This window comes from Cervus elaphus, chromosome 9 (assembly GCF_910594005.1).
Source record: "Cervus elaphus chromosome 9, mCerEla1.1, whole genome shotgun sequence".
Classification (NCBI taxonomy): domain Eukaryota; kingdom Metazoa; phylum Chordata; class Mammalia; order Artiodactyla; family Cervidae; genus Cervus; species Cervus elaphus.
Genome location: NC_057823.1, coordinates 49,743,694 through 50,897,126, shown reverse-complemented (window position 1 = coordinate 50,897,126; position 1,153,433 = coordinate 49,743,694). Strand labels below are relative to the sequence as shown.

General features: G+C 42.2%; 7 protein-coding genes and 1 non-coding gene across 20 annotated transcripts; 4 read left to right on the top strand and 4 right to left on the bottom strand.

Annotated features, from left to right (window-relative positions):
* The first annotated feature begins 12,111 nt into the window (after window positions 1-12,111).
* FAM13B (family with sequence similarity 13 member B) lies at window positions 12,112-94,039 on the top strand. Of its 5 annotated transcripts, XM_043912858.1 has the most exons (25): window positions 12,112-12,439; window positions 23,143-23,309; window positions 24,986-25,177; window positions 25,600-25,812; window positions 31,186-31,363; window positions 31,668-31,809; window positions 36,246-36,341; window positions 38,269-38,429; window positions 61,671-61,712; window positions 62,444-62,599; window positions 64,348-64,480; window positions 72,318-72,382; window positions 74,867-74,915; window positions 75,326-75,473; window positions 78,170-78,235; window positions 79,641-79,851; window positions 80,437-80,566; window positions 81,799-81,880; window positions 83,516-83,745; window positions 86,119-86,202; window positions 86,430-86,525; window positions 88,611-88,694; window positions 88,792-88,955; window positions 89,501-89,602; window positions 91,673-94,039. In XM_043912858.1, exons 3-25 carry the CDS (start codon window positions 25,021-25,023, stop codon window positions 91,794-91,796), a joined length of 2,913 nt encoding a protein of 970 aa, XP_043768793.1. In that variant the 5' UTR covers window positions 12,112-12,439; window positions 23,143-23,309; window positions 24,986-25,020; the 3' UTR covers window positions 91,797-94,039. The 5 variants fall into 5 exon arrangements, with proteins under 5 accessions (XP_043768793.1, XP_043768795.1, XP_043768794.1 ...); XM_043912860.1 differs by lacking the exon at window positions 36,246-36,341; XM_043912859.1 differs by lacking the exon at window positions 78,170-78,235.
* Window positions 74,227-74,363, bottom strand: LOC122701213. The gene has a single exon (XR_006343036.1). It is a non-coding gene; the product is annotated as a U4 spliceosomal RNA (small nuclear RNA).
* On the bottom strand, window positions 91,877-132,615 carry PKD2L2 (polycystin 2 like 2, transient receptor potential cation channel). The gene is made up of 14 exons (XM_043912863.1): window positions 132,585-132,615; window positions 131,790-131,891; window positions 129,964-130,097; window positions 129,157-129,413; window positions 126,076-126,297; window positions 123,146-123,374; window positions 111,925-112,095; window positions 111,239-111,420; window positions 105,011-105,131; window positions 103,879-103,980; window positions 102,480-102,544; window positions 101,795-101,849; window positions 95,883-95,995; window positions 91,877-91,928 (listed from the first exon to the last, which is right to left on the bottom strand). The coding sequence occupies exons 1-14, from the start codon at window positions 132,613-132,615 to the stop codon at window positions 91,877-91,879; spliced, it is 1,836 nt and encodes a 611-aa protein (XP_043768798.1).
* Window positions 132,616-134,305: 1,690 nt separating this feature from the next.
* Window positions 134,306-151,985, bottom strand: MYOT (myotilin). Of its 4 annotated transcripts, none has more exons than XM_043912850.1 (10): window positions 151,802-151,985; window positions 148,665-149,231; window positions 144,486-144,660; window positions 143,087-143,191; window positions 140,154-140,203; window positions 138,934-139,066; window positions 137,464-137,671; window positions 135,767-135,932; window positions 135,148-135,281; window positions 134,306-134,927 (listed from the first exon to the last, which is right to left on the bottom strand). In XM_043912850.1, exons 2-10 carry the CDS (start codon window positions 149,018-149,020, stop codon window positions 134,755-134,757), a joined length of 1,500 nt encoding a protein of 499 aa, XP_043768785.1. In that variant the 5' UTR covers window positions 149,021-149,231; window positions 151,802-151,985; the 3' UTR covers window positions 134,306-134,754. The 4 variants fall into 4 exon arrangements, with proteins under 4 accessions (XP_043768785.1, XP_043768787.1, XP_043768786.1 ...); XM_043912852.1 differs by having other exon boundaries at window positions 140,154-140,200; XM_043912851.1 differs by having other exon boundaries at window positions 148,665-149,109; window positions 151,802-151,925.
* A 1,036-nt stretch (window positions 151,986-153,021) lies between these two features.
* LOC122700172 (palladin-like) lies at window positions 153,022-194,385 on the bottom strand. Of its 3 annotated transcripts, XM_043912854.1 has the most exons (9): window positions 194,166-194,385; window positions 191,270-191,327; window positions 161,871-161,944; window positions 161,359-161,476; window positions 160,649-160,711; window positions 158,546-158,687; window positions 157,262-157,285; window positions 156,328-156,447; window positions 153,022-156,227 (listed from the first exon to the last, which is right to left on the bottom strand). In XM_043912854.1, the coding sequence occupies exons 3-9, from the start codon at window positions 161,876-161,878 to the stop codon at window positions 155,983-155,985; spliced, it is 720 nt and encodes a 239-aa protein (XP_043768789.1). In that variant the 5' UTR covers window positions 161,879-161,944; window positions 191,270-191,327; window positions 194,166-194,385; the 3' UTR covers window positions 153,022-155,982. The 3 variants fall into 3 exon arrangements, with proteins under 3 accessions (XP_043768789.1, XP_043768790.1, XP_043768792.1); XM_043912855.1 differs by lacking the exon at window positions 191,270-191,327; XM_043912857.1 differs by lacking the exons at window positions 161,871-161,944; window positions 191,270-191,327.
* A 69,614-nt stretch (window positions 194,386-263,999) lies between these two features.
* On the top strand, window positions 264,000-267,140 carry HNRNPA0 (heterogeneous nuclear ribonucleoprotein A0). The gene has a single exon (XM_043912849.1). The coding sequence runs from the start codon at window positions 264,638-264,640 to the stop codon at window positions 265,559-265,561; it is 924 nt and encodes a 307-aa protein (XP_043768784.1). The 5' UTR covers window positions 264,000-264,637; the 3' UTR covers window positions 265,562-267,140.
* Window positions 267,141-289,369: 22,229 nt separating this feature from the next.
* KLHL3 (kelch like family member 3) lies at window positions 289,370-415,025 on the top strand. 3 transcript variants are annotated; one of them, XM_043912846.1, is made up of 15 exons: window positions 289,370-289,815; window positions 301,208-301,327; window positions 318,325-318,431; window positions 331,868-331,989; window positions 341,077-341,239; window positions 352,562-352,671; window positions 369,740-369,856; window positions 381,679-381,828; window positions 393,590-393,707; window positions 394,131-394,328; window positions 396,061-396,162; window positions 399,490-399,618; window positions 403,069-403,209; window positions 406,057-406,200; window positions 410,365-415,025. In XM_043912846.1, exons 1-15 carry the CDS (start codon window positions 289,802-289,804, stop codon window positions 410,391-410,393), a joined length of 1,764 nt encoding a protein of 587 aa, XP_043768781.1. In that variant the 5' UTR covers window positions 289,370-289,801; the 3' UTR covers window positions 410,394-415,025. The 3 variants fall into 3 exon arrangements, with proteins under 3 accessions (XP_043768781.1, XP_043768783.1, XP_043768782.1); XM_043912847.1 differs by lacking the exons at window positions 289,370-289,815; window positions 301,208-301,327; window positions 318,325-318,431 and adding an exon at window positions 335,346-335,425 and having other exon boundaries at window positions 331,974-331,989; XM_043912848.1 differs by lacking the exons at window positions 289,370-289,815; window positions 301,208-301,327; window positions 331,868-331,989 and having other exon boundaries at window positions 318,369-318,431.
* A 99,777-nt stretch (window positions 415,026-514,802) lies between these two features.
* Window positions 514,803-1,074,289, top strand: SPOCK1 (SPARC (osteonectin), cwcv and kazal like domains proteoglycan 1). 2 transcript variants are annotated; one of them, XM_043912844.1, is made up of 12 exons: window positions 514,803-514,964; window positions 515,566-515,751; window positions 744,373-744,381; window positions 750,805-750,850; window positions 877,073-877,187; window positions 902,991-903,117; window positions 953,181-953,295; window positions 1,043,092-1,043,208; window positions 1,050,967-1,051,188; window positions 1,058,132-1,058,194; window positions 1,070,256-1,070,393; window positions 1,070,822-1,074,289. In XM_043912844.1, exons 2-12 carry the CDS (start codon window positions 515,566-515,568, stop codon window positions 1,071,010-1,071,012), a joined length of 1,329 nt encoding a protein of 442 aa, XP_043768779.1. In that variant the 5' UTR covers window positions 514,803-514,964; the 3' UTR covers window positions 1,071,013-1,074,289. The 2 variants fall into 2 exon arrangements, with proteins under 2 accessions (XP_043768779.1, XP_043768780.1); XM_043912845.1 differs by lacking the exon at window positions 744,373-744,381.
* The last annotated feature ends 79,144 nt before the right edge of the window (window positions 1,074,290-1,153,433 follow it).

Below are 1,153,433 nucleotides of genomic sequence, written 5' to 3'. Positions count from 1 at the left end.
TCCAAAGGAGCCACTATCATGACTTCTACATTAATCACTTTTTGGCCTGTTTTTTTTTTTTGTGCTGGGTCTTTGGTGCTGTGCATTTGTGACGAGTTGGGGATATTCTCTAGCTGTGGTATGCAGACTTCTCATTGTGGTGGCTTCTCTTGTTGTGGAGCCTGGGCACTAGGGTGCTTGGGTTTCAGTGTTTGCAGCTCTTGGGCTCAGTAGTTGTGGCACATGGGCTTAGTTGCCCTGCAGCATGTGAATCTTCATGGACCAGGGATTGAACCCATGTCCCCTGCATTGGCAGGCAGATTCTTAACTAGTGGACCACTAGGGAAGTCCTGGTCTTCTTTTAAAAAAAAACTTTTTTCCATCTTAATATGTATCCTTAAACATGATGATTGTTTTTTTTCTTTTTGGAAAAAGTTACATCTAGCTTTAATTTTAAAAAATGTAGGGAGCTAATTTTTATTTAAAAATTTTTTTGAAGTATAAACTACATACAGAAAAGCATTAAAATCATGACATCTGAATAAATTGTCTCTAAGCAAATATACTCGTATAATTGCCTCCTAAATTAAGACATAGAGTATTTCCTTATGACACCTCTCCCAATCATTGACTCTTTTCTTCCTCCAAAAGTTTCACTCTTTAAACAAAATTCTAAATTTTAAAACCACAATTTAGTTTTCCCTGCTTTTGGAATTTATTTAAATGAAATCATATACTATATGTTTGTATCTGGCTTTTTTCATTTATTTTTCTGGAATTCGTCATGTTGTTGCTTGTAGCTGTAGTTTGTTCTCATTGTTGTATAGTATTATATGGTATAAAAACCAGAATCTATCATTCATTATTCTATCACTGACAGCTACTTGAGTTTTCATTTTTCTGCCATTATGAAACTTGCATATATGCACATTTTTATATGTCTTTCAATGCCTATGTGCACATATTTTATTGGGTATGAGTGACACTGATGAAGTTTAGAGTACATGTATATTAAACTAGTATGCATATATATATTATACATATTTCTGTGTGCATGTGTACATATTACAGGTATGTGTATATATTGGGTTGGCTAAAAAGTTCATTTGGGTTTTCTGTAAGATTTTATGGAAAAATTCAAATATGCTTTTTGACTAACCCAATATATATATTTATGTATTTTTTTCCTTTTAATTAAAAATTTAATATATTTACATTAATTATAAATACTCAAATATTTGGATTTGTTTCTGTAATTTTTTTACTATTTGTCCTGCTTTTAAAACTTCTTATCTTTTATTTGAATTGTTTCCTCCATTTCATTTTATCCCCTCTAATCTCCTGGAAGTTATACATACTGTTTTATTTATTTTATTGGTTGCATGGAAATTTTGACATGCATATTTAACTCAATAAATTATGAACTTAATACATTTAGCCTCCTCTAGACAACACAAAGCCTTACATACTGTTAACTCCTTTTATCCCCTCCCAATATATGTACAATTATTCAGTAAGAGTTGAATTTAGACATTATCATTATTATTAATATTTTGTACAGCTAGTGTTTGGATTTACAGAATTTTTGCAATTTTCTTTGGTCATCATTGCTTCCTGCATTTTGGAGCTTCCTTCTGGGATTACTTTCCTTGGTATGTCCTTTAATGAACATCTATCTGTTAGTAGTAAATTCTTTTTTTAAATTTGAACTTTATCTATTTTTTCAGTTCTTACATTGTTTATCTGAAAATGTTTTTGTTTTGCGCTCACCCTTGAAATGTTGTTTCACTGAATTTGGAGTTGATGGCAATTTTCTCTTAATATTTTGAAGTACACTCCAATGTCTTCTGACTTCTGCTGTTGCTACTGAAAAATCAGCTGTTAGCCAAAATGTCATTTCTCTGAAGATTAATTTATCTTTTCTTCTGCTTAATTTTAAGATCCCCTCTTTCTCTGATGTCAGGAATTTTCACTATAAAGTGACTTAGTATGGTTTTCATTTAAATTTTTTGGCATCGAAATTTTTCATCTTTCAGAATTTAGAATATTTATCATCAATTCTGGAAAATGTTCAGCCATTTATTTCTTTGAATACTGCCTTCCTCCATTCTCTCTATTATCTCCTTCTTGAATTTTAATTAGACATTTGTTGAATCTCACCCCATCCTTCACTCATCTCAACTTCTTATATTTTCCATTTCTTTCCTTCTCTGTGTTATATCTTGAAATTCTTCAGACAGATTCTTTGGATCCCATGATCTTTCAGAAAATGAATTCTTCCTTCAGCTGTCAAACCTGATAGTCAAGTTGTCCTTTGAGTTTCTGATTCAATTGCCATTTTTAAAAAAAATTTCTGTGGGTTCATTTGGCTCTTTTTCAAATCTGTCTGATCAAGTTTGATAGTTTATTTCCTCATTATCTTTATTTCATTTAATTCCTTTAAAAATATCAATAAAGGAAAAACTTTCTCTACTCTTAGCACTTTTGGCACTAAAAATGTGGGTTTTCTGCACAAAATAATTCTTCAGTTCTCAGCAGACATCAGCTGGGTATCTATTAACACCACCTGGAGTTAACACAGACTTCATGGGTTAAAGACTGCTCACCTCCCTTCAGATACCAGTCACAAGTAGTGGCTCCTCAAGTTACCCACACTTTTGTCTGAATTGGCTACAAATAAGCGGTTCCCATGATCCTCTTCTCAAGTTTAATAATTTTCTGCAATGGCGCACGTAAACCAGGGAAACACTTTATTTTCTATCACTTGTTTCTTATCAACGATATTTTAAAGGATGCAAATGAACAGCCAAATGAGGTACATAGGGTGAGATCCAGAAGGCTCTTGAACTTAAGAGATTTTGTTCCTGGGGAGTTAGTGGTATACCAGTATCCCAGCTCATTAATGCATTCACCAATCCAGAACTTCATCAAATCTTGTTCAAGAGTTTTTATAGAGCTTAATTTCCAGCTCCCCTCCCTCACAGGAGGTCAGCTGTAGGGTTGAAAGTTCCAACACTCTAATCATTTGGTCTTTCTGGCATCAGCCCCATCCTGAGGCTATAGCGGCCCCATGGTAAGTCATCTAATTAGCATAAACTCAGAGATGATGAAAAGGGAGTCGTTATGAATAACACGGAGGCTTCCCTGGTGGCTTAGACAGTAAAGAATCTGCCTGCATACGCAGGAGACCGAGGTTCAATCTCTGGATCAAAAAGACCCCTTGGAGAAGAGAACAGTTACCCACTCCAGTATTCTGGCCTGGAGAATTTCATGGACAGAGGACCCTATTATGAAAAACAAAATATACTTCTCTTACCACATCACTTAGGAAATTACAGGGATTTTAGAAGCTCTGTGCCAGGAACTGTGAACAAAGACAAAATACACATTTCTTCTTATGTCACAATATCACAAATATATGTTCTTTATATATGGTATTTGATAACTAGAATACTTGCAGTCATTGCAGGTATTATTCTTGAGTTCACTTTTCCTTGTGTTTTCAATGATATTTTAGTATGAGGTCATATTTCTATAGGAAACTTACCTGTAGGATTTTTAGAGAAGATTTACTTTTGCCTATACCAGGTGCCTGGGGCACTAAAGTGATCATCTTTATGGCTTTCAGTTACTTTCGCAGCCTCTGTGACCTCGTCCAGGCTGAGAAATACATCCTTATTCTCCAGGCCTCTGTCATCTTGCCCTTATATCACATTGGCAACCTCCCCTAAACTAACACCTCCACAAAACTGAAGAGCTATGTCCTCACAATGAGGTGGTTTTCTGGGTCACACAGGTAGTTTGAAATTCTCACCCCCACCTCCCGCAACAGTATGCTTGCACACTTGTTCAAGAATATCCAGAGGAGAGTTTTCTTTTTTCCTATTCCATCCAGTTAAAGTGGAGACAGTCAGGTATCCTTTCCCTTTCCCTCTGTGAAAGTGAAAGTCGCTCAGTCATGTCCGACTCTTTGTGACCCCTTAGACTATACAGTGTGGAATTCTCCAGGCCAGAATACTGAAGTGGGTAGCCTTTCCCTTCTCCAGGAGATCTTCCCAACCCCGGGATCAAACCCAGGTGTCCCGCATTACGTCAGGTTTTTTCCCCTTAATCTCCCATCGAGGATGTAGCTCTTCAATTTTGTGGAGGTGTTAGTTTAGGGGAGGTTGCCAATGTGATATAAGGGTAAGATGATGTGCCTGGAGAATGGGGATGTTTTACTCAGCCTAGATGAGGTCACAGAGGTTGCCTAAGTAAAGTGACACTTAGGACACTTAAACTGAACTCGGGCTTATTAAACAATAAATGGGCATCTGCCATGCAGCGGGCATAATTACACAGGGTTTACCACAAGGCAAGAATCAATCATGTCCAATGTGTATACTGCTGTATCTCCAGCACTTAGCATAATACTTGGCACATACCAGGTGCTCAATTAATACAGTTAAGTGTATCAATGAGTAAGAAGTATCAAAGTTTTCCAAATGGAGGAAAACAACACATATAAACCAAGTAAGAAGAAACAAACAGTAAAACTTTATTAAAAATAACAAATTTGGTTAAACCAAAGACCATTCCCTTTTTCAACAAATATTTTTACAATAGTTGTTTTTGGTAAGACACTTTTAGGATACAGACAGTGCTACACTCTAATACAGATAATAAGATACATGTATAACAACTATAACACTTCTCCCATGCTTACACAATTTAGTTTCTCTCTCACTAGGAAAGGCTAAAATAAGAGTATAAGGCTTCATGCTTCACAGCCTCTCTGCTGATGAGCTCGGAGATTGGGAAGACACTAAATGCCTCTGCAAATTGTTATACCCTTGTCTTTAATGGAAAAGAGCAGTCAGGTGTAAACTACAAAAATATGGTTGTAGTTTGATTGCAATTTGCAAATATTTGGGCTGTCAGTTTGCCACAGAAGGTGTGGTCCTCATGAAAGGAGTTTGAGAAGCCAGGCTGGTCAGATGGTATGAAGGCTCAAAAACGTAAGGCCTCTAAGGAAAAGGTAGGGTATGCAGTATGGGAAGATCTTCCTACTTGAATTTCTGGCTAAAGGGGCAGCAGAAGGCCCCTGGTATTGTAAAGGCCCCAGTCTTTTTTCTTTCCTTTATGTGGATGTAGGGAGAGGGAAGAGGAGAAAGGAATATTATTTATTTTTTCCTTTTTAAACAATAAAAGTTCCAATTGTGGAAAGAAAATCTAGTTGACTATAGGAATTTAATCAAGAAACCAAAACAATGTAGTCTTATAGATGATGATCTCAATGACTTATACTACTGTCATATACTGAACTCTGAGATATCAGGCCAAAAATGTGGACTTGGCAAAGATGAGAGTTACTGTCAATTGTTCCAGCTCCCCAAACTGGATGGCATCAGTGGCTGTGTGAGTGAATACAGAAGTTCAAATCAACATCATGTTAACTTTGGTTCTATTCTGAAAACATTCTATTTCAGATATATGTAAAAGAAAGCTTTTTCAGGGCAGAGATCATGGTTATATCCTGCAACATGGTGCCTGGTCCTTAATAGTTGCTCAGGAAATATGTGGTGAATAAATAAATGCACAAAGGTTACTCTGGGTTGCTAAGATCAGAACAGTATTTGCCATTATTTTGGATTTGGCGTGGGATTTGTACACCCTGGAACAGTTTCTTCTTTTTTCAGCTAGTAATATTTTTTTTTGTTTATGAAGAACAAGCATTCTTGCACACTGGCACAGTGGTCCTGGGGAAAGTGGCACAGACAGACCTCCACTGTATTCTTTAGACGACCCAGCAATACCACTCTCTAATGGTGAGTGTTTCTTTTCTTTTTTCTTTTGGTGAGTGGTTCTTTATCAGAAGATTTAAATTTTTCTTGGGGAGAGGGGAGAGGTTTAGCCTTTTCTTTTTCCCCCAGAAGAGATGAATACTTCAAGAACAAAAGAATGAATTGGCCAAGTTTGATTGAATTTGATAGCATTTTACTGCTCTGCAGGAGTCAGGGTAGTTACAACCTCATATCCCTGTGCAGTAGTTGTCCCCACACACAAAACTGCAAGTATCTTCTCATTCTTATCTACATGTATGTCTAATTCTATTAGTGGGCACTGTAAATATGCTTTTAATTAGGGAGGAGGTATGCTTGTATTTATTGTAATTCTCAAGGTACAAAAGATGTAAAAACAGTACTAAGAGTTTGGGAGTTTTGGGTGGTGCTTGGTTTTCATTTAAAAATAAACAGACAAGTATTTAGCGACTTCTACTAAGGAAAATTTCCACATAGGGTCTCATCCCTGGCAATAAAAACCTAGATATGGTGGCAAAACATTTCCAGATACTTCTTTAGGTCTCTGAAAGCAGTATAGGAGAGAGGAGTCAAAAAACTGTAGTATACACTTTTATGCATGCTAATTTATTTCAGTATTCTTCTTCCTGTTCTACCAATGGGGCTGTAAGGTACATTTAGGTTAAGTACCTTGACTAGAGTCACGTGACAAGTAAGGACAGGGCGAGAACTCAAATGTAGGTTTTCTTATTACAAGTTCAATGGTGTTATTCCAAGGCCAGCATTCGTAAGTATTCAATGTTTGTTGTGTCCATTTCTAAATAATATCATTGGCAGGGGAGAAGGTGATTGGACATGTCTCTCTGGGTCTTGATGGCTAGTGTGGCTCAGTTTCTTAAGACAATTGTACTAAAAAAGATGACAGCAGCCTTGACTGAACAAAAGTTAATTGTTATGCTAGTACTCAAATAGCCTTGGTCAAAGATGAGATCAGTAAGGGTGAGGAGGGCGCCTGAATAATGAAAGTTTCCTTACTGATAGCACAAGAGATGGGCTCAACATCCTGCTACATCTAAAAGAGCCGAATTGAATCAAACTGATCAAGGTAGGGTTGGAACAGTGGGCAGGAAAGAAGACCATTTGCGTTCGCTTTGAATAATCAGGGTATCTGTTGCAAAGTGACTACAGAGAGCTACTCCCTGACTTCAAGTCTCAGCTCAGTGACACTGGTGACATCAGGGAGGTGACACATGCGGAAGTCCTCCTGAGTATCCAGGACTTGGTCTGGGGCTGCAGGAAATACATTTCTTTCATAGGGATGTGACCCATGACTTGACTTCTGAGAAGCATAAAGCCTCTGATCAGACCAGCTGGGTAAAATGTTTGTTTCCTTGGGCTAGAAAAGTCATTTTGCGAAGAAATAACTAAAAAAAAAAAACAAACCTCAACTCAAGTAATAATTTTCCTGGCAGGCCTCACCTTCAGAAGAAATCTTAGAAATATACCAGTCACTTCTTATCTTGGCCAAACAGCTATCTGAAATGCTGTTTCTAACACTAGTTATATATTAAATTGTGACCTCTACACCTACCAGTAAAGCATTTGTAGGAGAAATGAAGAAAAAGTGCTATAATCTTAAAGTAGTCTCTTAGTGACTGCCAAATGTAGATATTCTATTTGTTACAAGATATTAAATCTGAAGTTATGTTATCAGTCAGATGATTCTTTGTTGTGGAGAAGGCTGTCCTGTGTGTAGTTAGGATGTTCAGCAACATCCTTGACCCCCATGCACTGGATGCCAAAAGCACTTCCCAGGTTTATTTTTCCCAATAATTTATTTATTTAATTTATTTTTGGTTGTGCTGGGTCTTTGTTGCTGCTTCCACACTTTCTCTGGCTGCAGTGAGTGGGGGCTACTCTTTACTGCAGTGCATGGGCTTCTCTCTCTGGCGGCTTTTCTTGTTGGGGAACATGAGCTCTAGAGTTGTGGGCTCAGCAGTTGTGGTGCAAGGACTTAGTTGCTTCACGACTTGTGGAATCTTCCCAGGCCAGGGACCGAACCCATGTCGCCTGCACTGGCAGGAGGATTCTTATCCACTCTAACACCAAGTAAATCCGAGTACCTCCCGAGTTTTGACAACCAAAAACATCTTCAGACATGGCCATAAATTTATCCCCAGTTGAGAACTACTGCTTTAACTAAAGCACTGGAGCTGGTGGTAAAGAATCTGCCTGACATTGCAGGAGACTCAGGAGACATGGGTTGGATCCCTGGGTTGGGATCCTTTGGGAGTAGGAAGTGGCAACCCATTCCAGTATTCTTGCCAGGAAAATCCCATGGACAGAGGAGGCTGGTGGGTTACAGTCCATGGGGTTGCAAGGAGTCAGGCATGACTGAGCATGCTCGCACCAAGGTATTACAGAAAAAAAAAAAAACCTTCCTCCCCCTCCAAAAAAAATCTAAAGTGAATTCTGAAATGGATTATCCCTAGAAATGAGAGGATTCAGACAAAATTACGAGATGAATGTAAAAACTCACAAGTTATAAAAGGTCAGGTGAGAATTACCGAGTGTTGTTTTGGAGACTGTTGCTGGTATGCTATGATTCTTAGCATAGATGCCTGCCTGCCTCTTACCTCAAGAGAAGTGAGAGGGACCTTCAGTGGAACTACTCAAAGTACTTGAGATGTGTCTCTAGCAGTTACAGGAAGCATGGTGGACTTGTGGTTGTCTCTTGCCTGAAAAATAGAGGACACGAAACAGGCTGGGTTGACAGTTGGGCTGGCAACTGTAACGGCAGCAAAGAGGAACACTGAAACTGCACTGGAATTAGCCTATATTTCCAAGTTTGTTTGGGCAAGAAGTGCATGAGAGCATCATGTGGACCAGGTGTGGACCATACAACATACAACATGGCCTAAACAGCGCCATCAGGAAAAAAGCTCCCCCTCCTCCAGACACTTTATTCTATTTGAATGGAAAATACTCCCACTAATTTAGTTTGGACCAAACACTTTACTGCCACCTACTGGAAAATTGTCAAAATAAATATACAAATCCACAAGGATGATGTGAATGGCATTCCCTCGGGGTAAGGAGTGTATAACCTTGCACAGTGTGGGGTGGTCCCAGAGTCACTTACAAATGGGCCAGTATAAGAGCTACCTTAGATCCTATCTGCCAGGGTCCACACTGAGAAAAAACAGTTTCAAGAGACAAGAAGTTGGAAGTGGGCTTCCATGGTGACTCAGAGGGTAAAGAATCTGCCTGCAATGTGGAGACCCAGGTTTGCTTCCTGGGTCGGGAAGATCCCTTGGAGAAGAGAATGGCTACCCACTCCAGTATTCTTGCTTGGAGAAGAACAGACAGAGGAGTCTGGGGGACTACAGTGCATGGGGTCCAAAGAGTCGGACACAACTGAGTGACTAACATTCACTTTTACCAGATTTTTAGGGACGGAAAGAGAGTAAAGAACTGCCAGAATAAAATCTTGATTTTGTTCAGATCAAGGTTACTATGATAACCACCAAAGAATGGAGATGGTAGTGGTTTCTGAAAACTGTCAAGCATCCATTAGAAAAAAGGCAGCTTTAATCACCTGCCAGGCCCAGAGTGTGAAACCACCACACGGAAGTAAAAGTTACAGATTTTCCTGCTCCCCGATCTTTTTCTCTTTCTTCCGTTTTTTGGTTGGTAAGCTGGGAGAGAACAAGACCGACCCGGCATAAGGCCTCTGCAGGGCAAGCAGTGAGCCAGCTGTCCTAAGACGGAAAAGATTCACTCTGTGATTCAATGACCATAGGACTTTCTATTCCTAATAGGAACCACAGAACTCATGAACCTGAGTCAGGTATATGACAGATCGACTCCACCGCACAGGTTTAAAGGGATGATGAAATTTAAAAAGAAAGCTATTTTGTTCTGTTTTTTAAAGTTATACCCCTAAACTCTGTATGTTGAACATATTGATTACTTATTGTAACAAAGTAGGATCTGGAAAAGATATCTTCCAAGGATATGCTCTTGAGTTTTATGGGAAAAATGGTCTTTGAATCAGTTCATTTGTTGAGAGCCCATGCTTTGGGAGTAGAGCACATGAATGCAAGGGACTCTCTGTCATCTGGGAGCGTGTAGTCTTGGGTTTCATACTCAGAGTAATGTAACTATTAATGTCAGTTATGTCAACAAGAGCCTGTGTTGCATAGGCAGAGCAGGTTCAGGAGGGTTTTTACTCTAATGATTTCCTCTCCAATGAATTTTTTACTCACTTATGATTAAGCTTTAGAAGCAATCATGCTGCCCCTTTTCTTCAAGCATGGAATCACAGGTAAAGCTTCCATTTAAGATATTTAAAGAGAGATGCAAGACTGAATGCATATAGGCTGCATCTTGATTGGGCTGCTTTGAAACCTGGTCCTCAGTTTGGCAGATTCAGACACTTACATTTCACTTTACTCAGGCTTAATTAGGCTCTGAGAATTTAATTTGGATAAGACAACTTTATAATTCAACCCAATGGATGGAAGCTGATTTATTAACCATGATGTGAATGTACTGAGAAAACCTGTATTGCTAGTATCACTAGTACCAGTCATATGCTTTGGACAATTGCTTCTTACTGGATTTGTTGATTTAGTTGAGATTTCCTGAGTGATGGGAAGATTACCTGATGAGTGTGGAATCAGAGCATGGGTCTTTGTGTCTTCTTAAAGGCTATCTTTAACTTGTTTAGTAGGATATAAACTCAATGACAGGGCTCTTATTTTCTGATGTATTCTAAGAGACTAGAATATAGTAAGCATTCAGTATTTGTTGAGTGAGAGACTGAATCTGAACTAAGTTTTTTTTAACTGTTCTGTTAATGGATGGGTTATTGGTCCTGGTCATTAGAATCATAGCCTCTCTCCTAGACAGAGAGCCCACAGTACATTCTTATTCAGATTCTGCAGGTTCTAGACTCTTTATGGACCCCACCCCTCTCTTATGACAGCATCAACTGGGCATGTGACATTTTAGGTGATAGATGGTTTATTTTACTCTAATGAAATTTGGGAGCCACCCCGTTCTCTGTAACACATTTACAGATCATCTCATAGGGTGACTTTTCTTTTCCTTCATTCCTTTTTTTTTTGGGTAAATCTTGTTCCAAGTTCTAAGAGGTTTCTTCTTTTACATTTTCTGGGTTTCTGACTTCCAGCTCAGGCAGGTAGGGTAAAACTGAATTGTGGTGGTTTATATTTTCACAGGGGCCTCCCAGATGGCTCAGTGGTAAAGAATCTACCTGACAATGCAGGAGATGCAGGTTTGATCCCTGGATCAGGAAGATCCCCTGGAGAAGGAAATGGCAACCCACTCCAGGATTCTTGCCTGGGAAATCCCATGGACAGAGGAGCCTGGTGGGCTACAGTGCATGGGGTCGCAGAGTAGGACACAATTTAGCGACTAAACATTTTTACTGACACCAAGAGTTCTTTGTGCAGGCGTGGATCTACCTACCCGCTATCCTATCAAGGAATCTAAAGGCAGAAAACTGCGTTTTACTCAAAGTCCTTAACAGACTAAAGCAAAAAAAAAAAAAAAGAGAGAGAGAGACTGGCTGAATATTCGTACCTTTGTGAAGGTGGTATGAAGGAAGGAATTGCACGGTCGGTCTGGGTGGCTATGCAAGCAAGTCCAGATTCCCTAGGCTCCGAGAGCTCCCTCATTCTTTCTGCCTTTCAGCTTTGCCTCTCAAATTCTGGATCAGTATAGGACACTCTATGTAAGCATATGGTCTCTCGACTTTCATATTCCCCGATGCTTTCGGCACCAAAGGCATCTCTGAAGTCTAGGTCGTGTCCTTGGGTGAAGAGAAAGGGTGGAGGCGGACAGAGTCCCTAGTCTAATCTCCATCGCTGAGAAAGAGAACGTGAGTCATCGCTTCAGTTTGCCGGGAGATTCTCTGTTCAAGTCTCTACTCTCCTCACTAGATAAGGGTACCGGGGTTTTTCTGGTTTCCTGCAAAGTGGCATGTTCCCTCCGCAGAGACCAGGAGTGACCTCGGGCTGCGGAATTCGCCCTTCATGACTCCTAGGTCCCCTCCCCATTTTCCTCTTCTTTCCAACCTCTCCAGACTAAGGACCCCCAGACACCTCCCTCGGGTCCGCGCCCTGCTTCTCAACTCTAACTCAGGGGCCCAAATTTGGAGTGACGGAACCCCTCTCGCCCCTCACCCGGGCTCTAAGTGCACAGACTTCAGAACTACACCCAGCGTCTGAGGGGGGTCCCCAGCTCTCACTGCGCACTCGCCCCGCCCCCGCCCGCGGGCCCGCCCCGCCCCGCCCCCTCCCACGCACGTCACGTCCGGCCCGGCCCCAGCCCGCCCTGCGCCCTGCGCCCTCCGCCCTCCGCTCTCCTCCGCTTGCTGTTAGGGAGGCTCTGCGCCTCAGTCGCTGCCTCCGTGGCCGCTCCCGCCCCGTCTTCCGCGTCTCCGCCGCCGCCACGGCCGGGGGCATCCGGGGGTCGCCTACCGGGCTGGCCCCGAGCCACAGTCGTCGCCTCAGCCTCCCGCCAGTGGCCGCCACAGGAAGAGGCTCGCCCGTCGCGGAGTCACTTGGGGCCTCAGTTCTCGCTCTCTTTCAGTCGCCGCGGGTCCTGGAGAAGCGGCCGCGGCCGGGGAACGGGGCGTCGCGGTTCCAAGGGTAGGTGAACGGGCGGGTACCCCTATCTGCGCATGCGCCGGTCCCGTAGCCGCGGCCCTCACCCCTCTGCCGCCCCCCGTCGCCGTGTCCCACTCGCGCTGGGTTCTAGGGCTTTGCCCCTCGGGGTGCGTGGGAGACCGGGCAGAGCCCTGAAGGTGCGGCATTCCGTAGAGAGGGTCCCCTTTCTCCTCAAGCAAAATACGGTGAAGCTGTGCCCCTGGCTTCCAGGGGGTGTGGCAGTCTTCGATGCTCTCAGCCGCTGCAGTGCGCGTGAGCGGGTGTGCGTTCTCACCGCCAAGCTCCCCCTAAGTGGAAGGCACAGCTACCCACGCTTGTTTGCTAGCCTCCCCTGCACACCGGACCTGCGCCGCCTCCCTGCCCTTTTCCTTCATGCTGGGCAGTGAAGTTGATGCCGAAAAAAAAAAAGTGTGGTTTAATCCGGGCTCTATTGCGCCCCTTTTTAAGATCACGTGAGAAGAGTGGTTGCTTACTTCCTTAAATCGTTCAGAGAATATAGCCAAAATTGGGCTGTTGGTGCACTGGGGACTTGTCTAGAATGCACTCTGCATAGACCAGGCTAGAGAGGGTATAGCACTGTCTCAGGGCGCCTGGTTTCCTAGATAAGGTAATGGGAAATTCAATCAGTTGACACACTTGCCCAGTGGGAAGTTGGTATACTTCAATTAAAAGTCAATTAAAAACCGAACTGACTTTTAGAAAGGCATTTCATTCGGCTCCCCATTATGCCGTCTAATCAGTGAAAAAAGTACTTAAGATTGGGCATTCACCTTATTTTCAAGTTGAGGATAATCTAAAAATGGCAACCGGGACCTCAGCAATGCAGATTGCTGCTGCTAAGTCGCTTCAGTCGTGTCCGACTCTGTGCGCACCCATAGACGGCAGCCCACCAAGGCTCCCCCGTCCTTGGGATTTTCCAGGCAAGAATACTGGAGTGGGTTGCCATTTCCTTTTCCAAATGCAGATTATGAACGTTAAATAACTGAGGTGCACTTACCTTAAAAGGCGGACATTAAAGGGTGGTGTTGAATTACTGACTTTCTGGGTTAATGTGGGGCTGTGTCTTCAACTTTCGTTTTTGTAGCCTTGCATGCAATACTGTATTATGGCCTGGGTGTCTCTCAGGTAATGTGCATTTAGTAAGTGCCCGTACTTGAATGGAATTAATGAACTATTTCTCATTTGTGTATCTGTCGGTAGCTTCTTATTTTCTTAATCTCTGCTGCTTTTAAAATTTGGGCCGTATTTTCAATGATTTAATTGTGTTACCGGTTAGGGATCTGGGACACTTTTTAAATCCTGGGAAAGATGTAGAAAGGTTTATCAGTGTCATAAAATTATTCCTTAGGTGAAGTAAATGTTACATTGTATATGTGGTTTTTTTTTTATAATATTTTAAAATACTCTTTTTTATTTCATTTTGCTATGAAATTACATTAACTGAGAATTCCAGAACAAAGTTATATCAATATAAGACTACATGTTTGTCTTCTTTCTTACATTATTTTTCATCTGTTTTCACGTATGTTTTCAGTTTTAAGATATAGTTGACATGACAGTGTATATTTTTTTTTCTTTTTTTCTTTTTATATTGTAGTGGTTTTTGCCATACATTGACATGAATCAGCCATGGATGTATATGTGTTTTAAACTACATATACTGTTTTATTTTTTGGTATCAATATGAGTATAGAATTCTTGTATTTTCTGTCTTTAAAATTTTATTTATTTGAAAAATTGGTAGGCTGTTTTTAGAGAAGTTTTAGGTTCACAAAAAAATTGATCAGAAAGTACAATTTTCCTATATATCTCTTTCCCCCTGAACACAATTTTCCCTATTCTTTATTGTTTTTATTAGAATGTCATTTGTTTTAGGACAGAGATAATGACTGAAATGAATGTATTGTGCCATGTCAGTTTCCCCCACCAATAAAATAGCTATTTTTATTATCATCTATGAATAACCCCAGTCTGTGCATGGCTTCCCTGGCTTAGTTGCTAAGTCATGTCTGACTCTTTTTCGACCCCATGGACTGAAGCCCACCAGGCTCTTCTCTTGGGATTTCCTAGGCAGGAATACTGGAGTGGGTTGCCAAAGCCCCTCCCTGTTTGTTGTACCCTGACTTTAATATTGGAGAACATAATATAAATTGTAGCTATATTTAAAAAAAAATTTTTTTTGTAGCTATATTTTGGAAAATAATTGTGATAAATGTGTATAATGTAAAAATTACCATTTTAACCATTTTTAAGTGTAAAAAATACCATTTTAACCATTTTTAAGTGTACAATTTAGTGGCATTAAGTACAGTCTCAATGTTGTACAACCATTGTCTTCATGGGGGTTCAGTTGTGACCAATTGTTTGTGACCCCATGGACTGTAGCCCTACAGGCTCCTTTGTTCATGGGATTTTCCTGGCAGGAATCCTGGAGTGGGTTGCCGTTTCCTCCTGCAGGGGATCTTCTAAACCCAGGGATCAAACCTGGGTCTTCTGCATTGAAGGCTGATTCTTTACATTCTGGGCTGAGCCACTGGGGAAGCCCTTGTGCACCATTGTTAGTATCCATTTCCAGTACTCTTCATCATTCCAAACAAACCGTGTAGGCAGTCGTTCCCCATTCCCTCTTCCTTCTAGCCCCTGGTAACTGCTGTTGTACTTTCTGTCTCTCTAATTTGCCTGTTCTACGTACTTTATATAGGTGGAGTCAAATAGCATTTGTCCTTTTTGTGTGTTTGGCATATTTCATTTAGTATGTTTTTCAAGGTTCATTCGTATTGTAGTGTGTATCAGAATTTCCTTCCCTTTTAAGATTGGATAATATATTCCATCGTGTGTACATACAACATTTAATTTATTCATTCATCTCTTGATGAGTATTTGGATTGTTTCTACTTTTTGGCTTTTGTGAGTAATGCTGCTATGAACATTGGTGTACAAGTATCTGTTTAAGTCCTTGCATTTGATTCTTTTAGGTATATACCTAGGAATGAAGTTGCTGATAATTCTGTGTTTAACTTTTTTTTTTCCCATTTATTTTTATTAGTTGGAGGCTAATTACTTTACAATATTGTAGTGGTTTTTGTCATACATTGACATGAATCAACCATGGATTTACATGTATTCCCCAGCCCGATCCCCCCTCCCACCTCCCTCTCCACCCGATCCCTCTGGGTCTTCCCAGTGCACCAGGCCCGAGCGCTTGTCTCATGCATCCAACCTGGGCTGGTGATCTGTTTCACCCTAGATAATATACATATTTCGATGCTGTTCTCTTAAAACACTGTGTTTAACTTTTTGAGGAACATCTAAACTGTTTTCCAGGACTGCTGCATCATTTTACATTCCCATTTAGCAATGCGCAAGGGTTCCAGTTTCTCTCCAGCTCTTCAGCAGTTGTTACTTCCCTTTGTTTGTTGGTGTATTTGGTAATAGCCATCCTAATGGGGGTGAACAGGTATCTCATTGTGATTTTGATTTGTATGTCCCTAAGACTGATGCTGACCATCTTTTCATCTGTGTATCTTTGGAGAAAGATGTTTAAGCCCTTTGCTCAATTTTTTAAATTGAGTTTGTTTCTTTGTTGTTGAGTTACTTTCAAAAAGTCATTTTGTAAATGATTTAAATCTTTTATCTGAAAACTTTAATGGTTCTTAAAAATGAATGAAATACTGAAATTAGAAAAAAAAATAGAATTGGGGAATTCCCTGGTGGTCCAGTGATTAGGACTCCATGCTTCCACTGCAGGAGGCATTGGTTCGATTCCTGGTTGGGAAACTAGCAACCTACATGCCACAAGGCACGGCAAAAAAAGAAAAAAAGGAAATTTCTGTTTACAGATGGATAAACAGCAAAGAGATTTTTCATCTGAAAAACATTTCCAATTATTTAGTAAGTCACACTGCATTAAAAAGATGTCAATTAGATATATATCAGGATGGAGACCTTACTTCTATAACCTTAGCATTACAAAGGTGATGCATTAAACGAAGATTCAATCCTCTCCAATGAGTAGGATTAATGCTCTTGAACTTTCCTTTCTTTATATTTTGTTAACATAGCTAGGAGCAGAGAAGGGGATTACTGGATGGAGAAAAAGAAAGTGTAGTATGTACACATGAACTTGACCTGAAACAGTGTTCTCCAAGTGATGCAGTAGGCTCCTATGTGGGGTGGTTCACTTTGGGGCCTTGTAGAAGAGCTGACTTTGATTGGAAATGGGAATAATGAAGGACTTTTAAAATAGAATGTAATAAAGGTGGGTTTAATGCACCAACTCATAATCACATGGTACACTAAATAGATATGAATTGTAATGGTATGAAGGATAATTCATTATCAGATTTATTTATTCACTCATGGGATATTTATTTTTCTTTTTCTAAATGTAAGATACATGGGGCGGGGAGGAGGGAAAAAAAAAAAAAAAGATACATGAAGGAGCAAAACCAGAGCAGTTACTTGATGATAGTTGTATAACTGTACATTTATTAGACACTGAATTATGCACTTGAAAAGAGTGAATTTTATGATATGTAAATAATACCTTAATAAAGCTGTCTTTTAAAAAAGCAACCCACCAGTGGACTCTAAGGAACTTATATATTCTCTTGGGGGAAAGAGACTTTAAACAGACACAGAAGGGGATATGTGATAAAACTTAGGATGAATGTTTTGGAGCTGAGGAATAATGTGCCCTAAGAAAATAACAGGGGATATCATTAGGTTAGATGGGTTGGAGAACCCCCTCCAAGAATGAGACTTGAGTAAGAGTGGAAGATGAGAAAGAGGAAGTAAGTAACAGTGTTTGGGGTAAATGAACCAGCATGTATAAAAGTCTTAGGTTGAGGGATATGCAGTGGGTTGACAAGATAATGAAATTTATTAGGTTTCTACTAGAGAAATAAATACTCTAAATCTTTTTGGTTGGGTTTTTACCTAAGTTCAGTATATTTTTTCTTTTGTATATGATGTGTAATAATTCTATTCTCTTTGGTTTTAAGCATTTTTCAGAGAAATGTATGTCTGGTTTCTGTTATTGCCCTTTTCTGAAATAGAAAAATAGAAAACCTTGAACTGTTTACTTTAAATATGCATTTTTGATTTTGTGTATCAGGCGGCTGTTGCTTGTAATTGAAAAGGAAAAGTGAAAATAAAGCTCAGATCACTTGCTGATTGACATAGTAGGTGCTTAGTATTTTGGGGGAAGACTAGAGGGAGGTCCTTTTTGGATACCAGTCAATCCACCTGCCAATGCAGGAGACTCAGGAGATGCGGTTCAATCTCTTGAGTTGGGAGATTCCCTGGAGGAGGAAATGGCAACCTGCTCCAGTATTCTTGCCTGGAAAATTCCAGGGACAGAGGAGCCTGGTGGGCTATAGTCCATGGGATCACAAAGAGTTGGACAAGACTGAGCACCACACACACACACACACACAGTGGATTAAAAATTTGGAAAAGTGAAAGGAGCTCAAATTTAGGATCAGATAAGAGAATATTTTTAAGTTAAAAGCAGACCATATTGTGGTTCATTGTAGAACCACTTTTGAAACTAATAATTTCAAAAGATATATGTACAAGTGTTGGCATAATGATTTTTGAATGGCAAGTACAGAATATTTGCTTTATGAGTTACCTTTATGAAGTATCATTTCATACGTTTCAGTAAAACTTCAGACAGTATTTTCAGTGTTGTCTGCAGTCATTGTTGTCTAAAAGAGCGTCAACTAAAGGCAGCAGACTAGATTTCTACTCACTGTTTTAGTGACCTGCTCACTAGTCAAGTGACTTTAAACCAGTTTCTTCAGCTCTCTGAAATTTTTTTTTTGTTATTCTTCTGAGAAAGAAAATGATAATCTACTATGCTTATCTCACAGGGGATGGTTGTGAAGATTCAGTTGGATAGTGAACTGGAAAGTATACCAGAAATGATAGCATCATTTCAGATATTAGAGTTCTGCTGTTGTATAATATTCACAACCTGGGAAACAAAGTTGAAATCCTTTTTTTTTTTTCCTCTCAGAGTTCATAATTAAGTTGAAAAGACACATACAAAAAAGTATAATCAGTGCTTTTTTGTTTGTATGTCACTCTTGCCCCATACTCCCCCAGCAATTTTTACACAGGTCTGTGCAAAAAGAGAGAAATATTCTGCTCTCAAAGGATCCATTTGGTTAGAACAAGTTGTGGAATTACTTCCAATGGTTAAAAAAAAGAAGTGTATTGTAGTTTGGTATTAAAGAGCAGCAAGAAATGATATGCTAGTCTTAAGACCATACTCATTAGTAGGCCCAAGGTGAGCATGTTTTCAGTGGAGGAACATGAAAGGTGAAAAGTTGCTGGAATGGAGGAGTCTTGAAGAGTCAACATTTGTCACAGTTGAGATCATACACATGATGTAATTGACTAGAATGTGTTCTCTTTAATGCATATATGCTTTCTCAGATATTTTGTGTCATCTTCTAAATTCTAGAGCTGTTTTTTTGTTTTTTTTTTTTTGAAAGACTCAGTTGTGTTGGTACTTAGTCGAAGAGCTAATTTAACTTTTACTCACTTTGACTTAGTAGAAAATCATGCTAAAGTAGTAACCAGTGACCTTGGAGTGCACGTAAAGGAATGGTTTGGGAGTCAGCTTGCTCTAGCACATTACAGACTTACCCTTTCATGAGGAGACGTCATTTAAAGTGTCACATTTTCTCATACTTTAGGATTAAACATCACTCTAGCCCTCTAACCTGTTTTTCATGTACTGTTATGTGAACTTTATAAAACTCAAGATCTGACTACTGATAAATACTTTGAGGAAGTTTCTTCATCTATCTTGGAGACTAACTTCAGGTACCTTATGGTTTCCTTGACTTTTTGAATTAGATTTGTGGCTTATTTCCAAGTAGATGTGAGAGTAAATCTTTTTGCCCGTATAATACTGCTCATGTTAGTGTTACTAGTTTCTTAAGGCTTAAATTACTTCCATTAGATTTGGAGTTAGATCCAGCAGCACATTCTAGCATCATCATTTACAAATTTTGAAGTTTAGCTCAGTGCCTTGAGGCTTAGTACCTGTAAAAAGGGAATAGTGCCTTTTATATTAAAAATTAGCATTTTTTAGGTATGAGAAATAACTTATGAAGTGCTTGTAGATATAAATCAGAGTTTCTTTTCATTCTTTTAGAAAATTATAACTGATTTACAGTATTATTAGTTTTATTATTATTATCAGTATTAGATATGCAATGTAGTGATTGTTGTATTTTTATATATTATACTCTAAAGTTATTATAAAGTGCTTTTCTTTCTTGATTTGATTATCTTTGATTATTGCTGGAAGGAGATATGGCAGCCACTTTTGATCTTTTATTTAGTTTTTAATCATTTAAGGAGATATTCACTTCTTCTTAACTTTGAATAGCCAGTGTTATTCTTATTTATGCTTCTTATTTATGTCTTTATTCAACATATATTTTATTTTATTTTTTTTCAACATATATTTTAAACTTTAAATTATGTGTTAGGGATTGTATGAGGCTATACAAAGGTGAAATGACAGGGTCGCTACCTACAAGGTCCTCTCTTGAAAAAAAGAGACAGACATATTTTTAGATTCTATGGGATCATTGCTAAAAAGGTAGGAAACACAATAGGAGTAAAAGAGAAGGAGAACTGTTTGCCTTAGGAAGTCATGGAGGCTTTGACAGAGGAAGTAAAGTTGAGACTTGATGGTGAATTGGAAGTTTGATGTACAAGATGGAATTTGTCATGGTGTTGAGTTAGGGCTCCAAGACAGGAAGCAGAATGCACGCACAGCTTGGGAGGTGTGGGTTGTGAATTTCAAGTGGTTAAATATTGTTGGCGAGTAGAGTGAGGTGGAGGAATGTCAGGAAAGGAGATTCTGGGTGAAGTACTTGTAGGCCGTGCAATAGTTTGCAGTCTATGGTGTATGTCCATACACCGTATGGACATATGGTTCATAAAACTTTGTATGTATTACAATCACTCGAAGAGCTGATTAAACATACAGAGTCCCAGGCCAGGTTCTCATGGATGCTAAACTGGGGTTGTGGCTGAATATCTCTATATTGAACAAACCCCACCCCACCCCCAGATGAAGTTAGGAAACCAGTGCTGTAGGTCACTGGTCTCAAAAGTGAGGTGCTGGCACTTTGAGTGGGCAGGATGATCTGTTAAAATGTGTGTGGAGGTGGAGGAATACCGTTTACATTTCTGTTTATTTTTAATGTTAAATTTTTTTTTCTTTTGCTGAGTTGTGCTGCAAGTAGAATTTTAGTTCCCTGATCAGAAATCAAACTAGTGCCTCTTGGGTGGAAGTGCAGAGCCCTGACCACTAAACTGCCAGAGAATTACTTTTAAAAATGTTATTATAGTATGTGTTTATTATGTTCATAATATCTTAGGGTATTCAATATTTTACCTTAGATATACACATACATGTATGAGAGGTATGGTCATAATCTTTTTGCTGATTGAAAAATTTGGAGCGCAGGGCTCTAGGCATTGGAAAACAATTGAGGAATTTTGTGTAGGGAATTCAGGTTAGGTTTGAGTATTGAGGATATCAGTAAGGAGAATAGAGGAGGGGACTTAGGCACAGGGGATTTTATTTCCCTTTGTCTTTATTACTTTTCTTCTGATTTAAAAGTTTGAAATCATGTATGTTATAAAATAATTGACTGTGGCCATGAAAACTTTTTGAGAGTTACTCAGAATTAACCAGGTTATTTACTAATAGATTTTCTCTAGGGTCAACCAGTTTTTACGTGAATACTTTGAATAAAATAGGGGTAAATGAACTGTCTCAAGGTGAAATGTTTTGTTTAGTGGGTTGCAGTTTGTAAAATATATGTGTTGCATCTAGCACCATGATTTGGCGAGTGTGGTTATACAAAATATACTCGATTTCATTGCTCGTTGTAGTTTTATGAAATCACTATGGAGGAGGGTTGGTTATTAAACATCTTGTCCCTGAAGTTAACCTCTCTAAAAGATCTTATATAACTTTGAAATTGTTTTTCATGTAAGAGACTACATGTTTTAGCAGGCATTTCAGGATATTTTGGAAGTAATCATCTACTAAACATTTGTCGTGGGAACGTGGTTTTCCTTCCCCTCCGTTTTTAATGTTTCTCCTGGAGGTATATGTTACTATTAACACTTTTTTTTTTTTTTTTCTTTTTAGTGGGTGTGGTGTTTTTGGAAGGGAATCCTCACAAAGTTCTTTGAGTTGCCTGTAGGACTTCGGTTTAGATCTAGCTAAGCCGTGTGTGTGTGTATGTGTGTGTGTGTGTACATGTATGTGTGTGTATGTGTTAGATCTAGCTAAGCCGTGTGTGTGTGTGTGTGTATACATGTATGTGTGTGTATGTGTGCGTGCATGAGCACTCAGTCATATCTGACTCTTTTCGATCCCATGGACTATAGCCCACCAGGCTCCTCTGTCTGTGAGATTTCCCAGGCAAGAATACTGGAGTGGGTTGCCATTTCCTTCTCCTATTAACATGTTTTTGAAAACCACACTGTATGATAATACTCTTCTGCTTACCTGAACCCTCTTGAGCAGGGACCTGCAGTGTACTGAGCTTATTAGAAGATTTTACATAGATTATCAGAATTTACAGAAGATGATGAGACCAAATATTAAATACATTGCCAAACAGGTTTTCCCTGCCCTTTTCTCTCTCCACAGCCTCTTTTGCTGGCCTTTTAACGGTATGTAAAGAAGAGAAAGAAATTGATTTTCTTTCTTTCTTTTTTTTTTTTGTTTTTTTTTTTGATTTTTTTTTTTTTTTGATTTTCTTTCTAATGCATGTGTGGATTTTCTCAGTAAAATGTAACGTGTGTAGGTATTTTTTATATAAGGAAACCTAGGCTTAGCGACATGGAAGCTGTTCAGGATCACGTCTACAGAGCTGATACTTGAATAAGCACCTTTCTAGTGCTGTGTATACACGTTACATATGCACTTTCTAGTTCTAGGTGGAAAACTCTTTTCCAACATGCACTATTGTCTGTTCAAATTAGAAAGCTCGTATTGCTGTATTCTGGATAACAAAATGTTTCTTGTATATGAAGTATGTAAGTGTGGTACCAAGCTTAAACTCATGTCTTTCACTCTGATCTAAAAGTGCTTCCATGTTTAATTCTGAGTATATGAGTAAGGATGGAATAGAACTGGGTGGGATGTGTGTGTGGGTGTGTGCACAAATGACGGGTCCATTGAGGAAAAATGTATTATGAGAATGGTGTAATCCCTGAAGATGTGTGCCGTCAAAGATTGTCCTGTGCAATACGTTTGTTTATCTTTAGCAGAATCATACCCAGGTTAGCCATCGTAATTTGAAACTTTGTGTAAAAAAAAAAAAAAAGAAACTTTGTGTAAGATTTTTGCCTCTTGTTCTCAGACAGATTAAAAAAAAAAATTTATCTATGTGGCTGCATTGGGTCTTAGTTCTAATTCCCTGACCAGAGACTGAATCCAGGCCCCCTGCATTGGGAGCTTGCAGTCTTAGCCATTGGACCACCAGGGAAATCCCTCTCAGACAGATTTTTTTTTTAGGCAGAAGAATGCTTTTTCTTTTAGTCGCCTTCCTGAATAGATTGACTGATGTTTCTTGTCTCTTCTCACAGTTAAAAATGTTATAGGAAATTAAAAGAATTTTTTTTTCTTCTAGATTAACTGCTGAAGTACTGATCGAGTTCTGCGTTTCTTCAATGAGGAACTATAGGCTGATCTTCTGCCATAATCTCAAACAGCCATAAATGACAAAAGAATGCTTGCTCAGTGAGGGTAGCTGGTGCAGAAACCATTTTTTAAACTTAGGTGTTTAAGTACTCAAAGGTAAGTTTTCACAATGGTAATTATTCCATGCTTATATATCCACAGAGATTTTAGAATTAATTTCCTGTGACTGCTATTGAATTGTTGACTTCAGGTTTTATAGTTATTAACTGACATTAGATGTGTTAAAGAATGGGTTTTGCTTGTCTGAAACTGTTTACATTTATGGCATTTTGCTGTCCCTAAGTTAATTTTTACCATTTATATAAGTTTCATTTGTTCTCCAGTGTGTTTACCTTTTATACGTATGGACATATACAGGTACGTATACATTTATTTGTGTAAACTTTTAGAATATTGAGCTTTTTTTTGTTTTGCTCTTTCTCTTGTAGGGTGAAAGGAATTGTGTCTCTGGGGTGTTGAAAAAATCTCAGTTGGTGTCTTTTTGTTCATTATCAACTTTTGAAAAGTTTTTCTTTCCTTTATCCATATAAAGTAATACATTTTTATTTTGTTTTTATTTTTTATCTCTTTGGCCATGCTACATGGGTTGTGGGATATTAGTTTCCAGACCAGGGATTGAAACCACGCCCTCAGCAATGAAAGCACAGAGTCGTAACTATTGGACCACCAGGGAGTTCCCATAAATGATTATTTTAGAAAATGAATATTTTTTGAGATTATTTGTTCTTTGATGATTCAGAAATTGGAAACATTGTTTTTGCCCACTGATTCTTTATTAATCACAAGTCCTACAGAGTTAAGATGAATAATTTATTTCTTTTGAACTGGACTGTGGAAGTTTTTCTTTTGAATAATTACGAAGCAGCAGGATTGATAAAAGAATATTCTCATTAAAGGTAGATGCCTAGAGCTGAAGCATTTCCTTTGTTTATAAAAACATTATATTCTACATGCTCTGTCATGTAGAAATAAGAACTGGTTAATCTTGTTCTTATTAGCCTATCATTTAAAAAAAAGATTCTCTCCTGTTAGGGTGCTTATGAATTGAGTGGTTAGATACCAGAGTCCAGAAATGATTAGGTTTGACCTTTTACTTGTGTCATTATTAAGCTTGGTCAGTAAGGTCTTATTGGAGCAAAATTTGCCCCTTGGTTTGTCTTTGAGACATTAATATCCTTGGCGAAGTTGAGTGATCAGTTTTGCCATTGTTTGATAAACATGCAGTCTTGGCATGGCATTAGTATTGGCTTCCCTGGTGGCTCAGCTGGTAAAGAATCCGCTTGCAGTGCATGAGACCCCAGTTTGATTCCTAGGCTGGGAGGATCTGCCGGAGAAGGAATAGGCTACCCATGCCAGTTTTCTTGGGCTACCCTGGTGACACAGCTGGTAAAGAATCTGCCTGCAATGTGGGAGACCTGGGTTCGATCCCTGGGTTGGGAGGATCCCCTGGAGAAGGGAAAGGCTACCCACCCTAGTATTCTGGCTTGGAGAATTCCGTGAACTGTATAGTCCATGGAATTGCAAAGAATCGGACATGACTGAGCAACTTTCACTAAAGGAAGCATTCAGAACTGACTTCACATAGTAGAGAAAATGCTTAGATGATTGTTATTGAGCTTTAATTGTAGAACACACTATGGGCCTGGTAACTGGAACATATTTAATAGATAAGAATACATTCAGGTGTAAAGCCTTCTTCTTTAATGTATTTAGTCATATTGCCACCAGTTAATCATTATAGTCTTTTTTTTTTTTTCCCTTTCATTTGGCAGAAAAGACAGCTTTGATTTCTGGCTGCAAAAAAGATATGAGGAAGAGCTCCTCCCCTTCCTTGAGTAACTGCAACTCCGTTCTTGCTAACAAAATATTTGGAATTCCACTTGATGAGCTGCAGCAGGGAGGACATCCAGACAATGAGGTTCCGTTCATAGTCCGCCATGTAGTGGACTATATTGAGGAACATGGTATATATTTCCTTACTTTGAGGGCTAGCCTTTGTTTTAATAGACATAACTTATTCCTTTTTGACCTTGGATTATTTTTTTCCTCAGTACTCAATGTCCAAAATATTGTGAGGAAAACTGATGGAAATTCTTTTTTTTTTAGTGTGTCTTTCACTTAAAGTTATATATTCAGATATGCCTGGTTTAGAGCCTATTTTAGTGGGAGGGATGATAAGAATATTTTTAACGAATATAAGAGGGTGGGATAAAGTAGAATATCCCTCAAGACAGAGACAGTGTGTGTTTTTAGATGTGTGATTTGAAGGTGTTCAGCCCAATCAGACAAGAATGGTTTTCTGAAAGTATGAATACTTTAAGTTCACTGGAGAATGAATATATATGGTAGTTGGAACTTATTTAATTTTTGCCTTGAATTAATGTAGGAGGTCTGGAGCAACAAGGACTTTTTCAAGTCAATGGGAATGCTGAGACAGTGGAGTGGCTTCGGCAGAGATACGACAGTGGAGAAGAGGTGGATTTGGTTAAGGAAGCAGATGTTCCCTCAGCTATTAGTCTTCTTAGGTTTTTCCTTCAAGAACTTCCTGAACCTGTTATCCCTGGCAGTCTGCATATTCACTTGATGCAACTTTCTCAAGGTAACATAATCTGAATCTTACCAATCAGTCACTTAACATTTAATTTTAAAATCTTTATCTTTTGGAGATCTTGACATGTAAGCAGTAATTATAGTAATTCTGAGAATAATTTCTTGAATTCCCATTTGAATACATATGCTCTTTGGGGCTATATTGTCTCGTTAAAGGAATGGCAACCTCTTAGATTCCTATAGTGCTCTTTACTTTTTATGATTGGTCTTAGTGAGCCTAAGATATAGGATGAGAAGGAGGAAAAGCAGGAGACAAGAACAAAGAGAAAGAGAAGAAGGAACAACAACAACAAAAAGATGTATGGCAGAATGTCCCATAATAGCCAGAGGTGTTGGTTAGTGGTGATGTTACTATGTTTATCCTTGGTTTGATTGAATATTCTAGCAAAAACCAGAAGACAGCTTTGATTCTAAGTTTGGACTATACCTAAAACTTGTTCTTGGACACCTGCCTGAAGGAAAGTGAAAGTCGCTGAGTTGTGTCTGATTCTTTGCTGCTGCTGCTGCTACTGCTAAGTTGCTTCAGTCGTGTCAGACTCTGTGCGACCCCATAGACGTAAGCCCACCAGACTCCGCTGTCCCTGGGATTCTCCAGGCAAGAACAGTGGAGTGGGTTGCCATTTCCTTCGCTACCCCATGATAAAATATCAAATTGGACATCAGATTACAAACCAAATAAAGAAATTGATTTGTCTCTGTTGGGTTAGTTTTTTTGGGGCAACTAAAAGTAGGGCTTAGCTGGGATGGACAAGAAAAATAAAAGTAGAGGTATGCAGAAAGGTAAAAGAACCAAGAAGCGAGGAGATGCTTCTGTGTCTTGAGCCAGATGGTATTCATGTGTATATAATAATGTGACATGTTTCATTACATAGGAAAATTTATGAAGTTGACATGTAATACAGTTGACTCTGGAACAGAATGGGTTTGAACTTACATATTTTTTCAATAAATTTGTACTATGGTACTACATGATCTACAGTTGGTTGAATCGACACATGCAGAACCGTGGACTTCGTGGACCTGCTGTAACATCATACACGACTTTTCAATGGTGTGGAGGGTTGGCACCCCAACCACTCTGTTGTTCAGGGATCAAATGTATTATACATTTCTTTGGATTTTTTAACTCTTTTTTCTGGCTTTTCTTTGTATTGTGGAATCGCTTTAATTTTTTGAAATGGAACTTATAGAGAAATTCAGTGATAGTAAGAAATTAGAACTGCTTCCTTAATCCCTATCGCTGTGAGAGCTGGACATTTTGTTCGTGTATGTCCTTAAGTTGTGTATGGTTAGAAGAGGAGGATTTCCTTTTGAGAATATTTTTCCATTTTATTTTTTCTTTCTTTCTTTTTTAAATTTAAAAGCAAGCCTAAGTTAATAGATGCCTCTTATTTATGTGTTAAAAGTCAATACAAAGATACTTTATGATCCTCTTATGTATGTTTTTCTCTATACAGCTAGATGATAGAGCTCATTTTATACTTGATTTATTCAGGAATGATTAGACTGATTCAGTTTTCTTTCTTTCTTTCTTTTTTTTTTTTTTTAGTTTTGTTTCTTTATTGTGCCACCTGGATCAAAGAACAAGTTTCAGAATAAAGTATCAATATCATCGCCTTTTTTCAAAGTGTAACTTTCTTTTCTTGTCCCAAGAAATATTATTTTTGTTTTGAATTTCTGAATCTATTTCAAATTTCTTTTCTTAGAAGTAGGAATATTTTCAGATGTTTATATTGAGTCACCTAATAAGCATTTTTGCACCCGTTAAATATATATAATGAAACTGATGTGTTAAGAGTTTTTGAGCTCTTTTTATGTCTTCAGAGCCACTTATTTTGTTTTTATAATGATAAGATTCCATTTTCCTTGTGTTATAGAATTGTCGACAGGTCTTTTAAAGTTCTAAGAATCTGATAATCTTTCAGTTTTGACTGAAAATTTATAAATGAATAAGTGGAATAAAATTTAGTGATAATAAAGTTACTGCCTCTCGTTGATGCTACCAGTCGAAGCTGTTTTGTCATTGAGGTTGTCATTTTCACTGTTACTCGTTTAAAAGTATGACAGTATCGTACACTGTGTTACTTATCGAGTTACAGTGTATATCTTACTAATTATTCTGTCAGTATTCACTTATGAAGGAATTTAAGACATGCGGAAATGCTGTTGGCCTGTTTTGAGAAAACCACCATTCTTCTCCATTGCCCATGTACATAATCATTAGCACACACCCCCGCATACACACACACATGCATGCACACACACCCATCTCAGACACCCATTTCTTTAATAGCTATGCAGATAGGTGTGGCGGGACTCGAGGTGATACTTGTATTTCTGTTGTAATAAAATCTATTCGTTCATCCTTTAATCATTCATTTGGAAAGGTGTCTGGGTCTCTGGACAGAATTCTTTCCATTTATTGTAAGTAACTCTTACGTTAATATTTTAATTGATGTTCACAAATAGATGAAATTAGTGCTTTTAAGGTCATGGAGGGAGCATTTTTCCAGTTGAATTTGAGTTAGTGGTTTTTTTTTTTGTTTTTTTTTTGAAGAATAGTTTTCATTTTCTGTGGCAGCAGGACATTGCAAAGTGGTGTGGTGTGGTGTGGTGTGATGTGGTTTGATCTTTAATTTATACCAGTATTTCACAACCTTGGTACTCCTGATATTTTGGGCTAGGTAATTCTTTAGTATAGGGGCTATCCTTGAATTTTAAGATATTCAGTAGAATCCCTGGTCTCTGTCTACTAGATCCACTGGTAGCCCTTTCCCCCAGGTTATGACAGTCATTCCATTCATTGTCAGTATTATCAACCATTGGTTTAACTCTTGATAGTTTGTCCAGTTGTTTATACATCATATTTTGGTAGAAAACACAATTCACAGTTCTGTGAATTTGTTGTTACATTAAAAAAAACTGTTACAATGCTTAAAAGATTTCCTAGTCAGGGGAATCTTCTTTGATATGTACATATATTTTTCCTGGTTATGATTTAACTAGGTTGTAGGCTTAAAATGGCACCCCGCTCTGGTACTCTTGCCTGGAAAATCCCATGGACGGAGGAGCCTGGTAGGCTGCAGTCCATGGGGTCGCTAAGAGTCGGACACGACTGAGTGACTTCACTTTCACTTTTCACTTTCATGCATTGGAGAAGGAAATGGCAACCCACTCCAGTGTTCTGGCCTGGAGAATCCCAGGAATGGGGGGGCCTAGTTGGCTGCAGTCTGTGGGGTCTCACAGAGTCGGACACAACTGAAGCGACTTAGCAGCAGCAGCAGCAGGCTTAAAAGGAAAAAAACTGTTTAAGCAGATATGTTTTTGACACACACACACACACACATACACACACACACATTTAACTAGGAAGTAGGCTCAAAAGGAAAAAAAGTTTAAGCAGATATGTTTTTAATACACACACACACACACACACACACACACACACGCTGCTCTGCTTATTTGAAAACTTTAGAAGCAACCTGGTAGAGGTAAATATTTTTGAATACTTTTTTGAATACTAGAAATGTTCACTAATAAAAGTAAAGCAGCATGTTAAACAGTATTTCAGGCAAAACCAGTGTAGCCCACAATCTTAAGACCCCGTCAAGTCAAATGTTTTAGTAGTGCAACATGTTTTTTCAGTTATTGTGTTATTTTCAGTTATTTTGTGTTATTTCTGTTATTTTCAGCTTCTTCAACTAATTTTTATTGAACCCCCCTACTGTGTGCCAGGCACTGTTTTAGATTCTGAGAATGCGGAAGTGAACAAAACTGTCTTAGAGCTAAAATTCTGAAGGGGCTTAAGGAGAGTTAAATGATAAAATAAATAACAAGAGTATGTTACATGGCTAAAGAGAATGTTACGTAGAATTTGTCAATGTTGATGTAATCATATTGATAATATTAATTGAGGCATATAGTTTTGAGTTGATATACATGGTTTTTCTTAAATCCTTTTCTGCTACATTTAGGTTGTTAAAAATTTCGGTGGCTCAGACGGTAAAGAATCTGCCTTCAGTGTGGGAGATGTGGGTTTGATTCCTGGGTCAGGAAGATCCCTTGGAGAAGGGAATGGCTGCCCACTGTGGTATTCTTGCCTGGAGAATTCCATGGACAGAGGAGCCTGGCAGGCTGCAGTCTATGGAGTTGCAGAGTTAGACACAACTGAGCGACTAACAGACTAACACTTTCACACTTTCATAGTCAACAGAAATTCAAAAAAACATTCATTCAGGGACTGTCCCAACCAATTATAAAGACAGAGTACCTGGGCAGTTGATAATATTATGAAATGTAGAAGAATTGTTATTGGTTGCATTTTAAATTTTAAGTAAAACTCATGTGACCATAGCCGTTTCTGTTAACTTCTTAGAGTTGCGTTATTTTGTAGAGATGACCAATATCATGGTCAGAACATTTTACCAATAATTTTTCCCCAATAATTATTTTTAAATTAATTTTAAGAACCTCAAGGAAAATACAGAATGAAAGATAATTGGGTTAATTTTCCCTATTAGAGCAATTAACTACTTCATTTTGAGGTACCTCTGAGAAATTGCTTCTCCTCTTTGGGACCCTCACCAGTCAGTGGGTTGATACAGACCTAATTTCTGTTAATGAAAACTCATTGACCTAAACACAGGACCTGTCTTCTGGTAGTTGAAAAGTCACTTGGTAAACCGAGAAGAGGAATTTGGGTTTTTTTGTTTTTTTTTTTGCTCCATCATGCAGCATGTAGGATCTTAGTTCCCTGACCAGAGATCGAACCCCCTGCATTGGAAGCCTAGAGCCTTAACCACTGGATTGCCAGGGAAGTCCTGGAATGCATATCTTAATGTATTGATAGTTCTGTTGATACTGCTGAATTTAATTGTCCTTTTCAGAATGTTAAAAGAAGAAAGTCTGTTTTTTACTGTTTCTTCCTTGTTTTTTCTTTCATTCTGATACTGTTAGCTGGTTAAATTGCTTCTCATTTTTGCTTACTAGTGGTTGGTATTGACTGGTATTGACGAGTACATTTTGACTTCTTAGAGTTGGCACTAATTTGGAAACACATGTACAGTCATGCAAAAGACAGTATGTTGAGAATTAAAAAAAATAAGCTCTAGGATTGGAGCCAGTGAATAATAGATGAAGAAAACATCCTCCAACAGTTGAGGGGTTGCATTCCTTCTCCAGTTCTTCCACTTAATAAGTGAAATGCAAAGCCCTAAGGCATTTGGCCTCTAGTGGAGGAAGTGAAGAGGTTTTGAATTGTTATAGTAAACTGATGATGTAGGTGGGGTAATGTGAATCTGGCAGAATATCTGAGCTTTGCTTTTACTTCATTAAGAAAAAACCCTGTCATTATGTTTTATAGATTATAATAATGAAGATGAATTTGGAAGAAAGTTGAGGTTCCTCTTGCAACAGCTTCCACCTGTTAATTACAGTTTGTTAAAGTTCCTGTGTAGATTTTTAGCCAATGTAGCATCACATCATGAAGAAATTTGGTCGGCAAACTCTTTGGCTGCTGTCTTTGGTCCAGATGTCTTCCAGTAAGTTTTTTCACAAATTTTTGTTTGATTAAAAAACATTATATTTGTGAAATAGAATCATTATACTGTCTCCCCAGGGTCATAGGTTGCTTGATGAACCATTATTTTTTATAGTAGATCTGATTAATCCTCCCAGCATTTCTGTGAACAAGGTACAAATTAGGTTGACTTTACAGATGGGAAAACTGAGGCACAGAATGGTGGCATAAATCACTCAGGTCTATAAAGTGACTCATTGGTTTTTTCAGACTTTGTCTGTGATGGATATAAGGACTCTGAATTCAATTTGGACTTTCATTCTTAGTGTTTACACAGATGTGGAAGATCTGAAAGAACAAGAAATAGTAAGCAGGATAATGGCTGGACTTCTGGAAAATTACTATGAGTTTTTTGAGAATGAAGAGGAAGATTTTTCATCTAATGATTTGAGTTCAATTACTGAACAGGTGAGAATATTTTAAATATTCTACTTGGGGGGAGGTTTTTTTTCACTTGGTAAAGAATATGCTCTTAAGGGCTTGGCCCAAACGTATGTGGAATTTTGAAGTACTAAACTGGAAGTAATTTTCTTGGTTATTATACATTATCATAGGTGATATTTCCATGTAGTATATGAATGTGATTTTTTTTCTGAACAACTTTCTTGTCATTTGGGTAATATGGAAAAGGAATCGAAACCAGAGATATGCTAGAGCTTTTGTGGATTTTCTTGTGTTTTTCTTTTGTTAAATTAAGCATTGTTTATTTTGTAAGAGTAGTGTGTTTTTGTTTTTGCAAAGAAATTGCTAGCATAGAGGAATGTAGGCAAAGGTTGAGAATTAGAAGGTAGAGGGAGAGGTGGTATGTAAAGTTGACACAGACTTTTAAAAATGTTTTTTTGATTGAAGTAGCAAGTCAGTGCAGCAGTGTAACCATTATCATATTAATTCCCATTAGGGAAGCATCAGGAGAGTAATGGTTTAGGTTGCAGATGTTTTAAATTTTGTGGCTCTTGAATGTTAAAACCCATTTCTCAACAGTATATTTTATTGTTACTGTTATGCCTTAATGGTTGAGACTATAAAAGGGTCCTCATTCATTTCTTCTTTATGAAGTGAGAATATTGATTCTGAGTAATTGTTATTGACTGTAAAGCCACATTAATCCAGACTTCTCAGGTTTAGAATTCATGCTTTAGGTCTGTCTGGAAGTTTTTCTTGTATACTTAAGTGAAATGATTGTCAAGCAAACTTTTATATTAAAACCTATAATGTTATTTATATTTTGAGTGTGGGGTGGGGCTGCTACCTTTTTAAAAATAACTAATAATCTACCTGGTTAAAAATAAGTAAGGTAAAATATATAGTAAAATGTCCCATTCTTACCTGTGCCCATCCTTTCCCTCTCATTGGTTTTTTAATGTGTTTTTCCAGAATTTCTTTATGCAGATGTAAGTAAATATTTCTTCTTAGTATTTTTAATAGGAAAGTAGCATACTTTACATACTATTCTACACATTGTTCTTTTTTAATCATTTGACAATGTATCTTGGAGATCTTTTTTTGGAATGTAAAGAGCGTAGACTTTTTTTAAAAAAAAATCTGTGTAAAAAAAAAAAAATCTGTGTAAGTTCTCTGTTGTATGAATGAAACATATAATTTATCTGAATCATAGTCTCTGTATCCACTTGAAATGATGATAGCACATGCCAGTTTTCTCAGAGGTGTCATAGTTTATATCTGCTTTCTAATGTAATTGTTAGAAAGAAATAATAAAAAATATAATAAAATAAAATAATATAATAAAATAATAAATAAAAATTTATTGTTATTTTACTAGCTCCCCTTTTCACTTTCAAATGTATCCCAAGTTTAGATGATAAATTATTATGGTTATGCTGTTTATTGATGGACAATGGATTACTCCCCTTCTGTTTATCATACAGATTTTCATCCATTCTTATAGGTGTTGGCTTTTATTATGTGAGTTAGGAGTTTTATTTCCTAGGTAGCCAGGCTTTTATTTAAAAGGATTTCTGTACCGTTGTGAACTATTATGGATAAGTCTTTTTAATAATTGGGAATTATACTTTCCTTAGGTTTGTTTGTTTTGTGTTTTTAAATGAAGTTTAGTTAATTTACAACATTGTGTTAGTTTCGGATGTACAATGTAGTGATTCAGTTATACATGTTATACATTCAGTTATGTCGTTATCCTTTTTCAGGTTCTTTTCTTTTCTCTTATAAATCATTACGAAGTATTGAGTATAGTTTCCTGTGCTATATAGTAGTGGTGCACAATTGTCCCAAACTCCTAATGTATCCTGCCCCACCTCCTACCTTTGGTAACCATAAGTTTGTTTTCTGTTTCTGTGGATCTGTTTTATAAATATCTATTTTTTTTAAGATTCCACATATAAGCGATATCACATGATATTTGTCTTTCTCTTTCTGGCTTACTTCACTTAGTGTGATAATCTTTAAGTCCACCCATCTTGCTGCAAATGGTATTATTTCATTCTTTTTAATGGCTGAGTAATATTCATTGTGTGTGTGTATGTATCAGTCACATGTATATATATGTGTCAATCACATCTTCTTTATCCATTCATCTGTCAGTGAACATTTAGATTGCTTCCATATTTTGGCTGTTTTAAATAGTGCTGCTGGGAACACTGGGGTGCGTGTATTTTTTCAAATTAGAGTTTTTGTCTTTTTCAGATACATGCCCAAGAGTGGGACTGCTGGATCATATGCGACTCTATTTTTAGTTTTGTAAGGAACCTCCATTCTGTTTTCCATAGTGGCTGCACCAATTTTACATTCCCACCAAGAGTTTAGGAGGGCTGCTTTTTCTCCACACCCTCTCCAGCATTTATTTTTTGTAGACTTTTTGATACTGACCAGTCTGACTGGCGTGAGGTTAATACCTCATTGTGGTTTTGATTTGCATTTCTCTAATAATTAGTGATGTTGAACAGTTTTTCATGTGCCTTTTGGCCATCCATATGTCCTCTTTGTTTTTTAATTAAAAAATTTTTTTTATTATTTTATTTTATTTTTCCTCTTTGGAGAAATGTCTGTTTAGATCTTCTGCCCATTTTTTTTTTTTTTTGTACTGTATGAGCTATTTGTATAGTTTGGAAATTAATCCCTTGTGAGTTGCACTGGTTGTAAGTATTTTTCCCCCCATTCTGTAGGTTGTCTTTTTGTTTTGTTTATGGTAAGTTTAATTAGGTCTCATTTATTTTTCTTTTTACTCTCAGAAATGAAGCCAAAAAGAGATTGCTACAATATGTGTCAGAGAGTGTTCTGCCTATGCCTTCCTCTAAGAGTTTTATAGTATCCAAGTCTTATATTTAGGTCTTTAATCCATTTTGAGTTTATTTTTGTGTGTGGTGTTAGAGAATGTTCTAATTTCATTCTTTTACATGTAGCTGTCTGGTTTTCTCAACACCACTTATTGGAGAGTTTGCCTTTTCTCCATTGTTCAGTCTTGTCTCATTTGTCATTGATTAGTTAGCCATAGGTTGGTTCCTTAAGTTTTTTATATTTTCTTCATGTAACCATTTTTACCATTATCTGACTTTCCTTCCCTCTTTTTCTTCTTCCTTCCCTCTTTTTCTTCTTCCTTCCTTTCCTTTCTTCCTCTCCTCTCTCTTTTCGAGTATCAGAAACTGTTAGGAAAACAGTAACAGATGTCAAATTATAATTTACCATGTATAAACTGAGGCTGAATACATATATATATATATATGTTATATATGTATTTGTGAGATAAGTCAGTAGAATTTGTAGCCTGAAACGGTGCTCCATGGAACTTTTGGCATATTTTTTTGAAGGTTTCTAACTATACAGTATGTGACTTAAGAAACTTGATTAAAATAAAGAACTGACACAGCTGTTCAAAATTATTTTTGCTGAAAAAAAAATGTCAAGAAGAGAACAAGTAAATATATATGCCTTAAATGTTTAATGCTTTTTGATACCCCTATGAACTCTCATCTTTGGGGGATTCTGTGTGCCACCTTTCTTTTCATTGTAGTTCAGCAGTTAATTTTTTTAAAATAAAGTTAATGGCTGCTGAAAATGAAACAACATACATACATTTGTGTTACTCATTTTCTACTTTTCTGAGATGATTTGACTTATAAGAAACTGATGATGCCAGTTTGATCTCATGTTTATATCTTGACTCTTCTAAAGTCTGCAGGTTGTATCTTGATTATGTTTTACATTGTGTAATTCTCTGATATTTCTGTTATCCTGCAGCTTTCTTATGTAAACTGAAATATATTCATAGCTCACATATATTACATTTATATTTCTATTTTTTAAGCACTATAAAAACTGTCTCAAAATATATTACGCTTTACATTAAATAGTTGTGGTCAATTAACACCTGGAAATAATGTTGAATTCTACAGATTTGACTGTGAATAGAAAAGAGGATATTAGCATATTGAACAGAATATGCTCAATAAACAGGTCCTCAAACTCAGCACCATTTGGTTGCATTTTAAAGTTGTTATAACTTAAATGCTGCTAATTTATTATCCACATACATAAAGAGGTGGGCAGACCTGACCTCTCCTGGCAGTGCATGGATTTTCCCCCTGATTTTGATACTTGAGGAAAGCAAAGCTTATTTAGCACTCTACTTTTAGAGTTTCATCCCATTAATGCAAGTATTTGGCCATTAGGTCCTTTTCAAGGTAGTAGATGTTTTTTTTTTAATAGTATGAGAGGTCTCATCTGATTGGAGATGTTGAATAGGGAGTGTTTGAGTAATGACCCAGAGTCAGAGAACAGATTCTTTGTATGGGATCCTTAAATGATTGCAAATCCAGTAGAGTGGTTTGAAGATGTAGGTGATAATTATGTTTCTTTATACATTTGAGAAGGCAGGTAGCAGCGTTCTCCACAAGCTGGAGTCTGGAGAGCAGGCATTTCACGAGGTCCTAGAGAAGGGAATTACAGCAGTCAAAGAAGGAAGAGATGTAAGTATGGCTGAGGGTTTTCCATAAGTGATAAGTTGAGTCAGTTGCCTGTATAGGGCAGATTCAGAATAACTTGTGAACAGAATAGAGTATTGATAAGCAGAAGGTGATAAGTTAATAAGAAGAGGATCAAGAAGAACTTTTGAAGCTAAGTTGTGGGGTGATGGAACATTTTTATCTAATTTTTACTCTTACCCAAACCAATTTGGTGAATTCTTACTGCAGGAAATTCCACTAGAAGGCCTTGGGTGAGGGGTGGGGGAGTGAGAAGAAAAACCCACAGGCAATAGATTGTGTTCGTGTCCTATCTTAGTTGATGGTTACTGGTGAAAATATTAGGAAATATCTATTAATTATATGAAGCTTATTGAATCAAATATATATTCATTATAATTGAGGGTAAAGTTTTAATGGAAAGAGCTATTGACTGTAGACAAACTGATTTTAAAACCGGTGATGTAACATATTAAAATTGCAGTACTTCTGAACCAAAAATGTGTGTACTGAATAGTTACCTATTCTCAGTTTAAATAGTCACCTTACTTTTTTATTTTCAGTCTTCTACTCTTGTACTCAAACCTGAGAATAGTATTTTCTTGTCAGTTTTTTTCTTCCTTGGATTATCAAGTAGATATTAATTAAATACATTCTTGATTTTAAGTAATTTGTTAAATACATAGATAAAGAAAGAGTGTTAACTTTCCATTTCATCCAGTTTAAAAACTGACCTGTCATTTGAAATTTTCACCTTTGTGTATAAATCTGACTTCTCAGTTAATCACTTCTGTGTGTGTGTGAGTCGCTCAGTCGTGTCTGACTCTTTGCGACCCCATGGACTGTAGCCCACCAGGCTCCTTTGTTCAAGGGATTCTCCAGGCAAGAATACTGGAGTGGGTTGCCATGCCCTCCTCCAATTACCACTTAGGCCAATGATTTTCAGTACTTGTTGATTAGGAGTTGGTAGTGTATCGAAGTATAATTACCTTTCCTCTGATTCAGGTTTTCGTTTCTGAGAGTCTGGTAGCAATTGTTGTATTTGCCTGTCAGGAAAACCACCAGTGTTATATGTAGCAGTAAATGTATTCTAGGTATTGTCAGCCCATTTGGCTAGAATGGACATAACTATTTATGTTTACTGTTTAATGTTTTTAATGACTAGTATTAGTTTATAAAAAATGTTATGACTTTATGGCTAGTTTATTCTATGGGATAGCTTAATAAATGTTTTTCATTTGAAAATATTTTGTTGGTTTTCCTTCTCAGATATTTGTGTCTTTTTAATTAGAATGATTATTTACTTATGTAGCCAATTTGATAATAGAAAATGTTTTATAGTCCCTGCCAGAAAGAGAATTATAACCTTGAGTTGTGCTTCATGGTAAAAATAAGTGAGTTCTTCCTTGTTGTAAGGTCCAGTTTCTGCATGAAGAGTTGAGTCTGAATCATTTAGAAGTTAGCCGTCATTTTCTAAAACATAGTTAAGACCTTAAGGCAAAATTTCTGTGCCTTTTTTTCCCCCACACTTATTCTGTATTAAAATCACTTGTTCAGTGCACTTGGAAATTGGAGAGGTCAATTGAAGTCTTTGTTGTAGCTCTTAGATTTACAAATCTGATTGATTAGGAAATGAAGCTTTTTAAATGTTAATTAACTGTAGTGTGCATGCTTTTTCGTAGTTTGCAGTCTTATTCATATTCCTAGTGATATACTAATATAATCATTACCTTCTGCTTTAAAGTATTATGTTTGGTTTGAAATTTTACTCTAAGGTGGAGAAGTTGGCAGATACTTTGTAAGGGAAATTGGTCTTAGGAAATGGAGTGGAAAATGAGTTGTATTTAAATTTTTCTTAGAATAGTATGTTTTAGATGGTATCAGTTAACAATTTCATTAAATTTTATTTCTTGGTTTCCTCTTATTTATATAGGTTAATGAACTTTCTGAGGAAGAAGAGGAAGATGAAAAGCTGGAACATATAGAAGAACTACCAGAAGAGGGTGCAGGAAAATCAGATGACATGCCAGAGGTGGTACAATTAAGGATGACTGAAAACATCCTGGAACCAAATAGTGTTACAGCATCAACAAGGTAGTATTTCATTTGAAAGGACTAGTTTTTGAGCACTTCATTCTAGATGTAAATTCACTCAAGCACTAAATTACACAGATTATAATGATATATGAAAGATTAGTTTGTATGTGAAAAAGAACAATAAGAAAATTTTAAAGAAGTAAACTGGTTAAGGAGTTTTCAGCTATTAACACCTCCTAAAGAAATAACCTCTTATGTTTATTTTCTCTTAAAGTTTATTGGTTTTTGTATTATTAGTGTATTAGTTGGGTTGGGTAAAATTTCAGCACCTTTGAAAGTAGAATTGCTAGAGAAACATATAGTGGTTGAGTTGACTATATTTCCAGCTCCTAGGCACTAGATTGAATTAGGCTTTAAGGAGAGGACTCTGTGATCCTTTAAGATGGTGCTTTCTAATCCTTTCATGTATAAAGTGCTATTAAAGATGGTAGGCTGGAGGCACTGTCATAGCACACAGGTAGACCATTGAACACACTATTTAGGAAGCATTAGAGAACTCAAGAATGCCCCATACATAGCTCTAGGTTTGCTAAATTCTGAGAAGGAAAACCAACAAAATATTTTCAAATGAAAAACATTTATTAAGCTATCCCATATGGCTAATGGAAAGAAAGATAATTTAATAGACGAATGCTGGCTAGGTACCAGATTTGAAAGGAAAAGCAGAGAGAAGAACATGAGAGCTCAACTCTAGGTTTGCTAAATTCTGTCCTAGTTCTCGGTAAAGCTCCATGGTTTACTAGTTAGGGGGACGGTTACTTGTTTAGGCCACTAGATATTTTTCATTAAATTTGTGTTCAATAAAATAGTGATTAAAAAAGTAGAAAAAATAATAATTTGATTAAATAATTATTAATTAAATAATTATTAATTCAGTTAAATAATAATTTAACAGAAACAGAATATCATTTAAAAAATAACTAGTAATTTAAGGGAAGAACTATTCAGTGTCATCTAGAAAAATTATAAAGTAGTTTAAAGTGTATACTTCTATAGTTTTGTTTAGTTGCTAGGTCATGTTTGACTCTTATGATTCCATAGACTGTAGCCCGTCAGGCTCCTCTGTCTATGATATTTCTCAGGCAAGAATACTGGAGCAGGTTGCCATTTCCTTCTCTAGGGGATCTTTCCAACCCAGGGATAGAGCCCACGTCTCCTTCATTATAGGCGGATTCTTTACCACTGAGCCACCATGGAAGCCCATACTTCTAAATACCACTATTAAATTTCTCTTTGGGACTCTATATTTTTATATTAGTTACAGTTTCTTCAGACATGAAGATAATTTTGGTATATTAACATGTTTATTCACCTTTTTGGTGGTGGTTTAGTTGCTAAGTCGTGTCCAACTCTTAAGACCCCATGGACTGTAGCCCTCCAAGCTCCTCTGTCCTTGGAATTTGGAATTTCTCAGGCAAGAATACTGGAGTAGGTTGCCATTTTCTCCTCCATTTCACCTTTTTGCCCCTGGTATAGTTTTTTGTTTGTACTTTTCTTTTTACATGATATTCTTAATTCTATGTTAGATATATATGAAAATACTTATAAGCTATATGTTAAAAGTATATAGCTATGCCTTAATTATGTGTTTACTTTCTTTTTTCTGATCTTTGAGTTATTCCAGCTTACTCTACAGCTTTTGTTCTTAGGTCTTTTTCTCCTTCTTTTGACTTTTTCTAAATAAATTTGGAAAATTCGTTAGGCTGAAAGAGAAAATTTTTCTGTGACTATTGATAGGTATTTCCAGACTGTTTAAAATACTTGTCTCAGTTTTCATTACTGTTCGCAGTATTTTCCTGAGCACCTGAAAACAATAGATTTAGACTGGTGTTCTTTATTTTCTTAGAGTTATGCTCTCCAATAATGTAACCACTGGCTCCATGTGGCTATTTAAATTTAAACTTAAAACAAATAAAATTGAAAAAAATCTCCACGGTTGTGCTAGTCACATTTCAAGTGCTCAGTAGCCATATGTGATGAGTGGCTACCATAATGGACAGTGCAGATATAGAGCAGCAGTTCTATCACTGTAAAAATTTCTTTCAGATAGTGCTCATTTAGAGAGGTAAATTCATTAGATATATTATTTGTTTACCAGCAAGGTTAAATATTGTTTGAAATGCATGCTGCTAATAGTTTCTTTTTTTTGGATCATCTGTCTAGCTTTGTAGAGGATCCTCCTTCCCTCCAACACAGCCATTTTTAGATGGAGTCATTGGAGATTTGAGGATAGTCAGGATTCCTTAATTGAAAGTCATAGAAACGGATCTTGGCTAATGGAAAGAAAGATAATTTAATAGACGAATGCTGGATAGGTACCAGATTTGAAAGGAAAAGCAGAGAGAAGAACATGAGAGCTCTAGCGAATTTAGTATAAAAGGATCATGGAAGAATCTCTTCAGCATGTGGCTGTTGCTGTGAGATTTCAAACTACTTCCTTCGATCTATCATTCTGCTTAAGATCAGATTCCTGTCAGGTGGCAGGGGAGAGGATCTGACATAAATTGGATCATGTGTCCATTCCCCAACCAGGGTAGAGGTGAGTCAATTGTAATTTATTCATGTATCAAGAGCACTGGATGGAGGGAAGAACTAGTTTGCCACAGAAAAATGGGGCTAATACCAAAAGAAAGGGTTAGGGGTATCAGGCAACACAAATAGATGTGTAGATTTAGTGCTAATCTCTATAAATTTCAGTTAATATTTATACATTAATATTTTAGTTTTGGCTGATTGAGTGCATAAAGGCAAAGAATACATTCACCTTAAAAAATTTTTTTTTTTTAGTTTTGTATTGGAGTATAGTCAGTTTTCATTCCAATCCCAAAGAAAGGCAATCTCAAAGAATGCTCAAACTACCGCACAATTGCACTCATCTCACACACTAGTACAGTAATGCTCAAAATTCTCTAAGCCAGGCTTCAGCAATACGTGAACTGTGAACTTTCAGATGTTCAAGCTGGTTTTAGAAAAGGCAGAAGAACCAGAGATCAAATTGCCAGCATCCACTGGATCATCGAAAAAGCAAGAGAGTTCCAGAAAAACATCTATTTCTGCTTTATTGACTATGCCAAAGCCTTTGACTGTGTGGGTCACAATAAACTGTGGAAAATTCTGAAAGAGATGGGAATACCAGACCACCTGACCTGCCTCTTGAGAAACCTGTATACAGGTCAGGAAGCAACAGTTAGAACTGGACATGGACCAACAGACTGGTTCCAAATAGGAATAGGAGTACATCAAGGCTGTATATTGTCACCCTGCTTATTTAACTTATATGCAGAGTACATCATGAGAAATGCTGAACTGAATGACCACAAGCTGGAATCAAGATTGCTGGGAGAAATATCAATTACCTCAGATATGCAGATGACACCACCCTTATGGCAGAAAGCGAAGAACTAAAGAGCCTCTTGATGAAAGTGAAAGAGGAGAGTGAGAAAGTTGGCTTAAAGCTCAACATTCAGAAAACTAAGATCATGGCATCTGGTCCCATCACTTCATGGGAAATAGATGGGGAAACAGTGGAAGCAGTGTCAGACTTTATTTTGGGGGCCTTCAAAATCACTGCAGATGGTGATTGCAGCCATGAAATTAAAAGACACTTACTCCTTGGAAGGAAAGTTATGACCAACCTAGACAGCATATTAAAAAGCAGAGACGTAAAAAAAAAAAAAAAGCAGAGATGTTACTTTGCCAACAAAGGTCCGTCTAGTCAAGGCTATGGTTTTTCCCGTAGTCATGTATGGATGTGAGAGTTGGACTATAAAGAAAGCTGAGCGCTGAAAAATTGATGCCTTTGAACTGTGGTGTTGGAGAAGACTCTTGAGATTCCCTTGGACTGCAAGGAGATCCAACCAGTCCATCCTAAAGGAGATCAGTCCTGGGTGTTCATTGGAAGGACTGATGCTGAAGCTGAAACTCCAGTACTTTGGCCACCTCATGTGAAAAGTTGACTCATTGGAAAAGACCCTGATGCTGGGAGGGATTGGGGACAGGAGGAGAAGGGGACAACAGAGCTATGAGATAGCTGGATGGCATCATCGACTCGATGGACATGAGTTTGAGTAAACTCCGGGAGTTTGTGATGGACAGGGAGGCCTGGCGTGCTGCGATTCATGGTATTGCAAAGAGTTGGATACGACTGAGCAACTGAACTGAACTGAACTGATAGCCGATTAACAATATTGTAATAGTTACAGGTGAACAGCTAAGGGACACAGCCATACATATACAAAAATACATTCACCTTTGATGAAAGAAAGGTAGGCAAGAAATATCCTAGAATGCACAGAACCTAGAAAATAAGGATCTCTTAATAAATTCATTTTAGGGAATTAATGGATACTGTGTTGCATGAAACTAGTGATTGAACTTTTGCTAACTTAATGTCTTGTGTCTTTTTTTTCCCCTTAAGATTTATGTATTTTGACTTTGCTGGGTCTTTGTTGCTGCACATGGGCTTTCTCTAGTTGTGAGCAGGGGCTACTCTTTATTGCGATGTGTAGTCTTCTCATTGCAATGGCTTCTCTTATGCAGAGCATGGACTCTAGGCATGTGGGCTCAGTAGTTGAGGTCCGTGGGCTCAGTAGTAGTGGTTTGAGGGCTCTAGGGCACTGGTCCAGTAGTTGTGGCCCATGGGCTTAGTTGCTCCATGGCTTGTGGGATCTTCCTGGACCAGGGATCAAACCCGTGTCCCCTGCATTGACAGACGGATTCTTAACCAGTAGACCACCAGTGAAGCCCATTAAAGTTTCTCTGAGTTTTCCTCTGAGGTAGCTTACAAATATTTTATGGAAGTATTAGGTAGCCTACTTTGTATTTCTGTGGGAAGATAGGTTAGAGACCTCAGGGAAATAAACATTAAGTGACAGTTGAGCAATTCTTAAACATTTTGGTTTCAGATGTTATAGTCTTACAAATTATTAAGGATTCTGAAGACTTTTGTTAATGTTGATTTTATCCCTTTGGATATTTACCATATTATAAATTAAAACAGCATAAACTTCTGGATGTGTTTTTTGTTGAGTTGTACTTTGAAAGATGCTTAGTATTTGTAGCTGAAATATAGCTCTTTATGATCTAACAGGTTGTTGTTGCTTGATAGATTTCTCCTCCTTTGTTAGTTTTAAGTCATTGATTCTCAGACTTTTTGGTTTAGTTTGTGGACCACAAAGAATTGTTACTGTGGGTTATAGCTATTGGCATTTACTCTTTTGGGAACCAAAACTGAGAAATTTCTTGAAGTAGTAATGAACTCATTACATGTTAATATAAAACTTTTTAATCAAAAGTAGCTTTTTCAGAATCTTCCAAAAGTCTTTAGTGAGAAATTTTTTACTGGCATTGTTTATATTTTTACAAATTTTTTTCCTGTCTAAGTTGATAGATGGTAGCTAGATTCTCACATTTTCTTTGGCATTTAATTTGTTGCCATCTGAAACTCCAATACTTTGGCCACCTGATGTGGAGAGCTGACTCATTTGAAAAGACCCTGATGCTGGGAAAAATTGAGGGCCAGAGGAGAAGGGGACGACAGAGGATGAGATGGTTGGTTGGCATCACCGACACAATGGACATGGCTTTTGGGTGGACTCCGGGAGTTGGTGATGGACAGGGAGGCCTGGCGTGCTGCGGTTCATGGGGTTGCAAGGAGTTGGACACGACTGAGTGACTGAACTGAACTGAACATCTGCTATTTTGGTTGAAGTGTGTGAAGAAAATCTAGCATTATATAAGTAGGTAGCTGGAAAAAGGTAGAGAATTTTTATAGCCTTTTCAGATAATTGTGGATATTCTTCTTTGACAGTACTCCAAAACTCAGTAAGTTGTAAGTTTTTTAAAGGTTATTTGTAATGTGGAACCCGAAAGCATATCTGAATTTTTCATACTCTGATCCGTTGGTCTCTCCTGTACTTTGAGAGAACCTTTCAGCCATGCTTGATTTTGTAATATGGTATATTGGTCTGAGGAGGCCTTACAAATAGATGTGAAAAGAAGAGAAGCGAAAAGCAAAGGAGAAAAGGAAAGATATTTCCATCTGAATGCAGAGTTCCAAAGAATAGCAAGGAGAGATAAAAAAAAGCCTTCCTCAGCGATCATTGCAAAGAAATAGAGGAGAACCAACAGAATGGGAAAGACTAGAGATCTCTTTAAGAAAATTAGAGATACCAAGGGAACATTTCATGCAAAGATGGGCTTGATAAAGGACAGAAATGGTATGGACCTAACAGAAGCAGAAGATACTAATAAGAGGTGGCAAGAATACACAGAAGAACTGTACAAAAAAGATCTTAATGACCCAGATAATCACGATGGTGTGATCACTGACCTAGAGCCAGACATCCTGGAATGTGAAGTCAAGTGGGCCTTAGAAAGTATCACTACGAACAAAGCTAGCGGAGGTAATGGAATTCCAGTTGAGCTATTTCAAATCCTGAAAGATGATGCTGTGAAACTGCTGCACTCAGTATGCAAGCAAATTGGGAACACTCATCAGTGGCCATAGGACTGGAAAAGGTCAGTTTTCATTCCAATCCCTAAGAAAGGCAATGCCAAAGAATGTTCCTTTTTGTGCAAAGAATGCACAATTGCACTCATCTCACATGCTAGTAAAGTAATGCTCAAAATTCTCCAAGCCAGGCTTCAGCAGAAATTCAGCTGAAATCCCTGTGATGGACAGAGAGGCCTGGCGTGCTGCGATTCATGGGGTTGCAAAGAGTTGGACACGACTGAGCGACTGAACTGTACTAAATTGATATTGGTATTTTGAAAAATACTGCCTTACTGAGTTATTCAGAGCTTCCACATAGTGATATATATACATATGTTTGTTGCATTATGTCAAAATATATATTCTTTAATATCACCACTGATTATATAAAAAGTATCTTTAAGTACTAGTATGCTATTAAGCTTCTGGTGGATGATACAAATTTTCCAGAATTCTAATTTTTGCTGGAAAACCCAAATTTTAATAGTTCTGTTAGTCTTGCTCATTTTTGAGAAAACTTCTACCAGATATTCAAGTTGGAATAACTGTAATCTGTCAGCCTTTCAATAAAAATGAGTGTTTCATGCTAAAAGTTAAACTCTCAACTCAGACAAGACAAGCCTCGTACCGAGCTGTGCAACAGAATTTGCTTTGTGTGTACTTCCTATTTGTCACACCACATATTAAAAAGAAGTATATTCAAGGGCTGAGATATAATTAATAATATGTATTACTTCATCAAGGACTTGCTCCTTTTAAAAAGAGATTGCAACTGAGCAATGATGAGGAATGCACTGGGCATGGTTTGTTTGGTCCCACTTGCCTGAATTTGTGCTAAGACCCAAAGCAGTTTTTTCTGCCATTGATTTTGCATCATCATGCAAGTATCAGCACAGTGAAATGTTATGAAAAAACAGTTTTGATCTTTGGTTTCACAGACCACCCTTACAGAACCAGTTTAAATATTATCTACTACTTGGTTTAAATATTTGTGTATGGATTGTACTGAGTGACTTATTTATGCATCTGTTATTTCTATACATTGTTTGCCACTAGCCATATTTTGTTAAGATTGAGCCAAGTGCAGAGTGGAAAAAATGGTGGGATTTAGGGTATGGGTGATGGACAGGGAGGCCTGGTGTGCTGCGATTTATGGGGTCGCAAAGAGTCGGACACGATTGAGCGACTGAACTGAACTGAACCTAGGTTACACAAAAAGCACAAGTTTTGGTTACTTCTGAGGCTCAGTCTTACCCATGAAGTACAAGGAAATCCCAAGCTTGTTTCTAAAGTGTGTTGTATCTATAGATGAAAAATGATTGCTTTATATTCACACGTTTATCTACTACTTGGCTTTATTTAGATATACAAATGTTAGGGGAATCTTTACCTTTTAAAAATTTAGAGAGAAAATAGAGAGTTGAAAGAGTTCTTTATTTTCACTGTGCTTTTCACAGTCTTATTTCCTAGACTGTATTGTAAAGGTTTATTTTGGCTTGAGGTTAGTTAACTTTTAATTTATATTGCTTCTAGAACTGCAAATCAAAAAACCAGCTAATTGGCATTATTATAAAGTTCATTTAAAATTGTACTTTTAATGCCTTGCTAAAACTTGGAATTTAGAAAGAATAAAAAGTTTGATGCTCTCCTGCATGTGCTGTTGGTGCTAGGGCTTCATTTTTGTGAGCTCATTAGTTTATGATGGTTTGATTTTAGGTGTGATGCAGGAAAGAAGATGTAGTGGTTAAGGAAGAATTCCAGGTTGAGGGGTTTGAGACTGGTTTGCACTTCATTCTGTGGATACCTTATATGTTGAAATCCCATGGACAGAGGAGCCTGGCAAAATACAGTCCATGGGGTCACAAAAGTTGAACACAACTTAGCAACTAACACTTTTCTGTTGTTGAAGAAATGTCCCTTCAGCTGATTATAGGTGCACAAGAAATGTAGTAGTAACTTTTTCCTTTAAGTCCAGTAAATAAGCAGTTTGCAGAATATTTCAATTGGTAATCATTTCACCACATTTTCACTATCTAGGTTCCACTTAAAAGTGAAAAGAGGAAGAAAATGTACTTGGGTGGGAGTGTCAGAAATGTTGGGTGGAACATTTATGCTTTGGGTGAATAAGATAAATTGTTAAAGTAAAACATTTTTTGAACTTTCAGCGCATAATAAGAACCACACAGGTTCTCTTCCTCCTTCCTGTTGCCCTGAAAATGATACCTTTGGCATTTTAAAGACTTGTGGTTGTTATAACTTACTGACTTTCTAATAGTGAGGAATCTTTTTAGTTTACTGTTGTCATAGGTATAGGGTATTCCCAAATTGATGGGGAAAGTGAAGAAGATTTTGCTGTTGATTGGAAAGGAATATGTGGCTTTTGTTTTGTTTTATATGTTTACTTTCCAAAACTACAGTTTTTGAAATAGTCATTTAGTGGGGCTCTGGCATAAATTATCTGGAAATCACCCTAATTTTAAATTGTAAAAATTAACCATTAATGCCTTTCTGATTTGGATAATGAGTAATAATAGTTCTCTATCATTCATCTGTTTTAGCAATGTCATATTTGTCATAATTTATAGCTCTTGATATAGTAGTGATTAATGAAAACAGACTTTTCCCCCTGCTTTATAGTAGGTTATGCTTAAATATTTTTATAGAATAAGCCAGATTCAGAATTTTGTCCCCCTTTCCCTACCTCCCACTGAGTTGCATAGTACTTGGGAAAAAATTTGTGGACTATTGATTGGGTCCTTGTCAGTAGTGACCTCATGTTGCAGCCTGCTTAGTTTAGACTGCAGCTCTGATTGCTCAGCAGTTTTTGTAAGCCCATCACCATCGTTGATGGTATTTGAAGTCGCTTTACTTGATGTTTTTGTTAGGATATGCCACAGTGTTCAGAATGGCTTGCGAGGCTCTGTTACACAGGTAAAGTGATCTTTTATCAGATTTAATTGAAGCAGAGCGTCAATACTTTTATTGAAATATTATTTGTAATATTAAGTATTTGCAGTTGGGAAATTAAAATAATAGTAGTTCCCTATGATAATTGTATTTGATTACAAACAATTAGTAATTGGAATAAATGGCTGCAAGATTGATTTTATATTCTCAAGAAGGTCCTGTGATTCTAGACAGATTTTAAAATAGAGTTCACAGCAGAAGGGAGAAAAAGGTCAGGGAATCACTACAGTCTTCAACATTACACTTAGTTGTAGCCTCAAATATGTGTGACCTTTGTGATTTATTGTTTGTCCTTTTTGTCTGATATTCCTTGTCTGGTGGTTTAATGAAAAGATTTTTAAGTGGTCTTAATGTCATCTGTCTATAGTACCTAAGTAATTTGACCTTGAATTTGTCAGCATTTATTCTTTGTGTATCTTTATTAATCAGAATTCACCATTCTTGAATTCACCTACCTAACATTATTTTGATTCTGCTGCAGATGCATAGCCAAAAAATCGTTTTCTTTTTTAGCCATAGGTTTGTGTTAGCTTTGGTTTGTACATAAGTACTTTATTTCCCACAGAACTTGGCAAAAATTTGAAAATAAAGAATAATTAAATTATTTGAAATATGAAAACTAAATCAGTCCTTTGCCCTTCAGGAATTTTGAAAACAGTTTTACAGTCAACTTTGTAGCCTGTCTGACTCATTCAGTACAAAATCTATGTGTTTGATTTGTTTACTGTAGCTTTTTGTTAGGGAGAAGGTTCCTACTGAAAATAGCTATTTATTTGATTGTCCTAGCCTGTTCTTCAGGGCCAAAGAATGTTTACTTTCATTCTAATATTCTGATTTGCTGATGAATATTTTTACATACATTTTAATTCCAGTAGCATTTAAAAAGGATAGGAAATTGAAAGATCAAATCCTCTGCCTACCCACCAAATTTAAGACCATTAGAACTTTTTTTCTGTTTGACTTCTTTGGATAGGTGGAAAATATGATTAAAGTTTAATCTTTTGAGAGGCTAGATAGCTCTTGGCCAGTGTTTCTTACATTTGTTATTATGGATAAGAATCATCACTGATGCTTCTTAAAAATAAAAACTCTTAGGTCCTACCTCAGGTTTGGAGAGGAACTGAAGAATCTCCTTTCTTTTTTTTTTTTTTTTTTTTTTAGAATCTCCTTTCTTAAAGCTCTTTTTTTGAACTGGGAAAGAAATCATACGTACAGAAATGTATATCAAAACAGGTTAGTAAAAAGCAAGTATTCAAATATTCTAGAGTTGGAAATAAACACTGAAAGCACCCCAGTAGCTGGTGCAATCATGATCTCCTTACTTTTATGGCAATCACTTTTTTATATATTTTGGTGCTTCATGAAAATTATATCTTGCTCTATATGTTTTCTTGATGCAGCTTCTTTCACTGAACATTTTATGAGAGATTTCTCTATGTGGTCACATGTCACTGTGGTTTATTCATTTCATTGCTGTAAAGTATTCCGTTATATGATTACACCACAGTGATCCAATTTACTGTTGCTGGGCAATTAGATCATTTTTATTTTTGACAGTTGTGAGTAACATGCTATGTGCATTGTTGTACACATCTTCTGGTACATGCATGCACATTTACTGTCTTTAAACTTGAGTAACTATTGCTGAATTGTTTTTCATGGTGCTTTTCCAGTTCACATTCTCATTAACAGTGTGTAAGCATTCCCATTGCTTCACATTGAGTATTTCATTGTCATTTTAATAAGATTAATCCCCTTTTCATATTTGTGAGGTGCCTGGCTAAGTATCTTTTCTATTTTTTATTGACTTTTCTTTCTTACTGAAAAAGGAGCCCTTTTCAGGAGCCCTTAAAAAATAAGTGTTGTAAATGTATTTTTCTCATTGTGTTATACCTTTTCCTTCTCATATTGTGCCTTCTGATGAATAATTCCCAATTATAATTGTAGATAAAAAATTCTGGCAAAATTCTGTTCTTTATTTTATGGCTAAGGAGGATTCCATTATACATGTGTGTATGTATGTATACATGTACCACATCTTCTTTATCCATTCTTTTCCTTGTGGTTAATGCTCTTTGTGCCAGTTTAAGAAATCTTTTCCTAGCTATATACGCCTGTCTTGTAAAAGCTGTATCTTTCACCTTCCTTGTTTAGGTCTGAAATCTACCTGGGATTGATTTGTCTGCAATGTGTGACAGTTGCTAAGTTACCCTTTTCATTCTAGGTACCACATTATTGCAGTACTCATTTTTGAAAAGACTATTTTTTCCCCTGCTTTCTATAGTGGCACCTCTGTTCTAAATCAGGCATGGGTCTGTTTCTATTCCATATGTCTGTTCTTGTGCCAGTACTATACTGTCTTATTTACTTTGGTTTTGTGGTTATTTGAAGTCTAGAATAGGGTCCAAATCTCCAATAAAGTAACACTGTCACTTCAGGAGAGTCTGATAGATAAGAGGTCCATGGATCACATCCCTGTTTAAGGGGTATTAAGAAAGCTCCCATATTCTAGTTTAATCTTTTATTAGTGTATGTGTATAATTATAAAAACATTTATTAAATATAAGCCTTTTGAAACATGGTTGCACACATAATTTATGTACTTTCTCATGTTGTGTTTCCTAATCTTTATGAACATTAGTAGTTTAAAAATGATACATTGACTCTGTGTAGCCTAGTCCATTTTATATTTTTTATTTGCTGATATTTCTTAAAAATATGCAAATACAGTAAAATTTTAAAAAGTTTTTTATTGACATATAGTTGATTATAATATGGTGTTTCAAGTGTACAGCAAAGTGGTTCAGTTATATGTATATATATTTTTGTCCAGATTTTTTCCTGGTTATTACAGGATATTGAATACAGTTCTCTGTGCTATACAGTAAATCCTTGTTGTTTGTCTGTTTTATATGTAGGGTTGTGTATCTGTTAATCCCATACTCCTAATTTATCCCTCCGTTCTCCCCCTTTCCCCTTTCATAACCATAAGTTGGTTTTCTATGTCTGTTGAGTCTGTTTTTATTTTATATATGTATTCTTTTGTATTATTTTTTATATTCTACATATAAGCGATATCATAATAGTATTTTTCTTTGTTTATACGACTTATTTCACTTAGCATAATGCCCTCCTAATCTATCCATGTGCTGCAGATGACAAAATCTGTTCTTTTTTTATGACTAAGTAGGATTCCATTATACGTATATGTGTGTATGTATGTATACATGTACCACAGCTTCTTTATCCATTCATCTGTTCATGAACCTTTAGGTTTCTTTCATATCTTGGCAATTGTAGATAATGCTATTATGAATATTGGGGTTTGTGTATCTTTTCAAATTAGTGTGGTTTTTTTTTTTTTTTTTTTGGATATGTACCCAGGAGTGGAATTTCTGGGTCATAAGGTAGTTTTGACTTTTAGGTTTTTTGGAAGCCTCCATACTGTTTTCCATAGTGGCTGCACAAATTTACATTCCCACCAACAGTGTGCTGCTGTTGTTTAGTCACTTAGTTGTGTCCAACTTTTTTGCATTCTCATAGACTGTATCCTGCCAGGCTCCTTTGTCCATGGGATTTCCCAGGCAGGAATACTCGAGTGGGTTGCCATTTCCTTCTTCAGGGGATCTTCCCAACACAGGGATTGAACCCACATCTCCTGCATTGACAGGCAGATTCTTTACCACTGAGCCACCAGGGAAGCCCTAATAGTATACTTGGGTTCCCTTTTCTCCGCATCCTCACCAACATTTGTTAATGTGTATTCTTTTTTTAAAAAATTAATTTTATTTTTTATTGAAGGATAATTAATTTGTATTCTTTTTGATGATAGCCATACTGATAGGTATGAGGTTTCTCTTTGTGGTTTTGATTTGCATTTCCCTGATGATCAGTGATATTGTATTGAGTGATTATTTATCTTTTATTTGATTCTTTGTGAAATGTCTATTGTGCACGTATGCACTAGTATTCTATTGATAACCTAATCTAATAAAAAAGAGGAAGAAAATTTTTCTGGGAGGATGAATAGAGGGCTAACAATGGCGAATTTGGAAAAATACAGCAATGTAAGCCCTATGAAAAAGTAAAACATGGCACAAGGCTTCAGTAACAGATTGATGGAGTGAGTAGTTGAGAATTAGAACTTTTTGAGAATTTGTTGTAAGTTAAAGAAGGAGCTCACCAGAAATCACAAATTAAATGGTGACAAGAATGATGTTAGATTTATAAATTTTCTTCACATCAACAGACATCAACATGTCAGTGGATAACAGGTATTAAAAGTAAACTGAATGTTTCTAAATAGGTCACAAATTTACTAAACTTAGAGAGTGCTCATCTTACTGAGGAAAATATACCAGATTTAACTTTTACAATGAAACAGCAACTCATAATCAAAATGAAAAATCAACACACCATTGTAGTGGAATATCAGAAAAATACCTGATAGCCTAGTTGACATTTAAACACTCTTTGGGGAAAGCTTGATTTGCCATATTTGTATTTTTTTTTTCTGCGAAAGTTACTAACTTTCAGCTCATCTGAAACTGCTAGGAAGAAACTAATGGCTACACTGTTCTTTGTGCACATATATGTGATTCCCGTCCTGCCCCCCCTGCCCCTCCCCCCCCCGCCACCTTTTCCTGATTTCAGAAATGAAAATGATGAAATGATTTCATTTAAATATAAAAAAAATTAGGTACTTTACTTGAGGGTATCAGCATGAAAGCATTTCGCTAAGAATATAATATCATGAATAATAGATTCAAGGGATTAGATCTGATAGACAGAGTGCCTAAAAAACAATGGATGAAGGTTTGTGACACTGTACAGGAGGCAGTGATCAAAACCATCCCCAAGAAAAAGAAATGCCAAAAAGGCAAAAGGTTGTCTGAGGAGGCCTTACAAGTAGCTGAGAAAAGAAAAGGGAAAGGAGAATGCATCTGAATGCAGAGCTCCAAAGAATAGCAAGGAGAGATAAGAAAGTTTTCCTATAAGTGATCAATGCAGAGAAGTAGAGGAAAACAAGAGAATGGGAAAGACTAGCGATCTTGTCAAGAAAATTATAGAGATACCAAGGGAACATTTCATGCAAAGATGGGCACAGTAAAGGACAGAAATGGTGTAGACCTAACAGAAGCAGAACATATTGTGAAGAGGTGGCTAGAATACACAGAAGAACTATACAAAAAAGATCTTAATGACCCAAATAACCATGATGGTGTGATCACTCACCTAGAACCAGACATCCTGGAATGTGAAGTCAAGTGGGCCTTAGGAAGCATCACTGTGAACAAAGCTAGTGGAGGTGAAGGAATTCCAGCTGAGCTACTTCAGAGCCCAAAAGATGATGCTGTGAAAGTGCTGCACTCAATATGGCAGCAAGTTTGGAGCACTCATCAGTGGCCATAGGACTGGAAAAGGTCAGTTTTCATTCCAATGCCAAAGAATGTTCAGACTAAAACACAGTTGCACTCATCTCAAATGCTAGTAAAGTAATGCTCAAAATTCTCCAAGCCAGGCTTCAACAATACATGAACCAAGAACTTCCAGATGTTCAAGCTGGTTTTAGAAAAGGCAGAGGAACCAGTTGCCAACATCCATTGGATCATTGAAAAAGCAAGAGAGTTCCAGAAAAACGTCTACTTCTGCTTTATTGACTATGTGAAAGCCTTTGACTGTGTGGATCACAGCAAACTGTGGAAAATTCTGAAAGAGGTGGGAATACCAGTCTGCCTTACCTGCCTTCTGAGAAATCTGTATGCAGGTCAAGAAGCAACAGTTAGAACTGGACATGGAACAATGGACTGGTTCCAAATTGGAAAAGGAGTACGTCGAGGCTGTGTAATGTCACTGTATTTAACTTATATGCAGCGTACATCATGTGAAATGCCAGCCTGGATGAAGCACAATCTGGAATGAAGATTGCCGGGAGAAATAACAATAACCTCAGATATGCAGGTGACACCACCCTTATGGCAGAAAGTGAAGAGGAACTAAAGAGCCTTTTGATGAAAGTCAAAGAGGAGAGTGAAAAAGCTGGTTTAAAACTCAACATTAAAAAAATGAAGATCATGGCATCTGGTCCCATCACTTCATGGATTGGGAAACAGTGAGTGACTTTAATTTTTTGGGCTCCAAAATCACTGCACATGGTGACTGCAGCCATGAAATTAAAAGACACTTGCTCCTTGGAAGAAGAGCTATGACAAACCTAGGCAGCATATCAAAAAGCAGAGACATTACTTAGCCAACAAAGGTCTGTCTAGTCAAAGCTATGGTTTTTCTAGTAATCATGTATGGATATGAGAGTTGGACCATAAAGAAGGCTGAGCACTGAAGAATTCATGTTTTTGAACTGTGATGTTGGAGAAGACTCTTGAGAGTCCCTTGGACAGTAAGGAGATCCAACCAGTCAATTCTAAAGGAAATCAATCCTGAATATTCATTGGAAGGACTGATGCTGAAGCTCCAGTACTTTGGCCACCTGATGCGAAGACTCATTGGAAAACACCCTGATGCTGGGCAAGATTGAAGGCAGGAGGAGAAGGGGACGACAGAGGATGAGATGGTTGGATGGCATCACTGATTCGATGGACATGAGTTTGAACAGGCTCCGGGAGATGGCGAACGACAGGGAAACCTGGTGTGCTGCAGTCCATGGGGTCACAAAGAGTTGGACATGACTGATCAACTGAACTGAGCTGAATTCATTCATGAAAAGTAGCAAAATATTGGCAGTTAAAAAAAACTTTTTTTTTAACTAGAGAGGTTATGTGTGCCAAACCAGGATGGTTAGTGTTGTCTGATAAAGCAGTTGTGCAGTTTGCTACTGATGTGTTAAGGGAGACCTGAAGATTATTGGATGCATGGTAAATGGTGTTTATTTGGTTTCCTACAGACAGTCCTGATAATAATAACCTGATAGACCTTCTTTCTCCCTCATGTTGGTTAGAGTTTGTGTTCGCACATTTTACAGAGTATTTTCATAAAACTAATTTAAATTTACTTTTAAAAACGATTCTTTTCATTAAGGAATCACATGCATACAGAAAAGTTCACAAATCATAAGGTCATTGAATTACTCAATGAACTGAAATTTGTATAATCATATTTGTATAATCATAGCATAATTAAGCAACAATTCTTGCTCCTGTCCCTTCTCAAGTGCTACCAATCTCTCTCCTCCCATGGTAGCCACTATCTAACTTTGATTATTGTACATTAGTTTTTTCCTCTTACTGATTTTTTTCCTTAGAAGATTGACTTTTCTGAGATGTATTTTTCACACAATAAAATGTATTCATTTTATAAGTGCTGATAGTCGCTCAGTCGTGTCTGACTCTTTGCGATCCCGTGGACTGTAGCCTGCTAGGCTCCTCTGTCCGTGGAATTCTTCAGGCAAGAATACTGGGTTGGGTAGCCATTCCCTTCTCCAGAGGATCTTGGATCTTCTTGACCCAGGGATCAAGCCCGGATCTTTTGCTCTGTAGGCAGATTCTTTACCATGTGCGCCATTGATGTATCTGTTAACAGCCAGAGCAGTCAAGATAGAGACTGTTTCTGTCTCTTCCCTTGCTGCTTTAGAATAGCTCTCTCCCTGCTCCCTGCAATTTCTGGCCCCAAGCAACTGCTGATCTGCATTCTGTCACTACATAGGCATAGAATTTTGCCTGTTTTAGAATTTCATATAAATGGAATCTCATAGAGTAGGTACTCTTGTGTCTTGCTCTTTTTGCTTTGTATAATGTTTTTTGAGATTCATATTATTGCATGTGTCAGTTATTCAAGACTTATTTTAAAAAATTCTAAGTATATTCCATTGTAGGGATATTCCACACTTTGTTTATGCAATTACCTATAGGTTGTTATATGCAGTCAACCTATAATGGAGTTGATGACTATTTTTGGCTGTTTTGAATAAAGCTGCTATGCTTGTAGAAGTTTTGTGTGGACTTAAACTTTCATTTCTTTTGAGCAAATACACAAAAGTAAAATTGCTGGATCACATAGTAGGTTGTGTTTTTTTTTTTTTTTTAATTTTTAATTGGATGCTAATTACTTTACAATATTGTAGTGGTTTTTGCCAAACATCGACACGACTCAGCCAGCCATGGGCACACATGTGTTCCCCATCCAGAAGCCCCCTCCCACCTCCCTCCTCATCCCATCCCCCAGGGTCATCCCAGTGCACCAGCCCTGAGCATCCTGTGTCATGCATCAAACCTAGACCGGCGATTTGCCTCACATATGATAATATACACGTTGTAACGCTACCCTCTCAAATCATCCCACCCTTGCCTTCTCCCACAGAGTCCAAAAGACTGTTCTTTACATCTGTTTCTCTTTTGCCGTCTTGCATATAGGGTTGTCGTTACCATCTTTCTAAATTCCCTATATATGCGTTAATATACTGTATTGGTGTTTTTTCTTTCTGACTTACTTCACTCTGTATAACAGGCTCCAGTTTCATCCACCTCATTAGAACTGATTCAAATGCATTCTTTTTAATGGCTGAGTAATATTCCATTGTGTTTATGTACCACAGCTTTCTTGTCTGCCAATGGACATCTGGGTTGCTTCCATGTCCTGGCTACTGTAAATAGTGCTGCGATGAACATTGGGGTGCACATGTCTCTTTCAGTTCTGGTTTCCTTGGTGTGTATGCCTAGCAGTGGGATTGCTGGGTTGTATGGCAGTTCTATTTTCAGTTTTTTAAGGAATTTCACACTGTTCTCCATAGTGGCTGAACTAGTTTGCATTCCCCCCAACAGTGGAAGAGGGTTCGTTTTTCTCCACACTGTCTCCAGCATTTATTGTTTGTAGACTTTTTGATAGCAGCCATTCTGACTGGCGTGAGATGGTACCTCATTGTGGTTTTGATTTTTATTTCTCTGATAATGAGTGATATTGAGCATCTTTTTATATGTTTGTTAGCCATCTGTATGTCTTTGTTGGAGAAATGTCTCTTTAGTTCTTTGGCCCATTTTTTGATTGGGTCATTTATTTTTCTGGAATTGAGCTGCAGGAGTTGCTTGTATATTTTTGAAATTAGTTCTTTGTCTGTTGCTTCATTTGCTCTTCTCTCATTCTGAAGGCTGCCTTTTCACCTTGCTTATAGTTTTCTTCGTTGTGCAAAACTTTTTAAGTTTCATTAGGTCCCATTTGTTTATTTTTGCTTTTATAGCAAAGGGTCATAGAGGATCCTGCTGTGATTTATGTCAGAGTGTTTTGCCTATGTTTTCCTCTAGGAGTTTTATAGTTTCTGGTCTTACGTTTAGATCTTTAATCCATTTTGAGTTTATTTTTGTGTATGGTGTTAGAAAGTGTTCTAGTTTCATTCTTTTGCAAGTGGTTGGCCAGTTTTCCCAGCACCACTTGTTAAAGAGATGGTCTTTTCTCCATTGTATATTCTTGCCTCATTTGTCAAAGATAAGATGTCAGTAGGTGTGTGGATTTATCTCTGGGCTTTCTATTCTGTTCCATTGATCTATATTTCTGTCTTTGTGCCAGTACCATGCTTTCTTGATGACTGTGGCTTTGTAGTATAGTCTGAAGACAGGCAGGTTGATTCCGCCAGTTCCATTCTTCTTTCTCAAGATTACTTTGGCTATTCGAGGTTTTTTGTATTTCCATACAAATTGTGAAATTATTTGTTATAGTTCTCTGAAAAATACCATTGGTAGCTTGATAGGGATTGCATTGAATCTATAGATTGCGTGGTATACTCATTTTCACTATATTTCTTCTTCTGATCCATGAACATAGTATATTTCTCCATCTATTTGTGTCCTCTTTGATTTCTTTCATCAGTGTTTTATAGTTTTCTATATATAGGTCTTTTGTTTCTTTAGGTAGATATATGCCTAAGTATTTTATTCTTTTCGTTGCAATGGTGAATGGAATTGTTTCCTTAATTTCTCTTTCTGTTTTCTCATTGTTAGTGTATAGGAATGCAAGGGATTTCTGTGTGTTAATTTTATATCCTGCAACTTTACTATATTCATTGATTAGCTCTAATAATTTTCTGGTGGCGTCTTTAGGGTTTTCTATGTAGAGGATCATGTCATTTGCAAACAGTGAGAGTTTTACTTCTTTTCCAATCTAGATTCCTTTTATTTCTTTTTCTGCTCTGATTGCTGTGACCAAAACATCCAAAACTATTTTGAATAGTGGTGAGAGTAGGCATCCTTGTCTTGTTCCTGACGTTAGGGGGAATGCTTTCAATTTTTCACCATTGAGGATAATGTTTGCTATGGGTTTGTCATATATAGCTTTTATTATGTTGAAGTATGTTCCTTCTGTTCCTGCTTTCTGGAGGGTTTTTATCATAAATGGATGTTGAATTTTGTCAAAAGCTTTCTCTGCATCTATTGAGATAATCATATGGTTTTTATCTTTCAGTTTGTTAATGTGGTGTATTACATTGATTGATTTGCAGATATTGAAGAATCCTGGCATCCCTGGGATAAAGCCCACTTGGTCATGATGTATGATCTTTTTAATATGTTGTTAGATTCTGTTTGCTAGAATTTTGTTAAGGATTTTTGCATCTATGTTCATCAGTGATATTGGCCTGTAGTTTTCTTTTTTTTGTGGCACCTTTGTCTGGTTTTGGTATTAGGGTGATGGTGGCCTCATAGAATGAGTTTGGAAGTTTACCTTCCTCTGCAACTTTCTGGAAGAGTTTGAGGATGAGTGTTAGCTGTTCTTTAAATTTTTGGTAGAATTCAGCTGTGAAGCCGTCTGGTCCTGAGCTTTCGTTTGCTGGAAGATTTCTGATTACAGTTTCGATTTCCATGCTTGTGATGGATCTGTTAAGATTTTCTGTTTCTTCCTGGTTCAGTTTTGGAAAGTTATACTTTTCTAAGAATTTGTCCATTTCTTCCAAGTTGTCCATTTTATTGGCATATAGTTGCTGATAGTAGTCTCTTATGATCCTTTGTATTTCTATGTTGTCTGTTGTGATTTCTCCATTTTCATTTCTAATTTTGTTGATTTGATTCTTCTCCCTTTTTTTCTTGATGAGTCTGGCTAATGGTTTGCCTATTTTATTTATCTTCTCAAAGAACCAGCTTTTAGCTTTGTTGATTTTTGCTATGGTCTCCTTTGTTTCTTTTTAATTTATTTCTGCCCTAGTTTTTGTGATTTCTTTCCTTCTACTAACCCTCGGGTTCTTCATTTCTTCCTTTTCTAGTTGCTTTAGGTGTTGAGTTAGGTTATTTTTTTGACTTTTCTCTTGTTTCTTGAGGTAAGCTTGTATTGCTATGACCCTTCGCCTTAGCACTGCTTTTACTGAGTCCCGTAGGTTTTGGGTTGTGTACATAGTAGGTTTTATAAGAAAGCTGCCCAACTGGCGTCCAGGGTGGTTGGAATATTTTACATTCCCACCAGCATTATGTGAATGTTCTACTTGCTTCACATCCTTACCTACACTTTATGTTAATCTTTTATTTTTATTTTTTTTTCATTTATTTTTATTAGCTGGAGGCTAATTACTTTACAATATTGTAGTGGTTTTTGTCATACATTGACATGAATCAGCCATGGATTTACATGTATTCCCCATCCCGATCCCCCCTCCCACCTCCCTCTCCACCCGATCCCTCTGGGTCTTCCCAGTGCACCAGGCCCGAGCACTTGTCTCATGCATCCAACCTGGGCTGGTGATCTGTTTCACCATAGATAATATACATGTTTCGATGTTATTCTCTTGAAACATCCCACCCTCGCCTTCTCCCACAGAGTCCAAAAGTCTGTTCTGTGCATCTATGTCTCTTTTTCTGTTTTGCATATAGGGTTATCACTACCATCTTTCTAAATTCCATATATATGTGTTAGTATGCTGTAATGTTCTTTATCTTTCTGGCTTACTTCACTCTGTATAATGGGCTCCAGTTTCATCCATCTCATTAGAACTGATTCAAATGAGTTCTTTTTAACGGCTGAGTAATATTCCATGGTGTATATGTACCACAGCTTCCTTATCCATTCATCTGCTGATGGGCATCTAGGTTGCTTCCATGTCCTGGCTATTATAAACAGTGCTGCAATGAATATTGGGGTGCACGTGTCTCTTTCAGATCTGGTTTCCTCAGTGTGTATGCCCAGAAGTGGTATTGCTGGGTCATATGGCAGTTCTATTTCCAGTTTTTTAAGAAATCTCCACACTGTTCTTCATAGCGGCTGTACTAGTTTGCATTCCCACCAACAGTGTAAGAGGGTTCGCTTTTCTCCACACCCTCTCCAGCATTTATTGCTTGTAGACTTTTGGATAGCAGCCATCCTGACTGGCGTGTAATGGTACCTCATTGTGGTTTTGATTTGCATTTCTCTGATAATGAGTGATGTTGAGCATCTTTTCATGTGTTTGTTAGCCATCTGTATGTCTTCTGTGGAGAAATGTCTGTTTAGTTCTCTGGCCCATTTTTTGATTGGGTCATTTATTTTTCTGAAATTGAGCTGCAGGAGTTGCTTGTATATTTTTGAGATTAATCCTTTGTTGCTTCGTTTGCTATTATCACAATCCGAGGGCTGTCTTTTCACCTTGCTTATAGTTTCCTTTGTTGTGCAAAAGCTTTTAAGTTTCATTAGGTCCCATTTGTTTGTTTTTGCTTTTATTTCCATTACTCTGGGAGGTGGGTCATAGAGGATCCTGCTGTGATTTATGTCGGAGAGTGTTTTGCCTATGTTTTCCTCTAGGGGTTTTATAGTTTCTGGTCTTACATTTAGATCTTTAATCCATTTTGAGTTTATTTTTGTGTATGGTGTTAGAAAGTGTTCTAGTTTCATTCTTTTACAAGTGGTTGACCAGTTTTCCCAGCACCACTTGTTAAAGAGGTTGTCTTTTTTCCATTGTATATCCTTGCCTCCTTTGTCGAAGATAAGGTGTCCATAGGTTCGTGGAATTATCTCTGGGCTTTCTATTTTGTCCCATTGATCTATATTTCTGTCTTTGTGCCAGTACCATACTGTCTTAATGACTGTGGCTTTGTAGTATAGTCTGAAGTCAGGCAGGTTGATTCCTCCAGTTCCATTCTTCTTTCTCAAGATTACTTTGGCTATTCGAGGTTTTTTGTATTCCATACAATTGTGAAATTATTTGTTCTAGTTCTGTGATTTACCTACACTTTAATTTTCAGTATTTTAACGTTGTGGGTTTCAAGTTGTATGGTTGATAGCTTTGGTAAAAAGGAGTTTATTATCTATGTTTTTTTTTAATTTTTATTTTATTTTTTTTATTATCTATGTTTTTATAGATATCAGTAGATACTGTGGTTTAAAATTTGCTAAGAAAAATCTGTTACCAGCACAGTGAATGATACAGCCTGAATTTTGTTTCTAATTGGCCTTTTCGTTTTGTAGCTTGAGAATATCCTCTCAGTAGTAGCATGTACTATTACTTTTGGCAGGGAGCACAGGGCCAGCATTGAGGCCTTCATAGTGTCCTAGGTGGATACATTTGTTTGGCCCAGTAGTCAGTTTTTTTTCCCTTCAGGCTTAAAATAGGTCAGTGTTCTTCCAGGTAAGCACCAGATGAAGTAGTTGCGCCTCCACCCCAACCCCCCCCAAACACACAAAGGAACTAACACACAAAACAGACAATAAGTATTTTAAGGGTCTTCTGTGAAAAAGAGTTTCTTTGGAAAATTAGAAAAATAAAACTTAGTGCATGCTCTCCTGTGTGTATCAAGGTAGTGTAAATGTGGAGTTTTCACCACATTTTGTAGTCATTTAGTATTGAAAATTTTATATCTAATTTTTTTCTTCGATTACAGTGCCCATACATCACCCATCAGCATCTTACCAGCCTCTGCAGAGTAAGTAGTATACTTATAGAAGACAGCTTAAAAAGCTTTTAAAAATATTAATAAGCTGTAGAAATTAAAAGCATGTATTTATTGTAAATACTTACTTTAGAGGAGAGACTGTACATAAGGTAGTGAAACTGGTTAGTATTTTATATACTTTAGTCAGAACAAATGAAGAAGGAACACATTGCTCTGATATACTTTTTTTCAGATGATTTTTTTTTAATCTTCTGAAATGACTGAACATCAGTAGAGCTTTTTTTTAGTAGAGGTTCCCTGCCCCACCCCCTTCCCCCCAAATGACTGCTTTATTTATGTTGACTACGGTGCACGGCATGTGGAATCTTAGTTCTCCAACCAGGGATTGAACCTGTGCTTCCTGCAGTGGAAATGCAGAGTCCTAATCACTGGACCACTGGGGAATTCCCTGAGAAGTCTTTTTAGATGGCTTTATATGTTGTAGTGAGGACTGAATTACTGGGACAAGTGATCATTCCTGCGTCAGTATTAATATTGACATGATTGATTTGTGTAATGTCTGTTTGGGCAAATTTCATTTTAAAGTTTAAGCAATTATCATGTATTCCTTTTCTGTATTTGTTTTTCCACTGTAGCCTATTAATTTAAATACCATTGTATATATTTTTTTAACTGGTTGTATATTTTAAAGTTTGTGTTTATGTGACCAAATAATCTAGTTAGGGTGACTGCTTCTCACTAAAATGTGTTCTGTTTTATAGCATTTTAGAAAGAACAATTAGAGCAGCTGTGGAACAGCACCTTTTTGATCTGCAGAGCAGCATAGATCATGATCTTAAGAACTTACAGCAGCAAAGTCTGGTGTGTAATAATGAAGCAGGAAGTGTTAATTGTGATGGGGAAGGATCTAATAACCAGTAAGAAACTTTTAAAACATTTGACTATTTTTTGTTGAATTATAAAATTGTTTCACCTTTTAAAAAACAGTTTTTTCTTTAATGATAGTGTCTGATCTTACTTGAGCATTGCTGAAAGTGGAAAAATGACTTTGTATATACTTGCTTATAAATTGTATATACTTCTCATTAAAAATCTCATAAGTCTTTTGTTAAGATAGTAGACATTGAGTCCAACAAAGCCTGTGAACACCAGATGAAGTAGCGGGCATAATTACCTTTAGGATCTGTGTTATGTGAAAAATAACTTTAAAAAGAGTAGACCTATATTCTGTTTTCCAGATGGTCACACCATGGCATATAGTTTTCTGGATAGATAGGTACTGGGACAGCAGATTGACATCACTCCTAGTGCACATGGTCATTGAATGAATTGGTGAATGGAGTCATCCTTTGCTATTTAACTTGTTATCCTGTCTCCAGGCTTTGCCTTCCCTACACACTGTTGTTTTAGGTTAACTGTTAATAATTGGATTTGTGCAAGTTAAAAGTACCCTATGTACTGTGTGGTGTGTGATGTTACTCCATTCTTCATCTGACTTGTATAAGTGATGAAAGCTTCATCTCCTTTCCTGTTACCTCAGCCCTAGAGGTGCTTTCTTCTGAGTCCACAGATGATTTTTATAGTTTGCATTGGTCAGTTTTTCTTTTGGGGACAGATCTATAGAGCAGCATAGGTCATGATCTTAAGAAAGACGTACCCAAATTTGGAGAATTCATAGGAAGGCCCCAAAAAAAAAAAAAAATAGGTAACTAGGTAGAATTTTGTTTTTGTGTTAAGAATTAGATTTTTAAAAGGCCAAATATGTCAAATACACCAGATTAGCTATCACATATGAAATGAAACGTAGAAATTAATGGATATAAATACCAATGCTGGGACTATGTTTATGGAATACCAGATTGTACAACCGCAGGTGTGCCATATAATCTGCATGGATGGCATCACCACCAGCCTGTGCAGTGATATGATGGCCCTGATTTGTGTGCTTTGAAGGCATTATTTGAACTGTACAAGTGGATCTGTAGGAAATAGTTGAGTATGAAGGAAAGAAGCAGTATCTAAATGGTAGAAATAGTAGAAAAATGTTTCGAAGGATATAATATAAGCTGATTTCTTGGAGTTTGCCCTTTTGGCTTAGCTAGAGATCCTGAAAACCTATGTCTATGCTCAGATATTATAGAAATACTCATACTCTCATGGTAGAATTCTCATATTGCCTGCTTGGGGTATCATCTTTATAAACAACCTGCAGTGTTTTACATATTCTAAATTATATAAGATGAAAAAATCTGCAGTAGGACGCTATTCCTGTTGTAGTTGAAAAGGTGTTGAACTCTATGTTGCCCAGTGCTAGACTTGGGTTTTAATCTGCAAACAGGTTGTTATTATGATTTAGAGTATGTGTTTGTAAGGGAGATCACTGTTTTGGTACATAAATTATTTTTAAAGCCATTCATTTGCTTGTGAAAATATTCAAATTGGATAATACATAAGGTAGTTCCTCACAACATTCCATGGAGGGACAGAAATAAACTTTGAACCCTCTATAGTCTAACTTGACATGCTAAATAAACTGAATCTTTATGGAAAAGGTACATTTTCTCCCACAAGGAGAAGTTTCAGATTGTTACTTTTATTTATTTATTTAAAAGGCATTACATATTCAACATGTGGCCTGATCTGACTTTTTAATCTTCATTACTAGGGTTGATATTGCTGATGGTATTATTAATGCCAGTGAACATAACAGAGACTGTTCAGAACCTGTGGCTAGCACTAATTTAGACAATGAAGTTATGCAGCAAGATTTTGTATTTGAGGATGAAGAAAATAACCAGGTAAGAAATGTAGGGTCTTAAAAATGTCTGTTAAGTGTACTAGATCAACAGTCCCCCACCTTTTTGGCATTAGGGACTGGTTTCATGGAAGAGAGTTTTTCCATGGATTTGGTGGTTCGGGTGGTGATGAGAGCAGTGGCGGATGAAGCATTGCTCGCTTGTCCGCCTGCCGCTCACCTCTGCTGTGAGGTGATCCTCACAGGCTAGGATCCTAAGCAGACCGCGGCCCAGGGGGTGGGGACCCATGTATGTACTAGATTACAGTTCTCATTGCTTCATGTATTCCTTTGATACCAGAAACCATAGTTCACTGTCTTTGCTGATACATGTGTTCGCCTTGATTCCAAGTCCCAAGAACATACATTCTTTCAGTGGAGATCAGGAACCATCATTGAATAGAGAAGTAGATACAGAATACCTTATTTTTAAATACTTTTCTGGAAGGAAACAAATTACAGTGTCACCTGAGGTGACTGGTGGTTTTATGGTTGAATTTTGTTCTTTTAAAGCCGTGTATGTCCCAGATATTTTCTGAAGAACATGGAATCTTTACATAATTATGGAAAACCCATGAATGTCATTTAAGAAGTAAATTATTTTCACTGTCAACAATTTTTAGTAATAACATTTTAAAAATAATTTCAGTGAGTGTACAAAGCATTTTTCTAAGACATGTTTCAAAGTTTTGTTAACACTTTTTAAAATAAGATCCTTAATGGATGAGGAAATTTTCTTCAGCATGTTTTCATTCTAAATCATATGCTAACATACATATAGTAAGGAATCAAAGATTTGTGTTTAGGCTTTGCCTGTTAATAGCAGTGTAACTTTGACTAAGTTACCTAGCTTTTCTGAGTTGTTGAACTGGAAAACATTTCACAGAATTTAAGCTGCTCCTGGACTTAGTTTTATTGGACTTGTATGTAACTAGTATTCTTACTTTCTTTCACTGGCATATTAGATTAATCTCTTTTCATCTGTTCATGGTTATTGATTCTGTTCTTGTCTCTTTGCTCCACTGATACACTGTCTTCATTTGGCTTTCAGGATATCTTACTCCTCTTGTTTTTTTTCCTCCTTGACTGGCTGTTGTATCCCTTTGCTGATTGCTTTTTGTGTTCTGAAATTTAGTATAGCCCAGGGCCCAGTTTTCTCAAGTCACTAATTTTCATTTACCCATTGGTAATTTCATTTAGTCTAATGGTTTTAAATACCATCTCTCAGCTAAAGGCTCCCAAGTTTATACCCTAGTCCAGATCTCTCGCAACTTTAGATTCCTATACCTAGAAGTTCTGCTCAATGTTGAATATCTTTGTTGTTGTTCAGTCGCTAAGTTGTGTCCAACTCTTTGCAACCCCATGGACTGTAGCACGCCAGGCTTCCCTGTCCTTCACTGTCTCCCTGAGTTTGCTCAAACTCAGGTCCATTGAGTCAGTGATGCCATTCAGTCATCTCATCCTCTGTCGCCCCCTTCTCCTCTTGCCCTCAATCTTTTCCTACCATCAGGGTCTTTTCCAGTGAGTCGGCTCTTCATATCAGGTGGCTGAAGTATTGGAGCTTTACCTTCAGCATCAGTCCTTCCAATGAATATTCAGGGTTGATTTCCTTTAGGACTGACTGGTTTGATCTTGCAGTCCACAGGACTCTCAAGAGTCTTTTCCAGCACCACAATTTAAAAGCGTCAATTCTAAAAAAAAAAAAAATAAAAGCGTCAATTCTTCAGCACTCAGCCTTCTTTATCGTCCACCTCTTACATATGTATATGACTGCTGGAAAAACCATAGCTTTGACTATGTGGACCTTTACTGACAAAGTGATATCTCTGCTTTTTCATACGCTGTCTAGGTTTGTCATACCTTTCCTTCCAAGGAGCAAGCGTCTTTTAATTTTGTGGCTGCAGTCACCATCTGCAGTGATTTTGAAACTGAAGAAAATGAAAACTCACCATTTCTACTTTCCCCCCATCTATTTGCCATGAAGCAATGGGACTGAATGCTATGATCTTTGCTTTTTCAATATTGAGTTTTAAGCCAGCTTTTTCACTCTCCTCTCACCTTCATCAAGACACTATTTAGTCCTCTTCACATTCTGCCACTAAAGTGGTATCTCTGTATCTGAGGTTGTTGATATTTCTCCTGGCAATCTTGAATGTCTTAACATCTTAATTAAACATCTTAATATCTTAAAACATCTTTTTTTTTTAAAAGACTCATTTATTTGTTTATTTTTGGCTGTACTGGGTCTTTGTTGCTGTGTGGGCTTTTCTCTAGTTATGGCAAGGGAGGATTACTCTCCAGTTGTGGTGTGTAGGCTTCTCATTGCGGTGGCTTCTCTTGCTGCAGAGCATGGATTCTAGGGTGTGCAGGCTCCAGTAGTTTCCATGTGTGGGCTCAGTAATTGTGGTTCTCGGGCTCTAGAGCCTGGGCTCATGGGCTCAGTTGCCCTGAAGCGTGTGGCCTCTTCCTGGAGCAGGGATTGAATCTGGACCACCAGGGACCACTGGACCACCAGGGAAGCCCTGATAAACATTTTATAAGCATCTTAACATGCCTAACAAGCTGCATGGCAAGGTTTAAAAAAAAAATTCTACACCTTTATTATAAGCTAAATGCTTGCATAAATTTGATTATAAACTAAATGCTTGCATAAATTTGGCTGTTTCTCTTTCCTTCATCAACCATGAATGAGAGTTTCCCTTGCTCCACATCCTTGCCAGTGTTTGGGATTTTGGCCATGCTAATAGGTGTCCAGTGTTAATCTCGTTGATACAGTTTACAGTTCCCTCATGACATAGTGTTCAGCATCTTTTCATATGCTTATTTTGCCATCTGAATATCTTTGCTGAATTTAGGTCTCTTGTTCAGTTTTTGATATAGTTGTTTTCTGAGTTTTAAAAGTTCTTTATTACTTTGAGTAAGTCTCTTATCAGATATAAAATATCAGGTCTTTTGCAAATTAGTATTTTTTTAAATGTACTAATGAATTCTGTAGAAAATCTTAAGGGTTTTTGTATTGATATGATGAGATTGATCTTTCAAGTTATAACAAGTTGTATAGTAATTTGTACAGTTTGAGAGTGGAAACCATCAGTAAATGAGTAGCCTGATTTGAGTTCACATCAAAATATCTGATGCTATCAGTAAATTTCTCATAATGTGCTGTGCCAAGATGCTTCAGTCATGTCCAACTCTTTGTGACCTTGTGGACTGTAGCCTACCAGGCTCCTCTGTCCATGGGATTTTCCAGGCAAGAATACTGGAGTGGGTCTCTGTGCAGAGGATGTTCCTGACCCAGGGATTGAATGTCTCCTGTGGCTCCCACAGTATAGGCGAATTCTTTACTGGTGAGCCACTGGGGAAACCCAGATTTCTCATAAAATCAATTCATTTCAGGAGTAGCAGACCTTCATGGCTGGCACCCTGCCAAATTTGTGATTATTTATATCTTCTGAACCCTGAGAAATTGCTGGAATTTAAGTACCTTCTTTCAGAAGTGAAGGCCAGAAGTATTTGGGATGCTCTAGCAGACAACCAAGAGGAAGAAATAGCTATCAATTGGACTTGAATTGTTATGAGACTCCACTTTCTTTTTTTAAACAGAAATACTCAGTACCTCTGGCAGGCAACAACCATTCAATAATGTGTGTTTTTAAATCAGTCTATCTTTTTAAAACAGTCTCTCTTTTAAAATTAAAAAAATTGAGGTATAGTTACCATATTACATTAGTTTCAAGTGCATAACATTCAGTACATATATATATTGTGAAATGATCACAAGTCTAGTTATTAATACCTGTTACCACAGAGTTAACATTTTTTTCTTGTGATGAGTCTTTTAAGATTTACTCTCAGCAGCTTTCAGATATACAATATAGTATTATTAACTATAGTTACAGTGATGTATATTATAGTTCTGTATCTTATTTATTTTATAACTGAAAAGTTTATACCTTTTGACTACCTTCACCCATTTTCCCCACTACCAACCCTCACCTCTGGCAACCACCACATATGTTTTCTATATAGCTGTTTGACTTTATTTTAAAATTCCACATAAAAGTGAGATCATATGGCATTTGTCTTTGTCTAACTTATTTCACTTAATCACAGTGCCTTCAAGGTCCGTCCATGTTATTGGAAGTGGCAGGATACTGTTTTTTTTTAAATGGCTGAATAATATTCCATTGTGTGTGTATATATGTGTGTGTGTGTGTTATCTATGTATACACACCCACACAGTAGAAAATTATTTAGCTATTTATCTATTGAGGGATGCTTAGGTTGTTTCTGTATCTTGACTATTGTAAATAATACTGCAATAAACATGGGGGTGTTTATTGGCGCATAAACATGCACCTATCTTTTTGAAGCAGCATTTTTTTTTCCTTCACGTAAATGTCCAGAAATGGAATTGCTAGTAAACATATGGTAATTCTATTTTTAATTTTTTGAGGAGCCTCCATACCATTTTCCTTAGTGGCTGTATCAATTTACATTTCCATCTCCAAAACACTAGGGTTCCTTTTTATCCACATCCTCGCCAGCACTTACTTTGTGTTGTTTTTTTGATGATAGCCATTCTAATGGGTGTGAGGTAGTACCTCACTTTGGGTTTGATTTGCATTTTCCTGATGGTTAGTGATGTTGAGCACCTTTTCATGTACTTGTTGGCCATCTGTACTTCATTTTTGAGAAAATGTCTATTTAGATGTTCTGTCCATTTTTTAATTGTATTATTTGTTTTTTGCTATTGAATTTTATGAGTTCTTTATATATTTTGGAGATTAACTCCTTATCCAGATACATGATTTTGCAAGTATTTTCTCCCATTCTGTAGGTTATTTTTTCATTTTGTTGATGGTTCATCTGCCGTGAAGACCTCATCACTTTTGACCACATTAATTCAGTGAAAGAAATTGGGCTAGACTGAAGAATATTTAATATATTTTTATATAACCTTTAAAAATTGTGGATCCTTATGATGTATATAATATTGTATATAAACTATACCTCAATTAAAACATTTTTTTTTTAAGTCTCCATAACCTAACCGATGGGGCTTCCCAGGTGGTGCAGTGGTAAAGAATCTGCCTGTCAATGCAGGAGACACAAGAGACACAGGTTTGATCTCTTGAGTTGGGAAGATCCCCTGGAGTAGGAAATGGCAACCCACTCCAGTACTCTTGCCTGGGAAATTCCATGAGCAGAAGAGCCTGGAGGGTTACAGTCCATGGGGTTGCAAAAAATTGGACATGACTGAGCACATACCTTTCACATTTAATCTAACTGACAGAAAAATTTGAGTTGGCAGCTCATTTAAATGGAAAGTTGTTAATCAAAAAATTTTTTCTGCTTAACCCACAGCAGAATTTTGCTCCAATGTGTTTTTATATCTGTTCAACTATAAAATCAAGTTGGAGACTACAGTTTTAAGTTTTTCTGGATAATCTAAATCTTTAGATTCTAAAGTTCTGTAGCTTTATTTCTGCCATCTGGTGGTTGAAAATGCTTTAGTAAGTTTTCTTATAAGCAGATGAAGTGTATAGAATAAAGCGGGGATAGTTAGCTTATCTAAAAGAAGTAGCTGCCATACTTGAGCAAAACTAGGTCAGTGGAGATGGAAAGATGAGCGGCTAAGCTGTGTGGAAGTATCAGTGGTGGATGGCTAAGAAATGGATGGAGACCAAGGAAATTACTGGTCTTTAATTAGCTCCTGTCAGTAAGCCCTACAGCCCCTAATACCTTGGCAATATGATTGTGCTGTAGCTGCTGCTCCCACTGTTGCTGCCATTGCCACCACCTTTTTTCACCAAAGGGCTTTCCTGAATTGAGACCGGCGTGCCTTACATGTCCTTTATGAGGACTCTGATGTTTGTGGAGAAGGGAGGGAAGACAGCACAGGCTGCTTTGTCATCTGATATTTTAGAAAAAGAGCTTTTCTCTTCTTGTGTATAAAGGATTGAATATTTTATCTGGAATAAATTCTGCGAAAGTAAAATTTTTATAAGTGATGAAGTATATTTTACTTTCTAAGGAAAGTATTGCACATTCCCTGTATGTTATGTTAAATGAAGTCTGGCTGTATTCTAACATGACTTTAATAACTTATTTTTCTTTGTCCTGGGATATTGTACAGAGCACAGTTCTGCACTTGACTCTGAATTTCATCTCTCTTCTCCACTGCTGGACTGTCAGCTTTTGCTGCTGTAACTGCATTTTTTTAAAATATTATCCCTAATTGAGATCTTGTTTAATACTTTTCACTATTTAAGAATTATGTTGCCTAAATCTGGGTGGAGGATATGTGGATATTAGTTATATCAGTGGTCATATTTTATTCCAGTTATTTCATAGCAAAAAGAATTATAGGTTAAATTAGGGTTGGTCATGTAATAGTATGCTTTATAATAGAGCTTTATAGCTTTCTTTTTTTTTTGTTTTGTTTTTTTTGTTTTTTTTTTCTTTATAGCTTTCTTATAAGCTCTTTCTTTTGATTCTCTGACAACAACCATAAGATAGGCACATAAGTAATTGTTACTGTCTTATTTTTCATCAGAAGGAAAGAACTGGGATTTGAATTTGGTGGAGTAAAGCAAAAAGGCTCATTTTAAATATTGAGTCTGTGTAATGGTTTTTCATGGTTCCTGAAACCTTCATATTTAAGACGGTAAAGCTATATTCCAGAGCATGAAGGTTGTTGAAGTCTGATTTTTAGATCAGTGGTTCTGTACACTTTGGGTCCCAAGGACCTCTTTATACTCTAGAAAATTATTGAGGGTCCCAAAAAACTTTTATTTACGTAGGTATGTCTATCAGTATTTAGTATATTAGAAATTAAAACTGAGCAATTAAAATGTTTATTAATTCACTTAACATAATAAACTTACCCAAGGTAACATAAATAAGATTGCTTTTTTTTCTTAATAAAAAGCAGCTATTTATTTATTTTTTATTTTTAAAAGAAGATATTTTGAGGCATGGCATTGTTATATATACTTACGGATCTTGCTACTGTCTGACTTAGAAGTCAGCTGGATTCTCATATGTGCTTCTGCATTCTCTCTGTTGCTATAGATTCTTTTGTTTCAAGTGCATGAGGCTAGTTAGCTTCACAGAGATACATAGTTCAAAAAGAGTATTTTAATAACTTTTTACAGATTGTCTTTCACATTAAACAAAACTGCACAAGTAGTAGTTTCTTAAGAATCTAGGAAGATCAAATCTTGTTGATTTCTGAGGTGATCATCAAAAACACTAAAAGGTTTACATAGTTTGAAGTAATGCGCAGGATAGTTGTATTAGACTTCATAGGTATTTATTTTAGGGAGGAGTAGGCATGGAATGGTATCTCTAAGCCCATTGGAAAATTAGGGAGCATTCTCATATGCTTTTGAGTTTCAGAGTTGTTTTTTCAAATATATGTCATAAAGGGATCTGGTGAACTATGTGACTCCTCTGTTACCTGCTAGGAAGTTAACCAATTTGTATGTTCATTGCTGACAAGAAAGAGAAGTAGCAGATCATCATTTTTAGAGGAGAAAATTCTAAGGAAGGAAAAAGAATGTGATAGTAGTAGCAATAGCTATTGCCCAATAGGGTAGCAAGAAGTACCGGGTCTTCATTTTATACACACGCACCCCCATACACACAACTCAAGTTTTGAGGAAGGTAAATTACCCTCTAACAAAGGATGTTAACACCTACAGACTATTATTATAAGTAGTAGTTAAAAGAGGGGCATTTGACTAACTTGTAATCTAATATCCTAATTTAGATTGGAAACTTCTCAACTTTAAGGGGATGGGAACTCCATTAATAAGTGGTGTTCTTTTTGTCAGTGTGTAGGTATATTGTTAGAGCCATGCAGTGACCATGGTGATGGTGAAGATGACTGTCTTGAGAGGTAAGCATTTTTTCTTGTTGCTGCTAATTAACTATTCATTTTGAAAATTGGAGTTCTTAACAGATTCTGGGGTGAATTTTTTAGATGAAGCTTTCTGTTACAGCGTATATTTTAGGTGAGCAAACAAAACCAAACGTCTTATTTTGATGATAAGTGTAAAGCATATTGGAACTTCCCAGATGGCTCAGTGGTAAAAAATCCGCCTGCCAATGCAGGATACTCAGTTTGGACCCCTGGGTTGGGAAGATCCCCTGGAGAAGGAAATGGCAACCCACTCCAGTATTCTTGCCTGGGAGATCCCGTGGACAGAGGAGCCTGGTGGGCTACAGTCCATGGGGTCACAAAGAGTCAGATAGGACTGAGCTACTGAGCTGCAGCAGCAGCATAATGCATATTAAGTGTCCATAAATATTCAGAGTAGATGCAGGTTAAGACAGGTGTTATAAATTGGAAAACATTCAGAAATTAGAGCACTGCCTTCTTGGAAACACTTCAAACTTTTCACTTGATTTGTAGAACAGTTTGGGAGTTTACTAAATACTCTGAATACATGCTTCAGTGAGTTAATTCATAAGTCTTGGAACTGTGGACAACTAACTGAAAGACTGTAACATATTTGCCTCAACAAACATATAGGGATGTTTTTGCTCCTATTCCCGTCCCTCTGTGTGTCCCAGTACAGTCCTGTGCAGTTAGTGCTTGTTTGTGTCCTTGACTAGCGGTAATGGAAGGGGGCATTCCCTAGGCAATAAGTCTTTTGACTATATGTAGTCCCCATAGATACTTGATAGAGTCCCTTTGAACAGAAGCTTTTTAGAATGTTTTAAAATAAGTTTTGGATGTCGTTACTCTTTTCATGATTCGTTAAGACATTGCTAAAATATGTGGATAATTTTCTTAAGAATGACAGTTTGATCTTCTGAAAACACATCAGTAATGAAGTTGCAGACTAGGCTGTAAATACTGAGAAATCCCATACAATGTTACTGATTTGGTGGTAGCCTGTTGGCAAGGGTAAACTTGCATCAATGTTGTTGTCTCTCTTAATTGTGAGTAGAAAATGTGTTCTCTGAGAATTCAAGTAAATTCTTTGGAGCCATGTCTCTGGAGCATCCCCCTACACTGAAGGTACACAGATTTCCTGCTTACAGCAGCTCCTTGTGCTTCCTTTCAGGAGGCAGGAATGATCCTCTTCCAGCCCAGGGAATATTGGAACTATGGGCTGAAGATAAAAGATTAACAGCATTAACAGGCATCCCCAAAATGATGACATCTGGATTTGATAGAACAATAAGGATCCATCTAGTGAGGACTCAAGCTTTTTTGAGAAAGCTCTTTCCTCTTCAGCTTACGTATAGATTAGCAAACTGGTTTTTAGACCAAAACATTTTCTCGGTTAGGTAGATTACATTTTACTTGTTTAACCCTCATGTTTCTCAAATTTAGATGATTAGGTCTTTCAATCTGTTAGGCTAGAATTTAACTCATTCCCCAATTTGTTCCCACTCTTAAGAAAAAGAGGGCCTTTGTTTGCCGGGGAGTTGAGTTTGTTTTCCATGTTCCGCAGACAAGGTAATTATGTATATATGAGGAGCTGACTTGCCACATTTAGCTCAAGGCCTGTCTTCTGAGTGCAGTTTTATGGCGGGGAGGCGCAGCGCCTCTGAGTGTCACTGTAGATTGCATTGGCACAGTGTCTGGGGATGAGAACATTCCTCCAGTCAGCATGTTGATAACTTACTGTGATACTGGATATTCTGTTGAGGTCAAGTAGGTAGAGATGATTTGTGACAGCTTGCTTTATCACTTGTTCTAGATAGGGATTAGTTTTTATAGGGAAATAAATGAATTGAAATTTTATAAAATTTCCTTTTAATGTGTTACCATTATGTTTTGAAGAAAGAGAGGTTTAGTTTTCAATTAGCAATAATCGCACCTCGGATAAACCTCATTGGCTATGATACTGCCACTGCGCAAACCTGAAGGAGAGGTTTAGAAGTAGTAACTTTGTTTTGATTGTAATAGAATACCATCAGATTTAAAATTTAGGACATAGCTATACCTTTAAAAAAAATCTTTAAATGGAAAAAGATGTCCCAGAATATGGAAGAATGAAGTCAATTGGTTAAAACTATTACTTATTTTATAAAATCTTTTCCATTATATATTCATTTCTTTTGTTTTTTTATTTATTGTGGATTATATTTTTCCTTTTAAAGTGCTTTTCATTTTGGGGAGTGAATGTGTAAGGGAGTGGTGAATGTACTTAATTTTTCTGAACATGAACTGATTCTCTGGATATTTTCAGCAGTGTGTGTTTTTCAGATATAGGGCTCCAAAGAATGGGCATATGTGCAGGTGTTATTTGCTTTTCTCACACTATAAATGCTATCTGTATGAGGAAGAGAGGAATCAAGATAAGAAATATGCAGTGATAGTAACCAATTTATTCTTAAAAGACTAATAACTTTACTTGATTTTTAGGAAAGAATATTTGTCATTTGACAGTGATAAATTGTCACACTTGATTCTGGTAAGAACGACTTTTCTTTATGGTTCTTTAAAATTTGACTAGGTTTAATCTACCAGTTATTGTATCTGGCTTTTGACTCTTGGGTTTAATAGGTTTAAAGGAGATTTAAATGCAAATACTCTTACCAGTTGTTTTACAATCAAGCAGCAACTTGATTTGCCACTTTTGGTTTTTGGTTTGTTTTTGCTTTTGTTTTCTAATTTGCCACTTTTGATCGCAAGAAACTTGTTTATGAAAACAGTTTCCTCAGTTTGGGATCCAAACTTTGTCTTGAATGCTGGGAATGGGACAGTTGCCTATGTAGGCACAGTAAACTAATGAGGACCACAGAAGAACATAAGCTGGTTGTTTTTAAATAGGGCGTGAAAAGCTTCTTGTTTGTGAAATGTATTCTTTATTTTAAAATACAGGATTCTAGTAGCAAGATATGTGATTTGAATGCCAACACTGAATCAGAAGTGCCAGGAAGTCAAAGTGTTGGTGTTCAAGGGGAAGCAGCATGTGTCCAAATTCCACATTTAGATCTGAAGAATGTTTCTGATGGTGATAAATGGGAAGGTAATTTTACCCACACACATTATTTTTTCTGATAATGTTATTTGTAACTGAAATTACCCAAGGCAGTAATGAGATTACTGCCCTTTTCTGAGCAACCTTATTCGTTTTTATTTGATTCATATAATTTTACTCAAGTGCGCTAATGAAATTATGGGACAGTTATCTCATTTGAATTAATTCTTATCTGATCCATTAGCTCTGAGGATGGATGTTAAAACATAAAGAAAATAAAATCAAGGCTAGGCTTTTGTTAATTGTTAAACTAGGTGCTATCTCCCAGTTTTTGGAAGTCCAGTATGTTAGGGTTTAGGGATCTCACTACTTTAAATAGAGAGCCTATAATACAGCTACCTTTTCTTTATAATCAAAAGAAATACATTTAAAAAGAAATTATCTTCAGAGGTATTTGTAAGTGAATATTGTACTCTGTCCCTGTATCTCTGTTAGGTTTTGAAGGTATGGGAGCAGGGTCCTAACAAGTTTTACAAAGGAGAAAAATTTTAATTTTAACTTAAAAAGGCAAAACCACATGGGTTAGAACTCAGCAGATGTGTATTTAAGACCTTCATTTCATAGTATGTAAGTTTTTTTTTAATCAAAAGGAGCAAAAGCTATAAATAAATACCAAATGATTCAGTGAATGATCGGCATGCAGAAGGGTTTAATGAGGAGTATATGAATATCTACTGTTCACTTTGAAATCCACGAAGAAAACAAGATGGTTAATGGAATGGGAATGTTATGAAGCAAGTATAGTAAAATGTTAATAGTAGAATCTAGGAGATTGAAATATGGATGTCCTTTGTAAAATTCTCTAAAAACTTTGCTGTGTATTTGTAAACTTTCAAATAAAATGCTGCAGTTGAGGAGTAGAAATAAGACGCATATTTGGGTCCGGGGGGGCCTCTGGATCATACTCTTTCCTTATGTAAAGAGATAAGGAGACCACTCAGAAATCTTAAAGTTACATATTTGTTCACTTGAATGACGATCCGTTCGTAATCTCATCTTTGGCAAGTTAGCCAATGGCATATAGTGGCAGTAACGAGGAATTGCAATGCCAATATCATGTACTCCTTTTGCCACCTCAAGTCTACACACCTGATCACATTTGGAGCATTTTTATTTATTTTTAAGGTATAGCCAATATTTTAAAAGCACCAACCAAGTCATTCTGCCAGTCTTTACTGTTGTCTTTAAACCCCCACTCCTCCCTTTTTGGTCTAAATGTTTGGCATGCCCAGTGGTGTATTATGTGTCATAACTTAGACTAAATCAGGAAGTTATCTTCCATTTACTTTGTTCTGGGTTATTCAGGATGTTTGGGGTTTATGAAGATGCTCCCCAGGGTTAGGGATATATTAGCATTCTGGTGGCAATGAAGATCAAATGTCCCTTTAAGTTACTCATCCTGGCATAGTTACTGAGGAGTGGCGGTCATCAGAGCATCCTTTGAGCTGTAAGTTAGGGAAGGAGTCTCTGAAAGATGAAGCTGGGCTTCTGACAGCATTTAATGCTGCTGCTTTTTGGAGGATGTAGATAAAGAGCCCTTTACAGTCCTTGGTCTGAGGGTCCTGATCTTGTTTAAGCATAGAAGACCATTTGTTTTCCATTGTCTGAGGAGATAGGACATTCTCTGTCCAGCTTCAGCTTTCTGAGGGCTTCCCTAAAGCGAGCCTGATGCTAGGCTCTCTTTTGTTGCCTTGTTGGAATCCACCATTTACAGATTGTGGTGGTAGGGAAGGGAAGGTCACTATGTACTCCTGATCCCTGATTTTCAGTGTCTGAGCTGTCCTGGCTCAACAGCTGTGACAAGTCCACATAGACCTCCTGCTGGCTTTTCCAGGAATACGGATCAGTGACTTTCAGAGAGTCAACAGCAGTCGACACCTGAGTGAACTTCTCAGCCATGAACTCTGCATGTGCTTGGGAGAGTGGCTGTTAGCAGACCATGTTGTTCTTTCCACTTGTGCCCACAATACAGAGACTGATTTTCCATAACTGGGAGTTTAGGATATTCTAAAATAATAGTCTTCCTCAAGAAACCAAATTACTTTAGATCTGCATACCTTGGAATAAGCGATGTACCCCGTTTGAAGTGACCTATCAGAGAAGTAGGGTGTCTTCAAATGGAGAACCATCTCATTCTTCCTAAGTATGTGGGTTTAGGTTTTTTGTATTGTTCCAAGGGTAGTCAGCAAAATGCAGTTAGCGAGTGGGTAGCACATGTCTGCCACCAGTATGCATTTGTAGCCATCCAAAGGTCTTGGTTTTTAATGGAAGTGGACATCTTTACTTCAGATTCTTTCCTGCTGACTCTTGTATGAGATAACAGTAGAATCTTTTCACAGAGCAAAGCCAAGGGAGATATTTTTCTGTCAAATTATTTATACTGAAAAGCTTCCACAGTACCTGATTAAGTTTCCATTTCTTCAGTTTTATGTTTGAGTTTTAATAGAACAGCCCTACTTTAATTTTTTTGCCTTGCTTGCTGAAATGGAAATGTATGTTTGTGTTTGTTTTTAAAGTTTGGTTAGTAGTAATTTCTTTGAATAAAGTTTTTGAGCAGAATGCCTAACTGGTTTTAGGGAAATGTTTTTGGTATCTTTGGCTTTGTGTTAGTTATGTGTATGGTTTGTTCTGACTGTGCTGTGTGTTCACTTTAGTATTTTTTGCCATTTTTTCCATTTTATTAGCGTCATGCCCTATCACTTTTCCCCTCATTGATTTCAAAACAATGCATCTGCAGAGAGATGGGGAGGGTAAGTATGGTTCACCATAGTTTAGCTTTTTTGCCTTTTTATGGTTCACTTTGTTTGCCTTTTTATTAGCCCTTCTCCTGCTGTCCCCAAATATTAGGAAAACTGGGTTAAGCATGATACCCAGAAAATACTGTTTTTTGTTAGTTCCCTCTTTTCTTAAAACAGGAGATTTCTCATAAAATGTTTATTACCAGTTACTTATTTTCTGGGAAGCAGGTACAAGGGTTGCTTTGAAAATCACTTTATTGCTGGGTTTATTACGGGATTGCACGCTATGTACCCAATTTTTAGTTATCAGATTGATCTGGGCTTTAAAAACTAAGTTGATTATGTTCTTATTATACTGAAAAAATGTAGTGCTTTAAATTGCTAATGCATAAAGTTAAACTATTATTAGTAGCAGTTCATAGGTATTGTGTGAAAACAAAGAAAACGTCATTCTTGCTTTTTGACACTGTCAAGCCAATTTTTGCATCCTAAAATACTTAACTCATTTTTGCTATTAAAAGCCAGAGCATCAAAAATTTACACTGTAGTCATATATTAAGTTAATGTGAAGATGGAAAAGTCCCAATCCTCTCCCCAAATCAAGGGATACTTGAAGATAATTTTGTATTTGGAGTATATTTGTGGGTTGTGTGTTTTATCTGTATGTGTTCTGTATGTAATCAAGCCTTATTTGTGCAGAGACATCAGATACCTCAACACAGCTTCATTTGAGAACTTACAGGATAGCTCCAATAAAATAAATGTGCTTAAGGAGTACTGCTATTAAATTTTGTCTTGTTAATACTTTTGGGTTTAATTATTAAAATATGTATTATACACAGGAATCCTGTAGCAGAAAATAACCACCTCTGTTTAATGTTAGAGTCCAGGTACTGTCAGGTGAATTAGCTGCTTGTTTATATATGTAACAGTTCTTTTGTTGGAGTCCAAGAGCTCCATTTGCTGAGTATTCTGAATAGCATGGGGAATAGCTTCCACTTCTTAACATAGTCACTTGACAGTGAGGGACAATTTATTCATCTGGCAGCATTTGGCTCAGTTAAATTCCCAATTAAGAACTGTTAAATGTTTACTGTTTCTAAATGAAGACTTTTCCCTACTTGAAAAATAGCATTTAGTATAATTTTGAAGAGCTTGACAGTGTCCCTTCTTGCTTTGTGACTGGGTTCAGAAATTTAAAGTGTAACTCCTTATGTGAAATTAGAACTGAAGTAAAAAGTAAAGCTCAGACAATTTTAAACTGTAGTAGGCTATATGAAGATCCTAGGATCCCATAAATATTATATGAACCACTACAGAATGATATGGTTTAAAGAACATATAGCTGATACTGTGTGACTTTTTTTCATACAGAACCAAGAGACCCATGGTACTATTCTTTGTGTTTGTTTTCCAGAGCCGTTTCCTGCTTTTAAGTCTTGGCAGGAAGACTCTGAGTCTGGAGAAGCTCAGCTGTCTCCACAAGCTGGAAGAATGAATCATCACCCCCTGGAAGAAGACTGTCCTCCAGTATTATCACATCGGAGTTTAGATTTTGGGCAAAGCCAGCGTTTCCTACATGATCCGGAAATGTTGGATTCCTCATCTAAAGCACTTTCTTTTGCTAGGTAAGTGATTTTTATGTTCATATGGGCAGTGAATCCTATCACATACCCAGGTCCTTTGAGAGATTTTAATCCTCTAGGCCTATAATTAAGAGCTTTTGTCCCAATTTCATGAAGCATGCTTTTGTGGTTTATTATTTTGAGTGGCCCTAAATTCTGAGTTCATTGAGCATCTATTAAGGTCTGCTCTCTAATAGACATCTTTCCGTGATGTATTTATTTTTTCATTCATGACTGAAATTGATCCTGAAAGTTAAAACGTTTCCTTTGTAGTTTGAACAATCAAAAGAGCTCTAAGCTGCTTGGTGTTTTTGTTTCTTTTCTGCATTTGACCAAGGGCCTTTTGAATAATTCCAGATTGTTTTCATTGCTACTGTGTTAGCTTTTTGTGGTCTCTAGCTTGGTTCAAGTTTCTTTTTACCACCTGTCCTTCAGTGTTAGGGGTTTAATTGCACTTAAAAAATTTACTTCTTGATAATAGTATGATGTTTTATCAGGGTGATAGGAGAGATGGTGTTGATAATTTGAAAATTTAACTAACAGTGTTTACCTCTTTTTTTTTTTTTTCAATCTCTTGTTTTAATTCAGGATTCGAAGATCATCCTTTAGTTCAAAAGATGAAAAAAGAGAAGACAGAACACCATATCAATTAGTCAAGAAACTTCAGAAAAAAATCAGACAATTTGAGGAACAATTTGAAAGGGAAAGAAATGGCAAAGTAAGTTTGTAGCACTGTCTGTTGTAAAGTAGATCTGTTGGAACTTAGAGGACATCCTCCCATCTCTTTCCTGGGAGAGAGAACTAATCTAAGATGTCCAGAAAAGTAGCACTCATATAGATCTGAGATCATATAGTTCCTTAGGCTTCTGATTCTGGACCAGTGTTCTTGCCATTGTACCACTGAATTTTTATATTTCTGTTGGAAAGGAGCTTGTTGAATTTTAAGGCAAATACTTTACACTGACAAATTATATTAGTGCTATTTCTGCTCCCTTAAAAACCACAGGTAGCCAGGGGAGGTGGGGGTGAAGGGGTAAGGTATTTGATCGTTAGAACATGTGAAGTAGGAAAAGTCTTATGCTTGAACTCAGAAGATGCTTAGTTAGATCTGCTTTCTGCCAGTTGCTAGACCATCCTCTGAGAGAGCTTTACTTAATATCTTACTTAAAGTAAGATAAATGAAGATTGAGTGAAATCTCTGCTGTGAACACTGTCAAATACTATTTGAGCAGAAATTAAAATAACCTTTGGGAATTCCCGGGCAGTCCAGTGGTCAAGACTCCATACTTCCGTGCAGGGGGTGAGGGTTCAGTTCCTGGTTAGGGGACTAAGATCCTGCATGCCACACTGCGTGCTGCAAAAAAACAAAAAAAAACACCCCAACAATAATAACAACCCCATTTTGCATACCCACAAAGATTTTAATGATTATTTCTTTTTTTTTAGAATCTCATTTATTAATTTTACTGAGGTATTAACAAGTTTCTTAAAAACATTATATTTATGAAGGAATAGTGTCAGTCTGTGAGTAGATTTATAGTCGTAGAGTTGTAGGTTGGATTATCTGGGAAGCATTCTGAGACAGCTTTCAGTGCATGCCATTTCAAGGGAGTGTTAGGGAGAATTGCAGCTGTAAGGAGTAAGGCAGCATGGTTGAGAGGAGAATGTAGACCTGGGATACAGTTGCATTCATGGCCTCAGCCTGATTCCACAGTGTTTCAAGCTAGGATGGCCAAGTTAAGATGATTCAGGATTGACTGAATTAAGATGAAGAAGCCAGGCTTTTTTAATCCTATATAACCAGTCATGGATGTGAGCTGCTCCGGAGGAGGGGGTTTTGACCTTGGGCCAGGCAGCTCATGTAGTCAAAGGCAGTTCCCAGAGAGGGACTTAGCACAGACAGGGGTTGATGAGTGCATAATCTGTGATTTTGTTTTTCTAATTTTTCAGCCCTCCTACAGTGATATAGCAGCCAATCCAAAGGTATTAAAATGGATGACAGAGCTCACCAAACTGCGAAAGCAAATTAAAGGTATAAAATGGGCCATTTTTCAATATAATTGCATTTTAAAATATTATTTATAGTAATATCTGAGCATTATAGTTATAATTTTTGATAACTTTAAATCTTGAACACTGGCAAAATAAAAGTTCTCTTGTTCTTTTATTAGTTATAATCAAAGTTGAAATACTGTATTGTTTTCTTCCAGATATCTTTCCTCTTCTTTTATTAGTAATAGCCTTTTGATGGATGCTCTAGATGATACAGTCATAGGTGGTATTGTATTGTGAAGTTTATTTGAATATTTCAAATATTAAGCAGTTTTGAATTTGGGTAGGTATTAAGAATTTTTGATGGGTATTTCATCTAAGACTAAGAATATCTAATCATCAATCATTTATACTACAAAGACTAAATTGTAAGTTATGTTGAATAAAAAACTGGGTCTTGTGTTACTGGGTGTCAGCCTAGCATAGTAGTTGCTAAGAAACATTTACTTTGTGGGTATTCAGTGAACATGCTTTTTAATAATTGTTAATACTTAAAAAATTATCTGTACCAAGTGTGGGTGTATAAGTTGGAGCATCACATTTGGTTTACTCATTTGAATTTATAAAATAAAAATTTTAATGTCTATAAGTACCAAGTTATTGAAAACATCTCAGGTTGTAGCAGTGAACAAGACAGAGTCCCTGTTGTCACTTGAGTTTATTTACATTCTTGTGGTTAAGTAAGTTCTCCTACTTATTTATAATTTTCCTTTACAAATTCTATAAAAAATTTTCTCATTTAACACCAGTTTCCAACCATCAGTGAAAATCACTACTTTGAATGTATTACTAATGAGTGTCATTAAAATATTAGCCTCCTAATTTCCCAGTTTTCTTTCATTCTTACTGTCCTATGGTAAGTGCATTCTCTGCATCCAGAATTATTTTTTATTAAAAAAACTATGTACTGTCTTTTTTTATAACTCTTCAGTGGGCTTCCTTTTCCACTTAGAACAAAGTTCAAACCCTTTGCTGGCTTTCAAGGCTTTCTATACTCTGCCCTTTTCCCCCATTTTATCACTTTTCCTTATTTGCTGTTTTTTTAAATATGTCATGGTTTAGGAACATTGACTTGACTGTTGCCTCAACTAAGGAGAAATGTTCTTCACCTAAATCTTCTATACTAGGTTAGTCCCTTTTTATTCCATGTTCAGCTAGGGTGTCACCATATCAGAAAGGCCTTCTTTGTCAGTTCCATCCAAAGGAGTTGCTCTTTCAAAAAGCTTGTCACTTTAACATTGTGACATCATTCTATTTTATCTTCTTTATAGCACTTAGCACTAATTGAAATTATTTTATGAATCTGATTACTTACTTTTTGTTTTTTATTTCCTGAATATATGACAACAGAGACCATGTCTGTTTGTTTACTGCTGTTATGCTCATCAGAGGATTTTACTCTAGTAGGCATTCTATGAATATTGGTTGAAAGAAAAATCGTAGAGTTCTCCTGTTGTATATATATAATTTAAATATTTCATGTGACCTTGAAATACCTGAGCCTATGTGTTGTCGATGTATACTTTCTTCTTGTATGTCTTGCGTTTCTTTTAATTTAGTTGCATTTTAGTTAAAATCAGTAGTACTGATTTATCCTCTTGGTTTTAAAATGTAGATGCAAAACACAAAACCTCTGATGGAGAATTTGTACCTCAGACACGTCCACGTAGTAACACTCTTCCAAAAAGCTTTGGCTCTTCTCTAGACCATGATGATGAAGAATATGAAGATGACTCCAAGGTCATTCATAAGGAGAAGAAGCCATCTAAGGAAGCAACACTTGAACTTATTCTGAAAAGACTGAAAGAAAAACGTGTCGAGAGGTGTCTTCCAGAAGATATCAAAGTAATCTTGAACTATGGTTTTTGCCCAGACTAGCCTTTAGAATCACTGAAATAAAATAATTATGATAGAGGCATAATGATGTCTAGGTAATCTGCTGCCCTGAGTCTACAAGTTTGCAGTTAAGAAAAATGTTTTTATCAGCACAACAGAAGTACCTGAGTCACAATAATAAAACTAAGAAAACTTGAATGTGATCTGTTCACTTATATTGGAAGCAGTTAGCAAGATGAGTGTGTTTGATATACCTGAGTTTGAATCTTGGCCTTGTATCTTAGTAGTTGCATGTAATAAACTCTTGGCTTATGCCAGTTCCTGACTGTGCATTCTTCCAGTGAATCCCTTCAGTAGCCATGTGACTGTGATTATGTCCATTAAAATAACACAGTATGGCTATGAGGACTAACAATGCGTTTTCGTGATGAACCATTACTCAGTATAACCTATGCTTAGGGCAGTCCTGGCCAAGGCACTTGGCACCCAAGATCATTTATCAGTTGAAGTTTGCTGAAGGAGTGCAGAGGTCGATTGCTTCAGGTGAACTTTTGTCAGGTAGTGATGAATCCTGATGTGCAGCCCTCTCGACAACAGAGTACACCTCATGGTCTCAATATTAGTCTTTCTCCCTTCAAACAGAGCTGGGCTTAGAAATTCTAGTCATTGCCCTCCCAAGTTTTTCTTGGTTTTGCTTTTATGTTATACCAACCTCCTCTCCTCCCCACCCCCTTTCCTATAAATGATTTTGATTGGATTAGCTTTATTCAGATTCATTCTCCTAGGTTTAAGATTCAAACTTGAAGTTGAAATTAGTGTTTTACAAAGTCTACACTCAGCTATCCTTTACTGAGTGTACTTAATATAAAATACTTGTTATAGAAAGTACATATCCTCTGAATATTTTTTTTTTTACCTTTTATTTTCATTCTGGTGGTAAAGAGGGTCGTTTTAACCACTCCTGGTAGTAACTGGAAGGCTTCCCTGGTGGCTCAGTGATAAAGAATCTGCTTGCAATGCAGGAGATGTGGGTTTGATCCCCAGGTGGGGAGAATCCGTGGAGGAGGACTTGGCAACCCACTCCAATATTCTTGCCTGGAAAATCCCATGGACAGAGGAGCCTGGTGGGCTACAGTCCATGGGGTTGCAAGAGAGTCAGACATGGCTTAGCGACTAAACAACAACAGAGAGTAACTGGAGAGTTTGTTTGGATTAAAGTATAGTCTGTGGAACATTGGTTCATTGGTATGTTAAAGATCATGCTGTGGAACAGAGGGAGAGGGGGTTATGGGCAAATAAATTTGGGGCTCCTGCCTACTACCACTGGAGTACTAAAAGATGTCAGAAGAGTATCTTATGTATCCAGATGAAGGGGAGCAGAAATCAAAGCGTAGAAGTATAGGGTCACAAATCGATATTGTTGAGCTCTTTTCAGGAGCTTTCCACTGTACTAGTACCAAATTTTCTTAATAGTTTAGGAGAAATACCAAGTTATAAGATCTATACTTGTGTGTGCATGCGTTTTGAACATGTGCTCACACAGAACAAAATTATAATGCTAATAAAAGATTATGTGCACTGGGAAGACCCAGAGGGATGGGATGGAGAGGGAGGTGGGAGGGGGGATCGGGATGGGGAATACATGTAAATCCATGGCTGATTCATGTCAATGTATGGCAAAAACCACTACAATATTGTAAAGTAATTAGCCTCCAACTAATAAAAATAAATGGAGAAAAAAAAAGATTATGTGCAAAATTAAATGATAATAGGCCTTTATTTTGTTTATTGTGTGCTGAGAAGGCACTGTGTAAATGCCTTTACAATGTATTAACTTGTTTAGTTCTCATTAGAATTCTATGAGATAGGTGAAAGTGAAAGTCGTTCAGTTGTGTCTGACTCTTGGAGACCCCATGGGCTATGCAGTCCATGGAATTCTCTAGGTCAGAATACTGGAGTGGGTAGCCTTTCCCTTTTCCAGGGTATATTCCCAACCCAGGGATTGAACCCCGGTCTCCACTTTGCAGGCAGTTTCTTTTTCAGCTGAGCCACAAGGGAAGCCCTATGAGATAGGTGACGTTATCCCCGTTTACAGATTAGGATATTGAACAAAATGAAGGTAACTAACCCAAGTTCACTAAGCTCTTGTATTCATAACTTATTCAGATAAAACATTAATCAAACCACCAAAGGGATTGGTACCTAGTTACCAGAAGACCAGATTGTCCAGGAGACTGAAAAACATTGCCTACAAATCCATAAGCAAAAGATGTGTTCTTATTAACCTAAGCTAGAGTAATGGGCTGATCCTTTCAACCAAATTACTTACATTGCTGAAGGGAATGATGTAGCTAATGAGAGGGTTTTTTTTTTAAATTCTAGAAAATGACAAAAGATCATTTGGTAGAAGAGAAAACAACTCTCCAGAAAAGTCTTCTTTATTATGAAAGTCAACATGGAAGGCCGGTAATGTTTCTCTTGATGAAAAGATTTGATTTTCTTTCTTACAGAACATGAATCACTTTTGTGGCCCACATCTTTGAGCTGTTTCTTAGAGCATTGTTTCCTACATTTGGATAATTGCCTGCTTATTTAAAATAACTTTTTAAAAATTGGCGGGAAGTCATATTGCCTAATATTTTAGAAATTATAGATTTCAGATGACTAGGTGATTTCCGTTTTTCTTGCTTCAGGTGACCAGGGAAGAAAGGCATATTGTTAAACCTCTCTATGATAGATACAGACTTGTAAAACAGATGCTGACAAGAGCTAGCATCACTCCTGTCCTTGTAAGTAAAACATGCGAGTATTTATCTAGTTCATTTTACCAAGACCCACTCTTGCCAAAAAAATCCACATGGTAGTATATTGGAGAAATACATAGCCAAGGTAACAAGGATTGTGTATGTAAGGTGAGGTTACTGCTTTTAAAATAATAGGAAATTAATAAGTGCCTACTACTATCTCCCAGGCACTCTTACAAGCGTTTTAATCCATGATTATGTTATTAAGTCCTGACAAGTTAAGTTACAGCAGATAGAGGATGGTAGCCTCATTTCACAGGTGATGAAATTGAGACTCAGGAGTGATGTGCCCAGGGTCATCTACTTATAGAATTAAAAACTCATATTTCAGACCCTTGTCTAATTTCTTTCCATTTAAATTCAAGTCTTTGAAAATACATTACTCTTGTGATGGCTATTAGTTCCCTTAACTGCAGAATAATATAAACCTATTTTTTCATCTTTTTAAATGAAAAAGTCTATTAAAATAATATTATATATTCATATATATGTGCATTTTTTTAAGAAAAAAAAAGAAAACTCTTAATAACTTACATGCATATTGAGTGCTATCTCTAAGTTAACCATTAGGTGGTAGGGCCTGTGTCTCAGGCTCTAATAGAAGACAGCATGTAGCTCATTCTGCATCAGGGAATTCATTCTTTGGTACTTATAGTTTGCTTAAACTTGCTGGCCATTTTTATGTTGATGGCCTCTTGAATAGGGGTTCCCTTTAGGCTTTGACATTTTGCCCTTACAAAAACATTCTTTTATAAACTGACCATTTTTTTAGTTGGCTGTCACTCAACAGAACTTTATTTAGATACTAGCAGTTTTCTTTGAACAGTGAATCATGTATAGTTTATACTCTTTTCACACATAGCTAGTTTATTTAATACTGATTTTATCTTTTGATTACAAAGTGTTTCTGTGTGTCATTGACATTTTCATAATTCCATAATAGTATAATTAGTCTTTGAATTTATTTATGAAAATCACCTTAGAATTCCACAGGTTTGTCTTTAAAAACTGAGTCTAAAAAAAAAAAAAAACTGAGTCTATAGGAAGCATTTCTAGATCTTATGGACTCCTAAATTTGACTATCATAAAGAAAAATTTGGAGTCTAAAAGTTAAGCCAAGACAATAGGAGAGAATCATTTTTCCAACTGCCAACTGGTACTGGCAGTTCCTCACAAATTTAAACATTGGGTTACTATATAACATAGCAATTCTCTTCCTTGGATATACCCAAGAAAATTGAAAACATTTGTCCACATAAACTTGTAGGCACGTCTTAAAAGTAGCATTATGAACCATCCAGATTTGCAGCCAACTGATAGGTAAATATGATGAGGTATATCTGTATGGTGGAGTATTATTTGCCATGCAAAGGGATGAAGTACTGGTACACACTATGACATGGATAAATCTTGAAAAACACTTAGGCTAAGTGAGAAAAGCTGGACACAAAGGCCACTTCTATGAAACATCTAGAATAGACCAGCCCATTGAGACAGAAAAGAGATTGTTGTTTGCCATGGGCTAGGGAGAGAGGGCTAATGAGTACAGTTTCCTTTTAAGGTGATGAATTGTTCTAGAAACAGATAGTGGTGGTGGTTGCACAACTTTGTGAATATACTAAAAACCACTAAATTGTATACTGTAAAAGAGTGAATCTTATGGTATATGAATTACATCTTAGTGAACTGTTATTTTTTTTAAAAAGAAATATAGAGGGGTCCTCAGACCAAGAAAGTTGATAGCTTTGTTAAAAAGAAAAAATGCTCCCAATTAAATTATCAGTAACACTTCATTAGTTAGAATTTTAAAAACATTCATTGAATGAGCTCTTTAGAATTACCTAGACATAAATTACCATTTATCACTCTTATGCATACATAACAAGTAAAAAGCAAAAATATGGTCAGAAATTCCTAAAAACTTTAAAGCATATGGTTAGGAATTTGAAAATAAAGATTAAGATCGTTAAAATAAAGTTTAAGATCTGTTATACTTTATTTTATCTGTAATAACGAAGTGAATCTTCCTTAAATACTAAAAATGTGACATTTGTATGTTTATTGTCACAGGGATCTCCATCCACCAAGCGAAGAGGTCAGATGTTACAGCCAATCATAGAGGGAGAAACTGCACATTTTTTTGAAGAAATCAAGGTAATCCTTAAGAGAAATCATTCTGTGATCTTTTTCCTAAAGGAAAAGTTGAAACCATGGCATGTTTGATTCTCTGTTTGCATATATATATATTTAGGAAGAAGAAGAAGATGGTGTTTGTCTGTCCTCTGAGTTAAGTGATATCTTGAAAACTGCTGTACAGGCACAGTCGTCATTGGATAACTCAGAATCTGATGTTGAAGAAAATCAGGAAAGACTGGCTCTAGATCTCCGATTGTCAAGTACTCGAGCAGCTTCTATGTATGTATGCCGGTTTGTGATTTTAGCCTATTTATGTAAGAAATACTCAAAAAATTTAGTGTTAAATAATTGAATACTTGGAGAGAATGAATACAGTGCTCAAGAAATACAATGATTTTAGAAAATGTGCTTTACAAAATATGTTATTCACATTTTCTGAATTGAAAATTAGTGTGTGATAAAAATTAAAAGAAACTATAAAGTCCTACATTTGCTGTATGACAGAGTGCTGGAACCAGCTGAGAGTTATCTGTTAGTTTATGCTCCATCAGCGTCTTTACTTGATGTGGCCTTGGATTCTAATACTTAGCCCTGGCATCACTTTAGGATCATGTGGAATGTTGTTTTGTTTTTGTTTTAAGTACTTAATGCTGAGCCCTACAAGCAGCTATTCTGATTTAATTGCTCCAAGGTGAATCTTAGACATTGGTTATTCCAGAAGCTCATCAGCTGAGTTGATTTTGCAGCCAGGGTTAGAAACACTGTTAAGAACATGGTGAATTTAAAGTACCCTTTCAAATGTTTTCTTCCCATTTCAATTTTAGGCCCGAATTACTGGAACAACTTTGGAAAGCCAGAGCTGAAAAAAAGAAACTACGTAAAACATTACGGGACTTTGAAGAAGCATTTTATCAACAAAATGGAAGGTTTGTTTGAGCATCACAAAATTTAATTCTCTTTCTTCTTAAGTCACATGTCCTGCCCATATATTGAAATAAATAGATAAGAATAGAAATGTGCATTTAAGGATGCTAGCATTGAAAATAAAAATAAAAAACATTCTTTTATTCCTTGCAGCCCTGCTGTTAATGGAAAGAAAAAGCTAGAGCTGGAGTAAACAACATCTGACAAAATATATCAGTATTGTCCTAGAGAGATGTGGTTGAGTGGCAGTTATTTTAAGTTCCTTAATTCAGTATCTTTACCCTTTTGGAAGTGTTTGTGAATGAGATCTCCTTTTAGAAAGAGTCCCAAATGTGTGTGTTACTCTCAGTTAGTTTGGATTCTTCTACTGAGACCATAGCTGCCTAGACTGTGTGTTGTCTCATTCTAGGGACACATACTTCCAAGGTGTGTATTAGTGTGGCAGTCTTGTGGCTCCTATAATACAGTATGGCCAAGTGCCTTTATCTAACTGGGTAATGCACGGTTGACCCAGTGGGACTTTAAAAGTAAGGAAAATACATTCTAATTCAGACTGTGGCCAGAAGTGACAATTTATCTCAAGCCTCAGAAGAGTTTTTCCATGTTACCAGATGATCTTACCAAGCCATTAACTCTACAGTAGTTCTCCCGCATCAGTTTTGTGTCTGTTTCAGTTACACCATGATTAACTGTGGTCCAGAAATATTAAATGGAATGTTCTAGAAATGAACAGTTCATAACGTATAAATCGTGAACTGTTCTGAATAGTGTGATGAAATCTTATGCTGGCCCACCCAAGACGTGAATCATCCTTTTGTCCAGCATATCCTGCCCCTTAGTCACTCAGTATCCATCTCATTTATCAGATTAGCCATCACAATATCTCAGTTCCTGTATTCAGTTAATCCTTATTTAACTTAATGTGTCTCAAAGCACAGGAGTAGATATGTTAGCAATTCGGATATGCCAAAGAGAAGCCATAGAGTACTTCAGGTGAAAAGAGGGGTGAAAAGAGGGAAAGAAAAAGAAAATTCTAAAATCAATCAGTCACGGAAAAAAAATAATCATATGCTGAGGTTGCTAAGAACTATAGTAAGAACAAATCTATCCATGAAATTGTGAAGAAGGGAAAAGAAATTCGTACTAATTTTGCTGTCACACCTCAGACTGTAAAAGTTATGGTCCAATGCATGATAAATGTTTAGTTATTAATAATATGAAAAAAGGCATTAAATTTGTATAAGATGTTTGAGAGAGACCATGTTCGCATAACTTTTATTAGAGTGAATTGCTATAGTTATTCTGTTTTATTATTATTATTAATCTCTTATGTGTCTTAATTTATAAATTAAAGTTTATTATAGGTATGAATGTGAAGTATATATAGGATTTGGTTTCAGGCATCCACAGGGTTCTTGGAATGTATCCCCATGGATAAGAGAAAACTACTGTATTTGAGTCTTCAGTGTAGGGTGGCATGTATGGCTTAAAAAAAAAATCTCAAGTGCATTTTCCAAGTGCTTTCTAATTCTTTGTCTTATTGGGAAAAAACCTTTGTTTATAATTAGGATAGTTCAATATTTTACCTGATTATTAAACTGAATTGCATTGTATCCCTAACATAAAGTGAGAAAGATGACTTTTTTGCTACCAGTAAGATGTTTTGCATCTTAATTCACTGAAGCCAGAGTTAAGTAATACATGAAATGACTCACTGTAATTCTCTAGAACTTATGATACACTTACAGACCTGACAGAGTCTAGCAATGCATGTCTTATTAAAATATTTGATTATCTCTAATAACCTCCAGTCATCATTGATACTGATAATGTCCATTAATGTGTCAACACATTATATCCAAACACATTAATGGATATTATCAGTATCAATGATGATCAGAATTTGAAGTATTTTAGGAATATTCTGTTCAGTTGAAGGGGAATAGTCCAATAATCTTTTTTTCTTGTGGTTTTTTATTTGAGCTTATATTGGGTAATATTCTGTCTCACATTATGACAACTTCTGGGATTTTATTTTCCAGATGATCTCTAAGTTTTATTTTTTCCCTTAGGAATGCCCAGAAAGAGGATCGTGTTCCAGTGCTTGAGGAGTACAGGGAGTACAAGAAAATTAAAGCCAAGCTTAGGCTTCTTGAAGTTCTTATCAGCAAACAAGATTCTTCAAAATCCATATAAAATATGGTCCTTGACAACATCATAAAATCAGTTGTATTCCCTGAAGCTATCATCATGTGTACTTGGCTGGTAACTTAAGTTCATTCTGTCAGGCACTCAGAGAGTTGCATTTTATACTTGCTGGTGGTGCCACTAGAGAAGTGATGGGAGGGTAAGTAGACCTTACCTAGGGAGTGCGATGTTCCATATTAACCACAGACTGTCCTCTCTACCTTTAGCAAACATCCACTTTTCTTCGTTTTGTACTGCAGATACATCGTGTTATTAAAAGACTAATATTTTATCTTTTCAACTTTAAGAACTTTGAAGATAGAAGCTTTTTGTTATTACCAACTTTATTATTTTGTTTCTCATTACTCAAGAAAATTGAGAGGAAAATCTTCACATTGAATTCTTCTTCGGTTGCCTTTTTCTTACAGAATGACTGAAAATTTGAAAGAAAAGCCTATAAATGTGCACATATGCAACTATGTTCTATGTTTTCTTAAAAAACCAAAATCAACTGAAATTTCAAGTCCTACAATGGAACCTATTTCTGTTAAATGCCCAAAGTGACGCTTTTTCATCCATAGTATGTTAGCAAAAGTTTGCAGTTCAGTGGTCACACAGCTCCTGGATGAAGATAACAATGGCTAGACCAAAAAGTGACCTTGCTTATTAGTGTAGTGAAAATACATACCACACATCACACACAGAACTGAATTATATCACATGCTGCCTTTGGGACTTAAGTTACTCTTTGTTTCCTCAGTTGCAGTTTATCAGTTGGTGATGATGTGATTTGTCTGGATTAGATCCTGCATTTTTTTCCCCCCTACCCACCTCCAGATAATGTGAGAAAATAGCCATGTCAGCATGTAGGAACTGATGGTGCTCAGATTTGTGTGTTCAATCAAATGGGCTTAAATTGGCAAAAGAATCATTATGCCTGAAGTGAATCTATTCTTAACAAGGGCTATACCACTGCATTTTTTCTTGTACCTTTGGTGGGGTATATCATTTTTTTTTTTTTTTTTTAATTAGCAAAATCCATAAAGAAAACATCCTCTAAAGGGATTTGCTCAGTCACATGCTATTTAAAGCACCTGGCTATGTGATTATTGTGGTATGCCCCTTGTCATACATTCTAAGCATATCTTCTTTCCTTTGGGTTTGCATGGCTTTTCTTCAGGTTCTTTCCTGGTATAATTCTGCTAATTAATTTCACAGAATAGTGACTTTATTTGTGCTAACAATGTAATAGTCATTAACAGCATATTCTGATCAGGCTTGATCTAAGTGTTAATTTTTTTCCTGGTGCTTTTTTGGATGGATGTGTGTCTCACTTTGTGCCCATGTTTTGCATGCAGTGACTCATGCATGGTTTTCTTAACTAGCTAATATTCATAATTTGTTTCACACAAAAATGGACTTTTGCAACATCCTTTAATAAGATGAGGGAAGCATGAACCTCAGACTTCTGGCACTATTACATAGCACATGAAGTAGCTTGATAATAAGTAGCATTTCTAGTACTTCACATTTCACCTGTGTGTGCAATGCCTTTTTTGGGGGGAGGGAATGTTCCTTGGTAGTGAACACGTTGGGGAATAAAGCACTAAATCCAGCCCTTTTCATGTGGTTTCCTTTTGATACAGCTTGGTTATTCATAATGTACACCTAGAATCGTGAAATTGAAAACACCAAAAGATGTTATCACTTTGATTTTGAATTCATCATGCAGTGTGCATTTAGTTTATGTCTTTTAGTCTCCAGACAGGAGTATATCCAAACATCTTATTTAATGTGCACTGTGTATTGTTTTATATGAATGTTTTATTTTATATACCACATGCAAAAATGTCCATATGCACTATTTAAATGTTTTAAATAATATATTCCTTCTTTATAATGCTAAATCTATATTAGTACCATATTTTTATAAGTCATTGGCCGACTGGTTTCATTTTAGAATTAACAGCTGCTTCATGATGTTGGTTATTCACTGTTAATGTTTGGCTGTGAGTAGAATAGATAAAAAGTAGCCTAGCAGCATGCACGCTGTGTGACAGTATTGTGTGTCCTAGTTCAGCAGTAAGTGGTAGAATTAGGCAGTTTGTGATAATTTTACTTTGGTACAAGTAAAAGCTGTATATCTATATACAAATAATATATAGATATATATGACTGTAAGTATCATTGCATTGCTGTGTCTGGCACTTCATTGTATAGACTTTTGTAATAAAAGAACTTTAATGTTCTAAGTCTCTGTAAATGTTTTTTGTTTTTTTCACTAGATGTTAAAAAAGAAAAATAGAAACCTCGAGTGTTCCCTTGCCTTAATGTTCTCAGGCTCTGTTTGAATTACCCCAACCAGAGACCATGTGGAGAGACTGCAGGGTTACTAAACCACGTGACTGGCTGTAGCTCTAGGGAGTGGTAAGACAAAGAAGAGCCACGTTGTTGATTCTCTTTGGAAATCTGGGGAGAAGATGCAGAGAGAATAGTCTTCATTTCTTGTTACAGTCAGTTATCTTATTAAGAAAATTTGAAATACAGTGTCTAAGAGAAGAGCTTGGTTTGAGGAAGGTGAGTATATTTAACAATTCCTTTATTTGAGTTTTACAGTCCAGGGACTGTTGAGCACAACGTGGAAGTCTGTGGTCAAATAATGTTGCTTTGGTTAAGAGAACATGTGGCTTTTCTAGGAGGGCTTACGTAACCTCTATTAGAAACGTTTCCTTGCAGTTTCCCAAATGCCAGCCATTCACAACTTCGTAACCATCCAAATAGGGCTTTTGCAGCACCCTCATTTATCCTTTCCAAACATAACTTGTGTTTTTATAACCCTAAAGCTCCTGCTTTGCTCTTTTTTCTTTTTCAAGGATATTTTGCTTTATAAAGTAATTGAGGAAGCACTTTTGTGAAAGTGTTAACTTTAGAAACTGTCTAGATGAATTTATCATTTGAAGATACTAGTGAAATTTCTGTAGGTGGTTGGGAAGTTTGTTCTACACTTTGCCTTTTTCCAGGAGACTTCCAACTAGGAAGAATGGAGGTGAGATTATTTTACCTGGGGTCTTATATATGGTTTTCTAAAATTTTAAACATTTATTGGCCCATGAAGTTAGAAACATGGTGTGTGATGAGAATACCAGCAGTTCTTATACTCTCTGTAACACTGTGAAAAGTATCTTGACTTACTTAATCATTTACTTAGAGACCTGCCCCAAGAACTAAAAGCAGTATTATTTTATACTTTGCATTTTCATTCCTAGAATTTAATAATAAATCTCATTATAAAAGTCTTTACCTGTACCTGTGTGTATGTATTGTGGAGGTATGTTGTAATATGCATGGATTATATATTGTGTCCCATTCCTAGAAATAATTTGATGATTATCATTGACCCTGATGATAGTTTGATGGTAGCTGGTTTTGTGCTTTTAAAATGTACCTGAAATGGGGACAAATTTAGGAACTCACTCAGTTCAGGAATAAATTGTTAGAAATGCTCCATGATTGTATCACAGATTCTCACCTCCACTTTTTTTCAGTATTGTAGAGCGGAAACCTTCCTCATCACTCGGTTTAGTTTTAAACTGACATAGTGTAATTCTTTCTCCAGCTCCACAGCATATAAAAAGAGGCTAGAAGATAATTTAGAAGGAGAGAATAAGTCAGTAACATTTTTGTATGTAAGGGGACAGTAGGTTATTAGCGCCTATTGTGAAATACTTTGAGTGGGAGGATAGTGTTTTAAGCTCCCAAAACATGCCTAGCATGGCCAGTTAACAGATCTAATATTTTAAAGCTGCGTGGAGCACAGTATTTACTATGCATGTCAAGTATAAGTGGCATTTCCTGTTATCTAGAGATGTAAGGACAAAAGCAATTGGTCTTACTCTCACCTTCCATTTAAATAAATGGAGTCTTATGCTTTCTATGTTATTTTAAAATTGGGTAAAAAAACTGGGAAAAAATGTGACATCTTAACAGAATAAGATTCTGGGTTCAGGAAAATTGGGGACATCAGGAAAATTGTGGGATGTCCCCAGTCCTCATATCATGATATTCCATAGTACCCTGGTTAGAACAAATGCTTACTCTCGGAATTCTTGTTGAGTGACAGTCTGGTAGTCATCTTGAATTTCTGTGGAATAATACTTTTTCTCAAGTCTCTCTTTCCATTTTTTCATCTGCTCTGCACTTTGAATCTCCTGTAAAGTTAGAGGAAAAGCATATACTGCAACCTTTATATTTTTCTCTATTTTAGGCCTATGCACATAAGCATCACAGGGTTGAGAATCTTTAACATTACTCTCCAGGGCTGTGATTTTTGAGCCGCTATGGCTTTTTGCCCTGCCTGGTTTTGAGGTTTATGCATAAGCAGAGTCACCAAGAGAACTTGGTGTTAAAACTGTTTAGCAGGTTAGGGGTTTTTAAAATTATGAATATTGGCTTATTCCCATTTCACTTCCTGGTGAAATATGCATCCTTCAAAAAACCCATATCAACCATCACTTTTCTATGAAGCTTTCCTTGACATTCATAGATAAATGATACATTTCCTCATGGAGCAACAATTAGGTGGGGGCATTTGCACAAGTTCCTAGGTTCTAGTCACTCCACCTCTTCCCTATAGGTGGTAGCTGCTTCTTAGAGTTGTTTGTGGATTAATTTGGCGTTCCACAGTGGTTCTTGCAGTCCTCTCATGCTCAGAAATGAATTCTGTGATGTAACCCGCCTTTTTGAACTACCTAACATGTTTCTGTTTTTTGGACTGGACCCTAACTGATGACTGGTTGGTAACTGAGAAGGTCCAAAGAAACAGACCCTTGTAGATAGTGTACCTCCACCAAGGGACACAGTTAACTTGAGTTTGAGATCACCACCTGGTTATTTGGGATTCCTCAGGCAAAGAAGTGACGAGCAGGCAAAAAAGTGACGGAGGTGACTCATCCAAGTTACCAAGGAGAAATTGGTGTTGCTACAAAATGGGCTCAGAGAGGGCTGTGTTTGGAAGCCAGGGAATTCTTTGAGCAGTGCCTCTTAATACTTCCATGTCTAAAAATACTTCCATGTCTAAAAACTCATTTATTTTAAACATTGAGTTCTTAAGGAATTGTCATTCGAGCTGAAAAGATCTTAATGTCGTCCAGAGATGGCCACAGTTATTCTTGGTACTTTGCTTCTCCCCTTCTGGGGAAAAAATAAGAGTGCTTTCATTTGTATATAGGATAGTTCCATCTTATTAGATGGAAACTAGAAATATTGTCATTTTATGGAAGATCAAATGTGTACTAAATTGCCGAAGGGGTGAAATGGGCTGACCATTTATCTAATATCTCTCAACTGAAAATTTGCCTTCTTACACTCTTACGCTCTTTTATACGCTTTGATGCTGAGTCTCAGGCTTTGCAAACCTCATTCCCCAGACTCCCTTGCTACCAGATTTATTAGGTTCTGCCTTACTGGATGATGGCAGGGAGAAGGTTCTTGTTTTCTTTCTACCAGCATTGCTTCTGCAAGTGATGGTTATCTCCAGCAGTGTTTGGCTCCAGGCTGCAAAGGTCCAGCTTCTTTTGGCTTCCCCAGAAGCAGATTCATCACACTCCCTAAGAAGTATCAGGAGCAGCAGAGGTGGGAGGGAGGTGACCCCAGAGGTCTGAGCAATAGCTCCAGGCCCCTTCTTAAGTGTCTTAGGTTCTGATAAATCCATCTTTTGTAACCTTATCCCTGGGAGTGGTACTATCCTCCTAACAGTTATTATTTATGAGTTGCTTCAGTGTTTTTACTGTTTCTATCTTCCAGTACCTGTGTAACCAATTCTCTGTAATTTTCTCTGTTTGAAATACATAGTATCATTTCCATTTTCCTGACTAGGTCCTCACTCATACGTGTAGTATGTCATTTGGTCAAGTGTATTTTTGTTTTTAAGGAATGTTTTCAATTTTTCCTTATCTTGGTTTTATATGTTTTAAAATTAATCCATGGGCATTTTCTATTTTGTTGCTATTATAGATTCTTTTATTATAATATTTAATGAACTGGTTGATGTTTGCATATATGACATGATGACTGTATTTATGTAAATTATTTTTTCCTACTACTTAATCTTTTTGTCATAATTTTTCAGTTCATTGTATACCTGAAAAAGAGAATCATATCTCAAACAGAAGTAGTTTTTACTTTTTCCTTTTCAATTCTTGTACTCCTTGCATATTTCTCCTGCTTAATTCTTTTGACTGATCCTTTTAATATATCTTTGTCTTGTCTTTGACATGTCCAGTTTTTCCCTGTTAGGTAAGGTGCTAGCTTTGGGGTGAGGGTAAGTTTGTTTTTATCATGTCAAGTAAGAGTCCGTTGATTCCTGTTTTGTTTTCTCCCTCAAAATTGATGTTGAATCTTACCAAATATCCAACATCTATGGAAAATAATAATGAAATTTTCCTTTTTTGATTTATAAATAGAATGAATTATGTTAATTAGTTGATTATATAGTTTTAAATCATTTTTACATTCTTAGAATAAACCATATCTGAGTCATATTGTATTCTGTTGGATTCTGTTTTCTAATATTTTATCTAGGATTTTTGCTTTATGATACATGTGGTATTTTCTTTTTCTGTTTTGTTTGTTTTTTGAGGAATAGAGCCTTTACCAGTTCATAGAATCACTATATATTTGCTTTATAAAAATAATTTGGAAGTTTTCAGTTTTCTCTTTGCTCTGGAACAATTCAAATAGCTTGAAATTATTTATTCCTTAAAAATTTGGTAAAATTCCCTTGTGAAACCATCTGGGCCTGAGTTACTTTAGAAGTAGTTCTTTGATGACTTTATTTCTTCTATAGAGTGGATTTAAAAGTCTCTTTTGGGCTCAGTTTTGATAAATATTATTTTCAATTTATTGAGGTTTTCTCTATGGCCCAAAATATCTGTTTTCATGAGTGGATTTTTGAAAAACCAGGTATGTCTTCTGAGAGTATGCAGGTTAGTACATAAGTGTATGATCACTTTATTCATTACATATGTATTTTTAAATCCTTTCCTTTTTTTTCTTGAGCTGTTCTCTACTTTTAGTGCATTCTTAAAGTGTTTTCCGTTTTCTTAAGTTTAGTAGTTTTGATGGACGTTGATGCCATATTATTTGGTGCATAGATAATCATGACTATTAAAGTTGATCTTAGCCTTATAAAGTGCCCTTTGTCTCATTTAGAACTTTTGGTTTAGAATTCTACCTTGACTTACATTAAGTTGTATCTGCTGATAATTTTGCTTGCCTTTTTACCTTGGCTCATACTTTTATACTTAACTTTTCTAAGTCACTTTGTTTTAGGTATATATTTTAGGCTATAACATAGAATTAGGTGTTGCTCTTTGATTCAATCTGAAAACATTTTCTTTTAAAGTAAATTAAGCTTATTTGTCTTTACTGATATATCAGATATATCTGGTCACAGTTATATTGTTTTAAGGTATATTTAAAGTCTTACCATGTGATATATCTTCAGTTTTGGTACTGCTTCCTTTTAGGAATATATGTATTTTTGTTTTTGTGGTCATGTATCTTCATACATCCTAGGTCATCCCTTTCTTGTTTTGGTTTCCTCCACAAGAACCAAAGAAGTTCAACAAAAATTGGGTTGTAATTTCTTCCTCTTCATTTCTTTCCTCTCTACTCCCCAAGTATATTTAATTACCATATTATCTTTTATCTAAGAGATGGAGTCTATTGTAAAACCCATTACACCATTCTGTGTGCTATTTAGGAAAAATATTGCTACCAGCTAAAATATGGCGTGTTATCAATTATAAGGTACATCTTAATTTCAGAGATATTAAAATATGGAAAATGTTTTAAAATTAATAAATCAATATCTTATTTATTACTATAGTCTTAAATATGTAAAGCTTCTTTTTGGTTGTTAACTCTAAATGATAATTCTTTAGCATTTTAGCCATTACATATGAAATAAGTAGCTTTTTTCCTATGCTGTATCTTCTCCCTTCTTTTTCTAAAATATCTCAATCATCTCTTGTTTGGCTGAAGATGATCCTCACATAGAATCCTCAGGCATACAGTGGTATTCCCCAAGTTTTTACATTTCAAAACTGTTGAGCCTTTCTACTTGAAGAACAGCTTTGCTGGATATAAAAAGCCTTGGCTTACATTTTCTTTCCTTGCATATATTGTAGGTGTTTTGTTGATTTATGGTGCTGAATGCTGTGCTAATCTAATTTTCTTAGATTTCTAAGTAAATTTAAGTTTTACTTGGACAAGTCTCATGTTCATTTAGGTAATTTTTCCCAGGTACACAGTAGATGTCTTTTAAAAGTTTATATTGTCTTTTATTTCAGAAATGGCTTATTGAATTACAGCTTAGTTTTTTAAAAGAATCTCAAACTTACAGAAAAGTTGTAAGAACAACACAAATACTTTTTATCCTTTGAAGTATTTAACATTGCCAACATGAATGCCTCATTGTCTCTGAATACTTCAGTGTGTATTTTCCTCAAATAAGGACATTCTCCTTTATATGCAGAGTATAGTCATCAGAATCAGAAAATTAATAGTGATGGATTATTACCATCTAAATCCTCAGTTCCCCATTCAAATTCACCAGTTGTTCCAATGATGCCCGTTATAGTAAAAGGATCCAGTCCATGATTATGCACTGTATTTACCTAGTTTTTAATCTCAGTCTGGTGTAGATCCTCAGCTTTACCTTGACTTTCATGACCTTGACGCTTCTGAAGAATATAGGCCAGTATTTTGTACAAATGTCCCTCAGTTTCTTTTGTGTAGTGTTTTGTCATGTTGTGTATCTCTGATGAAAATTTTGCAGAAGAGATTGTGTGTGCTCTCGGTGTTCTATCAGATGACATGTGATTTTAGTTTAGTTCTGGTGCTGTTAGTGGTGCTGATTCCAGACTTCTCTACCCTAATGTTATTCCTTTTCTTTTGGTAGTAAGTATTTTGTGGAGAGGTATGGAAATGTACTATTCTTCCTCAGACTTTTATTCATGTAAATATTTAGATCAGTGTAGACTCATGGAATCCTCTTTTATTCCATGGGTTTAAATTAAAATTCATTACAGTGCTTAAGTAGTCCCAGACTTGGCCAGTGGGAGCCCCATTAACGCTGACTTTTTGTGTCCTTTTATGAAATCTCCATCATTCTATGTGGAGTATATAGTATAAAGCACCTATACTTTCCAGTCCTGGAATTAACTGTACTTCCAAGGAGCACTGGTTCCTTTTGGAGGAGAATGGTATTTGGAAACCCAGTGTCTGGACACTTGTGTCATTGCTACTAGGATGTCACTCTAGCTTTCTCAATGTACAGAACTAGAAGATACATTCACACACAGACACACACTCCTGCGTTTCTAATCCAATACAACGTTCATTTTAACCTTCGACCTTTCCATTTATGCAATTCCACTGTCTGATAATGAGAACCCTTACTCTAGCAGTGTACATACTTGTTTGCTTACTCTGATCTCTCAATCTTGCTGTTCTCTTTCTCAGTATATTGGAGAGTGGGAAGCTTCCAGAAGTAGAGCAGTATTCTATTTTTTCACTTGGGTGGTAGTGGTGTGTGAAGATTTGCTTAATAATTATTTAGTAAACATATATATGTTTAGTCATTTGTTGAATATATATGTTACAACTTTGAAATATAGGAAAAATCATTAAAGTGATTCATCACATTAATGATTATAAGAGAATGATTACATAATTATCTCAATAGAATATACTCACTAAACTCTGTGTGCTAATCCCACAGTGAAGCGTACAGCTATAGGATGAGGGTATCTGGCAAAGAGCACCAGTAGGAGAGAAGGAATATTTGGAATCCAAACAATTTGTCCTAAATAAAAAAGGATCTAGATCCTGGGAAAAATCTGGAGGTAGCAACTACTGCTCTGAAGAAAGCAAATCATTCAATTCTTAATAAGAACTTTTTCTAATAAAGCTATCACTTCTTTATGAGAAAATTAAAGTCTTACTTTTTCATCAAAACCTTCTCTTCTGGCTTTTTCAGCCAAATCTTTGTTTTCCGTACTGAGAATATGGAATAAAAAACAGAGGCATATGATAGTAAAAAGGAAAATGACAGTATAAAATACTACCAGATCTATATTAAGGATGAGTTACATTTCTGTTCTTTCTGATAACACTAGTTATCTAGACAATGTTGTCATTAATAAGTTCTCTATAGAGTATCATATCTCTAGCTGTAAAAACATGTTTATATTATGTCCCACTTCCAGAGATCTGTATTTGGGAAGCATTTTGACACCAAAATGATGCAATAAATGTAAGTATATTCTTAAATATTTTGTGTAAAAATTTCTTTACTTCAGTAGCTAAAAACATGTATTAGTGTGCATGTACTAAAATAATTTCTTAGGTTTTTAAGAGGAAAATTACTTTCCTATTAAAGCTGTTAAATCCTGTTACTATCTGTTAAAGCTTTCTCTGAGTGGCATGGCATGCCTTTTGTTAATTTTAAATTGTTTAGAGTTTCATGACACTCAGAAATTATGACGTGCTACTGGGTGTCTTGATAACTTATTTAGAATCAGCACATCAAATGGTTGTTGTTTTATAATCAAAACCTTACCCTCATTGTAAGTTTCTAATATAGAGCTTTAAAATGCTAAGTTAAAAATTGAAGAAAAGTGATCTTACCGTTCCTTGTCTTCATCTGTTTCAGGTTTTTTTAGTTTGAGTTTTTCGAGAGCATTGTTGTAACTCTGGGCATAATTTAAAATAGTTTAAAAGTTCATAAGAAATATATTCTGTATTTTTAATTTTTGACTAAGGTAAAGGAAAGAGGGAATGCTTGCCTTTAGGGGCTTGCTGCCCTAAGAAATGTAGAGGCAAATACTATGGTTATCCTTCTTTCACCTTGTCACTACTTACAGTTTCTGCCTCTGGTGAAAAAGTTGGCATCACACTTGAATTTGGGGGGAAATCTTTTAATAATATTATTGTTTATTGCATTGATGATATTAATGCTTTAGTGCACACAACCAACATCATAATCAAGAGATAAAAGATAAAAACCCCACAGTTAAGCTCACTGAAATGAAGTGAAGTGAAGTGAAAGTCGCTCAGTCATGTTTGACTCTTTGCGACCCCTTGGACTATACAGTCCATGGAATTCTCTAGGCCAGAATACTGGAGTGGGTAGCCTTTCCCTTTTCCAGGGGATCTTCCCCACCCAGGGATCAAACCCAGGTCTTCCGCATTGCAGGCGGATTCTTTACCAGCTGAGCCACATGGGAATCTCATTGGGGAACATAATAGATTACTTTCACAGATAAGTTCTTGGACAGAGTTCTTAAGCCCCCCCAACCCCACAGCTAATAGGACTTTTTCTATGTGAAATGCTATGGTTAGAGCTGAGGATATGCAGAGATAGACAGAATGGTATACACATGACTTTGCTACAATTCATAATACATGTTGAGAGGACAAGGAAGATTCCTCTCTGACAGGGAGAATAGAATGTCAGTGAGAGAGCAGAGGGAATATTCCTGCAGAGTCGGGGAATGACATGAGCAGAGGCCCAGAGGACACAATGAGAGCAAGCATGTGCTCAAAATATTAGCTGGCGCATGCAGTGCTGTAAGTGGAAGCATAGAAGGTAAAAATTGTATACTTAAATGATAATGAATAAGGATACATTGACACTTTGAGACTAGAGAAGGCCCTTGAATGTTTGAATAAAGAATTTGGACTTAATTTTGACAAGCCCAGGGAAACTTTGAAGAATTTTGAGTAGAGAAGTGACATGATCCAAGGCAAGGAAAGAGGCTAGAACAGAGAAGAAGATACTACCATACAGAAAATAGTGCTTTGCATTTAGTGCTCAATAACTTTTTTATATACTGAACTCTGAAATACTTTTTGGTCACATTTTTAAAGCCAGAGAACATTTCTCCTGGTAGTGAAACAGTACAAATATGAGTTACACTAGACCAAAGCAAAAACCCAAAACCCCTCCCTGCACTACCACTTGGGGTATAAACCAGACAAGACTGGCCTCAGAATTCTGATTAGGAGAAGAATTTGACATACATACCTTTTTAATCATTTTACCAAGTTGAAAATCTGGCCTTCTGCCTATTGAGTAGTCAGCTTTCACTTCAGAATAGGTATCATTAATTATTGCCAAGAACATGTTCTGGGGAGAAATAGTCAAATGAACTATTTCAGTAAAAATTTAATTTAAAAGTTAATGGCTTTGACAAGTGCTGTGATTTGTAAAATTAGATTTAAATTTTAAAAGTAACTTATGTGCTCAGGAAGAGAGAAATGGCTATGCAGACTATAAAAAAATGTAGTGGAATGGGAAATATTTAGTGTGTGGATATGGGCAAGTATGTGTATGATAAATGGGAAAAGCAGAATGTAAAATAGTGCATATAAACTGGTTAATATATAAAAATTTATTAATGTTAGATATCAGAAGAAAACTTACAATAATATGTGTTCACAGGGTTTTTTTTTAAGTCTGTAGAGTTGTTTAAACGCACAATTTTACTAGGGCTCTTAAAACTACCAGTGTCCAGATTAACACAAACAGAATTGTGGCGAGAGTATTCTTAATCTCAAGCCAACCTCTCCACATTTTACCGTGGCCCAGATCTGTTGCTTTGAGGACTCCTGCCCACCATCAGAGTATAACTGCTGTGCATGACCAAAAAAAAAAATGTTTTCATGGAGGACAGTAGCAGTGCTTTGAGTAGAAAAGCAAGTTCCTTGATTAGGAAGGCCAAATAGGTTTGTCCTGAGCACATGTGAGAGACTCATAAATTCTGGGGACTCATAAAAATGACAAAGGTGTGAGCTTTCAGCCATAAGGGCCAAAAGCTGTTGTGATGGGCAGAATATGAATGACCTGATTCATACTTACTGGTGTGAAATATCCCAGACTGGAGAGACCTGGGATATTCAAGTTATATGTGTAAAAGATTTAGCAACTCTTGGCACACAGTAAACACTCAGATGGTAACTATTATGGTCACATCCTCCATTGGACAACTTAAAATCACTTACACTTGCTGGATTACTAGAAATCTACACCATTCTTAATAAATGTTAAGTGTTCTGACAACTAAGCAGTGATACTGTAATTTCTTCTAAATTAGTAATTATATTTTTTATTTTGAAAAATATAAGCAAAAAAAGGGAGTATATTCGATCTTTCTTACCAGCAGGACAAAGAACACGAAAAAGATGAAAGTGATGAAGTAAATGGGTCCCAAGATACGATTGGCTTGCTGAATGCCAGCAAAATTAAAATCTCCAAGAACAATACGAAATTGCGTGAATCTTTTATGGGGATAAAGAAAAGCATTAGAAAATGTTATATCTCTTCATACATACATGACAACTAATGGTTACTAATGTGTCTAGGAAAAATACCTAACTGCATATGGTATGTGCTTTCTGGTTTTAGTTTTGTTAGCATAAAACCGGATGTAGATAATTCCCCTGAAGGCAAGACTTAATGGCTGAACAGATAGTTTAGGAAATGATGGGCTTCAATTTATTTAACCAATGTGAACCCAGTGTTCATCTCCAAGATTTTAACCTTGAGATTCCTGCTTACCAGCTTGTCTTGACAGTTATCTCCTTAGCCATTCCTGTGCCCTTATAAAACTTAGGATACTTAGACCTTTCCAAAAAGTGACTTTCAACTTGGACATAGACCCGAGAACCCTACAACTTCTTTTATCAATGATATGCTTAATTTCTGCTTCTCTACTGAAGTAATAAGGGTGCCAACAATTTATCACTTGTCAAGTCTCAAGCAAGTACTGGTAATGATCTTCAAACATGAGCCTGAGTTTTGTTTTTATTTTCTCCAATAAATATAAAAACTTGGCTTTGATGTGAAATAGCATTGAAAATATAAAGCTTCATTTTATTAATTTTATAGATGGAAAAATTAAGAAATTAAGGCTTTGAATGAGCATAGTAGTAGGAGAGGTAGAATTAGGATTTCATAACCTGAAGTCTTATTTTCTCATCACTAGCTTGCAGTGGTATTGCCAGACATACCAGAGATACATTAAAAATTATAAAAGTATAATATATGTATTAATATATATATATATATATATATTTAAGGGGAAACCTGGAAAGGAGTTTTTACTACTATGTAGACACTTCACTATCATTTTTCCAGTAGTTATGTACAGATGTCAGAGTTGGACCATAAAGGCCAAAGGATTGATGCTTTCTAATTGTGGTAATGGAGAAGACTCTATACAGTCCCTTGGACTGCAAGGAGATCAAACCAGTCAGTCCTAAAGGAAATCAACCCTGAATATTCATTGGAAGGACTGAAGCTGAAGCTCCAATACTTTGGCCACCTAATGCGAAGAGCCAACTCATTAGAAAAGACCCTGATGTTGGGAAAGATTGAATGCAGGAGGAGAAGGGACGACAGGATGAGATATTTGGATGGCATCACTGACTCAATGGACATGAGTTTGAGTAAACTCTGGGAGTTGTTGAGGGACAGGGAGACCTGGTGTGCTGCAGTCCATGGGGTCGCAAAGAGTTGGACACAACTTAATGACTAAACAACAGACACTTTGCATGATTAGTCAGTCAAAGGACTGAAAAAGAATGTTTCTTATTTTTAAGCCAAAACATGAAGGGAACCATAGGACCATGTATAATAAAGGAAGAAAATGTATTCAAAGAAATCAGCTATTTGGAGTCCTAGGACTCAAGAGTTTTCTGGAATTTCATGCTTGGTACCTGCTGCTGCTGCTGCTAAGTCACTTCAGTCGTGTCCGACTCTGTGCGAACCCATAGACAGCAGCCCACCAGGCTCCCCCGTCCCTGGGACCTGAGACCTGACTAAATCATATGTAAAATACTTATCTAGTTTCTAATACTGGATTCAAATGCTTTTTACATAAGACAGAAATGCTGAATCTCAGCAAATCAAACTTTTTTCTCTCTGGCATAGGAGAATATGAGGTTCTGTTTAAGTGTTTCTAATATGATTTTTTTATGCTTAGGTTGTATTTAAGAAACGATCAGTATTTGATACTTTTTCAAATATGTCACTTTTTACACTATCCTGTTCTCTAAAGATATTTTCTGACTTGTGTTTTATTTCTCTAAATATATCATTATTATTTGAAGTCTTTGAGTCTGTTTCTGTTGTCTGTTGTATCTGTTAGTTCTTACTTAGGATTTTTTCCTCCTTTTATACGAGGTTATCTTTGACCATGAGCAGAAAATTATACTTGAAGGACTTGGGATGAAGATACCGTTCTCCAGAGAGATTTGTATATGTGTCTGCAGGTGTATATGGACATTCTAGCTTGGGGCTATCTTAAACCAAATTCAAGATAATGAGGTTCCCTGGATACCTAGGTGATTAAACCCCTACTTCAAGTCACTGAGGGATTTATTTTTAACTTGAGGCTGTAGCACTTCAGATCCCTGCTTTATGTATGGTGAGGTTATCAGACACTGCTCTTCTCCCCCTACCCCACTTTCCAACACAGACACAAAGGCTCTGGGTTTCTCTTCTGTCTCCTCCTTGAGAAGTAACTAGGAACACAATTTCTTAACTGTTTCCTCTGGATCAGCAAAAATGCCTCCACGATGGAGATTTTGGGGAAGATGGAGTAAGGAGCACTAGGAATCTGTCTTACCACCTTGACAACAGTCTCACTGGTACAATCTGATATAACATTTGAAATGAACTCTAGAGTCTGTTGAAGGCTTGCAACATTTAGGAAAGGACTGTACAATTTGGGTGAATTTAAACTTTTAGTTTGACAGCAGCTACCCACCTCCTGGGCTTCCCAGGTGACTCGGTGGTAGAGAATCCATCTCCCAATGCAGGAGACTCTGGTTTGATCCCTGAGTTGGGGAGATAACCCTGCAGGAGGAATTGGCAACCCACTCCAGCATTCTTGCCAGGAAAATTTCATGGACAGAGGAGTCTGGTGGACTATAGCCCATGGGGTCATAAAGAGTTGGACATGACTGAGTGAGTGAGTGAGCGAGCATGTGTGCATGTGCACACACACTTCCAATCCCTCAGCCCATGGCAGGTGGCCCTGTGTGTATTCCTGGAGCAGCTTGTGCATAGCTTATGGGAGCCAGGGTGGGCAAGAAGGATTGGGTTGTCCAAACATCAGGGGTCTGTGTTCTGATTGCTGCTGCTGATGACAGAGGCAGGTATCTTACTACATTGGTTGCAAGTGCCTCCCTCTCTGGCCGAAGCAATGTCCTTGGGATTGAAAAGCCCAGTGCCCTTTCCTCCTTCATTTTTTCTTTCTTTCCTTTGGGAACCAGACATTAAAGACTAGGACACTAAAAAAACAAACAAAAAAACCCCTGCATATGTGGAGGAAATTAGAAAATCACCATGCCTACCCAAGGAATGGCACAGACTCAGAGCTGAGAAGACCTTTAAGTTTACACCTCAGGCTGATCCTCAGCATGGAAACAGTTAACAATGAAAAACAACAACAGAAAACATAGCAGGCCCTGGGGAAGGGAAATTAGCTGATTTCTAAAATTATCACATTGTTACACTTAAATTTCTAGTTTTCAACAAAAAATGACAAGGCATACAAAGAAACGGGAGTATGGCCTATTCAAAGGGAAAAAGTGAATCAACAGAAACTACCCCTGAGTAAGACCACATGGCAGATCTACTAGACCTAACCATTTTAAAGATGCTCAAAGAACTAAAAGAAGTTGGAGAAAGTCAAGAAAACTTAAGTATGAACAAAATGGAAATATCAGGAAAAAGAAAACCTCAAACCAAAAAGCAATTCTAGAGCTGCAAAGTACAATAACTGAAATGAAAATTCATTAGAGGAATTCAAAGGTTGATTTGCAGGCAGAAAAAAAAAATTAGTGAATTTGAAGATAGAGCCATTGAAATTACTGAGTCTGAGGAACAGAAAGAGAAGAGTTTACAGAAAAAGTGAACAGAGCCTTAAGGGACTTATGAGACATCATCAAGTGGACCAAGATATGCATAAGCATATGAAAAGATGCTCAGTATTGCTAATCAGTAGAGAAATGCAAGTCCAAAATACAATGAGATACCATACCTCACACCCATTAGGATGGCTACTATCAAAATAATTTTTGATAAAGCTGTGGAAAAATTGAAACATATATGCACTGTTAGAAGAAATGTAAAATGCAGTGTCCACTGTGGACAACAGTATAGCAGTTTCTCAGGAAATTCAAAATAGAATTACCATATGATCCAACAATTCTACTTCTGGGTATATACCCAAAAGAATTCAAAGTAGGATCTCAAAGTGATTTGTACACCGTGTTTTCACAGTAGCATTATTCAGGAGATTGAAAACATGGAAGCAGCTCAAGTGTCATTGACAGATTAATGGATAAGCAAAATGTGGTGTGTATGTAAACACACGCACAGTGGAGTATTATTCAGCCTCAAAAAGGAAGGAAATCCTGACATATTCTACAACATTGTTGACGATATGCTAAGTGGAATAAATTAGTCAGAAATGGACACATACTGTATGATTCTATGAGAATTGCCTAAAGTAATCAAAGTCAGAGACAAAAAGTACAATGATGGTTGCAGGGGCTGGAGTGGGGGGAGAAAGGGAGAATTCCTGTTTAATATAAGTTTCAGTTTTGCAAGAAAGAAAGATTTCTGGAGATGAAGGATGGTGATGATTGAACAACACGAATGTACTTCACTCTTAGAAATGGTTTTAAAAGTGGTTAAGATGGTAAATTTTATAACAGCTTAAAATCTTTAAAAAAACCTTCAGGGACAAATAGCTTTGGATGCTGGAGCTACTTCTCTGGGTTCTTGCTTTCTGATTTTGGACACTCATAAATTGTGAAGAGATTGATTTGAATAGCCTTGCACATCATTACCAAAAGCAGAAGTTCCCTCATTAGTCCATTCCGAACTTTTCTGTCTGCTTAATTTATGTCTTATACTTTCTTTCCTCCCATTATCCAAGGTGAGACACATTTCCAAGGTTCTGTAGATTATTACATTCATATTTAATGTCCAATATTAATTAGTTTTATTACTACACTTAAGATCCTAGGAAGGGACCAAGAAGTTGTTGAAACTGCAAACATTGACTCAGGGTAAACTAATTAGACTTCTCATTTGTAGTTGGAAGGGACCTCTGGAAGTTATTTAGTTCAGCCCATTCATTTACAGATTAATTAAGATCTAGAAAAATTAAATAGCTAGTGGCAGAGGTAGAAAGTAGAATTCTATCATCTTGTTTAGTAAAGGATTATTTCAGAAAAAATTTATTTCAAACAGTGGTACTTCAATTATTTACATGTGGATAATGAAATTTTTCCGACTAAGTCAGTTCAGTTGCTCAGTAATGTCTGAATCTTTGTGATCCCATGGACTGCACTAAAATTTACCCCCAATTGAGTAAAAGGACCATGGACATATTTGAGGAATTCTGAACTGAAGAAAGTAGTACAGTTTTTCTCAGAGCCATATGTTACCATGGACTACAAATTTCCAAGAGTGATGCAAAATTTCCTAAACTTTCTTAAATATGAAACTATTTCCCCCAGATAATCTTAGTCTAGATTGTACGGAACACATTTTTGAGACCTGATATTTTAGACCAGCAGACCCCAAAGTATTTGGCACCTGGGACCAGTTTCGTGGAAGACAATTCTTCCATGGGCTGCAGAAGCAGGGATGGCTTCAAGATGATTTAAGCACATTACATTTATTGTGCACTTTGTTTCTATTAATTACATCAGCTCCACCTCAGATCATCAGGCTTTAGATCCAGGAGGTTGAGGACCCCTGTTTTAGACAAGCATATATATGTATATATATATATATATTTTTTTTTTAATAAAACTTGTTTTACCTACTCAAAAGTGGAAGTCTATTTATTAAAATTACTCACTTTTAAAGAAGAGCCTGAATACTTTTCTAGGCACTCTGCCTAATCAGTTCTTTAAGTTAGTTATCTGCTAGTTGCTTTATGTGTATAAAGCTATTTTTAAAATTCAGCTTTGCCAGATGAGCAAAGGACAATCAAGTCAATATCAATGAAAGGATTCTAAAGATACCCTCGAAAGAAAACACTTAGAATTTCTTTTGCCCAGAGAATAGATACTATGGAGACATGGAGCCAATATTTTTTAACTTAGATAAAATTTTCACTTCTAGAAAAGTAAAAAATTATTTTTCTAACTTGACTTAGTAACATGTGAAGAGTGGATAACACCATCAATTTGGATCTTTCAATGCCTAACTGCACTTTGAGTATAACAGATATTTAGCCATCGGTGAAAATATCAAACCATTTTAAAATTTATTAAAGCTTATTTCACTACTTACAGGCATTTTCATGATTTTTTGTTATAAACTGGAAAATATAATTATGTTTATACTAAGAGCTTACATGGCATTTTGAAAAGTGGAAAAGTCGTCAACCTGTGATCCAAAAACAAGAAATCCTAACTGAGCGTAAGCAAAGAATATTATAAAAAACATGATAGCAAATCCTATTATGTCTTTGATACATCGTGACAAGGTTGATGACAGCTGAGACATTGTCTTATTAAAGCTTATGAATTTGAATATCTGAAAAAGAACAAAATTAATTGGAATAGAATACTAAAGATTATACTTACTTAGAGTAAGTTAATTTCAGAAGAAATCTGCTTCAAATTAAAAGAGATGCTTAATGATAGTCAAGGATGTTTCAGGATTTGCCAGCAATCACCACAAAGCAAAACTACTTTAAAAATTACTGTATAGTTAAGAGTATCTTTTTGTTTTTTTTTCATAACTTTGTAGTTTGAGTTCTCATTATCTAGTGTAATAAAGTGAAGTCGCTCAGTCATGTCCAACTCTTTGCAACCCCATGGACTGTAGCTGCCAGGCTCTGCCATCCATGGGATTTTCCAGGCAAGAATACTGGAGTGGGTCGCCATTTCCTTCTCCAGGGGATCTTCCCAACCTAGGGATTGAACCCGGGTCTCCCACCCTGCAGGCAGACTCTTTACCATCTGAGCCACCAGGGAAGGCCTTTATCTAATGTAATAAAACATATCTAATCTGTTACGGCTGATAAAATAGAAATACCTTTATCCATGCAAAGAAGATGGTTATGGCAATTATATTATTGTAATAAATGTGCCAGTATGCAAGAAAATAGAAATCTGAATATTTTTCAGTATCTCTTAGCAGTTGTCCAAGCATGCGATAAATGTGCATATTAGAGTATGAGCTGAAGAAAACAGTCGAAAAACATAACTAAATGGAAAAATAAGAAGAGTTAGTTATCATTTCTACCTCTAAATCTGTAGCCTATATACAAATACATGAAAAACTTCATCAAAGGTCAACCAAAAGGAAGGGATAAGACATAGGCTTTTATATAAATTAAAGTAAGCCTCAATTTATAGAAGTTTAAGGTAGCATAATTATAAAAGTAACAAAATATTGGCTATATGTATTGGCAAATCTATATGCCTTTTTGTTTCTTTGAGGCATAAAACACAAATATATAAAATGATTATATAATTCTGACTAGGTTATAAGAGTTTTTGCTCCATGTAACTACATGATACCTAAGAGTTTAATATTTTTCACTCTTAAGAAAAAATTTTTTTACAGTTCCAAAGAAATAACCCCCTTTAGGACTCTGTAACAACTCTTTTTAAAAATTTTATTAATTTTTTATTGAAGGATAATTGCTTTACAGACTTCTGTTGTTTTCTGTCAAACCTCAAAAAGAATCAGCCACAGGTATACATAACAGTTCAGTTCAGTCCCTGTCATGTCCGACTCTTTGCGACCCCATGGACTATAGCATGCCAGGCCTCCCTGCCCATCACCAGCTCCAAGAGTTTACTCAAACTAATGTACATCGAGTCAGTGATGCCATCCAACCATCTCATCCTCTGTCATCCCCTTCTCCTCCCGCCTTCAATCTTTTTTTTCCTTTAATTTATTTTTATTAGTTGGAGGCTAATTACTTTACAATATTTAGTGGTTTTTGCCATACATTTACATGAATCAGCCATGGATTTACATGTGTTCCCCATCCCGATCCCCCTCCCACCTCTCTCTCCATCCCATCCCTCTGGGTCTTCCCCATGCACCAGCCCTGAGCACTTGTCTCATGTATCCAACCTGGGCTGGTGATCTGTTTCACACTTGATAGTATACTTGTTTCAATGCTGTTCTCTCTGAACATCCCACCCTCGCCATCTCCCACAGAGTCTAAAAGTCTGTTCTGTACATCTGTGTCTCTTTTTCTGTCTTGCATATAGGGTTATCATTACCATCTTTCTAAATTCCATATATATGCATTAGTATACTGTATTGACTTTATCTTTCTGGCTTACTTCACTTTGTATAATGGGCTCCAGTTTCATCCATCTCATTAGAACTGATTCAAATGAATTCTTTTTAATGGCTGAGTAATATTCCATAGTGTATATGTACCACAGCTTCCTTATCCATTCGTCTGCTGATGGGCATCTAGGTTGCTTCTGCTTTCAGTCTTTCCCAGCATCAGGGTCTTTTCCAGTGAGTCATTTCTTCGCTTCAGGTGGTCAAAGTATTGGAGCTTCAGCTTCAGCATCAGTCCTTCCAATGAATATTCAGGACTGATTTCCTTTAGGATGGACTGGTGGATCTCTGCAGTCCAAGGGACTCTCAAGAGTCATCTCCAACACAGTTCAAAAGCATCAATTCTTCGGTGATCAGCTTTCTTTACAGTCCAACTCTCACATCCATACATGACTACTGGAAAAACCATAGCCTTGACTAGATGGACTTTTTGTTGGCAAAGTAATGTCTGCTTTTTAATATGATGTCTAGGTTGGTCATAACTTTTCTTCCAAGGAGGAAGCGTCTTTTAATTTCAAGGCTGCAGTCACCATCTGCAGTGATTTTGGATCCTCCCCAAAAATAAAGTCTCTCACTGTTTCCATTGCTTCCCCATTTATTTGCTATGAAGTGATGGGACCAGATGCCATGATCTTAGTTTTCTGAATGTTGAATTTTAAGCCAACTTTTTCACTCTCCTCTTTCATCAAGAGGCTCTTTAGTTCTTCGTTTTCTGCAATAAGTATGATGTCATCTGCATATCTGAGGTTATTGATATTTCTCCTGGCAATCTTGATTCCAGCTTGTGCTTCATCCAGCCCAGCATTTCTCATGATGTACTCTACATATAAGTTAAATAAACACGGTGACAATATGCAGCCTTGATGTACTGCTTTCCCGATTTGGAACTAGTTTTGTTCCATGTCCAGTTCTAACTGTTGCTACTTGACCTGCATACAGATTTCTCAGGAGGCAGGTCAGGTGGTCTGATATTCCCATCTCTTGAAGAATTTCCCACAGTTTGTTGTGATCCACACAGTAAAAGGCTTTGGCATAGTCAATAAAGCAGAAGTAAATGTTTTTCTGGAACTCTTTTGCTTTTTCAATGATCCAACAGATGTTGGCAATTTGATCTCTGGTTCCTCTGCCTTTTTTAAATCCAGGTTGAACATCTGGAAGTTCACAGTTCATGTATTGCTGAAGCCCGGCTTGGAGAATTTTGAGCATTACTTTACTAGTGTGTGAGATGAGTGAAATTGTGTGGTAGTTTGAGCATTCTTTGGCATTGCCTTTCTTTGAGATTGGAATGAAAACGCACCTTTTCCAGTCCTGTGGCCACTGCTGAGTTTTCCAAATTTGCTGGCATATTGAGTGCAGCACTTTCACAGCATCATCTTTCAGGATTTGAAATAGCTCAACTGGAATTCCATCACCTTCACTAGCTTTGTTCATAGTGATGCTTCCTAAGGCTCACTTGACTTCACATTCCAGGATGTCTGGCTCTAGGTGAGTGACCACACCATCGTGATTATCTGGGTCATGAAAATCTTTTTTTGTATAGTTCTTCTGTGTATTCTTGCTACCTCTTCTTAATATCTTCTGCTTCTGTTAGGTCCATACCATTTCTGTTCTTTATTGTGCCCATCTTTGCATGAAATGTTCCCTTCAAAGCTCTAATTTTCTTGAAGAGATCTCTAGTCTTTCCCATTCTATTGTTTTCCTCTATTTCTTTGCAATGATCACTGAGGAAGGCTTTTTTTTCATCTCTCCTTGCTATTCTTTGGAACTTTGCATTCAAATGGGTATAGATTTCCTTTTCTCTTTTGCCTTTCGCTTCTCTTCTTTTCACAGCTATATGCAAGACCTCCTCAGACAACCATTTTGCTTTTTGCATTTCTTTTTCTTGGGGATGGTCTTGATCCCTGTCTCCTGTATAATGTCACGAACCTCCATCCATAGTTCTTCAGGCACTCTGTCAGATCTAATCCCTTGAATCTATTTCTCAGTTCTGCTGTATACTCATAAGGGATTTGATTTAGGTCATATGTGAATGGTCTAGTGGTTTTCCTTACTTTCTTGAATTGAAGTCTGAATTTGGCAATAAGGAGTTCATGATCTGAGCCACAGTCAGCTCCCAGTCTTGTTTTTGCTGACTGTATTGAGCTTCTCCATCTTTGGCTGCAAAAAATATAATCAATCTGATTTTGATATTGACCATCTTGTGATATCCATGTGCAGAGTCTTCCCTTGTTTTGTTGGAAGCGGGTGTTTGCTGTGACCAGTGCTTTCTCTTGGCAAAGCTCTATTTGCCTTTCCCCTGCTTCATTCTGTACTCCAAGGCCAAATTTGTCTTTTTCTCCAGGTATCTCTTGACCTCCTACTTTTGCATTCCAGTTCCCTTTAAGGAAAAGGACATCTTTTTTGGGTGTTAGTTCTAGAAGGTCTTGTAGGTTTTCATAGAACCGTTCAACTTCAGCTTCTTCAGCACTACTGGTCCGGGCATAGACTTGGATTACTGTGATATTGAATGATTTGCCTTGGAAACGAACAGAGATCATGCTGTCGTTTTTGAGATTGCATCCAAGTACTGCATTTCAGACTCTTTTGTTGACTATGATGGCTACTCCATTTCTTCTAAGGGATTCTTGTCCACAATAGTAGATATAATGGTCATCTGAGTTAAGTTCACCCATTCCAGTCCATTTTAGTTAGCTGATTCCTGCAATGTCGATGTTCACTCTTACCATCTCCTGTTTGACCACTTCCAATTTGCCTTGATTCATGGACCTAACATTCCAGGTTCTTATGCAATATTGCTCTTTACAGCATGGGACTTTACTTCCATCACCAGTTACATCCACAACTGTGTGTTGTTTCTGCTTTGGCTCCATCTCATTCTTTTTGGAGTTAATTCTCCACTGATCTCCAGTAACATATTGGGCACCTACCGACCTGGGGATTTCATCTTTCAGTGTCCTATCTTTTTGCCTTTTCATACTGTTCATGGGGTTCTCATGGCAAGAATACTGAAGTGGTTTGCCATTCCCTTCTCCAGTGGTATACACATATCCCCACCCTTTTGAAACTCCATCCTATGTCCCTCCCCATCTCACCCCTCTAGGTTAATACAGAGCCCCTGTTTGAGTTTCCTTAGCTATACAGCAAATTCTCGTTGGTTATCTATTTACATATGGTAATATGTTTCCATATTACCCTTTCCATATATGTCACCCTCTCCTCCCCTCTCCCTATTTCTATAAGTCTATTCTCTATGTCTATTTCTCCATTGCTGCAGTGTAAATAAATTCTTCAGTACCATTTTCTAGATTCTGTATATATGTGTTAGAATATGATATTTATCTTTCTCTTTCTGACTTACTTCACTCTATATTAATAGGTTCTTGGTTCATTCACCTCATTAGAACTGACTCAAATCCATTCCTTTTTATGGCTAAGTAAGAGTCCACTGTGTATATGTACCACAACTTCTCCATCCATTCATCTGTCGATGGACATCTAGGTTGCTTCCATGTTCTAGCTATTGTAAATAGTGCTGCAGTGAACAATGGGACACATGTTTCTTTTTCAGTTTTGGTTTCCTCAGGGTATATGCCTAGGAGTGGGATTGCTGGGTCATATAGTGGTTTTATTCCTAACTTTTTAAGGAATCTCCAAACCATCTTGCATAGTGGCTGTATCAGTTTACATTCCCACCAACAGTGCAAGAGCATTCCCTTTTCTCCATACCCTCTCCAGCATTTATTGTTTGTAGACTTTTTGATGATGGCCATTCTGACCGGTGTGAGGTGATATCTCATTGTAGTTTTGATTTGCATTTCTCTAATAATGAGCAATACTGAGCCTCTTTTCATGTGTTTGTTAGCCATCTGTATGTATTCTTTGGAGATATGTCTATTTACGTGTTTCTCCCACTGTTTGAGTGGGTTGGTTGTTCTTCTGGCATTGAGTTGTATGAGCTGCTTGTATATTTTGGAAATTAATCCTTTGTCAGTTGTTTCATTTGCTATTATTTTCTCCCATTCTGAGGGTTGTCTTTTCACCTTGCTTATAATTTCCTTTGCTGTGCAAAAGGTTTTAAGTTTAATCAGGTCCCACTTGTTTACTTTTGTTTTTATTTCCATTACTATAGGAGGTGGGTCATAGAGGATCCTGCTTTGATTTATTCATTGACTGTTCTGCCTATGTTTTCCTCTAAGAGTTTTATAGTTTCTGGTCTTACATTTAGGTCTTTATTTATTTATTTATTTTTATTTTTTTCCATTTATTTTTATTAGTTGGAGGCTAATTACTTTACAATATTGTAGTGGTTTTTGCCATACATTGACATGAATCAGCCATGGATTTTCATGTGTTCCCCATCCCGATCCCCTCTCTGCCTCCCTCTCCATCCTATCCCTCTGGGTCTTCCCAGTGCACCAGCCCTGAGCACTTGTCTCATGCATCCCACCTGGGCTGATGATCTGTTTCACCCTTGATAGTATACTTGTTTCAATGCTGTTCTCTCAGAACATCCCACACTCGCCTTCTCCCACAGAGTCTAAAAGTCTGTTCTGTACATCTGTGTCTCTTTTTCTGTCTTGCATATAGGGTTATTATTACCATCTTTCTAAATTCCATATATATGCATTAGTATACTGTATTGGTCTTTATCTTTCTGGCTTACTTCACTCTGTATAATGGGCTCCAGTTTCATCCATCTCATTAGAACTGATTCAAATGAATTCTTTTTAATGGCTGAGTAATATTCCATAGTGTATATGTACCACAGCTTCCTTATCCATTCGTCTGTTGATGGGCATCTAGGTTGCTTCCATGTCCTGGCTATTATAAACAGTGCTGCGATGAACATTGGGGTACACGTGTCTCTTTCAGATCTGGTTTCCTCAGTGTGTATGCCCAGGAGTGGGATTGCTGGGTCATATGGCAGTTCTATTTCCAGTTTTTTAAGGAATCTCCACACTGTTCTCCATAGTGGCCGTACTAGTTTGCAGTCCCACTAACAGTGTAAGAGGGTTCCCTTTTCTCCACACCCTCTCCAGCATTTATTGCTTGTAGACTTTTGGATAGCAGCCATTCTGACTGGCGTGTAATTGTAGTTTTCTTTTTTTGTGTTGTCTTTGTCTGGTTTTGGTATCAGGGTGATGGTGCCTCGTAGAATGAGTTTGGAAGTGTTCCTTCCCCTGCAATTTTTTGAAAGACTTTTAGAAGGATAGGCATTAGCTCTTCTCTAAATATTTGATAGAATTCTCCTGTGAAGCCCTCTGGTCCTAGGCTTTTGTTTTCTGGGAAATTTTTGATCACAGCTTCAATTTCAATGCTTGTAATTGGGTTGTTCATAACTTCTATTTCTTCCTGGTTCATTCTTGGAAGATTGAACTTTTCTAAGAATCTGCTCATTTCTTCTAGATTATCCATTTTTATTGCCATATAGTTGTTCATAATAGTCTCTTATAATCTTTTGTATTTCTTCATTGTCTGTTGTAATTTCTCCTTTTTCATTTCTAAGTTTGTTGATTTGATTCTCTTTTGTTCTTGATGAGTCTGGCTAAAGGTTTGTGAATTTTGTTTATCTTCTCAAAGAACCAGCCTTTAGTTTTATTAATCTTTACTATTGTTTCTTTCGCTTCTTTTTCATTTACTTCTGCTCAGATCTTTATGATTTATTTCCTTTTACTGATTTTTTTTTGGTTCTTGTTTTTCCAGTTGTTGTAAGTGTAGAGTTAGGTTGTCTTTTCAATGTTTTTCTTGTTTTTTTTGAGGTAGGATTGAATTGCTATAAACTTCCCTCTTAAAACTGCTTTTGCTACATCCAAGGAAAGTTATGACCAACCTAGATAGCATATTAAAAAGCAGAGACATTACTTTGCCAACAAAGGTCCGTCTAGTCAAGGCTATGGTTTTTCCAGTGGTCATGTATGGATGTGAGAGTTGGACTGTGAAGAAAGCTGAGTGCCGAAAAATTGATGCTTTTGAACTGTGGTGTTCGAGAAGACTCTTGAGAGTCCCTTGGACCGCAAGGAGATCCAACCAGTCCATCCTAAAGGAGATCAGTCCTGGGTGTTCACTGGAAGGACTGATGCTGAAGCTGGAACTCCAATACTTTGGCCACCTCATGCGAAGAGTTGACTCACTGGAAAGGACCCTGGTGCTGAGAGGGATTGGGGGCAGGAGGAGAAGGGGACAACAGAGGATGAGATGGCTGGATGGCATCACCGACTCGATGGACATGAATTTGAGTAAACTCCGGGAGTTTGTGATGGATTGTGATGGACAGGGAGGCCTGGCGTGCTGTGATTCATGGGGTCGCAGAGTTGGACACGACTGAGCGACTGAACTGAACTGAACTGAATAGGTTTTGAGTTGTCATGTTTTCATTGTCATTTGTTTCTTGAATTTTTTTTAATTTCCCTTTTGATTTCTTCAGTAACCTGTTGGTTATTTAGAAACATGTTTTAATCTCCATGGGTTTGTGTTTCTTACACTTTTTTTTCTTGTAATTGATATCTAGTCTCATAGCATTGTGGTCAGAGAAGATGCTTGATATGATTTTGATTTTCTTAAATTTACTGAGGTTTGATTTGTGACCCAAGATGTGGTCTATCCTGAGAGTGTTCCATGTGCACTTGAGAAGAAGGTGTATTCTTCTGCATTTGGATGGAATATCCTGAAGATATCAATAAGATCCATCTCCTCTGATGTATCATTTAAGACTTGTGTTTCCTTATTAATTTTCTCTTTTGATCATCTGTCCATTGGTGTGAGTGGGGTGTTCAGAGTCTCCTACTATTATTGTGTTACTGTCAGTTTCTCCTTTTATGTCTGTTAGTGATTGCCTTATGTATTGAGGTGCTCCTATGTTGGGTGCATAGACATTTACAGTTGTTATGTCTTTCTCTTGGATTGATCCTTTGATCATTATGTAGTGTCCTTCCTTATCTCTCGTAATCTTCTTTAAGGTCTGTTTTGTCTGATATGAGGATTGCTACTCCAGCTTTCTTTGCTTCCCATTTGCATGGAATATATTTTTCCATCCTCTCACTTTCAGTCTATATGTGTCTTTAGATCTGAAGTGGGTTTCTTGTAGACAGCATATATATGGATATTGTTTTTGTATCCGTTCAGCCAGTCTCTGTCTTTTGGTTAGAGCATTTAATCCATTTACATTTAAAGCAATTATTGATATATACATTCCTACTGCTATTTTCTTAATTGTTTGGGGTTGATTTTGTAGATCTTTTTTCTTCTCTTGTCTTTCTTGACTATATAAGTCCCTTTAACATTTGTTGCAAAGCGGGTTTGGTGATACTGAATTCTCTTAACTTTTGCTTGTCTGAAAAGCTTTTTATTTCTCCATCAATTTTGAATGAGATCCTTGCCAGGTATAGTAATCTTGGTTGTAGATTTTTCCCTTTCAGTGCTTTAAATATATCCTGCCATTCCCTTCAGGCCTGCAGAGTTTCTGCTGAAAGCATATGGGATTTCTGTTAAGTGTATGGGGTTTCCCTTGTATGTTACTTGTTGCTTTTCCCTTGCTGCTTTTAATAGTCTTTGTGTGTTTAGTCTTTGTTAGTTTGATTAGTGTGTGTCTTGGCATGTTTCTCCTTGGGTTTATCCTGTATGGGACTCTTTGTGCCTCCTTGGACTTGATTATTTCCTTTTCCATGTTGGGGAAATTTTCAACTATAATCTCTTCAGAAATTTTCTCACACCCTTTCTTTTTCTCTTCTTCTTCTGGGACCCCTATAATTTGAATGTTGGTGCGTATGGTATTGTCCCAGAGGTCTCTGAGACTATCCTCAGTTCTATTCATTCTTTAAACTTTATTTTGTTCTTCAGAAGTTATTTCCACCATTTTATCTTCAGCTCACTGATTCATTATTCTGCTTCAGATACTCTGCTATTGATTCCTTCTAGAGTATTTTTAATTTCAGTAATTGTGTTGTCTCTGTATGTTTATTCTTTAATTCTCCTAGGTCTTTATTGATTCTTGCATTTCCTTCATTTTGTTTTCAAGGTTTTTGATCATCTTTACTAGCATTATTATTCTGAATTCTTTTTCAGGTAGTTTGCCTATTTCCCCTTCATTTATTTGTACTTCTGTTTTTCTAGTTTGTTCCTTCTTTTGTGTAGTATTTCTCTGCCTTTTCATCATCATTATTATTATTTTTAACTTACTGTGTTTGAGGGCTCCTTTTCCCAGGCTTCAAGGTTGAATTCTTTCTTCCTTTTGGTTTCTGCCCTCCCAAGTTTGGTCCAGTGGTTTGTGTAACTTCATGTAGAGTGAGATTTGTGCTGAGTTTTGTTTTTCCTCTGATGGGCAAGGCTGAGTGAGGTGGTAATCTTGTCTGCTGCTGATTAGGTTTGTATTTTTGTTTGTTGTTTAGATGAGGCGTCCTGCGCTGGTTGCTACTGGTGGTTGGGTGATGCCGGGTCTTGTATTCAAGTGGTTTCCGTTGTGTGAGTTCTCACTATTTGATACTCCCTAGGGTTAGTTCTCTGGTAGTCTAGGATCTTGGATTCAGTGCTCCCACTCCAAAGGCTCAGGGCTTGATTTCTCCAAACTAGTTCTGAAATAATGGAACATGGAAGAATGCTGTCATCATTTGGGATTCAGTGGTTTACGGCAGGTCTGGGCAGGTTGGAAACCACCAGGTGGGACTGGAGGAAGGCGGATTTGGTTGCAGCTCTTTCCAGGTGCGGTCCAGGTAAACAGGTGTGTGTGTTGGGGCTGAATAGTGAAGGGCCATGCTGGGACATCACGATCTAATTCTTTCTGCCTGGCTTTATCCCAGAGTTTACAAATACCCCATGCAGCACACTCCACCTGACTCTGGAGGATTCTGGAGCAGGGGGTGTGCAATTGCACTCTTGTGGTCCAGCTCTGGGCTGGTGGCTGTGTCTAACAATTCTTTTAGGAGAGGATTTTTGAACCAGATTATCTTTTATCTATTATTATTATAAAGCTATATGACTATTAAAACTATTATGAAAAATTTCCTTTGACTTCTCTTCCCTAAAATACTCTGTTAAACATTTAATGGGAAACAAATTTTACACACACACACACACACACACACACACACACACACACACACACACACACACACACCCCCACACACCCACCAGGTAGAAGGCCTGGCAAGTCTGCGAAGTTCTGCCATTGGGAACAGGTGACCTGGACCTGTCTTGTCACTGTCAGGCTAAAATATATAATTATATATAATATAAATATATATACACACAAATATACAGACAAACACACTCAATTGGCTATAACTAAGGACCAATAAGAGTGAAAGATCAGATTGTATAAGCCTGAATATTTGCTCATTGTTTCTAAAACCAAAATCTTACAGTTTGTCTTGCTCTGCCCTCTATGTTTATTTTAGTATTTTCTAGTTTTAAGAACTGGCAGTCTTTGGAGCTTCTTTCAAGGACTATTCCCCCAATCCTGGTGGCACCTCTGTGCCTACAAGCTACCCACTCTGGCTTCTCAAACCTTATCCCCACCTTCAGTATTCTGCCTAGGCTTGTCTTTTACCTATTTAAAAATCCAGGACAGCAGATTTAGGCAATGTAGAATACATTTTAAAGGACCTTGCCCCCAAATAATTTTTATTTTCAACACATTCCTGTAAGAAATACATATTTTTGGGTGGGAATAGGGAGACTTAACTGTGCCAATTAAATCATAATACCTATGGAATCACCTGTTCCTCTAGGTTTATGCTAGTCCTCACAAGGACCAAATCAGAGAAAAAAAGACTTCTTCCTTTTGGAGGCATACCATTAATACCTACTTTGACAGTTCATCTTATGGTTGATACTTATGGCTTTTAGAATAAATCACAGATGAATAGAAAATTCTACTTTTTTTTTTTACAGCTCCCTCATTTGTGGGTTCAGATGTGATTTCTGTCAGCCATATCTGTGAAAATATACTTACCACCAAAAGTAATAATTCTAGCCAGTTCCAAATACTTTTGAAATAGGCAAATTTAAATTCTTTCAGTTTTTTGATTTCTTGTATTGTGAAGACAATAATAAAAATACAAAATATGATTTCACAGGAAGCAATAAAATAATCATAGAAGCTAACGTATCTGAGGAGCTTCACAGAGTAAAACTGCCATGAAGTAAGTATTCCTCCAGTTGCAGGGAATTCTGCCACCAATCTGTAAAATGAGGTTTGTGAAAGTAACTGCATTTCAAGAATTTATATTTCAGTACCTAACTCAATTGAAATTTCCAGTCAGTGATGTTGTATACCTTAATAGTTATTTTGTACAAAATATGTTTTCTCAGGGTAACAGGCTCAAAAAATTCTTTTTAATCCTCCACTTTTTTTGGTGCTCTGAAAATTCACAGTGGTCAAAGACCAGTGTAAATGAGAAAGAAGGAAAGATGTGACTTTACATTCATTTTACTCTATGTTTTGATTGCTCATTCCTAACTGGACTGCTAATTTATCCCCAGAGAATAAGGGGTGATGTTCAAGAACATGCTGTACTGTTAGTTACTGTTATTATTCAGGACTCCCCAAATATTTCAGAGGAGGGAAATACACTCTCCCCCTTTAGCTTATCAGAGATACTTCTTGCTTCTAAATCTCAAGATAACATAGCCAATGTTTTCTGTTTAACTTTAGGCACTAGATTTTGGATACAAAGATCTATATGCAAGTAGAAGTATAAAAATTACTGCAGTACCAAATATAAAAAGATTTTTAGGTAATTCCCTGTATTCCTAGTTTTTTCCATAACTGCAGGTAATTAACAATTGGCAGTAATTTAAGGAACCAGGATCTCTATCACAAATTCATAATGTAATTATTCCTACCTGAAGGTGTTAGCAAATCTTATTGGTACTGGAAAAAGGTGCTGCCCCCCTCAACCCCAAAAATACCTTACCAAAATCCAGAACAAAACCACCAGTTAACAAATAGAAAACAGGATTTTTTTTCACCTTGCATATAGTTGGTGCACAAATTTGAGCAAGTGAGTGAAATGAATGAAACTCAGTATTTTGACCTGAAGTGTAGACTAGTAAACAAAAAGCAAAAAATGATGAGCATTTAGTTTGCCAGATATGTGTACAAAAGGAAAATAAGTGGATAAGGTCATAGCGTAAGCAATATGCTCCCATACAACTGTTGATTATACTACCAGGTAAAAGTTTCAAAATCTGCTGAAATTTCTAAAAAACATTTTAAAAGATAAATAAAATAAGCATGAAACCTAGAGACAGAAAATATGGACTTAATGTAGTATTGCAAGGAGTTCTTCGTATGACTGTAAGCCAATTACCCCATTGTTTCTATTCTTATTTAGGACATTGGAGTGATTTGTATTCTTTACTTTATCCCTACCAGGACTATCGGGAAAGGTGAATACTGTTGGTAAGAAGCTGATTCCCTGAAAGAAACTACTATAACATGCTGCTGACAGTAATTCATTTGCTTTCATTTCTTTTTTTCTTTTTTGCTTTCATTTCTATACATTTTAAAGGCTGTGACTATCTTTCACCATCACTGTTGCACAAGGGCCAAGTTCCCCATTCGGAGTAAAGGCTGATTCCATATTCCATTCAGAAGAAAAATGTAAAACTCAAGAGAAAAAAGTGGCTTACTAAGACGCAGTGGACACTAGTGTTTATCTGTCCAGTATTCACTATCCTATTCCTCCTTTCCAATAGAACCTTAATTGTATCAGGCATTCACCCATTCCCAGATGGCTTAGAAGCCAATTCATTCTCCAAGCAGATTCAATCACAGTAGTGCTGTTTGCTTTGCCAGTCCTCCGGCCTAAGTCAAATAGTATGGTCCAGGTCAGGCAGATTATCTAAGATAATCAGACCTACAGAAATAATTTTTTTCTCTTCGGCTGTTTCCTCCTCCTCCTCATGAGAGGGGATGTCTCTCATCCTTTTCTTGGGTCCAACGGGTTAGCCCGGCATGTTATTCTCATGTAATAGTAGAAGTACAAGACAGCAAGTTTTAATGTACAAACCGCTTTCAAATTTCTGCATGTATCATGCATGTGTGCATGCTAAATCGCTTCAGTTTTGTCAAACTCTTTGTGACCGTATGGACTGTAGCCTGCCAGGTTCCTCTGTCCATGGGATTCTCTAGGCAAGGATACTGGAGTGGGTTGCTATGCCTTCCTCTAGCAGATTTTCCCGACCCAGGGATCAAACCCATGTCTCTTATGTCTCCTGCATTGGCAGGCGGGTTCTTTACCACTTGTGCCACCTGGGAAACTCTTGCTTTTATCATATATACTGACATTCCATTGACCAAAGAAAGTCACATGGTTGAGCCTAGTATCTAGTTCTGGGGTATTGCACCCTGCCCTGGGTGACAGGGTACTACAAGTTTACATGGCAAAGATGTGAAGAATTGGGGCCTTTTGCAAATCATCATCCGCTATAATCATGTCTAGGATGTTGGCTGTTGTTATATATTGTTTGAATCTTAAATTGTTCATTCTTGAGCAAAAATTAATAACTTAATAAAGAAGCTCATTGTGAAGGGAAATCAACAGATTTGAACGATCTGATTTAAAGGAAGAAATCGTTAGGGCTAAATGTTATATTTGTCCAGCTGCAGAATGACAAGAAATAAGGTTATGTATTTTTAAGTAATATAAAACTAACCTACTGTATGTAATTCTTCATGTTCTGCAATAAGTCCTGAAACAGTGAAACAATGAATATGATGTTGCTTTTTCTTCATCATTATTGGAGGAACTACATTATATTTATATTGGAGCTTATGATTTTAATCTCAGTACAAACATGCACAAACTGGAAACTCTAAAGAGGGCTCTGGATGCCTTTTAAATTCAATATACTAATAAGAGGTCTTGAGTCACTCACCTGATAATGCAAAATAGATTTACATTAGCATTGTATACTGAAAAATCAATAAAAATAACTCTAGTGCCTCTTGTGATCCAGCTGTTCATTCGGAGGTTAATGAACTTGTTTAGGGTTTCAGATTTTGATTTTGATAAAGTGAAAATATACCCCCCATTTTGGTAAACACCAACAAATCCCCAGTGCCAAGGGGAGTTCATACCAGGAGAAGAGTACTTCCATCTGTTAGACAAAAAAAGAATAATGGAGACATGAGAAAGCTTGACCGAGAATAAGAGTTAACTTTTGGTTCAAAAGTAGTTTAAAAAAAGTAGTACTAAGTTCATAAGCATTACAGTAATTTTGAAGTAAGGTAGTTAAGGATTAAGCTAAAAGGATTAAGGTTGCATATGTTTTCATTTTTTAGTGCTTATTGTGGACAAGTGCTATGAGAAAAAAAAATTTAATCTGTTGCCTCAGGGAACTTGAAATCTAGAAAACAATGATGAATTTTTTTCATTAACATGTCCCTGTTGTCTTATCTTCAGTCTTTGAGGAGGACAAGAACATCCAGGGTTTTAATTCAGAAATATCTGTCTCAGTGTGGGGAAAAAGATGCTTTACAGTGTGGCTTCTAACAATCACATGCCATTTATAAATGTCCAATAAATAAAAACTTTGTTACAATGTCTATGTTGTTATATAGGTATCTTATTTTAATGAAAGTACACAAAGTAAAATCTATATAAGTAAATTTTGTTTCCATTCTTTCTACTTTTAACTTAGTTGTGTGTGTGTGCCTGTGTGTGTTCAGTTGTGTTCGACTCTGTGACCCTTTGGACTATAGCTGTCAGGCTCCTCTGTCCATGGAATTCTCTGGGCAGGAATACTGGACTGGGTTTGCCATTTCCTCCTCCAGGGCATTTTCCTGTCTCAGGGATTGAACCCGTGTCTCCTGAGTCTCCTGCATTACAGGCGGATGCTTTACCCGCTGAGCAGTTCAGGAAGCCCAGCGAACTTAGTTATGGATATCAAAAAATTAAGCTTTGATTCTTCATTTCAGTTCCTATTTAGTCTCCCCAAACAGATCTGAACAATATCCAAAGATGCTCTGCTTAAACTTGTTTTCCTATCAGTAATACCATGTTTGCTTTCACCAGAGAAGATAAAAATGATAACACTAAGAAAAAATACTCATTTAATGAAAATTCCATAGTTGTATCTTTGCACGTTTTCCACATGATTGTTAAAATGAAACAAAAACGTTTGTTATGCTAACCCTCTCCTACTTCCAATTTTTAATACTGGTTTTAATTAATGAATGTTACATTTTAGAAAGACAAACACAACTTGATTCGTATTTTGGTTGTTAGGAAATGACACATTGAAAGTCTAAATCCATGTTAATTTTGGAATGTAAATTATTTGTAGTTGTAATCATTTGGAATGTTAGAATACCTAACAGATTAGTCTTGAGATCAAATTAAAATGTGTAATTAAATAATTGACTTATCTCATAATTTTTTATTGAAAGGGAAATAGTGTGTGGTACTATTATACTATTATAGAAGTATAATATTTAAGAGAATGTGTCACTATACTTAGAACTTACATACAAAACAAGAGAACTATACAAGCACGTTGTGGCCCTCAAGAACGCCCAAAACTCATACAAAGAGAAAATAAGTTAACAGACCCACAAAGCAATGATCAGTCCTAGGGATACTGTGGAAACTGCTCAAGAAGGGAAATGTAGTTACTGTACTTATATTTATATAAATATAAAATAAACATTGACTAATGATTAACAAAATTGCAGTATAACCTTAGCCTATTCGTCATAGGCTAAGACGAATAGGAAGTTTGTTGGAGGAGGGAGTGGTATAAGAAGGATATATGACACACACTTTCTGTGACAGAGACAATAGATATACAAAACTATAAAATCAAGTAATAGCAGTATATGCATACTATTTAGAAATGTGAAGTATATACAAGAAACAACTGAAAGTGGTTGCTTGTGGAATGGAAATTATGAGCAGGAAAGTGGGGACCTTTGTAAATGTTTGCATCACTTTGATAAATATCAAATTCTAAAAAAGATACTTTGCCTCTATGATTTCATATGACCTTATATGCAATGATACCAGTACCTTCCATGTTAAGGGTAGGTAGTGTTAGTGGCACTGGGCTTTTACATTTTCAATGTAAAGTGTAGACGTGAGTCTATACTAGTATTAACCACAGCCACTTTGGAGAACAATGGCCAAAATATCTTTGGCAGGCATCATCTGATGCAGTGTCTGTAAACCTAACTGCCCCTTTTCAAGATGTTGTGCTGTGCTGAGTTGCTCAGTTCTGTCCGATTCTTTGCGATGTCATGGACTGTAGCCTGTCGGGCTCCTCTATCCATGGGAAAAATACTGGAGTGGGTTGCCATGCCCCACTCCAGGGGATCTGCCCAACCCAGGGATCAAACCAGGTCTCCTGCATTGCAGGTGGATTCTTTACCAGCTGAGCCACTAGGGAAGCCCAAGAAAACTGGAGTGGGTAGCCTATCCCTTCTCCAATAGATCTGCCCAACCTAGGAATTGAACCAGGGTCTGCTGCATTGCAGGTGGATTCTTTACCAGCTGAGCCCTACTGGCAACAATACAGTAGGGAAGCCCTACTGGCAACAATACAGGATATCACTGAAGTAAGCCAGAGTGAGAAAGCAGCAGAGTACTTCAGACACATTCCCTAGGGATCCCAAAAAAGCATTTGGGATGTGTATAAGAGCATCTTGCCAGAGCCAGGGAATTTATTATAAAAGCAAAATGGGCACTTTGCCTTGTGTTCAATATGACTTAACACTTCATCTACCACAGCTGGGGGGAAAAAAAACACTCTGTGTCCTATGGTAAACAAAAAATTAACTGGTTTACTCTTCCTTTTCTCAGCACTGCATCTCCGAGTCTTCCTTTGATACTATTATTGAAAGAGTCTCCTTACCTGCCAGCTCCCTGTTGGTATCATTTGGAAAATAAATATATTTTCACAGTTGTTTGAAGATACAATGCTAAGTGCTACAAAAGTTATGTGTAATTTTACACTACTTACTCAGTATCCTGTTTAAGGCCAAAATCAGTGATATCTTCATTTTTAGAAGTGTATTTGTCATAACATTCATCCATCAAAGACCGAAAGAATGAATAGACCTTGCATGTGCCATTGCGGACTTTTAGTTGACGGACTCTGGGGAGTCCTAGAAGTATGTTCTCATAGTAGATGCGACTGCTGTTCTTTAAATCATATAGCTTCTCATTATTGTACCATGAGTCCCAGTACAGACCATCCAAAAAGGGTCCTTCCATAAACTTCATATAGAAAAATACATATTATGGGAAAAATATTTTCATGTCAACTGTGAACAGAATCTACATTCATAATGTTATCCATAAGAATATAAAAATCAGTGATTTTGAGGACAAGTATGAAAATTATTAGCCAAGCCACCATTAATAATGGTAATGGTAGGTGATGTTGATTATAATGAAGATGGTTAACATTTACTGAGTACTTTATATGTACTGTTCTATAAGCACTTAACAAGTATTAACTCATTTCTATAACCTTTCTTCTCTAAGGGGTATACTGAAAACCCTTCGCCACAACATGGGCAAAGAATTTATTGGCAATTCAAGGCATTTTTAACAGTAATTTTCACCATATACGATTTTAAAGTTATAAGAACTATATCACACTGAGAACACAGGTTCTCAATAAACATTGGTTGATTATAATAGTTTGAAGAAATGACATTTATTTTTATTCATTCCTTCAATAAATAAGTATCAAATTCCTATGATGTGTGCCAAAGGCTTTTTTATGCAATACCTAAAACTATTTCATCCAATCACACCTTACCTTCCAAAAGTCAGTTATGCTGCGAATAGACTTAAAGTTGGTTCTTTCTTCACCAGCCACAGATGTGTCCAAAAACAGAGATGACATAACTTTGTTTAAGTAATACATATGTGGGTTTACCATTCCAAAAGTCACTAAGGAAAATAATTTTTTATTTTAAAACTTACGTTAAAAAAAACTCAAGTTTTTATCAGGATTAAAAATGTAATTTGTTCCTAATTTTGTTTTGAAAATTCAGTTTTATTTTGCTAACTATAAAAGCAATAATAAAAAAACTAAAATATAAAAATACAAAACAGGAAGAACTTTTCTTTAACCCACTATGTAAGAGTTAGGTTTGGCATATATTCTTCAGATTTTTCTAAATGCAAACACAATATAGAGAAGACAACTTTATTTTTACAAAACGGAGACTACATTTTACATACTGTCATGCAAATTGGCTTTTTTCCAACACTGGGAGTATGCAGCACAATTTAGTTAAGTAGTTAAGGATATGAACTTTAAAATCAAACAGATTTTTTTTTATCCCACCATAGGGATATCTTCTAATGTTTTGAGAAGTGAGATAGTTCACGTGGAACACTTAAAACTATGTTTTGGCACATGATAAGATTGAAAAAAATATTAACTAGTATTCTTTCTCATTCTTTCTAGGGGTAGGTGTGTAGGTTTTAGATCAGTGAAAGTGTTAGTTGCTCAGTTGTGTCTGACTCTTTGCCATCCCATGGACTATTAGTTCAGGGTATAGACTAAATATGTCTTTTTTGCTAGAAGATATTTATTTTTAGTAATAATCCATCTTCAACATTATTCCATGGCAAACATGAACCTGTGCCATTCTTTAATGTTGCATATTATGTCATTATATACACCAAAATATTTTAAAAAATCCTCTGTCGGAGATTTCCCATTCTTCCTAGTTATAAAAAGGTGTTTTTTTAAAAAATCCTTGAATAATGTGATTGAGTGATTTTAAATATTTTCCACTCCCCAAATGTTCTGTAATAAGCATTTAAAAACTATAACTTATGAGATGGTTAAAGCTGTTTTTTAATCAATAGCTGACTCAAGCTCACTCCCACATACCAATTAATTAGTTAACTGATAAATATTGGGCTGGCCAAAAAGTTTGTATGGGTTTTTCCATACCATCTTACAGAAAAACCTGAATAAACTTTTTTGCCAGCCCAATAACTGCAATACTGACATATGTCCAGCCAGTGAGTTTACATCTACTGTATACTGGGTGCTATAAAGACAAAATGCTCTTTAATACTGATCATGCTATTAACTCACAGATAGGAGGAATGTAGGTTGAGATGTTTTCCTGGTCCTCCCTAAAGATTTGCACTGATTTGTATCTCCTGTAACTCAGAACTAGCATATTTTACTATTAACTGTGTTAACATGCTAGGGAAAAGATCAAAGTAGACATCAAGACTAACTTCTTAGGCCTTATTTGTTGTCTGACCCATTTGTAGTCTGACTAGGGTGAAGCTGATGTATCTGTATAGCTCTAAAAGAAATCAAGAATTGGCAACTCAAGGGAATATATTCAAGATAGACCTGCCAACAGGAATAATTGATTCAACCAAAGTTGACTATGAAAGCTTTTTATTAAATCCGTGACTTAAAGTTGTGCCCCTTAAGAAATGGACATGGTGTCGATCTAAATGAATTTAAAGTGTTTGAAATGTGTCACTATTTTTTGAGAGGTTTCAGTAGTCTAAAAGCCTAATTTAAAAAAAATAAAACCCATGTTTTATTTTTCATCAACAGATGACTTTAGTTCAAACTGTTTTCATCTACATCTGTGTACTTACATATACATAAGTTTATTAAAAAAATAGAGTAGAGTAACAACTCCTGAAGTGTGGTTCTAATTTCTACATCCTCTCTGTAACGCAGTTTATGTTTCGGAGTTCCTGTGAGACATAAAACAAAATTTTTTCTTTAATTTATAATGTATGTAAATCACAGGGGTGGAAAAACAGAGGCAATTTTAGCTGTTTACACTGTGAAGGAAAGCTCCAACAGCTTCTGGTTATGTTTTTACTCTCACTTTTATGAAGAAGGAATAATTAGTAACATTTTCCCATGGTGATAGTGGGCAATCATTTTATGACTGTTCATGATGAATTTTATAACCCGGATGTTTCCTTACCAGTCTTGTTTTAAACTGAAAATGCAAAATACAAACCAAAGAAAACCTCCTCATCTGTCCTTAATCGTTTTTCACCATCCGTCAACACTGCTTGGGATGGCTGGCTCCTGCCGGAGGAGGAAAAAGGACTCTGCCTGGGATTCTGCTAAGGTCGCTACTCCTTCGATCAACAAAGGCCTTATAAGGCTGGTCCAGCGAAGGCCAGTGTATAGCAAGTGGCTGCACCCAGATCCAGCTTCGGGCAAGGGCAAGAGGCGAGATGTCTCCTCGAGGATTCACTTTTCCTGTCACACACAATGAGCCTCTCCGATTCTCAAGAAGAGGCTGTGAAGGGTAACCGATCTGGAGATTATATCTCTCATCAGAGATCATGCGGGGTTACAAACTTTCTTGCAGGGTATTTCGAATTGCCAGTTCCGCCCTGCCCCACCCACTCCCTAGGAGCGCCCCTCACCGCCTAGGTGCCACCGCGAAGCCTCAGCCATTGCCGACTTGGACTACGACGCCCGTTTCGCCTTCCTATGCCTTCAGAGCCTGCGCAGTACTCTTGTGCACGTGCGCCCCTGGCTTGTGCGCCTGAGCGAGTCCTCTAACAACGCGCGCATGCGGGGCTTGAAGATACGAGTGCGCGTGCGCACTGAGGGCTGCGTGGAATGGTTTGGCGTGAGGCATGAGGCCGGCCTACGCATGGCAGCAGCTGGCTCCTGGGTGTTGTCGATTTCTACGGCAAACTTGGCGTTAGGCCTGAGCATAATCATGAAAATCGTACTAATTATAATGGGCTACTTTTTCTTGACTCTTTAATTAATCTGTTGGCTTGTTTAGTCTTCATACTGCCCCTTCCTGAAAGGTAGGTGTTTTGTCCTCGTATTAGACTTGAAGAAACTGAGGAGAATAAATTACTTAACCAAAGTCGCGTTGGGGCAAAGTTTGCTCAACGCCGACGCCGGAAATTGTAACGGAGACCCCACTCCGCCGCTGCAACTTTCAGAAACCGGTTATTACTAATTGAGAGCTGTTGCTAGAAATAGCTTCCACCCCGCTTTCCACCCAATATGGCTGAAGAGAACATTGAAGTATATATATTGGGGGAAAAAAATCTGTTTAGCAGTGATGCTGTAAAAGGGTAGGCCAAAACAGTAGTTCTTGGGAGCCCAGACTCATATCTGACATAGAAGCTTTGCAAAGATGAGATTTGTAAACTAGCTATAGATAGGAAAAACCATGTTTGACTGTAAATTAAGGCATCCACAAGCCCGCCAGAATGTGTGACGGGAGGGGATTCTCCTGTTGGTGAAAACGAAAATAAAAAGGAATAAACTAAAAAGCCCCAGGTTAGCCAGCTGAGAAACTGGTCATGCTGTTTTGAAAGTAAAAAGTAAAGCCGCTTTTTGTTATTCCTCTGAAAGAGATATAGAATAATGTTGATAAAGGCTGTTTCATGTCAGGTAAAAAGGAAAACTAGGCCATACAACAGCAGGGGTCAAAGACTATCAATGATAAAAGGAATAGGAGAGGTCTAGGAGAAGGAAATGGCAACCCACTCCAGTGTTCTTGCCTGGAGAATCCCAGGGACTGGGAGGCCTGGTGGGCTGCCGTCTATGGGGTCGCACAGAGTCGGACACGACTGAAGCGACGTAGCAGCAGGCCTGCAGCCAGTGGAGTAGAGACCTGAGAAAAAGAGGGCTACTGGCCTAACTTAAAGATACACAGGATTTGCCCTTTCCTGTACTGGGACTCTCAGAGGCTGGCAAAATTATGTTTTCTAGAGTAATAGGTTATCTGAACTAGAAATGGAGGAGGAAGCCCCCCTCCCATGTAAGTTTTCAAATTTACATGAACTATAAGAATTAGGCAGAGGGCTGCAGGCTATTTTTAATCCATTGAGCTCGGTGATCTTGAAAAATTAGAAACCTATTTGGTTAAAACAAAACCACAATTACAGGAGAGATAATATCATGCTTTAAGTTATTGTGGTTGCCTTTGAAGTGCAAACATAAAAAGTCTAGTTTTGTATCAGGAGGAATAAACTGAGCTGTGAGCTTCGCCAAGATAAACTGTTCTAGGATATAGTATTGTTGCCCTTCTGGAGCTTGTTATTCATAGGTTTTGCTGAGTGTCACAAACCAGTAGTTTTATCTTAAAGATCTAGACTTTTATGAAGAGGAGACAGTCTGTTTTAAATATTTGAAATTTTATTCTGTTTTGACATAAAACTAAGGAACACTCAGATAATCTATACCATGTTAGTATTCCCATCAGAAAAAAACAGATAAAACAGTATTTAGAAAGCAGTATCAGTAAATCTTATTAAGCATTAGATGTGTTTAAAATGTTGATATTAATTTATAAACTGTAGGTGTGTGTATGACTTAAATGTTAAAATCGCACATTTGTTAAAGATCTTCTACAATTATAAATCCAGATTTTCTGTAGGCTTCACAAACCAGAGAGGTAAATAGAATGTGCAGGAATCAAAGGATAAATGTATTATAAATATATATTAGTTGTGTTACCTAATTAAAGCCATAATCTGTTAATACAGCTATGGATTTATTTCAAAAATTTAATTGAATATATTATTGATAGTGTAGTTGTTGTGTTTTCCAATGTTGGTAGAGAGGTTAAAGTTCTTCACTTTCATAGAGTCCAGATTGAGCTGCCAGCCGCTGAAACTCTCCTTCAGGGTTAAAAGCTTGTTTCACATTCAGACCTTTCCCGTTAAGTGCTAAATATTTGCTGAAAGTTGGTCGGACACGTAACTGTTTAGGAGCTGGAAGAGTTTGGTTTGGACGGGCTGAAATAGATCAAATAAAAGTTAATTTAGAAAACTTGTTCTAAACACAATGGTTGCACTAGGTAGTCGTTATCAGACAGGAAAAGAAAAAACAGAAAACTGACTATGTATGAGAAGAATCCTTCAGATTTTATACTATGCTGGAATTTGTGTTTCTTACTAAATCTCAGTTAAGTTCTTTTTAACACTTGACATAGCACTTTGTAAGAGCGTGACATACCTGTAACATCTAATCTTGTGTTACATGTGGTCACTCCAGCTTCATTAACTGCAGACACAGTATACCATCCAGCATCTTTCTTGTTTACATCTTTTATCAATAAAGTAACTCTTCCAGAGTTATCATGATATAAACTGGAAAAGATAATTACAAGTTGAAAAGTAAAGGAATTAGTTTTTCTGTGAGAATTTACTTATGATGTCTCTGACCTACAGAGTCAGACTAGTAAGAAGAAAAAAAAGCATTTGGAAATTCTGAGTCTGTAGTTAGTCATTGCATAACTGCTGCTTTTGTTGAATTAAACATCCCCCTAATCTTGTTTGTATCATCTATTTCCTTGAGTCATCTTTTATTGTTAGTAAAAAGGTAAATCCTAGCCTACTTTAACTGCTAAATTTCTGATTAGTGGAATCTAGCTTAGTGAGGCTTATCATATTTCTATATATTTTTTAAAAAGTTGAAGTATAGTTGATTTACAATAGTATGTTAGTTTCATTTACATATGTTTTTAAAATTAGACAAATTGAGGTCACAAATGCATGCCATTTATAATTCATTTCAAAGGATAACTGGATTCACCCAAGTACTCTATAGTTAACTCTCAAAATACTTATCCTACCTTATTCGATCAGTGTTGAATTGTACCATTTCATTATTTCTTTTCCAGAAAAGCTTTGGTGGAGGTATAGCCGAGATTTGGCATTCTAGCTTCACTGATTCTCCCTCAAAAACTTTTTTACTCTGTGGTTTGTAGATGAACATTGGTGCTCTTCTATGTTCTTTTGCTACATATTAATAAAAAATTCATGTATTTGAAATATTATAAAAATATTAAGTCAAACCAAAGTATTATGAAGTCTGTATGCTGATATAAAAGTTTTAGAAAGTACTAACAACAGGAATGGAAGGTTTTATGTTTCAACTTCAGTTAAAATAATATGCAGTACTGTTGTATATTGTATTACTATTTATAATTCTAAAACAGTAATATAATGATGAATTGACTTTATAATCATGTTTCATTTGAAGAATTTAAGTTATGTTGTCATCATCTTACCTATAGGGAGACAGACTGAGTGGTGGAAAGAGAGCCAACAACTTGGGTCCAAATTCTGTTTGCCCCACCAGCCATGCACATTGGGGAAATTTTTGTTTAGCTTCTCTGAGACTAAATTTTATTTATTATAAAGTGATATCCAAGTAATAGTGACTGCTGTGCCCACACCGAACAAAATTATGTGAGGATCAGTTGCGGTTATGAATGAAGAAGCACTTTGTAAACTATAAAATAATATACAAATGCCAGTAATTACTATGTCTTTACTTTTCTTCAAATACCTGAGGGAAAAGAGTAATTGGTACTAAATGCTATAACCCTAGCTTTTCTGAAGGAGAAATGAGGAGATTGGATGAATGCCAGCTGAAGTCTTTTTCAGCTCTAACATTATAGTATTTTTGGAGCTATTGGCATAGAAAGGTTTTGCCCTAAGTGTAATCCCTTGAATTCTGTGTGTGGTTTGTGTGTGTTTAAAATTCCCAGATCACTAGTTTTTCCCTTAGTCTGAGGTCCCTTATTATATCATAGAATAATCTTACAGCATTTTCATTCATCTGGGTAGAATACAAATTCAGGATTGCCCATCCTTTAGCTTGATCAAGCTTTTATATAATAAACAGTGAATTACAGCAAAATATCTCTGATGTAGGATGTCTTAAGTCATTACAAATGTGATATATTTAAAGCAGTTAAATAGTAATATTTTAAAACAGGACACAGAAAACTACTAAAAACAAGTTTGAGACATGAGTTTTATTCTACTTGTTTTCTAAAGCAAGTCAGCATATTTTTGTCATAATTAAAGACTACTTTCTGGTTAAAAATGCATAGCCTAAGGCTAAAAGTTAACATTTACTCTTTAATTTTAAGCTATGTGTGATTATAACAACCTGTGAAAATGTGAATCAGATTATTTTAGACTATACACCAGAAAAATGATTAGCTTAAAATTTTTCATTTTAATGTTTAATCTACAAATACTGTATGTCTAAAAATGTAACTGAAGTATACTACCTTCTTTGGTCTGTCTGAAATGTTACCTTATTTCTCTTCCAGAAAAGCTTTAGTGGTAGATTTGTCATTGTAGTTTCTTTGAGTTTCCCTCAACCTCTGCCCACTGTAACTTTTACATAAAAATTGATATTCTACTAGATTCTGTAGTGTAGACATTAACCTTAAATGTAAAGTCTTTTTCAACAGTTTCTTTTTTGATTTGACATGTTTTTAAGGAGCTCTTTGGTATCTCTTTGAAAGCTTACCTAGGACTTCCAGCTGCACAGTAAAGGTGGCTTCTCCTGCTCTGTTCTTGGCAACACATGCATAAGCCCCTGCATCTGAAGCTCTGACCACTTCAAAGATGAGTGAATGAAAACCCTTCTCAGACACTATCATTTTGTGAAAATCATCCGATTGAACTGGTCGTCCATTCAGATACCATGACACATCAGGAGCTGGTAGTCCACTCACCTGGAGAGGGAAATGCAAGACGACAGAATTTTAAATTACAGACCACTGGAACCCCTTTGTCCACTTATGAATTTTAACAATTTAGTACCTGAGTGGGTTTGTGATTAAAAATGCAAAGTACAATCTTATAAGGTATTTTCTTTCAATAATTTTTAGCAAAATAGTAAAAATGATAACCCTTGAAATTAATATATTATTTTTAGACTATCTCAGACCACATCTAGCTCTTTCATATACAACCTCAGGCTCCTTAAGATCTCTTAATTACTATATTAAGGACATTAATTTATGTTATATTGGTTTCCACAAGGAATATGGAAGTCATATGGCTTTTCTGGCTAATGGCAAGTGCAGATGAAGTCCTAGAGACACATATATATGAATCTTGCTAATCTAATTAATAACCTTTCCAAAACAGAGTGTTCTTGAGCTATAGTTCTGGTGTATGAATGACATTTTGTTAAGTGTTTTCATATAAGCCTTAACAATCAAATGTGTACACTGAATTTCACTCATAAGGAATCTGGAAAAATATTTTATGAAGAAAAAGTTCTCCAAAATGATGTTAATAAAAATGTAGGCCTTTCTAATAAGTTATTTTAGCCTGAAGAATTCTTCTAGGCCAAGAGAGGGCAGGGCAGCTTGAATTTCTTGAAGAGGCATTTTACTTAGGAAATCCTATTGTTATGAAAACTTCACTTATATAGGGTATTAGGTGTTTGGCACTATTGTAAGTACCTTATACCTATTTACTCAGTTTATCTTCAAATAGCTTTATGACATTGGTACAAATTTTATTCCCGTTTTACAGGGAAAACAAAAGGGTAGTGATGTTAAATGATTTGTCTCAGGTTACACAGCTGGAAAATGGCAGGGCCAGGATTCTAACCCAGGTAAACTTCTGTATAGTGTTCTTACCCACTATACACACTACTTGGGCTTCCTTGGTGGCTTAGACGGTAAAAAATCTGCCTGCAATGCTGGAGACTCAGGTTCGATTCCTGCGTCAGGAAGATCCCCTGGAGAAGGAAATGGCTACCCACTCTAGTATTCTTGCCTGGAGAATTCCATGGACAGAGGAACTTGATGGTTATAGTCCATGGGGTGGCAAAGAGTCAGACATGATTGAGTGACTAACACACACACATACACACATGCTACTTGTCAGGCTGTGTAGAAAGTTATGAAGAGGAGGAGACATTTTTCAAAACCTAGTATCCCATTGTTAATTTTTCTTCAATATTTTTGAACTTTTTTCTTACTTTGAAGTCCATTCTGCAGAATCTTCCTTCTTCAACTGTCATGTTCTCTGGCACTTGAATGAAACGAGGTGGGTAAAATTTCTCCTGGATTGCATCCTGATCATTCACATCTCCCCTTGAAGATGATCTGCTTCTACAAAAACATTTTAATAATCACTATGCAGAAGAATTGTCATTGCTCTTTCTTTCATGCAAATATAATTTAGCCATCACATTTGAAACCCCAGAGGCTATGCTGTTTGATCTGATAGTGTAGTAACAATGGAGAGAGGCTGCAGAGCTGTATTTATCTGTGGCATATTTGATGACTATTAGAAATGGTAGCAATTTAGAAACATCTGGTACAAATGATACATCTTTGTTTCTTTTTTTCAGTGCCATGAATTGATGAAGAAGCTAATCTATTAAAATGCATGGACAATTCTAGTCACATGCAATGATTGTATAATTAGGATTGGGTTTTCATTATGATAAAGTTTACTCTGGAAACATGGTCCTGGCTTATTTGACCAAGGCATTTAAAAATTTTCCTCTGAGACAGTTGTGATAATTAACAGGTAAAATTTTTTATCGTCATCTTGGATGTTAGAAAATTCACATTGTTTTTCTCTATTGGTTCCAAAGCAGTATAAACATTATTTTCTTTTTTATAGCCATACTTTTTTATTGTGTGTATTAGTTGCTCAGTTGTGTCTGACTCTATGATCCCATGGACTGTAGCTCGCCTGTCTCCTCTGTCCATGGGATTCTCCAGACAAGAATACTGGAATGGATTGCCATTCCCTTCTCCAGGGGATCTTCCCAACCCAGGGATTGAACTTGGGTCTCTCACACTGTGGGCAGTTTCTTTACCATCTAAGCATAGTTAATTTACAGTGTTGTGTTAGCTTGAGGTGTATAGCAAAGTGATTCAGTTATATACAGATATATATTTTTCAGATTCTTTTCCATTATAGGTTATTACAAGACATTGAATATAGTTCCCTATTGCTGTACAATAGGTCCTTTTTGTTTATCTGTTTTGTACCTAGAAGTGTGTATATGTTATCCTAAACTCCTAATTTATCCACCCACCAACCCGCTATCCCCTCTGGTGACACTGTTTTTTATAAAAGGTTTGTAAGAAACTTGAGGATTTTGTAAATATTACATTTTAAAAATATGAACATGTTTTAGGTAGCAAAATACATACTTCTTTAAAATTAAAAACATTTTTTTACCTTACTTGTGATGTAGGAACTTGCAGTCGTGCATGTTCTATATTGTGCTGCTTGAAATTAAAACAAAGTGATAATGTTAACATGCCACTGGTAGCTTGAAATTAAGCAGAATTTAGTAGCTGTAGTTGAAAGGAACATTTCTGTTGTGGTTGTGTTTGTATTGTCATAGATAGTTCTATATATTTAGCTGTTAAGCATTTAAAATATGGTATATTAACCTTCCAGTATTCTAGCAAGAAATCTCTATAGAATTAAGACTATTCAATAGATATGGTTTATGAAAATTAACTAAACTTTGAATTGATGGTGGTTCATTTTTCAAATGACTATTTTTTATGTCAAAGGATGATGAATCCCCCTGGTGTATTTGAAATGGGAGCACATAGTACAGAGTGTCTTTTGGTAAAACAGTAATAGTCATGAAGTCACTTGTGTTGGCAGTAGATAACAGGGTATTATGCCTACTACTCTTAAGTGGCACGAACAACAATAAACACGTATTAGACTGGAAAATACTTTTCTTTTTAGCTCAGGGCACAAAATCTTGATGGACACTCTGGAAGCTATCTGCAGAGCTATGAATAGCCTTTGGAAAACAATATTACTTCCTGCTTAATAAGGATGTATTTAATTTAAGCAACTATCTTTTAGGATTTATATCTGAGCACCAGAAAGTTATTCATATTTGAGGATGAAATCAGGAATTGATGAATATTATAATTAATTGGTAAGGTATTGTGTGCCTGTTTCTCATATTTCATTGTGCTTGGTATAGTGAGAGACACAAAGAAGTAGAAAATATAGTCCTTACCTGGACATATGAAAAACATCTGTATAGCAACATAGCAAATAAATACAGGTAATTTATTTGGGATGAACTTTAATTTTGTTTGTATTTTGTCATTCTAAAGCAAAATTCTTATAACTCTGCAATAATTGTTGGTGAGGCTTTGAGTTTCTCTAAGCAAAATGTCAAAAGAACAGTCAGTATGGCAGAAACCAACACAATATTGTAAAGCAATTCTCCAATTAAAAATAAATCAAATATAAAAAAGAGCAATCAATGAATTTTTTGGTAAAAAAAAATCTACTTAAAATCATAATATCCAAATTAAGTTTTTTACTTTTTCCTGTAGTGGTTTGAATATGTATATAGATTTGTATTCATAGGTATGATATTTTTGGTTATATGTATTGCATTGGCCAAAAAGTTCATTCAGGTTTTTTCATGACATCTTAGGGAAAACACAAATGAACTTTTTGGCCAACCCCATAGTTTGATGACATTTTGTATAATTTAAGTAGACTGTTTGAAGTGTAAGATTTTTCTTTTCTGATTTCATAATATATTTTGCTGCTATCTCTTTTCTTGGTATTATCATCTTCATTTTAAAGTTTTTGAAGAACTGATGAGAAAAACAATACATCCTTGCCCTTGAAATCATACATTGAATTTGTAATATAATGTTATTTTGAGTAACATCATCAATATAATGTTACTTTGAGTTACTTCTTCTTATAGAGATATATTTAGGTCTTATTCTTGCTTTAATCTCCTATTCCAACTCCAGAGCCCAGCACACAGTAGATGGTTCATATGAATTAGTTGAATAAGTGAACATGTGAAGTGTTCAGTAGCTGGGAGAGCTTTAAGTTCTGTCCTCAGGCCCTGGTTACTTGCTGTGCTGGAAAGACCGCACTCTATCCTGTTTAGTAGTCTAGTCACACGTGGTGAAAAAGGGGAGTGTTAGTTACTCAGTCCTGTCTGACTCTTTGTGACCCCATAGACTGTAACCCACCAGGCTCCTCCGTCCATGGAATTCTCCAGGCAAGAATACTAGAATGGGTAGCCATTCCCTTCTCCAGGAGATCATCCTGATCTAGGGATTGAACCTGGATCTCCTGTGTGAATAGTCTACCTGCAACGTGGGGTTCGATCCCTAAGTTGGGAAGATCCCCTGGAGAAGGGAATGGCTACCCACTCCAGTGTTCTTGCCTGGAGAATTCCATGGACAAAGGAGCCTGGTGGGCTACAGTCCATAGGGTTGCAAAGAGTGGGACACAACTGAGTGATTAACACAGAGTCACATTTAATAGAAACAAGCTTATTTTCCTCTTATACTTTAGAAGGATGCTTTTTAGGAGGTTGGAATTCTTGAATGCCTGGTTTCATCCCTTTTGCTCCCAGTTTCTGTGGACTTTTTAGGAAGGACTAAGAGATAACTACAGAAGGAAGACAGGAAGCAATAGCTGTTCATTTTGCCTCTCCAGTGGTACACTTCTCTTTGAGGTTAACTTGTTAAAATAAAATTGGTCAGGAACATGCCTGTGGAATATTCACTTTATGTTCTCCATAAAGTTAATCCCTTCTTGGAAAGGATGCTTTTGTTAGTCCTGGAGCCATTATTCATAAAGTTTTTGTTGTCTGTTTTGTTTTTAATAAGCATTTCAAAATACATGGAACATGTCAAAGGAATTAGATGTTTCATTAGTTCACGAGTTTATTTTAAAACTTTGAAATGATAAACAGCTTATGAGAAAAGGTTGCAATTACTTTCTTTAGAGTTTTAACTTCCGTCCTGTTAAAGATTTACAACTCATAATTTTTCTGTCCATGTAGACGTTGTAGGGAGAGTCCTAGGTCTAACTGACCCCTAAATGTCCAGATGAAAAGTGACACCATTAGCCTTCTGGTGTTTTGACTTTGTAACATTTCATATGGAGATATTAGAACCACCAGAAAATAGGGTAAAGTTAAAAAATTTTTGTGTATGTATTCAACTAGTTATGGCCTGTCCTTTTTTATATCTAATGCAGCATGGAAATAATTGACTTTTGCTTCAAATGCTATTTATAAATATTTAGAAAAACATAAATCTAAAAATCACATGAAAGAAAAGTGCTCCAGTTAGATAAAGATTAGTTTAATTTACCTGTGCTGAATCTTGTGCCTCACTGTCATTTTGACCTTGAAACACAGCAGCTGCATTCTGTGGTCCTAGCAATCTGCGAGCCATCTTCTCCTCATACGTTAGCCGCTTTAAAGAAAGAATCATAAAGGAGATAGTAATGAGATTTAATAAAAGTTGTTTATATGATTTTGCCTTAAAACCACCAAGAATTATAACAAAGAAACATGATTATGCCTATTGAATGATAGATACTATATTTTTAAGAAAGCATTTTCTTTCATTCAAAGCATTTCCACTTCCTTCATCTGTAAATATTCATCTCTGTTTTCTAGGAAAGACAAGCTTTGTTGTTGTTCAGTTGCTAAGTCATGTCTGATGCTTTGCGATCCCATGAACTACAGCACACCAGGCTTCTCTGTCCTTCACTATCTTCCTGAGTTTACTCAAACTCATGTCTTTTTTTTTCTTTCAAAAAGTCCAACCAGTCCTAATGAGATGGATGAAACTAGAGCCCATTATACAGAGTGAAGTAAGCCAGAAAGATAAAGAACATTACAGCATACTAACCCATATATATGGAATTTAGAAAGATGGTAACGATAACCCTATATGCAAAACAGAAAAAGAGACACAGAAATACAGAACAGACTTTTGAACTCTGTGGGAGAAGGTGAGGGTGGGATGTTTCAAAAGAACAGCATGTATACTATCTATGGTGAAACAGATCACCAGCCCAGGTGGGATGCATGAGACAAGTGCTCCGGCCTGGTGCACTGGGAAGACCCAGAGGAATCGGGTGGAGAGGGAGGTGGGAGGGGGGATCGGGATGGGGAATAAGTGTAAATCTATGGCTGATTCATATCAATGTATGACAAAACCCACTGAAATGTTGTGAAGTGATTAGCCTCCAACTAATAAAAAAATTAAAAAAAAAAAAAAAAAAAAAAAAAAAGTCCGAACAAATTTTTTGGCCAATCCAATAGTGGATTAAAGGCACATAGCAGTACTGTTTCAGATATCAGTGACTAATAATACAATGTGTAAAATAAGAAATGTAGCTGTTTTCCATCAGTAGTATATACCAAAGTACATGAAGAAGTCAGGTTGACAGTATTTCTCATTAGTTATTTGGTCATCAGATGTTTTTATGGAAGGGCAACGCTTAAAACAAAATTTGAATTAAATCATTCAGGTTGTTTCTTTTTTTTTTTCCCATTTGCTTCATTTTTTACTACTGAACTCCTAGAAGGGATTTCATGCAGAGAAATACAGAATAGGATCCAAATATTCCCTCTTCTTAGATAATCCTATCCCTTGCTGATTATATGGGCATAGCTCTGTGAGACAGAAACAACTCTCTTACTGAGATAAGATTTTATAGTTCTACTGTCTTTTTATACAAAATAGACATCTTGCTTACTTGGTTTCCATTGTGAAGAAGGCTGTCCTTGCATTTTAGTTTTCTCTCCAAATCTTGAATAAGAGCTTCTTTTGATCCTTGTATTTCGTGGTCAGGAGTCCTTGGTGTGAGCTTAGCATTTGCATTTTGGTATGACTTAACATTTACAGGTTGGCCTACTGAGGGTTGTTGATAGCTTTAAAAAGAAAAAAAGATTAAAAAAAATCTTTAAGAAGTGGTAAAATAGAATTGGCATCTTTTTGTCAGTCACCTTTAGGTAGGTTGAATTTACCACTTAGTATTGCTGGTGTTATTAAAATACCAATTGCCTTAATAACAGTCAAGAAGAATTTTATAGGAATGGTTACCAGCTGTTTTTTTCTTTTCTTTTTGTCTTTGCAAATGAAAATTAAGTAGCAGGAGGAGCAATTTAGATTAGACATAAGAAGAATGTTTTTCCCTGACGATCTTCCCTAAAGAAGTGAGAGTGAGTCCGGTAAGTGGCAACGTGAGGGCTCTTCCAATATTCCAGTTGAATTTCCTAAGTTTGATTTATGGGTAGATAGTAAGCATTAGTGTACTGGAGCTGACTCATATGGGCTTAAGAAAATGATTTTTAGTGTCTCTTCCCAACTCACTGTGATCTCATGTTGAAAGTCTGAAATTGATTGGTGGGAATATATACACTAGGGAACTTGGTTAGTACCACAATTACCACCTTCCAGAGCTGATCGTTAAACATTTACCAGCATGACTACTGGTGTTCAGTGAATATTCTCTTGCATTGAATTGAATTTACAGTTTATATAATCTCTGGCTTTAATTTCTACTTCCTATTAATTTCATATTCTAGATATCCAAGTATGGCACTATATAACAACTTCTTAAAGTAATAGTTTCTTTAATGTTGCTAAAATGATTTTTAGAGAAAGATGATTAGAGGAGGAAGGAGAAAGAAATGTAAACTGAGAAAAAAGGAAGTCTAGAAAAAAACAAGTTTGAATGGCATTTGAATAGCTTGGTTTAAATCCTTATTTCAAATTCCAGTCCTAAATTATATTCTAAGACGTCCTTGCACCTCTCAGAGTTTCCCTGCTCATTCTGATAGAGGGCAGGGGTGGTGTTTAGGGAGTCCTGTATTTTTAGATCTGTTAGGTAGCTCATGCTTTTAACAGAGTTTGTTCATATTTTACCTAGTTTATTTACTTAGGGTGCTGCAGGTGCTAGCTTATACCCATTTAGTATAATAGATATTATATTATGTGGGAAAATGGGCCACTGCCCTCTGAATATTTTGCCATTATCATAATAAACATTCTCCAGATATCCAGATGAGGAAGCCTTGGTCTGTTCTCCGGTATGTTCCTGTTCAAAAATTCTCAAGGATCATTAAAAGAACTTGTAAGCTAAGGGGAAATATATTTCCTCTGAGTGGAGCCAGAATTTTAATTTTTGCAGACTGGGGACTTGGTTAGTAATCTCTAGATTGTAAATATACTGAGGGGAAGAAAGATGTTTTATTACTCACTGTTGTATTATTTATATCTACTAACCCAAAGCTTTCAAAATAGTGAGGTGATACTATTAGTTCAATGAATGAATATTTTTCATTGTATTCAAGATACTCTATTGAAAGTTGAATATATACGTTTTCCCTTGTTGTATTCCAGATATTCAGGATTGCCTATTATCAATCCTCAACAAAAGTCTGATTTGTTCAGTGAAGTAAATAGCCAAACAAAATGTTTAAGTAAATAGTAAGGTGATTTTGTTTTAAGATTGAATTCCCAGGTCAAAGTGTTAAAATTCCTTTGGTTTTATAGATCTGCTATTTCTTCAAATGTATGAAGTTAGAATAGTCTGCCTGGGTTTTTTTTTTTCCTTTTTTTTCTTTTGAGCTAGCCTGCCATTTTTTAAAAAAGTTACATGTGTTTGGTAAAGTGAATTAACATTAAATAATAATTTTGTCAAACTGTCATATTATAGTGTAATATGTCTGAGAAATCCTAAAGGACTGTTAAAACCAAGGCTGAGAATGACTTATATGTATTTATGTAACTTCAGTCACTTTGTTCACTGAATACCTGAGTTATTACCATCTTAACATGGTTTAAGGGTTAGGACTTGCTATCTGTTCATAATTAGAAACTAACGTTATACTTGCATGGTGCCTTATAGGGTTTTCTCCCCCTAACATTAATCACCCAAATCCTTACTTTCGTTATAGATCAACATACTGAATCACCTAGCAGGTAAGGTAGTCATGCTGAATGTCACACAGCAAGCTTTTTGAAAGGAGTACTTAAAGAATTCCTCTAAATTTCCAGTCTGTTGGTTCAAGCAAATGTATGAAACGTTTGCTTAAGGGTTCCTTACTGATGAAAAGCTAACTAAAGCTTTCAAGCTTCTCTAGGTCAGAATCCAAGGAATTATTTTGGAAGACAGGGCAAACTTAAGCCCATCATAACAATGAGGGAGTTGTGCACAAATGTTCAAAGGGCCAGAGCTTTCCACCCTGTGCAGCTGGACACTGCATGGGTATCAAGTGGCTGTGGGAAGATTAAAAGAGTTATCTATGATTGCTGAAAATGGAACAGCTAAAGCTGGATCTCTGATCTCTAGTTTGGGGTCCTTCTGTGCTTTATTTCTCATCCTCTCCATTTCATCCTTTTTTCCTGTCTTTAGTTCTATGCACGGAACTAAGTGCATGGTCATGGCTCGCTGGTATTTATTTGATGGCCTTCTTTTCTGGACAGGAATTTGGAATAGGATTAAAGACTTTACTAAGAAGAATATAGTAGTCAGAAAAGGTTATTTGAGATTTAAATATGCTTATACAGGAAATTTAGAAATAATTGAAAGCTAGATGGAAAAAGATTATCTGGGTAAAATGTAACTAAGAAAAATCTACAATGTGTGATAATGGGTATAATGGAAATTTGGGATGGAAGAGGAGGAGAGAGCTCTTAATTCCTGAAGGCATCTTTTAAAATTATTAGGCCAAACCTGTGAGAATACCTTTTTGTAGGTCAAAATTTTTATCAGCCATTTCAGATGGTTCTACCTAGTATCTACAGGATTCTAACAAATGTGTTTGGCTTTCTTGGTTTTTATTTTTAAAAATATTGAAAATTTTTCTTTGCAAGTAGATTTGCTGTGGTTAGATCACTAACAATTGGAATCTCTTGAAAAATTAGCCTCTAGAGAAAACTGAGAGAAATTAGCAAGAATTACAGCTTATCTGTTGATAAGCCTGTAACCAACAAAACATATTCCATCAGTTTTTCAGATGCTTCTGATTTAATTCTCTTGATGTTCTAGCCAGCTGAGGAATAGGAAAACTGATAGCCCAAAGTTTGCATAAGCACAAAGTATTTAGTTCATGTTTTAAAAAAAGCACAACCACTATGTCCTTCTTCATATCAGTTTCTCCTTGGACAGTTTTAGGGCTGTGGAAATAGTACATGCTTGCATAAGTCTGCAGGTATTCTTCCCTGTATTTAGATTGGTCCGACCAGTTTGAACAAAGTGTGGTTTTAATGATCTTCGAAACTTTAAGGTCACGAACCTTTATCTATTCAAGCCTTTTTTTTCCGATCATTGGGAAAATTCACATACTTTAGTGTCTGAATCCCATATTTTCTTTTTAGCCAAGTGGATATTCAGGATCAGAGGGGAAGATGGATAGTAAGAAAAGACTAAAACTGAGAAGAAACTTAATAGCCTCTGCTTATGTGAGAGGAAATCCTATCTGAAGAAGAGCAGACAGGTGTTCACCTCAGCTAAGCTTAGAACCAGAGTGATCAAATTTACAGCATGAGGAACTTAAAGCTGGGGAAATAGTTCACTGTTCTTGGGTATGTTAGAACTTTTTTTTTTTGAAGATGGAAAATAATAGGTGAGTAATTGTATAATATGAAGTAATAGGTGATTTGGGTTTAACTCAACCTGGACACTGGAGAATGGGTCAGATGACTTATTACCAGTACCCTGGTTCAAGATGTTCCAGGAGAAATACGGAATGAGACCATGAGGTCACATTGACTTTTTAGATAGTGAGGAATGACGTACATAACCCATGCCTCTTCTCCCCCCAGATACTAGCTCCCAGGATACACAGTTCTATCTAACTCTCTCTCTCTCTTTATATATATATATATATATATATATATATTTTTTTTTTTTTTAAAGCTCACTTACTTGGAGTCCACAGTGGAAGGGATTTTACTGCTGCTGTAATCAGACTGTGATGGTAATATGGAGCTGAGGAAGCTGGCTGGAGACTGGTTATAAGTAGCTGTAACCCTTTGGCCTGGGTTGGAGCCAGTAAGCTGCTGAGGAGAAGCAGGGAAAGCAGAGGAGGACATAGTGATGTGAGAGCTCACAGTTGAGGAGGCAGAATATCTTTGCTCTGTGCACTGGCGGGGTTGGATGGTAATGGAAGACTGTTTGGTCTGGCTAGAGTAGCTGGAGATTTCCGGTCCGGGAGGCTGAAGTCTGGAGCCACATGGATTTTGGGATTGGATGAAGTGTTTTGGACGTTCGTAGTTAAACATGTTTAGCTGGTTTATGGAAGTTGAAGGCAACTTATTATTGTAATGACTTGCTCCTGAAGGGGTGGGGTCCTGAATCTGGGTCTGCAAGCCTGGAATTACAGAAGGTTGCAGTGAATCAGAAGCGACCTTGGTCTGTGCCTCCTTGTTGAGATCCTGGGAATACAGTGCTCCTGGCTTTGATGGAGTGGCCTTCTCTTGAAGAATATTGTTCCTTCAAAAGAAGAAAGTGATTCAGTTACAGTATTTGCATAAAAATGGTACTGTTTAAGATCTTTAGGAGTTTATGTGCTTTTTTTTTTCTCTTAAAGCTTATGTGCTTTCAAAGTCATCTCAAGGTGGAACTTTTCTGGCTCATAGACTTTCCATTCCTTTATGTGTTGTCTTTGCACAAATGACTTCCACTTGAGAATAAGAAAAAATAATTCATTAGTGTTTGCTTACCTCTGGGTGATTCTTCAAGCACACCTGGGGGCTTCAAGATGTAGGAAAAGTTTTGATTTTGAGTTTGCCAGGTGTTTGTTTATGAAAAGAAAATTTGTGATGTTGCTCAGTGTGATAATTTTATTTCATGTTTAGCTTTTGACCAAAGCCTGCAGTTTCATTAGCCACAGAGAGTTACTGATTTTAAATTATTAGCAGTTAAATATATTAGCTTCTATTCAGTTTGAATTCTTCCCATTGCTCATCAGTACCAATGAACAGCTCTTCTGATGCACCATTAATTCACGTCTTGGTGATCTGTGATGAATGACATGGTCAATCAAGGCGAGCAGCGTGCTTCTTTTCTAAAGAACATTACTGTCCATATTTGCTCCTTCATCCTTTTACAGTTTCACAAAGTACAGCAAACATCTGTACTTCACTGTTGTCAACCGTGAGTGGATTTCATTTTACCTTATAATTCACTGCCTCTTTTTCTCCCTTTGATTCCCGATTGACCATAGTACCAAACTAGATGATAATTAAGGAGTGACTGCATTCATGTATCTCTCTGTATGTATATAAGTTACTGTATTCCAGAACCCTTTGTAGTTTTTGTTATTTTTTGATTTTATTATCTAGTCATTGGTCTTGCTGTTCTCTTAATTATTTGGTTTCCCTTTAAATTATTTTTGTGTTTAGTATGTATTTTAGACTAAATTTTGAAATTGCTTTCATTCCTGTATTATTTTTTCTTTTGAAGTGGCAAACGGGATGTACAGAAGGAAGTAAGACAGCTTTGAAGCTAGCCTATACTTTTCCAAGAAAAGATGGCTGCCATTTCTCTTACTTAACTCTGCACTGGCACTCCTGACCTTTGACAGTAGGTCCCCATTTTTCCTTTGATGAATCATTTGCCCCTAAAATCAGCCTCAAAGAAATATTTTCACATGATTTTTTCCATTAGTATGGTAAATCTGGGAAGGACTATATATATACTTTACACAAAAAGACAGCCCCATAAATTGTTTTAACATTGATTCTGTCTTTATTCAAAATATCAAGTAATTTAGTTCAGAATATGTTTAGTTTGTTTCATATAGTATAAACCAACACTGAGGTAATGATAAATCAAACCTTTAGGTAGTAAAATTAACCAAATTGTCATAATTGAATCATAGTCTTATGATTAATTTCCTCTCGTGAATAAAGTATCATTTTTAATGAAAAATTTCTAAACCCATCACCTTGATTCTCAGGTTGTATGTATAGTTTAGAGTTTAAACAGTTTTAGGAAAGAACAAAAATGCAACTAAACAGTCAAGAGAAAGATTCTATTGAAAAAGGCACGTAAAAAGTCATACATTTCTTAATTTTGAGTTTATGAACACAAGCACATTCAACTAGGGTGCATTTTAGTAATTAAGTATATTAAGCCTTGAAATTACTGGAGAAAAACATCCAAAAGGAGGCTTTAATTAGATACTCTTAAAAAAAGAGACTATTTCAAGGCAAGTAGTTTTATAGTTATGGGTTTACTCCATTGCAGAATTGAATCCAGTGTTTGATTTTAAATTCCTTTGTGGGCCAACAGATCATTCAGGTTACTTTCAAATAGCAAGGAATAAACTGTTAAACAAATAGCCAGTAGATATTTTCCAGAAAGTTCCTTGTTTTTCTTTATGTGTATTTTTAGAATGTCAACTGTCTTGTACATTTTGATATCAGCTTACATAGTTAACAATTACTGTTATTTTTTTAAAAAATTCAATTAAAAATATGTTCTTTCAAACATTTCATTTTCATGTCTGAAAAAAATTTTGTACAGATGTTCATGCAGATAACTTTGGAAGGCTTTTCTTCGTGTTTGTAGTTACTGTTCAACAGTCAGTTCTATAATCCTTCTGTTTTATGACAGTATCATTTTATTCCAAACAATGTTAAATAAATTACAGAGATTTTATGAATAAAGTTCTATTAACACTCCTGTTTAGAAAAATCTTAACTTTCCCCCCATCTCTAATATACCACAAACTTAAACAGAAAACTGAGGATATTTTGAAGCTTCAAAATAGGACATTGCACAGTTACAGTTAGGCCAGGTGTCCTTTTTTCAAAGAAAACTGATGACTGAAAAATAATGACACACAATTATCTTTCCTTCTACTTTTTTTAATGCCTTATAGTTTCAGTGGAATGAACAGGCCTCATTCTTTTCAAATCTTTGTATAATGCCATTATGATCTTGTGGCTTTTGAACTTTTTATCTGAAGATCACCTTTTACATACTGTTCTGATTTGGACAAAAAACAAAAACAAAACCCAAAACCTGAAGCAGGAATAAAGAAGGGACTGACTTACCCGAGTTCCAGAGAGAGCCAGCTGGGTTAAAACTACTACTAAAGGGAAGGAAGAGGCATCCCCTTCCCTCGCGGACTAATCTAGTGGCTCTGTGCTTAGTATTATAGCACCACTGACTTTTATCAGCTGCCAAGCAGTGACATCTGATGTGCTTGCCTGTCCATCTACCTATGCTGGCATGTCAAAGTAAGAGTCCATGATCTAAACAATATCTCAGATGTCTTAGTGATATTTAAGGAGTGGGATTACATGAGCTTCTCTTGCAAGCCTCTTTATTTTAGATGTGAACTTAGACTAGGATCTTTAGCAAGCTCATGTAGGGGGGACAGCAAAGAACTGGGAAATGGGAAAAGGCGTAGAGAAAACTCATTTTCTTTTTTTGTGATTGGAGCTTTGATCTTCCTTGTTGAAAAAAGGACTGAAAGGGAAATAGTATTCTAAGACTGACATTCTGACTACTAAGACTTCTCCAGAAATAAGACCACTGATGGATGGGCTTCAAATTGATTTCTGTTAAATAGCTATTCATCTGAAGACCTCTTTTTTCCTCTCTTGCCAAATGGAAGGAAGGGTGGAGTGGTATTCAAGCAGTTTATTTCAAGAGAGGGAGTGTGTCTAGGCAAAGGCAAGAGAGCAGAATGATGGTGTCATGTCACTGGGAAGGTGGGGAAGTGGAAAAACATGATTTGGTCTATATAGCAAGTTCTCTGAATCTGTATGGCATACAGATCCTTGACCTTATACCTTTGTACTTTTATTCTAAAAGAGTTGAAACACTTAAGAAACTATCCATCAAGCAGTGTTTACAATTAGGGCTCTGTCCTGTAGCTTTCTGTATCTCCCTTGCTCCTTATAGTTACACAATTTCCTTTCTCTTTTCACCAAGGAGACCATCTTAGCCTTTTATGTTTCCATTTTTGTGTATGTGTGTGCAGAGAAGTATTAATTAGGAAGAAAGCTTCAGATCAACAAGAGGTGGTAGAGAGGGGTAGGTGATGTGAGGATCAGGCTAATCGAGTGGAATTATCCATATTTAGTGGCTTTAGCTTTGGTATAGTTCTGTTGTTTAAAACATAATTATTTATTCCCCTCCCTCATGGTCTTAGAAAAGGCCCTGATGCTGGGAAAGATTGAGGGCAGGAGGAGAAGGGGACAGCAGAGGATGAGATGGTTGGATGGCGTCACTAATTCAATGGACATGAGTTTGAGCAAGCTCCGGGAGATGGTGATGGACAGGGAAGCCTGGCGTGCTGCAGTCCATGGGGTCGCAAAGAGTTGGACACGACTGAGCGACTGAACAACAGCCCTCATGGATACTCCAGCCTTGATGTAATTGCCATGTACATCAGGGTCCAACAAATAGATAATTGAGCACAAATAAGCCACTTAAAATTCTTCACAGCTGACCATGTAGGTGTATATTCCTTTGGTGTTCAGAGAAAGTTTGATGACAGCCACCTTAGTAGAAAAAGCATTACTTAGTAGAAAAAGCATGCTGGACTTGATGAATAGGCATTTGCTTACTTATTGTAAGGAGTCTTATTGTAAGTATTATTATAAGGAGTCACCCAAAATATTTCTCCATTCCTGCTCATTGATATTTCAGTTTACCTTAATATGGGCAAAGCCTTCAATCCAAATTAGACTTAAAATGTAGTGCAAGTCACAATAAAAATAACAAGAATAGCAGACACATATTAGCCTTTAGTTTGAGCAAGACCCTAATCTAGGCACTTTAAATGTGATATATGTGATTGATACTTGATTCTTCCCAAGAACAGAGCTTCATTGAGATATGCCCTACCAGCCAAGTGTGGTAGATGCCCAGGACAAACTTAAATCCCCAATTTTGCCAAGGGCAGATTCTAAATGTTCCATAGTTGAGGAAGAATTTTAGTTTTTATTTATTCTTTATCATTTACACTTTTCCTCTTCTTTCCCCTTGACCTTTGTAAGATAAACTTTCATTATAGTGTGGTAGCTCCCTGGTACATTGAGGCTAAGGTTCTTGCTACAATTAGGGGATCAAGAGATGGTTTTGGAAAGGTAGATAAGATCTTTTATAACACCATTCTCAAAAGTTAAGGGTCTATATTCAGTAATTTACCATGAATCTGTTTTTCTGCCTTTTAATATTTGGTGTGCTTTTTAAAATGGTGTTTTATGTTTTCTCACAAATATGGCTGTTTGAATGATTTGGTGCTTATTTGAGAAAAATCATCCTAAAGCTGAAAGAATTAAGATATCTGGTGGGTGAACCATATTCCAGCCTACCCAGTAAAGACAACTTTCCCATTTCTGTCTCTAAATTATCAGTAAGGGCCTCTAGTAAATCATTCTAATACCTCCCAAGATGTATGTAACTTCCTACTGTTGCAGGTGTTTCCTACTGAAATATTTCCTGCTACATGTCCAGGAAATTCCTTCTTGCCTCATCATCAGGGGGTAGCTGTTTAACTGTCACTCATTCATCTCTTGTTTTTTAAAATGCGAAGTATATATGTGACTGTAAAAATGGTGCTTTGAACTTCTGACCTTCTTCAGAGGTCAGATGTGTGTATGAGACTAATTTCTATCCTTCTCAGCTATATCGATTGAGAAGGAAAATGTCCTATTGAAGATGAAAGGACAAAAGAATGAAGAATGTTTTATTCATTTTCAGATTATGCATTAATCACTCTGATTTTTGAAGTTCTGCACAGCCATATAGCAAAAGGGAATCGCCTTGGAGCAGTGGACTCAGTCTTATTCTTCTCAAGAAATAATGGTGGATACTTCACTGGATTTGGAGTCAGACAGTACAAATGATAGTATTAATTTGGTTAATGCTCTGCAGCTTTATAGACGCATTAACCTTTTTATTATCTATTTTGGAGACCTGAGTGTAAGTACTCACTCTACTGCATATCTCTGAACTTTAATAAAGTGAAAAACAAAGATAGTATCTGTTTTACTAAATCAGTGTTGCAGAGACTCAAATGAAACAAGAAATCCTACAGTGGACTATTTTGTGGTATAATGTATCTCTTCAACTAGGTTTTTTTCTGAGGAAGGGACTCTTTATTACTTATTTATCTTGTCTAGGAGAATATAGCTCTTGGTAGACATCCAGTAAAAACCTGCTAACATTCATGGAATGTTTTACCTGATAATTGTCCCCACAAATGATTTTATTAATGAAAAAGATAGTCTTATATGAAAGATACTAATAGTAAATTCAAGGCCTTTTTAAGTCCTAAAGGCTCACTGATAAACACAGGTACTTATGGAGAAAAACTGTGGATGTGAGTATTGACCATTTTACCAAGGCACAGAAACTGACAAACATATACAGTGTGCTTAATAAGTGTTTGTTGAATAAATTGCAGTCTTATTTATTTTTCCACACACTCATTCTTCCTTGATCCTGTGAGGAATCTATTTATAGGGGTAGCTACTGCCCAGACGACTGGTGATCCCATTAAGCTAAGGGGATTCCAGGAGACCAACTGAGAATTCACAGTTACAGGCTATTGGTGGAGATAACACTGACCTGCAGCGAAGTAATAGTTCCTATTTATTGAATTCTTACTATGTATTTCACACATTGTTCCAGGTCTGTTAGTCTCCAAAGACTTTTAGGTATCAGTTTTTAGGTTTTTAAAAAATCAGTACTTTGGTTTGAGGTTTGTGTTTGGGGGCTGGGGATGGTGCTGACTGTGTTGTTTTAAATGCACAGCCTACTTGGCACATTCACGTACTGATATATCTTTCTGTTTATACTTTTGTCCTTTATATGCAAGGACAATTGTGTCTGTATTCTAAGACTAACCATGTAGGAATCTGTATCACAAAATGTTTTACCTATTTGTATTGAGATAGGACATTGAATTATAATTTGGGAAAAGACTCCATTCTTCAGAAACTTTTGCTATTTCAGTGTTGTTGTTTTTTTTTTTTCCCCCAATAAGTCTCTGTAGCAAACCCTTAAATATGTATCTAAGACTTATTATTTCTTCCTATTTCTAAAACTTACATGACTTACTGTTTCAGCCTTGGTGAAATGCATGATGGAGATATGACAGAGGTAAAGTGATTCGTCCATGCAAGCTTGCCGAGGGCAGGAGCTTTGTCACATTCACTCTTCTTTATAGAGAGCCAAGAACGTTTGCTGGATGTGTGAATATTAGGTCTGTCTGCCCTTACCATTGTGGTTGTAGCTCAGAGGAATTTTCATTGATGGTGCAGAACTCCTCCTTTGGAACCTGGATTTCACGTTCATTGTGACTGGCTGTTTCAGGAATAGTTGGCATAAGGTTTATTGGAGTATTGTCTAGATTTTTATCCTTTGTGTGGCTGTCACTGCGCCAGGGAGAGGAGACCAGTTTTGGAGGAAATTTTCTTGTGGGTGACTTTCGAGAACCCTCTGATTTCTCCACTTTTCCTTCTGAAAAATAGAATTAGTCACCAGTTCAGATAGAAACAGAGAGAATCTTCCTCTTGGCTCAGGGCTGAATTTGAGCAGGGTGATCCTGAGGAGTAATTACCTGGAGAAACAAAGAGTCTTGCTGTGGAGACTGCAGTCCCAGCCTCATTTTCTGCAATGCACTTGAAGTCTCCAGAATCTTCAGGAAATGCTTCTGTGATAATTAAGGTGCACACTTCCTCTGGAAAGGGGAGAGATTCAACTTGAACAGAGTATAATTAGGTGCCCCAAATTAACAGTGTGGGAGGATATCAGGGAGAGTAGGTATTGGGAATAAATAGTGTATTCCTGAGATTAAAAAAATCCCTCTGATTACATTTTTGTCTTTGAGTGGGCTCATGAAGATAAATCCTAAAAACGCAACCTAAAGTAACCCCACTGTGGTCCCTAACACCTACTTCTTAGACACATCTGTTTTCTCTACCAGACTATCAGCTTCTTAAAAGCAGGATTACACTTTACCTCTTGAATTCTAGATTTCTGTAGCTTTAGTGCTTAGCATAAAGGTCCTATAAGGACGATTTTATTAACTGACCTAAGTGTTGTTATTGCCGTGGTAATTAGACTTGATGGTAGGATAGTGATGGCTACTTTGTGGTGGCCATCACATGTACTTCTTTGACAGCCAATAATTTAGATGTGTGATGTCAGGACACCTTCTTTCTGCCTCTGTGTGTTGCTCACGAGGCACACATGGAATAAGAGGGCGTCAAATGGAATTAGAGGAAGAATTCATGCCCTGTGAGGTCAGGGATTCCTCAGTGCCACAAATGGAACTTGGCCATTGCCTGTTTCTAATAAATGTTGAATGAATGAATAAACGAGCAAATATACTGATAAATCCAGTTTTCTTGCTTCTTCCATTGTATAAGAGTTGGCATAAGGTTGTGTCAAAACTGTTCCTAAAGGCAAAAGTGGTTTAGGAATCAAAGTCTTCTGATGCTTATTTGGTTTATTTATTATTTATTATCAAGATGTTGAAAAATTGTGCTTACCAGGAATGGATGATAAACAAGCTTCTGAAAGATAAAACAAGAGAATAGAGAATTTAAGTGATGGTAGTTTAGTTGAAAGAAGATGCCATGTGTACGCAAGAAATAACTTGAAACAAGTACAAGATTGACTGAAATCTTGTATCACAGACTGTAAATTCTGTAGAAACTCAGGAAAGGTATAGAATGAATACTTGACAGGGTGCTAGAGCTAGAAAAACCGTATTTCAGTCCTGTTCTACAACTAGCTTGCTCTGTGACTTTGTGAAAATTACTTCTCTGGGCCTTAGTTATTCATCTCTAATGTGAAGTAGGAACAGCTATATCTCTTCTCTGAGTGTAAACTGTTGCTGAAACACTAATCCTGAGGTGGCCTTTTTCTCCCAAGAAAATCCTTTTCTTTTACCCTCTCTAATTAAAGTTGAATATTATAAAAATACTGTATTATTACTGCAGAAAAATACACAAAAGATTAATAATAGTTTTCTCTGGGTGGTAAGAATGTAACTTTATGTTTCTTCTAGATTTTATATTTTTAATATTTATTGTAATAAATTTTATTACTTTCAAAAAATGCAATAAATGTGACTTTTAAAAGAAATACCATGTGGCATAAAAGAGGTGTTTCTTCCTAAATGTGATGTGCAAATGCTCAGTTGTTTTGAATTAATATTTAAGTGAGTATATTTTCTTCACTTAGTGTAAGAAATATCTTGGGCTTGAACCTTGACTATAACATTTACTAGCCTTGTGACCTTTGGCAAGGTGTTTAGCATTTCTAATTTCAGTTTTCTTGCTTATAAAATGGAGATGATAACACATACCTCAAAATACTGATGTGAGGATTAAATGAGAAATTGTTTATAAACTCAGTAGTTAGCATGTCAGACATGACTGAAGTGACTTAGCATGCACGCACGGGAAACTTAAACTGTAGTTTTAGAAAGCTATGCATCAGTTTTCATTTGTGTTACTCTTTTAAAAGTATGTTTATTCTCACATTTATTTTCTTGTTTGTATGCCAAGAACTCATTGGGAAGATAATTAAAGATTAATCTGTGAAAACAGACGAGTCTTTTTATAGCTATTAAAACTATTATTTGATCAGAACAAAGCAGCTGTCTTTTCTTTTTTGGTTGTTTATGTTGAGGAATTATTTATATTTAAGTAATTGTTTAGCAGTAGCAATCTCTGAACCTGTAACAAATCAGTTATTAAATGTTAAAACATGAATTAGATTTCAAGGTAAATCAGAATAAAAAGTAAATTATAAACTTATCACTGTACTTTTTCTCAGAATTCGGAAGTCATCTGAGTCTGTTATCTGCTCTTTCTCTCTGTACCAGTGAACTTGAACTGTGGCTGTGGCCTGGACTCGGCATTCAAACACGACAAACTGACCTCTGGTTGTAGAGATATCTTGAAGATGCTAAAGAACAAACACAGAATTCACAGAATGGAAGAAACTGTTTCACCATATACAGTGATTTGGGGTGTCAGTTGCAGTAAGTGTGCATGCTTTTCATCATAATTATTGACAACTGATTATACCTTAATCAAAATAAGGAGCTTGCTGGGCATCTTATGTGCTTTATAGTCAGCTGTAAGTTTTTATCTCAATTTCATGGAGTTGTGTTTAATGAGAAAGCTTTCACTCTTTCTCCCAAGAACCGCTTTTCAAAATAGAAAACTGATTAGTTGAGAAGTCTTCACTTTTTTGTGTTATTTTTTTATTGAGCACCTATGAAGTCGCAGATTTAATATTTATTACTGGTTGAGCAGCATGGGAAGTATTGTAATTTGTTAATGATTCTGAATCATGACTTAGAGGAATTGGGCCAAAATCACAACTTTTCCACTAGGGGGTTGAAGCTCATCATACGAACTTGGAAGACTTAACCTTTGTGGAACTCCTGTTCTTTGTCTGGGAAATGGGGTTAGCAAAATGCTCAGCGTACTTGAGGTTTTGAGGCTCATTTCCGAGACATAATCTTAAAACTTTCTTTAAAGAATGAAGAGTTATATTGATATATAACATTACAGCATACTAACACATATATATGGAATTTAGAAAGATGGTAATGATAACCCTATATGCAAAACAGAAAAAGAGACACAGAAGTACAGAACAGACTTTTGAACTCTGTGGGAGAAGGTGAGGGTGGGATGTTTCGAAAGAACAGCATGTATATTATCTATGGTGAAACAGATCACCAGCCCAGGCGGGATGCATGAGACAAGTGCTCGGGCCTGGTGCACTGGGAAGACCCAGAGGAATCGGGTGGAGAGGGAGGTGGGAGGGGGGATCGGGATGGGGAATACGTGTAAATCTATGGCTGATTCATATCAATGTATGACAAAACCCACTGAAAAAAATAATAAATAAAGGAAAAAAAAATAAAACCACATCCCAGAAAAAAAAAAAAGTATTTATTAACAACAGCTAGTACAGTCTCACGTTTCATACATGAACAAGTGACATTTGTGGTAAATTTACCCATTAAGTTCTAATCTCCCTCCTCTCCTATTCTCAGCTCCAGGGTCCTCTGGAATCTAGAATCACATTTCAGATTATAACTTGGCCCTCAGACCAAAGAGAGAGGACTTGAGGTCCTTCTGCCTGGTGAGACCTAGGTAAGACATAATGATCCCCAGCCCAGCCCTTGAGCCTGATGTCCAGGGTTGCATATTACAAGGAAGGAATGCAGCAGGAGAGAAGACTTGTGCCTGATAGCATCTGCTGAAAGTGGGCTTTCAGAATTGATAGTAGTGCTCCTTACTCATAATGACATTGTTTCCTGTGTCTCCCATCCTGTATCTGGTAAGTTCCAGCTGTACTTCTCATACCTTAGGCCAGCAGTGGCAATAGTTCCCAGTTCTGTTAGGTTTGAAAACTGGGAGACAGAGCCTGCAGAAGATAGCAACCTTAGCTTGGTTTGACTTAGCTGATTGAATCCTGCTGTTTCCAGTGAGTGATAGAGGAGGCATCTAAAACTTGATCTCTAACTGTGACCCAAGCCAGAAATATATATGGTTTTGCTTGTTAACTTCTTCAAAAGGGCATCTTATGGCCAGTTAAGAGAATGTGATGAATTGAACCTTGAGGTCAGGCAAAGCATTGTCTATTTGGAGAGAACCGTCTAAGAATTGCCTTCCAGAGCTGGAGGATTGACACAGAGCAAAAGTCTAAAGAGCATAGGATGAACCATGAATTGCCCTGTGACACTGAACAATAATTTCATGCTTTCTGGGACTCAGTTTTCTCATATATAAAGAATTGTAATCCCTGAGGTCCTTTCTAGTTTTCTCTTTTCTTCTTCTTACACTTTTGATAAACCCTACAATTTGTCTATAAAATCCAAACTCCATTATGCACTGGGCATAGATTACCTTGGTAAACACAGGAGCTACAACACAAGTGGATCCCAACAGGCTGCTGCAGGGACTCTGCATCTGGTTAAGAAACAGAAGAGACACTGTCATCCATATTGTCAAGGCTCTGAAACCTTAGTTGAATGGTGGCCATGAGCTAGCTGTTACCACCCACACTATACATTTACTTTATGAAAGGGATGATATTCCTAAATTAAGTGTCAGTTTGGCTATCTGCTCCAATGCCACCCCCTTTTCCCCTCCCCTCCAGCATTCTGTTAGTTGAGATGGTGAAATACAACACTAGGTGACTACATTTGAGAAATGAGTATTGGTGATTATTTAGAGACTGTACATTAAAGGTTTAAATAACTTCTAAATTTTACTGACTAGATTTTTTTCTTCCTCCTTACAGTTGTTCTTGTATCTTTTAGGTTTTTGAAAAGCATCCCCCTCTCCTTTTTTAATTACAAGGGAATTCATTCCTTGGATAGTTGGAATATTCTGTTATGGGACTGAACTCCTAGAAACCAACTGTCCCTAATGGTCTGGCACACAGACAAATGGACAACCCACAGAACTACCACGGAGTTATTTCTGAGACCCATAGATTTCTTAGGAAGCTTTTCCTGTGTATACTTTTCAAGAAAGTTGCATTGATTCCTTCCTCTCTGGGCCTGTGTCTCCATTACTGAAACCCCTCAGAAAGCTTTTAAAGTTGAACCTACCCTCTGGGGGTCAATATACAGTGGTTGAACTAATGTAGAATAACTTGATCTGATGTTAGAGGTTTCATTAACAGGGGAACTGATGGTCAGAGACACTCTAGTGGTTTTCTTCTTTATCCTGTGGGGGAAACAAAACCAAACACAATCCAGTTAAAGAAAGATTAGAGGTGGCTTTGATACAAATGCCTCACTGAATACATGAGTATATAATGAATATATGACATTTTTACCTTTAATTCTTATTTTTCTTTTGGTTTGCATAATAATTCAAGTGTTTTCTCTTTGAGCAAGTATTAGTAGATTATAGCTCCTAGTCGTTTTGGTTTAGATTTCCTTTGTCTTAGTCCCATAATCAGTGGGCTCTTATACTTAAATTGCATGAGAAAAAACTTCCAAAGCAAATAATCAGATTGCACTTTGGAAAGTTGATAAATTGATTGGTCTATTTTTTTAAAAGTAGAATTCCCCCTATAGTCATACATGACAAGTGCACATTCACATTTTGTACTTACTCTGACATTTCTGTCACATATGCCAAGCATAATCCCAGAGAAAAAAACGTTTTCTTACTTCTCTGGGTACTTACCTATAAGAAAGGGAAAAAAGAAATTCTACCTAAATCTGATGGGAATTTAATGAAATGTAGTTCAAGTATATTATATTCATACTAGGACCAGAAAATTAAGCAAATTAATTACATATGGCATATCAATCCAAAACATATGAATTCTTGACTAAGGATGGAAGTATTTTAATATTTGCAGTGTAAAAATTCCAGATGTTTACCTTTATGAAGTTATGATGCTTGTACCCAGAAGAACTGCTGACTTATTTCCCAAAAATTTCATTTCAGAGGGCATATATTAGTATCTCTGAATTTGCATTTTGGTTTGAAGTCCTTAGCATATTTGTTATGATAAGAAATCCATTGAACCTAATTAAACTTAAAAGCTTTCGCACAGCAAAGAAAATGGTTGATGAAACAAAAAGACAGCCTACTAAATGGGAGAAAAGGTTTGCAAATGATATGACTGATGAGGGGTTAATATTCAAAATATATAAGAAGCTCATACAGCTCATCAATAAAACAACTCAATTAAAAAATTAGCAGAAGACCTGAATAGATATTTTTCCAAAGAGGGAACACAGATGGCCAACAGGCACATGAAAAGATGCTCAATGTTGCTAATCATCAGGGCAGTGCAAATCAAAACCACAATGAGATATCATTTCATACCTGTCAGGATGGCTATCATCAAAAGAACCCAAATAACAAATGTTGGCAAGGATGTGAAGAAAAGGGAATCTTTATACCTTGTTGGCAGGGTATACTATGGAAAATAGTATGGAGATTCCTCAAAAAACTAAAAATAGAACTACCATATGACTCAGGGATATCCACTGCTGGATATGTATTTGGAAAAAACAAAAACACTAATTTGAAAAGATACATGCACCCCAGCAGCATTATTTACAGTTGCCAAGATATGTAAGCAATCAAAGTGTCCATCAATGGATGAATGGATAATGATATATATATGGAATACTCAGCCATAAAAAAGAATGAAATTTTGCCATTTGCAACAACATGGATGGACTTGGAGGGTATTGTGCCAAGTGAAATAAGTTCAGACAGAGAAAGACAAATACTGTGTGGTATCACTTCTATATGGAATTTAAAAGCTACAGAAAACTAGTGAATATAACAAAAAGGAAGCAGACTCACAGATATAGAGACCAAACTAGTGATTGCCAGTGAGGAGAGGGAAGGGGGAGGGGCAATATAATAATAGGGAATTAAGAGATACAAATTATTATGTATAAAATAAACTATAAGGATATATAGTACAACACAAAGGATGTAGTCGATGTTTACAATAACTATTAATGGAGTATAAGCTTTAAAAATTGTGAGTCACTATATTTTACACCTGTAGTAGTTTAGTCGCTAAGTCGTATCCAGCTCTTATGACCCCATAGCCTTCTAGGCTCCTCTGTCCATGGGATTCTGCAGGCAAGAATACTGGAGTGGGTTGCCATGTAACTTATATAATATTCTACATCACTTGTAACTCAATTGAAAATAAAACGCTTTGAAACACGTTGCTGTATTTACTATAAGGAAGGGATGTAAATGATCGTATTATCTCTGTGAAGACTTAGTAGAGAAATACATCTCAGTTCGTAGAATGAGGAATAATTGGGCTTCTCCTGTGCAACTGGTTTAGTTTTTCCTCATAGATACCGTGGATCTTAATATTGGTTTTATTTCCCTCTGTATTAGCTACCTGAAAGTCTAATGCTCACTTCATGAAAGCCAGTAATTCAACAGCGACTAGAATCAGAATCTTCTAAATCTGTAACCTGATGCTTTTCTTTTTTTCATTTTATCTATGCTGAATATTTACCTACACTAGCATAGATCGCATGACCCCACAAATATCTTTATTTCTTGATAGAAGAGGTACATTGGAAGATGTAGACTAGCTTGAATAACAAAATATTGTAATTTCCAGAAAGCCATTGCTTTATGGAAATGGGGTGAAATTGTAACTATTCCAAAAATCCAGGCTGTGTAGTCACTTTACACTACAATTCTTAAAGGACATAAAATAGTTCCCACTTTTAAAAGTCTTTTGCAGAAGTATTTGATACCACCATTAGGACTAGGTTTATCTAATCTCCTTTTAAAAATCATTATTTATTTATTTATTTTTCGCCATGCTGACTCTTTGTTGCTGCGCTGGCTTTTCTCTAGTTGTGGAGAGCAGGTTCTACTCTCTGGTTGAGGTGTGTGGGCTTATCATTGTGGTGGCTTCTCTTGTTGGGCTCTAGAGTGCATGGGCTTCAAAAGTTATGGCTCAGTAATTGTGGCTCCCAGGCTCTAGAACACAAGCTCAATAGTTGAAGCACACAGGCTTAGTTTCTCTCTGACATGCAGGATTTTCCCAGACCAGGGATTGAACCTAGGTCTCCTGCATTGGCAGGCAGATTCTTTACCCCTGAGCCACGGGTGAAGCCCTTAATCTCCTTCTGATCTCACGATATAATACTGTAATAGTTGGTGTCTTTTTTTAGTCTTAAGACCCCCTTTGTCATCCTAAAGTTTTATATTCACTTTAGAGTTAATTTACTTAAAAATTTTGATGATATAAAAGAGTTACTCTTTCGTGTTTGATTTCCTATGGTGGATAATGGCTTCAGAGTGTGCATTTTATTGTTATTTAAAATTTACATATATATTATGTCTATTCCTTTCTATGTATATAGTACTTTATAATAAATTTGTAAAATTAAAATAAATCTGCAAACTGGAACTACTTTTTAACTGAGTTAGTTGTTTTTTAATTTTCAAAGAACAGATAGAATTTTTCTTTGGTTGTTCAGAAGATAGCTTTAATTCTATGAGTGTATAAGGGCTAAAGGGATTGCAAATACACACAGATTACCTTTATGTCCAAAACTGGGCACAAAAAGAGTCTATACTTATAGACTGTCTAAATAGGATAGAATCAAACAATGTTAGCTGTTATTTGATTTGGGTCATTTTTCTAATGAATGAAAGCTTTATAAACACTCAAACTTTTTAATTAGTCAAGACCCCAGGAGCAATACAAAGGAGTTTAGAGTTAGCTGGCACAATAAAAGTGTATCAAAAGCTCAATACTGCAAAAGATGTATGATAATAATAATATAGGTGCTGTCTTAGTAATTTATTTAACTTATATGCAGAGTACATCATATAAAATCTCAGGCTGGATGAATCACAAGCTGGAATCAAGATTGCCAGGAGAAATGTCATCAACCTCAGATATGTAGATGGTACTATGCTAATGGCAGAAGAGGAAGTAAAGAGCCTCTTGATGAGGGTAAAAGAGGAGAGTGAAAAAGCTGGCTTGAAACTCAGCATTCAAAAAACTAAGATCATGACATCCAGTCCCATCACTTCATGGAAAATAAAAGGAGAAAAGTGGAAGCCATGACAGATTTTATTTTCTTGGGCTCTAGAATCACTGTGGACTGTGACTGCAGCCATGAAATTAAAAGATGCTTGCTCCTTAGAAGGAAAGCTATGACAAACCTAGACAGTATATTAAAAAGCAGAGATATCACTTTGCTGACAAAGGTCCATATAGTCAAAGCTGTGGTTTTTCTATCCATAGTCATGTACGAATGTGGGAGGGAGACCACAAAGCAGGCTGAGAGCTGAAGAATTGATGCTTTTGAATTGTGGTGCTGAGGAAGACTTTTGTCTTGGACTGCAAGATAATCAAACCAGTCAATCCTAAGGGAAATTAACCTTGAATATTCACTGGAAGGACTGTTGCTGAAGCACCAATACTTTGGCTGCCTGATGTAAAGAGCCAACTCATTGGAAAACACCCTGATGCTGGGAAAGATTGAAGGCAAAAGAAGGGGGTGGCAGAGGTTGAGATGGTTAGATAGCATCACTAACTTACTGGGCATGAATTTGTGCAAACTCTGGGAGATAGTGGAGGACAGAGGAGCCTGGTGTGCTACAGTCCATGGGGTTGCAAAGAGTTGGGCATGACTTAGCAACTGAACAACAGCAACAACATCTTAGCAATACCACAAGACATCAAAAACACTAATGTCAGAAGACATTTAATAATGCCAGTGACATCACAAGACAGCATGTAATCACCCCACAGGCTGCTGGTAGTAAGTGCTATGACTTCAAAGGAGAGAGGAGCTTGACTGGTATAATCAAGAACTCCTTATTGCAAAATTCAGACTTAAATTGAAGAAAGTAGGGAAAACCACTGGACCATTCAGGTATGACCTAAATCAAATCCCTTATGATTATACTGTGAAAGTGAGAAATAGATTCAAGGGATTAGATCTGATAGACAGAGTGCCTGATGAACTATGGACAGAGGTTTGTGACATTGTACAGGAGGCAGGGATCAACACCATCCCCAAGAAAAAGAAATTCAAAAGAGCAAAATGGTTGTCTGAATAGGCCTTACAAATAGCTGTGAAAAGAAGATAAACTAAAGGCAAAGGGGAAAAGGAAAGATATACCTATTTGAATGCAGAGTTCCAAAGAATAGCAGGAGATAAGAAGCCTTCCTCAGTGATCAATGCAAAGAAATAGAGGAAAGCAATAGAATGGGAAAGACTAGAGATCTCTTCAAGAAAATTACAGATACCAAGAGAACATTTCTTGCAAAGATGCGCATAATAAAGGACAGAAATGGTATGGACGTAACAGAAGCAAAACATATTAAGAAGAGGTGGCAAGAATACACAGAAGAACTATACAAAAAAGCTCTTCATGATCCAGATAACCACGATGGTGTGATCACTCACCTAGAGCCAGACATCCTGGAATGTGAAGTCAAGTGGTCCTTAGGAAGCATCACTACAAGCAAAGCTAGTGGAGGTTAAGCTATTTCAAATCTTAAAAGATGATGCTGTGAAAGTGCTGCACTCAATATGTCAGCAAATTTGGATAACTCAGCAGTGGCCACAGGACTGGAAAAGATCAGTTTTCATTCCAATCCCAAAGAAAGGCAATGCCAAAGAATGCTCAAACTACCGCACAATTGCACTCATCTCACACGCTAGTAAAGTAATGCTCAAAATTCTCCAAGCCAGGCTTCAACAGTACATGAACCATGAACTTCCAGATGTTCAAGCTGAATTTAGAAAAGTCAGAGGAACAAGAGATCAAATTTCCAACATTCGTTGGATCATCGAAAAAGCAAGGAGTTCCAGTAAAACATTTACTTCTGCTTTATTGACAATGGCAAAGCCTTTGACTGTGTGGATCACAACAAACTGGAAAATTCTTCAAGAGATGGAATATCAGACCACCTGACCTGCCTCCTGAGAAGTCTGTATGCAGGTCAGAAAGCAACAGTTAGACCTGGACATGGAACAACAGACTGGTTCCAAATCAGAAAAGGAGTACATCAAGGCTGTATATTGTCACCCTGCTTTTTTAACTTATATGCAGAGTACATCATGAGAAATGCTGGGTTGGAAGAAGCACAAGCTGGAATCAAGATTGCTGGGAGAAATATCAATAACCTCAGATATGCAGGTGACACCACCCTTATGGCAGAAAGTGAAGAGGAACTGAAGAGCCTCTTGAGGAAAGTGAAAGAGGAGATTGAAAAAGTTGGCTTAAAGCTCAACATTCAGAAAACAAAGATCATGGCATCTGGTCTGATCACTTCATGGGAAATAGATGGGGAAACAGTGGAAACAGTGAAAGACTATTTGTTTGCACTCCAAAATCACTGAAGATGGCAACTGCAGCCATGAAATTTAAAAATGCTTTGTCCTTGGAAGAAAAGTTATGACCAACCTAGACAGCATATTAAAAAGCAGAGACATTACTTTGCCAACTAAGGTCCATCTAGTCAAAGCTATGGTTTTTCCAGTAGTCATGTATGGATGTGAGTTGGACTTTAAAGAAAGCTGAGTGCCGAAGAATTGATGCTTTTGAACTATGATGCTGGAGAAGACTCTTGAGAGCCCCTTGGACAGCACGGAGATCCAACCAGTCTGTCCTAAAGGAAAACAGTCCTGAACATTCATTGGAAGGACTGATGTTGAAGCTGAAACTCCAATATTTTGGCCACTTGATGTGAAAAACTGACTCATTTGAAAAGACTCTGATGCTGGGAAAGTTTGAAGGCGGGAGGAGAAGGGGACGACAGAGAATGAGATGGTTGGATGGCATCACTGACTCAATGGACATGAGTTTGAGTAAACTCTGGGAGTTGTTGATGGACAGGGAGACCTGGTGTGCTGCAGTCCATGGGGTCGCAAAGAGTCAGACATGAATAAGTGACTGAACTGAACTGTTGTGCCAATACTGTCCTTTTCTCTTTATCTCTTGTGTGAGGAAATAACCATTCAGTGATATAGAATGCTCTAGGATCAGATTGCCTGAATTTACCATTTATTTGGTATATTAGGTTTACCTCTATTACCTATATAAGCCTCAATTTCCCAATCTGTAAAACAAGCACAATAATAGTGTTTATTTCTAGGGTTGTTTTGAGGAAAAATGAGATAGCCTACAAAAGCACTTAACTCATATTTGTGCCACATTTCAATAACTCAATAAATGTTAGATGCTATTTTTATTGTGATGGTGATTGCTATATGTAGATCTAGGGAGAGTTCCACCTTTCCACAGAAGGTTTGAATCTAGTTGTCTTTGATTTTTCTTCTCTTGTGAACTTACAATCCTTATATTGCACCTCTGGTTTTTTTTGGCCATGCCATGTGACTTGCAGGATCTCAGTTCCCAACAAGGGATTAAACTGGGGCAACAGCAGTGAAAACCTAGAATCCTAGCCAGTAGGCCACAAGGGAACTCCTATAATACACTTTTGTTTCCAATTCTTTACTGTTGTGTACTTTCATCTTACATCAGGTTCCTTAAGATCAGGCATCTTTCTGTGTGTCTCCCATCCCCAAAGTATCTAGTCCAGTGTTGAACACATAATAGGCCTGGCGCTGATTGATTTTATAGATTATTGCATGAGCAGATGCTGTTAACAGTTGTCCTAGGAGATGTGTGTTAGTTTGTGTTATTTCCCTCAATGCCACTCCACAAATAAAAGCAGTTGATATAGAAAGATTCCTCCTCTTCCAGAAAAGGAAAACCTCTGTACTGTTGGTGGGAATATAAATTGGTATAGCCACTATGGAGAGCAGTATGAAGATTCCTTAGAAAACTAAAAATAGAGCTACCATATCCAACAATCCCACTCCTGGGCATATATCCGGAAAAAACCATAATTTGAGAGGATACATGCACCCCTGTGTTCATAGCAGCACCATTCACAACAGCTAGGACATGGAAGCAACCTAAATGTCCATTGATGAAGGAATAGATAAAGAATATGTGGTACATGTACACAATAGAATATTACTCAGTCACAAAATAGAATGAACTAATGCCATTTGTGAGACATAGATGGGACCGTGAGACATAGATGGGCCCTAGAGATTTTCATATTGAATGAAATAAGTCAGAGAAAGATAAATATCATATAATATCACTTATATGTAGAATCTAAAAAAGTGGTACAAATGAACCTATTTACATAACAGAATTAAGTCACAGATTTTGATAAACCTTACGGTTACCAAGGGGAAAGGGGAAGGAAGGAATATACATTTTGAGGCTGGGATTGACATATACATACTATCATATATAAAATAGTTAACTAATAAGAACTTATTGTGTAGCACATGGAATTTTATTAAATACTCTGCAATGACCTATATGGAAATAGAATCTAAAAAGAGTGGATATGTGTTTGTGTATAACTGACTCACTTTGATGTACAGCAGAAACTAGTACAACATTGTAAATCAACTAGATTCCGATTAAAAAAATGGAATATAGCCATCTTAGGTGAAGTTAACCAATCACAGAATTGCAGACTAAGACATGGGAAATGTTGTCTAACATCTTCAGAGAACAAAACTCTAAAGGTCATAGAGGTTATGTATTTGCTGAAGGTCATGCAATCTGTTGGTGGAAGAGTCAGGATTAGACTCCAAATTTCATGTTTTCTAATGCAATCCATATAGGCCTATAGCAAATGAACTCTCTATTACTGGATAAATGTAAAACTGCGGTTATTAGTCTGAGTAGTTGAGATGGTAGTAATTTTTTTTTTTAAATCAGAATAGAGCATTTTTGTGGTTTGGAATTCACTGGGTAATGGAAACCATCTTTTTAATTTGTGTGTCAGCTTCTTGAGGGTCTGTTTTGTTTACTCTTGTATCCCTAGTGCCTACAATAGTGCTGGGCACATAGGAGATACTCGATAAATATTTGTTGAATGAATACATTTGTTAGCAATCTTGGCTGAGATGTCAGTTGAGAATGTTTGTGACTTCTGGAGATTCTAACCTTGAAGTATCAGACCCTGGAAAGAAACCCTAGAAATAGTAGAGAAACTCTGGCTGTGGCAGGAAGATAAAAATGAAATGCTTCCCCTCATGGGAAGAGAAGAATTAAGAGAAAGTGTAAGAAACATTTGGAACTTCTTGGAAGAAACGTACCTTATAAATAAAAGGTCATTTGGTTCAAGAGGCTAGAATTTCGTTTAAGCCTCTTGGTATATTTTGAAGGAGAAGCTAGAAAACATCAGCAAAATAGTTTTGGTGGTGAATGAAATTCAAGTTTTTGCCCACCTTCAAATTGTCCTATGCTCCCTGGCTAATGAGGAAAAAAGAGGAAATCCAATTCTTATAAAGGGAAGGCCTCCTCAACATCTCAGATGCTTCTTGTTCTAAGCATGAACAATGAAACTTGATGCACAAGGCACTAGACAGCCTGTGCTGTCATTTCATCAGTGGCATGAAGAGGCCAGGTAGGATTTCCCATCTTCTGTCCGTGATCTTCCAGCTAATAAAAGGAGACAGTGATAACTAATAGAGCCATGAGATGTCCTGAATCTTACATTGGGATATGCTACCGGTTAGCGTGAATTAAACCATCTTTGTCTGAAGACGATACTGAAATGGATAAAGTTATAGAGACACCAGATAGTGTGGGAAAGAGAGCACTAATTCAGGATTGAGGAAATCTGGATTGTGGTTCTAGATCTGTCATTAACTAGTTATGTGCCTTGGACAAGACTCTCGTGTACGCATGTGCACGTGCACTCAGTTGTGTCCACCTCTTTGTGATCCCATGGATTGTAGCCCACCAGGCTCCTCTATCCATGAAGTTTTCCAGGCAAGGATACTGGAGTGGGTTGCCATTTCCTAAGCCAAGACCCTTTGGAGTCTTGGTTATTGCATATCTAATAAGAAGTGAGAAGGTTTCTTCTAGGTCTGTTTGCATTTTAAAAATATTTTAGAAATTAGATCACAGCAGGATCCTCTATGACCCACCTCCCAGGGTAATGGAAAAAAAGCAAAAATAAATAAATGGGACCTAATTAAACTTAAAAGCTGTTTCACAACAAAGGAAACTATAAGCAAGGTGAAACAAGGCAGCCTTCAGAATGGGAGAAAATAATAGCAAACACAGCAACTGACAAAGAATTAATCTCCAGTATATATAAGCAGGTCATGCAGCTCAATTCCAGAAAAACAAATGACCCAATCAAAAAATGGGCCAAAGAACAGACATTTCTCCAAAGAAGACATACAGATGGCTAACAAACACATGAAAAGATGCTCAACGTCACTCATTATCAGAGAAATGCAAATTAAAACCACAATGAGGTACCATCTCATGCCAGTCAGAATGGCTGCTGTCAAAAAGTCTACAAACAATAAATGCTGGAGAGGGTGTGGAGAAAAGGGAACCCTCTTATACTGTTGGGGGGAATGCAAACTAGTATAGCCATTATGGAGAACACTGTGAAGATTGCTTAAAAAACTGGAAATAGAACTGTCATATGACCCAGCAATCCCACTGCTGGGCATACACACCAAGGAAGCCAGAACTGGAAGAGACACATGTACCCCAATGTTTATCGGAGCATTGTTTACAATAGCTAGGACATGGAAGCAACCTAGATGCCCATCAGCAGATGAATAGATAAAGAAGTTGTGGTACATATACACAATGGAATATTACTCAGCCGTTAAAAAGAATGCATTTGAATCAGTTCTAAAGAGGTGGATGAAACTGGAGCCTATTATACAGAGTGAAGTAAGTCAGAAAGAAAAACACCAATACAGTATATTAACGCATATATATGGAATTTAGATGATAACAATGAGAGACACAGAGGTAAAGAACAGACTTTTGGACTGTGTGGGAGAAGGCGAGGGTGGGATGATTTGAGAGAATAGCATTGAAACATGTATATTACCATGTGCGAAATAGATCGCCAGTCCAGGTTCGATGCATGAGACAGGGTGCTCAGGGCTGGTGCACTGGGACGATCCTGAGGGATGGGATGGGGAGGGAGGTGGGAGGGAGGTTCAGGATGGGGAACACATGTACACCCAGGGCTGATTCATGTCAATGTATGGCAAAACCCACTACAATATTGTAAAGTAATTAGCCACCAATTAAAATCATTTATTAAAAAATTTTTATCTTTTAAAATCTCTGATTTTCATATTTATTGGAATAGACGAAATTCCATCAGAGGATGAGGGAAAGAAAAATGAATATTGGCACTAAAGGCAAAAGCAGTTAGCACTTAGGACTGGGGCTTACACTGCCATTCCAGAATGCAGAAGTTTGAAAGATGAGCTGTGCTTTAGGTAACAGCTTAAAATGTGATTTATTTATGCAAATAAACCTTTCAGAACTCATTTGGGTAAGTTATAAAACCAAACCAAGCATGAGAACCACCCCTCTTCCTTCCAGAAAAGGAATATTTCTAAAAGAAAACTCACTCTTCTCTTGCTAAAGCCACTGTAGTCATTACATTTGATACTCATATATTTTCCTCTAGGAGATAGAAAAGGAGGTTTTCAGGAAGAGAAACCCTTTTGCTCAATTGCTGTGAAATAATACCATACGCTAGAGTTTGCTCAATTGCTGTGAAATAATACCATACGCTAGAGTTATCAAAATGATATGGTAGATTCAGAATATGTGTGGGCCCTATGTGTGACCTGTCCTGAAGTGTTCCTTCTTGATTTTAGGTAGCACTGAGGATGTCCTTGAGAGAAAAAATAGCCAGGGATTTCACTTTGGTGATGAGTTATTCTAGCAGGCTTCACGTCTCACGTAAATGGTAACCTTTGCTGAGTGTAACCCTAGCTCTTTGTAAAGAGAACAGAATTAGACTCCACCAAATGAAGAGTCCAAGACCTTGGCAGTCACCCTGGAAAGATGACAAGATACACAGAGATCAGGAACAATGATGAGGCTCTCATAACACTGCCTGAATAGGATGTCTGCAGAGTTAGACTAGCTTCATGGATGTAATGTAAGTTCAGTGGTCTGAGGAGTAGAACATCAGGTTTGTTTAAAAGTACACAGTGAAAGAATCTGATAGTAGCTACAATTAGGCAAAAATTGGGGAAAGAGAAGGGAGGTCAGGCAGGTTAGCAACATAAAATGTTTCAAATATTTCAAAGTGTCACCTTAGTGGGAATACTTAGTGAAAATTCACACAATAAGCTAAATTTGGTACATTCTTTTTAAGTGTTATTTAAGTTATTTGATGGATGAGTTTGAATTTCCAGTTTTTTTTGTTTGACTATTTTATGATTTAGTATGTATTTTAAATAATAAGTTACCTTTATTTACAGAATGATAATTAATATGAATTGTCCACAAAGGAACAGCTATTGTGGAAGACATGTATTTTTCATTCATGATGAGGGAGGCAAAATAGTTGAGGAAGGAGATACATGAGTTAAGGTGTTGTGAATTGTGTGTGTTTAATGATTTCTGTCATTTCTGAACAAGTCTAGAGCATCTTATACTCTGTGGCCCACTGTAAAAATGAATTTGACATATGAACATATTTAAGCTGTTTGAAGAGAGGATAGTATTTGACATAAACTGAATATTTTGGTGATGGTTTTGAAAAGTTCCTGAGGATATTTTGGTACACAGGAAATTCTTTTTTAAAAACTTTTTATTTTATATGGGTGTATAGATGATTAACAAACAATGCTATGAGAGTTTCAGGTGAACAGTGAAGAGACTCAGCCATATAAATACATGTATCCAATCTCCCCTAAATCCTGCTCCCATCCAGGCTCCCACATAACATTGAGCAGAGTTCTTTGTGCTATACAGTAGGTACTTGTTAGTTATCCATTAGTACACACATTAGTGTGTACATGACTATCCCAAACTCCCTGACTATCAGTTCTCCCCACCCTTCCCCTGGCAACCATAAGCTTGTTCTTGAGGTTTGTGAGTCTGTTTATCTTTTATAAGCAAGTTCATTTGTATTTTTTCTTTTTAGATTCCACATATAAGGGATGTCATATTAGTAATGATATTTCTCCTTCTCTGTCTGACTCACTTCACTCAATGTGACACTGTCTTGGTCCATCCATGTTGCTGCAAATGACATTATTTCATTCTTTTTTATGGCTGAGTAATATTCCATTGTATATATGTACCACATCTTTTTTATTCCTCTGTTGATGGACATTTAGGTTGCTTCCATGTCTTAGCTATTGTAAACAGTGCTACAATGAACACTGGGTTGCATATTTCTTTTTGGATCATGTTTTCCTCTGGATATATACCCAGGATTGGGATTGCAGGGTCATATGGTAGCTCTATTTTTAGTTTTTTAAGGAGCCTCCATACTGTTCTCCATAGTGGCTGTACCAATTTACATTCTCATCAACAGTGTAGGGCCATTCTCTTTTCTCCACATCCTCTCCAGCGTTTATTGTTTGTGGATTTTTTGATGATGGCTATTCTGGCTGCTCTGAGGAGGTACATAGGAAATTCTAACAATGCACCTTATCATTTCTTCCCCAGTTGATCTAGACCATTCCTCAGTAACAGTGGGTTTTTATTTTTCCAGATCTCTTGATCATTTATCATACTGTCTTTGCGTTTGGCTTTTTCTTTGTCTTTTGTTCTCTCTTTCTTGCTTTGTTTGTATGTATGTATGTATGTATTTTTAAATTGTATTTATTAATTTTGGCTGTGCTGGGTCTTCATTGCTGAGTGTGGGCTTTCTCTAGTTGCAGGTGGGCGCTGCTCTTGGTTGTGGTGAGCAGGCTTCTCATTGCGGTGGCTTCTCTTGTTGCAGAGCGGTCTCTAGGTGCTTGGGCTTCAGTGGTTGCAGCTCGCGGGCTCTACAGCACTGGTTCAGTAGTTGTGGTACACAGGTTTAGTTGCTCCTCAGCATGTGGGATCTTCCCAGACTAGGGATCAAATCCATGTCCCTTGCACTGGAGGGCGGATTCTTTTCCACTGTGCCACCGGGGAAGAGTCCTTTGTATTTATTTTTATGTATTTGTTTACTTGTTTATTTTGGCTGCACCACATGGTTTGCAGGAGCTTAGTTCCCCAACCAGGGCAACAGCGTCATGGCAGTGACAGTATTGAGTCCTAACCACTAGATCACTAGGAAATTATCCCTTTCTTGCTTTGCAGAAAAGTAAATCTCTTCTTTTTATTTTCAACACACTAATGTTAAGGGTGGGTTGTTATTTTCTAGATGACTGGAAATTTTACTTAATCACATTCAGTGTTTTACCTCTTCCTAATGTTTTGTCAAATTTCTCTATTTTATGCAGTGCCAAAGAGATGACCAATTACGTTTTTTTCATGTTAAAGTAAAATACTCACTGTCCTGGTTCTTATGGTTTCTCCAGTAGCTAAATGGTATTTGGTATAAAGCTGTTTTAAAGGACAACTGTTACACGCTAGCTATACTTACCAGGTGGCACAGTGGTAAAGAGTCTACTTTCCAGTGCAGGAGATGTAAGAGACGTGGATTTGATTTCTAGGTTGGGAAGATCCCAACTAGCATACATAACTAGCATACAGATTTCTATTTGAATATCTGCACCATATTTGTTTTCCTATTGCCAAGGTCCACGTTGTTCATGACCTTTCTCAGACTGCTTCTCCATCAAAGAATAGGATGCCTGATCATGTGTTAGGAATGCTACTACTTCCTCCCCTTGATGCTGAGAACCTAAATGGGCTTGGAAACAACTGTGACTTATCTTGAAACTCTTGCTCACTGAGATGCTCTTTTAGGGCATATGATCTCTCTACTGTGACTTGATGTTTTAGTTCAGGAATTTAAGAAGCATCAACTGGGCAGTTCATCTCTGATCCATGTGTTTTCAACTCGGGCAGTTGGGCCTTGAGAGTACATTTATCCAAGATGGTTCCTTCACTCACAAGTCTGGCATCTTGGTGATAGTTGTCCTCTCTCTCTCTTTCAAGTGATGTCTTTTCCTGTTGGGCTGGGCCTTTCTGTACGACTTGGGCTTTTCATAGCATAGTGACCTCAGGGTAGTTGGATTTCTCACATGGAGGCTTAGGGCTCTAAGGGCAAGTATTCCAAGAATATCTCTCTTTTAAAGAAAAAATTGGTTTTGTTTTTATTTCTTGGACCCTTATTTATGGTGGTATAGGAACCAGTTTTAAAAGACCCAGTTTATAGAGCTCTTCTATACAAAAAATTCAGACCTTAGGGCTCAAATACTAAGATAAACAGATATTTGGTTTGAATTATATGGCAAACCACTTTTTACTTTGTTGGATAATTTTCAAATTTAGCTAAAGATTGGACTTCACATTTTTTTCTCTTATTTGAGGATAAAATACTGAAACTGAAGTTTTCAGTGGTGACAGAAACCTAGACTCCAGGAGAATAATTTGCAACACTTCTTGTCTCATTCTCCAGCACCTGCAGTGACGGCTGGTCAGAGATTGTTGCTGAGAGTTAAGAGTCTTACTGTGTTGTAAACAGCAACTTTCAATCCAGCTTTGGCAAATTGACAAAATTGGTATTTTGCAAACTCTCCTCACCCCCAGAACCCTTTCTTTTTTTTAAAAAAATTATTTATTTTAATTGGAGGCTAATTGCTTTACAATATTGCGGTGGTTTTTGCCATACATCAACATGAATCAGCCACAGGTGTACATGTGTCTTCCCATCTTGAACCCTGCTCCCACCTCCCTCCCCACTCCATACCTCTGGTTGGAGTGGTCCCAGAGCACTGGCTTTGAGTGCCCTGCCTCATGCATCGAATTTGCACTGGTCATCTATTTTACATATGGTAATATACTTGTTTCAATGCTATTCTCTCAAATCATCCCACCCTTAACCTTCTCCCACATAGTCCAAAAGTCTATTCTTTACATCCGTGTCTCTTTAAATCTAATGTTCTTTACATCTGTGTCTTGAATATAGGGTTGTCGTTACTGTCTTTCTAAATACCATATATTTGCGTTAATATACTGTATTGGTGTATCTCTTTCTGACTTCACTCTGAATAACAGGGTACACTTCCATCCACTTCATTAAAACTGACTCAAATGCGTTATTTTTTTTTATAGCTGAGTAATAGTCCATTGTGTATATGTGCCACAACTTCCTTATCCATTCATCTGCTGATGGATATCTAGGTTGCTTCCATGTCCTAGCTATTGTAAACAGGGCTGTGATGAACATTGGGGTACATGTGTCTCTTTCAATTCTGGTTTCCTCGGTGTGTATGCCCATCAGTGGGATTGCTGGGTCGTATGACAGTTCTATTTCCAGTTTTTTAAGCAATCTCCACACTGTTCTCCATAGTGGCTGTACTAGTTTGCATTCCCACCAACAGTATAAGGGGGTTCCCTTTTCTCCACACCCTATCCAACATTTATTGTTTGTAGACTTTTTGATGGCAGTCATTCTGACCGGCGTGAGATGGTACCTCATTGTGGTTTTGATTTGCATTTCTCTGATAATGTATGATGTTGAGCATCTTTTCATGTGTTTTTTAGCCATCTGTATGTCTTCTTTGGAGACCTGTCTGTTTAGTTCTTTGGCCCACTTTTTGATTGGCTCGTTTATTTTTCTGGAATTGAGCTATATGAGCTGCTTGTATATATTGTAGATTAATTCTTTGTCAGTTGCTGTGTTTGCTATTATTTTCTCCCATTCTGAAGGCTGCCTTGTTCCACCTTGCTTGTAGTTTCCTTCATTGTGCAACAGCTTTTAAGTTTAATTGGGTCCCATTTGTTTATTTTTGCTTTTATTTCCATTACTCTGGGAGGTGGGTCATAGAGTATCTTGCTGTGATTTATGTCAGAGAGTAGAACCCTTTCTTGTACACACTTTGTAATGTTTTCTTCCTTTAGACTTCCAAAGTTATCACACCATCAGGGCACATCAACACTGACTTGTTTTATACCAATCCTTTGATAGACTGGTTCAGACAAAGACACAAATTTCTCTGTGAAGACATTCCAGTCCTCCATTTGTCTTTAAACAGGAAGAGTCATTACTTTAACACAAATGACACCCTCTCCAGTGGTGACACTCTGAGGCAGACAGGCCAGTTGTCGAGTCATCTTAGAGGTGGGGGAGATTAGATTCCTTCTAATGTCTTTCACATCCTGCTAAATTCATAAGAGACTGATATTTAATCCTAAAATTTTTATTTCCTTTGATATTTAGCCTAAAATAGAAAGAGGATGTTTGTCCTTTTTGATACCACTGGCTTAAGTACATAAGTTTTTATGTTATAAGATCATGCTCAGTTTTTAAAAAAGGCTCTTCCATTTCTGTTTGCCCTCATCACACACATGCAGAGTTATTGCCAAAAGGAATGTTGTGTGCACAAGGACAGTTAAGACCACATACTGTCCTCAGCTGGGAGTCAGGTTACCCACCACATGGACAGCGGCATGTGCTAGAGCTATGTGTAACTAAAACTAAAAGAGTCCTAGAGAGGAGAATCTGTAGCATTAAGCAGGCTTTGCAAATTAGAGAGGGGAAAAAAAAAAAAACCAACAAAAACGACCAAACCAGATCATGTACAGTAGTCCTCTCTGAGCTTGATTTTAACAACTTAAAATGAGATTGGTCACTAGCACTGTACTAATCACATTATATACATTATTTCATTCACTCCTACAAAAATCCCAAGATGTAGACATATTATTCCATTTTATATATTAGGAAAAAGCTTAAAGAGGTTATACACATTGCCCAAACCCACATAGCTGATAAACAGTAAAGTCAGGAATAAAATCAACACGGTCCTTTTCTAGAGCAGTGAGCTTTTAACCTCTACTGTATGAAATATACTTTCTTGACCTGTGTACTTCTTGAGCAATAGGAGGAAAGGGGACCTAGGTTCCAATGAAAAGCCTAGCCTTTGTCAAAATTCAGGTTTGTTTTACTTCTTTGAATCTATTTCATGATTTTCTCTTTTGTGTTTCTGTCTCTCTCCTAATACCCCCACTGTCTTGCTTACTGTATCTATATAGCTTTGGGTTTAGGAGGGACCTAATAAGCATATGAACAGAGATGTCCATTTAATAATCTTCTCATATACAGGACACTGGGTCAGAAACTTAACTGACAGTGCTCTTGTTTATTAGAATAAACAAGATATATAAGAAATCTTAGATATATAAGATATATATATATGTATGCTTAGATATATAAGAAATTAGATGTGGTATTGAGATTAATCAAACTGGGTGGTGTATAAAAAGCTGATTCCAAAGTGTGAGAGAGTTGTGTGGTAACTGTACTGATTTCTTTTGGGAGATATGAAATAGCTTTGGGTCAAAACTCCAAAGACCCATATCAGAGAGCTTGGGAGAGGCAGAGCTGAAAGTGTGTTCAATGAATAAAAATATTGAGACCCAAAGGACAAATTCTCACTAGGTCCAGCCCCTGCCCCAGAATATGGTATAATGATACCCCAGGTCAGTTCTCTCAAGAAAGTTATCAAAAATGTTTGCAAACAGTGCAACCGAAAAGGCTTAATTTCCAAAATATACAAACAGATACAACTCAGCAACAAAAAAACAACCCAATCAAAAATTGGGCGGAAGCACTAAAGAGACATTTCTCCAAAGAAGAAATGTAGGTGGCCAATAGGAACATGAAAAGATGCTGAACATTGCTAATTATTAGAGAAATGCAAATTAAAACTACACTGAGGTCCCACCTCATGCTGATGAGAATGGCCATCATTAAATGTGGGTGTGGACAAAAGGGAATCCTCCTACACTGTTGATGGGAATGTAAGTTGATGCAGCCACTGTGGAAAACAGTATGGAGGCTCCTCAGAAAACTAAAAATAGAATTACCATATGAGTCTCACTCCTGTGCATATATCTAGACAAAACTCTAATCTAAAAAGACAGTTTGCATCCCATGTTCATAGCAGGATTTTTCACAATAGCCAAGACATGAAAACAACCTATTATAAATTTTCATTGACAGATGCATGAATAAAGAAGATGTTGTGCAATTAATATGAAATCTTTTGAAGTAAAAAAAGATGTTGTACATATATACAGTGATATACTACTGAGCCATTAAAAGAACAAGATAGTGCCATTTGCAGCAACATCAATGCAACTAGAGATTATTATTCTTAGTGAAGTAAGAAAGAGAAATACCATATGATATCACTTATGTGTGGAATTTAAAATATGACACAAATGAAACTATCTACGAAACAGAAACAGAATCAGGGACATAGAGAATAGACTGGTGGTTGCCGAAGGGGAGAGGAGTGAGAGAAGGTTGGGCTTGGAGTTTGGGATTCGCTGATGCAAACTGGTATATACAGAATGGATTAACAACAAGATCCTATTGTATAGCACGGAAAACTATATTCAGTGTCTGGTAATCAACCATAATGGAAAGAATATGAAAAAGAATGTGTGTGTGTGTGTATATATATATGTGTATATTTGAGTCACTTTGCTGTACAACAGTAATTAACACAATATTGTGATTCAATTATGCTTCAGTAAAAAATAAAAACAAAGTTACCAAAGAATGCACAAGGGGAAGGGGCAAAGGTGATTAGCATAGGTTAATCAGGACATACTTCTTCCCTAACTTTCTTATTGTAGCACAGTTTAATTAGCTTGTTGTCACCTTGGCAATGTTGAACCCTGTGAGAGACCAAGAAGCTGAGTAGAGAGTAGGAGAAAGAAGTGTTGACAGTGACAGGCTTATGGAGGCAAGGGCAGTTAGAAATGTCAGAGATGAAAGTGTCAAGATAGTAGACACACATGTAGAGCAGAAGCTTTTCGAGGAGGTTATAAAGAAGCTGGGGTTTAGAGAGGACCAAGAGAGGAAGTCAGGCTTTGCAGCTTCAGACTTAATCTCAGGGCTGTCCTTGGTCCCTGCAGTGACCTCGGGGACTGCAGAAGTGTTGTCCCCTGGAATCATAGACTATTGACCATGACCTGGGAGTACATCAAGTAAATCTAGCCTCTCAGTTTTACTTTAAAGGGGACTTACAGTGACTATCTAATTGATCTCAAAGCAATTTTGATATTTATGTCAGGCTTTAACATACCTTTCTTTCTTTTTTTAAAAAAATTTTATTTATTTGGCTGCTCCAGTATAGTTGTGGAATGTGGGATCTAGTTCCCTGACCAGGGAACAAACCCAGGCCCCCCACACTGGGAGCCACTGAACCACCAGGGAAGTCCCTAACATCCCTTTGTTTTGCAGTTTCCTCTCCTGCTAAAAATCCTATTGACAGAAGACCCTATGTGTGTATGTTCTTGTGTGTTTGTGTGGGTGTGTTGTTTATGTTGGGTCTGGTTTGTCAGACAATAGAGTAAGGAAGATGATTCTAGTTACCTTTTTAGCTGCAGAACTGAGACCAAAATAGTCAATCCTGTGTAGTCCTTTGTTTCTGAGGGCTGGACAGCATAATTGGATAACATAATTTGGATAACCCTTTGCTTTCTAGGTGCATACATGTTCTGTAGGGAAATAATTGATGATAACAGTTCCTTAAGCACCAGAGAAAAGCACTTTATAATTTCACAGTGGTTCTCAAAGTTTAATGTGTATATGTATCACTTGAAAATCTTGCTAAAATGCAGATTCAAATTGAGTAGGTTTGGGTGGGGACCTGAAATGGTGCTTTTCTCACAAGCTTCCAGATAAAACTGATTCTGTTGATCCATAGACCACATTTCGACAAATAGCACGGCAAAGCGTCTTAACATTGGTTAAATTGTGAGGCATTCATAAGAAATATAAGTAAGTCATTTTGACAGGAGACAGAAAGTTGGAAGGATTGGTTAGTATCAAATCCCTCAGAGCCTTGAATGTCAGGGTAAGGTTTTAGATCATATAATGAGCTAAGGAATCACTGTAGGTCTGTACTGGGTATAGAGTGACCTGATAGGACTTAAGGGAGATTTATCTGTCATCATGTATAGAACAGATGGGGTAAAAGTTTCTGATTGGGTATCAAGTAGCAGAGACTCAACTCCTGGCTCTTTAATGCTAGATGAAGAAGATTGCACGAAGGAAAATGGAGGAGATTGGCAAAAAGGAAGCTACTTGCTTAAAACTGGCCCTGGGAAGTTGTTTGGATCATAGATCTCTTTGTCCAAATTCCAATAGATCCCTGCCAATCCTTTCTTTATTTAAGAATGCAGCCATATTATATGTACTTGGTAAATTTTTTGCTTGATCCAATTCAGTGAAAAATATATTGAGTGCCAGGTACAGTGCTTTGCTGTCTCAGGTGTTTGTATATCTCTCATAATGTCTAATGCAGAGTCCTGCCCTTCATCAAATTCATTGTACTATTAGTGGATGAATGAATTTATTCTGCTTAATTTTCCTATTTTAATTTAAGGTACAGTAATATACCTTGATAAGACTGTTTTAAAAGTAAAGATGTAATACACACAAAAATATGATAGTGGTAACAATTGAGGAACAGTGAGGGGAAGAGAAAGGGGAGGAGCACATAGATATTGTAAGTTATTGGTTTTGTTCCAGTTCTTGGGTTGAGTAAAGGGTTTATAACATTAAGCAAATGAACCAATAAATAAGATAAAGTAGAAGAGTACCATGTATGTTAATTCATAGTTTCAAAATATGAGTTATTATGTGTTATGCACCTGATGTCTGTTGAAAAACCACACACACACACACACACACACACACACACACACATACTGAAAAGAAATATTATGGAGAATCCGTCCTATAGGGTCTTCCAAAAGGAAATTAAAATCACTACATCAGCCTACATCTGTGGTAGGATTTTCTCTGCAGTAAACTTTGAGTAATTATCCTATGTCCAGCCTAAGGCTTGGTGAAATCAGGTTAGACAGCAGACCCAACAAAATAGACATTCTACTGTCTAAATTTCTATTACATTTTATAATCTACAGAGTGCTCTCCCCCATCAGAACATGATTTCCTGCCATTTACTCAGTGTTACCTCATTGGATTCTTGAACCTGAGATCATAGGTCCCTTTATGAATGCCTTTGGTGATTTAATGTGCTCAAAGTATTGTTATACTTAATATTCTCCTGAAATTAGATTGTATGATACTAAATCTTTCCTAATCATTGAAATGACAACAAGGCATAAATATAATCTGGAGGGTCAAATCCATTTTCAAAATATGAGGGCTATATGAACACAATTCCCTCCTTGTTATCTGTTCTAGAAAAATGAATGAAATTCTGGACAATTCTACCAAGCTATAGGAATAACCAATTTTCAGAGAAGTAGGATACACTAAAATGTGTTGTTGTTTTAGTCTCTAAGTCATGTCCAACTCTTTGTGACTCATGGACTGTATCCACCAGGCTCCTCTGTCTATGGGATTTCTCAGGCAAGAATCCTGGAGTGGATTGCCATTTCCTTCTCCAGGGGATCTTCCTGACCCAGGGATACAACATGCATCTGCATTGGCAGGGGGATTCTTTACCACTGAGCTACCTGGGAGCCCAGGTGCTAAAACTACCCTGTTCAGTTCAGTTCAGTTCAGTCGCTCAGTCATGTCCGACTCTTTGTGACCCCATGAACTGCACACCAGGCCTCCCTATCCATCACCAACTGCTGGAGTCTACCCAAACCCATGTCCATTGAGTCGGTGATGCCATCCAACCATCTCATCCTCTGTCGCCCCCTTTTCCTCCTGCCCTCAATCTTTCCCAGCATCAGGGTCTTTTCAATGAGTCAGCTCTTTGTATCAGGTGGCCAAAGTATTGGAGTTTCAGCTTCAACATCAGTCCTTCCAATGAACACCCAGGACTGATCTTCTTTAGGATGGACTGGTTGGATCTCCTTGCAGTCCAAGGGAATCTCAAGAGTCTTCTCCAACACCACAGTTCAAAGGCATCAATTCTTTGGCACTCAGCTTTCTTTATAGTCCAACTCTCACATCCATACATGACTACTGGAAAACCATAGCCTTGACTAGATGGACCTTTGTTGACAAAGTAATGTCTCTGCTTTTTAATATGCTGTCTAAGTTGGTTATAACTTTCCTTCCAAGGAGTAAGCGTCTTTTACTTTGATGGCTGCAATCACCATCTGCAGTGATTTTGGAGCCCCCCAAAATAAAGTCAGCCACTGTTTCCCCATCTATTTGCCATGAAGTGATAGGATCAGATGCCATGATCTTAGTTTTCTGAATGTTGAGCTTTAAGCCAACTTTTTCACTCTCCTCTTTCACTTTCATCAAGAGGCTCTTTAGTTCTTTTTCACTTTCTGCCCTAAGAGTGGTGTCATCTGCATATCTGAGGTTATTGATATTTCTTCCAGCAATCTTGATTCCAGCTTGTGCTTCTTCCAGCCCAGCGTTTCTCATGATGTACTCTGCATATAGTTAAATAAGCAGGGTGACAATATACAGCCTTGACGTACTCCTTTTCCTATTTGGAACCAGTCTGTTGGTCCATGTCCAGTTCTAACTGTTGCTTCCTGACCTGCATACAGATTTCTCAAGAGGCAGGTCAGGTTGTCTGGTATTCCCATCTCCTTCAGAATTTTCCACAATTTATTGTGATCCACACAGTCAAAGGCTTTGGTGTAGTCAATAAAGCAGAAATAGACGTTTTTCTGAAACTCTCTTGCTGTTTCGATGATCCAGCGGATGTTGGCAATTTGATCTCTGTCTCGTCTGCCTTTTCTAAAACCAGCTTGGACATCTGGAAGTTCATGGTTCACGTATTGCTGAAGCCTGGCTTGGAGAATTTTGAGCATTACTTTACTAGCGTGTGAGATGAGTGCAATTATGCGGTAGTTTGAGCATTCTTTGGCATTGCCTTTCTTTGGGATTGGAATGAAAACTGACCTTTTCCAGTCCTGTGGCCACTGCTGAGTTTTCCAAAACTACCCTGAGTATAACTTAATTCTTTTGATTCATAAAGTATTTTTAGGAACTTGTGATGTTCTATGCAACTGAATCTTTCAGAGAATTGAAACAAACCTGTGAGTGCCAAAAATTTTAACATGATAAAAGTAGTAGATGCTTAGGGCAAAAACTCTAAAAATTCAGAGTACAGAAGGTATAAAATGAAAAATAAAAGTTGATCCTTCCCTTCTTAAACCTACTAGAGGAAGAAGAACAAACAAAACCCAAAGTTATTAGAAGGAAAGAACTCAAAAAGATAAGAGCAGAAATAAATGAAATAGAGATTGAAAAAACAATATAAAAGATCAATGAAACTGAAAGCTGATTCTTTGAAAAAATAAACAAAATTGATAAACCTTAATGAGACTTCTTATGAAATAAAAGGAGAGAAGCCAAATCAATAAAAGCAGAAATGAAAAAGGAAAAGTTATAACTGTCACCACAGAAATATAAAGAATCATAAATGACTTCTGTGATCAACTGTATCCCAATAAAATGGACATCCTAGAAGAAATGGACAAATTCTTAGAAAGTTTTAGGCTCCCAAGATTGAATCAGAAAGAAATAGAAAATATGAACAGACCAATCACCAGTACTGAAGTTGAACCAGTAACTTAAAACCTCACAGCAAATAGAAGTCCAGGCCAGATGGTCTCACAGGTGAATTCTAACAAACATTTAGACAAGAGTTAATACCTATCCTTCTGAAAATATTCCAAAAAGTTTCAGAGGAAGGAACACTTTCAAACTCATTCTATGAGGCCACTGTCACTCTGATACCAAAACCAGACAAAGCTGTCACGAAAAAGAAAATTATAGACCAGTATCACTGATGAACATAGATGCCAAAAATCCTCAACAAAATACTGGCAAACCAATTCCAACAATACAGTAAAAGGATTATATACTATGATCAAGTGGGATTTATCCCAGGGATGTGAGGGATTTTCAGTATACAGAAATTAATCAATGTGATATACCACATTAACAAACTGAAGAATAAAGACCATGTGATCATCTCAGTAGATTAAGAAAAAGCTTTGGATAAAATTCAGTATTCATTTATGATTAAAAAAAAAAACTCCAGATAGTGGGCATAGAAGATACCTGACTCAACATAATAAAACCCATCTATGATAATCTCACAGCTAACATCATACTCAGTGATGAAAAGCTGAAAGGATTCCCTCTAAGATCAGGAACAAGAGAAGAATGCCCACTCTTGACACTTCTATTCAACATAGTTTTGGAAGTCTTAGCCACAGCAATCAGGGAAGAAAAGGAAATAAAAGGAATCCAGATTGGAAAGGAAGAAGTAAAACTGTCACTCTTCGCAGATGACATGATACTATACATAGAAAATCCTAAAGCACCACCAGAAAACAAACTATCATCAATTAATTTGGTAAAGTTGCTGAATACAGAATTAATATACAGAAATCTGTTGCATCTCTGTACTCTAACAACAAAATAGCAGAAAGATAAATTAAGGAAACAATCCCATTTACCATTGAATCAAAAAGGATAAAATATCTAGGACTAAACCTACCTAAGGAGGCAAAAGACCTGTACTCTGAAAACTATAAGATGCTGATGAAAGAAAGTGAAGACCACACAAACAGATGGAAAGATATACTGTGTTCTTCGATTGGAAGAATCAGTACTGTTAAAATGACCATTCTACCCATGGCAGTCCACAGATTCAGCACAATCCCTATCAAATTACCAATGGTGTTTTTCACAGAACTGGAACAAAAATTTTTTAAATTTGTATGAAAACACAAAAGACCCTTGATAGCTGAAACAATCTTGAGAAAGAATGGAGCTGGAGGAATCAGGTACCCTATGGTTTTTCCAGTAGTCATGTACAGGATATAAGAGTTAGACCATAAAGAAGGCTGAGCACCAAAGAACTGGTGCTTGAAACTACAATAATTAAAACAGTATGGTACTGGCACAAAAGCAGACATACAGATCAATGGAGCAGGATGGAAAAAGACCCATGCACTTTTGGTCAATAAATCTGTGGCAAAGGAGGCAAGAATATATAGTGAAGAAAAGGTGGTTTCATCACCCTGATACCAAAACCAGACAAAGACAACACACACACACGAAAACTACAGGCCAATATCACTGATGAACATAGATGCAAAAATCCTCAACAAAATTTTAGCAAACAGAATTCAGCAACACATCAAAAAGCTCATACACCATGATCAAGTTGGGTTTATTCCGGGGATGAAAGGTTTCTTCAATATATGCAAATCAATCAATGTGATACACTATATTAACAAATTGAAAGATAAAAACCATTTGATAATCTCAATAGATGCAGAAAAAGCCTTTGACAAAATTCAGCACCCATTTATGATTAAAACTCTTAAAAAAATGGTCATAGAAGGAACCTACCTCAACATAGTAAAGGCCATATGTGATAAGCCTACAGCAAACATTATTCTCAATGGTGAAAAACTGAAAGCATTCCCCCTAAGATCAGGAACAACACAAGGGTGTCCACTTTTACCACTGTTATTCAACATAGTTCTGGAAGTCCTAGCTACAGCAAATTAGAGAAGAAAAAGAAAGAAAAGGAATCCAAATTGGAAAAGAAGAAGTAAAGCTCTCTGTTTGCAGATGACATACTGTACACAGAAAATCCTAAAGATAGTATCAGAAAATTACTAGAGCTAATCAGTGAATTTAGCAAAGTTGCAGGATACAAAATCAATACACAGAAATCACTTGCATTTCTATATACCAACAATGAAAAATCAGAAAGAGAAATTAAGGAATCAATCCCTTTCACCATTGCAACAAAAAGAATTAAATATCTAGGAATAAACTTAACTAAGGAGACAAAAGAACTGTACACAGAAAATTATAAGACACTAATGAAAGAAATCAAAGGTGACATAAAGAGATGGAGAGAGATTCCATGTTCCTGGGTAAGAAGAATCAATATTGTGAAAATTACATCCAGTCCTATCATTTCATGGCAGAGGAGATGGGGAAACAATGGAAACAGTGACAGACTATATTTTTGGGCTCCAAAATCACTGCAGGTGGTGACTGCAGCCATGACGTTAAAAGATGCTTACTCCTTGGAAGAAAAGTTATGACCAACCTAGACAGTATATTAAAAAGCAAAGCCATTACTTTATCAACAAAGGTCCATCTAGTCAAAGCTATGGTTTTTCCAGTAGTCATGTATGGATGTGAGAGTTGGACCATTAAGAAAGCTGAGCGCTGAAGAATTGATGCTTTTGAACTGTGGTGTTTGAGAAGACTCTTGAGACTCCCATAGACTGCAAGGAGATCAAGCCAGCCAGTCCTTAAGGAAATCAGTTCTGAATATTCATTGGAAGGACTAACGCTGAAGCTGAAGCTCCAGTACTTTGGCCACCTGATGAAAAGTGTTGATTCAGTGAAAAAAAACCTGATGCTGGGAAAGATTGAAGGTAGGAAGAGAAGGGGACTACAGAGGATGAGATGGTTGGACGGCATCACTGACTCAGTGGACATGAGTTTGAGCAAACTCCTGGAGATGGAGAAGGACAGGGAAGCCTGTTGTGCTGTAGTCCATGGAGTTGCAAAGAGTTGGATATGACAGAATAGCAACAACAACTAACACCATATACAAAAATAAACTCAAAATGGGTAAAAGACCTAAATGTAAGACTGGATACTGTAAAACTTCTAGAGAAAAACTCGGACAGGACATTCTTTGACATAAATCACAGCGATATATTTTTTTTGGATACATCTCCTAGAGTAATGGAAACAAAACCAAAAATAACCAAATGGGACTTAATTGAACTTACAAGCTTCAGCACAGCAAAGGAAACCATAACAGTATAAAAAGACAACCTAGAGAATGAGACAGCATATTTGCAAATAATGCAACTAACAACGGATTAATTTCCAAAATATACAAACAGCTCGTGCAACTCAATATAAAAAACCAAACAGCTCAATTAAAAAATGAGCAGAAGATCCAGATAGACATTTCTCCAAAGAAGATATACAGACGGCCAAAAGGCACATGAAAAGATGTTCAACATTGCTAATTATTAGAGAACTGCAAATCAAAACCACAATGAGGTATCATCTCACTCCAATCAGAAAGGCCATCATCAAAAAGTCTACAAATCAATGTTGGAAAGGGTGTGGAGAAGAGCGAATGCTCCTGCACTCCTGGTGGGAATGTTGGTTGGTGCATCCACTGTAGAAAACAGTATGGAGGTTCCTCAGAAAATACAGAAGTAGAACTGCCATGTGATCCAGTAATCCCACGCTTGGGCATATATCCAGAAAAGATGGAAACTCTAATTAGGAAGGTATATACACTCCAATGTTCATTGCATCTCTGCTTGCAACAGCCAAGACATGGAAGCAACCAAAGTGTCAACAGAGGAATGGAAAAAGATGTGGTGTGTATAAATATAACTGACTATTACTCAGTCATTAAAGATCAAGATAATGCCATGTGCAGCAACATGAATAGATCTACAGATTATCATACTAAGTGAAGTAAGCCAGAAGGACAAATATCATGTGATATCATTTATATGTGAAATCTAAAATAGTAATCCAAATGAACTTGTTTATAAAAGAGAAATAGACTCACAGACATGGAAAACAAACTTATGGTTGCCAAAGGGGAAAGTGGGGGGAGGGATAAATTTGGAATTTGTGATTAATAGATATATACTATTATACATAAAATAAATAAACAACAAGGACCTATGTATAGCATAGGGAACTATATTCAATATCTTATACTGACCTACAGTGGAAAAGAATCTGAAAAAAAAGCTGAATCATTTTTCTGTACACCTGAAATATTGTAAATCACATATATTTCAATAAAAAATAAAAATTAAAAAAAGCTGACCCCTTCTAGTCTCTAACTTCTATTTTTAACAGTTTTTAATATCCTTTATGTGCTGTGCTGTGCTTAATCATGTCTGACTCTTTGCAACCCCATGGACTGTAGCCTGATAGACTCCTCTGTCCTTGGGGATTCTCCAGGCAAGAACACTGGAGTGGGTTGTCATGCCCTCCTCCAGGGGCTTCCCAGTCCAGGGATCAAACCCAGGTCTCCTGCATTGCAGGTGGATTCTTTACCGTCTGAGCCACCGGGGAGCCCTTATATATGTAATTATACATTCATACAGTTCATTTTATTTTTTCATAAATGCAATCATACTATTTATAGTATTCTACACTTTGCCTTTCCATTTAATATATCTGGGTCATCATTTGATAATAGCACACAAAAGTCTAATTCATTCTTCTGAATTCCTACATAGAATTTTCATATGGTTTATAATAGTTAATATAATCATTTCCCTGTTGAAGAATATTTGTATTGTTAAAAACAACAGTTAGGTGAGCATCTTTATAAATACACCTTTGAATGCTTTTGTAAGTTTATCTATAGCAGTGGAATTACAGGGGGAAAATATGCATTTTGAAGTTTAATAGTTAAGGCCAAATTCCCCTTTTCTAAAATGATACATTCTCAGTAGTTATTTGAGAATCATTCCTTACAATCCTTAGAATTTGACATCTTATCGTTTTGTAAACCTGCATTTCTTTAATCTGGAATGAGGTTGTGTATATTTTGTGTGTCTATTAGTCACTTTTGCTTTCTACTCTTGTAAAATGCCTGTTGAGAAATACGATCTTCCAAATTGCACATGGACTTCCCTGGTGGCTCAATCAGTAAAGAATCCGCCTTCAGTGTGGGAGACCTGGGTTCGATCCCTGGGTTGGGAAGATTCCCTGGAGGAGGGCATGGCAACCTACTCCAGTATTCTTGCCTGGAGAATTCCCATGGACAGAGAAGCCTGGTGGGCTACAGCCCATGGGGTAGCAAAGAGTCGGGCACAACTGAGCGACCTAAGACATACAAATTGCACATGAACATTAATGATGTATTTTTACAACTATACTTTTACAGTTAGACTTCATTCAAAGAGAATATTAAATAATCTTTTAGAATCTTGAGATTATTCTTCATTATTTTGTTAATGCAATATGTTGTCATACTAAATATCTAATGTCAAGATGATGGCATTTGGTCTTTCTGTTTGATTTAATGAACAGTTGTATCTTACCCAGACTTCAATCTAATTTGAGCCTTGTGCAAGTTTGGAAAATTCCTGGAGTGGAAAGCTAAAAAAAAAAGAAAAGAAAAGAAAAAGCAAGGGGGTGGGTATGTGTGATAGGTGACTTCATTCCCTGCTCTGTCAAAACAATACATACCTTCCTCCCACTTTGGTGAGAAATAACCTTGGGAATAAATTTATACCCGTGGGTACAATTCTGAGTTTAGGGCTCATGCCTTGTGTGGTGTATGCTATTTCTGCCACACTGTGGCTTCTAAAGAAATGTCCAAGAAAAACAACAATAATGCTGGTATTTGGTTTGTCATTTGTGGCTCAGGGCATCAGTAGGGCATAGAGCAGAATTCTTGCTGAGGAATATGATCCTTCCTTGATTCTAAATTTATCTTTGTGGAGCAGCTTTTAAATATGAGGACAGCTGGTGTTGGATAAATCTGTCCTCACAAGCTGTATGAGATTGAAATAAAGTTAAATATTTGGGGTTAAATCCAAATGCAAAAATATAGAAAGTACTGATTAATCTTTGATGCTTCACTTTCTGCATCTTGGTAAACAGGCACTAACTATTCATTGTAAACTCCTAGTAACAGTCCAATTTGAAATTTAAGATAGGGAGAATGTGTGCCCTAGTTTAAGTTCTAACATTTCATAAAAGGTAAAACACAATTCTTTCTTTTCACGCCATCCTCCACCCTGTTGATAAAAATGATAGGCTATCCATATCTGTTTTTGTTAGCTACCTTTCTTTCGTGTCTTTCTCCTTTGAGTAAAAGATTGCTACCAGTGAGATAGTGAGGCCCACATTTCCACTTGGGTTAGGATAATAATCCTCTGTGGCCTCTAAAAATCTGTGAGTGATGGGACCCCAAACTCCTAATAGATTCTCCCCAGGTGATTAAATGTCTTGCTAATTGCTAAAGGATAAATAAGGGTGGTGAGCTCAGAGAACAGTCCCGTTGCTAGCTTTTCTTTAGCTGACTGGATTACTAAGGTAGAAAAGCACTAAAAATAAGTCAGGGCACAGATTCTCCTGCCAGGGTTTGAGTATTGAGATAACTTGTCTTCTCGGCTGGTGTTGACATCATCTATTCTAATGTGCACTGGAAATAGGAGCCAGAATGAGAAACATATTTGGCCATGGACTAGTGTCAGTAAAAGTCTGTAGCCCTGTACTCATTGCTGCTTCTTGTCAGACTTAATTAATTAGTTTCTCTAACTCCTGTGGGAGAGAGCTAAATACCTCAGGGTGAGAACTCAAAACAAACTCAGGGCCAGTCTCGGGGGAAATCAGTCAATCTCTTGCAGTTTCAAATATAACTTTGCTAGGTCTCTTCCATGTCAGTTGAGTTTCAGTGTTTCCCCTTAGGGGTCAGAGTCCACCAGGGTTGAAAAGTGGGAAGACCTCTCAGATGTTCAGTCCTAGGACTTGAAGGTTTCACAATCACCAAGTTACCTGACATGGAATAGATTCTTGATGCTGAATTTCTCTTTCTGTTGTTGCTTCAGATGTCTTGAGGAGAGAGCTTTTGCTGGTCAGAATTACTCTGTGGATTTGTTTGAACTCAAATGGAGGGGAAGTTCATGTAAATCACTACCTTCTTTATATTTATCCCTATTCTCTCTTCATTTTATAGAAAGTTGTCTTTTTGGAGTAATGCTGGAATAATACTGTCTCACACTCATTAAGTACTTGATACTCAAGAAACACTTTCACACATTCGTCTTGTGATCTTCAGGACAAGTCTCTAAGGAAGGCAGATGTTATTATCCCCTTATTAACTGCTAGACTTAGAAAAGCCAACAGATTGGGAAATTGGCAGTGATTGGTATTAAGATTCCTGGGAGTTCTGGAATTCTTGGTCTACTCAGCAATGTGCAGTCTGACCCAGGTCCCTTTCTCCAAGCCCGGAGATTTGTTCTGTTTTTATAAAATAATATATTTAAATGTTTCTATAAAAAAAAAACTTGAAAAATATGGCAGAAAAGTGAGAGAAAAAAATCAGCCACACACCCAAGTACACAAAAAAAAAATTCCTTAGGTTTTTGACTAAATCTGTGGGCTGGAAGGAGAGATGAAATAGATATTCAGTAATGCTGATGTCTATCTACCCATTTCCCTGCATTTAGCATAATATATATTATAGACATTTTAGTTAAGCTGCCTCCAAGGATCCTTTGCAGGCAGGTGTTTATGCTAGACATTTTGAACTGAGCTTTAAAAAGTGCCATCCCAGGTAGAGACCAGCTATTCACTGTTGTCCTTTCATTACTTTTTTTTCTTTCCTCCACAAAACTTTCTTCCTTTCCTCTGGCTATGTCAGTACAACCTCTCTTCATCTTTCCCCCTGCTAGTTGTCATTTCCAGTCTTAGAGTCACCAGCAGCATTTTTGCAGACCTTTCTTGAAATTCTGCCTGGCTTCTTCAGAGTAGAGTGAAGGGCCAGGTAACACTGATGCAATAAAAGGGCTGTTCTTTCTCTGGTATGCCATGCTCTTGACCTGGCACTGAAAAGGTACGTCTGACCAAGAGGACTGCTGGAAAGTGCAGGGACTTTAGCAGCTCCAGATGTTTGGAGCCAGGAAATGTTGAGTTCCAGTATATCTTTGAACCCTCTATAGTGTTTTTCTTAGTGCTTTAATAATAGATTTTAGGCAAGTGTTCTTTGACAAGTGTATGAGTGAGTGAGTGAGTGAGTGAATGTATTTGGTCCTGTGAGTTGAGGTGGGAAGTCACTGTACTGACTTCCTATAAATTAAAAGCATGGGGATTATATTCCCCATGTCCTGAGCCCAAGGAATTAGAAATATTTGATTTTCCTCATCTGTAGGATCACTATGATATGAGAAAACCCAGCCAACCAGCAGCCTTGGTTTCAAAGGTACTCACAGCCTCCACGTTGTCTGTCTGCTTTTCTTCTCCTGTTGTCCTCACAGGAAGAGCCCCTCGCGGCTGGGTTTGTTTGAGGTAGATCCCTGCTCTCTGGCAAGGAGGGGCATAAACTGGAATGACAGCTGTCAGAAGAGAGGCTAGGGTATCAGCTGGAAGGACTGTGGAAGGGTCTCCCTATTCCACTGTATTTGGTGCAGCCCCAGCTTTCTATTAATCACACTTGGGGAGTACCCCCCTTGCGACAAAGACTGAAGAATATGTGACCCTGAGTTAACCACTGATAGTTATACATCAAATCTAAATGGAAACCAGGGTATAAAAGACAGGGCAGAAGCCAAAGTCTAATGGTGAGCGAAGCATTTTTAGCTGGAATGTAAAGAATTTTGGTATTGGCATTTCAAGGAAATACAAGCTGCCTTTCCTTTCAACCCAGAAGATAGGAGATAGCTCACAGTTGCTTGGGTCGGGATTACAATTTTACTGATTTCAGGAATGTAATATTAATCTCAGTATTGACTTTGGTGGAGGATCTATGCAGGGGTTGTAGATCTTTTTGAGGTGGTATGTGGAACAGCACATTTTTTCTTTGAAGCTTAAGATTTCTGTTTTACATGACATTTGTAGATACACTTTTGATTGTGCTAGATTGATCAATACATCTAAAATACAATATGAAGAGTTTAGATCCAATATATGGAGAAACTTCTTGTTATCATGAATAAGCTGAAGATCTCTGTGATAAGTATAGACTTTCACTCTGTCATCAATTATGATTAAACAGCAAGCTTTCTTGAGGAGCTGCTGTGTGCCCAGTACTGAGCAGCTAAAGAATGCTATGGAAAGGAGCTAACAAAAGGAAGAAACATAGATGTCATGCTACATTTACAGTAAACTAAGTGAATCCCAAGTTCAGTCCTTAGTGTCCCTAGTAAATAATCCAAAAGTAAATAATGCAACAGTACTATAGTACAGTACAGTAGACTAGTAAGTGCAGTTGATCACAACTCCACATGCAGGGTGTAAAATTTCCAAAGCCATTCAATTCAGCCAGTATTTTTTGAGCATCTCATGTAGGTCAACTATTTTCTTTTTTTTTCATAGCTCTAGACTACTTTTCTGTCTAGTTTTATTAAGTTGTTTAAAAATTAAATGATGCTTTTGGTTGACAGAAGCTGGAGGAATTCAGTATAATCTTATTTCCAGTAGTAGTGCAAAAAGGCAAATTGTTTTGGAATGATTCATTAGAAATATGGTCTCCCTCATCAAGGGATGGCATGTCCCATCAGAAGGGAAGTAATTTATGTGATGTAATCACGAGTGCTGATGGCTTAAAGGGCTCTGTTAGCTGTAGGAATATGTGACTCAGCATCTGGCTCCTGGAGACTGGTTCTTACCAGGCTGTCAAAGATCAAGGCAAGCTTCAGGTCATCCAAGCCAACTCCTCTTTAAAAAACTTTTAAAAAACAGACATGGCTGATTCATATCAATGTATGACAAAACCCACTGGAAAAAATAATAATAATAAAAAAAAATTAAAAAAATTAAAAGCAGAGACATTAGTTTGCCAACAAAGGTAAAAAAAAAACAAAAAAACAGACAGGACCTCAAGTCCAAAGAAGAGAAGCCATTTGCCAAAATAGTGAATTACCTTGAATGCCAGAAGAATGTCAGGAAAAACTGTGAAATTTGTAAAAAAAAATTACTGAGAATCCTTTAGAAAGCTTTGTATTGACTGTACCTTCTTCCAGATTATTTGATCCTGTAGTGATTGGTACTTTTCAATGTCATTGAACTGTTTTAAACTCTATGAAGTTGTAGAAAACTGAGGGTAATGCAAATTATTCTTGTTTATAAAAAAGTAAACCAGTTTTGCTTTGTGGAGGTGCAGTTGACCTCTCCCTCCAAGAGGCTAGTTTTGCTAATTAACAAATTAATTTCAGCATTTCTGGCTATCTCTAGAACCAGTTTTTTACATTTTCTGACTCTTTAATTAATTAGTTAAATAAAATCTGTGACATATATTAATTTAATATTTATCTGAAAGTCATAATTTTACCTTAAATAATTATCCTTTAATAGGAAGGAACTAAGATTTTAGTAAGGACTCTCTGTTCCTTCCTTTCCTGTGAATAGATGTAGGCCCTGTTTACATGGATTTCTGAGATGGCCAAGCTATCACCTATAAACTTTTTTGGGTCACATTTTTATGTTTAAAGGCCACTTGGATAACATCTTTAAAAAACCTTACTGAAATGAATTTCATGTAACATAAAATAACTTTATTTTCTTTTTTAGAATGTTTGTTGTAACACTAACCATTTAAAAATGAACAATTCAGTGACATTTAGTGCATTCACAGTGTTGTACAACCACACCTCTATCTAGTTTCACAACATTTCCATCACTCCAAGTATTGATAGAACACCTTATCTGTTAAACTGTTTCCTCCCAGTTTTCCCTCCCCTTTACCCCTGGAAACTACATATCTGCATTCTGTGTCTATGGATTTATCCATTGTGTATATTTAATATGAGCATAATCATACATTATGTGACCTTTTGTATCTGACTTCTTTCACTTAGCATAATATTCTACACTGTCCGTATAATAAAAGTTATGGTTTTTCCAATAGTCAAGTATGGATGTGAGAGTTGGCTGAGTGCTGAAGAATTGATGATTTCAAATTGTAGTGCTGGAGAAGATTCTTAAGAGTCTGTTGAATAGCAAGGAGATCAAACCAGTTGATTCTAAAGAAAATCAATCCTGAATATTCATTGGAGGGACTGATGCTGAAGCTCCAGTACTTTGGCCACCTGATGTCAACAGCCAGCTCATTGGAAAAGACCCTATGCTGGGAAAGATAGAGGGCAGGAGGAGAAGGGGGCGACAGAGGATGAGATGGTTGGATAGCATCACTGACTCAGTAGACCTGAGTTAGAGCAAATTCTAGGAGATAGTAAAGAAGGTGTAAAAAAAAAAAAAAAAAAGAAGGTGTGCTGCAGGCCATGGGGTCGCAGAATCAGACATGACTTAGCGACTGAGCACCCGCAACAATCCATGTTGTGGCGTATATCTATAATCCATTCCTTTTTATGACTGAATAATATTCTGTTGTATGAATATACCACAATATGTTTGTCCATATGTTTATTGATAAACATCTAGGCTATTTCTATGCTTTTGTCTGTTGTGAATAGAGGTACTGTGAACATGCATGACCATCTACTTGTTTAAGCATCTGTTTTGTTTTTGTTTTTTTTTTAAGCATCTGTTTTTAATTCTTTTGGGTATGTATCATGGAGCAACAGTGTAACATCATATGGTAATTCTGTGTTTAGCTTTTTGAGGAACCTCCAAATTGTTTTCCATGGAGACTGAACTATTTACATTCCTACCAGCATTGTATGAGAGTTCCAATTTCCCCACACCCCCAAAGACCCTTGTTATTTTCCATTTTTAAAATCATTGCCACCCTACTGGGTATGAAGTGGTATCTCATAGTGGTTTTGAGTTTGATTTCCCTAATGACCAAAGATATTGCATATCTTTTCATGTTCTTGTTAATCTTGAACAACAATATCATGTTTTGAATATGCTAGGTAAGCTGGCTATTAAAAAGAAATCTTTGATAACTCCCACTGCAATGTAGGTAATTATCTCTTAATTTATGTTTTTTTAAGATTTTATACAGTAAGTTTATTAAATGATTCTATAGAGAAAGTTATCATTTTTGTACAAAATTAGAGAGGATTTTTTCCGCTCCCCACATGATGCTCTTTATAGGGTGTTTTCAGAGACCATACCTGAACCTTACAGTACCAAGCAAGAGCTCTTCAGGAACTCAGAGAATGTTGCCATGGTGATAATATATGTCCTTGTGAAACATCACCGTGTGAGCTGTTTCATGCATTAAAGTGTTGCTTGGAGCCGTCTCTTTGTAAGATTTATTTGCTAATTTGCTTTTAAAATGTGGGTAAGTAGTATATTTTAAATAATAACCGTAACAGTGACTAGCATTTGTTGACTATTTATTGGGTACTAGACTCTCTACTAGGTATTTTATGTAGATTATATCACTTAATCCTGGTGGACTATTAGCTTCTAAGGGTTGATTCTCATTTTTCTTGTCCATGCTTCTAAGAGCATCTAACAGAGTACCTGTTACAGAGCAGGTTTTCAACAGATGTCATTGAATTAATAACCAGCCCTTTGAGGTAGTTTCTCTGATTACCTTCATTTTACTAATGAGGAAGCTGAGACTAAGAAATGTAAAGCAGTTTCCCCAAGATCATACAGATGGGCAGTGGTGGAGCCTGAATCAGAACTCAGGCAGCCCACTCCAAAATCTGTAGCAAGTTGCCTTTTAAGCCATGGTAATCAGAGCCCCACTTTTACTTCTTCCTTCCAATTTCTATAGGGTGGCCAGGTATTTTTGTCAGAGAAGAATCAATAATTCATTTCAGTTCAAGAAGATATTATTAATAGCCATCTGTGTGCTCAGACATTTGTTGGGTGTAATGTTGAGAACTGGGAATTAAGAAAATGAGATTCTAGTATGGATTTTGACACTCACTTGAATAAATTATATACTCTTTCTAGATTTTGGATTCCTCATGTGAAAAATGGAACTAGATAATCTAAGTGTGCTCCTGCAATTAATTATGATAACTTTAAGAAATGGCACTGATAAGGCAACAGTGAACTCGTTCGATGAGGATAGGGGTAGTGGGGAATGTAATTGGTGTATATATCTTAATCTTTAATCAACAAGGAGTAAAAAAAGGGAAAGGGCAACAAGGTGATAGATATATGATGGCAGTGGCAGAGTGTATCATCTAGAAGAGAAAATAAGGCAACTATCCAAGTTACAAGGAAGCCTCAGCTTACCCTTTAAGATAGGATTTGTTTCTATCTTAACCCTTACCTTTGAGAAACATAATCAGTTCAGTTCAGTTCAGTCATTCAGTCATGTCCGACTCTTTTCTACCCCTTGGACTGCAGCACGCCAGTCTTCCCTGTCCTTCACCAACTCCCGGAGCTTGCTCAAACTCATGTCCATAGAGTTGGTGATGCCATCCAACCATCTTATCCTCTGTCGTCTCCTCCCTTCTTCAATCTTTCCCAACATCAGGGTTTTTTCCAATGAGTCCATTCTTCACATCAGGTGGCCAAAGTATTGGAGCTTCAGCTTTAGCATCAGTCTTTCCAATGAATATTCATGGCTGGTTTCCTTTGGGATTGACTGGTTTGATCTCCTTGCTATTCCAGGGACTCTCAAGAGTCTTCTCCAACACCACAGTTCAAAAACATCAATTCTTCGGTGCTCAGTTTTCTTTATAGTCCAACTCTCACATCAGTACATGACTACTGGAAAAACCATAGCTTTGACTAGATTGACCTTTGTCAGCAAAGTAATGTCTCTGCTTTTTAATATGCTGTCTAGGTTTTTCATGGGTTTTCTTCCAAGGAGCAAGTGTCTTAATTTCATGGCTGCAGTCACCATCTGCAATGATTTTGGAGCCCAATAAAATAAAGTCTCTCACTGTTTCCATTGTTGCCTCATCTATTTGCCATGAAGTGATGGGACTGGATGCCATGGTCTTAGTTTTTTGAATGTTGAGTTTTAAGCCAACTTTTTCACTATCCTCTTTCACTTTCATCAAGAGGCTCTTTAGTTCCTCTTCACTTTCTACATTAGGGTGGGGTCATCTGCATATCTGAGGTTATCAATATATCTCTTGGCAATCTTGATTCCAGCTTGAGCTTCACCCAGCCCAGCATTTCATATGATGTATTCTGCATATAAGTCAAATAAGCAGGGTGGCAATATACAGCCTTGGCATACTCCTTTCCCAATTTGGATCCAATGGATGTTGGCCATTTGATCTCTATTTCCTCTGCCTTTTCTAAATCCAACTTGAACATCTGGAAGTTCTTGGTTCACATAATGTTGAAGCCTAGCTTGGAGAATTTTGAGTATTACTTTGCTAGTGTGTGAGATGAGTGCAATTGTGCAGTAGTTTGAACAATCTTTGGCATTGCCTTTCTTTGGGGTTGGAATGAAAACTGACCTTTTACAGTCCTGTGGTCACTGCTGAGAAGCATAATAGGCCACAGATATTCAGTGTTTTATATAGCTTCTCAGTGTTTTCCTCTCCTTTGTGTCTTATAACTTTGCTGAGACGTAGTTTGGTCCTTGGAATGCAAGGAGATCAAACCAGTCAATTCTGAAGGAATTAATCCTGGACATTCATTGAAAGGACTGATGCTGAAGCTCCAATACTTTGGCCACCTGATGCAGAGAGCCAGCTCACTGGAAAAGACTTGATGCTGGGAAAGATTGAAGGCAAAAGGAGAAGGAGGCGACAGAAGATAAGATGGTTAGATAGCATCACCAACTCAGTGGAGTGAATTTGAGCAAACTCCGGGAGATAGTGGAGGACAGAGGAGCCTGGAGTGCTGTAGTCCGTGAGGTCACAGAGTTGGACATGACTTAGTGACTGAAAAAACAGCAGAAGATTGGGGATGATAGTTGGGAAAACCAAGGGCCTAGCCAGGTTTGTACAGTTGTTTAATGATTCTCAATCTTGAGTTTTTGATACTACCTTATCCTGGGATCTGAAGAAAATGTGAAATTATTATTTTTTAATAATGTGAATTTTTAAAAAATCACTTGATTAATAATATATAAAAATATATGCTACATGACACTTTTCCTTTGGTTTCTAAAAACAGAGGATATTGCCTAATAAAACAGATACTAATAGAGTACCCAAACTTCCAAAACAATGTGTTAACTTTTTAGGAAAAAGATCTTATAGACAAAAGGCTTACCTAAAGGTTTCACTTGTTTTATACTTTAAATTGGGTCAAATGATCATATTACTTATTCTGCAAAGTTTAACCAGTAAATGCACTAAACGCTCATCAGATACCTGCTGTGTACAAAGCACTATGTTAGATGCTGAAGAAATTCCAAGATGACTTTCCCTCAATCTTGTAAATGTTATGAAACCTATCCAGCTAACTATAGCATATGATATAATATCACGAGTGCCTGAAGCTAAATCTGAAGTGTTAAAGGAAGTCAAGAAGATATCCCTTTAAGCTATAGTGATTTAGAAAAGCCTCTTGGAAGGGGAGATATGGAGCCAAGTCTTGAAGGATGTATCTATTATATTAAGATTAGAATGAGAGAAAGAGATGGAAAGAGAGAGATGCTAACAGATGGAGGGAACAGCATGAAAATTGCTCTGGAGGAAGAATATTCAGGGTGTATTTGTAGTTTATGGGAGTGGAGAAAAGTTTAAAAAGATGGATAGTGGGAAGTAGTGGGAAATAGGGAGAAGAAAAGAATTCCAAGTTGTGAACGAGTTTGTACACCCTGACAAAAGTGGATTTTTCCAACAATTATTTCTTTGTGTGCTTATCAATTTTTCTTTCCCATTCCTGCCCCACACTAAATAAAACTAAAGAACAAACAGTTAATCCCTTCATCCAGCAAATGTTTGTTGAGTACTTCCTCTGTCCCAGGTGTTATGCTAGGAGCATAAGCTATAAACTAGACACAGCCCTGCCCTTGAGGAGCTCAGTCTGGTGGGGAAGACCAACTGTTGGTTAGAAAAGGGGTACATTCAAAGTGCTCATTATATTTGAAATGGGGCCACCTTGAAAAAGAATGATGTTGACTGCACTGGGCTAATCGCCTGAACTCTGTTTTTAGCCCTTGGGAGCAACCTCAGGATGAGTGGCATACCAGAAGAACAGCTGCATACTATATTCTGAAAATGATGAAAGTGATGCTTCTGTTTTTCCAGACCCAGAGCAGTGACTCTGAGAAGGAGAGCCAAACTCTTTCTTTCCTGGCTTGTGGTAGTGGACACATTGTTGCAAAGATTTTTGAGGGGAAGTTTCAGATTTTCCTGCCTTTGTCCCAAAGAAAGGAGATAGAGAGAAGGAAAGGATAAGGGAATAGTAAACTATAAAGTCCTTTCATTAAAAAAATAGAACTGGTCTATTGGTATTTCTTAGATGCAACAATAGATGGTAATAATAATGATAGATGATATTTATTCAGTGCTTACTTTGTGCCAAGCACCATGATGAGGGCTTTAACAGAGTAATTTAACTAACACAGTAGTCCCAAACACCAGCTACTTATTTTCATCACTTTTTACAGATAAGGAAATTGAGGTGTAAAAAGATTAAAGAACTTTCTCAGGTCACATAGCTCATAAGTGGATATATGGAAAGTATATTGGAATGAGCTTTACATTTCATATTTTGCAGAGAAAATTAAAGCCCAGAGAGAAGAGATTGGTCTGTAGGTGTAGAGCAGAATGATGTCAGAGCCAGATTTAGAACTTGTATCTCAATGTTATGTCTTAAAAAATTTTGTAATTCTTTTGTAATAGAAAATGTAGACAGATATGTTAATCAGCCTCTTCAGTTACCTATTCATGATCAATATTATTTCATCTGTATTTCTACTCTCCTACCCTCTACTGTATTAATTTGAGGCAAATACTAAAGATTATATTATTTCATCTGTAAATATACCAGAATGTTTCTCTAAAAGATGAGTCATTCAGAGAGCATAATTATAATATCATTATCTATATTTAATAATTTAGGTGAACCAAAATTATTAATATTTTTATAATTATTTAAATATAAAAATATTTAAATTACAAAATTGGTAATATTTTGCAAACCAAAATTTGAAACCATCTTGTCTGAGTTCACATTTCTAGTTGTCTCTAAAGTGTTATGATTTTTTCTTACAGTTTGTTTGCTTGAATCAGTATCCAAATAAGGTTTACACATTACAGTAGATTGATGTACTTTTTAAGTCTCATTTAATCTATAGCTTTCCTTCCTCCTTTTCAGTTTTCTTATAATTCATGTCGTTGAAAAAACTCTCCTATAGTTTCCTGCAATTTTTATTTCTGTAGTTTAAGATGTTCCTTTGTCTTCTGTATGTATTTCCTGTAAATTGGTGGTTGGATCCTCTTCTTGTCATCCTTGAATCTCTTATCCACTCTTAAAGGGGACTCCATTCCCTCCTCCACTTGTTGTTCTGTTGCTCAGTCCAGCACTTTGCGGCCTTTGGACTGCAGCACGCCAGGCTTCCCTGTCCTTTACCATCTCCTGGAGCTTGCTCAAATTCATGTCCATTGAGTCAGTGATGACATCCAATCATTTCATCCTGTGTCATCCCTTTCTCCTTCTGCCTTCAATCTTTCCCAGTATCAGGGTCTTTTCCAATGAGTCAGCTCTTCCCATCAGGTGGCTAAAGTATTGAATTTTCGGCTTCAGCATCAGTCCTTCCAATGGTTATACAGGGTTGATTTCCTTTAGGATTGACTGGTTTAATCTCCTTGTCATCCAAAGGACTCTCAAGGGTCTTCACCACAGTTTGAAGCATCAATTCTTTGGTGCTCAGCCTTCTTTATGGTTCAGCTCTCACACTGGTACATGACTGCTGGGAAAACCGTAGCTTTGACCATAAGGACCTTTGTCAGCTAAGTGATGTCTCTGCCTTTTAATATGCTGTCTAGGTTTGTCATAATTTTTCTTTCAAGGAGCAAGTGTCTTTTAATTTCATGGCTGCAGTCACCATCTGCAGTGATTTTGGAGTCCAAGAAAATAAAGTCTGTCACTGTTTCCATTGTTTTTCCATCTATTTGCCGTGAAGTGATGGGACCAGATGCCATGACCTTAGTTTTTTGATTGTTGAGTTTTAAGTAAGCTTTTTCACTCTCCTCTTTCACCTTCATCAAGAGGCTCTTTAGTTTGTCTTCACTTTCTACATTAGGGTGGTGTCATCTGCGTATCTGAGGTTATTGATATTTCTCCTGGCAATCTTGATTCCAGCTTGAGCTTCATCCAGCCTGGCATTTCGCATGATGTACTCTGCATATAAGTTAAATTAGTCGGGTGACAATATACAGCCTTGATGTACTTTTCCCCCAATGTTTAACCAGTCACAATTAAACCAGAGATATTTAATTGATCTCTTGAAGAATTTTCCACAGTTTATTGTGATCCACACTGTCAAAGGCTTTAGAGTAGTTAATAAAGCAAAAACAGATGTTTTCTGGAATTCCCTTGCTTTTTCTATGATCCAATGGATGATGGCAATTTGATCTCTGGTTCCTCTGCCTTTTCTAATCCAGCTTGTACTGAATTTCTCAGTTCATGTACTGCTGAAGCCTGGCTTGAAGGGTTTTGAGCATCAACTTGCTAGCATGTGAAATGAGCACAATTGTGCAGTAGTTTGAACATTCTTTGGCATTGCCCTTCTTTGGGATTGGAATGAAAACTGACCTTTTCCAGTCCTGTGGCCACTGTTGAGTTTTCTAAATTTGCTGGCACATTGAGTGCAGCACTTTAATCATCTTTTTAGGATTTAAAATAACAGCTGGAGTTCCATTACCTCTATTATCTTTGTTCATAGTAATGCTTCCTGAGGTCCACTTGACTTCACACTGCAGGATGTCTGGCTCTGGGTGAGTGATCACACTATTGTGGTTAATTGAGTCATTAAGACCTTTTTTGTACAGTTCTGTGTATTTTTGCCACCTCTTCTTGATATCTTCCACTGAAGACCCCCAGACTGCCCTAGGCTACCTGGGGAAGTCCCGCACCTGTTTCTTGAGCATCCACCTGGGCTCCAGGCTTCTTCTATTCATCTGTGCAGCCACCTCAGCCTTAACTAATGAAATTTTCACCCACTTTGGTCCTGTCAGCCTATCTTAAGGATAATGCTTGATGCTCAGTTCTAGTTGGCTTCAGTGGTTTAGTGTACAACATTAATAGGTTAATATTCATGTTTAAAAGTCCGTTCAGAAACATGCTTTAATTCTTACTTATTTGTTTAAGGTCCAGTTCAAATATAATCTTATTTATTTAACAATAATTTCTCTAGTGGAACCATGAGACATGTATTATGCTAGGTGCTAGTGTATAATGAATAAAACCTATCTCCTGCCCTCTGGAGTCTCATATATGTGAAAGACAGACTTATAAACAAATACAGGTTGACATCGTATAGTCAAAGCTTTGGTTTTTCCAGTAGTCATGTACCAATGTGAAAGTTGGACCATAAAGAAGGCTAAGCACTGAAGAACTGATGCTTGAGAACTGTGGTGCTGGAGAAGACTCTTGAGAGTCCCTTGGACAGACAGCCAAGAGATCAAATCTGTCAAGCCTAAGGAAATCAGTCCTGAATATTCATTGGAAGGACTGATGCTGAAGCTGAAGCTCCAATATTTTGGCCACCTGACACAAAGAGCCGACTCATTGGAAAAGACCCTAATGCTGGGAAAGATTGAGGGCAGGAAGAGAAGGGGGCGACAGAAGATGAGATGTTTGGATGGCATCACTGACTCAATGTATATGAGTTTGAGCAAACTCCGGGATATAGTGAAGGACAGGGAAGCCTGGTGTGCTATAATTCATGGGGTTGCAAAGATCAGACATGACTGAGCCGCTGAACAACAGTTGACTTCACAAAAATAGTCAGGTGGGTATGAATGAAGGTTCACCTCTGTGAGGGACAGGTAGCAGGCTCTCGGGCACTCAATAAAATAGACTTTTGTGATGGATCTAAAGGAGAAATAGAGGTAAAACAGTTGAGAAGATGAGGAGAATCTCGGGCAAAGAAAACAAGATCAAAGGCACAGAAATAACTAACAATATTGATTGCTGTTTGCTATGTTTTTACTGTTTGTCAGGCACAAAGCCAGGTGCTTTGCATGCATTATATCAGTTGACTGTTACAAAAACTGTTTAAAATGAGGATTATTGGTTTGGTGAAAAAGTTCATTCAGGTTAAGATGCTTGTGAAAGTTGCTCAGTCCTGTTCGACTCTTCTCGACCCCATGGACTGCAGCCTGCCAGGTTCCCCATCCATAGAATTATCCAGGCAAGAATACTGGAGTGGGTTGCCACTTCCTTCTCCAACATGATGTTTTGAAAAACCCAAACAAAGTTTTTGGCTAGCCCAATATTATAATATCTATTTTGCAAATAAGGAAACTGAGGTTGGGAAAGTTCAGCCTTGCCCGAGGTTGTCTAATGTGCCAGAGATGAGATTAGAACCCAGATCTATCTGATTCCAAAGCCTAAACCCTTAATCCTTAAATTACTGAAGATAATTTGTGTTCGGAATATGATAGGGTAAGAACAAAGTCATAAATGGAGAGAGGGCAAGGAAGGTTTATAAAGGCCAGACTGCAAAGGTTTTTGTGTTCTGTATCTGTGAAATTATTCTTTATCCACTTTTTATTGCCCCCAACCCCCTAACAACCAAGCCAAAGGAATTTTATTTTTCCTTCTTAACCCCTGTGTACTTAATATTTATATCTCACATGCATTTATAATTATGTTTTTTTTTACTTATTTTCCTCTGTTCATCACTAGGCAACAAAGTCTTAATTAAAGGATTATCACAGTGCCCTACTCATTTAGTGAATGTGCTCTACTCACTTTGGGAGTGAATGAATGAATGAATGAATGAATGAACCTAAAAGAATGCCTATGGTAGTGTAAGGTTTAGGCACTGGGCTTTATAATTCCATATCAAAGAAGTTATGGTTGCCTTGAAGTAACTGAAAACTCAGATTAATTTTAAGCTATTCCTATATGCCAATTGGTAAGTCATATAACCCAAGCATTGCTCCTCAGCTTTCAGTGAGCATGACATGAGACAAGCCAATTGGGCTTCCCATGAGAATTTACAAAGAGATTTTGTCTGAGTCACAAATTTTATGAGTCTAACCCAGGGACAGAGTGGTGCTTCCAGTAGTTCTTTGTGATTTCTGGATGTTGTGGCTCCCTTGCCTGGGATCTATTTGGTGCTCAGTATTTAGCTATAAATAAGTCTTGAGCCCCAATGTCTAGCCTGGGGTTGGGGAGCAGAAGGAGGGAGGCCAACTGGAGAGGCTAGAAATGTTAACAAGAATGTGAAAACTGGAAAGGAAGACAGGAATCCAGTCTTATTTGCTTGCGTTTTTCTGTAGACATGCAACCTGATTGTAGCCTTTGGTCAGTTGTGTCTGCAGAAGAAATTGAGCTTTCCTTTCCCCAAGCCTCTCTCCCAAAACCTAAAACCTGTTTCATTGCCACTCCCTGGGTGGCGCTAGTGGTTAAAAAAAAAAAAAAATATCTGCCTGCCAATGCAGGAGACAGAAGAGTTCAATCCCTGGGTCGGGAAGATCCCCTCTGGAGAAGGATGACAGCCCACTCCAGTGTTCTTGCCTGGAGAATCCCATGGACAAAGGAGCCTGGCAGATTATAGTCCACAGAGTTACAAAGAGTTGGACACAACTGATGTGACTTAGCACAGAACATATCTAAACCTGTTTCATCCCTGCCCCTACATAGTAGTGAATGAATTGCCTCATTTAGAGTCAGGAGATGTGTATTCAAGTCTTGACTGCCAATTACTGTGACTCCAGGTAAATCACATTGTCTGGTAAAGTGGTGTTATACCTCCTTCCTGTCACTCCACATAGAATAAAATGAATCATAGGGTTGAAAGTATTTTGTAGGTTATCAAGCTCTGTGTAATTGTAAAGGAGAAAGAAGATATGGTTTCTTGAGGGCATTTTAAACTGAGGAATCCAGATTGAGGAAATCTTTCTGAGCTGTCCAGTGTGCCACGAGGTGGCAGCAGGAGCCTGTCTTAGCGCCTGTCCTTAGCAAAGGGGGAAATAAGGAAAGATTGGGATGCTGCTTTGCCCTTTTCTGCAAAGTTGAAGAAGAGGATTTATTCCTTTATCACTGCCTAAATTCCTAACTCCACTAAACCCTTCAAGTCCATATTAAGTAATTTGTCAGAGGGCTTATATCCACCCCCCCCCCCTTATTTTTTAATTCTTGGCCACACCATGTGTGTGACCAGGGATGAAACCCACGCCTCCTGCAGTGGAAGCACAGCATACTAACCACTGGACCACCAGGGAGTTCCCTGACTTGCTTTCTTAAAGCGAAATCCCAGAGCACTTTCCTTCCTCCTTGTTGAAGTTAAACCAGCCCTAATAGGTTTCAGTTAATGGTTGCAAATCTGTTCTGGGTTGCAAATCTCTGCAAAACTGTCTCCCCACCCCCACGCCTGCTAGGGATGGCACTGCTGTAGACTCCAAACTCACTTTCATTTTCATCCTTGAGTCAGCTCTAGTGGACCTGGAAAACCATCTAATCCAGCTGCTCATTTTGCAGAAGAGGAAACTGAGGCACAGAGAGGGAAATAATTTGTCCAAGTTGAAATAAATAATCAGTTTATTGAAGAGTGAAAACTTCAGTCCCAATTTCTTCCTGTGGGTTCAGTCTCTTTATAAATGTGATATTTCCCAGGTGTTTTGGGAGGCTCAAAGCAGCTTTTGTTTCTCCAAGTGGTGAGAATTTTGAGCACTTTCTGAGGTAAAGGGAAATAGGAAATCTCTTGGTAGCAAACATTTGAAAAAAATCTTTGGAAGAAGAGTTGCCATAAGCACCTGTTTTAGGAATCCCCAACTATCTGAAAGGTTGGCCTTAAAAACTCTCAGGTACGCATGCTTGAAGGACTATGACACACAACGCCTCTGGAGAAAGAAAGAAAATCATTTTAAAGGATACATTTCAGTCTATGGGCTTTCATGTTAGGCTTGCCTTCCCAGTTATATTCTTCTCAGAGCCATATGTTAAAAGACAGATCTCAGTGTCCCCTGAGTTATGGAAAAAGGCAAGAATGAGGGAAGCCAGCCTTAACCATTTACTACCTATAAAGGGCATTCTCTGTACACAGAAAATCCACATAAAGTTGGCAGAGAGGTAGAACAAAATAATGTGGATTAAGAGTCTCACAGATACTGATTCAAAGCCTGCGCCAGTTACTTACCTTTATAGGCAATTTTCATTAAGTCTCAATTTTCTTATTTATACAGTAGATATAATAATATCTACCTTATTAGCTATGTAACCTTGGACAAGTTCGTTAATCTCTGTGTACCCACTCCAGTATTCTTGCCAGGATGATTCCATGGACAGAAAAGCCTGGTAAGCTACATTCCATGGGGTCGCAAAAAGTTGGACATGACTGAGCGACTGAGAAACTGAGCATGCACTCACCTCCATTATATCATTTATTAAAATGAGGATAATAGTAAAATGAAAAGCCCTACTTCATAGGTTTTATAATGATTAATGGCTAATAAGTTATTATCTACAACCATGCATGGCACATAATCAACAGTTTGGAAAGTATTAGTTATCACTGTTCTTTTTATTAATGCTACCACCATACAGGGTTGTTGTAGTGATTAAATTAGTGTATGTAAAGGTTTTCTAAAAAGAGACTAGGCTCTCAATAAGATGGTATTTATTTTTATATATATGTGAAAGATCCTCTGGAGAAAGAAATGGCAACCCACCTAGTATTCTTGCCTGGGGAATCCCACGGACAGAGGAGCCTAGTGGGCTACAGTCCATGGGGTCACAAAAAGTTGGACATGGCAGAGCAGCTGAGCTTGCACATGCAGCATATGCAAGCTTGTCTTGACAAATATATTCTTCCTGTACATTTCTCTCTTTATTCTTCTCTTCTTTCTTGGGCCTTAGCAGAAGCTTGGATTCACCCCTAGGGTGTAGAGTGAAAGAGTTGTAGAACTATGTTTCAGATGGCGAGGTGAAGGGGAAGAAGGAAGAAGGGATAAACTAAGAGATCTGTACAGTCTGTTCATCATCTCCGTGGGTGTTAGGCTATCTGCACAGGTTTTCCCACGTCCACCTCTTAGCCTACCTATGGAGACCTTCTCCTGAGAAGGCTGAGTGGTGACTGGGCGGGAGAAAGCTGATCTGGAAGCTTTGACACTTAAATTCATGGTCAGCAGAACTTCCAGCGGCTCTGACCCTGGTGTTCACAGAATTGCTTTGAAGACTCACTATGGAGGAATAAACCAGCTCATCCAGCTCCGTTTCATGTGAAGTTTCTGTGTGAATTTAAGAATCCTCAATTATTAATTGCTAAAGTTAGCTTAGGTAGGGAATAAATATTGTTAAAATGCAATTTACTCCAAAAATATTTCTCAACAGAAGTCAGGGGCCAGTGTGCTCAATTAAGTTCTGCCACTGACAAGCTTTGTGGTAGACAGCAAGTCACTTCCCTCCTTGAGCTTCGTTCCTCCCAGTAGATTGTTTAAGCCCTAGTGTTCCAAAGTTCTGAGATGAAGGAGTGTAGAAGAATGTTTCCAATTTGGGGGTTGAGAATTCTAGAGAGAGAGAGTGAAGAGAGTTAACTCTGATCCATGCTTTACCTTTTGGTTCTTTGCACCATCAGAGGCTGCCCTTGTTTCCTCCCCTCCCGCAGAGGATGGTGACAGTGTAGTATGTTCATGAAATTGCTTTAAAGCTTCCTCTTTGGAGGCTGTAAGTGCTTTGAGGACCTGGTTTCATTTGTCTCTGCCCTGTCCTGTGCCTGGCATGCTTCTTGCCGTAGAGTAGATGCTTAATAAATGTTTGCTGACTTAAACGGAGTGAATACTTTGTGTTCTTAAAATTTTTTTGAGGTATATTAACATAGAATACATACATTTAAAGTGTGCAATTTGATAAGTTTTGACACACAGTGTGTCTGTGAAACCATTAGTGCAGTTAAGATAATTAACATATTCATCACCCCGCAAAGTTTTCTCATGTCTCCATGTGTAAAACCTCGCTTTTCTCCTGTGTATTTTCAAACAACCACTGATGGGCTGTCAGTGTAGTTTAGTTTGCCTTCTCTAGAGTTTTATATAAATGGCATGCAGTATGTACTCTTTGTTTGGGGGGAGGGTGTATCTTTTTTCATTCTGTGTAATTATTTTAAGATCCATCCGTATTGTAGCCTATATTAATTGTTCATTCTTCTTTATTGCCAAGTAGTATCCATTATATAAATATATTGCATTTGTTTGTTTATTCATCTGTTGGACATTGGATTGTTTCTGATTTTTGGCTATTTAATGTAAAGCTACTGTGAACATTCATGTATAAATCTTTGCATGGGGGAATGCTTTTATTTCTTCTAGGTAAACACCTAGGAGTGGAATGGCTGAATCAATGGTAGTTGTCTGTTTAACGTTTCAGATCCACCAACAGTTTATAAGGGTGCGGTTCCTCTACATCCTTGCTGCTCTTTCTGTGTGTCACTCTTTTTAACTTTAGCCCTTCTAACAGATGTGTAGTATTAGTATCATGTGGCTTTTGTTTAAATTTTCTTAATGACTAATGAGCATGGGCATCTTTTCATGTGTTTATTTGTCATCTATATATCTCCTTTGGTGAAATGTCTCTTCAGTTTTTCTGCCCATTTGAAAAACTGGATTGCTTTCCTATTATTGAATTTTGAGAGTTCTTTGTATATTTTCAGCAGAAAGTCCTATATCGGATATGTGCTTTGCAAATATTTTCTCCCAGTTTGGCTTGCCTTTTCATTCTCTTACCGGTGCCTTTCAAGAGCAGAAGTTTTAAATTTTGATGCAGTCTAGTTTATCAGTTTGTTCTTTAAAGGAACATGTTTTTAGTGTTGTATCTAAGAAGTCTTTGTCTAACCTAGGTTCTTAATTTTTTCCCTTGTTTTCTTCTGTAAGTTTTAGAACTTTGTTTTACATTTAGGTCTACAATCAAATTTGACTTTTTATATGGAATAAGGTATTGAATCACTGTTCTTTTTTGCATATGAACATCCAGTTGTCCCAGCCATTTCTTGAAAAGTAACTTTATGTATAATTTTTTCAGATTAAAAAAAAATCTCTGTTAATCCAGATCATTCCATTTTACAGATAAGAAAACAGACTTGGAGAAGTGACTTGCCCAAGGGCACATCGTCAATTAGAGTAGGTGTAGACCCAGAGCCCGAGTCTTCTGATTTCCAGTCCGTTAGTTTATTCATTATACTGTCTTTTTACTTTACCCTTCTAAGGATGCTGTTCTTGAGTATTGCCATTGTGCAATTTTTTAGGAGAACTGAGGCCTAAGAGAGGACTATCACTTAAAGATCACATGTGAAGGTCCTCTCTTCCCAGACCTCATACTCTTATTTTTTTTTCTTTATTTATTTTTTCTTATTAGTTGGAGGCTAATTACTTCACAACATTTCAGTGGGTTTTGTCATACATTGATATGAATCAGCCATAGATTTACATGTATTCCCCATCCCAATCCCCCCTCCCACCTCCCTCTCCACCCGATTCCTCTGGGTCTTCCCAGTGCACCAGGCCCAAGCACTTGTCTCATGCATCCCACCTGGGCTGGTGATCTGTTTCACCATAGATAATATACATGCTGTTCTTTTGCAACATCCCACCCTCACCTTCTCCCACAGAGTTCAAAAGTCTGTTCTGTACTTCTGTGTCTCTTTTTCTGTTTTGCATATAGGGTTGTCGTTACCATCTTTCTAAATTCCATATATATGTGTTAGTATGCTGTAATGTTCTTTATCTTTCTGGCTTACTTCACTCTGTATAATGGGCTCCAGTTTCATCCATCTCATTAGAACTGGTTCAAATGAATTCTTTTTAACGGCTGAGTAATATTCCATGGTGTATATGTACCACAGCTTCCTTATCCATTCATCTGCTGATGGGTATCTAGGTTGCTTCCATGTCCTGGCTATTATAAACAGTGCTGCGATGAACATTGGGGTGCACGTGTCTCTTTCAGATCTGGTTTCCTCAGTGTGTATGCCCAGAAGTGGGATTGCTGGGTCATATGGCAGTTCTATTTCCAGTTTTTTAAGAAATCTCCACAGTGTTTTCCATAGTGGCTGTACTAGTTTGCATTCCCACCAACAGTGTAAGAGGGTTCCCTTTTCTCCACACCCTCTCCAGCATTTATTGCTTGTAGACTTTTGGATAGCAGCCATTCTGACTGGCGTGTAATGGTACCTCATTGTGGTTTTGATTTGCATTTCTCTAATAATGAGTGATGTTGAGCATCTTTTCATGTGTTTGTTAGCCATCTGTATGTCTTCTTTGGAGAAATGTCTGTTTAGTTCTTTGGCCCATTTTTTGATTGGGTCATTTATTTTTCTGGAATTGAGCTTCAGGAGTTGCTTGTATATTTTTGAGATTAATCCTTTGTCTGTTTCTTCATTTGCTATTATTTTCTCCCAATCTGAGGGCTGTCTTTTCACCTTACTTATAGTTTCCTTTGTAGTGTAAAAGCTTTTAAGTTTCATTAGGTCCCATTTGTTTAGTTTTGCTTTTATTTCCAATATTCTGGGAGGTGGGTCATAGAGGATCTTGCTGTGGTTTATGTCAGAGAGTGTTTTGCCTATGTTCTCCTCTAGGAGTTTTATAGTTTCTGGTCTTACATTTAGATCTTTAATCCATTTTGAGTTTATTTTTGTGTATGGTGTTAGAAAGTGTTGTAGTTTCATTCTTTTACAAGTGGTTGACCAGCTTTCCCAGCACCACTTGTTAAAGAGGTTGTCTTTTTTCCATTGTATATCCTTGCCTCCTTTGTCAAAGATAAGGTGTCCATAGGTCCGTGGATTTATCTCTGGGCTTTCTATTCTGTTCCATTGATCTATATTTCTGTCTTTGTGCCAGTACCATACTGTCTTGATGACTGTGGCTTTGTAGTATAGTCTGAAGTCAGGCAGGTTGATTCCTCCAGTTCCATTCTTCTTTCTCAAGATTACTTTGGCTATTCGAGGTTTTTTGTATTTCTATACAAATTGTGAAATTATTTGTTCTAGTTCTGTGAAAAATACCATTGGTAGCTTGATAGGGATTGCATTGAATCTATAGATTGCTTTGGGTAGAATAGCCATTTTGACAATATTGATTCTTCCAATCCATGAACACGGTATGTTTCTCCATCTGTTTGTGTCCTCTTTGATTTCTTTCATCAGTGTTTTATAGTTTTCTATGTATAGGTCTTTTGTTTCTTTAGGTAGATATACTCCTAAGTATTTTATTCTTTTTGTTGCAATGGTGAATGGTATTGTTTCCTTAATTTCTCTTTCTGTTTTTTCATTGTTAGTATATAGGAATGCAAGGGATTTCTGTGTGTTAATTTTATATCCTGCAACTTTACTATATTCATTGATTAGCTCTAGTAATTTTCTGGAAGAGTCTTTAGGGTTTTCTATGTAGAGGATCATGTCATCTGCAAACAGTGAGAGTTTCACTTCTTCGTTTCCTATCTGGATTCCTTTTACTTCTTTTTCTGCTCTGATTGCTGTGGCCAAAACTTCCAACACTATGTTGAATAGTAGTGGTGAGAGTGGGCACCCTTGTCTTGTTCCTGATTTCAGGGGAAATGCTTTCAATTTTTCACCATTGAGGGTGATACTTGCTGTGGGTTTGTCGTATATAGCTTTTATTATGTTGAGGTATGTTCCTTCTATTCCTGCTTTTTGGAGAGTTTTAATCATAAATGAGTGTTGAATTTTGTCAAAGGCTTTCTCTGCATCTATTGAGATAATCATATGGTTTTTATCTTTCAATTTGTTAATGTGGTGTATTACATTGATTGATTTGCGGATATTAAAGAATCCTTGCATTCCTGGGATAAAGCCCACTTGGTCATGGTGTATGATTTTTTTAATATGTTGTTGGATTCTGTTTGCTAGAATTTTGTTAAGGATTTTTGCATCTATGTTCATCAGTGATATTGGCCTGTAGTTTTCTTTTTTTGTGGCATCTTTGTCTGGTTTTGGAATTAGGGTGATGGTGGCCTCATAGAATGAGTTTGGAAGCTTACCTTCATCTGCAATTTTCTGGAAGAGTTTGAGTAAGATAGGTGTTAGCTCTTCTCTAAATTTTTGGTAGAATTCAGCTGTGAAGCCATCTGGTCCTGGGCTTTTGTTTGCTGGAAGATTTTTGATGACAGTTTCGATTTCCTTGCTTGTGATGGGTCTGTTAAGATCTTCTATTTCTTCCTGGTTCAGTTTTGGAAGGTTATACTTTTCTAAGAATTTGTCCATTTCATCCAAGTTGTCCATTTTATTGGCATAGAGCTGCTGGTAGTAGTCTCTTATGATCCTTTGTATTTCAGTGTTGTCTGTTGTGATCTCTCCATTTTCATTTCTAATTTTGTTAATTTGGTTCTTCTCTCTTTGTTTCTTAGTGAGTCTTGCTAATGGTTTGTCAATTTTGTTTATTTTTTCAGAAAACCAGCTTTTAGCTTTGTTGATTTTTGCTATGGTCTCTTTAGTTTCTATTGCATTTATTTCTGCCCTGATTTTTAAGATTTCTTTCCTTCTGCTAGCCCTGGGGCTCTTCATTTCTTCCTTCTCTAATTGCTTTAGGTGTAGAGTTAGGTTATTTATTTGGCTTTTTTCTTGTTTCTTGATGTAAGCCTGTAATGCTATGAACCTTCTCCTTAGCACTGCTTTTACAGTGTCCCATAGGTTTTGGGTTGTTGTGTTTTCATTTTCATTCATTTCTATACATATTTTGATTTCTTTTTTGATTTCTTCTATGATTTGTTGGTTATTCAGAAGCGTGTTATTTAGCCTCCATATGTTTGAATTTTTAACAATTTTTTTCCTGTAATTGAGATCTAATCTTACTGCACTGTGGTCAGAAAAGATGACTGGAATGATTTCAATTTTTTTGAATTTTCCAAGACCAGATTTATGGCCCAGGATGTGATCTATTCTGGAGAAGGTTCCGTGTGCACTTGAGAAAAAGGTGAAGTTGATTGTTTTGGGGTGAAATGTCCTATAGATATCAATTAGGTCTAGCTGGTCCATTGTGTCATTTAAGGTTTATGTTTCCTTGTTAATTTTCTGTTTAGTTGATCTATCCATAGTTGTGAGTGGGGTATTAAAGTCTCCAACTATAATTGTGTTACTATTAATTTCCTCTTTCATACTCATTAGCGTTTGCCGTACATATTGCGGTGTTCCTATGTTGGGTGCATATATATGTATAATTGTTATATCTTCTTCTTGGATTGATCCTTTGATCATTATGTAGTGTCCTTCTTTGTCTCTTTTCACATCCTTTATTTGAAAGTCTATTTTATCTGATATGAGTATTGCGACTCCTGCTTTCTTTTGGTCTCCGTTTGCGTGAAATATTTTTTTCTAGCCCTTCACTTTTAGTCTGTATGTGTCTCTTGCTTTGAGGTGGGTCTCTTGTAGACAGCATATATAGGGGTCTTGTTTTTGTATCCATTCAGCCAATCTTTGTCTTTTGCTTGGGGCATTCAACCCATTTACATTTAAGGTAATTATTGATAGGTGTGGTCGCGTTGCCATTTACTTTGTTGTTTTGGGTTCACGTTTATACAACCTTTCTGTGTTTCCTGTCTAGAGAAGATCCTTTAGCATTTGTTGAAGGCCTGGTTTGGTGGTGCTGAATTCTCTCAGCTTTTGCTTGTCTGTAAAGCTTTTGAATTCTCCTTCATATCTGAATGAGATCCTTGCTGGGTACAGTAATCTAGGTTGTAGGTTATTTGCTTTCATTACTTTCAGTATGTCCTGCCATTCCCTTCTGGCCTGGAGGGTTTCTATTGATAGGTCAGCTGTTATCCTTATGGGAATCCCTTTGTGTGTTATTTGTTGTTTCTCCCTTGCTGCTTTTAATATTTGTTCTTTGTGTTTGATCTTTGTTAATTTGATTAATATGTGTCTTGGGGTGTTTCGCCTTGGGTTTATCCTGTTTGGGACTCTCTGGGTTTCTTGGACTTGGGTGGCTATTTCCTTCCCAATTTTAGAGAAGTTTTCAGCTATTATCTCCTCGAGTATTTTCTCATGGGCTTTCTTTTTGTCTTCTTCTTCTGGGACTCCTATGATTCAAATGTTGGGGTGTTTCACGTTGTCCCAGAGGTCCCTGAGGTTGTCCTCATTTCTTTTGATCCTTTTTTCTTTTTTCCTCTCTGCTTCATTTATTTCCACCATTTTATCTTCTACCTCACTTATCCTATCTTCTGTCTCTGTTATTCGACTCTTGGTTCCCTCCAGAGTGTTTTTGATCTCCTTCATTGCATTATTCATTTTTAATTGACTCTTTTTTATTTCTTCTAGGTCTTTATTAAACATTTCTTGCATCTTTTCAATCTTTGTCTCCAGGCTATTTATCTGTAACTCCATTTTGTTTTCAAGATTTTGGATCATTTTTATTATCATTATTCTAAATTCTTTTTCAGGTAGGTTCCCTATCTCCTCCTCTTTGGTTTGACTTGGTGGGCATTTTTCATGTTCCTTTACCTGTTGGGTATTTCTTTGCCTTTTCATCTTGTTTAGATTGCTGTGTCTGGAGTGGGCTTTCTGTATTCTGGAGGTCTGTGTTTCCTTTTTATTGTGGAGGATTTACCCAGTGGGTGGGGTTAGACGATTGGCTTGTCAAGGTTTCCTGGTTAGGGAAGCTTGCGTCAGTGTTCTGGTGCGTGGAACTTGATTTCTTCTCTCTGGAGAGCAATGGAGTGCTCAGTAATGAGTTTTGAGATGGGTCTATGTGTTAGGTGTGACCTTGGGCAGCCTGTATGTTGACGTTCAGGGCTATGTTCCTGCGTTGCTGGAGAATTTGCATGGTATGTCTTGCTCTAAAACGTATTGGCTCTTGGGTGGTGGTTGGTTTCAGTGTAGGTATGGAGGCTTTGGGACGGTCACTTATTACTTAAAGTTCCATGTAGTCAGGAGTTTTCTGGTGTTCTCTGGTTTTGGGCTTGTCTCCTGCCTCTGGATTTTAGTTTTATTCTTCCTGTAGTCTCAGGACTTCTCCAACTATACAGCACTGATAATAAAACTTCTGGGTTAATGGCGAAAAGATTCTCCCCCGTTAGGGACACCCAGAGAGGTTCACCGAGTTACATGAAGAAGAGGAGAGGGAGGAGGGAGATAGTGATGAGCAGGAGGAGAAAAAGGGGGACTCAGGAGGAGAGAGACAGATCTACGCAGTTGTCTGTTCCCAGAGTGTTCTCCGTAGCCCAGACACCCACCAAGATTCACAGAATTGGATTGGGAAGAGAAGGGGGAAGGAGGAAATAGAGGTGTTCTGAGGTAGAAAACAGAGAGTCAAGATTGGGAGAGAATAATCAACACACTCCTGAATAAAAATGGGAACTGAATATTGGATTCTTAAATGTTCACAATTTATATCATATACTGAAAAACAAAAATTAAAAATCTAGAGTAGAGGTTAGACTCTTAAAAATACTATATTAAAAACAAAAACCAAAACACGCAAAAAAATTTTTTTAAAATATATATGAAGTTCAGTTTAAAAATAGGGCTTCTCTTTTTTTTTTTTTTTGGTAAGGTTATAGTGTATTGCAAATGAAAATTAAGGAGTAGTAGAGGAGTACTAGAGGACTTTAAAAGAAATAAGAGAAAAAGAAAAATAGAAAATAGAAGAGAAAAAGGAGAAAAAAAAAAGAATTTTCCCTAATTAAAAAATCATAAAAATCTATGAAAATGAAAGTTAAGGAGTAATGGGGGAGTAATAGGGTATTTTAAAGGAAAATAAAATAGAAAAAATAAAAGAAAAAATAAAAAAAAATTTTTAATTTTTTTTTTCTTACTTAAAAAAAAAAAAAGTAAAAATATATCTAGGAATTTCTCTGGAGTTGTTGCGGTCAGTGTGGGTTCGGCTCAGTTTCAGATATCTCCTCGTTCCAGCTTACACTTCTCGATATCTACAGGCCCCTTCCAGTGTAATCGGTGTTTTCTACAGGGATTTTAATCTGTTGCACCGGTCCCTTCTGAAGCGGTTCCCTTTGTTTATTTGGCTTCTGTTTGCCGGTCTATTCAGAGCCTCATTTCTGCCCTGACACAGGCGGACGGAGGTGGACTCTTATTCAGGTAGCTAGTTCCGTTGCTCTGTGGGGAGGGGCTGGCGCTGCGGGGAGAGGCTGGCGCTGCTTTCTCCCTCTGCGCTGCTCAGGCTCCCGGCTGCTCCATATGGAGCGCCCCCGCGCTGCGCGCAGCTCCAGCCCTCGGGTGTTCCACAAAAGCGCGGAACAAGAGGCTGCGTCCGCTCTTATGCGTTCCCCGTCAGAGTGGCCCAGGCAGCCAGGGGCTTGACAGGCGCACTCTCCCGGGGTGCGGCACGCCCACTCCCTTCCACAGTCCCAATCTCGGTTTCCGCCGGCGCCATTTGGGTGCGTGTGCCTTCTGCCCTCTGCGTCCCCAGCCCCAGGTCCACCCGTGCCGGTTGGATGCCTGTGCCCTGTGTCTTGCCGCGACCTGCTCCCGCCTCCGGCGGGTCTGGGCCGGTCCGCAGTCTGCGAGCTCTTCTCTGGACTTTCTTGATCCCTTTGTTCTCCTTTCGAAGACAATGGGCTGCTTTTCTGGGCGCCTGATGACCTCAGCTAGCGATCAGAAGTTGTTTTGTGAAGTTTGCTCTGTGTTCAGATATTCTTTTGATGAATTTGTAGGAGAGAAAGTGGTCTCCCGGTCCTACTCCTCTGCCGTCTTGGCTCCTCCCCCTGGTCTTTGTTCTTAAATTGAGAAATTTTGAAGGGAATAAAAAGGTGTAAACTTGAATCTTCAGGAGATGACTGACTGGTGACTGTCTCGGAGTCAGGGACTCCTGTGGCTGTTAAAAAAACAGAGGGCATCTCCTGGGATCCCTGGATGACAAACACTGCCTCCAAATCAGTAATACAATAACTTTTGCTTTTGGTGTTTATGTTCCCTTAGAGAAGAAGACAGAGAAGGACATGGCAACCCACTCCAGTATTCTTGCCTGGAGAATCCCATGGACAGAGGAGACTGGTGGGCTGCTATCCATGGGGTCGCAGAGTTGGACATGACTGAAGCATCTTAGCATGCATGCATGCATTGGAGAAGGAAATGGCAACCCACTCTAGTATTCTTGCCTGGAGAATCCCAGGAATGGAGGAGCCTGGTGGGTTGACGTCTGTGGGGTTGCACAGAGTCGGACACAACTGAAGTGACTTAGTAGCAACAGCAGCAGCAGAGAAGAACAATAATGTGGCTCATTGAAAAAGACAAAGTTCTGCCCTCCCTTGGACCTTTATAGAGAGTATGGTTTTTCTTCTAGTAGAGTCATAAAGAGGCTCACTCTCCTAGAGGCTGGTTGCCCTAGAAGACTGGCCTTTCATTTCTAAGAGCTGTTTGCTCAAAGAACTTTGCCAGCATAATTAATTGGAAGTTAATAGGGCATTTTCTTCCACCTTTAGGACCTTCTCAGCTGATTCTTTTTGGTACAACTTGTATAGACAAGTAACACGTGGGCCATAAAAACCCACCTTGCCCTTGAGGTTTCCCTGGAACCATGATGTTTATGTTTATTCTCCTGTTCATGCAGATTTTCTGCACACTGGATCTTGTATTTCAAATAGAAGCTTGACATTCTGTTTCTTTAAGTACTGAGTTCAAGGAATACAGGCTTCACTTACTATTCAGATGCACACACCACTTCCAAGCAAAGGTTTGTTATACCCTGATTTATTCTGTCAATACATCTGCAGTTTGCAAATACTGATTGAACTCCTACTTTGTGCCAGAGTCTGTGCTTGGTACTACAGCCCCTACTGTGAGTAAGACCCAGTCTTTTCCTTCTGCAAGCTCATGTCTTGGAGATGTAAACAGGCCTTCATCATTCTGCATGGTAGCTCTCTATACATAGAGTACTGCGAGAGCCGTGACTAGGGGCTTGTCACAGGCCTGGGGGGCTAGAGAAGATTTTCGAAAAACATTTAAGCTGAGACCCAAAGCACTTGGGATTTTGCAGTTTATTGATATTACAGTAGTCTGTGTAATGAGGCTTATGTCTTTACACTCTCATTGGATAATTAATAAAACATAGGTTTGAGAACATTCGGGCATTCAATAATTTGTGAGTAATGACTGCCTACCTTGTATTTTAAGAAATAATTTTAAAAATCTATATTAAATGCTTTTCCTTGCCTGTTGTTGTTTGCTAAGTTCTGTCTGACTCTTTGGGACCCCATGGACTACAGCATGCCAGGTTCCTCTGTCCTTCACTATTTCCCAGAGTTTGCTCAAATTCATGTCTATTGAGTTGGTGATGCTGTCTAACCATCTCATCATCTGCCACCTCCTTCTCCTTTTGCCTTCAGTTTTTCCCAGCATCAGGGTCTTTTTGTTGCCTAGTCCTGTCTTAAATACTCTGAGTGTGACACCAGTATAGAAGGAATAAAAAATGTAGATCAAAGTCTCTGAAAGTTCACAGTCTCATTTAGAAGGACAGATTTCTCTCCCTAAAAATAGGGGATCACAGAAAATGGTCAGTGACCAGAAGGAAGATGGACGCATTCCTGTCAGCAGCACCACACATCCTTTTACTTCTCCCACAGGGCAAATACCATCCCAGCATCAACAAGGAGTTTGATTTGGGCACAGAAACGGGGGAAAGTGCCTTCCTTAACCCACTGGAAATTCTCTTCTTCCTATTTCTCCGGTTATTGCATGAGCCCATTTATTGCATAGGTGACTTCAGGGAGGATTTTAGGAATTCCTGGGCTTATTCATCTTGAATACTTCTCCTTGACTCCTCTTCTAGAATACTTCCTCTTTTCTTCCCCAGTATATTCTTACTTAGGGCTTCCCAGATGATGCTAGTGATAAAGAACCCACCTACCAATGAAGAAGATACAAGAGATGCAAATTCGATCCCTGGGTAGGGAAGACCCCCTGGAGAAGGGCATGGCAATCCACTCCAATATTCTTGCCTGGAGAATCCTATGGACAGAAGAGCCTGGCAGGCTACAGTCCATGCGGTTGCAAAGAGTCTGACACAACTGAAGCAACTTAGCATGCACACACACATATTCTCACTTACGGGTATAAAGATAAAGTGAGTCCTTCTTTGATATCAGCTCTGCCTTCATTTACTCTTAAATTTTGTTTTGGCAGTTTTCTACCTGGCCATAAGGAAAGGCTTCAAAACCAAGACATGAAATTACTTCTCTGGTATACTGTAAACTCTTTAAATCCTCAACTAGATTGTAAACTCTTAAAGCTGTGTCTTACACTTATTCTGTACCTAACACACTGCTAAAGACATAGTGAGGACTTAATATATATTTTTTTGGATTTATTATTCTACAAAAACAAAGCTTATAGGAAGAGAGGTTGACTTTTTACTGAACTGATGAGTTATATACTGTTCCTCATAAGTACTGAGTAAGGAGAAGCTTCTTTAAATTGAAGCCTCTATAATCAACTATACTCCAGTATAAAATAAAAATTAAATTAAAAATAGTGACTATAAAAAAAGAAATACTTAAAGCAACAAAATGGAAAGGCAGCCTATAGAATGGGAGAAAATATTCATACATACACAAAAAGGAAGCCTCATGCTTGTTCTGTCAAGTTATTTACACCTTTTTCAGAATATTACATTTCCGTTGTTGAAAAATATACACCATATTTTATACCCACAGTTGGGTATAAAAACCCAAATTTGGGTGCTCTTTATGTTGAATCATTTATGTTGTTGATTCTCTGCTAGAAATTATCTGGGAGATCTTTTAGAAGCAATCAGACAGAAAACCTATGGGACTCTGGCAGGATGTATTAGCATTTTGTCATTCAGCTCTGGTTCAGTAGGCCCATATGTACATCCCACTAATAGTCATGTTTTATGGAAACTTTTAAAGATAGATAAATTACTGTCAATCCAAAATGATTTGAGATCAGGAGACAGGAACAGATACTTGGAGCATTGGCTAGAGGGAACTGTTTTTGCATGTCTATCAGGCAAACACCATCAAGTTTCAGTCTCAGATAGATTCATGGCAAGGAAAATACAGGTACATCTGGCAACGAGGGAGAGGCAAATGAGAAAATGAGGGCTTATTTCATTCACCAAGTGGTTCAGCTGAAGACCAATGGGTATGCACCATCCACAAATACTGCAGAAACAGTATGGTGAACTTCCCTGGAATCTTTGTTTACTCTCAGAAATATGTTCTGTCTCCACTGTGGCCCCACAACACTTGGTTTTATTCTCATTATATCTTCCTAAGTAGCTACTTATAGACCTGTGTTCTCCCACTTGTCAGAAGTGTAAGTCCCTTATAAGTAAAGGCATGCATTAAAGCTAGTTAATTCACTACTTTATGAGATAAAAATAAACCAAAGAAAGACTATTATTGTTTTTAATTAAAATTTATTTTATTTTGGAGTATAATTGATTAACAATGATGTGTTAGTTACAGGTGTACAGCAAAGTGATTCAGTTATACCCATACTGATCCATTCTTTTTCAAATTGTTTTCCCATTTAGGTTATTATAGAATATTGAGCCAAGTTCCTTGTGGTATGTAATAGGTCCTTGTTGGTTATCATTTTAAATATAGTAATGTGTATATGTCAATCCCAAACTGCTAATCTGTCCCCTCCCTTTCCCCCTGGTAACCATAAATTCATTCTCTAAGTCTGTGTTTCTGTTTTGTAAATAAATTCATTTGTATACATGATATCATACAATATTTATCTTTTTCTGTCTGGCTTACTTCACTTAGTATGATAGTCTCCAGGTCCATCCATGTCGCTGCAAATGGCGTTATAAGAAAGACTACTATTGATATCATTAATGACTTTTGTTTCATTAAAGCTCAAGAAAATATCCAAAGTAAAGACAGAATGGACTTTTTAGGAGAAGGAAATTGTTCTTATCATGGAGCCAAAATGGACACTATAATATTTAGTAACAGACTAGAGAACTCTTTTGAGTGCTTGGGATGGGGTGCTAGGGTTAGAGAAGCTGGGGTGTTTGTGTTTGGGTGAAGGGAGAGGGTGATATCAGAGTTTGATGAAAGCGCTTTCCTGCTTTCAGTGGCTTGGTCTAAATCTTTTTAGTAATGGAAACTAGTTTCAACATATCCTTATAAGTAAAATATCACATTGGATCTTAATTATAGTTTTAACCACTGTTTGTCAGAAGAGATAGAATTGGTATCTAGGGAGAGCTGTTTTCTGGGTTAAGGGGCTGCATCTGTACTTTTAGGATTCTAAACTGACAGCCTTTGAAGTTGGTTTTTGGATAAGAGCTTTTATTTGTAGCTAATACTGTGTTGCATGCATGGTTGTGTGGTCAGTTGTGTCTGACTCTTTGCGACCCCATGGACGTAGCCCACCAGGCTCCTCTTCTCCAGGCAAGAATACTGGAGAGGATTGCCATTTCCTCCTCTAGGGGATCTTCCTGACCCAGAGGTTGAACCTGCATCTCCTGCGTTAGCAGGAGGATTCTTTACCACTGAGTTACCTGGAAAGCCCAATACTGTGATACTGTTACATTTTATTTCCTCTGGTTATCCTGCTATGCTTTCGTGTTCATTTTCCCCAAAATGATTTAACAGAATGACCAGAATTTCTAAAGACAAGGAAAAGCTAGATGAGGGGAAGAAACAGAGACACAGGGAAGTAGAGGAGAGAGGGAGAGAAAAAAAATTTTTCAGGAGGGAAAATATGGAGGCTAATGTGGAAACAAAAGGGCTTCCCAGGTGGCGCCAGTGGCAAAGCACCCACCTGCCAATGTAGGAGACGTAAAAGGGTCAGGAAGATCCCCTGGAGGAGGAAATGGCAACCCACTCCAGTATTCTTGCGTGGATAATCCTGTGGATAGAGGAGCCTGGCGGGCTACAGTCCATAGGGTTGCAAAGAGCCGGACATGACTAGCAGTTTAACAAACATTCATGTGGAAACAAAAACTATACACACGGTAGAAAAATCACAGTTATTCAGAGAAACATGACCTTTTATTCAAAAGAAAGAAGACAATATATTGTGTATTATATTTTTAACATACAAATAAGGTGCAGCCCCAAGTTTAATAGTATAAGGAAGTATAAGGAATATGTATCCGAGGAAGAGATAAAACTGGTCATCATTTGTAAAAGTCACTGAGCTAATTTGACCAGTAGCTTAGTATCCTTTCTGAAGACAGTCTAGCGATTCTCCAATATAAATGACTCTGTAGGGATGAGAGATATTTTTTAAATGTTTAAATCATAAGCTATGCAAGCGGTTTTAAAAAATCTGGAGCTAACTGTGTGTTACTGATGAAGTTCATCAGACTCAATGATAGAGTTGTAATAACCCCTACTTAATATATATAGTTAGAGATAAAAAGTCATTTTGTAATGAAAGATCTATCTACATTGGCCATTAATAAGTTAGTTTAAAGCATAATTGGAGTGCTAAAGAGTTTGTGACCAATTCGAGTGGCAATAATAGCATTGTTAGTGAAGAAAATGCACTATTGCCATAAACTAGAGAATCTGACTCAGGCATGTGAATTAATTGTATTTAAAATACTTAGTGTAAATATTAAGTGAAGTCAACCATTCCTTCAACTTCCAATCCAAACTCAGTTATTTAGCTAATTAGTAAATTATAATGAGTCTCTCTGACATTGCTAACTAATTAAATAGTTACATGGTTAAAAGTTACAGTTTCTATTTCTGAAAGTGGAATTGCTTCAACACTAAGGAGATACAGCATTGTTTTTAGTGGACATATCATTAGTAATAACTTTTGTGGATATTCCATTGAACAATAATATCTGGGGATTTTGTTCCCCAGCCATCAGTGTTCCTTGTCTCTCTTGCTTTCTTACTGTCATTTTTGCCACAAATGGTGACAGCTGGGTGTGTGAGTTATTATTCTAAGAGAGTAGGGTGGAGAGAGAGAGAGTGTGTGTGTGTGTGTATGTTTGCATTGGGTGGATATATGAGACATATAGATCTGGCCTAAAGCAAAACTGGTTAGCATAAAGTTACTCTTTTTTTCAAAAAAAATTTTTTTCATTCTGGCGTCCTTGGCATCTTGCCCAGCTCGTCATTACCTCTCCATCTCCCATATAAGAAGGCCTGTGGCATTAAGTGTTACCAGTTCTTATATACTTGTTGATGTATGAGCTAATCTTAATGATCCCTTGTATTCATCTGTGTGCACACTGGAGATGGCCCTATTTTGATATCTTTCCTTAGGTGCAAAGCACCAGCAGTGGTGAATTATCAACACCATGTCCTTCTGGAAATTTTCGTTGAGAAAGCCATAGAAGAGAGGATTTATACATGTAGAAGCCAGAGCAATCAAGTGGCCTACTACAAATACCAGGTCATAGTGGCAGCTCATTGGATCTCATGATACCAGTCAAAGATGACATTGAAAATGTTCAACAGAAGCCAGCAGACCCCAAAGGGTACCACAATAGAAATCAACACCATGTTGATCCTCTTGTTTTCCCTGAGCCAGCTCTCACTTTCTCTCTTCTTGTCTATTTTCCCATTTCTCCTGTGGAGACAGGTAACAATCTTCAGGTAGCAGACAAGGATGAAGCTCAAGGGACAAAATATTACAGCATAAACAGGGAGGTGGTAAAGAGGAGCTGGTTCATTTTGGAGAGCTAGTTCTCTACACAGGCAACCCAGTGTGGGTAAACGTCAGTGGGAAGAAAGAAGTTTTGGAAAGGCTCATTGGTGAGGAGGAAGAATAGGAGGAAGGGAATAGATAATAGAAGGGAAAATAGCCAGATCAATGTGATACCCAAGTAGGCGTGAGCTACCCTGATTTTCCAGCCCCTGGGGTTCATCACTTCAGTTCAGTTCAGTCTCTCAGTCATGTCTGACTCTTTGCGACCCCACGAATGGCACCACACCAGGCCTCCGTGTCCATCACCAACTCCTGGAGTTTGCCCAAACTCATGTCCATTGAGTTGGTGATGCCATCCAACCATCTCATCCACTGTCGTCCCCTTCTCCTCCTGCCCTCAATCTTTCCCAGCATCAGGGTCTTTTCAAATGAGTTGGCTCTTCGTATCAGGTGGCCAAAGTATTGGAGTTTCAGCTTCAACATCAGTCCTTCCAATGAACACCCAGGACTGATCTCCTTTAGGATGGACTGGTTGGATCTCCTTGCAGTCCAAGGGACTCTCAAGAGTCTTTTCCAACGCCACGGTTCAAAAGCATCAATTCTTTGGCCCTCAGATTTCTTTATAGGCCAACTCTCACATCCATACATGACCACTGGAAAAACCATAGCCTTGACTAGATGGACCTTTGTTGACAAAGTAATGTCTCTGCTTCTTAATATGCTGTCTAGGTTGGTCATGACTTTCCTTCCAAGGAGTAAGCGTCTTTTACTTTGATGGCTGCAATCACCATCTGCAGTGATTTTGGAGCCCCCCAAAATAAAGTCTGACACTGTTTCCACTGTTTTCCCCTCTATTTGCCGTGAAGTGATGGGACTAGATGCCATAATCTTAGTTTTCTGAATGTTGAGCTTTAAGCCAACTTTTTCAGTCTCCTCTTTCACTGTCATCAAGAGGCTGTTTAGTTCTTCTTCACTTTCTGCCATAAGGGTGGTGTCATCTGCATATCTGAGGTTATTGATATTTCTCCTGGCAATCTTGATTCCAGCTTGTGCTTCCTCCAGCCCAGCGTTTCTCATGATGTACTCTGCAGATAAGTTAAATAAGCAGGGTGACAATATACAGCCTTGACATACTCCTTTTCCTATTTGGAACCACTCTGTAGTTCCATGTCCAGTTCTAACTGTTGCTTCCTGATCTGCATACAGGTTTCTCAAGAGACAGGTCAGGTGGTCTGGTATTCCCATCTCTCGAAGAATTTTCCACAGTTTATTGTGATTCACACAAAGGCTTTGTCATAGTCAATAAAGCAGAAATAGATGTTTTTCTGGAACTGGGGTTCATAGTCAACTGATATCTTTCAATAGCAATTAACACAGGTGAGAATATGGACACACAGATGGATACACTCTGCACATAGGAGGTGACTTTGCATGTGATGTCCCTAAATATCCAGTGATCCATCAGAGTGTAGATGATAGTAAAAGGGATACACATGACACATACTATGATGTCAGAGAGGGAGAGATTGGTGATCATTATGTTGATGGCATTCTGAACTTCTCTCTGCTTCTTAAAGATGATAGTAATGAGAGAGAGAGGTTTCCAAAAAAGTGCACAATTAAGACTACTGTAGAGACTATGAGTGATAGGAGCAAGGCTAGGAAAGGGAGCCTACAGGACTCAAAGTATAAAAATGCAGAGTTGTTGCTCTTTATTGTTTTATTAAATTGGATAGTTTAGGAAAAGTTTCATCATGTCAGGGTTGTAAGAAGAGCTTTTCTAAGCTTACTTGTATTATGGCTGAATATTTTCACCATCAGTTCTTGGAAAGAACTTTGCTCTGAATCTTCCAATGAGTAGTTATTAGGATTTAGTCTTCCTCTATGCTTGATGGAAATGCATGAATGACTTGAGTAAGCTCTGGAATCTTAAAAAATTAAACAGAACCCGGAAAATTAAACCACATTCTTAGTAATCTAGAAAGTTCTGTAAGTGGAAGAGTGTCCCTGAGAGGAAATAGATATCCTTGCCTTTCTTTCATCTCAGGGTGTTTTATTTGTCCCAACAGTATAGCCTTTAGAGATAATGAGGAAGGGAATGTGACAGCATTCTGTTAACTGTATAAATTAACTCAAAGGTATCTTTCCATCTGTATCAGTTTCTGTCTGTTTTTTGTATATGTGTTCTGTGGAGGCCAGAGTACTATGTTTGGAATTGATTTCTACTTGTAGCATCACTGTTTGGTGTCTGTGTGACTTTGACATAAGCTAATTACCCTTCTGGCTCCATTTTTAAACTCTATAAAATGAGGATAAACAATGTCTTTCTGAGTTGTCGTGAGGTTTGAATGAGATAATGCAACTGAATTTGTTGCTCACGGCAATCATAGAGCATGTAGTATGTGTTTAGTATATGTGTGCAGAATAAAATTTGTCAGTTCCATTCCCTAGAGCTAATCTATATCCCTAAGTCTGGGGGCTAGACTCTGAGACCATGCCTGCTTATGAAATAGCATATGCCTTCCCCTCTTTTTCTTTCTTTTATTTTCTGGGGCTGAAGCCAGACTTGGCACAAGCAGTTCCTGGGTACATCACTCAGATTCTAGAGATCAAGCAGGGTAGGTCCTAGTGAGCTATTACTCAGAATTAACTTTATTTAGAAAGCATTCCTTCAGTTTCTTTTCCTTTGGGTCTCTTCTTTTTCTGACTTCTAGAGGAAAGGGGGTCCCTAATCCTATGGCTCAGCATAGCTTAGGGTGATCATATCAGTGAATTATTCATACCAGGATACACAATAGGCATGGTGAATGCCCTGCCATTCCAAGTGGTGATACTTCTGGCCCAAAGAGGACATGTTGAAAGAGAGCAAATGAAAAAAATACCCCTTATCTTGGTTTATTATTTAGAAATTTGAAGAAAACAGCATAAATGGTATTGATAAAAAGCTAAGCAATAGGAATGAAAGAGAACAAACTTTTGTTTACTGTTTGAAATTACCCTGGCCTGCTCTCACATTCTTTCTGAATTCAAAGGCTTAGAAGATTCTTATAAGGAAAGAAATCACTGCAAGAATATTTGTGTCTGTTGTGGTTTCAACAATAGATACGCACAATGAGAAACTAGAGATGAATAAGAAGCGTTGACAGAGAGAGTATATTTGATAGAGAAGGGCCCAAGGAGCAATATGTGGCTCAGATGTGCTGTGATGATAAGTAGAAATAGCAAAATTTGTAAATAGAGGTATTTGAAATGCAGTTCAGGACTTGGATGATTCAGGGTTCAATAGAATTAGAGTTCACAGATATTGGCTGAAGGGAAATGTCAAGATAGATTTAAGCCCTTTATGACAGTCAGTGGACTAGAACTATAAATGAGAAATAGAATACTTTGACTGTTTACTTGCCACCAAACAAGCTTTGCTTGGAGGAGGAAAGGAATGAAAAAGAAATAGGCAATGTACAGATACATATGGGTATGCTAGAATGAGCACTCTCCTGTCAGGAGACTTGTCCTGCTACTAACTAGCTTTTTTTGAATTAGGCAAGTCACTCCCCATCTCTCAGCCTCAGTTTCTTCATCTGTCAAATGAGATTTTATTTTATTTTAATTTATTTATTTTAATTGGAGGCTAATTACTTTACAATATTGTAGTGGGTTTTGCCATACATTGACATGAATCAGCCCTGGGTTTACATGAGTTCCCCATCCTGAACCCTACTCCCACCTCCCTCCCCATCCCATTCCTCTGGTTCATCCCAGTGCACCAGCCCTGAGCACCCTGTCTCATGCATCGAACCTGGACCGGCGATCTGTTTCATATATGGTAATATACATGTTTCAATGCTGTTCTCTCAGATCATCCCACCCTCACCTTCTCCCACCGAGTCCAAAAGACTGTTCTATACATCTGTGTCTCTTTTGCTGTCTCGCATATAGGGTTATTGTTACCATCTTTCTAAATTCCAAATATATGTGTTAGTATACTATATTGGTGTTTTTCTTTCTGACTTACTTCACTCTGTATAACAGACTCCAGTTTCATCCACTTCATTAGAACTGATTCACATGTATTCTTTTTAATGGCTGAGTAATATTCTATTGTGTATATGTACCACAGCTTTCTTATCCATTCTTCTGCTGATGGGCATCTAGGTTGCTTCCATGTCCTGGCTATTATAAACAGTGCTGCAATGAACATTGGGGTACATATGTCTCTTTGAATTCTGGTTTTCTTGGTGTGTATGCCCAGCAGTGGAATTGCTGGGTCATATGGCAGTTCTATTTCCAGTTTTTTAAGGAATCTGCACACTCTTCTCCATAGTGGCTATACTAGTTTGCATTCCCACCAACAGTGTAAGAGGGTTCCACACCCTCTCCAGCATTTATTGTTTGTAGACTTTTGGATAGCAGCCATTCTGACCAGCGTGAGAATGTACCTCATTGTGGTTTTGATTTGCATTTCTCTGATAATGAATGATGTTGAGCATCTTTTCATGTGTTTGTTAGCCATCTGTATGTCTTCTTTGGAGAACTGTCTGTTTAGTTCTTTGGCCCATTTTTTGATTGGGTCATTTATTTTTCTGGAATTGAGCTTCAGGAGTTGCTTGTATCAAATGAGATTTTAAAAAATGGCTTATTTCACAAAACCAGCAAAGTTTTGTGCTTCCCAGCTGTTACTGTCTATAATAAAGAAAAGCTTTCTATGACTCTTGCGAAGTTGTGTGCATGCTAACTTGATTCAGTCGTGTCCAACTCTGTACAACCCTATGGACTGTAGCCTGCCAGTCTTCTTTGTCGGTGGGATTCTCCAGGCAACAGTACTGGAGTGGGTTGCCATTTCCTCCTCCAGGGCATCTTCCCAACTTAGGGGTTGAAAGTGTCTCTTGTGTCTCCTGCATTGACAGGCAGGTCCTTTACCACTAGTGCTGCCTTGCAGAGTTAGGTCTGAATAATAGTTTTCTCTTAACGGATGTGGAAATTCATACAGTTTGCAAATTTTCTAACAGATTGGTAGTAGAGATGGGAATAAACATCAGAAACCTTTGTGTTGCCCATTCTTATTGATCTGGGTTGTCTGGGCCGAGTGAATGAGTATCACTCACCACCCTGCAACAGCAGGTTTAAAACTTAGTAGACCTCCCTTTACTCTCCTCTATAATGATTAGTTGCGAGGTATAAATTAGTTCTCCAGTTTGTAACTTCCTATAGAGGCTGGAAGCTCAGAAAAGCCAGAAGAAGGTCAGATGATCCTCATCTGGGAGGGAATCGAAGGGAAGTGCTGGAGTTATATTATCCAGTGCCCTCTGCACAATTTAGAGAAGATTAACAAGTAAATCCCCATTGTGGACTTTGAATGGCAATGTGAGGTTTACACTTTACGTAATTGGTAACGACTAAGTTAAAACATTTAAATCTTGCCTATCTGGAAACAACTTAATACTGGCCTTGATTCATAAAAAAGTTCTTGGAATACGTTTCTGTTTTTGGAAAGGTTGTCTTTGGCCTGTTTGCTTGGAAAGACCCAAAGATGTGAGATCTCAAATTACCAAGTGATATTTTGCCCCCAAATACGAGTAACATATGGTAGAGATAGGTAATCTTCAGTCTTTCAGCTTGATTTGTATCCAGATATGCTTATGAGGCACATGCCTTGAACTGGCTCTAGGTATGCCTTTAAATGCAAAATTACAGCATTACATTACACATTTTTTGGTAGTTTTGTGTTTAAAAGTTTTAAGGTGAACAAAATAAGAGCATTACTCTGTGAAAGTCTCCATATGCATATTTGTTTCTATATCTCGGTGTCTTTTTTTAGTTTATGTCTTTGTCTCTATTGGTACAACTCTTTCTTTGACTGAGGAGAGTTGTTAGGGGTAGTTTATGTGTGTCTGCCCCTAGGTCTCTGTGTTTTCTCCTTACCTCTAATTGTCTTCCTTTCTTTCTGCCTATCTGCCTCATTGTGTTCTCTGTTTCCTCCTTTCCCTTAATTATCCTTAACAGAGAAAAACTAAAGCATATTTTAGATTATCTCTTATATTTCGTTTGGTGCTATTGTGCTTTGACCTCGAAGAAACTCTATAGGTATTTTAATACACACCTCCAATTTGACAGATGTTGTGACTTTGTTGTTAATTACTGACAGATCAGGAATCACAGTCTTAGTCCCCTGCTTCTTGGAGAGTTTCATGTTCTTTCTACTGTTTTCTGCCACCTCCTATTTTATACTTCTTGAAGAAATTTCTGTATCTGTTGTTCTTAATTTTAAAAGCAGATGAGTAGAACATTTTCTACTTCTTTTATATTAAAAAATTTCCTTATGTAACTTCAAAGAGTCTGTGTCCCTGGGCAAAGTGAAACTTTACACTCCCTCACCCTCTCAGTAGGTATATGAGGGTCCCAAAATAAGGCAGGATCATCCTACATGAATTCTCTCTCCTTTTCCTTAAGCCTCTAGGAATATAGATTCTATGGCTGTGTTGATGCAAATAATATCTCATATTTTGCTTAGGGCTTAATTATTTTAAAGTACTGCATGCATGCATCCTAAGTTGCTTCAGTCACGTCTGACTCTTTGTGACGCTGTGGACCATACCCATAGCCCACCAGGCTGCTCTGTCCACGGTGATTCTCCAGGCAAGAATACTAGAATGTGTTGCCATGCCCTCCTCTAGGAGATCTTCCTGACCCAGGGACTGAACCAGAGTCTCTTATGTCTCCTGAATTGGCAGGTAGGTTCTTTACCACTAGTGTCACCTGGAAAGCCCCTTTAAAGTACTACCCCATTTATTTATTTGCTCAATAATTTAAGTGCTATGAAAAGATGCTCAACATCACTAATTATAAGAGAAATGAAAATGAAAATCAAAATGAGGTATGACCTCACACTTGTCAGAATGGCTGTCATCAAAAAGGCTGTGCTGTGCTGTGCTGTGCTTAGTCACTCAGTTGTGTCTGAGTCTTTGCAACCCCAAGGACTGTAGCCCGCCAGGCTCCTCTGTCCATAGGGATTCTCCAGGCAAGAATACTAGAGTGGGTTGCCATGCCCTCCTCCAGGGGATCTTCCCAACTCAGGGATCAAAGCTAGATCTCCCACATTGCAGGTGGATTCTTTACCAATTGAGCTACTCTGGAAGCCGCATCATCAAAAAGTCTACAAATGATAAATGCTGGAGAGAGTGTGGAGACACTGTTGGTGGAAATGTAAATTGGCACAGCCACTATGGAAAACAGTATGGAGATTTCTTAAACTAACAATAGTGCCATCATGTTATCCAGCGACCCTATTCCTAGCCATATATCCAGAAAAAATAAAAAACTCTTAATTTGAAAACATACATTCACTCCAGTGTTTATAGCAGCACTATGTATGGCAGCCTAGAAGTGGGAACAACCCAAGTGCCCATCAACGGTTGGATTAAGAAGATGTGGCACAATGGAATATTACTTAGCCTTAAGAAAAAAATGAAACAGTGCCATTTGCAACAACATGGATGAACCTAGAGAATATCATACTCAGTGCAGTAAGTCAGACAGAGAAAGATAAATATCACGTACATGTGGAATCTAAAAAATAATGCAAATGAATCTATATACAAGACAGAAACAGACTCACAGATGTAGGAAACAATCTTACAGTTACCAGAGGGGAAAGGGAGAGGGTGAGGGATAAATGAGGAGTATGGAATTAACAATAAAACGACTATACATAAGTAGGTATAAGCAACAAGGATTTACTGTATAGTACAGGGAACGGTAGTCAATATCTTATAACCTATAATGGAAAAGAATCTGAAAAAAATGTTTATATGACTGAATCCCTTTGATGTATACCTGAAACTGACACAATATTGTAAATAAAGTATATTTAAATTACAATTAAAAAAAAGAATGGCCAACAAGGTGGGCTCTTTTGATCTCAACAGCAGTCTTGTACTCTGGTTCTGATTTTGCAAACATGGCAACCAAGACCCAGTGACTTGCTTATAGTTAATAGCAGGGCCAGGAATGAGACTTATACTTTCTAAACCATACACAAAGTAATATTTCTAGTTTATTTTGTTCATTTCTTAAAAATCAATCAAATTGATTATTTGTGTTTCATGAAAACAAGAAGAACTAGAATCTTCTTCATAAAGATACATCTTGGAGCTTTCCCTAAGAACATGGTAGAGTATTAAGTAACCATAAGAAGCCTAAGAAACAAAAGTTTACCTTTTCACAGCCTTATAAAAGTATAATTGGCTTAGTTATTCTGTATTGTTAGGTCCATACCATTTCTATCCTTTGTTGTGCCCATCTTTGCATGAAATGTTCCCTTGGTATCTCTAATTTTCTTGAAGAGATCTCTAGTTTTTCCCATTCTACTGTTTTCCTCTATTTCTTTGCCTTGATCACTGAGGAAGGCTTTCTTATCTCTCCTTGCTATTCTTTGGAACTCTGCATTCAAATGGGTATATCTTTCCTTTTCTCTTTTGCATTTAGCTTCTCTTCTTTTCACAGCTATTTGTAAGGCCTCATCAGACAACCATTTTGCCTTTTTGCATTTCTTTTTCTTGCGGATGGTCTTGATCACTGCCTCCTGTGCAATGTCACTGACCTCCATCCATAGTTCTTCAGGCACTCTGTCTATCAGATCTAATCCCTTGAATCTAATTCTCACTTCTACTGTATAATTGTAAGGGATTTGATTTAGGTCATATCTGAATGGTCTAGTGGTTTCCCCTGTTTTCTTCAATTTAAGTCTGAATTTGGCAATAAGGAGACCTAGCAGAAGCAGAAGATATTAAGAAGAGGTGCAAGAATACACAGAAGAACTATACAAAAAAAGATTTTCATGACCCAGATAACCATAATGATGTGATCACTCACCTTAGAGCCAGACATCCTGGAATGCGAAGTCAAGTGGGCCTTAGGAAGCATCACTACGAACAAAGCTAGTGAAAGTGATGGAATTCCAGTTGAGCTAGTTCAAATCTTAAAAGATGATGTTGTGAAAGTGCTGCACTCAATATGCCAGCAAATTTGGAAAACTCAGCAGTGGCCACAGGACTGGAAAAGGTCAGTTTTCATTCCAATCCCAAAGAAAGGTTTTGCCAAAAATGTTCAAACTACCATACAATTGCGCTCATTTCACAGGCTAGCAAAGTAATACTCAAAATCCTCCAAGCCAGGCTTCAACAGTTTGTGAACCGGGAACTTCCAGATGTTCAAGCTGGTTTTAGAAAAGGCAGAGGAACCAGAGATCAAATTGCCAACATCCACTGGATCATCGAAAAAGCAAGAGAATTCCAGAAAAACATCTAGTTCTGCTTTATTGACTACACTAAAACCTTTGACTGTGTGGATCACAACAAACGTGGAAAATTCTTCAAGAGTTGGGAATACCAGACTGCCTAACCTGCCTCTTGAGAAATCTGTATGCAGGTCAGGAAGCAACAGTTAGAACTGGACATGAAACTACAGAGTGGTTCCAAATTGGGAAAGGACTATGTCAAGGCTGTATATTGTCACCCTGCTCTTTTAACTTATATGCAGAGTACATCATGTGAAATGCTGGGCTGGATGAAGCACAAGCTGGAATCAAGATTGCCAGGAGAAATATCAGTAACCTCAGATATGCAGATGACACCACTCTTATGGCAGAAAATGAAGAGGAACTAAAGAGTCTCTTGATGAAAGTGAAAGGGGAGTGGGGGAAAAAGTTGGCTTAAAACTCAACATTCAGAAAACTAAGATCATGGCATCTGGTCCCAATACTTCATGGCAAATAAATGGGGAAACAATGGAAACAGTGACAGACTTTATTTTTTGGGCTCCAAAATCACTGCAGATGGTGACTGCAGCCATGAAATTAAAAGACGCTTACTCCTTGGAAGGAAAGTTATGACCAACCTAGATAGCATATTAAAAAGCAGAGACATTACTTTGCCAACAAAGGTCCGTCTAGTCAAGGCTATAGTTTTTCCAGTGGTCATGTATGGATGTGAGAGTTGGACTATAAAGAAAGCTGAGCGCTGAAGAATTGATGCTTTTGAACTGTGGTGTTGGAGAAGACTTTTGAGAGTCCCTTGGGCTGCACGGAGATCCAACCAGTCCATCCTAAAGGAGATCAGTCCTGAATATTCATTGGAAGGACTGATGTTGAAGCTGAAACTTCAATACTCTGGCCACCTGATGGGAAGAGCTGACTCATTGGAAAAGACCCTGATGCTGGGAAAGATTGAGAGCAGGAGGAGAGGGGGACGACAGAGGATGAGATGGTTGGATGGCATCACCAACTCAATGGACATGGGTATGGGTGGACACTGGGAGTTGGTGATGGACAGGGAGGCCTGGCGTGCTGCAGTTCATGGGGTCGCAAAGAGTCGGACATGACTGAGCAACTGAACTGAACTGAACTGAACTGAAATGCCTCTTTCAGAATAAGAAAATTTTTTTCTCAGTTTACTAAGATTTATTTTTAAAAAATCTTGAATAGGTATTAACTTTAATCAAACATATTTTTCGTCATTTTTAAGATAATCATGTTTTTCTCCTTTATTCTGTTTGGGTAATAAGATTGATGTTCTGTTGCCAGATTGATTCTGTATAACTCCTATAAGAACAAATTAATTGTGATACCATATCCTGTTTATATATTTCAGTTTTCTGTGTGATACGTTGTTTAGGTAGAAATGTTCTTCAGTGAGCTTACTATAAGTTCTTTTTCTTACTGTTCTTAGTGGATTTTGGTATCAGAGTTATGTTAGTCTCATAAAATAAATTGAAAAAAATATACTCTATTTTTGTCTCTAAAAGAATTTGGATGTTATTAGGCTTATTTCTCACTTGAATATTTGTAGACACTGATGGTGAAGTCAGCTGGGCTTATAGTTTTCTTTGTGGGAAGATTTTTATGAAAAACAGAATGTTTATAGTGTGTTAGTTACTATTGTTTGCATTTGATAAGATATGACGAGAAAGAGAGGCTTGAAAAAATTGGTTGATTTGCAAGTGAAAAAGAATTTAATTTCTTTGTTTGAGAGGATATGAAGAGAGCACCCAAAGTTCAGAACTTGCAGGTTTGGAAGATATAAGTGCTTCTTGTTTCTGTCTGGTAAACGATAAAACTTAAGACCTTTGAATGATAAAGTTTGATTAAAAAATGCTTAGCCTTTAAAGCAAGGATCATATCAAGGAAGTGAACATATACTCATTGTTAAAAGCCTATGAATGGGTTAAAGTGAGGTTTATTAAGTCCTTTTTATTAATTGTTGGACAAAATAATAATTAAAAAAAAGAGACTGGAGGTGTGTTTGTCCCAATAGAAGCTTGATGGGCTCAGGTATCTGAATGGATTCCAATGAGGGAGGGGTTGTCTTAAAAAAACAACAGCTGTGAATGTGGCTATTAGTATATGGAGCTGATTAAAATAAATTAAAAAATCAAGCTCATTTGTGACAGAACTATACATTCAAAGTGCCACCAGCCTGGATTAAAAGAGTCTCCTACTGTTGGCCCCAACATTCTATGGGAAGGAAACATGCAAACAAAGAAAGCTGCTAAGTCCTCAGTTCAGTTCAGTCACTCAGTTGTGTCCGACTCCTTGCGACCCCATGAACTGCAGCATGCCAGGCCTCCCTGTCCATCACCAACTCCCAGAGTCCACCCATACCCATGTCCATTGAGTTAGTGATGCCATCCAACCATCTTATCCTCTGTCGTCCCCTTCTCCTCCTGCCCTCAATATTTCCCAGCATTAGGGTTTTTTCCAATGAGTCAGCTCTTCGCATCAGGTGGCCAGAGTATTGGAATTTCAGCTTCAATATCAGTCCTTTCAATGAACACCCAGGACTGATCTCCTTTAGGATGGACTGGTTGGATCTCCTTGCAGTCCAAGGGACTCTCAAGAGTATTCTCCAACAGGAGGGCATATTTTCCAATGCTGTCTTTACAGTGATCAAGAATAACTGAAAAGCATGTTCTGTCAAAGGACAGAACCAAGGGCCATGTGAACAATGGATTAGGGAGTGGAACAATCGATAATGGAAATCAGGACCTATTCAAAAAATAGCCACCCTCCCCCAGGGTAGGAACCCCTTGTAATCATCTGCCCAGGGGGATTTTAGAATTGTTTTTTCCATCTTTCTTCTTTCCAAATGGAAGTATTCATTGCAATTATCCTGACCCTGCTCCATTGTTGTGTATATATTGGGATAGGGTGGAACAGATAATGTATATTATTAATTCAAATGAGCCTCATCTATACCTGATGTCAGTTCAGTTTAGTCACTCAGTCATGTCTGATACTGCGACCCCATGGACTGCAACATGTCAGACTTCCCTGTCCTTCGCTATCTCCCGGAGTTTGCTCAATCTCATGTCCATTGAGTTGGTGATGCCATCCAACCATTTCATCCTCTGTCGTCCCCATCTCCTCCTGCCTTCAATCTTTCCCAGCATCGTTCCCATCTCCTCCTGCCTTCAATTTTTTCCACTGATTCAGTTCTTTGCATCAGATGGCCAAAGTATTAGAGTTTCAGCTTCAGCATCAGTCCTTCCAGTGAATATTCAGGGTTGATTTCCTTTAGGATGGACTGGTTGGATCCCCTTGCAGTCCAAGGGACTCTCAAGAGTCTTCTCCAATACCACAGTTCAAAAGCATCAATTCTTTGGTGCTCAGCTTTCTTTATAGTCCAACTCTCACATCCATACATGACTACTGGAAAAACCATAGCTTTGACTACATGGACCTTTGTAGGTAAAGTAATGTCTCTGGTTTTTAATAAGCTGTCTAGGTTGGTCATAGCTTTTCTTCCAAGAAGCAAGTGTCTTTTAATTTCATGGCTGCAGTCACCATCTGCAGTGATTTTGGAGCCCAAAAAATAAAGTCTGTCACTGTTTCCATTATTTCCCCAGCTGTTTTCCATGAAGTGATGGGACCAGATGCCCTGTTCTCTATATCTATATGTTTATTTTTATTTGGTTTGGTTTGTTTATTTATTTTGTGTGTATGTTTTTTTATATTCTGCATGTGAGTGAAATCATACAGTATTTGTCTTTTCTTCATCTGACTTTCAATTAACATAATACCTTTGAGGGCCATCCATGTTGCATGTGTTAAAATTTATCTTTCTTACGACTGAGTAGTATTCTGTTTTGTGTGTGTATCTGCATGTATATGCCTGTGTCTGTCTCTCTGCATGTATCCCATCTTCTTTATCCTTGAAATGGTTGTCTTTAAAGGACTGACATAAAATATCTGCCAGTCTAGAACTTATACTAAACAGAATTATCTTTCAAGAATGAAGGCAAAAGAAAGACATTTTTCCAGACAAACTAAAGGTAAGAAAGTTCATCTACAGTGTACGCTTACTGTAGGAAATTGTAAAAGGTGCCCTTCAGAGAGAAGGAAAGTGATGCTGAGGGAAGATCTGAGATTAAGAAGGGAAGAAGAACAGAGAAGGTGGCAAACATAGAAGTAAATCTAATGAGCACCGATTATACAAAATAGTAAGAATAATGTCCCAGTAAAGTTAAAAAATTTAAATATACAACAGTAACAACAATAATACCATCCAGGAGGGTGATAATGCATTTTAAATGATCTTCATGTCAGCTAAGGATAGGATAAAGATAAGTATTAATTTTGTTTCTGATAAGTTAAATATGCATTCAGTAATTTCTGGGACACCTGCTAAAAAAAATAAAAACAGTGCATTAATTCCAAACCAGTAGATGGAGAAAAATGGATAATAAAATAGTCATTCTTTACAGTGTGAGGATTATGGAAGTAATAATAAACCTGAGGATTTCTGACTTTGGCAACCAGGCAGATGATTGCATTCTTAACTGAAACAGGAGACAGGAGGAAGAGAGAATGTGGAAGGAAGAGGGTGAGTTGAGTGTGGGACAAGTTGAATTTGAGAGCCAGTCAAGTCGGTTTGATCTGGAGGCAACCACTGAGTTTTCTCAAAGAGGTCAAGGCGAAAGCAGTGGGGTTTTGGTTTTTGACCTTTTAATTTTTGTTTTCAGTAGCTTCTTTTTAAACTACTGTGATTCTTAGTTTTCTCTGAACTTATGATCTTATCTAACTATTCTGAAGTCATCCTGGTTATATTGTCTTAAAACACATTTTTAATAGGTTGTCCAAATATCAATTAGAGGAAAATTGTGAAATTCTCATGTCTCTGCAAGCCCTTAAAAATAAGGTGCTTTTCCAGCAAAGGAAACATTAGAGTTTCATAAACAAAACCAAAGAAATGGGAGTTTCATAAACAAAACCAAAACCCACAGAATGGGAGAGGATATTTGCAAATGATGTGACCAGCAAGGGATTAGTCTGCAAAAATTTATGAACAGCTCATAAGACTTAATATCATCCAAACAAACAACCCAATCAAAAAATAGGCAAAAAACCTTAATAGACATTTCTCCAATAAGACATATAGATGGCCAAGAGACACATGAAAATATGTTCAATGTCACTAATTATTAGAGAAATGCAAGTCAAAATTACAATGAGATATCACCTCACAGTAGTTGGAATGGCTGTCATCAAAAAAATCCACAAACAAGAAATACTAGAGAGGGTATGGAGAGCAGGGATCCCTCCTGCACTGTTGGTACGAATGTAAATTGGTATAGCCACTGTGGAGAACAGTATGGAGGTTACTTAGAAAACTAAATGTAGAGCTACCTTATGAGCCTGCAAACCCACTCCTGGGCATATATCTGGAGAAAACATGATCTGAAAGGATATATGTACACCAGTGTTCATTGCAGCACTGTTTACAATAGTCAGGACATGGAGGCAACCTAAGTGTCCATCGACAGAGGAATATATGAAGAAGTTGTGGTACATATATACAATGAATGTTACTCAATCACTAAAAATAATGAAATGATGCCATTTGTAGCACCACAGATGGACTTGGAGATAGTCATAACTTGAGTGAAGTTAAGTCACAAATGATATTGGTTATATGTGGAATCTAAAAAAAAAGAGATACAAATATCTAAAAAGAAGATATAAGGAACTTATTTATGAAACAGAAACACACTCACAGACTTAGAGGATTAACTCATGGTTACCTGGTAGGGAGGGATAACTAGGGAGCTTGGGATTGACATGTATATACTGCTATATTTAAAATAAATAACCAACAAGGACCTGCTGTATACAAAAAGTAGAAGGGGAGAAGGAAAAGATACAGATGAGATGAGATTGGACATGGGTTGATAATTCTTGAAGCTACTTGATGATTCATAGAGATTTATTACACTGCTTCTTGTTTTGTATATGTTTAAAATTTTCCATAATGAACAAGTTAAAAAAATAAGGTGCTTTTCTAGTCTTAAGATGTTAAGAGTTTGCCACTTTTAGCTAAGGGCTTGTCTTCTTCAAGTATATGAAAAAAAAAACAAACCATTTTTTTGGTATGTAGGAATTATTCTTTGCTCTTCTCTGCCATCTGGTGGTATATGAATGGAACATTGCATTTGGAGAGAAAATAAGAAATTTCATCTATTTTGAAATAATATTATATTGAATATATATCATATGATGCTGAAAAATATATAACATATATAGTTATTATACTGAAAACATGTTATATACTGAAGAGAAGCAGTAAATTGTTGAAACCACCAAATCACAACGGTAGTTTGAGGGCACAGAAATTTATGTCTGTGGAATTTTTTGGCTTCTCTACCTACTTTATTTTACCTTGCCCTGCTTCAGCATCTAGCATTTTCAACCTCATATGTAGTGCTAAGTAAACTGAGTAATCAAAGTTAAATTTTTCCTTCAATGCCTCTCTTAATTAAATCAGTGTTGGCTTTATGACCTGTACCAGTGTGTGGCCTCCTTCACTCCTCCCTGTGCTTGTTCTCCTCTTCTGTCTCTGTAGCCCTGTGGTAGGAAGAATAATGACCCTCCAAGGGAATCCACATCCTAATCCCCAGACCTGTGAATGTGTTACCTTACATGGCAAGAAGTACTTTATAGATGTGATAAGGTTAAGGACCTTGAGATAGGGAGACTATTTTGAACTGTCTGGGTGGGAACAGTCTAATCATATAGAGCTCCTTTGCTGGTTGTAGTCAGAAGCCAAAGGGAGAGAGAGAAAGATATAGATAGATAGATAGGTAGATAGAAAGATAGATAGATAGGACAGTGAAAGAAGCAGTAGGAAAAAATGGAAGTGTGAAAGGAAACAGACTCACCAGTGCTGGTTTTGAAAGGTGGAAGAGAGGGGCATGAGCCAAGAAATGTAAAGGGCCTCTAGAAGGAAACAGTTTCTCCTCTAGAGCCTTCAGAAGGGAATGCAGCCCAGCTAACACTTTAATTTTAGTCTAGTTTTGACTTACAGGACAGTAAGATAATAAGTTGTGCTATTTTAAACTACTTGGTTTGAGATAATGTGTTATGGCAATGATAGATGTGAATGAGCTCCCCTGGAAGCAGGTCCTCCAGCCCTGGCTGACATCTTGATGACAACCTCTTGTGAGACCCTGAGCCCAGATCACCCAGCTCAGTGCCTCACAAATTCCTGACTCACAGAAACTATGAGATAATAAATTTTGTCATTTTAAGCTGCAGAGTTTAGGTGATTTGTCATAGGGAACTGATGCAGATCTTGGCACCTGGAAGTACCATTCCTCTACCTAAAAATGTGGAAGTAGTTTAGGAAGCAGTAGGCAGAAGCTGGACAGACTTTGAGGAGAATGTTGGGAAATAGTTGGAGTGTCTTGACTAGTTTGTTAGAAAAAGCATTATGGCCTTTCTGAAGACTGTGGATGAAGTCTTAAAAAGTAAGGAAGATATCAGTGTAAAATGAAGGAAAGAGGGTCATATATATGTAGGCAGAGAGTTTAGCAACACTGTCAGCTGTGTTAATGTGGAAAGTAGCAAATTACATAAATAACTTGTTAATTTAGCTAAGGAAAATTTCCAGGAAGACTGTTGAAGGTGTTTCCTGGTTTCTTCTTGCTGCTTATAGTAAAATGTTGAGAGAGAGAGGCTAAAGAAAAGCTGGTTAAACAGAAAGAAGCCAGGACTTATTGGCCTTAAAAATATTTCTAGCATCTCCAAAAAGAAAAGATTCTAAGAACTGGCTTGTAGGTAAAGATCAAATCTAGGAAACTGTGGGAAGAAAAACTTGATCTCATGAGCTTCTAAGTCTGGAGGAGTAATTTTGTTATACAACAATATAAGTAATATACTTTCACATCCTTACCCTAAGTTGGTCACCTTGCTTCAGGCCTCATGTAGAAAATAGCAGCACACCTCTCATCTTAACAGTATCCGCAGTCTACTGCCATGTATGCCTCAGCTGTCTGCCTTCTTGTTGAAGTCTGAAGGCATGCCAGCCTTTTCATTTGTGCTTTTTAGTCATCCCTTTCTCATGGACTTTGATTCAACAGTACATTTACTCTTTCACTGTCAATTTCTCCTTCCGCATTGATTCATTCTCATCAACAAACATGCTGCATCACCTCCCGTCTTATGAAAACAAACCCTCTGTTTATTTCATGTCCCTCTGGGGCATTAAGCTGTTTCTCTGCAATCCTTAACAACAAAACTTCTCTGACTCTTCTTCCTCACTTCTTATTTCCTCTCAGTCCACCCTGTTTGCCTTCTGTCTCGAACATACCACCAAACATTTGTTTGTCAAAGTTACACATGACTTTGATGCTGATAGAGTGGTCTCTACTTCATTCTAGTCTTGGCTGATTTGTCAGCAGTATTTGCTTTAGGTAAAAGTGAAAGCAAGGTCGCTCAGTCATGTCCGACTCTTTGTGACCCCATGGACTGTAGCCTACCACGCTCCTCCATCCATGGGATTTTCCAGGCAAGAGTACTGGAGTGCTTTAGGTAACCTCTCCCTAATTTATATACCATGCTACTTACCTGTTTAAACTGTACAATTCAATGTTTTTTAGTATACTCACAGGATTGTGCAGCCATCACCCACTCTAATGTTAGAACATTTTTGTCTCCTCTAAAAGAAACCTGGTACTCATTAGCATTCACTCTTTATTTCCCTCTCATTTCCTGTTCCAGCCATAGAGAGCCATTAATCTACTTTCTGTTTCTGTAGATTTGCTTATTCTGAACATGTCATATAAATAGAGTCATATAATATGTGACCTTTTGTATGTGACTTCTTTCAGTTAGCAAAATGTTTTCAAGGTTCATCCATGTTGTACCATGTATTAGTACTGCTTCATTCATTTTTATTGTCAAATAATATTCAGTTGTAAGAATATGCCACAGTTAGATGATCTGTTCATCAGATAATCTATTCAAGATATTTAGATTGCTTTCATTTTGGGGTTCTTAAGAATAACACAGCTCTAAACATTTGTATTCAAACTTTCATGTAGACATATGTTTTCATTTTTCTTGGATTTATACCAAGGAGTGGGGTTTCTGGGTCATATGGTAACTGTATGTTTAACCTTTTAAAGAAACACCACCTCCAACTAATAAAAATAAATGAAAAAAAAATAAAGACATGTACTTAAAATATTAAAAAAAAAAAAAAAAAAAGAAACCCCAGACCTTCCCACAGTGGCTGGACCATTTTACATTTTTATCAGCAATGTATGAGGATTCCAATTTTTCCACATCTTCACCAATACTTAGAGCAATCTGGTATATACTGAATGTTTTGTCCTCAACATTTGTTCTTCCCCAAATTCATATGTGGAAACACTAATTTCCAATGTGATGGTATTTGGATGTAGGGCCTTTGGGAGATAATTATGGTTACATAGATCATGAGGGTGGAAACCCCATGATATGATTGGTACTCTTGTAATGGGATGAAGAGATCAAAGTACACAGTCTCTATCTCTGTGTCTGTCTGTCTCTCTTTCTCTTCCCCTCTTCTGCTCTTTCATCCACCTATGTGAGGAAACAGGAAAGACTTGCACCAGAGTCCTCTCACCAGAAGTCAACCTGCTGGCACTCTGATCTTGGACTTCCAGCCTCCAGAACTGTGAGAGATAAATTTCTGTTGTTTAAGCCACCCAGTCTGTGGTATTCTGTTACAGCAGACTTCATTCTTCAAACATTTTCTCATTTTGGCTTCCAGGACATCACACGATCCGGGGTTTTCTCCTGTCTCACTTGCTCTTTCTCATACGCATTTGTGTGTTTACCTCATATTCTTCCTCTTTATTCTCCATTTCTTCCACTAAACTTCTAAATATTGGAGTACCCTAGGTCTCTATCCTGAGGTATCTTCTCTGTCTACATATTCTTGCTTGTCTCGTGTCATTAAATACGATGTACAAATTGCTTCCAAATTTATATCTTTAGCCCTGACCCTTCCCTTGTCTCCATACACCTATATCCATTTGTTTACTTAACACCTCTTCCTAGATTTCTAATAGGAACTTCAGATAACATGTCCAGAAGAGAACCTGTGATTTCACCCACAGACCTGCATCTTCTCCCAGTCTTCCAAATATCAGTAAGTGGGATTCTGTCTACATGCTTGCTCAAGCCAGAAGGCTATGTACCATTCTTGATGACTCTTACTCTCTTATACCCTGTATCATGTCCATCAGCAAGTTTCTTTTGACTCTGCTACCATAGTGTATTTGAATTCAACTCTTTGTTTTCATGTCTGCTACTACTATTCCTGGCCTAGTCTCAGATATCCTTGTCTCTTTCCTGGATTGCTGTGGAGGACCCCTACTGGTTTCCCTGCTTCTATCCTACAGTTCATAATTCATGTAGCCACCAGTCATCTTTTAACTTTTAAGGCGTCACATCATGTAATTCCCTTGTTTAAAATCTATGAGTGGTTTCTATTGCTCTTAAAATCTAAACTTGTGTGCCTGACTTATGGCCCTGCATGATCTAGCCCTTGCTAGATCTCTGTCCTCATTTCCTACCACTCTTCTGTCAGCAATATGCAGCCCACTGGTCTTCTTTCTTCCTTGGGACCTTTACACTAGCTGTTTCTTCTGTCTGGAATGTTCTTCCCTGGTTCTTCACATGACTGGCTTCCTGTCATTCGTGTTTCTGCACCTGTCGTTTCTAATTTTTTGTGTGTTTATCTGTTGTCTGTGTGCTCTCCCAGTACCTGCTTTAGCAGCTGTAAAATCCTTGTAATCAGGGCTTTGTCTATCTTGTTCAGGGCTGCATTCTCAGAATTTAACAGACAGTTTTAAAATATTTGCTTTTTAAAAAAATGTTATTGAGATGTAATTGACACGAAACATTGTGTTAGTTTTAGGTGTACAATCTGTATGTATATATAATGAAATGATCACCAAAATAAGTTTAGTTAATATCCATCGCCACACATAGATGCATCTTTTTGTTTTTTTCCTTCTCATGAGGACTTTTAAGACCTACCCCACTGGTAACGTTCAAATATACAGTGAGCTTCCCTGGTGGCTCCGATGGTAAAAGCGTCTGCCTACCATGCGGGAGACCCAGGTTTGATCCCTGGGTTGGGCAGATCTCCTGAAGAAGGAAATCGCAACCCACTCCAGTACTCTTGCCTGGAAAATTCCATGGATGGAGGAGCCTCGTAGGCTACGGCCCACAGGGTCACAAAGAGTCAGACATGACTGAGCAACTTCAGTTTCAGTTTCAGTTTTCTTAGGTGTCTCAGCAGTAAAGTATCCGCCTGCCAAGCAGGAGATGTGGGTTTGATCCCTTGGTTGGGGAGATCCCCTGGAGAAGGAAATGGCAACCCACTCCAGTATTCTTGCCTGGGAAATCCCACGGACAGAGCAGCCTGGTGGGCTACAGTCCATGGGGGTCACAAGAGTTGGACACGACTTAGTGAAACAACAGTTGTTAACTATGGTCACCATGCTACATCCCCAGCACCTTTTGACCACTTTTACCTATTCTGCTCTCTCCATATCCCCTACTTCTGGCAACCACTAATATGTTCTCTGTATCTATGTTTGTTTTATCTTTCTTAAACTTCATATATAGATGAGATCATACAGTGTTTGTTTTTCTCTGACTTATTTCACTTAGCACAATTCCCTCAAGGTCCATCTGTGGACACAATTTAATTATTTTTTATGGCTAGAAAATGTTCCACTATGTATATATATACACACCACATTTTCTTTATCCATTCATCTATCAGTTGACATTTAGTTGTTTCCTCATCTTGGCTATTGTAAATAATGCTGCAGTGAATATGGGAGTGCACATATATTTCTGAGATAGTGATTTTGTTTCTCTCATAAGTAAAATTGCTGGATGATATGGTAGTTCTATTTTTCATTTTTCAAGGAACCACCATACTGTTTTCTGAATTGGTTGCATCAATTTACATTTCTACCAACAGTGCACAAGAGTTCCTTTTTCTGTACATATTTGTCAAAACTTATTTCTTTTCTTTGTGATGACAGCTATTCTAACAGGTGTGAGGCGATAGCTCATTGTGGCTTTGGTTTGCATTTCCCTGATGATTAGTGATGTTGAGCATCTTTTAATGTACCTGTTGGCTGTTTGTATGTCTTTTATGGAAAAATGTCTATTCAGATCCTCTGCCCTTTTAAAAATCAAATTGTTTTCTTTATTTCTGTTGAGCTGTATAAGTTCTTTATATATGTCAGATCTTAACCCCTTGTCAGATAAATGATTTTGCAAATATTTTCTTCCATTTTGTAGGTTTCCTCTTCATTTTGTTGATGGCTTTCTTTGCTGTGCAAAAGCTTTTTAGTTTGATGTAGTTCCACTTACTTTTGCTTTGGTGTCAAATCCAAAAAATCATTACGAAGACTGATGTCAGGGAGCTTACTCCATATGCTTTCTTTTTATTATCAGGTCTTATATGCAATTCTTTAATCCATTTTGAGTTGACTTTTGTGAATGTTAGATAGTGGTCCAGGTTCATTCTTTTGCATATGACTAACCCAGTTTTCCCAGTACTGTTTATTGAAGATACTGTACTTTGTTATTGGCTCTTTTATTGTAAATTAATTAACCATATATGCATGGGTTTATTTCTGAACTCTGTTCCATTTCATTGATCTGTGTGTCTGTTTTTATGCCAACACCCTGTTTTTTGGAGTTTAATATAGTTTGAAACCACAAATTATGATGCCTCTAGCTTTGTTCTTCTTTCTCAAAATTACTTTGGTTATTCAGGACCTTTTGTAGTTTCATAGAAATATTAGGATTGTTTGATCTATTCCTGTGAAAAACATCATTGGAATTTTGATAGGGGTTGCATTGAATCTATAGATTGCTTTGGGGAGTGTAGACATTTTAACAATATCAATTCTTCCAATCCATGACCACAGAATATATTTCCATTTATTTGTGTCTTAAGTTTCTTTCATCAGTGGCTTATAATTTTCAGTGTACAGGTCTTTTACCTCCTTGGTTAAATTTATTCCTAGGTATTTTATTCTTTTTGATACAATTGAAAATTGGATTATTTTCCTAATTTCTCTTTTAAAATATTTGTTAATTAAATGCATGCATGAATGAATGACTTTGAACTTCTAAACTGAGTTCTTTTTTTAAAATTTAAATTATTTATTTATTTTACTTTACAACATTGTATTGGTTTTGCCGTACATTGACTTGAATTTGCCATGGGTGTACATGTGTTCCCCATCCTGAATCCCCCTCCCAACTCCCTCCCCATCCCATCCCTCTGGGTCATGCCAGTGAACCAGCCCTGAGCACCCTGTATCATGCATCGAACCTGGACTGGCGATTTGTTTCACATATGATAATTTACATGTTTCAATGCCATTCTGCCATATCATCCCATCCTCGCCCTCTCCCACAGAGTCCAAAAGACTGTTCAATACATCTGTGTCTCTCTTGCTGTCTCACATACAGGGTTATTGTTACCATCTTTCTAAATTCCATATATATGCGTTAGTATACTGTATTGGTGTTTTTCTTTCTGGCTTACTTCACTCTGTATAATAGGCTCCAGTTTTATCCACCTCGTTAGAACTGATTAAAATGTATTCTTTTTAATGGCTGAGTAATATTCCATTGTGTATATGTACCACAGCTTTCTTATCCATTCGTCTGCTGATGGGCATCTAGGTTGCTTCCATGTCCTGGCTATTTTAAACAATGCTGCAATGAACATTGGGGTCCACGTGTCTCTTTCAATTCTGGCTAAACTGAGTTCTGAATAAGAATAAGAGTTGTCTTGGCACGAAAGGGAAGAAAAAGAAGCCAAAAATATCCAGTTAGTTTGTTTCACATGGGTTATAGGCATGCAGTAGATGTTAATCCCCTCAGTCCTTGATACACTCAGGTACAACCTGGCAAAGTGACAAGAGTATTCCTGTGCTGAACTCCTTAAAGGGTATTTATGATGGATAAGTGTTTGACCACAAGATTCTTTATCCTCACAAATAGGAAGTATTTTTAAGGATATCTGGCATTTACTGTTGTTATGCTAGATGCTGAGTGGGGCCCAAGGATGTTCAGGAGTCAGCTGCTGCCTGTTAGGGACAAGAGACAGTGGAGTCAGTGGAACCCATAGTGATCCAAGAGTCCAGTGAGTATAGTGTATAGGGATCTGGAATATGAAACAGAGGATCCTGGTGGGCACAGCTTGGGATGGTGGCCCTGAATTATTATCTTCATATATAAATCAGATACTTTTGTCTCTACATTTGGGATATACTTTCAGCAGGATCTAAGGGTAACTACAGTGTAACTATAGTCTATAGTATAGATGTCAAATAGAGCTTCTTCACTACTTTAAAAGTTTTAATAATGAAAAGTTTGATTGAACTGGAAATCCTTTTGCAGAAGAAATCTTCCCTGTTACTCTCTTGCTCTGTCAGTAATCTCTAGCTCACTGGAATACTACTTTCTCCCTTGGGATTTTTACACTAGTTGTTCCCTCTGTCTGGAATGTTTTCATTTGACAGTAAAAGAAAATGCAGAAGTACTAGATTTTTTAAAGTGTGATTTCAATTGTGGTTCATTTTAGAATGGTTATAAAAACTGTTTTATATTTTCATCTACCTACCCATGAATAAAGTTTCCTGTGGATAGTGATTGTCAAAAATTGAAGAGAACTACCTGGTCATTTCAGTTGTAAAACCAGTTTTCTTCCTTCCCTTTTCCCTCTTCCCCACTTCCCTTCCTCCCTCTGATCTTCCCTATATCCTTCCCTTCTTTTCTTCCTCCCTGTTTTTCTACCTTACAATCTTCCTACCTTCTTTTCATACTTCCTAAATAATTCAATTGAAAAATCACTCAGTAGGGTTTACAGTGTAGGTATGTGCATTGGAGTGTGGAGGACTGTTGGCTGCCTGGCATGGTATATCAGAGTCCAACTGAAGTGAGGGGGAGGATGGTAGCAGCCTTTGATTGTAGGGAGCTTGAGAGAGGTGATGAGGTTGTCCACACAGGATGGTGGTGACAGCAGCAGCCTGGCCCAAGATGTTGGAGATTGAGTGAAGTGAAGGGGACATCTGGGTATCATGGCCACCGGAGTACCATGCTGGTAATTTACTCTCAAGGAGAAAGTAATATATAGTATTATCATTGAAATTCTTTTGCAAATTTGGGATTATTTTAACATGAAAAGAATAAACTTATGTTTAAATGAGCAAGCTAAAGTTTCTCATTAAAATGTTTTGGTATCTTGTTTTTATTTTTTATAATTTATTTATTTATTTATTTTTGGTTGTGCTGGGTCTCTGTTGCTGCACGTGGACTTTCTCTAGTTGCAGTGGTGGGGCTACTCTGTTGCAGTGCATGGTCTTCTCATTGAGGGGGCTTCTCTTGTTGCAGAGCACAGGTTCTAGGCCTGTGAACTTCTGTAATTGCAGCTTGTGGGCTCTAGAGGGGAGGCTCAGTAGTTGTGGTGTAAGGGCTTACTGGCATCTTCCCTGGACCAGGGATCAAACCCATGTCCCCTGCACTGGCAGATGGATTCTTATCCACTGTATCACCAGGGAAGGTGAAAAGTGAAAGTGTTAGTTGCTCAGTCATGTCCAACTCTTTGTGACCCCATGGACTATATATAGCCCTCCCAGGCTCCTCTGTCCATGGGATTTTCCAGGCAAGAATACTGGAGTGGCTTGCCATTCTTCCTGCCCCAGGGATTGAACCCGGGTCTCCTGCATTGCAGATAGGTTAAGGGAAGGGACTACTAGGGAAGTCCTTCATATCTTATTAAATATCTTCTCTGTTGAATTTTCTTCTAACAAGACCCATATAGGTAATTTCAAATTCCTTCCAGTTTGTCCCTGTTATATAAACATTATCTCTTTTTTTTTTGTCTGCAACATGAAAAAAGGCTGTGGAACATTATTTTAGGCAGAGGAAGTCACATATGCAAAAGCCTGGAGCTCAGAGAACCTGACTTTTATGAGAATTGCAAGCAGTTCAGCACATCTGGAAAGTATGAAATTGATGATGGGGCAGCTGTCAAAAGAGAAGACATCTAACACCCTCAGATGAATGATGGTAACATTCACTGACATAGGAGATGTATTCACTTCTATGACCCTAAAACTGACAACCAAGAGCAAGGTGTCAAGGAGGATGCTCCCCAACTGGTACAGATAACCATGTGTCTAAAAACTGCACAAGGATGCTTCTTGTGCTCAGAATTCAGTCACAAATTGCCCTAGACTTATGCCTGCAGGAGTCCCTCCTCAGAAACAAAGATGGATGGAAAATGTAGCCTCTGCATATCATATCTACTTTCAAATGTGTTAATAGGAAAAAGGATACCTTACAATAGACACATGTTATAGGATAATTCATTGAAATATCAGTTTGCTTTTTATTCTGTTTTCCTACCCTATTCCAAAAACATTTTTCTGCTTTCTTTTTCTGAGCTTTTGTTGAGCAGGACCAATGCAGAAGTCAAAATGCCTTTTGTTTTTTAAAGCCTACAGGGACCTACTGTGTAGCACAGGGAACTCTGCAACCTAGATGGGAGGGGAATTTGAGAAAGAATGGATACGTGTATGTGTGTGGCTGAATCACTTTGTTGTATACCTGAGGCTAGCACAGTATTGTTAATTAACCATACTCCAATATAAGATAAAATGTTAAATTTAAATAAAAATCTCATCCTTTAGTTCTGCCTTAAAAGAAAGAAGACAGTCAAGTTTTGATGTTTAGTCTCAGACTTAGTGATACTATGATTCATGCATTTTTATTGTTTATTTGTTGGAATAAAGAGAGAAAATTTTTTTAAAAAAGAAAAAAAGAAAGCCTAAACTTACTGAAGGGTTTATGCCAGGTATTCCCAGAGGAGAAGAGAGAGAGGCAAGAGCCTCAGAGTGAGAGTCTACTATGGAGACCCCAAAGAGAGATTTATTTGGAGAAGGAGGGCTCCATGGAGTGGCAGGGTCCAGCATCCAGTCCCTCTATGCTGCTCTTTTGTAACCCCCTGGGGATGTGACCTATTCTCAGCATGGAGTGGCTTTGTGATACAGTGGGAAGCTGAACCTTTGGTATTGGGATTGCTAGTTTTGGTAAAAAGTCTCGGCTCAAGCTGAGAGGCAAGTTTCAGGAAACAGCAAAGTCACCTTCCTGCAAGGGATCCTGTAGCCCTGGATAAAGAGCCTGTTGGCAGGGACCAATCTGGACCAAAGATCAGAGGACTGTCCCTAAGTAGTGTACTGTGTATAACCTGAAGTCTTTGTCCTAGGAATAGTACTTGACCCTAGTATTGATTGAGGTTGAATTTCTATCAACTTGAGGAGTGGTGGCTTAAAATGAGATTTGATAATAGAAAAGGACTATGATATTTCTATCTCCTAGACTATGAAGTAACTTTAATACTCACTGTACACATTTATAGCTTGCAAGATCTAGGGGAGATTACTTACACATGAAAAGACCTTTTCCCCAGAAATATTCTGCTTAAGTCTTTCATTGTACCTTTTCTGCAAAACAACTATTTCAGTTTGATATGTGCCTCCAGAAATTAATGCTAGATGGACTCAGGATGCCTCAACAAGCTTAGTTTTCTATTATTTTTTTCTACCCCAAAAGCTGAATGGTAGGAAGGAAGGAAACAGCTAGCCCCACATTTGATAGATGCAGATCCCTTTCTGTTCTCTACATTTTCCCAGTACTCCTGAGACTGACTTGGGGCAGAGAGCAGCAGGAATGGGGTGAAGACTGGTTTAATTCCAGTTTTATTATAGCTTTATCTTTCAGGTGCAAATTGTCATTCAAATACACAAACTTCATATTTCTTTTAATTTGAGCCAGGTAAAATTGAGCTCTGAATTGAGCCTACTTCATTAGACTTTGGATAAATGATGACTAAAAGGATAGAATGACAATCCAACTCCTTCATTAATGATGTTTTTATTTTCCAAAGAAGGAAGCCTATCCAGAAACCATACAAGGAAAAGTGTTACAGGCTTAGCCATGTATGAAGAAGTCAGTTGACTGCAGATTAGAATTTGTAACTTTGCCGCTACCCGTCTATGTGGCCCTGTGCATGTCCTTTTAAGTCTCTGGACCACATCTGCACATGGAAGTTTTGGACTGGATCAACTAAAATAAATCCCTTCATGCTCTATGCTTCTTGTGATTCTAGAATGTATAGTAAGATTATTTTAAAGTAGAGATACAGGGTAATAAAGGAACTTTATTGACATTAAATGCTTAGATATAATGGGATTTATTCTTCGTAGAACTTTTGAATGTGCCTGTAAGATCAGTGTTTTTACAAAACCATTATCAAAGCCTTGTGATGAAACTTAGAAATTGTATTACTGTATATTTTGGCTGTATGCAGTAGATAATCATATCAGAGCTTGGTGAAAAATAAATCCTCCCAAAACCAATGACGGGAATTAGCAAATTATTAGAATTTGAACTGAATTATATGCAATTTTAATCCTTGAAAGAAGTTCCTTTATTTGATTCCTATGAATGAAAAGTGCTTTCTGTGTTATTTCAGAAGCTGGAAAGTTGACCATATTTAGAATCCTGGGCAGCAAAGTAAAACAGATTTCAGGTAAATTATGCTGTACAAATAGTCTATCCCAAGAAAATAAATCAATGCTAAATTTACTGAGAGATCTCTTTCAGTGATTATCATATGGAATAGGTTCCTCAGGAAGCATTTGAGTCTTGATTTCATAGATGCTAATCATTTATATAATGTTGCTTGTATAAATCTTGGCTAATTATTTTATTTTTTCACTGTTTTTCTAGTTTTATTTGAAAAAAAAAAGGATGCATGTAATTTCTTTTCTCTAATATTAATGTATTGAGATTATGATAGCAAATACCATTTAACTAAAAATGTTTAGATCCTGAATGATCCAGAAAGGCTTTATACATAATCTGAACTCACTGACCAACTACAACTAAATACCAGTCTTACAGCTTACTGAGTAGACTAAGCTGTCCTTTATTCTCTTCAGTGTATAATTAGAAATTAGGTAGGATCAGATTCCTAAGGACTCAAAATATATATGGTGGTATGAATGTTACTTAATTCACAGGTCTTGAGTATTGAACATTTCACAAATTAAATCTTACTCTGAGTTGCCACTCTAGGTTAATGGAAGTTTGATCTCAATGAACACATTTTACTTTTTGTATAAGTAAGGAAGAGAAGCTTTATTAAGCAGTTACACACATTTTGAACCACACTGTAAGCTAAAACTAGAAGTTGAAATGAACTTAACAGGTAAGATTGAAAAAACTTCATTTTTACATGTCTCATGGGGAGGAAAATATCCAGTATAAATTTTGCTGAAGAAAATGAATATTTAAAAATTGAAGTTCTTATTGCAACTTTATTTTTTTTTTCATTTATTTTTATTAGTTGGAGGCTAATTACTTTACAATATTGTAGTGGTTTTTGCCATACATTGAATGAATCAGCCATGGATTTACATGTGCTCCCCATCCTGAACACCCCTCCTACCTCCCTCCCCATCCCATCCCTCTGGGTCATCCCAGTGCACCAGCCCTGAGCACTTGTCTCATGCATCTAACCTGGACTGGCAATCTGTTTCACACTTGATAATATATATGTTTCAATGCTAGTCTCTCAGATCATCCCACCCTCGCCTTCTCCCATAGAGTCCAAAAGTCTGTTCTATACATCTGTGTCTCTTTTTCTGTCTTGCATATAGGTTATCGTTACCATCTTTCTAAATTCCATATATATGCATTAGTATACTGTATTGGTGTTTTTCTTCCTGACTTACTTCAGTCTGTATAATGGGCTCCAGTTTCATCCACCTCATTAGAAGTGATTAAAATGTATTCTTTTTAATGGCTGAGTAATATTCCATGGTGTATATGTACAACAGCTTTCTTATCCATTCATCTGCTGATGGGCATCTAGGTTGCTTCCCTGTCCTGGCTATTATAAACAGTGCTGCGATGAACATTGGGGTCAACGTATCTCTTTCAGTTCTGGTTTCCTCTGTGTGTATGCCCAGGAGTGGGATTGCTGGGTCATATGGCAGTTCTCTTTCTATTTTTTTAAGGAATCTCCACACTGTTCTCCATAGTGGCCGTACTAGTTTGCATTCCCACCAACAGTGTAAGAGGGTTCCCTTTTCTCCACACCCTCTCCAGCATTTATTGCTTGTAGACTTTTGGATAGCAGCCATCCTGACTGGCGTGTAATGGTACCTCATTGTGGTTTTGATTTGCATTTCTCTGATAATGAGTGATGTTGAGCATCTTTTCATGTGTTTGTTAACCATCTGTATGTCTTCTTTTATTGCAACTTTAAGAGTAATAGAAATAAAAGTCATAAAATTCAAAACCAAAAGATGAATAATTTATGTAATTTTAAAGGAATGCAGTTCTGTGACCTTGTTATGGAATTCGTAGGTTAAACACTAAATCTGGTGTAATCTTACCTAGGCAAGATGTGATCGGAAGCTTTGCAGGAACAGATGAGTTAGGTCTAACTCCCTGAATAATGGACACTGAGAGCACTTCTTTTCTAGGTGGGTATTGCAGTTTGCTAGGACTGCCATCACAAAGTACCACACTGGGTTGCTTCAACAACAGTTTTATTTTCTCACAATTCTGGAGGCTAGAAGTCCAAGATCAAGGTGCTGTCAGAATTAGTTTTTGGTGAAACCTCTCTTTCTGACTTGCAGACTGCTGCCTTCTTTGCTCCTAGTGAGGAAGAAAAGCTTTATTAAACTGTTTTACACATTTCGAACTATACTATAACACTAGAAGTTGAAATGGAACACAGCCCTGCCAGCACATTGATTTTAGCTTAGTGAGACATCTGTCTGATTTCCTTACTGTAAGATAATAAATTTGTGTTTTTTAAGGCAATGAGTTTGTGGTAATTTGTTACAGCAGCAACAAGCCAGTATACTGTACACTGTCATGTGCTGTGCTGTGCTCTGTTCACTCAGTTGTGCCCGACTCTTTGCAACCCCATGTGCTGTAGTCCGCCAGAGTCCACCAGTCTCCTCTGGCCATAGGGATTCTCCAGGCAAGAACACTGGAGTGGGTTGTTATGCCTTCCTCCAGGGGATCTTCCCAACTCAGGGATCAAACCCAGGTCTCCCACATTGCAGGTGGATTCTCTACTGTCTGAGCCACCGGGGAAGACCAAGAATACTGGAGTGGGTAGGTAGCCTATCCCTTCTCCAGGGGATCTTCCTGACCCAGGAATCGAACTGGGGTCTCCTGTATTGCAGGCAGATTCTTCACCAGCTGAGCTACCAGGGAAGCCCACACTGTCAGACCCTTGATCATTTACTTGTGTGACTCCAAATATAGCATGTACACACATTGTTTCTTGTACTTGAAATGCTATTACCTTCTTGTATGCCTAACTAACTCTTAAACCTACTTCTGAAGTTACCTTCTATTAGGAGAATTTGCTGAACTTTGGGTTTCTGTCCATTTCTACCTCAACACACTATGTTTGCAACATCTGTCATACTTCTCTGTTATTGTCACTACTGTCATTGATTTCCCCTCTTGTCCAAGACTGTTGAGCTCCTAGAGGCTTGGGACTTTATTTACAGCATCTAGCCCATGAATGAATTAAGTAGAATGATGAATAAATGAAAATAGAATGTTCTAAATGTTTTTAAGTTAGAAGGCTCATATTCTGTGTGTGAGTCTGTGGGTATGTTTATACTTGGATGTGTGTTCTTTACAAAAAGGGAGTCTGAGAAACATCAATTTGTTAAGTCCTCTATCTTAGTCTATTTGGGCCAATATAACGAAAATACCATAGACTTGGTGACTTATAAACAACCAAAATTTCTCATATTTGTGGAGGCTGAGAAGTCTAAGACCAAGGTGCTGGCAGATCCAGTATCCGGTGAGGGCTCACTTCCCAGTTCATAAATGGCTGTCTTCTTGCTGTGTCCTCACATGATGGAAGGAGAGCTAGAAAGCTCTTTGGGGTCTTTTTATAAGGGCACTAATCCCATTCATGAGGGCTTCACTCTCATGACTTACTTTCCAAAGTCCCTGCCTCCACATACCAGCACACTGGGGATTAGGCCTCAACATATGAATTTTGGGGGACACATTCAGTCCGTAACATCCTTTAATTCTGGTAATCTTTTCCCAACTTCCCACCCAGGTGGTTGGCAATTAAACATGTTATTACTAGAGTTTAGTTTCACATATAAGGATTCCAAGTTTATTTGGGGTTGCTGATGTGGATCTGGTCCCAAGACAAAGGTGATATAGTTGTTTTCAAGATAGTTTTCAGCCTGCACGGTTATCCATGTGTGTATGAGTGTAGGATAAAGTAGACTCATACGGATAAAGTAGGATAAAGTAGACTCATTCGGCTTACACTGGCTGGGTCACTCTTTGCTCTGATGGACAAAAACCCAGAAGCTTTTGGTCATGTATTTTATTTTTAAATTAATTTAAAAAATTAATTGAGATATAATTTAGACACACAACATTTTATTAATTTTAGCTGTACAACATAATATTTGCAATATATATATTGTAAAATGATCACAGTAATTTTAGTTAACATCCATCATCACAGTTCCAATTTTTTTCTTGTGATAAGAACTTTTCAGATCTACTCTTTTAGCAACTTTCAAATATACTATATAGTATTGTTAACTGTAGTCACCACTGTTGTTGTTGTTCAGTTGCTGAGTTGTGTCCGACTCTTTGCAACCCCATGAACTGCAGCACGCCAGGCTTCCCTGTCTTTCACTATCTCCCTAAGTTTGCTCAAACTCATGTCCATTGAGTCAGTGATGCCATCCAAGCTCTGTTGCCCCTTCTGGTCTTGCCCTTAATCTTTCCCAGCATCAGGAAAGATGCTAGGAAATAAGTCAGCTCTTTGCCAAAGTATTGGAGCTTCAGCTTTAGCACCAGTCCTTCCACTGAATATTCAGAGTTGATTTCCTTTAGGATTGACTGGTTTGATCTCCTTACTGTCCAAGGGACTCTCAAGAGTCTTCTGCAGCATCACAGTTCAAAAGCATTAGTTCTTCGGTGCTGAGCTTTCTTCATGGTCCAACTCTCACACCCATAAATGACTGCTGGAAAAACCATAGCTTTGACTATATGGATCTTTGTCGGCAAAGTGATGTCTCTGCTTTTTATTACTGTCTAGGTTTTTCATAGCTTTTCTGCCAAGGAGCAAGCATCTTTTAATTTCGTGGCTGCCATCACCATCCACATTGATTTTGGAGCCCAAGAAAGTGAAATCTGACACTGTTTCCACTTTTTCCCCATCTGTTTGCCACGAAGCGATGACTGGATGCCATGATCTTCGTTTTTTGAATGTTGAGTTTTAAGCCAGCTTTTTCACTCTCCTCTTTCACTTTCATCAAGAGGCTCTTTAGTTCTTCCTCATTTTCTGCCATTAAAGTGGTATCATCTGTATAGCTGAGGTTGTTGATATTTCTCCCAGAAATCTTGATTCCAGCTTGTGAGTCATCCAGCCCAGCATTTCGTTTGATGTACTCTGCATAAGTTAAATAAGCAGGGTGACAATATATAACCTTGATGTACTCCTTTCCCAATTTTGAACCAGTCGATTATTCCATGTCCAGTTCTAACTGTTGCTTCTTGTCCTGCATACAGGTTGCTCAGAAGGCAGGTAAGGTGGTCTAGTATTCCACATAAACTGTGGAATACTCTTTCTAAACAAATAAGGAAATAATAAATAGCTCAGGAAATATTATAAAGCAGTTAAATTGATATTGTATAGGAAAAACAATGACTGATACTTGGGTATGAATCTTATACAATTATGATGATGTGTGAAAGGTCACATTACTTATTTTACCAAATCAAATTAAATTTGACTTTAAACTATATATGCAACAGAATGGCAGTAATGTCAGCATGTCATTATTGGGTCTCCTTTCATTGTTTTCCACTCAAAGGCACTTGCCTCTCTTCCCCTTTCCTTCTTGGGAAGCGTAAGAGCAATACTTGGATAAAATGCTTTTTGTTAAAAAAACAAACAATGAGGACTGAACTTAAAAGAGACTCTCCTAAGGCAAAAGAATACACAGATAAATTCAGTCTGTAGAGATATTAACTATCTTGTTTGGTACCTATGTATTTGCCTCCAGTATAAACTCTAGGCTTTTAGAAGGGATTTATGTTTGTTTGCTCCATATGGAAGGGGATTTCAAAAGTGGAGGGATTGGAAAAAGACAGCTTCCCAAGTCTAAGAGAAGTGACCAGACAAAAGGTACAAACTTCCAGTTGTAAGATAAGTCCCGGGGATATCATGTACAGCACAGTGACTATTTACTTCTGCTTCATTGAATACTGGAGTGGGTTGTCATGCCCTCCTCCAGGGGTTCTTCCCAACCCAGGGATCAAACCCAGGTCTCCTGCATTGCGGGCAGATTCCTTATCGACTGAGCCACTAGGGAAGCCCAAGAATACTGGAGTGGGTAGCCTTTCCCTTCTCCAGCAGATCTTCCTGACCCGGGAATCAAACCGGGGTCTCCTGCATTGCAGGCAGATTCTTTACCAGCTGAGCTACCAGGGAATCCCAATCAGATAGCTATTTGAGGGCAATTAGAAGTTTCCAACTTACACAGATTCTCAGTTATTTCCTTAAGATAAATTTCCAGAAGCATAATTAATGGTAGAAAAGAATGGTCACATTTTAAGGCTGTTAGGTCCACTACAAATATTGTACCTCATCACAAACAGCAAAGTACCATTTTGGAAAGTAATTTGGGTAAATAAAAATGGAGCATGTATTGGTTTGCTAGGGCTTCCATAACAAAATACCAAAGAATAAGTGGTTTGAACCACAGGAATTAATTTGTCTTCCATTTTTGGAGGCTGGAGGTCTAAGATTAAGGTGCTAGCAGAGTTAAGTTCTTCTGAGACCTTTATCCTTTGCTTGCAGGTGGCCATCCTCTCACTGCCTCTTCACATGGTCATTCTTCTGTGCACATATACCCCTGGTGTCTCTTCCCCTTCTTGTAAGGACACTAACCATACTGGATTAGGGCTTCATCTAAGGGCCTGTTTTAAGATAATCACCTCTTTAAATACTTTATCTTTGATTATAGTTACATTCAGAAGTACTGGAGGCTAGTGCTTCACATTATGAATTTAGAGGTAAGAGAGGGTGGGGACACAATTCAGGCCATGACAGAACTCAACTGCAAAAATTAATTCTGAGTCCATGGGGTTGCAAAGAGTCGAACATTACTGAGCAACTGAACAACAACAAATAATAAAAAGTTGACTTAAAAAAGAAGTAGAGTTGCTGCTTTCTGAAAATATAGCTGTTCACAGTTTCCCCTCTCTTTCTCAGCTCATTCTTTTTCCTTTTCTGTAGTTCTCTTTTTCTGTTAGGTGCAGTAAAATATACCCTTTTTACTGTGCAGTTCTTTTGAGTTGTTTAAACATCATATTCAATTAGATCTTGTTATCACACTTGTAGGAGGGATGGAAAGCAAAGGTTGTCTAAATTTCAGTTACATTTTAAAACATTTGTTTTGGAAGGCTGAGATACTTGTAAGCAAGGAAAAGTCAAGAAACATACTCAGGCAATGATCTAAAAGGTAAAGTAGGAAAAAAAAATGTTTTTCCACCTGAATGATCTCAGAGGTAGGAAAATGACAGCATCATTTAAGTATTTATATAATGCGCTTTATTCACTGTCCCTACTTTTAGCAATCTAATCTCTGAAAAGAGTCTTCTATCCCAGTTATCTTGCGCTTCTCCTGACTTTCTAAATGTCTCTCAAACATGCTTGTGTGTTGTTTCCTATCATCCCTACCCTCTTTCTGATGTTGTTTAGTCACTAAGTCATGTCCCACTCTTTGTGACCCCATGGACTGTAGCCTGCCAGGCTTCTCTGATCATGGGAGTTCCCAGGCAAGAATATTGGAATAGGTTGCCATTTCCTTCTCCAGGGTATCTTCCTGACCCAGGGATTGAACCTGAATCTCCTGCATTGGCAGGTGGATTCTTTACTACTCAGCCAACAGGGAAGTCTGCCCTCCTTCTGTAGGTAAGCCTTAGACTAGACATATGCTTCTATGAAGCTTTTCTAGTCAACAGAAATTAAATCAGTAACAGATCCTCAATAAGACTGTGTGGATGATTATTTTAAAACAATATAGGAAAAAATGTTATTTTAGAATTTACAATTTAGATGAGAAAACAAGTTACGGTCTTATTCTGTTTCAGAAATTCATCTTTTACTGTTTAACATTTATTTGGATGACTCTAAAATAAACTTCTTCAGGTCTGATCTTTCATCAGAGCTATAATCTTGGGCATCCCAGAACACAGTGCTCCATGAATACCCCAGTTTCACCTTAAACATTAACAGCTATGTTCACCATCACCCATACTTCCTCTAAAATAGTTTCTTTTCCTAGATTTTTGTAGTTCTATCATGTGGTAATTTTAGGCTTCCAGATATCAAACACTCGAATGCTTTTATTTTCCTCATTATTTATCATCAATCGGTTAGCAAATCCTGACATATCTGAATTGTGTTTTGTAGTAAGGTAATACTTTCCTATTATCCTTCTTTTTTAATTTTTTCAATGGCATTTATTGCTATCTAACATGCTGTATACCATTCTTATTGTTTGCTTCTCCCCACAAGAATGTAAGTTCCATGAGAGCAGACATTTTTGTCTGTTGCTTACTGCCCTGTTTCCAACAATTGGTATAGTAGTTATTGGATAAATTGAGAAATTGAGCACTTACTATGTGCCAGGCACTGTGCTCTGCATTTACATGCAGAATCTCATTTAATTTTTACCACATTGGGAAGGTGTTTTATGTTATGATTTTAGATAATAAAACTTATAATTTTAAAAAGGTTAGGTGACCTGTCCAAAGTCACACAACTCGATGGTCACACAGTTTGTAGGTAATAGAGACATAGTTTCTCCCTAAACCTTGAAGCCTATCTATAGCCTTTGAATTAGTATTTATACTCCTTAATCTAAATTTCAAGACATTCCATAATACCAAGACCCTCAACCTAACTTAGTTTTTTTCTATCAAAAACCTCCTGATTCAATCAAACTGGTCCACTTTCTGTTCCTGGGAGTTTATAAATTTTCTCCAGATTTTGTTCCGGTAAACTCCCTATAGAAATCTTACCTAGCCTTTGACTCTGTGATTCAGTGCAACTTCTACCTCTTTAATCATTTCTGAATACATTCCATTCCAGGGTACAGTGAGGAATTTCTCTTCTAATTTGCTACATGGTTTTGGGGCTCTCCATCACGTGCCTTAAACCATGTGGCACTCCTTGTATCTTGCTTGGAACACAAAAGTTTCAGTAGAAGGAAGCCATTATAACTTTCTTGTATTCCCACCTGGGTTGATATGGCAGTTACCAAGGATGTGCGATACTTACATACAGTACAGTGTTTATGTGCTTAACTTGGCTCCCAGTCCAATTGAAAACGCCTTAAAAAACCTAACATTTTAGTTGGGAAGGAAGCTCATACAGATAACAGGACCTATGAAAAGATGTGTACACCGGGGGAGTATGTAAATATCCGCTGAGCCTCGCAAGAGGGTTCCACTGACAGCACTGGGGTAGCGGGGCTCTCGCGCCAAGCCTCGGTCGCAAAGTCGGAAGCGCTTTCAGCGCGCTGCTGTCCTTCCACATGGCCTCGGGCTCGCTTTTGCGCAGGGCCACGTGCCAATGTTTGTCTAATTGTGCCTCTGGCCCACTATAAACGGTTAATAACTGCCTTCCCTGACCAGGCCCCTACCCTCCATCTTTGTGCGGACGGGAGGGGTGAGGACGCCAGGTGTATTGGCCCAGCCGAAACGCGGCGGGTAAATCCAAGACCCTAACCCCAACAGTCAAGTTTTCAAAAAACCCGCGCGTGACGCCCCAGGCCGCATCCGTTGGGAACGGCCCCCAGCGCGTCCCCGCTCACCGCCACCCCCCGCGCCCCGCCCCCGCGGCAGCCCAGGGCGGGAGGAGGCTACGGGTAGCAAGAAAACTCCGCACACTGGGGGAGCCGAGGCCAGCGCGCACTGGGGAGCGCGCCCGTCCAGCAGCTGCCGAAAACGGAAGTGGATGCAAGCGGATGGCTGTGATTGGCTGAACTGACATGTCTCTCAAGGGGCTGGCGCGAACGCCACTGCGGTGCTGGGTGAGGGGATAGGGCTAGGGGAGGGGGAAAAATCACTGGGAACAGCCGCGGGGGCTGGGGGCAAATGAATCGCAGAGGTTCGCGAAGAGCAGAGAGAGTCCCTAGTGAGGGCGCACTGGGGATCCTGGGAGTGAAAGCAGAGCGGGAAAAGCGGTAGCGGGAGCAGCACAGGCCGAAGGCTTGAATAGACCGCGGAGGGCGGGGAGCCCGTGACCGAGAGCGGCCCTGCAGCGCGGTAGGCGGGACTAATGAGGTCGAGGCGAGGATTGGTGGACTGCCCTGCGCTGCCGTACGTCGGCGGTGACGCACGCTTCGGGGAGGGTGCGCGCGCGTTCAGCGGCCTCTTTGTGTGGTGCACAGATAGGGGAGCGGAGGTGGCGGTGGAGGTAGCGGCGGCTTTGGTTGCCTTCCAGTTTCCTCGGCTCGTCCTCTAGCCGGCAACTCTCCCCTTCCCTCCCCCTTCCTCTCTTCCTTTTTCCCTTCCCTTCCCTTCTTCCCTTTCCCGTCGCTGACCGACGGGGGCGGCTCCAGCGACGGCTGGGCCCAAGTTGTGAAGAAACCTTAGCCAACCATCACGGCGACGGCGAAACCTCGGAGCTCCCAGGGCGGGGGCAAGGCCCGGGCGGTGGAGATGGAGAATTCCCAACTGTGTAAGCTGTTCATCGGCGGCCTCAACGTGCAGACGAGTGAGTCCGGCCTGCGCGGCCACTTTGAGGCCTTTGGGACCCTGACAGACTGCGTAGTGGTGGTGAACCCCCAGACCAAGCGCTCCCGTTGCTTTGGCTTCGTGACCTACTCCAATGTGGAGGAGGCCGATGCCGCCATGGCCGCCTCGCCTCATGCGGTGGACGGCAACACGGTGGAGCTGAAGCGGGCGGTGTCCCGGGAGGATTCGGCACGGCCCGGTGCTCACGCCAAGGTGAAGAAGCTCTTTGTCGGGGGCCTTAAGGGAGACGTGGCTGAGGGCGACCTGATCGAGCACTTCTCGCAGTTTGGCACCGTGGAAAAGGCCGAGATTATTGCCGACAAGCAGTCTGGCAAGAAGCGTGGCTTCGGCTTCGTTTATTTTCAGAATCACGACGCGGCAGACAAGGCCGCGGTGGTCAAGTTCCATCCGATCCAAGGCCATCGCGTGGAGGTGAAGAAGGCTGTCCCCAAGGAGGATATCCACTCCGGTGGGGGCGGAGGCGGTTCCCGGTCCTCCCGTGGCGGCCGCGGCGGCCGAGGTCGGGGCGGTGGTCGTGACCAGAACGGCCTGTCTAAGGGCGGCGGCGGCGGCGGTTATAACAGCTACGGTGGTTACGGCGGCGGCGGCGGCGGCTACAACGCCTACGGAGGCGGCGGCGGCGGCGGTTCGTCCTACGGTGGAAGCGACTACGGTAACGGTTTCGGCGGTTTCGGCAGCTACAGCCAGCACCAGTCGTCCTATGGGCCCATGAAGAGCGGCGGCGGCGGCGGCGGCGGAGGAGGCAGCAGCTGGGGAGGTCGCAGCAACAGTGGACCTTACAGAGGTGGCTATGGCGGTGGGGGTGGCTATGGAGGCAGCTCCTTCTAAAAAAATTTTTTTAATGCTTGGGAGTGGCTATAGGGGTAGCTCTTTTCAACCACCCAACTAGGGTCAACTCCCAAGTCCTTTTCGCTCCCACCGCCTTCCCCGTTTTGCCCTTGGGGCAGCCACTTCTAAGGCTGCTTACCCTTGGGGGTGTTGCCCTATATGCCTGCCACCTCTCTCGTCTCTCCCTCTGAAGATGGACTTGGCCCCACATACACATTTTTGTGTTACAGTCATTGATGGACTCTATTTTTTTATTATTACTTGGACTTTGGTCGTTTTTATACTAGCAAAATGTCTTGTTTTAATTTGTGTTTTTTTGGGGGGGAGGGAGTGAACTTGCTGATTCTGTAGCAAAACCTGGGCGGGGGTTGGGGGGTTTAGTTTACTTTGTTGTAAGGACTTGATATCTGGCTACAGCGTTTTCTATGAAATCTCCTTGGATCCCATGCCCGAAATTTGGAAGCATATGTACAAAAATCATTTTTACGTTTTATTTTTAATAAATCATTGTGTTTGACCGTACATGTCTAACATTTTTTTTCTAGGATCCATTCCGTACCGTTTTAAGGGTAATTTTTCGTGTTAATTCTTAATTCTTGATATGTACTTAGAGAAACTTTTAAAAGGTCCTGTGAGGTTTTTTTTTTTTTCCTTCTTGCTGTTGCCCAGGTAGTGATGTGCTGAATTTTATCCCTTACAGGTAAAACATTTGAAGTGGTGGATGTGGCTTTTTAAAATCTTTAAAGTTTTTCCTACATCCATCTCTTGTACTAAGTGATTTGCTTATCATCTTGACATGGTTGGTCACTTCTATGAGAATTTACTTCAAAATATGTACTGTGTAGTTCTAAAGAAATAGTTTGTGTTAAGCATGTGTTTTCATTCATATAAACTGTTTTAAAAAATTCAGATGGCCTAATTTCATCCCTCTTACTGGTTTGTCTGTAATGAATGGTTACAAATAAGGGTTATATTTTACCCTCAAACTTTAAGTGCATTTTTGTATTTTCAGAGCAGGTTTAAATGTTTTTTTTTTTCCCCTATAGCTGAACTGTTGTCCTCCTGGAAATCCTTCCCCTAACTTTTGTGGCACCATCTACTGGCAGAATGTCAGTATATCTGCAAAATAGTTGGTTGAAAAACTTGTTCAGGACAGTTGCATCAGATTTTAGAAGTTTTGCCATCAAAAATCTGTGCAGACTTTGGTTATACATTTATTTGTAACTAAGATGGGCTTTACAGGAATGTAGTTAATGGTCCATATCACGACTGCCCTTTCTACATGAGGTTTGAAAATGTAAACTGCTATGCATAGCTTGGGCAGTGGCCCCACATTGCTATGATAACTAATGAACCAGCTTCATGTACTGGTATCTTAGGTGCAAGTTGTAAAGCAAAATATCTGTGTATTCTGCTTGGTTAACAAATGTATATTTGTAGCCCTTTCATGCAATAGAATTCAAGTTGTTGTTTATAAAAAGCAAAACAAAACAATGGTATAGGAGAAAATTGCCTTCCTGGATAGACATATAGAATAGCAACGTTTATGGATATCACAAATAAAGAATTCAATTCTTTACATGATTGAGTGAGAGTATGTATAACCTGGTGGGTGGGTTCAGAATACCTTTTAATCTAAGTACCTACATTTGATTTAATGATATGGTAAAATATTTGATTGGAATTTTGCTTAAGGCTTCTTAGTAGTCACTTTGACAAAGGGTAGCTGCTACTTGGTACAGGTACTTTTAGTACCTCTACAACAAATGGGATAGATGTGTTTGCATATTGAGTAAATTAACAAGATAGTCAAGTTTTGCATTACAAATGGTTTTACAAATTTGCTTAAATTTCTGTTTTCACTCTTACTGAAATGCATCATACTGCGTTTCTTCATGTGGTGATTTGGTCTAGCTTTTGCAGGGAGTGGGGCTCTAAGATACAGAAAATGATATGCTTAAATTTTTTATTGTAATTATTGTGCTTGTGTTTTACTCAGTTTTAGGAGGAAGATCTGTTTCTTCTGGTTCAACTGGAATAGTCCACCTTCTGGAGGGTTTTCAGAATTTAATAAGGTTATTGTCGTTTGTATTTCCCACGTAGTGATGTGTGAAAAGTTATGTAAAAGGATTTCCTAATTAGAAAAGTGGCTTAGTGTTCATGGTATATCATCGCTTTGTTGTCATGTATCTACCTTTACAAATTTCTTATCTGGATTGGTATTCAGTGAAGGCAGAAATAGTGGTCTTTAAGTCTTTCCAGATTTGGCATGTGGGACTAACTTGTTTGTTATGGTTTCACTTTTTTCACCTGTAAGATTTACCTGAACATTACTACTACAAATTTAATCAAGACTTGGGGAGGAAGTAGTACAGAACCTAGTCAGCATTGAATATAATTTTTATGCAATGCTTGAATCTAATTTTGAAAGATTAGCAAATAAAAAAAAATTTTTTGTCTTCCTGTTGTGAAGAACTTCTGCCTTTACAGTGTTTTAGTAAAATTCAGTGGTAATCATTAGTTGGAAGAGGTTTGAAAGATTGAAAGTAATTTGGAGTCTTAAAAAGCTTGCAAATGATTGACATTCATAGTGGTTACAAATCAGAATGATGTACTGATAGCTTCATTCTGTAGCTTAGTGATTTAGAACAGAATATTTAAATCTTCATAATGAATTTTTGTTTTCAAGTGAGGTTAAAGCTTTGAGGATATTTAAGAATTTTCTATTTCTGATTAATTACCTCAAGAACAGAAATGGCAGTGTCAGTTATTTGATTTGTAGCTTTGTTTACCTTTAAGTGTGCTTAATACTCTCAAATTTGAGAATTTTCGTTTTAAACTAAATTACCTATGTTTTTGCTGATTAAAAGTGGGCATTTGGATGTTGAGTCAATTTAAGCAAAGCTGCATCTAGGCAATGTAAGGATTATTCCCCAAAAGACAGTATTTGCACTTAGAAGAGGGTAAGTTAAGTCTTTCTTCTGTTTTAACCAACTTACTGCATCAGTGTTAAGATTTTGGTCACTGGGAATATAATTTCTCTTCCCTGTTTTAGAAGGCTTTTTTTTTATTAAGTGGAGCAACAAAGATTGCCTCTAAACCAGGGTAAGACAGTGAATGCCTTCTTTTCCTTGGTGTCTTATTGCAGGTTGCTTTGCTGTACCTTTGTCTAATGTTTTCTATTAAAAGTGAATGTTGTAAAAACTTTTTTCCAATAAAAATTCCCTTTCTACCGTGTTATTTTAAAAATTATAATATTGCATGTTTGGCATATTTTTGTATTTTAAAAATTAAAATATTGCATGTTTGGTCAAATGTTGCCAAGTAACATTTGGCAATGTTACTAGGAAATAGAAAAGAGAAATTGTACTGAATGTTGAGACTGGTGTATTTTTTTTTTTTTTGAGACTGGTGTATTTTTAAAAGTGAGAATTAATGTTTAAATAACTGCTTAAAAACTAAACAAAGAGTGATAAAAAGCCTACCAATATGAGGAAATTGTCTTCTCAAGGATAATCCTTGTTAATAGGTGTGTGTTCAGCAAGGTCTTCTGTATGTATCTACATTTTAAAAGTAGAATAAAATAGTTCAGCAGTTTATATGATTGGCATTCTCATATCAGAACAAATAGACTTTCCTCATCCTCTTTAATGCCTGTATAATGTTCCATAGCATGGCTGTACCATAATGATTGATGGACATTTCTTGCTATTACGAGTAATGCAGTGATTGTTGGAATTGCACATCATGTTCTTGCTTACCACATATACACTTAGTTGTTAAGATGGCTCACTCAAGTTAAATGTGCTGGATAACTAGAACACAGCAGTTCTCTGGTATCATGAGTATTTTTTTGTTCTCAGTATATATTCAGGGAAAGGTACATGCTCATTGGCAGCCTTGTTAAAACCTTAGGGTGTATTCAACTAAAACATTTTACTGAAAAATTTCAAAGCTAGATAATAACATGATAAAACAGTTGATGGCCTATAAAGACCCTTATGTTGCTCCTTCCCTGTTTTCTCCCAGCACTTGGAGATGATGTATGTTAACAGTTTGCCTATTTCTAGGTCTTTTTATTTGCAGGGAAATATATTTATCTTTATTTTAGGAACAAGTGTTGAGTTGTTTTAGATATACATACGTAAGTATTTTAACTTCAAAGACACCCATATGTGTACATAATCGCTCTGTATCATAAAACTGGTATACTATAGTATAGATGCACCATAGTTTATTGTTTAGTATGTTTCCAAACTACTTTTGCAGGCTTTGTGTTGCCATTTGCAACATACCAAAAAAGATCCGTCCCTGCTCACAAGGTACTTGGCAATTTTTGTTTGAGTAGTGGGAATTCCAATAATTGTGATAGATTGTGGGCAGTTTAGTTAGAGATGGGTATAAGCAGTTGTGTCGACTTGGTGGGTCAAGAAAACTTGGGCTAGTCTTGATATTTAGACTATGTAGATGAGTTGGCAGAGGGCATGCTACTATCATGCCAATACACAGCATGATGTAATGGGCTCCTTACGTTTTTTCTTATGTTGCTAGGCCACAGAGAACTTCAGAAGTATATCATCCATTTTTATTGCTTTGCATTATTTTATGGCTTACGGTTTTTTCTAAGTCTTAATAGCAAAATCAGCTTAAGGGATATGGGACAGATTCAACGACAAGTACAAGTCAGTTGAGATCTTGAATGGTAAATGATAATCACTGTATGTTAAAGTTTCTGTGAGAAGTATAATTCATAGTTCGGAGACCCCCTTTATTAAGCCATAGTTAGCAATATTCTCTTCTATTTTTTTCCTTTGATATATGTCCCCTATATTTTGACTTATTAGCTGGTTTTAAAATAGAATTTTGTTAGAAAATGTTTGCAGTAAGTAAATCAGTTTCTGACATTTGCTATAATTGGAAACAATATGTTCTGTAAATTTTGTTTTAAAAATAAAGCTAACAGTTGTATAATTTGGCAGGGGGAGGCAGGGTTAGTTTGAAGAATAAATGGGCATGAATTACTAGCTTCAAATTAAATTTGAGTTTAGCACATCGTGACTGTTCTTGATGCTTAAAATTTAGTCTCTTACTAAGTATAATGTGTGGAAGTATATTGTTGGGAAACAGGATTTATTGCTCATTTTTAAGACAGGCATGCAACTGGTTTGGGAAAATTGGTCTTAGACATTGGAACCTGCTTGTGGGTGAACTTCATATTCTTCCTAAATGAGAAAATAAATGCCATCAGATAAAACATAGAAAAGGAGATACTAGAAAGCTGCTTTTTAAAAAAGATATCTCTCATTAGGGAGGCTAAAAGGGCAGTTGAATCACTTGAACTGACCTATCCCACATACTTTTATTAATAAACAACACTTGTTGACAATTTATTAATAATAAACTTTCAGTTGGAGTGGAATGATTTGCATCTTCAGAGAAGAAAAAGATTCAAAATTTCCTTTTTTAGCTGTGTGCTCCCTTCTCAGGCAGATTTTCTTTGGCTCCTTTAATTCTTTTATCACTGCATATGGTTGGTTTAAAAAAAAAAACAAGCCCAAAAAACATGTCTGAAATGGGTTTTGTTCTAAAATTATCTGATATGAACTTGTACTGTTTTGACAGTATGCTTATATCCCAGCATTTTCTGTCAGTTTCATCAGGGATTGATTACCTTATTTGTGCAAAACATCTAAGATCTGGAGATAACTGCAGTGGGACAAACACGGTTCCTGTTGTCAAGTAACTTGCATTCTGTTGGAGATTCTTTTGAAATGCATCCTTTTCAGCATTTGTGGGATCATCTCAGATTGTTCACACTGTGTAGACAAATTGGAGTTAGTCCCATCATCATTTAAGTATACTCTGGTTAAAATGAAGGCTTCACTCTTTCACTGGTTTTATTTGGATACCATATGAAAGGTACATTTTTCTTTGATGCTTTTGTTGCTAATGTAATTAGCCTCAGAGTAGGCATCTGATTTAGTATTTCATAGTCCTTAATGGCGGAGAAGGCAATGGCACCCCACTCCAGTACTCTTGCCTGGAAAATCCCATGGACGGAGGAGCCTGGTAGGCTGCAGTCCATGGGGTTGCAAAGAGTCGGACACGGCTGAGCGACTTCACTTTCACTTTTCACTTTTATGCATTGGAGAAGGAAATGGCAACCCACTCCAGTGTTCTTGCCTGGAGAATCCCAGGGATGGGGTCGCACAGAGTCGGACACGACTGAAGTGACTTAGCAGCAGCAGTAGCAGTCCTTAATGGTGGAGAAGGACATGGCAAGCCACTCCAGTACTCTTGCCTGGAAAATCCCATGGACGGAGGTGCCGGTAGGATACAGTCCATGGGGTTGCGAAGAGTTGGACACGACTGAGTGACGTCACTTTCACTTTCATGTGTTGGAGAAGGAGATGGCAACCCACTCCAGTATTCTTGCCTGGAGAATCCCAGGGACGGGGGAGCCTGGCGGGCTGCTGTCTGTGGGGTCGCACAGAGTTGGACACGACTTGACGCAGCAGCAGCAGCAGTCCTTAATGACATAAATTTTGGTGTCAAATAGACCAGGTTCTTTTCTTGACCCGGTCACTTTCTTGTTCCATGACCTTGAACACGTGGTCCTGAACCTGTTTCCTTGTGTTTAAAAAGAAGAGACTACTGTTAATATCTGTCTCAGGATTGTGAACAAATTATGCTTTAAACTGAACAAATTATACTTTAACAACAAATTCGGTGAAAGTATACATGTAAAGGGTATACTATCATTGTTGGTACATAGTAAAGTTAATATTACAACTTTGGTTGAGAGAGATGAGTGTACCTTTATTTCATCCCCCCCCCCCCCCAAACCACAAAGTATTTGCACAATTAATGAGGTGAATGAATAGCCATCTTTAAAAAACTACTGACATAAGTGTATGTAGTCCATAAAGCACTCTCAGTATCTGAGATTTGGTTTTTAACCTAGACTTTGCTTTTGATTTGCTGGGTGAGCTTGGATACGGGAGCCCTCTATTCCTCTGCTTCAACTCCAGTAGGAGAGGTATGAACCATGTCTGTGTTTAAGTATTTATTATAAGAAAGTTACAGTAATGTGTTGAGAGTGCCTTCCAGGTAGGAAGAAGGATCAAGAAAACCATTAGGAAACATGTATTTGACTTAAGAAGTTGGCAGTATAGAGAAAGTAAAGGGGAAAAGTTAATTTCAGTAGAGGGACAAATAGGCAGAAACATGGGGCACATACAGAGAAGTATGCCTACTGTGTGCTGAAATGTTGTACAAAGTACATTTGCAAATATTCTCACTGGATCCATTTCAGTAACCCTCTGCTTCACAGTAGGGTAGCTGAAGCTCATCTCGGAAAGGTTAAACTTTCCCAAGGCCACCCAGCTGGTGAAATGATTGAACTGGGAGTTGAATCCAAGTCATTGATTTCAATGGCCATACTCTGCATGAAACTTGGGTACAAGTGGCTAATTTGTATTAAGGGTAAAGGAGAGTTGTGGGAAATTGGGAGAAGTTGGGACCATATTAGTATTTATCTGGCAGCCAGTGGAAATTACTAAAAGTTTTTGAGAAACAATAGTGGTAGCGAGACTGTTAATTTAGAAAGACTAATTAGTAGCACTAAGTGAAAGAGATGGCATTTGATTGATGTTTCAGGTGGTAAGGCTGCTATGACAGCTTATGTTAACCATGAGAGCATGAATAAGGAGCACTGGCGATAGACGGAAATGGAATGTAAGGGAAGTTGTGAAAGTTTAGTTAGCAAATGATTGGATATGGCAGGGAGAAATGAAGAAGAGTGAGTAGTTCAGTCAGAATTACTGTGTAAGTAAGAGGGTGGTGGTGTCACCAGAAGTGGGATGAGAAGATGTAGAAGGAAGGTTTGAACATAGTTGAAGATGTTGGTAAGTGCATTGAACCCTGGTGGCTCAGATGGTAAAGCGTCTGCCTACAATGTGGGAGACCCGGGTTCAATCCCTGGGTCAGGAAGATCCCCTGGAGAAGGAGATGGCAACCCACTCCAGTATTCTTCCCTGGAAAATCCCATTAACAGAGGAGCCTGGCAGGCTACAGTCCATGGGGTCCCAAAGAGTTGGACATGACTGAGCAACTTCATTTTCACTTTTACAAAATGATTAAGGTATATTCTCTTTTTGCCCTTCCTGATCCACTCTGTACCTTTCTGTTCCTTGCTCTGTGTTCTCAGAAATTTGATTGTTAAAGAACTATACTCTTCAATGGCTTCATGTTGGGTTTGACAGTGGGAGAAACCAGCAGGAAATCTAGAAGAGTGAGAGAAAGGTGAGGTTAAGATATTTGTTCCCCTGTCTCCAAAGTATACATTTTCAGCAAATAGTTTATCAAGGCCTCTTATCAAGCTCTGCTCCAGTGGCCAGCTATAGGTCTTCTCTGGTAACCATTCCCTCCTACTGCTACTTCAGGCTCCCTTTTTCTAGCCCTGAGATGGTTTACCAGACCTTGTTGGTTTTCCCTTAACTGCCCACATCCTTGTAAATAGTTCCTTTTATTAAAACTCCAGTAACCCTATTTGAATGTGCCATCTGTTGTCATCTCTTCAGTGGAAAAAAAAAATCTCACATTTTCTAATGATTTGGTCTCCCAGAAACCATCAGACTTGGAGAAGATCTAGCTGTTTATCCTCCCCACCTGTCAATGAGTTTTTCCACACTGATATTTAGTATCTCCCTGTTGCCTACTGTGTCAGGTTAAGTGTTTGACTCTTCTGTTTCGCGATTCAGCTGGAAATGCAGCAAATAACAAGAAAACAAAAATCCTTGCCCTCAGTAGAGCTTTGTTTTAGTAGGGGGAGACAGATAATGAAGCATAATAAGTTGTATGGTATTTAGAAAATGATGTGTGGATAGAGAAGGATAAGGAACCAGGAGTGCTGCAGGGTAGGATATTTGTGAAGATAGTGCAATTTAAAATGGGGTGATGGCCTTCCCTAGTGTTAGAGAATCCACCTGCCAATGCAGGAGACACGGGTTCGATCCCTGATCCAGGAAGATCCTAGATGCCAAGGAGCAACTAAATCCGTGTGCCGCAACTATTGAGCCTGTGCTCTAGAGGCTGAGAGCCACAACTACTGAAGCCCGCGTGCCCTAGAGCCTGTGCTCTGTAACGAGAGAAGCCCGTGCAGCAATGAAGACCTGGCACAGCTGTAAAAGGGTTAATGGGGTAGTGTGGGTAGGTCTCTGAGAAGGTGATGTTTAAGCACAAACTTCAAGGAAATTTGGGACTAAGCAGTGTAGATGTTCAGGGGAAAAGCATTCCAGGTAGAGGCTTAGGAAGAGCAAAAGCCCTGAGGCAGGATTATACCTGGACTTTGAGGAAGTGCAAGTTGGTCAAAGTGGCTGGAGTTGAGTAAAGAACAAAGGAGTAGCTGATGATGTCAGAAAGGGACTAGCTCATAGTTCAGTTCAGTCGCTCAGTCGTGTCTGACTTTTTGCGACCCCATGAATCGCAGCACGCCAGGCCTCCCTGTCCATCACCAACTCCCGGAGTTTACTCAAACTCATGTCCATCGAGTCGGTGATGCCATCCAGCCATCTCATCCTCTGTCGTCCCCTTCTCCACCTGCCCCCAATCCCTCCCAGCATCAGGGTCTTTTCCAATGAGTCAACTCTTCACATGAGGTGGCCAAAGTATTGGAGTTTCACCTTCAGCATCAGTCCTTCCAATGAACACCCAGGACTGATCTCCTTTAGGATGGACCAGTTGGATCTCCTTGCAGTCCAAGGGACTCTCAAGAGTCTTCTCCAACACCACAGTTCAAAAGCATCAATTCTTTGGCGCTCAGCTTTCTTCACAATCCAGCTCTCACATCCATACATGACCACTGGAAAAACTATAGCCTTGACTAGATGGGCCTTTGTTGGCAAAGTAATGTCTCTGCTTTTTAATATGCTATTTAGGTTGGTCATAACTTTCCTTCCAAGGAGTAAGCGTCTTTTAATTTCATGGCTGCAATCACCATCTGCAGTGATTTTGGAGCCCCCAAAAATTAAGTCTGACACTGCTTCCACTGTTTCCCCATCTATTTCCCATGAAGTGATGGGACCAGATGCCATGATCTTAGTTTTCTGAATGTTGAGCTTTAAGCCAACTTTTTCAGTCTCCTCTTTCACTGTCATCAAGAGGCTTTTTAGTTCCACTTCACTTTCTGCCATAAGGGTGGTGTCATCTGCATATCTGAGGTTATTGATATTTCTCCTGGCAATCTTGATTCCAGCTTGTGCTTCTTCCAGCCCAGCATTTCTTATGATGTACTCTGCATATAAGTTAAATAAGCAGGGTACAGCCTTGACGGTATTCCTTTTCCTATTTGGAACCAGTCTGTTGGTCAATGTCCAGTTCTAACTGTTGCTTCCTGACCTGCATATAGTTTTCCTAAGAGGTGGGTCAGGTGGTCTGGTATTCCCATCTCTTTCAAAATTTCCCACAGTTTATTGTGATTCACACAGTCAAAGGCTTTGGCATAGTCAATAAAGCAGAAATAGATGTTTTTCTGGAACTCTCTTGCTTTTTCGATGATCCAATGGATGTTGGCAATTTGATCTCTCGTTCCTCTGCCTTTTCTAAAACCAGCTTGAACATCTGGAAGTTCACAGTTCACATATTGCTGAAGCCTTGCTTGGAGAATTATGAGCATTACTTTACTAGCATGTGAAATGAGTGCAATTGTGTGGTAGTTTGAGCATACTTTGGCATTGCCTTTCTTTGGAATTGGAATGAAAACTGATCTTTTCCAGTCCTGTGGTCATTGCTGAGTTTTCCAAATTTGCTGGCATATTGAGTGCAGCACTTTCACAGCATCATCTTTCAGGATTTGAAATAGCTTAACTGGAATTCCATCACCTCCACTAGCTTTGTTCATAGTGATGCTTTCTAAGGCCCACCGGACTTCACATTCCAGGACGTCTGGCTCTAGGTGAGTGATCACACCATCGTGATTATCTGGGTCGTGAAGATCTTTTTTGTACAGTCCTTGTGTGTATTCTTGCCACCTCTTCTTAATATCTTCTGCTTCTGTTAGGTCCATACCATTTCTGTCCTTTATCGAACCCATCCTTGCATGAAATGTTCCCTTGGTATCTGTAATTTTCTTGAAGAGATCGCTAGTCTTTCCCATTCGGTTGTTTTTCTCTATTTTTTTGCATTGATCGCTGAGGAAGGCTTTCTTATCTCTCCTTGCTATTCTGTGGAACTCTGCATTCAAATGGGAATATCTTCCCTTTTCTCCTTTGCTTTTCGCCTCTCTTCTTTTCACAGCTATTTGTAAGGCCTCCTCAGACAACCATTTTGCCTTTTTGCATTTCTTTTCCATGGGAATGGTCTTGATCCCTATCTCCTGTACAATGTCACGAACCTCTGTCCATAGTTCATCAGGCACTCTGTTTATCAGATCTAGTCCCTTAAATCTATTTCTCACTTCCGCTGTATAGTCATAAGGGATTTGATTTAGGTCATACCTGAATGGTCTAGTGGTTTTCCCTACTTTCTTCAACTTAAGTCTGAATTTGGCAATAAGGAGTTCATGATCTGAGCCACAGTCAGCTCCCAGTCTTGTTTTTGCTAACTGTATAGAGCTTCTCCATCTTTGGCTACAAAGAATATAATCAGTCTGATTTTGGTGTTGACCATCTGGTGATGTCCATGTGTAGAGTCTTCTCTTGTGACGTTGGAAAAGGGTGTTTGCTATGACCAGTGTGTTCTCTTGGCAAAACTCTATTAGCCTTTGCCCTGCTTCGTTCTGTACTCCAAGGCCAAATTTCCCTGTTACTCCAGGTGTTTCTTGACTTCCTACTTTTGCATTCCAGTCCCCTATAATGAAAAGGACGTCTTTTTTGGGTGTTAGTTCTAAAAAGTCTTGTAGGTCTTCATAGAACCGTTCAACTTCAGCTTCTTCCGCATTACTGGTTGGGGCATAGGCTTGGATTACCATGATATTGAATGGTTTGCCTTGGAAATGAACAGAGATCATTCTGTCATTTTTGAGATTGCATCCAAGTACTGCATTTCTGACTCTGTTGACCATGATGGCTACTCCATTTCTTCTAAGGGATTCCTGCCCACAGTAGTAGATATAATGGTCATCTGAGTTAAATTCACCCATTCCAGTCCATTTTGGTTAGTTGATTCCTACAATGTCAATGTTCACTCTTACTGTCTCCTGTTTGACCACTTCCAATTTGCCTTGATTCATGGACCTAACATTCCAGGTTCCTATGCAATATTGCTCTTTACAGCATCGGACCTTGCTTCTATCACCAGTCACATCCACAACTGGGTATTGTTTTTGCTTTGGCACCATCCCTTCCTTCTTTCTGGAGTTATTTCTCCACTGATCTCCAGTAGCATATTGGGCACCTACCGACCTGGGGAGTTTCTCTTTCAGTATCCTATCATTTTTCCTTTTCATACTGTTCATGGGGTTGTCAAGGCAAGAATACTGAAGTGGTTTGCCATTCCCTTCTCCAGTGGACCACATTCTGTCAGACTTCTCCACCATGACCCGTCTGTCTTGGGTGGCCCCACACGGCATGGCTTAGTTTCATTGAGTTAGACAAGACTGTGGTCCATGTGATCAGATTGGCTAGTTTTCTGTGATTATGGTTTCAGTGTGCCTGCCCTTTGATGCCCTCTCGCAACACCTACAGTCTTCCTTGGGTTTCTCTTACCTTGGACGTGGGGTATCTCTTCACAGCTGCTCCAGCAAAGCGCAGCCACTGCTCCTTACCTTGGATGAGGAGTATCTCCTCACGGCTGCCCCTCCTGACCTTGAACGTGGAGTAGCTCCTCTCGGCCCTCCTGCGCAGCCGCTCCTTGGACATGGGGTAGCTTCTCTCGGCCACTACCCCTGATCTCAGATGTGGGGTAGCTTCTCTCGGCCACTACCCCTGATCTCGGACGTGGGGTAGCTCATCTTGGCCGCTCCTGTGCCGTCGCAGCCTGGCGCTCTTGGTCACCGCCCCTGACCTTGGGCAAGGGGTAGCTCCTCATAGCCACGCTTCTGCGTGGTCCATCGCAGTCTGTGCCCTTCTGCGAGGTCCGTCGCAGCCGGCGCGCGGCTTTGTTAAGTATTGTAAGGATTTTGGCTTTTACAGCATGACTGGTCAACTATTTCAGGGTTTTGAGCAGAGGAATATGCTCTACTTGAATTTTTAAAAAAGATTCTCTGATTTTCTCAGGACAAAATTCTTTTAGTTGATGTAGTTGGTTTTGATGAGGCTTTATGAGAAAAGCAATCAGAACAACTTGGATTAAGGTATAAAAAGACCTGCAGTCTCTTAATTCTATTACAGGCATCTGCATTTTTGAGGGAGAGATTATTCTCTGGCTGAAATGAATCTTTGATTATGATGTGCTGTTTTTAGAAGGGACTACTTGCAAGGTTGGCCCTTGTCTGGGCACTTTGATTTAGGTAATGTTCCTACCATTCCCTAACTGATAAAGGTGGTCTGGACTGTGCAAGCAGTCGGATTTAGGCTAAATACCTCCTTTCTTCTGGGACTCTGGAATTTTGATGTGTGCTAAGCAGTGGGTACCTATAAAACGTGGAGTACTTAATCCTTGGGCAGAAACATCACTCACAAGTGTTGTCTTTGTGACCCTTCATGGTAGGGAGAGAGCATAAATAGGCCTGCACTCGGGCTCCTCCAGACTGTCTTTTCTCCAAATGATTCCACTGTGTATCTTCACACTGTGTCTGTAGTAAACTTTATCTGTGAGTACAAGACTTAGCAGTGCTGAGTTCTATGAGTTCTTTTAGCTCATCTCTGAAGCTGGCATTGGTCTTGGGAACCACTGGAAACAGCTAACGTTAAATTTTTTTTCTAAATTTAATATATATATTTTTAGTGTAATTAAGTGGAAAACATCACGTTGTGGATAGAAGGTGCAGTTTTGGAAAACCTGTCCCATAGGTCAGTCAGCTCTGTGTCTAGTGGAGAGCTCTTCTGAGCAATTTCTGCTTTGTTAATTTCACTTTTTTCCAAAAGCTCTAGGTCTTTTCATTATTGCAGCTTCTAGTAGCTCAGTTGGTAAAGAATCCACCTGCAATGCAGGAGACCCTGATTTGATTCCTGGGTTGGGAAGATCCATCCCCTGGAGAAAGGATAGGCTACTCACTCCAGCAGTATTCTTGGGCTTTTCTGGTGACTCATGGTAAAGAATCTACCTGCAGTGTGGGAGACCTGGGTTCAATCCCTGGGTTGGGAAGATCCCCTGGAGTAGGGCATGGCAACCTACTCCAATATTCTTGCCTGGAGAATCCCCATGGACAGAGGAGCCTGGCTGGCTATAGTCCATGGGGTTGCAAAGAGTAGGACACAACTGAGTGACTAAGCACAGTACAGCAATTTTGAACATGTGGAGACTCACTACCATCATGTAAATCTTTTGTAAGCAAGTTTAGAAAAAGGACAGCCTCATAAAGATCTTTAAAGTAATATAAGTGAAGGCAGTTGTTGACATAGGTGCCTGTTGACATAGATGCCATAAATAATTCCTTAGGGAGATAGGCAGCATAGCTACTAGAAGCAACAGCATTTGACAACAGGTGGTAGATATGTCAGTATGTTAGAAGGATCATGCTTTGCTTGTATACACTGCAACGAGATGTGTAGCAAGCTGGTCTGATTTAACTACTCGGTATTACTCCCCTTGGAAGGAAGTTGTTCTGTTCTGATCGTATAATAAAACTTTGGTTCACAGGATATGAAACTTTGGTCACAGAAGGGAGATTGTGGCAAAATTACTTATTTGACATACCTCTTCTGAGTATCTATTGCTGACTTCAGAGTCACAACCAGTTCCTTTGAGTCTCTGGATTGATGTATCCATGAGCTTGAAAGCTTTTATTTTCATTTGGTGGGATTATTTGTTTTCTTCCCTCCAGTTGAGTTTAGTCACAGTTTTGTACTTTTATAACTGAAATTGCAGACAGTAACTTCCCCGTTAGGTTGGAAAAAATTATGAGTGAGGAGGATAAATATGGACTTATTTAGTAGGAACCATTAATGTATCCATCCCTTGGCTCTAGGACTACCATACTAGGAAATTTAACATAAGAGAACAATTCAGTGAAAGAAGAAGTTATTGCACAAAGATGGTGATGAGAACATTTATAGCAAGAGATTGGAAGCTATAAATGTGAAATGTTAGGAAAATGTTTACTAAATTGTGCTCTATGAAAATGTGAAATATTAAAAATACATCATCCATCAACAAGTGAATGGATAAATGTAATGTGGTATATACACACAATGAAATATTTATTCAGTCATAAAAATGAATGAAATTCTGATCCATGCTAACACATGGATGGACTTCATAAACATGCTCAGTGAAATAAGCCAGACACAGAAGGGTATGTATTATTTGTTTGCATGTATATGAGGGATCTAGAATAGGCAAATTCATAGAGATAGAATGTAAGATAGAGGTTACCTGGGGCTTGAGGAAGGCAGGCATGGAAAATACTGTTCACTGGGTACAGAGTGTCTGTGGAGATAATGAAGTTCTGCAGATGGATAGTGGTGACTGTCACATAACACTGTGAATGTACTTAATGCCACTGAATTGTTTCCTTAAAAGTGGTTGATGTGGTAAATTTTATGTGTATTGTCACAATAAAAGTTATAATTGAATATGCAATAATGATATGTATTTAGTGTAATACGAGTATGTAAATATGTTAAAGTAGTTGAGATTAAACAATTGAACCTTTTAAATTTTTGAAAATTTTAAGTGAAATCATGAGAAAATAAAATTATCTAGTTGCAACTATTTACAATTATAAATAGTCTTTTTTTAATACAAATTAAAAAAAAATCATTATTTTTGGCCAGGTCTTGGTTGCTGCATGTTGGCTTTCTCTAGTTGTGACAAACGGGAACTATTCTCTAGTTGTGGTGCGAGAGCTTTTCATTGTGGTGGCTTCTCTTGCGGAGCACACGTGTGTGCTCTTGTTGCCCGGGCTTCATTAGTTGTGGCTTGAGGGCTCGAGGGTGCTGGTTCAGTAGTTGTGGTACACGGGTTTAGTTGCCCAGCAGCATGTGGAATCTATGAAAAAGTCGTCAGTAGGAATTAATCCTCTTTCTTGTGTAGAATGTTCTGTGAAGGAAGCAGATTTTTGGCCCTTTACTAAACCATTGGTACTAGTCATTAGATTTCACTTTTATGAAGAGATGCACATATTTACCAGCAGAGGGCATAAGTTGCAGGTTGATGATTAGAGAGAAGATGGGATTCTTCTTAGGGGGAACCTGGAAAGACAAGTGTTTGCAATGTGCTAGCCTGTTTGAAACACCCTGCTTGCTGCTGTAGTTGGTCTGGCTTTTCTTTGACTCACTGGGGTCCAGTGGTGTGTCTCCAGCTTTCCCCAAGAGCGTTCTTTGGCTTGGCTTGGTAAGCTAAGGGACCAGAGGAATTCAGGGGTAAGGACTTAATAAGAGTGTGTATTGAGAGCTTTGGATGTCAGCTTATATTAGTATCTTTTGGGGTTCAGATGCTGTTGCTCCATATCTTCAGGTGAGGTGGATAGAGCATGAGGCCAGGCATCTGAGGATCCATAGCTTGCTTGGCAGCCAACTCACTGAGTGATCTTGAGCCAGTTGCTTTCTGTCAGTCTCAGCTGGCTTATCTCTAAAATGGAGGTAGTAAGATAGGGATAGTGTCCCCAAGCACAGTAGTTAATAGTGGTCTCTGAAGTCAGGCAGATTGGGTCTCAGATCTCTGGGGTTGTAATCAAGTCATTTAAAGTCTCAGAACCTCAGTTTCCTCATATTTATTTGTTTATTGACATTCCATGTTTCAGTCAAGCTTGTATTTACTGCATTACTTTTTTTAAAATTTATTTTTGGCTGTGCTGGGTCTTCACTGCTGCATGCAGGCTTTCTCTAGTTGTGGTTAGAAGGGCTACTCTCTAGGTGTGGTGCGCAGATTTCTCCTTGCAGTGGCTTCTCTTGTGGCAGAGCACGGGCTCTAGTGTGTGGGCTTCAGTACTTGTGGCGCTCAGGCTCAGCAGTTAATGGCACATGGGCTTAGTTGCCCCATGGCATGTGGACATCTTCCTGCATCCAGAATTCCTGCACCCATGTCCCCTGCATTGGCAGGCGGATTCTTAACCACTGTACCACCAGGGAAGTCCTGCTGCACTACTTCTGAAGAGAAATAGTTTTTTCCTTTTACCTTTTGTCCCCTTTAACCCATTTCTCCTTCCCCTAACCCCCTGCCTCTGGCAACCACTAATATGTTTTCTGTATGAGATTTTTTTAAAACAATTTTTTACAATTTTAAACAATTTCTTAAGAGTCCAGATTATACAGTATTTGTCTTTCTCTAACTTATTACACTTAGCATAATGCCCATGATGTCCATCCCTGTTATTGCAAGTGGAAGCATTTTAATGTTCTTCATGGTTATATAATACTGTTCTCTGTGTGTGTGTATGTGTATCATCTTCTTTATCCATTCATCCATCAATGGACACAGGTTGTTTCCATACCTTGGCTGTTGTAAATAATGCTGCAGTGAACAATGGGGTACATACATCTTTTTGAGTTAGTGTTTTCATTTTCCTCAGATATATGCCCAGAAGTGGAATTACTGGATCACATGGTAGTTGAATTTTTAAGTTTTTGAGAAACCTCAGTACTGTTTTCCATAGTGGCTACACCAGTTTAAATTCCCACCAGCAGTGTACAAGGGTTCCCCTTTTTCTACCTTCTCTCCAACTTTTGTTGTTTCTTGTCTTTTTAATATAGCCTTTCTGACCGGTGTGAGGTGGTATCTCACTGTGGTTTTGACTTGCATTTCCATAATGATCCATGGTTTCCATGATGTTGAACGTCTTTTCATGTGACTGTTGGTACCCGTATGTTTTTATTTGGAAAAATGTCTATTCATATGTCCTGACCATTTTTTAAATCAGATTTTTTTTGCTATTGAGTTATATGAATTCTTTATGTATTTTTCATATTAACCTCTTATCAGATACAGGATTTTGAATCTTTTCTCCCATTTCACAAGCTGCCACTTCATTTTGGGTTGTTTGCTTTGCAGAAGCTTTTTAGTTTGATGGCATCTCACTTGTTTATTTTTGCTTTTGTTACCTTTGCATTTTCCCCAGCATGTATTTTTGGTTCCTTTGTTGTAAATTAATTGACCATTTATGTGTGAGTTTATTTCTGGGCTCTGTGTTCTGTTCCATTAATTTATGTGTCTGTTTTTCTGCCAGCATCATACTGTTTCAGTTCATACATCTGATCACGTGCTGTGCTGTGCTTAGTCGCTCAGTCGTGTCCCACTCTTTGCAACCCCATGGACTGCAGCCCGCCAGGCTCCTCTGTCCATGGGATTCTCCAGGCAGGAATACTGGAGTGGGTTGCCATGCCCTCTTCCAGGGGATCCTCCCAACCCAGGGACTGCACCCAGGTCTCCTGTATTGCAGGTGGGTTTTTCACCCTCTGAGCCACCAGGGATAGCTAATCATGCTGTTTTAATTGATATAGCTCTGTAATAAAGTTTGAAATCAAGGAGTATGATGATGCAGCTTTGTTCTTATTTCGCAAGATGGCTTTGGATTTTTTTTTTAGTTCCATACACATTTTAGGATTATTCTATTTCTATGAAAAATGCCATTGAAATTTTGATAGAGTTTATAAAATTTGTGGGTTGTTTTGGGTAGTATGAACATTTTAACAATATTGATTCTTCCAGTCCATGAGGATGGAATATGTTTCCATTCATTTGTATCTTCTCCAGTTTCTTTCATTAATGTATTTTTCAATATATAGATCTTTCATCTCCTTGATTATATTTATTCCTAGGTAATGGGGATTTTTTTTTTTTCGGATGCAGTTATAAATGTGGTATTTTTCTGTATTTCTCTTTCTGATACTTCATTTTTAGCATATAGAAACACAGTAGACTTTTTTGTATTGATTTTTATATCCTCTAACTTCGCTGAATTTATTAGTTTTAACAGAGGAGAGAACTCTACTAAACTCATTTTATGGAGCCAGCATTAACCTGTTACCAAAACAAGACAAGGATGCCACCAGAAAAAAAGTTATAGACCAGTATCCCCAATGAACATAGATGCAAAAGTTCCCAACAAAATATTAACAGCAATATATTGCTGAATGTGGCAATACATTTAAAGGATCATCGGCATAATCAAGTGGGATTTCAGGTTTCAGTATCTGCAAATCAATCATTGTAGAACACCAAATCAACAAAATGAAGGGTAAAAATCATATGATCATCTTAATAGAAGTGGGAAAAGCATTTGACAGAATTCATCTGTTTATGTTAATAACTCTGAACAGAGTGAGTGTAGAGACATTGTAACTTGGCATAATAAAAGCCATATGTGCCAAGTCCATAGCTAACATACTCAAAGGTGAGATCACGGACAAGACAAGGATGCCCACTCTCACAACTTTTATTTGACATAGTATTGGAAGTCCTAGCCAAAGCAGTTAGGCAAGAAAAAGAAGTAAAAAGCATCCAAATTAGAAAGGAAGAAGTAAAACTATCATTATTTGTAGGTGACATTGTACATATTAATGGAAAACTCTAAGGGTTCAATCAAAAAACTGTCAGAGCTAATAAAATTAAAGTTGCAGGATACAAAGTCAACATACAAAAATCTGTTGCATTTCTGTGTATCTCATATTTAAAACAGGGTTATTGGGAGGATTAAATGAGAGGGGTACATGTAAAGTCTTGAGTACAGAGTCTGCTCCTGCTTCAGTCATGTCCAACCCTTTGCGACCCCATAGACAGCAGCCCACCAGGCTCCTCTGTCCCTGGGATTCTCCAGGCAAGAATACAGAGTCTGGCCCAGAGTAAAAGGTCAAGGGATGGGAGCTGTTATTACTGTTCAGTGGATGTTTTATCTTAAGTCCAAGGAGATGAGGGACATGATGAATTTTGTAAGCTTTAAAGTACAACATAAATGCCACAGGTAATTCTCTTAAATATGTTCAGGGCATGGGTTCTTCTCTCTCACAGGAGGAGTCCTGAGGGAAGCCAGGCATCTCTGGATAAGATGATGTTCTCTTTACCTTTTGACTTTTTCGGACCTTGAGTTCCTTTTCATTTTCTGCCTGACTTGCTGTGCTGGGGGCATGCTAAGCAGCTACAGGAAGAGTCTACTCATAAAGTAGTCAGGAATCGGAGGGGAAGTTTTGCTGATACAGGTGTGGGTGGGCCTTAATTTAACTTTGGTGTTGTCTGGTCCTTGGTAACCTGTTGGTGATAGTGACCACTGAATGACTCCAGGAGAGGCCCAGGGCTGTGCTTCCTGGAACAAGGTACCCTGGCTGACTTCTCGACCTCAAAACTAAGGACTCACAGAGCTATAGTTTGGTAGCATTGGCATAGGCAATGCAAATTATAGCTGCTAATGGTTACTCAGTGATTATTACAGGCCAGGCTCTCTGCTAAGTGCTTGATAGTCTTGAAACCTAACAACCCTGGGGGGCAGGTACTATTATTATCCACTATTACCTTCTTTTTGCAGATGAGGAAATTAAGACTTGTACCTTGCTAAGGGTTATATTTCTGGTAAATATACTCAGATCCTGGTCTGACTGATTCTAATAGTCTGAGTTCTTTTCTTTGTGGTCTTTCCATTTAGCTGTGCATTAGTGTCACCTAAGAAGTTTGCTGAAATTCCTGCTCCTTTGGTCCCAGTTCTATAGGTGTGTGGTGGAGCCTGGTACTGTGGTGTTTTCTTTTTCCCAGGTTTATTGAGGTATAATTGCCAAAATTCACCTCCTTCAGTGTCTAGTTTGATAAAATGTAGTTGTATGCAATTGTGTAGTATCGTCACAGTCAAGATACGCAGCACTACCATAAGCCTAGAAAGTTTCCTTGTGTCTTTTGATCCCTTGATGCCTATACTTTCAACCAGATGGCTTTGATGCACAGCTGGGTGTGGGACCACTGGATGAATTCTGGTGCCTGCAGTGTAAGGAACTGAGGCTTTGAAAGTGAAAGTGAAGTCGCTTAGTCATGCCTGACTCTTTGCCACCCCATGGACTGTAGCCTACCAGGCTCCTCCGTCCATGGGATTTTCTGGGCAAGAGTGAGGCTCTGAAGAAGGAGGATAAAAACAAGAAAAGAAGAAAAGGACACTTAGAAGGAAGATTGATGGGCTATGCTTACTGCCTCTAGGTAAGCTGTGCTATGCAGGCTCCCAGTAGACAGATGGAGTGTGGAGAAGAGAACTCTCTAGACCAAACCTACTTAAAAAGTTTCTTCTCCTCACATGATTTTTTCCTCAGCCACACAGAGCTGGAAGATTCTGAACAAAGTTGGTGTACATGGTTGGGTAAATGGTTCTGGAATGGAGAGGTGGGGACTCTTGGTAAGCTGTGGGAGAAGCTTTGAGTATGGGGAGGAGGCCCAGCAAGGAGGTGAGACCCTACTGCTGGAAATTCCAAACATGGGACCTCTTCCTCCAGGAAGGCACTACTTTGGTTCCTTTGACTTTCCTAATCTGAAATCCAGCGAGCAGTTTCAGCCTGTGGCCCAGAGAACACTTGGATAATAAAGGAGAAAGTGTAAAGTATAGCACTGATTGTAGAGGAGATTCTAATGGCAACTTTGTGCCAGGAGTCTGGAGACTTTGATTCTTGGTTCAGCTCTGGCCCTGGTTTTGCCTTTCTTTTCTTGATGCCCTTCTTTGAGACGTCTCTGTTCAGCTTATCTCTCATGAATAGAGTGGAGGATAAAGTGTAGGTGATAGCGGTATGATTTCAACACATACGTTGTAGTGACATTGGTTAGCACTGCAAAAGTAGGTTGCAAAGGAAATTCTGTAAAAATTTTATACTGGCTCTCAATAGTTGTAATATATTGAAACCTGAAATATGCTTGGTCCTTTAGTATTTACTTTTCTGATCCTCAAAAAATTTCTCTCTGGTTTGTTTTATGTGACACTTCCCCTCTTTCCTATATGGTGAGGTTGTGACTAGGGGTATGAAGTTGTGAGAGACTCATCTTACTCTCGTATCCCTTTTATGAATCATCCACTCGTCTTCCTGGTGGATGTCTGCACTCTGGCATGGATTCTGGGATTCAGTTTCCTTATTTGTGATGTTCAACTTCTGGTCCCTGTGATTCACCTCAAGAGGAAATATCTGGAGCAGAGCAACAAGGCTGATTAGAAGAGGAAGGGGCAGAGGGAGAAAGATAGGAGGGGTATTGTTGTGAAAGGAAGGAGTAGTGATACAGGGCTGTAGGGTGTAAATAAAATCTTCTGAGCCCCTTCTCACTTGAGAAAGAATGAGTTGGGTAGCGGCCTAATGGCCTCATTTAGGAGGACTTTGCGGTGTCACAGGTGGGGAGTCATCTTTGAGAGTATGTGCTAGCCAGTGTGAGTTCAGGAGGCTGTGTAAAGTTTAAGTTACTATAGTTTCTGTTACCTCAGTGTCTGGCTTCCCTAGTTATGGTCTAAAGGCTTTCTGGCAGTGAAGAAATTTAATAGGTAAAAATTACAACTATAATAGGTTTACTAAGCATCCCTCATACTTTCACATACTTCATATTATCTTCCTTAAATCCCCCTCAAAACTTTATAGAGTCCAGTAAAAATTTCTTCTTAAACAATATTACAGGCTAATGAGAAGAAAAATAAAACATTTAAGACATTTTTAGAGTCACGTGATTTTAGAGCTGAAAGGGACTCTAGAGTCTGTCCCTAGGTTATGGATGAGGGGCTGAGGTCGAAAGTAGGGAAAAGACTTACTGAAAGTCACTCAACCAGCTAGTGGTAATATGGGTCCTGAAAAGCAGAGACGTGACACAGAAGATTCCGGGAATAGAGATGCTCATGTGTGGTCTTTCTGAGGCATCAAGGAACTTTCTTAACCCATTATTGTGGCTAAGCTTCCCAGGTTGGCTCAGTGGTAAAGAATCCGCCTGCCAGTGCAGGAGCCACAGGAGATGCAGGTTTGATCCCCAAGTTGGGAAGATCCCCTGGAGGAGGAAATGGCAACCCACTCCATTATTCTTGCTTGGATAATTGCATGGACAGAAGAGCCTGGTGGGCTACAGCCCATAGGGTTGCAAAGAGTCGGATACAACTGAAAGGGACTGAGCACGCAAACACCAGTGGCTGATTGCCCCAATTATGCCCCTTGACTGTGGCTGTGAGGTACAGACCAGCCTCCAGCGTGCCCCCTATATTATGTTTTCTCATAGGTGGGTCAGAATTGAGGCTTGAAAGGCAGTTGGAGATTCCAGGGTGCAAGAGGTCTTTGACTGGAGACGGGGGATTTAGTTGGAGACTGACTGGTTGAAGCTACAGCTTAAGACAGATTTTAACATGAGAGACTTTTGGAAGGTGTTTTAGGGTTGTGCTGTGGAACTTGTGGTCTTTCAGTGTGGCTTGGGGAAATAAATGTATGTGGTCCCATTGTCATGGCTTTACTGCAGTTTAGCCTCTTGCAGTAAAATAGTATCTGTTTCAGTTCCCTTTTTCTTAACTTCTTTCTGCATTCTTCTCGGTTCCATCAGGCTCTTTTACCCTAACTTCTCTTCATCTATCAGACTCTCAGAGCTGCTGTAGATTTTGGGAGGAGGAATTGGAAAATGAGCTGTGACCTACAAGTCAATTTCCCCAGGTGGATAAAGTCCACTGGAAGCCACAGAGGGGCCTCCTCATTCCAGCAATCTGGCTAGGCTGACAGACTCACAGCCTATGGGGGCAGGGGAGGAGGTGGGGACCAGTATTTCTCAGGCTAGTGAGGAACTGCCCAAGTCTTTTCAGTCTAGGCAGAGGAGGCAGGAGGTACTGGGGTCGGCTGGTCGCCTGGGGATGCCTGGGCAGATGTGGAAGCGACTGGAAAGGTGGCCTTGCACTTGGGTTGCTGTTGCTGCGCTGTTCCTAGGAGACGGAGGAGCAGCAAGCCTGCGGGGGAGGGGGAGCAAGTGGGTTGCTGCTTTTAGCAGCTGAAAGGGCTGCAGGGAGCTCTGGGTAAGACGTTTTCTGCTGCTGCTGATTCTGCGGTAGAAGCTGCCGAGAGTAAGTCAGAGGAAGGAGGATCGAGAGGGAGGTGGCTTCATTTGCAGCCATGCTGAATCACTGCTGCTGATCAGATCTCCCGCTGGTTGGCTGGGAGAACCGAGCAGAATAGAGCTAGGATCCTCCGGTGCAGGCACAGCTCAGCGGCTGCCACCCCAGCTGGGCCTCACACAATGGACGGGGAAAGGTATGTATGTGTGTATAAGTGTGTGTGTGTGTGTGTGTTTGTGTATGTGTACACGCACTCACAGTGCAGCCACCAGCTTTTGTATTGGCGTTGGTTAGACAGGGCTGGAAGACCTGGTCACTGATGGATCCCAGCCGGCGGCAGAGTCAGAGCAGGGAAACCCCTTTCCCCAGAGATCTGGCTTCCGCAGAGACAGGTCTGGGTTTGCAGGGCAGCGGAGCACCCTGAAAGAAGTGACTTCCTGACTGGTGTTCGGGAAGAGTCAGCATGGACTGTATCAGGCTGTTTCAAGGAGGCGTTTCCCTTTCCTGGCTACTTTCCCCCGGGGTGTTTTTTCTTTGGTGGGTGTTTTTTGATGTCATAGCAGGGCTGGCCTGGCACAGAGTACTTGCTCAAGTTGTCAACAAGCATGCCAAGCTGATGTCTTTCCTAAAAGTGTGTGTGTGTATGTGTGTGTACCTGTATGCACACAAAAGTTAAAGTAAGAAGGAGAGAAATCCGTTCAGGTGTCACTTGCTCGGAACTTTCTATTTGCATTGAAAGTTTCCTAATGATACTGGAAGTTATATTCTTTAGGGAAACTCTTGCTCCTTTCGTCAGGGGTTTCTTTATGAAATAGAAATTACCAGAAAGGAATTTCAGTACTTCTGTTGAGCTGGATCTAACTAGCGAGAGATTTTTTGCCTGGCAGCCCCATGCATTTTAATACATTTTAAGGCTGTTATCTGAGGCTCTGATTCTTTAATTGTGAAGGTGCTGAGTGTGGTGCAGGGGCGGGTCACTTCTCTGTGTGCCAAAATGTCTCCTCTTCATTCTGTGAGTCTGCGGCTGGTAGAGAACGAGACTTGCCTTTTCCTTGAGGTGAGAAGACTAAGAGCAGTCAGGCCATGGCAATGGACCCCTGAGGGAGGACGGCTGCTGCTCTAAGTCACCAGTTTGATTCAGATGGTAACCAGCTGGTTAAAGGGTAACAGGTTCAACTAAGTCAACAATGCCTAGAGTGTACCTCCAATAAACAATTTCTTTTGCATGGATTGTCCCCAGTCTTGCATCTCATGGGGGCACAGTGATGTCATTAAAGCTCTCTAAACCCCACTAGGACTGGCAGGATTATATAGTGTCTTCTTGTCTGAAGAGGCCCCCAGGGGCTGTGTTTCTTGATGTAACTCCTAGGAAGAGAACTGGGACTCTTTAGACTGAATGTACTGCTGGTTGAGTGTCTCTCCTTGAGTGTCCTTTGCAACAGGAGCTTAGTGTTGGATCCTGTGTAGCCCCCTGGGTGACAGAGCATCTGAAAGCCTGCTTCCTTACGGCAGAAGTGTGCAGTGTCCTCCACCTTCTTGTATTGGTCTAGTAGCTAACAGAGGGCAGGGGTGATATGAATGGAGGTTTAGAGATTCTAGATCAAGCCTGTTTGCTTACATATTAGGACTGAAAGGTCCATTTGAGACTAGCAACAGTAGATCAAAGCACTGCTTCCCAAGCATTTTGGGGTACTTACTATGTTCTCAGTTTTGTGTTCCAAAATGTAACGAGCCCTGGCCTCCTAGGAGCTCTCTTGTTCTTCAGCAGTCTGGTCTTTCAACTGGGATGGCTGAGGTCTTTGGCATTGCAACCCCTAGTTTTTACACGTGTTCTTTTGCATTCCTTCTATCAAAAGCAGAGAAATCCAAACCTTGCAGCTTCCAGTGTTCACCAGGTCCCCGAGCTCACTACCTTTTGTTCCCACTCTAAGACCAGCTTACCCTGCCAGGCATTCAAGTCTTCTGAAATCTGGCTCCAGTTCCCATTCCTACTGCTCACTCATATACCCCTACTGAGAGATCTATGGGTCTCTCTTGTGATCACTCATCCTGTGCACTACTACATCTGGTCTCAGATCCTTAGCCTCCAGAGTTTCTTTTGCGTGGAATGCCTTTTGCTTTCACTTTTCCAAAAGTTATTCATCTATCAAGACGGTTTTAAAATTCCACTCTCTCTTGGAAACTTAAGCTCTTCTGGTTCTGGCAGATGTTCTACCTAATTTCATTACTTCTAGTTTGAATCTCATAGTTGGGTACTGAATAATAGGCCCACCCACAAGATGTTTTTGTGCTTTTGTTTCATGTATCTTGTAAGTTCCCACAGTGGGGGATAGGTCCTCAAGGGCAAGAATGTTGCCTGTACCTCTGAATACTCCACATTATCTACTGTGTGGCTGGACACATAGTAGGTATTAGATAATTATTTGCTGATTAGCTGATGACTTTTGTGAGAAGCTCCAATAACTAAAAATTGCCTCTCCGAGAGGCGATTGAAACCTCTGGCCAATAGGTTCATCCTTGGCTATCAGCCTTATTATCTCAGCATGGGTAATTGACCCCATGGAATGCTTTGAGGTAGGGCAGAAAAGGGGGAAGTAGGGTTCTTTCACAAGTTCCCTGGGAAACTCGGGGCCAGAGAAACTGGGTGACTGGCCTAGGATCATATGTCAGACCTCTAGAGACTGGAGGGATCCTAAGTTTTGTTCTTCCACATTTAACCTGCTGAAGCTTAATTGGGGCTGTTTTTAAGCATTAAGAATTTTCAGCCAAGAGATTTCTAATGAACAATTTTCTTTCTTTGCCATGAGGGTTTGAAAATAACTTCTACCTTAAAAGACTATTAATTAAAACATGGGCTTTGGGGTAACATAGAGCTTGCAGTGAATCTATTTCATAAACTGTATGACCTTGAGTGTGTCACATTTTTTTCAGAATTAATTTTTCTTTTTGATGTAGAGGGACAGTATCCATATCTCGCAGAGTTGTGAATATCAAAGGAGGTAATATAGATAAAGCACCTAGTAAGTTTTTCTGGCACAGAGTAAGTTCTCAGTAAATGGTAGTTGCTATTATTGTTAGTGTTCATCTGTTGCCCTATTGTACTCCATAATTTGTTCTTGGATACTAACCAAGGCTTATTTTAAGGCCTTCCTATATTTATAATCCAAAGCAGATTTTGTGGGACCATTCCCATGAGAAAATTAAGAGGCTATCAGGTCATCTTGCATCCACCTAAACTGTCTCCTCACAGTGAGATACCACACAGGGCTTGGCTGTTCCTCTTGTAGGGTTCATCAACACTTGTGTGTGTGTGTGCACATGTGTGTGCTCAGTCCTGTCAGACTCTGTGATTCCTATGGATTGTAGCCCACAAGACACCTGGAATTTTCCAAGCAAGACTACTGCAGTGGATTGCCATTTCCTGTTCCAGGGCATCTTCCTGACCCAGGAATTGAACTTGAGTCTCTTGCATCTCTTGCATTGGCAGGCAGGTTCTTTACCACTGTGCCACCTAGGAAGCCTTACCTTAGTCCTCCTTTTTATAGACACCCCGAGGCTTCAGATGCCTTAGTGGTTTGGAACCATGACATCACTACAGTGACAAATTTGTGTGTGTGTGTGTGTGTGTGTATGTGTAGAGCACATTGAAAATGACAGTAGCTTGACTACTGGGATTTTATTTAAGTTCTAAAAATCAGCCTTGTGGATAGATTACAGTAAATTCCCAACTTATACGAGGTATCTAGAATGGTCAAATTCATAGAGACAAAAAGTAGACTGGTGGTTGCCAGGGTCTGTCTGGGGAGAGGGAGAAATGCTTGATGGGCATGGAGTTTTAAATTAGGGAAATGAAAAAGTTCTGGAAATAGATGGTTGCACAAGAACATATACACACTTAAAGCCTCTGAGCTATATTCTTAAAAGGGTAAATTTCAAGTTAAATGTATTTTTACCACAGTTAAAAAAATTTCCAGGCAGTCTCTGGGATATTCACAAGAATTGCAGAGAACCACAACTTTTAGAAGAAGCATCACAGAAGCGGGTGTTGGCTGTCCATTTTTCTTAAAATTGTGGTGGTTTTCTTTATCAGAAGCATCAGGATGCCTCTTACTGCAAGGGGCATTGTGTGCCCAATGCTGTGCCTTGAATTTATGAGAACAGTCCTAAGAGAGAGAATGCCTCATTCTTATGGAGGACAGCCTGCTCCTAGAACCCTGAGAGCTTATTTTTCTGTCCTTGATCAGGAACAGATCTTATTTTAAAAAACAAAAACAAAAACATGATGTAGGCAGCTAAATCTCTCAAAAGCTGAGTTTTACAATGCCTGGTGTATCACTGGCAAGACCCAGGGAAGAGCAAGTGTTCAGTGCCCCAGGCTTTCTCTTCCTCTCAGCCCTCTCCCATCCATAGAAGGCATGGGTGGAAACTTCTGTAGAAATTTTTGGGCATCACTGCTGCCTGAAGCATATGTGCATTTCAACCATGATAATTGAAACCAAACTTTCCATTTTGGAAATAATTTTTGGTGAAGCAAGGTTTTCAACTGCAAGAAAACAAAGTCAGTTGGAAGAAACCTCTTGATTTCCCCATGCCCAGATTTGAGCTTTTAGGTTTTTGCTGTTTGCTAGGTTTTATATTGTTAAGACACATCCATACAAGAACATTTTGGGGTAAGTTTTCTAAAGCAAGTGTTTTATTTGATGAAAGTTGCCATCATAGAATTGACCTAATTTTTTTTTTTCCATTTCTGGATAAACCTTGAAACTAGGTTAGACTGAAAAGAGCATTCATGCACTGTGTAAAAAATAATTTGAACATGTTTTGTTCTTAAAATTTTTTCTCTATCAAGTTCAATGGTTGTCAAGTTACAAATCTGTAACTTTTTATAATTTAAAAGGATTTTTGGACTCTCAGCCCTGCTTTCACGGACTTTTCTTTTTAACTTATGAAAGTCTCTTGTAACCTCTATCAAAACCACACACATGGAAGAGTTCAGCTCTTCTATTCAAACCTAATAGAAGTTTGGCTTCCAAAAGGCTACATAATGAGGGCTGTGTTTTCTTTCAGTCTTTCCCTCCCCTTGTCTCATTCTGTCTGTCTGAACTCATGTTTTTCTTATATTTTGCATTTTTATGCAGCCTGCTGAAGTGATTGCCTTCTTGGTTTGGAAGGAAGCTATTTGTGAATTGGACTGTTGGGAATGTGATTAGTAACATACCTGTTCTTGAACTGGTTTATGAAAGAGCACATTACAAGAATGGCAGCAGCTGCTGACCAGCTTTGATGCATCATGACGGGCTTGTATGAAAATTCTGAGTTCTGTCCAATTAATAATATTAACTCCAGTATATACTGTAGTTCCCCACAATCAGTGGAGTGAAATAGTGCCATGGCACAGGTCCTAGGGGATTCAGTCTTCTTCATTGGCTTGGTTTGGCCACACCATGATGATCCTCAGAGAGTGGATCATAAGGATTGAATCTCCCTTGGCCTGTTGGACTGTGGACATTATCCCAAGACAGTGGACATTGTTATGAAGAGCATAAACCCTGGAGTGAATTAGACATGGGTCTGAGTGTCAGTTCTCCACTTAGTAGTTATGTGGGATTTCTGGACAAGTTTTATCTCAGTGCCTGAGGAGGTTATACTTTATAAGGTTGTTCTGAAGATAAAATGAGATAGTAGAGGTAAAGTAAAGTTTCAGTAAACGTTAACTGTTACTACCCAGAAACCATAACTTACTGATGCATTATCTTCCCTGGGTCCGTGTGGCCTGTTGCAGGGAATCAACTAATGCTTGAACTGAGGTGGCACAAGTGAAAAAGTAGGAGAATATGGGGCTCTATAGCAGTCTGTGTGTGTGGGTGTTCCTTGAGGACAGGGAGGCACTATCACACCCTGAATCCCATTACTTGGATGTCTTCAAGTGACAGGTTGTTCATTCATCCAGATGCAGAAATATCAATTGGGTCATTTTGGCCTTGAACTTTAGGATTGAGAAATATGCTAGTTCTCCCAGAGCTAGTTTACCCAGAGCCCCGTAGGTTCCAAAATCTTCTCTTGTCCTTTGCTGCCGAGACCTGAAGAAGTGGAGTCATGCTGATGAACTCATCATGAGAAACTGAGGTACAGCAGTCAGAGTGTCATTTTATTAATTTGTGATGAAAAGTATTACTGGCACAATGTTCCTGAGGGCCTGCTACCACACTTTCTTGCTTCCTAAAGGAGAGCCACAGGGGAAGCCAACTTGATCAGGAGGCTGCATTTGCGAGCTGGGGACTGAGTAAGGGCATTGGAGTGTTTATAGGCTTCAAGTTCCACAGCAGGGATCTGACATGAGGCTGAACCTAATGATTGTCTGATAACTAAATCATTTCTTCCATAGTGTGGGGTGAGCTGGACCAAGAGCTTTCTCAGCCTGATCCTTGTTTTTTAATTTCCCTTTCTAAAGGAAATTTTCTTACCTTTTTTTTTTCCTTTTTTTTAAAAAGGACATTTTCTTTATTGAGGGATTTTAATGCATTCGGCATAGCCTTCCTCCGACTTACAGAGTTGTGTTGACCCCTGTAGGTGACTTTGCCTCTCTTTATTCTGTCTCATTTATAGCTTGACCATCATGTGCTTGGGCTCTATCTGTGTGGCCCATGCTGCCTGAACTTTATTTGCATCTCTTGAAGACTTTCAGCAGGGATGCAGTTCTTAACTCTCAGCAGTGTTTCTTAGACTCCCCTTTCCTCTCCTCTCCATTCTCTCACACCCTGGATGCTCCAGAGTTCCTCATTTGGCAGATTCCCCCAAACACATCTGGACAATTAGATGCTCTGAGGTTTCTGCGTCTCCTGCTTTGCTGACATGCATGCTATTGTCCTTTCTATTCATTGCCTGGATTTTTCTTAGTGATGGAAAGAGCCTAAGAACTAACGCAACAGGCAGTAACTCTTCTTGCTTTCTTCCTTCTTCTCTAGAGGAGTGTGACTTTCTCTTCTACCCCTGCCTCCCCCCGCCCTGCTTCCTGTCAAGAGCCTCCTGCTTCTCAATCACCAGTGCAGGAAGCTAGTTTGGCTAAGAAAGCCCCTCCCCTCCCCCATCACCTCCTTTGGGGAAGGACAGAGGGGGAGGTTGAGAGGGATAAAGCTATAATTGTTTTAGAGGATGTGAGAAAAGATGGGATAGTTGGTAGTTATACCTCATTTACGTATCCAGCCATTCAGTTACTCAATCATTTATTGAGTACCTGCCATGTGCCATAGGCTAATAATATAGAGGGAAATAAGATACCATCCTGGTTTTCATGGAGCTCAAAATCTAGGGTGGGCAGTGGTATGCAAGAACCAGCACTCATCCACTTGCTAGAGCTGCTTGTTAAATTTTTAAGAATTTTGTGAGTCAGTCATTAAATACAACCCTTATTAAAATTATGTGATTTACTAGTTATATTAAAGACATGGTAAAGACTCATCTCTTCCTAATTATTTTACTAATGGGCTTCCTTGGTGGCTCAGACAGTAAAGAATCAGCCTGCAAAGTGGGAGACTGTCAGCAAGAGGTCTGAGGGTTGGTGAAAATGAGCTAGACATAGGGGACAGCGAATGGGGATAGGGCAAAAGAGCTTGGTATATTTAGGCAATTGTGAATATTTTAGTACTTGAGTAACAAAAAGTCTTCAGGACAGCAATGAGATAAGGAAGCACCAGGCTGGATCTCTGAGATTTCTTCTGTATGCAGTGAGGAACCAGTGAGAGGTTTCACATAGGACATGCCATGCACCTAGTGACATTCTGTAAAGATCATTCTGAAGTCTGTGAGGAGGAAGTTACTGTAGTAACTCCCCAGGTAAGAGATCGTGATGGCCTGGACTGAAGTTGTGGTAGCAGTGACTGTGAGAGGGAATGGAATAGAGAGAGATTAAAGGACTTAGGACTGATGGGACTTGTGGTAGTATGTGAAGTGAGAGAGGGAGGGAAGAAGACATCAAAGATGATATCCCAGTTTCTGCCTTGCATAGGTGAGTGGGTAGTTGGGTATGACTCTGAGACAGAGAGTACAGAAAGATGAGTAGGTTTCAGAGAGGGTGGGGAGCATCAGTTGAGTATAAGTTACTATGAAAAATCTAAGTTGGGGACTCAGTTCAGATAATGGATATATGGATCTGGACTTTGGAGGAGAGGGGAGGGTGGGAGAAAAGGCTGTGGGAGGTGGCATGCCATGGAAGAGGGCCTAATGTTTACAGTTTATGTATTTTTGTTTACAATTATTATAGGATTTTATGTGTATTAATTTATAGTTTAATTTTGAAGACCAACTTTACTTTCATTTTTAAGATTGTTAGGGTTGGGGGCAGTGTTTGGGGCAGATCATCCCCACCCTGCTCTACTGTCTACCACCCATAGGGACAAAGTGGAGGGTTTTCAGATCAAATTTCATTGATGATAAATATGTCATGAAGACCTGCTGTGGGCCTGGCCTTCTGCTGGGCAGGCTAAGCTGTTGAGAGTCCTTGGACACATCGTCCTTGCTTACCAGGAATATGGAGTCTAGCATGAAGGGGCTGGGTGTTCAAATATGTTCTATGAAAAAGGTCATCAAACACGGGTTTGTATTCTATGTGCAGCTGAGTTACAGGCCAGAAATACTACAACAGTTTAGGGGAGGCAGAGATCACTTAGGAATGAAGTAGTCAAAGGACTTCATAGAGGAGGCAAAACCTAACCTACTAGGCCATCCTGGAAGACTGCATAATTCAAAGACTTAACATAAGGAAGAGCAAGCTTCCCAGTTACTAGTCACAGGAGATTGTTGTCAGCGCTTCCAGCATGTCTCTCTTTGATCTACATCTGTCCCGTATATGTAAAATAGAACTAATAATGTCTGTCCACTGGGTCGTTATGAGCTCTAATCTCATAAAGTTTCTGTCAGAAACCTTTAGTTGTTCTGTGATCAATATCAGATATTTTCTCTTCCTGTCTTTTAAGTCTCTGCAATTTGAAGACAGTATTTATAATGAATATTTGTGCAGTGTTTTACAGTTTCTAAATTTACTCCAGGATTGCAAATATAGTTTAGTATTAGAAAATATGTGATATACCACATTAACAGATTAAAGGGAAACATCCATATGATCATCTCATTAGATTCACGAAAAGATTTGATAAAATTAATATAATTTATGATTGAAATTAAAATGTGAGTTTCTTAATTTGATAAAGGCCATCTACAAAAATCCTAAAATTAACATACAATGAGGAAACATCACAAACATCTTTTTAAAATTTAAAATAAGGAAGATGACAAGAATATTCATTAGGACATTTTATGTTTATCATTCTGTGATATATGTCTAAAGGTGGCATAAAAAGGTCAGTGGGGGAAAAGAAAAAGTATTCAGTAAGTGGAACTTACAGGAAAAAATTAGATCCATATTTCATATGGTGACATAAAAATCAACATTAGATAAAATAAGGGCTTAAATATCAAAAGTAAAATCATTAAACTTTTAGTATAAAATAGAAATTTACATCTATCTGGCCTGGAGTAGGGAAGGACACTTAAGTTATAAAAGAAATTATACTTGTGGGATTTTTAATAGGAAGTTTTTAATTTTTACTAGGTCCTCCCTCTCCTTGATAACATTCTCTGTTTTGAGATTTTCTTAATGTTTTTAATGACTCTGCCTTGATATTTACCATCCTGTGCTTAGCTAACTTCTTTGCACCCAGAATGCAGACAGTCCCACAGTTCAGATGTCTGTGGCTTACATTTTCCTGCTGAACTAAAAGTGGGAAGGAAGCCAGTAGAGGCGAGTGTCTTGGTTAGACAAGCTGTGGGTCTGGCATGCTGGTTATTTTGGAATGTTCCAACGTTACCAGTCCCAGTGTGAGATCTAGAGAGACTCTCAGGTCTCCGAAACTTTATCTTAATCATAGCAACCCTTTTCTTGAGCCAGTTTGCAAGGCTGGGTGGTAACATCAAAAAGAGGCCCACTAGAGAAAGGCAAAGGAAGTTACTGTCAGTGTCTTAGAGTTGGTGTGAACTGTGGGTCCCCAAATCTACACCAGTGGAGAAGGTTCCGGCTTTCTGTGAGAAGGCAAAGCTTAGCCTGGTCCAAACAGACATAACTCCAAGGTCTCAGACTTGGCTTGGAGCTGAATAGTTTTATCAATTTGGGGAGAAAGTCCTTTTCTTGCTCATTTTTTGGATTCTTCTTTCCAACCCCACCATCAAGTTGAGACATGTTGCTTGAAAGTGATTGAGCATCTCGTTGGCATCCCACAGGAATTTGAGTGTTTTGTCTTTGGTGTAGAAGGCTTTGAGATTATAGGTGCCTCTTGCTAGTCACCACTTGCTCACCTAGCCCACATATAGTCATTTTATAAGAGTTACAATCCCTTGTCTTTCTATGGGATTATGGTTTCTCCAAAGCTTTCACTCTTATGCCACTGTTCTCCATGCTGTGGCCAATGTGATCTTCCTAAAACACACATGTATTCACTTGCTTCCTGCTCCACCTCTTTGCTTAAAACTCTGAGGGCTTCTCATTGTTTTAGAATGAAATCCAAACTCCTTAGGTTTGTTTTTATGTGGCACTTATAAGATTACTCAGTCTTCTAGACCTTTCTCTTGATACTGTCTTTTAGTTTTACTGAACTTCTAGTGCTCTGATCCCACTGGACTCCCTTTCTCTTGGTCTTAGTTCATATTGTTTCCTCTGTTTCCCCATCTTCCTTCTTACCTGGTTAATTTCTGCTATTCCTTAAGATTTCTATTCTTCCTCAGCTTCTAGTAAGTTTTTCCTCAACCTGCCATCACTTAGATAGCTGCCTATCCTTTGTGCTTCTGTGTGGGCGTGCACGCTAAGTTGCCTCAGTTGTGTCTGACTCTTTGCGACCCTCTGGACCATAGCCTTCCAGGCTCCTCTGTCCATGGGATTCTCCAGACTAGAATACTGGAGTGGGTTGCCATTTCCTCCTCTAGGGGATCTTCCTACCCAGGAATCGAACCTGCATCTCTTATGTCTCCTGCATTGGCAGGCAAGTTCTTTACCACTAGCACTACTTGGGAATCTCTTTGTGCTTCTGTAATTCCAATCAGATCATAGTACTCTGATATGTTTAAATGTTGACTTGGCTTTCTCCATCACTGAACGCTAAGCTTTGTGAAAGCATGATCTGTGACTTACCTATTATGTTTCTCTTGAATTTAAACACAGTGCTTGGCACGTAGTAAGCTCCACTAAATGTTTGTTGAATGAACCTACATCCCTGTGAAGTGATTGGTACAGTGCTTAGTCTCCCCTCACCCCATACCCTTTTAGGGATGGAGAGATGGAGAATAAGGACTTCCCACAAAGTCACACCAGTGCTTGATGGAAGAAGCTGAACTAGGGTCTGAGGGGTACATTTTGCACTGGAAGATCCTGAAGAAATTCCTGACCCAGTGATTTCTTTCCCTTCTGGGCCTGTGGTGAAGAGAACAGGCTGACAGAGATGCTCCTGGTGGGTGGGCAAATGGATGGGTTTGTGACAGTTGGATCAATGAGTTTGCCAACATGTGATCCTCTCTCTCCTCTCCCACTCCTTTCCTGTTCACAGCATCAAACCGAGCTCCCAGCCCCCGATACAGACTGGGGATGATGAGAAGAACCAGAGGACCATCACTGTCAACCCTGCCCACATGGGGAAGGCGTTCAAGGTTATGAATGAACTGCGGAGGTACTTTTCCTATTTTGCCCGTGCCCTTTTGGAAGGAACTTGGTGGGTGAGCGTCATCAGGGTTTGAGAACAGAAGTCAGAACACCACCACCTAGTGAAGTCTGGCTCTTCCCCACCCCCTCTCAGTCAGGTGGCTTTCCCTTTCGAATTCTGATAGAGACAGAATGACTCCCTCAAAGCTCTCTCTTTTCTTTGTATTTATTTAACACCTATCATTTTAGTGCTTAATCACTGGGGAAAAATCCTTTATGGTTGCAGCAGTTCTGTTCATAAACTTGATTTCCAACCGAACCAGCTGCTTGAAGGCCAGTAATAGAGTGATTGCAACACCTACACACAATTGCAGATTAAAGATTGCAGATGCCATGCATTTTCTTTTGGCCTCTCTCTCTTTGGTCTCAACTTTGTCTTTGTCAAGGCAACCACACGAAAGGGAGAATACCTAGCTTCTAAAATGCAATTTAACTCTATAAAGAAAGAAATGAAGTGCAAAAACACTCATTCTCACTGAGCTAAACAGTGAGGGGTATGCAGACTATTTGTAAGGCCAAGGTGCATGTTTGCTGAGCTTTGTTGCAAGACAGGTTCAGGACATTGAATGAGTTTTTCTGTATGAAGGCTGTGCATACAACCTCTTCTTTATCAGAGCTTCCTTTGCCCGTGCCATTATTTTTCTTTTTTATTGAAATACAGTTGATTTACAATGTTGTGATATTTTCCAATGTATAGCAAAGTGATTCAGTTATATACACTTTTTCAGATTCTTTTCCATTATAGGTTATTATAAGTTATTGAATATAGAGTTCCCTGTGAAAGTGAAAGTCACTCAGTTGTGTCCAACTCTTTGGGACCCCAAGGACTATACAGTCCATGGAATTCTCCAGGCCAGAATACTGGAGTGGGCAGCCTTTCCCTTCTCCAGGGGATCTTCCCAACCCAGGGATCAAACCCAGGTCTCCCTCATTGCAGGCAGATTCTTTACCGGCTTATCTACAAGGGAAGCCCAAGAATACTGGGGTGGATAGCCTATTCCTTCTCCAGCGGATCTTCCTGACCCAGGAATCAAACTGGGGTCTCCTGCATTGCAGGCAGATTTTTTTTTTACCAACTGAGCTATCAGGGAATTCTGCAGGCCAGAATATTGGAGTGAGTAGCCTTTCCCTTCTCCAGGGGATCTTTCCAACCCAGGGATTGAACCCAGGCCTCCCATATTGCAGGCAGATTCTTTACCAGCTGAGCCACAAGGGAAGCCCCATGGTTCCCTCTGCTATAAAGTAAATCCTTGTTGCTTATCTATTTTAGATATAGTAGTGTGTATCTGTTAATTCCAAACTCCTAATTTGTTTCTCTGCTACCCTTTCCTGTTTGGTGACCATAAGTTTGTTTTCTGTGTCTGTGAGTCTATGTCTCTTTTGTAAATAAGTTCATTTGAATCGTAATGTTAGATTCCACATCTAAGTGATGTCATGTGATATTTATCTTGCTCTCTCTGACTTTCTTCACTTAGTATGACAATCTCAAGGTTCATCTATGTTGCTGCAAATGGCATTTTTTTTTATGGCTGAGTAGTATTCTGTTATATAATATATATACACACACACATATATAATGGTGATATATGTGAAAGTGAAAGTTGCTCAGTTGTGTTCGACTCTGCGATATCATAGGCTATACAGTCCATGGAATTCTCCAGGTCAGAATACTGGAGTGGGTAACCGTTCCCTTCTCCAGGCGATCTTCCCAACCCAGGGATCGGACCCAGGTCTCCTGCATTGCAGGCAGATTCTTTACCAGCTGAGCCACCAGGGAAGCTTATATATATATATATGTATATGTACACACACACACACCCCCACACACCCATATCTTCTTCTTTTTCTTTTTTACTACCACCAGCACCTATTTATTACCTTGAAAAAGTCTTAAAGACATTTATCATTTGTGAAATACATCATTATCAGTGCTTTTCCACTTAAAAGAAAAAGAAAAACACTGTCATTAAGCCATAATATGCCATTAGCTGCTAGATGCCATCTAGTTTTCTATGATGTTAACTCTGCAAAAATGTACATACATACATTTTATGGGTGTTAACATATGAAGTAACAAAATATAGTTAAAAAGGGAAGGAAAAGGAAAATTAACAAATTTCTGTACATATTAATGAATATATATATTCACAGCATGAAAAAAATGTATATACCATATCTTCTTTATCCATTCATCTATCAATGGACATTTAGGTTATTTTTATATCTTGGCTATTGTAAATAGCCAAGATATGGAGTACATGTATCTTTTTGAATTAGAGTTTTTGCCTTTCCTGGATATATGCCCAGGAATGGGATTGTTGGATCATATGGTAAATCTATTTTTATTTTTTTAAGAAATTTTCATGCTGTTCTCCATAGTGGCTGCACCAATTTACATTCCTACTGACAGTGTAGGAGGATTCCCTTTTCTCTACACCCTCTTCAGTATTTATTATTTGTAGATTTTTTGATGATGGCCATTCTGATCAAGGTGAGGTGATGCCTCATTGTAGTTTTGATTTGTGTTTCTCTAATAATTAGTGATGTTGAGCATCTTTTTATGTGTTTGTTGTACTAATTCCGTTATTTATCACATATTTCATCCTATTGTATGTTATAACTGTTTATCTCCTCTTTCTGTGTAGTTCATGAGCTTCCTGAGGGCAGGGACTTCTGAATCATTTTAATCTCTAGCACCTAGTACTTCATAGGAGCTTTGAGTTATTCACTAAAGATCCCCAGACACACTGGCTAGGCTCTGAGATGTGTGGGAGAGGGTGCAAGGTAAAAAAATGATAATAGGTCAATGAAAATGGTCTTCCTACAGTGCAAATAAGTGTTATGAAGGAAAAATGTATCAGGTGCCTGCCAGGTGGTAGGTGTGCAGTAATTATTTGTTTCTTAAAGGGTGTCATGAAAGAAAGCATGTAAAACTGCAACTTTAGAGAACACATCCTAAGGGGAAAGATGCTTGAGCTAAATTCTAAAGGACAAGTAAGAGTTAGAGAAATGAAAAGTGGTAAGGTTAGGGAGAAGTCTTCCAGGCAGAGAAAATGGCATGAGCAAAGCACGTATAGCTGAAGATGTGATTGTTGGGTAGGGGTTTGAACTACTTGTAAAAAAATTTCTATATTCATTCACTTGTTTTTCTTTTCTGCAGGGTCTAGGCTTTGGAATTAAAAACCAAGTTAAATTAGATTTGTCTTACGCTCTATTGCTTAGTTTTTATTAATATTAGGCTTCCTGCCAGATTTCCTAGAAGCTCCATCTATAGTTGTTTTAGGCAGTGGATAGTGCTAACATTCATGCCTAATGTTTCTTTGTCACTAAAGAATTTGTATTGTGTTCCCTAGACACTATTGAAGTTCCTCATTTTGTTCCCTTGAATTTGGCTTGTGTCCTTTGTCTGATTTAAGGCTTTAGGTCTCCAAATAAATAACCTAACTTTACACGTGGAGGAATTAGAAAAGAAGTTTAATCTAGGCTCAAAATTAGCAGAAGGAAAGAATTAGTAAAGGTTAGAGCAGAGATCAAATGAAATAGAGATTAGAACGACAATAGGAAAAAAATGAAGCTAAGAGTTTTTTTTGAAAAAAAAAAAAAAAAAACAAAATTGACAAATCTTTAGCTAAACTAAGACAAAAGAGAGAGGACTGAAAATTATAAATGAAAAAGGAGACATTAAACTTATCATAGAAATACAAATGGTTGTAAGAGGCCACTATGAACAGTTATATGCCAACAGATTGGATAACCTAGAATACATGGATAAATTCCTTGAAACATATAAACTACGAAGACTGAATCAGAAGTAAAGAATCTGAACAAACCAATAACAATTAAGGAGATTGAATCAGTAAGCAAAAATGTCTCAACAAAGAAAAGCCCGTGACTGGATCATTTCACTGGTGAATTCTACCAAATTTCAAAGAAGAATTAACACCAATCCTTCTCAAAATCTTCCCAAAACTTGAGGAGGATGAAACACTCCCAAACTCATTTTAACAAGGCCAGCATTACCCTGATATCAAAGCGAGATAAGGACACTACAAGAAAAGAAAACTATAGGCCAATATCCCTGACAAGTATTAACATAAAATTTTTTAACAAAATACTAGCAAACAGTATGTGTATGATCTGGTAAAATATGATCTGATGAAAGGATCAAATACTATGATCAACTGGAATATATCCCTGGGATGCAAGGATGATTCAAGGTAAATCAATAAAGATGATACACCACGTTCATAGAATGAAGGATAAAAGCCATAACATCTTTTTAATAGAGCAGGAAAAGTGTTTAACAAAATTCAACATCCCATCAAATTGGGTATAGAAGGATTATACCATAACATGTTAAAAGCCCTATGTGACAAACCCATAGCTAACATCATACTGAATGGTAAAAGTTTGAAAGCTTTTCCTTTAGGTCAGGAACAAGACAAGGGTGCCCACTTTCACCACTCTTTTTGATCATAGTACTGGAAGTTCTAGCCAGAGTAATTAGGCAAGAGAAAGAAATAAAAGGCATCCAAATTAGAAAGGAAGAAATAAAATTGTCTGTTTGCAGATAACATGGTTCTGTATATAAAAAACCCTACAAGACTCCACCAAAAAAACTGTTAGAACTTAAAAATAAATTTGGTGAATTTTTAGGATACAAAATCAACATACAAAAATCAGTTGCATTTCTCTACACTGATAGTGAGCTATCTGAAAAAGAAATAAAGATAACAATCTCATTTTAGATAGTGTCAAAACAATAAAACATTTAATAATAAATTTAACCAAGAAGGGGAAAGATCTGTACACTGAAAACTTGATGAGAGAGATTGAAGAAGACACAAATGAAAGATATCCTGTGTTCTTGCATCAAAAGAATAGTGTTAAAATGCTCATTCTCCCCAAAGCTATCTGTAGATTCACTGCAATACCTATCAAAATTCCCATGGCATTTTTTCACAAAAATAGAGAAAACATTCTTAAAATTTGAATGGAATCACAAAAGACCCTGAATAGCCAAAACAATCTTGTAAAAGGAGAACATAGTTGGAAACATCACACTCTGATTTCAAACTACAGTTGGCCCCTGAACAACATGTGTTTGAACTGCGAGGGTCCACTTATCTGATTTTTTTTTTTCACTAACTGCTATAGTACTGTACTATCTGTGATTTATATCTTGGATATAAAATTGTGGATATGGAGAGCTGATATAAAGTTAGATGTGAGTTTTCCACTGCATGTGGCGGGGAGTTGGCACTCCTAATCCCTAAATTGTTAAAGGGTCAAGTGTATGTGAGAAAGCTGTGGTAATCAAAACAGTATGGTATAGACATATAGACCAGTGGAACAGAATTGAGAGCCCAGAAATAAACCCACATGGATATGGTCAACTCATATTTGGCAAGGGAGCCAAGAATATTTAATGGGGAATGGATAGTCTTTCATCAGATGGTATCAGGATAACTAGATGTTCATGTGCAAAAGAATGAAATTGGATGCCTATCTTATGCCACTCACAAAACTTAACTCAAAATGGATTTAAAACTTAAATGTTAAGACCTGAAACCATAAAACTCCTGGAAGAAAACAGGGGAAAAAATAAACAAATAGGACTTCATTAAACTAAAAGTTTCTGCACAGCAAAGGAAATGATCAACAAAATGAAAAGGCAACCTATGAAAGGAAGAAAATACTGGCACACCATAAATTTGAGGAAGGGTTAATATCCAAATATATAAAACATAGAGCTCAATAGGTAAAAATGGGTAAAAATGGGCAAAGGACCTGAATAAACATTTTTTCCAAAGAACATACCAAAATGGCCAACAGGTACATGGGAAGGGGCTTAACATTACTCATCATCAGGGAGACTCAAATCAGAACCACAATGAGGTATCACCTCACACCTGTTAGAGTGGCTATTATCAAACAAACAAAAAACCCTAAGAGATGACAAGTGCTGCTGAGGCTGTGGAGAAAAGGTAACCTTTGTGCACTATTGGTAGGAATGCAAATTAGTACAGCCACTATTGAAAACTATATGGAAATTCCTCAAAAAATTAAAAATTGATCTGCTATACAATCTAGCAATCACAGTCTGGGCATGTAGCTGAAGAAAATGAAATCACCGTCTTGAAGAGATATCTGTACCTCCAGGTTCATTGCAGCAGTATTCACAGTAGCAAAGACATGAACACAACATTAAGTTTTGATCAGTGAATGAATGGATAAGTAAGATATGGTATATTTACACAATGATATATTATTCAACTGTAAAAAAGAAAGAAGTCGTGTCATTTGAACCAACGTGTATAAACCTTGAGGGCATTGTATTTAGAGAAGTAAGTCAGAGAAAACCAAAGACTGTATGATTTCATTTATATGTGGAGTCTAAAAAACCTGAACTCTCAGAGAGATTAGTGGTTGTCAGGGAGTGGAGGTTGTGGGAAATGGGGAGGTGTTGGCCAAAGGGTACAAACTTCCAATTATAAGAAGAGTAAGTTCTGGGGATCTTATGTATAACGTGGTAACTATAGTTATCAATACTGTATTGTGTACTTGAAAGTTGCTAAAAGAGTAGATCTTAAAAGTTCTCACCAGAAGAATAAAATTTGTAACTATGTGTGGTGATGGATGTATTACCTTATTGTGGTAATTATTTCACAGTATGTATCAAATCATCACATTATACTCTTGGAACTTACACAATGTTATATGTCAACAGAACTGGGGAAAGAAGACTTTTGGTCTTTCACCAGACCTTATTTTGCCTGGTTTAGCCCACTCCAGTGACTACTTAAAGGCAGAACTCAGGAAATAGATATGCCCACGGAATTCCCCCCAACTCTCACTTTATATTATTAGTATTTTTTCCTTTTGCTTAAATGACTGAAAATCCTGCTATGTCCTCCCTTTTTTTTTTTTTTTTTGCAAGTTAACCACACTTTTGCATTTTTCCTTAAAAGCATCGACTTGTTTTAACCTCTTCCAACAGTCCTGGTGCTTCTCTTTTGTGTAAATTAGCATTTGCCAGTCTGTTCTGAGAAACATTTTCTCAAGATGCTCTGTGGGAAAATAGATCTGAACCAAAACGAGTTTTAAAAATGCTATACTCCCCTCCAAGATTCATAATATATATAGGTAGATTAAAACCTCTGAGAAGTCATACAGTAAACTTCTCTAACTGAGGGTTTCCCTCATGGATGGTTTTGAACCCTCTTTGATTGTTATGTACAGACTAAGTATTTTGTGAAACTTATTTTGGAAAACACTGGTCATTTGCTGAAACTTAAGTGAATAATCTTTGTATTAGTCAGGGTTTTTCAGAGAAACAAAACCAATAACATCTATTTTTATTATTTATTTATATATATATATTATTGGTTCTGCTTCTCTGAAAAACAAGATATATATAAGAGGAGATTTATTATTGGAATTGGCCCACTTGATTATGGAGGCTGAGAATTCCCACAGTCCGCTGTCTACCTGCTGGAGAACCAGGAAAGCCAGTGGTATAATTCAGTCCATATCTGAAATCCTGAGAAACAAGAGCCAGTGGAGTATGTCTTATGGTCCAAAGGCCTAAGAACCAAGACCTCTGATGTCTGAGGGCAGAAGATGATGTGTAGTTCATCTCAAGGAGAGAGAGAATTCACCCTTCCTCCACCTTTTTGTTCTATGCAAGCTGTCCGTAGATTGGATGTTGCCCACCTACATTGGTGAAAGGGATCTTCTTTTCTCAGTCTACCAGTTCAAAGGCTAATCTCTTTTGGAAAGACCTTTGCAGGCATGCCCACCAATAATATTTCATCAACTATCTGGGCATCCCTTATCCTGGTTGAGTTGGCACAAAACATTAAACCATCACAGTCTTGTTCTTCCTCATTTTGTTTTTTTTCTAATGGACCACAATCTGTTTATGTTTTTGTTGGGAAATTTTAGTTCAGGTTTGGGCATGGATTTCCCTTTAGTTTTTCTTTAAATTAAAATTTTCTCTTTTAATTTTTTTAATAAAAAGAATATATTGTAGAATATTTAGAAAATACAGGTGAGGGAAAAGTCACAGTGAAAACCATTATTAGCATTTAGGAGAAGATCTTTTTTTCTTTAAAATATATGTCTCAACTGGATTTTTTTTTTCTGTGGGTGATTTTTAATTTTAAAAATATTTTAATTTTATTGGGGTATAGTTGATTTACAATTGTGTTAGTTTCAGATGTACAGCAAAGTGATTTAGTTATACATATATGTATTATTTTTAGGATTTTTTTCTCTTATAGGTTATCACAGAATATTGGGTAGAGGTCCCTGTGCTATACAATAGGTCCTTGTTGATTATCTGTGATGTAGTGTGTGTGTTCAACCAGATTTTTATTCTTAACATTTTGATGAACAATTTTTTAAAATGTTACTAACTGTTCTACAACTTCATTTAAAGTGGTTGAATGATACTCTATTTTTGTTTTTTTAAAAGCAGTTTCCTGTTGTTGGACGTCTAGGTTTTCCAATTCCTTGCGTAAATACTCACAGTGGTTTTGTGTAGGGCAGGATAGTGCACTGGTCACAAGCATAGACTCTGGAGGCAGACAGCCTGGTTTTAAACTTTGGCTTCAGTGCTGATTAGCTGCGTGACCCTGAACAAGTTAATTAATATCTCCAACCTCACTTTTGTCAGCCATAAAATGAGGCTAATAATAGTTCCAGTCTTGCTGGCTTGTTAAGAGAATAAGTGCTTAGAACAGTGACAGCATGTTAGTGTTAAGTTGTTGTTAAGTACTTGTGCATATTTACAATTATTTCTATAGAAATAATTCCTAGAAGTAGAATTGCTAACTGAAACAGGAAGCAACATAATAATAATAATAGCTATTCCTTAGATATTTCATGAGTTCCTGCAACAAAGTGAACATTCTGTGTTAGCTTATTATGATGATGATGTGACTTCAGGAGTATGGCAGTAGGTGGGACAATCAAAGCCTTGCCCCCTCAATCTCACTTGCATTCTAGTGGTGTTCAAAGATTATATCAAGTTTTAAGGCATTTAAATGACTGGCTGAAAAAACTAGAGTGGAATGGGTGATGCAGGGAGAGAAAGGGGTCCTGAATAGACACTTTATTGATTTGGGCAATTTCAGTCAGAACTGGGGAGAGGCATACTTTGTTTGGAGGAAGGCCAGGGTGAAGCACCTGGACATCCTGGGGTCAGGCTAATGAAATGTTACCTGATATTCCAGGGACCTGGGATTATTTCCTGCATTATTTTCACATTCCCCTGCTTCAATTTTAAGCTTTTTTTGTTCGGGCACACATGTTCTTTGCAATTTATGAATCACACAATTTACCTGTTTCCTATTCTTTATACTTCCATGGTAGAAAATGAGCTGCTGTCATGGTAACCAAGCAGCCTTCCTCCTCTTTTTGTACTTCATCACTCTACTCTGGTCAGACCAACAGCTGCTTCTGGGCAGCAGAACCCTAATGGCTGTTTGTCTTCTGACTTACCAGTCAGCAAGTGGGCACGTTGTCCTTGTTGGAATAGCACCTCCTGATCAGGCCTAAAAATGAGAGACAATCTTCTATCTCATCTTTACGGTTTTAATTTCTTGTCTATCCACTGCAAACAGTTCTCTGCTTCATCTTTTTTGTTTTTTAGATTATTGTCCAGTATGGTTTTTTTTTCACTATAGTGATAAAATAAAGATAGTAATGAGGTACCTTAGCACACTGCTTTCTGTTTTTCTTTTGAAGTGTATCTTTTTTTTTTAGCCTTTACATTGTTTTTTACTCCTTGCTATTAGTATAACCTTTTAAAATTGAAGTTTACTTGATTTACAATATTGTGTTATTAATAGTTTTAAGTATATAGTATACTGATTTTTTTTCAGATTATATTTCATTATAGGTTACAGGATGATTTCCTGTGCTGTACAGTAAATCTTTGTTGTCTTTTATGTGTAGTAATTTATATCTTTTAATCCTGTATTCCTAATTTGCCACTTTCCCCTCATCTTTGGCCACCATAAATTTGTTTTCTGTGTCTGTGCATCTGTTTCTGTTTTGTACATACATTCATTTGTATTATCTTTTAGATTTCACATGTAGTATCGTATAGTATTTGTCTTTCTCTGTCCAACTTATTTCACTATACATAATATTTTCTAGGTCCATCCATGTTGCTGCAAATGGCGATTTTTCATTCTTTTTTATCACTGGGTAATATTCCAGTTTGTGTGTGTGTGTGTGTGTGTGTGTGTGTGTGTGTGATCTTCTTAAGTCAATCATCTGGGCATTTGGGTTGCTTCCATGTCTTGGCTATTACAAATGGTGCTGTTGTGAACATTGGAGTACATATATCTTATTGATTTAGACTTTTCATTTTTTTGCAGATATTTATGCTGTTTTTTAAATTTTGATAACAGGTTCATCAAGATATACTTCATATAACATGCAGTTCACCCATTTAAAGTATACACTTTAATGGTATTTATTATATTAGCAGAATTGGGCAACCAACAGTCAATTTTTGAATACTTCTATCACTTCTCCCAAATCCCGTATACTTTAGCAGTAATTCCCCCATTATCCCTATCCACTCACCCCGCCCCCCCCCCCCCACCCCAGTACTAGATAATTACTAATCTACTAATCTACTTTCTGTCTTTATAGATTTGCCTATTTTGGAATCATATAATATGTCTTTAGTGACCAACTTTTTTCACTTAGCATTATGTTTTCAAGGTTCATTCATGCTATAGCATGTCTCAGTATTTCATTCATTTGTATTGCTGAATAATATTTCATTGTATGGATATACAAATTTTAGACCATTTGGCTATTATGAATATTGCTGCTGGGAACATTCGGAAACAAGTTTTTGTGTCGTGTGTTTTATTTCTCTTGGGGGTGGGGTTCCTGGGTCAAATAAAACTTATGTTTAACCTTCTGAAGAACTACCAGATTGTTTTCTGCAGCATTTTATACTTCTATCAGCAGTGTATGAAGGTTCCAGTTTCTCCATATCCTCATCAACACTTATTATTTCCTGTGTTTTGATTATAACCATTCTAGTGTGTGTAAGGAGTTATCTTATTGTGGTTTTGATTTGCATTTCTCTGATAACTAATGATGTTGAGCATCTTTTTATGTCATCGTTGGCCATTTCTACATCTTATTGGAGAGTTCTATTAAGATACTTTGCCTATTTTATATTGGGTTATATGTCTACTTATTATTGAGTTGTAAGGTTTCAAGTTCTTAATATATTCCAGATACAAGACTTTTATCAGACATATGATTTACAAAGTTTTTCTTTCATTTTGTATGTTTTCTTTTCATTTTCCTGATGTCCTGAAGCACAAAAGTTGTGAACTTTGATGTCTAATGTATTTTTTGTTTGTTTGTTTGTGCTTTTGGTGTTCTATCTAACAAATCATTGCCTAATCCAAAGTCATTACGATTTACCCTAATGTTTCTTCTAAGAGTTTTCTAGATCCAGCTCTTACATTTAGGTCTTTGATCCATTGTGAGTTGATTTTTGTATATAACGTGAGGTAGAGATCCAACTTCATTCTTTTGCATGTGGATATCCAGCTAATCAGGCTTCCAGGTGGATTTAGTGGTAAAGAACTCACCTGCCAATACAGGAGCTGTGGGTTTGATCCCTGGGTCAGGACGATCTCCTGGAAAAGGAAATGACAGCCCATTCCAGTATTCTTGCCTGGAGAATCCCATGGACAGGGGAGCCTGATGGGCTCAGTCCATGGGGTCGCCAAGAGTCGGACACAACTGAAACGACTTAGCAAACAAAGCACATCCATTTAATCTTAGCACCATTTGTTGAAACAACTATTCTTTCCCAGTTGAATGGTCTTAGCATCCTTTCAGAAATTAGCTGACTATGAATGTGAGTGTTTACTTTTAGACTCCCAGTTCTATTCTGTGATCTGTATGTCTATTTTTGTGCTATTACTATGCTGTTTTTAGCTTTGTAGTAAGTGTCCAGGTGGTTCAGTGGTAAAAGAATCCACCTGCCAATGCAGGAGCCTCAGGAGATGCAGGTTTGATCCCTAGATTGGGAAGATCCACTGGAGGAGGAAATGGCAACCCACTCCAGTGTTATTGCCAGGATAATCTCATGGACAGTAGAACCTGGCAGGCTACAGTCCAGGGGGTTGCAAAGAGTCGGATACAACTGAGTGACTGAGCACGTATGCACATGAGTTTTGAAATTGGGATACCTGAGTTTTTCAACCCCTTTCTTTTACAGGATTGTTTTGGCCATTTTAGATCCCTTGCATTTAGAAATTTTAGGTTCAGCTTGTCCCTTTCTGCAAAGAAGCAGCTGAGAGCTTGATAGAAATTGTGTTGAATCTGTAGAACATTTTGGAGGAGAATTGTCACCTCAACAGTATTAATCTTCTAATTCATGAACACTGGAGGTCTTTCCATTTATTTAGGTCTTCTTTAATTTCCTTCAATTGTGTTTTATAGTTTTTGGGTATAGGCTTTTCACTCTTTTTGTTAAATTTATTCCTAAAATATTTAATTCTTTTTGATGCTATTGTAAATGGAATTTTTAAAATATTTTTTTTGAATTGTTCACTGCAAGTGTACAGAAATGCAATTGCTTTTGTATACTGATCTTATATTCTGCAACCTTCTTATACTCCTTTATTTATTCTTCTAATTTTTTAGTGGATTCCTTGGGATTTTGTGTGTACAAGATCATATCATTTGTGAATAGAGATAGTTTTATTTCTTTCTTTCCAATTTGTATGCCTTTCATTTCATTTCCTTGCATAATTGCCCTGGCTTGCCACATTAATGTTATCTTACTTATTAGTGGTATTTGATACAATTGACCATTCCTTCTTTTTTGCAACCATCTTTTCACTGGGCTTTTTGGGCACCACACCCTTTTGGTTTTCCTCCTGCCTCACTGGCTGTTTTCTCATCTCTTTTGTTGGTTCTTCTTCCCCCAACTTGTTAACCATTTCCTGCCTGTAAATTCCAGGCCCTAGTATCCACTTGCCTACTTGACAACCCCACTTAGATGTCCAAAAGGCAGCTCAAATTTACCATGTCCAAAACTTACTCTAATCATAAATGAAGTATTTTGTGGAAAAAAGGGAGACAAGAAATCAATTAATATTTACTGAATGTTTATTATTAACACTATTCATTATCTTGTTTACAGCACATGTCATTTCTGTGGTTCTCAGGGGTCATGAAGCCTGGTCAGTTTGATTCCAGGATCTGAGCTCCTTCCTAACATCTCTACTGTATTTCCTTTAGACACATTGTGTATAACTCAACTTTCTCTCCTCCAGATTGTCCTTTGGAGTAGTATGTGATCGCTCAGAAAAAAGAATCTCACAGGATCTCTGGTGACTGGCCTCAGAAGTGCTTATGAGCCATGCAGTGCCTCTGGAGCTTCATCTTCCCTTTTCTCTGTGTAGTGGAGACGAAGATGTCTCCAGTGTGAAGAAAGGTGGTGGGAAAGCCTACCTTGGGTGTTTGGCAAGTTTTTATTGGTTACTTTCCCAGGTTAGAGTTTCTCTGGCCTTGAGATGTACCTCCTGCTTCTCAGAACTGCTCTCATTTATTTGCTGACTGGATTCTCCATCTTTATTCCTTGTTCCTTCTTGTCTCTTCTTCATTTGTTCAAGAATTATCAGCCTTTCTGGGTTTGTGTAAGATATCCCACTTTATTTGCTTTCCCAGTACCTGACATTGAAAATTTGTTCAGCATCTCTGACTCATCTGTGTCAATACTTTCCTTATTAAAATATTAATACTAGTTGCCAAAAAATTTACTTGTCTTTTTAAATAGCCCTAATAACTCTATTTTCTCTCCCAAATCTTTAACAGAAGTGAAAATGTTCAAGATGAATCTATTCATGTTGGGAATACATTTTTAAAATGTATTTTATCCAAATTTAAACAAGACTATTCTCAAGTAGTACCTACAATCTCATTTGGCCCCCATGGTATATGTCCCAAGGCAGCTAAGATGAGAAAATTGGTGGGGTCAATTTGTTCATGTTCTTATAGCCTGTTGAGGCAGAGCCAGTTCTGTTCCCCATTGAGCTGGTTTATTCTGATAAAGTTTGTGTTTAGGGTGTGCTGTTTACTGCAGGATGAGGTCCCACCCCCAGGTTTTGCCTCTTGGTGCCCAGAGGTCTGACCCTTCCCAGAAGTCCCCTCACTGGTTCCTTATTCCATGTGCTGAATCTTTCCTGATCCCCTTTCCCTTTTGGAGCTAACCTAGCTTCTGTCTTTTCCCATTCTAAGTATCAACCAACCATGAGGCAGAAATTGTACTGTACCTGGAGTCAGAACTGGATTGAAGACTAAGGCTTTTGTGGTTTTGGGTCACCTCTCTGAGCATCATAGGGTGATATCTAAGGGCATTTGCAATTCTAGCCTTCTCAGGCTTTATGACTCTATTTCTCTGAAAAGTGAACCTGGACTAACATCTGAGTAGTTGGCTTAATATGCTCTACGAGGGAGGGCAAATACGTAGCTTCTCTTCCATCTGCTTAACATGGAAGACTCATTATATTATCTCATCACTTTTATGTGGAACTTAGTCATGACCTCAGACTTCTCAATTCAGTATCAGTTCTGTTCAGTTGAGTTGCTCAGTTGTGTCCGACTCTTTGAGATCCCATGGCCTGCAGCACCCCAGGCCTCTCTGTCCGTTACCAACTCCCAGAGTTTATTCAAACTCATGTCCATCGAGTCGGTGATGCCATCCAACCATCTCATCCTCTGTCATCCCCTTCTCCTCCCACCTTCAATCTTTCCCAGAATCAGGGTCTTTTCCAATGAGTCAGTTCTTCATATCAGGTGGCCAAAGTACTGGAGTTTCAGCTTCAGCATCAGTCCTTCCAATGACTATTCAGGGCTGATTTTCTTTAGGATGGACTGGTTGGATCTCCTTGCAGTCCAAGGGACTCTCAAGAGTCTTCTCCAACACCACTGTTCAAAAGCATCAATTCTTCGGCATTCAGCTTTCTTTATGGTCCAACTCTCACATCCATACATGACCACTGGAAAAACCATAGCTTTGACTAGATAGACCTTTGTGGCAAAGTAATGTCTGTGCTTTTTAATATGCTGTCTAAGTTGATCATAACTTCTTGCAAGGAGCAAGCATCTTTTAACTTCATGGCTGCAGTCACCATCTGCAGTGATTTTGGAGCTCAAACAAATGAAGTCTCTCACTGTTTCCACTGTTTCTCCATCTATTTGCCATGAAGTGATGGGACCAGATGCCATGATCTTAGTTTTCTGAATGTTGAGCTTTAAGACAACTTTTTCTCTTTCCTCTTTCACTTTCATCAAGAGGCGCTTTAGTTCTTCTCTTTCTGCCACAAGGGTGGTGTCATCTGCACATCTGAGGTTATTGATATTTCTCCCGGCAATCTTGATTCTAGCTTGTGCTTCCTCCAGCCCAGTGTTTCCCATGATGTACTCTGCATATTAGTTAAATAAGCAGGGTGACAGTATACAGCCTTGACGTATTCCTTTTCCTATTTGGAACCAGTCTGTTGGTCCATGTCCAGTTCTAACTGTTGCTTCCTGACCTGCATACAGATTTCTCAAGAGGCAGGTCAGGTGGTCTGGTATTCCCATCTCTTTAAGAATTTAAGTTTGTTATGATCCACAATTCAGTGTAGTGTGCAAGTAACCACTGCCAGTGGATCCCAGTTGAAATGGGTTTAATCTCCCTGTCTTCTCTCCCATTTTTAGTGCTTCGAGCTGAAGGAGGGACTAGTGGTGACCAGGATACTATAGAAGTTAAGAACGTGGGTTCTTGGGTTTAGCTCCTTATATTCAAATCCTGTCTCTACTGCTCCCTTTCTGTGTAACCTTGGGAAAGTTACTTAATGTCTCTGGGTCTCAGTTTCCTTTTTTTGAAACATGGGACATAATAATAGCTAAACATCTTAGGGTTGTAGAGAGGATAAAATGAAATAATATATATATTTTAAAGTGCTTGGAACAATGCCTGGCACATGTAATTCAAAAAATGTTAGCTATTGTAATGATAATAGCCATGATAAGAATTTGAAAGGCTGGTAGAGGAAAAATTCTTGAATTGGTAGGGCTTGTGGTATCCTTTCAGTCTTCAAAGTAGTCAAATATTCGTTCCCTCTCTGAGTGTAGGCTGATCCTGTTTAAAATATCATTCCTTCCTTCCTTTATTTATTAGTAAAAATTTGAGCCTGCTGTGTGCTATGCATTCAGCCAGGTGTCTAGGATATAACAGTAAATAAGTCCTTTTCAAAGGTTTGTCACCTTGTTTGGGGTGAAAAACAAGTAAAAATGTGGTTACAGTTTTCTTAATAATTGTAGTGATTGGAGTTTGCACAGGGTCTTTAGGGAGCTCTGTGTATATATGTGGAGTTTCTTTGATGATAGTATTAAACCTGGGTGGGAAGAGAAATATACTTGAGTCCTCCAGACATGGCTGGCCTCTTACCAGTGTTTTATAGGCAGTGAGTGGATCACTTGGGGAATAGCTAATACCTGTTCTCACTGGTGGCACATCTCAGTGGCATGCTCATGCTCCTTGGTGTTCATTCAGCCACTCAACTAACAGCCTGAAACTTTCCCCACTGCTCATTGAGCTGTCCCCCTGCCTCAGTCAGAGCTGGTAGAGTTGGGGAGCAGAGATGTGAAGACAGATGGAGGAGCCCTGAATTTGCAGCTACATTGTAGTTGGATCTCTATAGAGTTGAGTGCCTCAGGAAAGCATGAATGTCAGGCTTATCAGGGACTTGGAAAAGGTGATGAGTCCATCCCTCTGCCTGACTCAAGATATGGCAGATCCATTTGACAGCCATGGCCAGTGATAGTATGGAATGTGGGTGGGAGAAAAAATACTCTTGTGTGGCTGGGGGTGGGTGTTTGTGCTGTGACCCATCCTTTCCCCTCACTGGTGTCTTACAGCAAACAGCTATTGTGTGACGTGATGATTGTGGCAGAAGATGTCGAGATAGAAGCCCACCGTGTGGTCCTGGCAGCCTGCAGCCCCTACTTCTGTGCGATGTTCACAGGTATGAGGGGCAGACAATAAACCCACACGTGTGGGACTGCAGTCCCAATTGGGAGAATGTTGAGGGTGGTGGTGTGAGTGGGGGAGGAAAGAGAAGGCTCCACCCCAAGGAGCTTTTATGTGCCAGATTCTTTGCTCTAAACTATGGAGGTACAAAGAATTGTGATGGACCCACAGCCTCAGCCAGGCCTGTCGAGCATGCAGCCCCTATTGCAGTTCACTCTTTTTTTTTTCCATTTATATTTATTAGTTGGAGGCTAATTACTTTACAGTATTGTAGTGGTTTTTGCCATACAGTGACATGAATCAGCCATGGATTTACATGTATTTCCCATCCTGATCCCCCCTCCCACCTCCCTCTCCACCCTATCCCTCTGGGTCTTCCCAGTGCACCAGGCCCGAGCACTTGTCCCATGCATCCAACCTGGGCTGGTGATCTGTTTCACTCTTGATAATATACATGTTTCGATGCTGTTCTCTCTAAACATCCCACCCTCGCCTTCTCCCACAGAGTCCAAGAGTCTGTTCTGTACATCTGTGTCTCTTTTTCTGTTTTGCATATAGGGTTGTCGTTACCATCTTTCTAAATTCCATATATATGCATTAGTATACTGTATTGGTCTTTATCTTTCTGGCTTACTTCACTCTGTATAATGGGCTCCAGTTTCATCCATCTCATTAGAACTGATTCAAATGAATTCTTTTTAATGGCTGAGTAATATTCCATGGTGTATATGTACCACAGCTTCCTTATCCATTCATCTGCTGATGGGCATCTAGGTTGCTTCCCTGTCCTGGCTATTATAAACAGTGCTGCGATGAACATTGGGGTGCACGTGTCTCTTTCAGATCTGGTTTCCTTGGTGTGTATGCCCAGAAGTGGGATTGCTGGGTCATATGGCAGTTCTATTTCCAGTTTTTTAAGAAATCTCCACACTGTTCTCCATAGTGGCTGTACTAGTTTGCATTCCCACCAACAGTGTAAGAGGGTTCCCTTTTCTCCACACCCTCTCCAGCATTTATTGCTTGTAGACTTTTGGATAGCAGCCATCCTGATTGGCGTGTAGTGGTACCTCATTGTGGTTTTGATTTGCATTTCTCTGATAATGAGTGATGTTGAGCATCTTTTCATGTGTTTGTTAGCCATCTGTATGTCCTCTTTGGAGAAATGTCTGTTTAGTTCTTTAGCCCATTGTTTGATTGGGTCATTTATTTTTCTGGAATTGAGCTGCAGGAGTTGCTTGTATATTTTTGAGATTAATTCTTTGTCAGTTATTTTGTTTGCTATTATTTTCTCCCAATCTGAATGCTGTCCTTTCACCTTGCTTATAGTTTCCTTTGTTGTGCAAAAGCTTTTAAGTTTAATTAGGTCCCATGTGTTTATTTTTGCTTTTATTTCCAATATTCTGGGAGTATATCTACCTAAAGAAACAAAAGACCTATACGTAGAAAACTATAAAACACTGATGAAAGAAATCAAAGAGGACACAAACAGATGGAGAAATATACCATGTTCATGGATTGGAAGAATCAATATTGTCAAAATGACTATACTACCCAAAGCAATCTGTAGATTCAATGCAATCCCTATCAAGCTACCAACGGTATTTTTCATAGAACTAGAACAAATAATTTCACAATTTGTATGGAAATACAAAAAACCTCGAATAGCCAGAGCAACCTTGAGAAAGAAGAATGGAACTGGAGGAATCAACCTGCCTGACTTCAGACTATACTACAAAGCCACAGTCATCGAGACAGTATGGTACTGGCACAAAGACAGAAATATAGATCAATGGAACAGAATAAAAAGCCCAGAGATAAATCCACGAACCTATGGACACCTTATCTTCAACAAAGGAGGCAAGAATGTACAATAGAAAACAGACAACCTCTTTAACAAGTGGTGCTGGGAATACTGGTCAACCACTTGTAAAAGAATGAAACTAGAACACTTTCTAACACCATACACAAAAATAAACTCAAAATGGATTAAAGATCTAAATGTAAGACCAGAAACTATAAAACCTCTAGAGGAGAACATAGGCAAAACACTCTCTGACATAAATCACAGCAGGATCCTCTGTGACCCACCTCGCAGTTCACTCTTTGGAACAAAGGTAGAATTACGGTCCGTGAATTCTCAGACTTTGTTGTGTATCGTAATCATGTGGAGGAGCTTGTTAGAGATGTAGACTCTTGGGCTCACCCTCAGGCTTCTTCCCTCTCATTTTGCAGTTCGGGGACACTGAGACTGAGAGCAAGGAAGGGACTTGCCTGAGTCACATGGTGAATGAGTGGAACTTGGCTTATGGACTCCTGGCCCAGGGCTGGCTGGCCTAGCTGTTTCACATCCTGTTAGCCCTTAGCCATTTCTTCCAGGCAGGGGCCCTGAGCTTCCTCTAGCCTTTTTACAGGAGTGTTGGGAGAGAGAGTGGCTCAGATAGTAAAGAAGCTGCCTGCAGTGTGGGAGACCTGGGTTCAATCCCTGCGTTGGGAAGATCCACTGGAGGAGGAAATGGCAACCCACTCCAATATTCTTGTGTGGGAAATCCTGTGGACAGAGGAGCCTGGCCCGCTACAGTCCATGGGGTCACAAGAGTCAGACATGACTTAGCGACTAAACCTGGGAGAGAGTTGGGAGACATGATGGCGGGGCTTGGGGTGGAAAGAATAAGACAGAAGTATATTCACCATCTGCATTCTGTCCCAGCACCTTTGCCAGGTTTCCAGGGAGTCCCTGTTTCCTGGACATGCCAAACAGCCTTGTCCATCTGTTGCACGTGTGTTACTTCTGAGCCCAAATTCCCTTAAGCCCATGGGCTGAGCTTCCTGTCTGCAGTACCTCGCAGCCCCTCCCCTGAGCCAGGCGCAGGCAGTGCTGTATCTATCATGGCAGACTGAAGGCCAGCTGGCCTGAGCGTGGCCTCTGGATGCAGTCTGGTGTGACTTCCACATGCTCACCTGTGCCCTGTGCTTCCTCTGAGTGTGGTCACTGTCATTCTGCACGCTTTTCTGTTTCCTGGTGTGTGTGCTGCCCATGCTCTGGAGTCTCATGTACTCACCACTTATCACCCTGCAGTTTATCCTTCAGGTGCCGCCTCCTCTCTGACCACCTGAGCCATAGTTCCATACTAGGTCTTCTACTCCATAACTCATCTCTGTTTTTTTTCCATAACTCATCACTATCTGAAAATCATATTGATTAGTTGTTTAAGTATTTTTTTTTAACCTGTGTCTCCTTATTGGAATATCAGTTCCATAAAGATTGGGATCTTGTTAGTTATGTTTGTTTCCATATCTTGAGTACCTGGTACACACTAGCACTAAAATATTTTTTAAATGAAAAAAATGTCTCCCACCCTTGATTGTGAGTTCTTGGGCGCTTGGGGACCATGTCTTCTCACTGTCGAATCCTTAGTGCCCACTCCAGGGCCTGGTGTTTAGGAGACAGTGAACAACTGAAGGTTAAACGAATGAGTGTGCGATTGCTAAGGATGGGTGAGTATAGGCACATTTTTCCTGAATAGGTTCTTGTCCTTTTCCTAATATAATACACAGCCTCTGCTGGGCAGGAATGGTTCTTGATGGGTGGCTGGTGGTTCGGACTTGGAGCTTGTTAATTGAGAGTTCTTCACATAGTTCTTCACATGTGTGTCCTCTCTTGGCTCATCATGTGAAGGACTGATCTCAACCTGGAGCATTGCTTTTGCTAAGTGCACCAAGCCACGCTTACCTCACTTTGAGCCTTGTACTAGGAATTCCATAATGCAGCCTGGAAAACCAGCTACTTTTATTACCTGGAAATTTTGAGGCACTTCTATTTGAAGTAGTCTCAAACTCTAGTAGTAAGGTTTTTATTTCTTTATTTCCTTGTCCTTCATCCATCTTTCTTTCTTTTAAAATAATTTATCTTATCTACAAATTTAGTTGCAACTTTAGTAAATAGTTCTGCCAGTCATTTTTCTCCATGTATGTGATTTTAAAAGTCTAGTATTGAAAGAGGAGTCCACTTGCAATTGTAGTGAATTATAGTTTTGTCTCCTTTTTTTTTTTTTTTGCTAATCAACTTGCCTCTGGGGTCATGGAAGTGCCTAAGCAAAAACAAAGTGATTTTAAAAAGGGAGAGAAAATATGCTTCTGGATCAGATCTTGGATCTAGTAATTGAAAGGAGGAGAGAATCGAGAGAAGAAAGTAGTCTAATGTGTGGCCCAGCCCATGGCGTCCATTGAATCTGGTTAATATTCATCCTCCTATCTTTCTTTCCTTCCATCCATTGTCTGTCTGTCCATCCATCCACTCACCCATCCACCTTCCCACATGTTCATCCAAACACTATTCATATACGTTCATTACAGAAAAAAAATTAGAATAAGAAATACTTGATTAAAGTGTGTGCACATTTTGAATCCTTGTGAGACATGTGTCTCAACTCCACAACACTTGGAACAGTTGTACCAGCATATGCTTCCATCAGCAATGTATCAGATTTGTGTATTTTTTGAGGCCCTTTGATTTTGCTTAAATGTTGGTAAACAGGTACAAGAAAAAAGTAACTGCAAAATTTTGTTCTCATTATCAGGTTCAGCTTCCAAATGCATAAAATTAATAATGAAAAGGTCCAGCTGACTCTTGTTAAGTCTGTTTCTATTGGAATGTTTAAGGCCCCAAAGAAGAGAAAATATATGTGGCTTTCTTCTGACTTGAGTGGTGTGATTAAGATTTTTTACTCAGGCTTAACATGTTTTTATTTGTTTGTCTGCTGAGTTCATATTGCCCAAATGTCTGTTGATGGTTCCAAGCAGCCCCACTCCTTGACAATGTCCTTCCCATAACTTGGAATAAATATGAAACTGAGGTCTGAGTGCCCACTGGAGAGTGTCCGAAGGCAACCAGCCTGTGAGAGGGTCTGGGATGGGCAGTCACCTGAATTGCAGTCTACTCCTTTAAAGTGGTGTGATTGGAGAGGCCAGCAGGGCTGACCCTGTCCTTTTCCCTGTGAGTATGGAATACTTGAGATTCCCCTGAACCCCTTTCTCCCCATCTAGCACCTTCATTCCAGGGGAAGATAATTTCCCCCAAATAGCCCAGTCACTTTCACCCTCCTCTTTTTAGCATGCCCTTTACTATGGGTTCTGTGTACCTATAGTATTGGTACTCCATACAGATCACTACATATCATCCAGAATTTTAAAAGCAGTCCCATTTTATGGTATTTAAAGAACCGAGTTCTAAAGAATATGTGGGCTCAGGAAAAGACATTTGAGCTCTATCCCAAAAGAAGCCCTGGGAGTGAGCTGTCTCATTCTTCTGGTTCTAGTGTATTGATACTACACGCTGAGGCTGATTAGATTGGCTTTTTTTTTTTTTTTTAAAGAAAAGTTGCTTTTAGATGTAGGTTGATATTCAACTGGTATCTTTGAATATATGGTGACTAGAAATAAGGAGGAGAGTCAGGAATGTGCTGGAGGTAAGAGGCAAGGGACTTGGAAGGAGTGGACACCAACCAGCCACAAGCAGAACAGTCAGGGCCAGGCTCTCTTACTCACCTCTAGGCGTGCACTCATCACATAGAACCACTGTTTTGGGCTTTCTTCATGCCTGACTCCGCCAGGTCTTGGACCATGTCTGTGTTCTGAGTGTCTGAATGATGTATTGATGTCTTTGAAGATCTTTGCATATCGTGCAGTTTAGCATGACTTAATCCAAAGCAATGGAGCAGGGAGGGAGGGAATACGAGGGAGTAGAATCTTTCCTTTGTATTAAGAGAGCCTTGAGGGAGTAGTTGGAGTAGACAGGGTCTGGCCTCTGAGGATTTTGCCCCTAAGGAGTTAGAAGTTGGGTAGAATAGTTCAGGGAGTTGGAAAAAAAGGAAGATCAGAGTCTGTGTGGGATTGAGGAGAAGCAGCCCGGTCTTCCATGTATCTTTTAGAGTTGGTTACCTCAGGGCAGAAGCTTACAGTGTCATAGGATTTCTTTTTCCTGTCCCTAACACACCACATCAAAGTCAGATGTCCTTTTGTGGATTAAGTGTCCTAGATTTGAGGTTGTCATGTCTAAAAATATGTTGCTCTTGATATAGAAATGGTGAGTTTTTTTCAAGAATTGATTTGGATGTAGTTCAAGCCTGTGTTGATGTAGTTCAATACAGGCTTGTGTAGTGCCCTGGAAAAGAGACTACTGTTCAGACACCTACCAGCATCCATTAAGGTGCAGCTGATTTGACCAAGATGGTCTGGGGTAGACTTGTCTGGACTTGGCGTAGCTCAGTCTTGAAATTTCAGATATTCACTGGAGAGAGCCACTGGATGGAAATTTTTTATGAGTGTTCATAGAGGAGGTTTGAAGTTGTTTATGCAAAGGCCTCTTTGCTATGGATTAAACATAGGGTGGTAATGCCACCTTCATTAGGGGCTGGTGTGGTATCTTAGAAAGGGCTTTGGAGCCATCATGACCTGACTCCAGCAACTGATAGGTTTGTAAGCAGTTACTTAACCTCTGTGATCCTGTTTTCTTGTTTGTGAGACTGGGATAATAACAATAAAACAATAATAACAATAAGCAGGGAACAGATACAGGTAAGAGAAATAAGACACCCAATACAGAATGAAAGTGTGAAAGTATTGGTCACTCAGTCATGTCCGACTCTTTGTGACCCCGTGGACTGTAGCCCGCTAGGTTCCTCTATCCATGGGGTTCTCCAGGCAAGAATACTGGAGTGGGTTGCCATTGCCTTCTCTAGGGGATCTTCCCGACCCAGGGATCGAACCTGGGTCTCCCACCTTGCAAGCAGACTCTTTGCTATCTGAGCCACCAGGGAAGAGCACCCAACAAAGAATAGATACTTAAAAAAGCTAACTCTTTATTATGTGTAGAGCATGTCATAGTTTACACAGCTCATGTGGATGTGTGGGGTGGCTCTGATACCTGCTTCCCTGGTGGTGGTGAGGGTTGACCTGAAATATCTCTGGCTACATAGGCATTTCCTTCCTGATTTGGTACTCCAGCTGAGGAGAAAGACCTCTCCAGGTGGAGGAAGGCTGAGCTTTCCAGGGAGGCTGGGTGCTGGGGTGATCTCCAGCACTGCAGCTCTGCTGAATCCTGCTGCTGCAGTTCTCACACTCTCGTTATCTCCTTTGAATGTCACACAGCTTTGGCGTAAAGGCAGGGCTGGGAATGTCCTTATTTCACAGGAGACAGAGGTCAACCTTTTGTAGTTATCTGGCATAGATGGCTCACCTGCAAACCTTACCTGCGGGAGGTTTGGCTGGGATTCAGCAAGGTGGCAGGTTATTTCTTTCCCTCATGTGATGCTAACATGTGGCACAGGTCTCAACTCTAGCCAAGAGTTGGCAGCCTAGATATTAGGACTTAGACAGATGAAGGTTAGGGGGTGAGAGAGTGTAATAGCTATCCTAACACCCAGGCAGGATCATTGTGCAGAGGGTAAGGATCTTCTGTTTTCTTTTTACCCAGATCATGAAACTAAATGTCAACAGTAAGGATTCAGTTGAGGAGTGAAGACGAGTTCTGTAACACAAGGACTCCTGAATGCACTTTTTCTTCCCTTTGCTGTGCAGCTTTGAGGGGTGGCTGGTGGTCTGTGTCTGGCTCTTTGGAAAGACCTCACAGCCATTCTACCATTCCTTTCTCGCTCTTGAGGCTCCTTTGGCTGAATAATGGGGTTGGGTTTCTATCAGCGACCTAGGATATGAGCCAGTGATTTTCTAGTCCTCCTGTCTTATGTGGTGGTGAAAGATTCCCCCCGTGGCTCCTCAAGATGCACCTCCTCCCGCTTCCGGCAGTCTTCCACCTGAAAGGAGCTCTGTTGTGCATGTGAGCTTCCCTGGTGGCTTTGACAGTGAAGAATCCGCCAGCCGTGCAGGAGACTTAGGTTTGATTCCTGGTTTGGGAAGATCCCCTGGAGAAGGTAATGGCCACCCACTCCAGTATTCTTGCCTGGAAAATCCCATGGACAGAGGAGCTTGGCAGGCTGCAGTCCACGGGGTCACAAAGAGTCAGAATGACTAACACTTTCACACTTTGGTGCATGTGATGTGCTTGCTAGGTTGAGACTATGCCTTGCTCTCCTGGGCCCTCTATGCTTCTTGGAGACTTCTAGGTGCTGGTCTGAAGGTAGAGTCTGAAGATTTAAAGAGGTTTAAGACGTAGTCCCTTAGTCTAGCTGTCATCATCTTTCACCCAGTTTACTGCAGCAGCCTTCTAATTTGTCCACCTGCCCTCATTTCGTTCCGTCAGTCCCAACCCATTTTCTACGCTGTAACTGTACTCATATTTACTAAATAAAAATCTAATGTATTCCGTACTTGCTTAAAGTCTGTCAAGGGCTCCCCATTGTCCTTAGAATGAAGTCTAAATTTCTCTGCATGGTGCACAAGGCCCTCAAGTTGTCCAGAGCCTGCTTGTATCTTCAGCCATCTCTCCCCCTTCCTCCTTTTATATGCTATGCTTCTGCCAGACTCAAATTCTTATGGCCACAGAATAGGTCAGGTTCATCAGTCTGATGAAAACAATGGATTCTTTCCACAAAAGAGTATATATGTGCTCCTGTATGCTCCTTATTTTGCATACAGTTCAGGGTAGAGGAATCCCTGCTTAAGAACCTTTTAAATTGAGTCTCCTTTTCTAGCATTTAATACACTTTGAAATTGTTGGTTTACTCATCTTTCTACTAGTTTGAGTTCCATGAGGGCTGGGAACATGACTTGTTCACCATTGTCTCCTTGGGCCTTGCCCATAGGGAATGTTTGATACTTGCTTATTGAGTGAATGAACAAAAAAATATCTGCCCTTGCTAGGTAGATCATGATCTATCTGGAAGAATAGGATATGATGTTGACAGAGAACAAAAAATGTACAGCTAATGTTTTCTTTCTTTTTCTTTTTTAAATTCAAGTATAGTTGCTGTTACAACATTACGTAAGTTATAGGTGTACAGTAAAATTCACAATTTTTAAAGCTTATACTCCATTTATGGTTATTATAAAATATTGACTATATTCCCTGTGTTGTACAATATATCCTTGTAGCTTATTTTATTAATTTATTTAAAAAGTATTTATTTATTCTTTTTGACTGTGCTGGGTCTTCATTGCTGCACGGGGGCTTTCTCTAGTTGCAGAGAGTGGGGCCTGCTGTCTAGTTGTGTGTAGGCTTCTCATTGTGTGGCTTCTCTTGTTGTAGAGCACAACTCCAGGTGCATAGGCTTCAGTATCTGTGGCACATGGACTCAGTAGCTGTGGCTCGTGGGCTCTAGCGCACAGGCTCAGTAGTTGGGGCACGCAGTAGTTTTGCTCTGCGGAGTGTGGGATTCTTCTGGGCCAGGAATCAAACTGGTGTTACCTGCACTGCAAGGCAAACTCTCAGCCACTGGACTACCAGGGAAGCCCTGTAGCTTATTTTATACCTAATAGTTTGTACCTCTTCATCCCCTCCCCTCTTCCTTCTCTGCTAGTAACCACTAATTTGTTCTTTACATCTGTGAGTCTGATTCTTTTTTGTGATATTCACTAATTTGTCGTATTTTTTAGATTTCACATATGTGATATGATACAGAATTTGTCTTCCTCTGTCTGACTTTTTTCACTTTAGCATAATACTCTCCAAGTCCATCCATGTTGCTGCAAATAGCAAAATTTCATTCTTTTTAATGGCTAAGTAGTATTCCATCATATATACAGACCACGTTTTCTTTATACTACCTGTTGATTGATGCTTTGGTTGCTTCCATATCTTGGCAGTTATAAATGATGTTTCTGTGAACATTGGTATGCATGTATCTTTTTGTATTATTGTTTTTGGTTTTTTTGGGGGGATGGGATATACAGCCAGGAGTGGAATTCCTAGGTCATATGGTAGTTTTATTTTTAGTTTTTTGAGAAACTTCTGTACTGTTTTCTACAGTGGCTGTACCAATTTACATTCCGACAAATAGTGGTGGGAGGGTTACCTTTTCTCCACATCCTCACCAGCTTTTGTTATTTGTGTTCTTTTTGATGATAACTGTTCTGACAGGTGTGAGATAATATCTCATTGTGGTTTTGATTTGCATGTCACAGATGATTAGTCGTGTTGAACATCTTTTCATGTACCTGTTGGCCATCTGCCTTTCTTCTTTTTTGAAAGTTCAGAGTCTGAGGTGGCTGGGCTGGGCCTCTTGGGAAAAATCAGCAGAAGAGGGCTCTTGGGTTAACCTTGAAAATAGAGGGACTTACAGGGTTTATGTTCTGTACTCTAGAAATATTTTATCAAAGTAGCAGAGGTGAGTGAAAGAGCAAGAATGAAGAAGCCTTTGATGATTTCTCCTTCTTCAGAATTAACTTTAGTCTGTGGACTTATGAATGTCAAGAGAAAACCTCTCTTCTTTCTTTCTTTCTCTGCTCCAACAAGTATTTAAGTGCTTGTTATATGTCAAATGGGCTTCCCTCGTGGCTCAGACAGTGAAGAATCTGCCTGCAATGCAGGAGATCTTGGTTCGATCACTGGGTTAGGAAGATGCCCTGGAGAGGAGAATAGCTACCCGCTCCAGTGTTCTTGCCTGGAGAATCCCATGGACAGAGGAGCCTGGCAGGCTACAGTTCATGGGGTTGCAAAGATTTGGACAGGACTGAGCGACTAACACTTTCACTCTTCACTTTAGGAATGCTTTTGTCAAGGTCATTAGTTAGGGTCAGGTTTAAATTATAGAGGGATTTATTAAAAATGACATGAGGTCTAAAGTTAAGCCAAAGGTTGAAATCCCAGCCCTGCCCTCTTACTAGCTGTGTGAAAATGCCTCTTGATATGCCAATTCTATAATTTATAAATAGGAAGCAATATCTCGTACCTCCTGGAGTTGTTACAAGGACTAAATGAAATAATGTGTGTAAACCCTGAGGGCCTGGCATGTAGTAGCGACTATTATTACTACCACGTTCAGGGTTTGTTTAAGCTGACATCTTTGTTTGATGCAGTAATTTCTACTGGTTCACAAAGATATTACATTGGATTTTACGAGTCCTTATGATTTATATTAATATAAGTCTCCAATTTCCTATAAAGGAAATTTATCAGAAAATACATGGTCTTTGAGGCCCGAGATTTTTTTTTCCTCCAATTTTTCCTTGCTTGTTGTAATTTTAAGTATTTAGTGCAGAAATTTTTGATTTATATAAAGAAGAAAGGAAAAAAAATCCCATCGTCTAGAAAACTGTATCTTAACATTTTCTGGGTATTCAAGACTGATGAAAATGATTATTCATCTCATCAGAAAATCAAACTTTTGCCCATATGTACAAATACTTTCATACAATTTCAGGAGATTCCACTTGTTTACCCCCAAGATACAAAACCCTAACCTGACTCCCAAGCTCTACTTCCATAGAGAGCAAGCAATCAGGCCAGGCTTTCTCTGATTTCATACTCACTAAAGACTCCTGAGTCTCTTGGTTCTTGTAGTAAGGTTGCTTTTTTTTTTTTTCCAGCCTTTTTTCTAAGGTCCAAGTTCTTAAACTGAGAATTGGCAATCTTTGATGATCTTTTGCAGTATAATTACCAACTGGACCTTTGCTAGTGAACATCTTCATAGCTGTTTGGAGAGAGGAATTTAACTTTTGATTTCCTTATGTGTGTGTTCTTATTTGTCATGGAGTATATTCAAGAGAGAGATTGTGAAAGCTTGTTTTCTGGGTAGAGGAGAAACTCACCATCTTTTCCTGTTTCCTCTTTGCCTCTTTGTCCTGTCTCAGGGCTCTTTGTGCTGAGGGCATTTTGCTGGCTTCTACCAGCAGTCAGAGAGAAGAGAATAGACTGGGGATCACTGGGCTGCCTGATCAGTGGGAGCCAGCAGGGTTTGGAATAGGTCTCCACACCCCCATCTTTCCTCCCTCTCTGGCGTCATTCATATCTAGAGCTGTGTCAGGATGGGAACTGTGGATTGGTGGAGGAATCACACATAGTCCATGCAGCTTGGAGGTGGGCGTCTGCAGCCCACGTGCTGTACTGTACTGTATTTTCTTGGCTCCAGTGCACAGATTCCACAGACAGAAAACAACCGCCCAGGCTCTGTTTTCACGCTCATGTAAGGACTTCTGAAGCCCCGTTTCTTGCAGTCACGTTGCCCTGCATCTCAGTCTACAAGGACACATCTTGCCTGTCTTTTCCTCCTGAAACCAGCAACGTTTGTTGAATGAGTCTGGCTCCAGACAGAGCCGTGTGTGCTGTATAGAGAGAGCAGGCTGTGGTCAGGGGACTCAGGACTGTGCACTCGTGATGCCTCTGCCGCCCTAGTTCACAGGCCTGTGTTCTCTCTTTCTTGGATGGTTATCAGGGCCTCCCATCTGTTCTCCCTGCCACTGGTCCAGCCTCCACCAATGCGTCCAAAATTTCATTCAAAGACACCCATCTGTTGATGTCATTCCCTCGTTTAAAACCATTCAGTGGTGCTACTCTTAGGATAAAGTCCCAACTCATTTGCATGGTTTACTGGGCTCTGCAAGTCCTGGCTCCTAGCTGTCTCTCCAGCCTCCTTCCTCTCACTGTCACTCCACATACCAGCCATGCTACCCTCTCACTGTTCCCCACATTTATCCTTTTGGCACTTTTCTGTTATTGCACTGATGGTTCCTGCAACCAGCTCATCTTTCCTCACCTTTGCTGCATGTGGAATAGCCAACTCAAATGTGACCTCCTATTAGGAGGCCTTCCAGGATTCCACAAATAGGGTGTGTTGCTCTATCTTCTGCATTCTTTGGATCTAGCATACCACAGTGATTACTAGTGTGGACTCTAGAGTCAGACTCCCAGCTTTCAAGTCTCGCCTGGCCCCTTCCCACATGTGTGACTGTGGGTAAAATGAATTACATTTGCTCCTGTGCCTCAGTTTCTTCATCTGTAATATGGGGTGTTAAGAATAATGCTCTTAAGTCATTGGTTAAAAGAGGCAATAGTTTAAAGTGCTAAGCTCAGTGCTTGGCCATAGTTAGCACTCAATAATTGGTTTTATAAAAAGTTGTTCTACTGGTACTTTGCATATCTCTCATCATCTCATGTAGTTTAATATATCTGCCCTACTAGACCAAGTGCTCCTTGAGGACAGGTTCATATCTTGTTCACTTTCTCTTGCCCCCTGTGTACAAGTTTGCAGGAACTTGGTTGAATGCTTTCTCGTGTATAGATTTGCCTTCAAAATGAAAAGGGGCAATGGACAGAGTTAGGGAATGCTTGAGATTGGGCTTGTGGATGATCCCAGGCCCAAAGTTGATGTGACCTTGATGTCCGCTAGTGTGTCCTCCTCTGTGGCTGAGTGTTCCTTTTCCTGGCTCCAGGAGCACAGATAGTGCTTTTGTTTTGCCAAGACAGGGTAGGAGACCATGTGAAAGTTAAGCACATCCTAGGCACCAAGTTCATGTCCATTTTGTTTTTGTTTTGAACTGTAGGTGACATGTCTGAGAGTAAAGCCAAGAAGATAGAAATCAAGGATGTGGATGGGCAGACCCTGAGTAAGCTGATTGACTATATCTATACGGCTGAGATTGAGGTGACTGAAGAGAACGTCCAGGTAAACTCAGCTCCAGCTAATAGCTCAGTGTATCATATACTCAGCGCCCCACCCCCTGCCCGCATTTATATCATCATTTTGTTTAACCCTCACAACAATTCAGTTGGTAACTGGAGAGGAAACTGAAGCTTCAAAGAGAGTGGGTGACTTGTCCCGAGATACGTGGCCAGGGCGAATGACCCTCATATCCCGCCTGCCTGAACATGGGACCCATGTTTTTAACCACTAGGCCATAATCCCTCGGAATGAGCTTGAGCCCCAGAGCAGAAAGTCTTTAACTCATGCTGGTTCAAACTCTTGGAGCCTGGGTGACCCCCCTTCTCCCCAGTCATCATCTCATCTCAGGGATTTTGAGTATTGGCTTGTGAGGCTGTTCAAAGTTTTTCTTGTGTCAGTGTTAGTCAGTGAAATGCCTCTGAGCCTGTGGAGGTGCCAAGCACCAGCCTTGAGTGTCAGCAGGGGTGCGTGGCTGTGAGGTGGATTGTCTGTGCCTCTGCCTCCTTTTGCCGCCCCGGTCTCTTCCTCAGCCATCTGGAGCCTAGAAAAGAGGAATCAGCAAAGACACTGCTTCACCCAAAGGTGTGCGTCCTCACTGTGGGGTGTGAGACATCGGTGTCATGGCTCCAAAGGTGGGATGGTTGAGGGTGTGGCCCGCGCTGGAAGCCTGTGAACCACCAGGCCAAATGCAGACACAAGATGTGCTATTTCTTATCGTTAGGGATTTTGCTATTAAAGTAACGGAAATTATATAGGATATGAAAGGTTTTTCTCCCTTTTTTTTGTTTTTTTTTTAAAGCAAAATTCTACCTTATTTATTGTGAGAGAGATATATTAAACTCTATGAGATGATGAGAGATGTGCAAAGTACCACGACATATTTCTCTTATTCAGAACACCATGCCCTTTTTAAGATTGAGGTGTTTGGGAGGCCACATTGGTAATTGTGTGTTCGTTCCATCTGGTCAGAATGTTTGAGCGCTTCTCATATGTCAGACACTTCACTGGGCACTGTGTTTATACCAGTGAGCAGAGGTGATTCCATTGTCTCCTTTCATGGAATTTGTGTTCTAGGGTGAAGACAGACACCCTTCTAATAGGCACACATCTAATGTTTATGTATAAATTGTGGTAAGTCCTTTGAAGGAGAGGAACAATTTGAATGAAGTGGGGAATCTAGGACGGGCTCTTTCAGGAGATAAGATTTGAGCTGAGGACTGAAGGATAGGTAGAAGTTAGTTTTGCGTGGTAAAGGGTACCTTGGTAGGGGTGTTAAGGTACAGGCAAACCGAGGGTCTGAGGCACCCTGCATTCGGGCCTGTAGAGCCTGCCCCAGGGTATAGCCCGTGTTTGTCTCTGGCTCTTAGACAGACTTTTGGGTGGTATAGTTTCTACAGTGATCTAGTCTAATCCTTCCTCGCCCTTTAAAACTGAAATTTCTTTTATGCACAGTAAAATGCATAGCCACTCCATTATTTCTGGTCTTTCCCATCCAGAGTGGAGTGGGTGATGCCATGGTTACATACTAGGTCAAGCAGCAGAATTTAAGCAGCTGAATAACTTTTGAGCAGTAACAGCAAGTGCAAAGTAATTTAGTATAAAGTATGTATAGGGCGTGTGTGGAAAAAAATTTTTTTTAAGTGGGTGATAGTTATATGAAATCACCATGTCTTTTAAATTCATTTAGGTGCTTTTGAGACTGACATAAATATTGAGATTTACAAAATGCAGGAGATTATATCCTTTGCAACTTTAATGAAAAATGCTAGATGTCAACCTAAAAAATGTGCAGGGGGTAAATAATTTTTTTAAAATTTTGCATTAGAGATACTATAAACATGAAAGTGATAGAGGAATGTGCAGAAAAGAGTTAACTAGCAAGCCTGCTTACTATCTTCAGAAAGGCTTGCTTACAAGATCAGTCTTCATCCAGAGTCTGGTAACTTGGATTTTCAGAGAGTTCCCTGAAAACTAGAGAGTATCACTCCTCTAGTGATAATGGTAGTAGCTTGCACTGCTTAAACTGTTTGTACAAGCAATATGGTTTATGCCTATCACCTGCTATCCTTATGAGAGTTTGGAATTTCAGTCCATGCTAGGCAGAAGGTGCCTGTGTAACTGACACCTAACACACGTCTTGGCCTCTGAGAGTCAGGCTAGCTTTCCTAGTTGGTAATGTTTTGCACGTGTTGTCACAGTTCATTGCTGGAGGGATTAAGTGCGTTCTGTGTGACTCCATTTGTAGAGGACTCCTGGAAGCTTGTGGCTAGTGTTCTCCAAAATTTGCCCCATGTACCTTTTCCCTTTGCTGATTTTGCTTTGTATCCTTTCAAGGTAATAAATCTTAGCTGTACTCATAGTGAGGAAAACTAGAGCTTCTCTGACACCCCCACTAACATTCTGCCTCAAGGGTCAGTTTTCTCATTTGTAAAACATGATCATAATAGTGCCCTTTCTATTGGGTGGTCATGAGTTAGACTGTCTGCCTTTAAATCCCTGCTCCACTGTTTTCCAGCTGTGACACCCCAAGCAAGTTACTTAACCTCTCTGTGCCTCAATGTTCTTGTCTGTCTCATGGGCATAATAATAGTGCTTAACCTCCTAGGGTTGCGTGAGCTTTAAATGAATTGCTAAAGGTAAAGCACTTAGAGGAGTGTGCCCCTGTGTCAGCAGACAGGGTGGGCACAGAGAGCACTGTGAACACAGAAGCGTTTTCACCAAGGAGCACATGTCTGAAGGTGGAGACAGGTGGCCAGGCAAATGGGTGCCCTCCATTGTGGTAGGGGCCAGAGTGGAGGTACCCAGGAAGCAGAGAGTATTCACCACCACCTTGATGAGGGTGGTCAGGGCAGACCTCACTGAGGATGCATGGTGTGTGCTGGGTGTTGAAGGAAAGTCTTGGAGGTCAGGCCTGCCTCCTCTTCCACCTGTCTGTGACCCCGCTGGCCTGTGAGCCCCTGGAGGGGCCTGCTGTGTTCAGTATTATCTGGGAGTCAGGAGGGGGCTGCGTGTGCAGAGACTCCCCTGGGAAGCACAATGTGGAATAAAACTCTGCAATTTGGAATCAGTCATATATGTGAACTATTTCCCTTTTTTCCCTTAACTTTATGGTTTGGTCAGGAATGACCTTGGGGGAAAACCAAAACTGGTTAAGAGAAAGTTTTAGATCAAAATGTGGCTGCTTCCTCCTGCTGTGATATATCTATCTGCTGAGAGTTGCTCACAAGCTGTCTATGAAGACTATGTGTGAGGATTCATTGCACTGAGGAGGTGTACGCGGAGGTTCCTGGGAAAACAAGGGTTAGAGACTTGGGGCTTGGTTAAATGGCTGGGAGATTATGCCCTGCTTCTCTTTCCAGCCACACATACCTTGGAGAGACTGAACTGCCCTTCTACAGTGGAGGCAACAATTCGTAACTGATTCTGATTGATACTCACTGTAAGCAAAGCACGTGTGTGATCACTTCACATGCATTATTTTGTTTAATTATTGTAACCACTACTGGAAGGTTCTACTATGATTCTTTTCTTACAGTTGAAGGGACTGATGCTGCAAGGGGTTAAGTGGGCATTACCCAAGATCACACAGGTAGTTAGTGGGGGAGTTGGGGTTTGAATTCAGCTCTCTCTAACTTGCTGTGCCCAGTTGATGTGGTCAACTCGAATTTCTTGTGAAGTGGATGATCAGAATCTTGACTTCAGCTTGTATTAATGAATAATAAAAACCAGTGTAACTAAGGACTCCCTGTGCACCAAACACTGTGTTAGTTGCTTTAAATGTATTATTTCATTTGAGTCCAATGACAAGCCTTTAAGGCGGTACTATTACTATCTTCATTTTACTGTTGAGGAGTCAGAGGCAGAGGGAGGTTACGTAATTTGCCTTTAGTCACATGGCTGGTGAGTGGAGAAGTCAAAATTCTAAGTGACGCTATACTTCCATTAAATTTTCTTTTCTAAATATTCTAAGTGACACATTTAATCACAGGGTAGTCCTGCTAACTCTCCTGTACACCCCTGCCCCCTTCTTCTTTCTCTCAGTAAATGTTTGTTTAGCACCGTTTCTGTGCCAGGACTCAGGCCTGCTGCTGGCAGAGGCAGGACTTGCTGTGTGTTGGGGGCAGGGGCAGCCTTGTCACCTGGGCCTCTGACTGGCACCCTCCCTCCGTGCGTGGCCCTGCTTCTCTGAAATTCCAGGAGTAGGTGCTTTCTGAGGCAGGGCATTTCCTTTTGTTTTTGTTAAAGGAAACAAACTCTGTGACAGGATATCCTCTGCTGGGTTTTCATGTTATCCGAGGGAGAGAAAAAACAACAACAGGGCCTGTGCATGAAAAATGGAGGGGAAGCCATTTGCAAGCTGGAGGGGAACCTGTAAACTCTTTGCCGAGGGTCATGCCAGGGCCTGTTTTCCCAGAACCAAAATGCTGAGACGGCGAGAGGCAAGCTGAAAGCTTTTAACCCAGGGTCATTTTCCCTTCCTGCTGTGGTTCCAGCCAACTGCTCCTTCTCAGTCTCAGCCTCCTTCCAGGGGCCAAGCCACACAGCCCTAGCAGTTCCACCAGGACAGTCTTGCTTCCAAGTTGAGGACCTGCGCTTGGCCTCTTGTTCCTAATCTTATTACTGCTACCGCTTGAGGGAGCCGAGCTGCAGGCAAGATAAGAGGAGAGTACATCGTTTTCCAGCCTTGGCTGTAGGAGAGGGAAGTGAAGGCCACCTCCTGGATGTTTTTCGCTCTTTCGTAGCCTCTGAGGATCTGTGTTGCCTCTCCTTGTGTGCAGTCCCCAGAGCCCCTTTGGACCAGGCCCCTATTTATCCCTGAGACTCAGCAATTGAGCAGTGATACAGCCTCCAAACTTTCCCCCTCAGCATCCTGACTCCCTTGGCTCTTCTTCACGCCTTCCTGTGTGAAGCAAGCAGTGGGAAGAAAAGAGCCTTTGACTCACAGCAGATCACAGCATAAAATCAAAGAGAGGGAAGGGGCAATTAGAGAAAGCACCAGCCCCGCTCATTTTGGGATGTCAGATTGGGAACACTTTAGGGCAGGAGTGGACCCAAGCAGGATGGGGGAAGGTCTGAAAGTTTTTGTCTGCCACGTGGGTTTTGTGAACAGTGAGGAAGCTGAAAGCTGTGTGGGTAGCTGTATCCAAGGAGGTTTTAAAAACTGAAAGTATAATCTAAGGAGTGTGTTCAGGAAATATTTATTATTTCATTACTTTGGGTAGTTGTCATGAGGTTGAAAATTTTAGCACCAAACTGTGCAACTGACTTTGTGGTAAAGAAGAGGGCAAGGGAGAGGGTGTGTGTGTCCCTGGCATGACAGCATTTTGGCTTGGCTGGGATGCAATCTGGGGGGTGGGGATTGGACTCTCAGAAATTCCTTCTCCGTGGCACTAGAGGGCTGCTGTCCATTGCATCCTCTAATCACATCTGACCCTTGGGGGCTCCTACACCCGAGTAGGGTGTGTGCTGGACAGCATTGGCTTACTCCTCCCCACCAGCGCTTCTCAGTCTACCTGGGTACAAGTTCCTTGTTCCCGGGGTGAACAACTGTCCCAGTCTGTCCAGAATTGAGGGCTCTCCTGGGACACAGGACTTTGAGTGCTAGAACTGGCAAGGTCTCAGCAAACCAGGATGGTCAGTCAACTCGTGGCCTGGCTTTAGGGTTTGTAGCTGGTGCTGGTTTAGGGCACGTGTTATGGAGGTCATTTGGGGAGTTTGGAACACAGCTTTCCTTTCCTGGTATGTATTCAGCAAGAATGGTTAATGGTTCTCCACTTTACTAGCAGGCCAAGACTAATCTGGTCCTGGAATCTGTTTGGCTAGGCTGAGCAAGCGCATAGGTTAATTGAGTTCCCCAGTTTATAGCTGCTTTGTGGGAATGGAGCTTAGGTGGTCAGATTTGGAGCCTGACTGTGTTCACTTACCGTCTCAAACTCTCCAGCGGGTGATCTTATCTTTTTCCTTCTCTGGAATGAATCAGTGGTTCAGAAATTACCAAGAATGTGATGGTAATATACAGTTGTCTTGCTGGTAGAAGAGAGAGGGGAGAGGAAGGAGAGAGGGGAGAGGAAGGAGAGAGATGTTTTCTAGAACTCAGCTGTCATGAGGGAGAGGTATAATCTTGCAGGCAGGATGAACTTCCCTTTGAGAGCAGGCACTTAGCTCTGGAGCAGGACCACTGATAGTAGAGGCTCTTGGTGGCGTCTCTGTGTGGGCAGGAATGAGGAAGGGGGCCAACCACCCCAACTTTTGCACTGAAAGTCCTGTGTCCTGGGATGTCTTTCGATCCTGGGCAAACCTGAATGGCTGGTTACTCTAGTGATGAGACAAGGCCCAAGAATGGGGCAGTAGGGCAGAGTTTTTAGCCTTAGCCCATGGTGGTGAAGAGAACTAGAGATGAGGTTCAGAGCTGTTTTGGGGGACAGTTAGTCTCTAAAATTTAAATCACTCAAAAAAAAAAAAAAAGACTTTTATAGTGCTCTTAGTCAAGAAATCAAATGCATCTGCAGCCCGTGTATGTCTTCCTGGGCAAGCCTGGGTGGATGCAAACAGCTGGGGTCTGGCTGGCCCAGACACTCTCCCTGAGAGCCAGGGGAACAGCTGAGAGCAAGGACTCAGAACATGGGGTTGTTTTGGGGTGAAATGGATGCTGGGGGCCCCAAGCAATGCAGTCTGAAGCCAAACTATTCACAGCTATCTGTTTTGTTTTGTTTTTTTCCTTAAGTCACTCTCAGACGGTCTGTGCCAGAGTAGGGGAGAGAAGGGGAAAGCAAAGCTGGGTTGAGGAGGACTTTGCTGACTACCCTGGTTTTTTGATCTGAGGGCCGGCTTCGGGAGCTGTGGCAAAGTCCAAAGGAACTCGACCAGGGTTGACGGTCTGAGCACCCAACTGGCCTATTCAAGCTAGTCTTCCCTGAATTTTAGGAAAAACACATGCACACACACTTGATCAGGAACTTGTTTCTGTCTCCCAGGGTACAGTATAAATACTCATGTGTCTCATGACCTTTTAAAAGGAACCTTAGCTCTCCTTTTGCTGAGAACCTACCTCAAGATGTTCTTTGCTATTTATCTGTTGAGTGGGAGAGTAGAGTGTGTGTGTTTGGGTCCTGATGGATTTGGGGATGATGCCCTCATTCCAGTAGATGCTAGAACAAGATCAGGGGTCTGACTTCTGCTGAATCTTATAGGCTGGCACATATGTGCTCAGTAATTAAATGGTGAATGAGTGTGTTAGCTATTCAGTAAATATCTTTCTGAGTAAAGATATTACCTAAAGGCTATAGGGCAGTGTTCTCAACTTGACTATACATTACAAGCACCTAGGGAACTTTAGCAGTATCTCACTGTCCAGGCTACACCCCATTCCTATTGAGTTGGATCTTTGGGGGTGAGACCCAGGCATCAGTATTTTAAAAATTCCCCAGGGGATTCTAATATATAGCCATGTAGGAAATCAGTCTTTCTTAGCTTGGGCTGTTATAACAAAATACCACAGAGTGGATGGCTTATGCAACAGAAACTAATTTTCTCACAGTGTTGTAAGTGCTAGATCTGGGTTCCAACTGATTGAGTTTCTTGTGAGGGCTAGCTTACCAGTTTGCAGAAGGCCACCTTCTCCTTGTGTCCTTGCATGGTAGAGAGAGAGAACTCTGCTATTTATTTTTCTTCTTATAAGGGCCTTAGCCTAACCGTGAACTTCTAGATGTTCAAGCTGAATTTAGAAAGGGCAGAGGAACCAGAGATCAAATTGCCAACATTCGTTGGATCATCGAAAAGGCAAGAGCGTTCCAGAAAAACATCTACTTCTGCTTTATTGACTATGCCATAGCCTTTGACTGTGTGGATCACAACAAACTGTGGAAAATTCTTCAAGAGATGGGAATACCAGACCACCTGACCTGCCTCTTGAGAAATCTGTATGCAGGTCAGGAAGCAACAGTTAGAACTGGACATTGAACAGCAGAGTGGTTCTATATTGGGAAAGGAGTACGTCAAGGCTGTATACTGTCACCCTGCTTGTTTAACTTATATCCAGAGTACATCATGAGAAATGCTGGACTGGAGGAAGCACAAGCTAGAATCAAGATTGCCGGGAGAAATATCAATACCCTCAGATATGCAGATGACACCACCCTTATGGCAGAAAGCAAAGAACTAAAGAGCCTTTTGATAAAAGTGAAAGAGGAGAGTGAAAAAGTTGGCTTAAAGCTCAACATTCAGAAAACTAAGATCATGGTAGCTGGTCCCATCACTTCATGGCAAATAGATGGGGAAATAGTGAGAGACTTTATTTTTGGGGGCTCCAGAATTACTGCAGATGGTGACTGCAGCCATGAAATTAAAAGACGCATACTCCTTGGAAAAAAAGTTATGGCCAACCTAGACAGCATATTAAAAAGCACAGATATTACTTTGCCAACAAAGGTCCATCTAGTCAAAGCTGTGGTTTTTCCAGTAGTCATGTATGGATGTGAGAGTTGGACTATAAAGAAAGTCAAGCACCCAAGAATTGATGCTTTTGAAAACTGTGGTGTTGGAGAAGACTCTTGAGAGTCCCTTGGACTGCAAGGAGTTCCAATCAGTCCATCCTAAAGGAAATCAGTCCTGAATATTCATTGGAAGGACTGATGCTGAAGCTGAACCTCCAATACCTCGGCCACCTGATGCGAAGAATTGACTCGTCGGAAAAGCCCCTGATGCTGGGAAAGACTGAAGGCAGGAGAACGGGGTGACAAAGGATGAGATGGTTGGATGGCATCACCAGTTCAATGGATATGAGCTTGGGCAAACTCTTGGAGATGGTGAGGGACAGGAAAGCCTGGTGTGCTGAAGTCCATGGCGTCATGAAGAGTTGGACACAACTTGGCAACCGAACAACAACAAAGGGTCTATGAAGTGGAGAGTAGTGGAAACTAAGGCTGGGGTTGCCTCAAAGGCCAGGCTGGGAAGTTTGGACTTACTTGGGCAGGCAGTGGAGAGCCATGCAAAGGTCTTGAGGCTGGTCGTGGTCTGATTAGAGCACTGCTTTGGGGAGATGAGACTTTGGTGGTGGGATCCTGCAACTCAGAATGTCACCTTCTCTTCCAGGTGCTGCTCCCAGCCGCCAGCTTGCTACAGCTCATGGATGTTCGTCAGAACTGCTGTGACTTCCTGCAGTCACAGTTGCATCCCACCAATTGCCTGGGCATCCGTGCCTTTGCAGATGTGCATACCTGCACCGACCTGCTGCAGCAGGCCAATGCTTACGCAGGTAATGGGAAACATGTAGCTGCACCTTTCCAAGCCTGTGAATTTAATAACCTGGTCTGTGGTGGACTCCTCAAAGATTATGAGGCTAGTGTGCTCTACTGAGAAACAGTTACGATTTAGTCAAGGAGATAAGACACAGGTGGAAAGATAATTAACAATAGAGGAGTTCAGCTCAGTGCAAGTGGAATATGACTAATTGCCAGATGAAAAGTTCAGACAGTAATTTTCATGAGAGAAGAGGAAGGGGATCTGAGAAGACTTCATGGGGGAAGAATAATTTGAACTAGGTCTTGAAATAATCTTTGTTTAGGAAAATTTCTATTTTGATCAAAGTGTTCTGTGAACACCATTTGAAAAGTCAAATACTGTTGCAAGTCTCATGATGATAAGAGTCTCTTGCTGTTTTTCCACACCAAGTCTTGCTCTCTAGAGCTACTCACTTGCCTCTCTGAAAGAATTAAAATACAGGTGCTGATTCAGCCAAAAGTTGCTTTGTCTGATATTTACCTCTCTTTTTGTAAATAAAATGTTATGCGACTGGTTTCGGGTTTATTAGTTTTCAATGTTGTCTGTTGACTTCTCACAGAAGAATAACTGCGCTTTCATAGACGTCCCCTCATATACAGTCACTGTTCCCCTTTCTTTATTCTTCTAATATCATTTCTATAGCTGAGCTAAGTTATAATTGGTTTTTTATCAGAAAACTTTTGTTTTAATCAGTAAGGCAGTGAATAGATGCTTTTTATTTTACACAGTATTATGATCACTAACTCTTACAAGGGAGGTACACTGAACAGTCTTCTCAGTACATCAGATAACCTGTTAAGTCCATTTTATTTTTCTTGAAGACATTCTCCTCACTAGAGCTTGTCACCCTGTGATTTTTATAGGGAGTAGTGATTTGAGGATGAAGGTCATGAGTGACCTAGAAAACAGGTCTGGTCATATGAATTGATAGATCTCATGGCCACCTCCTTCCCTTGCAGTAAAACCTCTCATTCTTCCCCTGCCCAAATGCTGGCAAGGCTTCTGTCTGTTCTGTCTCCTATCCAGGAAGCAATGTCTGGGAGTTAACTGAGGGCCTGCTAGCTGCTCACACGTCAGCTCCCTGCACTGTGTTAGCCCCTTGATCCACAAGTCAACAAGCATTTCTTCTGTTTTTCAGCATCCTCTTTTTGCTCTGATCAAGACCCCAGGAGCCTACATAGACTCTCACTTCTTTTTTTTTTTTTTTAATTTTTTTATTAGTTGGAGGCTAATTACTTCACAACATTTCAGTGGGTTTTGTCATACATTGATATGAATCAGCCATAGATTTACACTTATTCCCCATCCCGAGACTCTCACTTCTTAAGGTCTGTTTCTGAGGACACAAATGGGACCAGACATTAGGATGTCAATGATGATGATTTTTGTGAAGGACATTCCCCAGTCTGCCTAATTCTGAATTCCTCTGACTCTTTCTGACCCTAATCCTTGACTCTCCTGTTTCTCTGCTGTCCCTCCTGTGCCTGTATTACCTGGCATAATATCCTACCTCGTTTCTGTTCTCAGGGAGTGGTCACTAGTCCAGCCTTCTCTAGTCTAGCCTCTTTCTTGAGGGATGTGCACAGACTTTGCTTGAGCAGAAGCTGAAGGCTTAACTAAGGCCCAGATCAGTGTGTGGACATCTGCTGGTGCAGGGGTGAAGGGAGAATGCTTAGATGCCAGGAGGTCTCTGTCTCCCCTCCCCAGTCCTCTCTGTAGAGTGTGCATGCTTGCATCCATACGCAGCACGTATCACACCCTTTCGTAGTTGGCTCATGAGGTCATCAGAGGTTTGGGCTGTGTATTGAACTCCCATGTTTAACAAAGGCTCCTAGGTCTTGTGGCCTGGCTTTCCTCCACTTTGAGAATCTCTGTTTTCTCCCTTGCCCTTCTCCCTGTCTGATGGTGAGACTCACCTGTGGGAGAGTGGGGAGGATGCAGTTGGGAGCACCTTGCGGTTTTGGTGCTCCCTGACCCTGATGTGGGCACGGTGATGTGGTTCCGCAGCATTTGGGTGTGTGCGCTACGTGTGTGTGTGCAGTGTCATGGTGGATGGCTCTCAGCTAGTGTTTACTGAGCTCTCACTTTGGGTCACATCCTAGACTAAGCATTTTATGTTCATTTAAAGCATACAGTAGCTGAGGAAAGTAAAGCGCAGAGGGGTGAAGTCATTTGTTGGGGTTAGTTAGAAGAGACAGAGACAGGATTCAAACCCAGACAGTGTTTACTCCAGAGCTATGTTTATAACTACTCCGTTCTGTGGCTTCCAGGCCCAGCTTGGACATAGGGTGGCCCTGTGAATCAGAAACTGTGGAGTGTTGGTGGCTAGAGCTGGCATTTTCCATCAGAAGTGTGAACCTCAAAGTCTGTGCCATGCAGTTACCAGATTCTAACAACCAGACGTTGTAGACAGATGGCCAGCTGTCTCTGCTAGATGCGGGGTGTTCAGTCATCTTGGGGTGGGAAAGTGAGGCGTGGATGTCTTCTCTTCCCTGTTGGGAGGCTGACCCTCATGGCATGCGTGAGCCCTCCTCCTTCTCTGGCTCGGTCAGTGTGACTGCAGGCTGAGAGCCTCCTCCCTGTTGTGCAGGCCTTCTGGGGAACCTGGGACCAGCTTCGGGATAGCTTTCTTTGTAGCCCTCAGCTGTGTGCAACCGAGAAGATAAAAATCATATTTTTAAGGTGGTGTGATAATATAGAGGTTGTTAGACTATGATGAAGAGACGTTAGAAGAAACAGTGTTAAGACTTCACCCTGTGTGGTATATAGAGAAGTAAAAAAATGGTTAATCTGCGCTTACTCTATCGCACTCAGCCACTGCTGTGGGCCTGCTTTGTGTCTTTGGTCTTGCACCCTCCGAATTTAGATGGAACCTGGCGGCTCTGCTATTGCTGCCTCCTGAGACAGAGCTGCTGTCTCGCCCATTTAAGTGTGGACGTGTGGGTACTGATCAGAATCACACACACAGAGGGCAGTGTCGGCCCCGCGTGGTCACAGGCTTCCATGGCCCCACACCTCAAGTTAGGAGGTTTCTGAGCCCACGGACTACAAGGAGACCCTCCAGATCAGAACTGGGGATCACACCAGCCAACACTTTGGAGCTGAGTGACCCTAAGCCTGTTTTCTTCTCTCTCTGACGGGAGGTTGCTCCTCCTGCTTTGTTTTCAGGATGGTTTAGGGGATTGGGGTCAGTGTGGGAGGGACAGGTAGGAGTGCCTCCTGCAGAAGTAGGTGCCATCATAGGGCCGTGCCCTGGATCCTCCCTGTGTTCATGCCGTCTGTGGCAAGAGAGCCTCAGAGCCCCACGGGACCTGGTGGAGAGACGGAACTCCTTGGGTCAACACCACGACCCCTGCTGCAGACTGCATGCAATTTGCAGGAGAAGGGCCGTTTCTGGAGCTTCTGATGGTGGGTCCTCTGTATACATACACACAGCTGGGTATGTGTGCCTTCCCCTCCTTCCCTATCTCTGGCCAGCTGGCCTCTGCCTTCACCTGTCCACAACCCCAAACTGCCTCTGAATTCTGTTCATGCTCCTTCTCTAAGATGAACTTTCTGTTCTTATTATTGTTGCTATCTTAATACACAGCCATCTGTGATTATTGCAGGAAAGGCTCCACAATCCTACCCGGAGGGAGTCACAGGCAGCACGCTAGTATACAGCTTCCCCCTTCTCTCATTCCACATATATATTTTCCAGCCAAAAAAATCTTAGCAGTATATTCTGAACATCTTTCCATGTTAGCAGACATATTTCTATACCATTATTTTTAAAACTTTAGAGAATGTATTCAATAAGAGCAACTTGTATCCATGATAAAAATTTCAAACAAGACCAAAGGTATGAAATACACAGTTGATCTCTCAGGTCCTCTTAAGGAAGCAGGGGACCCTCTTGGATATCCCTACAAGATATGTATATATTACACTTTTTAACTTACACAAATAGAAGACTTTTGTACTCATTATACTTTTTTTTTTTTTAACTTAGTGCAATATCTTGAAGTTCTTTCCAGACTCTTGTGTATGGCTATTCTTACTCTTTTTGTCTGCTGCATCATAGGGATGAACTACAATGAACTATAATTTAGTTAACCAGTCCTCTCTTAATGAACGTTAATGTTACCAGTTTTTTTTTTTTTCCTTTCCTTTTACATCAAATGCTTCAACAGGAATTCTTGTATGTAACATTTTGGAGTATACTTGCTGGTATGTAAGTAACCATGAAATTGTGCTTGTAGGGTGCCATCTTAGTGTATAGCACAAAGTAGCTCGTAGAGAGTATGCATTAAAAGATACTGCCGAATTGCTGTCTAGAAAGAGTAACCTATTTTTAAGGTTGACGACTGCCTTCTGATAAGCCTTCAGCCCCCTGGCGAAGGACACAGCGTGATTCTGGGGGCTGGAGCACCAGCTCTTTCCACCTAGTTGCCTGGTTGATTTCCTGTTTGCAGTGGGCCTGTCTCTTCTTCCTGTGGCAGTCCCTTCCCCAGGGGGAAACAGTCCAGTTTCCCCCTTAGGGTTATGCCCCCACATTTTTGCTGTGATATGTGTTATGCTGGGCTGGGGAAGTGTGAGTCCCATAGTTCAAAGCTGACTGGGCTGGGGAAGACCCTTGTCTCCAGCTGCTGGCGTCATAGTTCTCCTGAGTACCGGGTAATTGGGAAAAGGACCCTCATATTTTGCATAGCCTGTTTCTTATATCTCACTGTTATTGTTTCCAGGGACTGCTTAATCTTTAACTTCAGAGGCATGGGCCCAGGTTTGTGGGGATTTTGTTGTTTGGTAATTGGATGACCATGCCTGGGCCATCAGCAGAGCTAGTTGAGAGGGATGTTAATGGGACCCTATTAATGAAATGGCAATTAAAATTCTTTGAACAATGTGTTTACATCAGCCTGCCAAAGCTGAGCTGAAACCACCCAGCCATGGGATGGAAAAACCATTGAATTTCACATGTTTGTGGAGAGAAATGGCCTTTTTTCGATTGATTGAGTTATTTAAGACCATGGAATGAAGTAATTAAACTAAGGACAGCAAAAAACTTTGACAAAGCATTTGAAAAAACACAACCCTCTGACTTAGTGAGGGTTATCTGGTGAAATTGCTGCCTCCAGCTTGGCATCATAAGATAATAATGATGGTGATAGTCACAGTGGAAGCTTCTGCCATTTCTGAATACTTGTGAGGTACCAGGCAAGGTACTACACACTTCAAAACTGTGAGAGGTAGTTATTACTTTCCTAACTTATAGATGAAGAAACGGAAACCTTGGAGAAGTTTAGTAACTTGCTCCAGATCACATAGTTTGTGAGTGGCAATGCCAAGATTCACGAAGAGGCTGCCTGACTCCAGGGCCTGTGCTCTGAGCCCACTGTTTATTTTCACAACTCCCCAGGCCAGTTCAGTCTCTCTGCCCGTGGCCGCTGCCTCACTTCTGCCTCCTCTTGATTTTCTGCTTCTACCTTGGAGGTGGCAAATGAAGCATTCGTGTGGATGCAGGTAGTTTTTATTGTTAGTTGTTCTCCTTTTGGGGGTTTGAGGAGACTTCCCTGTTCCTTCCATTTTCTGGAGAACAGGGAACTCTGTTGTTGAATCAGCAGCACTGATAACTGGGCAGTTCTGATACAGCCCTTTGCTCTGTGTGTGTGATAGCAAGGGGAGGCACAGTACATACACTTCTGGAACTAAGTCAGCTTGGCAATAGAGCTCTCATCCCACCATCCCAGGGAGAATGGAGGCAGTGAGATTTAGAGTCCAAGGGCTGGTGGTTGTGACCCTTGTGGGAAGTAGTTAGGTTATTCTGTTACTCTCTGTGGGAGCTGAGCCTTCTCCCTGGAGCAAGGAAACTATGGGCCCTGAAAACCAAATACTGATCAAGAAAGCTTACCTCTGCACTCCAAAAATAGAGTAATAGGAAGGAAGGGAAGGGGAGAGAGATTTAAAGTAGCTCTGTTTTTTTTTTAAAACCCTACTAAAATGTTTTGATTCTGTTTGTGTGTCTACCTTTCATTAGCTGGTCCTGGAGCCTGATAAGTGGTTCCATTCAGAGGCACTCACTCATACCTGTTTGCTGGGGCCACTGGCCCTGGAATAACTGCAAGTCAAAGAAGTCATAGATGAGTTATCACTTCCATTTGTTCTGGGCTTGTAGTTTAGATAAACCTGATCAAAGCTTTAGGTTTATTTCACACCATCAGGAGGGAGGAATGGACTTGGGACTTGCTTGAGAGGTTGCCTGAGGCCTAGGAAGTCTTGAAGAAGCATGGGAAGGGAAGCATGGTAATTTCAGAGCTCGATATCTGTAGATGCTGAGGAGTCACATTTAAGCAAAACAGACTCAAATAAGACAGAGCCTCCCCTCATGGGGATCATAGTCCCAGTATGAGAGAAAGATCTCAGGTGATAAGATGGGTTGATGAGCATTGTGATTTTAATTTCTTATTTTGTGTGACTTTGGGAACACAGAAGAATATCACGTCATCTAGCCTGATAGGTGGGTTAGGGAAAGATTTCTATCCAGGGGTCTGAAATTTGAACCCAGGTCTGATGCCAAAATGTTTGAAATACTACCATCCTAAGATTATTTTTTTTAAAGAAAATATATTTAGATTCATATTTTCTTTCTCTCTCTGCAGTATCCCTAAGGGATTCTTAGGATGTTCTGATGTCTATATCGATTTTACCAAAATGGTCTGCTCAGGACAGGCTTTTATTATTTTGGAAACTAAGATTCTTATCAGAACATTTGGTATTATATATAGATAGCATTGGTTTCAAAACCAGGCTCTACCACTTACTGCCATGTGATACTAAGATCATGACTTAGGCTTTCTGGGCCTCCATTTCTTCATCTGTAAAGTGGAGATATTGATATTCGCTTCAGCTGGGATTTTGGAAGATGTGACATAATATATGTAAAATACCTAGTATGTTAGCCATTTTTAGGAAGAACCCTTAACTTTGTCCAGGCTTGCTTCTTTGAAAAAACCCAGCTATTCCCCCTTTTGTGGGAATGTGCCACCCAGTTTCCTTATCCTTTCAACACTGGGAAGATATATTTGTGTCGCTTGGTGGGGAAAGGATTTACAGTTGTCTGGTGCCCCTCGCCTTCTCCATAATTTCTCATCTAAATAGACAGGAACAGTTCCATTATGTTTCATTAATCAAAACTTGGACTTTTTTTTTTTTTTTTTTTTGCTGGAGAAAAATAAATTATTATTACTTGCAGCAAGTAGGGAGAATACTGGGAATCTTTTCCAAAGCCATGTCTCCAAAACTTACATCTTAGACAGTGTTTGCTACTTGTAGTAAAGCCTGGTTAATTGAAACTCCTAACCAGATACTAATTAACTATCTTTTTGTGTGTGTGTGGTTTGTTTACACTCCTCCCTAAAGGGGAAAAAAATGAGAAGATAAGAAAAGTTTAGGTAAGTTTAGATAAGGTGAAAGTTTATTTTGGAGAATCCCCCTTCAGGGGCTTGCCTGTGATTCAAAGATCCTGTGCCCTTGCACATTCCACCTGTCCCCCAAGATGGAGCCTTGCCTGCCTCTTCAACCTCCCCGGGAGCCTGGCACAGTCCCCCATACTTGGTGGAGGCTCTGTACATATTTGTTAGATGAATGAAGACACAGCCTAGGCTCTAGCTATACTGAGCTGTTGCTGTTTTCCAGATATGCTCTGAATTGGCCTTCTTTTATTGAATGTGGAGTGCCTTTCCTGGCCTGGCCCTGTGGACTTTGGGTTGAAGTTACTGGTGTCTTGTGTTACCCTTTTGTAAGCTAGTTGTCTCTTTGTAGACATCAGCTCTACTTTCTTCCTTTTTGAAGAAACACTGCTTTTGGTACATCACGTATGAACAGTTATTGAGTACTTGCAATGGTTTCAGGAAATGTGAATTATTGTACATATATTTATCTAATGCCCATCACACCTTTATGAGTTAAGTGCTATTATTAGCTCCATTTAACGGATGAGAAAACTGCAGCCTTAGGAAATTCAATACTTATATCACTAGAAAGTTTGTCAAACTCAGTGGAGTTAAAGTAGGATTCTGAGACCTTTGAGTCCACAGCCTCACTGGCAGGTCCTGCAGTCTCAAAGGATGACTGATGCTGTGGAAATGCTTCTATTGGAGAGCAGTGCTGCCCGCAGAACTGGGCTTCGTAATGCAGGTACACGTGCACGTGATATTTCTCCTTCATTTCTAAAGAGTTTCTTATAGATCTCAAAGTAGTCTAATATATGTTATCAGTTTTGAACTTCAAAACAACCTGGAGATCCAGGTCAGGCTTTATGGTCCCATTTTATGATCAATGAAGTCAGAACCTGAAAAGAAGGGACTATAAGAGGTGGAGCTAGGTAAACCCAGGTCTTCTGACTGTTAGCCACAATTAGTCACTACATTCTCCCTTAATACATTAACAGCAAAGCAAAAGAAATGAACAAGTGTTAAAGGCAGAAGCTGATTCTCAAGGTGTGTCTTGCAGGAGCAGAGTGGGTTCTTTCCAGGAAGTGCCTGAGAAGAGCGCTGACCTGAGTCCAGAGTCTTCTGGGCAACTCCTGTTTCCCAGGAAACTGAGTTAGCCAGAGGAGCCTGTTCCTATTTTTTCCTACCCTGTTGTGTCTTGAGTGTTGCTAACAGAAGGGGATCTCCTCTGGGGCTCAGCCCTGTGTCCCAGGCTGAAGGGAGAAGGGAAGGGGTTTCTGGGCCCTTCTTTGTGTCTTGCTCATGCCTTGCAAATCTCCTTGGTCTCTGGGTGTGCCAGCCCTGAGTGAGAGAAGCTCCTGTCCAACACCTCCCTTGTTGTCTCCTCCCCACCAGATGCTGCTTCCTGGGAGGATTTCTGAAGGGATTTCAGTGGGAGGTTCCAGATGGGCAAAGAAGCAGCCAACTTCAGAGAGATGGGACCCAGACTCACATGCTGCGATGCCCCAGAGTGTGAGAGATGGGGAAGTGCGGAGGGCTGACTGCTTTTTGCCTTGCTTTATCTTTGAGTACTTCTTGTTTGTCCACCAAGTCTTCTAGGATATGCATCGTTGCACTTCCACCTTCCTTTTCAAAACCCAAGCTCGTCTCTTGGCTTTCTGAGCTCTGAGGAAGAATTTCTTAAAGCTCAGAATTTTACTTCCTCACCTCCTCTTTCACCTCCTTTTATTCTTTTCCCTCTTCTGAATGTTAGTTTTTTTTTTTTTTTCCTATCAACCAAAGATGAAGGTGGAAAGACCAGGTATGGCTCTGGGACACAGAGATGTTGGTGTTGGCTGGCCTGCCTCCCCTGCTGAACTCAGCCATGGCTAGTCCCCAGGAACTCTCTGCCCTATACTTGTTCAGTTTTTCTCTCTGTAGTTTCTTGTGTGTTGTCAATGCATCTGGCGACTGGTCCAAAGACTTCTTGGGCCAGAAGAGTGTATAAGGAGAATCCTGTTACTTTCCAAGCCTCCAGGCCAAGAATGAATTCTCATCATCCAAAGAAATGGGATGTTCACTTTTATTTAAAAATCTTTAAGAATGAATACTTAAAAAAAATAACTATAGTCTTAAATATTCTGAAAGTTAGATAGTTGAATCTCATACTTAAAATCTACGCTTTAACAAAATATTTTTTTTCTATTGCTGTGTAGAGAAGCAAGACCAACTTCTTATGTTATGACAGTTGCTTCCATCTGTAACGGATCTGACTTTTAACTTTGTGTTGTTATGTACAAACAGCCCTGAGCTTCAGGATGGGCAAGCTTTAATTGTGGCTTCAGTTATGTTATTAAGCTGTGGAGAGCAAGTGGGGAGCCTTTTTTGCCCAGTGAGAGATGGAAAAGATTATTTATAACTCAGACTTTGAGAGTAGAATATTGACATTTAGGGACTCTGGATGAAAGGTATATGGAATTGTTTGGATCTGAAATTCTTTCAACATATAAAGTTCAAAATGATTTTTACAAGAAATGATTTAAGCTTTAAGTTCTTTGGTTTTTAAGAAGTTGATGAGTGTGATTAGCATGCTCCGATGTTCATTTTCCTTGTGCAGCTGTGGCAGAGTTGATGTTTCAGCATGGCCTCCCAGGCATGGAGGCACCCGGAATCTCACTCCAGGGGCCAGCCAGACCAAGTTGGTGGGGGTGTGGGGGGGGGCTTCTGGAATTATGCAAGAAGCTCTCAGGCTAGAGGAGGGACACCACAGAAGAAGGGGAAAGGTCTGGAGGGCAAAGAGCACAGGTGCTTCTGGGGTGATGGTGCAGGGTTGTGAGAACTGAGGAAGGAGCAAGGTCTGGGGCAAATGACAAAGGACGCTGTGACCTCCAGGGCCTCTTGCAGCCGGAGTTGTCAGCCCTTGGCCTGGCTCACCTTGAAGCAGCTTGCAAAACATGTTCTCAATTCCCTTCTCATCAGAGCATGGGATGGAGGGAGACTTGGTTTTTATCTCCATTGTACGCATGAGGATAATGGTGCCACAGGACACAGCTCGTAAATGACACAGCTGGGACTTGAATCTAGACTCCTTCTTTCGGAAGTGCCTGCTTTTTCCCTGGCATCTCACTGTGTCTGTAATAGCAGGATGGTGGCCTGGGAGAATGTCAGGGTCAGAATTGTCCTTGACATTTCCCTCATGTGGCCCTTGGGGCTGTGAGATTTATCTTGTTCTTATTGTCCCAAACTCCCCTCTATATTACAGCCTTGGAAGGCCCGGCTGCTGTGGACCATTCCCAGTGGTGGTCTTGGCAGCTGTGTTGCCGCCATACCCAGACAGAAGCTTAGTTGAGCCTTCTTATGAACCAGAGGTAACAGGCTTGACTTGGGCAGGAAGGGATGAACCCTTCGGCCAAGCTTCTAATGCTGACTTCCTACCAGAACCCCCAGAGACTTTGGCCATGCAGCAGTTCTGACCCACTTTTGTTTGGCTGAGCGGCGGGGGGCACCGTCTGCAGCTCTGCCAGCCTGTGCCTTGAAGGGTAGTGAGCCCAATTAAATAGGCAGGCCCCTGAAAGGCTTCTCTGCAGCGCCATTATTAATCTCATGGAGCAGGGAAAAAATATAACCTCACAACTCTGTGCCCAATTTTCCTCTGTGATGATGTTCAGGACAGAGGGTTACACAGGGGGATGCCTTTGCTGCTGAATTAAAAGGCTGGTTTCCCTCCAGCCAGGATGTCTACCTTTCTCTCTCCCTCCCACCTCCCCCAGAGCTTCCCGGACTCTGCTCTGAATCCCATAGATTGTCATGGCCTTGGTTCATGGATGGGCAGTAGCGTGTTATAACTTGGTTTTCTGAACTTACACTTTTTTTTTTTTTTGGAACAGAGCAGCACTTTCCAGAGGTGATGCTGGGGGAAGAATTTCTTAGCCTAAGTCTGGACCAGGTGTGCAGCTTGATATCCAGTGATAAGCTGACTGTTTCTTCAGAAGAGAAGGTATGGCATGGCGCTCTTTGAAACAGAAGCCTCTCTCATGAGGTGGTTGTGGGAAGGACTTGTGATTCAGTGAGACCTTTTCTCTCTTCCAAATTAAAAAAAAAAAGGTTTATATATTTTTTGCCCCTTAAGAAAAGACTTTCTGGCCCATGATCACTATATATGCTTTATGGACACTTTAAAGAAGGCGTAATGGTGATGATGATGATGGCGACAAAGCTGCTTCCATTTCTCAAACCTTTACAGATTGCCAAGCCCTATGCTAAGTGCTTGTTGTTCTTCAGTTCGTTCAGCCATCACCTCAGCCCTGTGAGGCAGGCATCACTATTGTCCTCACATTACAGATAAGGAAACAGACTCAGAGGCGTTAACTATCTTGTTCAATGTCACTCAGTTGGTCTGCATGTCACTTGATCTTAACCACTGTCCCACATGGCCTCTTGTGAATATCCAGTATTTAAGCCAGAGCCAACTTTTAGGGAACATCTAAGCATGTGTCTGCAATGCGGGAGACCCGGGTTCAATCCCTGGGTTGGGAAGATCCCCTGGAGAAAGAAATGGCAGCCCACTCCAGTAATCTTGCCTGAAAATCCCATGGACGGAGGAGCCTGGTAGGCTGCAGCCCATGGGGTCACTAAGAGTTGGACACGACTGAGCGACTTCACAATTCCAGTAGGGAACTGGAATTTTTACTGATGAGGAAACCGAGCCTCACAGAGGGGTTAGGAACTCCTGGAAATCACACAGTTTTTCGGTAGCCAAGCCAGGAGTAGAACCAAGGTCTCCTGACACCCAGTCCTCTAACTCACTGACCACACACCTCTTCATTTGTGCTGGAAGCGTGACTTCTGCCCCTGCTTAGCTGACCTGTGACTGCTGATCTGTCCTGCCTCCCAGCCTTCCTTATCTCTGACCCTGTCGATTCAACAGTGATTGCCCCTTAGTCATGCCCACTCTTCTCGACCCCATGGGCTATAGCCCGCCTGGCTCCTTTGTCCATGGAATTTTTCAGGCAAGAATACTGGAGTGGGTTGCCATTTCCTCTGCCAGGGGATCTTCCCAACCCAGGGATCGAACCTGCATCTCCTGTGTCTTCTACATTGGCAGGTGGATCCTTTACCACTCTGCCACCTGGGAAACCATTATGCTGGGAATATTCTCTACTTTGCTCTTCATCTAGTTGAATTCCCAAACAGTTCAGATTCTTTTTCTACCAGGAAGAATTTCTTTACTCCAGGAGATGTAGTCTGCTATACTGGAAATAACACAAACTTCAGTGTTGGCCACTGGGATCCAAATCTTACCTCTTGTATTTACGAATCAGTGATGTGATGTTGGGCAAGAGACTTTGCTCCTCCACCTCTTTCCTCATTTGTAAAATGTAGGAAGTAATAGAGCATGTTCCACAGGGTGGTTGTGGGGATTGAAAGAAATAAGGTATGTAAAATACCTATTATAGTACCTGTTACCTTGTGGGTACCTAGTCAATGTTAGCTGAGTTGACTGTTGACTGGGCATCTGGAATTCATTATTTTCTCCTCTGTGTTCCAGGAAAACGCTTACCTTATTCTCCTTTTTACTGTAATTAGTTCTCAGCCAGTCTTACCTCCACTCACTATGAGTTCCCAGATGGTAGGGACCACACCTTATTTGGGATTTCAGTGGCTCAGTGGTAAAGAATCTGCCTGCAGTGCAGGAGACACGGGTCTGATCCCTGGTTCTGGAAGATCCCCTGGAGGAGGGAATGACAACCCACTCCAGTATTCTTGCCAGGAAAATCCCATGGACAGAGGAGCCTGGTTGGCTACAGTCCATAGCGTCACGAAGAGTTGGACACTACTGAAGCGACTGAACACACACACACACACTGCTTACTCATCTCAGTCCTCAGAGATGCTCAGTAAATGTTTCTTGAATTGCCCTAGTCCACCCTTAGTGTCCAAGCTTTAGGCCCTTTCCTGAAGGAATATTCAAAGAAAAGCCCTTGGGGAGGATTTTATGTTGGATATGAGACTGCATCCAAAGGTACCTGTCCAGAGAATGGGGTAAAATTCACAAGGTCCTGCCTGTCATCCTGCAAAAGTTTGGTCAAGAAGAAAAACAGTTGTTGGTTGGAACTATGGGCAGTCCTGGACTTCAGAGAGATCCCCAGAAGGTGCTTGCCACAAGCTGGGCTCTCCTGTAGGCTTAGGGACATCTGTGCTTCCACTGGCTGATGTGAACAGCACCTCTGCAGGCTTCTTCCTACCCCAGCCTCAGAAATGGAGAGGCCTTCCTCACTTCTTGCCAAGCCTCTGTACTGTCTTCTCCGGATTGTGCTACCAACTTGGCACAATTTGAAAGAATGAGCCAGTTAATTGGTGTATGAATGTTGGTCTGTTGGCCAGTTTAGGGCCTGCTCAAGCATATATCAAGTGTAGTTTGAGAAAATGGAAGCAGACATATAAGCAGCAGGATTTGAATCAATTTAGGGGTGTTGAATTGAGAGGGAGACCCTCCTATCTTAAATTCATGGTGGCCCATCCTGCTCTGAGGTCATAGTAAATTTTCTTCAGGTGAGGGCTTATCTATGCTGGTTGTGCCAGGACAGACGTGGAGATGGTTGTTGGTAGGGGGAGGCATTATAGTGCCCTGGAAACCACTTGGGTTTTGGACGTGGGCAGAACTGGTTCCACCCTCAGCTTGATGCTTACTGGTTGTATGACCTTGAGAAGTCACTAGTTTCTTTGAACCGTAATTTACTTACATGTAAAACTGAAATACTAAGAGTGCCTCCCTTATAGAATTGTCTTGAGGATTAGAGATAATGGATTAAAAAATGAAAATACAGTTTTGGTAGGTGCTCAATAAATGGCAGCTATCATTGTAATTATCATAGTTCTCTATTTGGAGGTACTATTGACAAATGGCAGTGGTATCGATTTTGCTATTGGTAATGGTAAAATAAACCATGGTGTTAACTGCATCTTTTCAGAAACAGAAACATGGCAATAGATATATACACTTAAAACTTGCCTGTAGTGGCTTTCATTTATTCATATGCTTACATATGAGTTGCCCTTTCTGTAGAATCAGTTTGGAGTGTATGTATTTTTCACATTATTGATGTTGTATATCATATTTGGGTCTCAGAAATTATGTGTAACTTCAGAGTTATATGATGCTTTTCAGAAAATATATTACTCATGGTATGTTTAAGGTTGGGCATGTAATTTTGAGGCTTATTAATGAATAGTGGGTTTTGCCTGTATTTTCTCTTTGCCAAAACCCATAATTTTTTTCCCCCTTAATTGATCGCTTATTTCTGGAAGTTTAATAGCTGGAAGCTTTGACAATTAGGTGTTTGTCATTCGAATGCTAGCCCTTTAGGCTTTGAAGATTCTTTCATCTGTTCCAGGAGATTTGGTGATTTCTACTGCTTTTAATCACATTGTGTGATAGGCATCATTGCTTGCATGCACAATGGCTTTTTCTTGCAATATTGTGTTATAACGAAATTTTTTTTTATAGTGAAATTTTTTGAGTATATTCAAAGTAGTATCAGGGATCGTCATTTAAGTTAAAATCCAGCTGCATTTAATGTTAGCATCTGCAGAAAATTCAATTGCATCGGCAATCAAATAACCTGTATTCAGCAAAATTCACACTTGAACAGCAGTATCAGTTATATTATGGCTGACTTCTCTACTTGCAGCCTGCAAGTTTCTTTCAACATATATTATAAAATGCAGCCAGGTTTCAGATGTGTCTTACAACTATGCATCTTGAAATAGAGGAAATGTGGTATTTTACTATTAATGCTGATTTTCAGTGTCTGTGACTGGGCCCAGACAGCTTGTTTGCTGGAAGTTTAAAAGTATAGATTCTGCAGCCAGAATAACTGAATTCGATCCTGGCTCCAGTACTTTAACAAGCTGAGCGATCTTTAACAAGTTACTTATCTCCTACCAGAATGCATACACCATAATAATCAGGAAGTTTGACTGTCTTACGGTTACTGCTAGAGCGGTATCAGGTCCTTGCGTGCTGTGTGCTTAGTCGCTCATTCGTGTCTGACTCTTTCCAAGCCCACAAACTGTAGCCTGCCAGGCTCCTCTGTCCATGGGGATTCTCCTGGCAAGTATACTGGAGCGGGTTGCCATGCCCTTCTCCAGGGGATCTTCCCAACCCAGGGATTGAACCCAGGTCTCCCATGTTGCTGGTAGATTCCTTACTATCCGAGCCACCAGGGAAGCCCATTAGGCCCTTGGTAGATACAAAAAGTGTTGAGTGAGTGAATAAAAGAGCCCTTCTAAATCTCAGTTTTCTCATCTGTGAAAGAGGGGTTGATGATAATATAGTATCTATCTTATGGAGTTGTTCTAGGGATGAAATGAGATGATACATGTACCCATTGATTGGGGCCTTTCTCAAGGGGAAGCTGTTCCCAGGCCCTGTGTTGGTCTGGGTGGTTGGCATGACCTGTGCCTGGCAGGAGCTAGGCTGGTAGCGGTCTTTTGGTCCATCATCCCCAGCATCGTCTGGGCCTCTCCCAGAACTCAGATGCTGTTTTTCCTCATGAGCACTTGCTTTTGCCCATGCCTCATCTCTTCTACTATGCTCAAGCTCCTTGAGGGCTATGAGGGTACCTTAGCCATCCGTGTGTCACACACAGTCCTGACGCAGAGCCCCGGGAGGCACTAGGAGGTGCTCAGCAGACATTTCCTGAACAAGTGACAAGGCAGACTGCAGTTGGACTCTGTCCTGAGCCAGCTGAGATTATGGGGACAAATTTAATATTTTTCCAGAGAATAAGGACAAATGGGGGAACTAGAGGTCAGACAGGGGCATGGATCTTTGCAATTTTCTCTCCTGGTTTTCCTTCTTATAGTTTTTGTTTTAAAATTCCAGTTATTTGAGAGAGGACAAATGGAAGTGGTAGGGATCACAGAATCACTAGTTCTTTGTGATCACGCCACCACCACCGCTCCCGCCCGCCCCCCCCCCCCCACCCCATCCTTGCTCAGGTAGAGGAATGACGCAGAGAAGCAAGCACCTTCTAGTCACCTGAGTCTTTCCTATGGGAGATGTCTCAGGGGCAGAGCTAATCCTGTGAGCAGATAGCCTGTTTCTTGCATCCCCTTTGAGACACAAAGGTCAGCTCTCACTACGTGCAGCCTTGTTGACCCAGGGGCAGGGTAAGCAAGCTTCTGGGACACACATACTCTGAGGAGAAGGGATGTGACTAAGTTCTATTGCAGCTATGAAATTACAAGACCCTTGCTCCTTGGAAGGAAAGTTATGACCAACCTAGACAGCATATTAAAAAGCAGAGACATTGCTTTGCCAACAAAGGTCTGTCTAGTTAAGGCTGTGGTTTTTCCAGTAGTCGTGTATGGATGTAAGATTTGGACTATAAAGAAAGCTGAGCACCGAAGAATTGATGCTTTTGAACTGTGGTGTTGGAGAAGACTCTTGAGAGTCCCTTGGACTGCAAGAAGATCCAACCAGTCCATCCAAAAGGAGATCAGTCCTGGGTGTTCATTGGAGGGACTGATGTTGAAGCTGAAACTCCAATACTTTGGCCACCTGATGCAGAGAGCTGACTCATTTGAAAAGACCCTGTTGCTGGGAAAGATTGAGGGCAGGTGGAGAAGGGGACGACAGAGGATGAGATGGTTGGATGGACACAATGGACATGGGTTTGGGTGGAGTCTTGGAGTTGGTGATGGACAAGGAGGCCTGGTGTGCTGTGGTTCATGGGGTCGCAAAGAGTTGGACATGACTGAGCGATTGAACTGAACTGAACTGCAGTTTGACCACTGAATTTCTGGGTACTAGACTTTTCTGAATCTTTGCTTTTTCAGCTAGTAAATATATTTCTACTTCTCAAGATTTCCACTCCTTTTGAAACTCTGTTGAGGCTTTTCAGAGTGAGAACTAACAGAGAAATGACTTACATTTCAGGTATAGGTCAGCAAGAAATTGGTTTGATCTCTTCAAAAAATTAGATTACTGTCAAGTATGTGTTAAAAAGAGAAGTACAGATTTGTTTCTTTCTGCATGATCACATTTTATGTACTATTATCTCCTAAAGCTATCATCAGGGGCCAAATTCTGATATTGTATTTCCTGGAAAGAATTGGACCTTGTCTCCTGGGATCTTTAGTGTTGTGGGCCCTTCTGTCTGAATTCCTGGCCTCTCCCACCAGCACCAGGGATGGGTCTGGGGTGCAGGCAGGAGCTCCCTGGCCAGTAGGCTGGGCTTGAGTGCTTGCTGCCAAGGCACCATCCAGGGACCAAGCAAGTACATCCTATGCTTAGGCTGGGCTCTTGGCAGCCCTACCACACTCTGAGGTCAGCATTAGACCTGCCAAATTCTCAGCCTGCAAACAATGATCTGGCCTGGACCCCTGAGTCAGTGATACTCTTTTTTACTGTTCTCCTCTGAGAGCACAGTTCATTAAGCACCTGTGACTGGAATACTGCCACAGTATGACCAAAAACCTACCTTGACTGCTCACAATGATTATTTCACACACTGTTAAAAAAAAGGTGTTTATGTTGCAGTAAGCTCAGAGACATGAGCAAATGCAAAGTTCATGGCTCAACTTTTACAAAGCCAGTATCTGGATCAAGAAACAGAACTCCAGGTCTTCCTTCCAGTCACTACCTCCCACTTCAAGAAGCCAAACCACTATTTGACTTCTTATAGATCAGTTTTATCAGCTTTTAAGCTTTGTATAAATGGAATCTTGCATGCTTTTATGCCTGACTTCTTTTGCCCAGTGTACTGTTTTGCACATCATTCTAATTCTTACAGCAACTTGCAAGACCATTTTGCAGAGGAGGAAACTGAAGTTTATTTATAGTAGATGGTTCTATGATTTGACGCTGACTGGGTCTGCTGCCCTGCTTTTTATTAAGGAACCTCTACCCTGATAGGGAGACCCTTAGTTATTACCATTCAAGAACTTTGGGGGAGTTCCCTGGTTGCCTAGTGGTTAGCATTCTGGGCTTTCACTGCTGTGGCCTGGGTTCAGTCCCTGGTGGGTTCCTGTAAGCTGTGAGGCATGGCCAAAAAAAAAAAAAAAAAAAAGAGGAAAGAGCTTGCAGTCTGGTGGGCAGACTAATAATGTGGCTGAGAAAAGTAGCTGGCTGTAATCAAAGTTCAAGGAAAGTACCCTAGAGTATTTTATTGCAGATTTTGGGGGTAGGCAAGGCCTCACAGGAAAAGGAATATCTGAACTAAAACTTGGAGAATGAAAAGTTGGGTTTTTGGAAATCCATTCAGGTTGAAGGAATTGTAGGAATATAGGCATGGAAGTTTGAAATAACTTACTGGGGGGAGAATAATTTGTGTAATGAGAATCAAGGATTTTTGGTGGAGGAACTGGAAGATAAGGCTGGAAAGGGAGTAGGAGTTGTGGAGAAGGTTAGGAAGTGAGGGCTTTCTTCTTTAGACCAGTATTTACCCAACTGCGTGCTATAAAACCGTAATGGTATGAGATGGTTTTAGGTAAAAAAAAAATGTGTTAAAGTGAGATGCATTTGGGAGACAGTGGCTAAAACAAAGGAAGCAGGTTAAGAAACTGTGGGACTTGTCTGAGTGTTTGTATATTAATGAGGATCGTGAATCTCTAAAAGGGCTTTGTAGTTGTATATGATGTGCTCCCCAGGCTTGTTTGGGTCCTAGAACCTCTTTACTATTGAATGTCTCTGGCTTCTAGTATTTTGAGGAACACATTAAGGAAGTCACCTTTCTTTGGTTGCCCCAAATAATTTTTGATTATTGCATCTGTCGATTTTCCTTTTCATTTCATTAGTGATCTGTATTGTTTGATGGTGAGACCATCTTCAGAGGGTGTTATATCCATGGGAGTCTGGGTTATCCTGGGCTGTGAAGGTGCCTCTTCTAGAACAAGTTTACTGGTTTGGAAATAGTTTTTATATTTTTGTCTTGAGTACCCCTCGTACCACTTGGGTAGTATTAATTCAACCCCCACATCTGTATGTGACATGAGCCTTGGGTTCTGGTTTCTTGAGGATGAAGTTTTCACTCCCCAGGCCATAGGTTATGGTATACTTCCTTCCACCTTCCCATAGCAGATAGTTGGAGTTCATCTATTCCCGGTTTTACAGCTGAGGCTACACTGTCCTCAAGGAGCCTGTGGCCTACACATTCAACCTGATGGGATACTTGTCCTGAACCAATAAAGCCCATATCGGAATTCTACAAGCCTGTGAGCCATTTTGGTCTCAGCTTTCATTCAGCTCCCAGACTTAAAAATCCTTTGTTATTTAAAGCACTCAGCATTTACCTCTTGCTTCTGAGTATGGCTCAAATCTATTTTTTGGTTTTATACCATTTTTTCATGTGTTTAGAGCTATAGGGGAAGATTCCTTCTGAGTCAGCTCAGCATGCCATGTTGGCTGGAAGTTGTTGTCCCTCCTTGGGTCATGTTCCTGTCATCTGTAGGATCAGTACAACTGAAGTAGCCTGTCAGCTTGGAGGCCTTTGTGTCAAACCATTGCGCTTCAGTCCTTCCCCTTATCCTTTGTGTAGTGAATCATAGTGGAAGTCTTTTTGCTGGCTGCAGACAGTAGTAGAAACCTGAAGAACAATTTCCAGGCAAGGTGCTGTTATTTTTATAGTTTTGTCATTGTTTTTGTTTATATGAAGTCAGATTTCTGGCAGTGTGCTGTTGGAGGAAGGGAAAGAACCATGTGCCTAGTCATTCCTGCCTTGGTTAATCTATCCATTCTCTCAAGAAATATTTCTTGAGTGCTTTTTGTGTGACAGATACTATGTTAGCCACAGGAGAGACATTGATGAACAGATAAACACAAGATTCCTAGCCTCATGGAACTTACAATTACATGGAGGGAAACAGATATTGTCAAACACACATGCAAATAAATATGTGGCTATAGATCATGAGCACAGCGTGCTGTGAAAGTGCAGACTGAAAGCAGTAGTTCTGATTGCTGCCCTGACATCATGACTGGGTAGACCACTTTCTCACTCTCTTACCTCAATTTCTCTTTTTGTGTCTCTAGCAGGGCTCTTGTGGGTCTGAAATGAAACAACTACAAGAAAGAGCTTTTTCAGTGTCATTTAAAACCTTAAGATGATGATACTATCTGAGAGATGAGGGCAACTAGATGAGGTTTTCCTAGAGTCTGGGGAGCCTTCAGACCAGTGGTATGCTGGTAAATGTTTAGCAGTTGGCTCTCCAATAAAAAATTCCAAGAGCTTTGATTTGTTTGCTGATCCCTTTGGTAATTTCCATGGTGTAAATATTTCCACCAGGTAATGTCACTAGACACTGAATTGGGACCAGCTCCAATCCATCACTGCTCCCGGCTGTGCCCCATGCTGTGTGTGGCAAGAAGTGGGAATATGGGAATATTAACACACCTCTTGTTAAGTTTTGATTTGAGAAAGAGCACAGAGATATGACAGAATCATTCTTGTGTCTGGATGTGCTGTCCTGTCTTTTTTAAAAAAGTAATCTTATTTAAGTTTACAACGTTTTTATTAAAATATAGTTGACATACAATATTTTGTTAGTTTTAAGTGTACATCATAGCGATTTGACACTGAAATACGTGATGAAATGATCACGTTAAGTCTAGTACCCGTCTGTTCCCACACACTTATTACAATATTACTGACTGTATTGTTTATGCTGTATATTGCATCCCCATGACTTATTTTATAGCTGGAAGTTGTACTTCTTAATACCCCTCCCCTGTTTTACCCATCCCTCCACCCTTCTTCTGTCTGGCAACCATCTGCTTATTCTCTGTCTGTGAGTCTGTTTTCATTTGTCTTGTTTTGTTCATTTGTTTTGTTGTTTTTTAGATTCCATATATAAGTGAGATGATATGGTATTTGTCATTCTCTGACATTTCACTAAGCACAATATCCTCTAGATCCATCCATGTTGCCGCAAATTTCACTCTTTATTATGGCTGAATCATATTTGTGTGTGTGTGTGTGTGTGTGTGTATCACATTGGAAGTGCTGTCTTCTTTATTTAAAATCATGGCAGTGCATTTGGCAAATGCTATTGGCTCAGTCCCTAGGAAAGAAAAATGTACCAGGGGATGTTCTAGAATGACAGGGAGGGTGCAGTTAGGATTTTGGATTTAGAAACATAGTTTCCCAGCTCAGCAGTATGCCCAGGTTTTTCAAATAATTGTGCCTCAGAGATGCTATATTGCATAATGTTAAACATGAATTTTTGGCATTAGAGGTGAGTCCATGTCTCAGATCCACTGCTTCCTGGCAGAATGGTCTTGCACAGGTTGCCAGCCTCTCTAAGGCTGTTTTCTCATCTATAAAATGTGAGCAGTAGTACCTCTTTCACAGAGTCTAAGGTGGTCATACGTGTAAAATCCTCAGCACTGTGTCTGCTGTTATTGCTGAAATTAGTCCTTCTCAATCTTGAGTAGCAAATCTGGTCCATGTAGGAATCTAGGTTTTCCCCTGATGTTCTCAAAGCTAGCTTATTTCCCCATCCCATGTTTGGCTGAGAATCACCCTTAACTGGACCTTTCCCCTTGCCAAGTCACTGCCCTACCCTATTTTAATCTGAGTCCCCCTCTTGATTCTCAGACATGTTCTTTTTCTTTTAATTTTTAATTGGAGGATAATTGCTTTACAACATTGTGTTGGTTTCTGCTGTACGTCAGCATGAATCAAGCGGGGCAAGTGCACCAGGGCTCCCCTCTTTGCTCAGTATGCAGGTCCGTCTGGCTTGGCTCCCTCTATAACTTAGGGGATAGAGTGGAAGGATCGGGTTCATCTCGTATTTTCTGACCAAGGCTTGTGCTTACATTGGAGGTGTGAGCTGAGGACTATGAAATCCGATTTTCTCCATCTCCTTTCCACGTAGCAACCTTGTAGCACTAAAAAAATTGGTTCTGAAACATGAAGCAGTGAGGAAATGATGCTGTGGGCTTCCCTTGTGGCTCAGCTGGTAAAGAATCTGCCTCCAATGCGGGAGACCTGGGTTCAATCCCTGGATAGGGAAGATCCCCTAGAGAAGGGAAAGGCTACCCACTCCAGTATTCTGGCCTGGGGAATTCCATGGACTGTATAGCCCCTGGGGTTGCAAAGAGTCGGACACAACTGAGTGACTTTCACTTTCTTTGTCTAAAAGTGAAACACTAAGTGTGCCTTGGGGGCAACTGGTTATTTCATCATGGGGTCCACGAAAAAAAAATATTTTCATCTGAGTAGACATTACCTTACTAGACATGTAGTAGGGTAGACCCTAGTAGACATGTCCCGTGATTGAAGCCACAGGGTTGCTGCTTAGAGCCAACAGACCAGGGGTTTATGCAGTTTTCCTTTAAAGGGCCAGAGAGTAAATATTTTAGGCTTTGTGGGCCACAGCGTCTCAATTCAGCTCTGCTATTAAAATGTGAAAGCAGCCGTAGATGACTTGTAATGAGTGAGTGTGGCTGTGTTCCAAGAAAATTTTATTTACAAAAACAGGTGCATGTGGCCTGTGGGCTGAGGTTTGCCAACTGGGTAGCTACTGAGAATAACGGGAAAGAGTCTGAGCATTAGAGATGGGAGTGTGTGGACCCAGCTCTGCTGCTTTCTGGCTCTGGACTTGGGTGAGTCACTCAGTACGGGGCTGGAGGGTCTACTCACTGGCCGTCAGGAGAGCCCGTGGTTGTGGTATCTCTGGAGAGTGTGGCACAGGGCACGAGCTGCTGCTGCTTGTACTTGCTGCCTCTTTGCCTTGGCCACTCCTTTGACAGCAGGGGCTGTTGGGAATGATTGTGGGCCCATAGGCTAGTTGGAAGTTCATTTGCTTATTTCCCAATCATGACATCTAAATGAAAAAAACATGCGACCTCCTCTAGCTGTGGAGAAGGTCACCGTTGCTGCCAAGTGCTGTGGCTTTCACAGCTGAGTAGGTAAACAGTGCAACTGAGCGGAACCAGTTAGACAAGTCAAGCCAAAAATAAAGATAAGGTTAAATATCGACTTTATTAGACTCAGCCTGCACTGCAGCTTCTATAACAGACTAAACTGACTGACAGGGAAGGGTGTGATCGGCAAATCCCACCTACTCAAGGCCCTGCTGTTCATTCTTTAGGAAAGCGTTCTCATCCGGCCATGCGCTCTGTGCCTGCACTGTGGCAGGAAGTGCAGGGACAGAGCTGATACCCTTCTCACCCTGCAGGAATCACAGTCCAGTAAAGGGAAGAGGAAGGCAGTGTGGGCAACCAAGGTGCAGAACAGAACAGAACTGTGGCGGTCCATCACCTAACCCAGCAAAGCCAGGCGTCTCCAGCATCCTTTATCCTTTGGTTCTGGGGCCTGGCTCTGCTTCCCTAATCTGGCTGCCTGCTCCAGTCTGTTTACAAGCTCATTCTGAACTCTTTTGTCCATTCATTCTTTAAATACATTTGAATGTGTATTATGTGCCAGTAAGTAAGACAAGGTCCCTGTTCTCATGAATCTTAAGGGCTAATTGAAGAAACGCACAATTATTTACAAAACAATGCAATAAGGTTGAGACACATAGCTCCGTGAGAGTTAATGATTTTTAGAAATGAACTAGACAAGGATTTCCATGACATGTGTGTCTATGTTTGTACACATGTAGGTTATTTTATATAGAAATGGGAGCAAACCACACATGTACACTGCTCCTTCCCTTCTGTTCCATTCCACTCATCTCTCTCCCTTCTCTTCTCTTTCTGATGGATTCCTTTCTGATATCTCATCCAATCCGAGTATGCTCAGCCTGACTTAAGTACATGTTTAGGAAATAGGGCCAAAGCATTAGTAACATATCAATACACACAAATACACAGTTAGAATAAGAAAAATTGGAGATTTTTTACCCACACTGGGAGATATAGCTTTCATTTCAACTTGTGAATTTTGAAATTGTAAATTTTTCTGTAGTATTTACCTTTTCCCTTAGGATTTCTTTTCTTCTCCCTTCCACTTTTTATTTTGAAAAATTTCAAACCTATGGTAAAGTTGGAAAAGAATGAACATTCATATACTCTTTACCTAGATTCACCATTTGTTAACATTGTGCTTCATTTGCTTTTTCTCTTTCTCTCCATAATCCTTTATTTTGCTGAATATTTAATTTTTATTTTTGACAGTAAATTGTAGACATCATGACACTTTACCCTTAAGTATTTTAGCTTGCCCTTCCTAAGAACAAGGAAATTCTCTTTCTGAGCCATAAAACCACTATCATACCAAACAAATGTAACTCTGACACAATAATATTTTCTGGTATACAGTCAGCATTCGAATTTCCCAACAGTCTCAAAAAATGTCTTTCATGATTGTTTCTTTTTAATCCATGACCAAATAAGGATCATGACTTGCATTTAGTTCTATGTCTCTGAAGAAGATTAAGTGTGCATGCTGTCGTGACTGACTCTTTGAGACCCCACCGACTGTAGTCTGTCAGGCTCCTCTGTCCATGGGATTTCCCCGGCAAGAACACTGGAGTGGGTTGCCATTTCCTTCTCCAGGGGATCTTCTGTTTCCCTGCCTTTTTTAGTGTCTTTCATAATGCTAACAACTTTTAAAAATGGCAACTAAAAATTTTTTTTTCATTTATTTTTATTAGTTGGAGGCTAATTACTTTACAATATTGTAGTGGTTTTTGTCATACACTGACATGAATCAGCCATGGATTTACATGTATTCCCCATCCCGATCCCCCCTCCCACCTCCCTCTCTACCGCAGCACTGTTTATAATAGCCAGGACATGGAAGCAACCTAGATGCCCATCAGCAGAAGAATGGATAAGGAAACAGTGATACACATACACCATGGAATATTACTCAGCCATTAAAATTTTTTTTGTTTATTTGTTTTTGACTATGCTAGGTCTCTGTTGCTGTGCTTGGGCTTTCTCTAGTGGTGACAAGTGGGGGTTGCTCTCTAGTTGTGGTTCATGGGCTCCTCATTGTGGTGGCTTCTCTTGTGGTCCACAGGCTCTGGGCACGTGTGCTCTGTAGTTGTGCTACAGAGCACAGGCTTAGTTGCCCCTCAGCATGTGAAGTCTTCCTGCATGAGGGTTTGAACCTGTGTCCCCTGGATGGCCAGGGAAGTCCCCAGTGCTAACAGTTTTGAAGAATCCAGGACACTTATGTTGAAGAGTGCCCCACACATGGAGTCGTCTATTTCTTTGCGATAAGATTCAGGTTTAACGTTTTAGAAAGACTACTGCATAGGGAATGCTGTTTCCCTCTCATTAAGTCACATTCAGGAGTGTAATATAAATTTGGCCTGTTTACTAGTGGTGTTAACTTTGACCACTTGTTAAAGGTGGTATCTGTCAGATCAACCAGTTTGAATCTCCCCCACTCTCCCTATGTAATTAATAAGTATTCTGTCAGATGACACTTGGAAAACTGTGAATATCTTGTTCCCAACAACTTTTCACCCAATGGTTTCAGCATCTATGGTCAATATTGGCTGAATCAGTTATTATATTGGTGGTTGCAAAGTGATGTTTTTTTAATTCTGTGCTTTTACCTTATTAGCTGGCACTTTTCTGTGAAGAGCAGCCTTCGCATACTTTTTAAAGTCCTTATGGATTCATGGATTCTTTTTATTCTTTGGGTTTTGATTCATTGCTATTTTTTTCTTTTAACTAAATATATTTTAAATGAGGTATGATTTACACACAGTGAAATGTATAGATATTAAGTGTAAGATTTGATTAGTTTTGACAAATGCACTTGCCTATATAGCTCCCTCTCTATCAAGATATAGGACGTATCCATTACCACCAAAAGGTTTCTTTGGCCCCTTCTCAGTCAGGGTTTATTTCTTCGTTATCCTGTTAGATGTTTAAATTGTCCCAAATGTTGGCCATGAAAAGGCCCTATCTAGCTCGCTCTGGTCTATCTGTTGTGTCCCCTTGATCTTTGATCACTTTCTTGCTTTCTGGCACAAGAAAGTGTTTTGTCTTATTATTAGTTGTTGTTATTATTGTTTTTCAGTTCAGTTCAGTTCAGTCGCTCAATCGGGTCTGACTCTGCGACCCCATGAATTGCAGCACACCAGGCCTCCTTGTCCATCACCAACTCCAAGACTCCACCCAAACCCATGTCCATTGTGTCCATCCAACCATCTCATCCTCTGTCGTCCCCTTCTCCTCCTGCCCTCAATCTTTCCCAGCAACAGGGTCTTTTCCAATGAGTCCACTCTTCGCATCAGGTGGCCAAAGTATTGGAGTTTCAGCTTCAACATCAGTCCCTCCAATGAACACCCAGGACTGATCTCCTTTAGGATGGACTGGTTGGATCTTCTTGCAGTCCAAGGGACTCTCAAGAGTCTTCTCCAACACCACAGTTCAAAAGCATCAATTCTTTGGCGCTCAGCTTTCTTTATAGTCCAAATCTCACATCCATACACGACCACTGGAAAAACCGTAGCCTTGACTAGACGGACCTTTGTAGGCAAAGTAATGTCTCTGCTTTTTAATATGCTGTCTGGGTTGGTCATAACTATCCTTCCAAGGAGTAAGCGTCTTTTAATTTCATTGCTGCAATCACCATCTGCAGTGATTTTGGAGCCCAGAAAAATAAAGTCAGCCATTGTTTCCACTGTTTCCCCATCTATCTGCCATGAAGTGATGGGACTGGATGCCATGATCTTAGTTTTCTGAATGTTGAGCTTTAAGGTATATATTGTCACCCTGCTTATTTAACTTATATGCAGAGTACATCATGAGAAACGCTGGGCTGGAGGAAACACAAGCTGGAATCAAGATTGCCGGGAGAAATATCAATAACCTCAGATGACAGAAATATCAATATGCAGATGACACCACCCTTATGGCAGAAAGTGAGGAAGAACTAAAGAGCCTCTTGATGAAGGTGAAAGAGGAAGAGTGAAAAAGTTGGCTTAAAGCTCAACATTCAGAAAACTAAGATCATGGCATCCGGTCCCATCTCTTCATGGCAGATAGATGGGGAAACAGTGGAAACAGTGGCTGACTTTATTTTTCTGGGCTTCAAAATCACTGCAGATGGTGACTGCAGCAATGAAATTAACAGCTGAAAATATCCCGTGTCAAAACTAGTTTAATAATTTCTCCACTAGTGGACTTCAGAAAGTTTCTTTATCCTCTTACAAAAATCCTGCAGCAAACATCTTGGAACACATATTCTTGCACCACTTGTGTAAATATTTTTGTTGACTAGAGCTCTAGAAGTTATATTTCTAGGTCAAAGATATGCACATTTGAATTTTTGATGGCTGTTGCCAAATTCTTCCTTCCCCTCTTAAAAAGTCATGTTAATTAAGCTACCATAAACAGTGGTGGTTTCCCCGCTGTCTTACCAATGCTGACATGTATGCATGTCTATGTGTATGGTGATGCAGGGTTTGAATCTGAACTTAACCTTGAGTAAGGTGAACATTCAAACCATAGATTCCCCTTTTTGGTTCTAAGACCTGTTTTGATTTGTATAGAAATGAAATCTCTCCTCAAAGAAAAGGTTCAACCCAAGGAGAAATTTTTGCCATTCTCTATCATTCAGTTTCAAACTCACCATTATTACCAACTTTTGTGGGGGACATCTTTATAGTTTTTGTTCTGCATTAAAGGAACATGGGAAATAGATGAAGAGAGGTGTTTGTGTGATGAAGACATTGCCCCCAGGGCTTCTGGTCCTCTTAGGAATTCTTTGTAAAATTTGATTCAGAGTTATTGCTCTGCATTTCTACCCTGGGGTAACTGTTGGAATTGATTTTTATTTTGCAAAGAACTGGATGATTATATGTTTGGGGCAGCAGGTTTTTCTTAGTGTACATTTGTGTGTGTGTGTGTGTGTGTGTATGTGTGTGTGTGTATGTGTATGAGGGAGGCAGAGAGAGCACTCTCTGACATGACATCAGGTAGTAAATATATTCTGTTTTTACTAATATTTTCAATATTAGACCTTAGGTTAAATGCCTTTGTGGATGACTTGTAACTTTTCTTTCTTTTTTAAGGTTGAAGAAATTGTTTGAAAGCTATTTTAAAGTTATTATCTCTTTGCTAAAGTTCCCTATTTCGGTTTTCCTTACAGGTATTTGAAGCTGTGATTTCATGGATCAATTATGAGAAAGAGACCCGTTTAGAGCACATGGCAAAACTGATGGAACATGTCCGTCTCCCTCTCTTGCCGAGGGATTACCTCGTTCAGGTCAGTGCTGTGGGAAGAATTAAGCGCTTCCCTGGTCACCCAGGCCTCTAGGAGTAGCAATGGACAACCCTGGTTGTATGGAATGGTGAGGAGTTTCATGGGTCTTTGGTGTGGAGTGAGGGCACTTACCCACTGACCCTCAGTGTGAGGATGTGGTAGTGTAAGGTTTAAGAGCACAGGTTTGAGAATGAGACACTTAGGTTTAGTTCCTCCTCTCCCACTTCTTAGCTTTGAGTCTCAGTTTCTTTTTCTCTAGAAGGGAAATTGTACGACAGCCCGGTAGGGTTGTTACGAGGACCAAAGGAATTGTAAGTATGTAGTTCAGGTGTTTAGCATGGAGCCCAGGGATAACACATGTTCAACAAGTTAGCTGCTTTTGTTGTACAGGACTTCAGCGAGGAGGGTCATTTCTATGTTCATGTTTCTGTGTTCTCTTTTTGCTTCATATTAGGCAACTTGGGGCCTAATCCAGGACATAAAAACCAGCTCTTCACAGCTGCCTGGAATACATACTGCATATATGGGCTTCCCAGGTGGCTCAGTGGTAAAGAATCCGCCTGCCAATGTAGGAGACACAGGAGATGTGGGTTCAATCCCTGAGTCAGGTAGACCCCCTGGAGGAGGGCATGGCTACCCACTCCAGTGAATCCCCATGAACAGAGGAGCCTGGTGGGCCCATTCTGTGGGGTCACAAAGAGTCAGACATGACTGAATGAGCACACACTGCTTCCTCTAAAACATGGCGCCACATGTTTTTTCATTTAATCCTACAACAACCCTGTGAGCAGAGGTTATAACCCTCTTTTTACAAATGTGGGCTTTGAGGCTTATAGAGGTTGGGATTTATGTGGAGTCCCCAGCTAATAGGTAGGTGGCAGGGTCAGGATTCAAATCCATGTCTGTCTGGCTCCAGAGCACCCCACCTTCCCTAAGCAGGCGCCACCTTTAATACTGTCTGTTCTGTTTGTGCATTACACAACTGACTTTGTAGCATAAACAGCATTAGATGTTTTCCAAGCAGGCAGAAGATAAAACTTAATAGATAAGCAACAAGTTCCAAGGCAGAAGGCCAGCTCAGCGGTTCTCAGGAGGTCTCTGGAGGAATGGTAGGTGTGAAGCAAGGATAAGAGGAGGTTCAGTATCCAGCAGCAGAGCTCTGTCACTTCTTGACCATAAGACACTGGGTCAATCCTCAACCTTTCTAAGCCTCTGCCTTCTCATCTGGTGAAAAGAGCCCCTGCCCTTATAGGATCATTTGAGGATCAAATGAGATAAATCATGTAAATCCTACAACCCAGTGTTCAGTGATACTACTACTCTCGTCACACCACTGCTGCTGTTGGCACTAGTGGGAGACAGTATCCTTACGAGCACTTGTAAAGTCCTCGGTTTATGACAGTGTTGACCACAGGCCTCAGAGGTCAGTGGAATGTTCTCTGGATGTCTGAACCTCAGCCCTCTTCTCAGGGTGTTGAGCTAATCGCTCAGTCATGTCCAACTCTTTGCAATCCTGTGGACTGTAGCCCTCCAGGTTCCTCTGTCTGTGGAATACTCTAGGCACCAATACTGGAGTGGGTGGCCATTTCCTTCTCCAGGGGTCTTCCCAACACGGGGAGTAAACCTGGGTCTCTTGTCTTGCAGGCAGATTCTTTACCTTCTTGGCCACCAGGGAAGCCCAGTGTATACTCACAAACCTTCAGACGTGGCCTGTGTTTTACCCCGTGGATGGTATCACTGCCACCTGGTGGCCGCACATCCTTCCTGTAGGAGGGGTCCCCTCCGCGGAGGAGCCAAACCGGCCCCAGCTCCCAGTGTCGGAACCACGCCTCCCACGGAGTGGGCCCTGCCACCCGTAGTAGTGAAGGGCTGGCTTCCAGCACAGTCTCACCTGCACAGGGACCAAGGGCGGCCTGCGGACCTGGGTTCTGGAGAAAGCTAAAGGGGCCTTAGAGAACCCGTACTCACCACCTCCATAGAGTGCCCGCAAGGGAAACTTAATGAAGACTTTAGGAAATAGTTCCTGTGTTTTTAGGGCAAGGTCAGGTTTAGGTCTGGAGAAGAAGGAAGACAGAGACAATGGGCGTGATCTCTGTGGTGTGGGACTTTTTTTTTTAAGGTTTTTTTTTTTTTCAGAACACCTTCGGAAGGAGATATTTCATTAACACTCTTTTGACCTTGAAACTTCAAACAGTTGTAACCACTGAGGATGACTGATGGAGGAGGAGAGAAAGGAAAGCTCTGGGCAGACCTGTACCAACATTGATTCCTAGGGGAGGTGTTTTTTGTTGTTGGTGGTGGTGGTTGTTTTTTTTTTAAAGAGCTAACATTTATTAGGTTTTCATTAAATATTCAAAAATATTGTGCCAAGTGTATAACATGGTAGGTCTTATTTAAAAATGTATTCTTGTCATAGAATATGTATAATATAAACTTCATCCTTTTAACCATTTGAAGTGTACAGTATAGTGGCATTAATTGCATTCATTGTGCTCTACAACCATCACCATACCCATTTCTAAAACTTTTTCATCATCCCAGATTGAAACTGTGCACACTTGAGTACTCTGTGAATGAGTGCTTTGGGAGAAGTAGCTACTCATGCATTTTTCCTTCTTCCCAAGCTTTTAAAGAGATCCTCTCCCACACTTTTAATTTTTTTTTTAACTGACCCTAAATGTTTATGATTTGTCCCAACTTGCCTTAGCCCCTCAATGGGACAGAAAAACCTTCCCAGAAAAGGGAGTGTTCCTGAGGATTGTCTGTGGGGAAAGAGGCATCCAGAGGTAACAGAGGTGTTCTCACTGACCCTCTTTTTCCTGGCACTTCTCACACTGCTCTGCAGATGATGGCCCAGGCCACATTCCTGTTCCTAGTTACAGGTGAGGACCCCGGAGAGGCTCAGCCAGGCCTGTGCATGACCACTCCAGGGCTGAGAGAGTTGAGATGGAAAGGCCCTTCTCATTCTCTGACTAAACCTGAGGTCTCATGGTCAGAACCCTTGTTTTGTTCATCATTTTCTCCCCTGAGGTTCAGCACTGAGCTGCTGAACCAGGAGACATTCAATCACTGTTAGCTGCTGAATGGAACTGACCTTTGCTGATAACTCCCAAACATTCCAGCAAAGAAAACATGAAGTAGCCTTCAAGGATCACATTATACCTTACAGACATGCCATGTAGCAATCTGACCTGCACCCCAAGGGCAGAGATTTGAGAGTTGGGGTACCAACATGGTTCACACTTAGCTTTGCTCATGAAATATTTAGGCTTAAGTTCTTGGCTCTAGGAAAAGGCATGAAGAAGTCACAACCCCAGCTTAGATGGGGTCCAAGTGGAGGTCAGTTGGTGGGACTTTAGTGCAAAACATTCTTTCTGCTCTGATATGTTATAGAGTGCCTCACTGGCTGCTTCTCCCTGAGGCTTGTACAGTAAGAAAAGGGATATGAATTCTTCATGAACATCACCTTATTACACCCAGTGCCTACAAGAGTTGGCTGTTGGGTCCCACTGTCTTCCTGTTTCCCTCCCTCTCCTTCTCTCAAATGCCTGACCATTTGCCTTAAACATTATAAAGTTTAGGTTGATACAAACGTAATTGTGGTTTAGGACTGTGAATTTTAAATCACCATAACTAGGCTTAAACACATCTCTTTTTTTCTTTTTAATTTATTGTTTTATTGAAGGATAGTTGCTTTACAGAATTTTGTTGTTTTCTGTCGAACCTCAACATGAATAAGCCATAGGTATACATATATCCCCTTCATTTTGAACCTCCCTCCCATCTCTTGCCCATTCCCACCCCTCTAGATTGATACAGTGCCCCTGTTTGAGTTTCCTGAGCCATACAGCAAATTCCCATTGGCTATCTATTTTACATATAGCAATGTAAGTTTCCATGTTACTCTTTCCATACATCTCAATCTCTCCTCCCCTCTCCTCACGTCCATAGGTCTATTTTCTATGTCTGTTTCTCCATTGCTGCCCTGTAAATAAATTCTTCAGTACCATTTTTCTAGATTCCATATATATACATTAGAATATGATATTTATCTTTCTCTATCTGACTCACTTCACTCTGTATAATAGGTTCTAGGTTCATCCACCTCATGAGAACTGACTCAAATGCATTTCTTTTTATGGCTTAGTAATATTCCATTGTGCATATATACCACAGCTTCTTTATCCATTCATCTGTCGATGGACATCTAGGTTCCTTCCATGTTCTAGCTATTGTAAATAGTGCTGCAATGAACAATGGGACACATGTTTATTTTTCAGTTTTGGTTTCCTCAGGATATATACCTAGGAGTAGGATTGCTGGGTCATATGGTGGTTTTATTCCCAGTTTTTTAAGGAATCTCCATATCGTCTTCCATAGTGGCTGTATCAATTTACATTCCCACTAACAGTGCAAGAGTGTTCCCTTTTCTTCACACACTCTCCAGCATTTATTGTTTGTAGGCTTTTTGATGATGGCCATTCTGACCAGTGTGAGGTGATATCTCATTGTAGTTTTGATTTACATTTCTCTAATAGCAATGCTGAGCCTCTTTTCATATGTTTGTTAGCCATCTGTATGTCTTCTTTGGAGAAATGTCTATTTACATCTTTCTCCCACTTTTTGATTGTGTTGGTTGTTCTTCTGGCATTGAGTTGTATGAGCTGCTTGTATATTTTGGAAATTAATCCTTTGTCAGTTGTTTCATTTGCTATTATTTTCTCCCATTCTGAGGGTTGTCTTTTCACCTTGCTTATAGTTTCCTTTGCTGTGCAAAAGCTTTTAAGTTTAATCATGTCCCACTTGTATACTTTTGTTTTATTTCTATTGCTCAGGAAGTGGGTCATAGATGATCTTGCTTTGGTTTATGTCATCAAGTGTTCTGCCTATGTTTTCCTCTAAGAGTTTTATAGTTTATGGTCTTACATTTAGGTCTTTAATCCATTTTGAGTTTATCGTTGTGTATGGTGTTAGGAAGTGTTCTAATTTCATTCTTTTACATGTAGCTGTCCAGTTTTCCCAGCACCATTTATTGAAGGGGCTATCTTTGCCCCATTTTACATTCTTGCCTCCTTTCTCAAAAATAAGGTACCCATAGATGCATGGGTTTATTTCTGGGCTTTCTGTCTTGTTCCATTGGTCTATATTTCTGTTTTTATGCCAGTACCATACTGTCTTGATGACTGTAGGTTTGTAGTATAATCTGAAGTCAGGAAGATTTATTCCTCCAACTCCATTCTTTTCCAAGACTGCTTTGGCTATTTGGGGTCTTTTGTGTTTCCATATGAATTGTGAAATTTTTTCTTTTAGTTCTGTGAAAAATGCTATTGGTAATTTGATAGGGATCGCATTGAATCTGTAGATTGCATTTGGTAGTATAGTCATTTTCACAATATTGATACTTCCTACCCAAGAACATGGAATCTCTCTCCATCTGTTTATGTCATCTTTGATTTCTTTCATTAGTGTCATAATTTTCTAAGTACAGTTCTTTTGTCTCCTTAGGTAAATTTATTCCTAGATATTTAATTCTTTTTGTTGCAATGGTGAATGGATTGATTCCTTAATTTCTCTTTCTGATTTTTCATTGTTAGTATATAGAAATGCAAGTGATTTCTGTGTATTGATTTTGTATCCCACAACTTTGCTAAATTCACTGATTAGCTCTAGTAATTTTCTGATACTATCTTTAGGGTTTTCTGTGTACAGTATCATGTCATCTGCAAACAGTGAGAGCTTTACTTCTTCTTTTCCAATTTGGATTCCTTTTATTTATTTTTCTTCTCTGATTGCTGTAGCTAGGACTTCCAGAACTATGTTGAATAATAGTGGTGAAAGTGGACACCCTTATGTTGTTCCTGATCTTAGGGGATATGCTTTCAGTTTTTTACCATTGAGAATAATGTTTGCTGTAGGCTTATCATATATGGCCTTTACTATGTTGAGGTAGGTTCCTTCTATGCCCATTTTTTGAAGAGTTTTAATCATAAATGGGTGCTGAATTCTGTCAAAGGCATTTTCTGCATCTATTGAGATTATCAAGTGGTTTTTATCTTTCAGTTTGTTAATATGGTGTATCACATTGATTGATTTGCGTATATTGAAGAATCCTTGCATTCCTGGAATAAACCCAACTTGATCATGTGTATGAGCTTTTTGATGTGTTGCTGAATTCTGTTTGCTAAAATTTTGTTGAGGATTTTTGCATCTATGTTCATCAGTGATATTGGCCTGTAGTTTTTTTGTGTGTGTGTTGTCTTTGTCTGGTTTTGGTATCAGGGTGATGGTGGCCTCATAGGATGAGTTTGGAAGTGTTCCTTCCTCTGCAATTATTTGAAAGAGTTTTAGAAGGATAGGCATTAGCTCTTCTCTAAATGTTTGATAGAATTCTCCTGTGAAGCCATTTGGTCTTGGGCTTTTGTTTTTTGGGGGATTTTTGATCACAGTTTCAATTTCAGTACTTGTAATTGGGTTGTTCATAATTTTTATTTCTTCCTGGTTCAGTCTTGGAAGATTGTACTTTTCTAAGAATCTACCCATTTCTTCCAGATTATCCATTTTATTGCCATATAGTTGTTCATAGTAATCTCTTACAATCCTTTGCATTTCTGCGTTGTCTGTTGTAACGTCTCCTTTTTCATTTCTAATTTTGTTGATTTGATTCTTCTCTCTTTTTTTCTTGATGATTCTGGCTAAAGGTTTGTCAATTTTGTTTATCTTCTCAAAGAACCAGCTTTTAGTTTTATTAATCTTTACTATTGTATCTTTCATTTCTTTTTTATTTATTTCTGCTCAGATCTTTATGATTTCTTTCCTTCTACTGATTTTGGGTTTTTTATTGTTGTTGTTCCTGTTTTTTCCAGTTGTTTTAGGTGTTAAGTTAGGTTGTCTATTTGATGTTTTTCTTGTTTCTTGAGGTAGGATTGTATGCTATAAGCTTCCCTCTTAGAACTGCTTTTGCTGCATCCCATAGGTTTTGAGTTGTTGTGTTTTCATTGTCATTTGTTTCTAGAAGTTTTTTGATTTCCCTTTTGATTTCTTCAGTAACCTGTTGGTTATTTAGAAATGTGTTGCTTAATCTCCATGTGTTTGTGTTTCTTACAGTTTTTTTTTCTTGTAATTGATATCTAGTCTCATAGCATTGTGGTCAGAGAAGATGCCTGATACAATTTCAATTTTCTTAAATTTACTGAGGTTTGATTTGTGACCCAAGATGTGGTTTATCCTGGAGAATGTTCCATGTGCACTTGAGATGAAGGTGTATTCTGCATTTGGATGGAATGTCCTGAAGATATCAATGAGATCCATCTCCTCTAATGTTTCATTTAAGACTTGTGTTTCCTTCTTAGCTTTCTGTTTTGATGATCTGTCCTTTGGTGTGAGTTGGGTGTTCAAAGTCTCCTACTATTATTGTGTTACTGTCAGTTTCTGCTTTTATGTCTGTTAGTGATTGTCTTATGTATTGAGGTGCTCCTATGTTGGGTGCATAGATATTTACAGTTGTTATGTCTTCCTCTTGGATTGATCCCTTGATCATTATGTAGCATCCTTCCTTATCTCTTGTAATCTTCTTTATTTTAAGGTCTATTTTGTCTGATATGAGGATTACTACTCCAGCTTTCTTTTGCTTCCCATTTGCATGGAATATATTTTTCCATCCTCTCACTTTCAGTCTATATGTGTCTTTAGATCTGAAGTGGGTTTCTTGTAGACAGCATATATATGGGTCTTGTTTTTGTATCCATTCAGCCAGTCTCTGTCTTTTGGTTACAGCATTTAATCCATTTACATTTATAGCAATTATTGATATATACATTCCTACTGCCATTTTCTTAATTGTTTGGGGTTGATTTTGTAGATCTTTTTTCTTTTCTTGTATTTCTTGACTATATAAGTTCCTTAAACATTTGTTGTAAAGCTGGTTTGATGGTACTAACTTCTCTTAACTTTTGCTTGTCTGAAAAGCTTTTTATTTCTCCATCAATTTTGAATGAGATCCTTGCCAGGTATAGTAATCTTGGTTGTAGATTTTTCCCTTTCAGTACTTTAAATATATCCTGCCATTCCCTTTGGGCCTGCAGAGTTTCTGCTGAAAGAGTATAGGGTTTCTGTTAAGTGTATGGGGTTTCCCTTGTATGTTACTTGTTGCTTTTCCCTTGCTGCTTTTAATATTCTTTCTTTGTGTTTAGTCTTTGTTAGCTTGATTAGTATGTGTCTTGGTGTGTTTCCCTTGGGTTTATCCTGTATGGGACCCTTTGTGCCTCTTGGACTTGATTGACCATTTCCTTTTCCATGTTGGGGAAATTTTCAACTATAATCTCTTAAAAAATTTTCTCATCCCCTTTCTTTTTCTTTTCTTCTGGAACCCCTATAATTCAAATGTTGGTGCATTTGATATTATCCCAGAGGTCTCTGAGACTATCTTCAGTTCTTTTCATTCTTTTTATTTTATTCTGCTCTTCAGAAGTTATTTCCACCATTTTATCTTCAGCTCACTGATTCGTTCTTCTGCTTCAGATATTCTGCTATTGATTCCTTCTAGAGTATTTTGAATTTCAGTAATTGTGTTGTCTGTCTCTGAATGTTTATTCTTTAATTCTTCTAGGTCTTTGTTAACTGATTCTTGCATTTTTTCCATTTTTGTTTTCAAGGTTTTTGATCATCTTTACATCATTATTCTGAATTCCTTTTCAGGTAGTTTGCCTATTTCCTCTTCATTTATTTGGACTTCTGTGTTTCTAGTTTGTTCCTTCTTTTGTGTAGTATTTCTCTGCCTTTTCATTTTTTTTTTTTTAAACTTATTGTGTTTGAGGTCTCCTTTTCCCAGGCTTAAAGGTTGAATTCTTTGTTACTTTTGGTTTCTTCCCTCCTAAGGTTGGTCCAGTGGTTTGTGTAAGCTTCATATAGGGTGAGATCTGTCCTGAGTTTTTGTTTTTTTGTTTATTTTTCCTCTGTTGGGCAAGGCTGAGTGAGGTAGTAATCCTGTCTGCTGATGATTGGGCTTGTATTTTTGTTTTGCTTGTTGTTTAGATGAGGCGTCCTGCACAGGGTGCTACTGGTGGTTGGGTGATGCTGGGGCTTGTATTCAGTTGGTTTCCTTTGTGTGAGTTCTCACTATTTGATACTCCCTAGGGTTAGTTCGGAGAAGGCAATGGCAACCCACTCCAGTACTCTTACCTGGAAAATCCCATGGACGGAGGAGCCTGGTAGGCTGCAGTCCATGGCGTCATAAAGAGCCAGACACGACTTCACTTTCACTTTCACTTTTCACTTTCATGCATTGGAGAAGGAAATGGCAGCCCACTCCAGTGTTCTTGCCTGGAGAATCCCAGGGACGGCGGAGCCTGGTGGGCTACCGTCTATGGGGTCTCACAGAGTCTGATATGACTGAAGCGACTTAGCAGCAGCAGCAGCAGCATCAGGGTTAGTTCTCTGGTAGTCTAGGGTCTTGGAGTCAGTGCTCCCACTCCAAAGGCTTAGGGCTTGATCTCTTTACAGACTGTTCTCAGTGAATTTCCCTTCTTTGGTGAGCTTCAAAGCTGGTTTTCCTAATAGGCAAAGTCCAAGGTCACAAGCAATAAGTGGTAGAGGCGAGGTGCAAATCCAAGTCTGCCTCCCCCCAGAGCCTGTGCTCTACACAACCCAGTGGCATATGATGATATCCACAAGAGAGACAGTATGAAGGAATTGATTTCTTTTGGCAGTAGTCAAAATATCTTCAAAATACCAGGTATAAAACATTTTCAGTCCACCAGATGCTTATTTAATTTTGAAAAATAAATTTTTATGAAGCTGCTCTGAGAAGTAGTTTTGTGTTTCTTAATGCCTGGTTATATTCTTGAAAAAGTAGAAGCCAACTTCCGGCCACAACAGGTAGAAACTGAGAAGAAAAAGGCTCTCTTCTCTAACATTTGGTCATGAAAATCCTGATTCATTCTTGCAAAAATTGTACTGGATCATCACTCACATATCTTACCAAGAGTTCAGTCTAGAAGTCATATGAAGAGGAAGACTGACCAAATCAGAAAGTTACCTACAGGATGGTAACTGGAATGGTGGAGCTTCTAAACTTCACATAAGGAACAACTGAAGTATCTGGGGAATATTCAGCCTTCCAAGATCTCGGCAGCTGAGAAATAAAAGGCAGAGGGAGGGAGCGCGGGCAGGAACAGCACCTAGGCATGTGCCCATGGGGGTGGCTGCCTGAGTTTCCCAGGAGCAGAGGGCAAAAAGTCCTGTGACTGGAAAAAACATCTTTATTAATCAAAATAGGAACCATTACCATCAACACATTTTTGCTAATGAGAAATAAGTTTGTTTATTCCTGTAGCATAAAAATCCATGCTTCAGGATTCAAAGAACTCTTGGAAAGCATTTTCTGTCTTTTGCTGGTTGTGGAAGTGTTTTCCCTGAAAAAAGTTGTTGCGATGCTTGAAGAAGTGGTAGTTGGTGAATATGGCAGATGAGGCAAAACTTCATAGCCCAATATGGAAGTGTTGGTTGTGTGATGTGTGGTCGTGATTGAGTGTTGTCACGGAGAAGAATTGGGCCCTTTCTGTTGACCAGTGCTGGCTGCAGGCATTGCACTTTTGGGTGCATCTCATTGATTTGCTGAGCATACTTCTCAGATGTATTGGTTTCACCAGAATTCAGAAAGCTGTAGTACATCAGACCAGCAGCAGACCACCAAACAGTGACCATGACCTGTTTTTGGTGCAAGTTTGGCTTTGGGAAGTGCTTTGGAGTTTCTTCGTGGTCTAACCACTGAGTTAGTTGTTGCCAGTTGTTATATAAAAGCCACTTTTCATCACACATCACAATCCAGTTGAGAAATTCATTGGAAGTTCATTGTTATTGTGTAGAATAAGAGAAGATGACACTTCAAAGCAATGATTTTTTTTTTTTTTTTGGTCAGCTCATGAGGCACCCACTTATTGAACTTTGTCACCTTTCCAATTTGCCAAACAACCATAGAATGGCTGGCACTGAGATCTCTGGCAACTTCTTATGTAGATGTAAGAGGATCAGCTTCGATGATGGTTCCCAGTTGGTCACTGTCAACTTCTGATGGCTGGCCACTGCGCTCCTCATCTTCAAGACTCTTGTCTCCTTTGTAAAACTTCTTGAACCATCACTGCACTGTACATTCATTAGCAGTTCCTAGGCCAAATGCATTGTTGATGTGAGTTGTCTCCACTGCTTTACGGCCCATTTTGAACTCAGATCACTCAAATTTGGTTTTTGTCTAACATCATTTCTATAGTCTAAAATAAATATAAATAGCAAGTAATTAGTCATTAGCAAACAAAATATAAAGGGAGAGATGCACATTAAAGTGATGTATAACATAACCACATTTATCTAAGAATGTATTCCAATATCAAACAGCAAAGTTCAGCAATGCAAAACCGCAATTACTTTTGCACCAACCTAATACATTCCAATCAGGGGGCATGTGGAAGGAAGCCTTAGGGACAATAAATTGTCTTTATATTATTTAAGTTTATAAGAAAATACAATGTGTGAGGTTGTGGGGTACTTTAATATGCCTGCCTTGCATCTTCCAGATGAGGAAACTGAGGATCAGAGGAGGTAAGTGGTAGAGCTGGGATTTGATGCCAGAGCTTCATCTCTTACTCCATTGCACTCTTGAGATGCAGGAGGTGGGCACCAGGCTGTAACTCTGGACCTTGGTCTTGGGGTTTGAGACAATGCAATGAGGGAATGATGAGTGTGGGAGCACAGGAATGACTCAGCCCAGGGAGATGGCTTAGGAAGTGGGGCTGAACTCTGCCCCGGGATCACCTGTGGGTTATTACCTTTAGACAGTTGAAGAAGAAGCTTTGATAAAGAATAACAACACCTGTAAGGACTTCCTCATCGAGGCCATGAAATACCATCTGCTCCCTCTGGATCAGAGGCTCTTGATTAAAAACCCAAGGACCAAGCCCAGGACTCCAGTCAGCCTGCCCAAGGTAAGTCCCAGCCCACTACCAAGAGTTGAGACTGTGACCTGGGAAAATGGCCTTGCACTCTTGCCTCCAAGTCTCTCCTCACCTACGGCTGCCCCACATCTCAGTTGTATTTACCACCTAGGAGATGGAGTCTGCTGGCTCCTCTCGAATCTGCTGGTACCTCTCTCTTCCAGGGTCTTCCTTTCCTAAGAGTGTCAAGGTAACTTTCAGTGTCACCAGGGAGGTTTGAGAAGGACTCAGGGCTCTTTTCTTCTTCTCTCTCTCTTGTTTCACACCGGTGTTTAGGCTCTGTTTCATCTGGAAGCAGAGGAATGACTGTGCAAGTTTTGACTTCGCTGTGGCCCCGGCAGTCCTCTCTCTAGGCTATCCTTGGAGTCAGAACAGCCCTAGTCTGGTTTCTCCCCTCACCACAGAGCCAATAGGGACAATTAGGGCTGCCAGAGGGGAGAAGGGCCCTTAAGGAGCCTGACAGGTAATAAGGCAGGGTAAAGGAACGGGGGAAATGAAAGCATGTGAGGGAGCCAGGGGGAGGGAAGGGTGAGCATAGGAGGGGACACCATGATGGAGAGTCTATGCTGGGTGCTGGCTGCTGGCTGCTCTAGTTCCCTGAGTCCCCTTCTCCCCCCAGTCCTCAGGTCCCTTACCTCCAGAATGAATGCTGCAGTATACAGTCTGTAAAGTTCTTTCTGGCTTGGCGTTTGCATCCTCTTTCCAGGATCCTACTTATGAAGTCTATGGGGGAGGTCCCAGCCAACCCAGGAGGAAGGGTGGAGGAGAGGGGTGAGTCATGTTGGCTCACCCACTACAAGCAGGTGAACCCGGGGGTTATGTTGACCCTCGTCTTGCCCTCTTCTTCCCCTTTGCGGTTTGGTTACTCCTCACCTGCTGCTCCCAGGAAGGGTTTCACGACGCTCGAGAAGCATGTTGTCCAAGACCCAATGTTTGAATTTAACAAGGTTTGCCACTCCTTCTCTCCATTCTGCTGTGTGACCCCGGATCATGGAGAACATAGTGGTTGCGATGTGAATGTCCCAGATAATAATAGAAGCAGCTGACATTATTGAGTACTTACTATGCACCAGGCAGTGAACTGAAGGTATCACATAGAAGGTAGAAGTAACTATCCTAGTTCAGCAAGGAGGAAGCTGAAGGGCAGAGATATTAAAGAACTTGCCCAAAGTCAACACAGCTAATGTGGTAGAACCAGGTTTTGAATTGAGTTTTTCTCCCTCTCCAAACCTATTCTTGAACCCATACCATCTTGCACCTCCTCCACCTTTGTAAACCTGAGAGTTTTACCTACCTGTTTGCCTCCTGTTGCCAGTGCTGGCTAGAAGGGCAACTACAGGGCATGGACCGCTCTCTGATGGACCATTTGCCTTACTGCATGTTGATGTGTTTTGTTTTGTTGGAACATTGCATTGAAATGTCTTCATGTTTTTCAAAGTGAAAATAACTTTATTATAGAAATATGTGCTCATTGTAGGTTATTAAAAGGATACTGCAATTTGGAAATAAAGTAAAAACCACCTGAAATCCCTCCACCCAGGGACAATCACTTTGGTGAATTTTCTTCTGGACATATCTCTGCACACTTATTCACAAATAACTCAAAACACACACTTTTAGATAAATGGACTCTTGCTACACAGATTGAAATCTTTTTTGTCTACTTAACCAAGTGTCACAGACTACTTTCAGTGTTATCATATGGGTAAAACCAGCATTTAAATTGTAATGGGGTACAGCATTTAATTATATTTATGTACTGTTATTTATGTAACTATCCTCTATTGCTGGGCCTTGCAATAATTTCCATTTTTATATGTCTAAACATTTATATGTCAGATATACTTTTAAATAGGGCATCTTGTTTTAGTTTGCTTTTCTTTAGTTGTTCAGTTCAGTTCAGTTCAGTCACTCAGTCATGTCCGACTCTTTGCGACCCCATGAATCGCAGCATGCCAGGCCTCCCTGTCCATCACCAACTCCCAGAGTCCACCCAAACCCATGCCCATCGAGTTGGTGATGCCATCCAGCCATCTCATCCTCTGTCGGCCCCTTCTCCTCCTGCCCCCAATCTTTCCCAGCATGAGGGTTTTTCCGATGACTCCACTCTTTGCATCAGGTGGCCAAAGTACTGGAGTTTCAGCTTCAACATCAGTCCTTCCAATGAACACCCAGGACTGATCTCCTTTAGGATGGACTGGTTGGATCTCCTTGCAGTCCAAGGAACTCTCAAGAGTCTTCTCCAACACCACAGTTCAAAAGCATCAATTCTTTGGCGCTCAGCTTTCTTCATCATCTTTAGTCATGAGTAAGGTTAATCTTGGTTTCATGGGGTTATTGGCATTTGTTTTGGGTGGGACATGGAACTTTTCTGTTCATGTCCTTTCCCAATTTTTTTTGTTGGACTGTATGTTTTTTTATTAGTGGTTTTTAGATGTGCTTTTAACAGAGTTTAGGTCTTTGTATGTATTTTAATATTTTTTTCTTAGTTTTCAGTTTGTCTCTAAATTTGTTTATAACATTTTGAAATCCCAAAAAAATAATAGGTAGTCAAACTGATCTGTCTTATGCTCGATGCACTTAGAATTGGTTTTTGTGCAAGGAGTGAGAGTAGGAATTCAGCCTTGTTTGTATGGTAAGTCATGAGCCAGTTGTCTCAAAGTTATTTTATTCAATAGTCTTCCTTCCTCTCTCCTATGGACTTGAATGTCGCCTTCAATTATGGTCTGAATTTCCACCAGCTTTGTTTCTGGAGAATACTGATTCTAAGGTACACTGTTGTGCTGTTTTGTGTGCAGGCCATTTCTTACACCCTGGGTTTTCAGCTGGCCTTGTTGCTTGTCTGTGGCTTTTCTCTTTGGAATCTGAGTTTCTCATCCTATCTGATATCAGGGTAATGACGTGTTTTCCCTGTGAGTGTATTCTGGAGCTAAGGAAGTGGTGTATCACTGGCCCATTTTCTTTGTGTGGTAACCATAGCCAGTGACCTCTCCTTTTCTTAGGCTCCCCATCTGGGTGTTACCACATACACCGACAAAAAAAAGTTTTGAAAATCAAAGTCAAGTTTGTGTCTGGGCCTGAACTAAACAGCCTGACCCCTGGCCTCAGCAACACACCTTGTGCCCCTTCCCAGACACTTTGTCTGTAGTTGAGCAGAGTCCACCCCTTGTTTCAGGAAGCCAAAGATGTCCCCATGTTGCCTCTACTCCTTGAGAACCATTTATTTTCCAGATGAAATGTTTAGATTTCTGGGCACATAGCCTTCTACAGGCGACTGGAACCATGATTCCCTTTAAATCTGTTGAAGGGATTTTTTTTTTTTTTTTAAAAAAAGGCATGGCTACTCTTTGCCTCATTGCTCCCCCAACTTTAATCCTTGAATGACGTAAGATTGTATTGTCCACCCTGCTTCTCAAACTCTTACTCCTGGCACCACTGTGTGGGCACTTAAATTAACAAGATCCCTACTGCAGGGTTGAGGAATGGGGTGTGTGCTAAGGGGAGCTGTCACTGTGAGGATTACAGACTGTGCTCATTAAATTGTGGCAGTAAGAGGTCAGTGTAGTCATATCCCTACTGTACAGAGTTTACTCAGAGAGGTTATGTAACCTGCCCGGTTACACAGCTAGAAATTGTAGAGCTGGGGTTTTAACAAGGTCTGTTCCATTCCAAATTCTTGTGCCAAACTGCCTCTAGGAACAGGTTTTCAGGTTTTGGTGGCAGATGAAAAAAGATTTTCTTTCTCCTCCTTTTATTTTTTTTCTTTTTCCTTCTCTCCCCTCTTCCATTTACCCTTCCCTTCATTTTTCCTCTCTTTTTTTCTTTTTCTTTCTCAGCAAAATATTCTTTCATTAGAGCACTATAATATCTGATTCATCTTATGAAGAGAATGCATTTCTAATACATTGATTTCTTTAAGTCAAGTCTTTATATTTTTAGTGCACTTTTAGATTCATAGCCAAATTGAGGGGAAGGTAGAGATTCCCCGTATACCTTCTGCCCCTACAATGTGTAGCTTCCCTCTTTATCAACATCCCAGATTATTTTCTTTTGGGTTTATTGAGGTATAATAATTTATTCACAGTAAAATTTGCTTTTTTGGGGGGATTCAGTTTGATGAATTTTGACAACAATACACAGTCATATAACCATCATCTTCATAAAAATATGGAATATTTTAATCACTCTAAAAAATTCTCTTGTGTTGCTTTGTAGTCAAGCCCCTTCTCCCACCTCCACCTCCTGATAGCTACTGATATGATTTCTGTCCTTACAGTCTTCTCTTTTCTAGAATGTCATATAAATGTAATTATGCCATATGCAGCTTTTTGATCTTGCCTTATATCTCTTAGCATCATGCTTTTGGGATTCATCCATGTTGTTTCATGTATCAGGAGTTCATTCCTTTTTATTTCTAAGGAATTGTCCATTGTATGAATGTATTATACTTTGTTAATCCATTTATCAGTTGATGAATGTTTGGTGTCCAGTCTTTTGGCTTTTACAGATAAAGCTGCTTTGAACAGTCACTTATAGATCTTTGTGTGGACATATATTTTAATTTCTCTTGGGTAAATACATTCTCCTGGGAGTAGGATTGTTGGGCTGACTGGCAACTATATGTTTAACTTTTTAAGAAATTGTTAAACTATTTGTTTAGATGACAGTGCCATTGTGCTTTCCCAGCAGCAATGTATGTGAGTCTTTGTTACTCCGTTGTCTCACCATACCTGTATTATCTATTTTTTTTTAATAAAAATTGGCCATTCTAGTAGGTATGTGGTCACATCTCACTGTGGCTTTAATGTACATTTCTCTGGTTAATGACGTAAAACATCTCTTCATATGCTTATTTGTCATTTGTATGTCTTCTTTGGTGAAATCTGTGTTCAAATCTTTTCACATTTAAAAAATTATTTTCTAATTATTGACTTCTAAGAGTTCTTTATGGGTCTGGTCAACTCAAAGTCTTTGCTTTTGACCATGACATGGTACTAACCCCACATGGATGTTGGTAGCAGGTCTAATTGCTGAGCATGTGCCAGGCACTGGGCCGAGTGATTTACATTTATTACCTCATAGGATTGTCAAACCTGTCATCATCCTCCTTTTATGCCTGAGGAAATTGAATCTCAGGTTATGTCACCTTCTCGCTATGTATTATTATCATTTTCTGCATTATAGATTACCCTAACCTTGGTGGCTTAACACAGCAAGCGTTTGTTATCTCACAGTTTCTGTGGGCAGGGATCCTGGAGGGGCTTAGCTGCATCGTCCTGGTGCAGGACCTCTTGTTAGGCTGTAGTCAAGCTGCTGGTTCCCACTGCAGTCCCCTCCAGGCTCATTTAAGGAGGATCCGATTCTAAGCTCACTCTCATGGTTGCTAATAGGCATCAGTTCCCCGCCTCATGGCCTTCTCCATAAGCTACTTGGGTGTCCTCAACACATGGCAGCTAACTTCCCTCAGAGTGAGTAATTTCTACAGTAAAAGAATGGGAAAGCTCGCCTGTGATGGGAGCTGTAGTCTTTTAATAACCTTTTCTCAAAGTGATATTCCATCACCTCTGCTATATTGTATTTTCTGGGAGCAAGTCAGCAAGTCGAGCCCACACTCAAGGGAGGGGTGGTGATGAGGTTCCATGTCTTGAGTGGAGGAATACCAAAGAATTTGTGATATGTCTATAAGCATAGCTAGTAAATAGCTGAGCTGAGATTTAACAGGGTGAGTGATTCCAGTCCATGCCTCCACACTTTACAGAAGCATTTCAGCTGAATACTGGGTAGAAAGAAACCCAGTTCTTACCCTCTGAGGACTTTTAAGAAGTCCTTCTGAGAAAGTGAGGTAGAAATATAGAAGTGGCCAAATGAGGAAGAAGAGAAGTTAGGAGACAGTGAGGCTCCCTGGAAGAGTGGCCACAGGAATTCCAGGGGCCAGCAGGTTTGGGCTTTCATGAGTTCAGTCCAAGTTGGCTTTCTGACAAAGCTGACTTTGAGAAACTGAGTGGTGGAGAGAGATTTGTACTGTTCTCAGCAATTCCCAGCAGTGAACTGTTTGCCAGCCAAATCCCCTCCCTGGAAGAAGCAAGACTCTGCCTTGAGATAGCTGCAGAGGCTAATAATGGATTTTTTTTCTTGTGCCTTATACACACTGATCATACTGACACATTCAAGCCGGAACAGCTAATAGCCTCGTCTGAGCTCCCACACATTCACCGCCCAGCACTTTCCCCACGGCTGGGTTGCCATGGACACCTAGGGGCTGTCTCCCAGACACTCACAACACTCCTACGTTACCGTGTGCTGCAGATGGTAGCAGAGAAATGAGATTTCAGGAAGATGGAAATAAACCCTTTAGAGATGTACTGAATCTGGCACTTTTCACTGTCATCTCAGTTCAGTTGACATCTCTATTAAACTTTCAGATGACACCAAAAGCTCATTTGGGCTGATAGTGGGTGGCTTCCTCCTAGGTTGGGCTGTCCTGCTTTCAGAAGATAGTGTTGGAACCAAGGCTTGTTGGCAGGGTGGGTCAGATGACTTCTCTCCTGGGCCAGGCCGGTGAGTGGACACTGCTCTTCCCTCATCTTGATCCTTTCAATAGACCCAGGCTGCACCCTGGAAAACACTCTGGGGTCCTTTCAGGACCATCATTATCCCTGTAGTTACTGGTGCTCACTCTCCCATTCACAGATCATAAGTATCCTTTTCTACCGGTTGTTGAGAATCCGTTTTTTAGCAACTGTTTTTTTTTTTTTTTTTTAATAGCAACTGTTTTAAATGGTAGTAATGATGCTGGCATTGATCTAATAATAGAAGCTAACATTTAGTGTGTGCTCTTTACCAAGCGCTGCACTAAATGACTTATATCATTTAAGCTTCCTGACACCCACTGGGGAAGTATCCTGTCATTCTGGTATTTTAGGTAGTGGAAGTGAGCTTGGCAAGGGTAAGTGGCTGCCCATGTTCACACAGTGAGTTAGTGATGGGGCAGGTGTTTGAGCACAGATGTGTCTGACCCCAAAGTCTATTTCCCACTCATGCTCTCCTCCCCCGGATATTGCTCTTGCATTGCTGCTCCTCCACCCCTCATTTCTGCATCCTGGCTGTCACTCCTTGCCTGGAGCACTTGTTGCTCAGGAACCTGCTGGGACAAGTCTTCTGCCTCAACCTCGACATGCTCCTTCGGATGAATTTTTGGTGTTAGCCCTGCGGCCCCACGCACCAGGGTAAGAGAGACTCGCTTCCTGCCCTGGCCCGAGGGACCGACTGGCTGGGCCTGCCTTCTGCCCAGCTCACCGGTCGTGGAAGAGAGTTTGGACACACACTCTACTCTTGCCTGCTGAACACAGTGTGCAGAGCCCGGTCCATTCCACTCACCCGAGTGCAGAGTCTATGAGTTAGGGTCTGGGTCCTGCTGGGAAGTTCTGTGCTGTTCACTTACTGCCCTTTTCCTGGCCAGTCTCTGCTCCCTAATGGCTCTCTGTGTAGAGCAGTTGTTAGATTGTAAGGAGGGGCCAACAGGCTTGGCTCCCAGGTCACACTGGTTGAGTCAGACTCATCCAAGTGAAAGAAATAGTATGACGTGTTTTTGTTTTTATAAGTCATCTTGTTATGCTGGGAGTGCAATTTCCTTCCTAAGAAATCAGATAGTCTTTCCATGGTCTTTCTTACATCCCTGAAGCAAATGGCCACTTGGCTTTCTAAAATGAGGGTGTTTTCCTTGGGAGTCATCTAGTAGCTGTGCCCTGTCGAGTCTGGCCCACCAATGTTGTGTCACCCGGAACTCCCCCCTCACCAGGAGATCTGCAGCCTTCCACACAGTGATGACTGAAACTTGGAGTCAGGACCCTGGGTGCCCTGTCAGATTCCCAAGTACACTGGTGATCTCGAATGTGATTAAGTTTGGTCTAGCATGATTGTTAGCCTGGAACCAGTTTTTAGTTATTTTGTGATTCCCATATGACCACTGGTAGTTCTTAACTCAGAGTTAGTTACCTTGAAGGATAAACGTTTAAAATAGTGATCATTAAACAGGCTGATTTGATTCACTAATTTGTATTAAAGACATTACACATCTTTAGTAAAGTGAGACTTAGGATGTTGGGGAAAGAAAGAAATATGCCAGAAAGAAATTTTCTGGAAATGTCAAATGTGGGCTTGCAAGATAGAACAGATCAAGTCTCTTCTTGCCCTGACAAACTGTGGTTTCTTTAAGTAGCTGGAAGTTTACAGTTTCAGAGGTGTAATATATGTAGACTCTGGGGAATACTCATTTTTATCTAATTGGTTGCTAAGTTCAAGTATCTATGGAAACAAGTATCCATTAGTATGTCAAGACAGGAGATTTGTTCTTTTTTACACTGCACAATTACATGGCGATGAGCATAGTGCTTCATGTATGGTGGCTTTTTGCAAGACCTGCCATAGAAATTGGCTTTCTTATGCTTATGAGAGAAGCAGAAAGCACACCTATTCCTCCCTCTGCCTTGAGCTGCCTCCACATTTTCAGAAACCATTGATTTGAGAAACCTCATAATGGCTCTTCTCACATTGTTGTACAGCCTCTCACCAGTGGTTTTATGAGCTCAAAGGCAAGTTTATTTTGAAAACCTTCTTCTGTATCATTTTTGTCTGTGTACATCAAATTTTGGCATTTCTTTAATATTGTTTCTGTGTTACTATGGAAATTCTCAGAGGCGAGTGCTGGATTTTCTCCAATATGAATGTACTGATACCTTCCTACTTTGGTGGAAAATAGTTTCTGGAACATGGTTAAGTCACCCGAAACTTTGCCTTTTTTTGTTTATGGCAGAAGCCTTGATAGCTTCTGCAAAGAATTGATAGCTTCTGCCTTCTTGTGGTTGAATCAAAAGATGGGAAAAGCTCCCTCTCTCTCTTTTTGTTTGTTTTCCTCAAATTCTGTCCCTAGAATTGTAATCTGGGTCCAACATGTCTTAATCCAAGAAAGAGATATTCTGGCTAATTTTTTTTTAAACTGTGTGTTTTTTCATTTAACTCTTTGCATGTGGTCTTTACTATTCATTTATTCTAAATAAATATCTGAGTCATTACTTTTACCTGGTACCCTAAGACCCAAGGATTATCTTAGTAATTGAGGCAGATATTTTTTTGTTCTGCTGGCAGGGCTCACTGTCCAGAAGGGGAGACAAAGTTACCAGACAGAGCATAAAATTGGGCACTTTTAGTGGGAAAACCCTGGGTGTATGTGATCTTGGGGAAGGACCTGTGATTCAGCTTTGGAGGTCAAGAGGTTCTCTTGGAGGAAGTGATGTGTAAATTGAGACCTGAAAGATAAGCAGGTGTGAGAGGAGGAGGATCAGGTTGGGGAAGAGTATTTTAAGGAGAGGAAACAACTTGTGTGAGGATTTTGGGTACTTGAGGTCATTGCAGAAAGAAAGCTAAAAACTAGTTTTATTCCTACTTAGCCCCAAAATCAGATATCAAAGAAAATCCTTGAAATGGTTTGACTTCATTTTAATTTTACCAACTCAAAACCAGAAAGGCAGTACAAATTCTAGGTATGTTTATGAACTCAGGTCATTCAGCCCTGGAGGAAGAAGTTGGGCATTGCCTGAAGTTTGCCAGGAGGCTGTGTTCATTAACGTCCCCTCTTGAACTGTTCATGGATCTTAGCCAAGAATTACAGATAGGAAATAATGTAGAATTCTGCATCTCTCTGAAAAGGACTGCTCCTGGCACAGAGCAGCAGACCTTCTGAGCAAAGGAAAGTCAAATGCAGAACATTTATTTCTGGAGGCAACAGCATCCCTAAGCCTGGACTGTGTGTCCTGGATTCCTTTGGGATAGTCCAGAAGTCAGAACTGAATTCTGAGGTTTTGAACACTGTTCACTCACTTGGTCACAGAGGAGCTGCAGACTAACTCTGATGACCATTGACCACCCACATGGGCAGTAGGCGAGCCTGATTCTAGAATCCTGGGTCATAAATAATTGATCTTGAGCAATGGTGGTCAGCCCTATATCTGTCTCCCTCTGTGGTGGATAATGTTCAGCTGAGGGGTGTGCTCCTGTGTGCTGACACAGATTTTGATGATCACTCTTCCCCCAAAATCACTTTGAGGAGGAGTAAAGAACACTATGATAAGTATAATGGCAAACATGGTTAATGGCACATCATCAGGAAGTCCCTATATTTGTGGGAGTAAAACAGTGGTTATCAAAGTATGACTCTTGGAATTGCAACATCAACATCAACTTGTTAGAAATGTGTATTCTCAGGCCCACTTCAGACCTGCTAAACCAGAAACTCTGCGGGTGAGGCCCAGCAGTTTGTGGCTTAACAAGCCCTCAAGGGGATTCTGATGCACACTGAAGTTTGAGATCCACTGGGGTAAATAAGACAAGCCTCAGGTAATGAGAGGATCCTGTGATTTATATTGATTGTCTGCCTGTGACTTCATCTCTTTCTCTCCACTTAAGAAAGCATATTGGAATGAGTGAGTGAGAGTAATGTCATCGTGGGACAGCCATAAATTTGTATAAGCTTATTGAAATATGTAAAAATTTGTTAACTCTGGTGCTTTAATTTTTATTTATTAATAGCTCATGACAGTTGTCATAGCGATGGGGATACCACAATGGAGTGATGACGTTCTCTTGCTACAGCCAAAACAGTGACTTTCTTTTTTTTTGTTTGTTTTTAAATACTACATCCTACACTAAGAAATATGCCTAAATTGCTTTCCAGGAGACACATACATGTATGTATAACCAGAACAAGTATTTCATGAGATAACATCCTTATGGTATTTTCTGTGCTGTTCTATTAAAAGTATGCTGATAGAAACTTTTAAAAATTGATTTCATGACCCACCAAAGAAATGTGACCTGCAGTTTGAAAACCAATGTGTAGTGAGCTGTCCTGGCATAGACCCTGTCTGTCTTTAGAGCGGGGCAGTGAGTAGCGGGGAGGGGCTGCCTTCACTTCTGTGTCAGATGCACTTGGCTTTCAGTCTTTCTTCTGCTGCTCTTAGCTGTGTGACCTTGGGCAGTTTCCCTATATTCTCTGAGCTTTACTTTCCTGACCTATCAATGTGGATGGTAATACCTACCTCACTGAGTTGTGGTGACGGAGGAATGACAACATACTTCACATGATGACTGGCAGTGGTAGCTACTACCTTAACTTGTAGAAATAGTACTAGTAGCATTCTTTTTCAGAACATCATCAGTTACATACATTTTTGTGGTAACCACCACAAAACAGTGTTTTACAAATTTTTTCCCATACTCCAAAGAATAAGTACCCCCTACAGTCTATGCATTCAAAAATATTTTTGAATTAATTTTATCTTAAAAATGCATCCAAATTCTATACTCTATTCCGAAATACATTCAGATGTTGAGAGATATATATGAATATTTTGTTTCAATATAAAATTTAGTCTCCTTGCCCCCAGTCCTTAAGGACACACAGATTGTAGAGGATGCCCCAAGTGGCTGCACATGCGCCCAGTACAACTGTGAGTAGGGGCACTTGGGAAGCATAGACTTAATGATTGTGTTTCTGTGGGAAGATGTTCATTAGATTTTTCTTGAATATTCATACCTGTTGGTGAGCGGGGGCAGCATCTTCATGTATGTAGCTCTGTAAATTGGCATTTCAGACCATCCACGGACCCTGAGCAGTGAGCATGTATGTAGTAGGGATTGGTCACCCATGAGTCTGGATGTTGGGGCAGCCAGCTAATGTCCACTTGTCTCTCTGGAGGTCATGATCGTGGTTGGTGGCCAGGCACCCAAGGCCATCCGCAGCGTGGAGTGCTATGACTTCGAGGAGGATCGCTGGGACCAGATTGCTGAGCTTCCCTCCAGGAGATGCAGAGCAGGTGAGCCGCATGGTCTGCCAGTGTGCCAGCTGCCCCCCAGCCCCCACTCCCACACTGCAGGTCTCTGCAGGGTGCTGAAATTCTGCTCCCTGTTTCTGAAAACATTGTGCATTCCACACTCCCTTCCTTTCCCTTCCCCACCTGCACATTTTCTAGCTGTACCTTCTGGGGTCAGTTCTTATGTGCTTAGGGACTTCAGGCTATTGCAAATATTTGCTTGACACAAATAAAATTAGCAATGCAAATCTGAGAGGAAATCCAATGAGTCCCATAGTGACTTCCAAATATCACAAGTTGGAGATCACCTTCTCTGTTAAACTACCAGTATTTATATGCCTGCCTCATTCCCACATTGTCACTTATCAAAACGTGAGTCATCAGCCGTTTGAGATGACCTTGATGCCTTGGTTTCCTGTGCCTCAGGTGTGGTGTTCATGGCTGGCCATGTGTATGCTGTGGGCGGGTTCAATGGCTCACTGCGTGTGCGGACAGTGGACGTGTATGACGGGGTGAAGGACCAGTGGACATCCATCGCCAGCATGCAGGAGCGCCGGAGCACGCTGGGTGCAGCTGTGCTCAATGACCTGCTCTATGCCGTGGGGGGCTTTGATGGCAGTACTGGTAGGTCCCGGACTCAGTCACCATCCAGCCTGAGACATGCACTCCATGTTACTCTGGTTTGAAGCTTCCCAGGTGACACAGCAGTAAAGAATCCTCCTGCCAATGCAGGAGACATAAGAGACGCAGGTTTGGTCCCTGAGTTGGGAAAAATCCCCTGGTGTAGGAAATGGCAACCTACTCCAGTATTCTTGCCTGCAGAATTCCATGGACAGAGAAGCCTGGCAGGCTACAGTCCAAGGGGTCACAAAGAGTCAAACACAACTGAATAACTGAACCCACCACCCTGGTTTGCTCAGCCAGCTCTTTGACCAACCTTTGGTCTCTCTGTAGCCACTGTCCCAGGAACATACCCATCCTTCCTCCTCTCCCAGCTTGTGAGTCAGAGTCACACCTTCCTACACACACAACACAGTCCATGTGCTGTCATTTCTAGGTTCCAGGAAGTACCCCACTCTCAGAAGAGGCCCTTTTTTCCTTTCTAGTGTCTGGGAACTCATTTACTCCACAGATAAAACATAGAGCAAGCTCAACTGGAGGGTTTCTCAGGACTATGATCTGAACCCTCTGCTGAACAGATGGGAGAGCTGAGGTTCAGTTGTGGGAAGAGACTTGGCTTGAGTCACACAGCCTTTGTCCATTGCCCTTTGTGCTGCCCCACTAAAGCTGTGCAAGGCTGTGACACTGCAGAAGCGTCTCCTTGCTCCTGGTGTTCATCTCACTCCAAAGTCAGAATCAGAAACTATTAATACTGGTGGACATGGACTTGGAGAAATTATCTTATCTCTTCTTACATCTCCAGGTGGATGTCTCTGTAAACACTTAACTCTTTTGGTCCCCAGTGACGTGAAAAACAATATGCTTTATCCCTCTGAAATTTCATTTCTGTCTTCACTAGTTGGTAACGTTTTTCAACCTTCTTTTTGCCTCCTTCATGTAATTCCAAGTTATATAGCCCCTCCAGAGGCTGCTTCTAGTGAGGGGGGACTGGGAATAAAGAGAACAAAGGATAGTGGGGCATTGTTTCTTTTAGGCATTGCTTTTGACTGCTAGTAGAAAACCTGACTAAGTCATAGCTTAAACAAATGAGAGCTTTTGTTTTACTTGTGAAACAAATTCAGAGGTTGGCAGTTGCTGACTTGGTTTAGTTGTTCAAGGATCTTGCAGAGTCTCTTAGACTTGTCCTCATGGTCACAAGGTGGCTATTATAGCTCTTGCCAATACATTTGTATTCCAGGTAGCAAGAAGTAGTGGGGTCGGGGGAAGGGGACAGGGCTGAGAAGAGGGGCTCTTATCAGAAAAGCAAAGGCTATTTCAGAAATCCTGCTTAGATTGCATTGACTTGGTCACCCCCAGCTCTAAGGAAGTCTGGGAAGACAAGTTTTCATCTTTCTAGCCTCTAAAATTGAGGAAGACAGGGGAAAGAGGGTTGAAATAGGTGTTCAGTGAGGCAATCTCAGGTATTTAGTCCATTCGTGGTTTTATGATTTACTTTATACCCTCAGCCCTCTCACAGCCCACTCTCTAGGTCAGGTCTTAGTGGTCCCCTCAGGCAGACACACTGCAAGTGTGTTTATGGAGGTGCCACGGGATGCATGGTGAGGCAGAGGTAGTGCTGAGTCATGCTTCCCCGGGTTTTCGGCCCCCAGGTCTGCACTCTTCCCCCATCCTCACTCTCAGCCCAGCAGGGTGAGGCCTGGCGCCATAGAAACCTCACAAGTCGCTTGTCTCCCAGGCCTGGCGTCGGTAGAAGCTTACAGCTACAAGACCAACGAGTGGTTCTTCGTGGCCCCGATGAACACGCGCCGTAGCAGTGTGGGCGTGGGCGTCGTGGAGGGTAAGGAGCGACAACGGACGGCTTCTGTTCCTGCCCTGGCCCCCAGGCCTTCTCTCGGTGTCCTGGCTCTGTTCCTTTCCTTCCTGCGGAGTTGGGTGCTAGTATCCTGATTGGCGGATGAGAGGAGTTGAGACTCAGAGAGGTGTAGCTACTGGCCCAAGGCTAGAAAGTAGGTGAGCTAGACTGGGGGTACTAGGAGGAGCCTAGAGGGAAAATGCTGGGCTCTTGTTTTGGCCGCTTGTCTATATTACAAGTTGGGGGGTCCAGGGTCAAAGTATAACCCGGGAGTATAGTGTGTGTGGGGGTGGTGAGAGTCAGTTGTTCAATCGATTTTGTCCTCATATTTTATGTTGAGCATTGTCAGCAGAGCCTTGAGTGAGGTAGGTTCCTTTCCCCAGTTCTGATTAGTCACTGAAGGGTAGGTTGGTGCTGGGTCCTGCTTGGTCAGGAAGGATATGTGTGGTGAGGTAGGAGGAGTGGTGAGGTCTGGGGCCTGGTTAGACAGTGCACTGGAGCTCTAAGTGCCTTCATATCCAGTTTCTCATTTTGTTCCTGAAATTCTTTTGAAGAAGAAGGGCAGGACTTAGATTTTCTCCATTCTCCAGAAGGGGAAACCTAGTCAGAGGAGTAATCAGTGTGCCTGTCCCACCCTGGTAAACAGCACAGCCACTCCTTGAACCCAGATCTCTAAATTCTAACTCAGACCATTAGCAAATGTTATTAATAATTGAGAGGAGTTTTAGAAATATGTATGATTTCAACATATTAAAGCATAGAGTATTATTTGGACTAAACTGTTACACTTCACAGGACAACACTGATTCATTAGCCTGTCCCGAAGTGGGAATTTAGCTGAAAATCTATGCATTCACACAGGTACACAGGCATTTCCTCTCTCTCACGTGTACACACAGTTCATACACGTGCTTCGGGGAGAGTGTCGGGCAGGGAGTTAGACATTAATAGAAATGTAATTTTCTCTTGCTGCATTTCTTGGTCTGTACCAGTGCAGTTTAAATTTTAATTTAAAAGTGTATTGTTCTAACACACCGAACAAGTCACCTTAGTAAGTGCAAGGATTTTGTCCTCCTACCAAGATAAATTGTTTCTTGCAATCTCATCCTTCTGGTGAAACAGAAATTGATTTGTCTGCCAAGCGTAAGTGCTTTGTCTAGCCACCTTCCCATTTCCCCCCCTTGCTCCTTAGTCAGGAATATCAAACAATAGAGTAGGGGTTAAAAATAGCATATCCCTGAAAGGAGAAACCTTGAGTGGGTATTTTTTCAGCTGACACAGGGTTGAGATGGTTGATGGGAGTTAGAGGAGATGCCTTCATGGTGCTCATCAGAAATACTCCTCTTGACCCCCCTTGACAGAGGCTTCTGTAAGCATGTTCTGCATGGCAGAGTGCTGTGTGGTATCACACCCTGTTGACATGGAGGACAGACTGGGGGTTTATTTATCTTATTTGAAGCTCTTTCGGCTGCAGATCACCCTGGGGCCGCAGAGTCCAACGGGCAGCTTCGGTGGGCATGTTCAGGCAGGATCTTCAGTGGATGCTACATTCCCCGAGGCCCTGCAGATACAGCCCCCCACACTGTCTGCACAGAACCCACCTCCCTGTCCTCATCTCCTTACCACGGCGTCACAGCCTGATCGACAACTGGGGACAGAAGCAGGAAAACCAGGATCAATAGCTACCAGCTGCCCTGAAAAATCTCTATGCAGGAAAAGGGACAGTGAGGCTGAAAGATGAGGCACAAGCTCCCAACGGAGCAGAGATGGTGTGTTTTAGAGACTGGGGTTGCCCTCAGGAGCGTCTCATCTCCTCCACACCCCTAGCCTGTCTCCTCCCTGCTGATGGATAGCTGTCCAGGCAGGTGCTTACCTCTGAGCCAGCACACACCCTGAGAGTAGCCTGGGTCCTGGGGGAGCCTATCTGAGTCAGGGTTCTGCTGTCTGGCTAGAGAGCAAAAGGGCCAGTTGAGAGGGCTCTGAGGCAGAAAACAAAACCAGGCTCAGTGATAGAAGAAGAAATAATTTTACATTTGGTGTGGTAAAGTCTTGATGGTAGAACATGGTTCTCAGCCTGAGAATCTCTTTCTGACTTAAAATAATTGTAGATTTTTCACATACTGGTTGTATTCTTGGTGTCTCTCCATTAAGAAAGTGTATATTGACCAAAAAGAATCTTTTGATTAGGTAACCTTTTAAGTAGATTTGCATCTGGTGGTATTTATTTAGCCTGTAGCTAGTATACATCCTTACTATACACTTATTATAGTGTAGATCCTTATTATAACTCCAAGGTCCCCCATAGAACTGAGATCTCAGATGAAGTAGGACCCCCACACCCAACACACACACACAGAATCCCACTGCATTCTAAGACTACGTGTTAAATTCAAATGTTTGAATCTCTCTGAGAGAGCTCAAATACCAGTTTCCTGCCCCCTTGCCCAACCTCACCACCATCCTTAGGCCAAAATGATGCTCTTTGATAATAGCTTATGGTACTTTATTTTAAAAATAGGTGATGGTCAGCGGAAAGTAACACAACATTGTAAAGCAGTTATCCTTCAATTTTTATTTTTAAAGTTTAACTTGAATGTAATCCAGTAGATCAATATTTTTCTTCAGGATTATACTTTTTGTTTTTGGTTAAATAAAACTTTGCCTATTCCAAGATAAAGAAAAAAAAATAGATGATGGTACTTCGGGGTTCTTGTGCATGGCTCAGAAATTGTAAGGGGATCTACAGATCAATTCCAGCCACTCCAGCCCAGAGTGCACACAGAGCACTCCATTCACACGCTTTGCCTGCCTGGTTGTGGATAGAGTACAAAGCATGGTGAAGACAACGTTTGGGTTCCTGTTGGAGAATATCTTTCCATATTTGTTCTGTCTGCTGTTGTGAGCCTTTAGCCAGAAAGTCTGCCAGCCTGGCTGCAGCGGGGGCCCTTAAACTTTCCATCTCCCCGGCGCCTTGTTCTGGAGAAGATCTGATGTAGTTCACCAGTGAGAATACGTTGAGCCCTGATGATGCCAGGCCATAGCTTCACACTGGGTGTTTGGGGTGCTTTTTTAGATAAAGCTTCAGTACTGCTTTGAGGAGGAGCCCAGGGCTTAAGAGGAAGTAGGAGGCAGAGTCATGAAGGATGCTTGCTCTGGCTGGGGAGTAAGTCGGTTGGTCTTCCTGGGGAAGGAGCCCTGAACCCTGATAAAGGTGAGGGTGTGCCAGCGGGTTACAGGCGGAGTTTCAGCTACTCTCCAGTTCCATGCCAGGGTCCGAAGCATCCCCACCCCTGGCCACTTTGTCTGTTGCAGGGAAGCTGTATGCCGTCGGGGGCTATGATGGGGCCTCTCGCCAGTGCCTGAGCACTGTGGAGCAGTACAACCCAGCGACCAATGAGTGGACATACGTGGCGGACATGAGCACTCGCCGCAGCGGCGCAGGTATGGGGTGGGGGTGGGGAGTCGGGGTTCAGCGGGCAGGCCGTGTTTGTTCTCACCTGTGGGTCTGGAGGCCAAGAGCTTAACGTTCTCCTTATTTTCCCTCCCTCCTGTCTGCTTTCAGTATATATAATCCCACTTGCACCTTTGCAGCAAGTTAACCTTTCTCAGGGGGATCCCTTTGTAGAGAACCAGTGGGATCATATTCCCTTCATCGTCATCTCTTCCATTTGTTTGGAGATGTCCACATATCTTGAAAGTGAAACTTGCTGTGTGCCAGGTGCTGTCCTAATAAGCACTATCTATGCCTCATTCATATTAAATCCTCATCACAGCCCTGCAGGAGTTCACAATGTAGCTCACACAACGTAACTCCACTCAGCAGATTTAGAAAGTGAGTCAGCCAGGGGTTAATTAGCCCGAGGTCCTGTCATTGGTCATTTTCATTAGTCACCGGCAGAGTCAGGATTCCTACTCAGGTCTGTCTCCCTTCAAAGTTATCTTTTTCTGACCTCAGATTATCTGAGTCTCATTCTTATGAAGTCTCAGTCTTCCCTGGAAAAGCTAAAGCTTGCTTGTCTTTGTCTTAGGGGGTCAAAAGTCAGGTTCGTATTTGGAGATAAACTGGTGTCTCTTCCCCAACTTTTCCCCCTTCCTGACGTGGGAGGAGAATAAATCCCCATGTGTGGCCCACTTTGGCCTCCTGGGGGGAGACCAGGAGCTTTGGGATTTTCCGGGAAGTGAAGCAGCAGCCCCTTCTTCCCGGCTTGGTCTGCCCCGTCACCTGGGGGCCCAGGGGCAAGGGTCTTGGAGGGCAGACGGAGGCGCTGGGGGCTGGGCACCGGCTCTCTGCGGCATGGTGACTGATGACCACCCCGGCTGGCGGGTAGGCCATGTGACTTCTGGGAAGGGAAGCCACAACTGAGAGCTTTTCCCCACAATGTTATTACTTTATCTTTTTTGTATTTTTGAAGTTTGAGTTATGATCTCATTTTATACCACCAGACACATGACCACTTCCTCAGCATTCCTTGAAAATTAGGCTGTTTTATTTTTTTTTAGGCTGTTTTAATATTTTTCAAGAATCACTGTATACTCACTCACTAGTTAGAAAAAAAAAAAAAGCTGTATGATTCCATTTAAGAAGCATTTGTGTTTGGAAGGCTATTTTTAGGGAGTTTGTCTCTGCCCATCCTGACAGGTTGGCTCTTCCTAAACACGCAGCACATGAGTGGAGGGCAGGAGGTCTGGACCTTGGTTCTGGGTCCACTCGAGCGTGCTATGTGGTCTTGGCCTCCGCTTCCTCAGATGTGAAATGAGTGAGTTGCAGTAGGTGTTCCTGAGGGTTCAGTTCAATTCACAAGTCTCCTGATTCTCCTTCCTTCACAGGGCTCTTTTAGCAATTTCGGTTGATAGTATTGCTGGAGTCTTCTTTGTACTTACTGGAAATCCTATGTGTGACTGAGGTGTGAGAGTAAGAGGTCACAGCCCAGGAGCAGGGCAGCTCCTAAGGAGCAGAGCAGCACACTGAGGTGTGTGGCTGTTCCTGGGAGCACCCGGAGCAGAAAGTGTGCAGGGTCAGCCCTGAGCAAAGCCGAGCACAAAGCCACCTCAGAAAGTTCAGCCTCCTCCTGTGGATAGAGCTGCCTTTGGAGGCCTTACTGCTCTGTGTCAGGCTGCCCAAGGGTCACTGCTGAGTGGGTGTCCCTCAGGCTGCTCGTGCCTCTCACCTGGGCCAGAGGCCCTGGATGGTGACGAGGGAGGCACAGTGACCTCAATTCAGGGGACGGTCTCTTTCCCCCAGGTGGATTCTTTCCTCAGTGCCCTGGGCTCAGGTTCCTGGGGCAGCATTTCTTTAGTGCCTCACCTCCCTAAGATTCAGGGAAGCCTCCCCTCTGGAGTTGGGCACCTGTGTACTTGCCCTAGTAGGTGTTCTTTGGTGACTAAAGACCCAGAGACCCTGGCATGGGGGCCCTGGTGGCTCACACTGTGTTCACCTCTGTGTGAACTTTAGGGAGGAGGCCGCAGAAGGGCGCAATGTCCCTGATTGCCTCCTCAGCAGGGGTGTGCAGTGCCAGCAGATGGATGTGCGGAAAAGAGGCCATCTCTAGGTTCCAGCGTGTGCTCCTTCCTCTGCACATGGAGGAGGGGAAGGTGAGGCAGCTTGGGAACACACTGAATTGTGTTTATTAACATGAGTCCATCAGATAGCCACTGTTGATGCAACACCACCACCTGCTGTTAGTTTAGGGCAACTGCGAGGAACCATTTGCACACCCGCATAATTACTGGTGGAATTTTATACGTCTTGTCATTCAAGCAGTATTTGTTGAGAACCTATTACGTGCTGTTAGGCACAGGGCAACCTACATGATAAGGCAAGCATGGTTCTCGTCCACGTGAAGTTTATATTCTGGAACTTGAGACCTTGGGTCTGAAACCTGGCTGCATGTCCCAATCACCTGAGGTACTTTTTCTGATTCCTGGCCAATGTCTCTGGGAGTGAGGCTGTGGAAATCTATATTTTCAAAAATTCCCCAGCTAACTGAGCTGCAGCCTGTCCATGGAGTGGAGTAGTCTGTGGTTCACTGGAACTACCCATTTAGTCCGGCTCCCTCACTATACATGCGAGAACCAAGGCCTTGAAAGGGCAGCACCACCTGGTGGGCAGGTTGAAGACACAGGTCCAGAACCCAGGTATTCTGGCCACCGCATCAGCTGCCCTTCCTAGGGCACTGTGCCACCCACCTGCTTTCTGGATTTTATTTCCTTGACTTGTATTGTTGTTGTTGTTCAGTCTTGTCCTACTCTTTGTGACCCCATGGACTGCAGCACGCCAGGCCTCTCTGTTCCTCATCATCTCCTGGAGTTTGCCCAAGTTCACGTCCATTGTATTGGTGATGCCATCCAACCATCTCATCCTCTTGTATTAAAGGGTGACATTCTCTTGACTTGTATTAGAGAATGTCAAAAGGTTATGCTGAAACCTATAAACGATGCAGTCCTGGCCCTCAGTTGAGGCTTATCACCACTGAGAGTGATTCAGGGCCCTTCTGCCCCTTAGGAGGAGAGCCCAGGGGCAGAAAGGACAGCTTCTGATTCCAGATAAACAGGGAGGTCTCAGCAGTCATGATCTCAGCACACCTGCTGTGTAGTTTCCATTTTAAGTCTCTTTAATACACACACACGTATTATATGTATTTTTACATGTCTTTAAATAGAAATGAGGTCATATTTGCCTTCTATTTGGAGGTTTTCTGGTTGGCAATTTTATGAGGCAGGCAGGGTGTCATTATATTTGTTTTACAGACGAGGACCCTGAGTTACAGAGAGACAAAATAGTGCTCCCCATGTCACCCTGCTGGTGATGGCTGTCCAGGACGGGTGCCAGGCCTCCTGGTTTCTGGTTGTGGCAGCCAACCTGAGGCTGCGACTCTGTGCTCTGCCTTTCAGGGGTTGGGGTCCTCAGTGGGCAGCTGTACGCCACAGGTGGGCACGATGGGCCCTTGGTGAGGAAGAGTGTTGAGGTTTACGATCCTGGAACAAACACCTGGAAGCAGGTGGCAGACATGAACATGTGCCGACGCAATGCAGGTAATATGATGGCTCCTCCCTCTTTTCCTTGTGGGGAGGTTGTGGGTGTTTTCTCCTTGCAAACACTGGCCCTAAAAGAGGCAGAATGGAGAGCTCCCATGGCCTGGGGCTGAGCTTGTATCCTGAGCAGGGAGTGTCCATTTGCTGGGCAGGGAGAGCATGGAACCCCCAAAGCTATCCAGAGGGCCCCCTCTCAGAGGCAGAAGGTTCCTTCCCTCCTGGTGAAGCATGGTGACTTTCACCGCACATGGATGGACTCAGGCCCGGAGGAGCTGTGTGCCCAGGCCCAATGGCTTTGTTGAGTAGCTAAGCCTAGGGCTGTGTGGATAGGGCCACACAATGACACTTGGTTCTATCTTTTCTTTGCTGATGTCTGGCTAAAAGAACCTCTCGCTTTCCCCCAGAAACTGATTTCCTTCCTTTCAGTGGTATCCATGAAAGGATTTGTGATCCATTATCCAAAAGGACCACTTTCCTTATTCTCTTGCTTGTATTTCCTGTCTCTCTTTCCCTTCCCTTCCCCTCCCCTTTTCCTTCCTGTAGGAATGATTTTCCTTAGAGTGTTTAGATTTGTTCCTGGAGGCTGATACCTCTATTAAACCATTTCCCTTTAGACCTTTTCCCTATGGGTTGTGTCTTATGTTGGTATGTCTTGCTTTCTGCCTTCTCACTCTATCCAAGTGTTGGCTCAGCCCAGCTTCCCTGGCTGGAAATACAAGTGGGTGACTTTCAGGCATACTTATTTCCTTTATGCTCAAATTACCTGCTCGATAAACCCATTTGCAGCTGACTTGTTGAAAGTGTAAATAGAGGGGAGTTTATTAATTTGCTCATTGTCTAAGCCTGCTGTGATATAACCTGACATTTGGCCTTGAGCCACATGAATGAGGAATTACAGAACCTTCAAGGCAGCTAATGCAAGAATTCGGTTTAGATGTAAATGCACGTGTATGCCCACATTCGCAAATAGATATTTCTATTTTTTATAACAAAAATGGAATCTTTCTGTAATACTACTTTATTAAAACCTGCCTTTTTAGATCCACTTTCCAATCTTTTATGAATATCTTATTATAACACTAAGCCTATTTACATAATATTATTTTAAATGGCTGTAACATAATTTAAAGAGCCAGGCTGCTATTGGACATTTAGGTCATTTCCATCTTTTCTGTAAGTAATGCTTTGGTTGTTATAAATAGCCTTTATAGCTAATTAATGCACACATTTAAAATTATTTCTTAGAATAAAAGGTCAGAAGTGAAATCTTGGATTCAGAGGGAGTATATGTGTTTTTGACATCACCCAGGAAAGTGGTGCCTTTTATACTCACCAGTATTTGAGAGTATGTTCACCAACACTGGTAATTACTACTTTCTGAGCATCACCCACCCCTCAATCGGGCTTCCCTGGTAGATCAGGTGGTAAAGAATCCACGTACAATGTAGGAGACCCCAGTTCGATTCCTGGATCCAGAAGATGCCCTGTAGAAGGGATAGGCTACCCACCCCAGTATTCTTGCGCTTCCCTGGTGGCTCAGATGGTAAAGAATCCACCTGCAATGAGGGAGACCTGGGTTCAGTCCCTGGGCTGGGAAGGTCCAGGATTCTTGCCTGGAGAATCCCCATAGTCAGAGGAGCCTGGTGGGCTACAGTCCATGGGATCGCAAAGAGTCAGACATGACTGAGCAACTAAGCACACAGAAGCTGCTGCTGCTGCTAAGTCGCTTCAGTCGTGTCCGACTCTGTGCGACCCTGTAGACGGCAACCCACCAGGCTCCCCCGTCCCTGGGATTCTCCAGGCAAGAACACTGGAGTGGGCTGCCATTTCCTTCTCCAATGCATGAAAGTGAAAAGTGAAAGTGAAGCCCCTTGGTCGTGTCTGACTCTTAGTGACTCCATGGACTGCAGCCTACCAGGCTCCTCCGTCCTTGGGATTCTCCAGGCAAGAGTACTGCACAACCCCTGAATTAGGGCTTCCCAGGTGGCAAAAGTGGTAAAGAATCCAGCTGGCAGTGGAGGAGACATGGGTTCAATCCCTGGGTTGGGAAGATTCCCTGAAGGAGGGCATCGCAACCCACTCTAGTATTCTTGCCTGAAGAATCCCCATGGACAGAGGAGCCTGCTGGGCTAAAGTCCATGGGGTTGTAAAGAGTTGGACACGATTGAGCATCTGAGCACATAATCCCTGAATCTTATTTTGAAAAAGGACACAGAATATTGGACTGTGGCCTTTTAAAGTCTTGATGAGCAGTACTTACATTTTCCTACTCTTGAGTCCCTGTTACATGAGACCTTGCCCCCAAACCTGCTGCCTCTGAGATCAGGGTGGGTAGAAAGCCTTGTGCCTGAAAACGGTATGTGGATTTAGACACCAGTTGTGTGAAGGGATCATAAGCACAAGCATTAGTGCCCCCACAGTGTTGATGAAACAGGGCTTTTCAGGGAAAGCAGATTAGAAGTGGTGTGGGTGAGATCCCCTGAGTTGTCTTCTTTATCAGCTCAGACTGAGCGCGGGAGGCCTGTGCGCCCTGTGCAGTAGACTGGGGCCTGTACCTATGGTGCTCCGTGCCTATTTATAGGGTCAAGATCTGGGAACATCTGTGGGCCTGTATCCTTGTGAAAGCTGCCTGGTCAGAGAGATGACTTTGTTAGGAAGGGGGCTCCTCAGAGCCCAGTGACTGTTGGGTGTTCATTCATTGAGCAGACTTAAACCTAAGGAGCCAAGTATCTATTGTGCTACCACAAAGGGAAGGAAGAGTGCCCCCAGGGCAATCTAGACTTGTCTCTCGCCCCTTCTCTTGTGCTCCTGCTCTCATGCCTCCTCTGGCCTCTATTTGATTCCCAGGGGTCTGTGCAGTGAATGGGCTCCTGTATGTGGTTGGAGGGGATGATGGATCCTGTAACCTGGCTTCGGTGGAGTACTACAATCCTGTCACTGACAAGTGGACGCTGCTGCCAACCAACATGAGCACAGGGCGGAGCTATGCAGGTCAGTGTGTTCCACCCCACCCGCACCCCGACACTGGGGCCGGGGATGGGCTGGGGCAGGTGGGGCCCAGGTCAGTTTGCTTAACTTGGGATCGAGTGCCTCCTCCAGGGATGGCAGATGATTGTCACATGTCACCACTCCTTCATGCTGTGCCCGTGACAGATACCCATAATTAGCACTCATTTCCCCAGTGAAGTTGAAGGTAGCCTCTGAACTCTTCTTCCAGGGAATCTGTTCCAACTGATCTGAGTGTCATAAGAGGTTTTAGAATTTCATTGCCCTTCCTGACCAGCCTCCAAAACCAGGAAATACAAGATAATGTACATGTAAGTTCTAAAGGAAACGTGCTACACAGGCTTTAGGACATGACATGCGAGAAGTGGCAGAGTTAGGGAATACTTCCTGGAGGAGATGAAGCCTAATTAAACTTGAAGGCTGGGTCACAGCCACAGAGATAGCTGTTTTTTGCCAGGTACCCACTCCCTGCACCACAAAGCAGTGTGTTAGATATGGTAACTATTCCACAGCTTAGCTGTTTCCCCTCATGTCAGACATTAAGTAGTTCTCAGAGTCTTCTTTTGCTAAGATAAGTAATGCGCCAGTAAATAATGTTATTTATAAATCTTTACCAACAAGATACTCTTTTCAACAACCCTCTGGTTGAATGAGACTGTATACTTCCATTTTATAGATGATGAAACTGAGGTTTGGAATGTTTAAATAATCTGTCCAGGATCATGTGACTAAAAAAAGTGTCAGAGTCAGAATTCAAACCCAGTCCTAAGCCCGTGCCTTTTGTGCTACCATAACTCAGGGTTGGGGGGTAAAGCAAGAGGCTGGAGAGAGGAGGGAGGGATGAAGCTGCTGTAGAGGCTTTTTTTTTTTTTTTTTTTTGCCTGTGAAATCAGTTTCCTGACCAAGGATTGCACCCATGCCCCCTGCATAGGAATCATGGAGTCTTAACCACTGGACGGCCAGAGAAGTGCCTATGGAGGCTTATTCCTGGTAGGGGGGTGTGTGTGACAGTTTTGGTGAGGTGCAGGGCACAGGATCAGAGTTGGTGAGGCTGAGGTCAAGGGTCTCTAGGGAGACAAGCAAATATATCTATGTAGCTCAGCTTCTGGTTCTCCAGAAACTGGAAGAGTTAGAGCTAACCTTTATTTATTGAGCACACACAATATGCCAGTCATTCTCCTAAGTATTTTATGACCATTATCATTCACTATGACTCCAGTGGTATTCTTATTCTGTTTTTCATTAGAAAGGTCATTATTCCATTTTGTTTGGATTTTAGTGCAAAGGAAGACTATGCCATGCAGGCTCAAAGGGCTTTGTATGGCGTTCCGTCTGCCCAAGGCTTCAATTAATGAACTTATTTTACCTTTTTTTTTTTTCCTCATTGAGGATTTTTATCAACTAAATAGAAAAGATTTCAGGGCATTCTGGTCCTAGAGTGGTTCTGTTCTCATTGTTATTAACTAAAACCAGCACTATCATTTTCTCTCCGAAGCTGAGTGAAAGGTGCAGGGCATTTTCCTATATGAGGCAGGGAGGCCAGTGAACGATGCCCCCTTGGCTCCATGTGAGCCTTAATGAGAGGGGAAAGTGCAGGTGTGAGTAGTTAGAGTTTTGGGTATGTGCTGAATATTTCATGTCCATTTCTTTACTGTCTGCTTACTCCAGAAGTAGGTGGGAAGGAGACGAGCAGATGTTCAGTTTATGTTCAAACCCATTGACTGAGTGAATCTATTATCTTAGAATCTAAGGAAATGGCCTGACATGCAAAGATTTATGGACAAAGTTATTTATTGGAGCATTATTTATTATAGCAAAAAACTGAGAACTACTTATTTTCAGATGTGAGGGGCATAGCTAAATAAGCCGTGGAATATTTATACAGCGGACTTGTTTTTAATATGAGAATATGTTTGTGACAGGCTGTTAGGTTAAAAAAAGGATGATGCGAAATGTATGTACCATGTGAGCTCGGTTGAGCAGTCCTGGGTCACAGGGGTTGGAGTAGCTCCTGCTTACAGAAATGGATATTGGAGTCACATCTGAATTCAAGTCCCAGCTTTGCCACTAGCCCTGGGCCTCTGGGCAAGCCAGTCAGTCTGATTGAACCCCTGTTTTCTCATTTGTGAAATGAAAATAAAATCATATCAAGCCTCTTGGGGCTGTTGTGAGAATGAAATGTGAGAATATGTGGAAAGCACCTGGCACAATGCCTGTCTGGCAGGTAGAAACCTCTCAGTGGCTGATTATGACTACTATTAGAAGTCAGGATATATTCCAAAAAAGAGAATGGTGATTCTCTTTGTATGTAGGGATTAATTTTTTTTTCTTGGTGTTCTTCTGTGTTATCTAAAATTTCCATAATGGGAATATTTTATTTTATAATCACAAAGCTTATGTAAAAAGCAATGCAGGAGCCTGCTTTTGAAAGAAATGCTACCTTGAGAAGGAGGAGCCTCAGGTGCAGGCAGGATGTTCTGAAGGGCAGACAGCACATCTGTGTCTGAGGACTTGGATTCTGCCACCTCTGATCTTTTCTGTCTGAACCTTTATCCAGATATTAACATGAAATGCATGTCTCAACAGAATCTCAACATTTGGGTGTCCTGGGCTTTCTTTTAGCTATGTTCTCTCAATCTCATTTTCAACCAGATTTGATAGTCTAGTCATGGGAACATGTTAAAGTAAGGCTCCTAGTTACACCTTACCTGTAAATTAGAATTTGTTTCAGCTGCAGGTACCAGAAAACCTGTCAGGTACTTGCTTAAATAAGGAAATATCTTATTTGTATGTATGTATTTGTCCCAGGCAGAAAGGAGTCCCTGGCTAGCCTGGGGGTTCAGACTGTTATTGAAGAATCAGGTTCCTCCTGTCTTTTCTGTTCTGCCAGCTTTATGAATAGCTCCTGCTGCCCCTTGCACCTTACGTGCGCTTCTTCCGGGCAGGTCAAGGGAGAAAGCCAAAGCTGCAGCACTGGCGGGCTTGTATTTACAATTGCATGAGCCAGGATTGCAGCACCTCTAGCTGCAAGGAAGTCTGGGAACCTGAGCTCAAAACTTGCTCCTCTCAGTAGCAGAGGACAGCAAGTAGAAGAGGTGTTGGGTGAGTCTGCCTGCAAATGTCTGCTGCACAGCTGCAGCCCATTACATGTAAGATTTTAGGCTCCTAAGTTAGCTGTTGAGTATGGTTCAACTTGGCTAAAACAGTAACACATACAGACATGTTTGGAATGTTTATCCAAGCGTAGAATTTAGCATTGGAGGGATCTTTCAGTTAGATGGGCTTCCCTTGATAGCTCAGTTGGTAAAGAATCTGCCTTCAATGCAGGAGACCCCAGTTCGATTCCTGGCTTGGGAAGATCCACTGGAGAAGATTTAGGCTACCCACTCCAGTATTCTTGGGCTTCCCTTGTGGCTCAGCTGGCAAAGAATCTGTCTGCAATGCGGGAGACCTGGGTTCGATCTCTGGCTTGAGAAAATCCCCTGGGGAAGGTAAAGGCTACCCACTCCAGTATTCTGGCCTGGAGAATTCCATGGAAGGTATAGTCCATGGGGTTGCAAAGAGTCAGACACAACTGAGTGACTTTCATTTTCACATTCAGTTAGATGAGCTTAAATATGTGGGAATGGAGCCTAAAGAGGTACATGGACTTATCTGAAGCCACAATGCAGCTTGAGTGGTGGCTGAGCTAGGATGGGAATTTACTTGTTCTTGTTGCCATGAAGTCAGTCCATTGTTCTTTCCAGTTCATTTCCATGTCTGCTAAAAGGGGACATGAATCACTCATCACTTCTCTTAAAGTGATACAAACTTAGAGCTGTGAGGTTTCCAGTGAGGGTGCTGAGTGCTGGAAAGAGGAGTCATTACAGTATGAGATGAGTTGGTGTGATGATGCGAGGTGAGATCTCTCATCTGTGTCGTTGAGGGACTGTGCTTTATGTTTCAGCATCTTGTGGGTACTTAGCTGTTACAGCAGGAAGCAGCCAGCTGCTGACAACCTGAGTCCACAAGCCCTTCAGTGTTTGGGTATAAGCCATCCCTATTTCCCTTGACTGTGGCTTGGGATGTTGTTCATGATCTCCTTGAGACTCTGAATAAGTTTGCAGAAACTATTAATAATATGGTAACTTTCTCCCCCTTTCATCTTAGGTGTTGCTGTGATTCACAAGCCCTTGTGACCCCAACTCCCACTGCCAGGAGGTGGAGGAAGGGAGGGGTGCTGCCTGTGACTCAGCGCAGCAGGACCACGCTGGTTGGATGCCACTCGCTGCCGGAGTCTGCAGTGGGGCGGGAACTGCCCTCCTCTAACTTGGCAGTGTTGTCTGGGTGGGAAGACAGTGATTGACCCCTGGCTCCCATGAGGTGTTTTGTCCCCTGCCCTGAGGAGTGGGTTCCTGATAGTTCTGGCTGCACCTTTGAGCACTATGTGTGTGTGTGTGTGTGTGTCTGTTTCTATAGGGGTATTAGAGAAGCTGGAACTTTTGTGTGTACGTGTGTGTATGTGTGTGTGTGTGTGCAGGGGTGTGTGTGTGTACATGCGTGCACAGAACCTTTTGCTTCACTAAGTTGGGGGATGATGACAGTCTACTCCATTTCTGTACTACTGATCCTTCTGCTGTGCTAAAAAACAAGTCACAGAAGCCTCTCTTCTGGATTGGCCCATGGGGACCTTGAGACTACTAAAGCTGCTCTCTACTGGAAGTGCAGTTGGACATGCCAAGAATGTCCAGAAATGACCAGGCCCATGTACTGGCCTAGACCACTGGCACTGTCTGCAGAGGAGCGGGGCTCTCCTGAAGCTGCCCTGCGTCCTCTGGGTGCTAGAACTAGGACCGTGGGTTCTCCAGCCCCTCGGCTGGGTGCTCTTCCTTCACCTCTTCTCCCGGAAGTTCTCGTCAGAACTGCCTGGTCTCCGGGCCCCTGGTCTTTGATGTAATGGATTCCAAGTTTGGAAGATTTTGTGTCTCTTCAGCTGATAAAACTAGCTCTTCAGTGAAGCACTGAATAACACACTGGAGAAAAAAATATGTGGGAAACAAAAGCAACAAAACCAAGTGGTAGGGCTTTAGTCCTTGCCCATAGTGGTCTCAGAGAAGACCCTACTTCTGGTTTTTCCCGGGATAGGACAGCCTCTGTTTATACTTATTATCCAGATTTAATTATTCAGAGCATCCCATTTTACTCTCATAAGTGTTCTGGTTTGGTGGTGAGGTAAAAGGTCACCCTACCTCCAAACCCAAAGATAGGTTTTTCCTTGCACTGGATGGAGTCATGTATGATTCACATGGACATGGATGACTTTAAAGGGGTATACTGGCTGGCCCTGGCCCTCAGTTCCAGTCTGTGAGGAAGGTTCTAGTCTGTCTGACACCCTTGTCCTCCTTTCCTGTACTCTCCCCCATTCCAGGCCTATACCATCTCTCCAACCCTCAGAAATCCCACTCCTTGCTTCCGTGAGGGAGGACATGGTGGTAGGCCCTGGATGTGCGATGTCTCTCAGGAATACTTGCATTTTGAGACGAGCTTGATGAAAGCTTTGCTAATTCACAGGTGAAAATGATTAATGACAGAACTTCAGACATCTGGAGAGGGGTATTTGAGGTCGCACAGACTCACTTGCATTAAAAAAAAAAGAAAAAAAGAACCTTAAGGCTGTACTGTTCCTGAACTAGCAAGTTGCTTATATTGGAATTTCCAGCATAAGGAGGGGAGATCTTATGTCTGGAGCAGCCTCACAACTTGGGGGCTGGGATTTACCCTTCTTGCTGTCAGAGTCCACCCTTAGGGAGCCAAGGAGCTTTATGAACAATGACGTTGGACTTCTGATACAACTGGGCCCCTTCTAAGCAGATGTTGCAGGAGGCTGGCATTCTCCCCACTTCACCCCAAGTTAGAAACCCAGGACTCTCCCCAGCGAGTTGGCCACTCTGTGTATTTACTGTATATTTATTGTGCACGAACCACTCAACTCTCTTGAGGGGGAAGCATCTCCTTATGATGTTGAGCAGATATTATATCAGCGAGATGTTTGGAGAACACCAAGGCACCCAGGGTCTTTAGCAGCCTTGGGAAGAGGCTGAAATATCCAGCTTTTATGGACCTAGAAGAACAGTTCCAAAGATCCAAAGAGATCAAGACATGCTGTTAGCTGGACGTTCCACCCTTACCTGGCACAGAGGTGGCTGTGGTTTCAGAGCTCTGCCTGACTCTGGATCAGAAGCTGAAGGAATGTGCATTCTGTTCCAAATGTTGTTCTCCTCCCTCTCTGAGGAAGGTTTGGGACTTTGTTTCAGGCTGTGTGTATGTGTGTGTGTGTGTGTGTGTGTGTGTGTGTGTGTTGGTGATAAGGTTGGGGGTTGGGGTCTGATATGTGCTGTCACACAGCTCCTGATTTCAGATAAAACGTGAAGTACCCCCAACACTTAGAAGCTGAACTTTCATGCTTATCATGCTTGTGTAGGGGAGGCTACTGTTCATGGTTATCTTCCCACAGAGGGTCCCCTCCATGAGAGCTAGCCAGCGTGTTTTCTGCTTTTGGATTTTTGCTGTTGGCCCCTTCTTACGTCTCTCTGCCCAGGAAGCACTGCCCCTGTTGGCAGTGTTCTGAGGCTGTGTTCATCTCACCTCCATGCGTCCTTTCTCACGGGGACTAGAACACTGGTACGTCATCACCAAAAAGCCAATGTGCTGTATCTGCCCACAGATGCCATCCAAAACTAGCTCTCCCTTTACCACCATATGATTTTCTCCCTACAGTGGGCACAATAGACTTATTTTCAAGTCTGTGCTGGTCATGTGGTAGGTGAGCCCCCCATACCCCTATTCTGATGGGCGCAACTGCTTATGAATGCCGCTTTGCCAGTGGCGTATCTGAAGTCTGATCACAGTAATGAAATGGAATTGCAGCCCGAGGTTAGAAGCAGTTTAGACTCTGCTTGGATACTGATTTGGACAACAGAGAAGTCAGACTCTGAATTCCAAAGTTATTTCTCTTAAGTACCCAATGGCATCTCTCCATCTAAAAAGTTGCAGTATTATGCAAATGAAAGTGACCTCATTTTCTGCTATGCAATAAGAATACTTAATTCTTTTTTGTGACAAACCAGTTGCAATATCCCCTAAGATGCTTTCTGAGCTGTCTTACTTTGATATCTGTTGTGTAATGTTTGTATCTTCCTGAGCCAGATGCTTTCAAAGATTGCCTTTTTATAAAACTGAAGCTATAGCTTTCAGGCTAAAGTTTTAATGTAGATATTTTTATAAAATAATTTTTCACAATATTTGAATTGCTTTTTATTATCCATGATAATGAAATGTTATGTTCTATTGTGTCATTGTCTCTAACATCATTCATGCCTGTAGGTATTTTCCCTTTGTTTCTCACCTTACCCAGTCTGATTTTTCAGTAGCTCCAGGCTGACTTGGAGGCTTCTTTCTTAACACCACATTGCAAGGGAGATTGCCAAAAAAACACACAAATCACTGGTGTTTCTTCAGTTGTTTAGAGTTTAACATTAAGCCTGAAGCAGCACTTACCCATCTAAGATGCCTGTCTGCTTTTCCTGGAGACAGGCTTTCGGCAGGGGTGAGGCAGGGTGAGTCTGGTTGGCCCTTCTCCTGGCATCTCTCACGGTCTGGCCTGGAGTTTGGCATGGAGAAGCCCAGGGAAAGACCTGCCCTTCAGCATATACTCCAAGGAGGTTCTAGGTCCAGCTGACTAGTCTTCATTCTTTCCTATCTCCTTGTTCTTCAGAGCTTCAGGACTAAGCCCTTTGCTGCTGGATGATGTATGTCTCTTGAGAAAACATCTTGTCAAGGAACTTGAAAAGAGTGGTCATGGTCCCTGCTAAGAATGTGATCAGCATGTGCTTTGCAGATGTCCATACTACACTCACAACTTACTCGTCTCTTGAGCTGTGTCTACACTCCAGGCTCTATTTTGTGTATTTATCTGCCAATTAGTCTCATTTAAAGAATCTTTATTATTTTTGGGACAGGTGCCATTTGACTTGCCTCTGCGCTCCCCATTCGTACCTTGATGGATCAAGTTGGGAAGCTAAGCAAACTCGTAATCCAATTAGTTGGAGTTTTTCTGTTTGTCTAGAGAAGCGAGGAGGTTAGAATGTATTTTTTTAAAAGGTTTTGCACTATTTAGAGTCCTAAGCCCCTCATGTTCAGCCGTGCTGTGTGTCTATTGACCAAGCAGGAGAGCTCGCAGCTCTTCCGACATTTGGGAGTGTCAGAGGCCTCTTCTGTAGTGGATAATCACAACCTCAGAGCCCCTGTGCAGCTCTTATCATGGGGCTCGTGACTTACAGATTCAGCATTGGCCAAGGAAGTAATGCATGGGACCGGAGCATTTGGAGCAACAAAGTGCCCCAGTGCTACGTTCTCACCTTTGGTTATGAGATTTCAAATTATTTTACCCCCCTTTCAGTGGCAATAAGAACATTTGTTGGACTTCTTGTTTAATTCGTACATAACGTGTAAAATACTTTCTTTGAAAGCAAATTCAAGGCACTGAATCTGTATGTCTGTGTGGGTGCTGTGTCCGTGTGGCTGTCCATTGGCAGGCAGACTTGATCCCTGACACCCTGTACACCACACTGCGTGAGTCAGGTCCTTGATTGGGTGTTCTCTGCTTGGATGGTAGGAACCATAGAGCTTGTGAGACACTTGTCACCTGCTCCATCGGTTACAGCGCTGGCTGAGGAGAACAGTTCCTCACATGTATTCTTTTAACAGGACTCGTGTTCTAGTTTCCTGTAATTTATGTTCCTTTAATTTTAATAAAAGTTGAACTGTGAGAATCTTTCTCAGTATTTCATTTTTGTCACCCATCCTCTCTACCCTGTCTCAGACATGAAAAGGACAGAACCACTCCTGCGTGCTTTCAGTTAAAAAATATTTTTTCTTCAAGACGTACTGGACAGAGTCTGGGTTCCTTTGGTGTCTATTGTCTGGCACAGTGCCAGATCCATGAAGCTCTTCAGTGAGACCCACAGAGGCCAGTCCCCTCAGTGGGTATTCACGGTCATGTGGACAATTGCCTGGTGATCACTGTGAGGTAAGTGAAATGGTGTCAGGCACCCAGAGAAGGAAGCAGAGATTTGGCTATAAATAAACATTGATTTTTTTTTTAAGTTTGTTACAAGAACTAGAGATTGTATAGATATTTTGTTAGGTTTGAATCATTAAAAATGCAAATATATTTTATCAAATATACACAGCTGTTTATTAAATATATTGACTTATATAATATCAACACACATGAAATAATAGTCACAGCTAACACTTACTGAGTATTTGCTATGTGCCAGCACTTTTCTAAGTACTTGGCTTTTATCCATACATTTAATCCTTATCATGGTCTTCTGAGTTACTATTATTATCTTCGTTTTACAGATAAAGGTGTGAGATGCAGAGGGGCTAGACAATTGCCTGAGGTAGCAGTGCTGCAGGATATTGGTCACTTTCCTGAGCCTGTCTCCTTAGTCTTCTCGCTCCAGCTGTGAGGAGGGGAGGAGGGTGTGCTGAGAAGAACCAAGGAGAGGGAGGCCCCAGGGGTCCCTGGGGAAGTACAAACTTGGCTCAAGAAAAATACTGCAACCCGAGTTTTCAGTCATTTGGACCAACAATGTCCCAGTGTTACATTAATGGCGAATGATCACATTTGTTACTGTAGTGACAATGGCACTAACCACTAGTGATTGTGTCCATCCTTGGACAGAAGCTTAGAGAGGTGAATCTAGTTGTCTGAGGGTGTGTGTGTGTTATAAGTGAGCAGGGCCGCAGACCCAGATGGAAGCTATTTTGGTCCACAACTGAGTTTGAGAATCAGGCTGAGAGGAGGGCTTAGGACTTGCTTGTTTCCATCGTCATAATGGCGAGCATTTATTGCACATTTGCTTGGCAGAAGATCCTGGGCTTTAATGCCCACAGCACCTCATAGAGAGGAGTGATGTTCACGTCACAGGATCGCAGGGGGCTAGTTAAGTGGCCTGCGGTCAGACAGAACCTCGAGAAGTGATGCAGACCCTGTCCTCCTGCTAGGCTGCTTGCGGAGCTTGGCACCCTTGATCCCAGTGGGCTGTGCCTTATGTGAGCCTCCCTCAGCAAGAAAGTTGCCGACATCCGGTCCTCCAGGGCCATCAGGGAGGCAGAGACCTGTGCCCGCCTGCCGTGGAATCACCCTTTGGGGCCTTGTCACCCCTGCTGAGAGGATCCTGGGGAGGGACAGATGAGCAAATGAGTGCTAGTTGGAGCACACACACCTTTCCCTCCCGTTGACCCTTTGACCTGGTTTCTTCTTACCCAGAAGTTCCAGAGTGAAATTATATTTGGTAGCTTTTCTACTAACTTATTCTTCTACAATTTACAAATAGGGTCTTTTGACCCTACCTAGCTAGTTTATTTTAATACAAAATCTGTTGTTTCTGTCTGCCTTCTGAGATTTTCACTGAGTGGCCTGTGTCCCCCACTGACCACTCCTTTCTGCCCAGGCAACTTTCCCTATAAAGTTCCATATCAAAGCCTATGGAGTGGGGGGCACCTGGCTGGGACTCTGGACATCATCCAGTCCAGCCCCTGTGTTTGCAGAAGAGGAGCCTGGGGTTTGAGCTATAGACTTGAGCTCCTGTGGCAGGGCCAGGTACTCCAGGGTCCAGAGAGGCTACAGGGCTGTGCCTGCCTGCCTGTACCTGAGGAGGCTCTGGGGCTGAGAAAAGGCAGTGACTGCAGGCTTGAGGGCCACCACCCTCTCTGGCTTAGGAGAGAGGAGAGGTAGGTGGTCCTGTCATGGCAGGCCTGGTCTTTCTGAGATTCCTGCACTGTGGTCACGCTAGCTTCAAGGCTTGTTCCAGATGCTCCCTCAGCTGTCTATGTCCTTCACTAGCTGCAGGTGGGAGGAGCCCCTGCAAGAGGGGGTTCCCTGCAGGTGGCTGTGTGGCCTGCAGGGAACCCCTTCCCTCTCTCTGGGACTCAGTTCCTTATCTGTAAACAGAGGGCTCTTGTGTCCTTAGGAGCATTTACTCTACTTGCAGGGTCTTATTCTTGCTCCCACCTGACTGGGGAGGAGATGAAACTCAGAGAGGCCAACTACAGTGGGGAGCTAGGATCTGAACCCTTATCTTCCATGGAAGTAGTTTTGGATGACACTGCTGCACGTGTATTTAAGCTTTTAGGCCACTGGACCCTGCCAAATACATGCATGATCAAGACTGTTTGGTGAATCTTCTAACTGTGAGTTTTATAAGGACTGGAAAAGTTGGCTTTAGACCTCTTTCCTTCTCTGTTTTCCTTCCCTTCCCATTCCCAGTTCCCAGCTGCCTCTGAGAGAGAACACCCCCACCCCATCTTTCCCAGTGAGGGGGGCATCTTTCATTCTCCTTTCACAGTATGTTCTACAAACATTTATTCATTCAACAGAAATACATTCAGCACATTGTATTGGCTACTTGAGATACAACTGCCAACAAAGCAGGAGGTCCCTGAGGACTGGAGATTGGCATTGTGTAAGGGACACAGTTGGTAAACAGTAGGTACAGTATAGTGTGCTAGTCAGGGGGCAGGCAGAGAAACATGCTCACCCAAAGAGAGACAAGCTCATAGAGACCTAGGGAAAGGGTGTAAGATTCACACAAAAGAAGAGAGATCGAGACCAAGAGAGAGACTGAGACACACAGAGATAGAAACAGAGGGAGACAGAAACACAATGAGTGAGAGTCATGCACACTGCCAGAGGAGATGCCATTTGTATAGAAATACATAGGCAAGCCAGACAGAGCCAGCATCATTTCTTAAAGTGACAGGGGACATGTCAGTCTAGAGCTTCATATCAGAAGCTTCTGAGTCTGGAGACATGAGTTCAAATGTGATCTTGGTCAGGTGGTCTTGTGGTTTAGAGCCAGTCTCTTTGCCTCTTAGCAGCAGTGCCCTCAACTGTAAGATACAGATGGTAGTACCAGTTTCGTGAGCTTTCGCAGAAGGTAACATGAAAAGACCCTGAAACAGAAGGCAGTCACTCAAGGTTCCGGGGAGACTGGGCCTGGCAGAGCTGCTTCTGAAATGAGAAACCCGATTTCTGCAGCAGCAGCACAGAGAGCGTCCTGACTGCGTGTGGTCATTGCACCAGGTATGATGGAGGGGAGACAGACACAGAAAGGATGAAGCATCCCCGAGTCTTGTCTGGGCTGGGGATGCACCCAGGGAAACAATGCAGATGGGGCCTGCTTTCACCAGGCAGTCACATGGCTTCGGTTTGTCACAACTGTTGTTTCAACTCCTTTTGTTTTCTCCTTTCCTCTGGGTGGTGATGGGGACTTGTCTCATGAGTTTACTTCCTGCTCCAGGAGCAGAGCATCTCCCTGGATTTGATCCCACTGACTTCACAGAACATGGGATTTAGTAGGCACCTGTGTAACCTTTTATTCCTAAGGAATTTCAAACGTGGTCTCATTTGATTCTCAAAAAAGGCCCAATAACGTGGCCACAGCAGGTATTATTTTGGGCAACATGTCTCTGCCCATTATATACAATGGTCACTTTCTTAGTGCAGTGGGTGGGGAATTTGAAACACTGCATGGTGCCTGCACATAGTGGGTGATTTATTAGTGGTCGCAATTGTTACTCTCATTGTTCTCTTTATACAGATAGGGGAAATGAGGCTAGAAACAGGTGAAACAACTCTTTCAAATTCCCAATCCATTAAAGCTTGGACTTTATCACCCAAGACTGTATTTGGCTCAGTGTTACAACAAAATGACAATAGAGGCTTTAACCAAAGAGTGGGTTTTTCCCCCCCCCAGATAACCACAAGTCCAGAGATAGGCGTTCCAGGGCTGGCATAAGCAGTTCCGTGGTGTCATAGGGATCCCAGGTCCTTCTGCTTTTCTGCTCTTCCATCATTAGCATGTTGTAAGATAGGGGCTCTATAGCTCTTTTCATATCTGCAAAAGGCATGAGAAAAAGAGAAGGGAAGATAGAAGGTACAGTACCCGTAAAAGGAAAGTCAAGTCTTTCCAGAAACTCCTGATAGTGTTCACAGCGCCCGCAGCTGGAGGAGAGTCAAGGGAGGTGAATGCTTTTAACTGGGCACATTGCCGTTCCAATCAACCTCAGAGTTCTGCCTGGGAGAAAGAAGGGTAGAATGGACATTGAGTAGATAATTGGCAGTGTTGGCCGCAGTCAACGCTCCTATTAACCAAGTGCCATGTGGCTCCTGCTCCAATGGTCAGTCTCCTTGGAGCCAAAGCCTATGTCCTTTTGGTCCATTGTCCTGCAGTTATCTTGGCTGGACACTCAGCATGTGCAGGACCCTTGTCAGTGAAGGGCAGTGATGCTCCATGTGTGTTCAGCATCCACTGAGGGGGTGCAGAGCAGGGGCTCTGGGGCAGGGCTGGGTGGGGAAGGCTCCCTCTCTCACCTCACTCAGCTGTCTGCTTGCTGTGTTGGCATCGAGGGTGAATATGCCTCTTGCAGGATGAAGGAGACATTCTGAACAATGGAGACCTTTAAGAGCCTGTCACTGAGGCTTTAGGGACAGCTCGTTTATCAGTCAAGGATGCTTTCCTGAAGCTCTGATTGAGGAGGCCTGTCCGCTGCAAGATCTATGACTTTTATCTCTAGAATGACCCCCGTGTGCAGTGCCATAAATCTTGCTGGGCCACAAACTGGGAGGTGGAGATGGGTGAGATTTGGTCTTGGCTTTTTGAAGGCACTTCCGCAACTCCCTTGTCATCCTGCCCATCTCTCCCGCCAACCCACTGCAAGCTATCTTCACATTTAATAGTAGCCCATTGAGTGGCGTCTGAGCCGTGCTAAACTGAAGGTCGAGGAAATGATGTGCCAAGGGGCTGTTCTATGTCTGTTCTCGCCAAGTGAGGCTCCTGCTCCACCCTGGCAGTGGCGTGGCAGGGGGTTCTATTAGCTCCCTCTACAAGCTTGAGAGGGGCTTGGCCTCTCCCTGAACCTGGTGAGGGGTTGTATGGCAGGGTGGAGGATGATCTAGTTGCAAAGTAGAGCTTGACAGGGTGGTACAGTGTGTAAGAGCTAAGCTCTGAGTTGGAGAGTGTGGGTTTAAACCCATGCCCACCAAACACTAGCAGGGGGACCCAGGTAATAAAACCAGGCCCAGGCCCAGTTCCTCTGAGGATGAGGAGATGGACAGAGAGGTTGGCACAGGCATTGCACCCCAGTCCTGAGGGAGCCTATACTCTTGGGAGCTAATAGTCCCCTTGAGGGCCTTCCTTTGGTCCCAGGCCTCATTTTCTCCTTCAAGCTGCACCCTGGATCTGGGAGGATGGTATTCAGGGGGGAACAGCTGAGGCTACAGAGGGCATTCCAAATTATTTTTCAGGCACAGATCCATCATTTTAATGTACCCCAGCCTCGTATTTGAATGATTAACTATGGAATGGTCTGTCCTAGTGCCTATGACTTCTGCAGTGCCCTGATAAGGCAACCCATAAAACCCTCTCCAGGCAGCTAAAGGAGGTTTTATACATGTCTCAGAGTGGTTTGATTTCTAGCAGAATTTTTTTTTGGGTGGACCTGGAAAATGTTAGGCACCAGGATCCTGTGAATGCAGACTAGGCGAGGACTGGAGGGAGCACTGGGGGGACTCAGGAGGCCCAGGTAGAGACAGGGGGGTGAGCAAGGGAACTGGGCGCTGCTGTGGTCTGAGTGCATAGCACAGGGCTGCCCAGGGGCACCCCTGGCTCTGGAGGGGCTTCAGTGGAGCCCTCCTCCTGCCGGCGGGGGGAGGGTGGGTGCCTGCGCGCTCTGCACCCTGCATAGGAGCCTCCCTTCTGAGACTGGCCCTAGTGAGTCACTGGGTCTTCTGGGCTGTTTTTGCACTTTGTATGTACTCAACATGTGCTTATTCATTCAGTGCACATCAATCGAGCTCTTCTTGGATGTCAGGATTTACACCAGCTCTACAGACATGGGGGTAAATGAGAGGGTCTCTGCCCATGTGGGGTTCATATCTGGTCATGCAGACAAAGCGATAAAGAAGGGATTAGAATCTGTGTGGTGTGCATAAGGATGGGGTGAGTAAAGGGGCCTATGGATGCACACAGAAGGGTTAGGGGCAGTGTCCTGGAGGAAGTGGTGGTCAGCTAAGGTTCTACTTTGAATGGATGATAGATGATGGCAAGGTTAGTGTGGGGGAGAGAGGAAGAAGTTATAGCAAGTGTAAAGGCCCAGAGGCTACAGAGATGGCCTTTTTGAGAAAACATAAATTTTCAATATGTGTTTTAGTATTTCACAAATTCAACACAAGTAGTTCAATATGGCTGGATCATAGCGTGTGAGGAGAATGTATGGGAAGGATGAGGCTGGAGAGGTGGGTAGGAGCCATGTCTCAGGACTTGAAACCATGGGGAGGAGGTAATTCTTTTTCTTGAGGTCAGTGGGAAAACACTGGAAGTGCCTAAACTTGGTTCTCCCACATATATACTCCTGTATGCTGAGATAGTCATTGGAAATGTCACTATTCCTGTTAGCTGAAACCCCCTTGGAGGAGAGAGGGAAGCAGGAGAAGGAGAGGGAGAAGTTGAACCATAATGTGATTGCAACAGAGGCCTCAGCCATTCAGCTGAGGAGCTCTGGAACTGGGAGGATCTTTCAGTACTGCCTAGTGTTGATACAAGGGGACTACCTTTTGAATCTTTGCCAAAATCAATCACTGATCAAAAAGAAAAGGGCCAACTTGGCTCCATCAAAATTTAAAACTTTTGTCCTTCAAATGATACTATCAAGAAAGTGAAGAGAGAACCCAACGAATGGGAGAAAATATTTGCAAATCAAATATCTGCTAAGGATCTAACATTCAGAATGTATAAAGAATTCTTACAACTCAACAAAAGAATCCTTACAACTCAAAAACAAGAGTCTGAAATGCAGTACGTGGGTAAAATCTCAAAAATGACAGAATGATTTCTGTTCGTTTCCGAGGCAAACCATTCAATACCACAGTAATTCAAGTCTGTGCCCCAACTACTAATGCTGAAGAAGTTGAAGTTGAATGGTTCTATGAAGACCTACAAGACCTTCTAGAACTAACACCAAAAAAGGATGTCCTTTTCATTATAGGGGACTGGAATGCAAAAGTAGGAAGACAAGAGATACCTGGAGTAATAGGCAAGTTTGGCCTTGGAGTACAGAATGAAGCAGGGCAAAGGCTAACAGAGTTTTGCCAAGAAAACTCACTGGTCATAGGAAATACCCTCTTCCAACAACACAAGAGATGACTCTACACATGGACCTCACCAGATGGTCAATACCAAAATCAGATGGATTATATTCTTTGCAGTCAAAGATAGAGAAGTTCTATACAGTCAGAAAAAACAAGACCAGGAGCTTACTGTGGCTCAGATCACAAACTCTTTATTGCAAAAAATTCAGATTTAAATTGAAGAAAGTAGTGAAAAACCACTAGACCATTCAGACATGACCTAAATCAAGTCCTATACGATTATACGGTTCTTCACTGTAGCTCAGATGGTAAAGAATCTACCTGCAATGTGGGAGACCTGGGTTCAACACCTGGGTCGGGAAAATCCCCTGGAGAAGGAAATGGCAACCCACTCCAATATTCTTGCCTGGAGAATTCCATGGACAGAGAAGCCTGGTCGGCTACAGCCCATGGGATCACAGAGAGTCAGACATGACTGAACAACTAACACTTACTTACTTATGATTATACAGTGGAATTTAGAAATAGATTCAAGGGATTAGATCTGATAGAGTGCCTGAAGAAGTATGGACAGAGATTTGTCACATTGTACAGGCAGTGGTGATCAAGACCATCCCCAAGAAAAAGAAATGCAAAAAGGCAAAATGGTTGTCTGAGGAAGGCTTACAAATAGCTGAGAAAGAAGAGAAGTGAAAGGGAAAGGAGAAAAGGAAAGATATGTGCATCTGAATGCAGAGTTCCAAAGAATAGCAAGGAGAGATAAGAAAGCCTTCTTCAGTGATCAGTGCAAAGAAATAGAGGAAAACAATAGAATGAGAAAGACTAGAGATCTCTTCAAGAAAATTAGAGATGCCAAGGGAACATTTCATGCAAAGATGGGCTCAATAAAGGACAGAAATGGTATGGACCTGTTATGCCCGATGTCCAAATCCCCGAGCGGAAAGAGAGAAGGCCCCCAAGACAATGCAACTCGCAAAAAGGGAAGTTTATTACTGACTCGAGCCAGGGCTTCTGCTGCAACCAACTCAGTGGTGCAGGGTCAGAGAGTCCCAAGCCCAAGCTTGTCACACAAATTTATAGGGTGAGCACACACCGTTGTTGGTAGTTGGTTTAAGCGGGTTGGTTACAAGTTTGCAAAGCAATTTTATTGGTCAAAACTTTTGCGCGCGTGGGACTTTCCCAGGGGTTTCCGCCCCGTTCCTAATTTCCTAATTGGCAAACAGCGGTCAGTGTTAAGCGAAAGCTAATTGGTTCTATCCAGGTGGCCTGATAATCTTACCACCCAGAAGTAGGAAGGCCTACTCCTAATCTAAGATGCCTGCCATGGCGTTATTTCTGCTTGCCTCACAGACCTAACAGAAGCAGAAGATATTAAGAAGAGGTGGCAACAATACACAGAAGAACTATACAAAAAAGATCTTCATGACCCAGATAACCATGATGGTGTGATCACTCATCTAGAGCCAGGCATTCTGGAATGCAAAGTCAAGTGGACCTGAGGAAGCATCACTTTGAACAAAGCTAGTGGAGGTGATAGAATTCCAGTTGAGCTATTTCAAATCCTAAAAGATGATGCTGTGAAAGTGCTGCAGTCAATATGCCAGCAAATTTGGAAAACTCAGCAGTGCCCACAGGACTGGAAAGGGTCAATTTTCATTCCAATCCCAAAGAAAGGCAATACCAAGGAATGTTCAAACTACCACAAAATTGCATTCATCTCATATAGCAAAGTAATGCTCAAAATTCTTCAAGCTAGGCTTCAACAGTACATGAACGGAGAACTTCCAGGTGTTCAAGCTGGATTTAAAAAAGGCAGAGGAACCAGAGATCAAAATGTCATCGTCTGTTGGATCATAGGAAAAGCAAGAGAATTCCAGAAAAACATTTACCTCATTGACTACACTGAAGCCTATGTGTAGAACACAACATACAAATTGTGGAAAATTCTTCAAAAGATGGGAATACCAGACCTTCTGACCTGCCTCCTGAGAAATCTGTATGCAGGCCAAGAAGCAACAGTTAGAGCTGGACATGGAACAACAAACTGGTTCCAAATTGGGAAAGGAGTATGTCAAAGCTATATATTGTCACCCTGCTTCTTTAACTTATATGCAGAGTACATCATGCAAAATGCTAGGCTGGATGAAGCACAAATTGGAATCAAGATTGCAAGGAGAAATATCAATAACCTCAGATATGCAGATGACACCACTATGGCAGAAAGCAAAGAGGAACTAAAGAGCCTCTTGATGAAAGTTAAAGAGGAAAGTGAAAAAGCTGGCTTAAAATTCAACATTCAGAAAACTAAGATCATGGCCTCTGGTCCCATCACTTTATGGCAAATAGATGGGAAAACAATGGAAACAGTGACAGACTTTATTTTCTTGGGCTCCAAAATAATAGCAGATGGTGACTGCAGCCATGAAATTAAAAGGCACTTGCTCCTTGGAAGAAAAGTTATGACCAACCTATTAAAGCAGAGACATTACTTTGCCAAAGAGGGTCTGGTATAGTCAAAGCTATGGTTTTTCCAGTAGTCATGTATAGATGTGAGAGTTGGACCATAAAGAAAGCTGAGCGCCAAAGAAATGATGCTTTTGAACTGTGGTGTTGGGAAAGACTCTTGAGAGTCCCTTGGATAGTAAGGAGATCAAACCAGTCAAACCTAAAGGAAATCAATCTTGAATATTCATTGGAATGACTGATGCTGAAGTTGAAGCTCCAATACTTTGGCCACATGATGTGAAGAACTGACTTGTTGGAAAAGACCCTGATGCTGGGAAAGGTTGAAAACAGGAGGAGAAGGGGATGACAGAGTATGAGATGGTTGGATAACATCACTGATTCAATGGACTTAATTTTGAGCAAGCTCTGGGAGTTGGTAATGGACAACTGCAACTGTAGAACTGGCGTTCTACAGTCCACGGGGTTGCAAAGAGTCGGACATGATTGATTGACTGAACTGAACAACTAAACAATGAAAAGAAAAAGAACCATATTTAAAGATGAGCAAAAGATTTGAATAGACAGTTCTTCAAGAACATAAACTAATGACCAATAAGCACATGAAAAGATGCTTGGCATCATTAGCCATCAAGGGAAATGCAGATCAAAAACACAGTGAGATACCACTTGACACTCACTAGCAGAGAAATTGGAATCCTCATACATTGCTGGTGGGAATGTAAAATGGTGTAGCCTCATTGCGAAATAATCTGGTAGTTCCTCAAAATGTTAAACATCAAGTTACCACATGACCTAGCAGTTCTACTCCCTGGTATATAGAGAATTGAAAACATAATGTCTACACAAAAACTTATACAAGAATGTTCATAGCAGCTTTACTCCTAATAGCCAAAAAGTGGAAACCTAAATCTCCATTAGCTGATGAATAGATCAACATCAAAAGGAATGAAATACTGAGACATGTTATGACATGCGTGAACCCTGAAAACATTTGCTAAGTGAAAGAAGCCAGACATAAAAGCCCATATGTTATATAGTTTCATTTATATGAAATATTCAGGATAGGCAATTCTATAGTGACAGAAACTAGATCGATGGTTGTGAGAGTTGGGGGATAGGAGAATGGGAATGGCTGCTAATGGGCATGAGATATCTGGGGTATTTTTGAGGAAATGGAAAGTTCTGGAATTAGTGATGATGGCTATACAATTTTGTGAATATATGAAACCCCACTGAGTGGTACTTTAAAAGGGCAAGTTTTTATGGAATGTGAATTATAATGCATTGAAAAGGTCATTTTATATGCATACTGTCACCTCCCACCCCTGCAGGTGGTATAACCTTGGCAGCTCCCCTGGGCAGACAGCAATTTCTGGGGAGGGGTTTGGCTGTGAGCCATTAAAATGCACAGGACACTCTAGGGGGCTGGGGGTACACGCACCTGCAGGGAGTGGGGTTATGCACCAGTGTACCAACTACAGGAATGGAAGTGGCACAGAGGGTGGAAGTGGCACAGAGCTTTTTTTTCTCATGTGACCTTCGTGACAACCCTGAGAGACAGGCATTGTTATCCACCCTTTTCAGTTTAAGCTGAGAGAGGTTAAACCACTGGCACAGGGTCTCCATAACTAGTGAAAATCTGCACAGGATTGTGACTTCACATCTACCTGAGGCTGAAGACCATGTTCTTTGCTATGATTTTCTGCTGTTTTGCACTCACTTATTCACAGATTTGTTTCTCCTGAAAAATTAATTGGTTTGAAAGCAGGGACCAGTTCTGTATGTGTCCGCAGCAGCCAGTACAGGGCATCAAGAAGGTGCTCAGAAATATTTGTTAAACTGAAGTAAGGCGTTCCCTTCCCAATGACTTAAAAGATGCCAGACCATGCTACTGTTCAGGGAAGGCAGTTTTCTTCAGGTTACAGGAAAAAATGAGCAGCCCGAACGGGATTTCTTCATTGTTAATCCTTTCTCCTGGATGCAAATTTTTGCTCACACGTTGACAACTTGTTTGTATTGTATTAAAAATCTAGTATTAGAAGGCATGTTATTTATCAAAAAATTATAGGCTCATCTTCATCAATATTTCAGTTTCCTGTCAGATGCTTCCACACCTAAACACATTCTCTTGAAAACGCGGGGATAGTTACAGATTTCAATAAATTGAAGTCAGGGCTGATGGAGATGCAGTTTGACTGCTATTTCCCCTAGGCTTCCCCGTGACGCTGCTTCCTGGAGGCTGATGGAGGGTTGGGGACATTATCCTTGACATGTGCACCACCCACACCGGCTCTCAGGCCCACTGCTGAGGCCCCAAGTCGCTGCCTCTCGGATCCACCCTGGCTGGGGGTGGGTGGGTGTCAATAGGTGCACCTGGGCTGCCTTTGGTAGATTTTTTCTCCCTATGGAGGAGATTGGGAGAAGGTACCTGGAGCATGGGGGGATGGGGGGGAGGTTAACTGGGAGACGGTATAAGAACCTGGAGAGACTAGGTAACTGTGGGTGGTTTTCTGGAACCCAGGAAGGCACCATGCATCTCACTCTGCTTACCTTACTCTGAAGTTTTATCCTTCAAACTCAGAGGATCTCGATGCTGTTAAAGTGATAACGCCTCTACCTGTCAAAGTTAGCAGCTCAACAGTTGTTCTTGTCTGAGCCTGAGTGCCTAAGCACATTTTGAAAGGGGAGGGAAGCCAAGGGGACTGGGAGCCTGAGTGGACACCAAGCCGCCAGGGAGGGGAAACTGAGGCCAGCACAGCAGAGCAGTGAAGAGTGAGGCCCCAGGGGCACACTATCTAGGTTACATTCCTGGCCCTGCTGCTTATAGGCTGTGTGACCTTGGGCGCTATCTCTCTGAGTTTGTTACTTCATCTTTGAACTGGGAGTAATAATAGTCTTCAACTTGAGGGTTATTGGAAGGACTAAATGAGATAATACGTATACAATGAGTATAAATGGAAAGACAGTCATATGAACAGAGCAAAATGCAGTCTCGGTTTCTCTAATAGCGCTCTGATTTTCCTTACAAGTCGCCCACTTGCTTGCTAGTGCGAGGGAAAAACAAAAAAACAAAAAAGCCCCACAAAACTTCAAGTTTTAGTCCAATCTGGTAAATTTAGTCTTACTAAAAAAATTTTAACAACATCTTTAGGTAGTTCTCAGCCTCTCACATTTGCCTAGTCCCCTTTTCTCTTACCCAGAATGGTATCTAAGAGTGTGTGCTGGATTCTCATGGCAGTGGAGAATCGGTCCTTGTCTGGCCAGTGTTCAGTTGTAGAGACGGGACGTATAGCAGGATATTTAATGCCTTGTGAAATTGTTGGGAGAGGTAAGGAAGCAGACTGGAGGCCGCTTGGCTCTCAAAGCTGCGCTGTGCAGCTTGACTGCCAGGGCAGGGCTGTCTCCGTCACAGGCGGGGCCCTGCAGACTCAGAGATGGCTGTCACAGGCCCTGCCCGCCTGCCCACAACCTTAGCCACATCCACACCGTGAGTGTGGGTGCCCACCTCTTCCCCCATACCCTAAGATACCAATCCCCATTTGGCTTCAGAGCATCTTATCTGCAGAACCTAAATCACATCTGGAAACCCTAAGTATAAAATGAGTCTGGGAAACGTAGTTTATTTTTTGAAATTTTTTATTGAAGTATAGTTGATTTACTACGTTGTGTTAATTTCTGGTATGCAGCAAAGTGATTCAGTTATACACATATATACATTCTTTTTAATGTTCTTTTCCCATTATAGTTTATCACTATTCACAGGATAGTGAATGTAGTTTCCTGTGTGGGAGATGTAGTATTTTTTGATTTCCAGCCCCTGCCCTGTAGGAGGGGACGGGAAGGCTTAGTGAGCTCTTGGTGCTCACAATCTGCCACATTTGTTCTATCTGTTATTCAGCATTCGTACATACCCTTCTCCCCACCTATCTAAATAACCAGAGCAAAAGCAACTTGCTCTTTTCTAACCTAATGCAACTACCCTCTGCAAAAGTTTCATCAATCATTGCATCCCTAAGTGATATAATTCTTCTTCTAGTTCAGTGACCATTCTGCATTGATAGCATATAATCTGAAGCCAAAAACACATCTAACAGCCACAATCTATACCAGAGCCTTTATAAAGTAGAAAAAAAGGAGAGTGAAAGGATAATTGGGGCATGTGTGCTTGTATGTGTGTATATATATGTATGTATGTAGTGCATATTATATAATATGCATATATATACACATTGCTAGTTTTTGCTGCATAACAGGCACTTCAAAACTAAGTGGCTTAGAATAATGGCCATGTACAATTTCTCACTATTCTGTAGATTGGTCGGGCAGTTTTGGTCTGATGCAGTCTAGCTGGTCTCTGCTGGGATTTTTCATTTGCCTGTGGTCAGCTGCAGGTCAGCTAGTGGCTTGAGGATCTAGGATGGCTGAACTCAAATATCTGGTGGTTGGCAGGTTACTGGGGTCGGGCTACCTCAGGCTTGTTCACATGGTAGTCTTAGAGGTTCAGGCACAGCAAGAGGTCAGGCCCCAAGTTGCAAAGCCTTGTCTTACATTTGCTAATGTCCCATGGCCAATTCTGACTCGGAGAATGGAAAAATAGACTCCACCTTTCGCTGGGCCATTTTTGCCATTTACGACAGAACATCTGTACACCAAGGTTAGCCACAGGCAGGCCGTAAAACAAGTCTCAATCAATTTATAAGTACTGAAGCGATACAGAGTACATTCTCTGACCCCCATGGAATTAAGTTGGAAATTAATAACAATAGGATATCTAAAGAAAAGACCCAAATATGTGGAAATGAAACCAAAGGTCTCATCAGTTTTGGAGGAGCTGACAGGAGTCTATCTTCACTTTTCTTAGTCCCATTTGGTTTTAATTTTTCTACAAGTCTGGCAAAGATTTGGCAAATTCATCAGCTAACAGTTCTTCATGCTCTTGGGCACAACCCATTGCTACATTTGCTCTTTTTTCCTCCCCAAACTTTCTGTGGATGAATATGATCAAATGACTATTTGTTAAAATGTTCTATTAGTCAGAATTCTCCAGAGAAACAGATCCAAATAAAACCTATATGCATGCATGTGTGCTAAGTCACTTCAGTCATGTCTGACTCTTTGTGACCCCATGGACAGTACCCTGCCAGGCTCCTCTGTCCATGGGACTCTCCAGACAAGAACACTGGAATGGGTTGCCATGTCCTCCTCCAGGGAATCTTCCTGACCCAGGGATCAAAACCACATCTCATGTTTTCTGCATTGGCCAGCGGGTTCTTTACCACTAGCACCACCATATATATATATTAAGTTAAAAGACACTTAATTTATTTAATATTTATATATATGAAATAAAAGACATAAATTAAAAGATGCTTGCTCCTTGGAAGAAAAGCTATGACAAACATAGACATTATATTAAAAATCAGAGATATTACTTTGCCAACAAAGGTTCATCTAGTTAAAGCTATGGTTTTTCCAGTAGTCATGTGGATGAGAGTTAGACCATAAAGAGAGCTGAGTGCTAAAGAATTGATGTTTTTGAACTGTGGTGCTGGAGAAGACTCTTTTAGAGTCCCTTAGACTGCAAGGAGATCAAACCAGTCAATCCAAAAGGAAATCAGTCCTGAATATTCATTGGAACAACTTATGCTGAAGTTGAAGCTCCTGTCCTTCATACTGATGCAAGGAGCTGACTCGTTGGAAAAGACCCTGATGCTGGGAAAGATTGAAGGCAGGAGGAGAAGGGGACGACAGAGGATGAGATGGTTGGATGCATCACTGACTTGATGGACATGAGTTTGAGCAAGCTCCAGGAGTTGCTGATGGACAGGAAAGCCTGGTGTTCTGCAGTTTATGGGGTTGCAAAGAGTCATACACGACTGAGCAACTGAATTGACTGAACCACACACACACACACACACACACACACACATAGAAATTTATCATAGAAATTGGCTCCTGCTGATATGGAGGCTGAGAAGTCCCACAATTTGCCATCCACAAGCTGGAGAAGAAGAAAAGCTGCTGGTATAATTCAGCCCGTGTCTGCAGGCATGAGAACTCAGTGGGCAATGGTGTAGGTCCCAATCTCAGTCCCAAAGTCCAAGAACCAGGAGCATCAAAATCCAAGGGCAAGAGAAGGTGGATGTCTCAGCTCACAAAGAGAGTCAGTTCCCCCTTCCCTGACCTTTTTGTTCTATCCAGGCCCTCAGTGACACCCAGAATCAGGTGACACCCGACCGCTTTGGTGAGGTTGATCTTTACCACGTCCACTAATTCAAATGCTATTCTCTTCCAGAGACACACTCACAAAGTCGTGCAGAAATAATGTTTCACCAGCCATCTGGGCATCCCTTAGTCTGGGCAAGTTAACATAAAATTAACCCTCACATATGTCTCTCATAATGTCCCAACTGTCTAAGTTTAGCTCTTCCACTTTGTCCTGGAAGGTGGTGCATTTCCACCAAGCCCTAAGCTTGGCCCATCCTCTCCCGGGGGCCTCTCCTTGGAGGACCCCTCCTTGCTTTAGCAACTGTTAAGCAGAATGTGGTCATGATTCATCTCCTAAGTAGCTGGAGAATTATCACAGAACTTGTGTCGTGAAAAACACATCACTAGAGTCCTAGGTCCAAGGCACACATCACTAATCAATTATGATACCGTCTTACTGACTCCTGCAAGACAAGGCACCAGGCAGCCTCTTGCTGATCAGTGAGAGTGGCACCAGAGATGAACCAGGTTTGTCATCTCAGTCTCGTGCACTTGTCCTTTTCTTCTTTTGCCTGGAGCAACCCTAATAGGTTGTTTTGATGTTCCATGTATGGGGGCAGGGGCAGAGACTCATGTCTTAAGAGATATGCTACAGTTGTCAAAAGTGCATGAAATTGGCTGTATATAAAAGTGAAACAAGACACAACTCTTTTCCCTGCTGAATAGTGTGAAACTTAAAATATTTCTCACAGTGGGAGAATTATTGAAAGCTACCATAAACATTGTTACATGGAGACTTAACGTTGAGTTGTCTGTGTCGTCCCCAAAGCATTTTTTCCCCTAAAAACTGTTTTCCAGCCTTATTCTCCTATCTTTGAGAGATCCTGGAAGCTTCTCCCTTTGTATATAAAGAGAATCTCAAAGAATTTAAAAGTCAGTTCCATCCTATGACTTAAGGAAGGACCTTCCTTGCACAGCAGAGGCCCCTCTTTGGTTTAGAAACACAGTTTAACAGCTTGAGTTTCTTGAATTTCTTTTGCGTGCCAGGCACTCCCCTGAATGGTTTATCTACACAGCTCATTTATTCCTCACAAAAGTCCTGAGAGCCTGGTGTTAGTATCCCCCTTCTACTGATGATGAAATGACTTGGGGTTGTCAAGTAATTTGCCCCAAATTGCATAGCTAGGAAATGGCAGAGTTAGGATTCGAATCCAGGTCTGTCTGGCATCAAGGTCTTAACTAGTACTTTCTCTGGATTCTTTTGGTGGGGCGTGGTCCTCTGGGTTTCAGGTCCTCTGCCTTTCCTCTTTCTTTTCAGTTTCTTTTGCTTGAACGAAGTCAAATACTTTTCGGTCTCTTTTCTGCACCTCTCTTCCTTCCTTCTTCTCTGCCTCCAGCCTCCCTCTTTCCCTTCTCTGTTAAGCTTGATGTTCTTCAAATAGGGACAACATCTTTCATCCCAGGGAAATAGCTTGAAATGGGAGTCCCAGGGCAGAGAAAATGGCCCAAGAGCTAAGTATATGATGGCATCAGGTCCTCCTGGGGGAGCAGAATTTGAGAAAGCAGGAGGAAACACTAGGACAGGGAGGACTGAAAACTGAGGGGGTAGGCATGGCAAAGTGCCTCTTTCAGTTAACTGCACAGACTTCAGGCCTTAGATCTGGAGACTTCATCATTGTTTATCCAGTCCCAAGAACCCACTGTATGCTTGGCCCTGCTCGGGTCTCTGGGCATGCCAGGGTGACTCAGCAGTCATGTTGAGAAGAGGGAGAAGGACAGGTACATGTGGACTCCTGCCACCCTAGAGAGGTGCATTTAGGAAAGGAACAGTAGATGGGGGCCCCAGGAGGAGATATCCTTTCCTTGGGGCTGGCTCCTGTTGACACCTGGCCTTACTGAAGCTTCAGGCTATGCTCTTCATCTTTCCTTTCTGCCCCCTGTTTTGCTAGTTGTGAAGACAACTGGCCTCCCCTTTGAGGCTCCGGTGAATCATTAAACACCATGAAATAAGTAAATCCTTGGTGCTACTCACTGCCCAGTAAGGAGGCGCCCCATCACCAACCAAATCCTGGGGGCCAGGCAGTCTGGGTTTGAGACTTTCAGTTGAAGACCCACACTGAACATGCCTGTTGTTTTCTCTGCCTGTATTGCCTTAATATGAATGTAAAGATTTCCCTGAGGGCCGGGGCTATGTCTGTCAATAGATTCTTTGGAGGAGGAGGAGTCCCCTCACGTTGCATTTAAAGTGACTAGTATGAGTCTCTGTGCTTTAATTCGGACTGTCTCGCACACACCCTTAATTAGAAGGAAAGATATCTTCAGCCTTTTTGGTGTGCTATGCAGAGACAGAAACGGAATCCTTATGTGCGTGCTTAAAGGCATTCTCTGCCCAGTTTCTCCCACTCTAGCCTTTGGAGGAGTCTTGCACATGGTTTGCTCAGATCCCTGGTTCCAGCAGAATTCGATTCTACAGGCACCCCTACAAGTCCCATCTGCTGCCTTTCTCTGCTGTCAGCCTGCAGGGTTCCAATCAAACACAGATTTGCCCCTGGGCCCACTCGATGTCCAGGCCCCCAACCAAGTGGGAAACTTGAACCTGCTGAACTTGACCCAACTGGACAAAGCAGTGGCTGGTTGCTCTGATTTCCTTGAGGCCTGACCCAGCTTGGTTCTGACTCCTTGGTGTTGGCCAGCCTTCTCTCTTCTGTTGTGTGCTCACTCACTTGGGCTCTTAATATATGACCGGCTCCCCGTGTTATCCCACAGGACCAGGCCGTGTGGGCACCTGCAATCCTCCAGCCTCTGCCTCCCGTGTAAGCCGTGATGACAGTTCCAGCACTGCGTTTGCAGAAGTGCTGTCTGGAAATGGCAGGAGAGTGGCAGAGTACTCCTGAGGTCTCAGCATAATTTGGTTTTATTACAAGGGTTTTCATTTTGATGGCAACGTTATTCTTTTCATGGAAGAAATTATCTTCAAATTATTTAATCTTACTCTTTTATCTCTGGGGAGACTTTGGGGTATATTGCTGCAGTCTTTATAGATTGCTGGAAAATAGCAGGCCTGTCTATCGTTTTAATCATTCTCACAGGCCTGCATTTGGAGGGGGAGAATGGATCTTGTAATCACAGAGACATTTGGTCCCTGAAATAATCCTGAAATATCTATGCTTTCTGGAGTAGAACCATTCAGGTTCTCTTATCACTCCAGAGGAAAATATGATCAGTCTATAAGGAGTTGAAGTTTGCTGTCAAGGAAGGTTCTGAAGGAGATAGACTCAGCTGTCTTTCTTGGGTAGCATGTGTTACCATGAATTGCAGATCCTGGGCAGAATATTCATTTCAATTAAAAATTTTTTTTCTTGGCCTGGAATGTAGTAAGCATTAAAAATGAGTAGTAGTTGCTGTTGCTAATAGTAAAGCAGCTGGATGAGCTGGCTCAGTGAGACCTGAGGAGGGCCCTGGAGCTGGGAGCTGCAGAAGGCCCCTCAGGGGTGAGTGTGGTGACAGCCTGGCCACACCAGCACCGGCCGCACCGTGGTCCCCAGCTCCTGGCCCAGAAGCAGCCCTAGAGGAAGGCGCAGGGCAAGGGTTTCGAGAGAACCTGAGACTGAGGCTGCCTGAATGTTGTTGGCTTTCTTTGGCAGGTGTCAGGAGCTGAGCACGCTGGAACACAGTGAGCGTGCCTCCAGGAGGTTACTCTGTGGGATATTGCACCTGCCGGTTAGGAGAGTGTTAGGTGATGTCAGAAACAGCTGCTTGGATTAACCAGGGGAAATTCCGGGAGAGTGGGCCAGGGCAGCACACAGACATGGGGAAACAGGGACACAAGGGGCTGCTCTGGGCTCAGGCCCTCCCAGTAGCTCTCTAAGCCTGGATCTGGATCGTCCTCCCCAGCCTTGCTTGTTTTCCTGGCTGTGGTGTCCCTCCCCACAGCAGCTTTTGCTTTCTATCTTCGTCTCCCCAGCAGGGTTGATTGCCACCTCCTATGTGTCTCTAAAGGACCTTGTTACAGACACCAGTGCCGGAAATTGCAATCATCTGTTCATATCAGCATGTTCATCTTTGACGGTAGAGCGCAGCACAGTGTCTGGATGAAACTGTGGTCTCCGTAAATGAATGGCGAGATACTCATAGGCATGCTTTACACAGGAAGAACAAAGGAGGATGTGAAATGATGGAGCATGCACTGGATCAGGGTTCACTTCTTCCTGGAGCACTGATTCCTGGCTGTGCTGTTATTGCTGCTCAGTCGCTCAGTTGTGTTCAACTCTTTGTGACATGCGGCATGCCAGGTTTCCCTGTCCTTTACCATCTCCTGGAGTTTGCTCAAATTCATGTCCATCGAGTCGGTGATGCCATCCAACCATCTGGTCCTCTGTCATCCCCTTCTCCTTTTGCCTTCAATCTTTCCCAGCATCAGGGTCTTTTCTAATGAGTTGGCTCTTTGCATCAGGTGGCCAAAATACTAGAGTTTTAGCTTCAGCATCAGTCCTTCCAATGAATATTCGGTGTTGATTTCCTTTAGGATTGACTGGTTTGATCTCCTTGCAGTCCAAGGGACTCTGAAGAGTCTTCTCCAACACCACAGTTCAAAAGTATCAATTCTTCGGCCTTTAGCCTTCTTTATGGTCCAACTCTCACATCCATACATGTCTGCTGCTTTGGATAAATCACTTTGCCTTTCTGTGTCTCCATTTCCACATCAGTTGTATAGGGTGATTGCAGAGGGCTCCAGCGAGGCTCCAATGAACTTCTGGTTGTGCTGGTTAGGTGGAAGGCTGGTGCTCCACCCTGCTCTCCTGCTTGGGGACATGTGCACTGATGGGCCAGATGGGCCATTCTTGTGGGATGGATGAGACCTTTCTGGACTTAGAAGGTGGGATGACAGCTAACAGCCTGCTGTGTGCCAGGTGTTACCCGCATTGTCCCATCCAGCACTTGCAATAACCTCCACCCAGGGAGGACTATTACTGTCATTCCCATTTTGCAGGTGAGGAAACTATGACCACAGACAGGGGAAGTGATTTTCTCAAGGTTCCCAAGATTAGAATCCCACTGGACTGACTACAGGGCCCTGTGCTCTGCTGCCTCTCTGTCAGGCTAGACCTCCCAACCTAAAGCCCTGGTGAAAATACCATCTGTCCTGGAGACAAGTGGAGAGGTGGCAGGGAGAGCCATTAGCCTCAGGCCTGGATTTGGGGTTTCAGGGCTGTCCTTTCTGGGAGCTACAGTCCAATGGCCTCCAACTACCTGGCGCCCAAGCCCTTGGCTTTCAGCTCTGAGGTTGTCTCTCCTTGTTTCAGCCCAGCACGCAACAGGGTGTATGCTGTCTGGCAGAGACAGAGTGAGGGCCACCATTCTCATCCTCATTATAGAAGAGGCCCTTGCCAGCCCTTCCTCCTTTGCCCTGGCCACAAGTGACTGACCCAAAGTATCTTGAGTTGTGGTCCAAGGAGAGCCCATTGGGGGGTTTAGCAAAGTGGCTAAATGCAGCTCAGTACTCAGCCCTGGGGTTTGAGTCCTAGTTAAGTCAATTACAAGTTGCTGAACCTTCCTGACTCTCAGATCCATTGTCTGTACAGTTGGGATGACAGTCTGAAATGGGGGTCTGGCTCTCAGTAGATGCACCATAGATTGTAACTATTATTCTCATTAGTAGGGTGATGATGGAACCACCAGCCCTGGGGTGGCTGTGGGAGATTGAAAAGGGAGCTGCCCTGTGAACTGCTAGTGGGGAACGGCTTGTGTAGGGCTCTAGCTGGTCTGAAAGTGGGGAGCTCTGGCCCCTTGCTGTTGGCTCTGCTGGCTTGGTGCCTCCCTGGATGGCATCATTATCTCTGCTTCTCTTTCTGAAGTTGAGCAAACAAGTCTATTGATCCTCCCTAGGAAATCTGAGATGAAATAAAGGATGGCATTTAGAAATGATTGGATATACTTTGGAAATAATACTAGGATTTTTCTTCAGTTAGAAAGTACTTATTAGGAGTTGGACTGGGTTTCCCTGCTTCTTGAGATCTGAAGTTTCTCTCTTTTGTGAGGTACATTGGTGACTTCTCGTCCCCTCGTCTGTGTTTTTTTATCTATTTCCTCTCAGGAGTGCCAGTCCTCCTCCTGCCCCAGGGATCCCTGGTTGGGGACTTCCACTTAGCTGTCAGTGGGGAGGGTTGACATGAGAGCAAAAGCTGGGGGAGCTGGTTCCCAGACTATGCTTGGCTTTCCCCAAAGGAGAGGGAGTGGTGTTGGAGAGGCTGAGACCCCCATTTCATTGTGCCTGGAGCTGCTGTGAGGTCCAGGTAGGAGGGTATGGGGCTCCAGCCCTTTCCAGTCTTATTTGTTGCCCCCATCCCAATCCCTGCCAAAAATGTCACCTGACTCACCGCAGGTGTCACCACCGCAGTCTGCTGCCCTTTCACTGTCACCTGGGTGGAAGCAGTAACCTCATAACTAATTTCCCTGCTTCCAGCTCCCCCAAACCCACATCCATCCATTGTACAATATCCAGCACAGCTTTTCCAGTGTAAGAAACTCCGCTCTTCTCTTGCCAGCTTAGTAATTTCCCGTTAGTGCTTGCAAAGTGACGAAACACCCTGAGCGTAGCCTTTAGAACTCAGTGTGACCAGGCCTGTGGGACTCTCCAGGCCCATCCCTGCTGACTCACCTCATCACAGTCTTCCGCACTGGCCTTCCTTCAGTGCCCCAGACTTCAGGGCTTTGCGCGTGCTGTTCCCTTTTCCAGTAATGCTTGTCCCACCTCCACCCTCCCTTGGTTTAATGGACTAGTATTCACCTTTCATGCTTCTACTTAAATGTCTTCAGTTAGGCCCGCCACAACCCTGTCAAACTAAATCAGATTGCTCTATTAAATACTCACGTAATTCACTTTGCCTGCTTGGCGCCCACCACAATTAATTCCATATCTTTTGAAGTTACTCTGTTCAGGGTGTCTCCCCTTACACTCTGTAAGGAGAGTCTTGCATTGAGGCTGGGGCATACATAGTAGGTACTCAAAATTGCTGAGTGAATGAGGGACGATTTCTCCCCTTTCTTTCCATTAGGTTTGTCCCATTCCTTTTCCCTCTAAAGACCTTCTCTAGAGATGATTCTCTTGTATTTTTTTTAAACATGTGAATTTTGACTGTACAGTGAATGAAAAAAGAAGCTCCCCTAAGCCTAAACACCAGGTCCTACCCACCCTCTGTCCCTGTTCACCCCTAGCCTTTAGTGAGGGTGTGGCTCATTTCTCCAGGATTATGTGCAGGGTCTCCCTTGTGTTTTGAGCACTGCTTTGCCTGCAGCCTGTTCACAGGCCTGTGTTTCTTCCCAGAGCAAGGAACTCTTCCTTGCAGGTCTCCTGTCTTTCTGTCATATGGACATGCCTGCTTTCCAACAGGTGCTTGGTGAGCACCGGGTCTGGTGCCAGCCCTGGGGAAAGCTGCTAAGAGAGCAGGCTGTCAGGTCAGAAAGACCTAGATTGTACTCCCAAGTCCTTCACTTCCTAGCGGTGTGACTTTAGCCAGTTAACCTCTGATCCTTGGTTTTCTCACCTGTGAAACAGCAGTGCCCACCACACAAAGTCATGGAAAGGACTGACTGGGGTGGGCTGTGCAGAGTGCTGGGGGCTGTGAGTGGCACGAGATATGGGAGCATGATGTTTGGCGGCTGCTGCTCTTATCAACATCAGGAAACAGAAGTTAGCCTTGGTTGAGCCAGACGCATCCATAAATCCCCTCCGTGTGTTGGCTTGGTCTCTGGGGCCGTGGCTCTTGCTGTGAGAAGCGGAGGGCTGAGGCAGGTGGGCGGTGGGGAGGCTTGCAGAAAGTGGGCTTCTCTGTGGGGATCTCAGGAAGTTTGTTCTGGTTGTGTGTCTGTGGGCCTCCCACTCAGCATATGGGTCTGCTTGGCTGGAAGCCTCATTTCCATGGGAATCTGTGGGCTAGTGGGTCTGGGCTGCATGCTGAGAATCATGGGAATCTTTTACCTGGAGAGGGACAAAAGAAACTTCCAGGGGGGCTTCCCATTTCTCAGAGAACCCCCCATGCCCTCTGGCCTAGGAGGGCTTCCGACGATGGGACTTGGCTCCTGCACACCAAGGAGGGAGCCAGTGATCATGGAAGAAGAGATCTAGGTGTTCCTTTCACTATGTGGGGAAGGTGGCCTCTTTACTTGTCCCATAATCACAGACCTTAGAAATGGAAAAGACCTCAGAGACTGTCAAATTCAATCCTACAGTTTTGTAGATGAGGAAACTGAAGCCCATGCCAGTCATTTTGCTTTGCTGTGACCCAGTGTCCTCATCTGTAAAATGGGACCATCTCTGCACACAGTAGCATCTCCCTTGCAGAGCCTCTGTTCTGAGGGTGTGGTGCATGGAGCAGGCCTAGCAGAGTGCTTGGCTTCTCGTTAGTGCTCACAAAACTTGGTTTCCTTCCTCTGTGCCTGCCATTCCCGTGTTCTGCTAGATTTCTCTTACTGAATTCAGGTGACAGGGAATTTTCTGGGAGGGGGTGGATTTCCAGTATAATTTGTGTATATGAGTGTGAAGAGCTTTAGTACAGAACCACAAACTTGAATTTGAATCCTTACCCTATTGGGGAAAAAACCCCCAAACTTAGGCAAGTCACAGAACTTCTTGGGGATTTAGCTTCCTCATCTGTATCCCAGGGATGTCTGCTCACTTACTACATAGGGCTGGTACAAAGGTTGAACACAATCGTGTATAAAATCCCTGGCAAGGGACAGGCATTATCCTCTTCTCTTAGTCTCTGTTGTCTCTTGCTTGTCTTAAAATGACTTTTTCTGAGAGAGGAATATGAGGTCTTAGGGAATGAGTGACAAGTGCAGCATGAGTTGGAGTTGGATCTGGTTCTTGGAGAGAGTCTTAGAGTCTGCAAAGGCTGTGAGCTGGTCTAACTGATTCCCACCTGCAGGTTTTCTCCCCCTCTTTTCTCTTCACTCTCCCTTGATTTGTATAAAAGCTGGCTCTTCTCTGTGTTTTAATTCTGTTAGTGATCTAAATAACCAAAAGTGAACAGCTTCTGAATTGGCTGGAAATAATTACACTACTTTTTGGGCAAGAACGTTACAATCTGGTCCTGATTCATAAGAACCAAGGGTTGAATTCCATTACAGAGGAGTCAAGTCTCTAGTTTATTTTCAGGAAAAAGGAGCAATTTGATCTGATGCACGTGATGAGTTTTTTTGGAAAACAGCCATGGTAATTGTATCTTTCAAATGCACAGTTAATCACACCCTTTAATATTTTTCTCTATTGGCTTTCATTCTTTTTATCTTCCAGGCATCCTTGGTAAATTCATCTCTTTTTTTCTTATTAACATGTTTATTAATCCACAAACATTTATTGTGCTTCCTTAAGCAGATTAGAGGATTAGCAAAAATTGGGATTTTGAGCAATGAAAGTTATAGGCAGAGGTAGGTCAAATACAGAATTTCAGTCTGCTGATGGCTTCATTGCCAACTTGGGTGTTAAGGGTGAGGAAACTGAAAGTGAAGGGCAATTTGAGTTTAGTTTTCTTCCTGGGTGTTGGAGTTCTCTGCTCAGCCCTTGGGGGCATGGGAGTATGAGAGGTACAATCTTGCTGGCTTCACAGCATGTTTGTCTCATGAAACATGTTCCTGAGAGTAATCATCTCAAGCGTCCGTAACAAGTTAGGGTTTACAGTTCAAAAACAATTATTTTAAAATCTTTTTCTTTTGTCAAGTCTTCTTGAAGCTCCAGTATTTAGTTTCTTCATAGGTAAGGTGGCAATATTACTAATAATATTAGTGATCATGAGAATTCTCATTTGTTGAGTATTTACTATGAGCCTCAAACATTTGTTGTACTATGCATTTCACATGAATGATCTCATTTTATTCTCACATGAACCCAAAGAGAGAGGGGCTAATTATGTCTCCATTCAACAGATGAGAAAACTGGAGCCCAGAGAAGGTAACTTACTTCCTAATGGACACATAGACAGTGAGTGGTGGAGGCCGAGTGACCATATGTAACTGTAAGAGTAGGCACTGGATTGGGGTCAGAGCTTTGGATTCTAGCCTTGATTATCTCACTAATTCTGTGACCTTAGAAGTTACCCACCCTCTCAGGGTTTCAGGGTTTTATTGTTGTTTGCTTGTAAATGAGAACATTGAAAAACATGGAGTATATTTAAACCCTTTCTATCTCTGACACTCTGGAATACTGAGAAATTATACTGAGAATAAAAAGAGCCACTGGAGTGGGCTGAATTAAATGATCCCCCACTTGGAACACTCCAGCTGACCTTGATTTCTAGCTATGACTCCTCTGTGCGGGTGTCTGTGATTACTCCGCAGAGAAGGCCTTGCCAGGCTCTGAGCAGTTCTCAGCCATCTCACTCTCCAGGTCCCTTAATACTGCCCTCAATGGTGCAATCTCTCCTCATGTGCCCTGAGGCCCACACGACATGTAAACAACCAGACCAAGAACAGTAATACTGCTTCTCGGTATTGAGGAGCAGATCAATTTTCAGTAATTCCTTGTAGCAGAGTGAGCATACATTATAGAGTTCAAATGTTTTAAAAACAGGCTATGAAGTGTTGTTATCTGCTGAAAGAATTGGCTGTTCATCACCTTCCAGTGGCTGAGTGTATTCTTTGTGCTGTACGCTCTCCGTGCAAGTCTCAGAGAGGTGTGGGTATGAGAGGAGGGGGACAAGGAGGGGACTGCACCTGAACCTCGCAAAGAGGTTCTTCTGGGCTCCAAAATCACTGCACATGAAATTAAAAGACGCTTACCCCTTGGAAGGAAAGTTATGACCAACCTAGACAGCATATTAAAAAGCAGAGACATTACTTTGCCAACAAAGTTCCATCTAGTCAAGGCTATGGTTTTTCCAGTGGTCATGTATGGATGTGAGAGTTGGACTATAAAGAAAGCTGAGCACCAAAGAATTGATGCTTTTGAACTGTGGTGTTGGAGAAGACCCTTGGATTGCAAGGAGATCCAACCAGTCCATCCTAAAGGAGATCAGTCCTGGGTGTTCATTGGAGGGACTGATGTTGAAGCTGAAACTCCAATACTTTGGCCACCTCATGTGAAGAACTGATTCATTTGAAAAGACCCTGATGCTGGGAAAGATTGAGGGCAGGAGGAGGGGACAATAGAGGATGAGATGGTTGGATGGCATCACCGAATCAATGGACATGGGTTTGGGTGGACTCTTGGAGTTGGTGATGGACAGGGAGGCCTGGCGTGCTGTGGTTCATGGGGTCGCAAAGAGTCGGGCACGACTGAGCAACTGAACTGACTAACTGAAAAGAGAATGAAATAATGCCATTTGCAGTAACTTGGATTAACCTAGAAATTATCATACTAAGTGCAATAAGTCAGACAAGGACAGACAAATACCACAAGGTATTACATAGATATGGAATATTTTTAAAAGATACAAATTAATTTATTTATAGAACAGAAGTAGATTCACAAGCATGGAAACAAACATGGTTATAAAAGGAAAGGTGTGCGGGGAGATAAAATGGTTATCTGGGATTTATGGATGCACATTAATATTATATAGTAAACAATGAGGACCTACTGTATAGCACAGGGAACTACATCTTGTAATAACTTATGGTGGAAATTTTTCTGAAAAAGAATATATGTGTGTGTATATGTGTATATAACTGAATCACTTTGCTGTACACCTAAATCACTGTATATCAACTATATTTCAAAAAAAATAGAAATAGATTCAAAGATATGGAAAACAACCTAGTTGTTACCAGTGAGGAGAGGGAAGTAGGGAAGAGGCAAGACAAGGGTATGGGATTAAGAGGTACAAACTACCATGTATAAGATATATAAGCAGCAAGGATATGTGGTACAGCAGGGGAAATTACAGCCATTATCTTGTAATAACTCTTAATGAAGTATAATCTGTAAAAATACCTGAAACTAAGTAATAGTCCTTTGTATATATGTATCACATCTTCTTTAGCCATTAAGTAATGGACACCAAGGCTGCTTCCATGTCTTGGCTATTGTAAATCATGCTGCTATGAACACTGGGGTACATGTATCTTTTCACATTAGAATTTTTGTCTTTTATGGATATATTCCCAGGAGTGGGATTGCTGGATCATATAGTAACTCTGTTTTTAGTTGCTTAAGGAACCTCCATACTGTTCTCCATAGTGGCCACATTGATTTGCATTCCACCAACCCCGTGGAAGGGGTACCCTTTTCTCCACACCCTCTCCAATATTTATTATTTGTAGACCTTTTAATGATGACCATTCTGACCAATGTGAGATGGTACTTCATTGAGGTTTTGATTTGCATGTCTATAATTATTAGTGATATTGAGCATTATCCATGTGCCTGTTTGCTATCTGTATGTCTTCTTTGGAGAAATGTCTATTTAGATCTTCCATCCAATTTTCGATTAGGTTTTTTTTTCTTTGATACTGAGCTGTATGAACTGTTTGTATATTTTGGAAATGAATCCCTTGTTGGCTGCATTGTTTGCAAATACTTTCTCTCATTCTGTAGGTTGCCTTGTTGTTTTGTTTATAGTTTCGTTTGCTGTGCAAAAGCTTTTAAGTTTAATTAGGTCCCATTTGTTTCTTTTTGCGTTTGTTTCCATTACTCTAGGAGATGAATCCAAAAAAACTACTGCTGTGATTTATGTCAAAGGGTGTTCTGCTTGTTTTCCTCTAAGAGTTTTAGAATATCCATTCTTACATTTAGGACTTTAATTCATTTTCAGTTTATTTTTGTATATGGTGTTAAGGAGTGTCGTAATTTCACTTTTTTACATGTAGCTCTCCAGTTTCCCCAGCCCCACTTATTGAAGATACTGTCTTTTCTTCATTGTCTGTTTTTGCCTCTTCTGTTATAGATTGATTGATCGGAAATGCTTGCATTTATTTAGGGACTTCCGAACCTGTTTCACTGACTCCTGTGTGTGTTTCAGTGCCAGTACCATACTGTTTAGATTACTGTGTTTTGTAATATAGTTTTAAGTCAGGGATCTATTTTGCTATATACATTGGTTTTATTTTTTAGATTCCTACAAATAACAAAAGTTGAAATTTTTCCATTTTCAATAATGTAGATGAACCTAGAGAACATTATGCCTAGTAAGTCAGACAAAGACAAACACTATGTGATATCACTTACATGTGCCATGTAAAAGATTCATCATTCTTTTTAATCAAAATGCCTTTTGGGGAGGGATAAATTAAGAGTTTGGAATGAATGGATTAACACTACTATATATAAAATATTAATAGATTAAAAAACAAGCACCCTCTGTACAACATGGGCAACTATTAACATATTTAATATCTTGTAATAACCTGAAATGTGTATGCAAATGTATATACATGTATTTTTATATATGTAATGAATCTCTTTACTATACTCCCAAAACTAACACCACATTATAAATCAACTATATCTAAATTTTGAAAATGTTAATATGATGCTTAGAATGCATTTAATAGTATCATCTTAAGCCATGTTTAAACTTATAGAAAAAGTTTATATATTCATCTAGAAGCTCAAGTGGGCCTTAGGAAGCATTACTAGGAACAAAGCTAGTGGAGGTGATGAAATTCCAGCTGAGCTATTTCAAATCCTAAAAGATGATACTGTGAAAGTGCCCCACTCAATATGCCAATTTGGAAAACTCAGTAGGGGCCACAAGACTGGAAAAGGTCAGTTTTCATTCCAGTACCAAGGAAGGGCAATGCCAAAGAATGTTAAACTGTGGCACAGTTGTGCTTATTTCACATGCTAGCAAAGTAATGCTCAAAATTCTTCAAGCTAGGCTTCAAACTGAGAACTTTCAGATGTACAAGCTGGATTTAGAAAAAGCAGAGGAACCAGCGATCAAATTGCCAACATGCATTGGATCATAGAAAAAGAGAATTCTGAAAAAACATCTACCTCTGCTTCATTGATTATGCAAAAGCCTCTGACTGTGTGGCTCACAACAAACTGTGGAAAATTCTTAAAAGTGATGAGAATACCAGACCACCTTACCTGCCTCCTGAGAAACCTGTATGTAGGTCAAGAAGCAACTGGACCTGGAACAGTGGACTGGTTCAAAATTGGGAAAGGAGTACATCAAGGTGTTATATTGTCACCCTGCTTATTTAACTTATATGCAGAATGCATCATTTAAAATGACAGGCCAGATGAAGCTCAAGCTGGAATCAAGATTGCTGGAAGAAATATCAATAACCTCAGATATGCAGATGATACGGCTTTAATGGCAGAAAGCAAAGGAGAACTAAAGATCCTCTTGATGAAGTTGAAAGAGGAGAGTGAAAAAGATGGCTTAAAACTCAGCATTCAAAAATACTAAGATTATGGCATCCAGTCCCATCACTTCATGGCAAATAGACAGGGAAATAGTGGAAACAATGGCAAATTTTATTTTCCTGGACTCCAAAATCACTGTGGATGGTGACTGCAGCCATGAAATTAAAAGACACTTGCTCCTTGGAAGAAAAGTGATGACAAACCTAGACAGTGTATTAAAAAGCAGAGACATCATTTTGCCAACAAAAATCCATATAGTTAAAGCTATGGTTTTTCCAGTAGTCACGTACGGATATAAGAGTTGGCCCATGAAGAAGGCTGAATGCTAAAGGATTGATGCTTTCAGATTGTAGTGTTGGAGAAGACTCTTGAGAGTCCCTTGGACTGCAAGGAGATCAAGTCAGTCCTAAAGGAAATTAACCCTGAATATTCATTGGAAGTATTGATGCTGAAGCTGAAGCTCCAATACTTTGGTCACCTGATACAAAGAGCTGACTTATTGGAAAAGACTGATGCTGGGAAAGATTGAGGGCAGCAGGAGAAGGGGGAAACAGCAGATGAGATGGTTGGATGGTATCATCGACTCAATGGACATGAGTTTGAGCAAACTCTGGGAGACAGTGAAAGACAAGGAAGCCTGACATGCTGCAGTCCATGGGGTCGCATAAAATTGGACATGACTTAGCGACTGAACAATGACAGAAGCTACATGGTTCAAAAACGACTACTATGTCCTCTCATTCTAGGAGAGAGAATATTTTATGCCTAGGAGCCTGACAACCAAAATTTGTGGCAGAAAATTGTTTCTAGCTTTGAGCAGGGAGGGAGATGAGATTGAAAATGGAAAAAAAATTCAGAGATGATTTTGATCAGAGGTTGTGGGGCTGGAATTTGGGATGTATATTCTCTGTAGGGCTTCCCAGGTGTCGCTAGTGGTAAAGAACCCACCTGCCAATGCAGGAGATGTAAGAGATGTGGGTTCCATCTCTGGTTGGGAAGATCCCCTGGAGGAGGGGATGGCAATCCTCTCCAGTATTCTTTCCTGGAAAATTCCATAGACAGAGGAGCCTAGAGGGCTACAATCCATGGGGTCGCAAAGAGTCTGACACGACTGAACTGACTTAGCACAGCACAGCACTGTTCCCTACAGGAGGGTAGTGAGTGGTAGGCTAGGGGTTTTTGTCAGTCTGCCTGAGAAGAAGAGATGTGGGCATTTATTTATAGGAGTCATGGGTGGGAAGCTGGTACACGTTTGTTTTTAGAGGAATAGAGCATCAAATGACATGCAAATTGGCTGCCACTATTTTGCTTCCATTAGCCCATGTGGTTTGGACAACGTCACAGAGCTAGGAGTGTAAAAATCTAAACATCAATAACATCACCCAGGAGTAAAGGAGAATCTGACGGGATGCAGAACCTATTCCCAAGGAGCCATGAGTTAGGGAGGCCCTCTGTTGGGGTGCAAAGGCTGGGATACTTTGCGACCCAGAGAAAGGGCTCCTAGGATGAATTGTGAAGGACAGAGAGGGACAGGGATGTTATGGGAACCGTGTAACATGAGAGATTCAAATATATTTAAATAGTAATTATTTTAGTATTAATTTTTGAATAAGTAAGACACGTGAAATATGTGATATTTTTATTATCACCATGCAGGATACTTTAACTTCTGGATATTTGAATTTCTCAGTCTATGCTTTTATGATATCTGGGTTTTGTGTCATGTTTTTAAAAACTTTGACTTTAAAACTACACAAATTATACAACAAAAATTATACAAATGTATATTACAGTATAGTTTACCAGTCATTTTTATGGTTCTATTTTTAAAGGTGTCATAAAAACTATCAGGTAGGTCTCCTCTTTCTGCCTCCCAGATATGTACTTTTCCTATCCAGAGGCAAGTATTGTTATCAGTTCTTTGTGTTTCTGTCTAGAAATAGTCTATGCATATAAATGCATATACTTACTATAGTCTCTCCTTCTTTATACGCCGGTAATAGCTTGCTATACACACTATAAAATATCTTACTTCTTTTCAGTTAACAAAATGTCTTGGAGGTAGTTTCATATCAGTATACATCATGTTGCTTCATTCTTTAGAGATTTCAACGATTTTTTGGATATGTGATTCTATTCAAGCTATTCTGTTCTATTTAAGCTTTGTATCAGCTCTGTGAGGTAAGCAGACATTCCTGTGATACAGATGAGGAAACTGACTTGCCTAGAGGTTCTGCAAACTGTCCAATTTTTATCTTCCCTAATAGTAACAGGGCTAGCATTTAAATTCAGGTCTTGTGGCTCAGTGCTGAAGCTCTTCTTCTATCACATGCAAAAATTATACCAGATATTCCTGAGGAACCTCCCTGTCACCTTATTCTATTAAAGTTGAAATCTCTCAGTGATCATTTGTCTTTATCTAGATTGGTAGTAATTTTCTTTCAGTACATTGTACATGCAATTTCTCTGTCTTTAGGCTTTTATTGCTGCTGTTGATAAGTCAGCTGTCGAGATAACTCATTCCTCTTTATCATTTTCCTCTGAGTATTTTGTGTTGTTTTTTTCCCTTTCCTTCATTTGTGGCCTTCTGTGGTTTCACTATACCACATCAGGTGATTAGAAAAAAAATTATCCTTCTTAGGATTTGTTTGACTTCTTGAATCTGTGGATTGGTATTTCCTGTATATTCTGGAGAATCCTCTCTAAATTTTGCATCTGACCCATTTTTTCTTCTCTCCTACTTTTGGAACTCTGATTAAACATGTTATATATTTTTATTCTACCCACTTTGTATCTTTGCTTTTTAATATCTTTATTGAGATATGGTTCACATACCATATAAATCACTAAAGTATAGAATTCAATGGTTTCTTAGTATATCCACAAAATTGTGAAGCCATCACTGAATCAATCTTAGGTGTTTCAATCATCTCAGAAGGAAAGTCCATGTCCTTTAGCTGTCTTCTCTTAAAACTATCATCCCAATAGTTATAGTCTGAAAGTTTGTTTTCCCCTAAAACTCTTATACTGAAATCTAATTCTCAATGTGATGATATTTAGAGGTGGGGTCTTTGGGAGGTGAGTAGGTCATGAGGATGGAGAGCCTCATGAATAGGATTAGTGCCATTTTGATAAGAGACCGAGAGTCAACTCACTCTTTTTTAGCCATATGAGGAGAAAACAAGAAATCAGCAATCTGTAACCTTTGGACCCCAACAATGCTGGGTCTTTAGGCCTCAAGAGTGCTGTCACTCTGATCTCAGACTTCCATCTTCTAGAACTGTGAGAAATAAATGTCTATTTGTAAGCCACCTAGTCTATGGTACTTTGTTAGAGCAGCCTCAACTAAGAAACTGTCCAACATTAAGCACCCACTTATCTACTTTCTATCTCTATATATTTGCCTCTTCTGACATTTCATATAAACTAATACAATACACGGTCTTTTGTAATTTCTTTCACTTAGCATAATATCTTCTAAGCTAATCCATGTTGTAGCTTGTATCCACATTTCTTTCTCTTTCATGGTTGAATAATATTCTGTTGTATAGATACACCACATTTTGCTTATCTCTTTATCAATGGATGGCATTTTGAGTTGTTTCCACCTTTTGGCTAGTATAAATAATGCTGCTATAAACATTCATGTACAAGTTTTTGTATGGACATACATTTTTCATCTCTCTTAGGTGTATACCTAGGATTAGAATTGCTAAATAACTTCATGTATAACTTTTTGAGGAACTTCTAGATTGTTTGCCAAAGTGGCTATGCCATTTTACATTCCTTAGCAATGTAAAGAGGACTCTCTTAGCAATGTGTAAAAATTCCAATTTCTCCATAGTCTCACCAACACTTGTTTTCTTTTTCTGACTTTTTTTATTATATTAATTCTTCTGACTTTGAAGTAATATCCCATTGTGGTTTCAATTTCTATTTCTCTGATACCAAAGATTTTGAGCATCTTTTAATGTGCTTATGGCCATTTGTATGTCTTTCTTGGAGAAATGTCTATTCAGATATTTTTGCCATTTGAAAGTTGCATCATTTTTTTATTATTGTGTATGTTTTTTATATTTTATATATGAGACCATTGACAGATATGGTTTGGAAATATTTTGTACTATTCTATGGTCTTTCACTTTCTTGACAGTGTCCTTTGAAGCAAAAAAATTTTTAATTTTGATGAAGTCCAATTTATCTATTTCTACTTTTATTTCTTGTGGTTTTGTTGCCATGTCTAAGAATCCATTGCCTAATCTAAGGTCATGAAGATTTGCTGCTATGTTTTCCTCTAAGAGTTTTATAGTGTTGACTCTTACATTTAGGTCTTTGATCCCTTTTAAGTTAATTTTTCATATGATGTGAGTTAAGACTACAACTTCATTCTTAAGCATTGACTTACCCAGTTGTCCCAGCACAATTTGTTGACAATATTGTTCTTTGCCCCATTGAATGATCTTAGGCCCTTGTTAAAAATCAATTGACCATGAAGTGTGGATTTATTTTTGAACTCTCAGTTCTAATCCATTGGTGCATATGTTTATCTTTATGCCAGTACTACAGGGTCTTGCTTGCTGTAGATATGTAGTGTTTTGTTAAACTTATTCTAACTGTTTTACTCTTTATGATGCTGTTGTAAATTGAGTTGTGTTCTTAATTTCATTTTCAGTTGGTTTATTGCTGTGCTTAGTTGCTCAGTCATGTCTGACTCCTTGTGACTCCATGGACTGTAGCCCACCAGGCTCCTCTGTCCATGGGGATTCACCAGGCAAGAATGCTGGAGTGGGGTGCCATGCCCTCCTCCAGGGGATCTTCCCAACCCAGGAACTGAACCTAGGTCTCCCACATTGCAGGCTGATTCTTTAGCATCTGAACCACCAGGGAAGCCCAAGAATACTGGAGTGGGTAGTCTATCCCTTCTCCAGGGGATCTTCCTGACCTAAGAATTGAACCGGGGTCTCCCGCATTGCAGGTGGATTCTTTACCAGCTGAGCTACTTAGGAAGCCCCAGTCTATAGAAATACAATACATTTTTAGTCTTACATTCTGAAAACTTGCTGCACTCATTTGTTAGTTCCAATAGTTTTTTAGTGGACTTCTTAGGATTTTGTGCATACAAGATTGTATCATCTGTGAATAGAGATAGTTTTACTTCTTCCTTTCCAATATGTATGACCTTTATTTATTTCACTTTCTTGTCTAACTGCCCTGGCCAGAACATTTGGTAAAATGATAAATAAAAGTAGCAGAGTGTACATACTTCTGTTGTTCCTTATCTTATGGGGAAAGCATTCAGTTTTGGTATCATTAATATGTTAACTGTAGGATTTTTTGTAGATATGCTTTATCATGCTGAAGAAATGCCCTTCTGTTCCTAGTTTATTGAGATTTTTATCATGAAAGCATGTTGGATTTTGCTAAATGCTTTTTCTTCATCCATTGAGATAGTTACTTTTAAAGAATTCTATTGATATGGTCTGTGTGCATGCTAAGTTGCTTCAGTCCTATCTGACTCTTTGCAACTCTATGGACCATAGACTGGCAGGCTCCTTTGTCCATGGGATTCTCCAGTCAAGAATGCTGGAGTGAGTTTCCATGCCCTCCTCCAGGGGATCTTCCTAACTGAGGGATCAAACCTGTGTCTTTTGCGTCTCCTTCATTGGTAGGCAGGTTCTTTACCACTAGCGCCACCTGGGAAGCCCAATTGATGTGGTTTGTTACATTAATCAATTTTCAGATGTTAAATATCCTTCTTATTTCTGTTCCATATTTACATCTTATTGTAGCACTTATATTTTATTATAGTCTATGTCTCCCCAGTAGAATATGAGCCTGATGAAGGGAGATACTGCATCTACAAAGATTCTTGATTTTCAGGAGAGAGATCTTTGTGGATCCTGAAATATCTGAATCCCTCTGCAAAATGCCACTGAGAAAAAGGAGAGAAAAACAAATTGGGTAGAGCTTGTATTCTGGGTAGTCATGGGATCCAATCGCTAGAGAAATGTCTTTTTCTTGCATACCTATCTTCAGGCAAGTAATTTGAATTTGTGCTTCAGCAAAACAACAAACCAGGAACCTTCAGAATCACTCTTGATAGCATACACATTCACTGCTATGTTCCCTAGGGCCATAGACCACTGATTGTACATCCCTACTGTATCTGGCGTGAAGTGGGAGGACAAAAAATGTTTGTTCATTTTATTAGGACTGTGGATCTGTGCTAGGCACTCGGTTAGTTGCTGAGATTCTAGAAATGCATAAAATAGAGTTCTTTACTCAAGGAGCTCAGAGTCAGTTGGGGGAAAGAGACAACTAAAATATAGGGTGAAAATGGTATGATGGTGCAAGCACCACAAAAGAAGAGAGAAATGAGATTTCCTGTAGCAAGTAGGGTCTGAGCTTTCCTCTCACCACCTTCACTGGCATCTTCTGGCCCAAGTCACCATCAGCTCTCTTCTGAAATAATGTAGGAATCTCCTAAATGACGTCTCTGCTCCTACCTTGCTACCCATGCAGTCCGTTTTCAGTACACGTCTCAGAGTGCTTCTGTCTCTCTTCTACTTGCAGCCCAGACTGCCTGCCTATCTTTCCAGAGTTAAAAACCAAGTTGCTGCCTTGGTTCACAAGTTCTGCCTGATCTGACCCTCCACTACTTCTCTGATCTCTTCTCCTACTTTCACTCTTGGTAACTCCACTGCACAAACTCTGATCTCCTGCTGGTCTTCCAACATCTTAGACTCATTCTGCTCCCACTTGTGGCCTTTGTATTTGTGAGTTCTGCTTCTGGAATGCTATTCCCAGATATAATTCCCTTGCTTTCTGCAGGCCTCTGGGAGGCCTTGGGAGGAAAGCCCTGGGGAGAAAATCATCCAAATACTCTACAGAAACCAGCAGACTCTTTCCCTGCTCCCTTTCCACGAGAACATGCCTATTTTTCTCTATACCTTTCATTTATGTTTATTGTATGTATTCCCCAACTAGAATATAAGTTCCATGATGTCAGGGATATTTTTGCCCATTTTGTTTTTACTCCCATTTCTTAGCATGCTTCCTAGAATGCAGTAGGTACTCATTAAATATTTGCTGACCCAGCTAATATACTGCCATTCCAAAGGTTGAGTGGGAGTGACTTAGAAAGAAGAAATGAGCTGGGCTGGGAGGTAGGTAGGGTGTTTATTGAATTCAGTGATTTAATATCTCCATGTGTGGGGTTTGGATTTTGAGCTAGATGGTTGCTGATGCCAGTTTTCATCTAATCATCTCTGAAATAACACAACAAAATGGCAATTTTGCAGCCCAGAGTGGACCAAGAGTCTGTGTGAAGGCCACTGATAGCTTTAGGCAATCTGAAGGTGTGTGCTATGCTAAGCTGCTTCAGTCACGTCTGACTCTTTGCAACCCCGTGGACTGTAGCCCCCCAGGCTCCTCTGTCCGTGGGATTCTCCAAGCAAGAATGCTGGTGTGGGTTGCCATGCCTTCCTCCAGGGGAACTTCCTGACCCAGGGATTGAACCCGTGTCTCTTACGTCTCCTGCATTGGCAGGCGGGTTCTTTACCACTAAATCTGAAGATGTAGGGGTGCCTAAATGTTGGTAACACCAAAACCTATTACCAGGCAGTGAAGATGGCTCCTGAGATCACAGCTAAATTATAGATGCTGCCCAGTACTGTTTAGGAAGACACCTGGTTCTCTCATCCTAAGATAGCCCTTGCACCAAACTACAAAGCTCAAGGTTTATAAAAGGCATCTCTAGCATAATGTATAATTAATAAATGTCATTTATCGAGTGCTTCCCCAGTGCCTTGCTCAGTGCTGCGAGCTTTATAATGTTCTCTCTCATAACCCTCTGAGACAGGTACTATTGTCATCTCCATTTTACAGATTAAAATAACAGGTGCTGAAAAAATTCATAACTTGCCTAGGGCCATGGGGCTGGTAAGTGGCTAAGCTAGTAAATTTTAATTCCAGTCTGATGGAGTCTAAAACCTATGTTCTCAGTCACATTGTGTATTCTCCAGATCAGCCACCTGCAGCAAATATGTTACCTTTGAGGGCAAGAACACATCTCTCCAATTTCTGTACTTTTCTGCTTTTGGAAATGAGGTTTGGGATGTTCCAGAAGCTGCAGGTATGTATTTACCCAGGAGTTTTGATAGGATGAGGGCAGAAGGACAGTGTAGGCCCAGACACTGCTCTAACTGTATCAGTTATGATTTAATATATAATACTGTCAAAACTCAATTAGGGAAGTCATCAGGAGTGCAAAGGGCAAGGCAGATTAAGAAGGTAATGCTTCTTAGAATAAATATATTCTTGTCTAGGAAATGTGTTTTCTGTAATTATTCTGGGAGTCCAGGCTCCATAAGCTTTATTGAAAAGAGCCTGATATATACTGGAGAGAGTTTGGAATAGCCCAAGTCCCCTTAGGGAAAGAGCAGGAGATGTGTACTGAAGTGTGATGGTGAGTTTCTGTAATTCTCCTGTAGAGAATTAGGGGGCTAGAGGGGAGGGTGTGAGCCTCAGAAACAGAAATGCAAGCCACAAGGAACTGTGGGTTTTTCAGAGAGTTTATAAACACTGTTTGCAGCTCAGATAATACCACTATTCTTCCTTTTGAAGGCTGGTGGTTCTTTTTATGGGCAGCTAGGGACGGGGCTCAGACCACAGAGACTGTTCTTGGAATTAAGGAACCCAGGTTTTCAGAAGTTTCTAGTTGTATCATGGGCAATGTTGTGACACCTCTGCATTATGTGATGGGCAGTGCTACAAGCCCCCTTGGTTTTCCGCACACGGTGAAGCACTGTGGAAAGAGCCGTGGCATTTGGAGTTAGAGAACCCCACATGAGGGACCTAACAAATCTTAGACCCAGTGCAAGTCTCTCTATGTATATAATCCTATGATAACCTCTATTCATGGGGTGATCCTTAGAGTCTTGGCTGAGGCTGGAGGGGGAACCCTGGAATTATTGAGAAAGCTATGACTTTGTCCAGCTTTCAAGGGTTTGCCTCTAAGCCTCTTTAAGATGAAGAAAATTCTCAGGATTGTCATGAGGCTAAAAATGAGTTTTTGTAGGCTGCTAAGTCAATTGCCAACAAGTTCAACAGAGTGGGGAATTGTGAAGAAAGGCATATGATTTCAGTCCCTGTTTCAGATTCTTCCTCTTTTCAATTGTGCTGGGGCTGTACCCAGCCAGTCATGCAAATTCCAAGGTGAGTCTGGCCAGCTTAGGCTCATTAGATTTATCAGCAGCCTGTTTTGTGGGGGAAACATACTGTGTGTGTGTGTGTGTGTGTGTGTGTTTAGGAGTTTCTGGTTTTATCATGGGCAATGTTGTGACACCTCTGCATTATGTGATGGGCAGTGCTGCAAGATCCCTTGGCTTTCAGCACAACATGAAGCACCACCAGAGCAGTTGGGAGGAGTCAAAGCACATGAGATTCTGTGAGGCTGTTGCATTGCCTCCGCGTGGCGTTGGCACCCCACCTCAGGTGCATTATGTCTTTTTTCTGAGCTGCTCACCTAACATTCCCCCTGCCACTGTTCACCCCAGAGCCAGCTGTCCACTCTAAAGGTTCATTTTTACACTTTCCTATATCTGGACTTGAGTTGGGTTCTTCTATCCAGTGTCTTAACTGAGTTCCTCTTTGATTGAGTTCCCTTATTCCATCAGAAGTTAATTCTCAAAGAAAGCTATCTGACATACCATTAGTACTCCTTAATTTTCATGGTACATTCTAATGGGCTTTTTGGAGACAATGCCTCACTCCATGGAAGAACTCTAAAGATGACTACCGCAGTAGTCATGGGGCAGACCAGTGGTCCAGGCTCGTGGTCCCCTGACCATGGAGAGGGAGATCTGGTCAGAGGAACCATGGAACAGGCAGGAGGAGAGACCCATTGTGTGGGAGATGCTGTTGTGCAGGGGATGTTGGGCTCTGTGTATGTATCACAAGCTAATTAGGAGAATAGATTAAGCTACTTTGGTGTCAAAATAGCTGTGGGGAAAACAACCTTAATAGCAGGTTGCAGATGAAAGAAAATGAAATGGGAAAGAAATGAGAAGCATTTAAAAGAAAACAATCAGGCTGGAGGGAATGAAGAGAGGAGGATACAGCAGAGCATTTAAAAAATTAAAGAAGTTGGTATGGGGTGGCATATGCATTTCTGATGAGCACCCGGGGAAGAGAGCCTAGTCCCACATTTTCTCTGCTTCAGTGTTTGTCATGTTCAAAGCCACAGAGTTCCTAGGGGACAGGAAATGGGAGAAGGGAAGTGGTAAGAAACTTTGGGGCTCAGCCAGGAGGGGCAGCTTTAGCTGGCTAGACCGTGCTCTGTTTCTTCTCAGTCTCAGCTCTCCTACTCTCTGTGATTCTGTGCCCGGTTTTTCTCTTTGCATTCCTTGCAGTGAGATTCCTGGTCCTTCCCTCCATCTTAGGGCTTTCATCACCATCCCTTACTGCTTGACTTTCAAACCTGGGTTTCCGGTCCAGGTGGATCTCCTGAGTTCTCCAGCTGCTACCCACCCCATCCTGTATTGTCTCACCTTACACGACGACAATGGACTCATTCCTCTCCCCATGATGCCCATACCTGCTTCTCCTCCAAACTTCTCCATCACAGCAGTGGTGCCACCATCCACCAGAGCCAGAACACTAGGAATCTTTCTTGATTCTCCTCTTTCCCATCAGTCACTGCATTCTGTTAACTTTACTTTCTACATGTAGCTCAAATTAGCTCAGCATTTCTCTTCACCTCATTGCCCCTCTCTTGGTCATCACTTACCTACACAACAGCAGTAGCCCAGAGAATTGTTCTGTTCCATTCTCCCCACTCCCCACTCCCCCCCAACAACATAGCCCCTTCCATAGCACATTAAATCATGTCACTCTTCTTTCTAAAAACCTTCAGTGCTCCTCTGCTGTTCTGGATATTTATTGCTGCATAAAAATATTACTCCAAATCTTAGTAACTTAAGAAAACAGCCATTATTTATATTTCATAAACTTTGAGTCAGGAATTCAGACAGGGCTCAGCTGGGCAATTCTGTTCCATGGGGCATCAACAGAAGTCATTTGGTCATATCCAGCTGGTAATGGGCTGGCCTAAAGCCCAAGATGGCTCCACTTATGTGGCTCCACATATACGGCACTTTGGTGGAGAAGACCAAAAGTTGGGCTCAGCTGGGACTGTCAGCTGGAGCACCCACATGTGGCCCCTCCGGTATGGTGGTCTTAGGGTAGTTGGTCTTCCATGGTGATTCATGGCTCCAAGAATCAGGGTTCCAGTGAAGATGGTAGAAGCTGTATGGTGTTTCATGGCTTAGCCTCACAAATCACATGGCATCATTTTCCATGTGCCAGGTTTCAAGGAGAATGGACAAAGACCCTACCTCTCAGTGTGAGGAGTACAGTTGTGTCTTCAGAGGATGGCCTTAGTACCATGGTGTGTGTGGCCCTTCATGGGCTGGCTCTTGCTGGCCTCCTCTCTGCTTACCATTCTCTAAACTCATTGGATTTTATGCCCAAGCTTCAGCCATTCTTAGCAATTTATAACTTCTTGAGTAATCTGAACTCTTTTGCACTGTTGGGTTCCTACCTCTTTTTAGAGTGGCCTCACCCTTTCTTCATCTGACAAATTCCTATTTCCTTCAAGTCTTAGTTTAAGTTCTACTTCTTATAGGAAGCCTTTCATGAATCTTTTAATCTAGGTTATGTGGCTTCCCATAAGGCCAAATAAGACTCATTACAAAGTATCATAATTGTTTATTTAACAGCCTATATCTCTCACTGAACGGAAGACATCTAAGATAAGACCTGGCATGTACTAGCATGTACTACTGGCCAAAATGTTTATTGAACCTCATACTTTCTCTGGATCTCAGTTTCCTCATTTGTAAATTTGGAAACCAAGTAGATTTATCCAATATGTTATTGTCTTGATCAGTTGCTTCATCAGCATAGAATTGAAAAGGATCCTGAAGCTACATCTGGGCTTAGCAAGATGGAGGATTGTGATCTATTAGTGATGTCTGCCGTGGGCACAGCTTGGGGAATATGTAGTTTGTATGCTATGCATTTGGCATACCTAGATTAGATTGCTTCCAGCTTTAAACGTCTGTCAATAGCACTATCTATATCACATCTACCTAGAATCCCAGACTAAGAGCTGAAAGGTTCCCATGAGATCACTCAGTCTAGTATTCTCGATGCATACATGAGAAAACTAAGACTCAGAGAGAAAGTGATTCACCTGAAGTCAGACCTGATTCCAGAGTGAAATCTAATAGACTGAGCTAATTTGCAGTCACATAAACTGTGCAGGAATTGCGGTTTAGTGTATAAGATAGTGACTGTTAACCCCAGCTCAGTGTTAATTTCCTCTCTTGTTCATTCTGGAGTTTCAAACAATTTGCCAGTAGAATAAGCCAGGTTTGATTTTTGAGCACAGTCATTTCATAGCTGCCTGTTCTTGAAAAAATTACTTGACCTTTTTAAACTTCAGCTTTCTCTTCTGTATTGTAGGTAATAGTAATACCTACCACATAAGTGAGATATTACAGGGAGAGCCCTTTTTAATTGTTTCTAGAACATAGTTAGGACTCAACAATTATCTGTTATTAGTAACAATGTATTACTAATATCATGACCACCGGTACTATCATCACAAGGCTTTGACCTGGCTTACTCCCCCGAGTAGGCACAAAGACTGGACGGACTGTGTCACAAGGCACAGGGCACATGTTATCTGAATTCACAGGGCTGACTTGAGACGTATTAAGGAAAATTTGAAGAATCCCATTTTCTCCAATCAGAAGGCTTTACAACTGAACCCAGGACAGGTTGTGGCTCACACCTGAGAACTGTCTCTAGTCCACTATCACAGCAGAGACATTTTCAATCAGTATTTCTGTAAGGGAGAAAGACTGGCTCATCTAACAGGCCAGATGCTTTATCAGATCTAAACAGTGTTGTCTTTGGGGAAGAGAGGGGATAAATGGTAAAAGTCAATAGAAAACAATTGACTTCAGACAGATTTTACACACACACATTTAGAGAGAGGCTGGCACTGTGGTGAGGACTTGGGGAGAGGCAGGAATGGTTAGGTGTTGATCTAATTTTTGAAGGGCTAATGCATGAAGCTCTCCAGGCAACAATGGCAAATGCACTTCTAATCATCTCCATATTAAATTTAGCATCAAGGAGAGGGGCACTTCTCTCTCTTCAATTTCATAGGAATGTGATTAACATGGATATAAAAAAAGTTAAAGGAAACAGAATTTGATTTGAACTTATAGTCTATTTCAAAGTGAAAATTAAGATGCATTTGCAGAGTTTTCGTGGATAAGTTTCCAGGGACTCTAAACTGTGATTGAACCAAGTTCATCTTGCACTTTTTCTCCCTCCCTTTCTCCTTTCCAGGAGGTTTAAGTCTGCTGGGAATGAAGCAAGAGGAAGGAAGAAATAAAACAGTGAAGAGCCAGAAGGATGGCATGCTGGGGGTAGGGAGAGGTACTTTAGCAACACTGCAGTCTAAAGGATTTCACTCTGGTGTAGCCAGGGGAAGTGAGCCCCTTGGTTGGTGATGAGCCCTTTGTCAGCATGAGAGTGGGCTCCCTGAATCTGAAAGAAGCAAGTTGGACACAACCAAGAAGGAGCATCTATAAATTGTAAATCTGTTGGTTGGTGGTTGTCTTCAGTGCTGACATGGATTAGGCTGCAATTCTGTTGACAGTCATCCAAGCAGGGGACAACTCCAAATCCTCTTCTTTCTTTAGTCCCTCTCCCTCACCTTTTGACTAAAATGTTTTGGATTTAGACACTGAGAACTTGAAAAGTTCTGTGGGCATCTGCACCTGGAAAGATCTCCCTGAATTTAATAATTTGGGGGAATAGTGAAGGAAAAGAAAGGGGAGAGAAATGGGGCTCCTCTGGCTTTGATAATGAAGGTACCTTTAATTTTCCTGTCTCAAATCATGCACACATGCTGTGCTTTGTAGCTCTCAACCTATGGTGTTTGAGATTTATTTATTTTTTATTTAAATTTTTAAAAAATCGGAGTGTAGTTAATTTACAAAGTTGTGTTAGTTTCAGTTGTACAGCTAAGTGAATCAGTTATACACATACATACATCCACTTTTTTTTTTTTTAAGATTCTTTCCCCATATAGGCTATTAAAGAGTATTGAATAGAGTTCCCTGTGCTATACAGCAAATTCTTATTAGTTATCTATTTAATATGTGGTAGTGTGTATATGTCAATTGCAATTTGCCAATTTATGTTCTCCACCCCTTATGCCCTGGAACCCATGAGTTTGTTTTCTCCATCTGTGACTCTACGTTTTGTAAATAAATTCATTTTGTAAATGAATTTATTTTGTAAATAAGTTCATTTGTACCTTTTTAATTTTAGATTCCACATGTAAGTGATATCATGTGATATTTCTCTTTCTGTGTCTGACTTCACACAGTATGACAATCTCTAGGTCCATCTGTGTTGCTGCAAATGGCATGATTTTGTTCATTTTTTGTGGCTGAGTAGTATTCCATTGTATATAGGTACCACATCTTCTTTATCCATTCCTCTGTTGATGGACATTTAGGTTGCTTCCATGTCCTTGGATTTGTAAACAGTGTTACAATGAACACTGGGGTGCATGTATCTTTGCAAATTATGATTTTCTCTGGGTGTGTGCCTAGGAGTGGGACTGCGGGACCATATCATAACTCTATTTTTAGTTTTTTAAGGAACCTCTATACTGTTCTCCAATAGTGGCTGTAGCATTTACATTCTCATCAATAGTGTAGGAGGGTTCCTTTTTCTCCATACCCTCTCCAGCATTCATTGTTTATAGATTTTTTGATGAGGGCCATTCTGATTCGTGTGAGAACCTTCTTGTGGTTTTGATTTACATTTCTCTAATAATTAGTGATGTTGAGCATCTTTTCATGTGCTTTTTGGCCGTTGTGTGTCTTCTTTGGAGAAATGTCATTGAGATCTTCTGCCCATTTTTTGATTGGTTTATTCATTTTTTTCTGATATTGAGCTGCATGAGCTATTTGTATATTTAGGAGATTAATCTTTTGTTGGTTGTTTGATTGCAAATATTTTCTCCCATTCTGAAAGTTGTCTTTTTGTTTTGTTTATGGTTTCCTCTGCTGTGCAAAAGCTTTTAAGTTTAATTAGATACCATTTATTTATTTTTGTTTTTATTTTCTACTCTAGGAGGTAGATTAAAAAGATCTTGCTGCAATTTATGTCAGAAAGTGTTCTGCCTATGTTTTCCTCGAAGAGTTTTATAGTGTCCAACCTTAAATGGTCTTTAATCCATTTTGAGTTTATTTCTGTATATGGTGTTGAGGAGTGTTCTAATTTCTTTTTCTTTTTAACATGTAGCTGTCCAGTTTTTTCAGCACCACCTATTGACCAGACTTTTTTTCTCCATTGTATATTCTTGCCTCCTTTGTCATAGATTAGGAGACACATCTGCTGGCAAACCAAGAGGTTTTGTTGGGAAGAGTGCCTGCGCGGAGAGCAGTAGGGTAAGGGAACCCAGGAGAACTGCTCTGCCATGAGGCTCACAGTCTTGGGTTTTATGGTGATGGGATTAGTTTCTGGGTTGTCTTTGGCCAGTCATTCTGACTCAGAGTGCTTCCTGGTGGTGCACACATTGCTCAGCCAAGATGGATGTCAGCAAGAGGGATTCCGGAAGGTGGTCAGAGACGTGGTGTCACCTTTTGACCTTTCCCGAACTCTTCTGGTTGGTGGTGGCTTAATAGTTCTGTTCCTTACCAGGACCTCCTGTCGTAAAACAGCTCATGCAAATGGTAACTATGGTGCCTGGCCAGGGTGAGTGGTTTCAGTCAGTGTGCTTCCCCTAACAGCTCCTCCTCTGGGTGATTTCCTAGTGCAGGATCTGTCTGCATCATCCTGGATCACTGTGGTGGGTCCTAGCAGCCACTGGAGGATTTCCTAGTAGCAGAGTTTTCTGTGCCCTCCCAGGACAGTGGTGCAGGTCCCGGTATCTTCTGATGGAGTGCCTAGTGGGGGACTAATCCATGCCCTCCTAGGTTAGCTAGGTGGGTCCTGGCACCCACTGGCGGTTTCCTAGTTGTGGGAGCTATCCGCACCCTCCTTGGACAGTGTAGGCAGGTCCTGGGAACTGCTGGTGGAGTTCCTAGTGCAGGGAGCTGTCTGCACCCTTCTGAGTCAGTGGGAGTGGGTCCCAGGGCACACTGGAGTTTTTGCTAGTGGCTGGAGCCATCTGTGCCCTTCTAGGTTAACAGTGGTGGGGCCTGCCATCTGCCTGTGAGTCTGGAAGAGGCGGCCAGTGCTGGCCTCTGGAGCCCAAGATGGCAGCAGCGACTCACACTGCCGCTGGAGCTCCTGCGGGCAGAGTCTTACAGCCTGGGAGCACTCACAGGGAAAGAGATTCCTGTGGCGGTCCTGCCCCTCTCCTTATGCACCTCCCAACAACAGAGCCTTGGCTTTCTGGCGGGCCAAGGCTTCTTCCTAGTCCACCCTGAGTTGCGACGGCCTGACCTTTTCAGGCTGTTTCCGCACCTAACCTTGGTCCTGTCCCTGGGACTGAACTTCCGAGTCTGAACTTCCGCCCCGGCCCCCACCCTCGCCGACAGGAGTATCTCAGGTTGTGGAGCACCTGGTGTCCGGGCCAGCCCTCTGTGCAGGGTCCTCTCCATTTTGTCCTTTGCAGACTGGTTACTGCTTTCCCCTCGGAAGTTTCCAAAATTCTCCCTCCATCTAGTCTAATCTCTCCGCTGGTGAGGAGCCTTCCCAAGGTGTGGGAACCTTTCCTCCTTCACAGCTCCCTTCCTGGGGCGCAGGCCTCAGTCTGATTCCTTATTTTTAATTTGTCTTTTTTTCCTACCCAGTTAGGTGGAGGTTTTCTTGTCTTTTTGGTCCCCTAGATCTTCTGTCTACGTTCAGTAGCTGTTCTGTGTGAATCGTCCCACCTGTAGATATAGATTCAGTGTGTCTATGGAAGGAGGTAAACTCTACTTCCTACTCCTTTGCCTTCTTGGGCTTGACCAGGATTTATTTTTTCTAATGGATGCTTTTTGGGAGTATGTTTACAAGTTTATCACCTTCTTTAGGGAAGGGCCTTCTTTGAACATGCTCTTACCTTTAGTAAGTAATTCAAGAAACACAGTCTCTTGGTCTGGCTAAACATTAGAAAACAGTGTAATCCCAGGGAATGTGTTTAATTGGGAAATTGACCCAGAACCCAATTTAGCATCATCATCTAGGCCAGACAGGGCCAGGCTGACGTCAACAGGAGTCTGGCTGCCTCAGGAGCTGGGGACAGAGCTTGCTTGATTAAGATGTTTCCTGGGAAATGGAATTAAGCCTAATGATTTCCAATGGAAGGGACTGCTAATTGGGGAGGCAATGCTGCTTAATTGGGACACCTGCAGGTAATTAAAGGCTCCCTCCCAATGGCCTTCTCTGTACTTACGACTCTAGGAGGTTAAGACAATGTAGAGGATATAGGTGCCCTCAGCCCCTCTGCTATGTCTCGGCCTTGACTCTCTGTCCAAGGCCTTTCAACCAGGCCACTTTTCTACTCCTTGACAAAAATGCTTTGCATGAGGCCTTCCATGGACTTTCAGGGGCTTGAGTGAGCTATGGTATCTGATGCTAACCTGCTGCTAGTCTAGTGAGCTCCCTGGAAATGGGAGAAAAAGGCAACAAGGTATCATGGCAGCACTTGACATCAGACCCCAGAGGCCGCTGCATCAAGTGACTCTGAGGAATGGGACTTAAGATTGAAGATGTCACTTTCTGCAGAGATGGGCAGGCCCAGCCCCATGTGGGAAGGGACCCCTGGTGGAAAATCCTCTGGATTAAGATTTGGATAAACTGATTTTTGGATCCAAGTCTACTGCCCATGAGCATTGTGACTCACCTCTTTGGGCCTCAGTTTTTTCAACTGTAAAATGAAAATGATTCTAGTTATGAACAAGGACAATGTAAAGATCCTTTCACTCCAGGTGCTGGGCAAGGGACTGGAGAAGGATAAGCTTTTTTTTTTTTTTTTTGGATAAGCTTTTAAAATCTATGTTCTGGGGAACTTAATCTGGTGGGGTAGACAAATCTGTAAATCATCACTTGCCATGTGGTGTTACAGGTCATCCTAGACAATAGAGGAGCAGACTTGTTATCAGAGAAGAACAGAGAAAGCTTGAGAGGGAGGGAACATTTCGGTGAGTGTCTATGAACAGATAAAGCAGAGGGAGAAACATCCCAGGCAGGGAGAAGGGCATATGCCAAGGCCTGGGTGTGCAAACCTCATGTAGGCACAACCCAGGAGTAGTCACTGGTGATGCATTTCTGTTGAGTGGAAAGATGTGCATCTTGGGGCAAGAGAAGAGTGAGGGGAATATGGCAAGTCCCCTACATACCAGGGAGCTTTGTTCCAAGAGCATGTTCATAAGTCCATCAGAGTTGGCCTAGGCACCCAACTGGCTACCACAATAAGCTATATAGTACTGTACTGTGATAGGTATGTGACACTGATTTCACCCATGGTGTGAGTCAGTCTTATCACCTTAGTATATACTTACTTATTCTGGGAAAGTGTTTTCTGAATGGGAAACTGCTATAAAGTTCATGCCCAGTGAAGAATGAAAGTGAAAGTGTTAGTAGCTTAGGTGTGTCCAACTCTTTGCAACCCCATGGACTGTAGCCCACCAGGCTCCTCTGTCCATGAAATCATCCAGGCAAGAATATTGGAGTGGGTTTCCATTCCCTTCTCCAGGGGATGTTCTCGACCCAGGGATCGAACCCAGGTCTCCCACATGGCAGGCAGATTCTTGACCGTAAGCCCCAGAGAGGGCTGTCCTGCCTAAGTAACCTCCCACTGGGCCTGCCTGGTCGGCACAATTCAGCCTCTGTGGACTGCTGTGGCCTCTTTTTCCTTTGCTGTCCCTGTGTCCACTGTACTAACCACTTGTCCTGGTCCCTCCTTAAGGACATGGCACAGACTGTGCCTCTGATGGGGATGCTCTTTTCCTCCACATCCAGGTAATTCTTGCTCCTCCTTCAGTTGGTCCTACGGAGGTCTTGTCTGACCCTTAATCTATATCAGGTACCTTCTCTTCACTCTACTATCCATCCATCACTCCCAATTCACAGCCCTCATTAACATTTGTTGGGCCATGTCTGCATGTTGAAATTACTGACTTTGCCTAGACTCTAAACTCCCAGGGGCAAGTACTGTGTTGGTCTTATTCTCCAGTAAATTATAGTTTACAATGCAGTGCCTGAAACATAGTAGGTACTTACCAAACATCTTTTGAGGAAACGAATGACGGATATAAACTTTTAGTCCAGTGTGGCAGCCAAGGGGGGCAGAGCTGGCAAACATAAGCCACAGTGCAGAAGGTCTGCGTCTGGTCCATCCAGAAACTATGATGGACACACTGCTTCTAGAACTTCACTGGTCTACCCTATAGGGGCCATCAGAGTGGGGCAAAGAGGCTTATGCTGGGGCTGCGATGTTTCTGACTCAGTAGTAGCTCTGCTCTGGCGTCTGGTCCATCCAGAAACTATGACGGACACACTGCTTCTAGAGCTTCACTGGTCTACCCTATAGGGGCCATCAGAGTGGGGCAAAGAGGCTCATGCCGGGGCTGTGATGTTTCTGACTCAGTAGTAGCTCTGCTTTGGTGTCTCCCATCTTCTCTAAATCCTGACAGTGCCCTTGGTGTTTCTTCCATTCCTGCAGGGTTGGGTGGTCTGACGGGCTGGGAGCCAGGGTGGGGAAGGAGAGGGTAGAAATTGTTTGTGGCCAGATTGGAGGCTGGTGGAGCTGATTCCTTAGCAGGATATCTGTTGATGAACTAGCTAAGAGCCAATTGTGAGAGGTTATTAATCTCAATTAAGCCTGATTAGGATGTGATTGGATTTGAACTGAGGCTGTCCAAGTCAAGCCTGGCCCATTTGATAGTCTACTCAATAGCAGGTTTATATCACACAGGCTGGCTTCCACATCGGGGCAGAAGGAGCGCCCCTGGCACCTCTGGGAAAGAGGGTCCAGATGCAGTGACTATTCAGGACCCCAGCCCCAGGAGGTGTCACAGATTGTAGGAACCTAACTGCTGCTGACTTCTAGGGAAGATGTGATGTTCACAACAGGGAGATTATTAATCGTCACAATTATGAGATTATTACCTTGCAAATAGACATTTTTATCATGTTCCTACTGAGGATGAATTGAGAGAGGGCTCGGTATTCAGTGTTGAGCCAGGGTAGCAAGTTGGCCTGAGCGGCTCTCTGGCTTCTGCTGAGGGGAAGCTGGTTTCCTTAACAGCGGGCATTTTGGCCGGGCCTGGCAGGCTGCTCAGGGCTCCAGCTGTTGAAAATCATGGCTCAACCGTTGTTATCATAGAGAACAATGAATGAGGTTATTAGCGTGTGGGCCAGACAGGCTGGGCCAATCATGAAACTATTAGTCCAAGCCTGGACTGCAGAGGCCTGGGGAACCATTGCTACTGCTACTGCTAAGTCACTTCAGTCGTGTCCGACTCTGTGTGACCCCATCCCTGGGATTCTCCAGACAAGAACACTGGAGTGGGTTGCCATTTCCTTCTCCAATGCATGAAAGTGAAAAGTGAAAGTGAAGTTGCTCAGTCGTGTCTGACTCTTCGCAACCCCGTGGACTGCAGCCTACCAGGCTCCTCCGTCCATGGGATTTTCCAGGCAAGAGTACTGGAGTGGGGTGCCATTGCCTTCTCCGGGGAACCATTAGCTACTGAATAATGTGGAAATGTTAGCAGTCATATCCCTGTTTTTGTGTGTAACATGTGTCTGAACACATAGGTGAAAGTCAAAAGTGACTAGGTGGCCATTGAACAATAAACATGTGTTATAAGGGTGTGTTTGTTCTCAGAGAACTGAAACTATAACATCCTTGAAGCTTCTTACCATTTAAACATATTAAATGACATGGTCATGTTTCATATATTATTTTAAAAATAAACTTTACTTTTATCAAGGTAATATGTACTGTGCCACGCTCAGTCACTTCATTCATGCCTGACTCTCTAACCGCATGGATTGTAGCCCAACAGGCTGCTCTGTCCATGAGATTTTTCAGGCAAAAATACTGGAGTGGGTTGCCATGTCCTCCTACATGGGATCTTACCCACCCAGGGATCGAACTCACTTCTCCTGCATTGCAGGCAGATTCTTTACTGCTGGGCCATTGGGGAAGCCCCAAGGTAATATATGCACAGTCATTAAATACTTACAATGAAAAGTAGCAGTCAAATGTCCCTCCCTCATCCCTTTTTAGTTATGTCCCCCAGAGTCAGCTGCTTTCCACATCTTTAATATTTTTTTGGAAACTTAACTCTGTGTTTGTAGACAATATACTAACACTGCCATTTCTTTCTGTTTATTTATTTATTGAGATAGAGTTAAGGTACAATATTATGTTACAGGTGTACAACACAGTGATTCACAATTTTTAAAGGTTGTACTCCATTTATGGTTATTATAAAATATTGGCTATATTCCCTGTGTTGTACAATATGTCCTTGTAGCTTATATATTTTACCATTTCTTAATTTACCCACTTTAGACATTACTGCTTCCTTTTTAGAGTCTGGGTGGGTTTAGAAGGCTCACACACAGTCCTCTCCCTACCATCCACTTCTCACCACACTGCTACCTCCCCATTCTTCCAGTATGACTATGTAGTACATTTTATTTGAATTTGAAATCAATGGTTACATGACTATGATTAGTTTATGGACAAGCCAAGTACAGTACTATAGTTGTTTTCTTTTTGGAGGAATTTTTATTTTGTTTTGTTTTCCTAGAGTTAATGTCTCCCCCCTCCTACTTTTTACTTATAGAATTTTCTTTTTACATAACCTTCATTTATTTTTCATTGGCAACCTTTACATTGCTATCACAATTTTTTTCTAAATATACATGTAGAAAGTGAAGTCGCTTAGTTGTGTCCAACTCTTTGCGACCCCATGGACTATAACCTATCAGTCTACTCTGACCATGGGATTTTCCAGGCAGGGATACTGGAGTGGGTTGCCATTTCCTTCTCCAGGAAAGATCCAGGGGATCTTCCCAACCCAGGGGTTGAACTCAGGTCTACCTGCGTTGCAGGCAGACGCTTTACCGTCTGAGCCACCAGGGAAGCCCAATAGCCTATCACTTCTGTGATGTTGGTTTTCTTCTGGAGCCTCCTTCCTAGAAACTTCGATTGTCTTGCTTCTTCTAGACTGCTTATTCTCTAGGCCTGTGGCACAGTGTCACCCAGAAATAGTAACAGCTTTCCTGCTTCAGATCCCTTGTTTAAGTTTTGAGTTCTTTCAACTCTGAAAATGAACTTGTTTATTCTCACATGAATGATAGCTTAGGTGGTTATGAAATCTCAGGTTAAAAACTTATTTGAAACCATTAATCCATTATCTTTTGCATCCCATTTTCAATTCCCTCCCTTTCTTTGGTCTTTCTTTCTAGAAAAGAGTGAGGAAGCTAGGTGAAAACTCTAGTTTTGGGGTAAATCCTTTGTTTTTCAAGCTTTTTATTGATTTTTATTTGAGCTATCTTGTTTTTACTTTTAGATTTTTTTCTTTTCAACTCTGTTCTCTTAAATAAGAGAATCTTACTTTTTTCTTGGATGTAGTATCTACTTTTTATTAAAATTTTGACATTTGCTTCTCTTGATTAGCTTAGTTTACCTGTTCTTTACTTTTCTCTGTTTGTTTTGATCTACTTTTCATATCATAAAAATTCCTCAAATGTTAAATGATCTTTGGTTGGGTATTACTGCACAATAGGGTCCTGAAAAAACTGGTTGCTGTGTGTGTGTGTGTGTGTGTGTGCATATGTGTGTTATGTGTGTTTGTGCATGCATGTGATGCATGTCTGTTAGTACACTTCACTCAAGTGATACCAGGCAAATGTAGGAATCTGGACATGTTTTCTTTGGCTATGAATCCTCTAGTCTCCAGCCTGTGAGTGGAATGCTTTGTTTTCAGCCTTCTGAGAACAGAATGGAGGAATGGGAACTGCAGATTAAGCTACTTTTATCTCTAATATGCCAGCTGTTCTTGAGACCAAAGCCTGTCTGGATGGATTTCTCCAGAGAGTAAACCTTTGGCAATTGGGTGGGTGGGCTTAGTCACCTGACTCTTTGGGGGTTGTGAAGGCACAATAATTCTGTATTCTGACTTTTCGTGAGTCCTCTTATTTTCCTTTTTCTTTGAGTCCTCTTACTTTCAACTTTGTGTCTCATGCTACCCACCTACTGCCTTTGATGACACCTAGAACCTTAAATTCTGAGCCTTTCCAAGGTCTGTGTTGGGGTGAGGGAAGAAGGGATTAGTTTGTATATCATGGGTGTCTCTATTTTGTGGATGCACTGGTGGTTGCTTTTTTGCCTAGCTATGTAGATTACCAACCCTGCATCTGCTTGCTGTCTTTCCCAAATCTGTGGAAAATGTTTATTCTCTGGTACCTCCTATCTCATTCTCGTTTCCCTTGGTAGTTATACTTAAAATTTACATTGCTATTATTTTAGTGGGGTTTTCAGAGGAAGAAGAGATAAATGCTTGTGGTCAGTGGATTGTATTTAACTGGAAGTTTTATGTTTATGTTTTTGTTCTTTTCCAAATTGAGTATGTAGTTGATTGGCTTAAGTCCAGGGAGTACTGTGGAGCCTAAAGATGTACTGCTTTGGGCTCACAAAATAGTTCTCTTTTTCTAAACTGTACAAAGTGTATATGATTTTTCCCCCTCTTGTAATAGGCTTTTGGTTTTTTTTTTTTTCTTTCATAATCTAATATTGAAGTATTTGTAAAAATAAGGAACTACACACAAATGAAGTAAACCTTGTAAAACTGCATTATTGTTTAGGAAGCAAGGTCAGCCAGTTAAGAGATTGAAGTATTTGTCCAACAGTTAGCAAAGTCCAGCTTTGGGGTATGAAGGCAGTCTAGAGATAATAGTGTATAACACGCAAAGTCACAGACATGGACAAAAAGGGCTCTTGGTAGATTTGTTGTTGTTGTTTAGTTGCTAAGTCATGTCCAACTCTTTGTGACTCCATGGACTATAGCCCGCCAGGCTCTTCTGCCCATGGGATTCCTCAGACAAGAATACTGAAGTGGGTTGCCATTTTCTTCTTCAGGGAGACTTCCTGACCCAGGGGATTGACCCTATGTCTCCTGCCTGGCAGTCGGATTCTTTACCACTGAGCCACCTGGGAAATCCCCCCCATTGGTATTAACAGAAGAGGTTAAAAAAAATGAGGTTGGCACTGTGCTTCTCACCAACTTCCTTCCCTTCCAGGGTGTCTGTGGGGTTCTAGCAACCACACTGATGGGAGCTCTTTACATCCTTTAGCACCCAGTCTAGATAACTCCTCCACTGGGAAACCTTCCTTCTTCTGTCCTGTATGTGTGTGTGTGTGTGTGTGTGTGCATGCTCAGTCATGTCTGATTCTTTGCAACCCCATGGAGCCCACCAGGCTTCTCTATCCATGGGATTTCCCAGGCAAGAATACTGAAATGGGTTGCCATTTATTCCTCCAGGGGACCTTACCAACCCAGGGAGCAAGCCCACATCTCCTGTGGCCTGTGCATTGGCAGGTGGATTCTTTACCACTTGAGCCACCTGGGAAGCCCTTGTGTCCTGGTCAGGGCTAACTGCTTCTCACACAATTGGCCCTTGAACAACAAGAGTTTGAACTGCGCAGGTCCTCTTACCATGTAGATATTTTTGATGGTAAATACTAAGGTACTATGTGATCCATGGTCAATTGAGTCTGCGGATGCAGAACCCCAGATGCAGAGATACCCCGTATATAGGGGCACTATGAATACAGAGGGTGGACTAAAAATTTTACTTGGATTTTGCATTGTGTGGAGGGTTTGAACTCCTAACCCCACATTGCTCAAGGGTCAACAGTATATTTTGACCATGTTTTCTTTTTTTTCCCCCCAAACCCTCTTGTGGTAGTTTCCAAATGCTCTTCCATGACCCATGGGGGCTCTTCTGTGACCCGTAGGGTCTCTTCTGGTCTTCTGGGTCCTTAGAAAATACTCAGTACATGGATGAGCTGGTCATACTCTCTGGCCACTGGGTCAGGCTCAAGGGCTTGTCTGAAGGCTGTCAGCATTCCTAGCATGGGACTCAGGTTTTGGCATTAATGTCATCATGGCACATCTATGTTGAGGCACTTCCCTGCCCTCCCACCCCACCATGCTTTCCTATGGAGCATGACCAAGCTTGGCAGCATCTTAGGGACCAGCATTCTTCCAGAGCTTCCTCCCACTTCCTTCTCACTATAGCAAATATCCTCCCCTTGCCTCACCCACTGAAATGTGAGTTCCTTAAGGGACCCTATTTGATTTATCATCACAACTGTGATGATAAAGACACACTGTGACAAACAGCCCAGTGCCTGAATCATAGTAGGCACTTAGTCAATGTTTATGGAATGACTTGTAAATAATTTTTCCTAAAACTTTTGTAGTGCATATAATTTGCAAGGGCCTCCATACTAGAGCATGAAAATTATAGAAACAAACAAATGAACATTGGGAAGGTTGCAAATCATAAATATTAAGGAATTTATAGATAGCTCTATTAATCTTGTGAGCTTCTTAAGATTATATGCAAAATCTTGTGTATTTTTGGTTCAGTTCAGTTCAGCTCAGTTGTGTCTGACTCTTTGAGACCCCATGGACTGCGGCACACCAGGCTTCCCTGTCCATCACCAACTCCTGGAGCTTACTCAAACTCATGCCCATGGAGTTGATGATGCCATCCAACCATCTCATCCTCTGTCGTCCCCTTTTCCTCCCACCTTCAATTTTTCCCAGCATCAGGGTTTTTTCAAATGAGTCAGTTCTCTGCATCAAGTAGCCAAAGTATTGGAGTTTCAGCTTCAGCATCAGTCTTTCCAATGAATATTCAGGACTGATTTCTTTTAGGATGAACTGGTTGGATTTCCTTGCAGTCCAAGGAACTCTCAAGAGTCTTCTCCAACACCACAGTTCAAAAGCATCAATTCTTTGGCTCTCAGCTTTCTTCATAGTGCCTTTTTCTAGAGACAAGTTTTCACAACTTTATCTTTAAAATGTTAAGAACCACTGAGAAAATGAGGCTTGGAGTTTGCACCGTACATCTGAGTACGTGCTTCAAGATGGTAAATGCTCTATCAGTGCATGGCATTATTTTTGTGTCACCTGCTTTTTTGTCTGTCAGTGTCATCCTTCTGAGCTGACTGCCCTTTTCCTTGCCATTCTTTCTTGGAAAAAACATAGCTTTTGGATCTATGGACGCTAGATATCTTTGGGTCTATGGTTACTGGAAACTAAAGCTGAAATCAGATTCAGAGTCTCTGAGTCTAGTGCCTGAGTCTGAAGCTCCAGGTGACTCAAGGAGACTTTTAGGTTAATAACTAACTGGATTAGATAGAGCATTTTGTTTCACAAACATGAACATAATTTGTTCTTATTTACTTTTAAATTATAAATGATTATTCAGTAGTTTTTTTCCTTCGTTTTAAACAGGCTCTTGAAAACATTGCTTTAATGAAAAATAAAACCTAAAAGCAGCTGCGGTGTTGGTATGTAATGATTGAAGTATAATTAAGAGTTATAATTATTCCCAATTAGGCATTTGGAATGCCAAAGTAGGGACCCCAATCAGTTGAACCCAGGCAAGGTAGCATCAGGCCTGAGTCAGGGACAGAGCGTGGGAGAGAAAGGGGTTGACTTGGGGGACCCCTGGGATGGGACACCTAGGGATCGATTCCCTGTGTGCTGTGGGTTGGAGGAGGCATGGTCCCAACCTCCCCAAGCTCTGGGAGGAAAGAAAGCTCTGCTGAGTGGAGGATGTTTCTGAATAATGTTTCCCTCAAGACCTCTGAGTCTTACCTAGCTGAGAACAGACAGACATCCTGGCAGAACCTCCTCCTCTTATGAAAGTGTAACTGACTTGAGGGCATACCAGGGATCAATATTCCCTTCCCCTATTGCCCTCAGAGGCCCCATGACCTGGTGTATCTCCAGGCTTCAGCCCTCCTACTCTCGTAATTTTGTGCTACCCTATCCATATTCACCTTCTCATGGCTCTGCTAGAAACCATTACTATTAATATCACCACCTTCTTTTTTCACAGTTGACATGGCCAAGGTTTCATGATCCCATGGCCCTGCTTTTAGCTCATGAATGAACCTGAGCTATGATCTAATTTCATGGTCCTAAGATGGATTAGGGAGTCAGTGTCTAAATCATCTGGTTTACTGGGCTGGTCCTCCTGAGATATTATTTCTCCTTGAGCCCTTCCTGCCGTGGGGTGGTATTGGTCCCTGGATGGGTGTGAGCAGGAGGCATAGCTGAGAAGTGACATGCCTGGCAGACCTGTTAGTTGTAGTGCAGGCTCCCATGGCAGAGCCGTGCTGAGATGTGGCTGGAAAGGCCCCGTTCTATCAGGTCACAGCAGTGGATTTGCCACTGGAATTTTATCTACCAGTGTAGGCTAGTGTGGGCTCACTGTGGATTTTGAATAGGGAAGAGATCTGGCCAGAACTGGGCTCAGGAAGATTTGTCAGGCATCCTATTTGTGAGGGATCAATAGGTGGGGAGAACCTAGAAACAGAAAGATGTATGGAGACCACTCCTGCAGTCCGGGGGAAGGTGGGGATGAACTGGGGGCAGGCTGGCTGTGGGCCAATAGAATGGTGAGGTTGAGAAGTAGGGTGTGGGAAGTGATGAGAGAGACCAGGTGACTACCAGGATGATATGGTGTGGGGGCCTGGGAGGAGGCAGGCAGTCAGCCATGTTGGGGCTGGGATATTTTGAACTTAGTTAATTGGAAACATTAAGAGAGAGAGGAGGAGGTGAGACTGGGTGATAGCAGGGAGAACATGAGTTTGGGATGAGTCATGATCTGAGAATGTCCATTTGCAAGTGTTCAACTAGCATTACCAGTATGGGGTCTGGGTTGGGGCATCCTTGGTGAGAGGGCAGGGTAGAAATATAAGAGGACTGGAGGCCAAGTCCCTGGAGGATGCTGTGTGAACCCAGGGCCAGAAAAGACCCCGGGGGGAGGGGGGGGGAATAGCCCTACTATGTGACCTAATGGCTTTCTTTGGATCTTCATCCATATGGACTGTCAGTAACTGTGTGAGTTGGGTCTGTGGACTTACTGTAACTCTTGTCTCTCAGGCTATGACAGGAAGCTACTGATCAGTGCTGATCAGCAGGCTCTGACCTTGGAACTGGGTAATCCGAGTTCTCGTCCCACCTCTACCACTTCTTGCTGTACAACACTAGCTCATTTATGTAACCTTCTGGATGAGTTTCCTTATCTGTAAACTGAGATCATGATTGGGCCTTCCTCACAGGTTTAGGTAACAGATATTTCCTGACCAGCTTTTGTGTGCTGAGCACCATGGGTTTACAGGGATAAGATGTGACACAGTCTGTGCCCTCAAGCCAGTCACATAAAGGGAGACAGACAGAACCCCAAGCACAGTAACATGTGGTGGGTGCTACAGAGATTGGGCTAGGGAGTGTGTGTGTGTGTGTGTGTTACTGAGAAAGAGTGGGAGTGGGGAGAGAGAGGCTGTTTCCTGATTCCTAGAGGGGATGTTTCAGATGAACTTGAAGACTGACCTAGGAGTGAGTCCAGGACTTTTTAACCCCTGGCTGTGCCTGAGAATCACTGGGAAGTCAGGACCCCATAGTGACCAATTACATCAGATCAGGGGCACTGGGGGCTAGGCATTTTTAAGGCATGTGACTCTAATGTGCAGCCAAGACTGAAAACAACAGCATTAGCAAGAAGAAGGGGGAATGGGGAAGAGAAAGGAAATTCCACCAGAAAGAACTTCTTGTATTAAAATCTCAGAGGGACAAGAGGGAAAGATGACTCAGATAGACTTTAGGATCCCTCTTATATATTGTTTTACAAACTGTGGTCCATGACTTGTTAGTGGGTCATGAAATCAATTTAGTATGTCATGACTAGCTTTAAAAGCAAATAGAATAATCTGGAGTCAAAAACATTGAGGGTTATATATGCTAAGGATCAGCATTTCTTGAAAATTGTATCTCATAAGCCTGTGTGGGTATGTGCACTGGGTCTCCTAAAAAACCTGTCTCTTGCTGAGAGCACAGTCCCAGGTTTGTGAGAAACTCTGGTGCAGCTGGACTGAGTATTGGAGTGGATGGTGGGAGGGACGGGATTGTGAGAGGGACTTGGGCTCTGTTCCTAGAGTAGTGAGGCTGCAGTAATGCTCCACGTGATGGGTGGTCAGCAGCTTGCGGAAGGATCAGAGAGCCTGGGAGATGGAGGAGAACCCCAGGGGTGCACTGATGAGCCTTGGCCTCAGCCCTGGGCTTCCCTCTGACTCGCTCCTTCTAGGGAAGGTTTCTGGTCTCTAGCGTAGGTGCAGACTGTCCCTGCAGGCCCAGGACACAGGGGATAATTAAGGACCACTTGTCCACCCTTGATGTTTCCATATAGAGACTCAGCATCCCTTCAATGATTCAAACAGGGAAGAGAGGAACTCTGGAATCTTCTTCAACTGTGAGGCACAGTTTGGACTTCCTACTTCCCCAGATGCAGGAATAGAACAGAGGTAACTCACCCTTTGAGACAAAATTTCCTTTGGGCTAGTGTCAAACATAAATGTTGGAACCAAAGGTGATGTTCAGAAAGTTCTGGGTTGGAAAGCACCCATTTTATCTTGTTGAAGTTTCACCATTCCTTGGGTCTTCTCTCTGAGCAGGGTTTGTGGGGTCTTACTAGTGCCGGAGGCTAAGGTCTGGGGTAGGAGCAGCCGCAGTGGGCCTGCCGCCCACATTTCCCTCTGGGGCTGGCACGGGCACAGGTGGTTGTGCTCCCAGAGCACGGGTGGATGACAAGTGGCGGCGTGGTGTAGTCCCTCCTCCCATGGCCCTCCCTCCACGTCAGCCACACTGGCCTTCCCGCTCTCTGGCAGACTCGCTCCTGCCTTAGGCCTTTTGTGCCTGCTCTTCCCCTGGTTGGAACGCTCATCTCAGATCTTCACAAAGTCTCTGCCCAAATGTCACCCGTCTTGCTGGTGACTGTCTAGATAATTTCTCTTTCAACATTTAAAAATTTTCTCTTGCTCTACTTCTCTTTATCTGTATTGATCCCTAGCTGAAATGGTTCATTTGTCAGTTTGGGGTGGTCTTCTCCCCGATTTAGAGGGCAAGCCTCATGAAGACAGGGACTGTGTCTGTCCACGCCTACCTGGCTCCTGCTGAAGCTCTTGTGCCAGGGCATTTGCAGGGTGTGTGGCATGTGGCAGCGGGTGTAGAATGAATACTTCTTGAGTGAATGAAATGTTCAGGTGGGGCCTCAATGGTGGATTGACTCATTTATTCATTTTTACAAGTTGTTGTTCTTCCTTTGTGAATTTTCCTATTTATTTACATGTTATGGGGAAATTATGTATATTTATTGAGGTATAGTTCATTTACAATATTATATGTTTCATATATACAAAAAGTGATTCATAATTTTTAAAGGTTATATTCCATTTATATTTATTACAAAATATTGCCTATATTCCTGTGTTATACAATATATACTTTACCATCTGAGCCACCAGGGAAGCCTCTGTGCTTTACAATATACACTTGTAGTTTATTTTATACATAATAGTTTGTGCTTCTTAACCCTCTACTCCCTCCTGCCCCTCCCCGCCCCCCCAGTAACCACTACTTTGTTCTTTATATCTGTGAGTATATTTCTGTTTTGTTATATTTATTTATTTGCTTTATTTTTAGATTTCACAGAGAAGGGATATTGTACGGCATTTGTCATTCTCTGACTTATTTCACTTAGCCTGAGTGAACTGGACATGCTGCAAATGGCAAAATTTATCTCCTTTTATGGCTGAGTAGTATTCCATTGTATATATAGACCATGTCTTCTTCATCTGTCGATGGACACATTCATCTGTTGATGGACACAGGTTGCTTTCAGATCTTGGCAATTATAAACAGTGCTGCTGTGAACATTGGGGTACATGAACCTTTCCCAACTAGTATTTTTGGTTTTCTGTATATATTCCCAGGAATGAAATTGTTGGATCATACGGTAGCTCTATTTTTACATTTTAAAGAAACCTCCATATGGTTTTGCAGAGTGGTTGTATTAGTTTACATTCCTACCAAAAGTATACACCTGCTACACCCTCTCCAACATTTATTATCTCAATATTCATTCATTCTTGATTCAACCATGTGCTCAGCATGCTTCTTGCTGGTAAACGGGGTTTGGAGACCTTGGTTCCTATCCTGCATGTTTTGTGGGCTACAGCCACTTGCAGCATGACATGCCATGGTTTTGCACCCTGGTGTCTTCCCTGGGACCAGAACTCTCTGCTCAGAAGGTGCCTTGCTTCCTTGGGGACTTTAAATGGCCTTTAGTGGTTTGTTCTGGGGACTGACAATAGGTTCTGGGCACCTATTGAGACCAGTAGAGAAATTATATCCAAATGGGCACTGTGGTTTTGTAAGCAAGCCTATTCCACGGACCCCAGGTTTGGGACACACTCATGCCTTATTCTCTGCTCCTAGAGCCTATGCTGCAGCTTCTTCCCACATATTCTCAATTCCTCCCTCCACTGCATTGAGGATGACAGTCTACACTTCATTTCTGTTATTTGTTCAGTTGGATTTGAGGCCAAGGGGAAATCCCAGCTCACAGGCTCAGATGTGTGACATGTTTCATTTCTGTAAATCTGAGTTCCCATTCAACCAGGCTGGTAGAGGCTCAGCCTCGGTCATTCCTGGGTCCTGTCTCTCCCCTGGGAAGTGCCAGGGTGTCAGATTTTAGGCAGTGCCAAGGGTTTGGGAAATCCCTGGCCACTGGCCACTGAGATGCCTATTCTCCCAGCCATGTAGTCCACCAGGCCTGCGCTTCTGCTCTTTCTTTGCCACTCTTGGATTCCCTGAGTCTCACGTCCAGAGTGTCTTCTGCATGAGGTGGCCATTCCTGCACCTACCATGGGTTTTTATAAAGAGAAGTAGGAGGCCCTGTTCTGCCCTGAGGGACCAGCCTGTTTAACTGCTGCTCACAAAGATCTCCATGTAGAAAAGGTAAGTAATAATTCAAGGAAGCGGACCAAGTATTAAAAAGACCAAGGACCCCAGCAGTTGGGAGGAAAGTGAGAATGGGGAAGGTTGGAGACTTGGTGGAGGGCTCCGTGGTGGAGACAATGGTGAACATGAACCTGGAAGGTGGGCTACTCGAGAGTTCACTTTGAGGAGAAATTAATTCCTGCACACGTACAATGTTCCGTCAGCCAATTCCATAGCCAATACGAGGTGAATTTACTCGAAGAAAGAGCCAACTTGAACTACTGAACTCTGAAGGACTTGGAAAAAGTATGCTTGGCAATTTCTGCATCAGTATTCTCCTCCCAGGGCCAGCCTGGCCTGATAGAGTTGGGGATAGGATGCGGCCGCCCTGGAAGGAATTGCCTCTTTTTCACACAGTGTGTGGCTTTGAAATGTAACGTGACAAGGTCGCCTGTCACAGGCCTGAGAAGTTCCTCAGCTGTCGCTCCCAGCTCTGCTCCTGCTGCAAAGGGGCCACATTAGAATCCAAGCCCAGAGCGAATGAATCTGGACTTCACTGAGATGGCAGGTGCTTTTTATAGCTTTCATTGGGTTTTGAGTGGTGCAGGGAGCTGACAAAACACCTCTCAAGGCAACGGCTTCACTGGACACCGTGTTTTGAAAAGGATTCAATTACATTTAAATGATGGCATTTGAGTATTTTTCACATTCTGTACCCTCTGTCTTCCTTTTTATTTTCTATAGGAAAAGTGTACCTGTGAATTAAAATTGCCTGGGAAAGTCTAGGCATAAATATTAAAATGTTTGACTGCTGGTTAAAGGGAATTCAGGTCCGTATTTTCTCTTTGTTGCAGAAACTTGCTTTTTAGTTTTTCCAGGCTTCAGAAAATGTCCTTCTTGGTGCTTCCCCCTCTTTCTTTAGCTATCCCTGTGACCCTCCATTCTGCCCCCACCTCCGAGCTTGGTGGTCTTGTGAACAAGACCATCACATGCAAATCAAGGGGTCGAACTCCAGTGCCCATAGGGCCCAGCAGGTAAATAAATGAGTGACATAGGCTGGGGGGCCTGGAGTAAGCTGGAGGGGTCCTGCCTGTCCGGAAGGACAGAGACCCCTGTGCTGCTGATGGTGGCCACAGGAATGCAGTCCCCAGGTGGCCAGGTCTCCAGTGGGTTTTAGAATGCAGGCAGCTAAGAAGTAATACCACTCTTTAGACTGAATACAAACCACTAGATTCAGCTCTGAGACTACTTGTTTGCAGCCTCTGCCATTGATGTGTTGGGCTCATGATGAACTGGGGTTGCCTGCCTGTGTTCTCTCGGCTCGCAGACTTGTTGGGCCAGAAACTGTGTTCTGGGAAGAGTTTCAGTTAGAAAGGGTGACCTCATCATGTAGAGGGAAGAGAGGCACAGCAGCTGTCCTTCTGTTCATGCTCTGCCACTTCTGGGGCTGAGTGACCTTGAGCAAGTCACACCCCACTGGCCTCCATGCCTCTGTTCTTTCAAATAAGAAAAATTACATCAGAATTACCTACTGGCTACTGAGGTTTTTTGTGAGACAAAAAGGACAACATCAGTAACACGATCTGAAGAGTAGAAATGCCCAGTTGCTTTTCTTACTTTGTGTGGACAACCTGTGATACGAAGGGATTGTGAGTGTGAAAAGGATAGTCCTTTTCAGGCCTGTGCAGGTTCCAGCCTGTTCTTCGTCCTGACTTAAACCCAAGGGACATGAACCTGGAACTTTCTGTCCACATCTATCAGTGCGGTTTTGGCACGAAGCTGGCATGGCCTGGACCATGGGGAGGAAGGGTAGGGGTGGGGCAGACAGGAGTCAGAGCCTGGGAACAGCAGATCCTTCTCACCCCACTGTTATGGTTCAGTGCATTCTTGAAAAATTGTGGGTTCACTAATCTGTTTAAATAGGATATTTAAAAACAGAAACCTTACCCAGAATGATGTTTCCCAAACTAGTGTTCTAAGGTACACTATTCTTCCTAGGATATTGAAAGGAATGAGAAAAGGATTCCATATTCAGGTAAATTGGAATACTGCATTAAAGTTGAATGAATACTTTTCTTTGTTACAACACTCCTTGGAGTTTTTTTTTTAATTTTTAAAAATTGGAATATAATTGCTGTACGATGTTGTGTTGGTTTCTGCTATACAACAACATGAATCAGCTCTATGTATACACACACCCCCTCCTTCATGAGCCTCCTTCCCACCACAGCCCCATCCAACCCGTCTAGGTCATCACAGAGCACGGAGCTGAGCTCCCTGTGTGGTACGGCAGCTTCCTGCTAGCTGACTGTTTCACGCGTGGTAGTATTTCCTGCGGATGTTGTTATGTGAGATTGTTGTCACATGTCATGAGGTGAGGGTACACTGACAGTTAACGGAGCAAACGGGATCTTCTCAAGGCTCGGTTTGGGTAATGCACACCTAGGTTGGCTACCCAAGTGCCAGGTACAGGGGACAAAGTGGTTAGTAAGAGCAGACCTAGGCTCGACCCTGTGCTCGTGATGTTGACAGTCTAGTGGGGAAACCAGCATTAACCAAGTAAGCACATGCTGGATGTAAAATGACAACAGGAGAAAGTGCGTGCAGGAGAGGAGTGTGGTACCACACAGGGATTTGCCCCTCTGTGTGAGGAAGAAATGAAGGATGCAGAGGCATTAACCAAGCCAAGAGGCCCTGAGCCAGAGGTGGGGAGAAACCAGTGTGGCCAGAGCTCTGCGGGGGAGGACTTGTGGGGGTCTGATGGAGAAGACAGGGGAGCCACTAAAATTTCCCTTCCCCATGACTTGGTGCAGTTATCACCTGGGTGGGACTAGGGGGGCCAGGCGGGAGGGCAGTGTCTGCAGAAGGCAAGCTCCCGTTCCTGGCCCGGGTGCAGGAGGTCTCCGTGGACTGGGCACACAGAATAACAAGAACATGCTGGCTGCCTGGGTGCAGTCCTGCATTTCCTGCTGCCGTGTCTGAAGCCTTGGCTTGTGGGTGCCGTCAGCTCTCCATGCAGATGGAAGGACATGGCTGCCTGCCGAGAAACTCGTGCTGGGGCCTCCAGCTGCTGACTCACTTCACAATTAAGATTCTTCTTGCTCCTGTTTGCTCTGGAATAAAGAATTTGTTGATTATGTCTCCCTGGGGACTAATATTCTCCTGAATTTCATGTTTCGTGGAGTGGAAAGCAGGACAGCATCAGTTAGCAAATAGCAATGCCCTCTGTGTGATCAAAATGTACTCAGTAAATATTTACTGAGTGACGTTTGAGACACTGGAGGTAGAGGGGGTGAACAAGACAGCTGGGACCCCTTCTCCTTCTCAGTTCTCCTTTGGTGGGAGAGAGGAGGGATTGGGGTGGGACAGACAAAGCTGGAGAGACTGAGGGCTACGAGAGGGTCGGGGGTCAGCGCTGGCTACGGTGAGACCCAGAGGAGGATGTGTTGAGAGGGTGAGGTCAGGGAAAAGAGAACAGGAGAGGAGACACAGACCTAGAGGAAGAAGACTGCGGCTCAGTCACTTTCCTGGAGCAGTACTGGCCAGGACACTGAGACTCCCACTTCTACTGGCTCTCTGGAAGATGCTTCCTCGGACTTTGGCAGGGATCCTGAGCAGTTTTGGTCACAGTCATCTAATGCAATTGTATTTTCTTCCTCTGAGCACATCAGGTCCCAGACTTACCAAACCTGTCTGTGTTCCTCAACTACTGCCTGTATGAGGGGATGGCCACACTTGCGATGTTACAGGAAGTAGTCACTACAAACTCCTGGAGCATGTGTCCCTCTGAGAAGCCTTTGTATGGATGCCCTGAGCCCGGCACCAAAGAGCTGATAGAACTGCAGTCACAGGGACAGCTTTTTTCATTTGACGAGAGGGATGGGGTTGGTGGGAATATATCAGCTGCAGTGACCTTTCACGGTAGGCAGAGACGTGCCAGTGCTGAAACAATTATCTCAAGTGCCCTTGCGTACCAGCTTCCTGTTGATAACATGTGGTGCTAATTACCTTGAAGAATTCAGGGCAGATGTTGGTGCTTGGAACGAATAGGCCAGCAGAAGGGCTGAGCCTGGCTCAGGACCAGGGGTTCAAGGTGGGGCAGCTCCATTGTCTCCCATTCTCCTCTCACGACTGCCGCTGTGGTTCCTCTCCTCCTCCAGACACCGTGCTTTATTGAGCAGTCTCTTAACATTTTCAGTGAAGTAAAAATGTGACTGGCTGACCAGTCACCCCCTCTCTGTTTATAGCCTTCTAGACCTGCAGGGGAGGAATAGGATGATCAGTTAATCAAAATATCCTGTGTGGAAAAGGTCAACATGGTGGGGCTCCTACCATATATTTTTCTAAGAGAGATATTAACGTTCTGCCTTGTCCTTCCTTTCAGTATTGTCCATGTGGTCAGGAGATTGCAGCAATGCTGTGGATCCTTGATGACCATGATTTTAATGAAAGAGAGTGATGGTGCCAAGTCTGATGATATGTTTCCTTTATCCCATTGGGCCACTGTTACTGGGAAGGTAGGCAATGACCCTGCTGGGAGCTCCCAGGCTCTGCTCTCTAAGCACTCTTCATTTACACAACTCACTACACATGTAAGTGCTTGTGACAATAGTAATTAACCTTCATCTGGGGCTGCTCCGTGTCAGGCTCTGTGCCAAGCATGTCACATGCATCATCTCATTTAATCCCCATAGCGACTCAATGAGGGTTATTATGCCCCTTTAGCAGCTCCTTTAACGGTGGGGCTTCCCAGGTGAGGCCAGTGGTAAAGAATCTGCCTGCCAATGCAGAAGATGCAGGTTCAAACTCTGGGTTGGGAAGATCCCCCTGGAAGGAAATGGCAACCCAGTCCAGCATTCTTGCCCGGAAAATCCAGTGGACAGAAGAACCTGGCAGGCTACAGTCCATGGGGGTCACGAAGAGTCAGACATGACTGAGCACTCATGTAAGGAAAGGAAAGGAAGAACAGACAGGGAACTGAAGGCCGGAAAGGTTAAGCCATATCCCCACATAACCCAGTTGGTTGGCGGGATGCCAGGACTTAAATGCAGGGAGTTTAACTCCAGAGGACTTTTTAGTCCCCTCCCCCACCAGGTCCATGAAGAAGGGGACAGTACCTGTTTTGTTCATCTCTACACCTTAGTTCCTGACAGAAGCCAAGCATACAAGGGAGGCTCAGTAGTATTTGTTAAGTGAATCAATGATCCTAACCACACCTCCTCAGCCTTGTGTGGGTGTGAGAGTGGGGAAGACAGGTGGGATGGAGAGGATTAGGGCTCAGTGGGTTTACTGGTCCAGAGGGCTGGAGTGCATAGGGGCTGGCCAGAATAGTGGGGGTGGGGGTTGGTATTCTGGCAGAATCAAGAGCAAACTGCTTCGGTTAGTCAAGGGAAGCTCACTTTTGCAGAATGGGGAAGTTGTTCTCGTTGTTGGTAGTGAACACTACAGGCCATTTGGTATCCTTTCTTATTTTCCAAGATCTTTAGCTTTGAGAATTCTGCTCCATATAGCTAGCTAACCCCCAAATGGAAGAAAACTCCAGACACAGTCATTGACCTTTCACATATCCTTAGAGAAGTGTTCACTCCAAGTGAGTGGGGTGTGTTCGCTGCATGTATGTCTATGTGTGAAAGTATCTCTGTTACTGAACTTAGCACATTGAATTTTCTGCTGTGAGTGCCTCTCATTTTTATTAGAGAAAGAGGTTTCCCTTTGAAAAGATTAAATTGTATAAACAAAATGGAAAAGCATGAAGGATAAAGTAAAAATCACTTGAAAACATACCACTCAGAGCTAACTGGTAGATAATTTGGTGAACATCCTTCCAACATTGGTGTGTATATAAAATATAATTTTACAGAGAGCAAAATACCATAACTACTGTTTTGCAACCTGCTTTCCCCCCTCCATTTAATACACTGAAGAGATTTTTGCCTGTCAATAAATATGGGGCTGCATCATTCTTTTTAATGGGTATATAGGACTCTATTGTATGGCCGTTTCTTGATTAATTTAACCTGTCCCTTATAATGTCCATTTATCCACACTCGGACAACACTATAATTATCCATTTAATCATCTGTCTCTCCCTGTAGGCTGTGAGCTCATTGAAAGCAGGGACATTTCTGAATCCACAAGCATCCAGTAGGTGTCTAATAAATTTTGAATGGATGGAGGAGAGAGTGAGAAGGAGAGGAAGAGGTTTTGTTTTGTCATGGCTGTGGTTTGTTTCTGGCTAAACCTGTGTTCTGAATGTCAGCCTATTAACCTGGGGCTGGCGAGGGCATTTTAGCGATTATAAAGCTGGACATTCACTGTTCTTTTGGTATCATGAGTTTAAATCTTGGTGCCACCAGGAAGTATTTCTGACACCAGTCAGATTAAATTTTGATCTTGAAGGAAAGTGGTTGGTTTCTTAACCTTGCGGGTTACTTTCCCTGCAGTGACAGCCTCTACTCTGTTCATCTCTTCCAAAGCCACACTGGCTGCCCGGGGAAATGCCTCACACACATTTAGGGAAATTGGAATATGCTTTTCTAGGGGAACTGGGGTGTAATGACTCACCCACCTTCTTGTCTTCCCTTAGAGTCATGCGCTGGATGCCTTAGTCCCATTCTAAGATAGAATGTGCTAAAAGATAAGGATAAAAAATAAAAATAACCGCCACCATTCAAGACCATTAACTTAAAATTCTGGATGCCTGCTTCTAGGGAGAGTGAAAGACACTGTTAAGCTGGGATTCTTCACCTGGTGTTACACCAATAGGGGCATATGGGTTCCTTCACTCTATTTGCTCATCCCATGAAATAGGATGCAGGAATTTGCATTGCATACATAATACATACCATAATAAGTATATTACATATAATGCACATATATTTCTTATAGTTTTTAAGCACATATATTTTTCTGGATGAGAGGTCCATAGCTTTTGTTAGACTCTCACAGAATTTTGAGACCTCAAATAGGTTTAGAGGAAAAATAATAGGTTTGGAGGAAAAATAATTTAAATACATGATCTCATTTTTCCCACCTGTAAGATGGAGCAATAGCTTCTACCTCACAGAGTTTTGTGAAGATTGGTAAAATAAAGTATTCAAAGGGTCTGGCTCAGGTGCATGGTAGATGGCCGCTGTTACTGGTGCTCATGGGGTAATAGGATATGACTTTGCTTATGGGTGATTGTCTACCCCAGCATCACAGTGGGCAAGTGGAATGGGCTGTGACCAGAGACGTGCTTTGGCGGCTTTGCTCTCACTGAGCTCTGGGCCAGCTATGGGCCAGAGAGAGAGAGAGAGAGAGAAAGGCTGGAAGCCGGTGAGGGGCTGTCTCATTGTCCAGGTATGAGGTTTGTAGAACTGGGGCTGGAGGAAGAGAGAAGTGAGCAGGAAAGACTGGTTAGGACTTGGTGACCAGGAGTGGAGTTGAGACCGGGGAGACAAGAGATCTCTGAGGGTCTGGTTACCTCTGGGGAGAATGAGAATTTTGCTAACAGACACAGACAGGGGATAGTGGTAGGGAGGAGGCTCTGTTTGCAAGAAGGGTTCAGTCTGCCCATATTGAACCTGAGGAGAGTTAGGCCATATGAGTGGCAAGTATCCAGCAGGAAACACAGGTCTTGGACCTGCTTAGTTCTTTATTTGCGGGAGTTACAGTTTATGTGACTTTTTGGATTTTGCCTAAAAGGAAGGAGCTGACTTCTGGTGGCCCGAGCACCTGGCGCAGAGTAAGGAGAGCACAAGGGTGGTGGAAAGGATGCTCTGTGGCCCGGTCTTAACCCAGAGCTTAAATCTGATGACGAGAGGGCTTAGGGATGGAAGCGGAAGTTACCGTTTGCACAAAGGACCCCAGGAGTCATGACAATGCTGGAGGATGCTCTGGTGCCCACAGGACAGAGTGACACGGGATCAGGGAGGGGGCGTTCTCCCTGGTGGTTGTGGAAAGCGGGTGTCTCTGTGGGCTCCGGGGGGTGTCTGGAGAGAGCACTTATGACATGAATATTGTCAGGCATCAGTGCGTTCTCATGGGTGCTGTCAGAAGCAAGAGGGGTGAGGCTCTCTTCTGTTGTAGCTCATGGTGAGGACATTGATAAGGCAGAGGGGGTTTGTGGCGGGCCCTGTACGGTGGCTGCGAGGTGATAGGTGGGCCTATCACCATAAGCCTGTAAGGGACACTTCTTGGGGACTTCTAGAGGTGGAGGATCTCCAAGGACTGAGGACTTTTGTAAGTTGGTGGGGCAAGAGTAGGGAGAGTTTTTAAGATCAGTGTGCCTTCAACTCTATCCATGGGCTGTAGAGGCTAGGGGATTTTTGGATAGTGAAAGTAGCTCTCTGAATGTTGAATTCAAGGAAACTCAATTCAAGTGTTTGGGGACTCAACTGATAACTTTCTTCCTTTTTCTTAGTATCAGTGAGTCCTTTGGGAAAGGCTTTCTCTATAAGTGGGAATCTGCACTTCACAGCTGTGTTCTGGCAGGAAAAGCTCGTTGCTAGGGAACCTCCCAGTTTTTATGGCTTGCCAGTGCAGATCGATCTCTCGTGGCTTCATCCCCTCACAGTCTTCCTCAGGTGTGTATGTATGTTCCCCTGGAATGTGATCCTATGGATTGACATGTCTGGAAGTCCTCTACTGAGAAGCGTCCATTCACTTCCCAGACAATCTCATGAAATTTGAGCTCCAAAAGGCTTACTTGTTGGAGGTGTCCAGTCAGCTCTGAAATCCACTGATTTTGTTTACACTGTGGGCAACTCCCAACATATCAGGGGCTGGACATATACCTGGGGGGGTCTTGTGAGGTTACTAGATCAGACTGTAGAATTGTTACTGTTTTAAAGTTCTTGATACCTGCTTTCACTAACAATACCAATTGTTGGTGATGGAGGAATGGGAACTCTCATACATTGCTTATGAGAATGTGAAACTGTACAACTTCTTCAGAAAAGAGGTTGTCAGTTCCTTGAAAAGTTAAATATGCACCCACCATATGACTCAGTCATTCTACTCCTACGTTTTTACTCAAGATAAAAAGAAATATATGTCCATACAAAGGCCTGTACAGGAGCATCAATAGCAGCTTTATTTATAATAGCCCAAATTTGGAAATATCCCCAGTTCCTTCAACTGAAAAATAGATAAACATTGTGAAATATCCATACAACGGAATACTATTTAGCAATAAAAAGAAATAAACTATTTCTATCTGAAACAACATGGATAAATCTATTTTTAAAAAATTTAAGTATAGTTGATTTACAATGTTTTAGGTGTACAACAAAGTGATTCAGTTATATGTGTGTATGTATATATATATATATACACATACACTTTTATATTTGTATATAAATGTATACATTTACATATGTATATATGTGTTCTTTTTCAGCTTCTTTCCCATACAGGTTATTACAAGATATTGAATACAGTTTTCTATACTATATAGTAGGTCCTTGTTGTTTATCTATTTTATATATAGTAATATGTAACCTTTGATCCCAAATTCCCAATTTATCTCTCTCCTGCTATCCTTTTTGGTAACCATAAGTTCATTCTCTATGTCTATGAGTCTCTTTCATGTATATTATTTTTTTAGATGCCACATACAAGTGATATCATATGATATTTATCTTTCTCTGACTTACTTCACTTAGTTTGATAATCTAGGTCCATTCATGTTGCTGCAGATGGCATTATTTCATTCTTTTTGTGGCTGAGTAATATTCCATTGTATACAAATATCACATGTTCCTTATCTAGTCATCTGTCGATGGGCATTTAGATTGCTTCCATGTCTTAGCTATTGTAAACAGTGCTGCCATGAACACTGGGGTTCATATATCTTTTTGAATTAGAGTTTTCATCTTTTCTGGATAGGTGTGTGCCCAAGAATGGGATTGCAGGATTGTATAGTAACTCTATTTTTAGTTTATTAAGGAAGCTCCATGCTATTCTCCACAGTGGCTGCACCAGTTTACATTCTCAGCAACAGTGTAGGAGGGTTCCCTTTTCTCATGGATGAATTTTTAAAATTACTATGCTGAGTCAAAGAAGCTAACCAAATAAGAGCACATTCTCTATGATTCTATTTACATAAAATTCTAAAAAGTAAAAACTAATCTAGCACAGACAGAAAGCGTTTTAGTAGTTGACTGGGAATGAGGGGGTGGGAAGAATGGCTAAGGACTGTTTACAAAGGGACACAAGGAACTTTCTGGTGGATGATGCATATGTCTACATCATGATTGTTATGATGATTTCATAGGTATGACAGATTTTATCAATAATACCCTTCAAATATGTATCATTGGTTGTATGTTGATTATACTTTGATGAAGCTATTTTTCAAAGAAGTTCTTGTTACATGTGGCCAAATTTCTTTCTAGAATACAGTTTATATTCAATCTAGAAGTATGTAAATGTCTTTCTCATTAGGTTCTTGACATTACTAGGTATTACAATTTTTAAACATCTCTGACCAGTTGGATGGGGAGAAATGATATATAATTGTTTAATTTTGTACCTGTTTGACTTCTGCTGAGTTTGAATTTTTTTTTTTTTTTTACTGTTTTTATGTGCTTTTACATTTTAATTTCAAGTTCTAATTTAATTTAATTCTAACTTCAAGTTCTTCCAAAAACAAGGCCCCAGGAAACCCCAGGTTCAACATGCTCCTGGGCTTCGTCCACTGCTGTCTTGTATTCATAGGTAAGTGTCCATTCACCAACAGTAAAGCCCAGGATAGACGTGATAAAAGAGGACTTCTCCTTCATGGCATCAGTCCTTTGCTGGTTTCAGAGGTGGACGGTGGTCATCTCAGAAATGAGTTTGAATTTTATGACGTGTTTATCGGTCATTTGTACTTCTATGCATTTTATTCATGTCCTTTATAACTTGGGGGCTCTCTGCTGTCTTATACATTAAGATGTATGTCTATGTGTGTGTGATGTATACACACACCCACACCTTTATGTATTAAGGTTATTAAACCTTTTGCTTATGTTTATTTTCCGTTTGTGATTTTAATTTTTATAGAGAATTTTTGACTCACATGGACTTTAAAAGTTCTATAGTTGAATCAATTGAGTGTTATGAATGTTCTTTATATTTTTCCACATTACTGATTTGTAACTTTTGTCTCTGGAAAAAAAGGGTAATCAAACTTCCTGAGATTTCTTACTAAGTAAGAGTCATTGAGGCTATAGTGTGGGCCTGTGATTTTTTTTTTTCTACATAGTAATGCATGTGAGTTTGGTAACAGCTGTTCCAGCCCTGTTGAGGTCACTGCTTTCCAAGTTGATTGCGTTTATGGACTCTTTTTAAGGTAAAAACATTGTGGACCCCCACATGAGAGTGATTATATGTTTAGGTCTGTGGATGCAGAATGGCCAAAGCCTACACTATTCAGTTACTTTTAAATATGAATCTGCATTGTATTAATCACCCCAGCCCTGACACACACACATCTGAGAAACAGCACACCCAAGAAGCATGTATTCTGTCTACAGACAAAGTTTGGTGTGCATGTAGATGCTGGCTGCCTCTGTAATAATTCTAAGGCCTCAGATTTGGGAAGTTCTGTGGGGAATCACATTTTGGTAAGTGATTTGCCTATGCTAAAGCCTACTTCTTCCTCTAAACTGTGTTTAGCTGGCAATTGTGAGGACATGGGCTTGAGACTCCTGGGAAGCCTGGATTTGGGATGAGTGGCAGTATTAGTAGGCTTCTAAAACATTTTGTTTTCAACCCACCTTTTTCAACTTTGAAGGACTATCTTATGTAGATGTCCTGGGAGCAGGTGAGAAAGACGTTAATGATACTCTTCTCAGCCATTTTCTTTCCAAACAAAATGCCTTTACCAAGGATAATGGGATTGTGGTTTTTCCTGGTCCCTTTGTCATTTTCTCTGAGGGAATTCCGAGCACTCTTGATGCAAAGCGATAACACATGCCAAGCACCTAGCACAGGGCCTGGCCCACAGTTCACACTGGAGGAATCTTAGCTCTCTGCCTGCTCTGTTTGACAGCACATTTCAAGCTCATTTGCAAATGTAGCATTGATCCCACTACAAATATGTTTTGGCTTAGCAATGAGTCCACTCAAAAGAAGGGAGAGAATTGTTTAAATTATTGAAACACCTTAATCCATAAGCTCACATAAATACTGTTTTGAACTAACAGATTTATGCACTTCGCCTTCTGTATTCCATCTTACAGGTGGTTAATGTCTCTTGCTGTCACCTACTTTAAAAACTCAGGCTTTTAAAATTTTCTTTTGTGTTAAACTTGCAATGGAACATTGGATTCCTTGGTTCATTTGAAAAAAAGAGGCCTTTATCAAAATGTTAAGCTTGGTTAATTTGCATAAAATATTTCCTCTGCAATTTACTCTCTATTACTTTTGAAAAGCAAATTGCCTCAGCTGCAGTGTGGGGTGGTTGTAATGGCAGGCAAGCTATTAGAGCTCATGGCTGTAAGGAGTGAACATGTCTCAGGTTTGGAGCTCAAGGAAATAAATTGGAATCTGGCCTCGTCTCACTCCCTTGGGTCATCTAAGCTCATCGGGAGAAGAAAAGGAAGAAAAGGAACCCAGGGTTGCCATGTAAAGGTTCAGAGCAGGTAGAAGTGTGTGGTTGGGAGCTGGGTGTGGCTGTGCTGGGCATGAAGGAGGGAGGAAGGAAAACGTGGTGTCTCCAGGAACAGGCTCAGTGAGGTCCACACAGCCTGGTTCTTCCACCTAAAACACAACTCCCATCCCATCATTCCTTTGCCTTTGCTTCCTTCCCACCAGCCCAGAATCAACTCTACATTCGGACAGGGAACCAGAGTAACTTGCGGATGTCACTGCTGGAGGAAATAAACATGCTTCAGTGCACCATGCAGGTTTTGGGAAGCCAGAGGCTGAGAGATTGTCCCAGGGACAGGGACCAGGATGGTCCTACTTTGCTCAGAAATGCTGACTTTCAGCCTGAGCCTCAACTCTTTCTGTACAGGGCAGTGGAATGGAGCCTTTTTGCACTTAGTAACAACCTCCCATTAAGGCAAAGCTGCTCCGCCTGAAAAGCACTGATGTTCATAAACAGCAGATGGGCAGGTCAGGCTGCAATTACGCAGCTGCAGGCTCCTCACACCCGCCTTCCCTAGAAAGGGAAAGACTCACAGAAAAGGGGGAGGGCTTCCTTGTTGGGGAGGGGTCTTCCCTTTGCACACAAGGAACTCCTTCCCTGACTCACCCTGGGCTTTTCTCTGAAAGCTCCGAAAGAGCTAATGTTAGTAGGAGCGAATGAATGTATGTGCTGAAAGGTGAGTTTCGTGTGCAAGGAGATGGGGTTATATTTAGACCCACGTAATTAAAGATCCATTTATGTCTGAGCATCCTTAAACAGATGAATATAAAACTCATGAATACCAAATTCTATTTGGGTAACTGGCTGGAAGCACACACACTCACACATACATGCTCCTAGTCTGACTGTCTATTCAAGTGGAAGAAAAAGCCACCATCAGTCTTGACTCAGGTCTGATAAACTTCCAGCCTTACTCCTTAGGGCCACAATAAAGAACTTTGTATTTCTGGCTCTTTCTGCTCTCTCTGGTTTTTAAAGTCTGATTCCTTGTTGTAGCATTAAACCCTAGATGATTCTAGATAGATACTGACAAAGGAGAGACAAACATTTCTTCTGAGTTGCTTTTTTCTTGGGACCCAAGTAGATGTGATGTTTAAACTTTTAAAAATAGAAGTCAGTGATTTGTACTTGTCATATAATAAAATATATAACTGAACTTTGAGCACGTGCTAGGAAAGATTGAGGGCAGGAGGAGAAGCGGGCAGCAGAGGATGAGATGGTTGGATGGCATCACCGACTCAATGGACATGAGTTTGAGCAAATTCCAGGAGATAGGAAGGGTAGGGAAGCTTGGCGTGCTGCAGTCCTTGGGGTCACATAGAGTTGAATAAGACTTAGCAACTGAACAACAAACTATATTTGTGCCTGGTTCCAGCACAGGGCTGTTGAAACTCTTGGCATTTCTTGAATAATAGGAAATGAGCCTCTTTCAACCACACCTGAATTTATGCTAGTAAGGTGATTGTTGATGGGCTTCAGGATGGGCCTCTTAGCCAGAGGAACTAGCCATTAGAGGATTAGAACTTTCAGGTCACCACCTGACCAGGGAGAGCAGCTGGAGGTTGAGTTCAATAACTAATGGCCAATGATTTGCTCAATTATGCCTCCTTAATAAGGGGCTTCCCAGGTGGCTCAGTGGTAAAGATCTGCCTGCCAATACAGGAAATGTAGGAGATATGGGTTTGATCTCTCAGTCAGGAAGACTCCCTGGAGAAGAGAGTGGCAACCCACTCCAGTATTCTTGCCTGGAGAATTCCATGGACAGAGGAGCCTGGTGGGCTGTAGTCCATGGAGTCACAAAGAGTCGAACACAACTAAGCGACTGAGCATGCACACATGCCTCCTTAATAAACTTTCATAAAAACTGCTGAACATGATGTTCAGAGAGCTTCTGGGTTGGTGAATGCACTGAGGCACTGGGAGGTGGTATGCCCGGAGAGGGCATGGAAGCTCTGAGCCCCTTCCCCCATCCTTGCCCTATGTACCTCTTCCATTTGGCTGTTCCTGGATTGAATCCTTTATAATAAACCCACTAACAGTAAGTAAACTGCTTTCCTGAGTTCTGTGAGTTGTTCTGGTGAATTATTGAGCATGAGGAGAGGGTCGTGGGAACCCTCAGTTTATAGCTTTCTGGTCAGAAGCACGACGGTCTGGAACTTGCACCTGGCACTTGAAGTGGGGGCAGTCCTGTGGGACTAAGCCTGTTAACCTGTGGATATGATGCCAACCCCAGGTGGTTAGTGTCAGGATTGAGGTGAACTGTAGGGCACCCAGTTGGTGTCTGGAGAATTGGTGGGTGTGAAGGAAGAACCGCCACAGTTGGTGTCAGAAGTGCTATGAGTAAAAATAGCACCTAATGAAAAACAATTAGCTTTTCACCTAAAACTGCTTCACAATGAAGGAAAAAACCCATTTACCTCATCTCTCAAAAACTCAGCCAGCCTAAGAAACTGGAAAAAAGTTTCCATTTTCAATCACTTCACGGTAGTGAGAGAAAAAAACACTGATAGCTGACTTTCTCCATCCAATATCGCATCAGAGAAAATCATGTAAAATTACTGCAGTCATGTTGTTTCCCTAAAAAGTAGGCACAGGCACATTTTTGGATTTTAAATGTGCTGGAGTTTGACTGCTGTCTCTCAGCAGGGGCTCTTCCTCCTCTTTCCTCCCTCCCCACCACCAAGGGCCACTGACGTGGGGACAAGTTCCATACAATTCTATCCTATTCTGTCTAGGGCTTATAGTTCCTGTGATGAAGGATCTGAAGGAGAGAGAAGGCAGTCAGGGGAATCACGACTCTGGATGTCATTCTGAACCACAGAAGGGGCTTCATGTGAGAGTAGAAATGCTGGAGACTATGGGGGCAAATGGCCAAATCCTCCCAGAGACTTCTTATCCAGGACTTGGGTGAGGACAGAGAAGGTCTACTCATCAATTTGTAGATGACAGAGATGGCAGGGTGACTAATATACTGAGTGACAGATGTAGGAGTCAGCTCTTGACTGGATGGAGCCAGAGCCTGAAATCTCATGAGATAAATCTAAGGGGGGCAAAGATCAGGCCTAAAACACCAAGGGCACAAACATGACATGGGTAGGGACTTGGCCTGTGTGAATGTAATTTGAGGTTTTAGTTTATGGTGAGGGCCTTCTGAGTCAACAGTAGGATGGGGGATGCAGGGTAGCAAGTGCTCTGTGGCAGTGTTATTAGAGTCATGATGGCTAGCGTGAAGGCACTGAGGAGCCCTCTCTAGTATGGCCTGGTCATGCGGAGGCATCCTGCTCAGGGTAGGACCCTCCATGAGAACTTCACAGACAGATGATGGGGGGTGTTAGAGGAGGATTCCAATAGAGGAACTGGAGACCATACCAGCGAGAAAGGAAGAAGTTGGACTTTTTGATTCAGAGAATAGAGAAGTTGTTGAATTTATCTTACAGTATCTGCAGGACTGACCTGTGAAAGACAGACGTGACTTGTTTTGGGTGGCCTAATGCAGGGGTTGGCAAACTAAGGTCTGCTGGCTGCCTTTGTAAAAAAAGCTTTATCAGAAACAGCCACACCCATGCCTTTATACATTGTCTATGGCTGCTTTTGCACTCCAATAGCAGAGTTGAATTGTTACCAAAGAGAATGTATGGTCCACAAAGCCTATTTACTATTTGGACCTTTCCAAAAAAACCCATGCGCTGACCTCTGGTCTACTGTATGGGAAGATGATCTAGTTTGGAGGATTTGACCATGAACACTTTAAGAAGGCCCATTTTATACAATAAAAGGAAGAAAAGCTAAATTTAAGGTATTAATTGAATGTAAGAGTTGAGTTACCTCCTTGGTATGATTGATATAAAGGTGATTTAAGAAGTGGTGGGTGTTTGGACTCCCTTTTCCATTTTGGAAGTACCTGATTTATTGCCTTGTGGCATTTCTTAAATTACTTCTGGGTATATTTTCCGACTCATTTCAAATATGTCTCACCTCCGCCCTTCCCTGCACACTCCTCTCTCCTTGTGCACACAGCCCACATCTCACTCTGCTCTGTAGCTCCTGCTCGAGCTCACTAAGCTCACCTGCCTACTAAGTCTGCCTTAGACTCACTCCATGTGTGTTTATAATGGAACTTGCAAGAGGGATTCCTTGTAGGAGAGTTTAACATACAAGGATAAACAAAGGCAGGTATTTCAAGAGTATTATTATAACAAGAATCTAAGGAGGTGGCATGGATTAAAAATAGTAAAGACCTTAGAACCAGACAGCCTTGGGTTTGAATATCAGCTATATTATGATATTGTTTTTCTTTCTTCCTTCCTTCCTTCTTTCCTTTTTTCTCTTCCTTCCTTTTCCTTTCTTTTCTTTTTTTCTCTTCCTCCCTCCCTCCCTTCCTTCCTCTATTTTTTCCTTTCCTTTTCTCTCTTTTTTCATCTTTATTCAGAAGCTTCTGTGGCCAAGCACTATTTCAGGCAATTATATCAGTGAACAAAAACATAAAAATTGCTGCCACCTGGGAGCTTATAGTCTTTTGGAGAAGACAGATAATAAATAGTGAACATGATAAATATAGAAATTATATGTTAGGAGGTTACAAGTGTTATAGAAAAAGAAATAGCAGAGCAGGGTAAGGAGCTGGGGCTTGCAATCTTAAAAACAATGGTCAGAGTAGGCCTTACTGAGAAAGCAAAATTGAATGAAAGTCTAGAAGGAGGTGAAGGAAGTACTGTGGAGATCTCTCAGAGGGCCTTGTTATGGAAGTGCCCCTGGTGGATTCAAGGTAGATTGAGGAGGACCACGTGCCTGGATTGGAGGGGCATGAGGGAGAGCAGAGGGGAGGAAATCAGAGAAGTCATGAGGTGTGATAAGCGGGGAGCAGAACCTCCGAGGATCCAGCTGATCATGAAGGACATGGGAGACACCTTAGGAACGTCCCTCATGAACACAAGAGTGGTCAGCTCTGATTTATGATTTAAATGGATCCTCTGGCTGCTGGTTGAGATTAGACTGTAGGGGATATATTAGGTTCCTGTGGCTGCTACAACAAATTACCACACACTTGGTACCATACAACAACAGGAGCATGTTCTCTCACAGTTCTGCAGGCCAGAGGTCAGAAATCAAGGTGTTGGCAGGGTGCATTTCCCTAGGATTCCAGGGGAATCTATGGTCCAGTAAGGTGCATCAGCTTCAAGGGAAAGCAGTGTGTGGAACACATTTGGGAGAGGAGAAGTGACCCTAAGTCCTTAGTACCAGTCTTTTCACAGCAAGGAGTCCTTGTGCTGGTTTTTCTCTTCTTCTAGCCCCCTTTCTTCACCTTCTTACACAAATATTAATACAACTAATAAAATTAAGGTTCTGTGGACCCCTCAGGTGAGTGGATTAAGTTTCTTAATAGATAAAATGTGATTTCTCTAAGTGTTAAAGTTTGTATTTTAGAAGGTAAGTTTACCTTTTCCTCTCATAGTTCAGAGATGTGTGTGCCAGAATAATCCATAAATCCTTGTGCTGGTGGTGAAAGGACTCGTTTTAGATGCTGTCTTCTCAGAGGCTGGCTTACAGCCTAAGGACAGAAGTACCAAAGTGATTAATTTTAACCTGTGATTTAAGAAATCCACTTTCAAATATTTGATATTTTGGAATTGTTAATAGGCATGTCTTGGTTTATATAGGAGACCCATTTCAGAAGATTTCTCCTGAACTATAACTTTTATAAATTAAGTTGTATTTCCCCATTAACCTTGGTAGTCATTAAAGAGACACTTTGCCTCCGTTTCTGAGTAAGGCAAGAGCAGAACTCATCCTAGCTTATCTGCTAAATCAATAAAAAATAAGAAAAATTAAAGTTTTATTTTTATGTATTCTTTCTCTGGTACTCTTCATTGATTTATGTAGATAAAAGGTTTTGGCCTTCCATTTTTCTTCTCTTTCAAGAATTTCTTTTTAACATTTTCTGCAAGGCAGGTCTAGCAGAATAAATTCTCTTAATTTTTATTTATCTGAGAAAGTCTTTTTCCTTTACTTTTGAATGATAATTTTGTAGGATACAGAATTCTAGGTTGGTGTTTTTTTTACTCTCAAGATTAAATATTTCACTCCATTCTCTTCTTGTGTGAATGGTTTTCGAGAAGTCAGATTTAATTTTCCTCTTTGTTCCACTATAGTAAGTAAGTGTTAGTCGCTCAGTCATGCCCGACTCTTTGCAGCACTATGGACCGCAGCCCTCCAGGCTCCTCTGTCCATGAGATTTTCCAGGCAAGGATACTGGAGTGGGTTGCCATTTCCTTCTGCAGGGGATCTTCCCAACCCAGGGATCAAAGCCGGGTCTCCTGCACTGCAGGCAGATTTTTTACCAACTGAGCTACTAGGGAAGCCCCTGTTCCACTATATGTAAGATGATTTTTCCTCTGGATTCTTTCAAGATTTTTCCTTTATCTTTGACTTTTTTGTTTGTTTGTTTGAATATGATATACTTAGGTGTATTTTTTTTTTTTTTCATTTATTTTGCTTGGTTGTCTCTGAGTTTCCTAGATTTGTGGTTTGGCATAGGACATTAATTTGAGGCAATGTGAAAGTTGGATCATAAAGAAGCTTGAGAGTTGAAGAATTGATGCTTTCCAATTGGGGTGTTGGAGAAGACTCTTGAGAGTCATGTGGACAGTGAGGATATCAAACCAGTCAATCCTGAAAGAAATCAACCCTGAACATTTGTTGGAAGAACTGATGCTGAAGCTGAAGCTCCAATACTTTGGCAACCTGATGCAAAGAACTGAATCATTAGAAAAGACCTTGATGCTGGGAAAGATTGAAGGTGAAAGGGGAAGGGGGCAGCAGAGGATGAAATGGTTAGATAACATCACTGACTCCATGGACATGAATTTGAACAAACTCCAGGAGACAGTGGAGGACAGAGGAGCCTGGTGTGGTACAGTCTCAAACACTCTTTGAGGTCACAAAGAGTCGGAAATGACTTAGTGACTGAACAACGACAACTAATCAGTATTGCTTCGCATATTGCTTCTGTTCCTTTTCCTTTTGATATTACCCATTACGTGCATTTGTCCTTTTGTAGTTGTCCTACAGTTCTTGGATATTCTGTTCCTTTTTAAAGTTTTTTCAGTCTTTCTTCTGGCTTTTTCAGTTTGGGACATTGCTATTGACATATTCTCAAACTCAAAGAGTCTTCCCTAAGCTTTATCTACTACTAGCCCATGAAAGGAATTCTTTATTTTTGTTACAGTGTTTTTGAACTCTAATATTTCTTTATGATTCGATCTTAGAATTTCCACTTTTCTCTTTATATTATCTATCTGTTTCTGCATGTTGTTCACTTTTTCCAGTAGAGTGGAAAAAGCCTTAGCATATACATCATAGTCTAAAAAAATTCTTAGAACTTCCCTGGTGATACAATGGTTAAGATTCCATGCTGCTATTGCAGGGGGCATAGGTTTGATCCCTGGTTAAGGAACTAAGATCCCACATGCTGCATGGGCCAAAAGAAAGAAAAATTCATGGCCTGATAATTTCACCATTCCAAAGCCATATCTGGCTTGTTCAGTCTCTTCAAACTGTGTGTTATTTGCATTTTAGTATCCCTTTCAATTTTTTTTCCTGATAGCCAGACATGATGTATTGGGTAAAAGGAACTGTGATAAATAGGCCTTTAGTGATGTGGTGGTGAAGTGTAGGGGAAGAGAAGTGTTCTATGGTCCTATGATTAGGACCCGGTCTCAGTGAATCTGTGTCCTGGAACTGTGAACATCACAGTGTTTCTTAGAATTGTTCCCCCTTCATGTGGGACAGGATGGTTAGAGGGGGCTCAGTTGTATATTTTCCTTCTTCCATGGGGAAGGCTGGAGCAGGTTAGAGTCAAGTGTTTGCTTCGCCCAGATTATCTGATCTCTGATATACCCCAGTAGTTTAGGCTCTGGTAAAATAGTTTCTCTTGTGGGTAGGCCTTGTGAGAAAGAACAGAGTGCTCTGATATATTTCAAAATGGCTATTTCCCTCTATGTCTGCTTGAAGAATGAAGGCATTTCTCTTCTGTCCTCACTGTGAGCTTACCTGGAGGTAAAACTCACAAGTATGAGGATCTTCCTTTGCCTGGGCCCTGCCAGAGTTTTTAACTCTCAGATTTGTTCATGATGAACCTTCAGTAATTCATTACTTATAGTTCAGGTTATCCTATTCCAGTACTGGCTCCTGCAGAGGTTTGTGCTTGTGTGTTTCTATCCCAGCAAACTATCATTTTCGGAATCTATTTGTTCCCCCAGTCTGGGAGGCAGTGGTTTGACCTATGACCTCACACCTCTGATGGATCCAAAAAGAGTTGTTGATTTTTCAGCTTGTTCAGCCTTGTGGTTGTTAGGACAGGAGTGAAGATTCCATACTCTTTACATGCCAGACCAGAAACTGAAAGTCAGAGGAAGGCCCTGCAATGTTAAAATGAGTACAGTTCTGGGCAAACCAGGCTGGTTGGTCACCCTACTCCAGAGTGATGAGACCTGAGATCTTTTCTTGGCTCTGCAGAGTCCCCTTAGGCATGACTTTCAGTGTCTTGAAGCCTCTGTTTCCTTTTGTGTGAAAGGAGAGAGGGTTGACTTTGGCCTTGTATCCAGTCTATAGGATCTGATTTTCTTTATGTTGGGTATTTTTAAGGCAAGTCATTTCTGGACCTAAACTACTGGACTCTCCTTGCTAGGTGATCAATCGTAAATTCTCTTGTTAAATATCTTTTTCTTTTTTTGACTTGGAATAATTTTAGTTTGGAAGGCACAGTGACCCTTTGCTCTCAGAGAAAGAGCTTTCCTGCTGCTTTAAACCATTGGGATGTTTGTCACAGAGCAGGGTTTTTTCCCCTTTGACACTTTCTATTTGAAAACAGAACAATCCCTGTTATGAATGGACTTAGGATCTTCCGTCCCTTTTGGTTGAATTTGACTTACAGGAGTCAAAGTAGAAGTAGGAGTGAGGTGGGGGCATGATGTGAAGGTCTGGCCCAGCCTGTGAGCTGAAGGCACAAGTCTTGGAGGATGGCCTCTGGTTTATTTCTTTCCAAATAACCTCTCCGTCTCTGCTTCTCCAATTATTCCATGGCCCTCGATTCGTCCAGCAACATAATCAGAAACATTAAGTACATCATTATCTTTCCAAGTCCACAGCAGAGAAAGAGCTAAGACAATTTTTATGGAATTGTAATGTGCCCACTTGAACACAAACCCTAATTTCCTGAAGTCTAGCTCTAGTTTGAAGAATTGCCTGATTTATTTTAAAATTGAATTTTGCTGTCAGGGAAGCTGCCAATACTCACTGCCAGCGTTGTTATTTTTCTTTACGTATTTTAGTCTTAGCTCTTGAGTATAAAAAGCTCTCTCCCTCCTTCTTTTCCAAGAGTTGAGTTTCAACTGCGTGACCAGATTGTACAATTTTGCATGGGTTTAAGGCTTCACAAGGAAGTGGAAGATGCTACTGGGTCATTGTCTCTTCTTGCAAATGACAGATTTTCAAGTGGCAAAGGGACAGGGGGAGATAAAACAACTCTAAAAAGTAGAACAGACCTGAAGAGGTGTCCTGCTCCAGCTCTCTGTCCACTGGCAGGACTGTCTCCAGGCCATTCCAGGTAGAGAAGGGGGTTTCACAATGTCCTTTGACAATCATTTCATCCTCCAAGGTCTTTAATTTCAAGGCAATTCAGTCATCAATATGATGTCCTCCTATAGAGGACAACACTGTCTAACAGGTATGGTTTCAAGTACTTGTGATATAGACATGTGCAGGTTTTCAATAAGAAACTCATGGATTTGTGATAACAAGCAAATGAAGCTGGGACATGTTGGTAGGGAGGCCTGGGGTTGGTACAACTTTGGAGGGAATAGGCAAGTGAAGGTTGGGTCACGTAAGTGGTGATATTTAAGATGAGACCTGGATGACTGTCATTTAGCTTCTATACTAGAGACAGGCTGGAAACCAGCTAAGCTTTCTAAATTGGGTTACCACATTGCAGGGTAGTCAGTAATCTATTACCACATCTAGATAAGTGTACGTGTCTCATCCTAAAAGAAACTCTGTGAGGTAACCATTATTCACATTTTACACGTAAGAACACAGATTCGAGCACCCCCAGTGACCTTGTACCTGAGGGCTCTTAAGTTCCTAAATTCTTTTGATTTCAAACATTGCGATTCCTTTCCCTTGGCTCATTCCTTTCCTTTGCCCAGAGTCGCACAGATCATTAAAGGAACAGGTCCTTTCACACGTGTTGCTGTTTGACCTTAGGTCAGGCACCTTTGGGACCAGTTTGCCCATCTGTCGGTGGACACGGTGTCCTTAAGAGACCTCACAGACTTCAGGTATTTTGAGTCTGAAGTCCAGTCTTACACTGTGCCCCTTTTGTGTGCTGTGCTAAGCTGCTTTCAGTCATGTCCTACTCTTTGGGGCTCTATGCCTAGCCTGCCAAGATCCTCATTCTATGGGATTCTCCAGGCGAGAACACTGGAGCGGGTTACCAGGCCCTCCTCCAAGGAATCTTCCTGGCCCAGGGATCAAATCTGTATCTCCTGTGACTCCTGCATTGCAGATGGACTCTTTACCACTGAGCCCCCCTTTTAGGCCCACCTGACTTCCCTGGTGGCTCAGAGGTTAAAGCGTCTGCCTCCAATGCAGGAGACCCAGGTTCAATCCCTGGGTTTGATCCCTGGGTCGGGAAGATCCCCTGGGGAAATGGCAACCCACTCCAGTATTCTTGCCTGGAGAATCCCATGGTCGGAGGAGCCTGGTAGGCTATAGCCCACGGGGTCACAAAGAGTCGGACACGACTGAGCGACTTCACTTCACTTAATCAAATCGCATCACTCCTTGCTCATAATCCTCTAAAGTTGGTTTCATAAAATTCAAAGGCCTTACAATGGTCCTTACAGAGGCCTTCAGAATCTTGTTCCTCCTTTTTCAAAAAATTATTTGATTGAAGTACAGTTGATTTACAATGTTGTGTTAATTTCTGCTGTACAGTAAAGGGATTCAGCTATACGTGTATTGTGTGTGTGTGCATGCCAAGTCGTTTCAGTTGTGTCAACTCTTTGTACCCCTGTGGAGTGTAGCCTACCAGGCTCCTCTGTCCATTGGATTCTCCAGGTAAGAATACTGGAGTGGGTTGTATAAATATATATATAATATATGTTATTTGTATATCCTATTTATTTATATGTAAATATATATATTATACATTCTTTTTCATATTCCTTTCCATTATGGTTTACCACAGAATATTGAATATAGTTCCCTATGCTACATATTAGGACCTTGTTGCTTATCCATTCTTTATATAATAGTTTGCATCTGCTAATCCTAAACTTCCAGTGCAACCCTCCCCTCTGGCAACCACATGTCTGTTCTCTATGTCTGTGAGTCTGTTTCTGTTTTGCAGATAAGTTCATTTGTGTCATATTTTAGATTCTCCATATGTGGTATCATACGGTATTTGTCTTTCTCTGTCTGATTTCACTTAGTATGATAATCCCTAGGTCCATCCATATTGCTGTAAATTTGTCCCTCCTGCTGAACTCACCTTCTATCATCCTCTTCCTCTCCTAGCCACACTGGCATTCTTGCTGTTCTTTGGACTCACAGGTTAATCCTTCTTCATCACCTTCACGCTAATGCTTCTTTCCCTTGGAGGACCTCCCCTCTTCCCCCACCTACCCTGACTCCAGCTGCATGGCTTGGTCTCTCCTTTCATTTCTCTAGTCCAGTGTCACCTTCTCAAAATGGCCTTTCTAGATGACCCTATTCAAGTATCTATACCAGTCCCCTCCCCACCACTCCCCCTCCTCCTACCTTGCTCTGTACTTTCTCCATAGTCCATATCTCCATTCTCACATTTGTGTGTCTTCTACCTCTCCCAGCATGTCAGCTCCATGAAATATGCAACCTTCTCTGCTTTGTTAATTCTGTGTCCCAGAACACTAAAAAGTGCTGAGCATATATGGGCATTCCTATCCATTGTTCTTGAATACATGTTCATGTTTGTGTTTTCATATCGTAGTGATAAACACTTAAAAGAGAAGGCTCTGGAGTGAAACTTCCCTAGTTTCTAAAATGAGTTCCAGTTGAATTATTTTGGGTATTTTACTTAACACGAGCCTCAGTTTCCCCATCTGAAATATGGGTAAGAATAGTATCCACTTCATAGAATTACAGTTGAGGATTCAGTGAGCTAATCCAGGTAATGTACTAGTCACTATGCCTGCACATAGTATGTGATCAAAAAAAGTTATTTTATGTAATTGATGTTATTCTTTTGGTTCCTGTTTTTCTTTTTCTTTTGGCTTGATCTTGTTTCATGTACACAACAGGTAATATCATTTTTTAAGGCTACAGGATCTCTGTGCTAGTGATTTGTGCCACTTGGCTTAGCCCCTTCCCCAGTGGATAGTTCCAGATTTTTTTCCCTTCATTACAGTGTTGTGATTTGCCCTTGGTACACATTGGAAATATGTACTTTTTACTCATCATTGTTAGTGTTAACTGCTGAGGGATAAGCGCGGAGGTGGTTATCTGGTCCTTTCTCTGTTTGGTGGACCCAGCTCTCCCAGTTTCCTTTCAAAGACACCAGCTCGACACATGTGCTCCTGCTCACGTCTTTTCATATGTTAGATGGAACGTGGATATAGAGCAAGACACAGGAAAAGGAGGGGTCGGTGGGTAGACAGTGCAGAAATTTCCTCACTGTGGGATCTTGGTCAAATTACTTAACCTCTTTAAACTTGAATTTTCTTGTTTAACAAAAGAGACTAAAGCAATCTACCTCAAAGGGATGCTGCGAGGGTTGGAGATACAGTTAGAGGGGTGTCTCCTGTAGTGCCTGGCATGTAGTAAGTATGCAGAAAGTGTTTGCTACCATTGTAGCTGTTCTTTGCTTGCAGGCAGACGGTCTCTGCTCTGTAGGAATTTGGCTATTATGGGGAGGTGGGTAGAGTGTTAAAGTTGCATAAGAACATTAGGAAGTGATAGTTTGTCTATTTCTTGGTACACTTGAGGAGTGGTTTCCTCTGCCACTTTTCTTTGTGGAAGATGAGCTGACTCAATGAAAACCATGGTGGTGGCTTTCTGTCTAATGTAACCCTTCCTTTCATGGCCTAAACTTTAGGTGTCTGGAGCCTGTGCCTTCAGGTGTCTTGTCCAAGACTCCTGAGCTGGTAAGTGGCTGCCATGAAAATACTGGCCATGGCAACTTCTGGTTGCTGCTTCTGTTAGAATAAACTTCCAAGTTTAACCTCAGAATGATTATGCAGTCTTACTCTTTTCACCATCTCTCTCTCTGTCCCTCCTTTTTTTTTTTTTTTTGCTGTTTCTTTCAGAGTTTAGAGAAAATTCAGAGCCTGAGTTACAGAGGTTTCACTTGTGTGACACTTGGGGAAGGGAGCAGGCCAGACGCTTGATTGCTCTGGGGAAAGGTGAGCTTCGTGAGTGTTGTTGAGGTGTGAGGTGAGAGGGAAGACCAAATAAGTGAGAGAGGATAATTAAAAGAATCAGGAAGATAGAATTATTTACAATGGTGTAACAGAGTGGTCTATCAGAGATAAATCTGGGTGCTGAGATTTCGAATAAATTATATATATATATATATATATATATATATATATATATTTTGGCCAGAAAACCTTTTAAAAATTATTTACTCTGTTAGTAAGTATTAGAAACCCAACTAGAACTGGGTTAAAAAAAGAGAGGAAGAAAGAGATACAAGAAGCACGTTGACAAATGGTTGGTCACCATTTCTCTTAGCTCTCCATCCCCTGCATTGACCTCATTCAGCATCTCTTCCAAGATGCCAGTAAGATGGGCACCCCTGATTCTGGGTTTACCTCCTATCACCTTAGTATCATCCTATAAAGGGGAAGCCCCTATCCTTCCTAATAGTTCCAACAAAAGCCCTAGAAAGGAGCCTCATTGACCAGCTGGGTCCTGTACCCATGTCTGGAACTAGGGTGTGACACCTGCCCTCCTGAATCATATGGGCTATGAGAAGGGAGGAGGTGGTTTCTTAAAGTAGAATCAGGGTATATTTAGCAGAATGAAGAGTAAAAAATACCAGGTAGGCAAGAGCCACAGGCCTTTGCTCCACTGATGATGTGCTGACGTTTACTCAACAGAACATTTTCTTCTGTGCAACTGAAAGGGTGCCCCATGAATGACTTGTGTCGATGACAGCACCCAACCTTCCTAGGAATATAATGATAATGTTTCACCTTTTGTAATTTTCCTACAACTTTTGTACATAGCACAAATGGGGGAATTGTACATGACTATTGAATTTGAGTTCAATAAAGGATTTGTACCATCTGAATTATACCTCGACACACAAGATAGGATACATTAACTTAATTACTGTTGGATTCAATAACATAGGCCACTGCTCTGGGAATTTATCTTGTGCTGGACCCAGAGAGAGAAACTGGGCATCATTTCTAAAGACAGTCAATTTCCAATTATCCATGCTAATGGAAGAACACAGCATGCAGAGACTCTAAGTACAGTTTCTGTTTGGTTCAGGGAGCAAACATAATTTTTAATTTTTCTACCTGAGTTATTTGTTTTGCTTGGGCTTAGGTAACACTAAAAAGAATTTAAAAAAAAAAAAAAAAAAAAGAATTTTCATTGCCTGGGCCTACACTTTCTTTTCCTTTTGCTTGGCTTATAAAATGTGAAGTATATTTTATGGATGTTTATTTTTTAACTTTTCCATTTTGAATTAATTTGAGACAGAATGGATTGTTGCCCTTCCATCCTTTACCCACTTCGGGCATCCGTGCGTGCTCAGTCACTAAGTCACGTCCAACTCTTATCCAACCCCATGGACTGTAGCCTGCCAGGTTCCTCTGTCCATGGAATTCTCCAGGCAGGAATACTGGAGCGGGTTGCCATTTCTTCCTCCAGGGGATCTTCCAGACCCAGGGACTGCACGCGCTAACCCACGTCTCCTGCATTGCAGGCAGATTCTTTATTGTGTAGTTATTTAACTAGTCCTATTTCTAGATGTTAAGATTGTTTCCAAGTTTTCACTATTATAAACAATGCCGAGAAGAGTAGCATTGTTGATAAATCATTGTAAACATCCTTAACTATCTTATTAGGTTAAATTGTTACGGGTCAAATTGTGAAGTCAAAGGTCACAAACATTTTATGGCTCTTAATATAAACATCATGAACTTGGCCTCCAGGAGGACTGTGCCAGTTAATGAGCCCACAGTGTAGGAGGGTGATTTTTCCTCATATCTGCCAACTAGAGAATAATGAACTTTAAAAGTGTGCAAATTTGATAGGTGACATTATTCTAATGTACTTTTTTTGGTTATGAGGCAGTTGACTGGTATATAGTTTGACATTTGTATTTTGGTGAATTGCCTGCTCAAGGCCTTTGCCTGTTTTCCTATTGATGGATATTCTTTCCCTCATCGATCTGTTGGACTCTTTTAACTGAGTAAAAGTATATGGAAGTTTCAGTTGTTAATGTCAAGGACACCTCACACCTCCTCAGAGTACAGTGCTGGAGCAGAGGTGCTGGGTTCCCTCCCCTCACTTTAGAGGAGAAACAGGGTCCTAGGGACAGACAGGAAAATAGCACATGAATTGGGCTTCCAACCCAATGTCCTCTACCATCTTCATTAGAAGTGAGGGCGGAGAAGAATTGACAGAACAGCAGCCACTATTGGCCAGTCCCCACTGATAAGGAGGAGAAAGGCGCTACTTCTTCTTATGCTTACTCATTTAATAGTAATTGAGAACTTAGAATATGTTGGATGTGGTGCAAGCATGGTATATATGCGGTATTATCTTCTCAAAATCATGATGCATGTATGCTATCATTACCTCCATCCTACACATAAGGAAACTGGAGCTCCAAAAGAGTGAAAAAGTTATGCGAACTGCACAGGCATTAAAGTTGAGCTCCAAATCCCAGTCTCTCTCACTCCAGAGTATATGTTCTTCACAAAGGTTATAGTGTTTCTGTTACACTTCCATAATGAGATATCTTTGGAAGAAGAAAAAGAACATTATGCACAGGTTGCCCCTAACACAGTCACTGCCAGTCCCCGGTGTATTTTCTTTCACTCTGCCCTCCTTCCTGCTGTACATCCAATTCTGTCACTTGACTTTTTCCACTCTATGTTTCTCCCTATTGCTTCATGGATTTTATAGCCATCATTTTAATGATGTGCATAATATTCCTTTGTTGGGCAGATGCTAAATTCTTGAATTTAGTGTTCTCCCACTGCAGATCTTGAGAGAACTTCTGGGGACCCCCGCTGTCTTCTCTGCAGTTCTCTCTGACTTGATAGCTCCCTTTTCACTTCATGCCTTGAATGAAATGATACAAATTTAACTTGCAAATTGCCTCAGGATGTCTTTCATAGTTGTAGGCATCTGTGAATTATATACGAATATGTATGTAACCAGGCAGATTCTTGCTAACACTTTGACTTTAACAAATATCTAGTGGAGAGAAGTGTGTAAGTGATTAAAATTTCTTCTCTAAGTTTCTCAGTTTTTAAAGGGGTGAATGACCTGCTTATGTGAGCCTCATATGTGAAACTTTAATAAGACATTGCTGGGTGAGCTGTAAAACATCTTATAGGAATGGCAATGACACGCTGTACCATATTTATAGTGCTTCTCATGAGCAGACACTAGGCACTGAGAGTTTTACCTACCTCTTAATCCTCCCCACAGCCCTGTAAAGAAGGCACGACATTATTATCCCCGTTTTACAGGCAAGCAAATGGGTCTAGAGGGGTTAATTGACTAGTCTGAGAGTCTATAGCTGGTAAGAGGCTGAGCTGATGTTTGAGCCAAGGTCCCCAGAGCTTCTGTACTCTTGGCATTAGCACAGCGATAATTTGAGTCTTCTTATCTAGCTGTCCAGGCCTCTGAGATGTCTTGCCTTTAAATGATGCCTTCTTAGATTTGTTCATTCTTGGGGGCTTAAGCTGGTTCAATTTAGTGTATAGGACCTGATGACCCATCTATATTCCACTTCAGAATCTGTGATAGGAAATATTTACAGGAGGCTTGGTTATGGTTCAAGTTAGTTTGCTGGGTGGTTTTGGAACTCCTTTTGTGTTAGATCATGCTGCATTCAATAAGACTGTTAATGCTCGGGCTTCTCTTGGGATTGGGCGAACCAGCCGGGTTCACTCTGTTGTGTTCCCAAGCCTCACCTGGCTCTGTGTGCCGGCTCCCGCTCCAGTTTTGCTCTCTGGTTTCTATCTGAGTTGGAGAGCTTCCTCCACAAGGAATGCCATTTTGCTGCCAGTCTTGGGATCCTTGTTGGGTCCTCTTCTGGGAACCTTGCTCTCTGGAGGCACAGTTAAAGCTCTCTGTGGAGCAGGCATTCTCTGGCCTCCACCTCCCAAACGTGTGAACCCACATCATCCTAAATGGAAGCCCTTCCAAAGGCAGAGATGTGGCGCTGACCCTGAGAGGAAGGAGGCCCCAGCCAGCCAGTTCTGAATCTTTGCAGTATAGTGTGGAGGCTCACGCTAACACAGGGATGCAATGTTCCTCTTGAAAAGAACAGAAAAATGAGAACAAGAAAAAGAAAAGGAGCTTGGATGGCTTTTCTGGGAGAGGAGAAGACAATTATCTTCAAGTCTCTGAGGGCTTGTTATTCAGTCAACAGAGGGCAGGTATCTTCACACTTTCCATCACAGAGCATCACGCACGTGGAAAGAGTGAGGCAGCCCCACACTGAGGTGTGAACGTGGACTCAGGAGCCAGAATGCCTGGGTTCAGATCCCTTATCACCTTGAGCAAGTCATTTAACCTTTCCTGACCTCAGAGCCCTTAAACACAAAGTGGGAGAACTGAGGCATTTGGTTCACAGGGTGGGGTGAGGAACTTGTAACAAACAAGCACTTACATGGCATTTATTATGTGGAATGAACTTTCTAAACACATCACAAATATAAACACATTTAATCCTCTTGATAGCCCTATGAGATAAGCGTGACCTTGTCTTCTTGACTTCTGAGATGAGTGCTGTGTTAACTTCTCTGAAATGGGATGCAGCTGACAGCTGATAGTCTCACAAACTAAGAATTGGGAGAACATTCCAGGCAGAAGGATGTCTTAACTTTGGGGAGCCTGCAGGAACACAGAGGAATCAAACAAAGACAAATGCTTTCCAGCCGGGCCAAGCATGCTCGCCTCTAGTGCTGCCCAGAAAGGCTGAGGCCTTCTCTGCTAGAGAGAGCTCCGTGAGGGCTGGGCTGCATCAGTCCCACCTCCCTGTTGTCTTCACAGCATCATCCAGCCTGGCACAAAGGGCCTGCTCCATAGCTGATTGCTGAATGGGTCAATGAAGACTCTGAGGTTGCCTTCCCCAGAGCAACCCACGTGGCTTCCCACCCCCAGGGTCTTTCACAGATACACTGGTCCCCAGGGGTCTCTCTCCCGTGATCCCTGGCCACCTCATTAGACTCTACTGGAGGACCACAGAGGTGGGTCAAGACACCACCTCCTCTCATTTACCAGGTGTCTTGTAAGCAGCCATCACTATTAGAGGTAGCGAGCATCCCAGTGTTCCTGGGGGAGGACCAAACGTGTGGCCCTTGGCAGCCAAATACTCTTTTACACTTAATGTGACCCTGCATCATATTAAGTTTTTTGCTACTATATTCAATGAGTCACAGTTGCCAGTGCCTTTTGAAGGATATATGATCACAATCGTAATTAATTAGTATGATTTTCCATTTGAATCTTGCTGACTAGACCATACATTCATGGGAACAGACACTAAACTTCATGACGACAATGTACATTGTGTATAAACAAGTTGGTAACAGCCCATTTGCATCAAAAGGTGCCCTTCCACTAGTGTGAAATTTATCATGGGAGGTGAGGGAAATGGGGCAGTGAAAGAGATATCAGCTGTGGGGTTGAGGGCCGTGGGAGGCCTTTGCCATCAGGGAGTGGCCAGTTTGAGTCCTGGCTCTTCCGTTTACTCACCGAGGGATCCAGAATGAGTGATAGCACACCCTGGGACTCAGTGTCTCCAGCTGTGAAATGGGGCTTATCTCAGTGCCAACTTCCTAGGGGGTTGCAGTGAGGATGACATTATAGGACACACAGGACCGCGGTATCTGATCTGATACATCCATCGTAAGTGCCCTGTACACATCAGCAAATGTCACTGGTATTGTCACCCTGGTGATTCTTTGACCCTCCTCTACTCTGTCCCTGGGTAATTACTTGGCCTTTAGGCTTTTCTGCCAGTTATTTTCATTTGTTTGTGAGGTATTCATTTGCTTAAAATCAATTCCTCCCAAGCTAGGCTGCCCATATGCCATGGCTCTGCATAGGGGGAGGAGAAGAAAGCAAGAAGATACATGTTGGGGGTGAGGATGGCAGCGGGGGGTGTGGGGAGATGTAGTGAGCCTGGTTCTGCTGAATACATATAATCAATAGGTGAAATCGACGTGTTTGTGAAAGCTACAGGCCCTGCTGGGTGAGCTGTTTTCAGGGATGCCAGAAAGCGCATCCTCTTCATGGGGCCAGGATGGGTTCCAACTTCATCCTCAAACCTGTGAATGGAGAGGTCAAGTCTTACTCCACTGTTACCACCTTCCATCTGTGGAGTGTTGGGGGTTAAGATGTCAACATAAACCTGGGAGCTCCTTTGCCTCTAAGGAACTAAATGCATTGAGCTGTGAGCATCCATTGATTTGCTCAATATTTATTGTGTACCTACCGTGTACCAGAGGCTTTTTAAAGCACTACAGGTTCATCAGCAAATAAGACAAGACACGCACAACTGGACCCTGTCCCGTGCCTTGAGTGCGTGGCGGGAGCTGGGCATTACACAGCTGGGATGAGTGCCACGGGGTCATTGGGGTCAGCGGCAGCTTTCCTGAGCACTTGGAGGGAAGCTGTGAACGGAAGGGTGCATGGGAGGGTGAGGAGAAGGCAGGGAAGAAGGAGAGCATGCAGCCTGTAGTGAGCCCCCCACAGAAAGGCCCTGAGGTGGAGGGGGTAGGAGGCAGGTGATCAGAAGGCGGGGGACATATGGGACCAAGGAAAGTGGCAGCCCCCAGGCTTAGCGGGTGCATAGGTCGTCATAGTGGGGTGCCTAATCGTCACCCTGAGAGCACAGGAAGGTCAGTGAAGAGACAGAAGTGACCACATTTATGCTGAGATGGGATCATTCTGGCATTTATCTGGAGAATGAACTACACATGGCTGACTGAGAGGCCGAGACCTTTGTAAGGGGCCCTGTGGAGTCGGGGGTGAGAGGTGGCGGGAAAGTACAGCAGTGGAGGAGGGTGGGTGGAGCTGGAAATAACTGCAACGGGAGACCTGACAGTTGACTGATTCTTTTTTTTTTTTTTTGAACCATTTCTCCTCGTTTTTATTTTTTGACTGATTCATTAAAAGTGGTGGCTGTGAAGGACGTCAGAATGACACTAGCATTTGGTGACCACCACTAGCATAGTGGTGGTTGTTTTCCCATCAGGGACATGGGAAGGCAAGCGGGTTTGGCAGGGGAACAGCTCAAGCATTCAGTTTTGGACACAATAAGTTCATTTGGCCAGTGAGACAGTTGCCAAATGGAGATGCGATGTAACAAGTAGCTGTATGAGGGTGCAGCTAAAAATAAATCTGGGCTGATGACAGTGTAAGTGTTATAGGTTCCTCTTTTATCAGATAGAGGTATCATGAAGTGGTGGGGGGCGCTACACCTAGAACTTTCCACTATTAGATCCATCTTTCTCTCTCTCTTTGCGACCTTCAGCAATTCATCTAACCTTTCTGTGTGCCCTGTTCCCAGCATAAAATGGTGATAGTTATGTCTGCTTCAGACTACCAATAGCACATGTTTGAGGATCCATTAAACTGAAAATAAAACATGTGGTGCTCTTTGGAAATAAGAACTATGTTAAAACAAGGAGTTATTATAGTTGTGTGTAAGCCAATGACAAGCAAAAATACAGCCCCAAGGCTCAGTATTGATTTTGGTCCCGGGTGCTTCCCGCGGCCAAATAAATCTGACATCCCTCCTCGCCAAGCCGGCTGGGCTGATGGCAGGTCTCCAGCTTCTAGCTCCTTGCCCTGGCTCCAAGGTTACGTCCTTTCTCATCTCAGGCCAGCTTCAGCGCCCCCACACCTGCCTCGGCTGCTCTGACTGCCCTTCCCACCCCGGTGGGTGGTTACAGAGACAATTCCAGTTGTGAAACTGGAGCCTGGCCAAGAGCAGATGCCCTCTGATTAAACCAGGGACAGGGCCGGCTAGAAAAGCAGAGATTGAATCTGCAGAGCAAGGGGTTTAAGGGTAACCAGAGGAAATGTCTCCACACAGTTAAGTTTCAAACTTTAGGGTGAATTAAGGGTTATGGAATTTGCTTCACTCATTCATCCAATTATTGGGTAAATATTTATTGAATGCCCATCAGGCTATGAGTTAAGCCTGGAGATACAGGCATGAAAAAGACATTGTTTTTGTTTTCCTGGAATTACTATTTGAACTGCAAGACAGAGAATCAAGGGACAAAATACTTTTAAGGGAACAACCAAATGCAAGGATGGAGAGTTTTGATGTGGCTGGATGGGGAGGGCCTATTTTAGATGGGTTATCAGGGAAGACTTCAGTGAGGTGTTACCTCTGAGCAGGCTCCCAAGAAGGAGCTGACCTTTGAGGAGCAGGGAGAGGACTGTTCAGGCAGAGGGTATGGCCAGTGCAGAGGACCAGAGGTGAGAACATGCTTCGTGTGCTTGCACAACCGTGAGCAGGAGTCTGGCTGGAATTCAGGGCATCACAGCATAGGGGAAGGGGCCAGATGGTGCTGGGCTTTATTGATCACGGGAAGGAGTTTAGATTTTCATTGCAGTGTCATGGTGAGCCATTGAGCAGTTTTAGAAGAAGGAGTAATAATCTGTTTAAAAAGATGGCACTGACCCCTTAGTGAATAGTGGGTTGGAAGGGAAAGGAAATAATCAAGGAAACTAGCCAAGATGCCCCTGTAGTCTTTCAGAAGGGAGCAATAGCCAAGAGAACCTGGTGGTCCCATGGAGGTGGAGGGATGAGGATGAACGGGAAGGGAGTCTGAAAGTGGTGGGGACCGGCTTGCTGACAGATGGGCAGTGAGGGACCAGGGAGATGGAGGGACTGAAGGTGCCTCGTGGGTTTCTGGCTTTAGTAGCCATGTGGGTGGGGAGACATTTACTATTATGGGGAGGACTCAGCACAGGTTTGTGAAGGAAAATCTAGACTTCTGATTTGACATCATAGTTTGACTTACCCCTGGGGCATCTGGAGGACTTGTCGATTGTAAAGCTGGATGTATTACAGCTGGAAGTTATCAGACAGTTCTGAGCTGGAAATGCAACAGGAGCATCTCAGCACAGGACAGGATGGGAACACCCAGAAAGGGCAGACAGCTTTGGCTTGAGCCCACAGAACCTATGGTGTATACATGTGGGTACATCCAGCCAGAAGGGAGAGTCCCATGGGACCCTAAAGGGATGCTCAGGGTCAAGTATGGGAGGACTGAGGGCTGCCCCCTTGGAGGAGATCGCTGATGTGACAAGTCACGTCAGTCAGTGAAGATGAAAGGCAGATCAGAGTGGGTGGAAAAATGAATTGGAGCTGAACTTACTTGGGTTTCCATGAGAAAGTAAGAAATGTACTCTTCATCATATGTATATTTCTTTCCTGCTCTGATACCACCAGGACAAAAATACCTAAAATATTCCTGTGACAACCACAGTCCCCAGTTTAATAGTTGTGACTCCACTCCTTTCCTCCCTTTCAGGAAAACTTCTAGGAATGTAAATCAGTCAGAGTAATGTTGGGATAAGCATCTGCTACTTTTTTTTAGGAAAAAAATCACAATCCAACTTCCACACATTGAACTACATGCAACCAAATTACTTGCAGCACAATCAATAGCTGACCGCCTCACATGTGTTGGGGCTCAGTGTCGAGAGCTGGGCTCTGGGCACCGTGGTCACTGGTGAGCAAGCCAAACTGGGCCTCTGCCCTCACGGAGCTCGCTCCAGGCAGGCGGAGACACAGATGTGGAGTGAATGATGTGAAGTGATCTTGCAGCTGAGAAGCACTGTGTTCTCAGGGGAGAGTCACCAGCATCCTGGCCTCATGCAGCATCCTGGTCTTCGGTTCAGCAAGCCTGTCTGAAGTAGTCAGGGTGAATAAGCTGAGGGCTGAAATCAATGAGGCTGGCATTGGGGGCAGGTGTGGTCAGCAGTCCAAGTAGAAGTCACCACCCAGCACTAGTCCCTTGGACAGCAGCCCAAGTAGAAGTTACTACCCAGTGCTAGAGGGAGCCCACATCCACTGAGACCCATACCAAAGCCAGGAAGTCAGAAGAGGAGGGGTGGTGTGAGAGGCAGCCAGAGAGGTGCACGGGGCCAAATGTGCAGGGTTTGGAGACCCAGCCGTGAGTTTGGTCTTAATCAGGAAATCAAACATGAAGAGATGTAAGTGTGTGTTGAGGGGAGATGGGTGACTGTGTCAGACCTGTTCTAAAAGCATTCAGTTCAGTTCAGTCGCTTAGTTGTGTCCAACTCTTTGCGACTCCATGAACCACAGCATGCCAGGCCTCCCTGTCCATCACCAACTGCCAGAGTCTACCCAAACCCATGTCCATTGAGTCGGTGATGCCATCCAACCATCTCATCCTCTGTCGTCCCCTTCTCCTCCTGTCCTCAATCTCTCCCAGCATCAGGGTCTTTTCCAGTGAGTCAGCTCTTTGCATCAGGTGGCCAAAGTACTGGAGTTTCAGCTTCAACAAAAGCATTCAGCCATCTGCAGAATGGGTTGTGGTTGTACAAGAGAGAGGCAGCAGGTCAGTTTGCCCTGCCCTTTTGATCAGACTTGCCTGAGGATCTGGAATGCCAGCGGGGGCTGCATCTCCTGCCTCTATGTCTTGTCCCTGAGCCTGGCCTGGTTCTCCCTCTCCTGCTCCCTCCCCTCTAGGAAAACCGAAGAGGCTGGTGCTGGGGCCAGTTCCCAACGGGTGGCAACAGAAACAGATACGGAAAAAAAAAAAAAAAAAGAAACAGATACGGACCTTGCTGCGTAAGAACACCAAGGGATGCCCACCAGGTCAATGCGGTGACACAAGGCAGAAATAGGTGACAAATGATGGAAGTGGGGGCCAGAAGGACTGTCTTAAGGGACTGACTGTAGTTGGCATGGTACAGGCCATGGATGTGCAGAGACGTGGGTGGGTGCATGACCTGGGGTGGGCAGTGCAGAAATTCGCTCACCTCTGGACGCTCTCCTAAGGCATGCTGATTCAGCGAGTCTGGGGCGTGAGCCAGGAGTCCCCATTTTTAAGAAGTCCTCCCTCCCCCACCATTGAGATGATTCTGACTTAAGTGGTCCAACGACCTTGCTTTTGAGAATGCCTCAACGTTGGCCCTCCTCTTGGCCTTGATCCTCATTTCCCCTAGCTGTCTCTCGCCAACCTGGGCCTGAAAGCTTATTTCCGCCTCGCGTAGAGATGTGGATAACCAGGATCCCCAGCTGCCGGACCAGGGGCGGCGGGGCGGTCGGGCGGGCCGCACAGCGGCGCGCGGCCGCCAGGGGTCGCCAGAGGCCTCGGCTCGAGCGCTCGGGCTCCTCCGCCCGCGGACGCCGCGCCCGAGCGAGCCTGCGAGCGAGTGAGCGAGCGGAGCCAGAGCGCTGCGGGCTCACAAAGCGGCAGGACGCGCGGCGGCGGGTGGCAGGAGCGCTGGGGAGCTAGCCAGCCGGTTAGCCTTCTCGGCGGCCGCGCCACAAGAGCTCGAGCAACTCGGACGCGGGGACCCGGGCCGGGCCCCAAGGTACGTTCCCCGCAGAACCCCGCGCCCCAACTTGGCGTAGTTGGGACACCTCCCCGCGGCCACCTGGGGTGGGGGCCGGCGGGGTCAGGGCCTGCCTGGGGCTGGCTCAGCGCGCGCCTCTTTCCCCGAGGCGGCGGCGGGGGGCCGAGGGGAGACACCCCCTCACCCCGTCCGCAGGTGTACCCCGCATTCAGTGGGAGCCTGGACTGCTGCTCCGAGCCCTGTTTACCCCCTCCCTACCCCCGAGCTCTGGGCGCCGTGTCTGGGAGTCAGGCTTGCGGATCCAGGGCTCTCCGTTTTCGGGGAGGGGTACTGAAGCCCCTGTCCGAGAGCGGCGGTGCGTGGGGTGCCCGGACGATAGGGGTCCTCTATAGTTTGATAGCGGCCCCTAATTTGTGACGCAGCCTCTTCATTTGAAACCGACCCAACCCCCCCTCCATTCGTGAGAGAGACCCCTGGGTCTGTAGATCCGCCGCAGGTGTGCCCAGGTTGACCCTGGCCCCGCGGGGAGGTACCCCCTGCCCCGACGGCGGGGGCGCGCGGCCCTGGGCTCGCCGCCCCGGGCCTCCCCTCACCGCCCCCGCGTGCCCCTGCCCCGCAGATGCCAGCGATCGCGGTGCTCGCGGCGGCCGCCGCGGCGTGGTGCTTCCTCCAGGTCGAGAGCCGGCACCTGGACGCGCTCGCCGGAGGCGCGGGCCACAACAACGGCAATTTCCTGGACAACGACCAGTGGCTGAGCACAGTCTCCCAGTACGAGCGGGACAAGTACTGGAACCGCTTTCGAGACGTGAGTACTCGGGGCCCTGCGGGGGGCGGGAAAGCCTCGGAGCCAGAGGTGGGTGGTGGTTGGGGGGGGGGGTGTTGCGCCTCCTTAGCGGGTGGGAAAGGCGCTGGTGCAGACTTCGCAGGCAGCTTGTGGGTTCGGGGTTCATGGGCTTCATCTTGCCTGAGAGGAACTTCTTTAAAGACAACTTAGAAGCCTTGATGCTCTTCGCCCCTGTTACCTGTGGTCCAGGTGTGTGTAATTGGTACAACTGGGGGAAAGTGATTGCACTAAAGGCGGTATTAACAGTGAGCAGCTGCGGAGACAGAGGCTCCTTAAGCTTTCGAGTTCTCCTAATGCTGCTGGTTGACTTTATCAAGGCCCCCGGAGAACCTCCCTGGGCAGCAGTGACTTAGACCATCTCTGGCAGGGGGTGGGGTGGGGGGCGGTGTCCAGAAGAATGCCTGCTGCGGAGGTTTAGGTTTGGAGTGAGCCCAGCTCCTTGAGTAGGGAGCTAGGTGTCCAGGAGGTTCGGAGAACCATGGCTAAGGCTTTGCTACATGCTCTTGTTGGGAGGGACCATGGTGGTTTGGACCCTCGGCATCCTTAGAAGAAGGGAAAGGGAGCAGGCGCTAGTGAGTTGGTCCGCCACGCTGAAGGGGAGCCTGAATGGCAGAGGATGCTCCTCTGAGGGAGCTGTGGGAGGCGAGAAAGTTATTCCTGGGCACCCAGAAGCAATCTGCTGTCTGTTTCTGCCCCAGGCTGGCGGCTGCTCCCCAGGTACGCCCGGGAGGATGCCGGCCCAGAGGCTCCTGACGCAGTCTTTCCAGCAGATGGCATCCCCTCTGTGCTGTGGGAGGTGCTGCCAGCTCTCTCAGAGGCTGCCCCAGGTGGCTGGGACCGTGTGCTTCTAGGGCACTAGGGAAAACTCGGATGATATTTAACACCAGGAATTCCTGCCCTGGGGAGGGACCCATACCACGGAGCCCCTGGTCTTGGCACAGGACTCCTTGAGTGGGAGACATGTGAGGGTCACCCCCTACCCTGGATTCCTCTTACCCCATGCCCTGCATGCCTAGCCGTTGCAGAGGGAGGGCCTGAGAAATCCAGTTAATCCAGATGTCTTCTAGTACTTTCTAAAGAGCACCTCTCCAGGGCCCATTCCAGAGGCTCTAAGGCCTTATCTGTCTCCTCTCTGTTCCTTTTCCCTTTCGTTGATGGTGGTCTTTTCCTTGAAAGAGGCTTTCAAACACTTTCAGTGAACAAGCGATATGAGGCCTTACTGCTTCCCCCCCCCCCCCCCCCGCCCCGACCACCACCACCTGGCACCATGAGATCTCCTGTTCCTGATCTGTTCTGTTAACCATCTTCTATCCCCTTTCTGTTCCGCCCCAAAGAGCCCTGTGCAGACTACCTTTGCCTGTGGCTGAAAAAGATGGCCAAGCTGCCTGAAACATGCCCCACAGAAGCTTCCATTCCCAGACTCACACAGGGTAGAAATTATCTTGTTTTTTCTTACCTTCTTCATTACGTTTTAGATAGACTTGAGGAAAGGGGCAGATGCTTGCCTTGGCTAGAGCTGGAGGACACAGCCCCTTCTGCACACCCCCTCTGGTTCATGTGGCAGCTGGGTTGGATGGAAAGCGACTGTTCTTGCTGGTCTTCGGTGTGGACAGGTTTCCTCAGCTTTTGTGTCTTTTCAAGGTTTTCTAGTCTTAGTGTATCATGCATATGGCACTATTCTTGTTTCTCATTCAGATTTAAATTTCGAAAGATTGGGCTTTTCTTGATTTCTCATCTTTCTTGCAAATGGTGACATTTTTAATTCTTGGATCAGTGTTTTTACAAGCCTAACTGATCATGAAGCTCTTACCTGGGGCGCTTGTTAAATTGTAGTACCAGACTCACCCCTTCCTCCTCAGAGATTCTGATTCTATAGTTCTGGGATGAGTGCTGGAAATCCATATTTTAAAAGAACATTCTAGGTAATTCCTAGGATGATTAGGAATACTTCCTGCTGAAAATATCCTAAGCTTAACAAAAAGAGAAAAGCTGTGTTCAAATGCATTGCTTTTTTTGTTTCTGGAGCAATTTTAGGTGTTCAACTCATATTTTTTAGCAGTATATATTCTTTAAAAATGATAATTTAATCCAACATACCATTAAAAACGTTCAAAATGTTTCAGAATTCCAAATATCTTCCGTCATCAACTGTGGCATTAATATATGCTCCATGGAGTCTTCTGATGCTAGCTGTGGGTCAGACATAATTTAATGCCATTAATATAATTTAATTCCATTAACCTCTTTAAAGTGTTATGAAACTCAAACTAGATTCTCTTTTAGGCTGAGTCTGAGTGTCTTTAGTTGATTGTTTTACTTGGAATAACCACAAAACCTCCATCCCCTGGGACCAGGGACTAAAAGGTTGCTTCATGTAGAAGCAATTGAGTGGACAGTTGACAAAGCCTCAGCTAAGGGTATCAGGGATCAGCCAGCCTGGTGATTTTCACCAGCCATCACCGTTTCACTGGCCTCACTGGAGACTGACAACGCTTAGCTTCTCTCCTGCTGTTTCAGTTTTGTGGAAACCACTGATAACTTTGAAAGACCAGGCCCTGAGACTATTGTTATGATATTGTTATGATGCTTGTCAGTTTGCGAGAAAGTCACTTTTTGCCTTTTACTTTGTGAAAGAAAAGTTTTTACCCTTCCCCTTGACTTGTTTTCTTTTTCTTTTCTTTGTTCTCTTTTTTTCACTCCAGAGAAGAGATATTAAGAAGTGGTTTTTGAACTTTTTTGAAATTGAAAACTAAGAGCCCCTTTTAGAGAGTTGATGATACCCCTTGGTGGAAGTTATTGGCTAAATTTGAAGTGGAAATGGGTGGCGGGCTGTGTGCTCCTTGTTCTCTTGCCTGTTGAATGTGCTGTGATGTTGCCAGAGATGACCAGATGGCCTCTACTTAATACTTTGAAGTGGTCCTGTTGCTCTAGATACACAAATAATGCTATCTCCTTCTTTCCAGAAGTAGAACTTTGACAGCTACTCTATGGTTTGTTGCCTGGAGCAATGGAGCCAGGAGAAATATAACAACATACAGATGTTTGCTCCTAAATGTAGTGGGAGCCTGTTAGTTTGGTCGTTCTTCTTTGATAAAGACTAGCAATTGGGATGTTTTGGCTAGACGGAGACCTGGACTTCTGCACAAATACAGTTTGAAGAAGGAGAGGATGAAGAAGGCAGATGTTTGTGTTAAGTTGTATAGTTATTTCCCACTTCTAACTGCTCCAACTGCTGTGCTTTTAGCTCCTCTGTGGTTTCAGGTTGAGGGGTGAGGATGCCACAGCCATTTTCCTGATTTTTTTCTGAATCTGATTTGGCTTTCCATACAGTTACTGTAAGGAGATTTTCCTCTGTTCATTCCTACATTCATTTGTAATCCGTCCATTCATTCCAACAAATATTTGACTGTCAAACATGTGCTAGGCAGTGGCTAGAAGAATGAGTAAGATATATAAATGTGATCTTTTCTCTCAGGTAACCGCTTGTCTACTGGATGAAATCCTTTAACTTTCGCAGTCAGTATTTCTTCCTTGTTCTGTTTTCTTTGTACAAAATATTTATTTATTTATTTGGCTGCACCAGATCTTATCAGTTGTGGCATGCAGGATCTTTGATCTTCATTGTGGCATATGGGAACTAGTTCCCTGACCAGGGATCGAACCCCAGCCCCTTGCATTGGGAGCTTGGAGTGTTAGCCACTGGACCACCAGGGAAGTCCCTGTTTTCTTTTTTTACAAGTTTTTTTTCTTGTAAAGGTAATATACACAAATTGCAATTAAAATAAAACATTGCAGAAATAGATGATACCTAACATTTATCCTGCACTTAGTGTGCTGGCCATTGTTTAAGGTAGTTTACATCTATTATCTCATGTAATATTCATAACCATCCTAGGAGAGAAGCACTATTATTCTTATTTATTGGGAGGTGAAGTCTCTTGCCCACAGAGCTGGACTGTGAAGGAACTGGACTGGACCCAGGCGGTCTGACTCTAGACTCTTTTTTTTTTTTTTTTAACATTTTATTTCTTTTCTTTTTCTTTTTTTATTTTTTTTGGGTTTTGTCATACATTGATATGAATCAGCCATAGAGTTACATGTATTCCCCATCCCGATCCCCCCTCCCACCTCCCTCTCCACCCGATTCCTCTGGGTCTTCCCAGTGCACCAGGCCGGAGCACTTGTCTCATGCATCCCACCTGGGCTGGTGATCTGTTTCACCATAGATAATATACATGCTGTTCTTTCGAAACATCCCACCCTCACCTTCTCCCACAGAGTTCAAAAGTCTGTTCTGTACTTCTGTGTCTCTTTTTCTGTTTTGCATATAGGGTTATTGTTACCATCTTTCTAAATTCCATATATATGTGTTAGTATGCTGTAATGTTCTTTATCTTTCTGGCTTACTTCACTCTGTATAATGGGCTCCAGTTTCATCCATCTCATTAGAACTGATTCAAATGAATTCTTTTTAATGGCTGAGTAATATTCCATGGTGTATATGTACCACAGCTTCCTTATCCATTCATCTGCTGATGGGCATCTAGGTTGCTTCCATGTCCTGGCTATTATAAACAGTGCTGCGATGAACATTGGGGTGCGCGTGTCTCTTTCAGATCTGGTTTCCTCAGTGTGTATGCCCAGAAGTGGTATTGCTGGGTCATATGGCAGTTCTATTTCCAGTTTTTTAAGAAATCTCCACACTGTTTTCCATAGCGGCTGTACTAGTTTGCATTCCCACCAACAGTGTAAGAGGGTTCCCTTTTCTCCTGACTCTAGACTCTTATACTGCGACCCATTGAGAGAGGAGTGGACTTGGGCTGTGAGTTTCCACTGGTATTACACTGAAAGTCTTTGCTGCTTTCTGCCTAAGGGAAATCAGTGAGGAGCCTTAGGTTGAGACCAAGTGGAGTGGGAAGCCAGGTGGACACAGCTTATGGTAGAGATCATATCGGGGCTTCTCTTTTGCTAATAATGAGCTTCTGATTTGATTAAAATAATATTGTTGCTTACACCAAACATGACATTTTCTTTCTTTTGCACTCATGAAGCTAGCCCTGACATTTAACTCTGGGATAATTGCCTTTAGCAGGCCCGAAGACTCAGAAGTGTTGCCTTGGCTGGCATTTACCTTACTCCAGAGTGACCTGAGTGTGTAATTCTAATGAGACCACAAGGACCCGCCTGTGTGCTTTCTCCTTCTCGTGCACACACTGTGGGAGCTGGTGGTCTCTGTAGCAGGACTGGGGTGGCACTGAGCATCTGATCTCGTTTGATCTCAACGTCTCAGCTATAATGAGTTTCAAGGGCAAGGGAGGCTTATTGATAGAATAGTGGCTGCCTCAGTCTGTGGGGTTGGTGACAAGAGAGGTGGTGTGGCTTAGTGGATCAGTCATTAATCTGTCACCACAGAAACTCGGCTTGTAATAGAGAGTAGCAGAAAATCATTTTGATTAAACAGGTTCAAGGAGAATTAAATGAGTTTGTGATCCTGACTTTCCTTAATGAACCCACTATCTTAAATCCCCTATACTAGATGACCACTGATAGAAATAATTATTTCACAGGGATCATTATAAATGAAATTGATAAGCCTATGGCCATTCTTGTATTTTCTGCCCTAACTTTCAGTTTACCCTTGTAGAGAGAACCTAGTTTTTGCCTGGCAAGGATGGTAGAGCTTGTGCCCCAGCCGACCCTCCCAGGCTGAGTTCCCTTGTGTCTCCTGGTCCTCCCAGCCCTGCCCCAGCTGTGCTCCAGTGGAATTGGATTGCTAGGTGGATGAGTACCCTCCTATATGCTGATGAGATTATTTTCAAAAGCAAGGACTGGTTTCAAATGGATCATTGGACCCATACCCTTTCACTGGAAGAGTGGGACGTAAATATTAGCTCAACTCTTTTATCGTGCTTGGGGAAACACAGTAATGTTAGAAATTAAATATTTTAAAATGTCATTTCTTACTCATTTACTCACTGTAGTGTATTTCAAATTAAACACGCTCAATATCTAAACTTGAACACCTTCAAGATGACTCATTTTACCTTTCCTCTGGGGAGGTGACTGTTTATGTTCCTTAGGAAATTCCTCAGACTCAAGCTCATAGATGGTCTCATCTCCCCGGGTAAGATAATTACAGAGGGAAGAAATTTTCTATCAGAGACTAAATAATTTGCCCAAGGTTACAGGTATTTTTTTGGTCATATTTTCTCCAGTATAAGATCAATTGTAGGATGTACCATTTTTGTGCTACTCAGAAAGAAAGCATTGTTGAGAAGGAAGAGTTTGATAGAGCCATGGATAAAGCTAGGACCCCAGAGGATCACCCCGTCGGTGTGAAGGTAAACAAGAAATAAACTCACAATGTAGAAAAGGGACCATAGCAGAGTGACTCATGTATCTCTACCTTGGCACTGGTGGATGAAGGGGAAAAATAGGATCTGGGCAACTGGCAGGCTGACTCTTTCAGATTTCTGGTCTGAGGACACACAACCATGGTGGTCTTCCCGCCCCAACCTTAGACAGTAAATTCAGTCTCAGGCTGTTTGTCTTCTCTGAGCCCCTGACTTCTCATTTGGTAAATGTGGGATGATCACAGTGTATTGGTGAGGGCTCCAAATTGCAAGTGACTGAAACCTGGTCCACACTGGCTTAAATGGAAGAGAAAATTTACTTGTGTAACTGAAGATTCTGCTGATAAATTATAGATCTAGATGAGGCTGGATCCCTGGGCTCGGGCTGCACCACCAGACTTGTGTGTGTATGTAGGTCATTTTCTTACCACTTCCCCAACCTCCCACCCATCTCTGGACTCTATTTCCCACGTGTTGCTTGTATTCTCAGGTTGATTAGTTCCAGGTAGTAACTCATGGCAATTACACATTTCTAATGTACTGTAGTTTTTATGTCTCAGTATTGCCACAAAAGTCCCAGAATTGAGACTTGTCAGGTTTACCTGTGTTGTACCCCAGTTGATCACTGTGGCCACGTTGGTGGCATATGTATTAACTGGCCAGGCTTGGGTACATGCCCATCCCTGGGGTGGGACCTGGGACCTGGGACCTGGGTGGTGGGGACTCCATCAGGTTACATGGTTGAAGCAGGCTTGAAGGGTAGTTTCTTAAGGGGAAATGGATGCCTTGTAGGCAAACATCACAGGGGTCCACTGTGTTGATCAGCCCCACTTGGCTGGCATGGGGAGGATTAATTGGCTAATACTAGTGAAGCTGTTAGTAAAGTGTCGGGCTTAACACTAAGTGGAGGCTATTAATTTTATTAATATTAACAACTCCTGTTATACTTAAATATGCATAATTCCTCAATTTATGGTTTATGTATTTATGTTTTAGCTTCTTCTGTAGTTTCATTCTTCCTGAAATAAGAGCCTGAGTTTTATCATGCCTTGCATGCAGTAGGTGGTCTGTTAGCATTTTATTGATTTGAACTATTACTTAAGCACACCTCTTGATGAATCTCTGTGAAAGGAAAGCCTGTAGAATTACTGATGCATATTTTTTGGTAGGTGAAGATTCTAGGTTACACACACATTGAAAAACATCTTTTTTTTTTTTTTTTCTTTCAGTCTAACCCTCACCTCTAAGCAGGACCTTACAACTTTTTAACCCGTTTTAGGATATCCTGATGTACAGAGCTCTTTGTCCCCAGACCTTTACCATTGAGCCCAGTGCAGAAATCTGCTTAGTGAATGTTTGAATGAATTTGAGTAAATGAAGGAATGAAGGCATGAACTCTTCCGTACCAGGATTTTGCACACTTCCACGATGAGGAAGCAGATGTTCCTTGTAGAGGGTTGGCCCCAGTAAGCCATGCTGGCCATGGACTGTGTCTCTCATTCTGTTAGTAATTGACCATGATGATGGATACCAACTGATGGGCATGCTCTGGAGAGGCAGGGGAGCTTGACCAAGAAGCTCAACACCCCCTCACAATCTGGGTGCGGTCCCTGAACCTGTGGAAAGCTCTTCATGGTAAAGAGGCCCCTCTGAGCCTGCCTCACCTTCCAGTCTTGTCATGGATGAGCTTGGATCTTGGCTACAGCATCACTGTCCTCATCTGCAAAACTAGTGATCGCACCTCCTGTGGGGTTTTGGGAGCATGGAGTGAGCTTCTGGCACAAAGTAGCTCCTTGGGATCTTTCAGTGTCTGATACAATTACCGGTGATTCTGATATAATTTCCGAGGGTCACTTTTAACTTGTGTCCTGGGAGCATAAGTGAGTTACTGGCACACAGCTGTAGATCTTGCTTTCTGTCTCATGTCTTAGAGAAATGTTGGGGAGATAGGTTCCATTTTCCTTGAGCCTGTCTTTACTCCTTTCCTTGCTGGCTGGGAGGCTGTCTTCAGTTCTATATGGTTTTTTAAAAGTTAAACTTTTTCTGGTTATAGGTCTTGGCATAGTCACCTCTGTTGTGTAAATAGCCCTTGCCCTGCCTCTCCCTTTAAAAAAATACTTCCTTCTCCTCTGGGGCCCATGAGTTTCTCCTTCCTTCTGTGGTCAAGAGTCCTGGGCTTTAGAACTCCTCCAGTTCTCACTGCTCTTTAGAAATCAGGGTGAGATACAATTTCTTGGATAGAGAGATTTGTGAAGTTTCTATTTAAAAAGTGAGACTGGTATTATACGGACTGTTCCTTGACTTCCTGCCCATCCCTCCCTCCCTTTTCTGAGAACCAGCTGGGCACCAAGCTTGGAAGCTAAAGATGGAAACCAAGATCTCCACCCACAAATGTCAGAGTTCAGACATACCGGCAGTTGGAGTGCTGAACAGTATTTCTTCCCCTGGGTCTGGGTCCTTCCAGTGTCTTTGTGACAGATGTGAGGCTGTTGATTTATCTTGGGGCCAGAAGTAAGGTGTGTTCACAGACTAGTGATGCAAATTACTGGGGATGCTCCTGGAAGGATAGCACTGATGTCCAAATTAACTTGATTGGGTTGCTATTCTTAGGATTCTGTGCAAATATGTCCCTCAGGAGACCCTCTCCCTTGATCATGTAGGGCCAAGTTTTCTTTGGTGCAATGGGGAAGGAAGGAAGGAAAGACATGCTATACATTTTGTTGTGATACTTTGCAAACTCTTCCTGAGTGATCTGTGACATGTCACACTACAGGAGACACCGTCAACATTCCCCAGCATAATTACGTGGTGGGTGAGCAGGGATTTATGCAAAGTCCATCGGCACCTGTGATTGAAGCAGGGAAGCAGAACTTACTTCGGGTGTTCCAGGCAATCTTTGCAGAGATAAAGTGTGGAGAAAACAGGCAGAGAGCAAAAGGCTCCACTTTCCTATTGTAGCTCTACCCTTACTGTCCCACCATGTAAGTGGAATCACTCTGAGTTCTAAGAAGGGTCAGGCCAAGTTGCTGATGATGCTTCATGGCCAAGGCAAAAAAGAAAGATGCCCAGAGAAAGGTGTTAGAGCAGTCTTGATAATCTTGAAAAAAAAAATCACTGGCTTGTTTAAAATGTGGATCTCAGCCAGAGCAGTCTTGAATAGGTCAAGAGTGGCACCCAGGAACCTACATTTAAAATAAACAAACCAGGTGATTCTGATGTAGGTAGTTCTCAGACTGTATTTTCAGGAAAACCATGGAAAATTATTATTTATCCCCAACAGCCAATACCACTAGCACTAATGAATAATACAATTTTAGACAAAATGAGCGTTTGAAGATGCAGAGTAAATTATTAACAGTGCTGTATTTCTCCTTGAGGCCAACAAGGCTATCGTTGACATCAGTAGAAAGAAAGGGCTTGCTTTCTGGTGTATGTTTGTGCATGGGTCTCAGCAGAAACCTTGTCATGAGGTATCCCTAGAGTGGGATGACATTTGACTTGTCACCACTCCTAGGGCATCAGGGCTGCTTATGCACATGAGCTCAGTGGAACTGATGTGGGACCTTACCCATGATAAAGTCTGAGCTGATGATCTCAGCAAATTTCCTGTCTCCAAAGGGGCCTAATCACAGCCAACTCTGGTCTGACTTTGCATCTTCTCTAGCAGGACTGATGATATTTTGTGCACAGATAAACAGGAGGACATTGACTCCATTGACTCTGACATTGGCTTTGGTTTATGGAGAAGTGGGTATTGAAGATGGTGGATGTAATAAACAATGTTTACTCTAGGCATCTGCATCTAGAGATGCAGATATTGTTGTCCTTCGATATCAGCATAGGGTTGGTTCCAGAACCCCTGTGGATACCTAACCCCAAGGATGCTCTAGTTCCTTATGTAAAATGGCCTAGTACAAGTTCCCCCCAGCCCATCCAAGGGTTCTGCATCCATGGCTATAGAGGATGGACTGTACTGTCAGTTGGGAACACAGAGAAGGTCTGAGGGCTATGACCTGGACAATGGTTCTACCTACAACTCTCTTCTTGGTGTAGTAAATCTTCATGCTTGATTGGTCAGATCATTTTGGAAAGATCAGAGACCGATAAAAGCAAAGACTAGTCAAAGTTTGGAAAATTTATGAGGATCAACAGGCATAGCAGTAATTCCTTGGGGCACACTGAGCAAACTCTGAAACTTTGCTTTACTTTGTGTTGGCTGAATTTCCTCTAATTAATGGCACTGAAAATTGAAAAAACTAGTGCCAAGAGGAAGAAAATAGTTTGGTGTATTGAACAGACTTGAGTGGCTATTTGGAGTGTTTCAGTCGCCCCATTGTTAAGGGATAATTGGGTAGTTTCCCGGTATTTCTGTACTTGCTGGACATGTTGAATTCCCCTGTGGCTTTGGTGGGCTTGGTTGGTTGGTGTCCAGTACTTTCATCCCACAAAGGCATCACTTCCCACCTGAGCTGGCTAGCCTTGCTGTGACTCCGTACCTGGTCTGTAACCTTCGACCAGCCATCTTGAATGAGGTGAAAGGAGTGAAAGTGAAAATGCTGTCCATGGTAAAGATAAAATCATGCTGTCTTTCTTGGTGTTAGATAATGTTTTTTTTTTAATAAGATGAAGTTGGTTTAAAAATTCCTCCCTCCTCAGAAGGACCTTTGCATGTGCTTTAAAAAAATATTATCTTTTGTTTTTTTCCATGGTCATCCTGAACCTAGATCCTTAGCTTTCTAGTAACCAAGGCCTGGTGCACAGATTCAGTAGTTTGTTTCTTTGTTCATGTATTCATATCACAGATACTCACTGTCCAGGCTACTGTGTACGAAGCACTGTGCTGGGCAATTAGATGGAGCAGGGAGCAAAATATCCTCTCTGTCCTCTGGCGCCCGCAGTCCTCTTGTCTGAGATCAAGAGAAGAAACAGAGGTGCTTGGGGGCCAGGGAAGCCTACTGAGGATTCCTCTGCAAAGGGAACGGCCTCGTCTACACAGGGACAAGAGGAATCCGGGCAAGCTGGACGTCCAGAGGCCTTGGGGCCTGGGAGGAAGTCACAGAAGACTTCATCTCTGAATCTGTCTGGTGGTCAAGCCCCTTGAACTTATTTCAACTCTTGCTGACATAGATGGTGGCTCCTGCTATTTTACCTGAGTTTCGGACCCAGACACTGACAGTAGAAGGGTGTGGTGTGAATAGTTGAGGTGGAGTGTTTAGGTGATACCGGACTGGATATGTATGGAGGCTGAAGTCCAGTGAGTTGAACATTGTCAGGGCTCCAGGTCAAGGCCAGTAGCAAGTGGAGAGAGAAGTGCAGAAGAGTCCTGGCCCTTAACAGCCTGGCAGGGGTGGGGAGCGTGTGTCATTGGAGTGGAAGATATACCGAGAGCGCGAGGGTTCCAGTCATACCTGTACCTTCACACACCGTGCACCCAGCAGCCCAGTCAGGGGACAGGATGTTACCAGCTTCTGAAAAGTCCGTCTTGTGACTCCCACACTCACTGGCCCCCTTCCAGGGAAGAGCTCTCCTGAGTTACAACTGTAAGGTTAATTTTGACTGCTTTTATACTTTTATCAGTGGCATCATAAGAAGGTATTTTTGTGTGTGTCTGGCTTCTTTTGCTCAGTATTAAGTTTGTGATACATTGTTGTCTGTGACTGTGGTTGGTTCATTCTCATTGCTGTATGGATATTCCACAATTTACTTACCTCTTCTTCTGTGAAGGAACACTTGGATAATTTCTGGGTCTTGACTTACAGAGTAGCAATCTCTTGGACATGTCTTCTGGTGCATCTATGTGTACATTTTTTTCAGATGCATACCTAGTTGTGGAATCCATTGCTCATAAGATAGGTGAATGTTCAGTGTTTAGAGATGTGACTACATAGTTTTCCAAAATAGTTCTGCCAGTTACTTTGCCTCCATTAGTGTATAGAAGTTAACAGGCAGCAACATTTTGGTCTCCAACTCATAATCCAATTCAACCAAAATGTATTGAGCATCTATTATGTATCAAGTACTTGCCTACCTGTATGGAGCCTCTGTTCTAGTTGGGGGAGAAAAACAGATTGAGATGCAAATTGAGGTACAATAGTTGGTTATTAAGTACTAAGGATAAAAATAAACTAGGGTGACCCAATTGGAAAAATAGTCTCTTCAATAAGTGATGTTGGGAAAACTGAGTATTCACATGCAAAAAAATGAAGTTGGACCCCCTATCTTACACCACTCACAAAAATTAACTAGAAATAGATTGAGGACTTAAACATAAGGTCTGAAACTGTAAAAACCCCTGAAAGAAACCATAGGGGAAAAGGCTCCTTAACATTGGTCTTGGCAGTGATTTTGGGATATGACACCAAAAGTGTAAGCAGAAAAAGCAAAAATCAACAAATGGGACTACATCAAACTAAAATGCTTCTGTAACGAGAGAAACAATGAAACAACAAAACAACAAGGCAACCTGCAGAATGGGAGAAAATACTTGTAGACCTTCAATCTGATAAGGGATTAATATCCAAAATATATAAGGAACTCATATAACTCAATAGCCAAAAATAAATCCAAATAAAAACAGAAAAGGACCTGAACAGCCATTTTTCTAAAGAAGATATACAAATGGCCAAGAGGTACATGAAAAGATGCTCAATCTCACTAATTATCTGGGAATTGATCTGGTAAATCGAAACCACAATGCGATGTCACCTGACACCTGTTGGAATGTGTGTCTGTGTTAGCGCACGCACTCAGTCGTGTCTGTTTGCGACCCCATGGACTGTAGCCCGCCAGGCTCCTGTGTCCATGGGATTTCCTAGGCAAGAACACTGGAATAGGTTGCCATTTCTTTCTCCAGGGGATCTTCCCTACTCAGGGATCCAACCTGCATCTTTCACATCTCCTGAATTGCAGGCAGATTCTTTATGGCTGAGCCACTGGGGAAGCTCTTACCCGTTAGAATGGCCGCCAACAAAACCATGAGTGATTGCAAGTGTTGGCGAGGATGTGGAGAAAAGGGAGCCCTTGTGCAGTGTTGTTGGAGTTGAAAATTGGTGCAGCCACTATGAAGAACATGAAGTAAGAAGGTTCTTCAAAAAATTAAAAGTTGAACTACCACATGATCTAGCAACCCCATTTCTGAGTATACATCTGAAAAAAATGAAGTTGCTGTCTTGAAGAGATGTCTGCACCCCTCTGTTCCCTGCAGCAGTATTTGCAATAGGCAAAACATGCAAACAACCCTAGTGCCCCTAGACACAGGAATGAATAAAAAACTGTGCAATATATACGCAGTGGAATATTATTCAACCATGAATAAGAAGGAAGTTCTGCAGTTTGTGAGACTATAGTTGAACCTCAAAGGTATTATGCTAAGTTATATAAGTCAGAGAAAGAAAATTACTGTATGTTATCATTTATGTGGAGTCTATAAAAGCCAGACTCAAAGAGACAGAGAGTAAAATGATGTTTCCCAGAGGGTCGAGGAAATAAGATGTTGGTCAAAGGGTACAAATTTCCAGGTATAAGGCAAGTACATTCTGGGAATCTAAGGTGTACCATGGTAACTCTAGTTAAAAACACTACATTGTATACTTGAAAGTTGTTAGGAGAGTAGACCTTAAATGTTCTTACCGTAACAATAGCATCAAAGTGGTAATTTTGTGAGGTGATCTACTGTAATTGGTAATCATTTCACAATATGTGCCTGAATCAAATCATCACTTCGTGTACCTTAAACTCACACAATGTTCTTTTGTAACATTGAGGGGGAAACTAGGTTAAAGGGATTATGAAGGGGATATATTTATGCTCTAGTTGTGAGTTTCGTTCTTTTGACTTTAAATTGTTGTTTTCCGCGTTGAGAGCTAATTTGGAAAGAATTCTTATCTGAAGAGAAGAGAAGAGAAATAATTTACTTCCTTCCCATATGCCGTTGCTGTTAACTTCCCAAAGTTTTATTGTCAAAGTTTTTGTTCGTGGTTGATATCATGCTGTGAATATGACTTGGTTTTCTCTCTCTCTCTTTTTTTTTTGTAATGACACAGCATGAACATTTTGTTATCATGATCATTTTAGTATAGCATGTTGCTGTTCTTTGTAAAAAGACATTTAAATGGTATAAGTCCACTGACTATCTATACTGCAATATACCAAACTGAAATATCTGACAGTAAACACTTAGCTGTTTCCAGTTTTCCCTAATCTAGATAATTACATGATGAATGTTTGGGCATATGACCCTTTCAACACTTAGATTTCCTTACCATATATTTCCAGAAGTAGAAATACATGGTGTAATGACATGCATTTTCAAGGTCATTGATGTATGTTACCATGTTGTAGTGACTCTTCCCCCAGTATTATGGAAGGTATATTTTATTACACCCTTGCCAGCCTTGGCTATTAGTGACTTATTGGTAAAGAAAGAGAATATAATAGAAGCTTAGCCATGCCAAGATATGTGTTTAAGTACTGGGTCAACACAGGTAAGATGATGCCTGCAAGAGTCCCAAGAGGGAGGAGTGTTTCTCTGATCCCTCCTGAGTTTTTTAGGGAACCTGGTGTGAGAGGTCAGCATCTGACCCAGGTTGGGGGGACAGGAGCTGCGGCCCCTTCTCACCTTGGTACATGGCCCTGTGAATACACGGCAGAGCTCACTCTCTGAAGAGCCTTTTGAACTGGCTGTGGAGATATGAACAAATCCCAGCCTCGTTCATAACAAGGAGCAGGAGCAGATGCTACAAGCTGGATTTCAGGTGAAACTGCTACTAACGGATCCCCTGCTCCTGATAGAACGTGTAGATGCTTTCATGCCCTTGCGGTGGAGGAGGGTGAGAGGAGATCATTAAAAACCGAGTCCATCCCCAGCACAGTGGTAAAATGGTTTCTCCTGTTGAATACAGACAAGGCCGGGGCCCGCGTCTCAGGCTGCATTTGTGTTCAAGACATCTGCCCGACTTTCATCACCCAGTATTTCCTCCACCGCAGGCCTTCCGGTGTGCTCGCCTCAGAGGAGGCAGGGAGAAGGGTTTCCCCTGGCTGCTGTCTCAGCACCATGCCGGGGATGGGAAACATGAGTTCTCTGCGTCTGTCAGCTCCCTGGGAGCTGTCTGCAGGTCTGGAGCAGTGATACAGCGGTGATTCCCAACTTGAGAAGGGTTTGCCCCCAGGGGACTTGGGCAGTGTCTGGAGACATTTTTGATTCCCACAACAGGGTGGGGGTGGTGGTGCCGGGCGATGGTGCTACTAGCATCCAGTGAGTAGAGGCCAAGGCTGTTGCTGAACATCCTACCAAGCACAGGTCTCCCTGCATGTCATCTCCACCCCTATAATGTCAACAGTGCCAAGGTTAAAAATGCTGGCCTTAGAAAGATGGTTGTTCCTTTTGTGATGATGATTTTATTTATTTAAAGTTTTATTTAGTTATTCACCTTTGGTTGTGCTGGGTCTTTGCTGCAACACAGGCTCCCCTCCAGTTGCAGCGAGAGAGGGGTCCGCTCTCTGGTTGTGGTGTGTGGCCTTCTCACTGTGGGGGCTTCTCTTGTTGCAGGGCACAGGCTCTACAGCACCAGGCTCAGCAGCCGTGGCTCCTGGGCTCCAGAGCACAGGCTTAAAAGCTGTGATGCGTGGGCTCAACTACTCCACAGCGCAAGGGATCGTCAGACCAGGGATCGAACTCACATTTCCTGCATTGGCAGGCAGACTGTACCACTGAGCCACCAGGGAAGCCCTGTGATGATGATTTTTAATGTGAGGTGTAGTCTAGGTGGAAGAGTCTAGGGTGAAGGGCATATGGGGAGTTGTTCTTTCTGTCACTCATTTAAGAAATCAGTGTGACAGGGACTGTCCCAGGCCTTGGGACACAGACAACATTCTCTGTCCTAGTGGAGCGCGTTCCAGGGCATGAGCTCCTCAGAGTCCAGGTACTTGACTTTGCTGGAGCCAAGAGAAGAGAGGATGAATCAGACACATACATTATTATTTTATATGTTGAGGAAATCTGATGCATTATCACAGCCAATCAAGTATAATAAAAACCATATGACTTTTATTATTTTTGTCAAGATAAATGGGCACAGGGAGTTTTTGTGTGAGATGTTGTGTATTTACCTGTGAGTCATGGTAAATTGCCTGCACTGTGAATCAGAGAGACTGTTTGATTTCGTTTCCCCAAGGAGCAGGAAAATGCACTGTGAAAATATTTCTGTTCCTCCAAAGAGCTGACAGGCTCCAGACGGACGGACTGGTGGCTCTCCCCTGAATCTCGTTTCACCGCCCGTCTTGGGTAGTAGCCGTTGTTTCCAGCAAGATGATTCTTGTTCACAACTCACTTCTTCCCTCAATGCTGCACGGCAGATTTTAATGACCTGCTCCCCTGGGTTCTGTAGCCGTGACAGCCCGCAAGGCATAGCTTCGTACCAGAGGGCGTATTCCCCACACTGGGTTCTTTTGTCTGTCGGAGGTGCACCTGGATTGTGAGCTTTTGTATTCTAGGACCTTGGCTCTTGAAGTCTGGTCTCTCTGAAGCTTCCACATGTTCATTACGCATTTGAGGATGTATGCAGAGGCCTGTTTCCCTGTGTAATGGCAGCACTAGGGATGGGAAAGGCGGCAAAGCCGGTAAGAAAGTGACCAAGCCCATTCAGATCCCCAGAGGCTACCTGATCAAGCCTTTACTGCTGCTTCGAGTAGTCTGCCAGTCTGCTCCGAGTCTAAATGGTGGTGGGGAAGAGGGAATAATATGTCCGAGTACTGTGTTTTGACTGTTCGCATGTTTCCATGGCTTCTTTTCATGGAGGTGAAGCCTTAGGTCAGGATGACGGTGTATCATGTGCCTGTCACACTGGGCCTTTCCACCATGTCCCCGTTCCCCATTAAAAAGTGCCCTTCTTTTCTCCTTTATTCAGCATCCCTTCTCAAGGCCCATCAATTACTGGTCTTTGCATCCCCTGTGCGTTGCTGTATCTGCCCTGTCTGGTCTCACTCCTGGGTAAGGTTGGGTGTCTTAGGCATCGAGTGTGGAGAAAGGTCTTTTCTTTTGTCTGGTCTCAAAGACCCTTTCTTACTTTGAAAATTAACTTCTCACCAACATAACTCATGTGTGATGCTAAGCTGAAAATGTATTATTCTCCTTTCTGGCCTTGAGTTAACATCAGAAGTCTCACTGATGTCCTAGCTATTGTAAATAGTGCTGCAGTGAATGTTGGAGTACGTTTGTCTTTTTAAATTGTGGTTTTCTCAGGTTATATGCCCAGTAGTGGGAATGCTGGATAATATGGTAGTTTTATTCCTAGTTTTTTTTTTTTTTTTAAGGAATTTCCTTATTATTCACCATAGTGGCTGTATCAATTTACATTCCCACCAATTGTGCAGGAGGGGTCCCTTTTCTCTACATCTTCTCCAGTATTTGTTGTTTGTAGATTTTTTGATGATGGCCATTCTAATTTTTATGAGGTGAAACCTCATAAAATGGTGGTTTTGATTTGCATTTCTCTAAGCAGAGGCATTACTTTGTCAGCAAAGGTCCATCTAGTCAAGGCTAGGGTTTTTCCAGTAGTAATGTATGGATGTGAGAGTTGGACTATAAGGAAAGCTGAGCACAGAAGAATTGATGCTTTTGAACTGTGGTGTTGGAGAAGACTCTTGAGAGCCCCTTGGACTGCAGGGAGATCCAACCAGTCCATCCTAAAGGAGATCAGTCCTGGGTGTTCATTAGAAGGACTGATGTTGAAGCTGAAACTCCAATACTTTGGCCACCTGATGCGAAGAGCTGACTCATTTGAAAAGACCCTGATGCTGGGAAAGATTGAAGGCAGGAGGAAAAGAGGACGACAGAGGATGAGATGGTTGGATGGCATCACTGACTCAGTGGACATGAGTTTGAGTAAACTCTGGCAGTTGGTGATGGACAGGGAGGCCTGGCGTGCTGCGGTTCATGGGGTTGCTAAGAGTCGGACACAGTGGAGCAACTGAACTGAGTAATGAGCAAGGTTGAACATCTTTGCATGAGTTTGTGGGCCATCTGTATGTCTTCTTTGGAGAAATGTCTGTTTAGGTCTACCACCTATTTTTTTGATTAGGTTGTTTGCTCTTCTGATATCAAGCTGTATGAGCTGCTTATATATTTTAGAGATGAATCCTCTGTCACTTGTTTTGTTTGCAATTATTTTCTCCCATTCCGAGGTTGTCATTTCATCTTGTATATTGTTTCCTTTGCTGTACGAAAAGCTTTTAAGTTTAATTAGGTAGGTCCCATTTTTTTGTTTTGTTTTTATTTCTATTACTCTAGGAGGTAAATCAAAGAGGATTTGCTGCAATTTGTGTCAGAGAGTATACTGCCTTTTTCTTCTGGCCTTACATTTAAGGCTTTAATCCATTTTGAGTTTTATTTACCTAAATGTCCATTGACAGATGAATGGATAAAGAAGATGTGGTACATATGCACAATAGAATATTACTCAGCCATAAAGAGGAACTAATTTGAATCAGTTGCAGTGAGGTGGATAAACCTAGAGCCTGTTATTGAGTGATATAAGTCAGAAGGAGAAAAACAAGTATCATATATTAACGCATATATTATGAAATCTAGAAAAATAGCACTGATGAACCTGTTTGCAGGGAAGGAATGAAGGCACAGATAGAGAACTTGTGGACACAGCAGGGGAAGGAGAGGGTAGGATGAATTGAGAAAGTAGCATTGACATATATACACTGTTATGCATAAATAGCTAGGGGGAAGCTGCTACATAACACAGGGAGCCCAGCCTGACCCTCTGTGATGACCTAGAGGGGTGGGATGGGAGAGTGGAGGGAGGCTCAAGAGGTAGGTGGTATATGTATAATTATGACTTATTCATGCTGTTGTGTGGCGGAAACATTGTAAAACAATTTTCCTCCAATTAAGAAATAAATGTTTAAGAAACTCAGCTCACTGAGTTCTTGCGTGTACTTTCGGGGGCATGGAGCAAAGAGAAGAAAACCCATGTCGTGCATCTCTGCTTTCCTTTCCACAGCTCTGGAGCACCCCTTCCATTGTAGCTTTGATACAGACCTGTAGCAGACTTGGCCTCTCTGTTAGTAGTTGTCTAACGTGGGACCTTGACACATAAACTAATCTGCAGTAATTTTGGGGATCCTTTTCTTTGGTCATAGTTTTAAAATCCTATACTCTGTCCACTCTCCTCCCCGCTCCACAGAGTTAATATTTATGGGAGATGTTTTTATAGAACATAGAACTGACCTGCAGAGTCACTGAGCCAGAGATGCTGGTACATGGGCAAGAAACCCAGCTGGTGTTATACGGATAGGGGAGCAGGTAAGAATCACTTTCCTCTCATTATTTTGGTCAAGTAAATTTTTGAGCTCGAGGGAGACTAGATCATCTTAATTATTGAATACCTGTGTGCTAGGCATGGTGCCAGGCTCACAGATGTGGAAATTCAGTGCTAAATCTTGGCCCTAAGGAGCCAATGCTCCACTTGGATAAACAGGAAAATAGTCATAGCACAGACGATGTAAGTGAACACAGGGATGCACTGGATGTTATGGGAACCCCAGTGAGGATCATCCAACCGACCCCACACAAGAAGTCAGGGAGAATTGTGGGGAGAAGGATGCCTGTTCTGAATTGTGCCATGCCTTTTGGGGAGGACCAGATAAAGAGGGCAAGGGGAAGGATGTTGTGGGTCCAGAATTTCTGCAGCAGTTATCTGTCACCCAAATAAGTCCCAGGGCTCCACACAGTCAAGGCTTTGTTTCAAGTCCCATTTGCAGACGTGTAGTCGAGCAGCCAAAGGATTTCAGAAAGAATTTCAGTTTTTCTTCTTTCAAAGGGTGTTAGCAGGAGCATGCATGCACAGTTGTGTCTGACTCTTTGCAACCCCATGGACTGTGTAGCCAGCCAGACTCCTCTGTCCATGGGATTTTCCAGGTAAGAATATTGGAGCCATTTGCCATTTCCTACTCCAGGGGGTCTTCCCAACCCAGGGATTGAACCTTTATCTCTTGTGTCTCCTGCTTTGCAGGTAGATTATCACTGTGCCACCAAGTGTGTTATAGAGGACCCAATTCCTAACCTGCAACTGTATTCTCAAAAGCTTTGTTCTCTGTGTTACTCAGGAGTCTTGTACATGACAGCATCATGAACCTTTCCTCTTCTTTCTCTTCCTCTTCTCCTGACAGCTTGTCATATAGTTTGACTTTTGTCCCTCCTGGCTGCAAAGGTGGAATGGGGAATCTGAGAACCTTTAAATATTAATGGGTCTCCTCCCTGTTACACCCTGTGTCCGCTGTTCAGTGTACACCCTTCTCTGTAGCGATGGTCGGGCTCTAAGCCACTTCTCTCAGACACGTTACTTCCTAATATCCTAATTGTTTCTCTCTCCCTGTGGGGTGTACCTTTTTTTGTGTGCAGAGAAAAATAACTCTATCTCTAAAAGAAGCAGAAAGGCCACATAATAGGATTAGTACACCATGGCTGGTAGGGCCAATTAGAGCTGATCGTCTTGGGGCAATATTGATTGTCTTCTTCGGATTATTTCAGTACTGTGTGTATTTAAAGGGAATGTGAACAGCTGCAGCTTTCAGAGACCAGTCATAAACACATGTCCCTGTTTACCAAACATGTATGGGCAACTAGCTTATTGAGGAGCTTCAGTTTGGGAAATAAACAGGAGACAATTTTGTTTATTTTCAATCGTCTCTTTTCCTTAATAACATCTTTGGCACATTCCATGGTTCTCCATCATTTTTAGCTTTGAAACTAAGGCCATTTGAGTTTAAAACTTGCATCTCATGACAGATTTGGAATTTTCTCTTTTGCTTCGCCTGTGTGGTCTAGACTTTGTGGCTTGAGGAGCTGGTGTGGTGGTGAATGTATAATTAATTGTCTCATCCCTTTCCCCCCAGGGTTGGCATCAAGGTGGGTTCTCTGGGGTTGGCGGGGGGCAGACAAGGGGTCTACCTACTACATAATTCCTTGATGGGGTGGCCTGACTCCAGATCAGCCTCTTCCTTCCTTTTGCCTTTTTATCAGTCAGGATAGGCTAGGTTAGAGAAGGAAATGGCAACCCCCTCTGGTATTCTTGCCTGGGAAATCCCGTTGACAGAGGAGCTTGGCGGGTTACAGTTCATGGGGTTGCAGACTCGGACACAACTGAACGACTGGGCACAATATGGTTTATGCTGCGGTAACAGATAACTCCAAAGGTCATGTTTATGGCTTAAAACAAGGATTTATTTCTCCCTCCTGCCACACATCTCTCATGGGTTGGTAGGGCTCTCTGTTGTCCGTAGGGCGGCAGGCTGATGAAGACTCCAGCTCCGTGGGTTCACAGTCACCGTGGCAGGAGGAAGTGTGTGCTGCAGGACATGTGTTAGCAGCTCAGTTGTGTTGTTGTTGTTGTTCAGTTGCTAAGTCGTGTCCAACTCTTTGCGATCCCATGGACTGTAGCACGCCAGGCTCCTCTGTCCTCCACCATCTCCCAGAATTCGCTCAAATGCTCGGTGTCGCTTCTTAAATGAGGCATTCTTTTCAATAATGCACTTCACATGGCCAGACTCCACGTCAGTGAGGAAATTAAGGGGAACCCTCCCATGTACCTGGAAGGAGGGGAAAACACATGTTTGGCCAGTGATGTTAATAACATCCCAGGAGTGTCCTCTCCCAGCGGTTGAGCCCACAGCCTCGTGCTGATGAGGTCGTCTCAGCTGCTGGGTGGTCCCCATGCAGGGATGCACACACAGTAGCTCCAGCTGAGCTGCCTTCGATGCACTTTTGTTCCCTAGGCTCTCATCTGCTTGTTCTACTAATAATGGGGGCACATGCTTCCCCAGTTCTGTTTTCTGTTTGGTCAGTCCTCTCGAATTCCCTCTTTCCTGTTCAGTTAGTCACAGGACAGATGAGCAAGCCCATTGCTTGAGAAGAATTCCCACTGGGAAAATGAACCCTCCCCACTTGGAGGTGCCCCCAGTTTTTAAGCTGTTCTCCTATGACAACTGACTATCGGGGCCTGATTTAAGGGACCTAACCTTCCGCTTGGCAAAATAGTAATTCATGGGTAAACAGGAGGGCCTACTAATACATTCACTCACTAATTTAAATTAGTAAGGGTGTTTAAACACCCTCTAGACTTGCATTGTTCAACTTGTATTGTTTAACATGGGAAGCTTGGCTGAATGCAATTGTTTTTTTCTTGTTCACATTAACTAGGGACATGGGAGAGGGCTTAATTTCTTAAAACAAGCATTTTATTGGATTATTAGTTTACGTTCCATTTAAAGTAAAACCAGTGGTTATTTCAGATCTTATGTCCCTGATGTATGTGGAACTTGGGTGTGATTTTTTTTTCTAATCCAGTGACTTCTCCCCTTTTTGAGATTCCGGTGCCGGTCTCCTGTCCTGGAGACGCTGAAGCCACAGGTGATTGTATCTCAGGCTCTCCTGTTTGCTTCCTGGTCTGCTGGGAGATGACTCTAGCTCACTAATCTTTGCTCTCGCAACAGTAACAACTAATATTTACTGAGACTAAGTATCTGCCCCTTGCTTTTCTCATTTAGCCTGGTCGGCGTCTTGCTTTCTGTTTATCCATTCTCTTTGTGTGCTTTAGCGTGAAAGTGTTAGTTGCTCAGTCGTGTCCAGCTCTTCGTGACCCCGGGGACTCCTGTGTCCATGGAATTCTCCAGGCAGGAATCCTGGAGAGGGTGGCCATTCCTTTCTCCAGGGGCTCTTCCCAACTCAGGGATTGAACCCAAGTCTCCTGCATGGCAGGCACCTTCTTTACCATCTGAGCCACCAGGGAAACCCATTCATATTCACACATAAACTAAGCTTCTCTGCCACGTACTTTGCACACAGCTCCTTTCATCTTCATAGCTATCTTCCTAGAGATCCCTGAGGAGCCCGAGTCTTGGAAGGAGTAAGACACCAAGCAGTAGAGCTAAAGAAAAGAAGGGGGAACTTCAAATCCGGGGTGTACTCCACACCTCCATTCTCAAGCATGCTGTGTCGCTGGTGGAAATAAACCTCTTTCTATTAACTGGCTCGGCAGCCAGCAAGTCGATGGAAACTGGGGCTTTTTCAGCTTCATTACATGAAGCGAAGCGTCCATCTTTCCAGTCACAAGGATATGCTGATGTGCAGGAGCTGCTTCTGTCAGCTTATTACAGGGGTCCTTAGCTTCAGGTGCTGTCTGAGCTGACATGCGGAGCTCAGCAAGGGGCTGTGGTGGAAGTGAGGCTACGTTTGTCCCTCAAGTGTGATCCATCCCCCCCGGGGGTTAGCGGGAAGTGCTGTCATGGTCCAGTGGACGTTGTCTTGCTCTTGTGCGGGGCTGTTCTGAGGGTCTGTCGGCAGGCTGACAGGTTTGCTTTGATATCCTAGCCAGCGAGGTGGTCCCCCGCCCTCTCCCCCTTCCGCAGGTTATACTGAAAAATGTTACAGGGGTGAGTTGGCAGTCCCCAGACTGTCAGTGATCTGCACATCTCTTCCTATCCTTGAAATTGGTGGGGAAGGTGTCTGGATTGTACCTCTGCAGAAGCATTCTGCACAAGACTTTTCCAAGCCTACTTATAAAAATAAATTCACTTCTTAAAAACTTAGAGTTATTAAAATCTCATCTTTTGAGGAAATAAACAGAAAAAAGAAGTACCCATAATCCCATCACCCTAATATAGCTATATTGGTTTGTGCATTTATTATACCTACCTGTATATAACTTTAAATGAAATGATGAAATGCTGGGTTCTTTTCACTTTAAAATGCTATATGAATGTCTTTTTATGTTATAGCATATGCTTTGACCACATCTTCCTCGTACTTCTGTGGGTAGAATTCTTTTTTCTTTTCCTTTTGGACTTTTTTTTTGTTTTTCCCTATTATGACAATGTTGTGATGAACATTTTTTGTTGATTAATTCTTTGTTCATCTTAATAATTATTTCCTTAGGATAAATTTTTAGGAAAGAATTACTGAATTTTCAGGCAACGTCTAACACTTTAGACATGTTTTGTTGCACTGCACAACTGCTTTACCTCCATTCAACCTGAGATGACTGGGTTTTCCAAAACCAAGGACATATCGAGACCTGGAGCCAAAGGTGTCTAAGTTTTCTCACTGACCTTCCATTTTGTAGGTCTTTTTTTTTTTCCTAAAAAACCATGTTCAGTTCTTTTGGAGTAGGTAATACCTACTCATGGTTCCAAATATTTAAAAAAGTATACATGGTGAGTATACTTGGCTCCCACCTCCATCTCTCATCTCTCGTGTTCTCCCTGCTCCTTTTTGCTACATGCCACAGATAACCACTGTTTTTAGTTTCTTGTATATCCCTCTAGAAATAACATGTGCACATACAAGTGAAAGGTTGCTGCTGTGAGCCATGTGTTACATCAGGATTCGTGACCTCTGGAGGAGAGGATTTCAGTCCTGGCTCAGAGACGAGGCTTGACTACTTGGAATTTTTTTGTGTAGCAAAGTTTTGTTAAAGTATAATACAGATAGGGAAAGCTTCTGACATAGACATCAGAAGGGGACAGAAAGAGTGCCCCCTTGCTAGCTTTTAGCAAGGTGTTTTATGTCTGTTGGTGAGCTGCTAATCAGATAAGAAAGACTCCTCAAGGCTGAGGGAGTTTCACCAGGCCCCTCTCCCACAATATGCACTTTTGAAATAGGATGGCACCCTGGCCGTAAGACAATTGACAGGAATACTGGTTTGTTGAGCCTTTATCAGCCCAAGGTTTGAGAAAAGAATATAAGTTAGCTGTAGGTGGAACCATTTTGAAGAAAGGCAAATTCCAAAGCAAATATAGTTTCATTAACATAGCTTAAAAACATTTCCATAAGAAAAACGCATTGGTTAGCTCAAGGCAGAACCTGGTGTTGTCAACACAGAATTAAAAGAAGCCTTTTTAAATTTTGTGTAGCGAAGGAAAAAAAAAAAAAAAACTTCTGCCACTTGCAGCTTATTTCCTCAGGCTGCTTGGGGACCCTCTATTCTTCCTGCCTGTTACCCTCTCACGAGCAAATAAAGCTGTGTATTTCCCCCCTTTACTCCATTTTTTAAGCCAAGGAAGAATTCTTTATACACTGTTACATATCTTGCCTGTTTAATGTAAAACTTACCTTTAATACAGTAATGTTACCTGGTCTACATTAAGCCTTCTCCCACTTTCTAAAGACACCATTACAGCTTTTTCCCATCCCAGGAACTAGTCAGAATTGAATATTGAATTTGGTTCTCGTGTCACATTCTGTCTAGGAAAGAGGAGTGCCTCCACCTTTTTGGGAGTCATTGAAGACATTCAAATATTGGGAGTTAGGACCCATTATTCTATTGAACGTTTTACAATCTGTTTATCTGATTGCATCTTCACAGTTAGATTCAGATTAGACATTTGGGCTAGAAGACCGTATGGATGATGTTTGATACTTAGCACTGTATCACATAAAATGTCCAATACCATTTCTTCTTACTGTTGGGGATGCTTAATTTGATCATTTGGTCAAGATGATACCTGCCAGTTCCCTCACTGTAAAGGTACCTGGTATGGACAATATGAGTTACACATTTTTATCTGGACTAGGTGATGTGTGTAAAATTCACAGTGTTTACAACTCTAATAGTTTGAAGGTCTTTCTCTTTTGTAAATTCTTTTATTTTGTGGAAAAAACATAAATCTGTTGAATGTCGTAATAGAGATATCCCATACACTTCTTCAAAATGGTCTTTAAGTACAGTGTTCTTATTCTCACTAATATAACAATATAGAAGTTTAAAATGTAAATGTCATTCACTGGGAAGACCCAGAGGAATCGGGTGGAGAGGGAGGGGGGAGGGGGGATCGGGATGGGGAATACGTGTAAATCTATTGCTGATTCATGTCAATGTATGACAAAACCCACTGAAAAAATAAATAAATTAATTAAAAAAAAAATGAACAGTCTGTGGGGTGGAATTTTGAGACCATGTGAATGCTGTGTTCCTGAAAATCTTTTACCTAATGGTTTTGGCACCCACTGATGGTCCTTGCCTATATCAGTTACTACATTGGGGATTGCAAAGTGATGGTTTTCCAATTATACTCTTTCTATATTTTTTAGCAATGAAGTGTTACTTTTTAGTAACACAAGGGACACATGGATTTAAAAACACACACACACACAATGTGTTACCATTCAGTGTGTTGTCATCATTATTCCTCCTGATGCTCAAATTGTCCCAGATTTGACTGTGGGAACCAATTCAAGCTTCCTTTTATGCCCTTTTGGGCACTCTCCTGCTTTCTGGCATAGTAAGATGTTCTGGGATTACCTTATGTATCTCCCTCCACAATTCTGGAATCAGACCTTTATTTAGAGTCCTGGTTCCTTCTAAAGAGAACTGGTATTTAGAAACCAAGATCTGGGTACTGGGGGTGCTCATCAATGCTGGAACTTGTCATTGCTTTTAGCCTCTGTAAGTGCGTGTAGGTAGGGATTGGGTAAATTACTTGTCTTACCAATACTTTCAGTGTAAATTGAACACTAATTTCTACATGCCATTAATCTGTTTCTTCCTTAAGTGAGAGGCCTGGTTCCTAATAATAACAATACAATTACTCATGTATTTTATTCTCCTTTGTACACAAAGAGTCTAGGAATTACAGCACCAATGCTACTACTCACAACAAGCCTGCTAAATAAGGTTCTAGATTTGTTTACAGTTCTTTTGTCCTTAAACTGTGCCCTGCTAAGGGTTTGTAGTCAGAGTAGTATGTTCAAAATTTCTAAGTGATTTTGTGACCATTTTAATAACCATTTAGGTTTATTATTGTTTGTACTCAACATTGGAGTTTGCTTTTTTGTCATTAAAATTTTGTATTAAATATTACATTTCAAAATCAAAACTATTTATAAAAAGGATTATTTAGAAATTTTACTCCTTGCAGCTGTGCATTCCTCTCTGTTACACTGACCTACTAGAGGTAAATATTTTCATTAGCTTATGGTTTTTATTTCTGTTTCTTTCTATAAGTGCACATATGTGTATGTTTTATTTTCCTTTTTTATTTGGTGTGTGTGGGTATACAGATATGTACATTTGCACCTTGTTCTTTTCACTTAACAGCATACCCTGGAAAGAGTTCATAGCAGTTCATCAAGACCTTTCTCATTCTTGAACATTGCTTCAGAGTTTTTTCCACTGTATGGATTTATAGTAGCATTCAGGCCAGTCTCCTGGGAAAACACATTTAGGTTATTTCAGTGTTTTCTGGCAAATTCATGAAGGCAGGTGAATAACTGTGTGCATCTATTGTTTCGTGTTTGTGGAGTTCCATTTTGGGGGTAAATTCCTGAAAGTGGGATTACTAGCTCAGAGTAGAAATATATGCAGTTTTGTTGGTGTTGCTAACTCCCCTTCCATGGGGTTGAATCATTTTGTATTTCTATCATGGACAGATGACAGAGCTGGTTTCCCGACAGCCTTGCAGACAGTATATGTGATAAAGCTTTGGTTTTTTGCAAATATGATAGCCAAGAAATGTATCAATACAGTTTTAATTTCCATTCCTCTTATAACAAAATCAAGTAGAGCACCTTTTAATATATTTTACGTGCCTTGTGGACTGTTTATAAATTTTGCCCATTTTCCTCTTGGGTTTTAATTATTTTTTTTTAAGTTGCATAGTATTCCATTGTCTGGATATATGTACTTTAGTTACTTAGTTTCCTGTTGGTGGAAATTGGATTCATTCCTGTATGTTGCTGTTAAAAACAATGCTGCAGTGAATGATTTCTGGAAACCCCATTTCACTCATGTGCAGCTATATCTATAGGTTAAATTTCAGAAGCAGGTTTGCTTGGTCAAAGGGTATATGCATTAATAATGTTAATAGGTTTTGCCAAATTATGCTCCCCTCCCATGTATGCATGCGTATGTGCTAAATCACTCAGTCATGTCTGACTCTTTGCATTCCTGTAGACGCAGCCCGCCAGTCTCCTCTGTCCATGGGATTTCCCAGGCAAGAATACTGGAGTGGGTTGCCATGCCCTTCTCAAGAGGATCTTCCTGACCCAGAGATTGAACCTGTCTCTTGTGGCTCCTGAATTGCAGGCGGGTTCTTTACCACTGAGCCACCAGGAAAACCCTCCTCTCCCATGGGTTGCCCCAGTTAACACCCTCACCAGCAATGTTTGTGAGTGCCTGTTTCCTCCCAGACTGGATTATGGCTTTTTGTGCTTTGGTCTTGATAGGTGAAACTTGAAATCTCAGTGAAGTGTTAATTTGTGTTGGCATTTTTCACACACTTCAGATACTTGTATTTCTTTTTTTGCATTGTATCACCTACATCCCAGGGTTTACTCACCTTTTTTCCTGGCAGATCACCCTTCTACCTGGACAAGGGGAAGGGGATGTTAGAGGGAACTAGTGACAGGGACATCTCTTGTCTGACCAGGAACTCTTGCCCTGGAGAATTGCAGCCTCAGACCAAACCATTCCTGAAGTCTCCCTATTCCTCAGGTCCCCTGTGAGCATGCACATGTTCTGCTGGTGGCACTTGACCCAGCCCTGCCTGATGGTGTACCCTCACATGAATTCCCAGCAGCGAGCCCCTGGCCAGCTTCTCTCCAGATGCATTTCTTGGTGGAGAACGCGCCTGCTGCCAGGACTGCAGCTTGGACATTTCATCACCCTCTCTCCGTTCCCCTTGTCAGCTGCCAGCTTCCCCTCTCCTGCTCAGCCTACTGGGGCTGAATCACTGTGCTCCGTTATTTCCCATGCCCTCATGGCCCGCGGACATATGATTACCTGGTGCTGATTGCCAGGCAGCAGAGCTCCATGGTCACTTAGTTCTCAGCCTCTCATTTCCCCACTGAGAGGTGGAGAGAGGGCTGAGGCCCCTCCTGCTCTGAGAAGGAGGTGCTTCTTTTCCTACTGCTGCGACTCTGCCCTCCTGCCTGACTGCATTTGCCCTGGGTCTGGTCTGCTGACTGCTGCTCCCTGGCTGGTCCCAGGAGCCATCGTTAGGCTGGGTGGTAATGGGTCTGCTTCTGAGTTTTCATGTAAACTCAGAACAGCCACCAAGGCCTTGCAGTTTCCAACCATTTGGTTAGCCATGCTATGGCAGCAAAAGACATGGTGGTGAGTCTTTCTCTTGATTCTGGAGAATTTAGCCACACAAATAGTAATAGCAACTACTGTTTATTGCATGTTTCCTATGTGGTGACCATTTGATATATATTTCCATTTAACCTTTGCAGCAACAGTAAAGAATCTGCCTGCAATGCAGGATACCTGGGTTTGATCCCTGGGTCGAGAAGATCCCCTGGAGAAGGGCATGACAATCCACTCCAATATTCTTGCCTGGAGAATCCCATAGACAGAGGAGCCTGGCAGGCTACAGTTCATAGGGTTGCAAAGAGTCATACACAACTGAGCAACTAATACTTCAACACTTTCAACCTTTGCAGCAACAGAAGAAGGTATATGCTATCATCATCCATATTTTTTTTTTTTTTAACAGATGAGGCAGCTGCCCAAGCCTTCATAGCTACTAAATGGCAAAGCAAGGAAGTACACAAGTCATTTGACTCTGGGGAGTATTATCATCTGATAGGGAGGGCGGTAAAGTTTGCCAATCTAATTATGCAAAAAATAATTTTTGTTTCTTGAGGATATGTCATTTGACTAGAGCAGGCCTGTATCACCCACTGTGGCTGTGGGGACCTCATCTTGGGGTAGAGAGTTGAGCAGAGCTAGGTCTTGCACCATGAAGACCACAGTTAGGGGATGTGGTGATTAGTAAGAATGACCTGTTCAATGAACATTTACTATGCACTCAGTGTGGGCTGAGCACTCTGTGAGATTGTGATATATTCTCACAAGTTTATGAAAAAGAAACTGTTTCCTCCCCAGTTTACATATGAGGAGACAAGCTCAAAATACTAACTGAATTGCCCAGTATAGAAAACATATATAGTAGTTGCTTAGTCGTGTCTGACTCTTTGCAACCCTATGGACTGTAGCCCACCAGACTCCTCTGTCCATGGGATTCTCCAGGCAAGAATACTGGAGTGGGTTGCCATGTCCTCCTCCAGGGGACCTTCCCAACCCAGGGATTGAACCCGAGTCTCCTGGGCCTCTTGCATTGCAGGCGGATTCTTTACCACTGAGTCACCGGGGAAGCCCTGAAGACAGTGGTAAATCACAAGAGAGCCATGATTCAGACCTGGGTGTCCTGTCCCCAGATACCCATGCTCCTAACAGTCATGAGGCATCGCCTCCCCCTGGGGCTCGGCAAGTCTCCCCAGACCTCTGGGTAGTGCCACCAGGGGGACCCTCCCTGTGGATAGAGGAAGGAGAAAGGCCAGGATCTGTTGCTGTCTATTATTAGTGAATTTCTTTCTGCCTGTGGTGAGCCTGCACCAGGGTATCTCTGGGCCCTGCAGAAGGCATGGCTCTGGGGCAGCATGAGGCCCCAGACTGGATTTGGAGACAGCTGACCCCATCAGGCCCTGCTGGGGTCTTGGGAACACCATGCCCAGCAGCCAGCACTTGAGAAGCCTTTTGTAGATGTGCCTGTGACCTCCTCCACCTCTGTTCCCATTTGGCCTGCTTCCTGATAAACCCCATCCCAATAAAAGGGCTCGCCTCCCCCACAGTCGCCAAGGATAAGACAAACAGCACAGCGCCTCATCTCAGGAGGGCCAGTGCTGGACTGGCTGACTTCTTTTCATAACAGCACCCTGTGTTTTAATTTAAATTTTTCTTGATCAGTCACCCAAAATTTGAAAGCCTGTGTTTTCAGCGCTGCAGGGGAATACAAAGTCTCTGTCTCTGTGGAGTGTGTTGTTTAGTTGAGGATGTGCCTACAAATCTGTCCACAAAAAAACAGTCCACGAGAACAGTAGTCATAAAAGGAAACACAGTAAGTGTCATAAGGCAGTGCCCAGGTGAGTGCCAAGAACATCTTGCAGGCCATCTGTGCTCTGAGTGGAGCAGGAAAAGGGCAATGTGGTCTGGAATCTTCCTAAAGGCAACGTGGGCAGGTGATACCTTGTGATGGAGTTTCATATGGAGTTTGGAATATTCTAGGTCCTGACGGGTTTTCCTAGTCCGCCTCTGGGTTCCACTCTGAAGGTTGTGCTACCCAGAAAACCCCTCCTCGCCGCCCCCAGCAGCACAGTCAGCCATGCAGCATGATTAGGGGGTGTCCAGTGCTGCCGTCGTGACACAGCTCGTTGTCCAAGGGTGGCCGGTGGTGGGAAGGGCTTTTCTGCACAGCACTTTGTCCTCGTCAGCATCTCGTTACAATGACTCAGGTCCAGGATAAGACACTTCTGAGTCATCATTTACTTAAGGAGAAAGGGAACCGTACAGCACAGTCTTACCAAAGTACATGGTTCAGTTCAGTTGCTCACTCATGTCCGACTCTTTGCGACCCCATGGACTGCAGCACGGCAGGCCTCCCTGTCCATCATCAACTCCCAGAGTTTACCCAAACTCATAGTATAGAACCTTAATCCCATGAGAAAAATAATTCCCTGGAGAAATAGATCATGTCTTCTTGTAGATGCTCACAGTGCACATCAATTTTAAAAAGGCTCTGAGAAATCCAGTATTAAGGAATCCTATTTAATTTTCAGTCCATTGTTTCTAAAATTTACTGACCATGGGGCCACCCAACGTTTTTAGATAATAATTAATATACAGCAGAACCTGTGTGTATGTGTTTAAACACTTTGGAAATGCTGAGATAATAAGTTTCTGAAAGATTTTCATCTTAAAAGCAGTTAACTGTTAAAATCTCTTATACTTAAAGCTTTAACTCTGAACTCACGGAAGACCAAGTAACCAAGAGTCAATCTGGGCAGGTTCTGGAAAGCTGAGGTTTTATTGCTTGTTTGTTTTTCATCTTGAGTTAAAAAGTGAAGTTCCTTGAGGGCAGCAGAGGAAACTTAACTCCCTTTGTGTCAACCCCTAAGCCTGATCAGCACTGACCATATAGTTGCTACTCAATAATTACTTGCTAATTGCTTGATTGAAGATGTTTGCTAAAGGCCAAAAAGTTAATTAGTTGAGGCTGGAATCCAGTTCTTTCAACTTCTAGCCAGAGGCTTGTTTTGCCAGCCAACAAACTCTAAATTTAGGGCCCTCTAGTCTCCTGCTGGTTCCCAAAGCTGCTTTAAAAGCTTACTGAACTCTCTTATTAAGTAGTTTTCTCCTGGTCCATCATCCTTGACTCTCTTTCCCCATGTTATTTTGGCTGAAGCTGTCATGATGCGGGTGACTAGACAACCTGTGGGAGGATTTTTATTTTTATGGGCAGCCCTCCTTCCTCAGTTTTCTCCCATGAAACCTTCTTGCCCCAGGAAAGCGTACAACTTTGATTTGGTCTGCTTTGCTCTGACTGTGAGTCGTACCTTAGAGACTCCATCCTGGTGTTAGGTACGAGGGGAGTGGGGCTGGAGGGATACCCCTCCCAGAGCTAGCTTCCAGTGGACACTGTTTTTGAGCTTAATAAATGTGTCACCTTAATTGTTTAGTTATGTGTGTATTGACTACTGACAGTGTACTAGAAGTTTTCACAGCCTCCATAGGAAAGATGGTCCTTTGTCAATAGGATTACAATGGAGGCCATTTATCATAAGGATCTCAGCCCAGGTTAATGTGCATATAATGAGGATCTATAGATTTCTTTACCTGTACTCATGTGTCAGATTTCAGATGCACTGAAACAAGTCCTTTTGTGGCTGTTGGACACTTGAACCAGCAGCTTGCTGGTAAGCAGGAGAGGGCACTGAACAGAATTTGAGTGCCCTGAAGGAAAGTTCTTTATTTAAACTCCCACTGGGCTGCATCTGTTTCTGGGTCTGTGCTCTAACCTTGGGAATCAACAGAAAAGCAGCTTTATTTTGAGTGTTTCAGTCTACCTCGGCCGTGGATCAGCATTCCCGTGTTCTCTTTAACTCCAGGAGTCATTTAGCAGCATTATTTATGGAAAAATTGATTGAATTTAATGAAATGGAATGAGAGGGAGTCTTCATGGTTCTCATTGAGTGCTTTAGGTTAGCAGTAATTCATCAGAATGAGATATGATTTTGGTTGGGGCTAGTGTGTTCTTTATGAAAGCCTGTCTTCATGGACAAATTATGAAAATAACCCTAAGCATTCTAGACATTGGAGGTTTGAATTCCCTAGTGGTCCAGTGGTTAGGTATGTGGGCCTTTCACTGCATGGCCTGGGTTCAATCCCTGGTGGCAGAACTAAGATCCCATCAGCCGTGCAGAGCAGCTTAAACCCTTCCCATCTCCCTGCAACTCCCCCCCCCCCCCCAAAAAAAAAACCCAAACAAGATGTTGGAGGTTTAAAAGTCTGCAAAATTGAGAACAAAGTAGGTTTTATTAACTGTTTCTGCAGTATTTTGTGGATATAACCCTAATCATAGAGGGCCAGTCTCTCTGAATTGTATTTTGCAAATTTAATTTAGTTGAGAATAGGGGCCAGTTAGAAACTTGAGTGCTATTTGGCTCCTGTCCTGCCTCTTCCCCTCCATTTAGCGAGTCTGCCACGTGCAGGGTCTGCCGACCCACCTACAGCCTTCCTGTTCCCTTCCTGTGTCTGGACCTCTTACCTGGCCTGGCCCTTTACCTGATTAACTGCTCCTCATCCTTTTGGGTCTCAGCCTGGCTCTCTTCCTCTGGGAAGCCTTACATGAATTGGAGTAGATTCCATTCTTCCTGCAATTTTACATGATGTATTTTTCTTTTCATGGTGCTTACCAGAATTTTAATTCAATTGTAATTTGTCTTATTTCTTTAATGTCTCCTGCTAGATTATCAGTTTCCTGAGAGAAAAGGCATGTCTCTGTTCTTTAATATATTCTCAGGGCCTTTGTACAGAGCTTGGTACAAAGTAGTTGCTCAAACATTTGTTGAAACATGGAAAGAAAGAGTTGGAAGCTTGTTGTGAAGAATTTGGCTTTTCACATTTTAGTTGGCAGAGCTTTAAGATGGCCCTCAGTGATCCCCACCTCCTGGTGTTCATGTCCTTGTGTGAGCTCTTCCCCTCAAATGAACCTTGTAGTGACTCATTTCTGACACTTGGAACATGGCAAGAGTATAGGGTGTCACTGGTGAAGTGAGGTGACATAGAGAATGAAGCTTCTATCTTGTGTGCCCTCTTTTGCTGTTTGCGTGTTCTGATGGAAGCTGGCTGCCATATTGAGAGCCGCACAATGAGAGGCCCAGGCCACGTGGCCAGGAGCTGAGGGAGGCTTCTGATCACCAGCTGCCTGAGGCCCTCGGTCCAGTGTCCTGGGAGGACAGGATCCTGCCCATAACCAACTGTGTGAACTTTGAAGCAGGTGATCTGTCAGTTGAGCCTTCAGATGAGACCCTGGCCCTTAAGTTGGCTGCAGCCTGTGAGGATTCTTAAGGCAGAGGCGCTGAGCTAACTGTGCTGAGATTCCTGGCTCACAGAAACTGAGATAGTAAATGCTTGTGGTCTTAAGACACCAAGTTTTGGGGTAATTTAGTTAAGAGAGTCAGATCATGAATACCCAGATTTTTCTCTGTGAGGTTATTAGATGATATTAATGATGATAATGGGAATTTATATATATGCCAGGTCTTGTGCTCAACACTTTATATGCACACTCTTATCTGTTCCTCACATGAACTGTCTGATGTAGGTCCTATTATTATCTCCAATTTACAAATGAGAAAAATGAGGCAAAGAATGGTGGAGTAGCTTGTCCAGGGGTCTTGGCAGAGCACAGGTAGTGTAATCCTGGAGCCTGTGCTAAAGATAGACTAGAACCTGAAACACTTTGGGGCTCCTTCCTCACCTAAGGACCAGGGATCCTAACTCTGAGTTTCCAGGACTTAGTGCAATGGGAGTCAGGGGTGCCACGGTTCAGGATGAGGATTTGGGTAGTGGCTCAGCTTCGACCCTGTCTCTTTAAGGAGTGGAACAAGCCCATCTAGAAGCGATCCAGCTGTTCTCTGATATAGGCCTGGCTTCCTAATGCCTTGTGAATTGGCATGCTTAGTGTGGAAGCCCACTCCTCCTGTGTCCAAGAATAAAATCCAATCAGGAATATAAAAGATGGTGGCTTTTGGAAGAAAATGAACAGCATCCACCGTGATTACAGCTTGTTTTTCAACTTCTGCAAGATGAAATTAAATTGAGTAATTGTTTGCACATTTAACCACATGACTCAGATCTGTCTGCGGCAGATTGTGGCATTGTGAATATTTAAACCGGTAATAAAGCCCTTTAAGCTTATGTCCCATTTTATCACATTTATCTATAGACCTAAAAATGCAGTGGAACAGAACAGAAGATGTTTTGGGGGAGAAGCTAACATTCTGTAAGATCTCTATAAATTGAGGTTACGCAGTTCCAAGGCTTTGTGCTGGGAATGAATTTTGTATGCACAATGACTCTGAGCCTGGAATTCTGAAATAGATGTTCTTTCAGAGAAATTTTGGAAGACCGTGACTCCATTGTTGTCCATTTTTCTGTCCTGTGGTGTGCTTGTGTATCTCCCACCTCAGAATCGATTTCTAACCACTTCTTGAGTACTGTGGCGTTGCATCATAATTGCTCACTCAAATAGATTCACTTTGAATGATAGACAAATAACCAGGCATGTACAGATTACAAATAAGTGTTGGGTTTAAAAAAAAAAGTATGTTGACTATGTAACTATTTGAAATGTTGCCTCAGAGAAGACCTCATATTCTGCAAACAAACCCGTGTGTCTCATAGTAAAACCCTCTGACAGTTCAGCAGAACTTTTCTAGATAAACAATAATCAAGTTTGGGCTCTTATGAAAAGATCAGTTTACAATTTGTCAGGAGTATATGCTTGTACGTTGGTCTTAATGGTGTTATGCAGGGGAGTTTGGATGGAATTTGGATTTTATATTCACAGCTCTGTTTGGCCTCCAGTGTTCAGCTGTCATGATTTGAATTTGTTTTCAGCTGTCATGATTTTGGCAGCCTTTTGACACTGGAATTGTTTTCTAATGTGAGTGAGATCACAAGTGAACAAAATGAATGTTTGATTTGGTATTCTGTTCAAGTATCTACATTTGGAGAAATGTGTTCTTTATACTGGTAACTTATATTTTGCTCATGAAAGGGTGTGTATGTATGTATATATATATAATGACTCTAAGATGTAAATATATATATTATGACTGTAATTAGAATGGAAATATATATATATATACACATATATATGTGTATATATATCATAACTATAACTAGAATGGATGGCCGTGGTACATAACGGTTGCTTCTTCCCATTCAGCCGTGTCCCTGGATCCTAGCATCACCTGATATCTGCCATCTTTTCCCTTGGCTTCTGCAGCACTGTTTTCTCATGCTTTTCTGACGTGGCTTCCCTGATATCTCTGGCTCTGTCTTTTTGTCTGTGTCCAGTTCTTCCTGTCAACCTTTAAATATTAATGATTACCCAGTGTTCTGTCCTTAGGCATCTTCTTACTTTATTAATCTCTCCTGGATCTTTCCATTCACTAGGAAAGTTTTTACAAACACATAACTGCTCCACCCTTTAAATAGATATCTCCAGCCCAGGTCGGAGGTTCACGACACTGCCCGTCCGGTTGTTTAGGGACATTGCTGCTTGCGTAGCCTCCCTCCTGTGGCAGTCCAAACTCAGTATGTGCAGAACTGAGCTGATCTTCCTCCTGCTTCTTGTTGCAGAGAGTGGCATTGCCCTCCATCTGGTCACCCTGGTCTATGCGCTGCTGTTACCCCTGAATCACCCATCCCCAAACCTGGCCATTATACCTCTGATGCTCTCAAATCAATTTTTCTTTCCCAGCTTCCCGTGAGTCCCTTAAATTAGTATCACCTCCCCCCAGCCCCACCTCATTCGTCATTCTTATTACACCATCTTTAAGCCAGCTGGTTTCCAGTCCCATATTTCTGAAATCCCTGCTTAAAACTCCTCAGTGACTTTCTACTGTCCTCCAGGTAAAGTCCAGATTATTATTGTGGGTTATGGTACCTCTCTGTGATTTGGTTCTTGCTCACCTCTTTAACCTCACTCTTTGCCATTCCTTGAATTGTCCCAGCTCCCAGGCACATCACGCTAGTCATATGTAGTTCCCCAGACCTGTCATGCCATTGCCAGGGTGCTGTGGGCATGCTCTTCCTTTAGTCCAGTGGTTTTCAAACCAACCAAGCCCTGGAGTTGGTTTTTCCCTCCAGGGGACATTTGGAATGTCTGATGGCATTTTTGATTGTCAGAGCAGGAGTTGGCAGGGGGGAGTTGCTACTGGCACGTGGAGGCCAGGGCTGCTGCTAAATTTCCCACAACACACAGGACAGCCACAAAACAAAGAGTTAACACTTTCCATGTGCCTGGAGTGCCCAGGTTGAGAAAGACTGCCAAACTGTTTGGTGACTTCTTTTGCTTTGGCCAGGTCAAGACCAGGTCACTTCTGCAGCCTTTGACTAGCTTTGTGACCTTGGGCAAGTGACCTTACTTCTGTCTCAATTTCCTCATATATAAAATGCAAGTAATGATTATTCAATGTCTTATGTATGTTGCGAGGATTAAATATGTTAGGACTGTGTATGGGAGGTAGTAATTGCTCAATAAATGTTAGTTTTTTATATCATTATTATTATTTGGTCTGTTCTTTAATTACAAATGTTTTTTTACCTACTCAAGCAGAATGGATCACTCCTTCTTTATGTCACACATAGACTGGGCGCACCATGACGAAATGGTCTGTGACCTCATCTAAATCTCAGTGCCTGGCGTAGATGAGGCACCTAATAAGTATTTACTGGATGAATGATTTCATATATTTCTATATTGTAAATCCAAAATTCTCCTCCAATGTACAGAAGCTTAATAAATATTAGGTATTGTTATTAATATTTAATTATTAATATAATTTCACGTGCTGGACTATACTCATTTGCTCAACTGTGTCTTACTCTTTGTGACCCCGTGGAGCCCACCAGGCTCCTCTGTCTATGGGATTTTTCAGGCAAGAATACTGGAGTGGGTTGTCATGCCCTCCTCCAGGGGATCTTCCTGACCTGGGGCTTGAACTCACATCTCCTGCATCTCCTGCATTGGCAGATGGATTCTTTACTACTAGTGCCACCTGGGAAACCCAATATAATTTATAGTTATGTGTTATTAGATAAAATATAGTTCTCTCCTAATATAATTCTTAATTTCCAAACACCTGAAATGTTTTGATGTCAGCCCTTCGTTACAAGTGAATTTTCCCCATGTAGGCTGTGTGGCTTGGGACACAATCTTGTAATGGACCATGGGTCCCTGGAGAGCTTGGTGGTTTGCTGGAGGAGGCTCCTGACATGAGGTTGTCACAGGCACGGACATGCTCCTTTCTTCAAGGAGGTGGATGAATACCCAGGTTCTTCCTTCTCACATGGCAGATGTCCCCTGGGTGCTGGAGAGCCCCTGCCTCCTGCTTTGATGGATGGGGGTGGGGGCAGTCTGAGTTGCCTGGCTGAACTATGTGAGTGCTAGGCTCTAGAGACTAAGTGTAGGTTCAGAATTTAAAGAGAGTTATCACACTGTGTGGCCCATGACACAGGAGATCGTCTAATTTGACATTAGAGTCCTTTGGGACTTCCGCTGTGGGTAGCACTTCAAGTCAGATACACATTTGTTCTCATTGTTCCCTGCCTGGCGCATCCTTTTTCAACCTGGGAAATTCCCACTCATTCTTCATGGCTCAGTTCAATGTCCAGTTATTGGTTCAGCCAATTTTTTGGTGCATCTGCTCTGTGTTAGGCACTGTTATAGGCCCTAGCAAAGCAGTAGTGAATAAACACGTCCTGGGTTCATACAGCTAATAACTCTGGTGGAGGAACTGGCCACTAAGCAAGTGGACACGAGATCATTTCAGAGAGTGATGGACACTGTGAAGACAGGGCAATGAGGTGATGTGATGGGGGGTGGGGGAGGGTCCCTTCAGATGGGTGGTCGGGGAAGCCCCTCTGAGAAGGGGACATGGAGCCAGTCATGGGAGGAGGGGGGCATAGCCCTTGCCAAGCAAGTGCAAAGACCTTGAAACTGCAGTGAGCTTGATGTTCTTGGGAACGCCTTTTCTGTCTCTTCCGATTAGTTTTTGGTTTTGTATTTGGCTCCCAAGCTGCTTTGTCCGGCTTTCTGCAATGGTGCTAAGCACTCCACATTCTAACATGAGTTCATGTTTCCTCCCAGCGTTCATGCTTTGCAGATTCTTTTAACCTTTCAAGAACATTGTATCTGAAATGACAGCAATTAATAGCAATAGCTAACATTTCTTAAGCCCCTGCTTGACAGTGCTAAGTGCTTTGCAGGTGTTTTCTTCTTTTGTACTCACTGTAAGCCCCTGACATCAGTACTGTCATAAATCTCATTTTTCAGATGAAACTGAGGCACCAGCTAAATCACTTGCCCTGGGTCATGCAGCTGGGAGGTGACCCAGCTGGGGTTCCAAGCCAGACAATCAGGCCACAAAGCTGCCCACTCACCAGCGCATCCTCCACTTTCCAGGACTGTGGCTCACAGGAGTCGCCCTCACCCGAGGAGGTCCTTGTCACCTAAGGGTGTGAGCTGAGGCCTCGTCTGTGTCTATACAGGCTGCTGCTGGGGGAGCTGCAGGCCCAGCAGCTGTGCCTCTGGGCCTTTCCTGGTTCTGGTTGTTGAGGAGAAATGAGTGTGCTAGAAATAGTTGGAGGAAGCCATGAAACAGCAGATTCCAGCAGTGGAAAATAGGAGAAGATAAGAAGGCTGAGTCCTGAAGCACTGATACTTTCAAACTGTAGTGTTGGAGAAAACCCTTGAGAGTCCCCTGGACAGCAAGGAGATCAATCCAGTGAATGTTAAAGGAAATCAATGCTGAATATTCATTAGAAGGACTGATGCTGAAGCTGAAGCTCCAGTACTTTGGCCACGTGATGCAAAGAGCTGACTCATTGGAAAACACCCTGATGCTGGGAAAGATTGAGGATAGGAGGAAAAGGGGACAACAGAGGATGAGATGGTTGGATGGCATCACTGACTCAATGGACTTGAGTTTGAGCAAGCTCTGGGGGTTGATGATGGACAGTGAAGCCTTGCGTGCTGCAGTCCATGGGGTGGCAAACAGTCTGACATGCCTGAGCGATTCGGGGCAGCCTGGGTGCGAGCCTCCCAGTGTTGGCCCAGAAGACTGAGCGCAGGGCCCTGTGGGATGACCCCAGGTGCTCACATGCCTGCCTGCAGGGAGAATTGTGGGCTGGGTCAGGAGCTCATCCCTCTGCAGGCTCAAGGTCCTGCCTCCATTCTCCCTCCTCTCTGGGACTCAGGAAAGCCTCATGTCTTGTTGAGCCTGTTTCTGTAGAATGCTGATGATGGCTTTTCAGGGAGTGTGAAAATCACAAGAGATGGTAAAATGTGAAAGTGCTTCATTAGAGATCCCATGCTACAGAAATGGCAGTAGTTTTTATTATTCGATCATAGAGAGGTTTGCCAGAAGGTATTTTTGAATTATCCGAAGGTTTCATTTGTTGCCTCTCCACATCATTAGACCCAGTAAGTGCGACTTGGCTGCATTTTGGTATTTGTAGGTTAGGATAAAATTTTCTTAAAAGGTAGCTCTTCTATTCATAAAGCCTCATTAGAGCCCAGACATGGCAGCAGAACAAGATGTGGGCCTGGGACCCTTCCAGGGTCTTCCAGAGCCTAAGCCTTCCGAATTCTCTCCTTTCAGTTGTGGTGAAATGCCAGCTTTCATACCCCTTTCCCCACCCTTAACTCCACAGTTAGGGGAGTTTTATTACTGACAATGACAGCATTTCAAGGGGCTGCCCCTAAAGCTGCTTTGTTAATGAAGACATTTCTGGAAGTTTCTTTTTTTCCACTGACTGTGTGTTCAGCACGTTCCCCATTGCTTGCCCCCATTTGATGTGAACACATATAATACCCAGCTGCCAATGTTTTGGATGCAGATGGTTTAAAGGAAACTAGAAACTCTAGAGCTCTAGTCTGTTTAGAATATGCCTGAGCATCGCATTCTCTTAGCTAGATTTTCTACTCAGAGGGGGAAATGTCATGGATCTCCCAAGACATGGATTGATTATTTCACTTACTTGACAGATATTTATTGAGCACTAATATGTGTCAGGTACTCTTATAGACACTGGGGGGACAGAATTTGACAAGAGTGAAAAAGTCCCTGCTTGTCTAGGTTTTAAATTCTAATAAGAACATAGACATCACCCCAGACATTTAGATAAATTAGAATCTCTGATAGAACAGAAGTTGTCAGAGGGTGATGAGATAGGTGTGCTGGTGTGGAGTACTTCAGTGGACCCAAAACTTAAATGAGAGCGGTCAGCAAGGTCTTACTGAGAAATGAAAGTCAGGTGGAGGCAGATTAAGTCTGGGGAAAGGTATTCTAGGTGATGCGTACATGCTAAATTGCTTCAGTCATGTCTGATTCAGTGATATCCTATGGACTTAGCTTGCCAGGCTCCTCTATCCATGGGATTCTTCAGTCAAGAAAACTGGAGTGGGTTGCCATTTCCTCCTCCAGGGGATCTTCCTGCCCCAGGGATCGAACCCACGTCTCTTAAGTCTCCTGCATTGGCAGGCAGGTTCTTTAGCACTAGCACCACCTGAGAAGCCCGCATGTGGAGGCCCAGAGGTAAGAATGAACATGGCCTGTTTGAGGAACAGTAAATGGAATGTCTGGAGTATGTTCAGTGGGTTGCCATTTCCTCCTCCAGGGGATCTTCCTGCCCCAGGGATCGAACCCATGTCTCTTAAGTCTCCTGCATTGGCAGGCAGGTTCTTTAGCACTAGCACCACCTGAGACGCCCCCATGTGGATGCCCAGAGGTAAGAATGAACATGGCCTGTTTGAGGAACAGTAAGTGGAATGTCTGGAGTATGTTCAGTGAGCAGCAGTGTGATGGAATAAGTAGGCAGGGTTCTATAGATCATGCAGGGCCTTGTAGATAGGATAAGAAGTTGGGGTTTGCTTGAAATTAGATATCACCTTCTCTACTCTTCAAGTGTAACAGAATCCCACAGTGTGAAGTTGCCTGGAGAGACTCTGTGACCCTGTGTTATCTGCTTGTCTACTGGGGACACTCACCATGGTCCTCCCTGTGTGTGCAGGATCTGCCTGGAGGCTGGCCTTAGTCTACTGGCTGACTGGACAAACTGGCTTTATCTCCTGTGGGGTTGGGGCACATGGGGCGGGTTCTAGGCTCTTCTGTGTCCTTTAAATGCTCTACACTGACTGGTCCTTGCCTTGTTCCTTGACCTAGAAGATTCTTTCTGGAACTTCATATCCTAGGGGCTTGCTCCCTTGCCAGGAAGATGGTTAAGCAGATGGGACTGTTAATGAAACTTAGGTCTGGCTGCTTGCCACTTCAAAGCCAATATTTAAGAGGCAGGTGCTGGTAGAAGGGAAAGTTCACTTTATTCTGGAGGCCAGCAACCAGGAGGGGATGGCAGACTCCAAAGGCGAACTCTCCACTGCTGATCAGTGGGCAAGAGCTTTTAAAGGGGAATTTCGAGGTGTATTGGCAGAGGGAGGGGGCTACATGCAGAATACCATGGACGGTGCTGACAGTCATCTTGAAATCGATCATGCAGTGGTCTGATCAGCAATGTCTTGATTATTTTAAGTACAGTTAATCTTCAGTTCCAGAGTTCATTTGTTCCCATTTATTTGAGGCCAGTTTTTGGAATTGTGGCAGCTTGTATCATGGCCACAGTCTGATCATCATGTAGTTAGTTAATTTCTGCCACCTGGAGGGGGTTTCAGTATTTATAAAACAGCTCAAAGGATATGACTTTCAATATTATCTATAACCCTTGAGGAGGAACTAAGGGTTCTTGACCTTGTTTGATGACTAAACTATTATTATTTGGTCTTGGTTGACTGTTTTCCTTTGCTTCTGTATTTTCTCACTTCCCTCATTAAATTCATTCTTTGGCTAAAGATTTTCTACATTCAAAAGGCAGGTGCAGGAATTGGTGGGGGGTCAGTCCTGGGAAGGCCCCAAAGGGTCCTGCTGCATTTCAGGGCAGGGAGGTTCAGAAGAATCATGGTCATAACCTCTTCAGCCCTACAGATGCAAGAGCCAGCCATCCTGGACTTCTGGAGTCTTTCCTGATTTTCCAGCACAGGCTTTCCCCATCCCAGACCACAGTATGGGGGACTCCATATTAATCTCCCATATGACATTTAAATGTACCTGCTTGGGTGCTTTCAAAAACAGCCTGCTGTTGATGAATTAAATCCACCCTCTTAACCTGGCCTTTAAGGCCTTTACAATTTTGTCCTGTTTACTGCCCTATCCTTCTCATTCTTCTCCTACATAGATTTGCCCTCATGGCAGACCTGTTTATTACTTGCAGTCTCTAGATACCACTTGTACTTTCTGGCCTCATGTATTTGTGCGGGCCAAGCCTCTCCCCTAACACACCTTTCTCTCATCTTAACACCCCAGATGCACGTTGAATTTCTAGTTCAAGCTTGCCTCTCCAGGAAGCCTCTCCCCATTGCTTTAGTTAATGCAGATCTTTTGTGTACCTCTGAACAACTCAGGTGCTTATAATTTTCAGTTGTCATACCTCACAAGGTGGTTAATTTTTTGTATGTGTCTCCCCCTTCAATCAGCTCCTGAGGGAAGCAGGTGCCTTATTGATGATGATGATGATGATAAAAGGTTGAGGGAGGGTAAACATCTGTGAACAAGCTGGAGACCACATGCACCTCCTAAAGCTCAGGCTGGGAGTCGAATCCAGATGAATAAGTCCAGAAAGAGGAAACAGCAGTGTTTTAAGTTTCCAGGCAGTCGTGGTCAGCTTTTCAAAAAGGAGCCCCTTGCTGAAATCTCTCTCCTGAACTCTGGCCATGAGGAAAGATGATTTACCTCACTATAGCCTTGAATTAGCTTTTATCCCGTGTAGAGGGCAAGGATATCTTGCTCTTGGAACCAGTTCTTCAGTGATGGGAAAACTCCCTCCAGGCTTGGAGTGGAAAGTGCCCTTTTCGTCTGGGGAGGAAGATCGATTCCAGAGTTGGTTGAGCCTGGTCGCAGGGACTGTCGTCTTGCTTCTGGCAATGATTTGATAAATGTTCTTGTCTCAGACCTCAGGGAGCTTCTCTTGCCCTTGAATTCAGTAATCTTGTTTCTAGGAGTCCATATGACACATACGTCCACACCCGCTCATCTTGTTCACTCTTCCTGTCTATCATGCTGTCGCCAGTATGCTCACCTGATACCTGGGCTGCGTGTTCTTGGAGCTTCTTACCCACACTTAGTTGTGTGAGTGGCTTCAGTGAGGAGTGGTGCGGTGTGGCCAGAATTTCAGAGCACATACTCTGCACTCGTGTGCATTCTGTTTCTCTGTTCACAAACAGCATTTCAAATAGGCACAACCAAGTTGGTGGTCTACCTTTATGGGCTGAGAGATAGTAAAACCATCCAAATCAGCTTCCTCTAATATCTTTTGGTGTAAATGTTTCTAACTATTAGAAACAAGTATTTTATATTACCTGGAGGCTAATAGGTATGCTTTTGTGTTGATGGCCAAGCGTTTCTCTTTTACCCACAGATCACATGTTTTCTCAAAGGGACAATAAGATGCACTCAAGAAAATTAAATGATTTCCTGTCTTACCGGTAAAAGCTAAAAAGCACACACACAAGAAATGAAACTCTTACCCCAGGAGAAATTTAGGTGGAGGAAAATAAGATAATTGAATAACAGAAATGTTTTCCAAATTTCATAGCACAGGAGTTCTAACTATAAAAGCTTGACTGAAGGCCAAGACTCACTAACTTTTTCATGAAGAATGGCTTATTTTGCAAAGTTAAACTATCTAGGGCCCAGAGATGTTGCTTTAGGCAATATTTAGTACCTTTCTGTTTTTTTTTTTCTTAAAGTAGTATTTCTTATTGTAGAAGTAGTAAATATTCGCTGTCTGAAATTTAGAAAATAGAGGTAACTCTTGGTTTCTTTCTGAGACTCTCCCAGGGTGGTCACGATAACCTGATCTTGGAGCTATTTTCGGAAATGATGACTTTCTTGTAGCTTTTTCAGGAACATTTTGCTGGTTCAGTGCCTGTGTCTTGAACCTTACAGAAAAGTGTGTCTGTTCACGTAGATCCTCTGCCAGGTTCACCTTACTCAGGCTGTCTTCCCTTTGAAATGTGCTGCTCTGACCTGCCAAGGGGAATTCAGCCTAATCTAGAATGAGGAACCCCTGAAATGATGGTGCTTAGTCCTCAAAGAAACAGTCTTTCTTTAGAAGACACCCCAACATTTAAGTACCTGCTCGTATTCCCTGGCAATCAACTGACCACTGTTTTATTTTCTGTAACCACTGAACAGAAGTGAGCCATTTCTGTGGATTTTCTCATTTTGTGTCTTTTGGTTTCTCCCCCACACACCGTTCCCACTTTGTTTTGAACCAAAGGTGATTTGGTTCAAAAGCACAGATTTGTGCCTTGTGGCACAAATTCCTCATTTTTGTTTCTCTGAGGTAATTAGGAAAGCCAGCCTATTTTTGTTGAAAGACCAGTGATATGATAATTCTGTGAGTGTGGACCCCAAGTACTGTTCCATCTTTGCATCCCCAATGCCTTTCAGACTATTTAGCACATAGTAGGTACTCAAAAATGAATTCATTTAAAATACAGAATTAAATATCAACACACCCTTGTTGGTTCATTTCCTTGATGTAGGGCTGTCATGCTGTGTAACCCCTGGGACATCCTTCACATGGGTTGTCCTGCTTGTGTGGCCAAGTGTGTTGGTCTTGTCTACAAGCTATAGTCAATCCAGGGTATGAGATTTGATTAGCTGGTTGATTCTTAGTATTTTTTTTAAAAAACAATCTCTGTGAGTGGCATTGGGTTGGCCTATTTGGGAACCACCCATGCTCTTCCCCTATTTCACGCTATGTCCCAGTTGTCTCCTTCAGCCTCAGAACCTTGTATTCTGTTCAAGTTCACCCTGAATGGGTAGACTTTATCTAAATTCCAATCCATGCCAGGATTGCTTCCACTTCATATCATTCTGCTCCAACCCATTCATGTCTATTTTCTCTTTGATCTTCCTCTGAAAAATTCATATGAACCTCTGCAGGTATCCGCTTGTGAGTGGATTTCTGCTCAGAACCAGCCATATGTGAAACTCCTCCTTGACAGTGAAGCCTCATCTTACCTAGTGATTTCTCCCATTGGATGAGTTGCTCTTAAATTTCAATTTTCTCTTTCTTAGATATCAAGCTAAACTGAAAAGCCCTAGACCATTAAGTGGATGAGTAGTAGAAGACACTAGTAACTCAAGAGCTTGCAGACTTACTTCAGCTTTGTTACGTAGTCTCTTGAAACAAAGGTTAACATACCCACTAGCAGTGTGAAGTAGTTGGTAGTGTCACCAGTGAATTTCTTTTATAGATGTCAAGCTATCTTATGTGGAAGTAGAATGTTTGGTATACTTATTATAGTCTCATTGATGACATAAAATTTGTATAGGTTTCCCATTGGCTTTAGGTGGCCAATTATTGTTTGAGTCCACCCATCACATCCATGACAGACTTCTGTTGTAGTTCCTTTGGAGCATCATTTTACTGGCAATGGGTTCTTTCCCCATCATTCATTATTTTCTCCTTGATGACATGAATAGTGTCTTTTTGTATGCATTCCCAGTGGTGATAATTATGCCAGGACATTTCTGCTCAATAAGTGTTAATCAATTGAATAAATATATCAAAAGTCTTAAGCTGGTGGGTCAGAACATCTTTGAGTGGTTGGGTATGAAGATCCCATTGGGGGTGAGGGGCTATTGAGATTCTTTAACAGTTCATATGGTTGGAGAATCAGAGGGAAGTCTGAGGGGCACAGTTCCTCTCCATGTATGGAAACGGAAGAAGAAATCATATTAGTGAATATTAAAAGTTGTGTAAGCAGCTATATAAATTGCATGAGATATTGGTAATGTTAGTTTTGAGGTACCATAAAATCATAGTTTTCACTCCAGTTAAAGCTAGAACTATGAACACTGGATTGGGCAGAATCACCAGTGTCTGAAGATGTGGAGAATCACCTGGTACCAGGGAGCAGTGCTGGTGAGGACTCTGGACGGCCACAGGGTCCTCAGGCCCGTCCCGTGGCCCCTCGTGTGACCGCTGTGGTGTTCCAGGTAAACTGGGGAGATGAATTAGTCTCTGAATTCTAAGCCATGAGAAAGTTGGTGGCTGCCGGGAATGGATGATCTCATGTTAAGAGCGAATCTGCTAAGTATCTCTGATTTCTGGGGCTGCCAGTACTAGAGCCAAGGAGCAACCTGTTACTGTGGACTGTGTCAGCCCACACACTCACGGAGAGTGGTGTCTGCTGTCCCAGGCCATCTCAGGGTTGTGACTTTGACCACTGTAGCATTGTCTTCATTTAGGATCCACAAAGCAGCTCTTCCTCTCATATACCCTTTTAGGCCAACATGGCCCTGTCTCCTAGGAGACATGCTCAGTATTCTGAGAACAGTTACCTTAGTTTGATACAGGCAGCCTGATGTCTATAGGGCTGCCTTGGAAACAAACCCATCTGTAAGGAAGGATCCTTCCTTCTTGATGAGTTACTGTGGACTCTGGACAGGTCCCTTAACCTATTCTCATCTCACATCCCTCTTCAGATGGAGAAAATAACTTCTGTATTGCCCTTGTAATAAGGTGGTATCTGTCAATCGACTTAAGTCCTTTGAGGAAATATATATTCTGAATGATGATAGGGAAGCAGTGTTGTCATGATGAAAAATGGGTGCATTCTCTGGTGTAAGATACAAAATCTGTTAATGCCTCAAACCTTGGTTTCATTTCTCCACAATTTATAGCTGAATGAACTCATCTTATAAAGGTTTAAGAACTGAATGTGAATCTGGAGAAGCTCTTTAAGACAATGGAGGTCTGCTTTGGTGATACATTTAATTTGGAAAGAAGAGATTATTTTCTAGTATATTATTTTCTCTGGGTTAAAAAAAAAAAGAAATAGATTTATGCCTTATCTTCAAATGCTCCAAATTATATGTGACAGCTTTTCAAAAAGCTGGTATCTAAAGGCAAAAAACCAGACTCTTTGCATATATATGACTTGACAGCATTCTTGGCCCGGGACTGTAGAAAAGCTGTCATTTATTGCTGTAATTCAGCCATGGTGATTAATTGTTCAAGGGCCTTCATTGTACTTTGCCAAAACAAAATTAAGGGGAAACAACATTCTCATCATGCAAATCATGTAACTTTCATGTTTATTAATTCTTCTGTGGAGGAATCAATATCCACTCTTGAATGAGAGTCCTAATCACTGTGAACCTTTCTCAAACATTGCTGGGAGAAATCATTTTGAATTTTTCTAGGGGACTCACCTCATTATCCCAACAAGTTAAATCTCTTTGTATACTTCTCCTGTATCATAGGCTTTTGAGGTTTTTCTGTGGATTTACAGGGATGTGACATTCGCTTCAGAGTCTACCGGTCATGTGAAAGAGATTTTAAATGCTCCTTCACGTGATTGTTTTTGAGCTACAACTAAGAAGCAGCTTAATGATCCTCTGAGTGTATTTCCACTCTCCTAGGTATTTTGGAGGGTCCTTGATGTTGAATCCACCTGGTGACTCCAAGTGTTGGTGTTCCTGTCTCTTGTTGTACCACTCTAAAAGAGACAAACATGATCCTATTTTATCCTACTCTATTCTTGAATACAGTGGATGGACTCAGAGATTTTGTTTTTCCTACATTTCTTCCCCCGATCCCAAATATATCTGTCTTCTATTGTTTGTGACATATTTATGAATGGTAGTTATTTACCAATAGGGAACATGGTATATGTTGGTTTTAATCCATGTACAAACAGCTGAATTTAGCTTGGAGAAGTGAAACCCAGGGGTCATGTTAGAATTCTAAGACCTTGATTTTTCATTTATTTTCTTGCTCCCTTCTGCCTTGTTCTCTTCCAACAAAATAGGGCAAGATAAAGCACACAGTGACAATATTATCTCTTTTTCAGTCCGCTCCCTAATTGCATCACTGTTGTGGCGTAGATATCTGTGTGGAAATATTTATGCCTCAGTAGCTCTACGCTGATCTGTCCATGGTCCTGAAAGGCTTACAAGAAAACTATTCTTGAGCAAGAACACAGCCTCGGATGGAATCAAACCTTTTGCTCCTTGAACTTAAAGCTGTAGATTCCCATGGCTGGGTTTTGCCATACTGAAAGAAGTGGGGAAATGAGGATAATTATTTCATTGGTTTGCGCTAAACCAATGCTTTTTTTTTTTTACCCCTGTTTGTACATTGATTTTATTTTTTTTGGTTTTAAGTTCTCTTGGTCCTAGATATTGGGAGAGTTTCTCACTTCTGGACTGTTTCTGGTAGATGCAGCTCATGTTTTCATTTTTCCTTTCTTGAAGTTACCTCAGAGGATCACAGAGAGAACACAGGGAATTGACAATTATTTTTAATGAGAGGTGTATGTGCAGCGGCTTCTCATTCTGAATTCCCTGCACTTCTTTCTGGTGGAATCAGGGGCTTTGGGATGTGCTACTAGTGCTGTTTGCATTGACAGTGAGTTCCATAGTCATTTTCTGGCAAGACCAAATGGGCTCTGGTTTTGAGTTTTATTTCAGGAGCATGTCTTCCTACCCTAAACAAACCAACTAGTTGCAATATTTGAGGAAAACACAAGCTGTCTAATATTTGTCTGTGTTTGAATGAAGGTGAAGAGCACGTATGGTGTAAAGGGATTTAAAAAATTAAATAACTGCCAACTTCCCTTTTCCTGACTTTCTATGAAAGTCAGATTCATACGCTTGAAGGTGTCCTGGATTTGTAGGCTACTGATGGCCTAGAAGATTCTCAGGAAACAGGGAACACTTTCAAAAAGAAAGTATATCACGTACATAGCTGTGCTGCCTTGATACCAACACCAGGATCAAAAGTGATATTCAATTATGTGTATATTTTTGGTAGCTGGCCCCTCATACAGCCAACAGTGCAGTAGAAAAAACAGACATAGGATAAGTAAGTGTCCATGTACTAAGGATGCCACATAAGCAAAGGGTGAAGCTTCATGTTTGCATATGAAATGCTAGTCATAACAACGCACATAGCATTGTCAGAATTCCTCAAAACTATGCCCTGGGAATTTTTTTCCCACTAAAAATTATTGTATGAGTATCACATGGGGCATGTTACCCATGTACATTACAATCTCAATTATTATGATGTCTCCTAGATATATCCAAAGTAAGAATGGATATTCTTACTATTCTGTTCAAACTTTGACTCAGATCCAGTTTTTTTATGTTCACATGTGGCAGTAGGCTGTAGCCAACTCAAATGGAAGAAAGGATAACTAAATTACATGGGTTCAATAAGCCCTACCCTTTCCAGATGACAGCTTTGTAATAACTTGGCAAAACACTCTATTTAAAATTCTTTAGTTTTTTTCTTTTTTTACTCTGTGTAACAACAAAATTGCAGAACTGATACAAAAATAAACTTCCTTGGCATTAGCTTGTCTAATCAGAATGCCATTATGTGATATGAAAAACACACCTAATAGTGGTGAGATTATGTGCTGAAACTATAGATCATTAGGTCTTAGTTTATTTTACAAACCACATGTACAAGGTTCTCTATTAGCTAGTGATCTAAACTATGCAGTCATTATAGTGTCTGAAATTATCCTAATCTGTAGAATTAGAAAACATGCATGCATATTTACTTTGCTAAAAAGTTATAGGACTTACTGAAAGAAACTCATATAAATGGATGAGGCAAATCAATGGATTCTGCTGGCAGGATTTCATACAAACCAGAATTAATGTTCTGCAATGGGATTAAGATTTCGAATAGAGGCATAAAGTGTGTGCACAGGACCAAACACAGCCTGAATGGGCTAAATCCATTTTTTTGTTCCTACATAGATCAAGGGAAAGAGGTTTTCCAAGATGATGCTTGTTAAATATTCAAATGAGAACTAGATTTCAGTGGGTGTTGGAGGGAAAGCACATTAGCTGGATTAGTGAAGATCTTTTATATTACTTTGAGGTACATTTCAAGAGTCTGTTTATGCTTAATGTAATTCCTCTGTGTTTATTGTCAAAAGCAAAAGGAAGGAGAAAAGAAGATGACAGATGTCCTGCAAAATTAAATATGGTATAAAAAATGCTGTGATAGCATTGAATTCACCCCTGCTAAGGCTGAAACATGAGCTTAGGACAACACTGAAAATGTGTATTGTGAGAAGTCACTTCTAAAAATTTCTGTGTTGTGCTGGAGTGCTTTGCAGAAGGCAGAGATGAAGTGGTTCAAACATGGATTCTGACCTCAAGGTGTATGTAGTATAGTAAGGATGGTATGTAAATCAGAAAGAGGATGCTCTCTTGCAGAACAAACATCCAGGAGGGAGAGGGGACCTTACCCTTAGCCTGTGGCTTCCTAAAATGTTGAAGAGTCCTGGGCAGGGTGGGTCTGCTCCTCATCTGGGCCAGGGCGGGTCTGCTCCTTGTCTGGGCCAGGGCTAGGGTGGTCAGGAGCTACACAACCGCAGAGCTACTGCACTTGGAAAGAGTGAGGCGCTGGGAAGGGCAGTGGGTAGGAGATTGCTGTGACTCCTCTTGCCTGGGTGAGGTCCATCTGGCATGGGTGGGCAGGGTGGTTGAGTGAGTGAAGAGCTTGGAGGAGGGGAGAGGAGTTGGGAGGGTATTTTAATAATCCGGGTGAGAGAGAGCAGTTGAGGAACCATAATGGTGATGGAGAGGAAGATGTGGACACAAGGTTGGAACAGAACTGACCGTGCCTGGCAGCTTTCATTGTGGTGGAGTGTGGTGCTGGTGGGGTGGCGGGCCTTGTGGGTAGAGAAGGGCCTATGATTCCACCCTAGGTAATGAGGAAGAGAGTGGTGCTGTTGTTAGGAATAGGAGAGTGGGTTCAGGAGAAAAGGTAAATATTGTGAAAACAGAGCTTGAGATTGGGCTCGAAGCCTGAGCTCTGTGTGAATGCATAGGTACTCCCTGTAAAGTCAGCCCTGATTGAACAGCGGTGCACCCCACGTTCTTCCTGGGCACCCGCTCACGTGCCTGGGAATGTCCAGTGAGGAACAGAGCCGGACTGCGCTCACTGGTGCAGGGATGTCACAGGGCTGAAACTGTGGCTGAGAGGAACAAGAATCACAGCCAGCTCTGCATGGAATGGTTATCCAGTTCCACGTAGTCGTTGGTGATAAGCTCCTTATCAGATGTGATTAATTCCTCAGAACAAATGGGGACCCAGAAGTTCTCTGACATTTTTCTCAGTTGAAGTGTGAATGAAAACTTTGAAAGCTGAAGAACTTTTAGAAGGCTTCCTGTCTTTTTGCTCTTTCTGCATACCAAGATCTCACTCTCCTGTGCATATTGCCCAGACTCTCTGGGCGTTTTTGTGTTGGGGAAAGGAGATATTAACCTTTTTTCCCCTTCCTGGATGTGTCATATTTGTGTCAGACACACTCTTATAGAGAGCATTTATGAATGCTACATTAATTTTTTGATATAGGCATTATTATTTTATCTGTATTTTACAGATAAAACTAAAGTTTAGGGAGGCAAGAGTCTCTAAAACCCCACAGCTCCAGTCAACAGGATCTGTCTCTTCTCACGATGTTGCCTTTCTTTACTGATCATAACAACACCATGCTCAGGCTGCTCAAGATTTTTAAAAAGTTGTGGCAGGACTAATGTTAAAACTATTTTCCAAGGGAGTCAATTGGGTTTTGGATTCAGGACCCTAAAGAGAGGAGAGGCTGAGAATGTCCTGGGATGAAAATCAGGGTCAGGTGGCATCGCCTCTGACACAGTGGCCCTGGAGGCCTGTAGTCTGCTGGAGGACACGGTTCTCTTTTTGTCTCACTGGGAAGAAGTGTCTGGCCCTTGGGTCAGTTGAAGAAAAATCATCTTCTGGTTTGTAGATTGTGACCTGCCAGCAGGCTGGAGGGAACATCGGGGCAACTGGTCATCCAGACACCCTGGGGGGCCAAACCAGCCTTCTCCTTTCTGGCTTTTCAGCTGCTCCAATGCCTGGAAGCAGAGCTCGAGGGAGGGAGATGGATAGGAGGTTGTGGGGGAGAAATCAGCACCTGGGTAAGAAGGGCCAGTCTTACCTCCCTTGGCACACATCTGATAGCTCTGGGGGAACGCAACTCTCAGGTCAAATTCCTGCTGCACATCAGACCTTCTTCCTGAAGACAGGCCCTACCTGGAGCTGAAGGGGTAACACTGGGAGGCAGTAGAAAGCGGAGCAGCTGCCAAATACTGGATGTGTTTGTACAAAGTGTCTGCTAAGTCTACGAATGTCAGAACAATGGAGAACCTGATTGTTTTGGAACCTGAAATCCATCATTGAATTAATTCTAAATTAGTGATTCACACTGACTGATAGGAAAAATGGGTCCTTCAGTGTACTGCTATTTGAAAACTTCCAAGTTCAAGGATATCTCACTAGGAAAATTGAAAAACATGTCTGATTTTTTTCACTTGCACATTAGCTTGGCTATTTGGGGGGTTCTCTATGGTGGCTGTATCTGATGAAAGCGGGTCTGCAGACTCCCAGCTTCACTGGTCCAGGTTTGCTGGAGGGGGTCAGGTGGTCTCTGTGGGTGTTTAGGGATCGCAGGCTGCACTTCACAGTGGAATTCATCCGTCCCAGTTTTCCTCATCCCAGGAGACCTGAAGAAACTGCCAGGTCTCTAATCAAATGGTTTTGAATGGTTCCTTGCTCTCAGAGTGAGTGCTTCTCCCTAGTGTGAACATGAGGTCGGGGTGGTTCTGACTGCAAAGCCAGTGAGCTTGTGTTGTTTTTTTCAGTACTAGTGCTTAAATCCTACTTGATGTGAGAAACTGAAGATGAATATAAGGGAAAAATCAGGCGTTAGGCTTCTGGCTTTTGAAAGGTTGTGTCGTGTACCTGAGTTATTCATGTTTCTGGCTGGCTTAACAGAGGTGGATTGTTTATTTAGGAATGTTTTGCAGGCCTAGATGGAACCCTTGTCATTTCTCTTACAGTAATGGGTGACGGCTGCCTGAGTGGGTGGATAAGGGTGGTGTGGGGAGGTGTTTCCGACCCCTGGACTTCAAGGCCCTGGCTCGGGTGGTGGCGGTCGTATGGTGGTGTGTATCATCTGTGGGTGGTTTCAAGCCTGTGACCCCTTATGCCCATCATGCTTTGCTTATGTTATTTGTATATATTAGAGGGCACCATCGATGTAATACAACACTTAATTTTAAACTCCTCTAAGTTACTAATAGATTTTTTTCATTGTATACTTTATTTAAAGACTTTTTTGCTGTTTAAAGGAGTCTCTGTTGACTGAAAAAGTGCACAGCCTTAAAGTTGAGAATTACGTCTTATTTGGCAGACAAAACTGAGGACTTAAGCCCGGACCCAGCATCTCAGATAATTCTGAGAAATTGCTCCATAACGTGGGGAGTCAGGATATGTAGAAGGTTTTACAACAAAGTTCAGATAATCAGAACATCAAAAGAATGCTGTTAATTAAGGAAAACTCAATATCTCAAGTTAAGGAATTTAGTGCTTTTCTATGTATGGGAGCTGTGGTGTTGGAGAAGACTCTTGAGAGTCCCTTGGACTGCAAGGAGATCAAACCAGTCAATCATAAAGGAAATTAGTCCTGAATATTCATTGGAAGGACTGATGCTGAAGCTGAAACTCCAATACTTTGACCACCTGGACATGAGTTTGAGCAAGCTCCGGGAGTTGGTGATGGACAGGAAAGCCCAGCGTGCTGCAGTCCGTGGGTTTGCAAAGAGTCAGACACGACTGAGCGACTGAACTAGGGCTATGTGTGGGAAGACGCAGGAGTCTGGGCTCACTGAAATCATTCTTTTGATATGCACTGCAGCTATCCGGGACCAGTATCCTGTGTTTTCTCATCCTGAGTCTCCTCAGGGTGCACCATCCAGAGCTCCTGTCAGGGCAGCGGTAATTTGATGGCTGCAACAACCTTTGTTTACTGATACAGCATGAAGTTTTTTTCATTTTCATTGTATACAAACAGACGAACAAACAGAAGCACCAAATAGGGCACCACGGGTTTAGGGCAAAGCTACTGCCCCTGATGCTGGGCCGTGATGGTACATTTTAGGAAGCATTGTGATGTTCTTCCAGGGCACACAGTCTTCTCTTTGCTGCTAAAGATCTTTATCAGCTCCTGCCCCCTTCTTCTCCACCTTAGGGAGGAAGGTGTGATAGTTTATGTTAGGAAACAGTAAAAAAAAAAAAAAGATTTGGCTGACTTTTTGTTTCAAAACAGACATTTCAAGGGAATTCCATGGCAGTTCAGCGGTTAGGACTAGCATTTTCACCGCCGAGGGCCCGGGTTCAATCTCTGGTTGAGGGACTGAGATTCCACAAGCTCTACAGTGTGGCCATAAAAAACCTTCCCAAAACAAAAAACAAGCTTTTCAATTTATGAAAATCTACTTAAAAGAACCACTGCCACATTCATACAGCCAGGATGTAATCAGGGATTATTCATAATGACTAAGAGGTGAGAGCTACCCAAGTGTAGATAGATGAGTGGATAAACAAAATGTAGTATATACACAATGGAATGGTATACAGACTTAAAAGGAAGGAAATACTGGAATGTGCCTTAAAAGGAAGGAAATACATGGATGAACCTTGAGGATGTGGTGCTATGTGAAATAATCCACTCACAAAAGAAACTTAATAGATGATTCCACTTATATGAGGTATCTAGAGTAGTCAGACTCATACAGGCAGAAAGCTGAATGGTGGTTGCCAGGAACTGAGAGGGGAGGGAGAAATGGGGAGCTGTTGTTTAATGGGCACAGAGTTTCAGTTTTGCAAGATGAGAAAGTTTTGGAGATCTGTTGCCCAAAATGTGAATGTATATACCATCACTGTACTATAGGCTTAAAGATGGCTAAAATGCTAAATTTTATGTGACTTTTTTTTTCACCCTAGTGAAACAAACAAAAAAAAGTAATAATTTTTTTTTCATTCTCTAAGCCATGCTGATCTGTGGCTGTCTTTAGTCTCTTCCCTGGTGTTGGCACATATTTAGTTTTCTCTTACTGTGCATCTCACATACCTTCCTCCTGTGGGAATTCCTCAGAATCCAGGTTGGACTTATTTTGGGATCTCTCACCTGTGGCCTCCTACAGAGATCAAAGCGAAGACTGCCTCCCCCCAGGGCCCTCGCATGATGGTTTCTGCTTGTCATCACTGGGTATCACCTATGATCTGTTTCTTCCTGGCCCAGCCAGTCTCTTGAGATCCAAATGCTGTGTTGTTGTTTTTGCAGCTGTGTCGATAAGTTGTATCACTGGGTTTGGTTTAATTGCCGTTACTCTGCTGTTGACAAATTTATACAAGGTACAGCAGGAAAAAAGTATTTGGGTAGTTCCATTTTCCCCAAAGAGAAAAACATAGCCTTTTTCTCGCATCATTTGAATTTTTACTGCTAATAAATGCCTGGTACTGCTTTTTGGTGTGATATTTAAGTCTAAAGGGATATTGTGGAGTCTGCATGTACATGATTTAATGTAGAACATAGAATTTTAGTGTTGGAAGGGATCTCTGAGGGTTTTTGTTTCAACCTCCTTGTTTTATAGAGGAGGAATTTGGGGTTTTGCCTAGGGAAGTGGTCATGGCAGAGCCGGAACCAGGCTGAGGTTCTGGTTTGTATGATGGCCTCCTTGTGTTCACCCTCTTGGAATTTATAAAACTGAATTTAGTTCCACATATCCAAACATTATCCTTTTCAGAGCACAGTACATCTGTTAGCTTGAAGTAAGTGTGTGCTGAGTCTGACAGCTGTGAGACGTGACTTTCTGCTGTGTTTGAAGCCCTCCATGGATTGTTCTCCTTTTACCCAAAAGAGTTCTTCTGGATGCCATGTGCACAAATCAGCTTTTGAATTTAAGATTCCAAGGTGCTGTTAGAGGATTGTTGGATTAAGTCATTCTGAAAGTGGAAAATTTTACAACAAGAAAAAAATCACCCTTTATTTATCCTTTTATGGGAAATAATGTTTGTGTTCACCTTTGACGCCCTCTTACCTTTGCTCACCCCAACATGTATGAGATTGTTTAGAGACCTCATAAGTTACTTTCTGTTCTCTTATAAGCTGCCTGAGGTCCTCCTGCAGCTTCTAACTCATGGCCAGCGCACAGGAGGGGCCCTTTAAATATGGTTGTAATGAATTTGAGTAGACCACTCAGGGTCTAGGAATAAGTATAATTAAAAATAAAATGCAGTTTCCTTAAGCAATGTGAAGAGAGTTTGGTAACTGGCTACAAGGCTTCACCGGTGAGGTGAGATTTGGTCTTGGTTCTGAAAGATGGGCAAAAAATTCATGAAGACAGCTCTAGCAGAGCAAAAACAGCCTACTTAGGAGGAAGGGAATACAGAAAAGAGAGGGAAAAAAAGCAAGCTGTCCAGAGTGGAGACAGGCAGTGCATTTTCTATGCACTGTTGACCTAACTCACCACAAGTCCTCTCATTCCCACTACTTATAGTAGTGGGCCCCTCAGCAGCCACTCTCTTAAAGCATCCTACCTGATACATATAGCTGATGGACCCAAGGATGGGCCCTTGACCCAAGCTGCTTCAAACAGAGCCTGTCTCCTGGGAATTTGGATTAGGGACTGGGAGAGGAACTTGGGTTACTGGGTCTGTGACATGTGAATTTGGGAGCTGGGAGGTGGACATCTGGTACCTGCTTCGGAAGCTGTGAAAGGGGAGGAGGATGGTTAGCAGAGGAAGAGGAGAGAGTTGAGAAGAGATTGGATGGTTTTCCAGTCTTTGGGACCCAACCCTGTCCTAGGGCCAGGCTGTAGCCCTACCTGCCCACCTGCTTCAGTATCCCTGTGGTTTCTACTTAGTTCAACTCTGATGTGTAATGATGTGTTACTTGCATCTAAAAGAGTGCTGAGGAATAGAGGGAGCCTCAGGGAGAAGAACTAGAGTTCTGGTTGTATCTTACAAGCTTGTTGGGGAGGTCTGGGTTTGACCTCCTTGGCAGCCAGGCTTAGTGACTTGGTCATAGTCTGTTACCTCTGCTGCGGCTTGGCACTCTTGTGTGATCTGGTCTCAGAACTGAGAGGGGAGATCATTGGCTGGATCTTACATATTCATTTGAACCTTGGATATCTCCACTGCACTAAATGCAGCTCTTACCCACAGCTAGAGGCCAGTGGGAGGAACATAACAGTGCCCCTTTAATTCTTAGAAGTGTCCAGGTCGATAATAAATGATACCTTCATCTTACTTGTAGGTTGTGAGATCCACTGCAGGATGTAATACATCAGAATGTCAGGGTGAGGTTTCAAGTTGGGGAGATGATTCAACAGGCAGTGGAGAGAATGGTGGGGCAGGGAACACAGTTGGAAGCAGGATTAGTGATGATGAACTGCAGCCAGTTACGGTAATAGAATTGGAAGAGAGAGTATTAATGGCAAAGCCATTAAAGGAACAGACTCTAGGACCATGTGAATCTGTGAGGAAGCTACTAAGGGTAACTGAGTAAGAACAGGCTTACTGGGTATACTGAGGCTGTATTTTAGATATGTAGTTTAGGGGCCCAGGGGCGGCCAGATAAGGAAGTCAAGCATGGAGCTGGAAGCAAGGGTCTGGGAACCAGAAGAGGAGACTGGCCTGGAGATAGCAGCTTGGGAGTCATTAGACTGTGGGTGATCTTTGATGCCATTCCTGTGAATGTGACCATCCAGGGAGAGAGTATGTTGAAGAGGAAGTAAAAACTATGCTGGGGACGCCAGTGTCTAAGGGCAAGGCAAGAAAAACAGTCTACAAAGGACACCAGGAAGGACTAGCAGGAGATATAGGAAGAAATCTGTTATCATTAATCATTATTAAGTGAAGGTCTAGTATGATTGAGGCACCCTCCTGGGGACTTCATGAACCTCACTCTTGAAACCTGCCACAGCCTTGCAAGCAGGCATTAGTCATGATTTATAGGCTCAGAGTTTAAGTAACGAGCCTGAGATTAGCTGCCCAGCCAACTTGGTAGGCCCAAGTTTTTTCAAAGACCATGTTCTTTTCTACCCCATGGGAATGGTGGTTGTAGTAGGGATGGAGGCACCAGAGTTCAGAAAACCCTTCTCCTTCAGGGACCCCAACAATTTGGGCAGATGTCAAATTCAGGGGGCTTAACCATTGCACGTACAAGTCTGAGGTGGGGGCCACTGACCTCCTTTCTCATTGTGTAGGTCATATAAACAGACTCCTGGACAAGGAGTCTGTTTAAAATGGAACATAGAAAACAATGCCAGTAATGTAATTGCATCATGAATTGTGGCCAGAGAAGGAACCTAGCAACAACTCATTTTCTGTTGGGCACAAGACACAGAGGACCTACTATAATTAGTTCTGTCCTTTTCTTCTTGTTGGCAAGTGCCTCTTTAGTTTTTCTTCCTTGAGTGCACCTGATGGATCAGCTTTTATCTGAAGTCTCAATGTTGGAATCGTCTTGCTGGGCAGTGAAGTGTTTGTAGGGTGGTCCTCAGGTTGCATGAGTATGGGCACACACCCATGTCTGACATTTACTGAGTACTTACTGTGTTCAAGAGAATATACTTGAGTGTTGTCCCTGTGTTATCTTATTTACCTCTTGGTGCAATCCTGTGAGTTAGGTAATATAATTATTTTTTTCAGGTGGAGAATTTCTCCTGAAGGAAGTTAAGCAGCTTGCTCAAGATCCCATGACAAATGGTGGTGAATTAGGGATTTGAATTTAGCTGACCTCCCCCCAGTTGTCTGCATATTCCCTTGTTTGTTGTGGGCTGGGCATCTTGTCCAGTCAGAGTCTCCTTGGCCTGAGTCTATGTATTTTTTTTTTTTTTTTTTTTTTGCGTGTAAATATGATTGTCCTGGAAGACGATCATATTGCTAGCCCTAGCAAGGTTGTTGAAGAGGTAACTGGTTGAATGACCTGAAAGCTGCTGTGTGGAGGCTGGAGTAGCTAATGCCTGGGAAATAGCTGGAAGCCCAGGAGAACTGGGCGGCGTTCTTTGGACCATCACCAATTAGTGAACACTGCAGGCCCATTGCCAACAAAGCTTTGTTCTTCTGCTTCTTTAGAAGTGGAACGAGGCTATTGGTGAGACTCTGGAAATTGTGATGTGATTGAACACCCTGTGGCCTTTAGGAGCAATTCTGGGGGCCTCTCATTCCTGCCAGAAGCATGCTTTCCAGTTCTGCTGGCAGCTCTGCCCTGCTGGCTTGTGACCAGGTAGCTGCTCATCCCCAGAGACCTGGACTGAATGTCCTCTTGAGAGCCAGTGTCTTAATACTGAGAAAGATTTCCTCTCATTGAGACCTCTTGCTGATGGATTTCCCTTCTGTCACTAGGGTGGCCTTGTGCTGTCTTGCTAATGACTTGTCCAGGAATCGATGGCCCAGGCATAGTGGATGGACATTGCCATCCATGAGGCATAAGACACAGCTGCCAGCCCTGTGTAACTGGGACCCGAGGTCAGAGCCCCTGAAGTGATCGCAAAGCTGCACCATTAGCCACCTTCACATTTCCTTCCTGTGCACGGGGAGCCCTACAAATACGCCGTCGCTCGCTAGCCTTTGGTGAGCCTGCCAAGCGGCCAAGACTTCTGATTGCATTTATCTTCCTAAGTGTTGTGATTTGATAAATGTTTGAATCACAGACTTGGGGAACTGAAGGAACCTTTTCCAATCCTTTTATCTTGCAAGTGAGAAAACAGAGGCTGGAGAAAGGAGGTCCCCTTCTTGGCTTGGTTTTGTCAGGGCTCAGGGAAGAAAGGGAAGGAAGCTGAGGCAGTCCCCTGCCCTGCGCCCCCGATGTTTCTGGGTTGCTGCTTTTGGATATCCCCAGGGAAAATGCTTCTGAGGCTGATCCTGTTGCCTGATAAAATGGGAGGAGAAACCTCATCAGTCTTCCAGTGGACTTGGGTGGTTTCTTCTTCATGCTCTAATGTTGAGCATTTGATTTTGTTTTGGTTATGTCTATCCACGGTCATAGAAACGGTGGTGGTGAATGCTCTACCACTCTTTGCCAGGTGAATGAGGATCAGTTGTCATGTTGGAACACTCCCTTGCTCCTCAGGTTATTAAAGAACTATTAGTGCTGTCCGACAGGCATGTAATAAATGAAGCCTCCCGAGGCTTAAATAGCAGTCATAAGTGCCTTGTTTGCACCTAAGGATTCACTTGCTCACTCAGCAGGATCTGGGTCAATAGACATAATTTTCATAAGACATTTATCTTTCTTTTTCATATTAGACAGGCTTATTTTTTTTCTGGAATTTGCTTTTGGGGCAATAGGCTTTTGGGAAAAAATAAAACTGGCAGATTATAAGAAGAAAGCTTGAATCAAATTTAAGTATTATAAGAAATAAAATGTGACTTCCAGGGAACCAAAGCACTATACTATTTCCATTTCTATCAGCCCTTCACCATAATGAGGTTTAGATTCAAAATTCAATTCTGAGTTCTGTAAGATGACTGCTCATCAGGAAGGATGTAGATAGGCCCACTAGTGATGGTGCTTGGAGGGCTGGAGAGGGTGTGTAAGGATGGCGGTGAACAGCAAGAGGTCGGGGTTAACCCCTGACACAGTCAGAAGATTCCACATGTGAGCGTCCCCCTTACCTGTTCATTCCTGTTGATCTTGGTTTTGCTCTTTTTTTTTTAAATGTTATTGGGGAGTAGTGGACTTACAATGTTTTGTTAGTTTCAGGTGCATAGCAAAGTGAATTGGTTCTGTGTGTATTTTCTTTTTTTAGATTCTTTTCCCATATAGGTTATTACAGAAAATTAAATTGAGTTTCCTGTGCTATACAGTAGATCCTTATTAATTATGTGTTTTATATATAGTGGTATGTATGTGTTAATCCCAGTCTCCTAAGTTATTACTTTCCTCCACATTTCCCCTTTGGTAACCGTAAGTTTGATTTTGATATCTGGGAGTCTGTTTCTGTTGTATGTTGGTTTTGCTCTTTGATGAACATCCTTCCAAAGCTAGGTGTACATACTCTGTCCCAGAGTTACATTCTTGGGTCATGTAAATGCTCTTCTGTCTGCATGGACTGAATTGTGTCTCCCTGAAATTGAGATGTTGAAACCCTGACTCCCAATGTGACTATATTTGGAGACAGGGCTTTTAGAAGGTAATCACAGTTACGGGATGATGCGTCTTAACATTGATAGTATTGATGACCTTAAATGAAGAGGAAGAGAGATTTCTTTCTGTCTGCCACATGCGTACACAGGGAGAAGACAGCCATTTGCAAGTAAGAAAGGGACTCTCACCCATGCTGGCACCCTGATCTTAGATCTTTGGCCTCTAGAGCTGTTAGAAAATTAATTTCTGTTCTTTAAGCCACCCAGGCTGTTGTATTTATTTATTGTTGCGGCAACCCAAACTGATCAATATTCATCCTCCCATCCTCCTCCTCCGTTCCTTACTTCTTATTTCATGTCGGCAGTTCCAACTTAGGTCTATAAATTTCACTTGTTTATAAGTGAATCATTAGGCAGCTGTGGATGCATTTTGCCCTGGAAGTAACATTACCAAGTGGCCCTGAAAAATCTGTGTAGCCATGGTGTGGTTAAATAGCATGTTATGAGGTGTCACACGGTATTTAGAAATGGATAGCAACATTCACATTGTTCAAAAAGGTCTAAATGGAGAGTTTCATTTCCTACCCACCATCCATCCCATTTCTGCTGTTGCCTCCCCAGCTTACCATCCTTATTAGTTTGAAAATACACATGTACATAAATTTAACTTCCCAAGACCTTTTAAAACTTTTTTTCCAGATGGTCTTTTATTGTACTGTGATGTTCATATTTTATAGTTACAATATCTTTTTTATCCCTCTGAGGATGTTAATCATAATTATTTTTGCTTTTTTCCCCTTCCTGTAGAGTCTTTTTTTTTCTTTTAAGTTTCTTGCCTTAATTTCTCCTCTGTTTTGACCTCTCTCATGATCATAGCTTTATTCCAGTGTCAGATAATATTTAGTTATTGGTTTTTCTGGATGAGGGACTTTGAAGCTGTCTGCAGGCTTTTGCGTGTGGTGGGGCTTGTTGACGCTGAGTCTCCCTGTAGGGTGTTCTGGCTGGGATGTCTGATTAAGAATCAGTGTTGGCTGAGTAGTATTCCATTGTCTCTATAGAGACCACATCTTCTTTATTCCCTCTTCCATCAGTGGGCACTTAGGTTGTGTCCATATCTTGATTATTCTTAATAATGCCGTGATGATCATAGGGATGCACGTATTTTAGATGGTAAAGAATCTGCCTGCAATGCAGGAGACCCAGGTTCAATCCCTGGGTCAGGAAGATCCCCTGGAGAAAGGAATGGCTACCCACTCCAGTTTTCTTGCCTGGAGAATCCCATGGGCAGAGGAGCCTGGTAGGCTATGGTCCATAGGGTCTCAAAGAGTCAAACACGGCTAAACGACTGACACTAACAGTGTCTTTGTGTTCTTTAGATAAATGTCCAGAATTGGAATAGCTTGGTTATACGGAGTTCTAGTCCTGTGTTTTGAGGAGTTTTCATACTGTTTTCCTTAGTACCTAGTGGGTGGTGGTGATGCATAGACATGTGAGCACGCATGTCCAGAAGTTGAAATGTCATGTTGTACACATGAAACGTATATAATATTATAAACCAGTGTAACCAGAGAATCAGTGCTACTGTCTCCTGCTCTTTCCTCTTGGGCTGCTCAGGCTCTCCAGAGAAGACTGTTACCATCTCCTCCCTGGAATGTGAAGGTCAGACCATCAATATTACTGATGGCCAGTGGAGAGGAGACGGTTGGGGTGTGTATATGTGTGAGATTATCTCAGCATCCTCCTCTGTTTGCTTAACCCTCTATTTTATGTGATTTACCCTAACCTTCAGGCTTCCCAGGTGGCTGGCTCAGTGGTAAAGAATCTGTCTGCCAATTCGGGAGATAGAAGAGATGTGGATTTGATCCCTGGGTCAGGAAGACCCCCTGGAGAAGGAAATGGCAACCTACTCCAGTATTCTTGCCTGGGAAATCCCATGACAGAGGAGCCTGGTGGGCTACAGTCCATGGGGTCACAAAGCATTGGACATGACTTAACAACTAAACAACAACAACCATAGCCTTCATCCTATGTGGGGGTCCCTCAATGAAGAGACCCTCTAATATCCCCTGTCCTTTGATAACCTCCTGTGTCTTGCCTTGGTAGAGAAAGTGCAGTGCTCAGCTCTGCTGAGTGGCAGAGGGCATCTGGGGACTCTGTTGCTTCTTAATCTGAATTTCAATGAACTCTTCTTTAGGCCCTAATGCCATATCCCAGGAGGAACCCCAAAAGGAGGAATTTCTCAGCCTTTTGGTATTGGAATGGTTATGGGTTGGTTAATAGATTTCTCTGTTTCTAGTTTTTTAAGGCTGTTTATCAGGTCAGCTGAGATTTTAATGAGTGAGGAAGCCCAAGGCAAGAGAGGAGAGTAACTTGTCTGTTGTCACTTAACTAGTTATTACAAACGAGAGGAAAAACTAGATCTTTTGACTCCTTGTCTAGCCCTGAAACCACCCAGTATACTCATTGTTGTTGTTTAGTTACTCAATCATGTCCAACTTTTTGTGATTCCATGGACTGTATGCCAGGCTTCCCTGTCCTTCACTATCTCCCAGAGTTTGCTCAGACTCATGTCCATGGAGTTGATGATGCCATCCAACCATCTCATTCTCTGTCACCCCTTTCTCCTCCTGCATTCAATCTTTCCCAGCATCAGGGTCTTTTCCAGTGAGTTGGCTCTTTGTCGCAGGTGGCCAAAGTATTGGAGCTTCAGCTTCACCTTCAGTCCTTCCAATGAATATTCAAGGTTGATTTCCTTTAGAATTGACTGGCTTGATCTCCTTGCAGTTCAAAGGACTCTAAAGAGTCTTCTCCAGCACCACAGTTTGAAAGCATCAGTTCTTCGTTATTCAGCCTTCTTTATGGTCCAACTCTCATATCAGTAATGACTACTGAAAAAAACCATAGCTTTGACGACATGGACCTTTGTTAGCGAAGTGATGTCTCTGCTTTTTAATACACCGTCTGGGTTTGTCACAGCTTCCCCTAATGCACACACACACACGTGTACACACTTACTCATGCTCTCCCTCCTCCTCTCTGTTTCATGCGAAATTGCCCACCAATCCTTTAAGGTAGGCTTGAATATCTTGATTTTATAAACAAGAAAATTGAAACTCAGATAAATGCCTGGATTTGCCCATGACCACAGAGCTATTTGGTGGTAGAGCCAGTGTCAGATTCCCAAGTACACGCTCTTAACTCTTACGTTGAACCTTCTTAAGTCATGTGTTGGGCATTGACTGAAATACCAGACTATCTGTATGCCTTACTCACTCTTGTGATGGCTTTGATAGCCAACCTTGACTTGGGAAGCCTTAGGAATCACACTCTTCCCTATGATTGAGTGTGATTGTCTGGTCTGTGCCTTACTGCTCCCTCTGCAAGGCAGCAGCATGCCATTTAATTCCTTTTAGCTAAGAGAAGACTCTATCTTTCTTTTTAATCTTTTGGTGAGAATCCAGATACATCATCAGGTTGAGCTTTGTGGCTTCTCTGTATGCATGTTCATGTGAGTGTGTTCCTTTAGAGGAAATCTGATGAATGAAGTCTTCTTATAAAGCAAACAGTGGTGGTAAACTGTCCAACACATTTTAGGGAAGTTGCCTGTGACACTCCATGCCAGAGCAGACTCAAGTTCACTGAGATGAGGCACTTGTCTTTCTTCTTGGGCTTGTTTAGGTGTAGCTCCCACGGGCTGCTTGGCTCCATATTTCCCTTCCCTCTTATATCTGTCCCATGCTGATTTCCCTCTCTCAGGTACTCAAGGTGTTATCTGAAGTATTCCTCTCTTTTTGTCCCGTATCACGTCCATCAGCAAGTCCTGTCATCCTATCCTTAAGTATATTTCATTAACCCAAAATATACCTGACTCCATCTGGATTCTCTGTCTCCCCATCACTGCTGTAGGGCAGGCCACTGTCATCTCCTGCAATGACCAGTACAGGAGCCTTCCAACTGCTGATCTCTGCCTTTTGTCCCTATATCTCTCCTTGCTTCTCCATTGAGACAGAAAGTAGAATGGTGGTTGCCAGGGGCTGGGAATAAGGGAGAAATAGGGAATCATTGTTGAATGGGTATAGAGCTTTGCAAGGAGAAAATGGTTCCAGAGATTGGTTGCAGAACAATGTGAAAGTATGTAACACTTTTGAACTAGACAGTTAAAAATAGTTTACATGGTGAATATGTGTGTATTTTACAATTTACAAAAGGTAAAAATGGCTACAGGGCTTCTTTTTGAGGTGATGGTTGCACAATTCTGTGTATTAAAACCATGAAGTTGTACACTTCAAGTGGGTGAGTTGGATGGCATGTGGATGGTATCATTAAAATGATCTGTTTTTGTTTCAAACCACTTTTTGAAAAAGTATTCATCAGGGCTGACACCATCCTGACTCAGTTTCAGTATCTTTCTGTTCAAAACTAAAGCCTCCTAGAAAGACGTTGACTTGCTTGTGCCCACCCCTTGGGGTAGAGTGGAAGATCAGAAGTCTTGGGGAGAGTGTGCCATGATAGACAGAGCTACCAGAGAGAGTTCTATAAATATTTTAAGATGATCTCTCTCTCTTTTTTTTTTTTTTTGAAAATATGATGTGAGTATTGATCATGATAGACCCATCACGAGCCTGCTGTATAGTCTAGCCAGCTCAGTTCTTCCACATCAGGGCTTTTGAACCCATTTGTCATCCATTTGCTAGTCGTCCTTTCATTCATTCGTGAAATGATGAGCCTCTCTGTCAGAGTTTGGAGAGACAAGCGTATCCTTCACGATGTGGTGCTGAAATTGAAGCACATTATTTCACACCATCCTTGCTTGGTGTAGTTCACTTATGAGTAAAAATAAATAAGACTCATAGAAATAGCATAACAAGAAATGTTGGAGAATCCGTGTGAAGAAAATCACAGAAACGTGTTGACTGACAAAAAAGAAGACTTGGATAGATGGGCATGAGGGCTGCCAGTTTCTCCCAGTGTGATGAAGATGTCAGTTCTTCCCAAATAATGTTATCATTTCACTCCAGTCCAATCAACATCTTAGCTGGGAGTTTCTTTCTTCTTTTTTGGGGATTGTGTCAAATTATTCTCAAACCCTTAAAGAATCAGCTGTCTGGAATTGCCAAGAAAATTTTGAAAATGATGTATAATCAGTGGAGATTTGCATTTCCAGATATAAAATGTAGTCAGACTTTACTAATTAAGACCATGTGGTTACTAGCACAGGGATATACTATTGAATGGAACAGAATAGTTTAGAAACAGAGCTTAATGTGAGAGAGGGTATATAATGCATTAAGGGGAAGGGGGAATTGTATAATGAATTCTAAATTAATTACTGGGAGAAATATGATTATAGTCTTTCCTCACACAACATACCAAAATAAATTTTGGTTGGATTAAAGAGTTAAATGGAAAAAAATTAACCACCACAAAAAACAGAAACAAAGAAAATTTGTACTTGATGCTGATATTAGGAGAGTCAATGCAAAGAAAATTTCAAAGGAGGAAAATGATTGCTTTACATAAAATTAACATTTCTAGAAGTCAAAACTTCCCAAAGAAAACAAAATGCTAGTTAAAAAAAAAAACCTTTGGAAAAACACACTCAACAAGTGATTAGTTTTGTTAGTGTATAAATAAATAAGAATGATACTAAAACCATAGTATGAAAATTGGCAAAGGCTGTAAATGAGGCTGTTAACAGAATAGGACATACAAATAGCTAATAAAAATGAAAAAAAAAATTCAACCTTTTAAAACCCCTCCCCTTACTTATAGAAATACATTTTATGTGATGGTCAAAGAGTATTCACTAAGAGAATCATGTTTTCAAAGAACCTTTATGGTTCCAATGTTACTTGTAGTATTAGTTGAAAACAGGACAAAGTAATATATCAAGATTTATAAAACAGAGAAGCATGCAGAGAGAATTGGCAAGGCATTCACTGAAAGTTTAATAATGTTGGAAAGGAAAAAAAGACAGTTCTCAATTTTGGGTGTTCATTAAACTGCTGGTAGAAATGTAAATTGGTATAACTTTTAGTGAAAGCAATTTGGCTATTCTTATTAGGAGTCTTAATACGTTAATGAACATTGTCCCAGGAGTTTGTTTCTGAGAATCCCTCCTAAGGAATGAATCAGAGCTGCTGATATAAGTTTATGTAAGTGGATGTGAATCAGTTTACTGATGAAAGCTTGAAACTTGGGAGCAAACTATAAATACAGAAATAAGAGATTGTTTTAAAAATTATGTTAAATGTGCTTGAAATAATGTTTGATGATACAATGGGATATGACTATACATATAGCATTGTGATAAAAATGTGTATGCTTAGAAAATACACTGGAAGGAAAGAGGCCAAAATGTTAATTGTGGTTAAATATGGTGGTTGGTGGGATTGTTGGCAAATTTTAATTTTCATTTTTGTACCTTTATGTGTTTTCTACATGTTTTTTCCTCTAAGCGTTTACTGGTTTTTTTAATCAGAATCTTGTCCTCATGGATTACTTAGTATTTAAACAAGCATTTCACTGAGACCTCAGGAATTATAGAACTTTTTGAGGCTATTAATATTTGATTGTTAATGTTCTTAAGAAATTGATGAAGGAAATCTTTTTTTCCACCACTTAATGACTTGCACTTTCTTCCTTGAGGCCTGAGATAGTTTGGATGTAAGACCTGAAAGGTAAGGAGTGGAGTTGTTTCCATTTATTCTGGTGATCTATCAAAGATCATTAGAATGGGGGATATGGTATAAGAGTTGAAGTAAATTCTATTGTGAAGGACTGAAGATCAATAGAGAAATGTCTCTCTTTTTAAAATTTTTTTTGAAATGACAGTTGAGGAAGAAAGATAGATCATTACTCACTGCCTATTTGGAGGCTGTTCATGAACTGCTTTTAAAAACCAGCGCACGGTTCAGCAACTTAGCCATTTCTTCAGCTGGCCAGTTTCAGTGGATCTATTTAATTAGATTTCAACACGGCATCTGTAGCCCCAGTAAATTCAAATAATTAAGCCTCATGATTTCCTGTGTGTTATAAATGTCACTAAAATTGCCGTTGCAGAACAGATCATTTCTTTGGTAATTGCAATTTCTGTCGTGAATTGTTTCATCACTTACAGCGATTAGAACTTTGAAATAATTTCTTAAAATTGGACTCAATTGAAATTTTTTTTGCGTTGACTCTCCTTATCCTTTTTTTTTTCCTTTTCTCTCTTAATTATTTGTGCTAGTTTACTTGCCTACCAATAGAGAAGGACAAGGGCCAGTGCTCTCCAGGGGCCAGATTCCCGGGTTTGGAGTTGGTCTGGAAGTGGGCCAGAGTCCCTTTAGAAGGGAAGCCCTGCTCTGTCTGGTGGCGTTGACACCACCTGGGAGCATGCGTGCTGAAGGCATTTGGGAGGCCCAGCCTGGCCTGTGGTGTCCTGCAGTAACAGGTCTTTGGCGGTGATCGTGGTGCCTCCTTGCTCTTTTTGGAAGTAGCCCGGGAACCACTGTAGGAGGGATTTTGTCAGCCGAGTGGGGTCTGCCCACTCTGATGACCAGTTCTAGTCATTTGGAGCGTGTCTTCAGAGGCTGCACTCCACCGAATGAGCTGGCAGTTTTTGAGGACTCGCGCTGTGCTTAGAGTAGTCTTAGGTGCTGTGGGTCCAAAAACGCTTCTTTACCTCAGTCCTCCTGTATGAAATAAAGATAATGGCGGCCTTCCTGGTGCTCAGGGCTTCCTCTGGCTCTTACTTTCCTGTTCATCCTAATGCACGATTCCCTCTAACCAGGGATTCCCGATAACCTCTAAATGCTCTGTCACCTCTGCTTATGTGTCCGTTATTGCTAGCTGGAAACATCTTTAAAAACCACTTCTGTTTCAGCAATAAATGTTCTTCATCTTCACGTCTAGCTCCCGTGCCGTCTCTTCTTTGGAACTTTTCTCAGACCCCAAAGCTGTGAGCAGTGGCTCCGACCTCTGAAGACCCTGCATTGTTTCTGCCTCTCTGCGGGGCAGGTGTTATATTCTCCCTTGCAGGGTGGCTATTTGTGGATACCTTTTTGACTTCCTCAGGGCAGGAAACCATACAACTCCTGTCTGACTTCCTGGAGAGGTAAATAGTTGTGTTTACTTGCTTCAGGAGTGAAATACCTTTTAGAGCCTTTGATTTGGGACAAATCCACAAGGGACAAGCACTGCTGGACTTCATCCAGGGTGGTGGTCCGCCAGTGGTGTGGTCTGACAAGCTGTGAATTCATTAGGATGGTTTTTTGCATTTTATTTATTTTCTAAAGTTATTTTTTGTAATTTATTAATTTTAAAATGTGGTAAAGTAAAGATAAGGTAAAATTACCATTGTAGCGCCTTTTAAGTGTACAGTTTAGTCTCCTTGAGTATAATCACATTAAGAGGACCTGTCTTCAACATTCATCCCCAAAACTTTTTTCATCTTGCAAAATGGAGACACCAATCCCCGCCTCTGTAGCCCCTGATAACCACCATTCTACTTTGTGTCTAATGAATTTGACTAAGCTCCTCAGTGAATAAAATCATATGGTATTTGTCTTTTTGTGACTGGCTTATTTACTTAGCATAAAGAACATTTATGTTCTTCATATGGTTCATTTATGTTGTAGAATGTGTCAGAATTTCATTCCTTTTTTAAGGCTGAATAATACTCGCTTGTATGTATACCACATTTTGTTGATTCATTCATCTGTTGATGAACTCTTGGGTTGCACAAGGCTGTTGTATATAATGCTGCTATGAGCACGGTGTACAAATATCTTTTTGATTTCCTGCTTTCATTTTTAAAAAAATACCTACCCAGAAGTGGAACTATAGGATCCCATGGTTGTTTTATGTTTAATTTTTTGAGGAACCACCATACTGTTTTCCATAGTGACTGAACCCTTTTACATTCTTGCCAGCAGTGATAGTGTTTTCATTTATAGAAGGTGGAAACTGAACTCTGAGGAATTAAATAACTTGTCTAGACTCGTGTGGCTTGTAAGTGACTGAGCAGGTACATAAACCCAAGTGTGTCTAGTTTAAAGGCATGTGCTCAGTCATGCCCTAAACTATGCATTCCAGGACTGTGTGGCTGCAGGTAACAGAAAATCTCTGCTGCAGTGGTTTAAACAACCAGGACTTGGTTTTTCTTACTTCGTACAAAGAGCGAAGGCATAGAGCTGCTGTCGTTGTTTCAGCAGCTCAACAATAGCAACAAGGACTCTAACTCTCTGGGTCTTTCTCTTATGATTTGCTAATTGCTTCCTGTTTGCAAGTTGTCTGTTACAGCTCCAAGCTTCACATTTCTGTGTTGTGAAGACAGTAACGAGGATTAGGGCCAACCTAGCTGGGACTGTCTGTTCTTGTAATCAGACCAAAAGCTTTCCTAGAAGCTCTGAAACAGATTCTTACAAATACTGCAATGGCTGGAACTAGGTGATCCCTCAGTGAAAAGGAGGCTGGCAAGTATCTGACTATTTAGCCTCTGTTGTGAAAGGTAGCACAGGAAAAGGGGGATTGCTGTGGCTTTTGGACAGCCACTCAACAGTCTGCCCACTGTATGTTTCTAGCGGAATCTGTCGATTTGTTCCTGCCTACTTAGAATTCTTTAGCTGAAAACAAGGGTAATTAAGCTTCTCTGCCTGATTTTAACTGGAAACAAATTTGACATCAAATTGTTCTCAGACCAAAGGAACCATAACAACAATAATAAAAATACCAGGAAAGATAGATAAAGGTTTAAGTGCAGTCACTTAGTAGATAGTAAAATACTATGTAAATGTAGTTCGAAGGACTGTGAGCTTCCAGGAGCAGAGGCTGTGTCTCGTCATTGCTGACTCCCCAGGGCCTAGCACAGGGCCTGAAACATCATGGGAAAAAATAGGTGATTATAGAATTGACTGAAATATCATTTTAATATGTTAGTGGTGTAAAAGCTTCCAGGACACTGATTTCCTGCACACGGCCAAGGCTGTCTGGGCATTGGCTGAGTATGAACTGGAGTGATGGATGGTCTTGTTTGTTCATGTGGAAATAAAGCCTTTGGTATATTCAATAATAATGCTATGAGCACATTTAAATCAGAATTTAAATTCCTTATAAATACATGGCTGGCAGAAATCAGTTAGCTGGCAATGCCATCATTTTAAGACAGGTCACTTGCTACGTGGCTCTGTGTACCCGCTGTTGAACGCACATATCTATGTGGTAAGATTGGTGGGCCTGTGTTTATCATCTTCCTCCATCCCTGTTTGCTGACTGCTTGGGGGCAGAAGACAGTGACTGCTCATTAGGAAGGGCTTTCCTGTCTTCCTGAGGACTTGGCTGTTCTGGCCTGATCAAGATGACACATGGAAATTGAAGAACAGACTTCATAAGTTGTGCTAAAATAACTGAGATTAATAGAGAGATTATATATGCCTGATCCTATGCCAATCACAGTATATACACCACTTCATTTAATTCCTATCACAATCTTGTAAGGTTTAAGTGGCAAATCTAGGACTTGAATACAGGTCTTTGGTCTCTGTAGTTTAGATTTTATTCTCTCCTTTGGATCATGGGTGGATTGATCACTAGGTGTTAGAACAACTTAGGTGTTAGAACAACTTAGGTGTCAGTGTGGGCTGAGGATTAAAGAGTCCAGGGTTTGAACTATGGCTCTGATAAAGTTAAAAAGACTTATCTTCTCTGGCTTTATGTTTGTTTTTTTTTTTTAATCTACTACATGGGAGGGTTGAATTGACCAAGCCGTATTAACGTACTGAGTGTCTACCATGTGCGGGGGTACTGAACACAGTATGAAGAGGCCTATTTGTGTAAATGGATGGCTTTTGATAATAGATATTCCTGTTGCATATGAATAGGTAAGTGGGCATTCTGAGCTATAAACTGGTCTCATGTTTGTTCAGAAGGAATGAGTTAGTTCTTAAGCTCATCTCCACTGCAAAGCTGAGCACCAGAGCTTGCTTCAGGTCACCTTTTGAAGCTCAACCAGAAGGAGTCCTTATTTCTTTTGAGGATGTCAGCTGCTATCCAGAATATAGCATAAAACAAGTTGAACACATTCCTGCTTTCATAGAGCTTAGATTCTGGCAGAGGAGACAGCTATTAAAGAATTGTCCAAATAAGTTCATGAAGTTAAAAGACTTCTTGCTCCTTGGAAGAAAGTTATGACAGCATATTACCTAGACAACATATTAAAAAGGAGAGACATCACTTTGCTGACAAAGGTCTGTATAGTCAAAGCTGTGATTTTTCCAGTGGTCTTGTACAGATGTGGGAATTGGACCATAAAGAAGGCTGAGCACTGAAGAATTGATGCTTTTGAACTGTGGTGCTGGAGAAGACTCTTGGGAGTCCCTTGGACAGCAAGGAGAGCAAAGCAGTCAATCCTAAAGGAAATCAACCCTGAATATTCATTGGAAGGACTGATGCTGAAGCTGAAGCTCCAATACTTTGGCCATGTGATGTGAAGCACCAACTCATTGGAAAAAACCCTGATGCTGGGAAAGATTGAGGACAGGAGGAGAATGGGGCAACAGAAAATGAGGTGGTTGGATGGCATCGCTGACTCAATGGACATGAGTTTGAGCAAACTCTGGGAGATGGTGAATGACAGGAAAGCCTGGCGTGCTGCAGTCTATGGGATTGCAAAGAGTGGGACACGACTTAGTGACTGAACAACAACAATTACAATTATTATAAATAAATAATTATTATAATAATTCTACAGAGAAAAATATAATGGAATTATATGTTTTTCATACATTATTTCCTTTGTTATATATATAGTCTATTTACACATATTCAAAGCCCAATGTAGTGTATACTATATGTAATGAGAGAATTGATGTAGCGGGGATGGGTGGGCTGGGAAAGCTCCTCTGAGAAGCTGGCTCTCTCCTCCACATACAGTTGTAGTGTAGTACACCTCTGGGTTGGTGGCCTGGGAAGCCCTTGGAGATTGTATCCTTCATAGAGATATCAGCATTCTCGAGGTGCTGCTGGGGTAGAACATTGCAATAGAGAGGAGCCACGAGGGGAAGGATTGTGTGTAAGCTTGTGTATTTTACTCCCAGGGATTCCTAGGAATAACTGGATGGGACTTCTGGAAGCCAGAGGTCTTATGTCTTGTTGCGGAAGGCACTGGGGAAAAGCCCATATGTTGATAAGGTTTGAGGAAACTCGGATTACATGTAATGAGAATTTTCCAGTGTTTTGCTCGGGGAGACTCTCCACCTTCTTTAAGTAGAAATATCCTTGAAATGTAGGAGACTAACTCATCAGGCTGCCATTGTTAGAAATATCCTTTGAAAGCTTGCCATTGCCCTGGCTCTCATTCTCTGCTCATAAGGCAGGCTTCTGCTGGGTGCTGTGTTCTCCTGGGAAGCCCCATTCAGCATGAAGAGGTCTCTTTGTGTGAATGGCTGGCTTTTGATCATAGATATTCCTGTTGCATATGAATATGTAAGTGGGCATTCTGAGCTATAAACTGGACTTAGGTTTGTTCAGAAGGAGTGAGTTAATTCTTAAGCTCATCTCCACTGCAAAGCTGAGCACCAAAGCTTGTTTCAGGTCACCTTTTGAAGCTCACCCAGAAAGAGTCCTTATTTCTTTTGAGGGTGTCAGCTGCTATCCAGGAAGTATACTGTGTCTGAGTAAGAGTTCCTGAAAGACTGAACTTCCTGACTGGGTGTCCAGAATTCCCTCTGCATTTGAGAGTGAATAGTCAGTAATCTATTACTGAATGGATTGCAGTTGATGCACAGAAAGTTTGTGCGGTGGTATATAGGGATAAAAAGCATAATAAAAAACATAATAAGACAACAGTGATGATAAGGCAGCTAATATTGATCACTTACTATTGGCCAGGCATTGAGCTGGATAGTACTTTATTAACTATGTCCTATCAGCATCTCTCTTTTATGGATGTAGGAAGAGATAGCTCTTTTGCTGGTAGCTCTTCCAAGGTGCTAATGTAGATTTGTGGCCAAGCTAGGGTTGGTGTCCTGGCTGTTGGGTCTGGCGCCTGACTGTATAGGCACTGGGGTAGAATGACTTGCTGGGGGATCAGGGACATGCCAAGAGCTGGGTTTTCTGATCTCTGTCAGTTTAATGGCTTTAGTTATACTTTGGTTCTTCTGGCAGCCTTTTCTTTTCCATTTTTCTGGACAATATAGAAAAGGGAACATATACCTTAAAAGTATTTGAGGATTTTGGAATTAAATCTGAAGCTGCTATTGCAGGTAAGAAATGTCTTGAAAGTGTCTTTTTAAAAATCTTAACTAATTATGTGAATATTGCTTTCTCTTCAGTAAATGGCATGATGTTTACCCTAAAAACATTTTCTCCATTCTAAATTTCCATATAAAATAGATGTGTCAGAAAAGATACACCATATTCTTCTGTTGTTTGCTGTGCTTCCTAGTAAAATGCGGGGTGCTGCTTGGGGTAAGCACTTCCCAGGTTGAAAACCTTCAATAGACGTTGGCTACACTAGAGGTAAAAGATGTCTCATCAGCTTTCAGGAAGTGGGGTGTGAGTATGATGGCCTGGGCAAGTTACAGTGCTCTGCAGAGCTGAGTGGTATTGTGATTCATCAATATCATTATGGTTGCTGTTTGGTTTGCTTCAGAAAATGCAGACATATTTCTTCTTCATTTTTTTTTTTTTGGAGGTGAATTAGGTAGCAAAATTCCAGGTCATTCTGTTTTGCAGGACAGGTTAGGAAGGATGTTTGCATGGTAGCATAGACAGGAAGATACACATGTGAGCAGAAGATGTTATGCAGAGAAGTGTATTTGTGTTGAATATTTCTGCTGTGTCTCTAGCATCATACCAATGGATTTATGGAACTCTGGAAAATAAACAACCATGGCAGATCAATAAGTACATTAGTAATAAATGTGTCTCCACTAGGTAAGGCCATTCATTGTGCTAGTCCAATCCTGAGTGTTACTTTAAAATATTAGCCTTGTGAAAGCATTCCAGAAATAGTCGATAGAAATGAGGGGTAGCCCAGCATCTTTATATCTATAAATGTGATCTTTCATACTTATGAATATAGACAGACTCTTGGGTAAACTTGAAGAATAGAAAACCCATACTGATAACAGTGAAGGCTGCTTTTCAGAAATCAATTTTATTGAGGAAAAATTTGCCTGCAGTACAGTATACCCATTTTGAGTGTTCAGTTTTAACAAATGTACACACCCATGTAAATACCACCACAATTGAGATTTAAAACATTTCCATTACTATAGGTTTCCTCTGGCCTCTTTGTAATCTGTCCTCTAGCCCCAGGAGACCTGATCTACTTTCTTTCACTATAGCTAAACTTGCCATATAAATGAAATAATCTGATGTTTAGTCTTTTGTGTCTGGCTTCTTTCTCTTAGGATAATATTGTAAAGATTTCTTCATGTTATTGTGTGTCATCAATGATACATTATTTTTTTTATTGCTAACTGCTATTCCGTTGCATGGATATAGCATAATTTGTTTATCCATTCACCTGTTGGTGGACATTTGGGTTATTTATAGCTTAGGACTATTATGAATAAAGTTGCCATGAACATTATTGTACAAAGCTGTTGTAGACATATCACTTAATTTTTGTGGAGTAGTTACTTAGGAGTGGAATTGCTGAGTCATAGATCAGCGGAACAGAGTAGAAAGTCCAGAAACAGGTCTCTACATGTATGGTCAGTTGTTTTTTAAAAAACAAAAGTGCCAAGGTAACTCCCTGGAAAGGGGCAGACTTTTCAACAAATAGGGATGGAATAGTCAGATATCTATATGAGAAAAATGAGCATATCGCATACCACATGAAAATAACCTTTAAACGGGTTACGCACTTAAACATTAAAGCAAAGTGTAAAGTTGTAAAGCTTCTAGAAGGAACATAGGAGAAAGTCTTCATTACCTTGAGGAGGCAAAGATATTTTAGATAGGATACAAAAAACTCTTGTCATAGAAGAAAAAAATGGATGGGATCTTATCACCATTAAAAACTTAGGAAATGGGCAAGAGTTTTGAATACAAACTTCACAAAAGGACATGTACAGATGGCCAGTGAGCACATGCAAAGGTATTCACTGACAAAGATATTCAGCACTTTAAAGATGTTGCTCCTTTGATTTGTTTCCATCAAGAAATTTTGTTTGTTTGTTTTGCTTTCCCCCTGTTCCTCTGTATGTAACCAGTAGTCATCAGGGAAATGCACATTAAAGCCGTAATAATATGCTGTTTCACATCCTTTATACTTGGTAACATTGAAAAGACTGACAGTGCCTAGTGCTGGTGAGCATGTGTGACACCTGGAACTCATGGATTGCTGACAAGAGTATGCAATGGTACAGTCACTTTCAAAAAGTGTTTGGCAGTTTCTCATGCATGTTATTATTGATAGCCTTCTGAATTCTTTCAGTGTGTTATAGGTTCCTGCTGTCACTATATATGGAGAAGGCAATGGCACCCCACTCCAGTACTGTTGCCTGGAAAATCCCATGGACAGAGGAGCCTGGTGGGCTGCAGTCCATGGGGTCGTTAAGAGTCGGACACGACTGAGCAATTTCACTTTCACTTTTCACTTTCATGTGTTGGAGAAGGAAATGGCAACCCACTCCAGTGTTCTTGCCTGGAGAATCCCAGGGACGGGGGAGCCTGGTGGGCTGCTGTCTATGGGGTCGCACAGAGTCGGACACAACTGAAGCGACTGAGCAGCAGCAGCAGTCACTATATGTTTTATTTTACTTCGCCCAATTTTACAGCTCTTTAGGGAGAGTAATACATTTTCTCAAGTTTTGATATCATTATCTTTGAGCAGGATTATATTGTTGTTACTTTTGGTCTTCTACTTAACCCAAGACAACGTCAAAGAAAGCCATACTATATAAGTGGGAGTTAAAAGATTAAAACTCATGTTCAACAAGGTAATTATTCCAAATAAAGCGGTTGATTCTAACAACCCATGTAGTTTCTACTTCCAGAGGTCTTTATATCTTTGTGTAGATCCATATTTACATCTGCTATAGTTTTCCTTCTGCCTAAAGTATTTTATTTAACATTTGTTGTGGTTCAGGTCTGCTGATAAGGAATTCTCCCAGCTTTTGTTTGTCTGAAAAAGTCTTTAATTAAATTTTATCTTTTGATAGACATGTTTGCTGGGTATAGAATTATAAATTGACAATCTTTTCTTTTAATATCTTTAAAGATATTGCTCCTTGGTCTTCTGTTAGTATTGTTTCAATAAAGAAATTTGTTTTTTCCTTTTCCCCAGTTTCTCTGTATGTGACGTATATTTTCTCCTGGCTGTGTGAAAGATTTTCTGTTTACCACTTGTTTTGAGCAACTGATTAAGATGTGACTTCAGATAGTCTTCTTCATGTTTCTTGTGCTTAAGGTTCATTGAGGTTCTTGGATCTGTAGGTTTATAGTTTTTATCTACTAAGATTTCTGCAAGTTTAACAAGATGACCTGAGATTTTAGAATGTTTAGCAATGTGTGATTTCGCAGGTTTGCTAAGGTAACAATCAAGTCTGCTAGCCAATGAATTTTCATTCAGTTGAATTAGCAGGGAAATAAGTGGCTATGGTTAAGTAAGTTTCCACCCCCACACCAGAAGTAAGGTAGGCTTGCTGCCAGACTCTAGGCTAAGAAAATGAATTTTCCTAATTAACGAAATTAAAAGAAATTTAAATTTTGATTCATCTGAGTAGTTGACTAGTTAAAGATTTCCCATTTGTGGCTTTGTGGCTTGACTCTTGGGGTAGAACTCATAGGATATATTGAATGGCTTGTCTGGACTCAGAACTGATTGACTATTTACCCCATGAGGGGAATCCAGGTGATTTATACTATCCTTTATAGTGGAGGGAGAAGGCAAGACTTAGCTGTCACCTCGATCTGATCCTTGCAGACTCCTCCTGCTACCTGTGATGTAAGTCATTCCACCCTAGGCCTGTAAAGGCCACAATTTTCCCCTCAGCTAGTAGCCTTCAACAGCTGCACAAAACACAGGTTGGATTTATTCTTTTTCTCTCACAAATTATATTTCAAAAGTCAGTCCAAGGGGTTACAGTAACATTGATACAACTCAATAGTATCTGTAAACTTGTAATAGGAAAGGACTCCCTTTTATGGTTGGAATATCAAAACATTTGGGACCTTGTTTGTCTATCTTGTCTTTTTCCCTAATTCAGGAATTATTCATAAATACCTATGTATGTATTTATCCTGAAATACCATTTTTCCCCCTTATCTAATTGGAATTTAACTCCCCAAATGCTTCATGTCCTCAAAATAAGATTTAAAAGCATCAGCTTGTATATTCTCTTCTGATTTATTTATAACTATGCTAGCTCCTAAATCTAAATGCTTCTCTGATCCTATTTGAATGCTCATTTGTGGATTTAGACCAAATTTAGAATTAAGGAGATCTTCGGTTGACCACTCTTTGACCAGCAAGCTTGTAGCATATGAGGCACAAGATGTAATATCCTCCAGTTAGTAAGGTGATTGGGGTAGGGGAATCCTTGGGATCATCTGTGACTCCTTTTAGCACCAGAATATACAGCATTTGAAGCACTGGACTTTAGGGGTTAAAACATGAGATCTTGGAAAATATTTTCTAACATCTCCCAGGAACACAGAGTGCTTATTGCAGGAATTACTGAAAATGTAAATCTCTGTTGTTTTCTTTTTCCAGTGATATAATTGATAGCTAGACACATAGTCACATCCCGATTTAATAAAATTTCTCTAGCAATAAATCATGACCAGAAGGGTATTTTTGATGTTTTGCCACCAGCAAAAGAATGTCTTCCATTTAATATAGGGAAATGTAAACAGAGCTAGCATTCCCATTTCTTCAGGTTTTAAAATCATTAATAAAGATGTCTTTACCCTTGAAGGGAAGGGTGGTGAGCAGTCACATTTTTATTATTCTACTGAATAAGTGAATTTACCCGGCACATAAATTAGCAAATGCATTTTCTCCCTGAAGCACATGTTGACATTTTCCTGCAGATGGCTCAGCAGAAGGGGTGGGGGGGGGATGAGAAAGGTGGTTAGTGACAAAGGACAGGCATGTTTGGTCACTGTCTTTTACCACCCAGGAACACTGGCCTACTTGCCCCTCTCATCTGACCAGGGGTGTTGCTGGGCAGGGAAGGGCCTGAGATTTCAAGTACTGTGGTGAAGGACAGAGCAGGGGTAGGAAGGAAGTCAAATCTGCTTGACTCCCTAGGAGGAGCTTTTCTATATTAAATTTGTTCATACTGTTATGAGTTGGACCAAGCATTTTCTGTGTTTTCTTTCTATTTGGAATCATTTCTCATAGTTTGTCTAGAGATGATCTTTTCTTGAACCTTTTGTTGGAAAGAAGCTCTTTGATTTGCAGAGTGCTTACATTGAACTTTCAAGAGAATTGGAGGCAGGATTTGTGGATAACAAGTAGATGGAGAGAGCATGATCTCTGTAAAAACTGAATGGATGCAGAGATGAGTAAATACAGCCTCTTGTCATCCGTACACCTGTTGGACCCAGGTGATTGATGAACTGGTTGTTTATGGGAACAGGTAGAGGTTCTGTATGAGATTTTTGCTATTTTAGGACTGTGAGGGGTAAAAGTATTCGAGTATTTGGGACTGAAGTTTGTTTAGAGGCAGCATATTTCCATATAGGACTGTGAAATCTGGGTGTGGCACAGCTCCCTCCAAAGGCTGTGGTTTCAGAGATGCCAGGAATATAGCTCAGGTCTTGGTTGGAGGGCTATGATTTATGCCTGGGTGGGATGAAGCTCAGTCCAGGAGCTATGAGTGAGTAGGTGTGGTAAAGAAGAACCTTCAGGGAGCCAGGCCAAGATCAGCTGGAGCTACCCAGATGTGTGAATATGAATTCCAACCATCTAACCAGTCACCCATTAATTATCAACTTATTAAAAATATGCAGTAGCAAAGTCACTTTTGAAATAAAGGAAGTTAATAAAATCATGGGTTATGGTGTATATGTGTATGTTTTCTTGCTGGTGTGAGTGGATATTTTTCTATAAGCAAAAGAGAATCAGTGTTTGTGTGTATATTTTAATTTTTTTGAGATTTGTTGTTTAGAATGAAGAGTGTTCCTGGGAGAAAAACCTCGGGATAGACTGAGTGTTTGTATTCACCCATGGGAGGCAGTACAGTTCTGTATTCAGCAAACTGTCTGGGAGAATTCTGAACTCATGTTCTCAGTTACAAAATGAGGTAATAGTAGATACCTGTCCCATAAAGGTTTAAATGAGATGATGATCATGTATCTTGATACATGTAAGTATCTTGATACAGCACCCCAAACAGTGAACTCTTAAGAATATATAAGAATAGGATATGATTAAACATGTTGTGTTCAAAAGTACCATGTTTTCCACTTAATGTTAGATTTTGGTCAACTTTCTATGCTGGAACACAGAGATCTAATCAAAGTGTGCTTGAGTCTCCTGTTTTCCAAAGTTTCTTTTGAAATTTAGGTCCCCTGCGCTTGTCCCCCTCACAAGCCTCTTGCTTGAGACCTTTGAAAAGGCAGCACACACTTCCTGTCTTGGGCCCCAGGCCAAGGTGGAGACTCCTCGGATGTTCTCAGGCTTCCTCTGATGTGGGGAACTGGGGAAGAGTCTGTCCTCTTCCTGTGCCTGGGAGGGGATCTTAGTGTCACAGAATCCTTGAGTGCCTCTTGTCCCGACTTCTTTCTCCTTCATGGCTGCATTAGTCCTGCAAACCTCCTCTTATGAACATGAGGACTGAAGAGAGCAGCAGAAGCTCCCACTCAACACTTATTTCTGTTTTTGGGTCTAAATAGGTTTTTTTCCTGGAGAGGCTAGAATGATGGGATGAACTGAGACTTGGGTATTCTGGGGATGGTCATGATCAAATTGTGTTGGTTTGACCCATTGCTGTTCACACTGCTTTCCTTTGATGCTTGGAGCTTCACACACCCTGGTGAGGCCATCACAACCCTGGCTGTGGTTCACCCCATTTTATGGATGATGAAGTGAGGCTCGGGAGGGGAGGCAAGTTGTCCGAAACCACACGGCTGGCAGGCGGCAGAGTGTGTGCAAGTCTGGGCCTCCTTGCTCTGAGTCCAGGGTTCGTTTCAGAACTTCATATTAGTTACCAGTTGTCTTTATTATTCTTGAAATCCTCCAGGACTCTGTGTTGTTCAGAGTGGAGTCCAAACTCTCAAGGAGCCGGGCAAGGCCCTGGGTGATTTGGTGCCACCTCTGTTTCTGCTTCTCACAGGCTTGCTCCAGCCATATGAACGAGCTTCGTCCTGCCTCCTGCCCCGAGAACATGCTCATCTCTCTGCTCCGCCCTGTTTCTGTGGATGCTCTTGACCCATCCTCAGAGTCCTCGTGGTCTGGACCATGTGTGTGCTCAGTCACTCAGTCGTGTCTAACTCTTTGCACCCCTGTGGACTGCAGTCTGCCAGTCTCCTCTGTCCGTGGGATTTCCCAGGCAAGAGTACTGGAGTAGGTGGCCATTTCCTGCTCCAGGGGATCTTCCCGACCTAGGGATTAAACCCATGTCTCCTGCATTGGAAGACAGATTCTTTACCACTAGAGACAGCTGGGAAGCCCAGAAAAGAGATGCTTTGGCATGGGATATCTTTTTCTAACTCATCCAAGATGGGCAGCATGAGTTAGTACCATCTTCTGGGTGTCTTTGTGAATAGCCAATGCTAACTAAACTGCTATATCCTTTGAACAGCAAATTAAACTTGAAGCCTTGGCTAAATCTCAGTCTGGGTTAAATAGGTCTCTCAGCTGCTTGTGCAGCACCCTGTTGCGTGTGTTGCTGTGTGTCCCCAGCTGTGTAACTGAGCAGGACCCTGTGGGGCCTTCCCGGGACAGACCCCTCCTCCATGTCCTCTGCTGTAGCTCCTCTCTGAAGTACCCAGATAACAGTATCTGATGCACATTTTCCGAGTTGCCTTACAGATACTAACATTGACATTGACATTGAAGTCGCTCAGTCGTGTCTGACTCTTTGCGACCCCATGGACTGTAGCCCACCAGGCTCCTCTGTCCATGGAATTTTCCAGGCAAGAGTACTGGAGTGGGTTGCCATTCCCTTCTACAGATACTAAAACCCCCACCAAATGGAAGAAATGAACTACTTGGTGGCCATGAGCACATAGCCCCCAGGCCTACTGGCCTCTGAAGATTGATGATGTTCAATTAGCCACCCTGTTATCTCACCATCAATCAGAGAATTGTGCACAAGCTGAACACCGACCCTGGACGCTGGTCCCTCACCTGGCCTTAAAAAATGCTTTGCTGACAAGTGCTCAGGCCTGGTGCACTGGGATGACCCAGAGGGATGGGATGAGGAGGGAGATGGGAGGGGGGTTCAGGATGGGGAACACATGTAAATCCATGGCTGATTCATGTCAATGTATGGCAAAAACCACTTACAATACTGTAAAGTAATTAGCCTCCAACTAATAAAAATAATTGGGGAAAAAAATGCTTTGCTGATAGACTTGGGGGAGTTTAAGGTTTCTGAGGCACCCATTCTCCTTGCATAGTCTTGCAATAGACCTTTCTTTGCTCCAAACCTCTGACATTTCGGATTGCTTGGCCTCACTGTGCATCTGGCATGTGGACTTGTGCTCAGTCACAGCTGGACTTTGATGGTAGGGACCTTCCTGTTCTCCCCTGAATCCTCAGTATCCCCAGCACTGTGCCTGGTCTGTAAGAGGGGCCAGGTAAGGACCTTCCTGTTGGAATCCATGCTGCCACCGGTACCAGGAACAAGTGAATTTGTGACTTGACTGTGGGTTTTAGTCAAAACAAGATGCTAGGAAGCATCCTTCTGTAGCTTCTGAACTTGGTGGGATCATCTGGGGGTCTGGTGTCCTTCTCAGGCAGCTTTTCTGCCTCTCCCACCCTGTGCACCCTTTCTCCCTCCCTCCCTCCAGTCATGTACCTCTCCATTCCAGCCTCTGAGGAGAGAAGAGCGCCCTCCTTTGTGCCAGGCATGTCTCTGATTATACCCCTCAGAGTGCTGACCCACACACAACCCCTCCTAACTAGAGCTCATGCTCAGGGCCATGGACAACAAAGGCAGCACCCACCGTGCATGCCGACTCTCTAGAATGTGCCCTAGTCTACGTGGGGCTCAGTCTCTAATACTTGTTGGCTCCATTAAAAAAAAAAAAAGCAGAGATGTTTTTGTAGGCAGTTATCCAGTGGGCACAAAACAGAACTTGTCTGGAATAATGAAACTAATAACAGAGCCCAGTGGCCATGATCCATGCAGCCATTGAGACGGTTATCGAAAAGCAGCCTTCACCCTGCCTCCTGTAGCCAGCCTGCTTATAACATCTTAAAAAAGCCTGGTTGTCATGATAAACCTTCGTGGCCATCAGTTCCCAAGGGCTGGTCCCCCTTAACATCTTGATAAGTTCTTAAAATTAATTATTATCAGGAACAAGCGAAATGATACCTCGGAATGATCTTTTTAAACACTAACAGGCACCGTGGTGGAGTTCCCAGATAAGGGGAAATATATCAGCTGGAAGATGTTGTAATAAACCAGCCCAGCACCTTGATTAAGTGCCTGTGAACACAGAATATCAGGGGCATGATAATAAGGGTATAAAATGGGAAGACTTGAAAAGGTAGCTACGTACTGATATGATGATTTGAGGTGTGGTGGTGCCAAAGGAGGCAGTAAAGGTTCCAGGGGATGAGCAAGCAGCTCAAAGGGTCCGTTGTAAGATCATCCTGATCTGATTCAGCTTGGCCTCTCCTCCCCTAGTCCCCTGGCCTGAAATGTATGAGGTGCCTGGTAAATGCTGAACTGGACTAAACTGTGTTTTCATTCAGCCATTAGTTCCCCAGGGGTCAGGCAACTCTTAGTGAGTCTAGAACTTAGCAGATGTTGAAGCACTGAGTGAATTGGGTTCAGTTCAGTTCAGTCGCTCAGTCATGTCCGGCTCTTTGTGACCCCATGGACTGCAGCATGCCAGGCTTCTGTGTCCATCACCAACTCCCGGAGCTTGCTCAAACTCATGTCCATCGAGTCGGTGCTGCCATCCAACCATCGCATTCTCTGTCATCCCCTTATTCTCCTTCCTTCAATCTTTCACAGCATCACGGTCTTTTCCAATGAGTCAACTCTCTGCATCAGGTGGCCAAAGTATTGGAGTTTCAGCGTCAGCATCAGTCCTTCCAGTGAATATTCAAGACTGATTTCCTTTAGGATTGACTAGTTTGATCTCCTTGCAGTCCAAGAGACTCTCAAGAGTCTTCTCCAACACCACAGTTCAAAAGCATCAGTTCTTCAGTGCTCAGCTTTCTTTATAGTCCAGGTCTCACATCCATACATGTATGTATGGATATGAATGGGATACTTGCATGTACAAACTTCTAAACTGACAGACAGAGGAATATAAAAAAGCAGAACAAAACTAATGTTACCAACCCAATGACTGCTAACAAGACTGCTGGTCTTCCTCGGGCTGCTGCTCTATGCTTCTTATCCATATAGTTATTTATTGTGTGCTGAGTGTTTTGTGTGCATCAGCCCAGCTCTCACAATGACCCTATATGGTGGGTGCTGCTGCTGCTGCTGCTAAGCTGCTTCAGTTGTGTCCGACTCGTGCGACCCCATAGACAGCAGCCCACCAGGCTCCCCTGTCCCTGGGATTCTCCAGGCAAGAACACTGGAGTGGGTTGCCATTGCCTTCTCCAACACATAAAAGTGAAAAGTGAAAGTGAAGTCACTCAGTCGTGTCTGACTCTTAGCGACCCCATGGACTGCAGCCCACCAGGCTCCTCTGTCCATGGGATTTTCCAGGCAAGAGTACTGGAGTTGGTTGCCATTGCTTTCTCTGGTGGTGGGTACTATTATGCCATTTTACAGAAGGGAAAACAGAACCTCACAGTGAGGACACGGCAGATTTGGGATCTGAGGCCAGTTGTGCTCTGAGTCGCTTGGCCAGATCACCTCGCCTGGTGTCCTCTGGCCTTCTTTTCAGTCTCATGAAGGTTTGGGAGCCTCATGCCAGTGTATTTAGTGCAGCCTGCCTCTTGCCCTGTACACTGTTTGTGGATTTAGATTTCCTTGAGCTCATGCTTTTGTTCAGCCCTTCTCCTCAGGTGTCCTATGAAGGGGATGACAAATAGGACTTGAACTCATCCTCACCCTCTTGGTGTTTCAACAGTATTGCCTCCTTCCAGACTTTGAATGAAGAAAGGGAACTCCTCTTGTAGGAAGGGGAGGTGGTTGGACCATATCTGGAGTTTCCTGGATGGGGCTGGGGAGACCTGTCATGACACTTTGGGGGCCTGAAGGTGGTGTGGGTCCCCTCAGACTTGGAAGATCCTGCTCAGGAGTCTAGTGGACTGTGTTATGAGGTACATCTTTGAGGGAGGGGTTGAGGAGGAGATGGGACTGACCTTCTTGGAACACAAGCTGTCTGTCAGGCACAGTGGTGGGCCCTGTCCACCCACCTATCTATTCACCACCCAGGGAGAAGGGTGGATTTATCCTCCCCTTTTACATTTGAGGACGCTGAAGCTCAGAGTCTAGGACGTGTGGCCAAGGCTACACAGCTAGTGGAGTAGAGATGGAATGTCCCCCCATCTGTTTCATGCCAGGATTCATGTTTTTTCCTTGACGTCTTGTTCTGCTTTCCGGGGAATCAGTCCTTGTTGGGTTTACCTGGTGTCCTTTACCATGATGTAAAATCAGAGAATGTATGAGCTGCAAGTGACCTTAAAGGTCACACAATCTGAAAAATAAAGTAATTAGGGTCCAGAGAGTGTCTTCCTTACATGTTCGCCATACCTGGGAGCTAGAAGCCTTTCCCCTCTTCCTTTTCGTACTTTTTTCCAAAGGTAGGTTGGAGTCAAATATAAATTCTTTATTGTTGAGGAGGAGGGCAAGGAGTGATATTGGTTTCCAGAGGTTGGGCTTATAAGGTGATGTTGGTCCCAGCAAAGGGGCTTGGTTTCTCTTCTTGGACATCAGTGGACTTTGGACATGGTTGACCTATCCTCAGTGGGCCTGGACAGGATTTAGGTATCCTGGGTCACTATCTAATGGGACCACTGCATCATTCCCTAATGTGATCACCACTTCCCCTTGTCAGCTGCAACACCTGATAAATGCCTGTGAGAACCCTGGGGGGCCTGGGTCCCAGGCAGGTGTAATTTTTATTGTAACATCCTGCCCTCTAGGTTAAGCCTGTCACTGCTGCCCTTTCTCTGGCTCCTGTCTCTTCCTAAGTTTTTCTTCAATGTGAAATGTAGCTTAAAGCACAAAAGCACAGTGTTGTCACCTTGCCCTAGAGAAAAAAAGATCAATGGCTCTGAAAGGCCCATTCTCCTTGGACGAGAGCTGGCTTAAAGTGATAGCCGTGGAGTTGAAGTCCAGATCTTATATCTCTTTTCCAAGACCATGAAATTATACCCTACACCAGTACATATTTCACTGATATAATTAAGCTGTTAGTGCTCCTTGAGTTTATTTCAACGCTATTTCAGCAGCATCTCAAGATGCTGTTAACGTTTCACAGCGGTTAAGGGCAAGACCTCAGTTCAGGACCCGGCTCTGCCACTTACTAGCTTTTTGACCTCAGGAAAATTACTTTTTCCCATGAGCTTCTGTTTCCTCCATGCAAAATTTATATAACAGCAGAAGCTAATGGTAGTTAACATTCATACTTAGGCTATCGAAGCACCTACTTGAATAATTCATTTAATCCTTACAACAACCTGACATGGCAAGTACTGTAATTATTTCCATTTTACAGAGGTGAACACTAAGGCACTGTTCAATCACTAGTGCAGTCACGCAACCAGAAAGTATCAATATAAGATCTGGGATATGAAACCAGAGCCTGTGTTCTTCAGTTCAGTTCAGTTCAGTCGCTCAGTCGTGTCTGACTCTTTGCAACCCCATGAATTTGCAGCACGCCAGGCCTCCCTCTCCGTCACCAACTCCCGGAGTTTATTCAAACTCATGTCCAGTCTGTGTTCTTAGCACCTAACTAAACCTCCCTTGGAGACATCAGTGGAAATTGTGAGCTCTGCCCTAATCACAGTGCCTGCTGAGTGTTCCACGCCTTTCCTGAGTCTGATTCTGAAGAGTTGTCCTCTTGGACGCCTTCTAAGTAGAAGGGCAGAGGCTTTGAATCCAAATGGGCTTTCTGCTGATGGCGACAGTCCCTTGGCACCTGATGTTCAAGATGGATTGCGTGCTCAGCCAGGAGGCACTGACACAGTAGAGCTGTCTGGAAATTGGTGATCTGTCGTGGCTCCCAGTCGTATCGGCTGCTTTCAGGAGGGTGGGCAGGTGTCCATTCCTGCTGGCCTGGCTGCTCCTGGTGGAATCTGACATGCTTCTCAATCCCAGAATTAATGTCTTTAGCACCCATGGCAGCTGGCAAAGGCATGGAGCACCAGGGCCAATGCCACTTCTGTGTCTCTAAGAGTGACTGCCCTGGGAAGAGGCTGTGTTTATAAAGACGCCTGGCCTGGGGCTGCGGGTTCCTATCTGTGGAGAGTTGCTGGGCGCCGCCAGTGGGTAGACTGCATCTCCTCTTTTTGCCTCCTGGAACTGCAGACATCTTCTCAGTAGGAGTGGGGCAGGAGCCTGGAGGGCAACAGCTTACCTGGGTTACTGAATTTCAGGGATGATGGGGTCAGGATCCTGCCCGGTCACGGAAGCGTCTGTTTTCTCTCTCCTCTCAGCGGGGCCAGATTGGGAAACACAGGGCTGGGGGTCGGCTCTTGCAGGAAGCCTGTGGGTGACTTGGCTTACCTGGTCTGTGCTCCCAGAGCCGTGGTCAGGCTGCACAGTTGATCCACAGCACAGCTGTGGGTTCCCTGCTTTTCTAACTGTGAGTACAGACGTGTCCTCTCAAATTAGGAACTTTACTGTATTTGGCTAAACTGGGAAAGGAATTAGCCAGACTGATATCTTTCCTTGGCCTCTGCCGTGTGGGCCTTGTCAACCAGCTTGTTCCTCATGGTCCTTCTCTCTGGGTTGTTGGGGGGAAATCTGGCCCCCCTCCCAAGTGGGGACAACAGGAGGAGCCCCCTTTGTCCCAGTAGGGATCAGGGTATCTCCTTGGCTTGTTCCTGGTGAGAAGGATGGGACTGGGGTGGGGGGTGGCACTTGCCCCTGCTTGGCACCTGGGAATATCCTCCTTTGTGCCTGGAGGGCAGGGCATGTGAGAAACAGTTGCCATCTGTCTGTCTGCCTTCTGCCTCCCTCCCCTGGCCCTTCTACAAAGCACACCTCAGGCTTCTCTCCCCTTTCAGAGATGTGATGACTTGTAGTTCAGCTGATTTATGGGACTAAAATAAGCTCATTATGTGCATTGTCACTAATTATATGAATTGATGAGGGGATTTCCCTCTTCCTTCCCATGAATGCTTGTAGAATCATTGCAAGTTGATTTTACATTCTTGACCTAACAGCGATGGATTTAGACATTAACTTCTTTTAGTTCAGGATAACTTCTGAGCTCTGCATCCAACGCTTTGTAAAAAAACTTGTCTTAGATGAGGTTTCTGATGATGTGTTCTAGCATCTCATGTGACAGAAGCTCCTTGCATCTTTGGTAAGATTGTGATGTCTTTATTTTCCTAATTATCAAATATTTATTAAGAGCATTACCTCAAAGGACTTAGCCTTCTGGTTCCTTTTGTCAGCACTTGCTGTGTTTATAGCCAGGTTCAAAGTGACTGATGGAGGTATTCTTGAAGATAAAAACCGTGAGCACCTGGAAATGTAACTGTGGAGACTGCTCATGCAGTGTAACTCTTCAGCTGTTATTTGACCAGTTTTTCAATGACTGCTTAAACTGCTTCTGTCCGTGCACCAGAGGTGACAAACTGATGGGTTACACCCACCTCTCAGATGTTTTTCTTTTGGACAGTATACTTTTTAAAAAAAGTTTTTTGAGTCAGATGTTAACATTAAAAAATTAGAAGATGCCATCCCAAACCCTATGTATCTGGATTTCCTGTTTCTCTCGGAAAATCCTCAGGCATGGCCTCAGGGGCCTGTGGTCCATTAGGAGATAGTTGGCTAGTGTGACAGTGGCTGCCCCTTGCAATGGGGCATGCGCACCTTCTCTGTCAGCTCACTTCTGTTTCTACCTGATGTGCTTTGCTTAAGTCATCAGTTTGGCCCCACCTGGCGTTTGAGTTTGTGACCCTACAGCCACAGTGAATGTAGGTATTTACGCCCAGTGTTTGACTGCCCGTTGCTCTTGTTGCTCCCGTCCTGGCGTGAGCTGAAGTCTTGTCTCTGGGCTACTGCAGATGCCTTCCCACAGTCCTGCCTGCCTCCTTTACCTTTGCATCCTTGCTGCTCCCTCAGCGCTGCTTAGCTCCAGAGTCAGACTGGGCCTTTTAAAACATAGCAGACCATTTCACTCCTCTGCTCACTGTGTTGCAATTGTTCCACATTTGTCTCAGAGCTTACCATCCTGCAGGCCCATCATGACCTGGTCACCTGGCATCTCTTAGCTGGTCTCCTCCTCTCTCCCTCACTTATTCTGTTCCAGCTGTATTGACTGACCTCCTTGTCCCCTGAACGTGCCAGATCTCAGGGCCTTTGCTAATCTCCATGGAAGCTCTTTGCCTAGATAGCTCTTGGCTACTTCCATCACTTCCTGTAAATCTTGGCTCAGATCTCACCTTATTAGCAAGACCTCCCTTTACCACATTATTATTGCATCTCACCCTTGCTCACCTTCTGTATTTTCTTACCACTTACCTGGCTCCACATTTTTCTATAGTACTTATTCCCTTTAAACACAATAAATGTTTTCTCTAACACATTTATTATTTGCCTCCTCTCTCTGCTGAAATGTGTATTCTGCAATGACAAGGGTCTTTGTTTTGTTCACCATTTTATCCCAAGCATCTAAAACAATGCCCAGCACACATCAGATGGTAACCAGTGCCTGTTGTTGGATGTTGCTGAAATCATGGCGCGTTTGCCTCGAGCTCTGAGGTGCTTGAAACTAAGAGTGGTGGAAATGGGAAGTGGTTTTCCCATCTTGGTGGGTTCCACCCAAAGGTGAGTTCACCAGAGGAAGTGGCAGCCTGGGTGCAGTGGAGCCTGAGATGGGAGGGCCAGGATTCCAGGACCTTCCCTGGATCTTGTTTCCTACGTGGTCTTCTCACTTGGTCGTCTCACTTTCTCTCTTCCTCTGTAACTGAGGATGAAGGTGGTAGCATCCTTATTCAACGTAGCAAAGAGGCATTGGGGAAAGAGAGGGGACAGGACACATGTAGGTGGCTCCAGTTCTGAGTTTATACAGCTCTGTCACTGTTTCCACATTTCTGGGCTTCAGTATCAGCAGCCTCTGAGGATATCTCAGCTCTTTATTGCTGTAGATCAATAGTTCTGACAAGGTCTTGGTCCACACGGAATGTATTTCCCACTTTGGAGGAGAATCTCCAGGTAAAATCACTGGGCCTCTCACCTGCACTGTACTGTTTCAAATTGTTTCCTGAATCTGGATCTGTATTATTTAAAATGGAATTTTTCTCATTTGTCGTATTTCCATTTAGCAATTTCTCTTGGAATCAGACACTTTTTTCTTCTACTTGCTGAAATACAGTGTGATTCCCAAGTTCTGCCTTACTCAGTGTGGTTTCGTGTCATCTCTTTTGGGCACATGCTGAGTTCCTACCCGCTGGGGCTGCTCTTGGAGCCTAGCGTTCACACTGTGGTGTCTAATAGAATTGTGTGGCTTTGCACCTCCATCCCTACTTACTAATAGAAAATTAATTGGTCATATATGAAATAGTATGGGCCAACCACCACCTCAGCCAAGTGGCATAAAACACACTTCATTCCCACTCCAGATGGTTGTCAATAAAAAGTGGCATTTAAAAACGCTGACTAAATTCAAACCTGTGAAGTGCTTTCTTCCATAATTTCATTTTGGGGGGCGATGTTTGGGTCTGTTTTGTTATAATGCCTGTAAGCAGATTAATCTCACAAGAACTAGAACATGTGTTCCTAAAAGCTTTTCCAAGAGAAACCAAACAGCTTCTCCTGAAACAAATGCAAACCCCCTCCCACTCAGGGGAACTGAGATAAATGGGTCTATTTTCTCGTAGACACAACAGCATGGCACTTGTAACCTGTCTTCCCGAGTTTTTCTGTGCTGGCCTCAAGGTAAAATCTTCATGAACAGATGGGGCTCCTCAGAGCTCCTGGGGTAGGAGATGGAAATGCTTCTGAGATAACACTGAAAAATGTGCTTCCTCATAGTGCCCCTTCCCAGACAAACCTGAGGCTCAAACCTTAAGATCTCAGAGGGTTAGAAGCCATTCTTGTGTGGCCTTGGGTAAGTCATATAACCTCTAAACCTCCGTTTCCCAGACAAGAATGTTAATAGCACCTGCTGCAGGGTCATTTTGAGGATTAAATAAGATGATGGAGGTAGAGCCAGGGCATGGCTAGCACATGATAAATTTTGCTTTTATTAGCTATCATTTTGCCAACTTTCCCCCTACCCCTTGGGTTGGACTGCTTCTTATCTATTAGAACAATGAAAAGATATAAACTCCTCTAGCGCTGCTGCTTTTTCTCCAGCTGTAATGTTTCCATGAGTGTGACTGTTACACATCTCCCCTGGTGACTGGGTCTTCTAGAACCACCGGGGATGGCCTCTGGTTCCTGGCCCCTGGTTCCATGTTGGGTGTGGTGCAAGGATGCTCTGCAGCTTCGGTGGGAGACGGATCCTCTCTTCTCTTTGCCTCACACCCACTCACTGACTCTTCCAGCAAAGGCAGCACACTAGGGGATGGGTAGGGTGGGGTCTCCAGGACGGGCTGTCTTGGTTGAGTCTGTAAGCAGCTGTGCAAGGATCTCCCTCTGGGAAGAGGGAACACTCCTGATTTATCTGGAGCTGGACTTCCTTCTCTTTGATCCACTCCTTTCCTCCCTCTTTGCCAGCTGTTCTTGGGAGCATCTGTGCTTATGTGTTTGCCCACATAGCACCCAGCTCCTTGGCTGAGAGTGGAGCCTAAGTCTTCTCAAGGGCCCTCTGAAATTGTGAGTGCTGTGCTGAGGGTTCCTGGCCCCTGCAGTGCTCACCGTCTTCATTCTGTGTGAAACCCAGTTATGGTAAAAGCTCTTCCCCTTGACTCCTCCAAGTAGGAGTAATGGGTTGTAACTCAAAGGCCCTCCTTCCTAGGACATGCTGCATCTTGCAGATTGGCTGTTTTGGCTGGATGGGATGGACAAGGCAGGACCAAGCATCTCTTGGGCACAGGTGGGGGTCAACCCTCCATGTAGCTTCCTTACAGACCTCAATGGTCCCTTTGTCCATTTGAGAATCTTGTCATGCAGAGCTGGCCTGAGTGTTTGCTCAGTGGAAGCTCCAGTAGTAATGAGGCTCTTTCCCTTAGTCATTTGCCTGTATTGTGGGAACTTGCAGGCTGCCTGGGGTTACCATAGGCTCCTGGGTACAGTCTCTGCCCCTGGGGACAGGCACTGAAGATTGGCCCACACTGGGGCTGCATGAGGCGCAGTGTCCTCTTCCACCCTGTGACCAGTAGATAGTGTGAGCTGGCTAGAGGCTGCAAGGTACATGGCCACAGCCTTGTGACAGTTGCCAACAGAGAAGGGAGAAGACCATGCCCACCTTACGGTCCATGTGTGGAAACCAGACGTTCGCAGATGAGCCAGCTTATCTGTAGTTTCCTGGGTAAGATTTGCTCCAGGCCAGACAATTTTGCCAGATTGGAAAGTTATTCTGTTGCTTTCCAGGGAAGATTGACCTCAGAGATAGTGGTGTCAGAAGAAAAGTTAGGTGAACTTTCCCCGAGTTAGCAAGTATTGTAATCTCTTTATTCTTTATTAAAAAATAAATTTTAAAATAGCATATTGATTTGAAAAATGCGGTTTGAAAAAGTTGACTTGTAACCCCTACACAAAGCTTTCCTCTGTTGTTGGTGGGATCTTCCCTCTCCAGTGCAAACGATCTGGTCTTCACCCCAGACCACAGCCGGTTGGGAGCTCTCTATTGGTGGAGGGCTTCTGCACAGAGTCGTTTGTCAATGCTGGCAACAGAGTCACAGTTTTTTTTCTTTTTTAATGTTTAAAGAGGCAGTATAGCCCCAGCAGTGAAGAACCTGGGCTCTGGATACTTCCTGGTAGGTTTGCTGGAATTAAAAGAGCTCTTGGTCTCCACACACAATACCTAGCTCTCAGTAACTCTTAGTTATCATGGTTACATTATGCAATCTTTCCTTGACATCCTCACCCCTGGTTTATTTCAAACACTTTCTGGCATCACTTTCAGCATTCTATGTGGGCTGCTGTGCTCAGAAAAATAGAACTTTTAGGGAAAATAAGCAGTTTACTGAAATATTGATGATAAGCGCACATCTCCCAGCACACATGCATCTTCTCCCTACCTCCCTTGTGTACCCTTTGGTTTCACTGGCACACAGATGGCCCTCCCCCACCCATTCATTTGGCTAAAACCTCTGGCCGTCTTAGGTTTCCCCAGCTGTCTGCAGTGTCAGGTAGTTGGGAGAGCCACACGGTTTGGTGCACGGCGTACCCACCAGGTTGGTCTCTCTGTTCTGTCCGCAGTCTCCAGGTTATCACAGGCTGGTACATTTGGAAGCCATCATTAGGTGTTTTTAATGCTGCTTGTTCATTTTCAAGAATAAACAGGTGCTGTAGTATTAGATTTTATTGATCACTTAACCAGTAAGAAATTATGGAAATAGTATCCATAAAATCGCCATGAAACCCTGTTAATCTGCCAGATTTCCAAACCAGAGAATCAATTAGATTTGTTGAGTATTTGTTTAGCTGCAGTCTCCTGGTGACTCCTGCTTTATTTACTCTTATAATTTCCCCAAAGATTTGTTTCTGTCTTCCTGAGAGAAGGGTGTGTTCTGCATATCCTATGAGAAGCTACTAGAGGGGATAGGGACACAGAGATGAATTAAGCAAATATTTCAGATTTGTTACTGTATTTTCATGAGCCATATAAGTTAATGATCCAAGGCCAGAGACATTGCTTTATGCCAGACACAATCATGCTGAGTTCTGCTTTTCCTGGGGGAGCTGAGGATGGATGGCAGTTCAGGTTTCTCTAGCCTGTCTCCTGGGGTGATGGGGACCTGCCTCGTGCCACTTTATCTTGAACTGAACACTCGGTCTCCAGGCACCAATTATTTCAAAGGCACGAGTTATTGTCATGGTACCACCTTGTTGCAACCCATAAGCTAATGAGGCTGCCTCACTGAGGTTTGCACCTACCCAGAAACTGCAGGCAGGTCTCACTGAAAGTCTCATAGGTAGCAGAATGAGTCCCAGTGTCAGTGAAAGAGGCAGCCCCCTACATCCTGTGAGCTGGTGGGGAAAGGGTATCCTGGGCAGGCTTCCCAGGCTACCAAAGATCAACCTTCCCAACTGCCATTTCAGTAGTTCATCCTTCTTCTTTTAGGCCCTGAGGATTCTCCTTTCTTTTGGAAATTCTCATTAAATATTTACTGGCTAAATATTTATGGAGCTATTACTGTGTGCCAGGTGTGGTACTGGCCTCTGTGGGCTGGAGGGTGGATGTATCCAAAAATGCTTCTCAGTCCCAGGCAGGATGAACCCAAGGAGGAACACACTGAGACATATAGTAATCAAACTGACAAAATTTACAGACAAAGATAAAATATTAAAGGCAACAAGGGAAAGCAACAAATAACATACTTGGGAACTCCGGTAAGATTATCAGCTGATTTCTCAACAGAAACTCTACAAGCCGGAAGGGAATGGCAGGATGTATTTAAAGTGATAGAAGAGAAGAACCTACAACTAAGAATACTCTATACAGCAAGACTCTCATTCAGACTTGATGGAGAAATCAAAAGCTTTCCAGATAAGTAGAAGCTAAGAGAATTCAGCACCACCAAACCAGTTTTACAACAAATTCACTTCTCTAAGCAGGAAACGTGAGAGAAGGAAAAGACCCACACAAAATAAACCCATAATAATTAAGAAAATGGTGATAGGATCATACATATCAATGATTACCTTACCATAAATGTAAGTGGATTAAATGTACAAACCAAAAGATAAAGACTGGCTGGGCAGATGAAAACATGTGCATGTATGTACTTCCATTTACCACCTCACTCTACTTAACCCCCAAATTGTATGTAATTATTTTATATTGTTAGGTTAATCATGTTTCCATATGGCTTACAATTATAAGGATTTTTTCTTTTTATTTATTTTTATTTTTATTTCATTTATTTTTATTAGTTGGAGGCTAATTACTTTACAGTATTGTAGTGCGTTTTGTCATACATTGACATGAATCAGCCATGGAGTTACATGTATTCCCCATCCCGATCCCCCCTCCTACCTCCCGCTCTACCCGATCCCTCTGGGTCTTCCCAGTGCACCAGGCCCGAGCACTGTCTCATGCATCCCACCTGGGCTGGTGATCTGTTTCACCCTAGATAATATACATGTTTCGATGCTGTTCTCTTGAAACATCCCACCCTCGCCTTCTCCCACAGAGTCCAAAAGTCTGTTCTGTATTTCTGTGTCTCTTTTTCTGTTTTGCATATAGGGTTATCGTTACCATCTTTCTAAATTCCATATATATGTGTTAGTATGCTGTAATGTTCCTTATCTTTCTGGCTTACTTCACTCTGTATAATGGGCTCCAGTTTCATCCATCTCATTAGAACTGATTCAAATGAATTCTTTTTAATGGCTGAGTAATATTCCATTGTGTGTATGTACCACAGCTTCCTTATCCATTGGTCTGCCGATGGGCATCTAGGTTGCTTCCATGTCCTGGCTATTATAAACAGTGCTGTGATGAACATTGGGGTGCACGTGTCTCTTTCAGATCTGGTTTCCTCAGTGTGTATGCCCAGAAGTGGTATTGCTGGGTCATATGGCAGTTCTATTTCTAGTTTTTTAAGAAATCTCTACACTGTTCTCCATAGTGGCTGTACTAGTTTGCATTCCCACCAACAGTGTAAGAGGGTTCCCTTTTCTCCACACCCTCTCCAGCATTTATTGCTTGTAGACTTTTGGATAGCAGCCATCCTGACTGGCATGTAATGGTACCTCATTGTGGTTTTGATTTGCATTTCTGTGATAATGAGTGATTTTGAGCATCTTTTCCTGTGTTTGTTAGCCATCTGTATGTCTTTGGAGAAATGTCTGTTTAGTTCTTTGGCCCGTTTTTTTGATTGGGTCATTTATTTTTCTGGAATTGAACTGCAGGAGTTGCTTGTATATTTTTGAGATTAATCCTTTGTCTGTTTCTTCATTTGCTATTATTTTCTCCCAATCTGAGGGCTGTCTTTTCACCTTGCTTATAGTTTCCTTTGTTGTGCAAGAGCTTTTAAGTTTCATTAGGTCCCATTTGTTTATTTTTGCTTTTATTTCCAATATTCTGGGAGGTGGGTCATAGAGGAGGATCTTTTATTTTTTCATCTGGCTATTGATAGTGAAAACTGATAAATGTCTTCTATTATTGAAAAAAACAAAAACCAAAAATGCTTCCTAGAGGAGGTGATATCTGAGCTGAGTCTTGAAGAATATGTAAGAGGCAGGTGAAATGACTCATGCTGATTCTCTCAGTTGGATCCCTTACAGTTGTGAGCAGTAAGGCATTAATGTTATTTCCACTTGGAGGAGGAACTAACTCTCAGAGAGGGTGAGTGACTTGCCGGAGGTCAACAATTGGTACCTGAACTTGGAAGTCTCTCTCCAGAGTCCTATGTAAGCGGGGGGAGATGAGACTTCAAAAGGCTGTGTTTGGAATATGTGTGTGGGCTTGGACAAGAGTTTGAGAAGGACTAAATTATGCGTGGTTTGATCTGTGTGTAGAGATGAAACTATTGTGTTTCTGTACTAGACCACCTAAGTCTTACATAGCAGTGATAGGAGCACATTTAAAGGGTCTGGCCCATGGGACTTCCTTGGTGATCTAGTGTTGCCACTGCAGGGGGCATGGGTTTGATCCCTGGTTGTGGAACTGAGATTCTGGCCAAAAAAAAAAAAAATGGTCTGGTCTTTTGGCCAGGAAAAGAGGATCTGGAAGTAGTGATGACTTAGTCAGGATGACTAAGGGAAAGAAACAAAGGATTAAAGAACTATTTTGTGTTTTGATGAATTAATGTGTTCAATCTATAAATATTTACTGAATACTTAATAGGCACAAAGCAGTGTCCTGAATTTAGTGAGAGATATATAATATGTGACATTCTACTTGTCTCAATAACTTTTTCATCTCTGAGCTAAGATTAGTTCATTCATTCAATGAATCAATCACTCATTCATTCATAGATTCACTTTTTTAGCTTTACTGAGGGTTTATAATGCACTAGACATGTGACCCTAGACATTAGGATTGTAAAAATGAGGGGAAACTCTGAAACTAAGAGTCATGAGGGGCCTCCTTGGCAGTCTAGTGGTTAAGACTCTGTGGTTCCACTGCAGGAGGCATGGGTTTGACAAGTCATGGAACTGAGATCCTGCAGGCCATGCAGTGCAGCCAAAAAAAAAGAGGGAGGGAGAGAGTCGTGAAAATACATTGTAAGAATGTTCAAGAAGAAAGTATTTGGGTGAGCATAGGGAAGTCTAGAAAGGCTTCACAGAGAAGATAATATAAATGAGATGGGTCTTAAAAGATGAGTAAGACTTTGATAAGGGGTTTCCCTGGTGGTTCAGCGATAAAGAATCTGCCTGCAATGTAGGAGATATGGGTTCAATCCCTGGGTCAGGAAGATCCCCTGGAGAAGGAAATGGCAACCCACTTCAGTATTCTTGCCTGGAAAATCTGGTGGACCGGGGAGCCTGGTGGGCTACAGCCCATGGGATTGTAGAAGAGTTGGACATGACTGAGCCACTAAGCAACAACCTCAGAGTCCACGTGCTCAGTCATCATAACTGCACAGTGGACGGACAGGCAAGATCCACCATCTGACTGCGTGTAGGCAGGGAAAATAAGGATACATTTGTGATGAGTGAGAGGACAATGAATAAACCTCACAGCCTTCAGGGCTCTCATAGAGGAGGGCAGCTTGAGAGGGCAAAGATGGCTTGATCCCCATCCTTGGGAACTTATGATCTAGTTTGAAAGATAGAGCTGAGAAAGCTTGAGATGAAACCTCAGTTTTGCTCCCGCCTCTGTTGCTCACTTTACTGGGTCACCTTGGGCAACTTGCTCACCATCTCTGGGCCTGTTTCCTTCTTCTGTCAAATGAAAGTAATACTATAAGGTTAAGTGGATATTGATGGATGTGAACATGGTTTGAAAAGCTCAAAGTTTAAAAGTATAAGGCTCTTTGCAGAGCACATTCTTAATGTTGTAATACTTTATTATTCAGTGGAGTGAAAGGGAGTAATTCACCACTGAGATGCCCTCTCGTATGGCAATGCATTGGTTCAGCCATGTTTTCAAGTCAGATGACCCAATTCATAATCCTGGGGTTGTAAGTCTGTTACTTTGGACATCTGCATTACCCACTGTGTTTCTTTCCTCTTTTTTTTCCAGTTAAAAGTATTTATCAAAGTAACACATGTACATGATTTTAAAATAGTACAGTACGTCTTATAAGGAGAAAGATCAGTTTCCCCTTTCTTCTATCATCTCCTATGCTCATCCAAGAGGCCATTACTTTCTACTCTCTTGATGGTTTCTTTTGATGTTTACCTGCATATTGACAAAAATTAAGTTTTTACCACTATTTTCAAATATATCAATTTCACATTATTTCTAGACTTCTGTGATAGCAGTTTAGGCTCCAGCCCTCTTCTTTTCTCCATGCTACCTTCTGTCTCCCAATCTTCCCTACAGTTATTCCATAATTGTTTGTTAAATCAGTAATGACTGTGACATAATTCTGATTAAGTGAATAATTAGTGTTTTCACTGTCTGAATCCATAATGATATGTAAACCTGGTTGCTGGTATTCAAGGTGCAGGAGAGGGGCTGAGTTCACTCTGAAGTCTTTTATTTAAGCCATTTTATTTAGTTTTTTGCCACGTTAAGTTCCTTGCTGCACTTGGCTTCCCAGAATTTTGAGCCTTTTATGTTTGATTTCCATTGAGAATAAACCTCCATCTCTAGTGTGGGTGGAACAGGGAGCCTGGCTCGGGGCGGGGCGGGGGGAGGTGATCACCTGGTTCTTTGGGGATGGAGTCAGTGGGGGGGGGGTGGCACCTGGCTTCTAATTGCTCTGTCTCTAGACTTGGATTCCAGGTGTGTGCGCTCCTTTTCTGAGTGTCAAGTGAGGAAACTAGTTCTGCCTTGCAGGATCATTGTGAGAATTAAACGAGATGATGCATGAAAGGCGCCTGAAGTCTGCAGAGTAGCTGCTCAGGGAATGTTTGTTTCCTTCTGCCATCACAGCTCAGCTGTGGTGTGTGCTCAGTCAGCGGCTGCAGGAGCAGTGGGTGTGGATCTCCCAACTCACCTCCAGACCTGTGGGTATCACTGTCCTGATTTCTGTCACATTTCCAAATACCTGAATTTATTTAAAAATATTTTTTTCTTTAAGTCAATTCTTTTTTCCCTCCACCTTGACGTTGGTGAAATCACAGATTTATTACACATAACAAATTCCTTAAAATCCTCAGTGGTGCAGGTGCCTCACATAGAAAAACACGGTACAGATTGTATTTATTTATAGGTAACTTCGTGACGATTCAAAGTATTCTCTCTGTTACTCATGAATAAATAGTGGGGTCTGTTGGAGGTTGATTGGTGAGGGAACTCTTTTATTGAGGGAGTTTAAGGAATAGAACTGGCTGGATTGCAGTGGGGAACCCCAAATCCATTTTGGTATTTGGATCCTCAAGTTTAAAATCTCCATCTCTTTCTGGATGTGCAGTGCTGTGCTTAGTCGCTCAGTCGTGTCTGACTCTTTGCGACACCATGGACTGTAGCCCCTCAGGATCCTCTGTCCATGGGAATTCTCCAGGCAAGAATTCTGGAATGGGTTGCTGTGACCTCCTCCAGGGGATCTTCCCAACCCAAGGATCAAACCCAAGTCTGCCTCATTGCAGGCAGATTCTTTACCATCTGAGCCACCAGGGAAGCCTCTTTCTGGATAGTAGAACCCAAAAGTCTCACCTGAGGTAGTCCTTGACAAAGTTGCAAATGAGGAGTATTACAGTCTGCCAAAAAATATAACTTGTGTTGGGGAGACTTTCAGAGCTCTGAATGGGCACCCCTAACATGAAATCATAGCCTTCCAATGATGTTGAGGGGTGTGGGAGGAAGCTAAGTGAATGACCTCTGGTTGACATTCCTCTCCAGACTTTTGTCGGGGTACAAGTGTACTCCCTGGGATAGAATCCTACCACACTAGCAGCCTGCCTCTAGACTGGGCCCCTTGGCTTACTTCCTTACCTCCCAAGAATTCAGCCCCATGGCTTTGCAGGGGCTGAACTTGTTATCTCTGTCAAACTGCATTGCAGAAATGTTATTTCTGCTCCATCACCCATCTCACCTCACCATAGCCCTGCCTTCTGCTGTTCTTCAGTGCCACACCGAGTGGCTGCTGCCTGCAGTTTGGCCAAAGGTGGGTGATCATTGTCGTTATTAAATGCCAGCACTGGGAAGGAGTCCCCAGGCACTGGGTGCCAGACGTGGAGTTGGTGAGATTCGGGGAGTTGGCAGGCCTGGATGGAGTGCCCTCCTCTTTACCATGTTGCTTCCTGACAGAGGGCTGCTCATCCCAGACCCATGAAAATGCATCCTGTTTGTCAGGACTGCACATTCATTCTCTTCTGAAGAGAAATGTGGTTTTAATTTTGGAGATCAGACAGGATGACTTGTGTTCATATGGCTGATAAATCATTTCAAAGAAAATTAGTTTGGCATGCTTGACATTTGTATGGATGGCTGATGAATTAAAGGAATGGATCCAGATCATGTCAGAAATATTTTACCATTACAAAAAATTGTGGTCTGCGGAAAACAGAATCCGATAAAGCTATAAAGCTGTCTGACCATCCTTCTGAGTTGTAGAAATGCAGCATTCAGGGACGGTGTCATCAGCATAAATATGCCACATGGTGGGCAGTTTGTAATAAAGAGATGGCCCCGTGATGGAAGTGAGGAGGCTTGGGCTCTGGCGCCCACTCTGCCCACTGCCCACCGTTCACCGCTGGGCAGAAGTCATTGTGTTTGGCTGGACCTCAGCTTAGTTGGGGGTTACTCCCCTTGAATATCTGATGAACGCTCTGCCCTCTCCCTGAGAAACAGACGCACATTCAAAAAGTGATTTCACACAATTCCAGGGCTTGGTGGACCTCTCCAAGCCCATCCGTGGGCCTCAGGTGAACGGCTCCCAGACCCAGCGAGCCCTCCAGTCTCCCTCTGCTCCTGAGACCACCTTGAAGCTCCCTGACTTGGGAACACTCTTCTCTAGTGGAGGCGAGGGAGACCTGGCCCTCAGAGCAGGCCAAATCACTTCCCCTGTGCTCAGCTGCCTGGTTCAATGCAGGGAATATTTATTGAGCACATTTTGTATGTGAGGCAGTGGGCTGGATGTGGGAGTACCAGGGTGGATGGAATACATCCCCAATCTCCTAAGGGAGTGGTTCTTGTGGTCACGAGCTTTGTGGGGGGAGGGGGGAAAGGGCGGTGAAGGCCATGAGGGTGCCGCATGGACTCTGGGGAGGGAGTCAGGATTTGAGCTCCAATTTTAGCCTTGTGAAGAGTTTGAATTCTGTCCTTCATTAGTGTAGACAATCTACTGGGCCTTGGTTTCTTCTTAAGTATAATAAGGTCAATAATTCTAGAACCTTGTGTGTCTTGCATTGCTATGAGTCTCCAATATGCTCATGTAACAATTTAAATAAAGTCAATTGTTAACTGCTCTGGGACTGAACTGTTTAAACTGGTTAAATTATAAAACTTTCGTTATTAAAGGTTTTGCTATTTACCCATGGTAAAAAAAAAAATATATTTTTGCCAATAAAAAGGCAAATTAAAAATGTAAGACTAGAAGGAGAGGGTGGGATGAATTGAGAGAATAGCCTTGTCATATATACACTACCATGTTTAAAATAGCTAGCTAGTGGGAAACTGCTATATAACATAGGGAACTCAGCTTGTTGCTCTGTGATGACCTAGACGGGTGAGATTGGGGGGGGGGGGGCGTTGGTGGTGGGTGTTGGAGGGAAGCTCAAGAGGGAGGGTGAGAAGGTGCTTAGTCGTTCAGTTGTGTCTGACTCTTTGTGACCCTTTGGACTGCAGCCCATCAGGCTCCTCTGTTCATGGGATTTCCCAGACAAGAATACTGGAGTGCATTGCCATTTCCTCCTCCAGGGGATCTTCCCAACTCAAGAATTGAACTCTCATCTCCTGTGTCTCCTGCATTTCCAGTGGATTCTTTACTTGCTGAGTCATTGGGGAAGCCCCAAGAGGGAGGGATAAATGCATACTTACAGCTGATTCACATTGTTGTATAGCAGAAACCAACACAGCATTGTAAAGCAATTATACTCCAATAAAATTTTTCCAAAGTGAAAAAAAAAAAAAAGTAAGACTGGATGCCAGCAGACACAGACTTGGGAGAGAGAAGGCATCACCTGGGGTTTGGCTGACCAAGGAGGCCTCTGCCCTGAATCCAGGGTCTTCACCTTGAAGGATTTAATTTGAACTCACAGTCCTTTATTATAGAAATCATCATGTAAATTGTAGAAGAATAGAGAATGCTGCTTACAAAAAACCAAAAAACAAAGCTAAAGCACATACCACCTGTTGTGTTAACAGTTGGAGGTAACTACTTCTGATCATTTGGTATAAAACCTCTTTGAATGCATGCACATACATGGAAATTCACTCATTTGTTCATTGACTAGTATTTATTCAAAGGATACTAGTTTTGCTGGCCTGGAGTTAGGCACTTAAGTCTATAATGGTAAACACAGTGAATGTGGTTCCTTCAGGACATAGTTGACTAGGCTGAGAGACAGTTAAATAAATAAATATTACAGCTGTGTCACTTTCTGTGAACATAGGCACGTACTCACTCTCTCAGCTGGAACTATGCCCTGTGTTACTGCTTTGCTGTCAGTCACTTTCCCTCTGTAATGCATTGTGATCTTCTCTCCATGCTGGCTAATACATGGATCAGTTATCTGGTGCCTGTCAAACGACCACAGAGCCTCATCGCATCCATGAACGTTGATGTCTGGAGTTGGCTGGGCCAGGCTGGTCTTGGCCAGTCTTACTCGCTGTGGGTCCGCTCGCTGTCAGCTGATCTAAGATGGTCTTGGCTGACACCACTCCATGTGTCTCGTCTCCCAGCAGCTGGATCAGGCATGTTCTCTTGGTCATGGCCAAGGTGCAGGGGCAGAAACTGAAATGGTGGAGTACAGGGTCAAACCTCGGCTTGCGACATGTGTGCTTACAAGTTACGTGGCTGGGCCCAGGGGCAGAGTGTGAGGGAAGTCACTGACAGATGGTGTGGTCAAGGGTGTGGAGACAGGGAGGAGAGACGAATTGGGGTCTTTAATGCAGTGGATGTACAATAGCCTATGTGCTCATTACCCTTCCGAGTTGCTGCCCAGATTCTATGTTGTAGACAGGTAGGATTTAAACACAGGGTGTTTTCAGCAAAGGGGAGGAGGAGCACTGTGGGTGTGTGGCTGGCTTTGCTCATCTGTTGGGACCAGAGGGTGGAGAATATCATATGCTGGGAGGAGGAGGCTGGACTGGAGATGATATGATAAAAGTAGGAGGTCAGAAGGTAAATCTGAAAATGGTATTTGACATGTGTTCAGGTGACTAGAGGCTGGATAAAGACAGACAAGTCAGCATGTGTTGGGATAATCTCAGTCTGGGCCTGAAGGTGGAAGGAAATGGAAAGGGAGGGATGGACCAGGACAGTTGAGTTAATAATTGCAGGCTTCATTAGTTGAATTCTTACCATGGGCTGCCACATCATGGGCACATGCTTTGTGTCATCATCTGTGATTCTTAGAACAATCCTATGAAATAAGTACTTATACTATCCTCCTTAACAGTCTGGGAAACTGAGGCATAACAATGAGGCAGCTGGTCTACCTAAGGTTCCACAGCTCCTTTGTAGTGGTGCCAGGCTGTGACCCTGTACAGGCTGTCTTCAGAGTCTACATCCTTTGCTGTGACTCCAGGAGTCACCTTGATAGCGGAGGGTCCTGATGAAGGAGATTTTCTAAAACTCAGTAACAATTAATGGAGGAAAGTTATGGAAATAATTGACTGGCCTAGTCATAGGACTAGTATTCTTGACAGAAGCAGGAAAACTCGATGAAAGGCATCTTGTATGTTGGAGTTGGGGTTTTTGAAGTTGCTGAGGTTGAGATGAAGTTGGATGTCTGTGGATGGTGAGTGGAAGAAGTGGTGAAGTGGTGGTCCTACGAGATCTGGCTGAGAACAGGGGAATGTGAAGGGCGTTGGAGCCTGGAGGCCAGTTTGCAATGGGCAGTAGGAAGGGGAAACCGAGCTAGTGAAGGAGTGATCTGAAAGGTAGATGGAGAACATGGGTAGAATCGACTCGTTCCATCCAAACTATTGGAGGAGAGTTTCAAGATGAAGGGTGGGTCTGGGGTCTAGAGTGGGGAGGGTAATTAGGAGGCAGAAAACTGAGAAGAGTGGCAGAATTTGGTGATGCAGAGGTCAGTGCGGGCCTTGAGCAGAGGCTGCCTGGATGGAATGGCTGAGGACAGTAGTTGCGTGTCACTTTAGAGCCTGTGCTGAGGGCAATGGGCAGCCAAGCCAGGACCACTGTGGGTGGTGGTGCCAAGGGCTCCTGTACCCCATAGAGTGGGGTGGGAGGGGTGTCAGGAGGAGATAGTTGGCGATGCCTGAGAAGGGAGAGCTTATCAAGGGTGCAAACCCCAGGAAGGGACACATGGCGGGTGGAGATCAAGGACAGGCAGAGGAGAGGGGATTAGCTGTGGAGAGGAGGAGGGAGAAGTGGATAGAAGCAACTTGGGAGGACTGTGCCTGGGTTTGATGTTAGGCGGGACTGGGAGGAAAGGTCACCACGTTCAAACAAAGCCGCAGCAGCATCACTGTATCTTCACTTTGCTTCAACTTCCCTGCGGTTGCCCACTTCCCTCAGTGCAACCATTGGCTGTTTTGGAAAGAAAACCCATGTCCGCAGAATGCAGCCTTCCCTCCTTGAAGTGGCTTGCATGTCAGGTGCCCGTTCAGCCGTACCCTCACCCAGTCCTCCCACCCTCCCTGTTCCTTTGGCCTTGGGTGCTCGGCCCTCCCACCCCCGACACACCAGCTCCTTCCCTTCTAAGTCCAGGCTTCTGTTCTGACAGCGGACCTCTGACTTCTCTCCTGCATTTCTGCTCTGGAAAGGGCCTTGATCTCTGCTGATCAAGCACTCAGCACCATGCCCGGCACACAGGAGCTCAGCACAGCGTTGCTGAAGGAAACCGGGATGAGCAGTATGAACACATCAGACAGGAAGCCCTCGCTGCCTCTGTGGCTGAGACATCTCTGGAAGACGGGGTTTGCCTGGTATTTGTGATGCTCCCAGGGAGAACTACTGTGTATTTTTCCAAGCCTGACCCACTGCCTTCTGCCCTGCGAGCCCCTTTTTCTCTTTTCTTTTTAAAAATGGAAACAGAACAGGCAGAGTAGACCTCGCAAGGACCTTTTTCCTTTAGACAAATAGCTGGTATTCCTATTAAAATGGTAATTTTCTCTGTTTAAAAAGGCAGATGTGGTCAAATTAAGCTAATCTAATTTGCAATTTTTCATTAAAAATATATAAGAGTCAGGTTGGGAGGCTGTTTGGGTCCCAGGGGTCATTGCGTTAGCAGCCATGGGAACAAATGTCCTTTATCTGCTTATAGATACATGCAGCTTCCTGCAGGCATCATTTCCTCACGGTGACTTCTCCGTGACCTTGTTTCAGTCCACAGGGGGTTTCTGTCTGCCAGCTTGTCTTCTGTTTCGCCCTTTTTATTAAATAGAAAATCCCCAAGTACCCCTATGTTGCAGAGTCCCTTATACAGAGAAGAGGAGGAATGGTCTCCTCTAACTAATAGGAATGTGGGACAAAGACATCAGGTTTTATTCAAGAGCAAGGAAGAAGACAAAGTCCTGAGTGAAGCCAGGAGGTAGGGGTGCCCTGGACTCATATTCATGGGTCTGGATGGGCAGGATGCTGGAGGGAGAGTAAGGCAGAGGCAGTGGTGTCCCTGCTTGTCGAGTGGGCCTGTGACATTCTCACATCTTAGGATTTATTGGTACCATGTATAGCCTAAGGCTTCCCCCACAAAAGCCATTAAGCATGCCTGAAACCTACACCCCCTATCTGAACCCTAATGAGAGCTCATGTGCAATTAGGGTATAATGTTGTGCTCAACCAAGATGATGCAGGTTTTCTTCCACACTCCAGCCCTGAGGAGCTTGAGTGAAATGCATTCCTTAGCCTTCATCTGGCATCTCAGAGACCTGCCTCTGAGCCCCAGCCTTGCCTCATGTAGCCCTGTGTCTCCCAGTCTGTGAGGTGGAGATGCTGTCTTCATCACCAGTGTCTCTCACCACCAACACCAACTTTGGGATTTCTTGTCAAGTGTTGGGGCCATGCATGGGAAGTCTTCAAAACCAGTGCTCCCTTCTGCTTCCCTTGACCTTGGCAGTGACCCCTTGAATCCTGATGAAGTTGTGGTCCAGCGATTCCTTGTGCAGTAAGAACTTAAAACAAGTCAAAGTAGTGTTAGAAAACAGGAATGGAAATGTCTAGAGTCCACAAAGGCAGGCAGTGAGTGGGTGACAGAGGAGAGGGCTATGAGCTTCTGCGGGCAGACTGGACCTGGGCAAAGTGTTCTTGGAAGTCTAGAAAGCTCTTGACCTTTCTTGTAATCCTGTGTGAGTGATGCTAAAGCATGTGAGAAATTGGAGGTGCTTCTCTGCTATTTTAAAGAGGGCTGATAGACCTGGGGCTGCAAGTTTTATTTGGATTATCATTTGTAAGCCTGTGATAAAAAACCATCTCCCAGGAAGTGTGCGACAGTGTGCTTCATTGGTGCCTCTTCCATCCTCGTCTTTGGGACGACCCTGAGGTATTTTGCTGTCATTGGCCTATTTTCTTACCTCCCTAAATTATGCCGATTTGTGCAGAGCATGTTATATGATGACAAGTGAGTGGTCTGAGGCAAATTCTCTGTTCTGCAGCCTTTTCCTTGTCAGTGTCACAGCTGTGAGCATCGGCAAGTCCTTCAGATAGATTTTTTTTCCTCTTAAATGTTTGTCTGAAATTAATTTTGACTGTTTGGAAGAGGTTGTTGAGCAGTCAGAGGGCTTTGCAGAGCAGAATCCTTAGCCCTGGCAGAGGAGCTGAAAGCTGCATGTTCAGTGGGTGTGTGAGTGCCCCACCAGCGTGGAAACTGGCTCCACTTCATTGTAGAGACGAAAAGTCAGAGAAGCCCTCATGCCTCTGAGCAGACCTTGAGGTTGGAGCCTTACATCCGTCACGCTGTGTGGATGTCAAGGGCAGGAGATGGCATGGTTAGCATCGGCCTGCAAACTCTGGTCACTTGGCTGCATATCAGGAAAAAAGAGTTTTGGAAACATACAATTTTATGACCTTGCTTTTTCTCTGCAGTATCTTGTGAATTGAATGGCAACTCTCTCCATGCCCCTGGCCCCCAGAGATCACATCAGAGAACACAGCAAGAACTTAGCCCAGTATTTGAAAAGGATGTCCATGTTGAGTGGGTTTCTTTGTATTCTGTGGGTTTGTAGAATTTGTGTGCCTTCCATTGGCACCTATTAATAATAGCTCAGGGCTTTCACCCAGGAGATGAGGCTCTCATCCACTAGGGTGTGGGCCCCCTAAGGGCTGAGTCTACTTTGCTTTCTGTTGCATCTCTACTGCCTAGCCGAGGCCTGGCATACAGTAGGAACTCCCTAAATACCTGTAGAATGTGTGTGTGAACAGACTCTTCTGATTTGTTGGTTGGATTTTATATTACAAATATTTCCTCTGTGCCATTGACAAATAGTTTAACTGTTCCTATTTTTCTCCCCCTGGTTTTAAGTGTACTTAAATTTTGTTTTTAGTTTTAAAATTAAAAGTTTTTAAATAAAAATTTTAATTATTGTACAATTTGTAAATGCTACTTTCCATTTACCGATTACTGCAAATTATCAGTTGTATTCCCCGTGTTGTACACTACATTCTTGAGCTTATCTTATACCCAATAGTTTGTACTTTTACTTCCCTACTCCCATATTGCCCCGCCCCACTGGTAACCACTGTTTGTTCTATCTATGAGCCTGCTTTCTTTTTTAAAACATTATTTATTTTTGGCTGTGCTGAGTCTTCATTGTGCTGCACGTGGGCTTTCTCTAGTTGCAGAGAGCGGGGCCTACTCTCTAGTTGCGGTGCATGGGTTTCTCATTGTGGTGGCTTTTCTTATTGTGGAGCCTGGGCTGTAGGTGCATGGGCTTCAGAGGCTGTGGCACGTGGGCTCAGTTGCCCCGTGGTGTGTGATCTTCCCAGATCAGGGATCAAACCAGTGTCCCTTGCATTGCAAGGCAGATTCTTAACCACTGGACCAGGGAAACTCCTGTGAGTCTGCTTATAAGTGTACTTCTAATCGATCCTGGATAGACCAGGTAGGACGTGGTTCAATAGCATGATGTGGGAATGAGATACCTAGATTCTGTTCTCTACTTGTCCCCTTCTCTCTGTGTGGATGCTGAGTCTTACTTGCTTGTATGTCCTCAAAGGCAAGGTCACAACCTATGGCCCAATACCTGTTTTTTGTAAATAAAATTGTTCTGGAACCCAGCCTTGCTCATGTATGTGTGCATTGTCTGTGGCAGCTTGCATGCCATGACACAGAGTTAAGTAGTTGTGAAAGAATCCATATGGCCCAGAAAGCCTAACATCTTTACTCTCTGACCCTTCCCAGAAAGGTTGCTGATCGCTACTCATGAGCATCCAAGAGGTGCTTGGCACACGATAGGTACATGCCTGGCAGAGCCTGTGTTCAGTGAATGCCTGAAGAACAGATGAAGGGAGTGGTTTATCTATCTGCGGGGGATGGGGTGTGTGTGTTCATTCCTAGGGCTGTGGAGAAGGTGAGGTGGTGGACTCAATGCTGGCCCTGCCTGTGAGATCTGCACAAGAATGTAGATTGGCTTAGTGTGATCTGCTGCCTTGATTGGACAATGAGGAGGAGTGGCTGGTGGCATCCATTTGTTTTGTGATCGAGTGTTTATTGAACTGGGGAAGACTGAGAGCAGGAGGAGACGGGAGAGGATGAGATGGTTGGACGGCATCACTGAGTCAATGCACATGAGTTTGAGCAAACTCTGGGAGATGGTAAAGGACAGGGAAGCCTGGCGTGCTACAGTTTAGGGGGTCACAAAGAGTCGGACATGACTTAGCGATTGAACAGCAGCAGCAGTTTATTGAACTGGACAGTTACTGAGCATCAGAGGTGCATTGTGACTGTAGTTACAGAGAACGTACTGTTTGCTGGTCACTCTGGGTTATGTATGTGTTATCTGAAGTGCTCATCACATTCCTGCACAGCTGTAATATTCCTTTCCCTGAGATGGCAGTGGTTGATCACAGACATGGATACACATGTCCAAGCCCTTATCATGAGAGGGTGGCAGGGCTGAGTTTCAAACACAGGTCCATCTCACCCAAGAGCCCATGAGCTCACCACTGAGATCATGTTCCCCGACACTTTTAGGACTGCTTGGGAAGTAGATTTCAACAAGCACGGTCCCTGCTCTAAAGGAGGTTGTTATCTAGACAGGATATCTGAATTGTCTCAGGTTCTTTTTGGTCTGAGGTGTCAGGAAGGTTTGTTGCCTTTTCATACTCTTTGTGGGGTTCTCATAGCAAGAATGGAGTGGTTTGCTGTTGGAAGGACTGATGCTGAAGCTGAAGCTCCAGTACTTTGGCCACCTGATGTGAAGAGCTGACTCATTGGAAAAGACCCTGATGCTGGGAAAGATTGAGGGCAGGAGGAAAAGATGGTGACAAAGAATGAGATGGTTTGATGGCATCACTGACTCAATGGACATGGATTTGAGCAAACTCCGGGAGATAGGGAAGGACAGAAGATCCTGGAGTGCTGCAGTCCATGGGGTCACAAAGAGTTGCACATGACTCAGCGACTGAACAACAGCGGAAACCACGAAGGCTTCCTGGAGAAGGAGATAAAGATGACGACTGTGACTATAGTAACTTGTAATGTTTATTTTTTACCTTGTGCTTGATCTCATGCAACACATGTTACAGATATTCTCTCTGTTAATCTGAGTAGCCCTGTATGATAGGCGGGTACTATAGGGTTGAATTATTTCTCCCCCAAAAGGTACACCCAAGTCCTAACCTCTAGTACCAGTGAACGTGACCTTATTTGGGGATAGGGTCTTTTCAGATGTCATTAATTTAAGGATCTTCAGATCATCCTGGATTTAGTGTGGGTTCTAAATCCAGTGACTGATGTCCTTATAAAAGAAAGAATGAGGGGATTTGATGCATGGAGATGCAGAGGGAAAGGTCACATGAAGACAGACCAGCAGGTGGAGGAGGGAAGGCAGGGTTGTCCCCAAGGGCATGTGGAGGGAGCATGGCCCTGTCAGCACTTTGAGTTTGGTATTTCTTGCTTCAAAAAAGGTGAAAAAAAGAAATAGAAGCCATTGACTCTGAGGTAGTCTGTGGTGGCAGTCCCAAGAAACAAATACAGGCCCAATTATCACCCTGCTGGGAGACGTTGAGTAGCTGCCCAGGGCACAGAGCTGGTGGTGCTGGAGCCGGGACTCAAACCCAGGTCAGCCTGCTTTAGCCGCTGGCTGGGGCTTGAGACTGATGAGCAGACCACCCTTGTGGGCAGAGCCTCACTGGTCAGCTCTGCCATCTTCTTCGAGTGAGCAGCCATTTCTGAGACACCTCTGAGATGCTCCCAGTCCAGAAGAGAAGGCACTCCTCTGCCCCCCATGTCCCCATGGAGCGTGCCAGGCCACGTGTTCCCGCTGTGCTCGTAGCCTCGGCCATGGCCCTCGGGCCTGGAACAGGGCCCACGTGGCTTGTGCCAGCTGGGGATGCCAAGCGCAGCCTGGGAGAATATGGCCTCCGTCCTGACTGGCTGGCTGAGGCGCAGGACACAGAAATGCAGGAGAGGAGGCCTCTGTGCTTGATCTGGGGGTGGGCAGGATGGCGTATGCCTTCTGTGGCCCTTGAGAGAGCAGTGACCTGTTCTGGTGAGGAGGAGGGACCTGGTGGCTGAGCTTTAGTGGGGACTTTGTTGAAAATCACTGCTGCTTCAGTGGTCCTTGGGAGGAAGGAAGTAGACTAGACCCCAAGGCCCGAAAGACTGAAGGCATTTCCAGAGAAGGAGCTGGTGGCTGACTGTCTCCCCAGCCCTGCGAGGGCGCCTCCTGTCACAGAGAAAGGGCAGAGTGGTGCCTGAGGTCCAGACTCAGGGGCGTGAGGTGCGCCCAGTCTTGTCATTTCCGTCATGGTCAGCGCTGACCTGGCTTCAGGCTGCTCCTGTCTGCCCTCAGCCTGTGTGTTGCCTTCTTTTTTTAAAAAAAATTTTTTTTTTTTTTTTTGGCTGCACGGCATACAGGATCTTAGTTCCCTGACCAGGGATTGAACCCACTCCCCCCTGCAGTAGAAACGTGGAATCCTAACCACTGAACCACCAGGGAAGTCCCTGGGCCGCCCTCTGGGGTCCTGGCCTGTGTTTTCTCCCTGGCCGGAGAGAAGAAGTCAAGTGTCCCTGGCTGGCTTGCCAGCCAGCCTGCCTTCCTTGTGAAGGCAGCTTGCATCCCTGGGTGTGAGGAGCAGGATGAGGGAGATGCCAGAGGCTCCCCCAGACTCTCCCTCTCCCGCTCCATCCCCTCTTGGGGAAGAGGAGTAGGTAAAACTCAGCTGCTGATGTTGACAGAATTCATTCATTCATCAGGTCAGCTGTGGAAGCTGAGGGCTGGAAGGGTGGGAGAAAGACAGCTGGGGCTGTTTGGTGGAGCCCTCCATGGGCCAGGGAGTATGCTGAGAGTTTTAAAAATGTCTGCATGTTTCTATAACTTGAGCTTCACAGCAGCTCCTTGAGAAGCTCTCATATCCCCACTTAACAGATGGGAAAGGAGGCTTGCAGCTTAAGTGGCTGACTCAGGGACTCACAGTAAGAGGCAGGGCTGTGACTGAGCCCAGCTTCTTTCTGACTCCAAGGCCGTGCTCTTCAGCGTGCTTTGGGAGCACAAGTTGCTGTCATGGACGGGTAGGCCCAGGGTGGTCCGTGTGGAGACTGGAGGAGGGATAGAAAGATAGGGGACCATCTTTACTTGTTTCACGATGTTAACCAGTCCTGGCCTAGCAGTTAATCAAACTTCTGAGACCTAGTCATGTTATATGCTTCCATTTTAAGGTGACTCTATTGGGCTTCCCAGGTGGCGCTAGCGGTAAAGAACCTGCCTGCCAATGCAGGAAATGTAAGAGACACTGGTTCGATCCCTGGATTGGGAAGATCCCCTGGAGGAGGGCATGGCAACCTACTCCAGTACTCTTGCTTGGAGAATCCCATGGACAGAGGAGCTTGGCGGGCTACAGTCCCTGGGGTCACAAAGACTCGAACACAATAGAAGCGACTTCACAGGCCCTCATGGATATATTGGGTTGGCCAAAAAACCCATTTGGGTTTTCCTGTAAGATGGTCTGGAAAACCATGAATGAACTTTCTGGCTAACCCAATATAATAAGCTGCTTTCTACCCCTGGGCAGTGCTACCTACATCCTCCCGCTGGCATCCGTCTCCCTGAGCCTCAGCCTCTTCCAGAAGCTCACACCCACATATTAGATGCACACACAGACCATTTCATTACCCAATTAGGCATAGGCACCCAGAAGACTTCACCAGTGGAATAATTACATTAATGAATCTCCTGCTGAGTTATGTCCACTTCTGACTTTGGATGTTGTCTCGTGCGTCATATTTCCTCTCTGTGCATTTTTCTCTTCCCCAGTGCCCCACCCTCTCACTCCTCACCTCTCTGCCCTAAGTGAGTCCGGCTGGTGGGTGGTTGCTCTCTTACGCGGCAGATGGAGCGTGATTCACGCACACGATGCTGGTTCTGCCGAGCTGTCGGTCTGGTGAGTTTATTTGGTGTGGGTCTTAGGGAGTTGTTATATGAATATCTTAGAGGGAAAAGAGGGGAATGATGAATGCCTGGAACGCTCTTCCTTGACATTCTAATTCTTACTCACTAAGTGTTAAAGCGGCAGTATTTAGTCTGATGGTGCAGTCTGTGCTGGGGAATTGGTTTTAGTGCTCTCACCACTGGGGCTCGTGAATTGATCCAGCATGAAGGTCTGAATTACCTGAGAGATGAGTTTATTTGGACTCTGGGAAGAGAAGATAGTTTTCAACCCCACTCATCCTGCAGCCTTTGACGGTCAAGTCCCGGCCGCTGACTTGTGCGATGGTACCACCAGATGTGTCTTGACTTATTGAAGGAAAATTACACATTCCAATCAGATGCTGACTTGATGCATGATTTATAGCTATTAAGCCGAAGCAGTGAGTAAAGAGTTTAAAATCGTGGGCTTGTCTTATGTGATTTTTAAGTAGCACCGGTACCCTCCAGTGGGCAAGGCATGCCGCTCAGTAGCATTGGCAGCTTCCTTGGGAAGCAACCAATGTCTTAAGGGACCTTGTCGCTTGAGCAGTGTCTTTCTGAACATGAAACCCTACTTTTTGGTTAGTTAAAGCCACAGGATGGCACAAAAACACATTCATATATTACCCAAGGTTTTTTTTTCTCTTTGCATAAAGATAAATCTGTGTATGTTTGATCTCTCTTGTGTTTGAGGGAGATTAAAATAGATTCATTATGATGAAGTTCTTTTTAAATGGTTAGCCTGTCTTTGTTGTGATGGAAAAGTGGAATGAGTTTCCCTGCTAGCGGCTTCAAAACAGTATCCTGACATGGTAAGTCTCGGGGTGGGGGAGGGCTGGCAGGCCCTCACTGACCACCAGACACTGCCTTGCATAGTAGCACCCCCAGCCTTCCAGGTTAGACTGTGCGGGGAAGGGGTGCTGGGCTCTTTCAGGCTGCTGGGAGCAGAGGCTTGCTCAGGGCAGGAGAGCGGGGTGTACTGCATGGCTCGTGGGGGAGGGGAGAGGCTCAGGGAAAGGTCTCAGTTGTGCGGAAGGCAACCCCATTGCTCAGGATGCAGCTGCGGCTTCTGTGGGTGCTTCAGTGTTGGAGGCCGCCTTTCTGCCCCTCAGCCACTTCTGTCTTCTGTCCATCCGGTTGGAGAGGGCCCGCATTCCAGCTCCCCAGGAGGAACTGAGTTGCTTCTCCAGCACATGGTGGCTGGCTGGTCTGTGGAGGAGAGGCTTTGCCTTGGGCACTGGACCCTGATCTGGCCCAGGAGGAGGACTCCATGGTCACGAACACGCTGACCCGTGCTCCTGATCCTGGAGCCCGTCTGGCCACTGTGCTCAGGAAGGGGGCTGTCTGCATGGAACTGTTCGCAGCATCTTAGTCTCCTCTCCGGCTTACTGGGGAGTCTGGCCTCATTTGCATGAAAGGCCTTTGGGTTCGTTCCTGTTTCCAGCTCAGAAACTGAAGCCATCCGTGCCCGAGACAAATTGCTGCTGTTCAGCTCATCCTTCAAAATTGACTTGGATCATCAGCCGGCCAGTCTACATCATATGGAGCTGGGGTGGCCGTGCCTGTCCTGTATGCCCAGTGCCGCTTCCTTCTCCCCTCCCCCTTAGCTGTTTTCTCCTCCTTCCTCCAGATGCATGAGCATCTGCCTTGGTCTATCCCAGACTGAGTGTCCATCAGACAGTGATTCCCATGCAAAACGAAGCTAAGAAAACAGAAGGGAGGAGGTGATTGTCTTGTGCGTCTTCCAGCTCTGTCTCCTGATTCTCATTTATTTAGTCTTACCTGATTTCTTCCAGACTCCCGCTAATTTCTCTTTGGGACGAGGACTTCCTTTCAGGACCGATCTGGTTAATTTGTGGACTTTGGAATCTGTCCAGTGTTGGGAATGTCAAGGGGTTTCTTCTGAGCCCATTAGAAGAGGATCCTGAAGCCTGCTACAGCTGGTGGTCATGTGGAAGCACAAGCAGTAGCCCCGCCCTCACGATTGATCTGTCAGCTTATTTAATTGCTGATGTCTCGCCTTGTTCCAAAAACTTAATTTATTATTCCACGAGTAATACATGTTCCTTGTAGAAAATTAAAAAAAAAAAAAAAGTAACAGGAACAAATTGTTCCTTGATACTTGGAGAGCAAGACATCACACATTAAAAATTTTCCCTAAAGTTAAATCAACTTTAAACACAACCTGCTGAGATAGATGAGAGACCTGGTGTTAGGCATTGCTTAAGGCTGCTTCCCTCTAGAGAGGATTGGGAGACTGAGGGCCTGGCTCACACAGGTGCCGCCTCCACCAGGACCCTGGGACCCAGAGGAGTCAAGCTTCCCCACCGCAACCTGGGAGACCTCTGCTTGCTCATTTCTGTCCGGTGCAGCCCCCTGTATGAGACTGTTCCCTGACTCAGTGCTTGAGCCCAGACCAGCATCACTTGCCATATGGAGATCCTCATACAGATGATGTTCCTCACTGGGCCAAGAAATTGAAAACAGAAGTTGGAGGAGGGCTTTCAGTTCCTCCCCGCCTCATTCTGCAAGCCACACATGATAACATCTACTTTTCTGTGGAGCGCAGAGAACCCAGATCTTTAGAAGTTCAAGCTGGACTCTTCTTCATGGGTTAGGGAAGTGAGGCGCCTTATTGGTGAGAATATTGCAACAAAAAGGGATGAACAAAAAGACACTGATACAGTTGTTGATAATGTACCCTTTTATGAAGGTGCATGCGTGTGTGCGCGCGTGCCAAGTCTATTCTGTGTGACCCTACAGACAGTAGCCTACCAGGCTCCTCTGTCCATGATTTCTCCAGGCAAGAATACTGGAGTGGGTTGTCATTTCCTATTCCAGGGAATCTTTCTGACCCAGGAATCAAACCCATGTCTCTTAATGTCTTCTGCATTGGCAGGTGGGTTCTTTACCACTAGCGCCACCTGGGAAGTCCACCCCTTTTATGAACAAGTACACACACAGGGGAAGGCTCAAGTCACCGTTGAATCTGTTTCCTGGGGTTCACATTTTGTTCACATTTCAATGTTTCCTGGGGTTAACATTTTGTCGTGGACCCAGTATTTTTTCAAGGCACATACAGAGGGGTGCGCCAGAAAGGGTGGGGATGGAGATACAGTGTGCAGCAGCCTCTAAAAAAACAAGAACAGGAAAGGAAAACAAGGGCATGAAAACAACAGGAATCTGGGGCTTATTTTCCGTGAGGCTTGTTTGCTTCCCCCAGCACCACAAGCGATTTTATGTGGGGGGAAAAAAAAAAAAAAAAGACTTCCCTTTCCCCAGGGAGTTTGGAAGGGAAACCTGTATGCATGGTGGGTCAAATTTCCCTTTGAAAAGTTCCTCCCTCCCCCAATCCCACAGTTCTCTGCTGACTGAGGACCTTGTAATTGCTGAACCGCAATTCAAATCAGAGAGTGATTGTGATCAAACCCAGCGACTCTCATTACTCCTTAGCCTCTTACGTCAAAACCGCTCACAGTGACGGTAGCAAAGGCCAGCACGCTGGCCTGTGATTCTTGGCAGGCCTGCTTCGAATTGAATAAGGGGCAGGAGCTGGAAAGAACAGGAGGGAGAGCGACTCTGCTAGGGGAGGCTGCCTGGCTCTGGCCTGCGAAGGGGCGAGGCTGTGTCTGTGCTGCTGTCTTCCTGGGACCAGAAGTCCCCAGGGCCCTGGGTTGCTTTCAGGGGGCGATGACTGGGTGGGTCCCTGGCTCTTAGGCTAAGTCCAGCTTGTTCCCAGCCCTGGAAATAATTAGCGGCAAGTGTGCCTGGAGTGGCCTGCTTGGTGTGAGAGCCTGGTGGCTGCTGACTTCCTTTTGTCACAGAGACCCATGTCACCTCATGTACCTGGTTGCTGAGATGGCCAGCGACAGTTTTACTGCATTCAGCGCTTTTAAGATTGCTTTTGAGTCTCTTGCCGTGCCTTCTGAAAGGGGCTGATGCTCCTGGGTGCAGCGAAAGGGAATATTCTTCCAAGCCCCTTTGAAGTGGCAGGCATGGGCTTTGTTCTCTGCAGATGAGTCTTTCCAGAATCAAACTGGATCTCCCCAGCAGGGTGGGTGGGGAGGTCGCTGGAGGTCAAGTATAACCTGTGCAAACCTGGAACAAGAGGCTCCCCCTGGCTAATTCCGCTGCTGAGTGTTTGATTGCTGTGGCTGACGTTTTGTTTGGGGGTTTAAAAAAAAACCTTTATTTTTATCTTAACAACCAAGATAGGCAATAGCCTTCTTTCTTAAAGGAGTCTGGGTTCATTCTTACCAAAACTCAGGATCCTGCATTAAATAATTTACTGAGATTTTCATTTTATATTTTATTGAGGTATAAGGCAGAAAAGTGCACACATCTTAAGTATACAGCTAAATAAATGTTTCTCTCTAATATTCCTCTACAGTCTTGTCTAGATTAAGATATAAGAACATTTGCAACACCCGGAAAGGTCCATGCTCTTCCCTGGTTTATGTTCTTCTCCTGCTCCCTTACCAAGGGTAACCATCATAGTGACCTTTACTGCCATTGGTTAAATTGGTCTGTTTTTTAACTTGATATAGAATGAGTTCATCCAGTATGTATTCTTCTGTATCTGTCTTTTACTCATCATATGTCTGGGAGATTACACTCTATCCAGAAGTAGTTCTTTTTCACTGCTGAGTAATATTCCATTATTTGACTTTATTATCACAGTCTAGTTATTCTACTGTTGGTGGGCATTTGACTTCTTCACATTTTTTAAATAGTTACTTATTTTTTCTCTTTTAGGGGGCCATGCCACACGGCATTTGGAATCTTAGTTCCCCAACCCTCTGGTCCCATGCCCCCTGCAGTGGAAGTGTGGAGTCTTAACTACTAGACCACCAGGGGATGGCCCTTGACATGTTAGGAAGCTGGGCATATAGGCTATCCTTTGATGTGGGTCATCATTTATTTGAATGATTTTTTAAAAAAAATAAATTAGCAGTGGAGCTTTCTTTTTTCCAAGTGCAGTTCCACATGGAATTTGTACTGAGGAGTTTGATTGATTGGTTGGTGGCTTCGGCTCCACTTCTTTGCCTTCCCTTTCCCCTGGGGTGACCGCAGGTGGGGAGGCTTAGCTGGTTGTTTCAGGACCTGGCCTCTGGAGTTGGACCACCTGCCTGGTTTCCCTTGTTGTGCGTCCTTGGACAAATCACTTAATCTCAGTTTCTTTATGTACAAAATGGAGGTTGAAGAAAGTAGTGCCATCATACAGTTATTGAAAACATTAAGACAATAAATGCAAAGCAGCGTTGACACTTAGCCAGTGCTTAGTAAGTGGCATGCTAAGTGCTGCTGCCATCCTTGCAGGCATCCTCATTTCCATCTTGCAGGGTCCTAGTACTCCCTGGGGCACTATCACAAAGCTATGAATTCATACCACTGGCCGGATTGCAGCCCTTACCGTCCCTCCAGCCCCATGGAGACACAATACACCACAGCGCCTTGGAGTGGCTCTGAGGTTCTCCGCCCAGGGGGTGTGTGAGCTCCAGTAAGGCAGGCTCGTGGCTCCCTGTGGAACCTGGCAGAAAGCCAGCCCGCCACCAGGCAGTGGAAATGTACCCCCAAAGCCCTACCCAGGCTCACCTTTTGCTATGGACATGGGCTTTGTGGGACTGTTGTGTTTGCTGAATGAAACCTGTCTGTCTGTGACTCTCTCCTTGGGGCGGGATGTCCTTGTGGCCTGAATCCAGAAAGATGTGAGGATGGGGAGAATGGAGCCCCGCCTGTCAGGCTTTTATCCCACTTTGGCTCCCAGCCAAATGGGATTTTTGGAGCCAGGCCCAGATGTAGCTGAAAGGATTAGATGTAACTGTTATTACTATTCATAATAACAGTATCTTACATTTATTTAGTGTGTGCTGTCTGCATTAGATGTGCTTCACAATGGCCCTGTGAGATAGGCACCATTGTTACATTTGTTGATACATGTTGATCTGCCCACTGGGTACCTCCTTCTCCAACTAGGATTAAGTCCCATGGGGGAGGGATTTTTTTTTTTTCTTTTCTTTTCTTCACCATTATATCCCCCTGAAACTAGGCTAGTCCAGGATCAGTAAATATTTGTTAAATGAATGAATAATTCTCTTTTAAAGAAGAAGACATGGGAGCTCAGAGAAGTTAGGTAACTCAGCCAGGGTCACACTGTGAGAGCTGAGTATGTGTGATGCTGAGCTGCTGCTGGTGACTGTGGCCTGTGCAGGGGGTGGCAGCCCCACTCAGAGGACAGAGGTCCAGGTTTGGGGACCTGAGCTCGGGGTTGGAAGATCTCTCTGGTAATGAACCCAGTGTGCGTCATTGAGGAGGTGTCGTCTGCCACCCAGCTGGGGTCATTCAGGACGCTCACTGGTGGAGGGGTTGAGGTCTTGGGCGCCCCCATGTGGCCTGACAGGGCAGAAGCTCCGTGGTGGGGAGACATTTCTATCCTGAATCAGTCTAGAGGAAGGCTGTGGGGGGGGGGGGGGGGGGGGGGGGGGGGGGGGTGCTGGGGGGCAGGGCAGGAAGTGAAACCCACCCTTGTCTGACAGGGACAGCGGTTCAGTTTTGTACTTGTGTGTGCATGCTAAGTTGATTCAGTCATGTCCGACTCTTTGCAACCCTATGGACTGTAACCTGCCAGGCTCCTCTGTCCATGGGGATTCTTCAGGCAGGAATACTGGAGTGGGTTGCCATTTCCTTCTCCAGGGAATCTTCCTGACCCAGGGATCGAACCTGGGTCTCCTGCATTGGCAGGTGGGTTCTTTACCACTAAGCCACCTGGGAAGCCCAGTTTTGTGCTTAGCTCAAGGCAAAGCAGTTCACACTTGGGAGTTTTCACCCTCTTTCTCTTTAAGCTCTGGGTATTCCCAGCAGCCACATCTGGACTGGAACCTCTGCTGAGCATGCCAACCTCAGAGAGGCCTTTCAAGTCATCTAGGTTCTTCTTTTTTTTCCCCTTTAAATATTTATTTATTTATTTGGCTGTGTCAGATCTTAGTTGTGGCACTTGGAATCTTTGATCCTCTTTGCTGCCTTTGAGTTCTTCAGTTGTGCAAGCAGGATCATGCTCCCTGACCAATTCCTCCTGCATTGAGAGTGCAGAGTCTTAGCCCTTGGACCACTCAGGACATCCCCATCTTGGTTCTTGAACACAGGTTAACTCACAGCACAGTTGGCAGCAAGTGATGACCATGATGCCCTCACACCACACGTTACAGCTGCCGAGAGTTTCTGAGTAATTTCCATGGTTGTGAGGAGACGACTCAAGGCCCTGAAGTGAGATGCTGGCCGGTGAAGGGCTGCTCACCACCGGCCGTTTGTTGCTCCTGCTCTGTCTCCAGTGAAATACGTGCTTACCTGTTTGTGGTTCAGCATGTATCACTACTCTGTTGACTCCCTAGTTTTCTGTGCTGAGCATTGTCATTTCCTGGTATTTTACTTTGGGATCCTTACCCACTCATAGCTAGTCTCTTACATATACTCTCTTCCCTTTCTGAGAATTCCTGACACAGACTTGGGCTTTTTTGGGGACAGTTGTGAAACTGACGTCAGTTAGGTGCTGCTTAAAAATGCGTGTTTCCCCTTCTTAGCTGTTTCTCACCCTGGGGTCATTTTTAGCAGGTTTTAAAGATGGTGCCTTGTCAGAATCTTTTGTTTAAAAAGGTGAAAAAATGAAATCACAGGTGTCTCCGTGGGTTTTTCCCCTTAGCACGCAGGAAGGAATTTGTATCCAGTCCTTGGAATGAAGGATGAAGACCGTATTTCTTGGCATATGTGGTGGGCTGCGGAATGTGGAATTTAATGGATTTAGCAAGCAGAAGAGAGGAGAGCATCGGAATTAAGAGCTTGGCTCTGGATGCCCTGCTTGAGCCCATGTGGGGCCCGGGCCAAGCTTCTTCATGTAGTTTCCTCATTCTCTAGACTCACATGGTCCACCACAGTGACCACCAGCCAAGTGTGTCTACTGATTGTTTGAATTGAGATGCACTGTGAGTGTAGAATACGCAGCAGATTTCAAAGCCTGAAATGAAAGAAAAATAAGGTAAAACTGATTATTTATATTTTAAAATACTGATGACATGTTGAAATAATATTTTGGATATAGGTTAAATAAAATATTTACTAAACTTAATTACGCTTATTTCTTTTTACTTTTTAATGTGGCTGCTAGAAAATTTCTGTGACTCCATGGTGTATGTGTGTGTTCATGTTATATATCTGTTGGGCAGAGCTGACCTAGACTGGTAGAGCCCTTCTTCATGAGTTCTTGTGAAGATTAACTGGGCAAATAGATGAAAGAGCTTAGTTTGGTGCTTGGCCTGTAGCAAGCATTCAGGGAAACTTCAAGGCTATCGCAGTCACCGTGGACGTCATCTTGTTATCAAGGGTGGGAATCTAAGCTAAAATTTGGAGATGTCTGAATTATGGTTCTAGGTGAACTCTCCAAAGAGGTTGTATATAATTTAGGGATTCTCTAGTGATGTAGAGATTTCTGCTCCCCTTGGCTTCCCATTTGTGTGTGTGTTTCCGGCTGTGTGGCGCAACATGTGGGATCTTAGTTCCCTGACCAGGAATCAAACCTGTGCCCCCTTCATTGGAAACTTGGAGTCTTAACCACTGGACCACCGGGAAAGTCCCTCCATTTGTGTTTTTCATGGAAGATTGTGTAATTCATGGTGAACCTGTTACCTAAAGGAATGGCCTCTTGACTCACTGGAAAAGACCCTGATACTGGGAAAGATTGAGGGCAGGAGGAGGAGGGGGTGGCAGATGATGAGATGCTTGGATGGCACCATCAACTCAATGGGCATGAGTCTGAGCAAACTTGGGGAGACAGTGACGGACAGGGAACCTGGTGTGCTGCCATCCACGTGGTCACAAAGAGTCGGACATGACTTAGTGCCTGAGCAACAACTCACTCAAAGTGCTTTGTTGAACGCCCCACCCCCGACCCCCGGCTCCCCACCAAGGCTTCCTTATTTACCCAGCTACTTTGACTGTTGTTAGGAGTGACAAACCAATTTTTACTGAAACCAGTGGTAAGAGCCACCCTTTACGAAGTGCTCACCACATGCCTAGCCCTGTGCTCAGCGCTTTCCGTATAGTCTAGGCCTCCCTGTGGGCATGGGAGTAAAGCAGGATTGAGGATAAGACTGCACTCAAAGTTCCACAGCCGGCAAGGGAGGCGGCTGGGTCTGGTATCCAGGTCTGCCTGACTGCAAAGCCACTACACTCTTTATTCTGCCTCATTAGCACTCCAAGCAAGTCTCTCTTAATCAGGAAACCCAAAGCCGCCGCAGACTGGGTGTTGCAGGATGTCTGGGAAGCTGGAGAGACCATATAGGCATCTGAAGGCACAGGAAGCCCGGAAACAGCTGAGCACCCTCAGGCCATAGCTGAGCTGGGTTCTGGAACTAAAATGAAGGGCAGGGTGGTCAGTGTTGGGTTGTGACCAGGTATGATGACCAGCAGTCAGAGCAACACAGCCCTCGTCTTGGACTGTCCCTCCCTCCCAGCCAGGTAGATGTCCTGTGATTCTCCCGTGGGCCTGAAGTCCGTCAACCAGAGAGGCTTTCCTGAGACCCCGCAGAGGGAGAGAGAAGTGCAGCCCCACCCAAGGCCGCGGTATTTCCGGGAGAAATTTCACTACAGCTAGAACTCTAATGACCGCGTGTGTCAGGAAAGGACCTTATCTTTGGTTCAGGCCTGATGTAAATTTACTGGTGACTTTACCGTGTTAGCTAAATGCCAGGAAGCATCCATGTCACGGAGCTGGGTGTTTCTGTTGCCTCAGGACACTGAGCGGCACGTTCTTTAATGAGTGAGTGTCACTGGTGGGAGCAGCTGCCTCTCAGGGAAGCCGGTCCTCGTGAATAAAAGATTTCTATTTAGTATCCCGGTTATTTCCTCTTTGACCCTCTCTCAATCAAAATATGCAAGGCTCATTCCTCACCTCTTGACATCCGTTGCCTGTTAGAGCCTTATTAGCATTTGTTCTCATTGATGTTCATTGCATTTTAAATCCGGCAGGGACGTGATTAAGAGGTGGAAAATCGCCGGACTTGGGTCCGCATGTGACTGTCGGATCGTGGCATGATGACCAGCTCAGCATTTAATCACCTCTTTTGTGTGTTCCGTCTCCTTTCATACCCCTGGAGGGAAAAAGTTCAATTCCAAGTCATGCTCTGGTTTGTCGGGGAGAGGAAGGGGCTGGAAGGGGGGCGGAGTCTGTTGGCTCTGGGTGTGCGGGTGGTGGTGGGGGCCTGGGAGAAGAAGTCTGCCTGCTGGTTGCCCCAGGCACCAGACCCATGTCAATCACTGCTAGAACCAGCAAGTCTCAGGGCAGTTCCTGGGTCTAAGTGGTGGCCCCACGAGATCCCAGTTAGTTCCCATGATAATTCTATCAAGTTGGGCCCTCATGACAGGATGGCTGTCCTTTTTTTTTTAAAAAAATTTTTTTAGATTTATTTATTATTTTTAATTGGAGGACAATTACTTTACAATTTTGTGATGGCTTTTCCCATACATCAGCATGAATCGGCCATCAGTATACATGTGTCCCCCCCACATCCTGAACCCACCTTCCTCCCCACCCCATCCCTCCAGGTTGTCACAGAGCATGAGACACGAGAGAGCTTGCCGCTTCTCTCTCTCTCTCTTCCACATGAGGACATGGTGAGACTCACCCATCTACAAGCCCAGGGGAGTCCTCACTGGGGAACCCAGTCACCCAGGCACCTTGACCTTGGACTTGTAGTCTTCAGGACTGTGAGATGGAAATTTCTGTTGTTCAAGCCACCTTGTCTGTGGCAATCTGTTGCAGCAGCCCGAGCTGCTAAGGCAGTGGTCCTAGTTCCGCTTTTTGAGGCGCTTGCCCGAGTTGCCTGTTAGTGCCCTCAGGTCAGGCTGGGCGGTGATCTGCTGTGTGGTCTCCCTGGCTCCTCTTTCCCCCTGGGAAGTGGCTGAGGATGGTGCCTGTGGGAATTTTGCTATTTGCACTTTCCTTAAGAGGGTTTCTAATGGTGCTGTCCTCTACCTCTGGGTCAACCGCAGAGTCGGTGCCGGAACAGCCACTGAGAAGATAACCAGCAGAGTGAATGAATGACTGGGGTGAAAGAGTGAATGAATAAATGAGTATGACAGCCTGGGATGGAAGCCAGCTGAGAAAAGAGACAGATGGAGAGAACCGCGAGTCCCTCACCTCCCTTCACTCAAGCCTTGGGCACCACTTTCCATGAAAAAGGGCCCCCAGGGATGCCTCCCCTGTTGCATGTGGTCTCCCCAAGACACCCACCCATCGGTGGGAGGGGAGGCATTGCCATGTCATCTGGAACAGTCCCAAGTGGTCTCGTATTGTTCTGTCCCAGCTCTGCCTCCTCGTCAGCTTGGCTGACACCGTCCCGTGGGTGCCCAGACCTCTTCTTCCACCCGAGCCCGGGGCTGGATGGGAAGGAAGGGGTTAAAGCCTGCAAGTGTGCGTCAGTGAGTCTGTGGTACAGAGCAGCAGCATCTAGGTCACTCCTCCAACACAAAAGAAATGAAATACAGCTTGCCCAGCTGCCGCTTGTCGCATGACCCCCGCTGCTCTGTGCAGAAGAACACCAGGCGGGCACCAGGCCGTTTTAATAAGATACAGCAAGATTAATAAGGGAGCAGAGCACACGCTCCCAGGGAGCACGCTCTCTCGTGTGAGGCAGAAGCATCAGAGACTGAGGGCCTGGGGTGGGTAGATGGGGCACCCGGGGCAGCCCACCCCAGGCCGGCCCAGGAAACATGCTGAGAGGAACGGTAGCCCAGGACAGGGGTCCCAAACCTGGGTCTAGCCTGAGTGTCTCATGACATGTGGACACCCTGGGGTCAGGTGTGGAGTGCCCAGGTGGGACTCCTTTCTTGGGGGGCAGTTTCCCTGATGCACACTCTAGGTGTCAGATGCCCATCCTTCACTCCCAGGGGCCCAGGCTCCCCTCCTTTGGGGCACTCTGCACAGGTGTAATTTTGCCTTAAATTGTAACTCTCTTGCCCCCATTTCTTTGGCTTGTCTGGTTTATTCTCCCACTTCCCTCGGTCAACTGGGATTCTCTTCTGGTTCATTAGTATGTTCGTGTCTAAAAACAGTTCCCCTAGTCCAGCATCATCTTCTGGTTCAAAAGTCCAGCGTGAGCTAACTGCACTTTGAGGGAGGGATTGGTTGGATTACTTTGAGCTATAGAGCATGTCTTCTGGGGTCAGCTGTCATCCCAATTTAAACAGTGTTATGAGGAGAGGGTCATGAGCTAGAGAACAGCCTTTGAGGGAGTTGGGTAGGGTAGGCCAGATGGGGAAGCCTGAGTGGACAGCCATATGGGCTGATACCCCCCTGCAGTTTCCTAACTGGAGGTGGGCCATTACCCCCTTTGTCTGCAACTCAACTATAGCCCTTTCTCCTGCTTCCAAAGCAATAGCTTCTCTGCCTCCTGTTGTAGGCAGAGGTAGTGGTAGACTCTATCTTTTGTTGTTGTTTTTGTTTTCTTGTTTCCTTTGTGTTGTTGTTACTGAAGTATAGTTGATTTATAATATTGTGTTTCTGGTGTAGAGTGAAGTGATTCAGTTATTTTTATGTATATGTATATTTCAGATTATTTTTCATTCCAGATTATTACAAGAGATTGAATATAGTTCTCTTTTGTATACAGTAAAACCGTGTTGCTTCTCTATTTTCTGTGTAGTAGTTTGTATCTGTTAATCCCATGCTCTCATTTTATCCTTCCCTCCCTGCTTCCCCTTTGGTAGCCATAAGCTTGTTTTCTATGTCTGTAGTCTGTTTCTGTTTTGTAGATAAGTTCATTTGTGTCAATTTTTTAGATCCCACATGGAAGTGATATCATATAATATTTGTCTTTCTGTGTCTGACTTACTCTGATATTCTCTAGGTTCATTCATGTTGCTGCAAGTGGCAATGTTTTTCCTTTTTATTACTATTATTCCCTTTTCCATACACACCTGTGGAGGCCTTACAACTAGTTGAGAAAACAACAACAACAACAACAACAATATACGTACCACGTTCTTAGGTCTTCTCTTGATGGACACTTGGGTTTTTTCCATGTCTTGGCTATGGTGCATAGTGCTGCTATGAACAGTGGGGTGCATGTATCTTTTTGAATTAAAGTTTTCATCTTTTTCAGATGTATGCTCAGGAGTAGGATTGCTGGACCATATGGTAGCTTTATTTTTAGCTTTTTAAGGAACTTCTATTCTGTTTTCCATAGTGACTTCACCAATTTACATTCCCACTAACAGTGTAGGAGGATTCCCTTTTCTTCTCACCCTCTACAGTGTTTACTACTTACAGACTTTTTGATGATGGCCATTCTGACTGGTGTGAAGTGATATCTCATTGCAGTTTTGACTTGCATTTCTCTAATAGCAGTGTGGAACTTCTTTTCAGGTGCCTGTTGATCATCTGTATGTCTTCTTTGGAGAAATGTTTATTTAGGTCTTCTGCCAATTTTTGGATTTGAATTTTGTTTTTGGATATTGAGTTGTATGAGCTGTTTATATATTTTGGATATTAACCCCTTGTTGGGTGCATCACTTGCAAACATCTTCCCTAATTCTGTAAGTTGTCTTTTTGTTTTATTGATGGTTTTCCTTGCTGCGCAAAAGCTTTCAGTTTAGTTAGGTCTCATTTGTTTACTTTTGCTTTTATTTCTATTGCCTTGGAAACTGATCTAAGAAAATGTTGCTATGATTTATGTCTGAGAATGTTTTACCTGTGTTCTCAAGCCATTTTGTCCAACTTTCTCAACTCCACTGCTGGAGAGGTTGTCTTTTCTCCTTTAAATATTCTTGCCTCCTTTGTCATAGATCAATTGATTGTAGATGTGTGAGTCTATTTCTGAGCTCGCTCTTCTGGTTCATTGGTCTGTATGTCTGGTTTTTTGCCAATACCACACTGTTTTGATTACTGCAACTTTGTAGTATTATCTGAAGTCTGGAAGGGTTATCCCTCCAGCTTGTTGATGCTTTTTTCTCAAGGCTGACTTGTTCCAGCTCTGTGAAAAAATGTCATGGGTATTTTGGTAGGGATCATATTAGATCTGTAGATTGCTTTGGGTCAGTTCAGGTCAGTTCAGTCACTCAGTCGTGTCCGACTCGTTGCGACCCCATGAATCACAGCACGCCAGGCCTCCCTGTCCATCACCAACTCCCAGAGTTTACTCAAACTCATGCCCATTGAGTCGGTGATGCCATCCAGCCATCTCATCCTCTGTCGTCCCCTTCTCCTCCTGCCGCCAATCCCTCCCAGCATCAGGGTCTTTTCCCATGAGTCAACTCTTCGCATGAGGTGGCCAAAGTATTGGAGTTTCAGCTTCAGCATCAGTCCTTCCAATGAACACCCAGGACTTATCTCCTTCAGGATGGACTGGTCGGATCTCCTTGCAGTCCAAGGGACTCTCAAGAGTCTTCTCCAACACCACAGTTCAAAAGCATCAATTTTTTGGTGCTCAGCTTTCTTTATAGTCCAACTCTCACATCCATACATGACCACTGGAAAAACCATAGCCTTGACCAGACAGACCTTTGTTGGCAAAGTAATGTCTCTGCTTTTTAATATGCTATCTAGTTTGGTCATAACTTTCCTTCCAAGGAGTAAGCATCTTTTAATTTCATGGCTGCAGTCACCATCTGCAGTGATTTTAGAACCCAAAAAAATAAAGTCTGAAAATAGCAGCATACAAGATTTATACACAGTATACATCTTGTATGTTGCTATTTTCCTAATTCATTTATTAGTTCTAATAGGTTTGTGTGGACTCTTTAGGGTTCTTTATGTAGAGTATCAGTCATCTGCAAATACTGGCAGTTTTACTCCTTCCCTTCCAATTTTGGATTTCTTTTATTTCTTTTCCTTATCTGATTATTGTGACTGGGACTTCTAATGCTATGTTGAATAGAAGTGATGAGAGTGGGCATCCTTGTCTTGTTCCTGAGTTTAGTGGGAAGGCTTTCAGGTTTTCGCTGTTGAGTATTATGTTGGCTGTGCGATTGTTGTAAATGGCTTTTATTATGCTGAAATATGTTCCATCTATGCCCACTTTGGTGAGAGTTAGTATCATAAGTGTCTATTTAATTTTATCAAATTAAAGCCTCTGTCATAGGCTACTGTTTAGCACAATACTTGGTAGTGAGTGTTCAGTAAATGGCAGCTACTTATGGAATTATTATCTAGTTTATAGATCTTGATGAGAGGTTATTCCAAATTTTCCATTTTAAAAACATCACATTGTTGGGTTACTCCCATGACATTCTGGACCTTAATAAGACTGAAAAATACTCTCTTGTCCTTGGAGCACTTGAAGAGAATGTGGTGAAATTCTTGATTCACATACCAAAAACCCAGGTCTCTGCCTTCCCACTCAACTTGTGTGCAAAGAGCTCTTCGGGAGGCCTGTCCGCTGCCTCTGCCTCCCGTGGCATCCCTCCGGAGCCTGAGCCATGCTCAGGGCCTTTCCTGCAGCCTCCAGGACAATGTATGAGGATTCCCTTTTTCCCAGTGCTGCCAGAAGTTTTGGGACTGTACTTTTGTGTGCCGTCATGTGTAAGTGGCGCTACAGAATATTTAATAAGGTCAACTGTAGTACATGTTTGAAAACTGTCTAAGTTGAGTTAGGAAAACAGCTTTGATTGCATGAGTAATATTTAAAGTGCCTGTTAAAAATGCAGTAACTTTTCTGTCAATAATAGAAAACCTTTGGCGCTCTGGAGAGATTTTTAAAGCAAGATCCAGTGGCTCTTGCCTGTCTTGGTAAAAGTTCCCTTTAAACAGATGATTCATGTTACGAGAGTGGAATGATTAACATGAATTATGGGGAATTTATTCTAGGAGTTGAATGTCTGATTTATGAATACATTAGGAGGCAGATTGTTCCATAATTAGCTTTCTTAAAGGAAGGCTTTAGCTTACTATACTGTCAAAGACCCTCAAAAAGGAGGTTTGCCCCAATATTGCTGTTACTTTTAGGGGGCTATCTCAGTGTCCTTTATTTAAAGAGGGAAAACCTGTTTGCCGAGGAGGAAGGCTAGCCACTTATGTCACAGATTCCAGAATTCTTCCCAAACGTGACTTAATTAGTAAGGCTGAGGTCAGAACTCCCCCTTGAGGTGTGAACCTTTGAGTCCAGGGCCTTGTGTGGAGGGCTGAGAAGAACCCAGGATTCATTCAGGTTGGCCAGAGACTCCTCATCAATGAAGGAAAAGGCTGAGGTTCTTTGCTCACCAGCACAACACTGCCCCCAAGAGGGTTTCTTGGCAGAGACCTTGGGGCTGAGCACTGTAGCCGGGAGAGGGGAAGGCTGAGCAAGGGGCAGCAGCAGAGAGTTGGGTCTTCTGCAGAGGCAGCCTATGAGTTTGCATGAGTGTCTGCATCAAAAGCATGACCTATGCTGAGGACTGGGACACTGAATGGAACCTCTCATGATTTCTCCCTGGGAGGAGCTCCTTTCCTTCAGGGACCACAGGTGAGGGGTTGGCAGCTGTCATGCAGGGAGCGCTGCCAGGCAGATTGCATGCGTCTAAGTCACTGGTCCTGACAGTGCCTCTTGGAAAAAGGTGCTGGTGTTAGCTCCATTTCACAGATGAGGAGACTTAGGGCCATGCAGACAGTGGTAAGTGATGGAGTCATGCTTTGAACCCAGCTTTGTCCAACTCCAAATCCAGCCTGGTCCTAAGTGTCAAAGTGTTGGGTGTGGTCCCAACAATATAGGCCCCAGGAGTGGCAGGGGGGCGGCGGGGCGGGGGTTGGGGGGGGGTAAGGTCAAGATCCTGCCCTTTCTATACTCATCACTGTAGGTGTTAGTTGAATGAGTGAGTAAATTTGCCCCACTATCTCTTTGCCAGGTATCATCAGGGCTGTGGGACCTTGGTGTAAAAGTTCTTTATGTCTGCAGTCTTCTGTGTATCCACTCCTCACCCAAGTGCTTTATAAAAATGACTCCATTTTTCTTTCTTAAAAAATTTTTTTTATTGAAGTATGGTTGATTTACAGGATCATCTAAGTTTTAGATATAAGCGTGGTGATTCAGTTATATATTATATATATATATTTTTTCAGATTCTTTTCCCTTATAGGTTATTACAGAATATTGAGTGTAGTTCCCTGTGCTGTCCTTGTTGTTTATCTATTATACATATAGTAGTGTGTACCTGTTAATCTCGAACTCCTAATTTATCCCTCCCCTACCCCCCTCTCCCTGTTGGTAACCATAAATTTGTTTTCTATGTCTTTGAGTCTCTTTCTGTTTTGGAAATAAGTTCATTTATGTCTTTTTTTCTTTTATATTCCACATAAAAACAGTAACATGTATTTGTCTTTCTCTGTTAGTGTGATAATCTCTGGGTCCATCCATGTTGGTGAGATGGCAATATTTCATTCTTCTTTATGGTCAAGCAGTATTGCATTGTATGTATGCACCACAGCTTCTTATCCACTCATCTATCTTTGGACATTTAGGTTGTTTCCATGTCTTGACTGGGGCTTCCCTGGTGGCTCAGATGGTAAAGAATCTGCCTGCAATGCAGGAAACGTGGGTTCAATCCCTGGGTCAGGAAGATCCCCTGGAGAAGGGAATGGCAACCCAATCCAGTATTCTTGCCTGGAGAATTCAGTAGACAGAGGAACCTGGCAGCCTACAGTCCATGGGATCACAGAGTCCGACACGACTGAGCAACTAACACTTTCACGTTTCATGTCTTGACTATTGTGAATAATGCTGCAGTGAACATTGGGGTGCATATATCTTTTTGAATTATGATTTTCTCAGGGTACATGCCTAGGAGTGGGATTGCAGGATCATACGGTAGTTCTATTTTTAGTTTTATAAAGAACCTCCATACTGTTCTCCACAGTGGTTGTACCAACTTACATTCCCACCAACAGTGTGGAGGGTTCCTATTTCTCCACACCCTCTGCAGCATTTATTGTTTGTAGGCTTCTTGGTAATGGTCATTTTGACCAGAGCTAGATGGTACCTCATTGTTGTTTTGATTTGCCTTTCTCTAATAATTAGTAATGTTGAATTGAGCATCTTTTCATGTACCTTTTGACCATCTATCTGTCTTCTTTGGAGAAATGTTTATTTAGGTCTTCTGTCCTTTCCTTTTAATGGAGTTCCCCCCCCCCACCATTGACCTGTATAGGTTGTTTATATATTTTGGAAACTAATCTCTTGTCAGTCACATCATTTGCAAATATTTTCTCCCAGTCTGTAGGTTGTCATTTTGTTTTGTTTATGGTTTCCATTGTTGTGCAAAAGCTTTTTAGTTTAATTAGGTCCCATTTGTTCGTTTTTATTTTTACTCTAGGAGGTGGATCCAAAAAGTTATTGCTGCAGTTTATGAAAAATGACTCCATTTTTCTTTGGCATTGTGTGAATTCTTCTGTCAAGTCACTTGAATAGCAACCACAGATAAACTGAAGTGGCATTAGCGCCTAGAAATGAGATGTACAAGTTTCAGTATGGAAATTGCAGAGTAGGACTGTGCTATAATCTGAAAAGAGGTTGGGAGATTTGTAATCTTCCTTTACAAGAACTTACCATGGGTGGTAGATTTTATGGATATGTGCAATGCTTGCGCTAAACTCAAGGAAGATGATATTTCAGCCTCCTGTCCAGGGAGTATGTGTAGATGGTAGTTTGTTCATTCAATTGACTATCTACTCTGTGCTAAGCATTGTGGGAAGTGCTTGGGTTTAGTAATGTAGAAGTCAGGCACAGTTACTCCCTTCCCAGAATCCACTGTCCTGGTTGGGAAACAAACCACAAGAAAATAATTATCCACCATTTGCCTTTAGATTACAAATGCTATGAAGGAAAGACCTGGAGCCACAGTGGAGGAGAGAGGTGAGAGTGGAGGGTTAATCTGGGCCTCTGTCAGGGGTGGTGGCCAGGAAGACTTTCCTGAGCAAGTGACAACTGAGTGCTACAGGGTGAACAGGTGTTAACCAGGTAAAGAGAAAGAGGAAGAACATTCCAGGGAAGGGGAGCAGCAGGTTCTTAGAAAGGAGAGCACTGTGGCTAGAGTACAATGGACAAGGGGGACGTAGGGCAAGGTGGCATTGGGCAAAGGTGAGCTGGAGAGCCCTTGGGCTCAGATAGATGTGGATTTGCCACCTACAAGCTGTGTGACCTTGGACTGATAACATAACCTCTCTGAGTTACAGCCCCCCCTTAAAACTGTGGATGAAAACACACTCAGGGTTGCCATGCAGAAACAATCACAGAATTTGTGTGTTTGGTCCCTGGTCCCTGGCATACTGCAGATGTAGAAAATGTCACTTTTTCTTGCCCATTCCCTTGCCTCTGGCTTTGGGAAGTTGATGAAGCAGCCATAGATGTGCAGCTGATGGTTCAGAATTAGGGAACATGCTTGCAAATCTTCATATTTAACCCTTGAGTTCTTCCAATTTGGCAGCTTTCCAGGAGGACTTGTGGAGGATCAGGCTGGGTTGTCACTCACCTGCTTGCTGAAGGTTAGTAAGGTCAGAGTTTATTCTAGAGTAGGGAGCAGGAGGTGGGTGGCTTAGGGAAATAAACCAGCGCCAGGGGCTGATGGCAGAGCCAGGCTCCTGGAAGCTCAGGCCATTTGAGATGGGTAAACAGAGGCCTTGCTGTGCCCTCTCCACTCACATTAACTGCCATCCACACCTGCCTCCGGCAGAAAGACACCTCCTGGGCTCACTCAGAGGGTGTATTTGTGTATCTCCAGGCTGGTCCCTGGCTCTGCAAGACAGCTGTGCTTTGCTTCCCATGCTAGTCCTATTTTCCTGCTGACTTAGTTTATTTCAGAAAGCCTCCATTTTAATTTCTCTTACTTCCCTTTATGGATCTTATTTCCTATGATCCTGATGTTGTGGATATGATGATGGACAAGATAAACACAGTCCCTGTCCCCCATCTGGTGTCCTAACATCCCTGAGACAGTCAGAATTCCTAACTCGGCTTGCAGGGGAGATGGCTGAGGCTTAGCTCATACGCTCAAGGTCACGTAGACCTGAAATCCCCATCCAGGTCTCTCTGACCTCAAGTCCTGTGGTCTTAACCATGAAGAAAAACTGTGACCTGGTTCAGTGAATTTCTGGTAAGCATTCCTCAAGATCTTTGTCTCTTGGCTTCTACCCTCATGACTTACAGATGTATGAACCAGTATTTAAAAGCCCCAAGTGAGCTTACATCCTAGCAACATCCATTGTGGAAAGCATGAAACCCTTTTGTTGAATTGGCACATCAGTGTGTGTGTGCACTGTGGGTGTTAGTGTTCCCCGATGCCTCTTTTATTCCGTTGGGACATCCTTGTATTGGGGAGCAGGTACCAGATCAGTACCTGTGAGGCAGGTGCTCATGTTACATTTTGAACTTTGGAAGTGAAGGTCTGACTCTCACTCATCCCTGGGTCCCCACGTTGAGTATAATGTGGGCACAAGGATGTGCTCAGCCTGGCCTCATGGTAAAGAGCAGGCTCTTAGGAGTCACACTGACATGGAATTGAGTCAAGTCCCACTGCTCTCTGATGCCATGATTTGGGGAAGTGACCTATTTCTCAGAGTCTGTTTCCCCATCCTAGGGTTGTGGGAATGAAATCAGAGATTTAACAATGCCTGCCATGTGAAGTCAGAGGCTGGCAAACACTAGCCCTTGGCCAAATCTGGTCTGCTGCTTGTTTTTGTGTATAGAGTCTCATTTGAATACAACAATGCACATCTTTTTCTCTATCATCTGTGGCTGCTTTGCACGACAATAGCAGAGGTGAGTAGTTGTCATGGAGACTCTGTGACCCTCAGAACCAAATATCTTTTTTTCTTTTTTTTTTCCTGGCTACACCACATGGCATGAGGGATCTTTGTTCCCCAGCCAGGGATCAAACCTACGCCCCCTGTAGTGGAGGTGTAGAGTCCTAAGCACTGGACCGCCAGGGAAGTCCCCAAATATATTTTCTACCTGACTTTTTACTGTAGAAGTTTGTGGACCTCTGTGTTAAGCGCTGTACAGATGGTAACTGTAGTTGTTACAACAATTACTATTATTACCTGTAAGTTCAACCACTTCTGCTCCATGAAAAAGTTACCTTCAGAGCAATGACCTCCCTCTGTTCCTTAGAGCTTGGGAGGATCTCTTTACATGGTGAACAAATTTGTGATTCCTTTAGTCTTGATCTTCATGGTTGTCAAGATTTGGGTCAGCTTCTTTCCCCATTCTTTTCTCCTGGTTTGATGCTTCCTCATAGTTTTTGGTCTGTCTTCAGAGGGGGCCTTTATTCCATCTCCATCTCTGGATGACTCTCATTTCTGAATGATTGAAGCCAAAAGAACACAACAGGGAAGCCCTCTGTGAAAAGAGGAAGGCTGCGTGTGAGGCTCCTCCATGCTTCTGAGAGACCTGGAGAGGTGTGAGCCCAAAGCTCTGGGCACACATTTCTACCAGAGTCTGGGCTTCCCCCACCCCAAGTCTTTCTGATTTTAGAGGAGAAAGTCTCCTAAAGTGTGGAGACATTTGGTAATTTTTTCTTAGTAATTTCCTTTTTAAAAATGTAATCTTATTTTGGATCATAAATGTAATACATGCAATTTATGGAAACATGGGAAATGTAGAAAACGGCAACAATCAATCCTAATCTTACCACCCAGAGATAACCGCTATTAGCATTTTTAGCGTATTTCCTTCCAGATCCCTAATCATGTGTAAATGTTTACATAATTGAAATCACATTGTTTATATAATTTTATTTCCTGCATTTTTACTTAGCGTGTCATGAGCTTTTCCTCCAGCATTGAGTGTTCTTCAGAACCATAATTCTCATCTATGCACATACCCATAAATCCACTCACCTACCCACCAACCCATGCATGCACCCATCCATCCGGCCAAGAGATATTTCCTTAGTGCCCCTTATATCCCAAATCCTGTACTAGGGGCCAGGGATGCAGTGATGAGTGCACACAGACCTCATCACTCCCTTTACAGAGATCAATCTAATAGGGAGCAGAGAGACATTATAAATTGTCTTAGCTTGGACAACTGTAACAAAATACCATAGACTGGGTGGGTTAAACAACAGACGTTTATTTCTCATTCTTCTGGAGGCTAGCAGCCTGACATAAGAGTGCCAGAATGGTTGGGTCTGGTGAGGACTCTCTTCCTGGCTTACATACCGCTGCCTTCTGACTGTCCCCTGAAGAGTGAAGACGCTCTGATGTCTCCTCCTCTTCTTATAAGGACACTAATCTCATCATGTGACCCCACCCTTAGAACTTCCTCTAAACCAGCCCCACCTGTTAACACTATCCTTGGGAGTTAAACTCCAACATGTGAATTGTGGGGATCACAGACATTCAGTCCATAGCTAGCATCATATGGTTGTGCTTTAATATGGGGAAATAAAGGATTTTGCAGGATCATGGATAGAAGAGACCCATCATTGAACTTGGGATGGGGCAGAAAGACTTCACATGAAGCTAATCCCAGTTATCTCTTTGAAGGAAGCCTGAGGAATCCTGATAAATAAGCTCTCTTTGGAAAGATAGCAAGTCTTCTGAGATATGTGCACTTAAATGGGATGGAAGGAAAGGAAATTAGTAGTTACTGTTGGTGGTGGAAGCCCCCCAAATGTCTGTACTATGGAATTATCAAGACTGTCTTCCAAGCATGGGAAACTTTAGAAATCAGGTGAGCTACTGCTGACAAAGGTCCATCTAGTTAAAGCTATGGTTTTTCCAGTAGTCATGTATGGATGTGAGAGTTGGACCATAAAGAAGGCTGAGCACTGAAGAACTGATGCCTTTGAACTCTGGCACTGAAGAAGACTCTTGAGAGTCCCTTGGACTGCAAGGAGATCAAAAAGTCAATCCTAAAAGAAATCAGTCCTGAATATTCATTGGAAGGACTGGTGCTGAACCTGAAGCTCCAATAGTTGGGCCACCTGATGTGAAGAGCTGACTCATTTGAAAAGACCCTGATGCTGGGAAAGATTGAAGGCAGGAGGAGAAGGGGATGATAGAGGATGAGATGGTTGGATGGCATCACCAATGCAATGGATATGAGTTTGAGCAAGCTCCAGGAGTTGGTGATGGACAGGGAAGCCTGGTGTGCTACAGTCCATGCATACATGCTAGGTTGCTTCAGTCATGTCCGACTCTGTGCAACCCCATAGATGGCAGCCCACCAGACTCCTCTGTCCACAGGATTCTCTAGGCAAGAATACTGGAGTGGGTTGCCATTTCCTTCTCCGGTGTTGCAGTCCATGGGATCACAGAGAGTCAGACACAACTGAGCTACTGAACAACAACAACTGCAGAAATAAAAGCAGGCAGATTCATTTGTAGATTCTCAGCTTCTTCCTGAGACAGGAGATAGTGTTCCAAAGAGAATCCCCTCCATAGACTTAGGAGCATGGGTTAGGATGGGTAGTATGTGAGGGGCTCTTGTGCTGTGCAGACTTGGCAGTGCTGTAGAGAAATCTGGCTCCCGTCTGCTTCCTGGTGACAATAGAGGTGCTCCAGACCCTTGTGGTCCTGATGACCATGCGTTAACTGTGGAGAAGCCTGTGTGCCTTGTAAAAGATGAAGTGACACATGACATTTTTTGCAAGGTCAAAACTCAGACCATGTGCTGTTCCAGACTTCTGAGCACACATTTGCCGTTGCCTCCTGCCTTTTGTCTTGATTCTTGCGTGTGTGTTTTTACATTATTTCCCCTGAGGAAGAACAGAGTGAGAGATGGCTGTTGTGACAAACTGGTTGCAGATTGAATTGTGCACATGTGTATTTGACAGCTGAGCTGGGCCGTAGAGCCGTGCATTTGCCGAGGGAATAGTGGCACCAATTGCTGTTTTTCTTAGATCCTCCCTGAGTGATTGAAATGGAAGTTGACTCTCTTTGTTTCTTGGACATTCAGGGGATGGAACTGGTCAGGGAGGGCCTGGTGGGTACTTAGTCCGTAATGCATTTGTCACCATAAGGACCTCTTAAGTGACGAGGTGGATCTGTGGGTCATAACCCCCTCCCAGCAGTGGACAGGGCAGCCACATGGGGATGTAAGTGATGTGGGGAGAGTTCAGTGCTACGTTAAGCCCATCACAGAGGGGAAAAAAAGTCCACTTCAGGAAGTGTCTCAGTCTGTGTACTTCTTCTTGGCTTTTTATCTTTATCCAAGTTGGGCAATGATAGAAAAATGCCAGCTGCATTTTCTCTTTAGTATGGAATGCAGTGTTTTCTAAAGAAGTAAAAATAAAAATGAATTTTCATTAACAAAGGCCTGCGAGCAAGACAGAAACTAACAAAATTTGCATTTCCTCACCTTCATCTGTACAACGTGGGAGTTATCACTGCCCTGTGGGGTTTGCTTTGAGATTAAATTAGAGAGCACCTGTCCTGGTGTATCGCAGGTACTCAGGAAATGGGAGCTATTATTCCTATTGATATAATAGCTACATTTCATTCAGGGTTCAAAGTGCTTTCTGTGTGCCAACTCTTGTCATTGATTGTGTATGCTCTGGATCACCTGTATTTTGGTTTTGAGTTGTAGATGGAGCTGAACATGAAGATGACATGAGTGTGCCTTACTTATCTTCCTGGGGGTTGCTACGGTCTTGATGATGAAGAATCAGAAAGCTATCTTTCAATCAAATGAGAGTATCTTCTGGGTACATATTTCCAGTTCACCCCCTAGTTACTGTCTATACAGTAACATATTGTAACATCAGCCAAAGTTTCATTCCTAACAGGGACCCGTGCCCCAGTTAGAAGGAGAATGCTTGCCTCATATGGACATGATGCTCAAAAGATTGCTCCTAATATAGGCCTTATATTCCTCTGGCTCCCCAGTGTGCTTGATTTATTTAGGCTTCCTTTGAGGCTAACTGGCTGTGATAGACAATTTTTAGCCTTCATCCCAGAAATGGTACCTTAAGAAGCTGTCCTCTGTTCTCCCATACTGCAGGCTTTGTGATGCGTTCATACCTTCAGCACCATCTGAAAGTGCCTATTAAATTGGAGTTCAGGGTTTCTGGATTCTTGATTTGATCGTGGAAGTCTTGAAATTTTATCCAGGAGGCATAGAAAAACCCTTCAAAGTTTTGAGTGTTTAATCTATTTGAACACACAGTCTCAGAGAGGGTTTAGCCAAGGAATATCAAACTGTGATATAAACAGTTTATCAAAAACCAACAGAGAATTTCCCTTGAATACCCAACCACCGGGAGCACTCAAGTTTCGGAGGAGACAGATGAAGAACTGTTGGGTGGATTCAGTTTCTTATCCTGGCTGGTGGAAAGTTACGGCTGTCTGGAGAGATATTGTTGAGGGAGAGAGCAGGTCTTTGTCTCTCTGTCCATTTGTCTTTTGAATTTGTTGCATGAAAGTGAATGAGCCAAATGCAGTATAAAGATGAAGGGCCAAAGCATTATGCTCTGGGTCACCACTGTGTCCCTTTCTGTTGAGGGGACAGTGGTCTTGGCCAAACCTTCCCTGGACACAGCGCCTTGTGCTCGGCACACTTGCCAGGCATGAAGGAAGGCAACAAGATATTTTACTTTGGGAATATAACTGGGCTTAGTCTGTCATTGCCTTGTGGTGTCTCTCATGGACACACAGCATGCAGCCCCAAAGCACCTGCAACCCTCTACGAAGCAGGTCTAACTGGGTCACTTGCTCTCTGCATAGTAAAACCATCAGGATTTTTGGTAACCAGTATATAGTCTTCAGAGGAGAAATAGGGCTTCGGGAGTCCTTGCTGGCAGAGTCCTTTCTTTCACATCTGTATCTCATGATGGAGTGAGTTTGACAGTGATCTTTGGTTGCTAGGACGATCCATAAGGTTCGAATGCAGTGGTATCCTAGAGTCAATATTTTACTCTGGTGAAGGGTGGGTTATTAACAGAGGGTGAGAAGAGGGGCCTGCAAGGGAACCAGTTATTCTGCTATGAAAGAATGCGAAATATTCCATCTACTTCCACCTTCACAAAGATTCTGCAAGAATCATTCATCACAGATGAATTGGAAACACACTGACCTCTTAAAGGAAGAACACACATTACCCCCCCCCCCCCCCCCCCCCCGCCAACCATCCCACCAGGCTGCACAACTTGAGGCTGCATCTTACCCTTAAAGTATTCATGTTAACAGACATGACACGGCCTCACCCACCTGCAGTTCCCTCTGCGCTGCAGCTGCCTGACTGCAGCCTTTGCACACGTCAGTCCTTCTTCCCAGAATGCCCTTTCTCCTTGTCTGCCTAGCAAACTCCTATTCATCCTTCAAGACCCATCTCAGGCATCTCCTTCTCTGTGCAGCCATCTCTGGTCCTTTCCCCATGGGAGCAGAACTGATCACAGAATCTTTTGCATCCCCACTGACCTTGAACGTGAATTTGTTGCATACAGTTCTCATCTCCCCAGACTGCACCTAGAACAAAGTGGACCTCAGATCTAATTTGTTTTGTAGTGCTGTATTTGTGTGAGCATCTTGCTTTTGGTCTGTGAATGTGCTAACAGCAGGGGATGTATTCTACTCATGTCTGAGCCTTAGCAGATAGTATAATACCTGGATCATAGTAATAGACATTCGATTAAGATTACCCAAGTGGATGGATTCGTCATAGTGGTATAAGAGAAGGACTTACTGGTGTAGGAAGTCACACTCGATGAATGGTCCCCTCTTTGGGTTCCACTGTAAGCTCTTATCCCCTTTTTAGGGGAGCTTCGGATATTGAGCTGTGGTTGAGTGAAAACTGGTTCTTTGTATCGACTCAAGGGGAGGAGAGAAGTCTCTGCTGATGACCAGGTCAGCAGTAGGTGATGCTTGCCTTTGTGTTCTTGGGAGACAGGATGGGCTCCTGTGAGGCAGGCACCTGCGGCTGACTTGGAGGAGGAGCATGGCAGGGATTTGGGGAGGGAGAGAGACCGGGCAAGTAGCCACCCTCAGGATGGGCGGCTCTTGGGTGGCTTTAGGTGAGGAGGGTGGGACCCATCTGCTCAGGTTCCTGGTAGATAAAACGGCAGCAGCAACAACCGAAACGAGGACTCTGCTCACTGACGTGATGCTGGGCACATGCCCGCTTCCCTTTTAAATGTCCCCCAAGTTCCCTAAGCGTCCAGATGGCAATTTGCAGTGAATAATTTATAATAAGATATCTTATGCATTATGCAGGGTAGGTTTAAATTATGAATTGACCTCGCTTGGCAGTATACCTTAGTTAATAGGTGGACTTGGTAGTGGGGGGCTTGAAAGGCCAAATCGGGCCTGAGTTACCATGAATGAGATGGAAACGGGGCATCTGGCCTCCTCCAATTGCAGGAGGGAGGAGGGCCAGAGCTTGGGCTGCTTTGGCTCAGAGGGGCCTCTTTTCTGAGTCTGAGTACACAGCTTCCTTCCCACGGGAGGATGCGGGGAGAGTGGAGCTGCTCTACAAGCCTGCTTCCTTCCCAGGGGAGCTCGCTGTCCCCAGGCCATGTTCCATGGGCTGAGTGAGCTCCAAAGCCCAGCCTGGATCTGCATAGTCTGCCGTGTTCTAGACTCTGCCTGAGTGAGGCGTGTAGGACCCCGCCTGGGGGATAGGGTAGGAGTGTGGAGGGTGCTGGGAGCACAGCCAAGAGTGCTTCAAGGTATGTTGAGCAGACCAGGTCTTTAAGGCAAACCGGGAGTGAATGAGGAGTGGCAGGAACCTGTGACAGTGGCAGCCTGTCCCCAGGAGGCCACTGTGGACGTTTCCAGTGTCCGACCCCACCCCAAGCCCTGGGCCAGCATCATCGCTTCACTGGCGCCTCATGACGGCAGCTCTGGGAGAGGGTGTTGCGCACAGTTCTCCCAGTTTACTTAGACGGGAACGAAGGTGTAGAGCGAGTCCCTTATCCACGGTGACACGGCCGATGCCTGGCAGAGCTGGGACCTGAGAGTAGATCACAGAATTAGTAAAACATTCTCTAAGTGTCTCCTGGGGCCTGGCTGCTCCCCTGGATGCTGAGGTGCCGCGGGGACCAGGCAGACAGGGCTCTCTGCTCAGGCAGGATACCTTCTAGTGGCGGAGACAAAAAATAAAGCTATCAGCGGGCAAATACCGATACCTGTGCTGCTGCCAGGGCCCTTGTTCTAAACATTATGCTGTATTGATGGATGAGATAGTATGTTTAGCAAGTATTGATCGAGAGCCTGTAGTGTGTAAAGCCTGGGCACCACAAGAGACGCATGCAGAGGTGATGAGGACTAAGTCCTGCCTCTGAGGATCTCCAAGCTGGGGGTGATAAGGAGAATCAGAGCCCATGGTGAGGGCCAGGGGGGGGTCTGCTTCAGGCAGCCCTTGGGGGCTGTGGAAGGGGCAGGGGTGGGGGGACAGGGCTGCATGGCCTGCCTTCTGGGAAGGTCTGGCTGGAGTGAAGGGTGTACGTGGAGGAGTGCAGCAGACTGGACAGGTGGGGCTGGGGTCTGGATTTGTGCCCAGTATGGCTACGGGGGAGGGAGCAGCTGTCAGATTTCCCCCAGTGGTGGGTGGGTTGGAGGCACAAGTTTGGGGTTGGCATTGGGAGGTGGCTGGAGTCAGGGAGGTCTGATTTCAGGACTCCTGAAGATCTGGGCGGGAGTGAGGATGCTGGGAGTGGAGAGAAAATGGCTTCAGGAGGCAGCCTTCCTGAGATTTTTTAAGGAATGTAGTTGACTCAGAGAGCACCCCAAGGGTGCCTTGAACACACATTAAGTCCCGCTGGCAGTGTGCCTTGGAGGGAAGAGGTGGTGCTTAGCTTTGCCTTGTGGTGCTAGAGAGGCCAGCAGGTGTCTGTGGAGGGAGAGGTGGGCAGGAATAAAAGCCTGGAAGGAGACCGGCCACTGCAGAGAAAGACGTGGGGTAGAGAACTGGGGAGGGGCTGCCCCCACCTGCCTCTGCTGGCCCTGTCGTCTAGGAGGGGTTTTAGGTCGTGAACTTGTGCTCACTGAGTGTGCTGTGTTCTGGGGACCTTTCATTCGTAGGTGGCTGTCCTGCCTGCTGGTGATATCTGGCCATGTTAGAGCCCTGGTGGACTGAGTAACCTGTGTCTGTTTCAGGGGCTTCCTCTTCTGATCAGGAGCCATGTGGTGCTGTCTGGTCAGAGACGGCTGTTTCTGACGTGTAGAGATGACCCCACCCCTGGGGTGTTTGGTGGCGGGTGTGGGGCCAGCAGGGGGCTCTGTGATCGGGCTGCCTTCTGGTTGACTGGGAAGAAGCCAGTTGGTCTATTTCTTGTCCTATATCACTTTCAGGGGAGTGTTGGCTGAAGTTCTGCATATTTGTCCTCTGTGAGTCTGTCTGCTCTGACTTGACCAGAACCGCGGTACTACTTGATAAATCCAGAACTCCAAAGCTGTGTGCCCTGTAAATGCCAGAAAATGGCCTTCAGGAGGGCTTTGTGCACGTTTCTTTTTTGCAAATACAGACAATATAATAATGTGCATATGTGTGAAGAGAGAAGAGAATGTGGAAATAGGTCATTGCCATGCCCACCCCCTCCAACTATACATGAAAAACTACCCACTTCACCTTTTCTGTCTTCATTTTGAACTAGAGGAGTTATGTCACTGGCATTTACAAGCAATGCAGAGTTCTCCTTGGCTACAGTCTGTCAGTGTCTGTCTGTGGTGCAGCTGTTTTTCTCCAGGGACTTTCTGGCTTGAGTGTCTCCCCACCCCCAGCTCGCCTTGTTGAGCTCCTCCTGTGAGTGCTGAGCTCGGCACCCTCCCAGCTTTGTGGCAGATGTGGTCCAGTCCTTCCAGGGCTGTCCCTTTAGTGGACGCCACGGTCACGTACATAAAAAGATGATTCACACCTTGATGAAAAATACAGAGCATTCCTTTCAAGTCATGTGGCCAAGACTGAGCATCTTCAGCCCTCTTGACATTCCGTCTACCTTGAAGTGTGGGGCACCATCCTGCATCTAGTTTGTTTTTCTCCTCTACAGTATTTGACTATATTAGGGGCTCATTAAATATTTAATGTGTGATTAACAGAGATGTCTTTTAGATGAGACTTAACTTCTCTGCCTTGACAAAAGAAATCTAATCTATTAAAATATTTACTGATATGATAATAATAATAGTAGCTGCCATTCGTTGAGGCCTGCAATATATCAGCTCTCCTTGTAGATATCTCTCTTGCCTTTTATCAAAACTTCTCAACAGTGCAGCAAGGCTGGGTTTCAAGTTATGAGGAAGACAGAGCACAGAGGAGTCAAGAGACTTACTTCAGGTCACACAGCCAATAAATTGCAGAGAGGGTTCCAGTGTTGTTCTGTCTGATTCCAGAACCTGAGCCCTTCATGTCCCTGGTGATTGCAAAAGTCCCATGGTCTTTTGCTGGTGATTGGCCTTCAGCTCTTCCAGAGCCTAACTAAGGAAGCTTCTCAGCAGCATCTCTGCCCTGCCTTGAAGAGCAAAGCCTGATGAGAGGCAGAGTTACGACCATTGGTTCCCTATGGCTATCATACATTGTTGATTTGGACGGGCCCTATTGATATCAGGGTTCTGGAGAGTTTCTGACCGAAATGACAAATGTGTGATCGAAATGACACATGTGTCCTCTAAGTGTCTTGAAAGGCGCTGCTGTAAAGGGAGCTGGCGCTTGGCATGTTGGAGAACCGTTTTATTTCCGCGTACTACAGCAACGTGTGTGAGATTACTGCCCTCTGATGTGGTCACCCCATGCAACTGTCATCGCTCTGTGCTCAGAATACTAAATGCCAGGCCTTTCTGCACAGAGGGTGGCTGGTGGTGACACAGAACTGGGAGGACCTGGAGGGCATGATGCAGGAGCTGCTTCTTCCCAGGCAGTGGAAGATGGATAATTCCAAGCTGGATTCTGGCTCAACCTGCGCTCTCCTATTGGGAGGAGGTGGATAGGTAGATCGAGGGGGACCACTGGACCATGACAACGAGAGTATCTTTGTAAAGGATGCTCTCCACCAACCAGCCTATTATCGTGACCTCCTAGAGAGAAGCTGCATTGTGTTTCTGTGTGATCAGTGGGGAGGCTGAGAGCGGAGTGCCTTGCTGCAGCCGCAGCATCAGCCATCTGGCCGAGCCCTTTCTATAGCCTGCTGCTTGGCTGGCAGTGGGGTAGGCCTCCTTGATGTTCTACCTTTCTTGGCCACCCTGTTCCCTGTTTCTATCCCAGCATCCTGCTTCTTTGATGCTTTTGTCTTTGTCCAGATTCTTCTCCATCTGGGGTCACCTCAAGTGCAGTGGTCTTTGGTTGGGTCGGGAATGTTTTTGCGCCTGTGTTCTGGAACAGATGTGGTCACTCACTGAACCTGCTGCTCAGCCCTGGTTGGTAACTGTGACCATCTGCACTCAGCTGGGTCCTGATGGAGTCAGCCGCCTTGACCTAGAATGAAATGTGTCCTTCATATAGTGCTCATGGGAAGCATGCCTATTGATAAGATAGAAACTCACATCATTGGTGTGAAGACTGATCAAACTTAATGCTGTCAGGGTAGTGGTACTTTTATGCTGACATTGATACCAACTTTTATATTTTTTCACTTTTGATTTTTAAAACAATTTTGATGTTTGACAATGTAAAATGATTCAACTGTGTTTAAACATGTAACTGCATTGTCTAAATAGCTTTTTAAACCAGTATATTTAAGTAACTTGCATGCATGCATGTGTGCATTCTTGGTCATGTCTGACTCTTTGAGAACCCATGGACTTATCTGTCCATGGAATTTTTCAGGTAAGAATACAGGAGCAGGTTGCCATTTCCTTCGCCAGGGGACCTTCCTGACCCAGGGACTGAACCCACATCTCTTGCATTGGTAGGAAGGTTCTTAACTTAGATGCTACAAATAACAGTAATGCCTGAATAAATTACTCTTACCTCTAAGGCACTCAGTAGCAATGATGGTCTCGTTGTGAGAGCTGTTTCGTTTCAAAGAATGTATACTATCCTCTAGTTAGCTGGAAATATGCAGATTTCCTTCAAGTTTTTTTCCCCCCCTTTTGTGGTCTTAACCATTTTAAAAGCTTTATTATTTTTGAGTTAGAACAGGCTTATTCCCTAACTCCCTTTATGCCCAGCCCATCCTTCCAAAAGATAATGCTGGTTTATAAAAATAGCTACCAAAGTGCCTCTGGGGAGAGAGAAATGGATGTGTATATTGCTTTTCATAACAAGCCTTGTAGAACTGATTAAGTCATAGAGACCATATAATGGATGATTAATGTGTGCCAGACTCAGTACTAAGAGTTTTTACCTGGTTATCTCATTTAATCCTTTCTTTTTATTGTGGTAAGACCCTTTCACATGAGATCTATCCTCTTAACAAGTTTTTAAGTGTATATTATTTTTCTTACTTTTAATGACACCTTTTCCTGCTTTTTGTTGAAATCCCACATTTTCATTTTGCAGCTGAAGACTGCTTCCACTGGGACCAGGAGGATGGAGAGGCACAAGCCAGACAGAGCCCGTCCCCGAGACCACGCGCTGCAGAGGCCGTGGGTGGGCGCTCTGCAGGGCACGTGCCACCGAGTCCAGACATTTCCCCTGTCCGTCGTCCACCCCTAGGTGCGGACATGAGAGGGGGCAATATTGGTGGACCCTCCAGACCAGTTCACCCCCTAGGTGACTACCACACAGTGACACCCATTGGTCCCACATGGTACAAGAGCATTGCTCAGCCAGGCCCCACGTAGACTCCTGCCCATGGAACTGAGAGATAACAGGTGATGTTGCATCAAGCTGTTGAGTTTGGGGAAGTTAGTTATGTGGTCGTAGATAACTGGGATTTCCTAATGGAAGCAGTGACTCTTCTTCAGACCTTCTTTTCCCTGGACCTTGGCAATGTTGCCCTCTCAGATCTCCTCCCACCTCCCTGGCAATACCTCCTCCCTCATCTGTCTCTGAAGAGCGCTACTTCTGGGCTCCTGCTCGGTGCCCCTACTCTCCGAAGCACTGTAACTCCTCTCAGGGCAGTCTCATCCATGCCGTGGCTTTAACCACACCACCCTCACTGAGACCTGACCTGACCTTCAAACATCTGTTTCTGTTTGAACTGATACATGAACATATGCTCTTAACCTATATCTATCATACAAATATTTCTCCTGGGCTAAAGACCCATGCATGCCCAGAAAGCTCACTTCACCCTGCTGAGACCTGGGCTTACCACCTTCCCTTTCTTCCATGGTAGATGGTGAATTGTGTCCCTCTAAAAGGATGCATTGAAGTTCTTGCCCTTGGGACCTCAGAATGGGACTTTATGTGGAAATAGGGTCTTATAGAGGTTAAAATCAAGGTAAAATGAGCTCTTAAGCCCTTAATCCAATATGACTAGGTCCTTATAAAAAGAGCAAATTTGGACACCAAGATAAATGTGCACAGAGGGGAGATTGTGGGAAGAGACACAGGGAGAATGCCATGTGAAGATGAAGGAAAAAGTCGGGGGTGATGGATCTACAGGTCAAGGAATGCCAAAGATGGTCAGCAAACCATAGAAATCTTGGAGAGACCAGACACAGATTGTCCCTCGTATCCCTCAGAAGGCACCGACCCTGTCAACCCCTCGATCTTGGACCTCCAGCCTGCAGAACTGTGAGGCAATGTGTTTCTATTGTTGAAGCCACCTAGTTCATGGGGATTTATTATGACAGCCCTGGGAAGTTTGTATATTCCCTGCACCACAGAGCCATCAGCTTGCTCTTCCTCTTGTAATTCCCTGTCTCAGCAAATGGCTCCTCCATCGCTTCACTTGATCAAGCCAGAAACCTGAATTCTCAGCACTAAAAACTGGGCCAACTTGAAATTAGGCACTCAATAATATTGACTATTTTAATAGATGCCCTCAACTATTGCAGGTCTTTTGGCAATTACAGATATTACCCTGAGGATGTGCAGAATTGGAATTAAAAAGAGATACAAACCCCAAACCCCTTTTGTATCCTTCCTGTCCCTCTGTACTTCAGGTTTCCTGTGAGAAACTATTGATTTCTTCTTTCCGCCATGGGGCAGGTGTATATCGAGAGCCACATGTATGTAAATAAGGACTCAGCAGCATGCTTGCCTTTCTGTTCTTCAGAGAAATATCGATTTTGACTTTGAAGAGTTACCTAAAAGTTCCCTTTTCACCAGTTCCTTCATTGTGTACGACCTGAACTGGTATGTTGAGTTCTACATTGTGATCTTTGTAAGGAATCGTGCAAGTTGGACTGAGTTCTTTGGAAGGCTTAGGGCATGGAGGGCAGCTTTCTAGCTGTATTGATCTGCTGCCGGTTATTGAAGTTATTGCAAATGCTTACCTCCATTTTCCCTATTCAGTGATATTGAAATCATTGGTCTGCAGAACTGAGAGTCTGGCTTCCAAAGAGATGTTGTGCTACTTTCTCTTGATGGTGATGGTGATTTATACAAGTCCCAGTGCTTCATCCTTTCAGATCACCCTTGGCAACGGAGGAGCAATATAATTGTTGCAATTTCATTTTATATTGAAACGACTTCAACACATTTTCTATACCGGTCTATGCAAATTGTGTGTTTTTTTTTTTTTTTTTTTTTTTGGGCAAAGAAATTATAGTTGTGTGTGGAAGCCCTAAGCAGGGCACAAAGACATCAAAGTCGGCCATAATCATAAAAAGCACATGCAAATCTTTCACATTAATAATTCACAGTTAAGTACAGGCGCTGTGGCCCCCTGTCTGAGATTGCAGCAAGTAGCAATTTGTTTAGCTTTGGTAAAGGGCGCAAAATCACTAAGTTCAGATGTTCTATTTTGGTCTTATACTTGCTCTGTGGATTGGATTTGGGTGGAAAGTCAACTTTATAAGTGGATGCTTATATATTTGGCAGGAAGGTCTGATTTGTAAGGGACAGTATTAATTTTGTGGACATTGTCCACATCACTGTCTTTTATGTCTCCAGTGAAGCTATTATCTGAACCCTAGACTCCTGAGTATGTGTCTCCATCCCTTCCATCTTCCATATTTATTCATTCTGTCACAATCTATTGAGTACCAGTATGTGCTAGGTTTGAGCCTGGAGCTAGGGATATACAGTGAACAAGATGAGCATGGCCCTGTCCGGTCCATCATGGACTATCCATGGTCCACAGCCCAGCAGCAGCAGCAGCAGCATCACCTGGTAGCTGGTTAGACATGCAAGGTTGTAGGCCCCACTCCAGGCCTGCTGAATCCATTAACATGATCTGTGGGTGATTCGTATTCCTTTTAGAAGAGGAAGTGCATATTCCATGGGTAATTATAATATGAAAAGATTCTGGTATTAAATGCTCACCTGTTCTGCAGTCTGAGAGGGCTGAGCTACCTGTGCTAGAATGGGAGGGGCTCAGGAAAGGCTTCAGAAGGACCAGAGACTGTTACAGCTGAAATCATACGGCGACGGGAGCATGAACCAGGCAGAGACTGAGTGCGAGTGTGAGCAACGAAGTCCAGGGGGCAGCCCTGGGGCTTCAGCTCTGAGGTAGTGGAGTCCAGCCTGCCCGAGGAGCTCGGAGTACATACAACAGGAGGCTGGGAGGGGAGGTGATGAACTTCCTAGAGGACTTCAAACCGCGATCTGAATCTTCCCCAGAAAGTTACAAGGAGCCATTGAGGCATTTAAGTGGGGTTAGTTTTCAAAACGTGGCAAATTATAAAAAGATGACTTCCTCTGCGGTGTGGGGGAGGGATGGATTGGTGCAGGGGAGAGTAGAGTGCTGTCCAGTCAACAGATGATGGGCTTGGACCAGATGAGACAGTAGGGGGAGGCGAGTGGGTGCCTGTGAGGTGTGCCTAGGGTCCAGAACTGGAGGGTCTGGGCAACCTCTTCTGACTCTGACCTATGTAGACCTATGTCATGAGGGTTTGGGGAATCTCCTCCCCTTTTCCCCAGATCATCAGCTTCTCGAAGTCAAGGACACGGTCTCACACCTTTTGGTTTTCTTCATGGTCCTTAGTGCCGAGCCTGGCACTGGTGCTGTGTGGAGTCCGCATCTTGAGCTTTTCCCAAGACCTTGCCTTTCTTCAGTTGCAGAAGGTGATTCTCAGAGGGTTGGCTGGAAGAAGCTGTGTTTCCCTGTTTGCTTCTGTGTAACGTGAATGATAACTCCTGTTTGTGTGGCACTTTCCCGTGCATTGGAGAAGGAAATGGCAGCCCACTCCAGTATTCTTGCCTGGATAATCCCATGGACAGAGGACCCCGGTAGGCTACAGTTTGTGGGGTCGCTAAGAGCCGGACATGACTGAGTGACTTCACTTCCCGTGCAGGCAGCGTTTTCCTCACCACCGTCTCATTTGTACCATCACCATCTCCCTTCATTACCCACTCCTCCCCCACCACCATCTTTGGAGAAGGCGGTGCCTCTCAGTGTTAATCAAGGGCTGGTTATCTTGGTCCTCCTCTCCTCCCTGTTCTGACTCCTATCTTTAGACTTGGAAGTTGCAGCTGGAAGCAGGTTGGGGTCAAGCAATGCAGAGTTGAGACAAACTGTCTCCATGTGAGTTAAACATCCAGGAGGAAGGATGGGCAGAGAAGAGTGAGGAGGGGAACAGGCTCCTGCTCGGGCTGTGATTCAGGCTCCCGTGTGACTGGTAACCAGATCCGAAGACTAGAGCAGACTGTGAGGCCGTGCAAGCTCCCAGCCTTCCAGGGCTTCACAGTCTTAAGGATCTCTTCTGTTGTGCCCTGGGAGAGGAAACCGAAAGGAATTCAGTGCATGGAAGGGGGAAATTGAAGCCTTACTGAATTTGTCTCTTGCGTGTCAAATGAAGAAAGGGGCTTTGGGGGGAACAGACGTCAGTTTGAACCCTGACTCTGCCACTCACTAGCCCCATGGTCTTGGGCAGCTGAGTAGGTGTGTTTCCTCATGTGAGAATCTCTCTTACACAGGTGTGCGAGGATGAGGTGAGGCTGAGATGAATGCTAACAAGCACGGTGCCCTGGTTTTGGTGGAGTGCCTGCAACAATCTGTGCATTTATGTCTACCCAGCTCCCCGTCCCTTGCTCTAGAGGATGCTCTTACCAGACAAGGGAGGGCATCATTTCCTATAAGTGGTTTCCATAGAGAATATAAGGGTTCTCAACCTTCATGTTCAAAAGGATCAACCTGGAGTTTGTTAAGGTAGACAGTCCTGGACCCAGTTCCCCCAGGGTCCCATTAGTCTGGAATGGTGCCCAGGTGATTCTGAGAGGGACCACATTGTGGGAAAGTTGGGAATGGAGCCAGAGCTGGAGCATCCTCCAGCCTAGGGGCTTGCTCAGAGGGATGCTCAGCCCTGCTGTGGACCTGCTGCAAGGGATTCTCCAGGAGGAGGTCCTACATTTCTACCAGGTCCCAGGTGATTCTCAGGATAAAGCAAATTGGCAACACTGGGCTAGTGATCTAGGTAAGGCCCACCTCTGTTGGGAGTGTTTTGTGCAAGATGTTCAAGCAACTGGGGATGTGTTTTTAAGGCATACATGTCCAGCCCATAAATGGGAAGAGCCCATCAGGGAAGGAACTCTATGTCTTCCCTGAAGTGCTGACAGATGGGACTCTGGGTGGGCACAGCCTGGCAAGGTCACAAGCTCTAGAAGCCAGGGTGTCCTTGTCCATTAAAATGAGACTGTAGGACTGGATGTCTTAAGTCCCTCCATTTCTTAAAGTTGCTTGACTCTAATAAAAGATTCAGTTTATGTTAACTCAGGCAGAGGAGAATATTTGCCGGCAGGGTGCCCCCAGTGTTTGATGTTTGCATTCCTTTTAAGTATTGCACTATATTATGTGATTTTATTCAGTTTCTGTATTTAGTCCATGTTGCTTCTTAACTGTGGTTGTGAAACACAGCGTATGTCTTTCTGTGAGATTCTTAAGAACTTTTCTGTGGTTTGTTGCCCAAGCTGAAAGGACTGCTCCCTGGTGGCAGCTCCTGGAATTGCAAGCCCATCCTTTTGAGGCATTGGCAAAAACAAACCACTTGAGGAAAGGATTGAGTTTTCTGTGTTGTGTTTTTGTTGTTGTTGTTGTTTGTTTTCTTTTTTTAAAGCAAATTCCCATCCCAGACTACCTGAAACAAAGTCTCTTGGAGAGGGATCTGGAAACCTCCATGTAAAGTAAACCCTTCATGTAAACCTCATGCCCAGAGTGGTTTGAAAACCCATTGTTCTCCATCTAGGTTTCTTAATCTTGACACTGTTAAGTATTTGGGCTGGAAAATTCCTGTGAGAGGCTGTCCTGTGCAATTAGGATGTTTAGCAACATTCCTGGCCTCTCCCCATTAAATGTCAGTAGCCCCTCCCCACTCCCCCATCTATTTCAATCAAATTTTGTCCAGACATCGCCCACCGTCCCCTGGGGGCAAAATCACTCTCTTAAGCACCACTGCTCTGATGTGTGCCATGAACATCCAACCCATTTCAGTGACAGCATGTGTCACAGGGTCACTAAAAGCTAAGATATGTCAACTCTCTTTACAGGAGGCTATTAATGCAAATGTGGGATGACTTCTGACTTGTAGTAGAATAAACATGCTGGCTTTATGACCTATGTTTTGATTCTGAAACAGTCCTCGAGGAGAGTCGTTGGTGAAGGACAAACTGGCATTAATGACTGTACACTTGGACAGGGACATCTGGTCACACCCGCCGAGACCACCCACGTACTTTCCCAGGTTCATATGTTGGCTTGATGCTGCAGGTGCCTGGAACACTTGGAGGAGGGAGGGAGGTACGTGTAACTTCATTTCTCTTAGAATCTTTCTGAAGTAGTTAAATTCTACTAGCTTTTGAGAGAGGGCTGTTTATCGTGTGAAATATCCTTCTGTACTGCAAACACCGATTCCAAGAGTATTATGGATGAGACTTGTTGTGAGACAGAGATTGCACTGGGCATCCATGTGGACCACAGTCTGGTTAAATGAACACTGCTAAGCCTGTTCTGGGAGCTAGAGTTGAATTCTGCAGTGTATGCCTGTTGCATCCAGAGATCAGCACCTGAACTGAACACCTCTAGTGAGAATCAGTGAGCCATGGCAGGCCCCTCTGTGCTCTTCATCGCAGCCAGAGCTGAGCCTTCTGGTCTTCTCCTACTGGGACAGAGGGTCTTGTTGGCAGTCTGGTATCCAGGGACCCACCACAGGATGAGTCCTTCGTATTGCAGAAGGGATTGACGCCTTGTTGTCTAAAAGAAGAGGGTTGGCAGTGACCCTAAAGAAGACCTGTGTGTGTGTGTGTGTGCTTCCTGTTGGAGATGGGATTTCACACAGTGGGGCTGAGAGCCTGGAGCCTCCTGGGTGGCTGTGATGGGGATTTGAGGGGTTGGAAGCAACACTTCCAACCTTACAGAAACAACCAGGTGCTTTCTGTGAAGCTCTTCTGTTGGTCCTCTGAGTGACCACCCAGGGAAGCCCCTTCCCTTCCTTGCTTCTTCCCCTGTTGGACTGGAGTGTTGAACTAGAGCAACTCCACTGTGTGTGGCTCTTGTGTAGAGATGGACTGTGACCTTTGCATCTCTACTGCTCTGGGTGAGCCTGGACTACAGGGTCCTGAGCAGGGAGGGGAAGGAAATCTTTTGTGATTTCTGATCTCTGTCTACTCTCTGCTCTACCCCCTCAACTCCTCCTCCCCAACCCCTGAGACTCCGCAGATACAGCTGGGCGTGGACACAGAGGCTTGACCTGGACCGGGTGTAGCGAGCCTCTATTGCCCGCCCCCCTTCCCTTGATGACTGGTGCTCCTGAAGCATCTTCCTCTGATACCTGTGGGAGTGGATAAACTTCATAATGTACTTGAACTTGGTTGAAGGCACTTCCGCTCAAAGAAAGTTACCCACCAGCTCTCTGATGTCTGAAAAACCTGCTTTGGGAGTGTGGTTCTTTTGCTTTAATACTGAATCTAGGACAAATCATTTATCTGGTATGAGTCATTACGTTTTGGTGGGAATGCAGTGGAGCTTATTTCCTGAGATGAGATTGTGCTGGGAGAGGAGGGTATAGATATTTCACTCCCCAGAGCGGCAGGCCAGCACAAGGAGTAGAAGAGAAAAGCTGGGAGGAACTAACAGGGCACATGACTTGGAGACCAGAGCTGATAAAAGAAATTTCCACTGTTGCCAGGGGGCAAGGTTTTCAGACACCTTCCTCAGCCACAAACTGTGGACTGTGAATAGCCAGGCATCTTTCATTTCAGCCTGCTCTGCTCTTCTGGTTTGAAACTCTAGCCGGAATTTTTTAATTTTAAATAATCCACGAAGATCCTCATTTCCTTGTGGGGCCTCCAGTTTCTGTTGCTCTGTCTCATGTTTGTTTGTCACTTCTGTTGGACACTCTTCATTGGAAACCCGCTCTATTTGGTCCCGAATGAGTGGGAAGACGGTCACAAAAGTGCCCCTTGAGATTACAATTATTCCCACCTCCAATGGATGCAATAGTGATTGGCTGGCCACTGAGTGAATTTATTTATACTGTCACATATTCACGGTGATGAATTTTATGGGATGAGCTGAAAGAAGTACCCAAAATAAGATATTCTTTAGTAACCTAAGGAATAATATGCCATTCCAATTCTTTTATTCAATTTCATTTTCTTTCATTGGAAGAAATTCTTATTCTGAGAGAAATACAGGAATGTGAATACTGGCATCCTGAGATGGCCTAGACAGGTGAGCGGGGATCAGGTGGTGCAATTTTCTTGCCACAGTGGGTTCTACTTCAGCCGCCATCCTTGATGGCAGTGTTTTTACAAAGTGCTTTCCCTGGAACGCTGGTTCATCCAAACGTTCTGTGGACGAGAGTTTGCCTGATCATGTACGTTTTTGCAAGCCTGTGCTTGCCTTGTGGGGTTGGCTGGGCCCTGTGTGCCCACTGCCCTGCTGCCCCACTGGCAAGTGACCAAGCACATTCCTGAGGTTAAGGGTGGGAGACATCCTTCAGTGAAGAAACTGGTGCGCCAGTTTTAAAACCAGTCCTCAACTCATTTGGCCACAGAAGCTTTTTGTTTTCTTCCCTCGACACCTCATTAGAAGGAGCAAGTTTTTCCAAATGTTGCTACATGAAATGATTTTCTCTTGGGATTAGCTGTTCCCACTGTGAACACAGTTTTTGTAAACCCGTTGGAACCACTGGCAGGGAGTGCAGGGCTCTGGGAGTTGTCTCCGCTCTCCAGGGGAGGATAAGGGCTGTGCCTGGCAGATTTAGGGTTATAATCTGAGGGCCTCCTGCAGTGCTGGACATGTAGGGTCTCAGAGAAAATTCTTGGAAGAAATGAAAGGTTTGTGTAACCTTTGACACAGAACGGTTTGTGTTAAAAATCTGATAGTCCTGTGAAACTTTACGGCTTATGTCAATGTCCTCTGTGCTAGTAGGGGCAGGCTCCAAATTCAGAGAGTTGATGCATTTGATTTTTTTTTTTTTCGGTCACAATTTTTTCAAATCTGAGAAAGGACAAGTGCATCCCTCAGGCCTAAGGCGTCTTCCTTGGCAGCATCCTAATTTCCTTTGTATGGTGATACACCTGTTCCATTGCTGGGGCATCTTGACACTTAGGAAGAGTAAAGGGTCCGGAAACAGGTTTTGTTTATTCTGAACAGACCTTAAAATACAGCTACATTTATAATATGCCTGCAAGGCACCCTGAGAAAGCACACACATTAAGAGTTAGAACTGCTTCTCGTCTCTGAAACCCTGCCTCCCAGAGCATAAAGTTGCTTCCAAGTGTGTGCAGAGCAGTAATGTTTGAAGTCGTCCCCCCTCAAGCAACCGCAGCCCGGATGCCACAGCAAAGGCATCAAGTGAATGTGTAGAGACAGTCAGGGGAGTATCACATGTTGTCTTGTGCGCTATTAGAGTCATGGGGCGTCAGAGAAAGAGCCTTTCCGTCATGGGGAGGGATGTGGAAGGTCTGGGCTCTGATGTCAGACTGAATGCAAGTCCAAAATCCTGAAATCCTTACCTCTAGGACCTGGGCAAGTCCTCACCCACTCTGGTCTCTGTCGTCTTCTAAGTTAAGACCTGCTCCCACCCCAGCCTGTGAGTGGCTCCTCATGTCATGTCTGTAGCAACCTTGTGAGAGGATAGGGTTATTAGCCTTGCCTTGCAGATGTGGAACCTGGGGCTCAGAGAGGTAAACGATGTGGCTTAGGGCAGCCAGGAAGTAGCAGTGTCAGGGATCCACTGCTGGTCATGCTGAAGCTCCAGAGTGTGGCACTAACCACTCTCCCACACGGCTTCTCGGTGAGGACCAGCTTGTGGGAGGCAGGGGCCAAAAGGGAACGTCAAGAGTTCAGATGGCCTTGGTGTTGCCATGACAACACACTGTAGCTGCATCGTGGGGAAGGTGCTTCATCCCAGGTGTTCAAAGGTCCCTTTTCTTGTAACAATCTCGGATCAAGCTCTCTTCCCATGATGACAGCTGAAGTTTCTAAGTCCCTTAATGGTTCATCTTCTCCTGTGTGTGTTTTATCCAAGTTTTTTTTTTTTCCTTTGAAACAGTTAGGAAAGTAGAATTTGTGAGGAGCTTCCACGCTGTGCTGAAGAGAGCGTGGCCCTTATAAATGTCTTGGTGCCTCCCACCTGAAGGGTGGGATGGAGGGCAAGTCCAGTGCCATTCTGGGCAATGACAGCACGTATCCCACCCAGGTGGGAACCCCATGGCAGACCTTGGGTTTGTGGGTTAGAGAGTGGCCCCCAGGTTAGGAGCGTGCATCCCAGGGCTTTGGGGTTTGTGTGTGTCAGGTCCAGCTGTTTCTTGAGGCTGGTTTCTCCACAGTCCACAGTGAATCCGGGCCTCTCTGCTCGCCCCCACCTCTAACCAGCTCCACATCTTCTCCGTGCATCAGTCAGGACTCTGCCAGTTTCAGGAGACACAATTCTGACTTCAAACTGATTGGGGAATAGAACCCATTAAGACAAAACCAAGGATTCAGGAGGTAACTCTGACTTGAGATTTAGCTCAGTGCAGGCTCACTGATGTCCACAGGGTCTGGTTCTCCGCCTTCACCTCTGAGCTCCGTTCTGTGTGTTGCATCTGTTCTCAGGCACTTGGTGTCCTTGTGGCAGCGAGCTGGCAGCAGTGGCTCCAGGCTCCTAGCCTCGCACACTAACATGTCAGAGGAAATGTTATGGCAAACATCTTGCCTTTCATTGACTCCGATCGTATCATGTGCCCATCCACATGGCCAGAAAAAGTCAGTGCATTGAGGGGCTGAGCTTTGGATCACATGCTTTGTCCTTCACTGGAGTGACCTAAAGCCAAGAGCTAAATGTTGGAGAGAGCTGGTTCTCCAAAGGAATGCAGAGAAGCGGAGGTGGATGCTGGTGGCCATGATATAAAAACCATTCACTGCACTTGCTGTTCTCGTAGATCTCTTTGGTCCCTAGTCGCTGGCCATTCCTGTAGTTGCATGTGCTGCTGGAGGAAGGCCTCTGCGTGCGCCTGTGACTATCTTCCAAAGACAGGTCCATGGTTGAACCTGGCCCCTGCTCACAGTGACGTGACAGCTCACTCCGAATAAAATCAGTTACTTAGGGTCGCAGCTAGCACTTGTTGAGTCCCTGCCACATGACAGGCGTTCTTAGACTCTCTGCTATGCATTCTCTGACTTCATCTTTGAAAATAACAGTGCAAAGGAGTATCATTAGCTCCACTGTACAGATGGAGAAAAAGACTCTGGACAATGAAATGCCTTGGAAAGTCACATAGTTACTTGGGTTAATTCGTGGAGAGGCCACAGTGAGAAGTTATTCTTGTCTAGTGGCTGGTACTCTTTCTATCAAATCACTCACCCCTCCTGTAGAGCACATATTGGAAAGATAATTGGATATTTATTAATGCTTCTTGCAGACAGAAAGAAACTGGAAGGTGCCTTTACTCAGGAGGTTCAGGATTCCATGCAGTTATCAACTGAGTTCTCTGTGTATGTAGGTCAGCATGCTGTAGAATAGAGAGAGCTGAGTTGCTGGTCTTCGTGTGAACTTACACTTGTCCTCTGCCTTCAGCTGGATGGTTGCTGAAGCTGACCTGGTCTCTCTTCTCCTGTAACTTTAGCTGTTGGGTGCCTGTGGTCAGAAAGTCTAGATGTGGAGGATACTGGTGAGTCTGAGACCATGTATGTCTTGGTACACTCAGGATTTTCATGGCACATGATACAGAAAGGGAAGAGGCTACAAAATCTGCCGGGTAAGTAGGAATACCTAGGAGGTGGGGTGATGAAGCAAAGTAGGAAGTGTGATTTAAGAAACCGCTGTGAAAAAAAAAAAAAAAAAGAAACCGCTGTGGAAATGACTTACATTCCGTAGGTGTTTTAGCTGTGGTGTGATGTGACCTGCAGATGAGCCAACTTGAAGATTATTTGTTTAACTTGACACTCAAGGCTTTCTCTCTTCAGTCACAATCTTGGCATTTCCTCCAGGTGGGGCTGTTTCCTGCTCTCTGGAATGACCCCACCTTGGGATATGGAACTTCTGAACCCTGTGCCTGGAATGGATTTTTGCACAAAATAAATGCTCACTAAGTGTTTAGGCATCTATTGGTGAATTCTGAGGGTATTCCTTGAGCCCCTTTTATGCTACAGATGCTGTCCTGGGTGCATGAGATATAGTGGTGAGTGAAGCAGGCGCTGTCCCTGGTCCCTGCCCTTGGGGAGGGCTATTCTGATCCGCTGAGTGAATTGATCATCCTGGAGGCTCCATGGGGTTTCCTGCCTGGACATCTGACCTAGGAGCCCCTTTCCGGGGAACTTGAATTTGAAGCTCTCTCGGCCTTCAGTCCTGGGGAGGATAGCATTCATTTTTCTGGCTCTCCCTTTGTTAATGACTCCAAGCAGAGAGCCTGGGAAGTAGTTCCTATTTTCAGATTGGAGTGTATTTTGTACCTTCTTTATCAAAGGCTCTTTTGGATGTGAGTCACAAAAACTCAGATTAGTTTAAGCCAAAGTCTGGAATAAAGGAGTAGTTTGTACAACCTGAGAGCTGACCTCATGGGACTGTCGCAAGGACCTAGCTGGCTATTGGAGATGCAGAAAGCCACACTCACTTTCTCATAGCTGTGTTCTCTGCTGTCCCCTGAACCTGGCTTTACCTGCTTCCTCAGGTACGCTGTTGGGACATGGCTGCCCCAGAGCTCTGGAATTTATAGATCCATATTTCAAAGGACCAGTGGAGAGAATAGCATTGCAAATCTTGGTTCTGATGTCAGGAGAGAGGATACTTGGGCCAGAATTTTGCCCACAGCCCCAGCAGCTGTGGTCTGAGAGGGGATGCTGGGCTCTGTGGTGTAAGCCAGGCTGCAGGGCCCATCCCTGTGATATGTGGGGGGCTGTTCTTGGAAAAATGCTGACCAGCTGAGGATTCCTGCTGGGCAGGTTAAGAAAACATGCTGTTTGCCTCAGTTGAGAACACTTCTTCAATGCAGCAAATTGCAGGAATGGCCTCAGCTGACTCTTGTCCTCGATCTTAATACCTCTGATGGAGAAGCATGGTCTAAAGTGTTTATTGTTTTAGAAAATTCTGTATCAGCAAAGTACCTCGGGATCCAGTGTGTGATATTAATTCTGAAGGATAGGAAATCATTAGTTGGGGCCAGTAAATCCTCTGTTACACTGAGGCTGTGTGTTCCAAGAAAATAAAGAGCCCTTCTCACAGGGAAAGAAAAAGCCTTTGTACAAATAGGCTGTGTTGTGGGCTGGGGACAGGCACCTCAGGGCTCCTACTTGCTAATGTCATTCCAGCTACTCTCGTCCACATTTAATTGAATTGAACACATTGAAATTTGTTCCAGCGTATTAACAGGGAGCTGGTGAATGCGTGTGCAATATGTGACTTAATTAATGTTTGCTTTCCCTGTGCTGACCCCCTTCTGGGAACACACACTGAGGACCCCCTGAGGAGAGAGGGATGTGTTGACTTGAAGAGACAAGCCTTAACTCTTTCAAGCCCCTTAATTTCAGCACCAGCCGGGGAGTTAAGAGTGTACTCAGTTGAGGGGGCCCAAAGTGGCATCTTCTTCAACACTGCTATGAACTCTTCCAGTTATGTACACTGGCCCAATGACTTCATGCCTGCATAGTTGAACACATTCATGTCTGAATTATGAGAGTAACACATGTTCATGGTCAAAATTTGGAACATACAGAAAGTATAAAGAAGAAAAAGTCTAATATGTCTATAATATCTAATTACATAGAAAATAATCACTATAAATGCTTTGGTATATCTTTTTAATTGAAATATAGTTGAGTTACAATATTTCAGGTATACAGCGTAGTGATTCAATATTTTTATAGATTATGCTCCCTTTAAAGTTATTAAACATAATGGTTATATTTCCCTGTGCTTTATATCTTTGTTGCTTACCTATTATATATGTAGTAGTTTGTATCTCTTAATTCCATACCCTTGTCTTACCCCTCTCTCCTTCCCCTCACCACTGGTATCCACTAGCTATATTTATGACTCTGTTCATTTTGTTATATGCTTGTAGATTCTACATACAAGTGATAACGCATTTCGTATGTTTGACAAAGTAATATACACTTGTCTGACTTATTTCTCTAAGTGTAATACTCTCTAGGTCCATCAACAGTGTTGCAAATGGCAGAATTTCACTCTTTTTATGGCTTAATAATAGTCCATTGTGTATACACACACACACATCATATCTTCTTTATACTTTCAGCTGTCGATGGACACTTGGGTTGCTTCCACATCTTGGCTATTGTGAATAGTGCTGTGCACCATAGGGGTGCACATATCTTTTTGAGTTAGCATATTTCTTTCTCTTATTTCTACTATGCCCTTGTGTGTGCCAGTATGTGTTTTTAGTAAATTATCATGTTATTTGATAGTTAGTATTCTGTTCTCTTGTTTTTTTACTTATCACATTTTCTATATTTTTACTCAATGAATGCAATTTTTAATGGTTTTATAGAGGTATTAATATAACATTAGCCTGTTTTAAGCGTGTAGTTCAATGAACTATAGTAAAATTTTAGTGCTGTGCAACTCATCCCAGTCTGAGAACATTTCCATCATTTTCCCAAATCCCCCAAGTTCCCACTTTTACCCCTGGGCTCTTTGCTTCTGTAAACGTACCAATTAGGAACATGCCGCATGAATGGACTCCCATACATGCAGTCTTTCACATGTGGCTTCTTTCCTTGAGCAGAATGATGGTGTCCCCATCACTGAGGAGAGTCCTGCGGAGGCAGCACTGGCCTGCCAGCCCCGTATAGCCAGTGTTTGGTTTAACGAGCGGTGGCATCTGAACGGTGTGGCCATCTCTCTCTTTAGGGAAAGGCGGGACAGCACAGGTGTCTTTCTTCAGGATCGAGTTGGATTCTTGCCCAAGTGCCAAGAGGGCAGCCATTACAAATGTTGACATGATTGTGAGGAAAAAAAATGAGGTGTCTGTGTCAGCATCCCATTGACCTCGACAGGGGACCTCATCTTCAGGCCAGGGTTATTGCTTCATTCTGAACCAAAGACTGCATTACAGCTATTGATTTTCACCATGAAGGTTATCTTTGAAACCAGAAGGGCCAGAAAAGCATTGTCTGCTTTGGAGAGAATGTGGGGCGACAGGGCAAGGAACACAGGGACCTGACTGAAGACAGAAATCTTTCCAGACCTGACTGAAGACAAAAATCTTTCCACGCGCCTAGAACTGAAACATTTTTGTTTTCTTTTTGTGCTCAGCTAATTAGAGAGACCTTTCTCAAACTATTTCCTTTCTTATGTGGAGGTTAAAGGAACCCCCCACCCCCACCCCGCCCAAATCTTGCTGGAATGTTTACAACCTGTCTGCTTTGACAAGTAGAAACGATATGCTTTTCTTTGGCAGGAACCTTGTTCATGCCTTCCAAAGAGGGAAGCTTTTAAAAAATCACCTATTCTATTTATTTTAGCATAAAAGGAAGTTGCTTGGCTGTTCACACACTTCCTCATTTGGAGTCCAAGTTATGTATCTGTTTTGTTTTGAGGCAAGTCTATCTCACAGAATCTGTGTACTCTTGTAAAGATAGTCAAATTTTCATAACTCACAATGTGAGAGCTATGGAAGGAGGCAAGAAAAGAGGGCTCCCTTGGCAGAGATCCCCCCCCCCCCCAACCCCGGAGAATGAGGTTCTGCTGGGCTGTAATGGGTCCTCTTTTAAACTCCCAAGTCAGAATAAAGACCATTGTGCTTCACTTTAATAGTGATGCTTTGGATGTGATGTTCATACATCTCCTCTCTCCTGATTTCCCTCTCTCTCTTTTTATTAAATAGTAGAGACCATTAAGATTCATCTCCCAACAAATGTGTGTGTTTAGAAAATATTGCACTTACATTTAGTGTTCACAGATATCTTTGCTTATTTATAGATGCAGCAGGCATGTGCCAGCTTTCTCCTGAAAAGCAGACTTTGACTGGATCACAGTTACTATTTATTTGTTTCCAGGAACTTAGAGTACTGGCACACCACACATCTCTGCTAAATACCAGTGCTTGAGCACTTCATTCTGAAGGATCTCTTACTCTCTTGGCCTGCAAATAAGATTTTCTCACTTGTGTCTTGAGATCCTGTGTGTTTCCTTTGTCAGCGCATCCTCAGCCTGGATTTACCGGAAAGGTCAGAGAAGATGCCTTGGAAGGGGACTTGGGGTTTGTACTTGGTGGTGGACCCGTGGTAGCTGCCCTGTGAAATGCTGCCTGGGGTCCTGGGGACACGGGAGGGCTGTGCTGGCCCACAGTCTGCTGGAGCCTTCTGTGACCCACAGACCATCCTCTCTGTTCTCACCATCTCCCTTCCCCATCCTCCTGAGCTGTTTCCTTCTCTTCCTGGAATATTTCCATGTCACTCCTTAATTTCCAAGTCCTTTCCCCCTAGAATCCAGACCTAGTTCTTGAACGTGACTTTCAAAGCCCCTCGCTATTAGCCCTAAGATGTATTTACTTTTAATTCCCTTCATTCAAGGTTCTTCTAAGTTACTGTCCTACCAACACTGTTGGGTGCCACCAGGCCCTTTTGCCTGGTGATCTTCTGTTTAGCTGGCTGATTCATTGTTTTTCAGTTGCTAAGTCCCGTCCGACTCTGTGACGCCATGGACTGCAGCAAGCCAGGCTTCCCTGTCCTTCACTATCTCCTGAAATTTACTCAGATTTGCTCAAATTCATGTCCATTGATTTGTGATGCTATCTAACCATCTCATCCTCTACCAATCCCTTCTCCTTTTGCCTTTAATCTTTCTCAGCATCAGGATCTTTTCCAGTGAGTTGGCTCTTTGCATCACCGAAGTATTGGAGCTTCAGCTTCAGCACCAGTCCTTCCAATGAAAATTCAGGGTTGATTTCCTTTCGGATTGACTGGTTTGATCTCCTTGTAGTCCAAGGGACTCTCAAGAGTGTTTTCCAGCACCACAATTCAAAAGCATCAGTTCTTTGTTGCTAAGTCTTCTTTATGGTTCAACTCTCACATCCGTACATGACTACTGGAAAAACCATAGCTTTACTAAATAGGCCTTTGTCAGGAAAGTGATGTCGACTGGATGATTACTTTTCTTTAATGTGCATCAGAATCACCTGGAAATGTGATGAAGTGTGTCGATGCCCAGAACTTTTAAGCCTGTGAGTCAGAGGTGAGGCTTGGGTGTGCTGGCGTCAGTTGACTCCTCCTGTGATCACTCCTACAGTGGGTGGGGCCACACTTGAGCTGCTCTGGCTGTTGATATCTCTGAGTCTTCACCTCTTTTTTTTTTTTTTTTTTTTAGTCTTCACCTCTTTTAGGGCCTGGTGGGGTGTCCTGTTTCCCTGGGAGGCCTTGCCTGGTCCCTCTGGTACTCTCTCACCCTTGCTTGTGAGGCTCACTTTTTGCACTTAGCATGTTCTGCTTGGACTGCGATTTAAGTATGTGTCAGAGATGTAGTTTCACACTAGTTATGTATATCTATAAGAGCTGCCTCATGTTTGCATGGCAATTTATAGTCTGGAAACACTACTGTGTGTGTGACTTCACTCCTACAGAGCAGGGAGCTTACTTTACTGCAGTGGTCTCAGCACCATCGCCCCCTCCCACCAGGCAGCCTGAAGGAGCTGAGAGAGACCCTTGAGACTGGCCGGCCATTTGTGGCAGCCAGCAGATAGGGCTGATCGAGATGAGCAGTGTCGTCCTTTTGGATGTTCAGCAAGTCTTCACTGAGACTGGCTTTGTGATGGGCACTCTATGGGGTGCAGATGGTAGGTGATGCAGAGTCCTCAGTGGGGGAGTCTCAGCAGAAAAAGGACTGATTGTGGTCTCTGCTGAGACAGGGACTGAAACAGGGAATACTCAGCCAGAGGGGTTCTCACAGGAGGGGACAGGGGAACTGTAATGTGGGGAATGGGAGACAATGATGCATGGATGGGCAAGGTCAAGAGCACCTGGTGAGGTGGGAAGAGCCAGGCCTGTGGTTCCAGGGAGGGAGTAGGGGCCAGAGTGAGCCCAGGGGTTTTCAGGCCATGCCGAGGGTTTCCATCAGCCATGGTTGGGGGATGTGACCTTTAGTATAGGGGAGTGATGTGATCTGATTTTGTAAAACTCTAATATGAACTACAGTGCACTCTATTGGCAAGGGAGGTGAACTTGGACATGTGGGCCGCCAGGGCTGTGTGTCTGATTGGGTGTGGCTGGGGCAATTTTTCTGGGGTCAGCTCATCCCTGTGTGGCTGCCTGCCAAGGCCTGGCGGTGGGACCTTGTGCCCTGTGAGGGAGCTGAAATCCCTGGCTGCACCTTGGCATGTCTTCTGGTTGTGGGTATTCAGAGATCCTGAGGCTGGAAGACATCTTTGGGTCCCCTTATCCCACTCACTCATTTGATAGAAGACAAGACTGACTCAAGGGAGGGGGGAGGCAACTCGTCTGGGACCTGCAGCTACAGTCCCGCCCTTCAGATAGCTGTTCTCAGAGGAGTCAACAATCCCCAGCCTCAGGGACAAGTGGTGTGAAGGTGATTGTATGGTTGAGTGAGGAGCAGGCCTCCTTTGAACCCCTTGAGAGTCATAGTGCATGCCTACAAAGAAACGAGCTTTGCCGTCAGACAGATGAGGAATTTGAATCTTATCTCTACCACTGTTCACTGGTTTCATGGCTTTGGGCAAATCATTTAACCTCTCTGGCTCTCAGCTATAAGCTAGCAGTGCTAATACCTACCTTGCAGAGGTGTCAGGTGGATTAAGGGGTATAATGTGCATAGTACTTGTCACATGTCTGACTCAGGTGCTCAATAAATGAAATGATGACAGTTACATATGGCTGAGTTATGTTTGGCATGCAACTCCCTTAGATGAAAGCTCTAATTATCAGGATGAATTGGGCTGGGCAGGTCTCTGGACAGATTCACAGAACCCTTTCTTGGCAAATGGAGGGAGTTTGGCAGAGTCCATGAGTGAATGGTGACTCTCAAAGTCCCTCACCCCCCATCTCTGTGTCTCCATGACCTGTGCCTGGTACAGAGTCCTTCCTCACCAGGTATTCATTGAAGTGTTGCATGGATGAATATTTTCCTGTCAAGAGCTTACAACAGGCTACATAATCAAGTACCAGCCCTGCATTTACACTCATTTTAAAATTTCTGCTTCTAGCTTTCCATGTGATTTTTTTATAGTGCATCTGATGATAGATTTGGAGCAGATTCATGTCTTGAGATCTGAGAGACAGGTGGCTTTAGAATAAGTGATGATGTATTTAAAAAGTGAGTTCATTTGGCTTTATCCTAATATAAATGCAGAGGTGGTGTCAGTTTGCATTTTGATTGAAGCTGGTAGAAGGAGCTGGGAGATGTTAGGAGCATTGTAGGGATGTAGCCCTCATCTTCTAAGTTGCCCATGATTGGGAATTGCTGTTACAATTTCCATGGCCACAATGTCTAGGAACCTCTGATTCAACCAGTCAGAGGTACTGAGCAGAGATAGAAGGCAGGGACATAAATATTGTGAATTGGGCCTGTAGGTCATCTCTTAACTTCTGTGCTTTTGGATAGCTCGTCATGATGAAGGAGCTAATTTTCAGAAGCAAAGACCTGGTGGGAGGCCTGGCAGGGCAGAGGTGGGGTCCCAGATCTGTTTTCTATGTAACATGCAACAATGGGTGATCTGCCTGTAGCTCCATTAAAGATGAATCATAACTGAGCCTAGCTGGAGGGCCAGGGCAGTCTGTCTTGTACATGGGAGAGAGAACTGCGAAGGAGGTTCTGACTTAGCCATGACCTCTCCAGACTCTTCAAGACCCTTCTGTAGGCTCAGTAAGTTGAGGACACCTGTGGACGCTGTGCTTCTCGAGCTTGCTGTATGGGGTAGTGCTTGTGCTCAAAGGGCTACACTGTGTTAGAGCAGCTAATAGAGCAGCATTAATGTGGAAATGTTCTGAGCAGGGGCACGGGGACACCACTCTCCTACAGCCCTCCTCTCTCCCCCTAAATCCTTTTCTTCATATCACTTCCCATTTTATTTTCAAAGCAGCATTTGTTCAGGTTGGACGTTTACTTAAGGTTTAGTTTTAAAAACTGGGCTATTGGATGCTTAATGTCTCAACAGCCCATAAGAAAGCTCCACTGTTAACAAAGGCTTTAGTTGGATTTAGGTGATTCTTGGCTTCTATATTATCCAGTATTCTCCAGAGGAAGAGGACCAATAGGGTGGAGATAGATAAATTCATGCAGTAGGCAGTAATAGCTGATCTGACTCAGCTAATTTGAATAGCCTGAGGACCGATTGATTCCCATCGAGCCGAGTTTGAGAGCCAGGGGAGTAAATATAAATATAAGAATAAGGGAGCTGAGAGGCGCACTTATTTGAAGGCTGAGAAGTCCCATCACCTGCTGTCAGCAAGCTGGGGACCCAGGAGAGCTGACGGTGTAGTTCAGATCTGGGTCTGAAGAGACCAAGAAGCAGGCGAACCAGTGGTGTAATTTCCAGTCCAAAAGCTGGCAGGCTTGAGCTCCGAAGAGAGTCAGTTTTTCCATTTAGGTACTAGGGCAGGAAAAGCCCAGTGGCCCAGCTCAATTAGGCATAAGAAATTTTGTCTTACTCAGCCTTTTGTTCTATTCATATCTTCAGTTGATTAAGTGAAGCCCATTCATGTTAGGGAGGGCAATCTGCTTTACTCAGTCTACTGACTGGAATGTTCATTTCGCCTAGAAACACCCCTCACAGACACACTCAGAATGATGTTTGGTCAAATGTCTGGGAACTCCATGGCCCAGTCAAGTTGATACACAGAATTAACCATCCCAGGTTCCAGAGTCTGGCGAGGGTGAAGCCTGCCAGTTGAGGGCCATTCATGACTTGATATATCATTTTCAAGTCCCCAAAGTCTTCGACTTAGCAGAACTATTGTTCAAACATCACGTGGGCTGTGAAGATGAGATAGTTTAGAAGTAGTGATGGAGGAGGCTTGGGTTGGTTGGTGGTGTAGCTCTGAGCCCGTGTGACTGGTGGGTCTCCCAGCTGCTCTAAGCTTCAGTTATCTGAGCGGGAAAGTGAATGATAAGAGCACCTGCTCTTTAGTGTTGTTCTGAAGAGTAAATGGGGTCGAGCAGAGTAAACTGGGGTGGCTCCTCTCGGCCGTGCTTGGAGGTAAGGAGCAGCGGCTGCGCTTTGCTGGAGCAGCCGTGGAGAGAGACCCCGCATCCAAGGTAAGAGAAACACAGGTAAGATAGTAGGCACTGAGAGAGGAGATCAGGGGGCAGACAGACTGAAACTACAGTCACGGACAACTAGCCAATCTGATCACATGGACCACAGCCTTGTCTAACTCAATGAAACTAAGCCATTCATTATGGGGCCACCCAAGACGGATGGGTCATGGAGGAGAGGTCTGACAGAATGTGGTCTACTGGAGAAGGGAATGGCAAACCACTTCAGTATTCTTGCCTTGGGAACCCCATGAACAGTATGAAAAGGCAAAAAATTAGGACACTGAAAGATGAACTCCCAGGTCAGTAGGTGCCCAATATGCTACTGGAGATCAGTGGAGAAATAACTCCAGAAAGAATGAAGGGGTGGAGCCAAAGCAAAAACAATACCCAGTTGTGAATGGGACTGGTCATAGAAGCAAGATTCATTGCTGTAAAAAGCAATATTGCATAGGAACCTGGAATGTTAGGTCCATGAATCAAGGCAAATTGGAAGTGGTCAAACAGGAGATGATAAGAGTGAACATTGACATTCTAGGAATCAGTGAACTAAGATGGACTGGAATGGGTGAATTTAACTCAGATAACCATTGTATCTACTACTGTGGGCAGGAATCCCTTAGAAGAAATGAAGTAGCCATCATAGTCTACAAAAGAGTCTGAAATGCAGTACTTGGATGCAATTTCAAAAACGACAGAATGATCTCTGTTTGTTTCCAAGGCAAACCATTCAATATCACGGTAATTCAAGTCTATGACCCGACCAGTAACACTGAAGATGCTGAAGTTGAGCAGTTCTATGAAGACCTACAAGACCTTCAAGAACTAACACCCAAAAAAGATGTCCTTTTCATTATAAGGGACTGGAATGCAAAAGTAGGAAGTCAAGAAACACCTGGAGTAATAGGCAAATTTGGCCTTGGAGTACAGAATGAAGCAGGGCAAAGGCTAATAGGGTTCTGCCAAGAGAACGCACTGGTAATAGCAAACACCCTCTTCCAACAACACAAGAGAAGACTCTACACATGGACATCACCAGATGGTCGACACCGAAATCAGATTTATTATGTTCTTTGCAGCCAAAGATGGAGAAGCGCTATACAGTCAGCAAAAATGAGACCAGGAGCTGACTGTGGCTCAGATCATGAACTCCTTATTGCCAAATTCAGACTGAAATTGAAGAAAGTGGAGAAAATCACTAGACCATTCAGGTATGACCTAAATCAAATCCCTTATGACTATACAGTGGAAGTGAGAAATAGATTTAAGGGACTAGATCTGATAGAGTGCCTGATGAACTATGTATGGAGGTTTGTGACATTGTACAAGAGACAGGAATCTAGACCATTCCTAAGAAAAAGAAATGCAAAAAAGCAAAATGGCTGTCTAGGAGGCCTTACAAATAGCTGTGAAAAGACAGGAAGCAAAAAGCAAAGGAGAAATGGAAAGATATACCCATATGAATGCAGAGTTCCAAAGAATAGCCAGGAGAGATAAGAAAGCCTTCCTCAGTGATCAATGCAAAGAAATAGAGGAAAACAATAGAATGGGAAAGACTAGGGACCTCTTTAAGAAAATTAGAGATACCAAGGGAGGCCATGCAAAGATGGGCTCAATAAAGGACAGAAATGGTATGGACCTAACAGAAGCAGAAGATATTAAGAAGAGGTGGCAAGAATATACAGAAGAACTATACAAAAAAGATCTTCACGACCCAGATAACCAGGATGGTGTGATCACTCATCTAGAGCCAGACATCCTGTGAAGTCAAGTGGGCCTTAGGAAGCATCACTAGGAACAAAGCTAGACGAGGTTATGGAATTCCAGTTGAGCTATTTCAAATCCTGAAAGATGATGCTGTGAAAGTGCTGCACTCAATATGCCAGCAAATTTGGAAAACTCAGCAGTGGCCACAGGACTGGAAAAGGTCAGTTTTCATTCCAATCCCAAAGAAAGGCAATGCCAAAGAATGTTCAAACTACCACACAATTGCAGTCATCTCACATGCTAGTAAAGTAATGCTTAAAATTCTCCAAGCCAGGCTTCAGCAATACATGAACCGATGTTCAAGCTGGTTTTAGAAAAGGCAGAGGAATGAGAGATCAAATTGCCAGTATCCTCTGGATCATCAAAAAAGCAAGAGAGTTCCAGAAAAACATCTACTTCTGCTTTATTGACTATGCCAAAGTCTTTGACTGTGTGGATCACAATAAACTGTGGAAAATTCTGAAAGAGATGGGCATACCAGACCACTTGACCTGCCTCTTGAGGAACCTGTATGCAGGTCGGGAAGCAACAGTTAGAACTGGAAATGGAACAACAGACTGGTTTCAAATAGGAAAAGGAGTATGTCAAGGCTGTATATTCTCATCCTGCTTATAACTTATATGCAGAGTACATCATGAGATATGCTGGGCTGGAGGAAGCACAAGCTGGAATCAAGATTGCTGGGAGAAATATCAATAACCTCAGATATGCAGATGACACCATTCTTATGGCAGAAAGTGAAAAAGAACTAAAGAGGCTCCTGATGAAAGTGAAAGAGGAGAGTGAAAAAGTTGGCTTAAAGCTCAACATTCAGAAAACTAAGATCATGGCATCTGGTCCCATCTCTTCATGGCAGATAGATGGGGAAACAGCGGAAACAGTGGCTGACTTTATTTTTTTGGGGCTCCAAAATCACTGCAGATGGTGACTGCAGCCATGAAATTGAAGATGATTACTACTTGGAAGGAAAATTATGACCAACCTAGACAGCATATTAGAAAGCAGAGACATTACTTTGCCAACAAAGGTCCATCTAGTCAAGGCTATGGTTTTTCCAGTAGTCATGTATGGATGTGAGAGTTGGACTATAAAGAAAGCTGAGCACCCAAGAATTGATGCTTTTGAACTGTGGTGTTGGAGAAGGCTCTTGAGAGTCCCTTGGACTGCAAGGAGATCCAACCAGTCCATCCTAAAGGAGATCAGTCCTGGGTGTTCATTGGAAGGACTGATGTTGAAGCTGAAACTCCAATACTTTGGCCACCTGATGCGAAGAGCTGACTCACTGGAAACGTCCCTGATGCTGGGAAAGGTTGAGGGCAGGAGGAGAAGGGGATGACAGAGGATTAGTTGGCTGGATGGCATCACTGACACAATGGACATGGGTTTGAGTGGACTCTGGGAGTTGGTGATGGATGGGGAGGCCTGGCGTGCTGCGGTTCATGGGGTTGCAAAGAGTCAGACACGACTGAGTGAGTGAACTGAAGAGTAAATAAACAAAGCATGAAAACACGTCGCATCACACTGTGGCCTGTGGCATGCTGCTGTCCTCGTCACGTCTTCTGGGCTGAGGATGAAGGGGTCTGTGTTATGAAGTCAGCACTGCATGCCTAGTACCGTTTTCAGTGCTTCCTCTGCCAGGACTCCCCTGTGGCCTGTCTGCTTAGAAACTGGGTTTGGGTCTTAGTATCTGATCTTTTCCCTGTAGACTACATGGGTAATTTTTTTCTTTTCTGGAATTTTCCTTTTATCATTTAAACAAAAGATTTATTTTTGGGGGGATGAGGTCAGTCATCCTTTGGATGGCCTTGGCCAGCTGTCACTGTCCCCAGGCCCATCTTCATGTGGCTGGCCCTCTGTCCAGAGTGCTGAGGAGGTGGGGGAAGGCTTGGAGGCAAGGGCCCTGATGGGGGCATGGCCGAGGGATCAAGTTCCCTGACCCAGGGACGCCAGCATGTTTGGCCATCCAGCTGGGCAGGATACACAGGTTCTGTAAAATCTCAAGGTTGTCCTTCAAGAAGGTTCCTGGCTCATGTTCTCTGGTCAGTCCAGTCATGTTCCACAGTTGGTCCCCCACTAACCAGGAAGGAAGGTTCAGTTGCCAACTGGGTGTCAGCACAGAAGGCTGTGATGCACTGCTGTTGTTTTCACCTGAAACGGTCTCACAGGTGGGCACGGACAGTGGACGGCTCATTCCCAGGGGTGATCTTAAGGATCTGAGGGGTCTCTGCAGGAATAATACGTTCATGTTCTTCTTTCTTGCTAGGACATTTTCCTCCTGTTTCTTTCGCTTGAGAATCTGGATGATTTCCCAAGTTATAAAGACTCACTCTAGAAAAAACAAGTGGATATTCCTTTCCAGCAATTCATCAAGCTGGCCAACACTACACGTGGGTGGCGGGACTTGTACACTGATATACTAGTTCATTTTCTTCACAGCAACTTTGGCAATTATGTATTTTTATTATTCCCCACCCGACACCTGAGGACTCTGAGGCACAGATTGGTTATTTGCTTTGGCCAAGCTTACACAGATTGAATGTAAAATTGAGGGTTGGATTTAAAGGATGTACTGGCCCATCGGGTTAGGAAACCCTGGGGCCCTGTACAGAGAGCTGTGGAAGGCTGGGCGTCTGTTTGCCTTTCTTTTTCTTTGGTAAGAACCAAGTTCTCAGCCGCTGGTGCCTTTATTGTCCTGATGGCAAAATGAATGTGGTTGTGTTGGCTTTTGCCAGTGTCATAGGGATATTTAAGACTTCATTATGTTATATTTAATAATTATTTAAAAATTTATTCTTATAGGTTAAGATTATGAAAATATACTGATATTATTTTTATGTCAGAATAATACAGCTGAGTTATCAAAAACTTTGTTCCATGTGTTGGCTGTTTTCAGTCTGCATTCCTAGGGCATGCCAAACAATAATAATTGCACCTGACAGTTAACTAAGCATTTACTATGGGGCGGGCAGCATATTAGATGATTAGCTCATGGAATCTTGAGCCCTGTTCCTACTTTACTATTGGGAACTCAGTCTGACTTCAGATTTTGTGATCCGTCCCTCCCGCAACAGAAAGCACAATGCTTGCGCTCTAAGCAAAGTTCTATTTAAGTCAGTGATGAATGCAAATGATTATTTTTCAGATTTTAGGTGAAGTATATTTACAGTGAGACTCTTTTAGACAATGTCTCATCCTAAACAATGAGGCTTAATGAAATATATGTTAAAATGCACCCCGCCCCCCGCCAATTTGAGGATGTCCCAAGGTAAATTACTTGGTTGATTTTTACAATGGGCATAAACACAATAGGATGATAGACCACACAGATTCAGGTAATGTCTAGATTAAAATTCTGAGCAGTCAAAGAGCATCTTTTGCAAAAGGTTGGATCTCCTGATAAGCTCCAAATTATATTCCCACCTATTTAAGAATATGTGTTGGCAGGTTTAACAAGATCTTGGCACATTCTAATTTGAGATTTATTACAAGATGTGTGCATGTTTAATAGGGACTTAATTATTCATATCCACATCTTCCTGACAGTAACTTACTTCAGCTGTAGATAAATTCCTGGTGCATTGGGAAATACTGGCTTCTACTGTTGAAAAAAATCTAGTGAAAGGAAGATTAAATGCATATGCAAGAAATTACCCAGGATAATCAGCTCCAGTCAGGCGGGAGCTTTGAATGAGTAGGTTCCCGTGCCCTTTGTGTATGTGCCCCATGACACTATCTAGAGGGCTCTTCTATACCCCTGGCTGGAAGGCCCAGTGTCACAGAGAGTCCAGGCTCTGGAGCCAGGATTATTAGAAGTCAGTTCCAGTTATGTCCTAAGGTTTGAGTGCCCTTGGCCTGATTTCTCAAAGTCTCAAGTCCTCAGCTCCTTTGCATGCAAAAGAGGGTATCTTATGCTTTTCTTTTGAATGGTTGATCTGAAGATGAATCAAAACACCTATTAATTGAGGTGCAAAGTGCATGGTCTGGAAAGTACCAGATGGAAGCTGCCTTCCTTTCCCATTCTTCCCTCGCATCACCCATTCCTCTGAGTCCACCTAGTCAAAGCTCTTGAAGGAAACACAGTGGTCATTGTTTTCTATAGAATAGAAAAGTAATATGGTTAAATGAGATGCTTGTGAAAATGTGGGGAAAGAGGCACTCCCGGACGCTGCTGGTGTGTGTGAGTTGGTGCAGCCCTTTTAGAGGTCAACTTGTTGATACCCATCAGAATAAAAGGCCTCAGAGCCTTGGTACTTCCTGTTTCCTCTGTCTGCAGTTCTTTACTCACGATTGCCTGCATGACTGGCTCACTCTTTATTTCAGGCCTTGGCTCTGGCATGACTTTCTCAGAGAGGTGGTACCCTACTGTCCCGTGTAGACTAGCGCCACTCATCACTCTATAGATTATTGTCCCCTCTGATTTCCTCCAGAGCCCTTAACTGTCGGTGACATTATTACACCATCTCCAAAGCAACTCACAAAAGCGAGTCCCAAGAAGGCAGGGTCTTTGATTTGTTCCATGCTGTGTGTCCAGCACTGAGGGCAGTGATGCATCTGGCACAAAGTGGGCACTTGATGAATAATTGTTGAATAATATAATCACCAGTTATTGTCTTGAAGCTCTGTTTGTGTAAGCATTCCATGGAGCTGGATGTTACCTTGGGAACCACATATGAGCTGTTACTTTGAGCAAAGACAGGTGCTGAGTAGTGTCTGTACATGAGATCTGACTCCCTTGACAAGGAGTGGATGGACTACATTGTCTTGGTCTCAAGGAACAAAGGGCAGTGAACTCAGTGCCCAGAAAGAGTGTGGATTGTCACTGATAGAAAGGTGAAATTTCCCTGTCTTGAAAAGGCATGTCATGCAAGAGAGGGCTTAGCTGTTGTTATGTACCAGTGACATATATTGAGAGAGAATGCCACAACCGATTGATAGTGTTTTTAATCAGGAAAATTTATTTTGATTATTTAAAAGTACACAAGTAATCACCATTTTTCTTTTAGAAGATTCTAATTTTACAAGTCTAAAATTATCTGGACCATCTCTAATCTTCAGTTGCTCCCCCCCCCCCCATTTCCTTTCAGAATATCAGTGCTATTATTAGCTTGCCATCTCTATTTCTAGGCATACTTTTGTGGGTTTACATATGTGTATATCAAACTGAAGGTCTGCAAGTGGATTGGTAAACGTTTAGCTTCCTGGATGACATTGACCCCTCATTCTTCTTTGGGGATTGTGCCATCAAACTTTTCTGTATGGTTTAGTGATGATAGTATTTTGCTCTTGTTCCTTTGGAAGCTAAATTTAGGATGGAGAAAACTGCTTGTGAGATTGTTTGGGGTTCAGATTCTTGTGAGACTTTAGGCTTGGACAGGAATTATTATTTTTATTTTTTTTATTGTGCTGAAAGTATATAACTTGAAATCTACCTTATAATTTTTTAGTGTGCAGTGCAGTTTTACCTGTATGCTTGTTGTTGTTACAGCTGAGCTCTAGAATGTTTTTATCTTCCATGAACATTGAACAGCAACTCCAATTTATCCCTTCCTCCAAACCCAGGCAACTGTACTAATTCACACTTCTGAGGTTTGACTGTTTTAGATACCTGATAAGTGGAATAAAGGAGTATTTGTCCTTCTGTAACTGACTTACCTCACTATGCATAATGTCATTAAGGTTCATCTCACTGGAGATGGTCATGTGATTTTTGTCCTTCATTCTATCAGTCACATTGATTGGTTTTCATTTGTTGAACCATTCTTGCATCTAAGGGATAAATCTCACTTCATGTATGATCCTTCTAATGTGCTGTTAAATTCAGCTTACTAGCATTTTGTTTAGGATGTTTATATCAATATACATCAGGAATATTGGCCTACAGTTTTATTTTCTTGTATTGTCTTTGTGTGACATTGGTATAGGGTAAAGCTGGCCTCATAAAACAAGTTTGGAAGTGTTCCTATTCAATATTTTGGAAGAGACTGAGAAGGATTGGTGTTGATTCTTTTTTAAATGTTTAGCATTCTCTTTTGAAACCATCTGGTTCTGAGATTTTCTTTCGGGGTAGGTTTTTAATTACTGATTCAATCTTCCTATTCAGTATAGGTCTTTCAGATTTTCTATTTCTATGTGATTCAGTCTTGCTAGGTTGTCTGTTTCTAAGCATTTTTCTATTTCTTCTAAGTGGCTTATAACTATTCATAGTACTCTCTTACTGTCCTTTTTATTTCTATAAAATTAGTGGTAATGTTCCCTACCTTTATTTCTGGTTTTAGTAACTGAGGTTTTTTTTTGTTGTTGTTGTTATTAGTCTGGCTAAAGGCTCATCAAGGTTGTTTACCTCTTCAAAAAAACCCGCTGTTAGTTTCATTGATTTTTAAAAAATTGTTTTCCTCTTCTCTATTTTGTCTATTTATGCTCTAATACTTATTTTCTTCCTTCAACTAACTTTGAGCTTAGTGTTTTCCTAGGTCCTGGTGGTATAATGTTCAGTTGTTTATTTGAGCTCTTTATTCTTTTTAAATGCAGGCATTTGCTGCTATATGCTTTGCTCTTAGTATTACTTTTGCTATATCCTATACATTTTTGTATACACTTTTTGGGTTTTAAAGTATTTTCTGATTTCCCTTTTGATTTCTTTGACCCAATGTTGATGTCATTTAATTTCCACATATTTTTAAATTTCTCCATTTTCTTTCTACTCTTGACTTCTAATTTAATTCCATTGTGATACAAAAAGATATCTGATATGATTTCAAACTTCTTAAATTTGTTGACTTACTTTATGACCTACCATGTGATCTTTCCTTGAGAATATTTCATGTACCCCTGAGAAGAATGCACATTCTGTTCTTGTTGGGTAGAATGTTCTATATGTGTCTATTACTTTAATTTGGTCTTTAGTGTTGCTCTGTTCTTCCATTTTCTTATTGATCTTCATTCTGGATGATTTACCCGTTATTGAAAGTGAAGTATTGACATCTCTTCCTATTACCACGTTGTTACCGTTTCCTTCAGTTCTGTCAGTGTTTGCTTCATATATTTGATTACTCTGATGTTGGATGCATATACAGTCATCCCTCAGGATCGATGCACTTGAGCATCGATGGATGCTCAAGACCTTTATATAAAATGACATAGCACAATGAGTACAGACCACTGTTCATATACACAGATTTCACATCTGCAGATGGAACCAACTGTGGGTATAAATTTCAATCCATGGTTGGGTTGGTTGAATCCATGGATGCAAGCAAGGAGGGCCCATGATATGTTTATTGAAAAAAATCCCTGTGTAAGTGGACCCATGTGGTTCAAACCTGTTCTTCAAGAGTCAACTGTATATTTAAATTTGTTATATCTTCCTGGTGAATTGACCTTTTTATCATCATGTAATGTCTTTCTTTGTCTCTTGTGACAATTTTTATCTTAATGTCTATTTTGTGTGATATAATTATATAGTCCCTGCTCCCTTTTGTTGCTATTTGTGTAGAATATATTTTTCCATCCTTTTGCCTTTGGTCTATGTATGTCCTTAAATCTTGAGTGAGTCTGTTTTAGACAGCATGCAGTTGGATTTAAAAAGAAATTCATTTAGAGACTCTTTTGATCAGTGAGTAATTACTCAGAGGGTAGGGCTTAATATTGTCACTTAAAAATTGTTTTATTTCTTTCTTGTAGCTTCTTCATCCTTATTTCCCTGTTTTCCTCTTGCTGTATCCCTTTTTTTTGTGTGTGTTTTTTTTTTAATTTGTAGTGTTATTCTTTGATTCCCTTCTCAGATAATCTCTTTGTGATTATTATGAGACTTAAATAAAACATAGTTGTAACAATCTATTTTGAGCTGATACCTTCAATTACATATAAAAACTACCCTTTTACTTCTCCCCTCATGGATTTTGTATTATTGATATTACAAATTATATCTTTTTATTCTGTGCATCCACTAATTTTAGTCCTTTTTGTTCTTTTGTCTTTCAGCTGCTTTACCAGAATTAAAGATGATTTATGCACCACCATTACAGTATTATAATATTCTATATTTCTGTATATATTTACTCTTGCTGATGAGCTTTATACTTTGATATGCTTTCTTCTTGCTATATAGCATCCTTTCATTTCAACTCAAAGGATTCTCTTTAGCATTTACTGTTACACAGGTCTAGTGGTGATAAACTCTTCTAAGCTTTTGTCTCAGAAAGTCTTTACTTCTCCTTCATTTTTTGAAGGACAGTTTTGCTTGATACAATATTATTGGTTGGCAGTTTTATTCTTTCAGCTTATGAAATATGTCATCCAACTGCCTTCTGCCCTGTGAGGTTTCTATTGAGAAATCTACTGATAGTCTCTCAGGAGTTCCTTTGTACCTCTTGAGTCACTTTTTTCTTGACACTTTCAAGCTTTTTTTTTTTAACTTTTAAACAATATTATTATAATGTATCTCATTGTGGATTCCTTTGAATACATCTTTCTGGGATCTATTTGACTTCTTCAATCTGTAAGTCCATATCCTTCCCCAATTGGGAATTTGCAGCTGTTATTTCTTCAAATAATGCTTTCTGCTTTTTCTCTTTTGGGAACCCTAAAATGTGTTTATTAATCCTCTTCCAGGTATCCCATCACTCCTTCAGCCTTTCTTTACTCTTTCTAATTTCTTTTTTTACTTGTTCCTCTAACTGGGTGATTTCAAATGACATCTCTTTAAGTTCTTAGATTTTTCTTTTGCTTGATCAGATCTGTTGCTGAATTTTTCAATTCATTTTTTTGGTCCTTCAGTTCCAGATTTTTGACTTGGTTTTTGTTACAGTTATCTGTCTCTTACTGATATTCTCATTTTGTTCATGAATCATTTTCCTGAGCTTGTTAAAAATCATTATGATGGTTATATTGAATTCTTTGTTAGGTAATTCAAATTCATCTATCTTTGTTATTTGCAGCTTGGTTTCTGGAGATTTATTTTGTTCCTTTGATTGGGCCATGTTTCCTTGTTTCTTCATGTGACTTGTAGCTGTGTGTTGGGATGTGTGCATTTGGAAAAGAAAGTCATATCTTTCAGCCTTTACAGATTTGCATCATACAGGGAAAGAACTTCATCAGTCAGCCAGACTAGAGATTTGGGGAGCCTCTCAAATGTTTTTTGGAAATGTGTGATCTCTGGGCTTGTACATGTGTTTTTCCAGTGAGAGAGGTTTGCCAGTTTCTTTTTCAGGACTTTGTTGTCTCTTGATCCCTCTGGTGTCCGTCCATGGCACTGCAGATTCTTTGGCACTGCTGAAAGTCACTGAGTTCTAGTTTGTTCTCTGTGGCCCCCAGGTACTCAAAGTGTGCCATGTCTGTCCGTGCTCTGAGTCACCTGAGACATAAGCCAGTTCCCCAGGCAGCCCTCCACAAAGCTGGAATGTTTGATGCAGGGGGGAGCCACAGGCTGGGCACCTTCTCCTAGTTGCAGAGAGCTGTGTCAGTTTCTTTCTGCAGTATTACAGGTTCTCTGGTGTTGCCACAGCTGCTGAACTCTTTCTTGTTCTCTGCTGCCCCCAGGCATCCAAGGGTATTCTATTCCTCATCAGTGCTCTGAATCGGGTGAGACAGAAACCACTTCCGTGGGCAGCCCCCTGAAAAGTCAGAGCACTGATGGATGTTCCACTGTTCTCTCCCCTTTTCAAGGGAAAAGCTCCAAGTAGGGATTCTCCTCCCAATGGTGAGTAGTGTCAAGTTGAGGGAGGGGCTGACATGGTTGCAATGAAATGAATTTTACCACCTCATTTAAGGCATTTGTTTTGGGCTTTGAGCTTGCCAAGGGTACTACAACTTTCTGATTGATTCATGGAGTTATTATAAAGGTTTTTTGGACCATATATTGTTCTTAAGTTGTATTTTCTGCTGGGAAATGAAGCCTGGGACTTTCTGTTTTGCCATCTTGCTGATGTCACTTGAACACAAAGTATTGTTTTATGGCATTTGCTGAAATTGTAATGCTGCATTACTCAACTGGTGTCATAGCTAGTTTTATAATTGATGTCTTCCAAGAAACCATTTTATAAGTATTAAAAAGACTTTCTCTTCAAGGGATGTCAATCTATTACTTATAATGAGCAATAAACATATCGGAAAATGTGTTGGATGAAAGAAAGTGGTAATAAATGGCTTTAAATTAATAGGTATTTCATCCAACACTAGGCACAGACTGTTGCTTGCAAATCAATTAAAGGCCAAAGGAGAGCTGAATCGTTGAACTCTCTCTGGGTTTTTGCTCACAGAGGTTTTCCTCCAAATGTAGTTTATCTGGGAAATCATGAGTTCTCAGTTCTCCAGGGAGAGGCAGCTTAAAATTCAGCTGGGTAGTTTCATGATGTCTCAAACAGGCTCCATAACCTTCATGATATACAACCTTGGAATTTGTGTGCACCTTGTCTTTTCTCTGAGGCAGAGATTCAACACACTTGAACTGCTGAGGTGGAGAAAGTGACTTATTAATGTTTCTTAGCTTACAACTGCGTCCGTTGGCAAATTTTAGGGGCAGAAATGTGACTTGCATACCCTAGGTAAAATGGTGTTCACGAGACCTCCCTTGTAACTGAGCAAGTGTGTAAGTGAATGAAGTTTTATTTCCTGCAGAGAAGCAGGTGAATCAGTCAGCACATCCACATCACTGGTGTCTCTGCCCTGGGTGGCATGTCTTGGGGTTAGGAAGAAATTCTATCTCAATCAGGTGAAATGTCCAAAACAAGCCTGCTCTGTGATTTCCCATGAATGCTCTTGTTTTTTGAGTCCTATTTATGTGAGCCCTATTTATGACAGAGGGAAGATTCACCAGTGGGCAATGCTTGTTTCCTCTTCAATTTCCCTTTTCGTCAGAGGGAGCTCTTCTTAGTGACATCCTGAGTCTGTTTCTTTTCCCACTTCAGGTACACTTGACCATCTAAACAATTATCTGGTTCATCACTCAGAAGAAACCTAGTTATAGGGAGAATCACCTTGAGCCCTCTTACCTCTTCTCAAGACACTGAGAGCGGTTCCTGGGGGAGAGAAATGAGAAGACAAAGCCTCTTATGATGATCAGGTGGTCCTTTACTCCTGTGCCTGGAAATAAGAATTCTGCTTGCATTCTAGACAATAGAGTGATAAATTTTAAAAAAATATAATTTAAAGACAGCTTTTTCTTTATTCTCAGGTAGTCGATAGCTCACAATTTAAATGAGCTAGGTTTATGGATGGCTGCAGAAATCCTCCTCACTCAAACCCATATCTATCCATCAGGTACCATGTATCACTTTACTGTGGAGGCAGCAAGGGGACAGCTCATCAGGATTGCCCCAGTGGAATGTTATGATAGAAAAAGAGAGGAATAGATTACATATTTATGTGGTCTTTGAAAATGCAGTGGGACAGGAAGATTGCTTGTAACGTCTGCAGTTACATTAAGTGACTATTAACCTTCACTGGTTGCAAATGTCTGGCGAATACGTTTGTGCCTGTGTGTGTTGTGTGGCTTGAAAAATTAATGAGACTCTTCAAATAATCAAATTAGAAGTATTTGTTACCCTCAGTTCTGGTGAGCTATCAAAACAGAACTGGGTACAACTCAAAATTAAAGTGTCTGCCAAGAGAAAGAAAAATATAAATTGCTGGGTGGGATGGGGTGGGAAATTATACTGTACAGATCTTGGAAGCTGGCTTCATTTGATGGAGTAAAAGAAGAGATGCCTATTGTAACTCGGTTTCATTTGCGGATCATAGTTGGTGAATTACCTCTTTTGTCATAATTGCATCACACTGCTGGAAGGAGGTAGCCTTTGCAGTAATGTTTTATCTTTGTGGGTGTCACACTTTTCCCCAGGCCACTGACTCATCAGGTTGGTTTGCCAGACACAATAAGGAACGGTACCTGCTAAACCAAACCTTCACTTCCTGAATGAAACAGGATGTTTTGAAGTTGCTCTTTGGATAAAGACAGTTTGAACTGGTTGCTTTTTGTTCAGTCACACCAGTAAATGCTTTAATTTTGTAAACAGTCCCACCTGACTTTCATAAATCACCCTCCATTCATTTTTGAAACTCACTCATTCCTGACGAGCTGAAAGCTATGTTCTCCCTAGTATCCTGCACTGCACAGGAGCAGTAGCCCTTGTAAGTCAGCGATGAATCCTTGGAGTCCCTGAAGGTCAGAGACCATGAGTTCTCTCTGCCCTCGTTTCGTGGCCATGAGATGGGAAGGAGGAGGAGGTATTGGATTCTAGCACTTTCACTGTAGGACCAGTAATAGAGGCCCTTTCTGCTTTGATTTTAACTTTTTTCTTTTACAAAGCCTTCAAATGTATCTGGCTTCATGGAAGCTGGAGAGGAGACCAGAGCTGTGGGTTGGTGAGCGGGACTGTCTGTAGGAGCTCAGTGTTCAACTCTGCTGGCGGAGCGGCCCCTCTGCCTCAGCCACACAGCCTGAGGAGGAGCAGATGCGTTGTGCCAGAGCCCTCAGAAGACAGGTGGACTGCTCTGCTGCCCAACTCAGTGACCATTCAAAGCCCTTATCAGTATGGAAAAAAGCATAATCCTCAGAAGGATGCAGAGTGTCCCCCGTCTTCTGTGACAAGGCGCTGCAGGGGCTCTGGCCCTTTCATGGATCATCTCCAAAGGCAGGTGGGTTTGCTCTCTAGTGGGACACAGCAGGCCCACACTCAGCCCAGAAACAGTGTTATTCTAATTGTGAAATGAGAAAAACGACATGTGGTGAGTTCGGCTAATTGATCTGCGGAGTTCTGGTTTCCTGCAATTTAAGACTCCGTCCGGAGCATGAATGAAATATGCAGAGGGCAGAGGAGCTAGAGATGAAGCCTGCAGGGAAAAAAGTCTTTAGAATGGGGCTCGCCGTGTACAGTTCTGAACTCCAGGAATTTGAAAGCAGCAGCAGCTGTTCGTGCCTCTGTGGCTGGGGCCAGGCTGTTGGGGGTGAGCCGTGTGAGCCTTGGGTCCTGGCTGTGACTGGGAGTCTGCAGAGAGGGGAGTAAGCCTGGGGGCTTCTGGCTTTGCAGGACTGAAGCTTCACTCTCTGATTTTTTGGAATCTTGATACCAAGCATCAGGAGATGGTCTCATGACATAGCTGAGAGAAGGGACAACTCCAAGTGCTTAGGCATGAAAAACAGAGGTTGTGTTTTTTTGAAAAGAAGAGGATTAGCTGAAGCTAGCTGGGCCCCCAGCGACTCCAACCTCACCTCTCAGAGCGTACCCTGCTTTCCAGCCGCCTCCACATCACCCGGGGGGCTTATTAGAAATACAGACTGACTCTAGGGCTCCAGCCCTACTGAATCAAAATCTGCATTTTAAGTAGCTCCCCCGGAGATCTAAAGACCCCGTAAAGTCTAACAGGCACTAAGGGAAGGGCAAGCCATTGCCCTCTGGCAGCAGATTTTTATGGAAACCCAACCTCGCCACGCTGCTAGTTCTGGATGCAGTGAGAGGAGGCAGACTGTGCCTGGTCTTCGGGAGTTTACTGTCTAGAAGGAGGTGGCAAATAATGAAAACGAGACAAACTCATCTCATGGGTGTGTTCTGAGAGTCTCAAGCCTTCAAGGCGACAGCAGGGGGCCCACCCCGTGTGCTCTGGTGGCAGGTGTCCTGGTGTGGAGGACTTCTTTCCCTCCGGTGTAGAGCAGAGGGACCCCAGGAAGGGCTAAGCCCATCCCAACTTCTGATTTCGTATGTGCAAAATGCAGGGGAAAAGCAGTGTCAGTGTCACAGGCTAAGATCACTCAGTAAGAGCTTGTTGACTAGCTACTATGTACCGAAACCTCACTTGGTGTAGAGTTGAAGACAAATCACAGCTCACAGCTTCAGGGGTTTGGCCTCTGGGGTGAAGAGGGAATTTCTGTCCTGTGGAAACTGAATTGGGCAGGACGCCTGAGGACTGGCACAGAATTCTGTCTGGGTGCATCCTGGAAGGCCTCCTAGTGGAGACAGATGGATTTTCAGTTGAGACGATTCAACTATTCATGGGCATAGCTCCAGCTCCAGCTTCTGAGAGTCTTTGCTTCTCTCAGAGCTGTGGACGGTCATTGCTGGGTCTTGCAGAGGAGAGTTGGGCCTGATGGAGTTGCCAGGGGTGAGCAGACAGAGGAGGGATCTGATTTTAGAGAAGCTTCAGAATTTCTCGTGTGGTTGGGTTTGGTGCCTGAGAGCAACATGCCCAAATGTTCCTGAAGGCAACTCATCTTTGCTGGGTGTTGAAACCAGGCCAGTGCACATGGATGGACAGATGACTTTCAGAGCTGCTGACCTCACTCAGGCCATTTCAAGGTGTGAGACAGGCTGGGGTTCTCCTGGGAGCCTTGTTTGTGGAGTGCCTGCGTGGTGCTGTGCTCAGGAGGAGATGGGGTTAGGGGTGTGAAGAGGGAGAACAACCGTGACGGGATCTGTATGTCTTTAAATAAAGTGAAAGTGGCTCAGTCGTATCCGACTCTTTGCAACCCCAGGGACTATACAGTCCATGGAATTCTCCAGGCCAGAATACTGGAATGGGTAACCTTTCCCTTCTCCAGAGGATCTTCCCAGTCCAGGGATTGAACTCTGGTCTCCCGCATTGCAGGCGGATTCTTATCCAGCTGAGCCACAAAGGAAGCCCAGGAATACTGGAGTGGGTAGCCTATCCCTTCTCCAGTGGATCTTCCTAATCCAGGAATTGAAACGGGGTCTCCTGCATTACAGGCGGACTGTTTACCAACTGAGCTACAAGGGAAGCCTAATAAATAAGTAAATAAATAATAAAAGGCTTTTAAATAAAGCCAGAGTATAAATCAATAGCCAAGGATTCCACCTGGGGAGAAACATTGGACGTGACAAATTTGAATGCTAACTATCTTTCATAGAGAACAGGGTGTGCTCTCTGTACCTTTTGTGTGGTGTTCCTAATGAATTTTTTAAAATCCCCAAAGAAGCTTTGATTATCTTTGATGTACAGGTGAGGACAGTGAGGCTCAGACAGGTTGTGAGAGGCCAAGCTGGGATATGAACACAGCTTTGTCCCATGGAGGGTTCTGTCTTCTTCCTGGTGTATTACATATCAGTTTTCAATCAAGCCAGAGAAGCTGGTTGGGGTTACTCTAGTGCGAAGATGGGAGTGTTGGTGAGGCTGGATTTTGGAGCTCTTTGAACCAGGTTAGTTAGGAATTTCCCAGTGTTATATGAGGGAATGATGTTTCCTTGTCCTTTATTTACCAGTGAGCAGTGACAGGAGTGGGTGCCTCGCTAAGTGAAGTAAGCCCAATAGGGGAATGAAGTGGGTGCTGCTTGTTAGGAGCAGAGAGGCCCTTCCAGGTCTCCTGATGGTAGGCTTACAATCAAAAGAATCAAGCCCCAGGGTAGGGAAGCCTGAGGGGTAGGGCTCCAAGCCTGAAGCCAGACCAAACTGAGAAGGTGCAGGGACCAGGAGTCCCCCCTGAGAGAGAGGCTGGATGTCGGCAGGTTGGGGGGTGGGCGGGCAGGATCCATCTGAAAGGACAGGCAGCTAGCTCTGCATCTCTGGTGAGGAGCCTCTGTCAGTCCCATTGCTACTCCCTTCCATGGGAAGCATTTGCAAGTGGTAGTGGGTGTCTTTCTCCCCCCACCTCCACGTTCTCCCCCCGCCAAGTCCTGCAGTGAACAATTCAAGATAGCAAGGAGAACGCTTCCTTTTCCTGTCTTGCCCGAACATAGCCCCTCAGTCCAGGGAGCTCTGAGGCACCTGTGGGGGCAGCCAGGAGGGCAGAGTGGACTGCCGGCCAAGGAGTGGACTACAGCTTGGATAGGCTCAAGCCCTTCTTTCCCAGAGCCTTAGTATGTATGCAGGGTGGCAGTTTGTTCCAGGAGTTCAGAGGAAGGAATGGAGTCAGGTTCCTTTTGAGGGGTTGGAACTGCAGCCATTGGTGACCCTCGCGTTGGTTGGTGGCCCAGACACCCAGACTTCTCTCCACTTATTGAGGAACCAGCGCTTGCAGCAGGCAAAGCATCTTCTGCAGCGAGATGCCGGGCTGGGCGCTGCCGTTTCTCTCTTCTGCCTCATCCTCCTGGCAAAGCCTGCCTCTTGGGTGTGGCCACACCTCATCCCTGCTTCCAGCTGGAGGAGGGAGTGTCCCGCAATGCGCGGAGTGAACTTGTTTATTAGGGACAGGTTGATGTGTTACCTCTTCAGTTTCAACAAAGCATGTTTTATACTTAGTAAAACTCACACATTCCCACTGGGTTCTTAGCAGAGACTCTAATGGTGGGGAGTTTAGGTGCTTTGGGGAACAGATGGAAGGGTTGCATTTTAGTTCAGGATTCCTAGTCCCCCTAGGGCTTCCCAAGTGGCTCAGATGGTAAGGAATCTGTCTGCAGCGCAGGAGTCCCAGGTTCAATCCCTCTGTAGGGAAGATTTCCTGGAGAAGGAAATGGCTACCCACCCCCGTATTCTTGCCTGGAGAATCCCATGGTCAGAGGAGCTGATGGACTACAGTCCATGGGGTCACAAAGAGTTGGGCACGACTGAGCGACTAACACCTAGGCCCCGCCCTCTGTGACCCCACGTAGCTGGACCATGTTCCCCTGCTGGTCCAGCCTGTCTCTAATCCAGGGTGCTTCATGGGAGGACGTTCACACAGGGTCCTCAAGATTGGAACTTAGTCCAGCTGATGATGGACACACAGGCCTGGCCTGGCTTAGGAGTTGCCGTTGTGCGTGTGGTTCCTGTTGTACAGATCGTCTCCTAAGTGGGCACTTCCCTTCGCGGAGTATTTGCTCCTCAGTGAAGTTCTCCTACCACAGCGGGACCTTCTGTTGGTGGAATATTTATCAGATGGGGATGGTGAAAGAGAGCATGGGATAGGAGTTTGGAGTCAAGAAAATGTTTGTTCTTAGATCCTCAAGACTGGAGCCCCAGAGGGCCTCTGTGTTGCTTCCTGGCTGCCAGACCAGGGTACTCGCTGCTTCTTGACGAATTCAGCTTCCCAACCCAAACCACCCTAGGCTCCCGGTGGCTGTGGGCTCCTGTGCTGGCGCTTCTTGGCGTGGTCTATGTTATAACTTAGTTGCTGAATTTGGATTAGGAGCAAAAATAACAATAATCAAACTTGCACCATCCTCACAGGTATGGTGACAAAGGGCCCTGAATGTTGATGGCCTGGTTTTCCCAAGGCATTCAGCAATTTTCTGCTTTATTCTCAAAACCTTCTGGAGGAGAGACTCATTGCTTGAAGGATGCTACTCTCATTTGAATGCTTCTGGGATGAAACTGCGGGGATCTGTGATCCTCTGAGGTCACGAGCCAGGTCAGGGCAGAGCTGAGGCCAAACCCAGTGTCTGGAACCTGCAGTGTTCCTTTTCTCATCATCTTTCAACTCTGAGAAAAGGCTGTCCTGAGCCTGGAGGTGGGAACACTCTCAGCGCTCTCTTGCTGTTGGCAGTTTAAGGGAGCTGAATTTGAATATGGAGCCACATTTGAGGGGGTTTCCAGACAGTTTTTGCAATGAGATGTGTCTCCGATCCCTTTGAAAAGGAAGTACCCTAAAGAAATGACATATTAATGCAGCGACATGCCAAGTGATGAAACGGTTTTCACACTTCCAAATACCTGAGTACCTGCTTCTTCCAGCTTGCATGTAGAAATGGAAGACTAACTTTTGTCAGACAGTAACACCTAATTAATTCAGATGAGCTAGGTAAATGAGGGCACGCACATACCCTGGGATCCTACATAACTGCTCAGATGATGCAGTATAATATTTAATGACATGGGGAAAAGTTCACACTTTATTAAGTATAAAATGCAGGTTACAAAAGAGTAGGTACAAAATTATCTTATTTTCTTGTAATATAAAAAAAGTGTAGACAGAAATTGACACATCAGGCCTCAGATGTGAATGGTGGTTTTTCCCAGAGTTCACTTTGCAGATGATGGTTGTTTTTTATTTCTGTATGTTGGTTGTTTTTAGTATACATGTGGTAGTTCTCAAATAAGAGGGAAAAAAAGCAATAAAAGTATAGTGTGTCTATAAAGATTAGGCTTGAGAAAAGAAGGGAGTTGATACTTAGAACTTAAAAGTTTGTTGGACAAATGACTTGTACTTACACATGAAAAAGCTGAGCGTCAGCAAAGTGGGAGTAACCTCATCTGTTCTACAGGCTTGTTGAGATTATCAAATGAGAATGTCTCTGAAGAATCTAAAACATTAATATTATTTAATATTTTCCAGGTGCTTTTAATAGATAGGATTGAAAGCCAGTCATTAGCATGGAGCTCGGGAATAGACATCAGTTTGGCCTATCTTCTTTTCCCAAACCCTCCCCCAAATAATCTAAGTGTTAGTCGCTCAGTCGTGTCTGACTCTTTTGTACCCTGTGGACTGTAGCCCACCAGGCTCCTCTGTCCATGGACTTCTCCAGGCAAGAATACTGGGATGGGTAGACATTCGCTTTTCTAGCGGATCTTCCCGACCCTGGGATTGATCCTGGGTCTCTCACAGTGCAGGCAGATTCTTTGCCATCAGAGCCAGCAGGGAAGCCCAAATAATCTAAGGCAGTGTCTAATACATAGTAAGTGCATAGAAAAGAGTCACCCATCATTTTCTGAAATCAGGGTTTTACCTCTGATTATGGTAAAACTGTGATGTTCTGCAGAAAGTGGGAAAAAGAAATGACCTTGAATTTGTCCCTTTGGATTCGTTATGTTTGTTAAACCAACACCAGAAGCTCTATGTTATGGCCTGAGAGATTAGTATCCATTTTGAAACACGTGCTGTTTAAAAGGAAAACAACAGAAATTTCTAGACCAGCCTGTAAGAGATTTGTTCTTGAATGAGCAGAGGGCCTGCCCTGAGGCCTGTCCTCTCTCAAGGAATGCCTCTGTTTGGGAACAGAGCGATCCTTCTGTTATCTTCTGTTGCTGTTCAGTTACTAAATCTCATCAGATTCTTTGAGACCCCATGGATGGCAGTGAGCCAGGCTCCTCTGTCCTTCACTATAACCTGCAGTTTGCTCAAACTCATGTCCATTGAGTTGGTGGTGCCATCCAACCATCTCGTCCTCTGTCGTCCCCTTCTCCTCCTGCCCTCTGTCTTTCCCAGCATCAGGGTCGTTTCCATTGAGTCAGCTCTTCACGCCAAAGTATTGGAGCTTCAGCATCAGTCCTTTTAATGAATATTCAGAGTTGATTTCCTTTAGGACTGACTGGTTGGATCTCCTTGCAGTCCCTTGGGCTAATAAGTGCCAAATTGATTTTAACACCATGTCTTACCTGCATCTGGGGGAGGCAGCCCTTTCTCATGTTCAGCCTCATAGCCTCTCATTTCCTGGGTTGCTTTTGCAGTATTTCATGGACATTACTCAGTAGAAAATAGCTAGTAATGTTTGCTAAATTATTAATTCGTTAATAAACCCATTAAACTCTTGCTGCTTGGCAGTGATTCATGATGGGGTCTCCTCCTCCACTGGCTCTGTCATTCCCAGGCACGGATTCCCCTGCCATGGAGCAGAGCAGGGTACGGCTGGGGGAGATGCTGATGAATTGTTGCATGACAGAGCTTTACAGTAGATATTTTGTGCAAATTCCTCTTTTATCACAGAAAGAAAGCTCCACAGAGGAGGCCACCTCATCAAATGTATGTTACTGTTTTGATGATTAATGATTCTGGTGTGTTGATCCACCCTATTTTCTTCAAAACAATTATTTCAACTGTAATCTCCCCTGGGGAATTGCTTCTTATGGTTAATAAATCAGTCGACAATATAAAATTCTTAAGTGAAAATGACACTAGCATGATTCCACCTGAGTGCCGTTAAAAAATTATGCTGTGGTGTTTATAATTGCAGCGAGGTTGGCTTTTTTCATGAGTTGAAAAAAAAAAGACTTAGTGTCACCCACTTAAATGGGAGGGATGGAGGCTAATATTTGTAGAGCCCTCTTGTGCTAGGAGCTATGAAGCGCTTGGTAAACATTTCTCCTTTAATCCTTATGAGAATTGTTTTAAGGAAGTTAGTATTATCTCCCTGTAGAAAAGTGACTCAGAGAGGTTCAGTCACTTGCTTTGAGGCACACGGCTACAAGTAGCATACAACCTGAATGTGAACCAGAGGCCCTGAATCCAATTAGGTTTTTGTGCCTCTGGGGTTATTGTGCAAGAGGCAGGCATTTTCATATGAGGGTTCCTTGATGACAAGATGAACGACATATCTGCGTACAGAGGACGTTGAATAACAACTATTTGCAGAATGCCTGTGATGTGTTGGCTCCATTAGTGAAAGCTGGACCTGTGAATGGTAGCGGAGCCCAATGTCCGAGTCCCTAGCATGGGACAGCTTTAACACCATGTGCTTTACCTGAGTTTTCTTATTCAATCTCTGTGATAATCCTTTGTGATAACTGTCTTGAGGACACACAGATTTGAAGTGGCAGAACCAGGATTTGGTACTCAGAAGGGAATGGCAACCCACTCCAGTATTATTGCCTGGAGAACCCAATGGTCAGAGGAGCCTGGTGGGCTACAGTCATGGAGTCTCAAAGAGTTGGATATGACTGAGTGACTAACACTTGAGCTTCTTATAAACAGATAATTACGGTTAGTGGGAATCATGGCATAACATGGTCAACACAAGGAGAAGATCAGTGTATTTAGCAAACAGGTATGGTGTGTCTTTTGCTTGTGCCAAGAATAAAGGAAGCAAGTACACTTGGGAAAGGTAATAGCATTGGCTGAGAAGGGTGGGGAAGGCTTCTGGAGGAGGAGCTATCTGATTTGTTTTGTAGGAGGGAGCTGGAGGAGAAGTGGCTGGTGAGGTCAGAGTCCTCAAGACAAGTCTGGGGCCACCAGGAGAAGACCACAGAGTGGGTACATGGTCCCTGTTTTCTGAAGAGGAATTCTAATAACTCTCTGCCACACTTTCTCATGGCTCACACCATTTTCCTGTGGGTTCCTTGCTTCCCCCTCCTCCTGCCAGGAACACGGTTGGAAAGCCATCTCCATGAGGAGTCTGACTAAGGCCCAGAAGACAGACAGATGGCAGTGGGATAGGTGATCCTTCACTTCTCCCTGAAGATCAGTCTCCTTTTAGGTGATATTTTTCCCCACAGTAGAATTGCACCCCCACCTTTTGGCATTCCGATAGAAAAGTAATTCCTACTTATTACGAAAGAATCAGACTCATCACAGAAATACAAGGAAGTTAAAAAAAAATCATCTCACCACCTGGAGATAACCATAATCAAAATTTCATGTATATTTAGGTTTTTTAAATGCATTTTTCCAGTGATTAAGTGAACTTGCCTCTCACTGTTTTTTCCAAAGTATAATATTGTTTCGTAATCTTCTTATTCTTTTAACCATAGAGTCACTCAGTCATCTCTATATGTCTATACATTCAGGTATGTGTGTCATTGTTTTTGCTGAGTGCTCCGTTGAATGGCTGTGTAATGGATTCTTCTGAAGATGGTGTATCAGTCAGGGTCCAGATAGGAAAAAAAAAAAAAACCACATATGGTATTCTCAGTGGAGGAAACTGAATATAGAATGTTGATTACATGGGAGATGGAAGAGTTTGACAGGAGCAGAAAGTTGTTCCACTCCCGGGCTAGGACACATGGGAGGAGGTGGCGGAGCCAGAGGCCAGCAGCCGGGGCCACGGTGAGGGTGGCCCTGCCTGAGCTGGGACCACGGCAGGTTGGGTCATGGCCGAGACAGTGACTGCTGTGATGTCACTGGGAGCAGGGGAAGATGGGGGAAACACCCCGGCTTCTCCCGTCCCCTGCCCTCCAGCATCCCACCTGTACCTCTCGTTGGACAAAGAGCCTTGCTGCAACAGAAGTCAAAGCAGTGGAGAAATGTCTGTCCATGATACAGAGCAGAGGAAGAGCAAGGAATTGTTATGAGATCAAACAGGCCGTTGACTGGCATGGATGGGAATTGGGCAACTTGGTCCAAAGGCTTTTTTTGTGTGTCTGAAAAAACTTGGTAGAATTAATCAAGTGCTATCTTTTTAACACTGTTGTATGCCCTGTGCTGGCAGAAGTCCAGCTGGGAATACAAAGAACTCTAGGCCATTACCCTGCTCAGTAGCAAAGTTGAGCAGGGGGCGTAATAAGAATTGCTAACAGCTGCTGCTTTGTTGAGCATTTACTAACCACCAGGCACTGTGCTCAGCACTTCATGTATATTATCATTTTAATCTTCGTGGGTCATTGAACAGCATTCCGTTTCTTCTTAACACTGATCTCATTCTGTCATTACATAAATGCAGACCTTGTTTAGTGCAGGATGTGTTCCTGGAGAAGAAAGTGCTCACTGAGTCAGCACTTGGCAAGGCCGCCATACGCAAGGCCCTGTAGCTCTGTGTTCTAGGCTCCAGACGCCTGCAGTTAGCCCTCAGATCAAGCTCCCCAGGGTCGTGCCAGGCGTCCATCTGTTCTCACTTCATTCCCCATTCCTGACAGTTGTGGGCTGGTCCACCCTGGCTGCAGTGGCTTTTATGATGCCCTCCCTTAGTCACCAGTCCTGAAGGGTCTGCTCCTCTTTGCTCCTTGTGTCCTGTCATTTTCATCTGTCAACACTGCATTTTAGCGCCACATGCCAGATTCTTCCTTTGCTACATATCTTTCCCCAACCATTATGGGTGTCACCCACAAGGAATAAAAATTGAACACAAACTTTGTGGTGGTGGAAAAAGAGGCCCCAGCAGAGTAAACACACTGCAAAGTAGAATCAACTCAGGATCATGTGGTGGAATATGTGCTGGCTGAGAGGCTTAGCTGTCCAGTGAGTTGTTCATGTTCCCTCCTGCCTGGAGCCTAAGAAGCTCTTGGAGAAATAAAAAAAACCAGATGCATATTAAAATTGTACTGATGTGCCTGATGTGTGTGTATGTTTTGGGTTGTTAGGGAAAGATTTCATGGGCAGGGGTTAAGCAGATGGACATTAACAAACGCCTGCGTCCGTCCCTTCTCTGTGCCTCACCATAAGGACCCCACCTTTGTGTCTGTGTTTGCTTGTGATTTGATCTCTCGTGCAGTGCTTTGGAAAAGCAGCAAATACACACACACACACACACACACTTGGGTCTGAATATATAAACTGCCATCTATACTATCCCCATCTTATAGCAAAAAAAGAAAAAATTGAATCTTGTTTATCAAGGCAGTTGGGTAAACGTGCACTCAGTGATGGAGTTGGATATAAGCAGGGGTCTGTCTTGACCCCTGAGTGGTCCTGCCTGAGGGTCTGTGTGTGCACAGTGCATTCCCAGACCACTCGATTTTCCAGAGAGTAGCAAAATGCCACGGAGAGAAACAAAATCCACAGTAGCGCCAGCCTGGGGCAAATCCAGGTTTTGTGGGGTCTGAAGTTTGTATGGGGGGTTCTCTTTAGGAAAAATAGCACAGAATCATATATACGTACAAATTTAGGAGTAAAATGATTTGTTGTTTAGACTGAGAAAATAAATCATCACAAATTTACAAATTCTAGAAAGCCTAGATGACCTAGCCCAGAAAATAGCAGATTTATATTGTAAGTTAACTGCCTGACACGCCTCTACAATAAATTTTCCCTGCATGTATTTTTTTTTTCTGCATGCCCTTTGGTTGTCTCTTTTTATGACATTAATTTTGTAATATTTTCTACAGAGAGATTAGAAGGATAATTCAGGCTTTCCTCTGGCATGGCTGGTGAAATTTGTTTTTTATTTTTGATGATTGGATGTGCCAAGCACACGACTTCTCCTGCAGATCTCTTCAGCCCACTGTTCATCATGTTGTACCCCTGAAGCACAGGGCTTCTAATTAATTTGATGTCATGTGACTCCCGCCAAGAAAAAGAGGAATTAAACTTGAGCGTCTGTAATTGTGTGTGTTGTATTATCCAGGCTCCCTTCTGTTGGGAGAGAGCTTCCATTTTGAATAGACCTTAACAAGTACTGTTGTATGCCTCTGATTTCTTACTGGAGGACTGTGCCACGGCCTGGGTTCTGTCTCTGTAAGTTTCAGACCTTGTTTCTTCTCCACTCACATACTTCTGGTAGGATCTATTCCTCTATTGGTGTGACTTCTGACCCTGTTCTTGTGTCTCACCATGACAGTGGGTGAATGGCATCATTCCTAAAAACCGTTCCCATACCATGATGGCTAGTGATAATTTTGCCTCTCCATAGAGGTGCCTACAAACTACATAATCCATACCACTGAATTTTCCCTGCATGTGTCTCCACCCAGTTCTTCTTGGCTGGATTCTGGTGGTAACTGGAACCAGGTGGAGTGTGACAGTGATATGGAAGGAGACGGGGGTCTTAACTGATGGTTAAAAAATCATACTCTGGCACATTTTGTGCAAAATATGTATCCATGTGAGCACATTTGTTAGGCCCTTCTCAAGGTGTCTTGGAAGGAGTCTGTGCTATCTTCATGGCATGCCTGCCTTTAGTCAGGGGGGAACTCTGGATCCCTGGGGCTGCCTTGACTGTAGAGGTTTCTGTAGAGGAACTCTATGTGAGCTGGGATGAAGGTGATGGGACTGGGAGCAGCCTCAGGGGAGGAGCCATGTTTTATAGCAAAGGTCATAATTAGGGAGTCAGTAAGGAGGGCAGACAGTGAGGTGGAGTGAAATAGATGTTGGGAACTGCCAGCCTGAAGTCTGCATGATGCTGATCAGAGTCTCTGGAGCTGCCGACCTTCACTGCATACTTCCTGTGGCCAGGTTCTATGCTAGGAGCCCACTCAGCCCCATCTCAGTGAGTCCCTCCTGTCCAATTGTGGCCTCCAGAGAGCTGGGCTGAGGTTCCAAACTCTGGTATCTATGAGTGCCCTGCTTTAGAAAAGGGCCTTTGCAGACACAATCAAGTTAAGGTGAGGTGATTAGAGTGGACTCTAGTCCCCAGGTGTCCTCATAAGAAGACAGACACGCATGAGGGAGAAGCTGTGTGATGACGGAGGCCAAGGTTGAAGTGCCAGGGACTGTTGGCAACCACCAGAAGAAGCAAGGAACAAAGAACCTCCCCGCAGGTTTCAGGGGCAGTGCAGCCCTGCTAGCACCTTGACTTTGGATTTCTATTATTTCTCTTGTTTTTAAACCCCCTCGCTTTGTGATGCTGTGTTATAGCAATCCCGTAAAGCAATGCACTCCCCATCGACCATATGAGGAAAACAAAACCATAGCCCCCGCTGGCAGCTGGGGAATCTGAGGCACAGAAGGTGAAGTCAGTGTTGTTGGGGGGACACACAGTTGGTCACAGTGCCATCTGGTCAGTGGTCTCCCCTCTGCTCTGGGAGAGGCTGCCCTGTGGGTATTCCTGCAGTGAGTGGATTGCTGACCCAGAAAAGGAAGTGGATTTTGCTCCTCTTCAGACCAGGACTTGCTGCCCACTCCACCATCAAGATGGGAGCTGCTCCCTGGTCAGCCCTCCTGGCTCCAAGTGGCACGGACCCCACCACAGTGACTTTTTTATGGCGCGGGGGTGGGGTGGGGCATTCAACTTTCTGCCACTGCAAAAACCCTATTCCTGACTGGTGCATATATTCTGCAGTTTCTGTCCCCGGCCCTGAACAGCCTCACTTATATCTCCTTACTGGACACCTGGAACTGCAGAACTTGGCGAATCATGTGCCTTCCCTCTGAGAGCCCCTGGAAGGCGGTAGAGGCCAGTGTGTTGGGAAGCCTGGGAGGAAGTGTGCTGCAAGGGGGCTTGTGTACAACTGTTAACAAGGGTTTATAGGCAAACCTGCTGTGTGTCAGGGCCCGTGTGAGGGGCAGAGATAAATACAACATTGTTCCTCTCCTGCTTGCGGTGTTATGTGTGCATTCAGGCCATAGAACACCAAAATCTATTTTCTTGTGGGTGAAAATATTTCAATCACCTTTTATTATTAATATCAGCAATGCTGTCTTTCCTGTTTTCAGTTGGTAAAGACTTTTTGTTTCACCATTTGTCTATTTTTGTTCTCCTTCCTTATTTAAGGCTTCTGTTTGCTGATTCAGTATTTTCAACCACATGTGTTTAGTGAGCATCTATCTTGTACCAGCTCTGTACCTGTTCAAAGTGATGAAAATAAGGTGCTGAAAGTGACTGTAACTCTCCTAGTCTTACAACCCCCATTTTTATTCACTGAGATGGAGTGACGGGGTGGGAAAGGAGATGTACTATTGAGTTTCTTAACCCTGAATCTTGAACTTCTAATGACTGTGAACATTCATGGGCACTTTCAAGTGTGTTCCAAACCCCTGAAATTATCTGTAATGTATGTGTGTGGATATATGCTTTTTAGAAAGAGAACTTATAATTCAAATAGACTTTCAATGGGATCTAAAGCAGATTTAAAGGAACCCCAAGGTTAACTCCTTTTGTATAAATGAGTCTTCTACAGTATGCATGCCCTCCCACAATTTATTTGTTCAAAATGATTTAAAACCTAACTTGATTTTTGTCTTTGCCTTTACATTCTGATTCTAAAAAGCCTATGAAGGAGGGCTAGCCTGAATTTCTGTTAGTCTGTTTATAGATCCTGCAATATTATTCAGTAGTAAGTTCAGATCATTTATAAGATGGCTGTTAAAGAGCCAATTCAATTTTATAACAGTTGGAAGCATATTGTTTTAGAAATGTCACAACCCTCAGCCTTACGGGTCATCTAGAGTTGCATGTTCATCCCAGCACTTAAATTATTCACCTGTGACTCTGAAACAGTACTCTTTAGGGAAAATTTGTGAACCTTTACCTGTCAAAATATAGACTTGAAATCATACTGATTTCTTTTGTTGTCTAGATTGTCTCTACTTATATACAGGAGGTTGTTTAAGCATAGAGTTGTCTTGCCAATGTAAGTTTAGTAGATCGTGTGATTCTTTGTCCTTCTATGCCTTGAGTCCTTGCCTAAAATGAGAACACACTTAAAACAGTGATGAAACATTTAATAAGTGTATTTGCTGATAGGGCTCCTAGTGGTCTGAACCAGATTTTATACCCAGCAAAAGGAGATGAGGAGATAATACTTCAGTGTTTATTGTTATAGAACAGACCAGAGGAACTGATGGTGGAGGAGGGAGGCTGTTAATGTGGGGCTTTCACTGTTTGTCAAGGAGCTCTGGGGTTGGCAGAGAATAACTGCCTGGAAGCCTGCCCAATAAGCCCCCTTGTGGTGGCCCCAGGTACACATAGTAGGATTGTCAGGAATGCTTCTTGGTAAATTGCTTTTCTAGGCAAGAATACTGGAGTGGGTTGCCATGCCCTCCTCCAGGGGATCTTCCCAACCCAGGGATCGAACCAGGTCTCCTGCACTGCAGGCAGATTCTTTACTGTCTGAGCCACCAGGGAAGCCCAAACTGCTTTGAGTAATAGTAATTACTAACTGGTTAGTGATAGCCGCGGGCAGCTTTAGGGATCTGCTCTCTGATCAGGCATCCAACAGCAGATACTGATAGTGTGAATGGAACCATCATCCTTTGCTAGGGAGGAAGTGAATTCTGGTGTAGACCCTGGACCTCCCCGGTAGGACTTGCAAGGCAATAAGAGTTCAGAGGAGGCTAGGATAAAGAGACTCAAGGAAACTGGGAGTTTCCCAAGGATATGTCTATTTCTTTCCTGTTTGGCCAAGATGAGCCTTTTCCTTTATCATGATCTCATTGTAGTCTTAGGTCAGACTCCTAAAGTCTCCTCTTTTTGAGGAGCAAATCCATTGGTTTAGGTGTGCTAGAAGTAACTAGAAGGGGATTGACCCTTCAAAGAAAAGAACTGCACTTGGTAAAACTTTTCTGTGGCTTTTTGCTTGTGGTTCCCTGGTAGTCACTGCAGCATGGGTAGTCAGAGGTCAAACAGAAAGCTATGTTGCTACTGAGTTGAGTTGGAGGATGGAGTTCAGAGCTTCCAGAACAGCCAGAAAGCGAGGGGAGATATTTCAGAAAGGAGAGAGCTGCAGAAGGAGGAGAAGCATGAACATTATTGTAAACTTTGCCCAAATCATTGCCTGAGCTCATGTGAATGGGGGAGACTCCAAGGTTCCCAACAAAGAGCAGCAGCTTAAAAGTTGAGGAAACTGGGAAGTTTAGCTGCTACCCACTGCAGGGAAACTGAATTTGGAGTGTGAGTCTAGCAGATTCACTGCCTGCCAGAACAAAAACATAAATATGTTTTTATAAAGATAAAAGAATTTATTCCCTCTGCAGTGTATCCTACACAAGATCCACCATGCTATGCTGTGTCACGTTGCCTCAGTCATGTCCGACTCTTTGCCCTGTGAGTGGGGGAGACAGTGCCTCTCCATGGGATTTCCCAGGCAAGAATACTGGAGTGGGTTGCCATGCCCTTCTCCAGGGGATCTTCTCAACTCAGGGATCGAACCCACGTCTCATTATGTCTCCTGCATTGGCAGGCGGGTTCTTTACCACTAGTGCCACTGGAAAACCATACAACATCCACTATGTAATAAAAATTACTAGAGGAAACAGAAATGTATAAGCTATGGCTAAGAGACAAAGCAATTAAACCTGATTCTGAGATGGTCCAGGTATTAGAATTAGGAGATAAGCACTTTAAAGCAACCATTATAAATATGTTCAAAGACTTAAAGGAAAAAGTCTTAGTGAATAACAGATTGAGGAATCTAAACAGAGAAATGAAAGCTATTTAAAAATGAAAACTCTAGCATCAGAAAATGTAGTGTCTGAAATAAAAAGTTTATTAGATTGGATTAAGAGCAGATTGGAAATGGCAGAAGAGAGAACCACTGAACCTGCAGTTAGATCAATAAAAAGTTATCCAGTCCGAAAAACAGGAAAAAAAAAAAAAAGATTGGAAAAAAATGAACAGAGCATCAAGGAACAGTGGGACAATATAAAGTCTAATATATATATATATAAACTGGAATCTCAGAAAGAGGAAGAGAGAATGAGGCAGAAAAAATATTTGAAGAAATAAGAGCCTAGCGTTTCCTAAAATTGGAGAAAAAATCAACTTAAAAATAGAGCAAACTCAGCAAACCCAAAGCAGGACAAATACAAAGAAAGCTGCCTTTAGGCACAATATAGGTAAAGTGTTAAAAACCAAAGAAAGAGAAATCTTGAAAGCAGACAGAGTGAGGAAAAAGACAGTATATATAGTGAAAATGATACTAAAAAACTGGCTCTTTATTAGAAAGAATGGAGACCAGATGAAAACGAAGTAACATTTAAAATAGTAAAAGAACACTAAAAAAATCTTACCACTTCTTGAATCTGTATCCAACAAAAATATCCATCAAAAATGAGGGTGAAATATTTTCAGAGAAGTAAAAGCAGAAAACTTGTCACCAGCATGACTGCACTGCAGGGGATACTAAAGGAAGTTATTCAAGCTGGAGGAACGTGACACTGGATGACAATATGGATCTACAGGAATGAATTTTATTTATATATGTAGGACTGTTATGTATATATGTATATTTTAAAAGGTAATTTATTTGTTTATTTTGGCTGTGCTGGGTCTTTGTTGTTTGGGCTTTCTTTGGTTGCTGCAAGTGGGGGCTCCTCCTTGTAAGGGTGCACGGGCTTCTCATTGCAGTGGCTTCTCTTGTTTCAGAGCATGGGTCTCTAGGCCAGTGGGCTTAGTTGCCCTGCAGTATGTGGGATCTTCCCAAACCAGGGATTGAACATGTGTCCCCTGCATTGGCAGTTGGATTCTAAACCACTGGACCACCAGAGAAGTCCCTATGTATATATTTTTCTTTTTTTTGTTTTATTTAAAATCTCAACTTATTTAAGACATATAGCTATTAAAACCAAAGTATACCACCATATTTGGTTTATAATGTATGTAGATGATGTGTATAAAATATATTGTATGAACATCAACAATAGTTCATAGGAACAGAATGGAGGAGGGGAAAATGTGAGACCCGAGTCCAACCATATGCATTATTATTAAATGTAAATAAACATTAATTTAAAAGGTAGAGATTGCCAGACTGAATAGAAAGGATAGACAGCTAAATGCTAATTAGAAGAGGTCCACTTTAAATATGGAAGGATGGATAGGTTGAAAGTAAGAGCATGGAGAAAGGCATATCATGAAAAAAATAAACTTCCTTATTGCAACCAGAAATTGTAACACTGCTTTCTCAGTAATTGGTGGAACAACCAGGCTACCAAATCAGAATACAGATCTGACAAACACTAACAGCCATCTTGACCTAACATAGATTTTTATAGAATACTCCAGGCAACAGAGGGGTATCTTAAACTTTTCAGATGTGTGTGGAATGTTTGCCGAGGAAGACCATCCTGTGTCATAAAATAGACTCAGATTTCAAAGAATTGAAATCTTAGAGTTCTCTGACCACAGTGGGCTTGAATTAGAAATAAATATCAACCAAATCCCAAGTGAATGGAAACTACATCATGCTGTGTACAGTCCCCACAGACCCCCATTCGGTGTCTAAAACAGGACCCCCTGTTCTTCGGGTTGGGTATGGCCAGCCCACCACAGTGAGAGGGGAAGACGGTGACATTCAACAGGTCCTTACCTCACACATGACTGTGTTAAAAGTGCTTCAGATGCGCTAATTCATGTAATCCTCACACAGCTGACCCTGTTGGAGAGCTGAGACTGAAGTGACTTGCCCAAAGTTTCATAGTCAATGGATGGGCAGCTGATGTGGGGGCTGGGTCTGTCCGACTCGAGGCCCTTCCCTGGGCCACATTAAAGTATGGTCTCTCAATCACATTTGTATACTTGCATCTCCTTTCCTGATGGGACTTTTAGAACTGTGGTCTTTTCTGATGAAAATCTGCCCATTGTCTGCCCTTACAGCTTATCGCCATACTTTTTCTATTTCATATAATTATTCTGTTTTTATTAAAATTAAGTGTGCACAGAAGTCATCCTTTCGCACCTCAATTGAAGGTACCTACTAACCTTCCTAGATGTAGGTGAGGTAACCTTTGCCACGTATAGGTATGTGAGTACACACGTGTATATGTGTGAGTGTATATGCACCCAAACACTTGGTATACATGTGTATATAATTATGTCATTCAAATAATACATGCAAAATATGCATATGTGTGTGTATGTGTATAGTTTCCTCTGTCTTTTCTTGAGGTTCACTCAGACTAAAATTCTGTAAGCAAATGTATTACAGTTTCCGGGCGTAGCTGTGCCACTCACCGTTTTGCTGGAGGGCCCGGGAAGCCTGCTGTGCAGGTCTGTGCCCTTCCGTCTGTGTGCTTCATCAGATCCCGGGTCCCCAGTCCCTGCGCGTCCCCAGTCTGAGCTCGTGTTGAGATGCTCCGTGGTGCTGAGTGCACCTTTTAACCTGTCTCCCTGGGATGATGAATTGTCCTAGCAGAGTGTCAGGACACCTCCAGCAGCCCTTTCAGAGGAGAGCCCTAAACTGGGATTTATCTGTACTTGTCACAGATGAGTGCTGTTTACTTACGAGGCCTGCATTAGTGTCAGGCCAGTGGGAAAGCCTTTCCATCTACCGATTCACCGGACTGCACTTGTCAAACACTAATGTCCATAGGCAGAAGCCGGAGCACAATTTCACAGCCTGGATGCTCCTTAGTTCATATTCAGTCAGCCGTGCCCCCCTTCACAGCTGCCCGTCATGGCATCTCTATTGTTTGGACACCCTTCCTGGCTGCTCTGCTCATGACTCTCATGGCTACAGATTATGTTCTTTAACTCAGCTCCACCTGCATGAGTGTCCACCTGCATGACTTGGGAATTGAGAGAAGTCATATTGCTTTTCTGTGCTTTAGTTTTCTCAGCTTAACAGGAATACAAATAAAACCCATCTTACTGAGTTGTTGACCAGACTCAATAAGGTAATGCATGAGGAAAAAGCTTTTTGTAAAATAAGGGGAGACACCACGTGCCTTTATTGTTTTATATATGATGCAGCTCTGCTGATACCTGATTGAGATTAATCAGAGACCACATTCAACAATGTTTTTTTTTCCCCCAGTAAATAAGGCATTATCTAAGCATGCTTGGTTAGTGAGGTTGAATGCACCCCCAGCTTCCTAATACTAGCATTATATACTGTTTACAGTTGATCTTTATTGGGGGAAAATAGTGTAGCTATTTCAGCAAGTATGTGACCTTCTAATTCTTAGCCTCTGATGCAATTGTAAATTTGACAGAAATAAGGCAGTTATATTTTTTAAGTGAAACATGTCTAATATGATTTATTGGTTGGCCTCTGTGGTTAGGCTCCTTGGATTCAGCAGTTATGATGAAATATAGACATAACCATCTGTGTTTTAAGGGGGTCTTAGCTCGGTGCCATCATTAGTGGAGCTTGGAGAAGGAGGGTGGAGAGTAGGGGCAGGTATAAAACTTCATGTAGGTGGTGGCATTAGGGCAACACAAAGACAACTGAGAGGATTATGTGAAGATAATTCGTTGAATTACTTATTGATATAGATGTTTATTGTGGAATACTGGGTAAATACAGAATTGTGTAAAGAATGAAAAAATAATACCTATATTGCAACCATGCAAGAAAACTCCTGTTATAAATTTATGTATTTATCCAGAGTACTTACTGTGTGCTTCCTGCAGGCTAGGTGGTGGGACACATTAGGAAGCAAGACAGAATTACTATCCATCACAGCTTCTATCCCAATGGGAATAGAGAAAGATGATAAACAAGTGATAAATACTATAGAGAAAAATAAAGGGAGAGAGTCAGTGCCAGGAGTAGTGACTTGTGGGAGTGGAAAGAGGAATTAAAAAAATAATAATGGTGGAGGAAGGACATACTTTTAAAGGACAGTTGAGCAGTGTTCTCAGGAAAGAGCAAGTAAGCCATGTGGATATCTGAAGACAGAGCATTTCAGGTGAGTGGACAGTGAGTGCAAAGGTCCTGAGGCGGGAGGGTGCCTGCTCTATTCATGCAACAGTGTGACTGGAGCAGAGAGGAGAGCTGGAGGGGATCAGTGAGGGCTGGATCCTGCAGTGTGTGGTTGGCCCTGGAATCTTTTCTTTTCTCTGCGTGATGCTGTTTATAGAACCCCTGCATGGGGATGCCAATTGATAGGCAGAAAACCAACGAAAACTTTCAGGAGTTTAAGATGAGGGAGATGACAGTTCTATTAGTTTCCCTCTGTGTTTTAGGTTGAGCTCATATACGAGAAGGCAGTATGTTGTAATGGAAGCATCAGGGTGTTGGAATTGCACAGATTGGGTTCAAATCTTGTATTCTCTGTTATATCCAGCCCTGTGACTTCATTCAGCTTCTTTATAAAACTTACCTGATAGGGTTTTTGAGAAAAGTAGGTACTCAGGTCATGCCATTTTGCCTATGTTAAAGAATTTGCTGGCAATTTGCTGAAGATAGAAAGGAATATGTTCTAACATAGTGAGCTTCCTGTTTTTTTCTTAAATGCTGCTGTTTTATTGAGAGCTGCATAGTTCAGTAAATAAGCCAATAGACACATGTGGCCATTTAAGTCAAAACTGATTGAAATGAAATGAAATGAAACATTCAATTCCTTAACCCTCCTACTTATATTTTAAGTGTTCATTACCCACACGTGGCTTCTATATGGGCCGTGAATACTATAGAACATTTCCATCATCACTGGAAATTTCACTGGACAGCGCTACTCAAGAACAAGTGGCAAACCCTTACTAACTCTGAGCTCAGATGCATGTATGTGGTGAGATAATACTTTCTTTGTGGTGGCATTCAGAATGCTGTCCCTGGACCTCCACAATCATGGCCACTTGGGAGAGGAACTGGGATGGGATTTCTAAACCCCATGGAAGATTTCTTGAATCAGAATTTCTGAGAGTAATGCCCAGAGATCTGCCTCTTAGTCATGTCCTCTGTGAATCTAGTGCAGGGTAAAGCATGCAATTTGGGGTGCTAAAGGACACTGTCAGAATTAATTAAGGCATGCTACATATCCTAAGATGCTCTGATGGTGCGAGCTACAGTGCTGCACAATATTATTACTAATTGCAAATTGCTTTGGTGAATCAGTTCCCTTCCTCCTGGTCCACTTGAGATTAGACTAATTTGTTGGGCTCTGTTAGCTCCCTGCAGATAGCATTTCATGTATTCTCATAAAAGCTTCCTACATCTTATTTGTACTTTCAAAATATTCCTGAAATAAATGTTACTTGGTGTTGGTTTATTAGATTTATTAAAAAAAACAAACCACAATACCCAACAGCCTATAGTGTACATTGAAAAAAATTCCATGAACCAACCATCAAGTTGAATTACACAATAATGGCCACAGTTTTCTTATAGGAACATGCCAGATGGGCAGTGGCCACAGGGGATTACTAGACCAAGAAGATAAACAAGATTAAAATGGAATTATTTCTCATTCCAAATCAGGATTTTCCACTGTGTGTGCAGCGATGACTCTGGGGGAAATAACCGCCTGCAAAGCGTCTACTGTCATGGTGCCTGTTGTGTGTTTGTGCAGTGATAAATCAGTGGATTTATGGATTTAATTTCCTCTTATTGCTAACCTCCTTCCTATCTGAAGATATGAATTTAAAAGGTAAGGTGTGTATCTACAGGTAGTAAAATACCGTTTTGATTGTTCTCGCTGGCAGAGTCTTGTATGGAATTAAAATCTCAAGAAAAATCTTGTTAAAGATGGGTCAATTCGTTATGTCATAGAGATTCATTTGTTAGAGACAAGGCTGGCTGTGCATTCAGTTCTGCTGCAGAAGACCTTAGTTCTGATAGCTGTTTGTGCCGCAAGATGATGAGTGACTCAGCTGTTTCAGATCACATCTGCATCCAGGGTAGCTGCCCCAGCATTTTGGTCTGGCTCCCTTTCACTTTTTTTTTTTTTTTTTAGACTATACCAGTGAATGGGGACAGCTTAGTTTTCTCATGACACCATGCTGTCTTCCTTTCTTGGAAGCTAAGTAAGGGTTTTGGGGGTTCAGCCTAGGCTGGTTCCCATTTAAAATCCTCCTTGGAAGTAGTTCAGATGGCTTGGCTTCACCCCATCCAGTCTGGCCACCTGTTGCTTTGAAAAATGTCCATACTCTACATCATACCTTATTCAGAGACCTCTGCTGTGTTAGGACCCTTAGGGTTGCAAGCCAATAAAACCTGATTTAGACAAGCTTAAGTATGGAGCCTGGTTATGGTCCACATAATTTGACAATCCAGCTGTGGACTTCAGGCAGGGCTGCATCCAGGGCTTGCTCTCACTCTCTCCTCATCTCTCTGCTGCAGTGGCTTTGGTTTGTTGGCTTTATTCTCAGACACACTTTTCTCAGTGACTGGGAAGATGTTCTCTGGCAGTTCCAAGACAACCCTTCCTAATGGAGGATCCTCTGTTTCCTGAATCCATATTCATATCCATGGAGGACTCTTACCAGTCTGTGGGATCATATACCCCTTCCTGGGTGAATCTCTCTGGTGTGGCAAGGAAAGAGAACTCACGCTGGCCATGCTTGAGTCATGTGGTTCTCTGTGTGGTTAGAGAGTGTGGTCAGCTAGGCCTGAACCAGAAGTCAAAGGTTCTCTTAGAAGAAGAGGGGGACCCTGTGGGCCAGACAGAAGATGTTTCCTCCACCGCACTGGGTGGGGCATCTTTAGGCCTCCCTCCAGCTTTGGTTTGTCTAGGGATCCTTGCACCTCATTCCACCCATCTCCAGCTCCATATTCTCTAGCTGATTTGGCTCTGCCCTTGGCCTCTGAGCTATGGGCTTCTCTGGTGGCTCAGCTGCTAAAGAATCCACCTGCAATGAGGGAGACCTGGGTTCGATCCCTGGGTTGGGATGATCCCCTGGAGAAGGGAATAGCTACCCACTCCAGTATTCTGGCCTGGAGAATTCCATGGACTGTATAGTCATGGAGTCTCAAAGACACAGACACTACTCAGCAACTTTCATTTCACTTTGGGTCTATGAAGCAGCCACAGAGGCATGAGCTTTGCTTTCCATATTTCACTTCAGTGGGGTGTCCTCCTGGAGTTACCATGGAGACACCATGATATCAGGGCCTATTCTGTAGGATCTGGGAGACCACTGACCTTTAGGTGGGGGTTCAGATCCTGTTTGTGCCCTTCACTGGTGATGTGAAATTAGTTAAATTTTCCCAACCCATTTTCTTCATCTCCCAAAAGGGATAATATTACTAGATGCTTCCTAAGGCTTTTGTGAACATTAAACCAGATTGGGCATGAAGAGGGTAATTAGCACAATGCTCGGCACTTAGTAGAGACTCTCAGAGAGGTGGCTTTTCTCCTCCTGGCCCCCAGCTTCCCTTTCCCCATCACCGGCATGGATGCCTCCGCTGAGGCAGGTGTTTGGATCTCCTGTTCTTCCTTGTGTTGTTAGGTAGTTTAGGGAGGTGGCACAGCATGTGGCTAAGTCAGTGGATTCTGGAGCAAGAACTTGTGGCCTGGATCCACACTCTGGCTCTTGCCAGCTGTGTGACCTTAGATTGGCCACTTAACTTCTCTCTCCTTAGCTCATTTGAAAAGTGAAATAGGGACTTAGGAGGATTACATGAGTTAATGCATTTTAAGTGTTTAAAACAATACCAGCACTTGGTAAGTGATGAATACATTTTTTATTATTTGTGCCGATCTTAGGTTTCCTGTATGCCTTTCTGGCTTCCCAGACTTATCAGGCTTGAGCCTGGGATGGTGCCCCTCCCTCGCAGTGACAGTGAGGTGTCCCCATCCAGCAGTCCCCCTCATGTTAGAACAACATTCTGCCATGTGAGTGTTTCCCTGGAAGTGCCTGTTTCTGGTTCAGAGCACACGTGACCCTTGAACAGTGTGGGGACTTGGGTGCTAACCCTCTGTGCAGTTAAAAATCCACGTATAATAATCCACATCGCATAGTCTGTAGATGTGGTTTCTCTGTATTCACAGTTCCCTATGCATGGATCAAGCCAACCTTTGACAGTGTATTGCTATAGAGTACGTATTTATTGGAAAAAAAAATCCACCTGTGAATGTACCTGCAGAGCTCAAACCAGTGTTGTTCGAGTCAACTGCATCTCTTTATTTTCACCTAAACAGTGACCCAGCTGGATCACATAAATACAACAGAATAGACTATATCTGTTTCACTCATTTCTTAAACTTTTGTATTGGAGTGTAATATGCATATAAGGTGCATAAATAGAACAGACCTGTTAGCAAGTGCGCATCCCCATGTGACCAGCCCCTAGATTAGGAAACAGGACATGAGCAGCACCCGAGAAGCCTCACTCATTCTCCCCTAATCTTAGTACTTCCCTCCTGGATTCTTTCTGCTCTCTTCTTCCCAGAGGTTAGTCTAATTTTCTGTGTATGCTACTTTCAGTGTCTGTCAGTTGCCCTTTCATGAGTTTCATGTAAATGACCTATAGTTTACACTCTTATCTGGCTCTTTTTCAGTCCACCTTAGGCATGTGGTCTACGATTGCGTAGTAGTAATTCACTGGCTTTCATTGCTGTCCAGTATTCTGTTGTGTGGACAGACCGCAACCTATCCATTTTGCTATTGATGGATATTTGAGTTGTTTTGAGGGAAGGTTATTTTGAGTGTTGCTGCTTATGAACATTCTGTATCCATCTTTTTCCTATGCCTGTGTTCATTTCTATTGGATCTATTCCTAGGGGTGGGATTGCTGGGTCACATGGTCCACGTGAGTTTTTTCTGCTCATGCTGTCTGGTGGTTCTCTGAAGTGGCTGTGTACCCCTGCAAGGCTCTGCTCCTGCCAGTGGGGCAGGACAGTTCTAGTTGTTCTGCATCTTTTTTTTATACTTGGTGTGGTCAGAGTTTACTATTTTAGCCCTTATGATGTACTTTGGCCTCGGGGTATCCTATTTTGTAAAATGCCTGTTCACATCTCTTGCCTTTTACTTTTAATTGAGTTGTCTGTCTTTTTTTATTGATTTATACAAGCTTTTTATATATTCTGGATGTAAGCCATTTGTTGGTTTTAGATGATACAAATACCTTCTCTCCTTCTATGGCTTTTTTTTTTCACTCTCCTTATGGTGTTTTTTTTTTTTTTTTTCTTATGGTGTTTTTTGATGAGAAAGATGCCTTATGAGTTTTTGTCTTTGCATCCCATTTCCCTTACATATTTTAAAGAAGCGTCCAGGAAAATGTGGTTGCCTGCTCTTCTTCAGCAGAATGCAGAGCTTTCTGTGGGTTTATTCTGGCTTCAACCAACAGAGACATGTGAATTTTTCATCCTAAATTGCTTTAAAACAGAACCACTTCCTTTTACCTTTGCCTCTGGCTTACATTAGGTATTTTTTCCCCCTTATTTTTAAAAGACTAAGTCATTGACTCTTTGGACCTGTTTTCAGACCATGGAGCCAGAAAATACCATGTTTCAAAGAAAAGCAAGTGTTCCTTTTAAATTTTTCCTCCTAAAATCCTAATACAATGGGCCAGCTTTGATAAAGAAGAGTAATTGAGAGTTACACATAAATGAGAATCATATATTAAATGAGAATCATATATTAATCAGCAGTATTACTTCTAATGTCTTTTCTTTATGAGCATTCATCAATCCTTTACATGGATTACCTCATTTGGACTTTGTAAATTCTATGAAGTTGGCCCCACTAATAACCTCATTTTATTGATTGAAAGAGTGAGGGTCAGTACCTTTCCAAGGTCACACAGTCAATCACTGTGTTAGTGCCAAGGTTCAGAGTGGGCTCTCCTGGACTCCAGCACTCAGTACTCTGCGGTGCTGCCCTCCTGGGGAAGATGCATCCTTGCTCTTTGCAATTTGAATCAAGCCAATCAAACCACCAGCCAAGCCTCCTGCTATGAATAGCTCAGTACTGATGGAAAATTGGAATCTTCTCCTCCCCCAGTTTCCCATCTCAGAAATAAATCAGTGAAGCTGACTGTCTCCTTAATGCCTTTTGAAGTGATTTTATTTTTCCTCATTCCAAAGGCATTGCATCTTGTTCTCCGGCTGCAGTCCAGAAGACTGGGAAGTTTGGAGTAAAATATGGTAGACTTCAGTGCTTCACAATCACCTGGTCTGGAATTGTGTATGTTTAAAATAATTATGAGTCCATATTTCCCTTTTAAATGTAACCTGCTGTCCAAGCTTGGCAGCAAATGACTTCCTGGTCTTAGAAACCTAGGAGAGGCCAGTGATGAGAACCTCTGACTGCTTCCAGATCCTGTCTATTCATTGGCTACAGACCCTTATTTCCAGCCACTGGACCAGATTCTCACAGCCATGAGCGAAGGAGTTGGCCCTGGTTGGGGAGATAAGAACTTCATAGAGGAAGCCTAGAGTAGGATTCAGGATGCTGTGCTAGGCTCTCTCTGTTGTGGGCAGCTTATTATCAAGACTGGGGCAAAGTCAGGGTTGGGTATGTCCAAGGGTTCCCAAATCTGTTAGATTCTTGGGTTATGGCTGGGAGGGAGTCATGGCTGCCATTTCCAGTTCTTTCAAAATGTCACAGGGCTGTGCCTGGAGGAGCAGAATTGACCGCAGCTGATGTAGATGCTGTCTCTACGTTGTAGGGTCATGAGCTTGGAAGGAGAAAATCACCCAAAAGTTGGGGGCTGGGGCTGGCTCCCTCTTGCTGGGTGAAGCCCCTCCAGTGCCTGGGGGATGGGGACAGTGGTGGAATTCAACCATCTGCAGCTGTGGTAGCACAGTGGCTTGTCACTCAGAGGTGATCTTGCCACTTTTCTTCTCTCCTTCACTGGAGGGTCTTGTCCTGTGGTGCTTCCGCTTGACTATTGATTACCTCTTGCAGAGGGACTTCCCTTCACATTTAACTTGAAAATAGTGTTTTCTCAATTTTATGGCTTGTGACTTCTACCTGCCCATCACGCCTCTCTCCATGTAGGTACCGCCTAAAGCATAAACAGCTGTTTTCTGGGTAGTTTTCCACATTGCCTTTTGCACATTGAGCAGTAGGGGTGGGCTCAGGGAACGATTGCCCTCGCCTGAACCAGCCGTCCATAGACACAGCTACACTGGCGGCATAAAGATGGGCTCGGCGCTGAGTAATTGTGGAGAGCAATTTGCTGTCTCTATTCACTACTGTCTGTCTGAAGACACTTGCAAGAACTTTTAGGGGCATTTGAGAAAAATCTTGTCTTTGGAGTTGAAAATGATGAAGGAAAGAAAATGCAGTTTCTTTCACTGGTTAACTAATTCCTAACAATTTGTGTTCGCCTGCTGAGGTCTCAGGAAGACAACAATGAGTGTATTTTTCTCCCACTTTGAGTAGGGTGTGGGAGAAAGGAAGTCCCATGGGTCCTTAAGGACTCTTTCCTGGCACTGTCCCTCCTGGGAAGTATCCCCAGGTGCTGAGGCAGGGGCAGACCTCTGTGTGTTGGGTCTTCCTGCCGCCTTTGGATCAACTTGTCTCCTGCAAGTTAAGACCAGGACGACTAAGTCCAGGAGGCAGAGAGTAAGGCAGGTGCATATGGGCCATCTCAGGGCTGCACCTGGGCTGTCTTCTGCTGGGGGACTCCGGGCAAACCGTTTATGCCAAGATAGCTCTGCGGGGCCCTTCTAGGTCCTTGGTCCCATTACCGCGTGAGTGATGGGGAGGGGTGATGGTGGCCTAGGAGGCGGTGATCAGAACCACAGCAGAGGAGCCTGCAGGAACAGCCAAAGAGCAGTCACACTGGGTATCACCTATTTTGCTTTGTGATTAAGAGTCTGGTTTTGTTAAGGATGACACCTACACCGTGTAAACTTCATGATCTTAGAGATATTCTGCAGCTGCACCTGGCTCCTTTAATAAACTCTCGGGTTATGATCCCTAGGCAAATCAATAGTGTCTGTTGAACTGAATAGAATTTGTGTAAATCTTCCTTTAAAATACCTATTTTCCATCATTAACACCTATTGGAGTAATGAAGTTGATTAATTCACACGGTATGTGAAATGGTGGTCTGTCTTCCTCCTAACCGCACAACTGCATCCTCAGACTCAAGGTGGGGGGTAAGTGTGGTTTTCCTTCATGACTGATACTCGATCCCTGGGTTCCTGTCACTGGCTTCCCACATCCCCCTTGGGGTCTGCGAGTCTGAGCACTTGGACTCTCTTCTGTCTCCCTTTGCTGTTCCAGGCTGCAGGTTCCACTGGGGTTTGGTGAGACTCTTCCTCTTACATCCTGCCCTCTGGGAGGTGCATTGGCAGGACTGCTGCAGCCACCATGGTGCCTTCAAAATGGAAGGAGGAGTCCCCTCTGGGCGGGCACAGTCCTGCTCCAGGGTGTGGTTGGTGCATGCAGTTCACATGGCATTTCAGCCCCTACTCCTGTCCTGACCTGGCAGTCTTTCTTCATTGTTAATTTTATTTTATTTTTGGCTGCCATGGGTCTTTGCTGCTGTACAGGGGCTTTCTCTAGGTGCAGTGAGCAGGGGCTACTGTTTAGCTGCCATGCACAGACTTCTCCTTGCAGTGGCTTCTCTTGTTGTGGAGCACAGGCTCTCGGCACATGAGCTTCAGTAGTTGTGGTGCAAGGGCTTAGTTGTTCCCTGGCATGCAGAATCTTCCTGGACCAGACATCAAACCTGTCTCTCCTGCATTGTTGAGTGGTTTCTTAACCACTGAACTATCAGGGAAGCCTTTTTTTAGTTGAATGAAAGATTTTTAAAATTCTGTCATGCTTTACAATTTTCAAAAGTTTCACACCATGATTTCATATAATTCTGTAATAACTCTTTTTCCCTACCCCATGTTGTCCCCCCTCCCCTTCCCTCTCCTCACTAGTAACCATACTGACCAGGCATTCATGTACAGTGAGCGACCTGTAAAACTGTCCATGCTGGCCCTGTGCACTCTCATGTGTAAAGTCCAGGGCCAGGGCTCAGTACATATTTAGATGTTCAATAAATATCAGTTCCTTTGTCATCCCTTCTTTTTTTCTTCCAGTTTTTTTTTTTTAATTTATTTTAGTTCGAGGCTAATTACTTTACAGTATTGTAGTGGTTTTTGCCATACATTGATATGAATAAGTCATGGGTTTATGTGAGTTCCCCATCCTGAACCCCCCTCCCACCTCCCTCCCCATCCCATCCCTCTGGGTCATCCCAGTGCACCAGCCCTGAGCACCCTGTCTCATGCATCGAACCTGGAACTGGCAATCTGTTTCATATTTGATAATATACATGTTTCAATGCTATTCTCTCAGATCATCCCACCCTCGCCTTCTCTCACAGAGTCCAAAAGACTGTTCTATACATCTGTGTCTCTTTTGCTGTCTTGCATACAGGGTTATCATTACCATCTTTCTAAATTCCATGTATATGTGTTAGTATACTGTATTGGTATTTTTCTTTCTGGCTTACTTCACTCTGTATAATAGGCTCCAGTTTCATCCACCTCTTTAGAACTGACTCAAATGCATTCTTTTTAATGGCTGAGTAATATTCCATTGTGTATATGTACCACAGCTTTCTTATTGATTCATCTGCTGTTGGACATCTAGGTTGCTTCCATGTCCTGGCTATCATAAACAGTGCTGTGATGAACATTGGGGTACATGTGTCTCTTTCAATTCTGGTTTCCTCGGTGTGTATGCCCAGCAGTGGGATTGCTGGGTCATATGGCAGTTCTATTTCCAGTTTTTAAAGGAATCTCCACTCTATTCTCCATAGTGGCTGTACTAGTTTGCATTCCTACCAACAGTGTAAGAGGGTTCCCTTTTCTCCATACTCTTTACAGCATTCTTATTCATGATATAAATGCACTCTTTGCAAGAAAGAGAATTACCGTATTCAGAGTGTTTTTGATGCCCTGTGTTGTAATGGGAAGAGTGTGACTTTTGAGAACCAATGGGCCTAGGCTTGGATCCTGCCTGGCTTTGTACTTTGATCCTTAAGCCACATATGTGAACTCAAGCAGTTTTCCTAATATCTCAGCTCCTCATTCCCTTTGTCTTTAAAAGGGAAGCACAGACAGCATCTTCTACAGAGGGCAGTGAAGAGTGTTAAGACAAGTAATCTGTTTAGAGGAGGGGTGGACAGACTCAGCCCCAGAGCCAAGTCTTCCTGAGGTCATCAGTTTAGAGTGATTGGTACATTTTTAGAGGGGGGCAGGGAGAGCAATGTGTGGAAAAGTCTGTTTGTGACCCAAAAAGTCAAAAAGTTTACTCTCTGACCCTTCGTAGAGAAAGTCTGTCATTTCCTAATTTGGATATTTGAGCCCTGCCTGGCTTGACTAGCAGTTCTCCATGCAGTATTTTCCTCTCTTCTACCTCTTACAAATCTTTCCCCAGGGTTCTCTTTGTCTGAGCATTTGGTGCAAGAGGCTCCCATCATCAAGAGCAGCCCCAAAGGCCAAGAAATGAAGATCTATTCAAAGTGAAAATCCATAGCACTTCTGTTTTTCATTTCTTTCCCCCCTTTAAATATAAAACTCACTGAGGCCCTTGTGTGCTTAGAGTTACCACAGCTGTGAGTAGCTTTCGATAATTTCTAATAAATAATCATGTTTAAGCCGAGTGCCAGTGGAACATTTTTTCTGACGCTCTTTAAACTAGTTATTTATTTTCTTGGAGAAATGGAACCTAAAATGGCTCAGTAATGAACTGCTACTGTTATTACGAGACTTGTTCACATAATGGTGAGGAGGATTTACGTTCCCAGGTAGATTTTAGTTGTGAAAGATTTAAGAATAATGTGGTAAAGAGGCATTGTTAATAAGCATGAATGTGATTGAGTGTGTGTTCATAGTTTATTCAGTATTTTCTCCAGTTCTGCCATTTGGGCCCCTTGGTTGTGTAGCAGAATGTAAGGGCCAGCAGGAAGGCAAGCAGTGACCTAAATCAAAATTGGGCCTAATTCTTAGTTAGTTGGGTCTCAGGTTTGTTAAGGTGTGTTGTTGTGCTATGTGCTCAATCATGGCTGATCTCTTTGCAACCCCATGGACTGTAGCCCACCAGCCTCCTCTATCCATGGAGTTTTCCAGGCAAGAATACTGGAGTAGGTTGCCATTTCTTCCTCTGGGGGATTTTCCTGACCCAGGGATCAAACCCGCATCTCTTGTGTCTCTTTACCACTGTGCCACCTGCTAAGGTGTGTGCTTTCCATAAATGAGGGCATAGGATCCGTTCATGGCCCTCATGGCTTTTAGCCAGGGAAGAAGCACGTTAGTCTGGGGTGATTCATGGATCAGACTACCAACTGGTGCAGTTAGCAAGCTGCTCTCACTTACGATGGGAACTGCCCACTCCTGGAACCTTCTCAGTGTTGTACGTCTAATGGGCAAAGATCCTGTTTCATCCTCTGTCCTCTAGCTGTGACTCTGGCTCAGAAACCACCAGATATCTGGTGTAATAAGCTTGTCCCTCCAGCCCCAGGGCATCTCCTGGGATTTCAGTTTTTCTCCCCACCCTTTCCATAGTTTGGCTTCACCCACATCTTAGCCCAGAGGCTCAGCTTTTCTCTACTTTGTCAAAGGTGAGATTTGCCTTCAAAATAAATAAATTACAAGTTTCCAAGGGAATCATAAAAACTCCGTTTACCAGCTCTGATTCGACCAGTGGCTGTTCTGAATCTTCGTAGGTTGATTACATCTGAGCTGGGTCCAGTAGAGTCCATCCTCTGGGAGCTGATGGTCTAGAACTTGGCGGGTACTCTGCCGTCTGGGAGTACTGGGCTGCCATGGTGTGTGGAAAGAGCCCAGGACTCTGTGGTTTGACAGAGCTGGAGCTGACCCCTTGCTCAAGTTACTTAACCTCTCTGATCCATAGTCCTCTCTACTGTAAAATGTAGAGGCTACCTCCATTCTTGCAAAGGCATTGTGATGATTATAGAGGATATTCAGTGCAAAGTGCTGAGCACAGTGCTTGCCTGGCAGTAGGTGTTCAATAGACATATGTTATTTCCCATTGTAGGTTGAACACAGGCTTGAATTGCGATTTCTTCATCTCCCTTTAGAAAGTAGTGGAGTCCCTGCACCTCCTTAGTACCTGGGTCTTTGCTGTACTGCCCACTGGCTCCATTTTGGGTCTGTAGTAGAAAATATTCTTGGGAAATTTCCTGGTGGTCCATGTGGCACAGCCAAAAAATACCCTCCCCGCCAAAAGAGAAAATATTCTCACACTGCCATGTTCATTTTCCTGGTCACTCTATCTTTTCCCTTCAAGACCAATCGCAGACTCTTTTCATTACCTTTTCCCCTCTCCACTCATTCTTTTTTTTTTTTAATTGAAGTAGATTTACAATATGGTGTTTCTGGTGTATAGCAAAGTGACATGTTATACATATATATGTGTATATGTATTTTTAATATTCTTTTCCATTATGATTTATTATAGGATATTGAATATAGTTCCTATGCTATACAGTAGGACCTTATTGTTTATCTATTTTATATATAATAGTCTGTATTTGCTAATCCCAAACTCCTAATGTATCCTCCTCCACCCCCTTTCCCCTTTGATAACCATAGTTTGTTTTCTGCGTCTGTGAGCCTGTTTCTGTTTTGTAAATAAGTTCAGGATTCCCCATACAAGTGATAGCATATGTCTTTATCTTTCTGACTGATTTCACTTAGTATGATAATCTCTTTGTCTATCCATGTTGCTGCAAATGTATTATTTCCTTCTTTTTTATGGCTGATTATTATTCCATTGTGTGTATGTAGGCATGTATATACACACGTACATATATGTACATTTATATATGTGTGTGTATGTATATATGTGCATACCATATCTTTATCCATTTATCTGTTGGTAAACTGCATATTTAGGTTGCTTACATGTCATAGCTATTATCAATAGTGCTGCTGTGAGCATTGGGGTCCATGTATCTTTTTGAATTACAGTTTTCTCTGGATGTGTGCCCAGGAGTGGAATTGCTGGACTATATAGCAACTCTACTTTAAGTTTTTTTAAGGAACCTCTCTACTTTTTTCTATAGTGGCTGCACCAACTTACATTCCCACCAACTATGTAGGAGGGTTCCCTTTTTTCATATCCTCCCCAGTAATTGTTATTTGTAGAATTTTAAATGATGGCCATTCTGACTAGTATAAGATAGTACTTCACTATAGTTTTGATTTGCATTTCTCTCATAACTAGTGATGTTGAACACCTTCTCATGTGCCTTTTAACCATATGTGTGTCTTCTTTGGAGTAATGTCTATTTAGGTCTTCTGCCCACTTTTTGATTGAGGTTTTTTTTTTTTTTATGTTGACTTTTATGAACTGCTTGTGTATTTTGGAAATTAAGCTTTTGTCAGTCACATAGTTTGCAAGTATTTTCTCTCAGTCTACAGGTTGTCTTTGCATTTTGTTTATGGTTTCCTTTGCTGTGCAAAAGCTTATAAGTTTGATTAGGTCCTATTTATTTTTGTTTTTATTTCTATTGCTTTGGGAGACTGATCTAAGAAAACATTGGTACAATTTATGTCAGAGAAGGTTTTGCCTATGTTCTCTTCTAGGAGTTTTATGGTAGAAAAATGTCTTATATTTACAAGTTTGAAGCATTTTGAATTTATTTTTGTGTATGGTATAAGGGTGTGTTCTAACTTCATTGATTTACATGATGCTAGCTTTGCCAGCACCACTTGCTGAGGAGACTGTCTTTTCTCTATTGTATATTCTTGCCTCCTTTATTGAAGATTAATTAATGGTAGATGTGTGAGTTTGTTTCTGGGCTCTTGATTCCATTCCATTGATCCACGTGTCTGTTTTTGTGCCAATATCATGCTGCTTTGATTACTACAACTTTGTAATATTGTCCGATGTCTCCTTTCCACTAGTTTTTAATCCCCCTCACCTTCCATCTTTGCCTGGACCTGAGAGGTATGCTTTAAATTCAAGGGCTAGCCAAGGTTTTCTCCCCAAACATTGCTCGCTTTTCTACTGGCAGACACTCTGGCAGGATTTTGTCACCTCAGATTGGATCCCTTTTGAATATGAATAGAACTGTCTCAGTCCTCTTTACCGGCTCTGAAGAAAGGTCCAGGAGCAAGTTTTGATGAGAAAGGGTGGGGGAGAAGACCATAAGGGCACAGATGCCCTGCTGGGAGGTAGAGGTGGAACGGCAGAGTCTCTGACTGCCTTGTTGCAATCAAAGCTGCCTGTGTGTAGGGAATTCTGTGTGAGGAAAGGCAGCAGGTGCCTTGGTGAACTTGGATTTCATATGAAGAAGTGACTACCACATCCTTCCCTGAGGACATTCCAGCCTGTGCCCCCGCACAACACCCACATCTTTAGAGTATGCTTGTAGTTGGGTTCTGAAGTGACTTTTCTAGAAGTTCTGCATTTATCTAGAGTGTAAATTGTCCAAGGATCTAACATATCCCCAGTTAGTGCTTGGCACTCTTGAGGGCGTGTGTGTACGCTAAGTCTCTTCAGTTGTGTCTGACTCTCTGCGACCCCATTGGCTGTAGCCTGCCAGGCTCTTCTGTCCATGGGATTCTCCAGACAAGAATACTGGAGTGGATTGCCATGCCCTCCTCCCGGGGATCTTCCCAACCCAGGGTTTGAACCTGTATCTCTTATGTCTCCTGCAATGGCAGGCAGGTTCTTTACTACTAGCACCACCTGGGAGGCCCATGCTTGAGGGCAGCTCTGGTCAAATGGAAGATGCTGAGATTTCAGAGCCCCTTCTCAGAAAGATGATGGATTTAGTCCAGCATTGGACTTTGGTGTTTAGTCTCCTTTGTTGTTTAGTCTTGGCACTGAGTTGAAATCAGGTCATATCAGGGCATCCAAGGAGGCTCCACCCCTACCTGGCAGGGGCTAAGAGAATTCAGCTAGGGAAGTCCTCTCACCCAGACTATTTTGGGAGCCCCTGAGAGCCAAGGAAGGGACATTTAACTGCTGACTAGAACCTGGCAGCTCTTCCCCACGCATACGTGTCTGTCTGTATTATCACCTTTTTATGAAAGCATCGCCTCCTTCCTGCTGAGTCTGTTTCCACTGATAGCAGGAGTGTGGGTCCCACCAGGAGCTAATGTAGACTTTCCCAGTCTGGATGCCTGCAGACGCTTGGATGGGCTGCAGTGGCAGCCAACAGATAATGAGAAATCCATCACACACGCTTGCTTGCAGCTCTGGATCACATGCATTAAGCTGTGAGTAATGTGATTACTTAAGTGGCGTTTTATTTACACTTTTGCACCAAGCAGTGGCTGCTGCTTTTCCAAAGCAGCCATTACCCATATTTGATTTCTTCAAAATGTCTGCAGTTGGAATGGCAGCATCGCAAATGGACTCATCCCAGAGGAAACTAGCATTCTGTTCTTCAAATTCTGTTATCAGCTTTCAGCAGAGGATATACTGAGATCAATTAAAAAAAAAAAAAAGCAGTGACATGTTTGGATATTTGGTGCATACTACATACTACATTTTGCATATGTGTTCCAAGTAGGCCTCCCAGTGACGTGGACACCATTGCCCTCACTTTATAGATGAAGAAACTGAAGCTCATAAACGTTGCAAAACATTTACCTGGAATCATTTGGCCAATGGCAGTGGAGATGTCAAGAGAAGTTACCAGTTAAGAAACTACCATGTGCTTTTATGTTTCTTTATGTTTCAGATCCAGAAGCAGAACCATTGATTTCAGCTCCAAGCGGGGTTAAGAGCTGAGTTTTGTAAAAAGAGAGGTGTGTGAAACAGACATACAAGGCTTTGATGGACAACACCAAAATAACCCATGCAGTGTTGTTCCCAAATAATTCCAGCAGGCAGCCCTGACAAGGTGCCTCTGATTCTAGCTGTGATTTGTGTATCCTCCTGGTAAATCAGATGAAGTATCTGAGCCTCAGATGCCTTATTAAATCGAGCCACAATTTGGGTTTGTTTTAGGAGCTGTCACCACCTTGTGAGTAAATGTACGATTTCTACTGTGAGGTCTGGGTCCTTCTCCTGACTATTTCTGGCAGGGGCCTTGGGCTGTGTGGTGCTAAGTGAGCTGAGGGTCGCCCTCTGCTTATTCCAGATCTTGGATTCCTTAATAGGATGCCAGGACAAAAGGAATAAGTGAATGCTTACCCTGTGTGCCAGCCTAGAGACAGGCTGATTAGAAGGGCTTGTGACTCCATTCAGCTGCCTGGAAAGGTGCCTAGTCATTGTTTTAGGTCATGACCCAAGAGGTTCTTCCTTCTCTTTCCCCATGGGCTGTAATTTCAGTTCTCAGTCTGAACTGTTGGTGTAGATGGATCGTATACTGCAGATTTTAGTGCTGTGTAAGTTCATGTAAAAAGTAATGTTAGGACAAATTGTTAGGGTAATTTAACAAAATTTAAATTACCTTTACAAAGCTCCTTAAAAAACCTTAACAAAATGTTAGGGTAATGCTTTCTTTGTTTTCTCTGTCCTATAGAACTTTGAATGAGTGAATGGGTAAATGGATGAATGAACAGGCAATATGAAAATATATAAAGTAATCCTTGTTAATTTTTAATTGAAAAATAATAAAGCATAAGCAGGAAGAAGTCTCTCGTATTCCTCCATCCATTAATAACCATTGCTACCATTTTGAATTTTCTCTATTGCTTTTCTGTAGTTTTGTCTTCTTACAGTGGATTGTGGGCATTCTTTAAGGATAGCTGAGGTATCTAGAAAGTGTGAGCATGTGACTGGCTAAATGAGAAGATTGCTTATAATGAGTGGGACCCAGCACTACCCCAGTGTAGCCATGTTGTCCTGGCTTCATGCATGTTGGTAGCCACGGCTGTCCCTTCTTCCTTCCCAGTCCTCTAAGGGGGTGGGCTCCAGACATGGGGAAGGTGTGGTTATGGAGTGGATGAAATTGTCACCAATGCATCTTTGGTCCTCTTTATTGCGTCTTTGTTTCTTTCTTCCCATGTTATGTATGGGACTTTCTCAGAGTCTCTACCTCTCATAAGAAGATAATTTGGCTAAAGAATTTGATCTTGGAAAATTTTTCCAAGAGGTTTTTAGTAGTTCTGGGCATCATGTGAAAAAAAAACCTAACTGGACTGTTTCTTTTCTTTTCTTTCTTTTTTTTTTTTAACCACACCATGTAGCTTGTGGGATCTACAGGGACTGAACCCATGCCCTCAGCAGTGAAGGCATGGAATCCTAACCACTGGACCACCAGGGAATTCCCTAACCTATTTCTTTAATGCTCAAAAGTTATTTAATAGGAAAGGGATTTTAAAGATCTAGGACATAAGTATTGTTTATGTTCATATTAGGTTCTTAAAAATTGGAAGCAAAAATAAAAATCAAAGACAAAAACAGCTTAATGTTTTGGTCTTTCTTGGATTCTTCCAGTACATTGCAGTCCTTGCTAGTCTGAAAATTGCTCCCACTTCATTTACATAGAGCTTTCAAGTGTATTTGATTTATTATCTGACATATTTAGAATCATTGAATTTTAAGACTGGAAGGGGGCTGCATTGTTATTAACATTCCTGTTATCTTCCAAATAATACATGAAAAGAAAACCTGAATATAAAACATATGACATGGTTTCTGCTGGCTGAGTACTCTTCCACAAGAAATAAATATGTCCTTATTGATAGGTATTTTGTTACCATAGGAATGATCTGACCATAGAAATGGTCATAGCTGGTAATTTTTCCCTGGAGGTTTTGATTTTAAAAGATGGGTACAAGGGAACCCTGGCTATTTGTCTCATCTCCCTAGCCCTGTCCCCTACACAGGAAGGGGTCCTTTCAAAGGCTCAGTGAGAGCTTGATGTTGTTGTTCCATTGCTAAATTGTGACCAACTCTTTATGACTCCATGGACTCTAGCCCACCAGTCTCCTCTGTCCATAAGATTTCCCAGGCAAGAACACTGGAGTGGGTTGCCATTTCCTTCTCCAGGGGATCTTCCCAATCCAGGGATCAAACACATGTCTCCTGCATTGGCTAGGAAGCCCTCAGGAAGAGCAGGAGGCCCTTCAGCTCAGTTCAGTTCAGTCGCTCAGTCATGTCCGACTCTGTGACCCCCATGGGCTGCAGCAAGCCAGGCTTCCCTGTCCATCACCAACTCCTGGAGCTTGCTCAAACTCATGTCCATCGAGTCAGTGATGCCATCCAACCATCTCATCCTCTGTCATTCCCTTCTCCTCCCGCCTTCAATCTTTCCGAGCATCAGGGTCTTTTCAAATGAGTCAGTTCTTTGCATCAGGTGGCCAAAGTATTGGAGTTTCAGCTTTAGCCTCAGTCCTTCCAGTGAATATTCAGGACTGATTTCCTTTAGGATGGACTGGTTTAATCTCCTTTCAGTCCAAGGGACTCTCAAGAATCTTCTCCAACACCACAGTTCAAAAGCATCAATTCTTTGGTGCTCAGCTTGCTTTATAGTCCAGCTCTCACATCCATGCATGACTAGAGGAAAAACCATAGTTTTGACTAGATGGACCTTTGTTGGTAAAGTAATGTCTCTGCTATTTAGTATGCTGTCTAGGTTGGTCATAGCTTTTCTTCCAAAGAACAAGCATCTTTTAATTTCATGGCTGCAGTCACCATCTGCACTGATTTTGGAGCCCCCAAAATAAAGTCTCTCACTGTTTCCGTTGTTTCCCCATCTGTTTGCCATGAAGTGGTGGGACCGGATGTCATGATCTTAGTTTTCTGAATGTTGACTTTTAAGCCAACTTTTTCACTCTCCTCTTTCACCCTCATCAAGAGGCTCTTTAGTTCCTCTTTGCTTTCTCCCATAAGGGTGGTGTCATCTGCGTATCTGAGGTTATTGATATTTCTCCCAGCAATCTTGATTCCAGCTTGTGCTTTATCTAGCCAGGCATTTCTCATGATGTAGTCTGCATATAAGTTAAATAAGCAGGGTGACAATATACAGCCTTGGCGTAGTACTCCTTTCTCGATTTGGAACCAGTCTGTTGTTCCATGTCCAGTTCTAACTGTTGCTTCTTGACCTGCATACAGATTTCTCAGGAGGCAGGTCAGATGGTCTAGTTTTTCCATTTCTTTAAGAATTTTCCATGGTTTATTGTGATCCACACAGTCAAAGGCTTTGGCGTAGTTAATAAAGCAAAAATAGATGTTTTTCTGGAACTCTCTTGCTTTTTCAATGATCCAGCAGATGTTGGCAATTTGATCTCTAGTTCCTCTGCCTTTTCTAAATCCAGCTTGAACATCTGGAAGTTCACAGTTCACATACTGTTGAAGCCTGGCTTGGAGAATTTTGAGCATTACTTTGCTAGTGTGTGAGAGGCCCTTAATTGTTACCATTAAATGAGGCCCTTAATTGTAATCATTGATGGAGAGTGGGAGGGGGGACCTCTAGGGTCTTGGTTCCCAGAGCCTTTGTTCTCAGAGATCTCACCTCCAGAGAAAGAGATGCTTATTTAATAAAGGAAGGTTGAACAAACTGGCCATGTGTCTCTGTAGGACAGAAAGAGGGCTGGGCATACAGACTAGTTGGTTCCACTTGTGGCCCATATGACTTACATATGTTCTTGACAGGCAGCATGGAAACACTTGCTGGTTGGAAGGGCCAGGATGTGAGCTGGCTCTCATCCCTGGGGTGGCATGCTGTGGGTGAGTGTGGCCCCTCCAGACATAATGTCATTGCTCAGCCTTCCAGCTGGAGTGGACTGATAATAGTGATGCCAGTAATCAGTTATGGCAGCTCCAGGCTTTCTGGTCCCAGAGCAAATGGCAGACTGGATGGTGTGGCCACGGGGGCCTTGGAGACCCTGAGCAAAGCAGACATCCTGTTGTCCACTCTCTGTGGCTGCCCCTGGGCTCAGGCTTACTCTCCTGTTGCCCGGGTTGAGGGCTGTTGCAGCAAAGAGTCCTGCTCATTGCACTCGTTGACTCCTCATCCCACCCACTGCATGTTCCTTGCCTAGAAAACTCCTTGTCCATCTGGACCCAGCGCAAGTCCCACTGCCTCAGTAGAGTCAGCCCTAGTTCCCCGGAATGAGTGGTGGCTTCCTTCTCTGTGTTCTGTAGCTATTTTCTTTTTATAATGACCACATTGCCAGGTAATATTATCCTCCATCTGCTGACATTTCTGGCTCCCTCTACACTGGCCAGACCATGGGCTTCTGAGAGTAAGGGCTGAGTATTACTCCTGCCTGTTTCTTAGCGCAAAGGCAGATATGCAGCAAATGTTCCATAAGTGATAATTGTGCACATGGAATGAACTTCTTCATTGGTGTCCTTGGTTTCATTGACTCTTTCTAACCTGTCCCACACTTAGTCAGCCCAGCACCTTCAGAAAGCACTGCCGTGATGGGAGCCACCTCCAAGTTTGCCCTCAGTAGTTCCTCGGTGCCTGGAGATCAGGTGTGGACGTCTCATCAGGCACCAAGGTCCTCGAGCCTCTGGCCCCAGCTTCCTTGCAGCTTCAGCCTTGCTTTGTCTCTGTGGGTGCCCCAGGCAGATTATGGAAACCACCTCCCCCCCGCCTCCCACCCCGCAATGCATCAGGATGGTTAGATGTTTGTGGAGTACGCAGATCCCCAAGAGTCGGGACTGAACAGCTATCACAAGACTCAAACACATTGACCTTGGTATAAGGATGGTTATCTTATCTCTGGATGCTGTCTTTTCACATGATGTAAGTACATCATCTACCTGTCCGAGTGGTCAGATGAGCAAGTTCTCAAGCATGGAACCTGGCTAAAGTGCTTTGGGATTCTTACTCTAAGTCACCTGAGTCTACCAAGCCTCTGTTTGGCAGTGCTGAGGGTGAGAGACTGGCTTCCATCCATCACAGAGTTGTAGAAATGTTTGTTAGGTGAGAGGAAAATGAGCCCATCTCCAGGATTATTAGTCCATGGTTCAGGATTGATTGAACCCAATAGCCTTTGGGAGTATGGGTCCCATGGGGGGTCTTCAGTCAGTGTGGGAAGATTGTTCTACCCTTGTGGTGAGCCCCAGTTATAGCAGTGGCTGTACCTGGGACAGGGAACACTGCTCCCATTCTCTGTGGAAGCTTTGCCAGTGATCACAGAGGGAAATTGTGCCTGGGGAATGTGGGTCTATTTGGCAGGCTTGTTTGCTCTTACCATAGGGGGAACATCACTTCAGAAGTTTCAGATTTCAAAGGAACTCTCTCAGATTCTGATGGTGACATCATTGCTTTGAAGTGGACTAAAGACCCTGACCAGACTTGTTTCTGGGGCATTGGTGGGAGCATCTGCTGTGTATGTGGTCCAAGGGCCAGAGCCTCAGGATGTGGAGGAGGGCAGGCAGGACGACTGCTAGGATGCTCTCAGGGACACAGTGAGGGAGCTTTTATTGCTAACTTTCCCAGATGCTCTTTCCAAGAGGAGAGCCTGAATGGCAGGGCTGGGAGAAACTGCGGCAGGTCTTGCTGTGCAGCTAATGAAAATTTCATGCGAAGTCTGTGGCCGTGGCTTCCCAGAGAGATGGCCGGTGCCAGAGCCACCAGGTCTTCTGTGTAGTGCCTTGATGTCAGGTTGGATGCTCCACTTTGAAGCGAGCCCCAGAGAGTGTGGTGGCAGACAGGTGTGATGACAGTGCCTGGTCCAGAGCCCACAAAGTGCTCCTCCGTGGGGCTTGCTCCTGAGGCTGCTGTCACCAGGGCTGCTGGCCATGGTTCTGAAGTCTGGGGCACCACGTGGGGTAGGGAGGGGTCAGGACATCTGGGTGTCCTGGCTACTTTCCCAGAGCCAGGCACAGGACAAATGGACTTGCTGTCCAGTTGCACAAAGACCCCGTAGGGAAGGTGTTTACATTTCCCCTTTCATAGATGGGAAAGCTGAGGCTCAGATGCATGAAGGGTCAATGCAATGGTAGAGAGAGCCTCTTGGGAGGCCTTTGGCCTGTGTGTCAAATCCCTTGACATCTCCTGCAACCATCAGGTTCCATCTCCAATAGGGAGAGAGCCCTGTGTTTTCTCCCAGGTTCTCCAGTCTTCATCTTCCTCACTGGTCCTCTGTTCACTCAATGCATTTAATACAGTGTGCGGAGCTCTGCCATGCTGGCAGTCAGAGAAGGCCCCTGGCGTCCCTAGGAGCAACTCACTCAGTGACCCTGACCACTGCACAGTGCTCAGTGGAGAGAACCAGGATCTGTCTGTTTGGAATCTCATTAATCTAGGAACAGTTCAGCATCTCCCACCCACTCCACCTCCCCAGACCAGCAAGGAGACCCCAACCAACTATCTCTGCTCATTCTCACCTCACCCATCTCTCTATTCTCTCATGGGGTGTCCCCCCTTGACTGGGGGCCAGGTCTAAGTCCCAAGCCTAGATCACATTCTCAGTTCTTCTGTTCCGCAGCCATGCTGGAGTCTCCCAATGTGATGTACCAATGTAAATATTGTTACTGGAGTGGATTGCCATTTCCTTCTCCAGAGGAACTTCCTAACCAGCGATCCAAACAGGGTCTCCTGCTTTGCAGGAAGATCATTTACTGTCTGAGTCACCCGGGAAGCCCCTAATGTAAATATTGTTACTATTATTTATTTGTCCAGTTTGAAAAAAATCTTCAGAGTTGGGAAAAATTGAGCTCAAATCCTCCTGCTTCTCACTAGCTGTGTAAACTTACAGCACAGTTGGCTTGGCACAGTGCCTGGCCCACGTTGAGCACTCAGAAACTGGTAGCTGCGGTTATTCTTAGATGATTAATGTTAAACCTTACTATTACTTTGATTTTTTGATTGGATTTCAACTTCAGCTTGTCTCAGATTCTGAATCTTGCATCAGAGATCTGCCAGCTGTGGCAAGCCGAGTCATGAAGTTCATTTGTTCCTCGGGGTGGCTCAAGGGCGTTAGCAGACATGGAGCGAGGCTGTCGGGCAGAGGTCCGCCAGCCCTCCTTGGTTGCTCCCTCCCAGGTCTTCTGCCATCATCTCTGCTGGTGCCAGGTTCCTGTTACTGCCCCAGTTGAAGTCACACTAAAGGAGTTGCCCATTTCACCATCCTCAGAAACTTCCAGGACACAGAGCCTGTGTTCTGAATCAAAGGGGAATTAACTGGGGATCTGCAGTTGACATAAAAGAAGCCACAGAGGCTGGGTGAGTCTTTCTCATAGGAGGTGCTCACTGAGCACCTCGTACAGAACAGGCGCCATGCTGGCCTAGGTGTGGGGGGGAAGGCACCCCGCCCCGGCCCTGGGGACTGGCAGGCGTGTGGTCGAGTGGCAGGAGAGCGGTCAGCTGCGGCAGAGCGGTGACACCAGGGCTCTGCTAGGGGCTGCCCGGGGGCTGTAGACCACACAGCAGACACATCTCTGGCGTGGAGGGACTGGGAACAGGGAGGTGGCCCATGAGGACCATCGTCTAATCTAAACTGGGAGTTGATAGAGCAGTGAATGTTAGAGAAGGGAGAGGAAGGGGGTTTCAGGCACAGAGGATGCAGCGTGTATAGAATTTTGGAGCTTGGCTGCTGCAGCCCCGAGAAGTAGCTCATGTGGGGCTAGCGTGAAGCGTGTGGCAGGGGTGTGGCCACAGGGGGACTGGAGGACTCAGCAGGGGCTGTGCCTCGCAGGGTCCTGGGAGCTGCTCGTGAGCTTGGTCTTGGCCGGGGGGCTGTGGGGAGCAATTGGAGTATTTGATACTGGGGCGCGGTGAGGGCTGACGTCCCTTCAGAGGATCCTCGTAGGAGCAGCAGAGAGGATAGCCTGAGCAGCGTGTAGGGAGAGGAGGCTGCCTGGGCATGTGGTGGTGACCCCAGGAGAAGCTGGGGGCCCAGCTGAGGCGGAGGCTGTGTGGGTGACAGTTCATACCCAGTGTCTTATACCCTGGAAGGCAGCATCTGGATGTTGATTGAGGCCTGCCGGCCTCAGAGAGGTGGCTGGAGTGGCATTCTCAGAAAGATGGTGGGACCTGATTAATTTGGAGTTCATGCTGCTCAGACAGGGCTGGGCCTTGGGCCAGTACGATTTGTATTTTCTTTTAAGGAGAGGTTTATATGCTCCAAGATGGCAAGGGCCTTACTTGGTGTTTCAATGAAATGACCCTTCTCTGGGTTTCTCTGACTGTTTGCTACATGTAAATTAATGATCATGCAGAAATTTTACCTGTTCATAGCAGGGCCTAGTCCACTTAAGAGAATATAGTGAGTCATAACTGAAACTTAAATTCACTTAGAATTAGATGATGTGTAATTGATAACAGTGGTTCAAAACATCTCTCACTGGTTCACTGGTTGCACAGACAGCTCTGTGGTGTAAGTATTATCCTTTTTTTTTTTTTTTAAACAGACAGGGTCACTAAATCTTAGAGAATGGGAGCCTGACCTTTAAACAGAGACGTGCCTGCAACTCATGTTTTCACATTTCATTGCATTTTTTCCCTAAGCCACTCTTCATCCATAAGACTAATAAAATTGCATGCATTGAAAATATTTCATAATTATTGTTCCCAAGGGCAATTGGTCTCCCTTCATTTGGGCCTACTTGGTATGATTCAAATGCACAAGAGCCACATAACTGAAATTCTAAGCATATCATTATTTCTATAAGCCTGTTTCTCTCAATGTTTTTGAGACATCTCAATATTATAAACCTCTGGAGATGGACGCAAAAGTGTACATTTTAATTTATTGAGTCATTCTTTGTGTCTGATAACATCCCAGTCACTGCCACATTATTGCGAATCGTTGTGACCCATCCTCCAAGGTAGGTGCAGCGGTCTTGTTTTGTGGATCAGGGAGCTACAACTCAGAAGCTGAGGGGCTTGTGCCAGGCCAGCTGGTGGGTGAGTGTTCGAGGCTGGATCTTGTGTCTGCTTCACAGCCTGTCCTGTTCATAGTGTTTCTACTGCCTTTGAATCCATAGTCCTCCTGCTGCTCTCCTGTTTGGACATTCAGAAGCCCACTCCTGGATAGCTCAGGTGTTTTGATCATTTTGCTATTGAGGTCAAGGGAATGGGTGGCTTTGAGTCTGGGAAGACACCCCTTGTCTTGGTCAGAGTACAAATGCAGCATCATAGATCTGTTGTATTCCCAGAAGAGAAAGTCAGGAGTAGGACATCCTTTCTGGAACAGATCTCAGACTCAGTTTTTCTCTTTGAGAAAAGCTTCAATCAGCAGTCACTCCTCCAGAACCCAGCTTGGATGGACAGACAAGGACAAGCAGGTAGCCATGAGGAAGGGGGATTTCTTTGTCGTGGTTGTAATCCCTTAATCACCTGGAGGTGCCATGACAGTGCTATTCATTTTACATCCCAGGACCATAAACCCATGTCCTTCTCAGGTTTTAGACCCCTTGAAGCTATTTTGGAGCTGCAAGGTGAAATAATTTCTTTGCAGAAATGTAGAAGGTCTTTTATTCTTGTTCTCTGATGTCATCTCAGGACTTTTATTGAATTTCACCCTTTGGACCAGTGTCACAGCAAATTAGTCATTTAAAATTCTCAAAGATAATAATTATGCCTGTATACTTGGACTTAATCACGATTTTGCTAGCTGTTCTACAGTAATGACACAGATCACCAGAGAGCCCTCAGATTTTCCCACATTTCACTTATCCCACCAAGAACCTGACCTTCTTTTCATGAACTTAGTGAACGAGGGAGGGGACCTTTAAAAGGGAGTGATGGTCGGTAACTTAAAGGAAAATGTCTGCCTGTGACCTTTCTAATGTTATAATTTGAAAATTTGATGCAATTATCGAAAATGTTTATATTCCTTCCTATTGTTTGATGTGATTCTTTTATTTTTTTTCCTCATTCATAATGCTTTCGTACTCAGGAAGTTGAGGTAGGTTTTTGACTTTTCCACTGTGTATTAGACATAGCATCAAAATAGTTGCCAAATAAAATGTAAATATCACTCTCAATCCTAAATCTCAGTGGTAAATAGTTGTTTTAGTTCAGTGAACCAGCACCACACACATTTATTTTTCATGGGTATATCCAGGGGACATAATTTATCAAATGCATATAAACAGTCCATTTGCTGCTTTATCTTTTCTCATTAGTTACAGTACAAGTATGATTGTCAGTTATTATCTGTGTTTTACTGGTGGGTTATTTATTGAAAGAGCAGAGCAACTGACATTGCTATTTTCTAAATCACTTTGTCTGAGGCCTGCAGGACTTTATACCAAATGTCAGACCAATTTATCAAAGAATTACTCTATTCAGGAAGCAAGTGATTTAGAGTGTCTGTGTAAACACACACCCACCTGTCCTTCTGTGCACATCAGGAACAGTTATGTGCGTTTCACAGGAATACGGAGATGTTAAAGCTGAAACAGCTTACTGCAGTTGACTCCAGTAGAGCCAGGACTTACTATGTACTGTTGAGTGTTGCCCCGGGGGAATGTGCAGGTAAGATCCAAACCTGCTCAGAATTAGCCTGGCCCAGGTGTGTGGGTGTGATCTGTGCCCATGAAGATGTGTTAGTGGTCCAGCTCCCAGCCCCTAGGGTACAGGGTTCTCGTGAGTGGGATCTGTGGAGTGGCGGGGCAGGGGGCCTCGAGTCACTGCCCCAGCTGGCCTGGGTGGTTGAATGCTTCTTGCAGAGGATTCCTATTGGGGTTCTTCACCTGGGTGGGAAGGACAGGCCTGATGGAGACAAGACTGACAGCACAGTGCTTCCCCAGAGATGTTACCCGAAATAGCTTAGAGGTGAGGGGTTGTATGAGAAGCCAACTTCTTTCTCAATAGGTGGAATGTTTTGTATTTCCCAGTAGTGTCACGAGTAGGGATTTCTACTGCACACATATTAAATTACAGGCAAGTTTCACTTATACAATGTCATTTGGGGCTTCCCTGGTGGCTCAGATGGTAAAGAATCTGCCTGCAATGTGGAAGACCTGGACTTGATCCCTGGGTCAGGAAGATCCCCTAGAGAAGGGAATGGCTACCCACTCCAGTATTCTGGCCTGGAGAATTCCACAGACAAAGGAGCCTGGCGGGCTACAGTCCACGGGGTCACAGAGTTAGACAGGAGTGAGTGACTAACACTTTCAATTCCATGTCATCTGAAAGTCTCACATTTCCAGTGATTTCTATGATCATTTCAGAGACACTTTCCCCACCTGCCAGCCAGCCCTCCTTCTTATTCTCCCCAGTCAAGTAGTGTAAAAAGATACTTTTTCGCACTGAATTCTTTGGAGAGCAGTTTGCCTATAGCCCCTTAACTGATGTCTTTGTAAAAGTTTGGGGTTCGATAAAGTGGGATTAACCTCCCTCTAGGATCTATAAACCTGACTGTAGTCCACTTTGCCCTGCAGGACAGTGGTTTTCTCTTTTGTTTTTATCTACAGGAGGTCTTCAGATGACCTCAGAGAGGCTGCCTGCTCTCACTTGGCCTTCCTTTCTTCTGTACATGTGTACAGGTCTCCATGGCTCACTCCTGGCCGAGACAAATGAGGCACCCACTTATTTTCTAGGCTGGTAATTTGTATTATCTCAGGTAATCTTCAGATGAAACTACAGTGTTCAAACAACTTAGCTAAAATATGTATAAAAGAGAAATGATCTGTCCCATGAGAGCTGAGTATATTTGATCTGTGGTAGCTAAAGCTGTAAAGTATATCGTACATGCCATCATCATCTTCATAAGTGGGAGTAAAGCAGTCGGATTGCAGAAGTGGTTTCCATTTGATTGTGCCACTCTCTTCCTCAGAATTGCTTTAACATTCTTTGGAGCTGACATAAGCACCTCTGGAAAGGCAAACCCCTGGGGAGTATCTGAACTAAATTGCATCAGACATTTGGGGGCGGTGAGACAGTAGAAGAAAAATTCAGTTTCCCAATCACAATTGGCTAAAATGAGAGACTTTCCAATCGGTTATGATGTCCATGATAAAGAGACTTAATCACTAAAATTATGGCAGAATATTTTTGCATCATTTCCTGGTAGGGAGGCTTAAACGTTTTCTTGGAAGATGCATTATACAGCAGAATGTTCTTTGGTATATGTGTATATATATATATATATATATATATGTTATTAACATATACTGATATGTATTATATCCTTGAATGTGCTAAGTCGCTTCATTGGTGTCTGACTCTCTGCGACCCTATAGACTGTATCATGCCAGACTCCTCTGTCCATGGGATTCTCCAGGCAGGAATACTGGAGTGGGTTGCCATTTCCTCCTCCAGGGGATCTTCTCAATCCAGGGATTGAACCAGCATCTTTTACATCTCCTGCATTGGCACCAGAGCTCTTTACTACTTGTGCTACCTGGGAATTAATATCTATCATATATGATAATATAAAATATATGTTTTATATATATATTTTTTTAAAGAGATTTAATTTTCCATGAATGCTTATCAAAACAGGTTATCTCTAAAGTAGTTGAAAACCTAGAGTTGAATTCCTTTGTACCAGCTACTGGGTGCCAATAATTTCTTAGGATACAGTTTATTATGTTTGTGGGATATCGAATGTTAATAAAATGAATATGATTTTATCTCTGTTGATTAGCTGTGGAGGATTTTAAAAAATAATTGGGGCCCATGACTCTTCTTCCACCATCAGCACCACCCCATCTTCATTTTTCTAGATGCTATCATTTGTCACTTTCTTGCTGTGATCTGTAGGCCAACTTTTGATGTTTTTTTTTTCCTTTTACTATGACTGTATGCTCCCCTGCAATGTTTCATGATTTTGGACATGAGTCAGCAGGCTCAAATTTGAGATTCTTTAAATTTAAATCTTTACAGGATCTTCTGGGTTGTAACAGTCCCTAAAGATTTGGGTGATTTTCATTTTTGAAGTGGTATCATGAAATGGAATCAGGTCTTCCTCATATGGTGAGAATTTAGAAGGAGTCTTTTCTCTTCCCTGTCCAGCAGAGGTCTGACTTGATTATCCTGTGCAGGGTAGCCCATAAAATACACATGTATGGTAACACTTCCATCCTTCACTCTTCAGCCTGTAGAATGCACTGTTAGGAGTTATTGAATTTAATAAATGACTGTATCCAGGTATGCATCTTTCTATTTAGATGGTCTGTTTTAAAAATTAACTGATGCTGAGATCCTTCCAAGTCATTTTTAAAGGCTTTATCACTATATGATAAAATTACCAGTTAAGAGGCCAGCTCAAATGGATATGGCTTTCCTGGCAAGTGCGATTGAGTCCATCCACCATGCCTTCCACCACAGTCTGAGTTTTAACAGGTCACGTCTTTATTGGGTCAGAAGGAAGATCAGCGGCAAGGACTCCTGAGGCCCTAGACTTTTCTGCTCTGTGGACCAAACTCTGGGGGCCACGCAGCAGGAACACATTTGGTTACAGGGCAGTACTGAGGTGATGTTGAGGCTGTCACACTGCTTCCCATGTTGGGATTTGTCACTGTGAGAAAACAGGTGCTGAGTGTTGTCAACAACACAGCAAGTCCTGGGTCTGTTTAAGGATAACCTAAAATATATGTTACATTTACAAAATTCAGATAGAAAATAAGATAAAGGAAAAGCTAGGCTGGTGCCCCTGGTCTTGGGCCCTGGAGAAATGACCATCCAGCTGTCCTTTGTCTCTTGGGCATACTGACTGTTAGGTGAGGCTCCGGGATGAGGTGGAGCCCTAGAAGGGCATTCTTTTCAACTTTTCCATGTGGATTTAGATGTTCTTTCACCAGCGTTCCCCTAGCAGAAGAGTGGATGGATCAGCACAGTCCCAGGGCTTGGATGGGTCATGTCTGCAGACCTGGCTGGTACAGAGTGGAAGGCTGATCCATGAGCTCTGGCCTTGTTATGTCTGGACCTCCCTATGGCCATGCCTGCTAGGGACTCCCCTCCCCTGTGCTCATTGACCATCCCCCAAGTGGGCTCTGGTGCCTGTCTCTCAGCTGGAGCTAAAGGGGTCACACCCAAGGTTGTCTGCACTTCTGGTCATTGGGGTCTGCTTTGGCCATCTGCTTTCCTAAGGCAGGGTGAAAGCAATCAGATGCAGGGAGTCATTTTCCTTTCCCACTTGGCCTTGCTGGGCGAGAGGCTGATAGAGAGACTCGTTCTGCATAATGAGTTTTGACTCAAGGTGTACTTTCACATTTGGGCAGCAATTAGGCAGTATTATTACATCTGTGATGAGTTTTAAATATTCTCATGCAGATAGCCACTTGTAGAAGTTTCATCTTGAAATCTCTGACTTTCCCCAAGAAACATGTAAAAATGGCAATTATAGTTAGCTTGGAAAAGTGACAAGGTCCAGTAGAATGTTTCACATTCCATCCAAGTTATAACGTATGTTGAAATCGTTAGGGAATATTCAGTTTCTGAGACTGGCTCAAACCTTACTTGGACATCAAAGAGAATGTGACATGTGAAGTTAAAGCAGAGGAGCTTGTCTTTGGCTCCAGTCCTTCCCTGTCGGACTCACAGCCTAAGCTTCCAAGGACTTCCATGTATTAAAGCGGCATGTTCAAGTAGAAAATAGTTCATGTGATTTCAGACTGCGATTAGGTGATGCCATCCTTATCAGAGGGCACTTATGGACCACAGCTGGAAGGATGGAGATTTTGTTATTTTTTCTCCAGTAGTGAGGATGAGTTTGTCTTAGGTTATCTCTTCTCTTGCCCTTGTCAACAGCAGAATGTCTGAGTCACTTGCTTGTGTTCACTGGCTAAGAGTAGATTGACCATCCAACCTGAGAAATCAGGCAGTAAATTTCCCACTGATCATCCAGCCCTCAACTTAGAACCATTAACTCTGGCTGCCGAGTTTTGAACCACATAATTCAAAAGATGAGGATTGTATTTAAAATAATAAATGGAGAGAGATGTGACAGGGGGATTCTTTTAAACTTTCTCAGTGCTATTTCATGGTGTAGACCTCAGAGATTTCCTAACCAGCAGGGTTGAGAAGGCCAGATATGGCATAAAATTAAAGCCAGAGCAAATTGGACCAATTCCTTGGAGTTAAACTTGATTTAATGCCAAATCCCCAGGATCCAGAGGAACCTGTTCATGTTTATTCATGCCCTGGAAAATGGAATCACCACCCAAGAAGCAATGTTCTGATTTTACTCTAAATCCAGTTTCCTAAAATCTATTTAAGGGCTTAGGTGAACTCAACAAGGATCTAATAAAGCCAGGTAATTGAATGACACAGAGACCAATAAAATTCAAAGGAGATGATGTGGGAGATAAATGGTCACAGGAGAGAGCATGGACCATAGTTGAAACTAATTGTGTACTTTGGTGTATATGAACTTTTCTAGAAGAGAAATCCAGGCCTCATTTTGGACAGCTTTCTGGAACTGCAGCATGCAGAGTGCCAGCCAAAAACACGTCCCACAAATTGTTTGAGTATACTCAGGAGGAAATTAACCGCATGGGGGCACATGCCCTAAAAATGGTGTGGGGATGTTGTCCACGGGCAGGGCCCCTGCATGCTGCAGACAGTGGAGTTGAGCTGACAGAGGGAGTGTGCTCATTTGCAGTGGAGTGGGTGAGGGCTGACAGGGAAGAGAAACTGTGGATAGTGAAGGTTTGGAGGGGAAGGGTTATTAGAAGGGAGAAAGAGGTTAACAGGATGATGGAGCTGTGAGTGACCTAGGCTCTTGCAATTTCAACGTGATCAACTGTCTAGCCTTGGAGCATAAATTGAGGCAAGCTACATGCAAGAAAGACACGGTTATGAATCAACCAAATTGGCCAGCCTTTGCTTTTTTATCTTTACACAACCAGAACAAATGGTATTAAGGTGAATATATGCCAGTGGTTAATTCTCACATTTGAATGACCCTCTGTTTTTAGTTTCGAGAAGTGCTAGAAAACTGGAACTGTGCACCAAAGTTACATGTCTCCGTGTAGGAGAAATGTTGACAGTTGAATTATCAGTGGTTACAAACACAGAGGCTTAATCCCAAGTGAGAACAGCTAGGCATCACCTGCGGCATAATTGATAGCAAATACATCTTGCACTTAGAAGGTGTCTCGGTTTATCTGTCAAACCAGGAAGAGCAGTGCTGTTTCCATACTAGGCTGAAATGTATTAACTCTTCATAGTGTATAATCCATACAATTTGAAAGACAAGAATTTGAAAAGTCAGTTGATACTTTTGATTACACGTGAATGCCTTAGAAAAATTTCTGAACCCTTAGCATTTTCCTTTGTGTTTTGGGAGGTGGAGGGGGGAAAGGCAGGTTTTTATGCAGTTATATGAGAAACTTCCTGAAGCCTGACTTTTGTTTTCTATTTTTTTTTCCTTATATAGGATGATTATTTCAGAAACTGGAATCCCAACAAGCCTTTTGACCAAGGTAAAGGATGCACTATTTCTTGCTGTGTATTTCGTGGAAAAATGCCATCTCATTTTTCCTTCTTTCCTTCTTTCCATCTCAGCCTTTCCTGCTGACTTCCTCTTCCCACAAAGGCCAGCTAGCTGTCTTATTTTACCAACTTTGGGGGACTAAATAGATTGGGGTGATAGAAATTATTTTATCAAGTTGGTTATTTGTCTGAGATTGTCTAAGATTTAAATAGTGTTTTTATTGAATTGACCACTATAATCATTGACTGGTTTTGTTAGAAAACAAACACACAAAGAAACAAAAGAGTAAAATGCTTATCAGACTAACCTGGTGGATTGTTGGGCTGAATCCAGTGATTTCATTCATGGAACTGACTGTGCCTAGAGATGCTGTCCAATTTACATGAGCCACAAAAATGAAACTTTCTTGTCTAGAAATAGGCCAATCCCAGGAGGCTTTCAAGGGCATTGATATTTCATTTGTTTAAATAACTTCTTCATGGTTTCTAAATAGAAGCTTGTTTCACAGGCAGTTCACTGACCGCTTGGGTTTTAGCCTTCAGAGGGCTCTTTCCACTCACCCTACAAGCACAAAGCCAGGCTCCTGAGGGCCATTATAAATCACCACCTCTGTGCTCCTGGGAGTTATTTAAGATGCAACGAAGGCCTGCTGTGAATCACATCCCTGTTCCTATTGTTCCATTTGTGGCTGCCCTCAGCACAGAACTTGCTGCTGAAATGGTGTTAAGTACATATATGCAATTAATGCTGCAACTCAGAGGGAACATGTTACCTACCAGGTCTCAAAGATTCACACTTCTGAGAATCAGCTTCATTTCTCTAGCTTGAGTGTTTGATGTGATCACAGTGGTCAACTTGACACAAAGACGTCAAGGAAGGCATTGATGTGTAACACGATAGAAGGTGCCCTTTTCTGCCCTCTCCTTTGTCACTTTAATAGGTCATTCCATCTGGACTCTAGTTGTCTTGTGAGCAAAATTGGCATTAAAATGTCCACAGAGACATTTAGTGTATTATGCCCTCAAGTAGTGCAACACTTTCTTTGTTCATACATTCATGCATGCATTCATTCATTCTCAAATGTTCATTGACCTAGCATTGTGTGCGCAAGCACAAAGCCAGGTCTTGGGGGTAATACAGAAAATTTATGGTCACCCCCTCCACTCCAGGAGGAGCTCAGAGTAAGGAGTGGGGAAATAGCTCAGTCAGCAATTGCAGTGGGATATGTTAAAGGCTGTGATGCAGGTGTGTGCAGGTGAGTCTATAGGTAGGAGATTTAGTGGGCATGCACATGTGTGTTGTGGACAGGTGCCAGGGAAGGCTTTCTTTGGAGGCCCTGTCTGGGCTGCACCATCTCAGTGGACTCCACCATCTCAGTGGACTTCAAGGGCCTCGCACTTCAACAGTTTAAAAAATTAAGCAAAAATTTTTAATTGAAGTATATTTGACTTACAATATTGTGTTAGTTTCAGCTATACAGCAAAGTGGTTAAATTATACTTAAATATGAATATTTTTTCTGTTTTTTTCCATTATAGGTTGTTATAAGGTTTGAATATAGTCCCCTGTGCTATACAGTAAATCCTTGTTGTTTATCTGTTTTACATACAGTGACTTGTATCTGTTAATGCCATATTCCTAATTTATCTGTCCTCCATCCTTTCCCCTTTGGTAATCATGTCTGTTTTCCATAACTGTGAGTCTGTTTCTGTTTTGTAAATACGTTCATTTGTATTATTTTTTAGATCCAAATATAAGTGGTATCGTATAATCTTGTCTTTTCAGTATGATAATCTCTAGGTCCATCCATGTTGCTGCAGATGGTGTTATGTCCTTTTTTTATGTCTGAGTAGTAATCCACTGTGTATGCTTACCTATCTTCTTCATTCGTCTATCTATGGACACTGAGGTTGTTTCCATGTCTTCACTATTGTAAATAGTGCTGCTATGAACATTGGGGTGCATGTATATTTTTAAATGAGTTTGATTTTTTTTCCAGATTTATGCCCAGAAGTGAGATTGCTGAATCATAGGACAGCTCTGTTTTTAGTTTTTTGAGGGAATTCCATACTGCTCTCCATAGTGGCTGTACCAATTTACATTTTTACATTCCTGACAACAGTGTAGGAGAGTTCCCTTTTCTCCACACCCTCTCCAGCATCTGCTGGTCATAGACTTTTGATGATGGCCATTCTGACTGGTGTGAGGTGGTACCTCATTGTGCTTTTGCTTTGCATTTCTCTGATAATCATCAGTGATGAGCATCACATTCCTCTTGTGTATGTGTGTTCGTCACTCAGTCATGTCTAAACATTTGTGAATCTATGTACTGTAGCCCGTACATTCCTCTTGGCCTTCTTGAAGTCTTTGGAGAATTGACAACTTTTATAGTGACTGAATCATCACAATAAAGCGCCAGAAGGTATTTGTAATTTAGATGTTTTCCATCAAAAATGGTCAAAATTTCTTAAAAGGCTACACTTTCATGTTGGAAGAACACTCAGATATTGAGCAACCTGTTCCCTGTGTAGACCTGGTAAATGAGCCTTTCAGCAAATACTCATACTAGGATTTTGCTTATGGAGCTACACAAGTGATGGAGACCGGGAACTGATGCTTTCCAGCCAGAAAAAGACTTAGGTTCTAGTTCTCTAAGGATCAAATGTTAATAAATATCAGATTTACTCTCCCTCAAGGCCTGGAAACAGATAGTAAAACTTTACCAAGGAAGGAAAAGGCATTTTAATTTTGCTAGTACACATTGGGATAGGTTATACACATATTTACATATATTTGTCACCTGATTTACGTAAATGATATGTCTACATATATGATACAAGTGATAGCTTCCTTTGAACATACTATTTAAATCTGCTTAATCAAAAAGCCCAGACAGGGATTTTTCTCTCTAAAGAATGTTGGCTGCTCTGTGCAGCATCTTCCTGCCCTTGCTCCCACTTTTTCCAGCTCTGCAGGTTTGAAAACTGGGTCTGCTGAGATAAATCCTCACAGAAAACCTCATGACTTTCTGGGTATAATTGAGGACCTTTGCTGAGAAGCCCCACTTTGTAGCTCAGGTGTAGCTGCTATTGGCTATTTTGATCCTGAGCTGGGGTGGGGTGGGGTGGGATGGGCGGTGGGCTGTGGCAGGACTGAGAATAGCCTTCACTTAAAGTATCAGCCCCAGCAGATGTCATCAATTGCACTGGGCGCCGCTCAATAAAAATGGGAGGTCACTATATCCGTGCTAACACAGGCTGGCAAAATATAAACCGTAGGCATGGAAGGGGTCGAACACTTCATCTTCTGGAAAATAGGAGGACTGCCGAACTCCAGTGGAGATCATCAGCTGCAGAGAAAAGTCTTTTCCCTCCTACACTGAAAGAGAATCCAACGTGGTTCAGGCAGTTTTGTGGTTGGGAGGACTTCCGGTTCATGGGAATGGAATTGCTGGAAGGCATTTTAGAGGGCCTGATGACAAGGATGCTATGGGATGGAGGTAGAAGAGCCTTCACGGTGGAGGTGGGTGTGGGTTGGGCTTGAAATGCAGGCAGAGAAAAGAGGAAGGAAGACCGTGCATAGGAGATTCTGGTAGGGTATAGCCAGATGGGTAGACTCAAGGCAGGTTGTAAAGGACTTTTCATACTGATGCTCTCCCTGCTCTCCCTGATGATTTCAGACTTTGTTTTCTTGGCAGTGGGGAGCCATAGAAAGCTTTGGAGCAGAGGAGTAATAGCATGAGCGCTGTACTTTAGAGCAGGGGTCCCCAGTCTCCGGGCCATGGTCCAGTACCGCCTGTCGGGTAAGTGGCAGCAGTAGATTAGAAATGAAGTGTGCAATAAATGTAATGTGCTTGTGGCTGTTGCTGTTCAGTCGTTCAGTCGTGTCCAACCCTGCAACCCCATGAGCTGTAGCATGCCAGGCTCCCCTGTTCTTCACCAGCTCCTTAAATTTGCTCTTGATGCGCTTGAATCATCCCCAAACCATCCCCCTCCCTGGTCCGTGGAAAAATTGTCTTCCAGGAGACCTCTCCTCGGTGCCAAAAGTGTTGAGGACCACTGTTTTAGAGACTGTGTGTAGCTGAGTGGCTCAACAGCAGTGATTTGGAACCTAAGACCCACCTCTAAATGATGCCCCTCACACACGACTCTAGGTAACTTCTCCATTGTCTCGGATCCCTAGACTTTGGTCATAGGTGGTCAGACTTAACCATTCGACTCTGTAGGTTGACCTTGGAGAGACCCTGTAGCTCCCATCTCAAGTATTGATGTGAATAGTGAGGACACAGATAATGCTCAAGAAATAGTTAATCTCCCTGTAATTGCTCTCCCTGCTGATGGATATTTACTGAACTTTGAACAACAGGGCTTCATAGAACAGGCACTTACCATATAATAACTCCAAGGTAGCTAGAAGAAAAGCGCCTTGCCTGGAGGACTTCTGCAAGACTGACTAGTCTTCCGCTTGCTATCTTTAAGGGAATCAGTAATGCTTCTGTCAGGGGAGTATAATAGCCATCACCTTCAGGCTTTTCTGAGAATTCTTTCTGAGATTTGGGTAAAGTAGTCTATCCTTTTTTGATTGTTAACGACTTAATGCCAAATCTCCTCACAGAAGGGCCAGACAGGAGTTCAGAATTGAAGGCAACCATTATTAATTCAGGTGAGAAATTTCCCTTGTAAAGTCCACAAAGATAGAGGCCCTGCTGGGAGGTGGGTGGGGGCAGCTGGCAGAGGCAATTGGCCTCCTGTCTTCTGTGGGCAGGAGGAGTGGAGGCCCTTGGGTGGACCTCTGCAGGAGGCTGGCCGAGCCTGGAGAGCTCTGGGGCGATTCCAGAGTTCAGGGTGGCCTCTGCCACTGTTGCCTTTTGGCACGTTCCCTCCACTGGCCCCCAGCAAACCTGCATGCACACAGTGGGTGTGGAGCAGACGTGCGGTTTATGCTTCTGAAAGTGACATCTGGTTCAGCAAGATGGCTTCCCCACGAAAACAGTCCCTGCGCCAATCCGTTGGGGACACACATATGCTCTGTTCGTCTCTTGGAGAGTTGCAGTGCTTGTTAGCAATTTAAAAGCTCTGAGAAGTCTTTTAGCAAAGAAGCCCATTTATCTTAACATTTGCTAAATTTGCCTTTGACCACATGTTTTTGCTTTTATTTTTTTCACCCCACATCTATCATGTATCCAGCAAAAGTAGTCTATTCCATGGCATACACTTCGGTAAGTGCAGTCTGGGGTCCTGGGGTTTTCAGTCAGATCCTCCAAGTTCAGAACTTGACTCTGCCAGTTGTTAGCTGTGTGATTCTAGGCAAGTTGCTTAACCTCTCTGATCCTAAGACTTTCCCATCTGGAAATGGCAACAATAAGAGCATTGAGAGGATTGAGTGAGTTAATGTGTCTGGCAGATAGTAAGTGTTCCATGAGTGTTGTTTTAGTCAGTAATGGATCTTTTTCATTGTCTTACACCAGGCAAGTCATTGCAGCATCGCACCCCATGTCCTCATCATCGGGGCTGAAAAGGTTCAGGCTCTCCATGTTCATTCATTCATTCAACAGTTACAAGCGCTGATGTTTAGGGACCACACTAAAGAAGGTCTCTCTTGGGACACTCAGAATTACAAGTCATTAGTCATCCATCCAAGCTCTTATACTGGCATAGAGTGTGTCTGTAGTGGGTTGATGGAGCAAGGTGGGAAGCAGGAATAAGTGGGCTGGTGGGGGTGTGAAAGTGAAAAGAGGTGGTCTGGAAAACTGAGAAACCCATACAATGTCAATCTCAAGTGTTTACGTAAGTCACGTAAGTCTATTTTAGTTGGGGTGACAGTTTTTACTACTGCTTGGCCTCATTCAGTGTCTGTGGACCATGGATCAGGGCACCCCCAGTCTTAGCTGATCGGCATCCCCTTGAGTGTGACGCTGAAGGTGCTGTCACAAAGATGCTTTTTTCCTGTGGAGTCATGTGGCTAATGGGGAAGGTTATCCAAAGGGCCTGGAGGGGAAAGAAAGAAAAAGTAAGTTGGACCACAATATTGTGGTACAAAAATAAAAGGGAGGGAGGGGATGAAATGAATAAGAAGTGATTTCTAACAAGAAGTTGCAGAACTTCTAGACCAGCCCTTTATAAAAAAGAAAATTGGAGCTTATTTATAATGCTTTTGCCAAATAAAAGGTTGTTGTGCTGGTGGTGGTGGTATTGGGGGATTGAGAAGGTAATTTATGTGTATAACCAATGCATCACTTTAATATAAAATTCTGGTTACCTGAAGATGTTCTCAAGTGTTGGAATGCAGATGAGTCAAGCTTCCATCCTATAACCGTGGTCTACTCAGGAAAGAACCCACTGACTTATTTGGGTAGGAATTTCTACTTGATGAGACAAACCATTTTAGGGAAAATGGCTGAAGGGGATTTATCATGGGAGGTTTTTTGAGACAAGTTGGTTCTTTTAATGTGGAGTAGGGAAATGTTTTAGGTAAAGTGTACAGGTGTTGGTTTAAAGGATAATGTTTTTCCTTCTGGAGTGAATACTGATCATTGTTCCTCCAGAGCATCCTGGCTGTGACTGAATCTCAGATGATGCTGGTGATTTTCAGAGCAGAATATGAACTTGTAGAAATTGATCTCCAGATAAAAATAAAGCTTCGAAAGGCAGGGGCCCCTTTTACTCACGCTGTTCACTTCAATAGAATAAAAGAAGAAAAACCTTGCCCTTTGACTTCCAATCTATTATACCAAGATCTGACAAGCTCAAATCCTCACCAAAGCCCTGCACTGTTTTCAGGCAAAAATTCTAAAACTCGAAAGGATAGAGGCCTTCCCATGTTCCAGTTGTGTTTCTGGAACCAGAGGCCTGTGAACTATCACAGCAGCGTGTTTTGTCAGAGTTTGAAAGGGTGCCTGGGGGAGGCAAGGTTGCTTATTTCTAAACTTTTTCTTTAGAAGGAGAATTTTTTTTCCCTCTAGATTAATCTCAAGTTTTACCTGATGGGTTCATTAGAAATCTTAAATCTCTGTAGCTTTCCTCTTGATGGGGAATTTAACCTGACTCCAAAAGGAGTTTCTGACTTGCATTCACAGGGCGTTGGGAATTCTACAGGGTTTAAGGATCTTTTCATCCTATCTGATCCCTTGATTCTCAGAGGCAGCTGGTCTAGTTTGTGGGAAACATCTTCATAGTTTTTTTCCAGGTTCCCTCATGTTTGGTCTGCTTGATTCCTTCCTCTCACCTTTGCCTTCTCATGTAATTTAAGAACCATTATTTCCCCTTTATAGAAATAGATACTCTTGCTCAAAATAACCACTTTCTGCCCTAGACATTCGCATCACACTCTAGCCACATCAGCCTTTCACTTCTGGCAATCTCTTCTTCACTTTCTTGATTACAACAATACAATAGTTAGTATTTTTAAAAATTTAGAGTATTGATTTTTAAGTTTTCTGAGTCAGTTCTGCCAGAGAAGAAGCCAAACTCTGTTAATTCAAATATTGGTTCACTCCTGCTGTAACTCAGCCTATCCGCTTTGAAGTTAGATCAAGTTGAAAGTTTTATCTTTCATCTCTGGCTGCCTTTGCCTGTTTGCTTATTTTAAGGAAATAAAACATCAGATGCAAGATTGAAATTGCTCAGGGGCCCCTTCTTGGTCACTCTTTCCCATTTTCTTTTCTCTGAAGATGACCATTTCATTTATATGCATTTCTCTCCACATTCTTATGCTTTCATCTCATATGTGCATATCTATAAACACTGTTATTTATTGTACAACAGAGATGTATGTTTTCTTCTCTAACATGTTTATTTCACTGAAAATTGTTTTTAAGGGTTTCTGTTTGTTGATGTAGTTAATGTCTTTATATTGTGATGTTCCAATGTACTAACAATGTACTAGCAAAAACAATGCCCAGTTGTTGAGGTAACTGGTGATAAAAGTAAAGTCTGGTGCTGTAAAGACCAATATTGCATAGGAACCTGGAATGTTAGGTCTGTGAATCAAAGTAAATTGGAAGTGGTCAAACAGGAGATGATAAGAGTGAACATTGACATTCTAGGAATCAGTGAACTAAAATGGACTGGAATGGGTGAATTTAACTCAGATGACTATTATATCTACTACTGTGGGCAAGAATCCCTTAGAAGAAATGGAGTAACCCTCATAGTCAACAAAAGAGTCCGAAATGCAGTTCTTGGGTGCAATCTCAAAAACGACAGAATGATCTCTGTTCGTTTCCAAAGCAAACCATTCTGTATCACAGTAATCCAAGTCTATGCCCCAACCAGTTAATGCTGAAGGAACTGAAGTTGAATGGTTCTATGAAGACCTAGAAGACCTAGAAGACCTTTTAGAGCTAACACCCAAAAAAGATGTTCTTTTCATTATACAGGACTGGAATACAAAAGTAGGAAGACCAGAGATACCTGGAGTAACAAGCAAATTTGGCCTTGGAGTACAGAATGAAGAAGGGCAAAGGCTGACAGAATTTTGCCAAGAGAATGCACTGGTCATAGCAAATACCCTCTTCCAACAATACAAGAGATGACTCTATACATGGACATCACCAGATGGTCAATATTGAAATCAGATTGATTATATTCTTTGCAGCTGAAGATGGAGAAGCTCTATACAGTCAGGAAAAACAAAAAACTGACTATGGCTCAGATCATGAACTCCTTATTGCCAAATTCAGACTTAAATTGAAGAAAGTAAGGAAAACCACTAGACCATTTAGGTATGGCCTAAATCAAATCCCTTATGATTATACAGTGGAAATGACAAGTAGATTCAAGTAATTAGATCTGATAGAGCACCTGAAGAACTATGGATGGAGGTTCGTGACATTGTACAGGAGGCAGGAATCAAGACCATCCGCAAAAAAAAAGGAATGCAAAAAGGCAAAATGGTTGTCTGAGGAGGACTTACAAGTAGCTGAGAAAAGAAAAGAAGTGAAAGGCAAAGGAGAAAGGAAAGATATACCCACTTGAATGCAGAGTTCCAAAGAATAGCAAGGAGAGATAAGAAAGCCTTTTTAAGTGAACGTTGCAAGGAAATAGAGGAACACAATAGAATGGGAAAGACTAGAGATCTCTTCAAGAAAATTAGAGATACCAAGGGAACATTTCATGCACAGATGGGCACAATAAAGCACAGAAACGGTATGGACCTAACAGAAGCAGGGGATATTAAGAAGATGTGGCAAGAATACACAGAAGAACTATACAAAAAAGATCTTCATGACCCAGATAACCACAATGGTGTGATCACCCATCTAGAACAAGACCTCCTGGAATCCAAAGTCAAGTGGGCCTTAGGAAGCATCACTATGAACAAAGCTAGTGGAGCTGATGGAATTCCAGTTGAAGTACTTCAAATCCTAAAAGATGATGCTGTGAAAATGCTTCACTCAAGATGCTAGCAAATTTGGAAAACTCAGCAGTGGCCACAGGACTGGAAAAGGTCAGTTTTCATTCCAATTCCAAAGAAAGGCAATGCCAAAGAATGTTCAAACTACTACACAATTGCACTCATCTCACATACTAGCAAAGTAATGCTCAAAATTCTCCAAACCTGTTTTCGACAGTATGTGAACTGTGAACTTCCAGATGTTCAAGCTGGATTTAGAAAAGTCAGAGGAACCAGAGATCAAATTGCCAACATCCATTGGATCATTAAAAAAGCAAGAGAAAGTTCTAGAAAAACATCTACATCTGCTTTATTGACTACACTAAAGCCTTTGACTGTGTGGAAAACAACAAAGTATGGAAAATTCTTAAAGAGATGGGAATACCAGACCACCTTACCTGCCTCCTGAGAAATCTGTATGTAGGTCAAGAAGCAGCAGTTAGGACTGGACATGAAATAACAGCCTGGTTCCAAATCAGGAAAGGAGTATGTAAAGGCTGTATGTTGTTACCCTGCTTATTTAACTTACATGCAGAGTTCATCATGTGAAATGCTGGGCTGGATGAAGCACAAGCTGGAATCAGGATTGCCAGGAGAAATATCAGTAACCTCAGATACATAGATGACATCACCGTTATGGCAGAAAGTGAAGAACTAAAGAGCTTCTTGATGAAAGTGAAAGAGGAGAGTGAAAAAGTTGGCTTAAAACTCAACATTCAGGAAACTAAGGTCATGACATCTGATCCCATCACATCATGGCAAATAGATGGGGAAACAATGGAAAGAGTGAGAGATTTTATTTTCTTGGACTCCAAAATCACTGCAGATTTTGGTGACTGCAGCCATGAAATTAAAAGATGCATGTTCCTTGGAAGAAAAGCTATGACCAACCTAGACAACATATTAAAAAGCAGAGATATTACTTTGCTGACAAGGGTCCGTCTAGTTAAAGCTATGGTTTTTCCAGTAGTCATGTATGGATGTGAGAGTTGGACTATAAAGAAAGCTGAGTGCCAAAGAATTGTTGCTTTTGAACTGTGATGCTGGAGAAGACTCTGAAGAGTCCCTTGGACTGCAAGGAGAGCAAAACAGTCAATCCTAAAGGAAATCAGTCCTGAATATTCATTGGAAGGACTGAAGCTGAAACTCTAGTACATTGACCACCTGTTGGGAAGAGCTGACTCATTTGAAAAGACCCTGATGCTGGGAAAGATTGAGGGCAGGAGGAGAAGGGGACGACAGAGGATGAGATGGTTGGATGGCATCACCGACTCAATGGATATGGGTTTGGGTGGGCCCCGGGAATTGGTGATGGACAGGGAGGCCTGGCGTACTGCGGTTAATGGGGTCACAAAGAGTCGGACACGACTGAGCAACTGAAATGAACTGTGAAGAACTGACTCACTGGAAAAGACTTGATGCTGGGAAAGATTGAAGGCAGGAGGTGAAGGGGATAACAGGATGAGATGGTGGGATGACATCACCAACTCGATGGATGTGAGTTTGAGCAAGCTCTGGGAGTTGGTGATGGACAGGCAAGCCTGGTGTGCTGCAGTCCGTAGGGTCACAAAGAGTTGGACATGACCGAGTGACCAAAGTGAACTGATTTTAGTATCTTACTTTAATTTATCCACTTATTCCCCTATTGGTGGACTTCTGTGTTGTCTCATTTGTTTTGCTGTTGGGGGCTGCTTTTTCTTAGCATTTCTTTTAAAAAATTACATATTTATATTTGACTGTGTTGGGTCTTCGTTGCTGTGAAGGCTAGTTGCGGTGTGCGGGCTTCCCATTGCAGTGGCTTCTCCTGTTGCAGAGCACAGGCTCTAGGCACATGGGCTTCAGGAGCTGTGGCTCCTGGTCTCTAGAGCTCAGGCTCAATAATTGTGGTACACGGGCTTAGTTGCTCTGTGGCCTGTGGGATCTTCCCAGACCAGGGATCCAACCCATGTCTCCTGCATTGGCAGACAGATTCTTTACCACGGAGCCACCAGGGAAACCCTCTCTTAGCATTTCTAACTCATATTGACCTATTCATCCATCCAGCCCTTTGGCCTGGAGAGGTGGTTTTCCCTGGAGGGAGACCTAGTTGTGACAGGACTCTGCTGCTCTTAAAATGTGCAACTTACATGTGTTCCCCATCCTGAACCCCCCTCCCACCTCCCTCCCCATCCCATCCCTCTGGGTCATCCCAGTGCACCAGCCCCTGGCTGATTCATGTCAATGTGTGGCAAAAACCACTACAATATTATAAAGTAATTAGCCTCCAACTAATAAAAATAAATGAAAAAAACAAAACAAACAAAAAAATGTGCAACTTAAGTCAAATCATGTGGCCTTTCTTGACTTCTCTTTGCCCACCTCTGGAATAAAAGGGGCAGACCAGGTGGCCCTTGAGGTTTTTTCCTTCTGATAGCCAAGCTATCATGGTTTCTGGCAGCATATTAATAGAATCTGTGTATGTTTTCCTCAGAAGGAAGGAAAAATGAAAAATTTGAAGCCCAATGCTCTTATTTCAAAGGTTACAGTTTAACCAATGAGGTATAAATATCACTTCAGTAAAACCAATGGAATTAAATGGGCCTTTTAACAATCAGGGATGGGGAAGGGAGGCTCAGAATGAAAAGCAAAACGGGCCAAAGTCGAAGGTACTTTGTCTTCTCACAGAATCCTGTGGCCATTGCAAGGGTTGGAGGAAATAAAAAGAGTTTAAAAGTCTTGAGTTCAAATTTTGACTTCCCTGTGAACTGAGACATCCACTGCAGAAATTTGACTTATCTAGTCTGGTGATACCTGTCTGGTGGGCATTTGTGAAGACTGAGTGAGCTCCAGTGGTGAAGAATCCTCCTGCCATTGCAGGAGACACAAGTTTGAAACCTGATTCAGGAAGATCCCTTATGCCATAGAGCAGCTAAGCCTGTGTATCACAACTACTGAGCCTGTGATCTAGAGGCCTGGAGTCGCAACTACTGAGCCCACATGCCACAACTACTGAAGCCCATGCTCCACAACAAGAGAAGCCCCCTCAGTGAGAAACCTGGGCACTGCAAGTAGAGAGTAGCCCCCACTTGCCACAATTTGAGAAAGCCTGCATGCAGCAACAAAGACTTAGTGTAGTCCCAAATAAATACATAAATTAAAAAAAAAAAAAAAAAAGATTGAGTGAGCTCATGTTTGCTGAGAGCCAGGGAGTTGGATCTGGCTGTGGTGCTAGTAGTAAAGAACCCACTTGCTAGTGCAGAAGACATGAGAGACATGGATTTGGTTCCTGGGTCAAGAAGATCCCCTGGAGAATGGCATGGCAACCCACTCCAGTATTCTTTCCTGGAGAATCCCATGGACAGATGAGCCTGGCGGGCTACAGTCCATAGGGTCGCAAAGAGTCGGCTGTGACTGAAGCGACTTAGCACAGTGCAGGGAGTTGGCCTATGGCGTGTGCCCAGGAAAGCTCATTTCTTCTCAGCTCAGCCTGCCAGGGACCCCCAGTGGCGCTATCTTCACCTGGGGAGGTGGCCGCAGCGCGGGTTTAAGCTTCTGGCTTCCTCTGGCTCCTCTAGGAGCCTCCAGCACCCTGTGCTTTCAGACCAAGGAGTGAAGTCATTCTGGGTTGTGTTACACACTTTGGATGGAATCATAGGGAATCACAAAGGCTAGTAAAATTTCCCTTGCAATTATGGGCCACCATTGCTTTCTATTACTGTGTTTAAGAGGTTCTTACAGCACGAACAGATCCAGTTAAAAGACATGTTTATTACTTTTCCCCCAACTCATAAAACGTAGTGTTAGTTTTATAAAAAAAAAAAAAAACAACAAAAAACCAAAGCCCAAATCTTCCTGTATTCCATCTGTTTTAGAACAGCAGCCCCTGAATTAATTATATAGTATCTGTTGAGTCTTAATAAAACAGCCTTGGTTTGGGGAAATTCTCAATAGGGGAAAAAGATGTCAGTTGAATTTCAAAATTGATCAATAATGCTGGTGAAATTGTCCTCCCTGGAGACTAGAGAGTGGATTCGAGCATTTTCACAATAGGCAGATAGCTGCTTGGAGAAACATCGCCAGAGTCACCCGTGTCCCCATAGTTCTTCTGCCTAAGATGGAGAGTTTTCTTTTGTTAAGGCCTTCCTTGTGTATTATGGAGCAGTTCGTTGCAGGAGGCCTGTCAGATGTTCATGCTGCCCTAACAACCATGTCTGATGAAAAGCAGTGTGAGGCGCTGGGAAGACTCTGGGCTTTGCAGTCTCAGAGGCTGAGCTCAACTCCAGCTCTTTCCTCGAGTATCTGTGTGTACCTAGGCAACCATTTCGCTTCTCTGGGTCTCAGTTGCCTTATCTATAAAATAAATCATGACTTTTTTTCACACCTGCGACCTGAGGGGTCTGTAAAACTCCAGATGTAGTGCCTGATCCAGTCTCACTGACATGTACAGGATGAAGGGAATGAGGCTTTGGTAAAAGGAGGAGGACTGATGTTTTGTTTTGGATTCTCAGTTTGAAGGGTTCCTAGGGGTTTTTCTGTGCCTGCACCTCCCTTTCTGTGTGGGAGCTAATTGATCAGTGAATTGTTCAGTTAAGCTCTTACTGATCACCTAGTAGGTGCTGAGTTGGTTCTGTGCAGGGACTTGAGGAATGTGACAGCAGCTTTCCTTGGGGACACTTGTAGTTGGTGTAGCCAAGAGAGAGACATGTGAAATAAGATAACCCAGGGGGTGTGCTTGGGGCCCCCCCAACAGAATCCTCCACACGGGGGGTGGCTCAGGGTGGGACAGCCAGTCCTTCCTGGAGTGGGGGTCTTGAAAAGGACCATGGGAGAAAGTGGCCCAGGGCCTAAGGATGAGTAGATGCTGGGAGGTGAACTGGAGAGGTGGCATCTGATGGGAAGAGATGAGGGAAACTTCGGTTACTACAGAACTAAAGTTTGATAGGATGCTTTTAAAAAAATACATTGATTAAGTGAGAGGAAGGGAATGTAAGCAGGCTGTTTCCCTCTGTCCCCAAGTATCTGTCAAGATCCTTCTGTTGTTCCAACACCCCTAGAGCGGGGACTGCGAACAGTGGGGTGGGTCAGGTGCCGGATATAGGGAGGGGGGTGGGGTCTAGGACCAGCCAACACCTACTCCACCTCCAGAGAGGGACGGTGACCCAGCTGTCACTCAGCGGCTGGAGGCCAGCATCACCAGGGCTTCTGATTTCTGCAGAGGATCCTGAAATGAAGAAGTTTTTGTATGTGGGTGAAAACTCCTAATTCATTGGCATTAGCAAATAAGTCTATTTAAAAACAAACTCAGAAGAGGGTAACTGTGTGCTCAGACTGTCCATAAGTTCTCCTACAGGAGAGCCGAGGGCTTCGTTGTCAGACCTTGTCTCTTGCCTGTGGTATGTTGGCTCTGGAGACCGATGAGTCCTTGGAGTCCCTCTGACTTGGAGCAGCAGGTTAGCCTGAGGGTAGAGGCAGCGCCTGGCAGAGTCGGGCATGCATCTTGGATGGAGTCCCCGTTGCCAGGCTACGCTTGGGTACCAGGAGGCCTGCAGCCATGTAGAATGAGCAGGGGAGCCCAGCCCCTGGCTGAGTGCTGGATTATTACTGCTGTTTCTCTGCAGCCTCCCGCACCACTTGCAGATGGATTGTTTTAATCTCCAGAAGAGGGAAAGACACCCCTGCCCTCCTTCATGCACTCCAGCACTCACACAACTCATGAAACACGGTGCCACAGGGATTTAGAAACATAAACCGAGTCCCAAAGAGCTGGAGCCAAATCCCTTTGATCTGGAGGTGGTGGTGTTAGGCAGTGAGTGTGTCCTTGCTGTGGAGTGGGTTGGGGCAGTGCCCTGGGCAGTGGAAGCCTGATCGAGGAGCTCTCATGGAGGAGATGAGTCCTGGGCATGGCCGCTGGCTCTGTGCTGCTCCTGCTCTTCTTTGGCCCAAAGATATTGGTAGAAAGGGAACGGTGGGAAATGTCAGATGCTCTGAATGCCCAGAGAAGACTCCAGTTAGGTGGAAGGTTGTTTTGAGCCGTGACATTATGGCCCTGAAGTGGCCTAGGATTTATGCCACCCTTGAGCCCTGCCCTCTACTCCAGCCCCTGTCTTTCCCTCTAACTTCAAAATGTGGTGATAAATGCACTTGACTTCTCTTGCTACAATCCTGTAAGGTCTGTAAATGCTCAGTTTCCCTGCAGGAACTTACTCGAAATGTCACTCATCTGTCCTCAGATTTGTAACCAAATGATGATTACCTGACATTTTTTTTTTTTTTAAAGACAATTTTTTTCTGTCTTATTCACGAAAAGGTGACTTTCAGGAATGTGTAGTACCAGTTAATGAATGAAGAGATGACAATGTGTGGGTTAAGGAAAAAATGTAAATGAATTAATAAAGCTGCAGCAAGGGTAGTACTCAAAACACACACAGAGTATGTTTCCGTGCAATTCTAGAGCAGGCCCTCGGGCTTCCTAATATCCAAAGGGAGGGAGTACACACCCGTCTGTGCAGGGGAGATGAAAGTAAGGCAGATTTTCATGAGAAATACTAGGTGTTTCTGGTACAGAGACCGGAGATGCCTTCCTCCAGTGAGTTCTCAAAAAGGGAGTTGTGTGAGCCTGGACCACTTTTTTGACAATGTCTGATAGTAAATACCACCGTAAGTTTTTACAATTGCCCAAGGTCTTTCAGTGTATGCCAATGGCTTAGTGCCAAAATGCAGTTCTATAAGGTAATTGGATGATAAGCCAGACTAATACGGAGTACACAGTCTTCTGAAAATTGACATCAGGAAGAGTGGATCCCTGTCTCCATCAGGGAATACTCTGACTGTTTTGTTTCTGGTAACTGATTAGCACTGGGAACAGAGAGTTCTGGGCTTTTCTTGGCAGAAACAAAGAGTTCAGAGGATCTGTGCTGCCGATTAGCAGAAGCACATGGATCTCCTTTATCAGCCAAGTGGTGGGTAGAGCCCATTCTCAGTCAGACGTGCAGAATCTGACCCAGAACCATGCTGCCTGAATGCATAGTCACCTTCCTGCATGCCAAGCCTGTAGGTGAATGCAGACCCACAGGCAGTGGATGACTATGAACATCGGCATCCTGCCGTACATACTGCTGGAAACTCAGGGGGTCCCAGAGGTGTCACGTGGAGCTTTATAATGTGATCTGGGGTCTCATGCAGTTGGGACAAACTTCCCTTGCACATACACATGTATTTACACTCCTGTTTCTCAAATATGTGCAGATGCTGATGCTCAGTAAAATTTGTGTTTTATTTAAAGGTATTACCAAGTTCATATTAGGTTTAGTTGTTAGGAAATTCTCCACCATCAACAGGACTATTAGCAGGATGGCTACCTGTGGAGGGTGAAGAGGGGTGCCATTTACAGGTGTTCTTTGACAGGGTCCTCACAGTAGAAGGGGTGCTCATGGTAGAAGGGTTTGGGAAGATGGCCACAGCACATAGACACAGGAGTTTTATTCTGGAATGTTTTCAAGCAACTGTTGTGAATCACTCATTAAGAACTCAGTAAAAACTCATAGAATGCCTGATTTTCATCCATGTCACTTCTCAGCAATACTGCTAAGATAGAATATTTGAAAAATAAACACACTTATTTTTCCCTTAGGAAAAAAATACAATTTGCAAGTGTGAGCCGTATAAGTGTTGGCAGTCATCTGCTAATAATGATGATTTTCACTTTTAGTGAGGTCAGTCGTATCAGTGATTAGGCTGGCAGAGAAAGTCCCAGTTTGTGATGATAAAATTACATTGTGAGATGAGGGTGGACATTTATCATTCTGTTATCACAGCAAGGAGTAGACTTCTTCATCCAGAAAGGGTTTTAAGTGCTTTATGTATAGTTTGGGAAGTAAAGGCAGGGTGATAAAACACAGGGATGTGGGACAGTTGCTATGGGAAGCCAGCACTATGCATGGAGTGTTGAATTCCTTCTGATATAATAGCTGCACTTGGATATTTGTTGGGTGGAGAAGGAATTGAGAAGTCTATTTGGCTCCACAGAACAGCCCTGGAAGCAGTGGGTGGAGCTGCAGAGTGATGAATTTTGCCTGAGTTCAGGTTTGGCTTTTTTACAGCCCAGGCTGTGTGGGGATGGGATGGGCCTCCAGGGCAGGGGCAAGTCATCATAGCGGGGGTGTGCACACCTACAACTGGCCAACCACCTTGTTGAGGGAACCAGTCTTTGATGGGGGTAGGGGTATTTACCAAGGATATCGTTTCTGACTTTGAATTTATGTAGTTCTGTGGTAAGACAGGTCTGTTGAGAAGTGATAAGTTATTTTATGATAGAATTTATCCCCTTTAGGATTTCCTCAAACAACTCGCCTAGTTGGTACATCTGAAGTGTTCAGTTTACCAAGTTATGTCTGTGCAGCTATTTATGGATTCCTGATTGGTAAATGGGGTTGATCAGATGCAGTTAAAGCCTCATTCATTACAAATATAAACGACCGAGAAAGTAAAATGGCTGGATTGCTGGGTCTTCCTAGTAAGGAAAGTAATATATCCAATCAGTTTAAGGCTTCAGCTCCATGAATTTGAATAGATTCTATTGTCTTTGGCAAGAATGGCTGGGGAATAAATGGCCGTGGTGCCATGTTTTATTTTGCCAGAGCTGCAGATACAGGCATAAATTTCCAAATGCAGTGTGATTTATCAGTGTGAGACACATGCTGAGAGATCGGTGTCCTCTGTGGAGAAAGAAATGTTTTTGCTTTATATTCAGATGACCGAGTAAGGGGAGTGAATAAAATGGAACAGGGAGAGCCATCTTCTTCACAGAGAAGCCACTGAGGGGGCTGGGAGAATAGATGAGGCTGGTCTCTGCCCTCCGGAATAGCGCAGTGCCTGCAGTGTTCCTCCAGATTCAAAGACCAGCGCCACATCCCTGGATCCCCTGCCACAGCCCCAGAGGCGTGCTTTGACAAACCCTGTCATGGGACTGAGGAGTGCTGTGGGAGGAATCTGAAGTGCATTCAGGATGAAATGTGGTTTTGTTAGCATAGCAAATAATGACTCTCAAGATGTTTAGAACCTTGTGCTATCTCAGACACCAAGGAAGAGATGCTGCAACTCCCGGGTAAAGATGGATTATTATGCGTTTAGAAAAGACAAGCCTAGTGTTTGTATCTGGTCAACACTGAGCTGGTCTGCTCTGGAGGAGAAGGGGAGGGACCATCCCTGCCTCCGAGTACCACTTAGGCTGAACCATCAGATTAGAAGAGGGGGAGGGCGGTAGGTGTCAGTCAGAAATGATAATGCTAGCTGTCTAGTTAATTGTGGAACATTTTGTAGAATATTCTTAGCTCTTGGTTTATTAATAACTGTTGTTTATATTTTCTTCTTTGTATGTTTTTCTTTCATCTTGTTTTCCTATGTAAATTTGATTCTTTAAATGTACAAAATGGAAAGTTATCTGGGTGGTTATAGTGTGAAGGGAGATAGGAGAATTATAACTAAGATAGAGCAAATGATAGTTACTTTATCCCTTGACTGTTTGCCTGTTCCTTTAAGTATTAATATTAATACCATAATATTATAATAACTACCAAATAGTTTGCGACCAAGGCCTTTGCACTTTTTGTGCCCTCTGCTTAGAATATTTCTAGCCCCTTGTCTGACTAATCCCTGAGGTCATGGTATATGTTACTTATTCAAGGAAACCTTGTCTCATTGACCTTAGACTATAGTAGCTCACACTTTCTTAAAATTTATGCTTTGCATTGTTAGACAGCTGTAGTCTAATAATTTTTCAGAAATATTTACTGTTTGTGTCCCTGATAAACAGTGATCTTAAAATCAGGCTTATGTGTGTTGTGTACTTCTGTATCTCTAGAGCTGGTGTAGGATTGAGCACAAAGCCAGTGCTAAGTTGATACTTGTTAAAAAAATAATTACCATTTATTGAGCACCTATTGTATACTAATACTGTCTGTTCCTCTTTAAAAGATGTGTGAGCACAAGGATCTTGTTGTTGAGTTGCTAAGTTGTGTCCAACTCTTTGCAATACCATGGACTGCAGCACACCAGGCTTCCCTGTCCTTCACTATCTCAGAATTTGCTCAAACTAATGTGCGTTGAGTCAGTGATGCCATCTAACCATTTTATCCTCTGCCAACCCCTTCTATTCCTGTCCTCAATCTTTCCCATTATCAGGGTCTTTTCCAATGAGTCAGCTCTTTGTATCAGGTGGCCAAATTATTGGAACTTCAGCATCAGTCCTTCCAATGAATATTTAGGGTTGATTTCCTTTAGGATTGACTGGTTTGATCTCCTTGCTCTTCAAGGGACTTTCAAGAGATTTCTCCAGCACCACAGTTTGAAAGCATCAATTGTTCAGCACTCAGCCTTCATTATGGTCCAACTCTCACATCTGTAAATGACTACAGGAAAAACCATAGCTTTGACTGTGCAGTTTCTTGTCAGCAAAGTGATATCTCTGCTTTTCAATATGCTGTCTGGGTTTGTCATAGCTTTTCTTCCAGGGAGCAAGCGTCTTTTAATTTCATGGCTGCAGTCACTGTCCACAGTGATTTTGGAGCCCAAGAAAATAAAATCTGTCAGTTTCCACATTTTCCCCATCTATTTGCCATGAAGTAATGGGGCCAGATGCCTCATAGTTTTTTGAATGTTGAGTTTTAAACCAACTTTTTCATTCTCCTCTTTCATTTTCATCAAGAGGCTCTTTAGTTCCTCTTTGCTTTCCACCAGTAGAGTGGTATCGTCTACATATCTGAGGTTGTTGATATTTCTCCCAGCAATCTTGATTCCAGCTTGTGCTTCATCCAGCACAGCATTTCACATGATGTACTCTGTATATAAATTAAATAAGCAGGGTGACAATATACAGCCCTGACGTAACCCTTTCCCAATTTGGAACCAGTCTGTTGTTCCATGTAAAGTTCTAACTGTTGCTTCTTGACTTGAATACAGGTTTCTCAGGAGGCAGGTAAGGTGGTCTGGTATTCCCATCTCTTTAAGAATTTTCCACAGTTGGTTGTGATCCACACAGTCAAAGGCTTTAACATAGTCAATGAAATAGAAGTAGATCTTTTCTAGAATTCCCTTGATTTTTCTTTGATCTAGTGATTGTTGGCAATTTGATCTCTGGTTCCTCTGCCTTTTCTAAATTCAGCTTGTACATCTGGAAGTTCTCGGTTCACATACTGCTGAAGTCTAGCTTGAAGGATTTTGAGCATTATCTTGCTAGCATGTGAAGTGAATGCAATTGTATGGTAGTTTGAGCATGCTTTGGCATTGCCCTTCTTTGGGATTAGAATGAAAACTGCCTTTTTCCAGGCCTGTGGCCACTGCTGGATTTTCCAAATTTGCTGGCATATTGAGTGTAGCACTTTCACAGCATCATCATTTAGGATTTGAAACAGCCCAGCTGGAATTCCATCACCTCCACTAGCTTTGTTCATAGTGATGCTTCCTAAGGCCCACTCCAGGATGTGTGCCTCAATGTGAGTGACCAGGCATCTAATTGTCATTAATAGTGACAACTCTATAAAGAGAACCTGTTTGCCTTTATTTCCCTGAAAAAAGCATATTCTTTTTACTTAAGTGAAACAAAGTATTTGTTCAGTTCAGTTTGGTTGCTCAGTTGTGTCCAGCTCTTTGCAACACCATGGACTGCAGCATGCCAGGCCTCCCTGTCCATCACCAACTCCCGGAATTTACTCAAACTCATGTCCATTGAGTCGGTAATGCCATCCAATCATCTCATCCTCTGTCTTCCCCTTCTCTTCAATACAAAAAAAGTATTTGTGTATGTACATAATTGATGGATCAGTTTGCTTCCATTTGCATACAAAATGTCTGGATCAATACCAACTTGTAACCATTTATCTCTGAGGAGTGGGCTAGGAGGGGCATAAGCAGCGTTACTTTGTAATGTTTCATATATTGTCATCTAAAATTTTTATTGTGAGCCTTACTTTTTAAATAAAGAATAAGAGAAAGAAAAGGCCTTGCCCAAGTTCACATAAATGATGTGATGGCTGAGGGAGAAATTGAACCCCAGTGCATCTGGCCCTAAAGCCTGGATTCTCTTCCTGATACCTTTGATATGTCTAGAGCTGTAGTTTAAATGTCCCCCAGAGGACATTTGGCTGCGTCTATAGAAACACTTTTTGTTTTCACACTGTGGACTAAGAGACCTGTGAGATAGGATCTGTGGGCATCCTGGCATCTGTGGGTTGAGGCCAGGGATGCTGCAAACATCCTACACTGCACAGGACACCACCCCCTACCCCTTCCAGTTGTCTAGCCCAACAAGTCAGCAGTGCTGAGCATCTTGTTCTAGAATGGCAGGCAGTCCTGAACTGACTCTGGTGTCCAGCTCAGCCCCACGGGAGCATCAGCCATGCGGCCATGGGATGCCTGGCACTGGCCCTGGTCCATGGAAGGTAAATTCAGTGCCCAGTGCAAACAGAAAAAGTTAAACCATGTATTGACTTTATCCCCAGTCAAAGCTTTTAAAAGAGATAGACAGCTGATTGGGCTTTTAGAGAGGTGACCACTAGGAGAGAGAGGGAGTCCTGGGTAGGTGCAGTGGGCGGGTTGGGAGCCTCTGTGTGCCTTAGCATGACCTGAAGGAAAACTAATTCTTTTAGGAGGGGTGACGGTCCTCATCATCTCCTTTAGTGATTTACAAAGTGATGTGCTACCTGAAATCAGATGTCATGCAGGCATCCAGAAGCCAATCTGGAGTACTGTTCTGCCATACTTGCATGAGATCTCCTCAGTCAGTCCATGCCTTAAGGGAGGACCCCTCTATGAACTGCAGGTTTACAGGGAGCACTGAGGGCAGGAAGGCTGCTCTGTCAGAATCCTAGCATCAACCTTTTTGTTCTGCTAGGGGGTGGGGGGGCTCTTGAGCATCATTTCATTTGATCTTCTTATATCACAGAGGGGAAATTGAGACCACAGATGGGAAATGAAGCTTCAAACCACCCAGGTAATTACTGACCAGTCAGGATTGGACAGGCGGCCTCTGGCACCCGGTGTTGCCATTAGCCCTAAGACAATGATGCAAAGAAAAGAATCATCTTTTTCTTAAAGATGAGGAGACAAATAGACATGAAAATCTTCTCCTTGTGTGGGTAGATTGGACCTGGGTCAGGGAGCAGAATGTGGGGGAGTGAGGGCTTTGCTTTTCCCAGATGCAGTAGTGTTCAGTGCTTCTCTGAGTGTGGCGCTCAGTCCAGCAGCATGCCTTCCCTGGAGAACTTGGTAGAATGAAAATCTCCAGCCTCATCTCTGACCTGCTGAATAGGAGACTTTGGGAGTGAGACCGATCTGTGTCACCGTGCAACAGTCCCCTGGGTGATTCTGATGCACAGTCACATGTGAAAACCACTGGTGAGAGGGAAAGACAATGGGACTTTGCTTCCTCGTGTTGCCATTCCATTAGCTGGGACCTGGGGTGTGTCACATGACTTTTTAGGGCCTCAGTTTCATTCATTGTCTGTAGGATGGGGATGGATGGTGATATGTAATCTCAGTGTGGAAGGATCAGCCAGCTGCTGAAGGTGAGCATGATTACTCAGCAGTGCCCAAATAACGGGACTTCCTGGATGGCTCAGTGGTAAAGAACCACCTGCCAATGCAGGAGATGCAGGTTCGATCCCTGGGTCAAAGATCCTGGAAGATCCCTGGGAGCAGGAAACAGCAACCCACTCCAGTATTCTTGCCTGGAAAATCCCATGGACAGAGGAGCCTGGTGGACTACAATCCGTGGGACGCATAGTTGGACTCGGCCGAGTGAGTGAGCATGCATGCCCAAATAATGGGGCCTGCACTTGCTCTTTTCTTCAGGGGCTGGTAAATATCCCATCATTCTTTCTTCTGTGCCTTTAAAGTTGTTTTGAGTCTCTCTCTCCTCCTGAGGACTCATAGAGCCTATACTTGACACATTCCATATGTCTCCCTGAGGCCTCTCTGGGAACTGAGCTTCCTAAGTCTTTGTACCGGGACACATGACCTGTGTAGACTCAAAAGGGGGAAATGTGTGGCTGAGGAGCAGCCAGCAGGGGAGACTGACCCAGGTCTGTGCATGGACCATGCAAATGACCTGGGGAGACTGGCTCTGAGAGAAGAGGGAAGTCAGAACAAGAGACAGATGACCACAGCCTATGTATGATGACAGTGTGAAGACTCCGTGAAGGTAGTGGTCATCACGGCTTCAGCCAAAAGTTTCAGGTAACCAACACGAGACAGATTCAGCCTGCTTTTGTCTAATCTCAGACACCATGGATTGAAAGATACATTAGTTTATACACCACTGGAAATAAATAAAAAAATTATCCAGTGCAAACCAAGCTGGCATGCCGTTGATAGTTTTTTTTAAAAATCCTGATTTCATTGTTAAAATATGAAAAGGTAGCTCAGATGGTAAAAAATCTGCCTGCAGTGCAGGAGACCCTGGTTCATTCCCTGGGTCAGGAAGATCCCCTGGAGAAGGGAATGGCAACCCACTCCAGGATTCTTGCTTAGAGAATTCCACGGACAGACCATGGGGTTGCAAAGAGTTGCCAGATGACTGAGTGACTAACACTTTCACTTTCATATAAAAACACAGTAAGTACTGAGAGCACTCACGCGTTATTCTTTTCAGTCTCCCCATGTGACATGAGTGCTGTTACTCCTCCTGCGTTCCGGTAAGAAGCAGACTCGCTGGAGTCAGTTGTGTAGGGTAGGAGATGTTTTTCTGGAAAGAGTTGGGTAATAAATATTTTAGGCTCTATGTGGTTTCTTTCACCACAACATAATTCTGCCCTTACAGTGTGAAGGCAGTCTCAGATGACATGCAAATGAGTGGGCCTGGCTCAGGAAAACTTTATGGGCACTGATATTTGTATTTCATTGAATTTTCATGTTCATTAAACATTAGTTTTAACTTTTAACTGTTTCCATAGGTAAAAATTGTTCTTAACTCGCAGGCTATACAAAAACTGATGGCAGACCAGATTAGTCCTGAGTGTCGCCCCTGGGCAATAGGTTTTGTCCCCTGGTCTAGAGTCATCTGGAGCCTGGGTTCAAATCCAGGTGTGTCTCCACAATCAGCTGTATTTAATAAGGAGAGGTAGCTAATTGTCAACTTTTTTGTTTTCAAAAAACAAAATTCCTGTACTAACAGTACTGCTTGCTTTAATTATGGAATTTGTCGAGTTTTCAAGGGAGGTCTGGTTTTAATTCCCTCCTAACTTATGTCATCTTAGCTCGGTGCTCATTATAGTTGGGGGATGCATTTTGACCTTCAAACTGATGGCTTAGAATTATAAAGTTATAACAAGTGAAACAAACTTGCACATGGTGTAAAAACTTCAGGTCCAAAGTGTGTAAAATGCGAAGTAAAGTTCTTTCACCCCTTCATTCTCTTTTGTTATGTAATTCCTTTTGCTGTAGATAACTACTGTGAATAGCTTCTTGGGTACCATTCTGGAAGTTGACTAGGTGACTATAACTGTGTGTATGTGCATATTCATTTCTCTCTGCATACTTTCTTTGTCATGGATTACATCTTGGAGAGCTCACCTTATCAACTCCTCCATCAATACATTAACTTTTATGGATGTGTAATATTCTAGTGTGGATGTACTTGTGAAATACTGCTATTTATTTAACCATGTTCCCATATTTGGATTTGAGTCATTTCCAGTTTTTAGTTATTACTAAAAATGGTTTGTTGAACATTGCTGTAAGTCAGTTATCATGCTTCTGTAAGTATTTCTGTAGGATAAGTTCCTAGAAGTGAAGTCTCTGCATCAAAGGAGATGTACATTTTTGATATGTTAGTTAATGTTTTTCTTACATAAAATTTCAAACACGTTATTCGCTGGAGTCAAGAATGTCTACAAAGAACAGCATTGCTGGTGGGGAATTGACTCCCTCTTGCCTCCTGTAATATTTCCAGATGTCTGTTTTTTGTTTGATGAGAAAATAGGTCCTGTTTCACCTTCAAAGCCATTAGTGGAGAATTAGTACATGGTGACATGGAGATTTTGGGCTCTGGATCTCATCATGATCTTTGACTTCTGTTTAAAGAACAGTCACTTTTTCTTTAAGAATATAAGAAAAGTGTTCTGGCCACCCTGGCCAGAATTCTCTGATGAAACAACAGTGGAGTGTGAAAACTGCAGTTAATCTTTACTTTTTCTTCAGACCTAAGGGAGGATTGTTAATAGCTTACACATCAATTAACCCTAGTAATTTTGAGTATTGCCTCCATGCTAGCTTCTGTACTAATCCCTTTATATGAGTTATCTCCTTGAGTGTACTCAGTGATCCTAGAAGCCTGGAACTCTTCTTGTCTCTCATTTCCAATGAGGAAACTGAGGTTCAGAGAGGCCCAGAGTCACATAGCAAGTAAGTTGTAAGGCCAGGTTTTGAACCTAGTACTGACTCTACAGCTCCCATTCTTGACCACCAAGCACCCTGTTTTCTATCGTTACTTCTTTAAAAATTGTGTAAATATCTTGTGTCTGTGCTAGAAATTGATCAGCTGGTAATTATGGGGAGCCCATGGAAGTAGGTGCTGCTTCTGCGCTTCTGCCTTCAGCTTTACAGTTCATGGTGGGATCAGGCTTTTTCAATTAGAATATGAGTTCCAAGGACAGGATGATATGTGACTTATACTTGTGACCTTAGCACAGAAGGGTGCTCAGTAAATTGATGAATGAATGAACGAGTTAGGCAAATCCATATAGTTAGAGAACACTTTAAGTCTTTGTATGATTAAAGGCTAAGTGGTAGGTATGGAGAGTAAGATGTTATAAGTTTTTAAAGGTAAAAAGTCTAGTAAAACTCATACTTCTCTATATTTTCTCACCTATGAATAAAACAAAAAAAATAGTGAATTTTAATTTTATCATGTTGAAACTTTGCTTGGTCTCTCCGTTTTAGCCTCCAAGTTATATGTGGGGAAATAGATGAGTTAATACAAAACTTTTTTTTTTCTAGAAATGATACATTCTGTGTATGTGTCTTGTGAACTTCTATGGTGATGACTGGTTGTATAGCTAGGGTCCAGAAGAGGTGGATGTGCTAAGCTTTCTGCCCTCTGGATCATTCTGGACAAATAAGCAGAATGGATATTGCAAAGAAAATATGCAGTTGCATTAATTCCACACCATGGGGTGGTATGGGTCCTAATCAAAGAAGAAACAAAATTTCTGTGTGACTGGTGGCACCTAAACCAGGGGTGGGTATAACCTAGATGCCACCTGTGTGCACAGAAACTATGAGACCTCTAGAGGCTCCTCCAGGCCCCAGTAGGAGAGCTGAGCTCAACTCGATGCCAGGTCCTGGGCAGGCATTCGCCTCCGCCTCGCAGAGCCCTGCCCTGCTCCTCCCACCTGGCCTTGTATGAGTGCTTTGGCCGCGTCCACCTCTGCCGCCATGTTCCCCCTTCACTCACTGGTCTCTTCTTTGACCTGGCTGATACCTCTTCATCCTTCCGATAGTTCTGCAGGGTTTTGTTTGTGTCAGGTTCAGCTTCAAATGTCCGCCACACTGTAGGATAGTGGTTCTCCAATTTCAGTCACTAGCATGCTTGTTAAAACGCAGATCCTGGACTCTATGTACAGATGTTAGTAGATGTATGGTATGATTTAGGTGGTTCAAGGACCCACCTAAGAACTGATATAGCAGGAGATCCATACATGCGATCGAATGCAGCTGCTTAGAAACCCACTCTGGTCTTTAGCTTCTTCTCCCTGACTTCTTGCTTCCACTTCCGCATCTGCCTCAACCAAAGGTTGGGCAAGCTTTCTTGGAAAATTTTAGGAAGGATGTGTGTGACACAATAAGGATGTGTGTGACAGAATAAGATCCAGAGTGGTTAGTGAGTGTGGCCATTCATGGCAGATTCCAAGTGTGAAGATCCCCTCAAACCACACTGTTCTCACCTATATTATACCAGGGCCATCCATCAGATTAGAGAGTCCAACAAAAGTGGGTAACTAACTTGCAGATAAGAGAAGCAGTGAAATGTTTGGAGGTAACAGGTGAGGGTCTAGAAGCCATGGAGAAGAGCTGCAAGAACTGAGTGTTTAATTTAGGAAAAAGCCAACTTGAGAATGGAAGTGGGAGAGGGTATGTTCTCTCTGTTTCTGAGAGGTAGAGCTAGTTAACGTGAAGATCAACTTTAGCTCAATGTGAGGGAAATGTTGGGCTTCCCAGTTGGCTCAGTGGTAAAGAATCTGCCTGCTAAGCAGAAGACATGGGTTCAGTCCCTGGGTCAGGAAGATTCCCCTGGAGAAGGAAATGGCAACCCACTCCAGTATTCTTGCCTGGGAAATCCCATGAGTAGAGGAGCCTGGCAGGCTACAGTCCATGGCGTCCCAGAGTCAGATATGACTTAGCAACTAAACAGTAACAACAGCAAGGGAAACTTAATTTTTTTGGTCTCCAAAATCACTGCAGATAGTGACTGCAGCCATGAAATTAAAAGACGCTTGCTCCTTGGAAGAAAAGCTATGACCAACCTGCTGCTACTGCTGCTGCTAAGTCGCTTCAGTTGTGTCCGACTCTGTGCGACCCCAGAGACGGCAGCCCACCAGGCTCCCCCGTCCCCGGGATTCTCCAGGCAAGAACACTGGAGTGGGTTGCCATTTCCTTCTCCAATGCATGAAAGTGAAAAGTGAAAGTTAAGTCGCTCAGTCGTGTCTGACCCTTAGCGACCCCATGGACTGCAGCCCACCAGGCCCCTCCGTCCATGGGATTTTTCAGGCAAGAGCACTGGAGTGCATTGCCATTGCCTTCTCCGACCTAGACAGCATATTAAAAAGCAGAGACATTACTTTGTCAACAAAGGTCCATCTAGTCAAGGCTATGGTTTTTCCAGTAGTCATGTATGGATGTGACAGTTGGACTATAAAGAAAGCTGAGTGCCGAAGAATTGATGCTTTTGAACTGTGGTGTTGGAAAAGACTCTTGAGAGTCCCTTGGACTGCAAGGAGAGCCAACCAGTCCATCGTAAAGGAGATCAGTCCTGGGTGTTCATTGGAAGGACTGATGCTGAAGCTGAAACTCCAGTACTTTGGCCACCTGATGTTGTGAAGTGCTGACTCATTTGAAAAGACCCTGATTCTGGGAAAGATTGAGGGCAGGAGGAGAAGGGGACGACAGAGGATGAGATGGCTGGATGGCATCACCGACTCAATGGACATGAGTTGGGTGGACTCCAGGAATTGGTGATGAATAAAGGAGGCCTGGCGTGCTGTGGTTCATGGAGTTGCAAAGAGTCAGACATGACTGAGCGACTGAACTGAACTAGATAGATTATGGAACAAGGGCTCAGAAGTAATTTAAAATGCTGCCAAAAGTATACAGTGATTAAATGGTTAATGAAAATTCAGATATTGATCAGATTCACTTTAAAACTTGAAGTGTGTCCACTGTGCTGTTTCCTCTGATAATTAGAGTTGTCTGTAATGATGTAGGGTGTTTGTGGGTGGCTGAGATCTCATCACTGACTTATTGATGTAGAACGAGGAGACCACAGAAAACCTCAAGGAGTTCCTTGTACTGTTAGTAGGTATTAATTATTAATACTTATGTGTGTATGTATATTGAGATGACACTGATTTAAACAAAATAGATGCTTTATCTCTAGACTTCTCAGACCCTTTAATACACTAACGCACGCTGATTCTCCAAACATGTGTCTTAGAAGGTGATTCCCGAACTTAGTTGATCATGGATTCCATTCCTGAGGAATATCTCAGAGCAGTTAGAGTTCCTTAGAAGGTGTTTTTCTTTTGTTTGTTTGTTTTACAAAAGTGAGAGAGTTTTACACTTCGGAGATTTCATGATTGGGTCCTCTGACCACAGATCCTTTGAGATTCAGTTCAGTTCAGTCGCTCAGTCGTGTCCTACTCTTTGTGATCCCACGGACTGCCAGGCCTCCCTGTCCATCACCAACTCCCTGAGCTTGCCCAGTCTCATGTCCATCGAGTCGGTGCTGCCATCCAACCATCTCATCCCGTCATCCCCTTCTCCTTCTGCCTTCAGTATTTCCCAGCATCAGGGTCTTTTCCAGTGAGTCAGTTCTTCACATCAGGTGGCCAAATATTGGAGTTTCAGTGTCAGCCTCAGTCCTTCCAATGAATATTCAGGGTTTATTTCCTTTAGGATGGACTGGTTGGATCTTGCAGTCCAAGAGACTCTCAAGAGTCTTCTCCAACACCATAGTTCAAAAGCATCAATTCTTTGGCGGTCAGCTTTCTTTATGGTCCAACTCTCAAATCCATACATGACTGCTGGAAAAGTCATAGCTTTGACTAGATGGACCTTTTTCAGCAAAGTATTGTCTCTGCTTCATAATGTGCTATCTAGGTTGGTCATAGCTTTTCTTCCAAGGAGCAAGGGTCTTTTAATTTTGAGATTGCTGATGTCATTGTGATTCTGATTTTATAACCAGCTGGGTGGCTTTGCAAAGCAGGAATCCTCTGCCCCAGGTGATTTTTTTTTTTTTTAACAAAACTTGTTTTTTCACCCCACTAGTTCTTAATGTTTATGTTGCCCTCAGTTTTGCTTTCCTTTTAAAGGAGCAATATTGAATGTGTAATTAATTCCCTCTCCTGCTTATGTCCTTAACTATTGATTAGAACCAACAATTGGTATAATAATCATTTGAAGTATAATTATTTCTTATAAATGTTATATGAGTCCTGGGAATGGCCTTGTAAAGCTCCAGAAAGTAATGGAAAGATACTTACAACCATTTGTTTTTCCATTTCTAAAACCAATTATTTTTTTAAAATTGCTTTTCAGATTGGCTATTAAGTTGAAAAGATCATTGATTTTTTTAATACTAGCATCAAGGATAGTCCTAATGAAACATGATGTGTTTACAATTAATTATGTTAGCCCTCACCTGGCAGCATAGTACCAATAATGTTGATTTTGTAGCTCTGCTGGGACAAGTGGTCTTGTTCACTGATATTCTCTTCAACTTCGTGGTGGTTGGAAGGAGAAAGTGAATATCTTTTAAATTTAAGTCCTTATAGGATTATTTTGTATTACACAGAGTTTACTATTAGACCTTTAAATTTTCTATCCAATTTATGAGCTATTTTCTCATGATAAATGCAGGTTAACTTTGTCCTGGACACTGGCAAGTTAGCACATTAGCATTTAAGAAATAATTTATCAAAGGTCTTTGTTGATAATCTGGCTTCCCCACTGTATAGGGGGTTTGATCTTTAGTTCCCAGGTTGGAGGACACTCGGCCAAGGTGACAGGTGCTGGCACCACAGAGCCAGCATCTGGTGACAAGCCTGCTGGGGCCAGCAGTCATGGAAAGCCTTGCCCAGTGGGGTCACTGGCAGTCATAAGTGCAGGTCTGGCAGCCTCACTTCCTTTCCTCTGAGTGTTGGCACCTCCCTTTGAGGGTGGAGTGAAGTGTTGCTGACCAGGCTCAAGTGGGACTCCATCTTCTGGCAGGACACTCTGAAATTGAGACCCACAGACTTGATAATCTCCTGGTTTTAAGTTCAAGGCTGCTCAGTCCATTTTCTAGTTCTTCTCTCAGAAGTCAAGTTTTCCATTTTAGTGCCATGGCCTTTAGAAGACACCTAGAAATCAGCCCAAACTTTGCTGATTCCTTACAAATACCTTAAAAGTTTTTTTTTCCCTCCAGTTCTGTTCTTTGTCTTTTCTCCTAATGTCTTTCATTTTGTAAACCCAATTGTGGAAGCTCTAGGCTCAGTTACCTGAAGGACAGTGTGTTTCCCAGCATGGTCTCCTAGTCCCAGCTTCAATCTGAATTTTGTACATGTTGAACTTTGAAGGTTCCTTTTCTGTGAATTCTAGTGCCACGAGCAGTCTCTTAAATCCCTCACTCTGTGTGTTTGCACACCTGTATCGAACACAATATAGTTTCTTTATAGCCAACATGTTATTTTTATGTGCCTTACTTTATTACACATGAAATGAAACCATCTCTGACATTTTTTATACGCACTGAATTTTTATTAGAGTTATATCTTTCATCAATAATAACATAAGCTGCAACACCCTTCTCTCGAATATTTACTGAGATTGCTGCTACTGTTTGCAAAGAGTGCTGTTGCCACCTTATTAGAAATGGTTTCATCCTTATTGCTTTTATCTCGTTAGATAATCCTTTAATCCCTGTTTATTGCCCATAGATTCTGACTCTCCTTGCCAGTGCTGTGAATGCAAGCTCTCGGAACAGGGTGGTGGGCAAAGCTGGCCCACAAGTTGATCAGTTTCAAGTCATTACTGAATCATTAGTTCTGGTGGCTGCAGTGATTAGAACTGGAGGCCTTGTACCTGGGGCCAGCCGTGTTCATTCATAATAAGGGATTTAGCAGATATTTATGCGAGCAGAAAATTGAATCAGCAGCGCCATCAGTGCATTAAATTATGGCATTTTCCTGTAGAATTCCTGTGTAAAAGTATAATAGCAGATTTGGACAGGATCATTTCTTATGCAGGTTAGTTTAGGTTTTTGGTAACACAGAGAGATAGGAAGTTTTCTCCATGAATAAGTCCTCCACGATCTCAGAATCTCCACACCAGTTTGTTCTGGTTGGTACCCACATACAGATGTGCCAGTCCACATTTAGATACTAACCATTTTTCCGTTGATTTGGGAAAACCACCTTCTTGATGACGCCTTTGGTTCTAGGAAAATGGGACTGTAAGCACAAGAAAACAGAAAGGCTCTAGTGCTCCATTTAAAATATATTAATAAAACCCTAGCCTACTTTTGATATTTGGGGGAGCTTTAGTGTAATTTTGAGAGATATAAAATAACTCCTGATTATATGGTACCCAAGTATCAGTGTGCTCTTCCCTCAATGCTACCTGTGATGAAAAAGAGAGCAGGGGCTCGAGAGGGAGCCAAGGGGAACCTCAGAGGCTCAACAGTTAACTTGGATGAGGTACCTCCTGGGGCATATTTGGATAACAGTTTCTAAAAAGTCGCCCTATGAAAGGTGATCACATTCATTTTTGTTTTCTTTGTTCTTTGTATACAAATTTTAAGTAGGGGATGCATTCAGATGGTTCAGAAATAAAAATAAATAGGAAGGAATAGAGTTTAAAAAAAAATCTCCCTGTGCCTAATTTTCTCACCTGTTAACTACTGTTATTAGGTTATTGTGTATCCTTCTGGAGATATATTTAAGCTTTTATTATATAGTTTGTGTGTGCACAAACTATAATTTTTTTTATTAAAAAAAAATAAAAGGATGTTATAGGCAGTATCCTCTACCTGCTTTTTTACAAGTATGAATATATCTTGGGGATCTTTCTAGTTATATACATAGACACCATTGTTGTCTCTGTGTGGTATTCCAGTGTACAAATGTTCTGTTTATTGAATCAGTCCCCCTTTGAGGGACATTCAAGTTGTTTCTAGTGTTTTACTATCAAAAGCAGTGCTGGAATGAAATACTGTGTCAGTGTGACCTTGAACACTGAGTGCAAGGCCTTCAGTATGCTGAATCCTCAGGAGATAAATTTGTGGATCAGAAGATAAGTGCACTTATAATTTTGATGGCTTATAATGTTATCAAATTACTCTCCCCCAGTAATGGTAAATATTTGAGACTGTTTCCAAACAGCCTTGACAATAGGTGTAGCTTTTTGAGTCCTTTACCCATTTTTCTAGTAGGTCCTTGGTTTTCTACTTCTTAGGTTCTGAGAGCTCTTTATATATCAGAGACACTAGCTTCTTGCCCTCTAATTCGAATGCAAATACAGGATTCCCACTGGTGATGTTTGCCTTTTGATTTGACTTATGTTATGTGCCAAGGTAAAAGCTTCATTTGTATGTGTTCATGTTTATTGACCTTGACTCTTGTAAGTATCTGGATTTTTAGGTGAGACTCAAAAGTCCTTTTCAACTTCCAGGTTAATAAGGAATTTTCTCATTTTTTCCCTCCCATCATGTTTTTACACACTTGGCATTTATTTTAGTATATACTGTAAGATACAGAAACCACTGTTTTCCATCAAGCTGTTATTCAATTGTCCTTACATCACTAGTTCAATATATATATTTTCCCCCATGATATGAGATGCCCACATTTACTAAATGCTGAATTTGTATTTGAATTGACTTTTGGACTTTGCATTCTGATCCATTTGTTTGTCTTTATAGTCACATTGCAGGACTGATACCTTGCTGGTTTAACATTGTGGCTTTATAATATGTTAGACTCTCTGATAGGGCTGCCCTTCTTCACTATTCTTCTTTTTCAGTCATATATTTTTTCTTTTCTTGATAGTCTTACATATATTTTTAAAAATATGCTTAAAGATAAACTTGGGCTTTCCAGGTGGCACTACTGGTAAACAACCCACATGCCAATGCAGAAGATGTAAGACACACAGGTTTGATCCTTAAATCAGGAAGATTCCCTGGAATAGGGCGTGGCAACCCTCTCTAGTATTCTTGCTTGGAGAATTCCATGGACAGAAGAGCCTGGCAGGTTCCAGTCCATGGGGTAGCAAAGAGTCAGACATAACTGAAGCAAGAGCATGAGCAAAGATAAACTTGTGTAGTTCTCAAACTTAAACCAGTGTTTTAGGTTTATAAATTACCTCTAAGAAAAAAGGGACATCTCTGTGAGTTTGTCTTTCGGTCCAGGAAAAGTATTTTCTTATTTGTGCAAGTCTTCCTTTGTGCCCTTTAGAAGGGCTATAAAGTTTTATGGGTTTGTACATTTATTATTTAGTCAGTTCCTTGATATTTTATTCCATGTGTGCTATAGTAAAAGTGAAAGAAATTTTTTCTTGGAGTAGATGAGTAGATGTCCTAATTGGTGGAAGTTTATATGCAAGGATATTATGGGTATCTTCAAGTTGATTTTTGTATCTTGCTAGTTTTTTTAATTGTCTGATAGGTTTTAGTTGGTCTTATTTTTTGGCTTTTCAAGAGTATATGCACCTTGTCCTTAAATAGTCCTAGTTTTATCTACTCTCCCCCAATTTTTATACTTCTTAAGGCCTTCCTAGATTTCCCCTCATACGACGTGAAATAATGGTGATAATGAGCACCCTTGTCTTGGTCCTGATTCTTATTGGCTTGTGTTCAAGTGTCACCTCATTAAATATGATTCTAGCTTTGGAGCTGAGATAAATATATTTTATGTCAAAGAAGTGTACATTTATTCCTGTTTGATTGATTGATTAATTGTCATTGTTAAGAATAGTTGTTGAATTTTGCCTAATGCTTATTTGCTGTCTATGCGATGGTTACATGACTTTACACTTGAGCTTTATTAAGATGATGAGCTAGTTTGATGGACTGACTAGTATTGAGCAAGCACTGATTGTATAAATCCCACTTGGTCATGATGTAATATTCTTTCATTGTGCTTCTTCATACCATGTGCTAAGTTTTTTGCATTGATATTCATGAATGAGATTGATCTTGAGTTTTCTTTGATGCATTATAGTTTTGAGGTACTTACTTTATGTAAAAGTTTTCCTTTTGTGTGAAGGAGTGTTTTCTAAACAAGTTCATGCTGTGAACAAAATTTTAGGAAACATGTTTAACTTAAGGGAATGAGTAGTTTCCTAAACTGCTTATGAATATGTTTGTGTATATGGGTGCCAATTTAAGCTACTAATAAGGGTAAGCTTTGTCTTTTTGGGGAGGCAAAGTATGGCAAAGAATGTATTAGCAATTTTAGTATTAATATTTATTAGTAGTATTTCTATTATTACTAATAAGAACAAGATTGATAATTAGTTAAATTAATTAGTTTAGTATGTAGTAGCTTCACTTTACATGTATTAGCTAATTTTAATCTTCTGTAATCCTTAAAAGAGTAATTTCTTTTAACTTGTGGAAGAGAAAACTGCCTTGAAGAGGTGAACATGACTTGGCCAATATCACACAGTTAGTAAGGGATGGAATCACACTTTAAACCTAGAACTATCTGACCTGGCATGTGTATGCCTAACCTCCATGATGAATTGTTTTTAAAATAAATTTGAGTTGGGATGAGGCCCAACAATCTGTGACTAATAAGGCCTTGAGGTGATGTTCATCTCCATGCACTGAAATTGGAGAACCGCTGCCTTGGGAACTGCAGGCTATTCTTCCTTTCTGCAGTCTGATTTTCTGGAGTTGTTAGCATGTTGACTGTATGAATAAGGCAAATGTTCTTTATTTTCTCCATTTACTCTTTAGAAATAAAGGCTAATCGTTTGTTTAACACCTTGTGGTTTGCACACAAAAGGGAATATTTGCTGAGCTGAGCTCCCTAGGAAACTTGTGAAAATTAAACATTCTCATGAAATGTCACAGCCTCTGTCCAGGCAGAGATCTTAAGCAAACTAATTAGCCTTCGTTTTAGGAGTGTGAGCAGTCTGAAGATCGGTGTCTTTTGTACATATGGTCCTTATGCAGGGTGTACTTTGCTGGGACAGGAAAGGGGCTGTATAGGAAAGGGGCTGTGAGGGCAGGATCCCAGCAGCCTCAGTGCTCACAAAGACTTTGTTCTGTTTCCCTGAATGAGTGAATGCCAGGAGGAAGGTGAGATGATGGCAGGCTGCCCACTTGACCTCATCTCCACAGTGCCACCAAACTGAGGAAATAATGATAATTCATTTAACCTAAAAGGCTCATGCCAATTAATGATTTCCATGCAATTGCCTGTTGCTTGCCCTTCCCTTCCAGGTGCAGAATTTATTTCATCGGCGTCACTGATTTACAAAAGGCAGACTGCTTGCAAGATAATTGGGTAAAGTCATTACAGAGGGCAGTGTGGCTGTGAGCTGGAGCGCTACTAAAGTGGTTTTCGGTAACATGCCTTTTGTCCCTGCATTACTTGTCACCCCAGAGTAATTAGATCAGAGTGGCGTCAGCTTAGGGCTGTGAGGGTGCTGTGAATTTACCAGTGACTCAGTATAATTTGCTGAAACTGGCTTTTAATTATATTCAGGCATCTTGTCCAGTTCTAGGAGATTGCAGACTCACATGTTTCTGTGCTTGGTAAGTGTTTTCCCAGTGGGTGTATGCACACACGTGTGCGTGTGTGTGTAGTATATGTATGTGTATGGTGTTTGTGTGTGTATGTATGGAGTGTGTATGTGTAGGTATGGTATGTATGTGTATGTATATATTTGGGATATATGTGTGTATGTATGGTGTTTGTTTGTGTATGTGGGTCTCTGTGTGTTTGTATGTGAATGTACAGGGTGTGTGTATGTATGATGTGTTTGTATGTATATGTATAGGGTGTGTGTGTTTCTGTGTGTATGATATATGTGTACATATGGGGTCTCTCTGTGTGTGTGGATACATGGGGTGTGTGTATATAGATATGGTGTGTGTGTGTGTTTATGTATGTATGGGATCTCTGTGTGTGCCTATGTGTGGTATGTGTATAGTGTGTGTGTTGGTGTATATGTATGGGGTTTGTGTGTATGTATGGGATGTGTATGTATGTGTCTGTGTGTGTTTTTATGTATATATGTATGATGGGTTAGGATTGATGTGTTAAATGAACCACTTCCCATGATCTGCAAGTTGTGTGTGTCTGTGTGAGCTGACTCTAAGTAAACCACACCCTCAGCATCTGAGTCAGAAACAACCACACCCTCAGTCCATATTTCTTTTGATCTGAGGTCTGAGGGCTGAAGACTGGGGTTGGCGGAGCTCAAGGAAGCTCGGGGAAGCCTGCACATACATGCACCTGTGCACAGACTGCTTCTAGTGATTACTTCATCTGGTATGTTTCTCTTCTCAGCAGTTGTCATCAAGGATCGGGTTGAAACTCACAGCTAAAGTAAGGCTTCAGGATTGTAGGAGTGGTTATTTTATTGAGATTCTACTTATGACGCATTAGCAGACGATGAAATTTCTGATGAATTTACTGATGACAACTGGGTAATCTGGACACAACCCCCCAGACATCTGCTGTGTCTGTAGGTGGTGCAGTTCCTCTAAGGTGGTCACATGTCATCCAGCAGCGCAGAGCCTTTGGCCCTGGTTCCTGTGTCTAGATGTTTTAAGAGCAGCCTTCAGGATTTTTTTTTTATAGCATTCCCACATCCTTTCTCCCTTGACACAGAGGAACTCGACTGAGTGACCCTGGGTCTTCCTGTGGCCTCAGATCCCGCTTAGCCAAAGACATAGCTCTGAAAATCTCATCTCTGGGTCACTGCCTCAGAGGCAGATGCAAATAGCTCACTCTTTCTAGTCACTTCCATGGCAGCACTGTCTCTGTGATGGAACAATATGGACTTAGCGAAGCACTTTCAGGTCAGCAGTCGTTGGGCCAAAGCCCTTTCATATCAGTGTCATGTCGGCCTTAAAGTACAAGATGTCCAGCTGTGTGATGGGCCATTTTGTTGGAAATGTGTTTGGTATCCAGCAGTCGGATTCTATTTCATTTGCCTTAACTTGGTGAAAATGAACTTGTATGTTGGGATGCTTTTAGATTTACAGAAAGGGAAATCTGAAGTATATCTGCAGATACACAGGGAGTCTGTGTATTCCCATCACCCAGTTCACCTGTGGATTGTTGCTGCTTAGTCGCTCAATCGTGTCTGACTCTTTGTGACCCCATGGACTGTAGCCCCTCAGACTCTTCTATCCATGGGGTTCTCCAGGCAGGAATACTGGAGTGGGTTGCTGTTTTCTTCTCCATCACCCATGGATAGCGTCTCATATAACCATGGTACATTTGTCAAACCTGAGACACTGGCATTAGTACATGACAGTTAGCTTAACTCCAGATTTTCATCACCTGGTAAAAGCAGTGTTTTCCAGTGTTCTCCATGATAAGGCTATTTTCCCCTTTCCTTACACTCTTCTTTGGTAGCAAGCCACTACTTGTAGTCTACCCTCAAGTGGGGAGGGCAGGAGTTAAGCCCCACTTCTGGAAGGAGCAGTATCTACGTATATTATTTGGAATTTTGCTGAAAGAAAGATTTCACTGTCTCTCACTTTTATTTATTTTTAATTTTTTTAAGGTGAATTTTTTTTTTTTTGCACTGCTGGGTCTTCCTTGCAGTGCAGGGGTTTCTCTAGTTGTGGTGGAGGCTCAGTTGCCCATGGCATGTGGGCTCTTAGTTTCTCACCCAGGGGCTGAATTCATGTCCCCTGCACTGGAAGGTAGATTCTTAACCACTGGACCACCAGGGAAGTCCCCTCCCTCTCACTTTTAAAAAGATGTAAAGATATTTGGTGCAACTTCAAGTCTGGATGAAATGGCATAGACATGTTTATCCCTGCTTCTCTCTGCTAAAAGTGACAATAACCCTTGGAAAAAGCATTAAGAGGCAATGGAAGGAGAACTCTGAAAGATGGCAAGAGGAAGGTGTGATGGTTTGGGAGCCAGGGCTGGAGGAACAGCACACTGGCCGAGTGTCAGATGGCCTTTCCTGACCTACAGCTTAGCACCAGAAAGCAGCCCAGGTAGGCACAGCCCTCCCTTGACACGATGAAATTTACTTCACCAATACTTGGTGAACTCAGCACCTTGGCTCCACCAACAGTCATAGCTGTGGGAAGTGTTCATCTTCCTTGCTGGTGCCTGAAACGCCTGTCTCTCACCGAGGGATACAAGAGTGGCTGGGGAGGGGGGACCAGCAAAACCGGCCCTTTCACAACATGTGGCCTGACTTGGGAAGCTTTTTTGTTCTCCCCTCCCCTACCGAGAGACACCTGGATGGTTGGAGGATGCCTCCCACAACAAGTACTCAGCTGACACCTCTTCATCCTCATGACCCAAGACTGTCCTTCCCAACCAAGAGAGACCAGTGGTTTGGGCTGGGGAGCCCCTTGCTTTGAGGAGTGAGGCAAAGAAGTCTGCTCTCACCACTGTTATTCACCCTAGTACTGGAAGTACTGGTGGTGGGTTAGTCGCTAAGTAGTGTCCGACTCCTTTGACCCCAGGGACTCTACTCCATCAGGCTCCTCTGTCCATGGGATTCTCCAGGAAAGATTACTGCAGTGGGTTGCCATTTCCTTCTCCAAGGACTGGAAGTGCAAGCCATTGCAATAAGGTGGGGAAAAGAAAACATGTTGGAAAGGAAGAAATAAAACTGTGCTTATTTGTAGATGACATGGGGTTATATGTACAAAATGCCAAGGAATAATTTTTAAAGCCTCCTAGAACCAATAGGTAAGTTCACAAAGATCACAGGATACAAGATGAGTGCACAAAAATCAGTTATGTTTTTGCATACTAACAATGAATATGTAAAAACTGAAATTTAAAACACAGTACCATTTATGTTGACTCCAAAGAAATGAAATATTTATACATATACTTGAATCATGCATAAGATCTGTATCCTGAGTATTACAAAATATTGATGAAAGAAATCAAAGAAGACCTGAACAAATAGATATATCTTGTTTGGGAGCCTCAGCATAATAAAGATGTCCATTCTCCCCAAATTGACACACAGGTTTAAAGAAATTTCTATCAAAATTCCAGAAAGGATTTTTGTAGATGTAGATAAGTTTATTCTAAAACTTATATGGATAGGCATAGGCCCAAAATAGGTAAAATGATCTTGGCAAAGAAAAATAAAACAGGAATCCCTCTACTTTATATTAAAACTTGAAAGAAAGTGAAAATGTTAGTTGCTCAGTCATGTCCGACTCTTTGCAACCTCATGGACTGTAGCCCTCCAGCCTCCTCTGTCCATGGGATTCTGCAGGCAAGAATCCTGGAGTGGGTGTTCCTTTCTCCAGGGGATCTTCCCACCCTGGGATCAAGCTTGGGTCTGATCTAAGTTTGGATCCAAGTCTGATCCAAACTTTGGGTCTGATCTGCATTACAGGTGGATTCTTTACTGTCTGAGCCACCAAAGCTTACTGTATAGCTCTATATAGCTATAGTAATTGGGCAGTGTGGTATTGCCAGAGGGATAGATTTGTGGAACAGAAAAGAAAACCCAGAAATATATCCAGACAAATGTGCTCAATTGATTTTTGACAAAGGTGCAGAAGCGTTTCAATGGAGGAGAGAAAACCTTTTCAACAAATGATGCTAGAACCATGGTCATCCATGAGCAAAAATCCTAAACCTAATATATTAGTAAAAATTCACTCAAAATCGATCATGAACTTAAATGTAAAATGTAAAGCCATACAGACTTCAAGAAAAAATATAGGAGAAAGTCTTCAGGATCTAGGACTAGAGAAAGAATTCTCAGATTTGAGAACAAAAGCATGATCCACAAAAGGAAAATTTGATAAATTGAACTTTATCAAAATATCAACAATTGTAGTCTGTGAAAGACCTTGTTAGGAAGATGTAAAGATAAGCTATACACTGGAAATACTTAGCTCACACATCCATCAAAAGACTAGCATCTGGAATATATAAAGAACTCTCAAAACTCAGGAGTCAAAAAACTGGCAAGCCAGTTAGAAACTGGTCAAAAGTCAAGAAGAGACCTTTCACCAAGCGAGGGGGTACACAGATGGCAAATGACCACATGAAGTGGTTTTCAGTATCATTAGCCATCAGGGAAACACAAATTAAAATATCTATGAGATACCACTGCATACCTACCAGAACGGCTAAGATGAAAAAAAATAGTGTCAGGATCAAATTCTGGTGAGGGTGTGGAGAAAAAAATTACTTGCAGTTGCTGGTGGGAAAGTGAAATGGTGTAGCTGCTCTGAAATGCAAATGGCATACAGTGCAGCAATTGCATTCTTGGGCATTTATCCCAGAGAAACGGAAACTTGTGTTCATATAAAAACTTTCATGAAATGTTTTTAATGGAAGATTGTTTTATATGAGTGGCCAAGACTGAGTGTATAAGAAATAATCTAAGTCAAATTAATTTTATAACCATTTACTTTAAAAGCATAGTAAAAAAAATTATACATATGCATATATACACATATACATATATATCATATATATATATACATATACATATATATACAGTAAAGAAAATTATAGAACTCATATATATAAAAAAATATATCAGTTTCCAAATGGCCCAGTGAGTCCTACCACTTTCTTTTCCTGTTATTCTCCCCTGATTTTTATTAAGATAGAATTGATATGTAACATTTTACAAGTTTAAGGTCTGTGTGTGAATGTTTATAGCAGCTCTGTATGTAAAATTCCAGCTAAAAACTGGAATCAGGTCAGAGGTCCTTCAATGAGTCATTGTTAAACTATAGAATATCCACACCGTGGAATAGTACCCAGCATTGAAGTAAGAAGGTACTGTTAACATAAGCAGTGGTGTGGATGAATCTCCAGGTGTTTTGCTAAGTGAAAAAAGCCAATCTTGATAGGTTACATGCTGTATGGTTCCATTTAGAGATAATATTCTCAAAAGGCCAAAATTTTAGAAATGAAAGAAAAAGTAGTCATTGCCGGTGGTTAGGGATGACTAAGAGGGGTCAGAGGGAAAAGGGTGTGGTTATGGCATGGTGATGCCAGAGATCCTTGTGGTGATGGAGCTGTTGTGCATTTTGACCGTGATGGTGGATACACAAATATACATGTGATGAAAATATATAGAAGTCAACATATACAGTGCAAGTAAATTGGAGATATCTAAGTAAGATGGATGGAAGGTATCAATGCAAATATCCTAGTTGTGATTCTGTATCATAGTCTTGCAATAAGTTACCATAAGATGAGACTGGAGAAATATGTATGGGTCTCTGGTTTATTGCTTATGGTTGTTTATGAATCTACAATGATTTCAGTAAAAATTTTGATGAAAAAAGGTATCTGATATGATGGAGTCAAATTTAATATATTTTGAAAGCATTTCAAAAGCATTTAATATCTTTTGAAAATGTTTCATAGTCCTATGAATTTTTCAGAAAAGTATATAGGAAAGGATTGAGCAGTACACCATCTAAAATTCCCTTCTCAAAGTTGATAGATTAACAGAAATTAATATATGTCTATTTTATTCTGATCCAATGACTTAATATGTTTTTAAGTGAAGCAACTTTTTTCTTCTTACAAAAGTACTGAAGATTCATTGGTTTGAAATTTCCCAGTAAGCCCAAAGAACAGAATAGATATTGCTTATGTGTATTTGTTTTTAATGGCCATCAGGCTGCAGTCCTGTAGTCTTTTGCTCTCACTGTTCCTTTTGTTGTGGATGAGTGGGGTGACCTTTCCTTTCCAAGTAGAGTCCCCAAGTCCTTGAGTGTGAAGGTCTTTATCCACTGAACTGTGTCTTTGGGGATGCTGTTTGTTTGAGACAGGCTCTTGCATAACATTTTAGAAGCTAGCTGCTCACAAGATAAAATGAAATAAACTTCCTCCACGCCCTTAGCAGCCTGAGCTAATAGTAGGTGGTAACTCAAGGGGTGCCAGTGGATTTTTGCATATAAAGGGAGATGGGGAGAGCTTAGTGTCCAGGGTATCCAATCCTGTCTATGATGAGCCCTTTTCATTATAAGGGCTTCTCTCTTGCTTCTTTGGAGTAGAGCGCTGGGGAGTCACGGATTGCTTTTCCTTCAGAGGCAAAAGTCTGCCTTTGTTGCCCACCACTGGACATGGGTTTGAGCAGACTCTGGAAGTTGGTGATGTACAGGGAAGCCTGGCATGCTGCAGTCCATGGGGTCACAAAGAGTTGGACACGACTGAGCTGAACTGAACTGACTCTACAGCAAGCGGGCTTCCTAGGTGGCTCAGTGGTAAAGAATCTGCCTGCAGTGCAGGAGATCCAGGTTTGATCCCTGGATCCGGAAGATCCCCTGGAGGAGGGCATGGCAACCCGCTCCAGTATTCTTGCCTGGAGAATCCCATGGACAGAGGAGCCTGGCGGGCTACAGTCCATGGGTTGCAAAGAGTCAGACGTGACTGAAGCAACGGAGCACACGTGCACACCCTCTCCAGCAATGGCAGAGCTGTTCCCAGTGTAACTCCTCCTCTCTGAGCCCCTGTCCTGGACATCTATTGTTTTGCCTGCCCAGAGCAGTAACCATCTCATTTACTTTTCTAGGAGATGTGTCTTTCCTCCTCTGTAACCTTGTGATTCAAATGAGAGTATCATCTTCCCCTAGAATCTGTGCCCCTGATTGCGGTGGAGCCTGGGCACTTCCATGCTTCCCTGACCTAGTGATGAAGCAGCCCCTGGTTCCAATAACCCCGAAAAGTAGCCATTCTTTGAGCTGGCTGTTTACACAAGAGGAGTGTGTGCCTTGGCTTAGCTACTTCATGTTGAGTTTTCTTTGCCCATGCGTTCAGGTGTCCTGACTCATACTCTCTCCAAGATCGATATTGATTATTTTCTTTCCTGTGTCTTCCTGTTCTTAGCTTTAAAAGGAAAGGCCAAAATAAGGTCCTCATTTTATTTTGTTCAAGTTTCCTGCCGTGTCCCAGACAAGAGCAGTTGACGATTTGCTTTGTGTGTCTAGCGAGGACCAGGGGCTTCTACAAGAGTGACTGCAGCCTCATAAGAAGGTCCCCCCCCCGTCAGAGTTAACAGGCCCGGAGCAGTGCAGCTCAGGCTGCTCTCTGTGCCTTTATCTGCAGGGTATGAGCTCATCTCGTTGCCGAAGAGACTGCTGTCATCACCCAGTCCTAGTGAATCCAGGTATGGAGACTGACGAGTAGTTGCAGAGGTATATTTAGATTGTTCCTAAAATTCTGACATTGCTAGGAGGTAAATCCATTATCTGGGCAAGAGCTTCTACGTAGTAATTAAACTGAAAATATTATATTTGTATATGCTTTCTGCCCCTCGGCAAAACATGTTTAAAATATTCACAGAAGTGATTTTTTTTACAATCTTTTCACTTTGGTACTGCGGTTCTACTTGAGTAACACACAGGCAGTATTCTGAAGATGATCAGTATTTCTGTCCATTGGGTGGGGTTGGGTGGGGTCTTACTTCACGGTGTGCATAATCTGAGTCTCACTCAATTGGCCTGGGAGCCACTTCTACAGAGCGTGGGCCGCTGCAGTCTTCTCACTCGTGCGGTTTGGTCAGAGCCTTCCCTCCTCTTGTACTAGTCATGTGCCCTTTAGAAGTCCCCAAGCTTGTTTGAGTCTTTCAGAGCATCTCAGGTCAACTGGCAAGAATCAGAAGGCTTGCACTTTGCTGCTGATAAGTGAGAAGGGAGGGTGAAAAGAAAACAGGCTTGGTTTGCTCATCATTGCTTTTTGGTCTCATCAGCCTTGTTAAAGACATGGAATTTACACTTTTTCTGTGTTGGGCACTGATCAGGAAAATGCCCAGGTGACAGAGTTTTGTGGTTCCTGTTCATAGGTGTATCAGCCTCATAACAGCCCCTATTAATTATGGAAGCCCCCAGGAAATAGGACAGCAAAGATCCAGTGAATGGGAGTATCTGAGAGGCTTGCTGGCATGTCACAGATCTGCTTAGTTGTTTATAGTTTACAATTATGATAGTATTGGCTGTTGCTGCTTTGCTTCTGTAAGCCCTGTTATAGTTTGCCTGATTGTGAAGCCCAGGGGTCTGTTCTGAAGCCAAAGGCCTTTCTTCCAAGAGTGTTTCTAGATTTAGGTCTTTGCCTTTGTTCCCTTGCCCTGTAGACACTGATGCACAGGTTGGCTTGTTCTTTAAACCAAAATGGAAGGATCTCAGACTCCTTTGCAAATCTCAACACCTGTCACTAATGTGGGCAATAGATGCCAAACTCTCAAAGATTCTTGTTTTATTTTGATTCTTCCAGAGCCAAAGGATCATCAGGATTTCAAGATGCTATGAAATGATTGACTTAGGTTGTAATATGGCAAATAATTCAACTTGCTATCCTTAGAAAGTGCTTCATGAGACAGTGCCAACTGGTGGGATTGAAGCTTTAGAAAACAGCCACCACTTTCAAATTTAATTTTTTTTCTACAGAGCAGAAAAATCTATCTTTTTCTGTCAAATGAAATTGCACCTAGGACCTAGTACATACTACTGACTAAAGCAGAATTTCTACAGTTAGCCTAGCCTTGAGCCTACTAGAGTTGATCTTAAGCACTTTCCTGGTTGCTCTGGGTTTGCAGGTCCTTCCTTTGAGGGCTGCTGGCTTTGCAAGTCCTTCTGCACTCCCTTAAAAGCTGAAGTCTGAGCAGCTTACATAACACAGAGTTGACATGGGGTAGGGTTTTCTAATTCCCTGAATGCTTTGAACCTGATGCACTGCAGCTGCTCTGGAGACCCTGCTGTATCCCCTGGTCACAAATTTTGTTAGAAGTCCTTAGTCAAAATGGTTCACTTTTCAGATGGACAAAGAGAGGCTCTGAAAGGGATGGGGAGGTGCTCAGAGTTACCTATTTTCATTCATTCTTTTGGTGCTTTGTTCATTCATTGGTAAATATTCACTGAGCACCTATTACACAGCTTTATTGTGTTCTGGAGATACTCTGGCCGGTAAGTGTCCTTGGATTCAAACAGTTTATAATCAAGGTACAAATAATTATCAGAAACAGGAAGATTATGGGAGGTGTATAAGTCAGTTTGGGCTGCTCTAACAAAATAACATTGACTGGGTGACTTAAACAACAGACATTTATTTCTCATGGTTCTAGAGGCTGCAAGTCCAAGGTCAGGAGGTCAGCAGCTTTGGTGTCTGGCTTGCAGGTGGCAGCCTTCTTGCCGTGTCCTTACATGGCAGACACAGTGCTCTGATGTCTTTTCCTTTTCTTATAAGGGCACAAATCCCTCTCTGGGGCCCTACCCTCATGACCTTATCTAACCCTAGTTATCTCCTGAAGGCCTCATCTCCAAATACCATTGTATTGGAGATTATTATTTTGGGGGGTGGGGAACACAATTCAGTGCATTGTAGGCACTATTGAGGCATATAGTAGTGATACTTATACTAGAAGGATAAATAGGGGCTAAACATGCTGAGAAGGGAGGAAAGGGAGTCTGTTCACAGTCCCAGAGATGGGAGAGTCCTGGGCCCTTGGTACCGTGCTGCGAGCCCAGGGAATGGGAACGGAGGACATGTACGCTGTGGAAGTACATGAGAGTCTGATCTTTTGGACTCACACCATGCTAGAGGTTGGTCATAACTCTGAGGGAGGTGGTGAAGCATGGTGGATACAGGGTGACCCTGGCTTGGTGTCACTTTCTTAGTATTAAAACCCCCGCCTGTGCCTGTGGCACTTTATGGCCCAGCATCACTTACTGAGAATAAATGTAGATGCCTCTGCAGATGACACATCAGCCCTCAGGGCAGGAAGATCAAACCACAATGTATGTGGTAAACAGATTAATTTGGTCAATAGTTTAATTCTGGCAGCCGCCGAATGACATTATAAAGAATGCAGTGGCATTTCTACTGGAAATGTCTGCCATCATTTTCTTCTTGACATGAGGAAAATAAAAGCTCCCCAACTCCAGGAAGAATTAGCATGAAATGTGCCCATCAATCTCCCTGTGAAGAAACATTAGGCTGCGGCATTGTGTGCACATGAAGGAGGAGACCGTCTTGGAGCAGGATGGGGTACAGCCCACTGGTGGTCTTGCTTCTGGAACCCCCCCTCTTCTTCAGGGCCTAGCAGTGGTCTGGATGTCCCTGTTGGGCTGTGGCCTTGGGTCAGCCCTGCACTGCAAGTTGCAGGAGTACTTTGAGGCACCTCCAGCGGGAGCATACCTGCCTGCCTGCCCCCATTCTGGGTGTTCACCTGGGGATTCCCTCCTGGTTTTGTCAAGGACTGGGCTCCAGCTGGTTCTGAGTTTTTCAAAGCTGGCTTTTGTTTGCACATTTCCCTTTCTCAGTCCTTGAGCTCATCTCCTACATCTCCTTCCTTTAGCTCCGTGGTTCTCAAAACATGGTCCTTGGACCAGCGCATCAGATGTGCCAAGTCTTGAGTTCTACTTGAGGTGTACTGCATCAGCATCTCTGAGGAGGGGGTCCAGAAACCTGTGTTTTAACAAGCTTTCCAGGTGGAAACCGCTGTCTCAGCAAGTGTGTGTGCTAAGGTGTCCTGCTTCATGCTTTGGCATACATGGGTATGGAAGGTCCCAAGTGTGTTGGAGTGTATGTACTCTTTCATGCCTCCTGATATTTAGTAGTGATGTTGATGATGACAGCCAATGAGGATGGAGCCTGGAGTGTGTCAACCACTCTGCCAAGCATCATGCATGTTCTCTCATTTGATTTCCATAATACCCTCTATCAGGTAGTTACTTTTACTGTCTTTAATTTATCATGAGTTAGAGTGAGCCTTGTTGTTGTTCAGTCGCTAAATTGTGTCTGACTCCTTGCAACCCAATGAATTGCAGCACGCCCTCAGGCCTCCCTGTCCTTCACTAGCTCCCCAAATTTGCTCAAGCTCATGTCCACTGAGTCAGTGATGCCATCTGACCATCTCATTCTCAATTGCCCCCTTCTCCTTCTGCCCTCAATCTTTCCCAGCATCAGGGTCTTTCCCAATGAATCAGTCCTTTGCATCAGGTGGCCAAAGTATTGGAGCTTCAGCTTCAGTATCAGTCCTTCCAATGACTATTCAGGCTTGATTTCCTTTAGGAGGGACTGGTTTGATCTCCTTGCTGTCCAAGGGATTCTCAAGAGTTTTCTCCAGCACCACAATCTGAAAGCATCAATTCTTTGGCACTCAGCCTTCCTTAGGGTCCAACTCTCACATCTGTACACGACTGCTGGAAAAACCATAGCTTTGACTATACGGACCTTTGTCGCCAAAGTGATGTCTCTCCTTTTTAATATGCTGTCTAGGTTTGTCATAGCTTTTCTTCCAGTGAGCAAGTGTCTTTTGATTTCATGGCTGCAGTCAGCATCCACAGTAATTTTGGAGCCCCCAAAAATAAAGTCTGTCACTGTTTCCATTGTTTCCCTAGCTGTTTGTCATGAAGTGATGGGACTGGATGCTATGACCTTAGTTTTTTGAATGTTGAGTTTTAAGTCAGAGTGAGGCTTATAGCAGCTAACTAACTTGCTCAAGATTGCCTGGCTAGAAAGTGGCAAAGGGGGAACCCCAGCACAAGTGTCGCTGTTTCACAGCCTATACTCCTGGCACTGCAGCCTGACCTTCCTCTGGTTCTGCTCAGGTACTGGTCCTTCTGGGCATGGCCACTCTCAGCACTGCCTGGGTTTCCTGTGGTTCTCTTGGGCTGGTGTGGTGGACATGTTTCAATCCAGAGTGAAGGTGTTGAGGGCTTTCATGCTGCGGGGGGAGAATTATACTTAATCTCCTCTCCACAAGTAACATTAGAAGCACAAACAAGAACCCAGAAAACCAAGCCAACTGTTTTATACTTGAAACCCATCGCTTATGATCAAGTGCCTGTTAAATCAGGCTGGGCCCAAGCTCCCAATGCCCATGATTGAGGCCCTTAAAATAAGGAGCTGAACTGAGGAGGTGGCTGGTTAATTGTTTTCCCAGGAGGTTGGAGTGGCCTGGTAGACGGACATGGGCCTTATCTTGGAGAGATGCCTGCACATCTCTCCATGCACTTTCCTCTTGTTATTAAACAGGCAGCAGTAGCAATTTATGGGCTTTCCTGATGGCTCAGTGGGTAAAGAATCCACTTGTGATGCAGGAGACACAGGAGATGCAGGTTTGATCCCTGGATCAGGAAGATCCCTTGGAAGAGGAAATGGCAACCCACTCTAGGATTCTTGCCTGAAAAATCCCATGGATAGAGGAGCCTGGTGGACTATAGTCCAAAGGGCTGCAAAGAGTTGGACACATCTGAGCAACTAAACACACAGTAACACTTATTTTATTTAAGAGGTGGGGAGGGGAAAAAATGACTGGGCTGAGATTTAGAAATCGTCGTGAAGGCAAGTGTGTGAGGTTACTATTTTATTAGGCATTGCAGAGACAGTTTCTGAATCTCAGCTTGCTGCTTCCAGGGTGATCTGTGATGCTTTTTCAAGTTTCTCCCTGTCTCTGAACTCTATAAGACGGTGGGTGCTTTGGGACTTGGGTATAGACTGGCCTTTTGGTTTATACCAGCCTCCTTTCCCAGCTTCCATTCTTTAAGGTTTTCTCTTTGGCTCTTTCCTCCTTATGGGCCATGATTTTGCAATCTGCTCCTTGAAAGCACGTCATTTTTTTTCCAAGGAAGAATCTGGCTAAATGCACAGTGAGTTACTTGGACCCCTACATCTTGCCTGCATGGTAAGCGGTCCTCTGTCCCTAAGTGTCTCACCGTTTCCCAGATTTGTATTTCAGACACCCAGCAGTAACGGCATATCCTCGTGATCTCTTTTTCCCAATTAGCTTGTAGCCAAGTTCCAATGATATATTAAGCCGAGAGCTTTTCTTGTTAATTTCCCCATAGAAAAGATGTGGCAAAGCTACAGGGAGGCTGAACTGAGCCTGCAAACAGTGCTGAGCTATGCTGTTCTTCCTTTCAAATCATAAGCTGCTCCCTTGGAGAATAACTTTACCTAGCATCTGTAAAGATGCTCCAGTGCTATGGGAAATGGGAAACTTCGTGGCGTATTAGCAGAAAGCTACTTCTGGAGTAAACTTCATGAAGTGACTCTTGGAAACTTCTCTTATGATCCAACGGGGTGGTCCCAACTTTGCCAGATTCAACTTTTGCATAAACCTTGTGTTAGTGCATTTTGAATTGATGCCCATGTACCTCTTTACGTTTGCTAGTTTTGTGGCATTCTTCAGATGTGCTCTGGCAGACAGACACTCTGAGCCCTGGCAGGGCCTGACAGCCATGAGTTTGTGCTATTGGCAAGATCATTACATTGCTTGTACAGCCTTATGTATTCCAGCAGTTCTCTGAACTTCCAGTGCATTTTCCTTCATTATTTCATAAATGTGTGATAAAATGAGAATAATGGTATTGAAGCTTGGGTCTCATAAATGGGAAGATAACACTGGGAACCGTTAAAGATGACCCAAATTAGCAAAACATTAGTCTCAAGTGGGCGGACGTTGGAATTAAGATCGTCAACTGGGTATTCAGTTGTGAGGAGAGAGAATATTAAAGGACTCATATGAACTGATGAAAATATGTCATCAAAGATGGTGTTAAAAATGGTGTCATTAGGAATTCCTTGCTGTTTTCAGTACTGAGACTCCCCTTGATATAGGTATAAACATTTTGCTTGACTATCACATTTTCTTTTTCTAGCTGTTCAGAGTTATAGGGACTACCCTTTTAATTTTTCATCAGAATTTAATTTTTTTTCATGTGGAAGTCATATTAGCAGCCACAGGAGAGAAAATTGGGGAATTAATCAATAGAAATGGTAGTTTCCACCGATTTCCCTCCTTTCTGTCCCTTCCTGGTCAGTCTTTGCTAACTTTCCTTGCTTCGTTTTTCTCCCTAGCAGTTACCCTTAATAAACTACATTTTACTTGTTTATCATCTCCCTGCCAACAATAGAGTATTAGCTCCATGAGGGGAAGAAGTTCTGTGTATTCATTACTTTAGACGAGTGTTTTTCAACTTTTCCCCCCATTATCACTCTCCCAGGGAGACTTTTCAGACTTTTTTTTTTTTTTTTGCTAATTGCCCCTCCACCCATGCAATTTTATTATCACACACATACCATGTATCCGTTGATGTACTAGATGTATATCTTGTCATCAAACTCAGTTGATCAGTTGTGTCAAACTTTTTGCCACCCCATGGACTGTAGCTTTCCAGGCTCCTCTGTCCATGGGATTCTCCAGGCAAGAATACTGGAGTGGGCTGCCATTTCCTCCTCCAGGGGATCTTCCCGACCCAGGGATTGAACCCAGGTCCCACATTGCAGGTGGATTCTTTACCCCTGAGCCACTGGGGAAGCCCTATGTATATCTGTGCTTTCTTTATAGAAGGAGTAAGAATTTTTTCATCCCTTAGAAACCCCTTGAGGAGCAATGGTACCCACTTTGAGAATGTACATTCTAGACTCTCATGGAGGGTGCCTGGAATGTAGCAAGTGCTTGATAGTAGTTTTCATGGTGCAAAAAAGTTGCGTTTTTTTTTTTTTTTTTCAGTAGAGGCCAAAAAATGTTGGCTAACTACTTGCTAGGTATGTGAAGAGATCCTTTGCACAGTGTGTGAAGTCCTCATTCTTCTTGTGAGTTTGTGATCAATCAGTGAATGGAATGCTTTGATCAATGGTCTTACTTAAACCCACAATTATCCTTGACAATTGATGCATAAACAAAAAGCCAGTGCACAAATCTACTAACTGCTCTGACTAGCTACTGGCATTACTCTTTGTTACCACTTAAGCTGTGGTCCTTAAAATGACCTGTTTGGTATCAGAGCCACCCCCACCCCACAATGGTGGCCTTACTGAAACAGGTTTCTCCAAAATGGGGTGGGACCCAAACAGAGGTACTTCAAAATTCTTAGTGTGCTGTGGACTTACCAACGTACCTTGTATGTTTCCAGATCACTTGATGATCTGAAACTTCTCTGCCATCCTTCCTGGTGGCATATGTATGTGGCATGATAAAAACCAGCAATTTCTATTGCATTAAACAAAATAAGAAAACTTGAGACTTCATGCTGTCCTTGTGTGTAGGGAATAGTAATAGAAATAAGATGATATGTGTCCTTTAAGTTGTCAGAGACCAGGAGGACACTCTCAGACTACAGTCTGACCAAGGCTCACCCATCAGACAGACAGACTCAGTGCCTGAAGCCTCATGCAGAGCTAAAGTCTGCTTTCCTTGAGATGCCTTGGGCGAGATAACTGGTGGTGTGATTCCCCGGAAAGGGATGTGTTCATTCACCATTTTAGGTAGCCTTTTTTCTCCACAGAAATATTTCAAGTGCTAATTTCCTTAGAAGAGAAGGCCAGCATTCTCACTTACTTTTATACCAACAGTTATAGGAAAGTATGAATATTCATGTCAAGAAAATGAATTTAATTACAGGCTAAGCAATTATCATAATGAATGGTTCTGGTAGTCTGACCCTCGTGGCTGTAATAATGAAGTTAAATTCCTAAAACTGGGATCTCTTGTCAAGTGAGTCATTGACTGAAAGTGAAGACTTTGAATTTTTCATTTGCTTTGTTGGGGCCAGTTCCTTTCAATAAGATCTAAGTGTGTCATATAATATTGCCTTGTAAGAATCCTCATTTTGGTAGGGTTTGGGATATTGTTAAATCTTCTGGAGCTTTGTCGCAGCCAGATATCCCTGTAAGTTCCTGATATTGGCTTAGACATTTATGAGATGAAGCCATGCACTCTTCTTAGTAAGCATAACAGAGTGGGCGTTTTCCGTAGGATGGATGTAGTTTACAAGATGTGCTTATTGAAATCAAACATTAAAAACAGAATTTCAAGAATTTCCTGGAAGTCTAGTTGTTAGGATGCTGTGCCCTCACTGCTGAGTGTCCAGGTTCAATCCCTGGTTCAGGGAGCTAAGATCCTACAAGCTATGGGCAAAAAAACAAAAACAAACAAAAAACCAAAAAACCAAAACCATGGCAATAGGCTATTTGAAGGACTTATAGTGAATCCTTTTTATAAGTAAATGTCTCTCCTTCCATTTGGTTCCCTGGTAGCTCAGCTGGTAAAGAATCCTCCTGCAATGCAGGAGACCCTGGTTCAATTCCTGGGTTGGGAAGATCTGCTGGAAAAGGGATAGGCTATCCACTGCAGTATTCTTGGACGTCTCCAGTATATTTCTACATGTATACTTGGGATTTGTATCTCAGTTCGTCTTAAAATGAGACAGAGTTGTCTGAGCAGATATTCTCCTACTGGCCCTGTTTCTGTGGCCACTCTTTTACCTTGTGTGCTAAGTCACCTCTCAGCCGTGTCTGACTCTGTGTGACCCTATGGGCTGCACCTGCCAGGCTCCTTTGTCCATAGGATTCTCCAGGCAAGAATACTAGAGTGGGTTGCCATGCCCTCCTCCAGGTGATCTTCCCAACCTAGTGATCAAACTTGTGTCTCTTACCTGCATTGACAGGTGGGTTCTTTACCACTAGTGCCATAGTGGGAATGTTAATTTAAGTGAGTCATTTTAAAGGAGAATTATTGCAAAAAAGTTTTGAAAATCTAGCCATTAAGTCAAACATGTTGAACAAAACTGGGGGACTTTTTCACTTGAATCTCATTTGCATGTTGCATGTTTCTAGTCTTGAACTGTCTTTGATGGCTAAGGATCCAGCATGGCGACCAGCGACATTCGCCAGTTGGCTCACTCCCTCATTCACTCACACATCTACTTGCTAACTCTTCACTCAGTGCCCACTGTGTGCTGGTCCCTCTGCAAGGTGCTGGGGAGGCAGCGAAGAATCTGACTGAGTCCTAGTCCTTAGTGTCCCAACTAGAGACTGTCGTGTAGTCCAGTGGTTATTGTAGGAGGCAAGTGGAGTGGATCACAGTGGTTAGGAGACTAGATTTAGGTGTCAGCCCCGTGTGACCTTGGCCAGATGCTTTGTATCCTCTGTGGCTTGGTCTGTTCATCTTTAAAGTGGTATTAAAAAGAGGACAAAAAAAAAAAAAAAAAAAAAAGAGGACAAACCTCACAGGGTTCCTTGAGGATTGAATGGTCTAAATCTATGCAAAGTATAGTGCCTGGCACCTGGTGATGCACAGAAGATGATTGATCCATACAACAGAGGAGCAGACAGGTGCTGCAGAGAGGGACTCTTAGCACAGCCAGGGATGTGCCACCAGACAGGGCAACTCAAGTGACAGTCACTTGTGTGCCCACAGGGTGGGGGGGGAAAAGGCATTTTTCAATATGGTGCTTTGGGGGAAATGAGGAATGGTCAGCAGGGGCTGTGCAGGACATGATTTGGAAGTTTTTTGATCTCATTCTTCACTGTTCCCTCTTTGCACCCCTCTTATCCTCCTACCCTGCCCCCAACTGCTCTGTCCTGGACTCAGCCTCCAGGGTCAAGAGATGCAGGTGACCCTAGTAGAGGAGGGCCTCGTTTAGGATCTGCTGCTGAGGCAGGCAGAGCTGCTTCTGTTACCCCCAGGTTGAGACTCTAGAACAAGAGAATCTTGCAGACTGTGGCTCTGTAAAGATTCACTTTTTTTTAAAGTGGCTTTTTCTGGACCTCCTCACTTTTTGGAGGCAAAGTAACTCTAGAAGCCAGGACTGCAAGGACTTCCCTGGTGGTCCAGTGGTTAAGACCTCTCTTTCCAATGCAAAGGTGTCGGTTCAATCCCTGCTCGGGGGCCTAAGTTCCCATAGCCCTCATGACCAAAAAACAAAAACTTAGAACAGAAGCAGTATTGTAACAAATTGAATAAGGACTTGAAAAAAATGGTCTACATGGAAAAAAGAAAAATCTTTGAAATAATGTTAAAAAAAAAAGTACCAGGACTAAATCCCTGTAAAATCATCACCTCACTCCTGGAAAAAGTTATCTTCAGTAGACAAGACTGGGCCTGAGAGCTCCACTTCCTAAGCACTTAACATGGGGCCCTGTCCTTGACAAGCTTTTGTGGACGGAGTGAATGGATGAGGGATGAATGAGCCCTTTGATCATGATGAGATATAAGACGCTAAGTAGAGGGCCTGGTCCAGCTAGTGTTTCTCTACATCGTTGTGTGTGTCTGGTAAGAAGGTAGATTTTTCTCATTGTGTGTGTCTGGTAAGAAGGTAGATTTTTCTTGTGGAATTTGACCTGGGATTTTTGTTTGGCAGTATTTTGAGCTTCTATTCATTTGGCAAAGAAAAGGCATGATTCTTAATTGCTGTAATTTTACCTTCATGAATTCAGAAATGCGATTCGGAAATAATGAGTTCCCTTTTTAGAAGGAAACTTATTTGCAGAAATGCCAATTCCTGGCTCATTAGGCCCATTCTACCTCTGCAGACGCATGCCTGTCCCTGGGGCAGCTCCTGTCAGGTCTGGGGACAGCTTTCCTTTTTCCCATCTCTGCTGCCCCCAGCCAGCTCTCTCTCTCACAAGTAAGAGTTAATATTTAATGAAACCACCATTGAGACTTTCACTATCAGAATCCTGCTTGCTTACCACTCTGCAAATAATTCTGGATGAGTTATTTTTATAATCTTAGCATCCTTATTCCCATTGACACAAAGAACACAGGGTGTTTGTGTAAACAGGCTACTGGACAGATTGATCAGGTGAAAATAGCATTTCCAGGGTGCACATTTGTCAGCAGTCATCTATTTAGAACAGGTAAATTTCCTGGGAAGAAAGCTTCCTATCAAACAGGTTTCTTCTGATGTGCCTGCTTATGACTCCGCCTACCCAGAGATTGCAAAGAGGAGTGCCTTGGAGGGAACCCTGAATTTTCTGATCGCCCCATTTCTGATTGTCCTTTTGGAGCCAGCCTGTGTACTACTTTGCTGCTGCTGCTAAGTCACTTCAGTTATGTCCGATGCTGTGTGACCCCACAGACGGCAGCCCAGCAGGCTCCTCCATCCCTGGGATTCTCCAGGCAAGAATACTGGAGTGGGTTGCCAGTTCCTTCTCCAATGCATGCATGCATGCTAAGTCACTTCAGTCGTGTCTGACTCTGTGCGACCCTATGGACAGCAGCCCACCAGGCTCCTCTGTCCATGGGATTCTCCAGGCAGTGGGCTGCCATTTCCTTATCCTGGGTACAGCTTTCTTCCTTGTTAATGATCTCCCTTCCCTTTCCTGTGCCTGCCTTGGCACTCAGTGGCCACTTACCTGCTCCTGGCTTTTGGTGGTGCTGCCTGGGCTTCCCTAGCTCCTCTTCTGATGGGGTGTCTGGTGAGGAGGGGTTCCTTCTGTCAGGTCTGGAACCACCTGTCCTGGATGCCATAGCGGGAGGAGAAGGGTCTGGCGGCTTCCTGAAGATCTGATTCTGGGAGCTTGCGTCTGGGGATGGGATAGACCGCTCCTCCCTTGGGTGTAGCTGAGTCACCTAACTTGTCAATCTTCCCCACAAAACTTGAAGAAAAACTAGTCTCTCCAGAAAGAACTAAAAAAGTAGCCTTAGTGTTCTTTTGTTAAATTCATGAGTTTTCTGGGTTTCCCAGTTCAAATATTTGTTAGCTTGAAAAGAAAGTTAACTTCTCAGGTGTATGAATCATGTATTTCCATCAGAATTAAGCAGAAGTGCTGTTCTGTAGCAGACCATTAGTTGGAAGACTTACAGTGTCTGAGAACCACATGTCTGGGCTAGACTTGGGACATTTTTCTTCTAGACCTTGATGTTGTGACCATCGTAGGTGTATCTCTTCTGTTTACCTCTAGTACATTAGGAGAGGCTCTGTCTTTTGCATAGGGAAATCTCTTCCTCAGCCTGCCAAACTAGGAGATGAGAGATAAAGATGCTGGTTCCAGCTTTCACAGACTAGCTGTGTTACCTTAAACACATCACATCCCTCTGACACGATTCTGTTTTCTTGGGCAAAGATGAAGACAGAGGATCGGGTTTCATCTTGAATTCTGATCAGTGAGAAAGGAACTCGGGTCATTAAGTCAGTTGGGGAAAATTCTGTGGTTGATTAGCTATGTCTGCCACAGGTAAGGAGAGGATGGGGGAGCATCACCCAGGCAGGTAATGCCAAAGCCCCTCCTGCTTCTGCTGTTCTCTACCTGTATAGATACACCAAGCATGGGCTTATGCAGGTAAGATGGTGCAGCGGGGAGAATGGGAGTGTGGTTGGAGCCCTACAGCCTGGTTTCTGTCCCAACTCCACCACTTCCTAGCTAGACTATCTTGAATGAATTACTTATTCTCTCTTAACTGCAGTCCCCTCTTGAGCAAAAGGGGAATGCTGTAGTCGTTACCTCATGGGAGTGTCACAAGGGTTGAGTCAGGCATTTTTGAGGCCTTTCCATGGTAGGTGATCAATACAAATGTGATTGAGCTGTTGTTACTAATGTAAGGAGTGTGCTCTGCACTTCCTTCGCTAACAGTGGCTGACTGCCAGGCTGTCTTCGTTTCTAAACCAATATCGTGAATGTGGGTGATGACTTCAGAGCAGGCAGAGGGGTCACAACCAAGCCTGGAGGGGAAATTCCCATCTTTATAGTCAGGGAGTGTGTGAGCTACCAGGGATCGCAGAGGCCGTGTTTTATAGCTGGGGCCTTAACCTGAGGCTGGGATGGGAGGGGATGAAGGTAAAGCGGATCCTGTTCCTCAGCTCTGGCCTGTCCTTGACCTCTGCTGTCTGCTCGGAGCTGCCTGGTCGGGTGTCCCCTTCAGAGACTGGGGGGGCTCAGATCAGGGTGCTGGGTGTCACTAAGGGCTCCTATGATGACTGGCTCTGGAGAGTGATGTAAAGGAAAGCAAAGTGCTGCTTTGTAGCCATTGGAAGCATGTTTATGTATTCATTGTGTTTGAGAAGAGCCTCCAGTATGGGAAAGAGATGCTTCTGTCAACTGAGTTTTATTTTCTCTGTCTCTTTATCTTGAGTTAGCATGGCTTCCATGGGGCCCCTGTCTTTTCTGTCTTCACAGCATCTGGTCTTGACTTTCCTGTCCCTCCTGCAAGACACCTTCAGAATCTCACTTCCTAACCCATATGCAATCCTATGGACTCCCTCTTGATGCCACCAAGTCCCCAAACTCCTGCCTGATGCCTATTTTTAAAACACACATCTGAGTACATTGTGCATCTGCTTAAAATGTGGCTCCTTGTGGCCTTGGACACCCCTGCCCCCAACACAGCCCCACCAAGCTGCATCCTCCAGGGCCCATGCCTTCCTCTCTTCTTTGTGCCTTTTCCCCACTCCTTTCCTTGTGATTTCCTATTTAACCTGAAAGACAGGCAAGTGCCACCTTTTTTAAGTCTTCCCCACTGCTGGCTTCACAAACCATCCCCAACCTGGGCCCCTACAGGCAAAATTGGGTGAGGTTTTGCTTACCTTTACTCTCTGCTCTCAATTCTTACTTGTTTATCTTACTAATATGTTGCATGATCCTTAATGGAAATAATGGTATACTATGCAATTCTTTATCCAGTATTGCTATTACAGTGGCTTTCCTGGAGCAAATATTTGATACATGTTTGCATGTCTGACTGAATGAACCATAATAGCTATTGCTTGGCCATGTATGAATATCTCACCTGAAATTCTGGAGGTTCTTATGTGGTCGTGTCAATTAGGAGCTCCACTTGAGAACTGAGAGAAAAGGACAAAGAGGATAATAAGTTGTCTGCAAGGCACAGGCTAGTGAGTGATAGAGTTAAGGATTTGAATGCAGGACAATCTCCTGCTCCTTACATTATAGTGAATGAATGTCACACGAGGTGATCAGTCTTTGGCCAAGATAGTCAATTCAGTTCAGTCCCTCAGGTCATGTCCGACACTTTGTGACCCCATGGAGTGCAGCACGCCAGGCTTCCCTGTCCATCACCAACTCCCAGAGCTTTACTGAGACTCATGTCCATCGATTTGGTGATGCTGTCCAACCATCTCATCCACTGTTGTCCCCTTCTCCTCCTGCCTTCAATCATTCCCATCATCAGGGTCTTTACCAATGAGTCAGTTCTTCCCATCAGGTACTTAAAGTATTGGAGCTTCAGCTTCAGCATCAGTCCTTCCAATGAATATTCAGGACTGAGTTCCTTTAGGATGGACTGGTTGGATCTCTTTAGTGTCCAAGGGACTCTCAAAAGTCTTCTCCAACACTACAGTTCAAATGCATCAATTCTTCAGCACTCAGCATTCTTTATAGTCCAACTCTCACATCCATACATGACTACTGGAAAAACCATAGCTTTGACTAGATGGACATTTATTGGCAAAGTAATGTCTCTGCTTTTTAATATGTTGTCTAGTTTGGTCATAACTTTTCTTCCAAGGAGCAAACATCTTTTAATTTCATGGCTGCAGTCACCATCTTCAGTGAATTTGGAGCCCAGGAAAATAAAATCTCTCACTGTTTCCATTGTTTCCCCATCCATTTGCCATGAAGTAATGGGACCGGATGCCATGATCTTCTTTTTCTTAATGTTGAATTTTAAGCCAGCTTTTTCACTCTCCTCTTTCACTTTCATCAAGAGGCTCTTTAGTTCTTCTTTGCTTTCTGTCAGAAGGATGGTGTCATCTACATATCTGAGGTTATTGATATTTCTCCCAGCAATCTTGATTCCAGCTTGTGCTTCATCCAGCCCAGCATTTCGCATGATGTACTCTGCATAAATTTAAATAAGCAGGGTGACAATATACAGCCTTGACATACTCCTTTCTCAATTTGGAACCAGTCTGTTGTTCCATGTCCAGTTCTAACTGTTGCTTCTTGACTGGCATACAGATTTCTCAGGAGGCAGGTAAGGTGGTGTGGTATTCCCATCTCTTTCAGAATTTTCCACAGTTGGTTGTGATCCACACAGTCAAAGGCTTTGGCATAGTCAATAAAGCAGAAATAGATGTTTTTCTGGAACTCTTTTGCTTTTTTTTGTGACCCAGCAGATGTTGGCAATTTGATCTCTGGTTCCTGTGCCTTTTCTAAATCCAGCTTGAACATCTGGAAGTTCACAGTTCACATACTGTTGAAGCCTGGCTTGGAGGATTTTGAGCATTACTTTGCTAGCATGTGAAATGAGTGCAATTGTGTGGTAGTTTGAGCATTGTTTGGCATTGCCTTTCTTAGGGATTGGAATGAAAACTGACCTCTTTCACTCCTGTGGCCACTGCTGAGTTTTCCAAATTTGCTGGCATCTTGGGTGCAACACTTTCACAGCATCATCTTTCAGGATTTGAAATAGCTCAACTGGAATTCCATCACCTCCACTAGCTTTGTTCGTAGTGATGCTTTCTAAGGCCCACTTGACTTCACATTCCAGGATGTCTGGCTCTAGGTGAGTGATCACACCATTGTGATTATCTGGGTCGTGAAGATCTTTTTTGTACAGTCCTTGTGTGTATTCTTGCCACTTCTTCTTAATATCTTCTGCTTCTGTTAGGTCCATACCATTTCTGTCCTTTATTGTGCCCATCTTTGCATGAAATGTTCCCTTGGTATCTCTAATTTTCTTGAAGAGATCTCTAGTCTTTCCCATTCTATTGTTTTCCTCTATTTATTTGCATTGATCACTGAGGAAGGAGGCCACACCACATGGCTTGTGGAATTTCCCAACCCTGGAATCGAACTAGGGTCTCCTGCATTGCAGGCAGATTCTTTACCAACTGAGCTATGAGGCAAGTGTCTAGTTAACAGTTGGGGAATCTAATCTCAGGGGCCCTCTGGAGCGTGGTTCTCCAGCAAGAGGAGAACCTATGCTCTGTGGGGCTGTAAAGGCTGTACCTTGGCAGAAAGTGAACTCTGCAAGGAGCTGAGGCTGCTTGGAAGAAAGTTTACCTCTTTGCCTAGATGGAAGTCAGAGTTTTGACATTTCATAGCAGAAATATGCCTGTTTTCTGTAGGAGCAAAAACAACTTCCCCTTAGATCCTAGTTAAGAAAGCCTATGCAGAGCTTGGTTCTTAGCACATAGTAAATGTTCAAAACATTTTCTCCCATTGAAATTACATACATTACTACCCATCAACCCCAGCTCGTATTTATTCATCACTGAGCAAGGGTTTATCTTTCATTTGCCTGAGTCATAGTGCTTGTGAATATTTAGTTCACAGTATTCATTTGGTGTGCACCTAATTAAGGAGCAAATATTTATTTTTTCCGTTAGAATGGAAACATTGAGGTGTTTCTTTTTTTTTAATTTGGGATAGAACTTGCTAATTAAAACATATATTTGCATAGGAGTGGAATTTTCTACAGCAAAATGATTATGATTCAAAGTGCTGTGAATTCCACCTCCCATTATCTCTTATTTAGATATTAACTTCCTGCAAAATGAGCTCAAGGGCAGATTCCTTCTTAAGAGGCTTCTTTAAGCTTCACTAATCTCTCCTTCCACCCCCTGGTTAGCTCCAATCATATATGTCCTGAAACTTACACTTGGTGTGTGAGGCACTGGTTTTGTTTGTTTTATTAAGCCTTTGTCTCATTATTGATCCTAATTGGCTTGAGGATGTGGACCACAGCTATCTAGAAACCCTTATTCAGTCACTGAAAATTTTGTTGTTGTTGAGTGATTGCAAGGTGCTAGAATTGTGCTTTAGGGAAATAGTGGTGAAATGGATAAACTTGATCCCTTCTTTCTGAATGAATAGTGAAACTGGTGCCCTGTGAGGGCCCACTTGGCCTCAAGAAGTGACATACCTTTCTGGTGTCTGAATGGTTCTGGTTGTACATAGGTGGCAATACAGTAGAAAGGCTCTGGGCTTGACTCAGACAGGCTGGGACTGGAATTCTGGCTTCACCACTTACCAGCTCTGTGGCCTTGGCTGATTTATTTTTCCTCTCTAAACTTCAGTCTTTTCATTGATAAAATAGGAATAAAAGTGACATCTCTTTCATAGGTTGGGAAGAGTGTAGTAAAAGTCCCTTACATATGAATGAGTTCAGTTCCCAAAGTGTGTTTATCAGTTCAACAAAGTTAACCTAGGTACCCAACTAACACAGTCAGCTATATAGTACTGTACTGTGATTGATTTATAATACTTTTCACACAGAGAATACATAAAAAGCAAGCATATGACCCAGCAATCGCACTACTGGGCATAGACCTTGAGAAAATCATAATTCAAAAAGATACATGTACTCCAGTGTTCACAGCAGCACTACTTAGAATAGCCAGGGCGTGGAACCAACCTAGACATCCATTGGCAGATGAATGGATAAATAAGTCATGGTACATATATACAGTGGAGTATTATTCAGCCATAAAAAGGAGTGAACTTGAGTCAGTTGACCTGACTTGGGTAAACCTAGAGCTTGTTATAAAGAGTGAAGTAAGTCAGAAAGAGAAAAACAAATATTGCATATTGATGCATATATACGGAATCTAGGAAAAGGGTGTTGCTCTCTTCCTCCGGAGCCTTGCTAGAACTCTGGTAAGCAGGGACTGCTACCTCCTTTCACAAATGGAACCAGGGGCCCATCCAGATTACTGACTTAGCCTGGGATGTGCAGTCAGTGAGTGGCTGAGGGGGGGGACCAGAACCAGGTTTCCCAATTCCCAAACTAGTCCTTTCTTGGTGCTTCGGAGACTCAGGGTTTAAAGTCAGACACCAGCCTTGACACCCACTTTGAGCTTCAGTTTCCTCTTCTGTATAATGGGAAGTGGCGCCCAGGGCTAGAGGTTTGCTGGAGATTACATGAGAGAACATACTGGTGGCCCTGCGTGGAGCTTGCTTGGCTCCTGAGTCTGTGAGTATGAGCCACTGGGGGCACTCTTGTCAGTAGAGCCATGCAGGCAATCTCTGAAACCCCTGGGTTTGAAGCTTGTTTCTACAAGTTCTCTGCCGTGTGACTTTGGGTTCCTCATTGATCCTTGCTAAGCCTCGGCGTTCTCCTGAGTGAAATGGGAACAGTGACAATTAACACATGCAGTCCAAATAGCCAGTGCTCAGCAAAGGTTAAGTGCCACTGTGATGGTGACAATGCTGATGATTTTGCTTTGCCTCTCCACTCTTCCCCCCTGATCCAGAATGAAGCCCATGACTGTGGGCCTCAGACTTGGCCCTTGTGTCATCTCTAGCTGCTGCATTCCTGCAAGGGTCCTCAGTGAGGTTCAGAGGGTGCTGCAGTGCCCTGAGACCAGGTCCATTGATTGACCTCCCCAGACCCAGCTCAGTTCTTGCCTCCCGGACAACAGCAGCTGGGGTCTGGGCGGTCAGGGGCAGAGCCTGGGGCCATGGATGCCTCCTTCAGCAGACGACCTGGAGTCCTTAGTCTGGCCACTGCCTGGAGCTGTTTTTGTGTGTAAGACGCTGAGCCTCTGACCTTGTCTGCTACAAGGAAGCTCAGTGGCAGGAGAAGAAAATCTGACAGTGAACAAAATACAAATTCAGAAAAGTTTGAAAATGCAGCCTGAAAGGGCTAAGACTCCTTGCCCCAGCCCTGGGTTTCTAGGTCAGTCACGGACTAAATGGGTAACCATATGGGGTCCTCCTCACCTGAGCAAGATGAGATTGTTCACTAGGCAGCATGCAAATGATTCAGGCCAAGGTAGATGAGGGATTCCTGTCACAATTTGAAGAAATGCTAAGAAACCACACCACCATCATCAGGTTAGCGACAACATATCACATGTTTATTACATGCCAGACACTGTATGCTAAATGCTTCATGTGATGCATCATGGATTCTTAGAAACACCCCTATTGAGGTTGGTGTCATTAGTCCCCTCATTTTATAGTTATGATAATGGAACCTCAGATGCTTAGCAACTTACTTGCTCAAGGTTGCACAGTTAAGGGGTAACTGAGGTGGAAACTGAGATGTGTTTGACATTGAAGATCTTGCTTTTAACTGTTGTGCTAAAATGTGACCCAGGATAACGAGAGCTCAAGTGAAGCCTTGTAGTCCCCTACCTCTCTGGGCCTTCCTGTCCTGTCTTTAAAGAAATAGCGGCAAAGTGGGGCTTGAGAGGTTCCTTCCAGAGCTGTCATGCTGGGTGTGCTTTGTCTGTGGGCTTCAGGTGTCCATCGGGCTGAGTGCTACTCCAAGCTCATCTCCCAGCGATGATATTCTGGCTACTGAGGTGAGGAGGACTGTGTTTCCACATGCTTTGGCTCACTGGCAGGAATCATAGCTCATGGACTTGCAGACAGACTACAAGGGGATGAAGTAAGCTCTCAAACTCTAGCCATATCGTGCAGGCCAGGCTTATTGGCAGATCTCAGTCCTTAACTGGCATGAAACAGGACTGAGGGGACACAGACAATTAGAAGATAAAAACTGTAACACAGAAGCCTGGGCAAACCTTTCCCCCGCCCCAGCTGCTCCTGCCCACCCTTGCCTGGTGGATGGCTCATCTAGAACATGAAAACTCTGGGATTCGCAGTGAAGACTTACTGGGTGAAGAGTTTCTTTCCCTCTCCAGATGATCCCTCATCCCAGACTCATTGCCCAAACTGTATTAGAATTGTGTTCTGTATTCTCTCCTATACCACCCTGGGTTAATAAACAGAGTTGCTCAGAGATTATAAGGAACAGAATGACACGACTCAAACAAACCTGATTATTTGCAAGCATTTCAGGCACAAGTGCACATGGCTCATTCTTAATTCTCCAAACAATGAAGGTGTTGATATTGCTTTAAGAGTCCCCTTCCAAGTTAAATAGTTTACACAGCCCTCGCCTGAGAAGTAATAAGAAAGCAAGGGAGCGCTCTGTTCTTTTGATCATTCCATTTTCAGTGTTTCTTTGAGATGAATTCATACAAAACTTGGCCCAGTTTCTTTTGCCTGTTACAGGATGTGTGAGTATGCGTGTGTATCTGCTAAAGGAAAGGAGACCGAAAGTCACCAAACTGATGTTATGCAACTGACATCTCCCATCATGTTGCCTCATTGTCTTATGTATAGAAGGGTGAAAATGTCACCCTAAAATTCCTTAGAATTGAAGATGCAAGGAGGAAAATTAGCCATCCTAGATCATATATTTGGTCCCAAGCTCTTTCAGTTCTTGGCTTTGAAACAAGAAATCAATATCAAATCTAGCTGTGTTGGCAAATACATAGACTGGAGAAGGCTGCAGTAGAACCCTGAAAGCACTAAGAGTCTTTGAGTCTTAATGCTCAGGAACACAAATTATGGATTTATTACATTTCGTTTTTGGAAGAGTTTTATTTCCCTGATTTTCTTGTGTTTTTATATTTGTGTATGAAGTGTATTATGTGAATCTTTTTTTTTAAACTTGATCCCAGTAACCATGTGCTAATTGACCGTTTGAATCAATTTTCTACCTTCTGACATAACATAATTTCCTGGCTGTTTCCAGGCTGGAGGGTTGGGTTTGGTTTTGTGTCGGGTTTGACTGACGTGGGGCCTGAACTCCCAGCGGGGCCAGAATGGAAGCAGAGCAGAGCACAGCTGAGCACTCTGTGGCTGGTCTGATTCAATCCAGTCTGACACCTTCTCATCTGTCACACAAGCCACTCTTTCGGCTCTTGCCTCAACAAATTATTATGAAAATGCTTTCACATTTGCTGCCAGTGGTAATGCTGCCTGCTTGCAACTTTGGGAAGGATATTTACAGTGTCTCTATCTACATGAGTCATATCAGAGCAACATCAACGTACCTCCATAGCTACTTAGGGTCAGAAGCAATCGTTGGCAGCATGAGGTTCATATGCAGTGCTGGCTCAGACGTGGTCTGGTTCTTCAGGGCTGTGGCAGCGTTAATAACTTTGAATTACCTAATGGAAAGTATATTGTGGAAATAGGAAATAGTAAACACTCTTTGCAAATAATTCTTACCATGGTGAGGGATTTGATATTGAAAGGGAGAAGACATTGTTGCTGCCACATTCAGGAGGTTCCAAATGGAATTTCTTTTAAGCTGGCTCATCAGGTGAGAGAGAGGAAATGACACTTATTGAGTGTGCTCTTTGAATTCTCACCACAGCGCTATGAAATAAGAGTTATCATCCCAGGGTCGTGAATGTGGAAATGCATGGAAAGGGTCAGAGGCCTTGCTGACTGATGGTCACGCCATCAGGAAGGGGTGAGACAGGGCTTCACAGCTGGGCAGCTCTCTCACATCCATGTTCCTTCTGCTCCACGGCTAGTTCTGTGTGGTTTTATTTCAGGTATAGAAAAGGTGTTTGGATGGCACAGCCTCTTTTAGAGAGGCAGAATGGAGCTGGGAAAAGCTCAGTCTCTCCCATCTGTGAGAGTGTGGCCTGGGCAATTTTCTTAACCCCTCTTAGGCTCCATCTCCTCACCTGTAAAAATAGAGACAGTATCCCTAAGTTCATATGGTTGTCTGTGTAACTATGAATATGGGCACGTCCGTGGAGCGCCCTGCCTTGCCAGCCACTGAAGAGAATCCTGGAATTGCCAACCCCATTTTTTTCTCTCCTCCTCCCTTGTAAATAGGGCAAAAAAAAAAAAAAAAAGGTCTCTCTCTGTGGTTGGGAGAGAGGCTAAGCCAGTCAAAATAATTAGGGCCAAAGAAAAAAGGGGATTTCAATTGGGAGAGGAGGAGGGATGTGGTGGGGAGCGTGCTTGGTGAGGCCGGCTCTTCTGGGGGGTTGGGAGGGGACTTAGTGGGGGTGAGATGGAATGTGAATCACTGTGCCTGGGGACTCTGTATCTCCATCCTTTTCGCCTGCTTTTTAGAGACATTAAAGGATGGAATTCATTTTTTAAGTTAAATGAATAAGCTGTACTCTGATTGTAAGCCATGTAGGATTTGGGATTCGTGGGGGATGATCATTAAAAAGAATCATCATGATAGTAAATCACAGGCAAGCAGCGTCGGCGTGTGTGGAGCGTGGGCTGAGCCCTCACATGCTCCATTTCATTTAATCCTCAAACAGCCCCAGGAAGCATCCTGCACAGGGCCCAGCACATCTCCTGTGCTCAGATAAAGTTCCTTTGTTGCTCAGTCCCAACGCAGGATAGCCCCCTCCTCCACTTCCCCTCTACCTGCTGCCCCCTGTCCTTAATTCAACCCTGGTGGTGCCTCATTTAGCATCTCACGCCGGGTGGGTGGGAACCCAGGTGGTCTGTTGTAACCTGGAGGTTAAGCCAATGCAAACCCAGGGCCAGTCTTCAATGAAGTGCCGAAACTGAAGCCTGTGCCTTTTTCCAGACAGTTTAAAAAAAATTTTGATTGAGATGATCATGAAGGAAATATATGTGCATCTATAAATCACTTATTCATCATCCCTTACCCATGATAATAAATCAGAATGCTGGTGCTGGTATAGTGGTTCCAACTTACAACAGATCCTACTGGGAAGCCCCTCTACTGGTGGGCTTGCTCTGGGCTGGCACGTGCCCTTTGCGGGGGTTCGGGGCGGGGGGTTAGTGACCCGGGCAGAAGGATGGACACACTGGCCTCTGACAGAAGTGAACTACTTGTCAACCAGCCAGAGATCTCAAGCTGGATGTCAGAGAACCTGGACAAAAGGAGATTCTGGTGACCTGAGGCTAGATCCAAGAAAATCTGTGTCATTTAGGACAAAGGACTGTATTTGTTAAAACTATATGTGTTTGGTGACAGCGTGCCGTGCACTCTTATTCCAGAGAGGCTGGTGTGGTTGTGGTTTGGCATGTATCTTCTGCCGTTACCTGGTCATTCATTTCTGGGCTCTGGGGCTTATTAGATAGTGTCCCTTTGGCACTTGAGAGTCCTTTGGACGGCAGGGACATCAAACCAGTCAATCCTACAGGAAATCAACCCTGAATATTCATTGGAAGGACTGATGCTGAAGCTGAAGCACCAGTATTTTGGCCACTTGATGTGAAGAGCTGACTCATTGGTTAAGACTCTGATGCTGGGAAATCGAAGGCAGGAGGAGAAGGGGACAACAGAGGATGGTTGGATGGCATCACTGGCTCAATGGACATGAGTTTGAGCAAACTCTGGGAAATAGTGAGGAACAGAGGAGCCTGGTGTGCTATAGTCCATGGGATGGCAGAGTCAGACACAACCTAGTGACCGAACAACAGCAACCCTTTGGCAATTTCCTTAATTCCTGGCTCTGTTTCCTTACTTGTGAAATGGGGTTAATTGTCCTATCTTTATGGTGCATTTGAGAATTAAATAAAACAGCCCAAGTATATTGCATAAGGTGTTGTCTGGCACATGGTTATTGCTTAATAAATGTCAGCTATGATATTTATGTGATATTTTTCCTGCTTATATTAATTGTGCTGGTTATAGCAGATTAAAAGCAACTTCAATTTGTAGGATTATATTAGCATTTCCTAAAAATGCCTGTTAAATTGTGTCTCATAACAGTCCTAAGAAGCAGTTGGGTAACACAGGTAAGGGGAAGAGACCCAGAAGAGCAAGTCATTTGTCTCCTGTGCCTGAGTGGTAAAGGGAAGGGCCAGGAATCAGCCGAGTGTCTGCCCGAGCTTCTCCCATTTTTCTGTGAGCCTCTCTCAAATCATTCCCCTTGTCTGGCTTTTCCAGCCGGCAGGGACTCATACGTACCTCTCTATGTGTTTGGCAGGCCCAGCAGTTTGGCAGCCCTTGTGGGGTTCGGCCCTCGGCATGGGTCATCTGGGAGGCCCATGCGCCTTGGTGCATAAGCCATAGGGCCTTGTCTGGACTCTCAACCACTCTGGGGCTTTGTGTTCACGTTCTTGGGAGCCCCTTCCTTGAACCCACCCTTTGGTGTACGCTGACTTAGGGGTTCTTGTTGGCTTCTTGGAATCCATTCTAGTCTGCCTACATTAACAAATGTGTTCAGTGGGTTTTTGGACACCATTCACGGTTCTTCTAGAGCAGTTGAAAAAGATGCTACACAGTGAATCTTGCCTTTCGAGTTTCTTTGCTACGGGATATTGTTAAGGTTATGCATGTGTTTCTGATCAGTCTGTCCAGGTCCTCATCACGGCTTTAACACTTGTAGAATATTTGACTTTAGGCCTTGTGTGTTGACCTCTCTTGGCATCTTCATGTTATTGCTCCATCCAGTGGTAGCAGTGATATGTTTTTCTCCTAGGGCTCTGGTTAACTCTGAGGATGAGGAGAGTTAACTTTTGCAGAGGCTTAGAACCTTGTCAGGCACATATAAGCATTCTGTAACAAGCTTCATTAGCTGTTTTGTTTTTCCTCATACTTAACTGTCCCTCTGTTGCAGAGACTAGCCTGGGCCAGCCTGCACAGAGATGGGCCTCGGTCTGTGTTTGCTGAGTAGTGAGAAGTGTAGTTTTGCCTTCACTAGTAACTGGACTTGATGGGGCATGTTCTCTAAAACTGAGGCCAGGAAGTCATGTTTCAGGATCTGAGACTGATGGTTGGATGGAGACTGGATTTGGTGGGGCTGTGGTTGATGTGAGATGAGAAGCGGGGACAGCAGCAAAGCTAGTTGCCTGTGACACTGGGATGCTTGTAGTCACAGCCGCAGCTGGTACGGCTGCTGGGCCTCTGTGCGTGGTCCTGGCATCTCCTTTCCTGCTGCCCTGCTGGGAGGACCCAGTGTTGCCAAGGCCTGAACTTTCTCATCTCCAGAGTCTTAGAGATGAAAACCAACTGCCAGGCTGTGTGGTCCAGTCAGTCTTTTCCTGTGAAATGTCAACTAGTCCCTACTTGAATACTCGAAGGGACAGGAACCTCACTACTCAGAGTTCAAGCAGCTCTTTTGCGACAAAGATGCCTTCCTTTCACTTAGATGTGCCCGCTGCCTTTTAACTTTTGCTCTTATGAGTTTTCTCTTTATCATGAAACCATGCAGAATAAAGTCTAAGTCTTACTTGACTCCATGACAACACCAGACATGTTCATTTTTTATTAAGTTACTATGTGTGCATGAAGTTGCTTCAGTCATGTCTGACTCTTGCAACCCCATTGACTGTAGCCCACCAGGCTCCTCTGTCCATGGGGTTCTCCAGGCAAAAATATTGGAGTAGGTTTCTATGTCCTCCTCCAGGGGATCTTCTTGACCCAGGGATCATACCCGCATCTCCTGGGTCTCCACATTGGCAAGGGGGTTCTTTAACACTAGTGCCACCTGGGAAGCCCTGCTCAGTTACTATTTGCCAAATACTCTGCTGAAGTGCAGACAGCAGGACAGTAAATGAAAGGTGGGTCCCAGTTGCTCTTGCAAATCCTGCGGTCTAGTGGAGAGATTCAGGTAAATAAGCCAGAGTGGCATTCAGGTGGAGAAGACTGTTGTAAAGAAATGGATGGGGCACTATGACAGGTCATAAATCATCTTGGGAGTCATTGGGATTCTCATTTCTTAGGAGAAAATGTCTTAGTTGCATCCTGATGACAAGGAGGGAGACTGCTGAGCTAAGGGCCAGGGAGTCCCTGTTATGCAGAGGAAGACACGTGTGCACGGCCCAGCGGTGGGGGCGGGCGGACAGGTTTGAGGAGCCGTGCAGTGCTCCTGGAGTGTGTGGGGAGAGGTCACTGTTATGGGATGTGTGATGGCAGGGTCTGCGGAGGCCTGTTTCAGGGTTGGGCTTGATCTCAGAGGTGATGGGCAGCCATCAAGGGGCTTTAAGCTGATGAGTCTGACAGTTGGGTGGAGACTGAATTTGGTCTGGCTGTGGTTGGTGTGAGATGAGAAGTGGGGACAGGAGCAAGGTAGTTGCAGTATTGCAGTTGAGCAGATAGATGATGCCTGGGGTCTAGAGCTGAAAGTGAGCGGAGAGGAGTGGAGAATTGGGCATGAGATTTAAAGGCAGATCCTATGGAATAGCATGATGTGTTCAACAAAAGGAATCAGAGAGAGCAGGTGAAATGAAGGCTGACTCTTAGATTTCTACTTTGACCATGAGGTGGGGGTGATGAGTCTTAAAAACCGATCAATATATTTCCCTTTTGTCAGCCTGCTGGCTTGCTCCCGCATCAGAGCTGAGCCACCCTTGGCAGGGTGGTGCGTTATCCTGGACACAGTGAGGGGGGTTGGGGAGGGATGCAACCAACTCTCTAGGTTTTGTTTGGTAAAGTTTACAAAAACCTCTGCTCTTTTGAAAACTGTTATGCTGCTGGCAGGACATGACTGATAATATTAAGAATAAAGTTAAAAATGACATTAGCATCTATGTTTATTAAGCTAGTGCTTAAAACTTTGTAGGTATGATGTTAGTCAATGCCTTATAACAGAGCAAGAGTTAGGGGTAATGATTTCCATTTTCCAGAGGAGCAAACCAAGGCTTGAGCTGATTTAATAAACCAACCCAAACAAATATATAGCATGGTTGAAATCCAGATCTATTGGGATCCAGAGCCTAAACTCTTACCCACTAGCCAGAGGTGTTCCTCATGTTGACAGTATCCCAGCTTTTGGAAGAATTTTACTTTGCCCCTCCTTTTGGAAGTGGCAGCACATCATTAACCCACATTACTTAAGAGGGATTTGCTCTGATGTACCTCTCATCTGCCTGATTAATTTATGAAGAAGAGACAGTTAGGTAAGAGTGGCGTCGCTCCTGATCGAAATAGTTTCGTGTTTACACATGCACCTTAGAAAGCAAGCCACAAATCAAAAAGTTGTAAGCCAGGTAGAGTAAATAATTTTTGTTGATGACTTGGTGAGATACTTTAAATTGATTTAAGCAGCATCATATGCAAAATTCCTAAGGATTAGAGAGACAGAATGATTTTCTCATTTAGCTAAAGTGCACATTACCCTTCAGGTAAACATGGTAATGCCATCCTAAGGAAAAAAGGGTAAATAGCAGTAATGATAAGGAAATCATACACTGAACATTAGCAATTAGAAGCAGCTCTTGGGATTTCCCTAGGGAGGTAACAATAAGGTGCTGGAAGCCCTCTGTTGCCCTTCAGCATGAGTCATCTCATGCCTTTAGCTTTGATTTTTGGGAAATGGCCTCATCCCAAGTGGATAGTGATACTGATGCTCCCACAAGCCTCACTGTCAAAGGTACCAGATCAAGCACCACTTTCCCCCCAGGGTGAGGCTGTGCAGTCACTCTGTTGGGCAGGAGGACAGGATCATCATCCTTTGACTGTCAGTGTGGCCGAGCCCAGAAAAGTGTTCAGCATTTATCAGCCATGTTCACAGTGTCAGTTACCAAATTCAGGGCATTGAAAGACAGGAAGTCATCAGTTAGTTATTTGTTAAACCAAGGTAATCATTAGCCTAAATGAAGTTTCATTAAGGGTAATGTACTCATTAGGCATAAAATGGTTTGAAAGAACCCAACTATCATCGTTTCTTAGAATAACTCCAACCTTGGCTGAGATGGTTGACTTTCACCCTTGTGCAACAAGCAATCAGCATTTAATTAGTCGAGAACTTTGATTTGTTGATTAGAGCGCCTCTAGGACGTGAATATGGATGATGCTCTTCAAGTAGTGTGTTCAGATCAGCCGCTGCTTTTCTGAAACTACTTGTCCGGCGACTTTCAAAGGCTCACAATGAATATGGATGTCAGTGATTATTTATAGAATAACTCTTCTATTCCCATCCTTAGCCTTTGCAAAGTTATTTTTGAGTTTACTGTGACCTGATTTTTAATTCCAGGAAAAGAATGCTTTGCTGTTATTTTCCTTTTCAGAATCCGAGCTCCTCGGAATGAAGGAGCCATGTCAGCCTGTGAGCATCTAACTCATTAACAAATGGAGGAAGTGATTTTGTAGCTCAAATTGAGCTTCTCAGTGCTGTTCAATACCAGTGTTACTCATTGCTGATCCTGGAGGCATTTATAGGTGCTGGAAACACCAGGAAATTGATACGTCACGTGCAGTTGCATATGTCTGTTTTGTGTACATCTCTAGCGGGGTACATAAAATCAGGTGTCAAGGGGAGCTGCACACTGCCTTGTCCTGGGTTTTAGTCTGACTCCTCTGGTTTGTCCTATTGCATGATGCCTCTGGTTTCCCCTTTTATGTCCAATATAAGGAGGACAACAGTATACTCGTATGACAAGTATTTCATCTAAATCGTGAACAAGCAGACAGCTGTACCTCCTCCCATTACTTTTGTTTATCCTTTCACTTTCTCCCATTCACTATCCTATTACTTGTCATTTTTCCTGTGTTGGTATTGGAAGTCCTGGGGATTTGCTGCGGCTACAGGAGGCTGGGCTATCATTAGAGACTGAGTCATGAGACTGGTACCAGGATTATTTGGAAATGATTGCATCCAATGATGCGAGGCTGTGTTCTGCTCACAGGCTCGGCAGCACGTTGTGCCCTGAAGCCTTGAGCACCCCTGTGCGGTGGCATGTTCACCTTCACTCCCCTGGGAAGCTTCTGGGCTGCGGGCAGAGGCACAGGTACCACATTTGGGTCTTGACTGGGTTGGGAGTTGTGTGGCCTGCTCTGATTCTGTTTCAACATATATAGAAGTCACGTGGGTTTCCTCTTTCTATTTTCCCCTCCATGAAATGGAACTGGCTGTATCTATAATACAGATTCTTTATGCTGAGGGACAGCTGATGTTATGAAAATAATGCAGAAAAAGAGACAGAATGTAGCACTCACTGTGGTCTTTGTTGAAATTGAGATTAAGCAGCCTTTATCATGGGGGGTACACTGAATTACCTTTTCTTTTCATTTTTCTGGGAGACAGCTTATATTGCCTTAATTGTTCAAATGAAGTGTGTACATGAGACATTTTCAAAATTTAACATTGGAATTGGCACCGTGGCCTGGATTACATCCCAAATGTGGCATCTTTGGAACTCAATAAGGTTCTGTTTATATTAGCAGCGAGAATATTAAAACTCTCCCCCAAACAGCTTGAAATGTTACAGTGGCCTTATTTCTGAGGCATAATAAGAATGAGGCACATTATTAATTTAGAGGCAGCTAGGTAGCATGGTCTTCCTTCCCCCTTAGAATTAAGTGATGAGAATGGGCATTTGTGAAATTGACTGAATGCTCTTTGGGGGATGCTTATTAAAATCCTAACATCATTCCAGAGTTTTGTAGCAGATTCATTATCAGCTGTAATCTTATTAGGACTGTTTTGTTTAGTAATCACCATTCCGTTCATGGAGCCCCTACATGTGCTTCTCCTTTGGTCCAGGCTTTCTGGTCTCTTTTGTTCTGATGAATTAATTCCTCTCATTTTCTGTCAGTCAGATCCTTTTCTGCTCTTTCACTCAATGTGGGGCACTATCTTACGGTTGCCTTTTTTTAAAAACAAATTCCTGGGCCAACTCAAGAGGACAGTTGCCCTGTGTCTGTATTGTTCTTTGAATATTTTTTCCCCCAAGAAAACTACATTCTTAAGCTGTCAGTGGAGAACTTGCCTACCGCATTGTGAAACAGAGCAGGCTTGCTAAATAGATCTCGTTTCTATTCATAGTGTCGCCATCTCAACCCGTCAATTCATATTCACCAGGCTATGAGCAGAAGCTTTCTTGTAGAATCAGTTCTGGGCTCAAGTTCCAACCTGGAAAGGTTTTCTAACTACTTGAAGCCTCTGCTTCCTGGTTTGTGAAAAAGGGGTTCATAAATCCATCCAGCTACACATCCATTCACTCACTGAATAATTAGGTACCTCTTACGTGCCAAGCACTGTTCTGATACTGTCCTACTACACCTGTGTCTGTAAACAGACAAAAATGCCTGCCTTCTTAAGCTTAGATTCTGATGAGGGAGACAGTCGATAGTCAAGCTAAATAGGTAAAATCTGGAATCTGTTAGTACAAGTACCAAGGAAAATAGATAAGACAGGGAATGGAGATATAACATGGAGAGTTGATACTTTTTTTGAGGGGGGTTAACATCTTAGATGGGGCTGCAGAAGCCTCATTGAGCAGGTGACAGTGAGCAAAGACCAGAGGAAGTAGTAGAGTCAGGGGAAAGGAACACTGGGCAGAGGGAACAGCAGGTACAAAGGCCCAAAGGAGAGAGTGGGCCTGGCTGGTCCGAGGAACCGCAGGAGCATCAGGGATGGGTGAGCAGAGGGGAGAACAGCAGAAAGGGAGAACAGAGAGGTGACGGGCCATATCAATATTGTAAGATCAGACTACCCTGAGGAGAGTCACAGAGCAAAGGGGGAGACCACTTAAGAGACTTGTTCTTATTTAGGCTGGCATGATAGTGGCTTGGACCAGGGTGGTCTTAATAAGGACAGTAAAATGCAGTTGGATTCTGACTGTATTTTGGTGGATTTGACTGTGATGGGAGAAGACAATGGGGTGAGCTGGTTTGCCTTGGGAACGTCAGGAGTTCACTTTGGGAAATATTAGATGTCCAGCTGTGGACTGATGGATATATTGGTTTGAATATCAGGAAGGGACCTAAGTTGGACTCCTAAAGGTTTTACGAGTGGGTGTTGTCAGCCTGTATTTGGCATTTAGAACCATGCTGTTGGATGAAATCCCTGTGGGAGTTGAGTGTAGGTGGAAAAGCAAAGAGGTCTGATGACTAAAGCTGATGACTCAGTTCCCCAGCATCAAAAGTTAGGAAAATGAGGAGTAAGCACCGGAAAAAACTGAGAGGAAACTCCTCAAGAGAGAGAGGAAAATCAGGAGAGTGTGATGTCCTAGGAGCCACATGGAAACGTATTCAAGGGAAAGGGAGAGAGAAACTGGGTAAAATGGCTGGCAAAGCAAGTGATCAAAGGACTTAGGATTGATGGCAGTGGCCACAGCCAGCTGAGAGCCTTCTTTGATATGGTCCCCTTTTTTCTCAACAAATCAACTCTCCATTGATTCAGGCAGACCAGGAGGCTCTTTTGTGACCAGTCTGGACTAGATATATGCACAGAACAAAATAAACTGTGGCTTAGAGGAGGATCCATGAGGTGAGGTGCTGGGCCTAGATGATGTTGACAGCATCAGAGACACCTGTCAGACTGACACACACGCTTCTGCAGCCCCAGGTCTTCATACTAGTGCCCAGGCTGGTTCTGTGACAGGGGGTTGTCGTCTGAAAGAAGGCAGTGGCAGCTCAGGTCCTCCAGGTCATCATGTCATAGGATCCACTGACTCCGGCTCTGAGGAAAATTTGTTTCCCCCCTTAAGAGTTTAGTGTGAATGATGTAAAAATCAATAGACAGGACAGTGGACTAGAATTCACAAGTCAAAAATAAACTCTCATAGTCATTGGAAGGTCTTTGGCATATGCTTGCAATAGCAGCATAAAAAGGATTATTTTACTGAAGGTGTTAGGAGATTTTGCAAAATACTTTAAGATAGGTAATTCTTGCCTATAAATCGCTACACCACATTTAGTCAGGTTGTTAAGAATTTTATTCAAAAGAGTTATGTATAAAAAATGAGAACACATAAAAGACCAAGCTATGGTTGAATTTACATCTAACCTAAGAACCCTAGATCTTAAAGTAAAACCAGCAGTTTGGACCACTCTAAGATTAAAATATTATCTGTGTGAAGAACAAAATGCAATGCAAATTGAGAAAAATATTATCACAAGTAAGTCAAAGAGATGATAGCCTTAATATATAAAAAGCACTTACAAATTAATTAAAAAATACTAAAACTTTGCAAGATGGACAAATGCATAAATATAAGATTTAATAGAAGAAATATATACACAAGTAAATAACATGAAAAAATATTCGACTCATTGGCATTCAAAGAAATATAAAAATATACAATTTTTCTTCTGTTATTAGCCTGTATTTGTTTTTTAAAAGACAATGTTTATTCTTTTCTCTCCTTTTGACAATTTTTTGTCAAAAGTGGGTTAAGTACTGTTTAAGGCACCATATAAATTCTGGAAAACAATTCATCATATACTGATAATAAAAAAAAAATTGTTAAACAGTGATTCATCCTTTAAGAGTCTGTCCTAAAGGAATAATTTAAAATGAGGACAAAGGAATGTATAGAAATGACATTTATTGCAGCATTATTTATAAGACTGTCCTTTGGTTGAATGTTATGATGGATTAACTTTGATCCTACCATGTTGTTGCAGGAAGGGGGACCCCTTCCAGGGCCTGAAACTGGGCTCTTGTCTAACACTCGGAAATGAATTGTCCAAGGAGACACATGTGCTGATAAAGCAAGAGATTTTATTGGGAAAGGTCGCCTGGGTGGAGAGCAGTAGGTAAGGGAACCCAGGAGAACTGCACTGTCACATGGCTCACAGTCTCAGGTTTTATGGTGATGGGATTAGTTTCTGGGTGGTCTTTGGCCAATCATTCTAATTCAGAGTCTTTCCTGGTGGCGCACGCATTGCTCAGCCAAGATGGATGCTGGCGAGAGGGATTCTGGGAAGTGGACGGACACGCCGTGTCTCCTTTCGACCTTTCCCGAACTCTTCTGGTTGGTGGTGGCTTATTAGTTCCGTATTCCTTATCAGAATCTCCTATCATAAAACAACTCATGCAAATGGTTACTATAGTGCCTGGCCAGGGTGGGCGGTTTCAATCAGTGTGCTTCCCCTAACAATATGATGAAATAGTACGGAACCTTTAACATCATGTTTTTAATAATTAGGACATAAGGAAAGTGAAAACATCAGAATACAGTAAAAACAAAGTTTATATTACATGAGCCAAATTTTGTAGAATTAAAATACTAATGTGATTATTAGAAAAAAAACTAAAATGTTAAAATATTTATTTATGGATGGTAAATTTCAAATAATCTTTCCCATAGTTTGTATCTTTCTGACTTAAAGTCTCAGTAGAGATGATGATGATTGAGATAATGTTTACTTAGTCCTCACTGTGTGTCAGGCATTGTATCAAGAACTTCACATAGATTATCTCATATACAACTAGGCTGTAAACTGGGGGATACTGTTGTCTCCATTTTTATGGATGTGGAGACTGAATTCCAGGAAGTTAAGTAGCTTGTCCAAGGCCAAAACAGATGTTAGGAGCTAGTGCTAGACTTGAATCCACTTAATGGGTCCTTATCTCCTATGTGTTTTCTCTCAATGAAAATGCATTGCTATGATAATCAGAAAAGAAGAATCTTTAAAAAAAAAATTTTTTTTTAAAGAATACAATGTGTTCCCAGATTTTATTTTTAAGCTTGTCTATTTTTGTTGAGAAGTAGTATCAGGATTTTTCTCTTATAGTGGAGACTGAAATTTGAGTATCTGCTTTGTGCCAGGTGTGCCGCACATACACTATATTATTTAATAAGATAGTCTGCTTCTTATCCTGACTCTGTGCACAAGAAAACTGACCTGAAGTTGCACTGTGACTTGTCTGTGGCTTGTTGTGCATAGCACAGCTGGGGTTCAAAGTAATTCTGCTTCATTTCTAGGCAGGAATCCTGATACCTCATCCCACAGGGTATCATGGTCTTTGTCGGAGTGTTTGTCGAGAGACACTTTTTTTAGTGAAGCAACATCAAGCAGCCATCAGCATCTTTCTCAGGACTGTGTCTCCTGCTGATGCCCATGGACCCTGAAACTCCAGCATAAACAGGGGCCAGAGTCAGTTTTGTTTGTGTGATTGGAGACATTCATGCCTAAGTGGGTTCTGGGGGCTTTGCAGAATTAGTGAGCTTCCTACAGTGGTTCAAAGGGCCCAAGATCCTGACTGTGTCGTCAGGATGAAGGTGATGGTCCTCTCCTTGGTGTCTTGCCCAAAACATTCTGTTTAGGTCACAGGGCAGCTTGAGTCATGCTCATTACCCAGGTTCTCCAGTTTTTCTTGGTGGCTGTGTTATTTTCATTGCTGGATGTCAGTTTTCATGAAGCTAGTTACAGATCATTTTTTGAACTAGACAGCTTTTGCAGGTCCTTGGAAGACAAGACTCTGACTCTGAATATATATCAAACTCATAGTGTGTGTGGGATACCCTATTGGGTGTTGGCCACACAGTGATGTCAAAAATCAAGCATGGCTCTTGCTCTCCTGGAGCTTAGAGTTCAGTAATGAGATGATCACATAAGTCAGTGTATCTTTTAAACAGTGATAAGTGCCAGTTAGGTACATGGAACTCCAGGAGATTATGAAAGGAAGATTTGATGCAGTTAGAAATAATCTAGGAAGGTTTCCCTGTGGATGTTGCATTGGAGCTGCGACTTGAAAGAGCTGATTAAGTAAAGCAGAGAGGAAAAGCATTGCAGCCAGAGGGAACAGAATGTTTAAATGTCATCTCCTGACGGTAGTGGGGTAAGTAAGAGTGTTTTCAGTGAATTTAAAGTTCTTGCTTTGTTGATAAAGAATTCAGAGATGAAGTGATAGTAAGAAGTATATTTATTTTGAGAGAAACATACTCCATGGACAGAGTGTGGACCATCTCAGACGGTGAGTGAGAGCTTTGAAATAAGCATGGTTAGTTTTTATGGGCTGGATATTCATAGGCTAATGAGTGGGAGAATTATTCCAATTATTTCGGGGAATGGGTGGGTATTTCCAACAATTGGGCCACCGCCCACTTTTTGGCCTTTTATGGTTAGCCTCAGCACTGTCTCAGCACAGGTGGGTGTAACATTTAACATGCTAGCATATTATAATGACGGTATAATGAGGCTCAAAGTCTGCTGGAAGTCAAATCTTCTGCTACCTTGAACCTAGTTATTATTATTTTTTAAAGTCTTTATTGAATTTGTTACAATATTGTCTCTGTTTTATGTTTTGGCTTTTTGGCCAAGAGGCATGTGGGATCTTAGTTCCCTGACCAAGGATCGAACCTGTGCCCCCAGCATTGGAAGATGAAGTCTTAGCCACTGAACTGCCAGGGAAGTACCTATCTTGGACTGAGTAGTTGATTCTAATCAGTTTTTGTCATGTGCCATGGCCATGTCATTCTTGTAAAGGTTGTGCCTGCCCTCTCCCCTCCTGTTTCAAAAGAGTTTGAAATAAGGCCAGAATGCAGAGAGCACGGGGACGGGCAGGAGATGAGGAAGAGGAACTGACTGGGGCTGGACAACACAGGGCCAGGCAGGGTACCTTAAGGAGTGTTGTCATGAACACTGGCAGCAGGGGGAGCCCGCTGTGAGGTTCTCAGGTGGGAGTGGGAGGCTGGATGACAGATTTGCATTTTGAAAAGTGCCCACTGGCTGCCCTGTGGAGGATGGCTTGGTTAGGGAGGGCTGGAGTTTGGGGTCTGCAGTCAGGAGATTGTTTCAGTGGTCCAGCCTTAGGTTGGGCTGGGAGGGAATGCCTACAGGGAGATAGACTCAGTATGGGGAAGGGATGGGAGGGACTGAGGTGGTGATTGTTGAGATAATGGGTAAGAAAGGAGAGTTTCTGAGACTCTTATTTCTTGGTCTCCTTCACAGCACTTAAAATATTTCTAGACACACAGTAACGTCAGCTTTGTTAATTCGGTTGACTCAGGGATGCTTGGATAGCCTGACAGAGTGAGTCTCTTCCTTCAGAAACCTTTTCCACCTTCCCAGGTTGGGGTATCTTAGTCATCTGAACTTCCAACCCCCACTTCAGATGCCAGTCTCAGGACTGTGTTGTCACCTGTGCTTCTGATCAACCAGCTAGATTTGAGGTTCCAATGGCCCACAATTTGGGTTCAATTACTTTGCTAGAGCAACTCACAGAACTTAAGGAAGCATTGTGCTTACTAAATTACCAGTTTATTATAAAAGGCTATAACTCAGGAATGGCCAGATAGAACAGATGCATGGGGCAAGGTGTGGGGGAGGGGCTGGAGCTTCCATGCTTTCTCCAAGAGCCCCACTCGCCCCACATCTCCCTGTGTTCACCAACCTGTTTGTGCGCTAAGTCACTTCAGTCTTCTCCGACTCTTTGTGACCCCATGGACTGCAGCCCACCAGGTGTGGGTTACCATGCCCTCCTCTGGGGGATCTTCCCAACCCAGGGATCAAAACCATGTCACTTACGTCTCTTGCATTGGCAGGCAGGTTCTTTACCAATAGTGCCACCTAGGAAGCCCTATTCACCAACCTGAGGATGCTCCAAATCCCTGTCCTTTTGGGTTTTTATAGGGGTTTCTTACCTAGGCGTGAATGATTAAATCGTTGATGTTGACAGTGGGTGATTAAACTCAATAGCCCCCATCCTCTCCCCTCTTGGGAGGCCTGGGCAGTAGGTGGGAGGTGGGTGAGGGGAGGGGAGACAGGGACTGAAATCTTGTAGTTAATTCCCTGGATGGCCAGTTCAGTTCAGTTCAGTCACTCAGTTGTGTCCAACTCTTTGTGACCCCATGGACTGCAGCACACCAGGCCTCCCTGTCCATCACCAACTCCCGGAGCTTACTCAAACTCATGTCCATTGAGTCCACAATGCCATCCAACCATCTCATCCTGTGTTGTCCCCTCCTCCTCCAGCCTTCAATCTTTCCCAGCATCAGGGTCTTTTCAAATGAGTCAGTTCTTCACATCAGGTGGCCAAAGTATTGGAGTTTCAGCTTCAGCATCAGTCCTTCCAATGAATATTCAGGACTGATTTCCTTTAGGATGGACTGGTTGGATCTCCTTGCAGACCAAGGGACTATCAAGAATCTTCTCCAACACCACAGTTTAAAAGCATCAATTCTTCGGCACTCAGCTTTCTTTATAGTCCAACTCTCACTGGATACTGGAAAAACCATAGCTTTGACTAGATGGACCGTTGTTGACAAAGTAATGTCTCTGCTTTTTAATATGCTATCTAGGCCAGTCATAATATGCTGTCTAGGTTGGACGGCTAGGGTGTTTTCTATAAGTCATCTCATTAGTATAACAACAGACACCTTAGGAAATTTGCAGGGTTTAGGAGCCCTGTGCCAGGAATGGGGTTGAAGACCACATTTCTTACTATAAATCACAATATCACAGAGGGTATACATGATTCTGCATGTTCACTGCCACCCAGAGTGCTGACATCTGCACCCCCAGCTTGGAGGAGCCTATACCAGCCTTCTGTGGAGGGATGTTACCTCTGCTGCTTCCAACCAGCATATGCTCATAACTCTTGTCAACTGAAAAAAAAAAAAAATACACAGTGTGAGAGCTATGAACTAAGTTTTATTTGGGGCAAAATGAGGACTATAGCCCAGGAGACAGCAACTCAGGTCTGAGGAACTGCTCCAAAGAGGCAGAGAGGAAGGTCAGCCTATATGTGATTTTGGGGAAGGGAGCATACATTCAATCAAGTATATGTTTTTCGTCAAAGGTTTCAACTGGTCTTGTGAAGGTTATTGCTAATCCCAAGAAGCAGACGTCACCGTGACTGATTGTAGTTCTTTCCCAGATATGAGGAGATGCAAGAATTGGGCTTATAAATTCGTCTCCTGAAAATATCTATCCAACTATCTGAAAATCTGTTCTACCAGTTTTTCCCAGAGCACAGAGTGCTTTGTTTCTAATCTCCACCCTGAACTCCTTTCAGGGGGTGTTGAAGGTCAGCAGCTGCAACAGCTCATGATTTAATCCTTGTAGACATAGATGGCAAGTACCAATTTGTAGGTGGCACTCCCTTCTTATTTACAACTATAGGGGGTGGTGAACCTGGCTGGGCTGAGCTACCTTCCTTGGAGTAGACAATTTGGGTGGTGACCCAGGTAAAATTCACATATCTGGAAAAGTGGGCTGCCCCCATGTCATGCCATACCTGCTGGCAGCTGTCTAGTCTCAAGGCTGACATGCTATAGCCTGTGGCCAAATAGGACTGCCGCCATGCCCAGGCCCCCTCCTTCATTCATTGCCCCAGCGTCCACATCTTCTCCACCTCCTGCCTTGTGAGGGTGATAGTGATATTGGGGCTGGATCTTAGCTAATTTCACAGTCACCCATATGCTTTGTTAAGTTATCTTTTTAAAAAAATTGATGTTAGACAAAACCAGAGCTCTGCACAGTTGCCTTTTAAAATATCTGTGAAATCCAGGTGAATTGCTGATTGCCTACATCGAGGCAGGTTGGCAGGGTGGTACCTGTGGAGAGCACCTTCCCTAGAAGCCACACCATTGAGTAGGCAGACAGTTATTATAGTCAGAAAGATGTATGTACAAAACTCAGAGGATGGGGATTGGAAATCTGTGCACAGGCCGCGGTTGTGCTTTCAGTGAAGGGGGATTAGAAGGCGAGGCCAGATCAGCTTACTCACTTCAGTTTTTTAAGAGGGTCATTTTACATTGTTAGAGTGAGAAGAAAACAAAAGAAGTGATGGATGACCGCGTTGCTGCATGGCGCATTTAATCACGGACGTCTCCCAGGCTCTTCTGTCTTCCTAATTCACGTGTTGGACGTAGAGGGAGTCTGGATCGTGTTAGGGGGAGTCTGCTCTTAGCATTTTGTTTTCATTATAGTTAAACCTGTCGACCCTGACCAGACAGGACTGGGGCCCTTGTGCTGCTGTGTACAGCGTCAGCATCCTTCACAGAAGGCCCTGACCAGAATGGGAATGTAGCTGCTAGCCCAAGAGGTAGTGTTTGTGGAGGGGTTGGATGGAAGCTTTCTGCTGAGTCCTGGTTCCCCTCTGGTCTGGGTGGATAGTGGTCAGCAGAGGCTCTGTGGCAGAGTGGTGAGAACTGCCTTCCTAGGGGAAAGTCATGTGGGGCCCGGTGTAGGGAGCTGGGGTCTAGGGGGTGGGGAGGCTGTGAGAGGAAAGACAGAAGCCAGGAGGGGTTGGGGAGGAGGACTTGGCTCTGCCCTGTGAAGTCCTGGAGGGTGGGGTGTCCACATGTTTCTCTCTGCCCAGTGTGGGGCAGTCGGGACTGAGTCCTGGGAAAGCAAAGACCAGTGCCCTTGCTCATCCACCACCCTCATTGCTACACCTGCCACCCACCACTGTCCGCTCTGACAAGACTGAATCGCTGCAGTCCTGCTGACAGGCCACCTGTTCTCTTGCTTCTGGCCCCTTGCACATGTTGTTCCCTCTGCCTGAAAGACTGTTCCACTCCCTTCGTCTGTAATGCTCTCTGGTCCTGCATGTCTCAGCCTCGCTTGGGCAGCCTTCCCAGCTGTGATGCGGGCTCCCATGGACACCCTGTGTCTCCCTCTGCTTTCGTCCTTCTCGCAAGTTCTTTGTTGCCTCCTCACCTGTCTGTCCGTCCCCGGCACTGAGAGCCCCCTGAGAGCGAGGCAGAGTGCCCGGTGTAATAAATACTTAATGCCGCATTAATGAATGTGAATGACTAAGTCTTCATGCCGCTTCTCTCCCTTTGGTGATGAGAGAAGGGTTATTGATTCTCAAACATGTGGGAAAAGAAGTTGCCAGCTCTTTTTCCCTCTGTGGGTGATACTGTGCAGAGTGGCTGGTCCCAGCTCTAGCCTTGCTTCTAGGAATATTCAGTCTGAAACAGGCACATTGGTATACTGGATACATGCAAACCAAGACCTCAGGCAGCTTGCGAATGAAATGAGCAATTAAACCCTTTCCCACTCGGCCTAACAGAGTGGGGCGTGCATTTGGAGGAGGCAGTGGAGGGAATAAACTTGGCAGGGAGCCTCACAAGTGTCTGTGGGTAAGGAGAGCCAACCCAGGGCTATCTCAGAGCTGGAGGAGCCTGATGGGTTATCTACGCGATTACAACACCATCTCTCACCCATTCTCATTTCCACACTATTAAATGTGCCTTTTCTAACATATCCTTAAAGGGGAAATAAATTATCAGCACCCTACCTATAGCCTACCATGTTATTACCGCTAATGTAACTTCTCAGGGGCAGCCAAGCGTTGTCCATATTTCATAGTCTTTGGCACCCCCAAAGCTATATTGAGCTATCAAGTATTCATGGACACCTTCCAGACCTCCCATTTTTCTCTGCTGGTTGTACCCAAAGGTTTGAAGGCAGATTTAAGTACTGGCTGCTTTACCACTGAGGGCTTCAGTTCTGTCCTTCCCATCCCTTTCTTAATTGGGTTATTTCATCAAAGGCAGGCACCAGGCATGGTTTATAAAAGAATTCTCATGATATTATATGGTGACAGCCCATTATGGGTCTGGGGAGATGTCTGTGTCTCACTTCATTTGCTAGGGAATGGTGTTGGGGGTGGTTGGTTCTGAATCTGTCCCTGGGTTGACCAGATGTTTTTCCTCCACTGCTTTCTACCACCACCCACTTACTCTTACCAAGAAATCATACATCAAAATGCCTCCTCTCCATCCATCAACCTCCACCTACCCTAAACATCCCATCAATACCCAAAGCCTGTTTGGTCACCTCTAGGATGTATGCTGTGACTGTTCACTTTATCTCCACTGACCCCCTTCACTCCCACCATCTCTTGTCTGGACTATGACTGTTACCTCCTGGTTGGTCCATCTGCTTCCTGTCTTACCCTTCCAGTCCCTTTGCCCCATAGCTGTCAGAGTGACACTTTCTTCTTTACAACTACAACTTTAAAAATGCATGTCTCTGTCTGCCTACCAGCTTTAACACAGCTGTGTCAGCTTCAGATCTTTTATTGAAAGAAAAAAAATCATTGATTTGTTAGTAAAGACTCCAGGATGCCCTTCCCAGCTATTACTTCCCTCTTTTCTCCTAAGAGGTAACTACAAACCTGAATTTTTCATTGTATGTTTTGCACTGTAAGTGTATGTTTTTACTACATATGTGTCCACAAGTAAGCATGCGTACCATTGATTTTACATGTTCTAAACCTCATGTTATGGTATCATACTGTGCTTTCTCATCTAACAATTCTTTTTATGTTTATCCATATTGATCCATATTGTTCTAGCTCATTCACTTTAGCTTCTGGGCAGTAATCTGTTATGTACGCAATTTATTTGTCCATCCTTCTGTTGATGGATACTGAGGCATATTTTCAAAGTATAAATCAGATTGTATTTCTTCCTTGCTTAAACTCTTCAGTGCCCTGAGAGGTGGCTATCCCAGGCCACTTACTTGGCTGTACCCATGCTAGGAACTGCATAGCCCAACACAGACAGGTACCCCCAGGGGAGGCAGCCTTGGGAGTGGGAGAAATCCTCTAACTCAGGCTAACTCTCAGTTCAGTCGCTCAATCGTAACCGACTCTTTGCGACCCCGGGGACTGCAGCACACCAGGCTTCCCTGTCCATCACCAACTCCCAGAGTTTGCTCAGACTCATGTCCATTGACTCGATGATGGCATCCAACCATCTCATCCTCTGTTGTCCCCTTCTCCTTCTGCCTTCAATCTTTCCCAGCATCAGGGTCTTTTCCAGTGGGTCAGTTCTTTGCATCAGGTGGCCAAAGGCTAATTCTAGGCTTCTCTTTATTCTTAGCTGGCAGTGGCTGCTCTTGGTGGGAGAATAGCAGATCTCACTGGACTCTGCTGCCCTGGTATTCAGGTCTCGGGAGCTCTGTCTATACTCTATTACAAGCTTTCATGTATGCCCTACCCTCCTACAATATCATTTCCTACTCAGTCCCTCCATTCAGGATGCATCCCTGGGGAGGAGTCTCTTTGAGCTTGTTTTTTTTTAATACAACTCTCTTTTTAATCACTCATGTCTTCTTTGCCTTCCATAAAGACAGATGATGAGTTTATTGCATGGCAGACACTGGGAATTTTAGGAGCCAAGCATCTGAGCTTTAAGACTTATGGACTTTAGGGACTGCTCCCCTTGAATTCCTCCACTCCTCATTGCCTATAAGACCTTGTCTGAAAGCAGTGAGACACAGTCAGTGGTGTGAGTGGCTTGTCAGAAGCCAATTTTACATCATGGAAAAGCAGATCCAAGCCCATTCCAGCTAGAGGCTATTGATACTGTGTGGAGACTGAAAGGGTATGATTGACCTACTGATACTACAGGTCAGGTTCTGCAGTCCTTGAAAAGGAAATTTATGATTCATGCAAAGGTTTTGAACCATGAGATGAAACCTAGCTTGTTTTGAACAAAGACTTGTATGTCCAAAGTCCAAGTACCTTGAACTTCTCAGTCTAGCCCCCAAGTACATGCTGTGTCATGGAGTTCACTGTCATAGAGTTTCCATCACAGAGCACACCTTTTTTGGACACAGGTGGGTATGAGATGCTATGCTTTGCTTATTGAGGATTACAGAACAAAGGGATGGTGGTAAAGGCATGTCACATTAACTGAGGGCTTACTATGCCCTTTATGAGTCACATGGTAACTTACTTCTTTTTCCAACCCATTTGTGGGATGCTGAATGTTTCCCATTTACAGAAGTAGAAGTACTCAGAGGGGTTAAATAACTTGCTCAAAATGACATATCTAGGGAGGATTGGAGTCTTTCTTCTGCATCTGCCAGGTCCTGGCCCTCTGCAGCTTCTAAGTGGGAAGATAAAACAGGAACTAAGAGAGAAGAGGTTTCAAAAACATCCTAGAATGTCCTATCCTTAGTTGCAAAGTGGGAACATAGACAGGATGCCCTTTCAAAGCTCCCTTCTTGTCCTGGGCAGGCTTGCTTCTCCTGGCTCTGCAGCAGGTGGACCCTGCAAGGAGTCCTGCTTGGTTTGCTCAGAAATACATATAGGGCTGTAGTCCCTGCCAGAGGTTGAAGTAAGTCCTGAGTAGCCAGGGCAGGATCAGACCGCAGCCCTGCCCTGCCATGACCTGGATCTCATGGAGGATGGGGGAAGAAGACCACAGAGGCCCTGAGGAGGGAGGCAGTTGGTCATTCTTTCCTGGGCCATCACCCCTGACGGTAGCTAGGGTGGAAACAGCATTTCAGGCAGAAGATGCCAGTGTAAGAAAGGTCCTCAAGTCTTGGGAACGGAGTATGGTTGGAAAATGGTGTTCAGGTATGGCTGGAACCAGGAGCAAGTTGGGGCCAGGTGTGAGATGGGATGAACTGGAGTCATGTTATACAGAAAGCAGACTGGTGAGAGAGAGAATTAGGAGAGAACCCCAGGGAACAGTGATGTAGAAGGGGTAAAAAGCGACATAGAAGAGATAAAAAGGAGGAGTGCTCACAGGAGACCGAGGAGGTACCAGAAAGGAGGGAAGTTGACTGGGATGGACAGAGCCAGAGCGTCATGGAAACCACAGGGAGAGTCACACTCAGGAAAGAAGGTGTGGCCAGGGGACCTATGGGAGCTGAGAGCCAAGCCAGGTAAGGATGCACATGTGTAGAGTTAGGGACCTAGAGGTCATCGGTCCCCTGGGAAGAACAGTGTTGTGTCCAACAGGAGTGGAATGATACAGAAGGAAGGCCAGCTGGAGTCCAGGGCACTGGAAACAGCAGGACTAGGCCAGGTGCAGACGAGGGCCCCACTCACTGCCACATCCCTCCTTAAGCTGGACACCCTAGGATTCTGAGATAATGAGAGGAATGTGGGGAACACTTGGCTCACAGATGGGATCTCAGTGGCCCCTCGTGTGTCAGTTGTGTCCTTGGTTAAGCCTGACCCAGCTAATGAACCTTCATGAAGTTTACAGTAACAGTCACACCCTCCCAACGCCCATGCCGTCTGTCCCTTCCCTGAAAGTTACTGATGCTAGCTTGTCCCGTTTGGTCCAGGGCTCTGAAGGTGTTTTCATGGAGTGAAATTGAGTCCTTTCAGGACAATGTTGGTGACAACAGAGGTAATCCAAGCAGGTAATTGGAGCAAGATCCATAGCTATTATGTAGGGGCCCAGGGGAGGTGGGGCGGGGGTGTGGGCAATGGAAGCCTTTGGCCTGGCTTATCGGTCTCCATATGGTCATCAGTGTTACTGCTCCACAGACTCCTTTGAGAAGGTTGGTTGTGAAAGGTAAGCGAGAGGAAAGCAGCTGAAGGGGGTATGGGGCCAGAGTTGTGCTGTTAAAGGTGCCGGGTGTGTGTGGGGGGCGGTGACTCACCCATGCAGCTGCTGCACATGCTCGTCATGACTGCGGGGATGGACTCATGGTGGAGACGAGTAATCACCTTTGTTCTCTAGTGCAGATAAATTTGGTCTCAAGGGGAATTGGCTTCCGCATGCTGCCATCCCCACTTCGGGCCCTGAAGAAGACTTCATTTCTCATGACTTATCACGATGGAGCACTGTATTTTGTTACTGCCTGTCTTGTAGCAATCCCACATTCATTTTGTTTTCAATTACCGGGCTGTACCTTGAAATGCCTTATCTAGCGCAGGCACTGCTTGCAGTTTTCCCCCCGTGGTATGGCTCTGTGGTCCTGCGGGGGCCTCCTTAGATGCCAGCCCGGCTCACACATCTTTTCTGTATCCACAGTGAGATGGCCTCCTCTAGGTACCCTGGCACCTCAGTCTCCATCACCTAATCACATATCAGTCCCCACTGTGTCCATCTCTTTCTTCTCTGAAGATTTTACTTATTCCTTTATTTTATGAAGACTTAGGAGCCTCAGAGGGCCCTGGGTTGAAAAGGCGATTGCTACAAAACTGTCAGGTATTGAAGTCATACAAGTGTAGCTAATTTGTCTGCTTCTGTTTCCTGAATTCAAAAGAGAAACTCAACAAATTAAAATAATTGCTAGGACTCCTTCAGTGCTGAAGCCGGCACCAGCTGCTCAGGAAATTTCAGGATCCTGCCCCGAGTTACAACCCACAGGTTTCTTCCTTGTGGAAGAAACAGCTGGGCTAGGGGTGTGGGGGGCAGCCAAGGTTGGCATCTGGTGGTAGGGGGCTTCAGAGAGGGTGGCCTTAGTGCTGGAGTAAGTCAATCTGAAGTAGATGGAGTGGAATCTGTGTAGTGCTTCCAAGGCAAAGAACAAGGAATAAGAATACCCCTGGTGAGGCAGGACCTGAGAAAAGCAGTTTGTCTTCTGTTTCGTCCTTGCTATTTCTTCCCTTCCTCCCTTTCTCAGTTGAGCCTTTTCGTTTTGTCCTCCTGCTGCCTTCATTTTGCCCCACACCCTCCCTTTGTTGATCGTTTCTTTTTTTAAACAAAAAAATTTTTATTATTTTTTTGGCCACATTGCTCAGCATGAAGGATCTTAGTTCCCCAGCCAGGGATTGAACCTGCGCCCCCTGCAGTGGAAAAGCACAGTCTTAACCACTGGACCACCAGGGGAGTCCCTGTTGGTTCTTTCATTCATCCACTCTGTGCTGTCCTCTCTGCTGGGTGCTAGAGATGCAGGGGTCGGGAAGATAAACCAGACAGAATCACCAGGAGTTCTCTGGAGGGATCATGCCGGTTCTGGTGAGAGAGAGTTAAAGGGACAGTGTCATCAGGGGCGGCCTCTCTGCGATGGAACCATAGAAGATGAGGCCTCGGGGGCTGGGTGAGTGCAGGCATGAGACTCTCCTGACAGGGCTCTGAGAGGAAGCAGCACGTCCAAGGCCTCCAAGCAGGGCAGATCTTGGAATCCTGGAAACTGAGAGGGGCGCTGACGGTGAGACAGGGAGGGAGGCCGGAGAGGCAGTCGAGGAGCTTGGAAAGAGGCTGGCGCCAATCCACTTACCTCTCTGTTCTCTTGGAGAAGCCTCTGTCGTGGTGCTGTTGGCCTTCCCTGCTCACGTTCTGGGCTGGGCGATGAGTGGCCGCCTTAACGTTCCCTGCTTTGCACTGTGTAGGGCAAGTGACCTCTCATTTGATTTCACGGGTGTGTGTGTGTGCACATGGGTGTTGATTTTATTGGAAACCTTACGGAGCTCCAGCTTGGGGAGTTCTCGACCTTCTCCCCAAATGACAGGAGTATGGGTGGCAGATACCAGGAGATGATGGGCATCCTGGGGCAAGGAAAGGGACAGACGTCTGGGTCAGGAGTAACTTGTGTGGGGCTGGGGAAGAGAAGGGCTGTGTGTGGCTGGGTGCTGGGGTCCATTGAGGAGAATGTCTAAACTCTTATGCCAGGCTGGCGCCTGCTTCAGCAGCCTCCTCTGACTCTGAGTGTGTGTCACATGCTCTTAGGAGCTGATTTTGCTGGCTTCTTCAGCACACCTGTGGATCCTTGGGAGAAAACTCATCTGCAAATGCTCACTAGAGAATGCCTCCCTTGCATGGTAATCAAAGAAGACAATGCTCTGTTTTAAGATTCTGATAAAGTTTGTTCCTGCCCTGGGAACCCTCCTTCATCATCGGTGGTCATGGGGCTCAATCCTAAGGCCACAAGGCCGTGCCATGATGAGGATGACGGTGATAATGGCAGGGAAGCAGTTCCTGAAGGCCAGGTGTCAGCCGCTGTGCCAAGTGCATTATGTGGATCCTCTTCTCTGAGTAGATAATAGTCATCGCTCCATGTTATAAATAAGGAAAGCTCCAGCCCAGAGAAGGCATGAGTGACCTGCCCCGAGTCACCCTGCAGTGAGATAGTGGAGCTGAGGTTTCTGACTCTGAACCTTTGTGCCTTCCAGCCTGCCGGGGAGGACCGGGGTTCTGAGAGTCAGAGTGGCTTACCCCTGTCTACATAGTGAGCAAGAACTGGAGGCTGGGTGTAAATGCCAGTCTTTTTTATTTCTTCAATTGAAGGATAATTGCTTTACAAAGTTGTGTTAGTTTCTGCTGTACAACAAACTGGATTAGCTGTATGTGTACATATGTCTCCTCCCTTTAGGACCTCCTTCCCATCCCAGCCCTCTCGGTCACCCTAGAGCACTGAGCCGGGCTCCCTGTGCTATATAGCAGCTCCCCGTTAGCTGTGTGTTTTACACCTGGTATGTATATATGTCAGTGCTACTCTCTCAGTTCATCCCACCCTCTCCTTCCCGCGTTGCATCCACATGTCTCTATCCCTGCCTTGCATATAGGTTAGAGTCTGAGGCTTTTCAGACTTCCTGCAGCCCCCTCCATGTCCTCAGGGCCCCTGTGTCCCTGAACAGTGGCTCCAGGACCCCATCCTTGGACCCATGCCAGACAGTCTGCATGGGAATCACCTGGAGAACTTGAAAGTGTGGAATTGTGGGCCCTCCCACCCAGGTTCTAATTTCAGGAAGTGAGATCTAGGAATCCATATATTGGTTGCACAGTTGGCTTTAGAACATGGACCCAGATACAAACAGTATGAATAATGGTTTTCAGGTCAGGATGTTTCCATGTCACTTTTCCTGACCTTTACCCAACTTTCATAGTCCCAGAATTGGCCAGTCCTTCATTTTCATCTCCAGATAGGTCACTGTCTTGCCAGGTATGCTGTGGGCAGGTATGGGGTCCTATTCCTCTTCTTATGTACAGTCTCTGCCACATAGGGAACACTGTGTGAAGATTTTTGGGCTTAAGGGGTGTTTGAAAGGGATATGTGAGCATGTGTGCTCAGTAGTGTTGGACTCTTCGACCCCATGGATTTTATCTGCCAGGCTCCTCTGTCCATGAGATTTCCCAGGCAAGGATACTGAAGTGGGTTGCCATTTCCTTCTCCACTGAAAGAGGGTATATACACACATAATGAAAGGTTATGTATTTACACAGAGAGTTACCTGTTCTTTCTGGGTCGAGTCCGGTGGCTTCTTATGCGCTTCGTACCGAGAACACAAGTACTAGTACCTTGTCCCTAACGAATACACTAAGCGTTGTTTCTGAAATGGAGTGTCCCTCTACTAAACTGTTCACACTCCTTCATCAAGTACCTCTGAAAATGGATGACACAGGCCTCGAAGGTGGTTGGCCAGAGTCCAGGGAGTGTGTTTCCAGGGAGGAGGGCATCTGGAGTGGAGGTGTTAGCCTGATGGCACTGTGGGACCATTGGCTCTGAGACTCTGGACCATTGGCCAGTATCCCTGCAGCAGGCCAGAGGGAGGGATTGGGCTACGTCTGCCCTCAGGGACTTGACCATCTGGTGGGAAAGAGACCAAGACAGAGAATTGCTGGTGCAGTCATTAAGTGTAAACAGGTTGGTCATTCAGACGAGGGCTCCAAAATCCAGGCCGGAGTGTAGGGTGAATCCAGGATCTGTCTCCATGACTTCCAGCAAGTTAACCTCTCTGGTCTTCCTGTTGTGAAGCGGGGACTGTAATAGCACTGCCTGTACATACAGTAAACACTGGCAAGTACCCGCTGAGTAACAGAGAGCTGGAGAGCTGTTGAGGTCACTTCCCAAAGAAGGAGGCGTCTGAGTTGTGTTTTGAACAAATAAAATCTAGCCAGGAGCAGAGGGGGCAGTGCAATTGGAGGGAACCATAAGAACCATGGTGTGTGTGTGTGTGGGGGGGGGTGGTGTGTGTTCCATGAGGGGAGCTGTAGGCTGCTTCTTTATCAAGAGGTGTGGAGTTTTAGGGGGTGGGGAGCTGAGAGGTGTGCCCAACAGAGCATATTATTTCGTTTTTGTGTTTTTTTGAGGGGGCTACCATGTGGCCTGTGGAATCTTAGTTCCTTGACTTGGGATTGAACCTGTGCCCCTTGTGGTGGAAGCTTGGAGCCTTAACCACTGGACCACCAGGGAAGTCCCCGACTGAGCATTTTAAACTTTGTTTCAGAGTTGATGGAATCTTCTGGAAGACATTAAGCAAAGAAGGGGCATAGTTGAGCTTTACATATGGTCTGTGTACAGAGGCGGGCTCTGAACTCTTTGACCGTGTGCTGATCAAGCTGTGGGTTTCTTCCAGTGAACCCACCACTGCAGAATTATTTGCAGATTGTTGTCCTCAGGCCCCTTTTAGCCAGTAATGGAGGTTTGGCAGATGAATGCCTGAGGGACTGGAGTGCTGGGGATGTGTCAGCTCCATGACCAGGTCTGATCTGCCATGCCCTGCAGTTTCCCAGAGGATGGAAGGGAATCAGCAAGCAAATCCTAATCAGATTTCCCAGGCAGGCGTCTGCCTGGCCAGATTTAGATTATCATACATTATCCTCAGCTCAGAGAACTTGTGATGATGGCAAGATTAGCTCACACTTTGCATTTGCCCTGGGAGTTTACACAGCAGCGAGCCTGTTTGTCAGCTAATGCTCCTAAGTTTCTAACCTCCGTGGGGACCACACTTCCAGCTCTGTCTAATGCTTTATTCAAACCCAGCAAAAGGGAGATGCAAAGCTGATGGCGAGTTAGAAGCTTTGGGAGTTGGAAAGCTAGCTTCGGGGCTCCTCTGCATCTTGCCCTGTGACTGTTTCTCTCTCTCCATCCAGCTTAGAAGGTTCATTTCTAAGGCTGGCTTTTGAGAGAGCCCCATGTTGTCAGCAGAACCGTGGTCCCCACAGCCCTCTGTCAGTGGGTTCTTCTCATTTATCCTGATCCCCCATGACTGAGGATGTGAAGGACCCTAAAGCACCTCCTTTGCTATCACTCTCCTTCCTAGAAACTGACAGGGTAAGTGGGGCTTACCCTGACTATTCAATAAAGTCTAAACTGCCTAGCACAGGGCTTACGGCTCTTCTGTTCTTGTTCGGGCCTGGACCAGCCCCACATGCATGCAGACTGGAGCATTCCTCTCCGTATCTTCAGTTTCCTCTCTTTCCATGTTCATGCATGCTGCTGCTTCTCCCCAGGATGCCTTAGTCCTGCTGGAAGACATCTTTGCTTCTCAGTGCCCAGCCAAATCTCATTCCTCTACTGAGCCTTTCCCTTTCTGCTGGGAGCACCTGTGTTTCCCCTGTGTGTTTTTGCTCCAAGTTCGGGATGTTTGTGGGGCTTCCCATGTGATGCTAGTGGTAAAGACCCTGCCTGCCAATGTAGGAGAAATAAGAGACACGGATTCAACCCCTGGGTCAGGATGATCCCCTGGAGGAAGCCATGGCAACCCACTCCAGTACTCTGGCCTGGAGAATCCCCATGGACAGAGGAGCATGGTGGGCTACAGTCCATAGAGTCGCAAAGAGTTGGACACGACTGAAGCTACCTATCACACACAAAGGGTTGTTTGTGAGGGTGGTGCTCTAAGATTGAAGGTGCTTGAGCTTATGAGCCTGCGGTCAACTTTATCCCCCAGTCCTCCTTCATTGCCCAGGCTAAGACCTTACCTGTTGACAAGGTTCCTTTCTGTTCCAAGTCAAACCTAAGCAAGCTTTCTACTGGATCACACATTACTTTGGTTTTCTGTTTTGAGAATGAGGATGGTACATGGCTCATTCATGTGCTTTTTGTGTTTTTCCCATCATCCTGGTGACCTGAACTCTGGGGTATCTATTTTGAAACTGTGCTCATCAGAGTGTGGGAAGGAGGGCCACTGAGGAGGGGAAGTGAGGTCTCCTCTCAGCTCTGACCCAGATGTTCTGGAGCCGCTGGCTCTCCTGGTTTTCTTCCAACCAAGCACTGGAGGGAGGAGGGGTCTTGGTGTCACAGCGGAGGTGGTCGTGGAGTGGCCAAAGGCATAGTGCCAGGGAATCCAACAGCCCCTGGAGCAGTGACTGGAATCCCCAAGAAGCCTACAAGCAGGGTCTTTGGGAAATAAAACCCACTGGCTTTAGGCTTAGGAAGCTGGAGATTTCTTTGAGTTTGATGTTCTCTCCTACAAAACGAGGATCACAATGTGTAACCTAGAGTCACTGAGGAATAAGATGTGATAATTCAGGAAAGGAGCCTGGTGCTTCAGAGAGTCAAATATTTAGGCTGGTCAGGGGAGACTTACAAACATCATTGTTGCAAAAGGTGATATAAGTGAATGACATCATCTTACACATGCATCTTTCTTGCTTGCTTTGCAAAGTGTGTTAAACTCAGCTCGATAAGTGCTGGCGTGTCCCAGGTGCCTGGTTTTCTGGGCCAGCTGTGTGGGGGTGAGGGGTGGAATAAAATTGGGGCTCTCACTGCTGCAGGACTCCAGTGGCCCCAGCTCAGCCACGTGGTGATGGTGTGACCTTTGGCGGGTGATGTAACCTTTTGGAGCCTCAGTTTCTTCATTATAAAACCGTGGTGCTGATGGTCCCTTTGTGGGCTTATTCTACAGAGGAAAGGAGATGATTCCTGTCAAGCTGTGGTGTCTAGCATCTGGAGAGGGCAGAGTCCACATAACTGAGGGGCCTGGACAGAGCGAGTCATGGCCTCAAGGAGTGCCTGGTCCAAGAAGGGGGTGACTTCACTTAGGCTGAGTCCTCAGAAAAGCCCTAAGCATGAGAGAGAGAGTCAGTGCTCTGAATCCATCCTTCTCAATAAAGTCAGGGCCCTGACACCTGTGTCACCACTACCAGGTGCTCACCTGGGGCTTGGAGCAGCTCTGCTGCCTCCCTCTCTTGCTACCCAACCTGGGCATGAACTTTAGTTCATTTCTGCTGGGCAAAGAGCAGGGCAGACCATTTATTAGTGCTCTGCAGGACTTAGGCTGTTACTTGGAGGAATGTCAGGCTGTTGAAAGTGGTTGGAAAAATAGGTGTCATGGGAAAGTATCCCTCCCTTAAAGACAGAAATAGTTCTTGGGGCTTCAAGACACCCCAACAAAGCAGAGGAGAGACAGGAGGACCCCTGCAGTTCTGCTAGCTCTGGGAGCCTGTAATTCACCATGTGTGATGACTTAGATATGTGAGTTAACTAATTGGTGACATTATGCCCTGCTAAGGGCTGAACAAATGGCTGAACATTTTCTCAGACGCTATTGGAACTTAGATCAGACTCGCCCAGGGACTCAGAACCAGGGCCTTTATTTTTAGATCAAATGGGGAAAAGGGGACAGATATCTTGCCTTTTCACTAGGTATAAATAGAAAACTGCTCCCTTTAATTTTTTTTAACCTGTTTCTGGTGTGGATCTTAGCAGATTTGGGATGGAGTTGGCCTTTCCTGCACAGTCCCACTTTTGTAATTAAAATCTATTTTCCATATTGAAGGAAAATAATGTCAGGGTTTGAATAACCTGAGTGGCTTTAGAAATGGTTCATAACCAGTCACTTATTAATCAGCGTGGAAAAGAAACTCACTATCCTCAACCGAACATGTCTTCATGTTTCTGGGTACCTCTTCTTCTGGGCCTGGTGTTGTGCCAGGCACTGTGCAGTCCCTGGCTAGGCAGAGGGACTTTTAGCCCTTTGTTAAGGTTATGCCAAGCTCCTGCCATGCTCTAGGCACTTTTCTAGGCTCTGGAATACACAACAGGAAAGATCACTGCTCTTATGGGCATGCATTTTATTGAGAGAGAGAAACAAGGAAATAGCAAAGACTGCTAAATGCTGCCAAGAAAAGTCAGGATATGATGGAGGTGACTTCTTTCCAAAGTGGAGTCGAGAAGGGTTCTTTGGAGACACATAGTGTATATGTAACTGGGAGGAGCCGGGAAGCAATGACCTGGGGAGGACCATTCCAAGCATAGTGAAGACTCTGAGGCTAGAACCAACTTCCTGGCAAAGGGTCAGAAGGAAGGTGAGCCATCGTGGCTGAACCCGAGGGTGAGGCGGCAAGGGATGAGGGCAGAGAAGTGGACAGGGTCCACATCATATAGGATCTGACAGGCCATGGAAGAGGCTTTCTGAGTCATGGGAGCGATTCCAAACAGGATTCAAGCTCTAATGGAATTCATATTTCTGAATGATGACTCTGGATGCTGCCTGAAAGGGAGACTACAGGACCGGAGGGGATGAGAGGTGGTCCAGTCCTGCTGCAGGTGTCCAGAGAGACCATGAAGATGGAGAGAAGAGGCCACATGCAGGGTATAGCTAAGAGGAGGACCAGTGAGACTGATGGATGGTGTGGATTGAGGAATCGAGGTGACTTCCTGAGTGTCTGGCTTCAGGGCCAAGTGGGTGGTGCTCATATTGACCGAGATGGAGAAGACTGGGTGAACATGTTTTGCAGAATCAAGAATGTTGTTTTTGGACATGAAGTTTGGGCTCTTCAGACCCGTGTAGGTGTCGGATGAGCAGTTGGGCCCTTGGGAGAGGTCAGGCCTGGAGTCACAGAGCTGGGGCCCAGTGTCCTCACAGAAGCCCAGGGCGCCATCTTTCCCTCTCGAGCCAACAAGTACTAAGTGCTTCTCGAGTCTCCACAAGCTTCTCCTCTGACACTTGCTGTGATTCCAGATTTGATCCCTGCATCTGGGGGGGCTGGGAATCTGGAGGCAGATAATATCAGTGTTGGGCCAGGGCAGAGTTGGGTCAGTGGTAGGCTGGCTCTGAACAAATTACACTGCTTATTTCTGCCCCTTCCCGCCCTGAAGGTGCAGGACTGGGATGAGGGGCTCCAGCTGTGACGTCTCAGGGCAAAGTGAGCCAGCTGGCCTGGCGTAGACTCTGTTGTCCCCCAAACTTGGTAGAAAAGGACCTTGGGTTTCTGAATTTGATTCTTGCTTTGCCATCCAGTTACTCCCAAGGTCAAGTTTCTTGGCCTCCCTGAGCTTCAGACTCTTTATTTTGAGGTATGCCTAGCATGTTTTCCTTTGGCAAACTGTCAGGATGGCTTGCAGACGGATGCTTGGTTCATAACTGACATCAGAACAGACTCAGCATGACGGTCCCCTCTGTAGCCCCTGGTAAGGTGTACAATGACTGTTGAGAAATTTCTTTTTCTGGTTCCACAAAGTGTGTGTTTATCATGTGTTAAACATAGGGGTTTGAGACATTAAACAGACAGATTTCTGTTTTTGTGAAACTTGTTTTCTAACGAGAGACTCAATGGGCAATAATCAAACAGATCAGTTCAGTTCAGTTGCTCAGTCATGTCCGACTCTGCGACCCCATGGACTGCAGCATGCTAGGCCTCCCTGTCCTTCACCAACTCCAAGAGCTTGCTCAGACTCATGTCCATCGAGTCAGTGATGCCATCCAACCATCTCATCCTCTGTCGTCCCCTTCTCCTCCTGCCTTCAGTATTACCCAGCATCAGGGTCTTTTCCAATGAGTCAGTTCTTTGCATCAGGTGGCCAAAGTATATAGGACCTTCAGCCTCAGTCCTTCCAGTGAATTCCTTCCACTGATCTCCTTTAGGATTGACTGGTTTGATCTCCTTGCAGTCCAAGGGACTCTCAAGAGTCTTCTCCAACTTCACAGTTCCAAAGCATCAATTCTTCAGTGCTCAGTTTTCTTTTTGGTGCCACTCTCACATCCATACATGAGTACTGGAAAAACCATAGCTTTGACTATACAGACCTTTGTCAGCAAAGTAATGTCTCTGCTTTTTAATATGCTGTCTAGGTTGGTCATAGCTTTTCTTCCAAGGAGCAAGCATCTTTTAATTTCATGGCTGCAGTCACCACCTGCAGTGATTTTGGAGCCCAAAAATATAAAGTCTGTCACTGTTTTCATTGTTTCCCCATCTATTTACCACGAAGTGATGGGACCGTATGCCATGATCTTAGTTTTCTGAATGTTGAGTTTTAAGCCAGGTTTTTCACTCTCCTCTTTCACTTTCATCAAGAGGTTCCTTATCACTTTCTGCCGCAAGGGTGGTATCATCTGTATATCTGAGGTTATTGATGTTTCTCCTGGCAGTCTTGATTCTAGCTTGTGCTTCATCCAGCCTGGCATTTCACATGATGTACTCTGCATATAAGTTAAATAAGCTGGGTGACAATATACAGCCTTGATGTACTCCTTTCCCAATTTGGAACCAGTCCATTGTTCCATGTCTGGTTCTAAATGTTGCTTCTTGACCTGCATACAGATTTCTCAGGAGGCAGGAAAGGTGGTCTGGTATTCCCATCTCTTTAAGAATTTTCCACACTTTGTTGTTTTCCACACAGTCAAAGGCTTTGGCGTAGTCAGTGAAACAGAAGTAGATGTTTTTCTGGAACTCTCTTGCATTTTCTATGATCCAGCGGATGTTGGCAAATAGATGAGCCCATTTCTGGGAGGTTTGGTGCAAAGCTGCTGGAGGGTTGGGAGGCCTCTAGAGAAGGTGGGCGTGGTTGTGAACTGGACAGTGGGATGGGATGACTGTTCTGAGGGCTAGGGGGTGAAATGGCCCCAGAGATTCTTCTCTCCAAAGCTGTCATCCCTTCTCTCCTCTATAGGCGTGGAGGTGATATCTGGAAGGTGGCCACAGAGCAGGTGTGTTCCCCTCCCCTCCCTGGAGGTCCTTCCATTTCCCTGGCCTGATGGCCACTCCTCTTATTGGACTGGCTCCACTTAAGACCGGAGGTCACAGGATTTTTCTCTAAGCTCCCCTCTTGGAGGCTTGGCGAATGATGATCCCCTCCCTGCCCCCCCCACACCCCCCACACTCCATCAGAGATCTTGGTCCCTCCAACTCCTCCTTCCTCTCACTGGCTGACACCAAAGACATTTCTTTAAAAGACTCTTCAAAGTAAATCCTCGGGGCTCCCCTTCCTCTTATCTTTGAGTCTGACAGCATTTTGGTGGGAGAATTTTTTAGCGTGCATTCCTGTGAAAGAGAGTTTTAAACTTTGTTATCTTACAAGCTCTCCATTTTGTGTCCCTCCTTCCCAAACCCCTACATTTCCCCCTCCCCAGCCTGTTTAAACCTGTTTTCCTGAAGTATTTTTGCATCTTCTTTTCTTATCTGTTACTCTCCTCTCTCTTTGTTACTCCCTCTTGATTCTAGCCTCCCTCACTCAGGCATTGCACCATGGTTCTCTCTTATCTTCTGTCTTGTCCAAGCCAGGCGCCCCAAGCTCCTTCACCCAGCTGCTGCCAAGGGCTGTTTTTCTCAAAGAAGGGGCATCTGGACTCCCTCCTACCCTGGATCCCTTTGAAAATGCCTTTGATAATATGGGATGCCCCTGGCACACCTGTGCCATGGGACACCTGCTTTGCCCACTGGCTGAGGTTGCCTGATTTCAAAGAAAGAAAATGTTGTCTTTAAGTCCACATGGTGGATTTTCTTTGGAAGGAATTGCTACAGATACTAAGAGAAATGCACACGCCACATGCCATTATCAAGGGGGCAGACATGGCTCTACAGGCTGTCCATTCTCCTCTGTTCCCTGACCACACCATGTCCTGCTTTATGTTAATGAATGAATTCCTCTAGTTTCTGGCGATTTACTTCTTTCTGTAGGTTGCAGTTCCAGGCATTGGGTGCTGCTGAAAAATTTCTGGCAGAAGAGGACATGATCAGAACTTGCAAAAAAGGAAATCAGAGGGTCTTGTGGTTATGCTCTTATATTGTCAGACCTGATCACCAGCTTTCTGCCCACCCCCGACCACCACTCCCTCCACCACCAAGAATGCACTTTAGGAGGTTATAAGAAGAGGACATGGGATTCTTAGGATTTTGTTGGTATTACTTCAGCTATTGTTGCATTTGGTTAGCCATGTGCAGTTTATTGGGGCTTCCCTGGTGGCTCAGATGGTAAAGAATCTGCATGCAATGAGGGACACCTGGGTTTGATCCCTGGAGAAGGGAATTGCAACCCACTCCAGTATTTTTGCCTAGACAATTCCGTGGACAGAGGAGCCTGGTGAGCTTCAGTCTATGGGGTCGCAAAGAGTCAGACACGACTGAGTGACTAACACACACAAAGCATGCAATTATATTTAGCACGATTTTTCTTTTATCCACACCAGTCTTCAGCCTGTCCTGCTCCTCTGGCTGATCTGTATTGACGAGAATATCATTCTGGATTATTGCCTTTTCTGATGAAGGAAAAATCTGAGGACTTAACAGGTGATAAGTCCTTGTCATCAATTTTAATTATTGATGGAAAAAAGTTTGTGTATGTGTATATATACACACAGAAACACACACAGTGGATTGTGGCGAGGGGGGTTTTTGTAACCATGGGAAGCCTGTCAAGATTCTGAGCCTTTCAGTTATAACATTTCAAGTTCATTTTACCAGGGTCTCAATATCCCTGGACACAGGCACAGATCTTCCCAGCTTCAAGGGTGTGTGCTAAGTCATGTCACTGACCTGCTTGTTCTTGTATCCATGGCCAAGGACAGAGCAGTGCTTCTTCTTCCAAGAGTTTTGGGAGGCCTGAAGGGAGCCCTCAGCCTGAGCCAGTTCAAGATGACCTTGATGACAGATGCCTAAAAGAATTGAGGACAAGCTGACCATTTGTGTGATTAAGGGACGGGCTCTTTCTCCCTTGAAGACGAGTAAAGCACGTTGTGAGATTTGCTGTGCACTTTTCATTGCAGGAGCTTCTAAAGCAAGATGGATTCCTGATTTTAATGGTTGTTGCCTTAGATTAATTCAATCATTAGGAAGATTGGGTAAAAATTTAACGTTGTTGGCAGTCCCTGGGGGTTGTGACCCAGCTCCAGAAGCCGCTTTTTATAGCATTAGAATTAGCATCAGTGTTGTCAAAAATAGATGTGCAAGGCTTCTGCCTTCAATATTATTACAAATACATTTTAAATTTTACTGTGAAAGTGTTAGTTGCTCAGTTGTGTCCAACTCTTTGCAACTCGATGGACTGTAGTCTACCAGGCTCCTCTGTCCATGGAATTCTCCAGGCAAGAATACTGGCATGGGTAGCCATTCCCTTCTCCAGGGGCTCTTCCTGACTCAGGAATTGAACCTGTGTCTCCTGCATCGCAAGTGGATTCTTTACCGTCTGAGCCACCAGAAAAGCCCCTACTACTATTGCAAATCCATTTTAATTTTATTGTGAGTTTTGAACAAATATGTGTCTTTTCCAAAGGAGTCACTGCTTATTGCTTGTCATAAACAGATATGTGTTTGTGTTGAGGTCTCTCTGCATACACAGCTAAATCATGTTGATCTAAATGGATGGTTGTTGGCAGGGGTGGTGGACTGGGGTTGGTGGGGCTGAAAGGGCTGGTTTAGGAGCTTTCTGTATGCCTGGTACTCTTGTATGTGGATTGTCTTGACTTATTACTTGACAACTCTATAAGATAGCTATAATTATTCTTCCACTTCAATGATAAAGAAATTGAGGTCAAGAAAAGTTAAGTAATTTGTCCAAGGTCAAGGAAAAGCTAAAACTGGGATTTGAACCTGGAGCCTAAGTTCTTAATCACTACGTTATATTGACTGACATTAACACTTTATAGAACAATTCAGCAATTCCTGATAGTGGAGAGACAAAACCATAATACACAGCCACCAGTCTCCTACTGTACTATGTCCCTGGTGCGGCTGTACTCTGCCCCAAGCAACTTACGTGGGAACTACAGCAATCCAACACTCGTGCTTTGTTAAGATGTCGCATTTTAAGAAGGCAGTGGTGGCTCTGTCCTTGACAAGGTGTCATTCCTGGGTGATGCCCTCTGCATGGGGTGCACGGTATCACTTCTCCTTTCATTCCTTTCCATGGACATGTGCTGGACTCTTCTTGCTGGTTGTGTCCATTACTCATCAGAGAACATCAAGGCTGGTGAAGGGCGAGGATTTCCCTGATGCGAAGCCTGGATGGTGTTCCTTCCCTCATACCAACTCCTGGATGCTTCGGCCTGCCAATGAACCTGCTTTGGAACAGGATCGCTGATCAAGGCAGATACTCTCTTGTAGACTGTCTTGGGCATGAATCTTTTTGCCTCTGCCCATCTAATACAGGTACTTGAGTGAGGTGTAAGATGATGGATAAGAGTGAGGGGTGATGCCACATATCAGGACTGCTAACTGCAAAGGACAGTTAGGACATGGTTCAAAGGAGAGCAACAAATGTGATTGTGGAGTCGGAAATTAGGGCATGTATGAAAAATAATTAGGAATTGTAGCCTCAGGAAAAGAAGCCTGCAGGGAGACCTAGTAATTGTCTTCAAGCATATGAAAGCCAATTATACCATTGAGTCAGGTCAGCCTGCCTCTTCCCTGTGGAGAGGAGAGAAGTATGTTTAAACTTGAAGAGGAAGGGTTTCCACTAAATGTGGGATTGTTCCCTGCTGGTGCGAGCTGTTGCAAAACTGCTCACATCAGAGTTGGAGAAGGCATCCCTCTTTCTTGAGGACAACCTTAGGCAGAAATTGGAGGCTGACTTGGGTATAGCTCAACCTTCTTTTAGCCTCTAGGACATGGTCATTGGGTTTGACTGTGAAAGACATTTAATAGGTGCCTGGGTCTAATCTTCAAGTGGCATCATTTGGTAGTGAGGTACACCCAAAGCTCTTAGCTCTTCCTTCTCCTGGCTGTGTAAATTTGGACAAGTTACTTACCTTCTCTGGACATCTCTTCCCTTTACTACAAAATGGAGATAATACACTTTGTGGCACTGTTGTGAGGATTTAATGGTAACAGGTAGACAAAGAATGTAGTAACTATGTAACACAGTAAGAGTTCTAAATATACAGTGGCTAAATATTTACAGCAAGAAATATCCAGTCTTTACCCTGATTTTGTTGATGTGATAAATGCAGAGATAGCTGTTCAGTGGGCAGAGTCAGACTAAGGTTTTTCAGATCCTTAAGCTCTGACCCCGTAGGCAAATCAAAATGAAATCCATGCTGAACTATAAAATAAATGCAGGAAAGCCGACACGGTTCTGATGTTTACCCTGATTCTAGTCCACAGCTTGATGGTGCTGAGTTGTCTTTGAAATATCAGTCTCATAAAAATACTTTTGGTACACTAAGCACATGTCTTGTCTGCTGGCTGACTAATCCGGGCTGGTGATGAGATGGAGAAGCAATTGGATTACAGCTTCCATCTCTCGCTCAACAAACAGTTCTTGATCAGGCAGCATCTTGGGTGCAAGAAATAGAAGCCAACTCCCTTGACTTAAGAAGATTTCAGGAACAGGTTATTTGAGAGAAGGCTGACAGGAGTTCAAGGTACAGCTGGGGTCGGGGATGGGCTTGAACTCTGGGCAAGAACCAAGGGCCCTGCTGAAGGTCATACGCTGGCGCATACATACACATACGTCAAGTCCAAGTGCTTGCCTGTGGTGAGTGTGATCCTCGGATTTTCTGAAGATTCTGAAAGAGGTGTGGGGCTTGGGTTCGGACCACACGCTTATCTGCTACCCCAGGCCTCAGGAAAAAGAGGGATCTGGTCCCTCACCATGGGATGAAAGGCAGACGTCAGTGGAAACCACACTCCTATGAGTGCTACATGGAAATGGGAGCCTGGGTGCTGGAAGAAAAGGAGTGAAATACTGGATGGAAAGAAGAAGGAAGGTATCCAGACACATTATTCACGTGCTAGGCCCTGATAGCTAGTCATGTGCTCAGCTGGTTTGCCGTCTCCGCCGTTTGCCTGCCCGTGTGTTTGCATCCTGTCTGCACAGGGAGCCTCTAGGTTCCAGGAGGGCAGGGACCCCCGGTGATGAGCTTTGTCTCTCAGTGTGACACCCAGTAAAGGTCTGGTCATTTGATGATCAATTGCATCACTGTTGATCAGATTCTGAAGGGAGTTCACCTCAGGTGGCGAGAACAGATGATGATTGGGTGTCCCTGGTGTCAGGAGTGTGTATCAGACACTTGGAGTGTGCAGTGCAGCCTAGAAACAGCCCCTTGGCCTCAGAAAACCCACAGATACATCTCTTATGATTACCAGCTGCGTTCCAGCATCATGTACGGTAGGCCTGGGTCTCTGGTGGGGAGGTTGAAAAATAAAATAAACTCATCCCCTCAATTGCTTTATTAAATAATGCACAGATGACAGGGCATGAAATATTGATGCACGGAAAGCTCGTCCTCCTGCCAGGGAGAGGGGCGGCTGGATAATTGGTTTTTCTATGTGGCAACTAAGATAGCTTGGAAATACTCTTACGATTCCCCTTAATGGATCAAACCCTATCTATTAATGGAGGAATGGACTCGGTGAGTCTTGTTCTCCAAATCCTCATTATCCTGACGTAACCGAGACAGCAAAATGAATGGAAGGTCACAGCAAAGTATCGACGTTTCCATAGAAATCAGCATGCAGGATCAGCCACTTCCTGTGGGTTCAGTCTGAGGGCCCATTCTGACCACCTTTTTTTTACAGATTTGGAGGAGAATTACTACATTTTTCAATCCATCTGGAAAACTGAGAAATGGTGTTGCGCAGGCCAGGGCTGCATTCTGTGGTGCTGAGTGTTTCAGGGCAGGCGTCATGGAACCCCTCCAGAGTGCTGTTCTAGGGAGGCAAGGTATGAAAATGTACAGTTCAAAGGCCAGATGCTCTGGCCATTCACCGGCCAGGGAGGCAGGCTGTCCCCGGTGATGTAACATATGAGACATGCATGGCGCACCTGAGCAACTGCTCTGGTAATCCGACTGGAATGTTAAGTCTCGGTAACCTTGTAATTGGAGGGGCACGGGTAACATAGATTTATTAGAAGGGTCTGGTCCCTATCGTGTTGCCCTCTCAGACATGAATGGCGGTTCACACTCCACTGTGAGTTTCTCTTTGTAGGGATTACTAGCTGATGAGCTCAGCAGGCCAAGAGATGCTGTTGGATGCCCACTGTGTGCCGGCGTAGGCTTTCTTCTCTTGCCCCCCTCCTTTTTTGGTCATTTGTAGTGTTTTATGACAGTTGCTTTGATCCAGGAATAAGTGAGAGTTGTCTTGATGTAAATAAAGATGTGCTGTGCTGTGCTTAGTCGCTCAGGCATGTCCGACTCTTTGTAACCCCATGGACCATAGCCCGCCAGGCTCCTTTGTTCATGGGGATTCTCCAGGCAAGAATACTGGAGTGGGTTGCCGTGCCTTCCTCCAGGGGATCTTCCCAACCCAGGGATCGAACCCAGGTCTCCCATACTGCAGGTGGATTCTTTACCATCTGAGCCACCAGGGAAGCCCATAAATATAGCTACCTCTCAGTTACTTACAGCCCATGAGTGAGCTTTCCTCATTCAGCCAATCTTTACAGAGCCTTCATCACCAGCTACATTCTGACGTCTCTTAAGTGATTGGTATAAAGGAAACACCTGTGAAAGGAGACCAAGCACTTGGATTTAGAACAATAGATTTGACCTTGGCCTGGCCATATCCTAGCTGTGTGCCCCTGGGGCAGTGACTGAACCTCTCTGAGTCTTGCTTTTTCTATTTTTTCCCCCTGATCAGTGAGATGAGAAAACTCTTTATTTCCCAGACTTCTGGGGAGGCTTAAATGACACAACCTGTGTGAATGCACCTGTATTTTCTGATACATCATGGGTGTTGTCTAAATGTTGGTAGAAAGAGATTCTCACACACTTATCCATGAGGGATTTCTAGAGCTGGCAGAATTAGTCAGCAGAGGGGTGAGCCTGAGCAGATAGCCCCTTGATGAGATTCTTGAGAAGGATTAAAAAAAAAAAACACCAAAAAACTTAATTTGGTAGAGGAGTAATGATTTAGATCCAATATTCAAATAGAAAAATGGGTTATTTTGAATGTTCTTGGTCCCATTAACAAAATTTAATCTAGTGGTGAAAATTTATGGGGCAGCAAGCAATCTGTCTTGCCTGATGGTGCTCAAAAGTGCAAATGAATACTTCAGCTAACCTCCTTGCTTTTCAGAGTTTAGCAGTGTGCGAACATTTACATTTCAAACAAGGTGGTCCTCATGCCACTGTGTCTTTTTATTATCTGTGTGAAATACATGATTTTGACATAGATGGTCTGCCGACAACTTACATTTTCTGAGAAACCACATTGGATAGACAGAAATACAATGTATATAAATGAAAATAGCTGTTTGCTTGGCGTAAGACCTTATGGATGAACTGCAGGTGTGTGGTTTGTAGGAGGGACAGGAAAATTGAGAGACCCACATTGGCATGGAGTGGACAACAGGCTGAGTGTAGGCTGTGTCTTCCAGCCTCATCTTTACTCTTGGAGGCAGACAGACCAGGATGTGGGTTCCTCTAGCTGTGTGACCTTGGCCTAGTTATTTGACATCAATGACCCCAGTTTCTGCACCTAACAGTTGGGGTACTGATACCTCCTTCTCAGGGTTCCTGCTGCTGCTGCTGCTAAGTTGCTTCAGTTATGTCCGACTCTGCAACCCCGTGGACTGCAGCCCACCAGGCTCTCCCATCCCTGGGATTCTCTAGGCAAGAACACTGGAGTGGGTTGCCATTTCCTTCTCCAATGCCTGAAAGTGAAAAGTGAAAATGAAGTCGCTCAGTTGTGTCCGACTCTGTGTGACCCCATGGACTACAGCCCACCAGGCTCTGCTGTCCATGAGATTTTCCAGGCAAGAGTACTGGAGTGGGTTGCCATTGCCTTCTCCGTCAGGGCTGCTAGGAGGATTTAATGAGATGGATGGTGTACGTAAAGTGCAGAGCACAGTACTCTGAACATAGATCCATGTCCAGGAAATGTTGGCCATTATTGCTACTGCTACTATTGCATTACCTAGTAGTGCGTTACTAGGTCATTAGTAAGTAATGAGATAGTTAGTGACCTGTGAAAGCTTTAAAGCTTGAAACAAAATGTTGCATCAGCCAGTAACATCCTTTTAAAAGGTATTTAGGGAGTCTGCCTTTTGATAGGGCTTTGAACCCAGGAGGGGTATTAGGATATCAGCCTTACCTTAAACTTTTATTTATCTTTGGCCTTAGCTTTTCTGCCTTTCCCTGGTGACCATGCCTGCCACTCTTGCATCTATCACCAGAAAGTCTGTCACATGACAGCAGGTACTCTGTCTCTTCCATTCACTGGTATGTTTCCAGCACCTAAACCAAAGCCTGGCATATAGTAGGTGCTAAATACATATTTTATGTTGAATAAATCCATTGCCTTTCAATCTTCGTCTGGTTCCTTCCTGTATCAGAAAGGTCTCTTCTTACTTCCCATCTGTCTTAATGAATTTAAAGGCCAGGTATAGTTTCAGAGCTATATTTCCTTTTCTCTCTTCCTGGGGCTCAACATGCAGAGTAGATGGAACAGTGAGTGGGCTGGGAGTATGAGACCATGTTCTCATTTCAGTTCTTCAGCCAACTGGCTTAGGAACCTTGGCTGTGTTAGCCTCCTCTCTCTGGACTTCAGTTCTTCAGTAGTGTCATCTGGAAGTTGATTTATTAATTTCAGAAAGACCATGGGACAGGAAGGTTCTTTAAGGGTAATCCCCACTTTGCTGCACCCTCTTTTTCACGCCTCCATTTCCTGCCAGGCTCCATTACTTCTCATCCCCCACATAGACGTGAATTCAGACCCAAAGCTCCTACCAACACACCTTGAATATCTAAGCTAGGTCGTCGCAATTACAGAACTATTGGCATTCAGGGCCAGATAATTCTTTGTTGTGAGGGCCTGTCCTGTGGGTTGTAGAATGTTTAACGCCATCCCTGACTTTTACCCTCTAAATGCCAGTGGCATCCTCCCCACCCCACCCCCACCAGTTGTGACATAGACCTTGCCCAGTGTCTCTGTTTGGAGGGTGGGGTGGGGTGTCTGTAAATAATCCCTGATGTAAGCACAAATTCCCTCATAGGCTTATTTCACATGGCATTCTAAGAAGACAGACTGTTTTCTCAGGAGACTAGAGCAAATGGGAAGAGTGCATTGATCAGAGGCTTCTTTCCCCCCTAGAGACAGGGGAAAAGAAAAGAAAAAAAGAAAACAACTTTCTTATCCACTTAAAAGTAGAAATATAAAGCTAGCTCAAATATTGTGCTGGGGCCCTGGATTCACGCCGAGATAATTCAGTGTATAATATATCACCAGAGATGAGGATAGGGAATGACAATTCTTAGATGTTACCCAGACTGTGACAGCTATTGGATCTTATTCTTACATCATGGAAATTGGATACTGGTGGCACTGAATACTTGATGAAAAAGATAGGTTTTTAAAATATTCCATCTTGCTCATATCTTGGATGTAGGAATATCCTAGAGATTCTTGAATACCGAAAAAATTTGGACAAAACATTTTCAGTGGTGCCAGGATATTATAAACAATGTGTATGTGTTTATTGTAACCTAAGTGGTCATCTTTCATCAATGGAAGTATGATACTGGCAGCTCTGAGGGAAGTCACAGTTTTGTAGATGATGCAGGACAAAAGTTGGTGGAAATTGAAACCATAACTGAATGTGTAGATGAAAGCTGTAATGGTTTTATAGCATAAGCGATCATTGCCATTGAAGCCCAAAGAGATACCTGTGTGAGCTCAAGTCGATAGGGGAAGTTGGCCTTACCTGGGGGTAGAGTTGAGAGAGTCCCAAGGAACACAGGATACCCTGAAGGACTTTGACTCAAGCATCAGGGGGTTGGTTTTGATCCTCATTATTCCTGTTTGGAGACCTGTGAGACAACATACACTTTACATCATGTCAACTCTAATATATTCCATTGGCTTAGACTATTCTCCAGCCTCAGCCTCCCGAGTAGCTGGGACTACAGGTGCACTCCTGGCTTAGACTATTCAAAACAGAGGTGATCCCACTTTAAAAGGCATGTCTTTTCTTGCGTCATGTGCTTCTTGAGGTTGATACCCTTTGAGGTATCTTCCCAACTGAAAATCATCCATCCTCTAGGAATATTATATCTCCATCATAAAGGAAAATGTCCCATGGGGGTGTGGGTGGGCTCCTGGTAGCCATGCTTGCTTTCTGGGACTCGATTTACCATCTAAGGCAATAGCCAACTGGATCACAGTGGGCCCCTGGTTCTAGCTGACTCTAGGCTGAGATTTTGAACTTAGGACCGAGAGGCACGGGACTAGAACTGTGCCTGGGAATCTGGGTGTCACTGCAGCCTCTCTCCTGTGATGCCTGAGAAGCTGGTGGTTTGAACTGAGAACTGATAAAGATCCTGGATGTACCAGTCACAGATACCCTGAGGACCAGATCATCCCAGGGCTACCCTGTGGAGGGCAGGGTTTGCCTAGGAGTCTTCTCAACAGCCCAGCCTGTCCCCTGCCCAAGGGCCCTCCTTGTCACAATGTCCCCAGGACTCCTGCCCTTTGAAGGCACGGCTAGTGCCTCCTCCCCTGCTGACCTTCATGGGAGTGTCCTGCAGAAATCTTACGGCCCACGTTCCCATGATACGTACAGTGTTTTTCATCTCCAAAGAGTAGCTTCTGAGAGCTATGATGTTGAGAAGGGTCTGCTCACCCCATCACTCTGCGCCTTCACAGCAGGGATGGTTCAGCGTATTAACTTACCAGGTGTTCATTTCTACTAACAGGGAGCATCCAACACCCTGAGACTGTGGTTTCTAACCACCGACCCTGTGACATTCTCCAGAGACCATGAATCTCTACTACTTAAGGGTTCTCTGGATGGTAGCAACATAGCCTGGCTCAAAGATCACTTGCAGGAAGGATATTCAGGACTCACGGAGGCTGCAAGAAGCTGGGGTGGAAAACGCTGGCTTGGAAATGGGAAAGCACTAAGGCAGCGCCCGAGGGCTGGGCGGCAGGGAGCACAGGCTGGTGATGCCCACTGTCCGTTCTGCCCTGGGGCCTCCCTTCCCCTTGCTGAGTTACAGGAAGGTCACTGGGATTGAATGAACCAGGGTGGGGAGGAAGGATCAGTTGTCATCTGTCACTCCTGTCTGTTTAGTGATAAGAAGGCAATTTGAACCACTGTCCCACCTAGCCCATGCACAGTGGGGAGAGGTGATTCTGTGTACGGAAAACAGGCTGCTGCTAGGAAGAGGGGATTGAAAGACTCAGGTGAACATCCACTCTGGGCCCCTTTCATCATGAAAATGTCTACAAAGTTGGGAGGGCAGGTTTTAGGCCCCCTGAAGCCTGTCCATAGACCCCTGGTTAACAACCGTTCGCCTAAAGAAATATCTGTATTCATATCATTGTGGACGTGAGTGCCCAGGGAATAGGATTTCTGCAGACTGTGATGTGGAGAGGTTGTTAATTGCAGGCCATGCAAATAGCAGAAACCTGTGCAGAGAGGGAAACGACATAGAAGATGTCCTTATCTGCCTCCCTGGGATAGACCGATGGTGAAAGCCCCGTCTCAAGGAAAATACTGGAGGCCGGGGTATGAGGCTCCTCGGCCGCTCCCCTTCCATAGAGTCACCTCTGGGGTCTGACCACCCTAAGACTGATGTTCAGCATAGTCAAGACTTGAAGGAAAAAAAAAAAAAAGGCAGCATAAAGTCTGTTAGGAGGGGAGAAGTCTCTAGGGCACAGGATTGCTAAATTAATTACACAGATGCAAAAATTCAAAGGAAGAAAAATTAGTCTGTTAAAGCTAAAAAAAAAAATTATGTTGTTTTGCTAAATACTGAAGTGCTTTTAGACTAAAGAAGATTAACCCTTCAGAAACATTTCATCCCAATTATCTTGGGAGTCTTTGCTAAGAGAAGGAAGGAAGTTGCATGGTGCTGTTGTTTATTTTGTGAAGAAATAACATGTTCTTCTGAAGCTATGGGGAGTGTAGACAGCAGTGTCTTTGGGACCAGGCAGGTGATTCTTTCAGGAGTGGAGAGAGGAAGGGACTGAAGTGAAAATGAGTGTAGAGGGGGCACAGAAAGAATCGATGCAATAGAGGAGGCAGCCATGTGGGAATGCAAGCCCAGGAGTGGCCAGCACGTCCAACAGAAAATAACTCAGGAATGTGTCTGGATTCCTGTACATTTCCCTCTAACTCATTACTGCTAACATTGTAGTCTGATTTTAAAAGCACTGTCTGGGCTGATCAAAGCACACCCGTGGGACACTCCAACCCCACCTGTTCTCTGGATCCTCTGGAGCAGGGTGGCTCTGGATCCACTTCTGTCTGAATGCTTGCCCAGTCTTTTGTGGCTCTAGATGCTTAAGCATATTCTGTGGCCTTTCTTTCCAAGGTCCTCTGTTTTCTTAGTTGTAACACTAGCATGATGGTACCACCCATATCATGGAGTTGCTGTGGGGATTCTGTGCAAGCAGATATGGCAGATACCTGGTGGCACTCAGGGGCTTGTCAGTGCCATAGGCATGGGGCGAGGCTCTCTCTTGTTCAGCACCCAGAATGATACCCGGCACATAGTAGGACTCAGTGAAGGTCTGCACTTAATCAGTAGATGAATTATTAGATGTCAGACTCCTTTCAAGTAAACTGTGTCCTACTAATTTCTTTATTGAAGTCCTAGGGAATGAGTCACTAAGGAATGTGTTCCCATAAGGAGTAGTCTTCTAAGCAGTGGATATGGAAGCTCTTGGTGGGGAAGGGGTGGGTCGAGATGGGACTCCTGACCCAGGAAGTGCATGGAGGCAGATGCCAGTGGGGCACACAGAACCTGTCCAGCATGTTGCTTCATTTCTGCAGCAAGATTTGGGGGTTGTCCTGTCATAGCCCCTTCCCACTGCTCAGGGTGCAAAGGCACTTCTCCTGCTTCCCCATGAAGAAGGTATCCCCGAGCTCCCTGATTCTGTGGTTCTGGGAGCTTCTTCTATACCTGATGAAGCTTTGTCATACTCCATCTTATTAATGTCATTGCCTGACACAGTGGTGAATTCAGTCTGAAATACTGTCAGCTTGCAATTTTGAAATGAGTTAAAAATCACTGGGCTGCTTCATCAGCCTGAGTTAAAAATCCTGGGTTTGGGCTTGGCTTCCAATGAGGGTGACTTGTTAGGAGGGAGTGAGATGGCCCAGCGGGGCTGCCTTTGTGACAGCGGCTTTGAATTGGCATCAGGGCCTGTGGCCTTTGATTGGACAGGGCTCACAGAAGGGCAGACGACGTTTTTGTTTGTCAGAGGAAGGAACACACCAGGGAGATTTGTTGCCCATTTAAAAAATGATCGGGCATGAAGTGCATACTGTTTGGATTACAGAAAAACACATCTTCTCATTAGCTTTTTCAGGATCACAAAAGGCCCTATGGCTGATGCAGCCCCAGCCAGTGGGATCTGATGCCAACAAATCTCTGTGACACATTTGCATAGGGAAGCAGTGTTCAGGACAGAGGGAGTCTCTTTCATTTCATCCTTTGTCTTCTCTTTTCATTCTGTTCCGTATCTTTACAAAGTGCCAGGTATGCATTTTCAGCTTGAACTCACTGAGTGGAAGGGGAGAACCTTCCGGTCACCAGCCCGCATTGGCTGCCTGGGTGATGATGGATGCTGAGTGGAGCAAGCAGGTTTCTGACACGGGAAGTGGTGAGGCTGGAGTGGGGATCAGGGAAATGGGCTGGAGAGACACTGGTGGGGGCTGCTGCAGACAGCAAGACCAGGCTGGCAGTAGGGGTTGCTTCCCCTGACTACTTAATCCATTGGGACTACTTAGCAGCTCTCGTTTGCCTCACTGTATGAAAATGAGCTGCTTAGCTTTTACTCCTAATGTCTCCTTCCTTCTTTCCTCCTGCCCTCCCTCCCTCCTTTCCTTCCTTCCTTTTCTTCCTTGTTATTCCTCTGTGAGAATGTCAGTTCCTTAAGAGCAAGGACTTTTTCTGTCTTGCCCATCTCTGAATGCCCAGTGCTTTAATGGTACTTGGCATGTGAAATGAGTTTCATAAATATTTGCAGAATTGATGGGCCAAAGTCTTTCCTGTGTTAAATACAAACGTGCTTGTCTAGAGGCAGATGCTCCAGGGACTCCTCCAGCTCTGAACCTCTGTGACCTAGAAATGAAAGATTTCTCCAAAGATACTCCTGGTGCAGACAGTTTATTCAGCATCAACTGAGCGTATCCCTTGGAGTCGACACATGTCAGGGGATTTGGGGTTCAGAAGTGATGAGCCACACTCGGTCCCTAGCCTCACAGAGCAAGACAAAGGAGTGATTATGTCCGTGGGCTGGTGGGCCATTCATTCACTGACTCAACAATTGTTGTTATCCCCGGGATATTTCAGACTGTGTGGAGGTGAGGGGCAAGCAGGAGTGAGGAAGAAAGATACTGTCTATAGTCTCCTGAGGTTTCTACTAGGTTCAGCAGACTTAGAGTCATATTCCAGTTCTGTCACTGATAAGTTGCCTGACCTTAGGCAAGTTCTGATATTTTTTCTCATCTATCAACTGGAGATAAAATTAGCCTCATAAAGTAACTGCAAGAAGGGAATGGGTCTTTGTATCAGACATTGCAGTCTGGACTCTAGAGGCATGAAAGCATAACAAGCTTTTAAAGGATACAAGTTGTCTGCTGTAACTGAGAGCAGAGTAAATATCGGAGGAAGAGGAGAAATTGGGCAGAGAATAGGAACTAAATTTTGGAAGAGAAGTTTGAGGCCAGATTGTGGAAGATGGTACATGAAGGTCTTTCTTTAATTTTTTTTTTTTTAATTTAAAATCCATAACTTTAACAAAGACAAGAACATCAGTTCTCCTCCTTTAGCGGGAAAAGAAAAACCAAAAAACTTTGCAGCCCTTATAGTATCTAAAGATGATTATCTCCCTACTCTGTCTTACCTGCTGGGTACCCAGTATTTATTGCTAAAGAATGAAAATGAAAGATTTTGCTCCTTGTGTTTATTCCACATTTGTCTTAGGAAACCTCATAGGTACTTGCCCATAATTTTTCATTGCATCTGTCTTCCATATGCAGTTTAGACCTGATTTATATTTTACTTTAGCACTATCAGCCTTAGCTTAGAATAATGGAAGGGAGGGAATTGGCCCTTGAGCAGCGCGTTGGTGAAGAGACAGGCAGGAAAGAGGGCTGGTTGTGAGCAGGGTTGGAATTGTGAATCGCTCAGCTTATTTGGATGCATGTGGAAAATTGTATTTTGAAATGATTGAACAGTGTGGGACACAAAAACCAGAGGAACATCAAGAATACACAAGATTTAAATGATCCGGCACTTACTAAAACCTACAGTGGGGGATGCAAGCATTCCTCTCTCAGCTTGCCGTGGTTTCTAATAGCTAAGAAGATGCCCCAAGAAACCTCAGCTCCAGTCAGCACTAACTTTGTCATGATTGCCTCAATGTTAACAGTTAAGGAGTGGAATTTAATAACCTTGGGAGCCATCCCAAGAAAGCAGAAATGAATCTGTCCTAATTGGAGAAAGAAAGGACTTGGGAATGAATAGTCTCCGATTACCCATTTAGAAATCCAGAGCCAAGAGTTTCTGAAAACAGTGGGAGGGATGAAAGTGATAACAGCTTTAATTTTGATGGTTGTACCTGGAGAGCCACAAATGCTTCATAGCTCATTTATAAACCTCACCCCATGCTTGGAACACTGAAGACTCAAAAAAAGTTTGGGTTCTGCAGGGTCAGTTCTCTAGAAAACCTCGGGATCTTTCCCTAGGGGGATAGTGATAGTCCTGGCACAGATGGCGTGGGGTGGGGGTCTCCTCCAGGGGGCACAGGATACTGTTTTGATTCACCTGTTTTAACTGGAGCTGCTTTCTGGTCTTTGCAAGAATGAACAATTTGCTATTGATTTTCCACCATACATATCAGTACCCTGGAGAGCTCTCTGCTTCCTTCTAGGACTCTTTAAACTCAGTAAATCCTTGAAACACTTCTCAAACTTTTCTACCAAAATGCCCCTAAGGGCAAGTAAGAGTAAATATCTACTTTCAGCCTCAGGAGGCACAATTCACTGTGAGCCCATACATTTTGGAAGCCTCTTTGATATGAGCTTATGTGAATTTTGCATTCTGGTCCATGGTAGACCAGTGATTGTCTTAATAAAAAAAAAAAGTTTTAAATTATCTAAAATTACCCACCATCTAGTAAAATAGATGTTGCAGGGGTAGTCACTGTGAATTTGCATCCTCCTTGGCCCACCACAGTCTGAGAAGCAAGGACTAGATTAGATTGTGAAAAGCAGGAAGAGGAGACGGGGCTGTGATAGATACATATGGTGTGGGGACTGCCTATTTTTCACTGATTTTTAGGCTTGTCGGGAGTGTCCAGTGAATGAACACCATGTTGCTTAACTCAAGCTTGTCACAGAGCTTCTGCTCCTGAGAAGGCAACATGGCACAAGGCTCTGAGAGGTCATTTGAGCATCTCAATCTCCAATCTGGGGTAGGTTTTCTCCGCCGTCTTTACTGTTCTGATTTCAGTTAACACCTGCTCCTGGCTGGCTTCTGTAGGTCAGGGTGGAAAGCAATCTGATGGATGCCCACTAGCTGATGATCCAAATGCACCAGCTTTGCCCACCAAACCTGCCAGGCTGAGCCTTGCTGTCCATTTATCCCCAAGCCCTTGGCTGCTGGGATCAACACTGTTTGCTAGATTCTCTCTCCTTCATTATTCTCTTTCCATCACCACCCCCCACCTCCACCACTATCTTTTTATCAGTGGTGCTTGAATGTAGGCTCTTAGGATACCTTATCACTCAAACCCCTTGATTCTCCAGTAGAATTGTTCAAAGCCCAAAGACTTTCTCTCAAAAAAGAAAAAAAAAAAAGTATGACCATGAAGGTTGTGCTCTTAGTGAATGTAACTTAAGGGAAGGAAAGATTTTTATTCTTCATTTCCAGACCTTACAGTCTCTGACATGAGACAAAGCAGAGCGCAGCTCCACTGGAGATACAGGATGCCTCAGTTGTCACGCATTGGCCTCAGCAGTGGTGCAGATCTGGTTAATCAGCAGAGGGGTTCTGGGTCAATTGGACCTGAGCTTGATGTTCAAAAAGAAGTTTTCATCCTTCTTCCTGTAGAGATGAATCTCACATTTGAGCCTGGAAAGGCTAAATAGCATCACAGTACCAGGATCTTGAGTCTCTGAAATGCTTGGGGTCCCCGCCCTAGGTGTACATTCCCTTTATCTGAAGAGCTGGTAAGAGGATGATAACATGGACCACATGCCAAGCTCTGTGCTCAGCGCCTTTCACGCATTATCTCATCAGGTCCTCACAACACTCCAGTGAGGCAGGTCTGTCCATCTGCAACTGAACCCTAACAAGGTGAGTGACCCGTCAAGATACATTCATAGGAAGCAGCCAGCTATGCCTCTCCTCTCAAACTCATACCTCTGTGATCCAAACCCTTGGGCAACATTCTAGATGCAATAATTTTTTTTTAATTAGTAGAGTTTTTTAATTTCCTCATTCTACTATGGTCAGCTACTATGGCTGCAGAATAGCGTAGAATCATGCTCATTAGCACCAAAGGAGTTAGTTCTCTGAGAAAAGCTACGTGTTTTATAAGAGCTTTAATTGCATTGAAGTGAGGCCCAGGTACGAAAGCTAGACTTTATGAGCTGTAGAATTCTTAGAACTCTTTTAAGTATACCTTTTTTTTTTTTCCTGGAAATATTTGATTTTTATTGTGCTTTTTATATCCTCTTATTTTCCGAGGTTATGGAACTGGTCTCAAGTAATTCTGTCTCCTTTGTTCATAAATGTCTGATGAATAATTTCTGTCAATTACAGTGAAATAGAACCCAAGAGCTTTCGCTATTACAACATTTTAGTAAATTCTGGCCATTTTAATGGATGAGAAGGTTAAGACTTCTCTGCGCATGGTGTCCTGTCCCTCTATTGAGAGCCACGACTATTCCCAGGTCTATTGATCATGCTGCTTTGTCTTGTCCCATGTCACCACCAGGCATCCTGAACATCCCCAGTGACATGGACCATATACATGCTTCACAAAACCCACTCACAGAAGGAACCACAAGGCTCACTTGTTCCATGTTGTTTCTTATGTCAGAGACAGAAAGAGAGAAAGTTAAGTTCACTGGACATCAACATTGACTTGGAAAGAAACTTTGACTTTGGTATTCATTATAAAAATCATGTAAGTTTATTCACATATCCAAGTGTTTGGCTTTGATTTCTGTTGGTACCATGTTCTCTTCACAGAAGGCAGTCCTCTTGGGGGTCCTATGGGTGACATGATTCTCAGGGGAGGTAGACAGAGGGGTTCTGTAAGGCTCCTGCTTGGCACGGTAACCATTACTTTTATCCCCTCTTCTCATGAGTGGTGTGGTGGCTCCAAGTATCACCTTTGTTGTGAGACTCACCTAGATTGAAATCCAGACTTACCAGCTGTGTGACCACGGACAGGTTACTCAACATCGTCAATTTCCTCATGAGTTCATTCATATTAAACCGATCTCTGTATCAGTTACCTCAGTGGTGAATTAGAATAATAGTACATTATTCTGTAGGTTGGTTGATGTCACCGTCTCGGCTGTCAGCCCCCTGATGGGATGATGCTTTATGTAATAAAATGCTGTTTTCTTCCCTTTTCCCGCCTCAGTTCTTCTCCTCTCCTCTCCATTTTCTTCCTCTCCTCCATCCCTCTTTTGAAGGGAAATCAATTTCTTGGTGAAAATGCAGAGTGAGGGTCCTTGCCTTCAGCATTCCAGAGCAGCTAGGGGGTGGGGGAAGGCACTGAATAAAAGTTTTAAGAAAGGGACACTGACTGATAACATTTTGTGGCCTGTGATTTTATGACGCCTATTTTCACAGCTGCTCTAGTGGACACATCTTAATGCATTCATGTCAAATGATTAGGATGTGTAAACTAGCCATATTGGACTTATCGGTTTGCTTATAGTGTCTCATTTTGCACGTGAACGGCTGTAGAGAGCGGGCAGGAAGGAGGGGGCTGTTAAAGCTCTTCCCCGCCACTGCTGTTGCAGCCCCAAACAGTACATCCTTAACTCTTACATCTCAGAGGCAAGAGTGCTGTCATCTCCCAGGGATGGAAACTTGCTCTTGCCTCCAGCGATGGTCATGACTCATTGTCTCGCTGATGTAGAGATTCTCCAGGAAGCTGGAGACTGTGCCTTTTGTAGACTGCTGAATGACAGGCTGCAGTGGTGGTGGCCTGCAGGCACAGGCAGTCTGCACTGATTCACAGCTTATCTCAGGGACAGCCCCAGAAGACAAAGGACATTCAGGAAAGCTGAGGGCCCTGGTGTGTGAGTGGTAGAGGCTGGGGCTGGTGCTTCTTTTCAAAGGAAGCAGGATAGGAAATGGAAAGCACGTCTCCTTTGGATGTAGATGTAGCCCTGATTTTGAGGCTTTGCCACTTATTAGCCATGTATTGTCAGAAAGCTACTTATCCATTTCAAATCCATTTTCTCATCTTTACCTTCCTCTTTCACTTAATATACCATAAACATCTACCTATGTTAATACATATAAACCTACTTTTTAGTATTCCTTTTTAGTAGCAGGACAATATTTCATAAATGGATGTCTTGTGATTAAGATAACTATTTCCCTGTAGATGGTGTTGTGAACTAAATGCTTATGTCAAAGCCATAATCCTCATTGTGGCTGTATTTGGAGAGGGGGTCTTTAAGGAAGTAATTAAGGTGAAATGAGGTCTTAAGGGTGGCACCCTGATACAATAGGACAGGGATCATTATCAAAGGAGGCATCAGGGAGCTTGCTTGCTCTGTGAGTCAACCTAGAGAAACCCATGTGAGGACACAGTGAAAAGGTGGTTGTCTGTAAGCCAGGAAGAAAGCCCTCACCAGAAACTGACTAGACTGGGGCTCTCATCTCAGCCTGTCAGCCTCCAGAACTATGAGAAAATAAATTTCTGTTTTTCTAAGCCACCCAATCTCTGGTATTTTGTAGCAATCTGAGCGGATGTATATAGATGAACATTCAAGTTGTTTACAGTTTCCCCTTATTGTAGACCATAAAGATATGTTTTTGCCTAACACTTTCATCTGCTAGGTCATTGGATATTTCTTTTTGCCCTTCTTTCCATTTATTATTAAAGTTTTCATACGTATCAAAAGTTGAGGGAATGATAAACACCTATCTTACCTAAGTTTTATGATTGTTAGCAATTAAAGACATGGTTGAAAAATTGCCCTGTTAAAAGGCTTTTCATAGTTTATACCATCTCCTGCAAACACACACAGACTACTATAAGAGAGAGGATACTTTTAGTTATAATGTTTTCAAACCCTTGAAAGGGAAAGAAAAAATCTCTTCCCAGGAGAGTACTTCTGGTTGGAAGCACTTTTTTATTCTCTTCCTCTTTGTGCTTATCTGTCCTCTGTCCCTGCCCACTTCCATCCTCCAGTTTTTAGACACACACATCCAGCCTTCTGTATTACTCACCTGTCCTGTTTAGACACACGGCCAATAGCCCCTTTGTTCAGTCTCAAAGAGCATGGCCAAACCCTTGACATGAAAGCTGAGAACAGAGACAGAGTCTTTCCAATCTGCCATTCTTCCGTGATTCCAGCAAAATCCTATGGGTGGAATCTTCTGTTTTGTATTCAGTGAGGCTATGTCGTCAGCTAGTAAACAAGCCCCTCTGGAGAGGTGGGGGAAGCAAGATGTATGCATGGGTTACCATGGGGACAGACAAGCCATAATAAATGTTTGGGATTTTAGCTTGACAAGATTTTTGCAGTTTGGAGTAATTTCATTGTCAATCATCCATTAAGTCACTCCTAATGAATCACTGGGAGTGTCTTTGCTCTTCAGAATGAACCTCACATGAGCATGATTTGGGCAGAGAGCAACCTTAAAAGGAACAGGGAGACAGCAAACAGTCATTAATTTGTCAACTCTTTGCGAATTGAGTGGCCTTTTGTCAGAGGGAGTTTACACAAGTCACCGGAGAGGACCGTGGGTTCACATGGTGGTTTTAGATGAAATCTTGACTTCTTGGTTTTACCAGGTAGCCTGGTTGCCTTCCAAAATCCTGTGCAGCTTCATGGCCCCAGGGAAGGGGGTCATGGAGGTTCCTCAGAGGAGGAAAGGGGTCACTACAAGTTGACCACTGGGCCCTCTACTCTGACACTGCCTCTCATTTGCAGCGTGAGAGTGTGCAGTGTGTCTGTTCTTATCAAAGGACCACTTTCCATGTAAAATGTATATAGAAGGTTTTCTCTTCCTACCCCCTCTCCACCAGCTTCAGCACAGGAGGGGGTGCCATGTCTGTCATCACTATGAAACTTGGTGGCCATGGCCCCCCAAAGTCTTCATTGTGGTTTCAAGGCCCCCCCCATGATGACACTGCCGTCTCATCCCATGCCTGCTCTAGCCTGCTTCCAGCCTGGTGAAATGTTGCCATTCCCCAGACTTGCCACCATTTCTCTTACATCTGAAAAGGGAGTTTCTTTTTCCCTGGAGTGTTCTTCCTCATCCTACTACCTGGGTTAAACCCACTTTTCCATAGATAACAGTCAGTCCAGGAAGTCTCACCTAACCCACTGAAAGGCTGGATGCGGTACCTTCCTTATCTCCCTTAGTGTACAGAGCTTACTCTCATATTACCTGTCTCCTCTGTTGAGCTGTGAGCTTCCGGAGGGCAGGAATGACATCCTGTTCACTCTAGAAGTGCCAGCCTAAAATTTGCTCTGCAAATGTTAAAAGAGTGAATAAATTGTCACATCCCCAGGTAACTCTCAGGGACCCATTGTTCAGCCCACAGAATGGAACATCCTCTCATCCCAGCATCTTTGAGGTGGTACCCTGCTCTGCTCTTCCAGGTATTATAACCATTTGCCAGTGAGCTTATAGGATGTGCCTAAGGACAGCAAAAAGACTTGATTTAGAATTTTAAAATCAACATAGCTAATTAAAAATTAACTCATACTGAAAAATAAGTTCTGAAACAATTACAATAATTAAAATATCACTACCTTAATTGAGACCAAGCAGGTGAGCTTAAAAAATAAAATTAATTAAAAAAAAACCTTACATGAAGCCTGTAATTAACTGGCTTTTGAATTTGATGTTTTTCAGCTTGACAAATTTGTTTCAATTAATTCATTCTTTTTTTCCTTTGAAAAATGTTTTGTAAAAATTATTCAAAAAATTAACTGGACATGTATCCTATGCCAGTTGACACTTGATCGGTTTTCGTGAATGGGCAGGAAAGATGCAATTAACCTTCTGTGGGTACCTGTTGGGCATACTCTTGCTTGAATCCACATGAGTCCTGCAGGTATTTGATAGAAATGGAGGGGGCAGGGCTTTGGCATCTTGTGGGGATTGCTGAGTCTTATCACCAGGCATGTGCTGGGGGAGAGAGAAACTTGGAGCACAGTCTGTAGAAACCATTAGCGCCTTGACAAGGAGGCTTCTGTCCCTGGTCAGGGTTATCACTCACTCTCAGCCCTCTGTCACTGCCTTCTCCCCTGCATGGTTTCCCTCCACCTTATTAAAGGGCCTCTCAAATACCACTTATTATTCTGGTCTCCTATTATTTCCTCTAGAAAGTGGAGCCGCACTGCCCTGCCCAGTGCAGGTGTGGGTGCCTGTCAGTCACCACAGCCTCAGGGGTGCTGGAAAGAGCATATCGGAAAGGCAGCATTTACATGGAAGTGGCACACTCCATCACCATCTTTACCCCCTTTCAATCCCAAGTCTGCTGTTTTTCAAAAACAAGATGCGTCCTGGTGATTAAATAAACGCCGACAGCTTGATTTGTTACTGTTCTGTTGTTCTGTGAAGTTCATTTACTCTAAATAATTCCCATACATGTTTGAAGTATTCACAACCTGGTAATTAATTTTTAGCGGTCTTGATTTCTATATGCAAATTGTTAAGTAAGTATGTGTATAGAGTTAAATAGCTGATGATTTTTATTTATTAGTATTTCTGGTTGGAGTTTTTTTTTAAATTTTCTTCTTCTTTTTTTTTTTTTCTTAAGAAATGTTAGCTTCAAGAATTGGAGGAGCAGGAATTTCCCTGACAGTCCACAGGTTAAGACTCCATGCTTCCAAAGCAGGGGGTGCAGCTTCAGTCCCTGGTCTGGGAACTAGGGATTGTGTGCACTATGCTGCACTATGTGGCCAAAAGAAATAAAGAGCTATCGTAAAAAAATTACAAAAAAGAAAACAAAATAATTAGAGTAGGGTGATCTATCAGTTCAGTTCAGTCACTCAGTCATGCCCGACTCTTCGCGACCCGATGAACCGCAGCACGCCAGGCCTCCCTGTCCATCACCAACTCCCGGAGTCCACCCAAACTCATTTCCATTGAGTCGGTGATGCCATCCAACCATCTCATCCTTTGTCGTCCCCCTCTCCTCCTGCCCTCAATCTTAGTATTAGCTTAATGGTAGAGTAACAGATGGCAAGGTTGCAGAAAGAAAATTGACAGCCACTGACCACGTGACTCCTTTGAGGGTTGCTGCCTTCAGAGGGGGTAGGCAGAGGGCACAATTGCCCATGGTGGGCATCCTCCTATTCTTGGGGGGATATCGAGGCCATGTGACCTAACCTTGACAGCACCAGCCCCCCTGGATACCCCTTGCTTTTATTCCTGAAGACTCAGCCTGCCCTGGAGGCCTCTCAAGAACAGGTGCATCTGGGCTCAATAGTTGGTGTGAGATAGGGCCCCACATCAGCCTTTTTTTATCATACAGTTTTTATATTTATTATTTTATATGCTGGGTCTTCATTGCCGTGAGGGCTTTTCTCTAGTTGCGGAGAGCAGGGGCTCCTCTTCCGTTGTTGTGTGGGCTTCTCACTGCGGTGCCTTCTCTTGTTGCAGAGCAGGGGCTGTAGGCGTGCAGGCTCAGTAGTTGTGGTGCACAGGCTTATTTGCTCCCTGGGATATGGGGTCTTCCTGGATCAGGGATCGAACCTGTGTCTCCTGCATTGGCAAGCAGATTCTTTACCACTGAGCCACCAGGGAAGCCCCACATCAACCTTTTTTAGGAGACGCTGGGTGCTTTTCATGCCGCTGGCGTATCGTGTTGAGGAGTTTGGGTTCTGGAGTCAGCCGACCAGGTGTTGTATACTGAACGTCCTTCTCATCTGCTTTGTACAATGGACACAGGAGCAGCAGACACCGCCGTGGGTGTTTGTGTGAGAATTAAGTACAGTAATCCAATTAGAGGGCTTAGTTAACTGCCTGCATGTCAAAAGCACTGGGTACGTGTGAGCTATCGTTCTGGTTATTATGAAGGCTTATTATTCATTCTGGGAATGAAATCCAGACACACAAAATAACAGACACCTAGGAGGCACTTAACATGTTCCCAAGTTTGTTGGCAGCACTTATAAAGATGGACTTATTTCATCCTAATGACAACCTACAGCAATAGTAGGGACCGCTGTTACCCCATTTCACAGAAGAGGAAACTGAGGTATAGGAGGCTAGGAAGGAGTGGAGGCAGCGTTCACTTGGATAACTGTGTCTAGAGGCTGTCCTCCTTCCTGCTCCGCTCAGCAGACTCACTTTCCTTGAGATCTCACTATTCACTGTGGTCATCTGGACCCCAGTGTGGATGGCACATGTCTGTGAAATTGGCTGCAAAAGCTAAAAGAAGCTTAAGTTGGGCGATAAGGCTTGTGACATAGTCCTGCATAGTTTGACATCCATTGCCCTTGGCCAGCTTGGTGTTCTCCATCTCTGAGATCCACTCCAGTGGCAATCCTACAGGGTCTACGACGCTTGGCATCTGTCAGGGAAATACTTCACTTGGTTCCTGTGGCCGGGGCTGCCAGAGGCCTGGTCCCCACATTTCTTCAGGGGTCTGATCCGCATATTTCTTCAGGCCCCTAAGTGTCTGTCTACATCCTGCGGTGACTGGGAGTGTGAGAAGGGCAGTGAAGGACTGGCATGGTCGTTCTCAGCCGTCATCCAGATGTCAGGCACTGTTAGCTCTGTGCTGTGTGTGTCTTGGAGAATGAGTCACAGCTGGCTAGACTGGAGCCCTAGGTGGGGGGTTGGAGGGCAGAGTACAAGGAGAAGGCTGCTGTCCTGAAATGCACCAGCCTCCTGGCTCCTCATGAAGACATCCCAGGAAGCCAGAGAATTCCCCCTGGAGCCAGGAGGTTCCTGCTGCAAGTTTCTGGAAGGCCCAGCCTGGGAAGGCTCTCAGGCCAGACATAGCCCCCTGCCATTCACTTCCCAGAGGGGATGCCTTTAGCTTAAGAGCTCAGAGTGAGCGCCCTGTCCTTGAAGCATCTCTCTCTCCTGCAGTCCATTTCCTGCTGCTAAATGCCAGGCAACCAGGCACACCCACCAGGGAGTAGGCTCCGCCAGGTGACTCCCCTGGAAACAAGGCCTGAGTCTTTTTGCTCACCTAACTGGCCTGGAAATGCACCCTGGTTTCTGTTTGCAGAAGCTGAAGCTGCTGCAGTGGAGGGAGCCTCCCTGAGCAATTCAAGCCCCAGGAAGAAATACCTTCAGATGTAGTGTGTTCAGGTCTCTTTTGATGTTCCCTGGGGCCTTCGGAAGAAAACGATTGAGATTCTAGGCCTGGGTGGCCTGACAGGAATCCTTACTTCCTCTAAGGGCAGAGTGTTCATGACCGCTGAGGGGCCCCAGGGTTGAGAGGGCATGGTATTAATATTTCTTAGAGTCGTTTTGCTTTCCCTACTCAGGATGCAGATTTGTTTAAAGGAACGTGTGTTGGGGGAGGACATGGGAGCGTGACTTCGCCTGGCTGTGGAGGGCAGGCATGACAGACTGACCGCCTGATAGGCATTTTGGCCCCTGAGCTGGGAGATGGCACTATTGCTTTTGTTTTGCAGAGAGCTCCCTGTGGCCTCTTTGCTCTGAGGAGCATGTGCATCTCAACCTGTGGGGTGCTGCCTAGCCAGGGGCCGGCTACTCTGCCTGTTCTAGAAAGTGCTGCCGTATATGATGTGCTGGCTCTGAAGACCCTTCTCCAGTGACTCGGCTGAGTCAATACCACCCTTGTTATTCCCACCCCCAAAGCCCACACTTTCTAGTCAGATGGAATATCTGAGGGTTCCCCGGACATGCCTCCCCACCCTGGAGTATGCCTGACTGCTCTGCCTAGCTTGCCTTTTCTCATTTTGCTTTTTACCATCCTGCCCATCCCTCAAGATCCAACTCACATATTAATGCTTCATTAATCCTTGCCCCAGAAATTGATCTCTCATTCTTTCAAGCTCTGTTATCATTTTATATGCCTGTCATGGCCCTTTTTTAATTCTCCCCTGCACAATAAATATTTATGTGTCAGCTTTTTCCCCCACCCAATTATATCACAAGTTTGTATGGCTCATAACTGTCTTGTAAATCCCAAGATTCTTCACAATAGGCTGATGGATGCTCACAGTGCATGTTGATGGAACTGAAGCCAAAACTCTCCATCCTCTGGGACATTGTATATTATAGGAAATAAGTAACATTGGGTGCAAAGTCATATAAAGCAGTGACAGACATACACAAAGAGTGCTATGTAGCTTTTGGTCCTTGGAACACACAGGGTTCTAAAGTAATTCCTGGCCAAGATGAAGATACTGAAACTCCCAAAGCACAAAAGAATCACTATCGTGATGTTGAAGAAAAACACGTGGCATAGACACAGAATTCCCCCTGGTGTGGGTTTTTATTCTAATTCCCTCCAGCCTATGTAAACAGTGCAGAGTGCAAACACATGGTCTGTTTGTTTCCCACTTGTTTGTTTGAGTATAAGTATAAATTAAATTTACCTGGAGGTTCTAACTCTTCTCTTCTTGCTTTTTTGCCTCAGCCCTGGACCCGTCCAAAGATCCCTGCCTGAAGGTGAAATGCAGCCCTCACAAGGTGTGTGTGACCCAGGACTACCAGACCGCCCTGTGTGTCAGCCGCAAACACCTGCTCCCCAGGTAAGCCAAGGGCTCCAAAGTGTTCTCCAGCCACCAGATCTGGGGTACCTGACCTCTGGCTGGGGGACAAGGGGGAGGCGGGAGACAGGTGTTTGCTGTGTCTTATGTGGTACATAGTACATGCAGTCTTGCTGTGGTATGCATCTCAGTTCTCAAACACATTTGCAGAGAAAGTTAACCTTTTAATTTCCTTTGAATCAACTTTATCTGACTCTGAGCCCTCATCCAAGCAGATGAACAGAAAACCCCTTCCTGGTCGTTGTGGGGGGCTGTTCTTCCTCCTTGGATGACCTCAGAATCCAGGAAGTTTCTCTTTAGTCTTCTGGTTGCCATATACATCCACCCACCCCATGATAATCCTTGAAGGTCCCTTGAAGTCAGAGTTGGGGGTTTATCTGCTTCAGCACTCCATGGGATGTGGGAATCTTTGCCAGGCTGAGAGTCCTGGTTTGGGGTCCTGCTCCTCAAGACAGTCACACCAGTATTCCCCCTGAGAACGTGTCTTCCTGTTTCCTCAGGGCGAAGCACATGATGCTCCCTTCCCCAGCTCAGGGGGAAGTCTCTCCCTTCATCTTCAGGATTGTTAAAGTCTCTGTCCTGTAGCCCCGCCCATTCTGAGCATCTCCTGAGCTTCGTGGTGGTTGTTCCGTCGCCCAGTCATGTCTGACTCTTTGCGACACCATGGATTGCAGCACACCAGGCCTCCCTCTCCCTCACCATCTCCCAGAGTTTACCCAAGTTCATGTTCATTGCATCGGTGATGCCGTCCAGCCATCTCATCCTCTGACACTCTCTTCTCCTTCTGTGCTCAATCTTTCCCAGCACCAGGGACTTTTCCAATGAATTGTCTGTTTGCATCAGATGACCAAAATACTGGAGCTTAGGCTTTTACAAATGAGCCTTTGAATTCAGGCTACTTCTGCCTTCAGTCCTTCAGAAATACTTGAAGTAAGAAAACACACAGACACACACATGCACACACCCAACAGGCTTTCTTCAAGAAGGGGGTTGGATGGGATGGGGGTGGGAGAAAGGTGATTTCAGTGCCAGTCCCTCCCTTGTCCCTGTGCTGACTCTATAGTGGAGAGGTGCAGCAAGAGGCATTGGAGTTACACAGGCTTAGATGTTATCACTTGGATTTGGCTACTTTCTCAGCCAGTTACCTGCACTGCACCATAAACTTAGGCAAAGAAGAGTAGCCTTTCTGATAAATCTGCCTTGTTATAACCTTTGCCCTTTGGTTAGTTCCAATTTGACCCTAGGACCGTGCAGAATGAGTCCTATCCCATCTCTTTAGTTCTTGAAGCCTGAGCAATGCTTGCCCCTGTGGCTGCTCCTTTGGGGACATGCTTTTGAACATGTGTGGGGAGCTCCCATGCTCTGGCAGGCAGTCCAGCAGTGAAGGAGCACTTGGGGGTGGCCTGATAGCACAGAGCAGAGCCCTCAACCCCTCTGGCCCTGCAAACCCAGCATCTGTAGCCTCGGCCCTGGCCTCTGTGATCACCTAACAATAGTCAAGTTTTGTCTCCAGGAGACTGGGACTCAAGGTATTATAATATGCTTTGCTCTTCCCCTGTGTTCTCACTAGAATTAAAGCCAGATCTCACCCCTGAACCCTGTCTAGCAAATGCCAGGCATTGTGCTCAGAACCTGTATCCTTGAATTCTTCCAACGATTTTGTCAAGTTGGTGCTTATTTTTGTCTTCGTTCTAAAAATGAGAGAACTGAGGCAGAGAGAGGAGTTGGTCATTTGCTTGTATAGTTAGTAAGTGGCAGCTGTGTCGGGAACTGTCGAGCTCCAAAGTTTATGTTTTTCGTCAGTACGATGCATTGGCCACATCATTTGATCTGTTTTGTCTATCCACTCATTCCTTATCATTTAACAAAAGGTTTTAGGTACCTACTATGTGCCAGGCCTGTGTTAGGCCTTGAGGCTGCAGAGGTAAATAAGAGACCCTATTTCTACTCTCAAGGAAAATCTAGATCACTGCAGAGTGGGATGTGAAAAAGTATTTTTTTGCTGTTGTTCTTCAAAAGTCCTTCTAAGGCATATGTACCCTGAGAAAGCTCTCCTAGATTCTCCTGCCACACAAGACTTCTTCATTCTCTGAAGGACAAACAATGTGGTCTCTTTTGCTGCAAATACCAACTACTCCTTGTAATAGTGTTGTGTTGTTCAACCATCTGGTTTTATGTGTGTGTGTGTGTAACATGGACAGTCCATTCCCTGTTTCCTCCTGGAATATAGCCCTGTCTGTAAGTCCCAGACAAGAGACTTTTTGTTATAAGCTCAAATCTGCTTGAGACAGAGTCAGCAACCTCACTGGTATTCAGGCATATCTAGGTGCAAATGGTGCTTTTCTGGGCATGCCACGTTTCTGTTTGGAAACACCACCACTTTTTTGCTTGTGTTGAAAGTGTTCTCCTCATCTCTGGCATCTCTTGGTGGCTACAGAGTTACAGTGGCTAAGATCATAGATTTGGGAATAAGACCATTCTAGGCTTCATTCCTGGGCTGGTTACTTTCTAGCTGTGTGACCTGGGCAAGTTACTTGACCTTTCTGAATCTGGGCTTTCTCCACTCTAACTTGGGTTTAAAGAAAGTATTTACCCCCTTCCTCTTTGCCGTTTGCTGGGATACATCCTTTAGTAATTCTTGCAGAGAGGGTCTATGGGTGGTAAGTTTTACTAATCCTTGTATAAAACGTTTTGTGTGTATTTTTTTGTGAGCGGTCAGAAAGACAGCGGTACATAGTTTAGTGTCACGTAATGACAACTAGTCTTACGGTGACTACAACAGTTGTGGTAATAGATATTACTATTGTCTGATTCATTCTGGAAGGCCAGCCAGAAAACCCCTCATTTGCATGCTCCTGAGAATAAGTAGCTCACTCCAGGCGCCCTGCCCACTGTCTTGTTCTGGCCTTTGGATTTCCTGCCCACGGAAGCCTGCTGCCCACTTTGTGATTCATGGCAGGTGAGGAGTTGGACAAAAACTGCATTTCTGATGATAGGTATCATTCATTGACTGGAAAAGCAGCTCAAAGAGGAGGCTCTGACTGAGGGGCATGCCACATCCTCCTCAGGATTGGGGAGGTGGCCGTGTCCAGGGGGTGCTCTGTGGTGGTGGTCTCTGCAATTGTGCCTGCCTCCCCTCCCCTCTGGAGGCTGAATTACTCAGCCCTTATCAGCCCCGTGCACACCTCTTCTTGGGTCTTGGACATCTTCCTGGATGAAACATCTGTCCTTCCACATTATACTTCAGGGATCCCCTCTGACCAGGGAGGCCGTGTTGACAACTCTTATTTATTCGTCAATCAGGGAAGTCATCTTTCTCTCTGTGAAACATCTGTAGGCAATCCCATCAGGCAGTCTGGCCTCTGCAGCAGCTCAAGGGGTAAATCCCGCCTGCCAGACAGTCAGGACCACGCACACATGGAGAGGCGGCTGGTCGGCCTGGGGCTGCTTGTGAGGCTGCGGACTTGGGTTGTCTTTGCAAGCAAGTTGAGATGGGAGGACTGTAAGCGCATCCACAAGAGAAATTCATTAGCTTTCTTTGCCCTTGGAGACTGAGTGGAGAAGCGGTTTGGCACACACATTTGTGACCACCTGGTGTCAGGGTGGCTGGACAAGCAATTTCAGTGCAAACACTCCCCCAGTATTAGAATGGTATTGGGCTTGTGGTTGGTTTCATTGAGAGACTTCAGCTAAACTCAGATTCTCTTTGGAAATTCTGCATTTTATCTCTTCCTGCTGTTGAGCTGTATTGAGTAGGGTGGGGAGAGGGTTAATTCTTGGTAGCATGTTCATCTTTTAGGTGCTCTAAGAGGGCCATTGATGCACTTAAGAGCAGTGTGAAGGAAACCTGGGGTCACGAAAGCTTCTCTTAGGTGACTTTTTCTTAACATTCTAATTTATTTTTGATATTACAGTAATTGAGGCTCATTACAGAAAACACTGAAAAATATAGACAAATAAAAAGAAACAGGAAACAAGCCATGGTCATAGAATCTAAAAATAGTAATTAAAATATTCCAGCACATTGCTTTCCATTCTTTCCTCTACTTTTGTCCATTGATTTGTTTTTGTCAAAACTTGCTTATCGAGTGGTGTATCCTGTTTATCCTGTATATAACAATTTGCATTGGGTTCTCTTCAATTGATATTTACAGATAAGTATTTTATGATACCACAGCACTTTACAGATATAAATCTTAGTGATTATATAATGTACAATACTAAAAATAACTTGAAATGGATCACAGACCTAAATATAAGAGTTGAGATGATAAAGCTTTTAGAAGGAAGCAAGAGTAGTAACCTTGGGATTGATAAAGATTCCTTAAACAGAGCACAAAGAAACCATGAACTATAAATGCCAGAAAAAAAAGAGAAAATCACCAAATTGGATTTCATCAAAAGTAAAAACTTTGATCTTCAAAAGACACTCTTAGACTAATAAAAGGACAAGCCACACTGGGAGAAAATATTTGCAAAACATATGTCCAACAAAAGATTTGTTTCTAGAATATGTAATGAAAGCATATGTCCATGTAAAGGCTGACTCACAAATGTTCATAGCAGCTTTACTTGTAATAGCTAAAAGCTGGAAACAGCCCAAACATTCATCAACAGGTGAACAGATAACAAGTTGTGGTATATTCATTCCGATGGAGTAATACTCAACAATGAAAAAAAAAAAGAATAAGCTATTGATACATGCTACAGCATGGATGAATCTCATAATAATCTTGCTGAGTGACAGAGGACAAAAAATATGAATTGTATGATTTTTGTTTATATGGCATTGTGGTGGATATAAGCTAACCATTGGTGACAGCAGATCATGGTTTGTGTTGGGGAGTAGGTCATTGGGGTGCCTGAGCATTCTTTAATGTTTGACAATGCAAAATGGACCTCAGAGAAACAGTTAAGTCAAATTCTGGTCTTAGGTGCCAAAGATCCTATTGGCAAATCAGTTTAGGGAAGAAGAGTTTTTAGTACAGCTGTGTGTTACTCTTTCTAACTTAAGTTTTAAATATATTCTCTCAGCTCTTCTTAAAGAGAATACCCTCTTAGGGTTTGATTGATGAAAAAATGGACAGAAAGTCATACTACCTGCAGAGGGATCTGCTCTCAGGAATTCACTGCCAGTGGGATGGCTCATTCTGATTTATTGTTCTGGGTGGGCGAGAGATGGGGAGGGCCTCTCCCTACAGAGCGCTGAACATTGATTTTGCCTCTCTGTTGCCATTGATTTTCATTTGGAGAATGGAAAATTGAAGCATTTGTTTTAAGTCTTCCAGACAAGCTGCATTCTCAAATTCTGCATGTGCATCGTGAGTGACAGGGAAGGATGTCAGGGTGGGACTCTCGATGTCTGAGTGTACCCTTGGAAGCCTTCTGGGAGCAGTGGGAACTAATCTGTTTTTAAATACAGAGCCGACAGCTGGTCTTCCCAGTGGACCAGGCCCCTCTAACGTAATGGCCCTTTATCTCTACTTCCTAATTAACTGGAATAACAACGAATTCTCGGCACCAGTGAAGAATTCAGATCCAGTCGAGGCTGGCAGTGCAGTGGACCAATCTGAGAGCTCTCTGTCTTTTATGTGAACTTGAAAAACAGAATCAAAGTATCTGAGGTCAGAGAGAAGTACATCACAGGATATGCCTCAAATACCAAACTCTCAGAGGATATTTGAAAGGATGACGGTTGTTTCATCTCAGTTTTGTTTTACAACAAAGCACTGCCTCCTGCTACAGGGCCTTTGAACGGGTTGATTATACACACACGTGTCTGTCTCAGTTTGGGAGACACACAGCCACGTGGAAGGCAGGTGATTCCTTGGTACCTGAATGGCGTTCTGGTGCTTCACAATTCCAGGCATTGTTTCCAGTTACCAAAGTGTAATCATGCCCACATTCCTTACTATAATTTTGTATGTATGCCACTCATGCCCTTTCTCCAAGGGGCCTACGAATTGCCTTGTGTTCTATGCTAGCCTTGAGGGATCTTTGTTTGCCATGTTGTCTAGGTAGGGTGCTAATGAGGGCTTGATGCTGTTTTTAGGCTATTTGTGGAATACGTGCAGTGGAGTTTTGAGTGTGGGCCCACTTCTGAATCAGTCACCTTTCTAAACAGAAAACCCACCACTGTGGTCTGTTGTTTTGCAAATGCCTTGCCGTGGGTGCTGAAGAAAACATAGAGAGAGTGGTTGGTCCCAGAGCTGCCACTTGCTGGCCACCTACTGTTAACCGACCAGAGTTCTTGGCCTTCCCAATCAGAAATTGACTAGAGGCCAGACAAGAAACTCAGGCAAAGCTTTACTGGGGCCTCTACTGTAGCAGGAGGGAGCAAAAATAAAAAAGTTTCCCTTGCTTGTTCCTTATATGAGGTGAAGGTAGGGGTATGTCCAGGGGATATGTCCAGGGCTCAGGCCAGAGGGGTGGCTTAGGTGGTTTGCCCACCCCTTGGGTAGTGTTGTGTGCAGGGCGCATGTGCAGTAAGTACCCTGCTTTCACTGCCGACACCCTATTTTTGCTCCAGGCACTTCAAAAGTGGCAGTTGGGTTTTTTGGTATCTTGGTATCTTTTGCGTCCAGAATTTGCCCCAACTGCACATGCCCAGGGTTATTTTTAGTCCCTACAGTTTCTTTGTATTTCATTGCTGGAGGAGAGATGTGTCCGGGTGCAAGCACTGCAGCAAGGGTCCCAGGTCCCAGCCTGTCTCACTCCTGTGTTCAGCTCACTGAGCAAAAACGCCCTTATGGATTTCCCAAAGGACTCTGTAGGTCTGTATTATGATCCCCATTTTACAGATGGGATTGTTGAGTTTCCGTCAATAACTCCCTTGGTTGCATAGGGCCATAATGGGCAGATTTGGAACCAGGATGGAGGGACACAGCCCCCTCTGCTGTGGAGCCATGGGTATGAGCTCTAGCTGGCTAGTTCACTTTTACCTGCAGTGCTGTGGCCCAGGAGTTGATCTGTCCCTAATCCTAGATCCCCTCCACACACACGCCTGGGAACTTCGCTCCTGAGTCTTTCCCCTTATAGAGGAGTTGGTGGGGTGCTCGGCTATTAACCCCATTTCCTTCTTTCTATGCCAAAAGCAGTAATTCTGGATTCGTTTTTCCTCTCTGTGGTTTTACCAAAAGCAATCATTCAAACTACATGTCACTTAAATACAGAGATAATTAATGACTTTAAGCCAAAGCTGTTTTTTCAAAGGAAAGAAGTACCATATGCCTCCACCCCTGAGGACCCAGATGCTTCTGAGGGCTTCACTAAGCAAGACTGAACAACTCATGCAAGCCAGTTAGCTTCTCCCCCACTTTGTTTTCCTCTCTGAAGCAGAAGGTATTGATTAGATGCGCTTGAGGACCAAAGCAGCAGAGAGTTAAAAACAATTCATAATGGAGATGAGAATCATCAAGTGGAATCTCTAGTCCCTTGGAGCCGGGAGAGGAGTGAGAGGCAGACCTTTACATTGGAAGGCAGATTCACTAGGCAAGTTTCATAAATACATTAAAAATACATAAAAATCACATCCGCCAGGAAAATGTCCTAGACCCATATCTTGCCCTGCCTTGGCTTCCTTTCATTTCTTTTTTTTTTTTTTAAACCATACTGCCGGTGCCAAAGCAGACTTATGTCTGAAGACAGGGTGGATGAGGGCAGGGTTACTTAGTGAGGCCTCTCAGTCAGTCTCATGGTCTTCTGCCTGACTGGGCAGTTTCTGGGTGTAGCTCTCAGGGACTGGATCCTCTGCCCTGCGAGAATCCCCTCTAGCACCCTCTGCCAGCCTGCCATCCCCACATCCTGGCTGCACTGCTAGAGAAGGCAGTTCAGTTCTAATGGATCCAAACCAAAGGAGCCTTGTCTCTTCTTTCTCTCTTTTTTTTGATCCTGATTCTATCTGGAGGAGATGGAAAATGTTTTATGGTGGAATTCTCTGAAGACACACGTGCCCAGATGCAAGGCTGCTGGAGAGCTAGTGAGCCAAGCGTGTGTGGAGATGGAGTGGCTGTCGACAGGGACTGATGGAGCGTGGCTCTCTCATCCCCTCCCTGTCTCTGTCGTTTTGCAATCAATAAGTTGTGTCCGACTCTTTGTGACCCCATGGACGGTGGCAGGCCAGGCTTTCCTGTCCTTTACCATCTCCTGGAGTTTGCTCACACTCATGTCCATTGAGTCACTGATGCTATCCAATTATCTCATTCTGTGTTGTTCCCTTCTCCTCTTGTCCACAGTCTTTCCCAGGGTCAGAGTTTTTTCTAGTGAGTTGGCTCCTTTCATCAGGTGGCCCAAGTATTAGAGCCCTTAGCATCAGTCCTTCCAATGAATATTCAGGGTTGATTTCCTTTGGGATTGACTGGTTTGATCTCCTTCCTGTCCAGGGGACTCTCAAGGGTCTTCTCTAGCACCACAGTTCAAAAGTATCAGTTCTTCGGTGCTCAGCCTTCTTTATGATCCAACTCTCACATCCACACATGACTATTAGAAAAATCATAGCTTTGACTATACGGACCTTTTCAGCAAAGTAATGTCTCTGCTTTTTAATATGCTGCCGAGGTTTGTCATAGCTTTGTTAGAAAGCATTAAGCATGCCTCCCTGCTCTGTAGTTCTGCCCCAGATCACTGGGCTGCAGTTGCTTTGCTTCTGTTGCTGTGCTCCTTGGTGCTCTTACATATTAAGGAATGCATGGTGATGGTTTAGTCACGAAGTCACATAGAGTAACACATTTCGTGCATCAAATTAGAAAAAAAAGGAGGTTGAGGTGGGTGTGCTTGATTTGGAGAGGTCATGGCGAGGTGTGATTTCCATCGGGGCTCAGGGTATGCTGACTGGCACACAGGTGTGAGTTGTCATATCATCCCGTCCACCCTTAAACAAGAGGCAGCAGACACACCTAAGCCACCGGAGACTCATGGCAGGTGTGTGCCGCCTGCCCATTCTTGGCCGCTTTTCAGGGTCTGGAGAGAGCAGTGCCCTGTGTCCAGGGGAGCAAGGTCAGCGGGGCCTCGGGACACAGCATCGTCTTCTTTTACAGAATTGGTCAGGCTGGTTTTCCCACTGTCACTTACTTCTGTTTTAGGTTTTTTAAACTTCTTTCCTTCGCCTTTGTTATTAATAAATCTACTGTGGCCTGCTCACTGCTCTGCTGAAACTCATCAAGATCGCAACTCACAGGTTTCTAGTTTAAACACTTTATATCAGATTAATTCAACCAGTGAACCATGAAAGACGTTCTTTATGGATATCAGGCACCAGACTAGGGCCCATCTGGGGCACTGACCATGAGGGTTCTGGGGCCAGAAAATGGACTCGGGGTGATTTAGATGGGTGTCTGAGGCTATCTTTAGATGTACTTTTGTTTTAAATAGAATGTTCTCAAGCTAATGTCCGTCTTTAATGTTCCTCACAGAGGGGATGGGCAGTCGGCAAGGCCTTCCATGCACAGAGGGACAGGAGAGATGAAAGTTAATTGGTTTGAGGACCTTGGTACCTTTCCAAGGCACACTCTTAAGTGATGTTTTTCACGGGTACACATTGAAATGAATGTGGTTGTCTTACTGAGACGTGAAAGGCCCCTCTTCCAGCCTGTCTCGTCCATGGTCTTGCTGCAACCTGGGTGCTGGGTGCCCTGCTTCCCACTCAGCTGACTTGAGGGCGAGGCAGGAGGCTCTGGCTCAAACCTCACGGCTCTGAAGATTCCCAAGTGGAGGGCCAAGTGACAGGGCTCCCCTCTGGCCTGGAGCTAGTGTCCTTCTCTTTTCAGGCACCAGGGAGGTTATCTGTGAAGGTGATGGTGATGAAGGGATTTCGGGCTTGAGTCCCTCCTGTTGCAGGACTGTCTCTCAGAAAGGGGCTTCTGCACACTGGCAATGGTGTGTTGCTGCTGCTCTTCAGCCCCTCAGTCGTGTTGGACTCCTTGCGACCCCATGGACTGTAGCCTGCCAGGCTCCTCTGTCCATGGGATTTCCCAAGCAAGAATACTGGAGTGGGTTGCCATTTTCTTCCCCAGGGGATCTTCCCAACCCAGGGATTGAACCCACATCTCCTGCTTGGCAGGCGGGTTCTTTACCACTGAGCTGCCTGTGAAGACCTGGTGATGGTGGGTTAGAGGTCATTAATTCAGATTCCATGAAATTGGAGTCTGTGATAATTTCTTTAACAAGTATTTATGGTGCTTTTCACTTGCCAGACTCTGTTTGGAATTCTGTGATGAATAGACACAGTCTACCCTTGTGGAGATTAAAGTCTACTGGAAAAGACAGGTATAAAGGAAGTATATAAATCGTGCTAGGTATTAAGTAGGATAACAGCAGGGTACCATAAGAGAGATTCACTTTAGGTTGGTTGAAGGGGATGAAGGGTGTAAGGTGCCAGCTGGGGAGAAGGTACAGAGCAGGAATAAGAGGTCTTGGAGAGCGGAACAGCCTTTGCAAAGGCCTTGGCTCAGAGAAGGGGAAGGGCCTTGGTGTCCTAGAGGAAGAAAGAGGAGAGAGGCCTGGGCTGCAGAAAGGCGGTGACAGAGGGGGCCTGACTATGAGCACCTGAGGAGGGAGGCAGGGCCAGAGCGTACAGAGCTTTGAAGGCCGCAGACAGGGTCGGCTCTCAGGCCAGGTGTGAAAAGAACTTTTATGTGGCTTTACACTAGAGAGGGACATAGTGTTGTAGCTTAGGATGGACTGAGTTTTTAAATTACTTTTTAATTATAGTTTATTGCAAAAGCTTTCAAGAAAGCATCAGAATAAAACTACAATTGTTTATGAATTGAAGAAAATTTAAAAGGACCATTGTTAAAGATCTGGTCGATTTTTTTTTATTATTGACAAGAAAATGTGGACTGAATTTTCTTGAATTCTTTTTTTTTATTATTATTATTTATTTTTTTAAATTTATTTATTTATTTTTTTCAGTGGGTTTTGTCATACATTGACATGAATCAGCAATAGATTTACACGTATTCCCCTTGAATTCTTATTCTTAAAGCCAGATTGTGTGCTATGTGAGAAGAGCTGGAAGACTCTAGGTGTGAGTGTGTGTGTGTGTGTGCGCACTTCCCTCATTGGAGCTTGTAGCCTAGGGGAGTAGGAACACAGATGCATATAGTCTAGGCTAGCAGATCAAAATCCTATAAACTAAAGTTAAAATTTCAAGAAGGAAGCAGCCACTCACAGCTGCAGTTGGGGCTGGGCAGGGAAGGGGCAGCACACACCAGTGGTATTTACCATTTTCCTAGGAGTTTGAAAGTGAGTGGAGACTCTGGCTCAGACACTTTGTGACTTACTCAATCCTATACAACCTTTATGTGGCAGAGATAGGGGACCAGGGCAAGGCTGCTCGAAGCCCATCTTTTGTATAAGGGCCTCTTAGACTTCCAGACACTTCCCTACACGCAGTCTGCATTTTCTCATCAGAGGATAACTTTAAAATGGTGGAACGTAGTAGGTGTTCAATGAAAGTTAGCCTCTCATCTGAGCCTCCAGATGCTCAAGGAACCAGCAGGTGGAGTGATGATTCTTGCCAGGCTCATGTGAGTTCACATCTGCCAAGGCCTTACTGTTTGTCATGTGGGGGTTGGTGTCAGTTGTCATGATTAGTGAGTACCCTACCAATAGAGTATATCTCCTACCCCCACTCCACCCTGATCATGCTCATCCCACTGACTCATAATACCTAGTTCCCTCTGGAGTGTAACTCCAGGTCTTCACACCCTGCAGGTATTCGCAACATACTTCATGGATGAATGAATCAGTTAAGTCACAAAAGGAGCTGGAGGTGCAGGGCCAGGCTGATGGACTTACTTAGGAGCTCTGATGGGTCAGCCAACTTGCACAGTGATGCTGCTGGTGAGGGTTAAGGCCCTTCATATCAGGAGGGCAGGAGTGTATCATATTTCCCTTTATCTTCTGCATAGCACCTACCACATTCCTAAACACCCAGAAAATACTAAGAAGTGCCTGTTACCCTGGAGGTAACCTGTATGTCACTGTGGTGTGGAAGTGGCCCTATTCTTGGGGGAGGCATCATACCCTGACTCTGCTCCCTGCCCTGACTGTCTGGCTGGCAGCTTCCTTAGAGCCCACCCTTTCTCTGTGCTGTGTGACTAGATATATCTGAAGGTCAACCATCCTCTGGAGCCACAGACTTGGCCTTGTTGATGGTCGGGTATCATCCATCTCATCTACCCCTTGGGTCTCAGAGCTGGAGGTCTGTGTTTGCTGAAGACTGCAGAATGGCCTTTGGATCTACCTTCAGGAAGAAAAAAGGAGAAGGGCACCTACTGGGGATGTACTCTGCCAGCCATCACAGGCCAAGCCTGCATAGCTTTCCACGACTCCATTGTGGTTCTTGGTGACTGGACTAAATTCACTGTCTTGCTTCATCCAGGAGGCTTGCAGGCTCCAGAATCTCCTACATCTGAGGTCTGCCTCTGCTCCTTGGCCCTTGAGATTGGCCCTTCCTGTCCTTGAGAATAAGCTAGGGGAGAACTACTCCAACCTAAGGTGCCCACTCAGCCAGTAAGAAACTTGAGAAGACAGCAGGTAGCAGTCTCGAAGGTCCATCCTCTGTCCTGGGGAGAAGCGTGGTGCCAGGAGGCTGAGTGAAGAGCTTCCCACCCCAAGGGAAGGGGCTTGGCCCACAGTTGCTGCTGTCTGCCCCCCATGTGGGCTCACAGAGTACCTGCAAACTGGCACATACTGGAGTGACCCTTGATTTCCTGCTCATCTACTTGCTCTCTAACTTCAGCAATTTTTCCATGTGCCTTTTTTTTTTTTTTTTTAAATTTCATGTTATGGGGTGAAATTGGCTTGGTGCTCTTAAAGACTCTGCTGATTACCCGTGGACCTTTGGTGGTGAATCTAAGCACTTTACTTTGCAAATCTTGGTAGCTATCTTCATAACAGAGAGTTGGGATAATGAACCAATGCTTCCTGCAGGGTGCAAATTGGTACAACATTTCCAGTGGGTATTTTGGCCTCATTGGCCCCTTGGTTCCATTTTGGACACCTTATCTCATGGAAGCAAATACAGATACATGTATATATTTAAGGATGTTCAGTGTACTTGACTACAATATGAAAGAAATAGAAACAACCTCCTCATTATCCATCATATATAAGAATGCTTACAGAAATCAGCGTGTGCCTTTTGTAAAATCCCCTTCCTCCAGATGACCTCTGCTTGAACTCTTGTGGTACTGGGAGCCTCCATCCCCAACCTTCTGAGATGGAACCTCTGTCCTTGGACAGTTCTCACTGTGTGAGATGTCTTCCTTGTACTGAGTCAGAGGTTTTCTGTTAGTAACCTCTATACATTGGTCCAGGTTCTGCTCTGGAATAGCATTTGGACACAGGGTTACTGCTCTCTGTGCCGATACATCCTTGAGCATCTTTTCTGTATGTGGGAGGAGCTGGGGACCTCAGTGAGCATAGTCCAAAGTGGCCAGTGATAAAGGGCTGTGGGGCATCAACAGTGGACTGGGGACAATGGCCATGGGACAGATGTGCTTGAGGGGAGGGAAGGGACTGTTTGAGACATCTTCTAGGAGGGGTGGCTGTGGAGCTGGTCCTTGGGAAAAGGTGAGAGGAACCTGGAAGGAGAAGGTGTTGGGAAAGCGCAAGACCAAGAGAACTAGGCTTCATCCTTGGCCTCCCCACCCAGAAAATCCCCTACCAGTGAGGGCTGCTGCAGAGGTGAGGAGTTTGTCAGTGGCTCCAGCCTTGGCTTGGCGAAAGCTTTCAGATCAAGTGAAGGTTACGATGTGGATGTGACTGTGCTTGCGTTCTGCAGTACTGGTGGTGAGTGGTGTCGTGTTGATAGTTTGCAGATATTGGTGCGCCACTGAACCTCCTTGGATCCATGTCTCTATCAGCTTCCAGCCTGCCTCCTGTTGTTCAGTCTCTAGTCATGTCTGACTCTTTGCAACCCCATGAACTGTAGCACGTCAGGCTTCCCTGTCCTTCACTGTCTCCCAGGGTTTGCTCAAACTCATGTCCCTTAAGTCAGTGATGCCATCCAACCATCTTGTCCTCTTGTTATCCCCTTCTCCTCCTGCCCTCAATCTTTCCCAGCATCAGGGTCTTTTCCAATGAGTCGGCTCTTCGCATCAGGTGGCCAAAGTATTGGAACTTCAGCTTCAGCTCTGGGCCTGACCTAAAGAGGCAACGTCCCTAATGCCATCTACCCTCCTCTGTTTAATTTTGCTGACTTATTCTTCCTATAGTAGGTCATATGTAGCCCTCCCACAATGGGCTTTGTTGCTGGTGACTGGAAAACAAATGTGGCACATGTGTTTGGACACAGGGTTACTGCTCTCTGTGCCGATACATCCTTGGGCATCTTTTCAAGGTCCAAAACCCTTCCCTTGTGCACATGTCCCATAATAATGAATCGCCTCCCAGGAATGTAAGAATGTATTTTCAAAGATGACATCACAGAGCCAGTGACGGAATTGCATGTACCTGCACTCAGCCTCATGTGCACACCTGAGCTCACACACACTTAGCTGGAAGCTGCGGTAGCAAAACCCTCAGTACTTCTGCTCCCTCCTGCAGAGAGGGAGGATCAGGAATGCTCAGGGAGGGAGGCAGTGGAAATTCTCAGCCCTAGGCTTACTTGCGTAACATTTGATTTTTTTCTCAATTAGTGTGTCCATTGCTAAAAGATTTCCTCTAAGGTCTCAGGGCTAGAAAGGGACCTTGCTTTCTTGGACCAGCAAACAAAGACAATCAGCAAACAAGAAATCAAATGGGGATGCCAAAGGTCTGTGGGTAATAGTGACAGTTTCTCTTCTGCTCCCTTTTAGGGAGAAATGGATTTTTAAAACAGTACACGGCTATCCATTATCCTAAGGGAATAAAGGAAGCTTAACTGTTCACTTGCATTTCCCTAATAGCTGCTATTACACTGCTGGCTTAGCACTTTTCATTAACAAAGCAGAATTTTAGTTGTGGCCTGTAAATGTCTCTCTGTATGTGTGTGTGTGTGTGTGAGCACATGTGCACAGACTGCACAGACTAGTTTTGCATGCAGGCCTCAGTGGCCAAGCTCTTCAGCAAGCTGAACTCTGAATTAAAACCCCACTTTTTCTGCCTCCCAGCCCCTGGTGCCACTGGCCATGCTCTGTTGTTCGTCTTAATGGAAGGTGACTGCAGACAGAGTCTCTGAGCACTTAGTGGAATTTACATAATCACATCCGCCCACTAATCCTCATGATCTGGTCAGGAGACGCTTGAGGGCATTGTGAGTTTAGGTTTGATGAGGATCCCTGGACATATCTGTTTGGTTTCAAATATAAGGAAACCTTGATTCACGTAATGTGCAGAAATGGGAGGACACAAGAGATCTGGGTTTATAATCTGGCAACTTCCTTTCCTTTTGGCCTTTAGCCATTGGCCCACAAACTGCTCCTGACACTCTTAAATGTAGAATGGCCTGAGGGTGGTGATGTGGGTCCTGAAATAAATAGCGAATGTCTTGCCGTCAGAAATTTTCTTGAGCAAGTCAGCAGTCTGTGAGACTCTTTGGGCTTCCCTGGTGGCTCAGTGGTAAAGAATCCGCCTGCCAAGCAGAAGATGTGGTTTCAATCCCTGGAGGAGGGAATGGCAACCCACTCCAGTATTCTTTCCTGGAGAATTCCATGGGCAGAGACTCTTTACTGTCTCAAGATGTGAGTAAGAATAAAAACAGTTAAGGTAACACCTATCCCAAATAAATTCAGTCATTCAGAAAAATTAAATATCATTATGTTTACAAAGGATTGTTATATGTAATATGTGTTTTAGGAAGTACATTTAACACAACGCTAGTATTATCTTTGAATTCTTTACCCAGTTACTGGCACATAGTAGGTATATTGGGTTTCCCTGGTAGGTCGGTCAGTAAAGAATGTCTGCAATGTGGGAGACCTGGGTTCGATCCCTGGGTTGGGAAGATCCCCTGGAGGAGGGCATGGCAACCCACTCCGGTATTCTTGCCTGGAGAATCCCCATGGATAGAGGAGCCTGGCAGGCTACAGTCCATGGGGTCACAAACATTTGGACACAACTGAGTGACTAAGCATGGTGCAGCGCAGTACGTTTATTATGAATGTTTAGTAAATAGACTGTCTCCAGGATCCTAATCACCTTTGGAATAATTATACCTTCAGCTTTGATAGCTTTGCTTAAATAGTCCCTGAAAATACAGTAATGTGGAAACTTAGTTCAAATAGATCTGACCTGTTGGTCTTCACTAGAAACTTTGAGTATTCCCCGATGCTTTTATGCAGATGAACCTCCTTTATTCAGCCCTCCTTCCTGCACCTGAAAGATCTTTCTTCTGTTTCAATCACCTTGGCTTTTTCAAACATTACTGGAGAGATGCAGGGCTGGCAGTGAGGGGTAGGCTTGACAACATGCATTTCTTTAAAATTTCTGAAAATGCCATCCATGCTTAGATTTTGAACAGATTAAACCAGCAATACCTGGTCTAGAGTCAAATACTAGACATATGGAGTAACAAAGCTGAAGTTTCCTTTCTCATACCCTCAGTCCCACTTGGCTGAGGGTGTGTTCCCTGGTATGTGCCCTCTTAACGCATTTTAAGCTCTTTTCTACATGCACATACAATGTTTTTGGAAACTCTCCTCTGGCTATTGAATCTTGTCATCTTTGAAGGTTAGATGCTTTTCCAGCTGCCTGGGCCATTACACAGCTCAGGTGAAAGGCAGGTCACGGAGGCTCAAGTTGAAATGAATTGCAGACCAGAGGTTGACATTTACACACACACAGAGATGTTCCTGCTTTTGGAATTGCATCCATAACAGCCACATGTCTTTTTGGTGGCCCTAAAAACTTTAAAAATACATACTTTTCCTATGGGTTTGAAGGTGCTTTAGTAAGCTGATGTGGTGGTGGCTTGGAAGTATGCCAGGGCATTGAGGGCTTTCTGTTGATTCTGGCACCTGCTGTCTCTTCTAATGCATTTGAGCCTTGACCTGGGAGATATCACACGCTCAGCCTCCTTACTTGGGCCAAACCAGATGGAATGAAGCCACACAGGGTGCTGGCTTACCATGAGTGATGTGCAGGCCTGAATCAGTGAATTAGTAGGTGCTTCTCCCTGACGACCAGGGTCCACCTTGTGGTCTTGGTCCTTCCCATCCAGTAGGTCTGCTTTGCTCACAAAGTCTCCCTGGCTCACTCCTCACACTTTCCCCCATTTCTACCATCACTTTTCTCCTCCTTGGAGCTGCTGGCAGGTGTGAATGTGACAGTTCATATAAAGGGCCTGGAACATTGTGAGAGCTCAGAACATGTTACTTACTCTTGCTGGTAGTAATAATAGTACCAGCAGAATAATAAGGCTTCAATAAATGTTTAGCTGCTATCATCATTATTATACATTTGCCCTTTAAAATTTTAAGCTTCTATAAACAGCTTGTGTTTGCACCACATGAGTTCCTGGTGGTGCTTACAACACTCCAAGGTGCTCAACAGTTACTCCACAGAGACTGGGCATTTCTTCCACAGTTCTCTAATAGGCATCTGTTTATTAGGAAACCTGAACTCTCTCTGGACAGGATCTTATATCTGGGACCTTCTTCATTTGGGAAAGAGACTCCTGAGCCCACAGATACCAGGATGTAGCGTGTCTCACGTGGGAGTCTGTCTCTCTCACAAAGCAGCTTTTGAAATGACACAAGCCATTATACTCCTCTTGTGTCATTTTATGACTTAGTATAATGACTCAAATAACCCTAACAATGGAGGAATTATAGCTTCATTTTACAGGACAGATTATTTCAATGGTTAACATATTTTCCCTTTTAATTAGCATTCATTATTTTGTCTCTGGTTCAACATAGTCACCATATCAACTATCTGAGTATCTTCCATCCTTGTTTCAGAAGCAATTAGTTCTGATTTTGCAAACAAGTTCAATCTTGGTTTTCAATGGGCAGTTTGATATTAACGTGAAAGTAAGATGCAGTGATCCTGGCTGCCAGTGAACAGACACTGTGAACACTGGAAAGGGTTCGCTCCTGGGTGGGTTCTCCAGGCCTCTGGGCTGACAGGTCTGCCGTAGAGATTTTTTTTTTTTTTTTTAGGGTTTGCTTTGGAATTCTTTTTTTTTTTTTTAATTAATTAATTTATTTTTTCAGTGGGTTTTGTCATACATTGACATGAATCAGCCATAGATTTACACGTATTCCCCATCCCGATCCCCCCTCCCCCCTCCCTCTCCACCCGATTCCTCTGGGTCTTCCCAGTGCACCAGGTTCGAGCACTTGTCTCATGCATCCCACCTGGGCTGGTGACCTGTTTCACCATAGATAATATTCATGCTGTTCTTTTGCAACATCCCACCCTCACCTTCTCCCACAGAGTTCAAAAGTCTGTTCTGTACTTCTGTGTCTCTTTTTCTGTTTTGCATATAGGGTTGTCGTTACCATCTTTCTAAATTCCATATATATGTGTTAGTATGCTGTAATGTTCTTTATCTTTCTGGCTTACTTCACTCTGTATAATGGGCTCCAGTTTCATCCATCTAATTAGAACTGGTTCAAATGAATTCTTTTTAACGGCTGAGTAATATTCCATGGTGTATATGTACCACAGCTTCTTTATCCATTCATCTGCTGATGGGCATCTAGGTTGCTTCCATGTCCTGGCTATTATAAACAGTGCTGCGATGAACATTGGGGTGCACGTGTCTCTGGAGAGATCACAACAGACAACACTGAAATACAAAGGATCATAAGAGACTACTACCAGCAGCTCTATGCCAATAAAATGCCATAGAGATTTGATGAGAGAACAAAGACAGGTCAGAGAAGAAGGGGCTGGGACTGGTTAAGCAGACCTGTGCTTTTTTCCTTCTATAAAATGGGTTAATGACAGCATCTACCGCCAGGGGGTCATTATGGGTGAGGAGTAAGGGAAGTGTGCTCAGCATTTAGAGAGATGTGTAGCAGTCATGTAAAACAGCTGGAGTGCTGCTGCTACTATTTGTGATCCGGAATTTGCTTTCCTCTTTTACCAGCTGTTCATATGCAGAGTAAAACAGTTCTGTCAAAAGTTATGCAAACATGTTTAGAATGCACAGTGTATTGAATAAAATGAAGTGGTCTTGTCTTCTTCAAAAACTGAAGAAAAAGTCAGCAGTTCTACAGACAGTCTTAGCGGCCCCCAGCCCTGCTGCATCGTGCAAGTATTTTTGATACACAATGTTGAATTTCATCTTCTGGGATTGATATCAGGAAGTTTATACTGGCATATATATTTATTGCTGGAAAAATTACTGTGGAAGTCTTTGTTCTGATACTGCTTTACTGTGGGCCCTGATTATGACCCTATTCTGCCCATGGTCAAATGAAATACTGTGTTACAACTCATGTCATCAAAGATTCCCTTGCTTGTCACATGGGGAAGTGGCAGGGTTTGTGACCTGCCTCGAGTGGTGAGGGTTGGGATCTTGGAGTGAGGAGTGGCAGGGTCCAGTGGGAGGCAAGAATGGGAAATGCCAAAAGGTAGACTTGAAGGTTAAGGTCAATGTTACCAGGAACTAGGAGAGGGAAGAGCAGTCACGATCTGGTCTGTCTTGCTTGTAGTTATTGTCATCTTATAAGAATGTAGTCGTCACCCACTCTGCTGCCAGTGGTGAGTTGCTCTTGTAAATAAAATGAATATTAATAAATGTATTTGCATAGTATACCTTATGGAAATCCTCTGAGTGGTGTTCCAAAAAGTAGTTTTAGAACAAATGTCAACACACGATTCTGTGCCGTGCTGTTAGCTTGCTAGGAGGTCCAAGTATCACAGTATTTGAACACCACCCACCAGTGTTTGCTGGCAATTTCTAGTATTTGAATTTTCACTTTAAGCTACATTTCTTTATAAATACTACTAAACTTAAAAAACACTCAAATATAGTATTGAGAAGAATATAGAAAAAATTATTTCAGCAACACTTAAGATTTCTTGAGAATTCTCATTTTTCATTCCCAAATTGGAAAATTATTATCAGTTGGAAATTTGGAACCTGTGCCTTGGAGGTCCTCTCCTGGCTTTTGAGGCAACCCACTTCCAAAAGATGGGGAGTTCCTTAGCCCTCAGATATACAGGAGAGTCCTCTACCTACTTCCCTGCTGTCTTTAGACATTTTTGCTATTTGTTTTTCAAGTCTGAATTAGAATTTCTCAGTCTATTGAATTCTTGCTGCTTAAACCACATGCTATTTTTGTCTTCCAGTTAGTGCTAATAATTTCCAGAAATAAAAGAAAATTCTGAAGGTCCAAATTAATAAATTCATGTATTTCACTGAGCACACCCATGTACCAAGGGTCAACCATGTTTCCAAGCCCCAGGATCACAAATATGATTAAGGCCCAGTCACTCTCCTTGAGGAACATGCAATTTATTGTGGAAGATAGACACACAGTGAACTGCTTTGTGCTGTGGTGACCATCACAGTTGGATATGAACATGATTAATGCTGGGCTTCCCCGGTGGCTCAGTGGTAAAGAATCTGCCTGCAATGCAGGAGACATGGGTTCAATCCCTGGGTCAGGAAGACCCCCTGGAAGAGGGCATGGCTACCCAGTTGAGTGTTCTTGCCCGGAGAAGCTCGTGGATAGAGTTGCCTGGCGGACCACAGTCCATAGGGTTGCAAAGAGTCAGACACAACTGAAGCTACTGAGCATGCTCACATGGTTAATTCTTCCTGGGTAGGGCTCCCAGGGAGAAAAGAAACTCCATAGGAAGCAGTCGATTTGAAGCTTGGACAAGGGGCAGACATTTGCTATATAGGTAGAAAGCATTTATTTACCAAGTCATACAGATTCGAGTTAGCATGACACATGTAAGGGGCTGATGTGGCTGGCTTGGGATAGAATCAGTAGGACTTGAGTGATGGGGAGAAGTGGTGAGGGCAGGGAGGGGAATGTCCAGGATGGGCTCCAAGGCTTTTAGCTTGGGTGTATCCCAGGTCCTGTCTGAATCATAGTAGCGTCTTAACATTGACCCAGCCTAATAAAGATGCTTGCTTACAGACTATTTGGGGACCACAGGCGATCACAGGATCATGCTGGACTGGGAGTGCAGCCTGCCTACCTGTGGGAAGGGCCCTGGGTGGCTTCCTGGGGGAGGGGAATTTTGAACTGGGCCTTGAAGAAAGCCTTATGAGGCAGGCAGGAGTGAAGGGGAGAAACGCGGGTGGAAATGAACATGTTTCAGATCTGGGAAAAATCCACATGATGGCACCGAGTTCTTTGGTGGGCTCTGGGAAGTAGCAAAGAGTGGCTTGAGCAAAAATATTTGGTGTCAGTGGTCAGCGTATATGTACACATGTGTGCATGCATACATGGGTGTGTGTGTTTCCATGTTTGCATGCAAGAATGTGTGTGCATGGGGTGTGTGTGTGTATGTATGTATGGGGGTGTGTGTACATGGTATATGTGTGTATGTACATACATAGGTATGTGTGTGTATGCATGGTTGTGTGTGGTGGAGGCTTGTGGGGGGAAGTGGACAGACAGTGGCCCAGTGAAAATAGGCTCGGTCAGTTTAACACCGAAACTAGAAGTTCAGACAGGCCCTAGGAGGTGAGAAGATGGAGGCTTTAAGCATGGGAGTCACATCATCAGATTTGTCCTTAAGAATCATCACTCTGCTTCAAAAACATGCACACATGCTGGGAATTTTGGTAAACTTGAAAAAAAAAAAAGATTAAGGATAAGCAATTGACTGAAAGAGAGGAAGCAATGCTGGTGATCTACTGATTGCCTTCCCTTATCAGTTGAGATTTTCTGTGTGGGGCCGTGAATAGGGTAGGAGGCATGGCTGCCCCCAGCACCAGCCAGTCTGGGGTGGAGTTAGGGTTTTGAGGCCAAAGGGAGGGCTGGCAGGACCTGCCTCCCAGACTAAATTGCTTGTGTTGCCCCAGTTGATGAATGTCTGTGACATTGGGAATAGCAGTGCCATCAAGACACCTTTATCGGATTTCACTCTTCATTGACTCAAGAAGTGAAATATCTGAGAGTCTGAAAGCTTAGTCCCTTGCCTCACCTGGGTTGGTTATTTTTTTATGGTTTGCACTGAATTGCGGGGATTGAAATATATACACAATAACCAGGGAAGTTATGCTTCCTTGGGCTCACATCTACTTGTACATTACTTTGTGCAATTTGGCCTCTGGACCAGACTACTGGTTTGGGTGCCATTTTTTCACGAGTCCTAGTGGAATAAGAAACACTTGGGTTTGTCTGAATGTAACAGGTATGCTTGTGTCGTTAGAATTGGGAAAACTCAGCATGGTTTGGCCTTTGTACCTTCAGTCCCCAGGACATCCCAGGGTCAGAGGTGGTTCCTCCGCCTGGCATGGGGTATGAGAGAGAGCTTCCTCCTCCACAGGTGTAGAGTCAGGGACAGTGTTTCAGAAGGGCTTTTTTATATTCAGTAAGACTGAGCCCTGATGGTGAAAATATAGTCTTTATATTCAGTAAGACTGAGCCATGATGGTGAAAATATAGATGCCAAAGTAGGGAATCAAAATGGTCCGAGAGAAATGCAGTCAATTTCAGGGTAACTTCAACCTGACAAATGTACATGAAGTAACTTGGCTGTATTTCTTTGTGACACTGGGCACGTCACTTCTGCTATTCACTTGTGTGTCCAATTCCTCATTTATAAACTAAAGTCCTTAGACTAGATTCATTTTAAGGGATTTTCAGGCTCAGATAGTCTGTGATTTTGTGATTAACTGCTAGTAACCACTGCAGTGGTCGGCAGGGGATCCACCCACTCACCCAACAAGGCTATATTGAGCATCCTTGATGCACTGGACCACGAGGAAGCCCTAGAAAGCCTCATCTCTTTGTCTCCCCTTAATGTACTTAATGGTGAAGTTCAGGTCCAGAGACAGGGATGACCCATCATTATTGGCTGGTGATTAGTAGGCAGTTCTATCTTTTCCTCAGTGCCAGTGACTCAGCGTTCACTTCTCTCTCTCCTGCCTTTGGCTAAGCTCCTGCCATCTGCCTTCCTCTGGGGCATCATTGCACATGGTAGTCTGCTCTAGCAAAGCTGCCCACTCTTTAGACTTTATCACCACTTTCTGGGAACTCAAAATAAGAATTACTTTGGCTGTGGGCGCACACGCTGGGGACTGACCCAGGAGAGAGGCTGCCAGACACAGAACTGCTGCCTGTATTTGCTGATTCATTATCAGCGTCAGACAATCTGCTGTGAGAATGATGATAAATGTGTGGTGCTCTTCTGAAGGAATCACCCACTCCGAGATTAAAGCCTGTGCCGGCAGCCTGCTTGTCTGCTGCGTGGAGTCCCGTCCCCTCCCATCCCTTTTCCCGTAGTCCAGAACACATCTTGAAAGAAGAAAGTGTGTTTGGTTAAAGATAATAGGAGACCCATATCCATGTGATTTAGAAATGTGGACAGTAGATGTTTTTATTCCAGACAGAGAGGCAGGGACAAGGTGAGTAACTACTGAGGAAACAGTAGGAGGCCTTGGAGAGAGGAGCCCTAGTGGTGCGCGTGTAGGTGCCCCCAGCAAATTTTCAGGTGAGTCATCTAGGTGTGTCTGAGGAGGGTTGAAGGAAAGCCATTCCTGACATTCTGTGGCTGTGTGGTTGTCACCATTCCCTAGCCACCAGTCCTTTCCAGTGGGCAAACCCTTCCCCAGCTTGGCTTTAGTTGTCCCTGTGAATAAAATGAGTCATCTGGACCAGGCCTCCCCAAGTGCCCTCATGGGACTTCCTTTCCCGGTTCACTGTTCAGGTGGGCTCAGTCTATGGCCCCGCCTGGCCTGGGGTCCCCAGTTTCTCTAAGGTGTTGTGCACTGGGTGTGTGGTCACCCTCCTGCTGTCAACTGCCAAGGTATTGGGTTGGCCAGAAAGTCCATTTGGGTTTCCCATAAACGAATGAACTTTTGGGCCAACCCAATGATTCCCCAAACAGACCTCCTTCCACTTACTGCCTCCCACAAACTGCTGGGACAGAATTGAGGTAGGATAAGAACCAAGTTGGTGGATGTCATTTGTATCTCACTTTCCTTCATTTGGAAAGGGGTAGGTCACATCAGCTGCCAAACCTGAATTCCCGAGGTGCTGAAGATCCCTTCTACACTTGGCAGAAAAGATTTACTCATTGTGGCCCGTGAGTTCTGGGGAGTTCAGCGCCAACTCCAGACCTAGGGACTTAGAATTAAGTCACATTTCTATGGCAATGGTGCTGCCATTCCCTATACCTCCATCTAATGGAGCAAATAATAATGATAATGGGCTTCTCTGGTGGCTCAGTGGTAAAGAATCCACTTTGCCAATGCAAGGGATGCAGGTTCAATCCTTGGATCAAGATGATCCCCTGGAGAAGGGAATGGTAACCCACTCCAGTATTCTTGCCTGGGAAATCCCGTGGACAGAAGAGCCTGGCAGGCTACAGCCCATAGGGTCACAAAGAGTAGGACACAACGTAGTGACTAGACAGCAATAATAATGGTGATGACATTTTGATTGCTCCCTTTTTTCCAGGCATTGTACTGAGTCATTTACATACATATCCATTTTAATCCTCATACTATCCACTTGAAGGAGATACTATTCCTTCCCGTACTTTACAGATAAGGAAACTGAGCCTTATGGGGTGAAATATCCTGCTGCGGTGGCACAGTAAGTGGCAGAGCTGAGGTTTGGACATGTATTTTGTGACTCTGGAGCCCAACTAAGCCCCTCACAGGATGGCCCAAGCCGAGTGCCTCAAGGGCACAGTACCCACCTGACTTGCCTGTCCACCACCCAGCCCTGGCCCCTCAGCCGGGGATGTGGCTCCCAGTGGTTTTCTGGGAAGACAGCTCCTCTGAGAGAGGAAGGGCGGCTGTAACTGCAGGCCTTGATTTTGGTGGTTTATGATATGAGGACAGGGCTCTTTCCGTGGACATAAGCCATCCTAATAGCGCCATTTATCATTATGACAAAGGTTAGGCTAGGGGGATGCCGGAGCTGGAATGAAAGAGTAGAATTCTGATGATTTTAGCAGCTGAAAGTGACATCACCTCAGAGCTGCTGTCGCATGGCAAATTGAAAGCTGGACTGAAATTGCTTTAAAACGTATCCAGAGATGCTTTTCCACAGCTGTGATAAAGCCGTTTGGGTGTGTTTGGAGACATGCTTCTATCTAGACTATTCTCTGAGTCGTCTGTGTGTCCTCTTCCTCGGAGGACGCTCATCAGCCCCGGAGGCATCTGAGGCTCTGGGTGCTGTGTGGGGACACCCGTGATCTGCCACCCTCCACAGGGGGCTGGAGGAACCGACAGAGTCAGTTTCTCATCGTCTTTCTAGTGTGTTGTCAATGTCTCTTCAGCACAGGGAGCTCAGTGCTCCATGTTGGCTTGGATGGGTGGGATGGGGGGTGAGTAGGTGGGAGGGAGGTTCAAGAGGGAGGGGATATCTGTAGACCTATGGCTGATTCACTGCACCATACAGCAGAAACTGGCACATCCTTGTAAAGCAATTATATTCCAATTAAAAAAAATAAGTCATGTGTTTACAACAATTTTAGTGGCCACATTGCTTTCTTCTGTCCATCTGGTGGGTGAACCTAGGTTTTTGGAACTGTTTCCTGCCTGCTGTCAGTGCGCTGGACTCAATGAGGGTGCTAACCAGGGGACTTGGGGATGCGCTGGACTGTTTGACCAGCCCTCTTTTATTTGGCCTTTATCCAGGTTACCTGGAGGAGAAAGACCCCTGGAAACTGGCGCATCAGTTACTTATGCCCTCTTTCTTTCATCCTCAGGCAAAAGAAGGGGACCGTGGTCCACAAGCACTGGGTCGGACCTTCGAATCTGGTCAAGTGCAAGCCCTGCCCCGTGGCACAGTCAGCCATGGTCTGTGGCTCCGATGGCCACACCTATACATCCAAGGTCAGTTTTCTTCATTGTCTTTTTTTTTTTTTTTTTTTATCATCAAGAAGTACTGTGTCTGCTTGTTCTGACAAGGCTCTGGGCGGAAACAGGACCCTGTGAATCTCGATGGACTTGGGGCCTTGCCTTTGATAAGCTGCCACAGGAATAGACTCTTTGACCGAAGAGATGAGATAAAATCATTATGATCTCTGTAACTGGAGTGATCAAGGGCTAAGGGGAAGAAGGGTGATTCCAAGAATGGCATGTGATCCTGAAGTGAATCTAGACCAGCTTCCTGGAGGAGATGAGGGAGCAAACTGTTCCAAAGACATGAGTCATTCAACCTAGCTGATGGGTAGCCTAGACATGAGGGAGACCCATGAGGGGGACACCACGTCTTAGGGACGGCATGGTGAAAGGAAGGCGAGTGATGTCAGCACATGTTTAAGCAGCATTTATTGTGTGTCTAGACTGTGTCCAGTGCGACACCAGACCCGGCGCTAGAGGGTCTGCCATTCCTTTCTCTGGGGACTTCAGGCCTTGCAGTCTAATGGGAGGGGGCTTGCTAGTATGGCGACCGGTCATTTTAACTCAAACCAATGAAGAGAAAATGGTTTCATAGGAAAAGGAACTAGGGATAAAGTGGGTCTGTTTATTCTTATCAGAGTGATGAGGAAAAGAAGAGGAGCTTTTCATCTGGGCTCTAATAAAACGAATTAGAGGCAGAGGGGCAGGGATCACCAGGGTGAAGGAGGGAGATTTTGTTCTTGAAATTCCTAATGGTCTCCTTGGGTGAAGGTTGTCTATCTGTGTTTGGGAATGGACATTTCACTGGGTTAATGAATAGAAGAAAAAGAAACCACAAAATTGGTAAGGGTTTACCTATTTGTTCTCTTATTCAACAAATATAAGTCAGTACCCTGCTTAATGCTACGTGTGAAGAGTGGTGTGCAGGGGTCTCAGGAACTTTCTATGAGACGTGGGTGGGAGGCAAGGAGTGGGGCTCTGACCCTCCCATCCCCTCTAGCCACAGCTGTCCCACTTTTAACTCCTTGTTTCCTGTGTAAGGTTCATTTGCAGAATAGAGTCGGGGCTGACAAGAATTGCAGATGGTGACACCTTGGGCGTTTGTGGCCACATTGCTGTGTGGTCCTTGGTCCCGCCTCTGTCCATCCCCACTGCATGGTGCATGGTTTCCATTCTCTGTGGTCCCCTCACCGTCTGATCTTTACACCATGGAGATGGCACAGGCCGGGGGTCCCCTCTGCTGTCCTTGGAAGCTTATTTGGATTACGATAAGGCTGTGCAGGCTTTTCTACTGACTCTTCTTGATATGAGTAATGTCTTTTTATTTGCTGAAAGTAGACTTTTATCCTGTTTTTTCACATTTTTCTCACTAAAAGGAATATATGTAACAAAGCAGGAAGCCGGAAGGTTTGTCTCGCTTGGACCCAGACCTGTGTAATCTGCTTTAGGAGCTCACTACTGTCATTACTGTTTGGTAATCATTCCATTGTTCTTTCAGCAGGTTTCACTAGAGCCCTTCCTATGCACCAGGCTCTGTGCCAGGTGCCCGGGAAATGTACAATGTAGTGGAAACAAGCATGTTGGTTCTTCCTCCTGACCTGAGTCTGTAATCCTTACACTCCACCCCCCAACCTGAGACGTGCTGTGTGAATTACAGCTTCTCCCCCCAGGATCATGGCCAGAACACCCTGGCCAGATAGCCCAGCCCAACCTGGCTGAGTATGCTCATCTTCCCCTGTTCCCTGCTCCCCTGACCCTGAAGGAACCAGAAAAATGTTCTAGATAAAATAGCATGGGCCAAGGCTCTAAGGCAGGATGATGAGTTCGAAGAACTGAGAGGATGCCCTGATGGTGGTGCTGGCAGTAAGGGGAGAGGCACAGGGGAGAAGGAAACAGAGGATGTGAGAATGGTCCCGGAGGAGACCTTCAGTCAAAGCTAGGAAGGTGAGCAGGTGGCTGGCCTGTGCCAAGCTTGCAGACACTTGTTTACTGTAAATACCTTCTTGCCCATGTCTCTCTTAAGAGTGTGTAGTCCTAGGGGCAGAAACGATGCCCATCTGCCTTCACCAGGCACAGGACACACAGGGGGGTGCTCAGTATCATGGACAGGAGAGAGGAGCCCTTGCGGATTCCCACTGAGAAGGAGCGGCGAGATTCCAGCTTGTGCAGCCCTTCCCGAATTTTAGTGATTGGGTTCCAGGGAGCTCGGTGACTGGGAGAAATCAGCCATCCCCACCCTGAGCTGCGTTGCTTAGTTAAACACCCAGCCTGGGGGCCCCTGGCAGAGAGGGGCTCCTTGCAACGAGTCTGTCTTTGTGAAGCCTCCTATTTGTGCTGTTCAGTTATTCCCTCCAGCTCTGGAGTGAACTGTCTGATCCTGGCGTCTGCAGCTGGAGGACGAGCCATTGAAGTGTCAGTGAGTGATCAGGGGCTGTTTGGGGCAAGTGGCACATTGCACGTCAGACTCCAGCAGCACCCTGCCTGCTCTCCTCTGTCTCTCGTTCGCAGGAGGAACTTCAAGTGCTTTTAGCTCCCCGTGACCCTTAAGCTACAAGGAGCAGTCGTAACCTGTCAGATGTGGCTTGAAATGCTGTCAGTTGCCCAGGGAATGTCTCTGCAAATGTTTGCTGGTCAGGGCCCCCCTGCAGTTTGGGCCTGAAAAGTTGGCTTTTTGTGTTAGAGAAGGTTGCTTGCTTATAGGTAGTGATAAATAGCTTGTTTGAGAGGCAGGATCAGAATTTGGAAGGCTCCTTGAATCAAGAATGATTCCTCAAAAAGATAAATGGCTTCCAGAGTCTGCTGAGCAGAGTTCTAAAGCCTGCCCCCAGCTCTAGCCCCAGCCTGTTATTCTCTAGTGGCCCTGAATTCCTGCACCTTCCCCAGACCTGGTCAGCTGTCTTTTCTTGGAGCAAAAGAAGAGATCTAAGCCTTCTCATCAGAAGTTGTAGTACCCTTCTCCCCATCCTCCATGTAGGGTAGACTGAGGCCCAAAGAGTCAAGCGCAGTGGCAGAGTTTGATTCTCAAGCTTCCTGCCTGGTTATATGTGATCATCGCAATTTTAATCAAGTTAAAACAGAGGGAGTTGCTGGTGGAGGGCCATCATGCAATGAAAAAATGGTGTGCATGCGCGCTAAGTCACTTCAGTCATGTCTGACTCCCTCTGACTGTAGCCTGCCAGGCTCTTCTGTCCATGGGATTCTCCAAGCAAGAATACTGGAGTGGGTTGCCTTGCCTTCCTCCAGGAGACCTTCCTAATCCAGGGTTCAAACCCCGAGTCTCTTACGTCTCCTGCATTGGCAGACAGGTTCTTTACCACTAGCACCACCAGGGAAGCCCAGGAAAATGGTGTGGATGTTGGTTTTTGACATTAGTTCCTAGTTTTCTATCTTAACTTCTAGAAAGTTGAAATTCTCTTTTTAAAAAAAAAAAAAATGAATCAAATGCTGAAGGTGTGCATTGATTGCCCAAGACCTCTGAAGCCAAGACCAATTCTAAACCCTTGTGGTGTGCAATTAGACTTCCTTTCAGGGGAGATATTTCAGACTGGTCAGGTTCACTATTGGAGTGCTTTAGTTATTGCCCCCTATATCTACAACCACTTCTTTACTGAGGTTCAAGAGCACATTTTAGTCTCCCAGACAAAGCTGTCAACAGGACTGCCAGTGGACGGGCAGTTAATAGAGTGAATGAGTTGACTGTTAGTGAACAAATGACTTCCCATCCCCTGGGAGTTATGACCTTTTTGAGGTCATTGGGGTCAAGAAACAAAGGACAGATGAGACCAGGATGCGTGTATAACTAGAAGTGATTTTATATGTCATAAATCAAATTCACGAAAAATTTGGCAAAAATGTATTACAACCCAGTCCCGTCACCATCAAGGAAATCTGTAAGAAATAGTCACAGTCCTCCAGGGGAAGTGCTAACCCTTTCACAGATGGATCAGAAGTCTGGGGAGCGCCGTCAGGAGCAGGGGGAGGACAGAGACTAGGTGTCAGCTCTGTCCTTGGTGCTTGGAGTTTGTCTTCAGGTTCCATCAAACAAACTTTCTTTCTGCTCTGGACCCTGAACGATCAGGAGCTCCTAGAACAGAGGGAGATACATTTAGAACCTCTGTCTGTAGCAGGGCTCTTTCAGTGACCTGGCACCAGGGATGCTACTCAGAGCTCTGTGACTCCCCCAGGATCAAAGATAAAATCTACAAGAATGCACAGAATCTGGAGATGAAGGGATATAAGATGTTACATGGCAATAAATGGCTCTGTATTCAGACTCTATAAAGCATAAACCCACCGACAGATAAGGAACAGAAACCACTGGGAATAGGCATCGGAGGCCAGCACTACAGCCTGGCATGGTAGAGCATGGTGGAGACCCTGCCCCTCGATGTGTCTTTTAGGCAGTAAGGATGACCCTCATCATTTAACTTGCCCTGAGGTCCTAGCCAGGAAAACTGAAGCAGTCCAGAAATTCAGTAAGTGTTTAGTGAATTCTTTCTTACTGTCACACATTATGCTAAATACTGGGGATGATGCAAAAAACAAAGCCCTGTTTTCACAGAATTCACAAGGAAGATAGGTTACGGAGCAGTCTCCTTTCATTAAACTAGGTGTTCAGATAAGGGATGTTTGGGGTGCTGCAGGACACGAAACAGGGCCACCTCAACCAGTTTGGAGTTGTGAGTAGTCCTCTTAGAGGGAAACAATGGTTCACTGAGATCTTAAACCTGGAAGGAGTCGCCCAGAGTACAGATAGGGGTGGGAGATATAGAGAGCTCATTTCATCAGAGGAAAAAGGGAGTTGGAGAGATGAAACACAAGAACCCCCTTGAAGCACTGCTGTGGTGTCACACGTGGACTGGGGATAGAGGGCTAACTACCTACAAAAATGAGGCTAGAAAATTATCAGGGACCACTTTTCCAGGGCATTGAAGGCCAAATGATAGGGGTGGGACTTCACCCTAAGAACCCTGGTGGTCTTACTAAGGATCTGTATTTTGCCTCCACTTACCCTGGCTGTGCACTAGGAGTGATCAGGGCAGGACTGGACTTGTATGGTGGCTGTAGAGCTGGATAGAATGCAGTCAGAAGTTGCATTCAGGAAGTCATAGCGGGACTTGGTGACTGTCTCAGTTTCAAACATAGAGAGTCATTTTAGCTTTGAGCTCAGCAGAAGGACGTCTTTACCATCCAGGTTCCCGTGGGACTTGGAGTTGCTCTTGCCAGCGGCTCCGTGGCCTCAGCCTAAACCAGAGGGACCCTGGCATCTGTGAGTGCCTCTCCTTTCTCTGCTGTTAAATGCACAGAAAGAGGAAAGCTCCTGGGGTCCTGGCTGCTCACTGGTAATTTTACCTGTAAGAGGGGAAGCGTCACTGTGGCCCAGGCTTCAAGTGGGCAGTCTCAGCTCTTCCTCCCTCTGGAGAGGAGAGGTCTTTGGGGAAAGTGTGGGCAGATGTGGAACGATGCTGGGGTCCTGGGAACTCAGAAGGGAGCTGGCGTGGAGTTTCCTGTGGCTCCACGTTCTGGCCCTGCTGGCTCTCTCCTGTCTGGGCCTTTTTTGCAATTTATTTTTACTGATTTATTTTCGACCACATCATGTGGGATACAGGATCTTAGTTTCTGGACCAGGGATCGAACCCGTGCCCCCTCCAATGAATGCATGCATTCTTAACCACTGAACTGCTAGGGAAGTCCCTTCCCTGGTCAGACCTCTTTTAATAGGATTTCCTTGATGTCTCTCTATTTTTACACCCACGTGACCAGAGTGCAGCTGTCGGGGCTGGGCGTGCTCATATCCAGGCAGAAGCTGCATGGAGGAAGGAGAAGGTTCTCGGCTTGCCCCTGGGAACCTTGTTCTCTGGCATCAGCCTGGCTGTTGGGATTGGGAAAACAAGCAGGCAAACATTCTTCTGCTCTGCCCCTCCCCTCCCAACAGCATTTTTTCATTAACTGCTGTGAAACAATTAGCAAATGGCTCCTTTCTGTCTGGATGCAGGAGAGAGATGCCGAGTTAGGAAGCGCTGTGGAAGAAGACCGTTCTCCTCTGTTCTGAGAATGCGCACGTGAAGGAGGGGGAAAGAGAGCTTGCCTTACAGGCTTGGCATTTCTTTCAACATATTGTCGCTGAGGATTATATTATTTTCAGAGTCATCTTAATAGTTTCCAACAATTGCTACCAAGTAAAGGTCATATTTGAAGTTCTTGGCAAATGGAGTCTCTGTTGGCCGGCATTTCCCACGAACAGGCTGTTCTGAGGGTTAGCATGAATCCAGGCCTGAATCTATGAGCCTTCTTAAGATAGCATCGGGCTTGGTGTGTCTTCTTGGTCTCCCGCAGACTTTTGTGGCCCTGTGTCCACGACAGGCATAGGTGGTTTTTATATGCAGTTCCGCTGCTTTTTGGCTGCATCGTCGCTGTCAGTGTTCTCAGGGATATTTTTAGATAGCCCTGTCTGCATAGAACTTGCTGGGTGAAAATTGTCTTCACTTGCAAATGGCTCCTTGGTGAGGGCCTCACTTTTTTTTAAATTAATTTTTATTGGCGTATAGTTGCTTTACAATGTTTTGCTAGTTTCCGCTGTATAGCAAAGGCAATCAGCTAGATGTATACATATATCCCTTGTTTTTGCATTTCCTTCCCATTTAGGTCACCACAGAGCACTGAGTGAAGTTCCTTGTACTATACAGTAGGTTCTCATTAGTTACCTGTTTTATACATACTGTTAATAGTATATATATGTCAATCCCAATCTCTTAGTTCATCCCACCTCCTTCCTCCTTGGTATCCATACATTTGTTTTCTACATCTGTGTCTCTATTTCTGCTTTGTAAATAAGATCATGTATGCCATTTTTATAGATTCCACATATGCATTTTAATATACAATATTTTTTTCTGACTGCACTTCTGACTATGCAGAAGAGAAGATGATTGGACAATGAGGTGGGAGGCTTGCCTTTGCACATTAGTGCAGGAGGAAACTGGAGCACCATGGCAGTGGCCGTGGTCCCAGGAACAAGAGGAATAGCAGCACTTAGGCAGGACATTGCATGCAGCCATGGGTACAACCCTTAGGGGAACTAAGGACTAGTAAATACCCGACCCCATCCCTGCCTGCTCTCAGGTGGTTGTGGGAGGAGAGGGTTGGATCATGTGCCTCTAGACCACGTGGACATCAAAGGTTTGATGAGGGGGTTGGGTCAGGTTTCACTATTAATATTTTAATTTTATGTAGCTTAGAAAAAAGCTAACATGAGAAGTGTTATGCCTTTGGAGATATACTTAGTGGCATCTAACCAACTCTAAGCAAGTTTGTTGTATACATTAACCAGCTTGAAGTTTGGGGACAAGTCCTCCATGGCAGATGTCCCAACTTTGCTTTTACCCCCACCACACCCTGAGGTCTTGTTGATTTTCATCATCCTTTTATCAGTCTGGGGGTGCCAAACCTCACTAAATAATGAGAAGTTAGTGTTCATCGTACGAAAACCCTCAACTATTAGTTCTTGCTCTTGTTTGGCTATCATTCCCTCTTCTCTTTCATGGGGTTTTAGACAGGAACAGGAATAAATAATATATAAAATATTTATTGTATATTAGGATATATGTTCTGGCTGCTATAGCAAAAGTCCAAATGGAACAGAGGCTTAAATGGGACACAGTTTTACTTTTATATCTTGGAAACATTCTAAAGATAAGCAGCCTGGGGCCAACATGCTGATTCCAGACTGTCAATGACCAGCATCCTTTACTTTATTGTTTTGTCATCCTCAGCAGTTGGAGCTATTGAGCTTTTGGATTCAAAGTGGCTGCTGTGCCCAGCCATTTAGAAGGAGGAAATGGAGGAGGCAAGGTCTGTAAGTCACTAAGGTCCCTTCTGCTCACATCCTGCTGGCCATAAGTTAGTCATAAGGCTATGCCAAGCTGCAGGGGAGGCTGGGAAATGAGGGTTTTATTCTGGGCAGCTCTATACCCAGCTAAAATTTGAGAGTTGTATTATTAAAAAGAAGAATGGAGTGTATACTGGAGTAATCTAGAAGCCTCTACCCTAGTAATATTTTAAATGGTAACAACAATGGCAATAACAGCAAAACAACAGTATTAATTATTGAACATATATTAGATACTCTGATATTGTACTAAGTGCTGTAGTATTCTATTTTCTCCATTATTCCATCTAATTCTCACAATAAACTTTTGTGGTGGAGACCACTAGCGGTCTCAAAGAGGAGAAAACTGAACTTGTAAAACTCTGTCCAAGGTCAACACAGCTCTTGGCAGCAGGGTAGATATTTGAACCATGGTCTGTCTGATTCTTGAGTGACAGTCTTTACTTCTACGAGTTAAACGCCATCTGAAAAGTAATATAAAGTACCAGCTGTATCATCAGGATGCTTTTGATTTCAAGTGACAGAAACATAACTCAAACTTAGCTTCATCAAAAAATGAAGATTTACTGGCATTCAAGGCTAGAAAGTATACGGGGGTAGGCAGACCTCAGAGAAAGAAGCGGAAATTCAGTGTTGACAACACTGCCTTTCCTTCTTTCTCATCTTTGTCCGTCTCTGCTTGGCTTCATTCTGCCAAGAGGCTTTCTCCCCTTGGCAAGGAATATAGATTTTGACAGCCCCAGATTTATTTGCTTCTAGCCTAGAAAATGCAAAGAAATTTGCCAATATCTGTGTTTCAATCCCAGGAAAGGATTCCAGTCAGCTGTTTTTGAACTGTGTGTCCATCCTTTAATTAAATACTATGGTCACAGGACCCTCTTAACTCTACCCTTCACTTTGATCAAGTGTAGTGTTTTTTTTTTTTTTTAACCAGTAAAAGAGAGGGAAAGAGTATTAACTGGACTGAATAAAAATTTTAAAGTAGTGTATTGCATAATCACCTTTTAAAATACTGAATATTATTAAATATTTGTGTCGTTACAGGCTTCAGCTAAATGACACTAGCTTGAGCATACCAGGATGTGTTAAGGTGTACTGTGTTTCTAGGAGGGGCTTCTCTGGTGGCTCACTGGTAAAGAATCTACCTGCAGTGCAGGAGCCCCTGGAGACAAAATTCAGTCCCTGGGTTGGAAAGAGCCCCTGGAGGAGGGCATGGCAACCCACTCTAGTATTCTTGCTTGGAGAATACCATGGACAGAGAAGCCTGGTGATCTACAGTCCATGGGGTCACAAAGAGTCAGACACGACTGAAACGGCTTGACCTGCACGTGTTTCTAGAAATGGTAGGCAAAAAGGAACATATCATGCAGGTCCATACCAAACATGTTAGTTATCTAGTTGAAGAGAAATCTCATCTAAAATAAAATAGATTCAGCACCATTTTGATTCAGAAATCTTTTAAAGCATTTGGCCTACTGTTGTAATACTTCCTTCTAATCATGAGGTACACCTGTCCTCAGTTGTATTAAGCTTTTATTTCTTTTTGGAACATGCCAAAGTAAGTCTTTTTGGCTCCTGAGGATAAACTTTTAGGAAAAACGGTTATTGTGACATTTTCAGAAAGCACAGATGTTCAGACGCCATCCATGGTGAAAATGCATCCTCAGAATTTACATGGTCTGCTTCAACATGCAGATTAGCTATGAAGTTATAGCAGAAGGAAACAATGCAACTAATTATTTTACCACTTATTTCTATGCTGTATATGCAAACATGTGTTTAACCAAGATTTGAAGAATAGGTTTTCATTTCTTCTTCTCAAATGCCCTGAATAGAATGCCATGTAATTAGTTAGTGCTTTTGTTAAAAACACATTAGGAAGAATAACCTTCTTGTTGTCAGTTCTGTTGAATGCACAATTAAACCATTTGATAAAGCAATTACCTGAACACGATTATGAGCATCCTCACCTCAACAGGAGATGAAATTAAGGATTAGGAAAAATTGCAAAGCACATGAGATCTCTGCCAACCAATCCTTTAGAAGAGAGAAAGGTCCCTGGCCAGAATGAATATGTTCAGTGTTATAAATCTAATTAAATAATTACAAACAAGTTTAATTAAGTTCAGGTTCATGTTGCTTTTGTTTTTCTTTAAAAACAAGCAAACAAAATATTCCCTGTTGGCTTATTGCTCAAATGAGTACAGTCATACTTATTCATGACATTTTCTGAGAGAATATTTCAGTGCTAGATATGGGTAATGCTCCTAAGGCACTTTCTATGCCTTGGGCTAGGACCTGTATGTTATGTCAGAGAGTGAGGAGATCTTTCAGTTCAGTTCAGTAGTTCAGTCATGTCCAACTCTTTGTGACCCCATGGACTGCAGCACGCCACACCTCCTTGTCCATCACCAACTCCCAGGGTTTACTCAAACTCATGTCCATTGAGTTGTGATGCCATCCAAGCGTCTCATCCTCTTCTCCTCCTGCCTTTGATCTTTTCCAGCATCAGGGTCTTTTCAAATGAGTCAGCTCTCCTCATCAGGTAGTCAAAGGATTGAGTTTCAGCTTCAGCATCAGTCCTTCCAATGAATCTTCAGGACTGATTTCCTTTAGGATGGACTGGTTGGATCTCCTTGCAGTCCAAGGGACTCTCAGGAGTCTTCTCCAACACCACAGTTCAAAAGCATCAGTTCTTCAGTGCTCAGCTTTCTTTATAGTCCAACTCTCATATCCATACATGACTACTGGACAAACCATAGCTTTGACTAGACAGACTTTGGTTGGCAAAGTAATGTCTCTGCTTTTTAATATGCTGTCTAGGTTGGTCATAACTTTTCTTCCAAGGAGCAAGCATCTTTTAATTTCATGGCTGCAGAGGGGATCTTTAGCTGGGTTAGAATTTACTGTGAACTGATGCCGTAACTGCTAATTGAGAGATATGACTTAAATGATGCTCTCCCTTTTACCATAGTACTTTAGTGGTTTTCTCCCTTTCTAAAACAAGTGGAATGTTTTTGCATCTTTATATACCATGCATAGGATAAAAGTGCTCTATCCTTTGGCCAAGGGTGGCAGCTTCCTGTGATGTTGGATTCTGTCCATCAAGGTGCTCAAAATGGAAGATTTTCTGCAGCAGGGAAGATCCTGTGTCCAAAAGAGCAATTTCCCCACGTTCTTATCCAAAGGCACTAGTGATTGCTTTGAAATGCAAACCTCCCCAAAGGCGGGCTCTGCAGTGGTGACTAGGTACCACGGGAACCCAGGGACCCTGACTGGGTTGACCAGATGAAGTTCCTTATAAGGTTTTATTTGCTTTTTCCTCTCCTTATAGAGAGACCAAAAGATGATAGTAGGCATAAATGGGGTGGGACTCCCCAAAAGTGGTCCTGAGCAAGATCTGCTACATTTCTCATCTCTTCCATTGTTTTCTTGCTGGGAGAGCTCAAGAGCAGTCACCTGTCCTCAGTTCTATTAAGCATTTATTTGTAGCATACCACCACAGGACCCAATTCCCTGGCACCAAACAAAGCAAAATAGAGGTGGAGTAGAAAGGGTTCATCCTTTTGTGTATGTGCATTTTAGCACATGTAATGGGATAGAATGGATTGAGCCTCCCTTACCCATATCTTCCTTTGCCCAAAGTGGCATAAACACATTCCTGTGATTTTCGACTCCGGGGCTCTGCCTAAGCACCATCTCCTCAGTGAAGCATCCTTGAGCCCTTCCTACTAGGATAAGCCCAAGGGGACTTTGAGGGAAATTGATAATGGACTGGGAATTAGATGTGTTGATAGAATTGTAGTTGAGTAAGCTGAAGCTGAAACTCCAGTACTTTAGCCACCTCATGCGAAGAGTTGACTCATTGGAAAAGACCCTGATGCTGGGAAGGATTGGGGGCAGGAGGAGAAGGGGACGACAGAGGATGAGATGGCTGGATGGCATCACCGACTCGATGGGCATGGGTTTGGGTAGACTCCGGGAGTTGGTGATGGACAGGGAGGCCTGGCGTGCTGTGATTCATAGGGTCTCAAAGAGTCGGACACGACTGAGTGACTGAACTGAACTGAACTGACTGAAGGAAAACACATTTTTTAAAAGAGATACATTGTAAAGAACATAGAAGACTTGCTTTTAAGATAATTTAAGTAAGATCAAGCAAATGTGGGAAAACTTGGAAATTGTTGAACTGATGTTATAGCCAACTGAAAAAAAAAAAAAAGCACAACATAAGAGTTGTGAGTTAAGCTTTATTTTGCACCAAATGAGGACTGTAGCCTGGGAGACAGTGGTTGAGATAGTTCTGAGGAGTTGCTCCAGAGAGGTAGCAGTGAAAGTCAGTATTATATGGGTGAGTTTGGTGAATATGTGATCAAGCACATATTTTGAAAGAAGGTTGCTGCTAGTCACAAGGAGTAGATGTCTCTGTTAATTATTTTAGTGCTTTTTGGGCTCATGAAATCTTATGAACTAACTATCTGAAGTCCTATTCTGACAGTTTTTCCCAGAGCCTAGACGGCCTTATTCCTGATCTCCACCCTGAAACCCTTTTAGGGTGTGTTGAAGGTCAGCGATTGTAGTGACTAGTGACTTCATCCTTAGAGAACCAGATGGGGAGCAACAATTTTAGTTGGCATTGTGGAGATTCATTATACTAATTTCTCCACTTTGGCATATATTCACAATTTTTCCTAAATAAAAAAAGTAAAAATAAAAAAAAGTCTTTGAGGGGAGAAAATATCTCCTGCTAATCTTATTGTCTCCAGTGTTGAATACTGAAAATGAACATGGGTGGAAGAAAGGAAGCTATATTTGCAGGATGGTTTTAGGAAAAGCAAAAGTGGTAAACTTGTAAAAGTATAAAAATACATATCTCATATATTTAAATATAAAACCTAAAGCTGTGTACGTCTAGGAAAAAATAGAAACATTTTTGTGACCTTGGATTAGGCAAATATTTCTTAGATAAAAAACCAAAAGCATGATGCATAAAATAAAAAATTGATACTTTTAGAAAAACTCTGCCTTTGAAGGTGACTGTGAAGAGAATGAAAAATGAAGCCACAGCCTAAGGACAACATATTTGAAAATCATGTATCCGATACAGAACTTGTGTCCAGAATACACACACACACACACACACACACACACACATATATATAAAATAATGGAGAAACAACCCAATAAAAGTAGGCAAAATATTTTGGTAGGCACTCCATCAAAGAGGTTATGGTGGTGATAAATAAGCACATAAAAAAGATCAACATTAAAAAAAAAAAGATCCACCTTTATCATTGAAGAAATATAAATTACAACCACAATGAGACATCACTGCATGAGAATGTCATTTTTTTTTTTTTTAATGGTCATGTAAAGTGATGGCTGTCATGTGAAGGAACTGGAACTCTCACACGCTGCTGGTGAATGTAAAATGCCCCACCTGCTCTGGAAAACAGCAGTTTGGAAGTTTCTTTAAAAAAGAAGTACTGTCACATGATATAGCCATTCTAACTCCAGATCTTTACCCAAGAGAAAGGAAAGAATATGTTCACAGGAATACTTGTTAATAAATGTTCATAGTGACTTTATTTATAATAACTGAAAACTGCAGACAACTCACGTGTCCATCAAGTGAATGAATGAACAAATGTGGTATATCCATACAATTGAGTACACCCCAGAAATAAAAAGGAATGACCTACTAATGTGTGTAACATCATGATGGAATATTAAAATAATTATGCTGCGTGAAGGCCAGATAGATAATAGTGCATACTACTTGATGACATTGATATAAAACTTCAGAAAATGCATGCTAATCTATAGTGAGAGAGAGCAGATCACTGGTTTCCTGTGGTAGTGGTGGGGAATAGGAGGGGCATGAAGGATCTTTGGGCAATGATGTCAATAGATATGGTAATTACCTTGATTGTGACCATGGTTTCTTGAGTGTGCATAAATTTTTATTGATCAAGTTGTACACTTTAATTATGTATAGTTTATGGTATGCCAATTATACCTAAGTACAACTGTTTAAACGGTTTTTAAAAAGATAATCAGACCTATAGAGTGTGTCTCAAGATTAGCACGTTTTCCCAAGTACCTACATTTGTTTCCATGTTTCTCTTTTTTGACACTGGTAGCCTTCATCATTCAGAAAGATCCCACTGTGTAGCCTCTCCCAGGATGAGCAACATCAGAAGATAGCGTTGGCAGTTCTCAGAGAGTTGACCCAATGACCCAGCTTTTATATCATACTTTGCATGTTCTTCCTGAGATCTTTTCTGCCTCCTTCTCCCAGGTAGGCAGGTTGCTTCATATTCTGAACTGTGAAGGCAGTGATGGGGGTGATGGTAGAAGGCACCCCTTGCTGAAGGCCTGCTCTGTAGGAGGCTCTGGCTGGCATGAGGAGTCTCTCACTGTTGGTCCCATGGAAGCATTCACTATGGCAGATGCTTCAGCTGTTGGTGTGAAATGGTGCCAAGGTCCATTTCCACTCATTCTGCCACTTATCGTAGCATGCAGCTGAACAGGTTCAGGTATGGTTGAGTGTCTTGGTGAAATCAGGGTGGCCTTGAGTTCCAAGTGGTCTTAAGGGATGGTGAGGAGGCAGTAGAAGTGGATGAATACCTGCACAGCGTTGTAGGTTGTTGTTCAGTTGCTAATTCATGTCTGACTCTTTTCAACCCCATGAACTGCAGCACACCAGACTTCCCTGTGCTTCACTATCTCCCAGAGTTTGCTCATCTCATGTCCATCGAGTCAGTGATGCCATCCAACCATCTGTTGGATCTGTCAACAGATCCAACTGTTGGAACCATCTGTTGTTCCCTTCTTCTCTTGCCCTCAGTCTTTCCCAGCATCAGGGTCTTTTCCATTGAGTTGGCTTTTCCCATCAGGTGGCTAAAGTGTTGGCACTTCAGCTTCAGCATCAGTCCTTCCAATGAATATTCAGGGTTGATTACCTTTAGAATTGACTGGTTTGATTTTCTTGCTGTCCAAGGGATTCTTAAGAGTCTTCTCCAGCACCATAGTTTGAAAGCATCAATTCTTCGGTGTTCAGCTTTCTTTATGGTCCAGCTCTCATATCCCATGATTACTGGAAAAACCATAGCTTTGACTATACAAGTGTGGGAATGCTTTTTTGCAGGCTCACTCCTCTACCTATCTCTCCCTGATGTCACCCCATCCTCACCCCACTAATTTATCCATCCAACCATCCAGCGCTTGCTGAGCCCCTCTTCTCTGTACAGATTGTTGATGTGGGTGGACTGATCTGGCTGTGCTTTCTGGGGCTGGAGTAGCTTTGCTGGGATTTGCTGGGATTTCTGAGTTGGGGTTTATGTGTCTCTGATACAAGGCCCTATTGGAGGTCGAAGTCACCAGCAGCTTTGGTTGCTGGCCTGACTTCCTGTGCTGGAAAGGATGGGCAGAAATGTGACCCTAGCCAAGTCTGCCAGCCATCCAAGGAGAGTAGATAAACGGGCTCAGGCCTGCCCCAGCCTGGAAAGCCCTCTACTTTAAGGAATTAAGCAAAAACAGCCCCTTTACTCACAAGGCCAGAGGCCGGGTGTGCTCCTGGACCCCTTTCCAGGAATCAGCTCATGTCTTCTGGCCTGGACGTCACACCCCAGCTCCCCATGTGCACTGCTGATCATATGATCGCTGGTGTCCATACCACATTGGGTGTCCGCCCTGTGTCACCCCCAGTGACATGATGGGATCCTACTGAATTCTCATACTCATCCTGTGAGACAGGCCCTAATGTTTAACCTCTTGTTAAGATAATGAAGTAGGTTGGACTCAGGTATTAATTCTCCTGTGATCCTTCGGCAACTAAAGGAGGAGCCAGACTTCCCTGCAACATCACCCTGACAACTCGCCATGTCCAGACAGACATAATTCTCACACTGCCAAAGTCAGCACAACAGAACTGCCCAATTCAGACTCATCTCAGAGGGACTGAGTTCAGTTAGAATTGGCAAGAAAATTGGATTTTAATCATACATATTTTTAAAGAATTTTTTTTCTTTAGCTCTCAAGAAGTACTGTGGCTGCAGCCTGAAGGGCTATTAATCCTGCCTTGGCAAATATACACAGATAATGGCTTAGGCTGGCTTGTCAATTTTTTAGCTACAGCTGTGCTGTTCTGATGGTTCATTTTCTTTCTTTCTTCTTTTAAAATTAACTTTTATTGGAGTATAGTTGCCTTAGAGTGTTGTGCTAGTTTCTGCTCTACAGCAAAATGAATTGGCTGTATGTTTACATATATTCCCTCTTTGCTGATTTTGATTCCGTGGCTCAGACGGTGAAGAATCTGCCTGTAGTGCAGAAGACCCAGGTTCAATCCCTCGGTCAGGAAGATCACCTGGAAAAGGGAATGGTCTGGAGAATTCCATGGACAGAAAAGCCTTGTGGGCTACAGTCCATGGGGTCACAAAGAATAGGATACGACTGAATGATTAACGCACACACTTCCCATTTAGGTCACCACAGAGCATTAAGTAGAGTTCCCTGTACTATACAGTAGGTTCTCATTAGTTACCTATTTTATACATAGTACTGTATATCTGTCAATCCCAATCTCCCAGTTCATCCCACCCCCTATTCCCCCCTTTGGTGTCCATGTTTTTTCTCTATGTCTATGTCTTTATTTTTGCTTTGCATAAAGATTCATCTGTATCATTTCTTCTAGATTCCATATATTGTGCATTAATAGACCATACTTATTTTTCTCTTTCTGACTTACTTCACTCTGTGACAGTCTCTTGGTCCATCCGTGTCTCTGCAAATGACACAATTTTGTTCCTTTCATGGCTGAGTAATATTCCATTGCATATATGTACCACAGCACATCTTCCTTAACCATTCCTTGGTTGATGGTGGTTTATTTTCAAGTATCATGAGCAGCCTCCTTTCCTGAGTATTTGAAATGTCCCTTTTGTTGTATCTGTATTAACTCCTCCCCTTCAGGGGACCCTTTCTTTCCCATCCTGGGCCCAGCCCAGGATGACATCCCGCAGAGCCCTGCACAGGCGCTGGGTATTAATGGGGAGTGGTGGAGGCTGGATCTCCATGGGCCACAAGCTGCCCCCAGGCTGGCTGCCTCTGTGTGGTGTCATCCCAAGTCCCTCACTCAGAAGTGGTTGTCATGGAAACCTGCTTTCTTGTTTGTTTTTGTCTTGGGCAGCCATCATTATTTTGTTACAGCCACATGGGAAGAGTGGCGAGCCCACTCGTGAAGGATGAGCCACAGGGCGTGTGACTGGGCCACTTCAGGACCACAGCAGACAGCTGGAGGCTGGGAATGGGGCGGCCCCAGGGCTCCCCTGGGAGGACCGTGTCCACACCACCCCATCATTGTGTCACACTAAGCGCTTCTGTCGCATGCCCTGGGTGCCGACGGCACTGACAGCTCCCCAGGTCTCATCTCCTTGGTGACTCATCTCCCCCTCACTGGTGCCCACCCCCCAACCCTGACTTCTCTGTACTGTTGGGAGCTGGTCCTGTGGGGAGCCTGGGAGGGTTCCTGAGGTTACTTGGTTTTCACAGCTCACAGGTTTTCTTGATTGCATGTTTTGTAGATCCACATTTTTATCCCTGTAGCTGTCATTTTTCTTGACCTGCTTTTTTAGTCACTCAAAACAGTATTACTATATTGCTTTGGAATTGCTCAGTTGTTTTTTTTTCCTTCATAAAGTTTCCATCAACCTAGGGAGAATCATAAATAATGAGAAGGATGGAAAACCACAACCGACTCCACCCAGCCTCTCCTGGGTGGGCAAGGCCTGGCCCTTAGGACCTGGTGATAAACCTGCCTCAGTGACCACACCCCTGCCTGCTGTTTGCCACTCACTGTGGAGGCTGCCCTCCCTGCCCTTGGGGTGAAGTGGTGTTGTCCTCACTTTTACAGATAAAGACTGAAGCTCACAAAAAGATTGTTCCTTACCTAAGATGGCACAGCCCCAAGTGACAGGTGGATCTGAAGGGAGATTTAGCCAAACCCACACAGTATGGGGCTTCCCTGGTGGCTCAGTGGTAAAGAGTCCACCTGCAAAGCAGGAGACATAGGTTTGATCTCTGGATCCAAAAGATCTCTTAGAAGAGGAAATGGCAACCCACTCCAGTATTCTTGCCTGGGAAATCCCATGGACAGAGGAGCCTGGTGGGCTACGGTATATGGGGTCACAAAGAATTGGACACGACTGAAGCGACTGAGCTTGCACACTCATGCACATGGTTTTGGTCTTTGGTCAGTACTTGAAGCATAGAAATACTGAACCTTCCTGGTTAACAGTAGTGGATTGCAGAAACACGGTACATTTGTAGGGTGTCTTTGAGTGATTGGCTAGAACTATTCTTTGACTGACCTAGGATGTCCATTCCTCCAGGGCTTTCCCCTTCAGCCATCACTCTAACCTCCACCTGAGGCTCCACCCCAAACCAAATCATGATGTCATCTGTGACTCCTCATTTTCTATCATCCCCTCCAGCCAGTTCATTAACAAACCTTGTCTCTATCTTTTTTAACTGAACAAACTTGACATGTGACATTGTGTTGCATTATTTTAGTATATTTATATATTGTAATATGGTTGTTATCTTAATGATATTTATCACATTATATCCATATAGTACAATATTATTATCTATGTCACAGCCAGTCCCTCCCATCAGGAAGCTTCTACAAACCTCTTATCATCATCTGTCAGAGGGGAGACAGAATGAAAACCACAATCACAGGAAACTAACCAAACTGATCACATGGACCACCACCTTGCCTAACTCAGTGAAACTGTGAGCCATGCCATGTAGGGCCTCCCAAGATGGATGGGTCATAGTGGAGAGTTCTGACAAAACGTGGTCCACTGGAGAAGGGAATGGCAAAGCACTTCAGCATTCTTGCCTTGAGAGCCCCATGAACACTACAAAAAGGTAAAGAAGTGTCCAGTAGTCTGTACATTCAATCTCTTTGGCTATTTTACTGCTCATTATAATTGTACCCTTAAATGGCATCACTCTTACACTCACCTTTCATCCCCTAGTAACTACTATTTTACTCTGTTTTTTTCACATTGGATTTTTTTTCGATTCCACATATAATTGATATAATACCACACTTGCCTTTGTCTGGCTTATGTCACTTACCATTGTGCACTCAAGGTCCCTCCACATTGTCACGCACAGCAGGATATCCTCCCTTCTCATAGGCATGTCATACCACTTGGCAATGCCACTTCTGGGAATGTACCCAAAGGAAATGATAACAGGCATTTGATGGGAGAGATGCACCCTCATGTTTGTGGCAGCACTGTTCACAATGGCCAAGATATGGAAACCATCCAAATGCCCATCAGCAGATGAGTCAATAAAAAGCCTTGTCTTTTTTCCCTCCAAACTGTATCCTGATATGACCTCTCACCACCGCTGCTCCTCCCCCAACACTGGCGCAGACCACCATTGGCCTGGCCTGTTCACTGTTCCCTCTGTTTCCATCCGCACTGCTCACAGGGCCACTTGGAGCAGTTGAAACACCCCGTTTGCTTCCCATCACTAGAAGAATGATGTCTGAGATCCTTACCCATCTCCCCCAGGATCTCTATGATCTGGCCGCATCTTACTATGTGTCTCTCTCCACTGTTCTGTCTGGACACCTCGATGCACTTTTCTTTCTCCAACATTCTAAGCTGGTCCCACATCAGGGAGTTGGTGTGTATGTCCTTTCCTCTGATGAATGTTCTCCCAGAAATTCACATGGCCATTTCCTCCTTCACATAACTAGGTCTTCATCCTTCCAGTCTTAGTTGAAAAGTTCCCTCTGATACCACAAAACAGAGCCGGCCACACTCTCAAGTTACTTTTAGTCCGTTGCTCTGTGTTCTTCATACTGATTACCTGGATTTATTTAAGAATATATTTTTGTTGCTGCTCAAGCTTCTATGCTCCCTGAAGGTTGGGGTTGTGTCTGCTATGTTTCCTGCTGAGTTTCTAAAATAGCGTCTAACATGTGATGGATGCTCACTGAATATTTGTGAACTGAAGAGTGAATGATCAAATGGAGTAAAGAATTCTCAGAAGGTGCCAGAGTAGCTACTGGCTCGAACTTTGGGCTTCTCTTAGTCTAGAAGGTTGGAGGTTGGGGGCGGTGAGGGGGGGTTGCTGAGGAAGAATCCTGTTCTTCTGCCTAGTGAGGAAGTTAGCAGCCTCTTCCGATTATCCTTCTGGGAGACCAGGGAGAAAACAGAAGCTTGATACTGAATACAAAGATGCTGTTGACACTGATCAGAAACTGGTGTGTGCCAACACTCTGCCTGAAAGAGTCAGGAGAGAAAGATGGGAGTGACCAACACTCCATCCATCCATCCATCTCTTCTTCATTCATCAGGAATGAACTTTTTTCTTCTTTTATTTTTTTATATTTTTTTTCCATTTATTTTTATTAGTTGGAGGCTAATTACTTTACAATATTGTAGTGGTTTTTGCCATACATTGACATGAATCATCCATGAATTTACATGTGTTCCCCATCCTGAACCCCCCACCCACCTCCCTCCCCATCCCATCCCTCTGGGTCATCCCAGTGCACCAGCCCTGAGCACTTGTCTCATGCATCCAACCTGGACTGGCGATCTGTTTCACACTTCATAATATACATGTTTCGATGCTGTTCTCTCAGATCATCCCACCCTCGCCTTCTCCCACAGAGTCCAAAAGTCTGTTCTATACATCTGTGTCTCTTTTTCTGTCTTGCATATAGGGTTACCGTTACCATCTTTCTAAATTCCATATATATGCGTTAGTATACTGTATTGGTGTTTTTCTTTCTGGCTTACTTCACTTTGTATAATGGGCTCCAGTTTCATCCACCTCATTAGAACTGATTCAAATGCATTCTTTTTAATGACTGAGTAATATTCCATTGTGTATATGTACCACAGCTTTCTTATCCATTCTTCTGCTGATGGGGATCTAGGTTGCTTGCATGTTCTGGCTATTATAAACAGTGCTGTGATGAACATTGGGGTGCACGTGTCTCTTTCAGATCTGGTTTCCTCGGTGTGTATGCCCAGGAGTGGGATTTCTGGGTCATATGGCAGTTCTATTTTCAGTTTTTTAAGGAATCTCCACACTGTTCTCCATAGTGGCTGTACTAGTTTGCATTCCCACCAACAGTGTAAGAGGGTTCCCTTTTCTCCACACCCTCTCCAGCATTTATTGCTTATAGACTTTTGGATAGCAGCCATTCTGACTGGCGTGTAATGGTACCTCATTGAGGTTTTGATTTGCATTTCTGTGATAATGAGTGATGTTGAGCATCTTTTCATGTGTTTGTTAGCCATCTGTATGTCTTCTTTGGAGAAGTGTCTGTTTAGATCTTTGGCCCATTTTTTGATTGGTCATTTATTTTTCTGGAATTGAGCTGCAGGAGTTGCTTGTATATTTTTGAGATTAATCCTTTGTCTGTTTCTTCATTTGCTATTATTTTCTCCCATTCTGAAGGCTGTCTTTTCACCTTGCTAATAGTTTCTTTTGTTGTGCAAAAGCTTTTAAGTTTAATTAGGTCCCATTTGTTTATTTTTGCTTTTATTTCCAATATCCTGGGAGGTAGGTCATAGAAAATCTTTGTGCTTATTCCTCTCTAGGTCCTGGAGAAGGAAAAATGTATTAGGTGATCCCCCTGCCCTCTTAGAATCTGAAGGGGAGATCGACCAGTTACATTAAGTGGCCTGATAAAGGTAGGCATGTACAGAGCACCATGTGGGCACACAGGATGTCATCTGACCTCACCTGGGCAATCAGAGAGGGCCTCCTGAGGAGGTGGCAGCTGAGCTGCATCCAAGAAGGGTGCCTGGCGCGGAGAGCAATGTGGGCAAAAGCATGGATGCAGGAGCAAGCCCTGGTTGCGCCAACACCCTTCACACACTTGGAGCAAACTCCACACCTCCCACAGGCACAGCCCCTAGGTCATTCCCTTAGGAATGCCTTCCCTGATGCCCTGGAGCTGGCCAGGGCCATTAAATGTCTCAGAAGCACCACATCCTTTTATCCTTGGCATTTACCGGAAGTATCATCTTATTTTGTATTTGTAAAAGTATTTGATTACTCTCCCTCTCCCAGTAAACTATGAAAAGCTTGGAGTAGTCACCATATTTGTTTTTGACTGGCTGCTTGCATGATGCCTAGCATGGACACATGACTCAGTAGGCGCTTAAGTATCAGAAGGCAGGTGGGTGGGGGTTGGGGAGAGATGAGGCCAGAGAGGTGGTCAGGGCAGGTCATGAAGGTCTCTGTGTGGCCTGCCATGGCACTTTTCAGGAAAATGATGGAAATATGAATTTATCATGTCTATAAGGCTGACATGGTATGGGGAGTCTTTTTTGTCTCAGTGTAAGGAAAAGCTTTGTGAGCAAGTAGAGTAAAGGGTATCTAAGGACCATCCCCTGGAGAAGGAAATGGTGAACCACTCCCATATTCTTGCCTGGAAAATCCCATGGACAGAGCAGCCTGACAGGCTACAGTCCATAGGGTTGCAAGAGTTGGACACAACTTAGTGACTAAACCACCAAGGACAAATGAATTCCCCTTAGGTAAAGAGCTTTCAGTTATAGAGAAAGGGGTTAATGAACTTTAATTCACCATCCAGGTACATGTACCATTGTGCCCAGCTTCATGACCAGCCCTGTGCCCAGCCCCAGGGATGACAAACATGAACAATTCAAGGCTCCTGCCTCTCCACTGGGAGAACAGGGCTGACTCCTGACCCTCCAGCAGTGAGCAAACTTGGACCACTGAGACGGAGGGAAGCTCAGAGCCCAAGAGCCAGCAGTTAAATTAAATGTGGCTGTCCACAAAACTGTTATTTTTATTTGTCTTTACCCAGCTACCAGACATAGAGGCTGCCGGTGGGCACGTCTCTCAGTGGAAATGTGCACAGGCCTTTTCCAAGTACAGCCCAGGGCATTCAGCTGCCTGGTATTGATGCTTTTTTATGAAGGGTGTTGTTTCTTAGCTTCAGCTGCAGTGAGGGTTTTATCTTCTCAATTTAGTGTCACCCTTGGGAGGCTCTTCTCGTCCTGGCTGGGCCCTGTTTTGCTAGAGCTCTTACTTTATATCCCTGGCAGTCTCCTCCAGTGCCTAGCAGCTAGTATGCTCAGTAAATGCTGGTGGAAAGAAAGGATGGAGTAGAGAAGAGAGAGTCCCTGGGAAGATGGAGGAGATGACTTTCAGGCTGTCAGATTTAGAAGCACAGTCCCCATGCTCATAAAGAAGCAGATTGGTGAGATGTATCTTCGGATCCATTGGCCATCTTCACCCTGCCCTCCCTTTATGCCCCCCTGTCATACTCAGGCCCTGGACATAGAGAGGTGAAAAGGGAACTTGCAACCTGATTTTCATTGTTCTTGTGTTGCCTTTTCTGCTCTGGATCTTGGCTCAGTTCCATGGCTGTATAAGCACTTAAGGAGGTGAGGGAGGGATGGAAGGTGGCTGGAATCTGAAACTGAGCTAGCGAGGACCAGAAGAAAGAAAACTGCTTCATGATGATGACAGATGCCTGAGTCTCAGGAGATTCATGCATCTTGTCGAGGCTCCTTGCTTAAAAGCCCAGGGGAACAAAGGGGTTTTCCTTTCACAAAATCTCCCTATTCTGTTTGTTCTATGCCTCCTCTTCTCTCCCAGCATGGGAACTGTGGAGCATTTGAGAGGTGCTTCATGCTTTCAAGATGAAACCACATGGCGGCTGAATGGGACTGACTCTGCTCTTTCATTAACTTCACTTGGCAGAAGGGCTTGCTGAGTTCTGGTCCCCAAGCCTGGGATGCTGTGGGGAGGATGAAGATGGGTTGGACATGGCACCTGCCTTTGAAATTTTCAATTTCAGCTGCCACTTATTGATACTTCAGCCATCTGTACTGTGAGCAGCACTGAGGTGGAAGTTCGAGGGTTCCCAAGCCATCCATATCTGTGTGTGAGATGCCTGCCAGGCATAGAGCAGGGCAGCCTGAATATGGCCAGAGGCAGAGCTAGGGAATGAAATGCTGTCTTCCAGACCAGGATGAGTGAGGCATCATGGGTTGGATAATGGAATAGGGATTCTTCTCTTTCTTCCCTTGTGTCATGACTTGTGGAGGTGTTTGCTGGCTAATTGCTTCTCTGCGAGAAGTTAGGAAATTACACAGCAATTTTGTTGACAAAGGGATGAACTTCAAATTGCTGTTTTGCAGAAAGTGGTTTTGTTCTTGTGGCAAGCTCAACCCTTTCTCATTGAAACAGAACCTTCAAACTAGCATCTCGTCTCACATGGGAGTTGCACGTTTTGTTAGAAAAAAGGGTTGCTTCCATTTCTGTTTTTCTAAAGGATAGACCATCTCCACATTGAATCTGTGATGCCATTTTTCCATGGATTCCCAACTAAGTCAGCAAGCAAAAAATGACTAGCATCCATCCATTAGAGCCTGTGCTTCTACCCCAGGTGATTATTTGGGGAGGAAAAGCTCCAGCTGGTGGCCTCAGTCACATTCCTGGCTCATCTCCAGGGTGTATTTGTCCTTTTCCTCCTTTGTACTCACACCGTGGAGCTCTGTTTTGTAGTTACAAAGCCCTCTAACCCAGGGCTTCAGAAAGCATGTTTAGAAACTTAAGGTTTTCAAAGCTTCCTCTCAATTTCTTATTGAGAAAATGATCTCCATCTTATCTCACTTATCTTGTTATTAAAAGTTAGTGTAGATTTGGCTGTTTTCATCTTGCATAAGGTGATGCATCTGATGAAGCATCGAGGTTAAGCAGACATCCAGGCTCCGCGGACAGTAATTTTTTAGTAAAGCCTTGTCCATTTTGCGTGGCTTCCTGAGTTCAGCCCCTGCTCTTCCTGGTGACTCAGGGAGGTCTGGCTGGGCGAGGTTCCTGGGGAGGCGCTGAGAGACACAGCACAGCCCTGCATGCTTGGGGTGAAGGACACCTTGCTGGCATCCCACTGCCCTCTGTCACTGGCACTGAGGCCCTCAGTAGTCACACTGTGGCAGGTGCGGGAGGATGAGAAGGGTGACCACATCTGAGGAATTGACATGTTGGCCTCTAGGGTTCCTGCACCCAGTATAAGATAGGAGCCATCCCTGTAGTTTTGAGTCTGGAAGTCGAAAGGCATTGCTGCTTGCTTTCCCCAGCTATTCAGAGAATTGGAAGAGGCTGTTGAGGCAGGGTGGCTGTGGAGGTTATTGGTTTTGTGTTTTTCCAGTTGGATTCAAAGGGAGTGGCAGGAACGGTGATGGGATGGGGAGGGGCGGGAAGCCAGGGAGGGTGGCAGTGCCTTGGCTCTGTTGGGAAGAGCCCTCTCTTCCCCTCCCTGTGCTGCATGGCCATGCTCCCTCCCTATTTCTGTCCCTCCCCAGTTCTCTAGTGCCTCTCTTTGTCACAGCCAGAGTGCTCCTCCTGGCCTCTTCTCCTGACACATGGGCCGTGCATCTCCTCACCTTGAGCAAATGCAGTAGCTGCTTCTTGCTTCTCACAACAGTTCCTCCAACTCCAGTTTGAATTTGAAGTCCCTTTCCTAATCTCTGTCTTGTCTCCTGATCTTCCATGTGCCTCATTCTTTCCAAATCCACAGAGTTTTGTACCAAGATGCAAGGTCACCCTGAAGACATCTCCCCACTGGGGTTTTCCATCTGTCAAACTCCACAGTGCTCAAGGTCACTAGCCAAGGTCTACCATGTATAGGTGGCCAGTCTCGTATGACATGCTGGTAGATGTATTTGTTAAGCTACTTGAAAACTCTTTGAGGGCAGTGACTTTGACCTTGCCACTTCTGTGTGTATCTCTCAACATGTCACCTCCACGAAAAGAAGTGATTGGCCTGACCAGCTGAGGATATCCAGAAGGGTTGGGGTGATGGGCAAGAGGTGAGGCAGGGGGATTAGTAAACTTTCTCTAAGACATTGATAGGTTTTCATTCTGGTACAGTTATTTTTATCTTTATTTGTAAATGCTTTGGAGCAAGTTGATCAGGTGATTTGTATCCACAAGTAGGAACAATCCCATTGGAGAGACTGATAATCTTTGTCTTGCAAATCCCTGAGAGATTGCTGAGAAAATGGAAAACATACAACCCACTCACACTGATAAAACCAGTAGGGTTAGGAAGTTAAATTTTCCTAAGGAATATGCAGGAGGCAGGGATGTGACTTCAGATTCCTAACACTGCTCAGAGACTCCAGTCACATCCCTTGGGAGGCTTTAGGAGCAGCAGATGGAGCCCCTCCCTGGAGAGGAATCCACATCAGTCTTGAGGTAGAATGTTCTGTTGGCTCGTGACGGCACAGTGCACTTGAGTTGGATGGAAGCCTAGAACCTGACTAGTTAAGCCCCTCCTTATCCCTACTCCCTCCCCCCAAGAATGTTTACAGATGCGGGAGCTGAGACCCAAGAAGTCAGGTTATTGTCCAAGCAGAGACTAGAACCTGAGTCACCTGACTTCCATCTGAGAGCTTTTCATGAGAGGGTGATAAATGCTTCCAGATGCCAGTTGGCTTAGAGAAGCAGGTAGTGTCACAAGCCCCAGCAGAAATTCTGGGTGGGAGGTTCCAGTTAAATAGAGCTTTGCATGCATTTCCTCTGGTTCATATTTTTTCTTTTCTGTTTCCTGACTTCCTTGGAGACTCCTCAGTGTTCTCCCTCCTGCATGGTGTGAGGAACCCTCTGTGGGCCCCCTGACAGATCCCGCTGATGCTGCACTTCTGTCACCAGCTTCTCCTGCATGTCACAGTCACAGTGCTCCCCAGGTCTCCTGCCCTGACGCATTCAATGAGAGAGATGCTGCTTCACAGAGAAGCAAAACATCCAGCCCACCATACTGGGGCCTGAGGATGCAGGGTTTTGAGGGCGAATGATCTTGAGGAGATAGCTCTTTCAGAGGAACTTGATGACATGGATAACAGTGTCAGTAGTGATGATGATGATGATGACGATGATGGAGATAAAATAGCTGCTGTTTACTGAATGCTGCACCATGCCAAGAACTTTATCTCTACTTTCTCACTTAGCGTTGTTGTTGTTCAGTCACTAAGTCATATCCGACTATTTGCGACCCCACCGACTGCAGCACGCCAGGCTTCCCTATCCTTCACCATCTCCCAGAGTTTGCCCAAACTCATGTCCATCGAGTCAGTGATGCCATCCAACCATCTCATCCTCTGTCATCCCCTTCTCTTCCTGTCCTCAGTCTTTCCCAGCATCAGGGTCTTTTCTAATGAGTCAGCTCTTTGCATCAGGTGGCCAACGTATTGGAGCTTCAGCTTCAGCATCAGCCTTTTAATGAATATTCAGGGTTGATTTCCTTTATGATTGACTGGTTTGATCTCCTTGCTGTCCAAGGGACTCAAGAGTCTTCTCCAGCACCACAGTTAGAAAGCATCAATTCTTGAGCACTCAGCCTTTCTTACTGTCCAGGTCTCACATCCATACATGACTCCTGGAGAAACTATAGCTTTGACTATATGGACCTTTGTTGACAAAGTGATGTCTCTGCTTTTTAATATGCTATCTAAGTTTGTCATAGTTTTTCTTCCAAGAAGCAAGTGTCTTTTAATTTTGAAGCTACAGTCACTATCTTCAGTGATTTTGGAGCCCAAGAAAATAAAGTCTATCACTATTTCCATTCTTTCCCCATCTATATGCCATGAAGTGATGGGACCAAGTGCCATGATCTTAGTTTTTTGAATATTGAGTTTTAAGCCAGCTTTTTCACTCTCCTTAGTACATAGCCCCCAAAAGGTCAGTGGTACTTACCCTATTTTCTGGAGCAAGATGTGAAAGCTCAAAAAGTGGGGGTGACTTGTCTGATTTCATGTGTCCAGGACACATCCAACCTACTCAGGGCCTCTTGGGCAGAGCAGAGGTCTGAGAGGTGGAGGCCCTTTAAGATGCAGCCTAAGGATGTGGCTGTCACCTTAAGAAGGAAGGTCAGTCAGTGACCCTACTGCCCTTGGGTCCTGCTGCAGTTAACCAGCTGAAAGGGAAAGAAAAAGAGGTTGTGAACTGCTCTCTTCATTCTCTTTAGGAAGCTTTTCCTGGTATATCCTTATTGTATTGATTTAATTCATTTTGATAAATATATTCAAGGATTTCCTCAGCAACTGGGGAAATGATAGCTTGTTACATAATAGGAGTATCTGATTAGGACTCAGGAAACATTAGTCAAGTCTCAGCTTTACTTTGTATTTTCTGATACCCTCCGACAGATCATGTGATTTCTCTGAGTCTTGATTTCTTCATCTGTGAAAGAAAGCTAACGATGCCAAGGGTGCTGCGAACATCTTCGTTCAATTTCTGCACTTAAATGAGGGCCGATTGGGGGCCAATGAGCCCTTGACATGTTAGAATCTTTGTGGTGGCTTCTTTTGTCGCTTACAAGAAACCTTGTGGCTGGATGGGGTATGACTTGTGGGGAGACATGGCAGAAAGGATCAGAGGGGAAAGGGGTTCAGGAAGAAGTTCTCTGGGTCCTTCACAGGGTTCAGGTATCATCAGCTGGCCAGAAATGGGTTAACCTAGGGAGTGGGGTGGTAAGATGCAGGGGCCTTCTTGGTGAGGAAAAGGGAAGAAGACCAGATGAGGAGTCCCTGTGATCGCCGTTCTGTGACATTTGTACTTCATTTGCCTTTAATTGAACAGCCCTTGATGTAGGTGTCTTGTTGCCTGCAGTCTGCAGATGGGAGAAGCAGACCTAACAAAGGCAGATGAACTGGGATTAGAGTAAGGTCTCCCAGACTGTGAGGCCCTCACCCCCAGCCCTGAATGGCCCTACCTTGTAGCGACAGGAAGGGATGGGCTTGTGTCGATGAAACAATGGTCAGATGTAATTAATTTTCTGCTCATCAGGTTGGCAGGTATTTTAAGAACCAAGCATGCTTACCTTGGATGTTGATTGTGAGGTTCAAATGAGCTCATGAGTGCAAAGCTCTCCTTTCAGCCGGCATTGTCCTCATGTTTCTGCTGCTGTCATCATCGTTAGGTGTCCACTTCCGTAATGGTTGAGCAGGAGTGGTGGGGGCCATTCTTCTGTACAGGTGTGCACCCGGCTTTATCCTCTTTGTTCCCATGTGAAAGGTGAGGTTCTTCCTCCCCAGTGTAGAGAGCAAAGGTGCTCTTAATGCTCACCAACAAAGGAACTCTTAAGCGTTTATCAGTGTCCTGGTGAACATGGATCTCTCTCTCTCTGATCACACCTCCCTCCTTCTGGTGTGGGAGAGTCAGGAGGGGAGTGGCTTACACCTGCTGCAGATGGCAAGTGGGATCATCTCACTGGAGCTGAACTTCTGCTTGGGGAAATGTCATTTTCCTGCTCTTGCCTCCCAAATGCCTGAGAGCGGTGAATTGTTGTGGCCCTAAATTTAAATCTTGATTTTTTTTCCTTTTTAGTAACTTATGGGTCCTTTCTGACAGCTACCATTAGGTCCACTTTACAAGCACTGTCCTCTGTCACCTGCCCTGCACGTGTTTAGGGGAGGGGGTGAGGGTCAGGTAGGGGTAGTTCTCAATGGTGCTGCTTAGGGAACCCTCCGGTGGGTAACCTCCTCTCATGATTTGTTGCTCTGGATGCCAAAGGTCCCTCCTGTTAGAATCACACAGATGTCTGTCTTGTAGATATCAGGAAATTTTACTTTACTTAATACTAGCTTTATTGCTTTGTTCTGATTATAATTATAATAAATGCAGAATATTTGTGTGCTGTGGACAATTATATGTTTTGTCTGAATCCCCTGTCTTTTGCAGATGATGGGTCTCTTAGCTTCCTTAGTGGGATATGAATATGAGGAGTCAGAGGAGAAACTTTGGAGCGAGTGAAGTGGGGGCCGCCGTGGAGGGCTGAAGCAGAGATCGGGTCCATGGCAGCTGAAGGGGAACTTCTGGGAGAGACTGAAGAACCTAATAGAGATGTTCTGTTGCTTTAGGTTCAGGGGCCAGTGGTACAACTTTCTCCTCTGTGGCCCTACAACGTCTTCAGCAGAACATTTGTTCACGCTAATGCTTCTTAGACTTGTTGTAGGCCGCTGGAATGACAAGTCCCTCCCTAGAAGTGGCTTCTCAATGGCCCCCTGGACTGCTCCTGCTTCCACTGGTTCTGCCCCACCCCGGGTGTTTTCTGTGTCCCCGCCACATCTGAGCACCCAGAAGGATGCTCAGGCCACTCCCAGCCTCACGGGGAGAGGAGGGTGCTCCTCTGCTGTGACTGCAAGTTGAACATGGAGTTACAGGCTGTGCGCTGCTCCTGCTTCACAGACCCCAGGTCCCTCTGTGGCTTCAAGGCACACCTGTGTGCTCAGCACTGTTGTTACAAGTGCAAGGGGGCAAAGCCATCTGGTGGGGATGGAATTTACGGCCTTTTTAAGTGAAGTGACTCAGTCACTCTGGGCACAGTCTCAGAAGTGGGATGGAGGCAGCATGACAGCCACAGCTGTTGATGTCAGCACGAGTTGCGGGGGGAGGGTGGCAGAGGTGGTGAGCTCTGACCTGGTGCCAGGCACGGGGCTGAGCCCTGACCGTAGCCCTGACTGATCCTCATGGCACAAGGAGGCAGATGCCACAATCGGCCCCACTTTCCAGAGGCAGACATGGAGGGTTAAGTGACACACTCAGGGTCATAGACTTAGCAGACGAGAGCTGGGATTTGAGTCCAAGTTTGTCTGCCTCTGAATCCTTTCCTCTCCCTGGCGCTGCCTCATTCCTGACCCCAGTAAGATTCTTCCTGTGTCGTCGTTCACTCCTGTCACACCAGAGGAATGGAAGCCTGGTGAGCTTCCATGGGCAGGCACGGGGTGGAGGAGACGTGTGCCTGAATGTAACCAGTGTTGCCCAGCACGCACAAGCCCATGCTCTGTGTTTGGTGCTATGCTGAGCACTTTCTACTTTCTACACATCATTTCATTTCGTGTTAATTTTTTCCTAGTACCTGGCTTCCTTCTCTAGAATATAAGCTTTGAGAGGACAGCAGTTCTGCCCGTTTTGTTCCCTGCTGTATCTGTGGCTCCTTGAACACTGCTAAGCACACAGTGGGGCTACCCAGGTGGCGCTAGAGGTAAAGAACCCACCTGCCAGTGAAGGAGACTAAACAGACACGGGTTCGATCCCTGGGTCAGGAAGATCTCCTAGTAGAGGAAATGGCCACCCACTCCAGTATTCTTGCCTGGAGAACCCCATGGACAGAGGGGCCTGGTGGGCTACAGTCCATAGGGTCGCAAAGAGTTGAACACGACTGAAGCGACTTAGCACACACGCAAAAACAGCACACAGTCGGTGTTCAACAAACTTCAGTTGAACAAGTGGATTACAGCAGCCGCTGAGACAGTTAAGACTTATTGCCCCCATTTTACATATTAGGAGAGTAAGGCACGGGAGGCATAATTGGTTTTCCCATGGCTCAGAAGTCTGGAGCCGGTGAGAATGGGGACCCAGGGTGGTTCATTCTAGTGCTTCTGCTTTAACCACTCAGCTCTTCCCGGGGCATCAGCCATGTGGTTCCCAAGGGTTTGAGTGGCTGATGGATGGGCTTCCTGTGAGCCTCGCAATGGGCACCATCCTAAGGCAACAGAGGGAGGGAGATAATTGATGAGCTTAATTATCTGTGGCCATGACATGATGAGGGTGCCACCATGGGAGTGCTTCTTTTTACTAGGCAGCAGAGAGTTCCTTGAAATGGGAGGGAGCCCATTGCAATGGGCTGCCACGAGATGGGAGCTGTCCTGTTTGGTTCGCGGAGGTCTCCCCTGGAGCTTGCTGTTACAGTGTTGGAAAAAGCGCTCAGCTGTATGAAACACAAATTATACTAGTTGGAGAGCAGCTAGCTTCCCAGAGATCACAGTTGGCCTTCGTTAATGAATTTTGGCCTGATTAACACAGGTTCTGTATTGACATCAAAATATGCAAGGAGAAACTTGGTCGGGGTGGGAGGAGACTAGTTTAAACTCTCTAACTTTGAAATCAGGGGAAGGAAAGGCTTGTGTGAAGCCTGGAGCTGAGGACTGAATGTGTAATGAGCTCCTAGATCTTTGAAGCTGCACTTCTTTGCTCAGACCTCTGTAGACTAAGACCCAACCCAGACTCTAGGGCCTTCTTGGCCCCATTCCATTCTCAAGGACACATGGCCAGTGGGGGATCTAAGGCTGAAGGACCCTCAAAAGCGGTACCAGCTGCTTCTCTCGTGGCCCATTCCCACAGCTCCTGGATAATTGTTATGCATCCTCGTTTAAACCCATCATCCCCTGCAGTCTTCACCAGGACTTTCAGTGGCTTTTTGCCTCCAAGCATGCCTTCTTATAGCTGTGTCCCTATTCCTCCCCTGCCTCCCAAGTGGCTCAGATGGTAAAGTTTCCGCCTGCAATGCTGGAAACTTGGGTTTGATCCCTGGGCCAGGAAGATCCCCTGGAGAAGGGAATGGCTACCCACTCCAGTACTCTTGCCTGGAAAATTCCATGAACAGAGGAGCCCGGTGGGCTATCGTCCATGGGGTCAAAAAGAATCGGACACGACTGAGCAACTAACACTTTCACCTGCCTGGAGCCATGTCAGTTGCTTACCCCTTGGATCTACCTACATGGCCATCCCGCCTGGTTGGGTCCTTGCGTCTCATCGTGAGCCTGTGCTTTTTGCAGGTGCTGGATGTGTCTCCTCCCTTTGTCCCCGAGGCTGACTTTCTGGTTTCAGATTCATCTCTTTCTGTTCATCCGAAGGAGTTAGGCAGGTACCTACTCTTCAGTGTCAGATACCTACCCCTCACCTCCCCTTGTAAGTTTGCCTGTATCATCATGACCATCTCAGGATCACTGGGGTTATAATTTTGGCCTCATGATAAACAAAAGGTGGGAAGGTCCCTGTGACTGATGGGACTTAGACATTTCTGGCAGTGGGATGAGCAGTGGGAAGCATCAGCTCATGCTTGTATCACAGGGCTGAACTGGGGCCAGGGTCAGCTTCGTGGGGCACCTAGTCTAGCTGGTTCTCCATCCTCAGGTTTTGAAGAAATGAGATGAGACTTGTTGGGGGAAACCTGTGTACTCAAAAGAAAGGGAACATGACAGACTTGTCTGGCCCTCACCAGTTTCAGAGAATGAACTCTTGCAAGGGCATTTTATTACTTCAGTGTATTTCTCACAGAGGTGATGCCAAGCAAAGAAAATCCTCTCTGAGTTATATGGCTTTTTCGTTCAGCCCTACAGGATCTTTCATCTCTAAGCAGTAAAATCAGGCAGTAATTCAAAGTTTAAGTTACTGTTTCATTTTAAAAATATCACCTTAATCTTGTTGCACTTGGTCAAAGTCCACTTTGACATTTTTGGTCATCTTCATCTATAGCTTTATTTTATTGGCTCTTAGGAACATATGCAGGCTTTATTCAGAAAGGCATTTGGGATTTATTTTCTAAAGCAAGCAAAGGAGGAAGGAGAAAGAAATTGGGCTGAAGAGCAGATGTAAAGTGAGGCTGAATGGCTGGTGATGGTTATCTTATGTGAGGCCATGATGAGATGTTAATGGCTTTTTTTTTTGACCTTGGCAAGTGTTAGCTTTGGGAAAGGAGTTTGTGGATATGCTTAGCTGGCATCTGTTTTCTCATTCTTCAGAATGTCAGGGACTACTGGGGGTGTGACCTAGAAGTGTTATCACTCTGGAAATCTGCTGCTTCTCTTTGTCTGTGTTCCTTCTCCCTCATCTGTGGATTCTCTGTATTTACATGAAGAGAGGGGCTTTTATGAAGAGGCTCTACAAGAGGTCATTCCTTCAGAAACCAAGCCTCAGGAGCCTGTCTCTACAGTCTGTTTGTGATGACAAAGAAATGCAGTCAACACAAGGCAGGTGCCCAGGGACCACCCCTCAGAGGTGCCCAGGGACAAGAGATGGCACATCTTCCTGCTGAGGGAACCAGAACAAAACAGTGGCTTCACTGTTTTCTGAGCCCCAAATGATTAAGTCCCTGTGAAGCCTGCATTCTCTGGAGTGCAGAACAGGAGAAAATTAGTTTGCAGCCACACAGGATAGGCTTCACTGGGCTGCTTTGCAGAGGTTGTGGGTCTGATACACACTTCTTGCTCTGACTTTCCTTCTCACTGGGGACATGGTCCTCCCGGCCTTTTGGTGGCTATGAGTTCCTCTCTCTGTTGTAGCCACTTCTAAGGTCTGTGGTTTTTTCTCCTCATTTCTCCAAAAAACTCATTCTTTCTTTGGTGATAGATCTGACAGGGCTTGTGGGAGACAGAGGAGCTGCTTATTTTCTCTGTCATTCATGTATTCTTTCATTGAACAAATAGTTTCTGGTATGTATTGGGCATGACTTTGGGTGCCTAAGAAGCAGCAGAGAGGGAAAAGTCAAAGATTCCTGCCATCCTGGATGCCAAGGTTTGGTGGGATCATGACTAGAGCCCCACCGAGATCCTTGGGAGGGACACCACCTCTTCGTCTTTCCAGATGCGGAACATTGTCGCCCTAAGGCCGTACCACCTTGGTGCAGTTCACAGACAGTGCCTCCCAGCTGTGTGTGGCTGTCTTTGTAAGAGAGTGGTTCCTGCAGCCACCATGGTGGGTCACAGTCAGCACAGTTCTTGGTAGACATCTAGACATGAGACCATATAATTAAACTCTTGAGAATACAGGCTTTAGTGTCAGAAGCCCTGGGTTTGAATTCGGGCTCCACAACTTAAAGCTGACTTTGCCTGGGCAAACAATGTGTCTGAGCCTATGTAAGATGGCTATTGCAGTAGTTCTTACCTCATAGCCACCAGGGTGAAAATTAAAGAAGGAAGTATAGGTAAAGCTTTTAGCACAATGCCTGGGGTTCCACGACTAACTGTAGTGAACAGTATATAAATGATTTATATATATGATTAAGTCTTTATAATCCATTTCTGCCAGCATTGTGGAGGATATAAATAAACTTAGTGTTCGTAGCTCTTCTCTGAAGGATGCTCAGGTATATTAAACAAGAGCCCTGAAGTCCAGCAGCTAAATTATTAGTGGGAAGAACACATTAGGGGGACAGAGCAACAAGAGGAGCTGGCCTGGGATCTGGAGGTTGGGTGTGGAGACTGGAAATGTGCCTGGAGCAGGAGTTCTGCTGGAGCAGGAATGGTTGGGGCATGTTCAAGGAGCTTGGGCCTGAACAGGGAGGCTGGGATAGCAAAAGAGGAGAACATTCAGATGAGAGGAACATCCGAGTAATGCAGGACCTGGGGAGCAGGGTGGAGAATGGAGGTTGAAGGATTGGGGCATTGTCACTGGAGAAGCAACATCAGGACCAGATACTGATGAACCTATTTTCAGCGCAGGAATAGAGATGCAGACATAGAGAGCAGACTTATGGGCTCAATGGGGGAAGGAGAGGGTGAGATGAAGTGACAGAGTAGCATTGAAATAAATACATGTGTAAAGTAGATAGCTAATGAGAAGTTGCTCTGTAGCACAGAGAGCTCAGCCTGGTGCTTTGTAATGACCTAAAGGGATAGAATGAGGTGGGAAGCGGGAGGATAGTTCAAGAGAGAGGGAACACGTATGTACCTACGGTTGATTCATGTTGACATATGGCAGAAACCAGCACAACATTGTAAAGTAATTATCCTCCGATTAAAAATAAATAAATAAATATATCTGCCAAAAAGTAAAAAATCAGGACCAGAGGTGATGGGCCTCAGAAGTAAGGGCTTGTCTTTAATCCGGGCATGTGGAGAAAATGGGGAACATGTGAAGCATTTGGGGCTCTTTGGTCTGACTCCCCAGTAAGCAGGGAGAGCACTCTGGCTAGGAAAAAGAACCAAGCTTTGGTCCTTTCCTCCCAAGCTTTGCATCTGGTAGACCCGGACAGCCTGATGTTCATGGGGCCAGGGAGCATCAAGGCCTGGAGCTGTGTGATGAGAGGTGGCAGCTTAACTATGCTCAGCAGGCAGTGGGAGTGATGGGGGGGATAGGGAGGAGGACCACCATCCATCCATTCATCTGTCCAAGCATCTATTCATCCATCTACTGTTTATTTAGTACCTACTGCTTCTTAGATGCTCTGCTAGGTACTGGAGCTAAACCGGTGAATGAAAGCACCCAGTTTGTGGAGCTCATGAGAGAGACCATCCTGGTTTGCAGGATCGGGGCTGGGGTGGCACAGGTGTCAGCAGCCTCCGGGGACGCCTGCCACAGGCTTTAGCGGGGCTGCAGACAGAGCAAAGTGTCGGGAAGGAGGGGCCCCAGTGGAATGTGGGTTGTAGACTCTGGGGTCTGTACCCTGGAGCAGAGTAGGCGGGCTGGGGAGGGAAGCCAAGGGCTGAGGGTGGGGCGGGGTAGCAGGGTGGGACAGAGCCGGGGTGGTGGGGGTGCTGTGTAGATCACCAGAGGCCTTTTCTGCTGTGCTCAAGTCTTTATTTTCATCCAAGGATGACAGGGAACAAGGAAGGGGTGTAAGCTGGGTGGAGCATCACGAACACATTTGCATTTGACAGAACTCACTCAGGCGTGGAGAAGCTCCTGGAGGCAGGAGAGAAGATTTATTGTCCTGGCAGGTGCCAGGAGTGCTGCCAGCGCCCAGGATCCTGGAGTGGTCCTTTCTACTCTCCTGACACTTGCGGGAGGGGGATTCTTTCTGTTTCGTGATAAGGAGGGGAGGCTTGGACAGGTTATGCACATTGCTCCAGCTCTCATCTCCAGGAAGCAGCCAGAGTTCTGAGTGGCAGAGTCTCTTCTAGGTTTACACTGGGCGAGGGAGGCAGAGCCGGGAGCAGAAGCTGCTTTGTCATCACAGCGGGAGAGGTGAGAGTCATCAGAGAAATCAGATGACACCCCGACTCGATTTGCCCATCCCCTCCCGTGAGTCCCATGTGGGGGACCCTGCCCCAGAAGTCTAGGGGGACCTTGAGTGGGAGCGGTGGCTTAGCACAAGCAGGGCCTCCCAGAGAGCCAGGCCAGCTAGGGAGGCAGGCACACCCGCCGAGAGCATTCCTAGCAGTAGGAGCATTTTATTTTAAGCAGGTGCTGGCCCTCCCATCTGGGCTCCTGGAGCTGTCAGAGCCAGGCCAGCCAGGCTGCCCGAGAGATGCTTGAAGGAGGCCCTGCTCCCACCCACCCCATGCTCCTCCCTGCAGGTTTCTGCTTCAACATTGCCCCTTCCTCTTCCTCCTGTTTCTCCTCACTTGCTTCCAGCCTCTGCTTCTGCCGAGCCTCCTCTACTGCTGACTCTTCCTCTCCCGTTTCATTCTTCCTGTGTTCTCACCCTCCTGACCTGTGTTTCTCCTCATCTGTAAGGTGGGAGTGGTTGATCCTGACCTAGCGTTCCTGGGAGGAGAATCAGTTCATTATTTCAGCACCCCTCTTTCCCTACTTTCCAGGTAGGGGGCGTCTGTCTGGCCCCAGGGGATGTGACTATAAGCTGCATCCAGTTGTTGCTCTCCAGGAGCTTCTCAGCCAAACGGGCGTCAGGTTCCAAGGCCTGATCTCTTGTTGGAGGCCTCGGCTGGGCCAGTCTGGACTGCCAGCCTCTGAAAGTGTTTTGCTGGAGAGAGGCCCTTTATGTGCCTCGATGGTTACTCAGTTAACCTGGAATAGCTTCATGCCCTAATCCCTCCAGGGGAGGTAAGCCTGGGTGCCTTCAGCTTCTGGAATAGAAAGGAAAGGTGCCCACATCATCTTGTCCAGGTCTGTTGGCTAACCAGCTTGTCTTCTGTGCGTTATCTTAGCTAGTTGCAATAATTTAAAGTGACTCTGAATAACATCCCTATCAGCAGTGCAGTTGAGGAGCCAGGGTTTCGTTTGGCATAATTTAGGGAGAAGTGGCCAGAGATTCACAGAGCCCCATTTCTCCATCTCCCGCACTGTGGATCCTCCTCTTCCTGCTGTCCTCTCCCTCTGCATCCAGCCCTCCTGGGATACCCAGCACGCCTTGGCCAGCATCCTGGCTGTGGGGGTCTGTGAAGCACACACACAGCAGGGGACTGGGGGAGGTGGGATGACCTGGATTGAGTGAAGCTGCCATTGATAGCCTGGTGACCTTGAGGCCATCATTTGCTTTCTCCAGCTTGCAGGGTTTTTTGTCTGTAAAACCAATACCAGTTCTCACCTAGTGTTACGTGAGGTGCATGGCATAAATAAATAGGCAGATAGTGAGTGCTTGCTGTGTGCTGGGGCACATGTCCTTCAGGAGGTAGCTGTGATGCCTCTGGTCAGGGCAGTGAGGAAGAGGGCACAGGGCACAGAGGTGGGAGCCCAGGGAGGCCTGCCTGGAGGGGGCATGAAGCCAGGCAAGCAAGAAGGCAGGGCTGAGGCTCCCTTCTCATGCTTAGGTGTGGGAAGTAGCATGCCTCTTCATTTTTATTAAACCAGTTGGTTTCATTTCTACTTGGAACCCATTTCCTACAGGGCTGGCTGGAAACCTGACCTCAGTCATTTTATGAGTTTTGCCTCCTTCATGGGTCCTGTCGACTATCTGAGCTCTTACTCGGAGTCAAGACCCCGGGCTGGGGAGGAGGTGCTGCTCTGCCGGTCATCTCCACGCAGAGGCCCTTGCTTTTGTTCCCTCATTTCCCTGTACTCAGCTTATTTTCATTGAGCACCTACTATGAGCCAGGTACTGTTCTTAGAACTTTGGATATGACAGTGAATAAAGTTGTCCTCACGGAACACACATTCTAGCAAGAAAAACCGAATGCCGCCAAAAAAAAAGTAATTTGAACAGTATATTACAAGATGATGGCCTGGAGAATCCCTTGGACAGAGGAGCATGGGGGTCTACAGGTTATGGGGTCGCAGAGTCAGACGTGACCGCGAGACTAACACTCACATACACACACACACAGGTTTCATATTTTAAAAGGGCCACATAGAACAGTGTAAGGGGACCAGAATGCCAGGTTCTGGTTTTAAAAGTGTACTGAGAGGAGGCTTCAGTGAGAGGGTGACATGTGAGCAGAGGCCGGGGGAAGACGAGGTGATGCAGGGAGTGGCCCAGGGCCCCTGTCGATCTGGGGTCCCTTCTGCTCCCAGACTGTGATTGGCCGGGCTGTGCGTGGTCCTACCTCTTCTGTGCATACCTGCTGGTCCTTCCTCCCATGGGCCTGGCTTCTCCCCATGAGGCTGACAGGAAGCAGAGCCTGGGGGCTCTGAAAGGCCTTCCTCATCTGCGCTGTATCCTCCAAATCCCAGAAAGAGGAAACATCCCACAGAAATCTGACATTTTAAAGTAGTATTTAGCTTTAAGAGGACCCCATGCAGGGCAGACAGCAGGAGAAAGACCCAGATGTGAGAAGCTGCTGATGAGAGTCCAGGAAGCCGCAGGGGTGTGATTATCAGGGAGCATAAAGCTGGACCACTGGGGGCTGGGGTGGGGAGGGGAGACAGCCTGAGGGCATGTGAGGTGACACCGGATCTCCTCACCAGGTTTGGGTCAGGAAGGGGGGGTGCAACCCCTGGAGGCTGACCCCCCCCCCCCCACCATCTCCACCTACACCCCAAGCAAGGCAAAGGCTGTAGGAGTTGGCTTAGAGTTGTAATTTGTCACAACTCCTGCCTTTAGGGTTGTTATTCAGCCTCTAAGTTGTGTCCAACTCTGTGACCCCATGGACTGCAACACACAAGGCTTCCCTTGTCCTTCACCATCTCCTGGAGTTTGCTCAGACTCATGTCCATTGAGTTGGTGATGCCATCCAAGCATCTCATCCTCTGTCATCCCCTTCTGCCCTCCATCTTTCCCACTGTCAGAGTTTTCCAATGAGTCACCTCTTTGCATCAGGTGACCAAAGCGTGAGCTTACCTTTAGATTGCCGGTTTGATTCCAGCTCAGAGGAGGTACTGGGGAGAGGGCCATCTTCTTCTCGGGCCCCCTCAGGAAACTTCACCCCTTTCCTTTGGGGTTTCCTGCCCAGGACCTTCCACTGGTTTTGTTATGCAAATTAGAGAACCTTTATTCAGTTTGGCCCCTAAAAACAGAATCCTGGAATCCTCATTTGCTTAAAAGGCTTTGCTAAGTTGTTGACAAGATCAGCAAGGTCAGGAGCAGGGGGTGGAAACTATTTAAGAGAATGACCTCCCACGAGATGCATGACTTCTTCCAGCCTCAGTTTCCCCCTATGCAACAAGAAAGAGTAAGACATAGAGTGCTGCAATTCACAGTGCCTGTGCTGAGCCTGCTCACTGCACTAGTGACTGCGAACGTCAATGAAGAGGAGAGTGTGTGCTTCAGGAAAATCTCAGTCAGGGGTCTCACCTAGCCTCGATAAAGGTCGATTCTTTGCAATTCCGGGCAGGTCCTGTAGGCGGCAGTGCAGAGTTCTCTCTGTTGCCAGAGCTTGCCCCCTAGTGGGCAGGCGAAGAGAAAAAGTACAGGACTGAGGGAGCAGTTAAGGGGAGTAGATAAGAGTGGTTTCTTCAAAGAATTCAAACATTGCTGGGTAAAGCAAGTTATATTTACTTTCCCCTAGCTGTTCGTTTCAGTCCAGTTCAGTCGCTCAGTCATGTCCAACTCTTTGCGACCCCATGAGTCACAGCACGCCAGGCCTCCCTGTCCATCACCACTCCCAGAGTTTACTCAAACTCATGTCTATCGAGTCGGTGGTGCCATCCAACCATCTCATCCTCTGTCGTCCCCTTCTCCTCCTGCCCCCAGTCCTTCCCAGCATCAAGGTCTTTTCCAATGAGTCAACTCTTCGCATGAGGTGGCCAAAGTATTGGAGTTTCAGCTTCAACATCAGTCCTTCCAATGAACACCCAGGACTGATCTCCTTTAGGATGGACTGGTTGGATCTCCTTGCAGTCCAAGGGACTCTCAAGAGTCTTCTCCAACACCACAGTTCAAAAACATCAATTCTTTGGCGCTCAGCTTTCTTCACAGTCCAAGTCTCACATCCATACATGACCATTGGAAAAACCATAGCCTTGACTAGATGGACCTTTGTTGGCAAAGTAATGTCTCTGCTTTTTAATATTCTATCTAGGTTAGTTATGAAATGTATGGAAGAGTTTAAAGAATATTGCAATAGATACCGTGTACCCATCGCCAAGTTTCAGTCAGTTCAGTCGTGTTCGACTCTTTGCAACCCCATGAATCACAGCACGCCAGGCCTCCCTGTCCATCACCAACTCCCAGAGCCTACCCAAACCCATGTCCATCAAGTTGGTGATGCCATCCAGCCATCTCATCCTCTGTCGTCCCCTTCTCCTGCCCCCAGTCCTTCCCAGCATCAGGGTCTTTTCCAATGAGTCAACTCTTCTCAGGAGGTGGCCAAGTATGGAGTTTCAGCTTCAGCATCAGTCCTTCTAATGAACACCCAGAACCGATCCCCTATAGGATAGACTGGTTGGATCTTCTTGCAGTCCAAGGGACTCTCAAGAGTCTTCTCCAACACCACAGTTCAAAAACATCAATTCTTCGGCACTCAACTTTCTTTATAGTCCAACTCTCACATCCATACATGACTACTGGAAAAATCATAGCCTTGACTAGATGGACCTTTGTTGGCAAAGTAATGTCTCTGCTTTTTAATATGCTATCTAGGTTGGTCATAACTTTCCTTCCAAGGAGTAAGCACCTTTTAATTTCATGGCCACAATCACCATCTGCAGTGATTTTGGAGCCCCCAAAAATGAAGTCTGACACTGTTTCCACTGTTTCCCCATCTATTTCCCATAAAGTGATGGCACCAGATGACATGATCTTAGTTTTCTGAATGTTGAGCTTTAAGCTAACTTTTTCACTCTCCTTTACTTCACTTCTCCAAGGTTGGACAGTTATTAACATTTTGCCCCATTTCCTCTCTTCCTTTTCACACATGCACAGTTTTCCTCTGGACCATTTAGAAACACTATGTAGAGACTGTGACATCTCACCCATAAGAAAATAAACAGGCATTCTCCTATATGAGCACGTTGGTAGGTATTATTACACCTACGAGAGCAATAGTTCAGCATCACCTAACATATAATCCACATTACAATCACAGCATTTTCCCAGGATGCCTTTTATAGCTTTGTATAATTATTATTATTCAAGAACCAATCAAGTCTCACTCCCTGCCTTTGTTTCATCTGTTTAATTTCTTCTAGAACAAGAACCTACTCCAGGGGTTTTTGTTTGTTTAAATGTTTTGAGCATTTAGGCAGTTGTCTTATAAAATGTCCTCAATTTTAGACTTGGTTTCTAATGAATAGATTCAAGTTAGGCATTTGTTGGCACTGAAACTTCAAAGGCACTGTTATTGTTTCCTTTTGAGGCACTTCAGGAGATGTATGCCAGGTGGTCCCACTCCTAGTGGCACTAAATTGGCCCCTTGGTCCCTTTGTTAGGAGGTAGCTGCCAAATGTTTATTGAAAAATGTACACTTGTAATTGGGTATTCTGTGGGGTGACACTTGGAGACTGTGTGAATGTCATATCCCCAGAGACTTTCACCCAATATTTTTAGCAAACATCAAATGATTCCTTCCTGACTCAATTATTACACTGGAGGTGGGGGCGGGGGGAGGATTGCAAAATGATTATTTGCTAATTCCAGCATTCCTTCTAAATTTATTTAGCTGGCATTCTTCTGTAAAGAAGAGCTTTTCTTTCGTATTTTTAGCAACTTGGTTTGAAAGTTTCAGGTTCTGCCTTCTTTGGAACTCTTAGTTCAGAAAAGAAAAGTGTGTATGAGAGAGTGTGTTATAGTGAGTGTATATGTGTGTGGGTGGGTGTGTATGTGAGAGAAGGAGACAGAGACAGAGTGAGATCTGCAGGCTGAGTCCTGCACACAGAGGCGCTCTCGCGGAGGCCCGCCATCAGCCCAGTGGAGCTGGTTCCTGCTATTTTGGCCTTGTTCACGCCTCTCCAGTTTCACTGTCTTCCTGGCTGTTTCTCAAGAGCTGTCAGCCTCTTCCTCCTCAGGACCTTTGCGCTCCCCTTTGCCTGAAACCCCTTTTCCACAATAGCCACATGGCTCACTTTATTCTGTTCCCTGCCCAGGTGTCATCTGGCTTGATTTCCTGGTCACCCATATAATGTACCATCCCCTCCCGGCTACTGTCTATCTCTCACTCTCTGTTGTGTATCCTCCATAGCCCTCATCATACCTGCCCCGTAAACATCATGAGAACAGGCCCTTTGTCCCATTGGTTCAGAGCCTAGAGTGGACCCTGACTCCCCAGAGGCAATGACGGGAATTTGTGGTATGCAAGAAGGAATACACACATGCACGCATGATTGGTAAAGTTCCAATTGGTATGAGATCAGAGCCCCTCCCCCTCATTTCTTGCTGCTCCATCCAGGTGACCAGAAACATTCCCATCCTGGGCAGAGAGGATGGCTGTTTCTTGACCCTGGGATAACGTGTGCCATCAGCTGCCTCTTTCTGGGCGCCCAGTTACAAAAGCCAGCAGAGCTGGAAGATTATCCGCCCCCACTTCCTTGACATGATTTTGGGGGAATAAAAACAAATCAGAATTCATCAACTGTGAACAAAATTGTCAACTGTGAACTGTCAACAGTCTGGTTTAAAAATAGATGAGAGGTTGATGAAATACAGTAGAGAAAGCAATTTAAATAAAATGTTAAAAATAATACCCAAAGCGGGTGAGGCAATAGGAAGAGTGTAGTGTGGTGGAGAATGTGCCTGGCAGAGGCCTGCGTGAGCAGTGAACCAGAGAGAGGTTATTAGTTTTGCTTTACTCATCACATAGGAGAGAGATTTACTGGCCATTTGCGGGAAAACATTCACTCATTCCGACGTTTTGGCGTGTTATGTAAAATGGAAAGGAAGATTGGTTAGGAAATCTGCTAGCACGTTTGTTTTTAAGTAGGTCAACATTTTGAATATTTCTGACCATTTGTGAAAATCTCTGGCTCTTCTTCCGTCTTCTCTTTTACTGTGATGATTGAGAAAGACATTTGTGTTCTACCAAGTCAAGGGGTCTCGAAGCTTCTGGGGTTTGTATTTTTTTTTTTTTGTTTGTGTTTGTAGAAATATGGGTTCTGCTACTCTGATTAAAGTCTTTAACTTATTTCCCACGTCTTTGACTCTGCTTCTTTCAATAGTTAAGGCGGATGACTTATTTAGTTGCTTTATCATGAAATAAATATAAAGCCATGAATTTTTCATATTTCCTCTTTTCTAGGCCCAAGTCTCAGCTGATACATTGGCAAGTTCTTTATGTCCAACTGCCCCATATCCTGAGGCTGCTGGTCCATGTTTTTCTTTCTTTCTTTTTAGGAGATTTGAGCCATCTTGGCACAAGCTCTGTACTTTCTGAACCTAAGACAAGGTGATCCATCCTGTAGGGACTCTTTTTAAAAATCTAGATGGAAGGTGTATTAGTTTATGAGAGCTGCTGTAATGAAGTGCCACAAGTCGGGTGGCTTACACAACAGAAGTTTATCATCTCACGGTCCCAGAGGTGTAGGTCTGAAATGAAGGTGTGAGCAAGGTTGGTTCCTTCTGTGGCTGCCAGGGAGAAGCTGTCTCTTGCTTCTTCTAGCTTCTGGCAGCCTCATTCATTTCTTGTGGATAGCCCCCTTCCCCTGCATGACTCCTCACATCATCTTTCCTCTGTGTGTGTCCAATTTCCCCTTCTTCTAAGCATGCCAGTCATATTGGATTAGAGTCCACTCTAATGACGGCATTTTAACCATGATTATCTCTGTCATGTATTTCTAAATAAGCCACACTGTAAGATCCTGGGGGTTAGGAGTCCAACATGAGGGACCAACATGAGGGGTGTAATTCAACCCGCAGTACTAGGTGTGAAGCTTTACCCCTCAGAGGGAGAGTCGTGAGTCCTCTCTGCTCAGACCAGCTCCCAATGTTGGCCAGGACTGCAAAGGTTCTCCCAGCTGGGCCCTGGTGACCTTCTGGTGGTCACTCTACATTTACTAAGCTGTGTTCTTTCCCCGTGTGATGGACAAGCTCCAGGGAGCCCCTCTGTCTTCAGCTCTTTGTGAACTTGGATTGACTAAGTTGCTCTCCACTCCATATACTTTATTTATACCTGTCTGTTCCTCTTCTCTCCTCCAACTCCAAAATTATTTTCCCTAAAATGAGAAATTATGGGTGTCACTTTCCAAGAATGTCATTTTTCAGTTTGTTTTTATTAATAGAAGCCACCTTCAGGCTGCAGACTCTAAGCGGTAGACTCACAGCCCACCCTGTTTAACTTGGAGCTCTGCAGATCCTGTTTTGAAGCAGGACAACAGCCCATCTGAGGTGGGATGGGGTGGGACATGGCTGGGCTGCCTGGATCCTCTGGACCTGCAAGGCACATATGGAAGACGTGGGCCCAAGCTTCCTGAGCAAGTGCATACTGCTGAGAAAGCACCATCCATCATCCATAATTCTGCCAGTTTTCGACTCCTGCTTGGGAGAACACTGTGAGGCGGAAGGCGTGGGAGTGCTGAGACTTGCTCTGTGGTCCTGAGGTGGGGCAGGAGCTAGTGATGTCCCTGTGTTGTTGGAGGGCATTTATTCCTCCCTTCCCACATACCCGCAGGAAGATCCTTCCATTCCCTTGCTTTCTGTTCCCACTGCCCCTTTCCCAGGAACATTGCACATTCCCTGGTGTGTTGGAGCCTGGCATCTCTTGGATCAGGTTCATCTTTACAGCCAGGAGCAGAATCCCTGTATTGGCCAAGTAATGTGCCTTTGTTCCTCCTGACTCCCATTCTCTTGGCAGGTCTATACTCAAGGGCTGGTATATACCTGCCTTGTGTCTCTAGAATCTCTGTGTGCACAGACCCAGGATGCTTCTGCCTGGTCCACCCCCGTCCACATTTTGTCTCTGCCTGTGATTGGTGGTCTGTGGACCAGAACTTTCCTAGGTCTCTTGGCTGGAAGAGGGAGTGGGGGAGTGAAGGTCCCAGGTATGGTGCACAGTGCAGTCTAATGGGAAGCCCTGGGCTGTGAGGGTTTTGTATTCCCCCTGGGTAAAGCTGGCACAATGATCACCTTCTGGCTTCTATGTCTTTTCTTCCATAATAAGGACCTGGGGGAGAGGGGACAAGGTAAGTGACTGGTGGGTAACTCCAGGGCTGTGACTTGGAGAGGAGTTGCAGGGAGGGAGCATGAGTGAGGTGCCTGTGTTACAGGCCACAGGATGTCCCTGCCTAGAGATAATCCCTGGGGGGCATCACCACACAGTGCTCTCACCTCCTCCTCCTAACCAGCTTCCTCCAGAGACATGGGTATAGTTGGTCATTACCTTGATAGAAGTCTATAAACTGTGTTTCATATTTTATCATAATGTACTTGACATATAGACATGTATGTATTATTTATATGTTGCCATGCTTACTAAAAAAGCCTTAAAATCCAACACCCAGCTTATGAAATAAACCATTCCCAGTGTTCGCGAGGCTGCTGTGGGCTCCTGTCTGATGCCGTTCTCGGCCTCCTCCCTGGAGGGAACCCCTGTCCTGATGGTATCTGTCAACACCCCCACTTCTTTAAAGTAGCTTTTACCAGATACATTGCATATCTCTAAATAGCACATTTCGAGCTTTATAAAAAAATGAAATTATAGCCTTTTGAGCTTCATTTAAATGCCACATATTGTTCTGGAAGATAAAAGGCAGATCTGTGTCCTTGAAGCATGCATTTTCACCACTGCAGATAAATATTGTTTTCTCTGGTGGCCCCTTCCTGGAGTCAGGGAAGAGACCCGGCTGCCCGCGCACGCTGAGACTCTGGGCGGCTGTGGAGGCGAGGATGCCGGGGCCCGCGATGGAAGCCGTGGTGCTGGAATCGCAGTGTGCTGGAGTCCCTGGGCCCGCTGAGGCTATATCGAGGGGCAGTTGTTCTGGGTATCTGGGAAGCAGATGGATTCCGACTCCAGTGATGGACTAGCATGAGCAGGGAGGCTGAAAGGCAGAGCGTTAAGTGTGGAGCTCAGAAAGAGGACAGCAGCATGGAAGGTCAGTGATGGTTCACGACAAGCACCTTGGATGCTGAGCTCCGGCACCTGCACTCCTTGTGCAGGCAGATTGGTGGCCCCTGGTGGCTGGAACAGAGCTTTAGAGCTACAGAGCGAACCAGACCCCCCTTTCCAACTGCCTTTGTCATTCAGCAGCTATTTACTGCACGCCTGCTATGTGCCTGGGCCATATATGTTTCATCATATCAAGTCAGGGATAAGACTGTGACTAAGACTTTCCCCTGTCATTATATACTTTAGGGTCTAGTGGAAAGTCACCTTTTGATAAATTATATGAGTGATTCCCAAATACTAGTGGCTTCTGACAGCAAGCATTAGTTCCTTGTCCGTGTTGTGTATGAGCTGTGGATTAGCTTCAGCTCTGTTCCATGTTCTCTGCTGTCTGGGTCCCAGACCAAAGGAGCAGCCCTTATGGGGCATGTGCTATTTCCATAATAGATGGAAATAGCAGGAGGTGAAACCAGGCAGTGGTTCTTTGACTATTGCTCAAACCTGGCTTGTGTATGTGTGCTAAGTCGTTTCAGTCGTGTCCAACTCTTTGCAACTGTATGGATTGTAACCCTCCAGGTTTCTCTGTTCATAGGATTCTCCAGACAAGAATACTGGAATGGGTTGCCATGCCCTTCTCCAGGGGATCTTCCCGACCAATGGATTGAACCTGAGACTCTGGTGTCTCTTACGTTGGCAGGGGTTCTTTATCACAAGTGCCAGCTGGGAAATCTCATTCCTTACTCACAATCCACTGGCCAAAGACAGTCATATGGCTAGGACCGCTGTCACCATGGAGCTTTAATGGACAGTTGATGCTATCCCCATCAGCTTTCATGACATAAGGCACTGAGCAAAGTATAGGTTTGTCTTTTGGGAAGGCCAGAGAATGTTTAGGAAGAGGATTACCATCCATCACAGGCACAAGCAGGCAGTTGCAGTCACAGTATGATAAGGCTTTAGAGCGAGTCACTGTACTACTTCTGACTTTATAAATTTTCATGTAAAAATGTTATTTGTTCCTCTAAATTAGCTTTAGGGATTCTGTTGAGAAATAGTATGAGAATCCCTAGCCTGAACCTGAGGCTTGTTACAGGGAGCTTGCCCAGGGGAGGAGCAGAAAGTAGAGCTGGCCATAGTGGTCTTCACCTCTGTGCTGTGCTGAGTCTTTTCAATCGTGTCCGACTCTTTGCGACCTTATGGATGGGAGCCCAGCAGGCTTCTCCATCCATGAGATTCTCCAAGTGAGAATAGTGGAGTGGGTTGCCATGCCTTCCCCTGGGGGATCTTCCCGACCGAGGAATAGAAGCTGTGTCTCCTATGGCTCCTGCACTGCAGTGGATTCTTTACTGCTGGGCCACCGGGGAAGCCTGGTCTTCACCTCTAGCCCTGGGCGTATGCACACAGGCCGTGCTAGTTACAAAGAAGCTTCTCACCCTGGGGACCCACCTGCCAACTTACAGTGTTCCTCCTGGCACCCCTTCTGTCCATTTGGACCACCTGTAGGCACGTCCCATACCTGGAGGCTCTGTAGTGCCGCATCCCTACACACACATATATTCCTCCTTCCCTTATAGTCACGTCTACCTGGCCCTATAAGGTTGCTCATTTTTTGCTCCTTGTCTGTGCTCATGTTTTGCTTCTTCATTGTCAGTTGACATTTGTGGCCTGGGTCATGGCTTCCTTTCACATGGCCCCTAACATGCCTGCCACCAAACCGGGTATGTACCAAACACCCAGCAATGTGCACAGAAGGAAGCCTTGCATTGAGAGGAAGCCTGCCCCTGTTGGCTTGTCCATTGTGCTTTCTCTGCAGGGTCTCAGGTGACTGTGTGGGGGACAGGAGGAGTTACACGAGAGTGACTCCAGTGTGTGCAGATTGAAACCCTCTCTCCTTCCCTTGGTGTGTAATCGGTGTGGGGACTGAACAGCCCATCCGCTCACAAGGAGCCAGGGTTCATCTGCACTCATGTGTTGCTTTGCAAACACTGGTGGCCTTTTGAAAAGTATGCATTTGTGTTTTCCAAGGGCAAGGACCATATCTCCTCTTTTCTTCCCTTTAAAAGATTCCTCGTGGCACCTGATAAGCGCTACACGCACAGTGGGTGCTCTGTCCCCTCTGCCTACCTCCCCTTCCTTTGAACCTGCAGCAGATACCAACGTGGTTCTGGGCCCGTGGGCCTTTGCAAAGACTGATTATATACTGCCTTGATCTAGAGAATTTTACAGGTGAAAAAGGGAGGAAACCCTTAGACAACTGAGACCCAGGCCCCTAGCACAGTTGCATAATTAACCACACATGGAGTGCAATGCAGACCGTCTGTTCTCTCGGGCCCTTCACGTGACAGATACAGTGATGGGGACTGTTAATGTGCTTGGCCCTGGAGTCAGTCAGAAAGGGTTTGGAATCCTGGGTTGTGAATGTCATGATCTTTCACAAGTTATTTAGCATCTGAGTCTCCTTTTCTTAAACCATAATGTAGAGATAATAAAATGCTGTTAATTGTTGTGGTCTCCTACATCTGTAAATGATATCCTTCTATCCTCTTGTTCTGAATCAGTTGAGACTTAAGAGTAAACAGCTGGCAGAGAGTGGCCAAAATACTCCCATTGCTACAGATGAAGGGATTGCCAAGAGGATGTATGTGTTTGGGGCTTCCAATTTTGAATCCTGGAATATGGTGGGTGTTTCCATTCAGTCCTAGGCTAGACAGCCACAGGTGTCCTCTGGGGGAAAGACTGTGTCAAACTTAGGTTTTGGATGGTTGAAGCAAAAGCATCGCTCCTCAGTTGCTCCCGGGGAAAGGGCTAGGCCTCACACAGAGCATCCAGACTTACTAAGTAGACTGTTACTGTTCCTCCCTGCTCCCTGAGCAGCTGAGCGGGTCTAGGCTTGCTGCACAGACAGAGCCTCAGTAGTGGGGGTAAGGGGACATGGCGGAGCAGCCTGCAGCCCTCCGTGTTTGTGGACCACAGGTGTTAAATTTCATACTGATACTCGCATAGACAGTTATGGTTGAGTTTACCACTTATTAAAAGTAAGCCTCCCCATGCAGTGTTTTTAGACGTTTATCTTAAGCATTTGGGAAAACATAAAAAGCCATTTCTTAGTTAACGTTCTATCATTGAGACCTTTAACAGAGATGAACTCCCCTTTACTTTGTCTCTGCTTCTGTGAGCCTAATCATGTTTAGAAGGGCACTGGCTGTTTCCCAAGGAGGCTGAGGAGGGGTCTACTTGGCAGTGTTCTTACGGCTTGTTCTGTCTGTCTTCTGCAGTGCAAGTTGGAGTTCCATGCTTGTTCTACCGGCAAAAGTCTCACCACCCTCTGTGACGGGCCGTGTCCATGTCTCCCAGAGGCTGAGCTGCCAAAACACAAGGCAGAAAAGAATGGTGAGTGGACATCACCCTGACGGGGGACTGGGTGGTCAGGGTGGCCTGATGTGCCAACGGCTGCCCCAGACTCCAGGAACCCAGCCTTTAACAGAGCCGATCTAGTTTGGGCTGGGGAGATGGGTGTGCTTGGCAAGTACTCCAGTTTCATTTAGGAACTCCAAATTGAACCACCTTCAACCTCCATTTGATAGAAAAAGAACTGGGCGTCTTTGAAAATAATTCTGTTAGACCAAGATACGCATTAGGTTCTTTCTAGAGGTCAAATTGGCTATGGTGTAGGAAGGGCAGGGTTTCAGCGTTAAGACCAGGCCTGCCCTGGGTGCGCCTTGGTCTTCCTTGAACTCTGATCTCTAAATCCTTTGAACTTCTGAAAGCCAGATTTCAAAACATAGACTGCAGAGGTGTCATGATGGTGAACAGTAGGCCCCCCACTACTGGCAAAAGCATTTCTCTATGAATATATTCTGCCAGGCATGTGGCACAGAGCCAAGGGATGGATGGAAGGAGAATAACTTCCCAGGGGCTGTGGTTCCCTTTCCATGGCTGAGGGGGGCGGGAAAGGTCGGGCCTATCTGAATGTTTTCATGATGTAGAAATTAATGTTGTCGCACTGGGCTCAGTCCCTTAAAAGCCTTCTGTAATGAAACCTAGATAGAAGCTTGCCTTCTGTGGAGCTGGGCTTTCTCAGCTGTAGCTAGCTGTACCATGAACAATGTTGGACATCTGTGTGTGAGTGCATGCATGCCTGCACACACGTGTGTTCTAAAGCCCGAAGCTACTTGTGATGGAGGAAGATGAATTGGATGTGAGTGTTTATCCACTTGCCTCTTCCTAAGCTGTCCTGTCTTCGCCAAGGCACAGGGATGAAGACGTTGAAGTGTAAATTTGTTCATGGTAACCAAAGGAATATTGTGTTACAAGGTTTTGGGGGAAGTTTAACCCAGGATGTAGAAGGACATTGTAAACCGTGAAATATTGGGGTCACAAATCATCTCCGTAGATTACTCTTAGTTACCAAAAAGCTGATCTCATTGCATTTTGACCTGATCATTTATAGAACTCCAGGAAGAAATGTTAACTAATCTATACAAGCCTCCTTGAACTTTGGTCGGAAAACCCAAAGCCCTGTGTAGTAAGCGGCAAAATCCATAAAATTAACTTCTGTTTTGAGATGTGTTAAGACCCTTCTTAGGAAGTCTCCATAACCTCTTATTTCAAATATATTCTTTATTGCTGTTATTTACTTTTCTGTTCTGAGACAAGGAAACCGATGCAAGGAAGTCATTTCTGTGATTTGCCTATAGTTTTCTGTGAGAAGGCTTTGTAGTTCTTTAAACAAAGTACAACCCTTGTTGCTTCATGGTGGGCTTGTCACATCTGATTAAATGAGATTCATTCTCAAGTATGACTCGCCAGGTATGGCCTTGGGTGTGCCACTTATTTGTTCAGTCACTTACTAGTGAAAATTGGAACAAAGTCTTATCAAACCTATGCAAGTAACTGAATTGGCATTAAAAGTAGAATTCTGAGAGGCTGCTGAGAACAAGATTACCACTTGAAAGTATTTCATTTCCAAATGTTTGTAAAAGTAACCATTAGGTTAATAGTGAGGAGGTCAGGAAGAAAGCATAAGGATTTTATTATATGATTATCAGAAAAGAGAACCATAAAATATAATACCAGCAATATTCTAAAACCAATGATCAAAATTATATATATCCTTCATTAGTTCCTGTAGTCTTGTATAATTATTTTTTGTTCCACTGACCCTTGGGTCAACAGTTTGCTTTAATGAAGTCATCGGAGTCTGGGAACTGCCCTCTCAGTCTCTAGTATCGTTTAGCTATTGTCTAAGAAATATCACCTTTGAAGCCTGTAGCAAGAAAGGCATCTGTTACTTGTACTAACTGGGCACAGTTCTTACCATGAGGCTCTGAGATTGCCCTTCTTGGTCAGAGACCCAATTTATGCTGTGACTTAAAGCAAATATTTTATATAAGCATGCAGGAAAGTAGGAACTACCTACTGGTGATAAGACAGAACATCTGTAGTTAATTTAGTACATATCCAACAATATTTTAATGCAGGAGAGTATAATCCTCTATTAGGATAGGGTGCTTAACTATTTAATACAGATTTGATCTGTGTTTCCCTGGAGGACAAGGGCATATTACGGGCAGTGAGGGCACTGATAGAGCTCCAGGATCATTATGTGAAATGAAACATTTAAATGAAGAATATTCTACCTGGAGCAGAATCAGCCAAGGGAAGGCTGACTTTTTCCTTTGAGTTGACAATTCTTTCCACGTAGCTCTCACAATAGTTTGTGGCAGGCAGTGAGCACTGAACTGAGGTTGTGGCAACTGGGATGAAGAAGAGAGAATGGTTTTTGCCATACATTAACATGAATCAGCCATGGGTTTACATGTGTTCCCCATCCTGAACCTCCCTTCCACCTCCCTCCCCATCCCATCCCTCTGGGTCATCCCAGTGCACCAGCCCTGAGCACCCTGTCTCATGCATCAAACGTGGACTGGCGATCTGTTTCATATATGGTAATATACATGTTTCAATGCTATTCTCTCAGATCATCCCACCCTCGCCTTCTCCCACCGAGTCCAAAAGACTATTCTATACACCTGTGTCTCTTTTGCTGTCTTGAATATAGGGTTATCACTACCATCTTTCTAAATTCCATATATATGTGTTAGTATACTATATTGGTGTTTTTCTTTCTGACTTACTTCACTCTGTATAAAAGGCTCCAGTTTCATCCACCTCTTTAGAACTGACTCAAATGCATTCTTTTTAATGGCTGAGTAATATTCCATTGTGTCTATGTACCACAGCTTTCTTATCCATTCACCTGTTGAGGGACATCTAGGTTGAAAACCACCACAATATTGTAAAGTAATTAGCCTCCGACTGAAATAAATTAAAAAAAAAAAAAGAAGAAGGAATGGGTGCTCAAGAGGGGTCAGAGGTGAAATGAAGAGCAGCTTTCATTTGGCCATTTGGCTGTCAAGGTGGAGGGTGGAGGGGCATGTCCATCTACCCACCTTCCTTAACCTGGTAGCTGCCCCTCTCTGAAGCTGCATGCGGTGGGAGTGGCATTCACAGGCCACTCTGTCCATGAGATACTTTGTGGCTCTGAACAGTGTCAGGAGCACTTTTGTGTCTGTGCCTGTTACAGAAATGACATTTCATCATCTCACAAATACAGGTGTATAAAAAAATGTGACATTATTGTTGTTAATGATACTTTATTTTCAACCTCCCCTCTGTTTTGAACCTTGGTTTCTTCTGGTAATATAAACATTAGTGTAGTCATTTCCAGGTAAATTCTATTATTTTGGGATTGTATCTCAACTCTAGAAAGTAGGATTGGGATGGGGGCTTATGAACGACTGTATGGGTGTGAGGTGGTTCCTGGTGTGTCTCTTTCTTTGGCATCTACCTCTCTGGGGTTTTGCTATTTTTAATTAGTTGTCCAGCAATGCTCACCCTCGGTGTAGCCAAGGAGAGATGTTCTGAGACCTTCTCTGTGACATGCTACACATGTTCATTCAAGTCACACTGAGTCCTCTTTCTTCTAAGTCCTACACTTTTTGGTTCACTCATCCTCTCACCACCCCTCCTTGGCCCCTTTCAGGGCCACACAAAATTTGAAGATGTCATTCTATGACCTTCTGATGTCAAGAAAGCCTGTGATGGGTTTGTTCTCTCAAGGCTTCTCTCCTCGAATCTGCCCAGCAACCATTTCCCTTCCATGCAGAAGACATCTTTACAAGACTGGTTTCAGAATGGGCTTCATTAGTAGCAAGACACGGGTGCTCTTTGTTGTGGAGCTCCAGCTGCCAAGGGTTTCAGGATCACCTCTTCCTGCCTAGGACCCAGAAGTGACTTTGGAGACAGGAAAGTGCTGTGGTGAGCAGAACTTGCCTGGGGATGCAGCAGTCTCTGCCTGTGCTTCTCCTTCCCTAAATATGACCTCTTGCAACCCCATTACCTGTGACCAATACTGGGTGTGAGCATCCAAGGTTTGCGAGACCAGGATCTAACTCACTCTCTTTCTGATTTTGCTGTGCCTCTTCCAGCCTTTGGCTGTTTGAATTACAGCAAACCCATTCTTGCAAGTCAAAAGTGTCTTATCTGATGGGATTTGGTTTCAAGAATGTTTTTAGGAAGTCAAAAACAAATGGTTGAGTTTTGTGTTCTCTCTTTGTTTTTTCTGGCATCTCTTCTTTGATGTGGCCCCTGAGGGGATGGTAGAAGGTGGAGTCATTCTTTAGTACCTCTAAATATTTCCTTTCACATCTCTCAGTTGCCTCATGACCTTGGCCAAGTTATTTAATTGCTTTATCTCTCATCTCTATGATGCCAAAACAACCTCAGGAGTATGGGGTAATGACTGTCCATAGGAAGGGAAAAATTAAAAAGAGGGAGATGAGATTGAAATCCACACATTAAGCCTGGGTTTCTGTACCATCTCTAAGAGTTTCTCAGGAAAGATCCTTCCCCTGTCTTTTCTAGTATTGATGCTGAACTCTCAGCTTCTCTATACATGGGTGCCAAATCGAATCTTGGAGATAGAGTCTTGGGTGAAGTAGAAAAGAATAGCTTTATTGCTTTGCCAGGCAGAGGAGGTCACAGCTGGCTAATACCCTCAAAATGGTGTGTCCCAACTTGAAGAAGATAGTGAGAAGTTTTATAGTAATTGTTCAAAGAGGGCATGATCAGCTCGTGGACATTCTTTTGATGGGTTGGTGGTGGGGTAAGTAGGAGTCAGCATCATCAACCTTCAGGCCCAGCTTGTCTGGGGTCTACATGGTTGTGGGCAGCATATCATTGTTAATCGTCAACTTCTCCCACTTGGAGGGGCTTTCAGTATCTGCACAACAGCTCGACAGATTTTGTCTATCCATTGATGAGGAAACAGGACCTTGCCCCAAGGTTGCTCTTGACTGTTTCTCCCTGGTCTTGCATCACCTTCTGTCTAATTGACTTTACTGCTTGAATCAGCCCATTGGAACCCAGGGAAGGTTATGGAGGCTGAATGAAGGCTGCTTCCTATAATCAAAGAAATAGGAGACACGGAAAGACCTGTGCCCAGGAGCCCCACAGGGCCCTACATGCTCTCAGTATTTTCTGGCGCCCAACAGCCAGCCCAGCTAGGAAGTTGCCTCTCACATCTAATGTTAAAACTGTAGTTCTGAGTTTTGCTGCTTTTTCTTCAGTTTTCAGTGAAGAACATGAGGAATGTCTGAAACACTCATTTCTTGATTTTTTTTTACAGTGGTTGAAATTTTAAGGCTAAAATAGCCTTAACTCTTACAGTCTTAAAGATACATTTTTTTTAAACTAGCCCCCTTCCACATCTGCTCCTGTCCCCACCCTGACTCCATCCCTCCCCTCGTCACCGAGACAGCCCTTTCCCCTGGCCTGGGCTCCACAGCCTCGTTCTCTCTGGAGGAGGGACTCAGAGCTCCCTCTTGGCTGAGATGAACATTTCATAGTTGTAGGTATCTAGTCAGGAAAGATCTCCCCTAACTTCCTTCGCACCATCTTGAGGGGACCCTGGTGTTCCTCGAAGGTGCCTCAGGTTTCCACACAGGGACCAGGGAAAGCCGAGTGGGTGGGGCCTTCTGGCCTCCCCTAGAATGACTCCATTTTTATGCTTTACCACCTCAGATCACATTTGCAGGAAGAGAGTTTTGGCACCAGCAACCATTGTTCAGTTTCCATTGACTGCATGAGGAAACTGGGAGTCTCCAGAGAGAAAGCGTCTCTCCTCAGCTCAGAGGGTGGATCGGTGTGGGTGGGGTCAGAGCCTGGGCCTCTTCACTCGTGGGCTGGGCCTCTGTCCTCCCTTCTCTCCCCACCGTGTGTACTCACTTAGGTGACAGCCAGCCAAGGCCTCAGCCTGAAGACGGCTGAGGGTCTATAGCTGTGTTTGGCAGGAGTTAGTTATTTCTCCGGGGTCTGATGTCACTTGCCTGAATCTTGAAGTGTGAACCATCAGGCAAAGAATGTCACTGCACAAGCAGTTCCCACAAGCAGCCAGGTTTGGAAGGCATTCTGTAGACTCTCTCCCACCCCACCCCCAACCTTTGGAGGAGGAAGTTGAGAAAATAGCACTATCTCTAAAGCCAACTCCTTCTTTGCTTCTGTTGTCACAGGTTAGCTATTTTTGTTTTTAATTTTTCTCTATGTTATTTTCTAATTGGAGTATAACTGCTTAAAAATGTTGTGTTAGTTTTTGCTATACAACAATGTGAATCAGCTATAAGTATATACATGTCCCCTTTCTCTTGAACCTCCCTTCCACCCGCACCCCACACCCAACTCATTTCAGCCTCTAGGTCATCACAGAGCACTGAGCCGAGCTCCCTGTGCTATATACAGCAGCTTCCCATTGGCTGTCTATTTTACACATGGTAGTGTATATATGCTAGTGTTACTCTCTCAATTCATCCCACCCTCTCTTTGCTTATCTGTGTCCACAAGTCCATTCTCTATTTATGCACCACTGTTCCTGCCCTGCAAATAGGTTCATCAGTACCATTTTTCTAGATTGCAAAAGCTTTACAGACATGCTAAAGTTAAGAGAATTCGGTGTCACCAAACTAGGTTAGCTTTTGGAACGGGGATGTGGGTCCAGCCAGTTGGCCTCAGGAGTTCTGGAGAAGGCTCTGAGGCTGTCAGCGTTTCCTGGCCTGACCTTGCTGGGAGTTGGGGGCAGCGTGGGGCCATGTTTCGTTCCACAGATCCTTCCAGCACGGCATGCTAAAGAGGAAATAACAACTTCCCTCCAGCTGAGCTATTTGGAACAGTAGAAAAATAGTCTACAATGATTTTCTCTTCTCAAATGGTGATTTCAACCCAAGGGCTGGATTCTGGGGGAAAAAAAGTCCTGGGTTGACAGACGGCTGTCTAATTCCATTACTTATCACAAGTCAAGTTGGGGAAATGTGTTTAAACGGGAACAGGAGGTGGTGCCAAAGAGACGGGATGAAGAGTTCTTCCTCGCTGTGATGTCTCAATGGAAAAATCCTAAAAGCATCCTGCTGCTGAGGCTCCCAGCAAAATGAAGATTTATCTTTGCATCCAGGGAAGAACATTTTTCTTTAATGCCTATTGTGTAACAGGGTGAAGGCCCCAGGCTTGCAAACTTGCAGTTTAAAAGCAGTTTCTGTTAACCTTTTCCATAACCATTCAAGTCCGCTCACTTATTATTCAGTACTACATTATGGCCAGAAATTAAACATGTAAAGGTACATTTAATTTTTAGAGCCTTGTTATTATAAATGCCATGACCTTTTTAAAAAAAAAACAAAAAGAAGCTTGAGAATGAAATTGGCAACTGCATCCAAGAAGAAAAACGTACTTGTCGGGACTCTGGAGTTAAATACTGCCTTTGGCTTTGAACTCAGATTCTTCTTCTGTGAGTTTGGCTCTGGGAAAGTATACCACAGGTTCTCCTGGTTATTCTGAAGCTTTCTTGGTTGCAACTGACTGGGGAAAGGCTGCAGGCGAAAAGACACAGGAGGGTAGACTGGGGCAGGGTGGCCAAAGTCATAGCCAGAGACCAGAGAAGAAGATAAAGGCTTGTGCTAGAAATTAATGTCTTTGATAGTTCACTCAGACAGCTCTCTTCTGCCATAATTTTTTATTTATAAATTAATACCCATTCTTATATAAAATCCAAATATTATGGCAAAAGTGGCCCATATTCCCAGTTCTATTAGCTTTCTCTTCATAGGCTTCCAATTATATTTTTAGAAACATAAAGATGTTTGTTTTGTAAACATCTAATATACTTTTGGGCTTCCCTGGTGGCTCAGAGGTTAAAGCGTCTGCCTGCAATGCAGGAGACCGGGGTTCGATCCCTGAGTCAGGAAGATACCCTGGAGAAGGAAATGGCAACCCACTCCAGTATTCTTGCCTGGAGAATCCCATGGAGGCAGGAGCCTGGTAGGCTACAGTCCACAGGGTCGCAAAGAGTCAGACACGACTGAGCGACTTCACTCAATATACTTTTAAGACTGTTTGTTGTTGTTTGTTGTTATTAAGTCACTGAGTCATGTCCAGCTCTTTTGCAATCCCTTGGATTTTAGCCCACCAGGCTCCTCTGACTATGGGATTTCCCAGGCAAGAATACTGGAGTGGGTTGCTGGTTCCTTCTGCAGGGGATCTTGTGGACCCAGGGATCGAACCTGGGTCTCCTGCATTAGCAGACGGGTCCTTTACCACTGAGCCACCAGAGAAGCCCCTTTAAAATAGTACTCATCCAAAACCCAGGATCGTATTCTACACAATGTTTTGTGCCCTTCATTTTTTTTTGTATCATAGATATGTTTTCATGGAAGGTCACATCTCTCTCCCCCTGCCCAAGGCCCTCCCCATCACCACCCCTCTCTCTTTCCAGAGTCTGCCAACTCTGCTCCCTTGAACTCCAGACTATGTGATGACTGTTCTGCATTTCTGTCTGGATGCTCCTAAGCATATCAGACTTAACATATCCAAAATGTAACTCCCAATCTCCCCTATATCTGTCCCTTCTTCCTATATTGTATTTGCCACCTTAATTACTGTCATCTCCATAGTTCAATCTGCTGAAGTAAAACCAAAACCCAAAACTTCTTTCTCCCACATGCCACATATAATCATCATTTGAGTCTGCTTTCAAATAGATTTTTGAATATAAGTACCTCTTACCACCTCCATGATTACCACCCTAGTGGTCCCAAACATCCTCATATTTTATTTCAGTAGCTTCTGAGTTGATTTCCTGGCCCCTACATTCTCTTTTGAACTAGGAGTGAAACAGTCTGTAAAATGGAAGTCATATTGTATAATTTCCTGTTCAGGACATGCTGCTGACTTCCCATCTTGTTAAGAGGAAAAGAGAAAATACTTCTGGTGACCTGCAAGGCCCAGCATGATCGAGTCCCTGATCAGGTCCCAGTGAGTCCCTCAGATGTGCCATTTCACTCCTGCCTCAGCCTGGACACTCTTCCCAGACATCGACACGCCTCCCTTCACCAGCCACTCTTCAGTCTCTGCACAAACGCTGCCTTCTCAGCACTTCCATCTCTCTTTCCTCCTTTATTTTTCTTCTTCCTTTTTGAATATTTATTTTTATGCATTTATTTATTATTTGGCTGCGCTGGGTCTTAGTCATGGCACACAGGATCTTCGATCTTCATTGCAGCATGCAGGATCTTTAGTTGCAGCATTCGAACTCTTAGTTGATCTAGTTCCCTGACCAGGGATTGAACCCGGGCTGAATTGGGAGTATGGAGTCTTAGCCACTGGATGACCAGGGAAGTCTCCCCTCCTTTATTTTTCTACAAAACAATTATCATCGTCCAATATATTAGATAATTTGTTTATTCTGTTTATTGTCTGACTTGCCCCACCAGAATGGAATTTACATGAGGACTTTTTTTCTGGATTCTCAACAATTATTTGTCAAGTGTTGACTTCGTCTCATTCTTCTGATAAAGTGAAAGTATTAGTCGCTCAGTCATGTCTGATTCTTTGCGATTCCATGGACTGTGGCCTGCCAGGCTCCTCTGTCCATGGAATTCTCCAGGCAAGAATACTGGAGTATGTTGCCATTCCATTCCTCTGAAAGTGTAGTCTATTATATAGATGTACCATAGATTATAATGTATAAAATGGCAGAAAAAGAGAGATTTATTGTGGTAAGAAATCATCTGTAGAAGGTGCTTAATGTGTATATTAAACCCTTGGTGTGTGTGTTTAATTCTTCCAGCAACCAAACAAAGCCCTCTCTGTTGCTGATGAGAAAATTTGGAATTTGGAGTTTTTCCGTACCTTGCCTAGGACCACCCAGCTAATAAATGAAATAACAGGGACTTGAAGTCTTTTCTAGTACATGTGCTCTTCTCACGTTATACTGTGTTCTTAACCTAAATTGAATGTCCATTGAAAGGGCAGACTTCCTATGGAAAAAGAAAAAAAAAGTACATTCATGCATTTTAAACTAAATTTCCCCATGCTTTCAGTGCTCAGAGAATGCAGTCTGTCACTGATACCACGGCCCTCTCTGATGGGATTTCTCCAAGGTGAGAGAATCAATGTCCTCGCTCATTTTCTCTTCTTTCTTTCTGCAAGCACACTTCGCTCTCTGAAGTTTATCAAAACCCTGGCGTGGGCTCATTTCTCACCACAGCACTATGCTTTCTGATAGCCACAAGTTTCTGACCTAGCTTCTTAAAGATAAAAATTCATTTGTAATCTGTCCTCAAGTCGACTGTTCTTCCGTTGCCCTGCTATCTATTGCTGTGAGAAGAAAAGACAGCATTACAATACAAAAGTAAATTGAAATTATAATCGAAAGAGAGCAAGTGGCTGCCCCGCTACCAAGCCATCTGCTTCATAAAATCTCGGTAGTCCTTGTCCTTGCTAGAGCCAAGGGTTGGAGTGGGCACCTGGGCCTTGCAGAGAGGAGTGAGAAAAGAAAGGGCGGTACCTTCCTAACAGGTACAGTGAGAATTCAGTGAGCTTAACTTCAACTATAGATATGGAATGCAAAAAATATATCTTTGGACTTCCCTGGTGGTCCAGTGGTTTGGAATCCAACTGCCAGTGCAGCAGACATAGGTTTGATTCCTGGTCTGGGAAGCTCCCATATTCCATGGAGCAGCTGAGCCCATGTGCCACATGTGCCAGAACTACCGAAGCCCGTGCACCCTAGAGCCTGTGGTCACAACAAGAGAAGCCCCCACAACAAGAGATGCCTGCCCACTGCAACTGGAACATGGCCCCCACTCACTGCAACTAGAGAAAGCTTGCATGCAGCAGTGAAGACCCAGTGCAGCCAAAAATAAATACATAAGTAAATAGAATTTAAAAATACAGCTGTTATCATCATCATTTTGATACTGATTCTCTGTTTAAAAACTCAAACGGCACTTAGACATAAAGGAGGCAGGATGTCACTTTGATTATTTAACTTGAGGAACATATAAGGATGCCAGATAAAGCTCAGAGTAAGCAGTTGTTTGAATATATAGTAATAGATATTCAGATCGCTTGGGAGTGTAGCCACAACAAAAACAAGCCAGCTCTCCTCAGTCTCTGGAGACCAGGAGAGATGAGAGATCTGTGAGATGTTTTCCAATCACAGTGATGTCATGAGGGTGAAACCTTGTATTCCTCTCCTTGTCCCAGGGTCCCTCCCCCCAAATTGAAGCAACTTTACGGTGAGAGATGGTAGATCTCCTTACACAGTAGAGGTTCTACCTGTGCTTCTCATCATTGAAGACCTAGAGTGAGCTAATGAAAGAAATAGTTTCAGCATGGCTTAGGGGCAGTTCTGGGAGGTGGAGGCACTGGGACATTGGGGCCTAGGTGATAATGAGGTCGATCATGGGTCTGTAGAATATAAACATTGCTGTTTTCAGAGTTCCCAGTGATACATGCACTAGCTGGTCATGTAGTGCATGTCCTTGATATTTGACTTCACCATGAAGAAGTCTCTGTGTAAGGAACAGTGCAGCTGACCTGTTCTATTCCATGTCTTCCTGGGAATCTCAAGAAGGCAATTGCATGGGCCTGTTTCCCCCTGTCCCCAACTTCATCCTACGGAGTATCCATTTCTTTTGGCATCCTTGGCCTGACTATGCTTTGTCCAAGCTTGAATCTCCTGAATGGCTCTTTCTAGCATGTCATGTGTTGGGGGTGGTGTGAGGCTAACACCCCAGTGAGTCCTCTGTGTTCTGCCCTAGTGAGGGATGCTAAGCTTAGCTCCAGCTTCTAAAACCACTCAGGCAAAGGGGGTACTCATGCTGTGCAACCACACTTAGAAGGTGAATGTCAAAGACCAGAATATTAGTGCTAATAGGTAGTTTGATTAGAATTGTGATCATGTACCAATGCACAGGGCCAAGTAATACTCCAAAGAGAATGACTTTCAAAACATTACTTGAAGCCAAGTTTAAAAAGAAAGCCCCTTTTATGGGGACTTCTAATCCTGTGGAACTACTACCCTGAGAGATTGTTACTGAGGCTGAAGAGGTCTGGACCCCTGACGGCTGCTGCTGCTAAGTCACTTCAGTCATGTCTGACTCTGTGCGACCCCATAGACAGCAGCCCACCAGGCTCCCCATCCCTGGGATTCTCCAGGCAAGAATACTGGAGTGGGTTGCCATTTCCTTCTCCAATTTGTGAAAGTGAAAAGTGAAAGTGAAGTTGCTCAGTCGTGTCCGACTCTTAGCGACCCCATGGACTGCCGCCTACCAGGCTCCTCCGTCCATGGGATTTTCAAGGCAAGAATACTGGAGTGGGGGTGCCATTGCCTTCTCCGGGACCCCTGACTACATCCCTCCAAATCTTAGCACGTAAGTGACTCTTCCAAGCCAGGCCAGTCCCAGGGGGTGTTCAGAGCTTCACACAGTAGCATGGAGAGAGGGGGGTCATGTCCCCTTATTCCTGTGGCCTGATCTGCACTTGGACCCCGGTCTGGGGCTCAGTTCCTTCAGGCCCTCCCCAAGCTCCAGGACCTGGCACTTGCACGTCTGCCAGAACCCCTCCCTGACTTCTCCTCCCCAGGAGTTGAGAGGTAGCTGCTGGGGAAGGCAGCTATGCTAGCCACTCTACCACCACTGCCTTGTAAGGGTCGTTGCTGTAGAGGCTCGTCACCTGTCAGGCTCCTGCATGTGATTCTGCACCTGCCAGTCTGTCCTCGCCACCTGGATCTTCTGCCCCGGCCTTCCCTGCAGCTCCCTGCTGCGAGCACCACGCCCAGCACATGCATGGGCCAGTGTGCAGCATATACTGGGCTGCCTTCAGTCACTGTAGAACCAGTTCATGGAGGAAAGGTTTTCAGAGTATGTTGGTATCCTTGAGCTTGTGGCTGTTGCAGCCCTTGAAAATGTTGAGGATTGTAGGTGAATTAGGTCCCTAGGTTGGAGATATGGGAGCAGTGATTCTGATACACCCGTCTCTGGCCTTCCTTGCGTTAGTCATTCTGGGGCATGAGCTCAGGCTGGAATGTAATACCATGTGTGTTTCTGGTTTCTCTGGTTTGGTTCAGATGGCATCATCCTGCCTGAGTTCACCCAGTTCTCCTCTCTGCTTATATCCTGCCTCCTCGACTTACCTTCCTGAGGTCTCAAGTTGTCTCAGGAAGAGAATGATTTTTGCCCTGATGACAGAAATACAGTATTCTCTGGAATAGAACATTCCATTTTGGTTCAGGAACAGGCTTTCATGAGAACACAGAGAACACTTCTAGGCAAAGGAGACAGTAGAGTTTGTTCTTGTTTAGGTTGAGAGCTTCTGGTACAAAATGTGTGCATACTTCCATTGTGAGATAGCTGGATTAATTACTGATTATCTCTGCACCCAGTAGGAAATTAGCCTATTTGGGAAAAATGTAGTGAACTAGAATAACACTGATCTGTGACTTCATGAACTTTGCTTCTGAAGTCTTCTAAGCCCTAATGAAAATTAAAATTTTAAAGCCAATACCCTGACAGCTCTTTTGTTTTTGTTTTTTACTAGAACTGAGGGCAGTGATTGAGTCTGTAGGTGGTGAGCAGTATGTCTTCATCCACCCACAGTCTGTCCATCTGTCCATCCATCCAACATTAATTAAATGCTGATTTTGTCCCCAGGTTCTATGCTGAAACTCCCCTAAGCAGGATGACAAGAAAGCAACACCCAACATATCAATGACTTGTTATTTGAGTGTCTATATAGAGGGCTCACTTCTGTCCCAAGATATCAATTGTCTCCGGCTGGGCTGTTTTCCATCTCTTTATGAAGTTGGGTTTATGTATCTGGGACTCCAAAGGCTCTTTATTCTTTTCTGAGTGCTTAGTTAGAATTTTGACCTGTGTTGTAGTCCCAGTGCTCAGAAGAGCTAGACTTTACCTCATGTGGTTGAGACAAGGAAACTAACCTAACTTAAATATCATCTATCCACCAGATCATCACCACCTTGAAAGCAAGAATTTTATCTGTTTTACTTGTCTTTATATCCCTGGCATAGGGTCTATTGCATGAGTGGACATGACTAAGTATAAATATAAATTTGTGGCATATCTCTTACATAGTTATAATAATTACAGTTGTAATAAATAATTATTACAACTGTATAATAATTACAGTTATATAATAAATAAATACATTATAAAATAATGTATAAAAATACATAAATATCCAGGTTCAATTTGGTGCCTTCCTCCTTCCTTCTGAGTTATTCTTTTTATGTATAGTAGAGACACACCTCCTTCTCAATTTACTCTCAGATTTCTGATTGGGTCCAAAATGTCTGAATTGTCTTACCCAGCCTTTTTCTTTGATAACCATCCTGAATACTTGGCTCTTTCAGGGTCCTGTGTCCATGGTTTATTGCCTCCTTGTCCATGAGCAGCAGTTAAAGGAGCGACCACAGTCAAGGTCACTAGCATACCTAGTGCGCATTGAAGTGTTCTCTCCATCTTACCTCCTATGGGTCTCTAACTGTATCTTTCAGTTTTGATGCAAATACATCTATAACTCCCCATATTCACCCTCCAGATACATATTATGGGGCTTGCCAAGAGGCCAGTATTATATTCTAGCAGACACTATTGGCTGGAAAATCAGACAACTAATTGTGCAATTGAAATCCAGCCCCCAGACTCCTTAGTTGTGTGGCTTTAGGCAAGCTGTTTCTCTAAGTGTCAGGTTCCACATCTGGAAAAAAAGAAGAGAGAATACAGATCTGTCTCGAAAGATGATTATAAGAATGAAATGAACTTAATAAGATAATTATGAAAGCTGCTGGTTCTGAAGGATGTTTGATGAATATATTCCTTCTTTCTTTTGGTAACACACACGAGTAACCTGGTCTACTCTTTGTGTGATTTGCTAGTATACTGCCTTCTGAAAGACCTCTGCATCCTAAAATCAGTCTTGACAACACTAGCAGGCACTGTTAGTTGTTGGTCTCATCCCTGTTCACTTCTGGCTTTCTTTGAGGAAGAATGTGCACAACAACATCTTCAGTTTCCCAGTTTCTCTTCCAGCTGGGGATGTGGCCCAGTGAGTCAGTCCTGATCAGTGAAATGCAAGTCAAGCTTTCTGGAGATTTCTGAGAAAGCTTTTATGATAATCACAGGTGGAGTGGAGCTGTAGCAACCATTTTATAACTATGAGGCTTCCCACTAAGGATGACTGGGCAGGGGCATTGAAAGAAACTTCATCCCCCCGAGTAAAAGTCATGACTGCCTCTCTCCTAACTGATGTTGCAAGGTAAACCCCAAAGGGTTTATGTCACCGTTCATCAAGCTTTCTATTATTTGCAGCTAAACACATCTTTCTAGTGGACACAGAGCACCTTCCCTTTAAAGATCATTTGCTTAGAGATGGATCATGCTGCTGTGTGAAGTCAGGCGCTCCCAAGAAGTCAGGTCCAATGATATCTTGGTATCTAGGGAAGGGGAGGTCTGAGTTGATCTCAGGAGCTTCACTCCGTGTGTCAGGAGAGCATATAGTTCCCAGAACCAGACACAGGAGCTTGAATTGGTCTGGTGTGGGAGCATCTGACCTGTGAGTATGGGTGTATGGGTGTTCTGAATCTCTTGCATAGATTTCTGAGGAGGGAGCAGAAAGGATATTTCATGATACCAATGAGCAAAGAGTGTTGGACTAGAACACAGTGTACATGAGGGTGAGCAGAAGGAACTGTCAAACTGGAAAAGATAGGTATGTGGTAAAAGGCAGTAGACACATGTACATTTTTAAGTAGCATTTAAAAAAAAACTATAGAAGTTTCACATGCTTGTTACAGAACATTAAAAGAATTATAAAAAAAATCGTGAGGTAGAAAGTTTAAAATTACCTGTAGTCTCCCAGTCTGAGTATAATCACATACTACTTTTAAATCATTATTATTAGCTTAATGCTACTTAATAATATTCTCGTATCATCAGTTATTCTTTTAAAACTTGATTTTTAGTTGCTGCCTAGTGTCTGATTTTATAAATTCTCTGTAATTTCTAGTCCTCTATTGAGCACTTAGCTTTTCTCTGATTTTTCATTATTATAAATACTGCTTTTATGAACATCATTAGGTATTAATTTTCTACATATCTTAATTATTTTCATAAGATACAGCCCTAGCAGTAGAATTTCTGGGTAAAATGATATGCATACTGTAAGTCTTTTGTCACATACCAACAGAATTTCTTCCAGAAAATGTATACCATAAACAATGTATGAAAATGCCTATTTAGAAGACACTTATCAACTTTGGATACTGTAATTTTTAAAGAATTTCCTATTTTGTGAGTTTTTTAAAAGGTACTTTTATTAGTTAGGACTTGGCTCAGCAGTGCATAACCAACACTCCAGTGCTCAAATAACAGTGGTTTAAGCAAAAGAGTGTTATTTTTCATATAAAGTAAGTCAAGTGGTAGGAATTCCAGGGCTGGTATGGAACATCTCAGTTATCAAGTACCTTTTCATTTTATTGCTCTGATGACCTTGGGACAACTTTATGGTCCAGCTCTGGTCTTGCTAGAGCTTTAGCCATTGTCATCTGTAGTCCAGTCAACAGGAAAAGGGAAGGAGCAAAGGAGGGACTTTCCTTCAAGCAGACCCCTGTGAATTTGGATATAATTCACCTTACATCTCAGTGGCTGACTTAGTCTGAATTTAGTTTGAATACTGTCATGGTCTACATAGATGCTGGGGAATATGGAGTGTTAAGGTGGAAAACTACAGATCAGAGTTCTTATTATTAAAGAAAAGCAGAAAAATGGATTTTGGGAGACCATTATCTGGCTTTGTCCAAGTCTGATTTTTTTCACTTCTATGACTACGATGCAGGTTTAGCATTTTTTTTCATATATAAATATGAGCAGAGTACCAGAGCTTCTGTGTACTTCGTGAAGTACTGACTCATTAGAAAAGACCCTGATGCTGGGAAGCATTGAAGGCAGGAGGAGAAGGGGATGACAGAGGATGAGATAGTTGGATGGCATCATCAACTTAATGGACATGAGTTTAAGCAAGCTCTGGGAATTGGTGATGGACTGGGAAGCCTGGCGTGCTGCAGTCCAGGGGGGTCGCAAAGAGTCAGACACGACTGAGTGACTGAACTGATATATTTTTCACATATATATATATGAAAATATTTGTAATTCTTTTTATGAATTGTCTCCTATATGCTATTCTTTCCCTGTCACAGTACTTTTCCCAATAATTTATAAGGCAGTTCTTTTACATATAAAGGGTATAAATCACATTTTAAAAAATTTGTTGCTTGCCTTTAATGGTGTTTTCTCATAGACTAAGATTTTGATGTTTTTATCCAGATAGGTCCATCATTTTTCTTTTTTGCTGTTGGATTTTCTGCCTCTGATGTACATTTAGAAATCTCCCAACTCAGGCCAGATAAAAAATTTCACCTGTGTTTCCATTTTGTTCTTTTACGGGCTGAATTTTTCATATTTGATGCATTAGGCCAGTGGCATTCAAACAAGGAAAATAGTTTTTATTGTGATCCAGTACTTAAAGCTTCTATCAAGCAATACCCACTCTTATTCTATATAAAATGTGCCATTTTCTATTCTCTGCCATTATACTTCATATTTTAGAAATTTATATTCATCACCCACACATGCATTGTGACCAGTAGTTGGGAAAAATACTATTTTAATCAATCTAATACTTACTCTGAGGTATACTGTGAGAAATGGGACCATAGGGGTATTTTTTTTTCCTTTTTTAAATAGTCAGTTTTCTTAATGATTTTTACTCTTAATTCATCTTTTCATCTAACAAGAACCTATCCTCTCTTTCACATTTTTCATGGTTGTTCTTGCCTGTTCTCCCAGATGATATTAAAAATCATTTTGAAAACTTGCAGAAGATGAGATTTAGATTGGATTTACAAAGTAATTTGAGACGAATGATAGCTTTACACTTAAGTTGCTCCATCTGGAAATGTGGCACAGCTCATCCCAGTTTCTCAGGAAGTGTCTACAGGCTCCTTTCAGATGGGCTCCTGCATCCCTCATTACACCTATCACTAGAGAGCTGATGCTTCTCATTGCTTTTTATGAATGAGATTTGTTTTTTATTTCTGTTAAAATGATTATTTCTTTCAAACAGGAAATCTTGATTCTCACAGCTTTTTATTTTATCATTTTGGATCTTCTAGAGAAGACTATGTCATCTACAGATAATGGGCATCTTATCTTCCTCTCCAATGTAAATTTTAAGAAATTGCTGCCATTTGGGGATTACTCCCTATTGCCAAACACTGTGTGTCCTGTGTATGTTTTCATATAGTCATCCTGAAAGCCCAGTGATGGGAGGTACTGCTATCTCCATTTAAAGCTGAGAAAATAGACCTTGTTAATTCCAAATGCTCAAGGTCACACATCTAGCAAATGGTAGAGCCAGGATTTGAACCCAGATGAGTCTGACTTCTAGGCCTGAACTTTTAAGTACTTCACTCTATTGCCTGTATGTATGTTACACTTCTCTTTTGGGACTCAGTGGGCTTCCCAGGTGGTGCTAGTTGTAAAGAACCTGCCTGCCAATGCAGGAAATGCAAGAGACATGGGTTTGATCCCAGGGTCAGGAAGATCTGCTGGAGAAGGGCATGGCAACCCACTCCAGTATTCTTGCCTGGGAAATCCCTTGGACAGAAGAGCTTTGTGGCCTACAGTCCATAGGGTTGCAAAGAGTCGGACACTGAAGTGACTTAGTACACACATAACATGACCTGGATAATCATTCCAGAATGGAGTACAAAAGATATTTGTTTACTAGGAAGTCCGTGGTATGGCTTTTTTTTTTTTTTTTTATTAGTTGGAGGCTAATTACTTCACAACATTTCAGTGGGGTATGGCATTTTTAAGTTCTGCTGAGGCACCAGTGTGAATCAGGGCTTGTGAAGGCCTGGGCTCTGTAGCGGGTCTCGTCAGGCATCGACTGCAGACGGCCCTCTCTGTTTCCTTGGCTTCATCAATCCTTGGTCATTTTTCATGTTTATAGCACCATGTACTTCTTCTTTTCAGCAATTGGTATCCAACAAACTTCTGTTTCTGTAAATCATTAATTCAGTGTTAATGTTTTTTACCTAGACTTTTTTTAGAAGATTTTTTTGACCTGGACCATTTTTAGAAGTTTTTATTGAATTTGTTACAATAGTGCTTTTGTTTTATGTTTTGGTTTTTTGGCCTCAAGACATGTGGGGTCTTAGCTCCTTGATCAGGGATCAAACCCACACCCCCTGCATTGAAAGGCAAAGTCTTAACCACTGGACTACCAGGGAAGTGCCCACATAAAGTTTCAATTTTAGGAAACTTTTAGATTTACAGAAATATTGCAGAGATGGTACAGAGAGTTCCCAGATGCCCCACAGCCATTTCCTCTTACATCTTACATTGGATTTGTCAAAATTAGTGTACCAATATTGATACATTATTTTCAATTAAAATCTGCTTTTGGTTCCAACTTCCTTAGTTTTAACCTCAATTCTAGTTTCTGTTCCAGGAGTCCACCCCGGATACTGTATTGCATTTAGTTATTATATCTGCTAAGGCTCCTCTTGGCTCTGACAGTTTATTTTCTTCTTGTTTTTGATGACCTTGACAGTTTTGAGATGTACAGGTCACTTATTTTCTAGAATGTCCCTCTGTTGGGATTTGTTAGATGCTTTTCTCATGATTAACCTGGGGAGATGGGTTTTTAGGAGAAGGACCACAGAGATAAATCCATGTTCATCTCATCATATCAAAGGTACATACTATCAACTTGACTTATCGCTGTGAATGTGAACCTTGATCTGGCTGTGGTGGTGTTTGTCAGATTTCTCCTCAGTAATGTTACTCTTTCCCCCTCTTTTCATAATGCGCTCTTTGAGCAGAGGTCACCATGCACAATCTGCACTTAAGAAGTGGGGAGTTAATGCTCTATTTCCTTGAGGACAGAGTGTCTACATAAATTATTTACAATTCTCCTGCACCACAGATTTGTTTCTTCTTCCTGATTTAATTATTTATTTAATGTATTCATTCATTTGATCAATCAAATGTGAGTTTATGGGTTCATAGACATTTATTTTATACCTGAGGTTATCCTCTAATACTAACTATTAGATTAATCCAATGCTAAGGTTTTGTTGTTCACGTTGTTCCAGCTTTGGACACTGGGAGCTCTTTTTGGAGGCTCCTGTGTCCCTTTGATATACTCCCATTGTGGTTTATTTTATTTGCTTACTTTTGAGTACTTCTTTACTTTCTGGTTGGAGAAGGAAATGGCAACCCACTCCAGTACTCTTGCCTGGAATATCCCATGGACGGAGGAGCCTGGTAGGCTACAGTCCATGGGGTCGCAAAGAGTCGGACGCGACTGAGCGACTTCATTTTCACTTCCTTTCTGGCACTACACAGTGCTCTAGACTCAACTTGTAGATTCCTTATGCCAGCCATAAATCAACTGTTTCTCCAGGCAGCCCTGGTTAGTTTTATTAGAGAACAGCATTGGCTTCCCTGCTGGCTCAGACAGTAGAGAATCTGCTTACAGTGCAGGAGACCTGGGTTTGATCCCTGGGTCAGGAAGATCGCCTGGAGAAGGGAATGGCTGGCTACCCACTCCAGTATTCTTGCCTGGAGAATTCCATGGACAGAGGAATGAGTTTATGAATTTAGCCTTGGTATGATGAGATGAACATGGACTTATCTCTGTGGTCCTCCTCCTCCTTCCTAGCAGTTATGATCCATGGGATCACAAAGAGTCAGACATGACTGAGCGACACACACACACACACACACACACACACACACAAGAAACCAAGATCTGGGTATCTGAGCATTACTACTGCAATGTCACTTCTCTGCCCTCTCAGCTGACAGAATAAGGAAGTCTGTGTACACATACACGTTTGTAAATTCTTCTGTATGTATCCGTCTGTATCTCTATTAAGCTAAATATGAGTTCATACTGATGTCTCCAGCTCTAATCCATCACCACACAGATCATTATAGCTTTCTCCCTTGCTTGTCTATAATCTCCCACTCCAGCAGTGAGAAACTCCCAGCATTCACCATCCATTTACTTAATTCTGCAATTATGGTATGTGTATACAGATAATGGTATCAAATTACTGATCCCTACCTCCTGGATAATGACTTCATCAGCAAGAGCACAGTGTTTATGTATAGTCCTTTGGCTTTTAGTCTTAAAGGCTCTGCTCGTTGCCAAAGCTACTCAGGTCAGCACCTCTGTAATACACTTAGATTGTTTTGTCACATTCTACTTTTCATCTGGGGAGCTCCTAACCTCCTAAATGATTATTTTAATTTGCATACATTAAGGTTCACTCTTTGTGCTATAATGTTCTTTTGACAAATTCACACAGTCATATAGCCACTCTTTTGCTGTAGTATCATAAAGAATAGTTTAAAACTCGCTTCTGCTTCTCTGTTTCAACCACTGCTCCCCTCCCACCTAGAATCCCTGGGAACCACTGATCCATTTATGAGCTCTACAGTTTTGCCTTTTCTTGAATGTCCTATAAGTGGAACTGGACAGTATATAGTTTTTTGTACTTTTGTTACTTAGCAATACATTTAAGATTCATCTGTGTTTTGGTATAGCTTGATATTTCATTTCTTTTTTAACATTGAATAGCATTCCATTGTATGGATGTTTCATAATTTGTTCATACATTTACCTATTAAAGGACATCTTGATTGCTCAGTTTGTGCAATGAAGCTGATAAAAATGTTTGACTGCAGGTTTTGGGTTTTTTTTTTTTTTTCTTGCGTGCGTGTGTTGCCACAGGTTTTCAGATCAGTTGGGTAAATACCCAGGAATGCTAATGCTAGATTATGTGGTAAGATGTTTAGTTTTTAAAAAATTGCCAAACTGTCTTCCAAAGTGGAGCAGCTATACCATTTTATTCCTACAGCCATAGTGAGAGTTTCTATTGATTCACATCCTTGCCAGCAATTGGTATTTATGATTTTTTCCCCCCGACATTCTAATAGGTGTGGTGGTGGTATGCCATTGTTGTTTTAATATGCATTTCCCTAATGACAACTCATGTTGAGAATCTTCTCATACGATTATTTTCCATCTTATTTGGTGAGTTATCTGTTCTGATCTTTTGTATATTTCTAATTGGGTTGTTTCTTTTCCTGTTGTTCAGCTGTAAGAGGATTTCATTTTGGATGCAAGTCCTTTGTCACATACGCATTTACAAATCTTTTCTCCTGGGCTCTGTCATGTGTATTATTTCTCTTAATAGTGTCATTCACAGGGCAGAAGTTTTTTATTTTAAAAAATCCAACTTAATCTGTTTTTTTCATGAATTGTGCTTTTGGTGTCGTATCTAAAACTATCACCAAACCCAAGGTCACATAGATTTTCTCCTGTGTTTTCTTCTAGCAGTTTTATAGTTTTCCAATTTACATTTAAGCTTATCATTCATTTTGAGTTAATTTTTGTGTAAAGTGTAAGGTCTCCGTCTAGGTTCATTCTTTTGCATCTGGACATCTAATTGTTCAAGTACTGTTTATTGAAAAGACTATTCTTTCTCCATTGAATGGAATTCATTGATTTTGCTCCTTTTTCAAAAATCAGTTGACTTTGTGTGGATCTACATCTCAGCCCTCTATTCTGTGCCATTGATCAATTTTTCTTCTTCTTCTTCTTCTTTTTTTTTTTTTTTTACCATTACCATAGTGTCTAGTTATAAGGCTACAGTTTTGTAGTAAGTCTGGAAATCTGGTGGTATAAGAACTCTTGCTTTGTTTTCCTTCTTCAGTATTACAATATTCTTTTTATATTTTGTAATACAAAATATTTTTTGAAAAGGAAGTATATTTGGTTCTCAGCCTTCTTACCTGAAACATGTACTTTGTCTGGGTAATCCAGTGCTGGCCAAGCACATAGTAGGCGCTCATTCACCAGCTGCCGATCGCCTGGTAGCACAGTGTGGGGACAGCTCCATTGGCAAGTGCGTGCATTCAGTAGATGGTCAGGCATGGCCGTTCGGTGGGCTGTGATATCTCAGCATCTCTCATGAGCTGATAAACACTCATAGTTCCCCAAAGAAAACTGATTCCTAGAGAAGATCATTAACATGAAGTGGTTTGTGAAATGATTATTCTTAACCAGAAAACAGAGATTTGAGATAAACATTCAGAACTGAATGAGAATGAGAGCAGGGACCACACCGAACAGAAACAAGAAAAGCAGTTCATGAAATAGTTTCAGCAAAGGCTGCAGGCAGTGTAAAGACTCGTGTGGGTCACTTTTTGCTCTGGTGTTGTCTGGAAGCTTGGGTGTTGGTGAATGTTCCAGGAAGGTGAATCCTTTATGCATTTTGTGGACCTGTCTTTGCAGAATGTTTTGTCCCACACCTTCCTTTGCTCCCAGATCTGCTTGAAGACTGTCTCCAGCGCTTGTCTCGTCTCTGTAAGGCAGATACATACTTGGTGATGAATTTTCCAGCCAAAATGCAGTGCTGGGGCGAGGAGACATATGCCCAGTGTAGATTGGCAGCAGATGGAGCTCATCAGGATGCATTATAACAGTTGTCCAAGCCTTCATGAAGTGCTAGCCTGCTGTTAACACCCTCCTTCCCGCCTCTTTGGATTGTGGGGCGGGCCCACTTCAGCAGGAAGCCAATCGGCCTTTTGCTCCAGGCTCTGAGCCCAGTCTCTGCTGGTACCAGTGGCCAGCAAGCCCTGGACAGCTGCCGGACAGAGCCACAGCAGGGAGACAAGTGCACAGGGAACAACAGAAGCCTTGAGTGGAAGTCTAGCTGTGCATGACAGCTTCACATTAACCTTTAGAGAAACTCTCCTGGAAGGCAGCCCTGGCCGACCCAAGCCAGCAGCTTGGGTTATTACTTTTCAAACCTTTTTACAATGAATGGGTTCCTTGTTGGGGGCATTTGGTCCAACCGTAACCTGAGGAAGCCTGGCATGGGAAGGAGGCTGTGGTTCAGGTGACCACCTGTGAATGTGCAACCTTGTCCTGGGTGCCTGGGTTCCCTTTATGGGGGCAGGAGCCAGAGTTCCCTTTGAGTGCTCTGTTCTTCTCCTGCAGGGCCTGCCCTGTGCCATTGCTCAATAGTAGCTTCTAGCAGCAGTGGGTGGATGGCCTAAGTCCTGCTCAGGCCCTGATGCCTGGGCTGTGCCTTCCTCTGGGCCATAGTTTAAAAAGGCATGCTTGCTGAATCTATGGGCCCTGCTCAGGGACTGAAGGGCCCTCGTGCAAGGATGCCCTGCGTTTGGGGGGGAATCAGGACAGTGGATGAGAATTTATGATCTGAACTGCATCTTCAACTCAGGTCTTCTGCAGGATAGCATGGAGGCTGGGATGACATTGCAGAGAAGTACTAACTGAAATTCAGGCATCCATCAGGCCGTCAGGGACCTGGGCACTGAAGTCCCCCAGGATCAAGATTCACATTTGAATCTTGAAACTCAAGTTTGCTTTGTCTGTACATGCCTTGAGTGTCCTTTTTTATGCCCAGGGCTCCTGGTGTGAGTGGAATGTCCCTGTTGTAAAAACCATCGTATGACAGGCAGAAAAGCAGAGTAGGGAGAAAGTTTGCTTCTGGATTCAGACAGATCTGTGTTAGTCTGGAAATCTACTCTTTGGATGACTTTTGGGCAAATACTTTAACCCATTTGAATTCATGTCTTCATTGGAAGAATGTTGATACAGATAATGCTATGGCCTCGTGGAGTTGTTTTGAGTTGTAAATGGAATCATCAATGTAAAGTGCTTGGAAAGAGGCCTGGTAAGATCACCTCACAGTAAACACCATTATTAGCATCACTGTTATCATCACCATCATCAGCTACGTTACAACTGGTAATAGGAGGGTTCATTGAACAGCAACCTTTCTAGTCTCTGTCATCAGGACTTGTGTTAAATCAAAATTGTAAAGCCCTTCTTGATCCCTGCTGTATGCAGGAATACAGAGAAATGTAGACAGCATCAGTTTCTGCTCTCAGAGCACTTATACCTTCCAGGGGTGAAAGTTCATGCATTTATTACATTTCAACGACAAGTATAAAAATAAGCATTGCTATATGTGCTTATTAGGGCTTCCCAGGTGGCGCTAGTGGTAAAGAACCTGCCTGCCAATGCAGGAGACGTAGGAGACGTGGGTTTGATCCCTGGGTCAGGAAGATCCCCTGGAGGAGAGCATGGCAACCCACTCCAGTATCCTTGCCTGGAGAATCCCATGGACACAGGAGCCTGGTGGGTCACAGTCCACAGGGTTGCAAAGAGTCAGACATGGCTGAAGCGACTTAGCACATATGCACGTGTGGTTATTAATTGCTCAGAATACCAAAGAAATTATGCTCATTTGTTTACAGACAGCCCTGGTCCACCAGGTCTTACCTTGGTTTACATCACTGTCAATCTTTGTTGGAAAATTACTGTTGCCCTGAGAAGTTCGGGAGACCCAGAGAGGACAGAGAAGCAAACCAAAGCCACTGCAAAGCTTCTCAGCATTCTTTTGTTTCGGCACTAAGTAGATACTCCTTTCTTCTTTCCTGCTTTCTTCCTTATTTTCCTCCTGAATCATCCCAATTCCACCCCCTCTTTCTTCACTTCCAAACCATACAGGCAGTTGAAACCTTGGCACTGGAAATATTTCTTTGGGAGGAAAAGGAAAGATGTAGATCCTGCGTGTTGTGACCGTCCCCTCTTCCTGGCCCTACCTCTGGGTGTTGTCACTCACCTGCTCCTTCCCTGCCTGATGCTAGCATCCTGTATCCTGGGAGATTCCTGGGGACCTGGAGGTACACATTTCCCCTGAGACAGAGCAATTTGGGATCCAGTGAGATCATTCATGAGTCCCAGAGTTTGGTGACCAGACGCGTGGATTTAGAATAGCTGCTTCAACTGTCTTGCCCTCTCCACGTCAGAAGCAGAAAGAGAATTAACTCAGTGCTTTTTTTCCCCCTTCAAACCATTCCTGAGGGCTTCTGCATAGCGTTCCCCAAATGACAGGCCCACTGGAGAGATGGCTCCCCCCTCAGGCTAGAGCACACATCTCAGCTGGTCCCTAGTGCCTCATTCCCAGCGGCATCTTTCTATTCTGTGACAAATCTGATGTTGCTTCTTCCACGAACCCCCATCCACGTGCTCGTTAAAATATGTAAATGCAGCCCCTGGCAGTACTCCATCCGTGACTGAGGCCGGCACCTCTGGTTTACCTCTCCCTTCTCCACTGTGCCTTGGCCCTCAAATACAGGGTGGAAGTTGACTGGGGTTTCTGAAGCTGTATTCTGTGTTTATTATTGCCAGTGCATATTTATATATCAGGAGACTATGAGTTTAAGGGGCAGAGCCCACTTTAGAGATACCTGCGAGTGAGACCAAGAGTATATTTTTGATGGTCTTGCAACTCCCTTGTCTTCATTGGAGGGGACAGTGAATGGTTATATACTTTTTACATTAAACCACTTAGATGGTTACAGATTATCTGTGGCAGTAGCTACCATTACCCTAACTCATGTAGAAATTAATTCAAAGCATGTTGATGCTGTACCTGCTATGAGACAGGCATTGTGCAAAGTTCTTGGACCCTGTCTTAGTTCAGGTCTGCTGTGACAAAATACCGCCAACAGGGTGGCTTAAACAGCATTTATTTCTCATAGTTCTGGAGGCTGGGAGTCTGTGACCCAGGGAACAGTGGATTCTATTACTGGTGAGGGCCTTCTTCCTGGCTTACAGACTGCCAGCTTCTCTGTGTCTATTCATATTATGGTGGAAATAGTTGGGGTTGTGGCCTTTTCCTCTTCTTATAGGGGAGCTAATCCCATTGGGGAGGCTCCACACTTGTGACATTTTCTAAACTTCCTGGCCTCTCGAAAGCCCCACCTCCTAATGCCATCATCATATTTAAGGTCAGGGCTTTAATGAATTTGGGGGGACACAAGCATTCAGTCTATAGCAGACCCCAACACTAGGGAATAGGGAGGAAGATCTGCTCCCATGGGCTGTTATTCTAGTGTGACATCGTCTGACCAATATGATGTACAGGTGCTCTATTCAATGTAGGTTGGCCACGGCAGGGCAAGGGCTCTGTTTTTATGCACCTTCATGTCCCTGCTGCTGGGTCCCATGGATTTACCTGTCCAGCACCTAGGATAGGTTTGAAAGTGTTGTCCATGGTAGCCTGACATTGATCCTGGATCCCAGAGAGGTGTGGCCTCCTGTCTTTTTTCCTTAATAGGAGAGAAAGATGCCTTGCAAGCAAGTATACTGTCTGAAATCAGCTTTATTTTTCATTGTCTCATAGAAAAGGGAGCTTAAGCCTCTAATTGCCTCTATCGGAGCCAGAGCACCTGCTGGTTCTAGCGGCTGCCTCCATTAGTGTGTTGCATCTCTCCCAGGCTGGTAATCTGAAAGGGAAATAACTTCTGCTTAGGGGGTGGAGGGGACTCATTGTTGCTAACTGCTCACCGTGTCTATCACTGTCTCACCTCTGCTTTGGAGGAGAGAAATCAATAGCGTTTTAAATGTCTTGCTAAGTAAGTGTTTATGAAGCAGATTCCCCGGAGACTTAGCCTGGGGCAGTGCTCAGGGCAGCCAGAACGCCTGGAGCAGGAAAAGCTGCTGAGGCTGAAGGGCTTCACTCCTACCCTATTCTTTCCTGGCTCCTAGTGGCCTGGGCTCTTTGAGCTGCAAAGCGCATCCACCTGCTTGAGAGATGAGAATGAATGGCGGTGTTCATTCATTCACTGCAGTACCTCTTCTGAGCTCTGTGCTGGTAGCTGGGCACACTACCCCGGCCCTCAGAGAGCTCCCTGTTGGAGGGAGACAGACAGATCAGTCATGATAGTTGTGTCATATGTGTCCTGGTGGAAGAGAGGCTGGGGAAGCACAGAGAAGGAGCCTGGGGGAAGGAGGGGCAGGGGAGAGTCAGAAGGGGCTTCCTGGATGGGAAAGGAGGAAGTCTTTGTTGACTACTCTTCTCTCCATTTCTCCAGAACTCCTGAATTGAGCAAAAGACATTGGTCAGGACATGGAAAGCAGAAACCTGTGATTGTGTGATCAGCCCCTGCTCAGGCTACTTGGCAGATAAGAATTGATGGAAAATAAAGGTCCAAATAGTCAAAGCTATGGTTTTTCTGGTAGTCATGTACAGATATGAGAGTTGGACCATAAAGAAGGCTGAGACAAAGAATTGATGCTTTGAAACTGTGGTGCTGGAGAAGACTCTTTGAGAGTCCCTAGGACTGTAAGGAGATCAAGCCAGTCAATCCTAAAGGAAATCAACCCTGAATATTCATTGGAAGGACTGATGCTGAAGCTCTGATACTTTTGCCACCTGATGCGAAGAGCTGATTCATTGGAAAAGACCCTGATGGTAGGAAAGATTGAGGGCAGGAGGAGAAGGGAGTGACAGATTTGAGATGGTTGTGTCAGGGGAGTGTGTAATTTCCTCGTTTCTGTCTCGCTGCAGCAAAAATTTGAAGCGATGGATGGATCATTGTTACAGCTCGATTAAAGCTCAGTTTAAACTGTGGACTAGTGTTACAGCTTGGTTTTAGCTCAGTTTTGTTTGGCAAGCAAAGGAAAAGTACATCCTTGAGGCATGAGGGCTGCTGCTGCTGCTGTTGCTACAAAGTCGCTTCAGTCATGTCCGACTCTGTGTGACCCCATAGACGGCAGCCCACCAGGCTCCCCCGTCCCTGGGATTCTCCAGGCAAGAACACTGGAGTGGGTTGCCATTTCCTTCTCCAATGCATGAAAGTGAAAAGTGAAAGTGAAGCCACTCAGTCGTGTCCGACCCTTAGTGACCCTATGGACTGCAGCCTACCAGGCTCCTCTGTCCGTGGGATTTTCCAGGCAGGAGTACTGGAGTGGGGTGCCATTGCCTTCTCCAGGTGTGAGGGCAGGCCAACCCAGAAGAAGAGAGGAGAAGAGATAAGCTCAATTTTGGCTCCTCTTTTTATATGTTTTTTTTCTCCTCCCCATGAGCCTATCCTATGTAAATTGGGCTAGCCAGGAGGGCTGTTTGTTTTATCTGAGGTTCTCACTCTGGTCCTCAGACCTTCCTTTGTTCTATATTCGCGGGCTTTTTCCTCTCTTTCTCTTTTAGCCACCACTATTTTGGACTCCTTTTTCCTGTTCTAACTACCTAACAGTTAGATGGCAACACTGACTCAATGGTCATGAGTTTGAGCAATCTTTGGGAGATAGTGAAGGATAGGGAAGCCGGCTGTGTTGCAGTCTGTGGGGTCACAAAGAGTTGGACACGACTGATTGGCTGAACAACAACAACAAAAGATGTAGGGCCCAGCAGGTCTAGCAGGTCCCTTCCCTTCAGAAAAATGGATAGACTGTTCCTCAGCCTCTGCTCCTGAGTATTGCTTGGCCTTTTGCTGCTGCCAGGGCACAGGACTCCTTATATTGGCCCAGCTTTCTCTCTCACCACCATCAGGTTCATTCTCATGGTGCCCTCCTTTTTGCCTGGCTGTGGGTTCTGTTCCTTAGTGGAGGGCTTTATGGAGCAAACTCCACATCCATCTTGTTCCCTAGTTAATTCCCAGTACAGAGCAGCATCTAACTGTGGATTTAAAAAATATTCACAATAGAAAAGTTGAGAGTTCTGTTTTATTTGGTGGGAATTTTTAGGACTTCAAGCCCGGGAGACAGCATCTCAAGTGACTCTGAGAGAACTGCTTCAAGAAGGCGAGGAGAGGAGCCAGGTAATTTAGAAGTTTTGCAACAAAGGGCAGGTAGTCTGAAGATCAAAGATTATTGATAATTAAAGAAAACCAGATATCTCAAGTTAAGGAATTTAGTGCTTTTCTATGTATGGGAAGATGCTAGAGTCTGAGCTCACTAAAATCATTCCTTTGATGTGCACTCAGCTATTGGGGCCAGTACTTTGTATTTTCTCAGGCTGAGTTGCTTCAGGGCTCATCATAGGGAGTATCTGCAGTCTGATGGCTGCTAGATGGCAGGTATTCTTTCCTTCTTGAGTTCCCTCAGGGCTCCCCAGCTCACCATCTGTGGTGGCTGTGGTTGCTAATGACTGTGATCTCCTTTATTTACAGATATGGCAGGAAATATTCTATTTCTCATGACACACAGAGGGCATCAAAGCAGAGAGAAAATGCAGCCCTGCTTCCACCTTAGCAGTTGGTCTTTCCTCTCTAAGCGTTCCTTACCACCCTTGTAGAGCCTAGCCAAAGAGAGAAAGTGAATTGGGTGGTCAACCAGGCACTGTGGGTGAGGTGCCTCAGACCCATGACCCACCCTAACGTCCCAGCTCGAGTTAGGCATGGTCTTAGTGTTACCAAACCCAGCTTCCGCTGCTTGCCACTCAAAAGTCAATAATCAAAAGGCAAGTGTCAATAGAATGGAAAGTTACTTTAATCAGAAAAGCTGGCAATCTTCTGATAGACTCATGTCCCAGCCATGATAGTTCATAAAGGGAAACGGGAAAGTCAGTGAGTCATTGGGCCTTCCCAGGTGGTGGTAGCAATAAAGAATTCACCTGCCAATACAGGAGATGCAAGAGACATGGGTTCGATCCATGGGTCTGGAAGATCCCCTGGAGGAGGGGATGGCAACCCACTGCAGTATTCTTGCCTGGAGAATCCCATGGACAGAGGAGCCTGGCGGGCTGCAGTCCGTGGAGTTGCAAAGAGTCAGACATGACTGAGTGAGCACGACAGTGACTCATTGAAGCAGGAGGTTGGACTCCGCCTCGTCTTCCACTCATGCAGACTGGCTGACCCTTCAGTGTGGTCTTGCCCACGTGATCTGCCCGCAGAATTGCTAAGAGAGAACTGCTCCAAGAAGGCGAGGAGAGGAGCGATGAGGGTAGAGAGCTAGTCCTTCTTTAATTTTTCATATTTACTTCTTGTAATCTAGGAAAAGAATCAACAGGCTAGGCAAGGCAGGCATGATGTGCATTCAGGAGAGCATAAGTCAGGAGTCAGGTTACATTGCCCAGTAATCTCATTCCTATATTTATTAATAGCTTCTTTCAATGTTAGAGAGGATTAAAAATAAATGGGCAAACAGGAAATGGGCAAAAGAGCTGCTTTCACCAGCAAGGCTTGGCTGAGATTCATTCACGAGACAAGGGAGGGCAAGGGTCCACAGCGACCTCCCAACCAGTCATAGGTGCTGGATGCCCCACCCCTAGGCTGTGGTGAACAGGCCAGGCCAGCCACATTGGACTGTGGCCAGAGGCTTGGGAGAGCGGAGGCCCAGGAGAGCATTCTCTCTGGTCGTGGCTATTCATTTGTCCCTTCCTACCTACACTTGCCCTGTTCCACTTTGGCCATCCTTCTCTCCATCTGCCCATTTCTTCAGGAAAAGCAACCATATTGCAGAGAAGTATCTGCCACTGTGCCTTGTAGACAGGAGTCTCTGCTTGGAAGTGGCTTTCTGGATGGCGTGAAGATCTTGTGTCTTCCCCAGGTCTTCTCTGATTCCAGCTCACAGCACCCTGTCTGGGGGAGCTGGCCTGCAGGTAGCTGGCTCCAGTCCTGATGCAGTGGTGCTGTTGGTCTGCTTACCGTCTCCCTCTCCTGCCCTGGAAACAGAGAGAGAAAAAAAGAAGCTGTGACACAGCTACGTGCAGGAATAGCGAGAATCTGGCTTGGATTAAATTTAGGTGCTAACATGTGCAGTCCTCGCCACGCCAGGCCCAGGGTCTGCGGAGCTGCCTGTGGTCTGACTCATAGGGAAAGAAGTCCTGTATGGAAGGACTAGTGGTGGCCAGCTGACTGCAGCTGCATCCTCCCACTGAGGAGGCTGGGCGGACCTGTACCTGGACCCCTCTGGGCCACTTGCACTTACCCTTTTGTGCTGCCTGACTTTCCTCAAGTTGGAAAAGAAAGCTGCCCATCGCCCATGCCCATCGCCTATGCCAGCTCTGTCCGGCATGCCCTTTTTCAACTAGCGATGATCCATCATCACCTCGTGGTTCTACCAGTGGCTACATGCTTCCTTACCTGCAGCCTTATAGTTCACTCTGGAGTCCCACACACCTAGTATCATCCCAGTTCTGTTACATCCAAGCTTTGAGCCTGGACAAATCTTGTAACCTCTCTGAGTCAGCTTCAGGTTTCGCAACTGTAAAATGTATGTGATGAGAGCTCATGTACTCTCATACATAGCTCATGAGAGTGTAAAAACCATGAGATGCTGCCTATAAAAGGCTTCATATGGGTCTGGACCCTAATAAATGCTCAATCATGCCATCTGCCATCGCCATTGTTATAACAGCTGCTGGTGGGGGTTACAGCCCACTTGGAGACCCCCACCTCTGGACTCATTTAGGGGCATTGTGAGGAGTTACATGAAGCTGTCATTGTGAAGCATTTCCAGTAAAGTTGGCACCTGCTAAGTTCTCTGTAAGTGGGAGCAGTCCCCGCCTCGGTGTTGGTGCTGTACATACCCTCACTGTATTCTTTAGCCTGTTTCTGTCTCCCTCCAGAGGCCCAGAGGCCCTTGAGGACAGGAGCTCTCTCACTGTCCTCCATCTCCCTGCACCCATGATGGGACCTGGCCCTTAGGAGAAGGTGCTGAGCCTGCAGAAGAACTGTTCTCACAGGTCCCTTACATCACAGGGTCTGAGAGCTTGGGGTCTCCAGCTGTCCTGATACCCAACAGGGAACTGAGGCCCTGTGGGGGTGTGGGGGGAGGTTACCACCATCTCCAGCCAGGCAGGCAGCTCATCAGCAGGCAGGCTCTTAGGGAAGACCTCCTGGGGGCCAGGTCCTGAGAACCACTGGTGCCCGAGACAGTCCACCCCATGTGTGCGAGAGTATGAGGCACAGTCTAACTCACTCACTTGTTTACCTGAAGGGGCTTCCTGAGTGTGCAGTCAGGGCCAGCTACTGTGCTGGGGTCTAGGGTATAACACTGAGTTAAAAGAACAGGTCCCTGACTTCATGGAGCTTACAGTCTAACATGAGGGAAGACAGTTGTGATACGACCAGAGAAGCCATCACTGGTTAGGAGGTGGTGAGTCTGTAAGGGAAGCGCTGAGGGACAGGGGCCTGGTGCCTGATGAAGAGGAGGGCAGAGCCGGCTCTGGTGGGTGTGCTCAGAGGAGGAGGCCTCCATCAGGAAGGAAGGGAGGGAGGCAGGAAGGAAGGAAGGAAAGGGCATTCAGCCTGAGGCTGGAGGGATGAGTACTCAGCCACAAGGCCTAGGGAGAAGTGTCAACTGAGCTGCTAGTGGGGAGGCACCTTCCTGCATCTCAGGGGCTCTTGCAGTTCCTAGAATGAAGGAAGAACAGATTCTATCTGCAGGAGGAGCAGTGAGGGAAAGGCACTTCCTTTCCTTTTCTGCCAGCCCAGGCCTGCCTCTCTGCCTGTCCTATCTCTTTACCAGGTGGACCTCCTCCTGAGCTTGCTGCCCTGAGGTGGTGAGAGCTGAGCTCTTTGGTTCTCAGCCCTCGGGTGCCCATCCATTCTTCCTGACACCCCTCCCTCTCTGCTTTTCTTCCATCTTATGTCCCCAATAGGGTCTCCCCAGTCTTGAACACTCTCCAGCTTCTTAGTTCATTCTGTCGAGTATACTTCTGCATCCCTCGTCTCACCACTCACCCCTTCCGAAGCCTGCCTTTTGGTCCTCAGGTCCACAGCAGCGGTCCTGATGCTGAAGCCTGGCTTCCTGGCTTCCTCCTCCATGGCTTCTCTGGGGATGGTGACCACCTTCTTCCTTCTGAAAACTCCTTCCTCCTCCTTAGTGGATTGCCGGGGTTCTCCACAAATTGTGCCCATCTCTGCTTCCTTGGTTTTCTTACCTGTACTACCTTCGCATTGGCTGGTTCACGGTTTCTATTTATTTGATATCTCTTACACCTTTTCCCACTGACCTCACCTTGGTCCTCATCCACCTCCTGCACTGCGGCATCTGCTCACAGGGGGTCCTGCATCTTCTCTTTTCCTTTCCACCCTGCTGTACCCCACCTCCAGATCAGTCTTTTAAAATCACTGCTTGGAGGAACATCTGTCCCTCCCTCATTTCCTCATTTTCCTCTGAACTTCCTTCCTCCTTCACTCTTGCATATCTTGTTCCCAAGTCTTGAAATACCCTCTTCCCTTCTCAATCCAAGAAGCCTCCCTAGCCTACAGGGATATCTAATCTGTGATAAGAGTAGGGGTGAGGGGAGGGGGTCTTTCTCACTGGTGTTCATAGCTAGCCAGCAAACATTTATCGAGCTCTTATCATGTATCAGGCCATCCAGAAATGTTTCATGTATGTGAGGAGATGGACAGTTGTAGAAAAATCATTTCTTGTCTGGAGAAATGATGGTATATATTGATATATTCTAAATTCCTCTTTGATGGTTCACCCACAAGCTACGGCTGCATACTCTCCAGTTGTTAACTGTTCTTGCCACTGCCATTTTTAAAACTCTCTTAATTCCTGATCTTATGATTATGATAAAAAGAGTTTTTATAGAATAAAGTAAGGCTTTGAAAACTGGTTATTAATCCTACAGTTAGTATCTACCCTTTAAAAATATAGTTCGATAATTCCAAATAGTTTCATAGTGGAGGCTGGTGTTTTGTGTTTATTAAAGGGAATACTTTAAAATGGAATCACTTTGAAATGAGACCCAAAGCATGGCCCGTCTTGTTGTAATTATGCCATGTATAATTTACAAAGAAGAATGTACTTTCATGATTCTGGGGAAACGCTTACAAAACAAAACTCTTCATTACTGTACATATTATAACTTAAAAAAAAAAAAACTTCTTGTGGAAGAATTTGAATTTAAAACATATGCTAGCTACTGGGGTCTCCCATTGGGGAATATTTACATCTCAGCACATGGCATAATTACATTTGCCATTTTCAAAAGCAGTTAAGTTATGTGAACTCTGAGAAGTTCGCCATGAGATCTGATGAATTTTGGAAATGTGTACCTATTGGGATCCCCAGGTGGCTCAAGTGGTAAAGAATCTGCCTGCCAGTGAAGGGGTGCAGGAGATGCAGCTTCCATCCTTGGGTCAGGAAGGGCCCCTGGAGGAGGAAATGGCAAACTACTCCAGTGTTCTTGCCAGCACAATCCCATGGACAGAGGAGCCTAGCGGGCTGCAGTCCATATGGTGGCCAAGAGTAGGACAGAACTGAGCACCCACAAGGGTAAATTTAGTTCTAGTGTAATGAAAAGAATTATACTCTTGATGTGAGTGAGCTGAGTGTGAAGCCAGCTCTGGTGTTTAGTTAGTAGTTATTATGGACAAGTCATTTCATCTCTTTCCCAATCAGGGCCACTGTTAGGATTGGTTTCTGATGACTGCATAGCATTCTGTTATATGATATATTTAATCAGTTCCTTGGTTTAAGCTGTTGGCTCCAATTTTTTTGTTGTTGCTATTCTAAATAAACATCTTTATATATAAGTTTTTGTACCCATCTCTGATAGGATAAAAAGTTATAGTAAAAACTCAGATTCAAAGATACAGATACTTTTAGGTCTTTTGATCCATACTGCCAACTTACCTGCCCAAAAATGCTGGCCCAAATTTAATCTGTCATACTGGCCATTTGCTGACATCCTTTCCAATCCTGAGTACTCCTTTAAAAGACACAAACATTTTTTTAAATGTGGCCTATTTGCTAGATCCCCTAAAATCGATTCTTAGTTTAGTTTATGTTCCTTTGATCACGAGAGAGGTTGCACCCTTTTTCTTTTTATTTGGCAATCTATAGTTCTTCTTGTGTGAACTGCTGTTTGTGTCCTTTGTATTTAGAGGCCATGTTAAACATCTTTGTTCTTGCACTGAATTGCTGAGGCATAGTCACTAATGGTTCATTAAGCCGTGTTGAAACATCTTGGATCAGATCTTTAAACCCGTCATTTGTCCAACATTCACTGTTTGTGGAATCATAATGTGGTAGGTGCATGGCCATAAGGCCAAGAGCCCCTGGCTGCTCCCCCAGTGAGTGTCTGGACATTATTCCCTCTCTTCCTTGTTCACCCATCATTCTGCTCATTATGTATTTTTAAGTGTGCTGGGCTGTGTTTTAGGTTTTTAGTTCCTACTCTCAAGAACTTCAGTCTAAAGGAGAGGCGTTTACAATACAGTGTGCTAATTCACTAAAGGAAACCCTTCAGAAGACAAGTTCTTCTTAAGAGGATGCATTTGGAAAAAAAAAAAAAGAGGATGCATTTGACCCTAGAAAGTGCACATGTTTTCATCAACAGGCAGAAACTTCTTAGCTCACCTTATTTTGGAGGGTATGTTCCCCTCCTCTTCTTAAGTGCTTTCTCTGAGAGGCAAATCAGCATCAAACAGGTCAAAATCAACTTGTAGAAAATAAAGCCAAACTTCCTGTAACACTTTTTTGTACTAGCTAAAAAGGCTGGTTTCTTCTTGGCCTCCACCTTGCCTGTTCCTTTGATCTCTGACCTCTCGACCAATCTAAGTTTGAAAATCATTGCTGGAGTCAGGAATGTAAGGGCTTTGGATCCAGGTAGACTCAGAACCTAATCCTAGTTCTTGGGCTCATGATTCATCTTCTTTGGGTTGCCATTTCCTAACATACAAAACAAGGAAATAAAGCTTATCTCATCAGTGCAGTTTTAAGGATCAGACAAGATGATGATTTAAAGTGTTTGGTGCAAAATAGATACTAAATAATAGCTCTTATCATTACAGGGGTAAAGTCATATAAGTTTACCATTAAGGAAAGCTGTAATTGGTTATGAAAAAGATCTTGTAAGTTGGCTTTTACTTCAACTCACTGGCCAAATTCTGGCTGTTTGGACTTTGGTTTCACAGATCTGAAACTGGATTTTATTTTCTCATTGAGAGTGGCTCAGTCTCAGGTATGAGAGCACATTAACAAAGTCCCAGGAGCGTACACAGACCTCTTGTCCTCATCCACTGAGGGAAGACAGAATGAAAACCACAATCACAGAAAACTAACCAAACTAATCACATGGATCACAGCCTTGTCTAACTGAATGAAACTCTGAGCCATGCCATGTAGGTCCACCCAAAACAGACGGTCATGGTGGAGAGTTCTGACAAATTGTGATCCACTGGAGAAGGGAATGTCAAACCACTTCAGCATTCTTGCCTTGAGAATATCATGAACAATATGAAAAGGCAAAATGATATGACACTGAAAGATGAACTCTCCAGGTCAGTAGGTATGCAATATGCTACTGGAGAAGAGTGGAGAAATAGCTCCAGAAAGAGTGAAGAGGCTGAGCCAGAGCAGAAACAGTGCCCAGTTGTGGGTGTGTCTGGTGGTGAAAGTAAAGTCCTATGCTGTAAAGAACAATATGGCATAGGAAACTGGAATTATGTCCACGAATCAAGGTAAATTGGAAGTGGTCAAACAGGAGATGGCAAGAGTAAACATTGACATTTTAGGAATCAATGGGTGAATTTAATTCAGATGACCCTTATATGTACCACTGTAGGCAATAATCCCTAAGAAGAAATGGAGTAGCCATCACAGTCAAAAAAGAGTCCAAAGTGCAGTATTGGAGGCAACCTCAAAAATGACAGAATAATCTCAGTTCACTTCCAAGACAAACCATTCAATATCACAGTAATACAAGTCTATGCCCCAGCCACTAATGCTGAAGAAGCTGAAGTTGAACAGTTCTGTGAAGACCTACAAGACCTTCTAGAACTAACACCCCAAAAAGATGTCCTTTTCATCTTAGGGGATTGGAATGCAAAAGTAGGATGTCAAGAGATACCTGGAGTAATAGGCAAGTTTGGCCTGGGAGTACAAAATGAAACAGGGCAAAGGCTAACAGAGTTTTGCCAAGAGAACGCACTGGTCATAGCAAGCACCCTCTTCCAACAACACAAGAGAAGACTCTACACATGGACATCACCAGATGGTCAGTACCAAAATCAGATTGATTATATTCTTTGCAGCTGAAGATGGAGAAGCTCTATACAGTCAGCAAAAACAAGATGGAGAGTTGACTGTGGCTCAGATCATGAACTCCTCATTGCAAAATTCACACTTAAATTGAAGAATGTAGGGAAAACCACTAGGCCATTCAGCTATGACTTAAATTCAATCTCTTATGCTTATACAGTGGAAGTGACAAATAGATTCAAGGGATTAGATCTGATAGACAGAGTGCCTGATGAACTATGGATGCAGGTTTCAAATCATTGTACAGGAGGCGGTGATCAAAACCATCCCCAAGAAAAAGAAATGCAAAATGGTTGTCTGAGGAGGCCTTACAAACTAGCTGAGAAAAGAAGAGAAACAAAAGGCAAAGGAGAAAAGGAAAGATACCCATCTGAATGTAGAGTTCCAAAGAATAGCAAAGAGAGATAAGAAAGCCTTCCTAAGTGAACAATGCAAAGAAATAGAGGAAAACAATAGATATGGGAAAGACTAGAGATCTCTTCAAGAAAATTAGAGATACCAAGGGAACATTTCATGCAAAGATGGGCACAATAAAGGACAGAAATGGTATGGACCTAAAAGAAGCAAAAGATATTAAGAAGAGGTGGTAAGAATACAGAGAAGAACTGTGCAGAACAGATCTTAATGACCTAGATAAACATGATGGTGTGATCACTCACTTAGATTCAGACATCTTTGTGTGTAAAGTCAAGTGGGCCTTAGGAAACATCACTACAAACAAAGCTAGTGGAGGTGATGGAATTCTAGTTGAGGTATTTCAGATCCTCAAGATGATGCTGTTAAAGTGCTGCACTCAGTATGCCAGCTAATTTGGAAAATGCAGCAGTGGCCACAGGACTGGAAAACGTCAGTTTTCATTCCAATCCCAGAGAAGGGCAATGCCAAAGAATGTTCAAACTACCACACAATTGCACTGCTTTCACATGCTAGCAAAGCAAATGCTCAAAATCCTTCAAGTTAGGCTTAATATTATGTGAACCAAGAAATTTCAGATATACAGTCTGCACTTAGAAAAGGCAGATGAACCAGAGATCAAATTACCGACATATGTTGTATCATAGAAAAAATGAGAATTCCAGAAAAAAATGTACTCTGCTTCATTGACTACACTAAAGCCTTTGACTGTGTGGATCACAACAAACTGTGGAAAATTCTTCAAGAGATGGGAATACCAGACCACCTTACTGGCCTCCTAAGAAACCTGTATGTAGGTCAAGAAGCAACAGTTATATCCGGACGTGGAACAACGGACTGGTTCCAAATTGGGAAAAGAGTATGTCAAGGCTGTATATTGTCACTCTGCTTATTTAACTATATGCAGATTACATCATGCGAAATGCCGGGCTGGATGAAACACAAGCTGGAATCAAGCTTGCTGGGAGAAATATCAATAACCTCAGATATGCAGATGACTCCCCCCTTATGGCAGAAATAAAAGATGAATTAAAGAGTCTCTTGTTAAGGTGAAAGAGGAGAGTGAAAAATCTGGCTTAAAATTCAACATTTAAAAAACTAAGATCATGACATCCAGTCCCATCGTTTCAAGGCAAATTGATAGAGAAACACTGGAAACATGACAGATTTTTTTTCTTGGGCTCCAAAATCACTGCAAATGGTGACTGCAGCCCTGAAATTAAAAGACGCTTGTTTCTTGGGAGAAAAACTATGACAAACCTAGACAGTGTACTAAAAAGCAGAGACATACTTTGCTGACAAAGGTCCATATAATCAAAGCTATGGTTTGTCCAGTAGTCATGTATGGATGTGAGCATTGGACCATAAAGAAAGCTGAACCCCTAAGAATTGATGCTTTTGAACTGTAGTGTTATAGAAGACTCTTGAGAGTCTCTTGGACTGCAAGGAGTCAAACCAATCAATCCAAAGGAAATCAATCCTGAATATTCATTGGAGGAACTGATGCTGAGGTTGAAGCTCCAATAGTTTTGAAACCATTTACCACAGATTGGGACTCTAGCCCACATGTCTGGAACTCGAACCCAGCCAAAACCCACAGTACCTGGTTTCAGGACCTAATGAAGCTCAGGTTCTTGATGTCTCATTGCAGAAAGAATTCAGTAAGAGACAAGGTGATAGGTAAGAAGTGGATTTATTCAGATACAGAGAGAAGCACACTCCACAGACAGTGTGGGCCATCACAGAGGGCGAATGTGGCTGTGAAATGTGGCATGGTTAGTTTCTATAGGCTGAGTAAGTTCATATGCTAATGAGTGGGAGGACTATTCCAACTACTTTGGGGAAGGGGCGGAGATTTCCTGGATTTGGGTCACTGCCCACTCCTTGGTCTTTTAACAGTGCCTTGGAACTGTCATGGCACCTCTGGGTGTGTCATTTCACTTGCTGATTCAGGATCAAGGTCGAGTCTTGTCTGCCATCTTGGTCCCATTTGATTCTAATCAGTTTCTCTTGTGTCCTTCAGTTCAGTTCAGTCCCTCAGTCATGTCTGACTCTTTGTGACCCCATGGACTACAGCATGCCAGGCTTCCCTGTCCATCGCCAGTTCCTGGAGTTTACTCAAACTCATGTTCATTGAGTCGGTGATGCCATCCAACCATCTTACTATCTGTCGTCCCCTTTTCCTCCTGCCTTCAATCTTTCCCAGCATCAGGGTCTTTTCAAATGAGTCAGTTCTTCGCATCAGGTGGCCAAAGTATTGGAGTTTCAGCTTCAGCATCAGTCCTTCCAATGAATATTCAGGACTGATCTCCTTTAGGATTTACTGGCTGAATCTCCTTGCAGTCCAAGGGATTCTCAAGAGCCTTCTCCAACACCACAGATCAAATTCTTTGGTGCTCAGCTTTCTTTATAGTTCAACTCTCGCATCCATACATGACTACTGGAAAAACCATAGCCTTGACTAGACAGGATTTTGTTGGCAAAGTAATGTCTCCACTTTTTAACAAGCTGTCTAGGTTGGTAATAACTTTTCTTCCAAAGAGCAAGCATCTTTTAATTTCATGGCTGCAGTCACCATCTGCAGTGATTTTAGAACCTCCCCCCCAAAAATGTCTGTCACTGTTTCCATTGTTTCCTCATCTATTTGCCATGTAGTGATGGGACCAGCTGCCATGATCTTAGTTTTCTGAATGTTGAGTTTTCAGCCAACTTTTTCACTGTCCTCTTTCACTTTCATCAAGAGGCTCTTTAGTTCTTCTTCACTTTCTGCCATAAGGGTGGTGTCATCTGCATATCTGAGGTTATTGATGTTTCTCCTGGCAGTCTTGATTCTAGCTTGTGCTTCCTCCAGCCCAGCGTTTCTCATGATGTACTCTGCATATAAGTTAAATAAGCAGGGTGACAATATACAGCCTTGACATACTCCTTTCCCGATTTGGAACCAGTCTATTGCTCCATGTCCACTTCTAACTTCTTGCTTCTTGACCTGCATACAGATTTCTCAGGAGGAAGGTCAGGTGGTTTGGTATTCCCAGGTCCTTAAGAATTTTCCACAGTTTGTTGTGATTCACACAGTCAAAGGATTTGGCATAGTCAATAAAGCATAAGTAGATGTTTTCCTGGAACTCTCTTGCTTTTTCGATGATCCAGCGGATGTTGGCAATTTGATCTCTGGTTCCTCTGCCTTTCTAAATCCAGCTTGAACATCTGGAAGTTCACAGTTCACGTACTGTTGAAGACTGGCTTGGAGAATTTTGAGCATTACTCTGCTAACATGTGAGATGAGTGCAATTGTGTGGTGGTTTGAGCATTCTTTGGCATTGCCTTTCTTTGTGATTGGAATGAAAACAGACCTTTTCCAGCCCTTTGGCTACTGCTGCATTTTCCAAATTTGCTGGCATATTGAGTGAAGCACTTTCACAGCATCATCTTTTAGGATTTAAAATAGTTGTGTCCTTGGGCTATGTTATTCTTTCAAAAGTTGTACCCTGCCTCTTTCCCTCCTGTTACAATTTGGCTACCTGATGTGAAAAGCTGACTCACTGGAAAAGACCCTGATGCTGGGAAAGATTGTAGGCAGGAGAAGGCAACCACAGAGGATGAGATGGTTGGATGGCATCACTAACTCAATGGACATGTGTTTGAGCAAGCTCCAGGAGATGGTGAAGGACAAGGAACCCTGGCATGCTGCAGTCCATGTGGTTGCAACTGGATGAGACTGAGGGACTGAACAACAACAGGAGACCATTGTTTAAATGGCAAATAAGATAGCTTATCAGGTCAATCCCATTGTCAGATAGGTGGGGACTGGGGTATGCACAGAATAGGTTAGCCCTCCTCTCCCTCTAGGAGAGCTCTGTGAGAGCCAGATTACAATTAGTGCTCCTTAGGTGAGTAGAGAATCAGAGCAAGGAGATTTAGTTGATGGTAAGAAGCCAACTTCCCCACCCACATTCCAGCTAAGATACCTTGATGATCTGTTCTCCTTATAGGATTAGTCTTCCCTGACCATCTATATACTGTGAATCCTCTAGGGAGAGTTTTGACGGGCACTGCCCATAATTGCCTCTCAAGCTTTCATTTTCTTCTTGGTTCTCCATTGCCCATTTTCCTTTTCTGATGGACACATTACCTGTCTGGCTGTGTCATTGTCTCTAAGTGTTAGTCACTCAGTCATGTCAGACTCTCTGCGACCCCCTGGACTATAGCCCGTCAGGCTCCTCTGTTCTTGGAATTCTCTAGGCAGGAATACTAGAGTGGGTTACCATTACCTTCTCCACATTGTCTTTAGACTAGCTGTTAGTTACCAATAAACCTTTCATTCTAGGGTTGAGTATCTGTGGGGGATTTTGCATGTGTCCCCTTGAGTATCAATTCTGTCATTCACTTCTCTGAGGTCAATTTCATTTCTAGAGAGCCCCTGAGTGGGTGGGTAGGTGACAGGCAGATACCTTACTGTCCTCCCTACCCGACGCGTGTTCAGTCACTTCATTCATGTCCGACTGTCTGTGACCCCGTGGACTGTAGCCCACCAGGCTCCTCTGTCCGTGGGATTTTCCAGGCAAGAAACACTGGAGGGGTCAAACCCGGGTCTCCTGCATTTCAGGCAGATTCTTTACTGCTAAGCCACTGGGGAAGCCCCCCTACCCCATGACCTTTTCCAGCAAACTTGCTGCCTTAAGCAGTGGTAGGGATAAAAAAAACACCTTCAGGAATGATATCACCACCGACACATATGTTATCTCTTGTCCCCAGAAAGCTGGGAGAGACCTCAGTGGCCTCCTGCTGCTCAATGTGCCGGCGACTATGTTTGGGAACACACTACAAGCCACAAGCCCTGTGCTGCCATACTGGCTGTGCAAACATTCTGTGCTGGGTCCCATTTTTCATCCTTCAGAGTCAGCAAGTGGTAGTGGTATGAGTTACATTTCCTGTGGGACATAGCATTTTGCCCAGTGAGAGAGTCTGGTTGAAATGATTTTTCTACTCCATTTCCCTTGGGCAAAAACCATGTGTCCTCTCCCTGTAATTGCCACTCACTCAGCCCTTCACCTCTGTTCCCAGGAAGGCAGCTTGCCTCTCCCAGAGGAGACTCACAGCTCAGAATGTGGGGATAAGTCTCTTTTGACAACTTGCCCCTCTGATGTGTCAGAGTCATCCTGACTTCAAAAGAGAAGCAAAGGAGGTGTGTGTGCGTCCAGGCAGAAAATCCCCCCAACCGTGCCATCACATTATGGAGAAAACAGGAAAGTTGGTTTCCTACAATCTGAAGGAGACAGGCATTTATGGTGTTAAGTTTATCCCTACCATGTTGTTATTGTCAGTCCACCAGTGATGCCTGATTCTTTGTGACTCCATGGACTACAGCACACCAGGCTTCCCTGTCCTTCACTATCTCCCAGAGTTTGCTCAGACTCTTGTCCATTGAGTCAATGATACCATCCAACCAGCTCATATTCTGTAGCCTCCTACGCTCAGTCTTTCCCAGTATCAGAGTCTTTTCCAATGAGTCACCTTTTCAGATCAGGTGGTCAAAGTATTGGAGCCTCACCTTCAACCTCAGTCCTTCCAGTGAATATTCAGTGTGGATTTCCTTTCGGATTGACTGGTTTGATCTCCTTGCTGTCCAAGGAACTCTCAAGTCTTCTCCAGCATCACAGTTTGAAAGCATCAATTCTTTGGCACTCAACCTTCTTTATGGTCCAACTCTCACATCTGTACGTGACTACTGAAAAAACCATAGCTTTGAGTAGATGGACCTTTGTTGGCAAAGTAATGTCTCTGTTTTTTAATATGCTGTCTAGGTTTGTCATAACTTTTCTTCCAAGGAGCAATAAAATTAATTTCATGGCTGTGGTCACCATCTGCAGTGATTTTGAACAGTATGAACAGTATCGCCACCATAGAGCATCATAGACACCACTCTTATGTCACCCATCCTGAAGTCCCTTCTGTCACCCTCAGTAGTCCCTTGCCCAGCGGACTTTTCACAGGAGGACAGGCACGAGATTTCCTTGAGGTTGCCTACTGTCATACAAAGAAGAATGAAGGCCGCCAAGGGGTGGTGGGTGTTGGGAGTGAGGAGGGAAGATCACAGTCAGATTGCTGATGAGCCAATCTATCAGTAATTGATGGAAGAAGTGACACCATGCCTGGACAGCCCTACTCTGTTAAAATATACTTTAACAACTTCCTCCATTCTGGGGCTGTGCTGTCCAATATGGTAGCTTCTAGCCCCATATGGTTATTAAGATGGATTAAAAAGGAATAAAACCAGAGGTTTGATTGCTTAGTCACATTAGTTACATTCCAGTGATCCACTTGGCTTGCTGTGGTTCAGTCACTAAGTCATATCCAGCTCTTTGCAACCCCATGGACTGTAGCACACCAGTATCCTCTGCCTCCGTTATCTCCTGGAGTTTGCTCACATTCATGCCCACTGAGTTAGTGATGCTATCTTACCACCTCATCCTCTACCATTCCCTTTTTCTTTTGCCTTCAGTCTTTCCCAGCATCAGGGTCTTTTCCAATGAGTCGACTCTTCACATCAGGTGGCTAAAGTATTAGAGTTTCAGTTTCAGCAAGTCCTTCTACTGAATATTCTGGGTTGATTTCCTTTAGGATTAACTGGTTTGATCTTCTTGCTGTCCAAGGAACTCTCAAGAGTCTTCTCCAGCACCACAGTTTGAGAGCATCAATTCTTCAGCACATCAGATCTTCTTTATGATCCAACTCTCACATCCGTACAGGACTACTGGAAAAACCATAGCTTTGACTAGACAGACATTTGTTGGTAAAGTAATGTCTCTGCTTTTCAGTATGATGTCTAGGCTTAATGTGTCATCTGGGTTTAATATGCTGTCCAAGGGACTCTGAAGTCTTCTCTAGCACCACAATTCAAAAGCATTAATTATTTCATGCTCAGCTTTCTTTATGTTCCAACTTGAAACTCAGCATTAGAAAAACTAAGATCATGGCATCCAGTTCCATCACTTAATGGCAAGTGGATGGGCTAAAAGTGGAAGCAGTAACAGATTATATTTTCCTGGGCTTCAAAATCACTGCAGATGGTGACTGCAGCCATGAAATTAAAAGATGCTTGCTCCTTGGGAGGAAAACTATGACAAACCTAGACAGAATATTAAAAAGTAGAGACATCAGTTTGCTGACAAAGGTCTGTATAGTCAAAGCTATGGTTTTTCCAGTAGCCATGTATGGATGTGAGAGATGGACCACTTGGCTAGTGGCCATATTGGATACCATGATATAGAATATTTCTGTTGCCTCAGAAAGTTCTATAGACACCACTTTAGGGAGTGATAATTGGCTATACAAAAGAATTCACCTTGGAGGTCTTTTAGTAATAGAACACTTTTATAAACACTGAATTTACATAAAACTGGCCTTAGAGCTTTTGATGACTACATTATTTGTGTAAAGTGGGGCCTGTTTGTCTCTGAAGGCTTTGTCTTTCTGACACACATTGTTTACACTAAATAAGAATTAAGTTCAAAAAATAAAAATAGTTTAAGGAGAAAATCTCCAGATTGTGAAGGAAGGTGCCAGAACCCTTCTCCTCTCATTAGGAATTCTGTCACCCTAGCCTGTATGAGATCTTTGCCCTCCTGGTATCTTGACCTGAGTTCCAGATTTAGTCACCTGGGTTCAGAATTCTTTACAAAATATAACAATCATAAAAATGAGTAAGTTTAATTTTTTAGAGTTGAAGGTCTTACTTATTCAGTAGTTATTTGTTGAATGCCTAGTCTATATCAAGAAGAGCCCAGATTCTCTAGCACCTAACACAGGGCATGGCACATAGTAGACATTCAAAAAATATGTATCAAATGAATGAACTAGTCACCCTGAAAATGTCCAGTGAGCCATTTGGTCTGGTCTTCCTTTTTGCATCCCATATATCTTGGGGTATATAGTGGGGGTAATAGGCCCAGCTACCCAGAACAGCACCTAGGAGACAGAGTCATCCTGTTCTAGATAGGTGGGATTCTCAGGGCTTTGAAGCTGATTTCCTAGTTCCATGTTTTAATGTGGTTGTATTAGTCAGGGTTCTTTAGAGAAACAGAACCAATAGGATGTGTGTGTGTGTAGTGTGTATTTGTATGTGTATATATGTGTGTATACATGTGCATATATGTAGAGAGAATGATGGATGGATGGATTTTAAGGGATTGGCTCATGCAGTTGTGGAGGCTGGAAAGCACAAAATCTGCAAGGTAGATGGATAGGCTGGAGACTCAGGAAGAGTTAATACTGTGGTTCAAGTCCAAAGACACTGTGCTGGCAGAATTCCTCTTCTTTTTCAGAGAAAGTCCGTTTTTGTTCTTGTCAGGCTTTCAACTGATTGGATGAGGCCCACCCACATTATGAAATATAATACGTTTTATTCAAAGTATACTGATTTAAATGTTAATTCACCCTAAAAATACTTTTAGAGAAACATCTAGTATAATATTTGGCCAAGTATCTGGGTGCCATGGACTAACCAAGCTGACACATAAAATTGACCATCCTATTCCAGTAGTCTTGTCTTCTCTCCATTTGGTGGACTTGGGATAAGTTCTTATCCTGGTCCTATCCTGTTCCCTACCTCACTGTACATGAATGTTCTTTCTTCTGTGGTTCTGTGCTCAGGCCAGTCCTATACTCTTTGATGTCCAGCACGAAGTCTAGAAGACTTGAGGCATATGGAAATACACTTCTTATAGATGTATCTCTGCCTGTCTTCTGTTTATCAGTTGTCTCACCATTTAAGCCACTTCCTCATCTGTTTTTTACAGATGAGTTATTGAGCCCAGTTTTCATTGGCCATGTAGTACCAAGTATGGGTACCATTTTTCCGTCTGCCTTCAGTAGTTTCTTCTCCACACTGCACCTAGAAGGAACCCTTGCTCATGACAGAGTGGGAACATCACAGGTTTGGAGTCAGACACATGGGGATTGCAACCTTGGTTCTGTTGCTGGCCAGTTCTAACCGCTATACCTTAGTTTTCTTATCTGTAAAATGGGGGAACAGTTGTCTCATGGTATTCTTTGTAGCACTTTTTATTCAGTTTTGGAATTTCCTCTTGGTCTGCTTGTTCTTGTTGTATTTGTACAACACAACTATGTGTTGTGTAAATAGTCATTAGAATATAACAGATGCTCATGAAATATCTGTTGATTAAATGTTGAATGAGTGAGTTGAAAGGGGGTGATGTAGGCAGGGTTATTAGTATGTGGCAAATACTGTAAGTGCAGGTGTCTTTCCCACTATTGTCATTAGGTGCTGCTCCCAGGTCTGTCTCACCTGTGCTACCTCTAGCCTCATATCACCTGCACAGTAGAGATGATTGACATCTGACATCATTGGCTAATTGGTCATTTTCTTTTCCCTGCCTCCCTCTTTGGTTCTCCCATTTTTCTTACATGGCAGGTAGCCCTCTCCCTAGGAATTGTTCTATACTAAAAGGAAGTTAGTTTTCATGACTGAAGTATCCAAATTGCAGAGTAATAGTGGAGTGCATAGCAATAACCAGGACATTTTTCTCACATCATCTGCATTAATACCTTAAGCATTTCTTTGGGTCAAAAGTTGGTGCTGTTTTTATTCTGAAGACCTGGTGAGATTTCATTAATTACAGTGAAGAGTTCCAGGATCCCAGCTTTGAATCAATGTTGAATTCAACAAAAATGAGCAGTCAATTGTAACTTTTTTCAGTAAACTGATGCAATTTAGTGCTTATGGAATTTATCTGTCTGGCAGATCAGCAACTGAACATAATTTTAATTACACCTGTCACCCTCGGCCGCCTTCCCTCATTCTGTGCTAGTCTTATCAGAGTGGTGCTAGCTATGCTGCTGCATCTTGCTTCTCAAAAGCCAGAGTTAGCTTTCCTGTCATTTAGGGAGCTTCCTGACCCTTGAATTTCAGAGAGAAGCTCCCTTATTAATATTTGTTGTTGTTGTTTAGTTGCTGTTATATCTGACTCTTTTGTGACCCCAAGGACTGTAGCATACCAGGCTCCTCTGTCCATGGGATTTCCCAGGCAAGAATACTGAAGTGGATAACCATTTCCTTCTCCAGGGGATCTTCCTGGCTCAGGTATTGAACCCATATCTCCTGCATTGAAAGGCAGATTCTTTACGACTCAAACACCAGGGAAGCCCACTTTATTAATATAGAGACTTGATAGGAAATACAATCTGTTAGGTCACTTGTCTAATGGAATCTTTCATAGACTTTCTGAAATAGCCAAGGATGCAAGTGTTGAAGTTAGCAAGGAATAGTATATTGACGTTTGCCAATTAGATCCAGTAATGCCATACAGCCTGCTATGGTTATGTGAATTTTACTACCTGTATTTGCATTGTGTTATAGAAGTATTTCCTGCTAATGATACTCAGTATATTTGGGGAGGGGGAGGAGCCATCTTTTGAAACAGCCAAATCAGTCATGTTCCCCTTCATTTCTGTGAGAGCAGACAGAGTGAGGGACAGGGGACAAACATCACTTAGGATGACAAAGAATTGGCATTTTTTTCTCCTCTATTATAATTAGGATATTGAACGTGTCTGGGCATTGTATTGCAGAAGAAAGGATGCCTTCCTCGTTGTGCTTGCTCCCCACTGGGAGCACTCTTTGATTCTCATTTTCTAGACTATTCTTCTAGGCGCTGTCTGGTATGTGAGTCACATTTTTGTGTGTTGATTATTTCTGGGACGTGTTGTCTGTTGCAGACATAGAAGTACAGCCGATATTGGCTGATCAGATCCTTCCCCCAGGTCTGTCCCTAGTGCCTTTGGAACAATGGCTACTGAGGTTTCTCTTCAGGATGGCACTACAGGGGCCTGTATCCCCTGACCAGAGCCCAGCTCCTGCTCTCTGGTGGTGGCTGTTTGGGAATGAAGCCAGCTCTTCTGCTTTTATTGAGTCCTTCTCTTGGCACGACCAAAATAAGTCACCCCCTCCAGCTCAGTGACCAGGCACTCTCAATGCTTGTGAGGAACTTGTGTGTCAGGCAAGGTTCAAAGCACTCCGTGCGTTAATTTATTTAACTTAATCCTCATCATCCCCCTATGCAGTGTGTGTGTGTGTGTGTGTATTAGTTGCTCAGTTGTGTCCGGCTCTTTGCGACCCCATGGACTGTAGCCTGCCATGCTCCTCTGTCCATGGAATTCTCCAGGCTAGAATAATGGAGTGGGTAGCCATTCCCTTCTCCAGGGGATCTTCCTGACCCAGGGCTCAAACCCAGGTCTCCCGCATTGTGGCTCAGCTGGTAAAGAATCCGCCTGCAATGCGGGAGACCTGGGTTTGATCCCTGGGTCAGGAAGATCCCCTGGAGAAGGGAATGGCTACCTACTCCAGTATTCTGGCCTGGAGAATGCAATAGACAATGTTATTAATTCCATTCTTTAGATAAAGAAATAGAGGCATAGAGAGCATATGAACTGTCCAAGATCAAAAAACCAGTAAGAGGCAGAATTAGGACTCGAACTCAGACAGCTAGGCTCCAGAGACTGTGCTCTTGGCATTCTGTTATGCTGCCTTTCTTACTTGGTAGGTTTTGCTGTTCTGGAACCATGACCAATTTTCTAGAATGGGAGAAAAAAAAGAAAACTCAGAGATAAAATTGTAACCAATTGATCCCTCATGTGAGAGTTGCAGACACAGTAGGTGCATCTTCAGACAGTTGGCTGTGGAAAATTGTATCCATGACTCATAGAGGGATAGAGGAGGTCCAGAGGGGAATGGGAGCCAATGCTGGCCTAACGATATATGAGTATCATTAGCCTCTAATGTCTCTTCTATACAGTATACAGTATACTGGATATCATATCCCTTGCTTGAAAAACTTTGAGAGATACAAGTTGATAATAATCCCCAATTTTTCATTTTAGGATAATTGAGACTCACAGTAGTTAACCAAGTATACATTTAGTTAGTGGCAAAGCTACATTTTGTGTTCTGGGTTTCTAACATCCACTTAATATTCTATATTGTCTTTCCTTCACTTGCTTTAAGGGAACTTAATAATATAGTTTGTTCCAGTTATCTATTGCTATGTAACAGACCACTCCAATTTTGGTGGCATAAAATCACGACAAATCTCTAATTGTTTTTACTACTGAGGTTCCAGAGCTTGACTGGGCTCAGCTGGGTAGTTTTTGTGGAGTCCCTTGTGTGGTTGTCATCAGATGGTGACTGGGACTGGAGTCCTACTGAAAGCATTCTTGTGTGTTTGGCATCGATGCTGGCTGTAAGCTTCAGCTAGAATATCCACATGTATGTTTTCTTGAACTTCTCTTGTGCATTTCTTGGGCTCCCTCAGAACTTGGCAGCTGGATTCCAAGACCATGTAGGCAGAGAGAGAGAGGGAGGAAGGAAGAGAGGGAAGGAGGGAGGAAGAGAGAAAGGGAATGAGGAAGGGAAAGGGGAAGGGAGGGAGAGTGGGAGGAAGAGAGAATGAGAAGCTCTATCACATTTCTGACTTAGAAGTTGCAGATCATCACACCTCCCATCAGTTCAGTTCAGTTTAGTCACTCAGTCGTGTCTCATTCTTTGCGACCCCATGAATCACAGCACTCCAAGCCTCCCTGTCCATCACAAACTCCCGGAGTTTACTCAAACTCACGACCATCAAGTCGGTGATGCCATCCAGCCATCTCATCCTCTGTCGTCCCCTTCTCCTCCTGCCCCCAATCCCTCCCAGCATCAGGGTCTTTTCCAATGAGTCAACTCTTCGCATGAGGTGGCCAAAGTATTGGCGTTTCAGTTTCAGCATCAGTCCTTCCAATGAACACCCAGGACTGATCTCCTTTAGGATGGACTGGTTGGATCTACTTTGTTCCAAGGGACTCTCAAGAGTCTTCTCCAACACCATAGTTCAGAAGCATCAATTTTTCGGCGCTCAGCTTTCTTCACAGTCCAAGTCTCACATCCATACATGACCACTGGAAAAACCATAGCCTTGACTAGATGGACCTTTGTTGGCAAAGTAATGTCTCTGCTTTTTAATATGCTGTCTAGGTTGGTCATAACTTTCCTTCCAAGGAGTAAGCATCTTTTAATTTCATGGCTGCAGTCACCATCCGCAGTGATTTTCGAGCCCCCAAAAATGAAGTCTGACACTGTTTCCACTGTCTCCCCATCTGTTTCCCATGAGGTAGGTCGACACACAGCTCGAAGTGCAAGGAGAGGGCCTCCCTGTGTGAGTTGTATCAAGATCATATAATAAGGAAGAACATATTTTTGGCCATGTTTGGAAAATAGAATCTGCCACATAGCTTTCTCTAAGTTTGTTGTTGTTGTTTGGGGTATATATGTATTACCTTCTAGAGCTGAAACTTCTACACTAAGCAAGAATTTCTATCAGGATAGATATTTCTCTTTAAACTCATCATTGATATCAGCTGTTTTCCTCAGTGAGACATTTTGGATAATAAAAAAATCAAGTATGCATCTCAAGCAATATGAACCAACTGAAAACATTTTCATCCCAAGCAAAGCATAACTAATTCAGATTAATTGAAGGAATGGTGAATATAACCAAAGAATTTGTAGTATAACTTTGTTCCATCTTGGTATTTTCTAATTCACAGAGGGATGTTCCCTCATGGTTACCATATTGTTGTGAGTAAGGTTAGGCCAGACCTACCTTAATAAATAAACATTTTTGACTACCATATTTACTATTTTTCATTTTTAGAATTATTTTTATTGATTATAAAATAGGTAATTTTTAAATCTATGAAACATATTAAAGAAACAGTAACAATACAAAACCACTAGTGTATCTACCAGAAACAGTAAGAAATAGATCACTGCCATTTACTTTGAAGTCACCTCCTATCATCCCTTCCCCTCCCCACTTCAAAGTAACCCCTGACTTCTGTGCTTATTGCCACATTAATTTTCTTTACAGTTTGGCACATATTGGTATCCTTTAAAGATATTTAGTTTAGTTTTGCTTGCTTCCAAACATTTTCATAGTTTAGAAATATTCCTTCACAAAATACTATGTTCTCAAGATTTATCTATGCTGTTGTCTGTAGTTGGATTTTAATCACACTCATTGTTATGTAGTATTCAGTGTTATAAGCAGTAATTTAGATGTTTAATGGACATGTCATTTTCCATTTTTTCTATCACAAACAATGCTGATATTAATATCCTTACATGTCTCCAGGTATATATGTGCAAACATTTCCCAGAGCATTTACCTAGGAATGAAATTGTTGGGGTATAATAAATGCTCAGATGACCCTTATATCTACTACTCTGGGCAAGAATCCCTTAGAAGAAATGGGGCAGCCCTCATAGTCAACAAAAGAGTCTCAAATGCAGTACTTGGATACAAGCTCAAAAATGACAGAATGATCTCTGTTTGTTCCCAAGGCAAACCATTCAATATCACAGTAATACAAGTCTATGCCTCAACAAGTAATGCTGAAGAAACTGAAGTTGAACAGTTCTATGAAGACCTACAAGACCTTCTAGAACTAACACCCCAAAAAGATGTCCTTTTCATTATAGGGGACTGGAATGTAAAAGTAGGAAGTCAAGAGATTCCTGGAGTAACAGGCAAATTTGGCCTGGGAGTACAAAATGAAGCAGGGCAAAGGTTAACAGAGTTTTGCCAAAAGAACGCCCTGGTCATAGCAAAACCCTTCTTCTAACAACACAAGAGAAGACTACATGTGGACATCACTAGATGGTCAATACTGAAATCAGATTGATTATATTCTTTGCGGCCAAAGATGGAGAAGCTCTATACAGTCAGCAAAAACAAGACCAGGAGCTGACTGTGGCTCAGATCATGAACTCCTCATTGCAAAACTCAACTTAAAACTGAAGAAAGTAGGGAAAACCACTAAGCCATTAAGGTATGACCTAAATCAGATCCCTTACGATTATACAGTGGAGGTGACAAATAGCTTCCAGGGATTAGATCTGATAGACAGAGTGCCTGAAGAACTATGGACGGAGATTTGTGACATTGTACAAGAGGCAGTGATCAAGACCATCCCTGAGAAAAAGAAATGCAAAAAGGCAAAATGGTTGTCTGAGGAGGGCTTACAAGTAGCTGAGAAAAAAAGAAGTGAAAGGCAAAGGAAAAAAGGAAAGATAAACCCATCTGAATGCAGAGTTCCAAAGAATAGCAAGGAGAGATAAGAAAGCCCTCCTCAGTGATCAATGCAAAGAAATGGAGGAAAACAATAGAATGGGAAAGACTAGAGATCTCTTCAAGAAAATTAGAGATACCAAGGGAACATTTCACGCAAAGATGGGTACAATAAAGGACAGAAATGATATGGACCTAACAGAAGCAGAAGATATTAAGAAAACGTGGCAAGAATACACAGAAGAACTATACAAAAAGACCTTCATGACCCAGATAACCACAACAGTGTGATCACTCACCTAGAACCAGACATCCTGGAATGTGAAGTCAAGTGGGTCTTAGGAAGCATCCATATGAACAAAGCTAGTAGAGGTGATGGAATTCCAGTTGTGGTATTTCAAATCTTAAAAGATGATGCTCTGAAGTGCTGCACTCAATATGCCAGCGAATTTGGAAAACTCAGCAGTGGCCATAGGACTGGAAAAGGTCTGTTTTCGTTCTAATCCCAAAGAAGGGCAATGTCAAAGACTATTTAAATTACCATACAATTGCACTCGTCTCACACGCTAGCAAAGTAATGCTCAAAATTCTCCAAGCCAGGGTTCAACAGTACATGAACCAAGAAATTTCAGATATACAAGCTGGATTTAGAAAAGGCAGAGGCACCAGAGATCAATTTGCCAACATCCATCAGATCATCGAAAAAGCAAGAGAGTTCCAGAAAAACATCTATATGACTACGCCAAAGCCTTTGACTGTGTGGATCACAACCAACTGTGGAAAATTCTTCAAGAGATGGGAATACCAGACCACCTTACCTGTCTTCTGAGAAATCTGTATGCAGGTCAAGAAGTAACAGTTAGAACTGGACATGGAACAACAGACTGGTTCCAAATTGGGTAGGGAGTATGTCAAGGCTGTATATTGTCACCCTGATTATTTAACTTATATGCAGAGTACATCGTGCGAAATGCCAGGCTGGATGAAACACAAGTTGGAATCAAGATTGCCGGGAGAAATATCAATAACCTCAGTTATGCAGATGACACCACCCTTATGGCAGAAAACAAAGAGGAACTAAAGAGCCTCTTGATGAAAGTGAAAGAGGAGAGTGAAAAAGTTGGCTTAAAACTCAACCTTCAGAAAACTAAGATCATGGCATCCAGTCCCATCACTTCATGGCAAATAGATGGAGAAACAATTGAAAAGGTGAGAGACTTTATTTTGGGGGGCTCCAAAATCACTGCAGATGGTGACTGCAGCCATGAAATTCAAAGATATTTGCTCCTTGGAAGAAAAGCTATGACGAACCTAGACAGCATATTAAAAAGCAGAGACATTACTTTGCCAACAAAGGTCCATCTAGTCAAAGCTTTGACTAAAAACTACTGACAAAAAACTACTGGTTTTTCCAGTAGTCATGTATGGATGTGAGAACTGGACTATAAAGAAAGCTGAGCACTGAAGAATTGATGCTTTTGAACTATGGTGTTGGAGAAGACTCTTGAGAGTCCCTTGGACTGCAAGGAGATCCAACCAGTCAATCTTAAAGGAAATAAGTCTTGAATATTTATTGAAAAGACTGACACTGAAGTTGAAACTCCAATACTTTGGCCACCTGATGTGAAGAACCGACCCATTGGAAAAGACCCAGATGCTAGGAAAGATTGAAGGCGGGAGGGGAAGGGGTGACAGAAGATGAGATGGTTGGATGGCATCACTGATTCAATGGGCCTGAGTTTTAGCAAGCTTTGGGAGTTGGTGATGGACAGGGAAGCCTGGCATACTGCAGTCCAAGGGGTCACAAAGAGTTGGACACAACTGAGCGACTAAATTGAACAGACTGAACAAAGGCTCATTTTCAAAATTATTAGAAATGTCAAATTGTCCAGTGATTGTTCTCTTTACATCTGTACCATCACTATATGAAAGTTCTTATTCTTTTTGTGGTCTTTTTAAAGCATTTGTCAAGCTGATGTGTATGAAGTGTTGTCTTATTGTGGTTTTCTTTGGTGTATATGAATATCATTTCTTATATATATCTTTCATTCTTATTTTCTTATTCATTAATCTCCTGTTCAAGTCTTTTGTTGTTTTTTGTATTATGAAGTGTCTTTTTCTTCTTTAGAGGAGTATTATTATTCTCTTCTGGACACTAATCTTTTTTCAGCTATGTGCTCCAAATATTCGCTTTCCAGTTTATAGGCTGCTTCTTTCAACTTTCTTTTCTTTTAATACAGAGAAACTGTTCATTTACTACTGAGAATTTTTAAATCTTTTCCTGATATAGGCACTTTTGTGTCTTAACCTTAATAATCCTTGCCTACCTTGAGGTTGGAAGTATATTCTTTTACAGTTTCTACTGTATGCTTTATCCTGTTTTCTTTGATATGTACGTGTTCAATACACTTGGATTGCCTTTTTTATTATTAAGTGCATGCATATTTAGGAAGACTGCTTTCCTGGGGATGTGAAGCTTATGTCACTGTATTTTGAATCTTTACTTTCTGTAGTCCTCCTGCTTTAAACTTTGATAATTTAAGTACTCTGATGTCAAAAACTTCAATAATTCTGATGCTCTAGCTACATCAACTTTCTGAATTAGCATGAGCCCAGGGTTCCTTTTTTGATCCTTTCTTTGTCCTTTAGTCTTAGTTGTCTGTTAACAACCAATAGCTAGGTTTTATTTTTCACATTATGTTACAATCTTTATCTTAACTAAAGTATTCTGCACACATGTATTTATGATAATTCCATTTCATTAATATTTTATGCTTTTTATTTTGCCTTTTCCAGATTTTTTTTTCTTTCCCCTTGTCTTCTTTTGGATTATTTTTTTTTCTAATTCTATTTTTTAATTTGGTCCATTATTTTTTAAGCTAGTCATGCCATTTCTATTCTTTTATTGATTAATCCAGAAATTTTGACATTGTACTTTATTTACAACTTCAGAGTCTGAAGTTGATTAGTATCTTTTTCTCACTCCCAGGAGGTACTGGGAAGAACTTTAAGGTACTTCTGCGCTAACTTACATGCTGTTGTTGGTATGTGCTTGAATTCTATATTCTTTGAACTTCTAAGATGTTATTATTGTTGTATACGGTTAATATTTATTTGGTTTTACCCAGATATTTGCCCTTTTTCTTTGCCCATTATCACTCTGAACTTTAGGAGTTCTATCTGGGGTCATTGTTCTCCTGTGTACAGCGTATCCTTTGGAAATTCTTGTGATGAGGGTCTGTGGGTGGTGAAGAATCTAGTTTTTGTTTGTCTCACAATGTCTTTGTTTCCGTTATTATAAGAATAACCTAGACAAATAGCAATTATTGAAGATACAGAAAACATAGAGTCAGAGGGATGCTTTCACATAGTGAAAAACCTACAGGCCAACAGAAGGGGAGTGGTTTATGGTACAAATACATCCATATGATATATTATACAATCATAAGTTATCATGTTTTAGAGATAATGCAATGGCCTAAGATCACACTCACAAACAATATTACTTGAAAAAAAAAGCATACCAAATGCTCACATAAATTAGTACACATGCTCACATAAATACCCTCAGACAAGATGAAGAAAATATGGCAGACAGTTAAAATTCTTTGTTTCTCAGGTATTAAAGTGCTAGTGGCTCTGATCGTCATTGCTATACTTTTCAATAGTGTATAAACTTCCTGCAAAAGCAAGTACAGATCTTCCTTGACTTACAATGGGGTTATGACCTCATAAACCCATCAGGTGTTGAAAATGCATTCAATACACCTAACCTATCAAACATCACAACTTAGCCAAGCTTACCTAAACATGCTCAGAATACTTACAGTAGCTACAGTGGAGCAGAGTCATCTAACACAAAGCCTGTTTTATAATAAAGTGTTGAACATCTCATGTAATGTATTGAATACTGACTTAAAGTGAAAAACACAGTGGTTGTAAGGGTGCAGAATTGTTGTAAACATGTGCGTTGTTCACCCCCATGATCACGTGGCTGCGTGGGAGCTGTGCCCTCTAGCCACTGCCACGTGGTCACATGACTGAGTGGGAGCTTTCCAGCCGCTCCCAGCATCACGAGAAGGTCTCATGCTGCAGATCACTTGCCCTGGAGAAGGTCAAAACTCAAAAGCTGGAGTATGGTTTCTACTGAATGTGTACTGCTTTCATACCCTCATAAAGTTGGAAAATCATTAAGTCAAACCATTATAAGGTGGGGACCATCTCTATAGCATTTATAATTAGGAACCAGTTATTTAGTTTAAAAATTACCCATAATCAAGATGATTTGCAAGAAGACTGGATCATTTACGCTCACATTCCACCCCAGCAGTGTATGAGTAGCAATTATATTTTTAATGTTTGCCAATTTTATAAGTATACTCTAGTGTTTCATTGTTATTTCCATTTACATTTTTTTATTAGTATTGAAGTAGAATGCTTTTGTGTCTGTGTGTTTATTGGCCATTTCAATTTCTTCTTTCACTGGAGCATTTGTTCATAACCCTTTGTCGATTTTTCAATTACATTCTTAATGGTTTTCTTATTGATTTGAAAGAACTCTTTATATATTAAGAATATTGACCCTGCCTTTCTTCAGAATATTTTCCAACTTGTCTTTTAAATATCACTTGGTTGTTTTTAATATTTTATTGTTAAAATGATTCAGGTATACATTTTGAAAAAAGAGGAATAATTATAAATAAGGTGAAATATGCATTCAAAAAAGATTCCAATTATAGAGAAACCTCATACATTGCTAGTGGGAATATAAGTTGATGCTGCCACTGTGGAAAACGTTGTTGAGATTTCTCCAAACACTAAAACTAGAATTGCCATATGATCTAGCAGTCCCACTCCTTGGTTTAAATCCCCAAAAACCAAAAACACAAATTTGAAAAGATATATTCACCCCAATGATCATAGCAGAATCATTTAAATACAGTTGCTGAGATATAGAAGCAATCTAAGTGTCGTCCATCAATGGATGAATGGATAAAGAAGATGTGCAATGGAACACTGTGCAGCCATAAAAAGCATGGATTTGCCATCTGCAATAACATGGATGATCTTGAGGATACTATGCTAAGTGAAATAAGTCAGACAAAGACAAATACTATTTGATATCACTTATATGTGAAATCTAAAAACTACAACAAACTAGTGAATGTAACTAAAAAGAAGCAGACTCACAAGTAAAGAGAAAAAACTAGTGGCTACCAGTGAGGAGAGAAGGAAGAGTATTCTCTTCGAGTTTTTAACTGATAGGAAGATGGTGGTGATTTGTCTCATCACTTGCCTCTCTGTGGATGTACAGATCCACACACTATGGCTATATATTTAATCAGTTCAGTTCAGTCACTCAGATGTGTCCAACTCTTTGCGACCCCATGAATCACAGCACGCTAGGCCTCCCTGTCCATCACCAACTCCCGGAGTTTACTCAAACTCACGACCATCAAGTCAGTGATGCCATCCAGCCATCTCATCCTCTGTCGTCCCCTTCTCCTCCTGCCCCCAATCCCTCCCAGCATCAGGGTCTTTTCCAATGAGTCAACTCTTCGCATGAGGTGGCCAAAGTATTGGAGTTTCAGCTTCAATATCAGTCCTTCCAATGAACACCCAGCACTGATCTCCTTTAGGATGGACTAGTTGGATCTCCTTTGTTCCAAGGGACTCTCAAGAGTCTTCTCCAACACCACAGTTCAGAAGCATCAATTCTTCACTGCTCAGCTTTCTTCACAGTCCAAATCTCACATCCATACATGACCACTGGAAAAACCACAGCCTTGACAAGATGGACCTTTGTTGGCAAGGTAATATCTCTGCTTTTTAATATGCTATCTAGGTTGGTCATAACTTTCCTTCCAAGGAGTAAGCGTCTTTTAATTTCATGGCTGCAGTCACCATCTGCAGTGATTTTGGAGCCCCAAAAAATAAAATCTGACACTGTTTCCACTGTTTCCCCATCTATTTCCCATGAAGTGATGGGACCAGATGCCATGATCTTAGTTTTCTGAATGTTTAGCTTTAAACCAACTTTTTCACTTTCCTCTTTCACTTTCATCAAGAGGCTTTTTAGTTCCTCTTCACTTTCCGCCATAAGGGTGGTGTCATCTGCATATCTGAGGTTATTGATATTTCTCCTGGCAATCTTGATTCCAGCTTGTGCTTCTTCCAACCCAGCGTTTCTCATGATGTACTCTGCATATAAGTTAAATAAGCAGGGTGACAATATACAGCCTTGATGTACTCCTTTCCCTATTTGGAATAGACTATCATTATACCCTTCTAAGGGTTATTCACGATCCCTATATGGTACCCTAGGGCTTCCCAGATGGTCCAGAGATAAAGAATTCACCCACCAATGCAGGAGTCACAGGAGACACGGGATTGATCCTTGAGTCGGGAAGATCCCCTGGAGAAGGGAATGGCTACCCACTCCATATAGGGTATTTGCTATTGCCTATAGCAAGTCTTTTAATGAACATAAACCTTTTTTTAGTAGTCAATTCTATTAACACTTTTGTAATTTCTTTTGCTTTGATACATGCACAGTCCTTCTTTATTGATTGTGCAATAATTGGTACCATTAATTGTTTTTACCTTAAGCTTTTAATCCATGTGAAACTTACATTGATGTGTATCAGGAGGTGAGGCTTTAACTTTTTTCTTTATTTTTCTACAAATGTGATGATGCCGTGGGTTGAGCAATTTCATTATGGTGTTCCTTAAGAGAAGGAGTTAATAGATTCTGTTTTCACAAAGTTGTATATTTTGTTTCTTGGTTCTGTCTAAAGATTCTCAAAATATTCTTTAAGTTATTAGAGCGAAGAAGCTCCTTACACAGTGTTTGTTTATACACACATACATGTAGGTGTTGGGAATAACATAATGTAAAAATCTGATCCTAGTTTTCTCTTGTGATTTTTAAAATTCCTTGGAATTTGACTCAGAAAACAAACAAGAATGGCAGCCTGAACCTCCCTCCATGGGTCACAGTAGCAGCTGTGTATTAAGCTTTTTCCCATGTCAAGGTTCCACCGTGAAAAAGACAGTCTTTTCTCACTCCTGTTCCTCCAGTCAGTAATGCTGATTAGACCAGGGGAGGGGCACTGTGTCTGCCATACTATGATTTCTGGCCTGATGTACTTGCCATGGTTGGCAAGAGGAGGCCCAACTGTCCTACACTCCTGATATGCCTGACTGTACACAATTGGTTCAAATCTTAGACCCAGAACTGAGCCCCCTTATTCTTGGGAGACAGCCTCACAGTACTGTCTACATAGGGCCACGTTGTGCTGGTACTTCTGAGTCTTTTGTTCTCTTAAAATACCTCAAATGGCTTGGGTCCCAGGCTGCTTCATTGGGTTCTTGATCAAGCTTTCCTTGACCTAACTTTTAATCCTAAGTTTAGTTTCCTTCCAGAATTCTAGAAAAACATACCAGACCCCTTTGGTCAGAATGATGTGAGAACTAGGCCCTTCCTTCCTGTTACAGTCGGTAGACACTAGTGGGTATTGAGCTGACCTATCTGATTTTTCCAAGGTTTTATCATCGGAGGTCTGTCTTTTGATATGAGTCTGTTTTCCACTGATTACTAAGTCTGGTTATTTTGGACATAGAATTTGAACTGCTTATTCGCTCTTTGACTCCTCACTTGTGAAGAGTCCTAAGTAAACAAGCCCAAGAGTGAGCCGTCTAGTGATGCCAAGCCCCACCGTGTGCTGCACTCCTGCTTGAAGCCTTGTGGGACCTTCACGTACTCCTCACGGGAGACTGTAGGGTGGAAACCCTGTTCTGCTGGTGTCCACATGGTGCTGTCTCAGAGGTCATGGAAGAGCACTACAGCTCCTTAGCGATGCTTATGTCTGCCGAGGACCAGGGACAGGTGCACAGGTGTTGGTCAGTGGTCTGCTTGTGCAAAGCAGAGTGGGCCTGTGACAGAGGGTCATCTGTGTCCTGAGTCCACATCCTCCGCCGCCCCAGCTTCCCTCCATGTCAGCAGCAGTAAGGTCTGCCTGGACTGCAGCCGTTTCACCCAGAGCATCCTTCAGACTCCAGATCTTGGGTCTAGGGTGTGGATGCTGTGACTCTTTCTGTCCACACCACCCTGACCCAGTGGGATTCCCTTCAAGGCTTGTGTTGTCAGGTTCAGCATCATGTCCTCCGGTGACTGGGGCCTTCTGAAATGCTGTTCTGATCTGGTGGCATGAAAGAACAGTCCCACCATATGTTTCCTTCTCCCCACCCCCTGCATCCAGAGGTATGGACCACACTTATGGCCCAGAATTAATCTGACCACTCGTGGGTGTGTGACTGTGGGAAGGTAGGCTGGGACCCTGCCCCTCTGTGGTCTGTGACATTCACATGTGTGCACACAGCTAAGCATACCCCGTTAGCCTTCCCCATTAAGACTCAGCAGGGAGGAGACAGTATCAGAAGCATAATGATCTCTTAGGGCTCCGACTGGTCCTTCCTGCAGGTCTTCGGGCTCCTTGAGCCTTCTGTTAGGAGAGGAGGCTCTCGGGAGGGAGAGGGGCCCTGATGTGACTCTGAGAAAAACTGACACCAGCATCAAATTCCTTGCCCTGCTCTCCATAAAGCACAGTGATGTCTCTTTCCCAAGACGAATGTGATGACCACATTACAAACCCTTCTCCACAGCTGCTTAAGCAACCTCTTGGTGGAAGTGGAACAATGAGTCTTTCAGAATTGACTTTTACCCCCAAAGACTTTTTGCATCAGCCCCAGACTAATTTCCCAGGATCAGAATCATCCGTCTTGGGGAAGGCGCCTCCAAACGATTTGGCCTTTGCCTGTTCCCCCTGCCAAGCTATCTTGGGGAGACCCTTGCTGCCTCTAGAATAACCCCTGTCAGAGAAATGGATGGTTTCTGTCAGAGTCCTTGGGGGTTTTCATATACACATGACTTAAAAAGGAAAACAAACTAAATAAAAGATGATGTATCCTGAGCCTTTTGGGAATTTCTTCCTGTTAGGATTTTTATATCCTTTGAGATAGAAAATTGGATTAATGAGTCTTAGCTATGTACATATTTCATTATGGGCAGTAAGCTCAAGCATATTGACACATGTTCCCTTTCCAGTAGAGCTCAGGGACCTAAGAGTGTCTCATCTCTCTCTCTAGCTTGAGCACTTATAATCTGGATACTGTAGGCTTCCGTAGCTGGTAAATTATGTCAGAGGTCACATTTCCAATAAGACCCCAAACACTGATGCCCTGAGACCCACACCCATGGGCTGCAAGGAATGTCTTTAGGCCACACCATAATTGGGGATCATTTGGACAAGGAAAACGGGGTACAACAAGGAAGCCATATAATCAGAGCCATCATTCCCACCCCACTGCATGTTGTGCCACTGGATCCAGCCACCACTGTCTCAGCCTGCTGATCTCTGAGGGGCAAGCAGGCTTGCTGCTGTAGCTCAAAACCAAGTCTCCAAAAAAAGTATGCACTTGGTAATAACACTGGTGGTAACAGCAGCAACACTGAAAAAGAAAAATTTCTCGCATGATAAAATATTTTGACTTGAGATGATGTCTACAGGTGCAGGTGTCCCATGTCTAAAAGAAATAAGAATATTTCTTTTTTTACTTAGATTCTGAAAGTATGGGGGACATGTAGAAGAAAACGTTCACTAGTGTCGCAGTTATTAGAGAAAGGAAATTCCTGGGAGAGGGAGATTGTATTTGAACTATGAGTAGATTATAGAGATGAGTAAATTGCAACTGTAGGCAGACATTTTCCAGACTGTGTTTCTCAGAGCCCGTAGATATTAATTATGTCCTATACACAAAAAATAAGTTGTTCTGTGGCCATAAAAATTGAAGAACCTCCAGGCAAAATTTAAATAAACTCTCTTAATGTTTTAAAAGTTTTATTGGAATATAGTTGATTTACAATGTTCTGTTAGTTTCAGGTGTACAGCAAAGTGGATCAGTAATACATATACATATAGATGTATCTAATCTTTTTCAGATTCTTTTCCCAAATAGGCCATTACAGAGTACTGAGTAGAGCTCCATATGCTATACAGTAGGTCCTTGTTGGTTATCTATTTTAAATGTAGTAGTGTTTATATCAATCCCAATTTCCCAATTTATCTGTCCCCCCACTTCCCCTGGGAACCATAAGTTTGCTTTCTATCTCTTGTCTGTTTTGTAGATAAGTTCATTTGTACCTTTATTTTTTTTAGATTCCACATGTAAGCAATCTCATATGATATTTGTCTTTCTCTGTCTCACTTCACTCAGTATGACAATGTCTAGGTCCATCCATGCTGCTGCAAATGACATTATTTCAGTTTTATTAATGGCTGAGTAATATTCCATTGTATATATGTACCACAACTTCTTTATCCATTCCTTTGGAATGGACATTTAGGTTGCTTCCATGTCCTGGATCCTGTAAACAGTGTTGCAATGAACATTGGGGTGCATGTATCCCTTTGAGCCATGGTTTTCTTAGGATATATGCCCAGGAGTGGGATTGCTGAATCATATGGTAAGTTTATTTTTAGGTTTTTAAGAAATCTCTAGACTGTTCTCTGTAGGTGCTATTTCAATTTACAGTCCCACTAACAGTGTAAAACAGTTTCCTTTTCTCCACACCCTCTCCAGCATTTATTGTTTGTAGATTTTTTGATGATGGCCATTTTGACAGGTGTGAGATGACACCTCATTGTTGTTTTGATTTGCATTTCTCTAATAATCAGGCTTCCTGGTGGCTTGATGGTAAAGAATATGCCTGCAAATGTAGGAGACACAGGTTCAATGCTTGGGTCGGGTAGATCCCCTGGAGAAGGAAATGGCAACTCACTCCAGTATTCTTACCTAGGAAATCCTATGGTAGGGGAGCCTGGTGGGCTACAGTCCGTGGGGCTGTAAAGATTCAGACATGATTTTGTGACTGAACAACAACAACAATAACAATAATTAGTGACACTGAGCATCTTTTCATGTGCTTTTTAGCAGCCTTTATGTCTTCTTTGGAGAAATGTCTGTTTAGATATTCTGACCATTTTTTCATTGGGTTGTTTTTTTGATATTGGGCTGCATGACCTATTTATATATTTTGGAGATTAATCTCTCATTGGTTGACCTTTTTGAAATATTTTTTCCCATTCACGGGTTGTCTTTTCATTTTGTTTATGGATTCATTTGTTGGGTGGGTATGTGTGTGCACATGTGTGTGTGCACAGAGTTGCTCAGTCATGTCTGACTCTTTGTGACTCCATGAACTGTAGTCCACCAGACTCCTCTGTCCCTGGGATTTCCCAGGCAAGAATACTGGAGTGGGTTACGATTTCCTTCTCCATGGGATTTTGGAGTAGGACCAATCCAGGGATCAAACCTGTATCTCCTCGTCCCCTGCATTGGCAGGCAGATTCTTTATCATTGTTCCACCTGAGAAGCCCCTTCCTTTGCTGTGCAAAAGCTTTCAGGTTTAACCAGGTCCCATTTGTTTATTTTTGGTTTTATTTTCATTACTTTAGGAGGTGGATTATAAAAGATCTTGCTGGGATTTATGTCAAGGAGTGTTCTACCTATGTTTCTTCTTTTTATAGTTTCCAGCCTTACATTTAGGTCTTTAATCCATCTTAAGTTTTTTTTTCTTTTTAATGTGTGGTGTTAAGAAATATTCTACTTTTCATTCTTTTACATACTATTCATTCTTTTACATATAGCTGTCTAGTTTTCCCAGCACCACTTATTGAAGAGACTATCTTTTCTCCATAGTATATTCTTGCCTTAGTCATGGATTAGTTCCCCATAAGTGCATGGACTCATCTCTTGACTTTCCTGTTCCATTGATCTATAGTTCTGTTTTTGTGCCAGTACCATCCTGCTTTGATGACTGTAGCTTTGTAGTATAGTATGCAGTCAGGAACCCTGATTCTTCATGCATCTTAACATGAGACTGTTCACTGCAAGTCATGGAAGATAAGTAGAATGTTTGCCAAATGAATTTATCTATGAAACTCATTTCTTGAAATATCTGTGCACTCCAAACTCTGGTAAATGCTGTTCTGGTTTCCAGCAATCTTTTCTGAGCCTCAGTGGACTCTTTTTATCTTAGGCCTACAAAACATTTTAAACATTGTGAAATAATGGGTATTTGTTAATTGTTAACAATTAGACAACATCAATAGGCAAAAGATGGAAACAGAACAGAGAATCCTTCCATATAATAGACTTATTTGTAGCCTTTTATTTTATATTTTCCCATATCTGACTCTGCCTGTGTCTCCGTCTGTCTTTCTTATTCACTACATGTTCACACTATGTATTTTGTGTTACAAAAGTGGGATCAATCCTTTCGTCTAATATAAACATTTTATATGTCATAATATCCTTCTTGTCATACTTTTTAATAGCTTCTAGGTTTTCTAGCATATTTGTGAACCATAATTTAATCCTTATTATTGGACATTTGTTTCTAGGTTGTGTGTGTGTGTGTGTGTGAGTGTGTATGTAGACTACTATAGTTATTTGTAAGAATACAACTAAATCTTTGTAGCCATTTATGCTTGCTTAAGTCTCATATAAAATTTGTTAAAGGGTCATAATTTTCAGTGTGCATTCTTTATCCTGAGACAGAATCCTAATTAGGACCAACTCTTGGGTCATAAATACCATGTCTCTAATGATTAGACTAACTCTTTTGCAGCCTGGCTGGGAGTACAGGGCCAGAGTCAGATAGCCTTGATGCAGTCCCTGCCCCTGCTGCCTAATAGGTCTCTGAATTTGAGTGGCTGATGTAACTTCTCCAAGCCTCAGTCTCCACAGCTATAAAATTATAGTGATAATAGTAACTGCCTCAAAGAATTCTTGTGAGCATTTACAAGTCTATCATTTGGAATGGGGGTGGAGTGTGTGTGTGTTTGGGAGGATGTTGTGGGGGAAGGCAGGGTGGGAGGAGGAGAACTGGGTACCAGAGACCACCGTGACTTCTGCTTGCCCAGGGTGCTCCTTCCTCCGCTCCTCCTCCTTTTCCAGCAATGGCGGCCTTTTTGCAAATGGCACGAATGTAGCCCACAGCGGGACGCACACGGCTGTGGCTGTGACCTGAATGCGACTGCTGGCTCTGCCCTCTTTTAGCTTGACCTGCAATGCAATGTAACTTCCTTCTGGTTCACAGCCTGGCAAATGGATATTAATGCAACTCCCCACCTTGTTGAGTTGGGATGATGATTCAGTGAGATACTATTTGCATGTATAGCACCTGTCATATCATAAGCACTCAGTGGCAGCCAGAAAAGAAGTCACTTAACCTCCCTAACCTATTTCTATCAGTAAAAGAGGAGTAACAGTAATGATTTTGATGAGTTATTACCAGGATTAACTGAAGGCAAAGTGCTAGCATGGTTCTTGGCAATAGTAGATATTTAATATATGGCAGCTCTTGGAACATATTATTACTAGTGGGGTTAGTATTGATGACAGCAATGCAGCTGAGCTGCCCTGATGCCCCCTCTCTTACAGTCAATGATGGGCCATTCGGGCCCTGCAAGTTAGTGGGTCCCTTGGATGAAGTGCCTGCGGACACTCGCAGCACCTCCACTTTGGTCTGCAGGATGGAAATCCTCACGTTCAGGCACTCTAACTTGCCCTGTCCAAGAGTTCTGAAATCCAGTGTTGACCTGTAAGAATGCCCTTCATGGAGTGATATTTACAATTGAATTTTCAGTGCAATTAATTACTGACGAGATACTAGAAGGGGCTTAGGCAACAGGTCTTAGTAGAAAATAAAGATAATGGATTTAAGGCATGCTTTAACTATTGCAATTGTTTTTGAGCTAAAGGTACATCTAGAATTCTTTCTCTAGGCTCAAGGAGAAAAACATATGCTGGGAAATTGTGTGAAACGTGAGGAGTCACAGTGGAATTGAGTTTGAAATGTACAACCTCATCACACCATGAATTCAATCTCAAAGCACGTTATGGGCCATAATTCTTTCAAAGTCCTTAGAGACACCTTAACACCACTTCAAATTAGACCTGTTCAAATTCTGCTTATGCCCACCCCCTGCTCCACAGTGTAAATCATTATTTTCCATTTGTATCTGAGTTGAGCTATTCTTAAAAACCAATAACTCTATTCCTTTCAGAATGGCTCTATTGCACTAAAGCTTCCTTGGAAGGTACCTTTGTTTTCGTCAATGCTCTGAAGTGTGAAGTCTACATAATTTGCTAAATGTATCATGTTTACATATGCATAAGCCAGTTACCTCCAGATCACCATCTCCTCCCTGTACTATTGGCTGAATGCTTAAAGAAAACGAAGCTTAATTTTCTGTAAGCAGTGTTCCATGGTTTCCAAATAAGCTCACGGAGACACAGATAAACTAAATTACTTAGTGGTAACTATCCAGACAGAAATGAGAAGCCAGTGCTGAAACAAGCCAGATGAGTGGTGTCCTTCCTGCATCCTTCCATCACAATATGCAAAGAAATAGGACAGTAAGATCCCAGGGACCCCCAACTTCTGCCAGGCTGGCTGAAGTGTCTACAGAATGGGTTAGTGCCAATCTGTAAGCCTATGGAAGCCCGAAGTCAGGCTTTCTGATAATTTCTTTCCTTGGGCAGGGGAAGTAAAAATGATATCTGCAGTGGAAGAATCAGCCCAGCCTTCCCGTAAGTGAATCAGCGTGGGTGGAGTAAACAGCAGGAACTAGAATCATTTGGTCATGGGTTCAAATGCCAGCTTTGGCCTTTACATGTGTGTTGCACGGAAAGCAGGCAAGAATGGGCAGGGCCTCAACCTGTCTGTGGTGTGTTTGTGTGCTCAGTCACTGAGTCATGTTCAACTCTTTGTGACCTCATGGACTATAGCCCACCAGGCTACTCTGCCCATGGAATTTTCCAGGCAAGAATACTGGAGCGGGTTGCCATATCCTACTTCTAGACCTTGGCATTCTCAAATACCAAGTGTTGGGGGAGGCGGGCATAGGATCACCCTCCTAGGCTTCCTGAGGGTCACTAAGATAGTGTGTCTTTATATTTAGTCAGCATCATGGAGTCAGGCACCCATGTATCATATCTCTCCCATCCCTTCCCCCCTCCAAGTCCAGTCATCTTTTGGCTAGAAGTTATTCGTCTTGGTGGTGGTTATAATTCTCCCTCTTATCCTCAAATGCACTCTTTTATTTGATCTCTTTACCATGTTTATTCTTGATACTTCTATGGTGATGGAAATAGTGTTTTCACTTAGCTCAGAGTATTCAGATTACTTCCGTTGTGCCTTTTGCAAATATGTAAATGCCCACCTTTGACCAGACACTCTGCTGGAAACTGGGAGTAAGTATAGATGTGACTGTTGCAGAATCCTTGCTGCGTTGGCTCGGAGTCCAGAAGGGACAATAGGTTGTGACAAAACACAGAAAAGCATAATTCTAAGTGTAGGACTCTGGGGACATCCCATGGAGGGATGGCCGCACCTTCCTGGGTGGGTGGAAGAGAGGATCCCACACAGGAACACATTTGTGCTGAGCCTTGGTTCTCTAGCAGAGAACATTCTGGGAGAAAGGTCTTTGTCGTTAAAATTCCACTGACTCGGTGAAGGGAAAACGTCGTCCTTTTACAAATAAGGAGAGGGGAGCCTGAACACCAGGCAAGGGCCATGTCTTAATCATCTCGCATCCCCCCGCGTGTCTGGCTCAGGGAGTGCTGAAATTGAATTTAGACCTGCCCAAGGTCACAAGGCAGGATGGCCAACAGCACACAGATCAAGTTGATTAAAAAATATGTGTTTAGGGATTATTTTTCCCCTTTGAGTTAAAAAGACAGACATTAGCAGGTGGCATTAGAATGGAAGGAGGGGCATGCACTGTCCTGAGTTACATAGCTCATGGGCCTCTCGAGGTCCTATCCCTGCAGCTTTATCTCACCTAGGGGCTACTGCCCTGCACTGCATTTGTTCATTCACTCAGCAAACATCAACCAGCACTGTGTTTACCTTGAGCCCAGCACTGAGGACCCAACTGAGTGAGTAGGGAACAGGGAGACAGACAGACTGGGAAAACAGAGCTTCATATTTTGAAGAGGCGTGCATTCACATCACAGCCAGAAAGCATGAAAAGGAGGACAGGAGTCCTTCCTCACATTCCCCCATCTCCCCCCAAAATGGAGGCCATTATGATTAGTTTTCTGCATATCTTTGAGGAGTTCTTGATGCATACAGAAGTAAACACAAATACAGACTCTTATCCCCTCCTTTAACAGAGACATAGTAGTAGACATAATACACTCTGTTCTGCACTTTGCTTTTTTACTTAATGTATGTCAGAGATTCTGGCATATCATACAAGTAGCTGTATAGTTTTCCATCAGGAAGATGTACTATGTGGATTTAACCACGCGCATCTGAATTATTTTCAGCCTTTTGCTATTTCAAATAATCCTGTAGCAGATACTTCAAATGCATGGAATGTTCGTAATTGGAGATTCTAGTCCCAAAGGGGAATTCTGAAGTCAAAGTATCTAGCAACCTTTCTGAATTGCTTGGCAGTTCTTATGACTCTTGCAGTCCATATGGAGTTAGGTTTTTCTCTGTGACCTAGTTTGAAACTAAGATATTATTCTTTTAAGAGATGAATTTTAACCCATTTAGATTTATTGATATAAACAATTGTTTGGTCCTATCAACTCTGTTATTTTTTTTGTTTTCCTTCCACTGTATGCTCTATTTTGTTTGTTTGTGGGAAGGCAGGTGCATGTATAATTCTTCTGATACTCAGGGATGTTATCCCTTTAAAAGTCAGGAAAATTAATGTTCTTTCTCTTTGTTCCTTCCCCTCTTTTCACATCTCCTCCCCTTCTTCTATCACTTGATGATTGTTAAAATAATTTTTCTCTTAGACCTTGTCTTTGTCCTTTAAAATATATTCATTCTTCTTATACTTGATTTGTCATCTTTTGATGCTTTTATGACCCAAAGAGGAAATCAGGAAATTTGATCTACCTGTATCTTTTTCCTTCCTCCCTCCTCTGCTTTTTTTGTTTTGTTTTTTTTTTTTGTAGTTGTATCATTTCTGCATTATTAGGGCATGTAGCATCTGCATTCTTACCTTTCACACTCATCTCCATCTTTGTTCCTTCACAAGTAAATGGATTTCCCAAGTCATCTCTATGGTTGGCCACAGTGCATACTCTCATAGCTCCTTTGAAGGACTCATGCAAACCATATCCCCCAAGTCACTGAAGGTTCAAAACTGGTTTTCTGTGTATTTATTCCTGGATGGTAACTCAGGTGGATATAAAGCCTGCTTCAGTTTTCTTTTCTTGACTGTCTTATACATATTGCTTCACTGGATTCTGACTTTGAATATTGCTGTTCTGAAATCTGCAGGCAGCCTTATTTCTTTTATCTTTCATAAGTTTCTTAGTGATCTTTTCTGCTACTAAGTCACCATTTATTTGCTTTTCACAATCTAGTAACTTCATTAGGATGGGCTTCCCCGGTGGCTCAGAGGCAAAGATTCTACTTGCAATGCAGGAGACACAGGTTCTATCCCTGGGTTGGGAAGACCCTGTGGAGAAGGAAATGGCCTACTCCAGTATTCTTGCCCAGAAAATCCCATGGATAGAGGGGCCTGGTGGGCTAGTCCATGCAGTTGCAAAAGAGTCAGACATGACTTAGTGACTAAACAACAACAAAGTTTATTAGGATAGATTTTAATGTCTGAGTTGACTATCCTAGGCTGATTTTCCCTGGCTGATGCTGTGCCTTTTCAATATGTAGATTCAATTCTTTTATTTTAGGAATGGTTTAATGAATTAAGTTTTAAACATATATCCTCTTCCAATGTTTCCTTTTGTGTCTTCAGAGGCTCCAATTATGCACATGTAGGATTTCCCTTGCCTCCTTTCTATAGCTGTAATTTGCTCTCTAATCCTTTGTAATTTCTTATTTCCTTTTCATGTTGTTTACTCTTTTCATTTTAGCATCCTTCTCTCTTAGTGAGTTTCCCTGAGTGTCCTCCCTTGTGCTTCTTCCAATTCAGCTTCATTTTTATGATGATTCTGGTTGTTCTTTCTACTTCTTTCCTGGGACCTGAATGTTCACAGGCTGTCTCATCTGTTGGCTCTTCATCTCTTCTCTGAGTCTTTGAATATTGTTTTATTGTCTTTCTTCATAAAAGTAATTGTTTTATCTTAATTCCTGGTGGTGTTATACATATTTTTACCATTACCATTTTTATGCTGAGTGTTCTGTGGTAAGCTTTGTTTTGTTGCTCTTTTCCATAATTTTTATGAAATAATATATATATGAAAAGCACATATTATACATATATATAATATCAACATGCTGGCATAAGTCCTTTTGGAGGAGGTTGCTATTACCCCTACCATAGTTTGGCCTCATGCCAAGCTATAGGAAGGGAACACAGCCCCACCCATCAGCAGAAAATTGGATTAAAGATTTACTGAGCATGGCCTTGCACCAGAGCAAGACCCAATTCTCCTCATAGCCAGTCCCTCCCATCAGGAAGCTTCCACAAACCTCTTATCCTCATCCATTGAGGGAAGACAGAATGAAAACCACAATCACAGAAAACTAACCAAACTGATCATATGGATCACAGCCTTGTCTAACTCAATGAAACTATGAGCCATGCCATGTAGAGCCACCTAAGATGGATGGGACATGGTGGAGAGTTCTGACAAAAGGTGGTCCACTGGAGAAGGGAATGGCAAACCACTTCAGCATTCTTGCCTTAAGAACTCCATGAATAGTATAAAAAGGCAAAATGATATGACACTGAAAGATGAACTCTCCAAGTAGGAAGGTGTCTGATATACTACTGAAGAAGAGCAGAGAAAGGAAAGAAAGGCTCCAAAAGGAAAGAAAAGGCTAAGCCAAAGCAGAAACAATGCCTAGCTGTGGATGTGTCTGGTGGTGAAAGTAAAGTCCAATGCTGTAGAGAACAATACTGCATAGGAACCTGGAATGTTAGGTCCATGAATCAAGGTAAATTGGAAGTGGTCAAACAGGAGGTGGCAAGAGTGAACATCGACATTTTAGCAATCTGTGAAATAAAATGGACCGGAATGGGTGAATTTAATTCAGACAACCTTTATATCTACTACTGTGGGCAAGAATTCTTTAGAAGAAATAGAATAGCCCTCATAGTCAACAAGAGAGTCCAAAATATAGTACTGGGGCAACCTCAAAAACAACAGTAATGCAAGTCTATACCCCAACCACTAATGCTGAAGAAGCTGAAGTTGAATGGTTCTATGAAGACCTATAAGTTTTTCTAGAACTAACACCCCCAAAAGCTGTCCTTTTCATTATAGGGGACTGGAATGCAAAAGCTGGAAATCAAGAGATACCTGGAGTAATAGGCAAGTTTGGACTTGGAGTACAAAATGAAGCAGGGCAAAGACTAACAGTTTTGCCAAGAGAACTCACTGGTCATAGCAAACACCTCTTCCAACAACACAAGAGAAGACTCTACACATGGACATCACCAGATGGTCAATGCCAAAATCAAATTTATTGTATTCCTTCCAGCCGAAGATGAAGAAGCTCTACACATCAGCAAAAACAAGACTGGGAGCTGACTGTGGCTCATCATGAACTCCTTATTGCAAAATTCAGACTTAAATTGAAGAAAGTAGGGAAAACCACTAGGTCATTCAGCTATGACCTAAATAAATCCCTTACAATTATACAGTAGAAGTTGACAAATAGATTCAAGGGAATAAATCTATTAGAGTGCCTGGAGAACTATGGATGGAGGTTCATAACACTGTACAGGAGGCAGTGAACAAAACCATCCCAAGAAAAAGAAATGCAAAAAGGCAAAATGGTTGTCTGAGGAGGCTTTACAGATAGCAGAGAAAAGAAGAGAAGTGAAAGGCAAAGGAGAAAAGGAAAGATATACCCATCTGAATGCAGAGCTCCAAAGAATAGCAAGAAGGGATAAGAAAGCCTTTTTGAGTGAACAATGCAAAGAAATATGAGAAAACAATAGAATGGGAAAGACTAGAGATCTCTTCAAGAAAATTAGGGATACCAAGGAAACATTTCATGCAAAGACGGGTTTGATAAAGGACAGAAATGGCATGGACCTAACAGAAGCAGAAGATATTAAGAAGAGGTGGCAAGAATACAAGAATACATAGAAGAACTATACAAAAAAGATCTTCATGACCTGGATAACCATAATGGTGTGATCATTCACTTAGAGCCGGACATTCTGGAGAGTGAAGTCAAGTGGGCCTTAGGAAGCATTACTACAAACAAAGCTAGTGGAGGTGATGGAATTCCAGCTGAGCTATTTCAAATCCTGAAAGATTATGCTGTGAAAGTGCTGCACTCAATATGCCAGCAAATTTAGGAAACTCAGCACTGGCCACAGAACTGGAAAAGGTCAGTTTTCATTCCAATCCCAAAGAAGGGCAATGCCAAAGAATGTTGAAACTTCCATACAATTGTGCTCATTTCACATGTTAGCAAGGTCATGCTCAAAATCCTCCCAGCTAGGCTTCAATAGTACATGAATTAAGAAATTCCAGATGTACAAGCTGGATTTAGAAAAGGCAGAGGGGAACCAGAGGTCAAATTGCCAACATCCGCTGGGTCTTAGAAAAAGCAATAGAAATTCAAATTCAAATTTCAAATAGAAAAACCAAATTCTAGAAAACATCTACTTCTGCTTCATTGAGTACACTAAAACATTTGACTGTGAATCACAACAAACTATGGAAAATTCTTCAAGAGATAGGAATACCAGACCCCCTCACCTGCCTCCTGAGAAACCTGTATGCAGGTCAAAAAGCAACAGTTGGAACCAGACAGAAAACAATGGACTGGTTCAAAACTGGGAAAAGAGTACATCAAGGCTATATACTGTCACTCTGCTTATTTAACTTATATGAAGAGTACATCAGGAGAAATGTTGGTCTGGAGGAAGCACAAGCTGAAATCAAGATGCTGTGAGAAATATCAATAACCTCAGATTTGCAGGTGACACCACCCTTATGGCAGAAAGCACAGATGAATGAAAGAGCCTCTTGATTAAGGTGAAAAAGGAGAGTGAAAAAGCTGGTTTAAAACAACATTCAAAAAATAAAGATCATGGCATCCAGTCCCATCACTTCATGGCATATAGATGGGAAACAGTGAAAGACTATTTTATTGGGCTCCAAAGTCATGGCGGACGGTGACTGCAGCCATGTAATTAAGACTCTTGCTCCTTGGAAGAAAAGCTATCACAAATCTAGACAGTGTATTAAAAAGCAGAGACATTACTTTGCTGACAAGGTATAGTCAAAGTATAGTCAAAGCTACATTTTTGTAGTCATATATGAATGTGAGAGCTCAAGATTTAATGCTTTCAAACCATGGTGTTGGAGAAGAGATGGAGTGGACTGCATGGAGATCAAACCAGTCAATCGTAAAGGAAATCAATCCTGAATATTCACTTGAAAGACAGATGCTGAAGCTGAAGCTCCAGCACTTTAGCCACAAGATGCAAAGAGCTGACTCATTGGGAAAGCCCCTGATGCTTGGAAAGATAGAAGGCAGGAGGAGAAGAGGATGTGATGGTTGGATGGCATCATCGACTCAATGGACATGAGTTTGAGCAAGCTCCAGGAGATGGTGAAGGACAGGGAATCCTGGTGTGCTGCAGTCCATGGGGTAGCAGAGAGTCAGACGCCAACGAGCGACTGAACAAGAACAATATCTACATGTCAGTATCTTTAAAAAATATTATTAGAATAAGTTAAGAGTTTAATGGCTTACCTGATCAAAAGGGAGTCCTAGGGATGAAGGGGGGTGCAACCTGTTGATTCTATAGCCCCCACAATCCAAAAGCACTCACTTCAGTGTCACCAGTGATAGATGGCTTCCTGCTAAGATAGCTGCTCTGTGCTTCTTTTCTGTTTCTCTGAAATAGATGAGCCCTAAGAGGGTTTCTCTCATCAGCCATCTCCACTGCTCTTGCTGTACCAGTCACACTTTGGAGTGCTTCTTACCGACAGAAAGAACAATGCTGTGAGCATTTTCTGAGACCTGCTGCCCCTAGGCCACGACACTCTTTCCCTGCTTTCTTACTCATTTTTCTACCTGTGTAGCATCTGCTTCATCTGTGCCCCATCCTTTCTTCAGGTCCCTTAGTTCTTGCTGAGCAGGAAATGTCGATCTATCACCTCAGGAGGAGTCCACATATCAGAAACATATTTTTGATATTTTTTACTTGCCTACCTGGACATTTTACTTCCATCTGGGTGGTTTCTGTTATATTGTTTAAAGCTATGGATGATATCTCTTTTCTAGTTTTACTGAAAATGGAATTTATAACTTTTTTTTCTGTTTACTTTGTTTTTTTCTTCCATATATTTTTATTAGTTGGAGGCTAATTACTTTACAATATTGTAGTGGTTTTTGCCATACATTGACATGAATCAGCCATGGATTTACATACTTTGTTTATTATGATATTTAGGAGGGGAAATAGGAAGTTGCTAGCTATGTCTTGTTAGGTACCAAATCTCTAAACAGTCTATTGTGACCAAATATAGAAATATTTATAGAAACAAAAATAATAATAGCTACTATTTCATCTTTTTGCCAGTCAGAAGGCCCTCTGTGAGTCCAAAGAAAGTCCCTTGAGGCTGGGTACCATCTTATCATGTCAAGTAGCTATACTCATTTCTGCCCTAAGTTTACCAGGGTACAGTGGAGACGAATTTAGACTGAGCTGTATAACCTCAAGGGTGAAGAGAACAGTGAGTTTTGCACTGAACCTGGCAGGACTTAGAATAGCTTAAGACACCCTATATGGTTCCAGAAGGCAGTTCTTCTCCAGACCTTGCTTAATTTATCCTCATCCTCTATCAGCTTGTCCACCAGAAGCATGAAAGTGAAGATGCCAGGCTGTATCTGCTCCAGGCACATCCATGACCATTCTGTCCTGACCTCAGTTACCACTGGGAGTTTTAAGTTCCAGCTCCATCCTCTACCCTCTCACGCTAGACTCCAGCACCCCTGGAGGTACTTCTGGACCTTTGTCATGAGAAGAGGGTGTAGGTTTCATATACATTCTAGACCATCAGCATCACCTCTCCATCCCAAGCTTGGCAGTCATGGTCTTCTGCCAATCTTCTGTTGCTTCCTATCCTGTTAAACAACAAAGTTTATGTTGTATTTAAGGTAAAAACATACATGCATGTATTGGTGCTTTAGGGATTGAAAAACACAGAACCTTAAATTGTTTTAAAAATGCCCGAATTTGGACCTTGAATTTGAACAGATTACACTGGACACAAATCTCCAGTTAGGAAAGGAGATTCTTCTTATATGTACCCCAAAAAATATGTTTTCTGTTACTAAAACCTCTTGCAGATATAGGCTTGTGTATCAGTCCTTGAATAGTCAGTGTTTCACCTGGTCAGAAAAGGGTCCTTGAAATGCATGTAAACATTTATATAATGTGTAAAATAATGGACTGTCTCTACACATATCTACAGGAGATTTTATATATACACACATTTATATGTTTGATTTTTGTATATGTTTATTATTTAGAATTAGAGCAAATTATGCTTAAGTTGGTGTGCTTGAGTAGAGCTAATTTAAATATAAATCAGCTGTAAAAATTAAATAGTCACTTCATTCCAATTGGCTTCCTCATTATTTCTAAGACTTGCTTGGAATGTCTTCTTTTCCAAGTCGCCCCTGCACACGAGCCTTGGCTCTAGTCCTGCCTCTTCCTGGAAGCCTTCCCTGACTGCCACCAGCCATTTGAGCTCAGACATTAATAAAACAAAGTGACTTGCAGGCACCAAGTCTGCGTCTCCGCAGTGAAATGAGCCAGGCAAGGACTGACCCTCCACATCCCTGCCTTGTTCCCAGCGTTCTGCCATATCTCATTTTAGGTGAGAACATGATTTTTTCCAGTTTAGTCTTTATTAGTTGAGGACCTGGGAAATGTGGTTGGCTATGAAATCCTTCCTTAAAACTGCTATTTTCTGCACTACTGCTCATCTATTCTAGGTTTCCCATGTAGGGAAATGCTTACCTACTGCCTGACAAACACAATTAAAGCCAGAGTTAGCAATTTTTAGCCAATATTTTACATATATAACAGTTTGTTTTGCCCTGGAGTATGGAAAATCTGTGGATTTTTATCAGAAGTTTTAAAAGCTTATTTCATCAAGCTAACCTCCCTGCTCCAGATTATTATTATAAGTGCTACTCTACTAATGCACATTTACTAATGCTGTGCAAGTTCCGAATGTATTTCTTTTTCCAGATGAAGGATTATCATTAGAATCAAGAGAAACATTAAAGTCTCCTCAAATCTGGTTACTGAGAACAGTAATGGGTTTAATAGGGAAATCTATCTGTCTTTTCTTGTAGGTTGTACCACTAATTGGTTTAACTCATCTTCCTCCCAGTTTAATGTATTTTAAGTTCTTTCAAAGATTGCTTTTTAAGAAGGACTTTATTAGCAAGCTCCTGAATAACGGAGCCCTAATTCCTTTGCTCATGCTTGTTTTTACACAAAATGATGCATCCTCTAAGGATAAGAGAAACATGCATATATATCGATGTTTTAGGCACTGAAAAGTAAAAACTGGAATTACATGTAATAATGCAATTTAATTTGAGCAGGCACAACCTCGCTCAATTCTTTGAGATGATCTCCAATTAGAAATGGGAATTCACCTTGTGTATGCTTTTAAAATCCCCTCAGAATGGGAGAAAATAATAGCAAATGAAGCAACTGACAAAGAATTAATCTCAAAAATGTACAAGCAACTCCTGCAGCTCAATTCCAGAAAAATAAATGACCCAATCAAAAAACGGGCCAAAGAAATAAACAGACATTTCTCCAAAGAAGACATACAGATGGCTAACACATGAAAAGATGCTCAACATCACTCATTATCAGAGAAATGCAAATCAAAACCACAATGAGGTATCATCTCACGCCGGTCAGGATGGCTGCTATCAAAATGTCTACAAACAATAAATGCTGGAGTGGGTGTGGAGAAAAGGGAACCCTCTTACACTGTTGGTGGGAATGCAAACTAGTACAGCCACTATGGAGAACAGTGTGGAGATTCCTTAAAAAACTGGAAATAGAACTGCCGTATGACCCAGCAATCCCACTGCTGGGCATACACACCAAGGAAAGCAAAATTAAAAGAGACGTGTGTACCCCAATGTTCATCGCAGCACTGTTCACAATAGCCAGGACATGGAAGCAACCTAGATGTCCATTGGCAGACGAATGGATAAGGAAGCTGTGGTACATATACACAATGGAATATTACTCAGCCATTAAAAAGAATGCATTTGAATCAGTTCTAATGAGGTGGATGAAACTGGAGCCTATTATACATAGTGAAGTAAGTCAGAAAGAAAAACACCAATACAGTATATTAACTTATATATATGATGACCTTATATGCGAGACAGCAAAAGAGACATAAAGAACAGACTTTTGGACTCTGTGGGAGAAGGCAAGGGTGGGATGATTTGAGAGAATGGCATTGAAACATGTATATTATATGTGAAATAGATCACCAGTCCTGGTTTGATGCATGAGACACGGCACTCAGGGCTGGTGCACTGGGATGACCCTGAGGGATGGGATGGGGAGGGAGGTGGAAGGGAGGGTCAGGATGGGGAACACATGTACACCCATGGCTAATTCATGTCAATGTATGGCAGAAACCACTACAATATTGTAAAGTAATTAGCCTTCAATCAAAACAAACAATTAAAAAAAATAAAATAAGATCCCCACAAGAAGCCCCAATTGTGTTTTTTCTTTTTAAAAAATTTTATTGGAATATAGTTGATTTACAGTGAGGTATAACTGATTCACTTTGCTATCTACCCAATTTTATTTTTTGTCATTAAAACTGCTATGGCTGGCAGCATATCTCTTAGCTCTCAAGGGTAAATGCAACGAGCCCCTGAAGTTCCTCAGAAGGGAAGATATTGAGGTTGCCTGCTAGTTTCTGAAAGCTTCATCTTCACAGTCAATCCCTACCATAACCCCATGAGGTTGAGACTGTTAATATCACCATTTTACAGATGAAAAATGGCGGAGCAGTGAGAAGAGCAGTGATATGTGAAGAGCAACCACTTGTAAACTGAGAGCTGGTGTTCAATTAAGGGCTGATGGATCCAGAAGTTTGAACTTAAATTTTTTTTAATTCATTGAAGTACATTTGATTTACAGGGGTTGTGTTAATTTCTTCTGCATAACAGAGTAACTCAGTCATATAAATATATATTTATATTCTTTTATATATATTATACTTGATATATTAATTATATTATTATTTTGCTTTTGGAGAAGGAAATGGCAACCCACTCCAGTACTCTTGCCTGGAAAATCCCATGGACAGAGGAGCCTGGTAGGCTACAGTCCATGGGGTCTCGAAGAGTCGGACATGACTGAGTGACTTCACTTTCATGCATTGGAGAAGGAAATGGCAACCCACTCCAGTGTTCTTGCCTGGAGAATCCCATGGACGGAGGAGCCTGGTGGGCTGCTGTCTGTGGGGTCGCACAGAGTCGGACACGACTGAAGCGACTTAGCAGCAGCAGCATATTGTTTTCCATATTCTTTTCCATTATACTGTCATAGTATATTGTAACAGTATATTGGATATAGTTCTCTGTGTTATACAATAGGACCTTGTTGTTTATCCATCCTATATATAATAATTACTTGCATCTGCTAAACTCCCCATCCTTCCCACCTGTATCCTCCCTCTCCTTGGCAACCACAAGTCTGTTCTGTATATCTGTGCATCTGTTTTTGTTTTGTAGATATGTTGATTTGTGTCATATTTTCCCACATATTTCCACATATAATTGATATCATATGTTATTTGTCTTTCTCTTTCTGACTTACTTCACTTAGTATGATACTTTCTAGGTCCATCCATGTTGCTGCAAATGGCATTACATTCTTTTGATAGCTGAATAATATTCCATTGTATATTTATATGTTGTTCAGTTGCTAGGTCGTATCTGATTCTTTGCAACCCCATGGACTGCACCACACCAGGATTCCCTGTCCTACACTATCTCCCAGAGTTTGTTCAAATTCATGTCTCTCTCTTTCTATATATATATATACATGTATACACACACACACACACATGTAGATTTACATATATGTGTGTATATGTATATCACATCTTCTTTATGCATTCATCTATTGATAGACATTTAGGTTTCTTGTCTTGACTATTGTAAACAGTGCTACTATGAACATAGGGGTGCATGTATATTTTCAAATTATAGTTTTGTCTGGATATATGCCCAGAACTGGGATTGCTAGATCATATGATGGTTCTGTTTTTAGTTTTTTAAGGAACCTCCATATGGTGGCTCAGTGGTAAAAAAAAAATCCACCTGCCAATGCAGGAGACACAGGTTTGATCCCTGGATTGGGAAGATCCTCTGGACAGGGAAATGGCAACCCACTCCAGAATTCTTGCCTGGGAAGTCCCATGGATAGAGGAGCCTGGTGGGCTACAGTCCATGGGGTCACAAAAAGAGTCAAGATATGACAGTAGCTCAACAACAACAGCAACAACAAAGAACCTCCATGCTTGTTCTCCAGAGTGGCTGTACCAATTTACATTCACACCAGTAGCGTAGGAGGGTTCCCTTTTCTGCCCACTCTCTCCAGCATTTGTTATTTGTTGACTTTTTAATGGTGGCCATTCTGACTGGTACCTCCACACTGTAGTTTTGATTTGCATTTCTCTAATAATTAAGTGATGCTGAGCATCTTTTCATGTGCCTGTTGATCATCTGTATGTAGAATCTTGAACCCTTAATGCAGTGCTATACTCCTGTTTGTATTCAGGGTAGGGAGTGTGGTTCTGACCTTTGTTTCAGGTGCATGGTCTTTAACTTGGGGAAGGGGGTCTCCCTTGCATATGGGGCTGGAATGCCCCCAGGTGCAGGCATCTGGGGTGGTCGTATGTGAGTAGATCAAGTGAATGTCGAGTCAGGAGACTTGGGCTTGTAGGGCCTTGGAGATGTTGCCTAACCTATGAGAAACAGCAGAGAAGAATCTTAGCTTACTAGCTGGCTTCAGGGATCATTTCATGTGAAAATACCATGCTCATGATCTGGAGTCCCATCCTTTTACATTTGGTGGATCCACAGACAGAAATAATCTCAGAGCCAATGGTTTCAAAGTGCTGAACACTTAAGTCTGTTCTAGCCAAATCCTCCCATAATGCTGCAAACTTGTCCTATCATCACCTCCATTCTGCACACGAGGAAACTGACCATTGGGAAAGCCCCTGTCCAGTCTCAGCTAGGATGGCATCAGAGCCCAGTGCTGTCATCCTCCAGAGCCGAGTTACTCTCTCCTGCCTCCCCAGGATTCTTTTAAAGCAGAATGACTGGTTATTGTTCCTAAAACCATACTAAGCAGAATCAACCCTCACCTATTTCAGTTCCAGTTGATCAGCACCCCAAAATTGTAGTCCAAGGAGCAATTGTAGCTCTTCCTTCCTGTCTTTGGCACTCCCATGGAGTGCAGCACCCCCTCTTCAGTGGTCCTTGCACACTCCCCCTGCCAGCACTGGTGCACTTGCTGGATATTCAACAGCATGAGGGACCCAGTCCCTATTGGGGAGGAGAGGACTACGTGTAACTGAAGGCTCCCAGCAGCATGAGGATGTCAGGGTAGAAAGAGGAGGCTAGACCCAACGCAAGGCAGTTCAGGAAGGCATCCTTGTGTCAATCCAGCTCAGCATCTAATTCTGCCCTGAAGAAGGCCTTTTAGAGAAGATGCTAATTGCAAACACTCTGAGTGCATTGATCCACTGCTGCTCTGATTAAGCAATTATGCACAAACAGCACCTAGGAGGGCTGAAGGAGATTAGTTTGAAAGGGCCGGCTACTGGGTCTCCATTTCTGAGAGGCCTGCTGGTCTGCTCCAGAGACAACTCCAGTCCAGCCCAGCTCTTTAATTACCTTCAGAGGCACCGAAGTTTAAATTACATTCTGACTGTTTTCATATTAGCTTCTTCCAGTGCCCTGAACTAAGCATTGGCAAGGCTAGGGTCGGACAGGGAGGGTCCTTCTGCAGGAGGGGTGGCTTTCTCATTTGGTTCTTTAGTTGCAAGATTTCCTGAGTTTTGAGAGCATACCAGTAATTGGTTCCCTAGCAGAGGTTCACAGATACCCTAAAATTGTTGTGTGTCAGATTTGCCATTTTCAAACATCCCCAATTCGGTGTTCCAATGTGGCCTTCAGTTAGGATTTGTAACACACAGACATAGACACTTACTCTCTCTTTTAGGTATTAACACTGTAGCTCTAAGTACAGAATGTCCACAGTCTGTCCCCACCTTTATTTTTCACATCATCTCATATATATTTATACCTCAGATTGTTTCCTTACCTTCCTCTTTTCTAATCCTCTAGGAGGGCTTGGTATAAGTAGCATGTCATTTGGTCCCCAAAGTCAACAACCAGCTGAGATCAGCTTGGAATACTAGTCATCACCCTTGGCAACATTTTTCAAAGGAGCAGGAGTTTCCCAGCTCCTGTCTCTTCCCTGGACATGACGTATCTTGAAACTTCCTCACTAGCTTTTGGCTTTGTCTGAAGGAAGACAGAGGAGCCAGGGAAGAAGGAGTGAAGGGGTGATGGGGGTGAGCAGGGCCAGGCTACTGACACTCACTCTTCAGTGAAGAAGCAATCCTCTCTCCCCCAGCAGTACTCAGCTCGACTAACCTCTCCACAGGTAAATACTCATAGATCAGAGCACCCCTTCCTCTCTCGTGACCCTACCAGGGCTACACGACCTCATCACCACTTTCTGCCCAATGCTGTTGGCCACAGTGCCCCGTCTCCCTCCCATCCACTGAGCCATCAGGTGTACTTACTCCCAGCTTTGTTTGAACACGGTCTGCATTCACAGCCCACAGGCTTCATACCCACTTAAAGCCCCAGGCCTTGTGGAGGGCGGAAAGTGCCCAGATAGAAAAAGCCATCACATTTTCTTCCCAGGGCTGTATACCATCCACAGAGGCTGCGTGCGCCTTATTTACACTTGCTTATTGCATTTCGTTCATATTTTCCAAACAGGGCAGGTCTGCTGGGAGAACACCAAATTACCTGGGCCCTTCTCTGCCTGAGTGCTGCGCTTTCCTGGGGGAGGGAGCTGTCTGCCTGCACATTTGCAATAATGTAGCGGCCCTCTCCATTTCTCTAATGAAGCCCCAGTGGCTGCATAGATGATAGATGCTCCTGGGAGTATAACAGGAAGGCAGCAGGCTGGACTCAGCCTGTCCAAAGGACAACTGTTCTCACAGTAAAGCCCGATGGTGCTCCCTGCATCCTCTGCTGCTCGGCGAGCTGCCTCCTGGCACAGCTGGTAGAGCCTCCTTTACCTGTGAGGGCCTGGGGTTTCGATTTTTTTCCATGCACAGCATGGACCGGGTATATTAATTGCCTCAGTTAGTACTGGCTATCCACAAGCCCAGTTAATCCAGAAAGCTGGTCCAGGACCCAGAGGCAGCCCAGCAAGGAGACAGCTGAGATCCAAATCCTGTCCCTGCCACCTGATGGCGATTTGACTTGGGGAGTTTGTAACCCGTGCACCCACGGTTTCTTTCAGTGCATATATTCTGAACAACGATTATGTCTCTATCCTTATGGTAAGTGCTGAGAATGGAGGTGTGGGGGGAAATCAGACACCCCCTCCCCTCATGTAACTTTGCCACCTGGAAGAAGGGGGCATCTATTACAACCCGAATCTCCTGGACTTGTACTGACCCACATACAAAATAAGTGAAGGAGAGATGTCATTCTTTATATCCCAGGCATCTCTTCAGGCTTTTATGAAAAGCGTAACAATAAAATTCTAACATATTATGCAGACAACTGGGAGATGGGAAGAGGAACATAAATTTATCAAGTCCCCATTGTAAGCCAGTAGCTGTGAGGTAGGTTTTACTGATACTGTCTCATCTTACTCCATGTGGTAATGCTACGAGCTAAGCTTTATTAGCCATCTTGCAGATGGATGGATGGAAGTTTACAGAAGGCAGCAAGAGCACTGTTATGCCCAGTTAATAAGTATGCACTGGGAGCATTCTTTATGCCAGGAACGGACTGCATTAGGTGCTGGACTCCAAGAGCTGAGCCTTGGGGCGAGCCAGCCTCGAGGAGTGTTTTATGTTGCTATGATTTAGAAGGGGAGATGGACACTGAGCTGGAAGTTACAGGTGTGCTTTAAAGCAGAGATCTGACAGAAGATAAGCATTAGCGAGACAAAGAGAAGAAACGTGCTCCACCGAAACAGTGTGTGCAAAAGACAGCGCAGAGCCTGCAGGCCCAGGAGGAGTGAAAAGAGTTGGAGGCAGAGGCCACCGGGATCACATTAAGGAGTCTGGGTGGGCTTGTGCAGAGCAATTGAGAGCCTCTGGAGTAGCTAAGTGAGAAAGTGACTTAACCAAATCTCCCTTTTGGAAAGATCACTTTGGCTGCTGGGTGGCAAAGGGAAAGTGGGGAGCAAGACTGGGAGACCACTTAGGAGCCTTGTCTTGGTGGGAGGTCCCAGTGTTGCCTGGGCTGGCAGCAGAGATAGCAAGATGCAGGGGACTTTGGTGGGAGTCAGGACAGGCAGTCCTGGGTGTCTGCCCTGCAGATATGAGTGCTGGGCAGGGCCACGGTCTGATTCTAGGAGGAGGCAGAGATTGGGGGTCAGTCGATCTCAGAGATGCCACCAACACTAGCCATGCTGAACAGATTGAGATCATGGAAGAAAGGCAGAGAGTAACCTGTAGAAATAAGAAGGCAGATATGGAAAGATTGCAGAAGAGGATGCTGGGCAGAGATGAGTGGGAGAATGAAAGCAATTAAAAGTGAGCTGAAGCCAAGGTTGGGGGAGATGGGGAAGAGAATGGAGCGTGGAGGGCAGAGCGCTGGCTACACCCACCATTCAGGAAATACGGCAGGGGATGGGGACACAGTCCTGACCTTCACGACTTGGCCAGATCCTCCCCCAAGAGAGCAGCATTTTCCCCTCTGATGATTGGATGCTGGTGGCCTGAGAACTTTGCTTCTCTTACCAGGAGAGACTACCAGACAGCCCTCTGGAAATCATAAGGGTTGGCCCACCTCCGGGCAGAGTGTGAGATGGCAGATGGATGTGGCTTTATGGTTTTCTCCACACAGAAGTGTCTTTTCCCAAGGAAGGAACCGAGTGTGTGGGAGGTACCCATCAGGGGCCCTATTTCAGGAGCTTTAATCCTCCTCTCCTGCCTTTATCAGTGGCTATAATAGGCACCTTAAAAGGCAAGCACTTTTCTCCCATTGCCAGCCCATTGTGGCTAGAATACCGAATCTGAGCAAATAGCTGTCTGTGTGTCAGCGTCTTTGAGTATTTCTTTCCTCTGGGACATATCTGGCCCCAGGCAGACTGTGCCTGACTTGCTCCTTATAAGGACTGTTCGGTTGAGGACGCTAAGCATGAATAGGGAGCAGTAATTGAATGCCTTCTATCTCCATTTCGGCTTCTGATCTCTCTCTACCTAGGCCAGTGCCATCCTGCTTGAGGACTTGTCCCCGAGCGACAGGTTTGCTCCTTCAAGACTCCAGTCCCTGACTCGATCAGCCACCCAAAGCCTGCATACTTTGAGAAGCCAGTGGGAAATTCAGTCTTCTCAAGATATAGATTACCTGCACATCTGTCAGGGTTTAGTTAAACATGACTGACTAATTCATCCTGCAGCGTGAGATGGGGATTCATTTCCTTTGCAAGTTGACTTGGCAATTTTCTCTGCTCAAAGAACATTTAGAATAGACAGTGTGCATGGCAATTAGGAAGAAATAGATGCTATTAATTTTCCATTTTCAAACGTGAGATTTACTGTGGAGCCTACATACCATTCTCCTTGGAAAAACAGACCACAGCCTCTCCTGTTTAGAGCTGTGCAAAGTCCGAAAAGTTAGAAAAGAGAGCCTTCTATATTCCGCAGAGGCTCTGAACTGGGGCTGTTGTGAATGGAGGCTTCTCCCGAGGGTTGGTACTGGTACCTGGCAGAGACGAGCATCACCACTGTCAGCAGAAGCTCCACCTCCTCCTCCTTTCTGTGCATGTGGCTCAACGCGGGATGCTGGTCCCCAGCTTGAGTGAGCATGTGATCTCCTAGAGGCACAGACTTGCATGTCAGGATATCATGATGGACCTGCACAAGCTGGAAATCCCAAAGGTGGCTAGCTTCATCCAGTGCTCGTTATACAATGTTCTGCCACACTGGAAATACTGTGTATCTGTGTTGTCTCAGATGGAGTCATTCACTAGCCATGTGTGACTACTGAGCAACTTGGAATGAGATGGGTGCAAATGAAGAATTAAATTTTAACTTTTATTTCATTTTCATCAATTTAAATGAAAATAGTCACATGTGGCTCATGGCAACTCTACTGGATAGCAGAGGTATCTGTGTGTGCCAAAACCAGGTTAGCACAGAGGTGTATTGAAGCCAGCTGTGTGGCCAAAGCCAATTGTGTTTAGCTGTATTTGTCTTTGGGGCTTCCCAGGTGGTGCGAGTGGTAAAGAACCTGGCTGCCAGTGCAGGAGACATAAACACACAGGTTCGATCCCTGGGTCGGGAAGATCCCCTGGAGAAGGAAATGGCAACGCACTCCAGTATTCTTGCCTGGGAAATCCCATGGACAGAGGAGCCTGGCAGTCTACAGGCTTTGCAGAGTTGAACATGACTGAAGCAACTTAGCTAGTATATTTGCCTTACTGGTTTTCTGAATGCTGTGACAGTTGCTCTACACTTACCTATATATCATCAATTTTAAAATAAAAATAATAGTAGAAGTAATAAAAATCATAGCTGACACATGCTGAGTAATTACTACATACCAGGTGTTTTCCTCAGCATGTTACATACCTTGTCTATTTTATAGTCACATAATGATACCTTGAGTTTACAGGTATGATGAAACAGAGGCGCTGAGGAGTTAAGTGGCTGGTTTGAGTCACCCAGCAAGTCAGTGGTCACACCGGGATTCACACCAGGCGGTGGCATCCCAGAGCTCAAATACGCTGCTGCCTCTCCAGACAGTCCTCCGTGCCACTTCCTGGCTGCTGTTTTCAGATCCAATCGTGTTCTGGTTGTTGGAAGCCAGGTGTTGTCTTGAGGTCATTAGCGACCTGGGTATAAGCAATGGTCACACATTCCATGCTTTACAGAGTTCAGCTGTGGCTCCTGGCTGGAAGGAAGGCAGCAGCTAGACATGAGCACACTCAGGTTGCATAGACCTCGCCTGGGTCTGCTCACCACCTCACCTCAAGTGGAGGGCAAGAGAGTCCTTTCCTGCCTGAGGTTTAGGAAATTGGACTGTGTTCTCCATCAAGTACCGAACCCCAGGCTCAGGAAAGAGGGGCTCTCCTAAATGCAGTGAGGTAAACAGGAAGAGAGGCTCTGCCTAGTATTGTTGTCTTCTGGAGAGGATTCACCCCTTGGCAGGGCAGATGGGGGCTGATGGCCTCAGCCAAGTGAAGGCTGGATGGGAGTCTGAGTGAGACCCACAAGTCATTTACCACTGCCCGTGTGCCTTCTGGTGGAGAGCCTGGGTGTTCGCTGGGGTCCCTCTGCATTGACAGACTCTAGCCTTCATCTGCGTCTGGCCAGACATTCAGAACGCAGCTCTGTGTCATAATGGTGACTTGCTTGGCTTTTATTTATTTATTTTTATTATTATTTTTTTTTTCCAGTGGGTTTTGTCATACATTGATATGAATCAGCCATGGATTTACATGTATTCCCAATCCCGATCCCCCCTCCCACCTCCCTCTCCACCCGATTCCTCTGGGTCTTCCCAGTGCACCAGGCCCGAGCACTTGTCTCATGCATCCCACCTGGGCTGGTGATCTGTTTCACCATAGATAGTATACATGCTGTTCTTTTGAAATATCCCACCCTCACATTCTCCCACAAAGTTCAAAAGTCTGTTCTGTATTTCTGTGTCTCTTTTTCTGTTTTGCATATAGGGTTATCGTTATCACCTTTCTAAATTCCATATATATGTGTTAGTATGCTGTAATGTTCTTTATCTTTCTGGCTTACTTCACTCTGTATAAGGGGCTCCAGTTTCATCCATCTCATTAGGACTGGTTCAAATGAATTCTTTTTAATGGCTGAGTAATATTCCATGGTGTATATGTACCACAGCTTCCTTATCCATTCATCTGCTGATGGGCATCTAGGTTGCTTCCATGTCCTGGCTATTATAAACAGTGCTGCGATGAACATTGGGGTGCACGTGTCTCTTTCAGATCTGGTTTCCTCCGCGTGTATGCCCAGAAGTGGGATTGCTGGGTCATATTGCTTGGCTTTTAGAATTTGGGAAAAGTGACGGTGGTGGGCTTCACTTTTTATTTATTGAGACTTTCTCTCCTTGGGTCTCTAATTCCTGTCCCTCCCGATGCAAACTGCTAAATGCAGTGCTGGGTGTTCTGCCTCTTGCTAGTGGCCCACTGCCTGGACCCTTTGTCAGGATTCTCAGGACCTAGAATTAGGGTGAAATCAGGCAGCAAGGGAAAGTCAGCTCCCTTCTCTGTGCCACTGTCCCTCCTTTGGGGATTCCCCTCCTCCAGTCTTAGTTCTCGCTGAGACTATCAGATAGCCTGCATCTACCCATCCAGCATCTGGAGTTTCTTGTTCTCAGAAGGAGTGTTAAATTTTCTCTGTCCTACCCTAAAAGATGAGCTGGTTAGTTAAAGATGGGCTGCAAAAAAAGGACTCTTTCAGGGATGAGGCATCCACCTGTCCCTAAGGGAAAGTCAAATCAGCCTGTCCAAAGGCCGGCAAAATATGCCACACTCACAAACCCACATGTGAGCGGTGCAAAATTGAGAGTTGCTCATACTGGGGTCTTTTGATGTCCCAGGCTGCCTTTCCCTAAGAGCATTAACTATCCTTAAGTGTTTATCTCTTGGCATGAGTTCAGTGGAAAATGTGATCTTCTCTGGCAAACCGCAATAGCAAGTTTGATCTGGTTAGCAAAAGGACCCGTGACGGCTTTTGGGGGCTGGTATGCAATGCTTGCTTACAGAGTGCGGAGGCAGTCCACATTCAGGTTTGCATGGCGCTGCTTGCCTGGGAGTCTCAGCTCTCATTTTGTCACACTCTTTACCTGTGAAGGCAACATCTTTGGGGCCTTTCCCCAGTGGGGTAAGGAGTTACATCCTGGTTGGAGAGAGAGGTCTGTTTGGAGCATTGCATGTTGAAGGGAGAGCACCCATAGACTTAATGTTTCTTCCATCTGCTTTTTCTCCAGCCTGCACGGACACGGAGCTGAGAAGCCTTGCCTCCCGGCTGAAGGACTGGTTTGGAGCCCTCCATGAGGACGCCAACAGGGCCATCGAGCCCACCAGCTCGGAGACAGCCCAAGGCAGTAAGATGCGTTACTCCTGCTAGTTTATTTCATTTTAAACACCACATTTCCTCAGTTACTGACATTGACTGACCACCCTGAGATGCTGTTGTTAAAAGAAACACTAAGTTAAACGTACACAGTGACATTAAACATGCTCCAATTTCAGAAATATTAAAATATTGGAGGACAAGGAAATGCCTTAGAATGAAGAAAATACAACCGTTTAATTTTTTTAAATCGGGTTGCAAAGTTATCTAGTATTTAATACTGATTTTTAGGAAATATGTTTAAGTACATATAAAGATACAAACATGACAAACTATCATGTATAAAATAGATAGGCAATAATATACAACACAGGGATTTAGAGCCATTTTCTTATAATAACCTAGAATGGAGAAGAATCTGCAAAAACACTATGCTGGACACCTGAAACTAACACAATATTGTAAATCACCTACACTTCAATTAAAAGGAGTATAAGTCGTCAATTAAAAGACCATCCCCAAAAAAAGAAACACAAAAAGGCAGAATGGTTGTCTGAGGAGGCCTTTCAAATAGCTGAGAAAAGAAGAGAAGCAAAAGGCAAAGGAGAAAAGGAAAGATATACCCATCTGAATGCAGAGTTCCAAAGAATAGCAAGGAGACATAAGAAAACCTTCCTAGTGACCAATGCAAAGAAATAGAGGAAAACAATAGAATGGGAAAGACTAGAGATCTCTTCAAGAAAATTAGAGATACCAAGGGAACATTTCATGCAAAGATGGGCACAATAAAGGACAGAAATGGTATGGACCTAACAGAAGCAGAAGATATTAAGAAGAGGAGGCAAAAATACACACAAGAACTATACAAAAAAGATCTTCATGACCCAGATAATCACAATGATGTGATCACTAACCTAGAGCCAGACATCCTGGAATGCAAAGTTAAGCGGGCCTTAGGAAGCCCTAAGGTATGAACAAAGGTAGTGGAGGTGGTGGAATTCCAGTTGAGCTATTTCAGATCCTAAAAGATCTGAATGCTGTGAAAGTGCTACACTCAATATGCCAGCAAATTTGGTAAACTCAGCAGTGGCCACAGGCCTGTAAAAGGTCAGTTTTCATTCCAATCCCAAAGAAAGGCAATGCCAAAAAATGCTCACACTATCACACAATTGCAGTCATCTCACACGCTAGCAAAGCAATGCTCAAAATTCTCCAAGCCAGGCTTCAACAGTACGTGAACCATGAACTTCCAGATGTTCAAGCTGGATTTAGAAAAGGCAGAGGAACCAGAGATCAAATTGCCAACATCCATTGGATCATTGAAAAAGCAAGAGAATTCCAGAAAACATCTACTTTTGCTTTATTGACTATGCCAAATCCTTTGACTGTGTGGATCACAACAAACTGTGGAAAATTCTTAAGGACCTGGGAATACCAGACCACCTGACCTTCCTCCTGAGAAATCTGTATGCAGGTCAAGAAGCAACAGTTAGAACTGGACATGGAACAACAGACTGGTTCCAAATTGGGAAGGGAGTATGTCAAGGCTGTATATTGTCACCCTGCTTATTTAACTTATATGCAGAGTACATCATGTGAAATGCCACACTGGATGAAGCACAAGCTGGAATAAAGACTGCCAGGAAAAATATCAATAACCTCAGATATGCAGATGACACCACCCTTATGGCAGAAAGTGAAGAACTAAAGAGCCTCTTGATGAAAGTGAAAGAGAAGAGTGAAAAAGTTGGCTTAAAACTCAACCTTCAGAAAACTAGCATCATGGCATCTGACCCCATCACTTCTTGGCAAATAGATAGGGAAACAATGGAAACAGTGAGAGACTTTATTTTTGGGGGCTCCAAAATCACTGCAGATGGTGACTGCAGCCATGAAATTCAAAGATATTTGCTCCTTGGAAGAAAAGCTATGATGAACCTAGACAGTGTGTTAAAAACCAGAGACGTTACATTGCCTACAAAGGTCCATCTAGTCAAAGCTATGGTTTTTCCAGTAGTCATGTATGGATGTGAGAGTTGGACTATAAAAAGAAGGCTGAGCCATGAAGAACTGATGCTTTTGAACTGTGGTATTGGAGAAGACTCTTGAGAGTCCCTTGGACTGCAAGGAGATCCAACCCAGTCAATCCTAAAGGAAATCAGTCCTAAATATTCATTGGAAGGACTGATGCTAAAGCTGAAACTCCAACATTTTGGCCGCCTGATGTAAAGAACTAACTCTCTGTATACTCTCTGATACTGGGAAAGATTGAAAGCAGGAGGAGAGGGGATGACAGAGGATGAGATCACTGACATGATGGACATGAGTTTAAGCAAACTCCAGGAGTTGGTAATGGACAGGGAAGCCTGGTGTGCTGTAGTCCATGGGGTCTCAAAGAGTTGGACGTGACTGAGTGACTGAACTGACTGATACTTCAATTAAGAAATATATAGAACCATACCACTTTCACACCTGTAAGCTCTCGTGGCATGGCATATTCTTCAATTTTTTTCCTGTCACATAGAAAAAAATATGTTTCTGTGTGTATGTATACACATGCACACTTTACAGACTGTTTTATGGCCTTCTTTTATCATTCAGCAATACACTATGACTATCTTTCTATACTGTTGAGTAGTATTCTGCTTTGTAAACATGACATAGAATCTCAATATATTGATATAACATAATTCATGTAATTAGACCTTTGTTTGGGAGCTTTGAAGTTGCTCCTAATGTTCAGCTATCATAAGCAACACAGTAGCAAACATCTTTAATAACTTGGGCTTATGGACATTAGTGAGACTGCATTTTGTTTTCCAGAGATGGACTACTCGACAAGTGTTCCCTCTACCATCACCAAAGTGGCTGAAGACCATAATCTGAACCTCTCCATAAGCTGGAGAGAAAACTGGGGGTTAGGTCTGTGTGTTTGCACTTCGGTGGAGCCTCTCACTGCCTCTAACCCACAGGCCACTAGGGGGGCACTTCTCTACACTGTGGCCGCTTGGTACAGAAGGGCTGACTCAATAACACAATTGTTGAGATACATGGAGCTTTGCCATAGCCTTTTCTATGTAGTGATTTTTATTGATTTGTCAAAATATAAAAATACACGTTATTTAAAGCAGAGAGTATTTCACCCCATCCCTGATGTCACACTTGTGTGAACAGGATTCCTGAATGTAATGCTCCTGGATTGAGCTAAGTGAGTAAGAAGTGACACTGGTAACTGCTGGAACCCAAAGTCTAACCAGCATCTGGTCTTAGGCCCAAATCAGAATATTGTTCATAATTTCAGGGTTATTCTTTGCTGTTCACAGCCACCTAGAGAATGTTGATCTAGATGACAATTCGCTCACCAGGTTGGAATTTTTACCAATTAAGGGAAAGGTCGATTCTGGGAAGCAGATGCTATATGTCCAAAGAGAGGGTCCTGGTGGTTGTATGAGTGTGAAGAGGGATGTAAGATTCTTCCCATTCATGTCAAAGGCTTCCTTGGGAGTTGTGGACAGTGGGAAGCTTTCCCCAGGGATCTTCCAGGAGTGGCTGAGCCACTCGGCTTTCTGTACAGCCTTTCAATGAAGAGCTGATTGATGAAAGAGCTGCTCCTCACAGCCTCTAGTCCCAGGAGACTCCTTCTGCTGACAGCCAGTGAGCCTGCAAAATGCCTGCCCTTGGCCACAAGCAAATTGAGTCCCTGAAGAGGTTTTTAGGTGTGATGTTCTGAAACAGCTGGAGTGAAGGGATATAAAGGAATGAGACTGGGTTCGTCCATGAGGAACAGGAGGGAGAGACATTGTCAGCCCAGGAGTTCTGAAGGGGAAACCAGCAACCCTAGAAGTCCCATGCGTTTCGGGCCAACCAGCCAGAAGGGCTAGTCTGTTCCCCCTCCATCCGTGGATAGCAGATGCGGATGCCTCTCTCTTAGAGCCTTCCAAATAGGTGTGGGTGGGCTTGACCTTAGCCTATTGCCCAATGAGTTTGGCACTTCCTTTTGGTGGTCAGTAATCAATATTAAAATTTCCCAGAATCCTGAGATGGAGACACGATCCTGGGCTGCCAGCAGTTGCTGTTCCAGACTTACTCCTAAAATGGGGAAATGGGCTCTGGCCCAAAAAGCTATGAAGAGGAAGGACCAATGGCAGTCAGGAATCATGTTCACAAATGGGTTTACTAGTCCTTCCTTTTCCACAGCTTTAGACCTTAAAGCAGCCATTGAAATGGAAATATTGACATGATAGCTAGTTAGTCCAGTGGAAAAAATGAGCAAATTAAGAACAACTCAGATCTCACCAACCAATCAGACGACAACAGAGAAATAAAGGATACCACATTACATTGGACTGTCATGTTTCCTTCAGCTCTTCTTGACTCACTCACATTCTTGAGAGATCAAGAAAGTATTACTAAAAACTGTAAGTCTGAAGAGGGGTGGCTAACATTTTTACAAAACAGCTGAAGAAAATGAGAAACTGATATACAGAGAAGCTCAGTAACTTGCCCTTGCACATCACTGAACTGAATTTGGTGTCAAGCAATACAATTTTCAGTTCACTTAAATTTTATTCCTTTTATTTTTCCTTCTTTGAACCTATTGACTACTTGTTCATTGCCTTTTTTTTTTAAAGAATGACTAGAAGAACCAATCATAGAATTTTGTGAATATGGAGAAGACAGGCACAAAGACATTGGACATACACTGGAGTGTATAGATTGTACACTGGATGTACACTGGACTATACTTAATATATATTATACACTGGACAGACACTGGACTGTACAGTAGGTGTACACTGGATGTACACTGAATTGTACACTATACACTAGACATACACTGGTGTATACTGAACAGACATTGGACTGTACATTGCACAGTGGGATGTGCCCTTGGACTGTACACCAAGTGTACACTGGACTGTACACCAGATGTGTCCAGATGTGCATTTGAACTGTGCGCCAGATGTGTCCAGCTGTGTCCCAGATGTGCATTTGGGCTATGTGCCAGATGTGTCCAGCTGTGTTCCAGCTGTTGTCCAGCTGTGTTCCAGCTGTGTCCCAGATGTGCATTTGGGCTATGTGCCAGATGTGTCCAGATGTATCCAGCTGTGTTCCAGATGTGCACTTGGGCTATGTGACAGATATGTCCAGCTGTAGTCCAGATGTATCCAGCTGTGTTCCAGCTGTAGTCCAGATGTGTTCCAGATGTATCCAGCTGTGTTCCAGATGTATCCAGCTGTGTTCCAGATGTGCATTTGGGCTGTATGCCAATTGTGTCCAGATGTATCCAGCTGTGTTCCAGATGTGCATTTGGGCTGTATGCCAATTGTGTCCAGATGTGGCCAGCTGTGTTCCAACTATGCGTCAGATGTGCCCTAGATGTGTGCTAGACTGTACACTACTGTACACTGGACTGTACACCACTGTACACAGTACACTGGACTGTACATACTGTATGTACACTGGACATACATTGGATGTACACTGGACTGTGCACTACTGTACACTGGACTGTGAAGAAATTTAAACAAGTACCAGCATGATGTTTCCGGTACATCATGGACACACATCCTTTGAACATATATATGCAAAATGGCCAGCTCTAATGATGTCAAGATTTAGTTTCTTCGGATTTTTCCTTGAGGTCTAGACAAGATGCCAAAAAAGTTTAAAGATCAACTTGCTTACATTTTATTACAACCAAAGAGTGATTGATTCTAAAGCATATAATGTATAGCTCAAAAACAAAAAATAAAACTCCCACAACTGAACTTAGAATAGATGTACTTTTTTTACCCATGGTTCATGTTTTCCAAGGAGAAAATTTGGTGATAAACATTTGTAAATGTTTATGTTCTCAGAGTTCTGGGAACATTAAAAAATAAAATTTCCCTTTCCCATGTATTAAAATGGTAATATCCTCTAACATGGATGAATATCACATAAATTATTCTGTACAAAAGTGTGGAGCCATTTAGTGTCAGAGCAAGTTATCTTCCTTTATTCAGTCGCCCCTGAGGACATCATCAATATAGAGATTGTCGAGTCATGACCTTCAGTCAAAGAAGAGGCCAGATTATGTTGCATAGTATCTCTTCTTGAGAAGGGGTGTTTTTCTAAGATGTCTTTTAAGATATCAAAAAGAATAAATTTAAAAATGGAAGAGTTTTTATATTGGAAGGGGGTAAACTGCAATAGCTAGACAACCTTTCTCAACAAATTCCACTGGGCACTTCCTGTGTGCCTCTACAGGCTGAGTCTATGAAGGAAACAAGACAGTCTTTGCTGTCAAGTAGCTAAGGGTCTAAATTACAGGTACTGAAAATGGGAGGGAAGCATAGGCTTCCATGAGAGCTCAGAGGAGGAGGTGCAACAGTTTACTGACCTCTGGACAGTGAAGACTTTTTTGTAAAGACACTGCTTTAAAGGGTGGGCATGCTTTCTTCTGTCTTATATCATGCTGGCTAAGCAGGGGTTCCTGGTGAGACACATATAATCCAATGACAGGCTATAGATAAGAACCCCAGAGGGACAATCAACCCCACCAGGAGCCTCACTGACAGTTACTGTATCACCCCTTGCGTTGCTAATCCCTCAGCTTAGCACCCAAACCTACTGGATGTCCTCAGGGTAGGAGGATCCCATGTCATGCAAGGCAGAGGCAGCCCTAGAAGAGGAGGGACCGAGAATGTAGACTCAAGGTTGGGCCACCTGAACTTGAATCTCAGCCCCACAGCTGTATGACCTTGAATAAGTAACTTAAACCTTGAGCTTAAAAAAAAAAATCTTTAGAGAGGGTAAAGCATCATTTCATAAGCTGTTAGAAGGATTCAGTGAGATAATCAAGTATAAAATGCTTAGAAGAGTGCCTTAAGTAACTCAAAAGTGAACAATTTTCATCATTTTCTCAGGAAAATAAAACCAGTCTTAGAAATCCAGATTATGGAATAATTTGAAATGGCCTGGTAGTTTTGATTCTGAAAGAAAGATGACTTTTAGATGTGGGGCATATCTTCTCTGGGGCTTGTCTGCAGTAGACTTAATATCCCCAGTGTTAAGCCAAGTGTCATTATTTGAGTACATATAGTTTCCATTGTAGAAACAATTCTTTAAGAAAACTACCCCTCCCCCCCACCCCTGGGAAATAAGAAAGAAATGATTGTCTGAGTCAATTTGGATTCCATATCATGTATCTCTTGAGGGGATTGCTGAAAAGAAAAAATGGAGAACAAACACAGGTATCTGGCTTGTTTTCCCATTAATGTTCAGACTTTTGGATTGAACAGTCCTTTGAGATATAATCACTGCTTCTGGATTGTGCCACCTAGTTTCATTTCACTGCCATCCTTTTTACAATAGGTTCTTTTGTTTTTTCAAATAATTTTTCCTCAATAGAAAAGCATAATTTGCAGTATTATCCATTGGTCTTCTTACTCACCATGTCTGTACTCCTCCTTTCAGGTATCCCTTGTTTTAAGCAAGTCTGATAGATTCCTATTTATGAATTTCTAATATCTTTGTATTAGATGAAAACTCCTATTTACATCACAGATAAATTAGCATTGGGGATTTGTTCCCGTTAGAACACATTTTCCTCAAATGCTGACTTCCATTTTAGTGCATTTTAAATTGTTTCATTTAAAAACCAACCACCACCACATATTCTGGTAGAAGGCTGCCGAGAATATGCCTGGGGAGGGGGTGGGCCCTGGGGCTCCCTTTGGAACAGAAAGCTGGGAAGCCAGCCGGGCAGGAGAGAGCAGGCTGAGACATGTCCTTTCCATCGCAGGGTTTGACACCAGCATCCTGCCCATCTGCAAGGACTCCCTGGGCTGGATGTTCAACAAGTTGGATATGAACTATGACCTCCTGCTTGACCACTCAGAGATCAACGCCATCTACCTGGATAAGTACGAGCCCTGTATCAAGCCTCTCTTCAATTCTTGTGACTCCTTCAAGGATGGCAAGCTGTCTAACAATGAGTGGTGCTACTGCTTCCAGAAGCCTGGAGGTAAGGCAGGAGGGAAGTGGGGCCCAGTGGCCAGGGTCGCCATGCTGGGTAGGGAAGGGCCATCTATCATGCACTGGGGCAGAAAAACACAGCTAGAGAATAACACATTCCTCCATCTGATGGCATGCTAAAAGGCTCATTTCTCTTAATTGATCTCCACTTTCAGCATGGTAGAGAAAGCCCAAGAACATAATTAAGGAATGTGTTATTCCAGTCCTCCTTTTAGGAAAATCTTTTAACCTTTGTGCCTCAGCTTTTCCATCTGTAAAGTGGGTGTAGAAACTTGTTACATAATTTCTAAGGTCAGTGTAAGATTCTTAATGTCTTTATTTTTTATACATTGTCTTCAGATTAGGTTCTTGTGTGTTTGTTTTTAGTAGGGACTCTATACAAAAATATTAGAATTGTTCTAGTCATATGTATTGCAATAGTTTATTTTCCCCCCAATTATGACTTAGTGTGTTTTTTCTAAGAAGAAATTTTAAGTTTTAAGATAGTCAAATTTCTCTGTCTATATTTTAGGAATTCTTAGAACCTATACAGCTTATGTTAAGCTTACATAGGTATTTCCCACTGTGAGATAGTAAAACAATTTCCTTTTGTTTTCTTTAGTCCCTTTGTGGGGTTTTGTTTACTGAAATCTCTTATCATTTTAGTTTTTGTGTGTGTGTAGTCAAGCAGGGTCCCTATCCTTGGAGATGTCTCACTACTTGCCCACTTGTCATTTACTGACTAACCCATCTTTCCCATACTAATTTGAAATGCTTCCTCTATCATTTATACAACTCCTATATATTCTATATATGTCTATTTCTGGGTGCTCAGCCCTATTAATTGACATGTTTTATTATTTAGTGGTCTGTTCTCTCCTCTCCTTCATGGATCACAGCCTTATCATGGCAAAGGCACTTGCATCACTCAATGAAGCCATGAGCCATTCCATGTAGGGCCACCCAAGACGGATGGGTCATAGTGAAGAGTTTTGACAAAACATGGTCCATTGCAGGAGGAAATGGCAATCCATTCCAGTATTCTTGCCTAGGGAACCCCATTGACAGTATGAAAAGGCAAAAAGATATGAGCCCCCCAGGTCAGAAGGTGTCCAAAATGCTACTGTGGAAGACTGGAGGGAAATTACTAACAACTCCAGAAAGAATGAAGCAACTGGGCCAAAGCAGAAACAAATGCTGAGTGTGGATGTGTCTGGTGGTAAAAGTAAAGTCTGATGTTGTTAAAAATAATATTGCATAGGAAACTGGAATGTTAGGTCCATGAATCAAGGTAAATTGGAGATGGCCAAGCAGGAGAGACTGAACATTGACATTTTAGGAATCAGTAAACTAAGATGGACAGGAATGGGCAAATTTAATTAAGATGATCATTGTATCTACTGCTGTGGGCAAGAATCCCTTAGAAGAAATGGAGCAGCCTTCATAGTCAACAAGAGTTCAAAATGCAGTACTTGAATGCAACTTCAAAGGCAGAATGATCTTTATACCATTCCAAGGCAAACCATTCAGCATCTCAAAAATCCAAATCTATGCTCAAATTTCTCCAAGCCAGGCTTCAGCAGTTCGTGAACCATGAACTTCCAGATGTCCAAGCTGGTTTTAGAAAAGGCAGCGGAACCAGAAATCAAATTGCCAACATCTACTGGATCATCGAAAAAGCAAGAGAGTTCCAGGAAAACATCTATTTCTGCTTTATTGACTATGCCAAAGTCTTTGACTGGGTGGATCACAATAAACTGTGGAAAATTCTGAAAGAGATGGGAATACCAGACCACCTGACCTGCCTCTTGAGAAACCTGTATGCAGGTCAGGAAGCAACAGTTAGAACTAGACATGGAACAACAGACTGGTTCCAAATCAGGAAAGGAGTACGTCAAGGCTGTATATTGTCACCCTGCTTATTTAACTTATATGCAGAGTACATCATGAGAAATGCTTGGCTGGATGAAGCACAAGCTGGAATAAAGACTGCCAGGAAAAATATCAATAACCTCAGATATGCAGATGACACCATTCTTATGGCAAAAAGTGAAGAAGAACTAAAGAGCCTCTTGATAAAAGTGAAAGAGGAGAGTGAAAAAGTTGGCTTAAAGCTCAACATTCAGAAAACTAAGATCATGGCATCCAGTCCCGTCACTTCATGGCAAATAGATGGGGAAACAGTGGAAACAGTGGTTGACTTTATTTTTCTGGGCTCCAAAATCACTGCAGATGGTGATTGCAGCCATGAAATTAAAAGATGCTTACTCCTTGGAAGGAAAGTTATGACCAACCTAGACAGCATATTAAAAAGCAGAGTAATTACTTTGTCAACAAAGGTCCATCTAGTCAAGGTTATGGTTTTTCCAGTGGTCATGTATGGATGTGAGATTTGGACTATAAAGAAGGCTGAGCACCGAAGAGTTGATGTTTTTGAACTGTGGTGTTGGAGAAGACTCTTGAGAGTCCCTTGGACTGCAAGGAGATCCAACCAGTCCATCCTAAAGGAGATCAGTCCTGGGTGTTCATTGGAAGGACTGATGTTGAAGCTGAAGCTCCAATACTTTGGCCACCTGATGCGAAGAGCTGACTCATTGGAAAAGACCCTGATGCTGGGAGGGATTGGGGTAACCACGATGATGTGGTCACTCACCTAGAGTTGGATATCCTGGAGTGTGAAGTCAAGTCGGTCTTAGGAAGCATTGCTGCCAGTAAAGCTAGTGGCAGTGATGGAATTCCAGCTGACTGATTTAAAACCCAAAAGTTGATGCTATTAAAGTGCTGTACCCAGCATTTCAGCAAATTTGGAAAACTCAGCAGTGGCCACAGGACTAGAAATGGTCAGTTTTCATTCCAATCCCTAAGAAAGGAACTGCAAAAGAATGATCAATCTACCATATAATTGCACTCATTTCACATGCTAGCAAGGTTATGCTCAAAATCCTTTAAGGTAGGCTTCAATAGTATGTAAACTGAGAATTTCCAAATGTACAAACTGGGTTTTGAAGAGGCAGAGGAACCCGAGATCGAACTGCCAACATCTGTTGGATCATGGAGAAAGCAAGAGAGTTCCAGAAAAACATCTACTTCTGCTTCACTACTTTGGGCTTCCCTTGAGGCTCAGCTGGTAAAGAATCTGCCTGCAATGTGGGATACCTGGGTTCAGTCCCTGGGTTGGGAAGATCCGCTGGAGAAGGGAAAGGCTATCCACTCAGGTGTTCTGGCCTAGAGAATTCCTTGGACTATATAGTCCATGGGGTTGCAAAGAGTCAGGCATGACTGAGAGACTTTCACTTCACTACTTCACTGACTGTGCTAAAGCCTGAGACTGTGTGGATCACAACAAACTGTGGAAAATTCTTAAAGAAGTACCAGACCACCTTTCCTGTCTCCTGAGAAACCTGTATGTTGGTCAGGAAGCAACAGTTAGAACTGGACATGGAACAATGGACAATTTTTCAAATTTTTCAAAATTGGGAAAGGAGTACAACAAAGTTATATATTGTCACTCTGCTTATTTAACTTATATGCAGCATACATCATGAAAAATGCCAGAGTGGATGAATCACAAACTGGAATCAAGATTGCTAGGAGAAATATCAACCACCTTAGATATGCAGGTGATACCATTCTAATGGCAGAAAGTGTAGAGGAACTATTGATGAGGGTGAAAGAAGACAGTGAAAAAGCTGGCTTGAAACTCAGCATTCAAAAAACTAAGATCATGGCATCCACTCCCATTTCTTCATGGCAGATAGAAGGGGAAAAGTGGAAGCAATAACAGATCTTATTTTCTTGGGCTCTGAAGTTGCTGTGGACAATGACTACAGTCATGAAATTAAAAGATGCTTGCTCCTTGGAAGAAAAGCTATGGCAAACCTAGACAGCATACTAAAAAGCAAAGACATCACTTTTCCAACCAAGGTCCATGTAGTCCAAGCCATAGCTTTTCTAGTGGTCATACACAGATGTGAGAGTTGGACCATTTAGAAGGCTGTTGTTTTTCAGTCACTAAGTTGTGTCCAACTCTTTGCAACGCCATGGACTGCAGCATGCCAGGCCTCCTTGTCCTTCACCATCTCCCAAAGTTTGCTCAAACTCATGTCCATTGAGTTGATGAGGCGATCCAACCATCTCATCCTCTGTTGCCCCCTTCTCCTCCTGCCCTCAATATTTCCCAGCTCAGAACCTTTTCCAGTGAGTCAGTCCTTCACATCAGGTGGCCCAAGTATTGCAGCTTCATCTTCAGCATCAGTCCTTCCAGTGAATATTCAGGATTGATTTCCTTAGGGATTGACTAGTTTGACCTCCTTGCTGTTCAAGGGACTCTCAAGAGTCTTTTTCAATACCACAATTCGAATGCATCAATTTTTTGGCCTTCTTTATGGTTCAACTCTCACATCCATACATGACTACTGAAAAAACCATAACTTTGACTTACAGATCTTGGTTGGCAAAGTGATATCTCTGCTTTTTAATATGCTGTCTAAGTTTGTCATAGCTTTTTCCCCTAGGAGCAAACATCTTTTAATTTCATGGCTGGAGTCACCGTCTGCAGGGATTTTGGAGCCCAAGAAAATAAAATCTGTCACTGTTTCTACATTTTCCCCATCTATTTTCCAAGAAGTTATGGGAGTGGATGCTATGATCTTAGTTTTTTGAATGTTGAGTTTCAAGCCAATTTTTTCACACTCCTCTTTCACCCTCATCAAGAAGCTCTTTAGTTCCTCTTTGATTTCTGCCATTAGAAAAGAAGCCTGAGGGCTGAAGAATTGATGCTTTCAAATTGTGGTGCTTCAGAAGGCTCTTGAGAGTCCCTTGGAAAGCAAGGAGATCAAACCAGTCAATCCTAAAGGAAATCAACACTGAATATTCATTAGAAGGACTGATGTTGAACCTAAAGCTCTAATACTTTGGCTACCTGATGCAAAGAGCTGACTCATTGGAAAAGATACTGATGCTGGGAAAGATTGATGGCAAAAGGAGAAGGGGGCAGCAGATGATATAGTTAGATAGCATCAATGACTCAATGGATATGAATGAACAAACTCAGGGAGATAGTGAAGGACAGGGAAGCCTGGCGCATTGCCATCCATGGGACCGCAAAGAGTTGGACTTAGTGACTAAACAACAACAACCACAGCCTCCTACCATTAATCTTTTTATCAGAATTTTCCTGAATATTCTTGTTTTTATGTTTATTGTTTGTATGTCCTGTAGGTTTGAACTCTTTGAATTTTATAATCAGTTTATTCTGTTTAAAAATCTTACTGGTATTTCTTTAGAATCAGACAAAATTAGAGTTGAGAGCTATATAATATTGACTCCTTTTATCCTAGAACACTCTTTGTCCGTTAACCAGTGGAGCTATAAGTTTTATTCTCACAGATATACTTCCCTTGTGCTTATTATTGTTGCCAGTGTAAATAAAATCCATTTTTCTCATTTTATTTATGATACTTATTCTGGTTGGCTTCCTTGAATTTTTCAGGTGTGCAGTCATATTATCTGGAAAGAGTGATAATTTTTTCTCTTTTCAATTTTTATACCTCATTTATTTCTCTTTTCTAATCACATCAGCTGGCCCTTCCAAATCGATGTTAATAACAGCCATGATTTTTACTTCAATAGGAATGCTTGTAGTGGTTCATCATTAACCGTAATGATAGTTTTGGGCTTGAGTTCATAGAAAATCATGTGGTTTTAGCCCCAGAGTCCAGGTGGGGGCTGAGTGAAGCAACGTCTTAGATCTAATGATCATCTGGGGGTATAATGCCAGGCCCCTAGAATGAGGTGACTGCATTAACCAGAGGTATGTAAGTGCCCTGAGAATCAGAATGTTGTGGTCTTTGTGGGAAGACTGTGAGCAAATAGCAGAGCCTCCCAGGGCCATAGCATCTGCAATGGCAGGTCATGGTAAAATTTAAGATTAGTGAGATCCCCCTTCTTTTTGCTTGGAGTGGAAGTCAAAAGGGTACGACACACTTCCATGTGCCCTCTTTAGCCATGTGACTCCCACTCTATCAGCCCTGCACTTGAGTTTGTTTGTAACGACATTTGTTTTTTAAATGAAGACTTGGAGGCTGAGCATTATAAAGAGACTGGTCCAAAGTATTAATACTTAGCTAGGAGGTGGCAGAATCCAGAGTTAAGGTGTTACTCTTCTATACTCACTGCTTCTCTATATCTCTTCTCTACCTTCAGAGTTGTCCTTAGAGACCTATGTTTGACTTTCCTGGGGTAGTGAGTCATGAAGTCAGAAGTAGCCATTGTAATCCTATTTCTATCCTGCAACAAGACATGGGATAGATAAAGTTTTTGTTCCAGTCTGTGGATTCAGCACATGTACCCACTAATAACCTTTCATCCTGGTTCTCAGCTCATATAATCTTGGCTAACAGGAGACTTTTTCTTATATGCTCAGTCGCTCAGTCACTCAGTCGTGTCCAATTCTTTGCAACCCCATGGACTGTAGCCAGCCAGGCTCCTCTGTCCATGAAATTTTCTAGGCAAGAATACTGGAGTGGGTTGCCATTTCCTACTCCAGAGGATCTTCCTGACCCAGGGAGCAAACCTGAGTGGTCTCTTGTGTCTCCTGTATTGGCACACAGATTCTTTACCACCATACCACCTGAGGTGGTAAATATGAGGAAGTAAATAATGAAATCACCCTACTAGACAGTTGATATCTGCTTAAACTGGTGGTGAGAAGAAAGATTCCTATACATGCAAATAGCCCCCAAATACTATTTTAAGTACCTAGTGGTATAGGATGTTTTTTTAAAATTAGTAACACTAATGGTCTGAATTTGTTTTGCTGCAAAGTAACAGCAGATGGAGTAATTCCACTCCCAGGTGTGTCATTGTCTACATTTCACGTCAAGAGTGAAACCAATCATTAGAGATTATATCCCTTACCATCTGGAAACTGACTTTCATAAATTATTTTTTAGGTCTCCCTTGCCAGAATGAAATGAATAGGATCCAGAAGTTGAGCAAGGGGAAAAGCCTGTTGGGTAAGTACCATTTCTTGCTACTCATTTAAACAACTAATTAAACCATCCGTGTCTTGTGTAATATCTAGCACAGCAACTGTTATTCAATTAGGGACCAGTGCTTTGTGAAAGAAATGCCTCCTTTTACCCAAGACAAGGTTCTTCTAGGAAGCTGGTAATATGCCACAGGACATACTCTTGAGGATCAGAGAGCTGGCTGAGAAATGCTACATGCTCCGTCAGTTGGAAGAGAGATCAAAGGTGAGCCCAGGACCAGTAGGCAGGTCACCAGAGCTGAAATTGAGCACTGTCTTTACTGCTAACTCATCCCTGATCTTGGATTTTTTTTTTTTCTTTCAAGTATGGCCATTAAATGCAGCTCTCAAGTGTTCCAAGTTAAAATGATAAAATCTATAAATTATAGAATTTCCTATATTCCCCAGATCAAGGTGTCCATTCAAGGAGGAAGATGAGCTGATTCCCTTCTAAATTTACCAGACAGGGTCCAAGGACTTGAGTGCACTTCAACACATTTCTGTTTCATTTGCATGATCCCTGGACCCTGTCTCTACATTTCTCCTCTTATCTTTTATCCAGATGTTGAGGTGGAAGCTAGTGGGGTGTGTGTGTGTCTTTCCCTGGCATGCACATCTGTGGCTGGCTGTTGAAGGTTCCCTTTTGCCCCATACCCTCCTTTCTGCAGCACTTCTGTAGTTGTGGTACTCAGACCAGGCCACTGCTGAGATAATCACAAACACCTCATTTGTTTGCCCAAAAAGAGTCTGCATTGCTTCCCTTGCTTTTTAAAAAGAGAACTGACAGCCACAACACAATAATTCAGGATTACTCTAGTTAAGCATTCAGGAGCAGGTGCATCCCCTAAACAGCCTGCCATTTCAGGCAGTTATCTCTTTATTTTCTTGAAGGAAATGGGCAAGGTTGTTGCAGATTGTCAAATGGAGATGGTCTGCCAACTTGGGCCATTTCTCTTCATCTGATTTTCGGGTCACCTCAAAGTGGATCTTATTTCTTCCTTCTACTTTTAAAAATTACTTATTTCACTGGCTTGCCTCAGACTTTCCATTTCTGATAACACCCTTTTCAACTCATCAAGAACTCAAGAGTTTTGTGATCTGGACATGAGTGTAGGTTCTTCCCTGATGTTGAAAGACATAAAAGCATCTTTCTGGATCTCTCTTCCATGGGGCTTTCCTCCAGTGCAAGGACTTGTGTTTAATGATCTGATGCTTCCACGTGGGAGGTTATTTTGGGTTTGAGTGATGTGCTTAAGAGAACTAATAGTGCTTTTTAAAAAAATTAATTTTGGATATATGGATATCTTCTTACTGCTTCATTAATAATGATATATTTGTAAAGTAATGTGGTCTGAGATAATATGTCTCATCTTTTATTTTCTCCAGTTCATAGGAATAAAAGGCCTACCTCTTTCCTACTGTGAATCCCACCTAGTTTTGAAACGCACTTTATCACACCTCTCCACATAAGGGATATTATTCTAGCTGACTCATAAAAATACCATTTATCTGCCTACAAATTATTTTTTTGCATGGGGAAATCTAATATAATAAATGTGTATTCAGGGGCATTCACATTCTGAGCAAAAACAAGCAATAACAAATTATAATCAGGTATAATTACTGCCTACTTAGAAAAAAATGATAATTTTATTACATTATAGATATAGAACAGCACCTGCTTCTAACCATCCTGGGAGCTCAACCTGGTATGCATTTTTGTGCTCTATTAAATGCTCTTGTTTTCCAACTGCAGCTCAAGGATAAGGATCAGCATTTCCTCAGCTTTCTATTTGTTGGCAAAATCTTCTCTGCTTTTTGTTTATTGAAAGCATCTTCTTTTTCCCCCTTCCTCCTGTTCCCTGCAGACCAGGAGTGCTGTGCACTGACTGAATATCTAAGTTAGAATATGAGCGCTACTTCTTTGTGGCACCAGCAGAATTACTTTTCACTGGGGAAATGTCCTTTCTGTGATCTCATTTGATCCTTGGGAGCCTAGTCATCTTGGAATGGTGATCACTGTTTGTTTGAGTAGTTGCTAGACTTGAGTACTTTGTTGAGTAGTAGCTGGATCTGAGGTTACTGTTGGCCTTAGCGCCCTTCTTTCCAGGTCTAGTCTGAGAAATAAAAGGTAAATTTAAAAACAGTCATTCTAAAAAAACAAAATCACAAAATTAGGCAGTAGAAATCTAGAGTGGTAAGCAGAGACCTCCATCCTCAGATGACTGACATATAATGTTACTACTTAGGTCACACTGAGGAGAATTATCCCATAGTAAATGAGCACACCATCATCAAACACATCCTATGAAAAAAAAAAACTGTCATAACTAAATATTACCTACAGTTGAGTGAGAATCAGATTGGTATCGCTGATTTAAGAAGAGAAAATCACTTTGAACTGGAAATATTAAATTTATCTCAGTGATCATCCAAGTGTGATGGCAGAGATATTCTCAAACCACAGATTCAATAAGCTTACTAACCCAAAACTTACTAAAATATCATAAAAGGTTTTAATATGCAGAAGACAAATAATCCCAGAAGGAATTATTTCCTTTCCACATTTTATCTAAATAAGGCATGCTGCTAAATCTAAATAAATAAGAACAATAGAAATATTTTGATAGCAAGGTAGAATCAACATTTCAGACTGTTGGGGGTCAGTGAAAAAATATGTTAAACTTTTTATTTATTCAGAAATAAAACACAGATTAACTTTAGAGCTTATTAGGGAAAATATACTTCTCTCTGTATTTTAAGGTAACAATAAAAATATTGGAAAAAGAATATATAGTTTTTAAATGTATGAGGGAAAACCATGGAAAAAAGAAAATTTGATCATTTCAACAAAAAGAAGGAACGAGGGAAGATAGGAAACACAAAGTACAGTGGTAGATATAAAAACAAGCATATCTGTAATCACAATAAATGTGAATGGGCCAAACTCATTTATTATGAGACAGACTATTAAAAGCTGCCTACTTTGTTTTCAATTCTTAAGAGAACGATGTAATATTATCTTGCTGAAATGTTTCTTTTACTATACTATTACTATGTCTCAACAGGTATACCTATAATTTTAAAACAAAATATAACATTATAATGTAACTATATATGCACCCAGCAGAGGAGCACTGCAATATATAAGGCAAATATTAATAGCCATAAAAGGAGAAATTGATAGTGATACACTGAAAGTAAGGGACTTTAACAGATGATCCAGACACAAAATCAATAAGGAAACACAAACCTTGGATGATACATTAGACCAGATGGACTTTATTTATAGAACATTCCATCTAAAAGCAGCAGAATACACATTGTTTTCAAATGCACATGGAACATTCTCCAGGATTAATCACATGCTGGGCCACAAAGCAAGCCTTGGTAAAGTTAAGAAAACTCAAATCATATCAAGCATCTTTTCTGACCACAATGCTGTGAGATTAGAAATCAACTAAAAGAAAAACACTGTAAAAACACAAATATGTGGCAGCTAAACAATATGCTACTAAAGCAATGGATAACTGAAGAAATCAAACAAGAGATAAAAAAATACCTAGAGACAAATCACAATGAAAACATGACCATCTAAAACCTATGAGACACAGCAAAAAAGCAGTTTTAAGAGGAAAGTTTATAGCAATGCAATCTTACCTCACAAAACAAGAAAAACCCCAAATAAACAACCTAACCTTATGCCTGAAGCAACTAGAGAAAGAAGAATGAACAAAACTCAAACTTAGTAGACAGAAAGAAACCATAAAGATCAGAGCTGAAATAAATGAAATAGAGAAAACAATAGAAAAGATCAATGGAACTAAAAGCTGATTCTTTGAAAAAATGAACAAAATTGATAAACTTTTAGCCAGATTTATCATGAAAAAAAGGGAGAGGACTCAATGAATTTAGAAATATAAAAGGAGAAGTTACAATGAACACCACAGAAATACAAAAGATCATAATAGACAGCTACAAGCAACTATATGCCAATAAAATGGACAACAAAGAAGAAATGGGTGAATTCTTAGGAAGATGCAACCTTCCAAGACTGAACCAGGAAAAAATAGAAAATATGAACAGACTAATCATAAGCACTGAAATTGAAACTGTGATTTTAAAACTCCCAACAAACAAAAGTCCAGGATCAAATGGCTTCACAGGTGAATTCTTTCAGATATTTTGTAAAGAGCTGACACCTATCCTGAAACTCTTCCCAAAAATTGCAAAGGAAGGAACACTCCCAAACTCTATCCATGAGGCCACCATCACCCTAATACAAAAACCAGACAAGATCACACATAGAAAGAAAATTGTAGGGTTGACATAGACACACTACTACATTTAAAATAGATAGTGGACAAAGATCTGCTGTATAGCACAGGGAACACTTCAATAGTCTGTAATAAAGTAAATAGGAAAATAATTTCAAAAAGAATAAGTAAAAGTGAAGTCACTCAAGTCATGTCTGACTCTTCATGACCCTCTGGACTGTAGCCTGCCAGACTCCCCGTCCATGGGATTTTCCAGGCAAGACTACTGGAGTGGGTTGCCATTTCCTTCTCCAGGGGATCTTCTTGACCCGGGGATTGAACCCATTTCTCCTGCATTGCAGGCAGACTCTTTATTGTCTGAGCCATCAGGGAATCCAGACATATGTATATGTATAACTGAATCACCTTACTATACACCTGAAACTAACACAACATTGTTAATCCACTGTAGTCCAATATAAAAATTTTTTTAAAGGAAACACACATAAAAATAACAGAACTGCAAGAAGGAACTGTCATACCTAACCTATTCAGAGACTTGAATATAACTCTTCTTGAGAACTTATAGTTCAAGAAGACAAAAGGAGAAATGAACAATATAATTCATTAGCATTTTAATATATGTATTCTTGTACACGGGCATAGAATAGATAGTCTTTCAAACACACATGACATTTGTCATGGATGATATATAGAAAACTAAAAAACACTGATGAAAGAAATCAAAGATGACACAAATAGTTGGGGAAATATACCATGTTCATGGATCAGAAGAATCAATATAGTGAAAATGAGTATATGATCCAAAGCAATCTATAGATTCAATGCAATCCTTATCAAGCTACCAATGGTATTTTTCAGAGAACTAGAACAAATAATTTCACAATTTGTATGGAAATACAAAAACCTTGAATAGCCAAAGCAATCATGAGATGGAAGAGTGGAACTGGAGGAATCAACCTGCCTGACTTCAGGCTATACTACAAAGCAACAGTCATCAAGACAGTATGGTACTGGCAAAAGACAGAAACATAGATCAATGGAACAAAATAGAAAGCCCAGAGATAAATCCACGCACCTATGGGCACCTTATCTTTGACAAAGGAGGCAAGAATATACAATGGAGAAAAGACAATCTCTTTAACAAGTGGTGCTGGGAAAACTGGCCAACCACTTGTAAAAGAATGAAACTAGAACACTTTCTAACACCATACATAAAAATAAACTCAAAATGGATTAAAGATCTAAATGGAAGACTGGAGACTATAAAACTCCTAGAGGAAAACATAGGCAAAACACTCTCTGATGTAAATCATAGCAGGATCCTCTATGACCCATCTCCCAGAGTAATGGAAATAAAAGCACAAATAAACAAATTGGATATAATTAAACTTAAAAGCTTTTGCACAATGAAGGAAACTATAAGCAAGGTGAAAAAACAACCTTCCGAATGGGAGAAAATAATAGCAAATGAAGCAACTGACAAAGAATTAATTTCAAAAATATACAAGCAACTCCTGCAGCTCAATTCCAGAAAAATAAATGACCCAATCAAAAAATGGGCCAAAGATCTAAACAGACATTTCTCCAAAGAAGACATACAGATGGCTAACAAACACATGAAAAGATGCTCAACACCACTCATTATCAGAGAAATGCAAATCAAAACCTCAGTGAGGTACACGCCAATCAGAATGGCTGCTATCCAAAAGTCTACAAGCAGTAAATGCTGGAGAGGATGTGGAGAAAAGGGAACCCTCTTACACTGTTGGTAGGAATGCAAACTAGTACAGCCGCTATGGAGAACACTGTGGAGATTCCTTAAAAAACTGAAAATAGAACTGCCATATGACCCAGCAATCCCACTGCTGGGCATACACACCAAGGAAACCAGAATTGAAAGAGACACATGTACCCCAGTGTTCATCACAACATTGTTTACAATAGCTAGGACATGGAAGCAAGCTAGATGCCCATCAGCAGATGAATAGATAAGGAAGCTGTGGTACATATACACAGTGGAATATTACTCAGCTATTAAGAATGGATTTGAATCAGTTCTAATGAGGTGGATGAAACTGGAGCCTATTATACAGAGTGAAGTAAGTCAGAAACAAAAACACCAATACTATATATTATTACATATATATGGAATTTAGGAAGATGGTAACAATGACCCTATATATCAGACAGCAAAAGAGACACAGATGTAAAGAACAGACTTTTGGACTCTGTGGGAGAAGGCAAGGGTGGGATGATTTGAGAGAATAGCATTGAAACATGTATATTATCATATGTGAAATAGATTGCCAGTTCAGGTTCAATGCATGAGATGGTGCTCAGGGCTGGTACACTGGGATGACCCTGAGGGATAGGATGGGGAGGGAGGTGGGAGGGAAGGTCAGGATGGGGAACACATGTACACCCATGGGTGATTCATGTGAATGTATGGCAAAAACCACCATAATATTGTAAAGTAATTAACCTCCAATTAAAATAAAAAGAAAATAAAAAGCAGAAATAGAGTCACAGGAAAAAAAAAGCTAAAACTAAATATCTCAAAAAAGTACCATAGATCATATTCATTCTCCACAAGTGGAAGTCAAAAAAGAGATTATCCAATCTTACATGTCTAGATTTTTTTTAATAGTCAAAAATGAATAAAGAAAAAATACAAAACATTTAGATCTGAATGAAAATGAAAGCACTGTGTGCCAAAGAGAAAGAGAGAGAGAGAAGCAACTAAAATGAAACTTAGAGGAACATTCATGGCTTCAAATGCATTTCTGGAAAAAAAAACAAACAATAAAATTTCAAATAAATAAAATGGTAAGGACAATACAATTAAGACTAAAGCAAAAACAAATCAAATAGACAAACCTTTGACAACATGAAAGTCTCAAATGCTCTCATGAGTTTAAAAATGGGATGTAACCTCAGATATGCACATGTGCATGCTCAATTGTGTCCAACTCTTTGCAATCCTATGGATTGTAGCCTGCCAGGCTCTTCTGTCCATGGGATTCTCCAGGCAGGAATACTGGAGTGGGTTACCATTTCCTTCTCCAGGGGATCTTCCTGACCCTGGGATTGAACCCATATCCCTTGCAACTCCTGCATTGGCAGGCAGATTCTTTTACCACTGAGCCACCTGGGAAACCTTGTAACCACAGATAGAGATGCATGCTATAAATGTGTGGTTCTGAAACTTCACTGTGCATCAGAAATACTTGGAGAGTTTATTACAGTTTTCTGGGCCCTACTGTCAAAGTTTTTAACTCAGTAGGTTTGGGGTAGGCTCAAAAATTTTCTCAGCTATTTCCCACTGATGCTGCAGCTGCTTCTGGGCCCACACTTTGAAAATCATTGCTATAAACCGACTCATAGCAATTACGAAAACTTGACTGAAAAGGATACTATGAATTACCACATTTGGGTCATGAAGAAAAAGAAGACTCAACTAAACTAAGAAGACAAATTAATTTAAATCAAAATACTACTGTCACCTCCTAAAATAGGCACTAGGCTCTACATATTTCTACAGCTGAATACTTTATGGAGATCATTCTCATTTTATATAAAACATCTGGAGTATAGAAAAAGAAAAGTACCTGAATCAGTTTACAAAAGAGTTGCTTTGATACAGAAAATGAACAAAATTATATACCTCTATCACTGAGTAACACAGATATAAAAGGATTAGCAAATTAAATCCAATACATCATGACCAAGTAGTATTTATTCGAGGAAAACAGGTATTTTTTTTAAATTGTGCGACTCATTAGAAATATAGAAAGGATTAAAAAAATCCTATGATTCTCTCAAGTATTAAAAAAACTTTATTTAATCAGGAAGAAATAGAAAATCTGAACAGACAAGTGAGGAGATTGAATCAATAATGAAAAGTCTCTCAGGAGAGAAAGGACCAAGAGCAGATAACTTCCCTGGTGAATTTCATCAGATATTTAAAGAAGAATACCAATCATTCTCAAACAGTTTCCAAAAAATTTCAGAGGGGAGGAACACTCCCAAACTCATTTTACGAAGCCAGAGTTACCTTGTTACTAAAGCCAGAAAAAACACTACAAGGAAACTACAGGCCAATATCCCAGATTAATATAGATGCACAAAAATAAATTTCTCAATAAAATACTAGTGAACCAAATTAAGCATCACATTAAAAGGATTATTTACCATGATCAAGTAGGATTTATTCCTGGGATGTAATGATGGTTCTACACACACAAATCAGCCAAGTGATGCATCACATTAATAGAATGAAAGAAAAATATTATATGATCATCTCAATAGATGGAGTAAATCCATTTGACAAAACTGAACATCTGTTCATGATACAAACCTCAATAAGTTATGTATTAAAGCAATGTACCCCAATTTAATGAAGGCCACATACGACAACCACAGCTAGCATCCTATTCAATGGTGAAAGTTTAAAGCTTTTCCTCTTAAGATCAAGAAAAAGACAAAGGTATCACCACTCCTGTTCAATGTAATACTGGAAGTCCTAGACAGAGCAATCAGGCAAGAAATAAGTCATCCAAGGTGGAAAGGAATATGTAAAATTTTCTTTGTTTGCAGATGATACAATTTGCAATAGTCAACAGGGACATGAAAAGGTGCTCAGCATCACTAGTCACCAGGGAAATGAAAACCAAAACCACAATAAGATATCAGCTTCTGCCTGTGAGAATCGTGAAAAAGGAATAACAGGAATAAAAAATGTTGTCAAGGATGTGGGAAAAGGAGAACTGTTGTGCACTGTTGCTGGGATTATAAATTGGTACAGCCACAAGGGAATAAAACAGTATGGAGGTTCCCCCCCAAATTAAAAAAAAAAAAAAACTACTATATGATCCAGTGGAGAAGGCAATGGCACCCCACTCCAATACTCTTGCCTGGAAAATCCCATGGAGGAGCCTGGTGGGCTGCAGTCCACGGACTCGCTAAGAGTTGGACATGACTGAGCGGCTTCATTTTCACTTTTCACTTTAATGCTTTGGAGAATGAAATGGCAACCCACTCCAGTGTTCTTGCCTGGAGAATTCCAGGGACGGGGGAGCCTGGTGAGCTGCTGTCTATGGGGTCGCACAGAGTCAGACATGACTGAAGCGACTTAGCAGCAGCAGCAGCAGCAGATGATCCAGAAATTCACTTCTGGGGATATATCCAAAGGAAATGAATATACTACAGAGAAATCTGCACATTCATGTTCACATTAGCCGAGATATGAAAACAACCTTAGTGTTCTTCGATGGATGAATAGATAAAGACGTGTATGCATTGGTGTGTGTGTGTGCGTGCAAGTATATGTGTGTGCAAGTATATAACAGTATATCATTCATCCATCAAAAATAAAGGAAACTCTGCCAATTGTGGCAACATGGATGGATATTGAGAGCATTATCCTAAGTGAAATAAGTCAGAGAAAGAAAATACCGTATGGTCACTTGTATGACTAATCTTAAAACAAACTCATGAAGAAATATTAATAGATAAGACTTGTGATAAACACAGGCAGGGTATTGACAGTTGGTGAATTGAATGAAGGTGGTCAAAAGGTACAAACTTCCAGTTAAGAGATAAATAAATATTGAAGATATAACATACAACACAATATTGATAGTTAACACTGCAGTATAGTAGATATGAAAGTGTTAAGAGAGTAAATCCTGAGAGTTCTCACAAGGAAAAAAACTTTTTTTCTATATGAGATGTTGGATGTAACCAAAATTTATTGTGCTTATCATTTCACAGTATATAAGTCAAACCATTATACTGTACACCTTAATCTTCTACAGTGCTGTATGTCAATTATGTGTGTGTGTGTGCTCACTTGCTTAGTTGTGTCCAAATCCATGCAGCCCCATGGACTGTAGCTTGCCAGGCTCCTCTGTCCATCGAATTTCCCAGGCAAGAATACTGGAGTGGATTGCCATTTCCTCCTCCAGGGCATCTTCCTGACTCAGGGGTCGAACCCATGTCTCTTGTGTCTTCTGTATTGGCAGGCGGATTCTTTACCATTAGCACCACCTGGGAAGACCATGCCAATTATATGTTGATTATATTTCAATAAAACTTGGAAAACTTCTGAAATAAGAGTAGAAGCACAGGGAAAAGTTGAACTCATGATCAAAGAAGGAATCCTTTCTAACCTTGAGTAAGTCCTAGGCCCCTGAAAACTTCACTAGGTTATAATGAAGCATGCCATTCTTGCTTGCTGGCTCGACAGCAAATACTGTCCAATGTGTGAACCCTCTTGTCTGTCTTCAGTTCAGTTGTTACTCAGTCATGTCTGACTCTTTGAGACCCCATGGACTGCAGCACGCCAGGCTTCCCTGTCCATCACCAACTCCTGGAGCTTGCTCAAACTCATGTCCATCGAGTCGGTGATGGCATCCAATCATCTCATCCTGTGTTGTCCCCTCCTCCTCCTGCCTTCAATCTTTCCCAGCATCAGGGTCTTTTCAAATGAGTCAGTTCCTCACATCAAGTGGCCAAAGTACTGGAGTTTCAGCTTCAGCATCAGTCCTTCTAGTGAATATTCAGGACTAATTTCCTTTAGGATTAACTGGTTGGATCTCCTTGCAGTCCAAGGACTCTCAAGAGTCTTCTCCAACACCACAGTTCAAAAGCATCAATTATTTGGTGTTCAGTTTTCTTTATAGTCCAATTCACATCCATACATGACTACTGGAAAAACCATAACTTTGACTAGACGGACCTTTGTCAGCAAAGTAATGTCTCTGCTTTGTAATATGCCGTCTAGGTTGGTCATAGCTTTTCTTCCAAGGAGCAAGCATTTTTTAATTTCATGGCTGCAGTCACCATCTGCAGTGGTTTTGGAGCCCAAGAAAATAAAATCTGACACTGTTTCCACTGTTTCCCCATCTCTTTGCCATGAAGTGATGGGACCCAATGCCATGATCTTCATTTTTTGAATGTTGAGTTTTAAGCCAGCTATTTCACTGTCCTCTTTCAGTCTCATCAAGAGGCTCTTTAGTTCCTCTCCTCTTTCTGCCAGAAGGATGGTGTCATCTGCATATCTGAGGTTATTGATATTTCTCCCAGCAATCTTGATTCTGACTTGTGCTTCATCCAGCCTAGCATTTCTCATGATGTACTCTACATATAAGTTAAATAAGCAGGGTGACAATATACAGCCTTGATGTATTCCTTTCCCAATTTGGAACCAGTCTGTTGTTCCATGTCCTGTTCTAACTGTTGCTTCTTGACCTGCATACAGATTTCTCAAGAGGCAGGTATGGTGGTCTGGCATTCTCATCTTGAATTTTCCACAGTTCATTGTGGTCTACATAGTCAAAGGTGTTGGCATAATCAATAAAGCAGAAGCAGATGTTTTTCTATGGGAGTTGTCTGTTTTAGAAGGCATTAACTCTATCTGTGCACTTCTCTGATTCAAGCTCAGTTTGTAAAGAGTCTGCCTGTAATGCAGGAGATCCGGGTTTCATTTCTGGGTCAGAAAGATCCACTGGAGAAGGGATAGGCTACCCACTCCAGTATTCTTGGGATTCCCTTGTGACTTAGCTGGTAAAGAATCCTCCTGCAATGCGGGAGACCTGGGTTTGATCCCTGGGTTGGGAAGATCCCTTGGAGAAGGGAAAGGCTATCCATTCCACTATTCTGGCCTAGAGAATTCCATGGACTGTATAGTCCATGGGGTCACAAAGAGTCAGACACAACTGAGCAATTTTGACTTTCTGATTCAAGCTGCACCTTTTGTTCCCCCAGGAGCATTCATCCCTCGGTGTAATGAGGAGGGCTATTACAAAGCCACACAGTGCCACGGCAGCACGGGGCAGTGCTGGTGTGTGGATAAATATGGCAACGAGCTAGCCGGCTCCAGGAAACAGGGTGCTGTGAACTGTGGTGAGTAAGGCCTTCTGCACCTGCCCCTCAGTGACCTCTAGAGACTCGTAGGTACTCACTGTATGAAGATCTGGATAGAAGAATCTCAAGAGGTCACTGTGGTCTATAGTGAGCAAGTTGACAATGGAGACACAGTGAACCTGGAATCACATGAGATGATGCATAGCTAGTTTTTTGAGTGACAGGAGCTCACCATGACCATTGAACTGGACAGCAGTTTTTGACAGTCAGGGACTGGCTGTAGGCCAAGAGTGACTCTCAAGATAAACCTCCCTAGAGCTTTTAACAGACTAAAGCTTGTGGTCCCTACCAGGTAGATGGGGATGCTTCCATGTTCAAAAGGTAAACTGCATGGTTTTGCCCTACCACTAAGGAGGTCGTGAGGCATAAGCAGAAACTTACCTCCCATCTCTTCTTCCTCCTTTCAGAGGAGGAGCAGGAGACCTCGGGGGACTTTGGCAGCGGTGGCTCTGTGGTTCTGCTGGATGACCTGGAGGATGAGCAGGAGCTGGGACCCAAGGACAGACTGGGGAAGCCACGGGTGCATGCCCGGGCGGTGACGGAGGATGACGAGGATGAGGACGACGACAAAGAGGATGAGGTCGGGTACATATGGTAGTCCCCACATGGAGGAGGACACGAGGTCTGCACAGAATTGCAAGTCACTTCCCGTTCCTGCATTTGTCTCTAAGACTCCACAGCACACAGCCTCTTCTCCATCGTCGCCCTCTCCACCCAAGCTAGGGTTTTGGAAGACAACTCCTTGTTCCTGGATCATGCTGATTTTGCATACGGCGTGTGGGAAGAAGGGTGTTGTGCTTTGTTTTTTAGACAGGGGAATGGCTGGCTGAATGAGAGCCTCCTTCCCTTCTGTGAGTTTTTTTACAACAAGCATGTGATGTATGTGGGATTCTGACAATGCAGGGAGCCCCCACCCTCTAAACGTCAAAGACCCTTTCCAGTCACCCACACGGGTGGTTACTACAGCATGGTTCCCAGCCTTACCGTGTCTAAGTGCTTTTCTTGTGTCCTGTAGATGTTGTGGAAAACACACCACACTGTACCTTTTCCCCCCTGCCCAACCCACCCCCCACCACCCCCGGTGTCTATTATTACAAATCAGTTTTTCAGTTCACTTGATCTGGCTTCCTACAAATAACAGCCTTAATTTAGTCAAGAGTCCCTTTGGGGAATCAATTTTCTTTATTAAAAAAGGTATCTGGATACTTCTGTCTGTATGTGCATAAATAGGTAAGTATATACAGAAGACACTGTATACACCACTCAGAAAAAAAGGGGGGGGGCGTTGGGTATCTATTAAAAAACTTATTTGAAAAACAATTACACATTTGTCAGCTTGTCCAGACCTGGATCGTCATTTCTGGAATAGCAAATCTGTATCGAAGTCCTTTTTTTTGCACTACCAGTTGGCACTTGTAGCCTGCAGGCTGAGGAGGCTGCTTCCATCTGCGGCGGCGGAGTTACTGGAAGCCTCTTTGATTTGGATAAGCCTCTGTCTGCCTAAATCGCTTTCCTTGCAGAAGCCATGAGACTCCCACATGGGCAGCTTCACAAGCCATTGTTCTCATTTCAGCTCCAACCCCGCTTCGGGCTGTGGCAGTCCTGTCTGTGGCAGGCCCCTCTCTCCCCTACCTACTCAAGGGCTTTTTGTAAGGCATGTACACATACCCCCTGCTCTCTAAGAAGACAGTATCCTTGCTGTTCCTTAGCAGAAGAAAATTTTGCATCCTTAACTCAATCTTTCAGTTTTGCCCCTATCTATCCACACATCATAATGAGGCTACAAAAGCTCTACAGATTTTCTTTGATCACTTAACATTTGTAAACAATCTCAGATGGAGGCCCAGAAAGAACTTTATAACAGCACATGGGAAGCCAGGGTGGGATTTTTTAAGAGCTAATCCTGCCCTCATCCCCTCCCCCATACATGTGTCAAGGGACTCTTGAAGAAAGCCCTTCACCATTGCATTTCTTGCCCTAAGTCAACTCCTGATTAGAATCCATCTCCAAATTTTGTAGGGTCATCATCTCTACAATCTTTAGGATTTCTCCCAATACAAGTACCAAAGAGTAGTCTTCCAAGTGGCCCCATTTAGTTCAGTATGGGCCTTAAGCTCCTGCACAACCTGGTTTCCACCTTCCTCACCAGCCACCCAGCAAGGCTCTGTGGCCCACATTTGTTTTCTTCCCTTTCTGCGCTCCAGCCAGTCCACAAGGAGACCACACAAACTCAGGCAAAAAATATATTCAGCCAAACTATGATTATAGTGGCAGCTGACCAACCCCTACTCCAAACTGACCATTTGTTTCTACTTTACACCTCAAACTAGTATTTTTAAATCCCTGCATTGGCCAGGCCCACTTGCCTTATCCCTGGAGTTGGCTCAGATGGGACATGAAATTACTTGATACACTGAACTTGTTCGGCCTGAAAGACATGAGTACAGCCAGATCCCTAGGTATCAGGTGACCATAGACAAGCGCTGTATTGGGATCTCAACTCCATCACTTCTGTTTCAATTTTTTTTCTCACTTGAACAAAACTCTGAGATGATAATTTATAAAAAACAGGTGCTTAATTGCAGCTAAATTATAATCACGTATATAAAAGAATCGAGACATATTAAAAAATCTTAGTCTAGGCCATCAGAGAAAACCATTGTTATTGTCTCCTCTGAGCTTAGAAAAATGCACAAGAGAACAAATTAAAATCGACAAATTGGTTTCACTTAGAGAAACTTCTAGGAACAGAGTGAACCACTGATTTTAATTTGCCTAATTATCTTATGACAAGTGTCAAATTAAGATGACACTTAAAGATCCTTAGCATTAACTTAATGATGGAGAAGAGTACTCACTAGTCAATTCCCAGGAAGGTAATGAGATGCTCATTTTCAGAGATATTCCAAGAAGATATTTTGATTCATTAAAATATTAAATAAAAAGCCCTCCTAAGACTGGAACCCAAAATCAATGGAACAACATTAATGCCACTTTTCATGCCTCACTTTGGCAAGACAGCATTAGTTTTTTTCAAAGGTACTTTGCGTAAGTACTAAAGATGTGAGTTTTTAGTTACTTCGTCCTTAGAAGAATTTTTGCTTTTCTTTTTTTCTTGGCAGGAGTCCTTTAGATAGTGACAAAGTATCCATCAAAATCTTGATTAAAAAATATAGTACTGTGATAATCATTCCCTTATTATAGACAGGTATGGAGTTGAAACTTCAATGAATCATTTTTGGAACCTCCTTAGTGAATAGTTTTATTCTTATTCTATAAATGGTTCTTTAATTTGATACCATTTCCTTAGCATCTAAGTTAAGTCCCAGAATTTTCTTCCACAATGTTTAGTTATCTACCATATTAGTGTCTTTTTGTTTCCGCCAACATTCTAGGCATGTTGTAGGCAAGGTAGGGAATTCCCTCCTACTGAACCAGTTCTTCCTCCTTTATGCCCGTCTTCCCACACCCAGCAGTGAATGACAACATGTCTGTCCAGGTCTGCCCCTCTCCTCTTCCCAGGATGCCATCTACAGTTTTGTTTTTAACCTTGACCACACTGTACAGTAACAAACAAGAGCCCTTTCTACAGTGGGTGGTTTTGGTCTTTTTATACCTTTTTCTCAAAGTCACTGATGTCTGTCTCTGTTCCATGTGTAGCAATGTAATGAGAGCCCACCAACTCCTGAGTGTCAAGTTTGTTGTCCCTGTTGTAGATGAAATAGTGAAGTAGATAAACCTAGTAAATTCTGAATGCTTTCCCATGTAGACTTATCTGGAATGTGAACACGACTCTTTTGGTTAATAGTAAATGCTTAACTGTAGTCCTGAGTAGGTGCATTTGTTTGTCTCAATAAATTTTAATTTGTCTGCAATGTCTGAGCATTTGTATCTTGTTAGCTTGCACGTGCGCTCACCAGGCCATGTTCGTACATCATCTCTGCAGAAGAGTTGGGCAAGTCAAGGGGGTAAGTAAATGCAAGGCTCTCTGTTAAGGCTTCTGTACATGGGAGGGAGGCCAACCACGTGGTGGTGCAGCCTGGCCTGACCCTCTCAGAACACACTGGCACACCCAAGCCCTGTGTCCGCTCAACCTTGAATCTTAGCATCCAGTCCCTCTTTTTGCTGCTTTCTTCTTTCTCAAGCTACAACTTTGTTATTTCGTCCTTATCCATCAGATTTCATTGTTGTCATCCTGTTTACAACCTTAAGCTTTTTCAGTTCTTATTCCTTTCCTCCCTAGTCAGTTCTTCTCCAGTTCTCTTGGGAGAAAAGAAACAAAAACCAAAAAACTTCACAGGGACTCTGAGTTTTCCTCAGTTCATGGATTAACACACCATATGCTTGTCAAACATCAGAAAACACCCAATCGGAACAGAAATTATTTCCTTTCCACCTTATCCAGATGAAGGCCAATGTATCTATGACTTAATTATACCCTGAGTGAGTAATTTCAGCACCAACTGAGGTAGAAACTATCTTATGAATAATTCTAATCCTTTACCCAATGGACCGTATTTTACAGACAATTTAGAGATTGACAGTTCACGGAAAAGTTCTTCATAAATCCACAAAATAACTAATGTCAGGAGAACAATGGCCAATATGAAGCCTCTGGGGTAGGTACAGGGTACGTTAAAAAGTAGTTGGCATTGGTGGACACTCCTGAAATTCCTCTTAACAGCAGATTTATAGTCAAGCCCCACATGTCTCCTCAAGTTGTGCCTTCATGGAATCCACCTCGGTCTGTTAAAAAGGCCAGGACCAAAAGAATACTAATTATACAGTGTGAGTGAAAAGGTCCCAGCACCTCTCAAAATTCTGGGTTGGTTGTGAGATTTACTTTGATAAATAAATTCAAGGAAAGGGGAAGATTTCAAAATTTATTCATTCAACTAGACTTACATGGATTAATTAGGAGATTTATAGATCTATAGATTAATATATGTTTGATGGATGAATGCCATATGGGCAGGCACCACATTCAGTGCTAGGAATACAGAAGTGAATAAGACCTCGAGGGTCCTTCTCCGTAAAGTTGCCTCCTTGAAAAAGACAAATAACTGCTACAGTATGGGTTGATGGATATCACAGTTGACACCAAGGTCTACTCCAGTCTTGTCAAAACTTGCCTTTCTTGGTTTCCCATATCCATCAATCCCTGAATTTCATCTTACCTCTCTGGCTATTCCTCTTAGGTCTCCTGTATATCCTTTTGTTCAGCCAGTTCTGCTGACACAGATGTTCCTCTCATCTGTGTCCTCAGCCCCTTTCTCTTCAATTCTACATGTTTTCTCTAGGCAGTCTTATCCACATCAGTGTTTTCAACCAACTCCTCCACTTGGAAGAGCCCCATTCTATGTTTCAAGTGCAGCTTTTGACTCTGCTTCATTTTGAAAAAACAAAACCACTTGGCATTTAGATCATTCTACTCAAATTTCCCATTAACACCTCAATTTCAAACCTTAAAACATCAAAATGATAGAATGAAATGTAGAGTGAATATGCACTGACAATAGGAGTCAGCAAGGTTTTAAAAAAACACAAACAAAAAACCAATTCCTAGCAAACATGAGCGAGCCATAAAGGAATAGATTGATAAATTTCCTCCATCAAAATTAATAGCATGTCATGAACAAATTTAAAAGATAAACAGAAGACTAAAGATATCGAGGACATAAAACAGATGAAGGATTAGGATATAAAATGTTTTAACTTCTACAAATCCATAAGAAAAATATAATTCAACAGACGAATGGGGAAAGATAAAAGCAAGTGAGCCATAGAAGACACACAGATGGTAAAGAAACCATGCCTAATCTCACTCATGATCAGAGAAACACAAATTAAAGCAATGATCTCTCAGTTTCACTCAGAGGAAAATCATGACCATGTCACATGTTGTTGAGAATGTAGTATAAGGAGCACTCTCCAACACTGTACAGTCAGATTAGCCACTGGAGAGCAGTTTGGAAATAGCCATATAAGTAAGACTGAATAATTCCACTTCTCAGAAATTACTCCTAGAGGGAAAAAATCACACTAATTTACAAAGATATACATAGAATGTATGTATATCCATTATTACATCATCTGTTAGGACAGGAAATTTGATAAAAAACTAAATATCAGTGGACATATTGGGCAAGTTTGTGCTCTGGAATATTATACAGCAGTCAAAAACAATGAAGTAATTCATATACACTGACTTAGCAGAACTTCTAAAACATCTGTTGTATGAAGAAAAAAATCAAGTGATAATAGAGTATGAAATACATAAGTTAGATATCTATAAGGTGACAATATCCACTTTTTCCAAGTAAATATAAAAATACACAGAGTCTGAAAGGACATACACCAAGCTTGTAGCAGTGGTGACCTCTGAGGAAAAGAGTGGGATTTGGTCTGATCAGCCTCATCTATGTTTCATTTTTGTTTTTTATCATGAAAACAATATACTATGTCTTGTATGATTTTAAAATAATTCACTAGCTTCTTCCTCTTCAGATTTCTCCTCTTATACTCCTTGACTTCAAGAGTGGGACCACCATCTACACCTCTCTCCCCAGCTCCTGATCTGTACTAAGTCACCAAATTCCGTCAATTCTTCTTTCTCAATATCTCTTCCTCTCTATCTCACCACCATCATGGTTCTTACCACCATCGTCTTTCTCAACTGTCTTAGAAATTTTTAAACCAGTGACCATGCTTTATTCTTTACCAGCTCCAATACATTCTATATGCTGCTGCTGCCAGAGTAATTTATTCTCAAAGGCAAATCTGATCATGTCACTGCTCTACTTAATTTTCAAGGTTTCTCGTCACTGTCAGGACCAAACCTAAATTACTTGGCTTGGCAAAACACTCGTTTGTAATTGATCCCTTTGTACCTCTTGGTCTCCTTGCATTCCTCACTTTTTGAATTCTAATTTTTTCCCCAAGCTCCTCCACCCTTCTCAAGCTTCTGCTTGTGTTCCTGATAATTTCTTTACCAGAACAGCCTAGGAGTCTCAGATCAATTATTACTCCTCTAGCAACCCTTCCTAACTACTCTAAGAATTACCAAGCACTCCTCACCTTTTCTCTAGAACCCTGTGTGTATCTCCAAACGAGTGCTTGGTAACTGCAATGTATAATTCTCCCTTCAAAAGCCAGAGATAAAACAAAACTGTGGACTAAGAAGCTTTAAGCCATCATTCCTCCACAGAGACATCAAAATCAACCCTAAACTGACTAAGATAACCTTATATAGAACTCTATGAAGTGATTAAAGTCTACAACAACCAAGTGAACACCTAATCAATAAAAACCCACATTCAAAATGGTAGTAAATTCCATGGTGTTTTACTTGCCCTGAACATACTGCTTCCCCAGTGCAAATGGTCTTAATCTGGAGGAAGTGGCAGCAAAGTTCCTAATTCTATCCCATGAACCAGAGGGAACAAAAAAGATGGTTTTGCAATATCCTAACCAGTTAATATCTGGGGGCTTTCTAAAGGACAGGGCTCTGTTATGCCTAACTCAAAGCTCAGGCAGGGAGAGGCAGCTAGCACTGCTCGTGAAAGCTGCAGGGTACTACAGACCTGCAGATGCCTGGGACAGAAGAGTAGGGTAAAGGAGAACAACAGGCCATCTAAGGCTCTGAAGAGAAGCTGAAGTAGACTCTTTGGGAAATTAAGACTTTTAAAGTAACCGAGTGAGAGATGCGAGTTCAATCCTTGGATGGGGAAGACCCCCTGGAAAAGTGCGTGCCAACCAACTCCATTGTTCTTGCCTGGAGAATCCCATCAACAGAGAAGCCGGGCAGGCTACAGTCCATGGGGTCGCACAGAGTCGGACAAGACTGAAGCAACTTAGCACACAGTGTACATAGGAGAGTCAAAAAAGGCTGCCCACAGGCCCAGGCAAAATGCATGCTCAGCCAAGACACATGAGAAAAGCTCATGTGTCTTTTCACCCTGGATTGATCTCAAGCTTCGGATTGGACCAGTTAACTACTGAAGGACTTCTCTGGTACAAGACTGGTATGCAAAGTCTGAGAAAGGTGGATGTTTTTTTAAATGCCCTATTTTACATAAGGTACACAAACTACCAGGAAAACATGCCCCATTCAAAGGAACAAAATAGAGTAGCAGAAATTATCCCTGAAGAAGCACAGGTAATGGACTTTAAAACAACTGTTATAAATATATTCAAAATACTAAAAGAAAACATGAACAAAAAACTAATGAAACCCAGGAAAACGATAGAGAACAAAATAAGAATGTGAACAAAGACAGAAATTCTATTAAAATATTTTTTAAAATATTAAAATTCTATTAAAAAATAGAATTTCTGGCCCTAAAAAATAGCACTGAATACAACATTTCAATGCAAAGGTTTGACAGCAGATTTGAGCAGGCATAAGAAAAAAACATTAGTGAAAAATATCAAATCAGGACATTTGATGTCATCAAGTCTGAGGAATAGAAAAAAAACAAAGTGAACAGAGCCTAAGAGATTTATGAAATCCCATAAAGTAGACCAGTATATACATTATATAAATTCTTAAAGGATAAGAGAAAAAGGACTGGAGAGATTATTTGAAAAAATAATAGATGAAAATGTCCTAAATTTGAGGAAAGACATGAATGTACACACCCAAGCAGCTCAATGGACTGGAAGTAGTAAATCCACATACCAAGACACATCATAAACTATGGAAAGAGAATCTTAAAAGCAGTAAGAGAACAGTGACTCATCATATACATATTAATCTCTGTAAGATTACCATCCAATTTCCCAGCAAGAAAGTTTGGAGGCCAGATGACTTGGAATGAGATTATTTTAACTGATGAAAGAAAAAAAAAATGGCAACAAAGAACTCTACAATGAGTAAAAATATCTTTCAAAAAAAATTAAGACACTCTCAGATAAACCAAAGCTGAAGGAATTTATTACCACTAAACCTGTCCTATAAGAAATGTTAAATGGAGTCCTTCAGGTTGAAATGAAAGGAAGCTAGATGGTAACTCAAAACCAAAATTCTCTGGTAAAAGGTAAATATGTGGTCAAATAGTTTTTAAAAGTATTGTTGTAATTTTGTTTTTTAGCAGTTTAAAAGACAAATATATAAAAATCATTATAAATCTATATAAATGGGTACACAATATAAAAGGATGTAATTTGCAATATGAATGAGAAAAGGGGGAGGGGAGAAGCTATAAAAGGGTAGAGTTTTGTATGCAAGTGAATTACAGTTGTTATCAATTTAAAATAGTTTTATAACTTTAGGATGTTATATGTAAGACACATAGTAACCACAAATAAAATATTCATAGAATATTCAAAAAAGGAAATAACAAAACAATGAACTAAACCCAAAGAAAGCGATAGTGGAAGAAATAAGGGACAAAAAAAGCTATAAAACATGAAGAAAAGAAACAGCAAAATATCAAAAGTAAGTCTTTCTCTATCAGTAATTTAAGTATAAATGGGTTAAATTCCTCAGTCAAAAGACATAGACTAGCAGAATGAATTTAAAAAAAACACAATCCATCTGTATGTTGTCTATAAGAGACTCACTTTAGATAAAGGGCAAAAATAGTTTGAAATTAAAAGGATGGGAAATGGTATTTCATGAAAGCAGTATTTAAAAGAGAGAAAGAGTGGCTATACAAATATCAGACAAAATTGACTTTAAGTCAAAAACTCTTATAAGAGACAAAGAATAGTGATAAAAGGGTCAACTCACCAAAAAGATATAATTAAAGACACATAAGCAACAAAAGGAGAAGGAAATGGCAACCCACTACAGTATTCTTGCCTGGAGAATTCCATGGACAGAGGAGCCTGGTGGGCTACAGTCAAAGGGGTCACAAAGAGTAGGACACAACTGAAATGACTTAGCAGCAGCAGCAGCATGCAACAAAAACTACACTTACAAAATATAAATATTGTCCATATACCAAAATATTATTATCACTACTAGTCAGTGATCTATAGATTTAACACAATTCCCATCAGTATTCCAATGATGTTTATTGAAAGAACAGAAAAATCAATCCACAAATTTATATGAAATCTCAAGAGACCCTAGATAGCCAAAACAATCTTTAAAAAGAACAAAATTGCAAGATTTCTATTTTCTTGATTTCAAACCTTATTACAAAGTTATGGTAATCAAAATTATGAGGTCCTGGCATAAAGAACATTTAGACTAATGGAAATGGAGTAGAGGGCCCAAAAATAAACCATTGCAAATATCGGGACATGATTTTCAATGAGGGTGCCAATATCACTGAATGAGTAAAGAACAATATTTTCAACAAATGATTCTGGGAAAACTGGGTATCTACATACAAAACAATTAAGTTAAACCCTTTATTTATACCTTGTACAAAAATTGACTCAAAGTAGATCAAAGGCCTAAATGTAAGAACTAAAACTATAAAGCTCTGATAGCTTCATGACACTGACTTTGGCAATGATTTCTTAGATACAATGCCAAAAAGCACAGGCCATGAGAGAAAAAGATAAATTTGATTTCATTAAAACTTAAAGATTTATGCATCAAAGAACACTATCAAGATAATGAATCAGAGAAAATACATGCAATCATATATCTGATGAGAGAATAATACCCAGAATTTATAAAGAATGCCTACAAGTCAACAACAAAAGAACCCAGTTTAAAAATGAGCAAAGAGATGGATTAGACATTTTCCAAAGAGTATATACACATGACCATTAAGCTCATGAAAAGTGGCTCAAACACTGGTAATAATTAGGGCGATATAATTCAAAACCACAATGAGATACCATTTTATACTGTTTAGGATGGCTATTATCAAAAAGTAATAATAAGTGTTGGGAAAGATGTAGAGAGATGGAAAGTCTCCTTCATTGCTGGTGGAAATGTAAAATGCTGCAACCACTTTGGAAGATACTATGGCAACTTCTTAGAAAGCTAAACACACAATTACCATGTGATCCAGCTATTTCACTACTAGGTATATACCCCCAAGGAACTGAAAACAAGAATTTGAACAGCTACTTGTACAACAATGTTCGTGGCAGCATTATTCACGATAGCCGAGAGATAACAATCTCAGTGTCCATCAGTGCATGAATGAATGGGTAAAGAAAATGTGCAAATTCTGATACATGCTATGGCTTAGATGCACCTTGAAAGTATTATACTAAATGAAATAAATCAAACACAAAGGGACAAATATTGTGTGATTCCGTTTATGAGGTACGTGGAATAGTCCAGTTCATAGAGCAGAGGAGACTACAGGTTACTAGGAGCTGGGGACGGGTAAAGGGAAGTTAGTGTTTAACGGGTCCAGAGTTTCAGCGTGGGATGATGAAAAAGTCCTGAGACAGACAGTAGTGACAACGGCACAACAAAGTGAATGTACTTGGTCCCAATGAGCTGCATACCTTAACATGCTAAAATCATAACTTATGGATATTTTACCACAGTAAAAAGAAAAGGGGAGGGAAGCAAGAGATGTCCTTCTATTATGCTCTTCCTCAATCCTTGGTGCCCAAAACATCATTACCACTTATTGTCTATTGGATGAGTATCGCATACAAAGAGTAATGGGAACAAAAAAGAGAATGACCAGTTCATTCTGCCTGGAAAGATTTTTTTAAATAGGCCTCATAGGAAGGTGACATTTGATCAATATCTTCACACAGATGGAATTTTTCCATCTATTCATTTAGGTTGGATTTTTTAAACAGCTTTATTGAGGTATAACCTACTTAGTATAAAATCTACCCATTTTAACTGTGACATTTATTAAGTGCATAGAGTTGTCAACCACATTACATCTAATTTTATGATATTAAAAAGAAACTTCATGCCCAGCTTGAGTTCTACTTCTTTACCACGCTGAACCCCAGGCAATCACCAAACTACTTTCTGCCTCTACAGACTTGCCTTTTCTGAACTTTTCATATAGGGGCAATCCTATAACATGTGAGCTTTGTGTAGGGCTATTGATGACAAATGCACCATGCTAATGAGTGTTATTGCTCACAAACTTGAAGGTTACAAATTCAGAGGATCAACCTGGTGTCAAATAATGATTTGCAAGTCTTCTTAACAGGGGGTCTGTTAATACACGTTGTTAACAAAGCTGGTTAACACATGTTCTGCAAAGTCAGCCATTCTCTTTTCCTAACATTCCTGATGTTTTTACTATTTTGCCCTACTGTTGCTAGTTTTACTATTAACCCTTTTCCTTTTCTTTTTCTAAGGACTTTGAGATTATGTGATTATACAGAAGAACTTTTTTCCCACTAATTTTTCACAAATTAGAATTCTATTCATACAAATCTAAGTTTAATTTTTAAGAGCGGTAGTATTAATCACATTCTGGCAAAAGAAACAATGAACCTCATTAAAATCTAAGACTTAGCTCTTATGGAAATCATGGCCAGTTCTTAAAATAGGGACCAGATGATGCTGTTTTTATGTCTTATGGATCTGGGACTCCAGGTAGCATTATTACCTCCTGGTCATCTGTGCTCATCTTCGAAAACCAATGAAAATATCAAGTCTACTCAGTGGCTCCACTCATCCCCTCACTGAGGAGAATACTGCCTGGAGCTGTCTTTGCAAACTAGGGAGAGCAGCAATGCTGTGACAGGCAGCCAGAGAATGTTGTGTCTCAAATGGACGCAGTTCAACCTCTGCACCTCTTACTTGTCATGGCAGAAATGGTACAGGAGTGAGTCAAGATGAGGCAGAAATAATATAACAACCATCAGTAGATGGCAAGGATGACTGTAGGCTGCTTACTTTTACCTATATTATTTCCTAACTGTGTCACAACAGTTTTGTAGTAGGCATGATTAGTCTTTCTATTTTACAGAAAGGTCAAACAACTTGTCTGAAGCCACTCAACTAGTGAATGGCAGAGAGAGGGCTTGATGGGATTTCTCCAAAGGCCATGTTCTTCACTATTAAATTATACTGTGGGGCTGACTGCTCTGACTTAAAAAATATAAAATATAGGTAAAGTAAGTGAAATAATAAATCATGAAGAAGGCTGAGCACCAAACAATTGATGCTTTCGAATTGTGGTGCTGCAGAAGACTCTTGAGTTCCTTGGACTGCAAGGAGATCAAACCAGTCAATCCTAAAAGAAATGAACCCTGAATATTCATTGGAAGGACTGTTGCTGAAGCTGAAGCTCCAATATTTGGCCACCTGATGCAGAGAGCTGACTCATTGGAAAAGACCCTGATGCTGGGAAAGATTGAGGGCAGGAGGAGAAGAGGACAACAGAAAATGAGATGGTTGGATGGCATCACCGACTCGATGGACATGAATTTGCACAAGCTCCGGGAAATAGTGGAGGATAAGAAAGCCTGGTGGGTTGCAGTCCATGGGATCACAAGGAGTCAGACAGGACTTAGCAACTGAACAACAACAAAAAGTCAAATAAAAGATAACCAAACACACACATCCACACAAAAATGATACCCTGGACCTTGGGCAAAGGTCTGGAAATACTTCAATTTACAACATTTTTTCACCTACCATATACCTTGCGCTGTCTGCTGAGGCAATCAGACCTTGTCCTCAAAGACTTCCCAATGTCTGTGCTGGAGCAGAGGACAGACAGGCTAGCCTGGGCTCAGTGCCGACTGAAGAGGCTAAGCTGAGTAGAGGTCATCATGAATCAAGAATTTCACTGGCTCCCTGTGATTCTTTAGGCAAATCCCTTCCCTTTCTGGGCATCAGCTTTCTTACATGTGAACGAATGGTCTGGGTGCTCTGGTCTCTGGGCCCCTATGATTCTGCACTCACTGTAGCTTGTGGTCTTTGCTTCCTGTGTTAACACCATTTCTGCACATCAAACTGACTGCGGACCTCCTGCTGATTTCCACAGCTTCCAGGACAACAAAACCTCACATATTTCTTAAACACCCAGCTATATTATGTGGCACAGCTTTCTCTTATAAATGGGCGTAGATTAAGATGAATTTTGCTTGGTATTGCTTTTCACTTCCATCACACACTGCCTTCCCCTCTCTCGCTTGATCTCGGCCTCCCCCTGGCTTCTCCAAATCCAAATCTGATCTCAACTTCACCGCACTGGGCTCCTCGTTCAGCACAAAGGGCCATATTTCACTTGTGGCTGAGTGGAGAATTCATTCCAATTCACCGTTCAGTTCTCAATACTGCAAACATATATTCAGGGCTGACATATTTTCATTATGGAAAAGCCAGGCTCTCCAACAGACGCTGCCCATAGGGATTAATGAGGGGAATAGTTATTTATTCTGCAGCTTGACGTTTTGTGCAGAATAATTCCTGAGTCGTTTTATACTTTAACAAATAGTTCGCTAACAAGATGTTAGCACTTTGGATGAGCACCAGCCCAGGATTTAGGAACTGCCTAAAATTAACTGATGGCTATGAAGCCACATTCCAGAATCACACTGAGTATGATGATACTACTTAATATGACAGCCAGCTGGTCATCCATTCCTAACAACAGACAGTCCCTCCTCACCTGAAACCAACTGCACTGGTCATTTGGAGGGGAACTCTATATAGACACCTGGAAACCCTCCTACCTCAATGTAAAATGTCTGCTTGTATACGGGTTCAGTCAAACACCTCTGTTAAGATGAAAATATCCTGGACCACTTTTGGTCACCCTTTTGCTGTCTGAATAATATACAAATCCCACAACATCTCTTCAAGTATATTAACACCTTGGCCCCTGATTTCTTTTTCTATTTTAATCCTTTTCTTCAACCTGCTTTACTTGTATCCTATGCAAGTATATCCTATACTTGTATGTCCACTGAGTTGGCGATGCCATCCAACCATTTCATCCTCTGTCATCCATTTTTCCTCCTGCACTCAATCTTTGGCAGCATCAGGGTCTCTTCCAATAAGCTGGCTCTTCACATCAGGTGGCCAAATTACTGGAGCTTCAGCATCAGCTTCTCTGTTTCTGGAATAATTTATTTTCTTGGGTTCCAAGATCACTGTGGACAGTGACTGCAACCAAGAAATTAAATGACACTTGCTCCTTGGAAGAAAAGCTATGACAAATCTAGACAGTGTTTCAAAAAGCAGCGATCTCACTTTGCTGACAGAGGTCCATATGGTCAAAGCTATGGATTTTCTAGGTTTCCCTGGTGGCTCAGCTGGTAAAGATCTGCCTGCAATGTGGGAGACCTGGATTTGATCCCTGGGTTGGGAAGATCTCCTGAAGGAGGGCATGGCAACTCACTCCAGTATTCTTGCCTGGAGAATTCCCATGGACAGAGAAACCTGGTGAGCTATAGTCTACTAGGTTGCAAGGAGTCGGACACAACTGAGTGACTAAGCATATACATGGTTTTTCTAGTAGTCATGTACAGACGTGAGAGTTGAACCATAAAGAAGGCTGAGCAATGAAGAATTGATGCTTTCAAACTGGTGCTGGAGATGACTCTTGAGAGTCCCTTGGACAGCAAGGAGAACAAATAAGTCAATCCTAAAGGAAATCAACCCTGAATATTCATTGGAAGGGCTGATGCTGAAGCTGAAGCTCCAAAACTCTGGCCACCTGATGCAAAAAGCTGACTCACTGGAAAAGACCCTGATGCTAAGAAAGATTGAGTGCAAGAGGAGAAGGGGACTACAGAGGATGAGATGGTTGGATGGCATCACTGTCTCAATGGACATGAGTTTGAGCAAACTCCAGGAGATGGTGAAGGACAGGGAAGCCTGGAGTGCTACAGTTCATGGGGTTGCAAAGAGTCAGACACAACTATGCAGAATGAACAACAAAAAACAGTAGTTTTCCCTGTTTCTGGAATATTCTCACTTCTTACCATCTTTGTGCTTGATTGAAGCATGTGCTTCATCCTGAAAAATAGACATCTTCCAGGTGATGGTCTATCTACCCGTTATGGTTCCCGTTAGCCATCAGAAGGGGCCACTTCTCTATTGCTCCACAAAAACAGCCCTGAGCCTTTTGGCTGTAGCAATTCAGTTACCATTTTCTGAACTGAATGCATTGCAAGTCCCTAGACTAGAAAATATCTAGTCTATTTTTAGGTAATTTACAGAGAACAAGGTACAGAACATGTTGCTCAATGTATACTCATCTTGAAAGGACAAAGAAATGATAATAAATCAGGGTCCATCATGGACTAGAACATCTGGTAAGATTCCAAGGCTCACAGAAATCTCTGTGAACTCATCCATTTGACAAACAGTTATTGTGCTCCTATTTCATCTTGTATTAGTTGATGGGTTCTTTATTTTCACCCTAGGATCTGTGACAGTCAGAGCAGAGGGAATGTCCACACTCTGGGGCCACATCTGCGGAACTGCAGTTACTAGATCTAAGACACAACATACTGTTGTCTACACTTCATGGCTTCTGACCTGCAGTCTTCTTATTTGTGCTTCCCTGACACGTTTGGGCCTGCCCCTGCTGAGCTAAGGTAGAAGGGACAAGGCCGGGTATGATCTCAAAAGGCCACTCCCTTCAAGTTGGCTTTCAGGTTATCTCAGAGCATGACACTCGGGTGAAGCCAGGGTGAGGCTTGGGCTCTTTTGGACAAAACTCCTACGGCTACCCAAGGCATGTGAACCTGCCTACCCCTACCATCTCACCTCGCAAGCCTACGAGCAAGTGAATTCAACAAACTATCTACTGAGAGCTGGGGCCAGTATGGTCACTAGGTCCAGGATGCTCAATGAGAAGTATGAATAGAGACAGGAGAGGTTAGAATAAACAATTCAACGTTTGCGATCTCAACGTGACAACAGGGCTGACAAGGTGCTCAGAGAAAACACTCCTGGTATAGTATTTCCCAAAATAATGAATAAAATTCATTTACCACTCTGATAGTCATCATCAATCCATCCTTGATCATTTATTAATCGATATATTAACTCTTTAATTGGCAAGGGAAAAACAAAAAAGCAAAAATCCACAGGGCTAAGCTAATAGTAGAGCTAGCTTTTGCTTGTCTTTTGGTGGTCTCTAGCTGTGTTTCAATACTTCATGGATTCAGGAAATAGGAGATCAAGACTGAGCCTCAGTAGGATAGGGTTAAGCTCAGAAATACCAGGGAAGCCAAACCTTCAAAATGCGATGGCCTCAGTAGATTGATTTGTTTAAAAAAAAAATAAGAAATTAGGGAAGGAAGCTATACATGAAAGTCTTAATCTTGGCTCACTTTAGAGTAGAATGACAAAGAAAGAAAACATTCCCATGAGACTATCCAACACAATCTGAATTCACATGGGTTTGAGGAAGAGATTCACATTTCTTATCCAGTACAATATCCCAAGATGTAAATCAAATTTAGTGTGCCCCAAGCAGAAGCAAACACAAATCACCTTTGGGGGATAACTGGAGAAAAAAACCTCATATATAATAAAGATAACAAATACATATAAAATGTGGGGAAATAGATAAAAATAAGGACTATAAAGTGAGGGAATGCAATGTAAGTCTAATGAAGTTCTTGAAAAATACAGTAGAGGAAAATGGGTAAAAGAAATATTTAAAGAGGTAATTTGTTACAGTTTTCTGGAAGTCACAAATCCTTAGATTCAGGAAGCCCAGGAAATCTTAGTCAAGATAAATTTTTAGAAATTCTAATACTCATCATAATCTACAGAGCATGAAAGAAAAAGACAAAATCTTAAAAGCAAGCAGAAATAAAAAATTATCTTCTCCCGTCAAAGAAATAACATTGTATCAATGGCTCTTAACCATCAGTATACATCAAAATCACCTACTGAACTTTTTTTTAAACACACATTCCATCACTCCAGCCACAAAGTGTGGATTCAGTAGGTCTGGAATAATTTTTTTTAATGAATTTCTAATAAGCTCCAAGGTGATACAAATGCTGCTGGTCTAGGGGCCAACTTTTTGAAAACCACTGAATAAGACAAATAGTTGCATTATAAAGAGCAACAGTGTCAGACAAAAGAAAACAGAATGGTATCTGTAAAGCACCAAGGAAACATCATTGAAAATTTAGAATTGATGTCCAGGAAAATTATCTTTCAAGAGCTAGAACAAAATAAAGACACTGTTAGACAAACAAAAACTGACAGTTTACTATGAGTAGACTTTGGCTGAAATAACTTCTAAAATATGTCCTTTTAGAAGAAAAATTATCTCAGAAGGAAGGTCTGATATGGAAGTGTGAAAGTATAGAAAACGGTAAACATGTTGGTAAATTTAAACCAATATTAATTGTACAAATAAAAAACATTACTCTCTAATCTGTAGGGCTACAAAATTTAAAATTAGTATCCTAGAACACAAAAGCAAACAAAGAAAGATTGGAATGATCAAATTTAAGACATTCTAATATTCTTATTTTATTTGAGGATTACATTTTTATAAAGTTAAATACAAATTTAAAATGTCCAGGGTATTCACTATAAGAACAGTAACAGAATATATACTAACAGAATCAGTAGGAGAGAAAGTATGCAATTAAATAAAAAGAAAAAAATATGATCCAAGGAAATTTACAAAAAGAAAATGTTAGTAGAAAAGAATGCAAACATATGAATAATCATAGTCAGTATGTATGTACTTAACTCCCCAGTTAAATTATAGACTGTCTGAATGGATAAAATTAAGATCCAGGCACCTGCTGCTTATAAGATATAGATAAAACACAAGGATATAGAAAAATTAGAAGTAAAATGAAAGAAATAGCTGTACCAAGCAAATACAAACCGAACTTTTATTATAACTTCATTACTTTCAGACCAAATACACTTTACAAAAAAGAAATCACTGAGATTTATAGGATTGTAGCTAGGTAGATAGATAGGTAAAAAGATAAATTCATCCACACAATAAACAATTTTTTTAGAGACTACTATGTGCTAACCACTATTTTAGACACTAGGGATACAGCAGTAAACAAAAATAACTCACAAAAAGTAGATTTACAATTCTAGGTTTGTATATACCTGATAATATGCTTCAAACCCTAAAAAAGCAAAAAATAAATCAATGCCTAGAGGATAAAATTGACAAATTCACCATAATAAAAGGAGATTTAAAAAAAACAAAAAACAAAAAACACCTGTCTAACAGATCAAACATGTGGGAAAAGAGTAAGGCTATAAAAGAAGTGTATGCCATAATTAACAGCTGGCTTAATGGACAAGTATAGAACTAAGTTTTACATGAGAAAATACATACACATGCCAGGCCATTAAGCACAGCTCAATAAATTTCAAGCAGCTGCACCCACCTCCTCACGAGTGAGCACATCCCAACCACCGTGGCTGATGGTCCAGCAACCAGGAGCCAACTGCTGCCCCCACCTTCCTGGGAGCATGTGTGGGCCATGGCCCCTCTTTCAAGGGAGTAACAGCCAGCACAGAGTTAAGAAAAGACAACAAGCATCCAAAGCAGAAATAGCCTCCACACACACACAAAGTATTAAACCCACATAAGGATAAGCACTGGGGGCAATGTGAAATGATAATGATTTGGCAACTTAGCTGCATTTCTATACACCAGCAAATTCTTAAAAGATGCAATAAAGAAATACATCATTTGTAGTAGCAACCAAATATATGCTTCCTATATAAAAGTAAGTAAAAGACGTGCAAAACTTGTTTGGAGTACCTTAGAAGACTCTATAGAAAGACATTCACAGAGAATCTAATGCATGAAGTGATTCCACATATATAGGTTGAAAAATCATAATCATAAAGATGCATTTCTCCTTAGATTGTTCTATGGCTTCAATTTAACTCCGAGTATTCCAAACTTTGATGAAATTTGACAAGGCATTTCAAAACGTTTACACAGAAGAGCAAAGCAGGGAAAAATGAGCAAACACTCCTGGGAATCAAGAAGCAGGCTGGGGGCAGAAGGCTAGACTTACTCACCCAGATATCAACATTTTGAATATAGCTACAGTAATACCACGTGCAAAGGCATGGTGTAGATTAGCGCAGTGCTTGATAATAGAACAGAGAATAACTAAACTAAAGCAGAGCCACACTTAAACAGACACTTTACTGTAAGTGATTGGTGGAGTATAGTATGCAAGAAAGTACACAGGAACAACCGGGGATCTTTCTGGACAAAACTGAATTTGGATTCTCACCTCACACTATGCTTTAAACTAAATTCCATGTAGATTAAATAGAGGAGATAAGCCTATAAAACTTTTAGAATATAGGAAAACAAGCATGAGAACATTAGCTATGAAAGAAAATATTGATACATTTGACTGTATGAAAATGAACAATCTCATTACTGAAAAGGTTTCAGAAAGGCCATGAAAAATCAAACCATAAACATGAAATGCTTGTAATGTTTATATCTGACAAAACTTTAGTATCCTGGCTATAAGAATCACTAGGCATAGGACAAGCAACCCAAGAGAAACAAGAATAAGGGAGTAGGACAGGATATCACTGAAAAGGAGAACTAAATGGTAATAAACATATGAAAAATGTTTAGGGAACTATGAATTAATACCACAAGATATTCTATACTTCCCCCACACAGAGGAAATTGAAATGTTAGACATTATCCAGTGTCATCGAGGACAAGGAGTAAACAGAACTTGTATATACTGAAGAACACATTAGTGCATGCACTTTAGAAAACAATTTAGTGTTATCTAGTAAAGGTAGGGCTTCCCTGGTGGTTTGGATGACAAAGAATCTGCCTGCAGTGTGGGGGACCTGGGTTCAATCCCTGGGTCAGGTAAAGGTGAGTGACATGAAAGTTGCCCCAGCCGTGTCCGATTCTCTGCGAGTGGACTGTAGCCCACCAGGCTCCTCTGTCCATGGAATTCTCCAGGCAAGAATACTGGAGTGGGTAGCTGTTCCCTCCTCCAGGGGATCTGCCCACCCCAGGGATCGAATCTAGGTCTCCCACACTGCAGGTGGATTCTTTACTGTCTGGGCCACCAGGGAAGCCCTGAGAAAAGGTAGCGATGTGTAGATGCCACAGCCCAGTAAACCCTTGGGTGTAGGATGTATTTGTGTGCCACAAAAAGGACATATAAAAACGCTAATAGATAGGAATGTAGAATGGTACAGCCACTCTTGGAAAACAGTTTGGCAGCTTCCTACAAAACGGCGTGTGCTTATCATATAACCTAGGTAATCACACCCTTAGGCATTTATAGCAGAAAAATAAAAACTACATTCACACAAATGTACATAGCAGTTTTATGAACTAGACTCATCCGAGAAACAACTCGGTGTCCTTCACAGGTGAATAGTTAAACTGTAGTACCCCAATGCCATGGGACACTACTCACTTAAAAAAGAACAAAGGGTTGGTGCATGCAACAACTTGGATGGATCTCAAGGAAATATGATGCCTGGGGAAAAAAAGCCATCTCAAAAGGCTGCATGCTGTGAGTTTCCATTTATATAGCAGGTTTGAAATGACAAAATTATGGGGATGGAGAACAAACTGGTCGCCAGGGGTGAGGGAGGGAGAAAGGGAGGGAGGTGGATGTGGTCATCAAAGAGTAGCATAGAAGAGTATTATAATGGAACTTTTCTGTATCTTGACTGTAATGAAATTTCACAGAACTAAACACACACACACACAAACACATGTGAGTTCATGAGAACTAGACAAATCTGAATAAGGTAAATGGATTGCATTAATGTCAGTTTTCTGGATGTGATATTGTACTATCATTATGCAAGATGTTACTATTGGTAGAAGTTGGAAGAAGGGCATAGAGATCTCTTCATTTGTTACAAACTGCATGTGAATGTAATCTCAGAAAGTTGTTAAAATATTCATAGGAAAAATAATTTTTTTTCTTTTTTATCACACTGTATAGCATGCAGGATCTTAGTTCCTCAACCAGGGATCAAACCCATGTGTCCTGCAGTGGAAGCATGGAGTCTTAACCACTGGACCACCAGAGAAGTCTTAGAAAAAAATTTTTTAACAGCGAAACAAATTCTTGTATAAGATCTAGATGTCATTTTAGTGGGATAATAAATTAATAAACCATGATATATTTAGGCACCAGAAAACTGTACAGCAGGAAAATGAAAAATTTTACAGTTTCACATATTAACATGGGTCAATCTCCAAAAATATTCTAATTGTGGAAAAAATTTGCAGAAAAATTAGTATACTGTGATTCTATGTATGATTCATGTAGGTCAAACTTTACAAAACATTTTGGTTAAGGATAAGTCCACATGTGGTAAAATTATGAACAGAAACAAGAAAATGAGATGCTATTTAAAGGAAAGTAGTTACTTTAGGGTGGTAGAAGGTGGTGGAATTACCACAGGGTAGTTACCAATCAGAAAATAGACTTAGGGAACTGATACTCCTTGGTGTTTGTGTACCTACATCCAGCGTAACTGTTTTATATTTATGCTTATGATGCAGTCTTTTGTATGTATTTGCTATCTAATTAAAACAACATTAACAGCTTTTTGGGATAGAAAGCTTCTGGGGGAAAAGGCATGTGAAAAACTACAAAAACTTGATATTAGCGCAATTAAGTTCCAACTCCAAAGTCCCCTACAGGAAGGCATTAATAACAGAGTAATAAACAATTTCTATTTGCTTTACAACGGGGACAGACTTTGTGAACATACACACCATATATACTTGAACTATTTTGGTAAAGAATCCTCGTGCAATGCGAGAGACCTGGGTTCGATCCCTTGGTTGGGAACATCCCTTGGAGAAGGGAAAGGCTACCCGCCTCAGTATTCTGGCCTGGAGAATTCCATGGACTGTATAGCTCATGGGGTCGCAAAGAGTTGGACACTACTGAGCGACTTTCACTTCCACTTTGGCAAGAGATCATTTTTAAATTCTCTGTAATACAATCAGTTAAATAAAAATATATGCTTGCAGATAATAGAGAGATGGCTGCAACACAGAAGAATAGGATCTATAGTGGTTCTGTACATGGGCTCTGCAGTTAGACTCCACGGGTGGTTCCTACTGCCACAATCCACTAGGTAAGACTCTTGGGCAAGAAGTCTCGCATGTGAAATGGGACAACTATAGCAGTTCTCAAATGTTTTGGTCTCAAGACCCCTTTATTATTAAGAACCTTAAAGATATAATGTTCACGTGGGTCATTTTATCTATCAATACTTTGTTTTTTAATTAACAATAAGAAACCTAGTGCATGTTAATATCAATAACATATTTTTTATAAAAAATATATATTCTAAAACAAAAAATAATTAATGAGAAGAGTAACACTGTTCCACATTTATGCAAATCACTTTAATGCCTGACTTTGATTACAGCTGAATTCTCACAGCTGCAACATTATTCAATCTATTGCAATATATTGTTTTGGTTGAAGCATATGAAGGGAATCCAGCTTCACACAACTATAAAGTTGAAAAAGGATGGGTTTTGTGAAACCCAGAAAAGGTCTCAGGGACCACCCCCCACCACTACCCAGGGATCTTTGGACCATACTTTAACAAGCACTAGACTAAAAAGCTTCTAGTTTCAAGACTTCAAATTGAACACATGTAGCAATCATCTGATTCCTATACAAAACTGAATTATAGAAAATATATTAAATAAATGGCTGTGCTTATAAATGTATGGCTGTGCTTAGACAACTAGGTATGTGTGCATGACAGAACGGAGCAGGCGGAAAAGGGAGGAATAAATGGCAAACTGGGATGGACATATATACACTACTATATATAAAATAGATAACTCATAAGGACTTACTGTATAGCACAGGGAACTCTATTCAAGACTCTGTGATGGCCCATATGGGAAAAGAATCTGAAAAAGAGTGGATTGTGTGTATGTATAATAGATTCACTTTGCTCTACCGCTGAAACTAACAATGTTGTGAATCAACTGTACCCAAATAAAATTAAAAAAGAAAAGACAGAACACGGTGGGGGTTCATTGAAAGAGCATTCAAGCATTAAAAAAGTCCATGCAGTAAGTCAAAACCTGAAGGTGACCTAGAAACAATCAACTGGGTGCTAGTTAAGTTGTGGCACTCCAGGCAGACAAAATCTTATGCATTATCCCTGTCTTCCTCAGAGACGAGGCAGTGGCAATGATGGGTATCTGTGTACAGGTGGGAGCCAGGACCAAAGAGGCTAGAAAGAACTTCTAGAGCCAGGAGAAACCAAGTGCTCAAGCACAGAATGACAAATACTCCACCCAGGCATCAATCACACTTGCCCATTCTCACCATCCACAGTTCATTCAAAACAGTACCACTTGGTAAGACCCCATAGCATAGAGAAAACAGATACCTTAACAGGAAATTTCAATCACTGAGATAAACACATTCCCAAATCATCCAATACTGGAGGAAATTCAGGAAAATCACTCAAGATTGAAAGACACAACAAAGACCTCTTTGGTCCAACCCATGGAAGAATTTATACCTGAAGCAGACACAGAATTAATTCAGCATTCAGAAGAGGATTTCCTTAAAAAAAAAAAAAAGATAATTACTATCCTCAGAGAGAAACTTTAAAACAAAACATACTGTTGACTGACTTTTTCAAGTGACAAATATAATTGATACAGTCTGGAAAATTATAATAGATGGATTGAAAAGCCAAATAAACAGGGAAAGAATTAGTGAGCTGGAAGATTGAGATAAAGAATTCTCTCATAATGCAGCCAAAAGGATAAGATGAAAATGAGGACAGGTAAGTTAAAAAATGTGAAAGATCCAGAAACCAAAGTTTCCAAGGGAAATTCAGGAGAAAATTAGAACTGATAATGCAGAGATTGCTGTAAGAAAAGGAAGAAGGGTCAAAGGCTGAAGATGGACACAGATGAGTCCTTTGGTTGAGAGAAACCACTGAGTGTCAAGCCAGATAGTATCAAGGATGCATGTAAAACTCTAAAATCTGCTAGGAAACTGGGAATAAGTACCTATACACTAATAAACAGATTGACATGGGAGACTGAATATGCAGAAAATAATGGACAGATTATACATAACTAGAACTCTCATGATTTGCAACAACCAGCCTAGGAGGCCAATCTGTGATTTACAGTATGTACCCCAGGAAGGCAGACTGCTTTCTGTAAGTTAGGCTTGTGGGAAATCTTGTCAAAATCATCCTCAAATGACCAAAATTTTATTAACAACTGATAGCTTCCCTAATTTTGTCCCTGTTTCCAATTTAGAACCAATCAGAGAAAGCAAATTATGTATCCCTAACCAACCACATTAGATGTCCCACTTCCAGGTAGCCTGCCTATAACTTCTTCACACCAGCAACCTCCAATTAGGGCACAGAAGTCTTCCCCTTTTTACCACTAAAAAGCTTTCTCACTCCTCCATCTGCCTCTATAGCAAACTCTAAATAAATAACATTTGCATATTTCATTTGGTTGTATTTCCATAGTTATGTGGACTCTGTCCCCCACCCCGTCCCCACAAATCCCATCTGCACTGTGAACTGCACAGACCCTAACCTTCAACCACATGTGGTACCCACAGAGCCGGCTCCCTTGTGCCTTGCTGCCTGTCTAGTCTATGACCCAACACCAAGACTGAAAACTGCTCTCCTTGTGTTGAGTTCATTGGCTATTTATTCTCTGCATGGTACACAGGCTTTGTTATGGCTTTACACTTGTTGACCTTGTTGGTAGAATCAGACCATTCCTTTTCATCTCTTTTTTGCTTTCTTTCATGTCACTCTTGTCTGCTGTGGTGTCTAAAAGTGTTATTTGTCCTAAAAAGGAGAGTTAAAGGGCAGAAGGCAGGCAAAGGCCTATATAAGCCTGTTACTTGATCTGGCATCACAGACCTTTGAGTTTTCAGTTCTAACCAGATTGGCATCCAGTGAATAAACTTTGCTGTGGGTCACCAATAGAACTGTATAAGGTTTCCCTTCTATTTTGTGTCCTAAAGGGCTGGCTTTGATCTAAAGAGGGTATTCCCTTTGGTTTTCCATCTGCCAGCAGCACAGATTATTGGGTCTGCATTAGGAGGTGGCTAGCTCCTAGGCTGGTGTCCAAGACACAGGAATATAAACATTACATTCCTGCCCACCATCTCCAACTCTCCTGGAGTCCTCTGTGTCAAAAAGTCCTGATTCTTTTATGTGCTCTGATTAATATCCTAATTCTTACATCTAACTTTCTAACTGGCATAACTTCATAAAGGATGGTTTGGACTTTCAGTGGCATCTCTTGGGAACATTTAAACAAAATTATTCATTTGAGAGGTGCCTTAGAAAAGAAAGGGAGTAAGATTTCACGATCCCAATGAGCAGCACTTTTGATTGGCATGCAGAGGCCTCCAAATGAAATTCTGAATAAGTAATCACTTCACTAAAAGATTCTCTGGCCAAAGCTAAGGAAACTTTGACAACCTTGCAAGAACAAAGAAGAATCCCCTCTAATAAATCCTCTCCTCTGTCCTCTGCCTCCTCCCCTTGTCCAGCCCTCCCTCTTCTTCCTCATCCTTCTGCTCGCTCTCCGTCCATCTACTCCCTCCTCCCCTTGTCCAGGCACCCTACCTTTCCCCGAACACTTACCTAAAACCTCGAAATACCAATTGCCTGTAAGAATCCATCCCTCCCATTAGCTTATAGAACTATATAGGCAACTATAGAATTTAAGCTCTGGATATGAGCTGAACTAAGAACTATAATTAAAATTTCCCTAAATCCAAACATGTGCTCAGGCTTCTCTGTCCATGGAATTTTCCAGACAAGAGTACTGGAGTGGGTTGCTATTTCCCACCTCAGAGGATCTTCCCGACCAGGGATTGAACCCGTGTCTCCTGCATTGCAGGCAGACTCTTTACCACTTTTGAATTCACAAAAGAATTCAAAATTCTTTGGGTACATGTGATCTAGGATTACCTAGCCTATATCAACTTCTGCACATGTTGATTGGAACTTCAGATGCTAAATCCTGGGTGGCAAAAGTTGATTGGATTGATCTGGAAAAGGACCTATAGGTCCTTTTTTCCTACAATAAATCTGAGAGGTTAAAAAAGAAAAAATGGGGCTGGAAAAGAAATTCATATCATAAACACTCTACCTGAAACATTCCCCACTCCAAAGTTGATTGAATGGTAATTCAAGTATGCAAACAAACAAGACGGAACTGTAGGAGATTTTCAGGGCTGACTAGAAAATAACTCCTGATAATACTTGTGGGTTAAAGAAGATGCTAATGCACAGCAGCCCTTCCACCTCATTTTGATGATGGACTTACACATGAAATTGGAGATCTAATTCAAAAATGGAAATCAGAATGGGAAAGACACTTGAGCTAAGCTATAATACCTAGCAGAATATTTTGATAGGGCTTTAGGAAAAAATGAAACAAGACTCAAAGTAAACTTAGCCTGCAGATCAAACACTGAGGCGGCCCACAAACCAATCAACGACCTACTGACAGTGATGACTGTAGACGTGGTTTACAGAAGAACATGGAGGAAAGATGGCCCTGGCTTATAAAAGAACCAAGAAAAAGGGAAATCCCTCATTTAGGATCACTGAGACCCTCAGCAATCTTTGATCCCTTCTTATCATGGAGTTCATAAGGTGAAGGCCCTGGGAGGTGGGGGAGTCATATTAGGAACTGATCTTGACTTGTGACCCTCTGGCTATCATTGGTGGCATGCACTGCAGGGAGGGGCTACTGTCAGTTCAAGGCCCTTGCAGGCCACTTGGCCACACCAAATGAATGTCAAGGTGGCAACATTATGCAGTCGATTTGTTGTACACTGGACACATATTCTTAAATGCTCAAGGTGAATTGCTTATAAATACAAAGTCTTCCTCATGAATTCCTGGTGCCACTCATGTTCAAGGAGATACGCGTGCCACTCTTTCTGCACTAAACCCTGCCACTTTTGCTTAATCTCTTCCTCAGAGTAATATGTCACACTGGGGGGACATATTTCAAATAAGTCACAGATTTTCCATATCTCCATGCCCTTAACTGATAAAAATTACCTCCGCTCTGTGATATCAGCTCTTCAAATTTAATAAGGAGAGACTTACTTCAACAAGGGGACTGTAAAATCAAATGCCCACTAGGTTCTAGAGGACTTGTCTGTTCATAATTAAGCTGTGTCTACTGTGTACATACTTTGCTTCCTTCATTATATTTAATGCATACCACAAACAAAGATCTTGATGTTGCATTTGACACTATATGGGCTAAAAATACCATCAGTTCAGTTCATTTCAGTCACTCAGTCATGTCCGACTCTTTGTGACACCATGAATCGCATCACGTCAGGCCTCCCTGTCCATCACCAACTCCCGGAGTTTACCCAATCTCATGTCCATTGAGTAGGTGATGCCATCCAACCATCTCATCCTCTGTCATCCCCTTCTCCTCCCACCCTCAATCTTTCCCAGCATCAAGGTCTTTTCAAATGAGTCAGCTCTTCGCATCAAGTGGCTAAAGTATTGGAGTTTCAGCTTCGGCATCAGTCCTTCCAATGAACACCCAGGATTGATCTCCTTTAGGAGGGACTGGTTGGATCTCCTTGCAGTCCAAGGGACTCTCAGGAGTCTTCTCCAACACCACAGTTCAAAAGCACCAATTCTTCAGTGCTCAGCTTTCTTTATAGTCTGACTCACATCCATACATGACTACTGGAGAAACCATAGCCTTGACTAGACGGACCTTTGTTGACAAACAATATACATAGGCAAAATGATTGGAATCTAATCTCTAAAAGTTCAGATAGATCCAACCATGCCATTATGTAAACTTCCCCAATATTCCTTGAAGCCAGAAGCAAAGAAGAAGGTTCAAAACTATTTGGAAGCCTTATATCCAAAGGTCTTCTCATATCCTACTCTAGTCCTTTAACATTTCTGTCCTACAAGACACCAAGTGGATGTCAATATCATTTGTTCAAGATCTCAGGCCATCAGCAAAATGATTATTCCTTGCTTCCCTATAATACCTAACCCCAGCACAATCCTGTCATCAATTCCTCCTGAAGCCACTGGCTTCACCACAGTGGATCTTTGCTCTGTCTGTTTTCAGGAGGCCTCTAGACCGGGCCCATCAATTCCTCTGTTTGCCTTCACCTGAACAGTCATGTCCCAGGGGCTCACTGAAGCCCTGCTGCTACATTTTCCAGGCCCTTAATCAAGACTTAAAAGATCTAAATTCCCCTTGCGATTCACTTCCGATACAATATGTAAATGATCCACTTTATTCAGAGAACAAAGAAGCCTGTGAAAAGGAAGCCACATGTTCTCAGTTTTAGCAGAAAAGAGACATAAAGTTTCAAATAAAAACTTTAAATTTTGTCAAACAGCTTATTACCAATAGCTAGGGCATGACCTATCTAAGAGGGAAAGTCAGTCTCTCCTCATGGACTGAAGGCTGTTCAAATATATCTCAGACTCCTCACAAACAACAACTGAACAGTTTCAGTGGATATTGCAGACAAGGGGTGCCAGATTTTTCTGAAATTGCAATGCCTCTTTATGAACTGACCAAGTCCCTAGTAAGGGGCTCTTTGCTCTGAGAGCTCAAACAAGAACCAGCCATATATAACCCAGAGGCTGCTTCTGCTGCTGCTAAGTTGCTTAAGTTATTTCCGACTCTGTGCAAACACATGGATGGCAGCCTACCAGGCTCCCCCATTCCTGGGATTCTCCAGGCAAAAACACTGGAGTGGGTTGCCATTTCCTTCTCCAATGCATGAAAGTGAAAGTGAAGTCACTCAGTCATGTCTGACTCTTAGCGACCCCATAGACTGCACCCTACCAGGCTCCTCCATCCGTGGGATTTTCCAGGCAAGAATACTGGAGTGGGGTGCCATTGCCTTTCTGATAACCTAGAGGAGACTCTTCAGTAACTTCTTTCCTCAGGTTTCCCTAGCCACAAAAAGCTGTTTCATCCATTTGTGTGTGAGCGATCTGAACAAGCTCTTGGGGTTTTAACTCAGCTTCATGGGAACCACCAAAAAGCCGTCACTTAGCATAGCTTTACCCTTGACCAAGCTGCAAAGGTTAACCCTTTGTCTTAGGGCAATAGCTGCCACTTCAAAACTTGTTGATGTTTTTGCTGAACCAGTTCTAGGCTCCCCGTCTGACCTCATGAGTACACATGAAGGATACAGACATTACTACTGACCGAGAGCCCACAGTACTTTTTCAGCCAACTGATTAACCTCTTAGGAAACTCTATGACTCTCTCCCTCTCACTTGACCATTTGCCACTGCAACACCCTGACTCTTGCAAGAAGGGGAACCTGATCATTGCCATACGTCAGTTAGGAATCTCTCTGCGCCTTGCTTATATTTAGTAAAAACTGCTACTGAGAATCTCAGCCTAATGCTATTCATTGGGGATGGTGGTGATGTGTGTGTGTGTGTGTGTGTGTGTGTGTGTTCAGCCATGTCCCAACTCTTTGTGATCCCATGGGTTGTAGCCCACCAAGCACCTCTGTCCATGGGATTTCCCAGGACTGCAGTGGGTTGCCATTTCCTTTTCCAGGAAATCTTCTGGACACAGGGATTGAACCTGCATCTCTTATGTCTACAGCATTGGCAGGTGGATTCTTTACCACAGCATCACCTGGAAAGACCCTGGACCAGACCTCAAAAGTGAAACTGGAGGATATCAAGCAGGACATGCTACGACTAATTCAAGCTTTCTTTGAATACTGTACAGACCTCTACCTGAGGTAAAAACAGCCCAGATGGCAGAACTTACTGTGCTCACTAGAGCCTGTTAACTAGCCAAAGACCAGAGAGTGAAGTGAAAGTGAAAGTCATTCAGTCGTGTCCATATTTGTATATAAATATATGCACAACTAGCAGGCATGCCTTCAGAGCAGTACATGACTTTGGGGTGCTTTGGAAACAAAGGGGGCTTTTGCTGGAATCCCCATCAAACATGAACAGCAAGTGTAGAAACTTTTCTACTTTCTCGAGAGGTGGCTATGATAAAGGCTGAGCCCATGTAAATAGAGAAAAAAGATAAAGCAAACACTCTACAATCATCATGCTAAACAAGTTATTTAACCAAGGTTAGGATCCCATCTAAACCCTCAAAAGATACATCTCTGGAGGGAATCAAAAAAGCCACTATAAAATATCAAGGCAACAGATACCAACAAGGATCAACAAAAGCAGAGATGTGTTTTTATAAGGACATCTGAAACAAAGTGACATAGAAAGATTGAAAATGAAGTAATGAAAAAACATGCACCTAATAAGAAAGTCAGTTGCTAATACACTATGAGGCAGAACAGAGGGCAAAACATCGATGAAATAGAAATACTTAATACTAATTAAAGAAAAACCAACTAAAAACCTATTATAGTCATAAGCAGTCCTACCTTGTGTGGGGGTGTATTTCTCAGAGTCTGCTCCCTGCTTAGTATTTGGTCTTTCCTTTGCCCTGTTTCCCAGAGAAAATCTCTTTCTTGTGCTTCTCACATGCAAACACGTATGTATGCATTACATGCTCAGTCCTGTCTGACTTTGCAACCCCGTGGACTATAGCCCGTCAGGCTCCTCTGTCCAAGTGATTGTCCTGGCAAGACTACTAGAGTGGGTAGCCATTTCTTTCTCCAGGGGATCTTCCTGACCAGGGGATTGAACCTGCATCTCCTACATTGCATGGGGATTCTTTACTACTGAGCCCTTCCACTGCTATTTCTCCTTGATACTCATTAATGTGGTGGTGAAAGATGGAGAGACAGAGATGTTCTCCGACCTCATGGGCAATCACTGTATAACTGGGGCTGGGGGCGTGGCCTCACGAATGATCTTGCCCCTCCTCCAGAACTAGTGCTGGGCTTTACATGTTGCCTGCCCTTCTCCCAGGACTAGAGCTTTTTCTCTTCCTTTCTCCATCAGTTCAGCTGCTCAGTCATGTTTGACTCTTTGTGACACCATAGACTGCAGCACACCAGGCTTCCCTGTCCATCACCAACTCCTGGAGCCTGCTCAAACTCATGTCCATCACGTCGGTGATACCATCCAACCATCTCATCCTCTGTTGTTCCCTTCTCCTCCTGCCCTCAATCTTTCCCAGCATCAGGGTCTTTTCAGATGAGTCAGTTCTTCGCATCAGGTGGCCAAAGTATTGGAGTTTCAGCTTCAGCATCAGTCTTTCTAGTGAATATTCAGAACTGATTTCCTTCAGGATGGACTGGCTGGCTTTCCTTTCAGTCCAAGGGACTTTCAAGAGTCTTCTCCAACACCACAGTTCAAAATCATCAATTCTTTGGTGCTCAGCTTTTTTTATCGTCCAACTCTCATATCCATACATGACTACTAGAAAAACCATAGCTTTGACTAGACAGACCTTTGTTGGCAGCTGCAGAAGACTGCCTCCAGCCTCTTCTTCCTCAGAAAAATGAAAGCATTTGTTTCATGGGGGAGACAAGTCTTGGTAGAGTTAAGTGGGGCTGCCATCTGCCTCACCCAGCCAGGACTGAGCTGAACATCTGGCATGGCTCTTGAGAGAAGCATACCTGTAAGAGTCTGCAAACCTCCTCTATGTTTGAGGCTCGAACTCTGCAACACAGCCCACCAATGGTCTTTAGGAATTTTTTAAAACATCTGCCTGAATCTCCCGTGGACTTCTGCGGCTGGTAGTCTGCCCCTGGGAAGTAACTTCAGACAGTTAGACATCTGGTGCCACCTGTTCTCTGGTGACAAAATGGAACTTAACCTCACCCTGTGCTGCCATCAATGACAGTAAAAAGTCCCTCTACCATTCTTTGTTCCAGAAAACGGCTTATCACAAAGAACCAGCTTTCTCCATGTGACTCAGCTGCAGTAGTTAGTTGATCAGTTGTGTCCCATTCTTTGCAACCCCGTAGACTACAGCCCACCAGGCTCCTCTGTCCATGGGATTCTCCAGGAAAGAATGCTGGAGCAGGTAGCCCTTTGCTTCTCCAGGGGAGCTTCCTGATCCAGGGATCGAACCTGAGTCTCCTGCATTGTAGGCAGATTCTTTACCATCTGAGCCACCAGGGAAGCCCGTGACTCAGGTTAAGACTTGCTGTTTACTCTTTCTCATGACTGGCTTAACACTCAAGATGACTTCGAAGTTTACCTGAGAGGGGCCCAAACTCAGACTTTTCCCCTTCTGCCTGAACCCACTTAAAAAACCAGCCCCAGTCAGTCCCTTTCACAAGAAGGCAAATTTCTTATTCTTTGTCTCATGCTTGAATAGCTAAGGTTAGAAATGTTTGTTCCCCTGAAATCAGCTGGACACAAAAATACCCATTTCCACTTCAGCTGAGACTGTCCCTGACTGCAAAACAGTTCAACCTGTAACCTGTCTTCTGCTCCCTATAAAGGTGTAAGGCAAAGCCTCCACTGAGAGCCCTGATCCTTGAATCTGGGTACAGCCAGGTTACAGCAGTCTCCTTAATGGTCGGGTGCTTTATGTCTCTGACACCAGCTTTTGGGTTAGTTATCTGCCCTGTGGCCTCAGCTCTCCAGAAGCTCAAGGAAAGACATTCATTTACATTTATCCAGGTTTTTCCTGCTGTAAGTGTGAGAAACTGCTGCCGCCAGCTCTCTAAGTCTCTGAGGCAGAACAGATTCTTTTATTTACTACTTTCAAGTTTTCATGCTATTGCAATTATTCTTTTCACTCTTAAATTTCCCAACCTTTTGACCAGTGTGAGCCCCTTCAAGTTGGCCTCTTAGACCTTTGGGTAGGACTCAAGTAGTGTTTGACAGCTCCCTTGCTTTCTGTTTGGCAAGATGTTCCAGCCTCATCCTGTGCACTTCCCTCCCCAGTTCTGAAATCAGCCATTTCTCTAGGAAACCTTGCTTTTTCCCCCAGGAAATGGTATTTTAAGACCATCATCTGGGCTCTAGTGGTACTTTAACCCTTTTCATGAAAAATACATTCATTTATTCCTTTAAAATAAAAACATGAGACTAATAAATTATATTACTTATCATATCATACTAATTAAATGAGATAAAAATATAATCAAAACATTATAAAGATCTTAAATAAAGATTAATAAAGATCACTTATTCAAAAAATATTTAATGAGAACATACTTTAAGCCAGTTCCACGCACTGGAGATGGGGTAGCAGAATAAAAAAGAAACATCATTTGCCTGTATAGGATATATCAATATATTCTAATGAAGGAAGGTAAATAATAAAATAGAAAATAAATAAATATGATAAGTGTCATGGAGGAAGCTAAGGCAAGAAGGGGGCTTTATGGGAGTGCTACTGTTATTTTTAGTAATACTATTATTATTATAGATATGTCGCCCACTCCAAGTACAGTTACCCTGTGGTATCCTCAGGGGACTGATTTCAGAACCACCTTGGATGCCAAAATCTGTGGATGTTCAAGTTCTTTATATAAAATGGCATAGTATTTGCATATTAACCTGTACACATACTCTTGTATACTTTCAATCATCTCTAGATTACTCAAGTTACCTAACACAATGTAAATGCTATGTAAATAGTTGTAAATACAATGTAAATGGTATTAATTAGTTGCCTGTATACAGCAAAGTCAAGTTTTGTTTTTTGGAGATTTATGGACTGTTACTTTCAAATAATATTTGATCTGCATTTGGTTGAATCTGTAGAAGGGGAACCCATGTATATAGAGGACTGATTGTAACACAACTGGGCAGGCAAATGTAACTTCTGAATGCAAAAGTCTATTTTTCAATGTCCTACCAAACCTCCTTATCAAAACAGATTACAAATGAATCACTTGGTAAAGTCTACATATCATCCTCCTTTTCAATCACATCCAGTGGGTAAAGATACCATCATGGACTGAGTCTGCTTGAAGAAAGGGGCACCTTCATGCTATGGTGTCTGGGGAGGAGAGACAGGTGTGCTCTGCAGGTCCTGCCTCCCATGCCGCAGAGGCACAGAGATATGGCAACCCCCCTCTGGACAGATGAAGGCACATGTTAATAAAATTCTATCACGCTCCCTCTTTCCCCATAAAGGTGAAGTGGGCAACAGCAGAACCATCCTTTTGAGAGGTAATAACCTCTCTACCCTGCCTCCCCATCCCCTTAATGGGTCCTTAGAGACCCTCCAGCTCCCCTTGAAAACATTCTGAAGGGAGCCACAGCACCTCAGTACAAGAAAGCTTTTATTTCAATGTCTATTGACATATCATCAAAGAACCAAATAAAAACATTTTATTTGGTGATGCTTTCTTAAGGCAGCAACTATTTGTGGGAAACATTTAAGTGCCGGGGATGAATGACAGCTCTGACCACGTTTCCAATGTATCCGCATAAGAAATAGGAACACTGCTGCCTGAATGCTATAAAGTACTTTTATTGAGCTCTAAATTCTGTGGGTGTATAGTAAACCAGGCACTAGAGACAAATTTCTGAGATTGTATATATATCAATATAATAGACAGTCCAATCTATTTCTGGGTTAATCGTTGTGTATATCTTAAAGATACACTTTTATTAAAAATGGGATTTATTCTATATGGACAGCATTGCAAAGTTGCTGCCCAGTGGTATGGCATCAGCCTTTTTGGAGAATTATGCCTAGTTGGTACTGCAGATTAGTGTCTTTAGTCTGTTGTTTTGGATACAGGTTCACCCTGAAGTGAAGTGAAGTGAAGTAGCTCAGTCGTGTCCGACTCTTTGCGACCCCATGGACTGTAGCACACCAGGCTCCTCCGTCCATGGGATTCTCCAGGCAAGAATACTGGAGTGGGTTGCCCTTTCCTTCTCCAGGGGATCTTCCCGACCCAGGGATAGAACCCAGGTCTCCCGCATTGCAAGCAGACGCTTTAACCTCTGAGCCACCGGGGAAGCCCACCTGGTTCACCCTAAAAATCCCCAAAGTGTCAGCTGTTTGATTGGTAGCTCCTTTTATAAAATCTCCTTTGGTGCCCTTTAAGATGACAGAACCAGAGGACCTGCAATAGTGGTATCTGGGTTGAATCCTCAGCCTTCCCTAATTGCCATGGCAAAACATGGTTCATATACTGAGAAACCAGAATCCCCAGGTGTTTTTTCCATCTTTGAAATGTGTGAAGAGTGTGCCTGTTGTTTCCATCATTCATTCCTCTATCCATGAGACTGTGGAATTCCCAGTTTGAGTGGCATCTCATTCATCTCTTTATCCCCAGTGCTAAGTTCCCAGGCCTGCCGCACCATCACGGGGGTCAAGAAGTAAACTGAACAAATGAATGGTGGTGGTGTCATTTAATTTGTGCCCTTATTAAGCTTCTTTGCTACAAATCCCACTGTTTCCAAAGCATAAGCATTTTCTGCTTCAGTTTGACTGGTCACCTACATCTTCCGTGCACAAACCACGGTCTTTCCTACTACCGTGACTTTGCTCATGCCATGAAGTCTTGTAGAATGCCCTTTCCTTCCAACCTCCAGGAAATTTTCTTAGATAGCCTTTAACTTACAGAGTTGAGAGGCTGGCATCAGGCAAAACATGGAAACACATCTAACAGATACCTGTCACAGTGAACGTGAGTTTCCTTCTCACCAGCACAGACCCTAATCAGCTTCTGAACTCCTGAGGACTGCATCTGGGCCAGATAACTTAGCTCTTGAGTAAACACTGTTTCCTGTTGCTCAGGAGTTGTCTCTTCTAGGTCTGCCTGGTCTCCCCAACTAGGCCCTTAGATGATCGTACTTTATTTCACTTGTGTTCATCAGGGCATCCAGAACATACTAAGACATCCTGCAGGAATTCAACAAGGCGGGCCAGCTGGCACCCCCATCTGTCCTCCTTCCTCTCCTTTTCCTGCGGTGAGCCTGGTGGGCTGCAGTCCATGGGGTCACAGAGAGTCAAACACGACTGAGCAATCAAGCACAGCACAGCAGAGCACACTTAGGGGAGAAGGGAGGCCTCTTTATGCCCACTGCCTTGCTCACTCTGTGAGCTTGCCTATCTGGGCCACAGCAACATGGAACAAGGGTGGAACCCTCACCCAACCTGGGTCAATCAGGCCCTGTCAGTGAAACTACAAGACATTCCAGAAGTTTCTGGACAGCTGAAATAAGAATATATAACCTTGATTCTGTGGGCACCCATATTCCCCTCTGCAGACTGGAGAAAGCAATGGTCATATGGAAAGAGAAGAGGACAAAGCAGCCAAGCAGCAAAGGGCAGAGAACAAGAGATGAAGGGCTTTCTGTCCAGTTTTTAGAGCCAGGTCTGATGTGAGGGAGCCAGGACCAGGTCTGGAGCCAGGTCCGATGTGAGGGAGTGTGGGCATGGGTGGGAAGGCAGATGTTGATAGTAGCCTGGCCATTTGAAAATCAACTTTTCTCTGCATTCCACCCCTTCTCGGCCAACAGTGACTCCTCTGGTCACTGGCTCTTAAGAGCATCACAAGGTGGGTAGAGAACTATGACAAGAGCAGTGACTTCAAGGCCAGACACATGTATAATCTATTACTTATAGGAGGTATGGAAGGGGGGCCCATTGTTGTGTTTCTCCTGATGCAGCAGACATGAGGATTAAAGGGGCGGATCCTGGGCTGCAGTGCCTGGCCCAGTAACTGATACATGGTGTGCTCACTGTCTATCCCATGCATCATCATGTGGAGAGAGCAAAGGAGAGGAGGAGGAATGCAGAAAAGAGACAACAATAATTTCTGTGGTCACTAATACAGGGAAACATATACAAGCCCTTGAGCCCCTAGAAGCCAGTTCAAAGGACACAAGAAACAAACACTCTTCCCTGAATGGCCCAAGTATTAAAAGCAGGAAAGACTGTGTAGATGGAATAAGGAAGATATGGGATATGAGAGACAGGGAAAGAGAAAGCTCTTCCTCTTCCTATAAGGTTACCAATCATACTGGATTAGGACCCCACCCTTACGACCTCATTTAACCTTAAGTATCTCCTAAAAGCCATATTGCCAAATATTTTCACACTGGAGGGTGAGGGCTTCAACACATGAATTTTTTCGGGACACAATTCAGTCTGTGGCACTTGGGGTTGGGAGACTGGGCAAGGGGTGGCAGGGAAAGAACGAAGTGAATACACCTCTCCTCTTCGCCACAGTCATAAATAAACATTAGAAAGGAGATAGATGCAAATTTAGGAAAGAGCAAGATATCATCACTATCCCAGGAGGGAAGAGACTGTTACATTTCAAATCATTAAAGATTCAACCACATGCACAGAATAAATGTATCTCATTTAGGTCTGGAAGTTTTCTGCCTTTATTCTTATTTAATTAGAGCATTTGCTATGTAAAGACCTCATATTTTCATGAGAAGCATCATCAGCAAATTTAACTCCAGAAGAAAAGTAATTAATTTCAGAAATGGAGGCTGTCAGTCAGTTATATGCTGGCATAAACCATGCCGCTAGTGAGCAACCACAGCCTTTGGGGGTTTATTTCTGTTGCTTCTTCAACGCTGTTGGACTGAACAGACTGCTCATATTGGGCAGAAATGGGGCTTACATTGGTTTGATAAATACTGATGCATCCTGAATTAACCTGGTAGAATCGGCCAGTATACACCCTCTCTACATACACACTTTTAAGGTTTTCTGATTTTAATCATCATATTTGTTAGCATTAGAGTTTCAGACAAACCAACCACAGCCATGTGGAAACCCTTAATCTGAATGTTGAATACAATGGATGGATTTTTCTACTTATAGGAGAAAAGGACACAGTCTTTCTCCTCTGACCAACTGACAGGATAAATGACATTAGCAGATCTCTCTGTGTCAGTCTACCTTTGGAGTTTGTTCCTTTTCTAATGCTGCTAGATTTAACCTGCTAAAATTTTATTTAAGGATCCTGTTTTTTCATCTGCTGATCTGTAGGTTAGGAATGTTCCACACTCGTCATTTTTGATCAGATTAGAGCATCAGTTAGGCTAGTTTTGTAAAAGGCATCAGAAAATATGATCTGTTGTTTATCCATTGCTTGTCACAATGGATAAATAAGGTGTTTGACCAAGTCTCTTTCGATACTGTGTTGTGCTGGGAAAAGGAAAGAGCCCATAGATTTAGCCAGTCGGCTGTAGCTGCTCCCCCGGCCCTTCTCTCACTCCTCCATCTGTGTGGCCCCTCTCTCTATGTTCTCTTAGGTCATACAGCTCATCCCTCTGTACAGCTCAGCACATTTTACAACTATACATTAAATGGTTTGCTTACTTGTTTTATGTCTCTCATTGAAATTTAAGCTCTATGAGGGCAAGCCCATGCCCATTTTTGATAATGGACATTGAGGTTGTTTTAGTGTCTTGGCTATTGTAAACAGTGCTGCAGTGAACACTGGGGTGCAAGTATCTTGTTGAATTATGGTTTTCTTTAGATATATGCCCAGAAGTGGGATTGCAGGATCACATGGTAGCTCTATTTTTAGTTTTTTAAGGAACCTTCATAATGATCTTGAAGGTGTGGTATATTTATACAACAGAACATTACTCGGCCGTGAAAAAGAATGAAACAATGCTATTTGCAGCAACACAGATGGACAGAGAGGTACTGATACTAAGTGAAGTAAGTCAAGACAAGTGCCAAATGATATTGCTTATATGTGGAATATAAAAAAAAGATACAAATGAAGAAATGAAATAAATAGACCCATAAACATAGAAATCAATTTATGGTTACCAAGGGGAAATGGTGGAGGGAGGATAAATTAGGAGTTTGGGTTTAACACATACACACTACTATATATAAAACATACAAATAACAAGGACCTACTGTATACACAGGGAACCATACTCAATATTTTGTAATAACCTATAAGGGAAAACAATCTGAAAAAAGCAGATATGTATATACATGTAACTGTATCACTTTGCTCTACACCTGAAACTAGCACATTATGAATCAGCTATATTTCAATTTTTTAAAATTCCCATTTTATTCACTCAAATATTATTCAGTACCTATCACAGTGCCTGAGCATAGGAGGGGTTTAAGAAATATTTATTGGATAAATTACTGGTATTAGGCAAGTTTCAACCTGACCCAAGGTAAGCTTTACTGCTGAGCTAGAAGACAGATAATCTGTAATAGTAGTAACTACTATTAATTACCATTTACTGAGTGCTGGCTATATACACTATCCATGCTGTAGACTCTAACTATATACAATACACCACATACTAAAAGCATATTAAATGCACTCATTGGTTGATCCATGTTCTCGCATGTGATCTTTTGAAAAACCTTTTAAAACAGGCCCGGTAACAGTAAAAAATGTTCTTAAAGTCACCTGGTTAGTAAACTAGGATTTGAACTCACATCACTGTGGCTTCAAAGGCTGTATTCTTTACAACTGTGAGAAACTGTTTTCTCCCTAAAATACATTGCAGCCAAGATAAAACTGGGCTCAGTAAGTTTTCACTAATATGAGGCCATATCTTGCTTTATTTATTCCAAATGTGAGGTTCTTGGGCCAATGTTACATTAACATTTAGAAGGATTTTCACTATATGTAATGAAACTATTGTTGCATGTAGATTAAATGTGATTGTTGAAATGCCTAAGGAACGTTGTTTAAAATGCACCATTCATCACAAGAAAATAATCTTCCTCTCTCATCTTTGTGCATGATAATGTGCCCAGGGTGGGACAGAGAAAGGGGCGGGGCCTTCCTCCCTCCCCACCCCAACTCTAGGTAAGGAGTCTGGCAGGTAGGGGATCCAAGGCTACAGAACTGTGCTCCCAGCTGTGACAGGAGCTCAGAGGAGATGGGCTGGAGGACTTAAGTGATGATAGGGACCCACTAGAGGACATGATGGTGATTACAGACCCACTCATGCATTTTTTCCCTCTGATACAGCCTTACCCCCCTAACATTTTGCATTTCAATGATTAGCTTTGGTCAACTCAAGAAAGAAGCAATTCTGTGGTTTAAAAAAAAAATGATGATTTTCACTCCTTTGGGAGTGGGGCACAGAAAATAAGTATAATCTACATAGGCAGGCAGGTTGTATGGAGTTGATTCATGCAATTAATATTTATTTTGAACAACTTGTAGAGGCTTGTTTCCAGGCATACAATCAGGGATAAAATCCAATGGAGTGAGCTCCCCAAAATTTTTATAAGCACACTGTATTACATACTAAGATGAAAAAATTGGGTATTCTGAGAAGCTACTACATTCTGACTGAGGAGAAGTCTTCCTGGGGCACTGACATTTAGAGTAAAGTCTGAAAGAAGGGTAGTAGGTGGATGGTCACAGGGTTTGGGATACAGTAATAGCATCTGATGCAGAAGTAATCCTTTGAAAAAATTTTCTGATGAAGGAAAGACATAAGATCAAAATAAGGAACAGACATGGAACTGATGCTGTTAGAACAGGATGAGTCGCAGAAGGCATAGAAAGAGCCTTCTAGATTCTATTAAATACTGTGACCATCAGGAGCAGCAAACAGCAAAAAGGGCTTAAATGATGGAGGACACAGCCAGAAGTGTTCCTCACTCCAGTCTGACTGCAGCCAGGAGAACCACCTGGAAGAGGCAGGGAGTGATGGGTAGTGTTTGAGGCCAATTAGTTTCTCACTGTACAGACAGATCTGGGTTTTGGTGGTGACAATAAAGGAGGAGAGAAAAGGGAAGGGTTACGTTTTATCTTGGAGATGGAACTGTCCCGTCCTGATGGCTGACTGGATGTAGGAGATGAGAAATAGAGAGGTATAAAAGGTGATGTTCAACATTTTAAGTGGCACAACTCATCAGGTTGCTGGAGATGCTACTGTTGAGAATGGGGACACTGTGGGTAGGAAAAATGTGCAGAGCTAAATGAAAACCTCATTTTGACAGTGTTTGGCTGAAAAGCTTGAGACATCACGTGCACCATTGGATATATTTATTTGGAGCTTAGGAGTAAGGTCAAGTCTGGAAAGTGAAATTCAATTTCATGTGATAAATACTGAACACTTACTCTGAGCCAAGCATCATACTAGGACCTGGTCTATGCCGCGAATCAGGCTCAAACATAAGACTATATGTTGAAATGCTAAGAGTGAAATACACATGTACAATGGAAAGGGCCCTAAAGCTCAAAACTATGGTAACCAGTGGTGGGGGGAGAGGGAAGAGGAAAAAATGAAGATGGGAAAGGAATCCAGGAAAGTTCTGTGAAAGGGGTAAGAGTCAGTTCAAATCTCAAAGGTTGAGGAGGCAAAGAAGTAGCAGAAATCACTTCAGGGAGAAAGAAAACCCCAAACCAGGTTATCAGGTAAGTGCAGGGTGTTACAGTGAGGATAAAATTACTGAGAGACACAGGGAAGATAGGAAGTAAGGTTGGAAAAGCATGCAAGAGCCAGACTGCCCAAGACCTCCAAGTAAAATCAAGGAGTTTCAAACTTATGACATCTAGTGATTTCCAATCCTTGCAGCACATCAGAAGTTACTTGGGGAGGTTATAAAAATGCATATATCCAAGCATCAACCATTGAACCTCTGCCTCTATAATCTTGGGAAGGAAACTGGAGACCCTTGGAGGTTTTCATAGAGCTAATCTAGATACTGTCATGGAAGTGCCACCTATATCCATGATGGGAGACAAACGTCCATGCTTGCTCTACATATTAAGTTAAGTGTTAGTCGCTCAGTCATGTCTGACTATTTGCGATTCCATTGACTGAAGCCTGCCAGGCTCCTCTGTCCATAGAATACTCCAGGCAAGAATACTGGAGTGGGTTGCCATTCCCTTCTCCAGGGGATCTTGCGGACCCAGGGATCGAAATTGGGTCTCTTGCATTGCGAGTAGATTCTTCACCATTTAAGCCACCAGAGAAGCTCTACATATTAATACTTCATATAGTGGAATCATACAGTATATGTCTTTTTGTGTCTGACTTATTTCACTTAACAAGACGTCCTCAAGATTCATCCACGTGGTAGCATGTAGGCTGGCTAATACTCTATTACATGGGTATACTACGTTTGGTTTATGCATTCATCCACCAATGAACACTCGGGGGCACTTCTACCTTTGGGCTATTGTGAATAGTGCTGTTACGAACCTGGGTGTAACCTCCAGGGAGTTTTAAAAAAAACCCAGTGTCTAGGCTGCACCTAGACTATCCAAATAGTCTAGGGATCTCTGGGAATAGAATCCAAGCATCAGTCTTTTTAAAAACCCTCCAGGTAATTCCAATGTGCATCCAAGGTTGAGAACCACCATTTAAAGTAAAAGGAGGTTGTTCACAACAGAAGCAGAGAGAAGAACAACAGTAGTATTGGTGTCTTGGTTCCTCTTCCCTCTCTTCCTGCCAAGCCCTTCTTCCTGATTCCCCAGAACTGAAAACAACATCCTTAGGAAAGCCCTGAATGAGGTAGCTGGCAAAGCATGGCCTGGCATTTCTCTTGATCTCTTTGTTTCTCAACTGAAGTGCCTGTTAGGCACTTGAAAGGTGCATTTTACAGCCATTTTCAAGTGGCTTGAATTGCATAGATGATTTTGATTGGAAATGACTTTAATCATGTCCTTGGTTTCCAGGACATTTATGACCCAAGACTGTGATACTTGGTTGGTGGTGGTACAGGTTTCATGGGGATGTCACTGGGCTCCCATAAAGTTGACCTCCTCCAGCAGGCATGCTGAGGCTTCAGGGCAGGAGGAGAAACTGAGAGGGCCAGACTGAGAAGGCAGAAGTGGTTTCTAGAAGCGCTGCTCATTGTACCTATAGAAGGGATTCTTAATGTCACTACGGGGACAGGGGGTGGATGCCTACAGGCAATAATTAGATCAAACGGACCTGGAAAGGTTTGCAAACAGATCTGGAGAGAAGAGTGGCAAGCACACCTTGATTATTTCTTAGCTCCCTAGATGGACAGCTGCAGAGGTTGGGTGCCACTGTAAATTATCCACCACTTTCAAAGTAATAGTTCTACTTGGGGATAACTAGCCTTTCTCAGGTAATTTTGGAAAAGTCCAGTTGTGGTTAGCTTAGAAGTCAATTATTCTCCCATTATTTTGCTCTCACATGATTATGCTGAGTCAATCCCTCATATATAACCAAGAAAATAGTAAGTTTTCCCAACTGCCTTTTTTTTTTTTAACTATTGTTACGCAGCTCAATGCCCCAACTCCCATGTTTATATAAAAGGTGAGAGAGAAAACAGATCAATATTTATAATTTGCTACAAACACAGTGGCTTCTATAAAGACACTAGCAGAAAAGGGTGAAGTGTAGAGAGGAAACTTGCGGCATCTCAAAATCCTACAGGAGAAAGAAATGAACCATAATTACCTGAGAGAAGAAATCTATTTTTCCAAACTAGGCGCAGGGAAGGGAGATGGCTAGGCCACACAGAAGGGCATAAATCCAATGGGTGTAGAACTGCATAAAAATGATCTAATTCAAACTCCCCATAAAAAGAGCATCCTGCACAGTGCAGGGGAGTGGCTGTCCAAGGTCCTGGAGTTTTCTAGACCAGGGTTCAAGCCTCTGCTCTGTTCCTTACCAAATCTTGGGAGGGTTACCCTCTGTTAATCTACTTTCCCCTTCTGTACAATGGGAACTCAGTGTCTCCTATTCAAGGCCTTGGGAATCTGAATCACAAATCCATACAAAGTGCTGGCACAGAAGGGTGATTGGCTTCCAACACCTCCCAGAGATGGCAGAGGACTCCTTCTCTAGGGCCAAGTGTCTGTCTGCTGGTTATTGAACTTGGTAACTGGAGGAAGTACTGTTTTGACTTTTCTATCTCCATTTTCTAGCATTTAAAAGACGTGCAACCTCACTCCTAAGAGAAATGCAAATTAAACTACCCTGAAATGGCATTTTTCACCTGTCAGGTTGGCTACCATTCTAAAGTGTGGATAACACACTCTGATGTAGAAACTGTGAAGAATCAGGTACTCTCAAACTGCCAACTCCAAAGTAACTTGGTATAACCATTAGGAGAGTAACTGTCAACATTCCAAAATTACAAACACACAAATCCTTGGTGTATATATAATGTTAGCCATTAAAGGATTTTTTGAACATCAAAAGATTAGAAATAAACTAAATATACATCAACAGGAGGCATTTAATTAAATTACATTACATCTTTCCCATAGACTACTTTGTAGCTTGATAAAGGTAGTTCTTTTGTTTTGGTATGGCAGTTCTCCAACCTCAATTTTAAAGAAAAAGCAAGGTGCAGAGGAGTGTCTGTAACATGCTACATTGTATGTACCAAAAAGGAGCTAAGAATATCTAGTCACATTTGGCTTATATATCTGTACAGAAACCCTAGAAGATATATAAGAAACTTTAAAAAATATATACCTAGATAATGAGTGTTAACTGGCCTGGTAGGGGACAGGCAAGGGAAAGAGACTTCTCACTATTTATACCTCTTTATTCTTTTAAGATTTCAGATCACATGATAGCATTACCCATCAAAAATTAATCAGGTAATAATTTTTAAAATTCCATTTTCTGGAAAATACATCTGTATTTCGTGGTCAGTCTTATTGGGCTTGAGCCTATCCCTGGCAGAGTCACCAGGGTCATCTCTGTCTATTGAATGACATATCTTTTCAAGGAGTTGCGTCTTTGTGTCCCAGCCCATGGTCACCTGGAGAGAGCTAAAACTGGCACTGCTTGTCTCTTCAGCAAGTGGCGTTGGGAAAGTTGGACCGCTGCCTATAAATCAATGAAGTTGGAACACACCCTCACACCATACACAAAGATAAACTCAAAACTTCTTAAAGCCTGAAATATAACACATGACACCATAAAACTCCTAGAAGAGAACATAGGGAAAATATTCTCTGACCCATAAATTGTACCCATATTTTCTTATGCCAGTCTCCCAAGGCAATAGAAAGAAAAACAAAAATTAACAAATAGGACCTGGTCAAACTTATAAGCTTTGGCATAGCCAAGGAAATCATATACACACATACACACACACACACACACACACACACAAAACAACTGAAAAGACAACCTACAGAATGAAAGAAAAATGTTTGCAAGCAACACAAACAATCAGGGTTTGATTTTTAAAATATACAAATAGCTCCCGTAATGAAAAAAGCAAATAGCCAAACCGAAAAATGGGCAGAAGACCTAAATAGACATTTCTCCAAAGATGACACAAAGATGGCCAGTTGGACACATGAAAAGATGCTCAATACCACTAATTATTAAAGAAATGCAAAGAAAAGTCACAATGAGGTACCACCTCACACCATCATCAAAAAGTCTACAAACAATAAATGCTGGAAAGGATGCGGAGAAAAAAGAACTCTCCTACACTCCTACAATGTAAACTGGTACAGGTACTATGAAAAACAGGATAGAGGTTCCTCAAAAAACTAAAAATAGAATTGCCATATCACCCACCAATCCTGCTCCTGAATTGTAAAGATACTATGCACCCCACTGTTTATTGCAGCACTATTTACAACAGCCAAGACCTTGGTGGCTCAGACAGTAAAGAATCTGCCTGCAATGAAGGAGGCCTGAGTTCAATCCCTGGGTCAGAAGATCCCCTGGAGAAGGGCATAGCAACCTACTCCAGTATTCTTGCCTGGAGAATTGCAGAAGAGTCTGGCAGCCTATAGTTCATGGGGTCACGAAGAGTCGGACACCACGAAGTGACTAACACTTTCACTTCACTTTCAAGACCCCGAAACAACCTAAATGTCTACTGATGGAGAAACAAATAAAGCAGATGGGGTATATATACAATGGAATACTATGCAGCCACAGAAAGAGCAAAATAATGCCATTTGCAGCAACATGGATGGACCTAGAGACAATCATACTAAGTGAAAGAAGTCAGAAAGTGAAGGACAAATACCATAGAGACCACTTATATGTGGAATCTGAAATATAATCGCACAAATAAATCTACAAAACAGAAACAGACTTAAACAGACATAGAGAACAGATTGGTGGTTGCCAAGGGGGAGGTGGGGTGGGAGATGGATGGACTGGGAGTTTGGGGTAAGTAGATGCAAACTATTACATTTAGAATGAAAAACAACAAATTTCTACTGTATAGCACAGGAAACTATGTCCAAACCCCTAGGATAAACAATAATACAAAAGAATATTAAAAAGAATGTACATATGTGTATAACTGAATCACTGCACTGTACAGGAAAAATTAACACAACATTGTAAAGCAACTATACTTCAATAAAGAAAAAATAAAACAAAATAGGCACCCCTCTGTCTGATAGGGGCAGGAGAACTCACCAGGTGAGGACAATGTGCAGCACAAACCTAGTTTCTTACCCTACCTCTGACTCTAACTGCTTGACCTTGACCTTGGTTGGACAACTTGCCTTCTTTGCCTGGCCCCAGTTTACTATTTGGTAAACTAAGGATGTTGCTCTAGAATTTGTTTTTTCTGAATATTATATTTTAAGACAAATATGAAATGACCATTGCTCTTTTCCCACTTAGTCCCTCACTTCCTTTGATTTCTTCACCATATACTTATTCTCTCAAACATTTACTAAGTACCTATTATGTACCCTGTATGATGCTAGGTGCTTTAGGAACACAACGTGGATAGATAAGGATCAAGGTTAGATAGGTTAGATAGATCAAGGTTTGTGGAAAGAGAAAGGTAAATGGCAATTATAATACAAAGGGAAAGTTCCCCCATCAACTAACTGCTACCCAAGAAGCTCTCACAAATACAGAATGCCAATATGAACCAAAGGAGCATGGAGTGTCTTAGATAACGCCAGTCTCCATAAGTAATAAACCAAATGTCTGCTTCCTGCTAAACCCACATATTCCTGCTGCCTTAAAACTTTATCATATTTGATTCCTATACTCTACTCTTTCGTTTCTTTCCTGGCCAACTTTTATTCCTTCCTTTTGCTTCTACCGCCCCCATGTTCATCAAGACCCTCTTTGCTTCTTGCCTGGGTTGATCCTGGAACCTCATTACTGTTCTTTATCACTCCCATTTCCTCTTCATTCTATCTGTCACATATACACTTGCCAGGCAAGTATTCCTAAAATATTTCATCCCATTTAGTCTTCTGAAGAATCAATCTCTGAAAATGAAAACGGGAAATGAGCAAAATGAATGGTGAACCCTTGCTATTCAGGATGTGGATAATGAGAGCTCGCTACTGCACTTTATTTCCACAGACCTTCTATATAGTAAGGAATAATGAATGGTGACCCTAAAGGCATTCCAAGATCCTGGGGTGTCTATAGAACATCAAAGAAAAATACCTATTTGACCCTAATTTAGTGACAGGCATATTATTGTATTCTAATTGGACTGTAGGTGTGGTAACTCTTTATTAACCAGAGTATTTGATGAACCAGGAACCTCAGTTCTGTAAGTCTTAAAGCAGAGTTTACACTACCTAATTATTAGTTTTACTTCACAAACAATTTTCAAGATTGTGGATTTGTACATTTTTGTCAACGGAGACACCAAATTGATTCTGATTTTAAAATTCAGAAGAGATTTATTGTTGTACCTTATATGTAATTTCCATTAAGTTGCTACCACCCCCTCAAAAAGAAAAAAATAACCTCAATACCAGATGAATAACAACTACAAATAATCACCAATAACAAATCTACACAGACTAGAATAAATATCATTATAATCACCTGTTTGGTAAAGAAAAAAAAATGGAAAACAATTGGGCAAATTGCTTAGCAGATTATACAACGGCTGTCTGGGAATTTTAAATGTGTCTCAATGGAAGTGCAAATATTTATCTTTTCTATTTCTCAGTGTAATATGTAGTCAATAAACATTTCCCTGGGATGTGCAGCTTTACCTGCAGTATCACTCTTCAGAATTTAATTCATTTGCAAATCCTTTCCCACTGTCTGGGGACAATGTGCTTCCAACATGACTACTGGGGTCCAAGTGATCAAAGGTACTTTTTCCTTTGATACTTGGGCAGAGCCTAACTTACCTTAGTGTCCTGTAAGGCACTCAACACTCTTACTGAACACAGGGGAAAAAATGGGTACTTTAAAGCAGAAAGCTCAGAGAATTAGAATTTGGAAAGCAAGGAGAACCATGGCTCTATTTACATTTATCAGAATCTCCCTTGGTAGAGGGGTATAAAATGCCAATTCAAAACCACATTTGAGGAAAGACACTACCTTCAAATGTCAAAATTATGAGTTATTGTTGAATTTAAGACTGTCTGTATTAGCCCCTTTATCCTCATCTTTGAGGTCAGAATCTTGCTAATTGTCCCTTGGTCTTTTAAAGCCAGCAATGCTGACATTGATCCATGTTCATTGGACCCTTCATTCCCTGAGCAGGTTCACTCTGACCCTGTGAGGACCCAGGCTGCTGGGAGCCTGTTGGAGATCTGCCTGGGCAGAGCTTTGGGAGCCTGGGGAAACCCTTTTCCTGTGGTTTCTCATCCTCTCCCTACTGAAACTAGCTTGATGGGAAAGGAGCCCTGTCCTCTGGCAGAGGAGGGCTCTGGCTTCCTACTTACACCTTTTCTTTGTAGCTGAATACCAAAGCCATGAAAAACATCAGGGTGGGTGCCACCACCACTATCAACAACCAGCAGCCCTAGAGATCGCTGATTTCAGCTAGGCCGTGTCAACAACCCATTATAAAGAAGAAGCATCCTGGTTTCTACAGAAGGGCCAGGATATCTCTCATTTCCAAGTCTCTGCAAATGCTGTCCCCCTGTTTAAACACCCGCCCCTCTGCGGTAGTGCAAACTCTTTTTCAGTGATTTTGCAGCTTGGTTATTACTTCCTCTAAGAAGCCTTGCTTAATTACACCTTCTAAACCAAGTCCCATAGGGTTTATCACACGATAAACAATGACTTGTTTGTTTTCCCTACTAGACCTAAATTCCTAAGGCCCTCATACTGTACCTGCACCATTGTGCGCCCAGTGCTTAGCATGATGACTGACCTATAACAAGCCAGAAAACAAAGATGGGGGATAAATGGATGAGGAGCCAAGGAAATGAACAAAGGGTTAAATGTACCACACCACCATATGATTGATTATGTTTTAGTCAAGGAGCCATCACATCTATTAGCATTGTTAAAAATTTACAGAATATGTTGTTGAGTGGGGAAAAAAAATTAACTATAAAAATGCATGAGTGTTTGAAACATATTTAAAGAAAATTTGATTTCTCAGAAAAGAGAGAAGATGCATTGTCTGGAAGATGCTTACCAAAATGGTAATTAATATCAGGATCAAGACATTGAGGGAGTTTTTTTTTTTTAATTTCTTCTTTAAACATTTCCATAATGCTTGACTATCTCATATGAGAATAAGTCAGATTTATAATAAAACATCCTAAACAATACTACTGATTTTGGAAAGATAAATGAACACAATTGCTTGTGTTTTGTCCTTGCAAAGTCTGCAGGATAGAAGTTTAGCTACTTGAGGTCAGGAGCCGTGAGAATAGTAGCATAATCAGACTGCAGGCTTGGAAAAATGTTCCCTTCTTCTCTTTCAGGTTCTTTCACTGGTTTAATAATTAAATTGATACAAGACAGATTATAAGGAGAAAACCAAATTTAATTTTCCATGTACAGGCTCCCCAAAGATATGAGACCCAAAAGCAAGTCAGGCAACTGAGATCTCTATGTAATCCTGAGCTAAGGAATGTGAAACTGGCCTAGAGCTTCCAAGGCAGGAGTGTAACCTCACAGGATGTTAACAGCAGATGCTTGGCAATTAGGAGTTTGCTTTGCCTTGCAAAGAGTTCTTTCAAATTAGAAGAGTTTTCCCAGGCAATAGCTTTCTTCCTGGTACAGGCCCCCTGTCTCAATTCTTTTAGGTAGTTAAGGAAGAGGTAAAAGTTTTTCCTGAATCTTTAGGGTATTGTCTTCAGATGAAAACAACCTGCATGACAAAGTGGCATATTTTGGGATGACATACTCTGCTTCCCTTCAAGAGCTTGTGGGGCATAAAGGTAGTAACATGTACATGGAGTGTCTGGAATGAAATAGGATCTCCACAAACCTTGTACTTGCTTCTTAATTAGGAGTTTGTTTTCCTTTTCTCTCCAGGAGATCTGATTTCCAATTTAAAACACAAAGAAGCCGAAATGAAAACACTATGTGTTTCCTATGGTTCGGCTATCCTTTTCATTGTCTGAAAAATATGTAACTGATCACAGATATGATAGCTTGATGGCAATCATTTGGGTTTTTAGCTTTTTTTCCCCTCCCTTCCTCTTACCCTCGCCATCCCAGTGTGTGTGCTGAGTTGCTCAACTATGTCCAACTCTTTGTTGATGCCATGAACTGTAGCCTGCCAGGCTACTTTGTCCACTCAATTTTCCAGACAAGAATAATGGAGAGGGTAACCATTTCCTATTCCAGGGGATCTTCCCAACCCAGGGATTGAACCCATGTCTCCTGCATTGGCAGGTGGCTTCTTTACCACTGCACCACCTGAGAAGCCCCCTTAACCCCTAGGATGGTCAAAATAAAATGCAGATAATCCTCTCTATATTCTAGTACTGGAACTGAGGTTTTGAAATCTGGGTGACCCACACACTGCACTTGGCTGAGCACTGGCATCCTCTTATCGCTAACAAGAAAGCTAATAAACATCAAAGACCCCAAAGTGATAAAAATATACCATTGTGTGTAATAGCAAGAGGAAAAAGAAAAGAAAAAGAAAATAACCTAATTCTGCTTTAATAGAGAATAACCAAGTAAAATCTGGTGCTACCCTGTTATGCACACAGTGAAATAAGGAGTTTAAAAGAAAGGGAGCCAGAACTTTCCCAGTAACACAGGGAAATACCCAAGACATACTGTTGGGTGTGAAAAGCAAACTGCAGCATGAAACACAGTGATGATGATTCTATTTACAAAACAAATATACACTCAAAACCACATTACTACATCTATTTTACAGGAACATATGTATGTCAGTGCACAGAATATTCTGGATGGACACAAAAAGCTGAAAAAGCTGTTACTTTTCGGTAGTACAGCAGAATCTTGGGATTGAAATCAAATTAGAATTCGATGCTGTTTAAATTATTTGAATTTTTATAAGGAGAATGTAATTATATATTATTTGTAGCCAAAAATTAGTTTATAAAATTATATAGCATTTGTACAGTGTCCAAGTACTGCTTGGCGCAAAGTACACATCCAACAAATGGCAACTGCATTTATTATTTAAAAAATAAGGAATGCTGATTTAATTAACTGTAAATGTGTATATATACATGTCAAAAATTAGTTTATGTTTACCAAAGGCATGTGTTTCATTTGCCCATTTGTGTACTTTTTAATCCAGGTAGAGAAGTAGAGAGCAAGACAGATAATAAAAGATTAGGCAGTGGAGTTATCACAGTTTCTCAAAGAATACACATTTCTATTCCAGCCTGAGCAAAGTCACATCTCACCTTTGCATCCCTCTTAATGGGCTATTGAGACTGAAAGAGTATTTTAAATATTCCATTCACTCCCCAGAGAAGCCAATATGACATTTCCACAGCAAAGAAACCTACACCGTATTACCTCTCAGAAGTATATAAGCTCATGACTGTACAATTTGATAATTGAGAAATCCAATTGGCTCTCTCTGAGGCGGGGAAAATGGATTTGAGAGGAGATGGAATTTGGGCAATGACTTTGAGGCAGCCGGTCAATAGCTCTAAGAGACCAGATTGATTGCAGGCTGGAGTGAGCTGAGGAGGTGGAGAGGGGGCTGGGAGTGGATGTGAGAAACCAAGCTTCAGGTTGGTTGCCTCATGCTGCTCTGCTGCGAAAGCCTGGAGGAAACTGATTCAGCTTCTTTCTTGCTGAATCCCTACATCCAAATACGGGCCATTTACCTTTCTCCAGGTTAATGTTCTCTAGCCCATGAGTGCTTTCACCCTGATGCAATGCGTGCGAATAAGTTATGAAGTGGTGGCTCTAGTAATTTGTTATAAATAATGATCAAGACAGTGCAATGTGCAAGTGACTTTTTTTTCCCTTTTCTTAAATAAATTGAGATTCATGGTTAATTTTTTAACAATGGCGGTCTTGCTCATTTGCCTTTCAATTTGCTTTAATGGGTGATAAAGATCCACTATCTGTCTTGCTTATACTACAGTTAGGATTGAGAATCTCTGATTCAGAGAATGGGTCAAATTCTCTCCCCTGACCTGATTCCCTGCCTGTTCTGAGGCCAAGCAGACAATGATTCAGACTGAATCTGCCACTCCCTAGCCATGAAACACTGGGCAGGTGATAAAACCTGTTTGAGGTTCAATTTCATTCTGCCAAAGAGGGGCCATGAGGCAGCTGTGGTAGGCCAAGAACATTGTGGGCACTCAACACCTAGCTGTCCTCTCCCCCGGACATGGCCCAAATGGATCTACTGAGCATTCGTCTGCCCAGAACTTGCTTCTGACTTTATTTCCCAAATGTCTAAGTCAATATTAATAAAACTCCCTGGTGGCTCAGCTGGTAAAGAATCCTCCTGCAATGCAGGAGACCTGGGTTCGATCCCTGGGTTGGGAAGATCCCCTGGAGAAGGGAAAGGCTACCCACTCCAGTATTCTGGCCTGGAGAATTCCATGGACAGTCCATGGGATCACAAATAGTCAAATAAGACTGAGCGACTTTTACTTTTCAGTACTTTTTGACATTTCTATTTCCCTATTTGAATTTCATAATGGGTCCTTCCTGTCTTCCTCCAACTCCCAGTCCTTCCTGATTAATTCTCCTGTGTTTGAGTTCTATAAGACCATATATATTGTCCTTCCTGGAGAATACTGGTAACAAGAGTCAGGGAAGTTTCTTACTCATGGAACAAGAAAATTTAATTGCCAGACTTAACTCATACCCTACTAAACACATCTGAAAGCCAAAAACTTTCCACATAGTGTAGGTATGTTACTTTGAGGCTGCTTATTCAGAAGGCCAGTGAGTCTGGACATTTTGGAGAAAAAGAAGTGATCTAATCCTATTGCCCTTAGCAGTGTTATAAACAAGGAAATTGACTGGTGGATTTATATCAAGTAGAGGAATATGCCAGTCTGAAGCCTGATACACTAATATTGGATCCATCCACTCCTTGTCCTGATGGAATTCTGAAAAAAGACTTCCGCTTCTGATATGACTGACTAAGACAGCTCCCTTTCTCCTGAAGAGAAAAACCTGCTAATACTGGACGTAATAGAAAAGCCAACTGCCTGAAGGTGCCAGAAAATGAACACTAGCAGACTGACTGGTGAGGAGGGCATGCTAGCTTGGAGGAGGAGCCAGAGTTACACAAATCCCCATCTCTAAGGCTACTGGTGTGGAGCTGAACAGTGTGCCCAGACACAGGTGGGGCTGCAGGAAAACAAACAAACAAGACCCTGGAGAATCAGAAAAGTGGGCCTGGGCATTCACAGCTGCTAAAGAGAGGACGGATCCTCAAAGGAAAAGGGCCAGATCAGGGATCTGCAAACTCTGTTTCCCCTTATCTCTGTATAACCCCTGAGTGACTCAGGCACAGAACAGATTCAGAGCAGCTAAGCTAAAAACAAAGAATCTGCATTAAGACTAAAGCTGCTGCCCTCAAAATAGAATTTGCAATTCAAGCCCATCCAAGAAAATTATTCACTAAAACAAAAGAAGCAACAAAAATGGGGTAAAAATAACAGATTCTAAAATTCTCATAGCTTGACATTTATAACTTTCAGGATATAATCCAAAATTATCCAACTTTCAAAGAACCAAGAAAATGAAACATATTCTTAAGAGAAAAGAGTCAACTGACTTCATATCTAAGAAGAACTAAATGTTGAAACCAATATAAAAGAATTTTAAAGCAGTATAATAACTATTCTTAATGAAGCAAAACAAGGCATGTTTCAATAAAGGAGCACCACAGTAGAGAATTGAAATAATAAGTAAGAAAGAAATGGAACTCTAGAAATGAAATATGAAATTTCTGAAATTAAAAAAAATCATGGGATGGACTTAATAGCCAAATGGATATGACAGAGGAAAGAATAAGTGAATTTAAGATAGATTAATTGAAATTATACAAGATGAAGAAGATTGAAAAAGAAATAAGCAGAATCTTATGAATCTATCAGATGATGCTAAAGAGTAAACATACATATATTTAAAATCCTACAAGAGAAAAGCGTGTCAAGGTGCAGAAAACATGTTTGAGGTAAACAATAAAGATAAAGTACTCAAAAAATCCTGAGTATTTAGAAGCTAAAGAACATAATTATAAATAATTGATTCTTTTTTGGTTTAAAAAAGAAATCACATGTGAAATTAGAAAATATTTGAACTGGCTAATAAGAATGCAAACATCAAAAATATTGGGATGCAGCTCAAGCAATATTTAGAAGAATAAATTTAAAAGGCTATATTAGTAAAGAAAGGACTCAAACTGATGATCTCAATTTCTATCTTAAACCACAAAAAAAGAGCAAATAAAAAAAAAGAAAGCAGAAAGAATGAGATTCAAACAGAAGTTAATAAAATAGACTGAAGAAAAAATAGAAAACTTCAACAGACTTACATTACTTAAGATAATTTATAGATATAATTATATATGTAAAGACCCAAAGTAATCAGAGAAATAATTAGAATAATAAATGAGTTTAGAAAAATTGTTGGTTATAAGATCAGAATATAAATATTAATTGCATTTCTACATATCAGTTAAAAGGTGAAATTTTAATAAAGTTAAAACTATCAAATATCTAGGAATAACCTATGTGTAAGAGCTTCATATAGAAAACTGTAACATTATTCAGAAAAATTAAAGACCTAACTAAAAAAAGAGATGTGCCACATTCTTGGATTTGAAAACTCAGTATTGTCAGAAATCACTTCTCTCCAAATTTCATCTATAAGTTCAGTGAAATTCCAACCAAAACCCCCAACAAGTGTATGAGGTGTATATGTGTGTGTGTGTATAACCTGACAAACTGACTGAAATTTATATAGAAATTAAAAAAAAACAAAAGCTAAGACTCTCAAAGGAAAAAAAAAATAAAAGGAAGTCTACTTGAGATCAAGATCTACTGTAAAGTTACTACTATAAAATTACCACAGTAATTTTTACAGTGTATATGCCAATGCAGGAGATGCAGGTTCTATTCCTGTGTAAGGGAGATCCCCTGGAGAAGGAAATGGCAACACATTCCCGTATTCTTTGTGGGAAATCCCATGGACAGGAGAACCTGGTGGACTACAGTCCATGGGGTCACAAAAGAATCAGACAAGACTTAGCAACTAAACAACAACAACACTGAATTAAGGAGAGACAAATAACTCAATGCGGTAGAACAGAGAGCTAAAAAAGAGATCCATGAATATATAGACACTTGATTAAGGTAAACAGTGACGTCGCAGAGCAGTAAAGGAGATGATGGACTTTAAAAAAAATTTTTTTTTATTGAAGGATAATTGCTATACAGAATTTTGTTGTTTACTGTCAAACTTCAAAATGAATCAGCCATGGGTATACATATATCCCCTTTCTTTTGAACCTCTCTCTCCCATCTCCCTCCCCATCTCACCCCTCTAGGTTGATACAGAGCGCCTGTTTGAGTTTCCTGAGCCATACAGCAAGTTCCCATTGGCTATCTATTTTACATATGGTAATGTAAGTTTCCATGTTACTCCTTCCATACATCTCACCCTCTCCTCCCCTCTCCCCATGTCCATAAGTCTATTCTCTATGTCTGTTTCTCCACTGCTGCCCTGTAAATAAGTTCTTCAGTACCATTCTTCTAGATTCCATAAATATGTGTTAGAATATGATATTTATTTTTCTCTTTCTGACTCACTTCACTCTGTATAATAGATTTTAGGTTCATCCACTTCATCAGAACTGACTCAAATATGTTCCTTTTTATGGCTGAGTAATGTTCCATTGTGTATATGTACCACAACTTCTTTATCCAGTCATCTTTCAGTGGACTTCTAGGTTGCTTCCATGTTCTAGCTATTGTAAATAGTGCTGCAGTGAGCAATGGGATACATGTGTCTTTTTCAATTTTGGTTTCCTCACGGTATATGCCTAGGAGTGGGATTGCTGGGTCATATGGTGGTTTTATTTATTCCTAGTTTTTTAAGGAATCTCCATACTGTCTTCCATAGTGGCTGTATCAATTTACATCCCCACCAACAGTGCAAGAGCATTCCCTTTTCTCCATATCCTCTCCAGCATTTATTGTTTGTAGACTTTTTAATGATGGCCATTCTGACCGGTGTGAGGTGATATTTCATTGTGGTTTTGATTTGCATTTCTCTAATAATGAGCAATGTTAAGCATCTTTTCATGTGTTTGTTAGCCATCTGTATGTCTTCTTTGGAGAAATGTCTGTTTAGGTCTTTTTCCCACTTTTTGATTCCCCCCCCCCCCCCGGCATTGAGTTGTATGAGCTGCTTATTTTGGAAGTTAATCCTCTATCAGTTGTTTCATTTGCTATTATTTTCTTCCATTCTGAGGGTTGTCTTTTCACCTTGCTTATAGTTTCCTTTGCTGTGCAAAAGCCTTTAAGTTTAACTAGGTCCCATTTGTTTACTTTTGCTTTTCTTTACATTACTCTAGGAGGTGGGTCATAGAGGATCTTGCTTTGATTTACATCATCGAGTGTTCTGCCTATGTTTTCCTCTAAGAGTTGTATAGTTTCTGGTCTTTCATGTAGGTCTTAATTCCATTTTGAGTTTATTTTTGTGTATGATGTTAGGAAGTGTTCTAATTTCATTCTTTTACATGTAGCTCTCCAGTTTTCCCAGCACCATTTACTGAAGAGGCCGTCTTTGCCCCATTGTATATTCTTGCCTCCTTTCTCAAAATTAAGGTACCCATAGGTGCCTGGGTTTATTTCTGGGCTTCCTATCTTGTTCCATTGGTCTATATTTCTGTTTTTGTGCCAGCACCATGCTGTCTTGATGACTGTAGCTTTGTAGTATAACCTGAAGTCAGGAAGGTTGATTCTTCTAGCTCCATTCTTCTTTCTGAAGACTGCTTTGGCTATTCAGGGTCTTTTGTGTTTCCACATGAATTATGAAATTTTTTATTCTAGTTCTGTGAAAAATGTCACTGGTAATTTGATAGGGATCTCACTGAATCTGTAGACTGCATTTGGTAGTATAGTCATTTTCACAATATTGATTCTTCCTACCCAAGAACATGGAATATCTCTCCATCTGTTTATGTTGTCTTTGATTTATTTTATTAGTGTCTTACAATTTCCTGTGTACAGTTCTTTTGTCTCCTTAGGTAAGTTTACTGCTAGATATTTAATTCTTTTTGTTGCAGTGGTGAATGGGATTGATTCCTTAATTTCTCTTTTTGATTTTTCATTGTTAGTATACAGAAATGCAAGTGATTTCTGTGTATTGATTTTGTATCCTGCAACTTTGCTAAATTCACTGATTAGCTCTAGTAATTTTCTGATGCTATCTTGAGGGTTTTCTATGTACAGTATCATGGCATCTGCAAACAGTGAGAGCTTTACTTCTTTTTTGATCTGGAGTCCTTTTATTTCTTTTTCTTCTCTGACTGCTATAGCTAGGACTTCCAGATCTATGTTGAATAACAGTGGTGAAAGTGGACACCCTTGTGTTGTTCCTGATCTTAGGGGGAATGCTCTCAGTTTTTCACCATTGAGAATAATGTTTGCTGTAGGCTTATCATTTATGGCCTTTAGTATATTGAGGTAGCTTCCTTCTATGCCCATTTTTGAAGAGTTTTAATCATAAATGGGTGCTGAATTTTGTCAAAGGCTTTTTCTGCCTCTATTAATATGATCATACGGTTTTTATCTTTCAATTTGTTAATATGATGTATCACATTGGTTGATTTGTGTATATTGAAGAATCCTTGCATTCCTGGAATAAATCCAACTTGATCATAGTGTGTGAGCTTTTTGATGTGTTGCTGAATTCTGTTTGCTAAAATTTTGTTGAGAATTTTTGCATCTATGTTTGTCAGTGATATTGTCCTGTGGTTTTTTTAATTTGTGTTGTCTTCATCTGGTTTTGGTATCATGGTGATGGTGGCCTTGTAGAATGAGTTTGTAAGTGTTCCTTCCTCTACAACTTTTTGAAAGAGTTTAGAAGGATAGGCATTAGCTCTTCTCTAAATGTTTGAAAGAATTCTCCTGTGAAGCCATCTGGTCCTGGGCTTTTGTTTTTTGGGAGGTTTTTGATTACAGCTTCAATTTCAGTGCTTGTAATTGGGTTGTTCATAATTTCTATTTCTTCCTGGTTCAGTCTTGGAAGATTGAACTTTTTAAAGAATCTGTCCATTTCTCCCAGATGATTCATTATATTGCCTTATAGTTGTTCATATAACAGTCTCTTATAATCCTTTTTATTTCTGCATTGTCTGTTGTAACTTCTCCTTTTTCATTTCTAATTTTGCTGATTTGATTCTTCTTTTTTTCTTGATTAGTCTGGCTAAAGCTTGTCAATTCTGTTTATCTTCTCAAAGAACCAGCTTTTAATTTTATTAATCTTTACTATTGCTTCTTTCACTTCTTTTTCATTTATTTCTGGTCAGATCTTTATGATTTCTTTCCTTCTACTAATTTTGGGGTGTTTTTGTTCTTTTTCCAGTTGTTTTAAGGGTAAAGGTAGGTTGTTTATTCAATGTTTTTCTTGTTCTTGAGGTAAGATTGTATTGCTATCAACTTCCCTCTTAGAACTGCTTTTGCTGCATCCCATAGGTTTTGAGTTGTCATATTTTCTTTGTCATTTGTTTCTAGAAAATTTTATTTCCCTTTAGATTTCTTCAGTAACCTGTTAGTTATTTAGAAACGTGTTGTTTAATCTTCATGTGTTTGTGTTTCTTACCGTTTTTTTCTTGTAATTGATATCTAGTTTCATAGCATTGTGGTCAGAGAAGGTGTTTGATACAATTTCAATTTTCTTAAATTTACTGAGGTTTGATTTGTGACCCAAGATGTGGTCTATCTTGGAGAATGTTCCATGTGTACTTGAGAAGAAGGTGTATTCTTCTGCATTTGGATGGAATGTCCTGAAGTTATCAATGATAGTCATCTCATCTAATGAATCATTTAAGACTTGTGTTTCTTTATTAATTTTCTGTTTTGATGATCTGTCCATTGATGTAAGTGGGGAGTTAGTCTCCTACTATTATTGTGTTACTGTTAATTTCTCCTTTTATGTCTGTTAGTGTTTGTCTTATGCATTGAAGTGCTCCTATGCTGGGTGCATAGATATTTATAATTGTTATGTCTTCCTCTTGGATCGATCCCTTGATCATTATGTAGTGTCCTTCCTTATCTCTTGTAATCTTCTTTAAGATCTATTTTGTCTGATACGAGGATTGCTACTCCAGCTTTCTTTTGCTTCCCATTTGCATGGGATATATTTTTCCATCCTCTCACTTTCAGTCTATATGTGTCTTTAGGTCTGAAGTGGGTTTCTTGTATACAGCATATACATGGGTCATGTTTTTGTATCCATTCAGCCAGTCTGTGTCTTTTGGTTGGAGCATTTAATCCATTTAAAGTAATTATTGATATATATGTTCCTATTGCCATTTTCTTAATTGTTTGGAGTTGATTTTGTAGATCTCTTTCCTTCTCTTGTATTTCTTGACTATATAAGTCCCTTTAACATTTGTTGTAAAGCTGATTTGGTGGTACTGAATTCTCTAAACTTTGCTTGTCTGAAAAGATTTTTATTTCTCCATCAATTTTTAATGAGATCCTTTCTGTATCTGTAATCTTGGTTATAGATTTTTCCCTTTCAGTACTTTAAATATATCCTGACATTCCCTTCCAGCCTGCAGAATTTCAGCTGAAAGATCAGCTGTTAAGCACATGGGGTTTCCCTTGTATGTTACTTGTTGCTTCTCCCTTGTGGCTTTTAATATTCTTTCTTTGTGTTTAGTCTTTATTAGTTTGATTAGTATGTGTTTTGGCATGTTTCTCCTTGGGTTTATCCTGTATGTGACTCTTTGTGCCTCTTGGACTTGATTGACTTATTTCCTTTTCCATGTTGGGGAAATTTTCAACTATATCTTTTCAAAAATTTTCTCATATCCTTTCTTTTCCTCTTCTTCTTCTGGGACCCCTATAACTTGAATGTTGGTGCATTTGATATTGTCCCAGAGGTCTCTGAGACTATCCTCAATTCTTTTCATTATTTCCACCATTTTATCTTCCAGCTCACTGATTCATTCTTCTGTTTCAGATATTCTGCTTTTGATTCCTTCTAGAGTACTTTTAATTTCAGTAATTGTGCTGTTTCTCTCTGTATGTTTATTCTTTAATTCTTCTAGGTCTTTGTTAATTGATTCTTGCATTTTCTCCATTTTGTTTTCAAGGTTTTTGACCATCTTTACTGTCAGTATTCTGATTTCTTTTTCAGCCTATTTCCTTTTCATTTATTTGGACTTCTGTGTTTCTAGTTTGTTCCTTCATTTGTGTAGTATTTCTCTGCCTTTCATTATTTTTTTAACTTGTTGTGTTTGAGGTTTCCTTTTCCCAGGCTTCAGGGTTGAATTCTTTCTTTCTTTTGGTTTCTTCCCTTCTAAGGCTGGTCCAGTGATTTGTGCAAGATTTGTGAGATTTGTGCTGAGTTTTTGTTTGTTTGTTTTTCCTCTGATGAAGGTTGAGTGACATGGTAATCCTGTCTGCTGGTGATTGGGCTTGTGTTTCTGTTTTGTTTGTTGTTTAGGTGAGGCATCCTGCACAGGGTGCTATTGGTGGTAGGGTGATGCCGAGTCTTGTATTCAAGAGGTTTCCTTTGTGTGAGTCCTCACTATTTGATACTCCCTAGAGTTAATTCTCTGGTATTCTAGGGTCTTGGAGTCAGTGCTCTCACTCCAAAGGCTCAGGACTTGATCTCACAAAGGATGTTTTCTCACTCTTGCAATATGATTGTCAGAGTCATGTGGCTCTCCTCTGCATCATCTTCATTCTGTGACCCAGGTGGATGAAGCAACACCCTTGGGACCCTGGCAAGGTGGCTGGTGCTCTGCCTGAGCTGGACGTGGAGGCCTGGGCTCTGGTGCCCCGGGGCAGGGGACATGAAGGCAAGGAAGCTGGCAGCCTTCCTTCCATGGAACTCGCCCTTGGAAATGTGGCAACAGCAGGGATGCTTGCTGTCCCAGGGGCAGAGGGCATAGCAGAGCACACAACACAGTGGCAAGAGGCCTTGTGTTCTAGGTGCCAAAGCCACGGCTCCCCCAAAACGCCAACCTGGTGCTGTAGGTAGTGGGGAGAAACCTCTTCACCCAGACCTTGCGAGATGAGCCTGGTCTTTTTAATATATGGTGACTAGAACCACTGGATAGCCAGTGGTGGCACCTTAGACCTTCCTTACACATACATAAAAAGCAATCTCAACAGGACTGTAGATACAAATATGAAAGACAAGAGTAAGAGAAGACATGTGTAACACAGTAACTAACAAACTATCTCCAGAATACACAAAGAATTCTTACAAATAAATAAAACATAATGCAAATCTTTTTAAACAAAGAAAAGTCTGAGCAGGTGATTCATAAAAGAAGTTATCCCAATAGCTAAAATCCACATGAAAAAGTACTTAACTACATTAGTAATCAAGAAAATGTTAATTAGTAACTCAAGGAGACACCACTGTTTACTCACCAGAATGTTACACAACAATAAAAACAAACACATTCTCCACACAGCAATATGGCTGAATCTCACAAACATAATGTTGAGCAAAAGGGATCAGATGTACAACAAAACATGCTAGATGATTTCATTTATAAAAAAACTTTAAAACAGACAATAAAAACTGTAGTGAACTGGGATAAACTAAATTGATAAAATTATAAAGAGAAGTAATGAACTGACAACTATAAAAGTCATGATCGTAGTTTATTTTCTTTTTTGCGGGGGAGGGGTGGTAAGGAGAGAGACAAAGCAGAAACCTGAAATGGGAACTTTGGAGGTGCCACTAAAGTTCTATCTCTTAACTTAGATATTGATTATATATCTGCCTGCTTTACAATAATGTATCAAGTTGTATATACTTTATTTACATTTTTCTGCATGTGTGGTATATTTCATAATGAATAAGTAAAATTTTTAAAAAAGTAGTGAGCAGGTGGGCTTCTTCCTTCCTTCCTTGATGGAGAAAGAGGGCTACACTGTACATATGGCACAAGGAAAATGGAGCTCCCAGTCATTGTGGAGATACCATGTCAGCCCTGGACTGCTTACCTTGGAACTACTTTCTTAAGTACCCCAATCTTTTTTTTTTTACATTTATTTTTATTAGTTGGAGGCTAATTACTTTACAATATTGTAGTGATTTTTGCCTTAAGTACCCCAATCTTAAGTCACCATTTAGGGGATCTCTGTTCCTTGCATCCAAACCTAATCCTGAAAGTGAAAGTGAAATTACAAGTTGCTCAGTCGCGTCCGACTCTTTGCAGGTCCATGGACTATATAGTCCATGGAATTCTCCAGGTCAGAATACTGGAGTGGGTAGCCTTTCCCTTCTCCAGGGGATCTTCCCAACCCAGGTCTCCTGCACTGCAGGCAGATTCTTTACCAGCTGAGCCACAAGGGAAGCCCAAGAATACTGGAGTAGGTAGCCTATCCCTTCTCCAGTGGATCTTCCTGGAATAGAACCAGGGTCTCCTGAATTGCAGGCAGATTCTTTACCAACTGAGCTATCAGGGAACCTAACCCTAGTTTCTACAAAATAAAACTTGGTTTCAATTTAACTTACACATGGCAAATACCTAGTAGACCTTAGGCCCAGTGCTTAGTTCTGGAGACAGTAAGAAGAATAATGAACTTATAGACTATAGGGGATCAAGAAAAGGTGAGACACACAATACAAGGTCACAGAACGGCCTTTAGCCCATTTTTATTAAGTTTGTGTGTGTGTGTGTGTGTTTTGGATATGTACCATTTTTTAAGTTTTTGTTGAATTTGTTGCAATATTCTTTCTGGTTTATGTTTTGGTGTTTTTGCCATGAGGAATGAGGGATTTCATCTCCCCAGCTAGGGATTGAACTCTAACCCTATGCATTGGAAGGTGAAGTCTTAACCACTGGACTGCCAGGGAAGTTCTAACCTGTAGGCTAACCTTTAGCCCTAAACTTTAACCTTTATGACTTGAATTGCAAAACTACAGTCAATTCTCTATTTCCTGCAAGAGTTTAGATCAGTTTGTGCCTCTTTGCTACCTGGTAAGCTTCTCTCTCACTATTCATGGCTGGTTTTAAGTTCACTGCCCCAAAGTGAAGCTGTTTTTATTAAACCCAGTTGTAGGCCAACTCTCTGCTTAAAATGGGCTTCCTGGGCCTTTTCAGCTCTCCCTGGATCCCAAACACAGTCAGACAAGGACCCTAAAAGATTTATTTTTCAGAACTGAGTTTCACGTCACTTCATGTATGGGGCATCAGGGTTTTGAACTGAGCACTGAGCAGAAAGTGAGGAGAGGTCACACCCATTTCCAGAATCCAAAGCCCAAGTTATTTTAAAGTGAGCTATGAAGCAAATCAAAGTTGTTTTTAAACATATAAATCCAATAAGCCAGTTGGACTTGGGACTAAACCTGTATCTTTTCTAGAATTATTCAACCAGAAAATCAAAATATTCCCTAAACGGAATCTGAATTGAATTGTACTGGTATTTCATTTGGTTCCAGTCCTCGGATTGTGGAAGGAGGGGAGGGCTGAGTTTGTGTGGCAGGAGCTTAAGAGACAGAGCCTGCGTGTGTGGCAGAAGACTCTACTAGCCTGCTTGGTTTGGAATGTAAAACAAAACCTTGTCAGAGATCTGACACCCAGCCCGCACACTAGCAATTCAGCCATCAAAGGGGAAGATGACCTATATTTGTCAGTACAGACTTTGCATTTGCCGTTTAATCAGTGCTCGAGAAATCAGCTGCGGTCCAGGAAAGATAGCAGAGAGTTTGGTCTTGTGCCTAATGCGTCCAGAGATGGGCAGCCTACCTAACAGTTATGATTTGTTACGCTGAGAGTGCAATGTTTCCTTCTTGAAATAACACTCCTCAGGCATAGTAAAGAAAGTTCCATGCTGTTCCAAAGCTCAACAGTAGTTGTAGCTTTTGATCAAGGGAGGGTTTTTCCAGCACAGACACCTTGGCTGGGAACACAACGTATTGTAATGCAAATGGCTCCAGTACTTCTTAGGGAATCTGAAGCTTTGCAAAGAGGTCTAAGAGGGGGAACAAATGGCTGCTAGAAGCAAAATACAGAAATAAAACTAAGCTGTGTCACAGCATCTCCTCCCTGTGAACTATACAGTTTCCTGAAATCAGAAATAATTTTGATGCAAGCTGTGCCAGCGCCTCCCTGATAGATCAGTTGGTAAAGAATCCCTCTGCAATGTAGGAGACCCCAGTTCAATTCCTGGGTCAGAAAGATCACCTGGAGAAGGGATAGGCTACCCACTCCAGTATTCTTGGGTTTCCCTTGTAGCTCAGCTGGTAAAGAATTCACCTGCCATGTGGGAGACCTGGCTTTGATCCCTGGGTTGGGAAGATCCCTTGGAGAAGGGAAAGGCTACCCACTCCAGTATTCTGGCCTGGAGAATTCCATGGAGCATATAGTCCTTGGGGTTGCAAAGAGCTGGACACAGTTGAGCAACTCTCACTGATTGCGCCAGGGCTTCGGGGCAAAAACCCAATGGGCAGGCCCTCTGCCCAGTCCCACCTTTGAACACCACAAAGACCAGAGTGACAGGTGAGCTGGGGGTGGCATGATGAACTTCTGAAGAATCAGTGTGGCCACTGTTCCCCATCTACCCTTTGGAGATGGATAACTTCATATCACATCTTTAGATGGTGTGAGGCACTGGGGGTGGGATTACAGAAGGACAAAGATGTGTCATCGTTTTCCTCCAGAGTGTGTCCTCATAAGGGGGAATTTAAGACAGAATGGTTGAGGCTCTGAATGTCCTGTCCCTAGAGTTTTCCCACATTTGTTCCTGGCTTTGAGACTGCTGAGATGGATTATGGAGTGAAGATAAGCAGAAGGAAAGCATGAGGATGACTCAGTGGCCAGAGGGCCATGTCCTAACCACACCCTGTAGCTCCAGAAATAGAGCAAGGCAGTGAGAAAGTGGTCATACCATCACCCACTCCCTCCACCTCTCGACTTAAAACCCTTGGAGTCTTCCTATGCTCTTTGGATAAAGCTGAAAATCCTGACCTTGCATCTGAAGTCTGCACACATCTCTAGCCTGGTCACCCTCTGTCTTTCCTACACCACTAGCCTCATCTCATTTTTCTAACCTGCTCAGCTCCTGTGCACGCCAGGGCCTTTGTACCTCTACCTCAGATTCTGGCCAAATTGCCCTAATCCTCACAACCTGGTTTGACTGTCACTGCACTGGGGGATCTTCCTTCAAGCCTTTCTTTACCCATTCCAGATCAAGCCCCTGCTCCATGGGCTTATCGCTCCCTTGACACTGCCTTCTTAGCACTTACTGCAATAATAAATATAAGAAGATTTGTATCATTATTTGTAAACCACACTCCCTGATGGGTTGTAAGCTTTGTTAGGTCAGGGATGTATTTTTATTCACCACCTTATTCCACGCCCTAGCACAGTACCTGACTCAGAATCAGGACAACGGTTAATATTTGTGGGAGGTTTTCCATCTTCTTAATGCATTAATTTAAATCCTCACAGTTACCGATGAAATAAATATCATTAGCGCACCCTCTTTTCAGACGAGAGTTTGAGGAGTAGAGAGGTTAAGTAACTTGCTCAACGTGACCCAGCCAGCAAATATCTGAGCAAGAATTTAAACCCAGATAGTTGACCTTCAAAGTCTGTGGTCTCAGCAACTACACTGCAGTGGCTAAAAAAGATGTGTTGGATGAATGAGTTTATAAACAAATGAATGAATTTAAATTTGCATAATGTTTGTGAGACTAACTGGCCAACAGAGGTTAAGTCTGAGAGGGCTGTTTTTTTCTTTACCTGTTACCTATGCTAACATTTATTGTACGTTTATTAGGAGCATGTCCCCTTGTTTTGCTAATAAAGAAACTGAGGCTTAGAGAGTTTAATAACAGGTCACACAGCTAACAAGTAGCAGAATTTCGATTTCAAATCCTTTGAAACACTATATTACACAGACTCCCACATACATCAGGAATCACAAATTCTGGTATAAGAATGAAGGGAGAGCTCCACACTTGTGGATTTCAGTCACGTGCATCCAGACACAGACAAAGCCCTTTCAAATGAAAGAGCAAAGTGGATGGGATTTAGATTTCTTTCTCCCTTTTCTTTATGAATTCAACCCAAGTTAAAGCATAGAAAATGGCCATTGATGACAGCTGGAATCTTGCTCTGACAGACCAAGCATCTTGTCCTTAACACTCAGACAGGAGCCCTTGACATCTCAGATCAGGAGACTGCTAGATAGTAGGTATTCTGTCTCCTACTTCTCAGAGGTCATACCTCCTTCCCCACATCCTTAGCCCTCTTCTCCCAATTGCTCATCCAGGTTTCCCTGACCTTTTTTTTTTTTCCCACCAATTCTGGCCCTTGGATGAAGACTAAAAGGAGCACCAGGCAGCCCTCCTGGGTTGACAGACGTTACCTTTGTGAGCAGGCAGGTTCTGACCCTGGGCACTGGTGTGATGGTGCCTTCATTCATTCAGCAAATGTTAGCTGAGTCCTGCGACTTGGCAGGTCTTGTGGAGAGTGTAGGGGATGTAACAATGAACAGTACAGTTTCTGCCACCATGGAAATGCTGCCTCCCCTGGCAGACGGGAAGCTGACACAAAGCAACTGGTCACATAGTTGACTGTGGAATTCTGGGACAAGATGACATAAAGTGTCACCCAAAGATGCCTTCCCTTCTCTACCTTGTCATTCACTAGTCCCTCCCTCCAACCAATATCCAAATATAGAGGAGCAAGCTCATAGCTGATGACCAGAGAGGTCAAATCCTTCATCTCATAAATGAAAAGAGATACACTTCCTGGGGCCAAATTCTCCCAATCTGTACCAAGTAGAAAAGAAAACACAAATGGTTTGAAGGTTTTTGCCACCAAAACAGAAAGTAGCAGTTTGGCGGCAGTTTTCTGCTACCAAACGGTGCCAAAAGACCGGGGAGAGAGGAGAGGCGCTTTGGGGGAAATTGACAAAGAGGACAAACCACATCTCTTGGCTGGTTTCTCCTCTCTGGGTGACCTCAAGAGAATGTTCTTGACATCTTGAAGGCGACTATGAACATAGGGTCTGATATTTGCTTCTCACTGGATATTTCCTGAGCACCAGCCCTACGGGGAAATGAACAAAGCAGCAGAGATGGCAGGGTGGCAGAAAGGAGGTGGCTAGGCTTGGTCCTCAACCTCCTGCAAGCCCCAGCTGGCACAGTAGATTCCTGTAGGCCTGGAGTGGGCAAGAAAATAATAGGGACAGGGGCCAGCATGGTAGGCAGCAACAAGGTCACTCAGTATGGCAAGCCCAAGCTAGAGAGCACGACAAAGGCTGGTGGGGATTTCCATGCCTCTAGTTTCAGGAGGGTGGGGAAGGGGGACCCAGAGAGGAACCCACAGGTAGACGTAGACTTCTCCTCTTCCTCCTTATGGGTCTTTCTAATGACATGAGGCCCCAAGAAGCTTGCAATCAATTGCGTATGTGTGTGTGTGTGTGTGTGTGTGTGTGTGTGTGTGTTTAAATCTTGAGGGAGAGCTCTCTGACCGAATGTAAATTCTGGTCAAGATTTTTAAGCTGCAAATGACTAAAACTCTATAGGTTGCATTGAATATAGCAAATTAGGCTAAATGGAATTTTCTCTTTGCCAGGCAGAGGCATGAGGGCTTACCTGTGCTGGTCTTTCTCTGTCCTAGAGGCCAGAATTTGTCCCTTACCAGGAAGCCTCCCATCCCTCTCTGCCAGCACTGGCATAGCCTCTGTGTGTCCAGCGGCACCTGTGGGTACCACCACTATCTCAAGATGGACCAAGACTTTGGGTCTCTGGCTTCAAGATGAGCTCAGTCTGTACATGTGCCAGAGGCTGTGGATATGGGGAGAAATGAACACACTAAACTTTCAGGAGCAGTTTGTGCATCTAAGCCTACAGATCTAAAAACGCAGCTTGCAGCGGGAAGAGTCCAAAATGTCCAACATGGCTTCTCCAGATTGAAATAAGAGCTCTCCTTTGCTTAAGAGAATCTCATAATTCTGATTTCCCTGAGGAGACTAAAGGAACAAAATGAACCCATCAGGGTGCCCACTGGGCAGCTAGGCACAGCCTAGTAATTCATTTACATAAGACCTCTGCTTAGAGACTGCGAAGTCCTTTTTTTTTTTTTTTTGCGAAGTCCTTTAACAAGTAATGCTGTGTCATAAAAAATGACTACAGGCTCCCTTAAGGCCAGATTCAATAAAATGCAGAGATAAAACAAACCTTCAATGTCCCCTTGCTTCTGAGTTTATCGGGCCTTGAGAAGCAATTGTATGCGAAGAAGAAAGATGACTGGGCTTGAGAAAGGGAGGAGAGAGGTAGAGAGAGATGGAAGGGGAAAGCAAGAGACAGGAAAATTGAGGGCAGATAGAGTAGAATGGGAGAAAGAATACTGCAGAACATGAGACTTAATTATGGATTTGGTTTTCCAATCTAAACTATGATATTCCAGGAGGTCCAGTTTTATGCCCATGTTGAAATAATAATGATAATATTTATGCTGGAGAAACAAAACTGTATATAGCCTGATTATCAATAGGAGGCTGGTTGAGACAATCATAGTAGCATATATTATCCAAGAAATATATTATTAGTAGACTGTTTAGGGTAATATGTGACTCTTCTAAGGATATGTTTATTTGGAATATTAACATAGACATCTGTGCCAGCAGAAAGAGTAAGTTTGAGAACAGTATGATCCAATTTTTGCAAAAATAATAAAAAACAAAAAATAAAAATAAAAAAGACAAACACATATATGCACTTAGTAGGAAAATCACTGATGTTGATGAATGTGTTAGTGTGAGTAGAGAAAGGTGTGAGGGATGCTCACAGAACTTAGCCATGGATACTTCTGGAAGGATGTGTGAGATGGTGGAAGGGAAGGAGAATAAAAATAAGGTTTTCTTACTGCTTGACTTGTCATGAAGAGCACACATCATTGGAATTTGAGATTAAAAGGACTAATAAAAAGGCTAGAAATATGAAGTCACTTAGCATCTAAGATAACAAACAGTACTGAATAATAACCATAAGCACTGTCTTACAGCCTGTTCTAGACTTTGCCCAATGCTGAGAGTTTTATGACCTCTTTGCATGTTACAGCAACCCTATGCTTCTATTTTACAGATTCAGAAATGCTTAGTAAGTTTCCTAAAATTACACCACTGATTCGTGACATAGGTGACTTGAATCCAGGTCTGTTTATTGCAGAAGCCCTGGGGAAGGTCAAGCTGGAGGCTACAGAACAACGGTCTCAGGTGAGATGGTGCAATTTCCTTCTGAGCCCAGCGGCGGGGCAGCAATGGTAACAGCCATGAGCCGGACTCAGGGTTAGAATTGCTTCCTTCGCATATCAAACTTTAATATCTCAATTCTCATGGCTGGGCTTGGCTGAGTGAGCTGCTATTACCCATCAGCTTTTACACAGCATTTCCCAGGGAACAGGCTGTTGGGAACATTCTATATCTGGAAGCATTTTATCATTGAAGAGGCTTAACCAAGACGCAGTAAAACCGCCAAGCTCACTTTCCTATTCCCATGGGCAGGACAATTAGGGGCACTCAGGTCTAGCCGGCGTGCGGCGTTAGGCAGTCAGGTCTTACTAATTTGGGGTTTTATGACAATTTCACATAACCCTGGCTGAAGTTTGCCTCTGCAACATCTGTAGATAAAAGGCTTGCCAGGTTTCTTGATGAGTAAGGAAAACAGACAAGTGAGAATGGGAAATGTTAAACCTACTTGAGAGATTAAAGTGATTTAGTTTTGTTTTGTTTGTGAAGAAGTTAAGCAAGGTGCCTGCCTGAAAATGCCAGGTCCTAAATAGTTATTAATGGCAAAGGCAGATTCAGCAAGATTTCTAGGTCATAACTTTTTAGAAGTGGCCAAGTAACTCTATCTGCTTTAAAATAACAGTCTATTTCTCCAACAATGCTATTTCCCCAAATGACCAGATATTCTTTCATCAAAATTGATAATGTCAACATCACCTCTCTGAGACCGAGAATCTGAGCGTAGTAAGTTTCATAGTAAGACTCATCCTTCCTTCAGTTTATTCAGCTCAGTCTTTTAGGATGGATTTGGATCTTGACTTTAAAACTCTGGATTCCTCTGTCTCTCCAGGTCTGAGCAGATGCAAGCCACATTCTGCCTCAAAGAGCATTAAATGCCTCCTTCTCTTCTCAAAGACCAGTCTGTGTGTTCCTTCCCTCCTAACCCCTTCTGGGTTTTCAAAATGACATTTTCTCTGGCCTTTCCATTTTCCCTGGACTCATTTCCTTGTTCCCCGGGCTGCTCCTGTCTCCTCTGAAAGCTGCCCATCTCAGCCCTCTGGAGACCCAGGAGAGGAGCTGTCCACATCTGCAGCCTCCACTGCTAGACCTCCACATGCCTTCCTTCCCTGTCTTCCATCCCCACCACCACAAAAGCCACTCTCCCAAAGGTCACCAGTGACAGCCCATCAGCAAGTGCAGTGACCTTTTCTCAGTCTTCGTCCTGAGTGTCTCACACTGTGGGCCATCTCATCTTCACCTCTCTGGAAAATCCATTTTTGCTTCTATTACTCTGTAGTCTTCTATTCGTTCCCTCCTTCTGGATGGGATTTCTGTTCTCTTTCGGCTTCCCTTTCCTTCCTCTACTCCATAAGATATAAACACTGGTTTTCAAATTCTCTTACTTTTAGGGACTGGGGAAAGTGTCTCATTCTCTCCCATGACCTCAAATGAGTCTTTGTGGGTGACTTTGAGATCTAGTGAAGTGAAGTGAAGTGAAGTGAAAGCCATTCAGTCATATCTGACTCTTTGCGATCCCATGGAGCTAAGAGCAAGTCTTGCTTGGCTACTAAAATCTTAGCTTGCTCTTCTTCCTTCCACCGCCTTCCTGCCCCTGGGCTTGACATCTTGAGATTATCTTTACCATCTCACTTCTTTCTTGCCCATCTACCTTTCCAACAGTAAGTAAAGCCCTGTTTGTTCGATCGCAATGTCTATGGCAAACTAGCATTTGGCATTTCTTTGCTAAGTGATGTCAGATTAATTCTAAAATTCTGAGCCTCAGTTTCCCCACCTTTGCCATGTAGATCAAGGTAAACAATTGCATTGCTGTAAGGGTACCTAGCCCTGACACTAAAACACAGAACAGGGGCGGGGTAGACGCTTCCAGGTATTAATGCTAAATAATTACAGTGGGCTCTTACTCTTCTTGATACATGCATTCTGTGAAATCACAGCGAACACTGGATTAGTGAACACTGAGCCCTGGCTCCTAGAGAAATCTAGGGTTAGGTTCTTACCAGACTCTGATCACGACACTCTCATCAACCAATCCATACATAAGCTTGTTTAAGCTTGTTTCTGTCTTAAACCACCTTACTTACTAAACATTGTTGATTCTTTAGTATTTAACTCATGCCCACCCACATTGTTGTTATTGCTTGAATGAAGTTTATCTGGCACCTATTCACCCCCTAAAGCACATTACAGCCTTCTTGTGCTTAGGAACCTAGACAGCATTTCACTACTACAGTTGGGGGTTATTTTAAACAAAGAAACCACCAATGAAAAGCACAGAAATGCAAAAAATATGGCCCTACTAAGTAGGCCACGAAAAGGACACATATTTATAGTCTGAGAGCTGAGACAGCACTTGCCTTGCTCCACCTCAGCTGGGAACATGAACGCTGGGCACCCAGAATTTTTCACTACTCTGTGCAATTCTGTGAATATCAGTGAAAACACCTTGAGTATTGACTGTGGGTCACAGATCCATCTCAGAGAGCAGGTGAATCTGAAAATACGGAATGCGCGAATGATGAGAACTAACTGTACTTTCTACTTCTCATACCCAGCAATTTTGTCCTCATTGAAACCTTTACTACCCCTTGCCTGGATGAAATCCCCTGGGCAATCTTTCCGCCTGAATCTCAGACTTTCCACCTTACAGTTTCCATTCTCTGGGCCTGGATTTACAGGTTCTGGCTGTAAAATTCTCTTTTGTCTACCTGCCGAGCTCTTTCTCTCTGAATAATACCCTAACCAGCTGCTGTGTTATAATGTGTCAACTTCAACAAAACCACTTAATCTCTCCTCTCCTCATTCATGTTCCTAATTTCTGGATGGGCTGACGGTGCTTGCCCTACCTAATTTATAGGATTTTTTTTTTTTTTTGAGGATCATGTAAGATAGTGGTTCTCAAATTTTTGTGTGCAGAAAAAATCACCAAAGAAGGGAACCAGAAAGGGAAGAAAGAGAACCTGTTTACAATTCAGGTTTCTGTAGCCTAAGCTCAGAGAGTTTGAGTTAGAAGGTTGGAATCAGGTCCAGGAATCTACTTTTAACAATTTCTCTGTTTTTCAGATCACACTTTAAGAAACTGGTTTAAGTCAATGGATGTGAAGGTGTTTCATAAATCAGGATGCACGCTACCTTCATCCATTAGCAAATAGCGATTAGATACCTACCACTCAGGGGCAAGTGTAGGGATGTAACAGTGCAAGGGCCAGAAACATAAACTCAACTAGGAGATGAGGAAGGGTGGTTAGTACTTTTGTTTTGTTTTGTTTTGTTTTGGTGTCCCTTTCTCATAAGAACAACAGAAATAAACCAAACTTCCATAAAGAAAAAAGTAGGCAAGCACAGAGTTCAGGAAGTAAATGTGCCACCACACTCCAAAACCAATCCAGCTGCTCCTTCAGTTGTACACCTTCTGTGAAAATGGTTTGCATGCACCTCATTTCTCCCCTGTCAGATGATGCTCTCCTGGAGAACAAAGGGCCAACGGTTTGTGTCTCCAAGAACTACTTTTTTTTTCATTTATTTTTATTAGTTGGAGGCTAATTACTTTACATTATTATAGTGGTTTTTGCCATACCTTGACATGAATCAGCCATGGATTTACATGAGTTCCCCATCCTGATCCCCCCTCCTACCTCCCTCCCCATCCCATCCCTCTGGGTCTTCCCAGTGCACCAGCCCCGAGCACTTGTCTCATGCATCCAGCCTGGGCTGGCGATCTGTTTCACCCTTGATAATATACTTGTTTCAATGCTGTTCTCTCAGATCATCCCACCCTCGCCTTCTCCCACAGAGTCTCAAAGTCTCTTCTGTACATCTGTGTCTCTTTTTCTGTTTTGCATATAGGGTTATCGTTACCATCTTTTTAAATTCCATATATATGCGTTAGTATACTGTATTGGTCTTTATCTCTCTGGCTCAAGAACTACTCTTAAAGGCCTTTGTACCAGATGTCGGCTCAGCAGATGTCTGAATGGATGATCTGGTTATACAGATGTTAGCTGGCTAAAGCCCAATTCAATACAGTTAAACAGAAGACCATTTAAAAAAAAATAGTAAATACTAACTTTTTAGTTTTTACCTGGCTTGTGGACAGGGATAGCTGTTGGCTGCTCCAAGAGGCAGGTAAGGAATGAAAAGAGAGATTACACACCTATATTAAAATGCCTACTGTGTGCAAGCCACTGCACTCACACTCCTATAACTGGAAGCTCTGTAACCCAACTCAAGGCAAGATGCCTCATGGAGGATCACAGAAGAGCAGAGGCACCTTCCAACTGCCTTGACCTGTCTGATCTATAGATTTTGCATCAGAGGCATTTAACCTAACATGTGCCATGGACTTCCTTGGCACTCCAGTGAAGTCTACTGACCCCTGTTCAGGAGCATGTCTTCAAACACATAAGACTAAGATACACAGGATTCTAAAAGGAAACGATGATACTGAAACAAAATACTACTAAAAAAAAAAAAAATATGGCAGTATGTATGCTTCTTTATAATTGCATTAAATAATAAGACTAAGGAGCAGATCTATGAAGCATTATCTATGATAACTTCAAATAATAAATGTAACAATATAAATATCTATAACATGACATGAAAATACTTGGGCTTTCTACCAGTAACAAAGTCGTAGGAGCCACTAACAGTGGTTTGTTGCCTGTATTTTCAATGGAAGGAAATTCTAATGTGTAGCTGGACACTTAAGAAGATAAAGATGCAGCTTCCTTCTATCCAAGTTCATAGGTATCCCTGACTCTATCCAGGGACCTGTTGAGCCCCAAGTTTAGAATCTCTGTTTTAGGTTGGAGACTTTGGTAACTGAGCAGTTGAGATTTAGAGAGTCTCCTTCTTGTTCTTTATAAGGCCATGTAGCTCTACACCTACCTCTGCTGAGTAATTCAATGTTTACTCACTACTTGTCAAGAAAATCTTTAGAGAGTCCAGCTGAAACCTATTTTTCTTCAGCCTGCTTTGCTTTATTGTCCACTGAGCACACTGCCTTTGGATCTTCTATTTTCCACTTGAGAGAGAAGTGAACAACTATTAACTGACTTTGCTCTGTTTTTTAAAGACTTCAGGGTGGGGAGCAAACTTTTAAAATAAACAAGCATTTTAAAACAAAAAAATGTGTTTAATGTAGAAAAAATAAGAAGCAATCAGCAAAAATAAGAAAGTAAATGCCAGGCACAATACCATCCTCCAAACATAAATTCTATTAATAGTTTGATATATACATTTTAATAGGGTTTCTCTCATGGCTCAGAGGGTCAAGAATCTGCCGCAATGCAACAGACTCCAGTTCAGTCCCTGGGTCAGGAAGATCCCCTGGAGAAGGGAATGATTACCCACCCCAGTATTCTTGCCTGAAAAATCCCACAGACAGAGGAGCCTGGCAGGCTACAGTCCATGAGTTCACAAAGAGTTGGACACAACTGAGTGACTAACATATACATTTTAAGACTTATAAAGATGTCTGTATATACATAGGAAAATACTGATACTACTTTTTAAATAAAACAGAGATTATTTTGTATACATTCTTTGGTAACCTATTTCTCACACTTAACGCATCAGAGACATCTGTGTATGTTAAAAAATATTCTACCCCATTTTTTTTTCAAAGTTGAGGTGGCTGAATTCCATTGAATAACTGTGACATAATTTAACAAATTCCTGTATTAGAATTTTAAGCTGTTTTAGTCATTTTTCATAATTAAAACAATACTTAATAGAAAGAAATATTTTATTTCTACTTACCTACTAGTCAGGTGACCTTTTCTTTCCTCAAACAAATATAGAATAGGACATAACAGCCCCTTCTCATAACATGGTAGGGAAAATTAAATGGGATAAAGCAGGAAAATTGCTTGGCAGAGGGCCTTGAACATAGTAAATGTACAGTAGGCATAATAATAATGTAATTTTTAAATTATTCTATAATATAAATTCTTCAGTGTAAAATTTCTGGGTCAAAGATAGACCCAAATTTGAAATGTGCTAACCAACCTGTGACCTAGGAAAATTTTTTCCTGGCACTAATGACTGTGAGAAACTATTTCCTTTAGCATTGTTACTTTTAAAATCTTGTCTGTTTTGCTGTATCTTGGCGGGGGCTGACTATTTTGTATGTGTGCCTGCATGCTCAGTTGCTAAGTCATGTCTGACTCTTTGCGATCCTGTGACTGTAGTCCATCAGGCTCCTCTGTCCATGGGATTCTCCAGGCAAGAATACTGGAGTGGGTTACCAATTCCTCTTCCAGGGGATCTTTCCAACCAAGGGGTCGAACCCACATCTCTTGCATCTCCTATATTGGCAGGCAGATTCTTTACTGCTGAGCGACCTTGGAATCTCAACTTTGTATACACTTATTGGCTATTCAAATTTCTTTTTAAGAATTTTCTTCCTCAAACTTTGTCATATGTTCCAAGTATTTTTCAAGTTTTTATAATTTCCCTTGTAGTTTTATTTATAGTGCCTTTTGTATGCAGGCGCTTTAGTAACAACTTAATGTAGTCAGTTCTGTCTCCTCCCTCCCTACCTCTTGAAAATGAAAGTGTTAGTTGCTCAGCTGTGTTCCATTAGTTTGGGGGCCCATGGACTGTAGCCTGCCAGGCTCCTCTGTCCATGAGATTTCCTAGGCAAAAATACAAGAGTGGGTAGCCATTCCCTTCTTCAGGATCGAATCTGGGTCTCCTGCACTGCAGGCGGATTCTTTTCCATATGGTCACCAGGGAAGCCCTTCCTTTTTCTTAGATGGGTCCATTCTTTGGAGCCACATTTGGAAAGACCATCTCTATCCCCAGTTCATGATACATTTGTTATGTTTTCTTTAAGTACTTTTAGCTCATCTGGAAATTATTTTAATGTACAATATGAGGAAGAAAATTAACTTAAAACATTTTCATAGCTATCCAGTTGTACCAAAGCAATTACTGCATATGTGGATTCTTTTCAACAAAGACATGGTTCAAGAATCTGTACTAACCCGGTGTAAAGTACATTTCAAAGAAATAGATTTGATTATGCTTTATTCACATACACTATATTTGCTTTCTTAGTTCAAAATGGTAAGAAGGAGTGATTACATTAGACAAAACAATATTAATTAGTCTTTCCCACATCCTAGTTGGCAATTTCTAGCATATCCTTAAACATATTTCATCATTCTTTTCTCTTTTCTCCTAATCACCTCTACATCTCCAGCTTTGTCCTAAACCTCACTGACTTGTTCAAGAAGACTGGACGAATAGGATAACAGATAAAATAGCAAAGCTCACATGGCCACTTTTGCTAATAGTGTTGATTTTTTCCTAATACATTAAATATACCCAGGTGGCACAGTGGTAAAGAATCTGCCTGCCAATACAGGAGACACAAGAGACTTGGGTTCAAGCCCTGGGTTGGGAAGATCCCCTGGAGAAGGGAATGGCAACTCACTCCAGTATTCTTGTCCATAGGAAGTCCAATGGACAGAGGAGCCTGGTGGGTTACAGTTCATGGAGTCACAAAGAGTCAGACATGACTGAGCAACCAAAGAACAACAACAACAATGCAGACATCAACTTTGTAAAGATGATTGGCTCTTTAGGAACAGAATTGTGCCTCTGAAATTATTTTGTAAGATGTACTCAGTATAAGTAAATATTTTGTAACTTTTGAATAAAGAAATAATGAATTCACCTAAGAGTTTAAGATGAGATTTTACTTTCTCATTTTGGTTCTGCCCGCTAAGGCGTATTCTAGATGTTTTGCATGCTTGCTATGTGTTGGCTACCAATCAACTGAGATAATTCTTGAAGATTGGCCCAGATGATAGCTTCTCTTGTCACAAATGGAGTCAGATGACTTGGGTGGGAGGATAAAACTGGCCATGGTTGACTGAATGACAGCGAGGCTGGAGGAAAGCTGTTAGAAACACCAAGTGTGTCTAAAAAAAAGAACTTTATTGACTAACAAGACATCTAGGGTGACAATATATAGCCTTGACGTACTCCTTTTCCTATTTGGAACCAGTCTGTTGTTCTATGTCCGGTTCTAACTGTTGCTTCCTGACCTGCACACAGGTTTCTCAAGAGGCAGGTCAGGTGTTATGGTATTCCCATCTCTTTCAGAATTTTCTGGTTTATTGTGATCCACACAGTCAAAGGCTTACGTGCTTACTCCTTGGAAGGAAAGTTATGACCAAACTAGACAGCATATTAAAAAGCAGAGACATTACTTTGCCAACAAAGGTCCATCTGGTCAAGGCTATGGTTTTTCCAGTGGTCATGTAAGGATGTGACAGTTGGACTGTGAGGAAAGCTGAGCACCGAAAAATTGATGCTTTTGAACTATGGCATTGGAGAAGACTCTTGAGAGTCCCTTGGACTGCAAGGAGATCCAACCAGTCCATCCTAAAGGAGATCAGTCTTGGGTGTTCATTGGAAGGACTGACGCTGAAGCTGAAACTCCAATACTTTGGCCACCTCATGAAAAGAGTTGATTCATTGGAAAAGACCCTGATGCTGGGAGGGATTGGGGCCATGAGGAGAAGGGGCCGACAGAGGATGAGATGGCTGGATGGCATCACTGACTCAATGGGCATGAGTTTGAGTAAACTCTGGGAGTTGGTGATGGACAGGGAGGCCTGGTGTGCTGCAATTCATGGGGTTGCAAATAGTCAGACACGACTGAGCAACTGAACTGAACTGAAGGCATCAAAAGGTAGTAAGAGGAGAAAAGCATGGATTCCCACCTGCCCAACAGAAATCTACCAAAGTCAGATTAGTCTCCTCACCATCCCAGGACTGGAGGACTAAAGAAATTGCCTGCTGCCCCGAAGTCTTTTAAAAAGCACATTTGAGGCTATACATATGCTCCTGTTGAACTTACTCTATTTCTCTAAATTATGTCAGTGGTCAAAGTTGTCACTCCACCTGTGAACTCAAAGAGTAACTCAATGGAGTTACCACCAATATAGACAAAACTGAGCTCTGCAGAATTCAGTACACTTTTCGGTCATCTGCCTATGACATCCAAGTCATGTATCACAGAGCCAAACTTCAGGTGAAGAAGCAGAGAATTATTTAGAAAATGCAACTCTTCCCTCTCCCTTTTAGCCCATGCTTCTCTGATCTGTGCAGGACATATCCCAGTTCTCATAAAAACAAACTTGTTCCTCTGTCTCAGCTATGAGTTCAGTGTCTAGACTGTATTTAAGGTCTTGAAATCCTATGCCCTGTCTTCAACAACTGGCCCTCTATTCCACTGCCCTAACCCTCACTGGAGCATGCCATGTTCAGACAAAAGGAACTCTCCAAGCCTGAATTTATTGATTGGTATGTTCAAACAGGGAGGGAGGAAAACTATAAACCAGGTAAATAAATCTAAAATGTAGAAGGAGGCAATGCCAGCCAGAGAATCAGTGGTATACTCTAACATCCCCAACATTCTTCCAAGTCATCCTTATCTCAAGTGTTGGCTGTAAGAGGGGCACAGAAATACAGTCTACTTGGAAGTCAAGTGGGACGAGAGGAAGGTTTAAAACCACATTTGTCAAAATTAGGTAAATGTCTGCTATACAGATCCAAAACTGGAGAGGGGCAAGTGAAGACCAAGGGAGCAGCTCAGCCTTTCCTTGTCTACCATCAACTGCCTCTCAAAATCCTGTCTCTTGGGGCTTCTCTGGCAGTCCAATAGTTAAGACTTTGCCTTCCAATGAATGGGATGTGGGTTCGATCCCTGGTTGGGGATCTAAGATTCCACATGCTTCATGGCTGCAAAATCAAAACATAACACAGAAACAATATTGTAACAAATTCAATAAGAACTTTAAAAGTGGTCCCCATTTAAAAAAAAAAAAAGTTTAACCAAAAATCATGTCTCTTCCCAACTCCCAAAGCGCAGATCATCTCTAGTGTACAGCCTTCATAGTGTTATTTCTTGGTCTCCTCACCTCAAGTCAGACCCTGGTACAGTGAAGTCGTTTCTCAGTTATCTGAACTGGAATCCATGTTGCCCTTCCAGCAGGCCCAGGATTGGTTTTATTTCTACAGCTCTCTTCCTTTCCAAGGATTCCCTTGTACTCTTTTGTCCAGGTCCTACTTGCAAAAGTCCAGCTATGCCTTCACCTCTTCTAAGAAGCCTTCCTTGGCATATTGAAAGTCTCATTATTTGAACTGCCCATGCTGGTACGATATCAGAAGAGACCCTATAACTCCACGCTTCTTGGAGTTAGCTGCATGCTTCTTGCCCTCTGCCTTACTCTTTGAAGAATATACATGGAATTCTCAAGGTTCCTTGACCTAATGAAATTTACAAAATTCTGAAGCCAAAATTGTATCTCTTCTTTACCCTGAGACCTCTAGTTTCAGAGTAAAGTAGAAACAAAATGATGTACCATGAAGTCCAGGGTGATCCCCAGTGCTAACAGAAACCAAATTTCCAGGGCCAGTAAACCACTGACTCTTTCTAAGTCTTACTTCCCTCATGTTAAAAGATAAGTAATTGCCGTCTCTATCATGTGATATCCATTTCTAAGGTAGGATGTTGCTGTTGTTTTGTTGTTCTAGTCATTTCAGTCATGTCTGACTCTTTGCAACCCCATGGACTGTAACCCACCAGGCTCTTCTGTCCATGGGATTTTCCAGGCAAGAATACTGGAGTGGGTTGCCATTTTCTTCTCCAGGGGATCTTCCCGACTCAGTGATCGAACCCAGATCTCCTGCATTGCAGGCAGATTCTTTACTGTCTGAGCTACCAGGGAAGCCCCAAGATAAGATATATACATACCAAGTATGGTGTCTGGTTCAGGAGTATTAACTATGTTTTCCCTCTTCCTTCTAGTCACCACTCCCACCCCATGCCATTTTTCTCACCCACTTTTAATGAAAGCACACTCTCTACCGACACTGACTGCTTTCCACTTTGTTTCTGCCATTTAAGGCCACGACATAACACTTCTAATCAACTATAACTAAGCTTACTGCAAGCATGGCCCACATCCAGTTCTGGAACTGCCTGCCTCCATTGGGCCCTCTGCATTGTGTATGATCTGTCCTGGCATGAATGAATGACTAGCAATGCCTTTCTTTTTAAAACGGGTACCTGCTTTAATATATGTTTGGTTCAAAATGGGCCCTTGCTTTGTCTGCCCAAATCAGTGACCTGTGTTCTGAAGACACTGTCAGAATAACTGGTTTTGCACCACAGAGCATGCAAGAGAGACCTAATTGGCGATGACATTTCAGTAGCCAGCAGGTCTTGAAGTCAGGAAGGATTTTTTTTTAGTATCATCTTTATGTTCAATGAAACATTCAACTCTCTCCTTAAGAGTTTTATTTTCTAATTTCCCTAAACTGCATTTATAGTTTCTACATGTTGCCTGTCTCATGGTGACAGTTTCAGGCATTTTCCCAAGTGCTAATGATGCAAAGGATGAATGATAACATGGGTAAATGGCTGTGGAACCAAGTTTTTGAAAAGATAAAATAAAACAAGAAATGGGACTTTTCTAGCTTCTGTTCAATTTCAGTGACATATTTCTTATTAGCTGCTTTTGTTTTTACTCTGTGGGTATTTAAATTTTAGCAAATTGAGTAGTTTCTCCCAGAGAACTACCAATTGAGCATTTTCAGCCATGGCAAACAGCATTCTTCTCATAGGAAGTAGATTATAGCATTGCTCCAGAATAATTGAAAATGCTGTTCAACTGTTAGCTTGGTTCCCAAATGGGCTTTTACTTGCAGGGAACATGGAAAAGCAAGAGTGTCTGGAATGGGCCATTCTTCGTCCTAGGTTATATTTCCAGCAACTCCCCCGATGGCAGTTCACACTGCTATCACAATATGTTTTCTAACATGCATGTCTGAGCACATCCCTTCCCTCCCAACACTGTAATGGCTCGCCTTACCTTCAGGGCAAAAGCCAAACTTCTAGCTATGCAGGCTCAGCTACTATCTGCCCTTGATGGTCCAACCACACTGAACTAGTATCCTGTATTGTTCTCAAAGCATGCCATACTCTTGCTGGCCTTCGGAACTTATATACATGCTCTCATCGTCAAGAACCCAGAACCCACTCTCTGTGTGCCTTCCCAGCCCTCACCCAGCTCACCTTGAGTTCTCTTGAATCCTGTTCACCACTCAGAACTTGACTGTGATGTCATTTCTACCACACGTCTTCTGTCACTCCTGCTAGGCTAGGTGCATCTCTCTATGATTCTCCAGTTCCATGGACCTCCCATAGTCTAACCACACATTAACCCTGTAATGTACTGACCTTTTTTTTTTTTTTTGCCTATTATCTGCTTCATATCTCTCAGAAGACTGCTCAGGTGAAATGGGTGTCTTATTCACAACTGTGCTCTGCAGAAACCAGCAAAAGAATGGCTGACTGATTTGTTGGAAACTGCTGTGCTAGTGGTATATTAGGGATACAATACTGAGAATATTACCAAGTAACATATATTATGTGTGTGTGTGTTAAGTTGCTTAAGTCATGTCCGACTCTTTATGACCCCATGGACTATAACCTGCCCATGGGGCTCCACTCTGTCCATTGGATTCTTCAGGAAAGAATACTGGAGTGCGTTGCCACGCCCTTCTCCATGGGATCTTCCTGACCCAGGGATCGAACCTGAGTCTCTTCTTTCTCCTGCATTGGCAAGCGGGTTCTTTATCAATAGTGCCACCTGGAAAGTCTGATATATATATTACATATTATGCTAT

Excerpts from the sequence above, each read along its gene's own strand:
- PKD2L2 (XM_043912863.1), bottom strand. The coding sequence starts at position 132,615 with ATGGCTGAGGCTTCGCGGTGGCACCTAGGCG. Across the intron at positions 102,545-103,878 it reads TTGGTAAAATGATTAAAAAG|AGTTACAACAATGCTCTCGA; the intron begins GTATGTATGTCA and ends AATTATGCCCAG. Across the intron at positions 91,929-95,882 it reads ACTCAACAAGAATTCCGAGA|TGGCACCACCAGCAAGTATA; the intron begins GTAAGCATTTGT and ends TCACTTCTCTAG.
- KLHL3 (XM_043912846.1), top strand. Across the intron at positions 352,672-369,739 it reads CTGTTTCTTCAGAAGAGAAG|GTATTTGAAGCTGTGATTTC; the intron begins GTATGGCATGGC and ends TTTTCCTTACAG. Across the intron at positions 393,708-394,130 it reads CTCCAGGAGATGCAGAGCAG|GTGTGGTGTTCATGGCTGGC; the intron begins GTGAGCCGCATG and ends CCTGTGCCTCAG.
- MYOT (XM_043912850.1), bottom strand. The coding sequence starts at position 149,020 with ATGTTTAACTACGAACGTCCAAAACACTTCATCCAATCCCAAAATCCA. Across the intron at positions 140,204-143,086 it reads AGGCACAAGATTCAGCACAG|CAGCACAATATAGAACATGC; the intron begins GTAAATTAAACT and ends TTTAATTTCAAG. Across the intron at positions 135,933-137,463 it reads TGTGCAGCTGGAAGTCCTAG|CAAAAGAACATAGAAGAGCA; the intron begins GTAAGCTTTCAA and ends ATTAATATGTAG.
- FAM13B (XM_043912858.1), top strand. The coding sequence starts at position 25,021 with ATGAGGAAGAGCTCCTCCCCTTCCTTGAGTAACTGCAACTCCGTTCTT. Across the intron at positions 62,600-64,347 it reads GGGGAAGGATCTAATAACCA|GGTTGATATTGCTGATGGTA; the intron begins GTAAGAAACTTT and ends CTTCATTACTAG. Across the intron at positions 80,567-81,798 it reads AAAGGGAAAGAAATGGCAAA|CCCTCCTACAGTGATATAGC; the intron begins GTAAGTTTGTAG and ends CTAATTTTTCAG.
- HNRNPA0 (XM_043912849.1), top strand. The coding sequence starts at position 264,638 with ATGGAGAATTCCCAACTGTGTAAGCTGTTCATCGGCGGCCTCAACGTG.
- LOC122700172 (XM_043912854.1), bottom strand. Across the intron at positions 157,286-158,545 it reads CTTCCGAATTCTGAGAAAAA|AAGCTTGTTTATCATCCATT; the intron begins GTACAGTGATAA and ends TTTATCTTTCAG. Across the intron at positions 156,448-157,261 it reads TTGTTTATCATCCATTCCTG|AGGAAGTGTGCACCTTAATT; the intron begins GTAAGCACAATT and ends TCCCCTTTCCAG.
- SPOCK1 (XM_043912844.1), top strand. The coding sequence starts at position 515,566 with ATGCCAGCGATCGCGGTGCTCGCGGCGGCCGCCGCGGCGTGGTGCTTC. Across the intron at positions 750,851-877,072 it reads CAACAAGCCTTTTGACCAAG|CCCTGGACCCGTCCAAAGAT; the intron begins GTAAAGGATGCA and ends TTTTTGCCTCAG. Across the intron at positions 1,070,394-1,070,821 it reads ACAGGGTGCTGTGAACTGTG|AGGAGGAGCAGGAGACCTCG; the intron begins GTGAGTAAGGCC and ends TCCTCCTTTCAG.